At 34.6% G+C, this 1,153,433-nt stretch overlaps 1 protein-coding gene, 1 long non-coding RNA gene and 2 other non-coding genes across 5 annotated transcripts; 2 read left to right on the top strand and 2 right to left on the bottom strand.

The window, feature by feature from the left end:
• Positions 1 to 120,173: 120,173 nt before the first annotated feature.
• Positions 120,174 to 120,246, top strand: TRNAS-GGA (transfer RNA serine (anticodon GGA)). The gene has a single exon. It is a non-coding gene; the product is annotated as a tRNA-Ser (tRNA).
• Positions 120,247 to 121,083: 837 nt separating this feature from the next.
• On the bottom strand, positions 121,084 to 833,173 carry LOC138700194 (neurotrimin-like). Of its 2 annotated transcripts, XM_069826627.1 has the most exons (12): positions 832,880 to 833,173; positions 233,699 to 233,896; positions 228,137 to 228,358; positions 221,190 to 221,308; positions 215,601 to 215,754; positions 209,559 to 209,834; positions 196,050 to 196,174; positions 192,286 to 192,463; positions 171,321 to 171,365; positions 150,890 to 150,931; positions 150,699 to 150,795; positions 121,084 to 133,820 (listed from the first exon to the last, which is right to left on the bottom strand). In XM_069826627.1, exons 1-11 carry the CDS (start codon positions 832,947 to 832,949, stop codon positions 150,710 to 150,712), a joined length of 1,515 nt encoding a protein of 504 aa, XP_069682728.1. In that variant the 5' UTR covers positions 832,950 to 833,173; the 3' UTR covers positions 121,084 to 133,820; positions 150,699 to 150,709. The 2 variants fall into 2 exon arrangements, with proteins under 2 accessions (XP_069682728.1, XP_069682729.1); XM_069826628.1 differs by lacking the exon at positions 171,321 to 171,365.
• On the bottom strand, positions 575,298 to 575,370 carry TRNAH-GUG (transfer RNA histidin (anticodon GUG)). The gene has a single exon. It is a non-coding gene; the product is annotated as a tRNA-His (tRNA).
• On the top strand, positions 753,849 to 840,452 carry LOC138700195 (uncharacterized). Its single transcript, XR_011332297.1, has 3 exons — positions 753,849 to 753,986; positions 819,183 to 819,423; positions 838,886 to 840,452. It is a non-coding gene; the product is annotated as an uncharacterized lncRNA (long non-coding RNA).
• The last annotated feature ends 312,981 nt before the right edge of the window (positions 840,453 to 1,153,433 follow it).

Genomic DNA, 1,153,433 nt, shown 5'->3' on the forward strand with positions numbered 1-1,153,433 from the left:
CTATTTCCCTTGTTGTCCTTGTATTTTTGTTCTATTTCATGTATTTCCCATGTTCTCCTTGTATTCCCTATGTCCTCCTTCTATTTCCCTTGTTGTCCCAGTATTTCTATATTTCTTCATGCATTTCCGTCCTTCTACTTCTATTCCCCATGTCCTCCTATTTCACTTGTTGTCCTTGTATTTCTCTTCTTCTTTACGTATTTCCCTTCTTCTCCTTCTATTCCCAATGTCCTCCTCCTATTTCCCTTGCTGTCCTTGTGTTTTTTTTCTAATTCATATATTTACCTTGATATCCTCTTATTCCCTATGTCCTCCTTCTATTTCCCTTGTCCTTGTATTTCTCTTCTTCTTCATGTATTTCTCTTCTTCTCCTTCTATTCCCCATTTTCTCCTTCTATTTCCCTTGTTGTCCTTGTATTTCTCTTCTTCTTCATGTATTTCTCTTCTTCTCCTTCTATTCCCCATGTTCTCCTTCTATTTCCCTTGTCGTATTTCTCTTCTTCTTCATGTATTTCTCTTCTTCTCCTTCTATTCCCCATGTTCTCCTTCTATTTCCCTTGTAGTCATTGTATTTTTATTCTTCGACATGTATTTCCCTTCTTCTACTTCTATTGCTCATGTCCTCCTTCTATTTCTTTGTTGTCCTTGTATTTCTCTTCATCATGTATTTCCATTCTTCTCCTTGTATTCCCCATTTCCTGAGTCTATTTCCCTTTTTGTCATTGTGTTTCACTTCTTCTTCATGTATTTCCCTTCTTCTCCTTGTATTCCCCATGTCCTCCTTCTATTTCCCTTGTTGTCCTTGTATTTCTCTCCTTCATGTATTTCCTTTTTTCTACTTCTATTCCCCATGTTCTCCTTCTATTTCCCTTATTATCCTCGTATTTCTCTCCTTCTTCATGCATTTCCCCTCATCTCCTTCTATTCCTTATGTCCTCCTTCTATTTCCCTTGTTGTCCTTGTATTTCTCTTCTTCTTCATGTATTTCCTTTGTTCTCATTGTATTCCCCATGTCCTCCTTGTATTCCCCATGTCCTCCTATTTTCTTTGTTGTCCTTGTATTTCTCTTCTTCTTCAGGTATTTCCCTTCTTCTCCTCCTATTCCCCATGTCCTCTTTCTATTTCCCTTGTTCTCCTTGTATTTCCCTTCTTCTCTTCTTAAACCCCATCTACTTCTATTTCCCTTGTTGTCATTGTATTTCTCTTGTTCTTCATGTATTTCCCTTCTTCTCCTTTTATTCCCCATGTCCTCCTTCTATTTGGTTTTTTGTCCTTGTATTTCTCTCCATCTTCGTGTATTTCCTTTCTTCTTCTTCTATTCCCCATGTCCTCCTTCTATTCGCCTTGTTGTCCTTTTATTTCTCTTCTTCTTCATGTATTTCCCTTCTTTTCCTTCTATTCCACATCTTCCTTCTATTTCCCTTGTTGTCCTTGCATTTCTCCTCTTCTTGTATATCCCTTGTTTTCATTGTATTCCCCATGTCATATTTCTATTCCCCATGTCCTCCTTCTATTTTCCTTGTTGTTCTTGACCTTGTATTTCTCTAGATTATAATAGTATAAGCATAGAATAGTATAGTAATAGTATAAGTATAGTATACTATAGTCATACTATAAGTATAGAATAGTGATGGTATAAGTATAGTACAGTCATACTATAAGTATAATATAAGTATAAATTAAAAATACTATAAGTATAGTATAAGTATAGTATAATATAAGTATCGTATAGTATAGTAATATTACAAGTATTGTATGGTAATAGTATAGGTATAGTATAGTAATAGTATAAGTATATTATAGTAATAGTAATTGTATTTGTATAGTACAGTATGGTACAGTAATAGTATAAGTTTATTATAGTAATATTATAAGTATAATATAGTAATACTCTGAGTATAGTATAGTAATACTATAAGTATTGTATAGTAATAATATAAGTATAGTATAGTAATATTATAACTATAGTATAGTATAGAAATGGTATAAGTATACTATAGTAATACTATAAGTATAGTATAGTTATGCTATTAGTACAATATAGTAATAGTATTAGCATAGCAATAGTATAGTATAGTAATAGAATAAGTATAACATAGTATGGTAATAGAATAAATACAGTATAGTAATAGTATAAGTATTGTATGGTAATAGTATAAGTATAGTATAGTAATAGTATAAGTACAGTAAGATTATAGTATGGTAATAATATAAGTACAGTATAAGTATAGTATATAGTAATAGCTTACGTATAGTATAAATATTGTATAGTACAGTAATATTATAAGTATAGTAGAGTAAGAGTATAAGTATCGCATACTATAGTCATACAATAAGTACAGTATAGCAATAGTATAAGTATATTATGGTATAGTATTAGTATAAGTATAGAATAGTATAGTAATAGTATAAGTATAGTATAGTAATAGTATAATTATAGTATAGTAATAGCATAAGTATATTTTAGTATAGTATTAGGATTGTATAGTAATAGTATAAGTATAGTAAAGTATAGTAATAGTATAAGTATATTGTAAGTGTAGTAATAATATAAGTATGGTATAGTAATAGTATAATTATAGTATAGTATAAGCACAGAATTGTAATTGTATAAGTATACTATTAGTATAAGTATAGTATATTATAGTAATAATATAAGTATAGCACATTAATAATAATATAAGTATAGTACATTAAGAGTATAAGTGTAGTATAGTAATATTAGTGGTATAAGTATAGTGTTGTAATAGTATAAGTATAGTATAGTAATAGCAAAAGTATAGTATACTAATAGTATAAGTATACCATAAGTATACGATAGTATAGTAATTGTATAAGTATAGAATAGTATAGTAATAGTATAAGTATAGTAAAGTATAGTAACACCAATAGTATAAGTATAGAATAAATATGGTAAAATATAGTAATATTATAAGTATAGTATATTGTAGTAATATTATAAGTATAGTGTATTAATAGTATAATTATACTATAGTATGGTAATAGTATAAGTATATTATAGTAATAGTATATGTATCGTAGAGTAATAGTATAAGTATAGTATAGTATAGTAATATTATAACTATAGTAATAGTATAGAATAGTAATTGTATAGGTATAGCACAGTAATAGTATAAGTATAGTATAAAATAATGTAGTAATATTATAAGTATAGTATAGTAAAGTATCGCAATAGTATAAGTATAGTATAGTAATACTATAAGTATAGTGTATTAATGGTATAAGTATAGTATAGTAATAGTATAAGAATAATATGGTAATAGTATAAGTAGAGTTTAGTAATAGTATTAGTACAGTACAGTAGTAGTATAAGTATAGTATAAGTAAACTAATTGTACAAGTATATAAATAGTATAACTATAGGATAGTAATAGTATAAGTATAGTATAGTTATAATATAAGTATAGCATAGTTATAGTATAAGGATAGTATAGTAATAGCATAAGTATAGTATAGTAATAGTATAAGCATAGTAACAGTGTAAGAATAGTATAATAATAGTATTAGTACAGTATAGTAATAGTATAAAGATAGTAATAGTATAAGTATAGCATAGTAATAGTTTAAGTATAGTATAGTATAAGTATCGTATAGTAATAGTATAAGTATACTATACCTTAGTAATGGTGTAAGTATAGTATAGTAATAGTATAATCATAATATAGTATAGTAATAGTATAAGTATTGCACAGTATAGTATAGTAATAGTATAATTATAGTGTAGTATAATTATAGTATAATAATTGTGTATGATATAAAATAGTAATTGTATAAATATACTATAGTAATAGTATAAGTATAGTATAGAATAGTAATAGTATAAGTATAGAATAGTAATGTTATAGGTCTGGTATAGTACAGTAATAGTATAAGTCTAGTGTTGTAATAGTTCAAGTATAATATAGTATTGTAATAGTACATGTATAGTATAGTAACAGTAAAAGTATAGCATAGTATAGTAATTGAATAAGTATAGTATAGCATAATTATCGTATAGTAAGAGTATAAGTATACTATAACATAGTAATGGTATAAGTATAGTATAGTAATAGTATAAATATAGTATCAATTTAGTGTAGTAACAGTATAATCATAATATAATATAGTAACAATATAAGTATTGTATAGTAAAACTGTAAGTATTGCAAGGTATAGTATAGTAATAGTATAATTATAGTATATTACAAGTATGGTATAGTAATAGTATATGATATCTAATAGTAATTGTATAAGTATAGAATAGTAATAGTATCAGTATAGTACAGTATAGTAATAGTATAAGTATTGTATAGTAATAGTATTGGTGTAGTATAGTATAGTAATAGTACAAGTATAGCCTTGTAATTGCAAAAGTATAATATAGTATAGTATTAGTACATGTATAGCATAGTAAAAGTAAATGAATAGCATAGTAATAGCATAAGTATAGTATAGTAATAGCATATGTATAGTACAGTAATAGTATATTAATGGTATAAGTATACTGATAGTATAAGTATAGTCATAGTATGGTTTAGTAGACTAATGTTATAAGTTTAGTATAGTATAGTAATAGTATATGTAAAATTCGTAATAGCTTAAGTATAGTATAGTAATAGTATAAGTATAGTATAGTAATGTTAAAAGTATATTATAGTAATAGTTTAAGGATAGTAGACTATTAGTATAAGTATACTATTGTAATAGTATAAGAATAGTATATTAAAATTGTAAGTATAGTATAGTATTAGTATAATTATAGTATAAGTATAGCTATAGTATATGTATACTCATAGTATGGTATAGTAATATTATAAGTATTATATAGTATAGTAATGGAATAAGTAAAGTATCGTCATAGCATAAGTATAGTGTAGTAATAGTATAAGTATAGTGTAGTAATAATATAAGTATAGTATAATAAAGGTATAAGAATAGGATAGTAATGGTATAAGCATAGTATAGTAATAGTATATGTATATTATGATAATAGTATAAGTATAGTACATTAATAAAATATGTGTAGTATAATAATAATATAAATATAGTATAGTAATGGTATATATATTATAGTAACAGTGTAAGTATAGCATAGCATAGTAATATTATAAGTATAGTATAGTGTAAGTATAGAATAATGTAGTAATAGTATAAGTTTAGTATAGTAATAGTATAAGTATAGTATACTAATGTAAAAGTATAAGTATAGTTTAGTAATGTTATAAATATAGTATAGTACTAGTATAAGTATAGTATAGTAATACTATAAGTATAGTATCAGTATAATATAGTAATATTATAAGCATAGTAAAAGTATAGTATAGTGAAATAATAGTATAAGTACAGTATAAATATACTAATAGTATAACTATAGCAATAGTTTAAGAGTAGTGTAGTAATAGTAAAAGTATAGTATACTAATAATATCAGTATAGAATTGTTACAGAATAAGTATAGTATAGTAATAGCATAAGTATAGTATAGTAATAACAAAAGTATAGTAATAGTATAAGTGTAGTACAGTAATAGTATTAGTACAGTTTAGTAATGGTATAAATATAGTATAAGTATAGTAATGGTATAAATATAGTAATAGAATAAGTATAGTATAGTATAAGTATCGTACAGAAAGAATATAATTATACTATAGCATAGTAATTGTATAAGTATAATATAGTAATAGTATAAATATAGTTTAAATATAGTATAGTAATAGTATAATTATAGTATAGTATAAGTACAGTGTCGTAATAGTGTATGATATATGATAGTACTTGTATAAGTATACTATAATAATGGTATAAATATAGTACAGTATAATAATAATATAAGTATAATATAGTAACAGTGTAGGTGTAGTATAATATAGTAATAGTGTAAGTATAGTGTTGTAATGGAATAAGTATAATATAGTATAGTAATAGTATATGTATATTATAGTAATAGTACATGTATAGCATAGTAATAGTATAATTATAGTATAAATATATTGACAGTATAAGTATAGTCTTAGTATGGTTTAGTAATATTATAAGATTAGTATTCTATAGTAATAGTATAAGTATAGTATCGTAATACCATAAGTATATTATAGTAACGGTATAAGTATAGTACAGTAATAGTATAAGTATAGTATAATAATGATACAAGTATATTATAGTAATAGTTTAAGGATAGTATAGTAATAGAATAATTATACTGCAGTAATAGTATAAGTATAGATTATTAATACAATAAGTATAGTATAGTAATAGTATAAGTATAGTATAGCATGGTAATGATATATGTATAATATAATGATAATATAAGTATAGTATAGCAAGTAATAATATAATTACAGCATAGTATAAGTATAGTATAATATAGTAATAGTGTAAATTTAGTATAGTAATGTAATTATATTATACTATGGTAATAGTATAAGAGTAGTAGAGTAATAGTATATGGATAGTATAGTAATAGTATAAGTTTAGTATATTAATACTATAAGTATATTATAGTAATATTATAAGTATGGTAAAAGTATAGCATATTATAATAATATTATTAGTATAGTATAGTAACAGTATATGTATTGTATAGTATTGTAAAAGTTATAGTATAAGTATAAATATACTCATAGTATAAGTATCGTAACAGTAAAAGAATTGTATAGAATAGTAATAGTATAAGTATAGTATAGAAATAGTATAGGTATAGTATGACTATATTATAGTAATAGTATTAGTATAATAAAGTATTATAATAGTGTAAGTATTTGATAGTAATAGTATAACTATAGTTTAGTAATAGTATAATTATAGTATAGCATAGTGATAGTAAGAGTATAGTATAGTAATAATATAAGTATAGGATAAATATAGTATAGTAATAGTACAATTGTAATATAGTATAGTAATATTATAAGTATAGTAATAGTATAAGTATTTTACAGTATATTTTAGTAATAGTATAAGTATGGTATAGTAATTGTATATATATATATATGCTATAATATAATAATTGTACCAGTATACTCTAGTAATAGTATAAGTATAGTATAGTATATTAATAGTATAAGTATAATATAGTATATTAATAATAAAATTAAAGTATATTAATAGAATAAGTATAGTATGGTAATAGTATAAGTATAGTATAGTATAGTAATGGTAGAAGTATACTATAATAAAAGTAATAGTATATGTATAGTAAAGTAATTGCATAAGTATATTATAATAATAGTAAAAGTATAGTGTAGTAATAGTATAAGTATAATATATTAAATTACTTATGTATTGTATACTAATTGTATAAGAACATTATAGTAACAGTCACAGTATGAGTATAATACAGTACTAGTATAAGTATAGTAGAGTATGTTAATAGTATAAATGTAGTATAGTAAATGTATAAGTAACGTATACTAATAGTATAACCATAGCATTGTAATATTATAGTATAGTAATAATATAAGTATAGTAATAGTATAAAATATTAATAGTAAATGTGTAGCATAGTAATAGTCTAAGTATAGTATAGTACATTAGTAGTATAAGTATAGTAATTGTATAAGTATAGTAGAGTAATAATATTAGTATAGCATAGTAATAGTATAAGTATAATATAGTAATAGTATATGTATAGTATAGTAATAGTATAGCATAGTAATAGTATAAGTATAATATAGTAATAGTATAAGTATAGTATAGCATAGTAATAGTATAAGTATAGTACAGTAATATTATATGTGGGGTATATTATAGTAATAGTATAAGTATAGTATAGTAATTGTATAAGTATAGAATTGTAATAGTAGTAGTATAAGTATAGTATAGTAAGAGCATAGTTATTGTATATCATATTAACAGTATGAGTATAGTATATAAATAGCGTAAGTATAATATAGTACCAGTATAAGTATAGTATAGTAATGATATAATATTGTACAGTTATATTACAACCATAGTATAATAATAGTATAAGTATACTATAATAATAGTAATGCTATAAGTATAATATAATAATTTTATAGTGTAGTAATAATATAAGTATAGTATAGTAAGAGCATAAGTATAGTATAGTAAATCTATAATTATAATATAGTAATAGTATACTATATTATAGTAATAGTATAAGTATAGTACAGTAATAGTATAGGTGTAGTATAGCACAGAAATATTATAAGTATATAGTAAAGCAATAGTGAAGAGTTTTATATAATTAGTATAATTATACTATTGTAATTCTAATGGTATAAGTATAGTACAGTATAGTACAGTAATAGTATAAGTTTAGTATATTAATGGCATTAGTATAGTAATATTATCAGTATAGTACAGTTATAGTATAATTATAGTAAAGTATAGTAATGGATTACGTACAGTACAGTAATAGTATAAGTATAGTGTAGTAATATTATAAGTATAGCAATAGTATATTATATTACAGTAATGGAATAAGTATAGTATGGTAATAGTATAAGTATAGTATAGTAATAATATAAGTATACTATAGTATTAGTATCAGTATAGTATAGTAATAGTATAGTAAGAGTATAAGTTTAGTAAGAGTATAGTATAGTAATAGTATAAGTATTGTATAGTATAGTAATAGTATAAGTATATTATAAGTATAGTATAGTGTAGTAATATTACAAGTATAGCAGAGCAATAGTGTAAGTAAAGTACAGTATAGTAATAGTATGGTATAGTAATAGTATATGTATAAAATAGTATAGAAATAGTATAAGTTTAGTATAGTAATAGTATAAGTATAATATAGCAATAGTATAATTATGGTATAGTATAAGTATATTATAGTTACAGTATAAGTATAGCATAGCACAGTAATAGTATAACCATAGTATAGTAATAGTATAAGTATAGTATAGTAACAATATATGTGTAGAAAAATAATAGTATAAGTATTGTACAGTATAATATAGTAATTGTATATGAATACTATAAGTTTATTATATTAATATAAGTATTGTGCAGTTGAGTATAGTAACACTATAAGTTTTATATATTAGTAGTATAAGTATAGTATAGTAATAGTATAAGTATAGTATGGTAATAATTTTAGTACAGTACACTAACGGAAATAGGATAGTAATAGTATAAGTATAGTAATAGTATAAGTATGGTATAGTATTGTAATAGTATAGGTATACTGTAGTAATAGTATAACTATTGTATAGTATAGTAATAGAATAAGTATAGTATAGTAATTCCATAAGTATAGTAAAGTACAGAAATAGTAATAGTATCTATATAGTAATAGTATAATTATAGTATAGTAATAGTAAAATATAATATAGTATATTAATAGTATATGTATAGTATAATATAAGTATAGTATAGTAATAGCATAGTATAGCAATATTATAAGTATAGTATAGCAATAGTATATGTATAGTATATTATAAGTATAGTATAGTAACAGTATTGTATAGTAATAGTATAAGTATAATAATAGTATAAGTATAGTATAGTATCATAATAGTATAAGTATAGACTAGTAATAGTAATAGTATAAATATAGTCTAAGAAAAGTTTATTAAGGTAATAGTATAAGTATAACTATACTAATAGTGTAAGTATAGTAATAGAATAAGTATAATATAATAATAGTATAAGTAAAGTATAGTTATAATATAAGTATAGTATAGTATAGTAATAGTATAAGTGTAGTATAGTATAGTAATAGTATAAGTGTAGTAAAGTAATAGAATAAATATAGTATAGCATAGTAATAGTATAAGTATAATATAGCAACAGTATAATATAGTAAAATAATAATATAAATATACTAAAGTTATAGTAATAGTATAAGTATAGTGCAGTACAATGTAGTAATAGTATAAGTATAGTATAGTAATATTATATGTATACTATAAGTATATTATGGAGTAGTAATATTTTACGTACAGTATAGTAAGAGTATAACTGTAGTATTGTAATAGTATAAGTATAGTATACCATAGTAATTGTACTAGTACAAGTATAGTAGAGTTATAGTATAAATATAGTTAAATATATTTACACAAATTATATAATAATAGTATAAGTATATTATAGTGTAGTAATATTATAAGTATAGTATAAGTATAGTAAAGTGTAGTAATAGTATAACTATAGTATAGTAATAATATAAGTATAGTATAGTATGGTAATAGAGTAAGTGTAGAATAGTAATAGAATAAGTATCGTATAGTAATAGTATAAATATAGTATAGTCATAGAATAGTATAGAAATAATATAAGCATAGTAATAGTATAGAATAGTAATAGAGTATATATATAGTATCGTAATAGTATAAGTATAGTATAATTATAGTATAAGTGTAGTATAGTGTAGTGTAGTAATATTATAAGTATAGTATAGAATAGTATTGTAATAGTATAAGTATAGTATAGCATAGAAATTTTTTAAGTATAGTATAGTAATAGTATAAGTAGAGTATAGTAATCATATTAGTATAGCATAATAATAGTATAAGTATAATATAGTAATAGTATAAGTATAGTATAATAATAGTATAGCATTGTAATAGTAAAAGTATATTATAGTAATAGTATAAGTATAGTAGAGAATACTAATAGTATAAGTACACTACACTAATAGTATAGGTGGAGTATATTAAATTAATAGTATAAATATAGTATAGTATAAATATAGAATAATAATGGTATAAGTATACCATAAGTATATAGTAGTAGTATAAATATAGTATAGTAATAGTATAATTATTGTATATTTAAATAATATTGTTAGTATAGTATAGTAATAGCGTAAATATAGTATAGTAATAGTATAAGAATAGTATACTATAATAATATTATAAGTATATTATGCTAATTGTATAGTATAGTATAGTGTAGTAAATGTATAAGCATAGTATAGTAATAGTATACGTATACTATAATAATAGTAATAGTATAAGTGTAGTATAGGAATAGTATTGTAAGAGTATAAGTTTATTAAGAGTATACTATACTAATAGCATAAGTATTGTATTGTAATAGTATGGTATTGTATAGTAATATTATAAGTATTTTATAAGTATAGTATAGTATAGTAATGCTATAAGTATAGTAGAATGATAGTATATGTATAGTATAGTACAGTAATAGTGTAAGTATAGTATAGTCTATTAATATTATAATTATAGTAATAATAATTGTATAAGTATTGTATAGTAATAGTATAAGTATAGTATCAGTATTGTATAAGTATTGTATAGTAATAGTATAAGACTAATTTGGTAATAGTAATAGTATATGTATAGTATAAATATAGTATAGTATTGCAATTGTATGAATATAAGTAAAAGTATACTAATAGTATAAGTATAGTAATTGTATAAGTATATTATAGTATAGTGATAGTATAACTATAGATTTGTATAGTGATAGTATAAGAATAGTATAGTAATAGTATAAGTATTGTATAGTATAATAATAGTAAATATAGTAATAGGATATGTAATGTATAGTAATAGTATAACTATACTATTAGTATAAGTATAGTATAGTAGTAGTATAAGTATAGTATAGTAATTGCATATGTATTGTAATAGTATATATATATTAATAGTTAAAGTATAATATAAAATGGTAATATTATAAGTATTGTAATGTATAGTAATAGCATAAGTATAGTATAGTAACAGTATAATTATAGTATGGTATAGTAGTAGTATAAATATAGTATGATATAGTAATATTATAAGTATAGTATAAGTATAGTAATTGTATAAGTTTAGTAATGGTAAAATTAAAGTTTAGTTGTAGTATCAGCATAATATAGTATAGTTATAATATACGCACAGTATATTAAGAGTATAATTGTAGTATATAACAGTATGAGTATAGTATAGCATAGTAATAGTGTTAGTACAGTATAGAATAATATAAGTATACTACGGAAATACTCACAGTATATGTATATTATAATAATAGTATAAATATAGTATAATTATATTATAATTATAGTAGAGTAATAGCATCAGTATAGCATAGTAATAGTATAAGCAAAGTAAGGTATAGTAATACTAATAGTATAAGCATAGTGTATGTATAGTAGTAGTATAAGTGTAGTATAGTATAGTAATAGTATAAGTATAGTATAGTGTAGTAATAGTATAAGTGTAGTATAGTATGATAATAGTATAAGTAGAGTATAGTAATAGTACAATTACAGTATAGTAATATTATAAGTATAATATAAGTATTGTGATAATATAAGTATAGTAATAGTATAGTATAGTAATAGTATAAGTATAGTATCGTAATACCATAAGTATAGTAATACTATAAGAATAGTATAGCAATACTATAATATAGTGTAAGTATTGCATAGAATTATTATAAGTATAGTACAAGTATAGTACAAGTATAGTATAGTTTAGTATAGTATTGTAACAGTAATAGTATAGTATAGTAATGGTACAAGTATAGTATAGTAATTGTATAACATAGTACAGAATAGTAATAGTATAAATACACTATAGTAACAGTATAGGTGGAGTATATTATAGTAAAAATATAGAAGTATTGTATAGTAATAGTATAAATTTAGTATAATAATAGTATATTTATAGTACAGTAACAGCATAAGTATATCATAGTATTATTAGAAGTATAGTATAGAAATACAATGAGTACATATAGTAATAGTATAAGAATAGTATAAGTATAGTGATAGTATAATCATAGTAATAGTATAAGTATAGTACAGTATAGAATAGTAATAGTAAAAGTAAAGTATAGTAATATTATAAGTATAGTATGGTAATAGTATAAGTATAGTATAATATAGTAATGGTATATGTAAAGTATAGTAATAGTGTAAGAATAGTATAGTATAGTGATAGTAATAGTATAAGTATAGCATAGTAATAATATTAGTATATTATAAGTATAGTCTAGTGCAGTAATACTATAAGTACAGTTTAAGTTTAGTATAGAAAAAGTATTGTATAATACAGTTTTAGTATAAATATAGTAAAGTAATACAATATGTATAATATAAGTATAGTATAATATAAGTTTGGTATAGTATAGTAATATTATAAATATAGTATAGTAATACTATAAGTATAGTATAGTTTAGTATAGTATGGTAATAGTATAAGTATAGTATAGTAATAGTATAGGATTGTAATAGTGTAACTATAGCATAGTAATGATAAAAGTATTGTATAGTAATAGTATAAGCATAGTATAGTAATAGTATAGGTGGAGTATATTATAGAAATAATATAAGTATAGTATAGTCACAGTATAAGTATAATATAGTATAGGTGGAGTATATTGTAGAAATAGTATAAGTATAGTATAGTCAGAGTATAAGTATAATATAGCATAAAATAGTATAAGTACAGTACAGTAACAGTATAAATATACCATACTAATAATATTAGTATAGTATAGTAATAGAATAATTATAGTATAGTAATAGTATATGTATAGTATAAATCTAGTAATAGTATAAGAATAGTAATATATAGTATAGTAATTGTATAATTATAGTATAGTGCAGTAATAGTATAAATATAGGATAGTAATATTGTAAGTATATTATAGTAATAGTATGAGCATGGTATAGTAATAGTATAAGAATACTAGAATAATAGTAATTGTAAGAGTAGAGTATAGGATAGTAATAATAAAGTATATTATAGTAATAGTATAAATATACTATAGTTATTGTATACTGTTGTAATAGTATAAGTATAGTATAGTAATAGTGTAAGTATACCATAGTAATAGTAATGCTATAAGTATAGCACATTATAGTACAGTAATAGTATAACACTGGTACAGTAAGAGTATAAGTATTGTATAGTAATATTGTAAGTATAGTATAGTATACTATAGTAATGGTATAATTATAGTATGGTAATGGTATAATAATAATATAGTGATAGAACAATTATAGTATAGTAACAGTATAAGTATAGTAAATGTATAAATATAGTATAGTATTGCATGTATTATAAGTATAGTATAGCAATAGTATAAGTATAATTATAATAATAGTATAAATATAATTGTGTAAATATAGTATAGTATAATAATAGTCTAACAATTGCATAGTATACTAATAGTATATGTATAGGCTAGTAATTTTATAACTACACTATAGTAATAATATGAGTATAGTATAGTAATAGTGTAAATATAGCATATTATGGTAATAGTATAAGTATAGTATAGTAATAGTAATAGTATAGTAAGAGTATAATTATAGTAAGAGTATAGTTTGTAATAATATAAGTATTGTATAGTAATAGTATAAGTATAGTCTACTCATAGTATAAGTGTAGTATAGTATAGTCGTATTATAAGTATAGTAGTGTAATAGTATACGTATAGTATAGTATTGCAATAGTATAAGTATAGAATAGAATAGTAATAGTGTAAGTATACTATAGTAATGGGTTAGGTATAGTATAGTTTGGTAATTGTAAATACAGTAAGATTATAAATATAGTATAGTAATATTATACGGATAGTAATAGTATAATTAACGTATAGTAATAGTATAAGTAAAGTATAGTAATAGTATAAGTATATTAATGTTATGAGTATAGTAATAGTATTACTACAGGAATAGTACAGGTATAGTATAGAATCATAACACTATAAGTATAGTATAGTATAAGTACAGTATAGTAATAATATACGTTAAGTATAGTAAAAGTATGGGTATATTAGAGTATATTATTATTATAAGTATAGTATAGTATAATAATAATATAAGTATAGTATAGTAATAGTATAAGTATAGTTTATAATAGCAATCGTATAAGAATACTATTATAAATGTAATAGTATATGTATAGTATAGTATTTGCATAAGTATATAATATAGTTACAGTATAAGTATAGTGTGGTAATATTGTAAGTATAGTATAGAAAATTGCATAAGTATGGTATATTAATTGTATAATTATATAATAGCAATAGTCATAATATGAGTATAGTATAGTAATAGTATAAGTATAGTAAAGGATAGTAATACTAATATTATAAGTTTAGTAATGGTATACGTATAGTATATTAATAATATAAGTGTAGTATAGTATAAGTATAGTATAGTGTAGTAATAATTTAAGTATAGTATAGTATAGTAATAGTATAAGTATACTATACTGGTATGATAATAGTATAAGTATAGTATAGTAATAGTACAAGTATAGTGTAGTAGTAATATAAGTATAATATAGCATAGTAATATTATAAGTGTTGTGTACTATAGTAATAGTATTAATATAGTACAGCAATAATATAAGTATAGTACAATATATTAATAGTACAAGTATGGTATAATAATAGTATAAGTATAGTATAGTAATATAACTATAGTATTTTAATAGTATAAGTATAGTAGAGTGCAGTAATGGTATAAGTACAGTATAGTATTAGTAGTAGTATAAGCAGAGAATAGCAATATTATTAGTATAGTATAAGTATAATATAGTGTAATAATAGTATAATTAGAGTATAATATGGTAATAATATAAATATAGTATAGTAATAGTATAAGTATAGTATAGTAACAATATAAGTATAGTATATTAATACTATAAATATAATGTAAGTATAATATACTATAGTAATATTAGAAGTATAGTATAATAATAGCATAAGTATAGTTTAGTTTAGTATAGTATGTTAATAGCATAAGTATATTATAGTAATAGTTTAAGTATAGTATAGTAATAGTATTATTATAATATAGTATGGTATAGTAATAGTATAAGTAGAGTATAGTAATAATATAAGTATAGCATAGTAATACTATAAGTATAGTATAGTAATAGAAAAAGTATAGTATAAGTACAATGATAGTATAATTATAATAATATAGTATAATAATATTATAATTATAGTATAGTATAGTAAGAGAATAAGTATAGGATAGTAATAGCGTAAGTATAGTACAGTAATAGTATTCATATTATAGTAATAGTATATATATACTATAGTATTAGTAATAGTATAAATATAGTACACTATAGAAAAGTAATAGTATAAGTATAGTAATTGTATAGTGTTGTAATGGTATAGGTATAGTATAGTAATTGTATCCGTATAGTAAAGTAATAGTATACGTATATTATATAATTGCATAAGTATAGATTAGTAATAGAATAAGTATACTATAGTAATAATAATGGTATAAATATAGTACAGTATAATACTGTAATAGTATAAAATTAGTAAAATAAAAGTATAATTATAGTATAGTAATATTGTAAGTATAGTATAGTAATAGTATAAATATAGTATAGTATAGTAATAGTATAAGTATAGTATAGAATTGTAATATTTATAATATAAGTATAAGTATACAAATAGCATAAATATAGTACTAATATTAGTGTAGTATAGTATAGTAATAGACTAACTGTTGTATAGAAGAGTAATAGTATAAGTATAGAATATTAATATTATAAGTAAACTACAGTAATAATATATGTATAGAATTGTAATGATATATGTGTAGTATAGTAATAATTTAAGTATAGAATATTATAGTAATAGTATAAGTACAGTATAGTGCAGTAATAGTATAAGTAGAGTATAGTAATAGTATAAGTATAGCATAGTAATAGTAATGCTATAAGTATAATATATTAATAATATAATTATAGAATAGTAATAGTATTAGTATAGTATAAGTATAGTGATAGTATGAGTATAGTATAGTAATAGAATAAGTATATTATAGTATTGTAATAGTATAAGTATAGTATAGTAATTGTATACAGTTGTACTAGTATAAGTATAGTATAGTAATAGTATAATCATACTATAATAATTGTATAATTATAAGTGTAATATAGTAATAATATACGTATATTATAGTAATAGAGTAAGTATAGTATAGCATAGTAATAGTATAATAATAGTATAGTAATAGTATAAGTATACAATATTAAGAGTCATGCTATAAGTGTAGCACATTATAGTACAGTAATAGTATAAGATTAGTACAGTAAGTGTATGTTTTGTATGGTAATATTGTAAGTATAGTAGAGTACAGAAATGGTGTAATTATAGTATAGTAATGTTATAATTATAGTATAGTTATAGAATAAGTATAGTATTTTAACAGTATATGTATAGTAATAGTATAAGTATAGTATAATAATAGTTTAAGTATAGTATAGTATTGCATATATTATAAGTATAGTATAGCAATAGTATAAGTATAATTATAATAATAGTATAAATATAATAATTGTACAGGTATTGTACAGTATAATATTAGTCTAAGTATTGTATAGTATAGTAATAGTATAAGAAGAAAATAGTAATGTTATAAGTACACTATAGTAATAATATAAGTATAATATAGTAATAGTGTAAATATAGCATATTATGGTAATGGTATAAGTACAGTATAATAATAGTAATAGTATAGTAAGAGTATAATTATAGTAAGAGTATAGTTTAGTAATAATATAAGTATTGTGTAGTAATAGTATAAGTATAGCCTAGTAATAGTATAAGTGCAGTATAGTATAGTGGCATTATAAGTATAGTAGAGTAATAGTATAAGTCTTATACAGTAATGCAATAGTATAAGTATTGTATACTGTAGCAATAGTATAAGTATAGCAATAGAAATAGTATAAGTATAGTATAATAATAGAATAAGTATTGTATAGTTATAGTATAAGTATCGTAAAAGTATAGTATAGTAATAGTATAAGTATAGTATAGTAATAGTAATAGTATATGGTATAAGTATAGTATAGTATTGTAATAGTATAAGTATAAGTATACTAATAGTATAAGTGAGTAGCATAATATCAAAGACGGACATCTGTCGTGTCCATAGTTTTGATTTGGATCCAATTTTTTAATTCACAGTGTTCTTTGTAATATTTAACACAATTTATTTTATAAATGGAGTTTTAGAGTTTGCATGTGGTTTCACTATAACTGGAAGGAGCATGAAAAATGGTAAAAAAACCACAGCTATCTAAATTTCGATTGAGGTCAGATGTCCGTCTTTGATATTAAGCTACTGAAGTATAGTAATAGTGTAAGCATATTTTAGTATAGTAATAGTATAAATATAGAATAGAATAGAAATAGTATAAGTATAGTATAGTATAGAATAGTAATAGTATAAGTATAGTATAGTAATGGGTTAAGTATATTATAGTTTAGTAATAGTAAATATAGATTATAAATATAGTACAGTAATAGTATACGGATAGTAATTACATAAGTAACGTATAGTAATAGTATAAATATAGTATAGTAATGGTATAAGTATACTAATGTTATGAGTATAGTAATATTATATCTATAGGAATAGTATTAGCATAGTTTAGAATCATAACACTATAAGTATAGTATAGTATAAGTATAGTATAGTAATAGAATACATTAAGGATAGTAATAGTATGAGTATAGAAGAGTATATTAATATTATAAGTATAGTGTAGTATAGTAATAATATAAGTATAGTATAGTAATAGTATAGGTATAGTATAGTAATAATATAAGTATTGTTTAGTATAGTAATCGTATAAGATTATTGTAATAAATGTAATAGTAAATGTATAGTATAGTATTTGCATAAGTATAGTATAGTTATAGTATAAGTATAGTGTAGTAATAATATAAGTATAGTATAGAAAATTACATAAGTATGGTATATTAATTGTATAAGAATATTATAGCAATAGTCTTAGTATGAGTATAGTATAGTAATAGTATAAGTATAGTAAAGGATAGTAATACTAATAGTATAAGTAGAGTAATAGTATGAGTATTCTATAGTAATAATATAAGTATAGTATAGTATATTAATAGTATAAGTATACTATATTGGTATGGTAATAGTATAAGTATAATATAGTATAGTAATATTATAAGTACAGTGAAGTATAGTAATAGTAGAAGTATAGTATAGTATAGTAATATTATATATAGAGTATAGTAATAGTAAAGATATAGCATAGTAATAGTGTAAGTATAGTATAGCAATAGTGTAAGTATAGTGATTGTATAAGTATAGAAATAGTATAAGTATATTAAAGTATAGAATAATAGTAGTATAAGTAGAGTATATTAATATAATTATAGTATTGTAATAGTATAAGTATAGTAGAGTGCAGTAATGGTACAAGTACAGTATAGTAATAGTAATAGTATAAGTAGAGAATAGTAATAGTATTAGTATAGTATAAGTATAATATAGTGTACTAATAGTGTAAGTATAGTATAGTGTAGTATAGTAATAATATAGTAATAGTATAAGTATAGTATAGTAATAATTATAGTACAATTTTACTATAAGTATAATGTAAGTATAGTATAGTATATTAATATCAAAAGTATAGTATAGTAATAATATAAATATAGTATAGATTAGTATAATATGCTAATTGTATAGTATAGGATATTAATAACATAATTATAGTATATTAATTGTATAAGTATAGCATAGTAATAATATTAGTATTGCATAGTAATAGTATAAGTATAATATAGTATAGTATAGTAATAGTATAGCGTAGTAATAGTATAAATATAGTATAGTAGTAGTATAAGGATAGTATAGTATAGTAATAGTATAAGTATAGTACAGTAATATTATAGGTGGAGTATATTACAGTAATAGTATAGGAATAATATATTAATAGTATAAGTATTACATTTTAATAGTAGTATAAGTATTGTATAGTAAAAACATAGGTATCGTATATTATAGTAATAGTATTGGTATAGTACAGAAATAGCGTAAGTATATTATAGTAACAGTATAAATATAGTATAGTAATGGTGTAGTATTGTACAGTTATAGTATTGGCATAGTATTGTAATAGTATAAGTATAGTATAGTAATAGTAATCTTATAAGTATAGTATAATAATTTTATAGTGTAGTAATAATATAAGTATAGTATAGTAATAGAATAAGTGTAGTATAAAAAATGTATAATTGTAGTATAGTAATAGTATACGTATATTATAGTAATGTTCTAAGTATAGTATAGTAATAGTATAAGTGTAGAATTGCACAGAAATATTATAAGTATAGTATAGTGATAGTTAAGTATATTATGTTATTATTATAATTATACTATTGTAATTCTAATGGTATAAGTATAGTACAGTATAATACAGTAATAGTATAAGTTTAGTATATTAATGATAATAGTATAGTAATATTATAAGTATAGTAAAGTAATAGTATAAGTATAGTAAAAAATAATAATGGTTTACTTATAGTATAGTAATAGTATATGTATAGTAACAGTATATTATATTACAGTAATAGTATAAGTATAGTATGTTAATTGTATAAGTATAGTATAGTAATAATGTAAGTATAGTATAGTATTAGTATAAGTATAATATTGTAATAGTATAGTAAAAGTATAAGTTTAGTAAGAGTATAGTATAGTAATAGTATAAGTATTGTATTGTAATAGTATAGTATAGTATAGTAATAGTATAAGTATAATTTAAGTATAGTGTAGTGTAGTAATATTATAAGTATAGTAGAGTAATAGTGTAAGTATAGTATAGTATAGTAATAGCATGGTATAGTAATAGTATATGTATAAAGTAGTATAGCAATAGTATAAATTTAGTATAGTAATAGGATAAGTATAGTATAGCAATAGTATAAGTATGGTATAGTATAAGTATAGTATACTTACACTATAAGTATAGCACAGCACAGTAATAGTATAACCATAGTATAGTAATAGTATAAGTATAGTATAGTAACAATATATGTATAGCAAAATAATAGTATAAGTATTGTACAGTATAATATGGTAATTGTATGTGAATAGCATAAGTTTATTATAATAATACAAATATTGTACAGTTGAGTATAGTAATACTATAAGTGTAATATTTTAATAGTATGAGTATAGTATAGTAATAGTATAAGTATAGTATAGTAATAATTTGAGTATAGTACAGTAACAGTAATAGGATAGCAATAGTATAAGTATAGTAGTAGTATAAGTATGGTATAGTATAGTAATAGTATAGGTATACTGTAGTAATAGTATAAGTATTGTATAGGTATAGTAATAGTATAAGTACAGTATAGTAATTCCATAAGTATAGTAAAGTACAGAAATAGTAATAGTATCTATAAAGTAATAGTATAACTATAGTATAGTAATAGTAAACGTACAGTATAGTATAGTAATAGTATATGTATAGTTTAGTATAAGTATGGTATAGTAATAGCATGGTATAGCAATATTATAAGTATAGTATAGTAGTATATGTAGAGTATATTATAAGTATAGAATAGTAACAGAATTGTATAGTAATAGTATAAGTATTGTAATATTATAGAATAGTATTATTATAAATATATTAAAGTAATATTATAAGTATAGTATAGTAACAGTATAAAAATTGTATATTAATAGCATAAGTAGAGTATAGTAATAAGATGAGTATAATATAGAAATAGTATAGTAATATAAGTATAGTAATAGTATAGGTATAGTATAGTATCATAATAGTATAAGTATAGAATAGTAATAGTAATATTATAAGTATAGTATAAGTAAAATATAATATGGTATTAGTATAAGTATAACTATACTAATAGTGTAAGTATAGTAATAAAATAAATATAATATAGCAATATTATACGTAAAGTATAGTTATAATATAACTATATAGTATAGTAATAGTATAAGTGTAGTATAGTATAGTAATAGTATATGTATAGTATAGTATGGTAATGATATATGTACAGTATAATGATAATGCAAGTATAGTATAGCAAGTAATAATATAAGTACAGTATGGAATAAGTATAGTATAATGTAGTAATAGTGTAAGTTTAGTATAGTAGTAGTATAATTATATTATACTATGGTAATAGTGTAAGTGTAGTATAGTAATAGTATAAGTATAGTATAGTAATAGTATAGCATAGTAATAGTAAAAGTATAGTATAGTATAATAGTATAAATATAGTAGAGTATAGTACTACTATAAGTACACTACAGTAGCAGTATATGTGGAGTATATTATATTAAAATATAAGTATAGTATAGTAATATTAGTAGTATAAATATAATATAGTAATAGTATAATTAATGTATATTATAGTAATAGTATTAGTATAATATAGAAATAGCGTAAATATACTATAATAATAGTATAAGAATAGTATACTATAATATTATAAGTATATTATACTAATTGTATAGTATAGTATAGTATAGAAAAGGTATAAGCATAGTATAGTAATAGTATAAGTATACTATAACCATAGTAATAGTATAAGTATAGTATAGTAATAGTATAGTAAGAGTATAAGTGTATTAAGAGTATAGTATACTAATAGTATAAGTATTGTATAGTAATAGTATAGTATATTAATATTGTAAGTATATTACAAGTATAGTATAGTATAGTAATAATCTAAGTATAGTAGAGTAATAGTATATGTATAGTATCGTATAGTAATAGCGTAATGTAGTATAGTCTATTAATATTATAAGTATAGTAATAATAATCGTATAAGTATCGTATAGTAATAGTATAAGTATTGTAGAAGTATTTTATGAGTAGTGTATAGTTATAGTATAAAACTAGTATGTTAATAGTAATAGTATATGTATAGTATAAATGCAGTATAGTATTGTAGTTGTATGAATGTAAGCAAAAGTACATTAATAGTATAAGCATATTTTAGTATATAGTGATACTATAACTATAGAATTTTATAGTGATAGTATAAGAATATTATAGTAATAGTATAAGTATTGTATAATACAGTAATAGTAAATATAGCAATAGCATATATAATGTATAGTAATATTATAACTATAGAATTAGTATAAGTGTAGTATAGTAGTAGTGTAAGTACAGTATAGTAATAGCATATGTATTGTAATAGTATATGAATAATATTAGTATAAGTATAATATAGAATGGAACTAGTCTAAGTATTGTGAAGTATAATAATAGCATAAGTATAGTATAGTAACAGTATAATTAAAGTATGGTATAGTATTAGTATAAATATAGCATAATATAGTAATATTATAAGTATAGTATAAGTATAGTAATTGTATAAGTTTAGTAATAGTAAAATTAAAGTATAATAGTAGTATAAGCATAGTATAGCATTGTAATAATATACGCATAGTATATTAAGAAATAAGTGTAGTATATAATAGTATGCGTATAATATAGCATAGTAATAGTACAAGTACAGTATAGTAATAATATAAGTATACTACAGAAATATTCATAGTATATGTATAGTATAGTAATAGTATAAAAATAGTATAATTATATTAGAATTATATTATAGTAATAGTACAAGTGTAGTATAGTAAATTGTATAAGTATGTTATAGTTATAGTATAAGTATGGTATAGTAATTGTAATAGTATAAATACAGTATAGTAATAGTATAAGTATAGTAAAGTATAGTAATACTAATAGTATTAGTATAGTATAGTGTAGTAATAGTATAAGTATAGTATTGTATAGCAATAGTATAATTATAGTATAGTAATGGTACAAGTAGAGTATAGTAATAGTATAAGTATAGTATAAGTATTGTGATAGTATAAGTATAGTAATATTATATAATATAGTAATAGTATAAGTATAGTATCGTAATACCAGAAGTATAGTAATAGTATAAGTATAGTATAGTAAAACTGTAAGTATAGTGTAAGTATTGCATAGAATTATTATAAGTATAGTATAGTTAAGTATAGTATATTAACAGTATTAGTATAGTATAGTAATAGTAGAAGTATAGTATAGTAATAGTATAATATAGTACAGAATAGTAATTAGTATAAATGCAGTATAGGTGGAGTATATTATAGAAATTATATTATATAAGTATTGTTTAGTAATAGTATAAGTATAGTGTAGTAATAGTATAATTATAGTATAAAAATAGCATAAATATATCACAGTAATATTATAAGTATACTATAGTAATACTATAAGTACATTATAGTAATAGTATATGAATAGTATAAGAATAGTGATAGTATAATAATAGTAATAGTATAATTATAGTACAGTGTAGAATACTAATAGTAAAGTAAAGTATAGTAATATTATAAGTATAGTATAGTAATAATATAAGTATAGTATAATATAGTAATGGTATACGTAAAGTACAGTAATAGTGTAAGTATAGTATAATATAGTGATAGTAATAGTATAAGTATAGCATAGTAATAGTATTAGTATATTATATGTATAGTATAGTATAGTAACAGTATAAGAACAGTGTACTATGGTAATAGTATATGTTTAGTATAGTAAAAGTATAAGTATAATAGAGTAATAGTATAGATGTAGTAAAGTTATACTATAAGTATAATATAAGTATAGCATAGTATAAGTATAGTATATTACAGTAATATTATAAGTATAGTAAAGTAATACTATGAGTATTGTATATTTTAGTATAGTATGGTAATAGTATAAGTGTAGTATAGTAATAGTATAGATTAGTAATAGTATAAGTATAGCATAGTAATGATATAAGTATAGTATAGTAATAGTATAAGCATAGTATAGTAATTGTATAGGTGGAGTATATTAAAGAAATAGCATAAGTATAGTATAGTCACAGTATAATTATAATATAGTATAGGTGGAGTATATTATACAAATAGTATAAGTATAATATATTCACAGTATAAGTATAATATAGCATTAAATAATATAAGTATAGTAACAATATAAATATAGCATAGTAATAATATAAGTATAGTATAGTAATAGTATAATTACAGTATAGTAATAGTATATGTATAGCATAAGTTTAGTAATAGTATAAGTATAATAATAGTATAGTGTAGTAATAGTATAAATATATGATAGGAATAGCGTAAGTATAGAATAGTAATAGTATAAGTATAATATAGCATAGTAATAGTCTAAGTATAGTAAAGTAATGGTATAATAATAATATAGTAATAGTATAAGCATGGTATAGTAATAGTATAAGTATACTATAATAATAGTAATAGTACTAGTACAGTTTAGAATAGTAATAGTATAAGTATAGTATAGTAATTGTATACTGTTCTAATAGTATAAGTATAGTATAATAATGGTATAAGTATACTATAGTATAGTAATTGTATAATTATAAGAGTAATATAGTAATAGAATACATATATTATAGTAATAGTGTAATTATAGTATAGCATAGTAATAGTATAAGTATAGTATAGTAATAGTATAAGTATACTATAGTAATAGTAATGCTATAAGTATAGCACATTATAGTACAGTAATAGTATAAGATTAGTACAGTAAGAGTATAAGTATTGTATAGTAACATTGTAAGTATAGTATAGTTTAGTAATGGTATAATTATAGTATAGTAATGGTATAATTATAGTATAGTGATAGAATAAGTATAGTAACAGTATAAGTATAGTAATAGTATAAATATAGTATAGTATTGCATATATTATAAGTATAGTATAGCAATAGTAAAAGTATAAATATAATTGTATAAGTATAGTAGAGTATAATAATAGTCTAACTATTGTATATTATAGTAATAGTATAAGTATAGAATAGTAATATTATATGTACACTATAGTAATAATATAAGTATAGTAACCTATAGTAATATTGTAAATATAGCATATAATGGTAATAGTATAAGTATAGTATAGTAATAGTAATAGTATAGTAACAGTATAATTGTAGTAAGAGTATAGTTTAGTAATAATATAAGTATTGTATAGTAATTGTATAAGTATAGTCTAGTAATAGTATAAGTGGAGTATAGTATAGTGGTATTATAAGTATAGTAGAGTAATAGTAAAGGTATAGTATAGTATTGCAATAGTATAAGTATAGTACAGTGTAGTAATAGTATAAGTATAGTAATAGTAATAGTATAGTAATAGTAATAGTATAGTAATAGTATAAGTATAGTTTAGTAATAGAATAAGTATTGTACAGTTATAGTATAAGTATAGTATAAGTATAGTATAGTAATAGTATAAGTATAGTATAGTAATAGTAATAGTATATGTATGGTAATAGTATAAGTATATGTATACTAATAGTATAAGTGAGTAGCTTAATATCAAAGACGGACATCTGTCGTCTCCATAGATTTGATCTAGAGGCAATTTTTTTAATTCACAGTGTTCTTTGTAATATTTAACACAATTTTTTTATAAATGTAGTGTTAGAGTTTGCATATGGTTTCACTATAACTATAACTGGAAGGAGCATGAAAAATTTTATAAAATACCACAGCTATCTAAATTTCGATTGAGGTCAGATGTCAGTCTTTGATATTAAGCTACTCAAAAATAGTAATAGTGTAAGCATATTATAGTATAGTAATAGTATAAGTATGGAATATAATAGTAATAGTATAAGTATAGTATAGTAATGGGTTAAGCACAGTATAGTTTAGTAATAGTAAATATAGTAAGATTATAAATATAGTATAGTAATAGTATACGGATAGTAATAGTATAAGTATGCTAATGTTATGAGTATAGTAATATTATAACTATAGGAATAGTATAAGTATAGTATAGAATCATAACAGTATAAGTATAGTATAGTATAACTATAGTATAGTAATATTATAAGTATAGTATAGTAATAGTAATAGTATAAGTATAGTTTAGTATAGTAATCGTATAAGAATACTATAATAAAGGTAATAGTATATGTATAGTATAGTAATTGCATAAGTATAGTATAGTTATAGTATAAGTATAGTGTAGTAATAGTATAAGTAAAATATAGTAAATTACATAAGTATGGTATATTAATTGTATAAGTATATTATAGCAATGGTCATAGTATGAGTATAGTATAGTAATAGTTTAAGTATAGTAAAGGATAGTAATGGTAATAGTATAAGTATAGTAATAGTATAAGTATAGTATAGTATAGTGATAATATAAGTATAGTATAGTATAAGTATAGTATAGTGTAGTAATAATATAAGTATATTATAGTATTTTAATAGTATAAGTATACTATACTCGTATGATAATAGTATAAGTATAGTATAGTAATGGTATAAGTATAGAATAGTAATAGTACAAGTATAGTGTAGTAGTAGAATAAGTATAATATAGCATAGTAATATTATAAGTATAGTGTAGTATAGTAATAGTATTAGTATAGTATAGCAATAATATATGTACAGTGCAGTATAGTAATAGTATAAGTATGGTATAATTATAGTATAAATATAGTATAGTAATTGTATAAGTATAGTATAGTATTGTAATTGTATAATTATTTTATAGTGATAGCACAAGTGTAGTGTAGTCATAGTATAAGTATAGTATAGTAGTAGTTTAGTATAGTAATATTAGAAGTATAGTGTAGTATAGTAATATTATATGTAGAGTATAGTAATAGTAAAGTTATAGCATAGTAATAGTGTAATTATAGTATAGCAATAGTATAAATATAGTGATAGTATAGGTATAGTAATAGTATAAGTATATTACAGTATAGAATAATTGTAGTATAAGTATAGTATTGTAATAGTATAAGTATAGTAGAGTGCAGTAATGGTATAAATACAGTATAGTAATAGTAATAGCATAAGTAGAGAATAGTAATATTATTAGTATAGTATAAGTATAATATAGTGTACTAATAGTATAAGTATAGTATAGTATAATATAGTAATAGTATAAGTATAGTATAGTAATAGTATAACTATAGTATAGTAATAGTATAAGTATAGTATATCAATATTATAAGTATAATGTAAGTATAATATAGTATAGTAATATTAGAAGCATAGTATAGTAATAGTATAAGTATAGTATAGATTAGTATAATATGCTAATTGTATAAGTATATTATAGTAATAGTATAGGATAGTAAAAGTATAAGTATAGTATAGTAATAGTATAAGTATAATATAGTAATAGTATAATTATAATATATTTTGGTATAGTAATAGTGTAAGTATGGTATAGTAATAGTATAAGTATAGCATAGTAATAGTATAAGTATAGTGAGCAATTCCACGAAAATGTCATACTGAGGTGAATTTCTTGAAATTGATGTAGGAGAATTCTTGTTGAAGAAATATGTTTCTTTATACTTTAAATCGCCTTATTTCATAAGATAATGTTTACAATACTCTTTCTTTTACCCTATAACTTGCTGCAGATCTTGTCATATTCCAAACGCTTAAAAAACACATATATATACTTATGTTTCGTGTCACAATTTGGTCACGTAAATTTGTTTTATTTCGGGCCGTCTTTTTTGTGTACTATATTTTGGTCTTTCCTTGAAGTAAATATGTAATTAGTTGAAGTATCCTATGATCCTAAATAACTTAAAATCATTATAATTATTTGTACTGTAAGTTGCGGTCAGTCCGTCACAAGAAACATACAAAAACTCTTCCACACAGCACAATAATTGACAGATTAAAATTTCCTTTGGTATTCTGCGTTATTACTACATGACCAATAAAAAAGTATTAGAACATTTTCTTCTAAAGTGATTTCGTCTTCCTCAGCGGCATGGTGAGTGACTGACATGTCGCGCTCTCAGCTGTTATGCTGTTCATTCTCACAGTGTGCTTCGTTACTTGGAAGACCTTGGTGAAATTATACGTGAACTGGTGATAAGTGTGCAGTAATTATACCTGAAAAAAGCAAAATCAGATTCAGGCAGCTCATTGGAGCAATAAGCAGGTCTCAGTATTTACTGCTGTTACCTGGTTTAAACAGGAAGGTGACAGGGAAGTTCAGAAGAAATCCTCTGCATTAGTGTCCGATTATGTAGCACATGACAAATAGGCTATGCAGTGGATGTTTGTCTACGAAAAGTGTTTTCGGAAATTTTGGCTATTCTTCCGAACATTGAGGTGGTAAAAATATTTTCAGATAAAGCAGCGAGTCATTTTAAACAGAAGTAAACATTGAGCAATGTGACATTGCTTGCTCGCATATTTGGATTTAACATAGAATGGAACTTCTTGCAGTCACATCATGGTAAAGGGGCCGTGGAAGTGATTGGAGGCCAAGTAAAAAGGATGGCATGGATGCCTGCGAAATCGGGGAAGAAGATACAAAGCGCTACAGAATTTTGTAACATTGTGAGCAATAAAAACATCCAAATTATTGTTAAGGAGGTAGCACAGATTGAGATAGACGAAGAAAAAAAGTATCTCGAAAAACAATTTGACAATCTTGCACCTATTCCGGCATCTCATGGAGTTCATTACGTAAAAGTGTTAGATCCCTATGTTGTAGAATATGTACAACTATCTTGTGAACAATCAGTGCGAAAGGTCCACAGGTTCCGTGTGTGAAATAAACTAAAGTTTGTTCAGATAACAAGTGACATATTGACAGTTTTCCTGCAGTACATACTTGTTAGACTAAATAAGTGAGTCAACGAGTGCCATGGAGTGCTTCTACGTGTTTAATTCCAATGATTCAAATTCAATCTAAAAGTAGAACTCAACGTTCTAATGTATTATTATGAACATAATACATAACAGCCATAGGCATGGGAAATATAAACTGTGATTTGCGTCACCTTATCGTAATCGATAAGGAGGTCAGTGCCAGATGATTAGGAACGAGCTTGAATAACGTAACATACTGTCTTACGCTGGGGAGTTGATGCCATATAGACTGATAAGCGCTGTCAAGTTTGCTGTGACACTCTTATAGTCCTAAAATTAAACACCGATGCATATGGCTTGTATATGCAGTATTTAATCACAGAGAAAGAACTATATATATGTTATTAAGTAATACTTGTATGTGCATTAATTTGTGTCATTTAAGATGCATGGTTAAGCAAACTGATTTTTGTATTCTGGAAAACATATTATTCATTTAAATTTATCGTTATGTTAATTTACTACTTATCAAGTTTCATATTATTTTGTACTATTTACGGTTCTGTAAGTGCAACTTCATTTTAAAATACAGAGATGTCAGTCAGTTACAGAATAAGGTCAGTCTGTTACACATCACTTTTTCGGCCATAACTCCATTACTAATCGTGGTTTCGAGGTCGTTTTCAACTTAAACTGAAGATTACAATTTCCTTTCCGAACCATATTTTGCAAAATTGTATCAGCAATGACAATTCAGAGTAATCTGTGGAGAACCATGTTCACCCGAAGAGACAATTGACATTTATGTCAGTCTGTTACACACACTTTGGACGTAAAAAAAATAGCATATTTTTCCTATTAAATACGTTTATTTTTATATGTATCTTAAGTGTACACTTACCTCTATAAAATCCTGCGGTGACACAGTCTAATTACAACCCATTATACAATTTAGGCAGACATTTTGCTGTCAAAGTGTACTGTAAATGTCAGTCAGTTACACGTGGAATTGCTCTAGTATAGTAATAGTATAAGTATACTATAAGTATAGTGATAGTATAAGTATAATAATAGTATAGTATAGTAATAGTATAATTATACTACAGTATAGTAAGACTATAGGTATAGAATAGGAATAGCGTAAGTAATAGTATAAGTATAGTATAGCACTGTAATACTATAAGTATAGTATAGTAATAGTATTCATCGTATAGTAATAGTATAAGGATACTATAGTAATAGTAATAGTATAAATATAGTACAGTGTAGAAAAGTAATAGTATAAGTATAGTAATTGTATAGCGTAGTAATAGTATAAGTATAGTATAGTAATTGTATATGTAAAGTAAAGTAATGGTATACGTATATTATATAATTGTATAAGTATAAAATAGTAATAGAATAAGCATACTATAGTAATAATAATGGCATAAATATAGTACAGTATAATACTCTAATAGTATAAAATTAGAATAGTAAAAGTATAACTATAGTATAGTAATATTATAAGTATAGTATAGTAATAGTATAAAGATAGTATAGTATAGTCATGGTATAATTATAATATAGTGATAGAATAAGTATAGTATACTAATAGTATCAGTATAGCAATAGCATAGTATAGTATAGTAATAGTATAAGTATAGTATAGTAATAGTATTAGTATAGTATAGTAATAGTATAAGTATAGTATAGAATTGTAATAGTATAAGTATAGTATAGTAATAGTATAAGTATATAATAGTATAGTAATAGTATAGGTATAGTATAGTAACAGTACAAATATAGTATAGTATTGTAATAGTTATAGTATAAGTATAAATATACTAATAGTATAAGTATTGTAATAGTATAAGTATACTATAGTATTGTAATAGTATAAGTATAGTATAGTATAGTATAGTAATAGTATAAATATAGTATATAATAGTAATAGTATAAATATAGTATAGTAATAGTATAAGTATATTATAATATAGTAATAGTACAAGTACAATAAAGGAATAGTATAAATATAGTATAATATTGTAATTGTCATAGTATAAGTATAAATATACTAATAGTATAAATATTGTAATAGTATAAGTATACTATAGTAAAGTAATAGTACAACTATAGTATATATAGTAATAGTATAAGTATAGAATAGGAAAAGTAATAGTATAAGTATAGTATAGTATGGTAATTTTATAAGTATAAGTATACTAATAGTATATGTATAATATATTAATAGTACAAGTTTAGTATTGTTATAATATAAGTATAGTATAGTATAGTAATACCTTAAGTGTAGTATAGTACAGTAATAGTGTAAGTGTAGTATAGTAATAGTATAAGTATTGCATAGTAATAGTATATGTATAGCATAGTAATAGTATATGTATATACAGTAATAGTATAAGTATACTATAGTAATAGTAATAATATAAGTTTGTTGCAGTACAGTATAGTAGTAGTATATGTATAGTATAGTAATATTATCAGTATACTATAAGTATAGTATAGTGTAGTAATAGTTTAAGTATAGTATAGTAAGAGTATAAGAATAGAATAGTAGTAGTATAAGTATAGTATAGTATAGTAATAGTATAATTAATGTATAGTTATAGTATAAGTATAGTTAAGTATAGTTATACTATTTGTATAAGTATGGTATAAGTATAGTAAAAGTATAAGTATAGAATAGTGTAGTAATATTATAAGTATAGTATAAATATAGTAAAGTGTAGTAATATTATCAGTATAGAATAGTAATAGTACAAGTATAGTACAGTATGGTAATAGTATAAATGTAATATTGTAATAGTATGAGTATCGTATAGTAATAGTATAACCATCGTATAGTAATAGCATAGTATAGAAATATTATAAGAATAGTAATATTATAGAATATTAATAGTATATGTGTAGTATAGTAATAGTATAAGTATAGTATAGATCATTAATAGTATAAGTATAGTAATTGTATAAGTATAGTATAGTAATAATATTAGTATAGCATAGTAATAGTATATGTATAATATAGTAAAAGTATAAGTATAATAGAGTAATAGTATAGATGTAGTAAAGTTATGCTATAAGTATAATATAAGTATAGCATAGTATAAGTATAGTATATTACAGTAATATTATAAGTATAGTAAAGTAATACTATGAGTATTGTATATTTTAGTATAGTATGGTAATAGTATAAGTGTAGTATAGTAATAGTATAGATTAGTAATAGTATAAGTATAGCATAGTAATGATATAAGTATAGTATAGTAATAGTATAAGCATAGTATAGTAATTGTATAGGTGGAGTATATTAAAGAAATAGCATAAGTATAGTATAGTCACAGTATAATTATAATATAGTATAGGTGGAGTATATTATACAAATAGTATAAGTATAATATATTCACAGTATAAGTATAATATAGCATTAAATAATATAAGTATAGTAACAATATAAATATAGCATAGTAATAATATAAGTATAGTATAGTAATAGTATAATTACAGTATAGTAATAGTATATGTATAGCATAAGTTTAGTAATAGTATAAGTATAATAATAGTATAGTGTAGTAATAGTATAAATATATGATAGGAATAGCGTAAGTATAGAATAGTAATAGTATAAGTATAATATAGCATAGTAATAGTCTAAGTATAGTAAAGTAATGGTATAATAATAATATAGTAATAGTATAAGCATGGTATAGTAATAGTATAAGTATACTATAATAATAGTAATAGTACTAGTACAGTTTAGAATAGTAATAGTATAAGTATAGTATAGTAATTGTATACTGTTCTAATAGTATAAGTATAGTATAATAATGGTATAAGTATACTATAGTATAGTAATTGTATAATTATAAGAGTAATATAGTAATAGAATACATATATTATAGTAATAGTGTAATTATAGTATAGCATAGTAATAGTATAAGTATAGTATAGTAATAGTATAAGTATACTATAGTAATAGTAATGCTATAAGTATAGCACATTATAGTACAGTAATAGTATAAGATTAGTACAGTAAGAGTATAAGTATTGTATAGTAACATTGTAAGTATAGTATAGTTTAGTAATGGTATAATTATAGTATAGTAATGGTATAATTATAGTATAGTGATAGAATAAGTATAGTAACAGTATAAGTATAGTAATAGTATAAATATAGTATAGTATTGCATATATTATAAGTATAGTATAGCAATAGTAAAAGTATAAATATAATTGTATAAGTATAGTAGAGTATAATAATAGTCTAACTATTGTATATTATAGTAATAGTATAAGTATAGAATAGTAATATTATATGTACACTATAGTAATAATATAAGTATAGTAACCTATAGTAATATTGTAAATATAGCATATAATGGTAATAGTATAAGTATAGTATAGTAATAGTAATAGTATAGTAACAGTATAATTGTAGTAAGAGTATAGTTTAGTAATAATATAAGTATTGTATAGTAATTGTATAAGTATAGTCTAGTAATAGTATAAGTGGAGTATAGTATAGTGGTATTATAAGTATAGTAGAGTAATAGTAAAGGTATAGTATAGTATTGCAATAGTATAAGTATAGTACAGTGTAGTAATAGTATAAGTATAGTAATAGTAATAGTATAGTAATAGTAATAGTATAGTAATAGTATAAGTATAGTTTAGTAATAGAATAAGTATTGTACAGTTATAGTATAAGTATAGTATAAGTATAGTATAGTAATAGTATAAGTATAGTATAGTAATAGTAATAGTATATGTATGGTAATAGTATAAGTATATGTATACTAATAGTATAAGTGAGTAGCTTAATATCAAAGACGGACATCTGTCGTCTCCATAGATTTGATCTAGAGGCAATTTTTTTAATTCACAGTGTTCTTTGTAATATTTAACACAATTTTTTTATAAATGTAGTGTTAGAGTTTGCATATGGTTTCACTATAACTATAACTGGAAGGAGCATGAAAAATTTTATAAAATACCACAGCTATCTAAATTTCGATTGAGGTCAGATGTCAGTCTTTGATATTAAGCTACTCAAAAATAGTAATAGTGTAAGCATATTATAGTATAGTAATAGTATAAGTATGGAATATAATAGTAATAGTATAAGTATAGTATAGTAATGGGTTAAGCACAGTATAGTTTAGTAATAGTAAATATAGTAAGATTATAAATATAGTATAGTAATAGTATACGGATAGTAATAGTATAAGTATGCTAATGTTATGAGTATAGTAATATTATAACTATAGGAATAGTATAAGTATAGTATAGAATCATAACAGTATAAGTATAGTATAGTATAACTATAGTATAGTAATATTATAAGTATAGTATAGTAATAGTAATAGTATAAGTATAGTTTAGTATAGTAATCGTATAAGAATACAATAATAAAGGTAATAGTATATGTATAGTATAGTAATTGCATAAGTATAGTATAGTTATAGTATAAGTATAGTGTAGTAATAGTATAAGTAAAATATAGTAAATTACATAAGTATGGTATATTAATTGTATAAGTATATTATAGCAATGGTCATAGTATGAGTATAGTATAGTAATAGTTTAAGTATAGTAAAGGATAGTAATGGTAATAGTATAAGTATAGTAATAGTATAAGTATAGTATAGTATAGTGATAATATAAGTATAGTATAGTATAAGTATAGTATAGTGTAGTAATAATATAAGTATATTATAGTATTTTAATAGTATAAGTATACTATACTCGTATGATAATAGTATAAGTATAGTATAGTAATGGTATAAGTATAGAATAGTAATAGTACAAGTATAGTGTAGTAGTAGAATAAGTATAATATAGCATAGTAATATTATAAGTATAGTGTAGTATAGTAATAGTATTAGTATAGTATAGCAATAATATATGTACAGTGCAGTATAGTAATAGTATAAGTATGGTATAATTATAGTATAAATATAGTATAGTAATTGTATAAGTATAGTATAGTATTGTAATTGTATAATTATTTTATAGTGATAGCACAAGTGTAGTGTAGTCATAGTATAAGTATAGTATAGTAGTAGTTTAGTATAGTAATATTAGAAGTATAGTGTAGTATAGTAATATTATATGTAGAGTATAGTAATAGTAAAGTTATAGCATAGTAATAGTGTAATTATAGTATAGCAATAGTATAAATATAGTGATAGTATAGGTATAGTAATAGTATAAGTATATTACAGTATAGAATAATTGTAGTATAAGTATAGTATTGTAATAGTATAAGTATAGTAGAGTGCAGTAATGGTATAAATACAGTATAGTAATAGTAATAGCATAAGTAGAGAATAGTAATATTATTAGTATAGTATAAGTATAATATAGTGTACTAATAGTATAAGTATAGTATAGTATAATATAGTAATAGTATAAGTATAGTATAGTAATAGTATAACTATAGTATAGTAATAGTATAAGTATAGTATATCAATATTATAAGTATAATGTAAGTATAATATAGTATAGTAATATTAGAAGCATAGTATAGTAATAGTATAAGTATAGTATAGATTAGTATAATATGCTAATTGTATAAGTATATTATAGTAATAGTATAGGATAGTAAAAGTATAAGTATAGTATAGTAATAGTATAAGTATAATATAGTAATAGTATAATTATAATATATTTTGGTATAGTAATAGTGTAAGTATGGTATAGTAATAGTATAAGTATAGCATAGTAATAGTATAAGTATAGTGAGCAATTCCACGAAAATGTCATACTGAGGTGAATTTCTTGAAATTGATGTAGGAGAATTCTTGTTGAAGAAATATGTTTCTTTATACTTTAAATCGCCTTATTTCATAAGATAATGTTTAAAATACTCTTTCTTTTACCCTATAACTTGCTGCAGATCTTGTCATATTCCAAACGCTTAAAAAACACATATATATACTTATGTTTCGTGTCACAATTTGGTCACGTAAATTTGTTTTATTTCGGGCCGTCTTTTTTGTGTACTATATTTTGGTCTTTCCTTGAAGTAAATATGTAATTAGTTGAAGTATCCTATGATCCTAAATAACTTAAAATCATTATAATTATTTGTACTGTAAGTTGCGGTCAGTCCGTCACAAGAAACATACAAAAACTCTTCCACACAGCACAATAATTGACAGATTAAAATTTCCTTTGGTATTCTGCGTTATTACTACATGACCAATAAAAAAGTATTAGAACATTTTCTTCTAAAGTGATTTCGTCTTCCTCAGCGGCATGGTGAGTGACTGACATGTCGCGCTCTCAGCTGTTATGCTGTTCATTCTCACAGTGTGCTTCGTTACTTGGAAGACCTTGGTGAAATTATACGTGAACTGGTGATAAGTGTGCAGTAATTATACCTGAAAAAAGCAAAATCAGATTCAGGCAGCTCATTGGAGCAATAAGCAGGTCTCAGTATTTACTGCTGTTACCTGGTTTAAACAGGAAGGTGACAGGGAAGTTCAGAAGAAATCCTCTGCATTAGTGTCCGATTATGTAGCACATGACAAATAGGCTATGCAGTGGATGTTTGTCTACGAAAAGTGTTTTCGGAAATTTTGGCTATTCTTCCGAACATTGAGGTGGTAAAAATATTTTCAGATAAAGCAGCGAGTCATTTTAAACAGAAGTAAACATTGAGCAATGTGACATTGCTTGCTCGCATATTTGGATTTAACATAGAATGGAACTTCTTGCAGTCACATCATGGTAAAGGGGCCGTGGAAGTGATTGGAGGCCAAGTAAAAAGGATGGCATGGATGCCTGCGAAATCGGGGAAGAAGATACAAAGCGCTACAGAATTTTGTAACATTGTGAGCAATAAAAACATCCAAATTATTGTTAAGGAGGTAGCACAGATTGAGATAGACGAAGAAAAAAAGTATCTCGAAAAACAATTTGACAATCTTGCACCTATTCCGGCATCTCATGGAGTTCATTACGTAAAAGTGTTAGATCCCTATGTTGTAGAATATGTACAACTATCTTGTGAACAATCAGTGCGAAAGGTCCACAGGTTCCGTGTGTGAAATAAACTAAAGTTTGTTCAGATAACAAGTGACATATTGACAGTTTTCCTGCAGTACATACTTGTTAGACTAAATAAGTGAGTCAACGAGTGCCATGGAGTGCTTCTACGTGTTTAATTCCAATGATTCAAATTCAATCTAAAAGTAGAACTCAACGTTCTAATGTATTATTATGAACATAATACATAACAGCCATAGGCATGGGAAATATAAACTGTGATTTGCGTCACCTTATCGTAATCGATAAGGAGGTCAGTGCCAGATGATTAGGAACGAGCTTGAATAACGTAACATACTGTCTTACGCTGGGGAGTTGATGCCATATAGACTGATAAGCGCTGTCAAGTTTGCTGTGACACTCTTATAGTCCTAAAATTAAACACCGATGCATATGGCTTGTATATGCAGTATTTAATCACAGAGAAAGAACTATATATATGTTATTAAGTAATACTTGTATGTGCATTAATTTGTGTCATTTAAGATGCATGGTTAAGCAAACTGATTTTTGTATTCTGGAAAACATATTATTCATTTAAATTTATCGTTATGTTAATTTACTACTTATCAAGTTTCATATTATTTTGTACTATTTACGGTTCTGTAAGTGCAACTTCATTTTAAAATACAGAGATGTCAGTCAGTTACAGAATAAGGTCAGTCTGTTACACATCACTTTTTCGGCCATAACTCCATTACTAATCGTGGTTTCGAGGTCGTTTTCAACTTAAACTGAAGATTACAATTTCCTTTCCGAACCATATTTTGCAAAATTGTATCAGCAATGACAATTCAGAGTAATCTGTGGAGAACCATGTTCACCCGAAGAGACAATTGACATTTATGTCAGTCTGTTACACACACTTTGGACGTAAAAAAAATAGCATATTTTTCCTATTAAATACGTTTATTTTTATATGTATCTTAAGTGTACACTTACCTCTATAAAATCCTGCGGTGACACAGTCTAATTACAACCCATTATACAATTTAGGCAGACATTTTGCTGTCAAAGTGTACTGTAAATGTCAGTCAGTTACACGTGGAATTGCTCTAGTATAGTAATAGTATAAGTATACTATAAGTATAGTGATAGTATAAGTATAATAATAGTATAGTATAGTAATAGTATAATTATACTACAGTATAGTAAGACTATAGGTATAGAATAGGAATAGCGTAAGTAATAGTATAAGTATAGTATAGCACTGTAATACTATAAGTATAGTATAGTAATAGTATTCATCGTATAGTAATAGTATAAGGATACTATAGTAATAGTAATAGTATAAATATAGTACAGTGTAGAAAAGTAATAGTATAAGTATAGTAATTGTATAGCGTAGTAATAGTATAAGTATAGTATAGTAATTGTATATGTAAAGTAAAGTAATGGTATACGTATATTATATAATTGTATAAGTATAAAATAGTAATAGAATAAGCATACTATAGTAATAATAATGGCATAAATATAGTACAGTATAATACTCTAATAGTATAAAATTAGAATAGTAAAAGTATAACTATAGTATAGTAATATTATAAGTATAGTATAGTAATAGTATAAAGATAGTATAGTATAGTCATGGTATAATTATAATATAGTGATAGAATAAGTATAGTATACTAATAGTATCAGTATAGCAATAGCATAGTATAGTATAGTAATAGTATAAGTATAGTATAGTAATAGTATTAGTATAGTATAGTAATAGTATAAGTATAGTATAGAATTGTAATAGTATAAGTATAGTATAGTAATAGTATAAGTATATAATAGTATAGTAATAGTATAGGTATAGTATAGTAACAGTACAAATATAGTATAGTATTGTAATAGTTATAGTATAAGTATAAATATACTAATAGTATAAGTATTGTAATAGTATAAGTATACTATAGTATTGTAATAGTATAAGTATAGTATAGTATAGTATAGTAATAGTATAAATATAGTATATAATAGTAATAGTATAAATATAGTATAGTAATAGTATAAGTATATTATAATATAGTAATAGTACAAGTACAATAAAGGAATAGTATAAATATAGTATAATATTGTAATTGTCATAGTATAAGTATAAATATACTAATAGTATAAATATTGTAATAGTATAAGTATACTATAGTAAAGTAATAGTACAACTATAGTATATATAGTAATAGTATAAGTATAGAATAGGAAAAGTAATAGTATAAGTATAGTATAGTATGGTAATTTTATAAGTATAAGTATACTAATAGTATATGTATAATATATTAATAGTACAAGTTTAGTATTGTTATAATATAAGTATAGTATAGTATAGTAATACCTTAAGTGTAGTATAGTACAGTAATAGTGTAAGTGTAGTATAGTAATAGTATAAGTATTGCATAGTAATAGTATATGTATAGCATAGTAATAGTATATGTATATACAGTAATAGTATAAGTATACTATAGTAATAGTAATAATATAAGTTTGTTGCAGTACAGTATAGTAGTAGTATATGTATAGTATAGTAATATTATCAGTATACTATAAGTATAGTATAGTGTAGTAATAGTTTAAGTATAGTATAGTAAGAGTATAAGAATAGAATAGTAGTAGTATAAGTATAGTATAGTATAGTAATAGTATAATTAATGTATAGTTATAGTATAAGTATAGTTAAGTATAGTTATACTATTTGTATAAGTATGGTATAAGTATAGTAAAAGTATAAGTATAGAATAGTGTAGTAATATTATAAGTATAGTATAAATATAGTAAAGTGTAGTAATATTATCAGTATAGAATAGTAATAGTACAAGTATAGTACAGTATGGTAATAGTATAAATGTAATATTGTAATAGTATGAGTATCGTATAGTAATAGTATAACCATCGTATAGTAATAGCATAGTATAGAAATATTATAAGAATAGTAATATTATAGAATATTAATAGTATATGTGTAGTATAGTAATAGTATAAGTATAGTATAGATCATTAATAGTATAAGTATAGTAATTGTATAAGTATAGTATAGTAATAATATTAGTATAGCATAGTAATAGTATATGTATAATATAGTAATAGTATAAGTATAGTATAGTAATAGTATAAGTATAGTATAGTATAGTAACTGTATAAGTAAAGTACAGTAATATTATAGGTGGAGTATATTATGGTAATAGTATAAGTATAGTATAGTAATAGTATAAGTTTGTATATTATAGTAATAGTATTAGTATAGAATAGTAATAGCGTAAGTATAGTATAGTAATATTATAAGTATATTATAGTAATGGTATAGTATACTACAGTTATAGTATAAGCATAGTATAGTAATAGTATAAGTACACTATAGCAATAGTAATAGTAAAAGTATAGTATAGTAATTTTATAGTGTAGTAATAGTATAAGTATAGTATAGTAATAGTATAAGTATAGTATAGAAATAGTATAAGTGTAGTATAGTAATAGTATACTTATATTATAGTAATAATATAAGCATAACATTGTATTAGTATAAGTATAGCATAGCACAGTAATATTATAAGTATAGTATAATATTATAAGTATAGTAAAGTAATAGTATATGTTTAGTATAGAATAGTAATGGTATACGTATAGTATAGTAATAGTATAAGAGTAGTATAGTAATTGTATAAATATAGTATTAGTATAGTATATTATAGTAATAGCATAAGTATAGTATAGTATGGTAATAGTATAAATATAGTATAGTAATAGTTTAAGTATAGTACAGTAATAGTATAATTATAGAATAGTAATAGTATAGTAAGAGTATAAGTTTAGTAAGAGTGTAGTATATTAATAGTATAAGTATAGTATAGTAATAATATAGTATAGTAATTGTATAAGTATAGTATAAGTATAGTAATATTATAAGTATAGTAAAATAATAGTGTAGGTATAGTATAGTATAGTAATAGTATGGTATAGTAATAGTGTAAGTATAAAATAGTATAATAGTATAAGTTTAGTATGGTAATAGTATAAGTATAGTATAGTAATAGTATAAGTATAGTATAGTATAATTATAGTATATTTACACTATAAGTATATCATAGCACAGTAATAGTATAACCATAGTATAGTAATTGTATAAGTATAGTATACTAACAATATAAGTCTAGCATAGTTATAGTATAAGTATTGTACTGTATAGTATATTAATTGTATAAGTATATTATAAGTTTAGTATAATAATAATATAAATATTGTACAGTTGTGTACAGTAATAGTATAAGTTTAATATAGTAATATTGTAAGTATTGTACAGTAATAGTATAAGTATAGTATTATAATAATTTCACTACAGTATAGTAATAATTATAGGATAGTAATAATATAAGTATAGCAATAGTATAAATATGATTGTATAATATAGTAATAATATAATTATACTGTAGTAATAGTATAAGTGTTGTATAGTATAGTAATAGTATAAGTATAGTATAGTAATTGCATAAGTATATTAAAGTATAGAAATAGTAATAGTATAAATATACTAATAGTATAAGTATAGTATAGTAATAGTATAAGTATAGTGTAGTAGTAGTATAAGTCTAATATAGCATAGTAATATTATAAGTATAATGTAGTTTAGTAATAGCATAAGTATAGTATAGCAATAATATAAGTATAGTACAGTTTAGTAATAGAATAGGTATAGTATAGTAATAGTATAAGTATAGTATAGTAATTGTATAAGTATGGTATAGTATAATAATTGTATAATTATTATATAGTAATAGTACAAGTGTAGTATAGTCATAGTATAAATATAGTATAGTAATATTATAAGTATAGTATAGTAATAGTAGAAGTATAGTATACTTTAGTAATAGTATATGTAGAGTATATTAATAGTAAAGTTATAGCATAGTAATTGTGTAAGTATAGTATAGCAACAGTATAAGTATGGTAAGTATAGTGATAGTATAAGTTCATTACAGTATATAAAAATAGTAGTATAAGTATAGTATAGTAATATGAGTATAGTATTGTAATAGTATAAGTATAGTAGAGTGCAGTAATGGTATAAGTACAGTATAGTAATAGTAATAGTATAAGTAGAGAATAGTAATAGTATTAGTATAGTTATGTATAATATAGTGTACTAATAGTATAAGTATAGCATAATATAGTAATAATATAAATATAGTATAGTAATACTATAAGTATAGTATAGTAATAGTATAAGTATAGTACATTAATACTATAAGTATATTGTAAGTATAATATAGTATAGTAATATTAGAGGTATAGTATAGTAATAGTATAAGTATAGTTTAGTTTAGTATAGTATGCTAATTGTATAAGTATAGTATAGTAATAGTATAGGATAGGAATAGTATAAGTATAGTATAGTAATAGTTTAAGTATACTATAGTAATAATATGATTATAACATAGTATGGTATAGTAATAGTATAAGTATAGTATAGTAATATTATAAGTGTAGCATAGTAATAGTATAAGTATAGTATAGTAATAGTATAAGTATAGTATATGTATAGTGATAGTATAATTATAATAATAGTGTGGTATATTTATATTATAATTATAGCATAGTATAGTAAGAGTATAAGTATAGGATAGTAATAGTGTAAGTATAGTATAGCAATAGTATAAGTATAGTATAGCATAGTAATACTATAAGAATAGTATAGTAATAGTATTCATACTATAGTAATAGTATTCATACTATTGTAATAATATATGTAGACTATAGTAAGAGTAATAGTATAAATATACTACAGTATAGAAAAGTAATAGTATAAGTACCGTAATTGTATAGTGTAGTAATGGTATAATTATAGTATAGTAATTGTATAAGTATAGTAAAGTAATAGTATACGCATATTAAATAATTGTATAAGTATAGAATAGTAATAGAATAAGTATACTATAGTAATAATAATGGTATAAATATAGTACAGTATAATACTGTAATAGTATAAAATTAGTATAGTAAAAGTATAATTATAGTATAGTAATATTATAAGTATAGTATAGTAATAGTACAAATATAGTATAGTATAGTAATGGTATAATAATAATATAGTCATAGAATAAGTTTTGTGTAGTAATAGTATGAGGATAGTAATAGTATAGTATTGTATAGTAATAGTATAAGTATAGTGTAGTATTTTAATAGCTATAGTATAAGTATAAGTATACAAATAGTATAAATATAATACTCGTATATGTATAGTATAGTATAGTCATAGACTAATTATTGTATAGTAGAGTAATAATATAGTATAGAATAGTAATATTATAAGTAAAGAACAGTAATCATATAAGAATAATATAGTAATGGTATATATATGGTACAGTAACAATTTAAGTATAGTATAGTAATATTATAAGTATAGTACAGTAATAGTATAAGTAGAGTATAGTAATAGTATAAGCATAGCATAGTAATAGTAATGGTATAAGTATACTATAGTAATAGTAATGCTATAAGTATAGCACATTATAATACAGTAATACTATAAGATTAGTACAGTAAGAGTATAAGTATTGTATAGTAATATTGTAAGTATAGCATAGTATAATTATAGTATAGTGATGGAATAAGTATAGTATAGTAACAGTATAAGTATAATATAGTAATAGTATATTTATAGTATAGTATTGCATATATTATAAGTATAGTATAGCAATTGTATAAGTATAATTATAATAATAGTATAAATATAATAATTGTATAAGTAGTGTATAGTATAATAATAGTCTAACTATTGTATAGTATAGTAATAGTATAAGAATAGAATAGTAATGTTATAAGTACACTATAGTAATAATATAAGAATAGTATAGTAATAGTGTAAATATAGCATATTATGGTAATAGTATAAGTATAGTATAGTAATAGTAATAGTATAGTAAGAGTATAATTATAGTAAGAGTATAGTTTAGTAATAATATATGTATTGTATAGTAGTAGTATAAGTATAGCCAAGTAATATTATAAGTGTAGTATAGTATAGTGGTATTATAAGTATAGTAGAGTAATAGTATAAGCACACTATAGTATTGCAATAGTATAAGTATAGTATAGTAATAGAATAAGTATTGTATAATTATAGTATAAGTATAGTATAAGTGTAGTATAGTAATAGTATAAGTATAGTATAGTAATAGTAATGGTATATGTATTGTATAAGTATAGTATAGTATTGTAATAGCATAGGTATAAGTATACTAATAGTATAAGTGAGTAGCTTAATATCAAAACGGACATCTGTCGTCTCCATAGATTTGATCTAGAGGCAATTTTTTAATTCACAGTGTTCATTGTAATATTTAACACAATTTATTTTATAAATGTAGTTTTAGAGTTTGCATATGGTTTCACTATAACAGGAAGGAGCATAAAAAAATGTATAAAAAAACCACAGCTATCTAAATTTCGATTGAGGTCAGATCTCCGTCTTTGACATTAAGCTACTTAAGTATAGTAATAGTGTAAGCATATTATAGTATAGTAATAGTATGAGTATGGTATAGCAATAGTAGAAGTATACTAATGTTATGAGTATATTAATAGCATGACTATTGGAATAGTATAAGTATAATTTAGAATCATAACACTATAAGTATAGTATAGTATAAGTATAGTATAGTAATAGTATACGTTAAGTATTGTAATAGTATGGGTACAGTAGAGGATATAAATATTATAAGTATAGTATAGTATAGTAATAATATAAGTATAGTATAGTAATAGTATACGTATAGTATAGTAATTGCATAAGTATAGTTTAGTATAGTAATCGTATAAGAATACTATAATAAAAGTAATAGTATATTAATTGCATAAGTATAGTATAGTTATGGTATAAGTATAGTGTTATAATAATAAAAGTAAAGTATAGTAAATTACATAAGTATGGTATATTAATTGCATAAGTATATTACAGCAATAGTCATAGTATGAGTATAGTATAGTAATAGTATAAGTATAGTAAAGGATAGGAATACTAATAGTATAAGTATAGTAATAGTATATGTATAATATATATTATATAGCATAAGTATGGTATAGTGTAGTTATAATTTAAGTATAGTATAGTATATTAATAGTATAAGTATACTATATTGGTATGGTAATAGTATAAGTATAGTATGGTAATAATTTAATTATAGTATAGTAATAGTACTAGTATAGTGTAATAGTAGTATAAGTATAGTATAGTATAGTAATAATATAAGTATAGTGTAGTATAGTAATAGTATTAGTATAGTATAGCAATAATATAAGTATAGTACAGTATAGTAATAGTATAAGTACAGTATAATAATAGTATAAGTGTAGTATAGTAAATGTATAATTATAGTATAGTATAGTAATTGTATAATTATTGTATAGTAATAGTAAATGTAGTATAGTCATAGTATAAGTATAGTATAGTAATAGTAGAAGTGTAGTATAGTATAGTAATAATATATGTAGAGTATAGTAAGAGTAAATGTATAGCATAGTAATAGTGTAAATATAATCTAGCAATAGTATAAGTATAGTGATAGTATAAGTATAGTAATAGTATAAGTATATTACAGTATAGAATAATAGTAGTATAAGTATAGTATAGTAATATAAGTATAGGATTGTAATAGTATAAGTATAGTAGAGTGCAGTAATGATATAAGTACAGTATAGTAATAGTAATAGTATAAGTAGAGAATAGTAATGGTATTAGTATAGTATAAGTATAATATAGTGTACTAATAGTATAAGTATAGTATAGTAGAAAACAGTAATATTATAAGTATAGTATAGTTACACTATAAGTATAGCATAGCACAGTAATACCTTAACCATAGTATAGTAATAGTATAAGTATATTATAGTAACAGTATAGGTATAGCATAGTAATAGTATAAGTATTGTACAGTATAGTATATTAATTGTATAAGTACACTATAAGTTTAGTACAATAATAGTATAAATATTGTACAATTGAGTATAGTAATAGCATAAGTTTAATATAATATTATTATAAGTATAGTACAGTAATAGTATAAGTATAGTATAGTAATAGTAATAGGACAGTAATAGTATAAGCATAGCAATAGTATAAGTATGGTATAATATAGTAATAGTATAAGTATACTGTAGTAATAGTATAAGTATTGTATAGTATTGTAGTAGTATAGGTATAGTAATTGCATAACTATATTAAAGTATAGCATTTGTAATATTATAAGTATAGTAATAGTATAAGTATTGTATAGTAATAGTATAATTATAGTGTAGTAGTAATATAAGAGTAATATAGTATAGTAATATGATAGGTATAGTGTAGTATAGTAATACTATAAATATTGTATAGCAATAATATAAGTATAGTACAGTATAGTAATAGTATAAGTATAGTATAGTAATTGTATAAGTATAGTATAGTAATGGTATAATTGTTGTATAGTAATAGTATAGGTGTAGTCTAGTCATAGTATAAGCATAGTATAATAATAGTATAAGTATAGTATAGTAATAGTAGAAGTATAGAATAGTATAGTAACAGTATATGTAGAGTATTGTAATAGTAAAAGTATAGCATAGTTATGGTGTAAGTATAGTATGGCAATAGTATAAGTATAGTATAAGTATAGTGTTAGTATATGTATAGTAATAGTATAAGTATATTACAGTATAGAATAATAGTAGTATAAGTATAGTATAGTAATATAAGTATAGTTTTGTAATAGTATAAGTATAGTAGAGTGCAGTAATTGTATAAGTACAGAATAGTAATAGTAATATTATAAGTAGAGAATAGTAATACTATTAGTATAGTATAAGTATAATATAGTGTACTAATAGTATAAGTATAGTATAGTATAGTAAAAGTATAAGTAAAGTATAGTAATAGTATAAGTATAGTATAGTAATATTATAAGTATAGTACATTAATACTATAACTATAATGTAAGTATAGTATAGTAATATTAGAAGTATAGTATAGTAATAGTATAAGAATAGTTTAGTTTAGTATAGCATGCTAATTGTATAAGTATTGTATAGTAATAATATAGGATAGTAATAGTATAAGTATAGTATAGTAATAGTTTAAGTATAGTATAGTATAGTAATAGTATAATTATAATAGAGTATGGTATAGTAATAGTATAAGTATAGTATAGTAATAGTATAAGTGTAGCATAGTAATAGCATTGTGATAGTATAGTATAAGTATAGTGGTAGCATAAGTATAATAATAGTATAAGTATAGTATAGTAATAGTATAAGTAATATAGTAATATTATAATTATAGTGTAGTATAGTAAGAGTATAAGTATAGGATAGTAATAGCGTAAGTATAGTATAGTAATAGTATTCATAATATAGTAATAGTATATGTATACTATAGTAATAGTAATATTATAAATATAGTACAGTATAGAAAAGCAATAGTATAAGTATAGTAATTGTATAGTGTAGTAATTAATATAAGTATAGTATAGTAATTGTATAAGTATAGTAAAATAATAGTATACGTATATTATATAATTGTATAAGTATAGAATAGTAATAGATTAAGTATACTATAGTAATAGTAATGGTATAAATATAGTACAGTATAATACTGTAATAGCATAAAATTAATATAGTAAAATTATAATTATAGTATAGTAATATAATAAGTATAGTATATTAATAATATAAATATAGTATAGTATAGTAATGGTATAATAATAATATAGAGATAGAATAAGTATAGTACAGTAATAGTATAAGTATAGTATAATAATATTATAAGTATAGTATAGAATTGTAATAGTTATAGTATAAGTATAAGTATACAAATAGTATAAATATAGTACTAGTATATGTATAGTATAGTATAGTAATAGACTAACTATTGTATATTAGAGTAATAGTATAAGTATAGAATAGTAATATTATAAGTAAACTATAATAATAAGATAAGTATAGTATAGTAATAGTATATGTATGGTATAGTAATAATTTAAGTGTAGTATAGTACAGTAATAGTATAAGTATAGTATAGTACAGTAATAGTATAAGTAGATTATAGTAATAGTGTAAGTATAGGATAGTAATAGTAATGGTATAAGTATTATATATTAATAGTATAATTATAGTATAGTAATAGTATAAGTACAGTGATAGTATAAGTATATTATTGTATAGTAATAGTATAAGTATAGTATAGTAATATTATAAATAGAGTATAGTATTGTAATAGTTATAGTATAAGTATAAATATATTAATAGTATAAGTATTGTAATAGTATATGTATACTATAGTATAGTAATTGTATAAGTATAGTATAGTATAGTAATATTATAAGTATAGTATAGTAATAGTATAAATATAGTATAGCATAGTAATAGTATAAATATAGTATAGTAATAGTATAAGTATATTATAGTATAGAAATAGCAGGACGAATAGAAGGAATAGTGTAGGCACTGAGCGAGTTTACACGGGTCCGCCGCAACGCGGCGCTTCTATCGCGAATCTCCTTACTTGGAGGAAGTTCACAGTTCTTGTTACGCTAAACGTAGTCCTTTTTAAAAGCAAATTTCTACCATTTAACCCGTCTATTCGTAACTTTAGGAATACCTTCATAATCCCTTATTCATAATTAATAGCCTTCTCTCAGTTAACACTATAATGAACGTTCGTAACAGAAAATACAATGGAACCTGAAACGCTATGAAAGCGATAAGTTCAGTATTTAACAAGTTGCGAATTCAGGGACAGAAAACTCTACAAAATGTTAAATAAAACCAGAGTTGAAAGATATTTTACGTGCTTATAAATTAATTAAATTACTCACCATATGAATGATTAGTTGCCTGCTACCTTCGAGAGTTTGCGAGATGACTTGGCGGATTTACGAGCTTGCAATTCTTTTCGGATTTCCTTTGTCCTGAGGAAGAATCGGCACTTTAAGTAGTGGTAAACCAATTTAGGAATAATATCCATGACGTGTTCTCTGCAACAACCTGCTCCCGAAGACTGGATCGTAAGAGCGTCAATAGTGTCACCCCACATTGCACTCGCTGAGCTAATCTTTTCTTTAATTTTCATTTCTGTTTGAAGAAGTACGTCGTACACAGCTTGGGAGGGATGGGTTAAAAAACTGACGTTCCTACCGGATCCGTAGTCCTTGATTTGGGTGAGAGCTGCACAATGTTTAGACACATTACTTTTCTGTCGAAGGGACTGGACACAGAGAGTACACGCAATAAACTTAGAGAAATGATTTACGACATAACCTACCACATGATACTCTAAACATCTGTCAATCAACACGGCAGGAATGGTATTTACTAACTCGGGCACAGCACTTTCCCAGCCTTGACCATGCATTTTTTCACAAAGAACAATTTTTCTTTTATACAAGTTTCTACAGACTTCTTAACTGCCTTGTTACGTAATTCCGCATTTCGCGCTAATGTTCGCATTTGGTTCACAAAAGATGTGAGTAGTTGATCACTTTTCGGTTCACAGTTTCCTGCAATATTAAGGATCTGCTTTGCAGGGACATAAATACATTGTAATAAATGCATATGGAGGAAATCTATCTTCGAAGGATGGTCATCTGAACTGAGTGAACGTGAAATTCCGAAGTGACGTTCCAAGAGGTCTTGGGTGAGTTTCCCTGTTAGGACATATTTGTATCCTTTGCTCCAGATCCATTCACTCATTTCTAAGGTACTCTGCAAGGTTACTACTAAATACTCCATTGTTATACCAGAAGCAAATGTGTTGGTTGTAGTTCTGAGACACTGAAGAAAATCAGTAAGGAATTTGTGGTTAGAAGAGTCTTTATAAAGAGCCTTAGCAGGAGTGTGTGAATTTAATGCGTCGGCAATGCAGTTTAAATGCCTCGTAAATTCTTCAGTGTCCTCACTGCCCTCGAAACTCGATGACCCTACTTCACGATAAAATTTGAGACCTTTGGCGACACTGTCACTGAAGAGTTGGAACGCAAGTCTGGCATTCATTCTCTGAAAGGACGAAGGATCTAGATGAGCTGTTGTCAACTTGGGACAAACCCTAAGACCGGCACATCCAGATAAATCTTCCTCAAAAAGTCTCCTATAAAAACTGAAATTGATGTTTTTCTCTTTGTAAGAGAGTTCGACTTTATCATGGAAATAATTTCTTATGCATTTCAATATGTGCACAAAATCTGAGAATGCCCATATCTTCCTTTTTTCGTCGGACGGATTAGGAATATAGTATTGTGCTGGAAATTTTTTTTCCATTGATTTCTACAGATATCCAGGCCTTTTTATTTGTTTGACTGCCATCACAAGTGAAACCGACTACTCTCGCCCCAACTGCTTGTAATTGTAGTATAACTTGAATAAGAATTTTAACGAGAATATCATCTGGAGTAGCGTTTCTGCTAGCGTAAAGAGCAATTGGTTGAATCCAATCTTGCATAAATGGCACAAACATAAATACTAGTGCATGATTGGCTAATTGCTTCTTTTGGACATCGGCCGTGAGATCTCCGAAATCAACAAATCCGTCCACTTTAAGGGAAGAGTTATTAAAGTGAATTTCTTCTCTGAGTTTGACCTCATGGAATATTACCACTCCGTAACGTTTATTTTCATCTATTTCATCTTTATAGAAATCTGAAATAGCACTCAAGGAATGTGGATTTACACCATATGGACACTTAAGTCCTCGGCAAAGTTTTCTTAAATGCTTTTGTGAGGGAAGAGGCAGCAAATCATGTCGCAAACAATGTCTGTACCCTTTTGGTGATTTTATTCTAAACAGCAAACTCTCCAAAATAAAGTCAGCACTATATCTCATTCCACTGGGATTTTTGAGTCCACATTTCTTTATCATTGTACCTATAATCATTTTTTGCTTCTTACTAAGGAATTTACTACCTCTATCCTCAATTGTTTTCACATTTTAACTGATTTCTATTAAACAAATTCTGGCTTTCGCCGAGGACAGACTGATTTTAGCCCTTGTGTACCTTCGATTCAAATTTTTAAGTTGCTTCTTCAACCTTCGATTCAAATTTTTAAGTTGCTTCTTCAAATGTAATATTTTATCAGCATGACAACTATTTCGAATTTGAATCTTATTATCTTTATTACTGCTAGACTGACCTTGAATGTCAATTTGATCCGCTGTTATTGTTGGATCTCCATCATAAATGTCTGCATTCTTCTTTCTTCTTTTCTCTGCGGATTCACCATTCTTCTGTCTCTTGGGTGATTTTCGATGTTTTACCTGACTTAAAAAATATTTCGGTAAATTAGGGAAAATGTGAGGCACAGCTCCTGGTTTTAATATCCAACGCACTCGCGGTATTTCTGCCTTTTGACCTTTAATAATGAAATAGTCTGATTTTATAATCATATCTTTGGAAAAGTGCACATCACAAATACGGTTATTTGCCGAAAGCTGCCTATCTTTACGCGGAATCGCTCTGGCCCATTTCCCAAACACATCTTTTTCTTTGGGAGGCGAAAAAAATATCTTTTGTCACTATTTCTACCGCATCCCGATCTACAACCAGGAGCAAAACAGTACGGCATTTTTGCAATTACTTTGTAAACAACCACACAATATTCTTTTGTCACTGGTTAATTCAAAGCACAACAAATTGAAGACTTCTACACAAACCCAAACAACAAAGCATACTAACAACCCCTAGCAACTTTCACTATTAAACGCGCGAGAAATTGTATTGTCGGGGTGTCTGAACTCTGACAAAGGATGGAGTATAGCGATCGAAGCGCCACTAGTTCTCAGGTCCGCCACTGATAATGAGAGAAAATAGGAGTGCGTACACTATTCCTTCTATTTGTCCTGGTAATAGTATAAGTATAGTATAGTAATAGTATAAATATAGTATAATATTGTAATTGTTATAGTACAAGTATAAATATAATAATAGTATAAAATGCAATAGTATAAGTATACTATAGTATATTAATAGCACAACTATAGTATAGTATAGTATAGTAAAAGTGATAGTATAAGTATAGTATAGGTATAGTATAGTATCGTAATTTTATAAGAATAATTATACTAATAGTATATGTATAATATATTAATAGTATAAGTTTAGTATTGTTATAATATAGGTATAGTATAGTATAGTAATAGCATAAGTACAGTATATTATAGTAATAGTGTAAGTGTAGTATAGTAATAGTATAAGTAAAGTATTGCATAGTAATAGTATAAGTATAGTATAGTAATAGTATAAGTATAGTATAGTAATAGTAAAAGTATACTATAGTAATAGTAATATATAAGTATAGTGCAGTACAGTATAGTAATAGTATATGTATAGTATAGTAATATTATCAATATACTATAAGTATGGTATAGTGTAGTATTAGATTAAGTACAGTATAGTAAGAGTATAAGAATAGAATAGTAATAGTATACGTATAGTATAGTATAGTAATAGTACAAGTATTGTATAGTTATAGTATAAGTACAGTTAAGTATAGTTATACTATTTGTATAGGTATGGTATAAGTATAGTAATAGTATAAGTATAGTATAGTAATAGTATAAGTATAGTACAGTATGGTAATAGTATAAATGTAGTATAGTAATAGTATAAGTATCGTATAGTAATAGTATAAATATAGTATAGTAATAGTACAGTACAGTAATATTATAAGTACAGTAATATTATAGAATATTAATACTATATGTGTAGTATAGTAATAGTATAAGTATAGTATAGTACATTAATAGTATAAGTATAGTAATTGTAATATTATAGTATAGTAATAATATTAGTATAGCACAGTAATAGTATAAGTATAATATAGTAATGGTATAAGTATAGTATAGTAATAGTATAGCATAGAAAAGTATAAGTATACAATAGTAATAGTATAAGTACAGTACAGTATAGTAATAGTATAAGTATAGTACAGTAATACTATAGGTGGAGTGTATTATAGTAATAGTATAAGTATAGTATAGTAATAGTATAAGTATAGCATTGTAATAAGTAAGTATAGTATAGTAATATTATAAGTATACTATAGTAATGGTATAGTATAGTACAGTTATAGTATAAGCATAGTATAGTAATAGTATAAGTATACTATTGTAATAGTAATAGTATCGGTATAGTATAGTAATAGTATAAGTATAGTATAGTATTAGAATACGTATATTATAGTAATAGTATAAGTATAGTATAGCATAGTAATATTATAAGAATAGTATAATTATTAGTATAAGTACACTATAGTAATTCTAATGGTATAAGTAAAGTACAGTATAGTACAGTAAGAGTATAAGTTTACTATATTAATGCTATTAGTATAGTAATAATATAAGTATAGTAAAGTAATAGTATAAGTATAGTATAGTATAGTAATGGTATACGTGTAGTATAGTAATTGTATAAGTATAGTATAGTAATAATATAAGTATAGTAATAGTATAGCATATTATAGTAATAGCATAAGTATAGTATAGTATGGTAATAGTATAAATATAGTATAGTAATAGTTTAAGTATAGTACAGTAATAGTATAAATATAGTATAGTATTAGTATAGTAAGAGTATACGTTTCGTAAGAGTGTAGTATATTAATAGTATAAGTACTGTATAGTAATAGTATAGTATAGTAATTGTATTAGTATAGTATAAAAATAGTAATATTATAACTATAGCAAATAAGAGTGTAAGTATAGTATAGTATAATAATAGTATGGTATAGTAATAGTATAAGTATAAAATAGTATAGTAATAGAATAAGTTTACTATAGTAATAGTATAAGTATAGTATAGTAATAGTATAAGTATAGTATAGTATAAGTATTGTATAGTTACACTATAAGTATAGCATAGCACAGTAATAGTATAACCATAGTATAGTAATAGTATAAGTATAGTATAGTAACAGTATAAGTATAGCATAGTAATAGTATAAGTATTGTACAGTATAGTATATTAATTGTATAAGTATAATATAAGTTTAGTATAATAATTATATAAGTATTGTACAGTTGAGTATAGTAAGAGTATAAGTTTAATATAGTAATAGTATAATTATAGTATAGTAATAGTATAAGTATAGTATAGCATACTAATAATTTCAGTATAGTATAGTAATAGTAATAGGATAAAAATAGTATAAGTATAGCAATAGTATAAGTATGGAATAATATAGTAATATTATAACTATACTGTACTAATAATATAAGTATTGTATAGTATAGTAATAGTATAAGTATAGTATAGTAATTGTATAAGTATATTAAAGTATAGAAATAGTAATAGTATATATATAGTAATAGTAAAGTATACTATAGTAATAGTAAATGTATAGTATAGTATAGTAACAGTATATGTATAGTATAGTATATATATAGTATTGTAATAGTGTAGTATAGCAATAGCATAAATTAAGTATAGTAATAGTATAAGCATAGAATAATATAAGTACAGTATAGTAATAGAAATATATAGTAATATTATAAGTATAGTAATGGTATAGCATAGAATTAGTATAAGTATATTACAGTAATAGTATAAGTATAGTACAGTAATAGTATATGACTTGTATAGCAATAGCATAAGTAGAGTATAGTAAGAGTATGAGTATAATATAGTAAACGTATAGTAGTAGTATAAGTATGGTAATAGTATAACTATAGTATAAGTATAGAATAGTATAATAATCATATAAGTATAGTATAGTATATGTATAGTATAAGTATAGGATAGTATGTTAACAGTATATGAATAACTATAGTAACAGTGTAAGTATAGTAACAGTATAAGTATAATATAGTAATAGTGTAAGTAAAGTATACTTATAATATAAGTAACCTATAGTATAGTAAAAGTATAAGTGTAGTATAGTATAGTAATAGTATAAGTGTAGTAAAGTAATAGTATAAACATAGTATAGCATAGTAACAATATAAGTATAGTATAGCAATAGTATAGTATAGTAAACTAATAGTAAAAGTATACTGACGTAATAGTAATAGTATAAGTATAGTGCTGTACAGTATAGGAATAATATAAGTATAGTATAGTAATATTATAAGTATACTATAAGTATAGTATAGTGTAGTAATAGCTTACGTATAGTATAGTAAGTATATAACTATAGTATAGTGATAGTATAAGTATAGTATAGTTTAGTAATAGTAAAAGTATAGCAGAGTTATACTATAAGTATAGTTATACAAATTATATAAGAATAGTATAGGTATAGTAATAGTATAAGTATATTATAGTGTAGTAATAATATAAGTATGGTATAAGTATAGTAAAGTGTAGTAATAGTATAAGTATAGTATACTATGGCATAGTATAAGTGTAGTAGAGTAATATTATAAGTATCATATATTAATAGTATAAGTATAGTATAGTAATAGTATAGTATAGTAATAATATATGTATAGTAAAGGTATAGAATAGTAATAGTATATGTATAGTATAGTAATGGTATTAGTATTGTATAGTAATAGTATATTTATTGTATAGCAATAGTATAAGTATAGTACAATAATAGTATAAGAATAATATAGCAATAGTACAATTATAGTATAGTTATAGTACTAGTACAGTACAGTAATAGTATAAGTGTAGTATAAGTAAGCTAATAGAATATGCATATTAATAGTATAAGTATAGTATCTTAATAGCATACGTATACTATAGTAATTGTATAAGTATAGCATAGTTATAGTATCAGTATGGTATAGTAATAGCATAAGTATACTATAGTCATAGTATAAGTATTGTAATAGCAAAAGTATACTATTGTAATAGTATTATTACATTATAGTTATAGTATAAGTATAATTTAAGTATAGTAATAGTATAAATATAGTAATAGTATATGTATAGTATAGTAATAATATAAGTATAGTATAGTATAAGTATCGTACAGTAACAGTAAAAGTATAGTATATATATAGTATATTAATAGTATTATTATAAAATAGTACAGTAATAGTATAAGTATTGAACAGTATATTATAGTAATAGAATATTTATACTATAGTAAAAGTGTAGTATATTAATAGTGTAAACGTGGTGTATTATAGTAATTGTATATATATATACTATAGTAAAGTATAAGTATAGTATAGTATAGTAATATTATAAGTTTAGTATACGTGTAGTATAGTATAGTAATTGTACAAGTATGGTGTAGTAATAGAATAAGTATAGCATAGTATAGTAATAGTATAAGAATAGTATAGTAATAGTAAAACTATAGCATAGTAATAGTATAAATATAGAATTGCAATATTATAAGTATAGTAATAGTATAATTATAGTATAAGTATAGTGATAGTATAAGTATACTCATAGTGTGGTATAGTAATATTATAAGTATAGTATAGTATACTACTAATATAAGTATAGTATCGTCATAGCATAATTATAGTCTAGTAATAGTATAATTATAGTATAGTAATAGTATAAGTATAATATAGTAATAGTATAAGTATAATACATTAATAAAATAAGTATAGTATTGTAATAGAATAAATATAGTACAGTAATGTTACATATATTATACTAATCAGTATAAGTATAGTATAGCATAGTAATAGTATAAGTATAGTATAGTAATACTATAAGTATAGTATCAGTACAGTATAGTAATATTATAATTACGGTAAAAGTATAGTATGGTATAAGAATATTATAAGTATAGTATAGTACATTAATAGCTATAGTATAAGTATAAATATCCTAATAGTGTAACTATAGTAATAGTATAAGTATGGTAATAGTATAAGTAGACTATAGTGATAGTATAAGTATAGTATAGTAATAATATCAGTATAGAATATTTATAGAAAAAGTATAGTATAGTAATAGCATAAGTTGAGTATAGTAATTATATAAGTACAGTAATTGTATAAGTGTAGTATAGTTATTGTTTTAGTACAGTATAGTAATGTTATAATTACACCATAAATATAGTAATAGTAAGAGTATAGTATCGTACTGGTATAAGTATAATATAGTAATAGTATAAGTATAGTACATTAATAAAGTAAGTATAGTATAGTAATAGCATAAGTATTGTATAGTAATGGTATATATATATTATAGTAATAGTATAAATATAGTATAGCATAGTAATAGTATAATTATAGTATTGTGTAAATATAGAATAATGTAGTAATAGTATAAGTATAGTATACTATTGTAATAGGATAAATATAGTATGGTAATAGTATAAGTATAGTATATTAATATTAAACTTTAGTATAAGCAGTGTATAGTAATATTATTAGTATGGTAAAAATATAGTGTAGTGTAATAATACTATAAGTATAGTATAGTAATAGTATAAGTATAGTATAGTATTGTAATAGTAATAGCATGAATATAAATATACTTATAGTATAACAAAAGTAATAGTATATGTATAGTAACAGTATAAGTATAGAATAGTAATAATATCAGCATAGAATAGTTATGGCATAAGTATAGTATAGTAATAGCAAAAGTATATTATAGTAATATTATAATTATAGTAATAGGTTAAGTGTAGTATAGTAATAGACTTAGTACGGTATAGTAATTATATAAGTATAGTATAATTATAGTATTAGTATAAATATAGTAATAGTGTAAGTATATATAGTAATAGTATAAGTATAGTATAATATAAGTATCGTATAGTAAGAGTATAAGTATACTATAACATAGTAATCGTATAAATATAGTATAGTAATGGAATCAGTAGAGTATGAATATAGTATATTAATAGTATAATCATAATATATTATAGTAATAGTATAAGTATTGTATAGTAATAGCATAAGTATTGCACAATATAGTATAGTAATAGTATAATTATAGTATAGTATAAGTTTAGTATAGTAATAGTGTATGATATATAATAGTAATTGTATAAGTATATTATAGAAATAGTATAAGAATTGTATAGTATAAGTATCGTACAGTAAGAATATAAGTATACTATATCATAGTAATGGTATAATATATAGTATAGTAATAGTATAAGTATAGTATAAATATAGTATTGTAATATTATAATCATAATATAGTATAGAAATAGTGTAAGTATTGTATAGTAATAGTATAAGTAGTGTATAGTAATAGTATAAGTATTGTACAGTATACTATAGTAATAGTATAATTACAGTATAATAAAAGTATAGTATAGTAATAGTATAGGTGTAGTATAGTATAGTAATAGTATTAATATAGTGTTGTAATAGAACAAGTATAATATAGTATAATAATAGTAAATGTATAGTATAGTCATATTAAAAGTATAGCATAGTAATAGTATAAGTATGGTATAGCAATAGGATAAGCATAATATAGTTATAGTATAATTATAGTACAAATATAGTGGCAGTATAGTTATAGTCATAGTATGGTTTAGTAATATTATAATTTAGTATTGTATAGTAATAGTATAAGTAATGTATCGTAATAGCATAAGTATAGTATAGTAATAGCATAAATATAGTATAGTAATAGTATAGGTATACTATAGTAATGGTACAAGTATATTATAGTAATAGTTTAAGGATAGTATAGTAATAGTATAAATATATGATAGTAATAGTATAAGTATATTATATTAATATTATATGTATTGTATAGTAATGGCAATAAGTATAGTATAGTATGGTAATGATATATGCATAGTATAATAATAGTATAAGTATAGTATAGCAAGTAATAGTATAAGTATAGAATAGAATAAGTATAGTATAGTAATATTATAAGTATGGTAAAAGTATAGTATATTATAATAATATTATTAGTATAGTATAGTAATAGTATAAGTATAGTATAGTATTGTAACAGTTATAGTATAATTATAAATATACTCATAGTATAAGTATAGTAATGGCATAAGTATAGAATAGTAATAATATAAGTATATTGTAGTAATGATATAAGTATGGAATAGTAATAGTATAAGTATAGTATAGTAATGGTATAAGTATAGTACAGTATAGTGGTAGTATATGTATGGTTTGTAATAGTATAGTAATAGTATAAGTATTGTAATAGTATAAGTAAAGTACAGTAGTAATATAAGTACAGTATAGTCGTAGTATAAATATCGTAACAGTATAAGAATTGTATAGACTAGTAATAGTATAAGTATAGTATAGTAATAGTATAAGTATGGTATAACTAGAGTATAGTAATAGTATAAGTATAATATAGTATAATAACAGTATAAGTATATGCTAGTAATAGTCTAAGTGTAGTATAGTAACTGTATAACTATAGTATAGTATAGTAGTAATATAAGTATAGTATAGTAATAGTATAAGTGTAGTATAGTATAGTAATCGTATAAGTTTACTATAAAAAGTAATAGTATATGTATAGTATAGTAATAGCTTAAGTATAGTATAATTATAGTATAAGTATAGTGTAGTAATAGTATAAGTATAGTATATTAAATTACATAAGTATGGCATAGTAATTGTATAGTTATATTTTAGTAATAATCATAGTATGATTATAGTATAGTAATAGTACAGGTATAGTAGACTATGGTAATAATCTAAATGTAGTATAGTAATAGTATAAGTATCGCGTAGTAATAGTATCAGTATAGAATAATAATAGTATGGAATAGTAATAGTATATATATAGTATCGTAATAGTATAAGTATAGTATAATAATAGTATAAGTATAGTATAGTATAGTGTAGTAATATTATGTGTATTATATAGAATAGTATAGTATAGTAATAGTATAAATATAGTATAGTAATCATATTAGTAGAGCATAGTAATAGTATAAGTATAATATAGTAATAGTATAAGTACAGTATAGTAATAGTATAGAATAGTAATAGTAAAAGTATAGTATAGTAATAGTATATGTATAGCAGAGTATAGTAATAGTATAAGTACACTATTGTAATAGCATTGGTGGAGTATGTTATATTAATTGTATAAATATAGTATAGTAATATTATAAGAATAACATACTAATAGTAGTAGTATAAATATAGTAGAGTAATCGTATAATTATTATATTTTATAGTAATAGTATTAGTATAGTATAGTAATAGCTTAAATATAGTATAGTAATAGTATAAGGAAATTATACTATAATAGTATTATAGGTATATTATAGTAATGGTATAGTATAGTTTAGTATAGTATAGTAATAGTATAAGCATAGTACAGTAATAGTATAAGTATACTATAATAATAGTAGTAGTATAAGTATAGTATTAGTAATTGTATACAGTAGTAATAGTGTAAGTATAGTATAGTAATAGTATAAGTATAGTATAGTAATAGTGTAGTAAGAGTATCAGTTTATTAAGAGTATAGTATACTAACAGTATAAGTATTGTATAGTGATAATGTAGTATAGTATATTGCAAGTATATTATAAATATAGTATAGTATAGTAATACTATAAATTTAGTAACATAATAGTTAATGCATAGTATAGTATAGTAATAGTACAAGTATAGTATAGTCTATTAATATTATGATTATAGTAATAATAATAGTATAAGCGTAGTATAGTAATAGTATAAGTATAGAATATGAATACTATAATTATAGTATCAGTAGAGTATAGTAATATTATAAGTATGATAAAAATATATTATATTATAAGAATAGCATAAGTATAGTATGGTATTGTAATAGTTATAGTATAAGTATAAATATACTAATAGTTTAACTATACTAATAGTATAAGTATAGTAAAAGAATAAGTAGACTACAGTGATAGTATAAGTATAGTATAGTAATAGTATAAGAATAATATAGTAATAGTATAAGTATAGTACATTAATAAAATATGTATAGTATGGTAAAAGCTTAAGTATTGTATAATAATAGTATATATATATATATATATATATATATATATATATATATATATATAATAGTAATAATATAAATATAGCATAGGATATTAATAGTATAATTATAGAATAGTGTAAGTATAGATTAATGTAGTAATAGTATAAGTATAGTATACTAATGTAATAGTATTTATAGTATAGTAATAGTATCAATATAGTAAGGTAATAGTATAAGTATAGTATAGTAATATTATAAGTATAGTATAAGCATTGGATAGTAATATTATTAGTATGGTAAAAGTATAATATAGTATAATAATAATATAAGTATTGTATAGTAATAGTATAAGTATAGTTTAGTATTGTAATAGTTATAGTATAAGTATAAATATACTAAAACTATAACAATAATAATAGTATAAGTATAGTAATAGTATAAGTAGAGTATAGTAATAGTATAAGAATAGTATAGTAATAATATCAGCACAGAATAGTTATAGCATAAGTATAGTATAGTAATAACAAAAGTATAGTATAGTAATCATTTAAGTATAGTAATAGTTTAAGTGTAGTATAGTAATAGTCTTAGTACAGTATAGTAATGGTATAAGTATAGCATTAGTATAAATATAGTAATAGTATAAGTATATTATAGTAATGGTATAAGTATAGTATTGTATAAGTATCGTATTGTAAGAGTATAAGTATACTATAACATAGTAATCGTATAAATATAGTATAGTAATAGTATAAGTATAGTATAAATATAGTATAGTAATAGTATTATCTCAATATAGAATGGTAATAGTCTAAGTATTGCATAGTAATAGTAGAAATATTGCACAATATAATATAGTAAAAGTATAATATATTATAGTATAGTAATAGTATAAGTATTGTACAGTATAGTATAGTAATAGTATAATTATAGTATAGAATATGTATAGTACAGTAATAGTATAGGTGTAGTATAGTATAGTAATAGTATAAATATAGTGTTGTAATAGAATAAATATAATATAGTATAGTAATAGTATATGTATAGTATAGTAATAGTAAAATTATAGCATAGTAATAGTATAAGTATAGTATAGTAATAGTATAAGTATGATATCGTAATAGTATAATTATAGTACAAGCATAGTGACATTATGAGTATAGTTATAGTATGGTTTAGTAATATTATAAGCTTAGTATTCTATAGTAATATAACTATAGTATCGTAATAGCATAAGTATAGTATAGTAATAGTATAAGCATAGTATAGTAATAGTATAGGTATAATATAGTAATGGTACAAGTATATTATAGTAATAGTTTAAGGATAGTCTCGTAATAGTATAAGTATATTATAGTAATAATATAAGTATATTATATTAATATTATATGTATGGTATAGTAATAGTATAAGTATAGTATAGTATGGTAACGATATATGTATATTATAATAACAGTATATGTATAGTATAGCAAGTAATAGCATATGTATAGTATAGTATGAGTATAGAATAATGTAGTAATATTATAAGTTAAGTATAGTATTAGTATATTTATAGTATACTATGGTAATAGTATAAGTGTAGTAGAGTAGTACTATAAGTAAAGTATACTAATAGTGTAAGTATAGTGTATTAATACTATAAGTACAGTGTAAGTATAGTATAGTAATATTATAAATATGGTAAAAGTATAGTATATTATAATAATATTTTTAGTATAGTATAGTAAATCTATAAGTATAGTATCAGTACAGTATAGTAATATTATAATTACGGTAAAAGTATAGTATAGTATAAGAATAGTATAAGTATAGCACAGTATTTTAATAGCTATAGTATAAGTATAAATATACTAATAGTGTAACTATAGTAATAGTATAAGGATGGTAATAGTATAAGTATAGTATAGTAATAATATCAGTATAGAATATTTATAGAAAAAGTATAGTATACTAATAGCATAAGTTGAGTATAGCAATTATATAAGTATAGTAATAGTATAAGTGTAGTATAGTAATAGTTTTAGTACAGTATAGTAATGTTATAATTTTACCATAAATATAGTAATAGTAAGAGTATAGTATCGTACTGGTATAAGTATAATATAGTAATAGTATAAGTATAGTACATTAATAAAGTAAGTATAGTATAGTAATAGCATAAGTATTGTATAGTAATGGTATATATATATATATATATTATAGTAATAGTATAAATATAGTATAGCATAGTAATAGTATAAATATAGTATAGTATAAATATAGAATAATGTAGTAATAGTATAAGTATAGTATACTATTGTAATAGGATAAATATAGTATGGTAATAGTATAAGTATAGTATATTAATATTATAACTTTAGTATAAGCATTGTATAGTAATATTATTAGTATGGTAAAAATATAGTGTAGTGTAATAATACTATAAGTATAGTATAGTAATAGTATAAGTATAGTATAGTATTGTAATAGTAATAGCATGAGTATAAATAAACTTATTGTATAACAAATGTAATAGTATATGTATAGTAATAGTATAAGTATAGAATAGTAATAATATCAGCATAGAATAGTTATGGCATAAGTATAGTATAGTAATAGCAAAAGTATAGTATAGTAATATTATAAGTATAGTAATAGGTTAAGAGCAGTATAGTAATAGACTAAGTACGGTATAGTAATTATATAAGTATAGTATAATTATAGTATTAGTATAAATATAGTAATAGTGTAAGTATAGTATAGTAATAGTATAAGAATAGTATAATATAAGTATCGTATAATAAGAGTATAAGTATACTATAACATAGTAATCGTATAAATATAGTATAGTAATGAAATCAGTATAGTATAAATATAGTATATTAATAGTATAATCATAATATATTATAGTAATAGTATAAGTATTGTATAGTAATAGCATAAGTATTGCACAATATAGTATAGTAATAGTATAAATATAGTATAGTATAAGTTTAGTATAGTAATAGTGTATGATATATAATAGTAATTGTATAAGTATATTATAGAAATAGTATAAGAATTGTATAGTATAAGTATCGTAAAGTAAGAACATAAGTATACTATATCATAGTAATGGTATAAGTATAGTATAGTAATAGTATAAGTATAGTATAAATATAGTATTGTAATATTATAATCATAATATAATATAGTAATAGTATAAGTATTGTACAGTAATAGTATAAGAATTGTACAGTATACTATAGTAATAGTCTAATTACAGTATAATAAAAGTATAGTATAGTAATAGTATAGGTGTAGTATAGTATAGTAATAGTATTAATATAGTGTTGTAATAGAACAAGTATAATATAGTATAATAATAGTAAATGTATAGTATAGTAATATTAAAAGTATATCATAGTAATAGTATAAGTATGGTATAGCAATAGGATAAGCATAATATAGTTATAGTATAATTATAGTATCAATATACAGTGACAGTATAGTTATAGTCATAGTATGGTTTAGTAATATTATAAGTTTAGTATTGTATAGTAATAGTATAAGTAATGTATCGTAATAGCATAAGTATAGTATAGTAATAGTATAAATATAGTATAGTAATAGTATAGGTATACTATAGTAATGGTACAGGTATATTATAGTAATAGTTTAAGGATAGTATAGTAATAGTATAAATATATGATAGTAATGGTATAAGTATATTATATTTTATTTTATATATATTGTATAGTAATGGCATAAGTATAGTATAGTATAGTAATGATATATGCATAGTATAATAATAGTATAAGTATAGTATAGCAAGTAATAGTATAAGTATAGAATAGAATATGTATAGTATAGTAATATTATAAGTATGGTAAAAGTATAGTATATTATAATAATATTATTAGTATAGTATAGTAATAGTATAAGTATAGTATAGTATTGTAACAGTTATAGTATAAGTATAAATATACTCATAGTATAAGTATAGTAATGGCATAAGTATAGAATAGTAATAATATAAGTATATTGTAGTAATGATATAAGTATGGCATAGTAATAGTATAAGTATAGTATAGTAATGGTATAAGTATAGTACAGTATAGTGGTAGTATAAGTATGGTTTGTAATAGTATACTAATAGTATAAGTATTGTAATAGTATAAGTAAAGTACAGTAGTAATATAAGTACAGTATAGTCGTAGTATAAATATCGTAACAGTATAAGAATTGTATAGACTAGTAATAGTATAAGTATAGTATAGTAATAGTATAAGTATGGTATAACTAGAGTATAGTAATAGTATAAGTAAAATATAGTATAATAACAGTATAAGTATATGATAGTAATAGTCTAAGTATAGTATAGTAACTGTATAACTATAGTATAGTATAGTAGTAATATAAGTATAGTATAGTAATAGTATAAGTGTAGTATAGTATAGTAATCGTATAAGTTTACTATAAAAAGTAATAGTATATGTATAGTATAGTAATTGCTTAAGTATAGTATAATTATAGTATAAGTATAGTGTAGTAATAGTATAAGTATAGTATATTAAATTACATAAGTATGGCATAGTAATTGTATAGTTATATTTTAGTAATAATCATAGTATGATTTTAATATAGTAATAGTACAGGTATAGTAGACTATGGTAATAATCTAAATGTAGTATAGTAATAGTATAAGTATCGCATAGTAATAGTATCAGTACAGAATAATAATAGTATAGAATAGTAATAGTATATATATAGTATCGTAATAGTATAAGTATAGTATAATAATAGTATAAGTATAGTATAGTATAGTGTAGTAATATTATGTGTATTATATAGAATAGTATAGTATAGTAATAATATAAGTATAGTATAGTAATCATATTAGTAGAGCATAGTAATAGTATAAGTATAATATAGTTATTGTATAAGTATAGTATAGTAATAGTATAGAATAGTAATAGTAAAAGTATAGTATAGTAGTAGTATATGTATAGCAGAGTATAGTAATAGTATAAGTACACTATTGTAATAGCATTGGTGGAGTATGTTATATTAATTGTATAAATATAGTATAGTAATCTTATAAGAATAGCATAGTAATAGTAGTAGTATAAATATAGTAGAGTAATCGTATAATTATTATATTTTATAGTAATAGTATTAGTATAGTATAGTAATAGCGTAAATATAGTATAGTAATAGTATAAGGAAATTATACTATAATAGTATTATAAGTATATTATAGTAATTGTATAGTATAGTATAGTAATAGTGTAGTAAGAGTATCAGTTTATTAAGAGTATAGTATACTAACAGTATAATTATTGTATAGTGATCACGTAGTATAGTAATATTGCAAGTATATTGTAAATATAGTATAGTATATTAATACCATAAATTTAGTAAAATAATAGTTAATGGATAGTATATTATAGTAATAGTATAAGTATAGTATAGTCTATTAATATTATGAGTATAGTAATAATAATAGTATTAGCATAGTATAGTAATAGTATAAGTATAGAATATTAATACTATAAGTATAGTATCAGTACAGTATAGTAATATTATAAGTATGATAAATATATATTATATTATAAGAATAGCATAAGTATAGAATGGTATTGTTATAGTTATAGTATAAGTATAAATATACTAATAGTTTAAATATACTAATAGTATAAGTATAGTAAAAGAATAAGTAGACTACAGTGATAGTATAATTATAGTATAGTAATAGTATAAGAATAATATAGTAATAGTATAAGTATAGTACATTAATAAAATATGTATAGTATGGTAAAAGCTTAAGTATTGTATAATAATAGTGTATATATATATATATATATATATATATATATATATATAATAGTAATAATATAAATATAGCATAGGATATTAATAGTATAATTATAGAATAGTGTAAGTATAGTTTAATGTAGTAATAGTATAAGTATAGTATACTAATGTAATAGTATATATAGTATAGTAATAGTATAAATATAGTAAGGTAATAGTATAAGTATAGTATAGTAATATTATAAGTATAGTATAAGCATTGGATAGTAATATTATTAGTATGGTAAAAGTATAATATAGTATAATAATATAAGTATTGTATAGTAATAGTATAAGTATAGTATAGTATTGTAATAGTTATAGTATAAGTATAAATATACTAAAACTATAACAATAATAGTATAAGTATAGTAATAGTATAAGTAGAGTGTACTAATAGTATAAGAATAGTATAGTAATAATATCAGCACAGAATAGTTATAGCATAAGTATAGTATAGTAATAACAAAAGTATAGTATAGTAATCATTTAAGTATAGTAATAGTTTAAGTGTAGTATAGTAATAGTCTTAGTAGAGTATATTAATGGTATAAGTATAGCATTAGTATAAACATAGTAATAGTATAAGTATTTTATAGTAATGGTATAAGTATAGTATTGTATAAGTATCGTATTGTAAGAGTATAAGTATACTATAACATAGTAATCATATAAATATAGTATAGTAATAGTATAAGTATAGTATAAATATAGTATAGTAATAGTATAATCTCAATATAGAATGGTAATAGTCTAAGTATTGTATAGTAATAGTAGAAATATTGCACAATATAGCATAGTAATAGTATAATTATAATATAGTATATGTATAGTACAGTAATAGTATAGGTGTAGTATAGTATAGTAATAGTATAAATATAGTGTCGTAGTAGAATAAATATAATATAGTATAGTAATAGTATATGTATAGTATAGTAATAGCAAAATTATAGCATAGTAATAGTATAAGTATAGTATAGTAATAGTATAAGTATAATATAGTAATAGTATAATTATAGTACAAGCATAGTGACAGTATGAGTATAGTAATAGTATGGTTTAGTAATATTATAAGCTTAGTATTCTATAGTAATATTATAACTATAGTATCGTAATAGCATAAGTATAGTATAGTAATAGTATAAGCATAGTATAGTAATAGTATAGGTATAATATAGTAATGGTACAAGTATATTATAGTAATAGTTTAAGGATAGTATAATAATAGTATAAGTATATTATAGTAATAATATAAGTATATTATATTAATATTATATGTATGATATAGTAATAGTATAAGTATAGTATAGTATGGTAACGATATATGTATAGTATAATAACAGTATATGTATAGTATAGCAAGTAATAGTATATGTATAGTATAGTATGAGTATAATATAATGTAGTAATATTATAAGTTAAGTATAGTATTAGTATATTTATAGTATAATATGGTAATAGTATAAGTGTAGTAGAGTAATACTATAAGTAAAGTATACTAATAGTGTAAGTATAGTGTATTAATACTATAAGTATAGTGTAAGTATAGTATAGTAATGTTATAAATATGGTAAAAGTATAGTATATTATAATAATATTTTAGTATAGTATAGTAATAGTATAAGTATAGTATAGCATTGTAATAGTTACAGTATAAGTATAAATATACTCATAGTATAAGTATGGTAATGGTATAAGTATAGAATAGTAATAATATAAGTATATTGTAGTAATAATATAAGTATGGCATAGTAATAGTATAAGTATAGTATGGTAATGTTAAAAGTATAGTACAGTATAGTAGTACTATAAGTATAGTTACTAATAATATTGTAAAATATAAGAATAGTAATAGTATTAGTAAAGTATAGAAATATTATTAGTACAGTATAGTAGTAGTATAAGTATCGTAACAGTATAAGTATCGTATAGAATAGTGATAGTATAAGTATAGTATAAAAATAGTATAAGTATAATATAACTAGAGTATAGTAATAGTATAAGTATAATATAGTATAATAATAGTATAAATATGATAGTAATTGTATAAGTATAGTATAGTAATAGTATAAGTATGGTATAGTAATTATATATGTATGCTATAGTATAATAATTGTATCGGTATACTATATTAATTATATAAGTATAATATAGTAAATTAATAGTATAAGTATAGTAGAGTATAGTAATAATAAAAGTATAGTATAGCAATAGTATAAGTATAGTATAGTAATAGTATAATTATAGTATAGTACAGTAATCGTATAAGTATACTATAATAAAAAGTAATAGTATATGTATAGTATCGTAATTGCATAAGTATAATATAATTATAGTATAAGTATAGTGTAGTAATAGCATAAGTATAGTATATTAAATTACATAAGTATGGTATAGTAATTGTATAAGTGTATTATAGTAATAGTCATAGTATGAGAATAGTATAGTAATAGAACGGTATAGTAATAATATAAGTATAATAATAGTATAGAATATTAATAGTATATGTAAAGTATAGTAATAGTATGAGTATAGTAGTGTACATTATTAGTATAAGTATAGTAATTGCATAAGTATAGTATAGTTATAATATTAGTATAGGATAGTAATAGTATAAATTATAATATAGTAATAGCATAAGTATAGTATTGTAATAGTATAGTATTGTAATAGTATAAGTATAGTATACTAATATTATAAGTATAATTTAGTATAGTAATAGTATATGTATAGTATAGTAAAAGTAAAAGTATAGAATAGTAATAGTATAAGTATAGTATAGTAATTATATAAGAATAATATAGTAATAGTATAATTATAGCATAAGTATAGTGACAGTATAAGTATAGTCATTGTATGGTTTAGTAATATTATAAGTTTAGTATTGTATAATAATTGTTTAAGTATAGTATCCTAATAGTATAAGTATAGTATAGTAATAGTATAAGTATAATATAGTAATAGTGTAAGTATAGTATAGTAATGGTACAAGTATATTATAGTAATAGTTTAAGGATAGAATAGTAATAGTATAAGTATACTATAGTAATAGTATAATTATAGTATTTTAATATTATATGTATAATATAGTAATAAAATAAGTATAGTATAGTATGGTAATGATATATGTATAATAAAATAATAGTATAAGTATAGTATAGCAAATAATAGTATTAGTATAGTATAGTATAAGTATAGTATAATGTAGTAATAGTATAAGTTAAAAATAGTATTACTATAATTATAGCATACTATGGTAATATTTTAGTGTAGTAGAGTAATACTATATGTATAGTATATTAATACTATAAGTATAGTATAGTAATATTATAAGTATGGTAAAAGTTTAGTATATTATAATAATATTAATAGTATAGTATAGTAATAGTATAAGTACAGTATAGTATTGTAATAGTTATAGCATAAATATAAATATACTGATAGTATAAGTATAGTAATGGTATAAGTATAGAATAGTAATAATATAAGTATATTGTACTAATAATATAAGTATGGCATAATAATAGTATAAGTATTATATAGTAATTGTATAATTATAGTACAGTATAGTAGTAGTATAAGTATAGTTAGTAATAGTATAGTTATGGCATAAGTATTGTAATAGCATAAGTAAAGTATAGTAATAATATTAGTACAGTATAGAAGTAGTATATGTATCGTAACAGTATAAGTATTGTATAGAATAGTAATAGTATAAGTATAGTATAGCTTAGTGATAGTAAAAGTATAGTATAATAATTGTATAAGCATAGGATAAATATAGTATAGTTATAGTACAATTGTAATATAGTATTGCAATAGTATAAGTATAGTAATAATATAAGTATTTTACAGTATAGTATAGTAATAGTATACGTATGGTATAGTAATCATATATGTGTGCTATAGTATAATAATTGTATCTGTATACTATAGCAATAGTATAAATATAGTATAATATATTAATAGTATAAGTATAGTATAGTAATATTATAAATATAGTATAGTATAGAAATCGTATAAGTATACTATAATAAAAGTAATACTATATGTATAGTATAGTAATTGCATGAGTATAGTATAATTAGAGTAGAAGTATAGTGTAGTAATAGTATAAGTATAGTATATTAAATTACATAGGTATGGTATAGTAATTGTATAAGTATATTATAGTAATAGTCATAGTATGAGTATCGTATAGTAATAGTATAATTATAGTAGAGTGTGGTAATAGTATAAATGTTGTATAGTAGTAGTACAAGTATCGTATATTAATAGTATAACCATAGTATAGTAATAGCATAGTATAGTAATAATATAAGTATAGTAATAGTATAGAATATTAATAGTATATGTGTAGTATAGTAATAGTATAAGTTTAGTATGGTACATTACTAGTATAAGTATAGTAATTGTATAAGTATAGTATTTATTTATTTATTTATTTATTTATTTATTTATTTATTTATTTATTTATTTATTTATTTATTTATTTATTTATTTATTTATTTATTTATTTATTTATTTATTTATTTAGAATATTAACGTGCAAAAAACAACAGCACAAGGCCAATTACAGTTTGCACGATACAAAACAAAACAAAACAACAAATGATGATGAGAATGAATGATAGAAAATGGCAATGAGATGAAATACAAACAATATAATGGTCTACATAATCAATGATCAAATAATAATTATAAAATTATAAAATTAGTCCAATGAGATAATTGAAATAATGGAATAGACTACATTTATCAATTGACCAAATACAAGAAATAAAATGGACAAATAATTATTAAAATAAGATCAGTGAGTTAAAAACTCAAAGATATACTACACATTAAATGGATCCAAGTTGAATCCATGCAAATTAGCATATTTAATGCATCTGCAGACCGGAGAGAGAGATTTAGGATTCTTATTATAAAACAATTTATGAAATCTTAAACCATTAGCAGGAATACGAAGACTGATATTGCTTATGAAAGATTCACAATCAATATCACCCTTAATGACTTTGCAAAAAAATAAATAATCAAGATCCTGACGTCTGGTGAACAAACAACCGCAATTGAAATAATTGCATTTAATCTCATAGTTATAATCGGGATTTGGTAAAAATCTATAAGAACACAAGGAAATAAATTTTCTTTGAATATTCTCCAATTTAGTCGAGTCAGTGGAAGTAATGGAGTTCCATACAACAGATGCATATTCAAGCTTGGATCTAACCAACGTATAGTATAAAATTAATAAACACATAGGAGTGGAAAAAGAATAAGTTATAGACCTAATTAGACCAAGCATTCTTAACGAATGGGTATAAATATATTGCACATGATCATGGAAATAGTAATAATATTAGTATAGCATAGTAATAGCATTAGTATAATATAGTAATAGCATAAGTATAGTATAGTAATAGTATAGCAAAGTAATAATATAAGTATAGTATAGTAAGAGTATAAGTATAGTATTGTATAGTAATAGTATAAGTATAGTAATGTATACTAATAGATTAAGTATAGTATTGTATAGTAATAGTATAAGTACAGTACAGTAATATTATAGGTGGAGTATATTATAGTAATAGTATAAGTATAGTATAGTAATAGTATAAGTATAGCATAGTAATAGAATTAGCATAAATATAGTATAGTAATAGTATAATTATTGGATATTATAGTAATAGTATTAGTATAGTATAGTAATAGCGTAAATATAATATAGTAATAGTATAAGAAAAGTATACTATAATTATATTATAAGTATATTATATTAATGGTATAGTATAGTATAGTAATGGTATAAGCATAGTATAGTTATAGTATAAGTATACTATAATAATAGTAATAGTATAAGTATAGTATACTAATTTTTGTAGTCTAGTAATAGCATAAGTATAGTATAGTAATAGTATGAGTATAGTATAGTAATGGTATAGTAAGAGTATAAGTTTATTAAGAGTATAGTATACTATTAGTATAAGTATTGTATAGTAATAGTATAGTATAGTAATACTATAAATATAGTAGAGTAATAGTAAATGTATAGTATAGTACAATAATAGTACAATTATAGTATAGTTAATTAATATTAAAAGTACAGTAATAATAATAGTATAAGTATAGTACAGTAATAGTATAAGTATAGAATAAGTATAGTATAAGTATTGTATAGTAATAGTATAAGACCAGTATGGTAATTGCAATAGTATACGTATAGTATATGTAGAGTATAGTACTGTAATTGTATGAATATAAGTAAAAGTATACTCATAGTATAAGTATAGTAATAGTACAAGTATTTTACAGTATAGAATAATAGTAGTATATGTATAGTATAGTAATATAAGTATAGTATTTTAATAGAATAAGTATAGTAGAGTGCAGTAATGGTATAAATACAGTATAGTAATAGTAATATTATAAATAGAGAATAGTAATAGTATTAGTATAGTATAAGCATAATATAGTGTACTAATAGTATAACTATAATATACTATAACATAGTAATAGTAAAGATATTGTACAGTATAGTATATTAATTGCATAAGTATACCATAAGTTTAGTATAATAATAATATAATTATTGTACAGTTGAGTATAGTAATAGTATAAGTTTAATATAATAATAGTATAAGTATAGTATAGTAATAGTATAAGTATAGCATAGTATAGTAATAATTTCATTATAGTATAGTAATAGTAATAGGATAGTAATAGTATAAGTATAGCAATAGTATAAGTATGGTATAATATAGTAATAGTACAAATAAACTGTCGTAATAGTATAAGTATTGGATAGTATAGTATTAGTATAAGTGTAGTATAGTAATTGCATAAGTATATTAAAGTATAGATGTTGTAATACTATAAATACAGTAATAGAATAAGTATAGTATAGTAATAGTAAATGTATAGTATAGTATAGTATAGTAATAGTATATGTATAGTATAGTATATTTATAGTATTGTAATAGTATATTATAGCAATATTATAAATATAGTATACTAATAGTATAAGCGTGGAATAGTATAAGTATAGTATTGTAATAGTAATGTATAGTAAAAGTATAATTCTGGTAATTTTATAGCACAGCAATAGCATAAGTATATTACAGTAATAGTATAAGTATAGTACAGTAATAGTTTAAGTATTGTATAGTAATAGCATAAGTAGAGTATAGTAATAGTATGAGTATAATATAGTAATAGTATAGTAATAGTATAAGTATAGTATAAGTATAGTATAGAATAATAATAGAATAAGTATAGTATAGTAATAGTATATGTACAGTATAAGTATAGTATAGTATGTTAATAGTATATGTATAACTATACTAACCGTGTAAGTATATTAACAGTATAAGTATAATATAGTAATAGTATTAGTAAAGTATATTTATAATATCAGTATAGTATAGTATACTAACAGTATAAGTGTAGTATAGTATAGTAATAGTATAAGTGTAGTAAAGTAATAGTATAAGTATAGTATAGCATAGTAATAGTATAAGTGTAATATAGCAATATTATACTATAGTAAAGTAATAGTATAAGTATACTAAAGTAATAGTATTAGTAAAAGTATAGTGCTTTACAGTATAGTAATAATATAAGTATAGTATAGTAATATTATAAGTATACTATAAGTATAGTATAGTGTAGTAATAGTTTACGTATAGTATAGTAAGTGTATAACTATAGTGTAATAACAGTATAAGTATAGTATAGTTTAGTAATATTACTAGTATAAGTACAGTAGAGTTATACTATAAGTATAGTTATACTAATTATATAAGTATAGTATAAGTATAGTAATAGTATAACTATATTAAGTGTAGAAATATTATAAGTATAATATAATTATACTAAAGGGTAGTAATAGTATAACTATAGTATATTAGTTGTATAAGTATAGTATAGTATGGTATAGTATAAGTGTAGTACACTAATAGTATAAGTATGGTATAGTAATAATGTAGTGTAGTAATAATATAAGTATAGTAATAGTATAGAATATTAATAATATATGTATAGTATAGTAATAGTATTAGTGTAGTATATTAATAGTATGAGTATAGTATAGTATAGTGCAGTAACATTATAAGTATAGTATAGTATAGTAATAGTACATGTATAGTATAGCATAGTAAATGCATAAGTATAGTAACCGTATAAGTATAGTATAGTCACAGTATAAGTATAGCATAGTCGTGATATTAGTATGGAATAGTAATAGTATAAGAATAATATTGTAATATTATAAGTACAGTATAGTAATAGTATAGCTAAGTAATAGTAAAAGTATAATATAGTATAGTAATAGTATAAGTACAGTATATGAATAGTATAGGTGGAGTATATAATTTTAATAGTATAAGTATGGTATAGTAATAGTATATGTATAGGATAGTAATAGTAGTAGATAAGTATAGTATAATAATAGTATAATTATTGTATATTATAGTAATAGTATTAGTATAGTGTAGTAATATTATAAGTATAGTATACTATAGTATAAGTATAAGTATATTACGGAAATGGTAGAGTAGAGTATAGTATCATAAAAGTATAAGCATAGTATAGTAATAGTATAAGTATACTATAATAATAGTAATAGTATAAGCATAGTATAGTAATTGTATAGTGTAATAATAGTATATGTATAGCATAGTAATAGTAGAAGTATAGTACAGTAATAGTATAAGTATAGTATAGTAATAGTATAGCAAGAGTATAAGTTTAGTAAGAGTATAGTATACTAATAGTATAAGTATTGTATAGTAATAGTATAGTAGATTATAGTAATATTATAAGTATAGTACAAGTCTAGTATACTATAGTAATACTATACGTATATTAGAGTAATAGTATATGTATAGTATAGTATGGTAATAGTATAACTATAGTATAGTATATTAATAGTATAAGTATAGTTACAGTAATATTATAAGTATAGTATAGTAATAATGTAAGTATAGTATAGTCATATTATAAGTATAGTATAGTAATAGTATAAGTATACAATAATATAGTAATGTTACATGTATAGTATAATAATAGTATAATTATAGTATAGCAAGTAATATTATAAGTATAGTATAGTATAAGTACAGTATAAGTTTAGTATAGTAATAGTATAAGTATAGTATAGTAATAGTATAAGTATAGTATAGAATTGTAATTGTATATGTATAGTACAGTAATAGTATAAGTATAGTATAATATAGTGTAGTAATATTATAAGTATAGTATAATATAGTAAAGAGTAGTAACAGTATAAGTATAGTATAGTAATAGTATAAGTATTGTATAGCAATAGTATAAGTATAGTACAGTAATAGTATAAAATTAATATGGCAATAACATATGCACAGTTTAGTAATATCATAAGTATAGTATAGTAATAGTATAAGTATAGCATAGTTATAAAATAAGTATAGTATAGTAATAGCATAATTATAATATAGTAATAGTATAAGCATTGTAATAGTATAAGTATAGTATATTAATACTATTATTACAGTATAGTAATAGTACTAGTATAGTATACTATGTTAATAGTATAATTATAGTAATAGTATATGTATAGTATAGTAATAATATAAGTATATTATAGTATAAATATCGTATAGTAACAGTATAAGAATAGTATATCAATAGTATAATTATAATATAGTACATTAATAGTATAATTATTGTACAGTATAGTATAGTAATAGAATAATTACAGTATAGTAAAAGTGTAGTATATTAATAGTGTAAGCATGGTGTATTATAGTAATTGTATAATTACATTATAGTAATAGTATAAGTATAGTATAGTATAGTATATTATAGTAATAGTATAAATTATGTATAGGTATAGTATAGTAGAGTAATAGTACTAGTATGGTATAGTAATAGAATAAGTATAGCATAGTATAGTAATAACATAAGAAGAGTATAGTAATAGTAAAACTATAGCATAGTAATAGTATAAGTATAGTATAGTAATATTATAAGTATAGTATAGTAATAGTATAATTATAGTATAAGTATAGTGATAGAATATTTATACTCACAATGTGCTATAGTAATATTGTAAGTGTAGTATATTATACTAATAATATAAGTATATTATCGTCATAGCATAAGTATAGTGTAGTAATAGTATAAGTATATTATAGTAATAGTATAAGCATAGTAAATTAATAAAAAAGTATAGTATAGTAATTGTATAAAATGGTATAGTAATGGTATATATATATATATATATATATATATATATATATATATATTTTATAGTATTTAGTATAAGTATGGTATAGCATAGTAATGGTATAAGTATAGTATAGTAATACTATAAGTATAGTATCAGTATATTATAGTAATATTATAAGTATTGTAAAAGTATAGTATAGTATAGGAATAGTATAAGTATAGAATAGTATTGCAATAGTTATAGTATAAGTTAAATATACTAAAATTGTGACTATAGTAATAAAATAAGTATAGTAATACTGTAAGTAGACGATAGTGATAGTATAAGTATAGCAAAATAATAATATCAGTATAGAATAGTTATAGTATAAGTATAGTATAGTAATAGCATAAGTAGAGTATAGCAATAATATAAGTATAGTAATAGTATAAATGTAGTATAGTAATAGTATTAGTACAGTATAGGAATGTTATAAGTACACTATAAGTATAGTAATAGTTCATGTATAGTATCGTACTGGTATAAATATAGTATAGTAATAGTATAAGCATAGTATAGTAATAGTATAAGTATAATATAGTAATAGTATAAGTATAGTACATTAATAAAATAAGTATAGTGTAGTCATAGCATAAGTATAGTATAGTAATATTATAGTATTGTAATAGTATAAGTATAGTATACTAATTTATAAGTATAGAATATTATAGTAATAATATACGTATAGTACAGAAATATTATAGGTGGAGTATATTATAGTAATAGTATAAGTATAGTATAGTAATAGTATAAGTCTAGCATTATAATAGTAGTAATATAAGTATAGCAGAGTAATAATATTAGTATAGTATAATAATAGCGCAAGTATAGTATAGTAACAATATAAGTATAGTATAGTAATGGTATAGTTTTGTCCAATTATAGTATAAGCATAATATAGTAATAGAATAAGTATACTATAGTAATAGCAATATTATAAGAATTGTATAATAATTTTATAGTGTAGTAATTGATATACTACTAGTATAGTAATAGTATAAGTATGGTATAGTAAAAGTATATGTATAATATAGTAATAGTATACGTATATTATAGTAATAATATAAGTATAGTATAGTAATAGTGTAAGTGTAGTTTAGCACAGGAATATTATAAGTATAGTATATAAATAGTATAAGTGTAGTATATTCTTAGTATAAGTATACTATTGTAATTCTAATGGCATAAGTATAGTACAGTATAGTACAGTAATGGTATTTGTTTAGTATAGTAATGTTATAAGTATAGCAATATTATAAGTATAGTACAGTAATAGCATATGTTTAAAACGTATAGCAATGGTATACGTATAGTATAGTAATAGTATAAGTATAGTATAGTAATAGTATATGTATAGTAATAGTATAAGTATAGTACAAGTATAGAAGAGTGTAGTAATATTATAATTATAATAGAGTAATAGTGTAAGTATAGTATAGTAATAGTATGGTATAGGAATAGTATAAGTATAAAATAGTATAGCGATAGTATAAGTTTAGTATTGTAATAGTATAAGTATAGTATAGTAATAGTATAAGTATGGTATAGTATAAGTATAGTATAGTTACAGTATAAGTGTAGCATAGCACAGTAATATTATAACATGAGTATAGTAATAGTATGCCCATAGTATAGTAACAGTATATGTATAGCAAAATAATAGTATAAGTATTGTACAGTATAGTATAGTAATTGTATAAGTATAGTATAAGTTTATTATAATAATATAAGTATTGTACAGTTGAGTATGGTATCAGTATAAGTATAATATAGTAATAGTATAAGTATGGTATAGTAATTGTATAAGTATAGTGTAGTAATAATTTGGGTATAGTACAGTAACAGTAATACGAAAGTAATAGCGTAAGTATAGTAATAGTATAAGTATGGTGTAGTATAGTAATAGTATACTATACTTATATTGTAGCCATAGTATAAGTATTGTATAGTATAGTAACAGTATAAGTATATTATAGTAATTCCACAAGTATAGTATAGTTATAGTAAAAGTATAGTATAGTATAGCATAGTAATAGTATATGTATTGTATAGTATAAGTGTAGTATAGTAATAGCATAGTTAGGCAATATTATAAGTGTAGTATATTAATAGTATATGTATAATATATTATAAGTATAGTATAGTAATAGTATTGTATAGTAATGGTATAAGTATAGTAAAAGTATAGTGCAGTATCATAATAGTATAAGTATAACATAGTAATAGTATGTGTATAGTATAAGTAAAGTATAGTATGGTAATAGTATTTGTATAACTATACCAATAGTGTAAGTATAGTAATAGAATAAGTATAATATAGTAATAGTATAAGTGAAGTATAGTTATAATATAAGAATAGAATAGTACAGTAATAGTATAAGTTTAGTATAGTATAGTACTAGTATAAGTGTGGTAAAGTAATAGTATAAGTATAGTACAGCATAGTAATAGTAGAAGTATAATATAGCAATAATAAAGTATAGTAAAGTAATACTATAAATATACTAAAATAATAGTAATAGTATAAGAATAATGCAGTACAGTATAGTAATAGTAAAACTATATTATATTAATATTATAAGTATACTATAAGTATATTATAGTGTAGTAATAGTTTACGTATAGTATAGTAAGAGTATAACTATAGTATAGTAATAGTATCGGTATATTATAGTTTAGTAATAGTACTAGTATAAGTATAGTAGACATATAGTATAAATATAGTTAAGTATAATTATACAAATTATATAAGAATAGTATAAGTATAGTAGTAGTATAAGTATATTATAGTGTAGTAATATAAGTATAGTTTAAGTATAGTAAAGTGTAGTAATACTATACCTATAGAATATTAATAATATAAGTATAGTATAGTATGGTAATCGTAAAAGTGTAGTATAATAATATTATAAGTATCGTATAGTAATAGTGTAAGTATAGCATATTAATGGTATAGAATAGTAATATATATATTATCGTAATAGTATAAGTATAGTATAGTAATAGTACAAGTATAGTATACTATAAGTAGTAATATTATCAGTATAGCATATTATAGTAATAGTATATGTATAGGAGTGTATAGTAATAGTATAAGTACAATATAGTAATAGCATAGGTGGAGTATATTATATTAATAGTATAAGTATAGTATAGTAATAGTATAACTATAGCATTATAATAGTAGTATAAATATAGTATAATTATAGTATAATTATTGTATATTATAGTAAGAGTATTAGTATAGTGTAGTAATAGCGTAAATATATTATAGTAATAGTATATGAAAAGTATACTATAATAATTTTATAAGTATATTACAGTAATTTTGTTGTATAGTATAGTAATAGTATAAGCTTAGTATAATAATAGCATAAGTATACTATAATAATAGTAATAGTATAAGTATAGTATAGTAATTGTATAGAGTAGTAATAGTATTGGTATAGTATAGTAATAGTATAAGTATTGTATAGTAATAATATAGTATAGTAATATTGTAAGTATATTTCAAGTATAGTATAGTAGAGTAATACTATAAATATAGTATAGTAATAGTAAATGTATAGTATAGTATAGTAATAGTGTAAGTATCGTATAGTCTATTAATATTATGAGTATAGTAATAATGATAATATAAGCATAGTATTGTAATAGTATAAGTATAGTATAGTAATAATATAAGTATAGTATCAGTACTGTATAGTAATGTTATAATTATGATAAAAGTATAGAATAGTATAAGAATAGTATAAGTATAGTATAGTATTTTAATAATTATAGTATAAGTATAAATATACTAAAAGTGTAACTATAGTAATATTATAAGTATAGTAATAGTATAAGTAGACCATAGTGATAGTATTAATATAGTATAGTAACAATATCAGTATAGAATAGTTATAGTATAAGTATAGTGTAGTAATAGCATAAGTAGAGTATAGTAATAATATAAGAATAGTAATAGTGTAAGTGTATTTTGGTAATAGTATTAGTACAGTATAGTAATGTTATAAGTATACTATAAGTATAGTAATAGTATAAGTATAGTATAGTACTGGTATAAGTATAATATAGTAATAGTATAAGCATAGTATAGTAATAGTATATGTATACTATAGTAATAGTATAAGTATAGTACATTAATAAAATAAGTATAGTTTGGTAATTGCATAAGAATAGTATAGTAATGGTATATATATATATATATATATATATATATATATATATATATATATATTATAGTAATAGCATAAATTTAGTCTAGGATAGTAATAGTATAAGTATAGCAATAGTATAAGTATGGTATAATATATACCATTATATATTATAAGTATACTGCAGTAATAGTATTAGTATTGTTTAGTATTGTAATAGTATAGGATAGTATAGGATAGTAATTGCATCAGTATATTAAAGTATAGAAATAGTAATAGTATAAATATAGTAATAGTATAAGTATTTTAAAGTAATAGTAAATGTATAGAATAGTATATCAATAGTATATGTATAATATATATATAGTATTGTAATAGTATATTATAGCAATATTATAAATATAGTATAGAATAGTATAAGCATTGAATAGTATAAGTATAGTATAGTAATAGTAATGTATACCAGTAGTATAAATATAGTAATGGTATAGCATAGTAATAGTATAAGTATATTACATTAATAGTATAAGTATAGTACAGTAATAGTATAAGTATTGTATAGTAATAGCATAAGTAGAGTATAGTAATATTATGAGTATAATATAGTAATGGCATAATAATAGTATAAGCATAGTAATATTATAATTATAGCATAAGTATAGTGTAGTATAATAATGGTATAAGTATAGTATAGTAATAGTAATAGTATAAGTATAGTAGAAGTATAGTAATGTATGTTAATAGTATAAGTATAACTATACTAATTGTGTAAGTATAGTAACAGTATAAGGGTAATATAGTAATAGTATAAGTAAAGTATATTTATAATATAAGTATAGTATAGTAATACTATAAGTGTAGAATATTATAGTAATAGTATAAGTGTAGTAAAGTAATAGTATAAGTATAGTATAGCATAGTAATAGTATAAGTATAGTATAGCAATTATATAGTATAGTAAAGTAATAGTATAAGTATACCAAAGTAATAGTAATAGTATAAGTAAAGTGCTGTACAGTATAGTAATAATATAAGTATAGTATAGCAAAATTATAAGTATACTATAAGTATATTATAGTGTGGTAACAGTTTACGTATAGTATAGTAAGTGTATAACTATAGTATAGTAATAGTATAACTATAGTATAGTTTAGTAATAGTACTAGTATAAGTATAGTAGGGTTATAGTATAAGTATAGTTATACTAATTATATAAGTATAGTATAAGTATAGTAATAGTATAAGTATATTAGAGTGAAGTAATATTATAAGTATAGTATAAGTATTGTAAGGTGTAGTAATAGTATAAGTATAAGTATAGTATAGTAATAGTATAAGTATAGTATAGTAAGGTATAGTATATGTGTAGTATGGTAATAGTATAAGTATCGTATAGTAGTAATAATAGTATAGTATATTAATCATATAATTATAGTAATACTATAGAATTGTAGTAGTATATGCATAGTATAGTATAGTATAAGTAAGGTATAATAAAGTGTAGGAATATTGTAAGTATAATATAGTATAGTATAGTAATAGTGTATGTATAGTATAGCATAGTAATTCTATAAGTATAGTAATCGTATATGTATAGTATAGTAATAGTATAAGTATACTATAGTCAAGATATTATTATAGCATAGTAATAGTATAATTATAATATTGTAATAGTATAAGTGTAGCATAGTAATAGTATAGCATAGTAATAGTAAAATTATAGTATAGTATAGTAATAGTATAAGTACACTATAGTAATAGTATAGGTGGAGTATATTATATTAATGTTATAAGAATAGTATAGTAATAGTATAAGTATAGCATAGTAATAGTAGTAGTATAAGTATAGTATAGTAATTGTATAATTATTGTATATTATATTAATAGTATTAGTATAGTAATGAAATAACTTAAGTACAGTACAGTAATATTATAAGTATAGTATACCATAGTAATATTATAAGATTATTATAGTAATGTTAGAGTATAGTATAGTATAATAATAGTACAAGCATAGTATAGTAATAGTATAGGTATACTATAATAATAGTTATAGTATAAGTTTAGTATAGTAATTGTATAATGTAGTAATAGTATAAGTATAGCATAGTTATAGTATAAGTATGGTATAGTAATTGTATAAGTATAGTATAGTAATAGTATAGTAAGAGTATAAGTTTAGTAAGAGTATAGTATACTAATGGTATAAATATTGTATAGTAATAGTATAGTATAGTATAATAATATTATAAGTATAGTATAAGTATAGTATAGTATAGTAATACTATAAGTATTGTAAAGTATAGTAATATTATAAGTATAGTAGAGTAATAGTATATGTATATTATAGTATAGTAATAGTATAAGTACATTATAGTATATTAATTGTATAAGTATAGTAATAGTAATAGTATAAGTATAGTATAGTATAGTAATAGAATCAGTATAGTATAATCATATTATAATTATACTATAAATGTATTATATAATAATAGTATAAGACTAGTATTGTAATAGTAATAGTAAGATCAATAGTATATGTATAGTATAAGTATAGTACAGTAATAGTATAAGTATACTATAGCAATACTCATAGTATAAGTATATTATAGTAATAGTATAAATATAATATATATATATAATAAGTATAGTATAGTAAATTTTATAAGTATGGTATAGTAGTAGTATAAGTATGGTATAGTAGTAGAATAAGTATGGTATAGTAATAGTGATAGTATAAGTTTAGTATAGTAATAGTATAAGTATAGTAAAGTATAGTAATACTAATAGTATAAGTGTAGTATAGTATAGTAATATTATAAGTATAGTATAGTGTAGTAATAGTATAAGTATAGGATAGTATAGTAATAGTATAAGTATACTATATTAGTATGGTAATAGTATAAGTGTAGTATAGTAATAGTATAAGTACAGAATAGTAATATTATAATAATGGTATAAGTATTGTAATAGTATAGTAATAGTATAAGTATAATATAGTAATAGTATAAGTATAGTATAATTATAGTATAGTAATATTATATATATTATATAATTATACTATTACTATACTATTAGTAATAGTATAATTATAGTATAGTATAGTAATAGTGTAAGTATAGTATAGTAATAGTATAAGTATATTATAGTAATAGTATAAGTATAATATAGTATAGTAATCGTATAAGTATAGTATAGTAATAGTATAAGTGCAGTATAGTCATAGTATAAGTATAGTTTATCATAGTAATAACATAAGTATAGTATAGTGATAGTGTAAGTATAGTATAGTATTGTAATAGTTATAGTATATGTATAAATATACTAATAGTAGAAGTATAGTATAGTATAGTAATAGTATAACTGTAGTACTGTAATAATATAAGTATAGCATAGCAATGGTATAGGTATACTATAGTAATTTTATAATTATAGTATAGTAATAGTATAAGTATAGTATAGTAAAGTAATAGTATAAGTATAGTATTAGTAATAGTATAAGTATAATATAGTATATTAATAGTATAAATTTAGTACAGTAATCGTATAAGTATAGTATAGTAATAGTGTAAGTGTAGTATAGTATAAGTATAGCATAGTAATAGTAAAAGTATAGTGTAGCATAGTAATAGTATAAGTATAGTATAGTAATAGTAGAATTATAGCCTAGTAATAGTATAAGTATTGTACAGTATAGTATAGTAATAGTGTAAGTATAGTATTAGTATAGTCATAGTATAAGTATATACAGTAATAGTATAAGTATAGTATAGGAATAGTATAAGTATAGTATAGTTATTGTATGAGTATAATATATTAATAGTTATAGTATAGAAATAGCATAAGTATAGTAATAGTATAAGTATATTATAAGTATGATATATTATAGTAATAGTTAATGTATAGTATAGTATAGTAATAGTATAGTATAGTAATAGTATAAGTATAGTAAAGTACAGAAATAATAATAATTTTGGTATGGTATAGTAATGGTATAAGTATAGTATAGTAATAGTATAAGTATAATATGAGTTTAGTATAGTAATAGTATAGTAATAGTATAAGTATAGTATAATATAGTAATTGCATAAGTATAGTATAGTAACAGTAATAGTATAAGTATATATATTATGGTAATAGTATAAGTATACTAATAGTGTAAGTATGGTTACAGTATAAGTATAATATATTAATAGTATAAGTATAGTATAGTAATAGTATAAGTATAGAATAGTAATAATATATGTATAGTATAGTATAGTAATATTATAAGTGTAGTATAGTATAGTAATAGTATAAGTATAGTATATAAATAGTATCAGTATAGTATAACATAGTAATAATATAACTATAGCACAGTAATATTATAAGTATACTATAGTATTAGTAATAATATAAGTATAGTGCAGTGTAGTTTAGTAATAGTATAAGTATAGTATAGTAATAATATAAGTATATTATAGTAATAATATAAGTATATTATAGTAATAATATAAGTAAAGTATAGTATAGTGATATATAAGTATAGTATAGTAATAGTATATGTATAGTATAGTAAATGTAATAGTATAAGTATAGTATAGTAATAGTGTAAGTATAGTATAGTAATATTATAAGTATAGTATAAGTATAGTATAGTGTAGTAATAATTTAAGTATATTATAGTATGTGTATAGGTATAGTATCGTAATAGTATAAGTATCGTATAATAATATATATATATAGTATAGTAATAGTATAGTATTGTAATAGTATAAATATAGTAATAGTATGCAATAGTAATAGTATATGTATGGTAGAGTAATAGTATAAGTATAGTATAATAATAATATAAATATAGTATAGTATAGTGTAGTAATATTATAAGTATGGTATATTAATAGTATATGTATAGTATTGTAATAGTATAAGTATAGTATAGTAATAGTATAAGTATAGTATGTTAATAGTATAAGTACAATATGGTAATAATATAAGTATAGTATAGTAATAGTAATAGTATAGGATATTATAAATATAGTATAGTAATAGTATAAGTATAGTATAGTCATAGTATAAGTATAGTATAGTAATTGTATTAGTATAGTAATAGTATAAGAATGGTATAGTATTGTAATATTTAGAGTATAAGTGCAAATATACTAATAGTATAAATATAGTAATAGTATAAGTATAATATACTAATAATATAAGTATAGTATAGTAATAATATAAGTATAGCATGATAATAGAATAATATGGCAATAGTATAAGTATAGTAAAGTATAGTAGTAGTATAAGTATAGTAATAGTATTAGTATAATATAGAATAGTAATAGTATAAGTATAGTATGGTAATAGTATAAGTATAGTGTAGTTATATAATAAGTATAGTATAATTATAGTATAGTAATAGTATAAGTATAATATAGTATAGTAATAATATAAGTATAGTATGGTAGTAGTAATAGTACGAGTATTATTATTGTAATAGTATAAGCACAGTAATAGTAATAGTATAAGTATAGTATAGTAATAGTATAATAATATTATAGTATAATAATAGTAATAGTATAAGTATGGTATAGTAATAGTAATAGTATAAGTATAATGTAGTATAGTAATATTATAACTATAGTATAGTAATAGTAGTACTATAAGTATAGCATAGTATAGTATAGTAATAGTAATAGTATAAGTATAGAATAGTATAGTAATAGTATATGTATAGTATAATATTTTATTGTAATAGTATAAGTATAAGTATAGTATAGTAATAGTAATAGTATTATTATAGTATAGTAATAGTAATATTATAAGTATAGTATAATGATAGTAATGGTATAAATATAGTATATTATAGTAATGGTAATAGTATAAGTATAGTACAGTAATTGTAATAGTATAAGTGTAGTATAGTCATAGTAATAGTATAAGTATAGTATAGTATGGTATGGTAATAGTATATGTATAGAATAGTAATAGTATTAGTATTAGTATAGTACATTAATAGTATAAGTACAGTATAGTAATGGTATAAGTATAGTACAGTATAGTAGTAGTAGGAGTATAGTTAGTAATAGTATAAGTATAGGATATTATAGTAATAGTATAAGTATAGTATAGTAATAGCATAAGTATATGATTATGTCTCGTGACCAGAATATTGTACGAAATAGAAATGTAAAAATTGGAGATTTATCCTTCGAAGGGGTGGAAAAATTCACATATCTTGGAGGAACAGTAACAAATATAAATGACACTAGGGAGGAAATTAAACACAGATTAAATATGTAAATGCTTGTTATTATTCGGTTGAGAAGCTTTTATCATCTTGTCTGCTGTAAAAAAATCTGAAACTTAGAATTTATAAAACATTTATATTACCGGTTGTTCTGTATGGTTGTGAAACTTGGACTCTCACTCTGAGAGAGGAACATAGGTTAAGGGTGTTTGAGAATAAGGCGCTTAGGAAAATATTTGGGGCTAAGAGGAATGAAGTTACAGGAGAATGGAGAAAGTTACACAACGCAGAACTGCACGCATTGTACGGTATTCTTCACCCGACATAATTAGGAACATTAAATCCAGACATTTGCAATGGACAGGGCATGTAGCACGTATGTGCGATTCCAGGAATGCATATAGAGTGTTAGTCGGGAGACCGGAGGGAAAAAGACCTTTGGGGAGGCCGAGACGTAGATGGGAGGATAATATTAAAATGGATTTGAGGGATGTGGGATATGATGATAGGGACTGGATTAATCTTGCACAGGATAGGGAATGATGGCGGGCTTATGTGAGGGCGGCAATGAACCTTTGGGTTCCTTAAAAGCCATTTGTAAGTAAGTAAGTAAGTAATAGTATAAGTATAGTATAGTATAGTAATATTATAAGTATAGTGTAGTATAGTAATAGTATAAGTATAGTATAGGTATATTATAAGTATAGTATATTATAGTTATAGTATAGTGTAGTGTAATGTAGTGTAGTCTAGTCTAGTCTAGTCTAGCCTAGTCTAGTCTAGACTAGTCTAGTTTAGTGTAGTGTAGTGTAGTAATATTTACAAATCATGGCTTCGTCAATCTTATTTCTAAGTCTTAATCTAGTTTCTGATTATACTACAGGTATATTTATGAATTTGTAGCTTTGTTATTGCAGGACATCTGCTGACATGATTTAAGAAGAACTGTATCTAAGATAGTATACAAATAATAATAATAATAATAATAATAATAATAATAATAATAATAATAATAATAACAATAACAACAACAATATTAATAATAATAATAATAGTAATAATAATAATAATAATAATAATAATGTTAACAGCATAACGACCCATATGCCTTCACAATTACACATTAGTAGGCACTTTCATGCAAGGTCTAAATTCATAAATTCCTCTACAGTATATCGCATATGATGCAGCAGCAACCTGTTGACCATACTTTTAAACTTCTTTTGTTTACTACTTATTATGGAGCTTGGAATTTTATTATACATATTTATGCCTCTATGTAAAATACTTTTAAGACTTGTGGTAATTCTATGAGTGGACAGATGGATTTGACTTGATGTTCTTGTTTGATGCATGTGGTAGTCTGAATTCAGTTTGAATTTTGCTTTGTTTTTATGAATGAAAGACACTGTTTCTAGAATGTATATACAAGGCACTGGCAGATTTTGAGTTCCCTAAAAATTTCTTTACTTGCGACCTTATAGGTGCTTGTTTCATAATTTCTATAATTTTCTTTTGCAGCTTAAAAATTTCCGTAATTTTGCTTGTTGCGCCCCATTATGTTATGCCATACTGAATCTGGGAATGTATATAGCCAAAATACATAGATCTGAGAACTTCATTAGAGGTTGTTTTGTTTAAAATTCTGAAATCATATATATAGCGGTTCAATTTTTCAGTAGTTTTCTCAACATGATAGTTCCAGGTTAAAGCAGAGTCAATCCTGATACCTAGAAATTTTGTATTTTTAACTTCTATTATGTCTTTATCATTTATTTTGATAGGAGTAGAATTTTGATTGCTGCTATTGTTAAAGAGTATGTAAACAGTCTCACTAATATTCAGTTATAACTTATTTTGCTGAAGCCAGTTTTGGAGGTAGCCATTGCTCTGATTGACTGTACTTAGCAACTAATTTTTAATCGTTAGAATTAAATAGCATATTTGTATCATCAGTAAACAAAACCGTCTTAGTAAAAGGTATATGATCTGGGAGATCATTGATATATAATAAAAATGTAGGCCTACAGGTCCAAGAACTGAGCCCTGCGGAACACCGTGCTTCATAGAGGTGGAAGTCAAACATATTGTGTTTATTTCTACAAATTGTTTTCGACTGTCAAGATATGATTTAAACCAATTACCCGCTAGGCCTCTCATACCATATGACTCTAATTTAGCTATTAATAGATCATGGTTTACCATGTCAAATGCTTTACTGAGATCTGTAAAGAGACCAAGACTATTTTCTTTCTTATCTTTTGCTTCGAGAAGATTTTCAATGAAGGAAAAGAGAGCATCGTTTATTGTATGATTCTTCCGAAAGCCAAATTGAAAGTTTGAAAAAACATCTTGCGATTCAAGAAAGGGAACTAGCCTGTTATAGATTATTTTTTCTAAGATTTTTGAGACTACTCAGAGCAATGATATTGATCTGTAATTTTCCATCTTTTGTTTGTTCCCTTTTTTAAAGACAGGATGGACTTTTGCTATTTTTAAACATTATGGAAAGATTCCTGTCGATAAGGAATTGTTACATATATCAGCTAGGGGCACAGAAATGAGGGGTGCACAACTTTTTATTACATAGTCTGGTATTCCATTGGCACCACATGAAAATTTATTTTTTAGGCACTGAATAGTTCTGGTGATTTCTTCATTATTAACAGGGGATAGAAAAATTGTTTTAGCTATATCTATTGGCACAGATTTGTAATTTAATGGTGGGATCATGTTTTGGTGTAGGTTTTCTAACATATTGGTAAAATATTCATTGAAAATTTCTGCCACATCCTTTGGATCTGTTATTGTGTTGTTTTGTACTCTTATTTTGATATTCTATTTCTTTTTTCCGGTTTTTACCCGTTTCTTTGTTTATGACTTCCCAGATGGCTTTACTTCTATTTTCCACTTTTAAAATAAATTTACTATTATAATGTTTTTCTTGGTTCTAGGATAACTTTCCTGAGGATAGCGGTGTATTTTTTAAAGTATATTTTAAATTCATGGTTATCTGTAGTTTTATTAATGGTGCTTAAAAGTCTTTTTCTCTTACAAGAGTTTAGGATTCCTGTCATTATCCATGTTTTATGGGTACCTTGTCTGTTAGTTTTGTTGTTTTGATAAACTTTTAATTTTGGAAATCCCTGGTTGAAATAGTGTTATTATGTTCAAGAATTCTGTTGTTTTAAGGTTAATATCTGTCCCAACTCTCCTTTTGCAAGAGGTGTTTAAGGTATTCAGTATTTTCTTTATTATATTGCCTTTTCATTGTAATTGATTTCCCTAAAGTGTCTGAGAATTTTTCTAGGGCAAAATGTAGAAGAACTCCGTTATGATCTGATAAACCTAAGTTGACATTTTCTTTTGTGAAGGGGAAGAATATTTTATCTACAATTATTTGGTCCAGACACATTTGGGATGTGGTTGTGATGCGAGTGGGTGAGCCGATGATATCTATTAAGTTATGTGATTGAAATAATAATTTTAATTTTGATACAGTGTTATCTTTTATTAAGAAGTTTATATTGAAATCTCCACATATAACTAGAGGTTTGTTTTTGCTTTTTAGTTTACTTATCAGAACTTCAAGTTTATATAAGAAAGTTTCTACACAACCATCAGGTGACCTGTATATACATGCTATCAATATTTTTTAATTTTCTATATGAATTTCAGAAACCACATGTTCAAAAAATTTTTCTTCATTTAAGTAGGCTGTGTGTAGCTTTTCTTTGCAGAAGATATTTTCTTTTACAAAGATAGCTGATCCACCATTTTTATTGTTTGTCCTATAGAATATACTACAGAGTTTGAAGTTTTGTATTGTATAATAACTAATTTCTTGCTCTTTTAACCAATGTTCAGTTACACATAAGATGTTTACATGTTTCAAACTACCATTTAGGATTATTTCTAGTTCATGTATTTTGTTTCTGATACACTGCATATTTTGGTGTAATAGGCCTAGTGATATGTTACTGGAAAATGGGATGTTACCACAAGTCTTACCAGTAAGAATTTCCTTATCTACTGTTGCTGCTGCATCTTCCATGTGAGGAGCTTTTAGGGTTGCAAAATTTCTTGTTCCTCGTTCCTGGATACATTTTTCTGTCTTCTTTTCTGAGGGCCACTTTGACATAAAAAATCTTGTAGGTGAGTTGGAGCTTTAAGTGTCCGTGTCAATCTTGTAGATGGTCCACAATCTTCATCTTCCTCTTCAACAGATCTGGTAGCATTCTCCTTCCCAAGTGGTACATCATTTGACGGAAGCGTATCTTGGTCTTTCCAGTTGAGTACAATGGGGATATTCTTCTTTTCTTGCAATAATCGCTTAACCACCCCTGCTATTTTTTCTGATATTTTATCTTTCCTGTGTTGGTTCATGTGCTGTCCATGACGTGTGAAAAATTCCTTGCCTAGATTTACGTCCATTATTGCAACATTGTTGAACATTTTCATAGTTTTCTTTAGTTTCCTGTTGAATGTTTTTACTTCTGTATTAACACAAGAATTTTCGATCGAATCATGTCTGTGTGGCGCACTCACTAATACAACATTAGTATTATTGTGTTTTTCCATGAAATCGAGAAGTTGAGTCAAACATTCACTTGAGTTATTTTTCGCTACATCATTTGCTCCATCCCACATTACAATAGTGTCTTTCTTGGTTAAATTCTTTGTAGCCTTGGAATGATTCATTTATTAAGGTTGTGTCCTTGTGCGCATTCAATGACTCGCACAACAGTGTACATTTTTGATTAGCTGCAATATTTTCAGACAGAACGTTGGAGAAAAATGTTCTTAAATGGGCTTTAGACATTTTACCACTCGCACTAGCTTCTAGGCTAGGCTAGGCTAGGCTTACGGGTAAGGTGTCCCATCCCCTTAACTTGTGCAGTGCTCTCCCTACCCCTCAACTTGTACAGTGCACTAACAGACAAACCGCACATTACACAAACGAATGCTTTTGGGAGCTTTACAGAGATGTAAAGATGGGCCTATATACAAATTTTGGATACGAAATTGCTGTTCGAGCCGAAACCCTTCCCTTGTAAGTAATTTATTTTCATTTATATCAATGGTTTCATTTATCGGAATATTAGTAACTTAGGCCTATATAGATTTTCAGTGTCAAGTGATAACATTTTAGTGTTCTTAGTCACTTTTAGATTCTTGAGTTTAGGAACTAATTAATTATTATTTGTTGTTGTTTATAGGTCTTGTAATTTCAATGTGAATTTTAGGTATAGTTGTAAAAATTTACATATTTTGTAACTTGGAGAGCTAATACTACTTACTATTAGTCTCACCGTTATTGGATTTTTATTATGAGTTTTCGGCAGTGTTTTCAAGGAAGGAATTTTGGTTTATATATTTAAAAATAGAATTAGATGGGATAATTTCAGGAACGGATTTTAAAGTGTTTATTTATTTTTGGTGTACTTGGTAATAATAATAATAATAATAATAATAATAATAATAATAATAATAATAATAATAATAATAATAATAATAATAACAATAGTAATAATAATTGAACATGAAAACCTAACTTAGAAAAATAATATTGTAGGTGTAAATATATCTTCACAACCTAATTAAGTACATGTAAACTTAACTACTGACATGTGTAATAATAATAATAATAATAATAATAATAATAATAATAATAATAATAATAATAATAATAATAATAATAATATTATTATTATTATTATTATTATTATTATTATTATTATTATTATTATTAGTTTTATTAATTGTAATAATCGTATTGTAAGAGTAATGTGTTACCATTTCCACTGAGTGTTTAATCATTTGCAGTGTAAATAAATACTTACATACAATTCAGTGTGATATTTATGATAATGATGCTAAGTAACCTGTTTCAAAACGGAGTATCCAATCCTCATGGCGATTAACCAGTGTGTTGACCAGGGTAACAACAGCTTAAGTCAGGATAACGAACTCCTGTGGCATATATGAGATCTGGGAGCGACTTTGACTTTAAAGTCCGAAGCTCCAGGATCTAATCAAATATGGACAGAACATGGTAATACCACCAAAGTAAGTTTTCACTGGAGTCCCCAGGGAACAAAAGTACAAGAAGAGAAAGATCTAGAGTGCCAATACACTCAGAAATGAAGTCGAATAGTAAGGAAGAAGATGGAATGAGATGGAGGCATAGGCAAGAAACAGGAATCACTGCCAATCTTTCATCAAGGCACGCTGCTTCCAGAGGAGTGACAGCACTGATGCTACTAGTTTCTCTGGGACCTGGAAGCAACTTTGACTTCTTCTGAAGTCCGAAGCTTCAGAATCTATTACTTTTTTTTTTACAAATTAATTCATCCATTTTGCAATTATTTTTTCTACTGTTTTATTTCTTTTGTTTCAGAAGTTTTAAATAGTCATTTGGGCTGTATTAACCGGCCACAAAGAATCAGCGGCAGCTGATGACACCCGTTCCATGACAGCTCACTTCATACGTAAGCTGCTTTGGACTTAATGCAGCTTCTCGCTATACTCTCTCTTGTTAGGAATAGGCGTGTTGATTTTCATTGAGACTTTTCTTTTCTTATAATAATCCGAAGGTAATAAATGCCACTCTTAATAATTGAATTGAATTAGTGATATTTAACATTCTAACAAGGGAAATTAAAATATTATCACAGGTTATAAAAGTACAGCATCCATAAGCCGATGCAAATATATAATTATGTAGTCTAATTTATTAAATGCATAATATATATGCATCTACGTGATATTATATTATACAGGAAATCAACATTATAAGCTCGCCCATCTGAAGATATGAGGATTATGTTTATTATATGTACTTGGTTCCCCTGCGTAATGTGTTTTATGTTGTGACTGTGAAAGTGGTTAGGAATAAAGAAAAATGGTAATGCTTCGTTTTCTGTAGTTCGTAATTGCTAGACATCGGATCTGGCCGTAAATATTTAAGTTTTTAGGTGCCTATATTGGTTGGAATTTATGTAAAATAGGTTCTTATTGTTTTAAAATAGGTAAAATAACATTTATGAAAATATATCGTAAGGGATATAAGTAAAAAAATTTTACCTATTTAAAAATAGAGAAATGGTAGTATTGGTAATGCTTGAGAAATATAGGCTTTAAGACAATTACAGGAATTGCAATAAATTTAAGAATGCAAAAATGAATCAGATTATAGTTTTAGAATATTATTTCACTGATGTATGAAACTTGTAATGTGCATTTAAGTTAGTACCAAGTGGTGTAGAGGTGCCATGTTACCGAAAACTGTCCTTATATTCTGATCTACATTTCTATGGCCGCATATTAAATGCAAATGTGTAGACCTATATAAAACGGGCCAAGTATTTTTGTGAAATGAAAAATCAGAACCATATTCGTACATGAAAAAGAAAAAAAGTTATTTTTAATATAAAATTACATTTACCTCTTTATTACAGTCTTATTACCATATTACCCGAATTTGCGGGTTCGATCCTGGCCCAAATCGATGGCATTTAAGTGTGTTTAAATACGACAGGCTCATGTCAGTAGATTTGCTGGCATGTAAAAGAACTTCTGCGGGACAAAATTCTGGCACACCGGCGACACTGATATAACCTCGGCAGTTGCGTGCGTCGTTAAATAAAACTTAATTTATAAAGATCATAATTGATTTTTAGAGTGTAATAATTGAAGTAAATCCGATTTCAAATATCAGTGTTGTTCTATTCCAAATCTGAACGTCACTAAGCCTTTCATATATGAACAATTCTTGGATCAATACGAGTTCGAACTTTAATTCTATAGATGGAAGCTAAAGAATAATTTGTATGGGTATTCAATTACTTAATTGTCTCCAAATTACGTGTCATACTTAAAAGCACGAAATATTAAGAAAATAATATACTAATTATTCCAGGGAAGAGGAAAGTACCCCAGTAAAATCTCAACACACAAGACTAGACCAGTACAGTTAATATTTGATCTCATTGACATTTGAACCGAGTCTCTAGAGTGCAAATTCAAATAAAAATAATTTCCAAACTAAATCTGGATGCTGTTCGTATATATCAATACTATCCTTGTGTTTACTATATTAGGCTTATTATAAATTCGTGATAATATTGAACGTGGCTGAGATAAAGTGTGTAGGATAAATTGCTAGGTGAAGTACAAATACTCGGAAAAATTGATCCACAATACCCTAATGACCTCATATATCATTTCTGTAACATTAAAATAACGAATTTCTTTTCAAAATAAGCATTAATTATGAGACACTGTGTGGGCATTCAATTACAACTAATATATTTGTTTATAAATAACACACAATAATTATGTGGCACACAAAGAGAGGTATAGCTTGACGCTGGGGGACCGGGTGCTGTATAGCCCAAGTGGTATTTTCATATTTTGTCATTTTGAAGATGATTCGAGAGAGTAATGAAAATCAGGTGAGTAAATTCAGTAAAAATATTTAACTGATAACTACATAATTCTCCATGTTGAATCTTTCGTACACTACTTTTACCACTTGAATATAAACAATTGATTAAATGACGATCTTACTTGTGTTAATTATGTAAGCATGTGCGGCTTACAGCTGTTTCGGTGCTACTTGACACCATCCTCAGAGCCTTCTCTATTTTGCTGCTCGAATTTTTTTAAATTTCGCTCTCACCGACATGCACGCAATCGTTAGAAGACTCTGAGGATGGTGTCAAGTAGCACCGAAACAGTTGTAAGCCACACATGCTTGGATAATTAACACTAGTAAGATCGTCATTTAATCAATTATTTATACATAATTCTTTTTCGGTACTATATACATGTTCACCTCTGACTGTATTATCAATGGTAGCAGCAGTAGTAGTCTACTAATACAATAAAGCAATAATATTACTGATTGTAGTTGTGAAGCAGTGGGGCGCACTGTAGCATCGCAATTAAGGACTAACGCTGCAAGCCGTAAGGTCACATATTCGATTCTCGACGGGGTCAGACTTTTTCCATTGATCTAATCCTTCCGGCCGCACTATGGCCCTAGGGTCTACTCACGTCTAAAACAAATGAGTGCCAGGGCTATTTCTCAAATCTCTCATTGCAATGTTTTTAACTCTCTTCCTTTCTGATTTCTTGGTTGATCCATGGGTTACCATCTTGGAGGAAAGTGGATTGACAGCAGGGGTGGCTTTCAAACGAGCTGGCTCATTGTCTAGTTTTATGTTGTGAAATACATTTATTATACATTCTCTATTTTGTTGCTCGAATTTTTTTTAATTTCGCTCTCATCGACATGCACGCAATCGTTAGTGAAGTCACTTCCTCCCCTGGTGCTGCCAGAGCAAAGTCAGAGACAAGCCACTTCCTCCCCTTCAGTTTCCAGCCTCGTCTCGGATATTTTGCGCGTTAGTTTCACCCCTCCCCCTGCTGCCATTTGCTTTGAATTCGAATCACCCGGCACTGCAAAATTTACAGCAGTTTGTCAGTAGCATGCAGTTTTAAATACATTTTCTTTAATGTTGTGAATATAACAAGTGCAACAATATTTAATTCTATGCAATATTTACAGTCTATTCAGTTCAGTACCTTAACAATTCAGGAGAAATCTGAAATTAAGTGCATTGGAAGATCTACACCTGTGCTAGGTATAAAACAGCGTTCGACAAGCCGACAAAAAGAATACCGGTATATGAGGAAGTTTAATTGTGATGTGTATAAGAAGTTTGTGTGGTTGACAGACTGTGATATTAAAAATGCGCTATTCTGTTTTCCATGTCTTTTATGTGATACTGATTCTAGCTGGACTCAGAAAGGCATAACTGATCTTAAAAAACTAACTGAAAATATTTAAAAAACATGCAAATTCGGCGAAACATATAAATAACACCTTCAACTTGGCTGTGTTGGGAAGATTGAATATTCAGGGGAGTTTAAGTTCAGCTCATAAACAAGCTGTTGAACATCATAACAATGGCGTGAGAAAAAACAGAGAAGTGTTGTGTAGAATTATTGACTGTATCAAGTTTTGTGGAACCAACGAGTTAGCATTTCGAGGGCATAATGAAAAGATCGGGTTTGCAATCAAGGAATATTCCTCGATTTGATGAAATATACAAGTGAAATAGATTCGATGTTCAAGTCTCATTTGGAGAGCTCTTCGCCATTTAAAGGCCTAGCAAAAAGTATTTAAAATGAGCTATTGGATTGTATATTGGACGTATTCAGAGAGGAACTCTTAGCAGAGATTGAGCAAACCGAATTTATCTCTGTTCTTGCTGATGAGATCACAGATATATCTGAAAAATATCAGCTTGTACTTGTAGTTCGGTATTGTAACAAAGAAGGAAAAGCTGTGGAGAGGTTCTGGGTTTTCTTTAACCCAACTTTCACAGCTAGAAACAATTTTAAAACAAAAGAAAGATAAGCTTATTGGAGAGAGCTACAATGGAGCAGCTGTGATGAATGGTGTATTAAACTGTATAAGAGCTATATGTAGGTTCTGGCTCTTCTGTTCCTGCTATTATTAATCCTTCTGAGAATCCTTTCAGGGTAAGGAGACAACAAAGTGTTTAAAAATCATTTTACACGCTGATATTTAATTTTTAACAATTATTTCCCTATAAGAATTAAAAAAAAAATTGTTTAAATAAAATACTGTGAAGGGAGTTTAGGTGAAATAATCAAAATAGGCCTATTTTGTATGTAGTGTACGATCTTCCAATTAAAAGTACGATAATCTGGAACCAATTGTGCGATCTAGTCAAGCCTCAGGGTTAGCAATGCTGAATCAAATAAACGTTGACTGTTGTATCACCTTTTTACAGTTAGCAACACCTTTGATTCTGTAGGTCCAAAGCAAAGAAGTTGTAGTTATATATGTAGGTCATACTAATATTATCAAAACACTCAACTCCTTTGACATTGTCTAGAACTTACGTAGGTAATTTAATTTCCTCATTACTCGTTGATAGTACTATTCAAATTGAAAGAGACCTCAATAAAACCAAGTACATCACTACATAGAGAAGTACTACAGGTGGTCCGTTACCACATCTTTGTTTAAAGTAGTCATTGATGTTGTAAAAGATCTTACCGATCATGAGATTTCAGAAATGTGCAGTTTTCCAATAGTTGACGAATTAACAATGCCATATCATCAGCAAATGTTTACCTTATGGATTGGAATTCCTGACTGGATTAATGCCTGGTAAGGTTTGCACTAAACTCACTCAAAGACCGCTGATTTTCAGATCCTGAAGTGAAGCTATGTATCAAGGTAGTTTGCTTAGGTTTCGACTTGTGAAGTTCAAAGTTCTTCACATGTTTCGTGTACTGGATGTGTGGTTTATTCTGTTTCTTTGATGCTTCTCATTAATTGCAATATTTACTTTGCAGATGGATATCGAAGAATGATGTCATCAGTTTCGATAAATTACATCTTGAATTGTTCTGAAAGTGCATACAATTTATTCTTCTTAACCTTCCTCATGTTTTTATTGTGAAAAGTACGTTCTGATTCGAATTGGTGAAACACTAACATGGCCAACAAGAGAGTAAACAGCCAATAGATAGAAAGTGTTAAATTAATCTAGTACTAACTGAACATGGTTTAAACTAGACTGCAGGCTGCGTGATGAGTACCGTAATGTAGGGTAATTTCGATATAGTATTATAATACCGATCATTTTGCTTTTTCATTAAATTATTGTAGCTCTTGTTGTATTATATCGTGAGGTATGTCGGAGAATACGTTATTTATGAAGCTAATAATGTGGCTGATATGAACCAGCTGCGTGAAGGTTTGCAGCTGTATTAATTAAGTTTCATTTTCCATTGTTGATTCCAAGTCGTTTTCTGCTTGCTATAATATCCTTGTGTAACTTCAGTTCCACTGCTTCACTGGAAGGGTTTGTGACGTAGGTGAGAGTTAAAATGTGTTGTATAATTAGTTACTGTACTTATATTGTTCGTAAGTTGGATAATTATTAGGCCATACCTACTTGAAATTAAAACACTTAATATGGGAAATGGAAAAGTTCCAGGGTAACACCGATCATGGGTGGACCTATACAAAAAAATCGGGACCATCACGGATATGTGGTAGATACAATCCAGTTCACTTGGATAATGCTGTTTGGGCAGTAAGGAATGGAAAATTGTCCATTCGGAAATTTCCCTTGAAGGAAGTGGATGTAAGAGATGTTGTTCAGGACTACTTGAGCTGAAAATGAAAAGAGGAGAAAAGATTTACGAATAATCGTCCTGGAAATTAGTGGTTTCGTGGATTCCTAACTTGGAATAAGGAGCTCTCAAGCAGAATTAGTGAAAACAGAAGCGATCCAGAGCATTCATAACGAGAGACACAATGAATCAATTCTTTCCTAATTTAGAAGAGGCCTTGAATGGAGTTCAGCCTTCAAATTTCATAAACTACGAACACACTAATTTTTGTGATGACCTAGGACAGAGTAAGATCATAGTTAAGCGAGGTTCGAAACATGCAGTGAAAATTTTGGACAGGTCTAAAACAAGTATTAGTGTTATGGTGGCGGCAGCTGCAGGTAGCCCTGTACCTCACCGTGTACAGAAGCACATGTCCCTATGATACCTGGACAGAAGGTGGAATTAATGGTGCAGGATATGGTCGCAATAAAAGCAGCTGGTGTGACTTAGGAACTTCTGAGAAATGGTTTTGTAAGATGCTTCTCCCCTATGCAAAGAAATTACAAGAGCCTAAAGTAACAATCGGCGTTAATTTATCTAGTTGTCTGTCCATAAATATAATAAAGCTATGTGTAGAAAACAATATTATAAGATTCGGTATGTGTTCTTGCCACTTAATACAATTCACTTATGTCAGCCACTTGATGTGGCATTCTCTCATCCACTGAAGGCAGCATGGAGACATGTGATGGAGCAGTGGAAGAAAACAAATATGGGAGTAATGCCAAAATCGGATTTCCATGATTTCTATAATTTGTATTCTTGAAAAATGATGAACTATAACATGGTACATTGTTCTTTGTAAGTCCTAAGTTAAAATAATTTTTAAACTTAAAATACTGATCGGTATAACACCTTCATACTCTAATAGTGATCATAACGGAAATTTAATAGGTGATCGGTGTTACCTCATTCTACCAGTTAACACTAATCACTGATTTTTCTTTAAATCTTTTTTAAAACATAAATTATTGATCGGTAAAACCCCTTAAACAGTTTGACAGCGATCATGAGGGAAATTAAATGGGTGATCGGTATTACCCCATCGTATGAGGTAACACCGACCACTGATTTTTTAAAAATAAAATGATAATTAAAATTAGTCAAATTATTAACAATGTAGCTACAGGTACTTAAAGATTGGGTGATAATTAATTGCTTTATTATGCACATATTAAAGAAAATGCTAATGAACTACGTACGAAAATGTATTAAAAGTGATCGGTATTAGACCATTTTATGGTAGGCCTGAGTGGCCTGCCAACTGAGGCTGGAGTCAGCTGGCATGATTCACGAACACTCGTTTCTACAACACTCATGGCTTTGCAATATTCACCAACTGTCCTCAGCTGATTCTCGTCTCCTTATATTGTCTCGGTTGTCTGAGGGAGCCATGTAGGTATTCTTCCCAAAAGTAAAGGAGAGCTACCAAATTGTTCTCCCCCAAACTCAGCATCTTGACACAGCTGCATTATTAGGGCAGACTGTCTGTCGCAATAATGCATGCTTCCAGATGCATGCACATTGGAATTTGGCTGGCCGAAACTGTGGATAGGCAGTCTTCTGCTGTATCAAGTTAGATTCCCAAAGATGTATAAATTACACATATAGAACTCCCTCCTCCATGTGAGAGTATAGGGTTCAACTCCAATTGTTGCCGCACCCTGCCCCTACTCACCAGATCTTGCACCCTCAGACTTCTTTCTTTTCCCAAAGCTCAAAACTCACTTGCCTGAGAAATTTCGTCAAATGAAAAGGTTATTGCAGGAGGAAAAGTCTTTTTTTGCAGACCTCGAGGAATCTGTGTACAATGAGGGTATGTATAGCAGCATTGCAGCACCGGTAGACCAATTGTGTGAATCTCAGGGGAGGATTATGTCGAGAAATAAAGATTGTTTCAGAATAATCCTAGTTTAATTTCTATGTCAGGCTATGAATTTTCCAAAAAATTCTCGTAAAAGTTCTTATGTAATATGGAGTTCTAGCTTTTTGTTCCACAAAATAATGTACAACAGTTGTACAGTATTAGTAAAAAGTTATGAAGTGACCTCACAGAAATGTTTTTTTTTTTATTTATTTATTCTGGTGTAGTTAAGGCCATCAGGCCTTCTCTTCCACAACACCAGGAATACAAATACAATAATAGAAACAAACAGAAAATAAAATACACTATATATAAAGTAAAGCTACACAAGAAATAAAGAGAGAAAAAAAACTATAAACAAAGAAAAGCTACACAAAAATATACACAGGTTGCAGTCACACAAACTTTAAATGAGTGATTAAGTATCATAATTAATTCTATCCTAACTAATTAACTAACATAAACAAGAAACTTGCAATTTTAATCTAGACTAAAAAAGAAAAAGAAAAAAAAACACAAATCAATACTTCTAGCAATACCTAAAAAAACATTAAATAAGACAAAATTTTCCAATTTAATTTTGAATTGTGATAAAGTTCGGCAGTCCCTTACATCATTAGGTAACGAATTCCAGAGGCGAGGTATTTCTACAGTATAGGAAGATGAGTATAAGGACGTTCTATGATGAGGGATAGAAAGAAGTGCTTGATGTCGGTTTCAAAGAGTTGTAAGAAATTGAAAGCGCGATAACAGATAATTCAGAGTATAAGTATGCATGATTCTAAAGAGAAGAGACAGTGAATGTATTGTTCTTCGTTCCTTCAGACATGCCCATGAAAGTAACTGAGGGAAGGTGTTATATGATCAAATTTACGAGTATTGCAGATGAATCGTATGCACACATTATGAACACGTTGTAGTCTCTCAGCTAAGAGTGAACTTACATTAGTTAGCAAGGAATAGCAATAATCAAAATGGGGCATTACAAGCGTCTGAATAAGATTCTTTTTTAGGCTAAGTGGTAGAAATTCTTTCATATGAAACAAGGAGTGAAGTTAGTTGTATGGCGGAGAACAGATGTTTATCATGCCTTGAATTAGGAATATCTGTCTGAATTGTTTTACTGTAAATACTTTATCATATATTTGTCAATATTCAAATGTAATCTCCCACAATGAGATGACAGTCGCAATTTTGCACACATCACAGTACATTTTTCAGTCGTGAAAGTATTGATCTTTCCATATGCAAGCGATAATTTGTTTGTATTGTTTTGCAAAAAAGAAAAATTCGACAAAAATGATATCAAAAGCGACAAAATTATTTATTTTAAAAGAGATGAGGCAAGGAAAGACATTCTTTTCAGTGCATTTAGCGAAAGTCTAACTAGCACATGTTCATTTCTCATGTTCATCTGACTAGCTCTGGGAAAACGCCTGTATATTAGCAGATCTTGCTACTGGGCATTCTCAATAGGGATATTCTGAACTAATACCAACAGATAGCGCACGTGTACTTTGAGGGATGCGCTTTGTGTGTGCATTTGTTTTCCAGTATATAAACATTTTTATTGTGTTCCTATATGTAAGAACCAGGGAAGCTTTTTGCCTTGAATCAAGTCCCGAAAGATTCTGAATATATACTTTCAAACTTAAAAATATAACTGATTAAACTGCGCCTCGAAAGTGCTAGCTATTAAACAAAAAGAACTACTTCAATTAGTTGCTGGCTACAGTTTCATTTTGGAAGAGGGCAAAGAAAAATTGTAATAAAACCATATGCAACCTCGCCAGCAAGCTTTGTTACATTATATTCAGTATTTGTAGAAGTCTCCGAAGTTTATGACTGCATTTTACAATGGGACAATACCAGGGGCGTATACTGGTTAAAGGATTTGGACTACCGCTGACCCTATTATTACACAAAATATATCTAACAATTACTTTAATTTTAATTACTATGGTAAAACTAATAATACAAAATTATTACATTATGTTATATTATAAACTTTTTCTTTTGTAATTTCCTTGGGCTACCGCCGGTAGCCCCGGTAGCCCGCAAAATACACCCCTGGACAATACTAGGCCTACAGCAAACTCTCGATAAACTGGGATGTTTATTATCCAGGACGATCCGTAGTAAAAAACAAATATAGGCCTATAAATAATATAGTCTATATATAAAATAAGAAAATAGGGGAATCTTGACTACAAAAATCGATTTCGTGAATAATGCCTTTAATGCACTGTAGACTAATTATTAAAACCATCTTTTAACTTCAAATTTTCAAAATCATCCTACATAATATTCAAAACTGTATGTCCTGAACCTACAAAACACACGAATGGTTGTGATATTACTGCAGTTATATTTAACAATTACATTTGATCTTTCTGCAACTACTAGAGAAAAAAATACGAGGGATTCAAGCCCAATAGTCCCTTCCCTGTAAAAAAAAAAACACATTGATGGCTGCATACCCTGCTTTTAGTGCACGGTACTCACAATATTAATGATTAAAGAGGCAATATTCACCTTCGACAAAGTTCCTATTTTTTCTATACTTTTTTATTTGTGCACCTCATTTTCAAAATTCTCGTTCAGGTTCATGAATATTCAATTCACTCGTATCTATATTCTGCATACTGCAGATTTCCCCATCCATCTCTTAAGGGGAATTGCTCAGTATTATAGAAGTATACGCTATTATTTATTGTAAATTAAGTTCAGTTATGAGGTAAGAAAATACTGAATTATAGTCCCGTCGCTCTAATTTCCGGCAGCCAATCACGTTGCAGATTGGCTACATTTAAACGTGTGCGTCTTGTGATTCGTTGATGAAGACATTAAGCATTTCCTAAGGCTGAATAAATACTTAATATAATCGCCCGCCATTTTGGCTCTTTCGTTGGCGTTCGCAGAAAGCACACAAGGACGTTATTTGCCGCTCAATTATTTGCTGAATTACAGTGTGTTTGATTTATTATTATAGAAGCTACGACATGATAATGTTTAATGGTGTGGCAAATAGATTCTTCATGTGGTAATTCGGCAACGAAAGAACAAAAATGGCGAACGATACTACCTACCTACAGTAGACTTTATAGAGCCTCAACTTCCTAAGACGTAAGCAAAGAGGAGAAGTCACGCCGGGAATAACAGCGTCGCGACTATAATTATTAAATTATACTACGTTATTATACAAAATAATTATAAATATAATTGTGACACACACAGAAAACCAACAAGCTGAAGAATGTAATCAATTGAGGCAATTTCCGGAAGTTGGGCCAATAGTCCTACAAGCCCTTTTTCGGGAAATTGTTTAAACGTAACCGCTATATTAGGTAGATCATTCCACCAAAATTTTATTTCAATATCTCAATGCTAGAGGTCGGGAGAGCATTTTCTTTGCGAGCGTAAAGTTGTTCAGACTCATTGCTAATACAGCAAGTGTGCAGTAGGTTCAGGCTGCGGTTGTTAGTGCAATAGCCGTTCTATTCCTACCATATTAATGGGCAAAAAAAGACTATCTTACAACAATTCTAATAACAAGAGAAAAAACAAAAGAAGAGAAAACGGCAGATCGGTCAGACCTACATTTCAGGCAACAGAATTGACATAAAAGAAAAAACTTTTTCAGCAGTATCATCGTGTTGTCAAGAACAGTGCTATCTCAAAGTACCTATCAGTACCAAGAAGAGCTTTTTGGAACATTCTGTAGTGATCAAGATAAGGAATACAGGATTCATTTGCCAATGTATGTCGAAGAAGTCAGATACACACATTCGGAAGACAACATTAAATCCAAAGAAGCTCAGGGAAAATATTTGGGAATATTTTCTCCATACAGATGGCACTAAATTGAAAGTTTGTCATGGTTTGATATTAAAGCTATATCAGGTATCAGTTAAAAGACTCAGAGTTATTCAAGATAAAACACTGGCCAATGATTCATTTGTGGAGGGAAGAGACTAATATTTGGCAAATGTTAGAAGAACGCCTGAGCACAATTCCCAGCCAAGAAAGCCATTACTGCTCACACAAATCTTCTTTGAGGTATTTCGAAGATCCGAATCTAAGTGTCAGAATATTGAACGATCTTTTTTCGAAGAAATTCTTAGAGGATACAAGTAAAAAGCTCCAAATGAGTTATGTAACTTCAAATATTTCAATCAACACTGTAACTACAGCTTCAAACAGCCTAAAAATGATGTTTGTGATTTTTGCACTGCTTGTGAAATGAAACTTAATGCTGTCAAAAATGATCTTTGCAAAGAAGAATACATGACTCACAAAAGAAGTGCACAGGCATATCTAAAAAATAAAGCAGAACTTCATTCGTAAAGCTAAAAGTGTACTCATCTTGTTATTGAGTTCGATTATTCCTATACCCAAACTAAACGTGACTAGCCAATTTTATAAATGCTTATTGTGGTTAAATGCTGTCAACGTCCATATAAACAACGACGATTCTTCGTTTATGTACTGTTTCTTGGGAATGAAAGCCAAGAAAGATCCCAATTCAGTTGTATCATTCATTCATGATGCATTGGAAAATAAGTTGGAGTTTCCAAACGTGAAGCATGTTGTTCTGCTCTCCGATGCCTGTGGGGGTCAGAATAAGAACTCAGTGGTTATGTCATTTTCTTCATGAATAGCTAAAGTTATTAACGTGGAGGTTATCCACCTTTTACCAGTTTGGTCAATGTGATCAAAACTTTGGCCTTATTAAGTCAAAAGTGAAGAAAGAAGCAACTATATATACTGATAAACCCTACTTTTCAGCAATGATGATGGCCAGAAGTCGTCCGTCTCCCTTTATTGTTCTTATGGACAGAAGCCTAATAAAAAAACTGGAAAGAAGGTTATGAACCATAAGTTTTCAACCGATGGTCAAAGGAACTGTATTTCAAATACAGAAGTATGTTCTGCCGATGGTTCTCTACTAGCCTCAATAACGTACACAGTTAATTAGGCCTACACATCCTTCCGGATTTGGAAACAGAAATACAGTACTAAAGGTCTGAAAACCATTAAAATTTCCATGATGGATTTCAGTCCAGTAAAGCCAGAAAAAGAAGAGGATATCAGAGATTTGTTTCAATCATGGACGCTGAAAGCTGTTCCTGGCTGAACAGCATGTTTGAAGAATGCCACCAGCAACCAAAAATTGCCTAAAACACCTCTCCACTCTGGACAGGTGGTTTGAACATTATTTCAGCAAGCAGAAAAATAATGTTATGTGATGTAGGACAGTGCTATATTCATATTATACATAGAAGTATTCTGTAAAATGCATATAGTACAGGTATTGTAAAGTTTTACTATGCTTTGACAGTTAAATCAATTTATCAACGTCCAAGAACGTACTATTCTTTACAGTTTCAAATTTAGACTGATTTCTGGAAAAAGGGCACATAATGCCTTATAACAAATAATATTTTAAAATTAAATATATTTATAAAAATGTTTTGTATTGTGAAAGTGGGTTCATAATGATATTCTACATATATTTAATTTATTCTTGTATGCAAGAATAAAGTGTTCATTGAAATAAATTAAAACAAAATCTTTAAACTAGGATTACTCGAATCACCATATTGTCTTATGTGCCCTTCTTCCGGAAATGGCCTCAATTGTAGCATTTGAGTATAGCCCTACAACATATTATGCCTCAAGGAACTCTTCTGCCATCTAATGGTAAGATATTCCTATTGACACAAGTGCATGGTAGTGTTTCACAGGGAAGTAGTAATATGAATGGTCTTTTCCAGCCAGCATCACTGAAGCTTATACACCATACTCTTGATGACATGAAGAGTGATCAAAGAGAAAGATGAAATGGAGAATGCCAGGGAAAAGTCTCTTACCTCCCGATCTTATCCATAAGTATCACTCCAGTCAATGATTGGGGTTGAAACTATAGCAGTGACAAGGGAACCTTCCGAAAATGCAACTCGCAGTGAAGAATGTAACTTATTCCAGTTTGAAGATATACTAAAGTCATATTCAGTTCCAAAAAACTAGGTGCCCATGCCAAGGGGTTGAAGAAATATGATACAAACATTCCAAGGAGTATATCACAGAAAACTACTTTTTGTTAATATTCCCATATGAGTACTAAAGAAAAATTAAAAATAATAAGATACTTACAATAAATACCGATGTTTTTCAACATGCCACAGGCATTTCTGTGATGAGACAGTGCTGTAAATAAAACGCAGAGGTGCAGTGAGCACATCTGAATACTCCCAATCTGTCATACATCGAACAATGATCGCCTGCGAATACTTCAAAACAATGCTCCAGCGGTGTCTGACAATTTCCTAATCTTTCATGCAGATAACCGCAGCTGAAGAAAACAAACCTTATTAATAGCTTGAAGATCTCTGCCATAAACTGGTAATGTGTCAAGGCCTAAGTTTGAGAAAATTCTCTTGGGACCAGATATTGAATTCATCAGTGTCCGATATGACAAAGTCTGTCACATACTTTACAAAGTTCATGCAAGCCCTGAAGAACTAGACATCAAGAAGCTGGATCTTGCCTGTGCAACCAGATGGTATAGCTTAACCTTGAAGTTCATATTCGGCAGTACACTCTGTTGCAGTAAGTTGTTGCCTTCGTTTGCTGACCAAGAATCAACGAGGAGCACATCAGTTGGTTTCCTCTCTGCCATACTTGGCCAGAAAACTTCAGCATAAAACGTGGCCAGATCACTCTTCCACATATTTGCAGTTTTACTTGCAAATGCCTTAATGTTAGGAAGAGTTTCCAAGAACGAATATGTAAGCTGGGGAAACGATCCTTTGGTTTATGCTACTAGAACATACATTGGTGACAGTAGAGCTCCATCAGCGAATATTACAGACATATTCATATAAGAGTGAGAAGTTGCACAGATTGATCCAACAATACCAGTGGCTTATACTGGTTTAAGGGTCTGGGCTACCACTGACCCTATTATTACACAAAATATATTTTAAATCCCTATAATAAAATTCCTTACTTATTTATAAGTGAATTCCAGACGTCTTGATTGGGACGAAAATACGTTGATGACTTCGTCTTTGAAATTGCAGTTGGGCCACTTGCGAAGTTTCTGTAGAAATGACTTTTCAATGGACATCAGTGCCAAGCCGGATAAACGTTCTTGTGTATGAGTTGATCTACAGTAGGATTTTATTCTCTTCAACGCAGAAAATGTTCTTTCTACCGATGCTGACATAGCTGGTATTGTCACAATTAACGTTGCCAATTTAAGGACGTCAGGAATAACTTGGTTCAGCTGGTTTTCATATATGGGATATAATATTTCATGGATAGGTTTGTTCGAAAAATCAAAGACTTCTGCTGAATATATTACACTTAATTCATTTTTCAAACGTACTTGATCAAAGTGACTGTTATAGGACTGAAATAATTTGTTTAGTGCCTCATTCGAGAAGTTTTCTCTATAAGCAGAACATTTTTGAGAATCTAGGAGATGTGTGAACTGAAGCTTTCCATAATCAGAAAATCTGTCAGTAATTTCCATGTGCATACGATCTAGTATGCTGTAGTACAGCTGCCTGTATTTCAGTTCATCATCTCCTTGTCTTCGCTTTAATGGTGGCTCCATTGTATTGGCTGAAGAATTTTCATTTTCCATATGGACGGAAACCCACTACGTCTGAACTCGGATATAGTATTTTTTAACTTTGATACCTCTTGCAAGCAGTATGCTATGTCTAGACTTTTTGTCTGAAGAATATTGTAGAGCACATCTGTATGTGCGAACACTCTAGCATAAACTTCAAGAAGAAATATATTCTGAAAATGTGTGAAAAAATACAAATATCCTTGAGCCTGCACAATTACATCATCATCCCAGTTTTCTTCAGAGTCATTACAAATTATATTTTCAAAGAAAGCAGTCAGTTGTTCTCTGTATTCCTTTACTGTATTTACAAGTCGAGATGTAAAATTCCATCTAGTTCGTGCTACTTTTGGGAGTTTCTTGTTCATAAATTCTTTGAGTTTTTCTGATCTTTTAGGAGATGATGAGAAAAATGCAGCTAAACCCGACAGTGATTTGAAAAAAAATGCGGTATTCTGGAATGGATGAAGTAGTTTGTTGCAAAACTAAATCGAGAACATGGCTGTAACAATGAACAAATAGTGCTTGAGGATACTTTTCTTGAACTTTTGTTTTTAAGCCATTAATATTTCCCGCCATAACTGAAGCACCATCGTATGCCTGTGCAATTAACTTATTGCCGACATTGTATTCTGCTGTAACACCTTCCACATGTTGAAACAAAGCAGCCCGAACTTACGTTTGTGAATCCTATAAACCATTCTTGAACATTGGCAGTACTGTCGACGTATCTTAAAACAGTGGACAATTGACTCTGATTAGAGCAGTCACTTGTTTCATCAACAACAATGGCCATAAAAGGTGCTTCTTCTATTTCAGATTTTATGTTCTTTATCATAACCCCACTTATAGCAAATGTTAAGTGATTCTGAATTGCAGGAGAAGTACCACGAAATACTGTTGAACCCACAAGATGATTGGCCAGTATATGATCAAATTCACTTAAGGAACTTAAATATTCAATATAATTTCCTCTATTGTCTGATTCCACACTCTCGTTATGACCCCGAAAAGCGAATTCTTGTTTTCCTAGAAAGCAGACTGTGTTAATAAGACGTAGGAAAATCTCCCGATTTCTTTTCACAAAAGCATTGTGTTGGTTGATGTGTAGAGCTTTTTGCTTATCTAGCTATAAATCAATTCTTGTCTTCCCCAAATTTGCAAAGTTCATGCTACTACAAATACGAGTTTTTGATTTGTCGTGTTTTAGGACTGCCGTTCGAAGGGAGTTCATATTAGAAAACCTCTCTTTTGACCACACATTAGTTTCGCGGCTAAATAACAAACATGCCCAGCAAAATAGTTTAGACAGTTTAGAACTACCACACAACCAATTCCATTTACCATATGATGTTGAAGTCCATGGACAAATTTAACTCAGGAGTTGGTCTTTCCATTTTCACAATTTCAACTTTCTCGTTGTATTTACAATGGTTAAAAGGCACTTTTAATAAACCTTCATTTTCAACACAAACCTCTCCAGAAACTTGCTCTGCCATATTTTTCACAATATCACTTAATTGGGAAATTAAAAACTTAATAGGCTAATTCACAATTAATATAACTCTTAGACACTCGAACAAATCACAGATTTAAAATACTGCACTGCAAGAACACAATCACATTCATGAGCTGGCATACTAAGCGTATTGTTGCTTCGCGCCTGCGAAGAAACCGATTACAAGAGTGGCAACTCGCCCGGCCTACACTGCACGAAGGAAACAGGTGGGAGCGGGGGACAGGCAGTTGTGCGAAGGACAGCGTGTGGGGAACGGTCATAGGCTACCATTCGTAGGAGCGGTTTCTCCAGCGATGCCGCCTTGACAACTTGTTTCTTTTCGAGAGCAGAGAGCGCATATAAATCTAACAGTTACTTTAATTTTAATTACTATGATAAAACTAATAATACAAAATTATTACATTATGTTATATCATAAACTTTTTCTTTTGTAATTTCCTTGGGCTACCGCCAGTAGCCCCGGTGGTCCGCAAAATACGCCCCTGAACAATACCGTACATATGTTTTGCTCCTTTTGATCTCAATGCATCTCCTACTGAAATCTGCTTTTAGCAGCATTGACCAACTGAGAAGGATTGACAATATGACTGTCAAGCATTTGTCTGATTTCTTCTCGAAAGCAGTTTGCCAATGAGTTCAGTTCGTCCTCTTTCTTCCAGTGCTATCTCCCAACTGTATGCGTGATCGTTTGTACAGCAATATTATATCGTTTCTTGAATTTATAGACCAAGATTGAGAAGCTTCGAACTTGAGCCTGTTTTCTGGATCCATGGCTGATATGTAATTAAGTTGATTTGTAATTATTTAGGCCTAATTGATATTGTGTGTAATTCATTAAGTTAATGTGTAGTTAATGTAGTTGATGCGAACTTAAATAAGTTGATATTTAATTAGTCAATTCAATCCGTAATTCGTTAATTGGATGTGTAATTATTAATTCGGTATATAATTAAGTTGATTTGTAATTATTTAATTCGATCCATAATTAAGTTCATGTATAGTTAATCAAGTTGATGTATAATTAATTAATTCGAAGTGTAAGTTGGTATGTAATTAATTAATTCGATGTGTAGTTAATTAAGTTGATGTGTAATTAATTTGATGTGCAATTAAACTGATTTGTAATTCATTAAGACGTTGTGTAATTAAGCCGATTTGTCATTAATTAAGGTGTGTAATTAAGTTCATTTGTAATTAATTTAGATGTGTAATTAAGTTCATTTGTAATTCATTAAGATGTGTAATTAAGCTCATTTGTAATTAAGTTGATGTTTAATTAATTAAGCTAATGTATAATTAAGTTGAATTGTAATTAATTGAGTTGATCTGTAATTAAGATGATGTGCAATTAATTTGGCTGTTGTGTAATTAATTCAATATGTAATTAAGTTGCTGCATAATTCATTAAGTTTGATCTGTAATTAAGTTGATGTGTAGTTTTTTATACTAATTTCGGCACCACAGCCTGAGGCTTATTGTGCCTAGACCCACAACTCTACTGAACATGCGCACACACACACTGCAGGATTCCCCCATTTATTGGGTCAGGGTACCCGGAGGCCACTGTGAGACACCACACACACTGGGGCAATGGACAGACAACCAGTCCCTGTGAAGAGGTCCGAATTCCCCTGACTTCACGACCAGGAATCGAACCCGGGCCACCTTGATCAGGAGTCCAGCACGCTACCTCAAGACCAAGGAGGCGGACTGTTGTGTAGTTATGTTAATATGTATAACTATCAAATTCACATGTAAATAATTAAGTTTACATGTACTTAGGTTAACAAGTTATATTTACTTTAACTATTACGTTTTCATATAATTATCCTTTTATTTAGGAAGCTCCCTTCACTTATAATGATTCTTTTAAGTTAGGTTTTCACTATTACTATTATTATTATTATTATTATTATTATTATTATTATTATTATTATATTGTATTACGAGAACAATTTGTTTTTTTCTAATTTTGGCACCGCAGCCTGAGGCTTATTGTGCCTAGACCCACAACTCTATTAAACATACACACACACACACACACACACTGCAGGACTCTCCCGTTTACTGGGTCAGGATACCCAGAGGCCACTGCGAGATACCACACACATTGAGACAATGGACAGACAACCAGTCCCCATGGAGAGATCCGGCAGGAACCTGACTTCACGACAGGGAATCGAACCCGGTCCACCTTGATCAGGAGTCCAGCATGCTACCTCGAGACCAAAGAGGCGGACGAATAATGCGTTACCACTGCCACTGGGTGTTTACTCATTTGCAGTGTGGATAAACAGAAAATAGGTACATGTAAATCAGTGTGTTAACTCTGGTAACAATGCTAAGTAATCTGTTTCAAAATGAGGTAACAAATCTTCGTGGCGATTAAACCAGCGTGTTGACCAGAATATCGACACTGAGTATCCAGCTCTAAGTCAGGGTAACTAATCCTCGTAACGAATTTCGTCAGTGCCATATATGCGATCTGGAAGCGACTTTAACTTCTTTTAGAGGTCAAAGCTCCAGGATCTAATCAAATACAGAAAAAAGATGGAAATATCAAAGCAAATTTTAACTGAAACCCTCAAGAAACAAGTACAGGAAGAAGAAGACCTAGAATCACCTGGTGCAATACACTAAGAAATGAAGCCGAACAAGGAAGGAGCTGGAATGGGATCAAGACATAGGCAAGAAATACAACTCGCTGGCCATCTTTCATCAAGGTCCTCTGCTTCCCAGAGGAGTGAGGATTAATGCTACTAGTTACGCTGGTCATCATTGGGACCTGGAAGCGCAACTTTAACTTCTTCTGAAGTCCGAAGCTTCAGAGTATATTGCTTTCTTTACAGGGACTTCATCCTTTTTGAAATTAGTCTTTTTCTACTATTTTCTTTAATTTGGTTTCAGAATTTTTAAGTAGTCATTTGGGCTGTACTAACCGGCCACAAAGAATCAGCAGCAGCTGATGACACCCGTTCCATCACATCTCACTTCATACGTAAGCTGCTATGGACTTTATGTAGCTTCTTGCTATACTCTCTCGTTGTTAGGAATAGGCATATTGATTTTCACTATGGCTATATATTTTCGATTGTAACAATAATAATCCGAAATTAATATATGTCACTCTTAATTAAATTAAAGTACTGACGTTTAACACTTTTAACAAGGGAAATTAAAATATTATCACATGTTATAATAATACAGTGTCCATAAACCGATGCAAATATTTAATTACGTAGTCTAATCAGGATTATGTTAAATACGGTACATATGTTATGCATCTAATTGATATTACACCATTGATGAAATCAACATTATAATCTTCGCCCATCTAAAGATGTAAGCGATGCATGTACCGGTACTATACTTGGTTTTCTTGTGTAATGTTTTTGTTGTGACTGTCAGTAACTAAAGTCGCAGTGCTTTGTTTGCTGTATAAAAAAATGAAGTTCGTAATGACCAGTGCAATATTGTGTTCGAAATGTGGGCGGAATAAGTATAGCTACAAGACTTCTATTATGGCCAGTTTTATTTCTGGACTGTACGATAAGAGATTGAACGTAGCTGCGTGTAAAGCACATTCACTTCGTACATCAAGTCAAGAATTTGGAATCCAGTGTTATCAAATAAACGAGATGCCGCCACAGTGAAGTACGGTACTTATGTCGGAACTTCCAGTACATTGGATTGGATTTGAAGAACCAATATCTCTTTCTGTGGGTCTATGTAAAGGATTTCTAGATTCAGGGGCACTGAAGGAAGTTGTAACTAATGCAGTGAATAGTGTTGACGCAACCAATTTTACAAAACATCAGGCAGCAGCTAGAATACCAGTTGCTATTTGAAGAATTGCCGACGATGTCCGTGTTGAGATTCATTAATAAATTTATTACGTTACGATAACTAGCCTATAATATAACTTATTCTTCTATTTTTTGTGCTTGATTTTAAATAATTACACCTAAAAGTAAATTTGCATTGGCTTGTGTACAAGCGTGCTTCGAACAGAAACTATTTTAAGGTCATAATTGATTTTTAGAGTGTAATTAAAGCAAATTCGATTTCATAAATATCAGTACTGTTCTATCTATGTCTAAAATTACAAAGTTTCTTATATATAACCAATTGGTGCGTCGATATTTGTCTACATTACCGTGGCAATACAAGTTTGCACTTTCAAGTTAATTTCAGCCCATAATGTCCCCTCTGGGCACGGGCCTCTTCCTAGGAAGGTGGCTGATTAAGGCGATACTGGTTAGCGATGCTGGGAAGGATCCTCTTTTAAGTCGTAACACTTTTTTTACGTGCTGCTCTCTGGTCCTCTGTGATGCACTCTTGTGTGTTTTGTCTCATTGAGGGATGGTCTGCGATGCTGTGCTGATACGCTGCTTCCACACTCTCCTCTCTTTGGCGGCCGTTGTCCATCGGTTCCCAAAGGTCTTCCTAAGATCAACCCAACGTGTCTTTGACGCCCCACACTCCTTTGCCCGCACCTTGAGTCCCAGACTTTCGCCTTGTGAGTTCATCTGCTAGCCACTGGCGTGGTGCTTGCCTACCAGTCTGAAGTTGCGTTGGGACGCGGGTTCGATCCCTGCTTGGGCTGATTATCTGGTTGGGCTTTTTCCGAGGTTTTCCCCAACCGTAAGGTGAATGCCAGGTAATCTATGGCGAATCCTCGGGCTCATCTCGCCAAATACCATCTTGCTATCACCAATCTCATAGACGCTAAATAACCTCGTAGTTGATACAGCGTTGTTAAATAACCAACTAAAAAAAAAAGGTTTCTGCTGGTAGTTACTGCATCATTTATTTTTGTTTTTATTCTTACAGTCTCATTTCGCATTCTGTCCCTCCATGTGACGCCTAGTATCTTTCTCTCCATTCTGCTTTGGCATACTTGTAACATGTTTACTTTTGTAACAACATAAACTTCAGTGCCCAAAATTTTGCCCATGCTGCTGCTATGCGTCTCACTATCTCTTTGCTTGTGCTTCTCGAGAAGGATATGGTCTGGCCCAGGTAGACAATTCCCTACACATATTCTATTGGGTTGTTGGGTGCTAGTTCTACGATTTCTTCCACATGATTTGTCATGATCTTAGTCTTCTTTAAAGTCATTTTTAGGCCTGCTTTTTCACTACATTTGCTTATTTTCCGTAAATACTCTTGTAGTTCTTTTTTGGCGTTGGTGAGAACACGATATGACTTGAGAATCGTAGTACATTTTATAGTTTTGTCCCACCTATGTTGATACCGTAGTCTCCTGTAATATTTCTAAATAACCCTTCTAGAAGAGTTTTGGTGAGAGTTCATCTCCCTGCCTCACTCCTCTTTGTATCTGGAATTCCCTACCCTGCCTATCCAATTGTATGTTTGCAGTGGTGTTTCTGCACATTTTCACTAGTATTATAATGTATTTCTCCTCTGCTCCTTGGGTTTGTAGTGTTGTTAGCAATGGTACATGCTCCACTATGTCTAATGCCTTCTGGAAGTCGATGAATGACAGGTAGATCTTTTGGTTGTACTCCTCCGATTTTTCCATAATTTGTGTTAGTACCTGCAAATGGTCGATTGTAGAGTAGTCTTACGAATATTTAATTCTATGGATAGAAGCTGAAGGAAAATTAGTACTGGTATTTGTATTGGATTATTTCTTTCTTTCAAATTGTATGTTTCACTTAAAGGTGATCAAATATTACGAAAATAATATATAAATTATTTTAGGGAAGATTAAAGTAGCCTACACCGAAAGTACACCGTATTTCAACACTACCGTACAGTTAAAAGGCCTATTTGGTCTTGCTGACATTTGACCGAGCCTCTAGTATGAAAATTCAAATAGGCCTAAATGTAATTTATTTAACTAAATCTGAATATTACCTGTATATTACCAACACTATTCCTGTAGTATTTGTGCTACTGTAAGTGCGCTTTGTAACTCTCATTAATATTGAACGTAGGTGAAGCAGGCTGAGTACCGGTAATTTAATTGGTAGGGGAAGTCCAAATAGCACTCGGGAAAAATTTATACAGAATACTCTGATCACCTCAAATATTATTTTTGTAACATTAAAATAATAACAGAATTATTTTCAAAATAAGCATTAATTATGGTGCACTATGTGAGCTTATAACATTTAATTACAACTAATATAATTAATTATAAATAACACATATTCATGCGGCCCACAGAGAGAGTTATAGCTTGAAGCTGGGGGACCGGATGCTGTATAACCCAAGTGACTTGTTAACATTTTATCATTTTTACTAAGTTCGGAGAGAATAATGAAGAACAGATAAGTGCATTGAAATATTTAATAGATAATTACATAATTGTTTTGGTACAATTTCCATGTTCACCTATGACTGCACACTGCTCTGTTGATATGAAGAAAGCTAATGTTTACCTACTTAGATTTAACATGCGGAGCAAGTCCCCTACAATCGGTAAGCATCATGTTTAGGTAAAGCATGAAAATCAAGGAGTTTTATGGACATTAAAAATTTGATCATACGTTAATGGGTATTTAAGAGTTGTTAATTCATTATGAAAGAGAATCTGATACAACATTAATACAAATTAATTTTATTTCCTAAAATATATCTAAAAATAAATGGATATATGTATGACTGAATGAATAAACATTATCTTAACTCTCCAGTAATCCTTAATATTTGCGCCATATTCAAGACGTTAAATATTTACTCTCTCAGGAATATTTAGATGTGAAAGTGTTCGTGACATGATGTCTTACCGGTATGCGGGAGCTTAGATTCTCATCACAAAAGACAACATTGTACTATTTTGTTGCTTTCTTTAGATTCAAACACATTCTACTAAATAGACAGAGCATGGTATATCTCATCCTACATCTTGGACTATTTTATCTGTGGTGGTAGTTACAATGGTGGTAGCAGTAGTAGTATTAGTACTTGTAGCAGTATTGATGATACAGCAATATTATTAGTATTGTACTTGCAGTTGTGATGCAGTGGGAATGCGGTAACATCATGGTTGAGTAATGCTGCAAGCCAGACAGGGTCGTGAATTTCCTCCAATAATCTGATCATTCTACTCCTTCCGGCAGAACTAGGGATTTGTGGCTTCTAAAAGAAATGAGTTCCTGGGGATAAAAGCATCTGAAACTTAGGGCTGACATCCCTATTCCCATTTACTGCTGACTTAAATTGACGACAGTCTCTGATATGTCTTCCATTGGGGTGAAAGCAGAATCTAGACTCAACAGAAAACAAGATATGAGCCCATTCTTTACAACTCCAATTGGCATGTACTTGTGCTCATGTTAGACAGACGCGCTATCCAATTGTTTCTCCGAAAGGCTGGTACTCTGAGAGGGCGTCGAGCGAAGAGTGCTGCTCCATGCTTCTGATCACTTACAACTCCATGAGTATCCTGGCAGTGACAGTCTGCTGTGCAGAACCAGAAATCGATCCTGCATGCTGTTGTTTTCCTTTCTCGGCCTTGATGACATTCCTTAACTTCACCTGTGACTTGATAATGTAGTCATAATCAGTTAATAACACTCCATGATGTGTTTAACCCTGCCTGCTGGATCGCATCTTATGGATGCGTAACTGCCTGCTCATTATTCTTTCTTAGCATTGATCTTCGCGTGAAGCATTATTGTCCAGTTTCGATGCTAGAGCGCAGCAAGTAACTGCTGTTGGGTTGGCTGTGCTAAGTGTGCAGAGTGATTTATAATTTTTTTAAAATTTGAAGTCTTAGAAATAATTACAGTGTATGTAAGTAATTGTTTATTAATTATATGGGTTTTTCTTTAAAATTTACTGGAAGTAAGAAATACTCGAGTTAAAATACATTTAATTTAATATTGTTTTCTAAACAAGATTTTTGTATAGCAGATATAAAACTTGGTTTCCTAAACATAATAATATTAATTATAATATATTTACAATGGTGTAAATTTTCCCTATGACGATCTTAATTAAGCTAATTTCTTTTCATTTAAAGTGTAATGTGTCATCCATGGTATTACAGCAACATGAGGTGGAAAGGATCAAACCACTGTATCTCGTAAGGTACCGGTATGGGGTAAATGATCTGTTTGCAATATTTTACTCAAATTTCTTTTCTGGGGGGAGGGAGGAATTTTTTTTAATGGGCGCAAAATTTATCACACTTCGAATGAGCCTTTTTATATACGGGAAAGTTACTTTCTGGAAATACTGAACTTAATAGAACAGTAGGCCTAATGTCTGTATAACATTTCCGTGAACTGAAGAAACTGCTATTTTACAAGCAGGAAGTTACCACCATACTGTCGTTAATTCCAGCCAACCGTGATTTCCAATAATCTCCTAGCTCGGTTGCAGGAAGCATATAGTTCTTCGTAAGTATGTTTAAACTTACGCAAATTTGGCTTTCAGGTAGTAGCTCCCTGTAAAGCAGGTTTGAATAATTTCAAGGAAAAATTGTTCTGGGGCTGGGTATCGATCCTGGGACCCTTCGCTTAGCGCGCAAACGCTCTACCGACTGAGCTATCCCAGGAATTATTTTACAAGCAGGAAGTTACCACCAAACTGTCGTTAATTCCAGCCAACCTTGATTTCCAATAATCTCCTAGCTCGGTTGCAGGAAGCATATAGTTCTTCGTTGAAATTATTCAAATATGTTTAAACTTGTTGAAATATTTAATATCAGAAGTTGAAAGAGTTAGGAAACCTAGGGCTTTAGGGCTTATGAAGAAATTGTATCTCCTGAAAAATATTATGAAATAATTTCATTAGTCAACATGTCACTGTGAAGAGATTGGGTAGGGATTGACAAATAATAGATTATAAAGAAGAATCCAAGAAACTCTTGAAATGTAAATTACCATTTTCTATTTCGGAAGCTAAAGTACTGACACTTAGAAAGGAGAAACGAAGATGCAAAGTGTTGTGTTTCTACCGTTCCTCTTATTTTGGGAGCGATGTGCAGTGTGACATATTGAAACCTAAGAACAAAAATTTTAGTAATCTTCATCTTACTATGTTTGGGTGACGTATATACGTCCGTTGATGTGACATACTAATGAATTAAATACTATTATAGTCACAATCATGCCATGGTATGAAAGAAAAATTTCACAACCTCGAGCGGGAATCGAACCTGCGACTTCCTGGTTTCCAGTCAGACGCTATGGACAGTACTCTATAACAGGGTCGCCAGTATGAAAGGATAATTCCGAGCCTTTGGCGTGAGACGCACTCGATAGCTCAGTGGTAGAGCGCCTGACTGGAGACCAGGAAGTCGCAGGTTCGATTCCCGCTCGAGGTTGTGAAATTTTTCTTTCATACCATGACATGATTGTGACTATAATAGTATTTAATTAAAAAAATTTTAGGTTAACGAGTTCATCAACAGTATGTCCACTGGTAAATCATGTTATTCTGGGGGGGGGGGGGGGGACACGTTGAGAAACTTCTAAAATACTTTGAGATTCCAGAGGATGCCAAAGTACTTTTATGCATCTATAATGGCAGCAAGTAAAAAATAATGTCCACTGAAGTGAAGTGCATAATTGAAGGCTTATTCACAAGCAGTATAAGTCCAAAATTTGAACATTTTTATTAATTTCTTACTCTCCAATGATGCAATTTACAATGATTACTTTAATTGAACTCCTCAAAAAAAAAAAAAAAAAAAAAAAAAAAAAAAAAAAAAAAAAAAAAAAAAACACGTGCCTGTCCTATACTTTTTTAGAGTCTATTTTATGTCTTATAAAGCCTAAATGAGGTACTGAACTCATTTTTAGGACCTAAAACTTCAGGGTCTAAATAAGAATTATGGTGCAATGCATATTTATCATATTGATGGTGTTCAGGTAAAAGAATTTTTTTTCAGAAACAGTTGTAATTAAATTTTAACATATTATTATTACTTTATATAAAGGAACGTAAATATGATTGTCAAAAAACATATCTTCACGTTTTATAATTAAATTTATACTAATTAGAGCAAAAAAAAAACACATTTATAAAAATGAGGGTTAAGCCCTTTTACCTAAACACCATCGATATATCATCTTAAAAACTGACAGTTCTTTATCAGAATCACTGTATAAATAAAATGAAATTAATTCAAATATACTTTATAGAAAAATTAACACACATATACAGATACCACTCATATTTAAATTTTATTGTTCATAATTTGACAAGGCAAAATATTTACACATTTAGAGCATTTTACAGAATTATTTTTTTCTTTTCCTTCCCTATGTATATGTATCTCTACTTTCCAGCAATTTACAGAGCAGATAACATTTTTCATATTTCATGTTTTAGGCAATATGGTGACGAGATTTTAAAGGCTGTACTAATAACTGCGTAGCATATTTTTCTCATATTCATACAAAACACAGGATCATGGACAATCTCAGTTAGAAAACTGAAGCACATATGGAGTCATAACAATTTTAATAGATTTAGCTTGAACTTTGAACTTGAACAAAGTTTCATCGCAGGGACTGTAAAAGATGTATTGTATTAGACTATTCCCTTATATCGGAGTGAATATCTATATGTTATACACCAGAGACTTGCACATACTGATTTCCAAGAATTGGTAAGTAACAAAAACAAATTCTCAAGTTATATTTCACATAGTTATGAAAAATAAAGCTTTAGAATATGCCAGTTTTTAAAGAATAACCTAATCGCATAAATAATTAAAAAAGAACGTAATACATTTTTCTCTTCTACATAATTAAGTAAATTAAATTTAAACAATGAAAGTTGCAATAACAATCATTTTTATATGTACCGGTAACAATTATTGTACACAGTGTGAATGGCACAAAGTAGCAACCTAACTGGCAGCACAAACCTGCCACTGATATTACATTACGATTAGTTTCTAATCTAGAGTACTTGACAAGTTAAGTCAAATTGTTCCTGCTTAATTGATCCCAATTTCAATGTTTATATCTCGTACTCATACATCACTGTACGTAGTCCCCTCTCTGGACCAGCGAGATTAATTAAATGAAGGAGAAATTAGATAAATATTGCATGTAAGACATTTGGAAAAAGTTTAAATGATGTGTTTTCTTGCACTCTTCTATTGAAAACTAGGCACATGTGAGTTTGTCCACCAAACAAAATGTTTTGTATTTCGTGCATAAATTAATCAGACCAGAGATATCAAAAGTATTCAGATCTCACTTCTCCCTCGTAACACCTCTGCGTGAGCTATTATTTTATTTAGTAAGAATAACAAAATTAAACAAAGTTTGTAGCATTCACTGGTTTCATGTTCATGAAATCGACGTTTGAATTCATAATCCACAAGTTTCATAGAAATTAAGAAGTTAACATAAATTCAATATTTCTGAATGCTTTTCAATCAATCTACATTTTTCCATTCTTGTTGAACTCCACTGCATTGCAAGATAGCAGTTGGTTTCAATGTCATTCGGCTGAACATTATGCCTATATATCAACTAGTCACAACTTTCCATTCGCATTAGAACCAGATTGTAGCCTATTTATTAATAAACTTTATTGTCTCTAAATATGAATCAAGAAATGGACTGCAATGCAAAAACATACTGTTCAATGCATCATATTTAGTTAAATATACGGAGCTTTGTTTCCATACAATGTATATCATGTTTAGTAATATTTTCGTTTTATGTAAATTTAAAATTACGCTGCAATTGTGTTGTCGTTTAAGTAATTAATAAATTGAGCTATCATTTTACAAAGTTTTCATTAATGCTTACAATACATTAATACTTTTCAAAAAGAAAAGTCTTCTTCTTCTTCCTATCACGTATTAAGCCTGGTGGCCTGTTACGGTCTCACTCCATCGTTTCAGCGGACGGCCCAAGAGGAAAGTAAAATACATAAAAATTCCATAAAAAATCTGACACAAATTAAACTGTATTATTATTATTATTATTAATACCAGTATTTTTAATACTAACAACACTTTATACAAAGCCATTTGTCTTTCAGCTTCCTAATAAAGATCACTAGGAATGTTGCTAGTGTCCCTGAAATATTTCAAAGCACTGCATTTATTGATGTGATCCCAATCCATAATGGATCCTGCCTCTCAACACAGGACACATTCAGGAATTGGAAAAAAGGGCAGTCTACGCAGGTGAGCTGTAAGACAGTCATGCCCAGAAGCTACCCATACAGCTGCAACACTACTGTACCTTTTTTTAGATGTTCTGATATCAGGAGTTTCTTGTTCAGAAGCGTGGACCATATCTTATTTGAAGTTTGCTGTCTAAATTCCTCGTAAATTTCTTATTTGAATGTTTCGTTGCTGGTAAGTTAATACAATGAAATGGGATTTTAGATGTTAATGTTTGTGTCACTGAAGTTCTCTTTTCAGCCAGAAAGTCCAGTTTTTGATTCTCATTTATTTCACAGTGTGAGGGTACTCACTGAAATCTAATTATCTTCTCCACTGAGTCAAGAAACTTTAAGAACGTTTTCATTTCAGCAACTCTCATTGATAGGTAACAGCTGATGCCAATGCTGAAGTGGAATCACACTAAGAAAACAATTTACGCGACTTGTTACCGGTAGTTGTTTCAAGGTTGTGTTAATGGCTTCTAGTTCATCATCGAAATTAGTTTGAACTGGTCCTATGATGAGATAGAAACTGAACAAATTGCAGTCTATTCCAGCACCAGTGTTGCCATTTCTGTCTAACTTAGAGCCATCTGTATGAACATGCAATCAATCTTCTTTAGGATACAGAATAAGATACGGTACCGATAATTTCTATTGCCAGTGTTTACATATTATGTATATATTTGTTTCATCCTTTACAACCTTCTCTAGGAGAACAAACTTATACAATATCCAGATAATTAAAAGAAGAAGTTGGATATAAGACCTTTTCTGGTTCAGAGGTAGGAACATAGTTGTTGTTTCTTATTTCCTTTATGGATTGTATAAAGTCTTTCTGTGTTTTCAGTTGTTTGTTGAAACTTAATCTGACCAATAGCCTAAGAGTTTAAAGGTAATCTTATTAATTTTTTTTTATACTGGATCAAATCAAGTCTGTTAATGCCAAATGACCTACAGAATAGCTCATGTATCTTCCCAATGATCAAACTTCCGGAAGTAAATTAACTATACAAGTTTTGGTTAATCTTGAGAATGCATTTATTACATATCGAGTTATTAATAGAATTATTTATCCAAAACTGAAACTGCTAAAATTTTTATCAAACAGTTCGTGTTAAAATTTTTCAAACCAGTCTTTATACTCACTTCCAAATTCATTTTATTCACTCTTACAACAAATGAAACAAAAATATTTAGATATAATAATGAAATACACTTAGTGTTGTAAACTTTATTTGAGGAAAATACGGGAGACTAAGGAATTGGCAGAATTTCACATAGAAAATTGGCAAATTATTCAGTTCAGTTATTAAAAAAAACGTTATCCTACACTTTGAAAGTTAAGCTTAAATTAAGAGCATTTCGAGACAGATTTTGCTTCACGTACTTAATGGTTTTTAATATATATATATATATATATATATATATATATATATATATATATATATATATATTTACAAACTGAAACAATTATCTGTAATTGTAGTTGATTGCGATTTGCAGTTCTCCATTGATTAGATGTGTCACGCTCCTGTTTCAAACATCTGTCCACTTACTGTTCATGAGAGAAAACATCATCTCTCTCTCTCTGTCAGCATGACTACCTGGTAAGCTTAGAACAAATCTTACCAGTTTTTCCAAATTTCGAATATTAACATTTTTTATTTTAACCTGTTCAGCATTGAAACTCATTTTTGCCAAGCATTTACCTTGTATATAGACTGCACATTTTAATTCATCTCTGGAACAACAAAATTCATCATGTAAATCATCTTCATTCATGCAAAATTAAATGTTTGAAGTAAAGCTTTTACATTATGAAAAAATAAGAGAGGAAAATGCTCAAAGAGAAGAAAAATACGTGAGCCAGGAGACTATTAAAAATTACTGCCAAATACGGAAGAGTTGGCAACCTTAAATACACAATATAGCTATAAAAAATTGGTGAATTATGATTATTGGTATATCTTTATTTTTCCTCGCTACAGGCTCGTCTGCATTAAGTTCAGGATGAATTGCAGCCCATAGCTTATTGTACTTAAGATTATGTCCTAAGTAAGCCACACTGAATTTTGAAATACAATCGGCCATACAATGGGTATAATCTTTACTTAAATTCAGTTAACAATGATATAATACGAACGCTTCTTTTTTAACTTAAAATTTTATATTCACTTATATAAAATCAGGAGATTTGGGATGATTCTAAATGCTGAATACTATTTGCTAATTTTAGAATTTGTAGCCAATTTTTCTTAAAGTATTTACCGGAAACAATGTGGATTATGATTTCAAATTAATGAATCAATATCCATGAACAACACTCTCTCTCACATTTTCCACCTTCACCACATAAATAATAAAATTTAGCATTGCAACACTGGAAAACAGAGGTTACTTAACTCATTGTACACAGGAATCTGTTATGTAAGCAACAGATAAAGCATATCAAAATAAAATCTATGTACGTAATGAAACACTTGGCTGTTATACACTTAAATTTAAATAGCATTCATCCCCTATACAAAGTGATTATTATTATTATTATATAATATAGAACATAGGTACTAGTACTGATATTGCTAGTTTTACAATAAATCTAAGTAGACAGAATATTTTAATTGCGTCCCCAACAACTATAAATAGTTCCTGAATAGCTCAGCTACTGCATAGGTAGGCCTACATAAACTCTCTCGAGTAAAATCAATACTTTGGTTTTGTTGGGTAAAATAAAATACTTTGGTTTAGGCTGCTCTTCGAAATAATCGTACATAGTTATAGTAAATTCTTAGCATTTCTGAGTTTTATTATACAACAATTGATGTATGGTCTAGCACATATAAATAATAATGCCTTAAATAATGCATGAGTTAATAAACGAAAAAAGCCAAAATAGAAAAACCTATAGATAAAATGCTCATTATAAATAATCAAGCTCAGATATTCTTATGTGGAGAGAGCTGACAATACCAAATGAACTAACCATTAACAAACTCGTTAGTTACACAAAAGGCACAATAGTGTGACAGAAAATACTTCTTTTCAAGCAATACCATATTTTAGAATATCAAAACGATAAAAATACGTGTATAAAAGTGAGAAAGATCTTAACAAACACAAAATAACACAAGACAACAGCACATAATCGATTAATGCTGTCTTTATCTGCAGAAAATTCTTATAGTCGAAATAAGATCATGTAAACCTGTCTGAATCACTGCATAGAGCTAAGAACCTATTTTAAGTTTCTCTTTTTTATTACTAACCTTTCCTATCACTAAAATTGTAATCACTATTCTAACATTTATATTTTAGTTTTAGGCACATTTTTGAAGAAAAAAATCAATAGTAGTATGTTAAACCATGCAGAACTGTTTTACAATTTGCTATGAATTAAAAGCATCTATATTTTACAGAAAATAATTAATCATTGTAAAAATCAGCTCCACCTCGAATAGCAAATCGTCCGAAAAAAGTAGCTTCAGCAGTCAGGAGAAAGTACGATAGTAGATTTTAATGTCTATTTTAGAAAAAAATTTAATACAGTATCTTCATTAAATTTAAATATTTCCAGAATATGACAACTGTTATTATTAGTTATCAATTTATGTAAAGGTAAATTAAAACTCTGATCACTAATGTCCGATTTTGGAAACAAATTTGAATACATTTCAGAACACGGATTCCTTCCTTTTCCTCTTACTTCAAAATTCCAACCTTGTGCCTTTTCGAAGCATGATGATGCGTATTCGACAAACACAGACAAATCTGCTCTTTTTAGTATTGCAAGAAATAATTATCAGTGAAGAATCCATATACTGAAATTTTCCCACAAATTTTAACAGAACTATAAGACACGTGTCCTAAACCATGCAGTAATTCTCTAAACCACCCAATAATTGGCTTAAAACTGGAATGTTAAACCTACAAGGCTAACATCATTGTTACCTAACAATTAATAATTATACACAGTTCGCCATTCTTTTATCTGCACACATAAAATTATAGCTTCTTCAGTATATGGTAAATGTATTAACATAATGCAGGGCCCGGCAACTGGGACAAATAAGAGAAGTGAGTGGTATAGATGCTGATGAGTGGCAGCTGAGACTGCGGTATTGGCTCTGTCACGTGAACAAAGGTGGATTCAGTATGAGATTGAACATGGCGAGAGCCATTGTTTCAAATATTAAAAAAACTTGTTGAAACGAAAAAAGTGAATGTTTCATAAATTTTAATTACTTTGAAAATTGATTTAAAATAAATGATGACAGAATAAATATATTTCTTCCACTAGAAATTGGGAATTCCTTTAGTGTTTTTACTATATTGCAAATATTTAGATACGAACAAGTATACACATTGTTGTAAATATTTAGGATGTAGCAGATATTTAAGTGTATATTTGTCTCACATTCTTAGAATAAGTCTGATTTGTTGAAATTAAAAAAAAAATCTACAAGTTTTGTGCACATTCAGTTGTTTCACAAATTTATATCAGCATTAGTTACTATTTTGAGAATTATCACTTTAAAATTGATGGGATAGTAATGATCAATATCCTGCCCAACTAGAAAATTAGTGCTGATTAACTTATCAGCTTCTTTATTGTGTTAATATTTAGGAATTTACCTGACGACTAGTTTCGAAGTCTTGTTCTTCATTGTCCAAAGCCTAGTGGAGATTCCGCGCTATCTTCTGGTTCCGTTGTGGTGGGGCATGTTCATGATAGTGTCGAAAAGGGTATATTTTTTTTAAATTGAGTTGAGTGTTCAGAAGGCGATGCAGGTTCCCCCCCCCCCCCCCCCGTAACTGTGATTGGAGTTTGTGATGTGTTCTGCATAGGTTGAATCACTGTGTATAGTTTGGTTATGGCTGTGATATGGAGGGTATGAACTAAGATTTCTGATGAGGGGGGATAGAATCCTAGAAAGAGAATACCATACATAAAATTATTATTATTATTATTATTATTATTATTATTATGATTATGATTATTATTATTATTATTATTATTATTATTATTATTATTATTATTATTATTATTATTATTATTATTATTGCGGTTGTTGACATTACTGTGATGAAAAAATGTAAACATTGGAAATAAGAATAATAAAGGATATATCTGATGGGGGGGATAGAAGTTATCCCTGGCAGGGATGTTAACATGAATTTGAGAGGGGGTAACTTTCCAAAAGGGGGGAAATTCCCCCCAATCACCCCCGTTAATTCGCACCTGGTGATATGTTCCTTGTAACGTGTTTGAAATGATCTTCCAGTCTGTCCAATGAAGAAGTCGTTGGAACTGTTGCATGATAGTTTGTAAATTCCTGTTAAATTGTATTTGTGTGTCCTGTCTGTGTGTTAAGATGTTTTTGTAGTGTGTTCTGTATGCAATGTTCCATTTTAGTTTCTTGAATAATGATGCAATCTTGTATGTGTTCTTGTTTTCGTATGTTAGTGTGATGTATTTGTTTTTTTCTTGTGTTTGTGTGGCTTTTCTTATTTGCGTTGAGTCTTTCTTATGATTATATTATGTTGGGTTTGTATCTGCAGAACTCATCACAAACTCCAATCACAGCTACAGCAACACAGACGACATGAAAATACTACACATCCAGCCAAAAAAACAGAAACTTGACACACTAGAACAATATGAAATTTATAAACATACAAAAGCACACCTACATCACATCCTGAACACTCAACTAAATTTCAAAACACACACCCTTTTCGACACAATCATGAACACACCCCACACAACAGGAAACCAGAAGATAGCGCGGGATCTATACTAGGCTTTGGACAATGAAGAACAACACTTCAAAACTAGTCGCCAGGTAAATTCCTAAATATTAACACAGTAAAGAAGTTGAAAGTTAATCAGTGTTGTATAAGTGTTAAAACTGTATTATAGAAAAATTAAGAAAAAAAATGTAAACAAATTAGATATTTTTACAAATACTTTTAGTTAATATTGTAAATAAATAGGTGTTGTTGCAAATTCTTAGGAGATGCAAAACAGATGAAAGCTTTGTTTCCTAAAGAAAAACGAAGATAAATGTTACCAGGAGAAAGTCTGATGGTAGTTATATAAAAAGTAAGTCATGTATGCATACGTGTAGTTGAACATTATTATAATATTCATACTAGAACTACATATTATGTATTCTTATTAAACGTTACATATACCAATTGTGTATATGTTATATTTATTTCAATCCCATTTAAAGCCTATTAATTGTTGAGAAGCTGAAAATTGATATGGGGATAGATATCGTAATTTGTTTCACTCTGGATATGACTATGAGAGCTGGCAGTAGTACTTTGTGAGCAAGAGCTGCTCTCCATTGCTCCAAGGCGTATTCAGTCACCCAGCTCTGACATAATGTGTTTGGCATTGGAGAAAAATATGGAATTTGTGTTGAACTAACGAAAAATGGGAATTTAATTTACAAATATGTGTAAATATCAATAATTGACTTTGTTTCCTCGCTTGAAATTTTGTTTTTCTGATTCTGAATATATAAATTCATGTTCTAGGATAGAAACATCAATCTCAGTTCTCTCGCAGTTCTCTGTTTTATAGAACAGCACTGCTTTTAAAAATTACATGCACATTCCTACTCATTCATTTCAAGCACCTCAAATGTGTTATTAATCCAACTCTTACTATGTGAAGCAGAATAAAAATAATATCCTCGACTTTCATCCGAAAGTATCTTTAAGTATACTTTCCTTATGCTAGGAGTGAATACGCAGTATTTCTAATAAATGTCAATTATTTCCTGGGAGCAAGAATCGTAGTGTGAGGTGCACATTTTCTAATATACATTTTATAGTCCTGTTAATTGAAAATGCAATTCTTAACAGGAATGAAATATTAAAATATTGCCTACATTAAATACTCAATCGTTTAATGCTTGCCAATGCCTCCCTTTATTCATTGCTACCAGTGCTGTCATGATAATTTCTGTCTAGACCATATGCCCCACCCTGTATTTTTCTCCCTTGAAATATACTATTTTACTTTTCTCTCTCTATCCCTTGGGCCGTCATTTAATGACTCTGTTAATATTAAAGAAGTAAGAAACTGTTTTGCTTTACATTTTAATTATAAAACAATATTTAAATAATACAGTAGGCCTATCCCATGAAGCTCTCACAGTAGCTACACACTTGTCTTGATGAATCTTGGAATCTATCTCCAGCACTTCACTGTTCTTTTAATTATTCTTTTGTATAATTATGGTTCTGGATTTCAGCGCTGTAGAGATGGCCCATTTATGTTCACGAACATCAAAGAAGAAATATAAGGAACAGCAAAAGATGAACTAAGATCAGTACAACATGTACATGTACAAAATATAGACCTCCGTGTACAAAACTTAGGCACCCATGGCTCCATATGGGCAAAATGTTCTCTTTCCCACATGATTAATTAAAAAAATTGTATGTTCCCATATGGCTGGCCTCTGCGACAGAGTGATTGGTATAATTTATCACTGGACATATGTATATTTCACTAACACTTATTATGAAACTGTCCAATTCATTTCTAGAGTATTGGTACCTACATTATTTATCACATTACTTGCTTCTATATTAAATCTGGTCATTTATAAAGAAAATGTTGAATATGCTTGTTACTTGGAAGTTCAACTAGTACGGTATGTACCATAACTGTTAAAACAAATTTTGCATAATAATTGCAGATTCTCTATGAATATTCAATAAATCTAAGATTCAATACCAACATTTGGGGATGTGTCTAAAGTTAATATTATAGCTAGGCCAACTGTTATTTTAAGAGAAGTACCGGTAACAGATTGACCTTACGACAATATTAACAAAATCCTAATGTTGTATCGAACAATATTTTTGGTTAGTTGATTTGACGAAAATGTCACTGGCTCTCTTGTACTCATTTCGACTTATCTGATAGGTACTTGTATTCAATTTGTGCATTTTATACATATAGTCTACATCGGCAGGTTTCGTTATACATAGAAGGCTGTATATATGGTAGATTCCCTGTTCGTAACCAAACCTCTATCTTTCTTTTCTACACACCTACAAACTCTGGTTATTTTACCTATAGGAAGATCAATCCCATAAACATCAACCTTAGTTAACCTATGTACATAATTCCTTGTTTACTTTAAGACACTTTTATTACTCTCAACTGTTTGAATCATTTCACCATATTTTATAAAACTGATTCACAATAAGACTAGACAACTAACAGAAAGTAATAAAAACTTAAAATAGATGAAATTAGTAATTTGTTACAAGATTATTATTAAATGATTTGTAGCATAAATATTGACTATATGTCTCACAGTAATATTACAAGTTACACTTGACAGGTATTGAAATGAAACCTCACATTAAGTAAAATATATTTAGAAAGAGAACTATGTAAGTAAAAGATATCTCAAGAGATATACCTCTAAAAACTTTCGTATCACAATAAAATAATCATAAGTTAGCTTTTTTGAACAAACTTTCTAATAAATAATTTACATAATTGTCAACTTGCGATCCAAGCCTTAAGAGGCAAGATTCTCAGAACATGTAAAGAATCTTAATATATTGTTATACAAAACCTCAGAGCTAAACGATAATACCGGTAATAATGATGATGATGATGATGATGATGATGATGATAATAATAATAATAATAATAATAATAATAATAATAATAATAATAGTAATAATAACCTCATGACAACTAAAAGCCAGTGACAGCAATACAAGAAATATCAAAATAGGCCCCTCAAAACACTATATTTTACATTATAGGTACAGTCACGCTGTATCATCAAATTTTAAAGAAGAGATTTCAAGTACTGGTAACTTACCTTTATTCTTCAGTCCAGCTGAAGAAGTCTTAATGAACACCACGCATTTTATATACCCTACAAATTTTGTTAGATAAAACTAAGACAGAATGTGTTGCTGAATAGCTGTGGTGAAAGCTGGAATCAGTGTATTAGAGTGGCGCGCAGAGAAACAACATATTTCCTTATAAGAATCAGAAAACATAAATATCAGCAACAGCAAATACATTTACATCGGACATCTACCTTGTTAACATGCCACACCTCTGCCTGTAAGTTTGTATGTAGATATATACGTTAACATTTATATTGCCTATATGTTAACATATATTGTATGTAATCAACTAATAACAATGGTGATAAAATATTAACACAACGTAATTTTTATTATTAGAAACAATATTCATACCGGTACCAAAAATATTAACATTTTGTACAAGGAGGTTGTATCTACAGAAATCATACTAGTATCTTTGTCTCTAAATGAGGATGTGGACTTATTGTAGACATAGTTCCATAATACCTTCCCTAAATGAGTAAGATATCATTATACTATATCTTCATCGATCCCACTTCATTCTAAACTATAAAAACAATGTTCTAAAATAAACATTTAATGTATGAAAGTGCTTTCGTAAAAGATATAGTATACTTGAAAATCAAAATCACATAAAAAATTTCAATTTAATCGACACTGTAGTTGGCAATACTGCCAACTTTATGCCAGTAGTCATCATATATCACAGCTAAATCAAAATCTGACAATTATTCATTCATAGAGTGGAGTATCACCCAACACAAATTCGTAGGTAATCTGCTATATATTGGGCTGGATGTTTACTTAAAATAATATTTAACAAAGAAAATATATAAAAAGTCGAAGTAAAGATAATATGAACCTGTAAATGTACCTGGAGAATTTTTGTCAGCTGATTAAGACATAACCCAACATGAAAGGAAAGCCTAATACCCAAGATTTTACATAAGAAAATTAGAGGACGGATAAATAGCATTAAAATAATGAAGATTATAGACTTACAACACAAAGCTCTACTAACTGCTGTTAGTAATGTAGCCTAATGCTGTTTCAGAGAAACATAATTATTGAACCTCCATAGGTTACTACTGTGACCATAAAAACTGTCGTTTAAAATACAAACTTACAGTATTTCATAATATTAGAGAAAGTATTAAATTATTTTTATAAAGTAACACACAACAAAAGGACTCCTTAACTAAATATGCATATATAAAAATATTTAAAATTGTATAAACAATAACAATGAAATGATTGTTTTCTGAAGCAGAGTTACTTGCATTCAAAATCAAAATTACTCCTTTGCCCTTACAGATTCATTACTTCTATACATTAATATTGATATCAAACAATCGTCACAACCTCCTAGATTTTATCACCAGAATTAAGAGTTGGTCATGCTCCACATTAATGATGACACTATTCTAAACATTTCTACTGAACACATAGACGCGGGTCCATTTAAAATATGTAACTTTGGTAACACCACCTAGAACTTAAAGCAAACATAGAAATAATGTCATCACAAATAATGCAGAGGAAAGTTATGATCAATTAAATATCAGTAACAGGTATCTTTCTCTTTTAATTAAGACTGCTCAGTTTAGATGCCGTTGCATTTTCCCACTTTTCGAAATGTCTTTATAACATTACATTAATTCACAAGTGTTGTAAGTTCTGGTCTCTCGTCCACACACACATGTACATTCAGGAATATAAGCTTCCATAGCATATTTTATCTCCCAGGTACAGCATTTAACTGGGTGACGATTTCTATTCCACTGCTGTCCTTTCTGATTTAAAACTTTCACCAAGCACCAGCCTCTCTCAGTCGTACATTTCAGTCTGAGGGAACAGCAACAATTTCCTTGCAATCTGCAAGTGCAAAAAGAAAAATTAAATTATTACTGGTAAAAAGTCTCATACACATATCTTTGACTAACAACAGGAAATAACATACAATATTACTTTTAAAATTAACTAAGTTATTCTAAGAATTTTCTTGAAATATTTATTTCATGTACACTTTTTGAGCAAAAGCTCATAATTGGGGCAGTACACATTAAATACATGGCGGGTATATAAATTATAATGATTATTTTTATGTTTATGTTTATCAACTATATGAATCACATCCTCAAAATTTGGAGGCAAGGCCATCATGCCGGAATACAAATCAACCGGAACACTTGTCTCGACACTCTGCTGTTTGCTGACGATCAAGTTATCATTGCAACATCAGAAGATGAACTGCAACGAGCCGTCTACAACTTATAAATATTTTCTTCAAAATTTAATATGGAAATATCAACTGAAAAAACCAAAAAAATGGCCTTTTTTAGGAAAAGATCCAGTTCCATCCAGAATCATTATAAATGGCACATTAATAGAACGTGTGAATTCATTCAACTATTTAGGTTATAATCTATCATACATCACTGATGATGATATAGACAACAAAATCTCAAATTTCTAAAAATTGCTGGAACCATTAACAGTGTATTCAAACCTTCCCAAGTACAAAGACATACAAGGCTGAAAATCTACAAAACTCTAGCACGACCAGTTTTGGCTTATGGCGGTGAAGCATGGACATTAAGAAAATACGACGAAAGACGGCTAACAACTGTCGAAATAAGATTCATGCGAAAAACTGCTGGCTACTCTCTTCTCGACCATCATAAATATATTATGAAGGAATTAAAAATTGACTCTATTGTCCATTATCTGCAGCAATACAGGCATCAGTGGCAGACACATGTCAAGAGGATGGATTGCTCTAGATGGTCCAGGCAGATTTTGTCGTATTTCCCAAGAGGTCGAAGAAATTTAGAAAGACCTAGGAAATGCTGGCAAGAGGCCATAACAGATCCACTGGGGTCTAACAATTGAATGATGATGATGATGATGATGATGATGAATGATGATGATGGTGATGATGATGATGATGATGATGATGATGATGATTTTTAAAATCAATTTATCATCCAATAGAAATCTCAAACTTCTTGGCATCACACTTGACGGAAAATTATTATCAATCAATCTTCTTAATGTATCCAGCTGTTTGCTGACAACATAAAGTCCACTATAGTCCACTGTAGTCTATTCAGTTTTTGTTTTTCGTGAGAAATGAGGGGTATTTTGATCTGTGTTCATTACAGATGCCTGTTGCTAGTAGCCAGAGTTGAAGTGTAGTCAATATATACTGCAGAGCTGTGTCTTCTGCAACTGGTACTGATGATTTTAATTTACTTCTTTTGTGGTTTGTGGATGGACAGTATAGAAGAATGTGTTCCAGATCTTCATCATGATTATTACACCACAGACAAGTAGGAGTAACAGAAAGGTGAAATCAGTGTACGTACAATTGTGTGAAAATGTGATCTGTTCTGGCTCTTGTTAAAAATGTTTGAACATGTCTGGGCAAGTTTTTGTACATTTCCAGGTCATTTGGTTTCTTTTGTACATAATGTAAAATTTTTCCTTTGTCAGAAGAGAGCCAATTGTTGATCCATAGGTTTATAAAATGAGACTGTACTGAAACAAAAGCACTGGATAGAGATATCACTTGAAGAGGTCTTGGTTGCAAATATTATGTTGCCTGTTGTGCAATACTATCGATTTTCTAGTTTCCAGGTATACCACAATGACTAGATATCCATTGAAATGTTATTTCCTTTTGGAGTTTTTGTAGTTTACTTAGTTCTTTCTGAATTGGAATTGTATGTGCGTATAGGTTTGGTACATATTTAATTATATTAAATATAGCCCCCTTGGAGTCGGTAAGTATGCAAATAAATTTTTCAGAAATTTGAGTAACACACTGAAGAGCATCGATAGCTAGCAATTCAGTGTCAAGACTGGAAGAGGATGAATATAGTAGGAAGTAACTTTCTTGATATTTTGGAATATAATACCCTGCTCCTGATGTCCCATTATTAGGATTTAGAGATCCATCTGTATAAATTTGAAGGTGATCCTTATATGTGCTGCAGAGCAGTTCCATGGCATCTAACTTAAGAATGTATGGAGAATCATTTTTGGAATTTGTATGCTATGTTCTGGAATCACCTATTTCCATGGAAAATAATTATGAAAGGATCATATTTAACACCGTGCAATAACGTATGAAAAGGCTTAACCTGCTGAAAATTATAGCAAGCAGACAGTGGGGATCAGACACCTTAGTCATGAGGCAATTCTATCTTGCATATATCTGAGAAAAATTAACATACAGATGTGAAATATGGGGACATACAGCACATTCAAATATAGTGAAATTGATGTCAATATAAAACTCAGCACTAAGACTTTGCTTAGGATGTCCCAGAATAATGCCTATTAACTCTATGGAAAATTAATTGAATGTTGAACGTCTTACCTACCACACACAAAAAAGAATGCTCACAAAATTAAAAAAACTACAGTTAACATCACCACAACATCCACTACATGCAATGAATCCAGATCCCAAAGCTCCAAAACAGTCCTTCAGATATACAATCAATCAAGCACCCATCATAATGAACAGAAACAGCATAGCAAAGATCCCAGTGGCCCATGACATACTGGTACCTGCTTGGGAATGAACGAAACAAGAGTCTTTCCATCTCTGCCAAGCAGCAATACAAAACAAACCAACAGTGAAATATTGAAGGCAGAAGTACTTGAGATGATCAACGAAATATATGATGACCACTTTCATATATATACTGATGAATCACTATCTGAAGAAGACAAGTCTGGAGCTGGATACTACATCTCATCAACATAAGAAAAGTTCTTCATCCCATGCTCTTCTGTTTCAAGCCTTGACACAGAGTTACTTGCTATTGGTGCAGCTCTCCAATACTGCAAAGCTTCTTATTATATACAGATCTGCATATTTACTGATTCAAAAACAGGCCTTCAAACAACAGTCAAATATAAACCTACTGCTTATGCTTTCAGAGTTATGCCTATTGTGCAATTAATAAATCTACTTTCTAAAAATGGTACTGTAAATATATCACCTTTCAATGGATACCAGGCCACTGTAGAGTGCAAGGTAACGAGACAGCAGATAAAATAGCAAAAACTGCATCAAACCTTTTACCAAAACCACAACCTACAGATTCCCTTGACAGAATATAATAAATAATATTCTTAATATGATAAATAAGCAAATAAACAATGGACAGAAGATTGGTTAAACAGACAAACAGGAAGAGCGCTATGAAAATTTTTTGAAACAACCCAACAACATTAAAATCTACAATGATATTCCCAGACAGGACAAACATTTGTTGCATGGGCTAGAATTGGACACCTTGTTACGGAAGCTTACTTGCATCGCTTTCAATTACCAGTCACCACTATGTAAAAAATGTTTAACAGAAGAAGAAGAAGAAGAAGAAGAAGAAGAAACAATGGAACACATCCCACTTTACAGTAATAATAGAAACCATAAACTGCAGGAAAGAATGAAAAACACTCACTATATGAAATTCTCACCAATCCACAGCTCTGGAAAATTGCTTATTTAATTTACAGTGAACATTGTGTAATCATCTTATAGCCGGACAGTGTGTTAATTAAGTATGGAATATTGCTAATAACTCTCTATATATTAATTTCATGAAAAAATAGCAAAAACAGAAGTTGTTGGAGATATCCAGCAGTGATATTCGGCTAGTTTATACCGGTTCTGACTGGTTGTTAAATTATTTCTAGGTAATATTTGCAAACATAAAATTTACTTAGTATTACGTTAAAAAGTGTTAAAATTGTTAAAAAAGGTATATACCTTCGACAGACGGCCCGTTTCGATGCTATGTCACGTCATCCTCAGTGTCTCTTGAACCACTGGTGATCTTGACTCTGCAATGTGCATTTGTCAATGGTAGGAGTGGGAGTGCGTTGTTCCTATGGTGGGGGCTGGCTGTTTGTGTGTTAAGTATATATTGTGGGTATGCTATTGTATTCTTATATATTTTGCACTGTTCTAGGATGTTTAACTGTGAACTTTTTGGTGTGATGTGTAAAATTTCCATATCTGTTTCGACGTCATAATACATCATAAGACACAAACAGCCAGCCCCCACCATAGGAACAACACACCCCCACCCCTACCATTGACAAATGCACATCGCAGAGTCAAGATCACCAGTGGTTCAAGAGACACTGAGGATGACGTGACATAGCGTCGAAACGGGCCGTCTGTCGAAGGTATATACCTTTTTTAACAATTTTAACACTTTTTAACGTAAGACTAAGTAAATTTTATGTTAACGAGAACTTTAATCAATCAAATAATATTTGCAATTACGATGGACATATACTGTATATGTTTAACATAGATACACATGAATGAGGGAACTGGTTGTTAAACTTTTTGAATATCACCACTGGAGAACTAAAACTTATGGCTGTGGTCTCACAAAAGTATTGATTCATGTACAGAGTGTGACAAAAAAATAACACTTTTTTTTAATGGCACCCTATATTTAATTCTACATATTTCAAATATCCATTCAATTTTACATACGAATCGAAGTTTGATTCAGCATAACTGATGAATAGGCTACTCTCTTGTAAATGTTATGGTTCTTTCAAATCCTTTGATAATGTAACACAAAATAAATGTGTGCATTCATATGAAGCAGGCCATAAAACAAACAAAACAATAACATAACTGTTTCAGAGAATATTTAAAATTATAACAAATGTTCAAAATGAGAACCATTCACGGCCAAACAATGTCCCAGTCTATCACGAAAGCAGTCCATTGACTTTCTCACAGTTTCAGGAGTAATCACTTCCATCTCATTACTAATCCTTAATTTCAGGTCTTCAATATTGTTCGGTCTATCATGATACACTCTGGACTTTAAATAACCCCACAGGAAGAAATCCAATGGTTTGAAGTGAGGTGATCTATCTGGCTATTCAATGTGTCCTCTTCTTCCAATCCATCTACGAGGGAACATTTGGTTGAGGAAATCCATTACTCTTCTACCATAATGTGGAGGTGCACCATCTTGTTGAAACCAGATGTTCTCTTGACACACACCAGGAAACAACTGTCTATAAGCTGGGATAACATCATCATGCAGAAGCTGTTGATACTTATTAGAGTTCAAATTTCCGTCTATGAAAAATGGACCAATTTTGCTACTTCCCACTAAACCTGCCCAGATATTGACTTTTTATGGATACTGTGTATGTGCTTCTGCCATCCAATGGGGGTTGTGAGGAGACCAATACCGACAGTTATGGCGATGGAGAGTGCCATGTAGAGAGAAAGTTTCATCTGAAAATATGATACACTTCTCAAAATGTGGGGGTTCTGATCTATCATCCCAATCATTGTTTCACAGAATTCATTCCTTCTATCAAAATCATCCTCATTTAACTCTCGCACAAGATGAATTTTATATGGATGCCATTTCTATGATTTCAACAATTTCCATACTGATATATGGCTGACTTATGAGAATCTTCTTCAGTGCATAACATCATATCAAGGGCATTTTCATCACCTGTAAACTAACTGTTTTTCGTCTTCCAGCTTTATGTTATTGTTTTGTTTGTTTCATGGCCTATTCCATATGAACACACACATTTATTTTGTGTTACATTATCAAAGCATTTGAAAGAACCATACCATTTACAAGAGAGTATTCATCATTTACGCTGAGTCAAACTTATATTTGTATGTAAAATTGAATGGAGATTTCAAATATGTAAAATTTAATATAGGATGCCATTTTAAAAAAGTGTTATTTTTTGCCACACACTGTACATAAATCAATACTTTTGTGAGATCACAGCAATAAGTTTTAGTTAGCTATCTCCAACAACTTTTGTTTTAGGTATTTTTTTCATAAAATTAATATGTAAAGAGTTATTAGCAATATTCCATACTTAATTAATACACTGTATTAAGAAGTACATGATTTATGTGTTTAGTCTGTATAGTTTTTCGTGTTCAGCCTATATAGTTTGTTTATGTGTTTAGTTTGTAAGTATAGTGTAAGCTCTCTTGGACTGGCTCCCCAAGTGTAGTAAACTTTCAGTTCACCCTACATTCCTGTAGGAGGTCATTGCCCTTGTGGGATTTCAGGCTTTTCATATTTCGAAGTAAGAAGTAAAATCAATCTACGCTAAACTGGGTTTTAAGTCTACAAATATCTCATACAGTGGATGTATGGTAACTACTAGACCATTCGAGAAAATGGGATTTATATATTATTATTATTATTATTATTATTATTATTATTATTATTATTATTATTATTATTATTATTATTATTATTATTTACCTTACTTATTTACTTATGTACTTGTCTGTCTGTTTATCCACTTATTTACTTATTTATTATTTATCTATACTGTAGTTCATTTTGAAGGTAAATCTGCCAATGCAACTGTCCCCTTTTGAAGATCATAACACAAAAGTAGATCATTCTTAAAAAAAATAAATACAACAGAACTTATCTGAGCTTATAGGAAAAGTATTCTTGTGATCAGTTACTACCGGTAATGTCCTTCAGATAACTAAAATCTGATTTACAAGAAAATAACATAATATAGTTTCTCATTATAATTTTACAGTACCTGGTAACTAAGTTCTATCGTGTTACAAATGACATTCTCATTTTCTTGACCTATTGGCTATTGAAATATGTACATAGTACATAAAAGAAATCATTAATTTGCATCTATAATCTTTATAATCTCAAAAAATGTGTAATGTAATCTGATTTCACCTGTACATTCTATGACTTATGTAGGTATCTATAATTAATTTTGCATAAATAAACATAAAACAGCTATTCCTTTGTAATGATTCATATATATTATTTTTTCCTTTTTTCTCACATCGGTGTATCAAAGTGATATAGGTCTACTGTAAAGTAAATAGTACAAAATGTAGCCTATTAATGGTGTATAATGAGATAAGTTCTGAACTAGTTGCTTTTGTAGACATTCATCCAGTGGTCGAAATGTTATGTTTTATTTAACGACGCTCGCAACTGCAGAGGTTATATCAGCGTCGCCGGATGTGCCGGAATTTAGTCCCGGAGGAGTTCTTTTACATGCCAGTAAATCTACTGACATGAGCCTGTCGCATTTAAGCACACTTAAATGCCACCGGCCTGGCCCGGGATCGAACCCGCAACCTTGGGCATAGAAGGCCAGCGCTATACCAACTCGCCAACCAGATCGACCCAGTGTTCGAATTGGGCTGGTATGACATACCGGAAGTAAAATAAGATGTCAAAAAGCATATCGGCAGTAAAAATTTAAAATAGGCTGCTCTTTAGTGAAGCTGATCACAAAATCAATTATGCTAACCAATAGTGTACACTCTTTTATTACTGTCATTGCTCTCTATCTCTCTCTCACTGCACACTGCATTTCCTCAGTGTGAAGCAGAGTGCTTTCCATCTTTCACGTCAAGAGTGATGAAACAATAGCATCTGTAATTGAATAAATTTTTAATAAGTGCTGATAATATCAATTTCGCTTCTAGTTACAGAGAATTAAAATTACAGCATTAAACTGTTTCTTCTTCTAACAGTTTGGCTTTGATTTATATTGTCGTTTACAAATAGGTATCAGTTTCATTTAAAATTTTAATCACTACAATGGACAAACACATAATTTATCCGTTTATTCAAGTTCAGTTTCAGTTTTGATCTGGATTCTCATGAGTTCATGACATAGTCTATCACATTGAGTGAAGTTAAGTAGGTCTATTTATTTTTCGTCATATTGGGGCTGTTTGTGTCACGGGCTTGGATTTGGCAAGTGTGGCATGAGTCCAGGGGAAGAACGTGCCAAGTCCATTCTTTTTTTAAATTTAGTTTTCACTACAGTTCTATAGCTTAGAACATGTAGTTTTGGACCCTCACATAATAAAAAGGAAAAAACCTGTTTTATCTTAGGAAAAATTGGGATGAAAGAAATCATGAATAGGGTAAGAACATGTTGAGTCCTCATGAAACAGAGAAAGAACGTGTCTAGTCCAGAATATTAGCTTATTAATAACTTTTAATAATAATCATCATTGACAAACTTCTGTTCCAAATGTTAATCATTTATTTATAGCTGCTGTGTGCATTGTTGAGTTTCCATGGCTTATAAAATATTCAGTTTCTCTTTATTATAAGCTTGTGTTTTGTGATCAATACATAATATCACTGTCATCATGGAGAGTGACGTCAGTGATGATGATATGCAGTAATCGGTATCAATGCATAATACAATGAAAACACCAAAGCTTGGGCGTATAACTGAGGTTAGTAAAAAGTTAAGATTGGAGAGCCATGAAACTAGAAATCCTTGCACCTGCAAAAAAAGTGCTTTGATGTTATTGATTTAGAGAAACCTAGGCAAATAATCAGCAGAATGAAAGATTCATGATGAGATTAATATTTTTTTATTTGGTCTCATTTCTGTGGTGCCTGTACATCATCGAAGACTGAGGGTCGATGAACAAGAGCCCAAGCTAAAATCTGCAACATACTGTTACAGAGTTCGTTATTTATTTGATGAGATACTAAAAGAAACTGATGTTTGTCGAGATGCTTTTTTGTCTTTGCATGGGATAGAGAGGAGTAAACTATTTTTTAGAGTCATTAAGATGTACAACCAGTGCACCTCGAGACCAATGGGGAAAGTACACTAATCGACCTCATTAGATGTCGCAAAAATAAAACAAATTATTCATTATCACATTCTTTCTCTGAAGGGTAGAGAAAGTCACTACAATTTTCATCACTAAACTTTATGAGATCTTCAGGGTAAAATATCCTGATGTTGGTGTATCTTATGAAACATATCGTAAAACATTCAATACAAACTTTAATATCTTATTTGGATAGCCCCGAACAGACACCTGCTCTGAGTGCGACAAGTATGCAGTAATAACGAAGGAGTTGGAAGGTCAACTTTCAAAAGAGACAACTGATGCAAAGCTAAAGGAAATCTCCAACAAGAAATTAAGAAGATCGAGTTTCAAAAGAAAATTACATCTTGTTCAAGCAAAAGCGTGGTACAAGAAAAAATTCATCACAAAAAAAATGTAGCAGGGAAGAACTTAAAGTACTAAAGAAGCTATTATTTTTGATTACCAGTACTCAAAAAACTATCAGTGTTCTAACATAACTTAAAATGACGCTTAGGGGAGAGTCAGGTAGTATGGGACATCGGGTAATATCGGACAGTGAGTTTCTTTCATCAACAACACGATGATAGTACCTGATTGACATGGTTACGTTTCTGTGATGTTGCATAGAGAAACGTAACCATGTCATTCAGGTACTACCATATGGTGGTAGATGAAGAAAAGCACTGTCCGATACTACCCGATGTCCGATACTACCCTACTCTCCCCTATACAAACGACAGCTATCTATTTTCATGTTCAACGTCCACGTACTCTCAATAGGTGACAGTGTTTCTTATGCTTATCCTGAAACTGTAGGCAAGAAAGGTTGTGATGAGGTCTCTTCTTTCCTACACCATTTTGTCCACAACTTTTTGGATCCCAATGTTACTAATCTGGAGTTATTCTGTGATTCTTGCTCAGGGCAGAACAAGAATTCAACTGTTCTAAGACTTTTCCACCACACTGTTCATCAAGAAAAGAGATTGAAATCGGTTGATTACTTTTTTCCTGTCAGAGGACATTCTTATAATGAATGTGATAAAAACTGTGGCTTGATTAATTTAAAAGCTGAAGATCAACTTCAGGATGACTGGATGGATCATGTCAGCAATTGTAGCAGGAAACCATCTCCAATGAAGGTGGTCTCAGTAGACAAATCGATTATCTTCAGTTGGACGTCTTTCCTAGATAAGATCTACAGGAAAAAAAAAATGTCATTTGGAGTGTGCTCAATTAGAGCCTTTGGAATAGATGAAGACCATCCCGCCTTGGTACGTTATAAGTTTTCCTACACAGGAGCATGGAGTGTTGAACCATTTCTGCCACCAAAGTCCAAGAGGTCTAGGGAATTGCAATTAGATAAACCTCAGCAGTCGTACAATGGTAAGCGTATGCTTATTATTATTTAATTATTCATCCTTTTTGTTTGGTCTTTTAATTCCCGACAATATTATGGACTCTTCCCTTTTTAGGTTTGCTGCCGATTTCTAAAGATAAGTACTGCGATCTGCAAGTGCTTAAAGACTTATGCACCAACCCAGCAGCACGACAATATTTTGAAAATCTCCCCCACACTTAGACAAGGATGGAACTTGAGATATTATGTTATTATTGATTACTTAATCCCCCTGTCTTAATAATGTCATCTGTATGTTTGTACTACTTTGAATAAACTAAATCTTACTATAGTCTGACTAGATATTAACTTAATTTTTTATTACTAGTAAAAAAGTGCTATGTTATGAACCTGACATTTTTTCTCCGAAAATGTTGTACTCTTCCTTCATTTTCGCTTTTTATAATAAATATACATCATATTATCAGCATATTATTCATATAATAGATTTTAAACAAGACAAGGTTTCACTGAAGCTTTTGGAATGATAATATTTACAAATTCGATTTGGCGTGGCAAGTTTACAAAGTTTAAAAATGCTCTCCTGTAAAATTAACAAAATCTAACTTGGCACGTTCTTCCCCTTGACCCTTCATATTTATTTTTCATGTGAGTGTGATAAGTGAAAAATAATCCCTCTATATCCACAGACCTCAAACTGGGCTGACAACCATCAAGCAAAAAACATTGATGCACACTTACTCTGTGTGACTTAAATTGTGGTTTTCTATTAACGAACAGTGACGTGTATTATGCAAATCAAGCTTTCAGGTATAACTCCCTGTAAAGTTGATCTGAATAATTTTGAGGGAAACATTGGCGTGGCGATCGTTTTTAGACTGTGGTTTTGATAGTAAGAGCCAATAGATTTATTATTGACGGTAAAAGGTAGGCCTTCCACAGAAGAACTGGTGACCAAAACCGGACTTGTCTCGATACCTTAAAAAATTAAAAGAAGAAAAAATCTCCACCCAGTCCTTTCTCATAACAATGCACCCTTACCAAATACCATCTGGCTATGACCAATTCCATCAAAGCTAAATAACCCAGTAGTTGATACAGCATCATTAAATAACCAAGTAAAAAAAGAATTGGACGTGATACCCGAAAATCAGAAGAAAATCTTATCTGATTTTGTGCTTGTTTGCATGTATGTGCCATTACTCCACACCTGGATGTCCAAAATTATTGTCAAGTTACTTTGACCGTAATCTTTTTTTTTTTTTTACTTGTTTATTTAACAACGCTATATCAACTACGACGTTATTTAGCGTCGATGGGATTGGTGATAGCGAGATGAGGCCGACAAATTACCTGACATTTGCCTTATGGTTGGGGAAAACCTCGGAAAAAACCCAACCAGGTAATCAGCCCAAGCGGGAATTGAACCCGCGCCCGAACGCAACTCCAGATCGCCAGGCAAGTGTTTTAGCAGACAGAGCTACGCCGGTGGCTCGTAATCTCTTCCAGTGAATGAACGCCAGACCAGCATTTCAGTTGTTTAGTGCGAGTTTTTCAAAATCGATACATTTTTTAGAGCCATAAACCGTGATGGGTTCGAGGAAAGTGAAAATACAAAAGAATTCACAAGGTAAATGAACGGCCTTGCAGATACAATGAACTCAAAGACTCCCTCCTCTGCCCTGTACAAAGGGTTCTAGCATTACACGATTTTAGAAAATATATTACAAGTAATTGACAACACAAAGAACACGTATGCCTAAGAAAGAAAACTTGAATTATTTAGAATGACGATTCAGAGCACTCACGAAATATATTCATTCTTGTGGGATAGCAGATTTAAATACATTCTGGCAGAAAAAATTTAACCAGGATCCTCTAGAGCACATTTCGGAATTATAAAATGATTATCTTGTGATGATCACCATAGACTTTCAATCTCTGTGCTGGTTAAAAAAATGTGCTGTATGCAAGTGCTAATTGTGAACCCCTAATTGAACCCAAGCACCTAACTTCTACTTCATTAAAAGTACATGTTTAATTATTAATTATTTTATTTTTAATAATAGCACTTCTGTCGTAATTAACGAAAAAGTTATTTCAGTAACAAAAATACAGTATAATGCTGCTTTTTATGTAGGCTACAGGTTAATCTGATTTACAATTTTATTACATTTGTTTATTACGTTTCCACAACATAAGAGATTTCTGATCAAGCATATGAGAAAGTAAATTGGTCTCATGGAAAAGTAGTTAATTTAATATTCTCCAATAAGTAGCATACAACTTAATACAGTGTTACTCAATTGTTTTAATTTTACAAAACACAAAATAACCTAGATATTTCAAAAGATCAAAACTTGCATTATCATAGATATAATATCGAAGTTTAATTTGTATGTCTGAATTGCAGTAATATTTCTTGTTCACCCTGAATTACGTATAAACCAGATACAACTGCAACTAATTGGTAAATAGTAGATAAAAACTATTGGTGAAAATAAAGTGTCTCCTTTATTATATTACATTCTTTCTTGTGTATAAAAAACATAATTTCATAGCAATGCGTACTTTATAATGCCATAAAAATGTTCATTTTTGCGAAGCTGTACTTCTGGCTGAAGCTGCCACAATGTTCCAATTTTCGGTTAATTATTATATTTACTATTCAGGGGTGTATTATATAGCTCACAATTTGTTAATGTAGTAATATTACATTTTTTAAATAAGTAAAATATCGCGACCAAGTACTCTACAATGCATTCTTATCTAATGGGTTATTCTTTAAAACCTTTTGCATTCGCTCGAATAGTGATCCTAAAACTGGGTCAGACAACAGAGCTAGCACCACTCGGTGACGAACCACTGAACTAGAGAAAGTTGCGTCACTTTCTCTTCTACCCGCTCTGCTTTAAGTGTGCACATTGAGTCACTTCCCACAGACTGTCATGTAAATTAACAATCCCGTAACTTTTGTCCCTATGGAACTCAGGAGAAAAAATTTCACCTGCTGACTTATCTTTGCCTCCTCTTTCCAAATATATACAGCATTACCACCTTTTCAATTCACCATGAAAGAAGGTTCCCTTGTAAAGAAAATATATGAACATTTTCGCCTATAAGGCATCATCAGACATTCAAATGTTATAACGATATCTAAAATGTAGGTCCAATATACAGTAGTATTCACTGTGATAAACGTAACAATAAATTAAAATAATTAAAATCATGAGTTATATATAGCAAGAGTCTAATACTGTTGTAAGAGGTATGTTCAATTTGACTGATTTGTATATGGTTTTGCTGACTTGCCGAAAATATAGTATGTAAAAATATAAAACATAAATATAAAATACATAGAACTCATGTTACATATTTTGTGTTTATTGAATAGCACTATTAATAACGTATAAAATTGATAAAAATGTAAAATGTTTGTACATATGTATGTATGATACAGTTTTGACGTGAACTTCATGCAAATATTGCAGTCAGAGGCTGCAGCGGCAGTTCATAAGATCAGTAAATATATAGGCCCTTATATTTTATTAATAATAGATTCTTAGAATTTCATAATTCATTCATTCATTTAGTATTCTGCCTAAGGGCAGGTCTTTCACTGCAAACTCAGCTTTCTCCAGTCTTTCCTATTTTCTTCCTTCCTCTTTGTTTCCTCATATGATCTATATATCTTAATATCGTCTAACATCTGACATCTTCTAACTAAATTTTGTTCTTTAATACAATAAGTATCACTGTCTTTATTAAAGTCCATTAGGTACATATTTGGTATTTAAATTACCAGTAGGTACCGTACTTTATAATTCTGTACCTCAATGCATAACCTAGCAAAAATGATTCAAACATGAGAGTTCATTGAAAAGGAGCAGGAAGTAATCATCAATGACTGATATGCAATGCTATGAGGGGAATTGTGCACATGTAGGGATTTTGAAATGTTTGCTTCAGAGAACCCATTGTGTTCAAGCTCAGTAGCTTGTAGGAATTCCTATTGCATAACAATGCACCAAGCCGTTGGGTTCCCAATGTTAGTTTATGGCAAGCAAAAAGTATAAGCGCTGTTGCGTCCACTGTTTTCACCAGACTTACTGTGTGACTTCTCTTTGTTCTTAAAACTCAAAGGCTCATATTTTGATGATGTGAACTGTGGATACTATTCAAAGGTCTCTAACGAGAAGACTAAACAAAATTCCACATACAACTTTTGCCATTCCTTTCAATTGCTTCATGAACACTGTGTGCAGTACAGTGCATAGGTTCTGCAAGAAGCTACAATGCAGTGGCAGCTGATTGAGTCAACTGAGGTCGGGCCTCAGTCACTAGGCTTAACTGGAATCAAATTTTGCGTTTTTATACAGGGTGATTCACGAGGAAAGGTAAAAAAATTTAGGGTATGATATCTTAGGCCATTTTGAGTGAAAAAGTTCATATGAACATAGGTCCGTTTTCGAACGATTGTGGAGCTAGCTGCATTTTTTTTTTTTTTGGTAAAACGTTTCGCCCCAATGTGAATCAGACGTTACCATATGCTGCTGACGTGAGATGTGAGACAAGGTCACGAATCGCAATGAATGACGTAACATTGGAATCTGCACTGTGAGCGATGTGGACAAGATAAGTTCATCCACCTCACAAACCAGGTGATGGGGGCATTACAAATGTTCAATCACCTGCCTTGTCTGATGTATTGAAACAGAACTCGCACATAACACAAATACACTATCACTTATCAGCTCACAGCAGTTCAGTCGGCTACCTACAGTACAGTAGTTATACAGGTACAGTTATCGGAAGTGTTAAGTTATGTTTTTCAAGATGCCTTATAAATTTTCGACTGCAGAATACGCCAATATGAAAGACTTGATATACCAAAGGAATGTGGAAACGAGAGAGGTGCTAATCGACCGTATTTTGGATGCTGCATGCTGCATAAAGAACAGCCATGTGTAACTCTCCCGAGCAATGAGCGCGATTCAAACCCGAGGGCAACATTGCATTGAAGCAGAAGGAGATGCCTTTGAAAATGTGCGAAAACATCGACCCCGACATTTAGAATATTAGGTGTGTATGCATACGTGAATATAAACTTTAAATTTGTCCGTTATCTGTCTCTAAATGCAAGTTAGTACAATGGAATCCCAGAAGTTTTTGTGAAATCGAAGAGCCATATCTCCGTAACCGTTTGAAAATGGATCCATATTCATATGAACTTTCTGACTCGGAATGATTTCAGAATTCACATCCTAAATTTTTTTACCTTTCCTCGTGACTGACTCTGTATAATATATTAGTTATTTGAATGAAGCATACTGTAGAAGTATCTGAAAATTTGTGATGTATATAGACCTGTCTTGCAGTAAAATCTGTTCTTGAGACAAGGATCGCTTGTACTGACGCTGGCTTCCGCATTTCGTATGTTTCCACGGGTTTTGAGGTTGTGCTTGAAACACTGTAGCTGAGGCACAATTCCTCTGGCCTCGTCATCTTTCACTCCTCCCATCCATGGATTGGTCTCAAGGGTGAGATAGGATGAGAATAACAGTGGTAACTTGTCTTCCTAAATGGGCCATAAATAACATAAACATTCCCGCTGTTTAACAGGCAGAGGCCCACACTTCAGCAAGGGTGTTATACTATTGTCCTTCGTAGTACAGTAGTGAGTCTGGTCCAGTGTTGTGTGTTTCAGAAAAATATAAACAGAAACAGATGCGAGAAATAATGATGATATAATTAATTCATTGTTAGAGTGTCCTTTTTAGAGAAGAAATAATACTGAAAGGAAGGAATTTTTAAATAAAGAGACACCGAGATACCTTCACCATCAATGACAATTTTTCTGACATAATCTTAAAACGCGAGTTTCCATTGCATCCTGGTATGGGCAACATTAATGATTATGTAGTAATGTGATGCAAAATAAACTTTTCTGTTGGCTTTGTTTGTTGCTGTCAAAGGAAAAAAGAAAAAAGAGACGAAAGAAAGAAAACAGTGTGTCTACTGAGGGCTTCAGTGATCTGAAAAATATTTCCAGGGGAATTTCAACACATACTTCTTCAACTGAGCATAATACACATTGCTTGATCACATTGAAACAGTTACTGAAACAAACTCACAGCAACTTATTTGGTGAGTGACATTATTATTTTTCATTAATAATAATAATAATAATAATAATAATAATAATAATAATAATAATAATAATAATAATAATAATAATAATAATACAGTAATAATGATATCAATAATATAGGCTAATAGCAATAATAATTAATATCATGAATAAACATTTCCTATCGGAGGTATTTAAATTAGTTATATCTGGCCTTACTGAGGATTTTGGTCACTGGCTGCTACTGCTACAATGACTAAAGAAAGGTCTGATTGTTCATACATGAAATACTGTACATTTTTTCTAGTGTCTGTCCCTCTTACAGTTGCCAAATTGGGTAGTTACATTTGATATTATGTTTAACGAAGGTTTAAAGTAAGTCACGTAAACATTTTAAGATATTTACACGTTTGTCTTCAGTATTAGTTTCCTTGAAATAATATTTGAATAATTTATTGAAGTTAATACTAATGTATTTCATTAATTAAATTTTGTGTACAGTTCGTCCTTTAATTTTAAATTTAAAAACATGGTGAGAGTTCACAATTGCTTTCTGCGTATGATGATAAATTTAAATATATAATGGGTACTTTCAAGAATACATACCTCAAAACTCACTACAAGAAAAAAGCACTGAGACTGATGATTGTCAGAATAGATGTTATCCTAGGCCTGCTGCCGCCATTTTGAGTATTATGTTCCTCTGCAATAAAAAACATTCGAATTATATTCCAGTAAAAGACATTACCGTTACCTCCTACGATATGTGATCTTTTTACAAGCCATTTCACACATACCTGCCATTTTACTAGTTTCAGCTGTTGCCTCGTGATCTGGTTCTAAAGAAAATAATATGAAACAAAATTAATAGCAACACACACACACATACCATATTCAGTATATACAAAAATTAATAATAAGGCTCAACAAAGAAAAGTGTGACAACTTCTACAAATTATGTGTATATACAGTAGCACATTTATCTGTAAATGTTCAGCATTCAAGGACATTTCATATTTTACAACAATTATGGAACTATTTACGAGATCAAGGTCAGTGCAGAGGAAGTATGACACTAGTCAAATTTTATTTAAAAAAAAAGTGACAGTGAATATATAAAATCTCTTATACTTGGTATGTAATTCTTAGCTTTGGTAAGAATGAATTTAAGGATTAAATAAATACTACACAGGCAGGATGTGTACATCCTATCCAATAATTAGATAGTGGAGCAAGATGGACCATGTGGTATAATGCAATGACACAATGAAAAAAGAGGAAATGGGAGGAGATAAAAAGGTTCGCAGTTGCGCATCCTTGCAAGAGAATCTAGAACTGTGGGAAATAATCTACGTGAGCTCCAAGCGTGTTGACCACTTCTCTCACTCCATTTTTCACCATTCCATTCAAGGAACATAAAAAAACTAGACTTAACCTAATAGCTACCACATGAGGTGGAGCAGTGTCACAAGCATAATGCGCAGCATGACTGAATAGCAGCAGGGCAAGGTTAATGAAGTTGTTAAAAGTCTAGGCAGAACAAGTGGTGGGAGAGGGGCTCTATCTTCGCTAGACAAGAGGTCTGAGGCTTGGACTAGGCAAGTGATGATCAAGTAAGCTCACCTATGTACTCAAAGAGAGACGTGAAAACCAAAGTTCCAATTTATGAAGGCTTTAATTTGGAAAATGCCGAAATTTACAACAGAGCATAATAATAGCCGCCCAGTACAAGGTTGTAACCATAAAATATGAATTTTTAGAGCAAGGTTGACAATCAGACATGTGTGCTGATTTTAATATGAGTACAAGCATTACATGTATCACATCATTAACAACCATTATTCACGAAAAAGTCAACTTATGAGAAATAAGGGTTACAGTCTTGTTCTAGGCGGCATAGGCCTGTGGCCTATTTGTTTTAGGGCTCATTCAATTTGTCTTAGTACCTTAGGAAAACCACAGGTAGGATGAGTTGTCTCAATTGTCATAAAGTGACTCTAATAAGACGTGACCCAATTAACACTGATCAATAAAAAAATTATGAAATGGGAGGAGGAACCATGGAAAGGTAAGCAATTGTGTGTGAATTTGGGGCTGAAACGATGTGTCTATGTGAGCTCCAAGACGTTGGTCACTTACTTCACTCTGTTCTTCACCTTTACATAGAAGAAAATTAAGATTTTGAAGGGGGGAAAACCGAAAATGGACGTAACCTAATAGCTACCAAATGAGGAAGAGAGTCGTGTGGAAAACCTCGAGTCACATTCCATAGAGAATGGAGTGATATGGACCACATAGAAAAACCACAAGACATGAAGTTAATTTTAAAACTTCTATTTTCATGGTACCACGAGTAACATCAAGGTAAACCTTTCGTGTCAAAAAGTTACAATTTTTCTCTTCTCATAGGTCCAATATAATGTTTCATGTCAAAATCAGAGTCACGAAGATGACACACACACACACACATTCTTATTATAAGTTTCATGCAGTCTTCAAGAATTATTCCATTACAGTACCTTATCATGTTGCAAAAAATTGAATCATCCATTCTATTGTATTAATGAATTTCTTGACTCCACTGTAAATGTATTCTAAATTTATAAGCTGCATTGCTCTGTATTATTACGATTATTATTAATATTGATTATTGTTATTATTATTACCAGTATTGTATTTCATTTGTATTGTTGTACCAGTATTCATCTGTTTTTATATTCTATGTCAAATATTATTTTATATCTTTTGTAATTTAGTAATTTTATGTCTATTGCAACAAACTGTTGCTCATGACATTAATAAACGATTTATTGATTGATTTAATAGTGATTGTAGTTTATTTTCTTGAAATGGCTCATTCAGTGTCATTTAAAATAAATCTGGACACACTTTCCACCACACCATCCCCAATTGGGATAGGTAGATAGGTAGGTAGGTAGGTAGGTACTTGGTTATTTAACGACGCTATATCAACTACGAAGTTATTTAGCGTCGATGGGATTGGTGATAGGGAGATGGTATTTGGCGAGATGAGGCCTAGGATTCGCCATAGATTACCTGACATTTGCCTTACGGTTGGGGAAAACCTTGGAAAAAACCCAATCAGGTAATCAGCCCAAGCGGGAATCGAACCCGCGCCCGAACGCAACTCCGGATCGGCAGGCAAGCACCTTAGCCGACAGGGCTACGCTGGTGGCTCAATTGGGATATATCCCCCCCTACCACTCCCGGATGTAAATATCAGTGAAGTAACAGAAATAGCAAAATACCGGCCACCAAGTCACTCAAATGAGTGCACATCATTAACAAAACACTGCCAGTTCTGTAAGGCAATACTTTAGGCCTATATTGTAAAAACAGGTTTGATTTCACGTGGACGAGAAACGAACAATTATTATTTATCTGCTTCCATTTCACATAATAGACATCTGTAAAATAAAAACACGTACTTAATGTTTAGTTTGAAATATAAGTAGGCCTACCATGCAATAGCTTATTATCACAGCTCCAGTAAGAAATAAACGTCACATGTATGAATTAGTCATATACCGGTAATAGAACTCAGGTCTAGTTCACAGAACATCTTGTATGATGACAGTTGACTTAATACATATATGTGTCAACATATATGTCGAACAAAGAGTAAGGCCACAGAGGGAAAATACCAAAGGAGAAAGATTCAATCCAGTGGTGTGGATTGAGCCTCGGCGTAGCTCAGGAGTTAGAGCACTCAGTGCGTAGAACCAAGAATCCAGGTTCGATCCCCGGTGTCGGAGCAAATTGTTCTCCATTAATGACCAATTGTAACCATAACAGATAATTCTGTAGGACCTAAAAATTATCTTTACGTAGATTGTTCGCCAACATGCATATACTATGGAATCCTGGCCACCAAGTCACTCAAATGAGTGCGCTCATTGTATGATTTATTTTATTTTATTGGGTTATTTTACGACGCTGTATCAACATCTAGGTTATTTAACGTCTGAATGAAATGAAGGTGATAATGCAGGTGAAATGAGTCCGGGGTCCAGCACAGAAAGTTACCCAGCATTTGCTCGTATTGGGTTGAGGGAAAACCCCGGAAAAAAACCTCAACCAGATACCTTACCCCGACCGGGAATCGAACCCGGGCCAGACGCGCTGACCGTTACTCCACAGGTGTGGACTCTTTGTATGATAACAGTTGACTTAATATATGTGTCAACATATATGTCGACCATAGAGTAAGGCCACAGAGGGGAAAATACCAAAGGAGAAAGATGCGATCTGGTGCTGTGGATTGAGCTTCGGCATAGCTCAGGGATTAGAGCACTCGGTGGGTAGAACCGAGGACCCAGGTTCGATCCCCGGCACTCAAGCGAATTTTTCTCCATTAATAACCAACAGCAAAATATTAGTTTAATATTATGAACGGATCCTCAGGCAAGACATATGGAAATTTATTTAATGTTTTTATTATTACAATTTTTTCGTATTATTTGTCATAATTCTCTTATTTTCTGATAACGGTATAGTATTAATTATCAAAATTAACACAATTATTATTTACCTTAATAAAAACTCATTACATATGGTACCGTAAACTGGGGTTACTTTGAACACAGAGGAAACTTTGAACATTTTTGCAGAAAATATATTTAGGTTTCTACATGCTGCACTTGTTATAAATGGAGGTAAATTTGGTATGAGAATGATTTATGATAATTTACCCCCATTTATAACACAAGTACAGCATGTAGAAAGCTAAATATGATTTTCTGAAAAAATGTTCAAAGTTTCCTCCATGTTCAAATTAACCCCAGTTTACGGTATAGAGTTTATATTTATCAAAAATACTAACGCAGTTGTGCCCTTTTGCTCATTCACGTTGAAAATTATATTTTTTAACATTTATTTAACCTTTCCTACAAATTCAGACACACACCAGCACAATACAAGAAATAAAGATATTTTTATTGAAAGTTTCGACACAACTCTATATAAAAACAGTTTTATTCATGCTGGTTTCTTATGTATAATAGCCTACCAAATTATCTTAAAGAAATATCTACACATCAAAAATTTAAGAAAGTTCTTTACAAAATTTTAATCAAAAACTGCTTTTACAGTATGAACGAATTTACTGAAAATTGTCATAAATGAATAGAAAAAGAATGTTTTACTTCAAAAAATTTTACTTTCTCTTTTCCAGATCCTGACTTCGAGAAGGATGTCTTCTCATGAAGGACACGTTGGTTGAAATTGAATCCAGACTGCTAAATGAAATGTCCTGACTTCAAGACATACTGCAAATGGGACTTATAGCTGAAATCAACTGATCTGTAGTTTTCTACAATTAAGTCCCAGTTTTATATATTTGTATTTTTGTTGCTTTTAATTATAGTTATTACTTTTATGTATATTATGTAATTAATTATTAGTTTGTAAATATGACATATCCCATATCATATAATATGATCAGTGAATCCAATAAATGATTATGATTATTTTAAGGGTTAAAAAAACTGTCACATACCTTAAACTTGCGTTCCGTCAATTTTTTCCAGCAATAATTGCGTAAATGAAAGTATAAATCTATACTGTCATACACTACGTGAAATGTCTGGAAGTTTTGAGACAGAATGAATGGCTTCAGAACTGGCAACAGGACAACCAGGCTGCTAATACCAGCCGAGATTATATTCTTACTTGGTTGCCACAGTGCAAGTTTCACCGTGATAGCGGTAACACGTCTAACTTGCCAACAAATTGTGTAAGGAGCATTGTGTGATAAAGATTTTCGCGCAACTCAATGAAACACAACAGCACAGAGGAAAAATTACAGAGGGTCTATTGAGAGCATTGAGATAGTGTAAAGCATTTTTGGATGGTCGTGAGAGGGTGGAAGATGAACTTCGTTCTGGAAGATGATGCATGTCGAAAATCTAACCAAAGTGAGTAATCTCGTGAGATGTGATCAACGTTTGACAGTCAGCATGATCACATTGAAGTGAACTACATTCGAATCATCAAACTGATTGCTGACTCTTGGATGACTGAATATTTCGACCAAAGTGGGCATTCCAGTTGCAGTTGTCCCACAGCCTCCCTACTCTGTATATCTAAGTCCATGTGACTTCTTCCTTTTACCGAAAGTCAAATTCCACCTCAAATGCCATTATTTTGGAACTCTGAATAAAATCCAAAAGGTTGTGACTGCCCAGTTGAATAGAGTTCAAGTAGAAGACTTCCAGCACTGCTACTGGGAATGGAAACAATGTCACCAGAGGTGTGTGGCTTCCCAAGGAAACTATTCTGAAGGGGAAGCGAAGTTTCTAATAACAAAATATACAGTACAGTCTCATTACATTCTTTCAGAAGATTCTTTACAATGAAGGCTATAATCTTACCGGTTTCCTTAATTTCTATCAAGTCTTTTGGCCGTCCGTAACTTAATATGGTGCCACAGGCGTGGCTCAGTCTGTTAAGCGCTTGCCTGCCGGTCTGAAGTTGCGTTCAGGCGCGGGTTCGATCCCCGCTTGGGCTGATTATCTGGTTGGGTTTTTTCCCCGAGGTTTTCCCCAACTGTAATGTGAATGCAAGGTAATCTATGGCGAATCCTCAGCCTCATCTCGCCAAATATCATCTCGCTACCACCAATCCCATTGACGCTAAATAACCTAGTAGTTGATACAGCATCGTTAAACAACCAACTAAAATTAAAAAAAAAAAAACTTAATACAGTAAATCCCTTATATCTTCGTCTTTCCATCTACTGAATGGAGTCGGCCTGGGTAGCACAGTCGGTAGAGTGCTGGCTTTCTATGCCTGAGGTTGCGGGTTCAATCTAAGGCTGTGCGTTTTCCCTTTCAAACCTGCCTGCCCCCATGTTATTCAGAAGCTTGCCTGACAGCACACGCTCCTTCTAATACCAAGCATAGTATGACCCAAGCGAGCCCATGGGCTGTTACAAAACCTGTGTGTAGTTTAACTGTACGCTATGGATTTTCAACACGAGCAAGACAAGTTGAGATGCGGAGACTATGTTTTGGTTAATGAAAATAGGAATGGATCTGGAGCCTGAAAAAAATTATTTTTTGTAAGAGAAAAAGAAACACTAAGATCAGTGGGTGCTGCGAAATGCAATACGTGTGAGAAGATTTTAAAAGTGAAAACAGTTACTTCAAGCATGCTGCGTCATATATGTAAAGTGGAAAGAAATGTTCAAGATGAGTCAAATATTTTGAAAACTGATAAGGATTCTTTAGTGGAAAGGTGTGTGGAAATGTGCACGGAAAACTTGAGATATTTTCTACTGTGGAAGTGGAAGGATTCTTAAAGTTAGGACAGGCCCTATTGGATATAGGAAAGAAGTATGGGTCTGTAAATATTAATACTATTATTCCTTCTCGCACTACCATGTTCCGTAAAATGAAAGAATGCACTGACAAGATAAGGGACAAGGTAATGCCAAGTATTGTTAATGCCATTCAAGCTAATAATTGTGCCAGTACTACTGACATATGGACTGACAACTATAAAGGTGTGCATTACATGTCAGTTACAATGCATTACATCAATACAAAATGGGAGTTAAAGAAACAGTGTTCAGCTTTTCCTGATTGCCCTAAAACTGGTGAGAGTATTCGAGGGGAGTTGGAAACATGCTTAGTACGTTTAGGAGTTTCTCTCGAAGATTTGGAAAGCATAACATTTGTGTTGGATCAAGGCAGCAATGTCGTGAAGACGCTTGAAAAGTACAAACATCTCCCTTGCGCTGCACATATGCTAAACACTGTTCTCAGGCATGTATTAAAAGAAGCTTTTCTGGAGGAAAAGTTTCCTGAAGTGTTACAAGTAATACAAGCTTGTAAGTCTGTGATAACTTATTTCAAAAGAAGGGGTCTCTGTGTTCGACTCAAGTCGTCTTTGAAATAGTTTTGTGCCTCCTCAAGCTGGAACAGTTATTTAAGTATGCTCGACTCCGTCCATTTTCAAAAGGATGATATAACAAACATATTAAAGGAAAACGCATCTTCAAATATGTCTGGTTAAAAATCATGAAATCACTGGACGTCTATCTAATTGCCTTCCTCAGGCCATTTAAAGAGACAACGGATGACTTGCACAGTGATAAACAGCCAGCATTGCAGCTTGTCCTCCTCTGGTGTTATGCATTGAAAGAGCACTGCATCTTAAAGGATGAGGATGACAATAATACGAAAGTCCTGAAACAGACAGCTAATAACTTCTTGTCACTGAATTTTAAAGTTAATATCCTGCATAAAGTTGCAACCTCTTAACACCTAATTATCGTTCTCTTCATAAATTGGAAACAGAGGAGAGGACAAATGTGCATGATTTCCTATGTCAAATGTGTTCTCAGCTGTCAACTCATACAAGAAACATCGGAGAGCCAGAAATATCAACTGTCCCACAGAAAAAAAAGTTAGATTTTTGGGTTGGATAACTGAGGAGATTAGATCTAAAATAGATGAGTTGTCTCAGTATTTGTGTTGCAGCACCAAAAATGTGGACGATGACAGGATTCTCCCATGGTGGAAATCCAAACAAGACCAATTTTTAAGCTCGCGACTTTGATTAAGAGAATTTTATGTAGGCCTATTCCTGCCACCAGTGCCTCAAGCAAGAGAATTTTTAGTTGTTCAAGACATGTACTTTGTAATAAACAGTCCAGCCTAGATCCATAAAGGGTTAATGATCTCATTGTATTACATGATAATTTGTAAAGATTTATTTTTGGATGAAATGTTCCATTAACTTTGTTTCTCTTTGTAAACTTTACATGAACGAATTTTGTTTCCTTTTGTGGAAAATATGTTATACGTTACAATCTATTAACTGAAGTATGAAACTGGAATAGAAACATTTTCCTCTTTTTGCGGAAACTATTTATTCTACTGTAGATGAACGTGCACACACAATTAACACAAAAGTAGCTACAAAATAAACATTAGGGCCTATGTTATCATTTGTAAGAGTCAAAAGTTTAATATGAGATAATTTGTGAAGGTGTGGATTTTACATTAAACATAGCATTTATTTTGTGTGTTTAATATAAGCCTACTTTAAATGAGAGTCTTTTTTTTTTTTTTTTGTAATTATAATCGTAGACTATTTCATGTTTCTTCAAACACATGTTGTATATTGTAGAGCTCAAGTATGAAAATAAAAGCTACGGTATTTATTTTTTTCTCTCTTTGAAAACAGCATTTATTTATTTCAATAATTGTAGTTTTACGAGATATAAACTTTGAAATTAACAATAAAATGAAAAGTTAATAGTTATCTTAGACACAACTTTTATATTTATTGAATCCAATACTGACTGTGAAAGCTAACTACACGTACAACAAAACAGAAGAGGCATGATAAAAGCCTGCCATCCTGAGAGCAAGCTCACGTCGAACCTGACTCACACACAACACATAAACTTGCTTCTATTGTTGGGTTAAATATGCTCTCGTCTGTTCAGCAGTCCAAGCAGTTCAGGCAGGCTGAATGTTGCTGTATGTACAGCTCTTGCTCTAGTTCAATCCCGGCACAGATCGATGGCATTTAAGTGTGCTTAAATGTGACAGGCTCATATCAGTAGATTTACTGGCATGAAAATGAACTCCTGCTGGACAAAATTCCAGCACACAAGACGATGACGCTGATATAACCTCGGCAGTTGCGAACGTCGTTAAATAAAACATAATTTATTATTATTATCATCTACTGAATAAAGTTCCTAATAAAATTAATACCGTATCTTTCACTGAAAATATGACATAATTTATGTACACTTAGAACTACCAACAATAACCTTTATAATGTATTAAATGTATATTATTTGCCGGGAACATAAATAAACGTTTGTAACAGTTAAAAAAAAAGCATGTCAGTTTTATAATGCCAACTTTTACTAGTTTCAGCTTTTGACGCCAGATGAGTTGCCTTGAACAAGTAGCAAATTTCTCACTTGTATGATGTTTATTCTCCCGTCCACAATTATCCGGCCTTCAATGACGTATCTGTGACATTAGGCAAGCACACTGAATACATATCTCTTCTGTCCCTACTAAGTCCATTGACGCGAGAGTTGAAGGGAAGAGATGAGTTACGTGTTCCGGCTTTTGACGTCTGTCACAAATTATAGCATAGTAAGACCTTCCTTTGTTATGGCAGCGAAGCTTGGACCTTACGAAAAAGCGATGAAAATAGAATCACTGCCAGTGAAATGAAGTTTATGCGCCGAACAGCAGGACACAATAAATGGGACCATAAAAGAAATGAAGACATCCTACAAGAACTGGGAATGAAACCTGTACCGCAGTATATTCATCAATATCAAGACAACTGGCTTCACCATGTCAAGTGTATGCCTAGAGTAAGGATTCCTCGGGCGATCTAGAACTACAGACCAACAGGAAAAAGATCACTGGGTCGCCCTGTGAAGAGATGGCGGGAAAACTTTTGTAGACTGGAACAGATCTTCTAGGACTATCACTTGTTAGGATGATGATGATGATGATGATGATGATGATGATGATGGTGATAATGATGATATTAAATCAATAATGAGTGATAGTATATAGCACAGAAGTAGTACTACAAATTATTATTATGAATTATTATCAAAGTATTATTATTATGAGTTATTATTCACCTGGCGCTTTCATCCCATTTACAATTTCTCACATATTTTTAGAAACAACATTATTGTCATGATATTGTTTCAAAGTGAGATTGTACAAAATGTATCTTTCCTGTACCAAAGCGACTAATTTATCCACATCGAGGTCCATTATGAATAATATGCACTACACAACAGTACTATTAAATACAACGTGCAATCGTGGACACCACTAACGCATGCGCAGTACGCTGTAGCTATCAGTTTGCTCGCGACCAACTTCAAGCAGTCATTCAATGTTGTCTGCTCACGACCGTCGCGCCGTGTCTGATTCTGTATGTACTCCAAGCCCCTACAGGTGCCCTACAGCCAACGAGTTAGAAAAAGTTCAACTCGTTGCCTACAGCCGAGGCTGCGCAGAAATTTACAGTAGGGACAAATTGAAGCTTGCGTTCGTTGCCATGTTTTGGGGGAAGCGCCGGCTAGCAGAAGGCTGTGCTATGCAATGTTGAATGTTTAATTCATATGTTTGGTGTATCTTATAAATCAATCTGAATGGATAAATGAAAAAAAAAATCCTATTAACATTTACAGCAACCACATTATGGACAAGTTACCGTTAGTTTAACATGAAATGAAAGAAGACTGGAACAATTTGATACCATAACCAAAGACATATTATTTGTATAGTGCTACTAAGTGCATAAACTGAGCTACAGTGAAAAACTTAAAGTGAAAGCCAAACGTCCAACAAGGGCAAATCTCAATTTAGAGACCAAAATTAAAACATGCACCATGCACTTTAGTTAATTTTTTTAAGAAAATATTTCTTAGTTATATGGATGCAACCATATTATAACTAGTTTTTCTGTTAGCCTTGCCTTTTGTTCGCAAATGTAAACCATGTTCTAATTCCTCTGAATATGATGATCCAAACAATATTTACAAAGCAAATACACGGAATAAAACATGACATAATCAGATGTCATGCTTAAAAGTCCTCACAGTTTTTAGTGAAAAAGGAAAAGACTGGAATATCTTTAAGCAGTCAGTACGAGTATAAGCTTGTTTACTGAAAAACAACGCAACTGTTAGAGAAAACGGAAAAATTATCTAATCAATGCCGTACTTTTGGGGTCTCAGGGCCTTTAATTTAGATGTCATAACATGAGTTCTTGTTCTACAAATCAAGGAAATTACGTCGAACTTCTAAAATTGTTAGCTTTTAATGACTTGAAGTTACGTCATTATTTGAAATTCTGTACTGTGGTCCGTGGTTCTGATTTTGAGAATGACTTGATTCACTATAAATCAGAGCTTTTGACCATTGAAATTAAAAAAATAAATGTCACTTTCTCATTTTGTTGCATTGATTCTTAACGAAACTTCTGTTATTACAATGAAATGTCAAATTGTATCAATATACTCCGTTATGTCTCTAAGAAATGAAATGTTCAATGGTTTTTGCGATTTTCGGATGTGACTTCCTATTGTTCTGCCAGTTCTATCAACATGTTGTGAGATAATAAATAAACGATTTTGCTTGCGGGTCAAAATTAGTTGCCCAAACTTACGATGGTGCCTCAGCGATGGCCATAGTCTCCTACAGATTTTGATGACAAAGGAAGTTGCAATTCATGTTTCCTGTATTAATATGCTGGATTATGTTAGACCTCTCACCATGAGATATGCTAAATTCACAGCTACATAATTGGCATTGAGCATCGAAGTTTGTTTTTCCTCTTCCTATTTAGTTCCATTCTTTGCCATACTCTTTGCTAAATGTAGGCTACACTTGCTTATGGGGATAGTCATACAAACAATTTGCAACTCAAAATAAATTATAAGTGAGCTCAGCATTTTTAAAGATTCTTTATCACATTTATATACCAGCACCACCTTCTAAAGCACAATAGCTTCTGACTACTACTAACAGGCTGTCCTGATATAGCTTTCTCACATATTGGCAATTATGAAAATTTATTGCTAGATGGCAGGATCACTGCCAGTCAGCATAACTAACTTCTGCATTACAGAAAAAGGTTTGTAAGTTAGTAAAATACATTTATGTAATACGGAACAAACAGGCATCCCGACAAACTTTTTCAGGACACTGGAACAAAAAGGAAAAATAGGGGACAATAACATATATATGGAACTCCTAGCAACCTTACCCAACTGCAAAGTGAAAGTAAAATAATTCCATGGCGAATTCTCGGACTCATCTCGCCACATACCATCTTGCTATCACCAATTTCATCAATACTAATCTAACCTTTGATATGCCATCATAAAATGACAGATTAAAAACACGTTATACAAATCCCATGTTGTGTGACAGGAGAAGTGCGAAGTAAAATCAACTGTGCTGTAAGACATGCACTATGTTGGAAGGTATCTACAAAGAGTTTATTATGATTATTATTAATGATATGGTTTGATTAGATGTAATAAAGGTTCATTTATTATCGTTAAGCAATAACGGCCTTTTCATAAAAGACTAAAGGAGTTATAGCCAAGGATGTGGAATTAGGGCTATCTTTTGACTGGTTACAAAAGTGGTGCTTGGGACAGAGGGTCGCAAAACATTTGAACAGAAAAAAAGATTATAAGGAAAATAGATTCTGTTAACGCAAATTTATCATAATGAGAACTACGATTTATAAAAAAAATTTGCAGTTATGACGTGTGGATTATTTGCTGTGCAACTAAATTTCGTTTCTGAAAACAATGTAAAGTTATTTGAACTTTTTTATTTTCATGAATATTACAATATTTCCCCCCCTTTTTTTGTACACTATTTTTAAGATATATGGCATTAAACAATTGGTCGATATATATCGACTGGCTGGTAGGTGAGGTGTTTAACTGTCTTTAGCCATGGGTACAAGGTGCCTACATCAGTAACAACCCTCTAACAAATTACTGGTATCCTAAATGTTAGGTTAGAATTTATAGGAGTTTATTTCCATTCTTCATAGCTCAAATGTAATAGTCAGGACTTGTAGGAATGTTCATAGACCATTTTAAAAATTCAATAGGACACTAAAGAATTTTATAAGGTTAGATTACATATAGTATGGTAGGGGTTTATTTTATTGGAAGAAGTAGTGCCATATACTTGGACTTCTCCAGATGGATTTACACACAACCCGATAGATCACATCTTGATAGATAAACAAAGACATACTAGTATAGTAGACATTCGAAACTTTAGAGGGGCAGACTGTAATTCTGACCATTATTTGGTAAATGGAGAACTAAGAGAAAGACTAACAGTAGCCAAGCGATTTGAGCAACAAGTTAATATTACAAGATTCAATATTCCAAAATTAAAGGACGAGGAAACTAAGCAACATTATCAGGTCGAAATTTCAAATAGGTTTGCCGCTTCAGCAAGTTCCCACGAAGTTGAGGAATGACACTCAGAAGGAAATTAAATGCAGAATAAATATGGGAAATGCCCATTATCATTTGGTTGAGAAGCTTTTGTCATCCAGTCAGCTCTCAAAAAAGCTGTAAGTTAGAATTTATAAAATATACGAGTATTACTGGTTGTTCTGTATAGTTGTGAAACTTGGACTCTCACTTTGAGAGGAACAGAGGTTAAGGGTGTTTGAGAATAAGGTACTATTTAAGAAAATATCCTGAAAATCTTATCATATCGCTGAGATTGGTTTTATCATAGTACCCTCTATTTCACATTTTGCTTTATTCTTGTCATTATTATCTCTAGATTTAGATCTATGAACGAAATGCATGTAAAATCTAGTAACATTTTTCCTGCATGAAGTATTAAATCCATATAAAACTACTGGACATATTTTTAAAATAATAGTAATAGTACTGACAGTATAATAGTCAAATAATACCAAAAATATATGAAAATGATTGAGTTCGAAGAACTTACATGACTGCACGGGCTGGGTCTCTCAGACCCACACAACACATCAATACAACTAGCACCACACAGAACACAAACTAAACGATCTACTTTGCTACAAGTGTGCCTGGCTATTGAACATGTTTAAACAGGAAGATACTGAGAGTCACAAGTGATCACCTTATGCTATTGTGAGGAATTTATCAAAACATCTGCATATGGGTCTCAGACAGTGTCGGTTGAAGCCACTTTGTCTGAACAGTGCCAGAACATTCAAGACAGAAACAAAAAGTACCGGTAACGATAATACATCGTTTTATATCGTGAATATTTTATATTAATAATAATAATAATAATAATAATAATAATAATAATAACAGAACTAGTAATAAATATGAATATAATAAATTCACGGAACTTTGAAGTTTTCTAAACTGTTCTATACTTGAATTCTATTTTCCTGTAATTTTCAGTAAAGAATTAAATGACTTTTTGGATACAATTGGGGATCTCGCTACCACAATTGAACTAAATCCATCATATCTTTCTTAGATCAATGCCAGATGCATTCAAAAAGAACAAGAGGAAAACAGAAGAAAGAATTTTTAATATCACATCAACAAATCTATTTGTTTTTTGCATAAACATTTTAGCCACTTTTATTTACATATTTATGTTAAAATCTAGATTTAATCTTTCCACGTGTATTTACTTTCTGTTTATCTTTATATGATGAAGAAAGTGTATTTTATAATGGAGTATTTATTTTATTCATAATTTATTGCTTCTCATCAACACAGCACAATTACATGCAGAATTATATGACGCTAGATACTGCACTGTTTTCCCTATGCTTCTGCTCTTTTCAATAACGTATCTACTGGGAAGAAAGTCAGCCCTGGCATGGAACAAATATTCGTTATTCAGTGCTGCCACCTCGAATCGAGTTGTCAACTGAATGGCATGGATAAGACCTTTCCCCTTGCCCTTTGCACAACAGTGAAGCTCCATCGAATGGATTACAACACACTTCTGCGCATGCCCATAAAGAGGTAGTTGGCAATGGCTCGAATGACGAGGATATGTACAGTGTACAGCCATTCAGCAACACATGAGCAGGCAAACAGCATTGTTACTCTGAATGGCATGGTAGTTCAAATCGATGCCCTGCTGGATTCACTCCATGATAAATCCATATTTTTTATAATATTTGTAATCTTATAGCGCTCTAAATGTAAGTTAAAAATAAGATTTAATTATATTTTATTAAGGCAGTGCCATGGTATGAGGGCACTACCCCTAAAACCGCCGCTGGTCTCAGAGACCCAACCCGTGCACTGGTGGGTTAAGATATGTTAAGACGTGAATAACTTACAAATCGGAATATGTATTATATGTCTTTCTCGTGTTAAATTCTATCATCTCTGGTTAACATATTTCGGTCTGTTATTGACCTTCTTCAGAACTGGCTGGTTAATAACAAACCAAAACATGTTAACCAGGTACAATAGAATTTAACACGAGAAAGACATATAATACATATTCCGAAGTGATATAGTGTTGAAAGTTGTGTAATCAAGATGTGTAATTTACAAATATCTTCTAATTCTAATCCAATTTCATCCCATATTTTCTCCTTTTTTCTCACGTTCTTATAATAGTCATGGGATAAATAATATAAAACTGAACGTTTCTTTACAATTTAAATTCTCAGTAAACTCCATTCGAATACTCAAACTCTGCAATAGCAGCAGCAGTAGCAAAAAAAAAAAAGTGCATGAGACGAATCTAAATTTTAGTGCCACAGTTTCGCAAATGCTCGTCCATACTACCACACTGGTGTGGGCACACCCATATACCACCCTGTACAGTGAATTGGTGAGGAAACGAAAGATTTGTCATTGCTGTGAATATTTCACGTTGGTGTGTGGAGACCTTAATGCTTAGTTGTCTTTAACAATGGTGTAATGGTTTGTATTATCTCCTTTAGTTCAGTCCTTTCTTAATATAATGAGTTTGCATTATTGTTTGAATTGTTATTAAAAAAAATATCTGGCTCTGAGGGATGAAACTTAATAAAACTTGTTTCATAAAGAGAGGACTTTGAAATTTCAACTAAATGACAGCAGAGATGAACTACACATATTCAATAAAATTACCGGTATATAGAATGGTTGTCTGTCAATTTTTGTTTTTATACCGAGATCAATAATATTCATATTCATATTATCATCATACGGCTTTTTCCCTCACATTTCTGCATTCGATCCACCACTACCCTTGATTACATTCAATCACATATCCTAATATATTTCTCCTATCATCTATATCTCCCCATATCTTCCAATTACCTAAAGTTAAACCCCATTTCTGTCTATTTCTTCCTCCATCCTTTCTGATGTACAGTATTTTCAATTCTTCACCTTTTTTATCTACCCTCAATTCCATTCCCGAATACTATGCGATACTGTCTACCTTTCTCTTATGTACAAACGTTCTCGGCTATATCTACTCATCCATCTCTACTACTATCATTGTCATCTTTCATTACTGTTATTCCTCATTTTCTGTTTATCTTAAAAACCTTTTTATCTCTGACTAGTATTCACTAATTTTTCTTTCTCATCTACAATATAGTATTATATTATTTGTCTCATTTATTGTTCCAATGTTCTAATGTTTGTAATACATCCTTGCTATTTCTTGTTCAATTCACTTATCACTTTATTGGATAACTTTTACAGTTCACTCTCACTACTTGCACTCACTTTCTACCTCCTCATTTCCCATATTCTTCCTCTCTCGATTACATGCAACCCTAAATATTAATTTACTTACTATTTCTAACTTATTAGCCTCACTACCTTTATTGCTTTTCTTCTTACTGATTTATTCTATTCATCTTCTCATTAACACTTCACTACTTATTCCTCTATATTATTCACAGTTCCACTTCAGTTACACTAATTGATCTAATTCTCACATTTTTGACCGCATCTAATACCACAGACTAAGTCAGATTTCTTCTCTAGTTCACTTATTACCAGACATCAGATTCTAGGCAAATGCCTATTTTGTTTCTTTAGGAGAAAAGTAAAAATAATTATTAATATTTGTGTTTCATGGAAATTGAAAGGTATTCAAAGAGTTTTATAGTGCCCTAAAATGCCCTAAAACGGTTATTAGAGCCTAATTTGTTAATATTCGCCTAAAAATGCCTAACTCACTGTAAAGTTTCGCATTTTACTCTTACTTTTTATAATTTATACATGCATTCACTGCGAAATTTAAGGCATTTAAAAAGTGGAAAGTTTGCTTCACACCGGCCATGAAACCATTGATAAAGGAAACAAAATGTTTTGAAAATCACGACACTCGCAATAGATTTCACCGAATTTAACATGTTTGGAGGCATAAATGCCGACAAAGAACCAACCTTAGTTTTGAAGCAGGCAACAATCACAACATGTGCTGCTACCGATTCAGAGATATACTATACTATACTATAAAAATAACTGTTTTCGGTCTGAAACCGATTAGCTGTACTGCCCTTCAGAGTGTCATAAAATCACAATTTTTGGAGAAAGAGTGTTTTTGAAATATTTATGAAAAGTCGTAAAACTGCGAATTAGTAGGGTAAACCGTTACAAAATATTTAAAAGAATGGCCCTCCTAGTGTTAACACTACCAGGAAATGCAACAATAAGTGGAACTTTGTATTTTTGTCCAATTGAATCTCAATAACAACGGTTCATTTGAATGCTCGTTAACAGTTGCCCTTTCCCTCACCTTATTTGTGTTGAGAAGTTTTGAGCGGTAGGACGTTTTCCTGTGAAGTTTAACGCGATAATGCCGAAAAATATAAGTGCAAAATCTACATTGATCCGGCAATGGCTAACAGAATATTCAAAATTCACTTATGATGGAAAAATAATATTCTGCAAGATTTGTAGCAAACAGGTATGTAACAATAGTTGAAATATATAAATTCTATTAATTTTAATGAGTAGGCCTATAATATTATACAGTGACTGAGCTATCCTGAGGTATAATTCTTTTTAAGACCACTACACTTTAACCTTTTAAATTCCGATAGTTAAAGTATTTGCAGGTCATTAAACTTTTGATTGTTCGAACCCACTAACTTTGTGATAGAAATACGGCAATACAACAATTAGGATTTTATTTTAATTCAGTTTACTTTACATTTTTAGATTTCGCAAGAAAAGAAGTGCCACCTAAAGCAGCATGTGCAAGGAGCGGCTCATAAGGCTAAAGCTCAGCAGAAAAATCAACTGCAACAAACTTTATTAACACAGCCTACTTCATCCAATCTCAGCAGCAATGTCTATGCTGATTTAACCAGAGCGTTTGTTGCTGCTAACATTCCCTGGAATGCAATTGAAAATCCGGTTTTAAGACAGTTTTTACAAAAATACTGCAAACAAAATATCCCATCTGAGTCGACCCTAAGAAAAAATTACTTAGACAGAATACCTATACAATGAAACTTTAGCTTCCATTCGGGAGGATATAGGTGATTCTTACATATGGGTCTCTGTGGATGAAACCTCAGATCCTATGAATAGGTATATAGCAAATATGGTAGTAGGAAAACTTAGTCCTCATGGACCTTCGATTCCACACCTCGTATGTGTTAAGGAACTTTCGAAAGTGAATAGCCAAGCCATTGCTTATTTTGTAAATAAAGGCCTACAGTCTTTATACTCTGGTAATATAGACGATTCTAAAGTTCTGTTGTTTTGTACTGATGCTGCCTCATACATGGTTGCTGCAGCTCCACTTCTTAAAACATTTTATCCTAATCTCATGCATGTAACCTGTCTAGCACATGGCCTTCACAGGGTTTCTGAAACAATCCGGAATGAATTTCCTCTTGTCAATTCGTTTATTTCTAACACAAAAAAATGTTTTTGTAAAGCCCCATCCAGGATTTCAATATTCAGAGAGAACTTTCCAGATATCCCACTCCCACCTCAGCCGGTTGTTACACGATGGGGAACCTGGATTCAGTCAGTGGTGTATTATTCTAAGTATTTTAAAGAAGTGGTCACAGTTATTGATAAATTACCTGAAACTGATAGTGCAGCGTGTGTGAAAGCAGTGAAAGATTGTCTGAATGACTCACGAGTGAAAAACGATATTGCCTACATAACATCAAACTTTTCTTTCATACCTGCAAGCATTGAACAATTAGAACGTGAAAAACAATCTCTTTGTAGCCAAATAGCAATAGTAAAGGAAGCTCAAGTAAACATACATTCTGCTTTGGGCGAAACTGGGAAAAAAGTTAAAAATAAGTGGGACAACGTATTAAATAAGAATGTAGGATTTTCATTGTTGGAAAAAGTATCAAGAGTGATATCGGGGGAAAGTGTAAATGTTCCAGTAAGTATTGATGTTTCTATTGTACCTAATTTAAAATTTGCGCCTCTCACATCAGTTTCGGTTGAAAGAAGTTTTTCTGCTTTCAAAATGATTCTCAGTGACAAAAGGCAAAGGTTAACTGTGGAGAATTTAGAAAAAATTCTGGTGGTGTACTGTGCAGATAATTATAATAAAGTCTGAGCATGGAACTGAATTTCAATAACTTAAAATGAGTAATCTTGATATCAATAATCATTATTTCATTAGTTTCAATATATTAAATTTGTGCAGCTCTGTTTATAAATATAATATAGTATTCTTTTTTAATGTTTAACCATACTTTTTTGTGAGTATTTTAGTGTATAACTAAAAATTTCAGTGAAAGAAATAAGTATGATACCTTGATGTGCCTAAAATGCCTATTTTCATTAAAATAGAGCCTAATTTTACAAATTTTGAGCTTATTTTAGGCGCCTAAAACTGCAATTTTTAGTGCCTAAAAATCCGATGTCTGCTTATTACTCTTCACACGTTTGTTTACACTTACTTGTTTCTTTAACTATCACAAAACTAGCTGAACTTTTATACAAGTTTCCTCTAGTTTTACGCACATCTCTAATACTGGTACGCTACCAATATCTCCCACAGTTGCTGGACTTGGATCATCGAGATCAATAATAGGACTTCGTAGTTACCAGTTTTAAGATGTTAGAATTCATACACATATAGCCTACTTCACACACATGCATTTTTTAAATAAACACAGTATCACAATGCACTAACCTTGTGCTGTTTATGACCACATGCTTGTCACGTGTTAGTAATTATGGATTATAAGAGTAGAAAGAAGATTACATAACGAACTTGAAATGAAGCTTTATACAAACACAGGTGACAATCATGGAGATATATGACAAACATATTCCCAAAATAAATTAGCCTCTAACCAAATAGTGACTATTAGAAGATAATCACTTCAATTCTTATTCCTTCTGCATCCCACTAATAAGAACATAGCCTCTTTAATTAGTTACATTTATGGTATCTCATAGAATTTCACTTCAGTAAATCTTTCATAAGACAACAAGTGGCCATGTCTGTAATGCAAATAATGTAGTAATATGAATAAGTAATGAAAAATTAAAACCTACTGTATAGTACAAAAAGAAATCACCATTCATGATTATACCGGTAATAAAGATTTTTATATAATGAAAAATTTGTACACGCATGTATTCTCAAAGTTAGCAAATAATGTAAAAACATTTCCATCACTAAATCCACAAGAAATCATTACTTGCATTACAATAAATGATCTACTGTTTAGCCTACGTACCTTGCATTATACTAGGGTCAGCAGTTTCTTCATGATTTTCTTCATCTATAGCAAATAACAAAATAAATTAATAAGTAAACAAAATAAAAACAGCACACACACCAAGATGCAGAGCCAGCTGTAAGTATGAATTAATGTAAGGCTTTTAACCCTAGAATACCAACGATATTCTACACCCGTGCATACTAATCATGAGTAAAATTTACTCATATATTTTTCAATCACCACTAAAATCTTAAGAGAGTATTTTATGATTACCTTCATGTTTCTTTTATGTGGATAAGAAATTTGAGCATGATATATTGTGTCAATTAAGATTCAAACATCAATTTATGCAGTATTCCATATATTGCTGAAGCACATTATCTCTGTATATTTGAATATGAAATTCAGAAAGAAGAATATTACAACGGACATTCAAAGTAATCAGGGCTCTCGAGTAAAGTGAAATCGTGCGAAGTGAATAAAATTTACTCATGGATAGTGTTCTAGGGTTAATAATACAATTTCAGCTAACAAAATATATACAGCATGCTTCCAGCATGTACAGAGAGGTCTTATGCAGATCAGTCTCAGGTAGTAATGTTCCATCGGCTTAATGACGGAAGTGTGGAGTACCTGTCCCTAAGATGCTAAGCAGTAAAGGGTGAAGGGGTAGAGTGGGTCCAGTCTGCATAGGGAAGTGTACACGGACCTGTCTGTATGCCAGCATACAACTAGTTGTCGCCAACAACAGACTTTGTTATATAGAGATTGGAATAGGACCGGTCTGCATAGGAACTCTATACTTTCGAATTAAAGTACAAAATAATAGTAATAAGCTTTATGTCTATTACCTTTTTCCATAACTTAACGTAATAGAAATGAATAGTTGTGTATGTAAATGGTTGCTGTATATGATCTATAGTATCTGAGTTAATACAATTATTTATTAACAGGGGGTGGATTTCTATAACATGTCATATTTTTTCCTTTACATTATTTCGGGTTTTAGAGTAATTTAAACTTGATTCAAAGCACTGTGATGAAAATGAAAAAGTTCTTATTTTTAAGTTTTGTAACATAAGTACTTAATACATACAAAATTGGGTAAAAACATTATATTATGGGAATTTTCTTATACATATTTCGGCATTATTTAAGTTTTATAGCGTATTAAGTAATAATTCACTTCATAATGTTATATTTTGCGCATTTTTCATATGGAAATCATTTATTCAAACCGGTTGTGGTGAATTACTACAAAATTTTTTTCAGGATATCTTTAAAATACCTATACTTCCGCAAAAATTATACAGAAGTGATGCATTGTCTGTGGAATGTGGGTTTTCAAGCAGCAAGTAGGCTTCTATTGTTTGGCTCTGTCAGTGAAGACGTACTATAGAAATGGGAGTGGTGGAGAATTTTCTTACAATTTGCCAAGCAAAGTAGATTCTTGCTAATCCCACCATTCCTTACACAGAAGGATGCCAGATTAGCGAGAGTGCCGGATTACTGAGACTGTACAAAAATATTTAATTCCTCATTAAATAAACAAAGAAATTGGAGATTTATCCTTCGAAGAGGTTGAAAAATTCAAATATCTTGGAGCAACAGTAACAAATATAAATGACACCCGGGAGGAAATTAAACGCAGAATAAATATGAGAAATGCCTGTTATTATTCAGTTGAGAAGCTTTTGTCATCTAGTCTGCTGTCAAAAAATATGAAAGTTAGAATTTATAAAACAGTTATAATACCGGTTGTTCTGTATAGTTGTGAAACTTGGACTCTCACTTTGAGAGAGGAACAGAGATTGAGGATGTTTGAGAATAAGGTTCTTAGGAAAATATTTGAAGCTAAGAGGGATGAAATTATAGGAGAATGGAGAAAGTTACAAAACACAGAACTGCACGCATCGTTTTCTTCACCTGATATAATTAGGAACATTAAATCCAGACGTTTGAGATGGGCAGGGCATGTGCCATGTATGGGCGAATCCAGAAATGCATATAGAGTCCTTTGGGGAGGCCGAGACGTAGATGGGAGGATAATATTAAAATGGATTTGAGGGAGGTAGGATATGATGATAGAGACTGGATTAATCTTGCACACGATAGGGACCGATGGCAGACTTATGTGAGGGCAGCAATGAATTTGCAGGTTCCTTAAAAGCCATTTGTAAGTAAGTTGGAACTGAACTTAACTTCTAAAATCGAAACTAGAATATTCCACACCTGGCTGGTGTGGTACCTCACAACTATACATATATATATATATATATATATTTTTTTTTTAAAGACGGGACATGATAGTTAAGCAGCCGAGCTTGGAACTACAGCCTATGTTGCCAATGTGGACAACTATGCTGTTAACTGATGGGATTATTGTTAGATGGCTGACATTTAAACATTCAGTGACAATTTACGCGAAGGTAAAAAAACAACACAAAAATCGACAAAGAATGAACGACAAAACATATTAATGCTAACATTGTGTGCACAATAAATGTCGCCAAGAGAACTATTGAGCACTCGCCATGTGGAAACTGTAACTTTGGCAACTCAACTGTTGTTACCATGGCTATAGACCTACCACGCTACGTGACATTCTGTTGTTTTTCTGATCGCAGCACTAATATCATGTCCCATCTTTAAAAAAAAAACAGGTATAGTGATGTCACAAAAGTGGGTAACCCCACCTATTCTATGCCACTGTATTTAATAAAATTAATATCAATTGCATTAACAATATTAATACAAGCTCAGACTAATACTACAGGCCTACTCTCATAATTTTATTTGCTTAGAAGTTAAAGGCTTTCCACCAAATTCCTAAGTTGTTTGAAGAAGTATATTATATAAGTAATATCGTATAACACAGTGATCCCAAACTCAAATCCTCTGAAGACCCATTCGTAAATTTGTAGGGTCTTGGAATAATTAAAAGCTTAAGGAGAAGTGACAATTTTTCACAAAGTACGAACATTTACTCAACCATTTATTTGCCTAAGTAGCTACTTAATAAAAGTATGTAATTTATAGGTAAAAACATACATTATTAACAAACTATTTAAACTTTACATTATACAAATTGCAGATATGGTAACTGAAACATTGACATTTTAATTATCGAGTGCAGTATGCTTATACAACATGTTACTTTTTGTGACCAGAAATTTGGGCACGCTTTTGTGACACCAGATTATCAAATATTAGGAAAAATATCTTTCGAACACACTACTTTAAAACTGAAAACAAATGAGTATCACTTGTTCCTTTCAAGAGATTTCACTTGACTCATTCTTGAGAACTGTTCACATGAACCCATGCAGCTTGGTTGTGAATGCTTTTATACTTGTCCTTCGAAACAAACTGCTAGAATTCTGTAAGACTGCAGCTGTGAAATTTTTCCTTTAATAAGGAATCATATTGAAAGTCTATTAATTCTAGTTAAAGTTCTTCAGGTGTATTATCAACGTGCAGAAAAATGGCGACATGAATATATTAAACATATTTTACTTATTCCTGAAGCATTGAAATCGTCGGTGAAAGACTTCCTTCAACATAACAATTCTTGTAGAAAAAATCAGGAAAGTTGATTTCCTCCTCTTCAGCAATTGCAAATTTCAAAGTGGGGAAGTGAGAAAGATTTCTCACTTTCAGACGAACTTTCCAAAGCTTTAATTTCGGGATGAATGCTGTAACATTATCAATCACGTCAATGACCAGCTTATTTCGGTCTTCTAATTTGACATTCACATAATTTAGGTAAGCAGTTGTATCTGTGCTGAATGCCAGGTCATATAACAATTTGGGACGATCAAAAAGTGAGATGTGTTGATTTTTACTCTCAAAATTTTTATTCATGTCTTAAATCCCAAAATCTTTTCAATGATCGTTCACAGTTAAGCCACTTCATTCGAGAATGATACAAAATGTCACTATATGCTCACAGCCAATATCTTTGAAAAAAATGGCAGTGTCTGTGATTTAGGTTTCTAGAAAGAATATAGTTAATAATTTTTACTACAGGCTTCAAAATGTTGTCAACCTTTAAAATGTGGCCACAAAGTGATGTATTATGCCATGGAAATGTATAACTGATCCCTCATTGATAATCTTTCCTCACTGACCGTTTTTAACCCTGGCCATGACAGATGCAGCATCTGTAACCATGCATGGTAACTTCGACTAAGACAATTTTTCCTCGTGAAACACTTTTAATTTAAATAAAAATGCAGTCATGATTATTACTCTCACAACAAAAATACTGTATCGCCCAATTCTTGTTGAAAACTCTATGTTCATTTTCAATTGATGATTTTTCTTACTGCATTGTGGCTTTTGCTTCGCCTGTCACATTTTTTTCCTTGTTTTTCCTTTACCCTTCTCTGTTTAAGCCTTATTCCTTTTCTTTTATTTTATTAATTTCATTTAATTTACTTATGTTCTTTTATCTTTTCCTCATTAGAGGGAAGTTGCTTTTATCCCTATGCTGCTGGGGGTTTGAGGCTTACACTAGCATTTTTCTCTCACTATGCAGTGGTTTGACTCTCGGTTTTTCCAGGTGTCGAGGTTAACTGCTAGTGGTTCACTGATTGGATCTTTCATATATCTAACGGTTTTTATGTTTTCCAGTGGTGGACTCTATCCCAAACGGAGGAATCGGCTACAAGCCAGGGTTGGAGTAACGTCGACGGGCCTGAGAGACCCTGTCGGGTATTTGGATTCGACTCTACACTCGCAGCACTGTTGTACATGCATCACATCGACACTTTGGCTCATTAATGGTATCTACGCAGCACATATTATGATAAGCAGAATTAGCCAGTATTCTCGTTTTCTTTTGTGTCTGGCCCAGACTGTTTGTATGTGTACTTTCACTATGGGCTGAGTTACTTTGTTGGATCTTCTATGTGATGTAATAGATGAAGATGATGCACATTTATTGGTGAGAAGTACATTCTTGCTGTGAACTTGTGCGCGAGTGCATTAACTAAGCTTTATGGTGTTTTTGTTTTTTGTATCTGATGGTGCATTAAGATTTCGTCTGCAGTTGAGAATAGACAACTCCTATTATTCGGAAAACTCTACCACTACTTCAAATTCATCACACAATACTTCAGAATACCAAATTCAATAAGAATATTATACAAAACTTCTCTCTTAACTGAGTCATATGTCTTTTTTTAAATCTATGAATAACTGATGTACTGTACCCTCATACTCCTATTTTTTCTCCAATATCTGTCAAATACAAAAAATCTATTCAATAGTCGATCTATTACGCTTAAAACCATATTGATGATCTCCAATAATTTCATCTACATATGGAGTTAATCTATTCAAAAAATAATGGACAAAATTTTGTATGACATCAATAAAAGCAATATTCCTGAAAGTTACTACAATTATGCATCATTTCCATACAATCCTTTATTAAAACGCGTACTGGTACTTCGATTTTTGTTTGACTTATCATATTACTTGTTTAAATTTTTTAAATTAGGAGTTGGTTTACCACTGTCAACTATTCCTTTCTTCTCAGCAAAACTTTGGCTGGAAAAGGAACGACTCAGTAAGTCTTCTATAATATAACCACATCTTCCTTCCCTCATGACACAGACTGCGTTCTTGGCCAAATTTCCTGGGCTTACAAGGCCACCATGCTATGCAGCATGTAATCTAGCACATATTACCGATCTGCATGAATACGCATGCAAGTCCTATTTCATCCATGCAGCTTCACGTTAGCCTTAGCAAGGTGGCTAACAACGACATTACAACTTGGGGTTTACAAGAAGGAATAACTTGGAACATTATTCGCAATATTTATTGTGTCTCACATGTTAAGATAGTCTAGTATTTTGTATTTTAATTTACTGTATTAAACCGTTAGCTGGGCTAACAGTACTAACATGGACTCTCCACCGCTGCTTTTGTTCAACAGTCCATTGAAGAAACTCAACAACCAAAGTTTTAGGCAGTTTCTGGAGAAATATACGAATCATCCAGTTCCCAATGAATGGACACTGAGAAAGGACTACCTGGTTTGGTGTTATGAAGAGATGTTAGGTAATCTAATTGACATGAATATCGTACTCGAAGACAAAAGTCTACCTTCCCATTAATTGAGCCTAAATGTCATACAAGTGCAGCTCTTAAACAAGGTGCTAGTTTCGACCCAAGACTTTATAATAAAATTACAAACGATTTTCCGAATTTGAAATATTTTAAAATTGAAGCTTTTAAAAAACGAATTTATAAAATTAACAAATGTATTTTTTACCTTTTATTTCTGTCGACTATATTCATTTTTTATTGAATATCACTGGCTACTGTCTGATTGTCAATTTATATTCAATGTGTTTTTTCTCTCTTTTCCTCTTTCTTATTTTTTTATTTTTATTTTTTATTTATTTACTTATTTTTTTGCTCTTGTGTGTTATTTATTGGTTTGAATTAAGTTACTGTATTTAGGAAACTGTCCTTGTAAAGTTTATGTTATATTATTGGCTAAGACCACACCGTACATGGTAGTGACTAGAAACATGTTTGTTTTATAAATTTAATTTGTGCTAGCTAGCTAGTTAAATTAAATTAAAATAAGATGTGGTGTGGGAGACGATAAAATATGGATTTCAATTGATGAAGCTATGAATGTTGATTGCAAATACATAGCAAATATAATTTTTAACACACTGAAAAAAGACAGACCTGGAGAAATGTTCCTGTTAACATGCGAAGTTCTAGAGAAGGCAAATTATTCAGCTATTGCTATTCTATTTGAAAATTCTATGAACATATTATGGTCAAGTGAAGTAAAAGAGATAATACTCTTCTGTTTGTGAGTGATGTGGTTCCATATATGGTGAAGTTAACAAAGGACTTAAAATGCTATATCTGAAGAGCGACAATTCGGAGCAATACTATAGTAACGACTATTACTGGCAATGCTAGTTATGATAGTATTGCTCCAATCTGTCGAGATAATACACGTAACATGCCTTGCACATGTTTTCCACATAGTGACTGAAGAGATTCGCAGCAGCTACTCGGATATGGATAAATTGATATCAAATGGAAAGAAAATTTTTACAAAGGCACCACTCCACCTTCAAGTTTACAGATGAAGTTCCTTCACTGCCCCTTCCTCCCCCCTGTCCTAACGCATTGGTATACCTGGCTCAATGCTGCAGTATATTACTGCAATAATTACGACACTGTGGGCAAGATTATTAACTCTTTTGATTCTGGAGACAAATCATCAATAAAAATAACACAAGATTTTTTACAAGTACCACCATGAAAAATGACCTGGCTTACCAGTACTTGAAGTTCAACTTTGCTTTCTTATCCAGCATGATAATTCAGCTAGAAGTTTCTGGTATAGAAGTAAGCGATGCACTGAACATTGTAAAATACTATGATCAAGAGCTAACACGTACAAAAGTCGCAGCAAAAGTTGGTGCAAAATTTGTGAGTATACTGGAAGGGAATCCTGGATTTTTGCAACTATATGGTAAGTAGGACCCGGACTTTATGTAATTATATATCCTGTTCCTATATATGAACTATAAGAAAAGTTAAAATGTTGGCGAATGACACCAAAAGGATCATTATTCTGAAGATTTAAGTTACATATATATATATATATATATATATATATATATATATATATATATATATTGGTGCATAATAAATATTTTGGCATATATTACATATTTTGAAGAATATTGCATATTTTGAAAGAATATACATTTTTTTCACCATTTTCCCTCGACTTAACTCCCATGCTATACCTTTTAAAATTACTTATAAAGCTTGTCCCTTCGTCTCTAACACATAAAAATAATTTAAGTTAATAATTGAAAATAATAACGTATTCTGTCAAAAAAATGGACATCTCTTTGCCATGATAACATTTTGTGACCCCTTGAGAAGTAACAGCAAAGTAGGAACAAATACCAATACAAAGGATGGATCATTGTACTGTTAGGAAAGAGTGAAAATTACCCTGTGGGTATGACCATTTGGCACAAAACACCCCCAATCAGTTCCTCTGAAAGGAAACAGTAGTTCTTTCAGTTTTCTTGAGAAGCCTATTCTGACATCAGGTGATACAGCTAGCTCTCACTAGATATCACTACTAAAGTCCGGGTCCTTCTACAGTCGCATCCAAGTTAAAAGACTGGATTTCAATTGAAGATGCCTTTACTAGTGATGGCAAAATCGTGCTGTGCGAAGTGTGTGACAAACCCATTCAAAAACTGAACTTCATGTTACAAATAAAAAACGTGCTCTATCGAAGAAACAAGTTTTTCTTACATAAGTGGTACTGGAACCTTCTTCGTCTTTTACCAGTGAATTTAATAAGATTTAAATAATTTATTAAATGGCGATCTTACTCGTATATATTATTATAATGTACCAAAGTACATATGATATTTCCATGCAGATATTCTGCGTTATCATATGATGAAAGAGTAATGGAACGGAATATATATGATATGCGTAAATCACTTCGTGATTTAAGACGGCGCTTATTCCATCGGATCCCGGCCAACTAGTCACTCATTACGAGTGCACCTCAGCACATGTGTGGACTTCGGTCCTAGGTTCATAGATATCTATGACGTAGTGCAGAGGGCGGCCACTAGAGGGAACCCAAGAGTTGGAACTTAAAACTGAGACGATTCTTCCGACGCCGGGGTGGAATCCGGTGTGGCTTAGTGGATAAAGCGTCAGCACGTAGAGCTGAAAACCCGGGTTCAAATCCCGGCGCCGGAGAGAATTTTTCTCCATTCCATTACTCTTTTATCGATCTTACTCGTGTTAATTATGTAAGCATGTGCGGCTTACAGCTGTTTCAGTGCTATTCGACACCATCCTCCAATAGCACCAAAACAGCTGTAAGCCGCACATGCTTACATAGTTAACACGAGTAATCAATTATTTATATTCAAGTGTCGAAAGTAGTGTACGAAAGATTCAACATGGATAATAAGATTTGCGCATGACAATGGTTGTTGCAAACATACTATAGTATAATCTTGGAGTGCCAAAGTTTCAAATACTGCAACTACACAAATACTGCAACTTCAATATTCCAGATGAATCAACACTCCGGAAAAATTATTTGAACTCCTGTTACACTGACACAATGGAAACGATTGGAGCTTAACTTGGCGATTTCTATGTGTGGGTTGCCATTGACAAGACAATCAAGAAACCGTAGAAATTATGAAAAAATATTTAATTATTAATGCGCCTCCAAACGATAATTAAATGAGGTTGAATCAATCACATGTGCACCTGTATTTTTTTTATCAGTGTGCAAAAATACATCTAATAAAACTTAAATTTTAAGTTGCATATCTTTTATTTATTACATATTTGTCTACATAGTTTGCCATTTTTAGAGCTCTTCAGACACTTCTAGAAAATTCGTGGCATTGCTAACAGACGACTGTTGGGCCACCAATTCCTTACACGTCCATGGCAGTATACAGCCTATTGTGCAACAGTGTCTTTTTTTTTTTTTTAATTTCACTGGTCATTCCTGCCAGAAGTTCTTAGAATGATTTATTAAACATGCGAAAATACGGGAAAAAAAGAAAACCTTTTACATTCCTGATATAAATCATCAAATAAAGGAGTAAAATAGTCCTCGATTCTGTCTTTCCAAAACCAATGGATGGACTCAGACCCTTCTTTTATTTGTACATCTATTCTTTCTCTGTATGAGCAAAGTAGACAAAAGTATATCTCCCTCTATGCCCATGTTCACTGGAAGACGAACAATTCTCTATAAAAATTTAGTGTATTAAGCAGTGTTTCAAATGCGTGTTCACAATGTCAAGAACGAGCCACTAGTGGTGCTGCTAAGTGGTCTCGTCTGAAGGAGCCCTTAGCTACATATTTTGCCATTTCTAGCTACATATTTCTACAACTTGATTGCACAACTTTTAACGCTGTAATATCACTTGAATACAATATATAACTTTCATGTGTTAAATAGAACTAAGTTATAGATACCTAGTTGATTAGTTTCGGCTTGAGGGCCACCTTCAGAACTGCTGTGGTCCTGGTCCTTGCGTCTTCTGGTGTCTTCACCCCCTGGTGAGGGTGCGTTTGTGTTGTGTAGTGTGGAGTCAAGTAGTGTGTGTGTTCTGAAATTCAGTTGTATGTTGAGGATTTGTTGTGGGTGTGTTTTTGTGTATCTGTATATTTCGTATTGCTCTAGTGTGCTTAGTTTCAAATTTTTCGGTTGGATACGTAGAACTTCCATGTCTGTTTCTATGTTGTTATAGGTGTGGTTGGCGTTTGTAATGTGTTCTGCATATGTGGAATTGTTGTGTGACTGGTTATGTTGTGATGTGTTCTTTGTAATGTATTTGAAACGATCTGCCTGTCTGTCTGATGTAGAATTTGTTGCAGCTATTGCATGTGAGTTTATATACACCTGTTAGGTTGTATTTGTTTGTTTGTGTTGTTTGTGTGTTGAGATACTTTTGTAGAGTGTTTTGTGTTCTATGTGTGATGTTGTAGTTTAATTTCTTGAATGAAGAAGCGATCTTGTTTGTGTTGTGTTTCTATGTTTCTTGTAATTATGTTTTGTCTTTTTTTATTATGTTGGGGTTGTATCCATTTTTTTGTGCTATGTATTTGATGGTATTTATTTCTTCTTTGTAATCTTGTTGGCTCATTGGTATGTTCACCGCAAGAGGAGACTCCTCTTGGTTCACTGGGAGTGAAGACACCGGAAGATGCAAAACCAGGACCACAGAAGTTCTGAAGATAGCTTCCAAGCCGAAACTAGTCAACTAGGTGTCTATAACTTAGTTCTATTTAACACGTGAAAGTTATGTATATATTGTATTCAAGTGATACATATTTCTTATTTTCATATTACATAAAATCCAGGCTCTAGCAATAAGTGATATTTTATGTGGGAACGAACCATCTGCAGATTTTGAACATTAATTTTAATCCTGTGACATAAGTTAAAGTACGCTTCTCATTACATCATTTGATGTGGAAAGAAATTTCTCTTGTTACAAGACAATATTCAGCAACAACAGGAGAGGGTTTTCATTCAAAACCTTAAAATGCATGTTGTCATCAAATGCAACAATCCAGCTGATAATGCAGATATGAATACTTTCTCAATACATTAATATTCTTAAGCCAAATAGTTCTTGCATGTTTGCGAGTTTCGAATAATGAGTTTTTGAGGAAGTAAAATAATTTTATACCGATTATTTCCCCCGTCTACAGGGTCCCGCTGTTTTGCAGAATGCAGTTAAAGGAGTTGTGAATGATGTACTGTGTTACGATTTTCAAGACAGACGTTAGAATTAATTAATTAATTAAATTATAAGACCGACAGGGTTTAACACTATATTTTATTAATATATAATACTGAGAGTTAAAAAAAAATGACAAACATGTGTTATTAATAAAATCATATTTTGACTGAATTTTATAGTCATATTTTTATGTTTTTAGGCCATGAATGCATGCATATATCCTTTAGGTCATAAATGCATGCATGTATCCTACTTCTTAGGTCACAGAAATCTGTCCCTTATTTATTAAATTCTTTTTCTTTTTCTTTCTCATAATATTATGATCAAAAAGGATAATGGAAGGTCAATCATTACTACTTTCTTATATCTAATAATGGAGTCTTGCAAGAACTCTCATTGCAAATACATGCAAGTAGTCGTACGAGTCATAAATGCACGAACATCCAAACATTTTGAAACTACATACTGATTACATTATCAGGAAAGCCAAAGACAGGGGAATCACTCAGTCCTGGAGAAAAGCTCTTGTTACTGTAACCAGCAAGTAGAGTTTGCTCTTCCTCAAAACAGTATCAGTAAATAGCTGAAACGTTGAATTTTCCTTCATTTCTGCCATGGTACAGAGAGATCAGATGAGGTCTGAACAGGAGCAAAGGGGTTTTCACTGTGGGCTACTGACGCTCTCGTGGTGGGAATGGAGAAGTATAGAGTCGTGGTGATAAAAGCAAACATGTTTCCGTAACGATGATATAAGCATGCACGTTTTCATCCTGGCTCGTGTAGAGTACAATGGTGGTTTGAAACACGATTTTCGGGTGTAAAAATTCCATCACGTACAACAGTCCATAATCTTTATAATAAATTTCAGGCAACGGGAAGTGTTCAGCCTTAAAAACAGAAGAGACAACGTATGGTTCTCACAGAAGAAATATTAGACGACATTGGTCATCGACTGGAACATGCTCCTACAAAATCACTTCGGCGCCTTTTACAATAAGTACGAAAAATACATTAAAATATACACTTTCATTTTTGTTCCATATTTCTTATTTCACTTCACCTTTTTTTCCACAGTTAACAACTAACAACATTTCTAAATTGGTTTCTGTGAGGTTCCTGTGCTAAGTATAAGAATCGCAACTTCCCTAGTTATGTGGTTTAAAAGAAGCATAAAGCTCTTATGAATCAACTGTTGATACTATCTGTTTTGTACTGTGAAAACCAGCTATTTGCATACAATGCAGTTGTCATAATATTGCAGGAAAATTGTAACCTGCCAAGTGCTGTCTCTTAAAATTGCGCCTTCGGAATCACCTATGTGATCTTATGTACGTAAACAATGTTGGTTTCAGCTGTTCCTTTTATGCCTTTCGGAGCACATAGAGCAGGCCTGCACAACGTTTGCGCTCTCCAAGTCGGCTTACAGCTTGAGAGCGGAATGCAGATATTAGCTGCACTCTGTATAAGGATGGACTGGAAGAAGGGGTGATCTCGTACAAAATGTACACAAAAGTACTAGTACGAGTGTTCACGAAATAAATTCCCATTCAGTGTTTACAAAACTGTCTTGGACTATTATTAATTAATAAAGAAATATTTATTTTACAGAAATAATAGAAACTCTATAGCTAATTACTTAAATATAATTATCATTTTGTTATATTTTTATTTATCAGTACATCAAAACGGAGTTTTATGCTGTTGGCAGCTGAAAGGAATAGTACTGATCGTAATGAAGCATCAGTTACAGATATTCGATGTCTGCTTTCATTAAAATTGATAATAGAAAACAGTTGCTCACAAATATAAATGTTGAGCCAAACATAGCAACCATTTTCACAGCCAGCATGTGTAGTCGTGGATATTATTACTGAGGTTTAATCTTGTAAAACTCAACCAGACTAGTAGTATTTTTCAAACAGTCTTTAGCCCTTAGGCCACACTGAAGATCAATAAGTTCAAGCTGTAAATCGTACGACACTGTTTCAACTGGTGTTGAAGGAATTTATTATAACTTTAAACTTCTTTCCAATTAAGACAAGATCTTGGAACCTAGAATTAAATTCATTTTGAATTTCAATTAATATTAACCAGGTAGCCCGGGTTCGAATCCCGGTCGGGGCAAGTTACTTGGTTTAGGTTTTTTCCCATGTATGGTGGGTCCCTATCACCACGGCATGGCACGTCCTCAGGTTGCGGATAGAGGAGACGGCCTCCAGATATGGAGGGTAGCTGCGAATATATTGAATAAGCAGTCGTGGACAGCCGATAAGGGTGGTCCTCCAGCTTGGGGTTGGGCGAAGGGCTAACAACCCATCACCGTAAAAAACAGCTTGTTACGAATTCCTACAGTAAGCCTCGGAATAGGACTGATTCTCTGGCACGACCACAGCAAAGGAATAAGGTTTTGAGATTTGGCACTTGGAACGTAACTAGTCTTTATAGAACAGGAGGGGTAACATTAGTAGCCAAAGAACTAGCTAGATATAGAATAGACTTTGTGGGAGTACAAGAGGTTAGGTTAGATGGGAATGGCATATCACAAATAGGAGATTACTTGTTGTATTATGGGGAAGGAAACAATAATCACCAATTAGGAACAGGATTCTTTGTTCATAAAAGAATAAAATCAGCAGTAAAAAAGGTCGAATTTATCAGTGACAGGTTATCATATTTAGTACTTAAGGGTAGATGGTGCGACATCATAGTTATAAATGCTCACGCCCCTACAGAAGAGAAAGACGACTATATAAAGGATAGCTTCTATGAGGAATTGGAACATACTTTTGATCAGTTCCCTAGATATCACATGAAAATTTTATTGGGGGATTTCAACGCTAAAGTAGGACGGGAGGATATTTTTAGACCAACTATTGGAAAAGAGAGCCTACACGCAATTAGTAGTGACAATGGAGTTAGATTAGTCAACTTTGCCACATCGAAAAATTTAATTGTCAAAAGTACAACATTCCCCCATAAGGATATACATAAATATTCTTGGACTTCTCCAGATGGATTCACACACAACCAAATAGATCACATCTTGATAGATAAACGGAGACATACTAGTATAGTAGATATTCGAACTTTCAGGGGTGCAGACTGTAATTCTGACCATTATTTGGTGACTGGAGAATTAAGAGAAAGATTATCAGTAGCCAAGCGAGTAGAGCAACAAGTTAATATTACTAAATTCAATATTTTGAAATTAAAGGACGAGGAAGCTAAGCAAAATTATCAGGTCGAAATTTCGAATAGGTTTGCCACTTTAGAAAGTTCCGACGAAGTTGAGAAAGAATTAGATGTTAATAGCGTGTGGGATAATATCAGAGATAGTATCAAAATTGCAGCTGAGCAGAGCATAGGTTATTATGAAACTAAGAAAAAGAAACCGTGGTTTGATGAAGATTGTTGCATGGTAGTAGAAAGAAGGAAACAGGCAAAATTGAAATTCTTACAGGATCCAGTTGAGGAGAAGAGAGATAATTATTTCAATGAAAGACGGGAAGCAAGTCGTACACTTAGGAATAAAAAGAGAGGTTACTTGAAGGAAAAACTGAATGAGGTAGAAGCAAATAGTAAGAATAAAAACATTCGAGATTTATATAAGGGTATAAAGGAATTTAAGAACGGATATCAGCCAAAGGTAAACGTGATCAAGGATGAGAATGGTGACTTGCTTGCAGACTCTCCATCAATCCTAAACAGATGGAAAAACTATTTTGCGCAACTACTAAATGTACATAGGCCAAATAGAAATGATCGGGACGAAATTGAAATACAAACTGCTGAGCCATTTATACCCGAACCCACACTTTCAGAAGTCGAAATTGCGATAGAAAATCTGAAAAAGTACAAGTCTCCAGGTATCGATCAAATTCCAGCAGAATTAATACAAGAGGGTGGAAGTGCATTATATAGCGAAATTTATAAACTTGTACTTGCTATTTGGGAAAAGGAAATTGTACCAAAACAATGGAAGGAGTCCATAATTGTACCTATTTTTAAAAAGGGGGACAAAACCAACTGTGGTAACTTTCGAGGAATATCACTTTTGTTGACGTCGTACAAAATTTTGTCCAATATTCTTTTGAGGAGATTAACTCCGTACGTAGATGAAATTATTGGGGATCATCAGTGCGGTTTTCGGCGTAATAGATCGACTATTGATCAGATTTTTTGTATTCGGCAGATAATGGAGAAAAAATGGGAGTATAAGGGTACAGTACATCAGTTATTCATAGATTTCAAAAAGGCATATGACTCGGTTAAGAGGGAAGTATTATATTATATTCTTATTGAATTTGGTATTCCCAAGAAACTAGTTCGATTAATTAAAATGTGTCTCAGTGAAACATACAGCAGAGTCCGTATAGGTCAGTTTCTATCTGATCCTTTTCCAATTCACTACGGGCTAAAGCAGGGAGATGCACTATCACCTTTACTTTTTAACTTCGCTTTAGAATATGCCATTAGGAAAGTTCAGGATAACAGGCAGGGTTTGGAATTGAACGGGCTACATCAGCTTCTTGTCTATGCAGATGACGTGAATATGTTAGGAGAAAATACACAAACGGTTAGGGAAAACACGGAAATTTTACTTGAAGCAAGTAAAGCGATTGGTTTGGAAGTAAATGCCGAAAAGACAAAGTATATGATTATGTCTCGTGACGGGAATATTGTACGAAATGGAAATATAAATATTGGAGATTTATCCTTCGAAGAGGTGGAAAACTTCAAATATCTTGGAGCAACAGTAACAAATATAAATGACACTCGGGAGGAAATTAAACGCAGAATAAATATGGGAAATGCGTATTATTATTCGGTTGAGAAGCTCTTATCATCCAGTCTGCTGTCCAAAAATCTGAAAGTTAGAATTTATAAAACAGTTATATTACCGGTTCTTATATATGGCTGTGAAACTTGGACTCTCACTCTGAGAGAGGAACATAGGTTAAGGGTGTTTGAGAATAAGGTGCTTAGGAAAATATTTGGGGCTAAGCGGGATGAAGTTACAGGAGAATGGAGAAAGTTACACAACACAGAACTGCACGCATTGTATTCTTCACCTGACATAATTAGGAACTTGAAATCCAGACGTTTGAGATGGGCAGGGCATGTAGCACATATGGGCGAATCCAGAAATGCATATAGAGTGTTAGTTGGGAGACCGGAGGGAAAAAGACCTTTAGGGAGGCCGAGACGTAGATGGGAGGATAATATTAAAATGGATTTGAGGGAGGTGGGGTATGATTATAGTGATTGGCTTAATCTTGCTCAGGATAGGGACCGATGGCGGGTTTATGTGAGGGCGGCAATGAACCTTCGGGTTCCTTAAAAGCCATTTGTAAGTTTTGTAAGTAAATTTGCACATAATCGTTTAACATGGATTCATCACGAGCAGTGTCTATCGTTCGAAAGTGAGCCATATGACCTTCCCGAAACTGACTTACAAAAAGTGCAAGTTTATAACTGAAGTCTCGTAATTTATCCAACATATCAACAATGAGCTGGCCTTTTCCGTGAAGAGAGATATTTAAATTGTTGAAGATTAATAAATTCTAATGTACCCTACCTCATGTAATAATGCAACTTTCAACTCCTGAACCTTTTTACTGCGATCTTTACCAACAAAACCATTGTATCTCTCTGTGACGCATTATATTATGTTTTCCTCTTTCTTTCAAACTTTTGTGGCAGATATTAATATTAACTCCAGCTGCTGTGAAAAAATAAGCATTTTCCCATGCAATATTGAAAGAATTTTTCTGATGATCACTTTTCTGTCTTCTAGATTCCTCCATTATGTAGCCGTAGATAGGCAAAGTGAAATAGCTACTGATAATACATACTACACCAGATAGCTGCGTGGACTATCCTCTCCTATAGCAGGCCTACGTCATTCAGACATACCTTTCCGGCGAGCTGTTAGACGGCTCTCCTGCTCTGAAGGAGCAGCCATGCTCTATGAGCGCCATTTGTGCAGGCCTGACATAAAGGTTTGTGTGTGACAAAGGAGAATGAAGGTCGAACACTACTGCCACTCTGCCAATAATGAAAATGTAATACTTTTTGTCCTAAGTTTTAATATAAACATAGTAACATAACCACTACTGTGTATGAGTTTTTAGGCTTTCATGGTGACTGTGATCAAAATTAGGCTTTAGGGTATTCCACTGTGTCCTGCAACTTGACATTTCCAAAGTTTCGGAACTACATGCAGGTTCCATCATCAGGGCGAAAGGTAAGATCAGAGAGGTCGTCTATTCTGTTGAGCCTGTTATGCCAGGCTAATACGGAAGACTGAAATGAGCTGAGAAAAAGTGTCAATGTGTTCACGGAGTTCGTTGACATCAACAGGGTTGGAATGAATAAAACTTTCAAATATCCCAAAAAAAAGCCATTATTTTAAGCCCGGCCTCCTATGGTGCACCTCTGCAACAATTCTGTTGGTAAATTGCTATACACCACTGGCTTCATACGCGTGAAAGACAAGAACAGGAAAGTAGTCACCATTAGTAAAAAAATAATTCTAATAGCCCTTAATATTATAACTAGAGACAGGATTTTCATGCACTATCAAATCGTAAAATATGCATGCATCCATGCACTATCAAATGGCCAAATATGCACAATGAAGGAAAAAAACATTGAAAATATGCACTATCAAAATTGAAACTTACATTTTATTTTCGAATGGCACAATGTACTACTAACAGTCTTTCCAAATTCCAAAGATATTCTTTTCCCTTGATCCACTGTGTCACAAGATCTCTTCTCCAACATTTAATCAGGGGCATTACAACACAAATACAGTAGCTAATTCACAAAACACCTGTACATGCAGCCTACTACAGATCTTTTACCTATCTACCTTTCCAAATTAAAGGAATGTTAGGGGAATCATGTTAGTGCTATTGTCGCCAAACTACGAAGTATGGGAGGGAGCAGAAGAGGCATCCTTCTAATAATAATTTTAGCTTCAGGGTAAGACTTGTATAGAACAGGAGTGTGGAATTCCAGTGTGACAATACGATGAGAGAATTAGCTGGTAAGGTTCAAAGTTCTCAGGTAAAAACCCTGCAAACCGTTAGCATTTCATTTATATTTTTCAGTATATATACTCAAATATTGTAAGCTCAGAAATACCAAACTCTATGAGGCAACATTTATAAAATGCAGTATCATGCGATTTAACATAAAATATGCAATGGAACTATAAAAATGGACGTACCGTAATATGCAATATGAATCTCAAAATATGCATTATTAAACTTAAAATCTAAAAAAAATATGCATTATGCACGAATTTACCACTAAAAAGACCAAAACATGCAAATATGCACGGAAAAAGTAGCCTATACATATTTCAAATCACTAAGCCACGAAACGGATATTTACAAAGTTTGAGAACTGTACTAAGCTTATATAAAAATATGCATTTGCATGCAAATCCTGTCTCTAATTATAACTTTATACAACACTATAAAGCTGTGATGGACAACAGTAATAACTAGAATAATTCTTCAGAGTAACTGCTCACACCTTGCCACAAGCTCATAAGTAACTGATAGTGAGTGGATGTTTTTAATTTCAGTACCGTAGTGTGAAGGATTTGTTTTTATATAGTAGTTACTGTTGCTACACCCATCCCTTTCTCCCACAAGTCCACTTCCAAGGATCGAAGTCGTTACAGTAACAGTCGTCTGGCTTGGAGATAGCTATTCTGTGACGACTGTAGTTTCTTTATATTTGTCATTAAGGAATGAGATCTTAATGCAACTCTAAAAGAATATATATATCTGTAGGTATAGACGTTATTTTAATTCTTAATTAAGTATACTTTTAAAAGTATCAGTTCTGTACTAAAGACTTATCTATTTTGCTTCATCAACTCTCTGGAATGTATGTGAACGAAGCTAAGTACAGTAGATCTCCAATTATCCGAACTAATTGGGAATCGAGTAGATCTGGATTTGCAGAAATCCGAACAATTGGATATAGCTCAGGAGTAATTAAGAAAAAACGATGTCAGGCAAAGTAAAAACCCAATTTTTATTGATAAAAACTAAGCAAACATAGGTATAGTAGGATCGTTCTATGCTCCCCAGTTAAAGACAGAGGCTACCTCATGCTGAGCAGTTGCCATTTGAAGTAAGACAGTCCCCCAACCTTTTCTGTCCACTCGATGGGGTAATCTCTGTTTCCACTTTCTGAGGCAAACATAAATGTTGCCAATTCTCCCCTGAATGCTAACACTAACTGCAGTCTTTCTAAACATGTTCAAACAAGTCACAAGTGTTTTTGTTCGCTGTTTGAAAGTCTTCTGTAACATTAGTATTAGGCCTATTATAATTGTTTTGTGGAGTGTATTGTAAATTGCTTAGTTTTTTACAACTCCAAGATAGCAATGATAAATGAACAGCAATGTTAAAGACATAATTAACTTTATGAGGCACAATAATATTACCGCGCCCAACTCCATATCCATCAAGGCAGTCATGTTGCAGGAAATCAAATCAGTCAATATTAGTAAGAAATATGCAGTGGAGGAGCTCACAGCCTCATATGGACACAAAGTGTTTCGACTTCCTCCATACCACTGTATTCTAAATCCTTTGGAAATGATCTGGCATCAACTAAAGTCTCATGTTAGGAAAAACAATATTACCCTGACTTAAGTCTAGTGTGTTAACTTCTGCGTGATGGAGCTGCAACAATCGGTCCTCATAATTGGTCCTCCTGTGTTCAACATGCAATTAAAATGGAAGAGAATTACATGAAGCACGACAGGGACAGTAACCAAGAGAGATTTGTGATTCATTTAGGAGAGAGTGATGACGAATAGAGGTAAGAGAAGCAAAATGCTGTCATATTTTATTACATACCACTTTAGGTTTCACTGCGGATTTAGACACGAAACACAAATTGACATTATATTATTATTATTGTTATTATTATTATTATTATTATTATTATTATTATGATTATTATTATTATTGATATAAGTATGAAAATATATTAGTTTCAAGAAGTTGACCGTACAATGGTTCTATAACGAATCTTTATACACACAGTAACTCAAAATTAATCATTCATTAATTCGTGATTGATTGAATGACAGTACAATTTGTTGTATAGAAATAAATATAGTATTGTTTCATACCCTGGTGGCGAAGTCAACGTAAAATATGACAACTGCGCGCCTAGAAATTTCCGCATGCGTCCCTTAATGACCGGGGTGGACCATGTGGCTAAGTTCTTCTAGCAACAAAAGAGACCGACTGGGGATCCTTTGAAAAATCCTACTATATATATGTACAGTACTTACTGTACTATTAAAACTGAATGCTAAAGTAAATAAAAATTAAGAAACAGCACTGTATACAAATTAATTTTTGTACAGTATATAATTCCAAATAGTAGCCTACCTGTACTCTATTTTACCTTGAATATCTTGAATATCTCGAATAGCGTACGTTGCTTTGAAGAAGTCAACATTTACTGTACAGTATTAATTTTTGTATTTTCCCACAAATCGATCCAGATAATTGGGGATCGGGATGATTGGGGTCCAGATAATTGGCATTCTACTGTATATGTTTACTGGAACATATACTCTTACTGGACCTTCTACAATGGAGTGATATATATTTTTATAAACTTACCAATAGTAAAAGGGTGTGGTTTAGCTTGACTTGTCCAACCATAAGCATTTCTTGCTCGAAGTGTTACTAAGAAGTCCCCAGCAGGAAGGTCTGAAAGATGGTATTTCAGTTTGTAAACATTGCCTTCCACAGCATCCTCCACAGGTGGTGAAATTCCATGCCACTTTGCATCTGGATTCTGGAAATAAATTCATGAATTAAGATTAAGTATTCTGAAATTATATGTCTACAAAAAAGGTTTTTTGTTTTCCCCAGTGCCTCAAGCTCCTTATGGTCAGTGAAGGTTTTTTTAGTTGGTTATTTAACGACACTGTATCAACTACTAGGTTATTTAGCGTCGATGAGATTAGTGTTAGCGAGATGGTATTTGGCGAGATAAGGCTGAGGATTCGCCATAGATTACCTGGCATTCACCTTAAAGTTGGGGAAAACCTCGGAAAAAACCCAACCAGGTAATCAGTCCAAGCAGGGATCGAACCAGCACCCGAGCGTAACTTCAGACAGGCAGGCAAGTGCCTTAACCAACTGAGCCACACCGGTGGCTTGAAATCTGTGCATCTGGCAGTGTTGAATTCCATTTCTGAAGTAGGGATACTTTCAAGGAGCAATTCATTACCCCCAGTGTTACGATGACAGGATAATGGCCCGCAGAATTGAATACCGATGTAAGGAGAGAGGTTCATCCAGGAAGTAAGTTCCAATCGCGTCCAGAGATGCCATGACTAGTTGGACGGAAATGCACATGCATAACAATAGAGGGGGATATGTGGGAATAATGCAGTGCAGTTTCAGTCTTGTGACGGCAGTAGTTATTGCACAGCGCTAGGAGAAAATGGCTACACTGATATTGTCTCCTGCCAACTGCGAGATTCGTGCAGTTATCCGATTTCTGTATGCCCAGAAGCAATCTCCAGCAGAGATCCACCGCCAATTGTGCGACATGTTTGGATCTGACATTATGAGTGACAGTATGGTCAGACAATGGTGTAGGCAATTCACTGAAGGCTGAACCAATGTGCATGACGAAGACCATAGTGGCCGACCATCCCTGTTGACGCCAGAACTGATGGAAAGTGTGCGACAAGTAGTTTTGCAGAACTGGCACTTCACAATTTCGGAACTCTCTTGTCAATTCCCCCAGATGTCTCGCTCACTGCTGCACGAAATCGTCTCCTGGTGGCTTGGTTTTCGAAAAGTATATGAAAGATGGGTCCCAAAGAAGCTGACAGATGAACACAAAATGAAACCTCTGGCTGCAGCATTGACATTCCTCCAGCAGTATGAAGAGAAAGGTGACGAGTTTCTAGGCAATGTTGTCACTGGGGATGAAACATGGGTGTCACATGCCACACCAGATACAAAACAACAATCCATGCATTGGTGGCATAGTGGTTCACCTGTGAGCACCAAATTCAAGCAGACAATCTCTGTCAAAAAAATCATGTGCACTGTCTTCTGGGATCCACGTGGTGTCCTCATGTGCGAGTTTTTACCACGAGGGGAGACTGTTAATGCTGAGTGGTATTGTCAGACATTGCGAAATCTGAGGAGGGTGATCTAGAACATGAGACGTGGAATGCTGACAAGAGGCATTATGCTTTTGCACGACAATGCACGACCTCATACAGCCAATGCAACACGGAATCTGTTGCTTCAGTTTGGATATGAGATCTTCGATCATCCACCCTACAGCCCTGACGTCATGAAGCGCTTTATGGCAGGAAAACGTTTCCACAACGATGTTGAGGTGCAGACAACAGTGACTTCATGGCTCCAGACATTGGCAGCAGACTCCTATGACATGAGCATACAAATGTTGGTGCACTGGTACAATAACTGCCTCAATAACAGTGGTGACTATGTTGAGAAGTAGCCAGTGAATCTCTGTAAATAGTGCAATAAATATTTCTCACTCAGTGATGTTTTTGTTTTCTTTATTGGCCATTGAAACTTACTTCCTGGATGAATCTCATAATAGTACAAAGAATTAATAATCAGCAGCTTTTATTAAGTTATTATATAACATTTGATAGAGGAGACGGCCTCCAGATATGGAGAGTAGCTGCAAATATATTGAATAAGCAGTCGTGGACAGCCGATAAGGGGTGGTTCTCCATTTTGGGGGTTGGGCGAAGGGCTAACAACCCATCACCATAAAAAAAACAACTTGTTACGAATCCCTTCAATAAAGGGATGAAGTTATAGGAGAATGGAGAAAGTTACACAACACAGAATTGCACGCATTGTATTCTTCACATGACATAATTAGGAACATTAAATCCAGACATTTGAGATGGGCAGGGCATGTAGGACATATGGACGAATCAAGAAATGGATATAGAGTGTTAGTTGGGAGACCGGAGGGAAATAGACCTTTGGGGAGGCTGAGACATAGATGGGAGGATGATATTAAAATGGATTTGAGAGAGGTGGGATATGATGATAGAGACTGGATTAATCTTGCACAGGATAGGGACCTGATGGCGGGCTTATGTGAGGCAGCAATGAACCTGCAGGTTCCTTAAAAGCCATTTGTAAGCAAGTAAGTATAATATAACATTTCGATAAATGTCCCTCTACAAGTTGCAGTGTGTTGTTCTCGATTTATTTGCAAGTTGTCAATTATTACACTTAAAATGTAATGTAAGCTTTCCTTTTTATCATTATATATGAGTCTAGTAGAATAATTACATATAATTCCATTTTTTAGGAAAATTTTAGACAGACGACTTCTAACAACCTTCATTATATACAATAAAAATTTGCTTAATGTGCTGTATCACTGACGTGACACACTTCGTTTCTGTTTTTTTTTTTTTTTTTAATCATAAGTAGCACCAAAGAATGGCAAAGGAAGCAGAGTTAACAGTGCTTGGTTTCATCAAGTTTCAAGTGAACACGAATAAAGTTTAAATTTGTATGGTTTCTTATTGTCTACAAGTAACGTCAAGAGGGGCAGTCATGGCAACACATACTTGCAGTCTTCTGGTCTATTCTACAACCATCCAGTCTATGCAAGAATTTTACAAAGAAAGAGGGTTGGTGGGGTGGGGGAGAAGGAATGTTTAACACACTTCTAACTACAACAATTCAGCAGACGCAAGAATTTTACAAAGGAAGAAGGTTGGCAGGGTGGATTTTTTTTTTTTTTTTTTAATTTTAGTAGGTTATTTTACGATGCTTTATCAACATCTAAGGTTATTTAGCGTCTGAATGAGATGAAAGTGATAATGCTGGTGAAATGATTCCGGGGCCCAACACTGAAAGTTACCCAGCATTTGCTCATATTGGGTTGAGGGAAAACCCCGGAAAAAACCTCAACCAGATAACTTGTCCCGACCGGGAATCGAACCCGGGCCACTTGGTTTCGCGGCCAGACGCGCTAACCGTTACTCCACAGGTGTGGACTGGCGGGGTGGAGGAGAAGGAGTGAACAACAAGCGTTACAAAAATATTAAATCCATTTTGTGGTACCAACATTAAAAAGATACAGTTCTAATTTGAAAATAATATTATAACATTACTAAATAAACTCTTAACCAAGTAGTGGTTGGTTTGCACGGACTGAATACATGCCATTGGTCAGAAGAGGAAACAGCTTCTACTATACTGTACTCACGGTACATTACATGCCTGTAATTTGTAGTTATGTACCAGTATGTGTTTGATTATTGTATCCTTTTGGTAAAAATATTTCCCGATAACTACAGCCTACGAGATCAGAAAGACTTAACAGAATTAAACAAGACATAAATAATACTTACCGCTGGTTTATAAAGTAATTTGTATTCGGAGATAGGAGCATAGCTGATAATATCCCATTCTACATGAAGGCTTTTTCCACTGTCTCCTAAATTTGCTCTAATGAATTTTGGTGTTGAAGGTCTACCTGTAAATAATAAAGCATAATTATAAACGGTAACTATCTCGGTAATTATAATATAACTTTCTAAAGGCAATATTTCAAGCGAAGGGCAAGTAAACTAGTATTAATCCTACTTTTCATGTATGTATAATTCAATATTGATACTGTTTCAATTCAATAATTTCCATGTACACATTTATCTGCAAACTCTTAAGAAATGCCTGTAATGCATTGAAATAACCTAATTAGATAATATTGCCAGAGTTGCCATCCACCTCAATTTTGTTGGAACTAGGCTACACCAATTTTAAGGGCATTGTGCCATATCTTGGCAATGATTCATCAGAAATGTAAAATATTCTAATTTAGTATAAATCAAGACCCAAATAAAAATAACCTTTGATAACATATCCTTTAGCCATTGAATGACAGAAATCATGCATTGGATTCAGATATCTCAGGAACAGTTAGGAAAGAAGTCTGTGATAGTTCTATATTTTCCAATTGCTAAGTGACATGAATAGATACGTCTGTTCCAGTACTAGAGTACCATCCCAAAAAGTAGACTGATATATTTTCAGACCAATTTTGTCACGCATATATATTCTAAACTACACAACATATTTCAATGGAGTAAATGGCGACCAACAGACGAAGGATCAATGTATCCAACATGACCTTGAGTTGGAGCAAGTGACGTCATCTAGTAATACACGGGAGGAGAATAGTTTAGGCACGAATTGAAAAGTGGCATAGCAGCCGAGGCAGTGTAACTCGAGAATGTGAAACGATAGAACGTTCGCAGTGGTGTCAAACGATTCGTAACGAAGCTGGCTACAATCTCAATTGAAGAACAATCAGTATTCGACAAGTTAAATTTGAAAAATTTGCAATTGAAGTTGAGTGAAGAGAAAAAATTTCCAATGTCAAGGCAAATACAGCGCAAATGGAAGTGGGCGTATAAGCAATGACAGATTTGAACCTGGGCCCGCTCGTTTCACGGTCAGGCATGTTAACCGTTACTCCAAAGTGGCAGACTGCACTTTGTTCTCAACTCTGGAAAAACCTAGGCGATTGACAGATCATGATACATAATGAGCTCATGTCTCTATACAGACTGAAGGCAGATCAACTTTTAACTTTGTCTTTTGTTAGCTGGTGTTTCAGAGAAGTAGGAAAGGAAGAGTGTCTGGGGTATTTCCTACAAATGGAGGAGGTACGCTTTGTTATACTGGACAGTGGCTTTAACTTTTATTCCAAAATTAAGGCTTCGGAGAATGACAAACACCATGTCGAAGGTAGTCAGCCAGGTAATTTACCGTAATATTAACACAGTAAAGCAGTTATTACTTGTTCATTGTTCAATATTCACCTACTTCGTAACGTGTCTTACAGAATTAAAAAATTGCGTACGATGTAGCATACGACAGCAATTTCAACTCCATTTCTGGTATTGTGTGGTTACTTACTACTTACTTACTGGCTTTTAAGGAACCCGGAGGTTCATTGCCACCCTCACATAAGCCCGCCATTGATCCCTGTCTTGAGCAAGATTAATCCAGTCTCTATCATCATATCCCACCTCCCTCAAATCCATTTTAATATTATCTTCCCATCTATGTCTCAGCCTCCCCAAAGGTCTTTTTCCCTCCGGCCTCCCAACTAACACTCCATATGCATTTCTGGATTCGCCCATACGTGCTACATGCCCTGCCCATCTCAAACGTCTGGATTTAATGTTCCTAATTATGTCAGGTAAAGAATACAATGCGTGCAGCTCTGCGTTGTGTAACTTTCTCCATTCTACTGTAACCTCATCCCTCTTAGCCCCAAATATTTTCCTATGAACCTTATTCTCAAACACCCTTAATCTCTGTTGCTCTCTCAAAGTGAGAGTCCAAGTTTCACAATCATAAAGAACAACCGGTAATATAACTGTTTTATAAATTCTAACTTTCAGATTTATTGACAGCAGACTAGATGACAAAAGCTTCTCAACCGAATAATAACAGCCATTTCCCATATTTATTCTGCGTTTAATTTCCTCCCGAGTGTCATTTATATTTGTTATTGTTGCTCTAAGATATTTGAATTTTTCCACCTCTTCGAAGGATAAATCTCCAATTTTTATAATTCCATTTCGTATAATATTCTCGTCACGAGACATAATCATATACTTTGTCTTTTCGGGATTTACTTCCAATCCTATCACTTTACTTGCTTCAAGTAGAATTTCCGCATTTTCCCTAATCGTTTGTCGATTTTCTCCTAACATATTCACGTCATCTGCATAGGCAAGAAGCTGATGTAACCCGTTCAATTCCAAACCCTCTGTGTTATCCTGAACTTTCCTGATGGCATATTCTAGAGCGAAGTAAAAAAGTAAAGGTGATAGTGCATTTCCCTGCTTTAGCCCGCAGCGAATTGGAAAAGCATCAGATAGAAACTGGCCTATACGGACTCTGCTGTAAGTTTCACTAAGACACATTTTAATTAATCGAACTAGTTTCTTGGGAATACCAAATTCAATAAGAATATTATATAAAACTTCTCTCTTAACCGAGTCATACGCCTTTTTGAAATATATGAATAACTGATGTACTGTACCCTTATACTCCCATTTTTTTTTCAATATCTGTCGAATACAAAAAATTTGATCAATAGTCGATCTATTACGCCTAAAAACACACTGATGATCCCCAATAATTTCATCTACGTATGGAGTTAATCTTCTCAAAAGGATATTCGACAAAATTTTGTATGACGTCAACACGATTATTCCCCCAGCCATTATAGCTGACTTTCACAACCGGATTTCGCTGTCTATCGAGCTCTCCAAGTGCATCACGATGCTGAGTGGGCATTTTAAGTAACAATAATACATAAAAATCCAGACTCTACTCACAATGCAACACAGTCAACAGCAAATTAATTTTTTTTCAACTCGTCCTTGTTGACATTTCTGTCATCAGTATAGGAAAGTTATATATTATACAGGGGGGTAAACGATATAAACTGCCAAAATTATATAGGCACTACATAACTCTTTCTCATGATACAAGGTGAGCCAATGAAACAGGCGATTTTCAGATCGGTGTCTTTTCTGCTGTTGTTGGGTATTTCAATTGTTACAAGCAACGATCTATTCCCATTTGATACCGTTTATAATGAATTGTTGGACGGATGAAAAACGTGCTTTTGCTACTAAGGCATATTACAAAAATAATGATAGTTTCATTGCTGCTATTTCGATAACATTACAATATCCATTGCAGTGATTCGATACCATCAGTCCAGCCCATGCAATAAAAATCTGGATTCAGAACTTCGAAGTAACTGGTTCTGCGTTAAAGAAAAAGTCTCCAGGTAAGCAAAGATCTGTATGTACCCCGGAAAATATCAACGCCGTAAGAGTTGCTATGATCTGTAGTCCTAAATATTCTGCTCGTTGTCATGCAATTTCACTTGGCTTGTCAAACATCAGTATATGAAGAATTCTACATAAAGACTTACACATACATCCATACAAAATTCAAATGGTGCAGACATTAAAAGATGATGATAAAGTAAACCGCATGACTTTTAGCCAACAATTCTTGTATCTAAATGTTAACGAAGACATTGTCCACAATATGCTGATGAGTGATGGAGCTCATTTTCATCTCTCTGGATACGTCAATAAATAAAACTTTCGATACTGGTCACCAACTAACCCTTATGAAATGCATGGGGAATCATTACACAGTGTCAAAGTCACAGTTTAGTGTGCAATAGCGTCATTAGGAATCATCGGATCTTATTTCTTTGAGGACAATAATGAAACATCTGTTATTGTAATATCACAGTGATATGTCTGAATGATTCAAGAATTTTTGTCTCCACAAATTGCCAATGATCCTCTCATCAATAGAGACACGTGGTTTCAACAGGATGATGCGACCAGAGACACAGCTAAACTTAGACTTGAAGAATGTGTGCAATGAAATGGGTCCCACCTGCGGGATGTAATGTTTAGAAAATAAGAATTTCATGAGGTACAGGTAAATGTTATTGTGTATACTTTAAATGTAAAGTGAAATTTTCGTTTCAAAGTTATCAGTGTAATAATTATTAAAGTTTTAAAATCGTCAGTTTCATTGGCTCACTTTGTATTATCAAAAAAGTCCTACATGTAATAAATTTTGTGCACGTAAAGAAAGAAACAAAAAGGCATTGCCACAGCGAGCTACATAGTGTGGTTGTTAAGTAGGTAACATTGCAGTCATCTCTGTGGCTGATTGCAGAATAGCAGCCGTGTCTAGCGCTGCTTCATGTTCATAGTTATTCTGTATTCTCTACATCGTATAGTATATTAATAGATCCACTATTGATTAGATTTTTTGTATTCGACAGATATTGGACAAAAAATGGGAGTATAAGGGTACAATACATCAGTTATTCATAGATTTCAAAAAGGCATATGACTTGGTCAAGAGAGAAGTTTTATATGATATTGTAATTGAATTTGGTATTCCCAAGAAACTAGTTTGAAACATACACCAGAGTCTGTATAGGTCAGTTTCTGTCGGATGCTTTTCCAATTCACTGCGGGCTAAAGCAAGGAGATACACTATAATCTTTACTTTTTAACTTCACTCTAGAATAGGCCATTAGGAAAGTCTAGGATAACAGACAGGGTTTGGAATTGAACGGCTTACATCTCCTTCTTGTCTATGCAGATGACGTGAATATGTTAGGAGAAAAACCAGAAACTATAAGGGAAAACATGGGAAATTTACTTCAAGCAAGTAAAGAGATAGGTTTGGAAGTAAATCCCAAAAAGACAAAGTAGGCTATATAATTATGTCTCGTGGCTAGAATATTGTACGAAATGGATATATAAAAATTGGAAATTTATCCTTTGAAGAGATGGAAAAATTCAAATATCTCGGAGCAACAGTAACAAATATAAATGACACTCAGGAGGAAATTAAACACAGAATAAATGAATGGGTTATTTATGAAAGGGCCTAAGTCGCTAATTTTGTGAAAATGAGTTTGTAATGTAATAACTGCTTTTTGGGTGTAGACACATCGATTTAGATATGAAGAGGACCAAGTTTCACACTCTAATGCTTAGTAGAATTTATTATACAATTTTTATTTCAGCGTTAATTTCAAAATTTCAGCTTGTAAGCAGTTTTTCTTAATAAATTGCTAACAATTTAGTATTCAAGACTTAGGCCCTTTAATAAATAACCCATTCAAATATGGGAAATACCTTACTATTCGGTTGAGAAGCTTTAGTCATCCAGTCTGCTCTCAAAAAAGCTCAAAGTTAGAATTTATAAAACAGTTATATTACCGGTTGTTCTGTATGATTGTGAAACTTAGACTCTCACTTTGAGAGAGGAACAGAGGTTAAGGGTGTTTGAGAATAGGGTGCTTAGGAAAATATTTGGGGCTAAGAGGGATGGAGAATGGAGAAAGTTACACAATGCAGAACTGCACACATTGTATTCTTCATCTGACATAATTAGGAACATTAAATACAGACGTTTGAGATGGGCAGAGCATGTAGCACGTATGGGCGAATCCAGAAATGTATATAGAGTGTTAGTTGGGAGGCTGGAGGGAAAAAGATCTTTCGGGAGGCCGAGACGTAGATGGGAGGATAATATTAAAATGAATTTTTTGGAGGTGGGATATGATTGTAGAGATTGGATAGGTTAGGGACCGATGGCAGGCTTATGAGGGGTTATGAGAGTTTCTTAAAAGCCATAGGTAAGTAAGTTAGTACTAGTATATTAAAGATTACCAGTACATAACATAACATTCACTAGTTCAATTTATCAACTGATATGAAGATTTATAGAATCGTATGATATACATGTTTGTGCAATTTATTTTTTTGCTGGGCAGAATAGATTTGAGCGATACAATAATATTTATGCAGATACATCTCCTCAGGTGTAATCCCTGAAAAAGTCAATTTGTAAAATGTGTCAAACTGAATCAGAAACTCTGATTCTATTAAAGCAATCAGAAACAAGACCGACTTAGCATGGGGATTACCGAGAGCCTTCCTCAGTTACCATGCTGGCACTTGGATCTGAACTTTGTGGGTTCAATCCTGGCTGAGGGTGATGAATGTCAAACAGCAATAAAATCTTTAGAATGGCTTACTTCGAAAGGAAAGAAATAAATTATGTGTTTCATGTCATAATTACGACACGTAAAAGAACTCTATCCATGACAGAGGGCTCCATCCACAATTTGTCAACCATTTCGACTTGACCACAATGAATACCGATACTGATTAACCTCTGCAGTTTAAATCGCCACTAAATGAACAACCTCCTACACTGCCAACACCATCGCCACTACCACTACAACTACTACCACAACATAAAAAATTTTCTTGTTATTTATCAGACATGGATGGATTTAATTTTTATTTTATTAGGTTATTTTGCGATGCTTTATCAACATCTTGGCGTTCGATAAATTATTGTGGCTCAGGTTAAATGAGAGGAGAAAGTTACATTCCCTTTCTCTCTTATACCGAATTTTGCACACCTCTACTCCCTCTTACTTATCTGTCCAATTCCCAGTCTTTCTCGGTATCACAACTTAAATACTCGGTCACAATATGATAACACGCTAGAAATACCACTGCACACATCATCTCTTTATTTTTCATCTTTCACTGTTGCTACTTCTCGTCACTGGAATTCTCTGCCGCCTGAAGTCAAGGGCTGCCGAACTTTAATTTCCTTTAAATGTAAATTAGAAAAAATATCTTATGAGTTGCCAGACCTAACGCATTGCAAATATTTAATGGAATGTGTTCCACAGTATTTATTTATCTTTTTTTTTTCTTATTTTTATTATCTAAATCGTGTTTATTTATCACTTAACGCCAATATGTATCCCACTATGTTGTTTTTTTTTATTATTAATCCATTTTTTGTGTACATTTTATTCAATTGTCGGTTTCTGGTTTAATTACGTAAATCCTACTTAATTGTAATCTAATACTAATATGTATACTAATGTGTTTATTTTTATTTTTACTGTGTACATTTTTTATTGAATTATCATCTTCTGTTTTTATGTGATTCGTATTTGATTCTAACAACATTAATATGTATTTCACTGTGTTCATTTTTATTTCATGAGGTAAATTTTATGTAACTACCTCTTTTGATCTCATTATGTACCTAAATTGTATCAATATGTAATTACTTAATTCCGATCCAGTTTTATGTTCAACTGTGTAAGCAAGTTTTAATCCTGGTTGAGTGTAAGAGAAGACCTTACGGCCTTAACTCTGCCAGGTTAAATAAAGCCATTATTATTATTATTATTATTATTATTATTATTATTATTATTATTATTATTATTATCTTGGGTTATTTAGCGTCTGAATGAGATGAAGGTGATAATGCCGGTGAAATGAGTCCGGGGTCCAACACCGAAAGTTACCCAGCATTTGCTCATATTGGGTTGAGGAAAAACCCCGAAAAAAACCTCAACCAGGTAACTTGCCCTGACCGGGAATCGAACCCGGGCCACCTGGTTTCGCGGCCAGACGCGCTAACCTTACTCCACAGGTGTGGACGACATGGATGGATTTTGAGATATTCAAGGAATGGTTTCGCAGCATATTCGTGCCTAGAGTGAAGGAATATTGAAAGAAGAAATGTTTAGCGCCAAACAGTAAAGTGTTTCTTTCGCTGGAAAACTGTCATACCCATTCTACTGCCGAAGATTGAAATCTGGACTATATAGAGACATTATTACAATGTGAGAAGAGAAAACGGTGGGTTACTGGTGGCCCACTCCCTACGCGGTCTGCAATGCACGAGCTGTTAGAGGTATGGCATAGTAGATCATTAGTCGCCATATGGCATTCACTGTAGTCACAAGTCGTGTTACGAAAGTCTTCATTCTTAAAGTGTATAAAGTTAATGTATAAAGTTTAGTGATTGTTGTCTATTTAGGTAATGCCTACCAACAAATTCTCATTGTGTGACTGTGTCAATGAGGGAATTACGACGTACTTTTGGTACAAGACTAATAAGTAATCATCTGTGGGCTCCACAAAGCCAAGATCTAACACCGTGTAATTTTTATTTATGAGCAACAGTAAAAGGTAGGATTTATAGGAAAAGTCCTCATTCTATATATGAATTAAAAGACTAAATACGAGAAGAAATCGAGGCTATCAATGATGAAACTTCAGAGTGTTCATTCGTTTATCAGAAGATGTCAGTTGTGTGTGGCAGCAAATAGGGGCCATTTTCATCAACGACTGTGAGCATGGTAAGTCCAAATTATTGAACATTTATTGTTAGTACTGTTATGTAAAAGTGCCGGAAAAATGATTATGCGCTTGCCGGAAATCACGCTAGTAGTGGACCACGAGTTACCCACCATTGTCTTGCCTCACGTCATAATAATGTCTCTGTATTTGTGTCATGTTTCTACCTCTCAATTTAACAAGCATGATCCAACCAATGGACCAAGGAGTCATACAAAACTTAAGGATAAACTACTTTTCATGTGCCACTGTGTGAACTATACAATACAATACTATGAAGGAAGCAACCATGAATTTCAGGAAAAGTTCTCACTGAAAGATGCCATATTTCTTGTCTCTCTTGTGTGAAAAGAAGTAAAATGCTTACTTTACGTCACTCTTGGTGTAAATTCATAATGTTTGAGGATGAAGAGACATGTGACGAAGATTTTCGTGGATTCACATTACGACCTGTGTCCGATATAATGGTTTTAGTCTATAATTCAGACAAAGTTAGATTACCGGTACTGAAGAAGAAGTATACACTTGGGTGGATGTAGACAATTACATTCCTGTCACTGTCTCTCTCTCCCTCTAGATGATGACGAAATAATTGAACATGTACTGCGGAAAAAGAAAGATGAGCAGGCAGAAAAGGATAATGAAGACGTCAGAATGCAAGTCACTTAGAAGGAAGCAGATGAAGGTTTGCAGACTTTCATAAGATTCGCCGAGCAGTGTTCATCTACGTTATGTCAGCTCACGATGTTGTGAAACTTCACTGCATACACAGTGAATTTTTTTAAGCTCTGGCAACAATTTGACAGACATTATATTTCGTTTACATCTAATAATAGTAAAATTAAAACAAAATATATCTCGTTTAGACATTTTACACATCCTAACGTCCACCAACAAACATTTCAACCAAGTTACTATTCATCTGTAATTATCACTGCTGGACATCTAATTTTATTACATATTGATAACTGATAGTATTTTATCACCATATCACAGATGTAATTTTAACAAATATGGGCAACTAATTCACTCAACATATGTTGTTCAACTGTTTTTAATTGCATTTTAACTGTTTTATAATTAAGACATATTTTGTAATTCTGGTTCTCCATATTGGACAATAATGCTCAATTACTTAAAAAAAATCATATATGCACTCTGACATGTTCACAAAAAAACTCAGTTGAGTTCTAGTTTCTGTGGTAATGATACAATCATGCATGTTGTAAGTTGTCAACCAGATATTGTATAATGTGTTTTTATCATGTTCAGATGAGGCCATAATGTAAAAGCGCTCGTAGTGAAATAAAATAAATATATTTTTATACTCAAAGATATAATTCATTGTTTTAAGTGGCAAGTACTGATTGAACAGAAACCTAATATTATTGATTCTGGCAACAAGCTTGTAAGGAAATGAACATTTGAAAGATGTTTGAATCTGCCACATTGCCACGATCTGAGCTATCGACGTTGCCCTAGCTGGACAGTCAGTGTTGCTACATTAGGAAGTTCGCAAGAACTTTCATGTTCAGTGAATATTTGAACCTAAAATTAGTGTACCGTTTGTGTTGCGTGATGAGTTGTAATCGTTGCTTACGAGATTATACAAGCTGGCACATAGCACGATCGAGAGTAGGTCTCTGAGAGTCATGACAATTTCTGCCGCTAGGTTCGCCTCGCTGTGCTAAGAAATTATGAATAGTTCCATTACTAAGCATTGTGTATCGTGAAAATAGTTTCATTAATTGTGCATTATTGATCGACTACGAAAATTATAAATATGCCAAGCATATTACAGTCTTATTTGAGATTTATTGATGACTTGTTAAATATCAGTACCGGTATGCAGATTTTCAGCGTTATTTAATGGAATTTGCAATTTTGTTTCCCGAAAGTCTGAATTTGTTGAATTAAAATTTTGCTTCCAAACTACATTGTTCATATGGTTCATTTACTTTGGCAAGTTAATTGTTTTCAGTTCCGTGTTTTTCCTTCAGATTTCGTTCCCTCTAATTTGTTATAATTGCTGAAAGTGAACTACCGGTTTCTGCTATTTTCAGACATTATCATCATCATCATCATCATCATCATCATCATCATCATCATCATCATCATCATCATCATCATCATCATCATCAAAATCAAATTAATATAGTTCTTAGCTTGTCTTGCCTTAAGGCAATCAGTAGCGTTATTCGAGGAAAAGAGTATGATTTACCATCATCATTTATAGTGGCGAAATATTCCACGACAATGGTTAATTATTACTGCTGAATATTGACACATATACGATTTGCATTATTTAGGATACAACATACGCAGCATTGCGATTTTAATGTTGAGCATGTTTAGTGTAACGTACTCCCCTCATCCTCCAAGCCAAGTCAAATATTATTACGACAGTACGAGTAATAAATAAACAAATAATAATTACTACAATTATTCGTTGTGATAAAGTACAATTATCACTGCATGGTGTACCGAAAATTTTACTTTATGTTTTCATTAAATTGATATGTCATGAGTGACGACAGAAAACAGCTCAGGAGAGCGAGATTCAGACATTACTAAAAATGAAATGGGGATCGGGGAGAGCAGATGCGCATGTGCCTATGATCGGCAAATTCTAAAAAATATTGTCCCTGAGATTCCTGAGATATTTGTTTATGTTTTGGGAAATGGTCAAATTTGAAAACCATTTCTAATCACATATATTGCAGTCTAACTTCCTAATTAATTTCATTCTAACTCCTAATTTAAAAACTGTTTACACACACTAAAATATCATACCATTTGCTATTACTACCCACTACTGGATTAATCTTGCACAGGATAGGGACCGATGGTGGTGGGCTTATGTGAGGGCGGCAATGAACCTATGGGTTCCTTAAAAGCCATTTATAAGTAACAGGTTAATCAGCAGGCCTATTAGATATTTATTTCACCGCTGCAAGTTGTGCAAGAAAAATCGCACATTTGTACTAATCATGTATTGTGACTGCTGTTTGCTTTAATAAAAATCATAACACTTCAACATCAATATATTTTTAAAAAAGAAAGGGATAAGTTAGGCCTACTTACAAATGATTAAATTATGAAGTCAGGGAAATGGAAGATAATATAGTACGTTAATTCATTGGAATAATAATAATAATAATAATAATAATAATAATAATAATAATAATAATAATAATAAATGAATACGTGAAAAGGGTAGACTACAGTGTTCATGTAAAATATATTAAGTTTCTTTCATTATTTCCGAAAAGGTACGGTGTATGAATTGAACAACAGAAAGGTAGTACCTTAGTTTATAATATGTAATATCTTTTAATATCACGAATGACAGCCTGTTATTGTAATATAATTGAGACGTAGAAGTTTGGAAATTACGTCTATTGTCCATAAAATATTGTACGAAGCATTTAATAAGCAATGGTGAATCCTTTAAATGTCCCAAATGTCAATGTCATTTAAGTGTTCTGCTATGAATATTTAGTCTAGAACAGCACTCCGAGCGGCGGAATTGGCATTATGAGGGAACCACTTCAGACCCGTATTTCAAGTGCTATGCGCCAGCTTGTATAATCTCGTAAGCAACGGTTGTAATAAACAAAATCCACACAGTTTTCATGTTATTTAGTTATGATGAAGTGAATGGGAAATAAGATTCACGTGGCTGCATCAACAGTTGGCATCATAAAATATGAACAGGTAATTTTTTTAATTTATTCAATTATCCGGAAAAATCTCGTGTCCTGAACTAGCTGGTCCCTTTGGTCCTGGTTAAGAGGAATTCTACTGTAACTATATAAATAATACTTAAAAACCATTTTTATTAATAGTGTATAGGCTACTAAAGAAAAGTCAAGTCAACCCCATTACAGCACAGAGGATGGAGGGAGGTTAAGGCTCATATCTTTACAGCCTATGGGCATTAATGGCAGTAGGGATGTCAGTCCTATATTCCTGCCACCTCTACTCCCAAAGAAATACACCTGGTACTCATTTCTGTTAGAGCTGAGGGCTATAGTGCAGCTGGAAGGATTAGATCAATGGAGAAAATCCATGACCCCATTGGGAATCTAAATCTGGCTTTGTAGCATTACGCCTTAATCATGATACCACCCTGTGCTCCACTGTATATACTACTTATCTATCACACTGGGTGAGCAAGTTATCTCCCAGACAGGAAAAAAGCAACATTTCTAATCCCTATGAGCAAGTACTATATCATCGTTGTTCCTGCAATAACTTCTATGTGACATATTTATCGATTTTCAGATTTTTGCTCTATTAAATAACTTAAATAGTGATATAATAAAATCTCCTGTTTGTGATTGAATTTTTTTCTTTCGAAAATTTAAGAATTCATAGTCTCCTATGTACTACTGCCATAGAATGAATAAATGTGTTTTTCTTCCTACTGAACAATTTTATATTTTGTACATGTCGTTGTTCCTGCAATAACTCCTATGTGACATATTTATCGATTTTCATATTTTTGCTCTATTAAATACCGTACCGTAACTTAAATAGTGATACAGCAAACAATAAAAATTCTCCTATATGTAATTATATTTCTTTCTTTCGAAAATGTAAGAATGCATAATCTCCTATGTACCACTTCCATAGGATGAATAGATGTGTTTTTTCTATCCTACTGAAAAATTTCATATTTTGCACATAGCAGTTATTGCAGGAACAAGGACAATATACCATGTATGAAAGTCTTGGCCAAGGTTACAACTCAGATTAGCCAAGATGAGAAGACAGAGTTTCAGAATCTGCTTTCTAAATTTGAGTGAGTGAATGACATTCAGCGCTGCAATGCTAACTGTTAGTATTTAACAACATTTTGCATAGGCCTAAATAGTTAGTGGTATAACCCTAACATACCTATCTCAGGTAAAATAGGGTTCTTTGTAAAATTGGAGTATAATAAATAAATAAATAGTTAGTGGTATATTGAATACTAATACTATGTTATCTCTCTGCAGCAGCATCCCTGCCAATAACTGAAACTCTGATATGGATATAACTAAAAATATTTAATTTATTTGTGGATTAAACTGCATAGGTAAAAAATTATACTCTTACCAGTGAGTTCAATAACCTTAGAGTTGGTTGTACCCTTGCTGTTTGTCGCACTACAAACATATTTCCCAAAATCTGTAGTTTTTGTTTGATCGATATGGTAGAAAAACTTATTTTCCATTTGGTAGATACGTGTATGGTTCATTTCGGGAATTGGCTGATCATCTTTAAACCATTTAACCCTCGCCTTAGGTTCGGCATGCACAACGCACTTCAGTACTGCTTCATAATCTTCGCCAGATGTCACTATTTCCTCTTCAACATCAATTTCAGGAACATCTGAAATGCAAATGATTCACAATTTTATACTCCAGTCAGACTATTAATAATTCTTCGATTGGCTAAATTACACGATATCTTTAATCCCAGTAACATGGCATTCAAAGCAAAGGAATATCGCATACGAACATTTCTGAAAAAGCTCGTAAAAGATTCTCCCTTGTAAAAAGACTAGCAGGAAAGAAATGGGGATGCTCTAGGAATACTCTGAATACTACATACAAAAAGTTTATACAGCCAGTGCTGACATACTGCGGAGAAATTTTAATTACTTCACCTTTCATAAACGAAATAGAATATGTTCAAAACCAAGCTCTCAGACTCATTACTGGTGGAATCAAAACAACTCCAATAGATTCTGTGAGATTCCTCACTAATATTAATAGCATCAAAATGACAATAGAAGAAAAAGCACTGATTCAATATGAAAAACTTATCAGATTACCAGGAAACAATTAGCATTCATACAGTCCTCTCTGTAGATTGAAAACTCAAAAAAGTTTCATATCCATGGTTCAAGAATTAAAACAGAAAATCAATATCCCGAATTTAAAAGAAAACTTACAAATTAAACCAAACCCTTTAGCTCTATTAAATATAGAATATAATCTAAATTTAACAGAAGAAATACTGAAATCAGAAGTAAACAGGGGCGGCTCGCCCATAAGAGCTGCGGAGCTGCAGCACTCCCTGCTTTGACAGGAAAATAAAAATAATATTTATTTTAATTTGTAGAAGAATTGTTACAGCTTTTACTGGTAAATTGCTTTATATTTCATCTGGCCGGGAATATGTACTATTATCTTATACATTATCTTTTTGCACGTGGACTGTACTGGAATTGACACTGCATTCAAAGTATTAGTATTTATTTATTTAACCTGGTAGAGATAAGGCCCACACCGCTATTGTAATGCTACGTAAATGGATTCTCTATTCCCTTGAAACTTAATGACAAAATTTTTATTTTCTCTTCACATACTTATTGTTGTAGAATCTTATCGAGTTAATATAACGAAATTAATATTCTCATTTGTTTTATTATTACGTATATATCCAGCCTCCAGCAGAACCTAATATTTGCCTTAACTCAAAATGATTGCACGAGTATAATCCTTTTGATATAGCACGTAAAATACGAAAGAGACTTCTTTTCCAGTTTTAGAAAATTGTTGACCATCAGTATATTATCTGAGTGTTGCTTTGGTGTGACGTCTTAGTACCGTAACTTAACCAGTGCAAATGTGCAAGCATGAGTGTGTGTGAATTACAGAATATTACGGTAATTTTATTTTTCTCAACTTTCCCTTGCGGAGAAAATTGATGTAATGAAGTGAAATTGAAGGGTCGTTCGTTACCCAACTTAAATCTTACTCAAGCTTCTTCCAGCCGAAATAGTGCATATATGTAAGGAAGTATAATAATGACATTTACGGTGAGCATTTGTGGTTGCCTCCTCTTCGGTGATGATACTGCATAGATTAGGAGTGGTGTGACAGATTTAGGACATTTGCCCCTAAAAATTAAAAAGCACGAATCTTCGCAATCTCACCTGAAAAATGTTGTTTCATTGGCTATGTTAGGCAAAACAAATATTGCTGCGCAATTAAGTGAAACGAACAGAACAAACATTCTCAAACATAATCAAGAGGTGAGAAAAAATCGTGAAATTATTTAAAAAAATATTTATTGTATCAAATTTTGTGGCCAATATGAACTTCCCCTTAGGGGACATGATGAAAAAACGATTCGAAGGACTCTGGTGTATTTCGTGGGTAATCTAAACGAGTCTCTCAAAAATCATTTGGAACATGCCACTGTTTAAAGGTAATTCTAAGACAATTCAGAATGAACTGGTAGATTGCAAGTTGAGTGTCTGCCGATCTGAAATTCAGACTGAAATCGATGGTATTAGTTTTTTTTTTTTTTTTTTTTTTTTTTAGCGATTAAAAATTGATGCCACAGACATTAGTAATGGTATCAAGAAGTGAAATTTGTATGTACCAAAATCTACTGCAGCTCTCCCAATCCACAAGTTCACGAGCCGCCACTGGAAGTAAACACTGAAATACTGAAACAATTGTCTTTAGAGACAATTAATATTAGATATCCTCCACAAAACTGGCTTCATTTGTACACCGACGGATCCTTGATCTCCAGAGAACAAGGTGCCGGTGCAGGTGTTACGTGCTGTCTCTTCTCACTTTATAGATCTCTTGGATATGGAACAACAAGTTTTGATGGTGAAATCATTGCAGTAAGTGAAAGTCTAAGGAATCTTCTATGCCACATCAATAAATTTAAGAATGCAGTTATATTGTCAGACTCCAAAGCAGCTATTCTATCAATAGTCTCTAAACACACACCTTCATCTGAAACAGCAGAAATAACTAAAATGCTCTCTCAATTAATATCACTCAATAAAAGAATTGTATTCCATTGGATACCATCCCATTGTGGAATCCTGGGAAACGAGAATGCGGATGCTTTAGCAAAGAAGGGCAGCATTGCTACTTACAGACCTGTTACTAAATCTACATATTACTCTGTGATAAGATTTATTAAATCTACATACTTAGACTTCAACAAACAAAATTTGATAACACAATCATAAGGGAAAAAATGGAACTCTCTGCATCAGAATCCACAGCTAATTCCCGATTTACCACGAAAATCGTCTGTAGCTGCATTTAGGCCCGGTTGCAGAAATGCAAATCAAATCAGTCCCTGATCGCCAATCAGTTGATGTCTGATTTATTTGATTGTTCATTGCGTTGCACAAACGTGAATCTCCAATCAACTTGTCTCAATTTACTAATTGCTGATTTGAGAAAGAAATCCATTTGACAACAGCGCTATTTAGCAACCATAGCCAATTTGATGCTCTTTAAAAGTCGCAAAACGAATGCATCAAGTGGGCGGTGACTAGGAAAACAAGTGATTGCTCAAGTGAATGTTTTGCTGTTTTGTTGCTTTTTGTAGAAAAGAAACAGGCGGATTCTATTTGTATATAGACTACAATATAGTGAAACAAAAATAAACGTGAGGGGGCTTCTGTTGTGGGATTTGCTAGGGGAGTCGACAAGAAATTGGAATATGCATAGCCTCCATAACCCAAAATAATTCCATTTCCCATCTCTCTGTTTACAAATGGAGCTCGTAACCTACTCTTTAAAAATATTGTGTTGTCATGTGTAGAACCCTGCCAACGGGCTACAACATTCCAGAATTTCAATGATGGTGTAGACTACATATTGCCTGTATATTCACAGAAAAGAAACCTTTTTTATTTCGATAAAGTTCGGCATCATTTCAACCAGGTGATTGGATGGGGATGTGAGCAGCCTATACAACCAATATTAGGCTACTCTTGGAAATCCTGACATGGCTGAAAATTCTCTCTGGATTTCAAATCGTTCCTTGTTTGAAGTTTGAGGATTTATGAGACCCTGCCATAACAAAGCAGTTTCATACGTAACATTCCTAACTACTCGGCAAATAGTTGATTTGTGAACCCTAACAAGACAACCCAAGACCGCCTGAAAAATTCCAACAACATAAAATCTCAGCATTATTAGGACTTGGTTCATAGGAGAAAGTGGAAGGTTTCGATTTGTCTGTCTGCATATATTTGTTTCAATTTTTGAAAGTAACAAAACACAGGAATCCTTACTTAACCTAAATCTTTGCTCAAATTCTCTGTCATTGTACATAAAAACAATTCATGTCTATCACGGAAACGCCTTCTTCTTAATAATATTTTTTTCATTTAAAATTTCTTCATCAGAAGAATCCATTATGTCGAAAACAATATTGTTACGCTATAACTATTTACTATATAATTACAGTAACTGCATTATAAACAGAACAACATAAATAGCCTGCTTGATCGATGATCAGTGACTTAACCAGCAAAAATCTGTTGATCAAATCTGATGGAAGACTGATCTCCGATCAAACACTGATTGTTCTTTCTGCAACAGAAATAGAACTGATGGCCAATCAAACCCTCCTTGATTGCCAATCATATTTTGATCGGTGTTTCTGCAACCGGGCCTTAGATTGGCAATAGGCCATGATTGTTTGGCCAAACACCTGCATAGAATTGGAATATATCAGTCCCCTAACTGCCCATTGTGCAACTCAAACCAAGAAATGGATTCGGAACACCTCAAAATCTGTGCTTCAGTGGCTGGTCATGATAATATCTTTGAAAAATATTGGAGTGCAAGAGGTCAAATGACTTTATTGTCAAATGCCTGGCATTAGAAAACAACAACAACAACAACATATCACATACGAGTCTAAACAAGAGAAAATTGAATTAATGTTTAATATTAACATTAATATTTATTAATATTAATATTTAATATGGTTCTACGTACCAAGTGCTCTCACCATTGAGCTATGCCGAAGTCCAATCCACAGCACCGGATCGAACTCCCCTCCTCCAGTGTTTTTCCCTTTGTGACCTGACTCCAAGGTGGGCATGTATCCTGTGGATTGGACTTCGGCGTAGCTCAATGGTGAGAGTGCTTGGTACGTAGAACCAAGGACCCGGGTTCGATCCCTGTCACCGGAGCGAATTTTTCTCCTCTAATATTAATTGTTACCATAACAGATATATTATGTAGGACCAAAAAATAATCTTTACGTAGATTGTTCTAGCAGCAGTGCATACTTTTGTACAGATTACTGTGGAATCCTGGCCACCAAGTCACTCAACTGAGTGCACTCCTTGTATAATGGTAGTTGACTTAATATAAAATGTCAACATACATGCCTAACTTGGAGTCAGGCCACAAAGGGAAAAACAATGGAGGAGGGGAGTTCGATCCGGTGCTGTGGATTGACTTAGGCATAGCTCAATCGTGAGAGTGCTTGGTACGTAGAACTAAGGACCCGAGTTCGATCCCCAGCACCAGAGCGAATTTTTCTCTTCTAATATTAATTGTCACCATAACAGATATATTCTGTAGGACCAAAAAATAACATTTACGTAGAAAATTGAACTGCTATGTATTAACAGCATTTATAGGTATTTTTGATGAAAGATACACAAAAATTAACGATTTCATTCCACATCCAGCTCTGCAACACCTACTGATCACACTTCAACTCTGGCTACTGGCAGGAGGCATCTATAATGAACATAGATCAAAGTAGCCATTTGTTAGAAGGAACCCTAGACGAAGGCTATAGTGAATTATAGTGGACTTTATCTTACTGCTAGGTAAACTAAAAAAATTTATTAATTTCACAGGAACTATGGACCCATGACGGACATGATCTCCCAATGCAATATCCTAATAATAATCAAACAAAAAATATCACAAAGGATGAAATATTGTCGATAATTAAAAATTAAAAATCCGAAAGAGATAATCCTTTTGTGATGGCTATTTCACAATAAAAATTTTTATAGAGAAACAGAGAGATTTTAACACGAAAACCCTCACTGTCTTCGTTGACCTCAAAAAAACATTTGATAAAGTTGCCTGATCTAAATCATTATAAATTCTAACACAAGATAATAACCTACAGCATATCATTTGAATGGGGGATTGCAGAAACAGCACTTGTCACTATGTGTGGCATATTGAAATGATATATGACCTCCTCATCATATACTGACCGTATTTCCTCTACTCCACCACCTTCTCTCTAGGATAATAGAAGATTAGTTTGTTCAAGGTCACTGTCAAACATCTCTATATTCAGTTACCAAATAGTCCACCAATTTAAATATAAGATTCTGATACTTACAGTGTACTCGAATATTAACTGTGGATGAGACTTCAGGCCCTTGGTCATTCCTAGCAATACATTCATAAGTTCCAGAATCGAATCGTTCAATGGAGTCAAACACGATGGCATCATTCGTAGAGAGGATAGTTGTATCAGGAACCCTGTGCCTTCCCTAATAGAAAAGAAAGAGAAAATACACTACTTATACTCTCTTCAAAAACACAATGAATAAATGTTTGTAAAATAATATTGTACGGTACATTATATGAATTCAACTGTGGCTCATCGTATTAAAATTCTGGAAAGGGATGTAGAATCAGATTAAGGAGAATTTACTATCTTCATATGAACACTTTACACTAGACAGACCTACCGGCATGTTAAATTATCTGCTTGTATATAAGGGTGATACAAGAGTGTATTTCAGTCCTGGCGGCACCAAGGTACTATTTTCGAGGCCGAGCAGCACCAGTGCGCTTTTATGATTTTCATATTATCGTAAAATTTTGCATTTATAAAAAGTAATACACAGCCTGTTCACAATAATGGAAATTCTCCCTGTACCTACTCATACTCCTGAAAGGTCATTTTCACACTGAGAAAATGTAGGCTTACCAGCACAGGGGAGGAGCACCTTAATGGACTGGCTCTCATGAACATAAGCCTACATAGGTGAAAAACTTCTGTGAATGAAAATGATGTGCTCAAGGAACTAGCTAGGGAGCGCAGAAGGTTGAAATGAACTGGGTCGGCTTAAAAGAAAAATGACAATTGGTCATTTCGTCGTACTTCAATTACTGTACTTTTTTTATTTCAGCTTTTTTTTTTCGGCGCTCTTTCTTTGATACATTAATTCCTAAGCTACCTGTCTTAAATGAAATTTACGGTATGTAATTTTAACACTGGAAAAATTAAATTTGGCAGCATTATGTGATGCTATTTCATAATTTAACAAAAGTTTTGAAATGATTAACAGCTTTCCGCATATTTGGAGATAGTATTAGCAAAAAAACAATAACTTCAGGAATATTATAACTATTATTTATTAACACACGAATTTATGGTGTAAATTTTATAGAAATGACTGGGAGCATAATCAAATGTACCGTCAGCACGTCAGCAGTGGCAGGTCGTGGCTTCTAAAATTGGAAGGGCAGTTGTTGATTTTTCCATTTGATCACATGGCAACACTCTAATGAAAATTAAATCTGTGCTCATCTATTCTCGATATCCCATGTTCCTAAAGTAATGTATAAGGAAGGAATATCTTGTTCGAAGTGTTTTGTTCATATTGATTCAAGATGAATAGTTCCTTGCGTGTTTGTCTATTCCACTTTTTTCACTGTCCTTCCCATTTCTATTTTTCGATTTTAGTACCTCATCTGTAGCTTATGTGTTTATTTTAATGCATCTGTGACCAGAAGCTAGGTGGATATGTCTTACAAAATTTATGCTGCAGTCCACTGTGGTAATATTCTGCTCCATTTATAGTTCGAAATTGCTGTACATATTGATATTGCAGTAAAGTTTTCCAGAATATAATGAAGAAATTCAAAACAATCACTAACCGGAGGGCACTCTGCAAAAACATCTGATATCTCTGATGCTGGTAAATAGGAAAGACCACAAAGATTTATCCACTTTCGAATATCATTTTTTTAGAGCTCTTTTTTAATATTATATCCTAAGTCAACTCTGTCTTAAAATTACATACCGTAAATTTCATTTAACACTGGGAAAATTAAATTTGGCAGCATTATGTAATGCTATTTCATAATCTAACAAAAGTTTTAAAATTATTAACTGCTTTCCACATATTTGAAGACATATTTTTTTCAGGTACCACAGCAATATTGTAAGCATTAACGCACAAATTTATGGTGTAAATTTGATAGAAATGACTGGGAGCATAATCAAATATACTGTCAGTAGTGGCGGCTCGTGGCTTCTAAAATTGGAAGGGCAGTTGTTGATATTTCTAAATTTAATAATTAAAACATGTTATCACTCTATGCATACTAATAGCGGGAAAGTACATAATAAAAATACAGTAAATTTTAAAATAACTAAGATTACATAATTAATTTGAGATGAAGATAAATTCAGACAATAAGAACACCCCATTGTTGTCGAACGAGAAATAAAGGAGATAAACGTGCGAATTCGAAATGAGGCACTAGAGCAAGTGGACAGCTTCAAATAGGCTACTTGGAGTGTACTATGAGCAGTAACATGAGGTGCTGCCAGGAAGTCAAAAAAAGAATAGCAATGGCCAAGGAAGCTTTTAATAGAAAAAGGAGCATCTTCTGCGGACCTCTGGAAAAAAAAACTAAGGAACAGATTAGTGAAGTGCTTAGTATGGAATATGACATTGTGTGGAGCAGAAACATGCACTGGAAGGAATGGTGAATGGAAGAAGAGTTCGGAGCACAAGAAAATATCAGATGATTGACGACATTACAAAAAAAATGGATACTGTTCCCATTTTTGTGAATGCTTACTTGTTGTGAACTTCATTCTGCTCATCTACTCTTAGTTTTACAAGAGATTTTCAAACATGTCTCCTCCTACTTGAACACACTTGGTCACACAGTTTTGAAGCAAGCGTGTCACATTTCTTAACATATCAGGACTGTTCCTGACAATAGCTGCGGCATTCATAATGTGCACAATTAATTCTTCACTTGTGTTTACCTTAACCTGGTACACAAAATCCCTTCATCCACCCCCATAGGCAATCAAGGGAGTGTGGGAAATACTGGTTTAGATAATCTCTCACGGCGAGGGTGAAATGAGCAGGCAGTCCATCAAGTTGGAAGTGCATACAAAGTCTGTTGCAAGAGGAACATCATCTAGTAACTGTGACAATTCGTTTTGTAGAAAGTGTAGGTACATGTAACCATTTAAGTTTCCGATAAAATTAATGGTCCTATCAGCTGATCATACAGAACACCACGCCATACATTTACACTGGTCATGATAATATCTTCGAAAAATATTGGAGTGCAAGAGGTCAAATGACTTTATTGTCAAACGCCTGGCATTAGAAAACAACAACAACAAAAACATTTACACTAAATCGATGTTGAAAATACGTTTTCTCCATGGCTTTAGGGTTAATATCTGTCCATTCATGAATGTTATTAATGCCATCCTGTGCGAATTGTGACTCATAAGTGAACATAATAGAGCGGTAAAAGTTTCTACCATTTCTGTTTAACCAGGTACAGAACTGTCTTGTTGAACTTCAAGAACTGCCTTGTACAGTGTTGAGAATGTTTTCTTCTTCTGCTACATCATGTTGTTTACATCTAACATACTGGATACGAATACTGGGGCGTGAACCAGTTTACCTTAGAGTGTAAATGTTCCACCAATATTCTTAGGATTCGGAATTCTACGATTAGGATAACAGTGATGTTATTCGGCACAACAGTTGTTGCAAAAAAAAAAAAAAAACGCACACACACATACACACACAAAATAAATACTATATGGGCGTATTCCTCAGTTGTAAGTTTATACGACATCTTGAGATAACTAACTCCACAATGTACTCGTATGACCTTCAACTGAACATGTGGCAAATGACTCTCCATGCATTGCAAAGTAAGCGCATGCACTAACATTTGAGAGCTTTGTTCATATCAACATGTTTAAAAAAAATCAATGATTATTCCTGAATTATGTGAGATAAGAAAACGTTTTATTAGGAAAATACAGTGAAACCTGTCTAAAGTGGCTATCTGAAGTTGCCTTGTAAAATGGCAGTTTTATTAGGTGGCCGCTTGATTAAGGTTGCGGATTTTTATGAATCAGCGTGAAAATACTGAATTTCATTGACTTTTTACTACTGTGCGCGTAAAACAATCGTGCATATTAATGTCAACCTCTTTCATTCTTGCAACTAGCCTTTTCAAAACTCACTTGCGGTACCACAGTTTAAATGACTGGATAATACCTTGATCAAGGGGCTGGAGGTGTGATGTCGTATTTGGGAGAAGAAACACCAATTTTACGGATCGCATTGCGATTTTGTCGTTATCGCATAGCTAATTCTCAAACAATGATGATGTCATCCAAGCTTTATTGTTGGCAGTCAACTTCACTCCCAATAAGTCCATGTCAACATTATTCACACATCTCGGTTTCAACGATTTCCCTATCATTAAGAGTGCTTTTTCTCCTGCAGCATTACAACAAAAGAGCAAGGTTATTCTGTCTTTTGCCAACTTCCCCCCTTTACACTCCTTTTTTTTTTCTTAAAACTTAAAGTTCTGTTAGGGAGGGTCCTGAAAAAAACCTGTTTTGTCAACATTGTAAATGTCTCTGAGTTCATATTCCGCAAGAATTGAAGGCAGTCTATTTTTTCCATTCTTCAATAACATTGGTTGAAATGTCACCTCCTTCACCAGACACAGAACGAAATGCAATGTTATGCCGTTTTCTAAAGAACTCTAACCACCCATTACTAGCAACAAAATTGCTTATATTGAGTTATTTGGCAATTTCAAGAGCTTTCTCTTGAATCATAGACCCACTTACTGGCAATTTCTTCACCCTCGCACACTTGAACCATTCGCAAACGAAATCATTAACATTAATAAACACAGATTCTCTCTTCCTTTTTGGCCATCACGCATATTTTTCTCCCATTCTTTTAATATTTGACCTTTATTCTTAATTATACCGTTTATTTGTGTCCTTCCACATTTGAATATTTCTGCAATTTTTCTCGCAGATGTTCCCTTCTCACTTTCTTCAACCATTTTTCGTCTCACCTCTAAACTTAACGCCACTCTAGGTTTATTGTTAGACATGATTTTTCTCTCACACTAACTTCACAGTTCCTCTGAATCAACTGAATGAAAAGAAGAAAAATTTGTAAAAGCTGGTCCAAATAGAGAAAGATAGAAAGAGGAGAAAAAAATATAAAAATTCTAATGGTTAACTACTGACCTAAAACATACTGTGACATTTTCGATAGAAAAAGTCCGTGTTTCAATACTTTAAAAACAAGTAAGAATTTATACCTGTGCAGGGTCGGAGTGGAAAATAACAAAAGAGTCATAAAACAGTAACCAACTAACCCCAAGATATGGAGAGTGTACTGTTGTACACTTAGCTATTGTCCTCGTGATATTCCTTCCTGTCCTCTAACCATCGAAAAAGTAGGTCAGACAGTACCCATGAAAAGATTTTTTGTTGGACAGTGACTGTTATAGTCAGGTTCCAATCCAAATAGATGCTGGCCACTGGCCGGCGCATGAGGTGGTCGCTAAATAAAGAGAGAATTTGTATTGATCTTATGGAAAATCCAATTGGTTCCAGAGAAAATTGGCCTTTTGGCCAGGTAGCCATTTAAATGAAGTGACAGCAAAGACAGGTTTCACTGTATGTTCCAAATCACTTCAGGAAAATGCTCCATTAGTGGAGGTAAAACTTCGTGAATAACCCTGTTAAGGACAACATAGGCTAGTTCAGGTATACAAATTAAAATTTGTTATGAAAATGTAACAGTTCAGAGTTTCTGTATGAAATAAATAACACATGAATGGTACAGAAATATAAAATTATTTTAGTTGATTTTGATTGCAATGTACTCACCAATTTCTTCCATGTGATTTCAGGACGGGGATATCCAGTTACATTGCATTTCAAGGTGAGTTGTGATCCTTTGTCAAATATACCTCCAGCTGGCTCAATACTCTTAATTTTTGCTGGTGCTAGAACATAAGATTGTTACGTAATCACATTAATAATTTTATAAAGGTATTCCTTCACTAACATACACATGTTTCTAATAAAAACTGCAGAGAGTAAGAATGACAGAGAGACGGTAGTATCTTTTTATATGGGTCTACTTTTCGCTTGAAAATATTGGTATTTGAAAGACAGAAAAGGCCTATTCGAGCCCTACTTGCTCAGCGTTGTTTACTGCTTTGTTTGTCACAAGGATTGACAGTCTCTCCAGATCCTTCGTGACATAATCTCACGAAGCTGTAAATATGATGGTACAGTGTTTTTACTGCAGTGAATTTCGGTGAAATTTGGAGAGCCTAATTAGTCAAATCCACTTTCCTCATCTCCACACTGGGCCCCCTGAAACCTCTTCAAATAAGAAAAAGGGAGAACAGTGTGAGGAAAGCAACGGAAAGCTATCGCATTTAACTTTCCCAAGAAAAACTGCAAACATGGCATGATAAGTCTTTCCATTGTAAAAGGTTCCGGATGTAAATTATTCCTCAGTCGGATATCCTGGAGGAGGATACTGCAGAAGGACACACTATGACGCAACTCAGTGAAAGAAGAAAAGAAGATTGAGGATTGGAACATGGAATGTGAGAACTCTCCTGCAAAACATGAAAGAAGAAATGAGAAGAAACAGAGTGGACGTAGTAGGAATATCACAAGTAAGGTGGAAAAACAGTGGTGAGTTGCTGAGTGATGAATTTCGGTGTTTTATTCAAATGGTGAATGCAAAGAAAGTCATAGCGTTGGTGTGTAACCACGTGTAAAAGAAAATGTGATTTCAATGCATTATGTAGATGACCGAATAATAATAGTGAGACTACTAGAGAAGAAAATTGACTTAGTACTAGAGCTAATTTACATGCCTCATAGCTAACAAGGAAGCTATGACAAGATAGAAGAGATAGTTGAGAATGAGAAAGGGCCATGCATAATCCTAGTGGACGATTGGAACGCAGTGGCAGGACAAGAATAAAATGGAAGAGCAGTTGGAAAATATGGATTGGGAAAAAGAAATCATGGAGAATTTCTATAAAAGGAATGCAATGACTACTGGAAATACACTATTCTAACAACATAAAAGAAGAAGATACACGTGGACATGCCAAAGAGTTGAAAAGCAATATTAGATAGTTATACTACAAGGGTGATTAAAAAAGTAAGGTAAAAAGAGCTCTCACAAGTGACATATTCCCCTTCTATTTCTAATTTTCCGCCATAACCACAGCAACAGACCATAGCTTATTAGATGGCGCATATGTTGCGTCAAACCCTGGCAATACCAGTTGCAAGATGACTGCGCCCAAGGAAACATGGCCGATGTAGAAGTGCATACCATGGAAACACGCATTGTTCCCACCTCAGAAGAAATTCCGAACAGCTCCATTCCCGAAGAAAGTTATGACAAGGTCTTTTCGGACCACAATGATGTGATTTCTTCACCAAGGGAGCAACAGTGAATGCCGCCAGTTAGTCACACACTGGGGCATTTGCGGTAGGTAATTCGCAGAAAACGAGCTAACAGCACACGTGAAATGTTAGGACGCTTCTGGTGGGATATACTGGAACATCCTCCATACAGCCCTGACCTGGAACCCAGTGATTTCCATCTTTTCGGACCATTGAAGAAGCACCTGGGTGGTAAGCAATTCAACACTGGTACGGCCATTCAGCAAGCCGTCATGATGTGGCTTCAGAGACTGATGCAGATTTCTTCTATACTGACATCAATGCCTTGGTCCACCATTGGATCAAATGTTTGACAAGTATATTGAAAAGTAATGCGTACCAGTGTCCTATTACTGTATATCAGTATATCTTTCTGTGAAATAAAGTTTGTCCATTAGAGTTCTTGTTACCTTACTTTTTGAAGCACCTCGTATTTATATTAGTATACGAAATATTTGGAAATTGTTTAAAAAATGCAGACTCTATCACGAGCGAATATTAACTAAGGTCATGTCCTACTGATAGGCAAAATATATATTCGTCTGAAGAAGACAAGGTGAAGAGACGTGATGAAGAAACTGAACATGGAAAAACTAAATAACAAAGAGGAAATGAGAAAAATGTTAAGCAAATTTTCAAGAGAAAGTCGCTAAATCAGAATTTGTACCTGAAAATAGTAATGAATAGTGGACTCGTATAAAAGCTGTATACAGATAACAGCAGAAGAAACAATAAGATACAGATAAGGTATGAGTATTAAGAAACTTTGCTTACATGAAGAATGTTGGAGAAGACACTGAGGAAAGGAGAAAATGTAAAACATCAACACAGAAGAAGGTAGAAGAAACTTCAGGAAAATAAACAATGAACTAAGAAGATAAACTGACAAGGCGAAGGCAGACTGATGAAATAGAAGCATAAAGAAATAGAGAATTTAGAGAGAAAAGGTTGACATGATTTAATATGTCGCGAAATAATAGGCTTATGTTTGGACTTAACAAATAACTAGAAAGCCATTGATAGAAGACGAAATTGGCAATGAAATAACAAACAAGAAGAAGTACGTAGAAAAGCTATATCACACAGGTAATCGTCCAGATAGCTTAGCTATAGAAGATGAAGCAACCGTATCAGAAGACAAAAATTGATTTTCGATTCTAAGAGAAAAAGTTGAGCTAATGCTTTAGGAAATGAAGAATGGGAAAGTAACAGGAGTTGATGGAATCCCCACTGAATTAGTGAAATTCTTGGACGAAAACAAGAAGAAAATTCTATTATTATGCAACGAAATATATAAGAAAGATTTCACAGGGAGAGTGTTGCTGCTAATACCAAAAAAATAATAATAATGCCAAGAAATATAAATAGTTCAAGACTATCAGCTTGATATCACATTCGAGAAGATTGTCTTGTGAATATTGAATCGATGTTTGCATTCTAAAATGAGAGGAGAGTTGGAAGAAAAGCAATTCGGCTTCAGAAAGGGAAAAGGTACAAGAGATGCAATTGGATAGTTGAGAACAATCGATGAGAGATACCTTGAGAAAAGTGAATAAATTACTAACAGCTTCATAGTTGAGTTTCTCTATTAATAAGTCGTTTACAAAGCTGAATAGTAGCAAAGTACGTGATTGTGCCATCTTTATTATACCATCACGCGAAAATGACAATTTTAATATGTACAATACTACCATTAAGAAACTACTAATTGCAGGAGTGCGGAAGAATACATATTTTGCTTACAATGAGTAACTAAGAGCTCAAAAATGTATTAAAGTAATATAAATAAAAGTATTTTTAAGTTGGTCATTTAACGATTAATTAATTACTAGATTATTTAGCGTTGATGGAAATGGTAATAGCGAGAAGGTATTTGGCGACATGAAGCTGTGGATTTACTTCATTACTTAATATTCGCTTTACAGTTAGAGAAAATTTCAAAAAAAGAAATACACAGGCCTAATCAACCCAAGCAGGAATCAAATCAAAGCCCGAGCACAATTCAGGATAAGCAGGCTAACTTGCCTGCAGCCTGAGCTATGCCAGATTAAATTGATATAAAAAATTATAAATTATACAATTATACAGGGTGTTTCCGGGCTAGTGTTACAAACTTTCAGGGATGATGGGGAAGGGCACATGTATCAATTTGAGATAAGGAACCCTGGTCCAGAAATGACTGAGTCGAAAGTTATAAGCAAAAATAGCCTGGGATGGGGAGGGCCCATGTAAAGCAATCGGTGTAATGGTACGCATAGAAGCTGACGAGGTTTCAGTTGACTGCAGTTGAAATGATTTTGCTCCTTTTTTAAGAAAAGAAAAAAAAAACATTACAAAGATTTTTTTTATTGTTTTAATCAAGTGCAACGTCCTTAATATTGCATAAAATTAAAGAATATCAACGTATTTTATATATAACATATAATTTATAACGTATTATATCACATCATGACCATAATACTAGCTGGCCACTATAATTGATGCACAGCTCCTAAAGATTAATATTCTTTCTCCCTCCATACTTTATAGCTTTTACTTTAAAGTTTTTTTACTGCAGAAGAACCAATAGGACTCCAAGTTCTTCACCTGCTCAAAACCACAGAGCCATCTATATTTAGAGTACCAAAGACATTGACATTTTCTAGTCATAGTCTTTTTGGGACAAATTTAACTGAAGATTGTCTATTTATTTTAGACTTAAGTTCAGCTTCTGTTTAATGTTAAAGACAACAAAGAATTGCTTTTAAGAAAACCATCAGAATCAAAAGTCATATTTTTCATGCCGATCATCACCTGGTCTCTTTCCATATTCGATAGAGATTGTTGAAAACTGCAGCACAAGAAATAACCTCGCTGGAAGGGAACAATGTCGTATCAATGCACTGTATAAACCGGGATAGACAAGTCTAGCCACCTGCGAGCTGGGTACGTGAAGTTTTGTATGTGAGGGAAGAAGGTGGTCTTGCGCACAGGACAGGAGAGACAAATCGTGTTCTGTCTACCCCAATGCAGTATCCACCATTGCTGCAGGAAACTTATTTCTGAGGCGTCTAAAGTAGGTTACACGGAATTTTATTTACTTTATCAGAAGTTAAAATAAACTGTTTAGAAATTCAAAAATAACATAAAAAATTATAACAGACACCTGTAGTATGAATCATTCCGTGACTTTTGGGTAGAAATGGTAGACGATAGACCAGTGGTGTAGTGTCAGGGAAGACAGAGTAGACATCTCTGTCTCCCCTGACACTACGCCACTGATTGAAGGTATGTTCTTATAAATTTTCAACACAACCATTACAATTTTATAGGCAAAAGTTTGGAGTCTTTAGCTAGCAAATCATCCCGTACTTCACTTCTTTCACATTTGCTATTCCCATTCTACTTCTACCCGTTTGCAATAGCAGTTGTGATTCCTATCCCACTTCTAATGCAGTATTTCACCCTGGAAGCATTGGTACATTACTAACTACAATTCTCTACATTTCCTTTCCAGGCACTTTCTTTTGTTTTTCTTAGCTTTTAATATACATCGCTGGGATTAGTGAATGGGAGTCGGATAAGTGGTTCATTAATCACCTTAGGATTCCATTTCAGGTCTTTATTCTTAAATTTTAAATTCTAACATGTCACTTTTTCATTCGCTCACAGTCATGTTTTTGTTATAATTGGGCCAGTCTGTATATCATATTGGGTCTTATGACACTCATGAGACAATGTCTTTATTCATTAGTATTGTCATCAATATTTCACTTTGTGCTATAATTATAGCCTCCAATATTTGTTGTGTTATGATTTTATATCAGTTTAATCAATTCTTTAATTAAATTCTCACTCATTTATATTTTGTGTGTTGTTTACATTATGCTATACCACAAGTATGTTTCAAATTATTAATGATAAGAGAGAAATATCTCGCCTTTGTTACTAAAAGTAACAAACATTAGCTCTTGCCAGGTATAGACACGCCAGATATAATATTGTAACAAGTTTCATACAGCATATGAAATATTACATTCTACAGACTTCACGTGTGAGGATCACATAAGAACAGTTCCTAAACAGCAAATATTGCCGTTTTGTCAATGTTGCCAACTGTTACCAGTTATCACATGATCCTACGTACTAAATTACTTACCGTACTTTGTTGGAAGGTTATTCTAAATAATTCAATAATTTGCAACTTATTTTCGTTGGCAAACTATACGAGAAAGGGATCAACATGTCAAGTATTTTGTCTGGCAATACGAAATTCATTGGTTTGATTAAAAAATTGACTCACGAGACCTAACCTAAAAATATACCTATTTTGTTTGACCACATGAAATGATTAATTCCGAAAACTTACCTGGCTATAGTCTTGAATTACCTATAACCACAATGCAATACATAAAATAACTATTATGTATTAATATTAATATTGATATTAATTAATTATTAGTATGTTCAAATTTCACTAGCTTCCAGTAATGGCTCAGAAATCTAGGCTAATGCAATTTTAATTTCATGGAACTCCAGTACCGACAAATATTGTCGATATTTGTCTCAGCTACCAATACACCAGTTACAAAATCACTACCATTTATAACTTATTTGTCAGTATCGAAATTCGAAACGAAGTTGGCAAAAGAAAATTCAACCTGCAAACTAGAAAATCACCACAATCCACTAGCATACGTAGTAATGGGGGAAAAATGGTTAGGTTTCACCCTTAGGGTATGAAGTAAGCTGACCCGGACTATAGATTTGGGCACAATTTCCCTCTGACTGTGGATCTTGTACCGGTCTTCCAGAAATAGGTGCATATTTTGAATTGATGAAGATGATTATTATTATTATTATTATTATTATTATTATTATTATTATTATTATTATTATTATTATTATTATATGATGCCTCCTACTAGTGTAGGGGTGGCTCAAGTTTTCTGACATGGTGAGCCAGACCATAAGAGGTGCTAAGTGCACAAATGCGCCAACCCATAAAATTTGCATATTGAGTTAGTTGCTTTAAAGAGCTCCTCATCTTATTCTCTTCGAAGTGTAAATCAGCCTAAATATCATTCCCAGTTTTTCCATAAGATTTGAGCACCATTTTTTTATTGTGCACTGCACTTCACGTACTGTTACAAAGAGATAAAGTGAAAATATAATTTTGTGAGTTGGGTCATTTGTGCACTGAGCGCCTCATAAGAGAATGATGTCTACTTTTGCTCACACACGCTTAACTTTAAACTCCATGCGTGTTGGCCGTTGTCAGACCTTTGGTTTCAGAATTACTAAGTGTTACTCTTATAATATGAAATAAGAATAAAATAATAATCGAAAGTACAAGATGCAGCTTTTAAACTTACCAAAAACGTTGAGAGTATGCATCACCTCCACACTCTTCGGTAGAACACTATAGCTACATATATAGTGTCCAGAATCACTAGCATTCACATTTGTGATAACAAGGGAGTTATTATGGCTGTTGTATGTAATGCGAGTATCAATGGGTGCTTGCTGAATCTTGTCAAGAAAAAGAATTCTGCTGTCTGTCTTCCATATGAGTGAGAAGACTTCCAACATTCGAGCTGTAACATAAAACAAAATATATAATAGAATTAAATAAATAAACAAATATATAAATAAATAAACAACTAAATAAATAAACGAATGAATGACTAAATGAATGAATAAATAAGTAAATAAATAAACATAGGAATAAGTAAATAAATACAACTATAAATAAATAAACAAATAAATAAATAAATAAAAAATGCAGCAAAACCTCTGCTGACCGAAATAAAGTGGGCTGACATTTCGGAGAAGCAAAATTTTAATTAATAAGTGTATACCCTTTTTAGAGTTAAAAGGTTAGATACACATTCATAAGTTGTGTACATGAAAGCATCACGTGCAATAAAAATAATTAATATATAATCCATATAGTGTATACAGTAGATAGGGGAAAGTAGCCTAAATCGTACCGGCGCCAAAATCTTACCACTATTAATATTGAGGAAAGTATTGCATGCAGGAACCATCTGGGAAACTTTTCATGAAATACAAATAGAAACTGACACTCATTAAGTTTCCCACCTTTCACCCAAGGCAATAGTTGTATTAAATCGTGCTTAATAAAGTTCTGATTTCTCATATAAGATTTTGTTACTGGTACTCTTTCATAAGCTTTTATTGAAAGATTAAATTAGTTTAATGAATGTATTTTATTACACCTAACATATAAGATTGTTTGCATGATTTAAACTGTAAAAATAGTCACAGCTCTGTTTAAGTTATAATCTGAATTGTTTGGAGTGTTAGTTTTCTAAATCACACCTTTAAAAGGTTGCTCATATCATACCAGTACAATTTTGGCAACGTGAACAATTAACATTAGATACATAATATTTTTAAATTTCAGAATAGATAATGCAGACTTGCCAAGTGCGTGAGACACTCGTATTCGAGGCTGATCTCACGCTCACACGCACGCAAGCTAAAATCTCACCCATTTGTGGATGACAAAATTTTAAAACATGACAGTATCCCTGAGATGTATTGGAAAGTGCTGAAGTCCAAGATGAAGAGCAAGTAAGTCGGTATATTTACCGAATGGATGTAATTTGGACGTACTTATCTCAGATGAAACTAGCAAATGGAGAAGTAAGGCACAAGAAGATATCTAAGGCTGCAAAATTGGTTTTGATAATTCCACAATCTAATGCTGGTGAAGAACGTGTTTTTTTCTATGATAAAGAAAAATAAAACAGCTTTCAGACCTTCATTGAACGTGGTTTGTACATTATTATCTGTCTTGACCATTAAAATGGCCATTCCTGAGCCATTCCACACATTCGAACCACCAAAAGAAGTGGTGGCTAATGCTAAGAAAGTAACGCAATAGTAAAATGAAACACATGCAATAAAGAGTGAGATTTGTATTGTTTATAATAATAAGTGCAACATTTGGAATATATAACTTATTTTGTGTTCTGTTGCTTTTCACAAAACTGATGAATTATTGCTTTCCACAAAACTGATGAATATTACATAAAAATAATTTGCATTATAAAAAAAATTGTTTGCTAATGATTAATTATGAAGTAAATGATATATATAAAAGAAATTTGTTGTCTCACTCATTTTCCTTGAATCTCAATCTTACTCACCAGTGATCTCACTCAGTTACCATGGGGACTCTTGACAGTTCTGGATAATTGCCAAACGAGAATACGAAAAATGGGAACCAAGTGCTTTACTTAAGGCATTGGATGAATTTCGATCCGGAGCAGTGGGATTGAATGAATGTTGCCGTAAGTACGAAATTCCAAAACAGACTTTCAAGCGACATTTGATGGGGAAAGTGAAGAGAGGTCTGGATCATCCTCTCACTCTTCCTGACCAGTGATCTCACTTAATTACCATGGGCACTCTTGGCAGCTCTGAATAATTGCTAAACGAGAAAATGGAAAATTGGAACCAAGTGCTTTACGTAAGACATTGGATGAATTTCGATCCAGAGCAATGGGATTGAATGAATGTTGCCGTAAGAACGAAAATCCAAAAGGGTCTTTCAAGCGACATTTGGTGGGCAAGATGAAGAGAGATCTGGGTTATCCTGCAAATGATCCATCTATGGGAGGAATACAGCTTTTCCACGGCAAATAGAAGAGAAATAAACATATTCTGAAGTTTGAAGAATATATTTTTGGACTTAATATAACATGTCAGGTAGCTTGCCTTTGATGTAGTTCTTATTTTAAAAATTATATGTGTCTATTACAAATAGGTACGGTTTAAGCAACCTCTAGGTACGATTTAGGAAACCGGGCACATAAATCATACCGCTCACAGAGTTTTAAATAATGCCTTTTAAAAACAATTGAATTATTTAATCTGAAATATATATATATTTTTTGTGTCCCATGGTATTGTGCGAATGTCTAACAATATATGCAGTTAAAATTCCTTTTCATTTCAAAATAAATAGGTAAAGACTGAAAAGTGTTTTTTTAATTTTATTTTAGTAGGTTATTTTACGACACTTTATCAACATCTTAGGTTATTTAGCGTCTGAATGAAATGAAGGTGATAATGCCGGTGAAATGAGTCTGGTGTCCAGCACCGAAAGTTACCCAGCATCTGAAGAGTGGTACAATATAGGCAACCTCTCCCTACAGTATAATCAAACTTAAATATAAATTTTTCTCTGTTTCTTTAAAGAACCCCTCTGATAAAAATCAGTTTAATTAAAATAGCCCACAAACAAAAGTTCTTTGAAAAAATTGGGGTTCGGTATTAATTACCCAAGTCCCTACACAGTAGTTGCGTAGATCTTAAAGAACCATCAACTAGAATATTGCGCGTGATGCCATGTCTGTGCCATCTCAAGCTAGCAGACACATAAGTTTATAGCTACTATTTTACAAATGTCACAAAAAAAATGTGTGTAAGAAAACATAAGCAGCTCTTATAAACGGTAGGCTTATGCCACAGAGAATTTTAACAATCATTTTCGAAATGAGTCGATTTCCGTAAGGATTAGCATAGGCCCTATTTTGTTCGGGATATATATATATATATATATATATATATATATATATATATATATATATATATATAATGATTCTCTTATTCCATCATGTTATTAGCTATTCATTTGTTAATTTCTTGCTTCTATCATTCCAGCAAAAAGATTAGTAAATTATGTTTATATGAATTCCCAAAATCATATATTTAATGACATCAGTTCTGTTGATCTTCTATAAGATTAGAACACAAATCCACCACTTTCAATCCAGAGATCACAATAAGTGAAGACTGATGATATTATGTCGTTTACAGCTTTGCACTGAAGATCGCAACAGTGGATTTGAACACCTTATCTTGTTTTATGAGCTGATGGTAATTGAATGCTCATTAGTCATTTTGATCCCACCAATATTATCCCAAAAATAGCTGCCACGCAGGTCTAGTGGCTAGAGTGCTGGGCTTATAATCCTGTGGACTCGAGTTCGATCTCCGGGGTACACCCAATTTATAACTTGTGTTGGGCAAGCCAGTGGTCCAGGTAACAGGCGAGAGCTCCAGTTCCCCTGTGGCATCTCAACTTATCTCCATCATCTCATCTCATCGTGGGTATAGCATAGCCTCCTACGGCATACTCTGGGCAACGATTCTGTCGGTAAATTGGTCTACACAACTGGTTTCATATGGTGACGAAAAGTCAAATACCCGCCATTAGTAAGAACAAATATCCCAAAAAGTTTGCAAGGGAAATTCTCTAACATGTCATTTTCTATATTTTCATAAACAGGATGTGTTACTTTCCATATAACTGCTTATTATTCAGATCAGACTTGGATAGTGTTTCACAACTACTAAAAAATTAATTTATCCAGAAATGAAATTAATGATAATGTCTTTTAAAATAGAAGTTCCATTTTTATAAATCAGAGCTGACGCTATCACTGCATCATAAAATGTTGTTTTCCCTTTCAGTTTTAATATTCTTAATAATGTTGCAAAGTATATTCTTTAAACCACTACAGTAGAGCATCGATTATTCGAAACAGCTGGGGATGGGAGGTGTTCGAATAACTGATTTTTTCGGATAACCGATCACTTACAGATACAAATTGAACTGATGTCATAGGAGCAGTGTGAAACAAAGAAACACTGTTATTAAACACAAAACTGTAGGCTACATAACATATATTTTATATCACATGTCTTACTGACTAGCCTAGTTTGACAAGTTCAAAACGGCCATTAAAGTACGCCTACAGTTTAGTTTTTTGCTTCAGAGCTGAGACTCGTTTTTTTGCAGCCAAATCTCACAAACAGCGCTAACGAAACTTCTACATGGCGCACGCACAAATTTGAATATGCTGACTGTAATGCTTTCGGTTAACCAATGTTTCGGTTGATCGGTATTTGGATAATCGATACTCAACTGTATTATACTTAAAAGTAATGACACACTCAAAATAATCGATAATTAGGAAATTGTTTAATGAATACAGTACCTTACTTACTTATGGCTTTTAAAGAACCTGGAGGTTCATTGTCACCCTCACACAACCTCGCCATCGGTCTCTATCCTGAGCAAGATTAATCCAGTCTCTACCATCATATCCAACCTCCCTCAAATCCATTTTAATATTATCCTCTCATCTACGTCTCGGCCTTCCCAAAGGCTTTTTTCCCTCCTGTCTCCCAACTAACACTCTATATATATATATATGCATTTCTGGATTCGTCCATACGTGCTACATGCCCTGCCCATCTCAAACGTCTGGATTTAATGTTCCTAATTATGTCAGATGAAGACTACAATGGGTGCTGTTCTGCGTTGTGTAACTTCCTCCACTCTCCTGTACGTTCATCCTTCTTAGCCCCAAATATTTTCCTAAGCACCTCATTCTCAAACACCCTTAACCTATGTTCCTCTCTCAAACAGAGAGTCCAAGTTTCATAACCATACAGAACAACCGGCAATATAACTGTTTTATAAATTCTAACTTTAAGCTATTTTGAGAGCAGACAGGATGACAAAAGCTTCTCAACTGAATAATAACAGGCATTTTCCATATTTATTCTAAGTTTAATTTCCTCCCAAGTGTCATTTATATTTGTTACTGTTGCTCCAAGATATTGAATTTTTTCACCTCTTCAAAGGATAAATTTCCAATTTTTATATTTCCATTTCGTACAATATTCTGGTCACGAGACATAATCATATACCGGTAGGCTACTTTGTCGTTTCGGGATTTACTTCCAAACCTATGTCTTTACTTGCTACAAGTAAAAAATGAGTACAGCATCGGTACTTAAAATACCTACATTATGTATATTTTATGTTACATTTTCAAGTGAAAATCATCACCATGACCATAACTATTACTTAGCCTATAGGTATAACTTACTCAGATTCACGGTATCACATGGAAGTACCACAGTTTCTCCAGGGTGTACTTCAAGATTTAAAGGATGACTTGTAATTGTCGGAGGTGGACCACTGTACTCGTCATCATCTTTATCTTCACCTTCGTAATCCGTATCGTCATCATTCTGATAATAGTCATCATCATACTCTTCTTCATTACTGCTTGGTCTGCATAAGCCTGAAACATACAATCGGTTTCAATCAGTGGCGTGCGGTGCTATTTCTCGATGGGGGAGAAAGTCAGAAATAATAATAATAATAATAATAATAATAATAATAATAATAATAATAATAATAATAATAATAATAATAATAATAATAATAATATGTATTATGATTTAGCAACATTACCAATTCCTTTTTTTTTACTTCATTTACAACTTAATCAGAAAAAGAATGTGTTAATATAAAACAAATTAATGATATTATATTATTGTTATTATTATTAGGCCTAAATATATAATACCGTAAACTAAAAATAAATAAACCTCAATTAAACCTACAATTTACCCATACATCTTGATTACACAACTTGATAATTTACCGCTTGATGAGCACCCAGTTAACCATTTCACAGAATTATAACTACTTTGAAAATATCTTGTATAAGATTTTGTTTTAATTTTAATTATGTAGGGAGAGCAGGTTTGCCATTCAAATAACTGCGCCTTTCGCAGCAAAATTGATCGAACTAAACGCTCTCGACTTCAGCTGATCGATAACACAACACTCGCTGTCTTGGTTAGCATCACGGCTAAGTAGGCCGTGAGTTCGCATCAGAGCGTTCCAAAGACGTTATATAGTATACTAGACTCACACAGAGCGCTTGTGTGCTGTCCAAAATTGAAACCAGTCTGTGCATGTTTACGCCGCCATGCTACTGGTAGAAATAGAGCGGTAAACACAATTGTTCGTTTTGTCTCTGGTGTTTTTAGTGAACAGTTTGAAAGTAATGGCAATAGAATTTTGAAAGATGATAAATGTTATCGCCGCGGACTCATGCTTAACATGTCGGCATCATACAATAACGTGCGGTGTGCTTTTAAAACAATTTTGCCGACCGATTGTTGCTCTGTAGGTTTCACTCTAAGCGTCACGTCTACTTCCTCTATAAGAATAAGCACTAGTTTGTTATATTGTTGAATGGCTATTATTAGTATAATTATTATTATATCATATACGAGTACGCTGGCTTTATTAACTCTTAATAATAACTCTTTAATAATAATTTTTAATCACATACCTTAATGTTCGTCCTCAGCACAAGACATTGCAACCTCGGTTTTAGTCCACGTCGATTAGACAAGTAAGTGTCATTTAATAATGGAAGCAGCTTATTGGTTGCAATATTGAAATTGAGGCGAGTGATTGGAGCGGCGACACAAGAAATTGAAAACAATAATGCAATTAAATTTCAAAGACCTGCCGAATGTTATGCACGAGGCCGCTCAAAGACCTGCCGAATGTTAACCACGAGAGCGCGGCGATAATACCAAATACTGTAGATACTAATACCGGAAAGCTGGCTCTCATATGTGCGACATCGACTAACAGCGCTCCAAGCGGAAAGGTTTGAATAAGTTGACGAGAGGGTCGGCCGTGCGAGAGGAGATCGAAACATTTCTTGTGTTGCCTGCAGCGGGCTAGAAGTAAGAATAGTTGCCTGTCTAAGAAGCTGTGGTGCTAGCAAATATGATTACAATATAAAATATTTCGAAATATAATATTGTAAACCTTATAAAGCACAAAATTTATCTTGTTACAGATAACCTGGAGAATGCTAGAACTCCTAAAAGATAAAAAATTTCGTCTGAGAAAAAAATACAATTCTTACTAACAAACTAAGGAATGCGCAGAAAAATTATGTCAAAACAAAGGAAACTCATTCAAACCCTAAGAGCTGACGTACAAAAATTGAAAAAATCTCATTCATCTTTAGAATGTGTTCAATTGCTGGTAGAAGATTCATTTCTTAAATCTCAGTTGAAGCTAAGAAAAAGAAAACCTATGGGAAGGCGATATACCGAGTATGGCAAAAATTTCGCACTGGCATTGCATTATGCTTCACCGAATGCATATCGATACTTGAAGACTTTCTGTCTGCCGACTATTCGCACCTTACGTAATTGGCTGCAGACAAGGTGTAAAAACCAAGTTAATGGTCCTTATTTTTGAACAAATAGATCAAACTGATTCAGTAGAGGAGACTGTTGTACCTTTAGCATAGTGTACCTTTGAACATTTTTTGTTTTTTTAATTTTTGCTGCTACCTAGAGGACTCAAAATGAAGTAGATTGTAGAGAAAGCCCTTAGTAGCTCTGGTCGTAGTTTCAGTTTGATTTATTGCAAAGTGTGAGTTCCGTGGACAAAAGATTTTTTTTTTTAGTACCGGTACCAAAAGTAAACATTTCGTTCATTGATGTATGTTTTCTAACACAAAACCAGATTGCATTTGTTAATATCTTTCAAGTACGGTGTGTTCCCTATCATCTGGTGAGTAATAACATATTTTAATTTCCATAATTTATTTGACTCTCTAGTTTTCTGAGCCATATTTGTTTAAACGTGCATCCTCTTGTACCTTTGAATACAAAACATCTTGTACCATAGAACATGTTCCAAATTACACGATACTATCGGTTTTTGTTTTTCTTTTATTTTAAGGTCATGTCACGAAGTAAGTCTGGAATTAAAGAGGTCCCCCAATTGATTCGGATGTCTTGAAGAAAGCTGTTGAAGCAGTTATTGCTTCTCCATGAAATAAAATCTCAATCGGAGAAGCCTGCTCTGGTTTATGATTGAAAATGCATTTTAAATATGATTGTCAGTTTTTACAGCTATATTTCCACATATATTCCATGTGTTCCAACTCACAAGAGGGCATGTTCCAAGGTACATGAACCTGTTGTACCTTTGAACACATTACATATCCCTTCATTTTATTTTTTCCATCCTTAATAGATGTGTAAAACAGGAAAATACATACAGGAAGTTGTAAAGGAATCTTCAATAATTATTTCAACAATTTGTTCCTTTAAAAAATTTAATTTCCCAAAATTAAAAAAAAAATAAAATGTGAAAACTGTTTAAAGGTACAACAGTCTCCCCTATGTAAAGATTGTAAACATGTTTTCGTTAATTAGTTCCTTAACGTAATGATCAATTGTTTTGTAAATATTAATGTGACAGAATAAGTTGTAGAATAGTGATTGGAAAAAAGAACAGAAAGGCTAAAAAAGTAATGCATCAGTAACCTGGAGAATAGAGAGCTAATGGGACAATTAAGAAGTATGTACTGTAGCTTTAATGTTGTTTTTCACCAATGTGATATCTCTTTTAAAAAATCTTATAATATTATTATTAGCATCATAATGTTAGTTCAATAATTATGACAATTAAATTAACGAGAATGTAAATCTGACCGTTCTGTAATGATTTCTTTAGCTTTCATGTAATACTGTATAGGCCTACCACAATTCCTCCCAACCCCTCCTAGGTATGTACGCAATCAAATACAGTAGAGAGCTTCGTACGGTATTTGAAGCAATACATATTGGAAGCATTGTTCAAACCAAGCCGCTAGACAGCGCTAGTGTTCTCGTGTCGCCGCCCGACACCATGTTAATCGCGTTGCTTTCCGGTATTAGCTCTCTACAGTATTTGATAATACCATCCCTGTTTAATTTTCCAAGCCAGTTGCAAAAGGTACGATATAATATTATCTCTGTTGTTATCAATATCAATCAATATATCAATATAATTAAAAATCAATCAGTAGTTTACGACAATAAAGAATACTTATCAGACTGTAGAGAAATCCCACTGAGTGAATTATTTAGACTAACACATCAGATGTTAAAACATTAGTGGAAAGATACATTTTTGTTTTTCTTATGTAAATGAATTTATCTGCAAGATTATAAACTTTCATTCAAGATCCATAAATGGATAAATAAATATACAGATAATAAATAAATAAATAAATAGCTATAATAGCTAAGCCCTCTTTGTGAACTTATGATTCAGAGTTCACCTATAAATAACTCTTTTACATTTTGCCGGACATATATTTTATTAACAAAAGCAAGGAATGGCATTTTATTGATATTACGTATGTGCATAAAAATTATGTACCATCACTCCGCAAGCAATGATAATATATCTATTTTATTTATTTAAAATAAAAATACAATACCGGTATGTAAAAAATCCACACATGAAAAGTATGTGGTTTTTTTTTTTATCTTGCATAAAGTGATTGTTTAGTTTTTAGGTCTTCACATTACCTATTGTTTGCAATTTATTAGGTACCGGTACCGATACTTTTTATAATTGATAGCATTCCCTTTATTAATTGAAGAATGAATTCAATGTAATTTGGCTAACTTCGCACATTATATTTTGCCAGATTACCTAATGTCCTGTGGTCTAGAAGTATCGGTAATATAATTTTCGATTCTCTAAAACTTAACAACAGGTCTATACTGATTATCACATATTTATTTCACTTAAGAATTTGATTATAATAAGAACTTGTGTAATCAAGGTGCATATATTTATGTCTTGTGATCTAAGAGTAATTATGTTAATATAATATTAGAGTCTCTGAAACCTAACAATTTGCTGATTATCGTAAAATTATACAATCTATAATATGTATTGTGTAGGCCTATTTATGGATGTATGAGTATGTTTTCTATAAATTGCTGCGTACGTATTTTCTTTTCTTTAATGTTCTAATGCATATCAATGAAATTGTGAATATGTTTATTTCGTCCTAATTTTACGTTAAATGTCGAAAATGGCCATAATCTATCAATTTTAGATCGTCACAGCGTTAAATTGCATGATTTACGTACTACTATTATGCGTCTGCTCTCCAACAATATGGCGGCAAGCGCAGCGTTCAATTTTCCCCGGTTTCCTCGTTTCGCGCAGCTTGGAGCGTTCGCCCTCGCCCTTGGTCTCGTTGAAGTTGGAGCCTTATCGTACATGAAGTGTATCTCTGCCAGCTCTTGATTTGAATACATGTCGCACAGTCTAACGCCTACACAACACTGAATGTAACCTTCGCCTCGGAATGAACTGTCAGAGTGCCCTCTTAATGTCTCCTTTGATGGCAACGACCTGTGGAAAGAAAAACGTTCCGGTGAATTTCAATGTTGTGGAGGCCATAACTCGGAAATAAAGCATTTCCGGACACATGTTGTAATGAACTATTTTGATTGTCTACATGTGGGAAATACATACCTGAAATTATGCCCCGTATTTTTGAAACACCCTGCACTGAAACTTAGATTTCTCTACACAACGTCGGTAAAGTCAGTGACAAGCAAGGGGGAATAGTTTCACCAAGATATGAAGGCAGTGAAGAAGAATATTAAGGATTTTGAAATGACCCCATGATGGCAGACTTTTGCTAAATGTTATGCCGAAAATCTCCAGTCATTAACACTAGCTAGAAAAGAAAAAAATATTTGTACCTTTTTTAACTTCAGAGTGTGCAAAATACAGTGAGTAAGAGTAATTACACCGGTAATCATAATTTTTCTGAGGAAAATCTTCTTTTATTACCAGTAAAAATTCTTACTGCCAAAATTTACCTAAATTTTACATTTTACATGCACTGTGCCAATAAAGCTATACGTGCTATTGAAAAAGTAAGAACATTTTTGAAATGAGTATGTATAAATGGTGTAGAAAACTTTGTTTTCATCTGTGATGATTAAAAAAAGTTTAATTTTGTAGACCAGTGTTATTGAATCCTTTCATACAGTTAAATTTTTTATCCCACTGCAATGACACTCTGCAGTCTAAGATCGTCCTAAAGTAGGATTTTTTTATACATCTGTACTGATCAGAAGTTAGCATATTTAAATCCTTTTCTCTCCGTCCCCAACCTTCCACCCACTCCGCTCCACATCTTTAACATAAACAAATTTGAATAACTTCCACGGAGGGTTTTTACGCGCTTGTGGGCGGAGAGCTGAACAATATTAGTAGAGTCCAGTAAACTCTGTATTTACAGATAAAAATCTACCTTCACCACATTCTTTTTCAGCTCATTGTATCACTATGACCACCAACTGAATGTCAGTTTCCTTATCAAAGAAAATTGTTATAGTGGAAAAGCAGCAACTATGATTTGCATGGAAAATTGCTGGAAAATAAAAATAATTTTTAAAATGCTGTAATATTAATAATGTTCCTCAGGATAGGGACCGGCTGGTGACGGACTTATGTGAGGCGGCAAAGAACGTCCGGGTTCCTTAAAAGTCATTTGTAAGTAAGCAAGTAAGTATAATATTAATAAAAACTTGATAAAATAATCTTTAATGATCCCAGAAATAAAAAAAAAATTACTGTACCTATCGGACAAAAATGGAGGAAAAAAAAAAAAGAATTTTAAAATACAATACAGAAGTCCCACATTTTGTTCTCTTATACAGAATGTGGAACATTTAAAGAACCTTAACATTGAAGCGTGTGATGAAGTCACCCCAGAAATGCTACAAAATGTTCTCTTCATATTCTCAATTTTCTTTTCATATACCAAACTTTTTATTTAACCCCAAAAGAAAAAATTAAGGGCCGACCATTCTACAGGTCCACGCCGGCCAATCCAATGTCCACGGAACTGTTCGTCCAGTCTGCTGCAACATTTCTGTGGCTTAACCCTCCAGAATGACGAATGATATCAATTCTTCTCTCTTTTGATAATCCCATCACGAAACTCAAGAATTCTTTTTATAGGAAAGTTTCAAATAATCACAACAATGCATTGAAACTGTCACAGGTTAACTCAGTAGTGTCAGAGTTGTAAGCTCCAAAACCGGTTGTGGAGCTAGAGAGTGCAGTTGGAGCGTGAACTTGCTTATGTCTGTGGAAGCACCGGAGCAAACAACGAGTTATAGTGGAGCGCTGCGCTCCATTTAGGCTCTGTCTGATAACTCTGGGTTAACCAAACAGTAAAGCAGGAAAAGTTAATTACCAGAATTGCAAAAAAATAACTTTTCCAAAGCCTCCTTAGTACTATACCATGTTACAAAATATCTGTAGATGCAGTAGGCCTAACTAATATTTGTGTCATTATGACAGTTATCTTTAAATAACTTGAAAACGATTAGAGATATCTCAAAACGGATTGCAGCATTGATATTTCCAGAAAATTTCACATGATTCTGAGTACCTACATGATTCCCTTTCCGTTTAAAATTTCAAAGTTGCATCCAAAATGGCGGCTTTCGAGATATCTGAGGGCTAGAATCGAATATGTCATGGGTAGAGCATTTGGTCTTACAAATACTGGTAATACCTATAGTAATCGAAAATCAAGCATATGGAAGATATTTATATGGTTCCCGACTTTTGAATCACCCTGTAGTATTATAACATAATATGAATTGCTATATTAAAGGGCAACATTTTAAAGTTAAAACAAAAATAATGACATTTCACCAACATCCGCCTCCTAATAATCAGTCAACATCACCCGACCCAGCCTCATCATTTGATACACCTTTAGCTGCCTCTGTCACCTGGTTGCGTATATTACTAATTAAGGTCAATCGTTATAATCGAGTCACGCCCCAAGCCATTACGTAACAAGGCCAGCTCAAGATTTATTGCATATCGGCAATATAAACGAACTCCTATTCAAAAATAGAAAAAAATTAAGGAAGTTTCCGTTAAAGACTCTTCCGTTAGGAGTAACAGATTCCACCAGTCAACACGAAGAAGGGCTAGGATACGCCAGCGCCGTGTACCGTTGTGAACAGTATAACAGAAAAGACGTAGGCCTATTTAACAGTCAATCACCCAATTCTTCTTAGACTTAAGAAGTATTCTTTGAGTCTGTATCTTTGTACCACATCGTGTCAACAGATTTGGTTATTTAAGTGTGTTTTATATATGCATAATAACAATTGTTTGTATGCATCAGAAGACAGCAAATATGTTCATAATATTGGCGAACAAACATGATAGGCCTCCTACTGCAAAGCAAACATCGGCAAATATCAAACTTCGCCATACTCGACAAAATGAGCCGAACATAGTGTCTGTCATGCACGACGATAATGTTTAGTGTGAAAATAAATAATTTATTTTATTAACAGGTTGGATAGTATGTTATAATTATGTATAATACTATGAAAACATTTATTTAACATGTTGGATATTATTTATTTCATTTATTAACAAAGTGGATAGTATAAGTTTTAATTATGTATACAGTAGAACCCCGAGTATCCGTCACCCTATTAACCGATTGGTGGATTACACCGTTCTGCATGGATTTTGTTGTTTTGAAATAAATGAGCGTTTCTGAATCACAATTTCACACTGATTGCAAAACAAATCCTTTTCGCGTACCACGTCAGAATTTTTTACAATTCAAAATGTTATGTTTTCAATATATTTCGTAATATAGTAATATTACAGTGTGCTTGTCGTTTGTTAAAAAGGCACGACAGCTTATAATTTAAACTTTATTACTTAAAATGTGACATAATATATTTGATTATGTTTATATTTGATATTTATTAAAATCTACTAACTATATCCGCCCATGAGGGCTGTACAAAATTGTATCGTTCCCCTTAAAATGAACTGAGGTTAAGACATCCGTTGTTTATTCTTGGAGATTTTTATCTGTCTGCACTCAACGTTATCTATAAACAGGTCATAAGTGTCTCAGGTCATAAAAAATTATGAAGGAAATATTTACTCTTAGAGATTGCTATTAAAACTAACAATGAATTAGAGAAATGACAGAGGGTTCCAGTATATATATTTATGGAAGTGCAATCCAGCTTATGAGGCTATGGATTTCCTTACTGAGATAATAAACCTATCCCCTTTTAAAAGTTGTTTCAAAATTAGAGGTTCAGTTTTGTGTTGATGGTTTTCGTGTAAAAGTGAAGTATGTGAGTTCTCATTTTTCTACGAGAGTACAACTTAATAGTGTTGTTTCATAGAAATGTCGAAATGTGGTTGTGTAAATGATCCAAATTTGTTTTGCTATATATGTGGGTCATAAACGTCGGTAAAACAGAGACAGAATACAACAGTTTTTGTAAAGAATACTTATTTTCAATATTTTTGGCATTAAGTTAGGAGGCCAGGACAAATCCTGGTGCCCCCATAAAGTATGTCGTAGTTGTGTTGAAGAGTTGAGGAGTTGGAAAAGTGGAAAAAGGAAATCATTGTTCTTTGGTATCCCCATGATTTGGAGGGAACTTACAAATCATGGAGACGATTGTTATTTTTGTGTAGTTAAGGTAGCTGGATATACTGCTAAAAACAAGAAAGATATTCTATATCCTAACATTCCCTCTGCCATTCGGCCCATACCTCATGGTCCTGATATTCCCGTTCCGGTACACCCTGAATCAGATACATTGCCATCTGCATCCAGTAGCACTGAAACTGAATCTCCAGTGGATCATACTTATGAACCAGACAGTACTGGCGATGATAGATGTTTTAATCAAAATGAGCTTAATGATTTAGCGAGGGATTTAAATTTGCCTAAAGAATCAGCAGAACTGTTAGGTTCTAGGTTAAAAGAAAAGAAAGTATTGGCGAGGATACATATTTTTCATGGTACAGGCATCGTGAGAAGGAACCTGTCCCTTTTTTGTAGAAGAAGAAAATTTAGTGTATTGCCAAGACATCCTTGCAGTCTTAAAATTTTATTACATAAACTATAATTCCAAAGAGTGGAGGTTCTTCATAGATTCTTCTCAGAAAAGTCTTAAAGGTGTTTTGCTTCATAATGGAAACATTGCGGACTATTGCTGGATGTTAAAAAGGGACTGCTCTGAACAACATGCGAGGAGGTCAAAGAGGAGAAAATTTGAAGTGCAATATTGAGGTAAGATTATGAAAGTGCTTATAATTGTTAATTAATATTAATTAATGATTAATTAGTGGCAAACAACAAATTGTGGCCTAGCTTTTCTCACAAAATTCTTGTTGAAAATGATTTTTATGACGTTTCACAAAGCTATAATTTCATATCTGGTTATTCATGAATTGTCTGAAAACCTGACGTGATGAGGGAAAAATGGAGATTATTTTCGAATTCAGCACAAAAAATCCGTTTAGAATCGCCTATCAGACTGAAAACAACAGAAAATAAGCTTTGAAATGCAGAACGGTGTTATCCGTCTGTCTTTCTCTCGCTTTTTTTCTGCAGAAAAACAAGGTGGTTCAGACCACCCGTAACAGTAATTTATTTCGGAAACTAGTGCATTGAAACTTCCGAGACAAAAATATTTATAACGTGTGAACTTTCACTTGAGCTTGATTTCATCAATCAGTCCTAACAGGAAGTAGGGAAAGTGTCGTATTACTTTAAAATTTCAAATGGAAGTCGGGGCCAAATAAGGTACAATTTGATAGAGCTCTTATTTTATTTTATTTTAAATCCACCACCAACAGAAGCAAGCTTCCAATTACAGGTGGCTCTTCAAAACAAACAACTTCCATACGAAACATGTTATCAATTCCTGCTCTTTCAATGAGAAAACGTACGAAAAGACAATGCCATCAATACTGAGAAATGTTACAGTACGAAAATGTAAACAAGACAATTAATGTTGACAGATGTTACTGAAAGACTGGTCAATGTCATTAATTTTTACACATGTTCAAACTGTCTGCCGTTCTGAGCAGCACACACTCGTACTTTTCTTCTAACATTGTCAGCGTCTCCTAACACTTCGGCAAGGTCAAGTGACTGGAAGGTCTCTCGGATTCGCTGTTTCAGGTCATCTCTTGTTGTGGGACGATCTTGACAGACGAATCTGCTTTACAGGGAGCTTTACCTGAAAGACTAGATTTGCTTGATAGAAATCCAAAGATTCAAGTCAAGAGATCGTGCTGGCCATGCCACAGGACCGAATCTGTTTATAGTACGTAGGATGTATTTGTAATCACGCTTAACTTTTACGTACTTACTTTATTAGTTACAAAAGTAATTGCAAAACTAGAAAAATGTACATTATGTAGGTACAGAGAAAACAAAACATTTCCTTCTTATTGTGCATTGTTGGGCAAGACTACATGATATATATTATTTTAATGTACCGAAGTACATATGATGACGCAGAATATCTGCATAGAAATATCATATGCACTTCGGTACATTAAAATAATATATATGATATGCGTAAATCACTTCGTGATTTAAGACGGCGCTTATTCTGTCGGATCCCGGCCAACTAGTCACTCATAACGAGTGCCAGCACATGTGTGGACTTCAGTCCTACGTTCATAGACATCTATGACGTAGTGCAGAGGGCGGCCACTGGAGGGAACCCAAGAGTTGGAACTTAATCTGAGACGATTCTGTCCGGCGCTGGAGTGGGTATCCGGTGTGGCTTAGTGGATAAAGCATCAGCACGTAGAGCTGAAAACCCGGGTTCAAATCCCGGCGCCGGAGAGAATTTTTCTCCGTTCCATTACTCTTACGTCGTAAGACCACATGAGCTTATTACCTGGCTAAGTGCAGTGTACATGTAGACCTGGCCGTAGATACTGTATTGCGCTGACTAAAGGAAACACTGCTGAGCAAGCAAAGGGGAAGGGGTAGTTTACTTGTATTCACCCCTCGACGGTGCTGCTGGCCACCAGGTAATTGTGCGTGTGTACTGTGTCATCATTAAATGTACTTATCTAGTTTACATTTTCTTCTCGTAACATTTCTCAGTATTAATGACATCTTTTTGTACGTTTTCTCACTGAAAGAGTAGGAATTGATAAAAAAAGTTTCCTATGAAAGTTGTTTCTTTTGAAGAGCTCTATCAAATGGTACCGTATTTGACTCCGATACCTATTTGAAATTTTAAAGTGATACGCCACTGATCCTACTTCCTGTTAAGGCTGATCGATGAAATGAAACTCAAGTGAAAGTTCACATGTGCTTTAGTTACAAATATTTTTGTCTCGAAAATTTTAATGCACTAGTTTCCAAAATAAATGATTTACGGCTGGTCTGAATCATCCACTGTCTTTTCGTAAGTTTTCTCATTGAAAGAGTACGAATTAATAAAAACGTTTCCTATGAAAGTTGTTTGTTTTGAAGAGCTTTATCAAATGGTACCATATTTGACCACGACTCCCATTTGAAATTTTAAATTAGTAGGCCTACGCCATTTACTCCACATCCTATTAAGGCTGACTGATGAAATCAAGCTAAAGTGAAAGTTCACGTGTGCTTTAGTGATAAATATTTTTCTCTCAAAAATTTTAATGCACTAGTTTCCGAAATAAATGACTGTTATGGGTGGTCTGAATCATCCTGTATATAAAGTACTGTACATTGTATTAGCACGTTATTTTTTTCTAGAGAGTGTTATTACTAGCCTTTTCCCTTACACAGTATGGTCTACTGTATAAAATGTCTTCTACGGTATCGAAGGGGAAAAAAGTGTAGATAATATTGAGTGGTTTGAGGAAAGAGAAACTGTGGTTAATATCGCAACAGAATACGAGTTTGGAGTGTATAAAGTATGTAAATCTAAACACGAGACCTTCACTTTCCACAGGCAGCCATTACAAGGAGTTTTCTTGCTCTTCAAAATCCGTCGTTGACAATGAGACTTAAATTAGTGAATTTGTGATCCATTACCTAGCTTGTTAAATACAAGGTCATACAGAAATTTACCAAAGTGTACTATTCACTAAATTTACGAAAATATTTCACGGTACGGATTATTCGATTTTTTCGATTAACCGTTCAGCCCACCCCCTTCATTACCACGGATAACAGAGATTCTACTGTAGTATGAAAATTAAATCTATTTTTTTAATTAATAGGTAGGTTACTCTAAGTTTATTATGTGTGAAAGTAAAGATATCTCCTTCACATGCCGTGAAGACACTTAGGGAGCATGAACATAGAGCCCCATGCTTTCTTGACCTCGGCACTAAAATGAGGTGGTGTAATTTATTATGTTTAATATGAAAATTAAATAATCTTATTTATCCAATGCAGCAGATCGTGCCATGATGACAAAGTGGAAGTGGGGGGGGGGGACGAGAATGGCGCACTCAAGATGGACGCACGCGACCACCATGTGGGACCCATACATCGGAAGAAGGAACCAGGGAAGACCACGACTCAGATGGGCGGATATGTTTGTCAAGACGACAGGCAAACAGTGGTCAAGGGACCGATCTCAGTGGAAAGAAGTAGGGCTAATACGAACTAGAAATAGTTAAAAGTGTTACAGTGTATAGTGTTAATAGGTTACAATGACGACTAGTGCTATATAGTATACATTAGTTTTAAAGGTATACAGACCGACAAAGTGAAATCTCGCCTGGAATGGGTCACCAGGCGAGTAATAACGAGCCACCCCTTTTATAGGAGGCCTTTGCCCTTCATGGGACATAATGGCTAAATTCATTCATTCATTCATTCATTCATTCATTCATTCATTCATTCATTCATTCATTCATTCATTCATTCTCAGATTGAATATTGCTAGATACAACGAATTATGTGCAGTATGAAATGAAATCTTATATTTTATTTATTAACAGGTTGGAGAAGTTATAATGATGTGTAGCATGAAAATAAAATCGTTTATTTTTTTGAACTTATACAATTTATTTTATATTATGTGTTCATGTTATAATACATCATCATCCGTAGTCACAGATCTATTGTTACCGAGCAACTTTGATTTATTTAAATATTATAGCTACTTTCTGTCGGTAATTGGTATAGTAAAAACTGGTATAGGCTAAATAAAATAAAACGTGATTTACCTAAGTGTACGTATATTTCTGTGGACGTTTAATGGCAATTTTCTAATTAAAATTACCTATCCTTACATCTAAATAAAACTTCACAAGATTTGTTCTAAAATCCATACGCAGCTAACAGCATGAATGCATGGGAGGGGAAGGTAGGAGAGGCCAGCGAGCTTGAAGGGACAAATTCGAGCGAGCTGGATAGATCAGCTTCTTCTAAGCAGACTTCGGTTCTTGTCACGCTCGACAAACTTGAACCGAACATAGCGCTTGAAATGTACGACACTAATATACACTATAATCACTCACGCACATTTCCGAAAACAATAAGTGAAACATAAAGACGCCACAAGTAAATAACCTCCAAGAACCACATAAAGACTGAAAATACGAAACAAGAATCTAGCGAGATCTGAACACTTGTTCATAGGAGGTGCTCAATCTGACTTCCATTCATGGCAATGCATTCCTTTGCCCTTTGGCGTAAGGAATCACGCACTCTTTGAAACTGACCTGGTTCCTTCATGTGTCGCCATAACCAAAAGTCTGGGGGATTTAGGTTTGGGGTAAGAGCAGGCAAAGGTGTGGGGCTTCCCCGACCAATGCAATCAATGGTCCTGAAATGTCAACGTCAGGTGTTCACGCACATTGCGGAGAAAATGTGCTGATGCGCCATCGTGCATGAACCACATCTGTAGTCTGCTGACATGGCACATTCTCCAGCAAGGCAGGAAATACGTTAATAAGAAAGTCCTGAAAGTCTCTGTGGCAGCACGTATGGCCCTATTAATCTATCACCAAGAACGCTGATTGAGAATTGGTGCTGATGCCTTATTTCTTCAACTGCATGAGAATTTCCATCAGCTCACATATGCTGATTACGAAAATTCACATCATCTCTGCTGAACCTCGCTCTTATCCGCAACCAGACTTTTGTTTTCAGTATTCCTTGCGACGTTTCATTATTCCATGCCAAGGGTGTCAATTACGGTATGATTATCTGGTAGTCTGCTGTACTGTAGGGCAGAGAAATGCATTGCCATGAATGGACGTCACATTGAGCACCTCCTATGAACAAGTGTTCAGATCTTAGAAAGTATGTGTTGTAGGACCCATGTTTATTAGACATTATTTTCTTATTTTTATGCATAATATATCACCTCCTAAAATATTGGATACTTTTTTTAACACCCTGTAAGTTTAAGAAAATATAAACTCTTTTATCTATTAGTTGAAAGTAATGTACAATGGAAGGAAGGCCCACTCAAATTTGAAGGATAAACCTTTCTCCATCGGCTAAAATTCTCAATGTGTAGTCAGTACAACTTGTGTTTATGAGAAAGTGAAGTAGAGAGGGGGGGGGGAATGTGAGTGTGAGAGTGTGAGTGTGAGTGTGAGTGTGAGTGTGTGTGTTTGTGTGTGTGTGTGTGATAGAAACAAATAATTACTTTTAGGTGGGAAAATTATCATGACAGATTTATCAATAACACTACGGTGTCAATAAATATTGTTTCGCTTATGTACAGTCTTGGTTAAATTGTCCCATGTCTTAACTCTCTTCAAAATTTATCTTTATTTTGAAAGTAGGCCTGCATATTTCTTTCTCTGTTTTATTTCTGACCTAAGGTATCCTTCAATTATAAACTGTAAACAAAAGCGTTCTAGCAAACCTAACACAGTGATTTAGCTTGGCAAGAAGAACACACAATTTTTTACACGACAGATCTCTCAAATCAGTATTGTTTAAAAATGTTATGTTCTAAATTACATTTCCTCTTTGAGTTACATTTTATAGAATGAAAGTCATGTTTAAAACTCCTTTTTTACTCAATGTTGAGATGCTGTGAAGAATTTTCTCTTCACAAGGGAAAAACATGTCTAAGCTGTTGTACATCCCGCAACGTTCAATGACAATTCTGCAAAACAAGGAAAAAATGAGAACTTTTGTTTACTTGTATTCTTTTCAAAATACCTTTGTTTGAAAGTACACATTTTTTATCTTCCTTTTAATTTCGACCAAAAAATCCTTCAATAACAAGATGTATACAAAAGCGTTCAAGGAAACTCTTCATAGCGATTTAGTTTGGTAAGAAAACATATCATTATTTTACAGGACAGAAGTCTGAAATCAGTATTATTTAGAAACTGCGTTATGTTATAAACACATTTGATCTTTGAGTTGCATTTTAGGGTACAAGGGTCAAGTTTAAAACTCGTTTTACTCAATGTTGAGAGGCTTTAAAGTCAATTTATTCCTACATCTCTTGGTTGTGTTCAAACGTAGTATAAAATATACACAAACACTGTACAGCACAGACTTTAAAACCTTCTTATGGTGTGCAGTAAAATGAATATTATAACGTAGTTATGCGAAGTAAAAACTAAGGGAGCCGGAAAATGGGATACGACCTACGAACACCCACGAGGTCGCCCAATTTCATTCGTCGCCTCGGCCCTCATAAGGCCGCAGGAGCCGACGGTATCCAAGGAATTATATTGCAGCATCTCCCAAGGTCAGCTATGAAGCGCATAGCAGAAATAATTAATAACATCTTGGCTTCCGGTCACTATCCCATTCCCTGGAAAGAGGCTCACGTAGTTCTCTTTCCAAAGCCCGGAAAGGATAAGACGAATCCAAGCAACTATAGGCCTATTAGTCTCCTCAGTTGTCTCAGCAAACTGGCGGAGCGGGTCATACATAGACGCCTCACTGAAGTAGTGTTGCCCCAAATCAGGAACGAGCAGTTCGGTTTCCACCCTGGTCGTTCCACTACACTCCAGGCACTCCGCATGACGGAGGATATTACCTGGGCTATGAGCACGAAGCGTGTAATAGCTGCAGCTTACCTGGACATCGAGCGAGCATTCGACAAGGTTTGGCATGGGAGTCCCAGATGGAATGATACGCCTCATTTCTAACTACCTCCAAGGCCGTACATTCAAAACCCGTGTAGGTACTAGTTTCTCCACCCCCCGTGAAATTCACGCAGGAGTCCCACAGGGTTCCATTATCGGGCCCATACTTTTTAATATATTTATTAATGACCTCCCGTTTCGCTATATCCACGGCAGAAGTAGTCTTCTGTATATCTATGCAGACGACACTGCCCTCTTGGCGATGGGCAAAACCTATAGATTAGCGTCCCGTAGATTGCAGTCGATCTTAGATCACCTCCAGCCGTGGTTCCACGACTGGAGAATCAAGGTCAATGTAGAGAAATGTCAGGCCATACTCTTTTCACTAAGAGCGAGGCTCGAAGACATACCACCACCACCCACATTTTTCGGACAAGAAATGCCGTGGATGAACCAAATTAAATATTTAGGGATCATTATGGACTCTCATCTCACCTTCCGAGATCACATCCAATCCCTTCTTCGTAAGTCCAACGGGCTGATAGTTAAGACACTATCCCATTCTGGCGGCCTTAACTCCTGACAACCTGGGGGTAGGACTTACCATGTATAAGGCCCTCATTCGCTCTGTCATTACCTATGCCGCACTCCAAGTTATCCAAAACCAGGTGATTCGACTCATTACCCATCTCCCCCGAGTCGCCTCGAGAAGAAAGTTCCATGATGAACTAAAGTTGCCAACCATAGACGAGTTCATTGCTCTACTGGCTAGGAACCTGTATGCGGAAGCTCGTGCTAACCCCAACCCGCTCATATCTGGCCTCGGCCAGTATGATCCTAGGTTACGGCGTAGACACCAGACAGGTCCATTAGCTATAGTCTACTCTTGAGACAGGAGGACAGGGAGGCTGGCGTTACTCCCAGGTTTTGGAAGCCACGACTCAACTCCATGAGACTCCTTGGATAGTGCAACCGCTTTAAAATGACCTTGTCTTAACTGGGCTAAATAAAATTCCTCCCTAACAATATCTACATTTGTTGATCGATGGAACTATCATAGAGCCAATGGGCTAGTATATATCCATCGATTCATAGAGTCATTCTACCTAAGAGCCAACTGGCTAGTCTCTGAAATTGAGACAACTCATCCAGCCTAAGGTTTTTCCGTGGTTTTCGTAAGGCGCTAAGACAAATGTCGGGATGAGCCCTAAAAGAAATGGGCCACGGACCTGCACTCATATCCCCATGAATCTCCCTAATTACTCTAAATTAATTAATAATTACATCTCTCCCCTCTCTTCGTAATTGAGCCACCATAAAGCTAAATGGCTGGTCTCTAAATTGAGACGATTCAACAAGGCTCATGACAACAATAACCTCCTACATAATAGCCAAATTGGCTAGTCTCTTATATGAGACAACTCATCCTGCCTAAGGTATTCCGTGGTTTTCCTAAGGCGTAAGATAAATGTCGGGATGAGTCCTATAAGAAATGGGCCACGGACCTATATGCCCTTCCCCATATATATTCCCCTTTTCTTGTAAACGACGTATGCCCTAGTTCAGAACCTATAAATGTCTATTAAATGTACGAGGTCACTCAATTAGTCGCAATTTGAAAGGACAGGGACCTCCCAAATTGCAGATTTAGATTTCACGGCGCTTCTTCAGACGGTCTTCACATGCCTTGTCATCGAACAGATGACAGCGTCTTGCCATCCTACCGGCAAACACCAGCCATCTCCTCCTCCCCCGTCCCGTGATCACTTGATCAATTCTCCGTCCCCCTCGCGTATGTGGTACCTAAGAGGTTACGTCCAATTTCGGCTTCCCCTTCAAAATTTTCTAGAGCTCCTTCAGTGGAGCAGCGTAACCCGGAGTGAGATTAGTGGCCAACAGGCTTGGAGCTCACGTATTTAGTTTTGTACAGCCCTCAACCCCTTGCAAGGACTCGATTTGCGTACCTTTTAAATTTGTCCTCCCAATTCTCTTTCGATTTTTTTCGATTTTTCGTAAAAACTAACACATTCAACAATCCCAAAAACACTGTTTGAAAATATTGTTCTTTCTAATATTTGGGAAAGTTTTAAATATTTCTGAACAGAGCGACATTGGTTACTGAACGTTAATCAGCGAATGGTTCTATTTTTATTTTGTCCTTCGAGTGTACAAGTCAATGTGACTCGAAACCACACCCTTCTGCCGTTCAATGGAAGATTCGTGCAGGGTGTGAAATGTATGTACTGAATGCGATGCCTGTCTTCTCTCCCACCGCTCTGTCTTTCGTTCTTCATCGAGTATCGTCTCGGTCTGGCTGTGGTTGAAACTGGGTCAATCTCCAATGTAAGGCTGGGGCATAAGGGTGCTATAGGAGCTGCGGATCTGACTTGAAAAAAACTCACATTAAAAGCCCCGCCCAGACAGAAAAATACCTATTTATTTTATTAATCATGGAGAAAGTTGACACTGAGAGAAAAAAAAATCGCACCCTTGTACGATGTAATTGTAATTGTATTCTCAATATTGTAGTTATAATCCCCTGGTAAAGGGAAGAGAAGACCTGATGGCCTTGGCTCCACCAGGATAAAAAAAAATAAATGCTAAATGTCTGGATTCAGTAACAATAAAAAAGTGAGTAAACTCAGAAATCATAAGTTTAACCAAAGTCACCGTTTTCGGCGAGTGAAATATGCAATGGGAACGTTAAAAGCGAGTATCTTATCTTTGCCGCAGTTTGTGGGCGAAAAATCTGACATCTGTGATTGGCAGATTGCTGACGTGACTTGTGTCTAAAAGATGGTACCATCCTCAGATAAACTGGCAACAGATGCCATTAACTGGGCACTGTACACATGGACACATCTCAGAAACACAAAGTGCGAGTGCTTGCCTTTACCGCAATCTGTGGGCGATAAGAATGACGACTATGACGTCACGACGTGACGTGTATTTGGATGGTACCATTCTCAGCTGCACTGGCAACAAGTGCTCGCTGACTGGACTTGTACTCAAGGGCACGCGCCGAAAACGTTGGTGCTGACTGTAGTAAGTGGATTGAATTCAGCATAGTTTCCAACCTTCCGCTCAAGTTCCATGTGATTAAAACCCTTGTTGAGTGAAAGATAGGCCATCTCCGACTTTGCATTGTACAGGGACATCATTTTATTTTTACTAACATTTCTAATATTAACCTGACTATACCTTTGGCTTAACGGTTGTGAACCGGAAACACCCCTTCCACTGGAATTCAATGATACTGGCGTAAGATACAAACAAATCACTTTACTAGGTATAGGAGGGATGAAAAGTAGTTCATCCATTTACGTAAAGTAGTAAATATCGCAATTTTGAGTTTGATAATTTTCATTAGGTTTTTATTTAATCAAAATACAGTAAAATATTAACAATAAGTGTTTTTACTCTCGAACTGAGCTGTCCATTCGGACGTATTCATTATGCAGCGCATATTATACTATCTATAGCACATTAGCGTACAATATAGAGAATGAAGTTAAATTGAAAAATAATCATAATATGGATATTTAAACACTTATTTGAAAATGATGGCCGTTCATTTCTATACAGGTTTCTGTTTTTTTTTTTCATATTATCGCACTATATAGAGTACTATTGTACCTAATTCCAATTACCAGTTTCGTCTTTCGTACTACTAACTCATGTTGAAGTAATTCTGTACCTACTCTATAAAAGAGTACCTTACGTACAGTATATTCAATCTTCACTTCTGTCCGATCCGAAAAGATAAAATTATTCAGACATGCTATTTATTATCCGTTCAAGTGGTTTTGGTCGTAGAAAGGAGGGAAATCACGTGACAGTTAATTACTTAACGAGGCCTTTTTATTTAAGTTATTTTAAACAGTTGTATAATATTACGTAGACGTCCAATTCCTAACAGAAATTAATGTTTTCAGAAAAGAGCTAAGACAGCCCAGCCACAAAGGGACGGGCAGAAGTGGGTGGGGGAAACCGGGATGCGACGTAGGCAACGGACGACATTACCTGTGCGAGAATACGATTCAATATTGAAAGCGAACATATTTCTGGAACGTACTATGCTCACTCAGTACTGTTTGTGTTTACTAAGACCGTAAGGCGACTTTGACTATACGCTTGGTTCTGTGTGGAGATCGGTTGCAAGTTCACTAGTAGAGGGGATGGGAGTGAAGTACATTCAAAAACTCAGGTACAATAAAAATTGAAGTAAAAATAAAATGATGTCCCTGTACAAACAAACTGGATAATTATTTTGGGGTATTTAAAACCCTAGACATGCCGCATGTCACAACTTCGAAGCCAAGTATGTATCGTGGAATGAACGAACGAGCGACTGAATGAATGAATGAATGAATGAATGAATGAATGAATGAATGAATGAATGAATGAATGAATGAATGAAAAGGGAGAAACGGAAGGAGAAGCATTAAAAGATACGCGAAAAAGCATCCCTGAGTTTGGGACTGAGAAAAACTGAATATGTGAGCTCCAAACCCGTTGGCCACTTGTCTCACTCCGAATTTCGCTGTTCCACTGAAGCAACCCTAGAGAAGTTTGACGGGGAAAGCCGAAAATGGACGTAACATAATAGCTATTACATAATGGGAGGTGGGGAGGAAAGCATGACAGAACAGCAGGACAAGGAACGCCGTAAATAAAAAGCCTGCACATTGAAAGATATTGAGTTCTTTCACAGTGCGAGTGGAATCGAGAAAACTCGCCCAAGTATTGAAGACAATATGCGAAATCCAGAGCTCCTATTTCGAAACCTTTGACTTGGGAAAATACGGCAACTTTCGCGGAGAGGGGGATTTAGATCTGTGGCACATTTCTTTTAGGGCTCATCCCGACATTTGACTAGCGCCTTAGGAAAACCACGAGAAAACCATTGGCAGGATGAATGTACTCTAGTCATAATAATTTACAACTCTTCGTCCCTGTTTTGTCCACACACTCTCCTATTTCCAGAAACGATATGGCAGTTAAGTACTTCAATTGCTACATGCACGCGCGTCGTTCACTACATTAAAAACTCCAGTAATACTTAATCTTGTACCCTCCTGGGACAAAGTATGGTCCCAACACATAATATAAAGTGCGTTATACCGTGTCCCAAAGTTGATAAATTTGTTCCACAAAAACGTTTGGAAAGTAAAACTCCATACAATTTACATAATAGACGGATGTAGCCTACACATTAAGGAAAGTCTATTCTTGTGAACATAAACTTCAGTGACCTTCTGTGCACTCAGTTTCAACACCTAAACATGGTCCCCTGCTTGAAGGTTTCACAGTTGTAACCTGTTCACCACATTTCAAACAAAAAACAAAAAGGGTCATGAGTCATTCCCACATTACATAGGATATTCTATTTTTCACTTCATCACTCCGACAAACGCATCACATTCCGTTTCTTCTTCGGTTCTACCATTAGCACTTTTCATATTGTCGCTGATTGATTATAGTTCACACTTTCAATGTAACAATAATTGCTATCTACAGAGAGATCCAAAGTCGAGCACATTAAAATTATAGTGTCCATATATTGAGTAATGCAGTTGGAAAGTGCTATCGGCTACCGCTAGATAGCATCATGGGTATTAACGGCAACAAACCTAGACGTCATTGGGATGTGTATTTTCCTGCCTGGTAATATGCACCTCGGACTACCCTCAAGCCACTACAAACAACGCAAAATAGAGCTCTCCGGATCATCTGTGCCTGTGACTGGTTTACAAGCAATATACAAATTCATGAAGATCTACACGTTGACTATCTGCACACTCATCTTCTACAAGCTACAAGACACTTCTACCAGAAACTTCATTCCAGTGACAATCCTTTAATCTCATTATTAGGCAGTTATGATCCTCGGCAATTCACCAAATTCCGGACACCTAAATCCATCATTGATCATTAGGCTTTAGTTTATTGACTGGTTTTTCTTTATCATAAATTTAATGTTATCACCACTGAATTTTGATTTAGTGGCTTTATCCCACTTAGTTTTCCTCTTTGTTGTTAAGTATTTATGCGTAGGCAAAAAACTAGTGGTATTGATACTACTTCGTTATTAATTATGCATTAAAAAATGTATACACTGACGCCTGCAATAGTCGTTTGTTTATTGCTCGGCAAACATGTCGTTTTCCCAAGAGCAACGAGTATTCATTGTTGAACATTATTTTTGCAGTCGTTCTTATGCACGTGTTGTACACGAATTTCGTACGAATTATCCGGATGTGGCAGTGCCTACCATTTCTACCATAATGAGATTAATCGCCCGTTTTCAGCAGGACAGTGCCACATGTTACACATCTAATAAAACCATGCAGTTTTTGCGCGAGTTTTTTTTTGGTGAGCGTATCATTTTTCAAGGATTATGGTCCCCACGTTTTCCCGATTTGACGTCCCCAGATTTCTTCCTGTGGGGTTAACTTAAAGGAAGGGTATACAAAAACAGGCCGCACACTCTGGAGGAGCTAAAGAGAAACATAACGGAGATTAACAACATCAATGTACGCGTGCTCAAGTAAAGAGAATTCGTACATACATTACTGAACAGGGCTGCCATTTTCAGCATACGTTGTGAAAAATGATGTAACTCATATGAAAACTGATGTAAGTAAATGTAATAAATTTATCTTTATAAATATATGTGAACGTATTATTAAGATGTGCGGGACTTTTGGATCGCTCTGTATTTCAAATTCCATTTCACACTGTAGGCCGATTTATGACAAATTGCGTTTCTTCCTGTTAATAATCTGGCTGAATGTCTTTTACTAAATTTTCGGAACTAACTTCACAACATTGAAAATTGATGCTTGCTTCTGATTCAGTATTGTTTCCGGTACAAATTTATTTGTTTTTCTTTGATAAGAACTGTCTTCTTTAATGAATGACGAATATAATTGTTCCTGCCCAAATGCACAGAAGGAATCGCATTCTGTTTTTAAAAGTCTGCGTTATTTAGTTTGAAATAAACTGTATTTTAATACTGCAGGATTGTTCATAGTTGTCTTAAGTGAAATGAGCAGAGCACACATGTGCATATTTGCTGGAATAGAAGTCTTTGCGATTAATCTTATTCAGCCATTCATTACTCCGTTCTCTATTCGGATATTTATGAAAACCTCTATTATTGCTCTTCTGACAATGTTCAGAACGATAAGTACAACCAATAGCATTACAAATCGTCATAGTTATTGCAACAGTGGATAATGGATACAAAAACAGCCTACTAAAGGAAACAAGCGAGCAGTACTGCAATGTGCAATGATGCAATCTAATTGAACGTGCGGGGGCTCAGCTGACGTCATTGTCGCTATGAAACGAAACTTCAGGAGAGAATTGCTAGAGAACGAACCAATTTACAACATTCAAATTTTCTTTGCAGTTTTTTAGAGAATCTATTCTAGCTATTACTCCCCCTTCAGGAGAGGGCACGGACTGGGACTGTCTTCGCACGCAGACCGCTCGGATGGGCCCAGTGTACTACCCGGGATGGAATGGTATGCACTATGCATGCCCTAAGGCCCCCGTGTATTATCTCTTCAATAAAAAAAAATAAAAATAAAAAAAACATTAAATTTAAGCTGACATGACCTTTAAAGCAAATATTCCTACAGAAAACGAGATCTAATTGTACACATTTGCACATTCCTCATACTATTATTTTAAATTTTACTCTTTTACACTTTTATTTTCAAATTCCTCTGTGTCAATAGGCATAACTTTCATGGCGATCATAATACATTATCACCACTACCAATTTTACCTTGATCACCATAACACAATCACCATCCTCTTCGTAAATGTCATTTCATACAGCAACGAAAAACCACTGCACCGCACATCTTCCTAGGATACCTTCCACAAGAGTCCTGTATAGGAAATTTACTTTTATGTCCTGTGGGAGTTCTTGGGTTTCTCATTAATGCAATAACACGGACAGAGCTTTAGATAAAATTGTAATCACTAGGGGAAAATTGTTACAGAATTTCTTTTTTACCATATCTCTCAGTCCAGGGTATAGTGGCATCCTATGTAGTTTTATTAATTTTGTTATAATTACTTTGATTATTCAGTTAACAAAATTTATTTAAATGCTGAAAGCGTCACAGAGAAATTGTAAAATCGTTGAATTAATATGCTAACGGCAGACTTTGTAACGTCAAGCGGTGTTGTCACATTTTCTTTGTAAAGATTATCCCTAGCTACAACTATTTTTATACATGATTACGTTGATTTCTACTGCCACAATCTCCAATGAATAAATTTTAAGCAATAATATGACTTTTAACTAATTTGAAATTAAAGTCACTAACCTTTTTTGTTGTCATCAGTCAACTCGAGATATGACAATGTTGTTATATAGTCCACGTGAAGTTGATATCGGGACGTGAATTCAAAATGCTAACGCATCTTTGGTAAAAATTTGCTACTGCACCGCCTGAGTGATTATACAGTAGTAGGAGTTTAGTAGTATAATACGTAATAGTAGTCAGTAGCGACAATATTAGTGGTAAGCCCTAGTAGCAGTAGAAGCAGCATTGGTATAGCAGTATATTATAATAGCAGACTCGTCTACTCTACAGTCCAGGGCTCCAGTTGTTTCTGACGCGCCGGTACTGCTATTCTGCAGTATTGTCATTGCATTGGGCGTCCTCCCGCCGCGCTGTGGGCTTCCGCACTTTTCAAGGTTTTCAAGCCCCCGCCTGACAGATCTCATGAGCACGTCATGGCTTGTCTGTCTCAACACGCTTGCGTTTGCGAATCATTTTATTTATGGCTGCGTCTCCCAAGCTTCTCAGTTTGTAAGGCTGGGCGCACACTAATCTAGCAAAACTGGGGAGCGGATGGTATTTTTTGGTGAAAAATGAGTAAATTAAAAAAAAAAAAAATTTCTTTAAAATACTCTGTGATATGTGTGGAATGCATAGCATATTTTGTGAGTATTTGTGCCCATCACATGTTGAGACGCCATTTTTAAACTTCCTGCGTTACGGATTTTTAAATCACTCGCTCCTTTTATTGTTGTTTCCGGGAAAATTGAATTTTCAAAAAAAAAAAAAAAAAATCTTTAAAATACTCTTTGATATGTGTGGAATGCATTTCATAACATTTCGTGCGTATTTGTGCCCTTAACGAATGTTGAGACGCCATTTTTAAACTTCCTGCACTATGGATTTTTAAATCACTCGCCCCCATTTATCGGTTTAGAGTAACTTCATTTTTTTGCTACATTGCCAAACAAAAATGGATATAATTTCTGAACTATTAAAGATACATGCATGAAATTTAGAACACATATTCTTTAAATTATTAGGAAACTTTTCTCTGTAACAGAATTTTGTTAATTGATTTCATTTTAAAACTACGTCCGTTTGTTTGCAAGAAAGAAATTCTGAAAAGTGTTATTAAATTTTAATTGTTTATTTTACAAACGTAGGGAGAAATATCAAAATTCTGTTACAGACAGTTTGTAGAGCATGCTTTTGCAAGTACATTAGTACATTGCAAAAAAACTGGATCAATCTACCTTTAAAAATGGTTTAGATATATCGGTTTTAGTAAAATCCTGCATTTGGTATAATTTTTTTCTGGGCCTTCAAATAATTATTTTGAAAATATTTATTTTTGGTTAAGTTGCTACAGCTGTGAGCTCTCTACACACAAAAAAATAATATTTTACACCAAATAGGGAAAAAGTTAAAAAAAATACCATCCTCTCCCCTTAAGCAGAAACGTTTTTGCTGTAACCGAAAACAATTTTGTTTTCCCAAAAAGCATTTTGCTTTAAAACGTTTTTGCTAGAAACAAAAACGTTTGTCTTTTCCGAGAACATTAGAGTCATGGCAGACTAGAAGCAGAAACATAAAATAATCTATCTTGCAATGACGATGGAGGATGATGCGGATGTAGTGTTAAGGTAAGCGTTCACTACATCGTATCGTACTCATCGGACGAATCGCACGGATCGGAAAAAGACAATCTTCGCTGTAATTGTTACGTAACCGCGTTCACAACATTCTATCGCACGCATCGGCTCTCGGCAAATCCGTCCACGTTTCTCGGATGAGCAACTTTTCCGATGCGTGCGATCATGGCCTTCTTTAATAAATCAATTTTAATTGCTCAACTGTTCCTATTACGTTGTGCCATGTTCAGTGTCGTGCCAAAATGGCAGACGGAAAACTTATTTCGCTTGTACAAAATTGCGAAGAATTATATAATTTGAGGCATTCCTATTACAGTAATCAAGTCGTTTCTTACATATATATTATGTAACCAATATCTCTTTCGTTTCTTCCTCTTCAATTAAGAAGCATGAAGCAATTGCAAATTCTTATTCGGTAATACTCATAATTAAGAGATCTAACCTCAAACTCCTCTGCTTTCAGCAATGTCAATACCTATCGAAAGACGTCGTGTTTTAAACAGATGATGGGGAATCCGATGACACGATTAGGTAGGACCGTTAAGGTACGGTCACACGTCGCTACTTTTGCTGCGCAACTTTTGTACTGCAGCTGCAAAAGTTGCGTGTCGTGTTCACACGTAAGCCAAAAGTAGCGCGCTGCACGCTACTTTTCGTGCTGCGCAACCCATGTGCTGCAAAAGTTGCAACTGGAGGTTACGAGTCTGTTCACACACAAGGCGCTACTTTTGCAGCCGCAGTCTTGCTGCAGGTTTCCATTTCCGTGTTGACTTCCCAATATACATTTTGTGGTTATGTTTCCATTATTATGAAACTCATGCGATAGCTTATTTATCTATTAGGCCTATTTTCTTTTCTGTCCTAACTAGTATTCAGAAATTGGCATTATTTTTACTATAAAGCTAATAAAAACGCCTATATACTTAAATGATAACCAACAGCATATTCACGCAATCAATGTTGGCAACTCTCCTGTTTGAAATTACGCTAAGCAAATTAAAAAAAAATAATTATATCGTCAGCAAATATACTCAGACTGTGTTGTACATTTAGTAACTGTTACAAATCATTATTTTCATCACATCTAACATTAAAATATATCTAAACAATAAAAGTAACATTGACACATTTGGGTGGCAACACTGGTCGCAACCGCAGCAAAAGTTTCAACAAAACCGATATCAAAAATGCTGCGGCTGCAACCTTGAGAACCCTGTTCACATGTCGCTACTTTTAAGCTGCGCGCAGTATGAAAAAGTAATGGGCAGCAGGTTCGGCAGCCGCTACTTTTCAGGTTGCACCGTTGTTCACACGTCGCAGTACGAGAGTTGCGCAGATTTTTGTACTGCAGCGCTGCAAAAGTAGCGACGTGTGACCGTACCTTTATAGTGCACGCACTGCACTTAAAATATCCGTTGCGTACGATTCGTACGAGGAGTGCGATACGATGTTGTGAACGCTTACCTTTATAGCACGAACCCGGGTTGAAATTCACTATGCTTGTTGGGTTCGGGCCGGGCTCGGGTCTTAAAGAAACGAAGATATATATAAGGGTGTTTCAAAAATACGGGGCATAATTTCAGGTATGTATTTCCCACATGTAGACAATCAAAATAGTTCATTACAACATGTGTCCGGAAATGCTTTATTTCCGAGTTATGGCCTTCACAACATTGAAATTCACCGGAACGTTTTTCTTTCCGCAGGTCGTTGCCGTCAAAGGAGACATTAAGAGGGCACTCTGACAGTTCATTCCGAGGCGAAGGTTACATTCAGTGTTGTGTAGGCGTTAGACTGTGCGACATGTATTCAAATCAAGAGCTGGCAGAGATACACTTCATTTACGATAAGGCGGACGGCAATGCTGCGCTGGCTCGTCGTTTGTACCAGGAGAGGTACACACAGCGACAATGTCCAGATCGGAAGACATTTGTACGTCTCCATTACCGTCTGTGCGAGTATGGAAAATTGAACTCTCCTGGTTTGGGAAGGGGACGACCAAGATCTACAACTCCAGAAGTACAGGAGGAGATTCTGGAGGCTGTGAACATGACTCCTTCTATCAGCACACGAAGGGTAGCGTTGCAAGTCAATGTTCCTCATACGACTGTCTGGAGACTGTTTGCAACGTGTACAGGCCCTGTCACCAGCAGATTACCCTGCACGAGTTAGGTTCTGTCAGTGGTTCTTGCAGCAGTGTGGTGTAAATCCGAACTTTCCTGCCTTAGTATTATTTACAGATGAAGCACAGTTCACACGAGATGGCATAACAAATTTCCACAATCAGCATGTATGGGCGTATGAAAACCCACGTGCAACTGTTCCATCTCATCACCAGGTGCGGTTCTCCCTCAACATGTGGGCCGGTATCATTGGTGATCGATTAGTTGGACCCCATGTACTTGTAAACAGACTTACGGGGCAGGCGTACACAAACTTCCTGGAAAACACCATACCTCATGTTTTAGAAGACACTCCACTGATCAATCGTCAACACATTCACTTCTTGCATGATGGCGCTCCTGCACACTTCAGTCGTACGGCTCGCCGGTACTTGGATCGAAGGTTTCCTGATCGATGGATAGGTGGAGGTGGCCCAATTGCTTGGCCTCCACGCTCACCTGATCTCAACCCTCTCGATTTCTACTTGTGGGGCCATTTAAAATCATTGGTTTATTCGTCTCCGGTGCCTGATTTGGAATCCCTTCGGAATCGAATTGTGGCATGTTCTGAGGACATACGCAATATTCCTGGAGTTTGGGATCGTGTTCGCAGGTCAATGAGACATCGATGTGAGGTCTGTATTCAAGCAGGAGGTGGACATTTTGAACATCTTCTGTAATGACAACGACCTGCGGAAAGAAAAACGTTCCGGTGAATTTCAATGTTGTGAAGGCCATAACTCGGAAATGAAGCATTTCCGGACACATGCTGTAATGAACTATTTTGATTGTCTACATGTGGGAAATACATACCTGAAATTATGCCCCGTATTTTTGAAACACCCTGTATATATATTGCGAATTATATACTGGTTTAAAAAACACGAAAATTTTAATGTATGCACGGTTAGATTCCCACTCGGCACCCATCCAGAACAGTCAACTACCGGTACGGTAGGTTATTATTTAGTTCAACTTCGTATTTGTAATGGCATTTGTATCATCTCTACTGTCATAGACACAGAGCATTGATTATTTGTTTTACCTGGCTGACTGTAGTTTAATCTTCCACATGCTCCTACTGGAGTGACATCTCGCATCTTATCAGCTTGCGTGACCCCTTTGGCCTCTGGTCTCTGCTCTATCTGCTCTGCATATTCCATGCGCATGGGCATAACGAAATATTTTGCCTTCCAAAAAATGGTCAGTGTTCGTTAGAGTTGGACAACACGATTCTTTTTCAGAAGTCGATTCCAACGATTAAATGATACATTAAGAATCGATTCTAACGATTCGTTCACGATTCTTCCCAGTCTGCGATTCCAAATATTCTTTTCAATCGTCAACGAACGACTCACAGGACACTTCCCTTTGCAAGCCACGGGTAGAACACAAACGTTCTACGTCTCTCCCATAGATGATGGCATATGAGGCGAGACCGAGCCCCTACCACGCTGTAGCGGAGAAGTGAGAAATATGTTCCCAGATTGAAGCAGCAGAAAGCAGCCATTTGTAGGTAGAAAACGCGCGGGATTTCGAAACCGCTATTTGAATACGTGTTGTATTGCGTATCCGAAAGCTAAATGTTTTTGTTTAAAGGAACAATACTTCCTTTGCGATACCTTTAATACCGTGTCTCTACTGTCAGCAGAGTTGCTAAGTTTTCTGCGAGGGAAGTCGGGATATCAGAAGCTAACCAAGACATTAGACTTGTCAACAATTTTGCCTATCATAAGATTTATAGCAGTTTTCTGCACAGTGTTCACGTGCTTTTTAATGCCTAATAGGCCTATTCGCCTCCGTGAGAAACACTAAAATACGAAGGACACACAGTACAGTGAACACGACAATAATTTTTTCTTTTACTAACCAAGAATAGCCTATGTTTTAGCAATTTGCTAATAAATTAATTTTGGAACCGGTACCGCAACATTTTCACTATCTGACGATGAATCCATGTTTAAACATAGTTCACTAAACTATAAAACGCAGCAATTGTATGTCTCTGTTATTAGTGTAAAGTACGATATCAAAACGCTATCTTTCTTGCCACTCAACGCACTTAAAATACACAATGTTTACTAATTGCGAGAACAGCGACTAGGGACCGGAACGGAATAATCAACAATGCGTTAGAACTAGAAGAAGTATTATTTTGCGAGTTTAGGGAGAATCCCGCCTAAAGTGGAATACCCGACAACCCTGGCTGCCAGACATAGGTACTGTGTTCAGACTTGCATCATTTTCATAGGAACTCTGAATGTGAACATTCATAACCACGGTTAATAAAAGAATTAATGTCACCTTTTTAATTCAATCTGTAGGTTAAACTGCTATAAGAAGTCAAAAAAGTAGTAGCAGCAGTAGCAGGAATAGTAGTAGTAATAATAGCAGTAGCAGCAGCAATAGCATAAGAAAATGTTTCATTAATCCGTAACTAAGACAGGAATTACTTTCAATCAGTTATATTAAAAAATATATATATTTTTATAATTTATGCAGTTTCTGTATGTTTAAGATCGGTGAATAATTTTATTATTCATGTAGTATGCTGTTTGAAGAAAATGAATAATATAGAGTGAGTGAAGGACAATAACAGTGTATAATAACGTAGTTTGAAAGGTAATTACTATCTTCGAAATGAGTTTTACACACTGAATGATTCAATGTAGGGTAGAATTTCTCTCTGCGGATTGCACTTTCGGTTAAGGGAATCTTTAATCAGAGGAAACTTGAAGCATAACGAGTCACATGGCAAGTACAATAGTTTGTCTTCTGTAACATAATATGGAGAAACAATCGTCGTAGAAATTAAAGATTAACTAACCAGTGAAATATAACATTCCTTCCTTCTTTATCTTTACATCCGTGTGCATTGCTGCAATAAAAGCAGCATACTAAAGAACCATACTTATTCAGGTCTACCAACCAAATGGCCGCTCGTCGACTGTTCAATTTGGGAACATAACACTAGCGCCAGTGAGCGGTCTAGCGGTTATTTAGTAAGTCTATGGGCGAGACATTGGATTGTCTCTTTCTCATTGGCTGAAACCAACGAGTTAGATACTATAGAGAGGCCAAAGACCTCAGAAAGTTGAAGACAATTGAACATTGGTCCGCCATGTTTCGGTTAGTCAAAACAATGGGGCGTGGCTCGGATGTTGTAGGAAATGACTGTGATGAAGTTAGTATTATTGTGAATTGAGTTACATATTAAGACTATGTTAATAAGTAAAAAGTAAAATACACACAAAACTTTACGTTTTATAACAGCTGTAGGCCTATGTTTTATTAGTTTCACTAAATATAGCCCAGATATTAAATGACAAGCTATACTCGATGCAACCAAAGCAAAGCACCTAAAGACGGATGAATTTAATCGGCAGAAGAAAAATAAATAATTTTTTGACTTCGTCACAAATTTAATTACCTTACAGCTAATCTAACTTAATATGAAATTATGTAATTCAGTGCTCACCAGGTGATTTCAAGAGAGACGACGTATGTAACTAAGAGGAGTAAAATATAGGAAAGGTAGTGGCGAAAAAAAAAATATCCAGTAATTAAGTTATTGAGAAAAATTAATTTGAAATTGGAATTAACACAGAGAACGTTTGAAAACTGCAATTATTAAAACTACAAATAACCTCTTAGCATGCAACATAATAATTAAAGAATGACACTAATAGAAAGTTACTCATGATCATAACTCACCACATTTATTGAAACGATAAGATACTTACGATTAACATTGTTATCAGAAACAACAGGAGCCACAGCTAGGTACACTTCTTTTCGCGTGATGGAGACATCATGTAGTCTAATATAATTTGAAACAAATACTGTCGCGTGATGGAGACATCGTGTAGTCTAATATAATTTGAAACAAACATTGATCTCACACGTGTCTCGCAACTAGGCAGAGGCTTTTGCAGAATAAAACTGTTCTTACGCTATTTTGAACAATAGTGACAAATTGTGTGTGATGCAAATGCTAACTTTCCTCTTTGTCAACAAAAAGAGCCCTACGCATTAATAAAAAGAAAATTAGAGTAGGCCCTATAAACACAATAAATACTAAATTCTTGATGGTACAAACTTATTAATACAGATATTTCGCTTATGCTCAGTCCGTCTTATCTTATAATTCTTTGCGGCAATGGTACTTGTATTGAGAGGGTTTAATTATCCAGCAACGAATATTATGATTTACGGTACATTTCATTTAAATCCGAGGGAATGAGACATTTTTGGAAAATTTAAAGTCTTAATTATTATTTTTTCATTTATAAATCAGGTTTTTACAAAACCTATAGCGAAATGTTTAAATTAAATATTGATGTATCTGAAAAATATAATACATGTACCAACTCGTTGCAGTGTACCTTTGATAAGCACTCCTTGCGGAGGCTGGCGGTACTATAGACCGCCATGTTTTTTAGGGAACGATCCATAGTACTGTTGGCCTCCGCAGGGAGCGCTTATCAGAGGTCTTCAGCCTCTCTATAGTATCTAACTCGTTGGCTGAAACCATTCATCATGACCTCCATTAGTCTACAAAATTATTCAAGTTAGTGTTTATTAATTATAATTTATCAACTGAGCCTTACTATCAAGTACATTTTTTGCATTACATCTCTATTTAACCATGCAAATTTCAGGTTCATAATTTTCCACACTTAACAAATACAGTATTTTGATTTCACTCTCGCTCGGGAGCATTCGGCACTGTTCGGAAATGTCCGCTGATAGGTTACATAAAACAAGAAAATAGAATCGTGGGTTATATACGATACCATGCTGATTCGTTGCTATTCTTTTGAATGACGATTCGTTACGATTCTTTTGAACGACGATTCGTTGATACCACGAATCGATTCTTACGACTCTTAATTATTAGTCGTTCGAATGAACGATTCGTTCACGAATCGACCCAACTCTAGTGTTTGTGTGACGAGCATTCCCAACTCTGCTCAAACTTGCTGTATCGTGCCGTACAGCGTTTTTGCTTTTCGCTTAATCGTGCTTAAACTTACTTAATCGGTGCTATACATCATTCTTGCACTTTGCTCAATCATGTTTAAACTTGCTTAAATATGCTGTACTGCGTTTTTGTTTTGTGATAGATAAGTGTGCGGCATTCCTACATTAATAATTGAAAAAAAAAAAAAAAAAACATGTTTGAGCATATTTAAGCAAAAACGTTTTCGCTTAAAGCAGTTTTGCTAAATAAGTGTGCGCTCAGCCTAAGTGGGGCCTATCCCCTTTCTCGGAGCAGTTACAGATATCGTAATATTTACCATCGCCACAACAACGTTTATCTGTGGTAGACATAATATTTTAAGTCATGCGGTGCGCTGGTGCGTTGCTATGTAACTCAGTAGCTGTACAACATAAGCCTAATGTGTAAATTAGAAAGTTTTATTTCATTCCATAAGGCATATTTAACATATTTTTACAGAACTGCTGAAAGCATGCAACAAATTTCGCTCACTTCCCAACTTCAATCGCTTGCTACGCCAGAAGTTCAATAGTTGAATTTATAGATATTGCGATCAGCAGCGCCATCTTTTGGAAAAATAGAGTGGGCTCAAACACTTGAGGTGTAAATTAAAATAAATAATTTTCATAAATGATGATAATAATAACACGACAGCTCGGACCCCAGGGGCCCATATAAAGCCCGGTTCAGACGGTGCGTGTTTCTGTGATGGATTCCAAGGCGGCTGCCCGGATGGGTAGCCTGCGTGCTCACTCGCCGGAAGTAATGCGCTCTGGTGGCTCCATGGATGGCTAGCTTGCTGGATTTCGAGGGTAGGTTCCTTGCTATATTTCGTGATGGTTTGCAGGCTGGAAACCAAAGATGATCATATAATATCACCACTGAAACCATGTAGCCATGTCAGTTGTTTTCCAACTAAACCTGTTTTTTTTTCTATATTCTTTAGTTTCTAAGAAACAATAATTAAATATCGGACTTTAGCTGCTTTGCACTTATGGCTTAATTATTTTATTACGACATTTACTACTGTTAATGTAGGACTTTAGTTGTTTTCCACTCACGGTTTAGTTTCTTTTTGACCATGAGTGTTGGCAACAGATGAAACAGCAGATGATTTTGCAATTTGAACTGTGAAAAGAGCCAGCTCCGTGTGAACAACTACCAACACCGTAGGCAACACGGGAGCCAGCAAGTGAGCACGCTGGGCAGCCATCAGCGCAGCCACCTTGGAATCCATCACAGAAACTAGCACCGTCTGAACCAGGCTTAAGTTAGCGCTACTGATTGCAAGTGAAATATGTAAATAAACACGTGTTTTTTTTTCAAATCTGTATTCAGATTTTAGCTAGCTTGCTTGGTTTAAACGTTTCTGTACAATATGTTAATAAAGCTTTGTTATATTGAAGAAAACTGTTACGTAATACACTGTGACGTCATCTACAGATATGATTTTTAAAAACAATATAATATAGTGCTCATGATCAGTTAGCGCGAAGCAAGTGTGCCAAGTACATTTTGTGATTTGCAATCAAGAATATTTCGAGTGTACTACGAAAGGTATTTAGATCGTCAGCGAATTAACAGTCAGAACTCATTTTTGCAAAGAATATCATCTATGAATATTATAAATAGAAGTCCTGAGGTTGAGTCCTGTAGCAGTCCACAGTATAAATTAAATGAATCGCAAAGTTTATTTAACAGTATATTGTCAATGAGACAGTTTTTAAAGCAGTTTACGTAACTTGCAAAGAGATCTACGTTTTCAACTTAAGAAGCAGGATGTTAATGGAACTACTGTATAATATCAAAAGCTTTGATGAAAGTTTGTCCAAGCGTTTCAATTCCGAGTAAAATTTTATTTCAAGTGTCAAAATCGGCTGCTATAGATCTGGCTGTAGTACGAGTAAATCCATGCCGTGACGGCTTTAGTTTGATTTTTTTATTTTAGTAGGTTATTTTACGACGCTTTATCAACATCTTAGGTTATTTAGCGTCTGAATAAGATGAAGGTGATAATTCCGGTGAAATGAGTCTGGGGTCCAGCACCGATAGTTACCCAGAATTTGCTCGCAATGGGCTGAGGGAAAACCCCGGAAAAAACCTCAACCAAGTAACTTGGGTCCCCACCGGGAATCGAAACCGGGTCACCTGGTTTCGCGGCCAGACGCGCTAACCGTTACTCCACAGGCGTGGACCTTTAGTTTGACTTTGACATAAAAGGAAAACATGTGCTTGTGAATAACTGTTTCAAAAAATTCTGAAAAGTAAATTGGAATATAATTTGGTTTATACAGTAATTTCTACATTAAGTTCTTGGCAAGCTTTAAATGAGGGAATAATTGCAGTTTTCCCCATTATATGAAAAACTTAAATATTTAAGACTGGTACAAAATACGTGAGTTAACAAAGGCACAAATATTTTGGAGCATTCTTTAATTATAAAATTTGGTATACCATCAATTCCAACTGCATTTGTAGGGTTTACTTTTTAATAAATAATTACTTTCCGAACATCACCGTACGTTGCTGTTCGTACAAGTGACAGTCGGTAATCGTATTAGAGTTTGCAGAAGCGGCGCTACATAAAGGCGAAATAGGCTGCCGTCTAAGGCCTCGCGCCTGAAAATGACGAGCGACTACGAGTATTTAAAATTTGATTTTTTTTTTTTTTTCATTTTGATACCTATGTTTTATGTTTCCTTTCATTTATGTGTTATTTATTTATTCTATTTCCACATTATTTATTTTCAACCTTAATGGAATATAATAATAATTGACACCATAGACTAGCTTTCGAAGTGCAGTCAACAATGCAATCATTCATTCATTCATTCATTCATTCATTCATTCATTCATTCATTCATTCATTCATTCATTCATTCATTCATTCATTCCTACCTTCCTTCTCATTCGATCGCCTTTCTTGGAATTTGTATTTTCGTTTCTCCCACGCCACGCACACGCTCGATTAACAATGACGAAATATTTTAATAATGATAAAACTGAAATAATTACCACAAATTGTTAAATTAAATATGATATGTTGAAAACACGTTATACAACGCCAGTAAATGTATATTTTCTTGAAATTCCATTACTTAATAATGAATGTAAAATTACCTCACATTGTCACTCACTATAAATTTTAATGCGCTATATTAATTTATGTTACACGCAGTGTCACATTTAACATCTGACTGACAAGTAAGATTCATTCTTGCACATGGTAAAGTTTCGGTTTTTTATTCAGTTATACTTTCCCAAGAGAGAGAGAATTTTTTTTTAAGTTTACCGTGTTATGTTTTCGTTGTAATGTCAGAGAGAGAACGCGAAAAATGTAGAAAATTCGAATCAGGTCATTTAAAAAGACAAAATGGGCGGCGACAGAGCAATTGAAGAAGCAGTTATACAGTTCAGTGTAGGCTAATTCAAGATTTCAGTTCACTGAAAAGTAGTAGAAAAATGAAATGAGTTTTGATTTCGTGCGCAAATATTTTAGTTCATTTCAAAATATTAATCTAATAGGTTATTGTGATTTAGTGTCAGTGTGTAAGAAGATTTTTTGTAAGATTAAAAATGAAAGCATGGTCAGAATTCAGCTTTATAATATGATGAGTAGTTTAATATACTTCTATTATTATTATTATTATTATTATTATTATTATTATTATTATTATTATTATATTGCTATGAGGCCTTGAATACAGGTTTGCCTAGGGCAGTGGTCAACAATTGATTTGCACTGTGCATCTCCCTAGTTCGCTCGCTTGCCCTGAACAGCAGAGTGTGTGATAACCAGACATCGGATTCTAGGGCAAATGCCTATTTTGTTTCTTTAGGAGAAAAGTAAAAATAATTATTAATATATGTGTTTCATGGAAATTGAAAGGTATTCAAAGAGTTTTATAGTGCCCTAAAATGCCCTAAAACGGTTATTAGAGCCTAATTTGTTAATATTCGCCTAAAAATGCCTAACTCACTGTAAAGTTTCGCATTTTACTCTTACTTTTTATAATTTATACATGCATTCACTGCGAAATTTAACGCATTTAAAAAGTGGAAAGTTTGCTTCACACCGGCCATGAAACCATTGATAAAGGAAACAAAATGTTTTGAATCTCACGACACTCGCAATAGATTTCACCGAATTTAACATGTTTGGAGGCATAAATGCCGACAAAGAACCAACCTTAGTTTTGAAGCAGGCAACAATCACAACATGTGCTGCTACCGATTCAGAGATATACTATACTATAAAAATGACTGTTTTCGGTCTGAAACCGATTAGCTGTACTGCCCTTCAGAGTGTCATAAAATCACAATTTTTGGAGAAACAGTGTTTTTGAAATATTTATGAAAAGTCGTAAAACTGCGAATTAGTAGGGTAAACCGTTACAAAATATTTAAAAGAATGGCCCTCCTAGTGTTAACACTACCAGGAAATGCAACAATAAGTGGAACTTTGTATTTTTGTCCAATTGAATCTCAATAACAACGGTTCATTTGAATGCTCGTTAACAGTTGCCCTTTCCCTCACCTTATTAAATTTGTGTTGAGAAGTTTTGAGCGGTAGGACGTTTTCCTGTGAAGTTTAACGCGATAATGCCGAAAAATATAAGTGCAAAATCTACATTGATCCGGCAATGGCTAACAGAATATTTAGAATTCACTTATGATGGAAAAATAATATTCTGCAAGATTTGTAGCAAACAGGTATGTAACAATTGTTGAAATATATAAATTCTATTAATTTTAATGAGTAGGCCTATAATATTTATACATTGACTGAGCTATCCTGAGGTATAATTCCTTTTAAGACCACTACACTTTAACCTTTTAAATTCCGATAGTTAAAGTATTTGCAGGTCATTAAAATTTGATTGTTCGAACCCACTAACTTTGTGATAGAAATACGGCAATACAACAATTAGGATGTTATTTTAATTCAGTTTACTTTACATTTTTAGATTTCGCAAGAAAAGAAGTGCCACCTAAAGCAGCATGTGCAAGGAGCGGCTCATAAGGCTAAAGCTCAGCAGAAAAATCAACTGCAACAAACTTTACTAACACAGCCTACTTCATCCAATCTCAGCAGCAATTTCTATGCTGATTTAACCAGAGCGTTTGTTGCTGCTAACATTCCCTGGAATGCAATTGAAAATCCGGTTTTAAGACAGTTTTTACAAAAATACTGCAAACAAAATATCCCATCTGAGTCGACCCTAAGAAAAAATTACTTAGACAGAATATACAATGAAACTTTAGCTTCCATTCGGGAGGATATAGGTGATTCTTACATATGGGTCTCTGTGGATGAAACCTCAGATCCTATGAATAGGTATATAGCAAATATGGTAGTAGGAAAACTTAGTCCTGATGGACCTTCGATTCCACACCTCGTATGTGTTAAGGAACTTTCGAAAGTGAATAGCCAAGCCATTGCTTATTTTGTAAATAAAGGCCTACAGTCTTTATACTCAGGTAATATAGACGATTCTAAAGTTCTGTTGTTTTGTACTGATGCTGCCTCATACATGGTTGCTGCAGCTCCACTTCTTAAAACATTTTATCCTAACCTCACGCATGTAACCTGTCTAGCACATGGCCTTCACAGGGTTTCTGAAACAATCCGGAATGAATTTCCTCTTGTCAATTCGTTTATTTCTAACACAAAAAAATGTTTTTGTAAAGCCCCATCCAGGATTTCAATATTCAGAGAGAATTTTCCAGATATCCCACTCCCACCTCAGCCGGTTGTTACACGATGGGGAACCTGGATTCAGTCAGTGGTGTATTATTCTAAGTATTTTAAAGAAGTGGTCACAGTTATTGATAAATTACCTGAAACTAATAGTGCAGCGTGTGTGAAAGCAGTGAAAGATTGTCTGAATGACTCACGAGTGAAAAACGATATTGCCTACATAACATCAAACTTTTCTTTCATACCTGCAAGCATTGAACAATTAGAACGTGAAAAACAATCTCTTTGTAGCCAAATAGCAATAGTAAAGGAAGCTCAAGTGAACATACATTCTGCTTTGGGCGAAACTGGGAAAAAAGTTAAAAATAAGTGGGACAACGTATTAAATAAGAATGTAGGATTTTCATTCTTGGAAAAAGTATCAAGAGTGATAATGGGGGAAAGTGTAAATGTTCCAGTAGGTATTGATGTTTCTATTGTACCTAATTTAAAATTTGCGCCTCTCACATCAGTTTCGGTTGAAAGAAGTTTTTCTGCTTTCAAAATGATTCTCAGGGACAAAAGGCAAAGGTTAACTGTGGAGAATTTAGAAAAAATTCTGGTGGTGTACTGTGCAGATAAATATAATAAAGTCTGAGCATGGAACTGAATTTCAGTAACTTAAAATGAGTAATCTTGATATCAATAATCATTATTTCATTAGTTTCAATATATTAAATTTGTGCAGCTCTGTTTATAAATATAATATAGTATTCCTTTTTAATGTTTAAACATACTTTTTTGTGCGTATTTTAGTGTATAACTGAAAATTTCAGTGAAAGAAATAAGTATGACACCTTGATGTGCCTAAAATGCCTATTTTCATTAAAATAGAGCCTAATTTTACAAATTTTGAGCTTATTTTAGGCGCCTAAAACTGCAATTTTTAGTGCCTAAAATCCGATGTCTAGTGATAACAGAGCAGAGGTGCAGTGGCTGTCTCTCTGTACTTTAATGAGCAAGACATTGGACATGATTTGAATAAATGAACATTAACTTTATTATTGCATTAGAATATTTAACATATGCAAACAGAATAAAGTAATAAAATATAGCGGCAGCACAATTGTTACATATTACTGGCACAATTTCAATTAAATACTTAATATTCAAATTCATAAAAACCCTGTATAAATTTATAAATTAAACACTTATTGCCACTACATACATAAATATACTTACTTACTTACTTACTTACTTACTTACTTACTTACTTACTTACTGGCTTTTAAGGAACCAGGAGGTTAATTGCCGCCCTCACATAAGCCCGCCATTGGTCCCTATCCTGAGCAAGATTAATCCAATCTCTACCATCATATTCCACCTCCCTCAAATCCATTTTAATATTATTTCCCATCTACGTCTCGGCCTCCCCAAAGGTCTTTTTCCCTCCGGCCTCCCAACTAACACTCTATATACATTTCTGGATTCGCCCATACGTGCTACATGTCCTGCCCATCTCAAACGTCTGGATTTTATGTTTCTAATTATGTCAGGTGAAGTATACAATGCGTGCAGCTCTGCGTTGTGTAACTTTCTCCATTCTCCTGTAACTTCATCCCTCTTAGCCCCAAATATTTTCTTAAGCACCTTATTCTCAAACATCCTTAATCTCTGTTCCTCTCTCAAAGTGAGAGTCCAAGTTTCACAACCATACAGAACAACCAGTAATATAACTGTTTTATAAATTCTAACTTTCAGATTTTTTGACAGCATACTAGAAGACAAAAGCTTCTCAAAATTGTAGTATTTTAGGTTTGAAAGGAGATAAATAATTGAAATGTGAAACTATAAATTTTTTATGAAAGAAACAGAGTAAACATAAATATTGCTACTATTTGTGAAACACGAATAGAAGTTTTTTTACCGAGCGGGTTAGCGGCGTGGTAGAGGACTGGCCTTGTATTCGGGAGGTCCGGAGTTCGATCCCAGGGGCCGGCAATTCTAACTGAGGTTTTTCATGGTTTCCTCAGTTATTTCCAGGCAAATGCCTATACCTCTTGAAAGTCCGGCCATCCTTCCCTTAATCCTTTCATATGTGTGAGTGAATGATGTGTAATGGCTCAAATGTTTGTGTTGTATCGGAGGTGGCCCTGGCATTGAGCTGATTCCTCATCCGGGGAGGCCCTCCATGTCCTTGTGTGGTCAAAAAGTACGTATGTGATCCATAGATTAATTCCTCTCCCGACATGTCGCGGCTCTGTAAGGCCCGGGTGGTGTGGGTCGTGTAATAAGAACCTAAAAGGGAGAGGTTAAACTAAGGGAAAAAAGAAGAAGAATAGATTTTTCGGGATTTTTTTATCCTCTTTTCATCCATCAACTTCTCAATGTTTGGAAACAGTGATTCAGTAGTGCACAGCCTCAGTTCACATTTTAAATTGTGATCTGACAGTTGATTTCTATATCGAGGTTTGTTAATTTTCATCACAGAAAAAAAAAACAGTTCGCAAATGTATGTTGACCCAAATAAGCATAAGATCCGAGTAGCATGTCTATGAAATCGTGGAAATCGGACATGTGGAAGATTGTTATAATATAAAAGTCACACAAACTTCTCTTGGTTGCAAATTTCTCCTTCAATTCCCAATCACACTGTAGAGCCAAGAGTTCCAACTGCAATTCGATTGAAGCAGGTCAACCTCCATGGAATAGGGAGTCGCGAATATTTCAAAAATACATTCAAGACTTTCTAAATCCTGAAATCTTGAGTGCAATTCTTGATTTAGTTCTCCTAGTATTTGCGCATATTCTTGTAAGTCTGCGGTCGTGACAGAAGTATGAACTGTCCTTAGTTTTGAGAAGTGCCCGAGGTTCTTATCCTTTAACTGACGTTCCCAAAGTGATAATGTAAGTTAAAAGGCCTTGATTCTGTCATACATTTGGGTGACTATTTGACCTTTACCTTGAAGAGAGAGGTCCAAAACATCCAAATGCTCTGTTAAATCTGTTAGAAATGCTAAGTCACAAGTCCATTTAACATTGTTCTGAGTTCCGGAAAAGGTTTATTCAGTTGTTCCATGAATAAAGTTATCTATTGTCGTAGTTATAAAAACCGATCCAGCAACGTGCCACGGCACCTGACATATTTGCAGTTTATGAAACCGTCGAGCCGCCACTGTCACTCAGAAGACCTCGACGCGTACAGCTCTGCTGCTCGCTTCTGCAATGCTCTTGCCCCGGAACCTTGCCCGCGCACCACCGATACACCGCAGTTGACGACCACTGGCCTAGGGCCTCACAAATCCTAGCGCCGCCACTGAGAGTTTGTGTACAAAACTAAAATTATGAGAAAAGGCCAGAGCTTGATCACCGAGTGAAGTTACAATGAGTCATCACTCATCACAGAACGTGCAAGTATCTTCCGTGTCGATAGACGAGAAGGATCAATGCTCTCACTTCACTGTCTTTTTTTGCTGTCTTCTCCAATATGTATGACTGCGTAATATGTAGGGAAGAACGCGATCTGTTTTCCAGTCCTGTTTACTTTTTTGTATGATCACTTATTATTTCTAGTGCTGAATGATTTGTTTCCTCCTTTTTTTAAAGACCCGTAGCCTCTATTACTATAATACACTGATGCTACAATATAATATTAAATATAATTCAAGCCTCGTCTGTCTCTCAGCGCTAGCGCGCGTTGGTTCGATGCCCAACCTGGTCGTGATGGAATATTTTACTGTGGTAGACAAAGCAGACAGTGTATAGAATCTTTCTCGGGGTATTCCCGAATGACTCTCAATCCACCAATACATTCCATTTCCCACCAATTCATCTATCATCTTCAATTACTTAAAAATAGACTGGGATGAAGTCGGAGTACTAGCACAGTCTAGTATATACAGTCACGAAGCTTGAGTTGTGAGGATGCTACGAACAATAGACTGTGCTGGTACTATTTCGCATTGTCTGTAATGAGGAGATATTAGCGATCCTAGTGGTCAGCAACTATCTATGGATGCATATTTACTACGTATTGCGTTTCGTGACTGTATATACTAGACTGTGGTACTAGATTTCGGGTCTCCGTATTGATATTAGAGATGGCCGATATTTCACAAACCGATATTTTGTCAGAGGTATTTTTTTGTCACAGATAAACCTGTGACTGATGACGCGAAATATCTGTGACAAAATATCGCTATCGAAATCTGCTCCGTATTCAGTACTCTGTGACCGTTGCAACGTCTGTGACTGATATTTTCTCCTCTACGTCGTGGGTTTGCGCATGCGCATGATACAATAACAGCAATCGGGCGGTGGTATGTGATTATTTTTTCGTGATATTTTGTTCAATATTATTTTTTTCAAAGTGATGATGTGTTGCAAAGTTATTAGCGGCATTATAATAATATAATCATGAATCTGACATTTTGTTTTCATATTTTAGTCTGTATATATGTTTTATAAATATTTTATGTATTCCCCCGAGATCTTCACATTTTCATATTACTATGAATTTATATTAATGTATAAGTATTTTCCACTCAATTAAAACTGAACGAGGCAAAACTGGCTAATATGATGGACAACTTATTTGGCTAAACTAACCTTGAGGTAGTTTCCTTCGTATTCCCCTTATACACCTTGCATATACGAATCTGCGACAGGTCAGGTTTGGTTGATTTAAGCTTTTATTATGCCTAGACATATACGATCAACGACTAAACTAGCGTTGAGGTAGTTCCCTTCGTGCTCCGCATATACACCTTGCATATACGAATCTGTGACAGGTTAGGTTTGGTTAGTTTAGGCTTTGTTATGCCTTGGATATACGATCAACTGCATCTCCACAAAAAATCAAATTCAACGATTTTCACATTCGAATTCGCCGAAACTACTTCAGCGCTAGTTTCACCATCTTATTATAAATTATATAATGATTACACGATTTAAATAGTAATAATACCATTGGTAACCAATACTTTTTCTTGTGTAAAATCCTGTCTGAACAACAGTTTTGTTTTGTAATTATTTTCCATTGTTTTTAGGAATACTGATGTTTCGTTAATTTTTATTCTGACTCAATATTATAATGTTAATGCACGACTTAAAATAATTATTTATCCATTATATTATATGCAATAAAAAGGATCAATTTTTAAAACGATTAGGATAATCACATAACCTCAATTTCTCCATACCCAACTACATTAAAAAATCATCAACTGATTCCATATCTAAAATCAACTACGATATAACCTCCTGGTATATGAGGTTAACTTTTTACATGTTTCTGTTGAGTTAGCTTAGTATTTGCTTACAGCAGTAAAATTTTAACATTTTTTTTATCCATTACTGTATCTTGTACAATAATAAAAATTGGTACCTATGTGTAAAACACTGTCCTTCTGCTATATGAAAAAAATATTTTTACAATTTAAAAAAATTATATATATATTTTTTTTTTAATTCAAACCGGTGGCAGTTCATTGTGCGTGATGAAGCGTTTACCTCATAACTCATAAACTTGTTAACTTTTTCATGTTCTGTCTTATTCTTTTACTGAAACTCATGTTTACAATATCATGCTCTTTCAATTACATTCCTTAATAAATACTATTTTTTGTGTTAGAATAATATACTAATTTGACCATCTTTTAAAATGGATTTATTATTTATCAGACAATCTATCAAAGGTAGAGAAGTGATTTTGCATCATATTGTAGATATGACATGCATTGATACACACAAAAATTTCATCACAGAATGTGGATAGTTTTTGAGTTATGAGGGAAACGCTTCATCACTGCACAGTGAACTGCCACAATTTTGAATTAAAAAAATATATAATATATACTTTTCTTTAATCGTAAAAATATTTTTATCATATAGCAGTAGGACAGTGTTTTACACATACTAATTTTCAGGCCCGGTTTCTTCAACCTTTGTTATAATGCACCTAACATAGCGTTAATTAACTGTAAGTTAAAAGTATGAATTGCTGTTAAAAATATTGCGTTTCTTCGACTTTACATTTCACATTTTAACATTCTGTTTGTTAATTCTCTGTTAGGACCAGAGATTCTAGAGTTTAACCATAGCCTATAACCAAGTATAGGCTGACTTCTGTTTTCTGAACTCTGACAATGGCGATTCTCGCTTGTTTCCGTTGTTTGATTCAGAGAGAATAGAAGTCTTTCTATTCTCTCAGGTTTGATTTCTGCTTCTTTCCTCGTCTGTATCACAATAACGTGGAGCGGAGTATTGGTATTGCTATTATGAAATGGAAAACACTGGAACAAAAAGAAATCTTGGGACTAATTTCTCTTCTTTGAAAGAAACCTTCTGCTGGAAATTATTTCCCAGTATAAACCAATTAATGAGAATAAACAAAAAAACGGATCTATGTTGAAAGCGAAAAGTGAGGCTTGGCAGAAAATAGCCTATACCTTTGTATGAACTTCTGGTCTGTCAAATCACAGAAATCATCCGCTCTGTTTATGTATTCATGGATATCATTTTCTAAATAATCCAGATATATAAGTTCAGCATCTAACGCACCAGCCATATTGGATACTTCTATGCTAACAGAGAGGTAAATGATTTAACTGCATGAAATTGGGCAGTTAGATTAACATAGGTTTTAACAGCCTGTTAGTACTAACAGTAGTTGAAGAAATGCTTCAACTGTTAAGTTTACAGTTAAAATGGAATAACACACTGTTATAATTTAACAAAGGTTGAAGAAACCGGGCCTCATTGTTGTACAAGATACAGTAATGGGGGAAAAAGAGGTTTAATATTTCCAAAATTTTTCTGCTGTAAGCTGTACCTAACCCCTTAATAGTAAAAGTTTGCATGTTTTGGAGGACGAGGGTCGTACATCGATGCATCACATTTTATGTCTGCACTAGTAACTTCTTGTGAAATTGAAATAAGTTTCCCGAAGTACAAACATACATATCTGAAAAAAGAACACATTCGTTGGAAAACTTTTGATGTGTTTAAGTAAATTTTATGCTTGTATTGGATAAATTATATCATAAATTTAATAAGATACACTGCGTACTTCTTGTAATCGCTTCACTGTTCTTAGTGGTCAATTACGTAATTTACTAGTCTACGTAATATTTGCTTGTGATATTTAACTTAGATTTATAATATTAATCTAATTTACTGCTTCACAGATAACTTTTATTAATGATGGTGTCTTTCCGTGCTTGTAAGAATGATCCAGACTGTGTGTTGTTATATGTGCGCGTCTTCCTGAGCTCCTGAGTGGTGAAGTACAGAATCAAGGTTACCAAGAACTTCCGCTCAGCCTACAAGTCATATTTCGGCGTACCTCTGGGTTATCAAGACAAAAAGGGCACCGCATGTTGTGTGAGAGTTGCAGATCCACTCTCGAGACCTGGTACAGAAGGGAGAGCATAAGAATGAAGTTTGGTATACCTCGAATCTGGCATAAACCAACAGATCACCTGCAAAACTGCTATTTCTGTATTGTTGGCTTATTCCAACACAGAAGAGGTACGAAAACCAATGTATTCGAATATCCGGAACTACCTAGTCAACACTCAGGACTATTGCACACAACGAGTGGCTTCCGGTTCCTCTTCATCCAGGACGGCAGCAGTCTGATTTTTCCAGTAGTGAATTGTATCCTCAAGTCAGCGAGGAAGAGGATTTTTCAGAGAATGCAGACGTTACACCTCACTTTTCCACACGAAAGGAGTAAAACGAGTTAATCGGAGACTTAGGATTAACAAATCCAGTGCAGAACTCTTAACATCAAGACTAAAGGAGTGGAACCTTTTGGACAAGAGTTGCAAGGTATCCGGACAGAGGAAGCATCACCAAACGTTTTCACAATACTTCACTCTCGCTGACAAACCGTGCTATTGCCATAATGGGGGATCTGTTCAAAGAAATAGGGTTTTCATATGATCCAAAGGACTGGCTGCTCTTCATTAACAGTTCGTGCAAGAGTCCTCCACAATAGCAACAAGTGTCCCTCAATTCTAATTGTATTCATTAAACCACCTTTTAAAGAAGATTACTCAATGTTCAGCAGCTTCTGCAGATGTTATGTTATGTTTTACTGAACGACGATCGCAACTGCAGAGGTTATATCAGCGTCGCCGGATGAGCCGGAATTTTGTCCCGCAGGAGTTCTTTTACATGCCAGTAAATCTACTGACATGAGCCTGTCGCATATAAGCACACTTAAGTGACATTGACTTGGCCCGGGATAGAACCCGCAATCTTGGGCATAGAAGGCCAGCGCTATACCAACTCGCCAACCAGGTCGACTGCTTCTGCAGATGGTAAACTATGCAGAACACAATGGGATGTAATTGGTGACTTCAAAATGATTGCGTTTTTGATGGGACAACAAGGTGGATACACAAAGTACCCCTGTTTTCTCTGCCTGTGGGATAGCAGGGATACAGCCAGGCATTTTGAGACTAGTGAGTGGCCATCGAAGACGGAGTTTGTGGTTGGTGAGAAAAACATAAAATGGGAACCTCTTGTGAAGCAAAACAAGATTCTGTGCCTCCACTCCACATCAAGCTTGATTTTATCAAGCAATTTGTAAAAGCATTAGATATAAAATCAGATGTCTTCAAGTATCTTCAAACTGTCTTCTCCAAACTCTCAGAGGCGAAGGACAAGAGTGGGATTTTTGTGGGTGCTCAGGTGAAGAAATTAATTCACGACGATGAATTCATCACAAAACTTCTACCTGTACGAAGAGAAGGCTAGAAGAGCTTCTGTGATATAGTGAATGGTTTCCTGGGTAATCAAAGGGTGGACAATTATAGGGAGGTGATGCAGGATCTTCTGAAGAATTACAATGCAATGGGTTGCAGAATGTCACTCAAGTTGCATGTCCTTAACTCGCATCTAGATGTTTTCAACTCACACATGGGTGCATACTCAAAGGAACAGAGCGAAAGATTACATCAAGACCTGCAATTGTTAGACAAGAGATAACAAGGACAGTAGCCTATAATGAACGGATGCTTGGGGACTACATCTGGGGATTCATCAGAGATTCTGATGTAAGCTACAAGAGGAAAAGTTGAAAAAAGTACATTTTTAGACACTCTGTGGATGTGTTTCCATGACGTGTAAATGTTTTAACCTACAAAAGGAAGAGTAGAAAAAATACATATTTAGACACTCTGTGTATGTGTTTTTATGATGTGTAAGTGTTTCAATGGACTTTCATAACTTCTGCACATTTACTCAGCCCATGTATATATTTTTTGTCTTAATATAGAAAAAAACTGTTATTGTAAACCTACTTACATTGTACAAATGGAAGGTATTTTCTTGAAATTAACAAAATCGATGCCATATCTCTAAAAACAATTTCTCATTTGTGAAATTGATGTTTTCTTGTGTTTTGCAGCATACTGAATTAGAAACAGCAAAACATTGACTTAAACAAAATCTTGTAACACTGTAAATCATGGTAGGCTAAATGGATTTGAAGACGATTGCTGAATATCACAGTGGTAATTATTTTTTTCTTTTTTTGTTTCAACAGAGGTTATACAGTTTTTTATTAGTGTGGAACTTTCACTGTTCTGTATATATATTTATTAGTCAATAGTCCTAAGACAGGTTTTGAGCCTCATACATAAGATGCCACCAATAAGGCATCAATCATGAGACAACTAAACCAGAAGATATTGGGTAGGGTTTTGTACAGTATATAACAATTATAATTTCTTATACTGACCTATTGGTTTTAAAAATTATAAACAATCAAGTATACTTTTCTTATAAAAACCAATATCATTTCCTAAAACAGTGTTTTGCAGTTGACTACACTAATTTCTCTCGTGATCTGACTGTACAAGTTTATACATACCCAGTATTGGTGGGGGAGTCCTTGCCCCAACGTTCGTTGTAAAAAAAAACAGTGGAGAGCGCAGGTATTTGTTAACCAAACTTGTTTTTCAATGTGACTAAGGTGACCATAATTTCTTTGAATTAAAGTGGGACTTCAATCACTTTCTTTAGGGAAAAAGTGGGACGCCATGGCTTTTTTTTTTAAATAAAATCCAGAATTTATTTGATTTGATTTTAATTATAAGACGGATACACATGTCAAAATGAAAAGTAAATAACACCAATAGAAGAAACAAATGTTAAAAATTCCAAATTATAAATGTTAAATGTAGTATTATAGCAATAAGAAGAAATTTAAATGCACTTTCAAATTTATTAATATTATTAGTTCAAGTCAGAAATTAGCCTTGTAAAGAAGTTTAGTTACTTTCTTTACTTCAATCATACTTAGCCGAAGTTGCTGTTGCATTCAGCAACTCAGGTTTTGCAAGCAAATATGAATAAAAATGTTTGCAGTTATATTCAGCTGAATAGTTATTTGCCGTAGCTCTAAAACAAGGAAATTTCTTTCCAAACTCTTCTGTAAATTTACATTGCCTCTTAGTAAAACATAGTTCTAATGTTCACTATAAACAGGCATTAAATTGATTAAAACCCTAGCTGAACTTGACAACTGAACAAAAAACGGTAAGAACTATCACAATATTACTCATATCAAAATATTACCACCTTTTCCCTATGTACTGAATGGTAATTCTATAGGAGAAACCTGTTAAGCAACACGTAGAAACCTTTCCAGTTTTATATCACATGCATTTCGAAAGAGCATGAATTCGAACAGTTTCCCCATCATCAATGGCTTTAATATTATCGCGATCACCATTACTATCATTACCAACACAATTATTCCTATACTAATATCACAACACCACAGAACGAGGTTCACATACATTGTTCCCAATTAGTGACAACTGGGTGTATATTTTTGTACGCATACTGATGCACTTCAGATGCAGAATGTGTTTCTTTAAGATGATGGTGATGATAATGATGACGATGATGGAGTAGTGGCGATAAACTGGTGAATAAAAGGGGAAAGAAGGAAAATCCATAGCGTTCCTGTCCGAATACCGTCTTCATAGGCAACGAATTTCTGAATTTGAACCAGGGACCTCAATGTCAGAAGTTACCATTCTAGCCATTCAGGTTACAACTATTCCTATATTGAAGAGTACTGAAGAGAGACGCGCTTTGAACTTTCTGCAGATATTATTTGACCTGATTGGATGATGAATATTGAGAAATATGAATGTAATACATTTCGTTGTGCGTAAACATGCGTTAGGAAACCGCAGAAATTTAATCCACTGCGAGTTGGTCGTAGGCGTGAGCTGACGCAGTTGCAAAGGACGAGTGTTAATGATTTCTCACTCTGCAGAAGAGCCAATGTTGTGAACGTAACTGTACAAGAAACGAGTCATTAATTTCTCGGTTAAAGTCCATCCCCTTGAATGAAAGGAAAACGTCCGGTATTTATAATAATGGCTAGAGACAGAAAAGGAAGCAGTAATTCCACAAAACACGAAAAAGCCATCATTCCGATGTAATTACTTCAACACTATTAAATAATGAAGGTTTAACGAATAAACGTTAATCACTTAGAATAGGAGAGACAGAAAAACTACGAGTACGACAAGCCAATGATTATCCCATAAATTTCAATGTTCAATAGATAAAAGGTACAGTTTCCAGACACAACTTTTGAATTAAATTTGTTCAAATTTAATAAAGACTTATTTTAAAAAGTAACAAACAAACAAAACAACATTATTTACTGGTACTGTTCCTGGTTGCAATATATGACCAAATACAGTACTTTTCAAGATTCTCGACTGAAGTTTTTTCTATTGTCTCTAAAAATACATTTGAAGACGAAATGATTCTTTTGACAGCTCATGACATCATAGGTGCAAATTTCATCGCTGCCACTGCAGCAGGTACCCAAGGTAACTGCCAATATTGAAGCTTTCCCTCTGGAGAATGGAGCACACATTTTTCATTATTTCGTCTGCAGTACTTTCTTCAGTTTTAAAGTCACGACTTCACCCACGGCACTTATTTATGTAGAAGCGAGTCAATTACACCAATATTGCATCTTTCAGTTTAAATAGCGACGAAGATTCCAAGTACAGTACTCAATATATTTTGGAAGGTCACTGAAATGTGTCTTGAGGAAAGGAAACCAAGGGAGCCATAAATGTTGTCACTACGAAGTACAGATTCTGCCTTAGGAATTGAGGCAGCCTCCTCAGTGTCGATGGGGAGGGGGTCTCTCTCTCTCTCTCCCTCCCTCTCCCCCCCTCTCTCTCTCGAAATGTAATGGCATTTCTCTCAAAATAAAATAAAAAAAAACAATATATAACTCAGTAAATACAGGAAAACGCTTATCAAAAATGATTTAGGTTTTTTTATTAGGTACTAAGGTCCAATTTAGGTTTTTTTAGGTTCAACAAAATTCACATATACAACTCCTACGATCATGATTCGGGAAAGTATTGAAGAAATTAGGAGTTGAGAAGCAAGGAAAAAAATAGCTAAAAATCTACAAATCCGGTTCCTAGTAATCACATACTTGTATTTCATATGTAATGTGTTCCAGTGTGTTCTTCAGTAGGTTTAACTGCTTCTGAAGTAGCCTTTACATGTGAATATCCGATTTGTTTACAGATAAAACTACATACATACATACAAAATATATCAGCATTCTTCATTACATTGGAGTAGCCTATATTAGCCCTACATGCTTTACATAAGATATTACAATATGGTTACATATAATTTATAGTACGGTACTGTATTATATTTTACATGATATTTACAACTTTGATGAACAACTTTCAATTATTACACAGGCCTAATCAATTGTTGCCTAAATAACCTTTTTTTATTCATCTTGATTACACAACTTTTAACACTATATGACTTCGGAATATATAATCTATTGCTTTCACGTGTTAAATGCTTGGTTACGGTACCTTGTTGACTAGTTTCAGCCTGTTGTGGGCTATCCTCAGAACTGGTTGGTCTTGGTCTTCGCGCCTTCTGTTTGCGTTTCCTTTTTTGTTATTTTCCAAATTTAGTTTAAATTCATTGTTAAGGAATTATCTTCTCATTTTGATTATCCTATTATTACAATTTGCTGAAATCTATAGATTTTATACATTTTATGAAAAATTTTAGGTACTTTTTGTGAACTAATCGAAATTGTTAAGTCAACAGAAATACTGTTAGCAAATAGCCTATGTTATTAAAGGAGATGAACAGGAATTTGATGGAGTTACTGTGGGACCTACGCCAACAAGTGGCTTATGGTACAGATAGAGTGATATACTGTATTTGGAGTGAGAGGTGAGTTGAAACAGAATGGCCCGTCGCCCGACTCTTACTACATTAAAATACGCAGTCCAATGGTTCTCATATTGTGAATCCCGACCCACGTGGGTGGAGTGTCAAGAATACGTAATATAAGTTAATGGTTGTTTTATGGAACAAATATTTCCACATAGTCTGACCTACTTGTATGAAACTACCATTAGTGCTTCCTTCTGACATTCAAATTAAATGTAAATTCAAGCATGACCTACTTCAGCGTGAATGATGTCTCACAGAATTTTCAATAACTTAAATCGGTTTAGATGAGATATTCTGATATTACGTAGTGCATAGTTGAGTTAAAATGGATATGAAAAATAATAGCTTTTGAAGTGTTTAAAATGAAAGTGATGTTTGTGCATATTATGATATACTCGTACATACGAAAAATTAAATTGCATATAAATATGATTATAAAGTTTATCATTAAAAGTTTCATAACTAACTCTTTGAAATATATATGCAGTAATGAAATATCTCATTCAAAGCAATCGATGCTCATTTGTCCTCGAAATACATAATTATACAAAGATATCAAAATATATTTAGAAAAAAAAAACAGTAATCTACCAGTCTTAGCCCCTTAAAGGGAGTCTGTACACCGAATTTTGACAAAAAAATTAAATTATCGTGTAAAATGATATGACTTTATTTCTTCTAATTGTCAGCTTTCAGCCCTGTCTTCAGCAAAAATATTGTAGTAGGCTACTTTTTAATGCAAAAAATGTTATCAATGAAAAAAAAATTGCCAACCGTAGAATTTTAAATTTATTTAGCCTATTCTACAGACAAAAGTATGTTAAATATGTCCTATTTTTCCTACATTTTGTATCTTGCATCACTTCTGATAAAAGTGCTCCCAAAATTGAGGAATTTAACATTGCATGATATGGAAAGTTTGACACTTTTTCTGCACTTTCTTATTTTTGTGACATTGGTGCACTTTTCTCAGAAAGTACTGTACCCAGAGGCTGAAATTAATATACAATATCAATGTGATGGCATTTTACACAATAGGTTAAAAAAATCTTCAGCAAAAATAAAAAAAAAATAATTTGTAGTAATTCTTAATGCAAAAAATGTTATCAATGAAAAAAATATATATTTTTTTTTTTTGCTAACAGCTCAGTGGAATTTTAAATGTATTTTACTGGTTGTATACATAAAGGTATGTTACATATGCCTAATTTTTTCTACGTTTGTATCTTTTATAACTTCTAAGAACAGTGTGCCCAAAATTGAGGAATTTAACATTGTAAGATATGGAAATACAGATTCCCCTTAATTGCTTCCAAACATATCAGGATACCACGTTCAGAAAATCTCTATTTGCTCAGCTATTATTATTATTATTATTATTATTATTATTATTATTATTATTATTATTATATCTTCTTATTCTCTACCAGTAAAATTGTTCGATTGTGTACCGAAGACTCACGTCAGGTTATGCCCAGCTTCCTCACGATGAACTTCAGAGGGCGTTGTTTTCTTCTACAACACCTTCCAAAGAATATTGATAGTTTTAAATATTAAATTGTTTCGTATTTTCAGCAGTTTTTGTTATTATTTTAGTTTTTAAAGGTTGCATGTTAAAGGTGACAATGAACAAAGAAATCCAACCATAATTAATACAAGTATAGTATAATCTATGTTTAAGGTACACATTCAATTCACCTCATTATTAATGTTAATAGTACTTAATTGTGCTCCTAATTTTAGTCTTCAACTTCAAGCTGTAAAATTGTGTGGATATATTACTGGTGCTATTAGGCGCTTTATTATTATTATTATTATTATTATTATTATTATTATTATTATTATTATTATTATTATTATTATTATTATTATATTTAAAATGTACATACATGAAGCATTGCAAATTTGGAGAAGAAAAAGTACACAGATGGGTATAGGTACAAGTTTCAGATAAATTTATTTACACTCTTCATTTCGCTAATGATCAAATAGAACTTATCATAGCTCAGGAACAAGGAAGATATAGAGGAAATTAACAGAAGAACTATCACTAGCGTAGCTCAGTCGGCGGAGGCGCTTGCCTGCCGATCCGGAGTTGCGCCTGGGCGTGGGTTCAATTCCCGCTTGAGCTGATTACGTTGGGGTTTTTCCGCGGTTTTCCCCAACTGTACGGCGAATACCAGGTAATCCCTGGCGAATCCTGGGCCTCATCTCGCTAAATACCAACTCGCTATCATCAATCCGATCGGCGCTAAATAACCGAGTAGATACAACATCGTTAAATAACCAAGTAAAAAAAGTTAAGAATAGCCTATAACAGGTGGGAAGTAACGGTAATTTCTACTAAATCAAAATATTTATTAATTGGCGACACAACAATAAGAATTTAGAAACTGAACGACAAATAATATAAGAGGTTGCGACGAAATAGAGTATTTAAGAGTGAACATAAATAAAAATCGAAATTATGAAGAGATTGGAAATAGGAATAATAAAGGTAAATTTACTCAATCAAATTTGAATGAAGTCTTGTGGGATAATACTCAACTGAAGCTAGCGTCAGATAGGAAATAATACTGTCCTCACTACATCCATCGGTTAGGTAGGAGTAGGGCTGTTCAGCACGGGAAGCAATAAATCTGTGTCTTCTATAAAGATCTGCCTTCTCTTCCATAACCATCCGAAATTCCATTTTAAAATCTAAGAAATTTTAAAAAATGTTGTAATTCCATTCTAAAATCTAAGAGATTTTGCAAAATGTTGTATCAGGTTTAGTTTTTGTGTCACAGAGAGGAGCCAAAGATTATATCCTAATTTAATAACTAGGAATGCGTAAGAAAAATCTTATTTTTATTTATTTCAATACTAATAACGGTTAGAATATAATATCGTGTGTAATTTATTAAAAATCTGTTAAGCAAGCCGTTTTCATTGTGGACAATGAATTGTTAAAACTACGTAATGGTAAATGATAAGTTTTCCACAACTAACGCTATTGGTTATCCATAGTGTGTACGATTCTCGTGAGCAGAGCGACTGCAGAAAGGTCTTCCGGTGCTGAAAACAATAAAGGCATACGCGCGCATATATAGTCCCGTCGCTCTTATTTCCGGCAGCCAATCACGTTGCAGGTCGGCTACATTTAAACGTGTGCGTCTTGTGATTCGCTGATGATGACGTCATGCATTTCCTTAAGCTCGATAAATACTTAATATAATCGCCCGCCATTTTGACTCTTTCGTTGGCGTTCGCAGAAAGCACCGAGAACGTTATTTGCCGCTCAATTATTTGCTGAATTACAGTGCGTTTAATTTATTATCATAGGAGCTACGACATGATAATGTTTAACGGTGTGGCAAATAGATTCCTAGCTCGGCATCGAAAGAACAAAAATGGCGAACGATACTACCTACTTAGACCTAATAGAGCCTTCACTTCCTAAGATGTAAGCAAAGAGGAGGAGCCACGCCGGGAATAACAGCGTCGCGACTTTAGTTAATAGTACAAGAGAAAAGACGCTTGAACACCTAGCAATCATTTCAATAGAATCTAGTTTGCTGGAGAACATGATAAATACTCAAGCTTTCTTTGATACTTTTGCACTGTCTTTTGCACCTCAAGAAAGAGCGATGGAGTTCAACTTCTGATAAAACTGGTGCTGCAGTACAGATGAGTCAATTTCTTGTAGCTTAAACGAAGAGATGCTATTAACAGAGGCGGCGCTACATAAAGGCGAAATAGGCTGCCACCTAGGGCTTCGCACCTGAAAGGGCCTCCCGTCTGCAAATGCCGCGTGACTACGAATATTTAAAATTTGATTTTTCATTTAGATACTTATGTTTCCTTTTATTTACGTATTATTTCTTCTCCTACTTCCACATTCTTATTTATTTTCATCCTCAATTGAAAATAATGATAATTTATAATTCATATTGATTTTCAGGTATGGTGATTAACACACGTGAGTCAACAACATATCACAGTCTTCATCATCATATCTCAAAAATCGAGCATATGGAGGTTTTACGAGATTACCAGTCAAGTAAACATCGTCATCCAATCTTTTCACAATAATATCAACATTTGATCATATTGAAAGTTGGACTTTACATTCAGTAATATGATAAATTGGCTTCGCGTGTACAAATTAATACCCATAATTTATGGTATTTGTTAAACAATTGTGTTCACATCATTACAATATTAAGGATTTAACTTGTTTTATCGACAATTTTAGAATGCAATGGATGTTATACATAGCACAGTAATTTTAACATGATTGACATATCCAGTCATCAAGGCATTTGTGCACACATTTTTCACAACACATTTAACATATTACATTTGATATTTTAAAACATTTGATATTGTTGTGTACCACCTTATGAAGCTCCAAGAGGGTGAAAACGTTCGTATTTGTAGTAAATTCATAACAAATATTATATAAATATATTTAAAACAGTTATACCACGTAACTTGTTTTTTGTATATTTTTTATTGTTAAGTCATTAAGATTGATAATTATAGAAACTTGACATAAGTATACATACATAATAATAATTGACACCAGAGTCTAGCTTTCAAAGTGCAATCAACAATGCATTCATTCATTCATTCGATAGGTTTTCTTGGAACTCGTATTTCTATTCCTCCCGCTCCGCGCGTACATTCGATCAACAATCAGGAAATGTTATAATTAATGACACTGAAATAATTAACACAAATAATTGTTACATTAAATCCGAAATGTTCAAAACACGTTATACAACGCCAATAAATGTATTATTTTCTGGAGTTACAAAGTTTATAAATATTCCATTACCTAATAATGAATATAAATTACTTCACATTGTCACCCAATATAAATTATAATGAGCCATATTTATGTTACAAGCAGTATCAGGTATCACAGTTAAGGGAAGAGGATGGCATTTTTTAGTGAAAAATGAGTAAATTTTCAAAAAAATAAATTCTTTAAAATACTCTGTGATATGTGTGGAATGCATAGCATAACATTTTGTGGGTATTTGTGCCCTTATCGGATGTTGAGTCGCCATTTTTAAACTTCCTGCGTTACGGATTTTTAAATCACTCGCCCACTTTTATTGTTGTTTCCGGTAAATTAAATTTTCAAACAAAACAAAATAAATTCTTTAAAATACCATTTGACATGTGTGGGATGCATTGTATAACATTTTGTGAGCATTTGTGCCCTTATCGGATGTTGAGACGTCATCTTTAAATTTCCTGCGCTATGGATTTTTAAATCACACGCACGCTTTTATCGGTTTCCAGTAACTTCATTTTTTTGCTAAATTGCCAGACAAAAATGGATATAATTTCTGAACTTTTAAAGATACATGCATGAAATTTAGAACACACATTCTTTAGACTATTAAGAAACTTTTCTCTGTAACAGAATTTTGTTAATTGATTTCATTTTAAAAATACGTCCGTTTGTTTGCAAGAAAGGAAATCAGAAAATTGTTATTAAATTTCAGTTGTTTATTTTACAAACGTAGGGACTAATATCAAAATTCTGTTACAGACAGTTTGTAGAACATGCTTTTGCAAATACATTGCAAAAATCTGTTTGAACCTATCTTTAAAAACGGTTTAGATATATCGGTTTTAGTACAATCCTGCATTGGGTATTTTTTTTTTCAAATTTGGGCCCCAAATATATATATATATATATATATATATATAAATTTTTATTTGGTTGAGTTGCCACAGCTATGCGCTCTCTACATACAAAAAATTAATATTTTACATCAAATAGGAATAAAGTTTTAAAAAATACCATCCTCTCCCCTTAACATCTGACCGACAAATAAGGTTCGTTCTTGTTGCGGTGAAGTTCCAGTGTTATTTATTCAGTTATACTTTCCCAACAGAGTTATCATTCTTTTCTAAGTTTACCGTACTGTGTTATGGTTATTAATGGCTATTAGAGGAGAAAAATTCACTCCGGACCCGGAGATCGAATCCGGGTCCTCGGTTCTACTTACCAATCGCTCTAACCACTGAGCTACTCCGAAGCTCAATCCATAGCACCGGATCGAATCCCTCTCCTCTAGTGTTTTTCTCTTTGTGGCCTTACTCCATGTTCGACATATTATGTTTACATAATATATTAAGTCAACTGCCATTATACAAGGAGCGCACTCAATTGAGTGGCTTGGTGGCCGAGATTCCACAGTATTAGAGTAAGGGAGGGTATTGTCGGATACCATTTTGATGTTTCAAAATAAAGCAAATTAAAAAAAGTTAGAACTGGAATTACTCAGTATTATAATAACCTATTGGGGTTCCTGCAGATTGTACATAAGTATTAGGTAATTTACATAATATGTATTTGCTGTATAACTTTCAAAGACAAAACAGAAATAATATCATCACTGACAGAATGGGAAGCTAATGTCGGATACATTAGACATTATTATGTAAGAGGTATGATAATGCATTTAAAATAATATATTGCATATCAGAAACTATTAGAATAGTGTTCTGTTTAGCCAACTGATATGCAAGCCTTTTAACATCATTTCTGGTTCATCCAAAATATTTTCTCTCCATCATTAACACATAGCTTCTCTTCAAGTGAAGCTGGGAGTATTGGTTTTCGTCCAAGTTTCGATTTAACGGCTTTGGTGGGCTCAGAGTTGGACCGTACATAATCAAATAATGTTGATCGAGGTACATTGAATCTTTTGGAAGCAGCAAGATAGCCCATTCTTTTCTCCCGTACTGCGACAATGGCATTTACCATATCTTCAGACTTCCATTTTCTTTAGACTGAATCTTTTTTTTCTTTTACTTTAGGCATCTAAAAAATCAGAAGAAGAAACAATTCGTTACTTCATAATATTCGATTAATTAGAAAATTAATTACTTACATTAATTAAAAATACCCATGAGTAAAAATGTAGTGGTTTGTTATAGAAAACATATAAATGTGTTTAAGGCAGCTTTTATGTAGCGAGCAGCATTGAAAGACAGCCAACAATGCCCTCGGCTAGTATCCGACATTGGCCGACTCTACACAAACAGTAAAACAAGCCAGCTGCATGAAACATGTTGTCGATAGCATTTCTGCAATTAGAGAATTAAGAAGCCCTATCTATGGTACATCAAACAGTGCATACCATGTTGTGTAAATATAAGAATAACTTGTAACGAATAAATCACATTACTTACCCTCAAAAAGGTTTTTTTTTTTTTTTTTTTTTTTTTTTTTTTTTTTTTTTTTTTTTTTTTTTTTTTGCAGCACCGTTGAAAACACGCTATTCACACACAGTGAAGCACTCAACAGTAATGGCTATACATGCAGATGTTCGTCTACTTGTAGAGAACGTAATGCATTATTTTCACATCAGATTGCACCATTCGATGGAAAATAAATATGTTATCCGAGATTATCCGACATTACCAGACCTATCCCTTACTCTATGCACTGTTGGGCGTAGAATATAAGTAAAGATTAATTTTTGGTTCTACAGAATATATCTGTTATAGTAACAATGGTTACAATCTTTACTTACTGTGTTATGTTTTCGTGATTATGTCCGGCAGAGAACGCGACAGAGGTAGAAAATTCGAATCAGGTCATTTAAAAAGGAAAAATGGGCGGCGACAGAGAAATTGAAGCAGTTATGATGTTCAATGTTAAAATATGTTAAGATTGATTAAATAGTGGCGTAACTGAGCATTCTACGAGAAGTGATGATTTGACCCTTCAAGAACCCCCCCCCCCCACTTCTACAAATAAATGTGAGTACAATCAATGGAATGAAAGTAGCTAATATAAACCATATAAACAGTGACACTGGTAGTGCATCTTCTAATGAAAACGTTAATGCAACAGGTTCAATTAGTGAAATAAACACTTTTGATAGCGCTGACCCTGGCAATTGGCCAAATCTAATTGAGGAGAAGAAGAGGCTGCAAATTGTCGAAAAATAACTCGCTCGAGAAGAAAATGCTGTGTTTCCATTGGACGTAAGTAAGAGACACTTTTCACCTATCCACTATTTCAGGATTTTAAGCAATAAAGGAAAACAGGATCGACGTTGGCTTGTAGCCTATATTCTAAAAATTGAGATAGGGTATATTGTTTTCCTTGCGACTTTTTTCGACCTCAATGACACCATAATCTTCTGGAAAAACTTTAGTAAGGTAAAGTACCCAAATAAGAGACAGGGCCCTAATAAGAGATACCTTGTTAACTTCTCCGGTATAATTTGTCATCTCTCGACAACTATGGTAAATCAATGTTTGTGCTTCTAAGACATCGTGTTCTTTGTGTAACCTCAGTTGAAAGCAAGCAACGAAGCTGAGAGCAAGAAAAGTAATTTTTCACATTTTGAACTTTTTACTGTTTTTTGTTGAGGAAGAGAACAGCAGGTATGTAAGCTACAACAAATTTATTATTAATTTTATAAAATTGCTAGCAAAATGTTGCATATCAGTGAGCACTTGTTGCCAGTGTAGCTGAGAACAGTAACACCCAACACGTCACGTAAGCAATTTACCAGTCACAATTGTCAGTCTTGTTGCCCACTGACTGCTTCAAAGGCAAGACACTGGCACTTTGCGTTTCTGGGATGTGTCCTTGAGCACACTGACCAGTCCACTGACTGGTCAGTGTACTCAAAGATCTGTGGCATCCGTTGCCACTTCGGTTGAGAGTGGTACCACCTCCTAAACAGATGTGACGTAAGCAATCTGCGAATCACAATTGTTAGCTTTAATGCCCACAGACTATGGCAAATATAAGTTACTCGCTCTCAACGTTCACATTACTTATTTCACGCACCAGAAACGGTGACTTGGGTTATACCACAGTTAGGCCTACAAAAGCAGCAGCAACAGCAGCAGCAACAACCACCACCTCAAGAGCACTGGGTAGTCGCATGTAAAGTCATCCAGGCAGGAAAAGGAGCTATCATAATATCATTTCTGATCAGAAAAATAATGAGAGAGTGTTTAGACAAAGAAAATCAAAGAAAAGACGAAGCGCGCAAGAAGTTGTTCGAAAAACAAAAATCACAGAAAAACTCAGTCCAAGAAGCACTGCTTGAATTCGTTCAGTGATGAAGAATCCGATGTGGAAATGGAATTAATTAACTCTAGTCACTCGGAATATGGAAAAATTATGAGGATGGAGAGTGCTTGTTTTGCACTTAATTTTTTTCAGAGGACACCAGGGCTCAGGGGGGAGAAATAGATTCAATGTTCTGGGCACACGAAGACTGCAGCACTGATGATGAACCTTTCGTTTGTCCAACTTGCTCAATACAGTGTAATAAGAATTGTGTCAATTAAAGGGGTCGGCAAAATAAGTGCAATGAACTTAAAATTAAAATATGGAGATCGAAATTTAATATTCTATCATTTTTCTTTCTCTAGCAAAATATTAACGTTACCAATAGTAGCCTAAATAAGATTAGTACATTCATGTCCGATTTAATCGACTTTGTTTTCTTTTCGTAAACCATCTTAATTTCACTTGGAAAAATGCCAAATAAACAACAGAATTTCTGTTGAGAAGAGTTGGGTCACTGTTGCACTCACCTCTTCAATTTTAAAATTTCCTGAATTTATTAAAGTATCCACATAACTTCACAATGTTATATATTGCTTCAATTTTTAGTCAAATGATGATAATTTTTGTCCATGTTCAAAAATAAACTTAAATAACACAAGTATCTCTTATTTGGAACCCCTTTTCAAAACATCAGTATTCCCAGTCTTACTTTTTTTATAATTTAAAGTAATAATAAAAACTGACTAAAATTTGTATTGTCAATTCTAAAAATAGACGAAATGCTGTATGTATTCCACTCATTCATATTAAAAATGTCTATTCCCATCCTCATTTATAAGCAGTTAAAAAAAAGTGTCTCTTATTTGGGTACTTTACCTTATTCGTCTAAAATCCCATGAAAATAGTCCAGACTATTCAGAAGTAATGCAAGATTTCAGTTCAGTGAAATGTAGAAAAATGAGTTTTGATTTCGTGTGCAAACATTTTAGTTCATTTCAAAAATATTAACCTAATAGATTAGCCCTACTGTGATTTATTGTCAGTGTGTACGAAGAGATTTTGTAAGACTGAAAATGAAGGTATGGTCAGAATTCAGATCCATAATATGGTAAGTAGTTTAATATACTACCACAACTGAGGCGGTCAGAAGCAAAGGGATGTAAGTGCACTTACGTTATTTTCCATAAAATGTGTTTAAAAGTTACTAAGCATTCGTAAATTACGTTACGTTTTTGCTTATCATTTTAACTGTGTATTGTTAATATTGTATATACCACTGCCACCGGGTGCTTGCCCACTTGCAGTGTAAATAAATACATACATACATACACACATACAAGTTTCAATTTTAAATGTTAATATGCGATGTGGTTGCAAGATATAGGCCTATCCCTTTACCACTGAAATTTTAAATGCTTTAGTTTACTCTGGAAGCTGGCTACGGACTGGAAGGTCCGGGGTTCGATCCCAGGTGGTGACAGGATTTTTTCTCGTTGCCAAACTTTCAGAACGGCCCCGAGGTTCACTCAGCCTGCTATAAAATTGAGTACCGGATCTTTCCCGGGGGTAAAAGGCGGTCAGAGCGTGGTGCCGACCACACCATCTCATTCTAGTGCCGAGGTCATGGAAAGCATGGGTTCTACCTCCATACCCCTCCCCCCCAAGTGCCTTCATGGCATGTTACGGGGTACTTTTACCTTTACCTTTTTAGTTTACTCTGGATGCATTTAAATAATACAGGTTTGCCTAGGGCCTCGCAAATTCGAGCGCCACTACTGGTTATTAATATCAAAGTAGTAGTAGTAGTAGTAGTAGTAGTAGTAGTAGTAGTAGTAGTAGTAGTAGTAGTAGTTAAGTAGTAGTAACAACATATATCAAGCATAATAATAATAATAATAATACTAACAACAACAATAATAAGTTAATACACTAGGAAATTGCTTCACATATCTTATATCTTTTGGGTCACCGCTCGCCACTGAGGACAGCTATGGCAAAGGAAACTTTTAGCAGAAAAAGAAATATCTTTTGCAGACCTCTGGAAAACGAACTAAGAAAGAGACTAGTGAAGTGGTTTGTGTGAAGTGTGACATTGCATGGGGCAGAAAAGTGGACTTTACGACGAAGTAGACAGAAGCGACTGGAAGCATTTAAGGAGGAAGAAGAAAGGAGAGTGTGAAATGAACAGACAGAATAAGGAAGGAAGCTGTGTTGGAAAGACTGGATGAAGAAAGAATGATGTTGAAACTGATCAGGAAGAGAAAAAGGAATTGGTTGGGTCGCTGGCTGAGAGAAATATGCCTACCAAAAATATGCAATGGAAGGAATGGTGAACGGGAGAATAGTACGAGGCAGAAGAAGATAGATGACATTAAGATATGTGGATCTTATGCGAAGAGTAAGAGGAAAGCAGAAAATAGAAAAGACTGGAGAATGCTGGGTTTGCACTGAAAGACTGTCATTGGGCAGAATGAATGAATAAACGCATACATACATACATACATACATACATACATACATACATACATACATACATACATACATACAGTAAAACCCCTATTAACCGTGGTAATGAAAGGGGTAGGCTGAACGGTTAATCGACAAAATCGGATAATCCGAATCAAAACATTTTCGTAAATTTAGTGAATAATGCTTATACTTCCGTACTTTTCTCTGTGGTCTTGTATTCAACAGGCTAGATAGTGGATCAGAAGTTCATTAATTTAGGCCTAAGTTTGGTTGTTAACAATGGGTTTTTAAGAGCCAAGGAAACTCCTTCTAATAGCTGTCTGTGGAAAGATATGGATAGTGGAGATCTCGTGTTGTAGATTTACATACTTTATACACTTTATCCTTGATTTTTATTAAATTGCACACAGTTATGACTCCAATCTCGTATTCTAAGATGAGCCACAGTTTCTCCTTCCCCAAACCACTCAGTTATTTGCACTTCTTATCCTTAGAATAACACGATTTATTTTGATACTCCAAGAAGACATTTTATATAGAAGTTATACAGTACAACTCGAACATTATATCATACTGTGTAAAGGTAAAGTCTTGTAATAGCCTTCTCTAGAAAAAAATAACATGCTAATAATATACAATACTTCATAATTATATTTCTGTAGCAAAAAAAAAAAAAGAACCGCGAGAGAAAGATAGTCGGATAATCCGCCAATCGGTTAATAGGGAGACGGATATTCGGGGTTCTACTGTACATACATAGTAGTAGTAGACCCTACACACATACTTCACATGCAACATGCTAGACTTGCCAACTGGTTCTGCAATTGTACACTGATTGTCTCGTATTTGGATTCCTTCTCGGTCCCAGTTTCATACCTAAAATAAAGAAAAAATGTAATCTGAAATAACGAGGATCATGTTTATCAATGTGTCTGTAAGAGATCATACATTTCTCTTAAGTCTGTGATTCCCAATCTGAGGAAATACGCCCCTCTGGGGAAGTGAGGTGTTTATAGGGGGATGGAGAAGGCACAGAGAACTCAGAAAAAAAGTATGGCATGATAAACAGAAACATTTATACAGTGTAATATGCAACAAGCTCGGAATAGAGACTATGAGTTTGGGAGCTACAAACCTCGTACACTTGCATACCGGCCGTCAGCTGCCTAGCTCGCTCAGTGATGTCTTATTACTCCGCTAGATGGCTGACTCTGGACTTCAATTTGAAGCCGAGCATGGAAGAACACTTGCACGGCAAAAATGCACGCTGCGTTATATACGTTTATTCATTCATTCATTTATTATATTCCATAGATCTTACATGAGCAATGAAGCTTTAAGAAGTGGAACAAGTCAATATCTATAATATTCTCTCAGCTAGCAATGCTTAATAACTGCGGATTCCCGGCCAACAAGTCACTCATCTGAGTGCGCTCCTAGTATAATGGCAGTTGACATTGGATGCACGTCAACTTATATATGCATAACTTGGAGTCAGGCCACAAAGGGAAACATCGAAGGAGGAAAGTTCGATCCGTTGCTGTGGATTGAATTCGGCGTAGCTCAGTGGTCAGAACGCTTGGTACGTAAAACCAAGGACTCGGGTTCGATTCCCGGCGCTGGAGCCAATTTTTCTCCTAAAATATTAAGCACAGTACATCAGTTATTCATCGATTTCAAAAAGGCATATGACTCGGTTAAGAGAGAAGTTTTATACAATAGGTAGGCATATTATTAAATTTGGCATTCCCAAGAAACTACTTCGATTAATTAAAACATGTTTCATTCAAACTTACAGCAAAACCCGTATAGGCGAGTTTCTGTCAGATACTTTTCCAATTCACTGCAGGCTAAAGCAAGGAGATGCACTATCACCTTCACTTTTTAACTTTGCTCCAGAATATGCCATTGGATAGTCCAGAATAACAAAGAGGGTTTGGAAATAAACGGGTTACATCGGCTGCTTGTTTATGCGGATGACGTGAATATGTTAGCAGAAAATCCACAAACTATTAGGGAAAATACGAAAATTTTATTTGAAGCAAGTAAAGAGATAGATTTGGAAGTAAATCCCAAAAAAGACTATGTATAAGATTATGTCTCGTCACCATAACATAGTACGAATTAGAAATATAAAAATTGGAAATATATCCTTTGAAAAAGGTGGAAAAATTCAAATATCTTGGAGCAACACTAACAAATATAAATGATACTCGGGAGGAAATTGACCGCAAAATAAATGTGGGAAATGCCTGTTATTATTCGGTTGAGAAGCTTTTGTCATCCAGTCTGCTATCAAAGAAACTGCAAGTTAGAATTTATGGAAAAGTTATACCGATTGTTCTATATGGTTGTGTAATTTGTACTCTCACTTTGAGAGAGGGAGAGAGATTAAGGGTGTTTGAGAATAAGGTGAATAGGATAATAATTGGGCTAAGAGGCATGAAGTTACAGGAGAATGGAGAAAGTTACACAACGCAGAACTGCACGCATTGTATTCTTCACCTGACATAATTAGGAACATTAAATCCAGACGTTTGAGATGGGCAGAGCATGTAGTATTAATGGGCGAATCCATAAAGGCATATAGAATGGTAGTTTGGGAGACCGCAGGAAAAAAGATCTTTGGGAAGGTCGAGACGTAGATGGGAAGATAATATTAAATGGATTTGAGGGATGTGGAATGATGGTAGAGACAGGATTAATCTTGCTCAGGATAGAGACCGATGGCGGGCTTATGTGAGGGCGGCAATGACCTCTGGGTCGTCTAAAAGCTATTTGAAAGTAAGTAGGCTAAATAATAATAATAATAATAATAATAATAATAATAATAATAATAATAATAATAATAATAATAATAACATTTAAAATATCGATAATGTAAATTGTACACAATTTTAATAATGACCCCTTTGACAAATTCTACTACTTCACAGTAAACTGAATAAAAGAATTTCCATGTGTCGGATATCCCACTGACCACTACCGCCAGCCTTGTTTTTCGATCGGCCTGCCGGTCGACCTTGAGAATTCTGTCTTTAGATCATGCCTGCACAAACAGCGCTCAACAGAAGACGGAACATGACATTTGAAGAGTCCACTGCAAGAATGATGGATGTCACTTTTTTGTCAAAAATGAACCAAGACTGTCAATGCATAGCTTAAGATATATAGAATGTACATAGAGAGTTTTATGGCATTAACACTGTAGTCACTGTCCAATAGTGATCGGAAAATCACAGTTAAGCTTTGAGCACTAAGCATTTCAAACTTTCAATTGCTTCTCCTGAAAAAGTATTCCAAATGACATCCATCATTCTTGCAGTGGACTCTTCATTTAACATTTAACGATTTACAGCTCGAACATATTGATCTTCAATGTGACCTAAGGGCTAAAGATCGTTTGAATAATACTACTAGCCTGGTTGAGTTTTAAAAGACGAAACATTAGCAATAATATCCACGACTACACAAGCTGGCTGTGGAAATGATTGCTATGTTTGGCTCAACATTTATATTTGTGAGCAACTGTTTTCTATAATCAACTTTAATAAAGACAGACATCGAACATCTGTAACTGATGTTTCATTACATTACGATCAGTAGGATACTGTTCCTTTCAGCTGCCAACGGCGTAAAACCTCGTTTTTATGTACTGATAAATAAAAACATGACAAAATGATACTGTACATTTAAGTAGCTAATGAATTTCTATTATTTCTGTAAAATAAATATTTCTTTATTAATTAATAATAGCCCAAGATAGTTTTGCAAACACTGAACGGGAATTCATTTAATAAAGACTCGTAATAGTACTTCCTTTTGTGTATATTTTGTACGAAATCACCCCTTCTTCCAGTCCACCCTTATACAGAGCGCAGCTAATATCTGCATTCCTCTCATGAGCTGTGAGCCGGCTCGGAGAGCGCAAACCTTGTGCAGGCCTGCTTTAGATTGTCGCTTGCTCCGGAGCTCCGAATCCCTCCGTATGTTCTCTCTGCCACCTACGGTAGTACCGGAGATCTCGTAATATTCGACCTCCATCAGTAGTATTCGTCCGCTGACAGTCTTAAGAGACGCTAGCCCGAGACTGAACTGTGCTGATGACCAAAGTACTACGTTATTCACTTACTTACAAATGGCTTTTAAGCAACCCGAAGGTTCATTGCCGCCCTCACATAAGCCCGCCATCGGTCCCTATCCAGTGCAAGATTAATCCAGTCTCTATCATCATACCCACCTCTCTCAAATCCATTTTAATATTATCCTCCCATCTACGTCTCGGCCTCCTTAAATGTCTTTTTCCCTCCGGTCCCCCAACTAACACTCTATATGCATTTCTGGATTCGCCCATACGTGCTACATGCCCTGCCCATCTCAAACGTCTGGATTTTAAGTTCCTAATTATGTTAGGTGAAGAATACAATGCGTGCAGTTCTGCGTTGTGTAACTTTCTCCATTCTCCTGTAACTTCATCCCGCTTAGCCCCAAATATTTTCCTAAGCACCTTATTCTCAAACACCCTTAACCTATGTTCCTCTCTCAGAGTGAGAGTCCAAGTTTCACAACCATACAGAACCGGTAATATAACTGTTTTATAAATTCTAACTTTCAGATTTTTGGAAAGCAGACTGGATGATAAGAGCTTCTCAACCGAATAATAACACGCATTTCCCATATTTATTCTGCGTTTAATTTCCTCCCGAGTGTCATTTATATTTGTTACTGTTGCTCCAAGATATTTGAATTTTTCTACTTCTTCGAAGGATAAATCTACAATTTTTATATTTCCATTTCCTACAATATTCTGGTCAAGAGACATAATCATATACTTTGTCTTTTCAGGATTTACTTCGAAACCGATCGCTTTACTTGCTTCAAGTAAAATTTCCGTGTTTTCCCTAATCGTTTGTGTATTTTCTCCTAACATATTCACGTCATCCGCATAGACAAGAAGCTGATGTAACCCGTTCAATTCCAAACCCTCTCTGTTATCCTGAACTTTCCTAATGGCATATTCTAGAGCAAAGTTAAAAAGTAAAAGTGATAGTGCATCTCCCTGCTTTAGCCCGTAGTGAATTGGAAAAGCATCAGATAAAACTGACCTATACGGACTCTGCTGTATATTTCACTGAGACACATTTTAATTAATCGAACTAGTTTCCTGGGAATACCAAATTCAATAAGAATATCATATAATACTTCCCTCTTAACCGAGTCATATGCCTTTCTGAAATCTATGAATAACTGATGTACTGTATCCTTATACTCCCATTTTTTCTCCATTATCTGTCGAATACAAAAAATCTGATCAATAGTCGATCTATTACGCCTAAAACCGCACTGATGATCCCCAATAATTTCATCTACGTACGGAGTTAATCTTCTCAAAAGAATATTGGACAAAATTTTGTACGACGTCAACAAAAGTAATATTCCTCGAAAGTTACCACAGTTGGTTTTGTCCCCCTTTTTAAAAGTAGGTACAATTATGGACTCCTTCCATTGTTCTGGTCCAATTTCCTTTTCCGAAATAGCAAGTACAAGTTTATAAATTTCGCTATATAATGCCCTTCCACCCTCTTGTATTAATTCTGCTGGAATTTGTTCGATACCTGGAGACTTGTACTTTTTCAGATTTCTATCGCAATTTCGACTTCTGAAAGCGTGGGTTCGGGTATAAATGGCTCAGCAGTTTGTATTTCAATTTCGTCCCGATCATTTCTATTTGGCCTATGTACATTTAGTAGTTGCGCAAAATAGTTTTTCCATCTGTTTAGGATTGATGGAGAGTCTGCAAGCAAGTCACCATTCTCAACCTTGATCACGTTTACCCTTGGCTGATATCCATTCTTAAATTCCTTTATACCCTTATATAAATCTCGAATGTTTTTATTCTTACTATTTGTTTCTACCTCATTCAGTTTTTCCTTCAAGTAACCTCTCTTTTTATTCCTAAGTGTACGACTTGCTTCCCGTCTTTCATTGAAATAATTATCTCTCTTCTCCTCAACTGGATCCTGTAAGAATTTCAATTTTGCCTGTTTCCTTCTTTCTACTACCATGCAACAATCTTCATCAAACCACGGTTTCTTTTTCTTAGTTTCATAATAACCTATGCTCTGCTCAGCTGCAATTTTGATACTATCTCTAATATTATCCCACACGCTATTAACATCTAATTCTTTCTCAACTTCGTCGGAACTTTCTAAAGTGGCAAACCTATTCGAAATTTCGACCTGATAATTTTGCTTAGTTTCCTCGTCCTTCAATTTCAAAATATTGAATTTAGTAATATTAACTTGTTGCTCTACTCGCTTGGCTACTGATAATCTTTCTCTTAATTCTCCAATCACCAAATAATTGTCAGAATTACAGTCTGCACCCCTGAAAGTTCGAATATCTACTATACTAGTATGTCTCCGTTTATCTATCAAGATGTGATCTATTTGGTTGTGTGTCAATCCATCTGGAGAAGTCCAAGTATATTTATGTATATCCTTATGGGAGAATGTTGTACTTTTGACAATTAAATTTTTCGATGTGGCAAAGTTGACTAATCTAACTCCATTGTCACTACTAATTGCGTGTAGGCTCTCTTTTCCAATAGTTGGTCTAAAAATATCCTCCCGTCCTACTTTAGCGTTGAAATCCCCCAATAAAATTTTCATGTGATATCTAGGGAACTGATCAAAAGTATGTTCCAATTCCTCATAGAAGCTATCCTTTATATGGTCGTCTTTCTCTTCTGTAGGAGCGTGAGCATTTATAACTAAGATGTCGCACCATCTACCCTTAAGTACTAAATATGATAACCTGTCACTGATAAATTCGACCTTTTTTACTGCTGACTTTATTCTTTTATGAACAAAGAATCCTGTTCCTAATTGGTGATTATTGTTTCCTTCCCCATAATACAACAAGTAATCTCCTATTTGTGATATGCCATTCCCATCTAACCTAACCTCTTGTACTCCCACGAAGTCTATTCTATATCTAGCTAGTTCATTTGCTACTAATGTTACCCCTCCTGTTTTATAAAGACTAGTTACATTCCAAGTGCCAAATTTCAAAACCTTATTCCTTTGCTGTGATCGTGCCAGAGAATCAGTCCTATTCCGAGGCTTATTGTAGGGATTCGTAACAAGCTGTTTTTTTACGGTGATGGGTTGTTAGCCCTTCGCCCAACCTCCAAGCTGGAGGACCACCCCTTATCGGCTGTCCACGACTGCTTATTCAATATATTCGCAGCTACCCTCCATATCTGGAGGCCGTCTCCTCTATCCGCAACCTGAGGACGCGCCATGCCGTGGTGATAGGGACCCACCATACATGGACGTTATTCACTAGCTAGTTTTATAAACTGATCAAATAAAATGTTTCTTTTTTCGATAGCTTTATTATTAAAATTCTGAGGATTAGTAGTTTTATCTTTGTGTATTTCTAAAGATGCTAAAAGTTTTAAAATTGTACAAGTTTACAATTCATTTTGAAGGTTCAAATAAGTAAATTCTAATATTATTACTCAAAAATGTTGTGATTCAGTCATGTGGCTTATAAATTTATTGTGATCTATAATATAGTTCACATTATATACATTTGTTGTGAACGTTTTCGCCTTGTTGTTGTGTTTGTTATCCACATATTTTTTTTCTGTACAACTTTGTGAAACAAACATGGGAACCATATGTCTATATACGTATGTGAAATAGATAGTCGAATCACATACATCGTAAATACATAAGTGCAATACTTGAAACCATAGTCTTATAACATTTATGTACAGTACATTGATTACAATTGTCAGGACTCAGTATATTTTCATTACGTAATTTTTAAAAATCAATGCCGATATACTCAATGTTAGAAATTAAAGATATGATAATGCAATATACAACAAACTCAGTGAAATTATTCACATCAACATAAAACGCAAGACGTAAAATTGAAATCATTTACAAAATAACATTGCTTTTATTCTAAGCACACCATATTTTTTACTTTTTTGTGTATTTTAATCCATGTAATTTTAACAGTCACATTTTGTAATTATGTATATCAAGATGTATATTCACTCATGTAACCTTTTGTATACACTATGTGTATATGTCACTAAGTATATTGCAATTCGTTCATATGATATCTAAATTATTTTTATTTGTCTGAAGTTGCCGGACCTAAGGCGAAAACGTTTACAACAAATGTATTGTACGTAGTGTGAACTATATTATAGATTACATTAAATTGATAAGTCACATGACTGAATCACAACATTTTTTAGTAATAATATTTAAAATTGTACAGCTGTCAAAAAAAAAAAAGTGGCCGCACTCGTGAACAGCGAATATTTTCAAAGTCCACTTCGGGTCGCGGCGATGTTACACGATGCATGTGCTTGTACAAGCAGTTCCGGAACTATGAAAGTGTTCCACATCTGCTCCTCGCAGACCAGCGGTAGAGTGCTTGTTTAATGATTCAAAGGTTCTGGGTTCGCGCCTTCTTCAAGTTTTCATTTTATTTTTTAATCGTTCTTTAGCGATGTAAATTATATTCAAATTATCATTTATATCCAGTTATCGTTCTTGATGGATATCACGTTATTTATATTTTGTTATCGTTCTTTAGAGATATGAATAAAATTCAAGTCATCATTTGTATCCTGTTATCGTTTTATAACGATATGAATAATAATTATTACTATTGTAGCTACAGTATCTCCAATGGGGGTTAGCCCTATTTTACATATGTATGTTAGGGCTATAGTTTTATACACAAAAAAGATAAGCATAAAGAGAAATGGAAAAGAAAATTAAATTAGCTTACGCGATGTAAACAAAACATAAACAATCCGTAAATTAAGCATTGCGATTGCAAAAGAAATATCAGTTATCAATTTGAAACATACAAAAACATTAACAACACACATACGTAACACTTCTATAACACAAATATGCAGCTTTCCGTACCATACATCATAAATTAATACACAATAGTCACACAAACACAATCAAACTATAATTACGACATTGCGACGACATCAAGCATCCCATAACTGACTCACATACATAACAAATCAAGCATCCGTTGCAACACATACACTTCAACATAGTAACCACACTTTTAAAAGTTACAAATTTGGCTCGAAGAAGAATAAATAGGACACTGTTACTAATTACTATTCTTCTACAATTTCTTAAATACATCTGTAATAAATCTGTGAAAATCCGATATGAATAATATTCACGTTTTTTATATTGTTATCGTTCTTTAGCGATATAAATAATATTCAAGTTATCATTTATATTGTTTTCCTTCATTAGCAATATAAAATAATATTCAAGTTATTTATATTGTTATTGTTCTTCCGCAATATAAATAATCTGTATTTTATGTAGGTAATTATTATAACACAAATAAATATCTTTCTTTGTAAAATAGGCTATTTTATTTAGATAATTAAATACGTATTATATAATATCTTATATTAATTAAACAAACCGATATTTATCATTTATATTGTGTTATCGTTCTTTAGTGATACTGTATAAATAATATTCAAGTTATTTATATTGTAATCGTTCTTTAGCGATATAAATAACATAAATTTAATATTAGGTTTGGAAATATCCAGTTGCATAATACTGCTATTAGTTTTTCTTTTTGTATTATTACATTATACTATCTTGAACCACAATAAAATGAAAAGGAGTAACGAGGAATTGAACCTGAGACGTTGACATCTAAATTCCGACGTTCGTCCGCTGAGCTACGAGGGCAAAAGTGTGGAAACATTTTCGGAAAAATTGGCCCAATCACACTCTAAGATTTTCTGATGATTCGTAGAAGCTAGTCCAGGATGCGGGGGGCAAAGGCTAATTGAGATTTCCCGATCTCTGATAGGGTCAAACATCCTAATAGAATTAATATTTAGCCCTTGCCGTGACTTTCGGTGAAGTCCGGAGGGCCCAATTAGTCAAATCCACTCTCCTCATCTCCACGCTTGGGCCCCCTGGAATTTAATAAGATGCGAAAGAGATAGTGGTGTGCGGAAAGCAACGGGATGTTACCGCATTTAGGCCTATCCTTCCCAAGAAAAACTGCAAAGATGAACAAAGGAAGCTTTAAATAGAAGAAGAAGGATCTTCTGCGGACCTCTGGAAAAAGAACTAAGGAAGAGACTAGTGAAGTGCTTTGTGTGGAGTGTGGCATTGTATGGGGAAGGAACATGGACATTACGACGAAATGAACAGAAATGAATTGAAGCATTTGAAATGTGCATGTGGAGAAGAACGGTGCGTGTGAAGTGGACAGATAGAATAAGAAATAAAATTGTGTTTGAAAAAGTGAGTGAAGAAAGAATGATGCTGAAACTGATTAGAAAGATAAAAAGTAACTGGTTGGGTCTCTGGTTGAAAAGAATAATAGACGACATTAGGATATGTGGATCATATACGGAGACTAAGAGGAAGGCAGAAAATAGGAAAGATTGGAGATTGCTGGGTTTGCAATGAAAGACCTGCCCATGGACAGAACACTTATGTATGTATGTTCAGAATGCCTGGAATATCGTGTCTAAAAACAGTCGCTATTTGCAAAGACTAGTCAATTCCATGCCCACTCGACTGCAAGATGATCGAGATAAGAGGAAGATAGACTAAATATTGAATTGTGGCTTTTTGTTTTGTTTTTTGAACGCTTATGCCACGAAAGATATTTTTATTGAGAATAAAATCTTTTTTCTTTCCATTTGCAGCCACAATATCGTAATGATAAAGTCATGGCATAATATATTAATGAACCTGATGTTAATTACTAAAATAATCGTAAAAGAGAAAGGAGCCATTATGTATAGTTTGTCTCTCTAAAAAACAGAACAAAAAAGAACATAAAAAGCACGTGGTTGTAGTCGAACGCAGGACCTCATGAATAAGAGGCCTGAACGCTACCATTATGCTATCGATAACACACAGAATACTTCAATTATAACTGTAGATATCAGGCAACGTGGTCTAACAACATGTAACATCGCCTGTCTCCGAATTGTAGCGAAGATACCCGAAGGGAACTTTGTTTCAGGAGAGCGGCCACTTTTTCTTTTGACAGCTGTACCTTTTTTATTTATATGCAAAATCTCCATGTCAGAATTTATGTCAGTAAAACAATGTTGGCAATTATAAATATGATCCCTAAAAGCAGGATTATCATGGTGAGTATTTCAGTGTTCCTTGCATCTAATATTAAAATTTCTACCTGTCTGTCCTATATATTGTCATATTGAATTCTTTAAACTGTTGACAGGGAATGAATACGGAACAAGGGACTGAAAAATAGAAGCAGTTGATGGAATACGAAATGTCCGCGCGCGCATTTCTTCCTCGATATTGGAATGTGAAGTTCAAACTCCTCGTTCTGTTGCCACATGGCGGAGTTCCAACCATGGACGTGCCCTGCATTCGAGACGTGGCCATAACGTTATGAAACTAAAGATGGCGTGGGAATAAGCAAGCACTACCGTGAGGGACGTTGTTATACCACAGACTAGTACGTATATACACTCACGAAGCTTGAGTTGTGAGGGTGCTAGGAACAATAGACTGTGACGGTTCTATTTCGCATTGTCTGTAATGAGGCGATATTAACGATCCTAGTGGTTAGCAACTATCTATGGATGCATATTTACTTTGTATTGAGCTTCGTGACTGTATATACTAGACTGTGGTTATACCCGTGGACGTTTTCACGAACCGGAACGCTCTGCTGTTGTCGTGGACAGAGTGCTGATTCTGAGGACAGCGATGGAATTACTAATAATGACCAGTAAAATCACGCCAAATATTCCCATGATATATATATATATATATATATATATATATATATATATATATATATATTCGCAATTAATCAATTAATATAACAATTTCGGACACATCTCTTCGAAAATTTTCATTCCTTTTATCACATGTACACAGACGTATACCACGAACGATAGTCACTTCATTCAGCCGAGAAGAAAATACGTATGCATACAGTGAAAAATATGCGTAAACTTGCCTAATTTCAAATAAGTTCAATAAATTGGAATATCTAGACCTTGTTACCGAATGAAATATGTTTCAAATGGGTGGGATTTATTTACAAGAAAGTTATACATTATATCGCATGTTCACGAAAAATGTTGAGATTGAACGAACTTGAAAACAAAAGGAAAATGAAAAAACAGCATTCCTGCCAAATTAGGAATAGTAGTGTGCTATTTTCACAACATATTTTCCTAATTTCGCAGTATAGCAAAACCCGAGTAATTTTACTGAATTTGAATATAACTTTAACCTTCAACCTGCTGCAACCCATGCGCGAAAAATTTGGTTCACAACGAAGTCCTTGACAAATTTCATGAAGCCAATCTTCACACTGTAAACACTGTATCCATTGTTCACTTTCAAATCATCTTTAAAACTTTTATTGCAGGACTGATAATTTTTTTAATATAATTAGTAAAATTTTATCATCTAAAATAGATGTATATCTACTGTTGTAAACATTTTACTCCTTTTCTTTCCATTGTTGCGCCATACTTACTCCGGTACCCATTACACGTAGAAAAAAACAACTATGGTCTAAAATAGAATAGTATGTAACCTATCTATTGGCTTGAGACTTTATTACGTAATTAAATAAAAATAATAATAATAATAATAATAATAATAATAATAATAATAATAATAATAATAATAATAATAGTAATAATAATGATAATAATAATAATAATAATAATAATAATAACAATATGGGATGACATAGTAAATTCTGGAATGATCTTGAAGTCATACTCAGATGCCAGCTACTATAAATCACATTTCGAAAGCTTGCGATTTTCACTTTAATATCTAGAATAATTTTATTGCAAAAAGCAACAGTTTCTTTACAAAAAACAGTGTTTTAACTTCCCTTGCAATGAAAGCTATATTTAAATCGGCTCATATACACCTATCATATCATATTCAAACAGCTGTTATTGCCAACATAATGAAAGCTAACTCCGTCCAATCAACGATCATATACGCAGAAAGTGCTGTAATCTTCTGTCAAGTATTCATTTCTTCATGTCGCAAGCTTGCTTCAACCAATTTGCTGCTAAATATGGACTACTGCGAAATTAGGCAAGTTCACCCTACACATTTGAATCGACTTTTTGTAGAACAACACGTCAGCAAGAACTCGTTTTGAGATAAACAGGAAAAAATTCTTAAAAAGTTATTTCAAATGAAGTAGAAATTAAATATGTTGTATGTACATACTTATGAAATGTGTAGGAAATGTGCATTCTATAATAAAACAGTTCTAACGAGCTGTCTTGGAAAATTATAGCTTTCTTGTGCTATTGACATATGCAGTTTTGAAAAAAAAAAATATTACTACAGCACAACAATTTTAAATGATTATTGTATTGTGTTTAGTCCACTTTACACAACAATTTCAGCATCTACATCATCTTCAATAACAGGATAGTAAACAATATCATAAAAATGATTGTACTCCTCTGGGATATAAAGTGAAATGTGCAGCTTCTCCAAACATTGAATGTTCCCCGATATTACCAAGCATTAGTTTTAGCACTGACATATGTACTTATTACACAAACACGTAGATCGATACTCATGGAACAAGCTAGTGCCAATAACTCAATTTCGACCAAAACCTGATATGTGTTGTATATTACTATGATGTACCGAAGTACGAGTACATATGGAGTTTCAGCGCAGTAATTCTGCGTTTCCATATGGTGAAGAATCGGTGGAACGGAGGAAAATTTTCTCCGTCACCGGGACCCGAACCCGGGTTTCCAGTTTTACGTGTTGGCGCATTATCCACTAAGTCACACCGGATTCAAGCTCCGATGCCGGATTGAATCACTCTCATTTTAAGTTAGCAATACGCAGTACTGACTGACATCTGAAAATCAAATATGAATTGTAAAATATAGACGTATAGCCGATACAGCATTGTTATCAAGACATGGCAACATTGCGTTATTTCAAAACTAGTCTACCAATTACCCGTGGCTAAAATTGGAACTAACAGTCGGTGTTTGTTTTGTGGTTAAAAAGAGATGTATTCATAGTTGGCCATGTGTTGTAATTATGTTGATGTTTTGTTGATTCATGATGTTGAGTGTTTTTTTCTCTCGCTGTTATTTATACTCGCTTTAATATCTTTAGTCATATCGCGAGTTAATCTTTTGAGTGAAATCCGAAGGCCTGTGTACTATTGTTGACACTGGTTCTATTGTTGTGAACTAGATGGCGACTGTATATGTGTTACTGATTTGTTATGAATATGATTTCGGTGACGAATGAGGCCGGTGATATTCAGGGACGTTGTGGCCAGAATTTCCTAGCATTTGCCTTACGGTCGAGGGAAAATCCTGAAAACCTCAACCAGGAAATTCAACCCGACCGGGAATCGAACCCGGGCCCTCGGCGTAAGAGACCAGCGTACTGACCCCTACACGACAGAGGTAGTCTATGTTGAGTGTTGTAACTAAGATTAATGTTATTTTTACTTTACTGAATTGCATAACGTAACAGTTGGCACTAATACAGAATGTGGGAACCATACACAAACAGTGAAATGACCGATATGACCTTGATTTACGGCGAAGTAAGAAACAATTCTACTGCTCGCATCTACGCTGAACGTTTTCCTGTCCGACGACACACAACTCCAAAAACATTTGTAGCAGTGGCACGTCGCCTTAGGGAAACCGGTCGCTTTGCACCTATGATGAACAATGCCGGTAGACCGCGAAGTCGCAGTACTGCTGCAGCTGAAGAAAACATTCTGCGTTCCGTAAACCGTTCACCAGGTACAAGTACACGGCGATTAGCTGCAAGTCTCAGAAGTCAGTGTGGAGAATTGTACATGAGGCATTACTCTACCCATATCATCTACAACCTGTGCAAAAATTGCAAGGAGAGGTTGATTTTGAACGTCGGTCGGAGGATATTCTGCGAATGGCTACTTCATCAAAATGCAGCTGATCGACATTAATTCTTAAGCAAGATACTGGTACTGCATGAAGCAACATTCACCAGAAATGGTATCTTCAATCGCCAGAACCAGCATGTCTGGGCATACCAGAATCCAAATGCTATTGAGAAAGTACATTCGCAACATCAGTTCTCCAGTAATATCTGGATGGGTGTAATTGAGGACATCCTACTGGGACCAAGACATAGCCAACTATGAATACATCTCTTTTCAACCACAAAACACCCATTTTAGTTCCGATTTTAGCCACGGGTAATTGGTAGACTAGCTTTGAAATAACGCAATGTTCCCATGTCTTGATAACAATGTAGTATCGGCTATACGTTTACGCAACAAAATGTGTTTGTTTTGGTGAATAAAATACCCTGTAATACTTTATACGAGTAGTACACAATTACAACTCAGTCTGTATAAAAAGCTATATATACAGTTCGATTCAACGTTATTGGCTCCTGTCCTTGGTTGTTTGGGTAGTGAACGAGCTGTGTGATGCGTCATAGGAAAGAAATTTAATCACAAATTTGCACAGGAGGGTAAGAGGGAAAATAAAGAATGAAAATAATAACTATGCTCATAGCTGAGGGACACTCATGTCAAGAAAATATGTCATGACATTGTCTACATTGTTTAGTCAACAGACGTAATGGTTAGTAAAGGTACGTGTGAAAGAATGTTTTGTTTTTAAGACGGGGTGTACCGCGTCATGATAAGAAGGAAGTATTACTGTAGGTGTTATGACTTTGCGGCCTGACCTGTGTGACCCAGCCCGCCAGTGACTGGCTCTTAGGGTGACCAAATTCACATCGATAAAAAAGAGGACACAAAGCTTCAAAAAGAAAGACATTGTTCGAAGAAAGAGGACAGAAAATATGTAGTAGCCTACTTTGGTTTAGGTTTAGGCCTATATTATACTTTAAATTACGCCAATATACAGTACAGATTTAGGCTTATATCATACTTAAAAGTATGTTAATATCTATTTTATTATACAATAATTATGACAAAAATAATAATGATTTTACAGTTAGCTACATATGAAGTCAAGGAAACTATAATTATTAAAGAGGACAGAAAAAAAAATATATATATATGTATATTTATATTTAGGCTTAGGTCTATATTTTATTTAAAATTGTCAATATCTATTTTATTACAGCATACTTATGAAAAAACTTAATAATTAAAAAGATTTTACAGTTATAAAAAAAAGCGACGCTGTTATTCCCGGCGTGACTCCTCCTCTTTGCTTACGTCTTAGGAAGTGAAGGCTCTATAAAGTCTAGGTAGGTAGTATCGTTCGCCATTTTTGTTCTTTCGTTGCCGAGCTACCAGACGAGGAATCTATTTGCCACACCGTTAAACATTACCATGTCGTAGCTCCTATGATAATAAATCAAACGCACTGTAATTCAGCAAATAATTGAGCGGCAAATAACTCCTCGTATGCTTTCTGCGAACGTTAACGAAAGAGACAAAATGGCGGGCGATTATATTAAGTATTTATCCAGCCTTAGGAAATGCATAACGCCTTCATCAGCGAATCACAAGAAGCACACGTTTAAATGTAACCGACCTGCAACGTGATTGGCTGCCGGAAATTAGAGCGACGGGACTACAGCTACATATGGAAGCCAAGGTAACTATAATTATTATTAAAAGGAGAAGCAAAGAGAGTTAAGAACGTTGGCAAAGAGTATATTCCGTCGATGCTGCTGCCACCTACTGGAAAATTACTTGAAAAAGGCGTCAAATCAGATATTTTCAAAATATTAGACATACAAGTAACGAAAAGGAGGATCTTTCTTGATTTTTAAAAATCTGCCCGGATCCCGGACAAAGGCCTAAAAAAGAAGACGTCTGGCCACCCTGCTCTTAGTCTATCTACTTAATTTTTGCAGGGGCCAAAATCACTGAATCAAGCTTTTTTGTACATGTATTAGTTTAATATAAAATATAAGTCAAGAAAGGAGATTACATTATGACACAATGGAAATAAAATTCAAACCCAGTGCATATTTTGAAGTATATAGGGCCTATTCTTTATAGAGAATGCAGTGAAATAGTGATCTTCACGATAATCTACATAACATTGTAAAAAGAAGGCTGTTAATTCTAGAAAATCCATGATCTTTTCGCAATATAGCAACCTATAGTTCGTCGACGTCATTAGTGCAGCCAGAAGTATGCGGTATTCTTCACATTATCTCCTTCGCCAATAGAAAGAGATCGCAAAGTCGCAGTATAGCCAGATGATGATAGTGACATAGAATGGGGTTAAAACATGGAAGAATAAAGAAAGTAAAAGGCAAATGAGATAAGCTCGAAATGCCACCACCGCAGAAATGTCATGTTGGCGGGGGCGACCTTTTGTCTGAGCGCCTCGCACGTGTTAATCAGACCACAACGCGCGCGACCCGGCCGGCCGGCCAGCACCGCGTCGACGGGGACCACACATGACGCACACCACACAGCGAAGTAAAATTAAATTCAAGCACTAAAAACAAACAAATGCCAACTTTGATGTAAACTGCTACTTCTTTATTAATATACTACTATTATTCGTAGTACACTATAACGAATAAAGGAGAGGCGCCAATGAACACAGACTTGACGAGACTGTAACGGACTGGACAGGACCTGACTTGAGTCGTCTACGCCTAAGTTTAGTGTCAAAATCCCACTTACAATTTACAAAACACCCTATACAATACCTAACAACTCACATATGTATCAATACGCACATCTAAGAGCGACCCCTCCACCATCATGATATGTAGTCGCTCTCCAGCTTTCAGTCAAGGAAAAACACACAAATACCAACATACAGTTCGTAAGTATTATTCAGTGCGATCGAGAAGTCTCTCCGCAGTGCTTGTGTAGCTGAGAATCCACTAGGCAGAGAATTCAAGTGGCAGCACTAGCCGCTAAGCATATGATGGACTGGATATGTGAGGCTGTCAAACCGGAATGAATGGGGGAGTGCCAACTTCCTACAGGATTACTAGAACTAATGGAGCTGCGGAGGGACTTTTCGATCGCACTGTATAACATTAAACAGTTTCACAGATACAAATGAACATATTTTTACGTAAAGGCATTCATGTCTATAGATAACATTGATTTCTGCTTTTAATTCACACATATACAGGGACATCATTTTATTTTTACTAACATTTTTGATATTAACCTGCCTATACCTTCGAATTAACGGATCACGTACCGGAAACACCGTTTGCTACCCTCTTCCACGACTGGAGTTCGATGATACTGACGTAAAATACAAATAAATCACTTTACTAGGTACAGGAGGGAAGAAAAGTAGTTCATCCATTTACGTAAACTAGGAAACATCGCGATTACTAGGTACAGGAGGGAAGAAAAGTAGTTCATCCATTTACGTAAACTAGGAAACATCGCGATTTTGAGTTTGATAATTTTCATTAGGTTTTTGTTTAATCAAAATACAGTACAGTATTAACAATAAGTGTTTTTACTCACGAACTGAGCTATCCATGCGAATGTATTCATTATGCAGTTATGTTATACTGTCTACAGCACAATATAGAGAATTAAGTTAAATTGAAAAATAATCATAATATGCACATTTAAACACATTTTTGAAAATGGTGGCCGTTCATTTCGATACAGGCTTCAGTTCTTTTGTGCATATTATCGCACTATAGGCTATTGTACATAATTCCAATTACCAGTTTCGTCCGTCATGTTGAAATAATTCTATACCTACTCTATAAAAGAGTACCTTACGTACTGTAAATTCAATCTTTACTTCTGCCCGACCCGCACAGATAAAATTATTTAGACATGCTGTCTACTGTCCGTCCAGGGTCGTAGAAAGGGGGAAAATCACGTCACCGTTAATTGCTCAACAACGCCCTTTTATTTATTTTAAACAGTTGTATAATATTACGTTGACGTCCAATTCCTAACAGAAATTATTGTTTTCAGAAAAGATCTAAGACAGCCCAGCCACTAGCCCTTACAGAGGGGCGAGCAGAAGCAAGTGGGGGAAACCGGGATGCGACGTAGGCAAACGGACGACAGTACCTGTGCGAAAATATGATTCAATATTGAAAGCTCTTTCGTCACTGGAAAACGCGAACATACTTCTGAAACATACTATACTCACTAACTCACTGCGGCCTTGGTTCTGTGTGCAGGACAGTTGGAATGTCATTAGTAGAAGGGGTGGGAATGAAGTACATTAAAAAACTCAGGTACAATAAAAATTGAAGTAAAAATAAAATGATGTCCCTGTAGAAACACAATTATAAGCATGTACATGTATATCCTTTATTTATTACATTAACTGCATTCAAAAAGTTCAGATTCATAATAGATATTTGATAGCCGTCTCAACCAGGATTTAATAATCAACCTCCTAATCAATTCTAAATGAATAATTATATTTAATTCAATTTCTTCTATTAATAGAAACCCTAGTTATATAGGCTATCATTGAAAAATTTATTGGAAATACAACAGAGAATTTAGGCTACAACACAAATTACATTTTATAAAGAATATAAATGATTAATTATGTAAATCGATGACTTCAGTGCAGTGGAGGATATCATCTCCACGGTGCTGTCAGGAATTTTTAATTTCCGGAAGACTTCTAAGGATTGCCGTGGGATTGTGCCTCTAGTCCCAATCATAATTCCTATAACGTCCCATGTCTTGATGTTATATTTGGTCCCCAAATCACTAAATCACTGCAGCATGGCAAATAAATTGCCCGTTTTTCTTTGCAGACTTCTCCAGGTTGTTCCACGCTGTTCTCAAAACGGACTGTGGCATCTAGAATGAGTCCACAATTTTTTTTTTTTTTTGCCTATAACAATGATATCTGCTCTTCGAGTTGATCCGTCAGCGGAAAGGCACCCAATTTCCTGTACACCTCATACTTATCAGCCCGGCGAAGTTCATTAACAATCATTGAACGAATTTTATTATGGCGGTCAATTCTCAGTAATTCTCCCTTCCGGCAAAAACCCAGTACATGGGCTAAGATTTCTTGCTCATCGCATCTTCTGCATTGGATGGTACCAAGGCTTCTGCCTGCAAGGGTTCTGACTGGGATAACGCTGCAGCTCATTTTGATCGCTTCAGTCCACTGGCTGTAGGAGACATCCTTCTTGTTGGAAATCCATGCATTCCCTTTCTTCCAGTGGGAATAAAATGTAACACCTTTCCCTTTTCCAGGTAGTTCACTCCATTTCTTAAAGGAGTCCTCACGAAGTGTTCTTCTCAAACATTTTTGACAAAAATCATTAACTTCGTCCGGCTGAAGGGTAAGCGACTAATAATCAGATCAATTTCGTCTTGAAGGTTTCGGGTAGCGGCAATATACGAATTGTTTTCATCCATAAGCAGCCGACATACATTTATGTGTTGAACAAATGCTTCCCACTGAACTCTGAAAACTCCTAGACCTCTTAACTTCCGCGGTGCATATATTATGGCAAAAGGGATGTCTGTTAGTAATCCTATGATTTTTAAACAGAGCTACGGATAATTTTATCGACGTCAGCTAGAAACTTTGCAGTTAGATCTTTTAATAGTGCACATTGCAGGGGATATATGAGCTACGGCCAGATTAATGATGTTTAACTCGGTCAGGAATCAGCAAGGCGGATGATACAAGTTCGTTTAAGTTTGTAGTGAGTTGAGCAATAACTTCAGAAGCGTTGAATTTTATTTCATCATTGAAGTTAATCCGTAGATATTTAATAGTTTCGTGAGGGGCAATGCAATGGAATTCATTGCCATCAGAGGATGGGAACTAAGCTGACCCCTGTGACTTTTACTAGTATTTATCTCTAGACCTATTTTTGCTAGAGAGCTCATGACTAGCATTATAAGGTGTTTACCTGCATGTTCATCTTTACATACAAGAGCCAAATCGTCGGCAAAAGTGAGGATAGATAAGTTTTCCATTTGAGGAATTACATTATAACCATATTCCTTTGCAATCTCACTCTCACTTAATTCATTAAATAGGAAATTTAAGGCCAGATTAAAAAGGATAGGAGAGAGGGGAGCACCTTGGACTACTCCTTTTTTATTGTAATTTGTTGACTTATTGTGGTTCTATTTATATATATGCTGGTTGAATTTTCCTGAAGAAGGGCGGTGAGAAGAGCCTTGAGCTTGGGAGGAATGTGAAATTTTTTAAGGCTTTATTCAATATGAGCATGAGAGAGGTTGTCGAATGCTTTACAAATATCAAGCATAAAGATACAGCAGTCTTTCTTGTTCAATTTAGAGTCCTTCAAACAACCATTCATAATTGATAAATTGATAAACGCTCCAGGGCTGGACATGAACCCGCGGTAATTAGTGTTGAGTTCAAGATATGATCGAAGTTTTTTTTGCCAATTACTCTTTCGATTATTCTGCGAAGTAACGAAAAAATAGTTATAGGCCGCCAGTTATGAATATTATCAAGATTACCATTCTTGTAAATGAGAATGGTTTTACCACATCTTAAACAGGGTGGAACAATGCCCCATCGAAGGATATAGGAAGCAATATATGAGATGGTTTTGTAAGCTCTAAGATCAAAATCAAGTCAGTAAACTAGTCTGAAAAAACTCAAATGATTAAATATTCCTTATGAGTATTACATTTACTATGCCTGAATTAGGTATTTCTGCATTTTAATTTTGAAAGACGATACCATCCGATAGGTTCTAAAATCGGCAAGAAGAAGATTCCAGATTCGAGAGATGTAGATTGTGAATGATTAAGAACAACAGCATGTTCTGTGCTTAGATATAATAATAATAGTTTCTTGTTGAGATCGGATGCCAAAGTTCTGAAGAGATGAGAAATTCTCAAACCTACACGACAGGTAAGATGGGCAAGAAGTGTGCTTAATACAGCAGCAAGAATGAATACAGTTTTCTCCGTTTCACAAGTAGGGGCCACGACAGCTGTTCGAAGTAGGCCTATAGTGAAATGTGATCACATTTCCGAATGTTACATATAAATCTAATGCACATATTATGGACACGCTATAGCTTTATGGCTGATTTTCAAGTTATATCAGTTAACAGAATATTGCAATAATCAAATAACGGCATTGTAAGTCTGGATAATGATTTTTTTTTTCAGAGAAAAGGTGAGGAGATATTTTATGTGGGTTAGGAAGTGGAGAACTGAAAACGTTTTTTTGTAATATTTGTAATCTGAATGAGAGACTTAAAATATATTTCAGGTTTGCGTCGGTCAGACCCGATCGCAGTCTTGGTTTCGCATTTTTAAACAAGGAGAAAAACCTTTCACATACTGTACATATTGTACGAGTAAGTCAGAGCTGGGCAGCAAGAGCGGATTCTACTCTCTCACGGGGAGCCATATGATTTCTCTTCATCCCTTTCCTTCCCCGCCGAACACCGCGCAGCGTTGATTTAGTGACGGATGAATATTGAGCGTCGCCGTTTAGAGTCTAGATCCGCTCTCGACGCCCAGCCCTGCTGTAAGTGGACCCGAACATGGGCAGCACTTTGGCTGCTTCTCCATGGAGTAGGAATAGAGGAAGTTTAGTTTGGAGAAAGTACGATAAAATGCAGGAAAATATGCGTAAAATATGCCCGGTTGCCGAGTACTGAACTGTAACTACAGGAGTTCTAATAAACTGCAAATGTTCTGGAGCGCCTTTTGCGCTTAGACAAAATGGCTTCACAAAGACATCGAGCAAGGGCGCAGTTCGGCGATGTCCTAAAAGACAAGTTTTAGATAAGAAAAATAACCATACAGACGTAAATTATGTTTTTGTAGATAATTAGAGTTTAATAATATTTAGGAGGAGTTGTTGAACACACTTTAAAGCCATACAGACGTATTTTTAACAGGCTCCCGGCTCTCGTACTTTTCTTCTCTTTCAGCATTTTTCTCCCTTGATTTTGCTGTGAATAATGATATGATGAATTTTGTTGTTCAAGACAGGCATTAAAATGTGCAGCCTTTTTAGAAGGTTATGCTTACCAGAAGTGGGTTTTAGTGCTCACTCGTTTAAAATCAAACAGTGTTAATGTTATAAATTTGGAAAAACTGGCTAGTATTATCCTAAGCTTACCAAGTAGTAATGCTCATAGAAAGATGATGTTTTAACTCATGAACAATAATTGGACAGATGTTCGAAACAGGATCACGACACATCTAATTAATCAAATCAGAGCTGCTAACTGTAGTCTAATTCAACTATTACGCGATACAAAATATTCTTAATTTGAACCTAGCTGCCGAAGTGTATAATAAAGTTCTTTTTAGTAACTGAACCGAATAATTTGTCAGTTTTATATGTGAAATTTTGTCGATGCCTTAGTCTCCTGTATTTTCTTCAAAACAAGTTGACAACCCTATAGATAATACAACTGTCAATAATAGAAGTTAAAATAAGGAAATTTAAATCATAATAGTGTTACTCGACCAAGTCGAGTGGAGCCGCGGGCATAATGTGAACTATCACGATGCAGTATTACGACGCAGAAGCAGTAGCGTCACGGGTTGCAGGACTCCACTGGCCTTGGTCGAGTAATAATAATAAATCATAATGGATGTGAAATTTACCTAAAAGTGTTTACTAAACTCTTTTCACGAATGGCAATGTATTGTTGTCACGTACCCTCGAAACTGTGCATTGCCTCGTAAAGATTCTGGCCAACCAAAGGGAATTGTCTTTAAAGTGTGTTCAACAATTCCTCCTAAATATTATTAAACCAGAAATAAAGTGCAGAATTTAAAAAAATGCATCAAGAATAAGTGATAGAATAGAATCGAGAAAAAAACTAGAAGCATCTGAAATGTGGATATGGAAAAGAATGGAACATGTGAATTGGACAGACTGAATAAGAAATGAAGCTGTGCTATAAAGAGCCGATGAGGAAAGAATAATGCTGAAACTGATCAGGAAGGTAAAAAGAAACTGGCTAGTCACTGGCTACGAAGAAACTGTCTACTGAAGGATGCACTTGAAGGAATGGTGAACAGGAGGAAGGTTCGGGGCAGAAGATCATATCAATTTACAGGCAACAGATGTATGGATTGTATGCAGATACTAAGAGCAAGGCGGAAAATACTGGACTGGAGAATGCTGGGTTTATAGTGAAAGACCTGCCCTTGGGCAGAAAACTATTAATTAATTAATCATTCTAATAATATAATATTAACGGTCAATGTTTTCGAAACAGCAATACAGTATTTCACTTGGTCAACATCAGACAGAAAAGAAAGCAGAATGAATGGCATTTTGCAACATCGCGTGGTAGGTAGGCGTTGCTAAGTTTTCAGGTATCAATCAAAAACGACACGTAGACAGAACGTCTGCAGCCAAATGTTGCAGTCCAATACAATTTCCTCTCTAATTTTCATAGCTGATTTCTTACTTACTTATGCATTTAAGGAACCAGCAGGGCCATTGCCGCCTTCACATAAGCCCGCCATCTGTCCTATCCTCTGCAAGATTAATCCAGTCTCTATCATCATATCCCACCTTTCTAAAATTCATTTTAATATTATCCTCCCATCTACGTCTCGGCTTCCCCAAAGGTCCCTTCGGTTTCCCAACTAACACTCTACATGTATTTCTGGATTCGCCCGTACGTGCTACATGCCCTACCTATCTCAAACGTCTGGATTTAATGTTCCTAATTATGTCAGGTGAAGAATACAATCCCTGCAGTTCTGCGTTGTGTAACTTTCTCCATTCTCCTGTAACTTCATCCCACTTAGCCCCAAATATTTTCCTAAGAACCTTATTCAAACACCCTTAATCTCCGTTCCTCTCTCAAAGTGAGAGTTCCAAGTTTCACAACTATACAGAACCGGTAATATAACTTAACTGTTTTATAAATTTCAACTTTCAGATTTTTTGACAACAGACTAGATGACAAAACCTTCTCAATTGAATAATAACAGCCATTTCCCATATTTATTCTGTGTTTAATTTCCTCCCGAGTGTCATTTATATTTGTTACTGTTGCTCCAAGATATTTGAATTTTTCCACCTCTTCGAAGGATAAATCTCCAATGATTATACTTCCATTTCGTACAATATTCTGGTCACAAGACATAATCATATACTTTGTCTTTTCGAGATTTACTTCCAAATCTATCGCTTTACTTGCTGCAAATAAAATTTCCGTGTTTTCCCTAATCGTTCATGGATTTTCTCCTAACATATTCACGTCATCCGCAATTCCAAATCCTGTCTCTTATCCTGAAATTCCAAACCCTGTCTGTTATCCTGAACTTTCCTAATGGCATATTCTAGAGAGAAGTTAAAAAGTAAAGGTGATAGTGCATCTCTCTGCTTTAGCTCGTAGTGAATTGGAAAAGCATCAGATAGAAACTATACGGACTCTGCTGTAAGTTTCACTGAGACACATTTTAATTAATGAAACTAGTTTCTTGGGAATACCAAATTCAATAAGAATAGAATAGTATATAAAAACTTCTCTCTTAGTGTAACGTAAAACATAGGGCACTTTATATATTAAAAACACATCAATCTTCATTCAGAACTGAACTTGGGCCCGCTGGATTCGTAATCGCTGTTGTTGAACATGATTCTTCACATTCTTAGAAGTCAGCGCTAGTCATCCACAAGTACAAGTAGGGTACGATTGATCTCCTGGTTGGAGAACAGTAGTGTTCTTTTCTGTTCATGTGGTTAGAATAGGCCAGGACTACGACCGAAGACCGTACAATATATATCTAAGCGCGAGAAGAGTGCGAGAGCGCACACAACACAAATTTATGCCAGGCTGCAGAGAATCGTAATGGGATATGCTGGATTTGCTCCTTCATACACTATCGCTTGCGTCACAACGAAGGATCAGTTACGATGTGCGCACACTTTACAAAGCCCTCATTAAATTTCGGTTATATGTGATGAAGTAGAGTCTGCAGTCAAAGAGAATGGCAGTGTAATTGGATTTCACGTGATTACAATGGAGATTTGCTCGTAATGAAGAGAACTGAGCCCAGATTGTTTAATTAAGGCTGTGGCCCTTCGACTGAATGGGATGTCCCATTCCAGTAAAAGGGTTGTGTTTCCGCGGGCACAGACTACGGCACAATGGCGGATGCCGGTCATGAATGGGCCATTCGTACGTAGCACTTACACCAACAGACACGGATACATTTTTACAGGAATCCCCGTAAATTGAAGAAATGACAACGGGCGCTCGATGAGCCTTGCTTCTCATTTGAAAACGTAAAGGTAAAAACCTAGATCATATAGCCTAATACAAGAAATATAAAATATGTAACAGATAGCTCATCCCTATATTAAAATCGGCAGCACTTTGAAGAGAACAACCGCCAGAATCGCCACCCATCTGCCGTAAACGAACATGAGATGGCAGTACAGTCGCTAATGCAATTCAAATGGGAATTATGACGTGACTCCTTATGTAACAACTAGATGGCAGCATAGTAAACCTGACAAAAGTTGTTACCGTCAAAGCCTATAAGGCCGAGCTATCTGGGTATATTTGAACTAGGGTAAAACCTTCACCTTAGCGCGTCCAGCAAAAGCTTTAGGAGAAACAGGATTCAGAGTTGAAAAAGGAACGCTGATGCAAAGTGTCCCTGCGCTGAAAATCTAGGTTAAAATTCAGTGATAAGTTATTTTTATTTAGTTATTCAACGTCATTGTATCAACTACTGGGTTATTTAGCGTCAATGGAATTGATAATAGCGTGATGGTATTTGGCGAGATGAGACCGAGTATTCCGCAGAGATTACCTGGCATTCGCCTTACGGTTGGGAAAATCTCAGGAAAAACCGAATCAGGTAATCAGTCCAAGTGGGAATAGAAATCACGCTCGAGCGCAACTCCGGATCAGCAGGCAAACACGCTACCGCCTGAGCTACGCCGATGGTTTGACAAGTTATCTGGCTGACAATAAAAATAGTGTTCTGAAAGTTGCCTCGGGGTACTCCATTTCCCCGTCTGATATCACTGCCATGAAGCACATATCAACATTTAATAAATAAGAGAAAGTCTATGTGTATATGTATGTAGGCTTATGCATATTATCTATACAAATCTAGACGCTTTGACAGAAATTTGCCGAAGTTAGCACATTTAGCCTTCACAGTCAGGAGAAAAACATATGCTACATTAAACCTGGACAAATGGACGTTAAAATATCTACAGAAATAAAAATAACGGTAAATACGACCAAACATGCATGTTTAATATCACAGCCATCTTAAATTAACAAGCCATGTTGTTATTAGACTTGGCAAAGGAGCGAGATGAAGTTTAAAGTGAAGTGCGGGAGAATTATATAAGATCGTAATGAGACTTTAATTTAAATTAACAATAAGTTATATTAAGGTAGGATATTGTTTTTAACAGCTACCGTAGTTTCCCCTAACTATGGTCCACATTTGTCACATTTTTCTTTGTATATTCAGTACCATTCATCCAGATTAAGTGAAATTTTGGCTTCGGACTCTTGTAAGTTTATATTAAGTAAATATTGACATATGTGTTTGAAATTATTTAATTACAAGTGTTGAAAAAATAATAAGCATTGGTACATAGTTGTATTCTGAGTTGCCCAACTATGGTCCACTCATATATTCATGCTTGAAAGCATGAATGGTCTATAGCTGGAGCTGTAATTATTCGTAAATCAATACATTGAGTTTCTAATTTAAGGGTAGAAACATAATCTAGCACAGAAATATTAAAAATAAATGAAAAGTACGTGGATTCTTTTTATTAGTACACATTACATAAACACTCAATAAACAAGTGAAATCTGAAAGTTATTTTTCTGCAATAATGAACAACTACACTCACCGGCAAAAAAAAAAAAAAAAAAAACCGGGCCACCTAAAGTTTCTCAATTTTTTATGAGGCGAGAATCAGAAAATCCTTGATGAAATGAAGAAAACATTGCTTCCCAGAAAAAAAAACACACACAAATTATATCAATTTTCTTCCAAATGTTCAACTGATTTTGTGGCCACCCAGATGTTGGTAATAGCGGGTATTGCCTCCCCGTGACTGTATGACTGTTACCATTCGCCGATTCAACCCTTCGATCAGATTCTGGATGTCAGTCTGGTCGATTCTATTCCATTCTTTACTTAGAACATTTCGGAGCTGCTGTAAGTTGCTGTGAGGAGTTAGACGACTTCTAACTCGCTTCCTATCATGCCCCACACATGTTCAATAGGGTTTATATCAGGACTTCTTGCTGGCCATGTCATCCTATTCAATCCAACATCGTGAAGGAACTCATTCACGATTCTTGTAGCATGAGGGCAAGCACTGTCATGCTTTAACAGGAACATTCCACCAATAAGTGGGGCATAAGGTACCACATGTTAAATTAGACCTTCTTCGATGTATCTTGGAAAAGTCAAAGCACCTCCATTAATGGAAACAAGTTCTGTGAGAGCTTCATACGAAATGCCACCCCACACCATTACTGATCCACCTAGGAAACTGACACGAGAACTGAAGGTACATGGAGAAAAGCGTTCTCCTTCTCTTCTTCACACTCTTTCACGTAAACCTATAAACTAAATCTCGATTCATCTGTGAAGAGCACTCGTCGCCACTCCCCCAGGTTCTAATTAGCATGATTGTGAACAATACGTAATCATTCAACATGATGTTGCTGGAACAATTCTGGGCCTTTAGCTTGTCTTCTGGAATCAGCCCACATTCATCCAGACGTCCTCTTACAGTTCTCTCACTCACATTAACTTGTCTTATTTTCTGGAAGGCTCTTCTGGTCTCAATAGCTGTGGAATGGCGATGTCTTAATGTGTTTAGGACAATAAAATGGTCGTCACGAACCGAAGTTACTCGTTTTCTCCCTGAACCGGGTCTCCTGGAATAATCTCCTGTCTCTCTAATGCGATGGTACGCTCGTTGTACGGTCGATCGAAGAATCCCAAGAACTGCAGCCACATAACGCTGACTATTCCCACCTTCTATCAATGCAACCACTTTTGCTGAATCGTAGAACTTAGTGACATTAATATACAATGAAGTACTCCAATACGGCCTCAAAAGAGCTTACCAGTCTGTAGACATCTTCAGCTTAGCTCGAAATGAGTCCGAGAAGTTTACAGACAATATTACAAGAAGAACGAATCTTCTTTTCAGATCATTGTTGGCTATTACGTTTTCAGTATTACATTGTTACGTATCACAAAATAAATGAATAACTAAATAAACCTCAGCACACCTACAATTATTTAAAAAAAATATTACAATTTTCAAAAATTTTAAAGAAAATGTAGTTGGCCCGGTTTTTTCGCAGGTGAGTGTATATTAAAGAAGAAAAGCACGGTATCAAAATAAATACATTCTTAGCAAAATATTACGCAAATAAATTCACTCATAATGTTTATTTATCGTACTGAGAACTACATTCATTAGGCTTATTTCGATCCTTTGAATCTCCACTTCTCTTGTAAATCTGAAATTGAAAATAGATCTCTGTTTTTCGAGACGCATTTGGGGTCTTCAATTTGTTTTATTAGGTTTTCCTTTCTATAGAATAAAATGTCTTCCATTTCTCACCACCTCAGTAATTGCCGCTTCTTATTATACATGAAGCAACAGCTCCATTGTTCTTCACTTCCAAAACTTTCCATGGCCACAATTCCTCCTCATAAGTAACTACCATATAACTATGTGCCTTTAGCATTAATTTAACAGATTTCGTCTTCTTTCTCACATCAGAATCACTGTCTGTAAATATGGAGAGAACACCAAAAACATCATAATCTGTATCCAATTCAATTTCATCGCTCTCATAGTCACTTACAGGGACGGTTGTTTTCCTTCTACCCTGAAGTTTTCGTTTTACCGGACCATCATTCGTGCTAGTACCATTGATGCTGGAACAACTTGTTTCTTTGTTTACTTGACTATAATGTTAAATGGTGTTTTAGAATATACTGAGATACCGTATTTGCAGAAGTAAATAATCACATTGATCACATTTTATTGAAACAAATATTTCAAAATGAAATAATAATAATAATAATAATAATAATAATAATAATAATAATAATAATAATAATAATAATAATGATTTATTTAACCTGGCAGAGTTAAGGCCATACGGCCTTCTCTAACACTCAACCAGGAGTAAAAACTGCGGTACAAAAACACTATAAATTTACAAAGTGCACTACAATTTTACACACAAAACTGAACAAGATAACAATAATAAAATGTAAACAACAAGTAAGAAGAAATCAGACATAATATATAACATAGAGAAAGAAAGAAAAAAGCATAATAAAATGTGAACAGCAGGTCAAAAATAAATGAGGCATACAAAGTATAAAAAAATAAGACAATTATTGATGATGATAATAATAATAATAATAATAATAAATAAGAATAGTAAGAATAATAATGATAATAACAATAATAATAATAACAATAATAATAACAGGCCTAATAGTAATAATACTAATAGTAGTAATAAAATAGTGCATTACAAAGCATACAATGAATACAATATTTTTAAGTACACACAGGAAGGAAAATTATGATTATATATAGTTCAACTTATCACATTAGAGATATACCGTTATCGGAAAATATGAAAACAAAAATATAAAATAAGTTAAATATCACTAGAACATAAAAAAATGTGAATACGTGGAAACATGCAATACAACACTTGTCATAATAGTAAGTTAGTTTGACAACTCGTCATAAGATAATTTTTCTAACTTGGATTTGAAAGATTTCAATGTTCGGCAGCCCTTGACTTCAGGCGGCAGAGAGTAGCAACAGTGAAAGATGATGTGTGAAGTGGAATTTCTAGCGTGTTATCGCGTTGTGATCGAGTATTAATATTATGATAGCGAGAAAGAGTATGAAAACGAGCGAATAAATAATAGGGGGATGAAGTGTGCATAATTCGATATAGGAGAGAAAGTGAGTGCAGATTTCTCCTCTCATGTAACCTAAGCCATGATAACTTCTCGAAAGAAGGTGAGATATGATCATAGTATCGAACATTACAAATGAAGCGGACGCACGCGTTATGAACACGCTGTAGTTTCTGAGCGGAATCAATCCTGAGATCACTGAACAAAATGTCGCAATAATCGAAGTGAGGTAGAATGAGTGTCTGTACCAGCGTCTGTTTTAATTTAGAAGGATAATGATACAATCTTTTTAGTGAATACAACTATGGTCCACGAAAAAGTGTGGTACATAGTTGAGGATTGACTTGTAGCCTTGAGGTTAAACATTTTTCACGCAGAGTCCTTAACCTCTGCCAATGTAATTATTACGTGAAAGTAAACACTATATAGCCAGGTTTAATTGTACAAAGAATCATATATCTACAACGTACCAGTTCTACAGAGGAGAGCTTAATAAAACAGACAATCACAAACTGAATGATTTCGTGTCTTCACATATTCAATATAAAATTGCACCTTGACCTTGTTAAGCATCCATATCATTGCCACGTGTAATGGTATAGAAACATCTATGGGGAACATAATTCCATCACATTGGCGCCTTAAATGGCAAACACCGAACTGTAGGGGGACTAAGTAGTTCATAATGCGTTTTGGACCATAGTTGGGTGCCTGGACCATAGTTATGGGAAATTACGGTACTTGTTTTTTTACTGTATTACGGAAAAAATATAACAGTAAGAATTGCTGTAATAGTTTTCTTATATTATTTATTTAACTTACCTAACCTAAAAATGTTGACATTTGATTTTAGACGTACATATTTGTACTGGTATAGTTAAAGTATAATTATTTAGATTTTTAGATGTTTAGACGATGCTTTCTTCTACTACGAAAGTACATTAAAATCAGGCAGGCATATAACAACGTTTTCATTCCCAAAGGTGAAAATAGGAGAGAAGCATGGATTAGTGTCGTACGTAACCTCGGAAAGATTGGCCTTTTACCTCTTCATGAACTGTGAGCATCAATCACTTTAACGAAGAAGATGTGACGTCTACAGATAACCTGGTGGCTACTTATCAAATTTCATCTTAGGCATCCTAAACTTTCGAACGATATAGTGTTTCGTAAATTCCAAAAATGAAAGAAAGACGTAGACCTAACCCAAATTATACAAGAAAAGCCACAGAAAAAGTAAGCAAGGTAAAAGAACGGGTATTCAAAATGAGTGTAATAAGTGATTTTAATAATTTTGTGAAAGAGCTCTCTGCAAATTTAAGTCTGTCAAAATGGTTCTTTAAATTGAATTATATTGTGGGCGACTGTACAAATTAAATTGTTATGTCACGAAAAGTAAATTGATAGTGGCATAAGTGTAGTAAGTAGCATTCTGATTTCTAACAACGTAACTTTAAAAGTCGATTTAACAAACAGTGAGATTCCTTTAAATGATCTGAAGGATGTACAGGGACATCATTTTATTTTTATTTCAATTTTAATTGTACCTGAGTTTTTTAATGTACTTCACTCCCACCCCGTCTACTAGTAAACTTCCAAACACACTTCACAAAGAACCAAGGCCGCGTATGCAGCCAGAGTAAACAGTAATGAGTTAGTGAGTATAGTACGTTCCAGAAATATGTTCGCGTTTTCCATGGCGAAAGAGCTTTCAATATTGAATCATATTTTCGCACAGGTACTGTCGTCCTTTTGCCTACATCGCATCCCAGTTTCTCTCACCCGCTTCTGCTCGCCCCTCTGTAAAGGCTAGTGGTTTGGCTGTCTTAGCTCTTTTCTGAAAACATTAATTTCTGTTAGGAATTGGACGTCTACGTAATATTATACACCTGTTTAAAATAGCTTAAATAAAAGGGCCTCGTTAAGTAATTTACTGTCACGTGAATTCTCCCTTTCTACGACCCTGCGGCAGAACCACTTGGACGGACAGTAGATAGCATATCTGAGTAATTTTATATTTTCGGATCGGGCAGAAGTGAAGATTGAATTTACAGTATGTAAGGTGCTCTTTTATAAAATAGGTACAGAATTATTTCAACATGAGTTACTAGTACAAAGAACGAAACTGGTAATTGGAATTAGGAACAATAGTCTATAGTGCGATAATATGCACAAAAGAACTGAAGCCTCTATGGAAATGAACGGCCACCATTTAAAAAAAAAATGTGTTTAAATATCCATATTATTCAAATCATGCTTTCAGGTATAACTTCTTGTAAAGTTGATTTGAATAATTTCGAGGGAAAAATTGTTCCGGGACCAGGCATCGAATCTGGGACCTATGGTTAAACGTACCAACGCTCTACCAACTGAGCTACCCGGGAACTCTACCAGGCACCGATCCAATTTTTCCCTCTATATCCACAGACCTCAAAGTGGACTGACAACCGTCAAGCAACCAACATTGAGTGCACACTAACTCTGTGTGACTTAAATTGTGGTTTTTCTGTTAACGAACAGTGACGTGTATTATGCAAATCAATCTTTCAGGTATAACTCCCTGTAAAGTTGATTTGAATAATTTCGAGGGAAAAATTGTTCCGGGGCCGGGCATCGAACCCGGGACCTTTGGTTAAACGTACCAACGCTCTACCAACTGAGCTACCCGGGAACTCTACCAGACACCGATCCAATTTTTCCCTTTATATCCACAGACCTCAAAGTGGGCTGACGGTTGTCTGTGTTGCAGAACACATCACAAATGCTAACCACAACTACAGATACATCAAGAGACATGGAAATTCTACGCATCCAACCAAAAAGCCAGAAACTAAACACACTAGAACAATACGAAATATACAGACACACAAAAACACATCCAAATAAAATTCTCAACACACAACTCAATTTCAGAACACACACACACACTCTCTTTGATTCCACATTATACTACACAAACACACCCGCACAGGAAACAAAACAAAAGGCGCCAAGACCAGCAACAACCAGTTCTGAAGAAGGCCAATAGCAGGCCGAAACATGTTTACCAGGTACAGTAAAATTTAACACGAGAAAGACATACAATACATATTCCGAAGTGATATAGTGTTAAAAGTTATGTAATCGAGATGTATATATAAAATTGTTTTTATATTGAGACTGTCCACTGGCCCACACTAATCCCATTTACTAATTCATACACAATTCCAAAAATGTGTACATTCTAATTTATGTTTTAATGAAGTGGGTCCTGCAGATTTACTGTTCAACTGGTAGTTTGATCTAATAAATTTCGTAGTCTAACCTTTGCATTTACTTCAGTGAACAACAGGGATAGGACCTACTTTTATCCTGTAATATTCTGTCATACGAAGGATAAATATAACCTTTTTTTCCTTCTTTGATAGAGTTCTCGTCATGATTTATGAAACTGCAATGTAAATTGAAACTATAAAATAAGTAACAGAGAACACAACCTACCGTCACATGTATTAAACTTTAACCGACACCCGACCTTGACATCATCCTGAATTCACCCCACAAGATGTGGTGAGTGCAGCGTGAGTGACGAAAACCAGACGCGCGCACGCGCTTGAGCCTGCCTCATAACTCCAATTACAAATGAATTAATAGTACATTATGCAACGAGTCTATAATTGGTAGTAATTCAGACGCGAGTATGTTTATGAAACGAGCGCAAGTTTCATACGACTTTTTATGCTCGACCATATTTCTAACTTGAAATTATTCATATTATTCTTATCTGACTGGAGAGCGGAAGTGACCTTGTTCAATATCTCGTAAATTGTGAGATGTGCGCAGACGCGAAAGAATTGATTTTTTTCCGAGGAGCAAATGTCATTGACCTTCATATATAATCTAGAGAGTAAAATAAACATTAATCTTGATATAACCTGGAAATTGATTTAGACATTGAAAAACGTGATGACAAATCGAATTTATTTTAATATTATTTACAATTAATGCTAATTATTATAGTAACAGAACATAATCTTCTGCGACAGTATTGGATTTCCAGCCTCCGTGACGTTTCGCTAGTTGTCTTTCGATTGCATATCCGAGAATAATCGATACTTGCGCTTTCATATTGCTTTCTGATTGGTGGAAAACCTGAACTTTAATGAATAGGTGTACTTTAATGAGGTCCATTAAAGGGCTGCTACCAGGTGTATAATTACTACATTTCGGCATTGTCGAGCATAAAAGTATTTAAGGGGTTAGGTACAGGTTACAGCAGTAAATTTTTTATATATTTCCAAAAAATTTGCTTCTGTAAGCTGTACCTAATCCCTTAAGTAAAAAAAATACTTTGAAATAACACGAAAAAGGATTTTCTATTTTAAGCGAAGAAGTTAAACTAGCGTTTAAGGAAATGAAGAATGGGAAAGCAACAGAAGTGGATAGAATCCCCATTGAATTAGTGAAATGTTTGGATGAAGACAAAAAGCAAATTCTATCATTATGCAACGAAATATATGAGAAAGACGAATGATCTGAAGATTTTACGGAGACAGTGTTGATTCCAATACCGAAAAAAATTAATGCCAAGAAGTGTAAGGAGTTCAGGACTATCAGTCTAATATCGCACTCGGCGAAGATTCTCTTGTGAATACTGAATCGACGTTTATATTCCAAGATGAAAGTACAGTTGGAAGAATAGCAGTTTGGTTTCAGGAAGGGATTCGGTACGAGAGATACAATAGGACTGCTACGGACAATCGGCTAAAGATACGTAGAAAATAATAAAGAAGTGTATGTAGTATTTGTGGATTTAGAAAAGGCTTCTGACAGAGTGGGGATCCTAAAGAAAATTGGCGTCAATAGGAAAGAGAGAAGACTGTTAACTAATCTTTATATGAAGCAACGAATGAAAGTCAGGATAGGAGAAGAAATATCAGAAGGAAGTAAAATTGGGAGAGGAGTACGTCAAGGAGTCTTTTATCACCTACCCTGTTCAACATCTACTTGGAGCGTTTAGTAAAGAACTGTTTTCAGAACATGGGAGCAGTGATAGTAGGAGGAAGAAGGATAAAGTGCATAAGATTTGCTGATATGGCGTTGTTGGCAGAAGAGAAAATGATACTAAAGGATATACTACTGCAGCTAAATGACAGCTGTGAGCAGTATGGGATGAAAATAAATGCAAATAAGACGAAGAGCATGGCCATAGGAAGAAAAATACAGAAGCTAAACTTGCGAATTGTAAATGAGGCAGTAGAGCAAGTGGACAACTTCAAATATTGGGGTGTACTATAAGCAGTAACATGAGCTGCTTCCAGGAAGTCAAAAGAAGGATGGCAATGGCAAAGGAAGCTTTTAATAGAAAAAGAAGCTTCTGCGGACCTCTGGAAAAAAAAAACTAAGGAATAGACTAATGTAGTGCTTTGCATGGAGTGTAGCATTGTATGGGGCAGAAAAATGAACATTACGACGAAGAGAAGCGAATAGAAGCATTTGAAATGTGGATATGGAGAAGAATGGAACGTGTGAAGTGGACAGGCAGAATAAGACATGAAGTTGTGTTGGAAAGAGCACGTGAAGAAAAAATGATGCTGAAACTGATCAGAAAGAAGAAAAGGAATTTGTTGGGTCACTGGCTGAGAAGAAACTGCCTAATGAAGGATGCACTGGAAGGAATGGTGAAAGGAAAAAGTTTGGAGTAGAAGAAGATATCAGATGATTGACGATATTAAGATATATGGATCATATATCGTACTTATAATCATGCCAATGTAGGTATAAATTTGATCAAAAACTGGCTTGATGCAAATTTGCTATCTCTAAATATAACTAAAACTACTTTGGTGTTATTTGCTTTAACAGTCTCTGGATTGAACAAATTGAAATCACTTTCTCATTTACAATTAATAATCCACAACTCATTTTGTAAACTCCTTACGACCTGTAAATGTCATTGCCTGAAAGAATCTGTAGATGTGAAATACCTGGGAATTATTGTTGATCAGCACTTGAAATGGGATGGACAAATCACCTTTTTATGTAACAGGATCCGTAAAACAATTTACAAATTTGTAAACCTTCGCCATTACTTGCCTACTCATGTATTACGTTTGGTTTATTTGGCTACAGTTGAATGTTATCCAATATGGTATAACTGGATGGGGAGGCATTACAAAAACTGCTCTTCTTCCTCTAATTATGTTGCAAAAACGTATAATCAAAATTTGTTTGAAAAGGCGACTGGATTATCCAACAAATTTGATCCATTCCGAATTGAATGCTTTTAGAATTGACCAAATTTATAAATACTCTTTAATGAAATTCTATCATAAAAACATAATGAAATTTGTAGCTCAGCCACATGGTCATAATACAAGACGAAATGAAATTCTTAATTTAATTGAACCTAAATGTTTCACATCTGCTGCTTTACTACACAGTACAAATTATGGTCCTCGACTATATAATTCGATAATAAAATTTCATCCAGAATTGACTACTTTAAGCAATGAAATTTTCAGATCCAGAATTAAAAAAAATTATATGACAGACGTCCCTGTATTATATTATGTACCATGCATTGTAAAACGAGTTTATTTCTATCCTAAGTATATTTTTTATATCTTATCTTGGTTACTATATCAACATGACCTGTACTAATTATATTACTAATAATAAGTTAATATGAATCCACCAATCTCATCATCGTCTCTTTTTTCACTCATTTATTACTAGTATTATTATTACTAACCTTATTATTATCATCATCTTTATGTGACCTTTTTTCTTAAGTATTTTGTGTACAAAGTATGTAGGCCTATATTTATGTAACGGAACTGTCCTCGACCACGAGCTTTGCTCTTTCGGGGTACTTTAATGTAACGTTTTTATGTATATGTTATTATTAAATAAATCTAAATAAATATAAAATATGAAGAAACAAAGAGGAAGGCAGAAAATAGGAGAGACTGGAGAAAGCTGGGTTTGCAGTGAAAGACCTACCCTTGGGCAGAACTCTAAATGAATGAGTGAATGAATGAATGAATGAGTGAGTGAGTGAGTGAATGAATGAATGAATGGATTAACTAAAATAAAATACATCTGATTTAAATTTTAAAAAAATCACTGATTTTGATTTTAATGTTAAAAATCAGGCTTTTTTTTTTCCACCCTGGTTCAACAATAGAAAAAGCTAAATAATCACTTCCACTCAAAATGATCTCAAATTCATTAATCTTGTTAGTTAAGGATTACACGTTCAAACAAAAACATTTTAAAGCACTCTCACTCGTAGCATCTACTGTATGTAATTTTCAACCTAGAGTTCCTTACTATGGAGGAGGGGAGAAAAAACGCCTGATACAGGCATTAGCAGGCCACAAATCCGCGTTCAGAGCTCCATATAGCCTATATGTTCTTCGTAAATATCTATTTTGAAAGAGGAATACAATGCTGGATAATAAATAAATAAGTAAATAAATGAATGAATAGATAAATAAATAAACAAATAAGTAAATGAGTCAGTGAGTGAAAATAAATAAATAAATAATAATTGAGGGGCTGGGTGCAAGAAGGGCATTTTAAAGGATATGCCCTTTTTGAGTAAAACGCTTTATTGTGTTCTCTGATCTGTTATGTACATGATCACCAAAGAGTTTGTAATATACAGGGTGTCCACCATGAACCTGACACATTTGAAATTGCTGTATAATTCATACTGCTTGGGGTAAAAAGAAAAGAATGCATGCAATATCAAGAGTAACTCACCAAGTTTTATTTAAAAAATCAGTACACCTCAACATGAGATCCTCTCGTTGCACGAAGAACATCTAGCCTGAATTCAATTTCCTGCCAGGTCTTCTGAAGCATCTCGGGCGTAACGGAATTGACGGCATCTCTTATGCGGCCGCGTAGCTGTTGAACATCACGAATTTTGTAGCCTGTATACACTTTGTTCTTGACATATCCCCACAAGAAAAAGTCTAGAGGGGTAATATCCGGTGATCGAGGTGGCCATCTTGTCGGTCCATCACGCCCACGACCGGGAAATTGTGTGTCGAGAAATTCTCGAACGATCAGGCTCCAATGTGGTGGGGCGCCATCCTGTTGGAAGATGACGTTCGGCTGCAAATGCATTAACTGAGGCACAACAAATTGATCCAACATGTTGAGGTAGGTATTGCGCGTAACTGTCCATGTCTTATTGGTGTTCCGTGATGGTGGGTCCTTCTGGAACACGCGCCGAAAGTTGCGTTGCACTTGAATCACCGAATTTGTTTCAGCATACCACCAGATCGCTTGTGCTCGCTCTTGCGCTGTCGCCATTTTGACTTAAGCTACCGCAGCGCCACGTACAACCTCTCGCGCGGGTTTTTAAAAATAGCCAACGAAATTTCCACAGTTTCTCTACATATTGCAATGCATGTTACCAACTTATTTCTATTCATTGATTTTTGGCAGCCAAATGAAATGTGTCAGGTTCATGGTGGAAACACTGTATAACTAGAGACACCAACGGCGCTAGTTTCGCGTACAAAATTGAACCGCTGTTCGGCCGCCATTAAAGGGAGTTGATGCTTCGCCAGGAGTGCACGCAGTTCATGCTTATTGAGGAGTACGAATAAATATAAGTACACTTGAAGGGAAATAATAAGAAAATGGTGAAATACTGCGGCGCAATTAATTGTTCGAACATACCTACTGTTGTAGGATGCCCAGGAAAGCATGCACATCTTAATATTTGGAAGAATGTTCCAAATGCAGTTTCTCCTTTGAATATGTTTACAGAATATCGGAATATTTCTTGGATAAAGTTTTTCCAGAAACACATCAATCAGGTTTATAAGGTTGATTTCAACAATATATGTAAGGGTTAGGTGCCATCACATTACAGTGGATTATAACAGCAGAGTGCATAAGAAAATCCTCAGACTATATCTATCTAAAACTGTTTTGTTTCACAATAAATGAATTAATCATGTAATTTTCATTTTGTACAGTATGTACTTCTAGTTTTTGGTTGTATTAAATGAAAATAAATTAGTGACAATATAGCTGATGGCCTAGCTAGGCCTAATATTACCACTATTACTAGGTCTACTATGACAACTACTACTAGACCTGCTATTACCACTACTAGACCTGCTATTACCACTACTATTAGGTTTATTATTACCACTACTACTAACTAGGTCTCACTACTACTACTATTACGACAAAAACTAGGCCTACTATTACCACTAATACTAGGCCTACTATTACCACTACTACTAGGTTTATTATTATCACTACTACTAACTAGGTCTCACTACTACTAGGCCTACTAATACCACCAAAACTGAACCTACTATTACCACTACTATTAGGCCTATTATAACCACTACTACTAGACCTACTATTATCACAAAAACTAGGCCTACTATTACCACTATTACCTTGCCTATTATTACCACTACTAAGTCTATTATTACCACTACTACTAGGTCTATTATTACCACTACTACTACTAGGCCTACTATTACTACAAAACTAGGCCTACTAATACCACCAAAACTAGACCTATTACCACTACTGTTAGGCCTATTATTACCACTACTACTAGACCTATTATTACCACTACTACTAGGTCTATTACCACTACTACTAGGCCTACTATTGCCACTACTAGTAGGCCTAATATTGCCACAAAAACTAGACCTATTACTACCACTACCACTACACCTACTATTACCACTACTAGGCCTACTATTACCACTACAACTTTGCCTACTATTACCACTACTACTACGCCTATTATCACTACTACTAGGCCTATTATTACTACTACTAGGCCTACTATTACCACTATTACTAGGCCTACTATTACCACTATTACTAGGCCTACTATTACCACTATTACTAGGCCCACTATTACCACTACTAATAGGCATACTAATACTACCAAAACTAGGCCTCCTATTACCATTACTACTAGGCCTATTACCACTACTACTAGGTCTATTATTGCCGCTACTACTAGGCCTACTATTACCACTACTACTAGGCCTACGAATACCACTACTCCTAGGCCTACTATTACCGCTACTAATTATATTAAAAAGTCTGTACTGACCTCTAACTTGGTGGTCATCAACTACACAATAGATTGTTTTTGATAAAATTTATTCTCATTATATTTTAAATCAGTTTCCAGAATTTTTATGATCTCATATTTCACACTAAATATTTTCTAAGCTCCATATACCTTCCTCTTCCTTTGCATGAAAGGAGTGAAATATAGATCATTTAAATATTACAGTAAATATTCATTATTATGTCCTTAAAACAATACTAGTAATCCTGAAAATTAATGTTGACATTGCCATTATTCAATATTTCACATATTTATCCCGAGTGTATATGGGTGATTTAATTTATTTTTTACAATATCGCCAAAGATGAATCATTATAATACTTTAATAAATATAGCACTCCTCTGCCATTTATGTTTATTTCATCACGACTCATCCTTTGTAAAAGATGTTTGAAACAGTATCTATCATCAGGCTACATCAATGTATTGTGGTACTGTTTTCGAATTTCGCGCCGCAAACACTCCCTTTAATGGCGGATGCTAGCCGATTCAATTTGTGACTTTTTCTTGCCTGCCAATCACGGAGTATGTGTCTCTAGTAAGTATTACAAACTCTTTGATGATCACCAAGTTTCAGTTCAATACTGTGATCACAGAGGTCAGGAGTAGCCAAAATGTAAAGGCGTGCATAGGTAACATTAGTCTACGGTTTGAATTTTCAACATCAATTTTCTCAAAACTTACATTTGAGAGAAGTGCCTTCCTTGCACCCAGCCCCTCAATTAAGGGCATCAGTTTGAGGAAAACAGTAAAAGAATTATATTAAGAGGTTTAAAAAATAATAATACATGGGTCATTCGAAAATAAGTGGCAATACTTTAATTAAGCATAAAACTTACTTATTCATAATTTACATACTTGTACGAGTAGTTCTTGGAAGTACTCTCTCCAGTATCACGTACTCGTCGCCACACCTCTGGAAGGCGACGAATACTATCCACAGCGTTACTTTGGTCTAAGCTTCTAATTGGCTGCTCTATAGCTCTTATAATGGTCTATTCCTAAAGCGTACCCCTATCAGTCGTTCTTTCATCATAGGGAAAAGGTTTTAGTCGCTGGGTCTCATATTCAGAGAATAAGGAGGATGCTCTAGAATTTCCCAGTTCCAGCTGTTAAATAAAGAACTACCTGAGCAGCCATGTGACAACGAGCACTATCGTAAAGCATAGTGGGATGGGTATTCAAGAGATTTCGGAATTTCCGACACACTCCTGTTCGTAACTGGTGTTCTAAAAAGTGACTGTAATATTCAGTATCCATGCGCATTCTAACTGTAATAGAATGGGTGATTTATAAACCTTCATAATAATAAATATAACTTTCAATAGGTATTGCTCTTGTGTACATTTATTTGCCCTTAGGGCGTTGCAGATAACAGTCTTATTATTACAGTCACTGAATACATAGTATAAACGAGATTACTACCTTATAACCAGACATCGGATTCTAGGGCAAATGCCTATTTTGTTTCTTTAGAAGAAAAGTAAAAATAGTTATTAATATTTGTGTTTCATGGAAATTGAAAGGTATTCAAAGAGTTTTATAGTGCCCTAAAATGCCCTAAAACGGTTATTAGAGCCTAATTTGTTAATATTCGCCTAAAAATGCCTAACTCACTGTAAAGTTTCGGATTTTACTTTTACTTTTTATAATTTATACATGCATTCACTGCGAAATTTAAGGCATTTAAAAAGTGGAAAGTTTGCTTCACACCGGCCATGAAACCATTGATAAAGGAAACAAAATGTTTTGAATCTCACGACACTCGCAATAGATTTCACCGAATTTAACATGTTTGGAGGCATAAATGCCGACAAAGAACCAACCTTAGTTTTGAAGCAGGCAACAATCACAACATGTGCTGCTACCGATTCAGAGATATACTATACTATAAAAATGACTGTTTTCGGTCTGAAACCGATTAGCTGCACTGCCCTTCAGAGTGTCATAAAGTTACAATTTTTGGAGAAAGAGTGTTTTTGAAATATTTATGAAAAGTCGTAAAACTGCGAATTAGTAGGGTAAACCGTTACAAAATATTTAAAAGAATGGCCCTCCTAGTGTTAACACTACCAGGAAATGCAACAATAAGTGGAACTTTGTATTTTTGTCCAATTGAATCTCAATAACAACGGTTCATTTGAATGCTCGTTAACAGTTGCTCTTTCCCTCACCTTATTTGTGTTGAGAAGTTTGAGCGGTAGGACGTTTTCCTGTGAAGTTTAACGCGATAATGCCGAAAAATATAACTGCAAAATCTACATTGATCCGGCAATGGCTAACAGAATATTCAGAATTCACTTACGATGGAAAAATAATATTCTGCAAGATTTGTAGCAAACAAGTATGTAACAATAGTTGAAATATATAAATTCTATTAATTTTAATGAGTAGGCCTATAATATTTATACATTGACTGAGCTATCCTGAGGTATAATTCTTTTTAAGACCACTACACTTTAACCTTTTAAATTCCGATAGTTAAAGTATTTGCAGGTCATTAAAATTTTGATTGTTCGAACCCACTAACTTTGTGATAGAAATACGGCAATACAACAATTAGGATTTTATTTTAATTCAGCTTACTTTACATTTTTAGATTTCGCAAGAAAAGAAGTGCCACCTAAAGCAGCATGTGCAAGGAGTGGCTCATAAGGCTAAAGCTCAGCAGAAAAATCAACTGCAACAAACTTTACTAACACAGCCTACTTCATCCAATCTCAGCAGCAATTTCTATGCTGATTTAACCAGAGCGTTTGTTGCTGCTAACATTCCCTGGAATGCAATTGAAAATCCCGTTTTAAGACAGTTTTTACAAAAATACTGCAAACAAAATATCCCATCTGAGTCGACCCTAAGAAAAAATTACTTAGACAGAATAACTTATACAATGAAACTTTAGCTTCCATTCGGGAGGATATAGGTGATTCTCACATATGGGTCTCTGTGGATGAAACCTCAGATCCTATGAATAGGTATATAGCAAATATGGTAGTAGGAAAAACTTAGTCCTGATGGACCTTGGATTCCACACCTCGTATGTGTTAAGGAACTTTCGAAAGTGAATAGCCAAGCCATTGCTTATTTTGTAAATAAAGGCCTACAGTCTTTATACTCAGGTAATATAGACGATTCTAAAGTTCTGTTGTTTTGTACTGATGCTGCCTCATACATGGTTGCTGCAGCTCCACTTCTTAAAACATTTTATCCTAACCTCACGCATGTAACCTGTCTAGCACATGGCCTTCACAGGGTTTCTGAAACAATCCGGAATGAATTTCCTCTTGTCAATTCGTTTATTTCTAACACAAAAAAATGTTTTTGTAAAGCCCCATCCAGGATTTCAATATTCAGAGAGAACTTTCCAGATATACCACTCCCACCTCAGCCGGTTGTTACACGATGGGGAACCTGGATTCAGTCAGTGGTGTATTATTCTAAGTATTTTAAAGAAGTGGTCACAGTTATTGATAAATTACCTGAAACTGATAGTGCAGCGTGTGTGAAAGCAGTGAAAGATTGTCTGAATGACTCACGAGTGAAAAACGATATTGCCTACATAACATCAAACTTTTCTCTCATACCTGCAAGCATTGAACAATTAGAACGTGAAAAACAATCTCTTTGTAGCCAAATAGCAATAGTAAAGGAAGCTCAAGTGAACATACATTCTGCTTTGGGCGATACTTGGAAAAAAGTTAAAAATAAGTGGGACAACGTATTAAATAAGAATGTAGGATTTTCATTGTTGGAAAAAGTATCAAGAGTGATATCGGGGGAAAGTGTAAATGTTCCAGTAAGTATTGATGTTTCTATTGTACCTAATTTAAAATTTGCGCCTCTCACATCAGTTTCGGTTGAAAGAAGTTTTTCTGCTTTCAAAATGATTCTCAGTGACAAAAGGCAAAGGTTAACTGTGGAGAATTTAGAAAAAATTCTGGTGGTGTACTGTGCAGATAATTATAATAAAGTCTGAGCATGGAACTGAATTTCAATAACTTAAAATGAGTAATCTTGATATCAATAATCATTATTTCATTAGTTTCAATATATTAAATTTGTGCAGCTCTGTTTATAAATACAATATAGTATTCTTTTTTAATGTTTAAACATACTTTTTTGTGCGTATTTTAGTGTATAACTAAAAATTTCAGTGAAAGAAATAAGTATGATACCTTGATGTGCCTAAAATGCCTATTTTCATTAAAATAGAGCCTAATTTTACAAATGTTGAGCTTATTTTAGGCGCCTAAAACTGCAATTTTTAGTGCCTAAAAATCCGATGTCTACTTATAACCTACAGGTAACATATATGGGGTACCACTCCACCTCATACTATCAGCTTACATTAGTCACCGTTAGGGGAGCTGAATACTAGCAGTGTTGCCACTAATTTTCGATAACCTCTGTATTTTGTTCTGTATCTTAATTATGTACGTGGTATTTGGATAATAATTTTATTGGAATGTAGCGTATTAATTACTTTTGTCATGAATTTTCTTAATTTTCATGTGATGCAAATTAGCGACTGATGGCCCTTTCAAAACAAATGAATTCAAATTACGAGTACAATCATATGTAAATACTCATTTGTAAACTTCGGCATTTTCAGATGATTTGCTCCCTCCACAGAAAAAGTACTATTGTCGCCAACCTCCTCATGCGAATGTAATCATAATCCTTTATATCAGTGATGTTAAAGAAAGAGCGCATGAACGACGTTTGATTCCTTCTTGTGCTTACGTGCTGGAGTGGAATTCCGTAAACACAAACGAGCAAGACACAGGGGCGGTCGATGTGAAAATGATCTGGTGGCCAGATGTAATAATTCGTTACACATCTGTTTATGTACATTTCTATTAAATTCAATTATCTGATAGCTGAATAATTTATAAACTTTACAATAGTCAGCCAAGGTTAGTTTTGTAGACTATTATAGCCTAATACTGCTTTAGTAACTTAAAAATAACTGTTTGACTCCACTTTTCAACACGCAAACACACCCCCACAACAGGCAGCGAAGTTCGAGATGACGCCGAGATCTAGTAGGCTCTGAGGATGGTGTGAAGAAGCACCGAAAGAGCTGTAAGCCACAGTTGCTTATGTAATTTAACACGAGTAAGTTTGCCAATGAATCAATCATTTAAAAATAACATTACAGATAGAATGATTTCTGAATATTCTTGGTTATTACAATAATTACTATCCTCTGTAATAACGAAAATAGGGAAAATGAACATTGGAAATTGAAGTTTAACCAGGATAGTCAACCAAGGTTAGTTTTGTAGACTATTATAGCCAAATACTGCTTCACTAATAACTTAACATATATACTGATTTCTGAATATTCTTGGTTATTAGAATTACTATCTTTTGTAATGGCGAAAACAGGGAAAATTAACATTTCAAAATGAAGTTTCATCAGAATCGTTCCTACGATTTCTGTCCGATACCAGCCTTGTAATGTTTGGTAATATGTTATTTGAAGTAGCAAGTCGAAGGTAGCACGCATACTGTTATCAGATAATTTGGTCTTGGCTTTGTTAGGTTCATCAATGAAAGAAATTGTTCACATACATATGTGCTACCGAAAATTGTCATAATTTGAGCTGCAAACTTACACACCATAGGATGCAGTTCAGGGCTCAAACGTTTGTAAACGATAAGGAGGTCCTGATCATTATAATATATGCATGTTTTAATAAAACTGTATTCCCAATATCATTTATTTCTAGCTGCAATTCTAGTGGTACAGTTTCTATGTTTGCAGCAAGAAGTCGATAGAAAAGTCCTAGTTTAGTTCGCAGGGTGCATGATTAATGCCAACTGTACATTGTACAACCCTCACTGAAGCATGTATTCGTAGCTGCGCGCTCTACGTGTTCTAGTGGCGCAAGGGTTCTTTGTAGCGCATATACGCTCTGATTGACATCTCTGCTTTATTTAATTTCGGCTGTATTTATCCAATTTGTGGTAAAATCGACCACAGGATCGCAACATTCCGAAGGGAAGAGTTGTTCCACTTTAATTCCTCTATCTACATGAAAGTCAGACCCATATTCATAATCATTATCAAATAGATCTAATATACTAATACACAAAAATATTATTTTCAATAAAATTGCACATTTACAACCCCAAGTCTATAAGACATTTTTATCACAGTCACCGCAATTCGTAGTTAAAACCTGAGCACATATATCACCTTCATCCTGTATGAATTTATTTTGTGCCAATACACAAATCTTTCTTTTCGATTCCCGATGGGAATTAGAACCAGCAGCATTTTCTTTGGGGATAAAGGCGGCGAGCACGTAGGACTAACATCCCTACTGCCATTAAATTCCAATTGTAAAGGTGGGAGCCTTAACCTCTCACTACTCTCTGAGCCGATATGGCCTGTCTTGGGGCTGACTTCACTTTTACTTTACACAAATCTTTAGCTGACGGAATTTAAGTGGATAACATTGAAGCATACGCCAAAGAAATTGAGGAAGTCGGTCGCTACACGTGTCAAATTCACGAATAAGCGTTAACGCCTATTCAAAAGTGGGCGTGTATGTAGCACATTCCTCCGCCCATGCGCTGTAGCAATTGTTTCACGTCACATTTGACCAAACAAGTTGAATACTGACGTGCAATCGGTGCCGTAACAACGAGTATAACTATAGAATCAGAAGTAACCACAGACTGCATGGCCATCGCCACTCACGAGGATACACATGGCAAGATCATTGGCATAAACAGGGGACGCTTCAAACGATGTGGGCATATCCAGAGACACATGCACACATTTCTAATTGTCTGTCTGTCTGTCTACCCCCGCCTAAAATATGTGAAACAATGTCTAAAGTGGGCAATTCTTGAACCTTAGCGGTCACACAACGAAACACTTTCACGTCATTAAATTATGGAACAGTGATTCGCAGCATTTGCTCTACATACGGAACTACCTTTATTCTTCGTTTATTGTTGTCTATTGTATTGCTCAGGATGTTATAAATAGTTTATATTGATTTTATCTGTGTTTCATCTTTCATTTCCATCTAACAACTATACGAAGTCAGCAATGGAGCACAAGAGAAAAATGACAAAATGTCATCTTGATTTTTTTCAAAACGATGGAGGTCAAGAAACAGTTGTGGACCTGAAAGTAAGCAACAAGAAAGAAAGTTGCAGTGAAATCAACAGTTCCGATAAGCTTATGTAGGGTGATTGAGGACCTCTACGACAAACTCTGGGGATCGATAGATCTCGCAATGAGGATTTTTTTCGTGAAACAACCCACGTTATCCATTGTTTGCTGACAAGTTCCAGATGTTCAAAGTGTCTATCCTGAACCTAATTATAGTCATTATACCTTCATAGCAGTGAATCGGATTCTGTCGAATATTGTTAATCTGTGTCGAATTTGATCGAAAACAGCGAATATTCGCACAGTCAGTTTCTGTTTGGTGTCAATTCGATTGCTGTGCACTTCACATGTTCCCAAAGAAAAAAAGATTAGAGTGAAGTCGGGTGACCACACTGGCCACGCAACAGGTCCTGCTCTTCCTAACCATTGCTTCCCTAGATGTTATTCAGATGTGCTCAATCAGGCTGAAGTGCTTTGGGACGCCGTGTTGGAATCACATATCACCGCACATCATGAAGGTTATATTCTCCATGAGCAGCGGAAGGGTGTTCTGAAGGTCGCTCCATTCGAACGGGGCAGCAAAATGACAGGACATTTGTAACCTGTCAGCAAGGGAACTTGAAGAAATAAATAAATAATTAATTTTATAATTAATTGTAAATGTCACTAAACCTCGTCTTTTTTCGATATCACGTAACTCGTAGAAGCTGCGTCAGAGAACACGGGTTGTTTTACGAAAAATGATCCTCATTGCGAGATCTATCGATCCCCAGAGTTTGTCGCATAGGTCCTGAATCACCCTATACAATGTAAACACAATTTTGCTCTTACGATAACTCAAGAAAATGATGTATTTGCAAGGATAGCCATGATATTATCTCTACAACGGATGATACAACACTCGAACTATTATTGTTTACACGTATTCCTGCAATTTCTAAACAAATTGCCCAACCAGACCAATTACATATTACATTCTCGTATTTATAAAGGCCATGGTTTCTCACGTATTTTTTACACTCTATATCAGTGGTTCTCAACCCTTTCTATCCTATGTAGTGAGATCCCGCGGCATTGTAACGTACGAGTTGGTAACAATGCAAGCTCACAATTTGCCTTCACCAGGCAGTTGTTTGTAGGCTTGCAGTCGTAACGCCATTTTGTTTGAGTTCTGGTATATTTTGAGGTTTATTTTTAGTTTCACGAGTGTTATTTGTGTTAATGTGTTAATCTAACTTCAGTATGCATAAGTTTTTTATTAAAATCAGAAAAGTTGAAAAGGAGTCAGTGACATTAATTTCACAGTAATAAAAGTGAGAACGAACTAATTCCAAGAGTGTCGTTAAAGCAGTACAGAGGGGCGTAGAACCTACTGGAACAGTCCGTAAGTATCAAGATAGTTGTTTAAACTTTGGATTTATATTTAGTGGACCTGAAAACCGTCCTGCTCCAGAATGTATCGTGTGGAGAAAAACTAAGCAAAGAATCCACAGTTCCTAGTAAATTCAAAAGATATTTGAATACCAAACACAGTAACTTATCTGGGAAAAATAAGAACTATTTTAGCCGATTGCTGTCATCGAAAGGAAAGCAAGCAAAAGTTATGGTACGGAGAGAAACTATTTTTGAAAAAGCACAAGTGGCCAGTTCTAAAGTTGCCGAAATAGTAGCGATAGAAATGCAGCCCCACACTGGCGCAGGGGACGTAATTTTACCTGCCTATAAGGAAATACTGAAATCGATGTTAGGTGACAGCGCAGAGAAGAAAATATCCTTCGTTCCATTGTCAAACGATACTATTTCCCGGCGGATTTATGAAATATCAATTACTGAGTTACATTACATTTGTTGACGAGAATGTACTGAATTACCCTTAACATCAACCGAAGCAGATGTGTATAATTCGATATTCAGCATCTTGGAACAAAATGGACTGGGCTTAAGGTATGTATTAACGTTTGAAATGGCGTTTTTATGACTAAAATTTTCTTTGTAATAATGTTAGCTGCAAAATCCTAGTACAGAGCATTGTACGCATAAACAGGAGTAACTCAGTGAAAGAAATTTCAAAATTGAGTAATTTTTAGAAAATATATGGCATTTTGAAGAAATAGAATAATTTTTAATTAATTATTTTTTTAAAGGAATCAAAAAGTGAAATTGAAGTTTCTGATATATGTTATGTTAGTCTACTTTAATATGTTGTCTGATAAATATCTTAAAAAGGTTGGTTAAAAAATGTAGATTTTCCTCCAAAACGTTAATACATACCTTAAGACACTAACGAACATAAAAAAACAAGACGCGCGAGCGGAACTCGAACAATAAACGAATTGAAATTTTGTGTAAGAAACGACAAGCTCAAGTTTATCATTAATAACTCATTCCTTTGGCTGTAAGGCGTAAGTCAGTAAATCCCCTGTAAAATAAGTATAAGTGCTTGAATATTATTCTAGTCTTCTCTTTTTTTTAAATAAGTATTCAATGAAATTATTTTAATTACTTTTACCAACATTATCACAAAGTTTCAGAAGTTCCGCGGCACACCTAGCTAATCTCGCGGCACAGTAGTGTGCCGCGGCACACCCGTTGAGAACCACTGCTCTTATATCTACATCCATTTCCAATATTACAGGAATGGCACTCATAAACCTAGCTCAACATGCATTAAGGGCAATATATTATGTTTAACTGCTATCAAATATAATATAAAGTGTATAGTTTTAAACGTATTTATTTGGTGACCATTTGCATATAAGTTTTATTACCCTGTCCTAAACCGACTTTAACTCATCGCGAGTTATTCAGCAGTTCAGCAAATCGTTCTCTGTGGGATCCGTTTACATGTAAGATACATTGGCTTACACAGCGTATGAAGCGCATAGAAGAGATCATTATTAGCATCCGGTCACTATACCTTCCTCCGGAAAGAGGAACACGCAGTCCTCTTTCCAAAATACGGAAAGAATAAGACGCATCCAAGCAACTACAGGTCCTTTAGTCCCCTCTCCCGTCAGGAAACTGGCTCAGCGGGGCATACGTAGATGCCTCTTGATGTAGTTTTGCGCCAAAAAGGGAGTGAACAGTTCGAATTCCACTACACTCCAGGTTCTCTGCATGACGAAGGATATTACTTGAGGTCTGAGCACAAAGAGTATCGTAGCTACAGCTTACCTGGACATCGTGCGAGCATTCGGAAAGGTCTGGCATGAGATATTCCAAGTAGTAAATGTTCTTCCGCGACCCCCTTGCCCCGCTCGCACTCACATGTCGGAGAGTGAGGAAAAGGATGATCGAGAAGGCGCTGCTGAGACAGCCTTCAATAAGTTACGTCCATTTTCGGCTCCCCCCCCCCCCGAAATTTTCTAGCGCTCCTTCAATAGAGCAGCGAAATCCGAAGTGAGATAAGTGGCCAACAAGCTTGGAGCTCACATATTTACACAGCTCCAACTCCCTTGCAAAGGCTTGTTTTCATGTAGGCTACCTTTAAAGTTTCTCCTGCCCTCTCATTCATTCATTCATTCATTCATTCATTCATTCATTCATTCATTCATTCATTCCTGGTTATTGTACGTTCGCTCGGAGAAAAACCAGGGGAACGGGTGCAATAAGTGTGTAAGCTACCGAAGCATTGGTTGTTACACAATTCGACACTCCACTAAGAAAGCAGCATTGCAATATCTACTAGAGTACATCACTTAAACGTCCCACTTACGATCTATGTTTATTTTCACTAATAACTTGTCATTCTTATTAGGCTATTATTATTATTATTATTATTATTATTATTATTATTATTATTCTTGCAAAGTTCCGTCGATTGTGAATTGTTTGGGTATAATTAGAAAACTGTATGACTTTTATCACACTCCGAAAAGACATTCTGTACAGTGTACAGGATCTGCCATTCTGTACTGCATGGATGGGCATCGTGCCTCACTTGAGAAATAAGGCCTCACTGACCTTCATAGAGCTTATCGCTCTGAGTGACATCACCTTCACAGTCCCCGTCCCTCCCTCACGCAGCTCCTAGGCGTGGGCAGGATCTATATCAGTTTCATAAGCAATATCAGTGGTGGCATAATGGCATTATCAAAGCAGTGTATACGCGTTAGAAAACGATTATTTCATGAGAAATGTGAGGAAAAGTTTTTTTGCTGTTTAGAAGGGGAGAACATACGATGTATGTTATGCTCGAAAATCCTATTAGGCATTAATAAATTTAATATACAACGACATTACTCCTTATGTCATAAAGAACATGCTGAATTAGAAGGTAAGACAAATTAAATATTATTTTTCGTACTATTCCGAAGAAAATTTATGATCTTAACATTTGCATAGTAAGACTAAATACGACATTATACCTTAAACACGCTGCATTAAAAGGTAGCCTACGAGGAATTAAATTATGTTAGTACGTATTATTTCCAAAAGAAATTTATAAAAAAAAAATATTAAATGTGCGTAGAAAACTAAATATGATTTTATTAAATTATTTTAGGTCGAGAACGTGCAAATCTATTAAGTAATCTTGATAAACGCCAGAATATTCAAGAAAATAAACGTAGACAACGTAATGGAATATTATTGGCTAGTTACGCAATTTCTCGCCTGTAATTTAAATCAATTCAATGATGGAGAAGTAGTGAAGAGGTTTATGATTAAAGCTGCCGAATTAATTTGCCAAATTGAATAAAAGTTTTCGAGTCTCTCACGTTAACCAAGCGCTTTCCTAATAATTCGCCACTGACCGCCTGAGCGATTACGATAAGGTGACGCAGGTCACAGCAGTTTAAGTTTCTCATCCTACTCTGCCGTCTCCTCTCCTAGTAAACAAACTATTTCAAATCGAGTGCCTCACGTAACCGAAAATTGTGCCCATGTATGCTGTACTGGATCAATGTTAAAAAAAAAAAAAAAAAAAAAAAAAAAAAAGAGGAATCCATTCTAGCCATGAAAAATTTAAACGATTTTACGCCACTATGTGGGTTGAAAGATATTTTCTGGTAGTTCTTCTTGAGCTGTATGCTGGTATTGCTTTTTTGGACGAGATTTATCAATGGCCCGGTAAATATTCTGCTAGAGTTGCACACCTGTTGAATTGTAGGGGAGACCGAGGTTGGTTGACAACAGGTTTTGTTTGGCACACGCAGTATAGTTCTGTAGTAAATCAGGATATGGCAGCACTGTGTTACTTAGGAGACTCGTTTACAGTAGGTCAACCTGCACATTCAATTTCTTATGAATGTCGTCATCAGAAGTCGTCAGGAACTCTGTTTATTTTCATAATTGGCAAGTAAATATTTAGGTTCTTGTTTCTTAACGTGACAACGATGAAAATGTTATATTGACATTATTTGTTTGCGTGGCACAGTAATTTTATTACTAAACACATGAGATTTGTTATACCGATGTAGAAATTTTATGTGTAACTGTTACGAGCAGTAATAGCGTCATGGTGTAACAACAAACATTTGGGATTGGTTGGCTCACATTCATTATGGTGATGTGCCAACCAACCCCAGTTTAAACAATTACTTGTAACCCATCTCACAGTCCACACCTGTGGAGTAACAGTTTGCGCGTCTGGCCGCGAAACCAGGTGGCCCGGATTCGATTCCCGGTTGGGGCAAGTTACGTGGTTGAGGTTTTTTCCGCGGTTTTTCCTCAACTAAATATGAGCAAATGCTGGGTAACTATCGGTGCTGGATCCCGGATTTATTTCATCGGCATTATTACCTTCATCTCATTCAGACGCTAAATAACCTAAGATTTGATAAAACGTCGTAAAATAACCTACTAAAAGAACTCATCTCACATACATAATTGAAGAATAATTTCCGTTCCATGTTGAAGGTAATAATGCGCACCTATGTAAAGAAATCTGAAAGGGGGAAAACAACGCTTGAGGAAATGTTTAGGGCTGTGAGAGCAGTACAGTTGGGAAGAAGTCCCATAAGACAGACCGCAAAGGACTTCAATATCCCTCTCATAGCTTTAGCGAGATACTGCTTAAGAATGCCGAATGGTGACATTGAAAGACAAAATATGATCACAACTTGGAGTGTTAGATACGTTAGAAACAGTCAGGTAATAAAATATCTTAATTGTAGGCAGTTTTTAATTTTTAAAGGAAAACATAATATGCAAAAAAAAAAAAAAAAGGTATTGAGCGATGACCAAGAAAAATAACTACAGGAGCATCTAAAGAAAGTCATCTGATATTTATTATGATTTTGGTCAAAAGAAGTGACGAAATTTGCTTATCAATATAGATAGCGTTGCGATGTCTCTGAAAATTCCTCCAACGTGGATATATCCTGGTTGTCCTGAAAGGCTTAAAGCTTGGAGGAGGAGGAGGAGGAGAAGAAGAAGAAGTGTTTTACTGGGTTTAATATTTTTTAATATTGACGTCAATAATATATATTTTGATGTATCTAAAAATCTTGATGTACAGTTTTGATGCAGTGTTTTCACAAGAGATCTTTAAAATCATCAATGTCTTAAGATGCCACACTAGAATGGCGAAAACGTCAACAATTTAAAATACAACGTAAAGTTATAATTGCATAATTTGCATTAAAGATAAGTCATATGATTGAGTAGCATTTTCTTTGAATTTATTAACAAGAACTATTCTGCGAATTTTTACACGAAAGACTTTTGCGATCCACTATATATATACACGACACACGATAGGCTACGAACTGCTAAAATATCAATTTCTTGTCTTAAAAACGGTATCTTAAAAGAACGGAAGGAACCACGTTAAGGAAAGAAACTGGGTTCGACGTAGGTCGGTTTTACAAGTTTTTATGCTATTCATTGACTATAAAATATAAGTTTCTGAAAAAATGTTACATATTGTAAAGTTATATTCCAGTGTCATATTCGTAACTGGCCACCCTATCCCATTATCTCCTGGCTTAGTTGCCTCGTGAGTGATAACTCATTGGTGTCATTTATACAAGGTTCCAGCCAGCTTTCGAGCTGCTGACTAAAGATACATTCGTAATCAACATATGCAAATTATAAAAAATAGTTATTATTATCCATGTTATAAAAATCTTGCTGGCTAGAGTAATTGCATTATACAGAGACATACATACATGAAAATCTAAATTTTACGTTTTATCATAGGAGATCTTAAACATTAACTGTCCACTACTGTATGTACGATCATAATATATACCTGGGGCCTGTTTCGTAAAAGTTTACTAGTATGTACCAATAAATTTTGGTTATTACTAGACTGTTTTCTGAATGTTTCATGTAACTACTAGAGTTAAATAAATAATTACTATAGTAAATTTCTTCCTACTATGATACTTACTAAACTGTGTTTCATGTAACTAACAGGATAAAAGTAATTACTATAGTAACTACTAAGAGAAACTTCCATTTACTTGAGTTTTTACTAAACTAAACAAGAGGGTATTTCATATATTTTACTACGGTAATTTTATTTCAGTTCAATGTTAAGGTTATTTACTCAACTTCATAGCTGGGTAAAATTAATTACTAGTGCACAATATTTAAATAAAAGAAACAAAATTATCAAAAAAATATTTTCAGAATCAACTGACAACGATGAAGTTACTGTGGAGTAGGTATAAAAAATAAAGAAGATTTAGGTCAAGGATAGAGTTTGATGTATTTGAAAATACTAATGGATTCAATGAACGTTTCAGGTTAAGTTTTCAGCAATTTCAAATGCTATCTATTAGAAAACACTGTTCCATATCTTCATCGTGAACAATAGCTATGTATTCCTATTATACAGCGCGTTCGTAGCTCGGCCAGACCGTTCCGCGGCGGCCTTGAACTGGGTGAAGATTGGCGCGCCTGCCGCCAGAGTAGCGCTGTAGTTACCGCTGACGCGCCAGTCAGTCGAGTTGGATCTGTCGTGAGGGAAAGACGTCTGTGCGCGTGTTGAGTAAAACTGTGTTGTCTCGTGGTAATAAAGTGTCTATTAATAATGGTTGAGTACACTTTAGAACACGTATTTTTCTCTATGATTCGTAAGTGAAATACTCTTCTGCAAGAAGGTATCGAAGAGAATTTGAACATCGGTTTGCAGATGTTCGAATTCCTAGCAGGTCAACTATTCATGACCTTGTCAATAAAGTCAGACGTACAGGATCTTTTTTGAACAAGAAATGTATTCAACAACGCCTGTACTGACAGAAGAGAAGCTTGATGAAGTAGGGACCCGGTTAGAGCACTCACCCCGCAATTCACTGCGATGTTTAGCACAAGAGGTTAACATTTCCAAGACGTCAGCTTTTGTGGCAACGAAACTTCTGAAACTTAAGCCGTACAGGGTAACTGTAGTTCATGCTTTACAACCACAAGATCTGTAAGTAGGGTTAATTATTGAAGTTCGTTCATAATGGCGACGTGGACACATTTTTAACGTTCTTCACTGATGAAGCGTGGTTTCAACTTCACGGTCACGTTTCTACTCAGAACAATAGATACTGGGCTACCGAAAATCCACATATTATTTATGAAGTTCCTCACCACGCTACAAAGGTTGGGAGGGATGTGGTGTGCAGTGAGTGCAAGTAGAATTATCGGTCCCACATTTTTCGACAAAATAGTTGACTCACACTTTTATGTAACTTCAATTTTAAATTTTTTCCGCAAGTAACAAGAAATGAACGATTGAGTGGCTGGTTTCAGCAGGATTCAGCTACAGCGCACACCGCTGCGAATTCTATGCATGGATTGCGAAGTGTGTTTGGTGACAATATAATTAGTCGAGGATTGTGGCCACCTCGATCCCCTGACCTATCTCCATGCGATTTTTTATTTATGGGGAACGTTAAAGAATAAAATATACGTATCAAATCCGCATACGTTACAAGAATTGAAGGACAACATTATGAGAGAAATACAGGCAATCAGTCAATATGAACTTTTGCGAGTGAACTAGAATTGTTTTAGGAGATATAGGGAATGTGTTCGAGTTGAAGGTCATCACTTTCAACATCTGTTGCGATGCAGGTAAGCCTAATGTTAGTAGATTTTTTTTTATTTTAGTAGGTTATTTTACGACGCTTTATCAACATATTTGATTATTTAGCGTCTGAATGAGATGAAGGTGATAATGCCGGTGAAATGAGTACGGGGTCCAGCACCGAAAGTTACCCAGCATTTGCTCATATTGGGTTGAGGGAAAATCCCGGAAAAAGCCTCAACCAGGTAACTTGCCCCAACCGGGAATCGAACCCGGGCCACCTGGTTTCGCGACCAGACGCTCTAACCGTTACTCCACAGGTATGGAAAATGTTAGTAGAGTAGTTAGTGTCCCGTACCCATGACTTGCCGGTCGTTTACGTGTAACTCTGGCGGCATGCGCGCCAATCTTCATTCAGCCCTAGGCCGCCGCGGAAAGGTCCGGCCGAGCTACGGACGCACTGTATTTACATGTCGCGAGGGCTGCATCATATAGGAATAGGATGGGTGTCGGGAAAAAGGAGAAAATAATAGACGAAATGTATGACGTAATGTGAAAATGCGTTTAATTGATATCGAGAGGCAAGAGATTGAGCTCCAATGTTCGGAAAAATCCTCACTACATTTACAGTCAGATCTCATGCTTAACTGGGGGAGGTGTGACTACATAAATTCTTGTAACAAAGACAGGCGAGTAGGTTTAGCGTGGCTAAGATTGGGAGCATGGAAGGGTAATAAAATTGTCAACGAAGGAGAGCGTCTTTATCTACTGTGCGGGGAAAAGGACTCCTGCAGACACATTTTATTCCAGTGTGTCGAAACGGAACATATCTACCACCCTCAATGCTAAGTCAGAATAGGAGTTCGCTTGCATGTCTTGACCTCATGGGGAATAGAGTGCGAACAAAATACTGGATTGTTCCTCTTGAAGGCGAGACAGATTAGAACTTCAGCTACTGAAGTTCGTGATGCGAACTGACGAAGGGATAATGATAATTATTGAATTATACACTTTATGCATGTTTGTATGTTAGGTCAGGATATATATGTGTTTTGTTTGTACCATTTTCATATTAATCTGTGTGTTCTTTTGGAGAGTGGTTGGATCTAATCATAGTAGGACTTGTTTTACACAGCACTTATGGACACAAGACCCGTGCATTGGATTTAAGAGAAAATTCTGATATTTACATGTCATCCTACTAGATAATCTATTCATAAGTATTGTCATGTAGGCTATTGTCTACTAGAGTAAAAATTTTATACTCAGGTGGTAAAAATTTTATGAAACGTGAAAATTAACTTAGGTAGAAATTTAAATTTTACCATAGTAAGCTATTAGAGTTTTTTTTACTGTCCTTTTATGAAACAGGCTCCAGTTTGTAACGATAAAAAATTACACCAATAATTTATGGGCTTATTTGCATAAGAATTCCATCGACGGCATAATTGAGACCGTACAAACACTTTTCATAAATTTATTTTAATTCAAACAATGCTCGACTGTCGTCTACCTGTTAAACGTGTATGTTTTGGGTTTTAATACTGTTTCACTGTTACAGCGGTTGCTTTGTGATCTTATTGCCAGTTTATATGTTCTTCCCATTGGCGTTCATCTAATCCTCATTCAGACATAGGCTGACCAAATTTTTTTATGGTCCAACAGGGGACATCGGCAATTTCAAGAAAAATCACAAACGCTTACCTAGTCACTCTCCGTTGAAACGTTGCAGAAAATACATGTAACAGTAAATACAATGATAGAACTTCGCACATTAAAATTTGTAGAATATCTTAACTTTTTAAATTAAATACATAAACACACGTAACTCCTATACATAATTATAGCCACTAAGAATTCAATTTCATTACTGATGCATGCAAGAAAGTCTTTCATATAATATTGTACACACTGAACTCTAACACACACATTTTACAAGTACTTGTCTGAAGAATGTATCTTTTTAAGGATCTGTTCATTCCCATACAGCTTCACACTAAGGTTTTCACATGAGAAATGACAGTTTGTTTCCACTTGTAACAAAGCTGTAACTGTTTCAACTTTCATTCTTGACTTTTGATTAGTCAAGATTGAGTTCATTGTGGAGAAAAGTCTTTCAACTGTTGAATTACTGACTGGAAGACATGATTAATGACACTATTTTGAGAGGATATTAAATGAAACTGATTTTTTTTTTTTTAAATGTCGAAAAACAGACAAAGATGCTATATTCTTTATTAATAATAATAATAGTAATAATAATAATAATAATAATAATAATAATAATTCTTTATTTATACTGGCAGAGTTAAGGCCATAGGGCAGTAGTGTCAGAGTTGTAAGCTCCAAAACCGGTTGTGGAGCTAGATCGGAGCGTGAACTTGCTTATATCTGTGGAAACACCGGAGCACGCAACCAGTCTAGTGGAGCGCTCCGCCCCGTTTAGTCTCTGTCCGACAAAGCTGCCATAGGGCCTTCTCTTACACTCTACCAGGTCACAAAGTATACAAGCAGTTAAAATTTAACAAAAAGTTAAAGAACATAAATAAAGAGTCTTCTCAAAGAGTGCAGAATATCTCGTACCGTGTTCGCTCGTTCTTCTGTCTGATACTGACTACTGAGAACCGTTCAAAAATGTGCATGAATCGCAGCAGTTCAAGACTCTGGAATTCGTTACCTGCTAGCATCAGGGACTGTCGAAATAAAATTGAATTCGAACGCAAACTTACTAGGCACTTGGCCAGTAATTGAGACTCGTTCAGACATGGTTTCTTGTAAATAGTTCTCTTAATCTATCACAAAATATTTCAATATCCGGTAATTTCATTACTATAGATTTTTGTTATTGTAGGTTTAATTTGTAATTCAGTAAATACAAAAATATTCTTTGTTCTTAACTTCTATGATAAAATGTCTAGCTTTCATTAATCAGGTAATCTTGTCGTACTTTAATTTTTATTGTAATTGTAATTGTAAATTTAATGTTAATTGCAATTTTATTGTTCATATTATAGTTGTAATCCCCTCGTAGAGGGGCAGAGAAGGCCTGACGGCCTTATCTCTACCAGGTTAAATAAATAAATACTAAAATGTTATTGAAACAAAATCAAAGCTTCTGTGGACAAAAACGGGGACATTTGCTCCCCGGGGACAGCAACTCAAAACCGGGGACTGTCCCCGGAAATCGGGGACGTCTTGTCAGCCTATTCAGACAAGTGTTTTGGAAACTATTCTCCAAATTCTATAGCTTCGTATGGATTTTATTCAAGCACCGTGTAATCATATTGCGATATCCGCTTGTGATCTCACTCTTTAGTTGTTCACTGCCTCAGATAATTTAATGAGACGCAAGAACTGTTCACACTGTACAGCAGAGCGGCGAATGAACGAGCCCAGACGCCATCAGCATTCTGAAAACGTAACCTAAATATCCGCTATTATCAGGCGTTACCGGTGCGTGACGGCTCGGCGCGGCGGCGTAATTTCGTTCAATGCACATGACCGGAACCCAGACCCTGTCACTCAGTTGTCACTCTCAACACGTAGCAATTATCTAGCGGCAATCCGATGTGAGGAATGCTTCATAAAGCGTTTTCCATAGCCTTGCAAAGCCATTTCTCAAAGCGAAAATTCCACCATACCCCACAATCACCCTCACACTGCGAGGTCCCGTGCCAGGGATCCAGAACAAATAAAAAATGGCTTTAAAAATTTTATATATTGTGTTTAAAAAAGACTATTAAAAAAAAAGGTTTAAGTATGTAGTCGCAACAGCAACCGCAAGTATTTTTTCAAAACACAACGGTCCTGTTCAAATGACACACTCGGCCAGGCTTCATGAAGTTTCTCGTATTTTATTTCCACCGTAGAATCGTATAATACAATACAAAGGTACATATATAAGCAAGAGAAGGGCAAAAATGTACATATTAAAGTAAAAAGGCGTAAACGGTAAAAAGGCAAAAAAGAAAGAGATTAAACTTCATCAGAACATTTTTAGCGTGGTATCTGGACGGTGAACATTAGTCATAAAATGTGGACATTGCAGGAAAAATCTGTATAGTTGGTAACTAGTGTTGTCGATCGATAAAATATTTAATCGATTAACTATCTGAATTTAATCGATTAATCGATAGATTAATCGAGTTGAAAAAATGTTTTAATATACTGTAATACACAATTATTATTAAATTTAACTTATGTTCGGTGATAAGTGTAAGTATTAAATGTTGTATATCTGTATATATTGTATCGTTATATTACAAAACAACTATTTTAATTAGGCCTACTTACTAACATATTTATTATGAGGCTTATAATTTATTGTGTCAATTTCCCCGGATATTTCAGAGACAAACATAAGTAACAAAAGATATGAAGATTCATCTAGATAATACTGCTTCATCTATGATTTTAAACATGTGAGTGCATTCACATGCTCCGAATTAAGTGCCGCTCTACGTTTAGCAACAATGTTTCCTGCATCACAAAACACGAAAAAAAACTTTTTCTGTCAAGCACTTCTCCACGATCGTTCAATTTAAATCCAAAGTTTCACCGAGTTTACCTCTCAAATTCTCATATGACACAATGGCCAGACCACAAAAAACTGATTTTTTTTTCTTTATCGAACTAAACACACAACCTTCATATACTAACTACAGAAACTGCAAGCACCTGCAAAAGTATAGCGGTCGAAACAGAAGACTGACCCCTATTGTAATCCGAATTACCAAACTTTAGAAAAAGAACATATTTACGCTCTCACTTGCACACAGTGTAGACATAGCTATTTTATAAGGAATGAGGGGGACGAATCCCAGAAAAGTATGTATTTCATATGCTAGGAAGATGAGCTGACAACAAGGTGGAAGTTTTTTTTTTTTTTTTTTTTTTGGAAAACCATCAAACTTAATAAGGGTTTCGCATTATGTTTCAACTTTCAATAGCCACCGGCGTGGCTCAGTCGGTTAAGGCGCTTGCCTGCCTGTCTGAAGTTGCGTTCGGGCGCTGGTTTGATCCCCGCTTGGGCTGATTACCAGGTCGGGTTTTTTCCGAGATTTTCCCCAACCGTAATGTGAATTCAAGGTAATCTATGGTGAATCCTCGGCCTCATCTTGCCAAATATCATCCATCTCTTTCTGAATTGTTTATGCAAAGATTTTCCTTACGCTACCTGGTTTACCGTTAGAAAATAACAGTACTATTGTGCTTTTAAGTAAGCAATTTCTGAGAGAGAAATATTGTCGGAATTTTTAGTATGAATTTGTATTAACAAAATAATAATTAATATAAAGTACAACCAATTAATTTTAATCGACTCGATTATTCGATTAAATATTCTTGATCGATTAATCTTACAACAGAAACTGATCGATTAATCGATTAAATCCTACAACACAGTAAAACTACACCCAACGACAGAATAATTACCAGAACCACAACTACTAACTTAGATAATCTTAACTAATGGTAACCGATTCGTTCTTTACTGTAATGCGTAGTAGAGCGCTGCACGGGCTTGGGTCAAGCCCGCGGGCCGGGCTCGGGTTGAAATTCACTTATGTTTGTCGGGTTCGAGCCTTAAAGAAACAGAAATCCGTTCTTTTTTCGCGAATTATATGTTCATTAAATAAATAATACAAAGATTTTAATGCATGCATGATTAGATGTCCACCCGACACCGATATCTACAGAACAGTAGACTATCGGTATCCTTAGCAGAGTAGCCAACTCGTCAACTCAAATGTCACCTAGCAATAGTAGAAAAATCACCAGAAAATCACCAAAATATAATATGTTTTATTAATATTACTCATATGGGAGTATTTGTGGTAAAATACAAATAGACGGTATGTACAGTTATTCAGAAATTATAATCCTATCTTAAACGTAGAACATTTCCTCTTCTCCCTCCTCTTCAGAGACATCCTCCTCTCGAGAGAAGTTGACGTTGCGAACGTGTAGGCCTATGACTGAAGGATACTAGTTTCTTAAACTTCATCTTCTGGTAAACTGTAGTTATGGCAGCATTTGTTGCCTCTTTTCAAGCTGAATTTAATGCGCATAATGTTTTAGTTTTCATTCTTTTTCGCAATTTAGATTTGGTCAAATTCACTACATTGAACACGCGTTCTACATCGGCATTTGAGTATGAGAGAGTTAGAAATCACAAAGCAAGTGTAGCAAGCTCAAAAAGGGATTTCACTAATACAGTACAGGTAGTAACATAATTCCACACTACTTCTCCTGTAAAGTATCTACCGTAAAAATTTCAAAAGGCCGTTGCGTATTGAAAAATTACAATTAATTAACAAAGAGAACTGCTAACGAAACAGAACAAAGATGCACTGACTTCTGTATAGAGGTGGGGAAAAAATAACGTAACGGTTATTTTGGAACAGTTCCCAAACGTAACAGCACCTTGGAATACTACGTTCCAAAATAACGCTAGTACGAAATACTTGCTGTTACTAAATACTCGTTTCACTTTGGAACTACATTATGACAACGCCTGTTCCACAGAACGGAACATGTTTGGCACTATTGAAAGCAGTGGTGCCAACTTTTAGAAAACACTGGGTGGGCTCAAACATTTGAGGTATAAGTTAAATAAATGTCGTAAGTATAATGATGACACGATAAATTATTGGGTGGGCTAGAATCTCACGAGCCCATACACATTATCTTGAAACTAATGTTACAGTGTATAGGATTCTATCACACAATTATTAGCATGATGCCTGTATTAGTTTATGGTAACTACATTGTAAATTTTATCAAGAGAGGTGAAAATATATAGGTTATGTTTTATTTACAAATATTTTATAATTTTAGTTTCATTACCAATTCTTGAAATTAAACTAAATTCTGTTGAAACATGACTATTGTCAAAGTTTTTTTATTTACAACGGTAAATTTTCATACTTCATTACAATGATATTATTAACTCTTCATGACGGTATTAATATGAATTTTAGCACGGCCGAAATGATTACAGCTTTTATTTACTAATGTTTGGACAAATTGAACACTTTTGTAAACTTGAGCTGAACACAAGAGAAAGAATTGGTTAGGTTTTATTTACCATTGGGATCCACTTTGATTTCGTGACCAATAAAATTTACAAATAATTTAAAATTGCATTACATTTGCTGCTTCGAAAAAACCTGATCTACGAATTCAGTTTGGCATTAGAAAACATTTCTTTTCCACGAATTCACATCTCGGCTCACTATGACATCATACTGCATCACATGGGATACAGGGAAGTAGGCCTATGTGATAATTTAGCGTCCTAAATACCACTGTTATATTACTAGTCGTACGTGCATATTCCAAAATACCACTGTTACATTACATACTAGTAGTACGTACCTGTTCCAAAATACTACTATTCCATCAGATACTAGTCAACCGTGCGGTTCCAAGATACCACTGTGCACCTTGTAGTTACACACAAGTTACATTTGGTACTGTTATTTCGGAACTGTTATTTGGAACCTAGTATTTTCAAGGAACTGGAACACTTGGAACCGTTACGAGAAAATAACTTTTCCCATCTCTAGAATCTAGTGTGTCATAGACACAGAACACAGATTATTTGTTTCACCTGGGAGACTGGTCGATTACTCTTTCTCATGCTCCTACTGGAGTGATATCTCTCTGGCCACCTCTGCTTTATCTGCTAGTAGGCTATTCGGGTTTCGAGTCGGGTGATAATTATAAGCCAATCTGAGTTCGGGTCTGGTTCAGATCGAGCCGAGCCGGATCTAAGAGTTTCGGCCCGTGCAGGTTCTAATGTGTACGCTAGCGAATATAAATAAGAAAGTGTGATCACTAAGAAGGAGCGGATTCCTGTGTAATTAAATATTTTTCTTGCGTGTGATAAAACACAATTAACAAAGTTAAAAATTCCGAATGTCAAGTTTCAAGTTTAAAACCCGAATTTTATTTCACATAAAACACATATTTTCACAAAAAATTTATGTAAATACATATTTTCAGGAAATCTATTATAAACACATTAAATCTTGAGTTTTTTTAATTAAATAGTTTTTTCACAAGAACTCTTAAATATTTTAGAACTAAATCAATTATATCACTCAGAAATACGTTATATTTTTAAGAATTCTTGGTTGCTTCATGTTTCTATGAGCTGTGTATCCGTGATCTATTTTTGTAATAGTATCGCCTCAAGTTCTGAGAACTGCTAGGTAGCATATCAGTGTTATTATATGAGAATAAATTAACATGAACAAGAAGGAGAGATTTTGCAACACATACAGTAATTAGGAATGTTTATTGTTGCTGAACATGATTTCATTCCGCGCTTTGTTTGTGAAACACAACGGATAAGAGCTCGGGTTTAAACATTATTTAATTTAAACAAATCTCTTGCCTCTCGTTCATGCCTCTGAAGTGAGGAAATACATCTCGTTGTGCGATTCTCCGTTATCGGACCATAAGCATAAGCTGCGTAGTGAAGACGTGGTGAGTTTCTATAGGAAGCTTTTCTCCGACATTGTCAGACAGTAGCTAGAAACATTTTTTTACGTTAAGACGTATGTATATTAGTCTCTTAAGATGCCTAAAACAATTAAATTCATCTACATATTGCTGTAGACGCGATCTTAAATATGCACGTCTGACGTCCTGTAATGTGGAAAGATCGTTTTCACAGTATAAGTCGTTGTTCAGAGATACTGTAATCGGCATGCATTTGTGATGGAAACTTTGTAAATGACCTTTGTTGTTCACTGCAATTTCGGACAACTACTAGCAACTGATACTCAAGTGTGGTTGGTGAGTACCTAGTAACATTTTTTTTTCAAGCTAAGTAAGGTATTTTTATCATATTTAAAAAAAAAAATTTTTTTTTATTTTTAACAAATATTTTCGTACTTTTTAGCATATAAAAATAAATATATTTAAGATTTTTACCACATAAAAATCCGCTCCCTAGTGATCACTTAGCTCAATACCAATGTATATGTTACAAGGAAACATGGCACCAGTTCCGCCGACTACCACTGCAGCGCGATGACCATCAAGCAACCTACTCTTCAATTGATATTGCATATTATGTATTGCTGCTTGTTTTCAGTGATGTCATCCTGAGTAAAAATGTGCCGATGACTGAAGTAGAATATGCAATAAACAGTTAAGTAAATATTGCTTCAGATCAGGCCTTCTGTTGGCCACTTTCAATAATCGAAAGGGAAAATTCTATCCTGGACCAGGAGTTAAGCACCAGCACAGGCAGATCCGAGTTCAAGTCCCGGTTCAGTTATTCCAATTATTGAATATTTATACTGATCATCGGATTTTACTTATATCTGCAGTTTTTATCGGCTATTTTACAACGCTTTTTCAACTGCTATGGTTATATAGCGTTTGAATAGGATGGAGGTGATAATGTCAGCGAAATGAGCCTAGGGTCCAGCGCCAAAAGTTGTCTAGCATTTGCTCTCAATAGGTTGAGGGAAAACCCCGGAGTAAACCTCAGCCAAGTAACTTGTCCCAACCAGGATTTGAACCTGGGCCCGCTCGTTTCATGGTCAGGTATGCTAACCATCACTCCACAGCGGTAGATTGCCGTTTTTCGAGTTGAACAAGTTTTCGAAGTGATTTATTTTCTTTCCTGCTTTTATTTTTCTACTTATACTGAGAGTCTTATACTGGGGTCCAGCATCAATGGCAGCGGTGAAATTCGTTCCCATAACATTCTATGTTGTTGAGAGAATATTTTCAGCTTATAAAGCGTTGTTGAGAGACAATAAAAAAAAAAAAGATTTGAACCAGAAAATTTGTACATGTGCTTGTCATAGGTCTGTATTGTAATCAACACAATCACTTAAAAAAGTGTTCTATATTTCAGTTCACTGATCAGTAAAAAAAATTAATTGACCTCATTTTCATTATTAGTTATTTTATTATTCGTGTAGGCCTAATAAAGTAACGTGTGTTATAATATTTAAAAGCTAAGAAATGGCTATTTTCTGTTACAGAAAGGCTGAACTGGTCCTAAAAATCCGAAACCTAGTGATAAGCAATACTGAGTCACAGCCATGTCATTATAAAATTGTTGTACGGCCTACACCCTCAGCCTGTATAAATTCGAAAGTTACTGGTGTTACCCTGAATTTCAAATTAGTGAATAGCATGTACACATTTTGTAGGTACGCGACACCTGCTTTCAATAATTGTACGATAACAATTAACAAAATTATTTTCTCTTTGTTCATCTGCTTCACTTATCAATACTGTTCTACAATTGAACTTGAAATTACAGAAGTTTCATTATCACATTTATCTTTCAATATGTGAGAAAAAGCACAATCAATGTCTGTTATTTTTTTGAAAAAGCTCTTTTTAGAAAAAAGGTTACTGTTTCAGTTTCCGCAGAATAAATAGCTTCTTTCAGAAACATTTCCTGGTTTCGTCTTTAGATGTAAGAAGAAAAACTTCGATTTTCCCATTGTTGGAAAACGGTTGTTTTTAGGAATGCTTTCATTATGAATGAAAGAGAAAAATAAAGCAATGTGTTTACAACGTTATAATAGGCCTGCTTTACATTCACATTCACTTTTTTTACATTACTGTCATAACCTATCTGAAAACATTCATACAAACAAGTATAAAAAAGATGATATAGTATAGCTAAAGTATAACACTATTATAAACTAAATTAACAATACTACAGAGGGTTGTTTCCGATCTCTGCAAACGACTTTGAATGACGTCATGTGCGTCAGGAATCACACGACAGCTGAACTGTGGCGCGATGTGACAGACCAGTAGTGAATGATTTCATAATCAGAGTGCACGGTGTATCACAGTAGCAATGCCCAAGAAAATGAAGCCTTTTTGGGTGAGGTATATTTCGACTCTTTACGATGCCAAGTACAGTTAAGTGAAAATAATAAAAGCCTGCAAAAAACGTGGTTTCATTATTTCAAGAAAGACATCTTCTGTGTACTTAATAAGACTGGCAGAGCTGAGATGAGATTAATTCCAGAGGGGAAAAAGCAAGCAAATCCATCCCCCGCCACAAGCCGCACCTCCCGAGATGATACAAATTAATTCCATTCGAGCCTTACCAGTCTTATTAAGTACACAGAAGATGCCCTTCTTGGAAATAACGAAACCGCGTTTTTTGCAGGCTTCTATTATTTTCACTTAAATGTACTTGGCATCGGAAAGGGTCGTAATGTACCGCTTCCAAAAAGGCACGATTTTCTTGGGCATTGCTGCTGTGAGACACCGTAAACTCGGGCTGTGAAATCACTCTTTACTGGTATGTTACCTTCGCTACCCTTCAGCTGTCGTGTGACTCCTGACGCAAATGACGCCATTCAAAAAAATAATCGTTTCCAGAGATCGGAAATAACCCTCCGTATAGGTACATTTTCTTCATAAAATAAACTGACGCAACATTTTTATACAGAAAATAAATAATAAGAAATCTTACTTTGATTTTAATAGAATAAGGCACCTGACTGACATTAGTTTCCAGTAAATACTTCCCAGATGATTCTTCTTCTAAGAATTTCTTTCACGTTAAATACACGTTGACTAATTTAAATATTTGTCTTTTTTAAGACGAAAGGCCTGAAGTAAGATGAGTCCCATTTTATTTTCCGAAATCCAACGTATATAGTACTTAATCATAAATTAGTATCAAAGAACATACGCCTATCTCAGTGTTCCGCAACGTCTGCTTATATAAAACGAATACAAATTACTAGTTGCGAATTCAAACAATAGCCCTTCCCGGAAAAACTTTTCCGTTCTTCCCGCTAGGGGCACTTGCAATCGAAATACCAGCATTATAACACTCTGTATAGCGTCTGGCTAAGGCTGAGGGCTGGAAATCGGCATTAGCAATAGTAGGATATCAGTCCTATCTGATTGCCGCCTTTTCCCAAGGAAACCTCCCAGGTAACTCTTTTCTGTTAGAGGCAGAGTTCACCTCAGGACCATAGTACAGCCGGAAGCCATGACCCCATCGAAAATCGAAACCGCGCTTTCGGCTATGTAGCGTAAGCCTTAACCACTACACTAGTCACAATTCTTACGAGTCAAAATCATATTCGGGAGGGAAACTGCTCATTTTCTTACGATTTAATTTGTTTTTATACGTGTTAGGTACATACATACATATACATACATACGAGGCGCATCCAGAAAGTAAGTTTCCGGATTTTTTCCCCTTGAAAGTAAAAATAATTAGCCGTGTCAATTGCGCATGCGTAACAGATCTATGACGTATCAATCTTATGCCAGCCCGACAGGTCCCGCCTGGTGCCAGTAGCGTGGCAGCAGTGGTCCGAAATGGAAGCTCTTATTCCTTCTCCCGCCGCCTGCGAGGTTCGGTCGGTGATAAAGTTCTTTAATGCACAAAGCATTGCGCCAATTGAAATTCATCGGCAGCTCTGTCAGGTCTATGGGCCGAACATCATGAGTAAGCAGATGGTGCGTCGCTGGTGTAGGCAGTTTTCCGAAGGTCGTCAAAGTGTCCATGATGAAGAGCGCAGTGGGCGACCGTCCCTCATCAATGATGATCGTGTTGAGCTGGTGCGGCAGTGCATCATGGAGAACAGTCGCTTCACGATTACGGTGCTGAGCAGCCATTTTCCGCAGATATCGCGATCCTTGTTGTATGAGATTGTCACTAAGCACCTGCTGTTCAAAAAAGTGTGTGCCAGATGGGTGCCGAAAAACCTGACACCCGAACACAAAATGCAACGTTTAGGAGTAGAACTGACATTTCTGCAACGGTATCACGATGACGGCGACGAGTTCCTCGACAGGATCGTCACGGGCGATGAGACTTGGATTTCGCACTTCACCCCGGAAACCAAGCAGTAGTCAATGCATTGGCGGCATAGTGGATCTCCGGTCAGGACGAAATTCAAACAGACGCTGTCGGTACGGAAAGTGATGTGCACGGTGTTCTGGGACAGGAAGGGCATTCTGCTCACTGACTTCCTCCCAAGAGGTGAAACAGTGAACGCTGACCGTTACTGTGAAACACTGCGAAAATTGCGACGTGCCATTCAAAACAAGAGGCGTGGAATGCTTACTGCAGGTGATGTGCTCCTTCATGACAATGCTCGTCCACATACGGCTCGGCGCACAGCAGCTGTTTTGACGGAATTTGGCTGGGAGCTGTTTGATCATCCACCCTACAGTCCTGATCTTGCTCCCAGCGATTTTCACGTTTTCTTGCACCTCAAGAAATTCCTGTCCTCCGGTGAGCGTTTTGGCAACGACGAAGAGCTGAAGACGTCTGTCACACGCTGGTTCCATTCACAGGCGGCAGAGTTCTACGACAGAGGGAAACAAAAGTTGATCCCACGATACGACAAGTGTCTCAATTCTGATGGTGGCTATGTTGAAAAATAGCTGAAACATTGCTGTACCTGTTGCCAATATATGTTTTCCTGAAAGTGTGTTCTTTTTTTTTTCCTTTAATAGGGAAACTTACTTTCTGGAAGCGCCTCGTACATACATACAATCATTACATACATACATACATACATACATACATACATACATACATACATAAATACATACATACATACATACATACATACATACATACATACGGCAATATTTCGAACTTGCCTTATTTATTTAGTGTTCTGCGTTCTCGTCTCAGTTATACTTCGCTTAAAAATGATTTACCTGAAACAAAAGAAAAGGAAAATTATTAACATAGAACAATATTTTTCTATTGCTAACAACTAATAGTAGTGCTCATTTTCTCGCAACCTGTTTCTTCGCAAGCTCTGTGAGACTGTGGCAGTCTCTACTCTTTATTCGGCAAAATACAAGACCTCATCTGTAGGATTGTTGCAAAAGTTTTTAAAACTTATAAAATGCTGTCAAAACTTATGGAATATAACGCAACTGAATTAAGAATACTGAGTACCCGGTGTTAAAAGAGGTAGACATTTTGGACGAATCTGGGTATCATGTTCCGGGCCGAAAAATGCTACTTTAGTATAAATTCTACCATTCTACATTCCTTCCCTCAGATTTCTACTTTTTTACTGCACTGCACTTTTCTGTTTTATACACTTCCATTCCTTTCAACATATTATTTATTGCACTGCACTTCTCTTGTGTTTTATACACTTCCATTCCTTTCAACATATTATTTATTGCACTGCACTTCTCTTCTGTTTTATACACTTCCATTCCTTTCAACATATTATTTATTGCACTGCACTTCTCTTGTGTTTTATACACTTCCATTCCTTTCAACATATTATTTATTGCACTGCACTTCTCTTCTGTTTTATACACTTCCATTCCTTTCAACATATTATTTATTGCACTGCACTTCTCTTGTGTTTTATACACTTCCATTCCTTTCAACATATTATTTATTGCACTGCACTTCTCTTCTGTTTTATACACTTCCATTCCTTTCAACATATTATTTATTGCACTGCACTTCTCTTGTGTTTTATACACTTCCATTCCTTTCAACATATTATTTAATGCACTGCACTTCTCTTGTGTTTTATACACTTCCATTCCTTTCAACATATTATTTATTGCACTGCACTTCTCTTGTGTTTTATACACTTCCATTCCTTTCAACATATTATTTATTGCACTGCACTTCTCTTGTGTTTTATACACTTCCATTCCTTTCAACATATTATTTATTGCACTGCACTTCTCTTGTGTTTTATACACTTCCAGTCCTTTCAACATATTATTTATTGCACTACACTTCTCTTGTGTTTTATACACTTCCATTCCTTTCAACATATTATTTAATGCACTGCACTTCTCTTGTGTTTTATACACTTCCATTCCTTTCAACATATTATTTATTGCACTACACTTCTCTTGTGTTTTATACACTTCCGTTCCTTTCAACATATTATTTATTGCACTGCACTTCTCTTGTGTTTTATACACATCCATTCCTTTCAACATATTATTTATTGCACTACACTTCTCTTGTGTTTTATACACTTCCGTTCCTTTCAACATATTATTTATTGCACTACACTTCTCTTGTGTTTTATACACTTCCGTTCCTTTCAACATAACGTTTTATTTCTTTTCTTTTCCCTCGTCTTCCTTTGCTTTCTTCTTTCTTCAGTATTATACTCTTTTTATTTTTTGACATTTATTCATCCCTTTCTTCTCAACATTCTCTGTTTGTACCTTTCTTCTTAGTTCATTGACCATATATTATACCATATATTATTTCCTGTTTTATTTTATTTTTCTTTCTTCTTTCTCATTTTTTTAGATAAAATCGAGTCTTAATTCTTTACAGAAAACTCACATTAAACCAAAATACGAATAGACCATTGTATGAAAATGTTTTCTCCTGGCAAAAAAATAGTTTTCTCTTTGTTTTTAATTCCAGTAAATAAAACTTACTCAGTAGTTCATCGTAAGTATTCTGAGGATCTCTACTGTGCACTATGAACAATGGATATAATAACTTATACAGTGCTCTTATTTTAAGAGGAAACTAGATTCGCTGTTCAACTGTATATCGGTACTTCATTTTCCAATCAATTACTTAATACACAAGCAACAGTCCACACACGTTCCGGTACAATTCACAGAAGCAACTAACTCCTAGGATGTTTTGTAGAACTGGCTTCCTACTCTGCGGTCGGGAAAGCAGGAAGTCGGCCGGCGGCGGAATGGTGCAAAGTTTCCTTGTAAAATGAGAGCACTGTACAAAAACGAACATAAAACATAACACCCGTAACATCTCAGGTACCTGGAAGTTTTCATTTAAAAAAAAAAAAAAAAAAAAACTTCAGCATATATGCGTATTGAGTGCATCATCGGACTAAGAGTCCACAACCATAGCCTCCCCATACACTTTGCTCCTGTCTAGTGATGTAGGTATAGGCATATTCAAAATTACGGATATTTGACATCAGATTATGTGGATATGGAGAAGGATGGAGCGTGTGAAATGGACAGACAGAATGCGAAACGAAGCTATGTTGGAAAGAGTGAGTGAAAAAAGAATTTTGCTGAAACTGATCAGGAAGAGGAAAAGGAATTGACTGGGTCACTGGTTAAGAAGAAACTGCCTTCTGAAAGAGGCGCTGAAAGGGATAGTGAGAAGAGTTCGGGGCAGAAGATATCAGATGTTAGACGACATTAAGATACGTATATGGATCATATGCGGAGACTAAGTGAAAGACAAAAAAAGAAAATAGGAAAGACTGGAGAATGCTGGGTTTGCAGTGAAAGACCTACGCTTGGGCAGAACACTATGAATGAATGAATATCAGATAATGAAGTTTGAGACAATAGTAAGTAGGCTACAAAAGCGCAACAGCAAAAGGCTAAAGTACACAAGCTACTGGAGACCAAACTAGTGTTATGATTATGACAGAATTTTAATTGCGTAAAACGATTTTTAAAATTGGTGAATGTTGTAGAATAAAAACTAAGTTTTATATCTTAAACAAAACTAGGTGACTTATGTAATTACCTAAATCAACTCATCGATTGCAAAAGTGTCAACGAAAACAAGTGTTAGTTCAGAATTAAAAGATCCTTCAAATGTATTACATGTCTATACGTACAGTAGGTTCTGCATATAACACGATTTTATTGTCACCATTATTATACTCATAATAATATTATTCATTGATTACAAAGCTTCAAATTTTTGCATGCATACGTATAACATTTTGCACAAAATTCTTGTTACACAAACTATATTCTCCAAAGCAGACATTTTCATAAAATCCGCCATCAATGACTCCAAATTCCCATAATTACATTAATTGAATAATGTGAGCTATTGGTGTAGAAATTCATTACTGGTATTGATTTATTCTCCCTAGTCACATCAGCTATTATTGGGTTTTCCAAGCCACACAAACAGCACGATACAAGACTTTGTTTCTTAGATCCTCAAATGAGTTTTGAAGTACTATACAAATACACTTTCAAAGCCGACTTTATTTCTTGGTCGCCAATTTTTCAATAGAAAATACACAGAATATGTGGTTTTAATAGCAAATGTTTGTCTATAGTCTACACGTAACAAAAATCATCAAGGCTAGAGACGAACGGCATTGAGGGGTGCAGAGATGTGTTCCCTCCACTGAATTTCCCCTTCCTGATTATTACTATTACTATTATTATTATTATTATTATTATTATTATTATTATTACTATCACTATTATTATTATTATTATTATTATTATTATCATTATTACTATTGAGTGGAAGTAATTAAAGAAATTATAAGTTAAATGCATGGTTGACAAGGTTCTATTTCAGTCATATTTCTTGAAGATTGAGGAATAAAAAATGTGACATTATAGGTTTATTAATACACAATTATATGAATCAGGGATGGCCAAATAGTCGACTGCGATCGATGAAAAGTCTTAGCCTACTTATCCAAAACGTTGGTAAACACATTTTTAAAATTTTGTTTTCCAGGGTACTGGCACATGATAGCTATATTAACTTATTGTCTTTACATGGATGCAGAGACATATTTTCGCAAGTGAAGCGAAATGGATATTCAATAAACTCAGAATTTATCTTAATAACGGGAAAGTAATAATCAAAATTTTCACTGAGTTTTCCTAAGTGTTTTATTATGACGCTGTTTACATTTCCTCCTATATTTTTATTATGTCTGTGTAGTCAACGAGCATATTTATAGCATTTTCCTCAATTTTTTCTTTCCAGATGTTAAGCTTTCTTTTGAATGTTTCTATTCTGCCCATAGCATTAAATACTTTTTTTTCAGGACCTTGAAGTGAAAGATTGGTCTCATTAATCAAGCAGTTTCATCAGCCATTAATAATGTCAACGAAGACTTTTCATTAGGTAATACAATTTCATCTTCGGTTGTGAGCTCAAGGAACCTTGACAACACTTTCCCACGACTCATCAAGAGCATAATGATAGTAAACCACTTACATTAACTTCTGATTTCATCACAGGAAAGCTGATAGACATTGGAGTGTCTTCAACTTTTATCTCTGATTTGCAGAAGGAATAAAAACGCTTACAGGAGGCTTTACAACGTACATATTTCTGCACAAAAAAAAAGACCACAATACTTCAGCACAGAAAGCTGCTAACAACCTGGAGTTATTTAGAGAATACTTTAACTGCATCTCTTAATATAGCATGCAAGTCTGGTGAGGTGAGTTATAATAATATCGGGAGAATAAGTCTTAATTCGAGTGCTCACATCAGTATACTGACCTATCACTGCTGCCGTTCCGTCTGTACACAATCCAACACAGTGTACCTACCAATCCAAACTTTCTGAAGTGAACTAAAAGTTCAAAACGTTGAAAATGCTCTCGGCAGCTGAATATCAGTTTTAACTTCCAGTCTCCAAACAACACATTTTTTCCCACAATAGTTTCTGTTTCCTGGTTAACAAGCCTTATATAGACCAGGTCTCCCGCCGTAGCGTCGTGGTCTAAGGCAGCTTGCCTAGGACTCGCGTTACGGAATGCGCGCTGGTTCGAATCCTCATGGGGAAAGAAATGTTCTAATGAAATTTGGGACAGTGTATGGGACCAGTGCCCACCCAGCATTGTGATGCACTTGGGAAGCAACGACAGGTGGCGAAATTCGGTTACGAAAGCCAGCTATAACGGCTGGAGGGATCATCGTGCTAACTACATGATACCTCTATTATGATTGGATGATCGTCCACGTCTTCTTTGGCATGTGGACGTGAGGTCAGCAGCCGGCTAGTCGCTCATGGTCCTTCATAGACTGTCGTGCCTCGGATTACTTACATAGACCAGTGTTGCTAGCCCCAAATAGAAAGTTTCCTCAACGAAACAGGCAAAATTTCCCCAAATTTCAACATGTCTCCAAATTTTAAATTGGTGCAGGAAATGCAGGTAAAAGAATAAAAAAAAAAGGAGATTTGATAAGACGAAAAACTGCTGTTTTGTTCATTATAATACCTATAAAACTTTCACATTACCCCAATATTGCTTTATAAAATACCTAAGCTTCAAATTGTGACTAACAAGACGTGCAAAATAATGTATCATTTTGAAATTAATCTGAATGAAACGGACATTCATTTTTATTTAGCATTTTTATGGTTAAGCGTTTTTGGAATTATACTGGGATGTAGAACCATACTACTGAAGCTAAATGACAGCTGTGAGCAGTATGGGATGAAGATAAATGCAAACAAGACGAAGACCATGGTTGTCGCAAGAAAAATAGAGAAGGTAAACTTTCGAATTCTAAATGAGGCAGTAGAGTAAGTAAACAGCTTCAAATACTTGGGATGTACTATAAGCAGTAAAATGAGCTCTAGCCAGGAAGTCAAAAGGAGGATAGCAATGGGAAAGGAAGCTTTTAATAGAAAAAGGAGCAGCTTCTGCGGACCTCTGGAAAAAGAACTAACGAAGAGACTAGTTAAGTGCTTTGTGTGGAGTATGGCATTGTATGGAGCAGAAACATGGACATTAGCACGAAGTGACGAGAAACAAATAGAAGCACTTGAAATGTGAATACGGAGAAAAATGGAGCGTGTGAAATGGACAGACAGAATAAGAAATGGAGTTGTGTTGGAAAGAGTGGGTGAAGAAAGAATGATGCTGAAACTGATCAGAAAGAGAAAAAGGAATTGGTTGGGTCACTGGCTGAGAAGAAACTGCCTAATGAAGGATGCACTGAAAGGAATGATGAATGGGAGAAGAGTTTAGGGCAGAAGAAGATATCTGGTGATAGATGACATAAAGATTTTCGGTCTTACTAACAAAAACTTTATATACAGACGTTTAACTGTCTTATACTTATACAATGAGTAGCTCGTTTATAAGTCGTGTGTAAATTCCTTACTAATAATCACTACATATGTCGTGTATAACAGTATAACTGTTACACAGCTACGTCATAGTTTCGTCATTACTTCATTACGAAAGGTAATAGAATATCTGAGGTTCTCTATTGCATCCGGTAGAGCGCTCTAGTGTGGCGTGTTAAATATCGATAGTACAACTGGCTCTAATCGATTACCACACTACATTTTGGTCAAAGAGTACAAGCCACAGCAATATTATTCTATTAATTCTATGATCTTTGGTTTGTTCTTCTGTGGTTACAAGGCATCCATCATCATAAAATGACAGTCGATACGAACAGCTGTTAGAGGGGCGGCCATTTTTTCGCTATATACAACGCTTAAACTAGGGGTTTCGTGTATATAACTACTGCAAAAGCAATTCCCATTGTATAGTTACAGCCTGTTTATACGTCCATAGCTTATTCATGGTTTATTAGTAAGACTGTATGTAGATAATATGCGGAGACTAAGAGGAAGGCAGAAAATAGGAAAGATTGGACAATGCTGGGTTTGCAGTGAAAGACCTGCCCCATGGACAGAAACATGTTTGTATGTATGTATGTATGTATGTATGTATGTATGTATGTATGTATGTATGTATGTATGTATGTATGTAGAAGCACAAAACAAATTAAAGACAGCAACTGCATTCCAAACTTTCATGTTATTTTATTCGTCAAAGTAAGTATGGAAATACAGATTTTATCATAATGTGTTGATTTATTTCAAACACATTATGTGAATCAAGTTGCTTTCTTCTAGATCAAAACAAAGAGTGATTAGCCGTTAGTAACAGCAAGTTAGAAAAGGGTAACAGAGTTTTGAAAGTAATGAGCTGAAGATTATAATTAAAAACAAGAAAGATTAATTGGTATTGGTGAAATGGCAATAATTTGAAATTTAAATTGTCTTTCGCGCTCGTATTCTGATTTGTCGATAACTGGCATTCTGATTGGCCGGTAAAGACGAATCTTATGGATCGGATAGACGACCGTTGGTGAGTCGGAAGAAAAAAAGCTGATCTCATAAATAACATCATATTTAATTGGAAACAGACTTGAGAGTATGTGTATTTGTAACACGTGCCTATGAATGAAAGGAAATATAAAGTGCTCAAATTTTTATTGCACATTTTTTTCTTGGGTTCAATTGAAAGCCAAGAATTCCTCAAAAGTCTGGTAACTTATTTTCTTAAAATCCTCAAAATTTCCCTTCTCCTTACAGAAGTTCCCTAATTTGAGGAAATTTCCTTAAATGTGGAAACATGAGATTGACCCCCCCCCCCAAAATAGCTCGGCCACTAATGTCCGTGGACTCGTCTATAGTGAGGATCAGTTAAGAGTAGTTCCTAAAAGGCTAATTTGGCCGTCTCTTCAGTGTTGCCAACTAATACTAGATATCACAAAAAAGAGGGTAAAATGCCATGTACTATAATAATAATAATAATAATAATAATAATAATAATAATAATAATAATAATAATAATGCGTTTCCAATTCACTGTGAGCTAAAGCAAGGAGATGCACTATCACCTTTACTTTTTAACTTTGCTCTAAACGTCTAGAGTATGCCATTAGGAAAGTCCAGGATAACAGAGAGGGCTTGGAATTGAACGGGTTACATCAGCTGCTTGTCTATGCGGATGACGTGAATATGTTAGGAGAAAATCCACAAACGATTAGGGAAAACACGGGAATTTTACTGGAAGCAAGTGAAGAGATAGGTTTGGAAGTAAATCCCGAAAAGACAAAGTATATGATTATGACTCGTGACGGGAATATTGTACGAAATGGAAATATAAAAATTAGTAATTTATCTTTTGAAGAGGTGGAGAAGTTCAAATATCTTGGAGCAACAGTAACAAATATAAATGATGCTCGGGAGGAAATTAAACACAGAATAAATATGGGGAATACCTGTTATTATTCGCTGGAGAAGCTTTTATCATCCAGTCTGCTGTCAAAAAATCTGAAAGTTAGAATTTATAAAACAGTTATATTACCGGTTGTTCTTTATGGTTGTGAAACTTGGACTCTCACCTTGAGAGAGGAACATAGGTTAAGGGTGTTTGAGAATAAGGTACTTAGGAAAATATTTGGGGCTAAGAGGGATGAAGTTACAGGGGAATGGAGAAAATTACACAACACAGAACTGCACGCATTATATTCTTCACCTGCCACTTTGAAATGTATGCTTAAGAACATTTACTCCATTATTGTAATAAAAGTCTAAACACGAAAGAAATTAATTAAAATGTGAAATGGTATTTCTATCGATTACTCAAGGGCATGTATCACACGAAATATGTTATATGTATTTACACTTAGCCTACCTGACTCTAATCTTAAAATTGTAAACACAACACGAAGCAACACATACAATAACTATGATGTATTAATATTAATACTGCTGTTAATTAATTATTAGTATGTTCAAATTTGACTAGCTTCCAGTAATCGGCTCAAAAATCTAGAACAATTTGAATTTTCAGAATTTAAACTACCGACAACTTGTGTCACTGCTGCCAGCATAACAGTTACAAAATCACTACCAGTTGTAGTATTTCTCAGTACCGAAATTGGAAACGAAGTTGGCAAAAGAAAATTCAACCTGCAAACTATAAAATCACCATAATCCACTAGCTTATGTAGTAATGGAGGAAAAATGGTTAGGTTTCACCCTAATAGTATTAAGTAAGCTGATCCGGACTATATCTGTGTAGCAAACCATGGAGATAACTTTACCGAGGGCGTGCATGACTTCCCACAATGAAAATCCTGATAAAATTCAAACGGGTAATAGAACAGCGGGAGAAGTCCAATAACTTTCGATTTGTATGTTTAATTGGGAGGAAAAATAAAGTGTTCGTAGTCGAGTGTCACACCATTTACGAGCCCCAGTACCAACGCGGATCACGGAAGAAAGAGACAGAGATGCTTATAGACAGACAGATGGCCTGCGATAACAAGCCGGGCTGAGGAGGTGTTCAGATTTAAGGCTCTCAGATGTAAGAATGAAGTGGATCGCTGAGTAGGACGCGTTGGGATATTTCGAGCATGGACAGAGGAAGAGTGCGCAGTACTAAAAATACCGAAAAATAACAAGCAGCCTCTCAGATACAGCTGTGCACAAAAAGGGTACTTCTGGGGTTGTGAGAGACCAGTGCGCACGTATAATGCCGTTGTTGAATCCATAGAAGACGTTATCTAACTATGTATGATCCTTACAACATTAGTTGTGAGACTCAAGGACTATCGTGATGGTTAGCAATGCCATTTGGCTATAATATTGTTTCGGGTAAAAAGAAAACTGCAGTTCTTTAATTTGTAGGCCTAATGATGACCAATAACAGTCCACAAGTTGATAACTACTGTTATATAGTGAACACTGATGGACAAGTCCAGTCTGTTGGAGCTAGGATTTTTAACACTGCATACTCTTAAAATAAGTTTTCGAGGTACCCACAAATTGGTTATCCAGCAATTATCGCAAAGCTTTCTGTATTTCAGAATATACATTACCAGCATGTAAACTAGTGTACTGTACCAGGCGAGGTACTGGCTTACGCAACGTCATGTTGTATTTTATCTCTGTGTTTTATTTAATTTGCTATCTATTAAAATAATGAAACCTGGACTGCGGTTTAATGGTTAATCGTACAGAGTCATATCCTTTCCGAAGCGCTTCCAGACGGACTTTCGTACATAGCAATTTGCCCTTCCGGTAGGATAGATTCTTAAAAAATATTTTCCATATGCTGTCCCAGTAGGACGTATTTCTGTAACGTCCTACCGGCATGGGTCCTGCCGGTACTAATCTGCCAGAAGGACGTATTATTTATTTATTTATTTATTTATTTTTTGGTTTTGTTTGTTTGTTTGTTTATTCATTTATTCTGTTTATTATTTTCAATACAGTTTACATTAGTTTTATTGATTTTGTAAATGGAAAAAGAAAAGTAGTAAATTAATAATTCTATTTATTACTTAACACAATTTACATTAATTTTAATTATAACATTAGGATGATAACTGAATAAATAACATTTTATTAAAAAATCAGGAAAGTAAATAATGTACATACATGTGTGAATCCATAACATTTTCTTACTTTATTTTTAAACATATTTTTAATATTTGATTGAGAAATAGAGTACTAGGCCAGATATTACTCGAGATAATTTAAAGAAATTTGGAAGTAGCTACATAATTTTAAAATGCCATTTATATGATTTTACTAAGTCCAATGAATACTAACTTTCATGAATTATGCAGGAATTCCGTTCTGAAAGTGAAATGCAAAACAGTTACGTTTAGTTTGAGGACTAGACATAACTGTTCTTGGGCCACAAGCAACACAAAAGTTTTTTTTTTTTTTACACCTCTGCCACATTTACAATCTGTCTACAATAGACAATAAGTAAATATTATAAAAGAATATGACATGAGTGGAGATGTTATCCAATGACAACACTCCAAAAGAAAAATAACAATGTTTTAAATAGCTGTAGTAAAAATGAATGGAAGGTCAAGAGCATTGGTCCTTTTAATTCTTCTTATTGTTTGATTATTATCCAGCAAATTTAATGCATGATGATTCGGATGTTGATTTAATCGGTGCAGGTATTTTCTACTGAACTTAGAGATTTCTTCTTTCACAGTTGAAATGTTGAGGTCATGATGAATGACATCATTACGAACATACCACGGTGCAATGACAATGAATCGTAAAGTTTTAGACTGATACCTCTGCAGTATTTCAATGTTTGAGTTGCTAGCAGTTCCCCACAGTTGGATGCCGTATGTCCAGATTGGTTTTAGTATGACTTTATAAACAAGAAACATAAAAGTAACTAGGTTTTTGTTGTATCTTCCTGATTCTGGAGCAAACAAACTTTTTGTATGGATTTTTACTGTTTTTTGTCAGACTTTTAAGAATTACTGGAGTTAGAAGAAGTGTCATTGTTGGCTATGTTAGTTATGTCTCAGGCACGAATCCACGTTATTTTATTCTGTTATGAATATTCGATTTTACTTTAACAAGTTTACCACGTACCTTCAATACAGTTCACTTTCAGACCATGTATCACCAAAAACATACTTTCTCCAAGTGTTATTTTCATCTCCATCAATGAGAATCGGCTAGCGCGTCTGGCCGTGAAACCAGGTGGCCCGGGTTCGATTCCCGGTCGGGGCAAGTTACCTGGTTGAGGTTTTTTCCGGGGTTTTCCCTCAACCCAATATGAGGAAATGCTGGGTAACTTTCGGTGCTGGACCCCGGACTCATTTCACCGGCATTATCACCCTCAACTCATTCAGACGCTAAATAACTTAAGATGTTGATAAAGCGTCGTAAAATAACTTACTAAAAAAATCAATGAGAATTGCTTTAGCGCAAACTAGGGCACCGTTACTGAAAGAATCCGCCATATCTCAGCAAAAATATGTCATACCTATTTTTTTTTGCGTTAATAGAGAAAGAAACGCTCTTGTAAATGGTCTAGGTGAACATTCTCTCAACAGGACAGAAAATCCTACATAATCACTTGAACTTGGTAGGATGATAAGGACATCCTGTCCTGCCGGTAGGACGCTGTACGATTAATTATTAAGATCGCAAAATTATTTATTTTAATAACAATCCAACAAGAAAATCCCTTCAACACTATTCACATACTCTAAAACCATAAATAATATTCATTATGAACAATTATCTTACTATCATTTCAATTGAAGGACATCCATATTTAGGGTTACCATTCGTCCGGAAAAAGGAGGATATGTCCTCTTTTTTAATCATTTTATCCTGTCCGGCAGGTATTAAAAAAAACTGAAATGTCCGGCATTTCGCATTTCAACTAGAATTAATATGAAACGTAACCTGAACAGCAACATCATAGCAGTAGGCTGTCCCGCTCACATATTGCACAACTGCATCCATCATGGTGCAGACAGTTTTCCGATCGATGAGGAGAGTATTATACTAAACATTTTCAATTATTTCAGTACCTACATAGTTTGTGAATTTGAAATAATCAATTCAACAATACTAGCAATAATCATCCCCAACAATGATGATGTATTTATCTTCTCTGACAGCGAATAGGTGTGTACAGATAGGAAATAAAATTTGGAGCTCCCTTATTGTATAAGCTTAGCTTATAACACATTGCGCATGTGCAGTAAACAAGTGCCCCTGTATATATGCTACTTGTGGGCAGTCGTGCGAAATTGTTGCCTACATACAGGTGGACTTCCATCAAGACTCGCTCCAAATTTTAATTACATATCTGTACAGACCACAAAATCATACAGCTTTTAATGGTATAGGTAATTTTTTGCATTTTATTTCCTTTGGCGACATTTCTAGCAACTTTCGTACGTTTCTTAGCAACTTTCTAACGACTTTAAGGAGTCGGAACAAAGACATACAATTCACTTGTTGGCAACGCTGCTTCGAGTTGTCTGGAATCTGTAACTGTCATACATACATACATACATACATACATACATACATACATACATATATCAGTAGCCATCGCTATGAGTCACGTCATATCGAAGATGATTTCTCGGAGCTGTGATTTTAGAACTACGGTCAGAGTCGCAATGGTACCGATAAACCTATCACATGTCTTCAGATCACACCGTATCACTACGGTGAAGCAGATTATTTTTCGGAGTGAAATTTGTAATGATTACATCAGTGTTCATCCTCTGGTCATATGTCCATAACACAGATCTGTCAATTATGCGAGTACGGGTGGCAGGCAAACGATTTACTCTTGACACAATCGCAAACAAGTTTCCTGTACCAGAATATATACAGTAGATGCGCAACCGCAGTTGGAAGAGGAGAGGGTGGGTTTACGGCTTTCCACCAGCTGCGTCGTTCTGTTGTGATCGTGTACTCTGTTAGGAACATGGACTATGTCTGCTGAGTTTCAATGGTGGCTTGACTGCACTATGACAGCGTTTCTCAAACTATGGTTTGCGGACCACCTGTGGTCCTTCAAAGAAGACAGAAAAAAAATCAAACGAATTGCGTATCACACTATAGTTGAAAATCTCAGAGTTTGTAAATGACACATGGCAATCGCCTTTCACTTTTTCTCCCAGTACTGACATTTTATGAAATTTATTTACCCTACCCATCTATCGACTTCCCACTCTACTTTCAGCAAAAAAAGAGGGATTTAAAGCACTATGAACGTGGTGTTTCTCGCTATCTTTTCCCTGCACATTTGGCGCCGTGCCTTTAACCCAGCCAGGGACTACCTGAATTCATGACAGAGGACCAAAGTACCGAACCTTTTCATGTATTTATGATTTCTTAATAGTTTGCACATTGAAATAGTCACTTACTGTACGTCGTACAATAATAGAACATGCAAAATTGCATTTTTACCTGTTGAAAATCGGGCATGTTTCTGCATTAATTTTTTATTTCTCTTTTTGCAGATGACGATATATAAGAAATTTTCTTCTATTAACATGAACTTAATTAGTTAATACTAATACAAAATTAATTGAATTAAATTAATTTTAATTAATTATTTCTACATTAAAATGTAAGTATATTGATATTAAAATATGCTACATATGTGATAAATTTCATTTCGAAGGAAACAAGAGTAAGGTGGTCCGCGGAACTGTTCTGACTTAAAAGGTGGTCCCCACTTCAGAAAAGTTTGAGAAACGCTGCACTATGATATTCTTTAAGGAAATTAATTTAGTGCAATTATCTCAATATGAACGCTGAACACTGTAGATTTCGTACCGTTTGTACTTCACATTTCTCTTCGTGATATTTCGAGCAATTCTTATTATTAACAAGTTTATCTATATTTGGCACAAATGATGACATACAAAGTCTTAAAATATATACCAAGTGATTGTCGCGTATCCTATTTCGATATTGACTTTTAATGTAACTCATTTTAGAAACGTTTGTTCGGAAATGTATGTTGATCCGACGAGTGTCATTACATTTGTTGCTAATACACGCAACCGTGGAAATCTATCACAGGACAGTGATTTAAATACAGTAGTTCCCAGCCTTCTTTGTTAGTATATTGAATTGTAGTAGAATTCTGTAATTGAAGTAGTTTCATTTGGAGATTATGTGGAACCTCAATGCATATTTAGAACAAATGCAACATTTTACTTGTCGTTCTCTTTGCCAGAAAAATATTGCAATTCCCATGATTCGTGAAATAAATATATGGACGTCTTTGAATAAGCCATTGAAAATTACAATAAGTCACATGGCCGTCGCCACTGCGGATAACCTAATGTGAATGTGATACTCAGGGACGGACAGCTGGCAAGTCCTTTCCCCTCAAGTCAAGGAGGTGGGGGTGCTCAAATGCCACTAACACGTACGAGTTACGGTTGAACTTGGCTCGTATAAATATTTATATTTTTACTTCATAAATGATAGTCCTAAGTAATTATCTTTACATTTCTAAGGTGTTCAGATTAACTGGTTATTTAGATAAGTTTCAGTAACAGTATTTCACATTATTATTATTATTATTATTATTATTATTATTATTATTATTATTATTATTATTATTATTATTATTATTATTATATAGATCCTTCGTTTAAAATGAAGAACTCCAGCTTGATTAAGAAGACTGGGAACAAGAAGGGAATGTAGGATTTATAGTTTGAAATAAATCGTTAGTAACAATCAGAAAGATCTAATGCACTAGCTTGAATTCAAGAAGAACGATTTCATTCCGCATCTGAAGCCAATTCTCTACAAATTATAGCTACCTGTGTTACCTTCTTTGAACAAATGAGGCGTTCAGAGCTAAAGTGGATCAAGTCACAACTTTTCATAATTTGAGTTTAATTCATTTTCTGATTATCTGAAGTTGGATCTTTTCCGAGCAGTAATGGGTCAAGTTTAATTCCAAGCATTCGCCGGTAGGTGACACCAGTTACTTTTAGCTCAGATTATTTGTTCACGATATGTTCAGAGCAATAGTGGATCAAGTCACCAGAGCGTTGCATCAATTAACATCGCAAATGTTTATATTTTATAAATCTAGAATTTGAGAATGGAGCAATACAATTATTGCTAGTGAAATTAGAATCCACTACAGCAAGTTAACTTGAAGTTCTATTATCTCAAAACTACGTCTCATGGACTTAAGCCACTTTAGCTCTGAACGCCTCTATGATGACACATCGTTCCAGAAAAACCTTGTTAGTAAAAATATGCAAGAAATAAACATCACCTGCTGTCGTTTGATGAAGAAATGTGAGCTGTTTTTGAAAACATACCATGACCCTATACTTCGTTCCGTAATGTCTGACAGGAGAAGTAAACATTGCCGGCAGAGGAGGAGAGATGTATAATCGCTATTCAACCAATGGCAGAAGTCTCATTCCAAGGTTGACTGAAAGTTGGCGGTCTGAAGTGTTCTACCTCCGCCCAACTTCAAGACAAGCATGGAATGAGACCTCTGCCATTGGTTGAATAGCAATTATACTTCTCCCTTCCTCTCCCGGCAATGTTTACTTCTCCTGTCAGACATAGCAGTTACAACAAGCAAAGAAACTGCAGCGGGGCTTGACATTGATTCTGTATTTCCAAAAGTATACAGAGAAAAGTGTCCCTTGACACAGGATTATCTTGCATCTCGCAGAGATCCACGCACTTATGTACCAGATAGGCCTACGACAACATGCAGAAATTTTCGCATTCAAAGACTTTAAGAGATTTTTGTGGAAGTAGATTCAGTTGAAAGTGATACAGAACGCCAGGAGTTATATCTTGACCTGATTCATTTACAGGGAGTAAGAGTAATACAGATGATTAAGCTAAGGTACGGATCTCTTTGAAAATACAGTGTTATAGTAAGTGATAATAATGGAGCTGTTACTGACAATAATGATGGTGATGGCGATAATTATAACCATAATTCAGATTCATTAATATAATGATCTACATTTCAACAAAATGAGTACGGTAATTTATTACATTTTCTCAATGTGGTAGAATTCACGTAATATTGCAGTAAGTCTACACCGATGAGCTCTATACTAAACTGGAGGCACCACCGCAATGCTCTTTTCTGTCTGAAAGCGTGACTGTTGGTGAGGGTATTGCTCTCTCTTTCTAACCAATGTGTTTCAATGAGCCTTTCGTGAGGTTCATGTTGCATATGCGCAGTAAGCAATAAAAATACCGTTATTGCGTACGATAGAATTCACTGCAAGAGAGACAAGGACAATACTACGTTAGAAAGAGATAGCAATACGCTCAGGCGCTCAGCATTCGCGTCACGCTTTTAAAGCATTGAGTTGTGCCTCCAATTTAGTTAGGGCTCACTGGTTTACACACAGAGACAGCTCTATCATTTTCAATACAGGATGATTCAGAGCCAACGAGACAGAAATACAAACATAGAGCAATGATGGAATGCAATCATTAGGAAAAATAGAAGTGTTTTAAGAAAACCGCCCTTTTGTTCCATAAGCACAGTAACTCACGCGATAGGCTAGGGATGGAATCCCTAGCGTTTGACAAGAAGCCATCAGTCAAGAATAACGATGCTCTTCAGCGTTTGTCTTTAGTTTTTTTTTTTTAGCATAAAATATAGCAGTGTGTGTTGGAGTCCGCCACAGCACACCAGGAACTGCTCAGCATATGGTGATGCCACACGGTGCGCGATAGTGATGCATGTCTTCACCAACGTAAGTCTTCTGCCCGGATATCAGCCATATGACGCACATTTCGACTAGGGCGTCGTCGAAAGGAAACTCAGAAATCTATGGACAGTTGAATAGTCTCTCAAAACTGTCCATGTGATGTCTCATTAAAATTGGTGACATTAAATAAATATTGATTTATTTTTAGCAATAGCTAATTAAAATAACAATTTCACTAAGTACCGTAAATGCTTTCCAAATAATCCATCATCTTGCTATTACGTATTTACTTCTTTTGCAAAGATACTATTTTATTTTTCTGCTCCAGTAACTACTACTTTTTTGCCAAATTCCATTAAGGGGTTAGATACAGCTTACAGCAGTAAAATTTTGGAAATATTCAACATTTTTTTTTTTTCCCTCCATTACTGTATCTTGTACAATAATGAAAATTAGTAGGGTCTATGTGCAAAACACTCTCCTTCTGCTATATGAAAAAATATTTTTACGATTTAAAAAAAAATAAATTACATTTTTTTTTTCTTTCCAAAATTCAGTTCACTGTGCAGTCATGAAGCGTTTCCCACATAACTTAAAAACTATTCAACATTCTGTGATGAAGTTTTTTGTGTGTATTTATGCATGTCATACCTACAATATAATGCAAGATCACTTCTCTACCTTTGATAGATTGTCTGATAAAAAATAAATTCATTAAAAAATGGTCAGATATCAGTATTTTCTCCTAACACAAATTAAAAAATATATTATTTATTACGGAATGTAGTTGAAAGAGCGTGATATTGTAAACATGAGTGTCAGCAATAAAATAAAAGAGAGAGAACAAGAAAAAGTTAACAAATTTATGAGTTATGAGGGAAACGCTTCATCACTGCACAGTGAACTGCCACCGTTATAAATTTTGATGAAAGAAATACAAATAATTTTTTGAAATCGTAAAAATAATTTTTTTCACATAGCAGGAGGATAGTGTTTTACACATACCAATTTCCATTATTGTACAAGATACAGTAATGGAGGAAAAAATTTTGAATATTTAAAAAAAAAATGTTACAGCTGTAAGCTGTACCTAACCCATTAACGGTAGGGAATTTGTCCTGAAATCGTCTTTGAACTTCACGATCAATTCAGTTAAATTCTAATCGAACATAAACACTCTTCGTCCAATAAAATTTAAAAAAGACACACAGTGATTCAAATTCATATTATACTGTACAAGACAATAATTTCAAGAAATATCATGTCATATAGCACAAACAGACTATCGCGTGCTCTATCTGAAAGTTTTTACAGCGTTCATTTATTTCGTAAGAAATCGACTCTGACTGTTTCCGCCATGGGCTGAACCCACTCTAGGGCTAAGTTTGCGATCGTCTTTAACGTCGCGGACCACTCCCTTCCAAGTTACAGTCGTCCCGTGCACTTGCCAGGCTCCGTTGAACACATGGTCTATGTAGATCCAGGAGATACGTCACATATATTTACATCCGAGAAAAGAAGGGTTTAGGTGAGCAAGGTCATGGGAGTATATTTCAGTTCTATGCTGATTGATACAACACAACAACCACTTCACACTCTGGAAAATGTTCACTACACATTCACGGCAGTGAAAAAAAGTAAAAGAAACACAAGTCGACGTAAATGAACCTCATTGTACACATAAAACACAATCATTGCTGATTTTGTTTTCTGAAAGAAAGGCATTTATTTATACTTAACTTTCTTGCGTGTACAAAATGACTAGGGAAGTTCGGCCTGCTCTTACTGCTAATGAATTAATGTGGATCTCATTAACAAAATTTATGTTTTTCGACAATTTTAAAACTAAGGAAAATAGTAAGAAACTAAAAGAATACAAATTATCACAAAAATGTATGACAAAATCGTATTTACTATAGGCCTACACAACACGATGGTTATTTCTTTGTTGAAGAAGCGTAACATTCTTGTGTACCGGTACTTAAATTGGGAAGATGAAGTTTTTCTTTAAGATCAGGGTTGTAGTCCCAAACTTTACAGTGCCGGAGCTCTTTATGCTTTTTAACCTTTGGGGAAGGGGGAAGGTTTGGATGCAAAAAAAAAATAAGACAAAGAAAAAATTCTATAAAGTAAGACTGTAAGGAGAATGTAAGGCAACACCTACTCCATTTAGCTTCTGAAGCTCAAGTAAACCGAAATGGTCACTGTAAGGGTGATCATTCTGTGCAATGTAATAAAGCTGATATAAATTTCGCTTTTGTTGCTTCACGGTGGGCTGCACTCGTTTATTCGCCAACATTTTCAATTGATTGCTTTTCAAATCTATCAATAATTTTTGTGCTATATAATGAGCATTGGATTTCTTGTGTTCAATGATTTTTTTCTTAGTGACTTCAGCTGATCTGATCTGATCTGTTCGATCCGTAGTAATTTACTGAATATGAGCGCAATTCATTAGATACAGAATACACTCTTTTTTTAATGCATCTAATGTAGTTACTTCAGGACACACTTTATAGCCTAGCTTACATTGCTTACAATCAATCCACAGCTATGCTTAAAATCAATCCACGGCTAGGCTTTTTTTTCTTGACCACATATTTTCTTCATTCCATACATTCGGCCACTCACTTTGCAGACCGTTTTTTTTTTTTTTTTTTTTTTTTTTTTTTTTTTTTTTTTTTTGAATATTATGACGTTGAATATTCTTCGCAGCCATACTGGAACTGTGTCTTTTATAACAGTATCTCTGGTTGAATTACTAGGTTCATCAAACAGAAGCGATGGACTTGAGATTAACAGGAGAGGAAGCTTTTGTAACTCTACTGGTAACAGCAATGGCACGAGAAAAGAAGTTAATGCTTTTTTATGTTTATTTTGTTCTATATTTACTGAAGGGCAACAGATAAAAACAAAAGTTTCAAGCAGTCTTTTAGTCACATTATAGGCAGTAAATTAACTTTTTAAAATTCACTTCATAAAATAACTGGGAAACGAACACAACACATTTCGGTAAGTAACACCAGAGACAATCTCCTGTATCGTACAAAGACACGAAAACTAACGATATACGACACGAAACGAAAGTGAATTAGGAATGTGATTATTTCGCGCAGTCGTTATAAAGTTTAGTTTGGTGGTTGTCCTGTCACTGATTCTACCCCCATTTCTCACCATACACCCCATCTACGCTCCTAGTGGTCTCGCGACCCTCTACTTTCGAACTTGTTCTGATTTTCCAAAGGAAGCACAGAAAATATAATCACTAAATATTCTGACAATAACTAAGATATCGTTAGCTGGGAAAGTATTGTGATGTCAAAACAGATTTTAAAATTCCAAATCAGTGCCGGAGCTCCGCTCCACCTTCGAACACAGTGCCTGAGCGTCGCTCCGCTCCGCTTCACCTCCACTACATCCCTGTTTAAGATTATAAAAAAATAATCACACTGTGCAGGGCCACCCTTACATGAGAAGGCTTTGGACCTACCGACGAGAAATGTCACGAAATTTTCCGGGCTGGACAAGCAAGACACCAAAGTAACTGGTGCAAAGTGCTGCATTTTCCAATCGTCCGGAACCCCAATAACATGGCTTATGAAAGTGGAGCGCGCGCCTGTAATGTTTGCAACCATAAGCTGTCAAACACATTGTACTTGAGGGTTCTAGTGTCATTTCGTGATACGGCGCACGCATGGCAGGTGTGTACATCAGTGACTGGAACTTAAGTAATATGATTCAAGACACAGGTCTGTTCCTACACTAACGATACTGTATGTGGAATCTAGGTTGAGGGTTAGCGGAATACATCGTAACATATCGCAATGCTGAGGCATAGTGGTCCCCTCCCGTAAATTCCATTCCATTCCAATGTTTCTTATACATCACAATATATGTTTTATACAGGATGTTAAACAAGTATCCAATATTTTAGGACAGTGATGTCAAAGCAAGCGCATTTTTCTGACCTTGACGTCGTGCGCGGGCATCAAGCGCTAATGTATATGAATAAGCAGCCTGTTGGATTAAGAAAACAGTAGTGTAGAAACTTCAGACGGAACGTGAAATTTTATGTCGTTATTTTTATATGGCTTCTTTCTGTTTGATATTATCTATATTGTCTGTAAAACAAAAGTACTAACATCAATTTCTTAATATTGCAATTGTGTTTTAAACTTAATAACATAATAAAGAGTTAAGAAGGAATATTGACATAAATTCCATGGTAGTATAACTAAGTACTAAGTGAATGAAACACATCATTCATAAAAAAAAAGTGATATCCGAAAAAAAGAGATTGAGTATGACATGATAGGTTGGAATTGATGTGGATGGTATCTTTAACCTTATAAAATTAATCAATAAACTAATCCAAACAATATTATAGTACAAAGCAAAGCTACCTAGGTATATGTTTTAACTGTAACTAATATTACATAACAAAACTCTTATCGCATTATGCTTTTAAGGTGATATTGGTGCGCAATTTCCTACCATCAGCATATTAAATTGTTTTCTCAAAATCTGCTGAAGCTATAGAGCTGACGGTTTTACAACACGTGGGCACATATCTTTTGTTTATGATGTAACCGTAGTTGCTTTGTTAATTCATTTCCTTACAAACATTTTCCATGCCAATATTTTCAAAATTTTTAATACACTATCTTCAGTAACACGTATTTACGATATATTAATTTACGAAAACATTATTTCAATACCTGTAAAGCTACTAAATAAACATATCTGAAAATTTCACTTTTCTATAAAAAGTAAACTTGTGAAAAATGGGCATTAAAATTAAAACTGAGATTCTCATAATGCATTTATACTTCTCAGACAAATTTAAAAATTAACATGGATATAATTTTAATAAGCTCTCTTCCCTTTATCATTTAAATCAGTGCTGGCCAACCCTGTATACAACTCAACCAAGCGGCATATACTATCTCGTTTGTCTCTTTCCTTTCCGCTGTAAAGCGCTCAGGCTCTCCTGAGCTCTAAAACGCACGCTTGCTCCTATGGACATCAGTTGACATGACTGTTTTAGGAGGTGTTAGTAAGTTATGCAACAAAGCAAGAAAATAATGTCTAATAAACATGGGTCCTACAACACATACTTTCTGAGATCTGAACACTTGTTCATAGGAGGTGCTCAATGTGACGTCCATTCATGACAATGCCCTTCGGCGTAAGGAATCACGCACTCTTTGAAATTTGTTTTAACACGTTAATAAGAAAGTCCTGATAACGATCCCCAGTTAATCTCTGTGGTAGCACATATGGCCCTATTAATCTATCACCAAGAACGCCTGCCCTAAGTGATTGAGAATCGGTACTTATGTCTTGTTTCTTCAACTGCATGGGGATTTTCATCAGCCTACACATGCTGATTACGAAAATTCACACACCATCTCTGCTGAACCCTGCTCATATCCGCAACCAGACTTTTATTTTCAGTATTCCTTGCGACGTATCATTATTCCATGCCACGGATGTCAAGTACAGTATGATTATCTGGTAGTCTGCTGTATTGTAGGGCACAGAAAGAAACGAATAACTATATCAAAAATGCATTTTAAATTTCTAGATTAACACACTGTTGGCCACATTCAATTGTTGAATTAGATATATTCTGCATTATTTTATTAGTTCTTTGCTAACGTTTCACAAACGTGGTTCTATAAATTTTTACTTCTTGACACAGTTATAGTATACACATGCCTAAATTTGCAGCATCACATGCATATCTACTTCGAAAATAGAAAGGCGACGATTCCAATTTCACAACAGATGGCGAAAAAATCTTCTGCCAATCTTGTCAAAAGAAAGGACGTACGCAATGCATAAATCCTATTTTACTTAGTTTAAATAAATTTAGAGTTGAGTATATATATATATATATATATATATATATTGCGATTATCTTCTAAAATATTAGCTAAATTGAAAATTAACATGAGACAAAAGTTATTTTTTTAATTTTCTACAACATTTATCTGAAACAATTTGTGATTGATCCGATGATTAAAAGTATCTGAAGCTATACATCGTTTGGTAAGTGCAGCTATATCGTTGAAATAGTCTATAGACATTGTTGCGTCAGTATCTTCCTCGATGAAAAGTCCAGGATCTGTGGGTACAGCTTGCTCCTAAGAACTAAAACGGATTCTTCAGCGAAACCCAGGATTTGACAAAATGAAACGGATTCTTCAGCGAAACCCAGGATTTGACAAAATGAAGGAAGTGTGTGCAGTTCTTGAAAGGTAATAAATAAGGGAAAAAGGTCTTGGTGTCCAGCATACGTGGCAGCAATGAAATTTGCTCCCATGACAACCTGTGCCGTTGAAAGGTCATTTTCTTTATATAAAACACTGTTGACAGAAAATAGAAAAAGATTTTCATCAGACAATTTAGAAATGTGACTTGTCATATATTGTGACCAAGAATCTTAAATTCATACAGCAAGCTGTAAATTAGTTAAAAGAAAGTGTGATACTCATGTCGTCATGTCATATTAATCAGATCAGGTAAGAAAAATGGTCGTTGTCCCGTTACCTATATTATTTTTTGTGTAAAATACATAAACTAATAAAGGATAGTGTGTTTATGGTCAAAACCTAAAAAAAAAAAGATATTTCTTTTATAGAAAAAGGCCAAAATGGTCCTTTAAAAATCCTAAAAAGCCTAAGCCTGTTCATAATATACTATTTTTAGACAAAATATTGTTAGATATGGCATCTTCAAGTGAGGGATACATGTGAAATGTAGGGTCGTATGAGAAAAAAGTCTAAGTTTACAGTATAATATTGTACGTATAATTATGCTGTAATAAACAAATATAATTTATATTGTATAAATCAAAATATCATCTAAATGTATTACTTAATACGTAATATATTCCCCTCTTACGAGTATACACTCAATAAAAGGTATTTTCTTTAAACTGAATGTCGATGAAAGGTGTTCCTTATTTCTCATCTTTAAATGTGATACCGTATTCATAACTTACTGCTCACATTTTACTGCAAAGTTTACATTCTGCCATTGGACAATTCAAAAACTTTACGACGGTTAACTGATCCAAATTACATTAATAAAATTAGTTTAATAGTCCATCTACACTTATCAAATTCAAAACGATAAATTATATTATGATAGATTAAAAATATATGTTGAGACAAGCACTTTCACCTTACGGCATCTTCAGGTCTCTCATTAACATAACCCTGAACACATTACAACATATCTGGTACATAAAGCAGAAAGACATTTATGATCAACATTATAACAATTGAGGCGGTAGCCGGAAAAAGGGCTCATAAGCGAAAGTCACGTTTCGAGAAAACAGTGATTTAAATATTTATCTGTATGTCATTGCGATTTGGATGCACTTTTATCTAGATAACAATTTTCATACTGTTACAATAATATTTGTCTACAAGTTTTTGTTAAATAATACATTCCGACTTTAATAGTGTTAATAAAAGAATATATTTTATTGAAGCATTTTACAGGCCCTTTTTCCAGAGAACAAGTTTATTTTATCAAAATACTTTCAATTTGGTTGTATTTTAGCAAAAATTTAAGATCAGCATTGAACAGCGCACATTACAGAGGTTTACAATTTCATAATCATTTCAGTAAAATTATATTCCTTACATATATCTCATAGTTGCGTCATAAATTGTACCGAATACGTAAGAATCAAGAATATCTATTGGGTACAGAATACAGATTACAGGTTATTTAATATTAATCTTGAATGGATTCACAAAGTGCAGCTTACACTTTAGAGCACATCCTGGATGGACTCACATTCACTTTGAGAATCATCTTCATTGATGTTTTATCCCAATCCAACTTTGCTATCTTCGATGATGTTGTCAAGCCAACTGTTTTAAATATTTGATATATATTTTGTACTTCACATTCAGTTTTTTACCTGTCGTTTCTTTGTAATAATCACAGAATAACCCAAACAGAATCTTGATATTTAGGTTTGGGTTAGTGGACAATAGTGGATCTTGCTGTGTGGAATAGATTGTAGGTGTGACTGCAGTAAATCCCATTATATTGTTGTTCATTTTATATGGTCTGCTTTCATGAAAACTCGATTTTTCCTCAAATGTTTCACCTTTTAATAGTTTCGTTTGTATTACTCTGTCTTTTGGCAGAAATTTTGAAGATTCCCAAAATCATTTGACGACACACCTCTTGCTGAACACCACTTCGACGCAGAGAATATGTCCATGTATTTTCACGACTTACTTTTGGATTTTAAATTACATTTACGACTAGTAGATTTTTTTGATAACAAGCCTGCAATGTAGCATCCTGCAGTAACTTCGTTTGCCCCCTGTAAAATATTTCGAAGAGATCATCAGCAGTGAACTTGGAGAAACATTCCTCCTGGCAACAGAGGTAATAATAGGTGTAAGAACTTACCTTCAACAATAGCACCTTTCGAAGTTAGATGCGTAATATCATGTTGTTTATTCATTTTTCTGTCTTCTCGTTTTGAGTTCATTTTCACGTCCTCTCTCCTCTGGTTTCGTTTATGTTCATTTATTTTCATTTTGAAACAATTCAGATCGCACACAGATCACAACACAATTATAATGCTTGCAGTGCCTGTCTCAAGCTGGTTGTGTTAATGTTTGCTGCATTCCACAACTACGCAAGTATGCATGGGTTCATTCAATTAGCTACCCTGCCCTCTGTTTAAAAGATATTGAAACGAAACTTCGTAAGCAAGTAGATTTTAACACGGAGAATCGAATTAAACATTCTTCCGAAAAAGGGCCTATAGACCCATGGGCCCCTTTTCCGGCAACCGCCTCAATTACTGGAAAATGCATAACACATTAAAACGTTTGGAAAATGTATTAAAACGTAAAATGCACTACAACACTGTGCACTATGAAATGCATGTCATATTAAAGACTTATAGAATTTGTGTTAAAATGCGCAAAATATTTACATTAAAAACATGATACACAATATCCAATTCTGAGTAGACTGTGGGTGTATATTATGAAAGGGTATAAACTATATACACTGACAAATCACTGACAAGATTTTTCCAACCGTAAAGCGAATTACAGGTAATCTATGGCGAATCCTCGGCCTCATGTCTCCAAATATCAATTCGCTATCACCAATCCCATCGAAACTAAATAACCTAATAGGTGATACAACGTCGCTAAATAATCAAGTAAAAAAAATATCGTGAAGGTCAGAAAAAAAGTATGAGAAAGTGATCATGTACACACAAGGGTGAACGGATCTCGAAATCGATTTCTTTATACAGTAGAGTCACAAAAGTAAAGTTTACAACAACCTTTGGACGCGTTGTTTCAGGCCATCACCCGACAAAAACCAGCTAATCCCAAATATAGTCCGGATCATCTTACTTAATACCGTAAAGGTGAAACCTAACCATTTCCCCCCCATTACTACATAAGCTAGTGGATTATGGTGATTTTCTAGTTTGCAGGTTGAATTTTCTTTTGCCAACTTCGTTTCGAATTTGGGTACTGAAAAATACTACAAATGGTAGTGATTTTATAACTTATGTTGGCAGCAGTGACACAAGTTGTCGGTAGTTTAAATTCTGAAAACTCAAATTGTTCTAGATTTCTGAGCTGATTACTGGAAGCTAGTCAAATTTGAACATGTAGTAGTATATCCTTTCACTCCTTATGTGAAGCATAGGGCCTCAGTGAGAACCTTCCAACGGACACGATTTGCTGCCGTAGCCTTCACTTCTCTCCAGACTCCCACACTTTCCCACCTCTTCATTAACCGTTCTTCTCCATGTCCCTCTTGGTCACCCCACCTTCCTAGCTCCTTGGGGATTCCATTCCAATGCTAGTCTTTCTATAGCCTCATTAGGTTTTCTCAGAGCATGTCCTATCCACCTCCATTTCCGTCTTTTAATTTGAATCTCTATTGGTTCTTCTTCTGTTAGTCTCCAAAAATTTTCGTTATTTATTATCAATGGCCAGTAGATAATTAAAATTTTCCTCAGACACCTGTTCATAAAGGACTGCAAATTTATTATAATTGTATTGTTTGATAGCCAGGTTTCAGATCCATATAACAGGACAGCTTTAACATTACTCCTGAAGATTTTCAATTTTGTATGGTTAGAAATGTTTTTATTTCTCCAAACCGGATACAAGTGAGTGAATATCGAATTTGCTTTCTTAATCCTGGATCTGACATCGTCAATGGCCCCTCCAGTTGTGGAGACTATACTTCCCAGATAGTTATATGTTTCAACTTGTTCTATAATTGAAATTTGAACATACTAATAATTAATTAATATCAGTATTAATATGAATACATAATAGTTATTATGTGTGTTGCTTTGTGTTATGGTTACAATTCACGATTAGAGTCAGGTAGCCTAAGTGTAAATAAATAGGTATAACATATTTCGTGTGATACATGCCCTTGGGTAATCGATAGAAATACCTTTTCACATTTTAATTAATTTCTATCGTGTTTAGACTTCTATTACAATAATGGGGTAAGTATTCTTAAGTATACATTTCAAAGTGGCATTCATTTTCGGAATTCGTACTAATCATTTCACGTGATCAAACAAAATATAATGTTAGGTTAGGTCTCGTAAATCGTAAAATCTTTAAACAAAGCAATGAATTTCATGTTTCATATATTTTAATGTTAGATCACACACTAATCTACTAACTACTAACAATGTGCGAGAGGTCCAGGAGGAAAATGTACTCTTTCACAAATTATTGAACCATTTAGAAAACATCTCTCCAACATAAAGATGAGATGTGGTAAATAAGCAAGACATCGTTACTCTTAATAATACATTATTATTATTATTATTATTATTATTATTATTATTATTATTATTATTATTATTATTATTATTATTATTATTAGGGCAAACTAGGGTCTGTTGGACAGTCGGGCATGTTGGATACTTCATTAACGTGTTATCTCACCACTTGTGGGCACCACATTCTGCTAGAAGTCAATGACGGAAGTAGCCACGAATGGGGCTACTTCCGTCATTGACTTCTAGCAGAATGTGGTGCCCACAAGTGGCGAGGTAACACGTTAAAGTACAGTGTGTCCAACATGCCCGACTGTCCAACAGACCCTAGTTTACCCTATGACACGATTTTATCCTCTTTTGGTGATTTCTGGTATTAGTTGGCAACACTGAAGAGACAGCCAAATGAGCCTTTTGGTAATTGCTCTTACATGATCCTCACTATACTCATATCTCATCTAGAGATGTGAACGTGGTAAGGAACAGTGCTTTGATGCTTGAACCCCTTCAAGAAATTTAACATGCCCATTCGTCAAAGATAGCTTCCTAGGCGAACAACTTGTTAAAATGTTACACTTTTGTTCATCGAGAAGCGGAGTCTGGAAAGATTAAATAACACTCCATGACTTCCATCCTATCAGCAGAATGCAAAAAGCGTAGAATGATTCCACTTGAAACTCTATACAAAGCTTTATGCCGCAGTATGAGAGTATTAACAAAGTCTCCTGCTGCTGTAAATGTGAAGTTATCTGCATCCATAACAGAACGCAGAACCACAGCTAAAATGTCTTCCTAAATCTGGAAGGAGATTGAAGGTGTACAGTGCAAGGAAAAAGCCAAGTATTCAATGTGTTCTTATCAACAAACACATGGTCTCAACAACCGTTGTATCATAAACATACGTAAATGCAACAGTTAGCTTATACGACAGCTATAAAATAGTTCAATTTCCAGTAATCTTGAGAGACATTTTCCGTAAAAGACGGCTGCGCAACAGGTATCCTACAATGTCTTCAGTTCTTCCGCCATTACCATTATTCTTCATTCGTCATAACTAGAGATAAGAAAAATATTAAAATTCGTATTTTAAACCATTCTGCTAAGGGATATGAGACTAAGGATTTTTCACGGTTAATGATTTGTAGAATGCGATTAACGCCAAAAATGTTTAATATTTCATAATGTTCTGGTAATATATTCACATTAAAAATATCTTCAGATTTGTTCACATTTTATAATTTTTTCCTTCCGTTAATATTTCTGAAAGAAGCTCTCCAGAAATTAAGGAGACAATAAAGATGCTTTTTAGAAAGCCCTTGAAAAATTCAAGCCACCCAGAAACCTACATTCCGGGATTCCCAAGGGCAAGTGAAGTCTCCAAATTTCTAATTAGAGTCACTGAACTCGTAGCGTCAATGAAGTGGAGAAGCCAAAATAAGAAGTTACTATTCCACCTTTGACCACCTTTTTGAATCCAGTTAAAGTCTTTTTAGTGTTTATGTAAAGATTAATTTTTGGCCCTTCAGAATTATGTGATGGTTACCATTTGTTATTCATTTCATTCATTTAGTGTTCTGCTCAAGGGCAGGTCTTTCACTGCAAACCCATCTTTTTTCAAGCTTTCCTATTTTCTGCCTTCCTCTTTGTTTCCTCATATTATCCACATATCTTAATGATGTCTATCATCTGATATCTTCTTCTACCCCGAAATTTTCTCCCGTTCACCATTCTTTCTAGTGCATCCTTCAGTAGGCACTTTCTTCTCAGGCAGTGACCCAACCAATTCCTTTCCCTCTTCCTGATCAGTTTCAGCATCATTCTTTCTTCACCCACTCTTTCCAACACAGCTTCATTTCTTCTTCTGTCTGTCCACTTCACACGTTCCATTCTTCTCCATATCCACATTTCAAATGCTTCTAGTCGCTTCTCTTTACTTTGTCATAATGTCCATGTTTTTGTCCCATACAATGCCACACTCCATACAAAGCACGTCACTAGTCTCTTCCTTAGTTCTTTTTCCAGAGGTCCGCAGAAGATGTTCCTTTTTCTATTAAAAGCATTTGTCATTAATGGAGAAAAATTCGCTCCGGCGCCGAGGATCGAACCCGGGACCACCAGTTCAAGGCACTGGGTGCTCTAACCACCAAGCTACGCCGAAGTTCAACCCACCACACTGGATCGAATTCTTCTTCTATGGTTCTTTTCCCGTAGTGGCCTTACTCCATGATCGACTTACATGACTTAAGCATATAGGCCTATGACTGAAGTGGTGCCATGTTCGGTCAGTTGGCTAAACAACAATATGATTGTTGACTTTATATATATATATATATATATATATATATATATATATACTGCCTAACAAATAAAAAAACGCAACACTTGAATAAATTTGAAATAATATCAAACCACAATACAAATTATAACATTACTGTGTGCTTCTATGGACCTGTTTGTATTAGCGAAGTGTTAATTCATGTTTTGGGAAGAAAAGTTTACCCATTGGGTGGTTTGTGACACCATTTTTGCCACTTCCTGTCCCTTAGTCTATATTTATTGCTGTGACATTAAAATTTACAATCCTAAATACAAGCAGCTAAAACAAATTTACAAGATTATTATTTTGTTTTTTTGCTTATAATGGAATTCTGTGATATTGAACGCAGTTTTAAACAACGTTAAAGAGAGTTAAGATGCCGTTAAATCCCATGAAAGCTGCTAGAGCAGTGGCGTTGATAGAGGACGGCAAAATCTTACGTTATGTGACTCAGGTGTTGCATACAACTCCGCCGATGGTTTCACGTACAGTGCAGAGGTACAGGGAACTTCGTTCATAGTCTCGAAGACCGGGATATGGTAAGAAAAGATTAAGTTCTTGGAATAGATGACCAGTTCTTGCACTTTGAAGGCGCACCACTGTGGTCTAAGCCAGAAATCGATTAGAAAAAGTGCGAGGTGTGAATGTCAGTGAGTGGACTGTGAGAAGGAGGTTACATGATGCTGGCCTGATCTCCAGAAGACCTGCTCCTGGCTCAGAACTTACAAGACAACATCGTCAAACTCGCTTACAGTTTGCAAAGGAAGATGAGGAATGGGCTGAGGAACAGTGGAGAACAGTTTTGTTCTCAGATGAGTCCTAATTCTGCCTCAGATCCTCAGATGAAAGAGAAAGAGTGTGGAGGAGGACTGGAGAAAGGTATTCTCCATGTAAATTTTCAAGGACAGCATTTCATAGCTGTTCAGCGATGGTATGGGCAGGCATCCGTTTTACTCTACGAATGGACCTTGTCTTTGTGGAGGGTGAGTTTCTTACTGCCCATCGCTACATGAAGGAAATGCTTGGGCAACATGTTCGTCCTTTTGCATCATTTATTGGAGACAATGTCGTGCTCTTGCAAGACAATACACGTCCTCGTGTGGCGCGATATGTCCTCCAGTACCTCAATGAAGTAGGAATCCAATTCATGCAATGGCCATCCCTGAGTCCGGATCTTAACCCAATTGATCATCTGTGGGACATTTTAGTAAGGAATGTCCGTCACCATGCTTCAGATACTCTTCAAGAGCTACGGGGCCATGTATGCAACACCTGAGTCACATAACGTAAGCTGTGGTCATCCTCTACCAACGCGACTACTCTAGTGGCTTAACGACATCTTAACTCTCGTAAATAATGTTTAAAACTGAGTTCATTATCACAGAATTCCATTATAAGCATAAAAGGAAAACAATAGTGTTGTAAATTTGTTTTCGCTGCTTGTGTTTAGGGTTGTAAATTTTAATGGCAAAGCAATAAATATAGAGTAAGAGACTGGAAGTGGCAAAGAGGGTGTCACAAACCATAATATTATAATTTGTATTATAGTTTGATATTTCAAATTTATTCAAGTGTCGCGTTTTTTTTTTTTTTGCTCGGCAGTGTGTGTGTGTATGTATGTATGTATATATGTACATGGTTTGAGAGATGATAACATTGGTGATTCTGAACAAAAAAGTTTATATGAACATATGTCCTATTCTTAACGGTTTCAGAGAAAACTAATAGAAACAATGAGGAACGGGAAAACTGCAGGTAATAGTAGGCCTAAATTAAAACATTGTTATATTTATGTTCTGTTTAATTGTGTACTTTTCTTTACAGAACATGTTGATAGAGGCCACCGTCAACTTCAATGCACTTTGCAGCTCTTGTAGACAGCTGCTGTGTTGCTGATCTGAGCTGATTCGGACATTCCTTTACTAGAGCACAAGCATGCTCAGTAAAATGCGAGCGAGAATTTCCTCCTTTGTTTCCACTTTGCGCTTGGAGACTTCGCTCTTAAGCCAACCCCACACATAGTAATTCAATGCAGTAAGGTCGAGTGACCTCGCTGGCCAGGAAATGACTCCACTGCGACCAATCCAACGCCCAGGATACGTTTGATTGATCCTACTATAACCTAATATCACTTTGGTTGCATCCGCATGTGAGTGCTGATGAAGGACATGAGACTGACGCCCGTGATTTTCGAACAGCTGTGTGCCAGATACTGTTAACAGGGCATATGTTCATATGAACTTTTTTGTTCAGAATCACCAATATTATCACCCCTCACACCATGTATCTTCCTTCCTGACTCACCCTGTATTATAAGTGGAGTAAGGAAACTAAGGGAAAAGAACTAAAGGAGAAGGATACGATCTGATGCGGTGGGTTGAACTTCGGTGTAGCTCAGTGGTTAGAACACCCAGTGCGTAGAAATGGGGGTCCCGGTGTCGATCCTCGGCGCCGTAGCGAATTTTTTTTTCCATTAATAACAAACGGTCACTTTTTAGTGTTGTCATACCTATCTATATACGCGCAAATTAATGTTTTAAACGGATTTCAAAAAGATATCAGATATCTTATCAAAAGATGAAAACAGTAACTATGTATAATGAAAACACAAAGTCGACAACAAACAAAGGCCGCTCTTCACTTCCGCCAACACTAGAAGTGAGAAACTAACGGTTGACCATATTACATGCTGACTGGCGAGAAATCATTGTGGTCCAATTTTTAAAATGAACTCAGTACCAAACCTTCGCATGTCTCTGGAAGTATGCGTACCACAGTCTGGAAACCCCAGTTTCAGTGCTTTCTTTCAACAAGCTGTCACTGTTGTTCTGGGATAGATTGCAGAGTTGCCTGCACGAATTCCGTCTTTCAGTTATACAGCCGTGCTACGAGCTGTCCCTTCCTCATTCCTGAAGCAATCAGATCCAATTCAGTCACTTCTCCGTTCACTCAACCCTGCATACTCAACATTTCATTTGTCCTTTCGAAGTCATCATGATAGTACTATCCATTCATATGAGGTGGGACCACACTCAGACTTGGGAAGTTACGCGTAAAAAATTAATTTCTACATAACACAATAAATATAACAAATTTAATAGATTCAAAACTTTCTGTAATATATTAAATAAACAAAGTGTCGAAATATTAAAATATACAGCACTTTCTAAAGTTGCGTATCTTCATAAAGTCCTAGTAGTGAGTTGAGAGATAGTGAACCTTTTAAAAAAAACAATGAAAAATGTTAATATATTCCCTAATAATTTGCATCTTTATATGAAATGGGCTGTAGAAAAAAAATTGCTACAAAGTATCTAAAGTTTTCCTATAATCTATACTAATAACAAATCTGTAGCCGAAATTTTTCTGGTAATTTTCGATTTCCCAAAAATAATTGGTCCTAACATATATAATTAACCACCCTGAAACCAAAAATCGCTTTTTTGAAATTTTTGTTTGTATGTCTGTCTGGATGTTTGTTACCTTTTCACGCGATAATGGCTGAACCGATTTATATGAAAATTGGAATATAAATTAAGTTCGTTGTAACTTAGATTTTAGGCTATATGGCATTCAAAATACTTTATTTGAAAGGGGGGTTATAAGGGGGCCTGAATTAAATCAAAATATCTCGCTTATTATTGATTTTTGTAAAAAAATGTTACATAACAAAGGTTTCTCTAAAAATGATTTTCGATAAGTTTTACTCTCTGCAAAATTTTGTTAGGACTGATATTTAATTATATAAATGAGTTTCAAAATTACAATAACAACGCCATCTATGGTGGTGCAATGAAATAAGAACAAATGACTTCCTCTATAAGGGGCCTTGGACAACAACAATCGAAAGATATTAAACATAGCCTAAAGAGAATGTTCCTGTGTTTGTATGAAGTAATATCGGATGCTAAATTTACTGATTTGTATAATTAATTATTATTTCACCATTGGAAAGTGTAGTTTCTCTAGATGGACATAATGCTATAATGTTATTACAGTAACGTCTGAGTGAATTGAGAACAGGTAAGATTAAAATAGCTTCTTATGCACAGAAAACTTAATAGGCTATTTTGTACATTCATTAAACTATGGTTGCAAGTAGTAACAAATAAGAAACATGTTAAAGGAATTGTCATTGCACCAAATGAGTGGTCTCTGGACCAAAATGATCGCATTTTAATTATTTAAGTACAATTTAAATTAAGTAACATATTAAACGATTTATTCTTTTATCAAACACGGATGTTCCCTGGATCAAACGTCCTATTTTAATTATGTCATTACTTTATATTTATTTCTAACAGGTGCAGCGGAGCGCACGGGTACGGCTAGTTTAACAATAATTTCACCCGTTATATAGAAAGAGGAAACATCTAATGTTTTAGCCTAAGCGAAAACATCTGGAAATTTCAATCAAATATTTAGAATTTAGCCTATGACATCCCTTGAGGACTATGGCCTCCTGCACGTAGGCAGGGTAGCTCTCATTCACTCTTTAGGTGAGCTAGCCTAGAGAGTGTTCGACCTTGTCTTTTTTTTAGTAGGTTATTTTACGATGTTTTATCAACATCTTAGGTTATTTAGCGTCTGAATGAGATGAAGGTGATAATGCCGGTGAAATGAGTCAGGGATCCAGCACAGAAAATTACCCAGCATTTGTTCATATTGGGAAAATCCCGGAAAAAACTCAACCAGGTAACTTGCCCCGACCAGGAATCGAACCCGGGCCACCTGGTTTCACGGCCAGACGCGCTAGCCGTTACTCCACAGGTGTGGATCCTCGTTCTCTTGTTCGTCGTCTCTCTTGTTGGGTATGAAGCACTTTCACTGGTTTACGGTCACTATTCACTGATTCTGTCGCGCACTTTGCATCTTTTCACTATTCACATATTCATTCGCACTGCTGCTGGCATTTTAGAACACATTTCACTTTTTATCGATTGACGTTTTCTTCGACAGTTTTCTCCACGTTGATCTGCTTCTTGCACGCTTCGTACAATGTTTCCCCGCCCTCTGTCTTCCTGCACTCCGTTTCCCGATTCTGGGGTCCCACATGATCACTCTGTGTGTTCACTAGGTGTCACGCAATCAAATATTACATTGTGTAATTATTTTAGTTCTTGGTATTAAGTAAAATTAAAATTTTGAAATGTTTTATTTGACTACAGCAGTAGTATGGATTGCAGACTTAAGAACATCTTAATATTCACATATACAACAACAATTAACTGAAATTTAAGGGTAAACTTGTCATCTCCCTTTGTGGCACCAACTTTCTTTCCTTCAATCCTTACATTATTTATTTTATTTCGGAAACTAAATACGTATATCTTCGTCTTTCAATTTACAGAATTCAAATGCACTAACAACATTCTTTCTGCTAATCAAACTAAATTCACGACACACGTCACCTTCTACTCTCAAATCCCAAATTGCTATTTTTATTATTTTCATTATCATTAACCAGCAGCTTATCAAACGAAAGTCATAAAGCTATCATGTCTGTGTCAAAACTGACTATAAAACAGCGTCATTGTCACATTTATCTACCATAGCATTCATACGTTAAGAAACAAGTGCTGACGAATATATTCCGAGTACTTTATTGCTCTAATTTAAATTGTCGTAACATTATTAACTCCGGTCCATACCTGTGGAATAACGGTTAGCGCGTCTGGCCGCGAAACCAGGTGGTTCGGGTTCGAATCCCGGTCGGGACAAGTTACCTGGTTGAGGTTTTCCTCCTGGGTTTTCCCTCAACCCAATATAAGCGAATGCTGGGTAACTATCGGTGCTGGACTTCGGATTCATTTTAGCGACATTATCACCATTTCATTCAGACGCTAAATAACCTCAGATGTTAATACAGGATCGTAAAATAACTTACTAAAAAAATATTAGCTCCACATGGAGCTATTACATGCCTATCGTTTTGAAATGATTACTTATTGTTGGCTGAGGGAAATACAGTTACGAGCTTGCAAAGTATGAGGGACAGCGGCTGTATCTTATCTTGAAGCACGTATGGAATGTGCCATCACACCCTTAGGCCTATGTATCATCCATCCGTAAAGCATTTTCATTCAGCAACAAAATAACGGATGCATTGTTACCCTATGCTTGCCGAATGTTCCAGAAATCTTTTTTCTTCCAAAGAAACATTTGTCAAATATGGTTTCAGAAACTGGAAACAATAAAAAAATCGATAAAGGCAAAAAAAAAAAAAAAGTAAAACCTACTCATTGCGCATGGAAAAATATGCAATGTCTTAATCTAGTAAGGAGAGAGAAAGTGCCATGTCTATCATTTTGAATGCACAAGAGAGAAGAAGAGAGGAATATAGAGTAGTTATTGAGGATGGCTTTTGAAATTATTATGCTTCTTAGAAGGCAAGGAGTCGATCTGGTTGGCGAGTTGGCATAGCGCTGGCCTTCTATGCCCAAGGTTGCGGGTTCGATCCCGGGCCAAGTCGATGGCATTTAAGTGTGCTTAAATGCGACAGGCTCATGTCAGTAGATTTACTGGCATGTAAAAGAACTCCTGCGGGACAAAATTCCGGCACATCCGGCGACGCTGATATAACCTCTGCAGTTGCGAGAGTCGTTAAATAAAACATAACATAGAAGGCAAGGTTCAACATTAAGAGAATATGAGAAACAAAAGAGTCAAAGAATAAATAAAGGTACGTTATTTTATTGGAATTTTGTGAACTCTTTGCTCTGCAAGAAGTGTTGCCAAACTATGTGGAATTTTTATTGCTGTGTGGCATGATTGGCTGTGTGGATTTTGTGTGAAAGTCTCATAAATAAATAAATTTTTGTTTCAGTAAATAAAAAATAAATGTGCATATGAAAATATCAGAGTAGATGTGGGTGGAATATCTAAAACCGTGCTTAATCTGTAGGAGTAGCTTAAGGTTTTGTCGTTCTGTCTGAAGGTTTCCGACCCTTTCTTTATAGATATTCTCCCTGGCTTTTGAAAGTTCTGAGTGACAACGAAATAGTGGACACCGCTAATGAACTCGGACAGGTGCCTGACAATGAACTTAAGGGGAATGGTGTCTGATTGGAAAACAAATTTTTACCCCTATGGGTCATGTTGAGAGTGGGTGAGAAAGTAACAATTAAAATCTTGGTTTTTCTGAACGACGCATGCGAGGTGCAAATGCGAGAGCACTTCGCAGCTATAGAAGCCACTCACTATCTCTCATGCTGTTAGGATTTCTGCGTGGCAGGTCTCGCACTTCGCATGCGTCAGTTCAGAAAAACCGAGGTTTAAACTCAGTCACTTCTCTGGTTTTCGCCTGTCTCTCTAATTTGCTCCATGTATGACCTGCAACAAATGTATTTTCTATTACCTAAGATTAAATTGCTTAATATACACCGTATTTAAACAAATAATGCTGAATATGAATAGATAATATAATATGCATAATACATACACAAGTTTAAATACTATATAGACAACGTTTATACAGGGTCTGGCATTTGGTTCTGACGAGTTTCAACATGTTGTTGTAAAGGGACTATAAGGTTTAAAAATTAAAAAATGACACTGTATATAGCTTGAATAATGCAATTTATTGGACTGTATTCATTTTTTGAAAATTACACACTTAAAGTGATCCCCTTGGTATCTTATGACCTGTTGTAATCTTACACAAAAATTGTTGATGACACTTTGCAATAAACCTGGGGTTTCGCTGATTTCTTGTTCTTCAGCCTGTATCCTGTCTTCAGATCCTGGATAGAGTGTGGTCTGGTATGAAACACTCTTGCTTTGAGGGTGACCGTATGGTGTGCTGTTTCTGCTGCGGTCATAATTGGTCCCTATTTTTTCGAAGATGAAAAAGACAAAGCTGTTACGGTGAATGGTGAACGGTATCGGCAGATGTTACAGAAATTTAAAGGCGCACTAAACAGGGATGACATGTGGTTTCAACAAGATGGAGCTACGGCCCATACTGCCAGACACACACTGCGATTGTTGAGAAATTTCTTCGCAGGCCGCATAATTTTTCGATTTGGAGATTCAGTTGGCCGGCTCGATCACCAGATCTAACAACTCCTGGGGACACACTCTATGAAGGTGATAATTTATCTCCTTCATCTCACTCAGACACTAGATAACAGAGCAGTTGATAAAGGGTCGTAAAATAGAAAGACCCGCGAGGCGCACTCTGCAAAATTTTTATCTGAAATATGGAGACTCGAAGCGCACTACGTGGTAAAGAAATGGAAACCTAAAAATGTACCGTGGAATGTTTCACTGAGTTAATGTCTCGTGTGGTCTCATAAAGTTCATGTACACTGAGGAATATTATTAAATGTCGTGTATGTTGCCATTTTTCAGTTAGCAGTATAAATCCATTTATATTCGATTTTAATAACAAGAACAGTCATAACCAGATGTAACCAAAAAGATCACGAAATAAACAATAAACCATGCTATTGATGTTGAAATATATTTCTTATCCTTATGCTGTATTCATCCTACAAAATATAGTCCATTCTTTCTTTCAAACGTTTACTGGAGTAGCCTATAATTATTATATTGTGTAAATTTTCATAACGTGTATAATTCAAGATTCACTCGACCACTGGAATATGATGTATAAAATTTCATAACGTGTATAATTCAAAGTTCAAACGACCACTATATATTATACTGTGCAAAATTTCATAACGTGTATAATTCAAGGTTCAAACTACCACTGGAATATACTGTATAAAATTTCATAACGTGTATAATTCAAGGTTCACACGACCACTAGAATATGCTGTATAAAATTTCATAACGTGTATAATTCAAGGTCCAAACGACCACTGGAATATGCTGTATAAAATTTCTTAACGTGTATAATTCAAGGTTCAAACTACCACTGGAATATACTGTATAAAATTTCATAACGTGTATAATTCAAGGTTCACACGACCACTGGAATATGCTGTATAAAATTTCATAAGGTGTATAATTCAAGGTTCAAACGACCACTATATATTATACTGTGTAAAGTTTCATAACGTGTATAATTCACGGTTCAAACAACCACTGGAATATACTGTATACAATTTCATAACGTGTATAATTCAAGGTTCAAACGACCACTATATATTATATTGTGTAAAATTTCATAACTTTTATAATTCAAGGTTCAAACGACCACTGGAATATACTGTATAAAATTTCATAACGTGTATAATTCAAGATTCAAACGACCACTATACATTATGTGTAAAATTTCATAACGTGTATAATTCAAGGTTCAAACGACCACTGGAATATACTGTATAAAATTTCATAACGTGTATAATTCAAGATTCAAACGACCACTATATATTATTAAAAAAAAGGTAAAGGTATCCCCGTAACATGCCATGAAGGCACTTGGGGGGTATAGAGGTAGAGCCCCATTCTTTCCATGACCTCGGCAGTAGAATGAGGTGGTGTACTGTGTAAAATTTCATAACGTGTATAATTCAAGATTCACAAGACCACTGGAATATACTGTATAAAATTTCATAACGTGTATAATTCAAGGTTCACACGACCACTGGAATATGCTGTATAAAATTTCATAACGTGTATAATTCAAGGTTGAAACGACCACTATATATTATACTGTGTAAAATTTCATAACTTGTATAATTAAAGATTCACACGACCACTGGAATATACTGTATAAAATTTCATAACGTGTATAATTCAAGGTTCACACGACCACTGGAATATGCAGTATAAAATTTAATAACGTGTATAATTCAAGGTTCAAACGACCACTATATATTATACTGTGTAAAATTTTATAACGTGTATAATTCAAGGTTCAAACGACCACTCGAATATAATTATTACACTGTGTAAAATTTCATAACGTGTATAATTCAAGGTACCAACGACCAATGGAATATAATACTACATAAAATTTCAAGTGTATAATGCAAATTGTAAGAATTGGTTCGTGTTCCTTTCGTTGTGTCTATCCTACGTTTAATATGACAGTGAAAAGCATTTTACTTTTATATTTTATAAACAGAACTTTCTTTTTGACATTATCTTGCAATGTCACATTTGTTGCACAACCACAAGTCACTAACACAACATAAGACATCACGTAACATTGTGATGGTGCCCCTAAGACGAAGAGTAGAAGATAAACCTCGTAAGGGACACAAGTTTGCTGTGAACGTTCTTTCTCCGTGGAGACGTCAGCAGATTTCTGTGTTATGGCTAACTTAATGTTTCTTTGAACTCAATGAAAAATGGATCCCTTATTAAACATCATTCTGAAAGTTTTAGAACATACTCGGCGAAGGTCAGATATCAACTCTGGGCGACTACTATAGCGTAGAAAATTATTTTTCAGAGATTGATGGCGAATGCGAAAGTTGAACATACGTCACTGTTACTCTTATCAGGATGGGCGTCATGGTTCGGCAACAGACGCGGTCCACGTGTTGGAAACTCGTGATTGAAAGTGACAGCTGTGGGCCCGGACCACACGCATCAAACAATGCAACGTGACTTGCTTCAATAATTACAATTCTTCTTCTTATTCTTCTTCTTTTCCTTCTTACTACATTTAGGCGATATCACATTATTTTTTCAGTCTCTCTCCATCTACCTCGACTACGAATTACCTGGTCCTCCAGGTCGAAGGTTTTGCAATAGGCTGGTAACCTTTCATGTAAATATTTAATTACCCGTAAGTCCCGGAGGACCTATTATTATTATTATTATTATTATTATTATTATTATTATTATTATTATTATTATTAGTTGTTGTTGTATTAATGGAGTACAGGCTTCATGATTTGCAAGATTTCATGTAAATCTTCCGTGGTTCAGAAGGTGGACGTTTTTGGAAACCATTACAGAATTAAATAAATTTCAAATTTAATCTCGTTATCCAGTTACAAATGAAGACGAAAGTCAATTAATGATCGGCCATCAGAGAAAGATTTCAGAGTATGACTTGACTTCCTTATCATATAAATTACCCTTCTAATATTCAAATTGGGGAACATAATATTCCTGAAACTTACACACTATGTTACTTATTATCAATTACAATCATATTACTTTAAATTTGAAATGCTTATTTCCCACAGAGTATAGGGTTACCATGAGAAGAAATTCTATAAGAGGGCATGGAATCTAAAATAAGAAGACATTGCTGAAAAAAGGAGGACTTTTTAAAAACTGGTATGAACAAAATTAAAGATAAAAACAATGGTCACCTTAGACAGTTTTCTTACTAGTTGCTGGATCAGTATTACATCTGTACCCTACTTATCTGTGGAGCCCACCTTGTGCACAAGAGTTTGAAGAGACAAACATATCTTGTAACAAATAACTATGGAACTGTTCACAGGACATGTCCTTGAAATTATATTTCACTATAATGATACCTCTGACTGTCTCCGTTAGCATGAGATTTCGTTCATTTTCTCCACTGAACAGATATTAGGGAAAATACTCTCTCAGCACTCCCATTGCGACTTGAGATAAATAAATAGAATTGACATATTTTTAAGAGTTCTGAGAAAGTTTCAGTGCTCGCTGAACTATTGGAATTGAAAAATTTGCACCATTGTTTATCTATGTAAACTTAAATCTTTGTCCAAATTAACTTGATTGGCATATCTTTGTAAAATGCAAAATAAAATTGATAAAATAGCTTAGAATCATGAATAGTGACATTTAGGGTGTAAGAATTCAATGCATGTCAATAGGTCATCATATTTCATGTTTTTTTTTATGTGCTCCAGCTTCAACCATTGAAAGCAGTTAAATTCTTTCGTAGGTTTTCACCATTGTTTAGATATTCTATGCATAATATCGCATATTATTCAATATTCATATTAATTCTAGTTGAAATGCGAAATGCCGGACATTTCAATTTTTTTAAATGCCTGCCGGACAGGATAAAATGATTAAAAAAAGAGAACATGTCCTCCTTTTGCCGGACGGATGGTAACCCTACACAGACTATGACCAATCTTTTAGTCGGTTTTTCATTTGAAATAATATTCATTAGATAATAAAGTGTATCTAAATATTGCAAAAACGTAAAAAGTTTCGCCTATTTAGATATTTACCGTGAAATTTTGCATCAAATATGTTAATTTTAATATACCGGTGTCCGGGTTTTATAAAAGCAATACACTGCACTTAAATGAATAGAAAACGTAATTTACATTTTGTGATTAAATGCACGGTTAAATTAGAAAATTGAGTTAAAAGTTTTAGCAGTCTGGCAACATCGCCGCTAACACAGTCTTTCATCTCCTTATACATATGTAAGAGGTCTGTCTCGCTAAGCGAATTTCCCTCTCTGACTACAACGTTGCAATCTGGTTGCATCGTTCAGAGCTTCAAATTACGGTTTTTAAATTAAATTTACACGAAAACCATCCACGCTACTGAAATACGTCAGAGGAATAAATTATTCTTTATTAGATTTTCTATCGATATGGACAAAAATCACGATCCTACTCGCAATAGTTACCACATAAGAGGGTGTTAAATATTAGGGGGAAAACAAAATTCTCAGGAAAGTATAAACTTCACATCAATATGGCATTACACTTTTTTATTACATACAACACGAGTTATTCGATCTGAATGTCAGCAGGGTTATTTCACTTCCACTCTGTATAAGCTAAAATTATATGTGCACATTTTGGATGTTCGCATGTAATCTAGCACTTTTTACGGAATGTTGTTCTCTGCAGTATTTCGCATTGTACTTTTGCATTGCATTATACTCAGTCGAACATAATTATGTCTGATTGCCTTTCAACTAATCAGTAATTACTAAAGATACGAAATTACCCACAGATACTACAAGGTGTGTGTGTGTGTGTGTGTGTGTGTGTGTGTGTGTGTGTGTGTAATGCCTACCCACTTCACTTTGCGTGATTCGGGTTCCGCATATTGCGGATAGATGGCAGGACTGTGATCCATTTTCAAATTGTATATCGCTTCGGCGGGCCACGTTCTCCATGATGTGTATCTGTGAAGAGTTATGTCGTGTACTAGGGTGAGTGTATGTTAAGTGTTCGTGTAAGTGTAGTGTAGGAAATGGGTAAGGATGATGATGATGATGGTGGGGAAAACCGGTTCCGGCACGTAGCCTACTCCTGTCAAATAGCACCAAGGGAGCCGCCAGTCTTAACGTCCCCATCCGACGGACAAATCACTATCAACAGTGACATATGCCTTCCCTTCATATGCACTGCGGAGAAATTTGGGATTTAACTCAGGCATATTGGTGCACAATTTAGTAATTAGAAGTTGTGCAACGCCATCTCTCTTAGTCCCAACGTAGAAATTTTACAAGAAAATTTCTGACCCCGCCGGGAATCGAAACCGGGCCGGCTAGTCTAGAGGTAGATACGCACCACAGAACTACTCGGCAGACGAAACTACAAGGTTAAGTATGCATAGAGTGTTCGTTGTATGCTCGAGAAACAAATCCCCGTTCAATTGCTGCGATACAAAACACATTTCAGTTTTAACCAGGCCATACCTCAAGCTCATGACGTAACGACAGTCTAAGCACAACTAATCTACTATCCTCATGTTCCTACAAATTTGTTTTAATTGTTGTGTACTCTTAAGAGTTATTCGTTCTTGTCTGATGTGTAAATAATATAGACATACGTCTTTCTCAGCAAAATGGAACCTAAAACTTTTTTGAGGGGTGGGGGTAAGTATCTTCAAATTTAAATGTTTCAGATACTGGCAGGCATCGTTTCTGTCTATAAAATAATGTCATTATTTATATTTACTTTATTGAGAAATTTTGTCCCTCGTTTATACCTTTGATTTCAAACTATCTTTTCTTCCGAAACGTAGTTCGTCATAGTGGGAAATTTTTTAACCAGTGACGAAAAGGATATTGTTATACTGTCGCCAGAATCTAGTGAACAAAACACTGGAAGCGAAGAAGAACAATTATCGCAAGACAATCTCGATATAAATAATATTTCAAACGAAATTTCCGGTGAAGCAATGTTGCACAATATTGTAATTATGCCAGTAATTGTGGCAGCGATGAACCCGCAAGAATGAACTCTCCATCGAAGAAAGTACGACAAGCGTTACGGAAGAGAAATGAATAATTAGTGGCTTCAGAAGACTCTCTTTAAGTAAGAGTGCATATTTAGGCAAATTCGAATTTGAGATTTTTTCCATTGCATCTTATTTATAATATATTTGAAAATACGGTCGAATAAACTTATATACCAATCGAGGTGAAAAATTATCACACTGACTTGGAAATAACGCTATAAAAAATTGAATTCATTGGACTGGTATCAAAGATAAAGATAAAGATAAGCCTATTTATGTCCCTGTAGGACAATGGCCTCCTGTTAAGGGTTTACATACCTAACGCGGCGAGCTGTTCAGGCTGTTCCCTAGAATTTTCCGCTCTTCCCTTTCTCTTGCTGTCCTGAACTACTGTCGATCTCCGTGTTCTTTGACGATGTCTGCCTCGAAGCCGCCTGCCTGCTCTGGGGTCCCACATTGTAGACTTGTAGGTCCATCGGTCGTCCTCCATTCTTGCCAGCTCCACTTACTTTTAAAAGCTAATTGTGTGATATCTGTAGTTGATGCTCTTTGAAGCAGTTTTTCGTTGGTGATTCTGTCTCTTAAGGATAAGCCTAGAACTTTGCGTATCATCTTCCGTTGGCATATTTGTATCGCTTTCGTCTGTTTAGATGTTAGTGATCATGTCTGACTTCCACAGAGCAATACTGGGTAAATGCAGCTTTCTAGGGTGTCTAGTTTTAGTGTTCTGCTGAGGGTTTTATCTAGAGCACGAATTTAAGTGACTAAAATGCACGCCATGTCAGTGCGTTGTATTTCTCTCTCCATGCTGTCTTCGAAGGATTCTTGTTGCTCTAGGTATACATACTCATTTACATATGAAGAGTCCACTGCAAGAATGATGGATGTCACTTTCTTGTCGAAAATGAACCAAGACTGTCAATGCATAGCTTAAGACATGTAGAATGTACATAGAGTTATATGGCATTAACACTGATAGTCATTGTCCAGTAATGATCGGAAAATCACAGTTAAGCTTTGAGCACTAAGCATTTCAAACTTTCAATTGCTTCTCCTGAAAAATGTATTCCAAATGACATCCATCATTCTTGCAGTGGACTCGTCATATGGTACAATCGTTCCATCTACTGTGATTGGGGTTTGAAGTCCATTAGTCATCAGTTTTGTTTTGATCATGTTCATGGATAGACCCGCTGTTTTGTTTTGTGTGCCGAGTTCTTGGAGCATGGACTGCGATTCTTTTTCTTGGTGATCTTCCAAACAGAACCACATCCATTCGCGAATCTCAGGTTTGTCAGTCGTCTTCCATTTATGCTCACGCCATGTTTCTGGTTCCATCCGATTCTTCTGAAAACATCCTCCATACAAGAGAAATCTGAAAACTCAGACAGGCTTAGTTCAAGAGAGTCGTGAATTGGCCAACAAACCTGGAATGCCAAATAAATCAACAATACAAAACCTAGTCTGGTCACTAGACTATCAAGTCATTAGTGTCCACCTGGATCTCACAGACACAGTAAACAAAAAATTCAGACCCAAGCACGTCGAAAGCAATAGCACTAGAAACAATCTACACCAGCTATCTTTCAGAAACTTGGCTACAGGTATTCACGCGTTCAAAGATACCCGACCCTACTAAACGATAGTGATCGATAGTTTTTTCGTGTAAGTGTGGCGTCTTTAGTTATTACTTCTATGAACAGATGGCGAAGATAACACTCAGTCAGTGTCCCCAATAATACATAAATATACCCACATTATAAAATTAAACACTTCATCCCCCTCTAATGGTTGTAAAAACATTACATTCAGCGGGAAACCGCTAATACTGTCAATTATGAGAATAATTTATATTTAATCTACATCAATATATTTCCATATACTTTCTTACTCGTCTCAATAATAGGGTCGTCTGTTCATAACTAGCAGAACTATTTCAAAGTCTGTAAATTTGTTACATCTTTGGTTCTGACATCTCGTGGTTAGAGAGTTCGCTTACACTTTCAGAAAATTGTAGGTCAGATATCTTTGAAAGCCAGTACACACCGTTACCTTACTTGTCAACGGAGCTGGTGGAGGGATCACTTCTGATTTATTCTCCCAACATAATTCGATGGAAAAATAGAAGCAATCTTATCGCCCAGAACAACTTGAGATCTGCAGAGAACATTTTAAAAGAAGCAGTTATATTTTCAGATTCAAGATTAGCAATACAAGCAATATCAAACACAATAATTACTACAAACATCCCGAATTTTATTATCAAACGCTTCCCGAATTAAAGATTGTGCAGAGACATCATTAAAACACTGAACGAAAGAATCACACTCCAATGGACACCAGCACACGCGGGCTGTCAGAAAATGAAAAGGCAGATTCACTGGCGGAAAAAAGGAACTAGTCTAAAAAAATCAACAAACGCAACATCATAGTCTACCACTTTTCAAAAATATTTCACAGAAATTCAAATAAGAATATGAGAATGGCATGAAAGATCAATCAACAATCAAAATGTGGTTGAATCTCCATAACCACATGCTTGTTCCAGCTCATCCCATAAAATCATTCATCGCATCCTTTCAAATTCTTTAGCCTTGGTTTTTCTGAACCGACTCACGCGAGGTGTGAGGCGAGTCTCAGATCTCGCATGCGTCGTGCGTCGCGTCGGTTCAGTAAAGCCAAGGCTTTACTGGCCACGACTGCCTCGCAGCTCATCTCCATAGACTGAATCTCCTCACTGCACGATGTGTCAAGATGACAACTCCTACATGAATGCAGACCATATTCAAATCTATCCAGCATTATGTGTATCAGATATATATATATATATATATATATATATATATATATATATATAGCCAAGTGCCAGCGCACTAGAAACCAATCATAGTACAAAACACATATCAACATGTTTGTCATAAATATTTTTTTTTTTTTACAAAACATATTGGACCGACAAGTCAATACTAACAAATAAATGTTGATAAAAAGAGCATTCATTTGACTGTCTATTTATTATGAATCATTCAATAAGTGAATAGCATGTAAAAACAAGTAGTGCTACAAATACTTTCGCCTTATCTGGCATCACCAGGTATAGGCCGGGCTACCGTTTTTGGCATGTGAAATAAGTAATGGGAACCTTAACTGCGAGTGTCTTACTTTGTAGCAGTCTATAGGCGATAGCTGACAATTGTGATTGGCAGATTGTTGATGTGACATATTTAGGAAGAGGTACCGTTCTCAGCTGTAGTGACTGGACATTGTACTCAAGGACACACAGCAAGAACGCTATCGTAGGGAAAGTTAAGTGCGAGTATCTAACTTTTGCCGTAGTCTGGGCAACAAGACTGGCAACTGTGGTTGGCAGATTGCTGACGTGACGTGTATAGGAGATGGTAACATTCTCAGCTACACTATCAACAGATACTCGCAGACTGTGCATTGTACTCGAGGACACGCGCCAGAAACGCTGGGTCAGAAATTGCATAAAAATTAAATATGCATGAATATAAAAATAGCAAGTGCACTAAATAGGCATCTTAAAGTATCATTAAACATATTATAAGAGCATAAACAACAATGAGTTAATAAATGTGTACAAGAATGATGAAACATATAAAATTGTGTACTTATAACGTAATATATCAGGTGAGACAAGTTAAAATTAATTAGGAATAAAAAATCATTAAATATTAGAATATGAGTAATTGTTCATATGAAGCATAATGAATGCATATGACTTAGTACAAATAAATTAAATTTCAGTTCGTGAGGTAGGATGTCTTACAAAACATTTTCTCATTTATGAACTAACAGAGAATTTTATAGATTTATTAATTTGTCCTACAGAATTTTTCTCCTCAAATATTAATTAACAGAGAATTGTCCCCGTGCTTGTAGAATAATAAAAGAAACCAGAACCAACAAATTCCCCTAAAATCCGCAAAACATAAATTAAGAAGGAATAACGCGCATCTCATGAATAAATATGATTTGTTCTCTCATGTTCAAACTATTGCTGTCATTTCATATTTTCTCAGTACCTCCATCAGGAACATTAAATCCAGACGTTTGAGATGGGCAGGGCATGTAGCATGTATGGGCGAATCCAGGAATGCATATAGTGTGTTAGCTGGGAGACCGGAGGGAAAAAGACCTTAGGGGAGGCCGAGACGTAGATGGAAAGATAATATTAAAATAGATTTGAGGGAGGTGGGATATGATGATAGAGACTGGATTAATCTTGCTCAGGATAGGGACCAATGGCGGGTTTATGTGAGGGCGGCAATGAACCTCCGGGTTCCTTAAAAGCCAGTCAGTAAGTAAGTAAGTAAGTACCTCCATCAGGAATGCAATATAAGACATTTTCAATACAGAAGAATGATTGCCATAACTTTGATAAAATCTGGGGTAATGTGCGAAAGACTGGGGAAATCTACAGCGCCTACGATTCAGAATGTGAGGTATTATGAAGTCGACCATACTTTGGAAGTAATCGCACAAGGTAGATGCGTTGCATGTTAGAAAAATACAAGACTGGTGTCCATAAAACGTAAAAAGAGAATCCAGAAGAGATTCTGCGATTAATATTTCCATAAAAAATTAAATAACATAATTATCCAGCCTGCACAGATGCACATAAAACCATACGTTTCATTTCTGTGCAACTTTTCATATTCATATCAATAGTACAGTTTCTTTTAATAATTAAGGTATTATATTATATTATATTGTATGGTATCATATCATATCATATATCATATCACATCCTGGGATTCTGCAAACATGGAACTCTCGTCCGGAATACTAGACACCATGCAATACGAGAACTGATTGCTTGAACTCTTCCTTCTTTCTATGAGGTTCACCAAGAAGTCCACTACCTTGCTAAAGATGGAAGTTCTCGGCGAGTTGACATCATTGCCATTGATAGAGGAAATGACAGAGCACTTATCATCGATCTCACCGTGCGCTTTGAAACTGCAGTTGAACAACCTGTAGCAGTACACGAAGAAAAGAAGACCATCTATGACCCACGATTCAATACTTTAGAGATTATCATATAGGACAGATTAGTATTTGGACTACTGTTAGGAGCAAGGGGAACAATTCCAAAATTCTCAGCTGAATGTTTTAAGTCTTTTGGAATTCCTTAAAAAATTTTGAAAATTATTGCTATAGACGTATTGAAATATTCTGTTCAGATTTACGTAATCACCTGTACACCTAAATTTCTTTATATTCTATCTGATTACTAATAATTATTGAATAAACGTACTTTCCCCAAGGTAGCTCCCATTTGAAAATAATAATCATAAATAATGATAACACAAATGTTTATTTTTATTTTTATTTGTTTAGTATGTTGTGTATTTTGGCAACCCTTACTGAAGAACAGCTATCATTTTGAGAATTATATAATATCATATACCATATCATATTATATTGCACTTGTGTCTTGTTATTGTTGCATAAACGTTAAACACTTATAACAGGAATAGAATTTTAAATTATTTTAAAGATAATTTTATTACATATCACCGTTACCATCTTGGGGACATCTAATATCAAAACAAATCGATGAGAAAAAATTGTAGCCTATATACCTGTAGTGCTCGGGAAAAGTGACACAAGTAAAAAATGTTAATTTTTACAGGAGAAGGAAAAACTGTCTTCACACTGGTTTATGTCGATTTTTATTTTCTTCTGTATGAATTATTGTAATGGGAGAAATACTTATGTCTCTTTTCCCAAGCGAGCAGATGTTCCGTAAGTCGTCTATAAATTAATAAAAAAAATTTGTGGAAACTGACTTATGCTACTTTTCCCAAGCATTGCAGATATTAGACTACTTTAAGCAAACAGAACGTAGGCCTACAACTTAAAGAAAGCCATGACTACTGGTATTTTAACTTAAGTCAGCCTTTTAAATGTAAATACAGTAATGTTGTTACTCGCACGAGAAAACTATGGACAAAGTTGGTATGTGAGCAGGCCAATGAGGATAAAGCAGTCGATTTCGCTACTGGCTAAAATTCTCTTCAAGGAGAGCCCGAATTCCATTCTGAAACGTTCGTTTCTCTGCACGTATTTGTGTGGTATTTCCCTCAGTTAAACGATGCAAGATTTATTTGGTAAACCACCTACAGATTATTCATTCTCTCTCACTCTACAGAGTTGTGAGTTTCTCTTAGTTACATACTTTGTACAACACATTGGCTTTCCTAGACATAAGCAATATCAGCATTACTATTATTAGAGTCTTGTAAGATAAAATCAAGTAAAAACAGTGCCACTTCTACACTACAATAAAAATGTGTTTCATGCTATTACATTACTTTTTTTGTCCTCAACTACTTGAGCTATTGAAGATAAATTTTCTCCTCCAATGGCGCAAGTAGTGTTGAACAGCAATCTCGCATGTGAAAACATTCAATTTTCAGTATAACGAGAAAACATTTTAGTATCTTAATAACGAACAAGTGTCTGGCATACGAGGAGTTTTAAATTTCATTTTGTGAAGTTTGTATCCCATGGCCTTGACTTACAAAGTATTAACAAAAGTTTCGGGAAGACTTCTTTGATAAGGATCATGTGCAATCCTATTCTGTTCATTTTTTTTTTTTTTACTGAAGAGATTGCTGTTCACCATCATCATCGTAGCATATCTTATGGGACGACCATCCGTAATGTGCTTCTGTGTGAAAATGTAGATTTGTAATATTATCCTCTAAATAAGCTTTACGATTACATAGCAATCTCTAGAACTTGCCACGTGGTATAAAACAAGACTGCTAGATGGCAATAAAGTTTCTATTGGTTATCCATAGGCCATGGATCATAGCTGCGAGAAACAGCTCTGTTTTTAAAGGTGGAAGCGAGAAGAAAAAGTAGTGTCTGCGCACATCTCTACTAACCTTTCCAAAGCCACAGCCCCGGAGGCTCAGTGCTAGCGCATTATACTTAAAGCCAAAGGGCCTGGATTCAAATCCCGCTTCATCCTGAATTATAACCAGTGTTATGCAAGTCCGTGGTCCAGGCAACACAACGTACTTTGATTCCCCTCTAATATCCCAACAAGTCTCCATCGTCGTCGTCAACGTCCTCGTCCTCGTCGTCGTCGTCATCATCATCATCAATTGTATGAGTTTATTGAGTCACAATCATTATTTTCTCCATTACAATATGGATTTTTGCCTCATAGATCTAATATTGATGCATTAGAGAATGTGTATACTTCTATTATTGAAGTTTGGGAGGAAAATAAGAATATATCTGTAAGTATGATAGATTTATCTAAGGCTTTTGATTGTTTGAGCCATGAGATAATTATTGGTAAGCTACAAAAATATGGTGTTGGTGGTACTGTACTTAAGCTTATAAACTCTTACCTTTCTGGTAGATTACAGGCTGTTTATTGTAAAGAAAAGTGGTCTGATTTCAAAACGATGACAACTGGTGTCCCACAGGTTTCAGTTATGGGCCCATTATTATTTGTAATTGGTGTAAATGATTTAACAGCTTTTATGGCACCTACTTCGGAATGTGTTATGTTTGCAGATGATACTACTTTCATAATAACTGGTGAGAATATAAATGAAATGCAATTGAAAGTTGATGAAACAATACAAGCTTCTGAAAATTGGTTTGATAACAATGATCTGTATGTTAACAAAGATAAGACGCAAAATGTGTTATTTAAAATGTGTAATATTGAAGTTAATTATGCTGAGCTTCTTGGTCTTACTTTTGATAGTAAGTTAAATTGGAATAAACATATTGATGAATTATCCAATAAATTATCTCAGACATTGTATCTGCTTCGAAGAATCAAGCCTGTAATTGCACAAGACATACTAGTTAAAATATATTATGCCTTATTCCATTGTCACTTGAATTATGGTATTAGACTCTGGGGAAATTGTTCACGTATTAATGACATTTTTCTGTTACAAAAGAAGGCTGTCAGAATTTTAACTGGCAGTAATTATGTAGCACATTGCAAACCGTTGTTTATAAGATTTCAAATTATGCCACTTCCATCTTTGTATATTATGCATGTTTGTTGTATGTTAATGGAAATGAAACTCAGCTACCTTTACGTAAAAACTATCAGGAGCACGCTACCAGATATTGTAATGATATTCAGTTACCATTGATTAGACTTGAAAAAACAAATTCTTCATTTATGAAACAAAGTATAAAGTTTTATAACATGTTGGATAATGATGTTAAACGTTTGGATATGAGACATTTTAAGATTGTATTAAAAACATTTTACTAATCATCCATATTATAGAATAAGTGATTTTCATGGTATGCTTAAGAATGTGTTGCTATGACTTATGTTGATTGTTTCTCGACTTAGTTTGATTGTCTGTAGACACAAGCCAAACTTAATAAAGCATATCTATCTATCTATCTATCTATCTATCTGTCTATCTGTCTATCTGTCTATCTGTCTATCTGTCTGTCTGTCTGTCTGTCTGTCTGTCTGTCTGTCTGTCTGTCTGTCTGTCTGTCTGTCTGTCTGTCTGTCTGTCTGTCTGTCTGTCTGTCTGTCTGTCTGTCTGTCTGTCTGTCTGTCTGTCTGTCTGTCTGTCTGTCTGTCTGTCTGTCTGTCTGTCTGTCTGTCTGTCTGTCTGTCTGTCTGTCTGTCTGTCTGTCTGTCTGTCTGTCTGTCTGTCTGTCTGTCTGTCTGTCTGTCTGTCTGTCTGTCTGTCTGTCTGTCTGTCTGTCTGTCTGTCTGTCTGTCTGTCTGTCTGTCTGTCTGTCTGTCTGTCTGTCTGTCTGTCTGTCTGTCTGTCTGTCTGTCTGTCTGTCTGTCTGTCTGTCTGTCTGTCTGTCTGTCTGTCTGTCTGTCTGTCTGTCTGTCTGTCTGTCTGTCTGTCTGTCTGTCTGTCTGTCTGTCTGTCTGTCTGTCTGTCTGTCTGTCTGTCTGTCTGTCTGTCTGTCTGTCTGTCTGTCTGTCTGTCTGTCTGTCTGTCTGTCTGTCTGTCTGTCTGTCTGTCTGTCTGTCTGTCTGTCTGTCTGTCTGTCTGTCTGTCTGTCTGTCTGTCTGTCTGTCTGTCTGTCTGTCTGTCTGTCTGTCTGTCTGTCTGTCTGTCTGTCTGTCTGTCTGTCTGTCTGTCTGTCTGTCTGTCTGTCTGTCTGTCTGTCTGTCTGTCTGTCTGTCTGTCTGTCTGTCTGTCTGTCTGTCTGTCTGTCTGTCTGTCTGTCTGTCTGTCTGTCTGTCTGTCTGTCTGTCTGTCTGTCTGTCTGTCTGTCTGTCTGTCTGTCTGTCTGTCTGTCTGTCTGTCTGTCTGTCTGTCTGTCTGTCTGTCTGTCTGTCTGTCTGTCTGTCTGTCTGTCTGTCTGTCTGTCTGTCTGTCTGTCTGTCTGTCTGTCTGTCTGTCTGTCTGTCTGTCTGTCTGTCTGTCTGTCTGTCTGTCTGTCTGTCTGTCTGTCTGTCTGTCTGTCTGTCTGTCTGTCTGTCTGTCTGTCTGTCTGTCTGTCTGTCTGTCTGTCTGTCTGTCTGTCTGTCTGTCTGTCTGTCTGTCTGTCTGTCTGTCTGTCTGTCTGTCTGTCTGTCTGTCTGTCTGTCTGTCTGTCTGTCTGTCTGTCTGTCTGTCTGTCTGTCTGTCTGTCTGTCTGTCTGTCTGTCTGTCTGTCTGTCTGTCTGTCTGTCTGTCTGTCTGTCTGTCTGTCTGTCTGTCTGTCTGTCTGTCTGTCTGTCTGTCTGTCTGTCTGTCTGTCTGTCTGTCTGTCTGTCTGTCTGTCTGTCTGTCTGTCTGTCTGTCTGTCTGTCTGTCTGTCTGTCTGTCTGTCTGTCTGTCTGTCTGTCTGTCTGTCTGTCTGTCTGTCTGTCTGTCTGTCTGTCTGTCTGTCTGTCTGTCTGTCTGTCTGTCTGTCTGTCTGTCTGTCTGTCTGTCTGTCTGTCTGTCTGTCTGTCTGTCTGTCTGTCTGTCTGTCTGTCTGTCTGTCTGTCTGTCTGTCTGTCTGTCTGTCTGTCTGTCTGTCTGTCTGTCTGTCTGTCTGTCTGTCTGTCTGTCTGTCTGTCTGTCTGTCTGTCTGTCTGTCTGTCTGTCTGTCTGTCTGTCTGTCTGTCTGTCTGTCTGTCTGTCTGTCTGTCTGTCTGTCTGTCTGTCTGTCTGTCTGTCTGTCTGTCTGTCTGTCTGTCTGTCTGTCTGTCTGTCTGTCTGTCTGTCTGTCTGTCTGTCTGTCTGTCTGTCTGTCTGTCTGTCTGTCTGTCTGTCTGTCTGTCTGTCTGTCTGTCTGTCTGTCTGTCTGTCTGTCTGTCTGTCTGTCTGTCTGTCTGTCTGTCTGTCTGTCTGTCTGTCTGTCTGTCTGTCTGTCTGTCTGTCTGTCTGTCTGTCTGTCTGTCTGTCTGTCTGTCTGTCTGTCTGTCTGTCTGTCTGTCTGTCTGTCTGTCTGTCTGTCTGTCTGTCTGTCTGTCTGTCTGTCTGTCTGTCTGTCTGTCTGTCTGTCTGTCTGTCTGTCTGTCTGTCTGTCTGTCTGTCTGTCTGTCTGTCTGTCTGTCTGTCTGTCTGTCTGTCTGTCTGTCTGTCTGTCTGTCTGTCTGTCTGTCTGTCTGTCTGTCTGTCTGTCTGTCTGTCTGTCTGTCTGTCTGTCTGTCTGTCTGTCTGTCTGTCTGTCTGTCTGTCTGTCTGTCTGTCTGTCTGTCTGTCTGTCTGTCTGTCTGTCTGTCTGTCTGTCTGTCTGTCTGTCTGTCTGTCTGTCTGTCTGTCTGTCTGTCTGTCTGTCTGTCTGTCTGTCTGTCTGTCTGTCTGTCTGTCTGTCTGTCTGTCTGTCTGTCTGTCTGTCTGTCTGTCTGTCTGTCTGTCTGTCTGTCTGTCTGTCTGTCTGTCTGTCTGTCTGTCTGTCTGTCTGTCTGTCTGTCTGTCTGTCTGTCTGTCTGTCTGTCTGTCTGTCTGTCTGTCTGTCTGTCTGTCTGTCTGTCTGTCTGTCTGTCTGTCTGTCTGTCTGTCTGTCTGTCTGTCTGTCTGTCTGTCTGTCTGTCTGTCTGTCTGTCTGTCTGTCTGTCTGTCTGTCTGTCTGTCTGTCTGTCTGTCTGTCTGTCTGTCTGTCTGTCTGTCTGTCTGTCTGTCTGTCTGTCTGTCTGTCTGTCTGTCTGTCTGTCTGTCTGTCTGTCTGTCTGTCTGTCTGTCTGTCTGTCTGTCTGTCTGTCTGTCTGTCTGTCTGTCTGTCTGTCTGTCTGTCTGTCTGTCTGTCTGTCTGTCTGTCTGTCTGTCTGTCTGTCTGTCTGTCTGTCTGTCTGTCTGTCTGTCTGTCTGTCTGTCTGTCTGTCTGTCTGTCTGTCTGTCTGTCTGTCTGTCTGTCTGTCTGTCTGTCTGTCTGTCTGTCTGTCTGTCTGTCTGTCTGTCTGTCTGTCTGTCTGTCTGTCTGTCTGTCTGTCTGTCTGTCTGTCTGTCTGTCTGTCTGTCTGTCTGTCTGTCTGTCTGTCTGTCTGTCTGTCTGTCTGTCTGTCTGTCTGTCTGTCTGTCTGTCTGTCTGTCTGTCTGTCTGTCTGTCTGTCTGTCTGTCTGTCTGTCTGTCTGTCTGTCTGTCTGTCTGTCTGTCTGTCTGTCTGTCTGTCTGTCTGTCTGTCTGTCTGTCTGTCTGTCTGTCTGTCTGTCTGTCTGTCTGTCTGTCTGTCTGTCTGTCTGTCTGTCTGTCTGTCTGTCTGTCTGTCTGTCTGTCTGTCTGTCTGTCTGTCTGTCTGTCTGTCTGTCTGTCTGTCTGTCTGTCTGTCTGTCTGTCTGTCTGTCTGTCTGTCTGTCTGTCTGTCTGTCTGTCTGTCTGTCTGTCTGTCTGTCTGTCTGTCTGTCTGTCTGTCTGTCTGTCTGTCTGTCTGTCTGTCTGTCTGTCTGTCTGTCTGTCTGTCTGTCTGTCTGTCTGTCTGTCTGTCTGTCTGTCTGTCTGTCTGTCTGTCTGTCTGTCTGTCTGTCTGTCTGTCTGTCTGTCTGTCTGTCTGTCTGTCTGTCTGTCTGTCTGTCTGTCTGTCTGTCTGTCTGTCTGTCTGTCTGTCTGTCTGTCTGTCTGTCTGTCTGTCTGTCTGTCTGTCTGTCTGTCTGTCTGTCTGTCTGTCTGTCTGTCTGTCTGTCTGTCTGTCTGTCTGTCTGTCTGTCTGTCTGTCTGTCTGTCTGTCTGTCTGTCTGTCTGTCTGTCTGTCTGTCTGTCTGTCTGTCTGTCTGTCTGTCTGTCTGTCTGTCTGTCTGTCTGTCTGTCTGTCTGTCTGTCTGTCTGTCTGTCTGTCTGTCTGTCTGTCTGTCTGTCTGTCTGTCTGTCTGTCTGTCTGTCTGTCTGTCTGTCTGTCTGTCTGTCTGTCTGTCTGTCTGTCTGTCTGTCTGTCTGTCTGTCTGTCTGTCTGTCTGTCTGTCTGTCTGTCTGTCTGTCTGTCTGTCTGTCTGTCTGTCTGTCTGTCTGTCTGTCTGTCTGTCTGTCTGTCTGTCTGTCTGTCTGTCTGTCTGTCTGTCTGTCTGTCTGTCTGTCTGTCTGTCTGTCTGTCTGTCTGTCTGTCTGTCTGTCTGTCTGTCTGTCTGTCTGTCTGTCTGTCTGTCTGTCTGTCTGTCTGTCTGTCTGTCTGTCTGTCTGTCTGTCTGTCTGTCTGTCTGTCTGTCTGTCTGTCTGTCTGTCTGTCTGTCTGTCTGTCTGTCTGTCTGTCTGTCTGTCTGTCTGTCTGTCTGTCTGTCTGTCTGTCTGTCTGTCTGTCTGTCTGTCTGTCTGTCTGTCTGTCTGTCTGTCTGTCTGTCTGTCTGTCTGTCTGTCTGTCTGTCTGTCTGTCTGTCTGTCTGTCTGTCTGTCTGTCTGTCTGTCTGTCTGTCTGTCTGTCTGTCTGTCTGTCTGTCTGTCTGTCTGTCTGTCTGTCTGTCTGTCTGTCTGTCTGTCTGTCTGTCTGTCTGTCTGTCTGTCTGTCTGTCTGTCTGTCTGTCTGTCTGTCTGTCTGTCTGTCTGTCTGTCTGTCTGTCTGTCTGTCTGTCTGTCTGTCTGTCTGTCTGTCTGTCTGTCTGTCTGTCTGTCTGTCTGTCTGTCTGTCTGTCTGTCTGTCTGTCTGTCTGTCTGTCTGTCTGTCTGTCTGTCTGTCTGTCTGTCTGTCTGTCTGTCTGTCTGTCTGTCTGTCTGTCTGTCTGTCTGTCTGTCTGTCTGTCTGTCTGTCTGTCTGTCTGTCTGTCTGTCTGTCTGTCTGTCTGTCTGTCTGTCTGTCTGTCTGTCTGTCTGTCTGTCTGTCTGTCTGTCTGTCTGTCTGTCTGTCTGTCTGTCTGTCTGTCTGTCTGTCTGTCTGTCTGTCTGTCTGTCTGTCTGTCTGTCTGTCTGTCTGTCTGTCTGTCTGTCTGTCTGTCTGTCTGTCTGTCTGTCTGTCTGTCTGTCTGTCTGTCTGTCTGTCTGTCTGTCTGTCTGTCTGTCTGTCTGTCTGTCTGTCTGTCTGTCTGTCTGTCTGTCTGTCTGTCTGTCTGTCTGTCTGTCTGTCTGTCTGTCTGTCTGTCTGTCTGTCTGTCTGTCTGTCTGTCTGTCTGTCTGTCTGTCTGTCTGTCTGTCTGTCTGTCTGTCTGTCTGTCTGTCTGTCTGTCTGTCTGTCTGTCTGTCTGTCTGTCTGTCTGTCTGTCTGTCTGTCTGTCTGTCTGTCTGTCTGTCTGTCTGTCTGTCTGTCTGTCTGTCTGTCTGTCTGTCTGTCTGTCTGTCTGTCTGTCTGTCTGTCTGTCTGTCTGTCTGTCTGTCTGTCTGTCTGTCTGTCTGTCTGTCTGTCTGTCTGTCTGTCTGTCTGTCTGTCTGTCTGTCTGTCTGTCTGTCTGTCTGTCTGTCTGTCTGTCTGTCTGTCTGTCTGTCTGTCTGTCTGTCTGTCTGTCTGTCTGTCTGTCTGTCTGTCTGTCTGTCTGTCTGTCTGTCTGTCTGTCTGTCTGTCTGTCTGTCTGTCTGTCTGTCTGTCTGTCTGTCTGTCTGTCTGTCTGTCTGTCTGTCTGTCTGTCTGTCTGTCTGTCTGTCTGTCTGTCTGTCTGTCTGTCTGTCTGTCTGTCTGTCTGTCTGTCTGTCTGTCTGTCTGTCTGTCTGTCTGTCTGTCTGTCTGTCTGTCTGTCTGTCTGTCTGTCTGTCTGTCTGTCTGTCTGTCTGTCTGTCTGTCTGTCTGTCTGTCTGTCTGTCTGTCTGTCTGTCTGTCTGTCTGTCTGTCTGTCTGTCTGTCTGTCTGTCTGTCTGTCTGTCTGTCTGTCTGTCTGTCTGTCTGTCTGTCTGTCTGTCTGTCTGTCTGTCTGTCTGTCTGTCTGTCTGTCTGTCTGTCTGTCTGTCTGTCTGTCTGTCTGTCTGTCTGTCTGTCTGTCTGTCTGTCTGTCTGTCTGTCTGTCTGTCTGTCTGTCTGTCTGTCTGTCTGTCTGTCTGTCTGTCTGTCTGTCTGTCTGTCTGTCTGTCTGTCTGTCTGTCTGTCTGTCTGTCTGTCTGTCTGTCTGTCTGTCTGTCTGTCTGTCTGTCTGTCTGTCTGTCTGTCTGTCTGTCTGTCTGTCTGTCTGTCTGTCTGTCTGTCTGTCTGTCTGTCTGTCTGTCTGTCTGTCTGTCTGTCTGTCTGTCTGTCTGTCTGTCTGTCTGTCTGTCTGTCTGTCTGTCTGTCTGTCTGTCTGTCTGTCTGTCTGTCTGTCTGTCTGTCTGTCTGTCTGTCTGTCTGTCTGTCTGTCTGTCTGTCTGTCTGTCTGTCTGTCTGTCTGTCTGTCTGTCTGTCTGTCTGTCTGTCTGTCTGTCTGTCTGTCTGTCTGTCTGTCTGTCTGTCTGTCTGTCTGTCTGTCTGTCTGTCTGTCTGTCTGTCTGTCTGTCTGTCTGTCTGTCTGTCTGTCTGTCTGTCTGTCTGTCTGTCTGTCTGTCTGTCTGTCTGTCTGTCTGTCTGTCTGTCTGTCTGTCTGTCTGTCTGTCTGTCTGTCTGTCTGTCTGTCTGTCTGTCTGTCTGTCTGTCTGTCTGTCTGTCTGTCTGTCTGTCTGTCTGTCTGTCTGTCTGTCTGTCTGTCTGTCTGTCTGTCTGTCTGTCTGTCTGTCTGTCTGTCTGTCTGTCTGTCTGTCTGTCTGTCTGTCTGTCTGTCTGTCTGTCTGTCTGTCTGTCTGTCTGTCTGTCTGTCTGTCTGTCTGTCTGTCTGTCTGTCTGTCTGTCTGTCTGTCTGTCTGTCTGTCTGTCTGTCTGTCTGTCTGTCTGTCTGTCTGTCTGTCTGTCTGTCTGTCTGTCTGTCTGTCTGTCTGTCTGTCTGTCTGTCTGTCTGTCTGTCTGTCTGTCTGTCTGTCTGTCTGTCTGTCTGTCTGTCTGTCTGTCTGTCTGTCTGTCTGTCTGTCTGTCTGTCTGTCTGTCTGTCTGTCTGTCTGTCTGTCTGTCTGTCTGTCTGTCTGTCTGTCTGTCTGTCTGTCTGTCTGTCTGTCTGTCTGTCTGTCTGTCTGTCTGTCTGTCTGTCTGTCTGTCTGTCTGTCTGTCTGTCTGTCTGTCTGTCTGTCTGTCTGTCTGTCTGTCTGTCTGTCTGTCTGTCTGTCTGTCTGTCTGTCTGTCTGTCTGTCTGTCTGTCTGTCTGTCTGTCTGTCTGTCTGTCTGTCTGTCTGTCTGTCTGTCTGTCTGTCTGTCTGTCTGTCTGTCTGTCTGTCTGTCTGTCTGTCTGTCTGTCTGTCTGTCTGTCTGTCTGTCTGTCTGTCTGTCTGTCTGTCTGTCTGTCTGTCTGTCTGTCTGTCTGTCTGTCTGTCTGTCTGTCTGTCTGTCTGTCTGTCTGTCTGTCTGTCTGTCTGTCTGTCTGTCTGTCTGTCTGTCTGTCTGTCTGTCTGTCTGTCTGTCTGTCTGTCTGTCTGTCTGTCTGTCTGTCTGTCTGTCTGTCTGTCTGTCTGTCTGTCTGTCTGTCTGTCTGTCTGTCTGTCTGTCTGTCTGTCTGTCTGTCTGTCTGTCTGTCTGTCTGTCTGTCTGTCTGTCTGTCTGTCTGTCTGTCTGTCTGTCTGTCTGTCTGTCTGTCTGTCTGTCTGTCTGTCTGTCTGTCTGTCTGTCTGTCTGTCTGTCTGTCTGTCTGTCTGTCTGTCTGTCTGTCTGTCTGTCTGTCTGTCTGTCTGTCTGTCTGTCTGTCTGTCTGTCTGTCTGTCTGTCTGTCTGTCTGTCTGTCTGTCTGTCTGTCTGTCTGTCTGTCTGTCTGTCTGTCTGTCTGTCTATCTATCTATCTATCTATCTATCTATCTATCTATCTATCTATCTATCTATCTATCTATCTATCTATCTATCTATCTATCTATCTATCTATCTATCTATCTATCTATCTATCTATCTATCTATCTATCTATCTATCTATCTATCTATCTATCTATCTATCTATCTATCTATCTATCTATCTATCTATCTATCTATCTATCTATCTATCTATCTATCTATCTATCTATCTATCTATCTATCTATCTATCTATCTATCTATCTATCTATCTATCTATCTATCTATCTATCTATCTATCTATCTATCTATCTATCTATCTATCTATCTATCTATCTATCTATCTATCTATCTATCTATCTATCTATCTATCTATCTATCTATCTATCTATCTATCTATCTATCTATCTATCTATCTATCTATCTATCTATCTATCTATCTATCTATCTATCTATCTATCTATCTATCTATCTATCTATCTATCTATCTATCTATCTATCTATCTATCTATCTATCTATCTATCTATCTATCTATCTATCTATCTATCTATCTATCTATCTATCTATCTATCTATCTATCTATCTATCTATCTATCTATCTATCTATCTATCTATCTATCTATCTATCTATCTATCTATCTATCTATCTATCTATCTATCTATCTATCTATCTATCTATCTATCTATCTATCTATCTATCTATCTATCTATCTATCTATCTATCTATCTATCTATCTATCTATCTATCTATCTATCTATCTATCTATCTATCTATCTATCTATCTATCTATCTATCTATCTATCTATCTATCTATCTATCTATCTATCTATCTATCTATCTATCTATCTATCTATCTATCTATCTATCTATCTATCTATCTATCTATCTATCTATCTATCTATCTATCTATCTATCTATCTATCTATCTATCTATCTATCTATCTATCTATCTATCTATCTATCTATCTATCTATCTATCTATCTATCTATCTATCTATCTATCTATCTATCTATCTATCTATCTATCTATCTATCTATCTATCTATCTATCTATCTATCTATCTATCTATCTATCTATCTATCTATCTATCTATCTATCTATCTATCTATCTATCTATCTATCTATCTATCTATCTATCTATCTATCTATCTATCTATCTATCTATCTATCTATCTATCTATCTATCTATCTATCTATCTATCTATCTATCTATCTATCTATCTATCTATCTATCTATCTATCTATCTATCTATCTATCTATCTATCTATCTATCTATCTATCTATCTATCTATCTATCTATCTATCTATCTATCTATCTATCTATCTATCTATCTATCTATCTATCTATCTATCTATCTATCTATCTATCTATCTATCTATCTATCTATCTATCTATCTATCTATCTATCTATCTATCTATCTATCTATCTATCTATCTATCTATCTATCTATCTATCTATCTATCTATCTATCTATCTATCTATCTATCTATCTATCTATCTATCTATCTATCTATCTATCTATCTATCTATCTATCTATCTATCTATCTATCTATCTATCTATCTATCTATCTATCTATCTATCTATCTATCTATCTATCTATCTATCTATCTATCTATCTATCTATCTATCTATCTATCTATCTATCTATCTATCTATCTATCTATCTATCTATCTATCTATCTATCTATCTATCTATCTATCTATCTATCTATCTATCTATCTATCTATCTATCTATCTATCTATCTATCTATCTATCTATCTATCTATCTATCTATCTATCTATCTATCTATCTATCTATCTATCTATCTATCTATCTATCTATCTATCTATCTATCTATCTATCTATCTATCTATCTATCTATCTATCTATCTATCTATCTATCTATCTATCTATCTATCTATCTATCTATCTATCTATCTATCTATCTATCTATCTATCTATCTATCTATCTATCTATCTATCTATCTATCTATCTATCTATCTATCTATCTATCTATCTATCTATCTATCTATCTATCTATCTATCTATCTATCTATCTATCTATCTATCTATCTATCTATCTATCTATCTATCTATCTATCTATCTATCTATCTATCTATCTATCTATCTATCTATCTATCTATCTATCTATCTATCTATCTATCTATCTATCTATCTATCTATCTATCTATCTATCTATCTATCTATCTATCTATCTATCTATCTATCTATCTATCTATCTATCTATCTATCTATCTATCTATCTATCTATCTATCTATCTATCTATCTATCTATCTATCTATCTATCTATCTATCTATCTATCTATCTATCTATCTATCTATCTATCTATCTATCTATCTATCTATCTATCTATCTATCTATCTATCTATCTATCTATCTATCTATCTATCTATCTATCTATCTATCTATCTATCTATCTATCTATCTATCTACCTACCTACCTACCTACCTACTTACCTACCTATCTATCTATATCATCATCATCATCATCATCATCATCATCATCATCATCATCATGGGGCGGATGTTGATGAAAAGTCATCTTATTTTTCACATTAGGACGATGCCTATTAACCTATTCCCTTACTATATATTTTACCAGTTTTGTGAAAAAAAAAGTGTCATTTTTTTTTTATTTTCGTAAAGAGGTCATTTAATATTGCAGAATCACTGTACATCACTAATTTTCTTACATACTTAAAAAATCACTGTGAAATAAAATAGACAATGGGACTCAAACGGGTTAACTCGGGTTAATAAATTTTGACACATGTTAGCAACCCGAGTTAACTCGGGATAATAAGGGAAGTGGTTAATATAGAAATCCTTTCTATGTTAATATCAAAGTAAAAAAGTAATTTCTTATATTTCATGTTTTGCATTTTTTGACGTTTTTGAACTAATGGGTCGTTTTTATATTTTTTCGGCATTTTTGGTCATTTTTAATACTTTGAAGAACTTTTAGATCATTTGGAATGCATTTTACTTTCTTCTTTACCGACAGGTCTGTTAAATCATTTTCTAACCAAATAGATCAGTAGTAATTACCAGGGAAAGGATTTATATGTAAATACATATTTACTTATAAAGCTAATGTAATTTATATTTTGCATTATCTTTATGTTTCACAATGTGTAGGGTTGAAAAATCCTACTTTTATTTTCCATATTTTTCCATATTTTAGAGTTTAGTACATATTTTCGTTAATTTCCATATATTTTCCATATTTCATATAAAACAGTCCATATTATATTAGGTTTAACAATAAAACAAAACAAAATTCCATTAACTTTTAAAAATACATTTCAACAATAGAGATTTAAACACATGTTCAGTAATCCCTTTAACATCAGAGTTATTTGAAAATTAGCAGTCCTATCAACAATGGGAAAGTAAGTTACAAAACTGTATTAATTTAATTTAAAATTTTTAACAGACTTCAGTTGTGCAGCTCAACAGTTAAATGCCAGTCAGAGTACACATAGGTTCAGTTTTGTAAATCATACTATAAAGACGGTAAATATGCCAAAAGTACGTCATTCAGTCAATTTAAAATCAAAACTAACAAGTTACATTTCAGAATTTATAGAAGATGGTTTATCAACTGACAATAAAATATTATTTTGTAATTTGTGTCAGTGTGCAGTATCATCTACACAAAAGTTCCTGGTGCAACAACACATTACAACTAGTAAACATCAGGCCAACAAACAACTAAATTCCAAGCAGAGACAATTGTTTTTAACACAACCAACAACATCGAATGTAAGATCTGAGTTTAACATCGACCTGTGCCGTTCTCTCATCTCTGCTGATATTCCTCTCTACAAACTAAAGAATAAGGTCTTCAGGGAATTCCTTGAAAAATATACTCAACATACAATCCCGGATGAGTCAACACTTAGGAAGACGTATGCTCCATCCATCTACGATGAGACAATACAGAAGATAAGAGATGAAATTAAAGATAGTTCAATTTGGGTTTCCATTGATGAGACTCCCGACAAAGAAGGTAGACTTGTTGGTAATGTAGTTATCGGTTTGTTAAGTGAACAATATTCTGAACGAATTCTTTTACATTGTGATGTTCTAGAAAAGTGCAATAACAAAACTATAGTTAAACTGTTCAACGAAGCTATGGGTATCCTGTGGCCAAAGGGTATTATGTACGATAATGTGTTATTCTTTATTAGCGATGCTGCCCCTTATATGGTCAAAGCTGGACAAGCATTATCTGTTGTATATCCTAAATTGACTCATTTTACTTGTGTGGCGCATGCATTTCATCGTGTGGCAGAAGTGGTCAGAGACAATTTCCCTAAAGTAGATTTGTTGATTTCATCAGTGAAAAAAGTATTTCTCAAAGCTCCCAGTAGAGTTAACGTGTTGAAAGAAATGTACCCTGAAATTCCATTGCCACCAAAGCCAATTTTAACTAGATGGGGTACATGGCTAGAAGCAGTTGAATATTATGCCGAACATATAGACTCTATTAACAATGTTCTCCTTGCATTGGACTCTGAAGATGCAGTCTCAATTGATACTGCGAAAACAGTTACCTGTGACATAAGTGTGAAGAATGACTTAGCTCACATTCAGCATACATTTTCATGCATCATAAAAACGCTCAAAAGTCTCCAAAATAGGCACCTTTCACTATCTGAAAGTTTTGAAATTATAAATAGTACTGTGGAACAACTGAATCGTGGTAGAGGTAAAGTTGCAGATGCAGTAAGAGCTAAGGTGGACACTGTACTTTCAAAAAACCCTGGATATGAAGAACTACAAAAGGTTGTTGCTGTGATGAGTGGTGAATCAACAGTGAAGATTAACTTGGACTTATCCCCAGCAGACATTGTGAAATTGAATTATGTACCAGTTACTTCTTGTGACGTCGAACGCTCTTTTAGTCAGTATAAATCTATCCTCAGAGACAATAGAAGAAGATTCACTTTTCAGCACTTGAAAGAAATGTTTGTAAGCTATTGTTATGGTAACAGACAATAAAAATTGTGTTTTGTTGAAACTACATTGGAAGATAAGGTACGTCCATTATATTTTTTGTTTAGTTTGATTAAAATGTACCAATATTTAACGTACATAGTCATTTTTTTATAATTTTAAGTCCATATTTAATTCCATATTTTGGTAAAAATCCATATTTAATTCCATATTTTGGTAAAAATAACTACATACATATTTACATATTTCATATATTTTTAGTCCATATAAATCCGTTCCCTGGTAATTACCTACTGACTAAGTGAATAACAGTGAAGTATGAGTTTTATAGTTCGGAAGAGACTCTAAAGTCCATTCCTCATTCCACTGAAGGCTTCATTTCACACAACGGAAGTAATATAAAATGCTTGGCAGCAGCTTAGTTTAAGTGAGGACTTTGACTGCTACTGTTCTTTTGTCGGTACGAGGGTGTCTTTAGAATTTATGTTTGGAAGGGGGGAAACTTTCACCATGCCCTGGACAGGACGTTGTGTCCTCAACATGGTTCGGAAGGGATGTCTACTGTAGAAGATAGTATTTTTAACACAAATATTGTAAGAATGCATGCTGCGCCCACAATTTGTTTTGTCACTCACTCATCTGGAAGATTTGGTAACAGACGTGAAACGCGGAAGGAGGAGGAGGAGGAGGAGTTGGAGAATGAAGGCACTGGCATGGACCACTTCTGATTGAAACACATTGTAAACCCTCATTAAAACCTATAGTTTGCCTTAAAACCTTCGTTTTGTTGCATGTTCCTTTATCTCAGCCAAATTCCAGGAAGTTGCCTCCTCTCTCCGAGATTTGCAGAGCAGTCATTGAAATAGATGACTAATTTTTAAGAAGTGATGTGAGTACAGTGAATAATATTTAAGTGTCACTATCTTTTAATTTCATGTCATTTTTCCATGAGTTTAAGGGCATTTTAATGATCATTTAAGTACATTTTTAGGTCATCAACATCCGCCCCCTAATCATCACCATCATCACCACTCATTACGAGTGCAACGTAGACCCGACCACCGCAAGTAGTTCACTTTGGATAGTCTTTGCCGAACTAAATGGTCTAAGCTTCTCGGCACAAGCGACAAATATGAGCATTCTAGCATAGTCTGGGCGTATAACGGCAAAAGTGAAGCACCCTGCCATTTGGCAAAAATAAACCCTAAATCTATGCATAAGTATAGCGAGGCAATCTGAGGCAGGCTTGCTAGATTAGGCGTAAAGTCGCAGATTACGATACTCTGGAATAATATTTACGACTTATTTTTACTGTACCGATAGGCAATTTACGAATTTGTATGTCGTTCATCCCTAGAGTAGGCCTATTATATTGCTTTTTTATCGATTACTTTTAATATTTGGTTCTGTTCCCAAAATGGAAACGTTGGCATATATTGCAATTATTGTTAAAATAATTGAAACTCGTATTGCGGTTACAAGTGTTTAATGTTTTATGCAACAATAACAGCACAAAAATGCAATAAAAGCAATAATATCGGTGATGTTTAGGCAAAAAGGCTTAACTCTCTTTTTTTTAATATTACTTTTTTGTGATTAGTTGAAATTTAATTACAAAATATGAAGATATGTTTTTTGACAGTTATGTTTTCATTCCTTCATATAAAGTAACTAATAATAATGAGTTAAAATTTAATTACAGCTGTTTCTGAAAAAAAAATTGTGTGATAAGCCCTTTTACCTGAACATCATCGATATAATGACTTTAATTTTATTAAAAGAAACTGTAGTATATTATATTGCATATTATATATCACTACCACCGGGTGTATACCCAATTGTAGTGTTAATAAATACATACAACTAGTAATGCTATCGATATGAAAAGTTACACAGACATGAAACATAGTTTTATGTATATCTGTCCATGCATGATAATTGAGTGGCTCAAAAGGAAAGGGAAGGCCTCGATACAAGGAACATTTTAACAAGAATTGAGATAAGTGTATATCTTCAAATTAGACATTCTAAATATGTACATGACAAAGGGATGTTACTGAATTCCCATAACATTCTGCCATTTGCAAAATTGCTTTATCTCTTCAGAAGGAAAGGGGTACAACTGATCTCTCAGCTGATTTGTATGATGTTTATTTGCAGCTACTTAACTGATTCAAGTGATTATTTACTGTAGTTTTGCTTTATGTGAAATTACAAGGAAAAGTTATTGAAGATTCTGATAATGAATTCGATGAATATAAGTAGTAACTAGGTTTACTGTCCACCGCTGTGAAATAACAGTTAGCACGTCTGACCGTGAAACGAGCGGGTCCGGGTTCAAATCCTGAATGGGAAAAATTACCAGGTTGAGGTTTTTTCGGTGTTTTCTCTCAACCAAATGAAACAGAATTGCTGGGTAACTTTCGACGCTGGATCTCGGACTCATTTCGCCATCATTAATTCACATATCATCATCTATACCATAGTCCGGGTTAAGTTCACGATGCGGCGTGCTGTACTTGTACAAGAGCGCGGCCGTTCGGCTACCCAATCATTCACAGGATAGGAGTGATAAGCACAATAAGCCTCACAAGCCTTCAGGTCCCATCTCCGTACAAAAAAATTGGTTTATTTATATTAACACTTTTAGGTTTGTGTTAAAACTTGATGCCACAACTGCATAATATAGTAGTCTACGATACGTTTGTTCATTTTTGTAAATCAATGTTTACATACAAAATAATTATTTTTGTTATTTTCTTGGTTGGTTAGTTAGTTAATTAAATCATTTGTTCATTACTTCATTCAATCCTTCTTTCCTTTATTCGTTCTTTCGTCCATTTATTTATTTATTTATTTATTTATTTGTTTGTTTGTTTGTTTATTTATTTATATATATATTTATTTATTTATTTATTTACTTATTTACTTACTTATTTATTTATTTGTTTGTTTATTTATTTATTTATATATTTATTTATTTATATATTTATTTATTTATTTAATTATTTACTTACTTACTTACTTATTTATTTATTTATTTATTTATTTATTCTGTAAAACTTTTACATCAATGTTTGCAACTGCCTAAAACATCTAGTGATAAAGAGTGCGAGTGACCTTTTCAGAAGCTAAAGGTACAAATAATTGCAAGGACATGTATAGAAACACTTCTTACGTACCATTAACAAAAGCTCAAAACATCAATCTTATCACCTATGTGGTTGAATAATATTTAAAATATACTCGGAATTTACAAAATGCAACAATCTTTGAAGTCACTTTTCTCGAAATTGCTGAAATTGCACTCTCTTTTTTATCAACTTAATTATGTCATTTATTTTTATGAAAATATCGCAGAATTTCTTCTGGAATCTCTTTCTACTTTTAATGGATATCAACCTTACATTTTTTTTAATACAACGCATCTACCTTGTGCGATTACTCCGAAGGTATGGCTGACTCCATCATACCTCACATCCTAAATCGCAGGCGCTGTAGATTCCCCCAGTCTTTCGCACATTACACTACATTTTATCAAAGTTACGACAATCATTCTTCTGTATTTCACGTGTCTTTATATTCCATTCCGGATGCGGAAACTGAGCAAAATAGGAAATTCAGCAATGAAAGCAATAGTTCGAACTCATGTCAGTTCCAAGCAGACGCATGTTCTCTGTAGACTATGGTTGTATGAAGTGTCTGTTTTTCTTGACTCATGCATAACCGCAAAGTGCTTTTCGTATGCAAATTCAGGATATATACAATTAATTAGATCGTAACTAACCTAACAGCTGTACCCACCCTAGAGTCTCTCTGTTCCTGACCTGAGACAACTCCTTAGTGATTAACATAATCCAGAAATGTATGATATCGATGAGAGTACAAGAAATATTGTCTCATTGTCAGATACAACATGCGGCACCAAACAATTTAATGGCGACAATTTAATTCAGTGTAGTACATGCAAGTCTGAAATGATACCCAGTAGTCGACCGGATATTCTGCTTTCAACATATTCTTCCGAGATTATAATAATATATTCACAGCAGTGGCGAAGCTAAGGTGTAAATACTGGGTAGGCTGAAAAAATTGCTTACCTTGTATCAGCAGTTTATTGGCCTTTCTATCAACATTTTTTGTGGCACTGGGCCCACAAGGAGATGATGACCACTCATTTTCATTGTCTCAGAGCACCCTGTTAGCCAAGAATATTTCTTATACCATGATAATAGAAAATTTAAATTCAATCTGTCTCCATCTGCTATTTTAATATGTAAATATGTTGTCGATCTCTTATCTTTGTAAGCACATTTTGTTTCATACGTCCAACTTGAAAACTATTTCTCTTTTAATTTCACAAATAATTACCTTAATGTTATCTCAATATGAACCGTTTTATCCAAAATTAATTGTAACATACACACGCATGCACTTTTGATTAAATTAAACTAAACAACGCAGCGCTTTCAGAGAACAGCAATATAGCGCGACATAATATTGTGACGGACGGCTAGCCTCGTTTCGTACGGAAAATCGATACCCCCTCCCCAGCTCCCCTTCAAGCTTGCGAGTCAAGGTCATAGCTATGCCTTTAGAGGCTTTTGCCACAAGCCTCGCGGCTAGCACCGGTCTCTCCATACCGAAATGACAGTCAACATTGAACTTAATATATGGAAGGATCAGAGTGCAACCAAGTGTTACGATACATCGTTATTACGAACTTATAGACCTACTGTTACTAGGAATAACTCAATTTTTTTGAGTAGGCTAAGTCCCAAAAGTCTCTTAAGAGCTTCGCCACTGATTCGCAGGAATAATAATTGCGCTTTAATTCACAATTAGACTGTCTGCTTGAACATATGATATACATTGTAATACTGCAAAGATGGGAGTGCACGACGGATGAACTACAGTACGAGATCACACTCAGCGAGTGTTAACTACTTACAGTATTAGTTTTTGTAATGGGTTGGTGTGAAATATTTGACATCTACTGCAAGAAGAGAACTGTTAGGCGATGAACACTATAAACTAGGTTCAAATGCTGGCGAGAAAAAAACCTGAGATTGTTGTGAATTTGAAAATTGTATTCTTGAAATACTTTGCCATCATTGTAATTCATAAAAAAATAAATAAAAAAAAATTGCTGTGGCTACATTATGATACGGTAAGATAAATCAGCCCCGGCCCCATCGGTCCCCAAATCTGTTGCGCAGACGATTCTGCACAGCCTCGCTGAGGTGTTGCGGCGCCCATTGCGAAAAGCCAAGGGAACAGCTTCCAACATTTGTTGAAGGAACGCTATATAGATAACGCAGTTTGTTGAGTCGGAGAAGCAGCAGGAATGGCCCAACCAAAAAGTCGTGGACAATAACCGTCCCAATAATGAACCGTTGTTGATATGATAACTAAAGGCCAGCGTTTGGTCACCCAGTGAAGAATACAGGTTAGCTGTTCTATGGAATATAAAATGATAGCTCGCGCACACGACACGTTCGGTATAGTCAGCGCAGAAGATAATAGTATAAGAATATGGATGGTAACTTGGTTAGGTGTCGACTATTTCTGATTGAAACTGTTTTTTTAACGACCTGTATAGAAATTGAAACATACAACCACTTCATGAACACACAACCCATCCCATTTCACCTGACTCAATTACAATAATTAGTCAAGATTTTGAGCTTTTTGGTAGATGGGGATCATGCCAACCCCGGAAAAACAAAGTATATGATTATGTTTCCTGACCAGAATATTGTACGAAATGGAAATATAAAAATTGGTGATTTATCTTCGAAGAGGTGAAAAAATTCAAATATCTTGAGTAACAGTGATATTCGGGAGGAATAAATGTGGGAAATGCCTGTTATTATTCCGTTGAGAAGTTTTTGTCATCTAGTCTGTCAAAAAATCTGAAAGTTAGAATTTATAAAACAGTTATATTACCGGTTGTTCTGTATGGTTGTGAAACTTGGACTCTCACATTGAGAGAGGAGCAAAGATTAAGGGTGTTTGAGAATAAGGTTCGCAGAACTGCAAGCATTGTATTTTTCACCTGACATAATTAGGAACATTAAATCCAGATGTTTGAGATGGGCAGGACATGTAGCACGGGCGAATCCAGAAATGCATATAGAGTGTTAGTTGGGAGGCAGGTGGGAAGAAGACCTTTAGGGAGGCCGAGACGGAGATGGGAGGATAATATTAAAATGGATTTGAGGGAGATGGGATATGATGATACAGACTGGATTAATCTTGCACAGGATAGGGACCGATGGCGGGCATATGTGAGGGCGGCAATGAACCTACGGGTTCCTTAAAAGCCATTTGTAAGTTAATGTTATGTTTTAATTAACGACGCTCGCAACTGCAGAGGTTATATCAGCGTCGCCGGATATGCCGGAATTTTGTCCCGCAGGAGTTCTTTTACATGCCAGTAAATCTACTGACATGAGCCTGTTACATTTAAGCACACTTAAATGCCATCGACCTGGCCCGGGATCGAACCCGCAACCTTTGGCATAGAAGGCCAGCGCTATACCAACTTGCCAACCAGGGCGACGCCATTTGTAAGTATAATGTAAGTTATTGTAAGCTTAATCGATTTAAAGAAGGCTGTTGAATATCACAGTCGTAAACTTGTAAAATCTAACAAAGATTGTGACCAACAGACGAAAATTTACGAGTTGTATTAAGAGTGGCAATTTGTGACGTATTTTCCTAGGTTGTTGCAGCACAGTAAAAATAAAAGTGAAATAAAATATAATCTGTTCATCTATAAATCAATATTGTGTAGTCTTACGTCATGTGATTGGGTTGAGAGTCCGCCACTGGAATCCGAACGGAGTGGTGCTCTATACGCCTCGATTGATATTACATCTTATGTATTGCGGCTTGCGTCCAGTGATATCATCGAGAGTACAAATTTGCCGACAGCTGTGTTATTGTGTCGAGACAAGTGGTATTACTGTAATATAATGAAGGAGGAAAGGTGACATGTAATTAAATTGTGTCAATATTAAGCTAGAAGCTATGGTCAAAATATACAATGGCCTTCACGTGAAGGAACGAACACATACATTGTCAAACCAACCACGTTTAAAAGGACGAACCTATGGCATCGAAGTATTCGCGAAGAAATCTGTTTAAAATATCGATTGTTACAGAAATCCGCTTTAGTTTTACACGCCCTAGTGAAGGCTCATTCTTATTGTTAGTTCAGGTGACATACGTCTGTACAACAGGAAGTTATATCGACTCCTTAAATCGCCCTTCTACAGCTGAACAGGCGTGGCTTTGTTATATTATCACACAACTTTGTTTCCAGTCTCATAATTCAATCTTATCGGCCTACCCTGTCTTCAGTATGAGCACTCAAGTTTGTTATTACATGTAGTCCTGTGTCATAAGTAAATACATTTACTTACTTGCGGCTTTTAAGGAACTCGGAGGTTCATTGCCGTCCTCACATAAGCCCGCCATTGCTCCCTATCCTGAGCAAGATTAATCCAGTCCTCACCATCACACCCCACCTCCCTCAAGTCCATTTTAATATTATCCTCCCATCTACGTCTCGATCTCCCCAAAGGTTTTTTTCCCTCCGGTCTCCCAATTAACACTCTATATGCATTTTTGGATTCGCCCATACGTGTTAAATGCCCTGCTCATCTCAAAAGTCTGGATTTAATGTTCCTAATTATGTTAGCTGAAGAATACAACGCGTGCAGTTCTGCGTTGTGTAACTTTCTCCATTCTCCTGTAACTTCATCCCTCTTACAAGCAAACATTCTGATGGGGGCAGATAAAAAAGTTTTTTTTTTTCTTTCACCATGTTAATGTCAAAAGAAGTGTTCATACAAATTTTGGCCACTCGACTGCAATTACGAGGGCCGTAAAAAATAAGTTCGCTAAGGGCCGTTAACAGAAAGGAAATACAGTTTCACTGGAAAAAATTATTGGAACACACACAGCAATTGTTGAACTTATTTTTCAACATATTCCCACCGGAATTGAGACATTTGTCATATCATGGGATCGACAGAGAGGTGCAGACGGCTGTCAAACACTGGTTGCGATCTCAGACGGCTGATTTCTACGACACAAGGATACAAAAATTGATCGCATGGTATGGCAAATGTCAGAATTCCAGTGCGGGATGTTGACAAATAGCGCAAAAATTGCTGTATCTGTTTCAATAAATCTTTCCACGCAATTGTGCTTTTTTTTGTACACGGCCTCAGGGAAAAACACTTTCTGGACGGCCACGTAATAGTCTAGTGGCCAAAATGTGTATAAGCACTTCTTTTGACATTATTAACATACTTACTTACTGGCTTTTAAGGAACCCGGAGGTTCATTGCCGCCCTCACATAAGCCTGCCATTGGTCCCTATCCTGAGCAAGATTAATCCATTCTCTATCATCATCATATCCCACCTCCCTCAAATCCACTTTAATATTATCTTCCCATCTACATCTCGGCCTCCCTAAAGGTCTTTTTCCCTCCGGCTCAACTAACACTCTATATGCATTTCTGGATTCGCCCATACGTGCTACATGCCCTGCCCATATCAAACGTCTGGATTTAATGTTCCTAATTATACATTATTAACACGGTGGAAGAAAAAAATCTTTTTTATCTACCCCCATCAGAATGTTTGCTTGTTAGCCCCAAATATTTTCTAAGCAACTTATTCCCAAACACCCTAACCTCTGTTCCTCTCACAAAGTGAGCGTACAAGTTTCACGACCATATAGAACAACTGGTAATATACATGTTTTATAAATTATAATTTTCACCTTTTTTGAGAGCAGACTGGATGACAAAAGTTTCTCAACCGAATAATAAGAGGCATTTCTCATATTTATTCTGCGTTCCATTTCCTCCCGAGTGTCGTTTGTATTTGTTACTGTTGCTCCAAGATATTTGAATTTGCCCACTTCTTCATAGGATAAATTTCCAATTTTTATATTTCCATTTCGTATTATGTTCTGGTCACGAGACATAACATACAGTTAAGTTATTGTGAGATTTCGTAACAAGCTGTTTTTTACTGTGATGGGTTGTTAGCCCTTCGCCCAAGCCCCAGGCTGAAGTAAATACTCACCAGAACAAAATACATGTAATATTTTTCACGCGTCTCTGGGGCCTGCGTAGGCTCTCGCAGGAAGAAGGGAGTACTAAACAGGAGATTAAGTCGCAGAATGCAAAAAATCTGCAAAGAGTGTCAGACAATAAAATGCAATAAAATTAAAAAAAACAATATAACAGTTGTTGAACACGTGTGTTGGTTGAGCTTCTATAATTATCATAACTTACATGTTTCGGGGATTGCATCCCCATCATCAGCGATGTTGAAGACTATAATGCAAACATTTAAAATTGCTAACTACAATGATTACATAATATCATTTGTTTGAATATTTAAAAATGTTAAAAAATGAGAAGTTTTAAATTTACGCTACAATGATTACATAATATCTTTAAAATATTCTCATTTTTTAACATTTTTAAATATTCAAACAAATGATATTCTGTAATTATTGCAGCTTAAATTTAAAACATTCTAATTTTGTAACTTCTTAAATCAAACAAATGATATTATGTAATTATTGTAGTTAGTAATTTTAAATATTTCCATTACAGTCTTCAACATCACTGATGATGGAGATACAATCCTCGAAACATATATGATAAATTAAAGAAGCTCAACAAACACATGTGTTCATACATCTGTTATATTGTTTTTGAAATTGTATTACATTTCATGAATTTAACACAAGAAAGTCTTATCATACATATTCCGAAGTGATACAGTGTTAAAAGTTGTGTAATCAGGATGTATTATGAATTTTAATGAACACGGTTGAAAATTGACCAAATTGTGTATTTTATTGTCAGTGTCAGACAAGTTCAACAAGTTGGCGGGGGATAGTCCGCTTGCCTGTGTATCGAGCCTATCTTCCAACCTGTGCGTGATGGGAACAGCAAATTATCCCGCTATGAAACGAAATGTCGACTGAAAAAGCTCACGTGTGTTATACTATTATGGTAATGAACCCCGTAGAACTGAACTCATTATTTCACATGGTAAGTTGTTCTTCCCTCAATTGTAGCATTATCAGATGTAAAAACGAGAAAGAACTCGCTTTTGTATTTTGCGGATACAAGCTAATACTGTACTTTCACTATAGCCTGCACAAGAATACAGCGCAGAAACACGTAGGCGTCATTGTAATAACTGACCTTGGAAAATTATTTATGGCACCCTTGTCCTATATTACACACGGCTGACTCAGAATTCCTATTCATCTATCTCCTCGCGGCTTGAGAACCACAACCTTTCGAGGTAAATCATACAAATTATATCATATATTGCAATTATATAAATAACGTATAAGTCCTAGGACCTATAGTTGTTTCAAACGGTACAAAGAACACATCACAGCCAAAACAAAATTACAAAACACTTCCACATATGCAGAACACATCACAAATGCTAACCACACATACAGAGACATCAACACAGACATGGAAATTCTACACAACCAGTCAAAAAGCCAGAAACTAAACACACTAGAACAACACGAAATATACAAAAACGCATCCAAATGAAATTCTCAACACACAACTCAAGTTCAGAACACACACACTCTTTGACTCAACATTACACTACAAAAATACACCCCCACAGGAAACAAAACAAAAGGCGCCAAGACAGCAACAGCCAGTTCTGATGATGGTCAATAGCAGGCCGAAACATGCTTACAAGGTAACAAAATTTAACACGTGAAAGTTACATAATACGTTTTCCAAAGTAATATAGTGTTAAAAGTTGTGTAATCAAGATGTATATTATTATTATTATTATTATTATTATTATTATTATTATTATTATTATTATTATTATTATTATTATTATTGTAGTAGTAGTGGTAGTGGTATAGTAGTAATAGTGTATTAGTTTTAAACCATTTATGCAAATGGACATCCAGGAATATTGGACACAGAGTACTGGACGAGACAATAAAATGGACAACTTAATAAAGAGAACAAATATAAATGTAGGACATAATAAATGTGACCAAACTTTCAGAGAACAAAATAGCACAATGGACATTTAAACTGTGGATGAAATAATAGCGGACATAAAAACCATAGGACGAACGAAAAAATATGGTGGACAGAATATCAAAGGGACGTACGAAACAGTGGACGAAATATTCGTTGACATAAAGTCTGGGACCGTACTGTACTGTAAACAAAATATGATTTTCTAAATTTAGTACAAATTTTGACATGTTTATATTGTTGCAAAAGAATATTGTGGCACCAACTGTCGAGTGAAGATCAAGCTGTGGTTTCCGTTTGCAGTTTACAGTTGGGTATTGCATTGTTAAAGTAACTGTGTAATTTTGCATTCGCATTGACAATGAAAGATTCCGAAAAGTTCACGTGTTAAAACAGTAACTATAAAATTAAGTTTTAAGAACCTATTAATGAAAACTCTCTCTCTCTCTCTCTCTCTCTCTCTCTCTCTCTCTCTCTCTCTCTCTCTCTCTCCACATTAAAAATTTCCTCTCCTCTGGAGAATTTCCGTTCATCTAACTTCACTGCTGGCAGGTTTACATTCTTTAACGCTGTAAACCAATAGCGGAGCGATGTGACGTAACCAGACCTCTGCATTATCTCTAAAGCGACCCTTACAGACAACCACTCAAGTTAGAACAAAATATGGGCAAAGCCTCTCCAATACAAAGCAGATGTTTACAATTGACGTCAAAGCAGGTGACTTATTATAAAGAGCGACTCTTTCCTGGCATTTAAATTATTTTTGGCTATAAACAAATTCTGACTACATTTCAGACCTAGAAACTTAACAAATTTATTATATGTAATATTATTCAATCCCATTCTTTTGCTTTTATATTTCATGACAGCCTAGTGTTAACGTTAGCTGCCACAACTGTAAAATCACTAACAGCTGCTTCCCAAAGGAAGGAAGTTCCACTTTATACGTTACAAATATTTATTTTTACATAGCACAAACTAACCCCTGCGGTGGCTGAGTCACTGATCAGACCTCCAGCCTAGTTCGAGTCCTGGTCAGGTCTGGGATTTTTCATTGTGGCGGACAAAGTAGCAGTTGGGGTTTTCCTCGGGGTTCTCCCGTTTTTCCCCATATTAGGATCTACATCATTCCGTCACCATTTCTCCATTTCGTCATCCTTCCATAGTATTCGCCGATCGCCGGCTGGCGACGCATGGTGGGGACTGGACTAGGAACGAGAAGGTCATAGGAGGAGAGAACAGTTTCTTGAGGAGGCAAAGCAAAACCATAGAATCGCCATATAACGGGGTTATTAGGAACATCATTTACCTCCTCCCCCGTTATAGCTTGACCGTGGTACAGTATATCGGAATATGATCATTTAATAAAGGTATTTCCGGGAGGGCATGTTTCTTACAGTGTTACATCCATATCCGCGATGTTTCGGATCGAGTTGTATAGAGCCTGAACTGTAGGTCTACCACAAATTATAATAGGGCATAAATTAAAACAATCTCCCTCTTTTTCTCTCTCGTACAGAAACACATGCATACATCAATAAATCTACGTAACAGTGCTAACAGAAACTTTTTTATATGAAGCTTACCTTCCTGAAGATATCATATGAAATGTAAATTCTAAGGGCCGTATTCATAGACATTTTTAGCGCGGGCTTCCGGTGGATGATCAGAGTTTTTCGTATTCATAAACCAGTGTTAGCGATAGGATATGATTTGAATTCTGTACTAGTAACCAGTGGATAGCCGGGGCTAGCTTAGTACGCTCGTAGCGCGTGCTGCGAAATGTCTGTGAATAGCACCCTAATTATTTTATTTAATCTCGTGTTTAAGTTTACACATTATACCGGAATCACTTTTTTTCTGCATTGTTGTGCAGTATGTTATTCATATTTCTCCAAGTGGCGGCCTGGACACCTGCAGACTTCTAACACATGAGTACAGGCTGTTACAAAAGAAAAATTGCAGTGCTTCCCTTCCTCAAATGAGGTATAGGAATTATTATACATTTAGAAATTTAAAATAAATATTATAGTCCAGACACATGATCTGAAGACATTAATTCATCAATTTAAGCACAGAAGCTTAATCATAAACAAAAGCAAAAAATATATTTTGACTTCAATATAATAATAGAAAAAAAAAGAGGTCAGACAAGTTGAGGGGGGGGGGCAGTGCCCATAACTCCGCCTATGGAAACCTGGGTACGCAGCGAATCTTAGTGCAGACAGCCGGGGTGGGTTTGGAAAGAGATCGTAACAGGTCGCAGTGCTGGGCCATAGTGCCCTCTTCCCGTAAATTCTATTTCAATCCAACGGAGACTTGGACATTTGAGGGTCGAGCACTAAACAACGTGAGAAGGTTTGTTCACTTGTGGGTAATAATGGCGGGGGGGGGGGGACATACAGACGTTACGAAACACGGGGTATTGCTAAAAGCGATGGAAACACTCAAGGTACGCAAAAAAAAAAAGCCTGAAATCTTTCTAAATTTGTTAAGAGTTGTCAGGTCTACAATAATTATCTACGAATGGAGCATAAATTTGGGGCTGGGAACGAACAGAAAACTTACCGAGGTACACAGCTACTTTTTAAAATGGACAGCGGGGATGGGGAGAGAAACGACTAACAGCCGAGTCCTAAGAGAATTCGGACACCATAGAAACTCAATAGAATGTAAGATAAGGGTTTAAAACAGTGGTAGTCAATGGGCAAAGGTAAACGATACAACGTAACATGCACCGTCGTGCTGCAGGCAGAGAGGGAGAGAGCATACCCGCCAGCAACTACGGTTGCACCGTTGTGCAGTCTCTTATCCGCGGGTAAAAGACGCTAGCCCGAGGGTGCTCTGTGCTGATGACTGCTACTTTAAAGTATAGCTGAGGCTTGTGCATGGACATCATTCCCCTATTTGGGGTGGCTTTTACAGGGAACAACTCGAAGGAGATACAAAGTAACCCGCACACGTAGATTATGCAGGGGGTTGAAGGAAATAGGATGGGAATTTTTTAATCGAGAGAGGTAATAGTAGGATGACCAGACGTCCTCTTTTATCCGGACATGTCCTCCTTTTTAGGCCTTTGTCCGGGATTCTGGCGGATTTTTAAAAAATCTAGAAATATCCTCCTTTTCATAACTTGTATGCCTGATATTTTGAAATTATCTGATTTGACGCCTCTTTCAAGTAATTTGCCTGTAGGTGGCAGCAGCATTGACAAAATATACTCTTTGCCATCCATCATAATTCTCTTTGCATACAAAGTAATATTAAATGTCGACCTGGTTGGCGAATTGGTATAGCGCTAGCCTTCTATGCCCAAGGTTGTGGGTTCGATCGCGGGCCAGGTCGATGGCATTTAAGTGTGCTTAAATGCGACAGGCTCATGTCAGTAGATTTACTGGCATGTAAAAGAACTCCTGCGGGACAAAATTCCGGCACATCCGGCGACGCTGATATAACCTCTGCAGTTGCGAGCGTCGTTAAATAACATTTAACATTTAATATTAAATGTACATTTTGTGCGGTCTTTTTAAGTATTTTGTTAATAATTATAGTTCCCTTGGAATTTCACATGTAGTTAACCGTAAAATCATTTTTTATTATTAAGTTTTATCATAAGTATGCTGTAATAAAATAGATAAGTTATTGACATAATTTTAAGTATAATATAGGCCTAAGCCTAAATATAAATAGGGTAATATTTTCTGTCCGCTTTAATAATTATAGTACCCTTGACTTTCAAATGCAGCTAACTGTAAAAGCATTATTATTTTTATCGCAAATATGTTTGTAATATTAACATACTTTTAAGTATGATATAAGCCTAAATTTGTACTGTAAATATTTTGTAAGAAAATAGATATTGACGTAATTTATAGTATAATATAGGCCTAAGCCTAAATCTAAGTACATATTTTCTGTCCTTTTTTTTCCGAAAAATGTCCTCCTTTTTGAAGCTTTGTGTCCTCTTTTCTATCGATGTGAACCTGGTCCCCCTAGGTCAGGCATGTCAACTGATGCCCACAGGTGCAAGCGCGCGCTTTAGAGCCCAAGAGAGCCTAAGCGTTTTACAGCGGAAAGGAAAGAGACAGACGAAAGAGGTAGTGTATGCCGCTTGGTCGAGCTATATTCAGGGATGGCCAGCACTGATTCAATAGATAAAGGAAAGAGAACTTATTATAACTGTATCCATGTTAATTTTTAGATTTGCCTGAGAAGTATAAGAATGTAAGTTTTAATTTTAATGCTCATTTTTCAAAAGTTTTATTTTTTTATTCAAAAGAAATATTTTCTCAACTTTTCGTATAGAAAAGTGAAATTTTCAGGTATAGGCCTATTTATTTAGTAGCCTTACAGAATGTTTTCGTAAATCTAATATAAGTTACCGTAAATACGTATTACTGAAGATAGTGTATTGAAATTTTTGAAAATATTCGCATGGAAATTGTCTGTAAGGAAATGAATTAACAACGCAACTACTGTTACATCATAAGCAAAAGATACGTGCCCATGTGTTGTAAAAATGTCAGCTCTATAGCTTCAGCAGATTTCGAGAAAATAATTTAATATTCTGATGATAGGAAGTTGCTCACAAATATCACCTTAAAAGCATAATGCGATAAGAGTTTTGTTATGTAATATTAGTTACACTTAAAACAGATACAGTACCTAGGTAACTTTGCTTTGTACTGTAATATTGTTTTGATTAGTTTATTGATTACTTTTGTAAGGCTAAACATACCATAATATAAATTCCAACTTATCATGTCATACTCAATCTCTTTCTTTGGAATATCACTTTCCTTATGAATGATGTGTTTCATCCACTTAATATAGTATAATATTATACTACTATGGATTTAAGTGAATATTCCTTCTTAACTCTCTATTATGTTATTAAGATTTAAAACACAAGTGCAATATTAAGAAATCAGTGTTAGTACTTTTGTTTTACAGACAATATAGATAATATTAAACAGAAAGAAGCCATATAAAAATAACTACATAAAATTTCACGTTCCGTTTGAAGTTTGTACACCACTGTTTTCTTAATCCAACAGGTTGCTTATTCATATACACAACCCTTCCTCTTTCCATGCTTAGCGCTTGCTGCCCGCGCACGACGTCAAGGTCAGAAAAATGCTCTTGCTTTGACTGCCCTAGGTAATCGGAATAAGCGACATGTATGGCGGAAATTCAAGAAGCGCTTGAAGGATAAAGATATAGACAGGAAAATAACACTAGGAGAATGAGGGATAACATTGCTCTGAAAATCCAATCGAAGGTGAAAAGAAATTGGGTAACAGAGTTATATCTCTATTGAGGAAGCAGAGAGGGCTGGCTATGTTTAGCCTGGTTTCATCTAGGAGGGGACACAAAATCGTCAACGATGAGGGGAGGAGAATATGTCTACTTTGCTATAGAGGTGAGGCATCGCATCATCTTTGTCGGAGTGCGAAGCCATAGAAACTGAGGAAACGACACCTGCCAGAGTCCTTCATTTCATCTAGCAGGGGACACCTAGCAACATATGACATATTTAATAATGCCAAATTCTTTCAGTGTGAGGAAATATATGGAGTAACTTGTGGAGTACGGTTAGCGCGTCTGGCCGCGAAACCAGGTGACCCGGATTCGATTCCCGGTCGGGGTAAGTTACCTGGTTGAAGTTTTTCCGGGGTTTTCCCCTCAACCAAATATGAGCAAATGCTGGGTAAATTTCGGTGCTGGATCCCGGACTCATTTCACCGGCATTGTCACCTTCATCTCATTCAGACGCTAAATAACCTAAGATGTTCATAAAGCGTCGCAAAATAACCTATTAAAATAAATATATGGTAGAAGTTCGACAGCTCAGAGTGGAACTGGCCGAGGGAGAGGGGGCAGACGACGTTCCGCTGTTTCTTACATAGTAACAGCAGCAGGAAGTCAAAATCATTATCGAACGTACTAAAATAGTAGTGGGAATCATTATTGTTGGCGGCCGCGTGGCTCAGCTATTAGAGCAACAGGCTACGGACTGGAAAGACTCGGGAGGTGGCAACTTTTTCTCGTTACCGTATCTTTCAGAATGGCTCTGGGATCCACTTAGTCTCCTATCAAATTGAGTACCGGGACTTTCCTGAGGTTAAAAAGAGGTCGGAACGTGGTGAACTGTCGACTATACCGTCTAGTTCCGAGATTACGAAAGCACGGAGCCCTATATCCACAGAAATCAGAGGCAACGAACGCGCTATCTAGTAAAGATAGCTGCCAGCTATAAAACTACCATAGCCTACAACTCGATCCCTATTTATCGGGCTAAGAAACTTCTGATAACATACTATGTAGACATTTGGAACGCAACTTACACCAACTCCGAGGCAGCATATCACACCAAACAGTTCATCCCCTCTATCCATCACAAACTCTCACATCCCTTTGGCCAAATTACATTCTTACACAATTCCTGATCAACCATGGACGTTTCCGTACATATCTTCACAGGATCAACAAGGCACCATCGCCACTATGTAACTGCCTAGAAAAACCACCTCAGACAGCAAGACATCTACTGACAGAATGTTCACTGTACTCAAGAGACCGGCCTCCTGTTCTAACAACCCAATCACTACCCCAGGTGCTGAGTTTCCACATCAACACAGTAACAGTCGTAGACTTCAGCAACATCTTCCGGTCACTTCAAGAATAGGCTCTGAACAATAAAATTTGTAGTCAAACAAATATAAATACCCTGTGATATGCATTTGGCAAAACACAGGTTGTAAAAAAAAAAAAATCATGCTCCTTCATGGTGTGCAAAGGCGATGCCTTTACCTTTGACTACATCGTCAATGATATTGAATTTCTGTTTTAAGAGCATGGGGATATACCGAAAATGTTTGATAAACTAGGAGATGTTGCAAAACTATGTAATACCGACATCTCACTATTTCTTGTCACTCATTACTGAAATTTTTAGCCGAGTATAAAGAAATATACACCGAGCACGATAATGTAGTGTTTAACACGTCAGCCTTGTATTCAGGAGGTCCGGGGTTCGAACTCAAAAGCCAGCTATCCTCACTTGGGATTTTCGTGGTTTCCTCAAGATGGAATTGTACCAATTACAAGGGCCACGGCCCACTTTCTTTACAATACTACAACATATCTTTTTGTTTTCATCTTCTCATCTCCTGGGACAGGCCAGCCATCTGTTAGAGAAGTACAGCAACTGATTAAATGTGCTTCCCTCTATCAAGAGGAAAGAGCACTATAGCATCCGCTGAAGAATAGGAGAAGAAAAGAAAGATACAGAAAAAACTTTGCACCATTTTGCTGACAGTGGTATGAGTAATTAATGATCTGATCGTCAAAAGTAAACAACATGCTCACTTCATAAATAGGCCTACTGTTAAGGTAGTGCTGAAGCTAATGAATGTTTTAATGAAAATAAACTAACACTCGATTTTCATAATTTTCTTAACGGATACTTGACTTCGTCATTCATCCATATGAAGCCAACTGTGTCGGCCAAACTACCAACAGAGTCGTTGCCCAGGTTGCGTCAGAGCATACGTAGGCCTACGTTTGGCAACACTGAGCGGAGATAAGTGCGGAGGCGAAATACAACACGAGGTTTGACATTATAGTGCTTTGGGTTTCGTTGCCACGTGTACATTTTCGACATTAATTTATACATAAGTAAGTGGATATGATCAAGATTCAGAGTATTGATGTAGGCTACGTAATTTATTACGGAATCCGGAATGTTATTTTATTTGAGTTTCAGAACACTGCGTACTACATACAAAAACTGTGCTACTTAAAAAAAATTTTAAAAATAAAAGAATACGTGTTTTTTATTGATAATACAAGGTAAATAAATAAGTAAAAGGTAAAGGTATCCCCGTAACATGCCATGAAGGCACTTGGGGGGCATGGAGGTAGAGCCCCATGCTTTCCATGACCTCGGCACTAGAATGAGGTGGTGTGGTCGGCACCACGCTCTGACCGCCTTTTACCCCCGGGAAAGACCCGGTACTCAATTTTATAGGAGGCTGAGTGAACCTCGGGGCCGTTCTGAAAGTTTGGCAACGAGAAAAAATCCTGTCACCACCTGGGATCAAACCCCGGACCTTCCAGTCCGTAGCCAGCTGCTCTACCAACTGAGCTACCCGGCCGCCAAGTAAATAAGTACTGGTACATAAAGAAATCTTACTTGTACCAAAAATTAATCATTCAGTAATGCAATAACGACGTACTTTCGCAATACCCTATTCCAATCAATTAACCAATGTGTAACCGATTTCAGTACAGTTTCCTGAATCTATTTTCCCGAATGTCCTTTTTCTCGAATGATTTTTTTCTCGAAAACAAATTTCTCGAATCCCATTTCCCGAATTCCCGAAAATTTGTTATTAATGGAAATGTGTGTTTGGTTCAAAACTGTGCTTTCCTTATTTATTTTAAATTAAACTCACAATTAATTTGGTATACAAGACAAGATAATTTACCTAGAAAATCACTATGTTGTGGGCAATTGCTCTTACGTAGTCCATGAAGCGATCTTCTTCGCAATAAGCTTCATATTGAATGATTTCCAATAAACGACTCATGAGATTATTCCAACAGTGAAGTAGAGAGAGGTAGAGTCCTCGTATTTGTGACTCGCAGAAATCCTGAGATCCGCGTGAAAAGTGATAATATTGTAACTCGATGGTATTTTTAAGGTATGTCCTTCAATATTTACTCACTTATTTACTGTTATGAATAGACTTCGGATTTTAGGTAGAAACCTATTTTAGTCCTCAAAAGATAATTTCACAAAAACCTGGAAGTAGGCCTACATGTTTCATATGATACTATGCCTAAAATTGATATTTTAATAGCACCTAAAAATGCCTATTTGGACAACAAAGCCTAGTTTGACCGATTAAGTATGTTTTATCTCTAATAGATGATTGCCATTCTTATTTCAAAAATTTATATTTTAAATTCGAAAATGTATTTTTCAGTGTGGGTTTATCGTGTCACAGAGCATTTCAGGTTACAATATCCAAATGTAAATAAATTGAATTCTACTGTAAAAAAAAACGTTTTCGTCAAGGTGCCAACAAGGGTTCAGATTTTCCTTGAGAAATTGCCCAATGTCTCTCTGCCACCAGAATCTGTACCTACCTGCTGGGGAATATGGTTGAAAGCTGCAGAATACTACAACGATCACATTAGTGAAGTGAAAGATGTTTCAAGTCTAGAAGACGAGTCTGCAAGCATCGTTTCTGAAAAGGAAGTGATGAAAGATTCTGGTATTCAGAGGGACCTAGCATTTTTAAAGTCACACTTCACTTTCCTAGTGCACGTTATTGCATCACTGGAAAGAGCTGGAAAACTACTGTAGGTATGAACAAATGGAAATATTTCATGATATGCAACGAAGGCTCAAAAGTGTTCCTGGGTCTGCTGGAAATAAAGTACGGGATAAAATGGAGCAAGTTCTGCAGAGAAATGTAGGACTGAAGGACCTGCGTACTGCTTCAGATATCCTAATAGGAAGAACACGGATTTACAAAGCAACATTCCTGTCCATCTAGTGAAACAACTGAAATATGCTCCTGTTACTTCAGTGGACTGAAGCATACAAATTTGTGTTAAGTGACAGGCTATTGTTTTTAATTGATAATTTAGAAAAAAGTATTGGTAATTTATTGTGAAAGTAATTATGGACATTAATGGACAAGGCTTGGTAAAAATTAATTCCATTTGACTTGTTTGTATACTGAATTTGTCTAAAACATATTTTTCACATTTAATTGTTTAGTTTATGTATAACTAGTTAGATATTTGTTGTTCTTGTAGTTCTAGTAGTAGTGGTGGTAACGGTATATAACATTTAAAATTATTAAATTATAAAAGTGAATTCCTGATGATTTGAAACATGTTTTTAAAGAAAACATTTTTTGTTAGAGCCTGTTTTCAATTCTTTAGAGACTATTTTCTACACTTTTAAGCCTATTTTAGGCATCTAAAATTACATTTTAACGACTTAAAAATCCGTACTCTAGTTATGAATATAGTGAAGAGAACAGATAATATCCTGATGATGTTGAAAAAAATATTACCCTTATCTTTCGTCTATACCTTGTTCTCTAAAGGGCAGGCACAGAACGTTGCCGTTCTCCGATGAGTGTTGTCAGCTTCTCAAAATTTTGGAATCCAAGAGAAAAAATGTAGAATAGGTGTGATTTTCAGAAAGGTATGTATACATAATTAATGCGAGTTTAAGAGTTTTTCCAGGAGTGTCATTTCCTGCTGGTTTTTTATTTTTCTTTTTTGGCAAAATCAGATAGACAAATTCAGACTTAGGTTTACAAGAAGCATATAATTCTGAAGAGCGACACACATGCTGTTGGCACTTGCGTTTGAAGCTGAAGTGAAACAATGTTTCGATGTCGCCCATTAGTGTTCTTTGGTAACGGGCGGGAATATCTTCCAAGTCCTCTAGACTTGATGGATTAGGGGGCAAAAATGGGCTCTCAAGCGTTCTCGTAATAATTCAACATTAAAATTGGACATATTCATGGACAGAAGAACGCGAATTCGATTATACGCAATGTTAAAAACATACAGAGAAATAAAAAAAAATAGGTTACAGCCCGCAAATTACTCTTCACGGAACTATACCACTCACATAAATTGAGGGACAAAAGACAGAGGACGGGCATTAGAAAGTTTTAGTTTTTCAATCGTACTATCAGGGACTGGAATGCTCTACCTGCACACTTACTAAAGGCTTTACCAATAACTAAAAATGTATTTAAAATAGGCTTAAGGACTTTACTAATAGCCGGTAGTATATTATGAACACTATTTTGTTGTTTTACAAGTATAATGAGTAAGCAGAGAACATAGTGAATCTTCAGTGATTTATATTGCGTGTGCAGTGTGTTGTAGTGAAATTGCAGTGAGCTTGAAGCAAATTCTAAGAGTTATAGTGGCAGAAAAAAGAGATTAATTTACAGTGAGAGAGTGTCAGTTATAGTGAACGTGCTAAAATAGCTTGCAATAGGGTCTAGGCTAGCGGTTTTGAGGTTAATGTAGTAAGTACGATTTTAGGGAATAATAAGGGTGTAATTGATCTTTTGTTATTTGAAGTGTTGTATCAGGGAAGAAGTGTGTTGTGTCAGTGAAGTGTGTTGTCAGTGAAGTGCTTTTATGTCAATGAATTTTAATAGTTTATAGTGGCAGTCCAAAGTATTTGAACAGTGAAATAAATGTTTTTGAAATATTAGTGAAATCAGGATTGTGTCAGTGAAATCTGTCGTAGTTCCAGTGTAATGAGTAAGTTGAGAGCGAAATAAGTGTAGTGCTGAAAGGTACTTGTGCAAGTATGAACATATATATATATATATATATATATATATGTATTTAATAATAGGGTGAATTTTTAGGGAAATAGTCAACGAGGGTTAGGGTTCTATATTAAATACGTAAGGTTAAATGTATTATGTTATTTACAAGACGGCAGTATTTAGTTAGTTATGAGCAGGGAAAGGATTTATATGTAAATACATATTTACTTATAAAGCTAATATAATTTATATTTTGCATTATCTTTATGTTTCACAATGTGTAGGGTTGAAAAATCCTACTTTTATTTTCCATATTTTTCCATATTTTAGAGTTCAGTACATATTTTCGTTAATTTCCATATATTTTCCATATTTCATATAAAACAGTCCATATTATATTAGGTTTAACAATAAAACAAAACAAAATTCCATTAACTTTTAAAAATACATTTCAACAATAGAGATTTAAACACATGTTCAGTAATCCCTTTAACATCAGAGTTATTTGAAAATTAGCAGTCCTATCAACAATGGGAAAGTAAGTTACAAAACTGTATTAATTTAATTTAAAATTTTTAACAGACTTCAGTTGTGCAGCTCAACAGTTAAATGCCAGTCAGAGTACACATAGGTTCAGTTTTGTAAATCATACTATAAAGACGGTAAATATGCCAAAAGTACGTCATTCAGTCAATTTAAAATCAAAACTAACAAGTTACATTTCAGAATTTATAGAAGATGGTTTATCAACTGACAATAAAATATTATTTTGTAATTTGTGTCAGTGTGCAGTATCATCTACACAAAAGTTCCTGGTGCAACAACACATTACAACTAGTAAACATCAGGCCAACAAACAACTAAATTCCAAGCAGAGACAATTGTTTTTAACACAACCAACAACATCGAATGTAAGATCTGAGTTTAACATCGACCTGTGCCGTTCTCTCATCTCTGCTGATATTCCTCTCTACAAACTAAAGAATAAGGTCTTCAGGGAATTCCTTGAAAAATATACTCAACATACAATCCCGGATGAGTCAACACTTAGGAAGACGTATGCTCCATCCATCTACGATGAGACAATACAGAAGATAAGAGATGAAATTAAAGATAGTTCAATTTGGGTTTCCATTGATGAGACTCCCGACAAAGAAGGTAGACTTGTTGGTAATGTAGTTATCGGTTTGTTAAGTGAACAATATTCTGAACGAATTCTTTTACATTGTGATGTTCTAGAAAAGTGCAATAACAAAACTATAGTTAAACTGTTCAACGAAGCTATGGGTATCCTGTGGCCAAAGGGTATTATGTACGATAATGTGTTATTCTTTATTAGCGATGCTGCCCCTTATATGGTCAAAGCTGGACAAGCATTATCTGTTGTATATCCTAAATTGACTCATTTTACTTGTGTGGCGCATGCATTTCATCGTGTGGCAGAAGTGGTCAGAGACAATTTCCCTAAAGTAGATTTGTTGATTTCATCAGTGAAAAAAGTATTTCTCAAAGCTCCCAGTAGAGTTAACGTGTTGAAAGAAATGTACCCTGAAATTCCATTGCCACCAAAGCCAATTTTAACTAGATGGGGTACATGGCTAGAAGCAGTTGAATATTATGCCGAACATATAGACTCTATTAACAATGTTCTCCTTGCATTGGACTCTGAAGATGCAGTCTCAATTGATACTGCGAAAACAGTTACCTGTGACATAAGTGTGAAGAATGACTTAGCTCACATCCAGCATACATTTTCATGCATCATAAAAACGCTCAAAAGTCTCCAAAATAGGCACCTTTCACTATCTGAAAGTTTTGAAATTATAAATAGTACTGTGGAACAACTGAATCGTGGTAGAGGTAAAGTTGCAGATGCAGTAAGAGCTAAGGTGGACACTGTACTTTCAAAAAACCCTGGATATGAAGAACTACAAAAGGTTGTTGCTGTGATGAGTGGTGAATCAACAGTGAAGATTAACTTGGACTTATCCCCAGCAGACATTGTGAAATTGAATTATGTACCAGTTACTTCTTGTGACGTCGAACGCTCTTTTAGTCAGTATAAATCTATCCTCAGAGACAATAGAAGAAGATTCACTTTTCAGCACTTGAAAGAAATGTTTGTAACCTATTGTTATGGTAACAGACAATAAAAATTGTGTTTTGTTGAAACTACATTGGAAGATAAGGTACGTCCATTATATTTTTTGTTTAGTTTGATTAAAATGTACCAATATTTAACGTACATAGTCATTTTTTTATAATTTTAAGTCCATATTTAATTCCATATTTTGGTAAAAATCCATATTTAATTCCATATTTTGGTAAAAATAACTACATATATATTTACATATTTCATATATTTTTAGTCCATATAAATCCGTTCCCTGGTTATGAGAAAAGGGGAATGAAGTTGAATGTAGGAATAGGACAAGAAATTAATATTAAGTGAAAGTGAAAGGAACATGGACAGGCTTCAAGGGTCACATCACGGCTTTGTTAAAATTGTAAATAGTGTAAGTAAGGAAATGCTGGCCCGAATACAGAAATGTGAAGGGCCAGCAGGACCGAGTATATTGAGAAATATACCATATACCATATACCATACCATATATATATATATATATATATGTCCACACCTGTGGAGTAACGGTCAGCGCGTCTGGCCGCAAAACCAGGTGGCCCGGGTTCGAATCCCGGTCGGGGCAAGTTACCTGGTTGAGGTTTTTTCCGGGGTTTTCCCTCAACCCAATACGAGTAAATGCTGGGTAACTTTCGGTGCTGGACCCCGGACTCATTTCACCGGCATTATCACCTTCATTTCATTCAGACGCTAAATAACCTAAATGTTGATACAGCGTCGTAAAATAACCCAATATAATAATAATTTTATATATATATATATATATATATATATATATATACACTCGTGTTTAATTTCGAACTTAGGGTTAAGATACAAATTAGATTTATTTTAAATGTTAATTTAAGTGATCGTGCTTCATTTAATTTAGGATGCTCCTTGTTAATATTATTATATTATACTATTATTATTATTATTATTATTATTATTATTATTATTATTATTAGTGTATTAATTGTAATTTATTATTAATTGTCATTATTGAGTGCAATTACTTACCACTGCCACAGGGTATTTACCCATTTGCAGTGTGAATAGATACATACAAATTATGGCGGTGTTCTCTCCGCATGCATTTCTTCAAATTTTCCCTTTCGGGAAGCTGGGGTAGAACGCCAGATGAAACGTCACATAATTCATAGCGAATTATGCAAGGAGAAGGTAATTATGGATGATCTTCGGGTGCTCGTTTTAAACCGCTCAATACATTTTTTACCTCTGCCTCTTCATGATTTGATCAATGCGTGTGTGGCGACTCTCCTAGTCTCTTCAGTACAGTTATCTCTTGTCCATCTTGAATTGTTATGGTCCGGACCTTGTAATCTTTCTGACGTAGTCTTCTACCATCCCAACAATCATTACCCGTGTTTTAGATTTCAAAAAATGTAACCCTCCGAAAGTAATTTTTACCGACAATTTTGGGGCCGCTTTCCATTATGAACCTTCACTTTAAGGGGTTAGGCACAGCTTACAGCAGTAAAATTTTGGAAATATTCAAATTTTTTCCTCCATTACTGTATCTTGTACAATAATGAAAATTAGTATGTGTAAAACACTATCCTTCTGCTACATGAAAAAAATATTTTACTACCCGTACTTAGTTTTCCTACAATATTAGATTAAATAGAACTAAAGTAAAACAATCTATAGGCGCAAAGTTTCTTGTTGTTGGAACTGGAATTGAAAAACATAATTATTAATTACATACTTGTGGAATATATTCTCCTAAATTGAGCTCTGCCAATGATGCATTAAGATTCTATTATCTATTGGCTATATAAAACCTTTAAAAGCTTACTTTGCATACTTTCGTTCTACAATAATGTATGGATTAATATTCTGGGTTAACTCATCTGAATATAAAAAAGTTACATGATTTCAGTCAGCAACTTATCGGAGTGTAAGTACAGAACGAATTCTGTCACATCACATTAAATTATATATTTCACACATCACACTCATTTGAAGCTAAATACACCGTGTCCCGCTTAGAGGAATCGAGAAATAAACGATCACCATTTAAAATCAGACGAAGATATTGTTTTGATTTACATCTCACAAGATACATAAACTGTCCAAGTTTATGCACACAATGGTTTAAAGACAGTTGCATGTTCATGCGCATGCGCCATTCAGTACAGCATTCCGTCATTGGACCATTCTCCTTCATCGAGGCGACAATCAAAAGGAATGTGTATCTGGACATGTGCAGGATCGGTTTTTCAACAAGGAGAACTCTTGCCTGGCCACCTAGGTCACCCGATTTGACACCCATTGACCTCTTTCTGGGACTTTATGGCAAATGTTGTGTACCAACGTGGTACAGTTGACGCTTTGGAAAAACTGAGACACGCATTATAAATGTAGCTGCGCTAATCACTCCACAAATGTTACGGAAAACTTGGCAGAAGATTGAGTACCTTTTAGACGTTTTCAAGGTAGCTCGAGGTGCACACATCGAGTTGTACTGACCATTATCCGAAACTCGGAAAGTTTTTACATCAAGTTGTATAAAAAGTTATGTTATAAAACCATTATTTATACTTTAAATTGGCACTTATTTCTTGATCCCTCTAAGCGGGACACAGTGTAAAATATTATTGCATAAAATGAAACCCTAAGAATGACAAATGAGCATAAAAGGAAAAAAATCCGAACTTAGCAATCTTGACCTTATTTTGTGAGCACAATCTTTCCTAACGATCAAAAAATTTTTAGCACAAAGTAGCACATTTAGGGGAACTAGGCCTAAAATGACATACCTTAAGGAAATCTTGAAAAAAAATATGTATTCTTACCAAATACTGATACTACAACATTAATACATATATTAAGATCAACAGAAAGTGAAAAATACTGACAGTCTTTAACTGAAAGGTATGTTTGAAAATAGACAAACTACGTCATTTTACCCAAGTTACTAGGGTAAAATGACACACTTAAGTTAATTTTTACATAGTTCAAAAAAAAAATTGTGTTCTTAGATACACTTGCACATTCATTGTGTGCCGATGAGAAACATTTCTTGCACTGTAGCCATGTTTCTTCTGGTTTATATTGGCTGTAAAATTCATTGCAGTAGAGACAAGGTGCATCGTTGTCAACATCACCATCGAAGTCACTCCCTCTTCATCTTGGTCCCCATTGCTTAGATCAAACTGAAGCTGTGTTTTTCCTCTGTTTGCTGAACACTTTTCTTCTACAGCTCTTCTTTCAGCTTCCTTTAATTTTAATTGGTTAATAAAAGAGCAGCTCGATTTGGGACCCTTCATGTGTTCTCTTTCTTCTTGCCACAGATCTAGTGAATCGGGGAGATCTCTTGCTGTGTCACATGATGTGAAGGCCTCGTTTGTGACGTTTCCGCTGCTGGAGCAGTTGTTGGTGATGGCTCTATCATATGTTCTTTTGCATTCCTTGTTGTTGAACTGCTCTTCTGTGTTGCACCCTTTGGCCCGTCTGTAGGGACTGCATTCGTTAGAGGTCTGTCTCTGGGCGCTGCAGGACTAAATAAGTGATCAGGAAATATGTCCGAATTGAGTGGACAAATTCTTGTTGAAGAAAATCCACCCAATGGATTGGTGATGGTTGCAGCTTTTGCATAGACTTCAGAAAATAAGTCCGCAATTTGAAACTGTGTTATCACCCATTCAGGATGGTTCCTCAGCCACTTTGTAACGGCCTGATCATATGTTTTCAAAGGCCCGAAGAAAGAGACATCAAGTGGCTGGAGTCGGTGGGTGCAGTGACGAGGGACGGCTAACATGACGTGTAATCACTGTTGCCAACTTCTGTACACTATAGAGCTGTAAATCCAAACTCATCTTACAATGTTTTCCACAAAAGCGCGTTTTGGTGAAGTAGGTGCAAGTAAACTTCAGACTCGCAAAACCTAGCTCATTCAGAAGAGGATAAATCAAAGTAACAAAATTCAGTGCATATACATATTGAAAATATATTTATTTTAGAAGCTTTAAGGTTTTATATATTTTAAAGAAATCCCCATCTCACCTATTTTCAAATCAGTTAGCTTTACGAAAAATTCAGTCGAGCAGTGAGAGAGATGCCACTATATATTACATAATTTCACAGAAGTAATCGATAATCAGCCATTGTAAACAAATTTGACACCAATTTTGCAAATCGCTATCGCCCATAATATATGGCTTCTCATTTCCAGGCAGAAATATGCACTTGGGTAAAATGACATAGTATGTCATTTTAGCCAAGTAGGTGGTATGTCATTTTACCCGGAATGAAGAAGAATAAGAAGTAGTGTTAGTACGACCTAACCTCTTTATGAATTTGGATATTGTAATGCTTTTTATAAAGGGAAATATTCATGTTTTCAGTCATGAACATTATTTCACCAATATCTGAAGCTTGAAAAGACAAAAAATACATAACAAACCTCAACAATATTATATCGTCTTGCACTTTTTTCCTTTAGTTGCACCTGCTTCACCAAAAAGCGCCTTTGCTTGATAAAGCTTGGATGTAACCACTGTTTCCAGCTTCTGTGCACTATAGAGCTGGAAATTCAAACTCAGCTTACGGGTTTTCACAAAACACATAGTATGTCATTTTACCCAAGTATGTCATTTTAGGCCTAACTCCCCTGTGATTTTTATAGAATAGATAAATCAGATCTGCATCTACCTTCTGTTAGGCTAAGCTGTTACAAAATATAGCAGTCCACAATGAAAATCATATTATTACAGTCTTCACTACGCTAGCTAATTACACAGAACAAAAAGAATTTTGCTCCGACTTAAACAATGTATCCCTTATGGTTTGGTGTGCGCTGAATCCGAAAATGCATCTCTTTTCTTCGTATCAGTCACGTAAGGTTTTTAAGATATACTATGATTTCACTTTTCGATAAGCGCTCCCCAGGAAACATCTGGCTCGGATTGGGGGTTGTAAACCTAAACAAAAGGTAATGCATTTTATGAGTGTATGGCCAATTTCCGGTTTCTTATGGTTGTTGGCACGTTCTTTTGTACTTATAATAACTAAACAGATATTGGTCTCTTCTATTCAGTAAATTTCAAAACAGTTCAAGTTCAAAGTGAGGTCTACGCAATGAACAAACAAGGGTGTGGTTTTCAATATTTAAAAGAAAGGTTTACCAGTTTGAGTGAAGGAAAATTAAAAGAAGCCATTTTCATCGGTCTACAAAAGCACAAAATTATGGCTGATTTTTTGTTTGAAGAAAAACTTTCCGTTACAGAAAAAACGACATGGCGCGCTTTCAAAGAAGTTTGCTCAAATTTCCTAGGAAATTCAAGGGCAGACAACTACGTCGAACTTGTGGAAACTATATTAAGTGCATATGAGAAAATGGGGTGCAAGATGTCTCTCAAAATACACTTTTTACATTCTCATTTTGATATCTTTCCTCCTAACCTTGGAGCGGTAAGCGACGAGCATGGGGAAAGATTTCATCATGAAATATCTGAAATGGAAAGGCGATAGGAAGATCATCCAGCATTCTTGCAGAATATTGTTGGTTCCTTGGAAAACACAGTCTCGGGTGTAGTTATAAACGGAAGTCATCCAAAAAATCATTTTAAATGGTAAGTTCAAATTCTGAGATTTTTCTCATTATACGCATGAAATATTTTCACTGTCGTTATGTTTTTTGTCTTCTGAACTATGTAATATCATTTTTATATCTAGTATACATTTTTTCAAGTATTATGAGGCATTTTGAATCCCTAGAGTTGTAGTTTCATCAGTAGAAGTGAAAAATTAAAAGGAAAAGTATTATTTTCATTTAAAAATGCAATTCAATTTCCCCGGAAAATGCTACGTGTTGGGGGCAATTTGGGTTTTAAATTCAGATTTAGGGCACACATATTAGTGATATGCACCTATTTTTATTTCGGAGCAGGACAAAAAGTAAAAATTTGTTGTTCAGTGTTATCTAACAGCAATACTCTGAAAGGCTGTCAGAAAATGTTCAGGACAAATTAACAAGCTTTCCCATATTCATACCATCTACTCAACTGATGAACGTCTTATGCTTCTACATTAAATTAATCTGCCTACTCTGTATGAATAATAAGGCATTATCCATTTCTGTATAATCTTCTACTTGTTCCACATCCCAAAGCTACAATACTGATGAAATATCTATGTAATACAATACATGAAATGGTATGATGTAATTTAACTGTTTCCCACACCTCTTTGCGCTCTGCTCTCGAGGTCTGTGCTGTATTCCTGGAAATTCGCCTCATTTTAGAGATGCGTAACCCCGGAATTGGCACAGCGACAAAGGAGGTGCCAGACAGATTTGAAGCATTATCTCACGTCCCATTGAAGATGCTGTGCGAATTTATACACCAGGAACTGTTTCAGCTGGTGTTCAGCCTTTCCTTCTTCCAGCTTCCATCTGTTATATTTAATTTACAACTCGTCTTGGCTTCTAAAATGTATCACGAAGACCTTCTTTCCAAGTTTACTCTAAGCTCAAGAATTATGCAAGAAACTATTTCTTGTATTCTTATGTTCAATGAATTTATATTACGTAATATTTAGATTGCTCAGTATGACTTCCTTCTTTCAACATTGCCGGATCGTTTTAAATAGGCCTACTGATTTCATATAATATCCTGAGGTCATATAATAGAACCTGGAAACTTTCAAGTGCATCATGCAATGGAACGGAGCTCATTTCCCTTATACGTACCATTTACTGCTATCTTTACTGAATTGCAATATATTTTAGTTACATAATCACTCTATTATTTTTTTTATGAAACTCCGATGGATAATAAACTATTTGCTCATTTATGAATGCAGAGTTTAAGTGAAGATGTGTTCTGGAGGTTGCAGAAGAGGGAGGGAAGAGCGTTAAACACGCAATTCGTGAGAACTGAATGTTATGAAAGCACATCGCTTATATTAACAAATAGTGAACCACGAATACTTATGGATGTGTGATCATATGGCCCTTTACATTCATCCCTACGACAGAAATGGTGCACACGATGATCCCCGAATATGGTGTTTCTTCTCGCCCCTCCACACAAAAATGATTAATAAAAAAATAAAAAAGAAATGCATAAAGTCTAAAAGGATATCTCACTGACTCCTAGCACTTCCAGATACGTTGTTGAGGATCTTTCTGAATTAGGCCAGTCTTGTATTTGGAAAACTCCCATTTTAAGTGGAAGGATACGTAAAAGAAGAATTAATTTCCCCAAGTGATAGGCTATAGTCTAAGAACAGAACAGATTAATGATTAACAGAGTTGAATTTTCTCACGTCCGAGAAATGGGCAATAAACTTGCATGGAGCCCTTCCATTTAGGAATTGGTTTAATTTGCGTTCCGTAAAGTTCCGTAGATGTTCAATAATAGACCGTCCAATTTACTTTCTTTCCGCACAAAACCAAGTTACTGATTTTTATCGTCCTTAATTATCAGTCGTTCTTCATCGAACTTCACCGTACAACAGCGGTGGCGAAAATGCGACTCACGAGCACATTGTGGCTCGCAATGATAGCTGTGCTTTCTACCTTCCACAACCCTCACCCTCTCACTCACTGGAGTCAAATTCCGTTCCATTTGTATTTGTCTCTGATCTGCGAGTGGCGTATCGTCGCAATGTCTCTCTCGAAACCATGTACCTCTACAAAAACGAAAGTTTCAAGTAGGATGGGAGGACGCATTTTTTTGCTGCCAATATGGTGAGAATATTAAATGTATGATTTGTTCACAAGTATTATGAGGAAACGGTTGTGTAACATAAAACAGCATTATACTACATGTCACTCATGAAACATTAAAAGGTTGTGTTGTTGTTGTTCTTGTTATTATTATCATTATTATTATTATTACTATTATTACTATTATTATCTCCGTACATCGATCCTTTTTCAGCGGATATACGAATAATGCGGTTAGATTTTAAATTTAAACTCACAGATTTACAATGCAATGTTAAATGAAAGCTTGTAAGGAGTTCACAAATGTTGAACTTTTCAAATCTTTGCCAAAAATAAATAACCGAAGCTTCGTTATTTCGCTTTCCCTTTTGAAGCCATGTTCACTACAACTTACGTTTGCGAAAAATTATTTTCAACAATTAAAATAGTAAAACCCAAATTTAGATCACGACTGACAGACAAATACCTTCGTGATCAACTACGACTGGCAGTAAGTGACATCATTCCTGATTTTGAAACTCTGTCCCATAGACATTCTGAAGACAGTTAATTTTAGGTTGTGATAATGTATCCCATGTTTTCTTGTTTATTTCTTTCTTCGTTACATGTACTAAACATTAGTTCGTAGCCTTGTACTGCATAAAATTGTATTTAAGTGCTTGACGTAAGGAAAATGAAAATCCGTTAATAGGTCAGACAGTTGCTTTACTTCCCCTTCGGGTCCGCCTCCCTCCATAGGTGCTATGCACGTTGCAGGTTACACGGTGGCTCGGCGCACGATGACGTTTTCGCCACGGCTGCCGTACAATATAGACTAATATTAATCGGTGATTATTCCTACATTTAGGTCACCAGTAAACAAGTCGACTGTAAGTACCGTCAAGAATTGGATAAGTTTCTCATTCCAGCAGTAAAGCAACTGTAAGAATATTATGGAATGAATAAATAGATTTATCTGTGAAATTTTTTATCTTATTGGCTATAAGCATATCAGGAATATTTCTAATGTTGTTATTAATATAGATCAAATAGGCCAAAGTAAAAGAAATTCAAAGCAAGTAGACTACTGTATTTATGCCATGCAAAGTATATAATTCCTGTACTCTTGAGGCATATCATTAATTCAGATGGTATTTTGTTTAGGCCTAATATATTCCTAAAACACTACACACCCCAACATCAAAATTCAATGTCCTTTCTGTTTTGATGTCTTCCAAATGTGTCTGTGTTCTCTATATTTAAGTCACAGAGTAAGACAGCAACCAAACGATATCATAGAGAATCACAGATTAAGCCGTGACCGCTGGTGTTAGTGACGTACGTATCTAACAATCCAGTAGATGCAGGGGTGGCTTTCGAAGGGGGCTGCGGAGCTGCAGCACCCCCAGACATTTGTGTCTCTTGTCTCGTTTTATGTTGTGAAATACATTTATTATGCAGTCTCTATTTAGCGGCTCGAATTTTTTTTTTAAATTTCGCCCTCATTGACAAGCACGCAGTCGTTAGTGAAGTCACTTCTTCCCCTGGTGCTGCCAGAGCGAAACGATAGACAAGGACGGATTGGTGAAGCCACTTCCTCCCCTGGAGCTGCCAGTCTCGTCTCGGATGCGTTGCGCGTTAGTTTTACCCCTCCCCCTGCTGCCCCTCGCCGTGAATCCAGAGTTTCCAGGCGCTGCAAAATTTGCAGCAGTTAGTCAGCAGCGCGCAGTTTTAAATACCTTTTCTTTAATGTTGTGAGTATAACAAGTGCGACAATGTTTACAGTCTATTCAGTTCAGTACCTTAACAATTCAGAGAAATGTGAAATTAAGTGTCCTTCAGTTGAATTTCATAATGGAAAGAGCCGCTAAACAAAACAGCCTACAAAGCTCGCATATTTTTTGCTAATTTATCCAGTATCCCTGCTTTCTTCTCTCGATCTCCACACAGCCTGTATTAGATTAATGTGTTTCAAAGACAATTCCATCAGTTGGGGCAACAAGATGGAGTTTTAAAATAAGAACAGTAAATGTTGTTCATGAGAAGAAGGAGCCATTGCTAGAATGCTTTCAAACCATAATGGAATCTGAAACATCTAACAACATCACAATAAATGAGGCAAGCGCCCTGGTGTGTACTCTTGAAGATCCTGAATTCAATTTCTGGCTCAATTTTTTTCATTTATTAATGTATCATGTAGATATATTATACAACCAACTACAACATAGCCAGTTAGATATTTCTAAGGTTCAAATCTGCATATAAAAAAAATTAAGTTATGGTTTATTTCACGACACTCGCAACTGCAGGGGTTATATCAGCGTCGCCCATGGTGGAAACATAGTAAAGGTGTGGAATTGCGCATGCTGTTGCGATAGCGGCCGAGGAGTGTGACGTCATCTTTACTGCAGACAGCGATCGCAGCTCATTGCGTTGAGTACATTTTCTTTAATAAACCTAACTAGACATTAATTACAATACATAATTTGAACTGATTGTTGCCAATGTTATTCATATCCTTTTCATTGTGCGTTTAAGTTCATGTACTCTTTAAAGAGTTATGAATAAAATTTAAAAAACATATAAAAAATTAACAGTAATAGCTTAAAAGTCGCTCCCTCAAATCTGCCGTCCTAGACAGCTGCTTAGTCTGCCGAGGCCTAAATACGCCCCTGATTGCATGTAGGCTACTGTACCTATTAACTTTCTTTCACTTCAGCGCAATAGGAGCATCCAGCACTAATGTAACAATGGAAAATCGCGGAGCCACTGAGTCTACTGTCACAGAGGAATGCCAAATACTAAGAATTAGAAGAGAAGAATTACTCTCTAGAAACGAGGATTAAGGAATTGACAGCTGCCAACAGGAAACATGAAGAAGAAAAAAGAAAATTACATGAGGATGTAATTTCATTGAAAAACATTAGACGAACAGAAGTTAAATCTAAAGTGGCTGAAATTTTGAAACCATTTTTCACTATTGGGCAAATTGATGCTCTTTTGAATAAAAAGTATAGGGTGAAATGGTCTGTAGAAGATTACGGTACTGCAATAACACTTCGAAACCTAAGTCTAAAAACATACCGATACTTAAGAACAAAATTAAATTACCCGTTATCTGATTTGTCAACTCTGAGAAAATGGGCAGTAAAACAATTATCGCTTGAGGAAGGGGTACTTCATGATGTCTTAAAATTAATGAAGGCGAGAGCTACAAATATGTCGGAGTTAGATCGTGTAACAGTATTAGCATTTGATGAAATGTATTTAACCCTAGAACACAAAGCCTCGTAATTTTTACGAAGGGCGTTTGGCAACATTGCTCTCCTTCTTTGGTTTTTGAAGTCATATTCCTCCCCTTCTTAGTAGCTTCCTGTTCAAGGACGAGGGTGGTCAGTGTGTCAGTTTTCTCTGTATTGAGTGCTTTCTTTGCGAGTTATGTGGGGTAGGTCGTAAATTTTACGAGGCTTTGTGACTGCGTTCGTGTCTTCTGACAAGGCAAGAATATGTTATTTTACATTTCATTGTTATATTATCCATGGGTATTTGCGGCGTTATTAGGTATTTATGTTCGGTTATTCATTGTTACAGATGAGCATTATAAACGGAGATGATCCTAATTTTGGAGTAAAAGTTATGAAAATGTTTGATGAATGTGGAGATGGCAATGATTCCAGTAATGACACTAGTTGAAGAGGTAGATCACGTGGAGGCAGATGATATAATACCTACTGATACAGTCCACACCTGCGGAGTAACGGTCAGCGCGTCTGGCCGCGAAACCAGGTGGCCCGGGTTCAAATCCCGGTCGGGGCAAGTTACCTGGTTGAGGTTTTTTCCGGGGTTTTCCCTCAACCCAATACGAGCAAATGCTGGGTAACTTTCGGTGTTGGACCCCGGACTCATTTCACCGCCATTATCACCTTCATATCATTCAGACGCTAAATAACCTAGATGTTGATACAGCGTCGTAAAATAACCCAATAAAATAAAGGAAAACCTACTGATACAGATGAAGTTGAAGATGAAATTATTACACAGAGAGGGGGAATTATTATTGATGCCGGTAGAAGCAGTAGTTTGGAGGCTAATTCTCGGACGCAAGTTGGGCCTACTCGTAAGGCCAGAAGGCTTGTATATACACCAGAAGACAGTTCGGTCTCTGGAAGTGAAAGTGAAGTGAATGAACATATTCCTAACTCGTTATCCAATCCAAACTTAGTTAGGCCACCAAAGAAAATATTAACTGGAAAAAATAACCATCGTTGGTGTACAGAACCTGCGGGGACATCTCGTCGCACAGCATGCAGAAATATAATTCATTTCATTCAGGCTCCTTTAGGGCATGCTAAGGAGGCAAATAGTCCTATGCAAACCTTATCTTTGTTTATGACTAATGAAATGCTTCAAATGATAGCCAGTCACACAAATGAGGAAATACTGTAGAAAGAAAAAGGGTAAAATATAAATAACCAACTAACACCCAGGAGAGAACTTGTATGCTGGAAATGAAACCATTGTTAGGACTTCTGATCCTAACTGCGGCATCAAAATAGTGATGGCTTGTGACACGAAAACAAAGTATATGGTTGATGCTTCTCCATATCTCGACAAGTGCACAAAGACAGGGTGAATGCCGTTTGGGGAATTCTACGTGAAGGAACTCACAAAGACTCTAAGAGGTTCTAACAGAAATATCACGATAGATAATTGGTTTACTTCTGTTAAACTTGCTGATGATCTCTTGAAAGATAAATTAACTCTCGTTGGTACTCTTCGCACAAATAAGCCAAATATTCCCCCTGAACTACTTATAACCAAAAATAGGAATATAGGCTCATCTATGTTTTGCTTTGACAAAGAAAACACTTTCGTTTATTTCAAGGCCAAATCCAACAAGATGGTTATTCTGTTGTCCACTGCCCATGATCAACCCACTCTAAATGAAAATACAAATAAACCACACATAATAGATGACTACAATGCCACAAAATACGGTGTGGATACTCTCGACCAAATGTGCAGCAACAATTGTTGCAGCCGAAAAACTAGACGGTGGCCCCTATGTGTTTTCTATGGAAAATATAGAGTGTCTCAACTCATGGGTGATCTACAGTCACAACAATCAGCGCAAGAAATGTGCACGAAAATCCTCCCTAATTCAACTAAGCGAAGAGCTTACTAAACCACGGATGATGAAAAGATTGCAAATAGCCAGCTTGCAAACCAACTTTCGGGATTTGATAGAAGCCGTCCTAAGAGACAATGTGCTGAAACAACGTCAAGAGTCAACTACAAACAACAAAAGAATCATATGTCCCATCTGTCCATCAAAGAAAAGAAGAATGACTACATCCTACTGCAATCAGTGTGAACGTGCGTATTGCAAAGAACATCGCGCTAATGTGTGTACAAATTGTTGCAAATATGACAAGGAAAAATGTAATAAAAATTAATTGTACTTTAGGGAAAGTGTATTATGATTTTGTGATTATGTACTTAGTGTTAAGTGATAATTTAGCCTTGATTCTTAATTAAACTGAAAGGTCGTAAATTTTACGAGGCTTTGTGTTCATGCAGACTTGAAATAGGCTTTGTGTTCTAGGGTTAAATGAGGAGGTTTCTTTTGACAGTAGGGAAGAACAAATAATTGGACCTCATAAAGCAGTGCAGGTTGTTTTTGCACGTGGTTTGTTTGCAAGGTGGAAGCAGCCCGTATACTATAAATATGATCAGACAATGACAAAAGAAATCTTAACAGACATAATTTGCCAGTTAGAAGGCAGTGGTTTTCAAGTTGTGGCCACAGTTAGCGATTTAGGTGGAAGTAACAGAAAATTGTGGCGTGATTTGAAAATGTCTACCAAACTAAATTGCAGTTTTCCTAATCCAAATGATTCAACTCGAGAAATATTTGTTTTTTCAGACGCTCCACATTTATTGAAATTACACAGGAATCACTTTCTAGATCATGGTTTCAATTTGAACGGATTGAACATTTCATCAGAACCAATTCATGAACTTTTACGTGACTCCATTACACTTAAGTGTCCGTGGTACCCAAAGACAAAAAGTTAGTTTGGCAGCACAATTATTTTCCAACAGAGTTGCAAAGGCTTTGAAATGGTGTGGTGAAAACGAGCTGTTGAGATCAAATGAATGGAAAGAAACTTCAAAGGCAATAAAATTAACTAATGATTGGTTTGATTTATTTAATACCGTTTCTAAATTCGGTACCCACCGTGGGCTGCATAGTTACGGAATAAACCTTCAAGATCAGAATATTATACTCTCAGAAATGAATGACGTCATGACCACAGTTAAAGTTGGAGAAGCAAACAGGAAATTACCTTATCAGGAGGGGATTATAATAAATAATAAATCATTAACATTGTTGTATGAGGCAATGAGGTACAAGTACAAAATTGAATACATCATCACAAGAAAACTTAACCAAGACCTGGTAGAAAACTTCTTTTCGGAAATTAGAAGCATGGGTAGAACAAACGATCATCCCTCTGCTTTACATTTTAAACATAGACTGAAGTGGTACATACTAGGTCGAAATCCATTATCTCAGTTTTGTGAGAACAAAAACACCTCCGATTTGCTTTCGGAAGAAGAGGCATTAATAGTGGGTCCTAGTACAAGCCAATCAGAAGTCAATGATAATCTGCAGAAAGAACTATGTGCAACGGCAGAATTTCTTAAAGGCATTCTGAAACCGGTTAAATTTACCAACGATCGAGATCCTGAAGAAAATATAGGCCTCCCAGAAAAAATATATGAAATCTCTGCAAGACAGCGGATATCCCAGGAAGGATTAAAATATATTGCAGGATATGCTGCATCAAAACATATGGAGCAATACCCGAATCTTAGAATTCCCACAAAATTGTCAACTTCTGCTAATCAAAAAGACTGGATTACTACAGTGTCCCGTGGAAACTTAATTCTCCCTTCTAAGGATCTACAATTGGTTGCCATGCTTATTGAAGTATATTCTCAGATGTGCACGGAGATTCTGTTTCTCATGAGAAATTTATAATAAAAAAGACTGTAAATTTGGTTAATTCTGCCATGAAAAACGAAGCAGAAATCAGTTCTCCTCTTCCGCCAGAAGTAATTGCGACATTGGTTAGAACAAGAACATTTATTAGAATTAAAGAAATTAATAAAATAATAAAAATGTCTGGAATTTCAAAGAGAAATATTATAAAGAAAATGAAAAAGATTGCATAAGAATAAGTATTTACTTAACAGAGTGGGATTTATAATGGTGAAATTATATTATGTCGTGTGTGGAATAATAAGGTAAATAATGTAGTAGACTATATTATGTCTCCAATAGCCTGAATATATAAAAATATTTGTTTACTATAATGACAAATTCCAAGAAATTCATATACATATGTTAATGAAGGTTTCAAAAGTATTTGAATTCATATACAAAATAATGTACGTTATAAATAACTGTACAGATCTAAGTATGTATATATTTATTACACATTGTATTGTAATTATTATAAAACCACGTGTAGGCCTATATTACGGAAGTCAATATTATTAATGACACACTGCCATATCACGTTTCTTGAAACTTGAGTTTAATATGTAATAGATCATAATTTTATTACGTTATCATTTCAAGGTAGTTCCTATTGTACTTGAATTCATGTGTAATATAATTTGTGTGATATATGGGCCTAATTTTGTGCATATTTGTAGCATAATGTATTATAATTATTATAAAAGTACGTGTATATTACAGAAGGCAATTATTAACGTTGCACTACCATATTACATTATTTCTTGAATCTTGAATTTAATTTATTGTTCACTATTTTATAATGTTATTACTTCAAGATAGACCCTATTATAGCCTATACTGTCAATATTTACTGAATACACAAACCATGAGTTTTATTTATTCATTTAAATCTATGGACGCAGATCTAACCATCAACAATCTGTTATGTTGACTGTGTCATTCGAGTGCGGCCTGCAGTAAAGGTGACGTCATGCGCAGACTGAACGAAAACACGCACAGCTTGTCCCACACCTCTACTATGTTTCCACCATGGCGTCGCCGGTATGCCGGAATTTTGTCCCGCAGGATTCTTTTAAATGCCAGACAATACGGAACAGTGCACAGTTGAGCAGCGAGATCTGTGAAAATGAAAACCCTACAAAGTGTCGTAAGGTCGAAGGGATTCAGACAAGGGTTGCGGCACCCAAGGAAGTGTGTGACCTCATTATCACACAAGCTAACACCCGATTCCAGTTCATAGATCATCTGATATTATCTTCTCATCAGTGTCAAGAAAAATTTGAATGCTACAAAAGCTCATTTCCTGAAAATGACCTAAATGTATGTGTGAAGCTTCTTCCAATGTCCGATAAAGACAAACTAAAAACGGAACTCACTGTGTTGTATCAGAGACAAGAATTCAGAAATATCAGTGATCCAGTAAAGCTCTTGCAGTTTCTTCTATCTGAGAACTTGCAGGCCTCATTTTCAGAAGTTGTGGAACTACTACGCATAGCTATCGCCGTACCAATGACAACTTCCGAACCAGAACGTTGCTTTTCGTGCTTGAAGAGAGTAAAATCCTATCTTAGAAATATGATAAGAGAAGAAAGATTGACCGCATTAGCTATGTTTTCCATTTTAAAGACTATGTTAAACGACATATCGGATTTTAATAAGAATTTGATTCAAAAGTTTGCAACCTACAAGACAAGGCGCATAGAACTAACCTTTAAATAAGATAAGTTGCATGGTTTATTTTTGTATGCAGCCCCCCTGAATTCAGTACCCACGAGCCGCCACTGAGTAGATGTATTAGACACACTCCACCTATTACACTTAAGATTCATTCCTTTTCCCAAACGCAAATTTACGAATTGGCTCCATATGGCGAATCCTCGGCTTCATCTCGCCTCATACCATTTCGCTATCACACATTCCATCATGCTAAATATCCCAGCAGTTGATAAAGCGTCGTTAAATAACCAAGTAAAAAAATAAAGTGATTAAATACTGGATTCGCGCGTGCCTCATTCCAATTCGGCCAAGAGAGACGAATTTTAACTCCTTCGCGTGGCATTTTAAGTTCTAATAGAGGATTCGAGGCAAAATCTGACGGCCAGTTCTCTCCTACGTTGAATTTGACGGATGAATTCATTCTGCACTGCTGCTACTGCTACTACTAAATTTCTCATTATTTCAATTTCTATATTCCACTCTCATACTATTTTTTATGCTCGACCATGCCGAAATGTAGTAATTATACACCTGGTAGCAGTCCTTCAATGGACCTCATTAAAGTACACCTATTCATTAAAGTTCAGGTTTTCCACCAATCAGAAAGCAATATGAAAGCGCAAGTATCGATTATTCTCGGAAATGCAATCGAAAGAAAACTAGCGAAACGTCACGGAGGCTGGAAATCCAATACTGTCGCAGAAGGTTATATTCTGTTACTATAATAATTAGCGTTAATTGTAAATAATATTAAAATAAATTCAATTTATCTTCTCGTTTTTCAATGTCTAAATCAATTTCCAGGTTATATCACGATTAATGTTCATTTTACTCTCTAGATTATATCAAGGTCAATGACATTTGTTCATCGGAAAAAATCAATACTTTCGCCTCTGCACACATCTCACAATTTACGAGGTAGGCTATTGCACAAGGTCACTTCCGCTCCCCAACCAGATAAGAATAATATGAATACCGGTACTTATGAATAATTTCAAGTTAGAAATACGGTCGAGCATAAAAAGTCGTATGAAACTTGCCTATAACGGTAATTAAGACGCTCGTATGAAAATTATGAAACTCGCTTGAGCTCGTTTCATAAACATCTTCGCGTCTTAATTACTACCATTATAGGCTCGTTGCATAATGTACTATTGTCATCTATTGAAAATAATATCTCACTCTCTGCTTACATCTAGCAGTAGCAGTAGTTGTAGCAGTAGCAGCAGCAGCACTAGCTGTAGCAGTAGTAGTAGTTTTATTTTGCCTGGCAGAGTTAAGGCCATAAGACCTTCTCTTCCACTCAACCAGGTTTCAATAATATACATGAAATACAAAATTATGTGATAGATTACAAAACAACACAAGATACCTTAGAGATTACATAACATAGAGTATAAAATCACGAATAGTGAAGATCAGTTACATAATATAAGGAGAATATAGAATAAAGTAGAAAATTGCATAATATAAGGAGAATATAAACAATTTATAAGACAAACTGCTCTAGATAAATTCGACGATTAATTCACTTGAGATATAATATATAGTTAATATACTAATAGGAAAATACACGTGGGTTACAAGACATAGCAAAAACGTACTATACAGCATACAGATAGAAACGATTAAGTAATATATCAAGATAATAAAAAAGGGGGAAAAAAGGAGAGAGGAGAAAAAAATAACAACTTGGTCATTTAAGACTATTTAGAAACTTCCGAAGAGTCTTCTTCTGCACTATAAAAACATTTCTAAGTAGAGTATACTTAAAAGATTTTAGACTCCGAACTCATTAAAACTCATTAAATAAATTCTGAAACAAAAATTGGATCTAAACAAAAAAAAAATAAAGACTAAATAAAATTTAAAAAAAAAGTAAAACCCGAATTTCTCCATACATTTCAACCAACTCACAACGTAATTTCAACACAACTACTAACATCAACTCTTTCAACTCTTAAGAAAACATTTAAAACTATGGACCTAAAAAAAAACTGAAGTATTAACCTCAATGTATAATAAAATTATCTTTTCTCTTTAATAGTAACAGTATAACTACAGATCTCATTTTTTTCTTAATTATTAAATAAGATCTGTAGTTATACTGTTACTATTATTTATACACTAAAGGTTTAATACTACTACTAATAATATTTATATCCCATCAATTATTTATTTTATATAAGTATATATATATATATATAAGGTCCTATTTTAAATAATTAATTATTGATAAATAGATTTAACAAAAATATATTTTTTATATAAATAATATATATACTAATAATTTAGATTTATATTAATATAAATCATATATATATATATATATATATATATATATATATATATATATATATATACCTCTATTTTTCAACAATAACGCTGTATATTCATAGATAATCTGTATTATATATAAATTAATTATTATAATATAAATAAACCTATTTTTAGTAAAATAGGTTATTTTATTTAAATAATTAATTTATATATATATATATAACCTTATATTAACAAAAAAATGAATTACCAACATTTAATAGAATATCCATTATAATCCATAAATATAGAACCAATAAAGAAAACATTATCTTAAAATAACAAAAAATAAAGTGCCTCTGCTCCTGATTTCCTGTGGCAAGGAATTCCAGGAACGGGCTGTGTGTATTGTGAAAGAGGCAGAGAGATATTTGATGATATGATATTGATAGAACAAGGTTATGCCACAGTCTAGTATATAGTCACGAAGGTCAATACGTAGTAAATATGCATCCATAGATAGTTGCTAACCACTAGGATCGCTACTATCGTCTCATCACAGACAATGCGAAATAGTACCTGCACAGTCTATTTCTTCTCGTACCCTCATAAACTCAAGCTTCGTGACTGTGGTTATGCTGAGAACGTGTATCACGGTTGTGATGGGATATTAAAGTGTGAAGCGAGGAACTAGGTAGTTTACAGTACACTGATAAAATTGATAGGCTAATTTTATTGTAGGCCTATAAGTTCTTTTTTGATTGTGTCCTCTTCCGTTATTATTATTATTATTATTATTATTATTATTCTCATCATCATTATTATTATCGCCGTTACATTAATTATTTTTCAAACATACATATTGTCTTTACAAATATTTCTTAAATTTTTATTTCTGTGTTCATTTTTCTCCTTATTTTCTATTTATGATCTACAAAGAAGAAAAGAATTTAAAAATATGTTCACAAATATATCGAAGAGGGCGGAAAATACAGCCTGAAGTAAGAAAATGTATGTTTCATCTCCGGAAACCGACGTAAGGACCACGTAACCATGGCAGATGCGTCAAGTATTCGCGTAATTAAATCTAGATTTAAACGTTTGTAACACTAGACAGAACACAGTTTTCACATTTTTATTGACTTACAGTTCTTTATAAATAGGCTATAAAAGAATCCAGTTGGATTGCTTACGCGTTATGAAATCACTTCAAGGATGTATATATAAAGACTCTTCCTGACTGGACAGCTGCCAAGTCGTCAAAGGCAACAAACGTATTTCAATGTAAGTTGTGAATCATGAGCTTTGTGTAAATGGACGCCATGAAATGAATATGAACATGAAATGTTTCCGATTCTAATTCATGATTCCATAGCGAAAGCTCGTCTGTCCGTCAAACTTGCTGACAAGCATAAAAGAGAAGTTTACATAAATAAACATGACATTTAACAGTTACAAATAGGAAATCGCTAAAAATAAATAACCTCGAATACCTACACATAAACTTCAGGAGAAAATCTGTTTCATTTCCTGCTGTGAATACGACATCCGGATTTGAATTTCGGAATCATGCTAGTTGGACAAAACTCACCTCTATCTGCTCACGCAAGCAGGAGCAAAAAGGCAGTTGTCCCTCACCCCCGAATTTAATATTTATTTATTTATTTATCTATCTATTTATTTGCTTATTTCTTATTATTTATAACGTTCCCAATGTTTCTTTATTCACAATCCTAAGTACCTCAAACATTTGACATGCTGCTGCTGCTGCTACTGCTACTACTACTACTACTACTACTAATAATAATAATAATAATAATAATAATAATAATAATAATAATACGCCTAATAAACATGTCGCAAACTTTACCAGACAGGAAAACATTTTTCCTACAATCTCAGTTCCGGAAAGTATAGTACGACGCTTACACATTGAATTAAATTTATCTTTCTCTTCTGTTTCTTTTTTACTTCAAAATCCGTTCACTGTTGTCACGTAATGTGAAGATGCGATTGATATCGAGAGGCAAGAGATTGAGCTCCAATGTTCGGAAAAGTCTTCACTACATTTACAATCAGATCTCATGCTTAACTGGGGGAGGTGTGACTACATGAATTCTTGTAACAAAGACAGCAGAGTAAGTTTAGCGTGGCTAAGATTGGGGCATGGAAGGGTAATAAAACTGTCAACGAAGAAGGAGAGGGCCTTTGTCCACTGTGCGGAGAAAGGACTCCTATAGACATATTTGATTGCAGTGTGTCGAATTGGAACATATCCGGAGAAAATATCTACCACCCTCGATGCTAAGTCAGAGTAGGAGTTCGCTTGCATGTCTTAACCTCATGGGGAATAGAGAATTGGAACAAAAGACTGAATTGTTCCTCTTGAAGGCGAAATAGCTTAGAACTTCAGCTGTTGAAGTTTGTGATGCGAACTGACGAAGGGATAATGGTAGAGATGGGTAAAAAATAACACAACAGTTATTTTGGAACTGTTCCGGTCTCGGAACTGTTGCAAAAATGAACAGTAGGTCGGAACCTCCTGTTCCGAAATAACACTTTTCCGACTCCGAGCTGCTCACTTGCCCAGCTGTTGCGGGCTCGCAGTACCGCGTTGTATAAGGTATGTTCCGACTCCGAGATAACAGTCGGAACGTCGGAGCTCGTTCCGATGAACCAATGACAGCTGCGGTTACACTGTTCTCGTTGTTCTTTATGTTGTACTTGGAACTTCGTTGGATGAAGTTGGTACTTGAAACTCTCACGTGGTTGGAGGGGGACGCATGGAAATTGAAATCCTTGCGGTGGCGCGAACTTTAATATCAACAATTGGAAGACTGGCCAATCATCTGTAATGTTATAGTAAGTATTTAATAATCTGTAATAGTCATTGCTATTCAATTCCGCGGGAATTGTTAATTCCCGCGTTATAGTTTATTTCACCATTTTGGTGTGCGTCAATTGTAATACTAGTTGTTAGATGTTGTGTTAATTTAGTAATGAGTTCTGTCCGCATGCACAGCAATTTTCCAAAATCGATTCGAATGTGCATTGCAGTGCCATCTATGGAGAAGAATGTAGTCTATACTATGTCATGCCGATGAGTGCTCCAGTGTGAGCTGCATGGTGAAGAGGGAGGGTACTGTACCGTTCGTTTGAACGACTCGTCATAAGGAACAAGAGTCAAAGAGAAGGCACGTATCACTGAACGACTCCGACTCATCACCACTGGTGACTGTTATTTGGAACATAGTATTTTTTCGGAACCGGAACCATTGGAACTGTTCCGGGAAAAGAACAACTTCGCCCATCACTAGATAATGGTATCTAATGTTGAAACTCCAATCTCGGAACTTTCGGAATGAGGTAGCGGAGTGGAGCGGGGAATCAAAAACAACAGATAACGTACTGAGGCTTTGTATCATCATTGCATGTGTCCAATATTATAAGACGTTCTGAAAATAATTTCACCCATCGTAGATTGGAGCTCGAGATACTAGTATCTGGTGCAAATAAATGAATTTCGGAGCAAGAGACAATTAGTATTTTATATAGACAAGACCTCGGTGAATAGCAGTATGACATTTCGAAAATGTTGGCAAAATGAGAGTGTAAGTGTCCACACGAACTGAGAAGAATTCTGTAGACACATTGAAAATATAGGAAAACAATAGGGTAGTGTGAAGAACATGGGCTCCAATAACATAAACAAATCTGGACAAGTCTAAAAGTAAATATAAGCTACATAGCATTACAAAGGTATATTTTTACGTACCTTTCGTTATGTGCAGAAGAATTATCATAGAATTATTTGTGGGTTTGAGTTTCCTTCTTTCTTTTCTTGTGCTGCAATGTGTCTGTATATAATATCACTTGTCACCTCGTATGTTTATATTACATAATTTACATATACTATTCCCGTAATTCACTTCAAAACGCTCACCAAATTCCGCTGCAAAAATATGCGCCTGAGAATCTTCAATCTTCGGCATTATTACTCAGCAGGTACACTGTTTATGCATGCTAGAGTACTGACTGGTGAACGGATAGTCAACTTGAAACCACCGTAACGCATCCTATCGGTCCCCAACGTTACAAGCCTAATTATTATAAATTTAAGGGGGCTTACGACAGTGGTAGTGATAGTGATAACATTAGTAATACTGGTGACGGTGATGGCAGTAGTGGTAGTGGGAACAGTGACTCTGCACCTGAATGTGATGCTGACATGACTTGCTCAACAGCTTCCGCTGTGAGGTAGGAACACAACACAATTTTTAAACATATGGTAGCAGGCTAGCATTATTAATAGGAGTCACTATCGCGAACTGTAACGTCGCGTCGCATTCCTTTTAGGTTCCAAGATTAGAGTCTTCAACAGTACTCTATTATACACTTTTATGTTTGTTTTAGGTTAGGATATATTATATAATGTGTTTTGTTTGTGCATTTTCATTTTAATCTGTGTGTTCTTTTAGAGAGTGGTTGGATCTAATCATGGGTGGGGAGGGGGTGAAACCTACAAAGTAGGACTTCTTTTAGGTACAAAGCACGTACGGTCAGAAGACCCGTGCATTGGATTTAAGAGGAAATTATGATAATATAATACATCTGTATGTATAATATTGCTCAATAAATCCATCTATCCACTAACATTATTATTATCTGTGGTAAATAATCAAAAGTAGGCGCGAATAGTTCGGTCCAAGAGAGCAAGTTTTGTTATTATGACTCCGACTTTTCTGCTGCAAGTGGAGTACTGATTTTTTATCATAGCACTACCTCTGTGCAACGTCACAGTTTGCAATGAGGGAAAAGAGACACAGCAAAAGGTTGTACTAATCTGTGAGAAAAAAGTATATCCAAAGTCTCACCTTACACTCAAGCAAGCAGTGACCAGAGCACTGGAATGAAGGCATGCAGACACCTCTTGTTTTGCTTTTCAGTACTCTGACGTTCACGATCAAAATAAGGCACTTAAAACTCCTAGTTGTCGAACACGGCAAACGTGATAGTGCCATTTCAGAGCTGAAATGTGATGCCTACTTTCATTTCAATCTAGTGGATTATACTTGTGGAATCGATTTTGACGTCTGCCTTTGAGCTTATTGTGAGAGATAGTAGATTTTAGCAACTTAAAATAGCAAAAATCAGCACTTTACAAATCAGATTTAGCATTTTACAGCAAAGATCTCTAACGAGAAATTCCAAATTGTAGAATCTGATACACTTCCGCAAATGCGGCTTTGTCTTTTGACTTTGATTTGCGAATGTTTTAAACTTACTTACAAATGGCTTTTAAAGAACTCGGAGGTTCATTACCACCTTACATTAGTTGTGTGCACGGGCCGAAATTCTTAGGTCGGGCCCGATCCGAAACCCAATATTTGCTTAATTGTTATCACTCGAGCCCGACCAGAATGTCGAGTTTAGCTTGGAAAGACATGGAGAAGTGCAGAGTAGTCAAAACAATGAGTGCAGAAAGAAAATGAACTACGTACATTTGTTTTCCTACTGTCAGCAGACTAGAAGATAAAACAGAGCCCAGGGACCACAAGGGTTAGGAACAGAGATTATCACTCCAGTAGGAGCATGAGAAAAAGTAATCTCCCAGTCTCCCAGGTGAAACAAATAATCAGTGTTCTGTGTCTATGACAGAGTAGTAGACGAGGCAAAAGCCGTTACGAAATACGAAGTCGAACTAAACAATGACTTATATACAATACCGGTAGTCTACTGTTCTGGATGGGTGTCGGGTGGACATCTAATCGTGCAAACATTAAAATCTTTGTATTATTTTTTTAATCAGTACATAATTCGCGAAAAAAATTATTTGTGTTTCTTTAAGGCCCGTGGGCCGGGTTCGGGCCGGGCCGACGCCCGCGGGCTTGGCACGAGCCCGTGCAGACTACTACTTCACATAGGCCCGCCATCAGTGCCTATCCTGAGCAATATTAAGGGAGGAGAAGGGTGAATATTTCGTAATTTTTGGTGAAAAATTACACTTTGGCAGAGTTTTGCTAAGTTCCCAAGTTCGACTGAACAGACTTGAAAGTTCAGTCCAATAAGGGTATTGAGTGTGGCAAGTGAAATGAATACAAATTTTTATGGGTTATCCATCGACGAATACAATACTGTACTTGTATTTCCTGCCCGCCCCGAGACTTGTGTATGAGCTTCATGAAGTAATGAACATTTGCAATAATTTCTTGGTTCTGGTTATGCAATGCTTTTTCCTCTTAATTTAGAAAATGCAGGAGGCGAACGAAAGTCATTTACGGCACTCTCATGAATCGGACTGTACTGTGGTGTGTTTATTAATTAATAATGACGATACGAGAGGTGAGTGTGAACATAAGAACAACGACAGACAGCCTCATCGAAATTCATTCTTGAAGTTCTCACTAAACAAAACATTGGCTCGCCTACTGGAAATGTCATTGAGGTCATCTGCCAAAATCGGTGCCTCCGACTTATACCACAGGGAGTTTCGACCAGAGGTCTGTATCGGACGTTTTCGCTCTAGCGCCAAGTAGTTCATAGCATAATCCGATAGGTAGCGCACATGCATGATGGGTAAAATTGTAGTGAGCGATAAATGCTCGAACGGTATAAGCCGAGCGTTAGACATTCGTTCTTGTTACAGTGATGAACTTGTAGTAACATCTTCAAAACTTTACAGTGTTTAACTAACCTCTCCATAGTACAACTACAAAACTTGCTTTAAAATGTAATATAAATGTTGTAGGTAAATGTTTATTTTTTTCCCCCCACACAGGAGTGATTTTGATTTTGCCACATCTGATAGATGTTATTGGATGTAAATGTAATATTATAAACGGAGAACACAATCACGATAATGCAAGAACCGTATCAAGTTTTCTAGTAATAATAATAATAATAATAATAATAATAATAATAATAATAATAATAATAATAATAATAATAATTAGTATATCAATCTTTGCGTCTGTAACAGTTGTGCAGTATGATTATTCGTTTTATTATATTTTCTGTGACGTTATCTCTGTACTAATATTGTTATTAATCTACTGCTATATCAATAATATTTTGTAAAACGTTTCTACATTGTCGCAGTATATAGGCGGAACACTATGTATGCACCTATCATATTACATATGTGGTAAATCAAATATTGAATAATTATTAATTAGCTATAATAACTGTACATCGAAGTTTTTCATACTTTTTTATTTATAACTGCATGTTCCTGTTTCAGTACGTTCCATTGACTGTTCCATTAAATGTTTGTCATAAACGCAGAAAATAAATTTTACCGTGTGAGCAAAACAATATGTGTATCTTATCTGTCGCCTTCCATACAAGATAAGACATGTCGGTGAGATGACCTTGTACTGTGCTTCTATTTATTACGAGCGTGTCACGACCGATCTTATCTCATTCGAGAGTGCGACACTCGACCGAGTTCAAGCGAGCGATTTAACTCCGTTTCGACAGTTCCGTCTCACAAACGGCACAATTCTCAATTAGAAAAAGAAGAGTTCATTAATTTAAAATCAGTGATTATATATGGATGTCCTAATCAATAAAATGTTCTGTTTTCCTTTGACAAAAGTATCACTACACGACACAGAACCAATTCTCATTCAAATGGCTAACTCATTTCTTAGTGCCCGTAAGCAGTCGAAGTATAGCATGTCGAACTTAAGAGCTTCCATTGTATTAGAGAGAGGTGGAACAATTAGCCTATTAATATCTTGAGTTGTCATTCCTGTCTCGCTCTTACGTCATCCTAGCAAGCTGAATAAACAAACTTCTCACCAGTGTGATGTTTGGCAAAATGTTATGAATTTATCTTGGAGAAGGACAGTGCCACTCAAACCCGGGAGAATTTCGAAGTTTTCGGAAGATTCCTAGAGAGATATGGAATACAGTTTTAAACGTCAATAAGAATTAGAAACATTAGAACATCCAACACATATGCAAATGCGACATTTCACTCACAGACGCTTCTAAAATTCTCTCAATCTGTTCCTCGGCAAATCTAAATCCTCCATTTTAAAAATAAATTCCAACCTTCCTTCTTGCTTGGCAATTTAAGTATCGGCGAAAGCTTCCCCTTTGGAAATAGACTGTGACACTTATTCAAATCTTCTTTCTAACTCTAACTGAAGGACTCAACGAAGAAAAAGCGACATTCTGTATAATTCTGCAGTTCTGACCATTACTGTTTTCTCTGTACATACCGGTAAGATAGGGTCTTGGATCCCTCTATGCAGTGACTTCATTTCTAACTTAAGAGGTTTCGAGAAAAGTCTTTATTATGAGGTAAGGTCATTCTCACGCCTAATACCGATATAGCGGATCTAGGCTCCGAATGTATGACAGTCCTCTCTTAAGACTGTAGTTACTTTGGGCTATTGTTTAGTCTGGATAATACGGGAAAGTCAATTACTAAATACGTACAACTTGTACCTCAAAGAAAGATCACAGATTTCAGACTATTTTCTATTTCACAGTACTGTGTAAATATTTTAATACTATTAAATGGTAAACATATTATTGTTATTAAGGTATTAATTCTGTACATATTTCATATTTGCATTTATATGTTCTTTATTATTTGCTATAAAGCAAATGTATATATATATATATATATATATATATATATATATATATATATATATATATAGGTAAAGGTATCCCCGTAACATGCCATGAAGGCACTTGGGGGGCATGGAGGTAGAGCCCCATGCTTTCCATGACCTCGGCACTAGAATGAGGTGATGTGGTCGGCACCACGCTCTGACCGCCTTTTACTCCCGGGAAAGACCCGGTACTCAATTTTATAGAAGGCTGAGTGAACCTTGGGGCCGTTCTGAAAGTTTGGCAACGAGAAAAAATCCTGTTACCACCTGGGATCGAACCCCGGACCTTTCAGTCCGTAGCCAGCTGCTCTATCAACTGAGCTACCCGGCCGCCATATATATATATATATATATATATATATATATATATATATATGCGTGTGTGTTTTTAACATAATCACCTCGATTCGTATATAAAAAAAAATACAAAACTTACCAAAATCACCACAAAACAAGTTGAAAAACAGTATAAAACTTAATATATAAAAGTGAATGTGGGTATGTATGTATGTATGTATGTGTGTGTGTATGTTCTCAATACAAATCTACACGCTTTGGCCGATATGTGCCAAAGTTTGTACATTTAACGATCATAACCAGAAGTAGAACATAGGACGTTAAAATGGACGTAAATTAATTAAAAAAGTAAAAAATAAAAATAAATACGATCAAACATTCATGTATAATATTCAAATCCAATCTTCTATAGTCAATTATTCTTTATTATTGTCTGTTGTATTCAACATCGACTTTCACGAGGCCATGGAAATTATAACACGAAATTAAATAACATTGTTGATACATATCATGAAGGCTAAAACTAGACAATTCATGCAATAAGTATCTTTACGCAGTTGTTGATAGTGAGGAGACTGTGTTTTATCCAACTGAATTCTTGAATTCTTTGAAACCACAAGGATTGCTATTATATAATTTAGCCAAAATTATGCAATGGAACAAGAATTGGTGTGAAAAAAACTCATTCAAAACGTAAGAAATGACAATATTAACTGGCAAAACGAACGAGAAGATGTTTTAATCACACGCATTCTATGATACCTACTAACATGCCTTTCGATTTTAAATAACAGCAATTTCAGTGCGACTAGCATTTGTAATGGCCATATTAAAATTAAGCTCAAGGACAGTCGCTCAAAGTTGCAGATATTAACTTAAAAACTCCGTGTTTTCACATCCTCAACTATATTTTATACAAAAAAGTAGGGAAAAAAGATTTTACACACATAAAAAGCAATTCGATGATACTTTTGTCATATTGTTAATGTAGTATGTGAATGTACGTAAGGCGACTGAAAATAATACTGTATTAATTCTAAAATATACGTCTTTCAAAATATTGTTGTTCATGTCCGAAAATATGTTACTGCGAAATTCTAATTGTATAATCACGTTGCCAATGTAGTAGGCTATGTTATGCGTTGTGGAAATAACAATATCTTAATTTCTAAAAAACCGGTATACATCTCTCAGAATATTAGTCTTTATGTTGAAAAATGACTTATTGCGAGTTTATATTGTATCTTTATTCTGTATATAAAATAAGAATTAATATAATATGTTCTGAATTTGTGAGATATAGTTTCTCAAGTCATATGAAAAAAATAGGCGTACAGCGGTCAACGGGTAAAAAATCTTCCAATATAAATTAAATTATATATCTACGTATATATTGATTCTTTGGTACGACCGATAGAGAGAGAAATTTTGGCTCTCGATGACACCCCAACGGGTTCAGACTGGGAAGAAGGGAATTCCCTGTTTATCGTCAGCTGTCTCTGAAATTCAAGCGAAAGTACATACAGACATGAAATCACGTGAAATGCACAGCTTCAGAATCAATGTACAGATCTTATAATTATTTTGTCTCTGCGTTTGTGCAATGTCACATTTGCGGGGGAGGAAAGGAGATGGCAGAAAGGTTGTAATGCTAAGATAGCCACTTGAAATTTAAGTCACTGGCCGGCAGAAATAAAATGTAAGACCTGTAGAACATTGATACAATGCAAAGTGGGCCTATAGGAATCGAAGGGTGTATTTTTGTTTTGCTAAATTTCAAGACAATGCCAATTCATTTAAAGTTTGTGTGACTGTAGCCTATATACATATGTTCGTTTGGTTTTACTTCAATTATATTTTGATTTGTTATTATTTTATTTGTGTTTCTAGTGATGTGGAAGAGAAGGACTGTTGGCCTTAATTACGCCAGAATAAATAAATAAACACATATATATGTATGCTTTATATATAAGTTAAAACACATTTGAAAGTAAGGCACGTGATTAAATGTTTTCTTTCGTTGCCTGATCTGCAGTTTTTTTTTAATTGAGTTAATCCTTTCAGGCATTTGGCTAAGAAGTTCATTAATTCACGTAAAGCATATTAAAGACAATTCACTTTGGATGTCTATAGTTGAGTTTCTGAGATTTACGAAAAGTCTAACAACCAGTTCAATTTAAAAAAGAAGCAAAAAGGACAACCTGGGCAACGCCGGGTGCCTTCAGCTACAGTAGTTACTTATAAAAGAAATGTTAACGCGTTGGAAACTAGGAACTCATCATATTGATGTAATTACTAACGTTATATAAACTAACTTAACTTAACGTAACCTGAACATGAACTAACCTAATTACACAAAAGATTTCATCCACTCTTCTCGGAAAACACAGAGACGTTTACGTAATTTACCACGAGAGCTATCAGATCTTATCACACTTGTGGAGCTACAGTATTTTACAAGTCTTTGTTGTTGTCCTCGTTGATATCTATATCGTAGAAGTAGTCGTATAAATTTGTCTTCCCCCCCCCCCCGCTGAAACCAATGAATGACGCATCAAGTGGAACAAAGAGGACATAATACTGATTAGCGCCGAACTAAAGTCAAGTGCATAAGATGGGCACAGAGGATCATTGCACCCGTCACTCTGTTGACACGTCAACGAGAATTAAATTTCTGCCTTGAACATGCGTACTACAGTCATTTCTCAATTTCGTCACATATTGGAAGCATGTTTTTATGAGACTGTGCGGAAATACGAGGGGGATCCAGGAAATAACGACAGTTCGCGCATACCCGCCGCGCAGCTGACTCCCCTTCCTTGTTTGAAGGTAAACTGGCTTCCTTAACATGTGTTCTCATAATGTTGTGAGTACTGGTTGCAACAAGTCGCCATTGTGCATTTTGTGTTACTTCAAAATGAACGTGATTGATAATCCCGCCGACTGTGAGGTGAGGAGTGTGATTCGATTTTTGAATGCCCGACATTTGAAACCTGCAGAAATTTACCGGCAATTGAAAGAAGTGTATGGTGATACTGTAATGAATGAAAGAAATGTGAGAAAATGGTGCGAAATGTTCAACAATGGGCGAACAAACGTCCACGATGAAACTTGACCCGGACGCCCATCACTCATCACAGAAGACCTGAAGACTAAAGTGAACGACACAATCTTGCAAGACAGGCGCACATCACTCGAAGAATTGCATATTGCCTTTCCTGACATTTCTCGTTCTTTGCTTGGTGAAATTGTGTCGCAACATCTTGGCTACCACAAAATCTGTGCCCGCCCGCACACTGCTGCTTCAACTCGAGAATTGCTGGATCAATTCGGTTGGGAAATCTTTGATCATCCGCCCTATAGTCCAGACCTTGCTCCTAGCGATTTTCACCTTTTCACTAAGCTGAAAGACTTTCTGGGTGGTACGCGTTTTGGAAGTGATGAAGAGTTGAAGAAGACAGTGAACACCTGGCTTAATGAACTGGCGGCAGAGGAGTATAACACGGGAATTCTAAAGCTAGTGAACAGATACGACAAATGTTTAAATGTAGGTGGTGATTATGTAGAGAAGTAAAGGAAGCTTCAGTTATGTAACAGACTTTGTTTTTTCAAATAAATATATATTTTTAATTATTACAACAAAACGGTCGTTATTTCCTGGATCCCCCTCGTATCTTCCAATCCAAACTAAATCCAACAATATGATAGGAACGAAAATCAGCTGTAAATTTAATGTCTAATACGCCATGAATTCAGGACTTTTGATGCGTGTGCTAATTATTTCGAGACCCGGGACGCAATGGTCGAAATCGCGACTGTCCCGGAAAATACGGGACGCATGGCAAGCCTAATTATAAAGTGTGAATACTAACAGTGAAGTACCCGCCATAAGTTACTAATAATGAGGACAAAACGGCAGTAATACATCGATAGACTGAACAACATTATTACTGCGTTACTCTGATGGACAAAAGATCACATCAAAAAAATTCCCGCGTAACATTGTGTGTTGATTGACGGGCATAGTTGCTCCAGTTCATGCTCGTGAAAAGAAAGGGTACATGCAAAACAATATAAAAATGCACACATCGTTACGGCAAATTGCTCGGATTATTAAATTAATCTAATAATTTTCAGAATATTAATGACGTCTCAAATTATGGGAGAAAATAAAGTTAATTTCGATTGGTATGAAATGAAATGAGCACATAAAAAAAAAAAAAGAAAAAAGTTGAAAACAGAAAAATTCACACTATTTTGGACAAGATTATAAATACAGTAGACCTAAGATTTCTCCTTCATAGGCTTCTACAAGATCCTTCAGACCAGTGATGTCAACGGGAGAGCAAGCGTGCCACATCGCCCGTATGCGCCGTTCAGAGCACGTACAGCACACAGATGCAAGTCGCTGGTGAACTCAAGGGTTGTACATAGACACTGAGGAAGAAGTCGTTCAGTAAGTTTTAGGCTGACGGGACTCTTGACTTCTTATGAGTGAAAGAGGAGATAATGTTCTTTGTCTGATATCTGGAAAGCATTTAGCTACAGAGAGGAGCAATGTGAAACGCATTAATTGATGTACATAATGATGTATTGAAATTTTGTTATTTTATTGACATTAAATAGTAATAAATACATGTTTAATGTACTGTAGAGATTCTTCCTCACTGCATTGCATTTAAATTTACATAATAAAGTACAAAAATAGTATGATACTAATAGCGTAGACTCGTTACGAATTCTGTTTAAAAATTGTCAAGATATGTCATCCATAATTTTCAGTTTGACAATGTTCCTTACAATTGTGATGTCCTTTGGTTAAGCCAGGGAAAGTTCTGTGAACAGGTCCACGTTGGAAGTCGCTTTGCGGGGTAATTATCCAGGGTACGAATATTTGCGGCGCAAATTATTTATATATTTGGCAGTAAGCACGTATGTGAGCACTTATGAACCTCACACAACCAAGACTAAGATCAAGATTATCAGATGATACGTCATGTATCAGGAAACATAATTTCGCCGGACATAAGAAGGTTGGTGTCGGCAAAAACAAGAAAAAACATTTCTATATTACGAGAAGTGCTGTTCATATAATAAGTACATTATTAAGTATGTAACAGTTACATATAAATTAATTAGATAGTCCACATTATCTAAAACCGCTAAGATAAAGAAAACATACTGGGCCATATTCATAGACTAAACCAATGTTAGCGATATGATATGATATGAATCCTGTACAAGTAATCACTCGATAGCCGGGGCTAGTTTAGCACGCTCGTAGGGCGGGCTAGCGAAATGTCTATGCATAGCACCCACTACGTTGTTGGTAACTCTATAGCATCTATTAGATGCTTTATGGTTGTGCTAACAGATGGAGTTACTTGTCAACAATGTGACGCTGAAACGTGTTCAGATTACTGAACAGTCCTGATGTATTTTTATATTTGTGATTAATTACGGCACACTCACAATCATACACATTTCCAGACTCTAGACACCCAGGGAATTCCTCTTCTTCAAGAAAAATTCACCGAGAGCCAAGCCCGGGAATCGAACCCGGGACCTCCTGATCTGAAAGCCAGCATGCTGACCAACAGACCACGGAGGCAGTCTGCAGGCCTATTATTTCATTTTTTCATATGCACAATGTCCTGTAATTAATTTGACTTTTGTATTGGTAAGTTTAAACAGGAAAACAGTGTTTTTATACTAGTTGAATTATTAGACAATTATATAAAAATTAATTACATTCTAGCTATTATCTGAAACTATATAAGTTTTAAAGGAGAAGCTATGTATATTAGGCCTATTTATTGTAGCCTACTATTTTATAATTCATTGCATTTATTAGAAAGGTACACTCTACAAAACATGTTCTGATTTCTTGTTGTCTTGTAAGAATGTAACACGTTGTCTATTATTTAAAAACAGTTTAATTCATCTTGCAGTGATAGGCAATAGAGTTTTTTTTGCTCACCCCTTTTAGGAGGAGAAGGAGGGGGAAACGATATGTGAACTTCTTTGAAAGCATAATTGCTCATTTTGAAGTAAAAAAAGTTATCTATTATTAAATGGGAAAATTTTTTAGATCTAACTAGCCTCCTAACACAGTCATGGCTGAAATCTGATGGAATCCTAGATACACAATTTTCCTAAGATAATAGTTAAAGTTCATACAAATGACTTTATAGACCGACGGTAAATCGTGCAGACTAGAAAAATTTATCGAACTGTTCTACATCGTTGCCTTCGAATATCTCCTGTACACAAGTGAGTAGATTACATCTGCCGTCCAAAGTTCTCTGCGTCATCCACTATCCAGCCGGTCTCCCCTCGACATTTCTCCCCTCTTCCGTTATATCTACAGGATAAATTACTACATGGCCCGCATTACTTAAATTCGTCCCGTATTCTGGTGTTTCGCCACCCAAGTACAAGGCTCATGCAATATATCACAGGGTTGTCATGGACTTGCACATATCTGTACAGGGGACCAATTCTAATATTGTGGGCTGTTTAAAAAATTTGTGGTCTTGTCGCGATACTAGTATGATTTAGGAGCTAAAGCATAAATGTTACTTAAAATACAGTAATATCACTATTTTACATTGCGATTCTACATTCATGTTTTCGATTTTTATATAGAATGGATGTTCAATGACAGTTCTTTTAAGGAATGAATCGTTAACATAACACGAAAATTAGGCCTATTGTGTATAGAAACAGTAATGATCCTGACATTCATAACTACTATAAGAACTACTCCAAACTTTTATCTCTTATAAAAGAAAAAAAATTCAGATAACGAACTTAAAACTATTTGGGATATTATTAAAAATTAAAATGGTCGATATCCAAAGAAAGAAAATAGGTGTATATTTTATTAAAATCAATGATCATTAAGCAGGGAATCCTAATTATATTCCAAATTCCTTTAACGACTTCTATATAAGTATTTACCTCTGATTGAAGTTCTGGCTGATAAGTACATCTTAAGTACAGTGGACTCTCCTAAGTTCGACTGAACAGAATTGAAATTTCAGTCCAACATGGGTAGTGGGTGTGGCAGGTGAAATAAATACAAATTCTTATTGGTTATCCATCAACGAATACAGTACTGTACTTTTATTTCCTGCCCGCCCCGAGATTTGTGTATGCGCTTCTAGTAGCACAGTGGGCTTCGACAGTTCCATCTCACAAACGGCACAATTCTCAAATAGAGATAGAAGAGTTCATTAATTTAAAATCAGTGATTAAATATGGATGACCTAATGAATAAAATATTCTGTTTTCTTTAACAAAAGTATCACTACAAAACACCGAACTAATTCCCATTCAAATGGCAAACCCGTGTCTAATTCTCCTACGTAAGCAGTCGAACTTTAGAATGTCGAACTTGTTTTCTGTCGAACTTAAGAGATTCCACTGTACTTACTGTCCGCCATTTCCTTTCTTCTTAGTCACAGATTTTATCAAAGGTATGATGATGACCATAACTTTTATCACAGAACTATGTCACAGCTAGATATGATCAAAGATGCTATATTACACATAAAATATTTTATCATATTATATATATTTTTTATTTTTTTTATTTATATATTCGGACAGCTGACTAAACAACAACAGACAGAAGTCGTGCACTTTCTTTCATTGTTTCACTTTTCATAAGAATAAAAAAAATTTGGTAAAAGGTGCAAATGTTTCTCACATTAAGGAAAAGTACAAAAATGTAAAACCAAAACACAGTCAGGAGTGTCCATTTCATGTTTGCTTTCGAGATTAAGACATGTTACCATTTTAATAGCAAAAAACTTTCAGTGCAACGACTATATTCCTAGCTCTAGTCATGTCATAAAAACGAAAATGCGCACAAGGTAAGGTAAAGGAGGGTAAGTGTGCGCACCCAGTGTATTATTGTCTGTGGAATCTATTGTATTATAGATGAAATATTAAAAAAGTTTAACGAATGACAGTATTGTACGGATTGTAAATTCAGCAGATGGACTTCATGAGACGATAGTAAACAAATTAAATTTGATTTTTTTTAAACAGGCAAATGCACACGCGCAGGCGGGTAAGAGTAAGCATAAAGAATTTGCAGTTTGATCAAGTTATGAAACAAACATTTGAATTCACGCCAAACAATTTGTTTTATATGAGAAGCCTTTGAGGCAGACATAGGCTTTTCAGGCTCTTAATACACTTATAACTGAGTTTTTTTTACACTATTCTAGAGCACAATGCCCACAACAGAAATATGAGATTTAGTAATAAATTTAACTACAATAAAATTGTAGAAACGAGAAATAATAGACAGTGATTACATGAAAGGGCTCAAGAACAATAGTCGCATACAAATCGTTCGTAACTTGAACATAACTCGCGCACTCATTTTAATATCAACCTGCCCCTTCTGACTGACTTATAACTCTATAGAAAGTTAAAGTTTTCTTTTGAAAAAATTACATGTGATTTCAAACAAAACGTTTACACACCTTTCTAAATAGAGCTTCTTCTGCGGCTGGACCAACGTATGTCTCAATATAGTCAATACTCAGTGGAGTAATGCAATCCAATTCTGCAGTAGGCATACCAACTATAAAAAAATTCACGAGAGCACTTTTACCCGACCGCGTATACTTACCCTCCGTTACCTTACCCTATTTATTTAGAGCTGCTATCGATTGATCCATATATTTTTTAGTAATGGGCAGTGTTTCCAGTTTTAACTTTATTAGCACTATGTTCTGGTTTAGTCAACTATTCGAAGACAGGTTGGAACATCATAAGTGACACCAATAAAGCATCATTAGGCCACTAAGCCAAGAGATAATGGGTAAGGTGGCCAGTTTCTTTCCCTCTACATTGCATACATCGCTGACTATAGTAACATACTAATCAGAATCAGACTTAAGATGTATACAAACAATTGTTCTTCCTCTGACATACCATCAAGTGAGATGTATTGCCTGATAATAGATGTACACATCAGCCAGAACTTAAACCAGAAGTAATAAGCACTATGTCTTTCAAATTTCAGCGTAGCAGCAGAAATTAACAATTCCCGCCCAGCAACAACAGTTTAGCGGTTAACGACATTATCTAGAAAGAAAATAATGTTTAATTATTCCGTAATTATTAGTACAATAATTTAAAAATTGTGTTAAAATATGTGTAAACATTTTATTACATGTGAATAGCATGTACACATCCCTACAAACGTATTTGTATGACTGGAAGCATTTTTATTGTATTCAAACATTTCTTCCTTACTATGATATAAAAAGAACCGGTTTGTGCATTCGCATTACGTCTATTCTTTTACAAAATAGCTGATATATGATACGAAACTGTGCAATCGTTGAAACAAAGACTACTTATATACCGGAAAAATTATTATTTGAAGCAGAGTTGCCAGATGTGGTTGCCATTCTGGTGCCTTTTATGTTCCTTGTGGCGACGAAAATTTCCACTTGGCGACCTGGATAATTTTCTGGCGTCTTTAATGTTAAAATTATAAAAATAATTTAATTAAAACTATTTTTTTCACAAGACTGACTGTGATACCTTGCACGTAATATTCTTCAGAACGTAACTATTCGCCAGTTATTGTATTCCCCTTAATTTTCAAAAGATGGCAGACTAACGTTCAAGGTTGCATAGAAAGCTTCCCCAGGCACTGACACAGGGATCTGTGATTTACAACGATGCCTTTAATAATATAATTAAGTGGAGTTAATGCTTATAAATGTATTACATTAATGGATTAAATGAGTGGATTTTATTGCCAATTAAACTTTTAGTTTAAAAAATACATGTAATCCATTTCTATGCTTTATTTCTGAACTTTGATAATTAATAGAAACGATGTTGAGCAGTAAGCCATTAATTAATAATAGCGGGAAATCAGCGATTTACCGGGCCTATTAGCCATTTCTTTCACATGGTTGCTTTCTTTAACTGTGATAGCAACGTTTATGTAGAAGATGCCGAAATATGAGAGGTGCAGAAAGTACAACGAGGAGTGGGAGAAGCGGCCCTGGGGTAAAGATAATTGTAATTTAATTAAAATTTTATAATAATAATAATAATAATAATAATAATAATAATAATAATGATTTATTTAACCTGGCAGAGTTAAGGCCATACGGCCTTCTCTAACACTCAACCAGGAGTAAAGACTGCGTTACAAAAACACTACAAATTTACAAATTACACTACAATTTTACACACAAAATTGAATAAGATAATAATAATAATAATAATAATAATAATAAAAAATAAACAACAAATAAGAAGAAATCGGACATAATATATAACATACAGAAAGAAAGAAAAAAGCATAATAATATGTGAACAGCAGGTCAAAATAAATGAGGCATACAAAAAAAATACAATTATTCATAATAATAATAATAATAATAATAATAATAATAATAATAATAATAATAATAATAATAATAATAAAATAAGAATAGTAATAATTATGATGATGATGATGATGATAATAATAATAATAATAATAATAATAATAGTAATATTAGTAATAAAATAGTGCAGTACAAAGTATACAGTGAATACAATATTTCTAAGTACACACAATAAGGAAAATTAAGATTATATATAGCTCAACTTATCACATTAGAGATATAACATTATCGGAAAATATGAAAACAAAAATATAAAATAAGTTGAATATCATTAGAACGTAAAAAAAAAATGTGAAAACGTGGAAACATGCAATACAACACTTGTCATAATAGTAAGTTAGTTTGGCAACTCGTCATAAGATAATTTTCTAACTTGGATTTGAAAGAATTCAATGTTCGGCAGCCCTTGACTTCAGGCGGCAGAGAGTTCCAGTGACGAGAGGTAGCAACAGTGAAGGATGAGGAATACAGAGACGATGCGTGAAGTGGAATTTCTAGCGTGTTATCGCGTTGTGATCGAGTATTAATATTATGATAGCGAGAGAGAGTATGAAATCGAGCGAATAAATAACAGGGGGATGAAGAGTGCATAATTCGATATAAGAGAGAAAGTGAGTGCAGATTTCTCCTCTCATGTAACCTAAGCCATGATAACTTCTTGAAAGAAGGTGAGATATGATCATAGTATCGAACATTACAAATGAAGCGGACGCACGCGTTATGAACACGCTGTAGTTTCTGAGCGGAATCAATCCTGAGATCACTGAACAAAACGTCGCAATAATCGAAGTGAGGTAGAATGAGTGTCTGTACCAGCGTCTGTTTTAATTTAGATGGATAATGATACAATCTTTTTAGTGAATGGAGAATAGAGAATGCCTTCTTACATGTATATTTAATATGCGTATCCCAATTGAGATTAGATTCGAAATGTACTCCGAGATTTTTGACGGTAGAGCTAAACGGGATGATTGTTTTATTCAGTTTCACAGGCGGAATATTCAGGTCGTTGACTTCAGGAATTAATCTACGGTTCGCGAACAGAATAGCCTGTGATTTACATGCGTTTAGGTTAAGCCCAAATTGTTGAGACCAGGAAGAGATGGAATCAAGATCTTCATTCAGACTATTAACGCTATCGTTTAGTGCGTCGGGACGGGCTGAAATATACAATTGAACGTCGTCTGCATATATTTGATATCTGCAGTGCTTAAATGAGTTGGAAATTCCATTTATATAAATAGAGAAGAGCAAGGGGCCTAATACTGATCCCTGAGGAACTCCTGTATCTACAGTACGCCAGGATGAGAAACGATTATTAGATATGACACGCTGCTGGCGGCCAGTAAGGTAGGAGTACATCCAGGTGATAGCACTATCAGAAAGGTGTAGCGTTTGTAGTTTAGTTAATAGTAGATCGAAGTCAACAGAATCAAAGGCTTTGCTATAGTCCAATAAAACTAGTACAGTAGCCTGTCGTTTATCCATGGCTGCGCGTATGTCCTCAGTAACATTCAACAAAGCAGTAGAAGTGCTATGGCCATTTCTGAATCCTGGTTGTAAAGGGTCTAAAAGATTAAATTCTATTAGGTAGTCTGACAACTGCTTATGAATGATGCGTTCCAGAGCTTTTTAGATAAAACGGGAAGAATGGAGATTGGCCTATAGTCTTTTGCAGAAGTAGGTGAATTTACTTTAGGAAGTGGGCGTACCAAGGCTGTTTTCCAGAGTTGCGGATAAACAGACGTGATAATTGAAGAATTGAAAATATGAGTTATTACGGGAAGCACGACATCGACTAACTTATTGATAAAGACTATGCTTATGTTATCAGTGCCTTGTGCTTTAGATTTAATGCTTTTAAGAGCCCTTCTTACTTCAGAATCAGTAATGTGCGAGAAGAAAAATTTTTCGCGAGAAGGTGGGGGATTAGCTAGGAGAGTATTAATTGTATTTCGTTTTGACTGTTTTTCAGGTCGTATAGTGGGAGGTGAGGTAAAGTATTCATTGAGTTTATCAAGCGGTATGTTTATAACTTCAGCTTCTGATGCTTTCTTCCCTACTCCCATATCACGTAAGTTATTCCAAAGACACCGAGGGGGAATTGGACGGGTCGACGAGACTCAGGGCGTGACGGCGTTTAGCATTCCTAATGCTTTGTGTGGTTTTGTTTCTAAGTTTTTTGTAGTTGTTAAAGTTTTCGGCAGATTTGTTGTGTCTGTACTTCCGGAAAGCAGCGTCACGTGACGTCATAAGATTACGAATACTGTCATTCAGCCATGGGGCAGGTCGGTGAGTGACACGTCTCTTCTTTAAAGGTGCATGTTTGTCGAATAATGGTATTACCATGTCATTAAAGGTGGCAACTTTTTCGTCAACTGTAATTAAATTAAAAATAGTATGCCATGGCATTTGTAGGGCGTCAGAAATTAGTTGGTCGTTGTCAATGCCTTTTAGATCTCTGTAAGTAATTACCTTAGCTGCATTTTTTGGGCACTGAAGAGAGTACTCGGCAAAAATAAGATCATGACCAGATATTCCCGGAACTGGTAACTGTCCTGAGGTTAGAATTCTATCAGAATTATTCGTAATGATTAGGTCAATTAAAGTATCAGAAGTAGGTGTGTGGTGGGTAGGATTGAGTGGAAGAATTGTTAGATTGAAAGTTTCGAACAAATTACGCAGTTGATTAGTCCCATTTGATCTGACAGCCAGAAGATTAATATTGAAATCCCCCATAAGTAAGATATGTTCATATTGCGGTAAAAGATCGGCTAACGGGCTTTCTAAATCGGATAAATGTCCAGCTTTGGGAGGCTTATAAATAACTGCTAGTCTGCAAGTCTCAAAATTCGGTGCCTGTATTTAGTCATAATTCAAAATCACTACCATTTTAAAAAATGCACTATAAGACTATAGACACACCTAATGCAGAAAAAAATTTATATTTTCAGGCTGGCTTCAAGAAGCTACAGATTTTAAGAAAAATTCGAATGAAGCAATTTGTAAAGTATGCAATACCTGTAAACAAACAGCAAAATGCAAGTATCATAGCTGAATAATGCTACTTAATGATCCTGAATCTTTGTATTAAATATTAACTATAAAATTATTACAAATTTATTAATGAATATGAATGATTATGTTCATAATTACACTGTAGATTTTTTAAGTTTATTACTCCTTTCACTATCAACTTAAGAGATAATTGGCTGCTTTCTGGCGCCTTGTAGTTATATAGTTGGCGACATTGGTCTGGAATCATCTGGTAACCCTAATTTGACGGCATATTATACCACTGACCAATAGAAATTGAATGCGTAGACGTGATTAGGATGGTATTTTGTCATCTACGTCCGAAACAGAATTTATACAAGACACCATCCTGATGTGTCAACTCTTTTCTTGTTCTTATATTCGTAATAATGTGATCACTTAATTGCCTATGTTCAAGTGGGTAAAAATTAGGAAAGATTGGAGAGGGCTGTGTTTGCAGTAAAATACATGCCCTTGGAAAAATAGTAAAAATGAATGAATATTCAAATGACTGCTAGGGTTTTGTTACTATCTTCACTAGATTCACTATTCTGAACGCCATTATCACTGTCGATGCCATAATAATATGACACAAAACGTCTTCCTTAAAGTCACCAAACATTGTTACACTTCTCGGCTTATACTATTTTCAGAGATGTGAATAAGGCAGATTTATATCTCGAACAAGTCCTTGGGTTTCTTGCTAATTCTCGAAATTATACGCACACACACAACCGTATGCCTTAGCAATTCAGCAGTTGAATCCCGGACGCACGGGTTTCTCGAGCTGAGACAATGGCACACTGTTAATAGTACATTATGCAACGAGCCTATAATGGCAGTAATTAAGAAGCGAGTATGTTTGTTTATGAAACGAGCGCAAGCGAATTTTATAATTTTCATACGAGCGTCTTAATTACCATTATAGGCAAGTTTCATACGACTTTTTATGCTCGACCATATTTCTAACTTGAAATTATTCATAAGTTTTCATGTTATGGTTACGTAAGTGACGAACGGAACTGACCTGAATTGTGAGATGTGCTCAGACGCGAAAGTACTGATTTTTTCCGAGGCACGAATATCATTGACTTTGATATAACCTAGAGAACATTAGTCTTGATATAACTTGGAAATTGATTTAGAATTGAAAAACGAGATGACAAATTGAATTTATTTGAATATTATTTACAATTAACGCTAATTATTATAGTAACAGAACATAACCTTCTGCGACAGTATTGGATTTCCAGCCTCCGTGACTTTTCGCTAATTGTCTTTCGATTGCATATCCGAGAATAATCAATACTGGCGGGTTTATAACGGTACAAAGCTGATTTGTCATTGGCTGAACAACTGAATTATAATGAATAGGTGTACTTTAATGAGGTGCATTAAAGGGTTACTACCAGGTGTATAATTACTACATTTCGGCATGGTCGAGCATAAAATACGAGGATAAATAAACACGTTATAAAAAAATGTCTCTATTTTGTTCATGAATGATCATAATTTTTATGACAACACCATCTCCACCGCTTTTACTCAGTTCATGAAATACTGTTAGCATTTGAAACAAAACACGTATAAACGTACAAAATATTTGATAGGCAAAAATGACAACCATAGCTGGTTATGGTATACTGTAGCTGTCTACATAAGCAGGAAAGCAGGAGACAACACTTCATTTCTGTGAAAAAAGGAACAACTATAAAAGTTGTAAAAACGGTTCGAACGTGACTCTGTCGTGTTACACAATTTCCTCGGAAACTACACATCATAAAAACATGGGAAGTGAATAGATAGGTTCAAGGAAAATGGCTATGCGCTGATCCGAAGAGCTGATAATAGTGGATTTTATCGGCGAATATCAAAACAAAACAGCCCATAAGTTAGCAGAGCTGGCTAACTGGACAGCAACGAGCGCTGAAATGCATTCGGATAAAAAAGTTTTCAAGCTTCCATATGCCATAGAATAGTGTAACTTGTAGGCCCTACAGACAGCATGACCAATAAGCGGACAAAGATAGACTGTAGAGTCGTCTGTTGATACGTGCTCTCGCTCACGGAAATGGCCGCAATAAGAGCTAATTTAAACACGTCAATTGCATATGCAAACCGTTTGAGGAAATTGTTTATGTGTATAAACGATGTAACAGTCAAATGTTCACTTCATGCTTGTTGAGAGAGAAGTTTGGTGAATTGCCGACTATTTTCTAGGATTATAAAGAAACCGAGTAATGAGTACTTGACAATAAAGCACGTGCAGTACAAACTTTTTATTCTTCCCCACCAGTCATGATTTCTTGCTTATTTTGAACAGAATCGCGGAATTAGAAATGCGATCTAGTAGAATAAATTAAAAACCAGTTGCAGAGCATTGTTTTAAAACGTGTTTTCTCCATATTTAAAAGTTAAACTACAGCAATTTCTCTACATTCCATGAAAGAAAAATTCAAATCTGAAATGACAACGTAAAAGAAAGCGTTGTCTCCCCTCTTTATATTATTTTAATATTTTAAAAAGGAAGTGTTGGTCGGAGCAAACTGGATTTTTTCACTTCACGAACAAAATTACTGAGATGAAGGAAACTCATATTGAAATGACGCTCCTCATTTGGCAACACTGATAATGGGCAATACCTTTTTAAAGAGAATTAGTTTTTGCTTAAAATTTCAAATTTTTATTTATAACGTAATAGTTAATACTTTAAAAGGTTTTCTGCTGTAATCATGAAGAGATTTGAAAAGACCGAATTTATACGTTTATAGCTCATATAATTATGTCCTGTATATGAATATTACGGAATTCGAAATCTAATTCATGAGTTATGTACATTAATATGAGTTATGACTAGAGGGCGCATTCATATGCACTAAAAAACTGCAAAATATGCATGCACATATGCACTTAAAAATCACTATATACGCATTAAAAATAACAAAATATGCATTCTTATCGAAAAAAAAAGCAATTTACTATTATTGACGGTTTTTCTGTTATATAGGCCTATAAGAACATGGAGACACCATCAGTTGCTAAAGTTGCGTGTCATTCAATCCAGTGCTTAAGCAGTACACTTCTAGCACATTTTTTGTTATCCACCCTGATAAAGTTAACCCAAAATTAGTAATTTTCTTGCAGCTATGCTGTAATAAAATACAATGCACTCTACACACAGTCGAAGTCTCTGAGACCAGGCAGTATAAAAAAATGAAATATTCTATGGCGAAATTCTAGTTCAGCGAGTGCAAAGAAGCCCATGAACACTTCCTGTAACTTATGTTTCAATCATATTTCAGCGTTGTAGTACAAAATTTTATGGACATGAGGAGTAGACAATAAAGTGGCTTCTTGTTTTGAATAACCGTTCTTTTAATCTCAACTTTCATCTATCATAACATCCCACTATTGTAAATTTGCAGAGTCATCATTGCACTTAATTTAGTGCTATGAGATTTCAAAATAATTTTGTATACAGTTTAGTAGTAATAGATGAATTTATTGAGCAATATTACACGTACAGATGTATTATATTATCAGAATTTTCTCTTAAATCCAATGACCGTACGTGCTGTGTAAAACAAGTCCTACTTTGTACGTTTCACCCCCCTCACCTAATTGAGTACTTCGTTGATTGCCAAGAATTTGTCCAAAATGATTCAACGATAACAGTGCACAGCCTGTATGTTGCCAGATTGCAATAAATAAAATATTACTGTAATGAGTTTCTTCTGTATTCCGTTTTTCCGATTTTCCGTATTCTTAATCTTGATTTAAGCATCACACTGTTAAAGATAAAATAACAAAATATGCTTTCATTTGCGCTAAAACTGAAATAGGCATATAAAGATACATACAATATGCACTATAAAATATTGACTTTGGTTACAAATAACTTGAAGTGCATTTATAATAATGGTAGTATATGATTTGGAACTAAGCAATAAAACTTGCAAATATACTAAACTCCACCTCCCCACTTATGACTAGGGCCAGGAAGTTCATGCCCTAAAAACCTAATAAATATGCGTTTAAAAATCTTAAAATATACCAATAAATATGCACTAATGAAATTCTAAATTTTTGATATCACTAATAAGTAAATAAATAAATAATAATTACTTACAAATGGCTTTTAGAGAACCTGGAGGTTCATTGACACCCTCACATAAGGCCGCCATCGGTCCCTATCCTGAGCAAGATTAATCCAGTTCCTACCATTATATCCCACATTCCTCAAATCCATTTTAATATTATCCTCCCATCTACGTCTCGGCCTCCTAATTAACAATCTATAAGGAGTTTGGTTTCAGGAAGGGAAAAGGTACGAGAGATGCAATTGGACTGCTACGAATAATCGGCGAAAGATACCCAGAGAAGAATAAAGAACTATATATATATATATATAGTATTTGTGGTTCCTACAAAAGGCGTTTGACGGGGTGACTTGGAATAAACTGATGGGGATCCTAAAGAAAATGGGCGTGGTTTGTGAAAATAGAGATGGCTGTTCAGTAACCTTTGTATGAAACAACGAGTGAAAGTCAGGATAGGAGAAGAAATGTCAGAAGGAAGTAAAATAGGGAGACGAGTACGACAAGGATGCCCTTCATCACCTACCTTGTTCAACATCTACTTGGAGGATTTAGTGAAGAACTGTTTTCAGAACATGGGAGGAGTAATAATAAGAGGAAGAATAATAAAGTGTATAAGATTTTCTGAAGATTTGGCGTTATTAGCAGAAGAGGAGATGATACTAAGGGATATGCTACTGGAGCTAAATGACAGCTGTGAGCTGTATGGAATGAAGATAAATACAAACAAGATGAAAACTATGGTCATAGGAAGAAAAGTAAAGACGGTAAACTTGCGAATTCTAAATGAGGCAGTAGAGCAAGTGGACAGCTTCAAATACCGGAGTGTACTATAAGCAGTAACATGAGCTGCTGCCAAGAAGTCAAAAGTAGAATAGTAATGGCAAAAGGAAGCTTTTAATAGAAAAAAGAGCATCTACTGCGGACTTCTGGAGAAAGAACTAAGGAAGAGACTAGTGAAGTGAATTGTATGAAGTGTAGCATTGTATGGAGTCAGAAACATGAACATTACGACAAAATGAAGAGAAGCGATTAGAAGCATTTGAAATGTGGATATGGAGAAGGATAGAGCGTGTGAAATAGACAGACAGAATAAGAAACGAAGCTGCGTTGGAAAGAGTGGATGAAGAAAGAATGATGCGAAACTGATCAGAAAGAGAAAAAGGAATTAGTTGGGTCACTGGCTGAGAAGAAACTGTCTTCTGAAGGATGCACTGGAAGGGGAGAAGAGTTCAGGGCAAAGAAGATATCAGATGACAGACGAGATTAAGGTATATCGATCGTATGAGACAAAGAGGAAGACAGAAAACAGGAAAGACTGGAGAAAGCTGGATTTGCAGTGAAAGACCTGCCTTGGGCAGAACAATAATGAACAACGATTAGGTTTCAGTGATTTTCGATTTCATGACAGATCGTGAACATGGTAGTCCTTAATGCTAAAGCAAATGTCTTTATGTCAGCAGTGTTGGTAATGGCATGTTAAATGATTGTGATGGAAAACAACCTTTCTTGGATGCAAATGCTATAGTCTAACGTTTTATTCAAGGTGTTACAACTTTATTTCTATCGCTTTTACAAAGAGCAATGAAAAATTTCATGCTAATTCGTTCATAGGCGGAGTTATGGGGAGGCATGGAGTGCACTTCCCCCCTCCCCCAAAGTTGTCTACAGAGGTCTGCATCGGACGTTTTCGCTCGAGCGCCAAGTCGTTCATAGCATAATCCGATAGGTAGCGCACATGCATGATGGGTAAAATTGTCACGAGCGATAAATCCTCGAACGGTATAAGCCGAGTGTTAGACATTCGTTCTTGTTACAGTGATGAACTGTGTAGTAACATCATAGATGTTTATCATTTCAAAACTTTGCAGTGTTTAACTAACCTCTCCATAGTACAACTACAAAACTTGCTTTAAAATGTAATATAAATGTTGTAGGTAAATGTTGTTTCCCCCTCCCCCCACACAGGAGTGATTTTGTTTTTGCCACATCTGATAGATGTTATTGGATGTAAATGTAATTATTATAAACGGAGAGCACAATCACGATAATGCAAGAACTGTGTCAAGTTTTCTAGTAGTAGTAGTAATAATAATAATAATAATAATAATAATAATAATAATAATAATAATAATAATCTCTAATAATTAGTGCATCAATTTTTGCGTCTGTTAACAGTTGTGCAGCATGAGTATTCGTTTTATTATATTTTCTGTGACGTTATCTCTGTACTAATATTGTTATTAATCTACTGCTAACTTATATCAATAAAATTTAGTAAAACGTTTCTACATTGTCGCAGTATATAGGCGGAACACTATGTATGGACCTATCAGATTATATATGTGGTAAATCAAATATTGACTAATTATTAATTAGCAATAATAACTGTACATCGAAGTTTTTCATACTTTTTTATTTATAACTGCATGTTCCTGTTTTGGTACGTTCCATTGACTGTTCCATTAAACGTTTGTCATAAACGCAGAAAATAAATTTTTACCGTGTGAGCAAAACATATGTGTATCTTATCTGTCGCCTTCCATACAAGATAAGACATGTCGGTGAGATGACCTTGTACTGTGCTTCTATTTATTACGAGCGTCTCACGACCGATCGTATCTCACTCGAGGTTGCGACACTCGACCGAATTCAAGCGAGCGATTTAACTCCAATGCAGCACTCTGTTGTCTGAACTCTTTTTTTTTTTCTATTAACATTAGAGAATATTGCATTCAAAAGATTTTTCTATTTTTCTTGCTTCTGTTTATGATTAAGTTTCTGTGTTAAAACTGACGAATTAATGTCTCCTGATCACATGTGTCTGGACTATAATATTTATTTTAAATTTCTAAACCTATAAGAATTTCTATACTTCATTTGAGGAATGAAAGCACTGTAATGTTTCTTTTGTAACAGCCTGTACCAGAGTCGACCGTGCCTGCTCTCGTGTTAGACGTCTGCAGCAGAGCAGTGGTCTGCAGGTGTTCAGGCCGCCACTTGGAGAAAAATGAAGACACACTGCAGAACAATGCAGAAAAAAAGAAAAGTGATCCCGGTACAATATGTAAACATAAAGATGAGAGATTAAGTAGAATTTTAGAATTTACATTTTATATATCTTCAGGAAGGGAAGCTTCAGATAAAAAGTTTCTGTTAGCACTATTACGTAGTGTTATTGATGTATTCATGCGTTTGTGTATGAGAGAGAAAAACAGGGAGATCGTTTTAAGTTATGCTCTATTATAATTTGTAGTCGACCTACAGTTCAAACCCTATACAACTCGATCCGAAACATCGCTGACAGCCTATGGATATAACACTGTAAGAAATATGCTCCCCGAAAATACCTTTATTAAATGATAATTTTCCGATATACTGTACCACGGTCAAGCTATAACGGGAGGAGGTAAATAATGTCCCTCATAACCTAGTTATATCGAAATTCTATGGTTTTGGTTTGTCCCCCCCCCCCTCCAAGGAAACTGTTCTCTCTCCGCCTATGAATTCGTTCCCTCTCGTCTACATCACGGATAAAATGTCACGTGCTGTATGAACTGCGGGAAGAAATTACTCAACTAGAAAATACTGTATGCATTTGGTAGTCAGGCAGGAAGCCGTCTGGCAGCGCTTGCGTATTTTCACCCAACCCCCACGCTTGTCGCTACCATACCCAAACGTACACATCAGTGCAAAATGTTATAAGTTGTTATCTATTACCTACTAGTATACAGGAATCGGTTAATATGCTTGTCTTTTGCTTTTATGAAAGTATGGAAGGTACTGAATCTAGTCTACATCGTAGTATTAAAAAGCTTTAGGTTTCGGCAGTCTCGCTGAGCATAGTTACTTGTATTCAGACTATTTGTCATGCATCCAGAGTCATTAAAATATCTGAGAAAGATCTGTACGTGTTGCAAAGTAATATCGAGAAGGAGAAGTCAGCGCTCTCACTCCAACATGTCCCATCCTCAGACCAGACATAAAATGAGGCGAATGTGATGTGTTGGTGGTATGATGGAGAAAAACAGGAGTACCCGGGAAAAAACCCTATGCAACATCTATCTGCTTTGTCCACTATAAATTTCATCACAACTTGTATCTTACTGCTTGTTCAGATTTCTAAAACCGCCCACAGACGTAATGACATGATATAGGATACGTCATACTAGAAGTTGAAAATAAATTTGTTAAAGCCTTGTTTTTTTATGCACCGATGCATGCAATGATGCTGCGAGTTCGCGTGGTGTATCATCTGTTAAGCGCAGGTTGTGTCTGGGTTTCCCCTTCAAAATTATCTCGCAGTTATAGAAACCACTCACTATCTCTCATGTAGTCCAGACACAGTACAGAGAACATACAGTAAAGACACCTAAGCCATTTCGTGGGAAAAAATTCTGAGTGCGCATGTCACGAAACCGGGTGTATTATCTGGAACCTCCACCAGATGGATCTCCATCTACGACAGGGCTGGCATAATTTAATATTAACTGAAAACATTCATTACTCAAGGAATGGCAATATAACCATAATAATAATTACTTCCGTATGCAATCATCATGAAAATATTCACTAATTGACGCCAACGTTCAAGTCACTGTTTGAGGCTTATGTTGGTAAAATTGATCCAAGTACAACATAATACATCATGGCGTCCGTTGCGGTGAAGTGCGAACATGAATGTCAACAATGGATATAAGTATTTTGACTTCCTAGCGACATAATATTAATGATAGATAATATAGATACAAGATTATTCGTATTACTGAAATAAAATAAACAAATGAATATTTTACTAATATTTTGATAGTGGTTTGATACTAGCGACATAGTTGGATTCATTGAGAACTAGACCTTACTGAGCTTGAATTTAGTACCAACATCAAAGGTGCCGACAAGAGTTGTCCCTACTGATTCTTCTTATACTGTGGTCCAGATTTGTGCGAGGCGGGCCTCGCACATCGCATGCGTCGGTTCAGAAAAATCAAGGCTTTAGAGATTGAATTCGCTCCCAGTGCCCAGCCCTGCTCTAAATCCAGAGCTATTTGCTGAAGTTTCGCAGAAATCCTGTTGGACAAATCGGTCCCAGGCGATGCAGCGAGGTCTCTCTGCGAAGCCACGTAGACCGCGCACCTCGCAACTATAGAAACCACCAAGGAAAATCTATTTTCCTTGGAAACCACTATCTCTCGTGCGGGCCTCGCATCTCACACCTCGTATGCATCGGTTCAGAAAAACCAAGGCTTTAGACAAGTCGTTCGGTGTTTTCTCCATAAACGTAAATAATTGTAGTTCGACAGGTAGTACGATCGCTAGAGATTGTAGATTTGCCGACCTATTTGAAAACAAATTAAGAATCTAGATATATGGCGGGGGGGCCTTTAGATAAATTCTACTTGTTTTTTCTTTACAAATAAAAACATGTAAATGTCTCATATAATGTAATTTCGCAGAACAACATACTCTTTGAATTTTGTATTCGACTTTACATTTTATAACGGAGCAGAAAACTATATTAATGCACTTAACATGCTTTTAAACATAAAATTATTAATTTTGACAGCATTTCTCATTTATCGTTATTGCGAAAATCAAACCACCGGGTCGACCTGGTTGGCGAGTTGGTATAGCGCTGGCCTTCTATGCCCAAGGTTGCGGGTTCGATCCCGGCCCAGGTCGATGGCATATAAGTGTGCTTAAATGCGACAGGCTCATGTCAGTAGATTTACTGCCATGTAAAAGAACTGCTGCGGGACAAAATTCCGGCACATCCGGCGACGCTGATATAACCTCTGCAGTTGAGAGCGTCGTTAAATAAAACAACATCTCTCTCTACCACCGGCGTGACTCAGTCGGTTAAGGCGCTTGCCTGCCGGTCTGAAGTTGCGTTCGGGCGCGGGTTCGATCCCCGCTTGGACTGATTACCTGGTTGGATTTTTTCCGAGATTTTCCCTAACCGTAAGGTGAATACCAGGTAATCTATAGCGAATCCTCGGCCTCATCTCGCCAAATACCATCTCGCTATCACCAATCTCATCGACGCTAAATAACCTCGTAGTTGATACAGCGTCGTTAAAAAACCAACTAAACAAATCTACCATTTCTACTGATCGCTAAACTGGGAATGTTTTCATGTCGGTTATGTTCGTGGAATAGACGGGACGGAAAAACTAATATTAGTGTGCTACCATGCCATCAAAGATACTGAAAGCTATGATTCTTGCGGTAGTGCTTAGTTAAATGATACTGAAGGGAAGAAAAAGAAAAGAACAAAGTGTTGGAAGGACAGGTTGTTAAAAATAAATATGTACTCTCAAATTATGAATTTACTGTGAGAGTTACATGAAAATGAACGTGTTGATTAGAAAAATTATTCAAGAATGGATAGAGGAACATTCAACACTTTATTGAACTTGGTAAGAAACAAAATTACGAAGAAAAATATGTTAATGAGGGATTTAATAACTGCTGAGGGAAGGTTGTCTGTCACCCTAAGACAGGTATGCTCATTCTCTGACTCCCGATTACGTTCTGTAATCGCGACCTTCCAATGTAGAGCGTGCTGTTCCTCGTTCGAAGCTCGACGGATGACTGCGGAAGGCAGTTCAAGTACTTTGTAACGTACGAACAGTGCGGGACAATGACAAACGATCATTCCGTACAGTGTGAGAGGAAGACTATTTTTGTTGTGCGTTCGGTGAAAACATAAAGTGTTTACTATGTTGTAAAGTACTGTCAGGAATACTACTGAGCAACATAAAACGACATTATAGGGTCTGCTACCCAGAACATGCTGTTTCCTGTAATATGTATTCATATACCAACGTTATTATTATCATTATTATTATTATTTTTATTATTGTTATTATTATTATTATTATTATTTTTATTTTTATTATTAGGCCTATTATTATTATTATTATTATTATTATTGTTATTATTATTATTATTATTATTATTAGTGTAGTGATTTTATTCCAGCAGAAATACATGTTTTGATAAAATAATTTTTCAGGGGTGCAACGTGCACTACAGCTTCAAGAATTGAAAGCACTTAATGAAAGGTCAAACATTGAATAGAGTCGAACAATTCAGAGTCTGTGTTTAGAAGCAAGTTATGTAGTATGCTGGGAATTGGCTAAGGCACTAAAACCCTTCATGGATGGTGAACTTATAAAGAAATGTATGGTGCCTGAACAAAATATAGTTAATTATATCTCTGTAGCCTACTGGAACAGCTCAAATGTGAATTCACAGAACATAGATTTAGTGATTTTGAACATATGGAGAGTGATATTAATCTTTTTGTTAATCCTTTCATAGTAAATTTAGTACAGCCCATGAGAGTGCCGTTCCAGGACGAGTTAATTGATCTACAAAGTAACGTAGAATTCTGAACTAAATTCAGAAATATGACTTGACAAGAATAGAATTATTAAAAAAAATGAACAAAATGAAATATCCCAAGATGAGCTTATTCGCTGTCACTATGTTAGCTATCTTTGCCTGATATATGTGTGCGAACAATAAAATTATTTTCGAGAATGAAGGTTACTAAATCGAAACATAGATCCCGATTAACAGATGAGCATCTTTTGAAGCTGCGCATTGTAGTAAATTCGTTGGATATAGATTTCCGATTACTTGCAGAAAAGAATGCACATGTTGAATAGACCGCAATGAGTGGTGGAATATGAAAATAACATTATCTATGATATAATAATAGCATAAACATATTAATTACTGTGTAATAAATAATGTAATAACTGAATATTACAGTGTATACTCTTTTCATTTTCAAATTCAGTTTATTATCCGTATTTGTAAGAGTGTAAGAACTATGCCACTGGCGGTGCTGCAATGTACAGTACGATGCAAAGCAGTTGCGGAGCCTAGTCCCTACACTCTGTGTTATGCAGTGCAGTATCATCCATGTAATCGGCGCTTTTACAATTTTGAGCATACCTGCCCTAAGATATTTGGCAAAAGGAAACTCATAAGCCTATGAAGATAATCTGACTTTACATCCCACTAGCAACTAGATATTTTGTCTATTTCTATAAATTCTTGCAAAAATCTTTCTTTTGAGTCCATGACGAATATATTAATTATACAAAAAACAATCACAGAGATGTGCAATAAACTACAAATATTATTATCGGTCGTAAAAACCTCTACACGTTGCAACCTTCGTTCGATACGTCGGTAGTACGACAGATTTTATGGAAGCTCCGTACTGCCATCCAATTCGTCCGCGACGTACTGCAGGTTGCAATTATCGTTAAAACCGTTGAAAGTACAATTGTACGACCGATCGTTGCGTCTGTGGGCCATTTAATAACGAGACCAATGCGGTGCTCGAATGTACACTTAGGCATATTTTTCTGGCGCCCTATATACGCAATTCTCTCACTACACAGTATTCCCTAACATTCCCTCCCATAGACCTACATAACTAAGGTCTTACCACTGTTCTTAGTTATTCTCATTCTAAACCTCGTTCACGGAATCCAGGGTTGCCAGATAAAAGAATCGCAACCGTCGTACCAACTTATGAAAATTGTCGTACTTCAGCATAAAATTGTCGTTCATTTCTTAGCTTCCTAATACATATAGGCCTATATAATTCTAGTCCACCTCTGTGTAGTAATGGTTAATATGTCTGACTGTGAAACGAGCGGGCCGGGATTCAAATCCTGGTTCAGGTTGTTTTCGGGGTTTTCCCTCAACCAATTAAAAGCAGATGTTGGGTAACTTTCGACGCTGGAGTCATTTCACTGGCATTATCACCTTTATGCCATTGACGCCAGATAACCATCGCAGTTGATAAAGAATCATAAAATAAGCTATATACTGTATTATATATGTCTACCAGTCAATTTCAGTTTCAATTTTTAAGAATTTACTACTAATTATTGTTCACATCCACAATGACATTCAGGATCGAAACAAATCACCACCCATTTCTTCATCATCAACACTGCTATCGCCGTAAAGCGTGCACGATGACGCTTGCTTAGAAACAACTTTGTTATAATTAAAGTCAGCAGAAATTTGATCTGTGGCCGGCGCGGCGGCAGTTATTTTAATATCTGAAAATTATATCAAATTAATTCATCTACAGTCGACTCAAATCCGACACCTCTATAATATCGGCGCGTTTAGGCTTATTAATGCTACTGCGATACTATTTCATTGATAAAAGACTTCCTTTGTCGAACAAACGGGGAAGTTAATAAAATTAAACATGTATTACTTTGATATAACCGCGCCGCATATATGAAACCTAGAGCTCAAGATGACAAATTATGACTTGCATGGCAAGCATAGTTATCAGATCGAGTTTCAAACCATTTTCTTCCCTTACAAGCATGTTCCTTTCGGATTAGTCAAGGATATACCGAATGAAGAAAACTTGTCTAAGAGGAACTAATTAACCATCAATTTTATTTCAATAATTATAGGTAAACCAACATTATAACTTCCAAATTAATTGTTTCCCTTCAGTGAAATAGTCGTACAAAATTGCGTACGACATAGAGTTCGGTCGTACCTCGTACAACTAGTCAAAATAGTCGTATGGCAACCCTGACGGAATCTGTGAAGTATGATCCGCATACCTTCACTCCTGACAGGCGCAGATTGACAGCGCTTGCTCCCTTACTGTCTTCAGTTCTTTGAGTTCTTCTCCAAGCAAGTCTCAACCAAAGCAGGCGAATTAAGATCGCTTTGAGGGTCACGGATCTACACATAGACACACCAGACTTCTCTTACAGTTACTTAAAAATAGTAGTGTACAGTTATTAGTTTTTCTTTTTCAGTATGAAACATGTTTTATTTTCGCATGAGCTTAGCATAATAAAAAATAAGTGAAACATGGCACTTTTCTAAACATACAGGTCTCGTATATACCTCTACCTCTGTTCATTTTTGCAATTGCACAGAATCGAAGATCATTGCAATCCACAGACCTAAGCTGTATTTCACATGGGTCGTTTCCTATGTTTTCAGACAGTAAAGGATACTGTAAATAATTTCTTGTATTATACTTACACAAAAACCACGAGTGACTGAGGAGGAATGAAGCAACGCTTACCTGCAATGAAGAAACAGAAATCATTAGTCACGAACATTTTCCTAACTTAGTATGCGATATCATATACTGGTAAACAAGAGAGACAGTAACTCTATATCCAAATGAATATTTCCTTTTAAATTTCGTTTTAGGCATAACTGTCTACATCTGTGAATTTTCCATAGATAATTTTCTTTTTCAACATTCATCACAAGAATCCAATGGCGAGATGAGAAGGAAGACAGCGAAGGAGTTTACTATTCTTTCCTATAACAGATATAAGGATCACTGTCAACTTCAGGAGAAGTGGAATTGTATACAATAAAAAAAACTTCTCTCTACAATGTTCGTAAGCCAAATATTCCTTCTGGACTCCCCGAATTTGAATACACTCGGCTAACGGAGCTAGTTTTAATTCTTCATTGTTCGGTACACTCTTTTAACACTTGTATAGGCCTAATCACTGATTAAAAATAACTTCTTTACTGCATTAATATTATAAAAATACCTGGCTGACTAGTTTCGAGGTGGTGTCCCTTATTGTCCGAAGCCTAGTAAGGTCTAGCGTCATATTCTGGTTTCCTGTTGTGGTAGGATGTGTTCATGATTGTTGCGTCGAAAAGGGTGTGTTTTTTGAAACTACAGCAACATAGACACTGACACGAAAGTATTACACATCCAGTCAAAAAACCAGAACCTTGAAACTCTAAAACAGTCATGTCAACTGATGCCCATAGGCGCAAGCCGCACTTTAGAGCTCAGGAGAGCTTGAGCGCTTTACAGCGGAAAGGAAAGAGACAGACAAGTGAGGTAGTATATGCCGCTTGGTCGAGCTATCTACAGGGATGACCAGCACTGATTCAACAGATAAAGTGAAGAGATCTTATTAAAACTGCATCCATGTTAATTTTTAGATTTGTCTGAGAAGTATAAGTGCATTATAAGAATGTCAGTTTTAATTTTAATCTCTTTTTTCACAAAGTTTGCTTTTTTAATCAAAAGGAATATTTTCTCAACTTTTTTTATTGAAAAGTGAAATTTTCAGATATAGGTCCATTTACTTAGAAGCCTTCCAGGTACTGAAACAATGTTTTCGTAAATCTAATACAAACTATCGTAAACACGTATTACTGAAAATAGTGTATTACAAATTTTGAAAATATTCGCATGGAAAATGTTTGTAAGGTATTGGATTAACAAAGCAACTACTCTTACATCATAAGCAACAGATATGTGTCCATGTGTTATAAAACGTCAGCTCTATAGCTTCAGCAGAATTCGAGAAAATAATTTAATATTCTGATGATAGGAAGTTGCGCACCATTATCACCTTAAAAGCTTAATGCGATAAGAGTTTTGTTATGTAATATTAGTTGCAGTTAAAGCATATACCTAGGTAACTTTGCTTTATACTATAATATTATTTTGATTAATTTATTGATTACGTTTATAAGGCTAAATATACCACCAACATCAATTCCAGCTTATTATGTCATTTTTAGTCTCTTTCTTTGGAACATCACTTTCTTTAAAAATGATGTGTTTCATCCAGTTAGTACAGTATAGTTGTACTACTATGGAATTTATGTGAACATTCTTTCTTAAGTTTTTATTATGTTATTAACGTTTAAAACACAACTCCAATATTAAGAAATTGGTGTTAGTACTTTCGTTTTACAGACAATATAATTATATAATATCGAACAGAAAGAAGCTACATAAAAATAACGACATAAAATTTCACGTTCCGTTTGAAGTTTGTACACCACTATTTTCTTAATCCAACAGGCTACTTATTCATATACATTATCCTTCCTCCTTCCATACCTAGCGCTTGATGCCCGCGCACGACGTCTAGCTTGCTTTGACATCACTGCTCTAGAACAATATGAAATTTACAAACTTACAAAAACACACCCACAGCACACTCAACTGAACACTCAACTGAATTTCAAAACATACACCCTTTTCGAAACAATCATGAACACACCCCATCACAACAGGAAACCAGAAGATAGCGCTAGACTTCACTAGGCTTCGGACAATGAGGGACACCACCTCGAATCTAGTCAGACAGGTATTTTTATAATATTAACACAGTAAAGAAATTATTGTTTATCAGTGAAGTTTTAATTACGTAGGCTATAGGCAGTTGACTGCAGTTGCAATGATAAAGAAAATAAGGATGAATCGACAGAAATTCTTACTTCAGTCTTACACAATATAAAAGAGAAGTAATTACAACTATTATGTCACAAGCATCTACAATTCTGTCACCTTTTTGGAAACATATTTCATTCATATAAAAACAATATAACAAGAAAGAAAGATAACTAAAGTAATCTTATTTGAAGATAGTGTCATTGTCTCAAGTAAATGATACGATCATTTTATAAACACTTAGGGCTATAATAACATGTTAAATGTAATAGATGCATGGTTTAGAGCAAAGAAACTATCTCTTAATGTTGATAAAAACCAGTGTAACCAAATTTATTACAGGTAAGTGCTCTGTTTTCCTAATATATTAGATTAAATGTAACTGATCTCAAGAATATATGAGTATAAAGTGTCTCGGTTTGGAACTGGATAATCAATTGAACTGAAAAACACAGGCAGAATGTATTAGGCCTGCCCCTAAAATTGAGACCTGTCTGTTACGCTTTAAGATCGATTTTTTACTGGCGATATAAACTCCCTTAAATGGCATACTTTTCATTCTTTAATTCTATATTGAAATATGTATTTATATTCTGGGGAAACTCATCTGAAGTTTACACACATTTTTTGTTTTAGAAAAGAAACCTATGAGAATAATGACAGGTGTATGTGTGTAAGAGTACCTACACTATGTAAAACGATTTTCCAGAATTTAGAAATATTGACTTTATCCTGTAAGTGTATTATTTTTCTAGTGATGTTTATTAAAAACCAAGACACATTTAGTACTAAAAAAAACATTCATAATTTTAGTACAAGACAGAAATCAGACCTCCATCTACGTGTCTTCTATTAGTGTCAGCTGTTATAAAAATGCAGTTCTCTATTCATGTATTACTCTTTCCAAAACACTACATAATTATCTTAAAGCTTTGAAGGACCAAGAGAAAAGGTTCAGAACAGAATCAATCAAATTTCTGCATATTCATACCTTCTATTTAACTTATGCATTTTTTATGCTTCTAAATTGAATTAATTTTCGTGTAATTTTTTACTTGTTCCGCATCTCAAAGCGAAAAAGCGGCCGTAAATCAATGAAATGCAATGAAATAAAAATGCTTTTTCACTATACAATATAATCTCAGTAACTGCATTTGCCTATCATTACAATAGATCATCATCGGCATCATCATTATTATCACCATCATGATCTCCATTACCAACACCAACACCTACTTCTCCTCTTCCTAACGCAACATACCTATTCACAGCATTTTATAAAAGATCTTATTAAAATCTACGCTAGCAGGTGTCGATGAGTTATAATCTTTAATAACAACAACAACAATAATAATAATAATAATAATAATAATAATAATAATAATAATAATAATAATAATAATATTGTATTGTAATTCTGGGTCCCTATCACCACGGCATGGCGCGTCCTCAAGTGGCGGATCGAGGAGACGGCCACCAGATATGGAGAGTAGCTGTGAATATATTGAATAAGCAGTCGCGGACAACCGATGAGGGGTGCTCCTCCAGCTTGGGGGTTGGGCGAAGGGCTAACAGCCCATCACCGTAAAAAAAAAAAGCTTGTTACGAAACCTTCTAATAAGCCTCGGAATGGGACTGATTCTCTGGCACGATCACAGCAAAGGAATAAGGTTTTCAGATTTGGCACTTGAAATGTTACAAGTCTATATAGAACAGGAGGGGTAACATTAGTAGCAAAAGAACTAGCTAGATATAGAATAGACTTTGTGGGAGTACAGGAGGTTAGGTTAGATGGGAACGGCATAACTCAAATGTAAGATTACGTGTTGTATTATGGGGAAGGAAACGATTCTTTATTCATAAAAGAATAAAATCAGCAGTAAAACAGGTCGAATTTATCAGTGATAGGTTATCGTACTTAGTACTTAAGGAAAGTTGGTGCGATATCATAGTTATAAATGCTCACGCCCCTACAGAAGAGAAGGACGACCATGTAAAGAATAACTTCTATGAGGAATCGGAACACACTTTTGATCAGTTACCTAGATATCAATGAAAATTTTATTGGGAGATTTCAATGCTAAAGTAGGACGGGAGGATATTTTTAAACCGATTATTGGAAAACAGAGCCTACACGTAACTAGTAATGATAATGGAGTTAGGTTAGTCAACTTTACCACATCAAAAAATTTAATTGTCAAAAGTACAACATTCCCCCATAAGGATATACATACATATACTTGGACTTCTCCAGATGGATTGACACATAACCAAATAGATCACATCTTAATAGATAAAAGACATACTAGCATAGTAGACATTCGAACCTTCAGGGGGGCAGACTGTAATTCTGACCATTATTTGGTACTTGGAGAACTAAGAGAAAGACTACCAGTAGCCAAGCGAGTAAAGCAACAAGTTAAAATTAGAAGATTTAATACTCCGAAATTAAAGGACGAGGAAACTAAGCAACATTATCAGGTCGAAATTTCAAATAGGTTGCCGTATTAGCAAGTTCCGACGAAGTTGAGGAAGAGTTAGATGTTAATAGCGTGTGTGAAAATATCAGAGATAATATCAAAATTGCAGCTGAACAGAGCAAAGGTCATTATGAAACTAAGAAAAAGAAACCGTGGTTTGATGAAGATTATTGCGTGGTAGTAGAAAGAAGGAAACAGGCGAAATTGAAATTCTTACAGGATCCAGTTGAGGCGAATAGAGATAATTATTTCAATAAAAGACGGAAGCAAATCGCACACTTAGGAATAAAAAGAGAGATTACTTGAAGGAAAAACTGAACGAGGTAGAAACAAATAGTAAAAATAAAAACAATAGAGATTTATATAAGGGCATAAAGGAATTCAAGAATGGATATCAGGCATGGGTAAACGTGATCAAGGATGAGAATGGTGACTTGCTTAAGCTTCTACTTGCTATTTGGGAAAAGGAAATTGAACCAGAACAATGGAAGAAGTCCATAACCGTACCTATCTTTAAGAAGGGGGATAAGACTAACTGTAGTAACTTTCGAGGAATATCACTTTTGTTGACGTCGTACAAAATTTTGTCCAATATTCTTTTGAGAAGATTAACTCCATATGTAGATGAAATTATTGGGGATCATCAGTGTGGCTTTAGGCGTAATTGATCAACTATTGATCACATATTTTGTATTCGACAGATAATGGAGAAAAAATGGGAGTATAAGGGTACAGTGCTTCAGTTATTCATAGATTTCAAAAAGGCATATGACTGAGTTAAGAGAGATGTTTTATATGATATTCTTATTGAATTTGGTATTCCCTAGAAATTAGTTCGATTAATTAAAATGTGTCTCAGTGAAACTTACAGCAGAGTCCGTATAGGTCAGTTTCTGTCAGATGAGTTTCCAATTCACTGTGGGCAATAGCAAGGAGATGCACTATCACCTTTACATTTTAATTTCCCTCTAGAGTAAATCATTAGGAAAGACCAGGAAACAGAGAGGGTTTGGAATTGAACGATTACATCAGCTGCTTGTCTATGCGGATGACGTGAATATGTTAGGAGAAAATCCACTAACGATTAGGCAAAAACACGAGAATTTTACTTGAAGCAAGTAAAGAGATAGGTTTGGAAGTAAATCCCGAAAAGACAAAGTATATGATTATGTCTCGTGACGAGAATATTGTACGAAATGGAAATATAAAAATTGGAAATTTAACTATGGAAGAGGTGGAAAAATTCAAATACCTGGGGAGCAACAGTAACAAATATAAATGAAATTAAACACAGAATAAATATGGGAAATGCGTGTTATTATTCGGTTGAGAAGCTTTTATCATCCAGTCTGCTGTCAAAAAATCTGAAAGTTAGAATTTATAAAACAGTTATATTACCGGTTGTTCTTCATGGTTGTGAAACTTGGACTCTCACTTTGAGAGAGGAACAGAGATTAAGGATGTTTGAGAATAAGGTTCTTAGGAAAATATTTGGGGCTATGAGGTATGAAGTTACAGAAGAATGGAGGAAGTTACACAACGCAGAACTGCATGCATTGTATTCTTCACCTGACATAATTAGGAACATTAAATCGAGACGTTTGAGATGGGCAGGGCATGTAGCACGTATGGGCGAATCCAGAAATGGAGTGTTAGTTGGGAGGCCGGAGGAGATAAGACCTTTGGGGAGGCCGAGACGTACATGGGAGGATAATATTAAAATGGATTTGAGAGAGGTGAGATACGAAGATAGAGACTGGATTAATCTTGCTCAGGATAGGGACTTATGGCGGGCTTTGTGTGGGCGGCAATGAACCTCCGGGTTCCTTAAAAGCCATAAGTAAGAATATCTAAATGTAGAGAATAAGTTGAAACATACAACACTTGTCATTACGTTATAACAATCTTGGTCATTTAGAAATTGCCTTAAGCAATAGTGTCGCTATTTACCTGGCTGTGTATATAGAGCAGTGGTCGTCAGCACGCGCTGATATGTGCAAAGGGTAAAAGGAGCCGTCCAGTGTGCACCGTCGTGCAGCAGGAAGAGGTAGAGAGCATACCAGCTAGCAGCTACGAGTGCACCATGGCGCACTGTTTTCTCTGCGGGTAAGAGCCGCTAGCCCCAAGGTGCTGTGCTGACGACCCTTGATATAGAGGTAAATTTAAATGGAACTGAAGTACGTAGCGATGACGAAAAATTGAAGATGGGTTTAATTCCTAGAGGGCGCTGTGTTTGTTGTGGAGAAATAAGATTTTGCCAGGAGGTAGATGTGTTATTAATAATTCAATAGGCCTCTATGCTGAAAACGGAAAAACGATGCAGAGTACGTTAACACATAAGTTGTTATTCCAGGAAACGCCTCAATTGCACTTTGAAATAACAAGCCGCAAATAAAAATGTAATTTAAGCTGAAAAGTTTTCCGTGCAGTTCGGTATAATCTGAGAATTATATAAATTGTTTGCTATCTTGAATCATACTACTTTACAATAGGCTACTAAATTTTAGGCCACGAAAATCCCAGCCCTACTGATTATAATATAGTGAAATATATTGTAGTCAGTGATATATGCAATGCAGAGGGAGTGGAACTGGCCACACTACCCTATTATTTCCTGGCTCAGTTCCCTTATGAGTGATGCTTTATTGGTGTTACTTACGACGTTCCAACCAGTCCTCGAACTGTTGACTAAACATACAATAATAATATATTAATTTAGAGAATGATAAACAAAGCAGTATTCATTAGTAATACATGTTATCCATAAACAACTGAGCGCAAAACAGTAATCTGTTGAACGAAGCGGATATTTTTTATTTCAAACTGGTTGAACTGGACTGTTTGCTCTATTCGAAATTAATTTAACGATATACGTAGACTAATTATTTTTGTGTCCGAGAAGGTAAGCGTTCTCCAGCCCATATTTGTCTCCATCGGATGCTAGAAAGTAGAATAAATAAAATGAAACCAGTTCATTCAGTGAACTTCATTCCATTTAGAGGCCACAAGCAGGATTCTGCCACTTCAAACTTGTACAGTTTGAGACAAAAAATAACACACATTCCTCATAATAATAGTGAAGAAACGCGGCGGAATTGCAATTGCAACAATATTAACTACGCAGGCATGAATATTCATTCATTCATTTAGTATTCTGCCCAAGGGCAGGCCTTTCACTGCAAACCCAGCTTTCTTCAATCTTTCCTATTTTCTACCTTCCACTTTGTTTCCTCATATCATTTTTATAATATATGTAAATGAATTATGCCAGAATATTACATCAAATGTGAGGCTATTTGCAGACGACTGCATTATCTATAGAAAGATTAGAAATAATTCAGATGTGGATGCTATTCAAACAGACTTGAATAAAATTTATAACTGGGCGTTAATACATAGGATGAAAATAAAATAAATGATTCTATAAGTAAATCTAGAACATTTTGTAAAACCCGAGAGGAAACTAGTCTTAATTACGAATTCAGTGGTGTTGCAATTCCGCAAGAACAATGTTGTAAATACCTAGGAGTGTATTTAAACTCCAAACTTTCTTGGGGAGAGCATGTTGACAATGTTACGGGTAAAGCATGGAGGGCACTTCACTTTCTTATGAGAATCTTGAGAAAGGCTAGCCCCAAATCGAGGGAAATAGCATATCTAACGTTAGTGCGACCGTTAATGGAATACGGAACTACATGTTGGGATCCCTATAGAATAAATCAGGTAAATTCGTTAGAAAGAATCCAGTATAGGGCAGCGAAATTTGTTAAAGGTAAAAGAGAAGATGGAAACGATGCGATAAAAGAACTTAAATTGGAAACTTTGGAAAACAGACGTAGGAAAACTAGAATAACTTCATTGTATAGAGCACATCTAGGTCAGAAAGCATGGGAAGACATAACGGCTCGGTTAGAAAAACCAACGTACTATGGTAGGAATGATCATGATTTTAAAATCAAATGTAGGAAACAGAAAACGGATGTAGGTAAATTTTCATTTTTAAATAGAACTATAAATGATTGGAATGACCTACCTGCAGCGGTCTTTGAGGGCTGTCCTTCCTTAAGGAGATTAAAGAATAACTTAAAAGTTGTGTATAAAGTGCAAATTAAAATTAAGGCGACATTTAACATTTAATTTTTTTAAGGTGACATGTATTTATTTAGCCTGACGAGTTACTCCCTTGGTTTGAATTGTAAATTATTTCAAAAATAGCGTGTAAGAGGGCCTTAGACTAGAAATGTTTAGCTTAAATGTAGTTCTGTTTATAAGTATGCTTAAGGGTGTAATTATTTGTCTTATTTGAACTGTTGTATCAGTGAAGCGAGGTGAGTCAGTGAAGTTATGGTTTTACAGTGCAGTGAATAGTTCCGATCAGTGATAATTTATAGCGTCAATGAAGTGTGTTCTATAGTGTCAGTGAAATGTGTACTAAAGTGTCAGTGAAATGCGTCATAGTGCCACTACAGTGAGTGAGATGAGAGTAAAGTGAAAGACTATTGAAACTTATGTAGGGCCTACATATATAGGTTGTATTGTAAAATTAGGCTATTTTGTGTTTTATTATTAATTGTAAATGTTGTGTTAAATTGTATTGTGTATTCTTATTGTATTGTGTATTGTATAATTGTATTTTATATTGTAATTTTATTGTGTATTGTTTATATTGTGTATACCACTGCCACCGGGTGCTTGCCCACTTGCAGTGTAAATAAATACATACATCATCCACATATCTTAATGTCGTCTATCATCTGATATCTTCTTCTACTCCAAACTCTTTTCCCTTTCACCATTCCTTCCAGTGCATCCTTCATTAGGCAGTTTCTTATCAGCCAGTGACCCAACCAATTCCTTTTCCTCTTCTTGAACAGTTTCAGGATCATTCTTTCTTTACCCACTCTTCCTACACAGCTTCATTTCTTATTCTGTCTGCCCACTTCACACGCTCCATCCTTCTCCATATCCATATTTCAAATGCTTCTATTCGATTCTATTCACTTCGTCGTAATGTCCATGTTTCTGCCCCATACAATGCCACACTCCATACAATGCACTTCACTACTCTCTTCCTTAGTTCTTTTTTCCAGAGGTCCGCAGAAGATACTGTATTGAAAGCTTCCTTGGCCATTGCTATCCTCCTTCTGACTTCCTGACAGAAGCTCATGTTACTGCTTATTAGAGATGAACAAAACTAACTGCCGCTCTCGCTCGCTGTGTTCGTTGCATTTGACTTTCCAGTCTCGTCTGTCATTCTCGTGCGCTTTGAGTCTCCCTCATCATTCTCAAAATAGCATTTGGTCGGCGTGGAAAGATTTCGTAACTTTGAATAACATAAATCACTGAAATAAATAACATTATAAATGTTTAAATGAGACAAAAAAGACAAAACAGAACAGTATCTTAGTTGTCAAAATGTTCTGGTTCTATTATAATGATATTACTTATGGTTATAATATAATTTATTGGTCTGACCCAATATTTTGGGTTTGCCCTGCGACACAGAATAGCTCACAATAAAATTTAAAATGAAAAATTATATAAACAGGTTTCAAACAAAAGTGATTAAGACACAAAAAAAAAAATAGAACCTAGTGTAATTTAAATTGAATGTACACCATAAAGATGCTGACGAAATATCGCTACAGAAAATTTTATTATGGTGGTGACGATAGCATCTTGAAGATCTCTCTTCAGCTTGTATTTTTCCCTCCACTTTACAAAAGTTTTCGGAATGGTGCCTCTCGCTCCGAAGAAGAGACCGGTAACTGTGATTTTTTTCAATGTTGTATTTCGCCGATAGGTACTGAATCGTGGGCTCGTCGATTGTCTTTTTCTCTTCGTTCACTTCAGATGGTTGACCGTAGGATCAATTATTTATTTCGGCTGTCTGTTTATTCCTATTTATATTCCTATAGAAAAAAAATCAATTCTCAAATAAATTTGCATTTCTAAGAAACATAAAACATAACGTTAATATTTTTACTTGAGATTGCACACTTGATCTGAAACATGTGAAAAGAAAATTCCTAGCCTTTTAATAAGGGCCTAGTAATTAAATAAAGACTGGGAAACGGATTATTATACACTGGAAGGCAGAGATGATTTCGCACAGCAGAAATGATACCGTCCAAATATTCGAAGATACAGCTGCACAATGCACTTCTGGAAAAATGGATAACACCTTGAAGTTAAAAAAAATGACAATATTGATCCAGTAACGTTCCATAACAGCACAAATTGTTTACTTCTTCTAAATAAAGGTTCTCTTTGTGATAATTTTACTTACAGCACTAGTGCGATAAGTAATCATTACAGCACTGGTTTTTCCTTTTGTTTGTATAGCAGCCAGGCAACGTGTGGTATTTTCAATTTACGAGGCATTCTTCCTTTCATAAATGGAAAAATGTTATTACCGTAACATATTTTACTAAGGGGAATTCTGTTGCAGCATGCTATATACTGGAATGTAATGCAGTTAATGGAACATTCCATCCATCGTTCCCCGCCGAGTGAGATCTGACAGCGACGAACGCCAACACGTTAACTTCTATATAAAATAATGAAGATTTTCACAAATTTGTTCTCTTCCAAGTTATTGACTGTGGGCAAGGGGAAGAGGGACAAGATGGACAACCGTCCCGATGTCTTGCCTGCCGTAAGTCACTGGGAAAGGTCATGAAGGGTTATAATGTAAAAATAAATAAACTATATTAGTGTTAAAAATGGCATTATAGTTCGTGAACAAAATCAATTTTTACACGTGTGTCGCGCACTATATTTCAGACGGTCGTTCGTCCGTGCTGGTACAGAAACAATTCACTCTACTTCTCTCCGCTGTATTCCTTCTCATTGTAATAGTGAAACTTATGAGCACGGGACGGTATAGCTCAATGATACAGCATTCGACCGCAGATCGAGAGGGCCTCGGTTCAAATCCGTGTGTCACTTAATTCTAATCGTTGACATTTAATTCTTGTTTCATATACAGTCAACTCCGGATATAGTGAACCTCTGCGGACTTGCACATTTCGTTCACTATATCAGAGGTTCACTAAATCCGAAGTGTCTCTCCGCTAACCTTAAATGACAGAAATGAATGAAACTGTGAACAAGAAAATAAAATACTATACAGTAATTAAAATATTTCATTTTTGTGAAATGGATTATACTGTATACTGTTACTCACAGTTGATTTACTTAAACTATGCTGTCGACCCACGTCCGCTTGCGAAAGACCACGTTCACTGTCACTTATAATATTCGCCTTATCTTACAAGAAAACACTTTACGCTTCGACAATTTTATACAGTACATTCACTGTTCGAACACTAGAAACAGACTGATCAGGTAGAAAGAACAAACGCTGTTATGGTGTGACTACGTACTCAGCCTTGGAATTTCCTGGGTCACTTAATGGAAACTGGGAGGGGGTTGATGGAGTTTGAAAGCCATCGGAATCTTACCTTCATTTATGCTCTGCACATAATGTCCGTCCACTTTTAATAAAAGAAGTAAATTTCATTTCCTGTTGTTTCGATGCTATCCGTCACAATGGAAATATTTCTGAACAAAAGGCAACTCTTTGACGATTGAGGATTAGAAATAACAGTAGAGTAGTGTGCCTGAGAACAGAATGGTAACCCTTCCACGGTTTAGTGAGGTAAGATCGCCAAGCGTTTCCTGGATTTATAGTACAGCTCACTGTCTAAGAATCACTAATCCTACCTTTGTCCTTTGACTAAAAGAGTAAGAAACTTAGAATGTTGTTCTGAACACATTCATTCAATTTTATACAAGAAGATCTGACTTCAAATAAAATTTTTCAGGGTTGACTGTAGTTACCTATAAAATTGTTGAAATAAATAATTCAATTTGTATACATTTCTTAACCAAAAAGTCATCGGCTGCGATTGCTTCCGTATGACATCTAGTGGGAAACAAAATGAACAACCGGCGCAAACATTGACAGTCAGAGTTAAAAATACAGGTGCTAAGAGCGTGTTAACAATATTGCATTATCCGTTGGAGAGATACTATCATGGCTATTCTTGTAAACACATCATTCCCTTAAATTATCATAAGAGCAAAATTGTATTTACGTCATTATACTGTATAAGCTTCACGGAGCCGTTGATTCCACTGCAATTTTGTTTCTTTATGCTTAGTTTCAGGTCCACAACTGAGTCGTTTTGAAAAGAAGTCGAGTAAATCAAAATGACATTTCGACATTTTTCCCTAGTGTTCTATTGCTGACTTTGTACTGTTCTTCAATGGAAATGAAAGATGAAACACAGATAAGATCACTATAAACTATTTAGGCTATAACACCCTGAACAATACAACAGACAACAATTAACGAAGGATAACGGTAATTACGTAGTGTGGAGCAAAGACTGCGAACTGTTGTTCCGAAATTTAATGACGTGAAAGTGTTTCGTTGTGTAGCAGCTAAGGTTCAAGAACTGCCATAATTGTAGCTTATTACTTGTAGACCTACCCACTTCAGGCATTTTATCACATAGGCTTATTCGACATAATAGTATGTTATACACAAATAACCCCCATCACCATCAAAACAGCATACCCACATCACAGACGACACGAAACACCAAAACTAGAAGAAAGACAAACTGATGCAGCAGTACTTCACCAGATTCTGACAAATACACATAAATCGGTGCCGAAACGGTACCGTCCGTTGTATAAGGTTTATTAGGCCTACCTTTTTTTTTAATCAATCTCAATATCTTTAAAATCTTTAAGTAATTGTAAAGTTTAATATTTGTTTAAAGTTTAATAATTGTTAGTCAACATCAAGAAGAATGAGCAACAACTTTACGTACCGTACCACACACATAGGCCTATATATTCTAAATTTATATTTTTCACAAATTTCAGTAATATATTTAAAAATAATCACAGAGTAGCCTATACATTGCTTTCAGAATTAATCTTATAATAACTTACCATTTGAATTGCAATATTATTATTAGAGACGAGAATTCCATGCAAAGGCCTGTTTTTATAGGAACATAGAACATAACTCAAACTTGGTACTTATCCATTTCTTTACTTTCTGATTCCAAATATATGTACTTTTTCCGTGCATATTTGCATGTTTTGACCTTTGTGGGGATAAAAACATGCATAAAATATATATTCAGTTTAAATTCATATTTTAATGGTTTTGAGTGGACATCTGAGTTTCTCGATTTTTATGTTCCTTATTTTAGCTTCAGGATCAGGATTGAAGGAAAAGAAAAAAAAAAACTAAATAACAGAAAAACGAAATAAAATGTTAAGTTTTCACAATAAGATGGTAGAGGACCTTTTCTTGGACGGAAGTTCACTTTTACAACATTTTACCGACTACTCTCTGTAGACTGCGTGCCGTAAATGGATTTATTACGTTGAATACTTTAATAGTTAAGAAGAATACAGAGGTTTCAAGGAAACTGCCGACAAATAATTTAGATCAAATGCACCCTATTTCAAGAAGGTTGTAAATTCTCTCCCTTTTCCAGTACTAGTAGCAATTTAGATCCTTCTAAAACTGAAATCATTCGCTAAACTGTCTTTGCAATGTGTGAACCTCATAAGTGGTTAATGTGTTTGCTTATTCTGTTTGCATGTGTTAATGTGGTTCTAATTTGCCTCCCATTAAAGGTTCAAAAAAATGTACTCTTTGCACAGTGGATTAAAAGAAAGGATTTTATTAGATCAGATGGGGTTGTCGTATTCTGCGATTGTTCCAGTAAAGAGGTAAGCACTGCTATTCTGTTTCCGAATATTTTCTATGGCAGTTGTTCTTTGTAAAAAAATCACAAAACTCCTTTAAATTAATTAATTAAATTACGATGTCCGTTTTAAACTCGTATCTACGTAACTGTAAGATCTATTATAATTTCAGACAAAATGTACTAACAAATTTCAAGTCGACCAGAATGTCGCATTTGTTTCACATATTGCAAGAATGCAAAAAAGGAAAGAATCTGCAAAGCATTTCATAGATCCTTCAGTTCTGCCCCTGGGGAACTGGGTGTAGCGGCGGGAAACAAACTGGACAGGGTCATAAATGTAAAAACAAGACTACGAATTCTTTTGTTCAATGAAGAAGGTTATTTGTGGCAAAAACTTGAATGAAGAATTTAACCTGACACTGTCACAAATATGTTCATTCAAGTTTGCACACATAACTTCTTGCGATGTACATAGAGCAGCCGTGGCGAGAATGTGACTCGCGAGCACATTGTGGCTCGCAATGATAGCTGTGTATTTCTCTTCCTTCCTACTCCCCCAACCCCAACCCTCTCACTCACTGGAGTCAAACTCCGTTCCATTTGTATTTGCCTCTGACCTGCGAGTGGCGTCGTCGCAATGTCTCTCTTGAAACCATGCATCTCTACAAAAACGAAAGTTTCAAGTATGATGGATGGGTGGACACATTTTTTTTTCTGCCAATATGATGAGAATATTAAAAGTATTTGTTCACAAGTATTATGAGGAAAACGGTTGTATAACATAAAATGACATTATACTACACATCAATCATGAAACATTTAGGGCCGTATTCATAGACATTTTTAGCGCGGGCGTCCGGTGGATGATCAGCGTTTTTCGTATTCATAAACCAGTGTTAGCAATAGGATATGATTTGAATTCTGTACTAGTAACCAGTGGATAGCCGGGGCTAGCTTAGTACGCTCGTAGCGCGTGCTGCGAAATGTCTATGAATAGCACCCTAAAAGTTTAAGTGTTAATAATAATAATAATAATAATAATAATAATAATAATATTGTTATTATTATCTCTGTACGTCGATTCTTTTTCAGCAGATGTACGCATAATGCGGTTAGATCTTTTAGTAAAAACCAAATTTAGATCACGACTGACAGACAGATACCTTCGTGATCAACGACTGGCAGTAAGTGACATAATTCCTGATTTTGGAACTCTGTCGCAAAGATATTATGAAGACAGTTAATAGGTTGTGATAATGTGTCCTATGTTTTCTTGTTCATTTCTTTCTTCGTTGTACGTACTAAACATTAGTTTGTAACCTTATACTGTATAAAATTATATTCGAGTGCTTGACGTAAGGAAAATGAAAATCCGTTAATAAGTCAGACAGTTGCTTCACTTCCCCTTCGAGTGTCCGCCTCCTTCCATAGATTGCAGCTTGCACGTTGCAGGTTACACAGTGGCTCGGCGCACGATCACATTTTCGCCACGGCTGACATAAATCATTCTCTGCCTACAAAAACATATTGACTGACAAGCGCAGTAAACTCACAGAAACCAATTTAGAAATGTTGTTAGGTTGTTAACTGTACAAAAAAGTGAAGTGAAATAAGACATTTGGAACAAAAATGAAAGTGCATATTTTAATGTATTTTTTTCGCTTGATCGTGCATGTTTCATAGTTTGATAGTGCAAGAATGCATGCATATTTTGGGATTTTATAGTGCATGAAATTCTCGTCTCTAATTATTATTACTGCTAAGTTTAACAAGTCATTCAAATCTATTGCTTATTCAAATTCTTGACCAATTCTAACTAAAAGGAAGAATAATTCGCACGTGTGTTTAGATTACGAAAATCAAAAGCTGTAGATAGCACAGAAATACAACCGGGAACAAAAATCGGAAACGCTACCAGCAGTCACCGGGGAGAAATGTCTCACTTATTACCCCTTATTAGTGGACTGCAAAGAATGTGTGAGAACTAGGGGCAAGTTCGAAGCATGTCAAGTCGAACATCCAACATAAAGTGGAAACACGAAAATCTTCCATTCATGTAGCAAATTCGTCTTAATCAAGGAACGTATAATGCATAAAGCACGGTATTAACTTCGCTTTGGTGCAATTTTCTCAAAATCCTGGTCTCCCGCCACAGCACAACACTCTGAACTGTATGATAAAACTGATCCCTATCTGATGTCGTAAAGATTTACAGCCACACACAGGAGCAGTTTCCGTCGCCGGGAAGAATCCCCATAAAAAGAAAGTAATAAAGCACACACTATACTCTTTCTTATTCATCTACTCGCAGCTTCCGGTTGGTTTTTGCTCCCAACCCCTTCTCGCTTCCTCCCATTCTTCTCTGCTATATGGACACACCTGCTCGGTACTGATTCAGACTGCCAAATCTGTTTCCTGCAAATTAATAATTCTATATACATCAGATGTGCTAATGAGTACATACATAGTTTGGCAATGATACGGACTGCATTGTAAAATGTGTCCTCAGTAGAACTCAGTGCACAATAAAGTCCTCAACTCATGACAAAAACAAGGTGGTAAATACAAATGCTCCTTCAGGAAGCTGCAAAACATCAGGGTATTCGTACCTACTTACTTAGGACTTTTACAGAACCCTGAGGTTCACTGCCGCCCTCACATAAGCCTGCCATCCGTTCCTATCCTGAGCAAGATTAATTCAGTTCCTACCTCAAATCCATTTTAATATTACCCTCCCATCTACGTCTCGGCCTCCCCAAAGGTCTTTTCCCCTCCGGTCTCCCAACGATGATTGATTATCTAAGATAAACTCATAAAATTACACAAAATTATAACAGCAATGCTTCTCCCTTTATAGAAAGCCAGCAATGTTGAATAAGCAAGTCCCTTTCCTGAGATAGATACCAACCATTATTTAGGTATTTGTTTTTAACACTGATTAGGGTATTCGTAACACTCGGAAATCACTTATCTACAGGGCGAATTAAGATTTCTGATGAGGGAAGGATAGAAACCTAGATAGAGAATACCATACATAAAATTATTATCCTCATTCGATACTGCTCCACGCTTGGTCGCACTGAGTTGCTTGTCTCGCATCCTGATCATAATAATAATTACATCCATGAGCAGACTTAAGATAAGATGTATAATTCCTAAGTTACTGATTGTTGTCAGCTTGCCGGTGATGATAATACATCAATATTATTGTTTTCTTTGCTTACTTTATACTTTATAAACTACATATACTCATCTTAAAACAATTATATTTTGTGAGGGGGAAGATAGAAGTTATCCCTGGCAGGGATGTTACTATGAATGTATGAGGCGGTGATAACTTTCCAACGGGGGGGGACCACCCCCATCCCCCCCCCGTTCATTCGTACCCTGCTTATCTAAAGCTACCAAAATAGAGATTGGTGGTTGTAATCGTACCATATTGTCATTATACGAATTACAGAGAAAGTAATGTGATGTTAAAAGGTATCGAATTCGAGATGTTTACAGAAATCAAGTTCTCAGCATTTTGACACCGAAAAAGTTATTTTCGGCATTAACTATTTGCCTCTGTACAGACTTTCCTTCTGACTCAATGAATCTTGACTATACTCAAGGCCTGTGAGCAATTATCTGGAAACATTAACGTTTAATACGATTTAACTGAAAAACAAAGTGAGGCAGGAACACTCACACGAACCATGTTTGTGCGACAAGCCTAAATTCCGCCATTACCGATCCGTAATATGCCGTGTATTTTCAATCATAACTTATAATTTCAATTAATAAGGCCATGTACACACAATTATTTTTTATTTCACAATTATTACTCACTTGTGCTATACGAGTTATTCGAAGTGGTGCTTGTCTGCATTCACAAATTTCCGGAATATTTTGATTACATTTTTATTCATGAGCATATCTTTCTCCCATATTGCGTCGCAGGACAACATTTACTGGAGCACATCCTAGATTAATAGACGAAATTCCCTTACATTATGAAAAAAATTGGTTCATGGAATGTTAGGGCTTTTTAAGATTCAAGAATTTCAGATAGGTAGCGAGCACAAAATATATTTTCACAGTTCTTTTTAATTGTCAGATACTGAGACCGTATGCAAATTTTCAACAGGATTCTGCAACAACACATACTCCCGTGATTTTTGGAATAATATTAACAAGGGGCGTTTTTCATAAGATCGTTTCCAGAACGCTATGGCCCACACGTTCCCCATACTTTCTCGCTATGAATCCTACAAGCTTAAACGGCCTGATTCAAAACCACTCTCTAGATTTGTCTGACCAAAAACATAACAAATCATTCGCAGCACGCCTGTTACTCACGCAGGGTTGTCACGCTTGTTTGAATAGAGCAGAACAGTTAGCTCAAACATATCATCAGTCATTACGTCATCATATTACTGCACATCGGACAATATTATACAAGAGAGTTGTGGCAACGTCGCACAGTGATCCTTTTACACTATCTGGCCGCGCAAAATTCGATTCAGTATTAAAATGATGTAGAAACATTAAACTAACAATTTGTACATATGTCAAGCATTTTCCGTATCCATATCGACATGATTCGAATTCAATTTAGGCTTAATATTAACTCAGTCACAGACATATAGGTATTCTATGGGGAACAACACTAGGATTTCAGGTCTTCAGCGCTGCATGTATGAAATATGTAAGTAAAATAAATGGGAGAAATCAGTTACATTATAATTTTTATTTCAATTGCACTCTTAACTTCACACATGACATAATATTTCAATAAAAACACTACCTACATGATTTCCTTTATGTTAATGAAGTAAGATATTTCACTACAATCGGTAAGTACATTTTATTTCCATACAGAAAGTAGTGGGTGCCTCAAATTTTAACAACAAAACACAAAATACAGAGTGAATAAAAAATCTTGAACCATATAAATATCATCCATATGTTTGATTTTCGATTACTATAGGTGTTACCAATGTTTGTAACTCTAAATGCTCTACCAGTGACACATTCGATTCTAGCCCTCAGCTATCTCAAAAGCCGCCATTTTGAATGCAACTTTGAAATTTTAAATGGAGAGGAGGTCATGTAGGTATTCAAAATCATGTGAAATTTTCCGAGAAAAACAATGGTGCAATCCGTTTTGAGATACCTCTAATCAGTTTCAATTTATTTAAAGATAACTGTCATAATGACACAAACATTAGTTACTGCATCTACAGATATTTTGTAACTTGGTATAGTTACTAAGGAGGCTTTGGAAAAGGTATTTTTATCCAATTCTGGTAACTAACTTTTCCTGATTTACTATTTGGTTAACCTGTGAGAGTTTCAATGCATTGTTGTGATTATCTGAAGCTTTCCTGTAACAAATTTCTTTATTTTACATTAACGAAGGGGGAAAGAATTGATATCATTCTTCACTCTGGTAGGTTAAGCCACAGAAATGTTGCATCAGACTGGACGAATAGTTCCCTGGACATTGGATTGGTCGACGTGGACCAGTAGGTCTCCAGATTTAACACCCCTTGATTTTTTCTTTTGGGGTTACATAAAGAGCTTGATATATGAAGAGAAAATTGATAATGTGGATAGAACATTTTGTAGCATTTCCGGGGTGACTTCAGCACAGGCTTCAATGATATGGTTCTTTAATGTTCCACATTCTCAATTTTCTCTTCATCCTACCAAGTGAGGAATAGTATCTCTATCTCATTCTCTTCCTAACACAGCGTTCTAGCAAGTTTATCGCACAAGATGAGTCCGTTCAAATGATAAAAAAAATCTATTAATGCCATAATGATGCCTGCAAAAAAAAAAAAAAAAAAAACATATTTATATACATTATAACTAGACTTCTGACATTTAGATTATTAACCAACTTTTAGACACCTCAACTAGGTTCCATAATGATCGAAAGTAGGCATTAAAATACAGTTTTAGGGACCTAAAACGATACTACAATTACAAATAATAATAATAATAATAATAATAATAATGATGATAATAATAATAATAATAATAATAATAATAATAATAATAATAATAATTCACTCATAGTGTTATGCCCAAGAGCTAGTATTTCACTGCAACTCAGCATTCTCCAGTCTTTCCTATTTTCTGCCTTCCTCTTTGTCTCCGCATATGATCCATATAATCTTAATGTCGTCTATCATCCGATATCTTCTTCTCTAACTTTTCTCCCGTTCACACTCCTTCCAGTGCATCCTCCAGAAGGCAGTTTCTTCTCAATCAGTGACCCAGCCAATTCCTTTTCCTCTCTCTGATCATTTTCAACATCATTCTTTCTTCATCCACTTTTTCCAACACAGCTACCTTTCTTACTTTGTCCATTTCACACGCTCCATCCTTTTCCATATCCAAATTTCAAATGCTTCTATTCGCTTCTCTTCACTTCGTCATAATGTCCATGTTTCTGCTTCATACAATACTACACTCGACACAAAGCACTTCAGTAGGCTCTTCCTTAGTTCTTTCTCCAGAGGTCAGAAGAAGATACTCATTTTTCTATTAAAAACTTCCTTTGCTATTGTTATTCTCCTTTTGACTTCTTGGCAGCAGCTCATGTTACTGTTTATAGTACACCCCAAGGATTTGAATAATAATAATAATAATAATAATAATAATAATAATAATAATAATAATAATAAACTGTAATTTTATTGGGTTAAGAAGTGCTTATAATACAAATTTAAGTTTATGTGCAGCACACGTTTACCGTTACTAAATGTTAAGAAGCGTTTATAATACAAATTTAGGATTATGTACAGCACACTTTCCGTTAACTTCACACTATAACCAAAAAAGAACCTAAGTTATATACCTAATGCCTTTGTTGTTCTGCTGACAGTTACATTTTGTGTACTTCTTACAATAAGCGCAGTCGTTTAACACTATGAAATCTTAGCTTCAACTGTATCACCCTTACTTGTCTGTTAAATTTTTCTGCGATGATGTCCGGCAAGAGAGCGGAAGGCTATTCCATCAATTTAGTTGTTACCCCGTTATTCGTAAATTAAATATATGGTCATTATAGAGATGTATCACTTTTTGCACACGAAATCGATTTAGTTCTCAGTGAAATTATGTTCTATGAATTAAAGGAAACTAATTCCCAGTTCTCAAGAAAAATACTTATAAATAGTTGATGGAACAGCCTCCATATGTTCAATGCTATTTTCTTAACGTGGAACTCTCTATAGCTTCATCGACAGCATACATCACAAGTCGCTTCAGTTGGATTTCGAAAAGCATTAAAAATCTGAATATTACTCGACTAGCCTCTATGAATTTATGTCGATAGTGAAAGATGCAACCAATACACTGAATGTTGTGCCGGGAGCAATCGGCGAGTGTGTTTCAGTAAAATTTAATGATGTATTGAAAAAGAAAAAAGATAAAAAAGAGGCATACCTTAAATATCTTAATGAGCGAACAGACAACAATCTTATTAATTACAAACGATTATCTGCAGTTGTCAAAAAAGAAGTCCGGAAATTAAATAGAGAAACATGGGAGACATTCATTAGCAATAATATAGAATATGATATACATGGCCAACAGACCAAAGCATACAAAATTTTAAATGAATTAAATAAAACGGTAAAAGATAATTTGAATATAAATCCCATTCCAATGGAAAGCTGGCTAGATTATTACGAACAACTATGGACGAACACGGAAGCCTCAGAAATTAACGAAAATTTAAACTATATAGCAGTTGATCAGATTGACATGGAAGAACTAATATCAGTGCTTCAAAAAAGCAAATCCAGGAAAACACCAGGACCAGACGGAATCAGTACTGAACTCTTTAAACATGCCCCGCCATCATTCCTGAATAAGTTCCTAGATTTCATAAATGTCTGTTGGAGCCATGGAAGCTTACCTGACGAGTGGAATGAGTCACTAGTGGTTCCCATTTACAAAAACGGGAATAGAAAAGATAAGATTAACTATAGAGGCATTAGTCTATTAAATTCAGCCGCTAAAATATATGCAAAAATCATAAATAGCAGACTAAAGCCAATCACTGAAACGATACTTCTTGAAGAACAAAACGGCTTCAGAGAAAATAGATCTTGCATTGATGGAGTTTTTACATTGGCCCAACTTATTGAGAAACATCGAGAGTTCAATATTCCAACACACATAACATTTATTGATTTCCAAAAAGCATTTGATACTGTAAATAGATCAACACTTTTGAACATTTTAAAGAAAGAAGGGATACCTCAAAATTTAATTTATGCCATTCAAAGCATGTACAGAAACACAAAGATTAAAATTAAAATTAATAACAAGATTAGTTTAACGACTAGGATAAAAAATCAAGGCGCTTAAAACAAGGTTGTCCGCTGTCTCCTTGTTTATTTAATATATATATATATATATATATATATATATATATATATATATATATATATATGGGAAATTGATTTGGCCACACATTTTATGATCGATAATAAACCCCTTAACACTCTGCTCTACGCAAATGATGTAATTATATTAGCTAACACCGAAGACAACTTACAAATGGCAATTCATAGGTTATATCAAAAAGCAAAAGAGTACAATTTAGAAATTTCTATACACAGAACAAAAACCATGGCCTTTATTGGTAAAAATTCTATAAGAACTAAAATAGTTATCAATAACTCTGGAGTAGAGCAAGTAAATGCTTTTACTTACCTTGGCTGTAATCTCTCCTATATTCATTCTCGAGATATAGATAATAAATTAGCCAAATTTCAACAGCTGCTAAGAACAATTAGAAATACACTGTTTAAGAAGGTCCGGCAAGGCACAATTTTGAAATTCTACAAAACAATGGCCATTCCAACTTTGCTATATGGATCAGAAACTTGGACTCTAACAACTAGTCAACTGAAAAGAATAGAAGCAGCTGAGATGAGATTACTAAGACCGCTAGCAGGCTACACTCTCTATGACCATAAATATAATGAAGACATCCGACAAGAACTAAATATCGCAGCCATTACAGAGACAATCCACAAGTATCGGAGCAACTGGCATGAGCATGTTCTACGGATGCCAAATGATAGACTACCCAGGAGATTATTAAATTACAGACCCCTTGGATACCGAGATCGTGGACGCCCGAAGAAGCGATGGAGAGACCAGCTTTTCACCTGAGACGGAACAGGCCAAATGGCCTAAACCCTGATAGCTATTGAAAAAGAACCCAGAATACACTTTTTACACTGTATGCAAAATATTTAAAAGAAGAGTGTGTGCAGCTCCTTGAAAACACTGTTCCGAGTATCAGTCCTCATAAAAACATGCGTCAGTTACTTCATGTGAAGTTGAGAGGTCCTTTCCAAATTATAAGAACATTCTGAAGGACAGAATGTAATCGATGACCGCAGAAAATATGGAAAAATATTTAATTATTACTTGCACTTTCAAACAATAATTAAATGAGGTTGAATCACATGTGCAACTGTAATTTTTTGTCAGTTCTGTTTTCTTATCAGTGAGTAAAAATACATCTAATAAAGCTTACATTTTAAATTATATATTTTTATTTATTATATATTTATCTACATTTTTTTCCATTTTGACTACATACTTTTGTACATATTTCTCATTTTCATATTACATAAAATCCGGGTTCTAGTAATAATATACCGGCAAACTGTGTCCGCCCTGAAGGATCATACATTGGTCACAACATACATATACTATTTTACATTACTTCCCACATAAATCGTTCTTAAATTGTTCTTGAGGTTGTAACAAGCAATACTGTACACCAAACACTATGTGAATACATCTGATTGAATCTGTCATTGGGGACAGAGATCTAGAAACCATTGTATAAGTAGTTGTATTTTCCGGTCTCTGAAATTCATTCGAACTCTTTTTTTTTTTTTTTTATCCTTTCTTTGACGTATCGCGTAACTAAAGACGTTTTATGATCTACCTTAGGACTGTTTATCAGTCACAAACTATTTTAACGCGCATAAGGATATTTATAGCAATGCCATAAAGGAATCCCATTCCTGTGGTGATTTTGCAACAGGCAACAAAATTGTTCGTCACTGTAACAATCCGGAACGGAGGTAGGCTACTGCTAACACAAGTAAACACATCTATTATAAACGTTCTAAGTTCTCTTGCTTTTGTAGAATGTTAATTGAAAGTTTACAATAGATAAGACATGATTTTCCATTGTTAAGACATAAATTTCTACACCATCTCAACAATGATTAAAAAGGAAGTTTTAAACTTGACCATTATGCCCTAAAATACAACTCAAATAACAAATATATTTACAACAACATTTTTAAACAATATTGATTTGAGAGCTCTGGCTTGTAAAAAATGGTATTCTTTTTACCAAATTAAATTGCTGTGAAGGGTTTACTAAAATGATTTTGTAAAGATTTTATTACGAAGAATACTTCAAGTCGAAATTAAAAGGAAGAAAAAATAACACACTTCTGAAGAAAGATATTTGGAAAAGCGTACAAGTAAATTCATCTATTATGAAAGTTTTAAGTCTCTTGTTTTCGTACAATGGTCATTGAAAGTTTACAGTAGGCGAAACATGCATTTTCTTGGCAACTCAAAGAGAAAATGTACTTATAACATTTTAAACAATACTGGGTTGAGAGGTTTGTCCTGTAAAAAAAAAAAAAAAAAAAAAAAAAAAAAACTCTTTGTTATTTCAGCAAACTAAATTGCTGTGAAGGATTAACTAGAAAGCTTTTGTATACTTTCTATTATTTAAGAATATTTAGGTCGAAATTAAGAGGAAGAAAAATGTTCTTTTAAAGATAGATATTTTGAAAGGAGTTAAAACATGGAGCAACTTCACTTACAAGACTATACAAAAGCGAAGCAATATTCACTGATATCATAGGCCTACTGTTAGTAACGGCAATAAATGTCACGATAATTTTTCCCCTCTGAAGACAATATTTATTTTCTATCACACACAAATTTTATCTCACTCTCTCATAAACACAAGTTGCCCCTATTGTTTTGATTATATATTGAGAGTTATAGCAAATGTTAAAACGGTTTTTTCTTCAAATTTTAGTGTGCCTTCCTCCTATTGTACATTTCATCCAATAGAAAACAGAGTTTATATTTTCTTAAACTTATATTTTTTATGATTCTGGATATCTTGTTTCATATTATCAGTCTTGTGTGGTTCTTGGAGGTTAGTAACTTGTGGCTAGAGTGTATTTCGCATATTGGTTTTGTAAATGTGTGCATAAGTGAATAGGATTTATTGTAGTGCACCGATCTATAATAGTACTGCAAGAAGTGTCTTTTGATGAATTTTCCACCGACATACAATAATTTGAAAGAAGACTGACTGAAAGCCTAGATCATATATACCCAGATTGCTCGGCGTTATAGGCTTTGACGGTAACAACTTTTGTCAGGTTTACTATGCTGCCATCTAGTTGTTACCTAAGGAGTCACGTCATAACTCCCATTTGAATTTCATTAGGGACTATACTGTCATCTCGTGTTCGTTTACGGCGGACGGGTGGCGATCCTGGCGGTTGTTCTCTTTAAAGTGCAACCGATTTTAACATATGAATGAGCAATCTATATGTGATCTGGGCTGAAAACCATTTCTCGAAAAGGTAAGTGGTTTATTATTGTTGACAAAATTATTAAAATAATGATGCTGAGACGAAACGTATGTAATGGATAATGTACAGTACATTCAATTTCAGAGTGTCAGTTTGAAATATAAAACATGCAATTTACTTTGTACTAAAATTTTTCGCTGATATATTACTTACCTACTTACTTACTTACTTACTGGTTTTTAAGGAATAGGCTGATTAAAATAAAGCTAAACATTTATCCACTTAGCAAATACATTCGTTTCATGTTACTGGAAACCGATAATGGAAGATTTATAGTGCATATAAACTTATATTTCGGAGGATAGTGCATGATTTTACGAAAGTAGCATATTGATACATAGGCCTATATAGAAAATTTTCTGCAGGTCTGTAAGTTCTTTTGTGTTGCTGTTGATTTACTGTATTGGGCAGTATTTTCAATGTCCTTTCGATCACTTACATCAACTCAATGCCTGTTCCCAGGGAGGCACTCAATCTCGCAAATTACAAAGAAATTAAGAAATTTTATCAGAACTCAAAGTAAATCCAGTTTTGGACAGAATTTAAACCTGTCGTAATATTGGACTCGACACATCCATCGAATGCAGAGAAAGGCCATTCCATCTCAAATCGAAAAAAAAAATAATAAAAGAAAGACCTCGAATTTCTTTTAATATAACATTTTACACATTTGTGAAGAATCAGGGCATAAAAAATTCTACAAAGTATGATTCCTCCATTACTAATAGTTATCTTTATAATAAGATTAGAGGCTTGTGCAGCAAATGCTGCAGATTAAGTTCATTAGAAGCTTAAATAAAGATTTTTCACATTTATTTTCCACGCAGAATACCAGATAATTTGATTGTTATTGGCTTCCATAATAATGAAACGTATTCCACGAAAGATGTAACATTGAAAGCAACGTAATCTAGAGCCCGGAATTTTAGGTGCCAGAAGTTAATATTGTTCGTCGATATAGTTTATAAAATAGAAGCCATGCCCCCACTTCTTTGACACGCCATTATTGTCATTCAGTATTTTCCTTTCGGTACCTTTAAAGGCCTCTAATCCTCTTAACTACCTCTTACAAATTAGTGCACGGTTCACAAGATTCATTACCCAGTCCTTGTGACTACGTTGTCTATTATTAGACCTAAATACTGGATTCCTGTAAACTAAGCTTAAAACCCTCCTCAGGGGCACAACATGAATTCATCTACACTCAGTGTCATTCTTAACTTTTAGCACCTAAAATTCCGGGCTCTAGAATTAACTCAATGAAATATAACCTTACCAACAATATCTCTTTTTTAAAAACTTCCTCTGAATGGAGTTTATGCCAAATGCTTTTTCTTGAACATATCCATCTTCATTCCTTTGAGTTTCAATGTGAAACCACAAGTAATGTCAAGACGATCAGCGGTTTTTTCATGTGGTATTAAAGTAGTAGCTGTTTCAGATCATAGCGGATTGTTGGCATAAATATGACATTTTGGAATGTATTAGATACCAGTGAATGCCGGACATCATTTTGGCCACGTTAAAACATTAGCATAATATTATGTTCAATCAGTGACCTATTTATTGGCTCGAGGTTGCGGGTTCGATCCCGGCCCAGGTCGAAGGCATTTAAGTGTGCTTAAATGCGACAGGCTCATGTCAGTAGATTTACTGGCATGTAAAAGAACTCTTGCGGGACAAAATTCCGGTATACCGCCTACGCTGATATAACCTCTGCAGTTGCGAGCGTCGTTAAATAAGCCATAATGTTTTAATTGATCATAAGCTCGTACTGCACTACTATCTAGGATGATTACAGAGTCACACATAAATATCTACACCACACCGTCATTGATATCTGTGAAACATTCACACCACTTGATTTATAACTATAAAAGTATTTATATTTTTCTAACAATGATGTCTTACGTAAGTTTTGTAGCTTTCAATAACGTAACTACATATATAGTCGTTACTCAGAAAATTATAGAAATGAAGATTCAAATGTAAGATATCATCTTCGTTTACTTACATAACCCCAAAAGATTTCACTTTCATATCATCAATAATAGTATTAATGAGTACCATTAGTGACAAATTTCCACCAAGGAATTACCTAAAATATTTAATTTTAATGTGATAATGTCAACACACCATCTTGAGTTTTGTAGTTTTTAAAAACCTATACATAGCTGTACTAATAAAATCGCACAACAGAGAATCAGATCTGTAAATTCATGACAAGTTTTGAAGTTTTTTCCACAAAATTACACACATGAAGATTGGCCTATTGGCATTATGATGTCAGAGAATCTGTTGACAATCCTGAGTCATGGCCTCCATGATAATGTTTATTTTATTCATTTGTCTTATTTTGAAAAGATATTTTTGTTCTCAAAACTGACGACAGATCGATTTTTAAAAAAATAGAACAATTTTGTAGGAAAATGGACATTTCACTGAAAACTACTGCACAACTTTGGATGGCAAGCTTCAAAATCAGGGGTCATTCATTAAAATCCATTCAGTCGTTTTCCCGTAATTTCCATTACCAGTTCACACACATGCGCACACACGCACACATACACAGGATTTTCCATTTATCTTGTGCCCCTATACAACTTTTTTGTTTGGAGAAGTATTGGAACTTTTGTTTTTGAGAGTTATGTTAGAACGAGGGGCTAACATGAGTGTAGAGATTTGGTGCATGTAACTACATTATGGTACAAGATACACGTGACGTCATCAATTTTTCAAATAGCACTACATACTTTAATCATGTTACATTGATTACACACATTAAGACGAGCTCAAAAATGTATCTCAATGTCACTTTCCCAATCAATAACAGCAACAAAACGAAATAAAAGCGTACTTCCAATGTGATAATGTTATGCTTTGAGAGCCACAGAAGATGTTCCAAATGGTGACCATTCACATTAAAGCACATTTGAAGGCGTTCCCCGAAAGACCGTATGACTGCTCGGCATATTGCTCTGAATGGACACACAAGCCTGTCGAATGCGTTGCTGTATGTCGTCTGGTGTTGTCAGAATGTTCTGGTACACACTGTCCTTTACAGTTCCTCATAGGAAGAAGTCAAGTGGCGACAGGTCCGAAGAACGTGCAGGCCACTGCACGTGGATTGTGGCGTCGACAGTTGTTGTGGTTTGTTTACGTGTTAAGACAGCAAACACACAATACACGACGTGTACGGACGTCGGTCGTCTTTCGTTTTGTGTAAGTTAATTCACAAGATGAATGGGGCACCACAACAAACGGCACATTCTGATGGCATTCATTTTGCATTTTGTTGTTATTGATTGGGAAGGTGACATTGTGATACATTTTTGAACTCGTCTTAATGTGCATAATCAATGTAACATGATTAAAGTATGTAGTGCTATTTGAAAAATTTATGACGTCACGTGTATCTTGTACCATAATGTAGTTACATGCACCAAATCTCGACACTCATGTTAGCCCCTCGTTCTAACATAAATCTCAAAAATAAAAATTCCAATACCTATCCAAACAAAAAAAGTTATTACACGTGCACAAAATAAATGGGACACTCTGTACATATATATACATATACAGGGTGTTTAAAAAATACGGGGCATAATTTCAGGTATGTATTTCCCACATGTAGACAATCAAAATAGTTCATTACAACATGTGTCCGGAAATGCTTCATTTCCGAGTTATGGCCTTCACAACATTGAAATTCACCGGAACGTTTTTCTTTCCGCAGGTCGTTGCCGTCAAAGGAGACATTAAGAGAGCACTCTGACAGTTCATTCCGAGGCGAAGGTTACAGTCAGTGTTGTGTAGGCGTTAGACTGTGCGCGACATGTATTCAAATCAAGAGCTGGCAGAGATACACTTCATGTACGGTAAGGAGGACGGCAATGCTGCGCTGGCTCGTCGTTTGTACCAGGAGAGGTACCCACAGCGACAATGTCCAGATCGGAAGACATTTGTACGTCTCCATTACCGTCTGTGCGAGTGTGGAAAATTTAACTCTCCTGGTTTGGGAAGGGGACGACCAAGATCTACAACTCCAGAAGTACAGGAGGAGATTCTGGAGGCTGTGAACATGACTCCTTCTATCAGCACACGAAGGGTAGCGTTGCAAGTCAATGTTCCTCATACGACTGTCTGGAGACTGTTGAAAGAGTATCAATTGTATCCTTATCATTTGCAACGTGTACAGGCCCTGTCACCAGCAGATTACCCTGCACGAGTTAGGTTCTGTCAGTGGTTCTTGCAGCAGTGTGGTGTAAATCCGAACTTTCCTGCCTTAGTATTATTTACAGATGAAGCACAGTTCACACGAGATGGCATAACAAATTTCCACAATCAGCATATATGGGCGTATGAAAACCCACGTGCAACTGTTCCATCTCATCACCAGGTGCGGTTCTCCCTCAGCATGTGGGCCGGTATCATTGGTGATCGATTAGTTGGACCCCATGTACTTGTAAACAGACTTACGGGGCAGGCGTACACAAACTTCCTGGAAAACACCATACCTCATGTTTTAAAGACACTCTACTGATAAATCGTCAACACATTCACTTCTTGCATGATGGCGCTCCTGCAAACTTCAGTCGTACGGCTCGCCGGTACTTGGATCGAAGGTTTCCTGATCGATGGATAGGTAGAGGTGGCCCAATTGCTTGGCCTCCACGCTCATCTGATCTGAACCCTCTCGATTTCTACTTGTGGGGATTTAAAATCATTGGTTTATTCGTCTCCGGTGCCTGATTTGGAATCCCTTCGGAATCGAATTGTGGTATGTTCTGAGGACATACGCAATACTCCTGGAGTTTGGGATCGTGTTCGCAGGTCAACGAGACATCGATGTGAGGTCTGTATTCAAGCAGGAGGTGGACATTTTGAACAGCTTCTGTAATGACAACGACCTGCGGAAAGAAAAACGCTCCGGTGAATTTCAATGTTGTGAAGGCCATAACTCGGAAATGAAGCATTTCCGGACACATGTTGTAATGAACTATTTTGATTGTCTACATGTGGGAAATACATACCTGAAATTATGCCCCGTATTTTTTAAACACCATATATATATATATATATATATATATATATATATATATATATATATATATATAGGTATGCTATTTTAAGCAAACGTCTGGAACTATGCACTGCTGAAAAGTAAATAAAAATTGCACATTAATGTGTTATAAAGTGTTTATAATGTTATATGACCAATATTTAATTAGAGGGTGTTATTTCATTAAACCCTATTTCAATGAGCTGCAGTTACTTTGGAAATATATGTTGGCATGAAGTAACGTTGTTCTCTGATGCACATATTCCTGTTCCCCATTATTACACAGCAGCCCTATCCCATCCTTCTAATTTTGATATTGTCCTCGTCTAACGCCAGATGTTTGTTGTACTGCTTGCTTGTTCGGTCTCCTCTACGTCATCCATAAATTACCATCGTCTGTCTCTCCGAGTCGTGTAAGACGGTTACGCATGCTACAGTGAGTAGTTTAGTCTGTAATTTACTTGTTTAATATAGCAACCATCTTTGGTTTTAACATTCAGAGAAAGAGCGTTTTAACTGCATGTAACTTCATAACATTTCAGTCCCGCGTTTGGTTACTTTGAATACAAGGTATTCCTCGATCATGTTGCAGAGCAGGCAAGACCTGTCCTGTGGCCTTATCTGCCGTTGCTACAGGGACATCATTTTATTTTTCTAACATTTTTAAATATTAACCTGGCTATACCTTTGGATTAATGACTGAGACCCGGAAACACAGTTTGCTACCTCCTTCCACGACTGGAGTTCGATGGTATTGGCGTAAAATACAAACAAATCACTTTACTAGGTATAGGAGGGAAGAAAAGTAGTTCATCCATTTACGTAAAGTAGGAAATATCGCGATTTTGAGTTTGATAATTTTCATTAGGTTTTGTTTAATCAGAATACAGTACAGTGTTAACAATAAGTGTTTTTACTCACGAACTGAGTTATCCATGCGAACGTATTCATTATGCAGTGTATATCATACTGTCTACAGCACATTAGCGTACGATATAGAGAATGAAGTTAAATTGAAAAATAATCATAATATGGATATTTAAGGGCATTTTTCAAAATGGTGGCCGTTCATTTCGATACACGCTTCAAATCTTTTGTGCCTATTATCGCACTATAGACTATTGCATCTAATTCCAATTACCAGTTTCGTCCTTCATACTTAGTAACTCATGTTAAAATAATTCTGTACCTACTTTATAAAAGAGTACTTTACGTACTGTAAATTCAGTCTTCATTTCTGCCCGACCCGCACAGATAAAATTACTCAGACATGCTATCTACTGTCCGTCCTAGTGGTTATGTCGCAGGATCGTAGAAAGCGGGAATCACGTGATAGTTAATTACTTATCGAGGCCCTTTTATTTAAGTTATTTTAAACAGTTGCATAATATTACGTAAACGTCCAATTAATTCCTAACAGAAATTAATGTTTTCAGAAAAGAGCTAAGAAAGGCCAGCCACTAGTCTTTACAGTGGAGCGAGCAGAAGCGAGTGTAGGAAATCGGGATGCGACGTAGGCAAACGGACGACAGTACCTGTGCGAAAATATGATTCAATATTGGAAGTTTTCGTTACTGGAAAACGCGAACATACTTCTGAAACGTACTATACTCTCTAACTTAGTACTGCGGCCTTAGTTCTGTGTGGAGGACAGTTCGAACTTCGTTAGTAGAAGGGGTGGGAGTGAAATACATTAAAAAACTCAGGTACAATAAAAGTTGAAGTAAAAATAAAATGATGTCCCTGTATATCACCAATGGGTATGGAGGAGGAAGATAGGTTTCAGTCTGAATTGTACTTTCATGTTGAAATTTTCGTACAATATTAAGCTTCATGAAACAACCTCTCTTTCTGATAGCTTGCTTATACTTTCCCATCTCGCACAGCTCACATACCAGGTCTACTCATCTGTGCTACATACCTTCGTTTGGTACGGAGATCAAGTTGCAAGTCTACAGTTTACGCAGTGGATCAGCAGTCTTTCTGCACGCTTCGATAGTGTGTGTGTTTACATCTGTTTATTCCTGTACCTCTGCGTATAAGTCGGTGAAAAGAAACAGTACCCATGTACAAAATACCACTTGCATTGAATAACAATAACAAAGTATTTATTTAAAGGCAGCTTATATGCAATAACAGATAAATTTTATTAAGAATAAAAAAATTCAGAAGCCAGTTCCTTTATTTTCAGGAGCCACATTTTGACCATACATGCAATGAGAAAACCATTATATATAGCAGCGGTGACCAAAACTCGAACGGCAGTGATTACAAGCGAGAGACAGTCTAAGAAGTAAGGGGACGAGGGAGAGGTACACGGCATGAAAACTACAGCCAGAGGTGGTCCGTGCACTGACATTGCGCTCTTCATCAACCCGTTAATAAAAATCGCAAGCTTTGCTGTATCAGTAATGTCACTACTCTCATCAAATGCCAATAAAAATATATATAAATTTTCATGCATTTTTTTTTATATTTCTCACGAACACAATCAGAAATTTTCAGAATTCTCTTCTGCATATTTAGTCGAGAAATGCGCAGTTTTTCAAAATTAATTAACAACTTTCATTGGACAAATTATTACAGCGACCTTGATCATTACGCTTTTATAAAACTTTTCTTCTTTGGAAGGCTTACGAAAACGAGCTATTTCGTTCGCCACTAGATAGCTGGCTTCCTTACATTTATTTATGTCATCTTTCTCTTCATGACGATGATTTAAGGCTGATTTCAGTTCTTGGAGTTTAATAGCTCGTTTTATTACTAAGCTAGCACGTAATATTCAATCAATTTCTCTATATTATTATTATTATTATTATTATTATTATTATTATTATTATTAAATCAATAACTAGTAAATATATGAAAATAGTCATCAAAAGATTAGAAAAAAATACAATGGAGATATAGCGTAGTAATTATTTTATCATTCAAAGGAAGATGTAGGCCTATATACTGAGGCACGTATATAACAATTATGGTAACACTTGCTGAAGAAAATAAATAAATTAATTAATTATTAATAATAATAATAATAATAATAATAATAATAATAATAATAATAACTGTTATGCCTGTGTATTCAGCGTAACACCCTGTAACGTCGCTTCTATATACTACTACTAATTGAACCGTTGAGCAAAGCAACATATTACACTTTCTCCGACAGAACAGCGAATAAATTCCTCTTCCCATTCTGTACGAAACCTTCTGTTCCTGCTCGTAGAGACAGAGGGTTTGTAGAGCTGCATTAGAGCTAAGATGAAGATACATTTAATTAAATATATTAAACAATATTAAATACCTATGTAATGCAAACACACGCTCTCAGAGACGTTCTGAAGCTATGTAGGACAATATCTTGATATGCGCAACAAATGTAACGATATTAATTTTAAAAGCAGATTCGCATTTCTTCCTGCAACTGCTTTTAGATACAACATTACGTATTAATCGTAGTGACATAAAATAAATTGAAATCTTAAAAATAAATCGAAATCTTAAAAAATTTTAACTTCGTAAACAATTCAGGCGCCAAATAAAATATCATAGTAGTCATAGCTAGCTACCTAGCGCCCGGAATTAGTCTATTCCTGATTTTCACAATAAGTAACACGTATGTGGATACTTTTGATCTAAATATCAAATTCTGCAATTAACAAACTTAAAACAAATGACGAGTGCGTACTCTACGAGTTCTCCAGGCCTACATAGAACAATCAATGGCTGTAAACATTTAAGTCTTTCAAATGAAATTTTTTTATTTTTTTTCTGACAATATATATATATATATATATATATATATATATATATATATATATATATATATATATATATATTCTAACGACGTGCTCGCTACCAAATTCTTACATTGGAGCACTCATTTCCAACCGCCTAGCTTTGTTTTGTTTTCGTATGTTCACTGAACAGCAATCCTGAACTAAGCAGCGTTGGATGCCGTCAAGCTATACTCCATACACACCTACACTGTCGTGGGTTGCTTCAAGGTTTTAGGTAACAAACGCAGGGCTCTACTTATTAATAAAAGAAAAAGAGTCAAGGACATGCGTCAACTAATCACAGGAGAAGTTTACGAGAAACAAATAGGCTACAGAAACTTGCGCAATTTCCGGTAGTTACAAACACCTATTTTGTAATTCATAGATATCATGACAATACCATGAGAGTCAAATTTTTTTTTTTTTTTTTTTTTTTTTTTTTTTTTTTTTTTTTTTTTTTTTTTTTTTTTTTTTACAATTTAATTCTTACATAAATTTCACAACAAACATTACATAATTTGAAGAGAAAGGGAGCAACAGTGCCTTATTCAAAATACTCATTACGAAATTTAAGTTTACCATCGCTTTCAGTTGAAAAGTCTGGGGAAGATAAAGAATCGTACTACTTGACTAACCTACTTGTAAATTCTGTATTCAGTAATATCTCTATTCTCATTATTTTCAATTGAGGATGAAAGTAGATCTCAATCAAGTAACGCTAGGTCTGTGTGTGCTATACTTCATCAGCAACGAAATAAGTTCAATATTAATAAATTTTTGTTTATTGACCTACATTATTTTTATGGGAAATCTTTCTTCAAACTATACATGCAAAAATGTCTCTAAAATGTCACCTGAAAAAACACGATTGAGAACATTAAGTTATGTACTTTGAATATACGTACCTGTAATACGCAGGAACCTCTAGTCTAACTAGCACATTTAGTCCTTTAGTAAAATAAGGCGCAACATGCGTATGTTGGTTAACATATTCATATTGTAGTTCGTAACCCATGATTCACTCCAAGTATCCTGAATGGAATCATTTGTAGTAGAAATCACAGGATATAGTGTTTCAACATGAGTACAATAGTGACCTCAAATATGTTTTACCCAATTTTTTAATAAGAGGATAAAATTGCATGTTGGAGGACACGTTACTATACAGGGTGATACACGAGGATTTACCGCCCTTTACGAAGCTTATTTCTGAAGACATTTTGAGCAAAAAAGTCATATAAACATAGTTCCTATTCTCAATATTTTCAGAGTTACACTAATTTAAAGTTGTTTGTGAAATACGTGTTTTCTTTAGTTTGAAGGAAAAAAGAATAATACAAATAGAGAATGAACCATTCAGAAGTATCATTTCTTTAATTGGCAAGTATTATGAATGAGTATAGGATAAGTGGGACCGTCTATTTGCTTATCTTATAATATATAGTATTATTAACTATATTACATTTTATTGATTAATGTTTTCGGCATGATATGCCATCATCAGACGGTCCCACTTATCCTATACTCATTGTACTTCTCCTTATCGGTCAACACCACCTTTCAAAATGAAAATAAGTATTATGAAGCTAAAAATGTGTGTGAGCTTCTTAGTTGCTTCGTACAGACATCTTTTTCTATTTTTAACTAGAAAATTACGTTATTCTTACGCACTTATCACAACAATTATTATAAATCACACCACTTCCACCGACTTAATTATTTGCAGTTCAATTTTGCATCCTAATTTAGTCTTGGAGAATTTACAACACATTTCAAAAAATGTCGCCGTCCGCTTGAGTACACTTGACCGCACGCTTGTGAACGGCTCTCGTCGCTCTACGTAACTGCATACGGCTATCTTTGATTTCCGTAGCGCTCGCGCTGGCTGCTGACTGCACGCTGACCAAGATCACGCATTCACAGCAATGCGTTCCAATAACGAAACGTAACTGTAAATATTGAGAATAGGACCCATGTTTATATGACATTTTTTGCTCAGAATGTCTTCGGAAATAAGCTCCGTAAAGGATGGTAAATCCTCGTGAATCACCCTGTATATATAATTTACATAACTTGATCTCCTCTATCATTTGAAGGTCTGCTGAAACGACATTTTAGAAACACTCTATATAAATGATTTTAATGACTGTCGGAAAGTTTTCTTGCAACGCCTTACTGAGAAACGGCCGACTGACATGCGACAGAAGATCGACAATGCAGGTCATAGCTTCAGTTTGGAAGAAGATTTACTATGTCAAGTATGTAGCCTTATGTATAGATACCCTGCGGAGTCTCAGAAGACAGACTTTCTGCCTATCATGTAGGCGTTCCGGGTTCAAGTCCGTCAGGTTCAGGATTTTTCATTAATGAAAAATCCATACTGACATGGTGAACAAGGTCACAGTTGGGATTTTTCTCGGGGCTCTCCCGTTTTCTTCTATTAGGCATCTACGTCATTCCGTCAACATATCCCCATTTCGTCACCATTCCATAGCATTCCCCTAACGCCGACTGGCGACGCACGGAGGAGCTGCCTAGGGACGAGTGGAGTGGCTTGCTCTAAAACCTGAGTACGAAGCGAACCTTAGTGAAGTCAGCCGGTATGGGTTTGGGAATGTGCCTAGCTTGAGCGTTGGCGCAATTAGGGTTACCATCCGTCCGGAAAAAGGAGGACGTCCTCTTTTTAATCATTTTATCTTATCCGACAGGTATTTAAAAACAAAACTTGAAGTGTCCGGCATTTCACATTTCAACTAGAATTAATATGAATATTGAATAATGTGCGATATTATGCATAGAATATCTAAACAAATGGTGAAAACCTACGAAAGAATTTAACTGCTTTCAATGGTTGAAGCTGGAGCACATAAAAAAACATGAAATATGATTACCTATTGACATGCATTGAATTCTTACACCCTAAATGTCACTATTCATGATTCTAAGCTATTTTATCAATTTCATTCTGTAATGTACAAAGGTATGCTAATCAAGTTAATGTTGACAAAGATTTAAGTTTAGATAAACAATGATGCAAATTCTTCAATTCCAATAGTTCTGCGAGCACTGAAACTTTCTCAGAACTCTTAAAAATATGTCAATTCTATTTATTTATCCCAAGTCACAATGGAAGTGCTGAGAGAGTATTTTCCCTAATATCCGCTCAATGGAAAAAAGAACGAAGTCGCATGCTAACGGAGACAGTCAGAGGTATCATCGTAGTGAAATATAATTTCAAAGACATGTCCTGTGAACAGTTCCATAGTTATAAGATATAAGTTGGTTCCTTCAGGCTCTTGTGCACAAAGTGGGCTCCACCAGTAATAGGGTATAGATGTAATATTGATCCAGCAACTAGTGAGAAAACTGACTCAGGTGAGCCATTGTTTTTATCTTTAATTTTGTTCATACCAGTTTTTAAAAAGTCCTTCTTTTTTCAGCAACGTCCTCTTATTTTAGATTCCATGTCCTCCTATAGAATTTCTTCTCATGGTAACTCTAGGTGCAATAGATCGTAAAATGTAGCAGTGCTGGGCCATAATGCTCCCTCCTGAAAATTCCATTCCATGTAAGTATACATAGGAATGCAGTGTTATCAGAACTAAAGAATGTTGGCTTCCGACAGACAGCCGGAGACTCAATTTCAAATCTTCACGAGTTGAAGCAAAATTTGTGGAGAACAAAGACGACAATCGAGCAAAATTTATGAAGAACAAAGACGACAATCGAGAAGGATTACTAGAAATACTTTCGCTACGCTTTCCTTAAATTGTACTTTAGTTCAATAACTCAGAACTATTCTTACCCTTGAAAAAACAAGTAATGAGATGTTAATAGAATCCCCACTGTAAGCGTCCCACAAATACCTGGAGTATACACGTACTGAGTAACGAGAGGTGATGGGCGGACCACGATATCGACGAAATTGCGAATGGAATTTTAATAAGAACATCTTTCAGAGAACTTACGCGTCATATGAAACGAGCCTGTAACCGTTTCCTCATTTATGCACTTTTCATTTAGATCAGTGACGCCCAACTTCTGGCTTCGCAAAAATACTGTAAGCCAATGTCGCAACAAAGTACGAACATATCCTTACAGTAACATTACGAGTCATAGAACATTTATTTCTGCCCACCAAAATCCAGAAATTCTACGAATGACCCTAGATCATATATATCTAGATTGCTCGGCCTTATAGGCTTTGACGGTAACAACTTTTGTCATGTTTACTACGCTGCCATCTAGTTGTTACATAAGGAGTCACGCCATAACTCCCATTTGAACTGCATTAGCGAATGTACTGCCATCTCGTGTTCGTTTACGGCGGACGGGTGACGATCCTGGCGGTTGTTCTCTTCAAAGTGCTACAGATTTTAGCATAGGGATGAACTATCTGTTTATATATATGATCTAGGGTATAACATAGGAGAGTAAAAAATACTTTCCGAAGATTAAAAATGTATATTTGTAGACCCTAATTAAGATTGTGCTTTCCAAACACTTCACACTCAACCTTCAAGTTCACTAGCACCAACAGAAGCAAATAGATTATCGGTAAATACTGGACTGCTGATTGAAAACTAACTAAGTTTGTCCCCAAATTATGTCAATAAAGTGACAATATCTTCTTGAGCGGGAAGATAAGTACACTGGTTACTATGTGGTGTATCGGGACGAAACATGTATGATACGATACTGTACGGAAAGGTTGAGATGATGGAGCTTGTATTTGTTCGCTAAAGGCAGCTATATCGAGAAGAAAACGAATAATGGTGCCCCATGTTGGTGGTAGTGAAGATGGTCCCAAACTATTTGTATGTGTCTGCAAAATATATCGCCCATGCCTAGGCTATAAAATGAATTTTCTAGAACTGATTCAAAATTCGTTCTCTTAAAAATCTATCAAATTGCAAGCAAAACATGCGCAATATTTGCACATAATGTAAGCTATAGCTCCAGACAATCAATCTTAGTTCATACAAGATCAACTAAAGTACTAGATATCCTATCATTCAAGGAACGGTTCCAATAAAATTACTTTTTCTAGTAAAATACAATCTGTCAATGTAAAGAAAGAAGTCAAGTCTGGCCCTTATTATTTTGTTTTAAACCACTTAGAATTAGTTTGAGGTAATTTAAAATCATGTGCAAGGAAAAACAAACCTCATCTGTGGCTGCGATGTGTGAGGTCTCACGGGAATATTGTGAACTCATAGACAAGGGAAACACTAGAATATTATGCTGATTTAACGGGAAACGATGAAAGATTTGTAATTATTCATATAGCTGATGACAGTGATGATGAATGAAAATAAATGTAAGACACTGATAATTATTTTGAAGATTGCATTACTGTCCACCAACCAGGAGAAAACCCATTGCAACAATGTGCCGAAAGATAAGGAGCAGAAGAATAATGACTTCATAAATATGCGCCCTTACCTCGCGGGTATACTAGTTTTATCTACGTTTATTATAAAGCAATGAAATGCAGAGTGGAAGGTAAGGTAGTACATTAATTGACAGGAGCCATAGAACTCATTATTTAGAGTAAGTTTTTCCGAATAAAAATTTATAGGACTTACGGATAGTGAGATAATTACAAGTGTTTCGAAAGCGCTGACGGCAATTGCAAGATGTCTTAACGTCGCATAAGTGGTACCCCACACCCCATGCGGTCAGCGACTTGTAGGGGGTGGATTAAATTCAACTATATATCTTTCACCGTGTATCTTGCAGCAGGTGAGGGGAGGACGGCAGCAAATTGTACTGAGCTTCGGTGCAATATTTCGCGAGCTAATCTGGGGATAAATCTTCGCACACAAATGACCTACGTAAACTCCGGATAGGGACGTAACTGTTATTTGTTTAGTTTGTGTAATTTAATGTCAGAAAATGTAAATTAATAACCCGAATGAACAAAATAGCTCGTGTCCGGGCGCAGTTCAACAATGAATGCAGAATTGTCAACTCACAATGCAATACACTAACAATTCAATACTAAGTATAGCGTAACAATTTTAATGTAAGCAAGAAATACGTACAGCAATAACAAGAAATAACGTGAAAATCAGGAAATTATGTCCAAATTAGTGAAAACACTTAGGATTGAAGTTTCAGTTACAATTAATGAAAAAATAAAACTGATGTAACTTTGTGAACAAGATGTAATTAACATTACACTCACACCTTACAGGTACTGTTCAAAATGTCCACCATCAGCGTGCGTGCAGCTTTCACATCTTCTATTCCAATTATGACGAACTCTGGCCAGTAGTCCTTCACTGTTCCGAATTTCTTCCGCGGCCTGGATCATGTCTAACGAGTAAGTACTCATGACTTGTGAACTCTAGCATTTCGTAGTTTTGAAATAAACTAAACTGTATCGCTGTACGTCCAACTGCACACTAATGGAATGTAAACATCACAACAGCTGATCAGTTGCGAGTACAGTGAAACCTCTCATTTACGGACATCGAAGGGACGTAACAATCTGTCCGCACCTGGGAGGTGTCCTTTATTGGGAGGGAGTCCCTCATCTAACAGTGAATTTATAATAGGCATTATGTATCCCTTCACGCTTTAAATTAAATGTACTACTGTAGTTTAATTCTAAATATAGTATAATACAGTAAATTCTTTGCAACTTTGAACTACATACAGTACATAAGACTGAAAAAGAAAAATACATTACTGTGCCATGCAATTTTATTCTAAGTCTACAGTTATGCAGTACTGTAATTTACAGTTTCCAACTTAACCTTTACGTTCAGGTGCCATGTCTCTCGAAACCGAACAACTGATTGAAGTGAAGAGAATAATCCTACTAACCCTATCATGTGTCGAATACAATTTCACGATCGTGGAAACCTTGGACCCATCAGACAGGTTAAATTTTATGACTAACTTTTCCATTTTGTAACACATTAGGTCTTGAAATCCAAGTTCTGTCGAGTCATTAGGTAAAGCAACCTTTAGGACTTTGAAACAGCTGTCCATGTCCGTGTCTGAGTGTGTCCGTAAACGAGAGTTAGATTTATCATTATTTCTAAATTATTTCAGTTGGGACATAAAAATCTGTCCATATATGAGAGTGTCCGTTCTTCGGGGTGTCCGTAAGGAGAGGTTTCACTGTACTAGGCAAACTATGTGCCGTCCGGACAGCGATGCCAGATTGTGTACGTGACCCGACAATCAACGTTTCCAATGTTTCTTCAATCGATTAATTCGAAATCGTGGATTTTCTAATTAAAATACTGCTGCAACGTGAACATAATAATCGTTCTCCTCGTTGTTATAGAAGAAATTAAACCGTATTTTAAACAGTATTCGTAAAATTCGCGATCGAAATGTCGGCATAGAAGTATTATTTCTTCAAGAACCTCGCAAAAACGAGCAAAATGGTAGTATACTTCTTTGTTTGTTATATTTCAAGGAATCACATCCTACAATTAATGTCAGATAAGCTCTCTTTTGCCTAGGAGTGAAGTTGAGTAACATCAACAAGTTAACCTTGCGCCTCAGGCCGCTGAGAATTTCTGCTGTTTGGCGTACAATAGCTTTTTTTTAGTTGGTTATTTAACGACGCTATATCAACTACTAGGTTATTTAGCGTCGATGAGATTGGTGATAGCGAGATGGTATTTGGCGAGATGAGGCCAGTTTCGCCATAGATTACCTGGCATTCACCTTACGGCTGTGGAAAACCTCGGAAAAAAACCCAACCAGGTAATCAGCCCAAGCGGTGATCGTACCCGCGCCCGAGCGCAACTTCAGGCCGGTAGCCAAGCGCTTTAACCGACTGATCCACGCCGGTGGCTCGTACAATAGTATCAGTGATTGACAACGGAAATGTCCGTTTTTAATATACGGTGTGCAGCGGAATGTTATTCGAGATTATGTTTTTAGGTACATTCCTATTGATTTCTTAATTTCAAACATTCATGGAAACTTCTGGGAAGCAGCCTATTCTTGATGTTAAACAACTTGCCTTACTTTTCTTTATTATCTCTGATTGATGTTCCGGCTGATACTCTATTATAGGCAGTATATATTCGTATAACTCAGTTGACGGTATGTGTCAGTGGAAGAACAATAATTTACTAGTACAGTTATACACATCTCAGGTCTGATCAGTGAACTACGTAATTAGTCAGAGAGTATATGTAATGGGAGGGAGAGGAACTGGCCACAATAACCCGTTATCCCCTGGCTTAGTTCCCTCATTAGTGATCGGTGTCACTTATGAGTTTTAACCAGTCTTCCGACTGGTAATTAAACAAAACCAAAACTTTTATTTACGTAGTGTAAATTTACACTATACCATATTATGTAAATAGACTTACATTGACTACATGCGTATTGATAATTATACTGTACATGTTCCATACTACAAAAGAAGTGACAATCTAGCATGTTAATCAGTGTGAGAACTGCTGTATTTACGTAGCATTGTTGTATATCAAAAGAACTACTTAACCGCAGCTACTATGCGATACAAGACTGGTTAAGTGCATTACATAACAGAATTGAAGAAACAACTAGAAAAGAAAGTGTCTTTATCTCTTCAGTCTCGTCTTTTCTATTTCCTAGATAATTTTACATATTTAACACATCATTATATGTATTGCATACTATTTTTTGCAAGATCATATTTTTTTAGAATTGCAAATGCTATATAATTTCTACGATAATTTTTTTGCATTGATAATATGGAGTAAATTCGTGATTCTCCGCTATTTTAGTCAAAGTAACTATTATACATTCAAGGAATTATTATTTTGCTAAAACGATTAGTAAAATTTGCTGTTATAATACATTCGCCATATTATAGCAGCTAAGATGATTGACAGAGATGATTCAGTCACATCCGTGGACATAAATATTCAAGCGTTACGGAAAATTGGTTATAGGGTAAGGCTGGTAATATTGTGATATGAGTAATATTGTGATAGTTCTTTTTGAGAATAATTTTACAATTTTACTGAGCGAGAGGAAGGTCGGTATTTTTTCCGTCAACGTATTAAGGGAATGCTCGTGGACAAGTTTCTGCACAAAACCGGTCTTTCCCTCGCTCAGTAAAATTGTAATAAATTTTCAAAAATAATTATTACAATATTACTCGTATCACAATATTAACAACCTTTACCCTAATACACTGGTATTATCTCCTATAACCAGATTAGAAAGGTAATTCACTTGTTAAGGCTTTTACGTAATTTACGTGGCATAGAAAACCAGTTTATTTTTTACGAAAACTGATTTTCTCGGGGGCGGTAAACTGCACACACGTTTCAGATTTATGACCTAAAAGAAGATAATTTACACACATGTAATTTGCACACACCGATTCTGGATATGTAATCTGCACACGCAAATAACCCAGGTAATAAAAACAGGATGTAAATTGCACACAGAGCTATAATGGCATATGAAGAGTTTGCGGGAAAAACGATGAATGTCACAGCTTTCTTAAGGTTGATGTCATTATCTAATTCAATGGATTACTGCCAAATTTAATGTTGTTCTTATGAAAAATGGTAAAAAGGAGAATTATCACCACGAATACAGTAATCCTTTCCTTTATTTTCTATAGAAACAGCACTACATCTTGCAGTTACAAATTCAATTAGATCATTATGTAATCCTTAATAGAAATGTGACATTCATCGTTTTTCCCGCAAGCTCTTCATATGTTTACTTTGAACATACTCAGTATTAGAATAGTAACGTATTAACCAATATTTTTTTATTGGTAGGTGATATTTTGCTCTCTTAATGAATTCCACTCGGGATATATGCCCCTCATTAAAATCTTTTTATATTTCTCTCCATAGTTTCTTTCTTCCTTAAGGAGCCCTTATTTTTAATTTTTGCAGCAGTGGATATCCCCTGAATATTCAGGTATTTGTCTATTTGAAAATCAATTAACTTATTTGTAAAAGTAGGCTATAAATATCTGGATAAGCAGAGTGAAATGTCTTGTTGAATCTAATATGAAAATACGCACAGGCATTAATTAGTTAAATGCTGCAAGCTTTCTGTTTTAGCTGCCCAGATTGAAGGAGGAAAGGTAGCGTCATCTTCTACATAGCTTTCTACTAAATAGTCACAAAAGTTATCTAGTCTTTCACCTTGTGGCTTAATGATCACTAAATCAGATACAAAATAGTTGCCAACCTGATGTGAGTTTAAAAATGGTAGACTGAATACAAGTTTTAACCATCTGCCTATTTCAGAATCACGTTTATATTTCTTTATGGAAGCATATTTTTTAATCTGACAAAGCCAAAATTGACTTAGGTGGAATCTACATCCAATGACATTGGCCTCACTTCATACAAGATTTATTGCAGCATGGATAGCACTTATAAACAACTGTGTTCAAGGGTCAGTGCTTTATGTTGAACTGCTGCATAACTATCCGTCCAAGTCAGTCTAACTCATACAGTACCTCTCTAATCCCATTACAGGCTACATAAGTCAATTGTGCTTGACACCCGTAACATTAGTTGACATTGCGTTCGATTTATATGTTATTTATTTAAAAAAATAGTCCGAGTTATGCTGTAATTTACATACGACCCCTACCACCTAGGTTTTGTTGCGTGTGCAGATTACATACCAAAAATGTATAGCAAAAGTATGGAAAAAAATATACCCGGAAAGTGTGTGTAGTTTACCTCCGCCCGATTTTCTGTCGTATATTAATAATATGAAACTACATTAAATTGTATCACATTAATTCTATTGTGTATTTCAGCAGGAAATCATTATCAAAGATTGTTAATACAGCTACCAGCCATGTATTAACACTATTAACAGATTTAAAAAGCCTGTTCTTTTACCTACGGTAATTTTAAAAGCTGAGATACTGGGTTATGTATACTTCTTATAGTAGTACCAGTACATAATGAGAGTATATTTGAATTAGATTGAAAAAAATTGGTAAGAGTTTAAATTTATTATATAGGGATGGGGATTAAGTCATTTGTATTGAATCGCTTGAAGGGTATGAACTGCTTCACGAAAGTATGACATCATGCGTGAACCAAGAATGGGAGCGCTATTTTTATTCTGTTGCGACACTATAGGCACCGTGCAAGCTCCTCTGGTGGCGACTGTCGTTACTAACTGCGGGACAGCAGCGATAGAGTTGTGCTTGAAGCGTATGAATATAAGAGTACTTAACATCTCAGGTTAAATGATTAGAAATATGGATGATCCTAAAAAGCGGAAAGGTAATGCAAATTGCTGCGTTCTTGAGTGTAGTAATGCTTATAGGAACACGCCAACCGATATTGTTTTTATTCATTCCCAAAACAGAAAACTGAAGCGCAACGACGCTAATTGTGGATCCGTGCAGTACGCAGACGAAAGTAAATATGGCTACACTGCTTGTAATCATAGTATTATTACATACGAGGCCTGATATAAAAAATAGAATGTATGTAGTATTACGTTTATAAATAATCATTAAGTTAACGACAGGAATTTATCATTTAAATTTCAAAAAGTACATAATTACAGAATTGTTTAATATTATGTATAATATTAGCAACAATAAATAATAATATACTTATTTTTAAATATATTCACATCGATATTTAATTCTTGATTTCAAGTGCTGATGGTTCACCTGTGAAACCAACACCCGCAGCAAGAATTTGCGGTATTCATTTTATTGGGAACGAGATCAGAACACCCCCAAAACTAGCATACCGGTCCCAGTTTTTTTTATAAAAGATTACAAGAAAAAGACTGCCTAATCTCAACTAGCTCCGGAAAGGTATGAAAGAGACGCATAAAGAAGAAGAAAAGATAAAAATTTAAGTTTTATGGAAGGCGAATGCTCAACAAGTGTTATTTCGAAAAATGAAGTAGCCATACAGGCAGAAGTAAATGAAACCATTCTTAGTGATTTTGTTTTTCCTTTCACAATTGAATTGTGTGAATTGTCTACTCAAGTGTCTATTCCATTATATGCCGAACTCAAGTCACTTAAGAAATGTTATGACAAGCGTTCAGAAACAGATGATATGTTTAATGAAATGCAAGGTTACCGAAATTATTCTGCAATAAAATATGAGATAGAACTACCAGACTTAATGGGAGTGACATTTGTGGTTTCGAATATATTGTTAAAATTGCTGCCAATTGAAACACAATCATAGCCGTAGAATAATAATAAGAAATATTTCCAATTCTATCATTTAACCCAAAAATAGCTACCATAGATAGTCGAAACGCTCCAAGATGTAGACCATACATATTATTTTTGCCATTTTTATTAGTGAATTTCACATCGAAAGCTTTCGAAAAATTCTGTCCAAGAGTAAGATTAGCAAAGAAAATCGTCTACTTATATTTTCCAATTAAAATGAAAACTGGATTGTCGTATTCTGCTATGAGGGTGATGTCCGGAGTTAATCGTACAATTATAATTATAATGTATTTTTATCGACACTTTAATGTTGTTGACATCCACAATGGTTACTGTAATTTTGGATTTTGGCCTAGCAGAGAAAGTATTCAGGAAACAATGCCTGCAATATTGAAAAATGTAGAGTGACAATTAATTGTTCAGAAGTGGAACAGCCACCCAATGTGGATCAGATGGTGGCCTTCAAATATAAATGCTACCGAGGCAGATCGAGTGACACATTCATAAGAACTGATTGCGGATTATTGACGTTATTAGAAAGTGGTGATGAAGTCTGAGTTTTCCCGGAATAATAACAAACCTCTCCGATAACAGGATCATTGTTGTTACTCCACAGTATCTGCACGATGGTAAATTAACAACTGAAGAAGTCGGAACTACTTACAGCGTTGCCAGTGTTCGAATTCATGTTGAAAGGTGCATTCAGCGAATTAAAATATACAGTATAACATTTTACACGAACCATCAATTGAACTGCTTCCGCATGTTGATCTTGTTGTTTATTCAACTGTCCAAAGAGAAAACTCTGAACCTTATAAGTGATACCAACAAGGCACCACTTATGAGGCGACTAGGCCAGAATATCATGGGGTAGAGTGGCCAGAGCTAAAAATTACACTAGTCAGACTTCATATGCATACTAACAATATTGTTATTCCTCTGACACATATCGTCAAGTGAGATGTACAGCCTGATAACAGATGTACATATCAGCCAGAACCTCAATCAGACGTAGTACTGTATGTTGATGATATTGTTCATATGTGTTGTGTTTTAGAGAATTTGCAGTCGCCCGTTATTCAGGAAGTGTAATTAAGACTACTTTTAGAATTAAATCACATTAAAATACGTAATTTATAGAGACATTATACACACAAATATTACGCACGTCATGGCATAAAATACAAGTATATCAATGTTTTCGTAATATGACTGTTCACCCTCATTCAATGGTCTAAAATCTGATTTAAATCCCAAACAATTTCACTGATATTTCAGGAACTTTGTAGTTACATTTTTACACTCCTCTAGCAGTACTGAACTTTCCACTGAGTCTATAAAATAATTAAAGACTGGAGATTGCTGGGTTTGCAGTGAAAGATCTGCCCTTGGCAGAACACTATGAATCAATGAACCTATTCTTACTAATATTACAACTTTTTACCGGCAGAAAGCCGCATGTAATTTCTATATCACACATGACTAGTGAATGACTGCGAGCCTGTAGTTAATTAGGAATTGAGACACTGCGCGGCGCCACCAGTACGATTTTGAGACCCATGCACGGTGCTTATAGCCTACGCCACGACTACGAGTTGAAACAATAAACGAGACTATACAGAACAAGTGCATTTGTTAACTGTTTGGTTTCTTGGGCGAGACCGGGAGGCCAGTAGGCGACAGGCGGCAAACTTTGATATCGCCACAATGAGCGTCGACAAGGCTTTTTATTATTGCCGCATTCTGACGAGGTGATCAGTGACGATGAGCGACAGACCGACAGGCGACAGTTCATATCAAAGGAAAGCGCAGCAAAGCTAACTGCGTGGCGGTTTCTTGGAATTATTGTTGTGGTTGCGGCAAGCGGCTTCATTTGTAATACAGCACCGATAGCAGGCACAATATCGGTACCGCCCACAAAGTCACCTCACTGTGGCGCATCAGATTTAAGAAACTTTTTGTTGTTTTATGTCATACATAACAACAATAATCATTACAAAAGCCAGTTTCTTATGTTCTCATAGTTTTTTACCGAACCTTACGTTTTACACGTACAAGCTCGATTCACCGTTAATTGGCCCAGTCCTTGGTTGTTTGTGTAGTGAGCGAGCTGTACTGCGTCATAAGCAGGCTTCGGCCTAGGGACACAGAGTAACCAGTATGAGGTTTAGAATACACGGAGTATAAATGACGTCATGACCCGTGTGTAGGGGTGACTGCAACAGCACAGGTGGTCCGTAATGTGCATGACCGTTGTGTGTATTGCTGCTTGGCTGCGGTACGTGTAACAGGCTTCGGCGTAGGGACAGCTGATTGAAGGCTACAACTCACGTTACTGTACAGTATATACTGTTCTCCAATCAGGAGATCAACCGTGAAAGGAATGTGCTTACTACTGCGTCATCTATTGGAGCGAAGTAGATAGATAATATTACCGTTATAACGTCAGTTTAAAAAACATGCGCTCTCCTGTATATGTTATTTCCTGTATGGAGGGATTAAAAGACCAGGAGATTAACAGTGATCTAATTTTGTAACTAGGGTAGTATAAAAATGTGTGTATCAGTGTTGTTTGTGCTGTAAGAGCTAGCCAATAAAGATACGAGTACCCATGTGTGTGACCTTATGACACCTAATGACATCAACATTCTTTCACAGCATTACCCCGCTGCGTTTCATTCCGCAAAGACTTTCTCGTGGTTGGAGAACAGTACTGCATCTGTACAGGGTGAAATAGGCTATATTTTGTGCCGTACTGTGACGAGCTGTTTACATATTGAGGCACGAAGTAACGGCGCGCTTCATCTCCCACTTCACTCGACCAACACAACACTATCGGCCGTGCGTTTTGAACTTCATGCGTTTCTGCGCCCAGGACCGAATCCTGGTCATAAGAAAGAAATTTAATCACAAATGTACATAGGAGGGGAAGAGGAAAAAGGAAAACTGAAAATAATATCGAAGTTGACGGACACACTTGTCATGACAGTGTTTAGTCAACAGACGTAGTGGTTAGTAATGGGACGTGTGGAAGAATATTGTGTTTTACGGCGGAGTGTACCTTGACATGATAATAAGGAAGTGTTAGGTGTTATGATTGCGGGCCCTGACCTATGTGACCCAGCCCACCAGTAGTGATGAGTAACTCGCTCTTAGTCAGTCTACTACATTTTGCAGGAGCCAAAATCCCTGAATCAAGCTGTATAGGTCTCGCAAGCAGGGAATAACGACGGAAGGAATGCGAATTAAACAATGCAATAAGGAAGAGCGGGCGACAGAAAAGGTCACGAGATAGCTTGAATGATATTCAAGAGTACAGTCGGAAGAGAAATGACATCGATAGAATCAGTCTTGCGTTGTGATACTTACATTACAACTTTAGTTTGTTCCATTGCATGTGAATACGTGTCTTGTATCGCACGGTATTATTATTTCATTCGTAAACATATGTTGGGCGTTTAATTAGCTTCGAATTTTTCTCTTGCTACGTTCTTTATTTCCACAACGATGTCCTGATTAGTTCATCTTCTTGGAAGAGGCAGTACTTCCATCGGCCTGGACCTCTCGCCCCCCCCCCCCCCCTCGGCGTGCCTACATACACACGTCAAAACAGACAGCAACGCCACCATTGCTTTTCGGTAATCGTTTCTTGCGCGAGCTATACGCGTTTCTATGCGTAATTTAAGTGTCACGCAGAAACATTTTTTACCTTACAACTGAGTTGTAACAATAATATGTTCTTCTGACAACCACTCAGCGTGTTGCAAGTCCAACTTATAAGGCTTCTCAACAATAGCGGTAAGTATGCTACCACACGATCGTACAAAAAATGTTTAGTTCTATTAAGTATATACATTATTAGGGGAAGTGTTTTAGTGAAGTATTTAATTTTGATTTACATGGGTTATTTTACAACGCTGTATTAACATCTCAGGTTATTTAGCGTCTGAATGAAATGAAGCTGATAATGCCGATGAAATGAGTCCAGGGTTCAGCACCGACAGTTATACCCAGCATTTGCTCATATTGGGTTGAGGGAAAATCCCGGAAAATACCTCAACCAGGTAACTTGCCAACTGGGATTCGAACCCGGACCACCTGATTTCTCGGTCAGACGCGCTAACCATTACTCCACAGGTGTGTACTCCAGGACTATTTAGTTCTTACATAGTACGTGATGTGTTTTAATCAAATGTGAAGAAGACCTTGCGATGAGAACAGTTCAAGTTTCAGCAGAAATTGTTGATGTGCATTAGCCTGTTATCGCCACAAACGACTCTCAGCCAACCACCAGCCTCCGCCAAACTCCAAAGAGAAGCATAACAAAATTTTAAATAAAGACTGCCAGAAACAGATGTGAAATGTGTATGAGTAAGTTGTAAAAACAATTTAGACCAAGAACCAATCTGCGAGACAGCGAAAATGTTGAAATCAGACATGAAAGCGGTGCAGAATGTTAGAGAGGTTCTCGTACGTCAAAGAAGCCTGGCAACAAAGAAGTTGAAAATCATGAAGTGAATTATTTTAGCTGCGATGTTAATTAGGCGCGAAGTTTACGGGTTTTTCAGTAAAGGACAATTAATTACCATCAATAGTTGCAAACTATTAAGACCGCAGAGGAGAGTTGCTACTTGAAGGGATAAACGTATCACTTATTCTGCAGCCAGTAGCCTATATTTTATTGATCTTGATAGGTCGGTACTTTTATAGTGACTATTACACTTTTACTACGTCACACTACTTTTGACAAATAAAACGATACGAAAGGACGTCTTTCAACCAATCATGGCTGCTTATCGCACAATTTTATCGCGTCCCTAGCATTTGTTTAATTTTATCGCGTCCCTAGCATTTATTTATTTTTATCACTACCCTAACATTTGTTTCTTTGTTTGCCAACATTTCAAACTGCACTGGTCTGGACGTCAAAAAACAGAAAATTACAAACCACTCCAGTCGATGCACAGCACTTTCAAATATGACTCGCATTGGTATTCAAGAACAAGAATTAATAAAGATCACTGGTCATATATAAAGAGCACCAATCGGAAATCCTGAATAAGTTGAGGGATACACCATGTACATCAACGAGTTCACTTCTTTTACGTATACGTCCAACATCAACTGAACCACCAACCACTAAAACATTCAAATTTGAAAATTGTACTTTCAATAATTGTTTCTTTTAAAATTAGTCACGTTTATTTTTTATTTCATCATCGTTAATTAAAACATCTCTTGTTTATTTCATCATCCCTAATTAAAACTTTTCTAACACTTGTTTATATTATTTAGCTTATGTTTGTTATAACTTCTGCTATATGATATTATGAATAGTCACGTATCAGAGATTGGTTAATACTAAGATTTATTGAAAATCATCTGTCAAGTGACGTTGATTACTGGGAACGGGATGATTGAAGTGGAATGCAAATGTTTTAATAAAAATGAAACTGAATCAACAAAGCCTTCTTGACTAGTAACCGTCCACAGAGTTCAATGAAGATTCCATTGTTGGCACAACTGATAACAAGAAAACATAATCATAAAACACTACTGCCATCTAGCGTAATGTTGAGATGGTACAATAATACATTTGAAGACAATTGTATTTTCGTAAGCCAATTAATATTTTATTGTACTGGAGTACTTTGTTACTTCTAACCTTTATATACTTTCTTCTAATAGTGTAATAGTCAATTAAATCCCACTCGCGTTTTCATTTTCTCTAGATAAATCAAAACCTCTAGTGAGATTACTGTTGAAAAAAGAACGGTAAACACGGGTGTGATTAGTGGAAGCACTAGACTAAAAATTAAAAGAAAGTGGTGAGTTCGTACTCATGGCAATGCTAACCGTTTCTATGACGTACCAAAACTTTTTTCCCTGAAATTTTAGTTGAACTTAATGTTGTCACCATTACAACTTAGTGCACCAAGAAATTAAATCATCAACCCCACACAGCCCGCGGGCGCCGTGTTGGACAAAACTTATATACAATAAATGTTGTCATTCTGCTTAATATCCAGGGTATTCTCATCTCGAATCTTTAACTTCTCCCTGAGAGAAAGTAATTTAGAAACATGTCTAAAAAAATTGTACCAACTTGCTTAAAGAGCAAATACCGACATGCTTATGTGTCATAGACGTTCTGGCTGACGATTTTTTTTTTTCCCCCATTCTTCTAAGAATCTTGAAATGATAGGTTAACTCGCAAAACTTCGGAAAGGGAGGTTACTAAACCTCACCGGTGCGCTGGAGGCGGCGTCGAAGTTTCCGTCCATTAATCTGAACCGTTGTCGCTACTAGTAGGGTCTGTAATAGGGTGACAAATCATTTGATGCATCACTTATATCAGTTAAAATTTCTCCTTACTTACTTACAAATGGCTTTTAAGGAACCTCAAGGTTAATTACCGCCCTCACATAAGACCGCCATCGGTCCCTATCCTGTGCAGAATTAATCAAGTCGCTATCATCATATCCTACCTTCCTCAAATCCATATTAATATTATCCTCCCATCTACGTCTCGGCCTCCCCAAAGGACTTTTTCCCTCCGGCCTCCCAACTAACACTACACATGCATTTCTAGATTCGCCCATACGTGTGCTACATGCCCTGCTCATCTCAAACGTCTGGATTTAATGTTCCTAATTATGTCAGGTGAAGAATATAATGCATGCAGTTCGGCATTGTGTAACTTTCTCCATTCTCCTGTAACTTCATCCCTTTTAGTCCCAAATATTTTCCTAAGAACCTTATTCTCAAACACCCTTAATTTCTGTTCCTCTCTCAAAGTGAGAGTCCAAGTTTCACAACCATACAGAATAACCTGTAATAAAACTGTTTTATAAATTCTAACTTTCAGATTTTTTCACAGCAGACTAGACGACGAAAGCTTCTCAACCGAATAATGACAGGCATTTCCCATATTTATTCTGTGTTTAACTTCCTCCCGAGTGTAATTCATATTTGTTATTGTTGCTTCAAGATACTTGAATTTTTTCACCTCTTCGAAAGATAAATCTCCAATTTTATAATTCCAATTTTTATATTCTGGTCACGAGACATAATCATATACTTCGTCTTCTCGGGGTTTACTTCCAAACCTATCGCTTTACTTGCTTCAAGTAAAATTTCCGTGTTTTCCCTATTCGTTTGTGGATTTTCTCGTAACATATTCACGTCATCCGCATAGACAAGTAGCTGATGTAACCCGTTCAATTCTAAACCCTCTGTGTTATCCTGAACTTTCCTAATGGCATATTCTAGAGCGAAGTTAAAAAGTAAAAGTGATAGTGCATCTCCTTGCTTTAGCCTACAGTGAATTGGAAAAGTATCAGATAGAAACTGGCCTATACGGACTCTGCTGTAAGTTTCACTAAGACACATTTTAATTAATCGAACTAGTTTCTTGGGAATAACAAATTCAATAAGAATGTTATATAAAACTTCTCTCTTAACCGAGTCATATGCCTTTCTGAAATCTAGGAATAACTGATGTACTGTACCCTTATACTCCCATTTTTTCTCCAATATCTGTCGAATACAAAAAATCTTATGAATAGTCAAGCTATTACGCCTTAAAACCACACCGATGATCCAATAATTTCATCTACATATGGAGTTAATCTTCTCAAAAGAATATTGGACAAAATTTTGTAAGACTTCAACAAAAGTGATATTCCTCGAAAGTTATTATAATTAGTTTTGTCCCCCTTCTTAAAAATAGGTATAGTTTTGAGAAGATTAACTCCTTCCATTGTTCTGGTACAATTTCCTTTTCCCAAATAGCAAGTACAAGCTTATAAATTTCGCTAGATAATGCGCTTCCACCCTCTTGTATTAATACTGCTGGAATTTGATCGGTACCTGGAGACTTGTACTTTTTCAGATTTCTATCGCAATTTCGACTTCAGAAAGTGTGGGTTCGGGTATAAATGGCTCAGTAGTTTGTATTTGAATTTCGTCCCGATTATTTCTATTTGGCCTATGTATATTTAGTAGTTGTCCAAAACAATTTTTCCATCTGTTCAGGATTGAATGAGAGGCTGCAAGCAAGTCACCATTCTCATCCATGATCACGTTTACCCTTGCCTGATATCCATTCTTAAATTCCTTTATGCCCTTATATAAATCTCTAATGTTTTTATTTTTACTATTTGTTTCTACATCATTCAGTTTTTCCTTCAAGTAATCTCTCTTTTTATTCCTAAGTGTACGATTTGCTTCCTGTCTTTCATTAAAATAATTATCTCTATTTGCCTCAACTGGATCCTGCAAGAATTTCAATTTTGCATGTTTCCTTCTTTCTACTACCGTGCAACAATCTTCATCAAACCACGATTTCTTTTTCTTAGTTTCATAATAACCTATGCTCTACTCAGCTGCAATTTTGATACTATCTCTGATATTTTCCCACACGCTATTAACATCTAACTCTTCCTCAACTTCGTCGGAGCTTTCTAAAGTGGCAAACCTATTTGAAATTTCGACCTGATAATGTTGCATAGTTTCCTCGTCCTTTAATTTCAGGATATTGAATCTACTGTTGCTCTACTCATTTGGCTACCGATAGTCTTTCTCTTAATTCTCAAATTACCAAATGGTCAGAATTACAGTCTGCCCCCCCTGAAAGTTCTAATGTCTGCTATACTAGTATCTCTTCGTTTATCTATCAAGATGTGATCTATTTAGTTGTGTGTCAATCCATCTCGAGAAGTCCAAGTATATTTATGTATATCCTTATGGGAAAATGTACTTTTGACAATTAATGTGCAAAGTTGACTAATCTAACTCCATTGTCATTACTTGTTACGTGTAGGCTCTCTTTTCCAATAATCGATTTAAAAATATCCTCCCGTCCTATTTTCCCCAATAAAATTTTCATGTGATATCTAGATAATTGATCAAAAGTGTGTTCCAATTCCTCATACAAGCTATTCTTTATATGTTCGTCTTTCTCTTCTTTGGGGGCGCGAGCATTTATAACTATGATATCGCATCATTTACACTTAAGTACTAAATACGGTAACCTGTCACTGATATATTCGAATTTTTTACTGCTGATTTTATTCTTCTATGAACAAAGAACTCATTCACAGTTTAGGAATATCATAGTTTATTAATTTATGGAGAAAGTCGTCGTAATTCAAGTGAGGCAAGAAGATGTACCGTCAGTGTTTTCCGCAATGAAGGTTACCTAATCGGCGAACTTTTGTAGCGTTTCTCTACGATTATTAGAAACTAGAGTCTCTTATCTCTTTTCGAAAATCACACAAACAGAAATTTCTTTAAAAATGGTACTGTTTTATGGAAACGGGACATTTGAGATAGGTCTGTAGTTCTTAATACATGATTGTATTGTATTGTATTGTATTGTATTGTTCTTTTTAAGAATTGGTATAATGACTGCTTTTTTCTATTGAGTTTAAATGATGCCTGTCGTCCAGATCTTGTTGAACTAAAGGAGGAATGTTTTTCGAGCTTTAACTCCGAGCGGCTTTATGAATTCATTGTAGATTTCATCTTCCCCAGGGCCTTTTTTTCTTTTCAAGATATTAATCGCTGATGATAATTCTTGATAAGAAAAATTTGCTTCAATATTGGTTAGAGTGGGAGATGTTTTGTGTTTCAGTTGGTTTTTCAGAGTTGCAGATTCAGATTTGTTAGACATTTTTCCAGCATATGCGCTTTTCTTTTGTTCTTGGAAGTAAACTTTCGCAAAACCGCTAGCAATATCATGATCTGACTGCCTCCGTGGTCTGTTGGTCAGCATGATGGCTTCCAGATCAGGAGGGCAGTAACCTGAACACACGTTTCAGCGTCACATTGTTGACAAGTAACTCCATCTGTTAGCACAACCATAAAGCATCTAATAGATGCTATAGAGTTACCAACATGATATATATATATATATATATCATGATCTAAGGTTAGAATGCGATCACCATCTTTTATTAGTGTTTTTTTTTTATTAAGGTTCTCTTGTTTTGTATCTTGTCAAGGAATCTGTGAATTCTTGAAGTGTTATTTTGAAGTAAAATATAAGTTATAAGAAATGAAAAGTATATATAAAAATTTGTTTAATATTCTGTACTTCATTAATTCATTAAAATAGCTATGTTGAATGCAGAAGCAAGATTGATTGTCACGAATTTATAATATTGTATCGTACGTAACATTTGCCGAAACTTAATTAGCTCGGTCTGAAAATAACTGCCATACGATAATTATTACCTCAGATTAATAAATGCAATACGTATAATATTGCTTGCTTTTATGACACGTATTGTTTGTTTTATATATATAAGTTACGGAAAAGTCATATACCAAAAACTTTCAAAGTATATTTCAAAAGAAATATTACTGTTTGTAAGCTATCTTCAGAATTGATATCGTTACCACTTACCTTTCCAATAGCATGCAATGCATGTATTTTACTTTATATCTTTTATTTAGTATTTATTTATTTAACGTGGTAGAGGTAAAGCCAGTAGACCTTCTCTTTCTTTCTAAAGGGAGATTACAACTACAGCATCAATAATACAAGTAAAATTAAACTTACAATTAAGATTAAATTTACAATTACAAAAAAATCAAAGCACTAAAGTATTAGGTCTACCTGATTAATAAAGACTAGACAGTTATTGTAGAAGTTAAGAACAAAGAAAGAAATGGGTACTGAACTACAGATTAAACGTATAATATACGAATGAAATTACTGGAGACTGAAGTATTGAATAAAAGAACCATTTGCAAGAAGACATGTCTGAACGAGTCTCAATTACTGACCAAGTGCCTAGTAAGTTTTCGTCTGAACTGAATTTTATTTCGACAGTTTCTGACGCTAGCAGGTAACAGACTCCAGAGTATTTGCAACGCTAATATGAAAGAGGATGAGTACAAAGAGGTGCGATGTGATGGTATTATTAGTATTGATTCGTGGCGACAACCAGTGTTCAAATTATGATAGGAAGAAATATAAGTGAAGCGAGAAGACACGTACGAAGGAATGGAGAAGTTCAATATTTCGAAAAGAAAGAGAAATGAATGTATATTTCTTCTTTTTATCCAATTTAAGCCAACCTATTGTTTCCAGGGATGGGGTAATGATACACTTGTTACTCAAGGTACAAATGAATACATGGACGATACCGTTGAGTCTACAAGATACCACATAGAATACTGATGTACAGGGAGAAATAAACGTTCCCAGCAAATTGCTGAACTGAAGAGCCCTACGCAATACTAGCCTATTACTGTCTCGATAAGATGTTGTACCTAAACATGGTCTATTCACAATGTTTTTGTTTAAAATTCTTTGCAGAGGTGTCACACTGAAAATCTCCTACTGCATTTGCAGCAATCTTAAGAATCCCCGCATGTTTTTCTCGGAACATTTTTTTTTTTTTTTGCCCCAGTTCTTCGTCTCTACTCGGGGTCACTGAACTCATGCTTGAATCGTAAGAGTTATTGCGACTGTCGCTTGAATTTTTTGGTTGCTATATATATCAAAATGTGTATATCAACAAGAGCAATTTTGAACTCTGGCCAAAGTATGTTACATCATCAAAGTTCAGCCGCAACTATTACAAATTTATCAGAACAAAAACAATTTGCAATGTTTTATAATGGAGAATGGATAAGGACAATACTGTCTAAATAAAATGCAACAAATTTTACTTCTAAAAGTCTTGCACTATTAATGTAGATTTATTTTCTCTTGGATATTCTGACTGCGTGATATGAGCGTGCGGTGTGTGATATTATAAGCGCGTGAGATGTGTGTGATATGAGCGCGGTATGTGTGTATGTGATATGAGTGCGCAGGATGTGTGTGATATGAGCGCGCGGTGTGTGATATGAGCACGTGGGGTGTGTGTGTGTGTGTGTGTGTGATATGAGCGCGCGGTGTGTGATATGAGCACGTGGGGTGTGTGTGTGTGTGATATGAGCGCGCGGTGTGTGATATGAGCACGTGGGGTGTGTGTGTGTGTGTGATATGAGCGCGCGAGGTGTGTGTGATATGAGCGCGCGAGGTGTGTGTGTGGGGGAGGGGCGTGTGTCGTATCTTTAACCTAAAAGCTAGACATAATCTCCACCTATCCACTCAGACACAGTCATAAACTCATAATTGTATGTATTGAAATCAGTAGCGGACGGTGGGTTTGAAAGTTGAAGAGGTCAAGACGTGACATGAGTAGAGATGGACGTTCGAACACCGAACCTGTGAAGTTAACTACGTCGCCTATTATGCACAGCGTTTATGTGCACTAAAAGTTGGGTTTTAGCGCCGTGTTAGACCACTTGAGTTGTGTGTATATAAAGGGAAAAATTGGGACAGTGTCGGGTGTAGTTCCTGGGTAGCTCAGTCTGTAGAGCATTCGTGCGCTAAGCGATGGGTCCCGAGATCGATACCCGGCCCCGGAACAATTTTTCCCTTGAAATTATTCAAGTCTGCCTCACAGGGAGCTATACCTGAAAGCCAGATTTGAATAATATATACATACATCACTGTAGGTACGTTAACAGAAAACCACAATCAAATCACACAGGGTTTATGTGCAATCAAAGTTGGGTTTCTGGCGCCGTGTCAGCCCACTTGAGTTGTGTGGATATAAAGGGAAAAAATGGGACGGTGTCGGGTGTAGTTTCTGGGTAGCTCAGTATGTAGAGCATTCGTGCGTTAAGCGATGGGTCCCGGGATCGATACCCGGCCCCGGAACAATTTTTCCCTTGAAATTATTCAAGTCTGTTTCACAGGGAGCTTTAGCCAAATTTAAATGATATGTATATCTATTATCAGGCAGTACATCTCACTTGACGATATGTGTCAGAGGAAGAACAATTGTTTGTATGCATCTGAAGTTTTGACTAGTGTAATATGTAGCTAGTCGGCGATGCATGCAATGGAGGGGGAAAGGAACTGACCACCCTACCCCAGTATCTCCTGGCCTAGTTGTCTCATAAGTAGTGTCTTCTTGGTATCGCTTGTGAAGTTCAGACCTGTCTTCGGACAGTTGACTGAACAACTTTTGTTAGAATTTGCAACATTGGCATAGGGTTAAGTCAGATTCCTAGTCTGAGTTTAAAGTGAAATGTGGGAGAATGATCGAAGATTGTAGAGGAACTTTAATTTAAAGTAACTCTAGTTTTTTTAAGGGTGGATATTCTTTTTAAGAACTACTTTTATTTTACTGTACTACGAGAAAAATATAATGGTAAGAATCACAATATATTTTTTTTTTATTTAACTTATCCAGCCTAAAAATTTTGACATTTCATTTCAGACGTATATATTTGTATCGTTCAAGTTTAATTATTTAGATTTTAGATGCCTAGACGATGCTGTGTTCCCGAATACAAGTCTATGATAATACATTAAAATCAGGCATGAGTATAACGTTTTCATTCCCCAAAGATGAAAATAGAAGACAAGCAAGCATGCATTCGTGCAGTACCTCGGAAAGATGATACAGTGCTTCGTAAATTCCAAAATGAAAGACATAGGCCTACCCAAACTTCTAGAAGAGAGATCATAGCAGGAAAAAAGAAGAACAGACATTGAAAATAGGTGTAATAAGTGATTTCAACAGTTTTGTAGAAGAGTTCCCTGCAAATTTAAGTTTGTGAAATGATGATTGTGTGTGTCTATACAAATTAAACTGTGATGTCAATAGAAAGTAAGTTGATAGTGGTGCAAGTGTAGTAAGTATTGATTTTTATAACATTCTAACTTCAAAAGTAGGTTTAAAAACGGTGACATTTCTTTAAATGATGTGAAGAATGTGCTTCTTATTCAATTGGCAGAGTTTAGTTTGAAATCTAACACTGTGTTGGTAGAAGAAGTGTGTGCATGTGGGCAACAATTTAATGTAATAATTCATAAATTGTTCTGTGTTTGCCAACATAATTTTGAGCAATTACACTAAGTGTGTGAATGACATAGCAGAACAATCGAAAACATTAAGCCTACATTAGGTTATCACCTAGTTACTTTTTAAATTTATAAATCAATTCTTTCTTTCTTTCTTTACCTTAGTTTAACCTCTCCCTTTTAGGTTCATTTATACGACCCACGCCACACGAGCCTTACAGGGCCGCGAGGAATTAATCTATTGGATCACATACATACTTTTTTGACCACACAAGGACATGGAGGGCCTCCCCGCATGAGGGATCAGCTCAATGCCAAGGCCACCTCCGAGACAACACAAACATTTAAGACATTACACATCTTTCACTCACACATGTGAAAATATTAAGGGAAGGATCGCCGTCCATGGCCGGACTTTCAAGAGCTACAAACCCGGCATTTGCCTGGAAATAACTGAGGAAACCATGAAAAACCTCAGTTAGGATAGCCGGCCCCTGAGATCGAAACCCGGACCTCCCGAATGCAAGGCCAGCCCTCTACCACGTCGCTAGCTGCTCGGTTATAAATCAATTCAATCACTTAAATTTAATTAATATTAGAGGAGAAAAATTCGCTCCGGCGCCGGGGATCGAACCCGGGTCCCTGGTTCCACATACCAAGCGCTCATACCATTGAGCTACGCCGAAGTCCAATCCACAGCACCGGATCGAACCGTTCTCCTCCAGCGTTTTTCCCTTTGTGGCCTGACTCCCAGTTGGGCAAGTATGTTGACATTTTTATATTAAGTCAACTGCCATTATACAAGGAGCGTACTCAGTTGAGTGACTTGGTGGTCGAAAATCCACAGTAATATGCATAGTAGCTGTACAGTATATGCACTGTTGCTCGAAGACTCTGCATAAAGATTCCCTCCCCCCCCCCCTACAGAATACATCTGTTATGGTAACAATATATATGGATTGGACTTCGGCGTAGCTCAATGGTGAGAGCGCTTGGTACGTAGAACCAAGGACCCGGGTTCGATCCCCGGCGCCAGAGTGAATTTTGCTCCTATAATATTAATTGTTACCATAACACATATATTCTATAGGGAAAAAAATGAAATAAAAAATAATCTTTACGTAGATACTTAAATTTAAGTTCAAAGTGGTGTAAATTTCAAATTATCATATAACACAATTTTCTTTTAAAATCCATAATCATTATTATTTATATAGTAATATAGTCTACGACAATTTGATAGCCTAAAGGTTGACGTCAGGTAAAGGCCTACTGATTTTAGCAAATTCACACTCCAAACAAATACGAACTGAGAAGAGCCCATGTGTTTTGTCTCGCAGTGTTTTGCGGAGGAGATCACGTTACTGCTGAATAAAAAGTCTATATATAACTCAGAAGCACAGGCAGCTGCTCGACTAATAATTTCTGTCTCTCACAGCTTACTGTTTGCAGATGTCTCCACAGGAAGCTTCCAGGTCGTGGAACTGGACCAGGAGAGAGGGACCGATCAGGCACGATAAAAACGTTTCATGGGGGTAGTTTCATGAATGATGCATACCATAATACGACGATCAGTCCCAATGAGCAGTAGTAAAATGAAACATACGAGTTAGAACGATACATCAATTCACTCTTCTGCAGGAATCAGTTGTTAAGACGAACCTCAAGGGACCGAAAACTCGTCTGTTCGTATTAACGAAGTTTGATTTACCCGAATTCTGATCGATTTTTGTTAGAATTAATCCACCATCACTCTTTCACTTCAAAACACTTTCTTATGGTTTGTAGTTAGTTATTAATAATGAATTTTGAATTACGTACTTATGAACCTTTCTGAATACTGTATCAATACTTACATACATAGGGTTACCATCCGTCCGGAAAAAGGAGGACATGTACTCTTTTTTAATAATTTTATCCCGTCCGGCAGGCATTCAAAAAAATTTGAAATGTCCTGCATTTCGCACTTCAACTTGAATTAATATGTATATTCAATAATGTGCGATATTATGCAAAGAATATCTAAACAAATGGTGAAAACCTATGAAAGAATATAACTGCTTTGAATAACTGAAGTTGGAGCACATAACAAAACATAAAATATGATGACCTATTGACATGCATTAAATTCTTATACTTTAAAAATGTCACTATTAATGATTCTAAGCTATTTTATTAATTTTATTCTTCAAATGTACAGAGATATGCTAATCAAGTTGATTTGGACAGAGATCTAAGTTTAGATAAACAATGGTGCAAATTCTTCAATTTCAATAGTTCTGCGAGCACTGAAACTTTCTCAGAACTGTTAAAATATGTCAATTCTATTTATTAACCCAAGTCGCAATGGAAGTGCTGAGAGAGTATTTTCCCTAATATCTGCTCATTGGAGAAAAGAACGAAATCGCATGCTAACGGAGACAGTCGGAGGTATCATCATGGTGAAATATAATTTCAAGGACATGTCCTGTGAACAGTTCCATAGTTATTTGTTACAAGACATAAGTTGGTCCCTTCAGGCTCTTGTGCACAAAGTGGGCTCCACCGATACGTAGGGTACAGATGTAATACTGATCCAGCAACTAGTGAGAAAACTGACTAAGGTGAGCCATTGGTTATCTTTAATTTTGTTCATACCAATTTAAAAAAAAAAAAGTCCTCCTTTTTCAGCAATGTCCTCTTATTTTAGATTCCATGTCCTACTATAGAATTTCTTCTCATGGTAATCCCTATACACACGGTTTAGAGAAGTCTCTATATCTGACCTCTTTCCATCTTTTCCTTGGTTGGTCCAAGTTCCTCTTCCAGATATAGGGGTTATTCAGTTTATAAAAATTATAACTTTCATTACCACAATGAACTTAATTTAAATCACTTCTAACTCACTTGTATTGCCCTCATATTGTTAAAATATTCAAGAACGTCAGATTCCACTTGCTCAGATTTTGCTGCACGAATTAGCTTAATTTTTCCTGATGAAGGACCAAACATTGCAGCAGCGATGCGAACAATTACAGACCTGTCAGTCTCACATCAGTTATCTGCAAAATAATAGAACATCTAATAACACAATATATTCGCAACATTTTAGAAAACAACGAATGGCTGAACAAAAATCAACACGGCTTCAGACCAGGATACTCTTGCGAAAGTAAAATCACATCCTAATACAAGATTTATCCGATGAAGTTGATGGGGGGGGGGGGAGAATAGATGGAGTTGTGATCGATTTCGCTAAAGCTTTCGACTTAGTACCTCACGAAAAAACTTTCAGAGAAACTAAACAGGCTTCCAATAGATAATCGAGTACCGGCAGTAAGATTGATATATAAATTCTTAGAAAACAGGACCCAAAAGGTCAGACTAGGAAAATAAATATCGGAACTAGGCAATGTAACATCAGGCGTTCCGAAAGGGGCGGTTCTGGCACCTCTATTGTTTCTTATATATATATATATATATATATATATACTACTTTTCAGGTATGATTATTCGCGGACGACTGTATAATATATAGACAAATTAGTGATGAATCCGATATCGTCGCCTTACAAAACGATCTTAACATTATTGAAACCTGGACGACAGAAAATAAAATGAAAATCAATGTGAGTAAAAGTAAGTCATTATCCTTCTTTGAAAGCGTCAACAAATTAGTCTCAAATATCGGCATATATACCTAGGTACCTATATATTTAAGTAACAAACTGGGTTGGGAGGAACAGGTCACCAATACTACAAGGAAAACCTGGAAAGCACTACATTTCTCTATGCGTATTCTCAAGAAATCTAACCGAAGGTCAGAAGAATTAGCGTACAAAACCCTTGTTCGACCAATTATGGAATATGGAGCAGTAGGTTGGGATCTGTACAGACAAAACCAAATCGATTCAATAGAAAAGGTCCAACGCAGGGCAGCAAAGTATGTAAAAATGGGAAAGGGACATGGCGAAGAGACAGTAAAAGACTTACGGTGGAAATTTCTCAAATAAAGGCGACGAAAAATCAGACTGACTGCATTGTTTAAGGCACAACTGGGACACAAAACATGGACCGACATCAATACTAGTTTAGTGACACCATTATACTTAGGCAGGGCTGATCATATTAGGAAGTTTAAATGCAGAAAACAAAGAACGGACGTGGCAAAATTTTCCTTTGTTAATCGCACAATAGTAGATTGGAACAGCTTACCTGCGGCAATCTTTTAGGATGGTCCTCTCAAAATCAAAGCTTTTATGGAAAGACTAAAAGGTTAGACTAAAAATTTAATGTAGGTGCAGTGTATTTATCTAAGTTGTGTCATGTAATTAATTGATATGTAATTAAGTTGATAAGCAATTAATTAAGTTGACTTGTATAATTACTTAAGTCGATAATAGTTGGGTTTAATAGAAGTAGATCTACTTATAAGTTAGGTTTACTTTTGTTGATAGTAGGCATTATTATAGCATAGTTCTTATTTATAGTCCTGGGTTTATTGCATTTATTTATAGTTAGATTTAAATTTATGATTATTTCATTTTTTATTACTGTAATTATTGTAATTTTATTACTTGTAATTATTATATATTATACTTCACTGCCACCGGGTGTATAACCAATAGTAGTGTACATGCATACATACATTACATACACGTAACCCACTGGCTACCATAACTCAAAAACTGAACTGAAAACACGCCACTAGCACCTACGAACTCGTGAAGATAACTAAGTCATTTAGACAGCTAAGGCAAAATCTGGCAACATGGAAATAACTCCACGTATACTAAATAGCTGGCACCAAAGAATAACAGAATCGGATTGGCGACAACGGCATGTTAATTGGCGCGGTACGACAAAGGAACACTAAGCGCTATTTTCAAAAACAAAATCAATATATATCTTTGCTCTTATGATTAAGCTAAAAGAAAAAAAACATGAAAGTACGATTAAAGATATAATATATTATATTTTGGCTTCACTGCAAATTCTTTCATGGAAGAATTAGGTAAAGACAAAAGTCAAATAAAGGTGATATGAATGTTCATCCTCATGCATTAACATATTTGACAAAATAGTATGACTTCACTGGTATTAATTTTCATAAAGCAATACTTTCTTTTTTGAGACTTAATGGACAATAAATTTACCTTTGAGATAGGCCTATTATATGCAGAATATTAACTGCAATGCAACTTGTTTGAACTGAAGTTAATACCGCTAAGTGTGAACTAGCCCTACAGTTACTAAATAATTTGAAAATAAAAAGCATTGCAAAACTTTACTCAAAAGTTCTTCCTGTCTGAATAAGTAGCTACATCAATCACAGTGTATAAGTGACAGTAGGAATGGACCAGATGTTGGATCTTTCCCTTCAGACAGAATTTAAGGGCCTCGTGACGAAATGTTCTATGTAGATCTAATTGGTTTCTTACTAATTTAGTGTTTATTTTATATGAGATATTTCTATATTACACATATTAGCTTTTGGACATGCAATTAAGAAAAATAATTTAATCTTTCATTTCCTTCTCTAGATTTAGTGTCTTATTTTTAATTACTGTTATCTGCTTAATGAGCAGTTAGTTTTCTCCAAAAGTAAGGCTAATATCAGGTAATATCATTGCGAATTCTCCCATCTCGATAGAACCAATTTCACCGGCGAGAGAATGATCTTTCTTGTAGTTAGTTGATACAGCGCTGTTAAATAACCAATTAAAATTACCTCTGTGTAAACATGTCATTTCATGGATATGTGTTCGAGCATTTTAGGAGTCCAAATAAATAAGTAAACACAAGATTACCATGTAATCAATAGTCGTACATTTAATTGGACGTCAAGCAGCCTTATTAAACTTCGTTCTTAAATTCCTCTTGGTATTTGTGTGAAATATTACATTTTCTTTTTCTACTTCCACATATCTATGTCATCAATATTCATAATTTTGGATTCACTTGTTGTTAGTCAACTGTCCGAAGACAGGTCTGAACCTCACAAGTGATACCAACAAGGCACCACTTATTAGGCAACTAGGCCAGGAGATAATGGGATAGGATGTCCCCTCCATTGAATGCATCGCCAACTAACTACATATTACACTAGTCAAACTTCAGATGCATACAAACAATTTATTGTTCTTTCTCTGACACATATAAAGTGGGGTGTACTACCTGATAATAGATGTACGTATCAGCCAGAACCTCAATAAGAGGATTGGGATTCAGTGTGGTTCTTAATACCTGACACTGCAGCAACTGACAAGCATATTATCAACACTGAATGTTCGGGTTACAGGCCAAGGATGACGACGCACCTTACATGCTGAATAATCATGATAACAGTCCACTCTGACTGTAGACTGCATGAACTGCTGTAATTTCACACATCCAGGAAGATGAAATACTGCACAATTTACAGTCTAGCGTGCACCTTCCGAGAATCGTTAACTGAGTCTTAGCTACCACGCAACAGCTATAAACCAAGTCTTCAACGGAACAAAACGACATAACTCAAGGGATTTACTCTAACAAGAACATAACTGCAATTAAATCTGCAAGTCTCGGTACAGAGTGTAGGCCTACACTTAATTTCAGTCGTACTTTATTGAGAAGTCACTATTAATAGTAGGCCTACTGTAGTATAATACAGTGTTTGTATGAAGAAAAGGAGCGATACATTTATTGATGGCGGAAACTAATTTTCTTACATAACATATTTATAAACATCTTAACCATGCATATATTACGTTTAAATTTAAGCACTGCTGATATTAAAGGAGAAAAATACGCTCCGGCACCGGGGATCGAACCCGGATTCTTGGTTCTACGTACCAAGCGCTCTAACCATTGAGCTACGCCGAAGTTCAAACCACAGCACCGGATCGAACCCCTCTCCTCCTGTGTTTTTCACTTTGTGACCTGACTTCACTTCGACATGTATGTTGACATTTATATTAAGTCAACTACCATTATACAAGCAGAGCACTCAATTGACTTGGTGGCCGGGATTTTTTTTTTTTTTTTCCATAATACTTCGGTGCATGGTCAGTGGGGATGAGTCGTTTTTATTTTTTACAATGTTTAGTTTTTGATAAGTTATTAAAAAGAAAAACTTCTGTTTTCATTTGGTATTACGGACTTGTGTCTTGTTGGAATGCAAGTCATAATATAGTAATATCGTCAATTTGTCTTAACTCTTAATTTCTAACTTTTTGTCAGTATTAACGGATTATGTCGACACGTGCTCTTAGTATCAACACTATAATTATGATGTACTGTAGAAATGTTACGTTGAGCACTTAAGATTTTTATGTCCCTGTACTTAAACTAACATGTGCCAAGTCTGTATCAATGAGGAAGCTAGTACGACGTATATTTCCATTGTAGTTACATCCTAGAATATGAAGGAATAGAATTAACGATTTACTGAAAGTGCTGTAAGATGTCTTGTCGTAGAAAAAAAATGGTTCTCCTAGTACAAAAACAATCTCTCATTGACATGGGTAAGTAAATGTTTTAATACGAGTATTTTCTGTAGGTATTTACAGTATATTCTTAATATAAAATAGACATTATTGGCTCGCTCTATTGATTAGAATCGAATTAAAATCATGATTTTAGTGACATATTTATTTACTACAGACAATCGATTCTGTATGGATTATTTTGTCTACTTGTTAGAAGAATACATATTGTACCTACAGGATACTGAATGCAATGAATCTACGGAATTTAAATTTGTTACAGACGAATGCTTTGATGATAATTGTGTATTGTTGTCGCTCCAGTCGAACTAGGAAAAATCATTACATAATATATTATTGAAGGAAAACATCTGATAAAATATCACAAAACAACCCAAGACCTTTTCTGTTGGATCTTATGGATTACAATAATGACAGCGATCAAGATCAAACATATAACCCAGGATAAGAAACCGAATGCAGTCCGTAGGAATTAATATACAAGACAAAAAGTCTCCCATAAGGGTAAAGATCTGCAACATTTTGAAAACTGTTCCCCAAACTGTAGTGGACACATCTCCGAAAGATAAAGTAAAGCTTTCCAAAGGAAATGCTGAAACCAGTTCTGCAGTGCTTGGGAAGTGACATAAGTCAGTTTCCACAAACCTTTTTTGATAATTTATTGACAACTTACACTGGTTTATGTCGATTTGATTTTTTTCTGTATGAATTATTGTAATGGGAGGAATACCTATGTATTTTTTTCCAAGCGAACAGGTGTTCCGTAAGTTGTCAATAGATTATCAAAAAAGGTTTGTGGAAACTGACTTGTGTCACTTTTCCCGAGCACTACAGAGTTCTTCACAAAGTCCTTGAGCAAAAGAAGTGCGCATAGAATTAACACTTCTTTCAAATATAGACCGATTATTTAGTCGTGACAGCTCAGCGACACGAAAGAGGGGAAGCAATAGGAGGAGTGGGGAGAGTTCCGGAGTAGAGATAAGGGCGAGCGGTCGGTAAAGGAATGCAGTACAGCTTAATTGTACTGGAAACAGACCGCTCTACTGCACACGTGACATCCGATCGCTCCGAAGGCAAGCGAGTGAATAACCCAAACACACCTTGGCGTAACTAAAAGGGACGCGCCTGACCCAGGAGCACATCTCCGGTGACTGTCAGGACTAAATAATCGTACTGTACTGGGTAATAAAACTTAAATGTTAATTGAAAGGTAGTTAGCCTACATGCTAGAATAATGAAACCATTTAATGAATTCTGGTTCTGAAAAATACATTTAAAAATATTTTTCAGAATATTGGGGCTTGGTACTCATAGTGAAAGGCTTGCATTTATCGCAAAACATGCCACTAGTAAATAGAGTAAATAAAAATAAAAACAAACAGTAAGTGAGTGGGTGGATGGAATTCGTTAGCTGTCATTTCCCCCTGGTATGTACTGGGGTAGTGCATTTTCTGATAGCCTAACCTATTATTTTGCATTCCTGCGTTTTCTTGGAACTTAAAAATAATAGTCCTTCTCTTTTTATCTCTCAATAATAACAAATCATAGCAGTCTGCATCAAGCGGAGACAGTGCACAGTGTGATTTCGGTACATTAATTTCAAATCTAAGCGAGAAACGACAAAGATAACATCATTATTGCGTAACCGCTCAGTTGTGGCAACAATGGCCTGGTCGCGCTGCTTTGTGCTCGGCAAGACATTGGGCTAGAGTTCATCGCGAAACTGTTTCGGATGACGATAATGATAGATAATAATAATGCGAATTTTATTGAAATTTTACAACTTATTAACCCTCACAACTTCGCTGCTCTAGAATTTCATGCTACTTATCTGGAATCTTTTTGACTCTAAGAATATTTGTTGTTAATAATTATTAGAGATGGTAGAGTTTCGCAGTTGCGATAAACGGGAAAAGTTTCCAAATGCTATGTAATCACGTAATTGTGCCTTAGAGAGGGAATTTCATACCTTACGGTGGTTTTTTGATCCGCGATAAAATGCGAAACTGAGTACAAAATGCGAAATATAGAAGTTTTTGCGAATAAGTGCTAAATTATAATTTCATGATTTTTTTTTTTTTTTTTAATTTTGCATGCACTTTGGCCAGCCTTTAAATTTTTCTTGCACTTGGACGTCCTTTGCTTTCTATTCCAATCCGCCTCCCCCCCTCCCAGTTTTAAGCATCTAAAATCACCACTGTCAGCTAGTATCTCAAAAAGTATAATCGATAGCCAAAATGTGAAAAGTGACTTCAATAACCGAAAGATTCATGCACCTAACAATCACGCGCATGCGGGGGCAGCTGGGGGAGCGTTCGTCATTTTTGTTATTGAGCACAGTGTCATAACATAAGTCAGTGAATCTCCAGATTGCAACTTGTAACTCGAGAATGTGAAACGATAGAACGTTTACAATGGTGTCAAACCTTTCGTAACGAACCAAGCTACAATCTCAATTGAGCAACAATGACCAGTCAATAAGTTAAATTGTAAAAAATTCGCGAGTGAAGTTGAGTGAAAAGAGAAATTAAAATTCACAATATCGAGGCATATGCAGCATAAATAGGAGCGGGAGTATAAGTAATAGATACCTTTACTTTCAACAGCCCATCCCGAGAGACGTATACAGTACACCCCGAAATTTTTTATGCCGGCTAGTTTCTTGAGAGCCGGACCAGGGATGCTCGATCCACTGTGTGTCCTATATGAGATGATTGTTACAATCCGACAAGTGACCTCGGGGAATTTCTAAATCAGATGTTGTCAGGCAGTTCATCGTACCTCAGCCCTGGAAGGTCCAGATCCCATCCCCATAAGCCCATAAATCTTATATCAGCATCGGACACCCGTACTATCCCCAAGACTTCGGCTCCGTCTATATTTATCTTTATTTGTCTGTTAGTGGAACGAGAGAGGGAAACGGAAGTACAAATTCCATCTCGACCAGGCTGGGGATCAAATCCGAACCGCCTGGATGGATGTCCAAAGTCTAACAAATTTTGACTACAATACATTTGGTTCACAGTCACTTCCTCTATCAAAACCATTCGGAATTTGTGTGAACTGAGTGTGAAGTATGCCTACAGCTCTTTCCTCATTGGGTGGGAAAGACGAAATGCTGCAAAGTGTGTGTACTTGTACAGTAACTTATATGATAAATTAATAAGAAGTAACTAGCTGCGGTAAAGATTAAAAAAAAACAACTGGACTTAGAAAAAATGCTCTACACCTACTTCAATTTGGATTTTACTCTCGTCTCAAAACGTATAGCCTACTGTATAGGTATAACTTACTACACAACATTAAATAACTATAATTATCAATTAATTACGAATACAGTAAAACCTCGTTAATCCGGACTAATTGGGGGCCAAGTTGACCGGCTTAACGAAAGTCCGGATTACCTAAAATAACAGTAGAAAGTGCATTAAAACTCCGTTTATAACAAAACACGTTTATTATGGTGTATTTAAAGGGCATAGGCCTAAATACAGTGTACAGTACAGTAAAATGTGTAATCTAGAATAATATTTATTTGTATAGTTCACTTACTTTAATGCAAACTTGATGAATTTTCTTTATTTTTAATACTATAGGAAGTGAAATTGGGAGAGGAGTACGTCAAGGATGTCCTTTATCACCTGCACTGTTCAACATCTACTTGGAGGATTTAGTAAAGAACTTTTCAGAACATGGGAAGAGTGATAATAGAAGGAATAAGAATAAAGTGCATAAGATTTGCTGATGATATGACGGTATTAGCAGAAGAGAAGATGATACTAAGAGACATGCTACTGAAGCTAAATGAGAGTTGGGTACAGTATGGAATGAAGATAAACGCAAATAAGACGAAGACCATGGTTATAAGAACAAAAATACAGAAGCTGAACTTGTGAATTTCTAAATGAGGCTGCAGAACAAGTGAACAGCTTCGAATATTTGGGGTTTACAATTAAGCAGTAACATGATGCCAGGATGTCAAAAAGAGGATAGCAATGACCAAGGAAAAGAAAAAGGAGCATCTTATGCGGACCTCCGGAGAAAGAACTAAGGAAGAGACTAGTGATGTGCTTTGTATGGAGTGTGGCCTTGTATGGGACAGAAACATGGACATTACGACGAAGTCAAGAGAAACGAATAGAAGCATTTGAAATGTGGATATGGAGAAGAATGGAGCGTGTGAAGTGGACAGACAGAATAGGAAATGAAGTTGTGTTGTAAAAAATAGTTTAAGAAAGAATGATGCTGAAACTGATCAGGAAGAGGAAAAGGAATTGGTTAGGTCACTGCCTACAAAAGGAGGCAGTGGAAGGAATGGTAAACGGGAGAAGATTTCGGGGCAGAAGAAGATATCAGATGATAGACGACATTAAGGTAATGTGGATCATATGCGGAGACAAAGAGGAAGAGAGAAAACAGGAAAGATTGGAGAATGCTGGGTTTGCAGTGAAAGACCTGTCTTTGAGCAAAACACTGAATGAATGAATGAATGAATGAATGAATGAATGAATGAATGAATGAATGAATGAATGAATGTAATATTGTAATTACTGTAATTCAATAGCTGTAATGTATAAAAATGTAAGTCTTTTAAACAAGGTTCTTTAATTTTTCCAAAGTCATCTTTTTTTTTGTCTCTCCGGATTAAGTGAAGTCCGGCTTATCGGGGTCCGGATTAACGAGGTTTTACTGCATTAAAAATGATCAGTACAGTTCACATGTCCCGTTCTACTTTGTCTTGTGTTGTATTGTGTTGCGATAAGAATAAGAAAATCCTGTTATTTGTGGCTGTGTAATGCGCTTCATAATATTCAAAGAATGAGGGCTGACTGGGTCAAAATAATCGCTTTCATCTTTAAGGCGACGGAAAACACTACGCATACACATATGATTAACACTGTTATTGTACACCCAGTTCGTCTGGTCTAGGGTCCGTGCACTTGGCATACAGAAGGTCTTGGTGTTCTTGGCAATGACAAATCTAAAACAAGAAGGATAAAAAGTTCTTACCAGAAAAAAACGATCAAAACAAAAGCAAATGAAAGACTTTAAAGATAGGAAGTCACTATGTGGAACTTTGAATCACAAAAAACCAAGATTAGACTCAACAAGCACATTCAGCCTTATTTCCATCACTGTCGCTATGACGCTACTTAATTGTGCAACTTCCCTTGAATTTACTGAATACATAGAAATAGATCATGTCGATTCTAAAGATCCTGAGCAATGATGTAATTACACACATTTATAACGTAAATTTAAGTTATGCAAACATTTTCTTTAGGTATTAACTTATATTGTATGTATGTATGTATGTATGTATGTATGTATGTATGTATGTATGTATGTATGTATGTATGTATGTATGTATGCATGTATGTATGTATGTATGTATTTTTTAATCCTTCCTCACAAGCATGTTCCATTAAAAAAATGCAATACTACATCCTAATAGATTACACATTACAATATTGCTAACTCTTTCGAATACGATGTATACATATTTTTGCTAGCCTATTGTACTTTCCTTAAATTTACTATTTACAACGTGTCAACATCTGTGCTACTGTTAATCTTTTAAATACAATGTACAACACTATTTTACAGCCTATTCTGTTTTTCTATTTACAAATTTAAAAAAAATCTAATACTATTGTTAATCCTTTTAAATACTATGTTTAGAGGTATACTATTTAACAAATTAATCTATTTTCCTTAAATTTACTATTTACAACGTGTCAACATCTACTATGGTCTATGCTACTGTTGAATCTTTTAAATATAATGTACGACACTATTTTACAGCCTATTATGTTTTTCTATTTACAAATTTAAAAAAATCAATACTACTGTTAATCCCTTTAAATACTATGTTTAGAGATATACTATTTAATCAATCAACCGTGTATGTATGTATGTATGTATGTATGTATGTATGTATGTATGTATGTATGTATGTATACAGAGTTGCCCACACAAAATGCTACAAGTTAGTTTCTCTTAAAAACGAAATATTATTCTTCATGGATCACATCACATTGTGGTTTGATTGCAAATAAATCCGTAAACTTTTTGGCCAAGAAAGGCACAGAAATCCTACAAAAAAACCAAACGAAATTTATCCTAGCATTCTGTGAAACTGCTAATCAAGAGAAATTTTCAATGAATGTACATACAAAACTGAAAAAACAATGCTGAGGGAAACAAATGGCAAATCCTTATATCTAATCCAGGAACTGTTCCTTAATTACCATGAAAATCTGCAGTTGCAATGTACCGATTAATTACTGTCCACGAATGTCTGGCACAATATCTACATAGGACTGGAATACTTAACTCTCCCTTTTGTGTGTTGTGCAATTCAATAATGGCATACACTGACAAGTAGAATAGAAGAAATTGTGTTTGATATTGAAAGTCAATTAGAAATTAAATAATAATGTCGTGGTTTTGTTTGAATTAGATGAAAGCATTGATGCTAGCAACACTTCACAATTAATTATATTTATTAGGCCAGTTGATTCTGATTTCAACATGACGAATTATTGTGGTATCTTGTGATACTCCCCGAATTACCAAATGTAGTTGAAGAAAATAGTTTTCTTATTCTTTTTGTTTAATTTTTATTAAATTGGGGTAATGTCCTCCTAGTTAAAAAAAACTTAAAACCCATTCATTTTGTATTCAGTTTTCTTCATGAGCTATGGACAGAAATTGTGATCAATTAAAATATGAGTTTCGCCACTGATGCAACTACAAATAACGTGAAAGTGATGTAACTAGTTTTGTTTGTAAAAGAGAGAGAAGAAAAAGAAGTTACTACTCTTCACGGCTTAATAGTTCGCAAAACTGTATGAGAGAGATTTTGGAGAAGGTAAATTGCCTTCCCAGGTCAAAAAAACTGCCTCCTGTTTACATGAGCTACGGCACGTAAATTGTCTCCTCTTTACCTAAGAAAGCGAATGTGGTTCCCCTTTGTAAATACGCCACTGTAACCAACATTTTCTTTCCAAATTGCAGACTTAGGACTATCAGTAATACAGACTTACGTGCATAATGCGCACAAATTACTGGCATGATTAAAATGTGGTTCAATATGATTAAAATATAGGTCAGCTTCAGGTAGAAAACTTCGTCAAAAAATTTAAAATAGAACACAAATACACGAAATTTACAATCAAAACATCAGAGTTTCGTTCAAATTTCAAAACAGGACAGAGATATTTTGACACTTGCTCTTATATGATGTGTCCCATAAACACCGTTTAGCATCGTCATGGTCAACCGCTGTGTGTTTATGTTAATTACTGACTTCTTCAAACAGGCAGGAATTTCAGACAAACAGCAATTAAAAATTGAAATCGAATAAACTTTTTCTGCCGAAGTACAGGTATTTCATTTCGTGAAAACAGCTCTTTACTCAAACAGATTCATTCCTTTTGCCCAGATTTTGTACCGCTCTGTATTTGTTTAAGAACTTCAGTGAAGTGATAAATATCTGGATGGCTGGCGTTGAGAAGACTTAAGTTTTCTATGGAATGACGTCATTTCGGCGGATGAACAACTAGTGCCGTACGAGATGCTCTCAGTGGCGGATTGGAAGATTCGACGTCCTAAGCAAATGGGAGGCAATTTACGTACGTCTCTAGTAAACAGGAGACAATTTATGTACTTATAAAAAAGGCAAACAGCCTCCTTGGTGGCAAATTACATTATCCCAGAGATTTATGCCAGAAAGGAATAAAATAAAGGAAAGATCTTTTAAGCTACGTGTGTGTTATTATTGATGCAAATTACCAAACGGATTATATGGACACAATTATTATTATATCAAGTGCCATTTCATGATACTATTGTCATAGCTTTTACGAACTTTCGGTTCTCGCTGGCCGCCTGAAATCCATCATTGACGCAGACAGAGTGCTTGTTTGTACGACGGAGGATAAGAGCGGGGGTTTCTTTCTTTCTTTTCACTTTCACTCTATGACCAGGCCTGCTCTATCCTGTCTTTAGGTGAACAAAAATGTCGACGTGCAGAGAAGAGTATCCTACCCACTGGGATCATTACATAAACGTAAATCGCCTTGACTGATCCAGCTGTTGTTTAACTGTTTGTACTAAGCCTGCCTGATGAATTGACGCTTGATGGAGATTTCACTCCACTACGCAAGACGACGGTGAATCAGTGTCGACAGATTGATAGATGGAAAGAAGCATCTGTATGTGTGTGTTTGTGTGTATGGTGTATGGATCAATACTTCAGGAGACAAGGCTTTTATTGTAGGAGATCACGCAATAGCCGTCCCTGCGTAAAATGTTCCCTCCCATCGACGCAGCAAAATCTTTATGAAAAAAATGTTATAGTGCGATTGGTATAGTATAAGTCGATCCAGCGTTTCCAGATATAACATTCTAGCATCATTATAATCGAGTTAGAATATAGTATTTCGGTGTAAATAGAATGGACAAAATATAGCATAATTTAATTAGCTCTACCATCACACAGAAAAAAATCTAATGAAATTCTGCAGAATTCGGGATTTCCTGTCCGATGATTGGCATGTTTTGAAATATACAAAATATACTATACACTTCACGTGGCTTGCTAGAGTAGCTAGATTATTGTGCCTCGCACTTCATACTTTGGATTTTTGCAATAATTTGACAATACTTCCGAACACCCAGATAAAGGTGATAGTCATGATATTTTATTAAAGGAATACCGCTGGCTGCCAGAAGTGCAAGTCCGTCACTGGTTACTAAAGAAATCATGCAGGATACAGATCATAAATATTCAGCATTTATGAATTGTTCTAAATTCCTGGTAATTCCTGTATCTAATAAAATCCCGATACATATACTGGAAACTATAAATGTATTAAAACAGCTCAGTGAATTAGACACATTTGACATTGTTAAGATTAGGATGGGATGGATGAAATAACATGAGCTAAATGTAGACTTAACTATAGTTTTCAGTTTGCTGCCGTACAGAGTTCTCTAGTGATAAAGTTTGAAATGGGTCAGAAAACTTTTCATGTGATGTGGTGTGTGTGTGTGTGTGTGTGTGTGTGTGTGTGTGTGTGTGTGTGTGTGTGTGTGTGTGCCTTGTATCCTGTATTTGGGGCGGTGTGACCGTAGCCCGTGCAGAGCTGTACTGTCCAGATTGAAAGCATGAGTACAGAATTTTTAGACTTTTCTGTATGTTTTTCATGTAGTTCTGTCTCAGTTACTTACTTACTCATAAATGCCTTTTAAGGAACCCGCAAGTTCATTGCCGCCCTCATATAATCCCGCCATCGGTCCCTATCCTGTGCAAGATTAATTCACTCTTTCCCATCATATCCCACCTCCCTCAAATCCAATTTTATATTATCCTCCCATCTACATCTCGGCCTCCCCAAAGGTCTTTATCCATCCAGTCTCCCAAGTAACACTCTATATGCATTTATGGATTCGCCCATACGTGTTACATGCCCTACCCATCTCAAACGTTTGGATTTAATGTTCCTAATTATGTCAGGTGAAGAATACAATATGTACGTGTAGTTCTGCGTTGTGTAACTTTCTCCATTCTCCTGTAACTTCTTCCCTCTTAGCCCCAAATATTTTCCTAAGAACCTTATTCTCAAATACCCTTAATCTCTGTTCCTCTCTCAATGTGAGACTCCAAGTTTCACAACATACAGAACAACCGGTAATATCACTGTTTTATAAATTCTAACTTTCAGATTTTTTGACAGCAGACTAGATGACAAAAGCTTCTCAACCGAATAACAAGCATTTTACATATTTATTCTGCGTTTAATTTCCTCCCGAGTGTCATTTACATTTGTTACTGTTGCTCCAAGATATTTAAATTTTTCCACCTCTTCGAAAGATAAATCTCAAATTTTTATATTTCTATTTCGTACAATATTCTGGTCAGGAGATATAATCATATACTTTGTCTTTTCGGGATATACTTCCAAACCTATCGCTTTACTTGTTCCAAGTAAAATTTCGTGTTTTCCCTAATCGTTTGTGGATTTTCTCTTAACATATTCACATCCATCCGCATAGACAAACTCTCTCCGTTATCCTAACTTTCCTAATGTCATATTCTAGAGCGAAGTTAAAAAGTAAAGATGATAATGCTTCACCTTGCTTTAGCCCGCAGTGAATTGAAAAATCATCAGATAGAAATTGACCTATACGGACTGAGGCACATTTTAATAATGGAACTAGTTTCTTGGGAATACCAAATTCAATAAGTATATTACAGAAAACTTGTCTCTTAACTGAGTCATATGCCTTTTTGAAATCTACGAATAACTGATGTACTGTACCCTTATACTCCCATGTTTTCTACAATATCTGTCGAATACAAAAATCTGATCAACAGTCGATCTATTACGCCTAAAACCGCACTGATGATCCCCAATAATTTCACCTACATATGGAGTTAATCTTCTCAAAAGAATATTGGACAAAATTTTGTATGACGTCAACAAAAGTGATACTTACTTACTTACTGGCTTTCAAGGAACCCGGAGGTTCATTGCCGCCCTCACATAAGCCCGCCATTGGTCCCTACCCTGAGCAAAATTAATCCATTCTTTATCATCATATCCCACCTCCCTCAAATCCATTTTAATATTATCTTCCCACCTACGTCTCGGCCTCCCTAAAGGTCTTTTTCCCTCCGGCCTCCCAACTAACACTCTATATGCATTTTTGGATTCTCCCATACGTGCTACATGCCCTGCCCATCTCAAACGTCTGGATTTAATGTTCCTGATTATGTCAGGTGAAGAATACAATCCGTGCAGTTCTGTGTTGTGTAACTTTCTCCATTCTCCTCTAACTTCATCCCTCTTAGCCCCAAATATTTTCCTAAGAATCTTATTCTCAAACACCCTTAACCTATTCCTCTTTCAAAGTGAGAGTCCAAGTTTCACAACCACACAGAACAACCGGTAATATAACTGTTTTATAAGTTCTAACTTTCAGATTTTTCGACAGCAGACTGGATGATAAAAGTTTCTCAACCGAATAATAACAGGCATTTCCCATATTTATTCTGTGTTTAATTTCTTCCCGAGTATCATTTATATTTGTTACTGCTGCTCCCAGATATTTGAACTTCTCCACCTCTTCAAAAGATAAATTTCCAATTTTTATATTTCCATTTCGTACAATATTCTGGTCATGATACATAATCATATACTTTGTCTTTTCGGGATTTACTTCCAAACCTATCTTTTTACTTGCTTCCAGTAAAATTCCAGTGTTTTCCCTAATCGTTTGTGGATTTTCTCCTAAGATATTCACGTCATCCGCATAGACAAGCAGCTGATGTAACCCGTTCAATTCCAAATCCTCTCTGTTATCCTGGACTTTCCTAATGGCATACTCTAGAGCAAAGTAAAAAAGTAAAAGTGATAGTGCATCTCCTTGCTTTAGCCCACAGTGAATTGGAAACGCATCTGACAGAAACTGATCTATACGAACTCTGCTGTACGTTTCACTGAGACACATTTTAATTAATCGAATTAGTTTCTTGGGAATACCAAATTCAATAAGAATATCATATAAAACTTCTCTCTTAACCGAGCTATATGCCTTTTTGAAATCTATGAATAACTGATGCACTGTACCCTTATACTCCCATTTTTTCTCCATTATCTGTCGAATACAAAATATCTGGTCAATAGTTGATCTATTACGCCTAAAACCACATTGATGATCCCCAATAATTTCATCTACATATGGAGTTAATCTTCTCAAAAGAATATTGGACAAAATTTTGTACGACGTCAACAAAAGTCCTCGAAAGTTACTACAGTTAGTCTTGTCAGTTACTAAAAGCTGAGTAAAAGACTGGAACAGATATGAAAGTAAAGAAGTCATTTCCGTCTATCGCGATTTGGCACTGCAGTAACTGCAGATTGAAGCCGCGTCTGTGTCTGAAGCTCTAGCGCACTGGTCTTTCATCCAAAATGGAGTTTTGTAGTGGACACTAAACGTGAACTCCCGTCTCCCTCTTTCATTTCACAAATACTCTCCACTTTCCTCTCATTTCATATACCGTCTGCCATAGTTGAAATAGGCTGGGGTGAAGACTTGGGAGTAGAACGTATTTCGATGACATGGAGAAGTCTTGGGGCGTCGGACCCTGAATCCTGTGGCTTATCACATTTACTCGTTATATAGAGTTTGGAATTTATTGCGTTGGTATTATTTTCAATGTACGAGCGTCACTCCAAAAATAATGCATATTTATTTAAAAATTACATTTTTATCCTACAGCTTTGCTATTTCCACAGAATGTATATACATCGTTTAGGAATAAAATGTCACTTTTCCACATAATCCCCGTCCCTTTCAACTGCCTTACGCCGCCTTGGAACGACGGTCTATACACCTGCACGGTAAACGTATGGACCAACACGTCTGAGCCACTCTTTAGCAGCGAGCACGAGGGAGTCGTCATCTTCAAACCTCGTTCCGCGAAGGGATTTATTCAGTTTACCAAATTGATGGTAATCGCATGGTGCCAGACCAGGGCTGTAAGGCGAATGTTTCAGTGTTGACCATCCAAGTTTTCTGATCTGGTCTGTGGTCTTTTCACCTCCTGTCATAATTCTTGCGAGAAAGTCATCTCCACCATTCTCATACTGGTCCAAAAGTTCTCTGCAGATTATTCTTCGGGTTTCTTTGTGGGCTTGTGTCAACATCCTCAGAACCCACTTGGCACAAACCTTTTTTAACCCCAATTGTTTCAATATTCTGCATACACTTGCTTTTCCTTTTCCAACTTGGAGTGACAATTCTTTCACTGTTACGCGTTTGTCAGCCACAACCACATTGTTAACGCGCTGCACATTGTCAGGACTTCATGCAGTGCAGGACGCCGCTGCGAGGAGTATTCCGAATATTGGCGTGCCCTCTTTCACCAGATAATCTGCTTGCCCACCGACTAATCGTACTGCGATCGACAGCTGCATCTCCATACACCTTTTTCCAACCTTTTGTGAATGTTTCCAACTGTCTCGTCATCACAGCACAGGAACTCGATAACAGCACGTTGCTTCTAACGAATGTCAAGTACACCAGCCATCTTGAAGGAGTGCTATCATGGCGCCACTCACGGAAACGACTTAAATTGAATTTGAATACAAGCGGGAAGGATGTAATTATGATGTTCATAAATTTTATTGCAAATGTGTAGAATAAAAAAGTAAATTAAAAAATGCTGTCCATTACTTTTGGGGTGACCCTCGTATATTTGGACGGCCCAGTTCAAAAGGGGAAACGCCTAAAATTTTTAAGTTTTGAGAAACCTGAATTTTAAAGCTTCAGGTAACTGTGAAAAATTCAATTAACACACTCTAATTTGAAACTTATATTAGGCCTACATATAAAATATCATTATTAACAGAATTTGGAATAATTTCAACGATTCTTTTATTTTTCACAGCAACATAAAGTTTTAAAATGCAAGTTCCTCAAAACTTTAAATTTTGAGTTGTTTTCTTTTTGAACTAGGTCGTCGATTTATTTGTTATTGCTTTCTAATATGTGATAACATTATCTAATTATTATTTTTATCTGTATAATATATATGGAAGTCCTAACTTTTACTCTATTTTACTTTACCCGAGCACGAACATTTGGTCATTCGTGCAACTTAGTTTGTATCATAACGTAATACAGTAAATTCAAACAGTTTTAATTATGTATTCTTCAGAAAAGCATTCATTTTTTGTACAAATTGTCGAAATATGAATTAAAATTTCACCTAAAGACTATATAGTACTTCAGGATCGGACCTGGCTGTCAGGACTGAAGCAGAATAACCCATTTGTCAACACCGGATTTACGAGTGCAACCCACGCCACCTGTCGGATTTGGATAATCACCGCATATATATGATGCACAATGGGCCAACGCAACCTTTAAGGGTCCATCTCGGGTTCGGTCTTCGAAAATCCAAGCCGACAACCAGAAAACAGAGCTAACTTTTGATTGTCTTATAGAAATGCACCAGCATAATCACTTTTATGTAAGTACAGTAATGCATGCATTCTACAATCAATTACCTAAAAATCAAAGAGAACTTGCTGAATGTGCATGAAGCTTAGAGAAACGAATATTGCGTATTGGTAAAATTGTCGCAATGAGCTGGGATTCTTCCACTGAAAGAATTCTCCAGTGCAACAGGAAAATTATGAGAGTTGGATTCTCATTTTTAAAAAGCACAAAATGACATATATATCCTACAGAAATGACTGAATATTTTGAATCAGAAAAATATTTCGCTTCTATACAGTATGTACAATATTTGGGAGTGATGACTGATGCTTTGATATAATTTTGTAACGTTTGACATGGCCTGAAATAGAGAGAAATGACGCGTCAAAGGTAGATAAATAATCAATCAAGAATATTACAGTACTTGAATTAATGCAGCACATTCCAAGCCAATACATGCAGATAGGTAGAAAAGCGCTCAATTAAGTAAATTCAAATCAGTTCCTCTTTCAAAATATGACAAAAAACAAACCATTCATGTTGCACAGTTTGTAGAAGCATTGGTACAAATTTGGAATCTAGATTACTAGCCACTCAATCGTTGTACAGAGAACTGAATATTAATGATAACGTTCAAAATGACTGCAATAATTTACTTTAATTACCTGAGTGTATCCGACAAAGAGTGAAGAGTTAGATTTATTGTATGGAGGAAAAAGTATGTTACCTGTGTGACCTGTTAGAATACACGATAACGTGAACATTTTCACGGCTTTCAGAGAATACAAAGAATGCAGAAAAATTAAAGGCAATCTATTGAATTATAACGTCTATATGTTGCAGACACTAGTAAAATATCAGCAACATAGTGTGAGAGGCCATTCAGCTTAATGAATGTAGGAGTAACCTCAGTGAGAAGTGTCATTTTAGTGGAACATCTTGTGGACTAAAGGCTGGTTCACAATAAACCGGGAACGAGAACCAGAATGAAAACGAGAAGCAGAGGACGTGAATATGAAAATTTTTGGTTCACAATAAACCGAGAACGTAGACGACTATGCATATCGATATGTATGTCAATAACGATATGTAAAGTCGATATTACGCATTCTGATGTTATTTGTGTATAATTGACCAATGGCGTTCTCTCATGAGTACAAGGCAGCCAATATAAACACAGGTTAACCAACTTCGAAATTTCAACTGAAACATTTCATTAGGTACGGTACTATAAATATGCCCATGCATCTTTATTATCACAATCTATTTTAAGTCTACCATAACGTAAAATAATTAGAGAAGAAACAGTAGTTATTGAATTGAAGCATGAATATGTAGTGTGTAATAGAACCAATACAGTAATAAAATATGATTCGCTTCCGATTGGTGTTCAAAAATGCAGCTATTGAAAGCCACGTATTCTCCTTCATTTTCTCATCTCTATACGAGGCACGCCGCTTATCGTAAATGTGAGGATTTCAATATTAAAATCTCATCAAATAAAAATTGCTCCATGATTCACAGCACAGAACAAAATAATGCATAGGTTATGTCACGGTCTTCTTGCTACAAAATATACGACGACAAAATAGCTTTTAGATGGCAACGGAATGAATCTAGTGGGCTGTGATCGGAAACGTGAATGCCAAAGTTGAAACTTGGCCAACTCTCCGTTCCCGATCTCGGGCTCCGGCAAGCTTTTCATTAATTGTGAATGCTCACATTTAAATGTATACATTTTAACAATTTTACCGTTTTCGTTTTCGTTCCGATTCTCGTTTCCGCTTTATTGTGAACCAACCTTAAATGTTTAACAATTTTACTGGACCTCCACTCTTCTGTGAAATCCTGGTAGGTATCTAGAAAAGTGATAAGCGATCAGCAGAAGAACCTTGCATTGGTAAAAGTAAAATGAATACACAATCTCACATTATTGAATTCAAGTGGAAAATGTTAAAACTTACATAAGTACGGACAGTTCTTCTTCTCCAAGTAAAGCACTGACCGTAAGACTACAGTCCAAAAGTACTTCCGTCCACACCTTTTCAGGCGGAAGAGAAAGGCTTGCAAATAAGACAAAAATGGAATCTCGCTAGGAATAGAAACATTTCACAAAGAAATCTGAAACAAATATCTGAAAAAATTCCTTGTCTATGCCGACGATGGTGGTGGTAATGGTAGTGGTGGTGATGATTATGACTATGAGGTAGAGGAGGAGAAGTACTGAGAGTTGAATTTTGACGTGTGTGAGAGACGGACGATACATTTCGCATAGGGCCTTCTCATTATAGGGTAAACATTGGTCATTTCATGATAATTTCATGAAAACTGATTTAAAATGCAAATGTGTAAATACATCCTTATGCCGATTCTTTCATCTAAAAGACGATAATTTACTGCACAAATCTGGAGACATAAAAGATTGGACACGTTCTTGAACAAGTGCCAAAAACCACTTTTACAACTTAAGCTAAAAGGTTGGTTATTTCGTGATAACCTTGGTAATTTCGTGATATTACATTGATAATTTCGTGAGAGGTAGAAGAATTGTGGAAAAATTCATTAAAGTCAAATGAAATTCTCATTTATTGTTACAAGACTTCAAACATAGTAATTCCGTCTAATATTCATAGTAAGAAAACATAGAAATACATATCAACACATAATAAGAATGAAATCAAAGTAAAAATTGAAATTGAAACGGGACCTTCTTTGTCCTGAAAGGGTGAACACTTTTATTACGGACTTTACTATAGCCTATATTACTAAGGTAGCTCCAAAAGTAATGCATAACATTTGTTTAAAAATTATATTTTTATCCTACAGCTTTGCTATTTTCACAGAATGTAGATACATCCTTTAGGAACAAAATGTCACTTTTTTACATAATCCCCGTCTCTTTCAACTGCCTTACGTAACCTAGGAACGAGGGCCTGTAGACCAGCACGGTAAAAGTCTGGACCAACACATCTGAGCCACTCTTTAGCAGCGTGCACAAGGGAGTAATCTTCCAACCTCGTTCCGCGAAGGGATCCTTCAGTTTACCAAAGAGATGGTAATCGCATGGTGCCAGTTCAGAACTGTAAGGCGGATGTTTCATTGTTGTCTATCCGAATTTACTGATCTGGTCTGTGGTCTTGTGACTGACATGGCTGTGCGTTGTCGTGCAATAGCAGAACATCCTGCTTCTCCCGATGTCGTCGAACACCACTCAGTCGAGCTTGCAGTTTCTTGAGAGTTGCCACATACGCGTCAGAATTAATGGTGGTTCCGTGTGGCATGATGTCCACAAGCAAGAGTTCTTCTGAATCGAAAAACACAGTAGCCATAACTTTTCCTGCTGAAGGTGCACTTTTGAATTTCTATTTCTTTGGTGAATTTGCATGATGCCACTCAATTGTCTGCTTCTGTCTCCGGTCCAAAATGGTGGAGCCATGTTTCATCTTCTGTCACAATTCTTGCAAGTAAGTCATCTAGCACTTATCATTGGCACTTAGCATGATAACAAATCAAATAGAAGCTACACTGAACCCATTGCGTCCCCCTTTTCTTTTTTGTTATCACATCTTATCTTAAGATTTCTAAAATTCGTATTGTAATACAATTTTTAAAATAGTATAAAATGTAACGCTTAATGCTCAACAAAATTTCGCCTCAAACAGCTAAGATTTCTATCAGTAAAGGTAAGCCTATATGGCGACTACAGCTGTATCTAAAATTCCAAAACCATTTCCTAAAATTTCATTAAGATATAATAAATCATTGTACCAAATATCATATGTTTACCTTTAGTAATAAGCCTGTAAAGTAATTACAAACATCCACAAAATTTTACGCCTGAGAAGTCGACGCTAACTTGCTCTCTCCAAACATAAAAGCTCACTGAAGCAGCACACAAAGCGTAGCTGTATGTTTCTGGAAACCGGACAACATATGCAATCCCTTGGCGGAAATTTGAATCTCGTAACACCATTGGTTAGTTCACGAAAGAGCAAAGAAAAAGTATCACGAAATAACCACTGCCACGAAATTACCAATGTTTACCCTACATAAGAAAAGGATACCTTTATACAACACTAGCACCCATATCTGCCTAGTGTTGCGTTTTCGCAACAGCTATTTTTCTGCAAAAATCCAAAGGAATGAATTACAAAATTAACTTTTATTTTATTGCTGTGTATACTAGAAGAATCAAAGGAGCCTGCAGCACAATAATTAACTTCCATTTCAATTTCTTGTGGCGGTGGAAAAATTATGAAAATATTCAACAAAAAAAAAAGTCTTGGGCATAAATGAAAGCACGGAGTTGCCTGGGTTTTCTTATTTGTGCTCCAAGACTTTTGAAGATCTCTGCAACTCAACTATACAGAGTGATTCAGAACTTCTGTTACAGAAGAATATGGTAGATAGAGGGTACTAACACAAGCATTTCCATTAATCAATGTGTGTCCTATCCGCACCGGTATGGCGCTACACTTGTTTTAGTGCTGTGACTGTTTGCCACATAGTGATTGTTTGTTGTTACGCGCATTGATTAGTCATTGTTTGTTGTTTTTAGCTACATTTATTGAAAGCTGTCATTAGAGAGTCAACATTAAAAAATGGAGCGTTAGGGCCTGAGAGAACTAGCCGACGTGCGCAGTGATAACCCAGTTCGCAAGTTGTGTGGTGTTTACTGATGAAGCACCTTTCACATGGGATGCTATTTTTAAAACACACAACCAGCACATTTCGAAGCAGATAAATCCATATTCCATTGTAATCAGATCTCATCAGGTGCGATTTAGTGTCAATGTGTGGTGTGGCATCATTAATGACACACTACTCAGTCCACATGTCATGCCAAATCGCTTAAGGGGAGAAAACTACAGAGACTTTTTGGAAAACGCCCTGCCCATTTTATTGGAAAGGGTACCGCTTGCAGTATAAGCCATAACGGAGCTCCTGCGAACTTCAATCTTGTGACAAGGCAACAGCTGACGGCAGCATTTGGTGACGGATTGGTTATCAAGGTCCGGTCCGATGGCCAGCAACATCACCAATCTTAATCCACTTGACTTCCTGTGGGGAAGATCTTTGTGTATGCCATAAATGTAGACCATGATTTTCTTCCACAGATTGTCTACGCCTGTAACTCCATACGTACTACACCTGGCATATTTCAACAGGTGCGGTAGTCAATCCTTCAACAATGTCAATATTGTTCACAAGGAAGGGGGAGTCAGTTCGAAGCCCTTCTGTAATCCACAAGTTTTCAAGCGCCATTGTCTGTTGTTTTTCATTGAAAGCGTAGTCATCAAAGAGTCAAGCCACTGGCTCTTGAATGAATGATTGCCTACTAGCCACAATAATTAAACAAGTGTACTGCCACAATGGTGCGAGATAGGACACCCATTGTTTAATTTTAAATGTTTTAGTACCATCTATTATATTCTTCTGCAACATATGTTCTAAATCACCCTGTAGAAAACCAAAACGAATTCTCTTTACTAACAAGCACACATTCTCATGGGAACAGATAAAGAGTTATTTTTTCTCCCACCATGTTAATATGTCAAAACGAGTGCTTACACATATTTTGGCCACTCGAGCGCAATTACGAGGGCCGTAAAAATAAGTTCGCCTGGAACCATTTACAGATAGCAAGCAATTTCATTGGAAAAAAATATTGGAACAGATATAGTAATTGTTGAGCTATTGTTCAACATATTCCCCACTGGAATTGAGACATTCGTCATACCATGCGATCGACAGAAGTGCAAACAGCTATCACACACTGGTTCCAATCAAAGGCAGCAGACTTCTATGACACAGGGATACAAAAGTTGATCCCAAAGTATGAAAAATGTCTCAATTCCGGTGGGGAATATGTTGAAAAATAGCTAAAAAAAATTGCTGTGTCTGTTACAATAAATCTTTTCATGAAATTGTGTTTTCTTTCTGTAAACGACTCCAAGGAAATTAATTTTTACGGCCCTTATAATTGCGCTTGAGTGAACGAAATTTATATAACCACTTGTTTTGGCGTTATTAACATGGTGGAAGAAAAGAAATAACTTTTTAGCTGCCTCCCATGACAATGTCTGCTTGTAAGCTTTCCTCATCCTTAGAGATGAATCTTTACATAGCGTCACTTACATGAATGAATTATCTTCTTAGCCAAAATGATAGGGTTAACAAAATGAAAAACATCTGAAGATCAGGCATAAAACAACACACAAATTTCATTTCATCACATGCCTTACGCTCAACTACTTTTGTTTTTAATTAGCATTGTCTCTAATTTTAGCTAAACAAAAAATAGACACTTCGGTCCCTATACTCCAGCTTAGTGTTGGCTCAATGTTCTACATTGATCTGGACTTGTGCTGACATACGTTTCATGTATCCCTAATTTCCTGTTCATCTGTGCTTTACTTGACCTTTAAAGATAATTATAATTTGAGATAAACTAGGAAATTCTCTTCTTCCCAGTCTGAAATCCCTTTCAAGTGTAAGGGTGAACTAATATTTATCTCTTTACAGGTCGTGCCAAAGAATCAGTACATATAATTTAATTATTTGTACAGGATTTTTCACACTCTGACCACTGTCCGCTTATATCACACCCGTTTTTTTTAATATTACCTGAAAAATGACATCTCAATGTATTATTTTTTATTTCATATACAGAATACAGTCGCAATGTAATTTTTTGACCAAAAGTATAATATTTTGAGAGATATATATTTAAGAAACTAGCCATACCCGTGCGCTTCGCTGCACTTGTTAGAAATAAATATAAAGTAATTACATAACTAAAAAAGGATATTTGGGCCACGGATCATCCGTGTGTGATAGGTTAAATCGTTTAATATGTAACTTAATTGAAATTGGTAGTTTTGGTCCAGAGAGCATTCATTTTGTACATGAATAATTCCTTTAACATGTTTTTTTTAATTGTTATTATATGCAAATAATTAAAATAGGATCATTTGGTTCAGGGAACATCCGTCTTTGGTGCACGGATACTTCGTTTAACATTTTTCTAAATCAGTCTTGAATGCATCGTTTAATAAATCACTCCAAATCTATGTCAATACAAAGTGGATTGTGTACGAAGATAATTTTTATGTTGGTCTCACTGTGCATCTTTTTTTCTATTTGTTAAGTTTATTTATACACGCATTAACACCTGTGTCATGTCGCGTGTTTAGAATATGTGGGTATACAACTACGCCGTTTTACTCTTGTTGAGTTCCTGTTTCTATTACCTATGTGTTGTAGATAGCGTGTGTTCACGTAACTGAATATAGATTTTGATTCTTGTTTATCATATTGGTAATTGAGGCGGTGATGGATCATGGCATGTAAATTTCTAATCTGGCATTTGTCTTTATGACTAAGGGAAACCATGAAAAATCGCAGTCATATTGGTCGGCCACAGAGTTTGACCCCGTGACCTCCCGAATGAGAGTCTCAAACTCTACCATCTAAGCCAACTCGCTCGGTTATGCATGATTTTTATGTAAATAAAAACTGAAAATAAATGGGGTACATAAATATTATTTTAAGGAACACAGGATACGAATATTGGTAAATTATGATCTCAGGAATCCCAATTCGTGACATTTTGTAAAATGCCTAAGCTCCAGTGACTCAGCGATAAAATACTAATGTTTACTTCATATGTGCTATATTTTTGGTCCAGTAAAAATACTAACCTTTACGACAAAACTCTTAAAAACACTATTATTATGTTCTATGGACAAAAAGAATCTGAAGTGTACAAAATTAGTGTATTTTGTGTGGACCAAATAAAGTTCAAGCAATCAATTGCGACAGAATATCAAGTTTCCTGTGCGTAAGGACCTAATCTTACCTCAGTCCTCAATTCACTCAGAGGTTTACCTTAACTGCATATAGCATTACGTCCATCTTTCAAATAGTGAAGATTATCCAAATCGATTAAGTAGTTTCAGAGAATACTTCATACAAACATTCTGTGTATATTAATATTGATAAACGTTTATACATTTATATATTCCCATCATAGAATACAATTACATACGTATAAAAATAGTGTTTGTTGTGTGCAAGGCCACCGTAAATAGACGGAGCCATTTGTTTTTATTTCATTATAGCAAATTAATCTGAGGCGGCGCTGATAAAACGTATGGTTCTTTTAAAACTCGTGTACGTCGTTAAATATAGTCCTATCAAAATTTTCCATAGAATAAAACTTATGGGAAACCGTTTTTAAAGAAATTTTTGTTATGTAATATTTTCCATGAAAATCAATAATAAGCGAGATATTTCGATTTATATTTGTTTATTTAATCTTGCGGAGTTAAAGCCATCAGGCCTTCTCTACCACACCACCAGACTACAAATGGATATATACAAGAAACAAATACAGAGAGAAAAGGGAAACAAGAAATAGTAGTACAATTGCAGATACAAATACAAAAAGCACAATGGAAATGAATGAGAGAAATAATCTGTATATAAGATCATAATGGGTACAAAAGGTACTAATACAGTACATTGTTTACCTAATATATTAGTGATTAAGAAAAATGATTAAATATCTAGAAATAAGTATCTGACTGAGCAAATATAAAGCGGAACAAAACAGTAACAATTTCGAAACATCTGCAATGAGTCAGTATACTCAGTTTACTGCATGGCACTCTACGCAGTAAAAAAATGCTTAATGAGTTTGTTTTTGAACATTGTTAAATTCCGACAGTCTCTGATGTCACTGGATAGGGTATTCTACAAGCACGATAGCGAGATTGTGTATGATGATGATTACGATGATGTCTTATGTTGGTATGGCTAGTATGCGGCTATTTTGCGTGCGTGTGAAGAGATTGCGACACGACAGGTAACTGAAACGGGAGGCAAGGTAGGTAGGTGTGAAGGACTTGGAAAAGGAGAACAAGGGAATGAAAATTTCTACGTTCGTTAAGCCGTAGCCAGTTTAGAGTTTGGAAGGATGGGGTAATGTGGTCAGCGCGACGGACATCGCAGACGAAGCGAACACAAGAATTATGAATACGTTGTAATTTTTGCGACTGGTTGACATTGAGGTCAGTCAGTAGAAAATCACAATAATCAAAGTGGGGCGTTACTAGTGTTTCCTAGTATTTTTTTTAGTGATAGCGGGATAAATTTTCGAATGTTGTTTAAGGAATGTAGTATGGAAAGCACTTTTTTGATAATATGAGTTACCGTACTTGGTTATTCCAGTTTAAATGCATACCGTAGTAAACTCCTAGGTTTTTAACACGGGAAGCAAAAGAGGTTATTGTGTCGTTTAAATTGACTGGAAGCGCACGAGTGATGTTGCATAATAGACGTTGATGTCCCACTAGGATTGCTTGTGATTTTCTTGCATTGAGAGTCAAACCAAACTTTCTGGCCCATGCAGATATAGATTCAAGGTCCTCGTTAAGATTGCTTATTGCGTCAATGAGTGAGTCAGGGGTTGTATGGATATAGATTTGTAAATCGTCTGCGTAAAGGTGATGCTTATAGTGCTGTAGAGTCGAAGGGATGTCATTTACGTAAATAGTGAATAGTAGTGGTGATAGGACAGATCTCTTTAATTTAATTCAGGTCTCCTTAAATAATAGTAATATACGTTACAAGAGCGGTATGTTGACGTTTTCATGGTCGAGGAAAATATTGAAAAAGCGAAACGTAGTTGAGCTTTTTTAATTTCCGAGAACATGAAAACAAACATACCGCTCGTGTATCGTACATTATTTTGTGCGAAGATCGTTTATTACATACCTGAAAGACGAATTTATAATTAGTTGCAATGAAATCTCCATGTTGGTTTCTGTTTAATGACGACAACTTCGGAAAACCAAAATATCTTTCTTCAACATTGTTGCTATAAAATATTTTCTGTGTTTACTGTACTCCAGCAGGCCGTGATATACGTCTGTCTTCCCCCCCCCCCCTCCAGTTTATAAATGCGAACTTAAAACAAACGGTAAGGTTATGTAATGATTTATTTTTCATTTTAATATTTTAACAATATTATTTATATAACATATTGCAGTAATAACATCGGCATCTGGAATCTTGTTGATTTTTTCACGGCTTCGTTAATGTTACTTGTATCAGGAATGCAATAAGTTTCGTGGAGTAGTAGACTTTACTTAATTTTTGCAAATATTTAAAAACAATAATTAACATTGCAATTTAGGTAAAATTGCAGTGGTAAGTTTCCAATTTATAATTATTACTATGTTAAATGTCTCTAAAAATAATATGTTAAAAGCCTAAAGCAGTAAAATGAATGTCGCGCTTAAGCGGTAAGAAGAGGGAAATTGTTATGTGTGTTACGTTGGGAATACTGAATGTGGTATTTCACACTTACCGCGTATTGGTTCTGTGCGGAAAACAAGCAAATACGCACGATCTCGCACAAAATATTTTGAGTGCCATGTAGCCTAAAAACTAAGAACTAACGTAATTTATATTCCAATTTTCATAGAAATCGGTTCAGCCATTATCACGTGAAAAGGTAACATACATGCATACATACATACATACATACATACATACATACATACATACATACATACATACATACATACATACATACATACATACATAAAGTCCACACCTGTGTAGTAACAGTTAGCACGTCTGGCGGCGAAACCAGGTGGCCCGGGTTCGATTCCCGGTGGGGGCAAGTTACCTGGTTGAGGTTTTTTCCCGGGTTTTCCCTCAACCCAATATGAGCAAATGCTGGGTAACTTTCGGTGCTTGACCCCGGACTCATTTCATCGGCATTATCACCTTCATCTCATTCAGACGCTAAATAACCTAAGATGTTGATAAAGCGTCGTAAAATAACCTCCTAAATTTAAAAAAATACATACATACACACAAAAATAAAAAAATGCGATTTTTGGTCTCAGAATGGTTAATTATACATTAGGGTGGCCCATAGTTATATATGATTTTCTGAAGTTATTTGTTTTTCATCTCCCAAGCCCAAAATTTGTTCCAACTCACGACATATTACTCCGTGTAAAATTTCATCCCAATTACATAATTTTAAAATGACCCCCAAAGACTATAAAGTTTCAGACTTTTTAATTTTCTATGCAATTTTTTGTAACTATCTTTCGTTATTATTATTATTATTATTATTATTATTATTATTATTATCATCATCATCATCATCATCACCTTTATCATTAGGAAGTTGTTTTGATGCAGCAATGGGTCCAAGATCCGGCTTTGATATGAACTTGTTCAAAAGATTTAGAGAAACTTGGTCGACGATGCATATTGAGAAATGCCGTACTGGAATAGAAGATATCCCTGAAGATGTCCGTGACAGTATGATGGAAATTCTTGAAGTACAGTTAAGTCAGAGACAAGTTAGAGATGATTACCGTGAATTATTAGAATTGGCCACGATCTTCCTCGGTGGTACTCCCCCGAAAAGGTTTTCATTTCGCGTTCCTGGGGCTATGAGCCATGCTCGGTGGATGTCAAAGGCTACTTATGTATTAAACATTTTTTTTTTAATTTCAAGATCAGTTTAAACTTACAAGAAGAGAGAAAGACTCAGTCAGTATAATATGCATTTTTCTCATTAGACTCTATTTACGAGCTTGGTTCCTAGCATCGCTGTCTGTGACACCTTCTTATTTGGGTTATAATTTTTTAATGAAATTAATGCAGTATGAGGAAGTAGATCCAAAAATTAGTAGCGCTGCAGTACAACCGTTTAGAAATCACTGATGGTCCTTATCTCCAGAAAGTTCATCATTTGCATTTTTTGATGGTGAAGTTCCAGTATACATTAAGAAAGAAATGGCAAATATAATCATGACTTCAGAAGACAGTGATACAGAAAATCAAGTAAAAGGATACATACTAAGTAGTGGAGACCTGAATTTCGTAAAAGAAAAGCACTTCTATGATTTTATTTCCTCTGAATCGAAGAAGCTTTCCTCAAGATTTTCAATAAATACAAGTTTCCTAAAAGACTGCCTATCAACATGGAAAGATAATGTCAACTTCTAACATGGGATGGGAAAATTGAAAAGTATTGTAGTTGTCAACGACGTGGCTGAGAGAGGAATGAAGCTTATTCAAGAATACCAGACCATTCTGTCGAAGGATGAAACAGAAAAGCAATACATTATGCAGTTTGTTAATGGACATCGAAAGAAATAGTCACATGCTACCAAAAACTGGTCTAATGAAGGATTAAAATCTGCATTATATTACGTTTTTATTCTTATTGTTTTAATTTGTTTCATTAAGTGATTTTAATGTAGGCTAATTTTGTGTTTTTCTTTGGCTTCAATTTTTATTCCATAATTAGACTAATATCATCTTCAACGATACTACCGGTATGTATAGAATCCCCCTTCAGCACGAGATTTATGTCATTCAAGGGGACCTAGATTGTATTTAATGTATAATGATTGATTTATTAATTGAAGAATGAAAAATAATAGCGAATTAAATAAGCTAATTAAAAATCAAAATATAATAAATTATATCAAATCACTCAGAACAGGACGGTTGGAGCACAGAATGATGGATGATAAGTTAAAAAGTTATATAAATGGAAACCTATAGCAAGTAGAGCAGTCGGCAGATCTAAATTTAGATGGGAAGATGTGATGGATGACCTGAAGAAACTGAAAGTAACTAATTTCATGGCAGCCAAAGATATAAGTGCCTGGAAGAGTATTACTGAGGACAAAACTTTCAATTTTGAAGTTATGGTGCCTTAGGATGATGATGATGATGGATTACATTTACTAAATATTTTGTCATCTAGTAAATAGAGAAATTAAAATAAAATAAAATTATGCAAAACCTTTAAATAAGAAATTTCAAATATTCAAAGAAATTTGCAATTTCAAGGTCTTTGGAGGTCACATTAAAATAGTTCGACTGAGTTGAAATTTTGCAAGGAGCTCTATTTTATACATTAAGACAAGGTTAGGTGTTGGGAGCAAAGAATTTCGAATAAAAATAGTTGAAAAATAAGGGCCACCCTATTATACATGTTAACACCAATTATTTTTGGAAAAGCAAAAGTTACCAGAAAAATTTTGGTTACAGATTTATTATTAGCATACATTAAGAGATTGTTCTTTCGAGTTACTTAACATACTACAATGACAACACAATTATACAGATATAACACATTTTCGGACATGAACAACAATATTTTGAGAGACGTGTACAGTAGAGCGTCTCGTTTAGGCACAGTAAAAACGTGAACAAAATGCAGGTAACGTGTGACGGGAGGACGAGTCGTACGATAAACACGAGGGATGCACAAGGTTTTAGTTACAACATTTATGACGGAACATTAATTTAAATTATATTTTCCAGAAATACACAAAACAAAAGAACACAAATTGCATAAGGTTGTCATAAACACATTTTAACAAACAAGCAATAAAATTGTAACGTTGAAATAATTCAATGTAACAAATCAAATTTTGCTACCTATATGGTGTTGCTTTCAAGCAGCATTTTTACGGTCATGAATTTCATTCTCTGTATGATTAACATAATATCACCGTCTTCCGTGGCCGAATTAAAAAAACCTACAGTATATTGGTCCGAAGTGACAACACTATTTCATAAACATAATTATCTCTTTTCAAAGTTCAATTTATTCAGGTACAATTCAGACCAATATACTGTAGTTTTGTTAATTCGGCCACAGAAGACTATGATATTATGTTAGTCATACAGAAAATGAAATACATGACCGTAAAAAATGCTGCCTGAAAGCAACATCACGTAAGTAGCAAAATTTGATTTGTTATATTGAATTATTTCAACGTTACAATTGCTTGTTTGTTAAAATGTATATATGATAACGTTATGCAATTTGTGTGTTTTGGAAAATATAATTTCAATTAATGCTCCGCCATAAATTTTGTAACTAAAACCTTGCGGATACCTCGTGTTTACCGTACAGCTCGTCCTCCCCCTTCCCCCCACACGGTACCAGCACTTTGTTTACGTTTTCACTGTGCCTAAACGAGATGCTCTACTGTATATTTGAATAGATACATTGCTATTTTCAATGAGATACGTACATCAACATACATTAGCAACATGGCAAAAGTATCACTGAGTTGCTTTTCGATATGCGTACAATTCTTTGTTTTCCCCTAAATGTGCCCACTCGAGAGCCACATGGTTGACAATGTAGAACACGGAGATTTGAAGTTAATGCATACAACTTTGAGCGACTGCCCTTGAGTTTTATTTTAATTATGTTCGTTACGACTGCTAGTCGCACTGGAAATTGCAGCTGTTTAAAATCGAAAGACATGTTAGTGAGTATCACAGAAATAAGTGGATAAAAACATCTTCTAATGTTTTGCCAGTTAATATTGTCGCTTTATTACGTTTTGCATGAGTTTTTATACACCAAGGCTTATTCCGTTGCATAATTTTGGTGGGTCGACATTTCGCAGTAGTATTTATTGGTGGCGAATACCAGCTATAACGGCTGGGGGGGATCATCGTGCTAACCACACGATACCTCCATTCTGGTTGGATGATCGTCCACCTCTGCTTCGGCATGTGGGCGTGAGGCAGCAGCCGGCTGGTCGGTCTAGGCCCTTCACGGGATGTAGGGCCACGGAATATTATTATTATTATTATTATTATTATTATTATTATTATTATTATTATTATTATTATTATTATTATTATTATTTATTGGTGACTGAAATATTAAGTACCGGTATTAAGTTATGTGCTACCTAGGGTGACCGACTTTTGATCAAAAAAATACCGGAGACTTGTTAACGATACATTTTAGCACAATTTTCCTGGGGTGGGAAGCGAGAATTCATTGATGGAATGGTTTATAGTAAATAATATAAAATTATCTATTAATTATAATACAAACATGAGTTAGTCACAATACTGATTATAGTTAGGCCTATATTAAAAAAACTTATGTTTTTTTTAGTTTTAACTTATTTGTAGGCTATTTGTCAACAGGATGCCGCAAAATAGTTTATTTTATTTCTTTTATCTTGCTATTGATGCTGAAAAAACTGTTTAGAATCATACGTGCATACAGTTATACCAAACATTACAAAGAACACAGGAACAGACTTTCTGTACTGATTGCTACCTACTTAACCATCGATATTAATGCCAGTTTATATCTATATTTATTTAGGGGCTATTATTATTAGGTTATTATTAAATCAATTGAAGATCACGATTAATAAAGAAAAGTAGGGGAGGATTAGGATATCAGTACAGGAACCGGAAGAATAAAAAAAAGTTCAAATACGCGAGTTCCCGGAAAATACGGAAGAGTTGGTCACCCTAGCTGCCATCCCTTATGATTTTCAAGAATTCAAGAATTCAGTTGGATAAAACACACCTTGCTCCTCATCTACAACTGTATCGAGAAACTCATAATACGGTCCAACTACTTATTGCATAAATTTTCTATTTCACCTTTCAGAATAATATATCAACAATGTCATTTAATTTGGGTTATTTTTTTCACGGCTTTATGAAAGTCCACGTTGAATGCAACAAAAATAAACAACAATAATTGACTGTAGAAGAGATTATTTTAATATTATACAAGCACGTTTGATTGTATTCATTTTTATTTTTTAAATAATGTGATATATATTTTTATATACTTTAACGTGCATCTGTCCAGTTTTAATGTAGCCTATGTTTTTCTCCCGCAATGTATCTATTCTCCCGCTTAAGGCCCGCTCCCACTTATCAGAATCGAACCGAATCGAATCGAAACGGAAAGTCTGCTGCCGCTCACATCTAGTGGAATCGAACCAAACAGTACTTTTGTCTTTTGTGTTTTGTCATAGAAAAAGATAATTAAACTACACAAGATTTATTCATTTTTCTTCGTTCATATTAAATTGTGACGTTTGTATAAGCTTACGTACTATTTCAGCAATAACTATCAACAGTAAATGAATTAAGCCACCAACAATGGATATGGTTCATTTGTTTTTTTCACGAAGGCTTCACGAGAATTTACGAGCATACCCGAAACAAGGAATTCAGTTCCGGCAGTGGAATAAAATATTCTAGCTCCTGAATTCTGTTCTATTCTATTTGTTTCGTTTCGATTCGACGCGCCGATTTCTGCTATCTTCCATTTAAGGGGTGAGGTACAGCTGACAGGAGTAAAATTTTGGAAATATTCAACATTTTTTTTCATCCATTACTGTATCTTGTACAATAATGAAAATTAGTATGTATAAAACACTGTCCTTCTGCTATATGAAACAAATATTTTTACAATAAAAAAAATTATTTACATTTTTTTTTTCAAAATTCAGTTCACTGTGCAGTGATGAAGCGTTTCCCACATAACTCAAAAACTATCAAACATCCTGTGACGAAATTTTTTGTCTGTATTTATGCATGTCATATCTACCATATGATGCAAGATCACTTCTCTTCCTTTGATAGATTGTCTGATAAAAATAAATTCATTTTTAAAAATGGTAAAATATCAGTATTTTCTTCTAACACAAAAAAATATATATTTATTAAGGGATGTACTTGAAAGAGCATGATATTGTAAACATGAGTTTCAGTAATAAAATAAAAGAGAGAGAACATGAAAAAGTTAACAAGTTTATGAGTTATGAGGGAAACTCTTCATCACTGCACAGTGAACTGCCAACATTTTCAATTTTGAAAAAAAAAATAGAATTATATATATATATATATATATATATATATAATTCTTTTGTCGTAAAAATATATATTTTTTTTTTCTTATACCAGAAGATCAGTATTTTACACATACCAATTTTCATTGCTGTACAAGATACAATAGGCCTAATGGAGGAAAAAAATGTTGAATGTTTTCAAAAATTTTACTGCTGCAAGCTGTACCTAACCCCTTAAATACACTTTGAAGAGAAATTCTGTTCGATTCGGTTCCGCTAAGTGGGAGCGGGCCTTTAATATGCAAACTTTGAAAAAAAAAAAAATATATATATATATCGGCCAAAGCGTGTAGATCTGTATAGACAGCATACATACATACATACATACATACATACATACATACATACATACATACATACATACATACATACATTCCACACCTGTGGAGTAACGGTTAGCGCGTCTGGCCGCGAAACCAGGTGGCCCGGATTCGATTCCCGGTCGGGAAAGTTACCTGGTTGAGGTTTTTACCGGGGTTTCCCCTCAACCGAATATGAGCAAATGCTGGGTAACTTTCGGTGGAGGACCTCGGACTCATTTCACCGGCATTATCACCTTATCTCATTCAGACGCTAAATAACCTAAGATGTTGACAAAGCGTCGTAAAATAACCTACATACATACATACATACATACATACATACATACATACATACATACATTCATTCACGTTTATATATACAGTATAAGAAATAAAATTATCCTAGGAATTATATTCGCGTTTAAAATTACTCTAACTATAATTTGTCTAATTTAAATCCGCGAACCTTGGCAGACCGATAAATATGTGTATGCATAAAATTACGTTGTTATGCTGTATTACCATTGTGAGTAGGCTATACACAGACTTCAGTCTGACATTGTGCACCTTTGGTCGTCAAGTGGAGACTGTCATAACGCAGCATGTATTTACATCTGGTGTGCAAATGTTGTGCATAAAAGCACAGCTGCCACTGTGAACCTATGGCAGCTGTGTTGTCATAAATATGATTAATAAGGGATGAAATAGATGCTAGTGATCCTTATTATTTGAAACCATAGCTAATTATAGGATAATACCACGGCGTTGTGCGGCTTCTGAAATCATTTCACTGTTCACAAAATATTCCCTGTGACTCAAGTGACCTCAATTCGATTCCCTGCATGAACTGTTATTCCTTTCTTGCCTTGTGCCTGTTCAATGTTGTCTTCAGCGACAGTCTTGTGCTCAAGGAATTTTGCTATTTGTGGCTAATGCTGGTCCATAAACCTCACATGCATGAGAACAAAATGGACCAAAGGATCAGTCCTTGTAAGCAGAAGAAGAAATAAACAGTAACTGCTAGAGATTAATGTCAAATTAATTTTCCACTATTGTCAGTATACAGTATTTCATTTGTAAGTGTCAAATCATACTGACACCTTGATAAGGAGTGAAAAACATACAGTCCACAGCCTATATCATAATTTAAAACACATGGGTGAATTTTTATTACTGTACTGCCACTATAGGAAATTAAAAACAAACACTGAAAATACCTTAGTTTTGTAGCGTGGAGTAGTAGAAACTCGATGTGATCACTGGGAGAGCTGTGGTCCCACTCAACCCGCCCTAAATAGGTTCCTTACTTATATAGGAAAATCGTCGTACTTGAAGGAAGAAGGCGGCCATATTCCGTCGTTGTGACGTTATTTGAAGTGAAGTGGGAGAATGATTGCAGTGTCGCCAACTGTGGTAACCATTCATATTATCTTACACACCTAACAAAACCTAATCTAATCTAATCTAATCTAATCTAATCTAATCTAATCTAATCTAATCTAATCTAACCTAACCTAACCTAACGTGCTACACACCTATTGTAACATTTCTAACGTTTAGCATACCTGTTGTAACATTCCTCACAGTTTCATATCGTTTGCCGATATTGGCATCCCTGCTACGCCTATAGGCTGTAACTCAAGAGTCATCTAGTGGAAGTGAAGTGAAACTGCGACTGTTAATTACGTTTCTGTGTTATCTGCAAGAATTATTGTGTCATTGTAGTGATAACTGCATTTATATTGTACAATAAAAATTGAAATGTGTCGTGGCTGAGATAAAAGTGTTCTAAATTGATTTCCAGCGCCACAATCCCAGTGATAAACGTGTGAATATTCGTTAGGAGTCCGTTGGAAGTGGCAGTAGAGTAATAAAAATTGACCAACACATGTTTGCCGATACAGATATAAATATTGTACTGCTAGCAAACAATGCAATACAAATTATAGCAGAGAGCGAAGATATTGGCGGGCCGTACATAGCACGTTTTTGCACGTACCGCCCCTCTCGTCTAACCTGTCCAGTGTGATGAGCTGATGACAGACTGGCAGTGGTGTCGGTGCGTTCGAGTGTTAGTTGCTTACAAGCCAATCGTTCTGGATAGAGAGAGCAGTCATCGTAGCTGTTGTCTGTTCATTGTGTACATATTCAAACAGTATTTTTCAATACTAACAGTGGAATTGCTTCTGTGCCTAGTTGAGCGACATGTCTAGAAAGGAAGCGGATACGCGGAGCCAAGCGAAAGGAATTATTTATAGTGGTTACGAATATTAAAAAAAAAAAAAATTAAAATATGTGAGGACATTAACAGTGTTATATCTGCAACTCAGAAAGCTAGTGCAGCATTTGGAGTTTCTAAGCATACAGTTCAAAGAATTTGTGCAGAAGCTAAATCAGTAGAACAAATAATAAACATGGAAGTGCCAGAGCCATCTTTCTCTTCTCCCAAGAAGAATGTACCACATAAGAAGATAGTCACTGAAATTGATGATTTCGAGAAGGAAGTGATTTTTGATAGTTCAAGAGTTCTACGAGAAACGATTTTATTCCACCAGAAGTAAGGCAACAGAAATTATGAAACAAAAAATCAATTTTGCCGGTTCAAAGTGGTCGATGGGCATAATTCTGAAAGATCTTAGTTATCGTTACAAGTGCAACGATGGTAGACGCTTTTTAATGCAGAGAAATGACATAGTTGCATTGAGAATATCATTTTTGATAAAAATGCATTTCATTAGACAGGAGGTACCACTTCGACCAGTCATTTATATAGATCAGAGTCATTCCAGGCAGTACATTTGGCAAAATTCGACCTCAACAAGTGGACTTAAGGTACCAGTTGGGAAGGGTTCGCGGCTAATTGTGTGTCATGCAGGTTCAGCACAGCATGAGTTTATTGAAGAGGCAATGCTTGTATTTCAGGCAAAGAATTCCGGGGACTATCACAACCAGATGAATGCCACAGTGTTTACAGAATGGTTTCTACATCTGCTGAAAAGTTTAGAAGAAGGTTGTGTCATTGTGATGGACAATGCGAGTTACCATTCTGCGTTAGTGGAGAAAATTCCTTCTTTGCACTCCAGGAAGGCAGACATTGTATCATCGCTTAAGACTAAAAACATTGCTCACGATCCTTCTCATATAGTTCTTGAATTGTTGCATATAGTGAATCAACATTAAGTCCATGTATAGGATGTATGAAATTGATCAGATCGTATTAAATATGGGACATGAAGTAGCAGGGCTTCCTCCTTATCACTGTCAGTACAACGCGATCGAGTTCGTGGGCACAAGTGAAAGGAGAGGATTAATTTAGAAACTGACAGTTCTGACGATGACTTTAGTGCAGGTAGTGAAAGTAAGGATGATATGTGAAGTGAATAATTTCACGATTTACTAAATGAAATGGTTTCATGAAGTTATTAATAATTATTAATAACTACTATACCAATAAATAATTAAATTGCATTATTATAAAGTTTTATATTTCTTATGCCATTCATTTCAAAATACGAATGCTATTCGGTATCAGTATTGTAGTTACAAAATCAAATCGCGTATTATAGACTGGTAATTTATATGATAACTAGACTTCGTGGAATTGCCACGAGAATCGTAAGGTTTACTATGCACGCGGTATAGACTGTATTAGAAGGGGACGTGCAACGAATGGAGTATGACTCTGATGTAAACACTGAGCAGTATACTGCGGTTACAATAAAACCTGTATCCTGCATTCAAGAAATATATTGAATTGAAGTAGGAAATGTCTAAACATGTAAGTACACAATTATTTTATAGTGAGATATATTAGCTCTTAAAATTTAATGTAAGATACTCACATCATTCTTGAATATGTGCATTGCAGTGAAGAGTTACGTACATTCTGAGCGACTGCAAAGTGAACCTCCTCCGATAGTCACTCAAACAGTTTTTATATTGGGAAGTACGTTCAACATCATAAGATGTAGTAGGTGCATATTTGAAGAACGGAAGTCACTACATTTTAGCACACCAACTTCAGAGTCTTGTCGTGACCTGATAGCACATCATTTATAATACGAAGTTGTGAATAGGAGAATGTTTAGCAATAACGTTTCCCAACTTACATTTCACTTTTTCTGAAATTAGTGAATTGTTATTTTGGATAACGGTTTGTGATACATTATACACTATATTAAGGGCTTCTGAGAGTTGTAGTTTAGACGATTCTAACAGGGTGATGCTTTTGGACACGATTTTAAAATTGGAATCAATGAACAGAATATCTTCCAATAGCTGTTCAGAAGGCAATGATTTTACAGCTGCAACAGCGGAACTGTCTGTGCTATCCAATGCATCAATTACCTCCATTATTTTGCCGTAATATTCTGCATAATAATTAACAGGATCCAACCACGTTTTCCAAAGGGTCAAGAATGGTTGCGGGGGTAAGGTTATTCCAAGGGCAATTTTTTGGAACAGCAACACTCTCATTGTAGTATGTTTGATTGAATTCTTGTCTGCACTGAACAAATGTTAAGCTTTGACTATTGCAACCACAGTAATGCAAACACAAGTGCTTACATAGGTATACATTAGCTGTAGCTGCTATATTTGGACTGGTCACAACTCTTAACATGAACTGCTTATACTACGAGACCGGGACGTCGCTTACCTCTTCTATACTACCGTACATCGGCAACCAGATTGCATGCTGCGTGTGGCAATTCGACGAAGTCTAATGATAACAAATGAAGTGTTCACATGTGCTGTTGTATAATGAAATAATTATAATGCTACGCACAGAAATTACACTACATACTGACAGACAGACAGTGTTTATATATACAGGGTGTTTCCGAGGTGGTGTTACAAATTTTCAGGAATGATGGCGAAGGGCACATGTATCAATTTGAGATAAGGAACCCTGGTCCGGAAATGACTGAGTCGAAAGTTATAAGCAAAAATAGTTGTGTGGAAATGGAATTGTAATTTGGCACCACGTGCCCTCCTTCCCTTAACTTTTGGAACAGTCGTGGAAAGATGGTATGGGCCGGATGTCTCCTACGTGGATACTTGCTCCGATACAATCTGTGAGCTTGTCTACTGTTCCCATTGGCTCATCCGTATTCTAAAATCAGGTCTGCTTATTCCGCTCTCGTGTACTCCTCCATTTCACTAGGACTGATCGACTGGACACTGCAACTTGTACACATACACTGCTGTCTACAGACGTGCATATCAGGACCGACCATGTCCGTTACACATTGCGCTATCTGCATTGCTTTAGTGTGGTTTCCTGTCCCCATCCCTCAGACGGCGCATTGAATGGAATACTGTAAGTAGACAACGTAAACAACGTCAGATGAATACAGTATGTGTAAGATGTATGGATAAATACACATAAATAAGGTGTACAGAGGAATAAAATTATTTCATTCCACAGAACTATTTTTGCTTGCAACTTTCGACTCGGTCATTTTTGGACCAGGGTTCCTTATTTCAAATTGATACATGTGATCTTCGCCATCATCCCTGAAAGTTTGTAACACCACGGAAACATCCTGTAGATATTATTTCGATGTTACAGACTTTCGGTTACGTAGCGAGGAGTGAAAGATGTTTCGGAAGCAACCCTTCGAAGAACGTTTTCAGCTTAAGTAGGGGTGGAACGTGGAGTGGGTTAGTATGAAGGGGAATACCTCCCTTCGCCAATATTCCTGATCCCTACCTATAGTACCGGCATCCTCACAGTCATGAAACTATAACATTTCAAGAGCACCGCTTGGATATTTTGGGAAGTTAGTTTTATCCTTCTGCATAGAATGGAGTCTATAACAAACCCGTAACCGGCAGAACAGCAATATGCGAGTTAATTTTTACTACAAGATTGAATGTTTAGTGTCTCTGAAACTGCACAGAAACTTTAGAGTTCCAAATCTTCATTGCACTTTGCTGACCATGATTAACCGTCCCTGTTGGCTCAGTATAACAGAAGACTTGAAATGGCTTTGCTATTAGGTACACTCAGTAAGCACAGAGTTGAGAGACATATGAGACCATGTTGGTAAAAAAAATACCACTCGTTGAATGTCTTTTCCGAGTTCTTAATTCCATAGATGTTGCAAAAATAAAACACTAGTGACTGTAAAACTGAACGAAGTAATAAGCATGCGCAAAATGAAGGTATTCCATTTTATAGCCTACATATGAAAATGTTATATACTTGCTGGATCATAAAAGAAGATATCATGCATGAACTTCAGTTACAATCTGTTATACATTCTATAAATAATTACCAGCTTCAATGCAAAAATAATGCACAAGGTATACCTACATCTACATAAAATTATAAATTATAAGAGAACTTAAGAACATGTTGAGGCTCCTAGTAGAATATAGCGTTACAAGGAGACCACAAACTTCCAATTACCCAAGCTTCCCATAATAATCAGGTGAACAATGTGAATTTCGTGTGCTCTATATCTCTGTGAACTTTTTATGAATATTCAGGAGTTTCTCCTATCCTCAGATGATCCATAATCTGAAGCTGTGCCACAAACAAAGGTGTTGCTGAGGAATCCAAATTTGGAAATAATTGTATACAGTGTGCGTGTTCAAACTTACGGCAGAGGGTCACGTGGCTGAAGGAGGAGAGTTTATCCAATGAGACACAGTGGAATGGGGGTGATGAAAGAAGTTCACAGCATACTTGGATATGCATAAGCAAACAAAGGCAAAAGCGTATCTAAAAGTCGAACATTGAGAAACTGTGAAGTGCAACTGATTTAGAGTTCAGAATTCGAAGCAAGTTTTCACCACTGGCTTCCGTTGATGTCATTTTCTTTATATGAAGATATTTTACATTTTAAGAGGCAGAATTTAACCTTTAGTATGCTGAAATATTGAATGTGATCAAGTGTAACTCTGTCATGTAGTAAAGTAAAAAATAAAATAAACATGTTTACTTTTTTATTCCTCTACAGCTCTTTTTAAATTCCTTTTCGGCAATAGTTTTCTCCTTTTTTGTCCCTTTCATATGAAAATTTTTCCCTTTAAAATTATGACTCCAATCATGTCTCATATTCTATTTATACATACATACATACATACATACATACATACATACATACATACATACATACATACATACATACATACATACATACATACATACATACATACATACATACATACATACTGTACTCGCCAAACTTAGACGACCCCAGCTCAGAGGAAAAAAGTCAAAGAAGTCACGTCAACATGCTCTCGATGTTTATGATATGCAGTTGGCCGCGTCCGATAACTGAATTGCTTCATAACAGCGTTGCCAAACATAGACGGCCCTCAGCCCAAGTAGAGAGGTCAGCTTCTCTTGTCGCAACAGATTTATTAACTTCTCTGTTAAAAAAAAAACCTCGCACTTGCCTCAGCTCAGCGGCTGGGCTAATTCAGAGTCATAATGTGACAACGCTGCATAACTAACAGGCATGCACCGTATGATTTATTGTTTTGGGTAAGGCACGAGTCAGCAGAGTGGTGTAAGTGAGGTCGTCTAAGCTTGGCGAGAACCATACATACATACATACATACATACATACATACATACATACATACATACATACAATACATTACTATGACAATATTTCGAACTAAACTTTTCTTATCAGATTAGTGTTCGTGTTCTCTTCATAATTCAAATACGTATAGCAGAAACTATGTTGAAGATCTAACGGTTTTATAAGACAGATGATAGGATCTATGAAATTTTAAGTGAGTAACACTGCTCTTAGTTTTCCATCTTTTTCGGTTGTGACACTGTGGTGAGATGTGTTTTAGCAAATTGCAGTAATCTGAAGACAGTGTCATTCCTATTATAATTTTGATCCACTCGATGAAATGTGTGGTACATATTCTGTTGCAGGTATGGTAAAGAAAATCGCTATTGTTAATATTGTATTCTCCGATCAACAGATCCGATATCATCTGCGAAAATTAAGTAAACCAAAAGAACAAGAGCAGTGATTTATTTAAAAGAGCTGCCATTTCCTCTTACGAAACCACAACTCGTAGGAAGGACTAAAATTCCTAACTCTCTCCAAAAATACAAATAAATGCGAGTTGAGGTAGTCGAAGTAACCGCTAGCAAGGGAAAAAGACTTCAAACGCAATCAACCGCAGTAAGATGAGACTCTTGCCGTTGATTTTATCTGCAAGACAGTGTGAAAATAACTTGTAATGACTGCCGAACAGCTCACGGAGAATACAGATTTGTTTGATTTCGAAGTGGTAAGAAACTGATGATAACTCATAACTTTGTAACTGGATGTAGTAGGGTAAAGTGCATGAATTGTAAAACTTAAGGATAATTTATATATATATATATATATATATATATATATATATAATTAGTGGTTGAGGGTCATAACATTCTGGAAACAGTGACTTCGATCGTGTAAACACAGATATTCCTACAAATATACTAAATGTATCACGCACCAGCTCCAGGATTAACAAAAGTTAAACTTTGAAGTTGCCGACTGTAACCTCTTAGGCCTAATGATGCATCATAAGACTATCTACAGGGTGGGTACTGGGTATACAACGGAGAAAGCAGTATAACCTAAATGTTTAGAACTTACCAAACGTAATTAGTGTTCCGAATGTCCCCAACCTCTGGCGTTCGCTAACTTAAATATCGTTATTTACCTGAAAGAAAAATGAACACGTAATTATTATACACTTACTACAAGTGCTATTATACAGTTAACATTAAACATAGGAAGAGAACAGGCAAAACACAATACAGCTCATATAAAGTAATATGAACAGTTTTCAAGAAATTTCACATTTATATTTTAATAGCATTTCATGAAGCCTAATACTGCCCGGATTCAAAGATAATATTCGTCCAAAGATAAAGCAGTTCTTTATTTATACATACGATATTCAGAATATTGGCATAGCCTTTGATATACTCGTAAAGACTCGTTTCATTTTTTCTAAACGAAGAGACAAAAACACAAATCTCTTGGTTATTTTTTATAAGCTATTTTGACTGACTCTGACAATATTAAAACTCAGTCTCGCATCGCACAGAAATTATAAGCTTAATAATACAACATAACCAACATAATTTTCACATCAAATAATGTGCAATTATACTGGATCTAGTGTTTTAAAAATATGTTATGGAGATCTAATGTGTACGATAGAGATATGAAGATTTCGACATTATTATGTATTATAAGCGCCCACTTACTGTAGGGATATAATTGGTATGATTATAATTGGCATGATTGTAATTAATTTTTAGAGCGACATTATTAACTTAATATTGTAAATCTAAAATGTATTCCACCCTAATAACTTGTGCAGACTTGATCTAGAGATTATAGCTTGAGTCATGTGTGTACTGAGGTAAATGACTAAAAGATTATCTGTCCAAAGTCCAACGGCAGGTCATCGCACCGGCCACGGCGTGGGTACGCCATCGAGTGGACGCGAATCACGCGGACTTCAAAGGTCACCGTAGCGTCACTGGCGCGAGCCTATAAAACAGCGCGGCGTTCGTTGGAGGAATCTCAATCGTTATTATTGTAGCAGCTCTGCAGTCAGCAGAAGTGTTGGGGAGGGCGACGAGTGGCCCAAGTGGCAACGATTAATAATCCGTCATCATCCTCATTTCATCACTTGTACTACGCCTTGTATTTCAAGATTTATTAATAAACTTAAGTATTGGCAGCCCTTGGTTATTTAAAGGACTTAGGTCTGTTACTAACCCAAATACAACGCACTCCAATAGTAGTTATTCCAACAAACTTCATCACAATTATATTGTTAAATCCTCAGTGGAGTGGACAATATTTTGTAGATAAGATTTTTTTTTTCAGAAATCAGCACCATCATTATTTTTATCATCACCATCAAAAAATAATAACAATATTCAGAACTGGGTTCTGCAATCCACTCCATCTTTAATGCTGTGTAGATTTCGAATCAACACTAGATACTGGAAAGTAACGAGCTCCATGGAAATGTAATCGACATGACGCTACCAACCGACACAGCCGGAATCTAAGAGATAGAGATAAATGTCTACTTTATTTATTTATTTATTCATTCATTCATTCATTCATTCATGTACTTCTTTACTTATTACTTGTCTATCCATCCATCCATCCATCCATTCACATCATTCATTCTTTTATATTGGCAAAGTTAACACCATAAGCCCTTCTCTTACACTCCACCAGGTCACAAAATACACACTCAGTGAAATTAAATGAAAAGTGAAAAGAACCTAAATTCTGTCATATTACAAAATTAAAATTAAATTCAGACGATACAAAATGAAAATAATACAATACAAGAAAGTAAAATACAAATCTTTATACAGAGTGAATCACGAGGATTTACCGTCCTTTACGGAGGTTATTTCTAAAGACATTTTGAGCAAACATAGTTTCTATAAACATAGTTTCTATTCCCAATATTTTCAGAGTTAGCCTACACTAATTTAAAGTTGTTCGTAAAATACGTTTTTTCTTTAGTTTGAAGGTAAAAGAATAATACAAATAGAGAATGAACCATTCAGAAGCATCAGTTCTTTAATTGGCAAGTATTATGAAGCTAAAAATGTGCTGTGAACTCCTTAATTGCTTCGTACAGACATCTTTTTCTATTTTTAACTAGAAAATTACGTTATTCTTACGCTCTTATCACAATAATTATTACAAATCACACCACTTCCACCGACTTAATTATCTGCAGTTCAATTTTGCACCCTAATTTACAGTCTTGGAGAGTTTACAACTCATTTTAAAAACATCGCCGTCCGCTCGAGTACATTTCGGCCGCACGCTTGTGAACGGCGCTCGTCGCTCTACGTAACTGCATACGGCTATCTTTGATTTCCGTAGCGCTCGCGCTGGCTGCTGACTGCACGCTGACCAAGATCACGCGTTCACAGCAATGCGTTCCAATAACGAAACGTAACTCTGTAAATACTGAGAATAGGACACATGTTTATATGACTTTGTTTGCTTAGAATGTCTTCGGAAATAAGCTCCGTAAAGGACGGTAAATCCTCGTAAATCACCCTGTATACAACGTAAGTACCTCAACAGTACCAATAGTTAAAAGGGAAAATCATAAGTAAGAACACAACAAATGGAATATAATAGAACAAAATAATAAAAAAAAAAAGAAATTTAAATAAAGAGAACAATAAAAGAAACTCTGATAATAAATTAATCTGGTGGTCAAGGGAGTATAGTCATGGTGAAAAAACACACACACACACACACACACACACACACACACACACACACACACACATATATATATATATATATATATATATATATACACACACACACACACACACACACACACACGACAAATATATTTGGGTATTCCAATTATCGACACAGTGTTGAACAGTCCAAACACGTGTACAGACCGCTAAGAATAAATGACAAATAACAGGCCTAATTATTGTATTCCACATTGGGCGTTTATTTACGATTCGTATGTCCATATACAATCCGCTCGTGTTGTCAGGAGATTTATTTCAAGAGAAATTTCCGCGTCTCAATTTCGATGTCGTGGTACGATTAATAAATTAGTTAATAGATTTCGAGAAACGGGAAGTATTCAAGATAAGAAGCGATGAAGGCGACGTACAGTTCTCACGGAAGAAACTCTTGACGACATTGGGTAATGCCTGGAAAATTCCTCTAAGAAATCTCTTAGCTGTCTTTCACAGTAAACGAGAATTTCTTTCGGTTCTGTACAAAGGACTACGAAGTTACTCGTAAATGAATTGTGGTGCAAGAACTAAAACCGGCTGATCCGTCATTTCGGATTATATTTTGTGAATGGATTTTGAATAAAGTGCATTGGATCATTAAGAGATAAAGTGTACAAGACGAATCGAATTTTCTTAGACTGTTACTCTAGCATAACAAGTAACCGCTGAACCACGGGCTCATGTATTACCCAGTCGGCGGGAAGCGAAAGCTTATCGGCCGGCACAATCCTTGCCGCAGTTCTGGTCAGACGATAATTGGATCACCCAGTATATAATTTATGAAACTGTGGCAGAGAAAAGGGCTTATAATTGAAGGAAAACCGAATTGAAGAAGTGTGGCTCACAATAAACCGGGAATGGAAACGACAACGAGAACGAGAACTGAAATATTAAAATAAATGTATTTAAATGTGAGCATTCACAATTAATTTTCACGTTCCCGTTCCCGGGCTCCGGAAAGCTTCTCGTTAATTGTGAAGGCTCACATTTAAATACATTTATTTTTAACAATATTTGCGTTCTCGTTCTCGTTTCTCTTCCCGGTTTACTATGAACCAGCCTTTAGAGTTCTGAAGAATATTAAACGGTAAGGTGAGAGAATGAATGATTCTTCTTTCTTTGAGATCGAAACGGACCCAGGACAAATATTAAGTGAAGGTGAGGTACGGTTTTTTTTTTAGAAACGTACCCGGTAATTTTTTTTATTATTATTACAAAGATGTTTTATTGCAAACAAAAATTACATACAATAATAAAGATTTTACAATACTATTGTATATGAATATTTTCAAAATTCGAAATTGATTACCCATCTGATAGTCAAACAGCTTACATATTACAATTTATTGTACAAATACAATATAACTGGGTCACACCTGAAAAAGCTAGATGTTCCATGTTCCATTACAGTTTGTAACACTACATGTTCTGGTTTACATCTATATTGCCTGGGATGCAATACTTAAGTTGAATTCCAGTTGTGTTAAGTTGATGATTGATAAGCTATACCTGACTGTTGACTAATTACAATATAAGCTTGTATTATGCCTTTGTTTGGAATGCCTGAGTTTAGTAATGTTGTATTTTGTACAATTTGGGTGTACGGTTAGATCTACGGATCTATTATAGCTGTTTAGCGCTACCATTTGAACCACAGTCGGCCTTGGTAGCATAGTCGGTATAGTACTGGCTTTCAGTGCTCGAGGTTGCAGGTTCGATCCCGGCCCAGGTCGATGGCATTTAAGTGTGTTTAAATGCGACAGGCTCATATCAGTAAATTTACTGGCATGTAAAAGAATTCTTGCGGGACAAAATTCCGGCAAACCGGCGACGCTGATATAACCTCGGCAGTTGCGAGCGTCGTTAAATATACCATAATTTAATTTAAATTTGAACCATACCGGCAATAACAACAAAATTATCTTTCCCACATGTCCGTGTCATTTCTCTGGATATTCTCAGTTACCATTAACACTAGTTTGCTCCTCTAATATCTTCATTTACGTTCTTCTTTGCTCTCTAAACTAAATCTTGAGGCTAATCTTAAAAGCATCAGTCAAGATACTTTCGATACTGGATCTGAGTTACCTTAATATTGAGCAAAAAATTAGATTAAATCCTTTCGCAACGCAGTGTTGAAAATTACGTTTCTGAGAGGGAAGAACTTGTTAAGATAAAACTTATTAGGCCGGTGACAGAAAAATAGGTCAGAATGTTGGGTAGTTGGGTTGAATTTCTGCATGATCAAGAAATCCGGTAACGAGGTAGGCTAAATCGTTCAACGTCAAGGTCTATTGCGTGCTATAAATGTACGACATCGACTACTTTGACATAATTTCCTTTCATGAATATAACATTATAGGAACAAACATGGTAACCAATGGACCACACAGAGCAATACAATATCTCAGTTGAGAGGGCCACTAAGTAAGTCATAACTTTCTGCATACCTACACGAATCTTTTCGAAACTACTGTTATTCAATAATTATAAATAATGAACCCAAAAATAGCTTCATAATCATAATAGCATCAATAACATCTGTGCGTTAGTGCTTGCCATTTTGAGTAACTTGTTCACTGCAATTAGTCACGCCAACGACTAGCATACATGTAATTACAAGTCGTTTAACACAACACACACTCAAGCGTGTAAATACGTCTTTCATCACCACATCGCATGTGCATAATGAATGTAACTATAAAGACTTCTTAATTCAGTCCCTAACATGCATGCAGACTTCGGAACTACTTGCAGTTCATTTGCACAAGAACTAGTTTTGATACAAATAAATGTTCTGAATATGTGAATAACAATATTCTTCGTCTTTGATAGTTAATTGAATATCGCGAAACTTGGGTGTTCCAATTCTGTTGAGAATAAAGAGAGATGAAATTCTTAAACATTTATTCTTTTGGGAAAAATTTATGCTGGAAGTAGTAATTATTGTCTGGGAAATTACGCAGTCAATTTATTGGTACACAAGGCTGTACAAAATCACGCAGTCTAGGTTAAATGCTAGTCAGATTAGTAGAAGACATGTCCACATCTCTATGTTTCTCAACTGACAAAAACAATGCTTACACAATAAGAAACGAAAGTACAACCTGACAGCTCAGCGACGCGAAAGAGGGGAAGTAATAGGAGTTGTGGGGAGAGTTCCGGAATAGAGATAAGGGCAAGAGGTCGGTAAAGGAATTCAGTAGACTACAGCTTAACTGTACTGGAAACACAACGCTATACCGCATGCGTGACATCCGATCGCTCTGATTGCAGGCGACAGACTAACCTGAACATCCATTGGCGTAACTTAATAGACTCGCCTGACCCAATCGCACATTATCGGCGACTGTCAGGACTAAATAATCGTACTGTACGCTGCTGTTAAGGGTGGCGACAGTAATTTGAGGAAGAGCAGAGGATTTCTGTTCACAAACACAGAAAAGGTAGTTGTAATTTGAGGAAAATAAACAGATGTGTAATGTTCATCAGTTTCCCATACTGTGAAAGTAATTTGTTTGTGTAGTGTGTAGTGTTCAGCCAGTCTGCGACAGTGTTTGTACAATTTAGACATGGACGTCAAGCTGACGACTTCAAAAAAGGGAAAGAATTAATAAAATCGTCAATGGATTCACGTACAGAAAAAAGAAACTGTTAAAGAGTCGGGAGTGGTTTTGGGCTTGTACAGTGAATAACTGTAAGGGAAAATGTACACATTCGAAAACATGACATTGCAGAACGGAAAGCTCTAGAGAACAAACCAGAACGACATTCGAAGTAGTATGTGCTGCATTAAGGCTCATCTCCACTATTAAACATTTAACACCAACATGTTAAATTGTTTACAAGTTAATGCTAATTTCATTTAACACTTTGTCCACACTGTTAAACATGTTAAACTTTACTTTCTTTGCGTAGTCCACCGTAAACAGTCTATGAGATTTTAATGTAGATAGTGCCTTATTTTCAAACCTTGGACAATGGACTCAGATGATGATTTCACTTTTGTAATTGACTCTCTATTGCTTGTTACAAGGAATAAAATGAGAATATGGGTGCGACAATATCTTAGTTAAAGACACTATGCAGAAGACATTCTAAACGAGCTTAAAGTTGAAGATCGATTTGGATTCAAAAGCTGCTGAGAATGCCAGAATACGATTTTAATATAGTGCAGCAAAAATACTTCCTGTTACAACAAAGAAAGACACAATTTAAGAGCAGCCCTTTCATCTCAATTAAAAAATTACAGCGCGATTGATTGACTATCATAGGACCTACGACATGATAGATGTTAAAGGAGCCGGTAGTATCGTATAAATTATTCTTTCCGAAGTTTTACGAACGTTAACATACATCACCAAATGCGACCATTACTGACGTCAACATAGCATTAACGTTCAGCGTACGACGAAAGTGCGAAAACTCTCTATTGTATTCTCGAGAACAATTAAATAATAATTCCAGTTCTCTAAAACAGTCTGCCTTCTTTGTTTTGTCTCTGTATCCTTTTGTAGACACATCCCACAAGGCCTTTCCATCAGTGCATTAATTTTCTTCTAACGTATTTTTTCGTCCACTCCATTACTTCGAACAACTTACAGCCAACACCAAGGACCAACGATAGTATAAAAATGATCAAGATACGCGCCACAAAATCGGAAGTTTGTTGTTGCTATGGAAACTACGAACTTTGCCGAACTATACCGACGCTGCACAAGCAAATGAATTGACTTCACATGTTTTTCCGTTGCTGCTGAAAAACACGCCAACATGTTAAAAGTAAGAGACTTATCGTGCATACGAAGGAATCTTTACAACGCAAGAAGAAAAAACATAACCTGCTCTGCCGCATAATGTTGACGAAGCTCTCAAAATATTGAAAGGCTTGGACATTCGGACATCGAGAATAAAATCTTTCTCGACTATTCTTGATGTACGCTTTCGGCTAGTTGTGTTCTCTTGTGAGAAAAACTCGAAGTTTTTGTCGGAGTGTGACAGGGTTTACATGGAAGGTACATTTCAATATTGTACTAAATTTTGGCTAGAGATGTTCACTTTGCATGGATTTAAAAATGGATATTATATTCCTTTTGTGTTTTCCTTGTTAATAGATAAAACAGAATCGACATATACTAACCTCTGTGATCTGCTGCAAGAGAAGTGTTCTGGTTTAAATTACAGTTTTGAACCCAAAACAATAGTGTGCGATTTCGAGGTAGCAATCCATAAAGCCGTCCACAAATCATGGCCTAATGCAAGACTTACTGATTGATGCTTCCATCTCCATCAGGTCTGGTACAGGAAAATTCAAAAGCTGGTCTACGTGCAGTCTATCAAGACAGTAAATCTCCAGTAGGTAAGTGGTTGCGTTATTTATTTGGGTTGGCATTTCTAAAACCTGAAGACGTTGGTGATTGCTTTGCTTTCGACTTATTTGATGTCAGCCATCTAATTCAAAATTAACATAACTGTCCGAGTACCTTCTTGAAAATTATACAGAGAGCTATTAAAATTTCCCTTCAGAAAAGTGGGCTCAAGCTATAGCTTCCTTGAAAAACAGCATGAACGCATGTGTATCATTTCACTCAGCTTGCAATGTTCAGTTTTATAAGTCTCACCCCAACTTATTCCGCTTTATTGACATTTTAATACAGTTTCAGACTGAAACATTAGTAAAAATGCAAAACTTCGACGAGGTCAAAAAAAAAAAAACACGTATGCAAACGTCAGCAAACACTGGCACTAAGGCTGGAACAATATGAATATGGAACACTAAATACATTTCAGTTAGTCAAATTAGCCAGTAATGCATATGTATCATTCCTAGAGAAGTGAACAATATTTTCAAAGCGGCAGCCTGCGGCAAAGTTAAAATTGTACTGCAAAAAAACAGAAACAACATTTTTAACCATATCAATATGCCAGTCCTAAGTCTGGGAAAAGTGGAAAGGAATGTATTGTTTCGTGTAAAATGTTGCATGATCTGCCTTTAAATATTTCGTGCCTTTTCTTCACATTGCAATGACACTTTGAAGAATTTTCCCTCAAATTACATATCGGATTAGCGGATCCTAATAAATATTCCTCAAATTACATGTGCCCGTTGAGAATGGTAGCCTTACCTGTTACGTACCGTAGTGTGTTGTATATCGTTGGGAAAATAGTGTAGGCCGAAAACACCGTCAGTGTGATTGTTATTACTTTCAAATAAAGGGAGCTGGAAGAATTTTATAAGGATTAGTTTTATCTAAAGTAATAGCTGTTTTTAAATTGTTATATTAAGTATGTACCATTCATGGTACTACAGTTATTTCTCATTGCCAGTTGCACTGTTCTTTCATTATTGCGTCTCGTACCGGATCATCATTTTGTTTTTACTAACATTTCTAATATTAACCTGGCTTTACCTTTGGATTAACGGTTGAGAATCGCAAACACTATGTTACTCCACTCACGACCGGAGTTTGATGATACTAGAGTAAAATACAAACAAATCACTTTACTAGGTATAGGAGGGAAGAAAAGGAGTGCATCCATTTACGTAAACTAGAAACTATTATGATTTTAAATTTGATAATTTTCGTTAGGTTTTTATTTACTCAAAATAGAGTACAGTATTAATAAATGATTTTACTCACTAACTGAACTATCCAGGCGAACGTATTCATTATCCAGTGCCTACAGCATATTAACATACAATATGGAGAGTGCATTTAAATTTAAAATTAATTAAAATTTAGATATTTAAACAAATTGTTGGAAATGATGGCCGTTCATTTCGATACAGGCTTCAGTTCTTTTGTGTACATATTATCGAAAACGTTTTTAAGTATATTTTCTCAAATTGAATGTATTGTTTCTGGAATGTAATTATTTAATTCTCGTATTCTTGTAAGAAGTTTAAAAACAGAACTATTTTGAAATAATGCAAAGCATCAGTCGACATGGGGGGACCATAATCCTGTGCCTCTTGAAATAATTCTGTACCTACTCTATAACAGAGTACCTTACGTAGGCTATTGTAAATTCAATCTTCGCTTCTGCTCGATTCTCACACAGATAAATTTACTCAGACTGCTATCTACTGTCCGTTCGAGTAGTTATGTCGCAGGGTCGTAGAAAGGTGGGTCATCACGTGAGTTACTTAACGAGGCCCTCTTATTTAAATTATTTTAAACAGTTGTATAATATTACGTAGACGTCCAATTCCTGACAGCAAATGTTTTCAGAAAAGAACTGACAGCCCAGCCACTAGCCTTTACAGAGGGACCAACAGAAACGTGTGGGGGAACCGGAAAGCGACGTAACCAAACGGACATAGTACCTGTGCGAAAATATGATTCAATAATGAATGCACTTTATTCACTGGAAAATACGACCATATTTCTGGAACGTATTATACTCACTCAGTACTATATACTGTGACCGTAAGACGACTTGCATATGCGGCCTTGGTTCTGTGTGGTATACGGGTGGAAGTTCACTAGTAGCAGGGGTGGAAGGGAAGAACATTCTGAAACTCAGGTACAATAAAAATTGAAGTAAAAATAAAATGATGTCCCTGTACAAAGAGGGGCAATTTGAGCGAAATAGTGAAGTAGCTGAGTAATAGTGAAGAGTTGAAGCACAAGATTCGGTGTGAAGTTAGCAACATTGGTTAAAAGTTACAGATTCGTGCCACGACGAGATTTCTTACCTGAAAGATGCAATTTTTTAAATATTACTTCAATTGTTTAAATGAAACAAATCCTAAAATGTAACTGAACCTCTGACTTGCTTAAATACAGGTTTGATTCACTTAAAAGATTCTATTTCATTTTGGAAGTAGTTGGCTTAAAATCCCATTCTGTATAATGGAATCAAATATCACAGTATGATTAAAAAAAAAAGTCTTACAAGTCCAATTATATATTCAAATTTTTCCTCTAAACTAGCAAGTCTTTTTTTTACCAACTCCCAAGCGCAAAGATAATTCAAAACGCTAACACCGCATACAATGACGATGCTTTGTAACATACTGTAAATCAGTACAGTGGAGTCTGGCATGAGTTTCCGCTGTGCAAGCACAAAGCGAGAGAGAACATCAAACAAGTGGTTCCAAGTTTATTGCTTCTTTTATTATTTTTGTAGGAAAAGTTCTTGTGACATGGAAAACATTAGCAAACTTGTTGCTAGCGGAAGGAAGCAACAGTTGGTTTCATTCATAAAGCGGCAAGCACGGGTGGCTATGCAGATAAGCACTTCCACTTTATGTTGGTCCATAATAAATTCATTGCCGCATTCAGGAGAATGACTAATGCAAAGGGATGTGCAAAGTGGCCTAAGAAAAATAAACGGTGCCAAGTACGTGACACACTTTTCCATTATACAACAGCGTCATGCAGGGGCGTACGCAAGTGGGAGGGGCTTACAGGGTTTAAAACTCAAGGGGTGTGGGGTTACAGGATTTGAACCCCCTTGAATTAAAAAAAAAATCATATCTAGATTTCAGTATTTCTTTTATCCACAATCGTTTTCTCTTCTTTAATTTTACACTGTCAGAGTAACAAAATCTAAATCGATATAAGGCAGTCTTCCTACCCCTCCTTCAATGCAATCCTTGTGCTTGCTGCTGCGGCACGTTCGTACTATAACAGTGCTGTCTTTATTGTAGAGAGACCTACCGCCTAGTACAGACCTTGTAAACGTACACAATATGAAATTTAACCTGTTTTTTTTTGTTATAAATTGGATGGCTGTGAAAAAAATTACGTTTCAAGATATTATAAGGATATGCATAAAATGTTCTATTACAACATAGTACGATATAAATTAATAAATATGCCGTAACATAATAACAGGTAGTAATAATGATAATAATAATAATAATAATAATAATAATAATAATAATAATAATAATAATAATACACAAAATTTAAAAGACAGATAATGTAAATTGTAAATTATTATAATAATGACTCCCCTTACAAAATTCTGCGTACGCCATTGGAGTCATGGAACTGGTACATGCTTCTATAACGCCATGTGACTGGTACTCGCTTTCTCATTCATTTTATACATTAACTACTGGAATTACTATTATAATTAAGTTTGTGCCAGATGAATTTGGCGCAACCGTTGTCTAATAAACACAAGGTTATCTTACTTACATACAGTACAAATGGATTTTAAGGAACCCGGCGGTTCATTGCCGCCCTCACATAACCCCGCCATCGGTCCCTATCCAGTATTTACCATCCACACCTCCCTCAAATACATTATATTATCCCTCCCATCTACGTCTCGTCCTCCCCAAAGGTCTTTCCCTTCGGCCTCCCAACTAACACTACATGTATTTCTGGATTCGCCCATACGTGCTACATGCCCTACCCATCTCAAACGTCTGGATTTAATGTTCCTAATTATGTCAGGTGAAGAATAATATGCGTGCAGTTCTGCGCTGTGTAACTTTCTCCATTCTCCTGTAACTTCATCCCTCTTAGCACCAAATATTTTCCTAAGCACCTTATTCTCAAACATCCTTAGCCTCTATTTCTCTCTCAAAGTGAGAGTTCAAGTTTCACAACCACACAGAACAACCGGTAATATAACTGTTTTATAAATGCTAACTTTCAGATTTTTTGAGAGCAGAGTGGATGAAAGAAGCTTCTCAACTCAATAAGTCATTTCCCACATTTATTCTATGTTTAATTTCCTCACGAGTGTCATTTATATTTGTTACTGTTGTTCCAAGATAGTTGAGCTTTCCAACTTTTTCAAAGGATAAATTGTCAATTTCTGTATTACCATTTCGTACTATGTTCTGCTCAGGAGACATAATCATAATTATACTTTGTCTTCTTGGAATTTACTTCCAAACCTATCTCTTTACTTGCTTCAAGTAAAATTCCCGTGTTTTTCCTAATAGTTTGCCGATTTTCTCCTAACAAATTCACGTCTTCCGCATAGACAAGCAGCTGATGTAACCCGTTCAATTCCAAACCCTCTCTGTTATCCTAGACTTTCCTAATGGCATATTCTAGCTCAAGGCTCTGTATATGAATAACATATTATGTTTGAGACGAAAAACAGTAACCGATCAGTGGTATTCCAACTCATTACAGATCTACACTACGTTGATTATTCAAGCGCATCTACCTACTTTATTCACAAAAATAATACTCCAGTGTTAAATGTTTATGTTAATATTTGGTAGTTCAAATGAAACCAGGCTATCTCCAATTCAACGGGAAGAAAGAAATTAAGTTAGACCGACAATAGTAGGCCTAAACACTCTTCTCCCACTATAACTCTATGTGATGGATATCGGTTTCGTAGAATTTCTATAGTCTGGACGTGAACAAAATGTAGTTCCCTACAGGCTTTCCTTCAAATCTCCAAAAATATAGAAGTCGCATGAAGACAAGTCTGGTCTGTAGGGAGTGTGGTAGTGTTTCCCAGCCAATCCTTTGTAACTCGTCCCTTGTTGATCAGGCAGTATTAGTTCTAGCATTGTCACAGAGTAAAATCATTATTCTTCTCAAAAGATCTGGGAGTTTATTCTTCATGTTTTGTCTAATAATCCTAAGAGTATCTGTAATGCGCTGGGCATTAATCATTTATACATGCTTCAGAAATTCTACTAGCAATAGATGTCGGTAATCGAAAAAAAAAATAACATGACTTTCCCTGGATTTTCTTGCAACTTGAGCTTATTAGGGTGAAGAGATCCTGTGTATTTCCATTCCAAGTTAGACCGACAATAGCGTGCTCAAAATGATGGCCCCAGGATTTGTCACCTGTATCTCTGTGTACGACAAAAAAATAAATAATACATTATTTAGTATTGGTATGTTTGTTTTTAAATTTCACAGCACATCTTCTAAATAGGCCTAAATAAATTAATAAATCTATTTTCATTAAGTACAACATGATCTTTACAATTAATTTCCCATTGTAATATATTTTAACAAAAAATACGTCTGTGGAGATTAATTTATAAATATTAATACAGAGGGTCATTATCATTCAGTGAGTCAATTCAAACCTGGCTTTCTACTATTTATTTTTTCTTTATTCCACAAGTGGATCTTCCGGCCCACACTTACGGTTCACTACTAGGTTCCAGAATACAAAAGAAAAGTTAACTAAAACAAAAGTGGCCTAAAATTTGATTTTCGGATAACCTGACAAAAACAAGAGACAAAAAGTAATTGAAAGGAAATATCATGTGGTGTTAGACAAGTGTTTTTGTAAAATGGACAATGAATCTCAGTACCATTTAACAAATCTTGTTAGTGTTCTCATTAGAATATTTATAGAGAAAGGAGGATGGTTTAATTTAACTTAAATGAAGTTCCCCTAGCATACGTGTGTCAAACTCGCGGCATGTAGGCCGCATGTGGCCCTTTGCGTGTTATTTGTAACCATTCCCGCATCCATGGAAAATATAACCACAATTTAATTCTCTATTTAGTCGCGCAAACTTCAGTCGATCTATCGAAGTAGCTGTGACAATTGTCGATACGTCTGTCACCTATCCGAAACAACACTTAGGCCTACTACATAAGGTAGAAAAATTTAAGACTGACATTTGTTTTCCGATATGTTAACTATATTTAGTTTATCGATCGAGAAAATGCTGGCCAGTTCTAGTCCGTTCTTTTGCCTTATGTAAGCCATTGTTTCCCATACTAAGAGACAATTATATTGCAGCTTTCATATCAGGTGATAACTTATAAACCTAGTTAACTAATAATTTAATAAACTCATTACATTTTGAGTAATATTTTTTTTCATGTTTATGTAAACCATATTCATATTGTTCCAGCTTTAGTGCCAGTGTTTGCTGACGTTTGCGGACAGCGGTACGTTTTTTTTTTTTTTTTTTTTTTTGACCTCGTCGATGTTTTGCATTTTCACTTATGTTTCAGTCTGAAACTGTATTAAAATGTCAATAAAACGGAATAAGTTGGGAGTGAGACTTATAAAATTGAACATTAAAAACTGAGTAAAATGATACACATGCGTTCGTAGTGTTTTCTAAGGAAGCTGCAGTGAAAAGACCTGCCCTTGGGCAGAATACTGAATGAATTATTATTATTATTATTATTATTATTATTATTATTATTATTATTATTATTATTATTATCATTATTATCTGGAACGAAATGCAAAAGGCGGACGCAGCAGTTACAAAATCATTAATATCTTTAATTCAGATGTGAATAAGGTAGTACCGGTACGTGCAGCCTATATTAGGAATATAATTTCAATTTTCTGGCCTACATTTCACAGCGCTTATAGTATAAGGATGTGATATGTTACTGTTCTGGAATGTAAAATTGGTAACTTGAAAGGGTGTTGTTTTACAAGTTTTACAGTTTGGAAAAAAATTATGGTAAGTGTATTCAGTTATTACTGCAGCTAGGCTATTATACAATTTTACTAAGGCATATTATATAATATAGAATTTCTTAATTTTAAGTTGAAATTCTTACTCTATGTATAAGTGAAAAAGAAGGCAGTAATTGAAGTGAAATAATCGGTTAAATAACTTGAAATAAGATGCTACAAAAACACATAAAAAATTCAGTAATATATTAAAATAAAAAATTGCATAATAAAATCCATTTTGGAGACCATAGGCATATTTACGAAAAATTAATGTTATAAAACCCATAACAACAAATTAATAAGTTCCTCTACCATTCCATCAAGATATTATTAATGGAACAAGAAATAAACTTAAATATTATAAATTAAACTAATCTCCATGGTGATCAGTCACACAAACGAACCGAGCACCTACCAACTAGAAGTCAACTGCTTAACTACCAGACCGAATAGGAGTGCTGTATCAGTGCTGTGTTTCGCCACAGGTGTTATCAATCGGATTTTCTTTAACCAGAGTTCGCCACCTATTGTGGCTCCCCAAAGCGATTTTGATTAATTAATGCCGGATACTCTCTTTCAAAATTTCATGAACTCGTCTTAGCTGTTGAGAATAAAGATACGCATCGATGCAGGTCCGTTTGGAATAAACTCTCAGTGAATCACACCTTCAAAATTTCACCAGATAATCAGGCTAACATTACTTTGGAGTGGAACAGATTTTGCTTAATAATGGTTTTGGCATGCTGAAAGGGATCGAGTCACTATTTTGATCCGTCAGGGTTCCGTTAATATACTCGTTTCTCATCACATCTGACAATTCTCCTACTAAATCAATCATTCGGGGAATCAGCAATAACCTGACGGGCTGACGGCAGATATTCACACTGCGTTAAACCTACTCGGGTGTCAATTCATTAGATAGCCTACAGATAAAGAAATTCTGCATTTAGTTATAAATTTGGTCTCATTAAATAAATTATATAAGATGAATTAATATGAAAATTCGATACTTTCACGTCCATAAAAGTATGTAAAACGATTAAAAGCATTTGAAATGTGGATATGGAGAATAATCGAGCGTGTGAAATGAACAGACAGAATAAGAAAAGGAGCTGTGCTAGAAAGAGTGGATGAAAAAAGAATGATGCTGAAACTTATCAGGAAGAGAAAAAGAAATTGGCTGGATCATTAGTTGAGAAGAAACTACATATTGAAGGATGCACTGGAAGGAATGGCGTACGTAAGAAAAGTTCGGGGCAGAAGAAGATATCAGATGATAAACATACAACATTAAGATAGGCTACATGGCTCATATTCGGAGACTATGAGGGCGGAAAACAGGAAAGACTGGAGAATGTTAGGTTTGCAGTGAAAGATCTGCCCTCGGGCAGAACACTATGAATTAATGATATACTGAATTTTCATGGATATACGGTAGTACAAAATTATGAGTACTTTGTTTGCTGGGAATGTGGCAATTTCTGCATTTTTCGACTGAAAGAAACGCATGGGCTAGAGATGGTATCAATAATACGGACAGCTTTCGCGTACTACGGATTTGCCATGGAAATAATTATAAAAGTCATATGCTACGGATGTCCCGCGCCGTGGCGTCGTGGTCTAAGGTATCCTGCCTAAGACTGGCGTTACGGAATGCGTGCTGGTTCGAGTCCTTATGGGGGAAGAAATTTTCTCATGAAATTTCGGCCAGTGTATGGGACCGGTATCCATCCAGCATCGTGATGCACTTGGGGCGCTACGATAGGTAGCGAAATCCGGTTGCGAAAGCCAGCTATAACGGCTGGGGAGATCATCGTGCTAACCATACACTACCTCCATTCTGGTTGGATGATCGTCCACCTCTGCTTCGGCATGTGAACGTGAGGCCAGCAGCCGGCTGGTCGGTCTGGGCCCATCATGGGCTGTAGCGCCACGGATTATTATATGCTACGGATGGAGTATGGGAACACAAAAGAATACCCGCTCCCCCCACGCAGGCGGTCCAGGTTCGAGTCCCGGTCAGGCCTGGGAATTTTCATTGAAAAAACCATAGTGACACTTGTGGCGAACAAGGTCGCAGTTGGGTTTTTATCGGGGTTCTCTCGTTTCCCTACAGTAGGCATACCGTCAATGTTTCTCCATTTTATCATTTCATAATATTCCCCGAACGGCCGGCTGACGACGCACGGAGGAGGCTGGCCTAGGGACGAGTGGGGTGACTTGCTCAAAACTTGGGTACGCAGCGAACCTTAAGGCTCATTCACAATGAAAATTAAACATAATGTAAGCGTTAACTTAAGAATATAAACGTTACGGTAAAATCAAGACGTCATACCATCATTCACGATGGGAACATGAACATTAACAGCAAACATACTTGGTAACCACGGAAACATAACGACGCCATTTCCTCATATTCTGTCATATATTTCAGCGCTCCACGATTGTGTTCTGTTTGCAAATCACGTAAGCATAAGCATGAAAGTTTGGAGTTTGCAAACTTTCATGTTAACATCTTACGGTAAAGTTTATGTCAATGTTTATGTGAATCACTGTGAATGATCCCATTTGGTAGCCTGGGCGCAAACTTCTGTGTTTATGTTACGGTTATGTTTAATTTTCATTGTGAATGGGCCTTTAGTGTAATTAGCCAGTGTGGGTTTGGGAATGCGCCTAGCTATAGGCTTAGCGCAATAGATCATAAAATGTAGCAGTGCTGGCTTATTGTGCCCCCTTTCCGAAAATGCCATTCCATTTCATTTCACCCTCCTAAAAGTATGCAGAAATGCTTCTGTAGCAGCATAGACTAGGTATCCGCCTAAGACAACATAGGATATAAATTGCAACACACAGACTACCATTCCTTACGCGGGATGTGAATAATTTCTAAGGGCGGTTTCATTAGGAAAGAGTACGGTCATAGGCATTGTAACAAAGATTTATGACACCTTTACGTAATTTCACAACCTGAGCTACAAAGTACCCGGGAACGCATTACCAAAAAAGGCGTGTTCTATTGCACCACTCACCACACTTCGCTTTATACCTTCTCTGGCTTACTTAGTAATTTACACAGTAATAATAAATTATTATTAAGACATAAATGCTACAGTTACGCAATCGTACTAATTTGTAACAAAATATCCTTTAACTTGTTCCATTATTACTTCCAAACATGGCTTTGTATGTAAACATTACGTAAAGCATTTGTGATAGGTCGCGCAGCAAGTCCTCCGGCGAGGAACTTTCAGAACACTCCAATCTACGCATATTGTGTTTGTCATCATGACGCTCAGTCTATTCGTTTTGAACATGATCCCCGCGCTTCGTGACTATGGAGTTCAATCATTCATGCACGATGTCGTTCGGATTTTAAATTAAATCGTCGGTTTCAATTTTACGGGTTCCCCAAGTTATACATGACCACACTCTTGCCAATAACTTCATTCACAAAGAACATTCCCGAAGTCTATTCGCATGTGTACAGCCTTTATATTAACTACTGGATGTATGTTTATCATATTAAATTCAAAGTTCCCTAATCAATACAGGGAGATTTACTGCCTTTTATAAAATGCTCAAAACAGATTTTCTCGCCTTCGGTTCTAACCATTTTTTTGTGATTTATTTTATTACATAAACAGAGACAAATAAAACAGAAATAAACATGTTGAATCTTTCGTACACTACTTTTAACACTTGAATATAAATAATTGATTAAATTGCGATCTTATTCGTGTTAATTGTGTAAGCATGTGCGGCTTACAGCTGTTTCGGTGCTTCTTCACACCATCCTCAGAGCCTACTAGATCTCGGCGTCACCTCGAACTTCGCTGCCTGTTGTGTGGGTGCGTTCGATTGTTAAAAAGTGTTGAAATGTGGTGTCAAATAGTGTGTGTTCTGAAATTGATCTGTGTGTTGAGAATTTGATCAGAGTGTGTTTTAGTGTGTCTGTATATTTCATATTGTTCTAGTGTGTTGAGTTTTTGGTTTTTGGGTTGTATGTGTAGGATTTCCATGTCTGTATTTATGTTATTGTATGTGTGGTTAGCATTAGTTATGTGTTCGGCATATATAGATGTACTGTGTCCTCTGGTTATTGCTTTAATGTGTTCTTTGTATCGAGTTTGAAATGATCTGCCTGTCTGTCCAATGTAGAAAAATAAACAGTTTATTCCTGTAAGTGCGGTCGCGTCACGCTTGATCCGAAGAACGCGGAAAGATCCCAACCGCTGATTGCTTCATGCTTCAAGGCTGCGCGGGCCTGTAGATACCGGTCGTTGCCACAGCTTAAAGATGGGAAAAGTTGTTATTTTCTCGTAACAGTTCCAACTGTTCCAGTTCCGTGAAAATACTAGGTTCCAAATAACAGTTCTGAAATAATAGTACCATATGTAACTACACAGGTGCACAGTGATATCTTGGAATATGCACGGTTGACTAGTATCTGACGAAATAGTAGTATTTTGGAACAGGTACGTACTAATAGTATGTAATATAATAGTAGTATCTTGAAATATGCACGTACTACTAGTATGTAATGTAACAGTGGTATTCTGGAACAGAGCTCACTGGAAGAGGCACGCACGACTAGTATGTAATGAAACAATGGTATTTAGAATGCTAAATGATCACATACTTCCCTGTATGCCATGTGATGCAGTATGCTGTCATAATGAGCCGAGATGTGAATTCGTGGAAAAGAAATCTTCTCTAGTGCTAATTTGAATTCGTAGATGAGGTTTGTTCGAAGCAGGAAATGTAATGTAATTTTAAATTATTTGTAAATTGGTCAAGAAATCGAAGTGGATTCCAATGATAAATAAAACCTAACCTATTCTTCCTCTTCTGCTTAGGTGAAGGTCACAGTAGTGTTCAATTTCTAAAAAAAAAAAAAATAGTAAACAAAAGCTATAATCATTTCGGCCGTGCTAAAATTAATATTAATACCGTCATAAAGAGTAATAATCTCACTGTAATGAAATATGAAAATTTACCGTTGTATTATTTTTAATAAAAACTTCAACAATAGTCATGTTTCAACAGCATTTAGTTTAATTTCAAGTATTGGTAATTAAACTAAAAATGTGAAATATTTGGAAATAAAACATAACCTATATATTTTTATCTCCCTTAATAAAATTCACAATGTAGTTAGCCTACTATACTCTAATACAGGCATTATGTTAATAAATAATTGTTTGATAGAATCCTATACTCAGTAACATCAGTTCCAAGATAATGCGTACATTTTTAAAGACGATCTTCGTACCTTTACTATTTATCTTTTACTTTAGTTTCCAACATTTATTTCAGTGCGACGAAAGGATTCCCAATTCTGCTCTCAAACAGTGGCGCCAACTTATATGGGCTCGTCGGGTTCGAGCCCACCCAATAATTTGTCGTGTTATCATTATACTTATGAGATTTATATAACTTATACCTCAAATGTTTGAGTCCACCCAGTGTTTTCCAAAAGTTGGTGGTATTGCTTCCAATAATGCCAAACATGTTCCGTTCTGTGAACCAGGCGTTGTCATAATGTAGTTCCAAAAGTGAAACGAGTATTTTATAACAGCAAGTATTTCGTACTAGCTCAAAAAAACCTGTTATTTTGGAACGTAGTATTCCAAGGTGCTGTTACTTTTAGGAACAGTTCCAAGCAAGGAACTGTTACAAAATAACCGTTACGTTATTTTTTCCCCACCTTTACCACAGCTTAATACAGTCTGAGATGTTAGTGATAGAAGACGTGTGTGCTTGTGTACTTCTTTTAAATGCGTTTGAAGTGTGTGTGCTGTGCATTAAATTAGTTGTTTAGATTAATTGAAATGCCGGCTCAAAAGTTTACTCTACAACAACAAATATTTATGTAGGAAACTTACGTCAAAACAGATTCTTGTCGACAAGTGTGTAGGCAGTTTGTAGAGAAAATCCCCAATATTCGACCTCCAAATAAAGGTACAGTTCGAAACCTTGTCATTGGATTAAGAGAAACGGGATCGTACTTCTAGGCCAAAACGAAATGTTCTAACAGAAGCAAAATTTGGTGATACTGATGCATCACTTGAACGTTCTCCTAATAAATCTTTACACCGTGTTGCACAAAAAGTAGCGTATCAAAAACTTCAGACTATACGGCTACTAAACTTTTTAAATTGAAACTTTACAGTTACTGTAGTCCAAGAATTACGGCCGCATGACAACGAAAGTCGAGTGAATTTCTGTAATTGGGTTTTACAAAACATTGTTGATCCACATTTAATAATTTATGAGACATGGTTTCATTTACGTGGTTATGTACATATGTTCGCAGAACAATGGATTCTGGTGCACAGAAAATCCGCGAATAATTGACGAAGTACCCCTGCATGATGAAAAGATTGGTGTGTGATGTGCCGTAACAACAAATCGAGTAATAGGACCGATATTGTTTGAAGATATTGTAAATTCAGAGAGGTATCGTACGCAAATACTCACAGTTTTTTTTTTTTTTTTTGAGCAATTATATGATCTGATGAAAAATAACATGCATATTTTTCAACAAGATTCTCCCACAGCCCATAATGAAGGTGCTTCTTTGAAGGCTATAAGGGAGGTTTTTGATGACAGATTTCTACAGGGTTATGGCCCGCATGTTCTCCAGATCTTACCGCTTGCGATTATTTGTGGGGAACCCTAAAAAATAGACATACTTAATTCTAAAGGGATATGGCCCGCACGTCCCCCAGATCTTACCGTGTGCGATTATTATTTGTAGAGAACCATAATAATAGTTTATAGAAATAACGAAATAAGAACTTTTGCGTGTGAATTCAAATTTCATCAAAAGATGTCGGAAATGTTTGAATGCTAATGGACACCACTTTCAGCAACTACTGTAAGTTAGTGAAATAAAATGATTGTGTGCATTATATTAATTAATGAATTTATACAAGTACAAAACGCCGGAGATTACAGACCTAAAATGCCGCGTGTTACCTCGCACTCTACAGGCTTGCTCCCGCCCGCGTTCTTCGGATCAAGCGTGACGCGACCGCATTGTATTTACTTTACACCAATAAAAATGCGATAGAAAAATAGAAAGCAGTTAAATGTCGGTTAATTAACAACTTTATTTAATTCTTGGTTTCTCGATCTTGATACTGGAGAAGAAGTCTGACATTAACTGTTACTGTGGTTTAGATCCCTAGGAGCTTGATCTGGTAAAATATGTGATTGATAAAAATACAATTACTTTAAATTATGATAGTTATTCTTAATTGTTAAGGTGCATAATACATGTGTCATTATCAAACTAGCAGTAATTTTGTTAATAAAAATAGCAAACATACGTACATACGAGTACATATACTTTTGAAAATAATAGGGGAAAAGTTTTAAAATATCAAGATGTGAGAATTGAAGAAATAAAGATAATCAGGAAGAAATGAATAACTGAAGATGGCAGAAAAGAAAAAAAGAAGAAAAGGGAAAATAAACAAAATAGTTAAAAAAACGAATAAAAAAAGAAAATTTTGAAAGAAAGTTTCCCCTAACTGTTTTGAGGAGAGTAATCATTTTGAGAGAAAGAAGATATGTATATATAATGTACACATGCTGTGAAATAATGATAATAAACTCAAAATGTGTTTCTCGACAAAAAAATAATCGAATATACCTATTGAAAATTTGGACGTTCACGGTAATAACACTTCATCCGTGACAAGGTTATTTTTGTCAAAGGCTTCTATTTTGTTAGATACAGGTTTCTGTATTGAGTACAGATGTTGTATTTACTTTGAGTTATCAATTATTACAGAAAAAGTAAGTTTTGAACCTGACACAAAATTGAGTAAGTTGGAAGAAATTAATGGCGGTACAGAATATAACTACAGTTTCAGTTAGCACGTATCATCGTATCACAATTTCTACACACGCACGCAAACAGCCGCATACTGGCCTTACCAACACATAAAACAACGTATTCATCATCATACACCATCTCGCTATTGCGTTTGTGGAATATCCCACCCAGTGACATCAGAGGCTGTCGGAATTTAACAGTATTCAAAAACAAACTTAGTGTCATAAGCATTTTCTTACTGACTGTGAGTAGAGTACAATGCAGTAAACTGAAAATGTTAACTTTAATTTAAATGTTTCATTCTCGTAGTAGTTTGTGTTTTGTTTCTCATCAAATCTGCACAATCAGTTATGTAGAGGTTAATTTTTTGATCCTACAGAATTATCTGTGATGATTACCATTTGTTATTAACGGAGAAAAATTCGCTCCGACGCCGAGAATCGAACCCGAGTCTCCCAGTTCTAAGCATTGGGCGCTCTAACCACTGAACTACGTCAAAGTTCAAATCACCGCACCGGATCGAATCCAAATAACCAAAGGAGAATATAATTACATGTGATAAACTAATATACTAGTACATTTTTATTTGTACCTATTAAAGCCATACAACGAAAGTAAAGCTAAAGTGAGAACAGAGTTGTAAGAGGTAATATTCAAGACAAAAAAGGATTAAGACAAGGGGACCCTATCTCACCTCAGCTCTTCACTATGTCCTACAGATGACATTCAGATAGGGTGACCAGATTTACATCGATTAAAAAGAGGACAAAAAGCTTAAAAAAATAGGACATTGTTCGAAAAAAGAGGACAGAAAATATGTACTTATACTTTAAATTACGTCAATATCAATTTTATAATAAATACTTACAGTACAGATTTAGGGTTATATCATACTTAAACCTATGTTAATATCTATTTTATTACGAAATAATTATGATAAAACTTAATAATAATAATAATAATAATAATAATAATAATAATAATAATAATAATAATAATAATAATAATAATAATAATAATAATTTTACAGTTAGTTACATTTATGAAAGTCAAGGGAACTATAATATTAAAGAGGACAGAAAATATATATTTAGATTTAGGCTTAGGCCTATATTATACTTAAAATTATGTCAATATCTATTTCATTACAGCATACTTATGATAAAACTTAATAATATAAAATTATTTTACAGTTACATACGTAAGCAACGACCATAAGTAGGAGCAAAGAGAGTTATGAACGTTCGGAAAGAGAATATTCCGTCGATGCTGCTGCCACCTACAGGCAAATTACTTGAAAAAGGCGCCAAATCAGATAATTTCAAATTTATCAGGAATAAAAGTTACGGAAAGGATGGCATTTCTTGATTTTTTTAAAATCCGCCCGGACCCCGGACAAAGGCCTAAAAAGGAGGATATGTCCGGACAAAAGAGGACGTCTGGTCAGCCTATATTCAGAAAACTGATTTGGAATAAGAAGAATCTTGGGATCAACAGGAGAAGACTGACAAACCTTCGGGTCGGGTCGCCGGACGAGACGATAGAAGTCACCCTCGGCTCTCTTTTTGCGCATGCGCCATCGGTGTAGTATTTCCGTTTCTGGTGTGATGCTGGGCCCCGTTGTAAGCATAAAAATTGTTTTATTCACCGCATGCTAGATTCACCTTCGTCACAATCATATATTATTTACATTTCGGTGATACAAGTTACGTAATTATAATAATAGTGCATTGGTAGATTTCGCAATTATTACTCCAGCTCCTGTTATCCAAGTCAAACCTTATTTTCGTATAATTGTATTCCAGAATATTTCCTCATAAGTCTTGATAGGCTATATGTATTAAGAGTTAATTTCTGGTGGTAGTATTGATATTAAACTTGGCCAACACAATATTCCATCTACAACTTCAGAGGGGCGGCAAGAACTAGCGCTGAGGTAGTTCTGGATATTTCAACTGTAAACCAACTTATGAATGTCGTGATATGCAAATAAATATCACCAAACGTAGGTGCCAACTTCAGAGGGGCTGCAAGACACTTTGTGTGCAAATTTATAAAACCAGGGGCATTACATCCAGTAAAATTAAGAGTGATCTCAACCTTGTTAACAATTCGAAGAGATATTCCTATGTTAATAAAGCGGCGAAACTAGCGCTGAGGTAGTTCTGGTGATTTCGGAAGTGAAAATTGTTGAATTTATAACGGATTCTTTTTATGTAGATACAGTTGATCGTATATGCATCATAGACAAATATATGCATGGCATAACAAAAGCCTAAACTAACCAAATCTAACCTGTCACAGATTCGTATATGCAACATGTATATAAGCGGGGAACTACTTCAGCACTAGTTTAGCTAAAAATTGAATTAATTTGTTTGAAAGATGAAGTAGGATGTAGGCCAAAGATTATTATTTGAACTCTATAGAGAGTAGTGGTTTGGTTCGACTGGAACATCTCGGAAAAAAGAAAATATATATTTTTTTATTATTACCGGCATAGACCTATATTCATTATTATTTATTATTCCACAGTTGAGTAACAAAATGGACAAGAAACCATCAAGAAACTGTATTACAATAATATGTAAGATGTTTACAGGACAAAAATTATTAAAACATGTAACAATGCTATACAATATTGAAGTATAACTTAATACACAATTTATGGCATTCATAGTTGACAAATTACCTAAGCAAGTGGTTGCCCACCTGGGTGTGTGGAACCAATGTATGTTTTCAAACGTTATTTTAACTAAATTAACTTCATCGCATTCTGTGACATATCAGCTGCCTGAAATATTTTTTATCTCACACTTCTAAGATTTTAACAGGAATGAGTTTGTCCAAGGACTTCCCTTGGCTTGAAACTCTTGCTTACATATCCGATATTATTATTATTTTTCTTTATTTTAATCTCCAGGTTCCAACTGTGTTCAGCATTCAGGATAAGACTAAAGCAACAATAAAGAAATTAAACTTGTCTTGCTGAGTTATCAATCGAGAATTCGATTAATGTTCCACTCCGTGACTTTCGTCCAATATGTTTGGAAGCATAAAAGTATCTTCATTGATTGACATTAAAATTACGGAAATATTATCTAATAAAGACAATTGTATGAAAAATTCATTCCCGATGACAAACAATTAATAGTTTGACCAAAGAAAAGGGTCTCTTAAAATTATTAGAATTATCTACTGATATCGTGGTTAAAAATTGTTTCCTAAAACATCTCTGTTGCAATCTTGGTTCCATGACTCACCAGTATACCTCAATGTTTTCTGGATTGCAGTACTACACTTAATGCCATTTGCATCAATATATTTGAGTGAGAGTACATTTTCTGCTCTGGTCTTCTTGAAGAACAAATACGAGTATAGAAGTAAACATAATCTTAAGGTAGATTTGCAACTTAAGCTACGGTTTGTTTATGGTGATCATCACCGGACGCACATCGCCGGCGATTATAAATGCTGGCGATGATCGTCAGGAAGTGGTATCTTTATCAGTGTAAATCGCTGTCAATTCTCATTTGTTTTGCTACTTTAACTCGATTAAATATTTCTACATGGCCTTCTCTAAAAATCGATTATTGAACATGTCGCTCATTTGCGACAAGAGAGGCACAACTCAAAATTTTTCATTTTTGAGATTTTACAAAAATGAACTCCAAAAGTAGTATATTTTCATCGTGAATAACGACAAATACATGATTACATTATTTTTCCCCCAGATGGCAGATGTGTCTTTATTAAATTGTTTTAATCTAACAAAATCATTACAACAACAAAGACTTAATTTTAGTTGTTACGAAGCATTCAAACTGAAAGGTTTAAATCTCTTCATGAAGAGTGACAGAATTTGCGTTGCGTCTTTTCATTGAATAATTTTTTTTTTCAGAGGCAAAGAATTATTCTGCGTTGTGTCATTATTTTAGAAAAGTAACAAATACTTACTTAACTTCCCTTATCATCAGTAAGCTTACATTTAATATTGTGACGGTATTTATGATTAAAACTATTTTATTTTAATAATTATTTAATGTTATGTCTGTCTATTTGAAAAGTATAATAACGTTTTACCTTTATTTTGAATATGGTTAGTATTTTTTTTACACGGAAATGAGTCAATTACGTTCCCATGTAATTCTAAAGCTGTCAAAACAAACATTTTTAGACAATGATGTCTGGCAGCCGGTTACTCAAACACAACTCGAATGTTTGTTCAATAATATACCGAAAATTTTATCAAGATGAATAGTATTAATGCCTTGATTAAAAATTTAAAAGAAATAACAGTGTCCCTGTAAATGAAATAAGTTTAAAATATGTAACATGAATAATGATCTGCCCTGTTATTTACATAAAGTAAGCATGCTAGTGTAAATGATGCTGATACAGATTCTAAATAGAATGTTTTTAATTTAACATTTTTGACTTGAAAACAACTGATGTCACCTATTTCATTTGGCATGTGGGAGAAGCAGAAAGAGATGTCAATGAAATAGGTATTTGTGTACTTAACTTCTTGGAAGAAAAACAGAAAATGTCGGCTGAAGTCATAAACATAATTTTCTATACTGAGCATTGCTGAGGACTTCTGTTCTGAGGTTCATGATCCATCTGTACGTGTTCACTGTATCCAAATTCCCAAATCTGAAATCCATTATCCATAAATTCTTGATAACTGGACACACTCAGGATGAAGATGATAGTGCCCTTTCAATTATCGAGAGCGAAGTAAAACGCGTGTCCAAAAGTGGTCCGATTTACACTCCACATCATTTTGTCTCTATTGTTAAAGCTGCAAAGAAAATAGGACGGACCTACAAAACCAAGGAAATATCCCATAAGGACTTTTTCAATATCAAGAATCTAGGAACAAATTACAAGAACGCAAATTACTTCAGGAGCACAAGGAAAATGAACGAAGTAAAGGTTTTGACAGTGCATCAAAGTCATCCATTGTCATTTTTCTACAAAACATTCTATTTCGACGAAGAATTTCAAGAAGTATAACTAAAAAAAGTTCTTCAAGAACTGAAACCAAAACTGAGACTCCAGAATTGCCACAAGTTTATAATGAAAAAAAATAGGTATAAGTGAGAGAAAAGAAGCAGATTTACTAGATCTCATTAAACTGAATCACATTCCAAGCTTCTATAAAGAATTCTTTGAATCTCTGAAAGTGTAGAGAAGTGTTGTGAACTGTATTGAAAATGTTGTGCTGTAGTTTATGTTTACTGGGCAATTTATTTCTAAAATGATTTTGTGTAAAGAATTTCAGATCTTTTATAATGCTTTCTCAATCTAGGTTGTTGCTATTATATTATTTTTTCTAACATAATTCATAGTCATGTATTTAAAAATAGTCATTAAGTTATACGGTTAATTATAAAGTATAATTTTCATAAAAAGTTATTACATTCGTTTGTCAATAAAACAACATCTTTGTTAAAATTTAAATTTATTAATTAATGTCACAGAGCATCCTTATAATATTATTGTGTAATGACATGCCAATAAATTATTCCCTTGCATTACTTTATCGAAAAATTTCTTTTCTACAAACATAATAATTGTGCAGTTATTGTACAACTGCAATAATTGTACAATTATTGTACGTCAGGTAAATATTCTTACTGTCATAACTAAAAACAGACATATATTTATTTAAAAAAGAACGACACAACTTAAAATAATTGTTGAAATTATTGAAATTAATTAATAATTATGGTACTATACGCTACAACACTAGAAATATAATATATATGCAAAATTGCATTCCGTTTGGAAAATGCGTGTGCCTACAATTTGATTTTTAAGAATATGAAAATTTTGAAATGCTTCTCCTGTAAAATTAACACTTTTTTAAGTTGTGTCACTCTTATCGCAAATGAGCGATGTATGGAGTGATATGCGTCCTGAATTTGCTTCAGAAGCAACCTCCAGCGATCTGCACCGCGTCCAACAATCATCACTGTAAAGAAACAGTGCTCATTCATTTTAACTGCCAGCAACTCCAAGCAATGATCGCCGTAAACAAACTGCAGCTTTAGAGTACCTACAATTCAGCCAGACTTCGCAAAGCGACTTCAACCATTCCACTAATAATTTTATAAGTATAAAAAAAACTTGTTTAACACTAGAAGAACCAACCGATCATTTGACTCATTTCGATATTTAATTAATTTGTACCTCCTCTGTGTATTTGCTCATCAAGCTAGTCCTGCAGGACATTTATTGAATTTACTCTTTTTAGATCCTCTGAAAATGTCAAGTCCCTATCATTATTTATGGGGATAAAAGTACAGTTACCTAGAAGGACGAACATAGGTCATTTTTACTGGTCTGCACTGTCTTATTTTCATGCAGCAGCAAACTACAAATATTGCTGTTTTATGATCGTCTTACGCCTCCTAATAATGAACTCAATAGGCCTACATTGTCCCCATGTGACAAGCTTACTGAATGTATGTGGCAAGTCTTTCATATTACCGAAAATATTCCCTTTATGTAGACTGGTTGATACTCAAAACATAAGAACGACAATAGGGAGTTTATAACCGCTTTCCTATGACATTACAATATAGTCAATATATTCTGGATAACAGCGGCAATTCTTTTGGCAACTGTGTGAAGTATTTCATTAGTCTATCTCAAGATTTCTATTTGCCATGTACTGTAGTTATTTTGCAAACATGGCACGAAAGGGTTTGAGCGATGAACTTCTGTTATGAAAGATTATGAGGGATGAAGAATTCTGCATTATTTAGAAACACTGTCAGAAATAGATTAGGAAAGAGAATATCCAGTTAGTGTTTGTGACGAAGATGAAAATGAGACTGGTGATTTTAGTTATATATTCCAGCAGTGTCCAGGAAACCAGAGAGAAAGACCTGTCAGATTGGAGGGTGTCACAGCAGAAATAAGACATCACATGTCTGCGCAAAGTATAACAAATTCTGAAAGAATCATGTATGTGTGTGCAAAGTGTAGAATCATGTACATGTGTGTGTGCAAGATGTGATTATAATAATCAATAGACTATAGATAAATTCAGAAAACACAAAATATATATGTCAAAAATATTTCATGTAAAATTGAGTGAACATGATGTTAAGAACAGAATTACATTTGAGAAATGGCAGAATTAATATGCTAGTACTTATACACAGTTAATAAAACAAATTTTCTTCATCTACACATAACAATTTCTTCTTAGAAGAAGAGTGTATTGTGGTCTCAAATTTTGTTCTGAAATTATTAACTCGCAACTCTTTAATTATACCCACTAAGTCTGTAATAAGACGATATTTCAAATGAAAGCTGCTAATGAGACAGAAATTTAGGATAAAACGTGCATGTCAAAATGACCTGTGCTGGTCGTACTAGGTAGTTTGAAAGTCCCAGTCTTTGTAATGTTAATTTTAACAGCAAAAGAAACATCCCACTGGAAACCGTATGGTTTTATTTTTGACAGTAAAGATATGATAAAACATAAAATAACCTTGTATTTGTATATTATATTCAAAACTTAAAACTGATATTTAATATAGCTACCAACTTATTAAGGGTAGTTAATTCACTACATTATGCAAATGTTTAATGAGTACAAAATGATTACCAGATTATTACAGAAAACACTGGAGGTCCACCAAAATGAAATGTAAGCTTCAAAGGGTTCATCACACACCATATTTGGAAACCACTGATTTAGGTTATGGCAAAATATAAGGATAATAAATAACGACTATAAGATGCAATGTTACAAATGTAAGATATTTACAGGGCAAAAATAGAGCACAATACATTAACAGAAAATAATATATAAATTATGAGGAATATTTACAGAAATTATCTTTGAGAAAATAAGAGACGATACATGGAGACATTATTCATTTAAGATAAATGATGATAAAAACAATAATACGTTAGCATTAAATAAGTGCAAAATAAGTGTTTGTTGCTTGAATAGTGGTGCAAAATTACATGTTGAGGATGTAATGTAATTAATGGAACACACTGAATATCTGGATTGCGGTAAATAAAACATTTTTATGCTTACAACGGGGCTCAGCATCACACCGGAAGCGGAATTTCTTCACTGATAGCGCATGCATAATAAAGGGAGCCGAGGGTGACTTTTATCGTCTCGTGGTCGCCGGTTGCCAATTCAGCAACATAACTATAAGGAATGATAACGGACTTAAACATCAGGAATAAAGAAGTATGGCAATGAAACCGACGAAAAGTAAAATGACTACCAACTCAACAGAAGATCCAACTGTAGTAAATGGAACGAAGTGCAGTATTACTCTGAAGTGAGTACCTCTATCTAGTACAAACAATAAGCATGACAACAAAGAAACAAAGAAGAGTAGGACTTATCTGGGGCAAATTCGGGCAAGTAATGGGGCCCAAAATCGATGTTCTTGGATAAATTTATTAGCCCCAGGCTAAGATTTGAAATCTTTCTAACCTGTGTCATCCCGGTACTTCTTTATGATAGCCAGACTTGAACTTTGACACAGGATAAACCTAAGAAGATACAAGTGTGCCAGCGCAAAAGACTGTTGACATCAACACAAGTACAAAGTGCCGAACGAAGAATTAAGAATAAAAGGACGACGAAGTAGTAGAAGAAGAAGCGGTATGGAGGACGCAGCCACCAGAACACATCTACTTAAATGCGATGGGAAGGTACTGTATGGACCTAAGCAACATCAGTTTGGGACCCAAGGACAGGAAAAAGAAGCAGAGGACGTCCGAGACAAAAGTGGCCATAAACTTCAAAAGAGAGGTTCAAACAATAGTTGGTTTACAATGGATTAAAACTGCAAAAGTCATTAATTTTTTTCTAAATGCACCACCTGTAAGAGGTAGTTTCCCTTATACAAATGTAATCAGAGTTTGTACATAAAACATATATACTACCTGTAACTACTGTACAAAGTTTCATGAAAATATGTTAAATAGAAGAAAAGTTCTTAATTTTTTCTAAGTTTGTCGAGACAAACGTAATCAGAATTTGTTTACAAAACAAATATATACTACCTGTAGCCACTGTACAAAGTTTCTTGAATATCTGTTAGGAGAAAAAATTATTAATTCTATCTAAATTCACCCCCTATAAGGGGTAGTTTTGCTTATATAAACGTAATCAGAATTTGTATATTAAACACATCTATTATATCCTGTAATTTTTGTATAAAGTTTCATGAAAATCTGTTACATAGGAGAAAAGTTATTGATTTTCTCTAAATCCACTCCCCTATAATGGAGAGTTATTAATTCTACCTAAACGCATCCCCTGTAAGGGGTAGTTTCGCTTATACAAACGTAATCAGAGTTTGTATACAAAACAAATATATTACTTGTTACTACTGTACAAAGTTTCAGGAAAATCTGTTAAATAGGAGAAAAGTTATTATTTTGTCCAGCTAGATTAACATTTTGGACCACTGTGTGTCTCCGACCTTGGCGTTTGCAGTCGTCCGTGTGAAAGCACAAAACACTGTCGCCGGTCGCGGGGATCGACTGCTTGACAGCGGCAGCATTCGATCTGCCGTCGGGTTGAGCGCTGGTGTGAAAAGCAAACGACGTTTTCCATTGAAATACATTACCGATTGCATCCCTGCGACAAGCAGTCCATAACGACCTTTTTACAGTCGACCTTGGCGGCTAAAAGTATCTCCTGTGTAAGGGCCCTAGATACTAGTGCTGCGATTCACATGTTTACTCATGTGACCCTATAAACTCAAGTACGACGTAAGAATTTTGGCAGCGATCCAGGTCTACTAACCATCTTGCTGCAACTCCAGCTAAACAGTTGAAAATTAGGTCACCAAGGTACCACATCTGCTTATTTCAACTAGAGTAAATACACTAAAGTCCACGTCCGTTCAGATTTTAACTCCCAATTTTCAACTTTCAGATGTAGACGAAGAGATGTATGAAAGTACAAAATGGGAATTTATAATTCAGTAAAGAAAAGTCATAGTAGGTTTGAGTGAAAAAATGATTGCTCAGAGTTCTCTCTCTGTATGAATATGGATGTCATAAAATAAACACAAAGATCAAGTTCCTGTATGAAATGTAATCAGAACCTAAAGGGAAAAAAATCATTAACTCATGTCATATTATATTATTTGCACACTAACAAGGAACCCCTTGAGTGCAAGGTCGCAAGTGTAATCTCTAGTAATGCTCATTTGAAAGTGTTGTGTTAACAATTATGACAGGAAAAATATTAGCTGCTAATGACCACCACGTGCATCAGGAGGGCGACAGAAAATGAGTGTCCGAGAGGTGCAGAGATCAACCCTCTATGGCAGGCATGTCAATTGATGCCCACAGGGGCAAGCGCGCGCTTTAGAGCCCAGGAGAGCCTGAGCGCTTTACAGCAGAAAGGAAAGAGACATACGAAAGAGGTGGTATATGCCGCTTGGTCGAGCTATATTCAGGGATGGCCAGCACTGATTCAATAAAGGGAAACTGTATCCATGTTAATTTTTAGATTTGCCTGACTACCACTACCACTACAAGAATGTAAGTTTTAATTTTAATGCTCATTTTTCACAAGTTTGATTTTTTTATTCAAAAGAAATATTTTCTCAATTTTTCGTATAGAAAAGTGAAATTTTCAGGTATAGGCCTATTTATTTAGTAGCCTTACAGAATGTTTTCGTAAATCTAATATACCGTAGTCTATATACGTATTACTGAAGATAGTGTATTGAAAATTTTGAAAATATTCGCATGGAAACTGTTTGTAAGGAAATGAATTAACAACGCAACTACTGTTACATCATAAGCAAAAGATACGTGCCCATGTGTTGTAAAAATGTCCGCTCTATAGCTTCAGCAGATTTCGAGAAACTAATTTAATATTCTGATGATAGGAAGTTACTCACAAATATCACCTTAAAAGCATAATGCGATAAGAGTTTTGTTATGTAATATTAGTTACACTTAAAACAGATACAGTATCTAGGTAACTTTGCTTTGTACTGCAATATTGTTTTGATTAGTTTAGTGATTACATTTGTAAGGCTAAAGATACCATCAATATAAATTCCAACTTATCATGTCATACTCAATCTCTTTCTTTGGACTATCACTTTCTTTATGAATGATGTGTTTCATCCACTTAATACAGTATAATATTATACTACTATGGAATTTAAGTGAATATTCCTTCTTAACTCTCTATTATGTTATTAAGATTTAAAACACAACTGCAATATTAAGAAATCAGTGTTAGTACTTTTGGTTTTACAGACTATATAGATAATATTAAACAGAAAGAAGCCATATAAAAATAACGACATAAAATTTCACGTTCCGTTTGAAATTTGTGCACCACTGTTTTCTTAATTCAAAAGGTTGCTTATTCATATACACAACCCTTCCTCTTTCCATACTTAGCGCTTACTGCCCGCGCACGACGTCAAGGTCAGAAAAATGCGCTTGCTTTGACATCACTGCTCTATGGGATGTATGCATTACACTTCACAAAAAGGACATCGTCGACATTCAAGAAATGCTCAAAACAAACCATTAACTTGCACCATGAACACCGAATGAAAAATAACGCGTGGATTATGATCAGGAATATGATGATCAGAACCTGGAAGTTTGGCACGATTATTTTTAATTGGCTGCCTTTATCGATAGTTTCTTAATGAAGGAACACTTGTCGCATTGTTGCCAGTGGAACAAATTTTTCTTACCATTTCAGTTAATTCTCCTGACTTATTTTAAAGTTTAATGCCTTCTTTTCCATTTTAAAAATTAATTTTGTGTTTTTAAAATACACTGACCTTCAAAGAAAAGTGAAACACGTTAGTAAATTAAGAGCATTTTACTTTAGACTATTTTAAAGCATATAAACAGGAACTTGAAAGTTACTTAACATAAAGGAAGAGTTATAGGGCCTATTCAAGAAATCGAAATTCAAAACATGATATTTTTAAAATCCACGGTTAATTTATTTTGTTCCCACATGTTTTCCAATCACTTTTAAGACAATAAACAATATATTTCAAGGTGTTTCACTGTTTTTAACTTCAATGTAGTTACACAAATAATGTAGTATTATACAAGTCTATTATGATTTCGTATTTATTTCTGATGACAGATGAGATACTAAATTTAATAAGAACTGATTATTAAATTTAGAACACAAAGATTTTTAAGTGAAGTCAGTGTTGTCTACTTATAACAAGCATATATTATGAAGAGACTGACAAACAAAAGAAATACATTATTGTGACAATCAGTTTCAATTATAAATGTAAAGCAATTTACTCTGGCCTGCACTTTGAATAGACAAAATAGTAAGATATACATTGAGTTGTGTAGCGAGCATGCCAAAATTTACCAGAAGTTAAGTTACACGGTTAAGTGAATGAATTTACTGAAGAAACATTTTTACAGAAGGCGCTGTTCCCGTCGGATATGTGAAAAACCCGCCGATCTTGAGAAAAATTCCATATCAGTTTCTGACAACAGCTAATCATAAATCTGCAACTGTTCAGATTATCAGACAGGAGCAGAAATCTCCCACTTCTACAATTGTTGCTACATCCACCAGCAATCTCAGTCTTTCTCTATGTAAAAGTATCACAAATGCAGGAATAACCTTTCCGGAAATAAATTGAAAAACAAGGCAATCAGGATATTCTCAGAAAAACAAACTATAGCAGTGATAGGGTTTGCTAAGAAGTAGTACTATCATAGCACTACGAAAACATAACTGAACATGTTATGAAGAATATCTTCATAAGATTCACGACTAAGCTGATGAAAGAAAAAAAAAACTTGGATTTTGTGGATGAAACAAATTTATTGATGCTACAGGCCGCTACACAGGCAACGTCATTATTGGAACTATGGAACCAGTAAGAAATTACTTCTCAGCAATTCTTCTGGCGTCGGCTAACTCGAGAAAGCGATTGATTTATAAGTACCTCAGTTATCTACAAATTCCTTTTCACCAATAATGTAGCTCCTAGGCTATATGAAGGAGAATTCTAAAGCACTGCAATTTACTCTTCTCGAATATGCTTTAACTTCCATGCCTTGCCAAGGAATGCACAGAATCGTTAAAGAGGCAAAGCAAGCCGATTTCAACAAAAAGTTATTTTCTGAAATTCCCTCTCGAACCTAATCTTCCAAGAAGTAGCACCTGGGCTTACTGTACCTTTACAGTAAGTTTTGACGAGGTAGGAGACCTGCCGTATATTACTCTAACAATTTTGAAAAGATCCGTGAGGTAACTGAAGCTTTACCAGAAAATGAGGCTGCTTCAATTCTTGAAGTTGAAATATGCAATTATATGAAGTTAATAATGACCTAAAATCAATTATTTCATGTACGAAAAAATTTGGACTAAAATTGAACTCTGAGAAATCACAGGCAATTATAATGGGACATCAACGACTGATAAGTAAATTTAAACACAGGTGACATCTGCTGTTCAAATGAATGAAACTATTATCTCTTACAGTGAAGGGTAAAAAAAATCTAGGAATTTATATGGACAAAAACGTAAGTTGGAATACTCAAATCACATAGACATGTAAAATAATTTTTATGAAAATTCACACACTAAAAAGGATCCGAAATTTCCTTCCGTTGGTTCTCAAGAAGAATTTAGTACAGTCGCTCTTGATGCCTCATTTTGATTACTGTGATACTCTCTACACTGATCTTAACATGAGACTGACAGACAGACTACAGCGTGTTCATAATGCATGTGTTCGATTTATTTGCAACGTCCGTAGATCTGACCGTATCTCACCTTCACTGAATATGCTGTCCTGGATCAGTCTCAAAGAGCGAAGAACTATTCACTCTCTCACGTTACTCTTCAATATTCTTCAGAACTCTAACCCTAGCTACTTAGCTTCTCGTTTTCAACATTTGTCCTCACATCACGAAATATATATTCGCTCACAATACCATATCACACTCTCCATTCCTAAACACAGAACATCCTCCTACTCTTCATCGTCTCTGCAGCTCATCTCTGGAACTCTCTACCATAGCAGGTCAGAGACTGTCGAACATTATCTAGTTTCAAAAATAAACTCAAATTGCACTTTTTTCAATTCAGATTCCCTTCAATTATAAGCCCTTGTCTCTGCGACAGTTTCGCAAAAAAATATGTATGTATATTTCTTTTCTTCCTTTTCCTTTTTTTATCAGCAGATGAATTTATTATCATAGCCTTTTTATTGTGGATTTTATTAAAATTTCATATTTTTTTATTACATTCCATTTGTGGTATTCTCCCTTACGTTTTCCCTGTTATCTACTTGTACAGATTTGTTACTCTATCACTGTAAGGGATACTAGTTTCATTCATTTTAACAGGCGATAAGTCACTGTGTTTTATTTACTTAACAGTCGTTGATGTCCCATTATAATTGTACTGAGTTGCTTTCATTATATTTCAATCTTTACAGCTCTATTTTAATTTTTTTTATATTATGGTATTATTTTCATACTGTTCAGTGTCGATTTTGTTATGCTATTATTTTTTTTTTCAATATGTTGGTATTCTACTTTTTAAATTTTATGTTAAATTTCAATGCTTGTATACTTGCCTGTGATTTCTCCGAGTTCAATTTGTCCAAATTTTTTCGTCCATGAAATAATTGATTTTAAGTCATTGTTAATTTCATTTGTGTTTCAACTTCACGAATTGAAGCAGCCTCATTTCATGATAAAGCTTCAGTCACCTCATGGATCTTTTCAAAATTGTTAACATGGGTTTAATAAGGAACACGTATTTAAAGATAAAACACATGTTAGGTCAATTATACAGTGTTCATAGATTTGATAAGATACATTAAAGATTATACATTACAGTTATATGAACACTAATAATATTAATGTATCTTAAGGTACACGTATATTTAGATATTTTTCAGTCGCTCTCGTAGCACAAGGAGCGGGAGTGCCGCGGTGGAAAAGTATAAAAAGGTTGCCTTGAAGTTCAATGTGTAAAGGGGTCAGGATCATTTTCGATTGTTGGAGTAACATACGGCAGGTTCTCTACCTCGTCAAAACTTACTGCAGAGGTAGAGTAAGACCAGGTGCTACTTCTTGGAAGTGATCTTTCTTCTCAAGAGAAAATCTGTTTCTGGTAACAAAGCATAATGCGCTAGTATAAAAGCAAAAATATTAGTGTTGTTGATCGATCAAAATATTTAATCGATAAACTATTCGAATGTAATCTATTAATTGATAGATTAATCGAGTTTTGATCAATTTGAAAAAAAATGTTTTAATATATTTTAATACACAAACTTGCGTTCTGTGATAAGCATAAGTATTAAATGTTGTATATCTGTATATACTGTATCGTTATATTACAAAAAAACTACCGTATTTTAATTATTTCCTAACATAGGCCTACTTATTGTGTCAATTTCTCCGGGAATTTTTGAGACAAACATAAATAACAAAAAGTATGAAGCCTGACCTAGCTAATACTGCTACATCCATGATGTTAAACATGTGAGTGCATTCACATGCTCCGAATTAAGTGCCGCTCTACGTTTAGTAACAATGTTTCCTGGATCACTAAACACGAAAAAACTTTTTTCTGTCAAGCACTTTTCCACTTTTCCACGATTGTTCAATTTAAATCCAAACGTTTCACCGAGTTTACCTCTCAAATTATGATACGACATAATGGAGTTTAGGGCCTACACTTTTCACAGACCACAGAAAACTGTTTTTTTCTTTATCAAACTAAACACACAACCTTCATATACAAACTCAGAACAGAAACTGCGACTGCAAAAGTACAGCGGAAGAAACAGAAGACTGTTCCCTATTGTAATCGAATTACCAGATTTTAGAAAGAGAAGAAGATAGTAATGCTCTCACTTGGACACAGTTATTTTATAAGGAATGAGGGGAGACGGATCCCAGAAAAGTATGTATTTTATATGCTAGGAAGATGAGCTGACAACAAGGTGGAAGTTTTCTTGGAAAACCATAAAACTTAATGAGTTTCGCATTGTGTTTCAACTTTCAACAGAGGTAGACTAGGTCACTGTCCTCATATCTCCATCTCTTTCTGAAGTGTTTGTGCAAAGATTTTTTCTACACTACCTAGTTTACAATTAGAAAATAACAGTACTATTGTGCTTTTAAGTAAGCAATTTCCGAGAGAGAAATATTGTCGGAATTTTTTGTATGAGTGTGTATTAACAAAATAATAAGTAATATCAACTACAACCGATTAATTTGCATCTACTATTATTCGACTAAATATTTTGATCGATTAATCTCACAACACTAAAAAATATCACCGAGTCCTAAACAACACAGGGGTAATAATGAAAAAAAAATAATAATAATTTGCAATAAATATAAAAGTGTAAGTTGTAAATGTGTAAAATGGTTGATTTTCCCTTTTTGTTCCTTTTTATTGTGTATTTTTCATGCATAAATGCCGTTCAGAGCAGCAGCAGCAGGAGTAGTAGTAGTAGTAGTAGTAGTAGTAGTAGTAGTAGTAGTAGTAGTAGTAGTAGTAGTAGTAGTAGTAATATCATGCAGGGTAAACGAGATCACGGACATAAAGACGGTGTTAGATGATGACGGTGCAGTGACCAAAAGGAATCTTGTCGATTAACATGGGTCTAATAAGGTACATGTACATTTAGATATTTTTCAATGGCTCACGTAGCAGAAGAAACGGGAGTATCGCGGTAGAAAAGTATAAAAGGCTTGCCTTGGAATCAGGGTCACTGTCGAAAGATAGGATGAAAGGTACAGTTGCGAACTGATGAGATGGCTTGCGACATATTATGAGGAGCAGAGACTGTTCCTGCTATCTTATCTGCGAAGCACGAATTGATGTGACTCCTGCCATACACGTGTATGTATCACCCCAGTGATGCCAGATGGAGGGAAATTTCCCACATCTCGCGGAAAAACTGTGCCTTGAGGGGAAAAGGGAAAATTTGTGTCAAGGAGGGAATTTTCAACACTTTTGACAACTTTTCCAATTTCGTTCCGCAATATTTCATTAATTTGTCGTTATTCCTTAGCATTTTTCAACCACATTCTATAATTATGAATATTGAATACTGTTCAACTGTGTCAAATATTACTGGAAAAAGTTGGTCCCAGGAGAAAGAAACAGTAGTGAGATATTCAGGAAGAAGTAATAACCCGTTAATTGAAAACCCATGACCTGTCCTTACTGATGACGCAATATTGGTTCGTTTATCAGGTTTTTCATCGACTTCTCTTAGACACTGACTTGAGTAGGATATTCAGGGAATTAATGAGCTTGCAGTTGCAGAACATTACGTTTTTTTTTTTTCACATTGTGATTGCATGGCCCAGTCATTAGAGGCAAGGAGTCCAGTGGCGTTCATTATTTTTATCTAACGGTAGTGAAATTGTAAACAACCAAACACCGTGCGATTATGTTTAACACCGAAGTAAATAGGAGAGCTCGAGGGAAATTTTATTCTTAAAAGGGAAATTTCAACCTATCACGAGGGAAATTATCGAAACTATCTGACAACAATGTATCACCCATCCACAATGAATTTTTATTCTGTAACCTGCTCTTATTGCGAATGTGATGAAGTTGATACATCAGTATGTGACTGAATAAGAAAGAAGTATTGCACATTTTATTAACGCATCTTTCTAATACCTTCACCTCAACAATTTTAACTTGGTACTATACCTTTTTAATGCGAAATAAAACCAGGGTCAAGTAGGGCTAATATGATACAGTAAAAAAAGGTCGGGCTAATCTGATATAGATTTTAAAATGTCTCAAAAACTAAGTTTAAAATGTTTTAAACTGTGATTATAGAAGTACATTTTATGCTCTTTAAGGAGCAATATTGAGCAAAGTTTAAAAAAAATCGTTAGCCTATAAATGCATTTAAATCCAGTTTTGTATTTTGGAAAACTATGATGTGATGCCCGGTTACTTTTGTTATTGTTCTTGAATGAATAAACTAGAATAATTGTTTTAGTTTCCTTTTACTCAGAATATTATTTATTTATGCGAATGACAGGTACAGCTGTCAAAAGAAAAAGTGGCCGCTCTCCTGAAATTAAGTTCCCTTCGGGTATCTTCGCTATAATTCGGAGACAGGCGATGTTACATGTTGTTGGACCACGTTGCCTGATATCTACAGTTATAACTGAAGTATTCTCTCTGTGATTCGATAGCGTAATAGTAGCATTCAGGCCTCTTATTCATGAGGTCCTGCGTTCGACTACAACCTCGTGCTTTTTATGTTCTTTTTTGTTATGTTTTTGAGAGAGACAAACTATACATAATGGCTCCTTTCTCTTTTACGATTATTTTAGTAATTAACATCAGGTTCATTAATATATTATGCCATGACTTTATCATTATGATATTGTGGCTGCAAATGCAAAGAAAATAGATTTTATTCTCAATAAAAATATCTTTCGTGGCATAAACATAACAAATTTACTGGCGTCGGCCTTAAAACATTCAAACAATTAAGCGTTCAAAAAACAAAACAAAAAGCCACAATTCAATATTTAGTCTATCTTCTTCTTATCTCGATCATCTTGCAGTCGAGTGGGCATGGAATCGACTAGTCTTTGCAAATAGCGACTGTTCTTAGACACGATATTCCAGGCATTCTGAACATACCCACATACATAAGTGTTCTGTCCATGGGCAGGTCTTTCATTGCAAACCCAGCAATCTCCAATCTTTCCAATTTTCTGCCTTCCTCTTAGTCTCCGCATATGATCCACATATCCTAATGTCGTCTATTATTCTTTTCAACCAGAGACCCAACAAATTCTTTTTTCTCTTTCTAATCAATTTCAGCATCATTCTTTCTTCACTCACTTTTTCAAACACAATTTTATTTCTTATTCTGTCTGTCCACTTCACACGCACCGTTCTTCTCTAAATCCACATTTCAAATGCTTCAATTCGTTTCTCTTCATTTCGTCGTAATGTCCATGTTCCTTCCCCATACAATGCCACACTCCACACAAAGCACTTCACTAGTCTCTTCCTTAGTTCTTTTTCCAGAGGTCCGCAGAAGATCCTTCTTCTTCTATTAAAAGCTTCCTTTGTTCATGTTTACAGTTTTTCTTGGGAAGGATAGGCCTAAATGCGGTAACATCCCGTTGCTTTCCGCACACTACTATCTCTTTCGCATCTTATTAAATTCCAGGGGACCCAAGCGTGGAGATGAGGAGAGTGGATTTGACTAATTGGGCCCTCCGGACTTCATCGAAAGTCACGGCAAGGGTTAAATATTAATTCTATCAGGATGTTTGACCCGATCAGAGACAGGGAAATCTCAATTAGCCTTTGCCCCCCGCATCCTGGACTAGCTTCTACGAATCATCAGAAAATCTTAGAGTGTGATTGGGCCAATTTTTCCGAAAATGTTTCCACACTTTTGCCCTCGTAGCTCAGCGGACGAACGTCGAAATTTAGATGTCAACGTCTCAGGTTCAATTCCTCGTTACTCCTTTTCATTTTATTGTGGTTCAAGATAGTATAATGTAATAATACGAAAAGAAAAACTAATACCAGAATTATGCAACTGGATATTTCCAAACCTAATATTAAATTTATGTTATTTATATCGCTAAAGAACGATTACAATATAAATAACTTGAATATTATTTATACAGTATCACTAAAGAACAATAACACAATATAAATGATAAATATCGGTTTGTTTAATTAATATAAGATATTATATAATACGTATTTAATTATCTAAATAAAATAACCTGTTTTACAAAGAAAGATGGTTATTTGTGTTATAATAATTACTTACATAAAATACAGATTATTTATATTGCGAAAGAACAATAACAATATAAATAACTTGAATATTATTTTATAATGCTAATGAAGGAAAACAGAATATAAATGATAACTTGAATATTATTTATATCGCTAAAGAACGATAAGAGAATATAAAAAACGTGAATATTATTCATATCGGAATTTCACAGATTTATTACAGATGTATTTAAGAAATTGTAGAAGAATAGTAATTAGTAACAGTGTCCTATTTATTCTTCTTGGAGCCAAATTTGTAACTTTTAAAAGTGTGGTTACTATGTTGAAGTGTATGTGTTGTAACGGATGCTTGATTTGTTATGTATGTGAGTCAGTTATGTGATGCTTGATGTCGTCGCAATGTCGTAATTATAGTTTGATTGTGTTTGTGTGACTATTGTGTATTAATTTATGATGTATGGTACGGAAAGCTGCGTATTTGTGTTGTAGAAGTGTTACGTATGTGTGTTGTTAATGTTTTTGTATGTTTCAAATTGATACCTGATATTTATTTTGCACTCGCAATGCCTAATTTACGGTTTGTTCATGTTTTGTTTACATTGCGTAAGCTAATTTAATTTTCTTTTCTATTTCTCTTTATGCCTATCTTTTTTGTGTATGAAACTATAGCCCTAACATGCATATGTAAAATAGGGCTAACCACCATTGGAGATACAATAATAATAATTTTTATTCATATCGTTATAAAACGATAACAGAATACAAATGATGACTTGAATTTTATTCATATCTCTAAAGAACGATAACAAAATATAAATAACGTGATATCCATAAAGAACGATAACTGGATATAAATGATAATTTGAATAGTATTTACATCGCTAAAGAACGATTAAAAAATAAAATGAAAACTTGAAAAAGGCCCGAACCCACAACCTTTGAATCATTAAACAAGCACTCTACCTCTGGCCTACGAGGCGCAGACATGGAACACTTTCATAGTTCGGGAACTGCTTGTACAAGCACATGCATCGTGTAACATCGCCGCGACCCGAAGTGGACTTTGAAAATATTCGCTGTTCACGAGTGCGGCCACTTTTTTTTTTTTTTTTTTGACAGCTGTACATAGATAACTTATCTTTTACCTATACACAACCTCAAGATTAAAACAATTAACTTAATACAACTTAAAATTAAATCTAATGAAGGAACTAAACAAAATCCTTAAAGAACTAAAAACTAAGAACTAAACAGAGGCATGAGGCTTCTCGCTTCCCAGTATCTGGCACTTCACTCAGAATATTGCCAGCTTCATTTTTCTCTAAAGAATAACTCTGAATGTTGATGAGTCTAGCAGTAATTAGTGTATTAATGAAAAGGGCTATTATGATATTCTTTTTAAGGCTATTATGAGACACTTTTAGAGCTATTATGATACTATGTTTACTAAGAAAGAAGTTGACCAAGTTGATCGATTTTCTAACTTAAAATAATGTATTAACTTTTGAAGGATATTTCATAATCCTCAACTCTTGAGGAATGTTTGAATTGACATGTTAGCATCTACAGTGCTGTATAAGTTTAAAAATTGCACATATAAACTTATTTTTACATTTTTACCTAACTTTTTAGCTTAATAGTCATCCTTCTTGCTCCTTAAATTTAACACAACTTAGGAAAATGCATTCATAATTATTTAAAAACATATTCTAAGAGTATTTTAGCAATACACACCGTATAATAACTTTCTCAATCTATTTTCTTACACACAACAAAACTATTGGTGGAACACACATCAATTTTCTAGTATTAGCAGTAAGGTGTTAAAGTTTCAGTAAATTGTTTAAATTTTATGGGAAAAGGGAATCATAACAGAACTTGCTCAATCTTAGTCAATTTCTTTTTAATTAGGTTATTTTACGACGCTGTATCAACATCTAGGTTATTTAGCGTCTGAATGATATGAAGGTGATAATGCCGGTGAAATGAGTCCGAGGTCCAGCACCGAAAGTTACCCAGCATATCTTAGTCAAATTAATATGTTTTCAATCAAACTGTTACAAATGATACATTAAGCATCTGTGTGTATCACAATAGCCTTACTTCATTGCTCTGTATAAAATGTCAAATTTATAGCACTGTACCAGAATAGCCCTACACAGAAGACTATTATGATACATTGATTTTGTTTTAATTTTATCCATTATTACAAATAAAAAATAAATTTAACTCCAAATCCTTCATATATCCTATGTCTGAAGTGGCACATTACTTAATATTTTCAAATTTGTATATAAATATGCTTTGATAGAAAAATTACAGCAAAAAGTTCATTTTTTGTATCATAGTAGCCCTACTTGAACCCATGTCTTTCATTGCCCACGCATCTCAACCTACCAGCTCACTTCTAATAGCATTCCTGACACCGGTCACGTGTAAAATTATCAAAGATGCAGAGGAACATGGAAATTATGACGCTTTCTATTAATGTTGCAAGATGTCGTGTAAACGGCCGATTAAGCAAGACAATTGACATGTGCAGTGGGTGAGCATAAGATGGGTTTTAAATGCGTCCTGTTCAGGGATAAAATTTACTTACTTATTGTTAACTAAATTGTATATGTGTTTAACTGTTTTTAATTTGTCGTGGAAATCTTACGGAGTAAACGCATTTTCGTCCACAACGCATCCAAGGTCATGCTTCATCCACCGTGGAACGGCTTCTAGGGTGCGGGAAAAGAAAGAGGAACGTGAATTTTCTATTCCCTTGCTGGCTTGGTGACGCCACGAATTAAACAGAAAAAAAGAACAAAGACGGTTTGTTAATCAGCGGCGAAGTTAAGAAATAACAGCTCTGTCGCCATCTCCTTGCTGAGAATGGGGGGGAAAATGGATAATAATAGAGGAGAAGGTGGTAATAAGGGATGGGGTTGTAAGGCACAAGACTGTTTTTCTAAAATTAGTGACGCTATCTGTTACGTACAGTGGCATATTTTCCTCCTCGGGCAGTCTTTGTCTGCAATGGGATACAGTAAGCCCATCGAGTGAGAGTTGTGCACGAGAGGGGATCATGTTCATTACGCCGCGTCAGTGATAAAAAGTTTTTGCAGAGAGTGCTTTTGTCGGCTGTTACGCAGTAACAAATTAAGGCAGAGAAATTATCTTTATGCGTAAAAGAGTAGGAGGTATAGATTTGTAATGCCCAGCATCATGGCAATCAAATGCCATTGTAAATTAAATTTATTCAAGGTTTTATGCTATGGTATGAGTGGTGGTATTATGGGACAGGCTTGTCACATATTCTCGATGTTCAGGATAAAACTAGGGTCTTGGAACCTTCTAATTTGTGTGTAAGTACTGATAAATGTGCATGAAAGGTGCTGAGGACAAAACTAGGGCTTTCATCTATGGAAAACGGGATAACTTCATATTTTGGACATAACTATCAAGACATTGACTTCCATATGAATTCTGTGTCTAATGTGTTACTAGTGTTCATGTCTTAAGCATTGTATATGATTCCAGGCTTAATTTTTAGAATTTACGCAGACAGTTTGTCTGTCCCGTATTGCAACCTTATTTTCTGGGAAGTCCAATTATGCGGCATAAGAACTTTATAAAACATAACACCTGATTCCTTGATGTAATCATGTTATGACTTTGCACACAAGGAGAAACGATATTCCCGTAGGCGGAGTTATGGGGGGAATGGGAGGGCACTGCCCCCCAACTTGTCTGAGCTCCTTTTTTTTTTTTTCTAGTAACGTTATAAAATATTGAATTTAAAAGATTTTTCTTGTTTCCGTTTATGATAAGTTTCTGTGTTCAAATTGACGAATTAATGTCTTCAGATCTTGTGTCCGAAATATAATATTTATTTTAAATTTCCGAATGTATAAGAATTTCTATACCCCATTTGAGGATTGGAAGCACTGTAATGTTTCTTTTGTAACAGCCTGTACTCATGTGTTAGAAGTCTGCAGGTAAAGCCGTCACTTGCAGAAATATGAACAACATACTGCAGATTAATGCTGAGAAAAGAAAAATTATCCTGGTACAATGTGTAAATTTAAAGACGAGAGATTAAGTAAAATAATTAGAATTTACATTTCATATGGTATCTTCAGGAAGGTAAGCTTCAAATAAGTTTCTGTTAGCGTTGTTATGTAGTGTTATTGATGTATACATGTTTTTGTGTATGACAAAAAAGTAGGGAGATTGTTTTAAGTTATGCCCTATTATAATTTGTAGTAGACCTGCACTTCAAGAACTATACAACTTGGTCCGAAACATCGCGGATATGGATATAACACTGTAAGAAATATGCCGCCCGAAAATACCTTTATTAAATGATCATATTCAGATATACTGTACCACGGTCAAGCTATAACGGGGGGAGAAGGAAAATAATGTCCCCCATAACATTATTATATCGAGATTCTATGGTTTTGCTTTGCCCCCTCAAGGACACTGTTCTCTCTCCGTCTATGGATATTCCTATAAGGGATCACCTCAAATCCCATTTTTAACTTCGTCGTTTTCAAATTAGAGACTGTGGAAAAAGACTGCCCCATTTCCATATTACCACCTTCTCCTATAATAATAATAATAATAATAATAATAATAATAATAATAATAATAATAATAATAATAATAATAATCTTCTTCTTCTTCTTCTTTCCCTTAGTTTAACCTTTCCCTTTTAGGTTTCTTTACACGACCCACGCCACCCGGGTCTTACAGGGCCGCGACCTGTCGGGAGAGGAATTAATCTATGGATCACATACATACTTTTTTGACCACACAAGGACATAGACGGCCTCCCTGGAGGAGGGATCAGCTCAATGCCAGGGCCACCTCCGATACAACACAAAAATTTAAGACATTACACAGCATTCACTCACACATATGAAAGGATTAAGGAAGGATCGCTGTCCATGGCCGGACTTTCAAGAGGTACAATCCCGGCATTTGCCTGGAAATAACTGAGAAAACCATGAAAAATCTCAGTTAGGATTGCTGGCCTCTGGGATCGAACCCCGGACCTCCCGAATGCAAGGCCAGCCCTCTACCACCCCGCTAGCCCTCTCGGTAATAATAATAATAATAATAATAATAATAATAATAATAATGCCATACGTAATAATATGTAACAGCCAATAATTAGCATTGTTTCAATGGTTACGCGGCATACAAAAGTCGGAGAACATTGCTACAGACGCAGTACTGTGGTACTGGAGTTCCCAGACGGCTCCATTGTCTGTGGAGCGAGAGTATACATCTGATACGGAGGGTGTGTCATCATGATGGCACTCGAACCCTAAGGACGGAGATCTAATTTATGAGGCCTAGCCTACATCGTTAGAAAAACTTAGGGAGTTGACAAAGATAGTGACGTCATCACATTGTTTCACTAGTTGTTGCCATGCTTACTTCCTTTAATTACCTCGGAAGTGCTTGCAAGTCTTGTGTAACGCATCCTCCCTACCATGTAATTAATATACGTCATCTGGTAAAAGGATTACAGTGATAGTCAAATTAAAATTTAGCACAACTCAACTTAATATCAAAATATGGGTTATAATATAATTATAGAGTTGGTGCATTGCCAACAGTAACACCTTTTTAGTTACACGTACATACTGTCCTCATTTTCTTGGCATATACACTGAATAGATGAAGTGAAAAGTCTTGCAAACTCAGGTTATTAATTATATTATAAACTTCAACAGTGTTCTTCGCTTTTGTTCAAGCAGAAGCGTCTCTAATGATTTGAGTTCGATTCGATTCTTCACAACAGTGGCGTAACTTTTTATAGCTGGGTCCCCCAGCAAAAATGACAATCTGGGCCCCTTTCCTTACTGCCATTTTTTTCATATATCCATAATTTTATTTTTTACATCTAATTTGAATAAAATAATTTAGCATAGCAAAATACTCCAATTTTTAACAAAATTAAGTGAACAGAACTGAAAAAAACATTTAAATTATATAATTGCTATTTTACTAAGGCTATATTTACACAACACTAGGTCTACCTAAGATAAATTTAATGTGAAGCTTAGTTCAACAAGCGCTTTTCTCTTCTGGTTTTTGAGAAGCAAATGACTCAATCAGATCATGTAAATCAAGTCTTTGGGCTTTTCACATTCAATACTTAATAGGCCTACACTGAGAGCACTAAGTCTTTCTTGAGTCATGGTACTAGAACACTGGGATTCATTCCACCACAGTAGTTTGTGTTTGACTGCTTGGTCAAAATACTAAGTCTATTTTAGTCAATTTCGAAAACTATTTTTCAAGTTTTTTTCATTTTGCGTTTCTGCGCCACTTAAATGTTAATAATTACTTTTAAAAGATTTCATTATCACAAAACACGAGAAAAATGATGAATTAAATCTAGTAACAAGCAGACGTGTTGCTATACAAAACTTCTTTATTTCAATGTGCGTTTACTGTTTATATATTGCGACTACGGCTGGCAACCTGATGACGTGAAAATACACCACGGGAAACAATGTCTCCATCCATAAAAATCCCTGTCACATTTTCAACGTCGGTGTCACTGCAGCATGGTTGTGGGCGAGTCTACTGAGGCAATCGACGGGGGTGTATGATACGAAGTATTCCAGTTGGATCATTGTATACGCATCCTCGAGTCCAGCGATGGCGGTCATTACCACAGATTTCCATATGTCAGAGAGTAAAAAGAGTGGCTATGCGTTATGGAAAATACATAATGTGGGCCTTAACCACTTAACTCGGGTTGCTAACTTCTGTCAAAATTTATTAACCCGAGTTAACTCGTTTGAGTCCCATTTTCGTTGCTAAGGATTATTATCCCGAATATATACGTTTCCATGCAGAGGGACAAGAACATTACCCTCAGGTTGAAGGGTAAAAAAGATGTGGTGCTTCTTAACACAATACACAGCGCTGAGATGGTCATCATCAAGGATGATTTGAAGCCGAAAATAGTGGTCGACTATAACAACTCAATGGGAGGAGTCGACAAGGAAGACCAGCACTTGGCAGCTTATCCTGTCCCGCGAAATAGTGGAAAGCGATATTATAAAAATATCTTCTTTCATCTTCTCGAGTTGGCCCTGTGGAATTCCTACGTTTTATATACGATATCTGAAGGCAGGAAGACACCCTTGGACTATCGAATGGTGGTAATTCGTAAGATTTTCGAAAAATACACCCCGAACGTCCTATCACTCAAGGTAGGATGGCCAGGAAAATCGCCCAACCCACTTCGGCTTACAGGTAGACATTCTCCAGAAGTTATTCCACGAACTCTGAAGAAGAACAAGCAATCAGACAGTGTTTCATGTGTAGTATTGCGAGAGACTCAAAATACAATCAAATTCGACACAAGAGCAGATACTACTGTCCGGAATGCAATGTGCCACTGTGCGTAATAACCTTCTTTCGAGTCTATAACACGACAAGCAACATTTAACGCCTTGATAACAGCACTGGTATTGTACCTCATAAATTAATCCATAAAAAAAACATAAGTTGGTAATTAGTTAAGGAGAAAATCAAAGTGGGACAATTACCAGAGCTGGAATCAAGGTGCACGAGATAACTCGGGATAATAATTCAGGTATGAATGTATGTCTATTTCATAGTGATTTTTAGGTATGTAAGAAAATTAGTGATGTACAGTGATTCTGTAATATTAAATGGCCTCTATACAAAAATAAAAAAAATATGATACTTTTTTTTCACAAAACTGGTAAAATATATAGGAAGGGAAGAGGTTAAACTGTAATTCGAACTCATTTCCAAATATGCGTCACTAAACCACTGAACTTTTTCGGCCCCCCCTGGCCTCGGGGGACCCCCCCCCCGCAACGCACGGTCTGCGGGAGTGTAAGTTACGTCACTGCTTCACAAGATTGTGCAGATTTATATTTTCTATACAAAGGGACTCAATATATTTGTTCCTTATGTCGTATTTGTACAGTGTTATATTGTTATAAACAATAGCTCTGCAACATGCTGATCACACAATCAAAGAATTCCGCTACTTGAGAATATACAGTGCTCCTACAAAAGACCTTTCAGGCTTCAAGCACATGTAATTTACGCTCTATGAATCTGAGGTACATGAAAATATCACCAATGGAAAGAGGAACTCAAAAAGTTTAGTTGTGGCAACATTGTTTTCCTAGCTGGTAACACTGCTTCATAATAGCGCATATGAAGGGTTCAGAGCCATAGTGGGCCAAGCGCCATTTATTAAAAACGGAGAAAGCAAGGGATAAAATTAAGTGAATACCTACCATAGTTTAATGAAGATTGATATATCATTTAGTTTTAATGTGTATACTTCATATTACTTCCTATATGTTTCTATTGAATTATGGCAATAACTTCATTTTAACCCTTGTTTTCTACGGTTTTAGTAAATGGCATTCATTGTTGAGGCGAAATGGTGCTATAGAGGACAGAAAAGCTTGATTTTCATGTAAACCAGTCGGTTATTAATGTGCAACGGCATTACCGAACAAAGTTTGCTGCAGATCCACCCAGTGGGCCTACAATCCGTAAATGTATGGTACACTGATTTTAAGGCAAGATTCTTCGCAAGCGGTTGCGATTTCATCCGTACCGACTACAGTTGTTGCAAGTCCTAAAACCAAAGGACAAAGTGCTACGAAGAAATTTCTGCATAAGTATACAGACTTTAATTGAAAACGATGATGAATTTATTCGTTCTGTGATGTTTTCTGACGAAGCCACTTTCATCTTTCTGGTAAGGTGAACAGACATAACCTCAGAATCTGGGGTTCGGAAAATCCGCGTATCTACGTGGAACTTCACTATAGGCTTTATGTGTGCCACGTTACCAAGGGAGGACACATTGAACATCTACAGTATAAAGGTAAGAGACTAAACTTTTTGAGTTTCCCTTACCATTGGTACTATTTTCATGCACCTCAGAGTCATAGAACGTTAATTACGTATGTTCGAAACCGGAAAGGTCTGTTGTAGGAGCACTGCATAATGTTCGTGGTAGGTGATACTCAATATCGAATACTTAACAAAATCTTTCACTCTTCTCAGTTTTATTAATACAGTACCCACTTATTACTTGTGAAACAGACTAGTACGTCAGCTGGCATCGTTATCTATAGAACAGTGATTTTTAATAGACATGTTCTCATCTTTATATACCAGAGACGTCTACAATAAGTACCATGGTCATACGTTACCTAAAGTTGAAAACGAGGTAATGGTGTGCTTGGGAAGAGGATTTTGTCTCAATTATTTATCTTTATCCGTAGTCAATTTCGTCTTCATTTCAAGCAGTAAACCTATTCAGTCGGTCGCGTGAAAGCCACGACTCACTCCATTGTCTAAATGAAGTCCAGAGGTCAGAAAATGTTCTGACCCCACGTAACTGGAGTCCCATAGTAATTCTGTCTAATATTTAAGATTCAAAGTTACCGCAAAGACAAAAAGCTAAACAATAACATTTCATTCTACGAAACCGTACGCTTTACTTCCTCATCTGATGACAACAGCAACCGCATTTGGATCTTTTTTTTCCTAAAGAAAAAATATGAAGGAAAGAAAAAAGACTGCTCTTAGCCGCATTTACTTACTTACTTACAAATAGCATTTAAGGAACCCGTAGGTACATTGCCCCCTCACATAAGCCCGCCATGGTCCTTATCCTGTGCAACATTAATCCAGTATCTATCATCATATCCCAACTCCCTCAAATCCATTTTAATATTATCCTCCCATCTACGTCTCGGCCTCCCCAAAGGTCTCCTTCCCTCCGGTCTCCTAAGTAACACTCTATATGCATTTCTGGATTCGCCCATACGTACTACATGTCCTGCCCATCTCAAACATCTGGATTTAATGTTCCTAATTATGTCAGGTGAAGAATACAACGCGTGCAGTTCTGCGTTGTGTAATGTTCTCCATTCTCCTGTAACTTCTTAGCCTCAAATATTTTTCCTAAGAACCTTATTCTCAAATACCCTTAATCTCTGTTCCGCTCTTAAAGTTAGAGTCCAAGTTTCACAACATACAGAAGAACCGGTTGACATTAATTTCTGGAAATCATACTTAAATTGTCGTAAATGTAATAAAACATAAGACTGAAAAGATCCCCCCCCCCCGAGTTTTGCATTACAGTTTTAGAATGCCGAAAACATAGCGTACAATTTTGCTTTCCCTATATTTAACTGTTCCATTAATTTATTTATCACATCTATTCTGTACCTTACTTTTCTTGCATGTTGTTGGCATGGTTTCGGTTGCTGCTGCAATGAACAACATTCATTTTAAAAGTTTCAAATGAAAATGACCGCCGAGTGTCGGATAGTATAACCTTATATGCAGAAAAACTGAGTTCAACATCGACTGAAACCAAGGGCGCATATATAAAATATTTCACATCATCCATTTCTACATCAAGTTGACAACAATCGCACTTGTCATCTGACAAAACTCCTGCAATTTTGCATAATGAATTGAAACCACCGTTTTTATGTAGGCCTATTACTGTGTTCATTTTCGCACACACCTTTTTTGCTTATATCATCTTACAGATCATTCACTTTTGAGATGAGATTATTTACTATCGAAATTTGCTCCACCAAATTAACACCAGTCTTTTTGAGACGTTCAATTGTAGAGGGGATAAATAAAAAATTAGATTAAATATATTCACACTGTTTTTTAATATTTGGGTCACCAAAAAAAGTTTGGGCAATACTTATGGAAGCTGCATCGTTTCCGTTAACCATCTCTACGACTCCTTTTTCCTTTGTTAGATGACAAACTAAAAAAAAAAATATATATATATATATATATGTATTTTTTTTTCAGACTTATGTTTCACCATATTTGTGACAATTTAAGTATGATTTTTCAACCTCACCAGCATTTTAGATCTTTCCGATATTAACCCTTATAACTTATACAATGATTGTGTTGTCTTGATTTTATAATACGCAATAATCGTATATAAAATACGGAAAGTGCTTGCTTAGGCGTGTGTCAAATTCGCTTCCGCGACCTGTACTTGAAACACGTCCGGCGTCGTATGTCCACCTTCAATCGACCTCAAACTAATACAAATAAACCGATGTCACGGCCCTAATAATTATGATACACTGTGGTTCTTATTCATAGTGGTTTGCAAAATTTCGGTTGAAAAATGCCGGATAAATGCTACGTTCCTGGTTGTAAAGTAACTGGTTTAACATAATTATGAAAGCCTATAAAATCTAAATTTCCAAAATATAAGTTAAATAAAAAGAAGCAAAAACGACTAGCTAAATAATGTTTGAGGTGATGTTACACAACTCGCTCTGTGGTGACTTAATAACAATGTGGACGCAGTCCAGAAACGTTCCAATCGCTGTAACACAAAACACGCATTGGAGGCTATGAATGTGCGTAAGATCGTTTTGTTTGGATGCTTCCTTCTCGCCGCCGCGCCGGTCCCTCGGCGCGTCACTCCCTCAACACCAGAAATAGCAATGGCGAGTAAAGTTCTTTCGTCATGAACTACTGTGCATTTCTCACGAATTGGGCACATGTATACATTCAAATCTGTGCAGTGGATCTGCTTTCATGCAAGGAATTTTCCCCAACTATTCTATTATTATTTTAGAGCAACGTAACTTGTCGTGTACCGAACATCCATCCATGTTACTTTCAGCTCCTCTGAGATCTTACAATGTGAATTTCTTCTACAAAACTTGCCGTAGAACGATGTGCGGAGTTACAAATAGGAATAATATTGCATCTTTTGTTTTCCACTTTCGTGGTATACAACAAAGATATCCGATTTCACTAATAGCACATTCTTCCCGATCCCGTCCACCTCAATTGCAACGCTATTTTTTGTTTTTATTTTTAATAATAATAATAATAATAATAATAATAATAATAATAATAATAATTTACTTATACTGGTAGAGTTAAGGCCACAGGGCACAAAGTATACAAGCAGTGAAAAAGTATACTTACTTACTAACTTACTGGCTTTTTAGGAACCCGGAGGTTCATTGCCGCCCTCACATAAGCCCGCCATTGGTCCCTATCCTGAGCAAGAATAATCCATTCTCTATCATCATATCCCACCTCCCTCAAATCCATTTTAATATTATTTTCCCATCTACGTCTCGGCCTCCCTAAAGGTCTTTTTCCCTCCGGCCTCCCAACTAACACTCTATATGCATTTCTGGATTCGCCCATACGTGCTACATGCCCTGCCCATCTCAAACGTCTGGATTTAATTTTCCTAATTATGTCAGGTGAAGAATACAATGAGTGCAGTTCTGTGTTGTGTAACTTTCTCCATTCTCCTGTAACTTCATCCCTCTTAGCCCCAAATTTTTCCTAAGCATCTTATTCTCAAACACCCTTAACCTATGTTCCTCTCTCAAAGTGAGAGTCCAAGTTTCACAACCATAAAGAACAACCAATAATATAACTGTTTTATAAATTCTAACTTTCAGATTTTTTTTACAGCAGATTTGATGATAAAAGCTTCCCAACCGAATAATAACAGGCATTTCCCATATTTATTCTGTGTTTAATTTCCTCCCGAGTATCATTTATATTATTTTGTTACTGTTGCTCCCAAGTATTTGAATTTTTCCACCTCTTCAAAGGATAAAATTTCCAATTTTTATATTTTCATTTCGTACAATATTCTCGTCACGAGACATAATCATATACTTTGTCTTTTCGGGATTTACTTCCAAACCTATTTCTTTACTTGCTTCAAGTAAAATTCCTGTATTTTACCTAATCGTTTGTGGATTTTCTCCTAACATATTCACGTCATTCGCATAGACTAGCAGCTGATGTAACCCGTTCAATTCCAAACCCTCTCTGTTATCCTGGACTTTCCTAATGGCATACTCTAGAGCAAAATTAAAAAGTAAAGGTGATAGTGCATCTCCTTGCTTTAGCCCACAGTGAATTGGAAACGCATCTGACAGAAACTGACCTATACGGACTGCTGTACGTTTCACTGAGTCATATTTTAATTAACCGAACTAGTTTCTTGGGAATACCAAATTCAATAAGAATATTATATAAAATTTCTCTCCTAACCGAGTCATATGTTCATCCAGGACTAATCTATTTTAAATACATATGTCGCCATCTAATACCACCTCTTTCAATTACAACAGTTTTAGTGCTCTGAAAACTTCCGTCGTGTAAAAATTGGTAGGACAAGGTAGAATATTAAAACTAAATATTGTAAAATAATTATCCGCATTAATAAAATTTCTAACAAAACAACGTTGAAGCCTAGATTACTCATACAACAAACGGGATAATACGAAGCGCATATGATAATTCCAACAGGTTGACGGAGGGGAATCGGAAGACCGCATGACGTCATTCACTAACTTCAAAAATACACGTATCACGAATCAGCTGATGTAATGTAACGTGCCTATCAATGGCGGCTTCTGACCTGGTTGCAGGTTTCCATTCAGTATACAGCGAAGTGTTGCAATTGCTCTGTAACGCAACAGACGAACGAATTCTCACTCGTTCTCATCCGCACGCATATAGGGCAGATTTTCGACAAGCGGAGTCATTAAGCTAATTGAGAACGCTAGCTCCAGCCAGTGTTGCCAGGTGTAGAATAAGATCACTATTGTGGAGAGATCTGAAGACTGGTAGGGACTGAGGGATTTATTTTTCGTAAACTTTGTCTAACTATAGAGATTTTCTTTTGCTTTATATTTGCATTCATGACAATCGATGGTCTTACATTTTAATTCATTTCAAAATTATACTTAGACAACTGAATTACAGTATACCATATATTTCAGGTCCATGTTTTCTTATGTATAGGCGCTATATAGTTGAACTTGGATATAGCGACCACGGATAGTGTGGCAGGATTGAAATTTGAATATTCGAACGTAAAAAATTATATATTACAGTTATATGAACACTAATAAATATAATATATCCATCCTCAGTGACTTTACCACGACGGGTGGTTCAGGTGATCGAACCGCGTTGTTGTTTGGCTTAAAGGAGAAGCATCTCCGAAACATGTCTGACTTTTACTAATTTTTTAATAATTATATTATATTTATTAGTGTTCATATAACTGTAATATATAATTTTTTACGTTTCTTATCAAATCTATGAACACTGTATAATTGGCTCAACATGTGTGGTTTATCTTTGAATATTGAATATTCACATTTGAAAATGTCTTAATATTGGAATATGTAAAGCATATTTCGGCCCTGATGTTTCAATTTTCGTTCATATAGAAATATTTGTAGGGTTCTCTTTTATCTCCATGTATTACCGTCTCTAATTTCAGATTGTATAAATTAATTATTATGAATACTTGTTTTACACATGAACATTGTAACGGGACAGTCTATGAATATACACATGTATAAATTAAATAAATAAATGGTGGAAATTACAATAGTACAATAAATAACAGTAAAAGCAAAATTATTCATACTAACTACTTCTTGTTTTGTTTCGGCATGTTGACTGCCTTCTTCACTGAAGGCAGATCTGAACTCTGTGTCTGGAGTTCATTGCCATTGATCTATACCCCATACGCAACTACACTGTTGCGGCTTGCTTGGTGACTCTAGGTCAGGCATGCCAGAAATTAGACTCTAGGGGTCCTATTCATAGATATTCTTAGCGCGGGCTTTCGGTGGATGATCAGCGAACTAACGTTTTTCGTATTCATAAACCAGTGTTAGCGATATGATATATGAATCCTGTTTAGCACCCTCGTAGCGCGGGCTAGCGAAATGTCTATGAATAGCACCCTATGTGCAGTTTTGTGAGCGGATCGCCGGTCTGTGCAGACTGCATCATTCGATAGCTGGAGGGGTGTACAATAATCTAGTCTGCGCTTCTAGGGTTGGATTAAATAGGCATTTGGACATTATAAACACACTTAGCAGAAGGAAAAAAAAACACGGTTATTATCAGTGTCTATACTTGACAATATTGTAATACAAGAAACTTTAGACTTACTCAGTTATGCTTCACAAAGTAGTGGTTTGTAAAGCATAATTTATTAATATGACTTTTATATAGTATTTGAAGAAAAAAATATTGCAGTAATTTCGAAACAACAAAAAACGAACAAGTATTTCATTTTACGTAGTAGGTACTAATTATTTTAAAATAATACACTCTACTCTTTCATTGTTCGTCAAGCATTATTATTTATTGGGACCACTGGTACAAAAATGTTGAAGAAAATATTATACTCCCAATTAATTACATGCAGTAGGACATTGTGAAGTTTTATACTGAAATAATTTCCTTATTGTATGTCAATATAATTTAACATTAATATTAATAAATGATATAAATTAAGCTTAGAATTTAAATTCACATATAGTTTATTTGGAAAACGTAGAGAGCAAGTATCGACAAGTTGGGAGCGTTACTGAAAGAAATTAAAAATGTAGTTAACAAGCTGTGGAGCGCCGATATTCTATTTATGTCAGGTTTAAAGATTTATTAATGTAAGTATATTAGCATAATATAGTGACGTGAGATGGAAAATTTGCCATTATATATTTTTCCAGAACATATTTCCGCCTTGCAAATAGTTGCTTTCTTCGCTCCTTACAACCTCGAGAGCCTCACATGTATTCCTCACTATATTCTCATCACTTACCAGCTTATGAAGTGAAAGTCATAAGTCATCTAACCATTGATTGTTAGTACAGACTCTAAAACAACGCCATTGTCAAGTTCGTTTTGCCGTGATTAAGAAATAAATATAATATAATAATAATAATAAATAATAAATAAAATATAATATTTCGAGAACTTTACTGATCTGATCTAAACTGTCACAACACTATTACCTCGACATGGGTGATGAAAGCCTTTCATTTTAAAATAATTACTGTTGGCTGAGAAAAACATAACAATTGTTATATGAATCGTAATTTCTCTTCTTCTTCATTTATCATAACTCATTCACAGACACAGCCAAATCAGCACCCGTACTGAATCTGCGTTACTGCAAGAAAAGCTGATATGTTGTTGCAGGTTTGTATAGCCCTGTCGCGTTCCCCTCCAAGGCGATTTACTCCCTCCAGGTAGGGGAATAGAAAGTGCACATCGCACAGAGACTACTGCACAATGTGCGCGACTGCACAATGTGCAGGGTTTTGGCATACCTACTCTGGGTAATCAAACACAGGACTCTAATGATGAGTCGTATCATCTTTAGTTTAGAGTTTTGATGTGCATTTATCTTCAATACAAATATGTATTTTCAGTCAATGACTTTCCTTTCTATATGTGTAAGGTACAAGTCCTTATATTACATAATTTAATACTGTATTAACGTTTTCGTCGGTCATGCCGACATCATCAGATACGACTTTCTATGCTGCAATATCATCTCTAAATAAGTACATGTGCCTCTATGATCAAAAATGCAATATACATTGATAAACATAAAACATATTAAAATCAACATAGTTTGGGGACATCAATATTTATATTATTTTGTAAATGTACCCTTATTGTCAATTAGTTAAAAACACAAACGTGTGATTACAATATACATATAAAATTGCAGGTCTTCACTATATAAAAAAATAAAAAATAAAACTGAAAAATGCATGTAAAATAGTAGTGAAGAGATGCTTACAATCTTTAATCTATACTTATCTAATTTGCATGTGTCCATATTCTTATTATCCAGTTATTACACGCCTTTTCTGTGTCCAAAAGATGTATATACACCATAATGTATTTGTTGAGATTGTACCTTGAAACCTTAATTCATCAAAGTTGTGATAGATGACATTTACAACAGATGATATGTTTCTGTATTAGGTTGTATTTTGATGTTAATTGACGACATGAACTTTCACGTGCATTATGACCGACGATAATCTTCAATCTAGGATAGAAGTGATAAAGTTAAGTAATTAAACTAAATAGGCTAGAATCGAAATTTATTGTCGAAATACGTGTTTGTTAAAGATAATAGATCATAACATTGTGACTGAAATCATATTAAGAAAAACAATTTTTTTGAATGGATATATTATTAGATCAATTTATATATATATATATATATATATATATATATATATATATATATATATATATATATATATATATACTGGGTGTTCAGTTCAAAATGTATCTTGGCTCGCTGTATGCCGTCATGTGGCTAGCTGATGAGCCTAGAGAATTCAATCTTCCTACACTTCCGCAGCTCAGGTGTATAATCTAAGAGGCAGAGAAGTTGGCTAGCAAGTACGGCGTTCATTCTGAAGAGTACGTGCCGATACGTACGGTAACGCCGGTAGTGGCAGGAATGTGAACTGTTTGGAAATACGTACTGTCGGGATATGGGGAGAGGGTTAAGACGATTACTTACGTATTTGTTGACATTAACTTCGACGGTCAACATGGACACGGAGCATTTGATTTGTGTTGTGGAATGTTACCGTACACAACCGATGATAACAAATACCCTGCGTACGACTTGCCGGCGCAAAACACAGTTCGAAAGAGGTTATGGTAGCACACAGACCGCCATCTGTTGCTACGACGTTCAAGTTATACCGTACACGTTCTCAAGTTCAGATTGAAGAACGCCTTAAATAATAGGCAACTTCTCTAACATGTAAGCTGAAACTCGCTTCAAATCGGTGACCCAACAACAGTGACGTCATGACACACTTTGAAATGAACACCCAGTATATATATTGTTAGGTTGACGGCTTAACTTTAAATGAAGAGACATTAAAGGTTTTGTAGAATAAATTCAATTTCGTATGACGTGTTACGTGTACAGAAACTTACATGGTTAATTTGAGGAAGATTCCCAAATTCTATAGTTGTTGTGGAGTGTTATTGTGAGGTATATATCAGCATTCTAATTTTGGCTGAAATGAATTGCAAAATATTCATTTATCTTGCTTACTTCGATTTTTAAAACAAAAAGATGAGTTGGGCTGCAGCCGGAAAGAAAACTACAGTATCTGTATACGTCCTCTTCAAAACAAGAAACTTCTTTCGTTAGACGTTTTTGGAACTTGAAATTCCTTTAGGAATAACTGAAGCACGGTTCCGCGTCCAACTTATATTGTAAAGAAATTTGAAACAGAATTGGATCTCATTGAAAAAACAGATGAGTGGAATAATATTCAAATTACTTTTTAGATAACGAGAAAGAGGAATTTTTCAAAATCATTGAATTTCTGGCGGGGGGGGGAGTGAATAGGAAAAGTTTAATGCAGAATCAATATTCAATTACACTGGTGCAGTAGCTTTAATTTGCTTATCTTGACATTCCCCAACCCCAACTTCGAAATAATTATTATTTTATAGTTAGTGACAGTCAAATAAAGGTAAAATCCTTTAACTATAGCAAATTTAGTCCTACGCATTAAATTGGATCGAGGAATTCAAAGAAAAACTTCTAGTAACTCAAATTGTTGAATCCCAGAATGAGATTATGGTTTTCCAGCTCCTTTCCTTGCAAACAAAATGATTCCGGGAAAGTTTTAAAGCAATTGAGAATATGAGAGTTCTGTGACACTTCCTAAGAACGAATTCCGAACTGTTCTGAAAAATATGTTATCTGCTTGGAATGAAACCTCAACCTGATTCTGTTTCCCCGTCCCTCTCCACAGACTCCAAAGGAGCAGGCCAACCCAGTTCAGAGTCCGTGTTGGAGACAGACGCTGTGCTGCAGACACCCTCCCGTAGAGCGCAAATAACACTGGCGTCAAGAGGCCACTCTCCCTCTTCATCTGATAGACTATTCATACCCCGATGCTATCATACGCATTACGTATTACGTATCCGGAAATAGAAAAAAAAAAAAAAAAAAAAGAGGATGTTTACCCTGCTGTAAAAACCTGAAGACCTCCAACGAAAAACCGTAGACGTGGTTACTTTTCTTCAAAGATTTTAAAATTGTGTAAAAGATAATGGGACGTCCCAACATCACAGAGAACAAGCTGCGAGGACTTAACTTACACTAGACTTTCGCTGTGATCTGCATTTTCCGCCCAATTCATAATTAGAAGAAATAAGACTAAAATACCTACCTCTAATGCTTAATTTTGATACATTTTCATATACTTCTAGTGACTGGCGCCATACGTAAATCAAAAGTACTACCACCACATTAAATTTGCAACAGTGCAAGTATAATATATTATTCGATTTAAACGTGAAGCCAACACGTCAATAATATCATAGGGTGGCAAGTCCTCGGACCATTTCGCTATCACCAATTCCGTCGACACTAGATAATCTACTGTCCGTTACTCAGAAGAAGACGAGCGGAAAGAATGTGACCTTGACTATTGCTGTTGATTATTATAAACATCGCTCAGATAAGCATCCCAGTAGCCAGGAAACATGAGTAACAATGCGTATGGAAATTAAAGCTAAGTTGAACAGAAGGAGACCTAATGTTTCCGCTTACTGCAGTACAAATATTACACGTGTTGTCGTACGTTATCTGTTGACATCCCTTCCTCCTCAGTCCGCTATCTTCTTCTCCTGAGTCACCGACAGTAGTACAGGCCTGTTCAAGGGAGCTGTCCCGAACTGGCTCTCGGGACACGGGTGCAGAAAAACCTTGGTTTTTCTGAACCGACGCATTCGACGTGAGAGGTGCGAGGCCCGCCTCGCACAAATCCGGACTACAAGAGAAATAGTGAGTGGTTTCTATACCAAGTGAGTGGTTTCTATACCTGCGAGATGCGAGGTCTGCGCACAGACCTCGCAGTCATAGAAACCATTATCTCTCGTGTAGTCCGGATTTGTGCGAGGCGGGCCTCGAACCTCGCACGTCGTATGCGTCGGTTCAGAAAAACCAAGGCTTTAAGGAACTTGTGCGTCTCCTCTCCAATCTGCATTATTCGAATCCATATTATTAGAGCGATCGAAGTTTAGAAAATACCATTGAATATGTAGGTGTTTTTTTAGTTGGCGTACCCCTCTTTCTACTATAATTTAAATAAGTTATTTGCATATTTTCTAACGTATATAAAATAACAGAAGTAAATCTGTCCGATCTATTCGGTTATTGGAAATATAAAATAAAGTAGCATATAGGCCTAAGTATATTTATAAGCAATATAGAGCATTTATGTTTGAAGCAATGCTTATAGTGTATTTAGAATTACTTCTGTTGTTTTATAGACTATAGGCCTACGTTAGAACATACGCAAATAGCTTATTTTAGTTATATTACGATGAGAAGGGGGATGTCCGCTAAGAAGACGCCTATATACCCAATGGTATTTTCTAAACTCCGAATTATAATGCAGATTGTAACGTACATCCGTCACATCACGCCTCTCAGACTCAGGAGGCAACAATATTATGACGCTCCGTGCACTGCCCCGTCTCTCGCTGTATGCCCTGGGAGCTGAATGCCCCCAGTGAGCGAGATGATCTAGTAGTTGATACAAAGTTTTATCAAATACGATGTTTTATCAAATTCAAAGTAAGAATATTTAGAAGAGTTGAATGCAATAAGGATCCTCGGGAGGTTTGGTCCTTTTTGCGTTCTATGGCTTTTTAGAATCGTTATACTTTGGTTGGCATGCCTGCAAAGTTTGGTTATGATATTTTAACAACAGAGGTCAGGAGTGGCTTGAGAGAGAACGATAGTCTACTGTCACTTCCGATATCTTTTACAACTTGTGTTGTGTTTATATGGAAAAACTCAAGCTTTTGGCTAAGAAAATAGTATAGTAAATAGCAAAAGGGCGATAATTATTTTATTTAAGAAGGTTTTTGATAAACATTGTTTAGATCAGCCCTGAATAATGAGCACAGAACATGTTATTGCATACTCTTCGAGTGATGACGAATTTACTCTTAAGATAGTCAGGAGCCTGGGTCTAGAAACAGAATCAGCGAATCAAAAGGAAACGACAAAGGGGCACATCATAGTTGAACACAAGTGACAATTTGGTAAAAGTAAATCTTTTCAAATTGTTAGTAAATGTTGCCCTAAGAAATGTTTTGAAAGAGTTCATAACCAGGTCGATCTTTTTAATTTGTTCTATGATTGTGGTAAAAAAAAGTTGAACAAGAGCTGATTGTATGACATCACAGCCTACAAAACGGGCTAAAGTCTATGCAGACAAAAAACAGAGCTCTTTTCTGAGTTTATTCTGTTGACATCACAGCCTACAAAACGGGCTACAGTCTATGCAGATAAAAACAGAGCTCTTTTCTGAGTTTATTCTGTTATATCTAGTGGACAATCAGTTGTAATATGCCAAAAGTTTGTGTTAAATCTCTATAAAATATCAAGAAAGAGGATTCGTGTAATTAAAAAAGAAAGGATTTAGAGGACGATTCGTTCAAGGACATGAGAAGTCACCACAACAACCGTCCAAATAAGGTTGGAAGCAGTGTGAGATTTAGCAAAGGAATACCTGGAATCACTATCAGACAAAATACAGGATGGAAGGTAAGGTAGTACATTAATTGACAAGAGCCATAGAACGCATTATTTAGAGTAAGTTTTTTCAAATAAAAAAATTATAAGACTTACGGATAGTGAGATAATTACAAGTGCTTCAAAAGCGCTGACGGCAATTGCAAGATGTCTCAACGCCGCATAAGTAGCACCTCACACCCCAAACGGTCAGCGACTTGAAGGGGGTGGGTTAAATTCAACTACCTTTCATCGTGTATCTTGCAGCAGGTGAAGGGAGGACGGCAGCAAATTGCACTTAGCTTCGGTGCAATACTTCGCGAGCTAATCTGGGGATAAATCTTCGCACAAAAATGACCTACGTCAGGCATGTCAGAAATCAGACACTGAAAGTGCAGTGTATGTGCGCGGAACGCCGGTCTGTGCAGATTGCGTCATTCACGTGTTGCTCTTACCAGTTCTTAGCGGGAGGGATGTACAAGAAGCTATTCTGCGCTTCTAGTGTTCAATTAAATTTACATTTGGACATTATGAACATACTTAGCGAAGGAAAAACATAATTATTGTCAGTGTCTATATTTGACAATAATTGTAACACAAGAAACAATAGACTTACTCAGTTACAATTCACAAAGCAGTCGTTTGTAAAGAATCATTTATTTATATGATTTGTATACAGTATTTGAAGAAAATATAAATATTGCAGTAATTTCGAAACAACAAAAAATGAACACAGTATTTCATTTTACGTAGTAGGTACTGATTATTTCAAAGTAATACTCTTTCATTGTTCCTCAAGCATTATTGGGACCACTGGTGCACAAATGTTAAAGAAAATATTTTACTCCCAATTACATGCAATACGACATTGTGAGGCTGTTACATTGGAATCATTTTCTTGCTGTATATTAATATAAATTCACATTATTATTAATAAATTGGATAAATTAAGCTTGAATTAAAATTTATATATAGTTTATTTGGAAAACGTTGAGAGCAAGTATCAGCAAGTTGGGAGCGTTACTGAATTGAGTTAAAAGAGTACTTCACAAGCTGTGAAGCGAGGACATTTTCTTTATGTCAGGTTTAAAGATTTATTAAGATAATATAGTAACGTGAGATGGAAAATTCGCCATTGTGTATTATTTTTCCAGAAAATTTTTCCGCCTTACAAATAGTTGCTTTCTTCCTTCCCTTACAACCTCAAGACCCTCACATGTATTCCTCACTCAATATTCTCATCACTTACCAGCTTATCAAATAAAAGTTGTAAGTCGTCTAACCATTGATGGCTGTGTTAGTACAGACTCCAAAACAACATCACTGTCATGTTTGTCTTGCCGTGAGAGTACTAATTATGAAATAAGAGCTGGCGAATATCATATTTTGAGAACTTTACTAATCTGATTTAAATTCTCACATCACTATTGGGTCCACATGATATGATGAAAGCCTTTCATTTTTAAATAATTACTGTTGGCTGAGGAAAACATCATAACAGTTATGTTATATGATTCGTGATTTCTCTTCGTTATATCTGTGGACCTGTAGACTCCTCACTTTATATTTTTCATAACGCATTCACAATCATAGCTCAATGAGCACACCCGTACTGATCTGTGTTACTGAAACCAAAGCTGTTCTGCTACTGCAGGTAATGTACAGCCCTGTCGTGTTCCCCTCCAAGCCGATTCACTCCCTCCAGGTAGGGGAATAGGAACTGCACATTGCACAGAGACAAGTGCACTATGTGCGCAACTGCACAATGTGCAGGGTTTTGACATGCCTGGCCTACGTAAACTCCGGATAGGGACGTAACTATTATTCTAGTTTGTGTAATTTAATGTCAGAAAATGTAAATTAATAACCCGAATGAACAAAATAGCTCGTGTCCGGGCGCAGTTCAACAATGAATGCAGAATTATCAACTTACAATGCAATACATTAACAATTCAGTACTAAGTATGGCGTAATAATTTTAATGTAAGCAAGAAATACGTACAGCAATAACAAGAAATAACGTGAAAATCAGGGAATTGTATACAGGCTACCCAGCAATGAGATATCTGAAAATAATTTCCCAAGTATTGGAAGGTCTTACTTTACGTTCCTCGGATGACACAGTAAGATAAAATTAGTTTATTCAAAATCCGAAATAAGAAAATTCAGACATAATACACCTTGCTTTACCCACACAGGCTGTTCTAGTCAATACCACAGTGATTTTAACCCACTATTAAAAGTAGGATAGTAATGGCAAAGGAAGCTTTTAATAGGAAAGGAGTATCTTCTGCGCATCTGAGGAAAAAAAAAACTGAGGAAGACTAGTGAAGTGCTTTGTGTGGAGTGTGGCATTGTATGGATCAGAAACGTGGACATTACGACGAAGTGAAGAGAAGCGGCTAGAAGCATTTGAAATGTGGATATGGAGAAGGAAGGAGTGTGCGAAATGAACAGAAAGAATAAGAAATGAAGCTGTGTTGGAAAGAGTGCGTGAAGAAAGAATGATGCTGAAACTGATCAGGAAGAGGAAAAGAAATTGGTTGGGTAACTGGCTGAGAAGAAACTGCCTACTGAAGTATGCACTGGAAGGAACGGGAAAAGAATTCGGACAGAGGAAGATATCAGATGATAGACGACATTGAGATACATACCTATGGATCATATGCGGAGACTAAGAGGAAGGCAGAAAATAGGTTGGGTTTGCAGCGAAAGACCTGCAATTTGGTGTAACATGATTCGAAAAAAATTCTCACATTAAAAATTTATTACAACTGCACTAACATTTGCGAGTAGAAATTATTCACATTCACTTTTAATAATAATTATCATCATCCTTCACGAATTAGGCCTCTATAGACCTGTTTCGGCCCCATCTAGCAGTCTTCTAAAAGGTCTTCCTGGTCGACGATGTCCTCTAGGTTTATACTGCATCATAATTTTTGGGATTCTTGAATTTTCCATTCTTCTTACATGATCTAGCGAATTGAATTTATATCTGCTGATTTTTTCTTCTACTGACTCTACTTCTAATTGTTCTAAAATTTACTTTTAATATTTTATATTAAATAGGGAGAAAATAATGTGCAGCCTGAAATTTTTTGAATGATAGTAATTATGTAATACGCTTTGTCAAATCTGGCAAACTTTTCATAAGGGAAGCTAAATTTATTATTATTATTGCAAATGCACATATTAATAAAACCTACTCTCCCTCCGAGTGGTTATATCGCAGGGTCATCGAAACGGGAGAAATCACTTGACAGTTACTTAATGGAACCCTTTTCTTTAAATAATTTTAAACAGTTGTATAATATTACGTAGATGTCTAATTCCGAAAAGGAAATGTTTTTAGCAAATACAGTAGTTCAGACTCGCGAGCCACAAGCCATTACAGAGGGGGCCAGCAGAAACGAGTAAGGGAAACCGGGATGCGACATTCACTCGGACGCACAGTAAATACACCGTGTTTGCTCCGTTGTCTGGCCAACTTGTTTTGTACTGTTGAAGCTCTCGAACCACACTGTCAATATTCTGTATTTATAATTATAAGCGAATTTAATAAGAGACTGTGTGGGTCTCGGAATAGTCTGGGAGGACGAACGAAGAGAAAAATTGTTTGATTTTTTCTAACTGAATATGGTTGCTCTCAACTGTAGCCAGCAGTTCTGTTAACTACCAGATCTGTCATCAATTTACGTAACAAGAATGATGTCCGCCTGTTAGATTAACTCACAGTTTGCTCTACGTAGATACACTCTGAATAAAAACATTTAGGCCTATGTCTAATTAGACTTTATTACTTTTTCCACGATGTACTATGTTTACAGTGGATCCACTAACCCCATATGTAAAACGCACAACTTTATAACCTCGCACCACTTCCTTTTAAGACACTGTTATTTTTGTGGTCTGGAGAAGAGTTCTAGAGTATTTTCACGCAAGGATGAGCGGCCACACACGATTTACTAAACTTGTTACTTGGAAATAGCATTCAACATGAGTAAAATAATTATTCAGATGGTATGTATTAAGGACGAGGCAACTCTACGAGGATAATTCACTGTTTTGTAGGTCAAAAAATATTTACGACCAACTTGGAGAGTACAAGTGCTATTATCAAGCGATCCTTTTATGAGAATATTTAAATAGGTCACAACATTGTTTCGAAATTATCACGCAACATCCCGCAATAGGGCAATACAATTCAAACATAAAATGGAAATGTGTACAAGGAACATCATGTGATATTTAAGGAGGTCAGAACAGTGGAGATGAAATGATGAGGAGGGATAGGTAACAGGGAAGTATGCGGACGGAGAAATAAAAGGCTCAAAGGGAGGTCTGGCATTTGATCCCACAGGTAGGGTTACCATGAGAAGAAATTCTATAGGAGGACATGGAATCTAAAATAAAACAACACTGCTGAAAAAAGGAGGACTTTTTAAAAATTGGTATGAACAAAATTAAAGATAAAGACAATGGCTCACCTTAATCACTTTTCTCACTAGTTGATGGGTTAGTATTACATCTGCACCCTACTTATCGGTGGAGCCCACATTGTGCACAAGAGCCTGAACAGACAAACTTTTATCTTGTACCAAATAACTATGGAACTGTTCACGGGACATGTCTATGAAATTATATTTCGCCATGATGATACTTCTGACTGTCGAGTTCTAAGAAAGTTTCAGTGCTCGCAGAACTACTGGAATTGAATAATTTGCACCATTGTTTATCTAAACTTAAATCTTTGTCCAAATTAACTTGATTGACATATCTTTGTACAATTAAGAATAAAACTGATAAAATAGCTTAGAATCATGAACAGTGACATTTTTAAAGTGTAAGACTTCAATGCACGTCAATTACATTTTATCTTTTTTTATGTGCTCCAGCTTCAACTATTGAAAGCAGTTAAATTCTTTCATAGGTTTTCACCATTTGTTTAGATATTCTATGCATAATATCACACATTATTCAATATTCATATTAAATCTAGTTGAAATGCGAAATGCCGGACATTTCAATTTTTTTTAAATGCTTGCCGGACAGGATAAAATGATTTAAAAAAGGACATGTCCTCGTTTTGCCGGACGGATGGTAACCATATCCAAAGGTGGCTCTTCTGAATTGGATAAGACAACGACCCGACTCCTTAAGAAAACCATCCTCCATCACTTCTTATTTATATCATCCGACCATCTTCCTCGATAACCTGCTCCATCCTGTTTAAAATCGCCCAGGGAAAAGTGCACTATGTAAGCATTGTAACTACTACGTAAAAATCCGGAAAATTATTATCATTACTATTACTATTATTATTATTATTATTATTATTATTATTATTATTATTATTATTATTATTATTATTATTATTTATTTTCCGATGACAGGGACTGAGATTTACATCTTTGACCTAAACAAAATTTTAATACAAAAAAATACAATAAAGAAATTAAGACATAGAATGCAAAAGGAGAAGAAAATATTCTTCACTGTCTCATTAAGTTCCTCAACTCTCAGTATCGGTCACACTCTTTCACTATTTTTAAGGTTGGACAACGAAGTAGGTGGTCTCTGTTCATATCTTCCGCAGATCACACAAGGTACATTTTGGGTCTGGTAGTAAGCCAAACGATGGAGGTGTTGAGCTAGGCAGTCATGCCCAGTGCATAAGAGGAACTTTGCGACTGCTTCATTTCTTGGTCTATTTGGTATTTCTAAGATGTCTCTTTGCCAGTGTTTCTCTTGTGTTCTGCTCTTAATATCTTGCGCGTAAGCTTCTTGGATATTATTATTATTATTATTATTATTATTATTATTATTATTATTATTATTATTATTATTATTATTATTATTATTATATGACCTGGCAGAGTTAAGACCTTGAGGCCTTCTCTTCCACTCATAAAGGTCCACAATTAATATAAATGCAATAATTGTATAATTAATTATTCTGTTACATAATTATTATGTTACAATAATATAACATAAGACTGTTATTGAAATTGATCTCGGGTAGATACGAGTTAATCTGAATAAATAAATATAAACACATATTACATGTACTTAGAAAATAGGTGCCGATTGGAAAGAGAAGATATTGTTCAGTATCTTCATATGAAACGAGTCAAAGTCAGAATAGGAGAAGAAATGTCTGAAGAAAGTGAAATATGAAGAGGAGTATGACAAGAATGCCCTTTATCATCTACCCTGTTCAACATTTCCTTGGAGGATTTAGTGAAGAACTGTTTTCAGAACACGGGAGGGGTGATAGTAGGAGGAAGAAGAATAAAGTGCATGAGATTTGCTGATGATATGGCTTTGTTAGCAGAAGAGAAGATGATACTAAGGGATATGCTACTGGAGCTATATGACAGTTGTGAGCAGCATGGGATGAAGATAAATGAAGAGTCCACTGCAAGAATGATGGATGCCACTTTCTTGTCAAAAATGAACCAAGCCGTCAATGCATAGCTTAAGAAATATAAAATTTACATACAGAGTTATATGGCATTAACACTGATAGTCATTGTCCAGTAATGATCAGAAAATCACAGTTAAGCTTTGAGCGCTAAGCATTTCAAACTTTCAATTGCTTCTCCTGCAAAATGTATTCCAAATGACATCCATCATTCTTGCAGTGGACTCTTCAAATATAAACAAGACGAAGACCACGGTCATAGGAAGAAATGTAAAGAAGGTAAACCTGTGAATTCTAAATGAGGCTGTAGAGCAAGTGGACAGCTTCAAACACTTGGAGTGTACCTACTGTAGATAAATAGTAAGCGATCCGAATCATTCGCCACAAATTTTTCGTCACTAGGACGATTCGTAACATATTACAATTTCGTTACAGGACGGATCGTAACATATTACAATTTCGTTACCGGACGATTCATAACACATTACGAATTACGGATGAGATTTGGAAAACTAAAAAAAGAAATTGTTACTTGACTTAATAAAACATTGATGCCGGCTTTTATTTCGGTTGATTACGAATCTGCACTTTTGAGTGTCATTGGAACATCATTCCCAGAGTCAACGATTGCTGGATGTGTCTCATTTTGCCCAAGCATTCTGGAGACGTATAGGCCTACAGCTGAAGGAATCAATGAAGATTACATGAGGGAAGAAAACAGTGAACTTCGAGTTCATTTTCATTTCCTTATTGCCGGCCGCTCTTTTCTGGGACCTATGATAATAATAGCTCTGTATTATAATATCTAGGGCCGTGACATCGGTATATTTGTATTAGTCTGAGGTGAAAATACGACGCCGGACAGAATGTAGTCGGCGTTTCAAGTACAGGCAGCGGAAGCGAATTTGACATACGCCTAAGCAAGCACGTTCCGTGTTTTGTTTACGATTATTGCGTATTATAGAATCAAGACAGTACAATCATTGTACATAAGGGTTAATATCGGAAAGATCTAAAATGCTGGTGAGGTTGAAAAATCATACTTAAATTGTCACAAATGTGGTGAAACATAAGTCTGAAAAGATGTTATATATATAGTGTTGCATTACAGTTTTAGAATCCCGAAAAGGTATATGGCGTACAATTTTGCTTTCCCTATATTTAACTGTTACATTAATTTATTTATCACATCTATTCTGTACCTTACTTTTCTTGCATGTTGTTCTCCTAGTTTCGGTTCTTGCTGCAATAAACATCAATATTCATTTTCAAAATTTCAAATGAAATGACCGCCGAGTGTCGGATAGTATAACCTTGTATGCGGAAAAACTGCGTTCAACATCGGCTGAAACCAAGGACGCATATATAAAATATTTCATATCATCCATTTCTACATCAAGTTGATAACAATCGCACTTGTCATCTGACAAAACTCTTGCAATTCTGCATAATGTTTCAAACCACAGTTTTTTGCATTACTGTGTTCATTTTCGCACACACCTTTTTGCTTATATCATCACACGCCATATACGTTTTCGGCATTCCAAAACTGTAATGCAAAACTCTGAATAGGCCTATTAAAAACATCTTTTCAGACTTAGGTTTTACCACATTTGTGATAATTTAAGTATGATTTCCAACAATAATATTCTCAACCTCAACATTTTAGATCTTTCCGATGTTAATCTTTATATATAATGGTTGTTTTGTTGCAATAATCGTATAGAAAACACGGAACGTGCTCGCTTACTCGTGTGTCAAATTCGCTTCCGCTGCCTGTACTTGAAACACGTCGACTACATTCTGTTCGGCGTCGTATGTTCACCTTCGAACTAATACTAATATACCGATGTCACGGCCCTAATTATATCTCTGCACCTGTGCAACGTCGCAGTTCGCGGTAGGGGAAAACATAACAGAAGTTTGCAATGCTTTTAATACTCTGACGCCCACGACCAAGGTAACCATTTGAAATATATGAGATATGGTAGTAATAGAATTCTACGCAATGCGCATTCACTATAACTCACTCACTTTCACTGTAAATCTCACTACTCGGCAACTGAATTGGATATCTCACACTGTACAGATGTTGCATTATATCTCTGTCTTTGAATGATCGTTAAATTTCAAGTGGTGTATATCTTAGTCATAGGCGTCATGGTATTAAAACCATACCACAGTCTAGTATAGTCATGAAGCTCAATACGTAGTAAATATGCATCCATATATAGTTGCTAACCACTAGGATCGCTAATATCGCCTCATTACAGACAATGCGAAGTAGTACCTGCACAGTCTATTGTCCTAGCACCCTCACAACTCAAGCTTCGTGACTGTATATACTAGACTGTGAGCATACGTTTTGCTATCTCTCTCTTCCCCCTCAACGCAAACTGTTGACGTTGCACAGAGGCAGAGATATAATAACATACATATAGCCAACAACACACTGCACACACACTAGTGTCGTGCGTTACAGGCGCTATGTTCGGTTCAAGTTTGTCGAGTACGGCGAAGTTCGATGTTCGCTCTGCAGAACGAGGCTTGTAGTGTTTGTTCCAGCTTGTTATAAAAATATTCGCTGTCCTTCACTCATGTTTTAAGCCCTTAAGAATTTTAACATATCTTTCGATTAGTTTTTCATATGAAATAGGACGAACTTTTTATTGTCTTGGTTGCCTCTACCATATTCGAACATTGCAAGACTCTAACACACACGACGTAAATACCAGATCACTTATCTGTGGCAAGCTAAATATACCTCTTCATAGAACATCTTGTTATTCCTCATCTTTTACAATATCCACCTCGCGTCAATGGAATTCCTTGTCACAAAGTATTAGGGGCTGCAAGACAACAAACACCTTTAAGAACAGCTTAAAAGATAACCTTATTAGCATTTCACTCCAATCATACTGATTTAAAATATTACTGACTACACTGTTGCTCTTTTTCTTTAGACATCATCCTGATTGTGCTGCATTTTCAAAATTGTCTCATAATAATCTCTTTCTATTATCTAATATTATTTGAAATATATTAACATTCTATGTATTTTAGCTTAATTCTGCTACACAGTTTATTTCAGTGTTTAATTAATAGTTCATAGTATTTTGTTGTTTAATTCGTAAATAACTCTTGTATACATGTAACTCTCATCTAAATCAAACTGTTGAATTCTTTGTAAGTTCATGCATATGTATATACACTTTTTGCTGGTTGAGTGGAAGAGAAGGCCTTACGGCCTTAACTCTGCCAGCTAAAATAAATCATTATTATTATTATTATTATTATTATTATTATTATTATTATTATTATTATTATTATTATAACTCACTGCATTTTCACTATTACGCTCTGTGCACTGACTATGACTATAAATCCAACAAATATCGAACATATCATGTTACAGTCTATTGGTCTATTTTTAAAAACATGTATGGTTCTTGGTAATGACTTTTATTAAATCTCCAAGTACAGCATTTCATTCCTGATATTACGTATGACAGAAGAAAACTCTGTTTTCTTTCCCTCAATTTATAACTGTCAGTGGTAGTTCCTTGAAGAGTAATAAGGTGGCTGCAATCTATTTTTATTTCTCTCCAGGCAAGCTCACCTTGGTATAATATAACTTTTGTTCTTTTGTCTGTGTGTCCCATTTTATCTTAATGTTGAATTATTGCGACAGAGCTTAAGAACTCGTTTTTAATCTTATCCAGGCATGCAGTGTTGTCGGAACGCAACGGACGTAGTCGGAAAACTTCAGTAGGGGGCGGATTCAAATTCACAGAAAAACGGCAAAATATGCATGCATGTGTGCACTTAAAAACTAAGATAGGCCTATATTCACTAAAAATAACAAAATACGTACAGTTAGGATTTAAAAACAAATTATACCGTATTGAGAACTTTACTATTATTGACTGTTTTCTGTTATACACAAGACTATTGAGGCAAATCAGTTATTTGGAGAGATTAACTGCCCTATACCGCCAATGTTAAATTTGGTTATCTAATGACCCATTTATCTCAGCAACTAATGACGATATAGTACTGAAACTTTTAAAAGACAGAGGTACAGGGTTTCTAAGCAAACTGACGTAGATTTATCAAGAAATAATTAATTACAAATGGATTTTAAGGAACCCGGAGGTTCATTGCCGCCGTCACATAAGCCTGCCACCGCTCCCTTTACTGAGCAAGATTAATCCACTCTCTACCATCATATTCCACCTCCCTCAAATTCATTTTAATATTATCCTCCCATCTATGTCTCGGCCTCCCCAAAGGTCATTTTCCCTCCGGCTTCCCACCTAACACTTTATATGCATTTCTGGATTCGCCCATATGTGCTACATGCCCTGCCCATCTCAAACGTCTGTATTTTATGTTCCTAATTACATCAGGTGAAGAATACAAAACTTGCAGTTCTGCGCTTTAACTTCATCCCTCTTAGCCCCAAATATTTTCCTAAGAACCTTATTCTCAAAAACCTTTAATCTCTGTTCCTCTCTCAAAGTGAGAGTCGAAGTTTCACAACCATACAGAACAACCGGTAATATAACTGTTTTATAAATTCTAACTTTCAGATTATTTGACAGCAGACTAGATGACAAAACCTTCTCAACCGAATAATAACAGGCAATTCCCATATTTATTCTGCGTTTAATTTCATCCCGAGTGTCATTTATATTTGTTACTGTTGCTCCAAGATATTTGAATTTTTCCACCTCATCGAAGGATAAATCTACAATTTGTATGTTTCCATTTTGTAGAATATTCTGGTCACGAGACATAATCATATACTTTGTCTTTTCGGGATTTACTTCTAAACCTATCGGTTTACTTGCTTCAAGTAAAATTTCTGTGTTTTCCTTAATCGTTTGTGGATTTTCTCCTAACATATTCATGTCATCCGTATAGACAAGAAGCTGATATAACCTGTTCAATTCCAAACTCTCTCTGTTATCCTGAACTTTCCTAATGGCGTATTCTAGAGTGAAATTAAAAATTAAAGGTGATAGTGCATCTCCTTGCTTTAGCCCGCAGTGAATTGGAAAAGCATCAGATAGAAAGTGACCTATACGGACTCTGCTGTAAGTTTCACTGAGACACATTTTATTAATCGAACTAGTTTCTTGGGAATACCAAATTCAATAAGAATATTATATAAAATTTCTCTCTTAACCGTGTCATATGCCTTTTTAAATCTATGCATAAGAAATATCAAGAAATCAAGTTGTGTGTATGTATGTGTGTGTGTCTATATTATATATATATATATATATATATATATATATATATATATATATATATATATATACGTCACATGGCCTGCATCTGAATGGTAGAGGCAAGGAGCACCTTTCGGTTCTTATTGCTAATAGCATCAGAGGCAGCCATGTTAAAAAGCAGAGTTGTAATATTCCTGTGTTAGTTAATGCTAGGGCTTCTTCTTTTTTAGGTTAAACCTCCCACCAGTAAGGTGTTTGAAACAAGTTCAACTAAATTGTAAATGCTCTGATGTTTCTAGTAATGAACACAGTAACTTCACTATTTTTCATCAAAATATTAGGGGATTAAAACAAAAAACTGATGAATTGATCACTTCTTTAGCAACTCAAAAGCATAAACCTCAGATATTATGTATAACTGAACATCATATGAAGCAACAGGAAATACTACAACTGTCTTTACATGGATATGTATTAGGTTCTCATTTCTGTAGACATGTCTTCCAAAAAGGGGGTGCCTGTATTTTTATCAGAGAGGATCTATTATTTAGTAAAATTGATATATCTGATTTTTGTCTTGAACAAGATATTGAAATCTGTGGAATACAAATTGGTTATGAGATATAAAATTTAATTATCTTATGTGTTTATAGGGCGCCAATGGGAGATTATAAGAAATTTACAACTAACTTAGATTCATTATTGAAAAGACTTTATAAACCACATACCGAATTTGTAATCTGTGGTGACATAAACATAGATTATCTATCAGAAAGCTCACGTAAAAGAAAATTAAACTCACTTCTTGAAACTTATAATCTTAGTCACACAGTAAGTTTTCCAACCAGAACACAAGCTGGAAGCAGTACTGCCATTGATAATATATTTATAGATAAAAGTAGATTGAATTCCTATTCAACAGTACCATTAGTCAATGGCCTGTCTGATCACGATGCACAAATTATAAGTGTTTTCAATATGAGTGAAAAATTCCAAAGTGTTAATCTAAAAATAAAAAAAAAGGATTATAAATGCTGAATCTCTTCATCATTTAAATACATGTCTACAAAATGAACCTTGGGAAAATGTATATAGTACCGATACCATTGATATTAATACTAAATTTAATGCATTTTTCACTACATTTACGAATTATTTCAATGAATGTTTTCCAGTCAAGGTGGTGAAAAAATGTAAAAGTAAAAACATGTGGATAACTCAGGGAATTAAAATATCATGTGCTAGAAAAAGGAATCTATATTTAGCCTAATGAGTAGGAATAGTGATGATCCTCATGTTCTTAATTACTACAAGAATTACTGTAAAACTTTAACAAAAGTTATAAAAGATGCAAAGAAAATGTATCTGAATGAAAAAATACAAAATTCAGATAATAAGATTAAAACTATTTGGGATATTATTAAAAATGAAACTAATCGATATTCAAAGAGTGAAAATATTACTTGCATTAAAATCAATGATAGTAAAATAGATAACCCAAAATCAATTGCAAATCATTTTAACGACTTCTATATAAATATTATTCAGAACTTAAACATTCAAGATTGTGCAGAAGATGCTGCACTTGGTTACCTAACTGATGCATTTAACACTGAGTTTTGAGGTCTCAAATTTATTCCCACTACCGCAGCAGAAATCATGCATGTGATAAAACAACTAAAAACAAAATATTCCTCTGGATATGATGAAATTCCAAGTAAAGTTCTGAAAGCTTGTTCTGAAATATTATCCCCTCCGTTAAGCTATCTATGCAATTTGTCAATGCAATGTGGTATTTTTCCAGAAAGACTCAAATATTCAATAGTAAAACCAATATACAAAAAGGGAGATAAATGTACTATTGCTAATTACAGACCCATATCATTATTAACAACATTTTCAAAAGTGTTTGAGAAAGTTATGTATAATAGATTATATCATTACCTGGAGTCCAACAATATATTAGTTTTAGAACAGTTTGGATTTAGAAAACAAAAATCGACAGAGAATGCTGCTTTTAGTTTGGTGGATGAAATACTAAATTCATTAAATTCGAAACTGCATGTAGGTGGGATTTTTTGTGACTTGGCTATAGCATTTGATTGTGTAGACCATAGTATATTAGTAAAAAAAATTGAAGTTTTATGGTATTAAAGATGAGATGTTGGGTTGGTTTACATCGTACTTATCAAATAGAAAACAAAAAGTAGAAATAAATGTACCAAATAGTCATAAAGTTACTTATTCAGAATTTAGAAATATTAAACATGGTGTTCCGCAGGGGTCAATTTTAGGTCCATTGTTGTTTCTAGTTTATATTAATGATTTAGCCTTGACCATAAACAATTCATCCCATGTAATTTTATTTGCAGATGATACAAGTGTAATTATTTCAAGCAAACAATACGATCATTTTATAAACACTTCTAATACAGTGCTGAATCTAATGAATGAATGGTTCCATGCAAATAAACTAGCACTTAATGTTGATAAAACCAGTGCAGTCAAATTTAGTACACACAATAGTGCTCAGGTTTCCTACAGTATTCGATTAAATGGAACTCATCTCAAAGAATCTATAAGCACAAAGTTTCTTGGTTTAGAATTGGATAATCACTTGAACTGGAAAACGCATATAGAATGTATTACTCGTAAATTGAGCTCTGCCTGTTATGCATTAAGATCCTTATCTACTATTGGTGATATAAACTTACTTAAAATGTCATACTTTGCATATTTTCACTCTGTAATGAAATATGGATTAATATTCTGGGGTAACTCGTCTGAAGCTAAACACGTTTTTGTTTTACAAAAGAAAGCTATAAGAATAATGGCCGATGTGCATAAAAGGACCTCATGTAAAAATATTTTCCGAAACTTAGAAATCTTGACTTTACCTTGTGAATACATTCTTTCCCTAATGATGCTGTATATTAAGGACCAAGATAAATTCAGTACTAATCAAGACATTCATCATTTTAATACAAGACATAAATCAGATCTTCATCTACCCTCTGTTAGTCTAAGCTGTTTTAAAAAAGGAGTTCGCTATTCATGTATAACAGTCTTCAATGCACTGCCTAATTATCTTAAAGATTTGAAGAACAACGAGAAAAGGTTCAGAAAAGAATTAACCAAATTTCTACATACTCATACCTTCTACACAATTGATGAATTGTTTATGCTTGTGAATTGAATTATTCTACTTAAATGACATGTACAATTTTATATAGCTCAACTAAAATATGTTTTTATATTGACTTAATCTGTTTACTATGTATTGTATTTTTTGTTTAGCATAACTGATGAATTGTACGTACTGTAAATTGAATAGTATACTGTATAGGTCAACTGATGAATTGTTTAAGCTTATAAATTGAATTAATCTACTTCATATGAATTGTATAGCTTAACGAAAATAAGTTTGTAAATTGAACTGATTTGATTGTATATGTTTGTATAGTTTGGCTGATGAATTGTATATGTTCTTAAAATGATTACTAGTCTGTGTAGCTCTACTGATGAATTGTATATAGACCTACTGTAAATTGAATGGTAATATGTATAGCTCAACTGATGAATTGTTTATGATTATAAATTGAATTAATCTACTTGATATTAATTGCACAAATTTGTATAGCTTAATGAAAGTATGCTACTTTGTATTGTATATATTTGTATAGTTTTGGCCGATGAATTGTATATGCTTTAAATTGAATAGTAATCTATATAGCTCTACTGATAAATTGTTTGTGTTTGTAATTTGAAGTAGTTTGCATGATATGCATTATCAATTTCTGTATATCACAACTGGTTGAATTGTTTATGCCTTAAATTTAATTAAATTGTTTTGTATTATAATACAGCTCAACTTATGAATGATCGTTTGCGTTTGTAAATTTAATAATATGATTGGCTATGTATTGTATACTTTTAGTAGAGCCATCGATGTAGCTCAGTCGACAGACTCGCTGGGCTGCTGATCCGGAGCTGCGTTCGGGCTTGGGTTGGATCCCCCTTTGGACTTTGGTTTCTTCGGAGGTTTTCCCCAGCCGTGGGACTGAAGCCGGATGGTCTATGGCGAGTCCTTGGCATCAACCCCTTTGATTTGATTACCCCCTTTGATTTGATTACCTGGTTGGGTTTTTCCGAGGTTTCCCCCACCGAAAAGGCAAATGCCGGGTAATATTTTGGCGAATCCTCGGACCTCATCTCATCTCACTACATCTCGCCAAAATGTAAAAAAAAAAAAAATGTAAAAAAATTGTACAAAATTGTAGAAATTGTAGAAAATTACTAAATTGTAAAACTATAAAAAATTGTAAAAATTGTAATTGTAATATTGTAAAATGTTGACATGTTCCACATCTTAAAGCTTCATTGCTCATGTAAGATCTATGGAATAAAATAAATGAATGAATGAATGAGTATATGTCCGCCTTTGATATTAAGCTACTCATATATATTTGTAGTGTTTATTTCATTTTGTTACTTTTATGTAAAATACTTTTTTTTTTTTTTTTTTTTTTTTTTTTTTTGCACAAACTAATAGACATACACAAAATCAGCGTCAAATTCATTGTGTTGTTATCGATATGTTTAAAATTTTCATCCTTCTATCATTTATAGTTCGCGAGAAAAACAAAAAGTCAACATTATCTTAAAAATTCAGATCTTTTTTGATAACTTTTATTTCTTGATAAATCAGCATCAGTTTTGTTAGGAACACTGTAGTCTATCTTTAGCCTGCAAAAATTTCATTATGATATCGTAATTCCTGAGATAATGAATTATTAAATACGCAAATTTAACATTGGCGCATTGGCGGTTTAGGGTGGTAATCTCCCTTTAAAGTTACATATTCTTTAACTCACTGCATAAGAAGTACAATTTTTAACATTTTTCATTAGGTATCGTTTAAAAAATTAATTCAAAATTAATAATTTTTTTTGCTTAAACTGTTCTAAAATACAATGCACTCTACACATTGTCGAAGTTTCTCTTATTTGTCACCATAATAAAATGAAGTAGTCTGATTTCCCATGTCAGCAAGCAGAAAACAGAAAATTATACCATCGTGCCTATGTTATTGTTGAAAGGCGGCGAAATTCATGTTTAGCGAGCGCAAAGAAGTCTGTCGACACTTTCTGTAACTTCCGTGCCGATCATATTGCAGCCTTCTCGTAACAAACGACAAAATCGTATGCACGTGCAAATCTGACCATAAGGCGGCTTCTTGTTTTGAGCTTCTCTTTATATTTTCTTTTAATCTCAACTTTCATTCACCAGAACTTTCCAACTTTATACATTTGCACAGTCAGCAATGTATTTGATTATGTACTGCTTTGTTGATTGCCAAGTAAATTGTCAACATAGCTACTGTCTGCGCGCCAGCTCTTAAACTGTGGCAGGAATGCAGCGTGGAAGCGATAAGCGGGTGATGACGTAAGACTGTACTATACTAGACTAAATATATATAACGCGGCAGGAATGCGGCGCGGCGTGAAACCGATAAGCGAGAGAGTTAATGTTTGTACTACGGAGGGAACATTCATGCACATTCCTTAGCTGGCCTGGCTGAGTCATACGCTCCCTTTCCCCACTTCCTCATACCTCACGGTTTAAGAGCTGGCGCGCACACAGTATCTGCATGTTGTCAGATTGCAATACATACAATATAACCACAGTTTCGTATATATAGTCAAGAAGCTTGAGTTTATGAGGGTATTAGGAACAATAGACTGTGCAGGTACTATTTCGCATTGTCCGTAATGAAGCGATAGCAGCGATCCTAGTGGTTAGCAACTATCTACGGATGCATATTTACTACGTTTTGAGCTTCGTGACTGTGTGTGTGTGTGTGTGTGTGTGTGTGTGTGTGTGTGTGTGTGTGTGTGTGTGTGTGTGTATACAGAATGTGATTACTGATTAACTACTGCAGTGTGTTCCAGTGTCTACGTTTTATGTGCATCCCAGTTTTGGGCAGGGCATAGTTGCGCCACACAGTCAGATAAAATGCAGCATATAAAAAAGGGTCCGTTTTGTGGGCATAGTTGCGCCCCGTTCCCATCAAGTAGAGAAAAAGGCATGGCATAGTTGCGCCCCGTTCCCTTCAGGTAGAGAAAAGGTCATGGCATAGTTGCGCCCCGATGAAATAGGTAGAAAAAAAGACACTACGGAAACTCGAGCCTCGTAATCAACCAACCTTATTGATTTCTTATTCGATTTATATTCATTATCGATACCGTTAAAATGAACACCATGAAGTTGGCAGTATTTTATTAACTGTTTTTCTACTGTTTATGCAGTGATTATCGATAGCCTACCGTTAAAATGAACACCATGAAGTTGGCAGTATTTTATTAACTGAGTAGCCAATTTGCAAAACCAGCTATTTGCAAGTTAGACGAATTTTGGCAAATAAGGAAAATTGTGTATAAACTTAACCACAGATGCTAGAGGCATGAATTCTAGTTTAAATAATGGGGAAAAAATATTTAGTTTGTCTTCCTACTGCTCAGAAATATATGATTAATAGGTAATTAGTTATATTGTATATTAATTTGCAATTAGCAGGTTTTGCAGCCGAACAGAGCAGTTAGCAGGATTTGCAACTCTATAGGTAGCCATATTAACGATACATTAGTTTGCAAAACCTGGTATTTGATCAATGTTAACAGTTTATCTGACAAGACTAACTTGGAAACAAACTGACGGTAGAAGAGAACATTTTCATTTTCGTTACATAACCTAAATATTATTAAACACACAAATATTGTACTATAAAAAAGTAAAAAAAAGAGAACAGAATACTAATGTTATAGTTTGAAGGTTTCCTTATGTACTACTGTTTGTGAAAAGTGCAACACCCAGAAAAAATGGCCCGAATGATCCCAAACTCTGGAGATGTGTAAAACAGAGTACCAAATGTATTGTGTTCGTACGAGTCCCGCTTCAACTTGTCCTACAGTGATGGTCACATACGTGTTAAGCGCTACCGTGGTGAACGCAGTCTGAGAGACTGCATTGTTGAGCGGCATTGCGGACAAGTTCCTAGTGTGATACAATATGCGATCTCGCTTCCTACATATTCAGGACAATCTGAACTTCAACCGCTACATTAGAGAGGTCTTAGAGTCCGAGGTACTGCCCCTTTCTCAGGCAACTCCACATGCCATATTTGAGCAGGATAATGTCCGGTCACGTGGCGAGGATTGAGCAAGTTTTCTTCGAAGAACGACGGGTATCACTGCTTTCCTGGCCTGCACGTTCGCCAGACATTTCGCCCATCGAATATTTCTGGGACATGGTTGGTCGGCAACTTGTTCGTCATGGTCCTCCAGCACACACTCTTGACGCTTTGTGGACTCGCATACAAACTGCGTGGAGGGAGATTCCCCTGGAACATATCCAGGAACTCTTTGATTCCGTACCACGACGCTTAGAAGCTCTGATTGCAGAGCATGGAGGCTTCACTCCATACTGAAATCTCACGGTCACAGATCAGGTACAGTTCTGTAATTCTAATCCTTGTGTATTGTCATGTATCTAAACTGTGATATCAATTTCATTTCAGTCACATGTATCCTTCTTGGTGTTGCAATTTCTACAAACATCAATGTAATATAACACTTTACAAAATGTTCGGTTCTTCCTCATCCATGAATTCGAAGTCCACTACATCCGTATGTTCATGCTCATCTTCATTCAGGTCTGCAACAGCCAGGTCTTGCTGCTGGTTGAACATTTCGGTGTAGAAGGTCAGGTTTGCATTCCGAAACCATTCCTACCCGAAGTGCAATTCCAGAAGTCTTTCAATGTCCCTGATGTTTGCTTCTTTAAGGATGACACCCATTGGAATGTAGTCCTTTTGGAAATGTTTACCTTTATTGTTTAAACTTCTGGATTCGCCTTTTCACTTGTACCATTCTCTTCATCATCTGTATCTTCTCCCTCAACACTAACAGAGTTATTGAAACAGGATACACCATATCCATCCACACTCATTTCGGCAAAAGTCGAAAAAACTGCAAGATAATCACAGTAACCACTTCAAGACTTCAACACACTTAACATAAAAGGTTAGAAGTCCCCGATAAAGCGCGGGCAGAAACTCTCAGCTGATGTCTTAAATGCAGCAGTATAGTCAATTTAACTATACGAGCAAAAAGTAGCTTTATTATCAGCGTCTAATAATATCTTATTCGTTATTTTAGTATGCTCAATGTAATCCTTATGGAGATCGAAATAGCAGCTTTTGCATCCGTAACTCAAAATGGCCATGTTGTCTCAGTAACATTTAGCAGGTTTTGCAAAAGTAAACATGGCATTGTGCAGTTAGCAGGTATTGCATCCTTACGCTCTCCACACTTAGCAGGTTTTGCAACCGTATGCAATTTTATTTATTAGATTTAAAGGGTTTAGAGTTGGATTTGTATCCGAATATATGGCTTATTACGTAGCTAATGACGAACTGAAACCATGGTTACCATTATCTCATTTTTCATTTTTTTGGCAGTTAGCTGGTTTTGCATCTGGGCTACTCAACTGTTTTTCTACTGTTCATGCAGTGATTATCAATAGCCTACCGTTAAAATGAACACCATGAAGTTGGCAGTACTTTATTAACTTACTTACTTACTTACAAATGGCTTTTAAGGAACCCGAAGGTTCATTGCCGCCCTCACATAAGCCCGCCATCGGTCCCTATCCTGTGCAAGATTAATCCAGTCTCTATCATCATATCCCACCTCCCTCAAATCCATTTTAATATTATCCTCCCATCTACGTCTCGGCCTCCCCAAAGGTCTTTTTCCTTCCGGTCTCCCAACTAATACTCTATATGCATTTTTGGATTCGCCCATACGTGCTACATGCCCTGCCCATCGCAAACGTCTGGACTTAATGTTCCTAATTATGTCAGGTGAAGAATACAATGCGTGCAGTTCTGCTGATTTTATTCTTTTATGAACAAAGAATCCTGTTCCTAATTGGTGATTATTGTTTCCTTCCCCATAATAATACAAACTTTATTAACTGACATATGGGGCCTTAGCAGTCTTGACATTTTATTAGTGATTTTCACACCGTCTGTGGCGTATAATGAGGTTAATTTAAAATGAATGTTAAGTTTAGTGAAAAGGATGAAGAGTTAATAATTGATAATGGTTCTAAGTTTCAATTTTCGAAACCCTGTACCGTATGGTTAATATCGATGTAGAAACAAAAAATGCAGTTCATTTATTGTGTGTGATCAATAAAAAGTGTTATTTTAAATTGCAAAATTGATCATACGCTAGGCCTACCTGATTTCAATGCAGCTATCACTGTAATATTTTTAAGTAATTTATTTATTTTATGACAATCACTTTCATGTGTACTATGCTCATCGGGGCGCAACTATGCCATGTCCATCCTGCTACCTGATTTCTTCGGGGCGCAACTATGCCTGTCCCATCTGCTACCTGATTTCTTAGGGCGCAATTATGCCATGCCTAGGCCTCCCAATTGACCGCGGGGCGCAACTATGCCATACCGCCATTTTTTCGATATTTCGTAGGCCTGATCTTGATCTTGGATTAAGCACCACATTGCTAAAAAAAAATAACAAAATATACTTTTATATGCGTTGAAAACTGAAATATGCATTAACAGTTTAAATATTTATATATGTGCACTATAAAAACTTGACCTTTGGTTACAAGTAACTAGAGGTGCATTTACAGCATATAATGGTAGCATATGATTTGTAACAGAGGACTAAAACATGCAAATATGCTAAAATCCGCCCTCTAGCCATCAGAAAAGACGAAACGCAGTCTGAAACCTATTTCATCTCATTCTTAGTTCTGATTCTATGTTTGAATCTCGCGCATTCTATGTAATTTCATTGTTTGCAGCGTTTCAATAAACTTATTAATATGCGTTAATGAGGTTGATTTTTATTTATATCGCTGTTTTTATTTCTGAATGCAACTGAAGTGCCGAGTGTATTTGCAACAATTACGACTATTTTATTCAGTCTGACAAGCAACTTATGTAGCTTTCTAAAATATACGTTTGGGCCATTTCTGAATATATTGAGACAGATTCTACTACGTTGCTTATATTGGCAGAATAGTTCATATGAGCATTCCTGCTATTGTAAGAATGAAAGAATACCCTCGAATATGCTGAAAATGGCATACGAAAGGGTTTCGTGATGTTCGCCTTAAAAGAGATTATCTTCATTGGTGAAAACTGTATAAATGAGTTTCTTCAGAATCTATCTGACAATTTAAAATCGAAATTACTTACAATAGTAGCCTTCAATTCTATTTACGAAAGTGATGCTGCCAATGTGTCTGAGCTTAATATCTTAAGGTAACAAAGGCATGTGTTGGAACCTTCAGGTTAGTTAGTAGACGTTGATCAACCATGCTTGAGGGCTAGAACAAATGTGAGCAACTACGTATATAAAAAACTTCGCATTCTGTTCCACAGTTCATGAAGATTTTAGGGACTTCAGGCCTTACTGGTAGAAATGGGACTAATTTTACTAATGGCAGGTACTTGACTCCAAGCCATTCACTCATATGAAGTCAGCTGTGTAGACCAATTTACCGACAGAGTCGTTGCCCAGGGTGCGTCATAGGAGGCTGGTCTACGCTACACCCGTAATGAAATGAGATGATTATGGAGATTTGATGGATGTCGCAGGGGAACCGGGGCTCCCGGAGAAAACCCCTGTGTTACATGGACCACGGGCTTTCCCACACACGTTATAAATCGGGAGTATGCCAGGGATTGAACGCGGGCACCCAGGAAATGTGTTAAAATATAATTTAAAACAAGAAAATTGGCCATAGCAACACTGCCAAGTGTTGACTGTGAGAAGAAGTTTAGTTCTCTGAACATAATCACTGCAACATCTAGAGATCATCTGTTGGTTGAAATATGCGTTTATAGTTCGATGTTTATAAAGTTTTGAAGCCCGCCAATTCACTTGTGGAACCCAACACCTTAAGTAAAACAGCAGAAGGGCAGCTCCAGGGTCCCGGAATCCCAAGTTTTTCCTGAATCAGCATCGTCAAATGACACTAACAGGTGGTCGACATACAGTACCTGTAGTCCCATGCCTCTTCCTCGCAACCCGTTTTCGGCGTAAGTGGCTATTGTATTTGAGTCATATGTGGTACAACATTGTTAAATAAGAGAATTAAATATATTTCTGTCGACATACACTAGACTCACTATCTCACCGCCTAATTTATTTATTTTACCTTAACCGATATATCCATTAGGGCCTACATTGATTACATCCATGGTCGTTAGTGAATCATTCTCAGTCTTAATGACAGTGGTGTGACTGAGGGATCACAGTATAGAGAACATACAGTAAGGACACCTAAGCCATTTCGTGGGAACAAATTCTGAGTGCGCATGTCACGAAACCGGGTGTATTATCTGGAACCTCCACCAGATGGATCTCCATCTACGACAGGCTGGCATAATTTAATATTAAATGAAAACATTCATTACTCATCTTTTAACAATTTTAAAGACATGAGGTAAAGGAATGGCAATATAACCATAATAATAATAATAATAATAATAATAATAATAATTACTTCCGTATGCAATCATCATGAAAATATTCAGTAATTGACGCTAACGTTCAAGTCACTGTTTGAGGCTTATGTTGGTAAAATTGATCCATCATCATCATCATCATCATTGGCGCTACAGCCCTTGGTGGGCCTGGGCCTCCCTTAGTAATTGTCGCCATCCGTCTCTATCTTGTGTAGCAGCCTTCCAATTCTTGCACCCCAACTTTCTGGCATCCTCTTCCACTCCATCAATCCACCGCAAGTACGGTCGACCTCGTCTTCTCTGACCTCCTGGATTTGTTATTACAATTTTTTTGCAAGGTTCACTTGGATCCATGCGTATTACATGTCCTGCCCACCTCAATCTGCTAGTTTTAACTGTATTGATTATATTTGGCTCTCCTAGAAGTCTATATAATTCATAGTTGCATCTCCTCCTCCAGAGACCTTCCTCAAATGTTGGGCCATAGATCCTTCGCAGAATCTTTCTTTCGAAAATCTCCAATCTTTTTTCATCGTTTTTGGAGACTGACCACGTTTCTGCCGCATATGTCAAAACTGGTCTCACTAATGTTTTGTAAAGAATAACTTTTACTTTCCTGGATAGAGCATGCGAACTAAAGTGATATTTCAAGCCGAAATATGCTGTTTGCTTTCATTAATCGATTAGAGATTTCTTTGGACATGTTATTATCGCTAGTGACCACTGATCCTAAATATGTAAAGTTGTCAACTTTCTCAAAATTATAATCTGATATCTGCAGGCTGTCTATTTTGTCACCTATCTTTCCATTATCTGCCAACACATATTTTGTTTTCCTCTCGTTGATGATGAGGCCTATTTCTTTTCCAGCCTGTTCCAAGGAAAGGAACACTTCCTTTACATATTTCACAGATCTGCCAATAATGACAATGTCATCCACAAATGCCAATATTTGTGTGGATTTATAAAAAATGTTGCTCCGTGTTTGCACTTCAGATTTCCTGACGACACTTTCCAATGCAATATTGAATTGGAGGCATGCTAATGCATCTCCTTGACGAACTCCATTGTGTATTTGGAACGGCTTCGATGTTAGGTTCTGTATTTTAACTTGGTTGTATGTGTTACTCATTAGCAATTTAACCATTCTAATTAATTTAGTTGGGATATTCAATTCTTCCATCGCTAAGTAGAGCCTTTCCCTATTAATACTATCACAGGCACACTTAAAATCGATAAAAAGCAGATGAATTGGGATACAAAATTCCTTCATTTTTTCTCAAATTTGTCGTAAAATAAAAATCTGGTTAATTGTAGATTTTCCGGTGCGAAACCCTGTTTGATAGTCCCCCAATAAGTTCTCTACGTAAGGACGAAGCCTGTAGTATAAGATATTAGACAACGTTTTGTACACTGTATTTAACAAAGTAATGCCTCTAAAATTTGCACATACTAATTGATCTCCACTTTTATGTAATGGGCATATAATTCCTATGAGAAAGTATTTTGGGATTATTTCAGTATTCCATACTAAGTTGAAAATGTGCTCCAGATAGGCTATTGATTTAGTCCTCTTCCACCATTCTTTAACAATTCAGCTGCTAGATTATCTGATCTACATGCTTTATTATCGTTGTTTGTTTAATGCTGTCTCAATTTCTTCCATTGTTATTGGTTCTATTTCATCATTTACTACATTCAAAGCAGATTGCTTTGTTACTGTGGTTGTGCTTGCTTGGCCGACACTGCCCCTGTTTAATAAACAGTCAAAATGTCTTACCCAGCGCTCAAGAATATGATTGTTGTTACTAATGAGAGATCCATCCTCATGCCTGCATAAGGTTAATCTTGGTTTGAACTGTTTCCTAGCCATGTTAATGCCTTTGTAGAAATTTCTGGTATCTTTCTGGTCTCGTAAAAGTTCTAATTTCTCTAATTCAGCTTTCACCATTCTTTCTTTTTCCTCTTATGAATTGTCTTTTCTACTCTCCTCTTATTCCTATATTCTTCAAGTAAACTTCTTGTTCCATGTCCCTCTTGTAATTTTCTATATGCTATATTTTTGTTTTCAGTGGCGTTTTGACACTCCTCGTCAAACCATGTCTTAGGGCGCTGCCCCAAATTCCTGTTCTGCAGCTGCATGTATTACTGCTTTTCCTTTTTCCCCATTGCTCTTCAATATTATCTTGTATTGATATGATCTGTTTTAATCCCTGTTCCAATTTAGATTTGTACTTTTGTACCACTTCTGGCTCATTCATTTTCATTATATTATATTTTTTAGCTCTACTACCATTTATTTGCTTTGCATTAGATATTCGTGCTCTTAGGCATGCAGTGACCAGAAAGTGGTCGGAGTCTACGTTCGCACCACGGTACGTCCTAACATCCAAAAGATTAGATCTATGTCTTTTATCTAGTAAAAGATGATCAATCTGGTTGAATGTTGAATTGTCTGGTGATCTCCATGTTGCTTTGTGAATATTCTTGTGTGGAAAGAGTGTTGTTCCTACAACCATGTCCCGAGATGCCGCAAATTGTATTAATCTAGACCCGTTGTCATTTGTTAGTTCATGAAGACTATGACCACCAATAGTTGGACGGTACACTTCTTCCTGGCCTACTTGAGCATTGAAGTCCCCTATCACTATTTTAATATCGTGTTTAGGGCAGTTGTCATAGATCCTTTCTAAGGAATCATAAAACTGTTCTTTTTCTATATCATCCGATACTTCTGTTGGTGCATGTACATTAATAATGCTGTAATTAAAAAAGATTCCTTTCAATCTTAAGACACAAAGTCTGGAATTGACAGGTTTAAAATCTATGATAGCAGACTTAAGTTTATTATGAATTAGAAATCCGGTGACCAGGACATGTTGTTTAGGTTCACAGCTATAACATATTGTATAATCCTTCCTTTCCAGTATTCCACTACCCGTCCATCGTATTTCCTGTATGGCCACTACCCCTGGTTGGTATAAATTAAGTTGTTCAACAAGAGCTTTTAAAGCGCCTGCTCTATAAAGTGAGCGCACATTCCATGTGCTAATCTTTATGTCATGTTTACTCTTCGTCCTTGTTCGTGAGCCATGTTCGTTTGCCATTTTCCGTTGCCATAAGATCCGTCCGGCTTCTTTCACTTTGGGTTTCATGACGGTGAGACTTTTACTGGGTGGGGTTGTCGACCCCACGCCAAACCCCCCAACCTGGAGGGCCGGTTCAGTGTATTTATATCCCCCACTGACAGGGTGGCCCAGTTATACCCCCAGGCACCGGGTGTTCATTCGTTCGCCTTTTACGAACCATATGAAACTCATGGTGGGACTATTCTTGTCCGGTCACCACACGGACAAAATTGATCCAAGTACAACATAATACATCATGGCGTCCGTTGCGGTGAAGTGCGAACATAAACGTCAACAATGGATATAAGTATTTTGTCGTCCTAGCGACATAATATTAATGATAGATAATATACATACAAGATTATTCGTATTACTGAAATAAAATAAACAAATGAATATTTTGATAGTGGTTTGATGCTAGCGACATAGTTGGATTCATTGAGAACTAGACCTTACTGAGCTTGAATTTAGTACCAACAACATCAAAGGAGCCGACAAGAATTGTCCCTACTGAGTCTTCTTATACTGTGGAGGGATGTGAATACACAAAAGCCTTCCATAGCAAATATATTACTAGGGCCCGGAAGTTGAGGAAAAATACTTTTTCTTTCGAGTGTCCGAAGAGAGGCCCAACATAATATATGTTCGTTTTGGGTCATTGCAGGCCAGAAAATGGTGGGTTTTATTTGTCCTTTTTTTTTGCCTTTTTCGGCGTTTTTCCAGCTTATTGGTCCATTTTAGCCTCGTTTAGGTCTTAATGGCTCTTTTTTTGCAACTTCAGTTTCTTTCGACTACAGTTTTACTGTCATTTTTACAATTCACCACGAGATCTCACTTGCTTCAAGTATGCACCAATGACATCCACTGATGTGGAGAGAAATTTCTCGATGTTTCGCAACGTGCTGTCAGAAAACCGACGATCCTTTATACCTAAGAACCTGTAGACGACAGTTGTAATATACTGCGATGCTGAGGTAAAGTTTCCGAAGTCCCATTTCTGTGACCTAGTGTGGTTAAGCCAGATATTCTAGTTATACTAATTTCGATTTCTTTCTTCAGGATGGTCACTGTAGGTGGCAAAAATCATTCATTCTAAATTCTCGAAGTAGTTTTCTTTTTAACAAATACGGAATCCCTTTTAAAAAATTATATTAATCTAAAAAATATATAATGTCTGAAAGAAGAAGTATTTCATTCATATACTTTTTTCTTCGCATTGTATGTTGCATGCCACCAGAATTTTGTAGTTTTGAAACATTATATTCATTAAATATGTGCTTGAAACTGAAATTAATTAATTTGGATCACCTTCTTTACGTACCTTTTTCCAGTCTTTAGGTCCTTTTAAGGAATCTTTAGGTCTTTTTAAAGATCTTTTAGGACATTTATAGGTCTTCAACTTCCGAGCTCTATATATTACTTTATAGCATCAAATACTGTACCATTTGGTGAAAGAACATCGTATGATTTGGCTTGCTGAGCGAAAAAACAACACGGAATTAAATGGCAGGCGTTTCCGTGTTGCCTGATTCATGGTTGGTTGGACAGTTCGTGACGACGAGCCGTCAGTGTGGCAGGCTACTCGGCGTAATTAAACTCTGCACGGATTGCACTATTTATTCTCTAGCAGATGACTCAGACTGCTGTCCACGCGCTGTGCCGAGACCTTCACGTAGCCTGCCAAAAAAAACTGCAGCGTAACAGAAGTAACGTTAGAATAGTACACGGAAACTATGAACGAGAATGCACTTCCTCAGCTTCTGCGGTCAGGTACGGAGAAGTGAGAACAATGCAAGTGTGGGGAGAAGCGGAGAGCGAGCGGGGACTTGGTTCCCTCGCTCTCTCTCTCTTTCTCTCTCATGCTATCGTTGCCATGCAGCGTCGCTGTTTACCTGCTACCAGGATTGGGAAGTTGCGCGCAAAATTAAATTTCTACTTTTATGCGTAACCTCTGTCATAAATAAAGGCCGGATGTCTAAGCACAATCAAACAGTAAAATAAGCAGCAAATAAGCACGAAAAATGGTGAAAATAAGCACCAAAATAAGCAAAACAGTAAAGCAAGCACGAAAAGTGGTGAAAATAAGCACCAAAATAAGCAAAAACGAATACACGGAAATATGATGATAAATTATTTGTTCGTTGAACTCTTATTTTATTGAAGGCTGTTGCAGTATACAAGGAAGGTCATCCTGAGATTTTCCTGTGTGAAGCTCCTGCGTCTGTCAGGGAAGAATGATTTGTACAGAGAAAATGTTCTTTCGGCGTCGCATTACGTCACAGGTGCATGTGAAAAACACCACAGTTCTTCGGTGAATTTCTCTTCAGTATCTGTTTCTTCACCAGAAAGCTTTTTAGAAATTTGATACAGTGGTTTGTAACCGGAATTTTTCTGTAATACCTGACTGAGTTTGTCGAACGCAATTTTTGCAACCCCATGTGTTTCTGAAGATAATGTTACCGAAATTTCGTCTATCAGAGAAAGTGAATGTTCCAAGGAATTATTTCGAGCTTCCCAACTGCTTTAAATTTCGGGTATGTTGGAGAAACGGTTACTGAATCTTTTCTTGGATGCTGTTTTTAGAAAACATTCGTGGGCTGTGGCAATGCTGACTGCATCTTCTGCATTTAGGGAATTCAAAACATTTTTCACTTCACTGAAATGTTCCGCATAGTATGACATAGCCTGTAACCACGCACCCCATAGAGTTAGACTGGCTGAGGAGGTAAAGATAAATTTGAAAGGAGGTCACGAAATTTTTGAATTCTAATCGGTGACTTTATAAACATTTTCTTCACGCTGAAAACAAGAAGATCCACGTCTTTATACTGCCTAGTCGCAGAAGCTTAGCGGGGAATCCCAAGGTTTTCTCCTAATTAGAAATACGCAATATTTCACAACATCCTGGTCATACTCTTGCATTGCTTTCTTATGCATTCGACTGAAGTTAATTTTTTATTAGGGAATAAAAAGAAGGGAATCAGTGGTAAATGACGGCTAGGAGTGAAATATGCACTTTTAAAATGACAGGTTTGGATAAAATATGCTGTTTTAATTAAAAAACAGTAAAATAAGTAAGCAAAACCGTTTTCCTGCGAAATAAGCATTTATAAGCACTAACAAACATAGTTAAAACTGCTTTACCTAGGTGTGTCTTACGAACTATAACCTTTTTGCTTACCTTTGAAAGTGTGGAAAAGAATATGCATTTTGTTTAGAAATCCGGGCTTTAGTCATAAATGTAAAAAATGTAATAAGTTAAATTCAAAACTTGTTGCACATTGTTACTTCAGTTCCCAGAATACCAGCGAGCCTACTTTCTTTAATTCATTCGATTTCTTGATATAATTCCTTTGAAACGACAAGCCGACACTATATAGTATTTTCGCCTGTTTTATAAATTCCCCTCCGCACCAACACAGATCAAAGAGTTTACTGCTCATCAAAGGTTGCCGACGGTTTTGTTTTCTGACAAATCAGATTTTTTGATAAAGTGAAGTTTGAGTCTAGGCGACACAATTTGTGATAATGTGTAACTTAATATCTTTTTTCTACGTAATGCCGATTTTATCCGCTGACCGAAGTAGTCCTGCTCAGAGAGGTCAGTATTAAAAGAGAAAACACAAAATTGGTTGTTCCTTTCAGAACTTTTCTGGGGATATTTCCCCAGAGGCGGCACTTCGGCTTTAACTATACTACACACATCTACATTATATGTCATCAGATTGTGATTTAATAGTCTATTTTAAAAGAATAGAAAGATATAATCAACTTCAGTTCATAGCACAGTTCCGTAGCGTTCAGGAAGAGTTTATAATCAGTAGAGACGAGAATTTCATGCACTATAAAATCCCAAAATATGCATGCATTCATGCACTATCAAACTATAAAACATGCACGAACAAGCGGAAAATACATTAAAATATGCACTTTCATTTTTGTTCCAAATTTCTTATTTCACTTCACTTCCCCTCCCCCCACAGTTAACAACTAACAAAATTTATAAATTTGTTTCTGTGAGGTTCTGCACTTGTCAGTCAATATGCTTTTGTAGGCAGAGAATGACCTCTCTATATCGCAAGAAGTTATGGGTGCAAACTTGAACTAACCTTTTCCTGTTATTTAGTTTTTTCTTTCTCTTTATTCTTCACTCCTAATTCCTGAAGCTAAAATAAGGGACATAAAAATCGAGAAACTGACGTGTCCACTCAAAGCCATTAAAACAACCATTTAAACTGAATGTAATGTATATATGCATAATTAAGCTAAAAATTGCTCAAATATGCATTATGCATGTTTTTATCCCCAAAAAGGCCAAAACATGCAAATATGCACGGAAAAAGTAGACTACATATAGGCTATTTGGAACCGAGAAGTAATGAAATGGATAAGTACTAACTTTGAGCTATGTCCTATGTTCCTATAAAAACAAGCATTTGCAAGGAATTCTCGTCTCTAATAAAATAAGCGATTTAAAATTTAGTAAGATCATGTATTAAAAACAAAAGTTGAAGACGACATCGTATGCAGGAAGATCTTTGCATAGCAAGTACATATAACAAATTTTGTTTTATTCACACAAAACTTGAAAATGAATACTGCGCAAAATGTATATTTTGTGCCTCTATAATTAAAGCACAGCATCTTCAAGCATATAGAAAAGTGAGCAACTTATTCACTTACTTCCATGAAAATAGTTTATTACGCCGCGCTGAAAATTGTGTAAAAATTAGTTTCCCTAAGCGACGTAAATTAGATGTAATTCACGTAAAAATATGCAATTTGTAATTTACGTGGCCAACCCTGCTCATAATACTTACTCAGTACTCGAAAATTTTCGTCCGTTTCACAATCACAGTCAGTAAAATGTCTTGGTGTTCATTTTATTTCTGCGCTCCCATTTCGCTTTTTATTAATTCGTTAACGTTATCAACCACAGTCAGACAGGATGTCTTGCTGTTCATTTTATTTCTACGCTCCCATTTCGCTTTTTATTAATTCGTTAACGTTATCAACCACAGTCAGACAGGATGTCTTGCTGTTCATTTTATTTCTGCGCTCCCATTTCGTTTTTTATTAATTCGTTAACATTATCAACCACAGTCAGACAGGATGTCTTGCTGTTCATTTTATTTCTGCGCTCCCATTTCGCTTTTTATTAATTCGTTAACATTATCAACCACAGTCAGACAGGATGTCTTGCTGTTCATTTTATTTCTGCGCTCCCATTTCGTTTTTTATTAATTCGTTAACGTTATCAACCACAGTCAGACAGGCTGTCTTGCTGTTCATTTTATTTCTGCGCTCCCATTTCGTTTTTTATTAATTCGTTAACATTATCAACCACAGTCAGACAGGATGTCTTGCTGTTCATTTTATTTCTGCGCTCCCATTTCGCTTTTTATTAATTCGTTAACGTTATCAACCACAGTCAGACAGGATGTCTTGCTGTTCATTTTATTTCTACGCTCCCATTTCGCTTTTTATTAATTCGTTAACGTTATCAACCACAGTCAGACAGGATGTCTTGCTGTTCATTTTATTTCTACGCTCCCATTTCGTTTTTTATTAATTCGTTAATGTTATCTACCAGTCAGACAGGATGTCTTGGTGTTCATTTTATTTCTGCGCTCCCATTCCTTTTTTTTATTAATTCGTTAACGTTATCAGCCATAGTCAGTAGGATGTCTTTGTATTCATTTTATTTCTGCGCTCCCATTTCGTTTTTTATTAATTCGTTAATGTTATCAACCACAGTCAGACAGGATGTCTTGCTGTTCATTTTATTTCTGCGCTCCCATTTCGTTTTTTATTAATTCGTTAACGTTATCAACCGCAGTCAGACAGGATGTCTTGCTGTTCATTTTATTTCTGCGCTCCCATTTCGTTTTTTATTAATTCGTTAACGTTATCAACCACAGTCAGACAGGATGTCTTACTGTTCATTTTATTTCTGCGCTCCCATTTCGTTTTTTATTAATTCGTTAACGTTATCAACCAGTCAGACAGGATGTCTTGGTGTTCATTTTATTTCTGCGCTCCCATTTCGTTTTTTATTAATTCGTTAACGTTATCAACCACAGTCAGACAGGATGTCTTGCTGTTCATTTTATTTCTGCGCTCCCATTTCGTTTTTTATTAATTCGTTAACGTTATCAACCACAGTCAGACAGGATGTCTTGCTCTTCATTTTATTTCTGCGCTCCCATTTCGTTTTTTATTAATTCGTTAACGTTATCAACCAGTCAGACAGGATGTCTTGGTGTTCATTTTATTTCTGCGCTCCCATTTCGTTTTTTATTAATTCGTTAACGTTATCAACCAGTCAGACAGATGTCTTAGTGTTCATTTTATTTCTGCACTCCTATTTCGTTTTTTATTAATTCGTTAACGTTATCAGTTATTTTTGTAGTTGTTTCTTACTTGTGAACTCTATGGAATTTTCTTAGTAAGTTAATAGATTTAGAAGATACGGCGGATTCATGTTCTGCTTTCATAATGACTACCGATTGCAGAAAGGCAATATCATAACACAAGGTGAAGAAGTAATAAGGATCATCACAAAACACTATGAACAGGAAGCTGGGGATAGCAAAGCTAAGTGCTTTGTCAAACGAAGTAGTCTGTACGTTGAAAATTACACAGATATAACTGTTCGAAGAGTTTTAATATTCGAAAGGAGGGAATAAAATGTGGGCTTGATTTGGCTTGCCCTGGTCTGACATGAGGGCCAGACCACGAACGGATCCATGCACTTGGCCTATTATGCGCCATGCGATGATTGTTTCAAGTCTGTCGTGGTATTCGTGAATGCGATGCTGATAGGCGGGTTATCCTGCCTTAGCCATGACAGAGTCAGTGCCATCCCCATATGTGTACTTAATAAGCCTCAGGGACCTTAGTCCCAAATTTTTTAAATATTATATATTAAATTACAACATCTCATACAGAACAAATAATACTCTATACAAAAACATCTCAACACACAAACAAATACAACCACACAGGCATATACAAACTCAAATGTAACACTTGCAACAACTTCTACTTAGGACAGACAGGCAGATCATTTCAAACACGTTACAAAGAACACATCACAGCCATAACAAAACTACAAAACACTTCCACATATGCAGAACACATCACAAATGCTAACCATACCTACAGAGACATCAACAGACATGAAAATTCTACATGATCAACCAAAAGCCAGAAGCTAAACACACTAGAACAATATGAAATATATAGACACACAAAAATCATCCAAATGAAACTCTCAACACACAACTCGATTTCAGAACACACACTCTTTGACTCCACATTACACTACACAAACACACCCCCACAGTAAACACAAACAAAAGGCGCCAAGACCAGCAGCAACCAGTTCTGAAGATGGCCGATAACAGGCAGAAACATATTAACGAGATAATGTAAAAATTTAACACGAGAAAGACATAATACGTTTTTCTGAAATTATATAAGCAACGGGGATCCATACTAGGCCTACTCACAAAACATTAGACTAATCTAGCGTAATTTTAATCACAGCAGATACTAACTAACTAACTATTACTACTACTACTACTACTACTACTACTACTACTACTACTACTACTACTACTACTACTACTACTACTACTAATAATAATAATAATAATAATGATAATAAATAATAATAATAATAATAATCCGTGACGTTACAATCTTTTAAGGGCCCAGAGTGACTAGTAGGCTGCTGGCCTCACGTCCACATGCCGAAGAGGTGGACGATCATGCAAACAGAATGGAGGTATCGTGCGGTTAGCACGATGATCACCCCAGCCGTTATAGCTCGCTTCCGTAACCGAATTTCGCTATTTATCGTAGCTCCCCAAGTGCATCACGATACAGGGTGAGCACCGGTACCATACACTGGCCGAAATTTCATCAGAAAATGTCTTCCCCCATGACTCAAACCAGCGCATATTCTGTAGCATGAGTCTTATAAAAATAGGCAGGATGCCTTAGACCAAGACGTTAAAACGCGGGAAAACTACAGCAGATGATGGATGAAATTAGAATATGGCCAAGAATGTTAATTTAGTCGAATGGAAGAGTGCGGCTGCGTATTGCTGGCTTCAGCTCTTCCTGCAACAATGCGCTGTACGGAAACTTAAACTATTACCTGTTTCGCTCTTTTTGCTGATAGTGCCCCAGAATTTGTCTATTCGTATCTTAGAAGAGATAGACTTCGTTTTAGTGAACTTTTATCACAGTTTCCAACTTATTCATTAATTTTTACTGACGGATCCCGAGTAAATGATTGTGTTGGTTGTTCCTTTGATGCAAATGGACAGATATCTAAATATAAATTGAGTCAGTATACTAGTGTTTTTACCGCAGAACTATATGATTTTTATAGAGGTTTACTGTTTTTAATTAGACAACCCCGGGGCAGATTCCTTATCTGCTCCGACTCTTTAAGCGCCATTCAGTCCCTGCAGCATTTGAATTCTGATGATCCGCTTGTGTTGAGAACACAGGAACTTTTCCACACTCTCCTAACCTCTGATTGTGAGATTGTAGTGTGGACTCCGGGTCATGTTGGCATCCCTGGTAACGAGGCAGCGGATGCTGCAGTAAGGGACGGTGCTATGAATGGATCTGAGGTGTACTGGCGTGAGAGGTGACAAGATATTCAAAATTACCTGGAATATAAAATATGATGGCAATGGGAAGGAGAATGGTCTGCACAAGAGGGAAACAAATTACGAAGTATAAAGAATACTGATCGAGTTTGAGATTCGTCCACAAGAGCGTCACGACATGAAGTTTTACTTACCTGGTTGAGGATTAGCCATTGTCGTCTGACACATGGCCATCTCCTACGTGGCGAGCCTCAACCGGAGTGTTACCAGTTACGGTCGAACATATTTTATTGCACTGTAGAAAATATGACTGTGACCGTCGACAATATGCAATTCGGCGACTCTACGTGACGCTCTTGCAAATGATTTTAATTGTACAAATGCAGTTTTGAGATTTTTATCAAATACAGGACTTCACAGGGTGATTTAATTTTTATTGACCCTTTTACTTATCCTCTGGAGCCTTTACATCCGGAGGTGACATTTGTTGTTTTACATTTGTTTCTTTTAAATGCTTGACATTGTAACGGTATGTTTGGATGGTTTATATTGTAATCCGGCAGAATGTAAATTTGGGTATCTTTCCTGAATATGTACAGGGTGCGTCAGAAAGAACGGATGGATTTCACATGGCAAGAAAATTGTAAAGATTCATCAAATCAAAAATTTATTGTTATCAACATATTCACCAATACATGTAGTTTATTTATGTAAAACAACATTATCCATATGATGTCCTTGGCTTTCAATACAGGCATCGAGGCGTTTTCTGATGTTCGCCATCACTTTCACAGTCATAGCTGGTGCAATTGCCACGATTTCTTCACGAATCGCTGTCTTCAGTTCGTCCAGTGTATGTGATCGATGTTTACAAACTTACGCCTTCAAATGGTCCCAAAGAAAGAAGTCGCAGGGCGCGAGATCTTACCGTAGCCTCGGACAATCTCAGTGCAATAGAATTTCGTCCAGGTGATTTCTTCTTTAATGTTGAACCTGTGATACGAAATGAAGCCACCCACCGCAAAATTGTATTCCGAGTTGGAATCCTAGCGTGACATCCGATGTCGAAATGAGTCCTGAGTGGCGATCACAGACTCTTCATTTTTCAAAAATGTCTCTACGATGAAAGCACGTTGTGCACCAGACCAACACCATATTCTCAACTGAAACTGCATTCTATGGCTGACCCAACAGTCGTGGTCCCCCTCACTATATCTCTCTCCTCGTTGCGTATCGATAGTTTGAAATCCATTCGTTCTTTCTGACGCACCCTTTACGTTTACAAAGCGACTTCCGGTGTAGCAGTTTTTGACTATTTCTGTGCGCATGCGTCGATCGCCTGTATGGTGGAGGCGGAGGGGGGGTCGTCGTGTGGAGTACGGTCGGATAGAGTTGAGCTTAAACGATATTTTCAAGTATCTGTGACAACTGTGACTGTGACAATTAAATATCTGTGACTTTTATCTGTGATTTTGTCACACCGATATTTTATATCGCTAAGTAAGCACAATATGCATGAATTATACCGATATTTTGTCACACCGATAAAAATTAACAGGAAATATTGAAGAGCAGTGCAATGTGAATACGATTTCTCTATACACGCCACACTTCAGTGGTTTATATGGGAAAATCCAACAAATAAATTATGTACATGTACCATTAACAAATAAATACTAATCTAACTGAACAGTAACATGTAAAAAGTTAACCTTATATACCAAGAGATTATATCGTAGTTGATTGTAGATATGGAATCAGTTGATAATTTTTAATGTAGTTGGGTACGGAGAAATTGAGGTTATGTGATTATCCTAATCGTTTTAAAAATTGATCCTTTTTATTGCATATAATATAATCGATAAATTATTTTAAGTCGTGCATTAACATTATAATATTGAGTCAGAATAAAAATTAACGAAACATAAATATTCGGAAAAACAATAGAAAATAATTACAGAACAAGACAGTTGTTCAGACAGGATTTTACACAAGATAAAGTATTGGTAACCAATGGTATTATCATTATTATTATTATTATTATTATTATTATTATTATTATTATTATTTAAATCGTGTAATCACTATATCATTTATAATAAGATGGTGAAACTAGCGCTGAAGTAGTTTCGGCAATTTCGGATGTGAAAATCATTGCATTTATAAGGAATTTTTTTGTGGAGAGACAGTTCCTTAGGTTAAACTAGCGCTGAGGTAGTTTTGGTGATGTCGGAAGTGAAAATCGTTGAATTTGATTGTTTGTGGAGATGCAGTTGATCGTATATCCAAGGCATAACAAAACCTAAACTAACCAAACCTAACCTGTCACAGATTCGTATATGCAAGGTGTATAAGGGGAATACGAAGAAAACTACCTCAAGGTTAGTTTAGCTAAATAAGTTTTATCTCGTTCGGTTTTAATTCTATAGGTGCTGTTGTCGGCTTGTGAGAAATGCTTCGAAAGTTCGGAAGAGCATAATGTTCAGTGACACGGAGTGAACTAACATGATTTACGTTTGATACCCCTTATTTTCAAATGTAATTAATTATCCCATTTATGTGTAAGTGTAGGTATATTTTAAAAGTGTGCAAGGGCAATGAGAACGATTTGTTGGAGCAGTGTCTGCTAGATGTCAGATCTTTTTGGAACTTATAAAATTGACAATTTTTGCTAACTACCCCATATTATTATATTTAAAAGTTGAAAATTACTTGCAAGTTGATGATTTTAACAATATCTAGATAAATATCACTAAATATCAAGTTTAGAACATTGATTAGGCCTATTAATTGGGTGAAATAACACCCCACACGAGTACCAATGTTTGAAAGCACTGTGCGATTTCCTAAGAGTTAATAACCGTAAACAACATACCGGTACTGAACTTATTACAAATAATTTTATTTTAAGTTTAATTATTTTAATTAATACTACCCTGCACTGTTCGTGTTAGAGCTATACATTAAAACTGGATCATACATAAATGAGAGAAGTACATGTAAAGTTATTAAAATAATGTAGGCTCCTGTAACTATTCTGTTTGTAATTAATAGTATAACTAAAAAAAATATTGTTACTGCGTAAAAATTGAGTGGAAAATACTTATACATTAATATATATTCACAGTAATATGAAAATGTTAAGATCTCGGGGAATATATAAAATATTAACATATATTCAGACTTAATATGAAAACAAAATGTCAGATTCATGATTATATTATTATAATGCCGCTAATAACTTTGCAACACATCATCACTTTGAAAAAAATAATATTGAACAAAATATCACGAAAAAATAATCAAATACCACCGCCCGATTGCTGTTATTGTATCATGCGCATGCGCAAACCCACGACGTAGAGGAGAAAATATCAGTCGCAGACGTTGCAACAGTCACAGAGTACTGAATACGGAGCAGATTTCGATAGCGATATTTTGTCACAGATATTTCGCGTCATCAGTCACAGGTTTATCTGTGACAAAAAAATACCTGTGACAAAATATCGGTTTGTGAAATATCGGCCATCTCTACGGTCGGAACGCGGGGCAGTTGGATATCTGCCCTGATATGGGTGGTTAAGACGAGAGGATCAATTGGTCTGGAGAGATCAATCCTGGGTTCGGGTTGACTTTCGTATGTAATAAGTATATATTATTTTAATGTACCGAAGTACATATGATATTTCCATGCAGATATTCTGCGTCATCATACGATGAAAGAGTAATGGAACGGAGAAAAATTCTCTCCGGCGACGGGATTTGCGTGATTTAAGACGGCGCTTATTCCGTCGGATCCCGGCCAACTAGTCACTCATAACGAGTGCACCTCAGCACATGTGTGGACTTCAGTCCTACGTTCATAGACCTCTATGACGTAGTGCAGAGGGCGGCCACTAGAGGGAACCCAAGAGTTGGAACTTAAACTGAGACGATTCTGTCCGACGCCGGAGTGGGTATCCGGTGTGGCTTAGTGGATAAAGCATCAGCATGTAGAGCTGAAAACCCGGGTTCAAATCCCGGCGCCTGAGAGAATTTTTCTCCGTTCCATTACTCTTTCATCGTATGTAATAAGGTTACAACGGAAGTCTGGAGGTTGTTACTATGGCATGGGTTATGTTGGGTTGAGAGAGTTTTAATGGAGATGTAAAAAGGATGAGATAAAGCAAGTCTTAATGACCTGATTTTTAACTGATTAGTAAGCTTAATTGTTCAAATCCAAGATATTCTTGTTGCTTTGGTTTGAAAGTTTGTTGTTAATTCTGTTTAACAGAAAGGAAATAATAAAAGGAGACATAATAAATTTTGAGATTTTTCTGAACTTATTAAAGATTTCAATCAAAACACTGATATAGTGAGTTCCAGCTTCAACATTTCGGACCTTTTACATCCGAATATTTTATAAAATTTTATTATTTTGAAATGTGCTACTATAATTTGACTCTGGTAGCTTTTATTCTATTTGTTCCTCTTAATACTAGCTAGGGTGAGAACTGCTGTCTTTTATGATTTTTATTCATCCCGAGGTAAACATTTGTTCGTTTTAACATTCAGCTTATTGTATTATTTATGTTTTAGTTTTGTTAAAAATTTTAGATAAGGGCGCAATAAGGCAATTGTAGTTGACGTGCCCTTTTTTAAATATCTCTCTCTGTCTGTCTGTCTCTCAGAAGAGAATGAACATGACCTTTTGACCTTTCCGGTAGAGCGTTGAGAGCTTAACTTTTTCTTGGTGGGAGAAGATACGTGCAGCTCCGAAAACTGCCTCTTACTTTGGGGTTCATAAAAGTGCACCAAAGTTTCGTCCTCTATGAACATGCGTGCCAGGAAGACTACTCCTTCGGCGTTACACCGTGACAAAAGACTGTCCAAATCTGCACACGAATCATCTTGTATCTTGTACTCGTAATTTAGCAACCTAGGCACCCACAGTGCACACATCGATATTGAGAACTATGCGATGATGACATGGACAGGTATGATACTGACATCCAATTTCATGGCCAAACTTGCAAAGTAATGTGCCTGTTCTGACGAATAATTGCGTCACAGCGCCACACCTTCTCGTCGGGGACGGCGTGGCGTCCTCGGAAGACCAGAGCGTGGCTTATCACGCGGATCGATGTTCATCCACTTCTATAGTTCAGGTCAGCTTACTTCATATCCTAAGGGTGAAACCTAACCATTCCCCCCCCCCCATTACTACACATGCTAGTGGATTGTGGTGATTTTCTAGTTTGCAGGTTGAATTTTCTTTTGCCAACTTCGTTTCGAATATCGATACTGACAAATGCTACAAACGGTAGTGATTTTGTACCTGGTATTTTGGCAGCAGAGACAAATATCGACAATATTTGTCGGTACTGGAATTGTACTAGATTTCTGAGCTGTTTACTGGAAGCTAGTGAAATTTGAACATACTAATAACACTAGGGAACAAATGGAAACTTTTTTTCTGCGGTATAAATATAAATATGCCACTTTTACTAATTTCGGTGTGCTGAATTCAAAAATGCATTTTGTTTTGCCGTATCACGTCAGGTTTTTCGGCAATGTAGCAAAACTTATTTTGCCACAAAATAAAATTATAAGTTACAGCGTATTTATTGAAATCATTTAATTATTTTGTGTATCTGATTCGTTAACACGTCCATCTATTTTTTTCTTAGTTGTGTAACAATAAAAAAACACAGTTAAGAATTCATAGAAACAGTAGGCTCATATATACAAGAAAAACATCTTACTACAGAAACTGATAATACATATCATACAAATTTCTTCAAATTACAAACATAAACAATTCATCAATAGAGCTATACAGATTACTGTTCAATTTAAAGCATATACAATTCATCAGCCATTGTTCTCGATACTACTATCTGTTCGGGAATTCTTTCTATGTTGTTTTTCACAATGACATTTTTCCGTGATAATGTTGCTCGATTCCATGAATATGCCGAAATACATTTTCCCATTCTTCCTAGCACATTATTTTCGAATCTCCAGCAGCATAGCTACTAGATGTCACTTAAGCTGTTATTCCTACTTTCTATTCAGGTCTTCACATTCTTCCAAATTAATTCCAGACTACTTCCTACCCCGGTGTTAACATTCGTTCAGAATAATTCATTGGGTTCGGATTTGAGCGGTATGGTGGAAGACGAAAAGCTGTATGGCCGTGTTCTGATAGTATTTGGTCCATTATTATGTTCTTCTTGCTTGCTTATTTGCTTTCATTAAGTCTAGAGAGCGGAATTTTAGGCCCTAAAAAGTGGCATTTTAGGCGCCTAAAATAAGCTCTTAAAATCCTTTATTTAGGTTCCATAAAATAAAAAATAGGCTTTTTTTTTTTTTGTTAAAAGAATGTCACTAATATAAGAGTGTTTTTATTCACCAATCACATTTCCATAGTCTGCTTCAGAGTAGATGATCAGCACCTATTGTGGCTATTTTGTCGCTCACTGCTGTACTTACAAATGGTGAGGGAAAAGGAAGGAGTTGTTATCTGTCTTGGAATGTAAGAGAATGCTTATTCGGGTACAACCCAGCGAGTTTGTGTTAAATTGCTGACAGACAGAAGATATAATAATAATAATAATAATAATAATAATAATAATAATAATAATAAGTCCCGCAGTTCTTTTATATGCCAGTAAATTTACTGACATGAGGCTGTCGCATTTAAGCGCACTTACATGCCATTGACCTCGGCCGGGATCGAACGCGCAACCTCGAGAACAGAAGGTCAGTGCTATACCGACTACGCTATCCAGGCCGACTGAAAGTTCGAATTTTAGGACTGAAGGATTGAAAGATTGTAAGAATAAGAAGGGGTGGCCCGGAGGTACTTCTCTATTCTGTTGTTCACTGCTAGGAAGGAGTTGTTGTTATCCGTGTTGGACTGTAAACGGTACAGGATGTTTAAAAAACAACAAACAGTTACGAAAAATTATGCAAAAATTAAAAGAACATCTTAAAAATATGCATTAACGTCGAAATAGGTATTTTTAGTCACTATAAAACCTCTTTATTTATACCTATATTTCCATGAAAAATGTAAATATTAAATCTCAAGCCTGTATGTATCAAGGAAAAAAAATAGGTTTTTGCCTAAATTCCGCTCTCTAATTATGTAATATAATTTTTTCTTCTGGCTTTGCCGTCGAAAGGCTTGATAATAACTATGTATATAATATATCAGTCAGGCTTTCATATATTTTATGAGACAATTAGATGTAGGCGATTTATGTACAGGGACATCATTTTATTTTTACTTCAATTTTTATTGTACCTGAGTTTTTGAATGCACTTCACTCCCACCCCTTCTACTAAGGAAGTTCCAACTCCACACAGAACCAAGACCGCAGATAGTAAGCAGTACTGAGTTACTGAGTATAGTACGTTCCAGAAATATGTTCGCGTTTTCCAGTGACGAAAGAGCTTTCAATATTGAATCATATTTTCGCACAGGTACTGTCCGTTTGCCTACGTCGCATCCCGATTTTCCCTACCTACTTCTGCTCGCCCCTCTGTAAAAGCTGGGCTGTCTTAGCTCTTTTCTGAAAACATTAATTTCTCTTAGGAATTGGATGTTTACGTAATATTATACAGCTGTTTAATTTAACTTAAATAAAAGGGCCTCGTTAAGTTTCCTCCCTTTCTACAATCCTGCGGCATAACCACTTGGACGGACAGTATATAGCATGTCTGAGTAATTTTATATTTTAGGGTCGGGCAGAAGTGAAGATTGAATTCACAGTACGTAGAGTAGGTACAGAATTATTTCAACATGAGTTACTAGTACGAAGGACGAAACTGGCAATTGGAATTAGATGCAATAGTCTATAGTGCGATAATATGCACAAAAGAACTGAAGCCTGTATCGAAATGAACGGCCACCATTTTCAAAATTGTGTTTAAATATTCATATTATGATTATTTTTCAATTTAACTTCTCTCTCTATATTGTACGCTAATGTGCTGTAGACAGTATACACTGCATAATGAATACGTTCGCATGGATAACTCACTTCGTGAGTAAAAACACTTATTCTTAATACAGTACTGTACTTTGATTAAAGAAAAACCTAATGAAAATTATCAAACTCAAAATCGCGATATTTCCTAGTTTACGTAAATGGATGAACTACTTTTTTCCATCCTATACCTACTAGAGTGATTTGTGTTCTACGCCAGTATCATCGAACTCCAGTCTTGGAGGGGGGAGCAAGCGGTGTTTCCGGTTCTCTAAAGGTATAGACAGGTTAATATTAAAAATGTTAGTAAAAATAAAATGATGTCCCTGTATTTGAATGTCGTTCAAAGAGAGCATTATCGACAGTTGAAACAGAGCATTGTCGTCGACAATTTGTCGACAATCAGGACGGCGTTGGGCGGTAAATTTGGCGTTAACCTTGTTACAAGCCATTTTAAAATACTGTGTATACCTTTAAATTGATTTCATCACGAACATTTTTCCAGTATTTTGTTTCGATCTGAGATAAAACCGTTTCCTTGCAGGGGGGGGGGGGGCAAAGAAAACTACAGAATCCCCATATAACGGGGTTATGGGGGACATCATTTATCTCCTCCTCCCCCCATTATAGCTTGACTGTAGTACAGTACAGTATATCGGAATATGATCATTTAATAAAGATATTTTCGGGGGGCATTTTTTTACAGTATTACATTGTTACAGCCATATCCGCGATGTTTCGGATCGAATTGTATAGGGTTTGACCTGTAGATATACTACAAATTATAATAGGCTACGGCATAATTTAAAATAGTCCCTCTTTTTTTCTCTCTCGTACAGAAACACGTAACTACGTAACATACTAACAGAAACTTTTTTTTTTTTAATGAAGCTTTCCTGAAGATATCATAAGACATTTAAACTCTCTAATTATTTTATTTAATCTCGTCTTTAAGTTTACACATTATATTATCGCCGCGGCCTCATACTTAACATGTTGGCATTATACAATAACGTGCGGTGTGCTTTTAAAACATAATTTTGCCCACCGATTGTTGCTCTGTAGGTTTCATTCTAAGCATCACGTTGTCACGTCTACTTCCTCGATAAGAATAAGCACTGGTTTGTTATATTGTTAAATACTACTGTTTCATATACGAGTACGTTGACATTCTTAACTCTTTAATAATAATTTTTAATCACATACCTTCCTCAGCACAAGACATTGCAACCTCGGTTTTAGTCCACGTGGATTAGACAAGTAGATGTCATTTTATAATTGAAGCAGCTTATTGGTTGCAACATTGAAATTGAGGCGAGTGATTGAAGCGCCGACACAAGAAATTGAAACAATAATACAATTAAATTTCAAAGTCCTGCCACTCAAAGATCTGCCGAATGTTAAGCATGAGACCGCGGCGATAATACCGGGACCACTTTTCTTTTTTCTGCACTGTTGTGCAGAAGTTATTCATATTTCTCCAAGTGGCAGCCTGAACACCTGCAGACTTCTAACGCATGAGTACAGGCTGTTATAAAAGAAACATTGCAGTGCTTCCAATCTTCAAATGAGGTATAGAAATTCTTATACATTCAAAAATTTTAATTAAATATGATAGTCCAGACACATGATCTGAAGACATTGATTCGTCAATTTAAGCACAGAAACATAATCATAAACAAAAGCAAATAAGACATTCTGAATTCAATACTTTGTAATGTTAAAAAAAAAAAAAAAAAAAAAAAAAATTGAGACAAGTTTGGAGGGGCAGTGCCACCCCCCCCCCCCCCCCCCGCATAACTCCGCCTATGATAATAATGATATATTCTCCTTCAGTCGTTCCTGGGTTTTATACCTCCAAAGATAGGTGAGATACTAACATAGAGTTAGTATGGATACTAGTAAGTTTCACGTTTAAAACTTGTTAAATCGTACAGTACACGTATTTTTTTTAATATAATGAAGTGTCTTTTAGCCAGTGTTGACAGATGGAGATAAATTTCCCTCGGCGTACGGAAGAATTATTGAAACACTGTAGTGAGGGATAAAACAAAAATTTCCTTAAAATATTTTTAAATGTAGGGAAATTTGATCACTTATGTTTAAACTTCTAATTGCCAGGATATTTCTGTACAGGTACCATATAAGATAACATCAGCGGTTAGAAACCATACGCCATCCAACAGGCTACTTTAATCAACATATTATCTAAATAATGCGAAGTTTTTCAAACTACACGCGACATAGACAACGAAAGTGTACCAATGAACGTCCATAGCTAGACATCGGATTTATATGCAAATGCATATTTAGTTTGTTCTTACTTGTGATATGGAATTAACTTTTGCAATATGTTTCATGCTCTTATGTTTTTGCATGTGAAGTTTTATAGTGCATATAATTGCATATTTCCGATGTTGCTGCATATTTCGCCATTTTTCCATGCATCGAGCATATAATGCATGTATTTTTTAATTTTAATATTTAAACACATCAGTGACAAGATAATAAAGTCCTTACTAAGGACGCACCCGTAAGGAGTCTCTCCGAGTGCTACTGACTAAATCACGTGATTTTACTGGGGATGTTACCTATTTACAGTTAAAAGCAGGAGTGTTTGCGAGCCCCATCCAGAGTTAATGCTTACAAAGAAAAATTTACAGACCTCCCATTACTCCCAGAGCCAATACCCGCTGGGGTACGTGGGTTGAAGCTGCTCTCTATTCAGATAATTTTAATGCGGTTAAAGAATTCGTTGGTGCGCTAAATGCAACTGAAAGTTTGTCAATTCAACGTTGACAGAATATTTTAATAGTGAATATTTGCAAAAGGACTTGGCTATAATCACATTTCAAAGTTATAGCTGAAGTCACAAAAAAAATCGAAATATGTGATTTGTCTTTATGTGAATCTTCATCAATCCTCAATGAGGTTTAGAGTAAACTTCAGAGTGCTCTTTTAAAGTATTCAGAAAATTAAGTGGTAAATTGTGCGCTCTTTTAGGGAGAAATTCTGAAATTAAAGTTTTATGTTTTGTAGATAAATATCTTCAAGGCGAAAACATTGTGTCTCCAGAAGAAATTTTGCTCAATAACATCTGTATACATGGAAAGGTCCTTGTCACATACAAACTTGTGTTAAGTGATAAACGTCATAAACTTAACCCTGAATATTTGGAGAAAATCATTGTATGCTGCAAATAAAATTACGACGATCATAATGATGTCTAAGGAAGAATGTACACTGTATGTACCAAAATGCATAAGCCTAAAATTACAATTTTTAGTGCATATTTTTGAAATGATAGAGCATACTATTTTAATGATTTTGACAGCATAAATGCATGCATATTTTAGATATTTTAGTGCTTATAAATCCGATGTCTACCCATAGCAAAATTCTGACCACTTCAGCTGAAGATTTTCAAAAACCCACAGCTTTTCGCATCAAACAGATATATGACGTCATATACTTCCTACGGCGCGACGTCACATTCTTAGTCATAACATGGCCAACATTGAACAATTTACATATGCAAATTTAACAGCAGTTTATTATAGTAATTCCTTTGTTTTTTTAGAACTTTGAACATGTATTTATATTAGGCGATTGTCATGATGGCCATGACTAGAACGAGATAATCATATGACCACAGTCTAGTATATACGTAGGGAATATGCATCCATAGATAGTTGCTAACCACTAGGATCGCTGCTATCGCCTCATCACATTCAATGTGAAACAGTACCGACACAGTCTATTGTTCCTAGTACCCTCATCAACTCAAGATTCGTGACAGTATATAGCCTACTAGCCTGTGATGTGACTCCGATTCGCGTCGTAGCCTGTCTTTCCCATCAGCTACGCTTGAACTCAACGTACAAAACATCTAATAACGGCTGCACACTACGTATACATAATAAAAACGAACCATTATATAATATATTCATGATATTTTACAAATTTTAACAGATTGCATAGAAGATTACAATTCAGTATATAACAAATTTACAACATAATCGCATTATTCAACTATAGAACTTAATCCATGTTTGCATGTCAAATGAATAAAACTGTAACAAGAACACAATACCTAGTATAATAATAATAACAGTAATAATAATAATAATAATAATAATAAGAAGAAGAAGAAGAAGAAGAAGAAGAAGAAGAAGAAGAGCTAACGTGATACAAAAGCTCAAACAGTAATTCAATTTTATTATAATAAGAAAAACATGATACAAAAGCTCAAACTCTTTCTCCTGTTCACCATTTCTTCCAGTGCGTCCTTCAGTAGGCAGTTTCTCTTTCTGATCGGTTTCAGCATCATTCTTTCTTCACCCACTCTTTCCAACACAGCTTTGTTTCTTATTCTGTCTGTCCATTTCACACGCTCCATTCCTCTCCATATCCACATTTCAAATGCTTTTATTCGTTTCTCTTCACTTCGTCGTAATGTCCATGTTTCTGTCCCATACAATGCCACATTCCACACAAAGCACTTCATTAGTGTCTTCCTTAACTCTTTTTCCAGAGGTTCGCCGAAGATGCTCCTTTTTATATTAAAAGCTTCCTCGCCTATTGCTCCTATACATATATTTTGTATTAGCCAACGGCGTAGCTCAGTCTGCTAAGGCACTTGCCTGCCTATCCGGAGTTGCGCTCGGGTGAGAGTTCGATTCCCGCTTGGGCTGATTACCTGGTTGGGTTTTTTCCGAGATTTTCTCCAACTGTAAGGCAAATGTCAGGTAATTATCGCGAATCCTCGGTCTCATCTCGCCACATACCATCTCACTATTACTAATTTCATCGACACTAAATAACCTCGTAGTTGATACAGCGTCATTAAATAACCAAGTAAAAAATTGTATTAGTCTATTTGATCAATATTTAACATGTTCCATTTTATTGTCATTATATACATACATTTCAATTGACATGCACAAATATTCAGATATTGTATGAAAATACCTAAAGATGCCATTGAGGCGAAAACATTCGCAATAGAAATAACATTAAAACACATTATTATATGTTCCAAATATTTTTTAATTAGTTAGCTAGGCATTTAAATGAAAACCATAAATCAAATTAATTACAATGATATAACCTTAGACTTATTGGATAACAACCACCACAATGAAATTACAAAATAATTTCCTACTAAGTTTATAAAACACAAGTTATCTTCGATGATCTATAATATATCAAAATTTATTTTGGGTATTGGTGGTAAAAAAAACTCGGGTACTTCATTAGTTACATTACCAAATATGCTACTAGACAAGCTATAGCCAGACATAGAATGATGTGTTCAATCTTCATCAACACCCAGAGCTATATTTACCCTAAACTTCAATATGTGCATGAATAACCAGTAAACACGAACGCTTCATCGAGACATAAGATTAAATGTCCAAAATTTATAGAGGTCTTAGCAGCTTATTCTTCTAATTCTAATACACAGAAGGCCCCTAGGTTTCCCTGTCACTGTACGGATTACTCACAAGCAAACATTCTGATGGGGGCAGACAAAAATGTTAAATTTTTTTCTTCCACCATGTTAATAATGTCAAGTGCTTATACAAATTTTGGCCACTCGATCGCAATTACGAGGCCGTTCAGAAGGTGATTTTCCCTGATGCCGTTTATAGAAAAAAAAAACACAATTGCATGGAAATATTTATTGAAACAGACACAGCAATTGTTGCGCTATTCGTCCAACATATCCCCACTGGAATTGAGACATTTGTCATACCAAGGGATCAATTTTTGTGTCATAGAATTCAGCCGCCTCAGATCGGAACTAGCGTTTGACTACGTCTGCACCTCTCTCTGTCGATCCTATATGAGAAATGTCTCAATTCCGATGGGAAATATGTTGAAAAATAGCTCAACAATTCCTTTGCCTGTTCCAATAATTTTTCCAATGAAATAGTGTTTTTTCCTGTTAACGGTTCCTGGCGAACTTATTTTTACGGCCCTCGTAATTGCGGTCGAGTGGCCAAAATTTGTATAAGCACTTCTTTTGACATTGTTAACATGGTGGAAGAAAAAAAATTAACTTTTTTATCTGCCCCCATCAGAACGTTTGCTTGTCAGTCATAACAAAATTCTATTAACAACGATCCGACTACATTTGCCAAGGAGGATATAATCCCACAAAGATTCAGCGAATATTTACAATCTATCCTTCAGTCTTAAAAAAAATGTTGTGAAAATCTACACTGGTGGTTCCAAGAAAATGCATTTTATAATGCTACACTACCGACTTCGGAAAGGGAGACACTGCACATTGACAATTGTATCTACGCTGCTGAGATTTTAGCGGTGAAACGAGCCTTATTATCATTAATGAATACAACAAATTCTAGAATATTCATTTTTATGAATTCACTCAGTGTGTTGTTTCGGTTGATATCTACAGTAGTGTAAATCAGATTATCGTGGGATATAGTGCATTGTACAAAACTGCCATGTGATATTCAACGCAGGTATAATTAGTAAAGAGCGCATTTGGGGTTTGTAAACCGCAAGGTTAATTGCAACATCGACTATCTATTCTACAGTGACATTCTATACTATAAATAGTATGACCATGAGAAGCACGTAAGCAGTGCAGTGTACTGTCCTCATACAGCCAGAACCACAACTAAGCTTGGCGATACAGTCGTTTGATTTCTAGTGGTCCGTGAATGCATTTTAAATTATTAAATCACCTACTGTTTACATTTCAATTAAGTTGCTACGTTCATTTACAATATGTTCAATTCAGTGTGTTACAGAATTATAATACACTTATTTACAACCAATATACAGTTAACGACATAAAGAAAATGTATTTCATGTTACTTTGCACTACTTTCCCTTCTTTTATGGTTGCACTTGTTGCAATGAAGAACCATATATAGGATATTTCAAAAGTAAGTTCAAACATTAAACCGCTATAAATATTATAATATTTGAGATAGGGAAAAACAAACACATCACAGTGTTGGGCAAACAACGGGGTTTGCAAAATATTGGAAAGATGTCCGCCGTTCTCTTGTTCAACGTACAGCATTCTGACTGCGACACCATACACAGCATTCTGTAGATGTCTTGGAATATTGGAAATTTCTTGCGAGATGACATCTTTCAGTTGCAGCAGGGTTGTTGGACGTGTCAGGAAAACGCATTCTTTAAGGTAACCCCACAACCAAAACTCGGCCAGATTGAAATCTGGAGATCGCGGAGGCCACATTGTTGGAAAGTGCCTACTGATGATACGATCTCCAAACATCTGCGTAATTAATTGTTTTGCAGGGATAAAGATGTGGGCTGCAGCGCCATCTTGCACGAAGATTATTTTTTCCATATCGTGATTCCTCATTCTAGGGATGACGAAGTTCTGTAACATGTTTTAGTAGCGCTCCCCGTTTACTGTAACAGTCTGTCTTATTCCATTATTGTTCACACCGTGGAGTAACGGTTAGCGCGTCTGGCCGGGAAACCAGGTGGCCCTGGTTCAGTTTCCGGTCGCGGCAAGTTACTTAATTGAGATTTTTTCCGGGGTTTTCCCTCAACTCAATATGAGAAAATGCTGGGTAACTTTCTGTTCTGGACCCCGGACTCATTTCACCGGCATTATCACCATCTCATTCAGACGCTAAATAACCGAAGATGTTGATAAAGCGTCATAAAATAATGTGCTAAAAATTAATGGTGGAGTTAACACGCGTAATTGAGGTTCGTTTTCCGACCAAAGTCATCAGTAGGCACTTTCCAACAATGTGGCCTCCGCGATCTCCAAATTTCAATCCGGCCGACTTTTGGTTGTGGGGTTACCTTAAAGAACGAGTTTTCCTGACACAACCAACAACTCTATTGAAACTGAAAGATGCCATCTCGCAAGAAATTTCCAATATTCCAAGACATTATCTGCAAAATGTTGTGCATGGTGTCGCAGACAGAATGCTGTACGTTGAACAAGAGAACGGCGGACATCTTCCCAATGTTTTGTAAACTCCATTGTTTGCCCAACACTGTGATGTTTTTTTTTTCTCTATATCAATATTATAATATTTATAGCGGTTTAATGTTTGAACTGACTTTTGAAATACCCTATATTTCATCAGGGATTGAGACGTGAACCTCTTACGATATTCAGACTATATTTATACTGAGAAAAAACTCCTCTCTACAAAGCATGATGTGGCAGGAGCGAATTTAAAATATGATACCTACCGACACATCATTATTTTAGTCTGTTTTGCAACGCAATATCCAATATAAATTCTTAAAATTACTCAAAAAAGACATAAAATTAAGGAAACTAACCTTATGGGAATAATAAAAGTATTCTCCTCTCGCTAAAATTGTCCGTAGAGAAGTATTGAAGTCCAAACTCTTCAACAAATAAATGCAGCTTCAAATACCGAAGCTTATTTGATTGTTATTTCGGCCCATCTTACCGATGTTTTGGTATAAAAGTAAATGAATGATACGAAATTAAGTAAAGAAGTACGTAAGAATGAGAACAATTACGGTGGGAAGTAAAGAAATGATGTATGTAGCGCAGGAGCTCGAATAAAGAAGTGAAGAACTAAGAGTGGGAATTAAGAAATGTGTCAGCAAGTGTAGAAGTACGGGAGTAAGCAAAGAACTACCGAAGAATGGTAAATAAATGCTACGAAATCACGTCCACTACCAGTGAGTTGTGAGCGTAAAGTCAGAGAGAAAACTCCACCCACATTCGTGACGTCAATAAAGCATTTTCTGTAGTAAACTTATATTCTCTCAATAGACATCCTATTTGCGCTCTTCAATAATGAGTAGACATCGGATTCTAGGGCAAATGCCTATTTTGTTTCTTTAGGAGAAAAGTAAAAATAATTATTAATATTTGTGTTTCATGGAAATTGAATGGTATTCAAAGAGTTTTATAGTGCCCTAAAATGCCCTAAAACGGTTATTAGAGCCTAATTTGTTAATATTCGCCTAAAAATGCCTAACTCACTGTAAAGTTTCGCATTTTACTCTTACTTTTTATAATTTATACATGCATTCACTGCGAAATTTAAGGCATTTAAAAAGTGGACACTTTGCTTCACACCGGCCATGAAACCATTGATAAAGGAAACAAAATGTTTTGAATCTCACGACACTCGCAATAGATTTCACCGAATTTAACATGTTTGGAGGCATAAATGCCGACAAAGAACCAACCTTAGTTTTGAAGCAGGCAACAATCACAACATGTGCTGCTACCGATTCAGAGATATACTATACTATAAAAATGACTGTTTTCGGTCTGAAACCGATTAGCTGTACTGCCCTTCAGAGTGTCATAAAATCACAATTTTTGGAGAAAGAGTGTTTTTGAAATATTTATGAAAAGTCGTAAAACTGCGAATTAGTAAGGTAAACCGTTACAAAATATTTAAAAGAATGGCCCTCCTAGTGTTAACACTACCAGGAAATGCAACAATAAGTGGAACTTTGTATTTTTGTCCAACTGAATCTCAATAACATCGGTTCATTTGAATGCTCGTTAACAGTTGCTCTTTCCCTCACATTATTTGTGTTGAGAAGTTTTGAGCGGTAGGACGTTTTCCTGTGAAGTTTAACGCGATAATGCCGAAAAATATAAGTGCAAAATCTACATGATCCGGCAATGGCTAACAGAATATTCAGAATTCACTTATGATGGAAAAATAATATTCTGCAAGATTTGTAGCAAACAGGTATGTAACAATAGTTGAAATATATCAATTCTATTAATTTTAATGAGTAGGCCTATAATATTTATACATTGACTGAGCTATCCTGAGGTATAATTCTTTTTAAGACCACTACACTTTAACCTTTTAAATTCCGATAGTTAAAGTATTTGCAGGTCATTAAAATTTTGATTGTTCGAACCCACTAACTTTGTGATAGAAATACGGCAATACAACAATTAGGATTTTATTTTAATTCAGTTTACTTTACATTTTTAGATTTCGCAAGAAAAGAAGTGCCACCTAAAGCAGCATGTGCAAGGAGCGGCTCATAAGGCTAAAGCTCAGCAGAAAAATCAACTGCAACAAACTTTACTAACACAGCCTACTTCATCCAATCTCAGCAGCAATTTCTATGCTGATTTAACCAGAGCGTTTGTTGCTGCTAACATTCCCTGGAATGCAATTGAAAATCCGGTTTTAAGACAGTTTTTACAAAAATACTGCAAACAAAATATCCCATCTGAGTCGACCCTAAGAAAAAATTACTTAGACAGAATAACTTATACAATGAAACTTTAGCTTCCATTCGGGAGGATATATAAGTGATTCTTACATATGGGTCTCTGTGGATGAAACCTCAGATCCTATGAATAGGTATATAGCAAATATGATAGTAGGAAAACTTAGTCCTGATGGACCTTCGATTCCACACCTCGTATGTGTTAAGGAACTTTCGAAAGTGAATAGCCAAGCCATTGCCTACAGTCTTTATACTCAGGTAATATACACGATTCTAAAGTTCTGTTGTTTTGTACTGATGCTGCCTCATACATGGTTGCTGCAGCTCCACTTCTTAAAACATTTTATCCTAACCTCACGCATGTAACCTGTCTAGCACATGGTCTTCACAGGGTTTCTGAAACAATCCGGAATGAATTTCCTCTTGTCAATTCGTTTATTTCTAACACAAAAAAATGTTTTTGTAAAGCCCCATCCAGGATTTCAATATTCAGAGAGAACTTTCCAGACATCCCACTCCCACCTCAGCCGGTTGTTACACGATGGGGAACCTGGATTCAGTCAGTGGTGTATTATTCTAAGTATTTTAAAGAAGTGGTCACAGTTATTGATAAATTACCTGAAACTGATAGTGCAGCGTGTGTGAAAGCAGTGAAAGATTGTCTGAATGACTCACGAGTGAAAAACGATATTGCCTACATAACATCAAACTTTTCTTTCATACCTGCAAGCATTGAACAATTAGAACGTGAAAAACAATCTCTTTGTAGCCATATAGCAATAGTAAAGGAAGCTCAAGTGAACATACATTCTGCTTTGGGCGAAACTGGGAAAAAAGTTAAAAATAAGTGGGACAACGTATTAAATAAGAATGTAGGATTTTCATTGTTGGAAAAAGTATCAAGAGTGATATCGGGGGAAAGTGTAAATGTTCCAGTAAGTATTGATGTTTCTATTGTACCTAATTTAAAATTTGCGCCTCTCACATCAGTTTCGGTTGAAAGAAGTTTTTCTGCTTTCGAAATGATTCTCAGTGACAAAAGGCAAAGGTTAACTGTGGAGAATTTAGAAAAAATGGAACTGAATTTCAATAACTTAAAATGAGTAATCTTGATATCAATAATCATTATTTCATTAGTTTCAATATATTAAATTTGTGCAGCTCTGTTTATAAATATAATATGGTATTCTTTTTTAATGTTTAAACATACTTTTTGTGCGTATTTTAGTGTATAACTAAAAATTTCAGTGAAAGAAATAAGTATGATACCTTGATGTGCCTAAAATGCCTATTTTCATTAAAATAGAGCCTAATTTTACAAATTTTGAGCTTATTTTAGGCGACTAAAACTGCAATTTTTAGTGCCTAAAAATCCGATGTCTAATAATGAGTTATAACTGGTGTGGATACCAGTACACTGTGAAATACATGGTAATGACGTGGTTGATGGTTTAGAAAAGGAAGCGGCTGAGCAAGTTCACCTGAGCCCCTTTTTGAGTCTAGAAGGTTCTATACAGAAAAAATATACGTCATATTATTATACAAGCTGAAATTAATAATAATAATAATAATAATAATAATAATAATAATAATAATAATAATAATAATAATAATAATAATAATAAACCCTGGTTTATGAAATACCCAGTATCGAGAGCAGCTCTATCTCTTTTTATGAGAATTAAGTTAAAAGTGGCACTTACTCCTACTTATTGCCATAAAACTGGAATAAGTGTGCCTTTGTGTAAGTGTGAATCCTTTGGTGATTTTAATCATGTATTACAGCATTAGATTGCAGACTTCATTGGCAGCATACAACTAGTTCGTTACGTGATACAATTGTAACACTGTACAACATGAAATTTGTCCTTTTTATAAAAATATGTGTATTCAATGTATTTTGTGATCGCAAAAACGAATCTGCAGTTAAATTTTGTCCAGCAAGTAAAAAGCTATTTAATGTTAGTGAAATGATACACTACTTTCACGTTATTAAAGTTAGTGAAATGTTGCACTACTTTCACCTTATGGGAAGCAACGTGTCACTGAAAGTACACTTTATTGACAGTCACCTGGACTTCTTTCCAGAAAAGCTTGGTGCTGTAAGCGATAGACACGGGGAGAGGTTTCGTCAAAAAATATCTACCTTCGAAAAGAGCTTCAGTGGAAAGTGGAATTCAAGTATGCTGGCTGAATATTTCTGGTCATTCATTAGAGAGGTTGCAGAAGCTGTCTACAAACGTAAAAGATAAAAAAATACATTTTAATTTGTGAATTTTGGCCAAACAAAGGTTGCTTTATGTGCTAGTACAGTATAACAAATTTGTGTAAATAAGTGAAGTGCGTGTACTATAAAAATGGTATGTGTTAGAAAATTTAGGTTTTCAGAAATGAAAAGTCAAATAAACATTTGTCCTATTCTCAATATTTTCAGAATTAAACTAATTTGAAGGTGTTTGTAAAATACCATTATTGTTGAGTTTTAAGGGTAAAAGAATATTACAGACAAAGAATGAACTATTCAGGAGTACCATTTCTTTAATTAGCCAGTATTCTGAAGCTAAAAATGTATCGTGAATTCCATAGTTGCTTCGTATAGATTTTTTTTTTCGATTTTTAAGTACAAAATTACATTTTCTTACGCATTTATCACAACAACTGTTACAAATCACGCCACTATTGTAAATTCTTTAAGACTGTACATTAGGATGAAGAATTAAACTGTAAAGAATTAAGTTCCTAAAGTCGTATGATTTGTAACAATTGTTTTGTTAAATGCGTAAGAATGATGTCATTTTTAGTTAAAAATTGAAAAATAAAATCTGTGCAAAGCAATGAACACATTTTTAGCTTCAGAACACTAGCCAATTAAAGAAATGGCACTCCTGAATAGTTCTTTCTCTATATTGTAATATTTTTTACCCTTAAAACTAAAGAAAAAAGGTATTTTACTAACAACTTCAAATTAATGTAACTCTGAAAATATTGACATTAGGACAAATGTTTATATGACATTTTTTGCTCAGAATGTCTTCGGACATAAGCTCCGTAAGTGACTGTAAATCCTCGTGAATCATCCTGTATGTAAACTATTGATTAGATACCTACGGAAATGTAAAATGAAGTTGTAAGACACCATGCGTATTTCCTATTATTACTTTAATAAGTAGTTTATCTTCTGATGTGAAGCACACAGACGTTAACATCTACTCTACATGACAAAGATAGGACGTCTCTAAATAAAATATGGACAACAGCAATCTCCTATATGTAAATACTGTGAACAGTATGTCGCATGGCACATTTATCAGCATCATCTATTTCCGTTATTCTTCTTGTAACATGACGTTGTTTGCCTGGCGTCAGGTGTGTCGAATTGTATTGTTTCAGCGTGTATCTTTCGGTTATTATCGCTCGCTCTTAAAATCGAACGTATCGAAGACTCCTATTGCTTCCGAAACTCGTTCTGGTTAATTCCACAGTCACTCATGTTACATTCAGACACATTTATGAACTTATTAGATATAATAAATCAAAAAGTAGAGAACGTTTTCTTGACTCATTTATTGCATTTAGGAACATTCTTCACAAAATTAATTATATTCCCTATTACTGGTTACTGGCATAAAAATGTTCCTAAATGCAATAAATAACCAATAAAACTTTTTTTTTGTGTTACTAGGCCTATATCTAGTAAGTTCATAAATGTGTCTGAATGTAACGTGAGTGACTGTGGAAATAGCCTTCTTATACTCAAGAGAGTGCAGACTGTCTGAGTAGACTCCACCTTCTACCGGACGACACCTTATTTAATCTTAAAGAGCGAGATCTCCAATTCAAGAAATGGTGTGAACTACCCCACAAAGGAAAGGACGTTGAACTCCTCGCGGAGCATCCCCCTGCTAATAGCTGATAAGTCATCATAAAGGTCTAACATGCAACGAATGGCGTGACTCTTTGAAGATGGCTGGTAACGTAGCAGCAGTTCGTGTCATACCTGGAAGGACCATGGACAACAAACGCTGTCGTCATTGCGGCAGCGAGATAGAAACTCTCCCACACGTCTTCGGTTCTTGCCCGCATGGCGAGGCTTTGCGCAATACCAGACACCACACCAGGACCATCGTAGAGGTTTTATAATTGACCCTACAGTTCGTTACGAGACTTACAAAGCCAACAGCAAGATGTTCATAAGGAAAAACAATTCATCATGAACCAACAATCCCGTATTATCAAGAGAAATATCAATTACAACAAATAGAAGTAATAGACTTGATGGTCGGAGCAAGAGGATCCATCCCGAAGCAGTTTGTTGATTTTTGCAAGGCTTTTCATTTGTCATCATCTACAATTACCAATGTTTTGTTTACTTGCGTTGAATGGTTCAATTGCACTGTTAAGAAATCGCCTCAGATAAGACATTGCACTGTAATTTATTTCTCTCTCTTTCTTGCATTGGTTTTTATATTCATAGCAAATTATCCATGTAGTTTTGTAAATGGTATATGTTGTCTTCTAGGCAATCCCTATTTAGAGAAAGTGTTTTATGATGATGATTAATAATAAGAATAATAATAAACATTATTATTATTATTATTATTATTATTATTATTATTATTATTGTCATGAATCTTGGGAACACGATTCATTTTTTTTTTGCCTTTCGCTTAATAAGTCATAAGCATTAGTAATAATTTCTCGGCCCTGACTGTGCAATATTTTCGTATTTAATTTAGAAAATGCAGCATGCATATTGCACACACTGTACAAGTTCAACGGTATATTTCATATGATAATGATATAAGCATATTTCTTATAAAATTATATAGGTGTAAGATGTGAAAATATAAACAACAAAGGAGAGTGTTATCGAAACTCATTCTACAGAAGAACAGTGGCTCTTCGTACACGCCAAACTCGGTTGAGTCAATTGTACAGCATTGCCTTGGCTTAGCTTGACCGATCAAGGAATGGTTAATACACTCAGGCATGCTTTGGTCCATTGTGCGCCCTATAATAGGCGATGACTCTCAGAGTCCGATGAGTAGCATTCGTGAACTTGACGATGACAGGTGGACCATCCTGTTTAATCCCTGACAGAGACTGATAAGATCCAAGGGTCCAGAGCCTAAAGCCTTTCCTATATCAACAACGGAAACCCGCACCACCCCCCAAAACTACCATCCTATTTTTACTATTGCAGATGATACAGTAGATGAAATGAAAAGATGGAGAGTGTTGGTGAATTATAGAGGAAAAGATGAGTACCCCGAAAGAAGCTCTCTGCAACGTCTGTTTTGTTCACCACAAATTCCATCACGACCTAGTCGAGGATCGAACCCGGGCTGCCAGGATAGAATACCAGTGGGCTATCACTTAGGCTCAAAAGCGACCAGCTGTGAAGTATATGTTTGTAAACCTTCCGATTACTCACACTATGGGGCACTGTCAACACCTTCTATTTCAACAAAAATTTATCACAACGTTGGATAGGACGTTGTGGACAAGATGACGCCTTAATGTGGTGGACACCCAGGTCACCGGATTTAACACGTTGCAATTTTTTTCTTGTAGGGATTTGTGAAGGATTTTTTTGTACCTGCACTCCCCGCTAACCCTCTCGACCTTATCACCGCGGTTGTGGCACTGATCGATCGTGATATGCTGTGTGAGATGAAATAGATTATCGGCTAGATGTCTGCTGCAACAGCAAAGGTGAAACATTGAGCTTTTGTGAGGTATATAAAAAAACTTGGAGACTTTACCTACATTTCTGCGCAATAAAATATAGTATCCGTTGCTTAGTTTATTTGTGGTGAATTTGTAAAATTTTTCACGGATTTATGAAAGACCCGGTATATTTCACCACAATGTGACACAGGTAAATTACTGTCAGTGCAAAGAAAGTCAACTCATTAGAGCGATGAAAGAATTAAGTTCTGGAGCAAAAAGTAGTAGTAGTAGTAGTAGTACTAGTAGTAGTAGTAGTAGTAGTAGTAGTAGTAGTAGTAGTAGTAGTAGTAGTAGTAGTAGTAGTAGTAGTAGTAGTAACGTCATTAGGTAACCAATATCGTTGTTTCTTCGTCATGCTCACTGATGGAACTCTCGGACACAGTGAGGGAAATGGGGGAAAAAACCAGAGGCGGTATGCTACCCCAAGATTTTTCCCTTGAATACCTAGATTTAAGAAAGGCATAGGCCTACCTCTCTCTATCAACATACACATAAAATACATTGTTTCGTGCAGTTAGTTACGCGAATCTTTGAATCTTACGCAACACATTAAATTTCTTAACAAAATAATTTCAAGTTACTTCAGTTATTTACTAGAAGATTTTGTATGTCCACTGACACTTATCATTTAAAATAATGTTAAAGCTTCAAAGTGTCTTACTTAATTATTAATAGAAAGTGCAACAACAACAAAACACAGTCACTAAATTGGCAACAATGGCTACCACAAGCTACATATCACAGCCTTATATACTTGAAATACTACCTCAGTCTAGGATATGCAGTCACGAAGCTCAATATGTAATACATATACATCCATAGATAGTTGCTAACCACTAGTATCGCTACTAACGCCTCATTACAGACAATACGAAATAGTACCTGCACAGTCTATTGTTCCTAGCAACCTCATCAACTCAAGCTTCGTGACTGTATATATTAGACTGTGATACTACTATTGTAAGCATTCCAGGGATTGACTCATCAAATAAACGTGTCTAAATACAAGTTGAATACAGTTCCAGAAGGCTGTGGTTTAGATTTACGAAGCAAACAGATAGTACTCTTTGCTGTGAAGAAATGTATAAACAAATTATAAGGATCACATTTTTTCAATGACGGTATGTCATTTTTCACTAACGGTATGTTTTCTGGCCATAGAAACCAGTGGCGGTATTCCATACCGGCGCTACCGTCTCACTTCCCTCACTGCTCGGACATGTGGCACCACTATAACGGAAGATGGTCGGATGATGATGTACTGCACCTATGAGAAGTGATGGAGATGGTGAAAGGATAATAATACAACAATAATGAGAATAATATAAATAATAATACTAATAATAACAAAAGAATGGCGCAGGAAGTGCAATTGTAAAATCACAACAAAATAAAGAAGCTACGAATACTGTGAAGCCTTACTGATCCAACACGAACCTCACCTGCAATCTCGTACAAAGATTTTTGGAATGATTAAATTTACTGTAGCATAATATAAGGACTAGAATGTCGAATGCTTAAAACAGGATGTGAATAATCAAATGGTTGCGAAGTGACAATTCCAGTGACAGACAATAAACAACCGTAATGAAAATGACCGCTAGTGCAAATCTGAAAGCCCACGTAAGAATGGATGGATGATGGATTCATTCACTAAATTGGGCATGTTTTTTTTAAGGATAGATTGGCTGGTTGACGTAAAGACGGGCAGACTGGATAGATGATGGATTGATGGATAGAAGGGTAGGAAGTTAGTGGATGGATTGGTTACCCCATAGTGGATGCATGAGGCAAGTAAAGAACGAGAAAAGACAAAATTCTCATCATTCGAAATGCTTACCTACAGTATATAGAGTGCCGGATTTAGGCCTAGGCAACCTAGGCAACTGCCTAGGGCGGCAATCTCTCTCTCTCTCCTCTATTTTTCTTTCCTTTTTTTTTTATTATTATACAGTGACATTTGTTTTTAAAACACTTGTTCGTAAATCTTTGTTTTTGAACACCTTGTGGAAGTCGGATATTCTTTTGTTATCGCATTGTCGCGGTCGCGGCGAGAGGAAAGTGTGCAGCTGCATAATTTATTATAATTGAAGAGTCCACTGCAAGAATGATGGATGTCACTTTCTTGTCGAAAATGAACCAAGACTGTCAATTCATAGCTTAAGACATATAGAATGTACATAGAGAGTTATATGGCATTAACACTGATAGTCATTGTCCAGTAATGACTGGAAAATCACAGTTAACCTTTGAGCGCTAAGCATTTCAAACTTTCAATTGCTTCTCCTGCAAAATGTATTCCGAATGACGTCCATCATTCTTGTAATGGACTCTTCAATTGTAATACCGGTATCAACGTTATTATACTATGAAACTGCTTAAATTTAACTGCTTGTATAAACAACAATGCATTGTTGAAAATCAAATTGGATGTGTTTATTATTTATCTCTCTGAATAGTAACCAGAGCTCTCAGCTACTTTTCCAATATATCGTCATCAATATATACTATTTAATCACTTTTCAGCATGTGCATTATAATATAATTCAATATGAAAGGTTTATTCCGTGGAGTGTTTTTCCCCATATTAGGCATTTACATCATTTCGTCATCATTCCATAACATTCCCCGATCACCGGCTGGCGACGCAGAAGGGAGTTGGCCTAGGGACGAGGGGGCTGGCCTGCTTGACACCTGGGTACGCAGCGAACCTTAGTGTAGTCAGCCGGTGTGGCTTTAGGGATGCGCCTAGCTTGAGGGTTAGCGCAATAGACTAACAGGTGGCAGTGCTGGGTCATAGTGCCCCCCTTCAGTAAATTTATTTCAATTCAAGATATACTCATAATAATTATATTACCAACAAAATCAATGCTTAAAAATACACCACAGCCTGCCTTTCACATATCAATTTTGTTTTAACAATGAATAAGTTTAATATGTTTCTTTGCATCGAGTCTGATGTGCTTCATCAGATCAACTTTGATGGCATCATCAAAGCCTCTCTGAGAAGAAAATGCGAAGGAAATATTTATAATTCACAAGTAAGATGCATGTATTTTGAGTCCAGTAATTTGTTTTCTGAATTGTGACATTTCATTTGAAACTACACTCAGGGACAAAAAAAACCGGACACTTCTATATTTGCTTGTATTTTGTTGCCAATTATTTCAAAATGAAACAAAACCCATTTAAACAAAATAATGTTCCATTTAGCACCTTATACGACAACATTTGAATAAAATAAAAATCTCTGATGAGAAAATTTACAAAAAATTACAAAGGGCGTATAACTATGGCATCGTTTGGTCTAACTGTTTTTTCATTTTATGGTGCCTTAAACATTAAAAACTCTTTTTAGTAACGGGTATTACCCCCTCTGGCTTGAATAACTGCATCCATACGTCTTGGCATGCTCTCAATTTGGTTAGCAATGTCTTCTTGAGAAATAAGTTCCCATTCTTCGCCAAGTGCTCGCCTCAACTCTTGTAACGATTCTGGTCTCGGTGTCTATTCTTAACACGCCGTCCAATCATGTCCCACACGTGTTCAATTCGGTTCATGTCTGGACTCCTTGCTGGCCATGGAAGAACATGGATTCCCACTTCTTGGAGATAATCTCCAACCGCATGGGCAATATGCGGCCGTGCATTATCATGCATTAAAACAAAATTATCGCCTACAAATTGGCCAAATGGCACAACATGATCAGCCAAACATTCATTTATATACCTATCAGCTGTTAGTCTTCCATTTTCAACAAAAACCAACTCTGTACGAGCATCCGTACACACTCCTGCCCAAACCATCACTCCACCACCTCCATACGGCACATTTTCGGAAATGCAACACTGTGAAAATCGTTCTCCCCTCCTTCTCCAAACTCTTTCACGTCCATCAGGTGAGCACAGATTGAAACGGGACTCATCGGTGAACAGAACACAGCTCCACTGTCCATTTCTCCAAACCCTGTGATTATTTGCAAAACGCAGTCGTTCAAATCGATGCATCCTGAGAAGTCTGGGACCAGTTGCAGGTCTACTTGATATCAGTCCACTTGCTTTCAACCTCTTCTAACTGTTTTGGCCGAAATTGGGCGTCCATGCATGTTAACAAATTGTTGGGCTACACTAGTAGCTGGCAGGTTGCGCTCCCTAAGAACTCTCAACACCATATACCTGTCTTCATTTGGATTTGTAGCTCTTGGACGACCCTAACCTGGTCTTCTGGGATATTCTAGGGTCTCTCTATACCGTTTTATGGCATCATGGGTTGTGCTTCTAGCCATATTCATAACATTTGCAATGTAACGTACACTGCGTCCATCATCGTAAAGAGCTACAGCTCGAGCCACATCTTCAGGTCGCATCTTGTTTTAAGACAAATGTTACAACCCCACTTAAACTCACAAAATGTAAAAATAAAGAAATAACGAATGATAACGATAATGAAGCACAAAATGTTTGAGACAAAATTGTTATAGCTGAGACTCCGAAAGCAAAATTGGAATATTTGGTTGTAATGCCTTGTTTATAAAACAAAAAACAATCAACAATGTATACACGTGTCCATAACAACAGATGGCTATCATAATATTGTATGAGAATATAATATTTTGCAAAATACCAGCAAATATTAAAGTGTCCGGTTTTTTTTGTCCCTGAGTGTAATTTAAATTAAACATGGCCTGTATAATAGCTGCTTATGAATTGTTTGTGGGAGTTGGGGTGGCAAATTTTAGTACTTCCAAGGCAGGGGCGTATTTAGGCCTAGGCAGACTAGGTAGCTGCCTAGGGCGGCAGATTTGAGGGGGCGATTTTTAAGCTATTACTGTTAATTTTTTTATGTTCTTTAAATGTTATTCATAACTCTTTAAAAAAGTACATTAACTTAAACGCACAATGAAAAGGATATGAATAACATTGGCAACAATCAATTCAAATTTAATCAACGGTCTGCCAACGGAAAAAAAGGACAGTTTTTCAATAATAGTGTCACAATGCGATCATAGCACTTTTTCAATGTTATGCCCTCTCACCGTGAGTCTCACGTGATAAAATTAAAGAACTTACTGATATTATATTATACGATCGCAATCATAAGCTTTGTGATGAGAGACGCCGCTAACTCTGTCATAAGAGTAGCCAGTATGAACACTCAATAATGCCCATTCAGACTTACATTCAAAGAAAATACCGCCAGCCATTGTATCAGCCGAACGCTTGGCAGTTCAGTTTAATTTGAAACAGTAAAGAATGCAGTTGTTTTTAGATGATTCATATTTTAATATTCATTATAATGAGTGACAGTCGGAAAAAACTAAGTGGTTCTCAATACCGGAAACACCTCTGATTGAGGTTCTGGCTGATATGTAAATCTATTATCAGACAGTACATCTCACTTGACGATATGTGTCAGAGGAAGAACTGCATCTGAAATCTGATTAGTGAAATATGTAGCTAATCACCGATGTATGCAATGGAAGGGGAAAGAAACTGGTCTCCCTACCCATTTTCTCCTGGCCTAGTTGCCTTATGAGTGATACCTTGGTGTCACTTGTGGGGTCCAGACTTGTCTTAGGACAGTTGACCAAACAACAATACCGGAAACTCGCGAAAAAGACAAGGCAATGAAAAGAGAGGAAATTGTGGGGAAAGTGCAAAAATAGATGTGCTATTTAAAAAACAAACACAACAAACTTGTTCCAGTTCGAGTCCAGATACATGAGAGTGTAATAATTTGGCGAACAGTACCGAAAATAGTGGAATGTGTATTTTATCTGAGTCAGGCGTTTCCGATATTAGAAACAGTAATAATGACACGGAATCAATTATTTTAGTTGACCCAAATGACGCTTATAGGGCGAAATAAGGGATGGAAATATTTTTCTGTCTAGAGGCGCCAAGTAGCTAGATTCTCCCCTGTTCCTAGGGGTGGCACTATACCTAAATCCGGCCTGAGTATATAAGCTAGTTAGTTTCAAGAGTTGTCTAGAAAACGGAGAATTCTTCACTCACATGAAATGAGGAAGTAAAGTGTGACGCTGATCGCATTTAAGACCTGTATTTCCAGCTCGTGTGCAAAGCGTTGCATCGAATTCTACTTCTTCCTTACCTGTAACAAAAGAAAAACCAACATGTAAAGCTAGCACTTATGAGAATTACGTCATGTTATTCAGTACTCGACATTCAATGAACAGGTGTAAGCATTCCAATACTATCCGAACACGATCGAGTGGGTGTGGAAGCCTGCAGCGTCACAGGAATGTCTGAGGCCGGACGACCCAGACTTCATCAACCAAATCCCGCAATCATGTCACGTGCGACCTTCTCTTAACCAAGTGGTCACCAAATTGCGCTCCTCTCTCCATTTAGCACAGGGGTGCACAGCGATATGGTCAGCATCTCGCCCACAGTCTAGTATATACAGTCACGAAGCTCAATACATAGTAAACATGCATCCATAGATAGTTGCTAACCACTAGGATCGCTAATATCGCCTTATTACAGACAATGCGAAATAGTACCGGCACAGTCTATTGTTCCTAACACCCTCACAACTCAAGCTTCGTGATTGTATAAACTAGACTGATTTCGCCTTTGATCAATGGATATCACACGTCAAGAATTCTTGTTTCAACTTGAATCTTCCAATCGTAATACCGGCAGTATTTTTATTTAACGACACCTTCAACTGTCGAGGTTATTCACCGGAAAACTCAACATCGATCGGCGAGAAATAGCCGACAAATTCTACCTTGAGAACTCTATGAAGGACATAATCTTCTACAGCAGCCACGTTTTCGTTTATGTGCGGATATTTACAGTATATAATATCTGCTTCCAATAATGATTCCATCCGAATTGCACCTCACGTTACAGATTGCAATTCAATTTCCTGGAAGGCAAAATTATAGGTAGACAAAAGGTATAAAAAGGGTTAGTTTCTTTGGGTATCATATTTTTCAGCTGTCATCAGTTCATCACTTCATCCATTCTTCGTAATTCACAACCGCACCTATCTTTAACACAAAGAGCACTCTATAACTGCATAAGAAGGGTTCAGAGCCATAGTGAGCCAAGCGCCATTTAGTAAAAACGAAGAAAGTAAGGGTTGAAATTAAATGAATATCATAGTTTAATGAAGACTGACATATCATTTAGTTTTAAAGTGCATACTTTATATTACTTGCTATATGTTTCATTAAATTACGGTAATAATTTAATTTTAACCCTTGTTTTCTCCATTTTTAATAAATGGCGCTTGGCCCATTATGGCTCTGAATCCTTCATATTATGTTATATCGAAAAGAAGCCAAAGACTCATGGTGCAATATTAGTAACAGTAGCAGTAGTAGCAGCAGTACTACCAGTAGCAACAGTATTAGTGGTAGCAATAGAAGTAGTAGCAACAATAATAACTGAATTTCCAAATATTATTTTGCTTTCTTGAAGACATTTTCCACTTCCAATTTCAGTTTTAATATCATACTAAATATTTAATATGACTAACGTATTTTCAAAATTTATCTCACTATTTTAGGACTTGTGAATCTTCTTTTGCTTATATCTTGTGTTGTCTTAGGGTGGTCTATACGACTACGACATGAACCATGATAAGGAGTACGACAATGACCAGGCCATGAAAGGATCATGACAAATACAACAAGGATCGCGATAAGCAGCAAGACAAGGACAACAAGGACCATTATAAAGACAACACCGATCACGATAAAGAGCATGGATTGAGAAATAGACAGATGACGCACATTTGGAATTGAACGGAGGTGTTAACGCTCATAATTGCAGGATATGGGCAGAAGATAATCCGAACACAATTATACAGCAATGATTACATGATGTCAAGGTTACTGTCTGGTGTGGTTTTACGTCACATTTCATAATAGGACCGTATTTCTATGAAGAAATTGAAAATGGACAAACAAAAACAGCGACAGTAACCGGGCAGCGATATTTTCAAATGTTGCAAGATTTTGTAATACCAGTGTTACAGAATCATAAAATCGAAAACATTGTTTTCATGCAAGACGGCGCTTTACCTCACATACACAGTAATGTAAAAACACTATTGCGCAACACATTTGGTGATCATGTAATTAGTAGGCATTTTCCAAATAGTTGGCCTTCTAGGTCACCAGACATAAATCCAGCTGACTACTGATTATGAGATTACCTAAAATAAAAGGTATTTCTTAACAGACCTACTACACGTGGGGAACTGAAACGTCAATATCATTGAAAACATTCCTAAGAATGTCGTTTATAGCATATAAGAAATACTATTTCCTATTGAACAACACGGTGGTGGTCATTTTTTATTTTTTTTCGTGTCTTAATAAAATCCCATTTATTTACGAGAAACTGGTGTTTTTATTTTTGTGGAATCTAATATTATTGCTTCGGAATATGTATGGTAAGACTTTCCTGTGTTAAATTTCAACGTACCTCGCTTACATGTTTCGACCTATTTATGGGTCATCTTCAGAACTGGTCGTTGTTGGTCTTGGCGCCACTTAGATCGAAACATGTAAACGAGGTACGTTGAAATTCAACACAGGAAAGTCTTACCATACATATTCCGAAGTGATACAGTGTTAAAAGTTGTGTAATCAAGATGTATAAAATTATTATATTACATTCTTTTCTTATGGAGAACCAATCTTCTTCTCGCCCCCCTTTTAAGTAATTGTAAAACATTATTTCTGGTTCGCCGAGGAGCTTTGAATAAGGCTGTTAAAATTTGCAGACATTTTCTTGAAAACAAAAGAGAGCCCGCAGTACTGGCCGCGCGGCTTCAAGACGGTTTCGGTGAAACATCTTGTTTGACTCTCTTCGATAACGTCACGCTTGTACATTATTTGGCACTCGTGAAACGTCGGGAGGTCTGCCTCCACTTTAGTCACAGATCGAACCCTGCTCAGATAAATGTTTTCCTACGTTGAACCAGCACACAGAGCAAGTCACAGGGAAAGTAGGGGAGCAGGACAACTTGCTCATCTTAACATTACATGAAGCGGAAAGGAACTAGGCTACTGGGGTCAGCAAGGTAAGCTTATACTCTACGTTTCGCGAAATCGCACTCATATTTCTCTGCTGTGAAGCGCATTGCATACAGACCTACGTATTAATACTGCACAGGGAAGGGAAGTATAGTATGTGCCATGTTAAAAAAAAAAAAAACCTCGCTTAGGCTGCTATTACACTATCAAAGTTTTTTGACAAAGATCTTTTATGAAATATATGCCAGTGTAATGCGTTTTCTTGTATAAAGTTTCTTTGATAAAGATCTTTTATAAAATGTAAGTGCATCTTGTTATCTTTGATAAAAGATTTCTATACCTTGTAATAAATATCGCGGAACGCAAATATAACTATTACTACCACAAAAGTTCTGATATCAGAGTGTGAAAGAAATTTAATGTTGTAAATAAATAATTTGTATAACTTTTCATGTCCTCGCATTGCAGCTCTTTCAGTAAGTTCTGATGGATACCTCTCTTATCACGTTTTGCAATCCACGGTTTAACCCACAGGAGTTTCTTTTTTTGTTTCTTTTTCAGTAAAATGCTTATGTAATAAATTGAACTAATTGTAGCTAAACAAGCATTATACACTGTTATTCATTCATGGTGTTATAAACTTAACGCCTAAATATTAGTTTTAACAAATCATAAACTTAACAGGTAAATATCAGTATCAACAAATCCTCTGAACACGTGTTAACTGTTGTGGAACAAGTGTTAGGTGAGCTTTTGTTCCTAATTTTAGGTTATCTTTGATAAAATATTTTATAAAAGATTTTATGTAGTGTAATATATCCCAAATCCTATTTTTTATCAAAGATCTTTGATAAAAAAAAATTATCATATTCTTCGTCAAAGAACTTTGATAGTGTAATAGCAGCCTTACAATAAACAACTCCAACTTTATTATATACAAGATCACCAGTGTTTGACACCGAGGGTAGAGCAGAAATATGGAAAGCAACCTTCCTTTCACGGAGTTCTCACTTCTTTTTTTATCTTACCTTATCCTTTGCAAAGCGCAGACATGACTAACGTTACGATCATTCATAACATGTGTTACTTCAGCATAGAGGGTGTAAACGATATAAACTGCCAAAAAAAAATAATACTAATTGTAGAGTAAAAGTCTAATGTTGTTTTTCTGGAACTGTCCTGGTTTTCCTAGAAAAGAAATGTATGTGTCTTGTGAATTTAACTTTTTTGGAAAAAACAATAGACAGTCATTATTTAGGCTACTTTGCTCGTTATGTACGCTGAAGGAGTCGATCGTTACTCTGTTGAGTATTGGTATATGATTGTTTTGGTGTTGGGTACAAGGTCGTTAGCAATATTAACATTTACGTTGTCGAAATGTAAACAAATAATTAAACTTACTATCAACTGAAAAACATGGTATTTTACAAATTAAAAATAGAACTGTAAGATATAATTGATATGATATGATATATATTTCTCAATATACTCGGTCCTGCTGACCCTTCACATTTCTGTATTCGGGCCAGCATTTCTTTACTTACACTATTTACAATTTTAACACAGCCGTGATGAGTATCGTAGGGGGTCTCTCTTGAATAAATATCCAGAACTTTCTGTACCAAACGCAATACCAGTGTGCCCAACTATTGAAACAAGGAATCCGTTACGGAACAGCTAAAATGCCATTACACATTCCTCTCGGGTATGGATACTGAATAAATCTCGAGGAATTAGAAATATGTTATGTAGTTACGAGATCACAGAAATGGAAATTGCTCTCGCCCGCTGTTATAATTTACATTGTTGGAGTAATGAAGCTTGGACTTAACATATTAATTTAACTTCTTTTAAATTTGCTGACACATTTTAAAACGTTTATAAAGGATGTTATTTTATGAAAACAAACTTCTTCATGCGATGAGTGTCAGCCATTCCCCTTCCAAATTGATCATGCCATCTTTTATGTTCTTGCAATAACTCGTATGTGCAAAATACAATATTTTTCAGTAGGAAGAAAAAACACATTTATTCATCCTATTGCAGCCGTACATAGGTGACTGTGAATTCTTTTCGAAAAAAGAAATATAATTACATATAGGAGATTTTATTATTTGCTGTATCACTATTTAAGTTATTTAATAGAGCAAAAATCTGAAAATCGATAAATATGTCACATAGGAGTTATTGCAGGAACAACGACGATATGCTCTATCAACTACATCGAACGTTAACTTATAGATATTGTTTTAAAGTTTCATTTCTTTATCATCCCTCGTAATTCCCTCTATAGAGCTCAAGAAGCTCATCTCTGCCCCTTATACACTATAGAGCAGGAGTGCCAAACTGGCGGCCAGCGGGCCGCATGTGGCTCTTTGTGTGTTATTTTGCGGCCCGTTCCTTCCTAGAAAAATATAACCATAATGTAATTTTGTATTTTATCGCGCAAACTCCAGTCGATCTATCGAAATAACCGTGACGATTGTCGATATGCCTGCCATCTATCCGAAACAATACTACTCAAGATAGAAATATTTAAGATTGACTATGCAGGCAGGCGAGACATGTTTTCCGGCATGTTAACTGCATTTAGTTTCTAGATTTAGAAAATTCTAGCGAGTTCAAGTCTGTTCTATTGCCTTATATAAGTAATATTGATTCCCATACTAAGAGACAGTTGTTCTATTCCGGCTTTCATACCGAACGGTACCGTAACTTATAAAGCTACTTAACTAACAATTTAATAAACTCGTTACATTTTGAGTTACATTTAGTTGGATTTACATAATTCTGGAGTGATGTCGCTTTCCATGCCATCCTGAAGAAGGAAGACTTGCTGAAAGGAGAAAATTCCAAGACAGATGGGAGTTCAGTTATTTTTTCACGGGGATGGGTGGGGGGTGTATGTATTATTGTCAAATAGTAAAATGCTAAACGACACGTGACATAAAGGCTCGTCTCCACTATTAAACATTTTACAACATATTAAATGTTAAATTGTTTACTATTAACATTCCAACATGTTGACTGAAAATGTTAATGCTAATTTCATTTAACACTTTGTCCACACTGTTAAACATGTTAAACTTGACTTTCTTTGCGTAGTCCACTATGAACAGTCTATGAGATTTTAATGTAGATATTGTCTTATTTTCAAACCTTGGAAAATGGACTCAGATGATGATTTGACTTCTGTAATTGTCTCTATTGCTTGTTACAAGGCCTTGAAAAGGAAGAAAATGAGAATGTGGGTGCGGCAATATCTCAGTAAAATACACTATGCAGAAGACATTCTAAGCGAGAGTACGAGCTTAAAGTTGAAGATCGATTTGGATTCAAAAACGTGCTGAGAATGTCAGAACACGATTTTAATATAGTGCAGCAAAAATACTTCCTGTTACATCAAAGAAAGACACAATTTAAGAGCAGCCATTGCATCTCAATTTAAAAAATTACAGCGCGATTGATTGACAATCATAGGACCTACGACATGATGGATGTTAAAAAAGTGGGTAGTACCGTATAATTATTCTTTCCGAAGTTTTACGAACGTTAACACACATCACCAAATACGACCATTACTGACGTCAACATAAGATTAACATTTAGCTTACGACGAGAGTGCGAAAACTCTTCTATTGTATTCTCGAGAACAGTTAAATAATAATTTCAGTTCTCTAGAACAGTCGGCCTCTTTTGTTTTGTATCTGTATTCTTTTGTAGACACATCCCACAAACAAGGCCTTTCCATCAATGCATTAATTTTATTCTAACGTATTTTCTTTCGTCCACTCCATTACTTCGAACAACGTACAGCCAACACCAAGGACCAATGATAGTATAAAAATTATCAAGATACGCGCCACAAAATCGGAAGTTAGTTGTTTCTATGGAAACTATACGAACTTTGCCGAACTGTACCGACGCTGCACGAGCAAATGAATTGACTTGACATGTTTTCCATTGCTGCTGGAAAACACGCCAACATGTTAAAAGTGTTAACTTCAACATACTCAGTCAACATATTAAGTCAATTGAGACTTGAAATGTCCATATAAATGTTAAATTCAACATGTTACATTTAAACATGTTGTTGTTGAATGTTTAATAGTGGAGACGAGCCTTAAGGAAACTCTTTCCTGAATTGAAAGTTAAGAGAACGAAAATTGAAAGAAATCAAAAACAAACTGCAAACACAGCAAAGTGTACTTATAAAAAGCGAAAGGGTTCCAAGAAATTTGGTTGTCAAGAAACACAGCGGCTCAAAAAATAACTGAAGTACAGTAGTTGTCGACTTTCGTGAACAACTACAAGAAGTATCTTCATCGTTTCAATGCATTTCAACAGCACTTGACGGAAGTACAGATGCCTCAAACTAGCAAGCTGTCTCGTTCGCGCAGGCGCATAGAGCACTTCCTCCCCTACCACTGTCCGCCTACTACTGTGCACTGTGGACTAGAACGGTACAGCTCAGTTCTAATGAAGTTGAGAAGGCTGCATAGGGAGGGTACATCTTGAATGCATTGTCAAGCGGTCAACTTTTCAGATAATATGACTATAACTGGGTATCGGAGCCTAGGTGGGCCCCCTCCGTTAGCTCTACTACTTCCCCTCTCCAGGCAGCTTCCTAGTTTGAGGCATCTGTAATGACATAGTTGATGTGCACAAACTTCGACAGTAGTTTGAAAGTAAGTGAAAAGTTTTTGAAATTGTTCCCATCCATGGAACTACTACTGCGGAAGACATTTGCAATATTGTGTGGAAATATTTTTTATAGAAATACAAACTTCCTCTCCAATGATGATCGGCAGAGACAAGAATTTGCAGCAACATAGGAAAAAAAGCTGAAAGAAGAGTATTCAGAAAAACAAAACAAAAAAACTGCAAACTTTCCACTATCTTACTGCCTGCCTTATTCATCTACAGTGTCTCTGTTCCAAAGTGCTGAAAATGAACCAATTACTCAAGACAGTGTGTAAAACTGTGAATTTCATTCGATTCAAAGGGTCATACCACCGACAATTTGCTCAACTCCTTCAGGATGTGGACAGTGAATATGGAGGACTATCGTACCAAACGGATGTTCGCTGGTTGTCGCGTCACAGCGTACTAAAGAGATTTTATTTACTTCTGCAAAAAATAATACTGTTCCTGCAAATGAAAGGTGAGGATATGTTTCTTTTTAAGGATCTGTAATGGGTACAAAATCTAGCCTTCCCAGTAGATATAACAACGCACTTAAATGATCTAAACATCAAAGTACAAGGGAGAGACCAACTGATAACTCACATGTTCGAAACACTGGTTAGTAAAAAAAAATTAATCTTATGGAAAAATTATTTAAAAGAAGGTAATCTGGCTTACTTTCCTACATGTGAACTGTTCAAAATTCAAAAGTAAAAATTTATACATCTTGATTACACCACTTTTAACGCTATATCACTTCGGAATATGTATTATATACCTTTCAAGTGTTAAATATTACAGTACCTGGTTAACTAATTTCAGCCTGTTATGGGTCATCCCTTCAGGACTGCCATTTAAAATTTCAAAGTGGGGGTGGCTGGGGGTGGGAAGTGAAATCTAAAATGCAATTAAGCCTTGTTTAAGACTTCCCCCTTGATATCTAAATTTACGGTTTTTTTTTTTTTTTTATTGAATTCAATTTAATTAACTAGTTATTTAGAGAGGGAAGTTTTGAAATGAAAGCCCTGTAAGTAGATACGAGTTTATTTAGAGAGTTTTTCCCCTAGAAGTTTGTTTTATGTTTCAGATGTATGACGTATCTATTATACTTAATCACGGATTTGTTTTGTTATATATTTTGCATATACTACAATATATATTATTTAAAATTATATACGTTAATTATTTATGTTTCGGTCCGCACGCCATAAAAAACATTGTACAGCCCTTATGTTTACCAATGCTCGCAGTACTCCGTAGAAAGACAGTGTTCGTACCTCGTCTTGCACACGGACCACTGCTGTGTCTATTTGTGGAGTTTCACTGCACATTAGTAATTGTTGTTTAGTCAACTGTTCAAAGACAGGTCTGAACCTCAAAAGTGATACCAAGAAGGCACCACTTATGAAGCAACTAGGCCAGGAGATAATGGAGTAGAGTGGCCAGTTCTTTTCCCCCCTCTATTGCATACATCGCAGACTAGTTATATATTACAGTAGCATTAGTAATTATTATAACCACAATCATCAAAATGGGTCTAACAGAAACAGAAGTGACTGACTAGCATTTTTCAGAGTCATCTAAATTTGTCAGCGCTTAGGTATATTATGTTTCTTACCGAAAGATACGATTCACGATTTCCATTTCTCCACTAAAGTTGCACTGTACGGACATATACCACGGGCTGCAGCTACAAGATCTTTTCAAAGTTTGTTTTCTGGCATATTTCCTCCGGTGAAAGAGACTATTACTAACGGATGAAGTTTACACAGGGACATCACTTTATTTTTACCAACATTTTTAACATTAACCTGGCTATACTCGGAAATACTGTTACCCCCTTCCATTACAGGAGTTTGGTGTTACTAGTGCAATATGTAAACAAATCATTTTACTAGCTATAGGAGGAGAGAAAAGTAGTGTATCCATTTATGTTACAGGGAAATACGATATTAGGATTTTCAGTTTGATCATTACTTTTACGGTATTTTATCAAAATACAGTAGAGTAGTAACATTTTTTTTTCAGAAACTCAACTATTCAGGCGGTTCTATTCATTATGGCTACTTTATTCAGCATATTACCGTACTTTCGGTAACTCTAATCTTCACTTCTGCTCAGTTCACACAGATAAAGTTATTCAGATGTGCTACACACCGTACCTGTGCGAAATAAGCAGGGGCGGGCATTTACGGAGATCGCGAAAATCACGATATAGTAGATATACAATAGATTTTTACTAATATTTACCAATTAAATGATTCTGATTAATAATATGCGGATAAAACAATCACGACAAATCGCGAAATAGAGTTCTAATAGCGAAATATGAACACGTTAGCGAATTATTACTATTGCGTCGTTTTATAGCGAATTTCATATTCTGAGTTCTTTTTTCGGACATTTTTTTCATTTGAATTTGTTGCATATTCAAGTAGGCTACATTACATGGTATTCCAGGTGTTCTGATTACATTAGTTAACTCAAAAGACGAAGAATTCAACATTTCACTAATAATCGAAAGTATTAATTTGAGGACTGCAATTTTTTTTTTTTTTTTCCGTTTTTAATGAATGTGTGTTAAATACAGTCTCAATTCAACAAATGTCTATTGGCCATACCGCATCTTTACCACAATCCAATGAACCTTTTATGTTAATTGTTTGGAAAGTAATATTCATACTAAGTTAATACTCCAATTTCAAAATAATTGTATTTTCCAAAATTTCCATTAATATCCAACAAATCAATCTCCAACAATCTCCGCCGACACTAATATTAAAAAAACACAAATTATAAAATTAATCTCCATAAATACCTGCCCCTGGAAATAAGCTCCAATAATATAGGATCTTCCTTCTACAGAAAACGCAACCATATTTCTGAAACATACTATACTCTGTATTGTTTAGTTCATTGCTGGCAGACTTCGAATGCAACAGCGGCCGTAAGTTTGTGTGGCTGACGGGAGTAAGGACATTAGTGAAAGGGGTGGGAGTTAAGTACATTCAGAAACGCAAGTACAATAAAAATGCAAGTAAAAATAAAGTGATGTCACGGTATATTACGATATTCTTTAGTATCCCCACACCTCTTTTTGATCGTATGACGTGACTATCCATGTAAGTAAATGTTTGAAAACATGTTGACTACATGCGCTGAACTCGATAGTCTATGAGTAAAATACCAACAGAGATACAAAAATAACAACTGCGACTGATTTCTAAGTAACAAGTCAAGTGGCACCAGATGCAATTTGGATACATTACCTTATTCACATTGTTTGTATACATCTGAAGTCTGGTTAGTGTAATATGTAGCTAATCGGCGATGTATGCAATAGAGGTGGGAAAGGAACTGGCACCCTACCCAATTATCTCCTGGCTTAGTTGCCTCATAAGTGGTGCCATGTTGATATCACTTGAGATTCAGACCTGTCTTCGGACAGTTGACTGAACAGCAACAACCTTATTCACAGAGAGACATCAGCTGCTAAGTAAGAAGATCCTATGTGATTTCAAAAGTTCTCGACTCTAGTAACTATATACGTAGTTAAGATTGTTAATTTTTGTAGATGCTAATGCACAATGTAAGGTTAGTTTCTTTACTTTGCATTTAGAGGAGTCACCGGAAGAACGAAACAGTAGGATATTAAATTCACGATCCTCTACACTCTGAAAGCGTTTCTTCAGATCTACAGCAGTTTCAAAGGAGAAGGGCGGGACTCGTAATAAAAAGTGATTATAAAGGCAGAGTCATCCAATCTGCATACTGAACGGTATTGGCCGGAAATAGATTAATATAAATTTCTATCCGGTTTCTCTTACTTCATACAATAGTAATACTTATTATTGTAAATAAAATTTTAATTATTACATATTGACTTCCAAAATTATACCGCTAAACACACGCTTAATTACATCATTATACAACGTTCAACCCATGAAATTTTATTATTCTTCTGCATTTTATAGCCTTCTTTGACATTTATTCCGGCAGATTTCAGAGGTATATGCTTTTTAAGCTAGAAGTAACTATTGCGTATAACGCTAAGCTGGCCAACAGCTACCTTTGCCACCGGTCGACGATTAGAATTCTGGCTAGGGCAGAAATGTATAAGAAACAGCGCCCGAACGACCTTCGATTCTTTCGCGTGCTACCTGCTGCAGTACATTTAATTGTTTATAACACTATGTCCTTTTGGCAACCTTTTAATAAGGGAAGTTTGTAGCAAAAAGCTACTTTATATAGCAGTGACAAAAACAAGGTTGAATTAACATAATACAATCGAGATGCAGTAACTCTTTATACTTTTGTTTACACATTTTTAATAAATGCAATACAATTCACAGCAGAAGATGTTACATAGGGTACGTACTTCTATGTAAACGCACTCGCTATAAAAGGGTAGTTTTTCTTGTGCAAACGTAATCAGAGTTTGTACACAAAAAAATAAGTGCCACCTTAAGGCCTGTACAAGGTTTCATAACAATCCGTTACAATGCAGAGAAGTTAATTACTGATAAATGCGCAAGAACGCGCTAACTTTAAAACAAGGATTCAACAGTAAATGATGCTGTATTAAATAGTGAAAGAATTGTTGTAACCGGACGTGACCGACTATGCTAAAACTCTCATTATATTTGGAGAACTTAAAAAAATACATTTTTTTTCAATTGTAATATTTAAATTGTACTGTAAGAAGAAAAATACTTTACAAACCTGAAATTGAAGTTACATTAGTAAGAATGTATTTATCAGAACAAATTCCATGTCTCGCACACAGTAAATCACTAACAATTGGCTCTTTTTCACCTACATAGGCCTAGTAAACCTCTCTGCCAACGACTGTACAGGAGCGAGAAATGTTAGAAAGAACTCAATGTTATACCCTTCTAAAACTATCTTGCCCCTGATAAAACAGTAAAAGCTATTCCTTACAATGTTCTCCAAATGTTAAAGAACATGAACTCATATTCACTTATACCTAACTAAACAAGTCGAAATTTGATTTTTGTTCAATAGATTTGAAAAATTGCACACTGTGCATTGGTCCCTATCCCCAGCAAAATTAATCCAGTCCCTACCATCATATCTCACCTCCCTCATATCTAGTTTAGTATCATCCTCCCATTACGTTTCGGCCTCCCCAAAGGTATTTTTCCCTCCGGCTTCCCAACTAACACTCTAGTTTTTCAGTTGGTTATTTAACGACGCTGAATCAAGTACTAGGTTATTTAGCGTCGATGACATTGGTGATAGTGAGATGGTATTTCGCGAGATGAGACCGAGGTTTCGCCATAGATTACCTGGCATTCACCTTAAGGTTGGGAAAAACCTCGGACAAAACCCAACCAGGTAATCAGCCCAAGCGGGGATCGAACCCGTGCCCGAGCGCAACTTCAGACCGACAGGCAAGCGCCTTAACCGACTGGGCTACGCCGCGCGCCGGTGGCTACTAATACTCTATATGCATTTCTGGGTTCGCCCATACGTGCTAAATGCCCTGCACATCTCAAACGTCTGGATTTAATGTTCCTAATTATGTATTTATTTACACTGCAAGTGGGCATGCACCCGGTGGCAGTGGTATACACAATATAAACAATACACAATACAATTATACAATACACAATACAATTACACATAATAATTACAATTAATAATAATAATACATAAAATAACCTAATTAGTAAGTGAACCTAATTTTACATTACAACCTACATATGTATAGGCCCTACATAAGTTTCACATTGGTACTGATAATAATCTTTCACTATACTGTCATCTCACTCATTGTACTGGCATTATGACACATTTCACTGACACTTTAGAACACATTTCACTGGCACTGTATAACACATTTCATTTGCCTATAAATTATCACTGATCGGAACTATTCACTGCACTGTAAAAACAATACCTTCAATGACTCACCACACTTCACTGATACAACAGTTAAAATAAGACAAATAATTATACCCTTATTCATACTTATAAACAGAACTACATTTAAACTAAACATTTCTAGTCTAAGATCCTCTTACAAGTTATTCAAACCAAAGGAGTAACTCGTCAGGCTAAATAAATACATGCCACCTTAAAAAATAAATGTCACCTTAATTTTAATTTACACTTTATACACAACTTTTAAAGTTATTCTTGAATCTCCTTAAGGAAGGACAGCTCTCAAAGATCGCTGCAGATAGGGCATTCCAATAATTTATAGTTCTATTTAAAAATGAGAATTTACCTACATCCGTTTTCTGTTTCCTACATTTGACTTTAAAATCATGATCGTTCCTACCATATGTCAGGTGAAGAATACAATGCGTGCAGTTCAGCGTTGTGTAACTTTCTCCATTCTCCTATAACTTCATCCCTCTTACAGTGGCCCCAAATATTTTCCTAAGCATCTTATTCTCAAACACTCTTAGCTTCTGTTCATCAAGTGACAGTCCAAGTTTCACAACCATACAGAACAACCGGTAATATAACTGTTTTATAAATTCGATGACAAAAGCTCTCAACCGAATAATAACAGGTATTTTCCATATTTATCCTACATTTAATTTCCTCCAGAGTGTCATCTTATATTTGTTACTGTCGCTCCATTTCGAAGGATAAATTTCCAATTTTTATATTTTTCCATTTCTTATTACGTTCTGGTCACGAGACATAATCGTATAGTTTGTCGGGATTTACTTTCAAAAAAGCTCTTTATTTGTTTCAAGTAAAATTCCCGTGATTTACTTCCAAAAACTTATCTCTTTACTTGCTTCAAGTAAAATTCCCGTGTTTTCCCTAATAGTTTGTGGATTTTCTCCTAAAGTATTCACGTAATCCGCATAAACAAGCAGCTGATGTAACCCGTTCAATTTCAAACCTTGGACAGGAAACAATGAAAGAAAAAAATTAAATGAACAATATTTCATGATTTAAAAGTTTGTTTGGTAGAGGAAAACTGCAGTATCAGTAGGAGCAGTAGTAGTAGTGACGGCTGGATATTTCTTTCAGCTTCTAAACCAAATGGCTAACGATTGGAAGGTCGCAGGTTCAATCCCGTGTAGGAGTGAGAAATTATCTCGTTGCGAAAACTTCCAGAACAATTCAGGGATCCCACCAGCATTCTGTAAAACAGAGTACCGGTTCTTTCCAGGCATTAAAAGGTGGTTGTAGTGTAGTGCCGATCACATCACCTAGTGCAGAGGTCCTGAAAGCATGAAGCCCTACCTCCATACACCATTATTATTATTTTGTTTAATCTATTTTTAATCTTCATTGAGTTCACTTGAAAAAGAATAAGTTCTGACTACCTATTATTCGCTGACTATCTTAAAATTTTTCGAAAAATCAAAAGTAATGTTGACTGTCAATTTCTTCAGGATGACATTAATGGACATTAATTCAATTACCAACTGGTCAGTTGATAACGGGATGATGATTAATGAATCCAAAACTTACGTAATATCATTTTTAAGGAAAACCTCTACACTTAAATATAACTATCATCTAAAAAAAAGTATTAACAGAAAAGATTGTATTAGAGACCTCGGTGTATTAATTGACAATAAATTATATTTTCACAACCACATTTATTATATTTATAACCATGCAATAAGAATGTTAGGAATAATTCGGTCAATTACTTATTCTTTTTCAACACCTGATTCTTTTTTAATATTATACTATACATCAGTGAGATCTAAACTCGAATATGCATCTGTAGTTTGGAACTCTATTACTAGTACTGATTCGGCAAAACTGGAAAATATTCAAATGAAATTTATTTCATTATGTTCGTACAGATTTTTGCCTAATAACTCCGGGTATAACTATGATAAAAAATGCGAGCACTTTAAATGTCGAAGCTTGTATGCTAGACGTCATGATCTCGATTACTTATTCTTATGTAAGGTCCTTAAAGGTGACATTAATTGTCAATCTTTCTTAAACAGTGTCAGTCTTCGTATTCCTATGAATGACATGAGACATCACGAACTCTTCTATATTAGAAATTCTAAATCTTCCTCGCCGGTCTCCAGATGTATTAAAAATGCTAACTTACATGTAGGCGATTTCGATCCATTCAATGTATAGAAGTATTAGAATATGGCAATGTCTTTGCTAGTATTATTTACACAAATTGGTAATACTATTGTAAGAATCAACTCCTTTCCATAAAATATTATAATATTAATTCTTGTAAATTAATCATTGTAATATATGTTCTTCATTTTGTTGTTATCTCAATTATTTAATTTGTACCACAGTTGTTCATTTTATTGTATTAATTGTATCACTGTGCTGGACTTTTATTGGCCAATGGCTGTTGTCCAGCACATAAATATCAATAAATAAATAAATCAATTATTTTAACTCATTGCTTCTGGACATTTTCAGAAACTTTTTACTGAAAATTTGATATCCTCAAGTACCGCAACTATCGTCACGTAGTTAATACAGAAAATATATCATCGCGTCCTCACAGGCGACACGCACACTTCTAGATCCTAGGAAATAACAGAATCCTGGATTTGCTGCATGATATCAACCCTTTGATCATCTCGCATGTAGTCAGTAGATATTGCAGTACATAAAAATACTGTTGTAGAAAGTACGCAAATTCATACTATGAACACTGCAAGTTGTATAGGATAGGACAAGGACATACTCCACTTTTATATTCAGTGCGGTGCATGCACTTTATGCAGGATGTCGGTTATCAAGTGTTATGGGTGATCTTTCATTTAGTGCAATTTAGACTCTTTTACGAGGAAGTAAGGGCCACACATTGTCCACCCGTGGCCGATAAAAGCCAATTCTATACGACAAAACATGCGAATCAGTGTACGATCAAACTGCGATCTCTTCCCGACGCACATTGGGGTAATAATCGAGGATTTTACCGCTTCCCTCGCCTTCAACTTTCCTTCCCACCAACATTCCCTAATTAATTTCATTCTTCTGTCCATTTCCGTACCATTTTAGGTTATTAAAAAATTTGGTTTTAAGTAGTGGTGGTAGTAGTAATAGCTTTATTTTGCCTGGCAGAGTTCAGGCGGAGTTCAGGCCATAAGACCTTCTCTTCCACTCATCAAGGTTTTAATCATATTCATGAAATACACAAACAGAACAAACAATACAGAAGTAGACACCTACATGAAATAAAGTTGACAATTACATATAATTAAGATCAGTTACATAAGATAAAACAAGGGGTAGGTACATGAGCTCTGGTAATGTCAGATGGAGATGATTAACACGAAAGGTCGATTCACATTATACGGAACGTTAACGTCACGGTCCGGCACTGTCACCGTCACGTTCAATGGCAACATACTCACATTTAACAGCAAGTGACCGTCAGTTTGCCGGGTCCATCAAACGTAGAGATGTGAGCTCTCAAACAATGCCGATATTTATCAACAGTAATCTCACTAGAGGTTTTGATTTATCTAGAGAAAATCAAAACTCGAGTGGGATTTAATTGCCTATTACACGATCATTAGAAAGTATATAAAGATTAGAAGAAATAAAGTACTCTAATACAAAAAAATATTAATTGACTTACTAAAATTCTATTTCACTAATGTTATCTTCACCAAAATTTTTGAACGGAGCCGCCATTTTCAGTTAACTATCTATGCGGTAAACAAATAACGATCGCAAAGCATGTTTTATGGTACCGTAAATAATTTGCAGTTTGAATGTTGGCAAACAAAGAAACAAATGGTAGGGAGGTGATAAAAACAGAAGAAAGTATACAAAGATTAGAAAAATAAATTACTCTAATACAATAAAATAGGTATTAATTGACTTGCTAAAATTCTATTTCACTAATGTTAGCTTCACCGGAACGTTTTAACGGAGCCGCCATTTTCAGATGACTATCTATGCGGGAACAAATGATGATCGCAAAGTATGTTTTGTAATATAGTAAAGAATTTGCATTTTGATATGTTGGTAAACAAAGAAACAAATGCTACGGAAGTGATAAACAGTCATGATTGGTTGAAACACGTCCTTTCGTATCGTTTTATTGGTCAAAAGTAGTATGACGTAGTAAGAGTGTAATAGACAAAAAGTGGCGATGATTGGTATCTGCCTGGATGAAGAAAAGGCTGAAAAAAAAAAAAAAAAACCGAAAGAGAACATAGATGAGGATGATGGCAGATTTTGTCTCAATGGGTATAAACTGTTTCACTGTGGCAACTATAGAATAGAATGATTTATTTTCGCTGGCAGAGTTATGTCAGTTTTTAAATTAGTGAACAAGTGATTATGCAATAGTATGAAGCGTTGCTAGTCTAAGCAAAGCTGTTATAAAAAGGAGTTCAATATTCATGTATTACAGTCTTCAATGCACTGCCTAATTATCTTAAAGCTTTGAAGGACCATGAGAAAAGGTTTAGAAAAGAATTAACAAAATGTCTACATACTCATATCTTCTACACAACTGATGAATTGTTTATGCTTGTAAATTGAACTATTCTACTTGATATGAAATGTACAATTTTGTATAGTTCATCTAAAATATGTTTGTATATTGACTTAACTGTTTGCTATGTAGGGTAAAGGTTGGTAATATTGTAATACAATTTTACTGAGCGAGAGGAAGATCGGTTTTTTGCGTCAACGTATTAAGGGAATGTTCGTGGATAAGTTTCTGCACAAAACCGGTCCTTCCTTAGCTCAGTAAAATTGTAATAAATTCTCAAACAGAACTATAACAAAATTACTCGTATCACAATATTACCAAACTTTACCCTATTGTATATTTTTGTTTAGCTTAACTGATGAATTGTGTAATCTGTAAACTGAATAGTAGTCTGTATAGCTCAACTGATGAACTGTATATGCTGTACAGTAAATTGAATAGTAGTCTGTTTAGCTCAACTGATGAATTGTTTATGCTTGTAAATTGAATTAATCTACTTGATATTAATTGTACAATTTTGTGTAGTTTAACGAAAACATTCTTCTAAATTGAATTAATCTGTTTGCTATGTATTGCATATGCTTGTATAGATTGGTTGATGAAATGTATATGATTTAAATTGAATAGTAGTCTGTATAGCTTATTTGATGAATTGTATATGCTGTAAATTGAATAGTAGCCTGTATAGCTCAACTGATGAATTGTTTATGATTATAAATTGAATTAATCTACTTGATATGAATTGTACAATTTTGTATAGCTTAACGAAAGTATGCTTGTAAATAGAATTAAGCTGTTTACTATGTATTGTATATGTTTGTATAGTTTCACGATGAACTGTACATGCTTTAAATTGAATAGTAATCTGTATAGCTTAACTGATGAATTGTTTATGCTTGTAATTTGAAATAATTTGCATGATATGTATTATCAGTTTTTGTTTATTTCAACTGATTGAATTGTTTATGCTTTTAAATTGAATTAACCTACTTGCTATGTATTATATTTTATAGCTATCTGATGAATAATCGTTTAGGTTTGTAAATTGAATCATCTGATTGCTATGTACAGTACTGTATATTTTTAGTTGAGCCACCAATGTACCTCAGTCGGCACTCGCTGGCCTGCTGATCCGGAATTGCGCTCGGGCTAGAGTAGGATCCCTCGTTTGGTCTGATTGGTTGGTTTCTCCCGAGGTTTTCCCCAGCCGTGGGGCGGATGCCTAGTGGTCTATGGCGAGTCCTCTGCCTCACCTCATCTCCGTTTGGTCTGATTACCTGGTTGGGTTTCTTCCGAAGTTTTCCCCAATCATAAGGCAAATGCCAGGTTATCTGTTGGCGAATCCTCGGCCTCATCTCAATACATCTCGCCAAAAAATTGTAATTTTAATCTTGTAAAATTTTGACTTGTTCCACAACTTAAAACTTCATTGCTAATGTAAGATCTATGGAATTCAGAAAATGAAATGAAAAAAATTGCAATTAGCCGCTTATTATTAGCTCATTTGATATATATACAATATTTGATATTAAAATTATGAAATTTACGGTTATGAGCGAAGAGAACCGGTTGTTAAAAATTATAACGCCATCCTATACAATCTTCACATTTGCATTTTTACTCTGTGTTGACTGCCTCTCTACTCTTACAATTTGCCTATTTTCTAATGCCTTTCTAACCTGATCCCTTAAGGGGTTAGGTGCAGCTTACAGCAGTAAAATTTTGGAAATACTCATAATTTTTTTCTTCATTGCTGTATCTTGTACAATAATGAAAATTAGTATGTGTAAAACACTGTCCTTCTGCTGTTTAAAAAAATATTTTTACAATGAAAAAAAAAAACATATTTACTTCCCCCCCCCCCCAAATTCAGTTCACTGTGCAGTGATGAAGCGTTTCCCACATAACTAAAAAACTATTCAACATTCTGTGATGGAATGTTTTCTGTGCATTTATGCGTGTCATACCTAGAATATGATGCAAGGTCACTTCTCTACCTTTGATAGATTGTCTGATAAAAAATAAATTTATTTAAAAATTGTCAAATATCAGTATTTTCTTCCAACACAAAATAAAAAAAAATATTTATTAAGGAATGTAGTTCAAAGAGCATGATATTGTAAACATGAGTTTCAGCAATAAAATAAAAGAGAGAGAACATGAAAAAGTTAACAAGTTTATGAGTTATGAGGGAAACGCTTCATCACTGCACAGTGAGCTGCCACCATTTTGAATTAATATATATATATATATATATATATATATATATATATATATATATATATATATAATTTGTTTTAAATCGTAAAAACATTTTTTTTTCATATAGCAGCAGTACAGTATTTTACACATACATACGAGATACAAAAAATGTTGAATATTTCCAAAAACTTTACTGCTGTAAGCTGTACCTAACCCCTTAATGAAATCGGCGTCGCTTTGCATTCAGGACCTACGAAATAATGAAATATATAATTGAAAAAGAAAATAGTCTTTGATGATTATTGAAATACTGTAAATTAATATCAAATTTTAAGCCACCGACGTAACTCAGTCGGTTAGGGCGCTTGCCTGGCGATCCGGAGTTCGCTCGGGCGCAAGTTCAATTCCCGCTTGGGCTGATTATCTGGTTGGGTTTTTTCCGAGGTTTTCACCAACAGTAAAGCAAATTTCAGGTAATCTATGGCGAGTCCCCGGCCTCATCTCGTCAAATATAATCTCGCTATCACCAATCCCATCGACGCTAAATAACCTTATAGTTGATATAGCGTCGTTAAATAACCAAGCAGAGAATATCAAATGTCAACCTTTTCCTTCAAAATATTACGTGTCATGACTAGACATCGGAAGTTAAGGCACTAAAAATGGTATTTTAGGCGCCTAAAAGGGCTCTACAAACAACCAAAATAGGGCAATAAAAGGCATTGAAATTATATTGAATCACCCATAATTTATTCATGAAGTAAATATCCATAAGACATAAGTAACTTAACAAAGTACACTGAAAAAGTAATTTCTCTGTTCTATAGATTTGTTTCACTTGTACTTAATTCATCCACAACTTCACATCCATAATTTGAGTTTCAATAAACAATAAGCAACTTTTCAAGATTAACGCACCAACTTCTGTCACGTTTATTGGACAAAATCAGTGTGACGATGATTAATGTAACAATAATGAGAAGTCGGTAGATCCGCGAAGTTCTACCAGCAAGCACCGTCTGTGTCCACCACAAACTATAGTTGGGACTCTCCGGGATTCGAAACTGAGTTATCAGCGTGGAAATCCCAACGTTTCATGTATTCGACTAATAACTGATGTTTGTTGTTTAGTTAACTGTACGAAGACAGGTCTGAACCTCACAAGTGACACCAATAAGGCATCACTCATTTTTTTATATAATTTTGACCGGCCAGAGACCGTTTACCAAAGTTATCTTTGTTTTCTGTTTTCTTTTTCATTTGTTTCCTTGTTTTACTTACACTAATACAAACACAACACCCATGCCCGAGGCGGGACTCGAACCCACAACCCTTCGGACCAAGCGACAGAGACAATCATGAGGCAAGTAAGCCAGGAATTAATGGGGTAGGTCAGTGCTGGAGTCAAGTAGCAGTGCTGAGTAAGGACAAGGTCGATTCCGGAGTAAGCGAAACAACAACACTGCATTGCAAAAGGGTGTCCCATATATATGTCTACTATAAGAACTGCAATTTCCTTAGTTCCGAATGCAGAAATAAATCTACAGGGACATTATTTTATTTTTACTTCAATTTTTATTATACCTGAGTTTTTTTTAATGTACTTCACTCCCACCCCTTCTACTAGTGAACTTCCACCCATCTTCCGCACAGAACCAAGGCCGTATATGCAAAGTCGTCTTACGGTCACAGTAAACAGTACTGAGTGAGTGAGTATAGTACGTTCCAGAAATATGGTCGCGTTTTCCAGTGAAAAAGAACATTCATTATTTATTCATATTTTCATATAGGTACTGTGCGTCCTTTTGATTACGTCGCATTCAGATGTTCCTCACTCCCGTCCTAGCCCTGTTTTGAAAATATTTTCTGTTAGGAATTGGACGTCTACGTAATATTATACAACTGTTTGAAATAACTTAAATAAAAGGGCCTCGTTAAGTAATTAACTGTCACGTCATTTCCCCCTTTCTACGACCCTGCGACAAAACCATTTGGACGGACAGTAGATAGCATGTCTGAGCAAATTTATCTGTGCGGGTCGGCCAGAAGTGAAGACTGAATTTACAGTACGTAAGATACTCTGTTATAAAGTAGGCACAGAATAATTATTACAACATGAGTTACTGGTACGAAGAACGAAATCGGAAATTGGTATTAGGTACGATAGGCTATAGTGCGATAATATGCACAAAAGAACTGAAGCCTCTATCGAAATGAACAGCCACCATTTTCAACAATTTGTTTGAATAACCAGATTTTGATTATTTTTTAATTTTAATGTACTTTCTATAATGTATGCTAATGTGCTGTAGACAGTATAATATGCACTGCATAATGAATATGTCCCCATGGACAGCTCAGTTCGTGAGTAAAGTCACGTATTGTTTAATACTATATTGTATTTTTATTAAATAAAATCCTAACGAAAATTATCAGAATCAAAAACGTAATATTTTTAAGTTTAGGTACGTGAATGGATGCACTAATTTTCCTCCCTCCTATGCCAAGTAAAGTGATTTGTTTGTGTTTTACACCAGTTTCTTCAAACTCCGTTTATGGAAGGTGGTAATAAAGTGTTTCCGGTTCTCAGCCGTTAATCAAAAGGTATAGTCAGATTAATATTAGAAATGTTAGTTAAAATAATATGAAGTCCCTGTAGTATTAAGTGAGTAGTCAAATAAATGAATAAAAAGGCAAAGAGGTACATATAAAAGCAAGAAAATGGCAAAAAAGAATACATACTGAAATAAAAAAGGCGGAGGGCCTAAACGGCAAAAAAGAGCAAGATCAACTTCTTCAGAATGTTTCATTTCTCATGATTCGTGCACATTTACTAAAAGCTTTTAAATATGAATATGAAAATAAAATACGCGTTTTCCTAAACATCCTATGTCTATAGCCTACATGACACACGCACACACAGTAAGTTGTGTGACTCACTGGAATGTGCAGCTGCGCTGTTACCTCTAGAACAAACCGTCCACGTACAGGTCTCGTCACGTTGAAACATTCTCCTCGAGAATCCCAGACGGTCCGTGACGTTGTCGTATATGTGAACGTCACCATATACAAAATGCGTTTTGCAATATTTTGACGTAACGTTACCGGTCCGTGACGTGATGTTGACGTTCCATACAATGTGAAATGATCTTCAATGTTTTCGCGCCAAACGCTGACGTCAGTGCATTGGCGCCAGTCGGAGACGCTGTCAGCGATACAGTACGATTATTTAGTCCTGACAGTCGCCGGCAATGTGCGCCGGGTTGTTTGGATTAGTCAGTCGCTTGCCTTCAGAGCGATCGGATGCCATGCGTGCGGTGCGGTGTATCTTCTAATACAGTTAAGCTGTAGGCCTACTGCATTTCTTCACTGACCGCTCGCCCTTATCTCCACACCGGAGCGTCCACACCTGTGGAGTAACGGTCAACGCGTCTGGCCGCGAAACCAGGTGGCCCGGGTTCGAATCCCGGTCGGGGCAAGTTACCTGGTTGAGGTTTTTTCCGGGGTTTTCCCTCAACCCAATATGAGCAAATGCTGGGTAACTTTCGGTGCTGGACCCCGGACTCATTTCACCGGCATTATCACCTTCATTTCATTCAGACGCTAAATAACCTAGATGTTGATACAGCGTCGTAAAATAACCCAATACACCGAAGCTTTCCCCACTACTCCTATTACTTCCCCTCTTTCGCATCGGCGAGCTGTCAGGACTAAATAATCGGTCTGCACATGCTGGAATACGGAGATGTGTTCAAAATGACTTGTGGCGAGATTTGCTAGCACCCAAAGGATGCTAATACCATTCTGATGACGCATAAGTGGAGTCCCGCTGGTATTCTAGAAGAATCTGTTACTTGTTGACCATTTTTCGGATGTGCCTGAGTCATCTTTCCGAAAAGGAAAGCCATCCTATTCATATCACTCTTACCCCTTGAGTATTGTACGCATAAAAAAATCAACAATATTTGGTTTACTCGCTTCAACTAACTCCTGCGTACATGTATAATTTTCGATCTCTTATTTTTTGCAAGTACAATTAAGTGCAACCAAAGTGGTATTAGGCCGATCAATAAGAATGTGGTAACACCCCTGGCTCGTGCTCGAGAGTGGGTATGAATTGAGATTCAGCTCACATAGTGCCTAGAGTTATCGCTGATTTTTCTATCATCAGCTTCAAAAAAATATGGTTGTATACAATTTGTTCTTCATATCTCCCACAAGGAGAAATCACATTGGAGTCGTGTATGGTGATCGTGCTGGACCCTGAGTTGTACCACGTCTGTCTATCCATTCATTGCGAAATTCCTATTAGTTAAGTACAATTCGTAGGAGGTGGAGAAGTGCAGTCATGTTTCCGGATGCGGATGAATCTCACACTTCCAAAAATTGTCTAATTCCATAATTATTTGCACCTACTTATCTACTATTTATTCTAAAATTACAACTCACTCATAAAAATTTGAGCGTATAGTATCAGCGCTCCAAATTCCTAACCAAGAAGAGTTATCTAGGCATGTCTAATTCATCTTTAATTATGGTGTGTAGGTTCTCATAGATTTCAAAAAGGCACATGACTCGGTTAAGAGAGAAGTATTATATGATACTCTTATTGAATTTGGTATTCCCAAAAAAACTAGTTCGATTAATCAAAATGTGTCTCAGTGAAACGTACAGCAGAGTCCGTATAGGCCAGTTTCTATCTGATGCTTTTCCAATTCAATGCGGGCCAAAGCTAGGAGATGCAATATCACCTTTACTTTTTAACTTTGCTCTAGAATATGCCATTAGGAAAGTTCAGGATAACAGACAGAGTTTGGTATTGAACGGGTTATATCAGCTTCCTGTCTATGCGGATGACGTGAATATGTTAGGAGAAAATCCACAAACGATTAGGAAAAACACGGAAATTTTACTTGCAGCAAGTAAAGCGATTGGTTTAGAAGTAAATCCCAAAAAGACAAAGTATATGACTATGTCTCGTGACCAGAATATTCTACTAAATGGAACTATAAAAATTGGAGATTTATCCTTCGAAGAGTAGAAAAATTCACATATCTTGGAGCAATAGTAACAAATATAAATTACACTCGCGAGGAATTAAACGCAGAATTATAGGAAATGCCTGTTACTATTCCGTTGACAAGCTTTTGTCATCTAGTCTACTGTCAAAAAATTTGAAACTTAGAATTTATAAAACAGATATATTACCGGCTGCTCAGTATGGTTGTGAAACTTGGAGTCTCACTTTGAGAGAGGAACAGAGATTAAGGACGTTTGAGAATGAAAATATTTGGGGCTAAGAGGGATGAAGTTACAGAAGAATGGAGAACGTTACACAACACAGAACTGCACACATTGTATTCTTTACCTGATATAATTAGAAACATTACATCCAGACGTTTGAGATGGGCAGGGCATGTGGCACGTATGGGCGAATCCAGAAATGCATATAGAGTGTTAGTTGGGAGGCCGGAGGGAAATAGACCTTTGGGGAAGCCGAGACGTAGATAGGAATATAATATTAAAATGGATTTGAGGGAAGTGGGATATGTTGGTAGGGAATGGGTTAATATGGACCGATGACGGGCTTATGTGAGGGCGGCAATGAAATCTTCGGGTTCCTTAAAAACCATTTGTAAGTAAGTAAGGTTCTCGGAAGGCCGGTAAACACAGTATGTGATTTATCCGGCCATTTAACTTAAAAAGCGGACTCATCATACATATAATAGAAGTTAGAATCGGTTTCATAGCAAATCGTATACTATTCGCAGAATTGTAGGCGACGGTGTCGCTTTAAACATCAGTCATAAATGTTTAACTGTCTCGCAGCAAATGTACGAGAATGAACCAAGGATACTACAAAATGTTGGTCAGTTGATAAAACCGCAACTGTACATGTATTTTCAAAGCTTTTACTTGAGTTATAAATTAGTTACCTACATGATGGTCCACCACTTGGATAATCTCTAGACAACTATTCTCTTACTGCAAAGCAGCCATTATCAAATTTATTCAATACGATAACGCATTCAGTTGATAGTTTTCTATTCATAATGACGCTCAACAGCATACAGCTAAATATCACGTCAAGGTCCCCCATGTACCGCCAACCAACCGGATATGGAAGACAGTGTTCACTATTTTTAATGCTACGGTTAACTGACATGCCCTATTCCGTATTATTCGTGCACGGACAGATACGGCTGCGGCCACAGTTATTGAAATGACCTACGTTACGAACTGTTGCCTATAAACACTTCTGTATCAGGGACCCGTTGTCAAGCAACCCATTCATCCACCAGCGGCCCGGTAAATTATTTTTCTATAAGACGAGGGCACGGTCCCAAGAAATTTACTCGTAAATACCTTTCCAATTTTTTTTAAAGTTCGTACATTTAACTGACGTTAAGTATTGATAATTAAGTATGGTTACCACGCGACAGCCAGCGAAATTTCGAATGGAAAAGATGATTTTCATAGCTGGAGCCCATTTCAGCGCACAATTATTTTAACAATCTTATACAGAGCGATCCAAAAGTCGCGCACATTAAAATTATAGTGAGTAATTTAGTTGGAAAGTTCTATCGGCTACTGCTAGATAGCTTCATGGGTATTAACAGCAACAAACCTAGACGTCATTGGGATGTGTATGTATACATTGACGGTTGCAGTAGTCCTTTGTTTAGTTGCTCGGCAAACATGTCGTTTTCCCAAGAGCAACAAGTTTTCATTGTTGAACATTAATTTTCCAGTCGTCCTTATGCACACGTTGTAGACGAATTTCGTAGGAATTACCCTAACAATTCGACCATAACGAGATTAATCGCCCGTTTTAGGGAATGTGGATCAGCGCTTCTTGACAATGATGAACGTGATTGTTGGTTCCAGCAGGACAGTGCCACATGTCAGACATCTAATGAAACCATGCAGTTTTTGCGCAAGTTTTTTGGCGAGCGTATCATTTCTCAAGTATTATGGCTCCCACGTTCCCCCGATTTCTTCTTGTGGGGTTATCTTAAAAGAAGGCTATACAAAAACAGACCGCACACTCTGGAGGAACTAAAGAGGAGCATAACAACTCAGATTAACAACATCAATGTACGCGTGCTCATAAAAGTGGCCGCAAACACGGTAAAAACAGTTCGTACATGCATTACTGAACGGGGCTGCCATTTTCAGCATATGTTGTGAAAAATGATGTAACTCATGTGAAAACTGATGCAAGTAAACGTGATAAATTCATCTTTATAAATATATGTGAACGTATTATTAAGATGTGCGCGACTTTTGGATCGATCTGTATTTAAGGCACTGTTTTTCTTTATATAATTAAACACTGTAACAGATTGACATAAGACCATTAAGTTCAGGGCCATTTTTTTTAGTCTCGCTCTTCAATGAAACTATTTATAACTTAGAAAATTTCATTGCTGCTAGTGTAAGTAGGTAATTCAGAAACGATTAAAATGTCTTCTTTTATGTCACTTTGATCACAGTAAATATATAGTGCGTTTGTAAGTAAAATTTTGTTCTTCTGAATGTCGTCTGTACATTTGTCTAATTGTAATGAAAAAAATTCTGTTAATTTTTTCATTGAGTTCCGTTTCTGTATTTTTGCCATATCAGATACCCGCCTTTCAACTGTATCATTCAAAATGGAATGTCTTTCATTACAAGCAGCAGTATAAGAAGGCTTAATGTGTTCTTCGTCAATGGAATAAGGGGTTTTTATATCACTGGTCTAGAAAAATATACCACTACACCAAGTGTTCCTAGACGTGAGATACTCAGGTCCCTTTTTTACGTAATTTAGGAATTCTCACGCATTCCCCTACTCGTCGACAAAATATCAAAAATGTAAATTAAATACAGTCATGAGAGCTTAATTTATTCAATGGCTGTGATGATACTCTCCATACATCTGCAGATCACTAAAATTATATGTATTTTGCGTATTGCAAACTAGTAAATAATTATGGACGCTGTCAGTATTTTCCTCGAAAACGAGTTAATTTCCCTGGATCAATAATACAACAACAAAGCTGTCATAATTAAGTATTTATTATTATTTGCCTCTTTGGCGAGGATTGTCTTAATAAATTATACTATTCCTCAACCATTCTCCGAATGATTGCAATTTAATATTCGTAATGGATTTGCGGATAATTAAATTAATTAATAAATACGCGTAACAGTTACAACAGATGCTGCGCGTCATTTCGTTGTTGCTGAAGACAGAGTTCGACCCATTTGCACTTGTTTAGAAACACTTTAACTAACATTGCTTGATTAAATGACTTTAGGTAACGCGCTGTCTCGGAACAATAAATATCTTAATGGATGGAACTGGTGAAGAAGATCGGCCTTATGATTTGTGTTCTTGATTTGACAATCCATACTCAGATTTTCTCTGGATGCAATGTTGTTTCTCGAATTTAACAGAGACTGTCTGATGTCTAAATATCGTCGTAGATATTATGAAATCTCCTACTTGAGAGTACAGAAAATAATTTTTCAGGAGGAAGAAAATTAATTAAATATCAATAGGTCTACACTGACCCTCGATTATGTCATTTATCTTCATATTCACCAACGTTTTCTACCGAATTACTTCATATTGTGGCACCAGTCTGGGGTGTTCTGGTTGCCTCGGGAGTATGCGCGCGCATCTAGCGAGAGGGAGGCGCGGGGAAACGGAAACTCGAGTTTCGGTAGGAGCTGTAGTGCGGTACGGAGCGAGGGGAGGAGAACTACGGTGACGGAGCGGAGAGAGCAGAGGCAACATCTAGAAGCGGATTCCTCTCAAAGGTTCAGAAAGGCACGCGAATCGAAGATTCCAGAAGTTGTGTAATAAATAAAAGCGCTAGTCAGTCTTCGGGAGTTAGTCAGTCAGTCAGTCTTTGAGTCTTCAAGCCTCGTCTTGGACAGTAGCGAGCGAAGCAAAGGGGACCTGAGTTCGATGCCCAGAGGACCGCATCTGGGAGACCGGAGTTCGACGTGCAGTGAAACCGCATCTGAAAGACTTGGGTTCGATGTGCAGTGGAACCGGATGTCAAAGACTTGGGTTCGACGTGCATTTAACTTGAGTTCGTAATTTCGGCAGTGTCCACCAGGCGAGTGCGACGCAGTCCGGAAGACCGGAGTTCGACGTGCAGTGAACTCGAACAGTGAGCTAAGTGAGCTAGAATAATTGGCCAAGGCAAGCGAACTGTGGAGTGAGAACTGACAGTTTTGTTCTGCACATAGTGCATTGTGAACATTAATTGAAATTAGAAGTACATTGTTGTTCTCGTGTTTTACCATTGTCGTCGTGTGGAGTGCAATAACACCTATTGTGTTGCTGTGTTGAGTGGAATACCCATTGTTGTAGAGTGATTTATTAAGAATAAAAGTCACATTGTTTTCGGGTGTGTGGTGGTTAAAGGAGGAAAAAAAAAGTCACAATATTCTTATGTACCTACGCCTATTGATTTTTAATTAATATTTTCTTCCTCCTGAAAAATTATTTTTACTAATCACATAGGAGATTTCATAAAATCAACGACGATATGCGAATTTTGAGAAATTATATAGCCAGAGGTGTGAAATAATGCCTCACGAGTGGGAAAAGTTCGGTGTAAAACTCACAGCCTGGTGTACTATCCGAAGACATATTTCGTGTCTTGAACAAATTTTCTCATGATTCACGGGCTGTAGCACCACGGATTATTATTATTTATTATTATTATTATTATTATTATTATTATTATTATTATTATTATTATTATATAGAGCTACGCAGCACTATGTCCGAAATTTCGTCAACTTTTTCGTCGGATAAATTCATAGGCCTGGGTTTTTATATTAATTCGTTTTAAAGTTGTTTTTAGTGATTAATTAAATATTTTTATTTTACTTATTTCTGGGTTAACAATGTTCATAGCTGGGTTAGGGGCTAATTTCTCGGAACATTATCGTGTGATATTGCTATGATGTACCGAAGCACGTATGATATTTCTGTGCAGGAATTCTGCATTACTATATGGCGAAGAAGGATTCAGTCCGGCATCGGAACTTGAATCGGATGTGGCTTAGTGGATAAAGCGTCAGCACGTAGAGCTGAAAACTCGGGTTCGAGTCCCGGTGCCGGAGAGAATTTTTCTCCGGTCTACCCATTCTTCACCATATGTTAATGCAGAATTCCTGCAAGGAAATATCATATGTACTTCGGTATATCATAGTAATATGATAAGCGTAAGTAATCACTTTGTGGTTAAGTCGACGCCTTGTTCCGTCGGACCCCGGCCACTTAGTCACTCGTAATGAGTGCACCTCTGTACATAATTGTTGTACATTGTGCCACTGTCACATTTCTGTGACACAGTGCATGAGGGTAGGCCACCAAAGGGAAACAGAGAGGTAGAACTTAAACTGAGAAGGATTCAGTCCGGCATCGGAACTTGAATCCGGTGTGGCTTAGTGGATAAAGCGTCAGCATGTAGAGCTGAAAACTCGAGTTCGAGTCCCGGTTCTACCCATTCTTCACCATTATCGTGTGAATTATTTGCTCTATATCTTTATCAAAGTCGGCACAATGTCATGATCTGCACACGTCAAATTAGGAAAACGTTCCTGAAATTTAAATTTTATGATTTCCGTAAATGTATCTCCTTCGTGGAAAAAGGGTTGGTTGTTCGATAGACAGCACTGTCACCACCAAGTAACACTTCTCACAAAGCTAAATTCCACACTAAACTGGGACCTTTTCATACTCTCCCTTTTCATCTCTCTATTCGAAGGCCGTGCAAATGACACCAAAGGAATGTCGCACTAACTTGTTAATGATGTTTAGTTAACTGTCCGAAGACAGATCTGAACCTTATAAGTAGAGTCCGGATTTTTATGTAATATTGACCCTAAAATATTTACATAAGTATGTAACTAAAAACCTAAAAATATGTACCAAATGTGTAATATCAAAATTGAACAGGGAATTAATCTTTTTTTATAACTGTATTTTAAATAAAGATAATTAAGAAGATTCATTTCATTGAAATTACACATTATTTATGTATGTCACGATATAATTCTTTGTGTCAGATATTCCGTATTGTCAAGTTCCGTCGGCGATCGGACAGCATGTTCTTATAAACCGAAAACGATATCTCAACATCACATGAGGTTATTAGTGCATATTTAAACAAATGGATGTGGCTGACAGCCTCCTGAAGGTTCAGGATCTGACTCAGGCGGTGGAGTGACATGAGGCCGTTATGTCAAGCATCTACTCGTAGGTTTTTAGGACAAAGTGCAAGACGACAGGATTTGCAGGGAACTACCACTGTATACCTAAGCGGCTGTCCTATTCTGAATGTTGAAATGTAGCTACATCCAATATAATTTAAAATTGTGTAAATATCGTCATAATTTCGTTTTACTTTATACAGAAGTATTGATAAATTTCTTTAACATGCGTTTAATTAAACAAAATTTTTCATGGATGTTAATTTTATGTAAAAATATGTAATTATCTTAAAAATATATATTATTATGCGAAATATGTAAAAATATGTAGTATTCAAATTAAATATCATAAGTAGCCTAATAAGTAGCCTAATCCACCAAAATCTTGAGTTTTCGGACAGCTACTTACTAAATAATTTGAATTGACGCTACTTACTAAGAAAAAAATATGTAAGCTTAATTACATAAAATCCGGACTCTACTCATAAGTGACATTAATAAGTCATCACTCATGAGGAAACTAAGCCAGGTAACTTGCTATAATAACTTGTACAGAGTGTCTCACTTACCTTGTCCACTTTAAATAACTTTTATGTTTGAACGAATGGAAAATACTTTTTGGTAAGTTATTTTACAATAAGGGGCTAACATAAAACGTAAGTATGAAGATTTGGTTCATGTAACTACATTTTTGTACAAGATACAAAAGACGTCATCACTTTTTCAAACAGCACCACACAATTTAACCATATCCAATGAACTACGTTATTTAACACGAGTTCAAAAATATATCACAATGCTACCAAACGAAACAATATCATTGTTTTTAATTGTTTCATGTAGTTGCAGAGTATGCTGTGTACAAGACTTCGTGCTCATTTACAATTCTTTGAAGGGCGATCATACACAAGTCAAAAACCCTTATTTTACAGGAGAGCAAAAAAACTGTTTAACATCGTATATGATTTTGAAGATACTGTTATGTGCATCAGAGAATGCGGCTTTCTACAGCAGGTTTTGACTTGTTCTCTTTTTATCAGACATAGATATCGAGCTGATGATGACAAAACTGTACATATCTCAATTTCGCCAAAAATTGACTTGTACTCTTATGATCGCTCATCAAAGAATTATCACTTTGGAAATCCAGTTTTGTTTTTCCTAGTATTAGCATTATAGTCCGTAACTGCTAACGTTGAACGTAAAACCATGCCTTTACATGGAAAATGGGTTCTTTTAGGCGCGTATTTCAGTTGCAGACTGTGATAAACTGACAAGACTCAAGTTTCCCAAAATGTACATAATGTCTTGCATGCTCGAGATCCTTTAAAAATCGAGGATTATTTATTATTTTTGTCAGTACTTTATATGAATCAGAATGTGCCTTTAACCATTACTTTGTTCTTACATCATCTTCAGAAAGCTTCTCATACTCACAACTCATTGTTTCGTCGCCATACCTCCATTTATGGACATTTTTTACATGGTACAAAACTGAAGCATACTTCTGTATTAAAACATCACTGTTTTCATGACACGTCTCCGCTGACTACCATAAATGATTACTAATACTCTGTTTCCATTCAAATGCTGGTAGAAATTGAATTGTAACTCTAAGTTGTTTAGCAAGACTTTTGGATAAATGCCGCAAATCGAATTCATGGTCTATATTCGGATACTCTTTTCTCGTAAGCCTTCAAATGTCCACATGTCTATCAGTAAGAAATAATTTTATGGGAAAATCTTCATTTTTTACTATCTACATTATGTAGCTGCATTTGGCAAGCTTGTTTTTAAAGTTCTCCATTCACCATACCTTTTTGAAGAACTTTAAAGTGTATTATAGTTGCTGTTCTCAAATCCATTATCGTATACTTTACATACTTACAAGCAAACATTCTGATAGGGTCAGACAATTTTTTTTTCTTTCATCATGTTAATAATGTCAAAAGAAGTGCTTACACAAATTTTGGTCACTCTACCGCAATTATGAGGGCCGTAAAAAATACGTTCGTCAGGGACCGTTAACACAAATAAAACATAATTTCATTGGAAAAATTTATTAGAATAGGCACAGCAATTGTTGAGCTATTTCAACATATTCCCCACCGCAATTGAGACATTTGTCATATCATGGAATCGACAGAGAGGTGCAGACGGCTGTTAAACGCTGGTTCCGATCCCAGACGGCTGACTTCTACGACACAAGGATATAAAAATTGTTTCCATGATATGACAAATGTCTCAATTCCAGTGGGGGATATGTTGATAAATAGCGCAACAATTTCTGTATCTGTTCCAATAAATCTTTCCATGCAATTGTGCTTTTTTTCTGTAAACGGCCCCTGGGAAAATCGCTTTCTGGACGGCCTCGTAATTGTGGTCGAGTGGCCAAAATTTGTGTAAGCATTTCTTTCGACATTATTAACATGATGGAAGAAAAAAAATAACTTTTTTATCTGCTCCCATCAGAATGTTTGCTTGTTAGCGCTGAAACGTGGTAAGTCAAACTGTCCATCAGCACAAACCCAAATATTCTCTCTGGAATGAAGAGAGTTTAGAAATGTTTGTCGTTGTTGTAGCCATAATTCATTAATAACGGGATAGAAGAACTCTTTAATATTCCTATCGAAAACAGTCCTAGAAAACATAGAAAATTTCAGAATATTACAAAACTCGCGAAATACACTAAACTGCAGTTCAGATAACATCAATACCGTTGTAATTAACACATTGCCTCTTGGACTTCGATCTTGCATTTCCTGTGAATACCACTGTACATTATGACCCTCCACACAAACAGTCGTAACACACAACATTGCCCCTTTAGTGTAACGACCCACTTTTATAACAGGCGATGCACAACGCGAACAAAATTTAAATATATATTATTTTAATGTACCGAAGTACATATGATATTTCCATGCAGATATTCTGCGTCATCATACGATGAAAGAGTAATGGAACAGAGAAAAACACTCTCTGGCGCCGGGATTTGAACCCGGGTTTTCAGTTCTACGTGCTGATATCCACTAAGCAACACCGGATACCCACCCCGGCGTCGGACAGAATCGTCTCAGTTTAAGTTCCAACTCTTGGGTTCCCTCTAGTGGCCGCCCTCTGCACATATGTGGACTTCAGTCCTACGTTCATAGACATCTATGACGTAGTGCAGAGGGCGGCCACTAGAGGGAACCCAAGAGTTGGAACTTAAACTGAGACGATTCTGTCCGACGCCGGGGTGGGTATCCGGTGTGGCTTAGTGGATAAAGCATCAGCACGTAGAGCTGAAAACCCGGGTTCAAATCCTGGCGCCGGAGAGAGTTTTTCTCTGTTCCATTACTCTTTCATCATAAAATTTAAATAGTTTATCTAAATAACTCCATAAAATTATAGATCGACCACTGACATAAAAACCTGCTCCACAAACCAGTGTTAGTTCGTGCGCAGGTTGTCATAGTGGGGGATCTGTTGTGTTGTAGATGAGTTCCCTGATCGACGTCTCGCAGCGAGTACGTTTTAAACTATTCGAAACAACAGTCCTGTTCGCGTCCATTCTTTCACTTTTCAATCAATCGCGTCCATTCTTTCACTTTTCAATCAATTAATATTCCATTTCGACTTATTGTATATAGGCTAGTTAAAACAGATTGTAATTTATAATAATAGAAGAGAAATCAAGTGTGCGCGGCAGGCCTTTGAAAAGTGAAAGCTCAGCTACAGACACAGCTTTTGAATCGGATTCACAATAAACTGACTAGTGTAACCCGGCCTAGCGAGCTGCTCGCATAGTGATGACGTCTCCCCCTCCATGGCCACGTGAGTTTTGGAAAAGTTGAAGGTTTTTTTTTTTTTTGTAGTGTCCAGCTATATAAACCACGTTACTTCAATCCAAGTTTCGTTAGTTATGTCTTCGCTATCATTGTCTTCAAAGTCATTATCATTTTCGGAATTTTTACTCGGTTCATAACTTCCATCATTACTATTGTCAAAAGTTCCGTCGATACATAATTTTCTAAGTATTTCAATTCCCATTCCGCACTGAACTTCTTTATCCACATTAAATGTTTCTTCCGGATCTTGGGATGAAATTACCTCATTAGCTATCAAATAATGTGTTTGTTACAAGTATTTGAAGAAGTGTGGAAACAATCTTCTTCCTCTCTTTCGTCTCATATCGTAAATTTCGTGGTTTCTTTACGCCAACTTTCAATATATTCATATCTCTTACAGTTGGTATTACTCCAGATTTAAGGGTAGGTTCTTTTCTTTTATCGGGAATTAATTTAAACTTCACAACCACAGATTCATCGTAATAAGACAGAGCAAATAACTGCATTAGATGTTGGGATGAAGTGTTTTCTCTCGCAAAACTACAGCCAGGCTGAGTGCCGCTTTGGAGAGCTATTTCTTTTAGGAAATGCGTAGAAGAATGTTCTCTCCTTTCTATCCTTGCCTTTATATCCAGAAATGTTGGAACATCCATAAACCGCACATTGAAGCATTTTAACGACTGCACAGAATGAGAAATAAACTCACTGTGACACGTGCCTTACTGCTACAACAGCTATGCGACCGCTTGGCAAAGTGACGTCATACTATTTCTAAGATCGCTCTCCTCTGAAAACGGTGGCGAGCTGGAAGTAAAAACTATTGCATTGTTGCTTTGACGGACGAATACATACATTAAAAATCTGTATATATAATTTGAACTGGTAATGGAAATTACGGGAAAACGGCATGACGGATTTTAATAAATGACCCCTCATTTTGAAGCTTGGAACTCAAAGTTTTTCGGAAAAATAGTAGTTTTCATTGAAATGTCAAGTTTTAAACATAATTTTCCTATTTTCCAAAATCCATCTGTCGTCAGTTTTGAGAACTAGCTAATAGCATTCACGGCCGACTTGATAGTCCCTTCGCTTTTTTGTAAAGGAGAAGCGAAGCGAGCATCAAGTCGGCCGTGTTGCATTTCAGAATAAAACAAAACACATACTACAGTAAACAATATTACACGAAGGCCATGATCTGCAAGAATGCTGACATATTTAGAGCTCAAATTAAATTGATTAAAAACTTAACTTACTAAAAATAATTTACAGGTTCGATTCTGTGGTGTGTAATTTTCTGGGTACAACTGTGTATTGGATATTAAAAACTAGAAAACGTGAGGTGGTTTGATGACATTATTACCATTAGAAATGAAATATTATTGTAGTTAATGCCTTGATGTGATTATTTTTCATTAATTATACATATTAATGCTATAGTGATGATATAAAAGTGAAACGTTTTGGGGTTATATAAGTAGATGCAGAGAATAACTTAAATTAGATTTTGATTTCTATATTTTACTGAGTGGCGGCTATATAGTATATATAGTATATGTTACTGAAAGCTATGAAACTTACGTAAGATAATAATATTGTTATTAAAAATCAAATATTTTTTATAGCTATTACGCAAGTGAGGTTGGGTCTTTTTCATATATTTAATGGCGGTGTGGTGTATATACAGTATTTATATGCGTGGTTCTCTTCAGTATTGGCTCGAGAGAGAGAGAGAGAGAGAGAGAGAGAGAGAGAGAGAGAGAGAGTATCTTTCATTGTTATGGAAGCAAATAACTTTCCGAATATCTGGTATTCTTCATTGAAAATAAATCTGAAAAATATTTATTTGAACGTCTAATGAACTTAGTTTGCAGCATTTACTGCACAAGCCACTAGTATGTAGTATATATGTTTTGTGTTGTGTTTCCCTGAGTGCGACTTTATTTATGAATATTTCGTCTAAATCTGAAAATATGTGGGTAGGTGGTGTAATCATAGTGATAGTATTGGTGATGGGGTTCCGATATTGGTGGCGATTGAGTTGATGGAAGTGATAACTTGTGGCGATGAGAGCGGTGTTAATTTTTAACAACTTTCAGCAACTTAAGAAGTAGCGAACAAAATAACAAGAACATATAAAATAAGGTTTTGCTAAGTGAAGACTGGACATAAAAAGATTGTAAGTGCCAAAGAGACTCTACAAAACAAGGCTTTCGTGTGCTATCAGTAACGTAATATCAATACATTTTTCACATTTATGGGAGAAGCTACGTTCTAAATAAAATTACAATGGAACTTCTCTTTCCTTACTGGATTTAGCCAGGGACATAGACTCTATTTTGGAAAAAATAATTTTCAAAGATATTGGCACTTAGAGCCTTTTTTTATGTCGTCTTCAATTGTAAGATGAATGTCAGATACTCCTTTGGTGAATTCTTGGACTTTGACTCTGGATAACCACATAGTCGATACAGCGTCGCTAAACCATCGATTAGAACAGGGGTTCCCAACCGGTGTGTCACGCAGCTCCATGTAATGTGTCGCGAAATTTTGGAATTCAAAAATATGCGACTCAGAAAGTCTCTTTACAATGCATTTTTATTTGCAATGAAGTCTTTGTTATGATACATTTTGAGACAGACTTTACCAATGAAACGTGAACACCTGTAACAATGCTCAGTTCAGTTTTTTCAACCGTAAGGCCACGTATAGAGAAACTCTGTGCAACTCAACAAGCGCAGACTTCACATTAATTTAAATAGGCGAGTTTTCAAAAACGATAATAAATTTTCTTTTATCGAACATCCACAACATAGGTTGGTATTTTTAACATATACCTTTCTTTTTTTCTAATGCCACTCAAGTTAGTGCTTGTTCTCTAACAATTTTCGATTGCGTCTTAACATCGACCTATCTACAACACTGGATGTTCGAAACTACATAGACGTTATTATCAATGCTTTTTTTTCTGGCGGAACGCGCTGGAACGGCTTTCCGGCACCTTTTTGTTGCAATTTTCATCATGGAACCGAAATTTGTGTGAATAACTATGTTTTTGATAAAAATTTTCTTTGAATTCCGCCTTGAAAGTCTTAGTTGGACGAAAAGGAGGACAAAAACGACAAAATTCCCGCGCAGTGAACAGTAATCATCAGGGAACGGATTTATATGGACTAAAAATATATGAAATATGTAAATATATATGTAGTTATTTTTACCAAAATATGGAATTAAATATGGATTTTTACCAAAATATGGAATTAAATATGGACTTAAAATTATAAAAAAATGACTATGTACGTTAAATATTGGTACATTTTAATCAAACTAAACAAAAAATATAATGGACGTACCTTATCTTCCAATGTAGTTTCAACAAAACACAATTTTTATTGTCTGTTACCATAACAATAGGTTACAAACATTTCTTTCAAGTGCTGAAAAGTGAATCTTCTTCTATTGTCTCTGAGGATAGATTTATACTGACTAAAAGAGCGTTCGACGTCACAAGAAGTAACTGGTACATAATTCAATTTCACAATGTCTGCTGGGGATAAGTCCAAGTTAATCTTCACTGTTGATTCACCACTCATCACAGCAACAACCTTTTGTAGTTCTTCATATCCAGGGTTTTTTGAAAGTACAGTGTCCACCTTAGCTCTTACTGCATCTGCAACTTTACCTCTACCACGATTCAGTTGTTCCACAGTACTATTTATAATTTCAAAACTTTCAGATAGTGAAAGGTGCCTATTTTGGAGACTTTTGAGCGTTTTTATGATGCATGAAAATGTATGCTGAATGTGAGCTAAGTCATTCTTCACACTTATGTCACAGGTAACTGTTTTCGCAGTATCAATTGAGACTGCATCTTCAGAGTCCAATGCAAGGAGAACATTGTTAATAGAGTCTATATGTTCGGCATAATATTCAACTGCTTCTAGCCATGTACCCCATCTAGTTAAAATTGGCTTTGGTGGCAATGGAATTTCAGGGTACATTTCTTTCAACACGTTAACTCTACTGGGAGCTTTGAGAAATACTTTTTTCACTGATGAAATCAACAAATCTACTTTAGGGAAATTGTCTCTGACCACTTCTGCCACACGATGAAATGCATGCGCCACACAAGTAAAATGAGTCAATTTAGGATATACAACAGATAATGCTTGTCCAGCTTTGACCATATAAGGGGCAGCATCGCTAATAAAGAATAACACATTATCGTACATAATACCCTTTGGCCACAGGATACCCATAGCTTCGTTGAACAGTTTAACTATAGTTTTGTTATTGCACTTTTCTAGAACATCACAATGTAAAAGAATTCGTTCAGAATATTGTTCACTTAACAAACCGATAACTACATTACCAACAAGTCTACCTTCTTTGTCGGGAGTCTCATCAATGGAAACCCAAATTGAACTATCTTTAATTTCATCTCTTATCTTCTGTATTGTCTCATCGTAGATGGATGGAGCATACGTCTTCCTAAGTGTTGACTCATCCGGGATTGTATGTTGAGTATATTTTTCAAGGAATTCCCTGAAGACCTTATTCTTTAGTTTGTAGAGAGGAATATCAGCAGAGATGAGAGAACGGCACAAGTCGATGTTAAACTCAGATCTTACATTCGATGTTGTTGGTTGTGTTAAAAACAATTGTCTCTGCTTGGAATTTAGTTGTTTGTTGGCCTGATGTTTACTAGTTGTAATGTGTTGTTGCACCAGGAACTTTTGTGTAGATGATACTGCACACTGACAAAAATTACAAAATAATATTTTATTGTCAGTTGATAAACCATCTTCTTTAAATTCTGAAATGTAACTTGTTAGTTTTGATTTTAAATTGACTGAATGACGTACTTTTGGCATATTTACAGTCTTTATAGTATGATTTACAAAACTGAACCTATGTGTACTCTGACTGGCATTTAACTGTTGAGCTGCACAACTGAAGTCTGTTAAAAATTTTAAATTAAATTAATACAGTTTTGTAACTTACTTTCCCATTGTTGATAGGACTGCTAATTTTCAAATAACTCTGATGTTAAAGGGATTACTGAACATGTGTTTAAATCTCTATTGTTGAAATGTATTTTTAAAAGTTAATGGAATTTTGTTTTGTTTTATTGTTAAACCTAATATAATATGGACTGTTTTATATGAAATATGGAAAATATATGGAAATTAACGAAAATATGTACTAAACTCTAAAATATGGAAAAATATGGAAAATAAAAGTAGGATTTTTCAACCCTACACATTGTGAAACATAAAGATAATGCAAAATATAAATTATATTAGCTTTATAAGTAAATATGTATTTACATATAAATCCTTTCCCTGATTATTATTATTATTATTATTATTATTATTATTATTATTATTATTATTATTATTATTATTATTAAAATCAAATAACTGTGTCGCGATGTCGTGGGCGTTCAGTAAAGTGTGTCGTCAGTTAAAAAAGGTTGGGAACCACTGGATTAAAATATAGTCACCTTAAGATTTGTCACTTAACGAACCGCGAACCCTCTATCATTCCACCAAGAATTTCCATCTGTAAGAACTATAAGACAGAAATTCTTGGTGGAATGATAGAGGGAAATTGGAGTCCCTATGCAACGTCTCTTTTGGTCACTAGGAACTCCATTACGACCTGGACGAGGATCGAATCCTGGCAGTCTGGATGGATGACCAGCGCGTTAGTCCTTTAGCCACATACGCGGTTTTGCTTTTGGTTTACTTTGTTAATATATTTTCGTATTTATATGACCCGAATTTGAATTTACAAAGGCGTAACAAACAAAACACTGTTGATGATGAAGTCAACGCTTTCATTAAAATCTTGGCAATTGGATTATCCGCCTTAAATAAATAACTTTCACATCTGTTTTACGCATGATTAATAACAAAAGTGTGGACATAGAAGACATTATGACCGCTTCTTGGAGAGCATGAAGACCGATGTACGTTAGCTGAAATTTCAGTTGTCGGGTTATTTCCTGGATGACGACGATTCTCGAAGAGATGGGCATTCAAGCCATTTCATGAAAAAGTTGTTGCAGCAGCAAAGTTAAGGGGAAGAATCTACAGGAATGACCAAATGTATGTCAAAATTAACAATTTTTTTATTTTTAGCTTAAACTACTTTATAGTATTGACTTCATTTGAACGAAATTTCAAGGTCGTAAGGAAGGAAATAATTCCTTTTCGCCATTTTTAAATAGCCTTTACTCTGCGCTCCAGAGTTTATTTTAAATTTTTCAACATTTAATATGTAATATCTCAGACAATAATAGAGATAATTGAATAAAATTTTCAGGGCATATTCTCACATTATACATCAATAATTTTGTAAAAGGAAATTGTCAAATTTCAAACTAAAGAATAAGTTAAAGGTAAATGTGCAATTTTCTTTTCTGTTAATAAAAATGCAAAATAGAAATGAAAATATAAAAATTAAAATGTCTAAAAATCATGAAACAAAATTGATTAGCAGTCTTTTAGCCTTCATTTAAGACAAGATTTGTGATTCTGTGATCTCTTGAGAGCATATATACGATTTTCTTTATAATACTGCATTTTTTGCACTTTTTATATCCGAGAGTGTACCATAAAGAACAAAAGTGTAAATGTTGTACTTAAAAGGCTTCATGCATTGCAATGTAAAACTATGTTAGGGAAATAGAGGCTCTACTTAAAATAATAGAGAAAAGAGATTTCCTGCAGGTCTTTCCCCTTAATAGCTGAGACCCACAACCAATTTACCGAACTATCAGTTCATAGAACATTACAACTACAATTGAGGACCGTTTTGACAAAACTCAACAAATGCCACTCTAAAAATTTTACAGGAAACGTTTTTTTTTTTAGTTTATTCTCAGACGTTTTATGCTATAATTCTGAAAAAAATTGGACATTGTTCCTCTTTCAGAGATGCATTAATTAATATAAAGTGCAACTATTATTATTATCTTATTTGGAAAAAAATATGACAAAAGTTAAGAATTTTATAAAACTCAACATATCCACTTTTTTTAAATGCACATACCTTAAAATGTTTAATTATTTTTCATTCGCAGCTGTAAAATCCTCATCAAAATCATAAATACGTATTTTAAAATAGTGCTGAAGTACTACTGAATTAAAAACTGCTAATTGAACACACTGAAACCTAATTTCAAGCTTTTTTTTTTCTTTCAAAATTTGTTATTGATATACAAGAACTCTTTATTTGCACGAATTAACTATTTCTATTTGTGCAATACATTACACAGATCACTGAATATCAAAATCGTGCACAATAATCTCAGTGCAATGGTTCATCATAATCCATTCTATTGTCAGAATCTTTGGCACATTCCTTTAAAACTTTACCATAAAATACCTTGCTTCCCCTCTCCGAAATACCATTATGGAAGTAACTCATTAACTTCCTCATATCATTAGCTTTGTTTTTACTGACATGGTTCACCAGTGAAAGATCAGATGCTTTAAACATTACAGAAGCACTTGTCTTTCTTGGTTTAAACACTTGAACTTCTATCGATGCAGAAAAATATGTGTTTTGTACATAACACTTTACATGATTCTTACAAGTTCTTAGTACGTAAGTAGTCTCATCTCAGATATTTTAAATGGTAATTTGACTTTTACAATATTTTTTGTCATCGATTTTAAATCATAAGTATGCCAATCTTTGCCCAAAACTTTTACGTCCCCAAACATTGTCATAATTTCATAATAATCTGATGGCAATATGATGTGTTCATGTGTTCTCAGCTCTTTCTCTATCAATTGAAACACATGGTCCGGAGGCATATAGGTATGGTCACGGATATGAAAGAAATGTTTAATTTTTTTTAAAAACTTCAGAGCTTTCCAGATAACCAACAAGCATAGCAATCATTATGCAATTTTTATTCTGAGACCCACAAGAATCTGAAAACAATATCTAAGAGTTAAATTTCAGGATTTTTCTGTGAGTAAACATTTTTTTTCTAAATTAACTATGTAATCCTTCAATGTCGTAATAACATACCTGTCACTTTTCTAAACGTAGCAGCACATAGGCCTACTAGGTAATCGTCTCCATTTTCACCTCTTACGAAATATTAAATAGACACAAATCTTTCTAACATTTGGAAGTCCTTCTATGCCGTTTAGGTAGATCAACTTTCATATGTCTTAGCAAAAAATTATCCTGTTCAACTTTTGTGCTATCTCTGTATAAATTGTCTCGAAAATTAATTAGATCAGTTAAGCAGAAAGAACCTGCATCACGTTTTCTTTTTTTCCCTGTTCTCAATGATTACAGTCTAGTTTGGATGTAAGCCGTTATTTTTAGGCGCAATTGTATATTTCTTACCCTTAGTTTAACGTACTCTGCTTCTACTCTTCCTGCTCCTTTCAGTAGCTTGAACGGATTTAGAATACTCAGGGTTCTTATCCAATTTTGATCAGTATTCACAAAATACGTGCACTTAAAATAGCGGCCAGATTTATACTGAATTAACGCAGGAAACAACAAAATACTATATAATATTTGAGCTCCGAAATGTGTCACTGTTGTCAAAATGCAAATGTATTACATTGTTGTAAAATATTGTAGCTTGTGAAACAGGATAGAAGTGTGAAATGTTGAGTTAGAGGATATGTTGAGTTTTTTTTTTAATTTAATAACTGGAGATGTTGAGTTTTGTGGAAACTCTCTACATTGAGGCACTCTTTTCAACGGAAAATATTGAGTTTTGTGATATTATGAGCAGTGCATCATTTTCCTCTCATTACAACTGACCAGAATCCGTCAAAATCCGCAATTCAAAAAATATGGCGTTTGTTGAGTTTTGTTAAAACGGTCCTCAATTTGCATTTGAAGATTTAGGCAAGTTTTGACTTGTCCGTGGAAATGAATACAGAAATTTAGTCACAGAAACCTAAGCCTTGAAAATATTAATCTCTTTCGCCATATCATACCTATGTGAAAAAGGATTTTTCGTCTACGGGAGTATTAAAAAATAAGTATACGGATCATCTGTTATTGCTTGGAAACAATTTGCTTTTGTTTGTTTCTAATATTGGTTCACGTATGCTTAAACTTTTAATGAATAACAAATGCATCTATCACATTTAAAAAAACGAACTTTTATACTGAACTTCTTAATGCATGTATTTTAACACTTGTGTGTCTAGTAAAGGCGCTTTTAATACATACGTATTAGTTTTTTCCTCAGAAAATGTTTAATTTCTTTTATAAACGTTAAGCCATTTTTATTTCGCGACTCCCTTGATGTGAAACCACGACCTTCAGTTTGAAAAACGCTGCTGTAGGCACGCTGTTCAATACAAATTTTCAAATTCTTCGGATTATATGTCTAATGAAAACAAGCCAACAGCATGCGCTTGGTGATTAGCAGACAACGCATTTAAATGTAAATCCATATTTACTTTACTTTTACATAATAGGACCGAGTTGTATTTCTGATTCCATTTGCGAAGTTTCCTGGTGCATAGGCCTATATTTGCATATTCAGACTACTGTTGTATACAAGGTGATTCACGAGGATTTACCGTCCCTTTTATTTCCGAAGACATTCTGAGCAAAAAGTGTCATAAACATTTGTCCTAAACTCAATATTTTCAGAATTACACTAAATGTTAAATTGTTTGTAAAATACCATTATTCTGGAGTTTTAAGGGTAAAAAAATATTACAGATAAAGAATGAACTATTCAGGAGCATAATTTCTTTAATTAGCTAGTATTCTGAAGCTACAAATGTGTTGTGAACTCCATAATTGCTTCGTACAGATTTTATTTTTCGATTTTTAACTACAAAATTACATTTTCTTGTGCATTTATCACAACAATTGTTACAAACCACGCCACTCTTGTAAATTCTTTAAGACTGTACATTAGGACGCATAATTAAACTGTAAAGAATCAAGTTCCTAAAGTCGTATGATTTATAACAATTTTTGTGATAAGTAAGTATGTCACTTTTAGTTAAAAATTGAAAAAATAAAATTTGTACAAAGGAATTAACAACACATTTTTAGCCTCAGAATACTAACCAATTAAAGAAATGATACTTCTGATTAATTCATTCCCTATTTGTAATATTTTTTACGCGTAGAACTAAAGAAAAACGGTATTTTACTAACAACTTCAAATTAATGTAACTTTGAAAATATTGCTATTAGGACAAATGTTTATATGATATTTCTTGCTCAGAATGTCTTCAGAAATAAGCTCCGTAAGTAACGGTAAATCCTCGTGAATCACCCTGCATTTCGTTTTGCATTTATACTTATTACACTTTTGAAATGAAAATAAATAAAGGTAACGTAATGTTAAAATTTTAGGCGAGAGAAAAATTCGTTCGAGATTCCCTTTAAAAGCAAACGGTCTTTATTGATAGCCTCTAATTCTGGTAAATGCTGTAATATCACGTGATTTATAGTTGTTAGCGCTGATTCACAATCCCAGGCAGTGACGCTGCTTCCTTTCGGTGCCAGTGAGAATACAAATTACGTCAGCACTCCGTTCAGAACTGAGTGCTTCAGGAGAACTGTCGGCTTTGTTTCTAATTAGTACACACTACACGTCATAGAGGTAAGAAGCGAGGTGAGGCTGAGAGAAACACCCTCGACCACTAGGTATTTGAAACCTTTCTTTCCGTGCATTAACATCTACTTAAGCAGTTTGGACTTGGTGAACTTTACAAAACTTTAAATGAACAATTTTGTTAATACTTCTTGGCAGTTTTCAGAAGCCTATAGTAAGCCTACTGTACGCATAGTACTGCCAGTATTTTATGGAAACTTCTTGTCGTATGAGCTGTTATAACATTGGTTGTTCAAGAATATTAGTTTTATATACTATATAAAAATAGATTTATAAATTAAACATATAAGTATAAGCCAAAGTACAAACTGCTGAGCCATTTATACCCGAACCCACACTATCTGAAGTCGAAATTGCGATAGAAAATCGGAAAAAGTACAAGTCTTCAGGTATTGATCAAATTCCAGCAGAATTAATACAAAAGGGTGGAAGCGCATTATCTAGCGAAATTTATAAACTTGTAATTGCTATTTGGGAAACGAAAATTGTATCAGAACAATGGAAGGAGTCCATAATCGCACCTATTTTTAAGAAGGGGGACTAGACTAACTGTAGTAACTTTCGAGGAATATCACGTTTATTGATGTTCTACAAAATTTTGTCCAATATTCTTTTGACAAGATTAACTCCATCTGTAGGTGAAATTATTGGGCATCATCAGTGTGTATATTATATTAGAGGGAACCCAAGACGTGGAACTTAAACTGAGAGGATTCAATCCGACATCGGCATGGGAATCTGGTGTGGCTTAGTGGATAAAGCGTCGGATGGTAGAGCTGAAAACCCGGGTTCGAATCACGGTGAGGAGAGAATTTTTCTTTGTTCCACTCATCTTTTATCATCATCAGTGTGGTTTTATGCGTAATAAATCGACTATTGATCAGATCTTTTGTATTCGACAGATATAGCAGAAAAAATGGCAGTAATAAGGCTACAATACACCAGCTATTCATAGATTTCAAAAAGGCATACGACTCGGTTAATAGAAAAGTTTTATATAATATTCTTATTGAATTTGGTATTCCCAAGAAACTAGTTCGATTAATTAAAATATGTCTCAGTGAAACTTACAGCAGAGTCCGTATAGGCCAATATCTATTTGATGCATTTCCAATTCACTGCGGACTAAAGCAAGGAGATGCACTATCACCTTTACTTTTAATTTCGTTCTAGAATAAGTCATTAGGAAAGTTCAGAATAACAGAGAGGGTTTGGAATTGAACGGGTTATATCAGTTTCTTGTCTATGCGGGTGACGTGAATATGTTAAGAGAAAATCCACAAACGATTAGGGAAAGCACAGAAATTCTACTAGAAGCAAGTAAAGTGATAAGTTTGGAAGTAAATCGCAAAAAAGACTAAGTATATGATGTCTCGTGACCAGAATATTGTACGAAATGGAAATATAAAAATTGGAGATTTATCCTTCGAAGAGGTGGAAAATTTCAAATTATCTTGGAACAACAGTAACAAATATAATTGACACTCGAGAAAAAATTAAAGGCAGAATAAATATGGGAAATGCCTGTTATTATTCGGTTGAGGAGCTTTTGTCATCTAGTCTGCTGTCAAAAAATCTGAAAATTAGAATTTATAAAACAGTTATATTACCTATTGTTCTGTATGGTTGTGAAACTTGGACTCTCACTTTGAGAGAGGAACAGAGATTAAGGGTGTTTTGACAATAAGGTGCTTGGGAAAATATTTGGGGCTCAGAGGGATGAAGTTACAGGAGAATTGAGAAAGTTACACAACGCAGAACTGCACGCATTGTATTCTTCACCTGACATAACTAAATCTCCGGGTTCCTTAAAAGCCATAAGTAAGTATAGGCGGCCCCATTTCGCAGCTTAGGGGCTGTAACTGTGACATGCATAGTATAGATCTTCCAGAAAAAAAGCCTCTAGAGCTTGTTAGTAGTTTCAAAATTTGTCCAATCACATCTACAGGTTCTAACAGGACCTTGTTTTGCATACAAACTTATGGACAGATAAACATCATAACCTAAATCCTGAATATTGGATGAAATCACTGTTACATATTGCAAAACAAATTACAGCCACCAGTACAAAAATAACGATGATTTAAAGTGGGTTTGATAACCATATTATGTGCATATGCTTATATTTTTGAGCGTATTTAAAAAATGCATGCATATTTAGACTTCTTAGTGCATACAAATCCTCTGTCTAATAATTAGAAGGTCGCCAAGATTGTCAGAACATCTATATCGGATGAGGAAACTGGGCCAGTCGGGAGAAAGGTAGCGACGTCTATTTCAGACAGCAGTGGGCTACTGCCAGGAAGTTGCAGCCATCATCTACAGAAATACACCACATTGACAACACTGCTTTATACTAGGAAGGGCGGGGCAGGGGTGCCAAAATCAAACTCAGGATTGAGGAAATTGAATTTACTATCTTGAATATAACGGCAGCTCACGCACTTGCAGCAAGTTAGACTGCAATCCCTCATTAGAGAGATCTAGACTCTAAGACACTGCATTGAAAGGAACTGTCTGTGGTTATATTGCAGCAGAGTATATTCATTAGGTTAGGAGATAGGATTCTCATGATTAGGGGGCGAATGTTGATGAAAAGTAATCTTCTTATTTTTCACTTTAGGACGATGTCTATTAATATAGGTCTGTTAAATCATTTTCTAACAAAATAGGTCAGTAGTAATTACCTACTGAATAAGTAAATACCAGTGAAGTTTGAGTTTTATAGTTTGGAACAGACTCTAAAGCGCATCCCTAATTCCATTGAAGGCTTCACTTCACACAACGCAAGTAATATAAAATGCTTGACTGCAGCTTAGTTTAAGTGAGGACTTTGACCGCTACTGTTCTTTTGTCGGTGCGAGGATGTCTTTAGAATTTATGTTTGGAAGGGGGGAAACTTTCATTATGTCCTTTACAGGAATTTGTGTCCTCAATATGGTTCGGAAGGGATGTCTACTGTAGTAGACAGTATTTTTAACACAAAAATTGCAAGAATGCAAGCTACGCCCACAATTTGTTTTGTCAGTCACACTCCCTCATCTGGAAGATCTGGTAACAAAAGCGAAGCGCGGAAGGAGGGGAATGAAGGCACTGACATGGACCACCCCTGATTGAAACACATTGTAAACCCTCATTAAAATCTATAATTTTCCCCTGTAACTTTCATTTTGTTGCATGTTCTTTTCCTTTATCTCAGACAAATTCCAGGAAGTTACCTCCTTTCTCCGAGATTTGCAGAGCAGTCATTGAAACAAGGTGACTAATTTTTAAGAAGTTGTGGTGCGAGTACGGTGAATAATATTTAACTATCATTTTCTTTTAATTTTATGTCATTTTTCATTAGTTTAAGGGCATTTTAATGATCATTTTAGTAGATTTTTAGGTCATCAACATCCGCCCGCTACTCATGATATTGCAATTTTTCTTGGTAAGCCAGAACACTCACCATTTTCAGTATTTACATGGTTTTGTGAAAAATTAATCTTCTAAACTGCTTTTTTAAGTGTTTTGTACATTTTCCCTATTTTCGTTTATAAGAACATATTTTTGCAGTTTAGATCATTTCATAGCCTATTTATGGAGCTTTAATACGTTTATACTGGGCAATTTATTTTGATATCAATTTCTGTTATTCACTCTTTAAATTATCTTAATGTACTAGACAGTGACTGCCCATTCTTTTAAAAAATACTGTAGAACACCATTTATCGGAAATAAGGGCGGAGGGACAGCCGTTTCGGATAACACTTTTTTCGGATAATCCATGGTTACTGTCTTCAGTAGTGAAAGGAATATGTTACTGTATTAATACGTGTAACAGCAAAAACATGCACTTTATTATAATACAAATTCTCTACTATTTTCTCAATAAAATTTCTTCCTTTTTAATTGCAAGGTAATTCTCGTAAAATCTATCATTATTAAATAGAAGATAAGATAATATCCTCTATTCTTTACCAGTAGACCAGACTTAACAATACATTCAAAATAGGCCTTTCCGAATATACAGGATGAGCCGTAGGTAATGTAATTAATTTAAAGGGGGTATTCTTTGAGATACTTCAAACAAAAAAAAAGTTTAATACAATTTTGCTCGTTTTTTCTTCCTTCTCGAGAAAAAAAAAATTCTTTTATAGAAAACATTTCATATTGTATTTTAGGAAAGCATTTATTTAATTTCCAACATGCTCCGTCAATTTAAGAGACCAGTGTTTATGATAATGAAGAATTTTAGTTTTTTCCCTTAAAATGTACAGAAATTTAATCCTAACAAATTTTACATTTTAAAAATCCTTTCCAGAACGATGTTACATTTGTTCGGATAAAATTTCTGTACTTTAAAAGGGGAAAAAAATTCTTTCAATCATATATTATCATAATACAATGCTCTATTAAACTGGCTGAGCATGTTGGAAATTAAATCAATGGCTTTCCCAAAACTTCATATAAAACAATTTTTTTCTCGAAAAGGAATCAAAAACGAGCAAATCGTATTCAATTTCGTTTATTATGATAATAAATGATTGAAAGAATTTTTTCCCCTTAAAATGTACAGAAATTTTATCCGAACAAATGTAACATCGTTCTGGAAAGGAATTTTAAAATGTAACATTTGTAAGTATTAAATTTCTTTACATTTTAAGGGACAAAATTAAAATTATTTCAGTCATTATCATAATATACTGCTCTCTTAAATTGACTGATCATATTGGGAATTAAATAATGGTTTCCTAAAACACACTATGACTTGAATGATGACATTACTTACGGTTCACTCTCTATTTTCTATTTTTGTACTGTAGAAGGTAGCACTCTACTCCGTAGAGGCAGAAGTGCAAATTGACCTGCTAGGAAGTTGTTAGTTTCATTCAGTGATTTCAGTTAGCGTTATGCCTGAAGTGAAACCAAATAGTATAACACAGTGGCGGATCCAGGATTCCCTAAGGGGGGGGGGGAAGGGAGCTAACTCTTTTTTTCTTATAATTTCCGCCACTCGCCAGTCCTGGCTGCTGCTATAGTGAGGATCACGGAAGTGAGTCATTCAACGTCAAATCGCACAAAATTATACAAATTTTGACCGTCATATTTCTGATTGCGTTTATATTTTTTTACCAACTCTATGGGTCTAATAAACCAACAAGTGTATTTTTATTTCCTGCTAAGTCAACATGTTTTTAAAACATTGCATGTTAAAATTCGTTAAAAATGTCGCACAATGCAACATTTAAAGTGTCATATTTCTGAGGATATTGATGTTAATTTTTTTTTTTAAATGCACTGTACTGTACTATTGTTACAAACATTTTTTAGGATTCAATTTTTAAAAGATAGATATCAATGTGAAATAGCCGTACTAAAAATATAAAAAAATGCATATTAAGTGCACTGAAGTATTCTTAATAATTCCAGAAAAAATCACAATGGGATCTCAATAGTTTAATGGAAATTCAATTACTTACGAAACAATGTGTAGCAGTCAGTGCAGCAGCAGTGGACGGGAAGCGTTGAATCGCGCTGGGAGGTTTATCGGCGCTGGATGATCGAGTGAACGTTGCAACATTACACCCAGTACGAATCAAGTCACTCGAGGAAACACTGCTAATTTACTTATTATAATCAGGGAAAGGATTTATATGTAAATACATATTTACTTATAAAGCTAATATAATTTATATTTTGCATTATCTTTATGTTTCACAATGTGTAGGGTTGAAAAATCCTACTTTTATTTTCCATATTTTTCCATATTTTAGAGTTTAGTACATATTTTCGTTAATTTCCATATATTTTCCATATTTCATATAAAACAGTCCATATTATATTAGGTTTAACAATAAAACAAAACAAAATTCCATTAACTTTTAAAAATACATTTCAACAATAGAGATTTAAACACATGTTCAGTAATCCCTTTAACATCAGAGTTATTTGAAAATTAGCAGTCCTATCAACAATGGGAAAGTAAGTTACAAAACTGTATTAATTTAATTTAAAATTTTTAACAGACTTCAGTTGTGCAGCTCAACAGTTAAATGCCAGTCAGAGTACACATAGGTTCAGTTTTGTAAATCATACTATAAAGACTGTAAATATGCCAAAAGTACGTCATTCGGTCAATTTAAAATCAAAACTAACAAGTTACATTTCAGAATTTAAAGAAGATGGTTTATCAACTGACAATAAAATATTATTTTGTAATTTGTGTCAGTGTGCAGTATCATCTACACAAAAGTTCCTGGTGCAACAACACATTACAACTAGTAAACATCAGGCCAACAAACAACTAAATTCCAAGCAGAGACAATTGTTTTTAACACAACCAACAACATCGAATGTAAGATCTGAGTTTAACATCGACCTGTGCCGTTCTCTCATCTCTGCTGATATTCCTCTCTACAAACTAAAGAATAAGGTCTTCAGGGAATTCCTTGAAAAATATACTCAACATACAATCCCGGATGAGTCAACACTTAGGAAGACGTATGCTCCATCCATCTACGATGAGACAATACAGAAGATAAGAGATGAAATTAAAGATAGTTCAATTTGGGTTTCCATTGATGAGACTCCCGACAAAGAAGGTAGACTTGTTGGTAATGTAGTTATCGGTTTGTTAAGTGAACAATATTCTGAACGAATTCTTTTACATTGTGATGTTCTAGAAAAGTGCAATAACAAAACTATAGTTAAACTGTTCAACGAAGCTATGGGTATCCTGTGGCCAAAGGGTATTATGTACGATAATGTGTTATTCTTTATTAGCGATGCTGCCCCTTATATGGTCAAAGCTGGACAAGCATTATCTGTTGTATATCCTAAATTGACTCATTTTACTTGTGTGGCGCATGCATTTCATCGTGTGGCAGAAGTGGTCAGAGACAATTTCCCTAAAGTAGATTTGTTGATTTCATCAGTGAAAAAAGTATTTCTCAAAGCTCCCAGTAGAGTTAACGTGTTGAAAGAAATGTACCCTGAAATTCCATTGCCACCAAAGCCAATTTTAACTAGATGGGGTACATGGCTAGAAGCAGTTGAATATTATGCCGAACATATAGACTCTATTAACAATGTTCTCCTTGCATTGGACTCTGAAGATGCAGTCTCAATTGATACTGCGAAAACAGTTACCTGTGACATAAGTGTGAAGAATGACTTAGCTCACATTCAGCATACATTTTCATGCATCATAAAAACGCTCAAAAGTCTCCAAAATAGGCACCTTTCACTATCTGAAAGTTTTGAAATTATAAATAGTACTGTGGAACAACTGAATCGTGGTAGAGGTAAAGTTGCAGATGCAGTAAGAGCTAAGGTGGACACTGTACTTTCAAAAAACCCTGGATATGAAGAACTACAAAAGGTTGTTGCTGTGATGAGTGGTGAATCAACAGTGAAGATTAACTTGGACTTATCCCCAGCAGACATTGTGAAATTGAATTATGTACCAGTTACTTCTTGTGACGTCGAACGCTATTTTAGTCAGTATAAATCTATCCTCAGAGACAATAGAAGAAGATTCACTTTTCAGCACTTGAAAGAAATGTTTGTAACCTATTGTTATGGTAACAGACAATAAAAATTGTGTTTTGTTGAAACTACATTGGAAGATAAGGTACGTCCATTATATTTTTTGTTTAGTTTGATTAAAATGTACCAATATTTAACGTACATAGTCATTTTTTTATAATTTTAAGTCCATATTTAATTCCATATTTTGGTAAAAATCCATATTTAATTCCATATTTTGGTAAAAATAACTACATATATATTTACATATTTCATATATTTTTAGTCCATATAAATCCGTTCCCTGATTATAATATTTTCAAATATTTGTACATTATGCTTTTTAAACATTTGTTTTCATTCACACTACACTTTAAATTTTCATTCACCTACCTTCTTTCTCGAAAGAAAATTGTTTTACTAAATCTTCAGTTTTTGACAACGGAATGAAAGAATGTAATTTTAATGTACCAATTATTGGTTTTAGATTGTGGTATCTGGCCTGCAAATTTTCAGTGTGGTTTTTGTGCTTATTCAATGGACAAAATATAAATGACACGTTACACATGTTTTTTGTAACCAATCAAACAGTTCTTTTTTATGTTGTTATAGGATCTTGTATAGGCTGCTTCTCATGCTAAGTCTTTTAACAGTTCCTCCAATGCCATCACATGGACATTTACCATGCGGCGTTGCAAAGAAGTGTCATTCAGCACTAATTCCATAATCGTCTTCATGTAAGCAATTATTTTTGAAATTCTTTGTTTTTGTATTGTGAACTTGATCCATCGGAAAAGTAGATGATTTTTTCATATCGTTAAATTCTTGCTATGAGTCATTCCACGTCAAATTGCACAGCAATAAAACACGACCTTCTCGTAAATGGTCGATTTTTTTTTCTTGAATTCCAGACAAAATAATGAGACCCGTATTGTTTTATTATCACAATTATTAATTATTTTTGTAATTGTGACTATTTGAAATTACGCAAATTATGCGCGCACTGTTACATAACCTCACTTGGAACTCTGTGTCTACATATAATTGAGATTTGCAGTTTGGCGCATTTGCAAGACTAAATACAACACTTTTTATTACTTTAGGCCTATCACAAATAAATTTAAAATTTGGCCGAATTTTTTAATCATTTCTTTTTCAAAGCAAAATTACTATATTAAATAGCCAAGTTAAAAATCTGAAAGAAAATATAGACTTGTTCCCTTATGTATTATCTGTAAACTATTGCATTTAGAAATGTGGGATCTTCACACATACATTTGTAACGATTTATTTTCCGGAGGCATGCACGCGCTCGCGATTCCCAGCTAATCAACTGCTTGCGGCCGTAGGCTTGAAGGCTGCCCGCGGAAAGTTTTACGAAATCCCCCGTTGCATATAATAACTGATGTCGCCACACTACACAACAAATGCATTCATTCATCAAATGATTAATACCTTAAGGAACAGTAAATATTTTATCTGAAGTTATTTTATTATTGTCAGCTCAGCTAAGGGGAGGAGCCCTTCACAAAGCTGTATGTTTATACTATAATACAGCCAAGTGTTTAACGATAGCAAGGATGGGCAACGCAGTAAACCTCATAGCAGTAAACAGATAGGAGGAGACTTTTATAGAAGAGAAAAATAATCAGTCAGGGCTTGAATTTCATGGAGTGACTTGACGTCTATACAACATGAGTGATGGTAAAGATCGCGTAATTTATAACAAGTGTTTAAATCCATTTGACTTTCCTAATCACGCTTTTAAAAAGAAAAGTACACTAAGACGCGTAAGTCGCGATTTATTGATAAAGCTCAATTTAAAGGAGTCTTTGAAATGTTCAAATATGTGATTCTTTCCGTAAAAAATCTATCAACTTGCGGATAGGTCAGGTGAAATTATATGTGAAGCCGGTAGTTCTAATGATATTAATAAACATGAATCAAATGAAAGTGCGGAGAGAGAAAGTGATTATCCCAGTTCTTCTTCTAGCAGTTCTATGGATACAGCGCTAGAAATCTGTGATATTAAGAAATTAAACAAGAGTTTGATGCCAATAGAATCCCCTATCAAGAAAAGTAAACTACAACAAAAACAATACCCCAGTGAAAAGTTTCAAAAAAGTAAAAGGCTCCCTAGCAAGTAAAGGTTTTCATGTAGAAGATGCATCGTCATCGCTTTAAAAGTCAGCCATATTTTATTTTTGACGGAATGCAAAGAAAATGTACAACCTGAAAATTACATAGTTATTGCAGACTTTTCTGAAAATTATTCATTTGTAATACAAGATTCAGGTGTGCATAGGAACAAATGCCAAGCCACAATACATTGTTTCGTACTATATTTCAAAGAAGATACAGAAATTCGTCACAAAAGTATTGTTGTCATCTCAGAAAACATGAAACATGACACTGATTCCTTTCACTTTTTTTCAATCCAAATATACGGTATATACGGTAATTAGTTGAGAATCCAAAACTGCATATTTTTTGTGTGGATGAAGAAGGTGTCTTATTTATATTGAATGACAGGAAGCGTTAACCGTAACTATGATGCTAGATTGGGTAAAAGGTGATTAACAAACCAGCCTTTAAAGACAACAGTGTCCATCTTTTCACGGTATCGTACTTTGATTTTAAAGTTAGCTGGACGTCGCGACATCGGGAAGAAACCAGTTAACCAGGCATGTAAAACTATGAAGCGCTGATCTTTTTTAATTGGGAAGTCATTGTAGTCTTTTTTCGGTTTCCCATACTTTGCTTTTAGTATGGTGTACATTCACTCAGGTTTAATCTAAGTAAGCCAACACAAAAGGGACGACCCGTAGCTCTTAACTGTTTCAATGTTCTTTAACCTTTTAACATTTTTGAAATGATATCTGGCCTTTCCATTAAGAACTTCCTTTCACTTGTGTTTCTAATAAATCGAAAATTCTGTGAACTAGACACAATATTTGTCCGATATAGGGAATAGATGGTTCGTCTTATAGCGGCGACGCAAAAAGAATCTACTGAAGTTTTTTTAGGTATCCTTTTCGTGCGTTTCTTTCCTGGAGCCTGTAAAATATTATCACTTGCTTGAGCCTTCTTTATTGTTCATTGAATCTTACGAGCAGATGCACCAACAGCTGCAGTAGTTCTTTCGATTACAACATTTACCGACATTGTTTATTTTCTACATTTCAGTAACTCACAGTCAACACTGACGAATTTAGTAGTCTCACTTTAATAATAATAATAATAATAATAATAATAATAATAATAATAATAATAATAATAATAATTTCTTATTAACGTTATAATTTCTTTACCTTGTTAATATTATAATAATAATTTCCCTACTGTCCCACTTTATGGCTTTTACCTGTTTACGACACCAATTAACGAACACGAGTGCAACAGCCCGAACATTTAGATAAATAGTACAATTCTCCAACACAAACATGTTGCTGATAGTTTACACAACGCAAATTGTTTACCTTAAAACAGTATGTACCCAAGTTGCAACGGCACTTTCTCTCAGAATACACACCAATGATATTTTCCTTGTCACTATGACTATAACAGAGTTGGAGAGTAGGGTGTAAAAAGCCAGACATTTCTAAGAATTCAGACAAAGAAGGATAGTTGGCCGTGTTTCTCCCACTCTCTTGTTAACAAGCCAAACAAGGGTAAAAGAAACTTAGCTCTCCACTGCTGTAGTGACATTGTGTGTTTTAAACATGCCCCTATTGAACCAACTGATGTCGAACACATCTTTCGATTATACCGTATAATGGTCTTACTAATAAACCGTGTAAAATTTTTAAACGAGACTTATGCGGAACTGGGACAGAAAACGTTACTAATAGTAATAAACCATGCATAAGCGATGGATGTATAAGCAGCATGTAACTATAGATGGGAATTGTTTCGCAGTAATTATTAGACATCGGATTTTTAGGCACTAAAAATTGCAGTTTTAGGCGCCTAAAATAAGCTCAAAATTTGTAAAATTAGGCTCTATTTTAATGAAAATAGGCATTTAGGCACATCAAGGTATCATACTTGATTCTTTCACTGAAATTTTTAGTTATACACTATAATACGCACAAAAAAGTGTGTTTAAACACTAAAAAAGAATACTATATTATATTTATAAACAGAGCTGCACAAATTTAATATATTGAAACTAATGAAATAATGATTATTGATATCAAGATTACTCATTTTAAGTTATTGAAATTCAGTTCCATGCTCAGACTTTATTATAATTATCTGCACAGTACACCACCAGAATTTTTTCTAAATTCTCCACAGTTAACCTTTGCCTTTTGTCACTGAGAATCATTTTGAAAGCAGAAAAACTTCTTTCAACCGAAACTGATGTGAGAGGCGCAAATTTTAAATTAGGTACAATAGAAACATCAATACTTACTGGAACATATACACTTTCCCCCGATATCACTCTTGATACTTTTTCCAACAATGAAAATCCTACATTCTTATTTAATACGTTGTCCCACTTATTTTTAACTTTTTTCCCAGTTTCGCCCAAAGCAGAATGTATGTTCACTTGAGCTTCCTTTACTATTGCTATTTGGCTACAAAGAGATTGTTTTTCACGTTCTAATTGTTCAATGCTTGCAGGTATGAAAGAAAAGTTTGATGTTATGTAGGCAATATCGTTTTTCACTCGTGAGTCATTCAGACAATCTTTCACTGCTTTCACACACGCTGCACTATCAGTTTCAGGTAATTTATCAATAACTGTGACCACTTCTTTAAAATACTTACAATAATACACCACTGACTGAATCCAGGTTCCCCATCGTGTAACAACCTGCTGAGGTGGGAGTGGGATATCTGGAAAGTTCTCTCTGAATATTGAAATCCTGGATGGGGCTTTACAAAAACATTTTTTTTTGTGTTAGAAATAAACGAATTGACAAGAGGAAATTCATTCCGGATTGTTTCAGAAACCCTGTGAAGGCCATGTGCTAGACAGGTTACATGCGTGAGGTTAGGATAAAATGTTTTAAGAAGTGGAGCTGCAGCAACCATGTATGAGGCAGCATCAGTACAAAACAACAGAACTTTAGAATCGTGTATATTACCTGAGTATAAAGACTGTAGGCAATGGCTTGGCTATTCACTTTCGAAAGTTCCTTAACACATACGAGGTGTGGAATCGAAGGTCCATCAGGACTAAGTTTTCCTACTATCATATTTGCTATATACCTATTCATAGGATCTGAGGTTTCATCCACAGAGACCCATATGTAAGAATCACCTATATCCTCCCGAATGGAAGCTAAAGTTTCATTGTATAAGTTATTCTGTCTAAGTAATTTTTTCTTAGGGTCGACTCAGATGGGATATTTTGTTTGCAGTATTTTTGTAAAAACTGTCTTAAAACCGGATTTTCAATTGCATTCCAGGGAATGTTAGCAGCAACAAACGCTCTGGTTAAATCAGCATAGAAATTGCTGCTGAGATTGGATGAAGTAGGCTGTGTTAGTAAAGTTTGTTGCAGTTGATTTTTCTGCTGAGCTTTAGCCTTATGAGCCGATCCTTGCACATGCTGCTTTAGGTGGCACTTCTTTTCTTGCGAAATCTAAAAATGTAAAGTAAACTGAATTAAAATAAAATCCTAATTGTTGTATTGCCGTATTTCTATCACAAAGTTAGTGGGTTCGAACAATCAACATTTTAATGACCTGCAAATACTTTAACTATCGGAATTTAAAAGGTTAAAGTGTAGTGGTCTTAAAAAGAATTATACCTCAGGATAGCTCAGTCAATGTATAAATATTATAGGCCTACTCATTAAAATTAATAGAATTTATATATTTCAACTATTGTTACATACCTGTTTGCTACAAATCTTGCAGAATATTATTTTTCCATCATAAGTGAATTCTGAATATTCTGTTAGCCATTGCCGGATCAATGTAGATTTTGCACTTATATTTTTCGGCATTATCGCGTTAAACTTCACAGGAAAACGTCCTACCGCTCAAAACTTCTCAACACAAATAAGGTGAAGGAAAGAGCAACTGTTAACGAGCATTCAAATGAACCGTTGTTATTGAGATTCAATTGGACAAAAATACAAAGTTCCACTTATTGTTGCATTTTCTGGTAGTGTTAACACTAGGAGGGCCATTCTTTTAAATATTTTGTAACGATTTAACCTACTAATTCGCAGTTTTACGACTTTTCATAAATATTTCAAAAACACTCTTTCTCCAAAAATTGTGATTTTATGACACTCTGAAGGGCAGTACAGCTAATCGGTTTCAGACCGAAAACAGTCATTTTTATAGTATAGTATATCTCTGAATCGGTAGCAGCACATGTTGTGATTGTTGCCTGCTTCAAAACTAAGGTTGGTTCTTTGTCGGCATTTATGCCTCCAAATATGTTAAATTCGGTGAAATCTATTGCGAGTGTCGTGAGATTCAAAACATTTTGTTTCCTTTATCAATGGTTTCATGGCCGGTGTGAAGCAAACTTTCCACTTTTTAAATGCCTTAAATTTCGCAGTGAATGCATGTATAAATTATAAAAAGTAAGAGTAAAATGCGAAACTTTACAGTGAGTCAGGCATTTTTAGGCGAATATTAACAAATTAGGCTCTAATAACCGTTTTAGGGCATTTTAGGGCACTATAAAACTCTTTGAATACCTTTCAATTTCCATGAAACACAAATATTAATAATTATTTTTACTTTTCTCCTAAAGAAACAAAATAGGCATTTGCCCTAGAATCCGATGTCTGGTAATTATACTCACGAAACCCCTCGTATATAGAGAAAAAATGGCCGCCTTTTAACATCTTTTCGTATCGATTATCATTTTATGATGATGGTTGGCTTGTAACCACAGAAGATCAAAACAAAGAATAATTAGAATAATATTGCTGTAGCTGTACTCTTTGATCAAAATATAGCGTGGTAATCGATCAGGCCCAGTTGCACTATCAATACTTAGCGCACCACACTAGTGCACATTAACGGACGCAATAGAGAATCTCAGTTATTCTGTTACCTTTCGTAATAAAATAATGACGAAACTATGGCATAGCTTTGTAACAATTGTGTTGTTATACACGACATTAAGTAGTGACTATTAGTCAGGAATTTACACACGACTTATAAACGAGCTATTCGCTGTGTAAGTATAAGACAGTTAAACGTATATAGGCCTATAAGAGTTTTTATGAGTAAGACCATAAGTGTACTAGCTAAGAGTTATTTTTAAAACTTACAGAAAATATCTGCTGCATAATACGTTAAATAACCAAATATATTACATAATGTCAAGTGCGACAATTGCCACTGGCGATATGAATAGCCTACTTTAGTAAATTGAAGTTGAGTTCGAAAGCCATGAACAGAATAGGCCTACATAAAAAGAGAGACCAGTCTTCTCCTAAACCCCTACTTTGGCCTACATCATAATTCCACAAGTTAAGTGAAAAATTAAACAATTATATATATATATATATATATATATATATATATATATATATATATATATATATATATACTAGACATGCTTCCATAGAGCTTCTCCGTAGTCTACGTATTTTGAACAGAATTTTTCCTTAAGGTGGATTCTGATTTAATATTTATATGCCAATAAATTTATAGCCTATATGTATGAATTAATCAGCCTACAGTATATTATATTTGTATTCTATAATTTCGGAATATATATTTTTCATAAATTGTCCTACTTGATTTCACGTACTATATTATTCTTCTCCATGTTAATATTATATTATGTAATTTCATTTTAACTGTAATTTTACTTTTAGTTCTTATTTTATTTATATAGTCCATTCCTCTTTATATCTAAACTGCGACCGAACACGAGCGCTGCTTGTTCGGTCCTCAAATTTTATTAACATTATTGTATCCTCTTTTTTATATTGATGTATTATTTTATTTCTATTTCTGTTGTAATTATATTCTGTAGTCTGATGTTTTATTCTGTATTATATGTTATGTATTATTATATTATATATAAATACAATACTTTTCCAAGAAGTTTTTAAATGAGGATTCTCTAGAACGCTGAACGGGATATTTTCCGCGACGATTGCCCGGCATGGTTCAGCATGATATTAATTTTTGCTTGAAGAATTACATGTATGTCTGGGTTAGCAGAAACTATTATAATTTTCCTTTTTGTTCACGTTTTCCTGCTGTGTAGCTCCTTGCATATGTTGAATGAAGTGTTTTTTTTTTTTTAATGGATATAGGTATACATACAGAAATCAAAAATATAAATAGCATATTGTAAATAATCCGACCTAATTTTAAAGATATTATACACTGATCGGGAAAAAAATCCAATCACTTGAAAAAAATCCTAAAAGTAAAGTTTAAAAGTAAATTATGAAGTAATCTCTGAACATAACTGTTATCATACTAATTTTAAAAATTACACTTTTATCAACTTTTGACACGATAATTCACGTATTTCACACCAATTAATAATCCGTGGCGCTAAAGCCCGTGACGGGCCTAGACCGACCAGCCGGCTGCTGGCCTCACGCCCACATGCCGAAGCAGAGGTGGACGATCATCCAACCAGAATGGAGATATCGTGTGGTTAGAACGATGATCCCCCCAGCCGTTATAGCTGGTATTCGCAACCGGATTTCGCTACCTATCGTAGCTCCCCAAGTGCATCACGATGCTGGGTGGGCACCGGTCCCATACACTGGCCGAAATTTCATGAGAAAATTTCTTCCCCCATGAGGATTCGAACCAGCGTGTATTCCGTAACGCGAGTCCTAGGCGGGATGCCTTGGCTTAGACCATGACGCCACGGCGCGGGACTTTCACACCAATTAATCTTCGATTTATCGCCCAACAACGAAGGAGTGTGTTTTTGTGCTGAACATGTGGGGTAGGTCATCATAAACAATTGAAGAGGTTTTATTGCTTCCTTTCCTTTTGAAAATGAATAACAAGCGTCGAAAATGGTTTGTTTGCCATTTCGTCAGTAAGTTTAGTTCAGACAATGCCTCTGTCACCCCAAGATGTTGCCAGAACTGTCGCTCTCATTGATGACGGACGCAGCCTCCGTTACGCCGCTGCTACCATAGGCGCACCATACACCATGGTGCAAGAGGCTGTGAAACGGTTCCGGAAAACACAGAGTTACTCCAGAAGACCTGGATCTGGCAGAAAAGGGAAGACTTCAGCCCGAGATGACCGATTTCTCGTCAGCCAGGTTCTAAGAAACCGCCATACCACAGCAGTTGAAGCTCGGAATCGACAACATGTGCGGGGGTGTTAAGCGAGAGGACTATTCGACGACGCCTTGGAGAACAAAATCTTCAATCACGACGACCTGCTACGGGACCAGATCTGACTAGACAGCACCGAGCCGACCGTCTTCAGTTCGCTCATCAGCATATCAATGGACTGTGCAGCAGTGGAGCAGTATGCTGTTTTCTGATGAGTCCAGGTTCTCCCTGAAATCCCCAAATGATAGGGAAAGAGTCTGCAGACGATCTGGAGACCGGTACGCAGAGTGCACATTGTCTGCAAGGACGCCATTCAGTGGAGGCTCCGTGATGGTGTGAGGCGGCATGTCCATGGATGCCCGAACGGAATTGGTGATTGTCGAGAATGGTAGTCCCAACGCTCACCGCTACATCAACGAGATTCTCGTCGATCACGTCGTGCCCTTTGCTCCATTCATTGGAGACAATGCTCGTCCACATGCAGCGCGGTGCGTATCACAGTATCTTCATTTTATTATCTGTTCATTTGTAATTCTTGATAGCGTATTGTGTACCTGCCGCCGCGAGAATTAATGTTGATCCAGCCGAGCGTAACTAGAATCCTATGACTACACTAGTAGAAAATGTGGATATGAAGGCAGTCGCTCCGAGGAGCTACAGTTCTGCAGGTCTGAAATAAACCTTCGTGACAGCCAATGGGTACGATGAAATCGGTGGTTAGATTGGCCACTGTGAAGTAACTTGATTTAGGGTACTTTATTGAAAGGATATAAGGGAGATTTTTATACTGTTAGGATACACCGGAGACGTTTTTCGTTAATTTATGCTCACTTTCTGTTATTTTTGCAAGATTTTGGTGGGAAATTAGCTTAATGTTTAGATTTTTTCTTTATTCAAGTAAAGAACAGTTTCTAGTGCTCAGCTGAATTCTAAAAAGGTAAATAATATTATAATATATTATACTAATGTAATTTAGACTTTATCAGTCGGTCTGAATGATCAGAACAGTTCCACCAGAACTGCTACAGCCAGAGTCAGCATTTTTGGCGCATATCCTTGAGTACAGTGCCCAGTCTGTGAGCATCTTATTTGTCAATAAGTTTATTACGCACAATATACTTAACTTTATTTCAATCGGTAATTATGTATGGAATTATAGGATGAGGTAGCTCATTTAAATCCAATTTTAATCCACTTTATTACAGAAGAAAATAATTAAAATATGTCTTCATAAACCTATTGATTTTCCATCTCAAAAATTGTTTCCAGACTTTAATGTTCTTAACATAAGACAAATTTATTATATTGTATTTATAACATTCATACATAAAAATCGAAATAATTTTGAATTGTATTCTCATAGTTATGAAACAAAATGTATGAATTCTTTAAGATTGTTTGAACCAAAATGCAACACTGTTACAATATTTAATCATAGTAATAATTTAGGCCCGAAAACAACAAATTTATATTTAAATATCCTAATATTGTCAATTCTAACAGTTATAGTATTAAATTTAAAAAGTTATGTATGAATTTTATACAAATTGAAAAATTGTAAATTTAAATTTATATATTCTAATTGCATAGTAGACATGAGACAAATTGTATTATATACTTAATAATTTCAATTCAGGAATCCGCCCCTGAGCACGAGTTCTACTCTTTCAGGGGCGAGCTAAAGTTTTTCTGTATATATTACATTTTATGTTACAATTATTAGCAAAATAAATAAATCTGTTGCCAGTGCAGATGATAATGGTACCACCTCGTAAACACACGTCACTTTAGCAATCTCCCAATCATAGTTGTCAGTCTTATTACCCACTGACTGCGGCAAAGGTAAGATACTCGCTCTTAACGCTTCCATTACTTATTTCACACGCCAAAAACGGTGGCTTTGGTTATACAACTGCGACGCCGCTCACCTACTGCGGTGATGGGAGGAAGTCTGCATTGTGATAACTAGATTGGACACGTCTTGTCCACTCTTCCAAATGTCAAGTTTAAAATGGAGAAGTAATTCATAACATAACTCCACTTTCGGTAACAGTTCTGCATTCCTGTGCACAGACAGGGGACGAGTTTCTTCATTCTACTAACTAGAAATGTTTAGCATATCGTGCCGTCGGAATGCGCCATAAACTCGTTCATCTTATCCCACGAACTGATATGGATTTTCATGCCTAACCCGGATACATAATAATTTTCTATGCATTAAAAGTTTATCGCAGTTCGACATCACGAACATTAAAGCACTGACCAAGCTGAACTTTCTATGTTTTATTGAACAGTGCACTTTAAGTCATATTAGGCTCATTTGTCTTTTTTTTACTAGGTTATTTTACGACGCTTTATCAACAGCTTAGGTTATTTAGCGTCTGAATGAGGTGAAGGTGATAATGCTGGTGAAATGATTCCGGGGTCCAGCACCGAAAATTACCCAGCACTAGAGTTGGGCAACACGATTCTTTTTCAGAAGTCGATTCCAACGATTCAGTCACACATTACGAAACGATTCTAACGATTCGTTTACGATTCTTCCAGTCTGCGATTCTAACTATTCTTTTGAATCGTCAACGAGTTCACGATTCTTCCTAGTCTGCGATTCCAACGATTCGTCAACGAACGACTTACAGGACACTTTCATTTGCAAACCACGGGTAGAATAAAAACGTTCTACATCTCTCGCATAGATGGCATAAGAGGCGAGACATTGGATTGTCTCTTTCTCATTGGCTGTAACCATTCATCATGACCTCCATTAATCTACAAAATTATTCAAGTTAGTGTTTCTTAATTATAATTTATCAACTGAACCTTATTATCAAGTATATTTTTTGCATTACATCTCTATTTAACCATGTAAATTTCAAGTTCGTGTTCATTATTTCTCACACTTAACAAATGCACTATTTTGATTTCACTCTCGCTCGGGAGTATTCGGCACGGTTCGGAAATGCCCGCTGACAGGTTACATCAAACAAGTAAATAGAATCGTGGGTTACGATACCATGCCGATTCGTTACTATTCGTTAAAACGACGATTCCTTACGATTCTTTTGAACGGCGATTCGTTGATACCACGAATCGATTCTTACGATTCTTTATTATTAGTCGTTCGAATGAACGATTCGTTCACGAATCGACCCAACTCTACCCAGCACTCATTTGTCTTTGTTGTTCATTTTAACATTTCTATAAAACCATAAAATTGTCTTAAATTAAAACGTTAAAATTATTATAAAATGTTAAGAGAGGTAATAAGCCTTAATGACAGACGGGCCCCGTTTCAACACCGGTGTGGTATCATCATTGTCTTTCGAACTACTGCAGCTCCAGTTCGTCTTGATTTCCGGCGATGCTGTTTCAGTGCGGGGGGGGGGGGGTTGTTTGTATATCGTGTATTATGTGATCAAATAATGTATTGTGTGTATTTTCGTTTTTTGAATGAAGCAGTAAATTTGTGTTTATTGGTATTGCCATATGTTAATGTTATGTATTTATTCTCTTGTGTTGATTGTGTTGATTTGTTATGTTTTTGTTTTGTCTTTTTTTATTAGTGTGTCTTATGTTAGGGTTACATCCGTTGTCTTGTGTTATATATTTTATTGTATTTAGTTATTCAATGTAGTTATCATTATTCATTGGTAGGCTATATTAATTAATCTGTGTCACTGTACGGGAAGCTTTATATTGTAGGGGATGGTTTAATGAATAAAACTGTGTATGTGTGTTGTGGTTGTAGTGGATTTCCTGTATTTCCGATATTCGTGTTTGTTGTTTGTTTTGGTTATTGTAATGTCTAAGAAATGTATCGTTTGGTTATGTTCTATTTATATTTATATTGTATACTTTAATCTGGGATGTATTTTGTTTAGTTGTTGATGTAAGTTTTCTGTTTGTCTTTTATTGTCATTGTATAAGATTATGTCCTTCATAAATAATAGTGTTGTAAAAAAAACAAACACATATTAAATACTGACAATAACAAACGCGCAGAGAAAATGATTTACTGGCATCAATGACAACATACCCACAACATAATATAAACACACAATTACAATTCAATACATTATTCTGATCACATAATACACGAATATATATATATATATATATATATATATATATATATATATATATATATATCAAACAACCTCCCACCACCATAACACACGCTGACCACTGACAACAGCAATCGCCGGAAATCAAGACGATCTGGAGCCGTAGTAGTTCGAAAGACATAAATGACGACCCACATCAGCAGGCTTCGAGACTTGGGACCTGATACAATAAGTTTACTGTGCATGTACTACAGGTTGTTGACTCGCTGCAGGTAGTGAAAGGTAGAGATGTGTTCAGGTAACAACGTTGCTGTTTAGAGTAGAGTACGGTAGTATGGGGAAACACACATGTACATTCTGAAAGTAAATATACATTACACAATGACAATGTCAAAAGAATGTAAAAAGCATTTATTCTCCTGTCTTTTATAAGCATTTGTGTTTAATTATACACAGTGTTAATGGTGGAAATAAACATGCAGCAATTTTCATTTCTTCATTTATCCTATTGGTCGTTTTTAGGAAGTGCAGTTACAGTACCGAATTGCAATGTACTACAAGATACATTCTCAGTGTCTCAAACGTAAATCTTTTTCGGTTATCTGTCAAACAAAGTTTGTACTGTGAAAAGCTGCGCTTTACATCGCATGAGGTGATAGGAGCAAAACGAAAAATACCTAACATCATTGCAGTCTCTAAGAGACAGTCCTTTCTTCTCGGGTGACTCTATGTTCACTAATTTTCTGTTTATATTACACAATGTTCCATAATATCCGTTATTTTTACATAAAATTGATTTCCACTTCTGTTTCACACGTTCAGTAACCGGTGTACTTGGTATCTCATTAATTCTCTGTGTCATTTCCTGAACTAATTTGAGGGCTTCCGGCTCTGACTTTTCTAACCGTGTAATACTTTCAGACACAGTTTGAAAATGGGTTTGCATGAAAACCAAATTTTTCGTCAGAACCTTCAAATCCAGAGCTTTAATTATTCTGATTGCAGAACAGTCGTCACTCAATGTATTGATTATCTGCACAATTATACGGGAATATTTAGCATAATAAATAGCTGCATTAAGCCATGTACCCCACTTGGGCTCTGGAGGTAGAGAAAGAGTGTGTGCTAGTTTCTTGAATTTCGCAACCCTCATTCTACAGTACCCTCATCCACTGTACGTTTCACCACTATACTCAGTACGGCGTTATGCGGATTCCCCTTTGAACTGTTCTATTGGGTCCGAAGTCTCGAAGCCTGCACATCAGTGTTGAAACGAGGCCTGTCTGTCAAGGTATATTACTTTTTAAACATTATATAACACTTTTAATGTTTTAATTTAAGAAAGTTTCGTAGTCATATTAGGCTTTAACGAAATTTTAACGACTTCAGCTGTTCTGATTTTTTTCAGGTCTTGGTTATAGCTGCTTGGAGAGAAACGCAAGTCAACAGCGATGGTCTTGCGTCATTCAAATCATTAAACGGAATCCCGTTTCTTCCAGCAGCAGAAGTAATGGACTGGTATTCAACCTGCCATATCAAAAGCTTGTTAGTCTTCTGCCAATGGACTGTACGAACAACGCGATGTTGCCAATTCACTGCCTACTACATCACTGAGAAGTGCTTCAATGGAGCGATGTGTAAATATTACGGTAAAATAATTCTATTTGAAACAGTGGTAGTTATCAAATAAATAACATTAAATTACTTAAAAGCCCAAGTATTATTACAGCAATTGCCATAAAAGCAATTCGAGGGCTTAATGTGAAACTAATGTAACTACAATCTATGTGTTATTCACAACAAAATTCTTAACGGGCAATAAACTTATTTCACATGAACTAAACCTTCATGTTTTGTAGTTACGAGTTGTATTAGATACAAAACTGTTCGGAAATGAGTTACGATTTTTTGTAACCAAGTAGAAAAACGAATTGTTGCCGATTAGTGTAAAAACCTAGTAATGTCAATTTTTGTGGTTACGTTAGTTTCACACTATTATCTGTGCATTTCGAATGGGCGGCTCAACGTCAAGCAATGGACTGCATTTGCCACGTATGCTTACATATCCTGGACCATTCTCCTCAACTAAAGTCAGCTGGGTCAGTGCTTCAGTTAACAGCTTTCAGTTCAGTGACTCATGCGTGGTTTGAACTTTTGTACGCGACCTTGACCCGCCAGTTCGAAATGCAGAGATAATAAGCCCTCGAATTAGATTATACATACTACAGTAATTCAAATTTAATATTTTTCGTTCGCTTTTGTTTTAAAATTCATTATCACTTGTTCTTAAGAACCATCTCTTGTGCTTTGTACACTGATATCTGACCCTACTAATCGATAGTGATCGATACTTTGTTGGTGTAAGTGTTGGTTCTTTAGTTCGTTGCTTACGAGATTATACAAGCTGGCGCATAGAGCTTGAAAAACGAGTCTGAAGTGGTTCCCTCGTAATGCCAATTCCGCCGCTCGGAGCGCTGTTCTGCCCTATATATTCATAGCAGAACACTTAAAAGACATTGACATTTGGGACATTTAAAGGACTCATCATTGCTTATTAAATGCATCGTACAATATTTTATGGACAATAGACGTAATTTGCAAACTTCTACTCCTCAATTATATTACAATAAAAGGCTGTCATTCTTGATATTAAAACATATTACATATAAACTGAGGGACTGTCTGCTCTGTACTTCAGTTCATACACCAAACATTTCCGGAAATAAATTAACTCGACATCTTACATATACGCACTATAGCCTACCCTTTTCACCTAATATTATTAATATTGTTATTAAATAAGATATTGCAACTAATTAAGGTACTGCATTATCTTTAATTTCCTTGAATTCAAAATTACGCATTTGCAAGAAGGCCTAACTTTTCCCTCTCTTTTTAAAAAAAATACGGACGTCACAATAACTGAGAAGTATAATTATTGCGCGATTTTTTCTTGCAGTGGTGTAAACATTTCTATAGGCCTACTGATTAATCTATTGAGCATAGTAATAGTAAACGCTGTAGTATTTTAGTGCGTGTACGCCTACTTAGCTCTTGTAAAACGAAATTTTCACTTTCACTTTCAACGGAACACTCACTTATATTCAGCTCTTGTATCTTGCAGTAAATTATCCATTTATGATCATCTTTCCAATATAACCTCCCATTGAAACGACCACTTAAAATCATGAGCTAGAATTTATTATTTTAAAAACATTTCCACGTACATACTGTGATAATTGTTATGAACCACAATACAAAAGACAACACTGTGAAATTGGATTAATTTACCAAGATCAACATCAATACCGGTAGTATAAAATCACATATAGGCCTAGGCTATATTATTTCATTACTTTATGGTATTAATTAGAAGGATTAATTTTGAAGAATTACAAATATGCTGAAATAATTTATGACACCTCTTATAGAAATGTAAAAATATGTATGTACATTTTGAAACAATGGGTATAGCACCACTTGAAAATATTGAGCATTTTAACAGTAACTTGTAAATTGTTCCATCACGTTGTCTATAGTGTTCATTTATTGTAGCACTTTTAGAACGAACGTGGTTCACATACATAAGAAGAAATGACGATGGAATGAGTCGAACACATACAGTTTTCTTTAATTTTTAGCAAATGATGAAGTTGAATATATACTGTTACTTCATATCCTAACATAAGTAGAGTTGCCACCATAGATGTAACACTTGAAATGAATATAAAATAAATTAATGTATTGGTAATGATACAAGAATAAAAAGAAATTAGGCTAGACATAACCTCACAAAATTACAAACACATGCTAAAAAAAAAAAAAAAAAAACTTTACGTATCTGTATATAATAAAACTAGATATTCCAGATATAATTTGTTTCACATGATAACCACCTCAGCCTATTTCGGCAGCAGCCATTATTAGTTACAGTTTGAGGTGCATTACCTAATCTCATACTAACCTTGTTAAGTTCTCTAACCTAATTCACTGATAATTACGTAACAATACACAGGTCTAAAATACAGACAAATACACATTAATTACCTAATAAGTACAGCATGAAGATAATTCATTACTTTTGTCGGTATTTTCTAAAAGAGAAAGGGAAAACAGTAACAACATTATCTTCAATGTTTACATCACGTCATTCACATTTTCATTAGGCCTATATCAGTAATGCTTGGTAAGTGAAACAATGCATGAAATTATTTTACATTTCGGGTCACATCATTCGAAAGTCGGAAAATGCAATTCGCCACTTTTAACATAGCATTGCTTGTTATATGAGAGAACTTTGACATTTACCTTAACCTATAAAGATACGACCTGTTGGTACCGAGTTCTTCACATAGCAAAACACAGACAATTTTCGAATATAACTTAGCTGAACAAACTTCAAATAACATTGTAATATGCTTGGCATATTTATAATATTCGTACTCAATCAGTAATGCACAATTAATCGAACTATTTTCACGATGCACAATGCTTTGTAATGGTAATATTCATCATTTCATAGGGCAGAGAGGCGAACCTAGCGGCAGAAATTGTCATGACTCACAGAGACCTACTTTCGATCGTGCTATGCGCCAGCTTGTGTAATCCCGTAAGCAACGCTTTAGTTATATAAAAAAGTATCGCAAGCAGGCAATACCGACGGAAGGAATGCGAATGAAACAATGCGATAAGGAAGAGAGGGCGACAGGAAAGGTCACGAGGTAGCTTGAATGATATTCAAGAGTACAGTCGGAAGAGAAATGGCATCGATAGAATCAGCCTTGCGTTGTGATAGTTACATTACGACTTTACTTTGTTCCATTGCATGTGAATACGTGTCTTGTATCGCACGGTATTATTATTATTTCATTCGTAAACACATGTTGCGCGTTTAATTAGCTTCGAATTCTTCTCTTGCTACGTTCTTTATTTCCACAACGATATCCTCATTTGTTCATCTTCTTGGAAGAGACAGTATTTCCATCGGCCAGCATCTCTCGCTCCCTCGGCGTGCCTACATACATACGTCAAAATAGACAGCAACGCCACCACTGCTTTTCGGTAATCGTTCCTTGCGCGAGCTATACTTCTATGAATAGACGGCGAAGATAATAGTCAGTGTTGCCAATCGTACATAAATATATCCGCGTTATAGAATTCAATGTTTCATACCCCTTTGCTGATTGTAAAACAACACTGGGTTTAGATGCAAACCGCAGATATTATTAATATGAGAATAATTTATGCTTAATCTATAATCATTTTCCCTGACACGTTTTTAACCGCCCCAATAATGATGCTACCTCCTGAGAACTAGAGGAATTGTTTCAAAGTTCAACTTTTTATGCCTTTTGTTTTCACTTATCCCATGGATAGAAAGTTTGCACGATCATAAAATAGTAAGTCAGATATCTTTGAACGTCAGTATACCTGTCTCAAGAAGGTGACCAAAGGGCCTCTGGAGTATACGCGTAAAAAGTGACAAGGGGTTTGAGGAAATTCCTGTGATTGCATACAACGTCTATGCAGAAATTTGGTAATGTAACTAGGATCAGTAAATACTATTCAATCCACAGTAGTAGTAGTAGTAATAACAACAACAATAATAATAATAATAATAATAATAATAATAATACTGTACACAAGCACATGAGAATATTCGGTAAATGTTGTTATTTAATATCCTTGTTACTTATCCATCAGGCTGCCAAGGAGGCTCAGTGCTGGAGCGCTGGACTTATATGCCAGGGCCCGGATTCAAATCCCGCTCTACCCCGTATTTAAAACTTGTATTGGTACAGACACGTGCCGTCGTGGTCTAAGGCATCCTGCCTACGACTCGCGTTGCTGAATGCGCGCTTGTTCGAATTCCCATGGGGGAAGTAATTTTCTCATGAAATTTCGGCCAGTGTATGGGATCGGTGCCCACCCAGCATCGTGATGCACTTGGGGAGCTACGATAGGTAGCGAAAATCCGGTTTCGCAAACCAGCTATAACGGCTGGGGTGGATCATTGTGCTAACCACACGACACCTCCATTCTGGTTGGATGACCGTCCACCTCTGCTTCGACATGTGGACGTGAGGCCAGCAGCAGGCTGGCCGGTCTTGGCACTTCATAGGCTGTAGCGCCATGGATTTACTTTACTTTACTTTACTTTATTGGTAGAGACAACACAGATTTTCTCCGCGTACCTCGGTTTTCTTACGACATCTCAACAATTCATCATCATTCATTACAAGTGTACTGTGGATCCACAGCCGTGGTGCACTCTGGATAGTTTTTGATGACCTAAATGTTCTACGCTTCTCGGCACTAGCGACATCTATTAAGCCAATCACATAGATGGGGCGAATAACGACAAATTAAGAGCCCTGCCAATGGACAATATATATATATATATATATATATATATATATATATATATATATATATATATCAGTCTGTGAGTAATGCCAAAACCTTTCATTAACTTCCAATAGTTACGCACGCATCTGTTTCGTGTCCATGTCAAAACACAACTCAACGTAACTTTTCAAAATACATATACTGTAAACCCCTTCCCATCGATCATAATACAATCTTCCAAGTATCCACGTTATGTAGGCTTGTTTATGCAGACTCTCCTCCACCGCTGTGGAGTAACGGTTAGTCTTCCTACCGTGAAACGAGGGGGCCCGGTTTGGGGCAAGTTACCTGGTTGGGATTTTTTCCGAGGTTTTCCCTCAACCACTTGAAGCAGAATTGCTGGGTAACTTTCGGCGTTAGACTTCGGACTTATTTCGCCTTCATTAGCATCACTTCATTAATCATCTTCAATAGTTAAAGATTAACCAGGAAGACATGGCGGACGTGGTTCCAGGATTCACCTACAGATAGCATTTGTCTGCGGGAGCTCCACATATCCAAAGCCGAAAGAGCTTCAATAAGCGGACTGCGGTTATATTGGAGGACTGTACCTCCCTCGGATAGATGACGCCTTGGAGATTAGTGGAATCGACGGCAGCATGTCTTTCTGGTTAAGGATGCAGCAGCTTCATCCACGTGAATTGCCATCGATCTGAGGAGGCCGCAGAGGAACATCGCAGGGAGGCGGAGGGGCGTTCCTGTTCACCGGACTCCGTCAGACGTGGATGCTGTGGCTGAATCGATAAGATGGCACCACACAGTGAATCACATACTTGATGAGGACTTCAAAATCATCCCATGCCTTACTGTACGTTTGTTTCTAAGGCGGTGTAAGTGAAATGGATATGGACCGGGTTTTCTCCCTTCCTTTTCACATCCCCTTTATGCCCAGGACTGGTCTAGTCCGACTGTAGCGCAGGCAAAGGAAGCGAAGTAGAACGCTGACTTAAAAATGTATACCTATTTATGGCTGTATCGACTTATTTTTTTCACACTCTTATCATCGAGAAAGGTGATAGGCTATAGTGTGGCATGATGAGGATTGAGCAATAGTGGCATGATAAACTATACTTACTTATGGCTTTTAAGGAACCCGCAGGTTCATTGTCGCCCTCACATAAGCCCGCCATCGGTACCTATCCTGTGCAAGATTACTCCAGTTTTATTGTGTGGATTCGTAACAAGCTGTTTTTTACGGTGATTGGTTGTTAGCCCTTCGCCCAACCCCAAGCTGGAAGACCACCCCTTACCGGCTGTCCACGACTGCTTATTCAATATTCACAGCTACCCTCCATATCTGGAGGCAGTCTCCTCTATCCGCAACCTGAGGAAGCGTCATGCAGTGGTGTTAGGGACCCACAATACATGGTAAACTCTGTAGTGCTCGGGAAAAGTGACACAAGTCAGTTTCCACATACCTTTTTTGATAATTTATTGACAACTTACGGAACATCTGTTCACTTGGAAAAAAAAAATACATAGGTATTCCTCCCATTACAATAATTCATACAGAAAAAAATCAAATCGGCATAAACCAGTATAAATTGTCAATAAATTATCAAAAAAGGTTTGTGAAAACTGACTTATGTCACTTTTTCCCAAGCACTGCAGAACTATAGTTGGAGAAAATCGCCTGATAGCCGCTATGTAGATCGTAATTTCGCAGTCCTCAATGGCTAGTTGACGGAGCTAATATTGGACATGTCACATTAGGGAGAAATTCGACGATATAATACCGAATTACGTACACAAAAACACAATTCCAAAAATAAGCAAGACATTAAAAACAATGCCAAATAACTTCATAGTAAATATGTGGGTTCCCTATTAACTGGCAGGAGCAGTGTACCCATCACTTACCAATGGCCTCGAAACCCCAAGCTGAGATACCGCCGTGAACTGGTTTACGTATTGAGTAGGAAGAAAAACCTTAGTACGTATTATATTGGTGACATATTTTAAACCTCCCGCTTTCTGTCCTGGCAAACTTACAGGAAGATGTGAACTTATTTTACATTTTTTCAACATTTTTAACTTTGAGAAACAAATTATTAATAAAGACCTTCCGAAAATAAGTTATGTTTGCAGAAATTATATTCTTACGATGAGAAGGGAGTTGAAAAAAGCAATAAGAAAATTGATTCTGGCATTATGGCTTGAAGAAGTGTAATCTATGATAATGATAAACATTGTAAGTATGCACGTAAAATGGACAATATTTCACAAAAATAAGTAATTAATAATAATTTCAATATAATAATAGGATGAACAACTATGAATCTTGACCACTGTGATACCACAGTATCCATTGGCAGGAAAGCATTAGTACTACAAGCAGACAAGCTGTAAAGCACTGATGACAGAAACTGAATTGTTCACACTTTTGAAACTAGTTAAGTCAGGAAAAAACTTACACTTTCAAGCCAGGTAATCTACAAAGGCTGGAGAACTTCGCATCCCAAATCATTAGTTTACAATCCATTAGACCTATCAAATCTTATAACTCAAGCCATTAGCTTTATAGTTGCGATGAGTAGGCCTAATGTTAATTCTTTATTTAGCGTCTTTACCCAACTTCAAATTATTTCCATTTTGTACAAGACGTTGTGTCAGCTGTCTGTGTATGGAAATGGAAGGAGAAATCTAAGTACTCGCAAAAATGTATAGTATGCCATAATCTCTTTGTTCACTGCAAATAGCACAGAACCTGCGGTAATCGAACCATTCATTATCCCCTTCGATATCCGTAAGCTGAGGTGTCAACGTCACATATTAACATATTTTCATGTTAAGTAAACAACTGATTCAGAATAATCGATTCATATCTTTTTTTTTTTCTTAATGAAGGCATAAGACGGCATTTCGTACCCAAGATCTTGTGAGTTCAGGTGAAACAGAATAATCGATTCATATCTTTTTTTTTTTTCTTAATGAAGGCATAAAAAGTAATTTCGTACCCAAGATCTTGTGAGTTCAGGTGAAATTTGTGATAAACAAGACGGAAGTCTGGACATATTTAGGGATGTCATAATTCACTATTTTTTTTCAACCGTGGTGGTGGTGGTGGTGGTGGTAGTAGTGAGGGGGAACAGGAGGAGGAGAAATTAAAGGTTAAGCTAAGCCGCAAGAAAAGGAGAAAAAGTTATAGGGATGAAAAGGTATACTTCAAATCGAAAATCTACTCATATGAATACGTATTAAAATAGAATTGTTGTTGTTGTTGTTTAGTCAACTGTCCAAGACAGGTTTGAACCTCATAAGAGATACAGATAAGGAATCACTCACGAGGAAAACTAGGCCAGGAGATAATGGCCAGTTCCTTTCTCCCTCCAATGCATACGCCTCCGATTATTACCTACATACTACAATAATCAGATTTCAGATGTATACAAACAAAATTGTTCTTCCTCTGAAATATATCGTCAAGTGAGAAGTACTGCCTGATAATAGATGTACTATTATAAGCCAGAATCTCAAACAGAGGAAAAAAATTCACAACAAATATGTCGATAACATTTCGCAAGTGATATTTTCTTATTTTAGAACAGTATACTCTTCTTTTATAACAGTATACTTTAATTTTTACAGGCAAATAACTGAAGTGATGGATTCTCACTTTAACTATTGTTTAGGTTACTTAATACGATAATACGTGCATTGAATTATAATGGCATTTGATTATATATGTATATTGAGCATTCCACGTTGAGAAAAAAAATATATTGAACATATAGGGCTATTCCATCAAATGACCATTTACCACAGAAACGCATACATATCACTTATCTTCTACAATGTATACTAGCCAAGGCCCATAAAACAAACGCTTTTTTCTTAACGTTGGATCTTCTATAGTTAAATTTAATATTTATACACACACACTTTAACATCTCTGGTCATAACGCATGTTAGGATCTGTGGGTATACCAGAAGGCCGTTGTTACTATTGAGTTCCTGTTTTATGTTGTAGATGGCATGTGTTCATGTAACTGAATTTTATATTTTGATTAATGTTTATGACACTGGTGATTGAGGCGGTGATGAATCATGGTATGTAAATTTCCAACCCGACATTTACCTTAGTGACTGAGGGAAATCATGAAAAACTCCAGCCAGATCGGCCGGCCAAGGTATTTGATCTCCCGAATACGAGTAATATTGTGCCCATTTAATTACAAATAAATTAATATACAATTCTTTTTTTACAAATTCTTAAATTGGAAGCCAAGGTTGTGATAGTCTAAGAAAGTAGAGCTATAAAGAGTTTCGGTGATGGTAAATGCTTTAAAATATCACATTTTTAAATGTTCATTCATTCATTTAGTGTTCTGGGCAGGTATTTCACTGCAAACCCAGCTTTCTCAAATCTTTCCTATTTTCAGCCTTCCTCTTTGTCTCCTCATATGATCCATATATCTTAATGTCGTCTATCATCTGATATATTCTTCTGCCCCGAACTCTTTTCCCGTTTACCATTCCTTCCAGTGCTTCCTTCAGTAGGCAGTTTCTTTTCCGCCAGTGACCCAACCAATTCCTTTTCTTCTTCCTGATCAGTTTCAGCATCATTTTTTCTTCACCCACTCTTTCCAGCACAGCTTCATTTCTTATTGTCTGTCCACTTCACACGTTCCATTCTTCAAATCCACATTTCAAATGCTTCTCTTCACTTCGTCATAATGTCCACGATTCTGCCCCATACAATGCCACACTCCATACAAAGCACTTCACTAGTCTCTTCCTTTGTTATTTTTCAGAGGTCCGCAGAAGATGCTCCTTTTTCTATTAACAGCTTCCTTTGCCATAAGCTCACAGCACAATGTATCTCTTTCAAACGCTATCTCTATTTTATGTGTATGCTTTTTTGACAAGTAAATTACTACACTTAGGTAGTTCTTCGTAGTATATTTAGCACACCTACTTATCCATATTATTTTTTATAGTCGTTCGAATTTAAATTTCCGTAAGACACACAGGCCTCTTGCTACTTCAGCAAATAAAAATATCAAATTGTGAATATAGTCTAATCATTATATATATTTTAATTATGGAACATTTCTCAAATTCAGGAAGACATTGCATAACTTATGCCGGAGGTGATCTTGACGCTTCTTTGGAATCCAAAGAAGTTTGTTCGAATCTCGCCTAACGAAGTTGAAATATTTCGAAAACAGCTATAGTGATACACCGTAATGTGTACTTATGCCGTATTAACACATTTTTTGTCCACGATAAAACACTAATTTTACCACTTTTAAACTGTATTTTTGGATCAGGGAAAATACTTGTATTTTACAAAAACACTCGTCTTTTACTAATTCGATTATATGACTACCTTAGCCCTCGAAAAATCGTGACAAAGAAATAAGTAATCATCGACACTCAGAACAAAATTATATATACACAGAGTGAAAAGTAATTTAAACCGACAAACTCCAGGAGGTTGTATGGTACACCAAAACAAACACTTTTGTCTAATGTCATATTGTGCTGTGAGGCACTACTTCGCGAGGACACCACAGCTTAATGTAACACAAACCACTGCCATGCTTTATTGCTTTAGTCTCTTATAAAATTTCTATAGACAAAAATCACTGCAAAAGATGTTAAAAAATACCTCCATTGACCTGTATACAAAGGTTAAATCAGCGGGATATGGACTGTCTAACGCGGTAAAAGACTTCAGGATTATCGTTTTTTCCCTGCTGCAGCAAATATTCGGGCGACCAGGTCATCTTCTGATTCAACTGGGGTTACGTAAACAAGATTACACATCTGTTCCCACACAAAAAAAAACCAGAGGGTTCAAATCAGGAGATTGGGGAGGCCAAGGTAAAGGGCCGCCTCTGCCAATCCACTTCCCTGGAAATTATTCAAGTAGTCACGCACACAATGTTAATTTGTAAGGTAGTCATGAACTGAAGAACGCATACGTCCTCTGCCGGTTTAATAAAGCCTCTGAAGAAAATATAGGCCCTATTAGAGAAAACCGTTTGTTGGGGTGTCCCATACAAGCTTACGAAGTTTGTCGGTTTAATTATTTTTCATCCTGTACATGCCTACGAATCGGAAAATATATGCATTTAATGACAAATAAGTCACATTAAGAAGCTTTCTGGTGAAACTTTGGAGAAAGGGAGAAAAAAGGTCTGTGGTTCCAAGGCAAAGGGTGATGTCAATTTTTGGCGAAAATGAGATTCTAGATTCTGACTCTAGACCTTAAGATAAGTCGCTATCTATCTACCAAATTCAAATAGCATATATGCAAAGTATACCAAAAGCCTAAACAAACCAAATCTAACCTCACACTTACGTTTTCATGGAGTATTCAGATCGATCTGAATACACTTACCATATTGAAATCTTCATGAAAACTTGGATTCAATTCGATCTGAGTTTGAAGGTCGATACACCTAAAAAGTGGGATCGGATCGTATTGTTCGAATTGAGTTCCATGAAAACGGGTATTATATTCAATACCATCTCAATATGCTAAGAGCGTGATCGATCGTCATTTGTTTGGTGTGTCAGCTGTTTTTACCAATAGCGAGAGCAATATGTATGTTGAAAAAGAGTCTTGTAAAACATAATATTTCGTATGTATCAAATATGAATAAGGTCTCGCCCACCTCATTGCATATTACATGACTAGTGTGAACTAGTCTGTTTGTTTTATTACCATTAAGTACGAGAAAAATTCGTACCGGCACCGGGAATCGAACCCAGGACCTCAGCTGTGCGCGCTGAGTGCTCTTAACCAACTTAGCCATGCCGGGACACAATCCACTAGAGGAGTTCGGCCGGCGTCGTGGATCGTGTCCCGACATGGCTCAGATGGTTAAGAGCACTCAGCGCGCACAGCTGAGAGGTCCTGGGTTCGATTCCCGGTGCCGGTACGAATTTTTCTCGTACTTAATGGTAATAAAATAATATTTCGTGTTTCCCTGAAAGTCAACAATATTACCATTATTCATTAACAGCCAGAATATTAAGTTTTCATGCGCCTCATTTGGAAAACGCAGCATTATTTACAGCCTAACGCCTACAGAGTGACCACCACGCTAATATGTCGATGACATGTTAACCAACATAACTACTTTCGAAAATCAGCTTCCGTACTCAGATCGTTTTCAATACGAATCGAAAACTGCATGAAAATAGGGATCGTATTCAGATCGATCTGAATACTCCATGAAAACGTAGTAACTGTGACCTTCAATCTTACAAAAATCCGCTATCTACTAAAAACGTATATGCACAGCATATTACCAAAAGCCTGAAAAAATCAAACCTAACCTATGTCACTAATCCTCAACCTTACAAATACTCACTTATTCATTTTTCCTCATAACAGCACTGCTATAAGCATCACTAGTCATTAGTCACAACTATTTTTGCGACGTGAAATGTATCTTGAGTGCAATTGTGGAAATGTAGTGTATGAAACATGATAACACCACAGTCTACTATATACAGTCACGAAGCTTGAGTTTTGAGGGTGCTAGAAACAATAGACTGTGACGGTACTATTTTGCATTGCCTGTAATGAGGCGATATTAGCGATCCTAGTGGTGAGCAACTGTCTAATGTTTGCATATTTACTATGTATTGAGCTTCGCGACTGTATATACTAGACTGTGATAACACTATACTTAATTTGTGCCGCTTGTATATTTGTAAAGTTATGGCATCTCTCAGGTTCATTTCATCATGAATTAACGCAATGCGTATCAGACGTCAGTGCAGTATGCGGTGCGTAACACGATCTAAGTTTCAATAGCTTTTTATTCTTATTTATATTTGTTTATTATTATATATATATTTTTTTGTATATCAGTTGGCAGAGCAACTAGATACGGATTTGAAGATCCTGAATTCAATGGGTTCAACAGGATCAAATTGGATACCGGGTCTTTCCTGGAATAAAATGGGAGTGGTGCCGAAAACATAACTTCATTCTAGTGCCGTGATCAAGAAAGCATGGAGTCTATCTCCATGCCTCCCATACCGTCAAGATTTAAGATGTATTTTTGATGGTGAAAATAATATTTGTAAGTACTGTGTAAATTCAATAGATTCGTCAGAACTGCCTATGAAATGGAATGCAGATTTAAAATGATACACGCCCACGCAGTTTCTAAGTTTCACTCCATGTCAACATATCTTCATATACATTTCCTTTATTTCAGGCACCGAACCAGTTCATGAAATTGGAGCTGAGTAGTTTTACATATGTAGCAAATGTGGCTAAACTAACGATGAGGCAGTTCTTTTCGTACTCCGCTTACACACCTTGCATATATGAATCTGTGACAGATTAGGTTTGGTTAGTTTAGGCCTTTGTTATGCCTTGCATATACGATTAACTGCATCTCCACCCCCCCCCCACCAAAAAAACAACTCTCTTATAAATTCAAAGATTTTCACTTCCGAAATCACCGGAACTACCCTAGCGCTAGTTTCACAGCAAATGTTACTAATACGCAACTGTATACCACTGAAAAATGTATAATTTTATAACCTAATTATTCTCCTTAACTACGGCGGCAAATCCATAAGTTTTGCTAACTTAACGTTCCTTTCCTATGTGCAATTCTAAATTTCTTTGCGTGTTGCATTACATAGCCGCCGTTAAGTAAATTAATACAAAACCTTCACTCTTATTTAATATGATCAATTTCAGCTTCATTACAAACTCACCTTTTTCTGCTAACAGACACCATACAAACAACAGTGTTAGGGAGAGCGACAGGATCGAAAATCGCGCCATCTCACTTCCGGAAAGTAACTTTCAGGACACACAGAAACACAAGTATAGGATTTTGAAACTTTGACACTCGCAGACAAAGAATTGAACGTTTTCAATCCCAGGTCTTTCACTTCTACAAACACTCACAAGAAGGACACTGCGAAAGACAGCTGGTACGACACACGACCCAATCACCTCGACAGCGGAAGCCAAACTGGCGGGAGGGGTCACCATTAGCCGGCGTGAACTCTCGTAAGATTCGCCGGCCGGCGGGTCTGTACTGTGCGCATCCTGCTGGCGCAATATCTGTTACGTCACAGCTACTTTAATTCTCCCGACTGCAGTAGAAAAGTGGCATATGAAGCATATTATGTAGTCTTTGGTACAGTTAGCTGGTAGTTAACGGTTTCAAAGTTTCATGGTTAGGATTTGCATAATCACTTGAAGTGGAAAACACACATACTGTCGAATACTGTTGAATAATACTATATTGGCCGGTTTACACGGGGCAAGTGACCAAGAAACTTGTTTATTGTATTGTGAACTAGCAAGTAGCATCCACACTACAAGCAAATACAGTTTCAAGTTGCCCCTCCCCCCTGGGTTTAAGACAAAAAATATTAATAATTAATTGAGTATTAGTACTACTAAAAGTTGTGAGAACTGTACTTTTAATATTAATATATTCCACTTGCATAAACTCTTAAGAAATGAAAAAGGAGCTAGTTAATGGCTTTGATATTTTTGGAAATTAAGAGAAAAGCGAATGAGGAAAATAAGCAAGTTAAAATAACAGCAAACTAAATTTAAATCTCTGTTTATGAGTGTAAAATTTAGTTTACAATTCTTTTAACTTGTTTAAATAAATTTTAACATGTGTGTATGTGTGTAAAGTCAACCCCTTTAATACGACCAGTCTTTTCAAATGGCCAGAAATTTAATTTTGAATTGTAGCACCTTGGTTTGACAAACGTGAGAGTGCTACAGTATGTCAAAGAAGTGTTATCCGTTATGTTTGTGTATGAGCCGTGATTCGATTGTGTAGCGAGTATTTTAGGAATTGAAGGTATTTATATCTCTTGCACTTGGAAGCGAGTAAGAAATGTTGCAATTTTTTTCCAGTGTACACATATTACTTATATTTATTCACTTTCGGAGCTAGGTACGTGTTTTCCTTACATACAGTTTGATGGTAGCGTGCTTCTTTGTGTTCATTTGGCTTTGGTCGAAATTTCTATCCGTAGTACCGTTTGTCCTGCAAACCATTAACTATATCGATATGCAAATTCTTGTAATATGGCCTTGCAGTAGCCATTTTACAAGACTGAATGACCTATTACAAGACTAAGAAAGTTCTGTAAGGGCAAGTGATTTTGGTAAAGAAACGTATTAATTGTCATCTGCACATTCAAAAATAATGTCTTGATACCACAATGGAGTACGAAAAAGAAACAAAAGGCAGGAAAAATTTGGTTTTATGCTTTCAAGAATTGTCACCCAAACCTCTCTTGGTGAGAAAACCTGAGTCTTTTTCCTTGGTAATGTCTACAATTGGTGGATTAAACAATTTCCTGAAAGAATCATAACAATGTTGCAGTTCGGGATGCTGCTTTCCCAGACTTGAGGAAAGCCATATCCCATCAAAAATGCTGTCAATGAATTCTGTGCATGTGGGCTTGTTCCTTATAATTCTGGGGCAGTCATAGAATCTACGTACTCTCCATCTGAATACTTCTCCCAGGCGGAAAAAAAATTCTAAAGGGACGGAGATCCTTCTATTACGAAAGGGACACAACGTACTAGAACACTGCATTGCATTTGATACAACTAAACGTAAAAGGGGCAAAGGTAATACGTATGAACCACTCCAAATCGTTCCAGCCGAGCGACTCCGTCCAAAAGATGAAGATATTCTTCCAGTCACTAAAGAGGAGAAGGCTGATCTGATGGCCATGTGTGACTATTTGGACACTCAGTATAGATAAATCCACCAGAGTTTAAAAGTCTGAGGACACTGGTCTTTGTAATGTGACTGTTAGGATAGCAAATTTGAATTGTTTTAGCCTAATGTAATTTAGCCAAAACGAAAGTATTTGTAGCCTAATGTTATTTTATACAGGGACATCATTTTATTTTTACTTCAATTTTTATTGTACCTGAGTTTTTGAATGCACTTCACTCCCACCTCTTCTACTAATGAAGTTCCAACTGCCCTCCACACAGAACCAAGCAGCATATAGTAAACAGTACTGAGTTAGTAAGTATAGTATGTTTCAGAAATATGTTCGCGTTTTCCAGTGACGAAAGAGCTTTCAATATTGAATCATATTTTCGCACAGGTACTGTCGTCCGTTTGCTTACGGCGCATCCCGATTTCTCCCACCTGCTTCTGCTCGCCTCTCTGTAAAGGCTAGTGGCTGGGCTGTCTTAGCTTTTTCTGAAAACATTAATTTCTGTTAGGTATTGGACGTCTACGTAAAATTATACAACTGTTTAAAATAACTTAAATAAAAGGGCCTCGTTAAGTAATTAACTGTCATGTGATTTCCCCCCTTTCTACGAGCCTGCGACAAAACCACTTGGACGGAAGTAGATAGCATGTCTGAGTAATTTTATCTTTTCAGATCGGGCAGAAGTGAAGACTGAATTTACAGTACGTAAGGTACTCTTTTGTAGAGTAGGTACAGAATTATTTCAACATGAGTTACTAGTACGAAGGACGAAACTGGTAATTGGAATTAGTTTCAATAGTCTACAGTGCGATAATAACTTATGCACAAAAGAACTGAAGCCTATATCGAAATGAACGGCCACCATTTTCAAAACTGTGTTTAAATATCAATATTATGATTATTTTTCAATTTAACTTCATTCTCTATATTGTACGCTAATGTGCTGTAGACAGTATAATATATACTGCATAATGAATACGTTCGCGTGAATAACTCACTTCATGAATAAAAACACTCATTGTTAATACTGTACTGTATTTTGATTAAACAAAAACCTAATGAAAATTATCAAACTCAAAATTGCGATATTTTCTAGTTTATGTAAATGGAATGAACTACTTTTGTTCCCTCCTATACCTAGTAAAGTGATTTGTTTCTATTTTACGCCAGTATCATCGAACTCCAGTCGTGGAAGGGGATAGAAAACGGTGTTTCCTGTTCTCAACTGTTAATCCAAAGGTATAGCCAGGTTAATATTAAAAATGTTAGTAAAAATAAAATGATGTCCCTGTATTACTTAATACAGAATATTAATATCATGTAAGTAAACAGTGTCACAGTACTAATATTCTACTACACTTGAAACACTGAGTTTGGATATGCGACATTCTTATAATTTTGATTTGTAATGTAGGTACACAGTGATTGATAATGTGAGCTGTTGACTTGCTATATTACTAAAAACAGTAGTAATTAAACAATCTAAAATTATTTGTGCTGCATATTTGTGAATATATACAGACTTATATTATTTATACTGTCTCCTGTAAAGTAGCTCAAACGTATTATGCATCATTATTCTGGGGAAGTATTCAATTACTGGATGCGTTTGATTTCACGTATTGCAGCTCTGCCCTAGACAGGACAGGCTTCCACACCTCTGGAGTAACGGTTAGCGCGTCTGGCCGTGAAACCAGGTGGCCCGGGTTTGATTCCCGGTCCGGGTAAGTCACCTGGTTGAGGCTTTTTCCGGGGGTTTTCTCTCAACCCAATATGAGCAAATGCTGGGCACCTTTCGGTGTTGGACCCCGGACTCATTTCACTGGCATTATCACCTTCATCTCATTCAGACGTTAAATAACCTAAGATGTTGATAAAGCGTCGTAAAATAACCTACTTAAAAAAAACAGGACAGGCGTAAAGCAGTAGAGGTCGTGATAAAGATGTGTGGAGTAGCATGTAATTTAGTAGCTTAAGTGATGATTTCTTGTTGAGAAACGGATATAATTTAGTAAGTCTTGAGTAGGTCAATTTAATTTTGTTGTTAGCATGATGCTTCCACGTTAGATGGCGATCTAATTGCACTCCAAGATATTTTACAGCTTCATCCTTTGGTTTCGACGGTCGTTACTAGTCTGAAAAATAATAATTGCTGTTCTTCTTGGAGAATTAGAACTCCGAGTCTTATTATTTATAATTTCACACCAATATTTATTTTCATTATCTTTCTTCATTATTATTTTATTTAATGTTGTCCGCTAATAATTTTCCTTTATTAATAATTTTGCAGAATAATCCGAAATCTCAGAATTGGATACCTATTTGTTGGATTGTGGTTCATTTTTTGACAAAAAATAAATCTGCATTTTCATTTCATTCCAGTTCACAATGAGAAGATAGCCATTGTAAATCAACTGTCCGTTTTTTTTTTTTTTAGAAACAAATTTGGTTTAGAATTTTTATCACTCTTGTACTCTGATGTTAATGAAATAATAGTCTGAATAAAATTGGAGAAAGTTTCTAATTCTCTATCGTAGTGTATGTGTATATATTTATTCACACTGCAAATGGATAAATACCCGGTGGCAGTGGTAACTAATTACACTCAATAATGACAATTAATAATAAATACAATTCATAAAAAATACAATTAATAATAATACTAATAATAACAAATACTACTACTACTACTACTACTACTACTACTACTACTACTACTACTACTAATAATAATAATAATAATAATAATAATAATAATAATAATGAGCATCCCAAATTAAATGAAGCACGATTATTTAAAATAACATTTAAAATAAAGTGTATCTTAAACCTAAGTTCGAACTAAAACCCACGAGTATGATATGTTCATACATGCACAAGTACCTTTCAGTACTACGTTCATTTCGCTGTCAACTCACTCACTGCACTGGAACTGCGACGCATTTCACTGATACAATCCTGATTTCACTAACACTTCAGAAACATTTCGCTGTTCAAATACTTTGCGCTACCACTATAAACTATAAAACTTTACTGACACAAACACACTTCACTTACACAACACACTTTACACTTCACTGACACAACACACTTCTTCAATGATACAACACTTCAAATAACAAAACATCAACTACACCCTTTAAATAGTGTGTATAATATACTAACCGTCTATTAGTAAAGTCTTTAAGCCTATTTTTGAATACATTTTTGGTTATTGGTAGAGCCTTTAGTAAGTCTGCAGGTAAAGCATTCCAGTCCCTGATAGTACGATTGAGAGTGTAGTAATGTGTAGTGTTCTCCTAGTGCAAAGTAAAGGCAAGCAAAATCACAATAAATGTCTGCTCCAGCAATATTATTTTGTTGCAGAGATCCATCTGCGTAAATGTGTGTAACTATTCTGATCTTGGATAAAATGTAGCTCATCCTTAGTTTCTAATGCTAGTAATTTCATTATTTCTGTATTTGTGTTCGTTTTCTTTATATTTTCCAAACTTTGCAGATTATATTGTATGTTATAATACTGTATACCAGTGGACATCGCGATGTTAACCATTTTTATGGAATTTATGGAGTACTATAATTGAAGGATTCAGAGCTATAGTGGGCCAAGCGCCTTACATTAAAATCAGAGAAAACAAGTGTTAAAATTAAGTGAATACCATAATTCTATTAAACATGTAGCAAGTAATATAAAGTATGCACATTAATACTAAATGATATGCCAATCTTCAATAAACTATGGTATTCAATTAACTGTAACCCTTGTTTTCTCCGTTTTCAATAAATGGCGCTTGGCCCACTATGGCTCTGAACCCTTCAATTCTTTTATAAAAATTTTACAGTATTTCTGGAATAAATCCAGACACGTTACTTATTAAATTTCTGTTGTGTTAATTATAGCTTCATGTGGCTGACCTATTATTTTCTCAAAAAATTAAAGAGCCATTTTTAAATTTAATATAAAATAGAATCATTTCTCTAATTCCGTTTACTTGGTTATTTCAGGACGGTTATCAACTACTGGGGTTATTTGGCGTCGATGGAACTAGTGATATCAAGATGGTATTTAGCCTGATGAGGCCGAGAATTCGGCATAGATTACCTGACATTTGCCTTACGTCTAGGAAAGAAACGAACCAGATAAACAGCCCAAGCGAGAATCAAACGTCCAAGAGAAACTCCGGATCAATAGGCAAACGCTATACCGCTGTGGATAATTTTTCTAATAATTTGCATGGCTGTTATTGATGTTGCTTTTATAGCTGTAGTGATTTGTTATCTACTATGTGTGTGTTTGCTTTTTGTTAATTGAAATTAAAATTTCGTCAACAGTAACATTGTGTGTTCAATTGTTCGCGCCCACATCATATTAACAGAAAGTGCATGCAAATTAGGTTTCGAATAAGTAAGATGTAAAATTCAAACCATTTATGTATGTGGAAACTGGAAATTTTATTGTAAAGTGGGCAAAACTTGAACCCCCTTTCTCTTTATGATCAAGTTTACGACACTTTACTGTATGAAAAATAATTACTTAATTTCAGAGGAAATAGTGCGGAGGGAAGTACCTATATCAAGTGATATAGGTCTACCCTAGAAGATCTTCCGTAAAAAATCTTCTCCTCCCAAGCAAAAACTGAAATGACGTCCCTGCAATGAACCGAAAAAAAATGTAAGATAATAACAAAAAAAAAATGTATCAAGATTACTGCTTACGCAGCGTGCAGAAATTCTTGAAGAGGAAACTGAGAGGGAAAAGAATTTATGGGTTGCAAGAAGAAGTACACATGGTTGCTCAGCATTGCATGCAGACGTTCCGGCTGAATACAGGGCTTGTTTAAGAATGTCTCCTGAATATTTTAATACTTCAAACGATTTAATAGCCAATGAGATTAGATACACTAATGAAAGACGCCATAATCTCGAGAATTAAACTGAAAATTGCATTGTCGTATTTAGCAACTGGAAACGGTAAGTTGCAGAAGCCGCCAACAATTTTTCTGGGTTTCAAAATCTTAGTAAAACCATCATACTTAGGCAGGGCTGATCATATTAGGAAGTTTAAATGTAGAAAACAAAGAACGGACGTGGCAAAATTTTCCTTTGTTAACCGCACAATAGTAGACTGGAACAGCTTACCTGCGGCAATCTTTCAGGGTGGTCCTCTCAAAATCAATACGTTTAAGGAAGGGTTGAGAAGATTAGACTGAAAATGTAATTGTAGGTGCAGTGTAATTAATTAAGTTGATATATAATTAATTAAGATGATATGTAATTTAGTTGATATGTAAATAAATTAAGGTAATATGTAATTAATTAAGATGATATGTTGGTATGTAATTAATTAAGGTGATATATAGTTGCTTAAATTGGTAATAGTTGGGTGAAATAGAAGTACTTATAAGTTAGGTTTACTTTTGCTTCTTGTAAGCGTTATTATAGCATAGTTTTTAATATAGTCCTAGGTTTATTGCATCTAATTATTTATAGTTAGAAGTAAATATACATTTATTCTATTTTTTATTGCTGTAATTATTGTATTATTGTAATGGTATTATTGGATATTATATATCACTGCCACCGGGTGTATACCCAATTGTAGTGTTAATAAATTTATACATACATACATACATACATACATACATACATACATACATACATACATACATACATACATACATACATACATACATACATACATACATACATACGTACGTAACAAAGCGTTCATGGAAAATTTCGCTACTATACATAAGATAGGCAAATAGGCCTACTGTGTTCTTGCGCACTTGTAAATCATCTCGCGCCTGCGGCCGCGATCCACACTGCGTGTAGCCTATGTCGCGGACTACACTCTAACTTTGTATTTCCTTTTCACTGATAAGTCCAGGTTCTAAATGCTTCCGTCAAGACTATTTATAAGTTTGAATGGTCAGCATTAGTGTCACTTTCTACTACGGGTGAGTCACAAGACTGATTATTATGCAGTGCAACAAGAAATGTAGTCAGCAGAGAAAATAGTCCGTATGGGAAATGTATGAGAGCATCACAACGCCTTCAATGGAATAAACAGTTAAACTTCCAATTAAGTTCGTGTGTTTATAATTTCTAATCAAAATGGCTCGTGCGTGCCTTCATTGTAGATGTACGTAGAAGGGTAACGTTAATGCTAACCCTGCACCCAAGCACCGTAATGTGCAACTCGCACATGAGATTTGTCTCGTTACCCATTTTCCTACCTCCACACTCTCTAGCTTACATTAACGTGGTTTGTAATTTACAGAAAATGATATTGTGGAATATTTCCCCAAGAGAATAATATAACGAATTTATGTTTTGAGATGATGTCTACACAGGAGTCAAATTGGCATAATTACGATTTTTCCCGTAATCAATTAGCGCCTTTCAGTTGGTAATTAGCAGGGGTTTTCGTTAGGAAAGTTATCGGTTAGTATATCCGGAGTTTGAGCTTCAAACTATGACCCTAAAATGCTTACGTCAGGACGCTACAAAAGGTAAAACCTAGTTCGGTACCGTCGCGCGGGGTGACTTTGTGCCATGAGGGTGACTTTGTGCCATTCGCGAAAAACATATGGAAGTATTCTTTAAGACCGCGACAAGGTTTTAAAGTCTACTTCCTTACGTTTTTTTTATGAAATGCGCGAATGGCACAAAGTCACCCCGCGCGACGGTACATAATAATAATGAAGGATGACAATTGTAAGTGGGATTGCTAATAGAGTAGAGCATCGATTATCCGAAACAATTGGGGACGGTGGGTGTTCGGATAATTGATTTTTCGGATAACTGATCATTTACGAAAACAATTGTACGAGTGTCATAGGAGCAGTATGAAACAAAGAAACACTGATATTAAACACAAAACTGTACATACAGTATACTGGGTGTTCAGTTCAAAGTGTGTCATGGCTCGCTGTATGCCGTCATGTGGCTAGTCGATGAGCCTAGAGAATTCAATCTTCCTACACTACAGCTTAGGTGTATTACTTATGTACAAGAGAAGTTGCATAGTAAGTACGGCGTTCATTCAGAAAAGTACTTACCGATACGTACGGTAACGCCGGTAGTGGCAGGAATGTGAACTGTTTCGAAACATGTACTGAGGTGAGTTTTTTCTTACTGTCGGGATATGTGGAGAGGGTTAAGACGATTACTTACGTATTTGTTGACATTAACTTCGACGGTCAACATGGACACGGAGCATCTGATTTGTATTGTGGAATGTTCCCGTACGCAACCGATGTAGCCTACGACGTGCCCGCGCAAAACACAGTTCGAAAGAGGTTATGGTAGCACACAGACCGTACAGACCGCCATCTGTTGCTACGACGTTCAAGTTATACCGTACACATTCTCAAGTTCAGATTGAACGCCTTGATTAATAGGCAACTTCTCTGACACAAAAGCTGAAACTCGCTTCAAATCGCTGACTCATCAACAGTGACGTCATGACACACTTTGAAATGAACACCCAGTATAATTTGTAATACACGTCTTACAAATAACAAATAAAACTGACTAGCCTAGTTTGATAAGTTCAAAAAGGCCATTAAAGTAGGCGTAGAGTTTAGGAAAAGAAGTCCAAACTCTCTCTCTCTCTCTCTCTCTCTCTCTCTCTCTTCTTCAGAGCTGAGAGTCTTTTTTTTTCCGCTAAATCTCGCAAACAGCGCTAGCGAAACTTCTACATGGCGCGCGCGCAAATTCAAATTTGCCGACTGGAACGCTTTCGGTTAACCGATGTTTCGGTTGATCGGTATTCAGATAATCGATGCTCTATTGTAAATTGAAATCGTCTGTTCAGCTAACTTTCAACCACATAAACGCACTAACACTGCGAAAGTAGCGCTCTACAAAATATTAGTGCTACATATAACAGGAAATATAATCAGATCGATGATAATACTCAACTAGTACATATAATATATGAAGAGTCCACTGCAAAAAGGGGTAATGTCGTAAATTTGTCAAAAATGAGATGAAGGTTCAGTACTATAGCTACATCAAAGGGAGTAGAATATAATACACTTTGTTGAACTGCAAGAAAGATGATAGTTCCAGATCTACATCGTGTTGACGAATTGGTATACCACACAAAGAGTGGGAATGTCAACGTTTAAATTGCATTTACTGCAAAATGCAATACATTCGACAATTCCTCTTTTTGCTGTACACTCTTCATATATTATAGAATATAATAGTAAACATTATTAGATATTAACTGTAGTCTATATATTGCACCGGGTAGAAGTCGGGATGGTACCCGCTGTAGGCGCTGTCTCAGCGAGATTGAAACTCTTCCCCATATCCTTGGCTTCTGCCCCTATAGTGAGACCCTTCGCAACATCCGTCACCATGCTGTCCGTTCTATGCTGGCCGAGGCACTGAAGGAAATAGGGTTTACGGTCCATCAAGAGGTGCAGGGACTAGCTACACAAGGAAGTGTTCGGCGAATTGATATCATTGCCATTGAGAACAACTCGGCATACATTCTTGATCCCACCATCAGATTTGAGACACATGCAGATCAACCGCATGAGGTGGACAGTGAAAAGAAACGGATCTATGAACAAACAATCCCGTTCTATAAACATAAATATAGCCTGTCCCACATTGATGTGATAGGTTTGATGGTGGGAGCACGAGATACCATACCCTCCTTCTTTGCCAACAAATGTAAAAACCTGGGCCTAACACACAGCATTGTGAAGGAAATAGCCATTAGTGCCCTCAAAGGATCGGTTCAGATATTGAGAAATCATTTGTATGGGAGTGATAATCGAAATTTCAAGTTATCTTAACCGATGGCTGTTGATTGGTTTAGATATCAATGCCAATTAATCCGTACTATTATTTTTCTCGCGGTATATGGCATTCAAATCATTCTAACCTATCTGATGATATTTCTCCCCCCCCCCCTTTCTTAACTGTAAATGAGCACAAACGCTACTTAGGTGTAAATTTTTCTGACATTTTGCATATTCGATTCCCTAACCGTTTCAAATCATTTTACCTTTTAGGTGTGTTTCCAAATTATGTGTAATACGCTTTGTCAAATCTGGCAACCTTTTCATAAGGGAAGCTAAATTTATTATTATTATTATTATTATTATTATTATTATTATTATTATTATTATTATTATTATTATTATTATACAATATATATAATTGATTCATTTAACAAAATTAGCTCCGTTACGGTAAACAAAAACATATATTCTGAAAGTATGAAATTCATATCTTTTACTATAACTGCCAGCAAAAATTTGTTTAAGCTAAGAAAATGTTCTTCTTACGTCACAAGAACGTTACAGGGGACACAATTATAATAACAAAAAAAAAAATGTACAAATTAACAATACAGATCAAAATGAAACACAATATAACATAGATTGATAAATTAAAATAATAACACAACAGTCTGGATGAAAATGCAACTTACTCGGTATTAGAATCAGTTCACAATGTAGTCGCAACTTGGTGTTTTACATAAACAACATTGACGATGGAGCGCCTGTGTAGTACTATGATTCATAGTCTATGCGTACCTGCTTGCAATTCTACCCTGCTTATGCATCCATGTGACGTAATAGATGTACCAGAAGAAACTACTCGATTTGCTGTGCGTTTGGGAACACAAATGCGCTGCCTGGAATGACATAATTATAATAGGCTTTGCAGCAAGATTATGCGCATCCAATCTTTTCCTTTCTTAACTTTCTCATTAGGCCTAACCAAAATAGGAAGAGAACATTGTTTTCATGCAGATGACTTTTCATGACACCACACTTTTTACAGTTCATATATATATATATATATATATATATATATATATATATATAGACTATATAATTACGGTTAAAACTGAAGTATAACACATCATTCCCAATATTATAAAGAATATGAACTGTAAAAAGTGTGGTGTCATGAAAAGTCATCTGCATGAAAACAATGTTTCTCTTCCTGCCCTTGGACAGTGTTCTGCCCAAGGGCAGATCTTTCACTGCAAATCCAGAATTCTCCAATCTTTCCCATTTCCTGCCTTGCTCTTACATACGATCCATTGTATCTTAATTTTCTCTATCATCTGACATCTTCTTCTGCTCCGAACTTTTCATCCGTTAACCATTCCATCCACTGCATCTTTCAGTAAGCAATTTCTTCTTAGTGAGTGGTCCAGCCAATTTCTTTTTCTCTTTCTCATCAGTGCAGCATTATTCTTTCTTAATCTACTCTACTCTTTCCAGCACTGGCCCATTTTCTTATTCTGTCTATTCATTTCACACACTCAATTTGACGGAGTTTAATAGACCAACCGACAATTTGAAAAAAAAAAAAGAGATATTTGCACAAAATCTGTTGATGCCAGGCTAATTTAACTCGGAAAAAGTCAAGAATACGATATCTGAATTTTGCTGCTATTTATAAGCAAAAATACGTTTATTGCATAAAATTGGTTTATTTATTTTACTTTGAAATATTAATTCAACTGCTGGTCTTTTATTAAAAATCGGTCAGCCTTTTTTGGTATTATTTGTGCTATTTTTTTTTGCAATAGTATGAATGTTATAATACTTCTTGCATAAAATGTTTCTTAAAAAACAGATTTATTCCAATGGTCAGTATCTATGAAACAGGTTTTTGGCACTTGGTCTCTTATTGCGTAACTCCGTCCAATTATAATTATTCTCCATTTCCATATTTCAAATGCTTCTAGGCGTTTCTCTTCACTTCATCGTAATGTTCATGTTTCTGCCTCATAGAATGCCACACTCCACACAACGCATTTCAATAATCTCTACTTCAGTTTTTTTTTTTTCAGAGGGCCGCAGAATTTGTCCCTTTTTCTTGTAAAAGCATTCTTTGCCAATGCTATCCCCTTTTGACTTCTTGGCAGCAGCTCATTTACTACTTATAGTATACCTCAAGTATTTGAAGCTGTCTACTTGTTCTATTGTGTCATTTCGAATTCGCATTTATCTTCATGCCTTATTGTTCACAGCTGTCATTTAGCTCCAGCAACATGTTCTTTAGTATAGCCTCCTCTTCTGCTAACAACGCCAATTATCAGCAAATCTTAGGCATCTTTATTCTTCTTCCTCCTACTATCACCCCTCTCATGTTCTGAACACAGTTATTCACTATATTCTCCAAATAGATGTTGAACAAGGTGCGAGGAGTGTTTGAAAAGTTCGTGTCCCAACACATAGATTGTATTGAAAACTTGTCAACAATGCCACCATTGTAAGCGGATATTTTACATAGTGCAAGCATGGCAAATTATCATTTTCTGTGTACTATATTTTGTGTAGATTCATTTTGAAGTTAGTGCGCCGAACAGATTGGCAAAAATGGAAAATATCGAGCTTCGTGCTGTCATTAAATATTTCGTAAAAAACGGGAATGAGTACAACAGAAGTTAAAGTAGACATAAATGCTGTACTGGGAGAATGTGCTCCAGCATTTTCGACTGTGAGAAAATGGACGGTGCTATTTAAACATGGCCCACAGGGTGTGGTAGACACCCTCGCAGTGGACGTCCAATAACAGAAACAAGCAAAGAAATCATAGGAAAAATCCATGATATGGTGTTGAATGACCGTCGACTGAAAGTGCGTGAAATTACCGAGGTTATGCGTATCTAAACTGAACGGGTGTGCCACATCTTAGTCAATGTCTTGGCCACGTCCAAGGTCTTCAAAAGATGGGTTCCGCGTTTGTTAACATCGGAACAAAAGCACGTCCGATGTCAAATTTCGAGGGATTTTCTGGCTCGATTCGAGAAAAATACGTCGATTTTTTTAGGCGGTGTGTGATCATTGATGAAACCTGGATCCACTACTACATACCAGATACAAAACATCAGTCGAAAGAATGGAAACACAGTAATTCTCTGCCTCCAAAGAAAGCAAAAACCGTTCAATCGATTGGGAAAGCCATGGCGTCAGTGTTCTGGGTTTCTAAGGGGATAATCATGAATGATTATCTAGCAAAGGGAAGAACAATAACCGGAGAATATTATTCAAATCTCCTGCAGCAACTGAAAGGGTAAATTCGCGGGAAGAGGCCGGATATGGCCAAGAAGAAAGTGTAGTTTCATCGCGACAATGCACCTGCCCACACGTAAGCATTCGCGGTTGCTAAACTGGACGAACTGCGGTTCGAATAAAATTATTGTCTACCCTCTTCCCCTACTGACCAGCTCTCGCACTCCCAGACTTTTTCTTTTCTCAAAGTTCAAAACTCACTTGCTGGGAAGAAATGTTCGTCAAATTAAGATGTTATCACAGCAGCACAAGTCTTTTTGCAGACCTCGAGGAATCTGTGTACGAGGAGAGTACAGTAGCATTGCAGCTTCGATGGATAAAGTATGTGAATCTCAGGGAGAATTACTTCAGAATAATCCTACTTTAATATCTATGTCAGGCTATGAACTTTTCAAACAACCCTTGTAGATGACAAAGGACATCCTTATTGTACTCCTCTCCCTATTCCACTTCCTTCTTCTATCCTGATTTTGACTCGTTTCATATAAAACTACAGAATAGTCTCCTTTCTTTCCAATTCACACCTATTTATTTATTTATTTATTTCTGAACATGTGTTCAAATTACAGTAGGGTATATGATTATAACTATAAATAATATGCAACTAGAGGTTAACATATTCTGAAACTATTGCTATATATACAGATACATAATATATTGTTTTTGTAACATAAGATACACATTTAAATATTTAAGCATAATAAAGTACGAATCAGCTCTAATAATTCTTAACAGTACTTAAATAATTGACATCAAGTAATGCTTTACATAACTTTTTCTTGTACATATTGTATGATAACGAAAAATCTAAATCCTGTTTATTTGATAGACGATTGTATGTTCGAAGCAATAATAAGAGTAGAGACATTTTATGAGATTGTGTTTTTGAGGTCTGCAAATAAAAGAGAGATCGCTTTCTCAAATTTGATTTACTAATATTGAAACTAATTAGCTGTAGAAGATAAGGGTTGTCTATTAAACTATTTATGGTTTGAAAAATACATTTGTTGTGCTGTTATCCTACGATTACTGAGAGATGGTACATTAAATTCAACAAGCATGGATTCATAACATTGGAATATGTTGTAACATGAATTTTTTTTCATATATAGCAGTTTTAGGATTCTATTCTGTACTCTCTCTAGAATGACCGAGTGCGAGTAATAGTGAGTGTTCCAAACTATAGATGCGTACTCTAATTTACTTCGTATTAAACTATTATATATTTTTAAGACAGTTTCAACATTCCTGAAATCTTTTGAATTTCTGTAGATGAAACCTACCAGTTTGAAGCCTCTATTTGCAATATTTATATGTGTTAAAAAGGATAAGTCATGAGAGATTATCACTCCTAAATCATTTACTGAAGCGACTCTTGCTAATTTTGTGTTATTTATGCTGTACGTGTAATCCAGAGAGTTAGTATTATGAGTGAAGGTAATGTGTGAGCATTTTTTAATATTAAAGTTGAGTTTGTTAACAATGCTCCATCTAAATATACTATTAATATCTGTTGTAGCTAAAATGAGTCAGATTCATTTATAATTTCTTTAAATAATTTAACATCATCGGAGTATAATAAGCAATTGGAATGTTGCATATGTTTTTCAACATCCTCATAAGTTTATTCCCATCCATTCTGTCAAAAGACTTTTCCAGGTCCACAAAGACTACATACACTTCTTTATTAAGTAACACTGAAGTAACTTGCGACTATGGAAAGTACTATAGAAATAGAAATAAACCAAGGCATTTAAAAATAATTTGTCTCATAAGAAACACAGTATATTATAATAAAGTAGTCTGATTTTTTATCATGTATATACGTAATCTGTGGGCAGAACCTTTAAATACCGTTATCGCTTCTCATTTCTTCCTTGTAAGTAAAATGTCACTCCTACTTTCAAAATGGTTGCGGTTATTCTTATCAACGAAGGGATTGACTTGGTTGTAAATAGTTCAGGATGTACATCCTTTTACGCCTGTAACTTCGTTAGTTCACGCCTTAAATAAAAATGGACGCCTTTATAAAATGGCAGATTCACAAATAATTAAAGCAGGTATGGGGGAATTATTAAGAAGATAAAGACTTGATATTTGAGTCAGGTTAATTAATTAGTTAATTAAATCACTTATGTTTTATATTTTAAGCAGTCCTTAGTTTTGTGTTAGATTGCTGGGGTTAAAATATATTTATTTTTATAGAAATTTCTTTCATTTCGGGTGATTTTTAGCTTCTTTTTCGAGATTAGAAAACTAAACAAAATATCAGTTTTCAAGGTCATTCGAAGATCGTGCGCCAGAATCGAGCAAGAGGTAGTGACAGGAATATTTCTAGAACGACAGGAGAAAAACGAATAAGTAAAAAAGGAATCAAAGTTTTGAGTAGAAAAAAAACAATATTTACTTAAATTGATAACAGAAGAGTGTAAACAACAAATGTTGTAAGTGTACAAAGCAACATTTTTCAGGAGGGACTTTTCTCTCCATCAAAATCATAATTATACTTCTGGTGACGACTGTGTTTGCATACAAGAACTATAGAGCATTCGGTGTTTAGAAAATACCATTAAGTAATTTGCATAAGAATGTTATAGCCTACTATCACAAGCCAATGAGTTATTTTAACAGTATATTTTTATACCTACTAGGCCGCGGCTAACGAGAAAGACAGGCTTTGGCACGAATCGGAGTCACGTGTTTATCATGGTCTAGTCATGGCCATCTTGACAATCGCCTAATATAAATACATGTTCAAAGTTCTAAAAAACAAAGTTATTGCAATATTAAACTCAAGTTAAACGTGCATTTATAATTATATAAACTTGTTCAATGTTGGCCATGTTATGACTAAGAATGTGACGTCGCGCTGTAGCCTGTCTTTGTCGTTAGCCACGTACTAGACTATGTGACGTGACTCCGTTCTGCTGAAACCACATGTTTTCGATATTAAGAACGTGCCGTCTCTGTGCAAAGAATGTTTCAAGCATAGCAACATACTGCTCGACAATCAATGGAAGCCGTTTGCCAATTGTTTGGAAAGAGCGTCATGTAGGGTTACCATCTGTTCGGCAAAAGGAGGACAAGTCCTCTTTTTTAATCATTTTATCCTGTCCGGCAGGCATTAAAAAAATTGAAATGTTCGGCATTTCGCATTTCAACTAGAATTAATATGAATATTGAATAATGTGCGATATTATGCACAGAATATCTAAACAAATGGTGAAAACTTATGAAAGAATTTAACTGTTTTCAATAGTTGAAGCTGGAACACATAAAAAAACATAAAATATGATGACCTATGACATGCATTGAATTCTTACACTTTAAAAATGTCACTATTCATGATTCTAAGCTATTTTATCAATTTTATTCTGCAATGTACAAAGATATGCCAATCAAGTTAATTTGGACAAAGATTTAAGTTTAGATAAACAATGGTGCAAATTCTTCAATTCCAATAGTCCTGCGAGCACTGAAACTTTCTCAGAACTTTTAAAAATATGTCAATTCTATTTGTCTATCCCAAGTCACAATGGAAGTGCTGAGAGAGTATTTTCCCTAATATCTGCTCAATGGATAAAAGAACGAAATCGTATGCTAACGGAGACAGTCAGAGGTATCATGGCGAAATATAATTTCAAGGACATGTCCTGTGAACAGTTCCATAGTTATTTGTTACACGATAGAAGTTTGTCTCTTCAGGCTCTTGTGCACAAAGTGGGCTCCACCGATAACTAGGGTACAGATGTAATACTGACCCAGCAACTAGTGAGAAAACTGACTAAGATGAGCCATTGTTTTTATTTTTAATTTTGTTCATACCAATTTTTAAAAAGTCCTCCTTTTTTCAGCAATGTCCTCTTATTTTAGATTGCATGTCCTCCTATAGAATTTCTTCTCATGGTAACCCTAGCGTCATGTAACGGTGACATCCCATGGCCTGCGAGATCCCCTGATCTCAGTATTTGCGATTTCTTCCTGTGGGGACATCTTAAAAGCAATGTATACTGCACACGCCCTGCAACCATCGCTGAAATAAAACAGAGGATTGAAGACGAAATCACTGGCATTCCTCGAGACATGATATACCGAGCATTCCAGAGTTTCCACACCAGGCTATCAGAATGTGTATGTCAAAATGGAGCACATCTTTCCGATGTCATCTTCAAGAAGTAACATGACAAGTGACATTGTGTAATAATGGCAACATAAATGGCATATTATGTACAAGCACGTCCTTCAATAAATAATGTTTGTACTGTGTTTATGCGTGCCATTTATGTTAATTCAAAATTTACCTTTTCCTTATGCCACCCTGTATTTCGTAAACGAGGAAAAAGTGAAACGAACGACTATCATTACGTGTCTTAACGAACGAAAATGAGCTTAAATATGCATTTTCATTACATTCAAGTACCATGACCTGGGACGGTTCCCTTGTTAGCTAACATAATTAAATAATAGCCTATTAGTGAAATAGTCTATTACAGTTTTCTGTGTGTGCGTATGTTGAAGAGGAGACAATTAAGGTAAGATTTTCTTGGTTTTAGGCTCGTTTGTTACGTAATAGATTCTGTTTTAGCCCACTCCATAATCGAGAGACTAATGAAAATGGTGCTTAACCTAAACGATATGAGAGGTCAGGGATACGGCGACGGTACTGCTAACATGCGTGCAGAGTTCCGTGGAGCACAGGCCAATATCAAAGAGAGTGTCCCTTCAGCTACTTGTAAGCATTGTGCTGCACATTCCTTAAATTTGTGCTTACGTCATACTAGCAAAGTTGCACTAATTAAAAATGTATGGTATAATTGGTGTAATTACAGTAGTATGTACAACGTTCTTTCATAAGTTAGCTAAGCTAACTCGTGTTTTGAAAGCAGCAATTACTAAATTCTGTGCCGAGTCTAAGAAAACAAACAACCCTGGGTTCAGCACCAGAATACAGTATTGAAGTTTAAAGAAATCTTTAACCTATTATTCCCGCGCTAGCCAATATTGAACTGGTATCAAATGGCTCCTCAGTTAAGGCAATCCCTAATTAACTCAATACACCGTTTTTTAATCGTCCTTACTACTTTTGTCTTGGCTAGTATCAACCAATTCAGCAGTTTTCCCACTAAGTCTGACGTTTTTCAGTATGTATGTATTTATTCACACTGCAAATGGGTAAATACCCAGTGGCAGTGGTAACTAAGTAATTACATTCAACAATTTCAATTAATAATAAATCACAATTCATAATATTAACAATAAAATAATAATAGCAATATATAATAATATTAACAAAGAGCATCCTAAATTAAATGAAGCACAATCACTTAATATAACGTAATTAATTAAAGGAAATCTAATTTATATCTTAACCCTAAATTCGAACCTAAAACCACGAGTATATATGATATATGCTCATACTTGCATAAGTACCTTTCAGCACTACACTCATTTCACTATCAATTCACTCACTGCACGGGAACTATGAAACTTTTCACTGACACTATCCTGATTTCACTAACTCTTCAGAAACATTTCACTGTTCAAATACTTTGCACTACCACTATAAATTATAAAACTTCACTGACACAAACACATTTCACTGATACAACACACTTCACAGACACAACACACTTCTTCACTGATACAACACTTCAAATAACAAAACATCAATTACACCCTTATTATTCCGTAGAATTGTACTTACTATATTTACCTCAAATCGCTAGCTTAGACTCCATTACAAGCAATTTAGAACGTTCATCATAACTCGCACCCTTTCACTATAAATCTATCTCATTTCTCTGCCACTATACCCTCAGAATTTACTTTTTAGCTCACTGCGCTTTCACTACAACACACTGCAACCCAATATAAATCACTGGAGATTCACTATGTTTCTCTGCTTACTCACTATACTTGTAAAACCACAAAATAGTGTGCATAATATATTACCGTCCATTAGTAAAGTCCTTAAACCTATTTTTAAATACATTTTTGGCTATTGGTAAAGCCTTTAGTAAGTCTGCAGATAAAGCAGTGTTAGTTTATTGGGCGAAATTCATGAAATTTGTATTGCTGATATAAGGATTTAGCAGGAATTTTTTTAGCACTCGCAGCGGCAAAATAATCTCATTTTACATTGACAGTAAGTTCTATCTCAAGTCTTGTAGGAGATATCTGACATTGTGGAGATTTTATTTATCAGAAAGAATAAAGCAAATAAACACTTCAAGAACATAAATGAAGGCACCAACAGAGAAAGTAAATATTGCAGAGAAAGTATCTCGTATTTGAAAAATGTTAAAAACTCTCTCCTATTGTAGTAGGTGCAGTGAAGTCTTTCTTTCCGGTGAAACCATAAGTAAAGGCAGAAGAAAAAGACGGTTCGGCGAACTTCTCTCTCGTCTGAGTGGTCAGATCTTTAGTCTGTCACGCAGGCAAAATCAAATACTGTTAACAATAAACAAAATATATCAACTGGGCCGGAATTCATGAGAGATATTTCTTGAGGCGAGCTATGAAGTTGCTTGGGAAAATGCTAAAGCAAACAACCATATACGGGAAGAGAATTTATTAAAAACTGCCTCATTAAAGAAGCACAACGTGTATCTTCTCAACAAGAGACGAATTTAAAAAAAGTCTTCATCATGATGATAAATGATATGTTACAATTTCTGTGAGCTCCTTAAAAAATATACTTTTTTCTTTATATAAATTTGAGTTTTTAATTCACATTGTTTGCAATAAATAAAGTAGTTCTGTTTTCATTAAGAATAGCAATGAGTTTGTACTGTTGCATATACGAGCCACCACTGAGCAGTTGTAAGGAAGGTTGAAACAATCTAGCGTAAGAGGGGAATGAGCAAGGTGGGTTTGCTGTGATCAATGTAGAACGGCTGAAGGTATTTTTAAATGCCTACCTGGCTGACTAGGCGTGTTTTGATCATTTGGCGTCCTATACCGATACATGCGATGATTGTCCTAATCCGACAGGCGGTCTGAGTGGCAATCGTGAACGCGAACCTGACAGGTGGGCAATCCTCTCTCAGCACTGATAGAGCCAGGTCATGTTTTGCGGAACAGTAGCCTGATAAGCCCTAGGGGTCGGAGCCAGAGGAAAAACAATAATTGTTTGTATACACCTGAAGTCTGGTTAGTGTAATATGTCCAAAGACAAGTCTGAACCTCACAGGTGATACCAACAGGGCACCACTCATGATGCAACTAAGCCAGGAGATGATGTGGTAGGGTGGTATATATAATATATATAATTGTGTATATGTATATATAAACAAATGGAAATTTGCCTGTTCCACAAAAATATGGTGAATTAAGGGCTTAGGTACAGCTTACAGCGGTAAAAAAAAATTGGAAATATTCAATTTTTTTCCTCCATTACTGTATCTTGTACAGTAATGAAAATTGGTATGTTTAAAACACTGTCCTTCTGCTATATGAAAAAAATATATTTACGATTTAAAAAAAATTATTTACTTTTTTTTTTTTTTTTTTTCAAAATTTTCAGTTCACTGTGATGAAGCGTTTCCCACATAACTCAAAAAACTATCCAACATTCTAAGATGAAATTTTTTGTGTGTATTTATGCATGCCATATCTACAATATGATGCAAGATCACTTCTCTACCTTTGATAGATTGTTTTATAAAAAATAAATTGATTTTAAAAAATGGTCAAATATCAGTATTTTCTTTTAGCACAAAATAAAAAGAATATTATTTATTAAGGAATGTAGTTGAAGGAGCATGATATTGTAAATGTGAGTTTCAGCAATAAAATAAAAGAGAAAAAACATGAAAAAGTTAACAAGTTTATGAGTTATGAGGGAAACTCTTCATCACTGCACAGTGAACTGCTACCATTTTTAATTTTGAAAAAAAAAAATATATATATTTATTTTTTTAAATTGTAAAAATATTTTTTTCATATAGCAGGACAGTGTTTTACACATACCAATTTTTATTATTGTACAAGATACAGTATTGGAGGAAAAAAAATTGAACATTTCCAAGAATTTTACTGCTGTAAGCTGTACCTAACCCCTTAAGACAGCTGGTCATCTACAGAAATAGCCAACTTCACCAATTTTATTCTACACGTATTTCGCCAAAAGAATATTATCACCAAGCAGTTTACGTTCCGTACCTCGATGCATTTTATAATGAACTAAAGGAACGCTTTCAATCTCACAAACAATTATGTGATAGCAATTCCAAAATGCTACATAAAGGAGTAGTTCAGAGTGAATATCCGTCAGAGAAAGAAGTGGTTTCGTGAAAAGTATATGATAGCATTCTAGCGTGTTACAAGATGAATTTTCCGAATATTTATAGTATATTCTCTAAAAGTATTACCTGCTCTGCTCGTTTCCATAGCTACCGACAAAAAAGAGGTTTTTTTTTTTCCTTATGCGGTTAAAGTCGTATTTTGGGAATAGATCACCTGAATCACGATTATGCTGTCAGCAGGGCATCCATATAATTGATAAATAAATCATTGATAAATTGCTTATGTACCAAGGAAACTTGATTTTGATTTGCAGAAAAAAATATTCACTTAGAAAATAAAAAAAAATCAATATGAAACAAATAAGTAATTGCCCAACAATAAGCAGTCTACTTGCTGTAATTTATTTAGCTAGTAAGCAAAATGAGTACAAATTCAAAAATATAAAACAATAAATGTTTCTAGTCCGTACCGTGTACGGTGTGGTCATAGCCAAGAACACAACATAAAATTTACAAAGACAGTTTACTAAATACATTAATTAACTTAATTCAGAGCGACAATTGACACACAAAAGAAAAAAGAAAGAGAAAAACACATTTAATATAAATTGACAATGAGACAGAAACCAATGACATTAAATAAAAACAAAAATATAGTCGACATTTGTTGATACTGTATTGTATGTCATGAATAATTTTATAAATTTCTTTTTTAAAATGTTCAATTTTAAAATATTTCAAATTTGGAAAATTATTTGTAATTTTATTATAAAGTCTTGGATTTAGAGTTTTAGTTAAGGGGTTTGGTACAGCTTACAGCAGTAAAACTTTTTAAATATTCAACATTTGTTTCCTCCATTACTGTATCTTGTACAATAATGAAAATTATTATGTGGAAAACACTGTCCTTCTGCTATATGAAAATAATATTTTTCGATTAAGAAAAATATATATATATATATATATTTTTTTTTTCACTGTGCAGTGATGAAGCGTTTCCCACATAACTCAAAAAATTTCCAACATTCTGTGATGAAATTTCTTGTGTATATTTATGCATGTCATATCTACAATATGATGCAAGATCACTTCTCTGCCTTTGATAGATTGTCTGATAAAAAATAAATTCATTAACAAAAATGGTCAAATATTAGTATTTTATTCTAACACAAAATAAAAAATATATTGTTTATTAAGGAATGTAGTTGAAAGAGCATGATAATGTAAACATGAGTTTCAGCAATAAAATAAGAGAGAGAGATAATGAAGAAGTTAACAAGTTTATGAGTTATGAGGGAAAAGCTTCATCACTGCACAGTGAACCACCACCATTATGAATTTTGAAAAAAAATATATATATATATATTATATAATTTTTTAAATCGTAAAAATATATTTTTTTTTTCATATAGCGGAAGGACAGTTTTTTACATATACCAATTTTTATTACTGTATAAGACACAGTAACGGAGGAAAAAAATGTTGAATATTTCCAAAACTTTTACTGCTATAAGCTGTACCTAACCCCTTAAATTAACTAGGTCTATTTTTCAATAGTTTTCAATTGTTTTTATCGGTTTCCCCAAAATTAGATCCCATATATCACCTCGATTTATAATTTCGAAAACATTTCGAATAACACATAAATATGTTGGTCTTCATTCGTGACAGCTGACATCTTACCACTACAGGTTTACCAAGACGTTTAAGGACACCCCATCAAAAGAGATGTTTCAGTCCTGTCCTTATACTTAAGTGAAAACCCCTGATGTTTATACAGGGACCAAATGCCTGTGAAAAATGAAATCTTTTGCTGCAAACGTCTTTCAAACTGTGGATTATATAAAACATTTTCTGCTACGAAAACTTACTGAAAAATTACATTTTTTGTACGAAAAAATGAATTATTCCAGAATGGGTGTATTTAGATCAATTAATTTCGGGATAGAGTTAGATATTATCTCAAGTCATTCTTCCACAGCCCAATAATCTGCCACTTGACGTCCACACTCTTGAATTTCGATCCATTTTCACTTTCTTTCAAGGAAGAAATCTAACCTTTCCACACTTATAGTAAACTCCACAATTGTTTAATAAAATGGAGGGAATAAGCTTATTGACCAGTATTAACAACTCCCAATGTTATGATGTAAGTGACAGTGGCGGTCGCGGGTCAATTTGCTGTGAATTTCAAACTCATGAGAATTGTATAAAACTGCAATTTTTCCTGAACAAAATAAAGAAAAAAAAATCTGGATTTTAATGCGTGAAAGAGGTGTCACAATTTGTTTAAACTAAAAGTAATATTTACACAACAAGCCTTCGAGATATTTCTAACTCTTCCCAAAATTCATTGAGCTAAATATATCCATTCTGGATTAATTGTTTTTTCTAATAAAAATGTAATTTTTAAATAAATTTTTATAACAGAAAAATTGTTACTTAAAGGAATTTGTTGGGTCATTAGCTGTGAAGAAACCGCCTACTGAAGTATGCACTGGAAGGAATGGTGAACGGGAGAAGAGTTAGGGGCAGAAGAAGATATCAGATGATAGATGACATTAAGATATATGGATCATCTGCGGAGACTAATGAGGAAGGCAGAAAATAGGAAAGATTGGAGAATGCCGGGTTTGCAGTGAAAGACCTGTCCTTGGGCAGAACATGTATGTATGTATGTATGTATGTATGTATGTATGTATGTTGTATGTATGTATGTATGTATGTATGTATGTATGTATGTATGTATGCCTAATCCACAGTTTGAAAGATAGAGAGATTGAGTTTCTAGTAAAAAACTTCATTTTTATAGGCATTTGTCCCTTTATAAATATAGAGTAAGTGGATTTTACGTAAGTATAAAGCCAGTAGTGCAACATCTGTTTTGAAGGGGTGTCCTTAAACCTCTGGTAGAACTTGTACGTGCTCTGTAAGCAAGAATTGGCAACTCGACCTCTATCTGTTAAAAGCCAGTTCTGAATGCCCGCATTCTAGTTTCATCCGTACTTGGACTGTGCCTCACTGTCACCCAGCTGTCTGTTAGACAATATTGTAAAAGGTCTGGGCGAAACCGGATCCCTCCGAGGTGGCACGTGTATGAAGGCAACCCACAGTGAGCACCTGCATTTCTTACTTTCACTTGTGATGTCACCCGTCACAAATACCATTGTAAACACGTAATTAGTGTTGTCCTTTCCTCTTCTACCGATTCTGCTTAACCAGTAACATACAGTGACTCAATATTCGGTCACGTCTGTTATTTGAGCTCTAACAATTTTATTTAAACATTTTGAGGAGAAATAATTTTTTTTTTTTTTGCATAAAACAAACAGGTTTAAACTTCAAATGAGTACCGGTAGAGAAAATAAAAATAGCTTCTTAATATATTTGGATATTAACAAAAATAAAATAGGCTACTCTTTATTTTATGAAAACATAACAAATTAAACCATCACTTTAGTATTCGGCCATATAGAGTTTAAGTCTGGCAATTGTGAAGACACTTCTGCCATTCTGGGAAAATTGTACAGCAACCATTCGCGCACAAGATGTTTTATGTTTGGGGTCGTCTTGGCCAAATTTGAAATTATATAATATCCCCAATTTTTCTGCACTCTTGCGTAGACTTGTCTTCAGTAAGTTTAAATGTTGTTCTTTATTCATAGTATTTTCTAATTCTTGAACTCCAGTTGCCGACATAGCGTCCCAAACCATAACACCTCCTCCACCGTGTTTTAAAGTTGGCAGTAAGTTTTCTTTTTTTTAACTCTTCATTCGGCTTACGCCATACTAGCACAATACCATCTGAGTTAAAAATATTAAATTTTTTTATGGCTTCTTCCATGCCACTCTTCCATTATTTATGCTCACTGATAAATTTTCATATTGTTTCTGGATTCACGTTCTTACCAGATTCCTTTGCAAGCTCTGCTACAAGTTTCGGAGCACTTACGGTCTGGGATTTTTCTTAATTTTTCGTATTATTAAATGAACATTGTCATCCAATTTTCTTCGTTGCCCTTTTTGCGGAATTGATTCAATTCTGTCCTCTCTTTCAAACCTTCTTATAATGTCACCTACTGTACTTCTCTTCATGTTCAATAATTCGGCAATTTCCCTGTGTGTGCGCCCCCTGCCATGATGAAATCTGTGGTGTTCGGGTAAAGGGGGATAAGTCATTTTTTGTGCAGATGGAATCTTGTTCCCCAGATGAACAAACAACTTAAATTATATATTTGAGTGTGCAAAAATCAAAAGAATACTACACTGTATACCAGACGTCTTTGGAGCAGATATAAACAATGGAACGAAATGCAAGAGAGAGCGGTTTACACGATACTAAATGTCTGTCATCATCATCATCATCATCATCATCATCATCATCATCATCATCTTCCTAACAAGTATTAGGCCAAGTGGCCTGTTACGGTCTCAAACTAGAATTTTCAGTCCATCTCTTCTTTGGACGGCCTAGAGATCTTTTGCCATATGGATGGTAATGAAGCAGTGCTTTTGGAATTCTGCATCGATTCATTCGTTCGAGATGACCCTTCCACTGAAGTCGATATTTGCTGATGAACTGCATAATGGGTTCTATTTGAAGTTCTTGCATTAGGTCCTCATTTTTTTTTTATGATCCCAGCGAGTATATCCAGCTGTTGCTCTCATAAACCTCATCTCACTTGCTGTTATTCTACTGACATCTTTATTCTTCACAGTCCACGCTTCGCTACCATAGCTTAATACTGGCTGTGCTAAGGTTTTATACAAGCCTATTCTTGTGTGTCTTTGTACTAGTGAGGGTTTCATGATTTTATTAATGATCCCCATTGTTTTATTATATTTACATATTTTTTCAGCAATATCTACTTCATCATAAGGTGATAGTGTATAGCCAAGATAAGTGAAGGTATTTACTCTTTCTATTATTTTATTATTCAAACAGATTTTGCTTGGTACAGGGAATTTCCCACAAAATGACATGATTTTCGATTTTTCAATATTAATTTCCATGTTATATTTTTCACTGACCTTATTTAAATTGTGTACTGAATATTGTAAATCATCGTCAGTTGATGCCATGAGAACTAAATCGTCAGCGAAAAGTAAAGCATCAAGCTGCAAATTTCGATTAATTGGAATAAATCCATGTCGTGTCTGTCGCCAATCTTGAATGATTCTATTTATATATATAATAAACAGAAGTGGTGAAAGGCCACAGCCTTGTCGTACTCCACTATAAATGGGTCGCCACTGTGAAAGTTTATTGTTGCTTCGAATTGCTATGATGGTTGTTTTATATATATTGTAAATATTTTGTATAATCTGTTGAGGTACTTGATCATCTGCCAAAATCTGAAGTAATTTATTCCGATTGACTTTATCAAAAGCCTTTTTAAAGTCAATGAATGCCATATGCGTTTCTAAATTAAATTCTCTATGTTTCTCAACCAGTAATTTCAATGCGAAATATCCATCACAACAGGATCTTCCTCGACGAAAACCATTTTGTTCCTCACTGATAATATTGTCGTAATGCTTATTGAGTTTGTTTTTCAAAATATTTGCATAAATTTTATATCCTCGGATAAATGTCTGTGTATGAATTAAATGACCGACTTCGTTCATACAACGAAAAGTGAAAATTAAAGTAATGTGTCTTTGAACATACCTTCTTGCATCAGTCACTAGTTGTACTGCTGTCGTCTGCTCATACACCGCACAGAAGCTAGACGCAATAGAACTGTAGTAGTGGACGCGTCTCTGAATACCTTCTCGTAACCAGGATATACACGCTCTAGTGTCTACAACGCTCTCAGCTAAGTAATGACTCGCCAACCAATAGGAGCGCAGCGATAATATGAGATGCATCGAGACCCTTGTTATGGTCTTCTTCAAAGACATCTGATATAGAGTGTAGCAGTTGATGTGTTTTATTTGCGTACAAAATTATTTGCAATAAGGGTCCGAAGTTTAATTTTCATTTATCTCCAAACTTATTTTTATTACTTATCTCCCTTTACCCAATTAAATATGACAAGTTGTCATTGTTGAAAAGTAGACTTCTTTCCTTTGCGCCCCATTCGCTTAGAAACAACTTCTAGCAGTCCACAGTGCGCCTGAACAGAACTGCAGTCAAAGAATAACCGAATCTTACTTCTCTATCCTCCTAAGTAGATACGTATTGTACAATTGGGTTCAAAAAGAATGGGCCGACTCTTGGTAGTTTAAAAGTTTTTAAGTCATGTTCACACGAGTAAACTCATTGCCTTCGAAGGCAATGCTGTGATGTTTGTTCCGGTTGATTCTGTGGTAGTGATCTACTGTATCTACAATGCAGTAAAGGCAACGAGGTGCTGTAGTGTAGGGGTAAGGTCTCTGATTTCGGGATTAATGATTCTCAGTTCGCTTCCTGGCAGGGTTGATTTTTGTATTGTATTAACTTATATTTTTAATGACAAAAGTGTTAGTGGAATTTGTTAATAAACTTGGTTATGCAAGTCTTGCAAACATACTGTATTACTTACTGCCCATCATTCGTGGGCTATTATTAGGCACGACCTGACCTGTATACAAAATTAATAGTTTATTTGCTTTCTGGAAAAGCACATCAAATACAAGTAAACAAAATTTAGTCAGTTTCACGTGTTCACCATAGCACCTTCAGAGTAATAATAGGTAATAATAATAGACTAATAATAATAATAATAATAATAATAATAATAATAATAATAATACGTTTCCAGACCCTTATACTTCGCAGACATTAATAATTTTATTGTTGTATGCGATATTATTTTTATAGCATAACCATGCTACATGGAGGAAATTACTTAAATATCTCAGTAAAGACCTCTGTGGTGTAGGGGTCAGCATGCTGGTCTCTTACGCAGAGGGCCCGGGTTCGATTCTTGGTCTGGTTGAATTTCCTGGTTTAAGTTTTTCAGGGTTTTCCCTCAACCGTAAGGCAAATGCCAGGAAATTCGGGCCACAACATCCCTGAATATCACCGGCCTCATTCATCACCGAAATCATATTCATAACAAATCAGTAATACATGTACACTCGCCATCTAGTTCAAAACAATAGAACCAGTCTCAACAATAATACACAGGCCTTTGGATTTCAACCAAAGATTAATTCGCGATATGACCAAAGATGTTAAAGTGAGTATAAATAACAGCGAGAAAAAAATAAATTGAGAGAACAAGTAGAATGAATAGAACTACTTGGAATACCATATAAACTGTTTCATTAGTCATTACAAACCACTCGAAAGGAGAAAAATAGGACGCCCAAGAAAGCGCTGATCAGACAAATATTAAACCACTTTGAAACCGGAACAATCTTGACTTAATCCTTGTCGTAAAATATGATGATATTGATGATGATATTATTTCTACTTGTTTTTTGACAATGTTCCAAACCAAGCCACAATATAATCGCTCCCCTGAGTGAAGACTGTCTCATTGTAATAGTATTTTCTTCCCTTGTCATAACACATTAAGACGTGAGCGATCCTACATTATGAGAACTGTTAAACTTTCGTAGGTGTCACGAGTGTTTTTGGACTAAAATACAATTTATTTCTGGAATTAATATTGAAAACACATATCAAAGTGAAATAATTTTACTATGTAGCGAAATAAAAAGACGAACTATTCTTCTCTAAAATTTTACGGTTTAAATCGATATGTAGGCCCTAATTAATTTTTGCAATATCAAGACTGTCCAGTCCACACCTGTGGAGTAACTGTCAGCGCGTCTGGCCGCGAAACCAGGTGGCCCGGGTTCGAATCCCGGTCGGGGCAAGTTACCTGGTTGAGGTTTTTTCCGGGGTTTTCCCTCAACCCAATACGAGCAAATGCTGGGTAACTTTCGGTGTCGGACCCCGGACTCATTTCAACGGCATTATCACCTTCATTTCATTCAGACGCTAAATAACTTAGATGTTGATAAAGCGTCGTAAAATAACCCAATAAAATTAGAAAAAAAATGACTGTCCAAAAAAGGGCTTCAAGAACCTAAACGGCTGCAAATATCGGACATGTGACTGATGAAGAATATGAAATATCAATGTACTGTTATATATTATTATAACATATAGCTCTACTTTTTATTATTTCTAATATTATTTGATTATATTATTTATTAAAATTGGCTTTCAAACGTTGTCAATGCTCGCTATGAAGCAGTGGCGTATACTGGTTAAAGGGTTTGGGCTACCACTGACCCTATTATTACACAAAATATATTTTAAAATCCCTACAGTAAAATTCCTTACCTATTTATATGTGAATTCCAGACGTCTTGATTGGGACGAAAATATGTTGATGACTTCATCATTGAAATTACAGTTGGGCCACTTGCAAAGTTTCTGTAGAAATGACTTTTCAATGGATATTAGTGCCAAGTCGGATAAACGTTCTTGTGTATGAGTTGATCTACAGTAGGATTTTATTCTCTTCAACGCAGAAAATGTTCTTTCTACCGATGCTGAAGTAGCTGGTATTGTCACAATTAATGTTGCCAATTTAAGGACTTCAGGAATAACTTGGTTCAGCTGGTTTTCATATATGGCAGATAATATTTCATGGATAGGTTTGTTCGAAAAATCAAAGATTTCTGCTGAATATATTATACTTAATTCATTTTTCAAACGTACTTGATCAAAGTGACTGTTATAGGACTGAAATAATTTGTTTAGTGCCTCTTTCGGGAAGTTTTCTCTATAAGCAGAAAATGTTTGAGAATCTAGAAGATGTGTGAACCGAAGCTTTCCATAATCAGAAAATCTGTCAGTAATTTCCATGTGCATACGATCTAGTATGCTGTAGTACAGCTGCCTGTATTTCAATTCATCATCTCCTTTTCTTCACTTTAATGGTGGTTCCATTGTATTGGCTGAAGAATTTTCATTTTCCATATTACTCCATACGGACGGAAACCCACTACGTCTGAACTCGGATATAGTATTTTTTAACTTTGATACCTCTTGCAAGTAGTATGCTATGTCTAGACTTTTTGTCTGAAGAATATTGTAGAGCACATCTGTATGTGCGAACACTTTAGCATAGACTTCAAGAAGAAATATATTCTGAAACTGTGTGAAAAAATTCAAATATCCTTGAGCCTGCACAATTACAGCATCATCCCAGTATTCTTCAGAGTCATTACAAATGATAATTTTCAAGAAAGCAGTCCGTTTTTCTCTGTATTCCTTTACTGTATTTACAAGCCGAGATGTAAAATTCAATCTAGTTGGTGCTACTTTTGGGAGTTTCTTGTTCATAAATTCCTTGAGTTTTCTGATCTTTTAGGAGATGATGAGAAAAATGCAGCTAAATCCGACAGTGTTTTGAAAAAATGCAGCATTCTGGAATGGATGAAGTAGTTTGTTGCAAAACTAAATTGAGAACATGGCTGTAACAATGGAAAAAATAGTGCTTGAGGATACTTTTCTTCAACTTTTGTTTTTAAGCCATTAATATTTCCCGCCATAACTGAAGCACCATCGTATGTCTGTGCAATTAAGTTATTGCCGACATTGTATTCTGCTGAAACACCTTCCACATGCTGAAACGAAGCAGCAGCAGTTTTGCCCGAACTGACATTTGTGAATCCTATAAACCGTTCTTGAACATTGGCAGTACTGTCGACGTATCTTAAAACAGTGGACAATTGACTCTGATTAGAGCAGTAACTTGTTTCATCAACAACAATGGCCACAAAAGGTTTTATGTTCTTTATCATAACCCCACTTATAGCAAATATTAAGTCATTCTGAATTGCGGGAGAAGTACCACGAAATACTGTTGAACTCTCAAGATGATTGGCCAGTAAATGGTCAAATCCACTTAAGGAACTTAAATATTCAATATAATTTCCTCTATTGTCTGATTCCACACTCTCGTTATGACTCCGAAAAGCCAATTCTTGTTTTCCTAGAAAGCAGACTGCGCTAGTAAGACGCAGTAAAATCTCCCGATTTTTTTTTCACAAGAGCATTGTGTTGGTTGATGTGTAGAGCTTTTTGCTTATCTAGCTGTAAATCAATTCTTGTCTTCCCAAAGTTTGCAAAGTTCATGCTACTACAAATATGAGCTTTTGATTTGTCGTGTTTTAGGACTGCCGTTCGAAGGGAGTTCATATTAGAAAACCCCTCTTTTGACCACACATTAGTTTCGCGGCTAAATAACAAACATGGCCAGCAAAATAGTTTAGACAGTTTAGAAGTACCACACAACCAATTCCACTTACCATATGATGTTGAAGTGAAATGGCGTGTGTACTCACGCTGTTTTTATTTTACGTCCATGGACAAATTTAACTCAGGAGTTGGTCTTTCCATTTTCACAATTTCAACTTTCTCGTTGTTATGTACGACGGTTAAAAGGCACTATTAATAAACCTTCTATTACACAGTCATTTTCAACACTAACCTCTCCAGAAACTTGTTCTGCCATATTTTTCACAGTATCACTTAACTGGGAAAACTTAATAGGCTAATTCACAATTAATATAACTCTTAGACACTCGAACAAATCACAGATTTAAAATACTGCACTGCAAGAACACAATCACATTCATGAGCTAGCGTACTAAGCGTATTGTTGCTTCGCGCCTGCGAAGAAACCGATCACGAGAACGGCAACTCGCCCGGCCTACACTGCACGATGGAAACAGAAGGGAGAGGGGGGGACGGGCAGTTGTGCGACAGGACAGCGTGAGCGGAACGGTCACAGGCTACCTCACGTAGCAAGCGGTTTCTCCAGCGATGCCGCCCTGACAACTTGTTTCTTTTCGAGAGCAGAGAGCGCATATAAATCTAACAATTACTTTAATTTTAATTACTATGGTAAAACTAATAATACAAAATTATTACATTATGTTATATTATAAACTTTTTCTTTTGTAATTTCCTTGGGCTACCGCCGGTAGCCCCGGTAGTCCGCAAAATACGCCCCTGCTATGAAGAATATAGGTAAAGAAAACATAAAGAAAGCTAAACTCCAATATGAACTGAAGAATGGTAAACAGTATCACTTCAGTATTGCCATTATTAAAATAAATAGAACTAAATTAATGTTTACAATGGTAACATAATGTTTAGTTAAACATATTTTTAAAAGCTTAAATGAGATATAAATGCAGACAGTTTTATTAACAGACAGTAGTGTTGCCCGGAAGAATGGTTGTGTTATTTACTAAACATTCAATCGACTTCCAGGCGATGTCGCCACTTGGTAGGCTACTTGTATAAATGGTGTAAATAAAAACTTATTACGGTAAATTTGTAATGTAAAAAACTAAAATTAACGGAGATTCAAACCTACTACAACCGACACTATCTGGTTTAGACCCATGCTTCAGCCACCTACGCTACAATTGCTCATACTTCAATCCGGCTTATTACTTAGCTTTCTCGTTCATCTTCGTTTCGATAAATGTATCCTGTTTCGATAGATTTAGTATTTATCAATTGTATTGCTATTTCACTCTTCAGAGGCCCTGATGCAGCTAGAATCAACCCCTCGTTTTATTTTATAACATATTTTAGAACAAAATACAGCACATTTACATGGTTTAATTGTGCCATCTTGTGAACTGGAGCTTCAAGGACCAAACATTAATTCGTCGCCGGCCCATTCTTTTCGAACTTCATTACTCTTTGACTTTATTGTACATACCTGCATACAAGGTCAACGTAACAGAAGCGAAGTCTACGAACACTAAAGTGGATGCGTATTCTATCATTTTTGTGTTCAAAGTGGCAAATTATTTAGCCTGTACCGACTTGCAGTTCGTGATTATTATTTCAATCATATACTATAATACATTTGATATTTAAGATATTTAAACAGTCCTTTCGTTATTTTCATATGAAAGTTGTTGAAAAGACTGAAAAAAAAAAAATTAAGAGTTGGCCGAATATTAAGTTGAGTCACTGTACGTATTTACCTATGTCAGTATTATCATTTGCCACACACGCACGCACACACGCACAGGCTACATACATACCTTTTCCCCATGAGGGGGGATTTTTACTATATCGGGGGTAGGTGGAACCGACAGTGAAAGAAATAATATTTCACATGTTACTTAACATAATGTAAACAATTTATGTAAAAGGGAAAGTAAAATAATGGCTTAAATTAAAGAAATGGAGCTTCCATTCGTTTATATTTGTTTTAAATAGGCCTTCTACTACATGTTAAAATAGGCATTAACTTAAAAATATTAATATTAGTAGTCTATGTAAAATATAGTAATGATGAATGTGAACTTTCTTTCTGTGTAAAATTGTCCCATAAAGCCGGCGTTAAGGTCCTTTTTACATAAACCTCCTAAATTTATTAGGCCTACAAGTAGTAATTGCCGATTAAATTAGAGGGCACCGATATGAATACCCTACCTGTTTTTCCGAGATGTCAATTTTTAAATGCATTTCACACAGTTTACAAAATACACTACCACGAGTACGATCGAAATACAACCGATCATGTCTAGCTCCCATCATCTTTTATATTTAATTTCGTGTTCAACCGTTTTCTTTATTGACTTACCACTAACAGCATTATATTATGTAAGTAACAAAAATGGGATTACCGATTCACAGATTTCACTTTCATTCAAAGCCAATTGAGAATTTCCTTCATTAAGTGTAACGGATGTACTTTCCATTGACTCCTCAATACGTCTTTTCTTTTTAAGAAAAATAAGTAATATCCCTTGTACACTGGAATATTTCTGTAGTGCTCGGGAACAGTGGCACAAGTCAAAAATGTTAATTTTACAGGAGAAGGAAAAAACTGTCTTCACACTGGTTTATATCGATTTGATTTTCTTCTGTATTATTCTAATGGGAGAAATACTTGAGGGGTCTAGTATCAAAACCTGTCACAGCCGATTTTTTTAAAAAGCGAGTTCCGGTATGTATTTCTGACACCTACCACATGCACTGGCTGACTTTTTCAAGTTCGAACTACATCCCATATATAACGCATAGTAAAGATTACAGTTACTTTCAAAACCTGCCACATGCAAGGAAAATACTCGATGCCTCACTTTCAAAACCTGCCACATCCATTCACCGATCACTGGAAGCTATTCAATTGCGTGACCTCAGCTTAATCGGCTTTCAACGTAATACGCGAGTCAGTTTGTTACAGTATCTTTGTGCAAGATGTCACTTGCAGTAATTACACCGGAAACCACGAAAAAAAGCCGTTCAGCATTCACAATGGACCACTGCAAAGGTGAAGGAGCAAAGGTAAGAAAATATTTCTTTTCACTGGTGTATGATAAGTAATAAATACCAAATCATGTGCCATGTTTAGTACTGTCATTAATGTTCCATGTTGGTGTTACAGCATGTCATTTGCGAATTGCAGGTACACATTAAAACCGCCGATTTTCCCACAATGATTCCATAAATCGAAATCAAAGACTGTGACATGTTCTGAAGTTTCTGAGACTGATATACTCGGATTCAATTCTGCATTCCATTTTCATAAGAGAAAAAGAGGCCAAAATGCATTCATTTTGAATCATACGATAATGACTGTATTAGACGCAAGACCACAAGTAAAAAAAAGATGGTATCTTTACACTATTTTATCAGATAAGACAAAATCTGCGTTCCTGTTTGCCGAAAGAAGTTTCTGTCATCTCTGTCTGTTCGTAGATCACGGGTGGAATCAATTTTATTGTTACGCATTATCACCGTTACAGGATAGGTAAATATTATTAATAACAGTTTTTTAAAGAGATGGAGAGCAATTATAACCGAGCATCTTCAAAAAGACAGTATCTACCGGCATATTTGCATAAGAAGAAGCAGAAGTGGATATATTTGAATCAGATACCGCTGTAAAAGAGTTATATTTTAGCAAGATCTTCAATACCAATTTCAATACCTGTTTTAGAAAAACCAAGCCCCGACATCTGGTCAACCTGTGTAAGACTGAAGAATCAAGCAAAAATTGAAAAAGATGAAGAAAAGAAGCAATGTTTTATCCTGCAGCTCAAAGGATCATAAGAAACGGGCAAAATCTTTATATCAGTTGCTAAACAGGGTCACAGATGATGAGGTGAGTTTGGTGTTTGACTAAAGAAAACATGGTTTTACCCAAAGTAGAGAATCAATCCGCATACTAGACCTATAGCTGACAACTTTACCTACACAATTTCGCTGTTGTGACGATTCTTCCTAACAAACAGCTTGACATAAACAATGTTATCTGCAATGTTTGAACTGAAAATGAGAGGTCTAGAGAATCCAGTGAAGTAGCTCCAGCTATTTACTGCAGCTTGCAGAAAGTGGATTCAACCAACATACAGAAAATACGACTCTTTTCAGACGGCTGTACTGACCAAATAAAAACATGATTATAGTTTCAGTGGTAACAACGTGGTTGGCAACTAAGTCACCAAAGAACATCACTGAGGTGGAACTTCACTTTCCCGTTACTGATCATTCATTTTTACCAGTGGGTAGAGTGTGTGGTTTTGTAGAAACAGCAGTAGGCATTGGACAAGAGATTTTGAACCTACAATATTACATGAACAACATTATCTGTAAATGTGGCAAAGTGTGCCGTCTTGGAAGAAATTTGAATGTTTTTAATTGGAAGGAAGCTGCTGTAAATGTAAAATCCTCTCAAAATCTTCATTTTCAATTATTCACTGTCAAAATATTTAAAATACAAAGATAGACAACCGAATTGTTGTATGCGGAGAACCGACGTACATGTCTGCCACTGTTATTAGGAAAACCATAGTTCGTCGTGGAAAAAGTCTTTTACAACTTCAACTTACGGTGGTAAATATTATGCGATAAAAAGATCACAGACAATCTATTGGAGAAACATTTTGGAAATGAATGGCAACAAGATGACCGCTTGAAATTTTATGGGGATGCATTAAATTCTGGAGTAACTGAGGAAGAACTAGAGGAATATTACTACGGGACTGGGCAATTCATTAACCCTCATGATGATGGCATTGTGTGAAGCCTGTGTTTTTAATTCCAAAAATCCTGAAAATTACCATTATTTTATGTGCAAGTCCAAAATTATGGAGTAACTGAGAAGAAAACTACTACGGACCTGGACCTAGCATTGACGCCCATGCTCATGATAAAAAAATTGTGTAAAAACCTATGTTTTTCATTCAATATAACTAGAAAAACCTTATTCTTGTTAACAGAAAGATGATTAGTTATTTAACACGTGATCTTATGGGCGATATATCAAAATCAGCCTTATCCAATATAAACTGTCAAAAATATAATTATTGAGTGGCGCACGATTTTCTGGATCTTATTACTTTAGTAGATTCCCATGAACCCCAATCATCTACTAAAGAAGAGCACTTATGTATCTTTTCCCAAGCGAGCAGATGTTCCGTAAGTTGTCAATAAATTAATAAAATAAATTTTGTGGAAACTGACTTATGCCACTTTTCCCAACCATTGCAGATTTGTATTTACTCTATAATATGCTATAACTATTTCACTAAACAAGATTATTATACTTGCTAAACAAAACTGACATTGAAAACTATTTCAATATTAATAAAACAGCGTACCTGATTTCTTAGTTGACTGAAAATTCAGACGGTCGATCGGCCGCAATATTGCCAATTTTGGGAAAAAGTAACTAAATTTAGGGTATTTGAGAAACACAATAGCGACTGAAATTTATGTTCGGGATTAGTGACTTTTTTGGCGTCAGGTCGGATAGTTTAGGGAAAAACCTGGGGACTTTTCAAATGATAGACTTACGTCCAATTATTCGCAAATTAATGTCATACACTCAACATCTCGTTAACATATTAAGATGGGCACGCCACGGTAGAACTAAAACGAATTCCTATGCGTACAATGGCCGCCGTCTAGTCACTAGCATCACGTGACATAACCTAACTTGGTGAATCCCGTCCTCTTGCCTGCAAGATAATAAGTTAGAAGTCAGTATTTATCGTGCAATAGAGTCGGCGTCTTCTTGTCAGTTCAGTTTCGATTTCAATCGAGGCGTTTTTTTCTCTTGTACGGAGAAGGTACTCGAACGCTTGCACTGCAGCCTAAGCTTATTGTGCTTACCACCCCTATTCTGTGAATGATTGGGTAGCCTGAGCCCGAGTTCCAACGCCGAAAGTTACCCAGCTATTCTGCTTCAACTGGTTAAGGGCAAAATCCCGGAAAACCTCAACCAAATACTTGTCCCAACCAGGATTTGAACCCGGGCCGCTCGTTTCACAGTCAGACGTACTCAAATCAGTTACCATAATAATAATAATAATAATAATAATAATAATAATAATAATAATAATAATAATAATAATAGTACTTGGAAGATTGGACTCTTCAGTTTAGTAAGCCCTCTCTATTCTAATAATTTTTAACAAAGCTTCCGTTGTCACAGATGAGAATAGCGCAAGGCCCACGCTAATTAATATACTCGTACCGGTACCATAAGTCCGGCACAAGACAAGGGATACACATTCACAATCACTCGTTGTGAACGGTAAATAGAAGTCTCAAGTCCCACGTTAGGTAGGTATCAACCTGAAGATTATTTTTGTATGTTCTGTACTTTAGAAAAATTAAAGGGGGAAAGGAACTGGCCACCCTACCCCATTATCTCCTAGCCTAGTTGCCTCATAAGTGGTGTCTTCTTGGTAACACTTGTGAGATTCAGATCTGTCTTCGGACAGTTGACTAAACAACAAACAACAGAAGAATTAACAGACTTTTTTATTTTAGAAAATTCGTCAATTGATGTATGTAGGCCTACGTTTGTTTAGTCAACAGACCGAGAATTAGTTGGAACCTCATAAGTGACATCAATAAGGCATCACTAATGAGGTAACTAAGCCAAGAGACATAATTAGTATGTTTAGTTTATTATTATTATTATTATTATTATTATTATTATTATTATTATTATTACTATTATTAGTACATATTACTATTATTATAAAGTTTATTATGCAAACATTATCCACTGTCAATAATAAACTACTGACATGTTGAAAGCGGAAGACGATATCCCTGTGACATAAAATTATTATCATCCTCACTCGATACAGCTCAACGCTTGGTCGCACTGAGTTGCTTGTCTTGCATCTTGATCATAATAATAATTATATCCGTGAACAGGCTTAAGATAAGGTGTAATTCCTATGTTATTCATTGTTGTCAGCTTGCCGGTGATGATAATATATCAATATTATTTTCTTTGCTTACTTTATACTGTACTTTATAAAGTATACTCGTACGAGGCGCATCCAGAAAGTAAGTTTCCCGATTTTTCCCTTTGAAAGTAAACGTAATTAGCCGTGTCAATTGCGCATGCGTAACAGATCTATGACGTATCAATCATATGCCAGCCGGACAGGTCACGCCTGGTGCCAGTAGCGTGGCAGCAGTGGTCCGAAATGGAAGCTCTTATTCCTTCTCCCGCCGCCTGCGAGGTTCGGTCGGTGATAAAGTTCTTTAATGCACAAAGCATTGCGCCAATTGGAATTCATCGGCAGCTCTGTCAAGTCTATGGGCCGAACATCATGAGTAAGCAGATGGTGCGTCGCTGGTGTAGGCAGTTTTCCGAAGGTCGTCAAAGTGTCCATAATGAAGAGCGCAGTGGGCGACCGTCCCTTATCAATGATGATCGTGTTGAGCTGGTGCGGCAGTGCATCACGGAGAACCGTCGCTTTACGATTACGGAGCTGAGCAGCCATTTTCCACAGATATCGCGATCCTTGTTGCATGAAATTGTCACTAAGCTCCTGCTGTTCAAAAAAGTGTGTGCCAGGTGGGTGCCGAAAAACCTGACACCCGAACACAAAAAGCAACGTTTAGGAGCAGCACTGACATTTCTGCAACGGTATCACGATGACGGCGACGAGTTCCTCGACAGTATCGTCACGGACGATGAGACTTGGATTTCGCACTTCACCTCGGAAACCAAGCAGCAGTCAATGCATTGGCGGCATAGTAGATCTCCGGTCAGGACGAAATTCAAACAGACGCTGTCGGTACGGAAAGTGATGTGCGCGGTATTCTGGGACAGGAAGGGCATTCTGCTCATTGACTTCCTTCCAAGAGGTGAAACAGTGAACGCTGACCGTTACTGTGAAACACTGCGAAAATTGCGACGTGCCATTCAAAACAAGAGGCGTGGAATGCTTACTGCAGGTATTGTGCTCCTCCATGGCAATGCTCGTCCACATACGGCTCGGCGCACAGCAGCTGTTTTGACGGAATTTGGCTGGGAGCTGTTTGATCATCCACCCTACAGTCCTGATCTTGCTCCCAGCGATTTTCACGTTTTCTTGCACCTCAAGAAATTCCTGTCCTCCGGTGAGCGTTTTGGCAACGATGAAGAGCTGAAGACGTCTGTCACACGCTGGTTCCATTCACAGGCGGCAGAGTTCTACGACAGAGGGATACAAAAGTTGATCCCACGATACAAGTGTCTCAATTCTGATGGTGGCTATGTTGAAAAATAGCTGAAACATTGCTGTACCTGTTGCCAATAAATGCTTTCCTGAAAGTGTGTGTTCTTTTTTTTTTTTAATAGGGAAACTTACTTTCTGGATGCGCCTCGTATTAAAACAACTATCTTTTGTGATGGGGGATAGAAGTAATCCCTGGCAGATAGGTATGTTAATATGAATTTATGAGAGGGGGATAACTTTCCAAGAGGGGGGAATGTACCCCATCTCCTCCGTTAATTCGCATCCTGCCTGTGTCATAGAGAAAGTCTTCATGAAGAATGGAAGCGGGTTTTTGAAAATTCGGAGGAGTCATTTCACAATGGAGACAAATCTGAAGGACGATGTTGGAGAATCACACTTGGAATTCGGCCTGTGTGGAGTGACAACATAATCGATTCCACTTTTTATTAAGTGAATGTATCATGCAGCTCTAAGTATAGACGGGTGTGCCGGTCGGCTCCTGTGTTAAACATAACAGCAAGTTTCTTTATGCGGTCGAATTCCTTTCATCGCTGGACTTCTAGAGTAATTAATTGACGCACGCAGCAGTCGGATGGAATCTGGCGATGCAGCATCTGCTTACAGAGCTCAATAGTGTCCTTATGCACCCCACATTTGGAACAAGGAACCACATCTGGTTTCTATCGTAGGGACATCAAGTTCAAGTCTTCTTCTCCGGTAGACTAACTGTTATGAATGCCTATTATTTCCTCTGTTGGTACAAAGCAATTCCATTTGCTGTTATCTAAGTGACCAATACAGCCACGATAACTAAATTTATTCACCGCTGTAGACATCTCTTGTTGTTATAAAATAATCGTGGTTTTGGATTAATAACAGTGAAATAGAGACATATTTTCCTTTAATAAATAATGGATGTGTCCCGCGTCGTGGCGTCGTGGTCTAAGGCATCTCGCGTTACAGAATGCGGGCTGGTTCGAGTCCTCATGGGGGAAGAAATTTTCTCATGAAATTTCGGACAGTATATGGAACCGGTGCCCACCCAGCATCGTGATGCACTTGGGGAACTACGATAGGTAGCGAAATCTGGTTGCGAATGCCAGCTATAACGGCTGGGGGGATCATCGTGCTAACCACACAATACTTCCATTCTGGTTGGATGATCGTCCACCTCTGCTTTGGCATGTGGGTGTGAGGCCAGCAGCCGGCTGGTCGGTCTAGGCACTTCACGGGCTGTAGCGCCACGGATTATTATTAAATAATGGGTGTGTACCTTGCTTTGTGTTTTTCTAACCGCTATGCTGGCCATTAATTAATTAATTCATTCATTCATTCATTCATTTATTCATTCATTCATTCAGTGTTATGCCTAAGGGCAGGTCTTTCACTGCAAACCCAGCTTTCTCGAATTTTTCCAATTTAATGCCTTCCTTTTTGTCTCCGCATAAGATCCATATATCTTAATGTCGTCTATCATCTGATATCTTCTTCTGCCCCGAACTCTTCTCCCGTTCACCATTCCTTCCAGTGCATGCTTTAGTAGGCAGTTGCTTTTCAGCCAATGACCCAACCAATTCCTTTTTCTCTTCCTGACCAGTTTCAACATCATTCTTTCTTCACCCACTCTTTCTAACACAGCTTCATTTCTTATTCTGTCTGTCCACTTAACACGCTCCATTCTTCTCCATATCCACATTTCAAATGCTTCTATTCGCTTCTCTTCACTTTGTCGTAATGTCCATGTTTCTGCCCCATACAATGCCATACTCCATACAATGCACTTCACGAGTCTCTTCATTAGCTCTTTTTCCAGAGGTCTGCAGCAAATGCTCCTTTTTCTATTAAAAGCTTCCTTGGCTATTGCTGTCCTCATTTTGATTTCCTGGCAGCAACTCATGTTACTGCTTATAGTAGCCTACACCGCAAGTATGTGAAGCTGTCCACTTGCTCTACTGCAGACCCGTGCAAGCTTTGCCCGTACAATCGTTCTCTTGCTCCTGACGAAGCGAGAGCAGTGAAGGTCGGGCTCGCAATGATCAAGCTGGATGCAGCATCAGTGGCGTATAGGCTGCAGTAATCAGACACGTTGTGAACTGTGTTATGCAAGCGTTCTATTCTCAAACATGAATAATATAATGTATTATTTTTAAAATATTTTAGTCTTAGCAATCTGCATAGAAATACGATAACTCAGCCGGGAGAGCTGAATCATTGGTAATCAAATTTTGATCCTCAATCTAAAAATGAAATGAAATTAAATATATATCAGCAAGAAAGGTCAGGAGCCACCGGCGTAACACGGTCGGCTAAGGCGCTTGTCTACCGATCCGGAGTTGCGCTCGGGCGCGGGTTCGATTCCCGCTTGGGTTGATTATCTGGTTTGGTTTTTTGCCGAAGTTTTCCCCAACCGTAAGGCAAATATCAGGTAATCTATGGCGAATCCTCGGTCTCATCTCGACAAATATCATCTCACTATCACCAATCTTATCGCCGCTAAATAACATCGAAAATAGGTTTCCATATTTCGATTTCTTGCCTTGTAGGTAGCGGTACAATGGAAGTTTGGCGGTATCCAATGGTTTTGAGTAAAATTATCGTTTTCTTGTAACACATAATGAATTCAAGTTTTAGCCACTTACTGCTAATAGATACTAAAACACGTCCTACCAAAATTATAATATATCTGCAATATTATGGGCATAGGGCTTATAGGCCTACCAATCCTCACCGTTTTCAATTTTACTCGAATTTGCATTTTTCGAACACTCTGAACCAGTTAAAACGATTCAATCTTAAAAGACATTATACGCTGTATCATAGTCAGGACTATGCTGAAATCAGAGGTTAACAACATGCCGTACAATTAGATCAACTCAAGGCAGCAAGGCGGAACGTAAGAATAATCTGTTTGAACTTAATGTACATTTCTGTTAGGTGTAATTTTATTAAAGTATTATCCATATTGTTGTGATCTTCTACTTATGCCCGGTTTCTGGTACACCTCAGTTAACTGTCAGTTACTTAACTGCACTTATAAATTTGACTGCACTGATAACTTTCATGAGTTTCCGAAAAGTTAAATGTAGATTTATTAGATCTTGTAACTAATAGTTGAGGTAACTTCAAGTTCATTATGTCTTGTTGTCCATAGATGTCTCCACTAGTATTTTGTTAGTGATTTTTATAGTATTTTTATTTGCAGAAGTTTTCAGTAGTAATATGACAGTGAGCTCTGTACTAGTAGGAGCAAGGCTTTTTATTTAAGGAACCGTGTGATAAACGATAATGTACATGTTAGTCGTAATATGATTAAAATATTCTTGTTATTTGGCGTGATCATCGAGGTAATAATACTAGTGGAGAGAGGGCTAGATGTAATTTCTGCTACAAAACTGCAACCACAGTCAGCTGTGGTGGTTATGGCAGCCATATTGGTAATGTACAAATATGTTACATTCGTCCATATGAATGCTTTCATGCGTTCAAATGGACATTTCGGAAACCGAAATATCATTGGCATTGGTAGAACATCCAAGAATAAAATATTACTTGACTGACGACATAGAATCTGAAATTTATGAAGAAAATTAAGCCTAAGATATTCGAAATTGTTTTTACAAACACACATTATTATCCTAATATGTCATAGAAAGTAGAATATTTACCGTAAGTTACGTAAATAAAACGCCATTTTTTTAATTATACCGATAATATAGTAAATTAATTTCGGTTGATATTATTATTATTATTATTATTATTATTATTATTATTATTATTATTATTATTATTATTATTATTATTTAATATCAGTTATTATAGTTTACGAAACAGTAATGCAGTAGCGCCGCATGTCGGTATTTGTTCGAATCAGTACTAACAGCCAGGTAACTACAGGCTGAGGCACAGTTACCAGTTGAAGCACAGATAACTGTAAAGATGACGATAACTGTTGTTTCGGAAACTCGTTTCAAACATATCAGCGCGTTAAATCTTAGATAATTCTGTATGTACAGCTGTCAAAAGAAAAAGTGGCCGCTCTCCTGAAACAAAGTGCCCTTCGGGTATCTGCGCTACAATTCGGAGACAGGCGATGTTACATGTTGTTGGACCACGTTGCCTGATATCTACAGTTATAATTGAAGTATTCTGTGTGTTATCGATAGCATAATGATAGCGTTCAGGCCTCTTATTCATGAGGTCCTGCGTTCGACTACAACCACGTGCTTTTTATGTTCTTTTTTGTTCTGTTTTTGAGAGAGACAAACTATACATAATGGCTCCTTTCTCTGTTACGATTATTTTAGTAATTAACATCAGGTTCATTAATATATTATGCCATGACTTTATCATTTTGATATTGTGGCTTCAAATGGAAAGAAAAACGATTTTATTCTCAATAAAATAATACTAGTGGCATAAACAAAACAAATTTACTGGCGTCGACCTTAAAACATTCAAACAATTAAGCGTTCAAAAAACAAAACAAAAAGCCACAATTCAATATTTAGTCTATCTTCCTCTTATCTCGATCATCTTGCAGTCGAGTGGGCATGGAATTGACTAGTCTTTGCAAATAGCGACTGTTTTTAGACACGATATTCCAGGCATTCTGAACATACATACATAAGTGTTCTGTCCATGGGCAGGTCTTTCATTGCAAACCCAGCAATCTCCAATCTTTCCTATTTTCTGCCTTCCTCTTAGTCTCCGCATATGATCCACATATCCTAATGTCGTCTATTATTCTTTTCAACCAGAGACCCAACCAGTTACTTTTTATCTTTCTAATCAGCTTCAGCATCATTCTTTCTTCACTCACTTTTTCAAACACAATTTTATTTCTTATTCTATCTGTCCACTTCACACGCACCGTTCTTCTCCACATGCACATTTCAAATGCTTCAATTCGTTTCTGTTCATTTCGTCGTAATGTCCATGTTCCTTCCCCATACAATGCCACACTCCACACAAAGCACTTCACTAGTCTCTTCCTTAGTTCTTTTTCCAGAGGTCCGCAGAAGATCCTTCTTCTTCTATTTAAAGCTTCCTTTGTTCATGTTTGCAGTTTTTCTTGGGAAGGATAGGCCTAAATGCGGTAACATCCCGTTGCTTTCCGCACACCACGATCTCTTTCGCATCTTATTAAATTCCAGGGGGCCCAAGCGTGGAGATGAGGAGAGTGGATTTGACTAATTGTGCCCTCCGGACTTCACCGAAAGTCACGGCAAGGGTTAAATATTAATTCTATCAGGATGTTTGACCCTATCAGAGATCGGGAAATCTCAATTAGCCTTTGCCCCCGGCATCCTGGACTAGCTTCTACGAATCATCAGAAAATCTTAGAGTGTGATTGGGCCAATTTTTCCGAAAATGTTTCCACACTTTTGCCCTCGTAGCTGAGCGGACGAACGTCGGAATTTAGATGTCAGCGTCTCAGGTTCAATTCCTCGTTACTCCTTTTCATTTTATTGTAGTTCAAGATAGTATAATGTAATAATACAAAAAGAAAAACTAATAGCAGTATTATGCAACTGGATTTTTCCAAACCTAATATTAAATTTATGTTATTTATATCGCTAAAGAATGATTACAATATAAATAACTTGAATATTATTTATACAGTATCACTAAAGAACGATAACACAATATAAATGATAAATATCGGTTTGTTTAATTAATATAAGATATTATATAATACGTATTTAATTACCTAAATAAAATAACCTATTTTACAAAGAAAGATGTTTATTTGTGTTATAATAATTACATACATAAAATACAGATTATTTATATTGCGAAAGAACAATAACAATATAAATAACTTGAATATTATTTTATAATGCTAATGAAGGAAAACAGAATATAAATGATAACTTGAATATTATTTATATCGCTAAAGAACGATAACAATATAAAAAACGTGAATATTATTCATATCGGAATTTCACAGATTTATTACAGATGTATTTAAGAAATTGTAGAAGAATAGTAATTAGTAACAGTGTCCTATTTATTCTTCTTGGAGCCAAATTTGTAACTTTTAAAAGTGTGGTTACTATGTTGAAGTGTATGTGTTGCAACGGATGCTTGATTTGTTATGTATGTGAGTCAGTTATGGGATGCTTGATGTCGTCGCAATGTCGTAATTATAGTTTGATTGTGTTTATGTGACTATTGTGTATTAATTTATGATGTATGGTACGGAAATCTGCATATTTGTGTTATAGAAGTGTTACGTATGTGTGTTGTTAATGTTTTTGTATGTTTCAAATTGATAACTGATATTTGTTTTGCAATCGCAATGCCTAATTTACGGATTATTTATGTTTTGTTTACATCGCGTAAGCTAATTTAATTTTCTTTTCCTTTTCTCTTTATGCTTATCTTTTTTTGTGTATAAAACTATAGCCCTAACATACATATGTAAAATAGGGCTAACCCCCATTGGAGATACTGTAGCTACAATAGTAATAATTATTATTCATATCGTTATAAAACGATAACAGGATACAAATGATGACTTGAATTTTATTCATATCTCTAAAGAACGATAACAAAATATAAATAACGTGATATCCATCAAGAACGATAACTGGATATAAATGATAATTTGGATATCATTTACATCGCTAAAGAACGATTAAAAAATAAAATGAAAACTTGAAGAAGGTGCGAACCCAGAACCTTTGAATCATTAAACAAGCACTCTACCGCTGGTCTGCGAGGAGCAGATATGGAAGACTTTCATAGTTCCGGAACTGCTTGTACAAGCACAATTATCGTGTAATATCGCCGCGACCCGAAGTGGACTTTCAAAATATTCGCTGTTCAGGAGTGCGGCCACTTTTTTTTGACATCTGTACAGGTACCTGTCTTTCCAGAAACTGGGTATTAATGTGATAATTTTATTTATTTACTTATTTATTTAGTTATTCATTATTCATTCATTCACTTTTTCATTTATTCATTCATTCTCTCATGTACTTATTTACGTATTTATTTATTTATTTATTTATTTATTTATTTATTTATTTATTTATTTATTTATTTATTTATTTATTTATTTATTTATTTATTTATTTATTTATTTATTTTGGCAGAGTTAAAGCCATCAGATTTTCTCTTACACACTGTCAGACGTAACGCGTTCCAAGTCCACCACTATGTATGAACCCGCAAGCAAGAGGTATGACGTCATAATCGTCTGCCAATGGGATGCGCTCGCTGCCGCTAAGGTTGCCCTTTGCCAATAAACAGGATTCTGCACGGGACTGCTCTACTGCCTCATTTAGAATTCTCAAGTTTACCTTCTTTATTTTTGTTCCTATGACCATGATCTTCATGGCCTTATTTGCGTTTATCTTCATCCCATACTGCTCACAGCTGTCATTTAGTTCCAGTAGCATATCCTTTAGTATCATCTACTACAACATGGCGCGGCGGGATCGAGGATCCATCAGCGGGCAACGGCACCGAAGGACCATCAGCGGACGGCGGGGGCGCGGGACTACCAGCGGGCGGTGCGGTCGAAGACCTAACCGCGGGCGGCGTAGACCAGCAGTGACGGCGAGGTGCCACGGGGATTCAGAATATTCAAGTAAGGACAGGCCTACTAAGACTACTGCAGGTTAATTGCCGAAGTATTAGAAATAAACTTATTCCGTTTTGGAACTTGGTCGATGTTTATAATCCAGATGTAATAATTGGGACGGAATCATGGCTTAGGGAAGACATAAATGACTCGGAAATTTTTAGGTCGGATTATTAGAGTCTTCAGAAAGGATAGAAGTGAAAAGGGAGTGGGAGTTTTCGTTTGTACTAAGATAGTAATAAGTAGCAATCTTCTGTGGATACATGAGGAAGTTGAAATATTGAATGTTCAGATAAGAAATGGGCGGGAAACCTTAGATGTAATAGCATGTTACAGACCACCCAGTGAATTAAACAATTTAACTTTGCACAACTAAATAAATATCTTAATACAGTATCATAAGACCGAAACGTAGTAATTGCTGGGGATCTAAACCTCCCGAAAATTAACTGGAACGGGATTTCAGGTACAAATTCAGATGCACAGACCCTTGTTAATGAATTGATCTGGAGTAAAGATTTCACGCAGGTAGTAAATGGTCCGACGCGTGACAATGCCCTCTTAGATGTTTACCTACTAAGACCTGTCTCTCTCTTTGTCAACTCTGAAAGTCTTCATAAAATAAGTGATCACAATAGCGTCTTATTAGAAATCTTCTGGGAAAACACAGTAAATCCGAGGTCAAGTCCACTGTCTGTATGGAATTTCAACAAAACCGATGTCCATGAATTACAAACATTTCTACGACAAAAGCATGATGACTTTCTAAGGACTGAAGGAAATATGGAAAATGTGTGGCATAAATTTAAGAGTATAATTTTCGAGGCATTAGTAAAATGTGTACCTTCTAAAATAATTAAGAAAAATCCGGACCCAGAATATTACACTAATTATATTCGCTACTTAAAGAAAAAGACAAGGCGCGCATTTAGTAAACGTAAACGAAGCCATGAGCATTGGGAAAAATATGTCGAATTAATTAAGAAACTTGAGTGTGAAAAAAGGTTAGCTCAGGAAAATTTTCTAAAAACTATTTTAAAAGAAGATGAAAGCAACAACTGGAGACAGTTTTATAATTATGTACGCAGGAGAAAAGGAAAAAATGAAGGAGTAGTGCTTTTACGAAATCAGAACGGAGAAAGTATAACTGATGACAAAGAAAAGGCCGACTTATTAAATTCCTATTTCATTTCGGTTTTCAATAATAATAATAATAATAATAATAATAATAATAATAATAATAATAATAATAATAATAATAATCCCGCTGATAGGAGTGGTTGTGTCACAGACCGTGAATGTGAACTAAATTCGACTTTCAAAATAACTTCCAAAGGGGTTAGAGAGAGAAAAACGAAATTAAAAACTCGGAAGTCTCGAGGACCAGATAGTATTGCTACAGAGATTCTTAAATTAGGTTCCGAGGCCATAATTCCATACTTAATGCGTATATTTCATGTTTCCATAAACAATGCAGCTATTCCGCGTGACTGGAAGTCGGCTATAGTGGTACCCATACATAAAGGTGGAAATAAATTAGATGTCGGAAACTACAGACCGATTAGCCTTACATCTGTCGTATGTAAAGTCATGGAGCATTTGATATCGGATTATATTCGTCATGCTCTAAATGCGAAAGACTGGTTTTACAACCGCCAGCATGGTTTTAGGGAAGGCTTCTCATGTGATAGTCAAATTACGTCGCTGGTTCAGGATCTAGCTGAAGAGGTAGATAGAGGCGGAAGAATCGATGCAATTGTGATTGATTTTTCGAAAGCATTTGATTTGGTGCCACATGACATATTAATAGATAAGTTAAGTAGGCTAGGAATAGATAAAAGAGTGGTGCTATGGATCCAAGAATTCTTAAAAGGTAGAACCCAGAGAGTTAGAGTAGGTCATGAAATATCGGAAATTGGAAATATAAGTTCAGGGGTGCCACAGGGCACCGTTCTGGGTCCATTACTCTTTATAATATACGTAAATGACCTATGCCAGAATATTACATCAACTGTGAGGCTATTTGCAGACGACTGCATTATCTATAGAAAGATTAGAAATAATTCAGATGTAGATGCTATTCAAACAGACTTGAATAAAATTTATACTGGGCGTTAAAGCATAGGATGAAAATAAATGGTTCTAAAAGTAAATCTATAACATTTTGTAAAATCCAAGAGGAAACTAGTCTTAATTACGAATTCAGTGGTGTTGTAATTCCGCAAGAACAATGTTGTAAATACCTAGGAGTGTATTTAAACTCCATACTTTCTTGGGGAGAGCATGTTGATAATGTTACGGGTAAAGCATGGAGGGCACTTCACTTTATTATGAGAATCTTGAGAAAGGCTAGCCCCAAATCGAGGGAAATAGCATATCTAACGTTAGTGCGACCGTTAATGGAATACGGAACTACATGTTGGGATCCCTATAGAATATATCAGATAAATTCCTTAGGAAGAATCCAGTATAGGGCAGCTAAATTTGTTAAAGGTAAAAGAGAAGATGGGAACGATACGATAAAAGAACTTAAATGGGAAACTTTGGAAAACAGACGTAGGAAAACTAGAATAACATCATTGTATAGAGCACATCTAGGTCAGAAAGCATGGGTAGACATAACGGCTCGGTTAGAAAAGCCAACGTACTATGGTAGGAACGATCATGATTTTAAAATCAAATGTAGGAAACAGAAAACGGATGTAGGTAAATTCTCATTTTTAAATAGAACTATAAATGGTTGGAATGACCTACCTGCAGCGGTCTTTGAGGGCTGTCCTTCCTTAAGGAGATTCAAGAATAACTTAAAAAGTTGTGTATAAAGTGCAAATTAAAATTAAGGTGACATTCAACATTTAATTTTTTAAGGTGACATGTATTTATCTAGCCTGACGAGTTTACTTCCTTGGTTTGAATTGTAAATTATTTAAAAATAGCGTGTAAGAGGGCCTTAGACTAGAAATGTTTAGTTTAAATGTAATTCTGTTTATAAGTATGCATAAGGATGTAATTATTTGACTTATTTGAACTGTTGTATCAGTGAAGCGAGGTGAGTCAGTGAAGTTATGGTTTTACAGTGCAGTGAACAGTTCCGATCAGTGATAATTTATAGCGTCAATGAAGTGTGTTCTATAGTGTCAGTGAAATGTGTTACAGAGTGTCAGTGAAATGTGTGCTAAAGTGTCAGTGAAATGCGTCATAGTGCCACTACAGGGAATGAGATGAGAGTAAAGTGAAAGACTATTGAAACTTATGTAGGACCTATACATAATTATGTAGGTTGTATTGTAAAATTAGGTATTTTATTTATGTTTTATTATTATTGTGTTAAATTGTATTGTGTATTCTTATTGTATTGTGTATAAAATTGTATTGTGTATTGTAAATTTTATTGTGTATCATTTTATTGTGTATTGTTTATATTGTATATACCACTGCCACCGGGTGCTTGCCCACTTGCAGTGTAAATAAATACATACATACATACATCTCCTCTTCTGCTAACAATGCCATATCATCAGCAAATCTTATGCACTTTATTCTTTTTCCTCCTGCTATCACTCCTCCCATGTTCTGAAAACAGTTCTTCAAATAGGTGTTGAACAAGGTAGGTGATAAAGGGCATCCTTAACGTACTCCCCTCCCTATTACACTTTCTATTATCACAAAATTCCCCTACCCGTGGTTCATATTACATCTCTGTCTTAGTCATCATGTTCATTATAAGCAATAGAATAAACCTAATCATCAGCAGTAAATACAATAATTACGTTAACTGCAATTTTGAGAATTTTTATCCAACATTATGTGTTGACACGTAGAACGATTTTCTCATTATGTGGTTAGCACAGTGTATTTCTGGTGGTGTGGAAGAGAAGGCCTGATGGCCTTAACTACACCAGAATAAATAAATAAATAAACAAATACATAAATAAAATCAACCGCACCGCCACTCTACAGGAGAGGCATAGACCTAAATGTCAACACTACAGCTGATTATAGCGAACTCAGTGCATAACTGAAATGAGTTTATTTGCAGCGTTGCAGTACTCTCTCCATATTGAGATAACGGAACATCTATTCGGCAAAGTCTAGTAAATCATAGTTTTCATCTGCTGCAGTGAGAAAGTGTGTGAATGGATGTAATAAAGAGAAGGGCAGGTGTCACTAATGTGTTTGATACATATAATATTTACAATAAAGATTCAAGTAACAGATTATTTTACTGTTGGGAAAAATAATAAAAGAAAGAAGATGGGAATTAGCCTACACGAATTCATGAAATAAATTGAAATTCTTGCTCGCATGAATATTGATATTAGTAACGCAATTTGTAATTGAGTGACATTCTCCAATAAGGAACCAATCCATTGTGTTAAAACAGACGCGGGCAAACTGGTAATCATGATTACAGCTCATGCATTCTGTCAAGACACTCCCCCACTCTTCCTACAGAGCTATGTATGAGATCGGATGAGTCTACTTACGAATTATAGGGGAATGGGTTAGCCTTTGCCTTGGAATCAGTAGACACACGCCCGACCTTCCCTTCTACTCCTACTCCCTAAACAGAAACGTTGTTCCCCTACTGCACACCGCGAGTGTCTTGACAAAATGCATGAGCTGTACATCCGGCAGCAGGGAAGGTTCTGACGTCACGTTCATCCCACCAACTTCCACCCTCTCTGTAAGCGACCCTTAGTCGATGTGACGGATTGTTCTTGCGATGTTGAATACTCATAAACCCCGATTCGTTAGAAAGAATCCAGTATAGGGCAGCTAAATTGTTGAAGATAAAAGAGAAGACGGAAATGATACGATAAAAGAATTTAAATGGGAAACATTGGAGAACAGACGTAGAAAAACTGGAATAACATCATTGTATAGAGCACATCTAGGTCAAAAAGCATGGGTAGACATAACGGCTCGGCTAGAGAAGCCAACGTACTATGGTAAGAACGATCATGATTGATTTTAAATCATATGTAGGAAACAGAAAACGGATGTAGGTAAATTCTCATTTTTAAATAGAACTATAAATGATTGGAATGACCTACCTGCAGCGGTCTTTGAGGGCTGTCCTTCCTTAAGGAGATTCAAGAATAACTTAAAATAATAATAATAATAATAATAATAATAATAATAATAATAATAATAATAATAATGATTTATTTTAGCTGGCAGAGTTAAGGCCGTAAAGCCTTCTCTTCCACTCAACCAGCAAAAAGTGTATATACATATGCATGAACTTACAAAGAATTCAACAATTTGATTTAGATGAGAGTTACATGTATACAAGAGTTATTTACGAATTAAACAACAAAATACTATGAACTATTAATTAAACACTGAAATAAACTCTGTAGCAGAATTAAACTAAAATACATAGAATGTTAATATATTTCAAATGATATTAGATAATAGAAAGAGATTATTATGAGACAATTTTGAAAATACAGCACAATCAGGATGATGTCTAAAGAAAAAAAGTAGCAATGTAGTCAGTGATAGTTTAAATCAGTATGATTGGAGTGAAATGCTAATAAGGTTATCTTTTAAGCTGTTCTTAAAGGTGTTTGTTGTCTTGCAGCCCCTAATACTTTGTGACAAGGAATTCCATTGACGCGAGGTGGATATTGTAAAAGATGAGGAATAACAAGATGTTCTATGAAGAGGTATACTTAGCGTGCCACAGATAAGTGATCTGGTATTTACGTCGTGGTTTGAGTAGGCTATAGATAAGAGAAACGAGACGAAAGGTAATTTGGTGTTGAGGTGTGCAGAATTCGAAAGAGTAAAGACAAAGAGTGTAAAGTTCTACGTTCTTTAAGTCGGAGCCACGAGAGACTTGCGAAGGACGTTGTGTATAAAGTGTAAATTCAAATTAAGGTGACATTTATTTTTTAAGGTGACATGTATTTATTTAGCCTGACGAGTTACTCCCTTGGATTGAATTGTAAGTTTAGTTTAAATGTAGGTCTGTTCATAAGTATGCATAAGGGTGTAATTATTTGTCTTATTTGAACTGTTGTATTAGTGAAGCGTGGTGAGTCAGTGAAGTTATGGTTTTACAGTGTAGTGAATAGTTCCGATCAGTGATAATTTATAGTGTCAATGAAATGTGCTCTATAGTGTCAGTGAAATGTGTTGTATAGTATCAGTGAAATGTGTTCTAAAGTGTCAATGAAATGTGCCATAGTGCCAGTGCATGAGTGAGATGAGAGTAAAGTGAAAGATTATTATCCGTATCAATGTGAAACTTAAGCCTATACATATGTAGATTGTAATGTAAAATTAGGTTTCACTTATTAATTAGATTATTTTATGTATTATTATTAATTGTAATTACTGTGTATAATTGTATTGTCTTCTGATTGTATTGTGTATATAATTGTATTGTGTATTGTATTATTACGAGTATATTGTGTATTGTTTATATTATTTGTACCACTGCCACCGGGTGCTTGCCCACTTGCAGTGTAAATAAATACATCTATGGATGCATATTCCTTACGTATTGAGCTTCGTGACTATATATATACTAGACTGTGCTAAAACTATATTCATACTTCCCTATTGTCAATATAAAAAGTATGTATCTAAGCATTAATTTTAATTTTTAATGAATTAATTTTTGTCTAATCTTACTATAGGTCGTAGAAAAACAGTTGTACATAACTCTCATATAATGGCTATTAAGATACTCGTGTCTCAATAACTATCATTATATGATCGTTGCATAATAACTATTTTGTGTGTTTATACATTTCGTAATGTCCTAGCATATTTAATTTTTGGCTTTTTAGTTCAATGTGTAAATTTTCCATATTTCTATACAGGGTGGAAGCGATATAACACTCCACATTGAAAGGAGGGATAGATTACATGAAACTAAACAAAAAAAGTGTATTATACCTTGTGAGATTAAGTGTACGGTTAATTAAATAATTGCATTGAAAGTTTAAGCACGCTGGCAACATCACAGTGTCCAAGATTCCGCATGGAGGCATTGAACTCACCCGACGTGATGATGTAAACGAAAAGCTTCGTATTGCAATATCAAGCGACTGCGTCGGCCCGGGTTTTACTCGACCAAATTTAAAATCTTCTCTTCCCTGTCAACAATTTCGTCAATCGTTATCGACCCCGTTTGCGAAATGTTGGAATTACGCTGCCCATGTCACGGATCAGCTGGCAGACAGCTATGGTTACCGTATTGAAAATTCAATGAAAACGGGGATCTGAGTTTCAAGATCGATACACCTAAAAAATGGGATCGGATCAACTGGATCGTATTCAAATTTGAAAACATAACATTTTGTATTTTCCTAAAAGCCATCATTACCATTCTTCATTAACAGCCAGAGCAATAAGTTTTCATGCGCCTTATGAAGAAAACTCATTAATGTTTATAGTTAAGGCCTACAGAGTGACCAACATGCTAACATGTCGATGACAACATACCTACTTTCGAAACTTCGGCTTCCGCATTCAGATAGTTTTCAATACGTATTGAAAATTGCATGAAAACAGGGATCGGGAACATCGTGTTCAATACAGAAACTGTATTTAAATCGATTTGAATACTCAATGAAAACGTAGTAACTTTAACTAGCACTTCCATGAACACTAACTTTACTATTTACACCATTTTAACTAGCATTTTAACAAACACTGACTTTACTATTTACAATATCTTAATTGGAATTTTCACAAAAATTACTTTACTATGTACAATATTTTGACATGTATGTTTGCTATTTTCCACAAACACTTTCAAAATCACTGAATTTACTATCTACAATATTTAATATCCTGCCGGGAACCAACGTAGAACGGCACTGGGACAAGACGACCTTGACCGTGAATTTTATGAAAATACGACAAAGGAAAAAATATTCTTTATTACATTCTCCGTTGGTTCAGGATAACACAGAGAGTTTGCAATTGAACGGGTTACATCAGCTTCTTGTCTACGCGGATGACGTGAATATGTTAGGAGAAAATCCACAAACTATTAGGGAAAACACAGAAATTTACTTTAAACAAGTAAAGTGATAGGTTTGGAAGTAACCCCGAAAAGACGAAGTATATGATTATGTCTCGTGACCAGAATATTCTTCGCAATGGAAATATAAAAATTGGAGATTTATCTTTCGAAGAGGTGGAAAAATTCAAATATCTTGGAGCAACAGTAACAAATATAAATGACACTCGGGAGGAAATTAAACGCAGAATAAATAGGGGAAATGTCTGTTATTATTCGGTTGAGAAGCTTTTATCATCTAGTCTAATGTCAAAAAATCTGAACGTTAGAGTTTATAAAACAGTTATATTATCGGTTGTTCTGTATGGTTGTGAAACTTGGACTTTCAATTTGAGAGAGGAACAGAGATTAAGGGTGTTTGAGAATAAGGTGCTTAGGAAAATATTTGGGGCTAAAAGGGATGAGGTTACAGGAGAATGGCGAAAGTTACACAACGCAGATCTGCATGCATTGTATTATTCACCTGACATAATTAGGAACATTAAATCCAGATGTTTGAGATGGGCAGGGCATGTAGCACGTATGGGCGAATCCAGAAATGCAGATAGAGTGTTAGTTGGGAGGCCAGAAGGAAAAAGACCTTTGGAGAGGCCGAGACGTAGATCAGAGGATAATATTAAAATGAATTTGAGGGAGGTGGAATATGATGATAAAGACTGGATTAATCTTGCATAGGATAGGGACCGATGGTGGGCTTATGTGAGGGCGGCAATGAACCTGCGGGTTCCTTAAAATCCAGTAAGTAAGTAAGTAAGTAAGTACATTCTCTATCTTTATTGAGAGAAATCAAGATCCTATCCGTAGTACTTCCACAGAGACGACGTTAAATTTTACAAAAAAAAATTATTTTGAAAACTACCACTGCCACCGGGTGCTTGCCCACTTGCAGTGTAAATAAATACATACATACATACATAAACTTCTTCTGTCATAATAAAACCCTTTTATTAAATTTCATATAGTTTATTCTGATGCAAATAGAACATTGATAAAATAATATGTATTAATTGCCAAAAGGTCAATACCGATAATTATCTCAAGTTTCTAAAATCGCCACTTTCTGCAAAACATCAAATTTTCATTTAGATATTTACTTATTATTATTGGTATCCATTTCCACCGCCTCATTCTAGTGCCGAGGTCAAGAAATCCTGGAGCTCTACCTCCATGAATCACCCAAGTGCATCTATGTCATGTGAATGGGCTACCTTTACTTTTATTAGTATCTATTTCAACTTCTACTTCATCTCACAATTTCACAATAAGATATCGGCTTTGGTGGTCGGGTTGACCTGATTCAAAACATTGTAAATATTCATTATCCTATCGAAAAAATATTTTTAGAATTTATAGTCTTGAAACTGCATCAAATTAATGTCAATGCATTATTAAATTTTATATGTAAAATAAAAGTTACACATATTTCAGATCATAATACTCACAAACACAATACCAAAAGCAATACGTTTGTTCAAATCCAAGTGTTTAACGAGCACTGCTTTCAACCATTGTACTAATATCGGTCCTAGAATTTATAACAAATTAATAAAGAAATAGCTACATCCATTTACCTCCAACAGTTTGAAATTTTAAAATATATGTAAGCAATTTGTTATGAATAATTATTAATTTTTAGATACTATAGTATTTGATATTATTTCATTTTAATTTAAGCATGTAAATTTGTTATGTATCGAATATTCCCCTGAGCACGAGAACACTCTCTTTAAGAAGAGAGCTAGAATTTGGTAAATTTACAATTTCTTTGTATTGTATTTTCTTGGCAATAAACATTATTATTGTTATTATTATTATTATTATTATTATTATTATTATTATTATTATTATTATTATTATTATTATTTGAAATTAATCTTTCACAATCTAATATACGCGTCGAAATAAATAGCAGTAGGTGTTTAGCACGTGGAGAAGTTGTACGGATTCTCAGGGTGCATGCGCAATAAAGGCATTTAGGTCGCTGATAGCTGGAAAAAAATGAGGTGATTCATTCTACCAGCTACCAGCGGGCTAACCGGCTAGTAAATTGACCGAACAGGCTTCGTCTTGCACGTCTCCATTGCGTAACGTTTTAGGCATTCCTTCTAGCAAGATAATCAGTCAGGCTACCAGCTACCAACCAGGCTTGTGAGGAATGCTTCTGGCCCATGTGTTGTTCGAGGATCTCCCGTCGGTTCAGCAGCCCAAATATTTGAAAGAAATGTACGTTCGCTAATGTAATTGTTATAAATATAACCAGCTAACGTCAAGTTAGTAGTTCGTGTAAATAACGTGATCTATGAGTATTTTGTTATACATACTCAAGAAGCCTCCTTACTATATGGAGGCAGCAGATTAGAAGCAATAACACTAACTGACTTGTTACAGCATGGAAGATCCAAACGATCTATCGATAATAGCCCCAATCAACCTCCAGAATACAGGTAACAAATATCGCAACCGACCCAATTGACCTACAGCGGGAAGAGACATCGACATCAAATTATTATTCTCGTACTCGTAGTGTTTAGGGTGTGTTATACAGGGACATCATTTTATTTTTACTTCAATTTTTATTGTACCTGAGTTTTTTAATGTACTTTACACCCACCCCTTCTACTAATGAAGTTCCAACCGTCCTCCACACAGAACCAAGGTCGCACATGCAGTCAAAGTCGTCTTACGATCATAGTAAACAGTACTGAGTTAGTGAGTGTAGTACGTTCCAGAAATATGTTCGCGTTTTCCAGTGACGAAAGAGCTTTCAATACTGAATCATATTTTCGCACAGGTACTGTCGTCCATTTGTCTACGTCGCATCCCGATTTCACCCACCCGCTTCTGCTTGCCTCCTCTGTAAAGGCTAGTAGCTGGGCTGTCTTAGCTCTTTTATGAAAACATTAATTTCTGTTAGGAATTATTGAACGTCTGCGTAATATTATACAACTGTTTAAAATAACTTAAATAAAAGGGCCTTGTTGAGTAATTAACTGTCATGTGATTTCCCCTCTTTCTATGACCCTTTGACAAAACCACTTGGACGGACAGTAGATAGCATGTCTGAGTAATTTTATCTTTTCGAATCGTGCAGAAGTGAAGATTGAATTTACAGTACGTAAGGTACTCTTTTATAGAGTAGATAGGCCTACAGAATTATTTCAACTTGAGTTATTAGTACGAAGGACGAAACTGGTAATTGGAATTAGGTACAATAGTCTATAGTGTGATAATATGCACAAAAGAACTGAAGCCTGTATCGAAATGAACGGCCATCATTTTCAAAAATGTGTTTAAATAACCTTATTATGATTATTTTTCAATTTAACTTCATTCTCTATATTGTACGCTAATGTGCTGTAGACAGTACAATATATACTGCATAATGGATATGTCCTCATGGATAGCTCAGTTCGTGAGCAAAAAAAAAAAAACTTATTGTTAATACTGTACTGTGTTTTGATTAAACAAAAACCTAATGAAAATTATCAAATTCAAAATTGCGATATTTCTTAGTTTACGTAAATGGATGAACTACTTTTCTTCCCTCCTACACCTAGTAAAGTAATTTGTTTGTATTTTACGCCAGTAGGCCTATCATCGAACTCCAACGGCTAGGGGGCTCATCGTGCTAACCACACGATACCTCCATTCTGGTTGGATGATCGTCCCATCTTTGTTTCGGCATGTGGTCAGTCTTGGCCCTTCGCGGGCTGTAGCACCACGGATTATTATTTATTTATCATCGAACTCCAGTCGTGGAAGGGGGTAGAAAACGGTGTTTCCGGTTCTCAACCGTTAATCCAAAGGTATAGAAAGGTTAATATTAGAAATGTTAGTAAAAATAAAATGATGTCCCTATATTTGTACAATACTGCATTTCGTTGTCTGTAATCACTTTCTACATCAGGAGTTTCACTAGCATAGTAAATACTTGAGGTACGTATACAATAAATTTTTAATTTAAATTATGTCGACTAATAGTTGTATTGAGTGAAAATCTGTTTGTTTTTCTTAAGTTTTAGCTCCCCTACTGTAGGATTTACACGCCAATCCCTGAAGGAGAGGGAATGATTTTCTCTGTACCACACAGTAGACACCAACACATTATGTTGGCCACTCCTAGCCTGAGGTCAGCAGAGAATAGGGACTTTCACAGAGACACTCACAGGACGGCACATTAACGAAGGATATCGATCCATGCTCGAGGCGGGAATCGAACCGACGAACATTCGCACCGTGTAGTCACTCGGCCTTGCAAATCTGTTTATAAGAGAAATAAATTATGTTCGAGTGACAATGTAACGAAATAAATCTTCAAGTAAATACAGGAATACGAATACTTGACGAATATTGAAGTTTTTTGTTATTTAATCCACAATATGGCCAGTATTGGTGAAAGGTGGGGCAGCAATTAAACCAGTTACGACTAAGAATGTCACTGCAAATATGAGTATGTTTGTTTTTGTAGTGCAGTAAACTGACCTAATAATAATTAGCGTGTCATTAGAGAAACAATATGTTTTATAAAATGTCTTCTTTCGGTCAAGGATAGGGCAGATACGTTACGCTAGATATTTTTAACTGCATGTGATTTCTCTAGACACTCTCTTGCACATCATGCGTGTCCGCAATTTTTTCTTCCTGTCAAGGGAATGGTTATCACGCCCTTACCACCTAGCCAGTTCGCCACAAGTGTAAACAATAAAGCATGCCTTGTGCATATAAATTTTGTATCACACATGGCGTGCAGCAAACTCGGACAAGATTAACTGAAGTCTGTAACAGCCTGATTCTGGAAAACTAATCTAAAAGCCTCATTGCTAATCAAATTTAATTAATTAACTGAATAGTTTTACAGTTTTATAATCCAAATACAGGAAATGTAAGCAAAATTACTCTGCAATATTTAAATCTGGAAACAAAATGTAATGCACTTAAAGGACAAAACCTAAAACAAAGAAGGTCAATATAAAACATGTTCTTGTTGTTATTATTATAGAAATTTTAGTGCTGTGAATTTACTTAAGTTTACGTCTGAAAAGAGAATGAATTTTTTTAGTAGGTTATTTTACGGCGCTGTATCAGCATCTTAGGTTATTTAGCGTCTGAATGAGATGAAGGTGATAATGCCGGTAAAATGATTACGGGGTACAGCACCGATATTTACCCAGCATTTGCTCATATTGGGTTGAGGGAAAACCCCGGAAAAACCCTCAACTAGGTAACTAGCCCCGACCAGGATTCGAACCTGGGCCACTTGGTTTCGCGGCCAGACGCGCTAACCGTTACTAAACAGATGTGGGCGAATGAACTGTTCTATACAAACATGTAGTTATCTTAAAACTATCAATTTTTGCTCTACATCCCTCATATGACATGATATAATATAATATAATATAAGTTTATAATGTCAGATTACAAATTGGGTGAGAGTTTTATTTTTTTTTTTAAATAATCTGCCCTGAATGAAAGTGACCATGAAGATCAAGAATAAGAGCACTACAGAATAATTTTAAAGACAAAAATGATCAAATACAGGAATTGTTAAGTAAACAAATCCAGAGAAATGCAAACCCAATAGAATCATTATGTTGTCATAGGCCATTGTGATGTAAATAATATGGTGACAGGGAGTCTGACAAACTGCTACTGTCTATAGAGACATACATGGGCGTGATGATCTCATGTAGGAACGATGTGGAAAGGAAATGGGTAGGCTATTTCGTCACATACAGTATCTTTGTTCGAGTGCCGTTGATTGTGTGAAGTCAGATATGTATAGGGTAATTCCGGGGGAGATAGCCATGCGGGTGAGACGACCAACCGCTCTTATTTTTATTCTAATCATCTGTTTCCAATGAAAATCGGTTTGCCGCCAGATGTTAATTAAACGAAGTGATTGTTGCACCTGCGAAAACGTAAGGTTATTATTTCCGCGTTTTGTAGCCGTTCGTGAGTCTGTGAGCAAGCAATAATTTTTCACCTTCTGAAATAACAATAGAGAAATACTGCATTTTGTGAGGAAATTTGCTGGAAACATTATTAAAGAGGTAAGGCATCTTTAAACATTCTATCTTAACTGTATTTGTTCTCTTCACTGCTGCCAGTTTTTATTACGCGGTATGGCCATCTCTCCCGTATAAAAAGGAGAGATGGCCAGCATTTTCACGGGATAGATGGCCTACAATTGAGGAGTATTATTATGTTAAAAGTATCGTTATTTCTAGATTCCGATAAAATATAAAGCAAAGCCCGGCAGCAAACGTGTCTTTGGAATGAAGATGACTTATACCGTGCTTTTGAAGTCATTAAATATGGCAATTCTGTACGTCAAGCCTTCATTACATTTCATATTCCAATAAAAGCCCTGGAAAGTAGAGTTAAAACAGACAGTTCTACAAAGGGTGCAATGGGACCAAGTGACACATAGGCAATGACAATGGATGTAGGTTTGTTCGCCATATTACAGTAAATATGCAGGAACATGGATTTTCCCTTACAGGGACCGATGTCTATAGTCTCGCTTACATTTTTGCTGAAGAACTTGTCAATATTCTCTGACTGGCTGACAAGCAAGCATTCTGATGGGAGCAGATAAAAAAGTTATATTTTTTCACCATGTTAATAACGTCAAAAGAAGTGCTTATACAAATTTTGGCCACTTGACCGCAATTACGAGGGCCGTAAAAAAAAGTTCGCCAGGGGTCGTTAACAGAAAGAAAACACAATTTAATTCAAAAAATTTATTGGCACAGACACAGCAATTGTTGAGCTATTTTTTTTCAACACATTCCACACCGGAATGAGACATCTGTCATATCATGGGATCGGTAGAGAGGTGCAGGCGGCTGTCCAACGCTGGTTTCGATCCCAGGAAGCTGACTTCTACGACACAATGGTACAAAAATTGATCCCATGGTATGACAAATGTCTCAATTCCAGTGGGAGATACGTTGATAATTAGCGCAACAATTGCTGTATCTGTTTCAATAAATATTTCCATGTAATTGTGTTTTTTTCTGTAAACGGCCCCGGGGAAAATCACTTTCTGGATGGCCTGGTAATTACGGTCGAGTGGCCAAAATTTGTATAAGCACTTCTTTTGACATTATTAATATGGCGGAAGAAAAAAAAATAACTTTTTTATCTGCTCCCATCAGAATGTTTGCTTGTGAGACAACACTTCCTATCCCGGAAACCAACTGGAAAAGATACTGTTACTTTGACCTTTCAGGATTTTGTTTCATTACCATGTTCATAAGGTCCCGCGTCGTGGTCTAAGACATCCTGCTTAGGGCTCGCGTTACGGAATTCGCGCTGGTTCGAGTCCTCATGGGGGAAGAAATTATCTCATGAAATTTGAGTCAGTGTATGGGACCGGTGCCCACCCAGCATCGTGATGCACTTGGGTAACTACGATAGGTAGCGAAATCCGGTTAAGAAAGCCTGCTGTAACGGCTGGGGGGATCATCGGGCTAATCACACGATACCGCCATTTGGTTGGATGATCGTCCACCTCTGCTTCGACATGTGGACGTGAGACCAGCAGCCGGCTGGTCGATCATGGTCCTTCATGGGCTGTCGTGCCTCGGATTATTATTATAATGTGTTCATAAGCGTTTCAATTTATTTCTGTGTTGTTTTAAGGAAAATTCACTAAAAGAGGAAAAAAACAAAAAATAAAGTTGTTGAAAAATTTCAAACAATCATAATTATGCACTTAGACACTATATTTATGTGTCCAATGCATATAACCTAATTGTTTTACAAAAAATTGTTATGAATTTACTTAAAAATAATGGTGGTCATCTATCCCTATATCCTATGGCCGTCTCACCCATACATGTTGGGTGAGATGGCCAGTGGCCTATTATATTTCAAACGTATTTTTTTATTACATCAGTGAATTCTATGCGCCCTGAGGCACTGTAGTGGAGAAATATAACCTAGAAGGGACGTATTTGATTTGTTTCGTATTTCTTTTCCAATCGGTTACCCTGTTCTAAGTGATTAAAAAAACTATGGCCATCTAACCCGGAATTACCCTACATTAGCAACTTTCTTTGTCTCGAGATTTTGAAGAGGATTAAACCAACATACGAGTATTGTGCAAGTTTATAGGTACTTAGGGAAAGAGGGGGGTACATTTGAACAGTTTTTCTATTTACATTTTTATTCACATCCATTATGAATTTCTTGAACTTTAAATGGCACAGAATTATAAGACATTGCTTAATAAACACCTCACAATTTTATATTCGTAGAAATTAGGGCTGGGGACGGAGCGGTTCGGTTCGGAGCAGTTATTGTGACGTCATTACTCGGTTGAACAGAGTACAGTACCGAGTACAAATTTGTGGCGGCAGATTAAAAATTTAATAATAATAATTTATTTATTTATTTAATCTGGCAGAGCTAAGGCCAGTAGGCCTTCTCTTCCGCCCAGCCAGACTCTAATTCTAATTAAATACATTTGCTTACATAGTTTAGTTTAGATAGATTGAGTCGATTTTAGAACGTATTTTGAAATTGAAACCAAGCGTGTTTTAAAAGCGTTGTAGTAAAGCGCTTTCGCTTTGCCAATTGACGAGAAAAAAGTACTTCTTATCATTGCAAAATGGCGGTTGCAAATTTCATTTGCATGATTGCAACTATTTGCGGAGTTATTTTGTATGAAAGGCCTATTTAACTTTCAGTGTTGTTATATATGAGAGACGAAATAAAATTGATAAACTAATTTATAATACTAACAGCTAATAAATTAACATGTGAGGTAAACGTTAAACGTTGCAGTTAAGTAAAAAAAAGAAGATAGAAAGAAACGGGCTGCATGAAGCGCTGCCTAAAACACTTAAAAATAACACACAGAATTATTTACTATTACGGAAAGTGGATAAAATAATCAATAAAACGTGGAATCTTAAACTGAAGAACATAATGTTTATTTATTTTATGACATTACTAGCCTTCAATACAACCATGTTTTCTTTGGTGAAGAGTAATATTATTGATAAATTAAAGTAATTAGGTAACATATTTCGTAGAAATAAATACAAATAAAATGATGACTGATGAGGTAACATAAATCCAATAAACACAAATAGAAGAAAAATATAATACACTTCCTTTTTTAACATATTTAGATATTAATCAAACACTCTAATATGATGGTAATAATAATAATAATAATAATAATAATAATAATAATAATAATAATAATAATAATAATAATAATAATAACAATACTTATGGCTCTTAAGGAACCCGGAGGTTCATTGCCGCCCTCACATAAACCCGCCATCGGTCCCTATCCTGAGCAAGATTAATCCAGTCTCCTATAATCATATCCCACCTCCCTCAAATACATTTCAATATTATCTTCCCATTTATGTCTCGGCCTCCCCAAAGGTCTTATTTCCTCCGGGCTCTCAACTAACACTCTATATGAATTTCTGGATTCGCTCTTACGTGCTACATGCCCTGCCTATCTCAAACGACTAGATTTAAAGTTCCTAATTAGCCTATGTCAGGTGAAGAATAAAATGCATGCAGTTCTGCTTTATGTAACTTTCTCCATTCTCCTGTAACTTCATCCCTCTTAGCCCCAAATATTTTCCTAACCATCTTATTCTCAAATACCCTTAACCTCTGTTCCTCTCTCAAAGTGAGAGTCCAAGTCTCACAACCATATAGAAGAACCGGTAATATAATTGTTTTGTAAATTCTAAATTTCAGCTTTTCTGACAGCAGACTGGATGATAAAAGCTTCTCAACCGGACAATAAAACGCATTTCCCATATTTATTCTGCGTTTAATTTCCTACAGGGGTCATTTATACGGGGTGTTTAAAAAATACGGGGCATAATTTCAGGTATGTATTTCCCACATGTAGACAATCAAAATAGTTCATTACAACATGTGTCCGGAAATGCTTTATTTCCGAGTTATGACCTTCACAACATTGAAATTCACCGGAAGGTTTTTCTTTCCGCAAGTCGTTGCCGTCAAAGGAGACATTAAGAGGGCACTCTGACAGTTCATTCCGAGGCGAAGGTTACATTCAGTGTTGTGTAGGCGTTAGACTGTGCGACATGTATTCAAATCAAGAGCTGGCAGAGATACACTTCATGTACGGTAAGGCGGACGGCAATGATGCGCTGGCTCGTCGTTTGTACCAGGAGAGGTACCCACAGCGACAATGTCCAGATCGGAAGACATTTGTACGTCTCCATTACCGTCTGTGCGAGTATGGAAAATTTAACTCTCCTGGTTTGGGAAGGGGACGACCAAGATCTACAACTCCAGAAGTACAGGAGGAGATTCTGGAGGCTATGAACATGACTCCTTCTATCAGCACACGAAAGGTAGCGTTGCAAGTCAATGTTCCTCATACGACTGTCTGGAGACTGTTGAAAAAGTATCAATTGTATCCTTATCATTTGCAACGTGTACAGGCCCTGTCACCAGCAGATTACCCTGCACGAGTTAGGTTCTGTCAGTGGTTCTTGCAGCAGTGTGGTGTAAATCCGAACTTTCCTGCCTTAGTATTATTTACAGATGAAGCACAGTTCACACGAGATGGCATAACAAATTTCCACAATCAGCATGTATGGGCGTATGAAAACCCACGTGCAACTGTTCCATCTCATCACCAGGTGCGGTTCTCCCTCAACATGTGGGCCGGTATCATTGGTGATCGATTAGCTGGACCCCATGTACTTGTAAACAGACTTACGGGGCAGGCGTACACAAACTTCCTGGAAAACACCATACCTCATGTTTTAGAAGACACTCCACTGATCAATCGTCAACACATTCACTTTTTGCATGATGGCGCTCCTGCACACTTCAGTCGTACGGCTCGCCGGTACTTGGATCGAAGGTTTCCTGATCGATGGATAGGTAGAGGTGGCCCAATTGCTTGGCCTCCACGCTCACCTGATCTGAACCCTCTCATTTCTACTTGTGGGGGCCATTTAAAATCATTGGTTTATTCGTCTCCGGTGCCTGATTTGGAATCCCTTCGGAATCGAATTGTGGCATGTTCTGAGGACATACGCAATACTCCAGGAGTTTGGGATCGTGTTCGCAGGTCAATGAGACATCGATGTGAGGTCTGTATTCAAGCAGGAGGTGGACATTTTGAACATCTTCTGTAATGACAACGACCTGCGGAAAGAAAAACGTTCCGGTGAATTTCAATGTTGTGAAGGCCATAACTCGGAAATGAAGCATTTCCGGACACATGTCGTAATGAACTATTTTGATTGTCTACATGTGGGAAATACATACCTGAAATTATGCCCCGTATTTTTGAAACACCCTGTATTTGTTACTGTTGCTCCAAGATATTTGAATTTTTCCAGCTGTTCAAAGGATAAATTTCATACTTTTATATTTCCATTTCGTACAATATTCTGGTCACGAGACATAATCATATACTTTGTCTATTCGGGATTTACTTTCACACCTATCTCTTTACTTGCATCAAGTAAAATTCCCATGTTTTCCCTAATTTTTTGTGGATTTTCTCCTAATATAGTCACGTCATCCGCATAAACAAGGAGCTGATGTCACCCGTTCAGTTCCATACTTTCTTTGTTATCCTGGACTTTAATATTAGTAATAATAATAATAATAATAATAATAATAATAATAATAATAATAATAATAATAGTAATTATATTATTATTATTATTATTATTATTATTATTATTATTATTATTATTATATACAGTAATATGTTCAGACTGTCAGTGTTCAGTAGGCCCACTTGACAGGTCATATAATAGAATGAACTCCTCTTCGATACTAAAGGCCTTTAAGCCCTCCTTGGGGACAAGGAAATAATTTGTCCTGCAGCAGAAAATATCTAAATACAACAGTACCTACGTTGTTGTCTGAAAGAATTAAGTAAAACACGTGAACTCTGTTTGAACGTTTGAAATTACCGGTAACGGCTACGGTTAACCGAGTAACTTCGGTGCTCCGCTGCCAAGCACATAAACCGATAGAACCGAGTAACTCCAACAGTTCTACTCGCTCCGTCCCCAGCTCTAGTAGAAATTACATAATTTATATCTAAAACGTAAATTAAGGCAGAACTAATTCTTCTAACATGTTCAAAACTGCCCCATATACGGGGTACCTTTGAACAGGTATGAGACACTTTTAAAAAATGTTTAAATTATCATCCAAAGAACTAATTAACGCTGAAAAATATTATGTAACGAGCAGTACTATGGTTACATTATTTTTTCTTTAAAACTACTGAAGTCCACATCAGATTGTTTCATTGTCACAGTGCGAGCACTTCCTCCTGGATGCTCTGATTGTGTGAATTTCACGACAATATCACTTTTCTCAGTCTTACTGCAATCTTCAGTTTCCACTTTTGTCGAAACCTCCGCATAAACCTGACTTTGCACACCTGCCTCTTCCACTTGTCCAACATAGAGAACTTTGGTTTCCTTTGTTACATATTGCGTCAGCAAAAAAATGTACCGGTGTCATTTCTTTCTGCGGCTAATATATCTTGTAGAGTTCCACATAAACCTGACATTGTAGATGTAGCTCTTTACAGACTGATGTTCTCAGGTTTCCTCATTCTGAGTTGTGTAGCTTCTTGACGCCCTAAAGTCAGTCAATTCCAGCAATTCTATTATTATCCTATACTTCGGTATACTTGCAAGCTGAACGACGAGCATATGCTAATTGATGTATATTTGTAATTAATCTTAATACATTTAATAATGTAATTAACTAATTGAAACTCTTGCTCCTCGGTGAACACCTGCTGGCTAATGTATCGCGAACCATATTTTCCACCCACATCATCGCTTTCTTAAACTTCTTCATTTCGTAAAATAATGAACGTGTGAGGAGACATGTCATACTTTGAAACTTCTGGTACAAAAATATTTGAAGCGAATTAACTACAGAAGCGCAAAGCTAAATATAGGATAGTAGTACGGATACACATATCAAATCTTCGTTTTTTGTCTAACTATGGGAGTATTTTTTTTTCTCTGTCGTCGTACCAGACTAACAATGTGCGATGAATCATGCCAGCAATCAAGTGGTGTCATTCTAATTTATTACCAACCGGTTTTCTCCGCCAATGACAAAAAAATTCATAATTTTAATATCAACTACGAATAAATGTAAATTGTTATATAACACGCTATTATGTAATATGTAATGTATTTATTATTATTATTATTATTATTATTATTATTATTATTATTATTATTATCATTGCTATTACTGTTATTGTAACTATCTTTTTTTTTTCTTATTTGAACCTGTTGACTCTCTATAGGGCTTTAATTTCATTTGTATTATTTTTGTCAGTGTTTGTATTTTTTGTATTTATGTGTGGTGATAGGATGGAAGAAAAGGCCTTATGGCCTTAATCCTGTCAGATTAAATAAATAAATATATATTACAGAATTTATCACGACACAACTAGCTTTGAATATCAGACCACACCGACAAGTTGCTTGAAACATCCGAAGATGCATCTACACATGCACTTATACCCTCCACTATCAAGTTTATTGAACTTTGCACTTTCCGAAACATCAACCACTGTATCATCTATTTTACTTTTCTTAGACTTATCACTACCACTACTAATAAAGAACTTGATAGTGAGCTTTGATGCTTCACTCCACTGAAGCATACACTGAGTGCTCTCTGGAAATAGCTATTAGATAACAGATTTAAACATAAGCGGAGCTTAAATGATATAGAACGCTACCGGCCCAATGACTAATAATGCATTCAGAATGGCCAACACTCTTAATAAACATAATTGATTATATTCAGATGGAATAAAAAAGTTGTACGAGGAATATTAAAGGAGGAAAACGAAGAATCTTATTAATGTGCGAAATAGTGTAATTTGCAGTTTGAAGCCCATTAATTTTTTTAAATGATGTTTCTGAATACTACGTTTCATTGTTGTGTATACAATATTAGCATTCGAATAGGAAGGGCTAGACGACTACCGACGTAAACGCAGCTGAGTTTCAAGTGCCAGCATATCATATTCCGGTCCTGATTGCCTGCATAATAGAACGAGAAATAGCAATATAAAGTGACACCTAAAACTTTTTCCCTGCATTTTAACTAGCCTATGTCCTGATTGTACTTATGTAGTGTAAAATATGGCAACTAAAACTTAAACAAGAAACTAATGTTGGAGTTATTGAGCAATATTATACATACAGATGTATTATATTTTCATAGTTTTCTCTTAAATCTAATGCAAGGGTCTTCTGACCGTACGTGCTGTGTAAAACAAGTCCTACTTTGTAGGTTTCACCCCCTCAACTATGATTAGATCCAACCACTCTCCAAAAGAACACACAGATTAAAATTAAAATGGCACAAACAAAACACATTTTATAATTATATTCTAACCAAAAACAGGCATAAAAGTGTATAATTGAGTAGTTACCATTATGCCTTCGTCAGCATCACAAACTTCAATAGCTGAAGTTCTAATCTGTCTCGCCTTCAAGAGGAACAATCAAGTCTTTTGTTCGCATTCTCTATTCTATTCTATTTTGCCAGTACTTTTCGAATGCCCTGGTAATGTGATCACTTCGAACTGTATTTTCGTTTATTTTTGCACCATGTTTATGCGATATTAAAAGTTGGAGAAGTTGAATTAATTTTCTTCCTTTCTCAAAAAAAAAAAAAAAAAAAAAATCTTTTTAATTTAAAACATTTAACAACCGGGTCTACGAACTGCGACAAATTTAACAAACGGTTCGGGAGAACCGGTGCGCACCGGCTGAATGACACCACTGCCGGTGTAATTAATTCAAATAAGCTAATAACTAAAGACTGAATCTTAAAGGGAATCCCTTTTTTATTTCAACACGAAACATGAAATAATTAATTACGATGTTCAAAACCCGACCAAATTATGTGGTTTTGACTTTCCTTCCCCCCCTCCTTTAGTCCATATTCCCTTTTCACCCCTTTTTTAAAAACATCTCTTATTTTGGTCCTTTTTTGACAGAATATCGCAAACGTTTAAATAACTGTCCTATACTATTTTCCGATAGGCCTATAACTTCCTGAGTATGCGAAAATAAATATCGTTCTTCTTCTGATTCCAGACAATGAAAAACTAATAAAGTGTGCTGATTTAGAGTTCAGGATGAAAAGAGAATTTTCACCTCTGGTTTCAGCTGATGTTGAGCTGTCATTTTCTGTTTATAAAGACATTCTGCATTCAAAGAGGCAGAATCATATTGAAACATACTGAAATGTTGAATGTGATCAAATACAACACTTTCCTTATGTTGTGAAGCGATAAATATAAGCTTGTGTGCGCTATGTGTATCCATGAATGTGCTGAAGTGTGTTTTCAATTAAAATAGTACCTTTTGAGGGAGCAATGTAGTCCTTTTTTGACTAATCAAATACAACACTTTCCTTATATTGTGAAGAGATAAATGTAAGATTGTGTGTGCCATGTAGTCTATATCCATGACTGTTCTTAATGGCCGGTTTCTGGAAAGACAGTTACCTGTACATACAAAGTTATCTACGATTTAACGCGCTGATAACTTAAACGAGTTTCCGAAACAACAGTTATCGTCATCTTTACAGTTATCTGTGCTTCAACTGGTAACTGTGCCTCAGTCTGTAGTTACCTGGCTGTTAATACTGATTCGAACAAATACCGACATGCGACGCTACTGCATTACTGTTTCGTAAGTTATAATAACTGATATAAAGTAATAACATAAACAGGAATTAATTAATTTACTATATTATCGGTATAGTTAAAAAATTTGGCGTTTTATTTACGTAACTTACGGTAAATGTTCTACTTTCTATGACATATTAGGATAATAATGTGTGTTTGTAAAGACAATTTCGAATATCTTAAGCTTAATTTTCTTCATAAACTTCAGATTCTATGTCGTCAGTAAAGGAATACAGTTCTCCAACCAGGAGATCAACCGTGAAAGGAAAGTGCTTACTATTGCGCCATCTATTGGAGCGAAGTAGATAGATAATATTGTCGTTATAACGTCACTTCAAAACCATGCGCTCTCCTGCATCCTATATGGAGGGATTAAAAGACCAGGAGATTAACAGTGATCTAATTTTGTAACTAGGGTAATGTGTGTAACAATGTTATTGCTTGTGCTGTGACAGCGAGCCAATAGAGATACGAGTAACCACATGTGTGACCTTATGACATCTTATGACATCAACATTCATTCGCAGCATTACCTCTCTCCGTTTCATCCCGCAAAGACTTTCTCGTGGTTGGAGCACAGTATTTTATTCTTGGGTGTTCTACCAATGCTAATGGTATTTCGGTCTCCGAAAAGTCCATTTGAACACATGAAAGCGTTCATATGGACGAATGTAACATATTTTTGCATTACCAATATGGCTGCCATAACCACCACAGCTGACTGTGGTTGCAGTTTTGTAGCAGAAATTACATCTAGCCCTCTCTCCATTAGTATTATTACCTCGATGATCACGCCAAATAACAACAATTATTACTTTTTTTTTAATCATTACGATTGAGATGGAAGTGTACACGAACATTATCGTTTATCACACGGTTCCTTAATTAAAAAGCCTGCTCCTACTAGTACAGAGCTCACTGCCATATTACTACTGAAAACTTCGGCAAATAAAAATACTATAAATAATAATTTTAAAAAATCACTAACAAAATACTAGTGGAGATATCTATGGACAATAAGAGATACTGAATTTGAAGTGCTGTTAGTTACAAGATCTAATAAATCTACATTTAAATTTTCGGAAACTCATGAAAGTTATCAGTGCAGTTAAATTTATAAGTGCAGTTAAGTAACTGAGAGTTAACTGAGGTGTACCAGAAACCGGGTGTTTTGGGGAGTAATGTAGTCCTTTTTCAAGTCATTTTTTGGCTATAACTTTCCTTGTTTTGTCCTGTTTGGATGAAAATTCTTCCATTCCAAATCTGGTCTCTACTAATAACTAATTCTTACGAAGTAACAAACATGGCGAATTGTTTATACATGACATCTTATAAATATCCGGTCCATCAGCTAGCTGCTAGACAGATATTATTACAACCATAGTTTAATTTGAATTGTTTGGCATTAGAGTTGTCGGCAGTTTTCCAGGAGGGCCCCCGTTAAACAATGGACTCACTCTACTAGTTAGTATTCATGTCTTGGAGCTGTGTATCCTCTTCATGTACTGATAATAGAATAATAATGCTGAGTGTTTACTGAGAGGGCGGCTTCTCACATAGAACCACTCCGACTGCTGACGACTAATGCGATTCGGGTTGCTCAAGACTGTGAAATTATTACAGTTCGTTCATTCAAAATTTATACACATTATATTGTACATTCATGTCACCATTACAATCGCTAAGCTTCAGGATATAGGTTACTGTTGACCTGTTCCGGCCTTAGAATTCATTTCGATTTTTCTTCATTACGTAATGTGTCCCCTCTCTCCTTTCATTTGCAGTATATTTCATTATTCAATTTGATAATCTTGATCTGAACATTCGATTTACATAGACCAGGGATCGGGAACTCATATTGGAGGGGAAACACAGTGACAATCTCACTCCACTTTTTGTTGGTGTACACGACACTAAGTCAATGAACGGTCGCTCGACTTCAGTACAGTCACAGTCTGCATCAGTGGCGTAGCATTATCATCTGAAAAGTTAATGACATTAAATATGGCTGATTGGACAATATATTTATTATCTGTACTTTCATCTAAGTCACAAGGAGTACCACTTCATAGTTTGTATTTTATTTATTAATTGTGCCTCTACATCAGAACTAAGTACCTCTATTCTTCCCGCAACTGTGTGAGGTGACAGGCTGATGCACTTGAATTGTTCGACAAACATCATCTCCAGCTACAGTAGAGCGTCACGTTTAGGCACAGTGAAAACGTAAACAAAGTGCAGGTAACGTGTAGAGGGGGGACGATAAACACGAGGGATGCACAAGGTTTTAGTTACAACGTTTATCGCGGAGAATTAGGCTAATTTAAATTATATTTTCCAAAACACACACAAAAAAAAAGAACGCAAATTCCATAAATTTATCATATATACATTTTAACAACAAGCAATTGTAACGCTGAAATAATTCAATATAACAAATCAAATTGTGCTACTTATATGATGTTGCTTTCAAGCAGCATTTTTACGGTCATGAATTTCATTCTATGTATGACTAACATAATATCACCGTCCTCTGTGGCCGAATTAACAAAACTACAGTATATTAGTCTGAAGTGACAACACTATTTCCTTCTTAAAGTTCAATTTATTTAGGTAGTATATTAGTCTGAAGTGACAAGACTATTTCCTAAACATAATTATTCCTTCTCAAAGTTTAACTTATTTAGGAAGTATAAGTACCTGAATAAATTGAACTAAACACAATTATTTCTTCTCAAAGCTCAATTTATTTAGGTAGTATAAGTACCTGAATAAATTGAACTAAACATAATTATTCCTTCTCAAAGTTCAATTTAGTTAGGTAGTATAAGTACCTGAATAAATTGAACTAAACATAATTATTCCTTCTCAAAGTTCAATTTATTTAGGTAGTATAAGTACCTGAATAAATTGAACTAAACATAATTATTCCTTCTCAAAGTTCAATTTATTTAGGTAGTATAAGTACCTGAATAAATTGAACTAAACAAAATTATTCCTTCTCAAAGTTCAATTTATTTAGGTAGTATAAGTACCTGAATAAATTGAACTAAACATAATTATTCCTTCTCAAAGTTCAATTTATTTAGGTAGTATATTAGTCTGAAGTGACAAGACTATTTCCTAAACATAATTATTCCTTCTCAAAGTTCAATTTATTTAGGTAGTATAAGTACCTGAATAAATTGAACTAAACAAAATTATTCCTTCTCAAAGTTCAATTTATTTAGGTAGTATAAGTACCTTGAATAAATTGAACTAAACAAAATTATTCCTTCTCAAAGTTCAATTTATTTAGGTAGTATAAGTACGTGAATAAATTGAACTAAACATAATTATTCCTTCTCAAAGTTCAATTTATTTAGGTAGTATAAGTACCTGAATAAATTGAACTTTGAGAAGGGATAATTAAGTTTAGGAAATAGTGTTGTCACTTCAGACCAATATACTGCAGTTTTTTTTTAATTCGGCCACGACATTATTATGTTAGTCATACACAGAATGAAATTCATGACCGTAAAAAATGCTGCTTGAAAGGAACATCATATGAATAGCAAAATTTGATTTGTTATATTGATTATTTCAACGTTACAATTGCTTATTTGTTAAAATGTGTATATGATAACTTTATGCAATTTGTGTTCTTTTGTTTTGTGTTTTTGGAAAATATAATTTCAATTAATGCTCCGCCATAAATGTTGTAACTACAGTAAAACCTTGTGCATCACTCGTGTTTATCATACGGCTCGTCCTCCCCCACACATTAACTGCACTTTGTTTTGTTTTCACTGTGCCTAAACGAGACGCTCTACTGTACAACTAAACAGTCTCTAACATTCTCCCCATTGCGAATAGTTTCATTCTATCCGCAATAGACCTTTATTTTGAAATGCGGTAGCTGACACGAACCAATTTTTGTGCTATGGTTTGTTCACTATCTTATGCGATTTTTTCAGTGTTTTGTCTTTTTAGACTTTCTAACAACCACTTTCCCTCGTCTCCTATAATAGATAACAAATTCTTATGTTTATACAAAGTCGTATAGAATTACATTACTCTAATTATTAAATTTATTAGTAAACAATCATTTGACGCAGCTAAATATTTACTGATAAGTTAATTCCGTAATTTATTACATGTTTATTTTATTAGAGTTACAATAATTCTACAGAAATGACATTTCATAAATAATACCTACCTGAAATTATACTTATTCCATACTTCTTGGTACGCTTCGTCGTCTGGTGTTAAAATGTGCAGTAAAGCGAATTGGTACACAACATAGCAAACAAAACGCTTTTTCATTTTGTTTAACACAAAAATAATCTAATTCCCATTTCATTATTTTATCTTTGGCTGTGGCATATTCCTTAGGTAGTAGTACATCACTGATTGCTCCAAAACTACGTAATGTTACGTAAACAGTGCGCGTAGCGGGGTGAGTTTCAGAGAGTGGCAGAAGCAGTAACGGAGGTGAAATATTTTATGGACTCTTTGAGTACCAGCTAGCGGACGCTGACATAGGATATTGCCAGCCGTGGCGAAAATGTGATTCGCGAGCACATTGTGGCTCGCAATGATAGCTATGCAGCCACCGGCGTGGCTCAGTCGGTTAAGGCGCTTGCCTGCCGGTCTGAAGTTGCGTTCGGGCGCGGGTTCGATCCCCGCTTGGGCTGATTACCTGGTTGGGTTTTTTCCGAGGTTTTCCCCAACCGTAATGTGAATACAAGGTAATCTCTGGCGAATCCTCGGCCTCATCTCGCCAAATATCATCTCGCTATCACCAATCTCATCGACGCTAAATAACCTAGTAGTTGATACAGCGTCGTTAAATAACCAACTAAAATAAAAATAAAAAATAGCTATGAATTTGTCTTGCTTCCTACTTCCCCCAACACCCACTCTCTCACTCATTGGAGTCAAACTCCGTTCCATTTGTATTTGTCTCTGACCTGCGAGTGGCGTATCGTCGCAATGTTTCTTTCGAAACCATGTACCTCTACAAAAACGAAAGTTTCAAGTAGGCTGGGAGGACGCATTTTTTTTACTGCCAATATGACGAGAATATTAAATGTATGATTTATTCACAAGTATTACGACGAAAACGGTTGTATAACATAAAACGACATTATTATGTATGTATGTATTTATTTATTCACACTGCAATGGGTATATACCCGGTGGCAGTGGTAACTAATTACACTCAATAATGACAATAATAAACTTGTGAATTAAAAACACACTTAATAATAATACCAATAATTAATACTAACAATATTAATAATAATAATAATAATAATAATAATAATAATAATAATAATAATAATAATAATAATAGGGAATATCCTAAATTAAATGAAGCACTATCACTTAAAATAACATTTAAAATAAATCTTATTTGTATCTTAAATCTAAGTTCGAACTAAAACCCACGATTAGACTACATGCTACTAATGAAACATTAAAGGTTAAGTGTTATTATTATTATTATTATTATTATTATTATTATTATTATTATTATTATTATCTCTGTACGTCGATCCTTTTTCAGTAGATGTACGAATAATGCGGTTAGCTCACAGATTTACAATGTGATGTTAAATAAAAGCTAGATGTAAGGACTTGACAAATGTTGAACTTCTCAAATCTTTGTCAAAAAATAAATATCCGAAGCTTCGTTCTTTCGCTTGCTCTGTTGAAGCCATGTTCGCTACAACTTACGTTTGTGAAAAATTATTTTCAACAATGAAAATAGTACAAACCAAATTTAGATCACGACTGAAAAACAAATACCTTCGTGATCAACGATGGCAGTAAGTGACGTAATTCCTGATTTTGAAACTCTGTCGCAGAGACATTCCGAAGACAGAAAATGAAAATCCAACCGTTAATACGTCAGACAGTTGCTTTACTTTCCCTTCGGGTGTCCGCCTCCCTCCATAGGTGCTATGCACGTTGCAGGTTACACAGTGGCTCGGCGCACGATCACATTTTCGCCACGGCTGGGCTATTCAATTCAATTCAATTCAATTCGTTTTGCATATTGCAATTTTTTTAAAATGGATGTTACTTTCAGTTCTTAGAAAATTTCGTCCTTCTGTTTGAAGTCTGACAAGGCCTATATCCTGCATATCCACGTAACACAAAGTTCTTATTGACATGTCACTAATTTTCAATTTCCCGGATCGTTTCCCCGATACTTCAAATCATATTTATTCAGTCATTGTTAAAGCAGAAACAGTTTCCTAAATTTAGAGGTTATAAGAAATAGATATGCTGAGCTCCTTTGTTCAAGTGAGTTATTTTTATTAAAAACTGACATGATATTTAAGTCAATCTTCTGAAATTTTCACAGTGCTCGTCTGTAAAAATGAATTGCATTTTGTGTTCTGTATTTTTTTTATTATTTTACGGTGGGTAACTATTTAAAAAATCACATATATATATATATTTTTTTTTTTCATTTTAAGGGCATTTATAAACAAGGCTCTCATTTTTCGAATTGCATTAAAATCACTTTTCCATCTTCCTTTACAAAGTAAGAAAACTTTAATGAATGAAACAGTATTGTTTGTTAAATCAGTATTTTAAATTCTGATTGCTGCCAAACTATGAAAGATATAAATATGGTATTGCTTGACATTCATATTTACAACATACTACAATATTTTGAACTTTTGAGACATCATGGTTCAAAAACATACTTTTTTGCATGGAATGACCAAGCACCATTTCACAGAGATTTATTACTGCTCGTTATATTAAAGAAGGCGAAAAATAGTTTAATTTTTAATTTGGTAGTCAATTCTCACGTTACCGATCCCCCCCTCCCATCTCATATGTATTGAGGACAAAACGTAGTTCTTCTTCAAACTAGCCAACAATGCAATTCTTTGTCTCTTTACTTATGTCGTTATTCCTGGGAAGTTGTGATGTCTGTATTATTCATCCACTTACATTTAGAGGTCAAGGTGGTATTATGGGACAGTCTTTTTTCTCTGGCTGTAAATTTAAAAAAATTCACGCATTATGAAGATTAATGATAGCGTTATAATAATATTTAATTTTGTACCTGCAAAGTATAAAGTCCATCAATTAAAACTAAAGGGCTATTACTAAACATTCAATGATACAACAAAATTCAATGCACATAAATTGCGGTGGTAGTATCGGACAGGAACAAAAAGTGAAATAACATTTAATATTATTAGTGAATATTTTTTTATTTCAAAATACAAAATTGCTTATAAAGTACAAAATATGTTTTCCTTCTACCTATTGAGTGTTAAATGTTACATTAAAATGACTTGCAGCATTCCGGATGCTAGTTTTTTTCTGCTTGACTACTGTAATGGGCAATGGCCTTTGTCATGTTCTCAGCAAATCAACTTTTCCGTTTTCCCTTAGGACTGGGTCCAAGGCGACTTCACCAGATTACACAGATCCACTACCAGCCTGCGCACAAAAATTGGGGTTATAATATGGGACACTTCACCTATACAGGCGTGGACAAATTATTAGACTAAATTAATTATACGTGCAACGAAGCTGTATTTATCGGTAGAAATAATGAACAAAAATATATTTTACACAGATATAATGAACACAAAATTGAGTCTTGAGGTTACTAATATTTTGTGAACATTTCCTTATTCTTTATTAACACTTTGATTTTGTCAGGGATGCTGGAAACCAAAGTTTGATCTTTTCTTTGAATATCAGCATCATTTGGCCAGATATCAGACAGTGCTTAAATGAGTCCATGTTTTGTTGCAAGCCTCTTTTTGTTCACTTTCTTCTTCAGTATAGATCACAGATTTTCAATTTCGTTCATGTCCGGTCTTCTTGCAGGCCATGGGAGAATATCTTCTGCAGTATATAATTAAAACACCAGTAATACCAACATAGCCAGAAAAAAATACTTGACCATTGAAAAAATATAACAGAAGATGTAAACAATCATATTTACAAAAATAGAGACTCTGTGAATTATACTGATAGTTGACATGACGAATTATATTATGTTTCCAAGAAAATGTTTTTTTTTTTCGTTGTTGGTGCTTTATGGTTGTACTGACAGATGGAGTTACTTGTCAACAATGTGACGCTGAAACGTGTGTTCTGCCCAGCGACAGTCTTGATGTATTTTTATATTTGTGATGATGGTTACTATTAACCCGGCACACTCACAATCACATTCATACAAACTTTCAGATTCTAGACACCTAGGGAATTCTTCTTTTTCAAGAAAAATTCACCGAGAGCCGAGCCCGGGAATCGAACCCGGGACCTCCTGATCTGGAAGCCAGCATGCTGACCAACAGACCACGGAGGCAGTCCAGAAAATGTTTTAGTCTGATAATTTGTCCACGTCTGTAGTATACCGCGTGAATATTTTTGTCTGTTTTAATGTCATATCCACTGTTGCCTTGGAGATACGGTGTTGTCTCGATATTGCGGAAATCTCACCATATGTGTCGTATCTGAATAATAATAATAATAATAATAATAATAATAATAATAATAATAATAATAATAATAACATGACGAGGATAAACGCCGACACGAACCTTGATGCGATGCAACAAGAGACGACGATAAAAAACATAGAAAAAGAATTTATACGATTGCAAAGAAGCTGCTTACTGCGTATTGTCAGTCTATTTCTACACAATGCAGTAAGTTGCACACAGATAAGGACAGGAAGAGAAAATAAATAGCTTCGTCTCATAAAATGTCATGCTGGCCGATGTGGTCATAAGTGGCTAACAATGTAGACGTGACGTCATTTTATGACAATGAAGTGACGTAATTTTATGACAATGACGTCACCCTAAATAATTAGAATAGAATGACAGCATCGCGTTTTTTTTTTTAATTTCCAATTCATTAGGTTTGTTGCTGCAACAGTTTCCAACCGTCATGAGCATGCGCATATCGACATTACTGTTCGTGCAGCGATAACTTCAAACTCTGACTACTTGCTGATTGAAGTCAGGCGTTCTTACAGAAAATCAGACGGGTAGAAAATTTGCGGATCAAGAGCAAATCAATCTCAAATAATAGTGACGCATGCGCATTAAGATACTTGTGCTTTACTTTTATTCACTGGATTGCCTACAAACGTACTTTATGTTTCCATGTTTATCTATATTGGTTATTAAAATATATTGTGAAATTTAATTACATCTCCAATATACGAAATTAGTAAATTCTTTCGCAGTACATGAGTATTCGTGTAGGGATGGTTTGATCATGAGCAATAGTTGAGGTTGGAACAGTTTTCAAATAGTTGTCAAACCATCCCAAACTCACTGCAGAAACAAACCTATTGCAATTATTCTGGTTCAGAACAGTCAGTACGATTCTCACAATACTTGATCGAAGTGTTTTGCTGCAACGAGCTGTTCTTGCAATATTTTTCTTTCATAAGGAGAAAACTACAGCAGATGCTAGAACAGAGATGCAAAACTGTGCTACAATTGTGGCTGAAGTTACAAGCCGGAACACGTAACTCATCCCTTCCCTTCAACCCTCGCGTCATTGAACATGGTAGGGGGAAAATATATATGTATTCAGTGTGCTTACGAAACTTCACAGATACGTCATTGAAGGCCGAGGATTGTGGACGGGGAAACAAAGTCTTCCTCATGCTTCCACCCCTCTCTTCCCCAGTTCTGCATTTCTGTGCTAAAACGTTGAAATTCAGCATAGGTGATAGATGGCCCCTTCAATTCAGATATTATGCATGAATTTATGTACTTGAAATCGTCAAAAGTTCTTTCTTACTATTTCACAAATAATATTGAGAAAGTTTTGCAAAATGTTTAAATTCAAGGGATGATACTGTGTCTGGAATTAAACTTTACGAAAATAAAAAACAATATCAGAGACTGAATTTACCTTCAGTACTTCATTCATTCATTCATTGTTCTGCCCAAGGGTCTTTCATTGCAAATCCAGCTTTCTCCAAATCTTTCCTATTTTCTGCTTTCGCCTTTGCCTCTGCATATGATCCATATATCTTAGTGTCGTCTATCATCTGCTATCTTCTTCTGCCCCGAACTCTTTTCCCGTTCACCATTCCTTCCAGTGCATCCTTCAGTGGGTAATTTCTTCTCAGCTAGTGACCCAAATAATTCCTTTCCTTCTTCCTGATCAGTTTCAGCATCATTCTTTTTTCACCTACTCTTTCCCAACGCAGCTTTATTCCTTATTCTGTTGTCCATTTCACACGTTTCATTCTTCTCCATATCCATATTTCAAATGTTTCTAGTCGCTTCTCTTCACTTCGTCGTAATTTAATTTGTTTTAATTTTTTAATTGTTTTATTCAACGACGTTCGCAACTGCCGAGGTTATATCAGCGTTGCCGATGTGCCGGAATTTTGTCCCGAAGGAGTTCTTTTATATGTCAGTAAATCTACTGACATGAGTCTGTTGCATTTAAGCACTTATCCAATATCGAGGGAGTAACACACGTTACTAAAAATGTGATTTCAATGTTACAAGTACGAAACATCTGAGCCACAGCTGAAAAATGTTGTTACTGGTTTTACGCCCTTTGCGTCCTGACGAAAAGATGTTATTTCTAATATTGTGTTTATGATTAATTGCATGATTCTTTGTTTTAAATGTGTTTTTCTATCATTTAAAAACCATTACATTTCGTAACCTACCTTTGATTAACAATTTCTGACATAAAGAGTGCCCTTGAACACTAAGTGTTCGGGTTTTTTTGGCCCTGAGTGTAGTTTGAATTCAAAAAGCCCCTAAATTTGAAGCAAAAGGTTTGTTAAGAGTCACTGTAAGGTTGAAATTTCCTCTATTTGCCACCAATCACTATCAAAATCCTTTAATTTCTGAAAGTTGATATAGGGGATTTTGAATCTATAGGATTATAATAAACAATAAAATATACAAATAAGCCTAAATTAATTTCTCTAAATAGATTTACAAAACCTCTAATGGCAATTACATTAATATTCTCATTATAGAAATATATTTTAGATTTATATATATTTTTTTTTCTCCCTGTAACATAGTTCTAGTAAGCTTATATTAAATTAATTTTCATCATTTTACTAGCTATCTCAAATCTCAAATTAATTATAATTGATTGAATTAAATTGGATGCAAGAATAGCATTGTTAGGAGATGGGTCAGGTACTTTCTAAACTCTTCAAAATAATTAGTCTGGCTACGCCACTGATGAATATCAGGAAATGGTTATTATTTTGCAGTAACGTATCGCAATACTTACTATATATAAGAAAGTTAAGAATAAAGAAAACGGGTATTTTCAAGAAAACTTCCAAGTCCATTTACAATGTTATCATAATGCTTCCCCGCTATACTTCCTATAATGAGAAAGAAAAAGAAAAGTTTTCTTGTGTTAAATCTGCCATGTAGTTCAGTTATGGAAAATCAGAGTTGGTGAAAGCAGCCTGAGGTCCACTGTATCACAGTGGGGTTGCTAATTACAGTGTCACACGATGTTGATATGCTTCATAATGCTTCCACTTCCTGGGGATACGCAGGCACACACCCAAAAACGATTTCCCACGGTCACATGTAAACCATCCCTACCAGCCTGGAGATATATGCCTCGATTCGACTTGGAGCAATAATCATCTGAAGGCCTTCTGTGATTTCCACAAGGTGCACACAGTTCCGAATAATAATCTTTGTAAGTCACATAGTTCAATACTGTCGAACGAGGGTATAATATCGCATATGATGCCTGACTGCGACGGACGTGGGGATTTAGTTCTCTCTCAGAGTCCAGCTGTATCGTGTCTCGCAATGCATGAGCGTATGAAGTTAGTTCAGAATCGAATAAAATAGTGATGGGGCGGAATAAAATAATTCAGTTCTTAAAATAAGTATTTAGCGAAAGTAATTAACGCATAAAACTCATCAGTTGTAAGACAAGTCAGAAAGACTAACCTGAGATTTTTGGTGATGAAGATTATGATTATATTAATGATAGTGATGATAATGTTATTGTTATTATTATTATTGTTATTATTATTATTATTATCGTTATTATTATACTAGATTATATTATATTTGTGTCAGTCTAATATCTCCCATAATTTTAACTGCACCTCTGTGCAGTGACTATCCATGCTGGAACGAGATTCTTCATAATACGCGAAGATCCTATGCTTAAGAACCACTCTGGTCAGGAAAAATTTTTACTATAATTTCTGCTTCATTAGGATTTAGGTAGGAAAAAAGCACCGTCTATAAGATTATTTATATATGATGTGTGTTCGGAGAGTCAGTACTGTTTGCGATTATTTAATCTATGTAATATAATCATTATTAATACTTACAGTACTTACTTACTTACAAATGGCTTTTAAGGAACCCAAAGGTTCATTGCCGCCCTCACACAAGCCCGCCATCGGTCCCTATCCTGTGCAAGATTAATCCAGTCTCTATAATCACATTCCACCTCCCTCAAATCCATTTTAATATTATCCTCCCATCTACGTCTCGGTCTCCCTAAAGGTCTTTTTCCCCTCCGGTCTCCCAACTAACACTCTATATGCATTTCTGGATTCGCCCATACGTGCTACATGCCCTGCCCATCTAAAACGTCTGGATTTAATGTTCCTAATTATGTCAGGTGAAGAATACAATGCGTGCAGTTCTGCGTTGTGTAACTTTCTCCATTCTCCTATAACTTTATCCCGCTTAGCCCCAAATATTTTCCTAAGCACCTTATTCTCAAACACCCTTAACCTATGTTCCTCTCTCAGAGTGAGAGTCCAAGTTTCACAATCATACAGAACAACCGGTAGCCTAATATAACTGTTTTATAAATTCTAACTTTCAAATTTTTTGACAGCAGACTGGATGATAAAAGCTTCTCAACAGAATAATAACACACATTTCCCATATTTATGCTGCGTTTAATTTCCTCCCGAGTGTCATTTATATTTGTTACTGTTGCTCCAAGATACTTGAATTTTTCCACCTCTTCGAAGGATAAATCTCCAATTTTTATATTTCCATTTCGTACAATATTCTTGTCACGAGACATAATCATATACTTTGTCTTTTCGGGATTTACTTCCAAACCGATCGCTTTACTTGCTTCAAGTATTTTACTTGTGTTTGTGTATTTTCTCCTAACATATTCACGTCATCCGTATAGACAAGAAGCTGATGTAACCCGTTTAATTCCAAACCCTGCCTGTTATCCTGAACTTTCCTAATGGCATATTCTAAAGCGAAGTTAAAAAATAAAGGTGATAGTGCATCTCCCTGCTTTAGCCCGTAGTGAATTGGAAAAGCAACAGATAAAACTGACCTATACGGACTCTGCTGTATATTTCACTGAGACACATTTTAATTAATCTAACTAGTTTCTTGGGAATACCAAATTCAATAAGAATATCATATAATACTTCCCTCTTAACCAAGTCATATGCCTTTTTGAAATCTATGAATAACTGATGTACTGTATCCTTATACTCCCATTTTTTCTCCATTATCTGTCGAATACAAAAAATCTGATCAACAGTCGATCTATTACGCCTAAAACCACACTGATGATCCCCTATAATTTCATCTACGTACGGAGTTAATCTTCTCAAAAGAATATTGGACAAAATTTTGTACGACGTCAACAAAAGTGATATTCCTCGAAAGTTACCACAGTTGGTTTTGTCCCCCTTCTTAAAAATAGGTACAATTATGGACCCCTTCCATTGTTCTGGTACAATTTCCTTTTCCCAAATAGCAAGTACAAGTTTATAAATTTCGCTATATAATGCACTTCCACCCTCTTGTATTAATTCTGCTGGAATTTGATCCATACCTGGAGACTTGTACTTTTTCAGATTTTCTATTGCAATTTCGACTTCTGAAAGCGTGGGTTCGGGTATAAATGTCTCAGCAGTTTGTATTTCAATTTCTTCCCGATCATTTCTATTTGGCCTATGTACATTTAGTAGTTGCGCAAAATAGTTTTTCCATCTGTTTAGGATTGATGGAGAGTCTGCAAGCAAGTCACCATTCTCATCTTTGATCACGTTTACCCTTGGCTGATATCCGTTCTTAAATTACTTTATACCCTTATATAAATCTCGAATGTTTTTATTCTTACTATTTGTTTCTACCTCATTCAGTTTTTCCTTCAAGTAACCTCTCTTTTTATTCCTAAGTGTACGACTTGCTTAATCATTATTAATATTTAATTAAAATAATACTTTGTTGTACAGTATGCATTTCTCATGTCATATTATTTTGTTGCAATAATAAATTTATTTCTTTTATTAGCATACATATCAGCAACTACAGCGACACACGCTAGGAAGAATAACAAGAGTGACATAAGGAACATGGGTGCTAGGAAAGAGGTGTGTGGAGATAAGAAGCTGATAAACGAATTGGAACACTTTATAGGGGGGATTAAGGCTGGTAAAAAGGGCGCGTTGAGTAGAAGACAAGACTCGGCAAGTATAAATGTAGAAGAAAGTGCAGAAAATGTGAGTGCAGTAGCAGAACGAAGAGTGATGAAAAAAATTAGTAACAATGTAGAAGATAATATCAATAACAATAAAGATATAAATATGGTGGAAATGAACAGTGCTGAAAAGATTGATCCAGAGACATGGAAAGTGTTAAGGGATGAAATGAGGGAAAAAATGGATATACTAGTAAAAGAGGTAAGAAAGGGATGGGTGTGAGAGCATAGGGAATAAGACGAATGTTTTGAAAGCAAGTAAATGGAAATAGTATCATGATAGTAAAGAGTAAAGGGGAATGGGGTAATATAGTAAACAATAAAAGGGAATGGTATTAATGTAGGTAGTAAAGAACAACGGGGAATTGCGTTAATATACTGGGTGTTCAGTTCAAAGTATGTCATGGTTCGCTGTGTGCCGTCATGTGGCTAGCCGATGAGCCTAGAGAATCCAATCTTCCTACACTTGCGCAAAGGCGAATTACCTATGTGGCAGAGAAGTTGCCTAGCAAGTACGGCGTTCATTCAGAAGAGTACGTACCGATACGTACGGTAACGCTGGTAGTCGTAGGATTGTGAATTGTTTGGAAAGACGTAGTCTACTGAGGTGAGTTTTTTCTTACTGTCGGGATATGGGGAGAGATTCAAGACGATTAGTTACGTATTCATTCACATTAACTTCGACGGTCAACATGGACACGGAGCATTTGATTTGTATTGTGGAATGTTACCGTGCACAACCGATGATAACAAATACCCTGCGTACGACTTGCCCGCACAAAACACAGTTCGAAAGAGGTTATGGTAGCACACAGACCGTACAGACCGCCATCTGTTGCTACGACGTTCAAGTTATACCGCACACTAGAGGTGGGGAAAAAATAACGTAACAGTTATTTTGGAACCGTTCCTTGTTTGGAACTGTTCCAAAAAGTAACAGCACCTTGGAACACTATGTTCCAAAATAACAGTGTTGCTCTGACCTAGTACGAAATACTTGCGGTTACAAATACTCGTTTCACTTTGGAACTACATTCCACAGAACGGAACATGTTTGGTACTATTGAAAGCAGTGACGCCAACTTTTGAAAAAACAGTAGGTGGGCTCAAACATTTGACGAGCCTTAAGTTAAATAAATCTCACGATAAATTATTGGGTGGGCTCGGATTCCACGAGCCCATATAAGTTGGTGCCACTGTTTGAAAGCAGAATTAGGAATCCTTTCGTCGTATTGAAATAAATGTTGGAAACTAAAGTAAAAGATAAATAGTAAAGATACGAAGATAGCCTTCAAAAAATGTACACACTATCTTGGAACTGATGTTAATTAAGTATAGGATTCTATCAAATAACATAATGCCTGTATTATAGGAACTACATTGTGAATTTTATCAAGGGAGATGAAAATATATAGGTTATGTTTTATTTCCAAATATTTTACAGTTTTAGTTTCATTGCCAATTCTTGAAATTAAACTAAAATCTGTTGAAACATGACTGTATTATTGAAGTTCTTTTGTTTAAAAAAAAGTACAACGGTAAATTTTCATATTTCATTACAATGAGATTATTATTCTTCATGACGATACATTATTAATATGAATTTTAGCACGGCCAAAATTATTATAGCTTTTATTTACGCATTTTTGGAGAAATTGAACACTACTGTGACCTTCAGCTGAGCAGAAGAGGAAGAATAGGTTAGGTTTTATTTACCACTGGGATCCATTTCGATTTCGTGACCAATTTACAAATAATTTAAAATTACATTACATTTCCTGCTTCGAACAAACCTGATCTACGAATTCAATTTAGCATTAGAAAAGATTTCATTTCCAGGAATTCACATCTCGACTCATTATGACATCGTACTGCATCACAAGTATGTGACCATTTAGCGTCCGTACATGTTCTTAAATACCACTGTTACATTACGTACTAGTAGTCCGTGGCTCTTCCACTGTTACACTAAATACTCCTGTTACAAAAAATACTTGCTGTTACAAAAAATAACTTGCTGTTACAAAAAATACTCGATGTTATGGAACTACATTATGAGTCATGACTATAAAATAACGTAACGGCCTGTTCCAAACCAACACTGTTACATTGCATACTAGTAGTACTGTACCTGTTATACAAAATACTTGCTGTTACATGTTACAATATACTCGATGTTATGGAACACGGCCGACTTGATGATACCTTCGCTTTCAAAGGTGAAGCGAAGCTAGCATCAAGTCGGCCGTGTATGGAACTACATTATGACAACCGTTGCTGCAGTGTTGTCAATTTACCGACTTTGTCACTAGATCTGGCTACTTTTAACAATTTTCAGGGACAAAATAAATACCAACTTTTTATCCTGAACTGGCGTCTTGCATTAATACGCGTATAACGTAACTGGTTTCGTGGTGTCAATACTGTCAGTATGACTTCTGGACTTTCTCATGGCCCTCGACTTATACTATTGCCTTTTTTACCCAAATGTTTGCATAAACTACTTTGACTAAAGGGTTTTAACAAAAATAAATTGTGTCACACGTTCACAGAATGACAGAACTGAATTTCGGGACTTGACTCTGGAGGAGTTTCGTTCATTCCTGGTGTGTTTTATTTTGGTACAGTTTCCACATTACATATATATATATATATATATATATATATATATATATATATATATCGGCGTAGGCTATAAAATATATGGTGGTACTGTTATTTGGAACCTAGTATTTTCATGGAACTGGAACAGTTGGAACTGTTACGAGAAAATAACAACTTTTCCCATCTCTACCGCACACGTTCTCAAATTCAGATTGAAAGCCTTGAATATAGGCAACTTCTCTGACATAAAAGCTTCAAATCGCTGACTCACAACAGTGACGTCATGACACACTTTGAAATGAACATCCAGTAGCAAAGAATAAAGGGGAATAGTGTTAATATAGTAAAGAGTAAAGGAAAATAATGTTAATATATTAAAGAATTAAGGGGAATAGTGTGAATGTAGTAAAGAGTCACGGACAATAGTTAATGTAATGTGATTTGTTTCAGTACGTAAACGGAGGGGATAGCTGAAAACAAAAGTGGTGTTTGATCTGTTGAGTAGAAAAAATTCATGATTTTAACATTATGACCAGAGGAGAGATAAGGAGACGATGAGAAAAAGTAATGTGATGGCAAAAAATGTAATGATGAGTTATGGTGTTTCCTAAATACAGGAATGTGAAGGTACACCATGACATGATAGATGCTGTTTGACTAATAAATATCATATCATATATTAGCATACATATACGTTCCATGATCTAAGTCCTGATTGAAGATCTGAATTGGTCCGTTTCATTTAAAATCATAAGTTAGGTAATAATTTATTAAATTAATTTACTGTTAGAGAAATAGCCAGTAGGATAAAGTAGCTACAATGATTAGCAGCCCAGGTCACTGTTCAATACGGTGATGACTGTACCAGTGTACAATGCAAAGCGCTCAAACCAATTGGTCAGCTAATTGAGGAAATGAATCATTTGTTTGACGCTGCGAGTGGCATGAACGTTGATATCTACGAACCCTTATTTGATCCAAAGCCTCACCTGCATGCACGCTTAACGCAAAGTCATTTTGCGGCAGCATTCAGTACCCAGATTAAAGATGACTGCTGGAATATGTGTTTTATGATGTCTTCTACATTTTATGTTGGTTTTTTTTCTTTAATCTCGCAGTATTAAAGCAATCACAATGGAACACGTACAGTATACTGTACGTATTATGTTATGTTTGGGATATATCATAATGTTACAGTTTAAAGCTAAAGAAAGAAGTACAAACATAAGCAATGAATGCAAATAAAGAAACAATAAAAGAAAGAAAGAAAGAAAGAAAACGAAAGAGGAAAGAAAGTAAGAAAGAAGAAAGAAGAAAGAAAGAAAGAAGAAAAAAGAAAGAAAGAAAGAAAGAAAAAAGAAAGAAGAACGAGAGAAAGAAAGAAAGAAGAAAGACGAAAGAAAGAAAGAACGAACGAAAGAAAGAAGAAAGAAAGAAGAAAGAGAGAAAGAAGAAAGAAGAAAAAAGAAAGAAAGAAAGAAAGAAGAAAGAATGAAGAAAAAAGAAAGAAAGAAAAAAAGAAAGGAGAATGAAGAAAGAAAGAAAGAAAGAAAGAAAGAAGAAAGAAAAAAAGAAAGGAGAATGAAGAAAGAAAGAAAGAAGAAAGAAAGAAAGAAGAAAGAAAGAATGAAGAAAGAAAGAAAGAAAGGAGAATGAAGAAAGAAAGAAGAAAGAAAGAAAGAAAGAAAGAAAGAAGGAAGGAAAGAAAGAAAGAAAGAAAATACGAATACATAAGTAAGAACTAACTGTGAAGACATCCATCGCTGTGTAGTAACAATTAGTATGTCTGACTGTGAAACAACTGGGCCTGGGTTCAAATCCTAATTGGGGTTTTCTTCCGAGGTTTTCCTCCAACAATTGAAGCGGCATTGGTGGGTAACTTGTTCGTGCATTGTAACTACGTACTTTTGCAGTTCATGCGTGTTCTATTACAATTTTTATAATAGAGAGCTTTTACTTGGTTCATGGCATAGACGTGTAGCAGACTGTGCCGGTATAAGTGAATTATATTTTATTTATCTGGGGTGCTTTAATTTAATTTCAGCAAGTTTATATCTGATTTTTTTAAGGAATGTTTATTACTGCACAAACTCGGCATCGAAATTAACTGAAATGACAAATATTATTATTATTATTATTATTATTATTATTATTATTATTATTATTACTATTAAGTTGGTAGAATTAGAATAGGCCTATTACTCCGACCATGTATGAAACCTGATTAGTAATGAGAGGACACTTAACATTTCTGTAACAACATACAGGCCTAAGCACGCAAAATGTCCGGAATTTTTGCATGCAAAACAATTTGCGATGAACAGCAAGTTAAGAGAGAAAATTTTGTTTTTAATTAGCGAGTTCTCTTTTAATAGACTTTCATAAAAGTCTAGTAAGTGTTGGAGCAAGAAATGTGAAATATGGTAAAGATATGGAATCTGAAGCACATATGGTACGAAAGTGGTACTTCGTAGTTTAATAGAAAACTGCAGCCATGGGCCTTGTGAAAGCCCAGATGACGTTGTTGTTGTTAATAATGGGAAACCTGAAAGGATTTTAGAAATAAAGTTTCCAATTTCATGTGCACAGTGAATGATGCGGTAAATATTAATTCGCAATATTTATTTCTAACGAAAGGAAGAATATCAATTTGAAGACAAACCATATGTGGGCCTATTACGTCCAATCTCAGATATTAACATAACATAACATAACATAACATAACATAACATAACATAACAGTACAGTCTTAGAAAAAAAACGTTTTTGCCGTACAGATACTTAATAAGTCTCACAAAAGAGGCACTGCGCATGATCAGACATACAATGAAACAAAACTAATTTTCTTCGGAAAACGTATTGTGACGGCCAGGTGAGGTTCGATCTCACGACCGACGGAGGAAGGGCTAAGTCGGCCGTGACGGGCAGGTTGCGCGCGCATCTGCTACTTGGCGAGTGAGGAAGGAAGCAAACTGCTACGTGCGGAGTGAAGGGGGGGGGGACGGACCCTCCCGAATCGTCCAGAAGTCCGTCGAAGTGGAAATATCCAGATTATTCATTCTGACCGCGAACTTTCACGTAACTATGGTTGGGTTAGCCTATATAAAAGAGAAGACGCAAGTGAAAGTCAGTCAGTCAGTCAGTAAGCCAGTGTTGTTACAGGCAGATTTGGACAGTAAGCGAGTTAGTCTTGTGTAGCAGTGAAGCCAGCTTCGAGACCAGAGCGCGACTTGAGTTGTGTCCGTAACTGTGGAGCCTGAAGCCCGAAGTTCGAGTACAGTGGACCGCAGTTGGGGGACCTGAGTTCGAAGTTCAGCGGATCGTCTCTGAAGGTCTGGGGTTCGAGATTCTGTGAACGCGAGTGACTGAGCTAGAAGAACTAGCCAAGACAAACGAGCTGTGAACTGAGAACTGACAGTTCTGTGTTGTAAATAGTGCTTTGTGAATATTAGTTAAGATTAACAGTTCATTGTTGTTCGCAATAATCCAAGTAAATTGTCATTGTCGTCTGTGGAGTGCAATAACGAATACTGTGTTGCGGTGTGGAGAGCAAATCCCATTGTTGACGGGAGTGGAATTAAATTGTAGAAAGTGAAGAGTTATTGTTGAGATAATAAAATTAGATTGTTGTTCAGTATAAAAAGTTACAGTATTATGTGTCTTTCACATGTCAAATTTTATATTACCTTGTTAACATGTTTCGACCTGCTATTGGCCATCTTCAGAACTGGTTTTTGCTGGTCTTGGAGCCTTTTGTTTTGCTTCCTGTGGGGTGTGTTTGTGTAGTGTAATGTGGAGTCAAAGAGTGTGTGTTTTACGAATTGATATAGTGTTAAAAGTTGTGTAATTAAGATGTATAAAACTAATTTTATTACCTCAACTATACTCCGTTTCATACTGTCTGACAGGAGATATAAACATTGCCGGCAGAAGAAGAGAGAAATATAATTGCTATTGAATCAATGGCAGAGGTCCCGTTCTATGCTTGACATGAAGCTGGGCGGTCTGAAGCGTTCTATCCCGCCCAACTTCAAGACAAGTGTAGAATGAGATCTCTGCCATTGATTCAATAGCAAATACTTCTTTCCTCCTCTGCCAACAATGTTTACTTCTCCTGTCAGACACTATGAAACGAAGTATAGTCGTTCTCTTGTGAAACAGGTCGCTCGTCCTCCTGCCTCCTTTCTGGGACGTACAGTTAGATACTGTTTGGCAAAACGTTTTTGTAAGACTGTACAGTACATGAACAGTTCTTAACAAATTATGTGACTTCTGTGTTTATAGTCGGAAATAACAGATATGCACAACGTTAGAAGAGGACTAAAAGTATGTTAAATCTTGTATTAATGCTTACTATTTACTAAAACTTGATTCAGCTGATACCAAAAATTGAAAGTAGCTGTAACAGCCATGATTATCACAAATTCTATGTCATATTAGGCCTGTGCATGTTAATTAACTAAGTTTAATTTTAATATAACCCTATTTTTGTCTTCTTTGTTATACTTATATTTTATGTGTGTAATTTATACACGTAGTACAACAGAGATTTCCAACCTTTTTTGATTGACGACACACTTTACTGAACGCCTACAATATCGCGATACACTTATTTGTCTTATTCAGTGCATTTCTTCTGGAGAACTCTGAGAGAACTCTGTGTATAATCATTTATAGCAGACGGAGAGAGGATTACTGTTCACTGCACGGAAATTTTGTCGTTTTTATTCTCTTTTTCGTCCAACCAAGATTTTCAAGGTCTAAGCGGAATTCAAAGAAAAATTATATTAAAAACTTAGATATTCACATATATTTCGGTTCCATGATGAATGCAACAAAAAGCGCCGGAACGTCGATCCGGCGCGTTTCGCGAGAAAAAGATCACTGACAACTTCTATGTACTGTCGGACATCCAGTTTTGTAGAGAGGTCGATGTTAACACGAAAAAAAAAAGCAGTAACTTGATTGACATTTTAAAAAACAAAGGTAGGGGAGAGTTGGGTAGTATCGGACATCGGGTAAAATCGGACAGTGCGTTTCTTTCATCTACCAGAGATGGTAGTACCTGAATTACGTGGTTACGTAACTGTATGCGACATCACAGAAACATAACCATGTCATTCAGGTACTATCATCTGGTTGTACATGAAAGAATCTCACTGTCCGATATTACCCGATGTCCGATACTACCTAGCTCTCCCCTATGTGTCAAATATCCCAACCTACATATGCTGGATGTCCGATAAAAGATGTTTATTATAGTTTTTGACAACTCACATATAGGCCTACGTAGCCTTATGGTTGACAGACGAACATGTAAATTATCTTCAAGATGCAGTAGATTTGGTTAGATTTCACTATTTTTATGGTAGAAAATGCTGAATCATTTAAGTATGGCATTTAAAACGGTAGTTCTAAATGTATTTCTAGTTTATTCGGCACCATCGACTAATTTGACGAAACATTTCCTTATATAAGACACTCGGTATTTTGTTTATATTTCTCTCCACGCCACGTAAAAAATATTGCAAGTATTCATCACTATATTAACAAAACGCAGAAAATATTCGCTCACATTATTTGAATTACTACTGCTGTCATCTAACCCAGAACTTGATTCAGATTGCATTTTTCGAATTAAGAATTTGTTCATGATAAAATCTAAATAAAGCACTTTTTATAAAATAGTTACTCTATCACCCGCTCACACGTACTGTATATACTGAAACTTACCAATATGTTGGGACGATTTTAAACTCTGTTTATTACTAAGTGGGAAGAATAAACGAATTACTAAACATTGTTGTAGGTGTTCACTTTCATTCGAATTATTAAACTGAGCATTGTTGCAGATGTTCACGTTTCATTGGTAAAGTCTGTCTCAAAATACATAGAATGTACCATATCAAAGACTTCGTTATAAATAAAAAATTCTTTATGAAGAGAATTTCAGGATTACATAACATTTATTTTTAAACTACTATAGTACAGTACAATGCCTCTATAAATTACGTATTTATTGTAGGTCTAAATGCGACTTAATTGTAAACGTTGTCTTAATTACACTTCCTGAATTATGGGAGATTGAAAATTCCCTAAATCATAACATACAGGTCCCATGAACAATATTACTTGTCTGAGGAATGATTATGGTTGGCAGCGAAGACAACTGCTCGGAATGAATCATGTGACGCAATCTCTAATCTCAGGCGTAGCGGTGCAGTGCAGTCCAATTTTCACATCAGTGTAATGTATCATTGTGGCAGTAGTCATGGCTAGATTTAGGTATAGTGCCGCCTCTAGGCAGTGTAAAATTTGTCGCCCCCAACTCTCACAAACAGTTTTTGAGCAGCTATTATACAGGTCATGTCTAGTTTAAATTAGTTTTAAATGAAATGTTACAATTCAGAAAACAAATTACTGGAATGAAAATATATACATCTTACTTGTGAATTATAAAGATTTTCTTCGCACTTTCTTCACAGAGAAAGCATTGATGATGTCATCAAAGTCAATCTGACGAAGCACATCAGATTCGACTCAAAGAAATATATTTAACTTATTCATTGTTGAAACAAAATTGATTTGTGAAAGGCAGGCTGGTTTATTTTTAAGCATTGGTTTTTGTTGGTGGTGTAATTATTACTAGTATTTCTTACTTCGAAAGAAAATATAAAGTAAATTGAAAAATAAACTCCAACTCTTTGCAGAATAAACCATTCATATGCTGGAAAGTAATTAAATAGTATTGTTGACGATATATTATATTGGTAATGTAAGTGAGAGTTGTGATTACTGTTCATAGCGATAATATAATAAACACACATCGAATTTAATTTTAACAATGCATTCTTGTTTATACATGCAGTTGAATTTGAGAAGTTTCATAGTCTAATAACGTGATGCTGGCATTACAATATAACTATGGAGCTGCACACTTTCCTTTTACTCTTGCCACGACCACGACAATGCGATAACAAAACAATATCAGACTTCCACAAGGTGTTCAAGAACAAACTTCAGAAAAGATTTACTAGCAAGTGTTTTAAAAAATGTTCACTGTAAAATGAAAATGAAAAAAAGAAAAAAAAAAAAAAGGAGAAAGAGAGAGAGAAAATGCCGCCTCCCTGGAAATTGCCTCCCTAGGCAACTGCCTAGGTTGTCTAGACATGAATCCGGCACTGGCAGTAGTAAGATCAGCTATTCAGGTATAAAAAAACTTGTTTCAGGGATTTTGGGCCCTGCAAAAAGTAAATAGACAGACTAAGAATGAGTTACTCTTCACTACTGGCGGACTGGGTCACACAGGTCAGGCCGCGCAATCATAACACCATACGCTTCCTTCTTATCATGTTGCGGTACACTCCGTCTTAGGGCCCTTACACACGAGCGACTTTTTGCCGCCAAGGTCGACTGCAAAAAGCAGTTGACCTTAGCGGCTTGTCGCGGGGATGCAGTCGGTAATGTATTTAAATGGAAAACTCCGGTTTCTTTACACACGAGCGCTGACCCCGACGGCAGACCGACTGCAGCCGCTGTCTTGCAGTCGGTCCCCGCGACGGGCGGCAGCGTTTTCTGCTTACACACAGACGGCTTTTAGCCGCCAAGGTCGGCGACACGCAATGGTTCAAAACATTACATCTAGCTGGATATAATTAATATCTTTTCTCCTATTTAACAGATTATCATGTAACTTTGCACAGTAGTTACAAGTAGTACATTTTTTGTATACAAACTCTGATTACGTTTGCATAAACGAAACTACCCGCTATAAAGGGTGCGTTTTAGAGAAAATCAATAACTTTTCTCCTATTTAATAGATATTCATGAAACTTTATACAGTAGTTACACGTAGTATATTTGTCTTTTATACAAACTTTGATTACGTTTTTATAAGGGAAAGTACCCCTTATGTGTTGCATTTAGAGAAAATTATTAACTTTCTCATATGTAACAGATTTACATAAAACTTTGTGCAATAGTTTCGGGTAATATATTTGTTTTGTATACAAACTGATTACGTTGGTACAAGGGGAACTACACTTACGGGGGATGTATTTAGAGAACAATTAATAAGTTTTCTTCATCTATCAGATTTTCATGAAACGTTGTACAGTAGTTATGGGTTGTATATTTGTTTTGTATACAAACTCCGATTATGTTTGTATAAAGGAAACTACCCCTTATAGGTGCTGAATATATAGAAAAATTAACAACTACTCGTATTATTAACTTTTCTCCTATTAAACAGATTTTCATGAAATTTTGTACAGTAGTTACAGGTAGTATATTTGTTTTGTATAGCAACTCTTGTTACATTTGAGAGAAAGAGGTGCATTTAGAGGAAATGAATAATTTTTCTCCTATCTAACAGATTTTCATTAAAATTTGCACAGTAGTTATAGGCAGTATATTTGTTTTGTATACAAACTCTCATTATACTTGTGTAAAAGAAGCTTTCCCATTGTAGGGGTGAATTTAGATAAAATTAATACCTTTTCTCATACGAAACAGATTTTCATCAAAATTGTACGGTAGTTAAGGGTAACATATTTGTTTTGTGTACAAACTCCAATTATATTTGTGCAAAGGAAACTATCCCATTATAGGGGTGAATTTAGACAAATTTAATAAGTTTCCTTCTATTTATCAGATTATGATCGAGTTTGTACAGCAGTTAGAGGTAAAATATTTATTTTGTAACAAGAGGCAAAACTTTCTCAGGAGTTAGTGGAATAGGCTTTATAACAGCTGACATGTATGCTCTTTTTATTTTGTGACACGTTTCGGTGTAGTAATTGTAATTTCCTTCACAAAATTAGCAGCATCTTTCTTTCCCTGATCTGTCAAGCTTATCTGTGTCAGAAAGAGAAATTACTCCTTTGTTTAGACTGCAGTGTGTGTGGTAATTTAACGACGCTGTATCAACCACTAGATATTTTAGAGTCGATAGGATTGGTGATAGATGTTATTTGACGACATGAGACCGAGGATTCGCCATAGATTACCTGAAATTCGCCTCTGGATCGACAGGCGAGCACCTTAGCCGAATGACGCCGCTGGCCTGCAGTATGTTTCTAGCTTTCCTTCTCTCAGACCTCTCAGGAGATTAAGATAAAATTTTCCTAGGTCTGCATCGTCTGTCACTTTTTCCATTATTATATTACGAGTTAAAAATGACACACCTTTTGCAGTTCGACTGCCGCCGGAACCGACGACATACACCGCCCGTGTCGACTGCAGAGTCGCCCATGTCGACGGCTTCTGCCGTCGAAAAACCGCTCATGTCGGCGGCAGACCGACTGCTTTTTGCAGTCGACCTTGGCGGCAAAAAGTCGCTCGTCTGTAAGGGCCCTTAAGAACACAATGTTCTTCCACACGTCCCATCACTAACCATTATGTCTGTTGACTGAACAATATCATATATCATATCATTTTTTTAAGTTAATACTGATTGTGTATATGTATTCAATCTCTCTTTTTTACTTAATTATGTTTATTATTATTTTTAAGTTAATATTTATATACTGATATGTATTTTTCTGTATGTGATTTGATCCTGGTTGAGTGGAAGAGAAGGCCTGATGACCTTAACTCTGCCAGGGAAAATAAAACTATTATTATTATTATTATTATTATTATTATTATTATTATTATTATTATTATTATTATAATGACTTATATTTTCTTCACATGAGTGTCCGTCAGCTACAGGGACATAATTTTATTTTTACTTCAATTTTTATTGTACCTGAGTTTTTTAATGTACTTCACTCCCACCCCTTCTACTAAGGAAGTTCCAACTCCACACAGAACCAAGACCGCAGATAGTAAGCAGTACTGAGTTACTGAGTATAGTACGTTCCAGAAATATGTTCGCGTTTTCCAGTGACGAAAGAGCTTTCAATATTGAATCATATTTTCGCACAGGTACTGTCCGTTTGCCTACGTCGCATCCCGATTTCCCCCACCTGCTTCTCCTCGCCCCTCTGTAAAAGCTGGGCTGTCTTAGCTCTTTTCTGAAAACATCAATTTCTCTTAGGAATTGGACGTTTACGTAATATTATACAGCTGTTTAATATAACTTAAATAAAAGAGCCTCGTTAAGTAATTAACTGTCACGTGAGTTCCTCCCTTTCTACAATCCTGCGGCATAACCACTTGGACGGACAGTAGATAGCATGTCTGAGTAATTTTATCTGTGCGGGTCGGGCAGAAGTGAAGATTGAATTCACAGTACGTAGAGTAGGTACAGAATTATTTCAACATGAGTTACTAGTACGAAGGACGAAACTGGCAATTGGAATTAGATGCAATAGTCTATAGTGCGATAATATGCACAAAAGAACTGAAGCCTGTATCAAAATGAACGGCCACCATTTTCAAAATTGTTTTTAAATATTCATATTATGATTATTTTTCAATTTAACTTCTTTCTCTATATTGTACGCTAATGTGCTGTAGATAGTATAATATACACTGCATAATGAATACGTTCACATGGATAACTCACTTCGTGAGTAAAAACACTTATTCTTAATACAGTACTGTACTTTGATTAAAGAAAAACCTAATGAAAATTATCAAACTCAAAATCGCGATATTTCCTAGTTTACGTAAATGGATGAACTACTTTTCTTCCTTCCTATACCTAGTAGAGTGATTTGTGTTTTACGCCAGTATCATCGAACTCCAGTTTTGGAGGGGGGAGCAAGCGGTGTTTCCGGTTCTCTAAAGGTGTAGACAGGTTAATATTAAAAATGTTAGTAAAAATAAAATGATGTCCCTGTACAAGAAAGATAGGGCTATTCCATATGAAATCGATCAGTAAAAAACCTCGCATTTTTAATACTCTATTTTTTTTCCTATTTATACAAGGTGCGAGGACAGTGCATTTTCAAAAATATACTATCGAAAGTCAAACGGTTTTCGTACTATTGAGCGACAAATTTAGAGTATTTTATAAAAACATGCCTCTTTCAGCGCTCAGAACTCTGAAACCATTTACTGCAGAACATTGAACGGGAACTTATTTTGAAGCTGACATTTGGTAGGTTATGTTAAGAAGTAATCCTTATTTTTATTGTATACAGAGAGACAGATAATCTGATTTTACTTACTTTTAGGCTTTTTGCCAATTTGTAAAAATGTAAAAAAATATTGAGAAAACACTTTGCATTATTAAGAGGCATTCGGCATTGTTTGCTTAGTGGGTATTAAAAAATTATTTTCACACGCCTAGACATGAACGGCGCAGTACCGCACGCACTGGCCGAGAGCTGAACATAAGTAAGCGTTGGGCGGCATTTTACTCCTGTGTTTATGAAAACTTGTGATAAAGCTAGTCCAACTATGCGCTATTAGACGAAACATCACGTGTTTGTCTCCTGGCCTTGCTTGTCTCGGCTAGCTCCCGCCTCACAGTCAGCTGGTTACTTCACGCGCGTGCTATTTATTTTCTTTATTTGATATTTTCAATATCAACGGTGCACCAGTAAAAAATATGTGTTTATTTGTACTTTCAATGTGAGGGGCCCGAGATCAAAATGGGCTATGTCATCCAAAGTAAATTTTAAGAAAAATGCAAAAATGTCCTACATCTCATACAAGAAAGATACAATTAAAGGAATGGCTATAATTGATGAAGACGTCAGTAGTAAACATGGCTATCATGTTTATTCAAATCATAATGTCCAAATATTCGTTTTGTAAGAAAATTTAAATTTTGATATCCCATTTTGATGCAATCATTTTGAAACTCATTACTCTAATTTTACATTACTTGTTCTAATTATGCTTTTGAACATGATTTCGTTAAAATAAAGATTTCGAAATACTTTTATTTTATTTTTAATAGCACTATTCCCAAAACAGTCACAAGAAACTTAAAAAACTGGAAGTGTTTTACTATAATTAGAGTAATTGCATGGTTTTACGAAAATTATAAGAAAATCACTCTTCAATCATGTTCACAGGAATCATTAACAAGGAAAATATCCGAGCGTTTCGCATGGGACTCGCATTCGGGGGATCCGTGTTTTGATTCCCAGACCAACTAACCTGAATGTTGCTTAGGCAAATGCCGGGTTGGAATTTTCATTGCAATGTTCCATTTTCTCTTCCCTTCCCGTGTAGAAAAAGAATTTAGATTTTCATATCAAATCATTCATCTTTCTCATCTCATTCAATAGCCAACCGTTATTTGGTTCCCACCTTTACGCTATATTTTTTATTTTTATTTTAATAGGTTATTTTACGACGTTTTATCAACATCTTAGGCTATTTAGCGTCTGAATGAGATGAAGGTGATAATGCCGGTGAAATGAGTCCGGGGTCCAACACCGAAAGTTACCCAGCATTTGCTCACATTGGGCTGAGGAAAAACCCCGGAAAAACTTCAACCAGGTAATTTGCCCCGAGCGGAAATCGAACCCGGGCCACCTGGTTTCGCGGCTAGACGCGCTAACCGTTAATCCACAGGTGTAGACATTCCGCTATATATCTGTCAGGATTCATTCCTTAAGAGCACTTCCAAGGGCACTCCAACACCTTGGAAGGGCCGTTGGAATGGATCCTATGCTGCTTGGTCACCTTTTCGGTGTGAGGGTAGGAGGCCTCCATTGAGTGAGCAGATGAGGGATGACATGCGGCCGGTTGACTGGTACACCCTCATCCTCATTCATCCCATAAACTCAGGGTGCACAATAGGTCTTAGTATTACCGATGTGCAAAGGGTCGTCCTAACCTCCCGTAGCCACCGTGACCTAACCTAACCTAACCTAACCTAACCTAACCTAACCTAAGAAGGGAAAAGCATGTGCAAAGGCCATTAACGTCCTGTTCTCCATCTTGTTCGTTTGTTGGCACATTTCTGGCCATACGAATTTGCAGGTTTATCTGCGAATGGTCGTCTCCTTCCCAGAACAATCCAAAATGTTTCTACATCTATGATGTATCGATGTATTGATAACCTACAGAAAAATTTCCCTCGTTTGCAGAGTCCATATGATAAATATTGTTTGCTCTAAAAGCGTAAACATGCTTGTCCTTTAAATAAGATGGAGAAAAAAGATGTTCAAATTCTGAGATCTTAAATAGAATGGAGCTGGTCGGTTTCATCATGTCTTTTGTAAATTTCTTTCACTTACGGATTGGACATTCTTCATTTCCAACCTTGATTACAGTTGCATGTTTCCCAGTGATAATGATATTTTTTTGGCAGCACAATTACCTCTTATTTTTTATTTGATTTTCCATTTTTCCGAATATATTGTTGCAGGGTAAAAAACTGTGTTCAAGAAGAGGGAGTAGAACCCCGTCGTATATCAGGGATGATGGAGCTTCATTGTAGAACCATCAACAGATCATCGATATTATAGTAGTATTTTTGTGACTCTCATCCATTTGAGACCAAAAGAATTTTCTCAAATCCATTCATATCATTACATATCAGTCTATTCCTTCAGAATTTCCTTTAGAAGTCTCATTTTCTAGCATGTGTAAGAAAATGCACTATGTCTCTATATTTTGTCTTATTTCTGCTCAACTACTGTTTCATTGTACATGTAATATTGCTTGGCTTAATATGTTGCTTGGTTAGAAGACGTGGAAATGCCAAATTCTGCTGACAATCATAGATCAAAGTGAGAAGGTCTGGAGACATCTCATTCTTGATTTCATAAAAACTTTTCACTCTTAGCAGATGCATACGATGAGCAGTCATAGCCTGTAATCTACTGTCTGACGTAGTATTACCGTAATTAATAAATTAACGCCTATTACATTAGTTTAAATAAATATTTTTCATAGCAATACAGTGCTTGCCTTATAAATTAGAACAGAATTGTAGAGGTATAATTACTGTGTAACTAAGGTCTAAACCATGTTAGTTTTCTGAAAAATCTAGCGGAAAAACTTAAACCACACAAACTTTGGCAAACATAGACCATTCTGTTTCATGTGCTCTGGAAATATAACGTAAAGATATGAAATATAGCCCATTTTGATCTGTTCAAATAACGGCTGACATATCCCATTTTGATTAATTCATCAATAATAACATATCCCATTTTGATACATGTACTAATTTTCTCCATGCATTTTACATGTCTAAAATAAACCATTTTGAAACTGCACCTTTCACAGTGTAAAGTCTTCAACCCAAACTTGCCAATGACGTCAATAACTCATTTTCTGAAAAAAGTCACATAGCCCATTTTGATCTCGGGCGCCTCATGTGGAATCTAACCATATGTTTTAAAAATATTTTTTTCGTGGGCTAAGGCGTCTTAATGAAGAAAAATTTCAATTTCTCCATTTCCATAAAAGGTAAGAAAGAATGTTTACATGTCAATATAAACTTTAATTTCTGAGCATCAAAATAAACCATGATTTTGATCATTGGGTGAAAGGGTTTCGGAGCCACAACAGTTTGAAGTTGCTAATTTTATGAAAATACGATAAATTTAAATATTTTTAATTTAAACACTATGAAGTTGTGATGCCTCAAACTTTGCACAAAGCATTGTATCACAGTTGTCAACGGACAGAAAAAGTTTCATTGTATTTAAAAATTGCAAGGTCAATTTTCTCTTTATTTCGGTCGATTTGAGATGGAATAGCCCGATATTATATTCATTCATCTTCTTCCCTCTTCCCCTCCAATGCACGTTTGTGATTAAATTTCTTTCTTATGACGCAACACACAGCTCGCTCACTAGCCAAACAACCAAGGAGAAGGGCCATAAACGCTGAATCGAGCTGTACAGTGAATATTATGCACCTTCTCAGTACCGATCGTTGTCGCTGGCGAGAGTAACGGACAGGTAGGCCTAGCACTGCCATTCTCGAGAACGAGAAAAAAAATCTACCTGTTAACGTTACACCGACTACCATTATAATTTTGAACACTGCAATTCGTGACTCACACTAAAATATCAATTCCTCCTCTAAAACAATATCAATTGGAGGCAGACGCTATAATGCAGTTTCTCTTTATCAGCATTCATCGACATTCACCTTAATCATTCTACAGTATGCATTTTGAATATTGTACACACATGATTTATTACACTTTGAACGCAAGACTATATAAGAATAGATACGATTGATGCAGGACTATATAATGATAAGGGCTAATTACAATTAGCTATTGGAACACATTACATCAGGCATGCCATAAATGAGACACTGATTGTTGCAGGTATGTGCGCGGAATCGTCGGTCCATGCAGATTGCGTCATTCGCGCGTTGCTCTTACCAGTTCTTAGCCGGAGGGGTGTACAGTTGTCAAAAAAAAGTGGCGTAACTCATGAACAGCGAATATTTTCTTAGTCCACTTTGGGTCACAGCGATGTTACACGATGCATGTGCTTGTAGAAGCAGTCTCGTAACTATGGAATTATTCCATATCTGCGTCTCGTACACCAGAGGATGAGTGCTCGTTTAATGATTCGAAGATTGTGGGTTCGGGCCTTTTTCAAGTTTTCATTTTATTTTTTAATCGTTCTTTAGCGATATAAATAATATTCAAGTTATAATTTGTTGTATTCTGTTATCGTTCCTTAGCGATATAAATAATATACAAGTTATTTATATTGTATTATTGTTCTTTCGCGATACAAATAATCTGTATTTTATTTAAGTAATTATTATAATATAAGTAACCATTTTCTTTGTCAAATAGATTATTTTATTTAGTAATTAATTATATATTCTATAATAGCTTATATTAATTAAACAAACCGATATTTATCATTTACATTGTTATAGTTCTTTAGTGATACTGTATAAATAATATTCAAGTTATTTGTATTGTTACCGTTCTTTAGCGATATAAATAATATTCAAGTTATAATTTATATTCAGTTATCGTTCTTTAGCGATATAGATAACATGAATTTAATATTAGGTTCGGACCAATACAGTTGCATAATACTGGTGCTAGTTTTTTCTTTTTATATTATTTCATTATACTATCTTGAAGCACAATAAAATGAAAAGGAATGGCGAGGAATTGAACTTGAGACGTTGACATCTAAATTCCAACGTTCTTCCGACTGAGATACGAGGGCACGAGTATAGAAACATTTGCGGAAAAATTGGCCCAATCCCTCTCCAAGATTTTCTGATGATTTGTAGAAGCTCCTCCAGGATACGGGAGACAAAGGCTAATTAGCATTTCCCGGTCTCTTATTGGGTCAAAAATCCTAATAGAATTAATTTTTAACCCTTGCGGTGAATTTCGGTGTTTCCGGAGGGCCTAATTAGTCAAATCCACTCTTCTCATCTCCACGCTTGGGTCCTCTGGGATCTAATAAGATGCGAAAGAGCCAGTGGTGTGCGGAAAGCAATGGGAAGTTACCGCATTTATCCTTCCCAAGAAAAACTGCAAACATCAGCTAAGAAAGTTTTTAATATAAAAAGGAGCATTTTCTGCGGACCTCTGGAGAAAGAACTAAGGAAGAGACTAGTGAAATGCTTATGTGGAGTGTGGCATTGTATGTGGAAGAAACATGAACATTACGAAGAGAAACGAATAAAAGTATTTGAAATATGGATGTGGAGAAGAAAGGAGCGTGTGAAGTGAATAGACAGAATAAGAAATGAAGTTGTGTTGGAAAAAGTGGGTGAAGAAAGAATGATGCTGAAACTGATTGGAAAGAGAAAAAGGAATTGGTTGGGTCACTGGTTGAGAAGAATAATAGACGACATTAAGATAAGTGACTCATAAGCGGAGACTAAGAGGAAGGCAGAAAATAGGAAAGATTGGAGATTGCTTGGTTTGCAGTGAAAGACCTGCCCATGGGCAGAACACTTATGTATGAATGTCCAGGATACCTGGAATGTCGTGGCTGAGAATAGTCGATATTTGAAAAGACTAGTCGATTCCATGCCCACTCGACTGCAAGATGTGAATCGAGATGTGGGGAAGATAGACTAAATATTGAGTCGTGGCTTGTTGGTTTGTTTTTTGAACCCTTAATTGCTTGAATGTTCTAAGGCAGAGGCCAGTAAGTTTGTTTTGTTTATGCCACGAAAGATTTTTTTGTTGAGAATAAAATCTTTTCTATCCATTTGCAGCCACATTGTCATAATAAATAATGATAAAGTCATGGAATAATACATTCATAAACCTGATGTTAATTACTACAATAATCATAAAAGAGACAGGAGAAATTATGTATATTTTATCTCTCTCTTAAAAATAAAACAAAAAATAACATAAAAACACTAGGTTGTGTTCGAACGCAGGACCTCACGAATAAAAGGCCGGAACGCTACCACTACGCTAAAAAGGAACACACAGGATACTTTAATAAAATTTTAACTGTAGCTATCAGGCAACGTGGTCCAGCAACATGTAACATCACCCGTCTCCGAATTGTAGCGAAGATACCCGAAGGGAACTTTGCTTCTAGAGAGCGGCCACTTTTTCTTTTGACAACTGTACATGCCGTCCCTTTTGCTCCGCACATTCCCTGCAGCGCCTACATACAGATGTCAAACGACAGCGCGCTCACTGTCATCAATATATTATAGAATCAGATCCTGTAAAATGTTACAGATTTTAACATGAAATTCATCACCGGCGTAGATCAGTCGGCTAAGGCGGTTGCCTGCTGATCCGGAGCTGCGGCGCGGGTTCAATTTCCGTTTGGACTGACTACCTGTTTGGGTTTTTTTCGAGATTTTCTCCAACCGTAAGGCAAATGTCAGGTAATCTATGGCGAATCCTCGGCCCCATCTCGCCAAATATCATCTCGCTATCACCAATTCCATCGACGCTAAGTAACATCGTAGTTGATCAAGTAAAAGAAAAACATAAAAATTAACTCAAATTCTGATACTGACGACGACGTGAAGAAGTGGAAACCAATTTACCACCATGCAGAAAGAGTGGAGTAACAAAATAACTGCTTTGTCGGAGAGGCTCGTTTTCATTCCAGGAAAACCTTTGTCAGCCATGACCTCATCATTACTTTCTAATAGAGACAGCAATTCTCAGTCATATTTGTGACTGATGGATGTGTCACTCGATCTGCCACCATAGCATTTAGATTTCTAGGCCACCATTTATAGGTGTAACGCCTATTTAAGTGTCCTCGTAATTAGAGTAATCGACATTAGGTGGTACAATTACTCGTAATTATTTATAATTCTGCATTTTTTGTACTTTTTTATATTGTGTTGTATTCCTCATTATTAGGGACCGGATTTTTATGTAATTACATATTATATTCCTTTCAACCTAACCGTATATAAATAACAAATATTTGCGAATCTTGTAATTACCATTAATATATTACAATTTGATATTACATATTTTTACATATTTACCCCACATTACATATTATGACTTGATATGACATAAGTCTACATATTTAGGGGTTTTATTTCTATCTACTTCTCTAAAAGAAAAACAAAAAACTTCTCCTGTGGAAGTTTACAATTTGAAATACAAAGATTTAAAAAAAACATTTTACCTACCTAAGAAGGAATATATTTCGGGACGAAACATAACGTCTTTAGTTCCAGGAAGTAGTAGAGACACTCACCCCATACTGCCCACTGTAAATATGAGTGAACAAAAGGCAACCTTTCTCATACACCTTGTATTGTAAAAATCACTCAGAAAGCAGCGTTGCCTTCATGCAGTGGAGTCTCGAACTATATAATTGTTCTGCATACGTCTTAACAAGCCGTTCCCATGCAATTTTCAACCTTACGCACCCTCTTCCTAATCCTTCCTGGGAAAACCCGTGTCAAGTATGACATCCGCAATAAAGTAGCCGAATTTTGAAAAGAATCTGGAGTAAAGAAACAAACTGGAAAGATGTTGAAAGATTAAAATAAATAGGTTTTCAAGTTATTGCTTGACCTCTTTACTTTCAATTTAATAGACCTATACGGAAATGGGATTTTCCGAGGAATTGGAAAGTATGGATCTTGGCTGAAATAATCCTATCCCTTCTGAATGAGACAGGAATGTCACTTTTCAACTAACAGTTTGTAAATGCCTATAGTTTGAGGTTTTAGTAGGTACTTTGTTTCTTAGGGAGCAGCTAAAATGCATGTGTCCCACATCTCTTATTTTCTCCTAATCTTTTGTGTCATTCATTTCACTCAGTTCTCTAATTTTAGTACTTATAGTATAAAGTGCAAGTGAGTTTATCTACTGCTTTTAACTAACTAAAATGGCCCCTGTATCTTCAACCCTAATGACAAAAATAAAATCATGGATTGCGATGGATGAAGCTTTCATTACAGATGGAAAAATAGTAATGTATCAAGTGTGCGGTAAAAAATTGGATGCTCTATGAAATCACCACTGGAGAGTCTTACCTATCCTATACCTGCCGGATATTGATATTAAATATTTTCATGATTTTACATATTTTTGTACAGCTGTCAAAAGAAAAAGTGGCCGCTCTCCTGAAACAAAGTTCCCTTCGGGTATCTTCGCTACAATTCGGAGACAGGCGATGTTACATGTTGTTGGACCACGTTGCCTGATATCTACAGTTATAATTGAAGTATTCTGTGTGTTATTCGATAGCATAATGGTAGCGTTCAGGCCTCTGCCTCTTATTCATGAGGTCCTGTGTTCGACTACAACCTCGTGCTTTTTATGTCCTTTTTTGTTCTGTTTTTGAGAGAGACAAGCTATACATAATGGCTCCTTTCTCTTTTACGATTATTTTAATAATCAACATTAGGTTCATTAGTATATTATGCCATGACTTTATCATTATGATATTGTGGCTGCAAATGGAGAGAAAAAAAGATTTTATTCTCAATGAAAATATCTTTCGTGGCATAAACAAAACAAATTTACTGGCGTCGGCCTTAAAACATTCAAACAATTAAGCGTTCAAAAAACAAAACAAAAAGCCACAATTCAATATTTAGTCTATCTTCCTCTTATCTCGATCATCTTGCAGTCCAGTGGGCATGGAATTGACTAGTCTTTGCAAATAGCGACTGTTCTTAGACACGATATTCCAGGCATTCTGAACATATCTACATAAGTGTTCTGTCCATGGGCAGGTCTTTCATTGCAAACCCAGCAATCTCCAATCTTTCCTATTTTCTGCCTTCCTCTTAGTCTCCGCATATGATCCACATACCCTAATGTCGTCTATTATTCTTTTCAACCAGAGACCCAACCAATTATTCCTTTTTCTCTTTATAATCAGTTTCAGCATCATTCTTTCTTCACTCACTTTTTCAAACACAATTTTATTTCTTATTCTGTCTGTCCACTTCACACGCACCGTTCTTCTCCACATCCACATTTCAAATGCTTCAATTCGCTTCTCTTCATTTCGTCGTAATGTCCATGTTCCTTCCCCATACAATGCCACACTCCACACAAAGCACTTCACTAGTCTCTTTTTTAGTTATTTTTTTCAGAGGTCCGCAGAAGATTCTTCTTCTCCTATTAAAAGCTTCCTTTGTTCATGTTTGCAGTTTTCTTGGGAAGGATAGGCCTAAATGCGGTAACATCCCGTTGCTTTCCGCACACTACGATCTCTTTCGCATCTTATTAAATTCCAGGGGGCCCAAGCGTGGAGATGAGGAGAATGGATTTGACTAATTGGGCCCTCCGGACTTCACCAAATGTCACGGCAAGGGTTAAATATTAATTCTATCAGGATGTTTGACCCGATCAGAGACCGGGAAATCTCAATTAGCCTTTGCCCCCCGCATCCTGGACTAGCTTCTACGAATCATTAGAAGATCTTAGAGTGTGATTGGGCCAATTTTTCCGAAAATGTTTCCACACTTTTGCCCTCGTAGCTCAGCGGACGAACGTCGGAATTTAGATGTCAACGTCTCAGGTTCAATTCCTCGTTACTCCTTTTCATTTTATTGTGGTTCAAGATAGTGTAATGTAATAATACAAAAAGAAAAAGTAATACCAGTATTATGCAACTGGATTTTTCCAAACGTAATATTAAATTTATGTTATTTATATCGCTAAAGAACGATTACAATATAAATAACTTGAATATTATTTATACAGTATCACTAAAGAACGATAACAGAATATAAATGATAAATATCGGTTTGTTTAATTAATATAAGATATTATATAATACGTATTTAATTATCTAAATAAAATAACCTGTTTTACAAAGAAAGATGGTTATTTGTGTTATAATTATTACTTACATAAAATACAGATTATTTATATTGCGAAAGAACAATAACAATATAAATAACTTGAATATTATTTTATAATGCTAATGAAGGAAAACAGAATATAAATGATAACTTGAATATTATTTATATCGCTAAAGAACGATAACAATATAAAAAACGTGAATATTATTCATATCGGAATTTCACAGATTTATTACAGATGTATTTAAGAAATTGTACAAGAATAGTAATTAGTAACAGTGTCCTATTTATTCTTCTTGTAGCCAAATTTGCAACTTTTAAAAGTGTGGTTACTATATTGAAGTGTATGTGTTGCAACGGATGCTTGATTTGTTATGTATGTGAGTCAGTTATGGTATGCTTAATGTCGTCGCAATGTCGTAATTATAGTTTGATTGTGTTTGTGTGACTATTGTGTATTAATTTATGATGTATGGTACGGAAAGCTGCATATTTGTGTTATAGAAGTGTTACGTATGTGTGTTGTTAATGTTTTTGTATGTTTCAAATTGATAACTGATATTTGTTTTGCAATCGCAATGCCTAATTTACGGATTGTTTATGTTTTGTTTACATCGCGTAAGCTAATTTAATTTTCTTTTCCATTTCTCTTTATGCTTATGTTTTTTGTGTATAAAACTATAGCCCTAACATACATATGTAAAACAGGGCTAACCCCCATTGGAGATACAATAATAATAATTATTATTCATATCGTTATAAAACGATAACAGAATACAAATGATGACTTGAATTTTATTCATATCTCTAAAGAACGATAACAAAATATAAATAACGTGATATCCATAAAGAACGATAACTGGATATAAATGATACAGTAATTTGAATATCATTTACATCGCTAAAGAACGATTAAAAAATAAAATGAAAACTTGAAGAAGGCCCGAACCCACAATCTTTAAATCATTAAACAAGCACTCTACCGCCGGTCTACGAGGCGAAGATATGGAACAGTTTCATAGTTCCGGAACTGCTTGTACAAGCACATGCATCGTGTAACATCGCCGCGACCCGAAGTGGACTTTGAAAATATTCGCTGTTCACGAGTGCGGCCACTTTTTTTTTTGACAACTGTTCATACTCAGCTTATTTTTCTTACATAAATATGTACATATTTCACACCTTGATATTACATAAAAATCCGGTCCCTATTCATTACTTTCTCTGCTAGGCCAAAACAAACAAAAAATAGTCACTGTGGATGTCAGTTACATTAAAGTTGAGGCAAAATACGTGATACAGTTGTACGACGATCCCCGAACATCATCCTCACAATATGACAAGTCAGTGTTCATTTTCATAAAAATATAAATAGACGATTTTCTTTTCTAATCTTACTGTATGATTGTGTTTCAAATTTAACAATAGATTGAAAACCACAAATGTCACTCCTCTTAAGTTCTTGTAGTTTTGTCTTATCTCTTATTGAAGAATAACCTTGAAAGTCTTTTAAAGACGACGCCACAAGTCAAAATATTTCCTTCTTGATCTGCGAGCTTATTTCACAAGTTCAAAACGGCAACTCTAAATTTTTACTACTGTGTTATCATCATTTTAAGAGTAGTTGGTATGGCATAGTAATTTCTTTTTGATGTAGGCCTAAAAGACAATGAATGAGTTTGAAGCCCATTGTTGACATTTGATTTTATTCTGCTTTGTTTTAATTGCAATCTCGTCTTTATAATTATAGTGATTTCACATTAAAATAAATGAGTGTAATAAGCAATAAAATGTTATGTATTAAACCTTACGCTCAGATTAGCAGAGAAGGTACGAGTACGGTACTTGTTTTACTCGTAAATCTGTTTCTCAGTTTATTTTGCACTATGTTTACCTGGCTGAAAATCCTCTCGACTTTCGTGTTAGAATGAGGTAATATTAAAACGGAAAATGCTAGTTAGATCAACTCCGAAAAAGAATTTTGGCCTCTGGCATCACTGTATTGACTATAGTCCCGACGCTGTTATTTCCGGCGTGACTCCGCCTCTTTGCTTACGTCTTAGAAAGTGAAGGCTCTATAAAGTATAGGTAGGTAGTATCGTTCGCCATTTTTGTTCTTACGTTGCCGAGCTACCATACGAGGAATCTATTTGCCACACCGTTAAACATTATCATGTCGTAGCTCCTATGATAATAAATCAAACGCACTGTAATTCAGCAAATAATTGAGCGGCAAATAACGTCTTCGTGTGCTTTCTGCGAACGCCAACGAAAGAGCTAAAATGGCGGGCGATTATATTAAGTATTTATCGAGCCTTAAGAAATGAATCAGCGAATCACAAGACGCACACGTTTAAATGTAGCCGACCTTCAACGCGATTGGCTGCCGGAAATTATAGCGACGGGACTATAACTTCTTGCCAGAATTCGTGAGTGGATGTCTCATTCGTCCATCTAGGTAGCTGATATTTCGCCACTGGCTTTCAATTTTGTCGATATTATTTTCTTAAAAATCCAGATCTGCAGGGGGATGCGAGGGGGGCTTGCGTACCCCTTCTGGAATTCCCGCATCCGCTTCAGCACCTCTTCCAAAAATGTAATATTATTATTATAGTGCTTAATAGTATATACACATGACGCTGATTATGATGATTAAATGTAATTTTAAGTTAAGAGAGATTCCTTAAAAGTTTATTTATTTTATGCACAGTTAAAGTAGTGTTATTTAAATTGAGTTTGGTATAGGTATTCCTTGACACCTACACTCTTCTGAAGTTTTATTGTCGACCTTTCAAAATAAGTTAACTTATAACTGTTGTACATATTTTACTGTTTAAAATGTTTCGTTAAAACTTTGATAGGTTAATTCTTGCAGTTGTCATCTTAGACCACTTTAAAGAATAACGTATAACTTCTAACAATTAAACAATAGATAGGCTGCGTATTGTATGTTGCAAACGTGTAGCAAAGGTGCTGCAAAGCGACAATGCAAGAATAATGATTTAAAATTGTCTTGCATTTTGTAGAGTGCCGTTTTAATTTTTGTTGCAAATCTTCGGTAATGCTAATCACAGTGTTGCGCGCCGATGAATTTCCGTAGTTCAGCACATTGCTGCGATAATCGTAAACAGACCATTCTCAACAGTATTGAATCAATACATAGATTTTAGTCTCCTCTGTGCTTTTCAAGTAACTATCAGTGTTGTCAAGTCAGCGGTTTTGTAGCTAAATCTGGTGTTTTCAGGACTGTTGTCAGCTACAGCATTTTACCGTCAGCTACTAGCTATTTATTTGTTTTTTTTTATGATTATGGCACAGGGACATGATATTTTAATTTTTTTCTGTAAAGGTGTTATAATTGTTTTTATATAATAATAATAATAATAATAATAATAATAATAATAATAATAATAATAATAATAATAATGATTTATTTTAGGTGGCAGAGTTAAGGCCGTAAGGCCTACTCTTCCACTCAACCAGCAAAAAGTACATATGCATGAATTTACAAAGAATTCAACAATTTGATTTAGATGAGAGTTACATGTATACAAGAGTTATTTACGAATTAAACAACAAAATACTATGAACTATTAATTAAACACTGAAATAAACTGTGTAGCAGAATTAAGCTAAAATACATAGAATGTTAATAATGTACTGTACTTGCGGCCAACAATGTTAGTCAATCATAAACCAGAGTTTAGTAAGGTATTATCATACTTTTTCATTGTGAGAGAATAAAATATCAACGTTTTATGTTAACTCGATTTAGTGCAACCACATCCATTTCCTGCCACATCCATTGTTGTTGTACAAATAAGGTATGCAGCATTCGTTAAACCCTTAATCTAATGTATGCATTATTTTTGTGAATGAATTGATGTATCATATAGAATAGATAATAAAATGAATTATTATTTTCATTCATGATATACGGTATTATTTATCATTTCGCATTATAGTAACACATACTTAAAACATCATTGTTGGCAGAAACGTCTCCAGCTCAGTGTGACTGAAATCAGATTTCGAACCGACTGGTGTGACTGTGAATGTGATTATTTCCGAAGTGTACAGTATATACTTGAACTACTTCATTTAGTTTTGAAGAAGTATGCCACGTAAATATATGCCTAGAATAGTAGAATTTTTATTTTATATCTCATTTTGGTTCATTCCATATTTCAGGTTGCGATTTTCAGAGATTCATGTGGTGATCATCCCTTCAAACTGGCATTTTCTTTCCTTACCCTACCATTTTCAAATGCAGAGGTGAGAGACATAATAGCTAAATGAATCTTGTGAAAGATGAACACAGGAACAGGAGTGAAAATCCCATGATAAATGCAATTTTAACTATTCGAGCAGGACTGAGAAGACTTGAAAATATTGTTACACTTATGTATTGCCCCAATGTGTACTTAAGAAATTAGGTAACTTAATAATAATAATAATAATAATAATAATAATAATAATAATAATAATAATAATAATAATAATAATAATTTTAAAACAGTATTTTATCACAAAAATATTTTCATAATAAACACGACACGAGTATGATTTCTTCTGTTCAGGTACAATGGCTTCATACAAGTTGGGTAATGAAGGAGAATCATCTCTTGAGTTGCAGGGCTGTACATCATCCCTCCTCTACAAGGATAAAGATGATTTTGCATAGAACATAGACCCTACAAAGTGATACACACTTTCCATAATTCTCCAGTTCCTAAAACTATATAGTGTGTATTTAAAATTTGCAAGTGATGTGTTAAGAAAAATCTGGAGTTTTTTAACTACAGTTTAGCGATTTTTTTAAGTTTGTGCAGCGGTAAATGGAATTCTGAGTTGGCAACACTGGTAATTATAACACTTTCACAACGTCATACTACTTTTAATCAATAAAACGGTACGAAAGGACGTGTTTCAACCAATCATGGCTGTTTATCGCTACAATTTTATTACTTCCCTAGAATTTGTTTGTTTTTATCACTTCTCTAGCATTTACTTCTTTGTTTGCCAACATTTCAAGCTGCAAATTCTTTACAGTACTATAAAACATGCTTTGCGTTTGTCATTTGTTTGCCGCATAGAAGTCAACTGAAAATGGCAGCTCCGTCCAAACGACTTGGTGCAGCTAACATTAGTGAAATAGAATTTTAGTAAGTCAATTAATATTTTATTGTGTTATAGTACTTTATTTCTTCTAATCTTTATATACTTTTTTCTAATCGTGTAATTGTCAATTAAATCCTACTCGAGTTTTGATTTTCTCTAGATAAATCAAAGCCTCTAGTGAGATTACTGTTGATAATTTCATTCACTTCCTTATGCTCAACCATACAATAGATCCAATGGAATATGTTCATTGTGGTAAAGTGAAATACATTTTCGGTTAGATCGGCTCATTCTTTAGGACTTGCTTTCCGAAAATGAAAAATAACTTCTAATAAGCGTCTTTAAAATCTTGGGCCCAGGTATTTCATGGAACTTCTTTGAGAAAACTGCTAATAAGGAAATGAAAAACCGCTTGAAGTCTCTGAATCTGAAAGTGATCTAGAATTCGAGGATGAATTGGCGGAGAGTGATGTTGAGGAAGCGAGTGTTCATGAATTGGCATTCCCTTGTGGCATTGTGGCAATGTTTCAGTTAGAATTCGACAGCCTGTCATAAACGTGTTGCATTTCCTTGTGGCATTGTGGCAATGTTTCAATTAGAATTCGACAGCCTATTAAAAAAGTGTTCCCCGAAATAGAATATGGTAATGAAAAGAAATGTTTTTAGAGGCACACTGGCACAAATCTTATGTTTGACTAGAATATACTGTAGTGAAAGATGCTGCTTATTGTTTTGTTTGTCGATTCAGAAACATAAAATATTAAGGTACATTTTAGTTTCAGATATTACTTGTATAGCACCCCACGACGGTACCATCGAATAACATTGTAACTGACAAAATGAACTTTTTCAGTAGGATTAAAACAACTTTGGATTGTTGTGAAAAATCAGGATTTTTAATTAGGTCTCATTTGTTTACATTTTCGTTATTGAAATGGACGTCCTACTCTATTGTAATAATAGCATTTCTCTGATATCATTCCTTATATGCGTATTGTTACTTACAATACTGAAAGTTTAACACGAATTCCCTGTAAGAATATTGTATGTGACATACAATAGTGTTGCTTGCGGAAGAAGGCACAATAATGTCACCGTTTACAGTTAAAAACATTGTAACTACATTGCTATAAACATAAATGTACATAAACATTTACAAAAATATAATAATATGTTTCACAATACCACTGATTTTAAAGTTATTCATCACTGCCACAATTTTCAGCAATTTCGCTGGTTTTAAGTCCTTTGTAGAACCATGATAAATGCCAGGAATGTGGGGATGTTTTTCATCACACAGTAATAGCAGATCATTCAGTTTACCTTGGGAGATGGGAAGTGGAGCAGTGTAAGCACATATGAGATTGATATCCTTCCAAGATTTGCGTCTTCCTCTGATTTTGTGCTGTATATCAATACTATGTTCATGCTAATCAAAATGATTGTATTTTATGAATATCTTCTTTCCTAATTCTGGAACAATTCTAACTTGCTTAACTTTCAACCAGACTACTTTTTCTTTTTCTTCTGTCAAATTCCAGTTGTCCTTTTCGTCAGTGATTAAAGACTTCAAGTTTTTAAAATCACTTTGCGCCATTTCAGTTACGTCATATGGGTTTCCACTTGTTTTAGCCATTTTCACTAGCATTATCCATTGTTCAGGTGTAAATATTGTTCGTCCCTTTTTCCTTCGTTCAATTAAAGCATGTATTGAATCTGCTTCATTTTGTGTGTGTCCTTTTTCCAGAAATTTATGTGTAATTTTAACATTGAACTTCTCGCTTATAAATAACTCAAGAGCAAAAATATACCTATTTCTGTACTGTCCTGAACAGTTCTTATCTGAGAAAAATATGAATTCCTTTATATTTTCATTTTCTTTCTTCTTTCTTTCTATCCACTTCAGTAGGCAACTACCAATTTCATTGCAGCCCCTTTTTGCAACGGACTCATGCCACATGAAACAGTACCCTTTATTTTCTCCCAAATCATAGATTGTAAAATTGTAGGTAGAGTATTTTCTTAAGTAATAGAAGATGCTAACATCGGAATAAGGGGTTTGAAGAACTTTTTGCAAATCGAAAACTGCCGCACATACACTTTTGTCATTCTGAGCTTTCAATTTATCACGTTCTTTCATTTCACGTACATCTTTGTTTTTTATATGTCCAACATGAGAATCTTCTAAACTGAGCTTCACATCTGCACTTACAATACTGTAAGTATTACACTCTTCACATTGGTCTTTCTTTGGTAAAAAGAAGGCTATGTTGAATTCCTTAACAAACACTTCTCTGTATTGTCTCTCTGTGGCACATACTCCACCATTTTCGTTTATCCTTTCTTTGTATAGTCTATACATTTTTGCTATGGATAAATCACCATCCAAAAATTTTCGTGTAGAATCTTTTCTGATATAGTGGGAGTCTACAGCTGGAAAAGAACAAATATGTTGTCGTATGGAATCCTTCACACTCTCCGACACAGCATTTCCACGGTTTCTGTGTTTTCCTCGTTTATCTGGGGAAACTATTCCTGTTCCTTAATCAAGTTTCTGCATAGCTGTCATTACCCACATGTCATTTATGCCGAAGGAATGCAGGAACATCGTTTTGCAGACCTGCACACTATTTTCTTCATTGCCAACAGGTAAAGTGTAAATAAAAGTGAACTGTCTTCTAGAGATTTTAGGCGAAGCAGTTGTTGTTCTTTTCCTTTCAATTCTTCTTACGTTGTTTGTAATGTAATCCCATTTTCTAGTGTGTTCTGAAAGATTCCAAAATCTACTGAAAACTTTTCCTCTGTCTTCATGAGAGACCTTGTTTTTGCAACCATATCTACATGTTAAGGCGCAACCTGGTCCCATTTGTCTTGCTTGTAATATTTTCCTGTAGATGAACTGTATTCTGATCCTTCATGCCTTTTCCTTTTTTTAATATTGATCGTCCAATTACTTTCATTTTTTTTCCACTTTCTACCAGGACTAGTTTTCTTTCCTGCATGTTTCTTTTCATTTTGCTTAGAAATTTCAGCATTCGCAGAGTCTTCAAACGATGTCTGTTCTGCGCTTGTGTTAACTTCACTCAAATCCTGAACGGGCATATTATAAGTAGAATTGTCAAATACAATGTGTTGTACACGTAGTTTACTGTTATCATCAGAAGCATCTTGCTCTTGTACCATTTCCATTTGTTGGAGATCAACCTGGGATCCAAAATAAAATATTATATTCTATTATTATATATAATTTTTTTTTAAGAAATTAGTAACATCGAAAAAGCGAATCATGAATATGTCAGTAGAAGTAATATTAAAATAGATAGACATATATAGTTAAGGCTTGTCTATTAGTAGGATTCTTGGAATATAATTATAACATACTGCAATATTGTCTCTTGGGAAGCTTTGGTTAGTGATTTCTGGCAAAATAATTTCCTTAATTGGACTTTCATATGTGGTAGTACGACGATCTTCTACATCAACAACATCTGATTGTACGTGATTTGTGTATGGTATATTTTTTGTCTTTTTTAATTTTTTAGGTCCAACCTGTAATAGAAAGGATATGAGTTACAACATTATCTCTTCGTCCTAAGCTACATGGTTTATAAATATGAAATATAATATAAAATCATGTTGTTTTTTCTGAATTATAAGTCAACATAACATGTTAAATTTTATAGCTGAAGTATGTAGGTTATAGGGATGGTTAATTTAAATTACCATAGTGTCGCTATTTGTATCAGATGAGCTTTTGTCGGTTTCTTTTGAGAGAGTAAACGTTGGATCTCTCAAGGAATCATCTGAATCAAAATATTCGCTCTCACTTAGATCCAAGTCTTGCCAAATGTTTAGTAATTCTCTGGAAATTTCAGGCGCTGGAGAGGATGTTAAAGACTCACTTTTTTCATCTAAAAAAATTAAAATATATAACACATTTCTAAAAGTTTATTTAATTAAAATTTAAAACTATTACTGAACTAACTGAGCTTCAACGTAAATGTCAAGACTGAGGTGCAAGCTTGGAATTAGGAACAACTACTATAGAATACAGGTAGGTAGGTGTATATTAACTGTGCCGTAATATTACAAAAAAAACGGGGCCACACGAACCATATACTGAAATATCCCCCTGTATTATTGGTGCAAGGGAAATTTCTCAATTTTCATTTATGAATGGAGCTATTTATGAAATTTAATGGACACCTGATTTTTGTGAATGATTTTTTTCCACGAATTTCTGCTGATTCAAAGACATTTCATATCTATAACAATTTTAACTCTCTTGAATCAATTAGAAGAAATTCGTGAAAAGAATCACTCGCGAAAACGAGTGTTCCTAGTCATATCATAATATGAGTCAGAACTATTTGCGACGTTCAATTCCTTACCCATTACTATGCTGGCTTAAATTAAATCATATTTTACAATGCAACTTGAAAGCTAAGACATGATACAGTGTCTTGAGTATAGCCATGAATATGATTATGAAGATTTAAAGGTTTGTATGTTGGTAAGCCTGTAATAATGCTTGACGGGAAAATAGCGGCACCCCATTTCAGAACGCACAAGTACACAATCTCACTAACCTACACTGGCCACATGATAGTTATTATGGATATTCCATTCATAAGCTAAAGTTTTCAAGAACACATTATATAGTAACATTATATAGTAAGTAACAATAAAATATAACGAAATGAAACTCACCAGGAAAAGTTTCATCTGCATCTTTATACATCTCCTTCGCAAGAAGTAACATCCGCTTACTTCGCTCCATTGCAGTTTCTTCCCTTGTTATTTCTCGTTTAAACAAGGCTGACAACTTATAGTAAAATAACACAACTACATGTTGTTGTAGAATGCAGATACAATACTTTACAACTGTATATACTGCTTTAACTGGTCATTCATTTCCTACAATGAAGACTATGGTATGTGACTTACAACAGTTTTAACGGAACATTATTGCGAAAATACACACTTGAAAAATTCGTAAGTGACATAAAATATTATTCTACGTATAAAATATATAATTGTTGGTTACAATATTTTAATACTGCGCGATTACTGCCCAACAATCCAACCGATTTTAATCATAATTTTACCACACATATTCCCACGTGCATCAACGTCAGTTAGTGTAACCATTGGTTAAAATTGTCACCTAACCCCTGATTAAGCATTTTTACGGTGGATCAACCTCGGTTACGATTTAAGTAGGAGGTTAACCACAGTAATCTCTAACCGGCCATATTCGAGCGGTTAAAGGAGATAACCAGCGATTAGTAGAGCAAGTAAAGGAAAATGGCGGCCAGAGCCACAGGTAATTATTTCGAAGACGATTATTATTGTACAGTACTTGAATTACTTGGATGGAAGGTGGGCGTGAAGGTTCTTTAGTGGAAAGAGAGAATTCTTTCGAGGAATTAGGTGACAGAAAATTTCAGGAGGGATTTCTTTTATCAAAATCTACAAATGGATCACTTGAAATAACACAAGAACAGTAATATTTCTTCTATGGATCGGCGGCTTATATTACGATTCTATGTAATTGTTATTTTCTGTATTTTAAGAGGGGATACTCGAATATCTCTTTCTCTATGTCACTGGCTGAACAAAGAAAGGTTATGGATGGATCTTAAGATAATGCACAATTCCCTGGTGTAAATGGGGTCCAAGATCGTACACACATTCCTACTAATCTTCTGCATCCTTTTCCTTTACGGATATTCCATCTTTTTTATATAATATATTTAAATCTAGTAATTAAATCTATCGATACTTCATCGTCACATTGGGATATATTCATTTTTGCATTCAATTTTCCATTTTGTACGATTTTAACCTAATAGTACTGAAAAACAAAGAAATGGAACTCGCAAATATAACAGCGCCCAAAGGCAAACAAATGCAACGCGAAAATGTAGGACACGTTCATTTCGATGTAGAACGTAGTGAGCGCAGTCGTTTTTAGACGTTGACTATTTCTTTGCAGCGGTATGGATGCTTTCCTTTAGTCATTTTGTAGAAACAATGTACCATAATAGACTTTACTCTGGTCAACTGAGGTGTCAGCTAGACATGTTTTAGTAATCGGTGATTATGAATGGTGCACAGAAATTACATTTTAACCATGGTTACTATTTAACCGTCGTTCCGTAATCTATGATTACTGCGTTTTTAACCGATGTTGATGCACTTCGCCAATAGTCTGTTATAAGAAGTTCAGGTCTACGCTTAAAACTCAAATTCTTCAAAATGTCAGTTACAATGTTATTCGATGGTACCGTCGCCCATCCGCACAACAACTGAGAAGCCACCGGCGAAGCTCAGTCGGTTAAGGCGCCTACCTACCGGTCTGAAGTTGCGCTGGGCGCGGGTTCGATCCCCGCTTAGGCTGATTACCTGGTTGGGTTTTTTCCGAGGTTTTCCCCAATTGTAAAGGTGAATGGCGAATCCTCGGCCTTATCTCGCTATCACCAGTCTCATCGACGCTAAATAACTTCGTAGTTGATACAGCGACGTTAAATAACCAATTAAAAAAAACTGAGAAATCCTGGCGTCGCCACTGCAGAGCTGACACCAAGTCAGTGATGGTTGTTTAATTGACTTTAAAGTTCCTTTCACTCTTTGAAATGACATTTTGCGGAGTGATGAATGATCACTGCCTGCAAGTTGCAGCTCTGATGCAATGATTCCACAGAAACGTAGTAGTTCACCGATATCCCTGTTCCACACTATGAGAGTCACGTGCAGCGGATATAACTTAATACAGTAGTAGAAGTTTGACCTTTAGAGGTGACATCGTGACTCATATGTGGTAACTAAATTACTGAATCATTGAGGAGGAGAAAGGTTTAAGTAATATACTTCATAATTTAATGAAAATTCAACTACAGTCGCGCTCAAACCTCCTGACGTTTCGCGAGCGCCGGTAACATGCAAGCGCGACGTTGTCACGACTACGCTCTCCGCCTCTGTCTCTCAGCGGCAATAGTTTTAAAACTGTGGAGCGCGATCCTTTACCTGAGATTGGTTTGGTAGGGGGATGCAGAAGGCTTCTTAATAATAATAGATAGATAGATAGATAGATAGATAGCTTTATTGATATTGTTCACAAAAGTACAAAACTTAATAATTTAACAAAAGATCTATATACAAATGTAGTTCTACATAATAAATATACAATTTCCTAAACTAATTAATCTATCGCAAATGACAATAATTTATTGGTTCAAACTTGCACTTACGTCTTGTTTTAGTGCATGTTTAAACCAATCGTGATAATCCTTAAGACTTTAAACCTTAATTATTTGCTCCTTTTCAAAAATCTAATTGTAATATTTAGGTCTTATTTTACATAATAATTTATTATTCCAATTATATGATCAGATGTCGACATACTGTAAGTCATGAACCTGAAATAGCTGAATCGGTACATTCCATAGGTTAATCTTTCTTTCTTACAATATTTTCATGTCAGCAGAAACGTTTGCGTAACTTCTACGAAGACTACCGCATGCCTGCTAAAAACAAGCTTGACAAATTGCTTACATAATCAACCTCAATTTAGTTTCATCATTATGTCGCATGTACTCATTATCGATTCATTTCTGTTATGATTTCTATTATGATCTAATAAATTTATTATAATTGCATTCTTATTGAAATTAAAATATATTAGTTAACCAATTTATGAAGTCAAATTTTCTTCTGAACTTTTACTAATTAATATAACTATCGGAATACCTTAATAACTACCTTAGTTCTCTATTTTTAATTTTTTTTATTATTATTTTAAAAAACCTTGACGTAATTCTATCTTATTTTCAAAACCTGTCTTCTTACCTTATTTAATTAATAATAAGTTTTTCTGATTTTAGGAAAATTTAATCTTTGCTGATGCCTATCTCTTAGTAGGTAGTTTCGTTCAGTATCTATAGTTTTGATTGAATCTACTTTATTTCTGTTAGAGTTTCTATTTGTCATTTTACCTCTTATTAACTGTTCGTCACCTGCTTCTACTTCATCGGTCGGTATCGCACAGCTCCTCCAAATTGTAGCACTTCCTCTCGCGTACCCTGGACTACCAACGGCATGTGGCATTCTTATTAATTGGTCTTCACTTGCGCTGACTTTGCCGGTTGATCCACAATCGCTTCTCCTTGATGTATTTTCACTTGCGCGCCTCGGACTACCCTCACTGGTCGTTCTCTCAGTCTGTGCCCCAGCTCCCCAAACAGCATCTTCACTGGTTCCAGCTTCTTCTTCCATACAAGGTTTTCCTTCTTCACTCTTCTTTCTTCTAAAGGGATCTGTGAAAACAGTGCTGTCTAGTTTATTTAGGTATGCTCTAATATCATTCACTGCCGTAAGCTCATCAATTCTTCTATTTGTTATTTCTGATTCCTTCTTCCCGCTTGATGAGTTACTTTTCTTATCAGTCCTCTCTACGCTTCTAGACTTCCTGTTTCGTGATGCACTTCTGTTTACGTGTGGTGTCGATGATGCTCTATTTCCACAAGTCTCTATTTCGTTATTTCTGTTGTTGCAGCAACTTAATAAATCCTCAGTGAATTGATTATTTAAGGCCTCTACGTTACCTATGTTTCCTTAATAATAATAATAATAATAATAATAATAATAATAATAATAATAATAATAATAATAATAATAATAATAATAATAATAAATATCACTAGATTGCATCGAAGGACATTCAAAGTCACAAAAAAATACAAAAATTAGTTGAGCCTGACGTAAATAATTATACTAGCGGAGTTTATATCAGTTTTTGTAATAGTTTTACTTTTATTAAGGTTAATAAAGTTGTCAAATAACACAAAGGTGCAGTGTGATAAAATAAATTGAATGATAGGCTTAATTTGAAATAGTAATTTTCCGTACAAATTATTAGACACGGCCCTAAATAGCATTATATCCATCCTGTCAAAGCACACTCTTGCAAAAACAGCGGTTATTATATGCCTGCACATTTAATACATAGCGCCTTTACAAAATATCCCGGTTGTTGCGCTCAAGTCCCGCATAATACGCTATTTTTGTGGAATATGTTCGATGTAATTTTCAGCAGTGTACTGTAACAGCAATGAAACATTTTGGCCATTGAATGGATATTCTTGCTGGTCAGTTTGTTGTCTTTTAGTGTATTGAAGTGTCTGTAAGTTTAATTACAATGAGTATTATACGAAAAGCGCTTTCTGTGTCGGGAAAATTGGAAATCTTACGAAAGTACGATGAAAGCAGTACTCTTAATCAGAAACACCTCTGTGATTCATTAGGAATCTCACCATCGACATTAAGGACAATAATATAAAATTGCGACTCAATCACTGCAACTGCGACGTCTGGAGGATGTAAACGCAGGAAAGTGAAGTGTGGTTAAACATGAGGACTTGGAGAACACGCACACGGCAAACAATTATAAATGACTTTTTTCCGAAAGAATTAAGTACAGTACATTTTGTAAATGTCTTTGATGTACAGTACAGTAATTACATAATGGAGTAATACTGTATTACCTTTCATGAATCATGTATTTCAATAAAGGAAAATGCGGACAGTTACTGTATATAAGTCAAAATTAGTATACCCGCCTAATAAGCGGGCCCGGTTAATACGAGGTTTACACGCGGTCCCTTGAAAAGCGTCTAATCGGGGTTTTACTGTAGCAACCCATAAACTTGGAACCACTGGGTGATAGAAATGTGATTTTTGTTTTTGTGTGTTCAGAAAACATTAAACATTCGTCATATAAATGCAGGGTCTCTGCACCATATCAATTTTCCGAGCGCACTTGTTATTTGATTTTGAGACTTTTGTAAGTGGCGAATATGCGACGAGTCTGCGTGCCCATATGTTGCAACGTAGCATTGCCGCTATTGGCTATCGCCGATAAGCGGACACACCTGTAAACATCAGGAGGTTTGAGCGCGACTGTAGTTTAATAACTTCTGTGCTATTAATTTAAAAATTAGTGAAAACTGAAAATAGCTAGAAATGGTTAAATCATATTACAACTTTCTGTTCTACAAGGAACTTTTCAAAGTTATAATATTTGTTCGAATCAAATTTCTGCACAGTTAAAGAACAAAACTGAAATTATTTCAATCATTTATTATTGTAATACACTGCTCTCAATAAATTGATTGAGCGTATTGGGAATTCAATCAATGACTTTCCCAAAACACGCTAAGAAATGTTTCGTATAAAGCCATTTTTATTTAGAAAAGTAAGCAAAAACGAGCAAAACTATACTAAACTTAAAATTAATGTAATGAACGGCTTAGGATCAGGGACACTTTAGCAAACAATGTACGTACAACTTGATTATAGAGTTCCTTGAACATAGTAGACAGACATACTGGGAATGTAAACAACGATGTCAATGTGCTGCGTTATATTCCACTGTTAATAGTACAATCTAGTGGCGGTGGAAAATGAAGTAGGGTACATACCTCACAAGTTTTCATGTTCCTCGCCAAGTTGAAGGCGTTAGCCGCACAATGAAGAACAAGATGCATACTTGCAACTAGTTCGAAAAAAAAAACTGTTCACTATGAATTGAAAATGCACTGTGATGGCCTGAGTTCGTTTCGTAGGGAGACGGAAGAATATTGTACCTCTGATCACGAACCGGATTGTACTCTAACGCACAGGTAAACAAAACTCAACGCGCCACCTCACTCCATCTGCACTCCGTTGCACTATAACTTCACTTCATTCTTAAGTTGTCTCGGATCCTAAGTCTGGTAATGACATTAATGTATTATGTGTAATAATAATAATAATAACAATAATAATAATAGTAATAATAATAATAATAATAATAATAAACTCTCTATAACTCACCACCATACGGACAAGATCCAAGGACATGCGCCAAATTAGTCTCTCTGCAGAATCGCCGGCAGAGGTTGTCGTCCACTGCAGAGACGCTAGCAGTCATCTTCAAAGCTTCTTTCCATTCACTCATAGAAAGCAGAGACCTGCAAGAGAGCGATGCTTAACGATATCTGAGATCGGTTTTACCGAATGCACTTCGTGTGTAATCGCTCGAGCTCGGGTTTGGCCTGCGCTCGCTCGAGCTCGCCCGGGGGATCGCTCCCCTGTCGGAACGAGCGCTCGCTTCAACCACAGTACGCGAAGCAGTAAGCTACAGTACTACGTAGTTCAGCATTGGTAAAAATCGAATGCATTCATTTGATTATCAAAACCATTCGAAATAATAGAAATATTCACAATATCACTTGATTATTCATTGATTTTGCTTACCACCACAACAAGCCGTATGAAGTTACACAAAATATGTACTCGCATAACAGAATATGTTCCATTTTAAGATAATGATAAGAGCTTCGAGTTCAGAATCATATGACGCAAAAATAGAATGATAAGCTTCGAATGTTCTGTGTGGTTGTAGCGTACTGACTCTTCTAACAGCCCCAGTATCTGACCCTGATCTTTATTAAATTAAACACCTGACCTACATGGTGATAAGAAAAAAGAGCGCTGCTCTCAGGCTATAGGCCTACGTATAGAATGACTAATCAACATACTGCAATGTTATTGAACAATTCATTCATGCATTCGAATGATTTAATCCTACAATGGAATAATCATAGAAATCATTCGATTGTTTTCAACAATTATATATTTTAGTGGAAATTTAATTAATTACATATTTTTCTTTGTTTAGATTGAAACAGCCTGAAATGATTTTCTGTATAAATATATTTCATTCCTACTCAGTTTAACATTTAACTTCAAAAACAAACTAAGACACAAATTTAATCGTGATAATATTGTAAATGCAAATGAAATGTTTGGTTATATTACTATAAAATGTATATAAAACCGAGAAATTTTAATACGTGACAACTAAAAATGTCTATCGAAGTATGAAATGCAAATAATAAATTAGTAGCGATATATTTTGTTTCATCTCGAACGTAATATGAACTTTACTCATTAACTTGGGAATATTTTTATTTTAGTAGGTTATTTTACGACGCTTTATCAACAGCTTAGGTTATTTAGCGTCTGAATGAAATGAAGGTGATAATGCCGGTGAAATGAGTCTGGGGTCCAGCACCGAAAGTTACCCAGCATTTGCTCGTATTGGGTTGAGAGAAAACCCCGGAAAAAACGTTAACCAGGTAACTTGCCCCGACCGGGATTCGAACCCGGGCCACCTGGTTTCACGCTGACCGTTACTCCACAGGTGTGGACAATCCTATGTACTTTAAGGTATTCTTATCGCTTACTTCTCCGAATTTAGTCCCAGCAGAGCTAGTAGGTAACTGCTTTCCCTTTTCTTCCACTACTCTGACTCTGCTGATTTAACTTTATTTTCGGCATATACTTTTGACATCGTGTCTTGTAATCTTATACCATCAACAGAGACGGTGTCCGAGCCTCTGCTTGAGATCGACGTCGATACTATTGAATCATCTTCAACATTCGTTTTGATGAAACGTACTGATTAGACAAGCCTACATTCACCTACTGCTTACTGCTACCGGAAGAGCACTCATGAACACCGAGCGCTCGTCCTCAGACCCGATCGCTCGGTGTGTTGCCTTACTTCGTGATTTATCGGAACTATTCGTATATGATCGCTATTCATTCAGTCAGTGCCTTCCTGGACTGATAACGATATCCCGCGCTCGCTCTCTTGCAGGTCTCTGATAGAAAGGTCTTTATAATTTTTAGCCAAATATTGGCTGGAGTATATTCGCTGTAGAGCTCAACACTTTTCCCTTTCGTTTGGTATAGATGAGGAGGGGAGACCTGGAATGTGAGCTGTGCGAGAGGAGAAAGATAAGCTATCAGAAAGAGAGTTTGTTCACGGATAGTTACTCCGATAAATAACTCGCCTTGTTATTTTTTCTTTCAAGATTTTTCCGGCCTTCCATGTTATGTTTTGTCAGCAAAATGATTATATGTGAACTAATAAACGCATACATAGGAAAACCAAATTGTCACAATAATTTTCAGAATGGGGCTCTATCTATTTCAAAATATAATGCAGAGTAACTATACTTCAATAATGTACAAAATTAATGTTTTCTCATAATGATGAACACAAGCGATCATTAAGATTTTTATGAAGGTAAGAGTGTAAGTTATAGCTCCCTGTTGCATGAAGTGTAGAATTTATTGCCTGTGTTGCTCAACTGAGGAGGGAACGCCACATCCTACATGCACCGTGATGTCACCGGTCGTGCCTAAAATACCACTACACACAGACCTGACGTGTCGATCACGCTGTATTGGTCATCTCTGTATATGATGTGTCAATGATGAGGCGATAGCTTCGTATAGCTATGTAAAACACCCAGGGGCGGGACGTCCGTAATACTGTGTAAGGCCTGATTCACACGGGGATAGTTTACTGGAGTCAAGTGCTTGAAGCGCTAAACTTGACGCCATATTTGTGATCACACGTAAAAAAACGCGCGCTGAATGTTGTATGCGTGGAGGTACACTGTTTTAATTTTTTTTATCTTTTTGTGAACCACTTCTACGTTAATGAAATATTTGTCGTGTCGTATATTCCACGGAAGTTCATACATCCCATGCACTTCTAAAAATGTTACACTAAGGTCTATGTATTTATTTTTATTAACGTTACAATATGGTTTATTATTTATTTTTATTTATTTACAGTATTATGACTTATGGGAAAGTACATAGGCTAGATGCCCATCAGAGCATCTTTTTCACATAAATATACATGACAATATTTAACTTATAATTATTAATAATGATCGACATGAGCGACAGTTATGAAATAGGAATATGTAACTCATCAGCAATAGAAATAAAAGAAATGAAAACATTAAAGAGATGTAGCTTATTATGATTCAGTATTTACAAATAATCAGAAATTTAATACATCGATAATAAATTACAGAGCCAAAACAAGGGAAAGTTGTTGATATTTTTCTCGATCTAGAGATATTGAATACCAAATTTCTTCTACATATATTTGGATGGATATAAAATGGAATTAGTTTGAATATTTTAGCGCAATCCGTATTATTTTTGTTCATAATTTTCTGAGAAGTATCATAGAGTAAGTCATTCAAGAAAGGAATTTTAGAGGATGTGCCCTTATTGAGTAAATCGCTTTATTGTGTTCTCTGATTTGTTATGCATATGATCACGAAGTTGTAGTTCAATACTGTGATCATAGAGGTCAGGAGTACCCAAAACATATTTGCGTGCATAGATCACATTATTACGGTTTGAATTTTCAACATCAATTTTCTCAAAACTTGCATTTGAGATAAGTGCTTTTCTTGCACCAACCCCTCAATTATAACTATATATAGAAGGCATTGTGGTCCAACAACATGTAAGATCACCTGTCTCCGAATTGTAGCGGAGATACCCGAAGAGAACTTTGTATCTAGCCCTTCAGTACTCGCGTGGATTACAATAGTAATCCACTGATATTTAATCCTCTATTACGTCACTGCCTGCAGCACTGCGTAGTTGAGCGTCAATGCAATTTCTCGTCACAGTCTAAGTGAGGCATTACTGGTGTTTAGACGTATTTGTCGCAACCCTTTGGAAAGTTATACGAAGTTTTATAAAGTGATGCACAATTTTTCCGAGTGGATTACCATTGTAATCCACGCGAGTACTGACGTCAGTTTTTTGTTCAGGTAAGTGAAATAGTTTTTAATATGGTTATAAGTGATGCAATGCAGTAAGTTTATGAAAAAATGTGTGACATCGTTCCATCCTCTTCGCAGTTTGCTCCAATGGGTACGAAAACTACAAACAACATTTGCAAATGGCTGGATGAAGATATGGATGATGGCATTGGAAATGAAAGTGATGATGAAAGCAACAGGGGAGATCTTTAGAATGAAGTTCACGATTCTAATTCAGAACAAGACAATGATGATGATGATGATGATGATGATGATGATGATGATCATGGTGGTGGTGATGATGAAAGACTAATGTCTATAAATGATGGAAACTGCTATACGGATAGAAAAAAAAGACTACAATTTCGCAGGAAGAACCAGTAGCTCAACGAGGGAGAAGACGAGCACAAAATATAGTGATTCATTTATCGAGCCCTAAAAGGGCTGCAAGAATTGCGCGGACCCACACAGAGAGTTTTGACTGCTTTATTGATCAGATAATAATCAATGTAATTGTAAGGGTACTAATATTTGTATTGAAAAAGTGAAGCGTAATTACGGACGTGACAGAGATTGCAAATTAACAAATGACGTAGAAATTGAGGCACTCTTGGGTATTTTGTATTTTGCTGACGCCTTGAAATCGGGAAGACTGAACGTAAGAGAACTATGGGATAAAAATAGCACAGGAATAGAGTCAATTTACCTGACAATGACCTACAATAGATTCTAATTTTTGTTACGATGTCTACTCTTTGATAACATTTATGACAAAAGGAAAGGAAAGAAATTTATGAATTGGCTGCTATACGTGAAGTATTAGAGTTATTTGTTCAGAACTCACAAAAGTGCTGTAGTCCAAGCGAATATGTAACTATAGACGAGCAGTTGGTTGCATTCAGAGGACGATGTCCCATGAAGAGTATATACCTACTAAACCAACAAAATGTTGGATCAAAATTTTTGCTAAGGTGGATGTGAAAACATATTACACTCATAACTTGGAAATTTATGCTGGTATTCAACCAGACTGTCCATTTCACCGAAGTAACAGTGCACATGCAGTGGTGAAGAGGCTGGTTCATCCCATCAAAGGAACAGGAAGAAATGTGACACCGATAACTGTTTCATGAGCATACCTCTGTGTTTAGATCTTCTAGAAAATGACAAAATTACACTTGTAGGAACATAGAAAGAAAACAAAAGAGAAATCCCTCCTCATTTCACAACTACTAAGACAGGCAAGTTAACAGTACATTGTTTGGATTCAATGAACGCTGCACAATTATTTCGTATGTACCAAAGAAAAAAAAACACTGTTAGCAATATCAACCATGCATTATGATAAGGCAATGGATGAGGAAACGGGAGGCAGCTAGAAACATGAAATAATATCATTTTATAATAGAACTAAATGTGCTGTGAATGTCCTGGAACAGTTATGCTCAGCCTATGATGTAAGCAGAAATTCACGACGCTGGCCTCTATTTTCTTTGACTTACTAAACATGTAATTTGTTTGAACTGTATGGAAGAAATGCGTAGGCCTACTTAGATAATTGAATCAGATGTAGATTAGGCTATCATGTGCGTTAAATCTGAACTGCAAAAACATCTGTAAAATATTATATGTTAAGTGTGAATGATTGTTACATCCCTGAATTTTTTCATTGCTACACCCCTGAGTGAGGTATTTAGTTATCAAATATGACGTAACAAAGGTCAGCAGTAGTGAACTTGCGTTTCCTGTGGGAGAGTTTACATCAAGAGATCGGGTGACCTTCAAACAGCGAATGAGCAACAATTCTAGATAACCTACATAATTATGATGATAGTGAACTAACTCATAACCAGGGAAAGGATTTATATGTAAATACATATTTACTTATAAAGCTAATATAATTTATATTTTGCATTATCTTTATGTTTCACAATGTGTAGGGTTGAAAAATCCTACTTTTATTTTCCATATTTTTCCATATTTTAGAGTTTAGTACATATTTTCGTTAATTTCCATATATTTTCCATATTTCATATAAAACAGTCCATATTATATTAGGTTTAACAATAAAACAAAACAAAATTCCATTAACTTTTAAAAATACATTTCAACAATAGAGATTTAAACACATGTTCAGTAATCCCTTTAACATCAGAGTTATTTGAAAATTAGCAGTCCTATCAACAATGGGAAAGTAAGTTACAAAACTGTATTAATTTAATTTAAAATTTTTAACAGACTTCAGTTGTGCAGCTCAACAGTTAAATGCCAGTCAGAGTACACATAGGTTCAGTTTTGTAAATCATACTATAAAGACGGTAAATATGCCAAAAGTACGTCATTCAGTCAATTTAAAATCAAAACTAACAAGTTACATTTCAGAATTTAAAGAAGATGGTTTATCAACTGACAATAAAATATTATTTTGTAATTTGTGTCAGTGTGCAGTATCATCTACACAAAAGTTCCTGGTGCAACAACACATTACAACTAGTAAACATCAGGCCAACAAACAACTAAATTCCAAGCAGAGACAATTGTTTTTAACACAACCAACAACATCGAATGTAAGATCTGAGTTTAACATCGACCTGTGCCGTTCTCTCATCTCTGCTGATATTCCTCTCTACAAACTAAAGAATAAGGTCTTCAGGGAATTCCTTGAAAAATATACTCAACATACAATCCCGGATGAGTCAACACTTAGGAAGACGTATGCTCCATCCATCTACGATGAGACAATACAGAAGATAAGAGATGAAATTAAAGATAGTTCAATTTGGGTTTCCATTGATGAGACTCCCGACAAAGAAGGTAGACTTGTTGGTAATGTAGTTATCGGTTTGTTAAGTGAACAATATTCTGAACGAATTCTTTTACATTGTGATGTTCTAGAAAAGTGCAATAACAAAACTATAGTTAAACTGTTCAACGAAGCTATGGGTATCCTGTGGCCAAAGGGTATTATGTACGATAATGTGTTATTCTTTATTAGCGATGCTGCCCCTTATATGGTCAAAGCTGGACAAGCATTATCTGTTGTATATCCTAAATTGACTCATTTTACTTGTGTGGCGCATGCATTTCATCGTGTGGCAGAAGTGGTCAGAGACAATTTCCCTAAAGTAGATTTGTTGATTTCATCAGTGAAAAAAGTATTTCTCAAAGCTCCCAGTAGAGTTAACGTGTTGAAAGAAATGTACCCTGACATTCCATTGCCACCAAAGCCAATTTTAACTAGATGGGGTACATGGCTAGAAGCAGTTGAATATTATGCCGAACATATAGACTCTATTAACAATGTTCTCCTTGCATTGGACTCTGAAGATGCAGTCTCAATTGATACTGCGAAAACAGCTACCTGTGACATAAGTGTGAAGAATGACTTAGCTCACATTCAGCATACATTTTCATGCATCATAAAAACGCTCAAAAGTCTCCAAAATAGGCACCTTTCACTATCTGAAAGTTTTGAAATTATAAATAGTACTGTGGAACAACTGAATCGTGGTAGAGGTAAAGTTGCAGATGCAGTAAGAGCTAAGGTGGACACTGTACTTTCAAAAAACCCTGGATATGAAGAACTACAAAAGGTTGTTGCTGTGATGAGTGGTGAATCAACAGTGAAGATTAACTTGGACTTATCCCCAGCAGACATTGTGAAATTGAATTATGTACCAGTTACTTCTTGTGACGTCGAACGCTCTTTTAGTCAGTATAAATCTATCCTCAGAGACAATAGAAGAAGATTCACTTTTCAGCACTTGAAAGAAATGTTTGTAACCTATTGTTATGGTAACAGACAATAAAAATTGTGTTTTGTTGAAACTACATTGGAAGATAAGGTACGTCCATTATATTTTTTGTTTAGTTTGATTAAAATGTACCAATATTTAACGTACATAGTCATTTTTTTATAATTTTAAGTCCATATTTAATTCCATATTTTGGTAAAAATCCATATTTAATTCCATATTTTGGTAAAAATAACTACATATATATTTACATATTTCATATATTTTTAGTCCATATAAATCCGTTCCCTGCTCATAACTATGGTGCAACAATAAATTATGACTCATAGACACGTCCAGTGTGGAAACATTATGTAAACATGTCACTTGAATGCAATTTGTGTACTATAATATATTTCATTATGAATATTTATATTTAATACGTTCCGTTATGCGTAACATATCCATTCTCATTACTGTAATAACTGAAAACAATATATTTCTTAACATTTAAATCTAATTGCAATGTTTAAACCATGTCTGCAAACAAAAACAAATGTGGATTACCATTGTAATCCAGGTGAGTACTGGCGTTACGAAATTTAACGCGAGTAACGAAGGGCTAGAGAGCGGCCACTTTTTCTTTTGAAAGCTGTACATCTCACTTGACGATATGTGTCAGAGGAAGAACAATAAGTTTGTATGCATCTGAAATCTGACTAGTGTAACATGTAGCTACTCGGCGATGTATGTACCCATAATGGAGGGGGAAAGGAATTGGTCACTCTACCCCATTATCTCCTGCCTAGTTGCCTCATAAGTGGTACCTTCTTGGTATCAATTGTGAGGTTTAGACCTGTCTTCGGACAGTTGACTAAATAACAACAATTAGTAATGGCTAAAATGTGGGGTCTGAAAGTTAAATTAATCTAAAATTCGATAACTAAATTAATTATCTATTAATTTAGACAAACCATGCACACATTATCCATAACATATGCTTGCAAGTTGCTACAAGTTAGCATTCATACGCGGAAAGTGATGGAGTCAAGTTGATCACGTGATGGGAAAGTGTACACAAAAGTTAACGAGTCGGCAACTCAAATTCTACTTGACCGCCAAGTCACAACTTCACTGTCTCGATCTTATCACACGGGGAAAGTCTACTTACTTCAAGCATTTGACTCGTGTAAACCATCCCCGTGTGAATTGGCCTTAAACGACGCCTGCATTACAGACAAACTTTCAAAATTAAAAGCGTAATATTTTGTTAATTCAATTTCTTACTCATTCCTTTTATTACCAACAATACTTGCCCATTAATGTAGCTAGCTTACCACTTCCAAGAACAATGTTTCTAATCGGATATTTAATGATGCTGTATCAACTGCGAGGTTATTTAGGGCCGGTGGAAGGGGTGTTAGCATGATTATGTTAGCTAGATGAGTCCCAGGGTTGCTATGGCATTACCTTATGCTTTCCTTATAGTTGAAAATGGTCTATCGCCCGAGCTACGCACTTGGATCCCAATAACAATAGCGGATTGGTTTTTGCACGGACATTTGCTACTATACACAAGTCTCTGTGATATCTAGATATTTTCTCAAACATATTCTAGCACCTTACAACAGCGGTCAAGCCTTTAATTATTAGATAGGTAGGTAAAAGTTAGTAGGTAGGTAGGTATGTGGGGTGTTATAGGTATCCTACAAGCAAAACTCAGCTCGGACTCCTCGCGGCGCGCATGCGATACCTCTCTTACTCCCCTGCAGTAGGCTTGAGAGCATGCTGGAAACGGAAGCATACCTCATCTGCGCGAGACAGTCACGCCCGCTGGTTTCTGCGCACCAAGTTTTCCTTGTTGGATGCCTATAAGATCACACCAAATTCAAAAGAGTTATTAGGGACATAAGAATGCTTCAATAAACTTCCTCTTATGTATTCGTGAAAACTTTATAACTAATTCAACAGTTCATAGCATAAATACGTGTCAATTATACTCCATCACTAAGTTTATCGTGCTATCAAAAAGGACTGCGTTATATGACAGTAACGTTTACAATAGCCTCCCTATGGATATAAAAAGTGAAACTCAAAACTTTACTCTGTAGGCATAGATGGAGTTATGGGGGGGTATGGGGGAGCACTCCCCCCCAATCTTATCTGAACTCTTTTTCTTTTATTAACGTTATAACATATTGAATTCGAAAGATTTTTCTTGTTTCTGTGCTTAAATTGACGAATTAATGTCTTCAGATCATGTGTCTGGACTAGAATATTTATTTTAAATTTCTGAATGTATAGAATTTCTATAGTCTACCTCATTTGAGGAATGGAAGCACTGCAATGTTTCTTTTGTAACAGCCTGTACTCATGTGTTAGAAGTCTGCAGGTGTTCAGGCCGCCGCTTGGAGAAATATGAATAACATACTGCACAACAATGCAGAAAGAAGGAAAGTGATCCCGGTATAATGTGTAAACTTAAAGACGAGATTAAATAAAAAAAAATTGAAATAAACAGGTAAATTAAATGTAAAATTTTCTATATATTTTGTTACAATTTTACTTTCAATTTATTCTTGTGAATATGTTATGAAAATATCGACCGGTGACAACATGTATATGGAAGTAGGGTAACACTGTTAGAAACATGTCCTTCGAAAATGGATGTAGGGTAACATTGTAAGAAACGTGCCCTTCGAAAATATCTTTATTAAATGATTATATTCCGATATACTGTACCACAGACAAGCTATAATGGGGGAGGGAGATAAATGTCGTTCCCAAATCCCGTTAAATCAGAATTCTATGGTTTTGCTTTGCCCCCTAAGGAAACGATTCTCTCTCCGCCTATGTCTGTAGGTAAATTCATGGCATTCAACAACGCTTCATGAATATTTCTGTGCTGTATTAAGTATTGATACTAAAACTTTGTGTTGTACTAGTAGACTATATTGTAAAACTCTTCTACATATATTCAACTAAGCTGTGACTATAATTAAGACTTTATATACTATTAGCTGAAAGCACCCGGCGTTGCACGGGTTTTCCTTTCTGCTTCTATTTTTAATTAAACTGGTTATTACATTTTCGGAAATCTCGGAAACCTAACTATAGACAACCAAAACGAATTGTCTTTCCTAAGCTAAGATGAATCTTTACTTAACGTCACTTACATGAATTCATGAACTCCTTAGCGAAATACTTGCCAGCGTTAACTGAATTTAAAACAGTTGTAAATCAGGCACCGAAAAGAAAACATGTCATCATGTGCCCGACGTTCAAGGTTTTTTAATTATATATATATATATATATATATATATATATATATATATATATATTCATTTATTTATTCTGGTGTAGTTAAGGCCATTTGGCCTTCACTTCCTCACCGCCAGAAATACAAAAAAAAAATAATAATAGAAAAATCAAGCTATGAACAAAGTAAAACCCAACGAAAATATGATTCCTTTTCCTCTTTCTGATCAGTTTCAGCATCGAATCAATAAGTACATATATCATTTAATTTATATTGGAAGATTTTTTACTCCTTAACCACTGTACACCCCCTCATATCATACCCAGTTATTTTTAAATGTGACTTGGAAAACAATATCTCACAAACACAGACCATATTATATTATTAATTCTTATTTTATACACAGAATACAGATACAATATAAACTTGCAATAAGTCATTTTTTTAACATAAAGACTAATATTCTGAGAGACGTATAGGCTTAACGGTATTTTTAAAAAATTAAGAGATTCTTATTTCCACAACGCATAACATACTACATTTGCAACGTGATTATACAGATAGGAAATCGCAGTAACATATTTTCGGACGTGAACAACAATATTTTGAGAGGCGTATATTTTAGAATTAATGCAGTGTTATTTTCAGCCTGTTATTATTCGGTTGAGAAGATTTTGTCATCTAGTCTGCTGTCAAAAAATCTGAAAGTTAGAATTTATAAAACAGTTATATTGTCGGTTGTTCTGTATGGTTGTGAAACTGGGCTCTCACTTTGAGAGAGGAACATAGATTAAGGGTGTTTGAGAATAAGGTTCTTAGGAAAATATTTGGGGTTAAGAGGGATGAAGTTACAGGAGAATGGAGAAAGTTACACAACACAGAACTGTACGCATTGTATTCTTCACCTGACATAATTAGAAACATTAAATCCAGACGTTTGAGATGGGCAGGACATGTAGCACGTATGGACGAATCCAGAAATGCATGTAGAGTGTTGGTTGGGAGACCGGAGGGAAAAAGACCTTTGTGGAGGCCGAGACGTTTATGGGAGGATAAGTAATATTAAAATGGATTTGAGGGAGGTGGGATATAATGATAGAGAGTGGATTAATCTTGCACAGGATAAGGACCGATGGCGGGCTTATGTGAGGGCGGCAATGAACCTTCGGGTTCCTTATAATCCATTTGTAAGTAAGTTATTTTCAGTCGCCTTACGTACATTCACATACTACATTAGCAACATGACAGAAATATTATTGAATTGCTTTTTGTTATGTGTAAAATCTTTTTTTTTTTTTTTTTTTTTTTTTTTTCCCACTTCTTTGTATAAAATGTAGTCGAGGATGTGAAAAACACTTAGTTTTTAAGTCAATGTCTGCAACTTAGAGCTACTGTCCTTGAGCTTCATTTTAATATGGCCATTACAAATGCTAGTCGCACTGAAATTGCAGTTGCTTAAAATCGAATGGGTATCATAGCAATATGTGAGATAAAAACATCTTCTGCTTTCGTTTTTCCAGTTAATATTACCACTTCTCCTATGTTTCGTATGAGTTCTTTACACCAATTCTTGTTGGTGCATAATTTTGATAGGTCAATATTTCGCAATAGTACTTCTGGTTATTCAATATTAAGTAAATTATGTGGTAGCAATCCTTGTAATTTGAAAGAATTATAGAATTTAGTTGGATAAAACACAGTCTGCTCACTATCTACAACTGCATCGAGAAATTCATAATACGGTCCCGGACTGCGTAAAGATACTTATTGCACGAATTATCTAGTTTTAGTCTTCATGATGTGTATCAACAATGTAATTTAATTTCGTGTCATAATTTCCATGGCCTCGCGAAAGTCGATGTTGAATAGAGCAGACAATAATAAAAAACAATTGACTGTAGAAGATTGCATTTATAGTCCCGTCGCTCTTATTTCCGGCAGCCAATCAGGTTGCAGGTCGGCTACATTTAAACGTGTGCGTCTTGTCATTCGCTATTGATGATGTAATGAATTTCCTAAGGCTTGATAAATACTTAATATAATCACCCGCCATTTTGGCTCTTTCGTTGGCGTTCGCGGAAATCACACGAGGACGTTATTTGCCGCTCAATTATTTGCTCAATTACAGTGCGTTTGATTTATTATCATAGGAGCTACGACATGATAATGTTTAACGGTGAAGCAAATAGATTCCTCATCTGGCAGCTCGGCAACGAAAGAACAAAAATGGCGAACGATACTACCTACCTAGACTTTATAGAGCCTTCACTTGCTAAGACGTAAGCAAAGGAGAGGAGACACACCGGAAATAACAGCGACACGAGTATTACACATGAATGTTTGATAGTATTTATTTTTATTTTTTAATTAATTTAACGTCCATTTGCACAATTTTAATATGGCCTATGTTTTTCTACTGGTTATGAAGGTTAAATGTGCAAACTTTAGCACATATCGGTCAAAGCTTGTAGATTAAGATTCTTTCCCTCGTTTGACATGTACCATATTCTAGCTGTGAAACGATGTACGAATACCATGGAATGTACATAAATACAATACAAGAAAGTCCTGTCGTTACTTACTGAATTAAGGTGCAAATGTTATTAATAATTTCGTTAGAGCAAGGTCTTGGGTTCAATAACAAAATTCAATAGAAAAGAAAAATCACTTTTTAACACTTTTTAAAAATTAGAAACTTCTTATTAGTTGTTTTCGCTAAGATTTGTTTTAAACTATATCATTGTGTTATTTTCACAACCGCCACCAGCACCATCATCATCACCACCGTCAGGTTGTTCACTTTCAGTCACATGATCACTAACTTCACAATTCTCTGTTTCACCATGATCTCATTCCCCGCAAATAATTACGTCATCATTTGATAATATTTAGTTCCTAATCTTGTCATTATTTTCACCACTACTGTCATCGTCAGATTGTTCACTTTCAGTCACATGATCACTAAATTCACATTTTCTACTTCATTGTGATCTGATTTTTCAAAAGGAATTACGTCATCATTTGAGAATAGGCCTACTTCATTCAGAAGTGTTCTGATCTTTATTTGCTATTTATTAGACATTATAAAGTTCTGAATAAAATCACAAGTCTTGGAAAAAAAATTATCCGCTTGTGAAAATAACTCTTCAGCAAATATAACACTACAAGGTACTTGGACTCCAGTCAGTCAAATGTCGTACTGAGGGTGAACAAGTGGCAATAAAATTGACGTAACGGTTTCAGCACCAACAATGATCCTTTTCAAGAACGTAATAAGCTCACCAGCAGTAGAGTTGAGCTTAAACGGTATTTTCAAGTATCTGTGGCAACTGTGACTATGACAATTAAATATCTGTGACTTTTATCGGTGATTTTGTCACACCGATATTTTATATCGATAAGTAAGCACAATATGCATGAATTACACCGATATTTTGTCACACCGATAAAAATTAACAGGAAATATTGAAGAGCAGTGCAATGTGAATACTATTTCTCTATACACGCCACACATCAGTGGTTTATATGGGAAAATCCAACAAATAAATTATGTACATGTACCATTAACAAATAAATACTAATCTAACTCAACAGTAACATGTAAAAAGTTAACCTCATATACGAAGAGGTTATATCGTAGTTGATTGTAGATATGGAATCAGTTGATAATTTTTTATGTAGTTGGGTATGGAGAAATTGAGGTTATGTGATTATCCTAATCGTTTTAAAAATTGATCCTTTTTATTGTATATAATATAATGGATAAAGTATTTTAAGTCGTGCATTAACATTTTAATATTGAGACAGAATAAAAATTAACGAAACATAAGTATTCGGAAAAACAATGGAAAATAATTACAAAACAAAACAGTTGTTCAGACAGGATTTTACACAAGATAAAGTATTGGTAACCAATGGTATTATTATTTAAATAGTGTAATCACTATATCATTTATAATAAGATGGTGAAACTAGCGCTGAAGTAGTTCGGCGATTTCGGACGTGAAAATCGTTGCATTTATAAGGATTTTTTTTTTTTTTTTTGGAGAGACAGTTGTTCGGGTTAAACTAGCGCTGAGGTAGTTTCGGTGATTTCGGAAGTGAAAATCGTTGAATTTGATTTTTTTGTGGAGATGCAGTTGATCGTATATCCAAGGCATAACAAAGCCTAAACTAACCAAACCTAACCTGTCACAGATTCGTGTATGCAAGATGTATATGCGGAGTACGAAGGGAACTACCTCAACGCTAGTTTAGTCGTTGATCGTATATGTCTAGGCATAATAAAAGCTTAAATCAACCAAACCTGACCTGTCGCAGATTCGTATATGCAAGGTGTATGAGGGGAATACGAAGGAAACTACCTCAAGGTTAGTTTAGCCAAATAAGTTGCCCATCATATTAGCCAGTTTTGCCTCGTTCAGTTTTAATTGAGTGGAAAATACTTATACATTAATATAAATTCACAGTAATATGAAAATGTGAAGATCTCGGGGGAATACATAAAATATTTATAAAACATATATACAGACTAAAATATGAAAACAAAATGTCAGATTCATGATTATATTATTATAATGCCGCTAATAACTTTGCAACACATCATCACTTTGAAAAAAATAATATTAAACAAAATATTATGGAAAAAATAATCAAATACCACCGCCCGATTGCTGTTATTGTATCATGCGCATGCGCAAACCCACGACGTAGAGTAGAAAATATCAGTCACAGATGTTGCAACGGTGACAGAGTACTGAATAGGGAGCAGATTTTGATAGCGATATTTTGTCACAGATATTTCGCGTCATCAGTCACAGGTTTATCTGTGACAAAATAAAGGTATGCGAAATATCGGCCATCTCTAACCAGCAGTGCAGACAATATTATTTTCAGAATCACTGGTGATTTAGTAGCTGGGATGTTGTGGCCACTCCACATTAAAGGTTAACCGAGCGTGCGATTGTATTGTAACCTGAGAGTTCACGCGAAGTTAAACTGTGATGTAAGCATACGATGCCTAGAAAAGTTTAGTATGAACGTTTTACCATGTGAACCTGCTCTAGAACTTGGCTTTGACTTAGTTTGGCTTTACTAGGGCTGAATCCGGGACGGGTCCGTACACTCAGGCATGCTTTGGGCCAATGTGCGTCCTCGTATTGCGATGATTATCGAAGACCGACAGGTGGCCTGGATGGAATTCGTGAATCCGACGCTAACAGGTGGGCCATTCCCCCTTAGACCCTGATAAGTCCAGATCCCATCCGCACACGAGTATTCTGATAAGCTAGCCTCAGGGGCTGGAGCTCCAAGCCATTCCTATATCAGCATAGGAAACCCCTACCACTCCCAAGACTTCTCCCCAGCCTCTTTTTACTATTGCAGATGATAGATGAAATGAAGGTGACGTGGTGGAATTAAACATTGGGAAAGGAATATATCCCGAGAAATAATATCTGCAATGTCTAATGAAAATCTGAAAAAGTACAAGTCTCCAGGTATCGATCAAATTCCAGGAGAATTAATACAAGAGGGTGGAAGCGCACTATCTAACGAAATTTATAAGCTTGTACTTGCTACTTGGGAAAAGTAAATTGTACCAGAACAATGGAAGGAGTCCATAACTGTACCTATTTTTAAGAAGGGAGACAAGACTAACTGTAGTAACTTTCGAGGAATATCACTTTTGTTCACGTCCTACAAAATTTTATCCAATATTCTTCTGAGAAGATTAACTCCGTACGTAGATGAAATTATTGGGGATCATCAGTGCGGTTTTAGGCATAATAGATCGACTACTGAACAGATTTTTTGTATTCGACAAATATTTGAGAAAAAATGGGAGTATAAGGGCACAGTACATAAGTTATTCATACATTTCAAAAAGGCATATGGCTCGGTTAAGAGAGAAGTTTCATATAATATTCTTATTGTGTTTGGTATTCCCAAGAAACTAGTTCGATTAATTAAAATGTCTCTCAGTGAAACTTACAGCAGAGTCCGTATAGGCCAGTTTCTATCCGATGTTTTTCCAGTTCACTGCGGACTAAAGCAAGGAGGTGCACTTTCACCTTTACTTTTTAATTTTGCTCTAGAATATGCCATTAGGAAAGTTCAGGATAACAAACAGGGTTTGGAATTGAACGTGTTACATCAGCTGCTTGTCTATGTGGATGACGTGAATATGTTAGGAGAAAATCCACAAACGATTAGGGAAAAAACACGGAAATTTTACTTGAAGCAAGTAAAGTGATAGGTTTGGAAGTAAATCCCGAAAAGACAAAGTATATGATTATGTCTCGTAACCAGAATATTGTACGAAATGGAAACATAAAAATTGGAGATTTATCTTTCGAAGAATTTGAAAAAATCAAATATCTTGGAGAAACAGTAACAAATATAAATGACACTCAGTAGGAAATTAAACACAGAATAAATATGGAAAATGCCTGTTATTATTCGGTTGAGAAGATTTTGTCATCTAGTCTACTGCCAAAAAATCTGAAAGTTAGAATTTATAAAATAGTTATATTTTCGGTTGTTCTGTATGGTTGTGAAACTTGGATTCTCACTTTGAGAAAGGAACAGAGATTAAGGGTGCAAATCTAGTCTTTCAGGTAAAGCTCCCTGTAAAGCAGATTTGAATAATTTCAAGGAAAAATTGTTCCGGGGCCGGGTATCGATCCCGGGACCTCTGGTTGAACGTATCAGCGCTCTACCAACTCAGCTACCCGGGTAGCTCAGTTGGTAGAGCGCTGGTGCGTTCAACCAGAGGTCCCGGGATCGATACCCGGCCCCGGAACAATTTTTCCTTGAAATTATTCAGAGATTAAGGGTGTTTGAGAATACGGTTCTTAGGACAATATTTGGGGCTAAGAAGGATGAAGTTACAGGAGAATGGAGAAAGTTACACAACGCAGAACTGCACGCATTATATTCTTCACTTGGCATAATTAGGAACATTAAATCCAGACGTATGAAATGGGCAGGACATGTAGCACGTATGGGCGAATCCAGTGATGCATATGGAGTGTTAGTTGGGAGACCGGAGGGAAAAGGACCTTTGGGTGGCCGAGACGTAGATGGGAGGATAATATTAAAATGGATTTGAGGGAGGTGGGATATGATAATAGAGAGTGGATTAATCTTGCACAGGATAGGGACCGATGGCGCGCTTATGTGAGGTTGGAAATGAACCTTCGGGTTCCTTAAAAGCCATAAGTAAGTAAGAAAGAAAGAAAGTAAGTAAGTAAGTAAGTAAGTAATGTCTGTTTTGTTCACCGCAAATTCCATCACGACGGAGGCCGAGAATCAAGCCCGGGCCGTCTGGATGAAAGATCTGCTCCAGAACAGCCCGAGTCGTATGCACATATACTATCAATGAATGTGACTGTGCAAAAGAGGATGCTAGAACTTTTACCGATAAATGTAGGGCCTAATGTAATTTTGAAAGGCCAACCTAAACCTTTAAGGAAAGAAAATTAGTAAGCGATTAGTTTTTGTCCTTGTAAAGAAACATCAAATTATGTTACTATTCATGTCTTCTTTCCTCGTCAGAATGTGCATTTGGATAAAGTGCGAAGTTTTTGATCTATACAATCTGCACAACTTAAAGAAAAGCCACGAGTTGCGGTTAACAACAATTCGGAAACATTCTAATGAAGTTTTCATTGAGTGCACAATTCAAAATTAATGTAGAAATAAAAAGTTGTTAAAAGTAAGGGACACATTGTAAGTTGTTTCAATACGTGGTTGATGTCATTTGTTGTTTGCTAAACATGAGTTACCTCTCAGTCGGCATTCTGAAGCCACCGAATCTTCAACAGAGAGAACTATAGTTGACTCGCTCGAATTTGGCGCATAACCTTATGTGCAGAGCTCAGTGAATGATTCCTATTGTCTCGTATGAATTAGACGCAATAACAAACACAGGATGAACCAAAGTACAGTCTGTTTGAACTCGGTAGCAACAATTTTATGTCTCATATATTTTATATAAAAAAGAAAAACTCAGCATAGTAAATGCTGAGAAATTGTTACTAATGGTTATGATTTCATGAGCAAGAGACAAATCTAATAAAATAATTATGAATTATGTTCTCCAAGATTCACAACAAAAGTTCAGAAATTGCAGGAACGAGAGAGACATGTCTAAAAAAATCATGAATTGTGTTCTCAAGATTCACAAAAAAATTTCAGAAAATGTAGGAACGAGAGGGACAAATCTAAAAAAAAGATCATGAATTGTGTTCTCAAGATTCACAACAAAACTTCAGAAATTGCAGGAACGAGAGAGACATGTCTAAAAAAATCATGAATTGTGTTCTCAAGATTCACAACAAAATTTCAGAAAATGTAGGAACGAGAGGGACAAATCTAAAAAAAAAAGATCATGAATTGTGTTCTCAAGATTCACAACAAAATTTCAGAAATTGCAGGAACGAGAGAGAGAAATCTAATAAAGATCATGAATTGTGTTCTCAAGATTCACAACAAATTTTCAGAAATTGCAGGAACGAGAGAGACATATCCAAAAATAATCATGAATATGTTAGATTCACAACAAAATTTCATAAATTGCAGGAACGAGAGAGACAAATCTAAAAAAGATAATGAATTGTGTTCTCAAGATTCACAACAAAATTTCAGAAATTGCAGGAACGAGAGAGACATATCCAAAAATAATCATGAATATGTTAGATTTACAACAAAATTTCAGAAATTGCAGGAACGAGAGAGACAAATCTAATAAAGATCATGAATTGTGTTCTCAAGATTCACAACAAATTTTCAGAAATTGCAGGAACGAGAGAGACATATCTAAAAATAATCATGAATATATTCTTCAAGATTCACAACAAAATTTCAGAAATTACAGGAACGAGAGAGACAAATCTAAAAAAGATCATGAATTGTGTTCTCAAGATTCACAACAAAACTTCAGAAACTTCAGGAACGAAAGAGACATGTCTTAAACAATCATGAAGTGTGTAACGAGGAGCTTCGGAAGCAAAAGGGATCTTCGATATGTTCGATTTAAAAAATGACCGAAAGAAACACATTGATTAGGGACATCATTCGACACACTAGGTAAAACTACCATATTCCAAAAAGAATAACGGGAATAAATGTTTTTGATAAATGTGATACTATTTCACATACTGCAATATTTAAACATTTCACATTCAGGAAGGAATATTCTGAACAATAAAAAAGGAGACTAGAGCTAAAGTTGAAAGACACAATTAGGTTACAAAGTAGTATCAGTGATTTACAACAATAATTGTATAATTGTAAATTATTCTGGTATGAAAGGAAAGAAACTAAATCTCATATAGTGGTACTAATCGAAAAGCACGACATAGCCTACTGTACGTTTTCAGCGTGAAGCCTAACCCACCGATCTTCAAAGGTTTGAGGACGAGACATGTATAGTCTGAGCGTTCAATTAATACCCACACGGTGTCAAAGGCGACACTTCCCTTTGAAGAGAAAGGATATAAGACTTTGTTTATTGATTAGGCCTCTCAGATGCCGCTTCAATCGCAAGGAGCGGTAACATACGACTACCAATGGTGTGTTGGCATTTGTAATTGACGTCCTCATTTACTCCACGTTGAGTAAAAAACAACGTTGTCATATCTCGAGTTAATTGATAACGACGAAAAAGGTTAGTAATTATAATTTCAAATTTAATCGAAAGTCATCTTATAACGAAGGAAAAACTGAATGAAGTAGAAACAAATAGCAAGAATAAAAACATTCGAGAGGAATTTAAGAACGGATATCAGGTAAGGGTAAACGTGATCAAGGATAAGAATGATGAGTTTTGCTTACAGACTCTCATTCAATCCTGAACTGATGGAAAAACTATTTTGGGCAACTACTAAATGTACATAGGCCAAATAGAAATGATCGAGACGAAATTCAAATACTAACTGCTGAGCCATTTATACCCGAACCCACACTTTCTGAAGTCGAAATTGCGATAGAAAATCTGAAAAAGTACAAGTCCCCAGATATCGACCAAATTCCAGGAGAATTAATACAAGAGGGTGGAAGCGCACTATCTAACGAAATTTATAAGCTTGTACTTGCTACTTGGGAAAAGGAAATTGTACCAGAACAATGGAAGGAGTACATAATTGTACCTATTTTTAACAAGACTAACTGTAGTAACATTCGAGGAATATCACTTTTGTTGACGTCGTAAAAAATTTTGTCCAATATTCTTTTGAGAAGATTAATTCCGTATGTAGATGAAATTATAGGGGATCATCAGTGTGGTTTTAGGCGTAATAGATCGATCAGATTTTTTGTATTCGACATATATTGGAGAAAAAAGGAGTATAAGAGTACAGTACATCAATTATTCGTAAATTTAAAAAAGGCGTATGACTCGGTTAAGAGAGAAGATTTATATAACATTCTTATTGAATTTGGTATTCCCAAGAAACTAGTTCGATTAATTAAAATGCGTCTCAATGAAAATTACAGAAATTCCGTACAGGCCAGCTTCTGTCTGATGCTTTTCCAACTCACTGTGGGCTAAAGCAAGGAGATGCACTATCATCTTTACTTTTTAACTTAGCTCTAAAATATGCTATTAGGAAAGTTGAGGATAACGGACAGGGTTTGGAATTGAACGAGTTACATCAGCTTCTTATTTATGCGGATGACGTGAATATATTAGGAGAAAATCCACAAAATATTAGGAAAAACACGGAAAGTTTACTTGAAGCAAGTAAAGCGATAGGGAAGGAAACTCCGAAAAGACGAGGTATATGATTATGTCTCGTGACCAGAATATTGTACGAAATGGAAATATAAAAATTGGAGATTTATCTTTCGAAGAGGTGGAAAAATTCAAATTTCTTGGAGCAACAGTAACAAATATAAATGACACTAGGGAGGAAATTAAACGCAGAATAAATATGGGAAATGCGTGTTATTATTCTGTTGAGAGGCTTTTGTCATCTAGTCTACTGTCAAAAAATCTGAAAGTTAGAATTTATAAAACAGTTATATTACCGGTTGTTCTGTATGGTTGTGAAACTTGGGCTCTCACTTTGAGACAGGAATAGAGATTAAGGGTGTTTGAAAATAAGTTCCTTAGGAAAATATCTGGGGCTAGGGGAATGAAGTTACAGGAGAATAGAGAAAGTTACACAACGCAGTACTGGACGCATTGTATTCTTCACCTGACATAATTAGGAATATTAAATCTAGACGTTTGAAATGGGCAGGGCATGTAGCACATATGAGCGAATCCAGAAATGCATATAGAGTGTTAGTTGGGAGACCGGAGGGAAAAAGACCTTTGGGGATGCCGAGACGTAGATGGGAGGATAATATTAAAATGGATTTCAGGGAGTTGGGATATGATGATAGAGACTGGATTAATCTTGCACAGGATAGGGACCGATGGCGGGCTTATGTGAGGACGGCAATGGACCTGCGGGTTTCTTAAAAGCCATTTGTAAGTAAGTATTAAAAATGTACGTTAACTAACACATCACTTCTTTTATGTTGTCATTTCAGTTTGTTTGCAACGTTTTCTTGTGTTTGTTTATTAATTTATTCTTTATACAACTAATTAAAAAATTAATGGCATTATTTTAGATCTTAATGAATCCATTACCTTTATTAAATATCTCGTTCCTTAAACGTATTATCCGTGAGTGCATTCTTTTCTGAAAAATACAATATGACGAATGACGCTATTCAGCCGAACTGAAAAGACAAACACAATGAAAGGTTCTAATTCGCCAATCCGTCACTTGCTCACGTAACTTCCCCCTACATATCCAGTCGACTTGTGTATCTCCCGCTCTCTCCATTTACAGCCCCTGCTACCCCAAACGCTCTCACCCCTAGTCTACACCGAGAGTAGGACATTCTTCTGAAGTAGACAGCAGGCAAGACATGCGACTTCCTCTATACTGTATACTAACAGAGCTGAAAACATCAGCTTATTCCTTTAGTTACTCTGGTAATATACCTCCTACATGCTAGTTGGATTCATATTATATAACGATAAGCATTTAGCAATACTGAAGGCAAACTTAGGATATCCAGTGTTCTAGAAAATGTTTCCCTACATTCTCTACAAACGTACCACCTAATGGAATACCGTAACTCTTCTCGGGTTCTCAGCCAGGTGAGTTGGATAGTTTCTTCCAAATTTTCAGTGACTAGCTCTGCTATCTTCTTCAGGGATTGAAGTCCCGTGGGACCATGTACTATCTCCTATCAAATTAAATACCGGATCTTTCCCGGAGGTAAAAATGCGGTCGGAGCGAGGTGAATTAGCAACTTCATTCTAGTGCGAGTCACTTTCGGCTTAACTGTACCTATAACTATACGTTATATAAACCATTTTTTGGGTTTACATCTACTTTCTATTTCAGTTAGATTAGAAAATCTGGATTCATACCAACATGTAGAGGGAAAATGTTCCATCAAAGGGATGTCCCGAAACTGCATATATTATATACTTGTACATATACATCCTACATACAAGGTATTTTTTATTTATTTTTTTTTTCTATTAATTCAGCTGCATGCCCCGTTACCGTAATAACATTGCATGCATGGGTTACATCGCATAATATTGCCTTTTGTTTTATACTGTTATATACTACTTACATAGATTCCACATCATAGACAATCCAACTTGCACATGCAACAGAGGGCACATACAGTCAATCATCTCATTTACGAATGTACAGACACAGAAAATCTAAGATCCAGTCTCATAATAGTACATTATGCAACGAGCCTATAATGGTAGTAATTAAGACGCGAGTATGTTTGTTTATGAAACGAGCGCAAGCCAGTTTCATAATTTTCATACGAGCGTCTTAATTACCATTACAGGCAAGTTTCATACGACTTTTTATGCTCGACCATATTTCTAACTTGAAATTATTCAAAAGTAGGTCATGTTATGGTTATGTAAGTGAGTAGCGAACTGACCTGAATTGTGAGATGTGCGCAGACGCGAAAGTATTGATTTTTTCCGAGGAACAAATGTCATTGACCTTAATATAATGTAGAGAATAAGATGAACATTAGTCTTGATATAACCTGGAAATTGATTTAGAATTGAAAAACGACATGACAAATTGAATTTATTTGAATATTATTTACAATTAACGCTAATTATTATAATAACAGAACATAACCTTCTGCGACAGTATTCGATTTCCAGCCTCCGTGACTTTTCGCTAATTGTCTTTCGATTGCATATCCGAGAATAATCGATACTTGCGGTTTTATAATGGTACAAAGGTGATTTGTCATTGGCTGAACACCTGACCTTTAATGAATACGTGTACTTTAATGAGGTGCATTAAAGGGCTACTACCAGGTGTATAATTACTACATTTCGGCATGGTCTAGCATAAAAGAAATAACACTAAATGGAGGTACTTGGCCCGTCAATAATCAAGAATTAATATTCCTGCATCTACGAAGTTTTGTCAAATATATTAAATCCCTGAAAATCTAGAATAGATAGAACATACCAACATACATGTATCAATAAGAAATACACGATAAATTTGTAAATGATAGCTATATATTTAATTTATTGCATTAGTTTAAAAAATAACTATAAAAATGTAATTAATAGTAAGTTGTTTAATTAATAGTGTTTGTTTCTAAAGGAAATCTCAGTACGGATTTTAATATGGCAATTAACAATGTTATAAGATATGTATGCAATAAATAATTGTAAGAGTTGAATACACAATTATAATAATGTAAATTAGGCATGTCAAAACCCTGCACATTGTGCAGTTGCGCACATTGTGCACTTGTCTCTGTGCGATGTGCAGTTCCTATTCCCCTACCTGGAGGGAGTGAATCGGCTTGGAGGGGAACGCGACAGGGCTGTACATTACCTGCAGTAGCAGAACAGCTTTGGTTTCAGTAACACAGATCAGTACGGGTGTGCTCATTGAGCTGTGATTGTGAATGCGTTATGAAAAATATAAAGTGAGGAGTCCACAGATATAACGAAGAAGAGAAATCACGAATCATATAACGTAACTGTTATGATCAGGGAACGGATTTATATGGACTAAAAATATATGAAATATGTAAATATATATGTAGTTATTTTTACCAAAATATGGAATTAAATATGGATTTTTACCAAAATATGGAATTAAATATGGACTTAAAATTATAAAAAAATGACTATGTACGTTAAATATTGGTACATTTTAATCAAACTAAACAAAAAATATAATGGACGTACCTTATCTTCCAATGTAGTTTCAACAAAACACAATTTTTATTGTCTGTTACCATAACAATAGGTTACAAACATTTCTTTCAAGTGCTGAAAAGTGAATCTTCTTCTATTGTCTCTGAGGATAGATTTATACTGACTAAAAGAGCGTTCGACGTCACAAGAAGTAACTGGTACATAATTCAATTTCACAATGTCTGCTGGGGATAAGTCCAAGTTAATCTTCACTGTTGATTCACCACTCATCACAGCAACAACCTTTTGTAGTTCTTCATATCCAGGGTTTTTTGAAAGTACAGTGTCCACCTTAGCTCTTACTGCATCTGCAACTTTACCTCTACCACGATTCAGTTGTTCCACAGTACTATTTAAAATTTCAAAACTTTCAGATAGTGAAAGGTGCCTATTTTGGAGACTTTTGAGCGTTTTTATGATGCATGAAAATGTATGCTGAATGTGAGCTAAGTCATTCTTCACACTTATGTCACAGGTAACTGTTTTCGCAGTATCAATTGAGACTGCATCTTCAGAGTCCAATGCAAGGAGAACATTGTTAATAGAGTCTATATGTTCGGCATAATATTCAACTGCTTCTAGCCATGTACCCCATCTAGTTAAAATTGGCTTTGGTGGCAATGGAATTTCAGGGTACATTTCTTTCAACACGTTAACTCTACTGGGAGCTTTGAGAAATACTTTTTTCACTGATGAAATCAACAAATCTACTTTAGGGAAATTGTCTCTGACCACTTCTGCCACACGATGAAATGCATGCGCCACACAAGTAAAATGAGTCAATTTAGGATATACAACAGATAATGCTTGTCCAGCTTTGACCATATAAGGGGCAGCATCGCTAATAAAGAATAACACATTATCGTACATAATACCCTTTGGCCACAGGATACCCATAGCTTCGTTGAACAGTTTAACTATAGTTTTGTTATTGCACTTTTCTAGAACATCACAATGTAAAAGAATTCGTTCAGAATATTGTTCACTTAACAAACCGATAACTACATTACCAACAAGTCTACCTTCTTTGTCGGGAGTCTCATCAATGGAAACCCAAATTGAACTATCTTTAATTTCATCTCTTATCTTCTGTATTGTCTCATCGTAGATGGATGGAGCATACGTCTTCCTAAGTGTTGACTCATCCGGGATTGTATGTTGAGTATATTTTTCAAGGAATTCCCTGAAGACCTTATTCTTTAGTTTGTAGAGAGGAATATCAGCAGAGATGAGAGAACGGCACAGGTCGATGTTAAACTCAGATCTTACATTCGATGTTGTTGGTTGTGTTAAAAACAATTGTCTCTGCTTGGAATTTAGTTGTTTGTTGGCCTGATGTTTACTAGTTGTAATGTGTTGTTGCACCAGGAACTTTTGTGTAGATGATACTGCACACTGACACAAATTACAAAATAATATTTTATTGTCAGTTGATAAACCATCTTCTTTAAATTCTGAAATGTAACTTGTTAGTTTTGATTTTAAATTGACTGAATGACGTACTTTTGGCATATTTACCGTCTTTATAGTATGATTTACAAAACTGAACCTATGTGTACTCTGACTGGCATTTAACTGTTGAGCTGCACAACTGAAGTCTGTTAAAAATTTTAAATTAAATTAATACAGTTTTGTAACTTACTTTCCCATTGTTGATAGGACTGCTAATTTTCAAATAACTCTGATGTTAAAGGGATTACTGAACATGTGTTTAAATCTCTATTGTTGAAATGTATTTTTAAAAGTTAATGGAATTTTGTTTTGTTTTATTGTTAAACCTAATATAATATGGACTGTTTTATATGAAATATGGAAAATATATGGAAATTAACGAAAATATGTACTAAACTCTAAAATATGGAAAAATATGGAAAATAAAAGTAGGATTTTTCAACCCTACACATTGTGAAACATAAAGATAATGCAAAATATAAATTATATTAGCTTTATAAGTAAATATGTATTTACATATAAATCCTTTCCCTGGTTATGATGTTTTCCTCAGCCAACAGTAATTATTTTAAAATGGAAGGCTTTCATCATATCATGTGGACCCAATAGTGATGTGAGAATTTAAATCAGATTAGTAAAGTTCTCAAAATATGATATTCGCCAGCTCTTATTTCTTAATTAGTACTCTCACGACAAGACAAACATGACAGTGATGTTGTTTTGGAGTCTGTACTAACACAACCATCAATGGTTAGACGACTTACAACTTTTATTTGATAAGCTGATAAGTGATGAGAATATTGAGTGAAGAATATATGTGGGGGTCTTGAGGTTGTAAGGGAAGGGAGAAAGCAACTATTTGTAAGGCGGAAAAATTTTCTGGAAAAATAATACATAATGGCGAATTTTTCATCTCTCGTTACTATATTATCTTAATATACTTACGTTAATAAATCTTTAAACCTGTCATAAAGAAAATGTCCTCGCTTCACAGCTTGTGAAGTACTCTTTTAACTCAATTCAGTAATGCTCTCAACTTGCTGATACTTGCTCTCAACGTTTTCCAAATAAACTATATATAAATTTAAATTCAAGCTTAATTTATCCAATTTATTAATAATGTGAATTTATATTAATATACAGCAAGGAAATGATTCCAATGTCCTATTGCATGTAATTGGGAGTAAATATTTTCTTTAACGTTTGTGCACCAATGGTCCCAATAATGCTTGATGAACAATGAAAGAGTATTACTTTGAAATAATCAGTACCTACTACGTAAAATGAAATACTGTGTTTTTTTTTTTGTTTCGAAATTACTGCAATATTTATATTTTCTTGAAATACTGTATACAAATCATGTAAATAAATGATTCTTTACAAACGACTTTTTTGTGAATTGTTATTGCGTAAGTCTATAGTTTCTTGTGTTACAATTGTCAAATACAGGGACATCATTTTATTTTTACTAACATTTTTAATATTAATCTGGCTATACCCTTCTATTAACGATTGAAACAGGAAACACCGTTTGCTACCCCTTCCACGACTGGAGTTCGATGCTACTGGCGTAAAATACAAATCACTTTACTAGGTATAGGAGGGAAGAAAAGTAGTTCATCCAATTACGTAAACTAGGAAATATCACAATTTTGAGTTTGATAATTTTCATTATGTTTTTGTTTAATCAAAATACAGTACAGTATTAACAATTAGTGTTTTTACTCACGAACTGAGTTATCCATGCGGACGTATTCATTATGCAGTGTATATTGTACTGTCTACAGCACATTAGCGTACAATATAGAGAATGAAGTTAAATTGAAAAATAATCATAATATGGATATTTAAATACATTTTTGAAAATGGTGGCCTTTCATTTCGATACAGGCTTTAGTTCTTTTGTGCATATTATCGCACTATAGACTATTGTACAGTACCTATTCCAATTTTATCAGTTTCGTTCTTCGTACTACTAACTCATGTTTAAATAATTCTGTACCTACTCTATAAAAGAGTACCTTACGTACTGTAAATTCAATCTTCACTTCTGCGCGATCTGAAAAGATAAAATTACTCAGACATGCTATCTACTGTCCGTCCAAGTGGTTTTGTCAAAGGGCCGTAGAAAGAGGGGAAATCACATAACAGTTAATTACTTAACGAGGCCCTTTTACTTAAGTTTTTTAAACAGTTGTATAATATTACGCAGACGTCCAATAATTCCTAACAGAAATTAATGTTTTCAGAAAAGAGCTAAGACAGCCCAGCTACTATATTTTACATTGGGGGAACAGAAGCAGGTGGGGAAAACCGGGATGCGACGTAGGCAAACGGACGACAGTACCTGTGCGAAAATATGATTCAATATTGAAAGCTCTTTCGTCACTGGAGAACGCGAACATATTTCTGGAACGTACTATACTCCTAACTCAGTACTGCTTACGCGCCCTCGGCTCTGTGTCGTGAACAGTTGGAAGTTTACTAGTAGAAGGGGTGGGAGTGAAGTACATTCAAAAACTCAGGTACAATAAAAATTGAAGTAAAAATAAAATGATGTCCCTGTATAAACACTGACAATAATTGTGTTTTTTCCTTCTGCTAAGTATATTTATAATGTCCAAATGTCAATTTAATTGAACACTAGAAGCGCAGAATAGATTCTTGTACATCCCTCCGGCTAAGAACTGGTAAGAGCGTATTCTGAATCTCACCGGTGAGCAATCCGATGGCATCACGGTGTTCCGAATTCTACCGATGACGTCATTGATGCTCCACCGGTGTCGCACCGGTGCCATCAACTTGCAGAGGTGGTGGCAGTCTCCATCAGGCGCCATCAGTGAATCTGATTGGTTCTTGTATAGGGCGGGAATTAGCAGACGAATAACATCGTGCACTGTTGTGTTCTGCTTTAGTTCTGCTGTATTGTTTGTAATGAGCACAACGTAAAAACAATATGTTAATGGCTTATGAGCGAACATGTCAACGGACCCGTTATTACTACCGGTTCAAGAAATAAATTGTTTATGCTATCTTTTCTTTGAACGAGATGGGAGTACGAAAATTTCGCAAAATTTTGCTAGCGTAGCACAGACAACAACTTGTACAGTCGCCATGACAGCCATCGATCCTTCCAGCAGTTTTGTTCCTTATTTCGCTGCAACGTGACGTCATTGATGCCACCGGACCGGTGGGATTCGGAATACGCTGAAGAGCAACACGTGAATGACGCAATCTGCACAGACCGGCGTTCCGCGCACATACACTGCACTTTCAGTGTCTGATTTCTGACATGCCTGATGTAAATAATACTAAGTTGATAAATTAAGTTTGCAACGTAAATGAAGCTCAGGTACTGTGTATATCATAATATACTGTACATATATAATATGTAATATAATATATATAATATGTAATATAATATATATATATATATATAATAAATAATTATTTATTGTAACTAACAATGCTATACTATTCCATACAACTTTTGAAATGCTCGAAAACATAAATTCTCAATTATGTAATTAATAGTAAGTTCGTAATTTATAGTAAGCATGCATTATAGAAGAAATCAAGTACTCATTCTCTATTGTAATAACAATTGTAAAAGCGGAATTAATATTAAGTTGTTGACTTATAGTATGGCATCTAAATACTTAATAACTGACACACACACACACACACACATATATACGCACGCACACACACATACACATGGAGAAATAATATTTGTTAATTATTCCGGCTTAGGTAATGTTTTAGTTACAGGATACAAAATTAATGGACATTTGGTAAAGGATTACATATCAATCACCCTACAATAACAGAGAATCTCACAAAATAATAGCAGCAAATGTGAGACTTTTGTGAATTGTGAGACACTACACGCTTTTTGGGGTGAATCGTAATGACAGATCAGAAAGAAACTGAGGATTTTATGTGGAGGAGACGAGATAAAACAAACAAAATTAAACAGGTTATTACAAGATAAACCGATACCAAAACAACTTTTAACATGCAAGTGCACAGGATTCAACATGGCACAGAAACAAGGGTTATAACTTAATCCTGATTGTTTTTACCATAATGGTAATGGTAATGCTGGTTGATACTGTTGATGACAATAATTATGGTCGCAGTGAGAATGACGGTAGTCTTGGAGACGACGATGGTTAGAATGAAGAGAGAAATATATGTTTCTTTTCCATGATTATCAATTCTTCGTTCAGCTAACACATAATATTTTCATTGTCATCCTACTGAAGTTTAGTTAATAATATACCCTTAACTGATTGCATTAGAGTCTTGCGTTAATGGGACCTGAACCGCCTATCTTTCAGCTACACATTTTTAAATTAACGGTGAGAGCAGCATCGACTTCAGTTCGTTTTAAGACGGAATGTAGGTCAAATCGCGAGAGATTAATTGCGGCCGAGCTACGACATCGCGTGTGGGAGAGCTTGACGGAAGAACACGCTTTTCAGATCTCTGGGAAACGCAATATCCACCCACAGGAAGGGCGTTATTGGTGCTTTGGCTGAAGCTTCACGTTTTAAGAGAACTACCTTCTTCCCATGGAAGTTAAGCAACTCAGATATTGTATTATTAAATTGATTTTAATGGCATTGATCTGAAAAAGAAATGGTAATGAATTAATAATTATGCACAGTAACTCACCACAGAAGTCAGCCGAGCAGGGGGAAACAGCAGAAGGGTGTCAACATTTCGGCGAAACACTTTTCACACATACACACGCCAAATGTTTTTATATGCAATAGCCTATATGTAATTTTATACATAAAAATGTATGAATCTGTCAATTCTAAATTGTTGTTCCAACAATAATTAATATTATGATTTTTAAAACGCAGCACAATAACAAAGTAATAATTACAAGTTATTGGCAATGTTAATCTTAGTGATTAATATATTTTATCTTTTATTGTATCTGAGAATTGTTAAAGTTTTAGCAAGACTAGTGAGAATAATTTCGAGGGAAAAATTGTTCCAGGACCGGGTATCGAACCCGGGATCTTTGATTTAACGTACCAACGCTCTACCAACTGAGCTACCCGGGAACTCTACCAGACACCGATCCAATTTTTCCCTCTATATCCACAGACCTCAAAGTGGGCTGACAACCGTCAAGCAACCAACATTGAGTGTACACTAACTCCGTGCGACTTAAATTGTGGCTTTCTGTTAACGAACAGTGACGTGTATTATGCGAATCAAGCTTTCAGGTATAACTCCCTGTAAAGTTGATTTGAATAATTTCGAGGGAAAAATTGTTCCGGGGCGGGTATCGAACCCTGGACCATTGATTTAACTTACCAACGCTCTACCAACTGAGCTATCCGGGAAATCTACCAGACACCGATCCAATTTAAGTCACACGGAGTTAGTGTGCACTCAATGTTAGTTGCTTGACGGTTGTCAGCCCACTTTGAGGTCTGTGGATATAGAGGGAAAAATTGGATCGCTGTCTGGTAGAGTTCCCGGGTAGCTCAGTTGGCAGAGCGTTGGTATGTTAAATCAAAGGTCCCTGGTTCGATATCCGGTCCCGGAACAATTTTTCCCTCGAAATTATTCAAATCAACTTTACAGGGAGTTATACCTGAAAGCTTGAATTGCAAGACTAGTGAGATTTTTGTTGCTGTCTTCTGTCCGTTATCTTGTTAATTCTGGGATGAATTAATTGAAGTGATAGCCAAACGGAGACAGGCATAAAGTTGTACTATGTGGTTTCTCTGTTTCGTTGTAACCACGGTCATGGCAGAAAATGCAGTTTCACAAAGATATGTGGTGAAAAAATATGTTGAAAGGTTTATAATTTGAAAAATTCCCGATCATTAAAAAATAGTGGCTTGGTTACTGATATTTGCTATACAGATGTTATTTAGTTAGATTTTAATATATATAGGGTCTATTTCTAAAACGAAGTCTAGACCACAGCCATGGCTTTAAACCGCGTTTGGATCTATAAAACGACGTCTTTTTCATTTTTCTGAGCCAAGGCTCGAAACCATGGTGTAAAGCAGACAGAGACCACGGCTGGGGCAGGTTTAAAACCATGGCGTCACGTATACAAAATTGGGGTAGTAGATCAGCTGGATGATTATCAAAGGAAAATTTGTGTCTACGAGTATTAAATCCCCGCGTTAGAGTGATGAAAGACAGGAATAATCCTTTGTAACTAAGCTATATAACGACGATAATTTCAGGCTAATATTTCGATTTTCGAAGGAATCAACGCAAAATTTAGCAAGAACGCTAAATAATAATCTCCAACGAAATGCAAGAGGTGGCAGGTTGACAACTTCTTGCTGCTTTGAAGGAAGTAAGATATAATAATATTTTATATTAATTATACCTTTATGTCTATAAGACGATATATCTTAATTATTAGCCTTCACAGTAGTTTTGGGCATTTTATTTAATACTCGAAAATTATGTGGGCCTACAAGAATATGAAGCAAACGTGATTTTGTCTTCTTATTTTAAGTTTTATGCTACTGGGGCTTTTCACGTAGTACTAGCCTATTATATATGAAAATAGAATCAGTTTCAATTGAAATTTTAATCCAATTAATATTTAGGTTATTAATTCCGTAGAACCGGGTTTTCAGGTAGTTAATGTTGGTAGTAGTTATGAAAAAATGATAAACTACAACATATACGCTCGACTTGTGCTAATTATTTGGGCAATATCATTCCCTATTAAGTACTAAGCAATGCTAGTATTTTAAAAGCACATAATTATATCACAGTCTAGTATATACAGTCACGAAGCTTGAGATGATGAGAGTACTAGGAACAATAGACTGTGCAGGTACTATTTCACATTGTCTGTGATGAGGCGATAGTAGCGATCCTAGTGGTTAGCACTTATCTATGGATACATATTCCCTATATATATTGAGCTTTGTGACTGTATATACTAGACTGTGACTATATTCTGTAAATTAGTAAATATAACAACACCACAGTCTAGTATATACAGTCACGAAGTTCAATACATAGGGAATATGCATCCATAGATAGTTGCTAACCAATAGGATCGCTACTATCGCCTCATCACAGACAATGCGAAATAGTACCGGCACAGTCTCTTGTTCTTAGTACCCTCAACAACTCAAGCTTCGTGACTGACAATACCTTAGCTGACAACAAAAAAATGTGACTTAATGCAATTCAATAAAAACTAGTGGCTTGTGTAGCAAATGCTGCAAACTAAGTTCATTAGACGTTCAAATAAATATTTTTCAGATTTATTTTCAATGACATTCTGAAAGGTATTTGCTTCCATAATAATGAAACATACTCCCTCTGCCAAATACTTTTTCTTGAACCTATACACCTTCAGTTTTTTTTAGTTTGAACGCGAAAACGCAAGTAACAATGTCAGGATGATCAGACGGTTTTTCATGTGGGAGTAAAGCGGTAGCTCTTTCAGGTCATTGCGGATTGTAGATGAAAGTTTAAAAAAGTCAGGTTTGCTATACTTTCGAACAATAGATATAGCATGTTTCGTAAACTACCTTGAAATGTAGAGGGTAAAATCATTTTATCCTGCTAAGAGAGTTTGCTGAAATGATCGGGAGACTGCAAAATATTTTAGGCCTCTTGTTTTATCAGTAAGTAATACCTTTTGGTCTTTCCTTAGGAACTCTAATTTTTGCGCTCTCTCGAGCCAATACTGAAGAGAACGACGCATATAAATATCTACATCACACCGCCATTAAATATATGAAAAAGACCCAACCCCACTTGATTAATAACTATAAAATATTTGATTTTCAATAACTATATTATTATCTTACGTAAGTTTTATAGTTTTCAGTAACATATACTATATATACTATATAGCCGCCACTCAGTAAATTACAGAAATGAAGATCTAATTTAAGATATTCTCTATATCTACTTATATAACCCCAAAACGTTTCCTTTCAATATCATCAATATAGCATTAATCTGTATAATTAATGAAAAATAGTCACATCATGGCGTTAACTATAATAATATTTCATTTCTAATGGTAATAATGTCATCAAACCACCTCAAGTTTTGTAGATTTTGTTATCCAATACACAACTGCACTCAGAAAATTACACACCTCAGAATCAGATCTGTAAGTTATTTTTAGTAAGTCTTGAAGTTTTCAATAACCAATTTAATTTGACCTCTAAATATGTCAGCATTCTTACTGATCATGGCCTTCGTGTAATAGCCTATTGTTTACTGTAGTGTGTGTTTTGTTTTATTCTGAAATGCAATTAGTTAGTGACGACAGTTGGGCTTTAGAAAATAGGAAAATTATGTTGAAAAATTGACATTTCACTGAATACTACTATTTTTCTGAAAAACTTTGAGTTCCAAGCTTCAAAATGAGGGGTCATTTATTACAATCCGTTCAGCCGTTTTCCCGTAATTTCCATTACCAGTTCAAATTCGGGATTAATATATATATATATATATATATATATATATATATATATATATATATAAAAATCCCGAAGTTCATTTCTTACTAATATCGACTTTTTACGGGAATAAAAATCGATTCTAAGCTGCGTTACCATAAATAAAACCCACGAACCTCGGTTTCTTCTCAAGCCGCGTCTCGACTTCGTTTCAGAAATAGAATAAGGATTCAGACCTCGATCGCGGTTTAAAAGCCGAGGTTTGGAACCACAATTTCGTCCGCGTTTTAGAAATCGACCCATAGAGCTTTGAGACGAACTAGTTCTGCGATTTTCGACACAGTTACGAAAATTATTCTTCTAGAATATTCCCACTGTAAAATATTTATTCGTCAAAAATTCTTAGAAAAGTAAAATGACAAATTCCAGGAGAATATCCCGCGTCCAGTATAATTGATGCCAGGTCCCGGTACAGGGACGCGGCCCGGCGGATGAGAAACACTAATGTAAAAGATTAAATACATGCTTAACAGAAATCGATCAAATTACGAATGAAAATGCGTAGTTGAAAAATCAACTAACTGGATTCGCATGTGGATGATCTTGACCAGTAGGGAAAATGTTAGAAATACAATATGTCTTTATCATAAGTTGTGAATGAGAAAACTATCTATGACATTATAAAAGATGTTGGCTGAGCTCCTGATGTATAAATCTGCAGTGATGTGCTGGACCTGTGTCATCGTTTAGAAAATAGTCCACATCAGTCATCAGGAGGAATAACTGTGAAGTTTGTGAGACGAAGTGACAGAGACTTGTTTCTGCAAAGAAGAAAAGTTAAACTTTTATTGAACACTAATCCCCTAGGTATGTCACAAAATAAACACACAAACACAGATATATATATATATATATATATATATATATATATATATATATATACACACACACACTGTATATATATGAAGGGCTATTAGCGAAAAGGGGGAATGTCCATTTTTATTGCTTTTGAGATATTAAGGTTTTAAAGTTTAAATCTTTTGTACTTTTTTATAAAATGAGTTTTTATTTTTGAATTTATTTTCAGCTTATACCTTTATTAAATATACATATCTGGAACAGTATATTATAGCCTTGAAACACATTTCTTATTAGTTAAATTAAAAATAGAACCCAAACTCACATTTTGTTATGTTAAAAATGGGGAATGTCCTTATATATTGCATTATTGAAGAGTGAATGTTGTTTAATTTTTAGAAATCACATTAACTATATAAACTTAGTATGGAATGAAATTAATTTTTTATCAATTCTTCAATGCTTGGGAAAAGTGGCATAAGCCAATTTCCACAATTTTTTTATTAGTTTATTGACAACTTACGGAATATCTGATCTCTTGGGAAAAGGTACATAAGTATTTCTCCCATTAGAATAATTCATAGAGAAAAAAAATCAATTTGACATTAACCAGTGTAACTAGCCCAAAATGTTTATCGCACTCTAAGTACGAGTGACCACGTATTGGGAACGTTATTTTGATTGAGTGTAATCTGTGAGTGTGATGCACAATGTAATGCATTAGTCTAAAAACAGTCCAATTCTTGTTTTGGCCACAAGCTGAATCACAAAATACCTCAAGATATCGAACATTTTGATTCATATGGCACATGATGAAGTGGTGCAAAAATGAACATACTTCATTTGCACCTTTATTAGCAATGGTTTCGTCATAAGCAAAAAAATGACTCTTTAGTTGATAGAACATGAATGTTAAAACTGTAAAATCCAAGCTATCTGCGATAATATGCATCATTCGACGTAACATTAGGTAGATTCCAATTTTTTTTATAGTCCATAGCTATTGCCTCCAGTTCCGAACATTTTTCACTGTTTATTCGAGCTGCTCTTTTCCTTGTATAAAAAACAACGGCCTTCAATTTATGGATTCTGTTGGCTGTGGTAAGATCCTGTATTTTCTTCTCAACTAATTTATGTTCATTATCAGACACTGGAACATTAAGTAATTTTTTCTTCAGAGATTCAACTTCTGTTACAAACTCATCACATACACTACAGGTGTCAGTTCTGGGATAACCAAACTTCATGTTAAATTTTTCAATAAATATTGCAATAAACTTCTGATAAACATTCAGATTTGGATACCGCTCTCTGAAGTGAGTATGCATCTTAGTGACATTCAAATCCTCTGGAAGATATATGGGTTTGGAATCATGTAAGCTATAATGACTCTGTCTCCCTTTATATGACGAAATATGATCACACACAGCTTTCAACGTATCCTCACTTAGACGATTTTTTTCTGTTTTTGTGACTACCTCGGCGATCTTTGGGTGAGACTCCTTCTTGGTAATTCCATGCACCGACACAAAAGCTTTGCTGCTTACAGGGACTGCATCCTCCCTCTTAACCCGTACCTTGTAACCATAAGAATTTTCGTGAAATATAGCATCTTCCTCAGGTTTCCTAAGTCTTCTGCGTTTTATTGAGTTTACTGTAATAAGTCCACTAAGATACGAATTTTGTTCATTGTGAGTTAACTTATTGAAATTTTTAATAATCTGGTCTTTGTCAACTTTCGGTATAACTTGAAACCACTTATATCTTACACATTTACAATCCTCACCAGTCTCATTGCTCTGAGCTAGGAGTTTCTTTTTTTTACATCAGTTAATCTATCCAATCTAGGTCGTTTCTTGGCATGTGTAGATTTTTCCTGGCTTTCCTTACTACTGAAAGACATTTTTCACAAACTTCTACGTTGAAATTAAATAGCTCTGTAATACTGTGTAACTAACTCACATTTAAACATTAAGCCAAACTCCACAGTCATTTAAACGAAACAAAATAATGTGTACGTTGCTGAAGCATCTGGAAAGAATAATTAGCTTAATTATAATTACAAGATTGCAACATTTACAACATATCGTATATCAATGGACATTCCCCCTTATTCAGTATAAACCTTTGGACATACCCCCTTCTTTCAAAAAAGAAGAAAAACAACAAGACCTGATACATTTGTAACCGTGCACATTATTGCTTGGTAACGTTAGTGAAACAAAGTACATCGAATAAAGAAACGGATGGTGCTAATATCTCAATTTCTGACAAAAGTGGACATTCCCCCTTATTTCTAATAGCCCTTCATATATATATATATATATATATATATATATATATATATACACTGTATGTGGGTAATTCCATCGTTCCGGACATGACGCTGGGACTACATTTTTTGGGTTAAACCCAAATTACGTTTATTTCTGTCACATTTTTTGGAGGAAAAACGTGGCAGTATGTTCTTGAATCTGCTCTCTTACGATTGAGACAAAGCAATTTTTATGCTGAGGTAGCGACAAAAACTGGAGTCAAACTTACGTTTCCGACATGACGCTCTTCAGACATGTTTTTTTTTTTTTTTTTTTTGCCTTTCTGGAAAATCCTAAATCTCTGCGAAATTGTTAAGATTTTTGAAATGAAAAAATATGGTACGTTACTCATTCTACAAGGTTTATTTTAATGCTTTTCAGAACTTTATACCAAGAAATCTTCGCCAGAAAATAAATGAAACGTGCGTTCTGGACATGACGTCCGAAAATGCTCTTACAAAAGTTATAAAATTGTATATATTTCTTAATATGCTGTTATATTACATGAAGATTGCACTAACAATGTGAAAAATCTGACACAGGTGTTTACACTTACAAAAAAAGAAACACTTTTTTTTTAACAAATAAGGTACACTTCAAATGCATAATTGACGTATGAATTTCAGTTACTTTCAATAGCTGGACTATCATACAGTAATTAATTTGTATTACTTTATTATTTTCAAATTTCGGGACTACAAATTCACTGTAACTGTTACGGCTTATTTTATTTAAAATATAACGAGACTGGTTTTAAGTTAATTTTTGAAATATAAACCTACTTAACATAAATTCAAATACCAGATACTCATGTTTTTGCATTGAGAGATATTTTGAAACATACAATATCTCCTATTCCTATAGGCTCAATATGATGTAGTTTATGTGACGAAACTATTCGTCTCAATTTTCCCACAGCAAGCTAGGTGTCAGTTGCATTAATCTTTTACTTCCCCTTCAGTTATCCCTTTGGTTTCTGATGACATATGTCAGCACATGCTTCTTCAAAACAACGAAAGTTGTTTGTAAGCCTCTTCACTCCACTCCGTCTACAGCACCCTTGCTATGACCACTAAAAAACCCTAAGTCAAATATGTGCCTAGGGTTTATAGTTGTCAAATAGTGGTACATGAAATTGAACCACTGTTAATTGTGAGGCAGCTCCATCGAGAAGAAATGAAATGTTTTAATGTTACTCTATTATTTTGAATTCATTCATTCATTCATAATGTTCTGCTCAAGGGCAGGTCTTTCACTGCAAACCCAGCTTTCTCTAGTCTTTTCTACTTTCTGCTTTCCTCTTTGGCTCCACATAATGATCCATATATCTTAATATCGTCTGTCATCTGATATCTTCTTTTGCCCCCATCTCTTCTCTCGTTCACCATTCCTTCCAGTGCATCCTTCAGAAGGCAGTTTCTTCTCTACCAGTGACTCAGCCAATCCCTTTTCCTCTTCCTGATCAGTTTCAGCATCATTCTTTCTTCTTTCCAACACAGCTTCGTTTCCTACTCTGTCTGTCCATTTCACACGCTCCATCCATCTCCATAATAGCCACATTTCAAATGCTTCTATAGCTTCTCTTCACTTCGCCGTAATGTCCATGTTTCTGTGTTTTTGCCCCCATACAATGCTACACTCCACACAAAGCACTTCACTAGTCTAATTTTTAATTTATTGTGTAGTCAATAAACAAAGTTACTGCAAGCTTGTCATAAGATAAATAAAATCCGATATTATAGCGTAATATTTGCTTTCTAGCCATACTACGGTCGTGAAAATTGAATTTTGATCCTGACACCAATTTGCAATTTGTACTTCATCTTGGTATTGGGCTATGAAATTTTCCGCGAAATCTGCCACGTTTTAACCATCAGCACAATTACGAGCTTTCCTTAAATGTAACGACTTTCACTTCGTCACAAACCAGTGAATGATGGATGACCTTGGGCAGCAACGTTTTCAATATATCCACAACCTCGCTTAAGGTACCATTTCTTGCTACTTTTACTATTTTCCATCTTTAAATACCTAGCAATTCTTTCGAATTAACATATGTATTAACACAGGATATACTAAAAAAATTTTCAATTTTTCCGTGCTCAGAGACGGATAGTGAACTAAATTAAAGCAATGATTGGTTTAATTTATTTTAATGTGTCGTATATTGGTTCGTTTCTTTTCCATTTTTCTTTAATTTGATTTCTTTCTCTATTATTTGATACTCGGTTTAAATATTAGCCTACGCATTATTCATTATGTATGTGTAATTAACTCAAACAGGAGTATTTCTTCTCCCATTCCTCTTTAAATGCAAGTTTCTTAGGATTTCATATTGCTTTCGATAATGACACTCTGGAAAGAACCTAATCCACTACTTGAGCCTGTCTTATTTACTTAAACACTGCATACCTTGAATGAACAAGTGGTGAATAAGGGAAGGTGAGAAGCGATATTATTGCAGCACTAACACGATTTATATTATTTCATTTAAATAAATACGTAAGTACGACGTAATTACTCCATGTCGAAAATCAATTATGAATTTTCGTTCCGGGCATGACGCACTATCAATTCACAAAAAAGTGTCCTTAAATGAAAAAAATCGAAAAAATCGTTTATATAGCTTTTGATGACAAATTATATTTTCTAAGAGGAAATAAAATTTAAAGAAAGAACATCCTTTTTATAGAGAAAAAACGTAAATTTCGTTGCGGACATGACGCAGTAGAGTAACCTTAATAGGCTATATCAACGACTGAAATTCCAGTTCATAAGATTTTCGAATCAAACTGGCACTTTAATGACAAGAAAGCTTTAAAGTTCCTTGTGAACTTGGTCTCGTTATCAAATCATAATTCCTAAGTATTAGCCTCTATGATCAATTAAACTTAATGCATTTTTGTCAACTTTCGCAATACAAATTACTTCCACTACAATTCTTCAAATTTATTTCAATATCCGTTTTCTCATGCAAAAACGTTTTCATATCTGAAAAGTAGAGAGTTTGAGGATTTCATACATATATCACATGATGCGGTTTGGATAGTTTCGCAAATGGACATATGAAGATTCATATTTTCGTAGAATGACCCATATAAACAGAGTCTATCGAAAAATTAACTATTTTGTATAATTTTTTGAAATGATGTTCATCCTCACGAGAAAGAACCCTTCCCGGTGCCGTACAGTCGATTTGGAAACACACACCCCCTCTCCCCTCCGCCAGAGTTATTAAACGAAAGAATTGATAATCTTTTAAACTTTATTAAAATACGAGTACATAAATGTAAAAAGAGTTTCAATTGTTGACAAATTATGGTTACAATTTTCAAAATTTCTTCCGTTCTGCTGAATGCACAAATGTAAGCGACGTATCAACTCTTCATGTACTCTGGTGAGGATGTCAGGCGTAACCATTTGTATCGTGTGTTCAATTCTTTTCACTAATTCAGGAATGGTGCATGGTTTAGTCGCATAGACACGATCCTTGATGAATCCCCAGAAAAATAAGTCCAGGATAAGTGATCGCGGAGGCCAACGGATTGGGCATGTGCGACAGATCCACCTGCCTGGAAACATTTCGCCTATGGAATAAACGCTTAATTTGAGCGACATTGTTTCCAAGTTCAAACCAGGCAGCAATTTTTCTCTTCTGCAATAACGTTAAGCGGCTACGTGGCATTTTATCATTCCAGTCTATCACAACAATGTGTATAGACATGGCCGTGTGCCATTATTCTTGGCGTATAGAAGGTCATGCTCCAGGTCATTTTAATTCCTTGGCGTATAGAAGGCCATGCTCCAGGTCATTTTAAGTTGGCATCAAATGCACATTACACATGGGAAAGTAGCTTCCTCTGGGGGTGTGGGTGGGGGAGGGACTGATTGTTTCCAAATCGACTGTACGGCACCGGGAAGGGTTCTTTCTCCTGAGGATGAACATCATTTAAAAAATTATCCAAAATAGTTTATTTTTCGATAGACTCGTTACTTATGAAAGCCTCTGTATAGGTTATATGTCAATGTTAATGTCAATCTCAATGCGGGAATGGAAGTAGAAACATTTAAAAGTAGCTTAAGCGAAACGCATCCTTACAAGAGAGTTTGGGATTGAGAAAAGCTGAATATGTGAGCTCCATCCCTATTGGTCACTTGTCTCACTCCGAGTTTCGCTGTTCCACTGAAGAAACTTTAGAGAATTTTGAAGAAGCCGAAAATGGACGTAACCTAATAGCTTCTACATGAGTGGGAGAGAAACAAGACAAAACAGCGTCAGGACAGGAACGCCGAAATAGGCTATTTGCACATTGGGTAGGAATATACAGTGTAGATGTTAAGAGATTATTCCTTGGATGAAGTTTCAACAAAAATATTCTGTTACCACATACTGTATTTATTTAACTGAATTACTCAATAAATCTACAGAAGTTTCTAGTTTCTTTATTGAGTGAATCAAGAAACCGAAATTAGCAGATATATGAAGGTCAAGTCACATTTTAAAGTAGTATCACATATTAAAGTCTGAATAATATCAATTGCAGATGCATCGTCTTAGTCCAGTTCACTTACTACAGATGTAAATGCTTCAAAATAATCTGCGTAATACAATACGGCATTAAGCCAGGTGCAACAATGCGTGACTACAGCGCGTGAATATTAATATATAGCCTACATTACTGTAGGTATGTTAACAGAAAACCACAATTCAAGTCACACAGAGTTTGTGTGTACTCAAAGTTGGGTTTCTGGCGTCTTGTCAGCCCACTTGAGGTGTGTGGATATAAAGAGAAAAATTGAGACGGTGTCGGGTGTAGTTCCTGAGTAGTTCAGTCGAAGATCGTTGATGCGCTAATCCAAAGGCCCCGGGATCGATACCCGGCCCCGAAACAATTTTGTCCTTGAAATTATTCAAGAGGTTAAGGGTATTTGCTAAGAAGGTGCTTAAGAAAATATTTGGGGCTAAGAGGGATGAAGTTACAGGAGAACGGAGAAAGTTACACAACGCAGAACTGCACGAATTGTATTCTTCACCCGACATAATTAGGAATATTAAATTCAGACGTTTGAGATGGGCAGGGCATATAGCACGTATGGACGAATCCAGAAATGCATATAGAGTATTAGTTGGGAGGCCGGAGAGAAAAAGACCTTTGAGAACGCCGAGACGTAGATGGGAGGATAATATAGAAATGGATTTGAGGGAAGGGGGATGTGATTGTACAGATTGGATTAATCTTGCTCAGGATAAGGATCGATGGCGATGTTATATGAGGGCAGCAATGAACCTCCATGTAGTTTAAAAGCCGTAAGTAAGTAAATAAGTATCGGTGATAGTTGGTAGCTTGTTTAGCATCTTGATTGTCTGTTAGGTTATTAAGTCTATTCTCTATTCGTATTTTCTTGTATTCATATATAGGCTTAAGCTTTTTATAGACTTAACTGGGTGTTCTTTTTCCTATTTTGACTTAATTATTTTCGAAATATGTATGATAAGAACTTTCTTGTGTTAAATTTTAACGTACCTTGTTAACACGTTTCGACCTATTTTGGGTCATCTTCAGAACTGATCGTTGTTGGTCTTGGCGCTTCTTGTTTCCTGTGAGGGTGCGTTCGTAGTGTAGAGTCAAAGAGTGTATGTGTTTTGAAATTGAGTTGTGTGTTGAACGCACCCTCACAGGAAACAAGAGGCGCCAAGACCAACGACCAGTTCTGAAGATAACCCAAAATAGGTCGAAACACATTAACAAGGTACGTTAAAATTTAACACAAGAAAGTTCTTATCATACATATTCCGAAGTGATGCAGTGTTAAAAGTTGTGTAATAATCAAGATGTATTAATTATTTTGACTTTAATCTTGTATTTTACTGTACCTATTGCACTCGTAGATTCGTAATAGCAAATATTTTTTGTTTGTGATTTGATTGAATTATCTCATTATATTTTTGGGTATCTATAATAAAATAATAAAATAATAATAATAATAATAATAATAATAATAATAATAATAATAATAATAATAATAATAATAATATTAATGCTATTTTACTGTCATTATTATCATCTCCTTTAAGGATTTTCTTTACTGAAGATTCTAAGCTGAAGGTAAATTTTTCCTTTTATATGTATGCCATGAAAGCGCTTGGAGGGTATGGAGGTAGAGTTACATGCTTTCATGATCTCGGCAATACCGTGAGGTGGTGTTGAGCATTATAAACCTAAAAAAAAGTGGAACTTTCAACCACAGGAATTTTATGTGGAAAACTACTGTTTATTACAATATAACACGAACAGAAGACAATGAGGACACACCCAACCCAAATCGTAGGGGCAGTCATCTCTTTTACTTTTCCGTAAATTTACCTTAGTAGAATAATACTGAATGGATTTTTTAACCGGAATCACAACAAAGTTAAGAATACTAATGAAAAAATTAATCGCAGAACTGTATTGAGATGACAAAACTTGGAGCAAAGCTTTCAGTGATTTTAACATCAAACATATATTGAAATGAAAACAACATTACCAAGGATATAGGCTAATTTTAGAACTTTCAGGGAATTAAGTAACCACAATATATATAAAGTTATTCAGAAGTAAGTTCCCATTTTGAAATGGTAATAAGTTTGTCAAATTTTAGATTCTACGAAAATAAAAACACCAATTTGTTCATAAAGAAATGAAATTTTACTAAAACACGAAAAAATTAAATATAACCACCACCGTGTTGCTCAATAAGAATTAGTCTTTTTTCTATGCCAGAGATGCGATAATGTGATTCCAGAGAGTCACGTATACTTTCCTCTTTCTTCCCCTTTCCATAACGCTCGAAGTTCCTCCGTCTCAATGCAATTGAAAGACATCGCATTGCGTATCTATACACCGTCAGTGCCGGAGATAGTAAAATGAGTTCTTCAAACCGACGTCTCATGTTTCATAGTGATTGAGAGGACGACTATATTTTTTTCCCTTTGATAACAATAAAATCATATCGTCGTTGTTCCTGCAATAACTCCTATGTGATATATTTATCGATTTTCAGATTTCTGCTCTATTAAATAACTTAAATAGTGATACAGCAAATACTAAAACCTCCTATACGTAATTATATTTCTTTCTTTCGAAAATGTAAGAATTCACAATCTCCTATATACCACTGCCATAGAAGAAATAAATGTGTTTTTTCTTCCTACTGAAACAATTTATTTTGTGCACATACGAGTTATTTCAGGAACAACGACGATATGTTTGATCTGCTCTACGCAATTCAATTATGTTCTTCACTTTAATATTAAAAAACATTTTAACTAATCTCATCACACAAACTATGGAAAGCATGTACTTTCAGGAATGTATGATTATTGTTGTGCAGTGTTTGTAGCCATCGCTAGCAGCAATTTATGCATTAATATTGAGCTATTAACTTCTTTTTTACAACATACAGAACGGAAGAAGAAACTGGAGGAAATGGAAAGCCACTATAAACATAGACTAAATGAAATCCCGTCTGAAAAACAAATTGAGAAAATAGTGAGCGTTAGTTTCACTATCTCGAAGCACATTTCTAAACCATTAAGATCATTTTCAGATGGTACATTCACCAAAGAATGTCTCAGTTCTCACGGGAGCGCCCTGAAGCCTCAGCCGGAGCGAGAGGGTGCAGACTGGGCAGGTACAGAGCGTTCGCCTACGGGTGGGGCCAGGAAAGCGGCATGTACTGACTGATACGCTGCATTGTGCGCGCAGTTGTTGAGATACGCTCGACAATCAAGGACATCAAGGTCGACAAGTTATCAGTTGTGAGCCAGATGTTGCAGTATTTAACACATATAGTGCAGTTTATTGACACAGTTGCTTAAATATTCAGCGTGTGCGTAAAATTTGTTAACAATGCAAAACGCAAAATTCACGCTTGAGCAAAGAGTTTTTATGTATAATGCATATGTGAAAACAGAGTCATGTATAGAGGTGCGTAGGCAATTTGAAGTGAGATATTCGGGTGCTCCAATTCAGGGTAGAGAAACTGTTAGACGTCTTGTTAACAAATTAAGGACAACAGGGTCGATAAATGCTACAATTCCTAAGCGAAAACAAAGAGTATTGACGGAAGAAACAATTGATGAAATCAGTGCATCATTTATACGCTCTCCTAATAAATCTCTAAGACGTGTTTCACAGGAAGTTAGTGTTTCAAAAACATCAGTCTTTACTGCTGCTAAACTTTTAAAATTAAAACCCTACAGAGTACAGTATAGAAAGCGGAAGCTTAAGGATAGACGATTCCAGCAAGCGACACCGCAGACAGGCCGCTTTCCTGGCCCCACTCGTAGGGGAACGCTCTATATAAGTGTAGCGAGTAGAATTCGCTGCTATGGAACTCGGTAGGCAAGAAGATAAGGATGTAGGATCGTCTTTCAAACAAAATATATACAATATAAACCAATTTATAGCATTTGCATTGACGAAAGAAATTCTAAACAGAAACAGTGTTTTAGGAACAGACGTAAACTTAAAATGCTAGGCATTAGGCCTACATGTGTGTTTGTACCACCAGACGAGTAATATCTGGAACAATCGATCTACTCAAATGCAGCCGAATCACAGATGTCAAATGCTTATCGCTTAGCTGTGATCTGTGGCTGGTTTCACACATTTTTAGAACAGAAAACCTGCTCACATAAGTACGTCGTACCAAACATACTCATTATTTTTGCTACATGCCTGTGCAGACGTGGAAAACGATCAGATGAGATATAATAACAGAATGTAGTTATATCTTCAGTTATTTTGAACTTCACCTCAAGAAATCTGTCACATTTGAGATCTATTAATTCCATTTGAAGCGTGAAGGGAACTGTGGATATATCAACGGAGAATGGGAACATGGATATTTAAAAATCCAACTGGAGGGGTTCCATTTCACTGAATCGTTCCTCAAATGCCTTATCTAAGTTAGTCAAAGACTCCACAAATGCAGTATATTGTGAATTCGTAACATTAGACACAAATTTGCTTAGGTTTAGAAACTGAGGCAAATTGCGTTCTTGCATTTGTTGTGTCCACAAATTAAGTTTAATTCGAAACGTTTTAATTTTATTGAACAAATCAATAATCAGGAGATCTTTATCTTGCAAGGAACTATTTAGGTCATTTAAACGATTCGTCACATCTGTCAGAAAACCAAATCTGCAGGCCAAGAAGGGTCGATCAGTTGGGGAAAAAATCGAGCTAGCGCGCTGTTACGTCATCACAGCTTAATGGACCTCGCCCTGCCCTTGCCCACGTATATGCACTGAGTGCAGGTTGTCCTGTGTTAGCACGTCTACTCTACATAAAAGAGTGTTTCTCAGCCACCGCACAGTGTACTATAACGCAAATCTAGCTGGACAAAATTAATAAGTTCTCTGCATTCCAACGGATTGTTATGGAACTTTGTACAGACCTGATAGATAGCACATATTCTTTGTGTGCAAACTCTGACTACGATTATGTAAGAGGAACTACCCCTTTATACGGGGTAGTTTTAGCAAAAATAGTAACTTCGCTCCTAACAGATTTTTTATGAAAAACTGTACGGAAGTTACAGGTAGGATATATTTTTTTGTGTATAAACTATATTTACAGTTCAAAACGAGGAAGTACCCCTTTACAGGGGGTGCATTTACACAAGATTAAATTCTCTCATACATAATAGATTTTATGAAACTTTGTACAGGAGTTGTAGGTAGCATATATTTTTGTGTACAAATTCTGATTACATCTGTATGCTACCTGTAGGCCTAGTAATTGCACAAAGTTGCATAAAAATATATTATATAAGAGAGAAGCTGTTAATTTTGTCTAAATGCATCACTATAAAGAGGCAATTCCTCTTATAAAACATAATCAGACTTTGTAGACAAAAAAATATATTCCAGCTGAAACTTCTGTATCAAGTTTCATAAAAATCTGTTAGATAGGAGATAATTTATTAATTTTGTTCAACTGCAGCCCTAAAAGTAGTTCCACTTGTGGAATCGTAAATATAGTTTGTGCACAAAACATATATGCTACCTCTAACTTCCGTACAATGTATCGTAAAAATCTTTTAGATACGAGAGAAGTTGTTAATTCTGTCTAAATGCTCCCGCTATAAAGGGATAGTTTTTCTTATGCAAACATAATCAGAGTTTGTACACAAATCATATGTGTCACCTGTAAGTCAGGTACAAAGTTTCATAACAATGCGTTAGAATGCAGAGAAGTTATTAATTTTGTCCAGCTAGTGATTTGCGTTCTGATTCACTGTGCGTTTGTTAAGGTTAGATAAAAATGTGTCCAATGTATTTTTAAACTGATATTCCATATCATGTGAATAATATTGTAGGCCTAAAACACTCTCACAGTGATTAAAGCGTCCTTAGTCAATGATTCTTTCCTGCTGTTAAGCCAAACATGGAACAGTTACCGTACGCCCCAACACTGAAAAAAAATTAATTGCTGATAAATGCGCAAGAACGCGCAAACTTTAAATAAGGATTCAACACTCTAAATGATGCTGCATTAAATAGTAAAAGAATTGTTGTAACTGGACGTGACCGGCTATACTAAAACTCGCATTATATTTGGAGAACTTTAAAAACATAAGTTTTTCAATTGTAATATTTAAACCCTACTGTAAGAAGGAAAATATTTTATAAACTTGTAATTGAAATTGCATTAGTAAGAACGTACTTATATGAACAAATTCCATGTTTCAGAACACAATAAATCACTAACAATTCGCTTTTTCACCCACACAGTAAGCCTCTCTCTCTACGACTGAACCAGTGCTAGAAGTGTTAGGAAGAAGTCAAAGTTCATACCCTTTTAAATATAGTTCTCCGCTGATAAATCAGTAAAAGCTATTACTCACAACATTCTTCAAATATTAAAGAACACGAATTCATATTCAACTATGCATAACTAAACAAGTCGAAATTTGAGTTTTGTCCACCTAGATCGGGAAAATTGCACACTGTGCGCCGGAATCAATTATACGGGGTAGTGAGATATTCTCCTGAAATTTGTCATTTTGCTTTCCTAATCATTTTTATGAATAAATATTTTAGGGGATTAATTTTCGTGGTTGTGTCGAAAGGAGTAGATCCAAATCGTCTTCTAAACCCTAAATTCTAAAATCAAACTAAATAATATTTTTGTAGCAAATTTCAGTGACCAAACCACTTATTTTTTTAATGATTGGGAAATTTTTAGACTTATGAACTTTCAACATTCGAGAAAGGAAATACCGCTATTTATGACCGGTCAAAAAATTTTCTGCAAGTCGATTACTATAATGGGCGACAAATCTCAAAACTGAACGAAATAGCATGTGTTGCAGATGTCAGTGACCTATTTCGGAAGTATAAACAATTTTTTTTTTTCACTTAAATTTGAAGATTGAGGCAATCTGTATTCGGTTCTCCATACTGTATATGTGTACTGAATATTGCCTCTTCGCAAGTTCTTACTGCAGTGTGTATTTGTTTCAAAATCCAAGGAACTTCGCTTAATTTAGGTATTAAGTAATTTCGTACTGAAGGTGTTTGTGACGCAACAATTAGTGATACCTCCAACTCAAGTCCAGAGAGCGATCTCCAGGATAAACTAAACGAGGTGTAAACTACCAGCACACGGAAGAAAAGTCTGCGTTCACTCGTAAATACATGGACAACTAAGGTACCTGAAGGTAATACGGCCACTTTAATTTGAATTAATTTGTTATGACTGTGGTATTCTCTAAATAAAAAGTTCATGTATTTGCATGAACTTTGATTCTTTACACATATATAGAAAAATAATCCAAAACTTTTCTCGCTTTGTTTTTTTACATTTTGAAAAATCTTATATAGTGCAGGTAATATGACCATTCAAAGGTGTTGTGCGCGACAACTTAGGTCGGATGACTTGCTGAACGGATGACTCCCGCTCACATTTTCAGGATTTCTGACACCACCATTACACTTACAATGGAAAAGAAAAAAAATTATTGAAAGAGCTGGGACTCTCAGGATATTATAGGAAAACTACATGGTTACTGAACTTAGGTTCTAGACTGAATTAGTTGTGAATGGAACTATAATTGATTTATTAAATATATACAAATATACATAAAGAGTTACTTACATGGTATATCTCTTGTCTCTGCTGACGCCATTACGACTTGGTCCTCGAGCTCTGCCCGACCGTGTCACCATACGACTGTATCACTGTCTGCCGCCAATCTTCTCACCATCACTTTTTATGTTCTGTTACCGGCTTGCCGGCCGGGGTACCACCCACACTATCCAACAGGTGAGATGGGCTTTAAACCCCTTTTGATTATATGTGCTTAAAGATGTCGTCTTAATCAAACATCTGTTACAATTAATTCGATTCAGTGCAATACAGTGATAAGTCGCTTTAATGAGACTACGCGTAAGAAAAGAGTTCGAACAATGCGTGATTTAATTTAACCAATTAAAATGCATGCTTTATTCCACTGGACTAATGCGATTAGTCCAGCAGTGATTCGTGGCATAAGAATACTTTTATCGTAGCCAGTGATTTATCGCACGCGCGACATAACTCTATAACGCTGGCTAAGCATCTATCTACTTCACAAGCTGGAATTACATTCCGCGTCTGCTTAAGACCATGTATTCCGCTGACACTGTTCCTGGACTGTTTCAAATTTAACACCCCACAGGAAATCTTGCTACAGGGCGTTCTTAAGCTCTGGGGCATAACAAAAGTAATATGACCAAAAGAAAGAAAATTCATTATTTTGGAAGGAAAAACGTTTATTGGTGGTTAAAATGAAGTTTGGATTGAAAACAATGGATCTTGGCTTCAAAATAATATTCCCACAAATAATTTGGGGCTATATCTATAAAACATTGCAAGTTGAAAAAAGAATGAGGAAGTTAACAAACACAAAAAATGAAAAAAATAAAAATAAAATAAAATAAATAAAAAAACAATGAGTATATGTGTGACAAATAAATAAGTATTTTGTGAGTCCAACACATTCCTCATGCATGTACGTACACACCACAAATTGCACCACAGTCGCATATCCATGTGGCCACATTACCTACATTCAGCACCTCTCTAAAAATCGGCTCTTTTTCAGTTCGTTCTGAATGCATTTTAAATAAGCATTAGATGTCTGTAACGAGCATTGAACAGTTATAAAATGTTATGTAGAAACCATTTACTTCAAAGGAAATGCAAGAGAAACTTACCAACAGGAATATAACACCGTCTTAATCCATTGCCACAAATTAAGTAAAGAAGGCCTGTGGAAGCAGTTCTCCTGTTATCCACTAATGTCGCTGATTATATATACTTCCTAATATGTGGTTTGACATACTGGCACTAAATATTGGTTACCATATCAATTAGCTATAAAACAATAATGTGGGCATATTATTTGCATTGGCCATATTTGCATCGCATACCTTACTTAAAATTTGGTTTCATAATATAATGTCCTGACACTGACCAATTGCCACGACCTCAATGTGTTACTATTCTGGGAAATGAAGCTAAAAGTCATCGCGACTTTTTCGACATCTCAAAACAAAACATTTAGTCAACAAACCCATTGAATTCTTAATGCGTAAAAGAGATGCACTTAGAATAGAAAAGAAAATTATTTCAGTCAAATTATATTATAGAAGCTGATGATTTCAATTCATAGGGTTAACAGTCTCAGATATTATTGTAGTCCACTTGCAGATATTGTTATCTTTTGAAAGGTACTATTCCGAACATGAAGATTCCCGGAGGCAAGAAACGTGGATTGTGAACTCTTTTGTTGAACATAAAAAGACAAGTAATTGATTAACTAGCAGACTTACTCGTGTTAATTATGTAAGTCTGTGCGACTTACAGCTGTTTCGGTGTTTCATCACACCATCCTCAGAGCCTACTAGATCTCGGCGTCATCTCGAACTTCTCTGCCTGTTGTGTGGGTGCGTTTGATTGTTGAAAAGTGTTGAAAAGTGAAGTCAAATAGTGTGTGTGTACTGAAATTGATATGTGTGTTGAGAATTTGATCGGGGTGTGTTTTAGAGATGACGCCGAGATCTAGTAGGCTCTGAGGATGGTGTGATGAAGTACCGAAACAGCTGTAAGCCGCACAGACTTACATAATTAACACGAGTAAGTCCGCTAGTTAATCAATTACTTATATTCAAGTGTTAAAAGTAGTGTACGCAAGATTCAAAATGGATTAACAAAAAGACAGTCCTTTCCCATGAAGAACCCTTCAACTGTTTGAATTATCATCAAAGGACTGGAAAATACTTTTAAATCTATGAGTAATTTGAAATTCTGGATAAGAATGAAAATAAATATCCAGATTTACATGAAACAGCAATCAGATTTCTTCTTTATTTTTCCACCACATATCTTTGTAAAACTGCATTTTCTGCCATGACTGTGCTTAAAATGAAACAAAGGAACCGTCTGCAACTTTCTGGCTGCCTCCGTTTGGCTATCACTTACATTCATCCCAGACTTAACAAGCTAACGGACAGAAAACAGTAACAGAATTCTCACTAGCCTCGCTAAAACTTAAAAATTTTCAGATGTATGCCTAATAAAAATAATAGTACATTATGCAACGAGCTTATAATGGTAGTAATTAAGACGCGAGCATGTTTATGAAACGAGTGCAAGCGAGTTTCATAATTTTCATACGAGCGTCTTAATTACCATTATAGGCAAGTTTCATACGACTTTTTATGCTCGACCATATTTCTAACTTGAAATTATTCATAAGTATTCATATTATTCTTATCTGACTGGAGAGCGGAATTGACCTTGTGCAATATCTCGTAAATTGTGAGATGTGCGCAGACGCGAAAGTATTGACCTTGACCTGGATATAATCTAGAGAGTAAAATGAACATTACTCTTGATATAACCTTGAAATTGATTTAGACATTGAAAAACGAGATTACAAATTGAATTTATTTGAATATTATTTACAATTAACACTAATTATTATAGTAACAGAACATAACGTTCTGCGACAATATTGGATTTCCAGCCTCCGTGACGTTTCGCTAGTTGTCTTTCGATTGCATATCCAAGAATAATCGATACTTGCGCTTTCATATTGCTACAATGGTGTTTGTGATTGGTGGAAAACCTGAACTTTAATGAATAGGTGTACTTTAATAAAATAAAATAAGCACTACGATTCACTTTTTCAATAACTTGTAATTATTAATGAGTTAGTGTGGTGCATTTTTAAATTCATAATATTAATTAGTGTTGGAAATAGTGTTTATAATAAATTGAGAAATTCATTCATTTTATACATGTATGTGTGGGTAAGTGTTTCGTCGACATGTTGACACCCTTCTGCAGCTTCCCCCTACTCAGCTGATTTCTGTGCTGAGTTTCAGTGCATAATCATTCTTCCCATAACAATTTTTTTGTCAAACCGTAGAAGACAAGGGTTAAAATGAAGTTATTATCATAATTCAATGGAAACATATAGCAAGTAGGCCTAATATAAAGTATACACATTAAAACTAAATGATATGTCAATCTTCATTAAACTATGGTATTCACTTAACTTTAACCCTTGCTTTCTCTGTTTTTAATAAATAGTGTTTGGCCCACTATGGCTCTGAACCCTTCAATTAGCATAAATTAATTAACGGCATTGGCTTCAGGAAACTATAACATGTTACAAAACTTCATTAATCCACTGATTTAGTCCACACCTGTGGAGTAACGGTCAGCGCGTGTGGCCGCGAAACCAGGTGGCCCGGGTTCGAATCCCGGTCGGGGCAAGTTACCTGGTTGAGGTTTTTTCCGGGGTTTTCCCTCAACCCAATACGAGCAAATTCTGGGTAACTTTCGGTGCTGGACCCCGGACTCATTTCACCGGCATTATCACCTTTATATCATTCAGACGCTAAAAAACCTAGATGTTGATACAGAGTCGTAAAATAACCCAATAAAATATAAAAAAATCCACTGATTTAAAATTAATTAATATTTGTCAACAAGCCACACAGTTTTCATACTCTACGTACTTACTAATACCACAGTCTAGTATATACAGTCACGAAGCTTGAGTTGTTGAGAGTACTAGAAACAATAGACTGTCCAGGTACTATTTCGCATTGTCTGTAATGAGGCGATAGTAGCGATCCTAGTGGTTAGCAACCTTCTATGGATGCATATTTACTACATATTGAGCTTCGTGACTGTATATACTAGACTGTGCTAATACTCTTTAAATCTCAAGATTACGCCATAGTGAATTATGTTAGTTACGGCATCGAGAAGTTTGAGATGGGCAGGGCATGTAACTCGTATGGGCGAATCCAGAAATGCATGTATAGTGTTTGTTGGGGAAGCCGGAGGAAAAAAGACTTTTGGAGAGGCAGAGACATAGATTGGAGGATAATATTAAAATGGATTTGAGGGAGGTGGGATATGATGGTAGAGACTGAAAGATAGGGACGGGTGGGGGGCTTATGTTAGGGCGGCAATGAACCTCTGGGTTCCTTAAACGAGTAAATCTGTTGGGACTGTGCCCTCGTCTTACAGAAAAAAATTACCGGGCCTCGGTCTTTCAGAGGTTGAGAAGCACTGCTCTGGAGTCGTAACTCACAATATTAAAAAAATTACTTATTCATTAATAACACAGTTCTGCATTTCAAAACTTATTTTCTGTTGTTTTCAATCTGATCGGCGATTCTAAACGGATTTTTTGTGTTGAATTCGAAAATAATCTCCATTTTTCCCCATCACGTCACGTTTTCAGACAATTCATGAATAACTAGAAATGAAATTATTGCTTTGTGAAACGTCATAAAAATTATTTTCAATAAGAATTTTCTGAGAAAAACTAGGCCACAATTTGCTATTTGCCACTAATTAACCATAAATTAATATTAATTAATAATTATAAACACTTTCATAACCTTACCTCAATATTGCACTTCAAATTTTCTCCTCTTTGACTTCCTTGCATGTTGTGCTGAGCAGTCCCTTTTTATCATACAGCAATAGTTCGCAATGTTTCTATTATGAAGCAAAACACCTTTAAGACTTTTCTGAGAAGAATCTATGAAGAACCTCCACTCTTTGGAATTATAGTTTATGTTACAACATTTTAAGATGTCTTGGCAATACACTAAATTTTCTTCTTCAGCAAAAAAAGGGACAAGTTCCTTTTCACGATGCCTGTACCATGAAAAATATGTACCTTCAGCCAATACTTTCTTTTCTTTTAACCTAGAACCTAATAGTTCTGATTTTTTTGGGCAAATTTAAATCCCTCGCTAAATCATTAAGCTCACTTTTATTAAAACATCTATCATCACCAGTATTTTCTGGTTTATAAGTATGATCCACTGGAGATTCAGTTTCAGTGCTACTGGATGCAGATGGCAATGCATCTGATTCAGGGGGTAGCGGAACGGTAATATCAGGACCATTAGGTACGGCCCGAATGGCAGAGGGAATGTTAGGGTACAGAATCTCTTTCTTGTTTTCAGCAGTATATCCAGCTACCTTAATTGTGCAAAAATAACAATCGTCTCCATGATTTGTAGATTCCCTCCAAATCATAGGGATACCTTTTTCCATTTTTCTAACTCCTCAACTCTTCAGTCACTAGGATTTATCCTGGTCTCCTAACTTAATGCCAAAATGTTGAAAGTAAGAATTGTTTACAAAAGCTGTTATAGTCTGTCTCTGTTTTACCGACGTTTATGACCCACATATATAGCAAAACAAATTTGAATCATTTACACAACCACGTTTCGCCATTTCTATGGAACAACACTATTATGTTATACTCTCGAGAAAAATGAGAACTCACACACTTCACTTTTACACGACAACCAACAACACAAAACTAAACCTCTAATTTTAAAACAACTTTTAAAAGGGGATAGGTTTATTATCTCAGTAAGGAAATCTGTAGCCTCATAACCTCGATTCCACTTCCATAAATAAATATATATACAGGGACCCTATGCCATTTCTCTAATTCATTGTTAGTTTTAATAGCAATCTCTAAGAGTAAATATTTTCTTCATAATTTTTATGACCTGAGACATTAAACATTTTAACTTCCTGTTTATAGATAACGTTGGGTGCAGACAGATAAAAATCTCCAAAAATAAACAACGGATGTCTTAACCTCGGTTCTTTTTAAGGCGGAGGATACAATTTTGTACATCCCCAAGGGCGGATATAGTCAGTAGATTTTAATAAATATCAAATACAAACACAATAAAATATATTATGTTACATTTTAAGTAATGAATTTTAAATTATAAGCTGCCGTGTCTTTTTAACAAACGACAAGCACACTGTAATATTACTATATTATGAAAAATATCGAAAACATAAAATTTTGAATTGTAAAAAATTCAGACGTGGTATGCGAAAACGGATTTCATTTTTGCAATCAGTGTGAAATTGTGATTCAGAAACGCTCATTTATTTCAAAACAACAAAATCCATGCAGAACGGTGTAATTCCTAAGCTTACATGAAAACAAACGATTTTACCTGATAACAGTCGTTATTATTTCAAATTATAATAGATGGCATATCTATACTATTAATAAACCAGTAACCAAAATTTTTCTGGTAATTTTCGATTTTTTTAAAGAACAATTTGGTGCTAACTTGTATAATTAACCATCCCGACACCAAAAATCGAGTTTTGAAATTTTTGTTTGTATATCTGTCTGGATGCCTATTACCCTTTCACGCAATAATGGCTGAACCGATTTATAAGAAAATTTGAATATAAATTAAGTTCGTTCTAACTTAAATTTTAGGCTATATGGCATTCAAAGTACTTTATTTATAAGCGGGTTACAAGGGGGCCTGAATTAAATAAATCGAAATATCTTGCTTATTATTGATTATCATGGAAAATGTTACATAACAAAAGTTTCTTTAAAAATGGTTTCCGGTAAGTTTTATTCTACGCAAAATTTGGATAGGACTGATATTTAACGAGATACACGACTTTTAAAATTACAATACGTTTTATTATTGTCGCCTCAGTCTAATAGGCTATAATGAAATGAAAATAAATGACTCCCTGTATTTAAGACGGCTTTGCACACAACAAACTGAGAATATTATTTAACACTATTTTTATACCGATATAATAATTGTATTCTATGATGGGAATATTATAAATGTGTAAATGTTTATCAATATTAATATACATAGAATGTTTGTGTCTTTGTATAAAGTAATCTCAGAAAACCGATTTGGATAATATCTTCACTATCTGAAAGTGTAATTTCTCTAGATGGACATAATGCTACAATGCCATTACAGTAGCTTCTGAGTAAATCGAGGATTGAGGTAAGATTAAAATAGATGAAAATTGATACAGTATTCTGTCGAAATATTGTAGTCTATTGATTATTTAAACTTTATTTGGTCCACATAAACTATACTCTAATTTTATACACTTCAGTTTCTTTTTGTCTATAGAACATAACAGAATTTTTAAGAGTTTTGTCGTAAAGATGAGTGTTTTTACTGGACCAAATATACAGCACATAGGAGTAAAAATTAGTATTTTCATTGAGCTAACTGGAGCTGAGTTATTTTACAATGTGACACGAAATGGCGTTCTTGCGCTCATAATTTACCCATATTCGTTTCCTGTGTTTCTTAAAACAATATTTATGTACAACATTCATTTTCATTTTTTTATTTACGTAAACAATTATGCATAACCGAGCAAGTGGCTCAGACGATAGAGTTTGAGACTCGCATTCGGGAGGTCATGGGTTCAAACTCTGTGGCCGACCAATCTGACTGGGGTTTTTCATGGTTTCCCTTAGTCATAAGGCAAATGCCAGATTGGAAATTTACATGCCATGATTCATCACAGTCTCAATTACCAATACAATAAACATTAATCAAAATCTGTAATCAGTTACGTGAACACAAGCCATCTACAACACATAATAGAAACAGGAACTCAAGAAGAGTAAAAACGGCCTATTGGTATACCCACACATTCTAAACACGCGACATGAACACAGATGTTAAAGCGTGTATAAATAAACTTAACAAAGAGAAGAAAAGATGCACAGTGAGGCCACATAAAAAATTATCTTCGTACACAATTCACTCTATATTGATATTCATTTGGAGTGATTTATTAAAGGATGAATTCAAGGCTAATTTAGAAAAATGTTAAACGAATTATCCTTGCACCAAAAAAAGAATGTTCCCTGAACCAAATGATGTATTTTAATTAGCTATTAGCATACAATAACGATTAAGAAACATGTTAAAGGAATTATCCTTGCACCAATTGAGTGCTCTCTGGACCAAAATGATCGTATTTTAATTATTTAAGTACAATTTCAATTAAGTAACATATTAAACGATTTATCCTTCTATCAAACACGGATGTTCCCTGGATCAAATGTCTTATTTTAGTTATGTAATTACTTTATATTTATTTCTAACAACTGCAGCGAAGAGCACTGGTATGGCTAGTTTAAAATAATTTTGCCAAATGGTAATCAGTGAGATGTAAGTTTTTGCTTAATTGCCAAAAAAAAACATGCTTTTGGATATTGTGAGGTATGATTCTAGAAAACTTGTGTATACAATTTGCTGCATATAAAGTCTAGGGTCATTGTTTTCACCTTATGTTGACGTTGTGAGTCATCTCCGTACAAATACAGTAGTTTGAATTGGACAAATAATTGAGTTTCTGCTCAGGCGAAACGGACGAAGCAGTTTTAAAGTGGTACAGCCCAATACAAAACATCTGATGTCATCCTACATACGTACGGGAGGTAAAGTAGAGTGGTATAAGTTTAGGAAGGTTAGGTTAATTTAAAGGAATAAGTTAAGTAGGATAGGATTGGATATGCATTTTTTTAGTTGGTTATTTGACGACGCTGTATCAATTAGTCGGTTACATAGCGTCGATAAGATTGGTGATAGCGAGATGGTATTTAGCAAAATGAGGTCGAGGATTCGCCATAGATTACCTGACATTCTCCTTACGGTTGAGGAAAACCTAAGAAAACATTCAACCAGGTAATCAATCCAATCGGGAATCGAACTCACGCCCGAGCGCAACTTCGGGTCGGCAGGCAAGCGTCTCAGGCGATTGAACTACGCCGGTGGGTTTGGGCATGTTAAGGTAAGTAAGTAAATCAGGTTAAGATAGAAAGGTTGGTTAAAACTGAGAAAAATATAGCAAGATAGCATGATTTAATAAATGCTAAGGTACAGTAGGATAGCGGAGTAGGGTAAGTGTGGCGTTCAAAGTCGCGCTGAAATGTTTGTGGATCATAACAAAAAGTCGTGGTGTAGTGGTTATCAAGTTGAATCCGAATTCAAATCCAGCTGAGGGCGATGGATTTTAAAGGTGGTAAGTAGACCTGAGGAATATATGCCGTTATACTACCAGTGCGCTTCGTGCGCCTCTGACTTTGAGTACGTCTCAGAGTTGAGGTGAGTTAACGCAGTGTCTTTCGTTCGTTTGAACTCATGCTTATCACGGTAAGTTAGTCCTCAGCATTTGGGTGGTTGAAAGACACTCCTTTGACTTCGAAACAACAACTATCTACTAAAGAAAAATTGAAAGACATAATTTTCTTTGTTAAAGAAAAAGTGCGTTATTTTAAAGACATTTTATTTTCTTTCTATAGAAAATACACCTAATATAACAATGACAAGTATCAGCCTTTTTATTTCACTATGTTAAAATGATGGTGTATTACGTTTTTGTTTTACATAATTTTTCATTGTTGCAGTCAATAACAAACCACATTTTAAAATTTTTAAAGGAGAATGATTACCCGTTGCTAGAAAACACAGCCTTACATCTAGAAAAACTTCGTTCCACTTCTGCAGAAACAATAAGGACATATTTGAAATATTTTACATAAGCAATATCTATCTCAAAATCTGTATCATTATTAATAAATTTCCTCATTTGAAATTAAGTAAAAAATTTTACATAGAGCTAAATATCATAATGTTTATCCAGAATTTTTTTTCATCTTGTTTGCTACATTTTTTCCTATTTCGTGTTCCAACTACTCAGTTTCGTCACAATATCATTGACTACATGTTATTTTCTGTCTGTAGAAAATACACCTTATATAAATTGACAAATATCAGCCTTATTATTTCACTATATTAATATGATAGTGTATTAAGTTTTTGTTTTACATAAATTTTCATTTCATATATTGTTGCAGTGAATAACAAACCACATTTTCATATTTTCAAATGAGAATGATTGCCTGTTGCTAGAAAACGCAGCCTTATGTCTATAGAAACTTCGTTCCACTTCTGCAGAAACAATGGGGGCATATTTGAAATATTTTACACAAGCATTATTTATCTCAAAATCTGTATCATTATTACAAATTTCCTCATTTGAAAGTAAGTCATAAATTTCGTCCTCGGTATCTTGCTATTATTCTTCTTCACAGGACGTTGAATGTTGCCTGTTACGAACAGCTTTATTCGGTCGTAATGTAACCGATCAACTAAAGTTCACTGCTGAACGAAACACACTGAAATCCTCCACCCCCACGCAATTATGTACCGGTACTTAAAGTCAGAGGCGCATGAAGCGCAATGTAACGGCATACAATTCTTAGCCCTAGTAATAACATTAAAACATAGGAATTACAAGGAAAACAGATTCCAAAATAAAGTGATAAAAGGAAAATAAAGATTTTAAAGTACGGGATAAATTACGAAATAGACATATAAGCCCTGAACTGTATGTAATACTTCACTCTTGAAGCATTACAAGAGAATAAAAACAAATGGTTACAATATATAGCCTACCAAGATAGGTAGTATTTTCTAAGGTGGAATATTGAAACATTTAATTAAGTATAAATCGCTTGGACGACGACATACAGAAAGATCGGGAAAAATATGGCTGGTCTGAAGATGACAAAACTATAAACCAGCACCATGGAAATAAAACCATAAGAGTGCATATTTATATTCCTTGACGCGACGTATGAGGGCATGCGGATAGAGCTCACATATTTCCGAGGGCGCTTCGCCACCTTAGAAGGGCTGTCGGAATCAATCCTGTGCTGCTTGATCACCTTGGCGGTATGAACTTCAGGCGGGGAGTACACTGGTTGAGCGGATGAGGGATCTCATGCGGCCAGTGAGCTGGTACACCTCATTTTCAATTATATCATACTTCGAAGTGCATTACATATATGTAAACAGACATAACAACATTGATAAACAATGAAACAGTTCCGCTAGTTCTCAATAGGTGGCAGCATTATTGGAGAGGTTAAAATGTATTGGGGAAAATTATAATATAGAATAACCATAAATTATTGTCATAATTGACATTATCAGCGGTTTACAGCTCAATCCAGTGTTGTTTTACAATTAGCAAGGAGGGATGAAATATTGAATTCAATAATGCGGCTATATTTACTTACGATTGGCAACACTAACTATTATCTTCGCCGTGTACCGGTATTCATATAAGTAATAACTAAAGAAAGCCACAATTACACCAACAAATCCTCGGATCACTATCGATTAGTATCAGGTATGTTTGAACGCCAGTGCATCCCTCCTTCATTATTTTAATTTCTGATAGGATCTTTCCTCTTGCTCGTCGCTTACTTTTCGGAAAAAAAAGAATCCAGATGGGAAGGGTGGAAGTTTATTTTGAACTATATCCGTCATCGTAGCTGTTAATATTTGTCCAATAGTATTCATGTAATTGCTGTTGGTAATTTTCAGATTTATTATTACAAAGAAAATCATTAAGCACTCATCAATGTCCTGACAGGCCGCTAGTTCCTCAAAGATTAACTTTCTATAACAATTCTTTGTCTTGCAGAATTTTCCCTATTTCAGATATACAAAACGTTCTCTATTCTTGTCAATAGCATTAACAAAGTCTTTCATGTGGCCGTATTTTGTATACAGATGAGAAAGCAATATTCTGTTGGATTTTACCAATGAGGTCTACTTAATATTGCAATGTCCTAAAATATAAGTCCTTGTGGGAGGTCAGTTTATGACTGTATAGTTTGGCCCAGTAGCTCTACTATCCCACAAGCAAAGAAAACAACAATATTCTTTCCTAAATCCTCCCTGAAGTCTAAGTAATATATTAATACTTTTCAAATCTCCACAAATTTGCCAACAGTTCTTCTTGTGCTGAATGGAATTTCATAACAGAGAAAGATTTTCATAATTTGTACGGAATATCGATGGCATAGTATCCTTATTGTGCAATAATAGTGATTTCAGACTTCCTTCACAAGAGTAGACAAACAACCTGTATTCAACCAAGTTTAGGTCATCCACTAATGCATCTGTATCTATGCATGCACAAAAGGAATGTTATATACGGAAGAATTACAAGAATACTTAATGTCCATTTCTTAACAATGAAATCGTAATCTGGATTACATAGATTGTAATTTTGCAGCCTGGACCCAAATATCTCAGCTTACTGTTCAGTGGAATTGAGATATCTCACGAAGTTGTTAAGTATGGTTAACCCTTAAATTCACAAAGTATCCTATAGGATACAATAGGTTAATAGCCTATATATGCTATAATTTTAGTAGAACAATAGAAAAAAATTGGTAGGGAAATTATATTTAACCGAAATTTCACAATTTAATTTAATTTAATTTAGTAGTCTGACCCAATATTTTGGGTTTGCCCTGCGACACAGAATAGCTCACCAAAAAAAATTTTTAATGAAAAATTATATAAACAGGTTTCAGACAAAAGTGAATAAGACATAAGAAAAAAAATAGAACCAAGTGTAATTTAAATTGAATGTACACCATAAAGATGGTGACGAAATATCGCTACAGAAAATTTTATTATGGTGGTGACGATGGCATCTTGAAGATCTCTCGTCAGCTTGTATTTTTCCCTCCACTTTACAAAGGCTTTCGGGATGGTGCCTCTCGCTCCGAAGAAGAGACCGGTAACTGTGATTTTTTCTACGTTGTATTTCGCCGAAGGCACTGAATCGTGGGCTCGTAGATTTTCTTTTTCTCTTCGTTCACTTCAGATGGTTGAGTGGCTGAGATTTCAAACCTGATAGTAGGACCAATTATTTCGGCTGTCTGTTTATTCCTATTTATAGCTATGATATCGATCCTACGATTGCTTCCACCATCAGCAATATAATGAACTTCCTCGTGAACGTCTAGATTTTTGGATCGAAGTGCATCTGCGATCATATAACGTATGGTGTTGTGACGTTTTATTCTGAGTACTTCTCCCTGTGGGCAACTCCCAAGCACATGTGGTAAAGTTTCATACTCACTGCAGTGCCTACAGTGGGTTGTGCCTGTAGAGCGACCAGGGAGAGAACGTACTAGTGCCACCATCGCAGTCATTTTTAGCATTTCTCTCCATTCAGAACTTGATAATCCGTCATGTTTGATGATCCACGAGTTGGCTGCAGGTACTTCTTCAAACAATACAACTCCTTTTCCCTTCTGGGGGTATGCACACCAGGTTTTAAATTCACGGTACCGAAGATGTTGCCTTAATTGCTTCACGGATCCTGTAGCCTCATCTCTGCTCACTTGCAATTCCGACAAACAACGGGTTCTTATAGTTTCGTAGTCTCGTACAGCATAAACGTGCTGTTCATTTAGGTTTTCTAGCTTGGTACTGAAGTTGAGTTGCTGCAGATAGGTCTAGGCTTCCCATGTAGCGCGCATCACTGACGATAGTTGTTTTCTTTACAGTCCGACACGGTTTAATAAACTAGTGTGAGAAATGAAGTTTAAATTACTTACTTTTTTTTTTAATTCTACGTAGAATTTCTGTTTGGATAGTGCTGCCAGCGAATAGGGATTATAAAGAATGGACACTGAGCGAATTTTCCTATTCTGTTCCATCGCTACGTCGGAGTTTAATTCTACTCTGAAGCGCTAGGGTCAGTATAATCGAGCATCCGCTAGTCCCTCGATAATAATAGAATAAAAGAGTTGAGACCAACGAGTTTGAAGAGAGATTATCTATAGTCGCGACGCTGTTATTCCCGGCGTGACTCCTCCTCTTTGCTTACGTCTTAGGAAGTGAAGGCTCTATAAAGTCTAGGTAGGTAGTATCGTTCGCCATTTTTGTTCTTTCGTTGCCGAGCTACCAGACGAGGGATCTATTTGTCAAACCGTTAAACATTATCATGTCGTAGCTACTATGATAATAAATCAAACTCACTGTAATGTAGCAAATAATTGAGCGGCAAATAACGTCCTCATGTGCTTTCTGCGAACGCCAACGAAAGAGTCAAAATGACGGGCGATTATATTAAGTATTTATCGAGCTTTAGGAAATGTATGACGTCTTCATTAGCGAATTACAAGACGCACACGTTTAAATGTAGCCGATCTGCAACGTGATTGGCTGCCGGAAATTAGAGCGATGGGACTATAACTCGTTGTTTGAGACGAAGGAACCAATCATCGCCTATCTTGTTGCATAATCCAGTAAGCACTTAAACGGCTTTGCTTCTAGTAAATACAAGTTAACTGCTTTCCCTTATTCCTCTGTGATTAACTATAACAATAATTTTTAAGTTTCATATATAGCCTAATATATTATATTACACATTATAAAATTATGTCTCAGATTCGTTTAATATTTGTATACAATGCATAGGCGTGTGGTTTTACTTCTCACAGGAGATTTGTTTCTCCTTTTTCAGCGCTATTAAATCATTACATATTTGAATTGTTGATGGGGTCAACGTTTCACCTCTCATTATAAAGGAACTCCAAAGTCTAGATATTGCAGATAATAACGGATTTATTATTTCATCGGTCCAATTTAATTTGAGTACATAATGTATCTAGATGTAATAATTGTATGTTAATGAGTGTCATCGTTGGAGCCAATCAATCAGGAGTAGGATCATTGTCTCGACTCTTATATCTAATTATCGAGGGATTCTGGTATCTGCCAGCGTTTAAAATAAGAGCATTTTCGTATGCACTACGTATACGAGATTTCTTACAATTTGTGCAATGTACGAACGAAACCTCTCCTCTTACGTAAAATATACAAGTTTTAATATCCCATCCCTTTTGACATGTTTCTATATTCGACCTACACTAATAGAGAAAATTGAAGGATAAATTGTATTCATTTATCCTAATTCCTGTATGATGTTACACGCAATTTAGGGATTTGTATGTTACCACCCTGTTACGTTTTCTTCATTGAAATATTTAATGGAGTAAGATCAGAGCTATTTACTGAGCCTAATTTGCTTGTAATTAGATTAGCCTACTCACAAATTTGTTATTACTAGGTGCTATTATTCGTTTTATTTTTTTCACAATAGCATACTAGATATTTTTTTCAAAGAGCATAGACCAATTTTCTATCAAATGATTACGTCGATCTTGATAAAGAACCTCTTAAATTGTGTATGTGTAACATTTGCAACATCGTATTTATGCAAAATAAATTTCTCGTTATGAATGCCATGAAAACAAAAGTGAGAAATCTCCTGGAACTTGAAAATGATATATGTGTGTGAATACTTGTCAAGATCTGAGAGAATATTTTCCGAAAAAAAAAAAAAAAAAAAAAAACAGACACACTTATCATATCAATTATTTTTTATTTTATGACTATTGAAAGATTTTTTATGTTCAGCATTCTTTATGTTTATGTTTATAAATTCAAAATAAATGTATGTTAATAAGGCATCTTTGTTTTACTTTGTAATCATCTCTCGACCCCCACTTTGGGAACCATTGATGTAGAGAATTCTGTTTATCATGAATAATGTTTTTAAATAAACATGCAAGCATGTTGGTCAAAATACGAGAAATCTGCCAGGGCCCTGTTTCATAAAGCTGACAAGTCCTACAATCATGACAGTTCCATAAATGTTAGAATATTGTAGCAATTCTTACCTGCTTTGGCAAAATGCAATTTGTGAATTGTTAACTGCGTTTCATAAACATAACTGTGAGTGACAATGACAGATGAAGTATGTGTAAACATGTAAGATCGATAGCAAATTGTAAAATCTCATAATAAAACTTTAAATTGTCATGAAATTTCTACAGATTGTCACGATTTTTCCTGACAGGCGGAATTCTTTATGAAACAGAAAGTTGTATATTCGTTATTTCTCAGAATTACAGATTTACAATTGTTAAGTTTTATGAAATAGGCCCTCTGGTACAGGAATTTATGTGTCAAAATATGGCAACACCGACACCAGCGAACGAGTATTGATGTAATGGCGGACTGATTCAAATGTCTATTTTGTCTAGACTAGATAAAGTGACTGTTATTTCTGAATTACATAAAGTGATTGTTTGTTCTGTGTTTTAAAGTGAAGCATATTCTTTTCTGTGAATTAGTGTTTATAGTTTCTGAGTTTTTACATAAGTATTTTCCTTCTTTTTTAATTCTTTCTCTTATAGAACTTGAGTTTGTGCGATAGCTATGCAAGATCCTAGATCTACTAGCTTGGACACTTGTGAAATAAATGATAATCTCAACACATTATGTGACATAGCATTAATAAACTGCGATTCAGAAAATATGGAGATTAGTAATCAGCCTAATACTAATAATGATAATTTTGTTTTGAACCCATCTATTCTTTCCAATGACTCAACAATCAAACAAATGAAAATCAGAAAATCAACAGATGAATACACACCAGCTAAGAAAACATTAAAAACAAAGGCTGCTAAACAAATAGCAACATCAATGAAGAATGCTAAACCTATCCAAACTCATAACAAATTTCAAATACTAACTACTGCCACGCTCACAGACTGTTATAATACCATCAGTAACACTACACCCTGCGTCGGCACATCTACAATTCCATCAAATATTAATCCCGCAATATGTGCAGTTTCAAAAAACACAATTTCTCAACCCAAACCTAAGAAACCACCACCAATCATTTTATTGACCAAAGTGAATTATTTTGATTTCGCAAAACAACTAAAACAATTTCTACGCGAAGAAATCAATGCACAATACTGCCCACAGGGCTTAAAAATCTTTGCTGCTAATGATGACGATTATAATGACATAGGTAATTACTTGAAAGCTAACAGTTATGAATTCTACACCTTCCCTAATGGACAAGTTAAAGTTCATAAAGTAGTTATGAAAGGTCTACCTGTAGAAACATCAAGTGATACAATTCAAAATGAACTTGTTTTGAAAAAAATTTCGGTCCAAAGTGTCAAACAAATGAAGAAAAAGATAATAGATGACATTTCTGGAGAATTAGTGTCCCTACCTATACCAGTATGGATTATCACTACATATCAAACTCCAGGAACCCCTGACATCCATACTCTAACAGAGCTTTTTAATCTGAAACTAAACATAGAAGATTATAAAAGTTTACAAGGTCCAATCCAATGTTTCAGGTGCCAAGGTTTTGGACACAAAGCTGTCACCTGTTTCGTCCAACCAAAATGTGTGAAATGCGGTAATGCACATTTTACATATAACTGTGATGCAGTCTCTGAAGCAATACCCAAATGCGCAAATTGCAATGCTCAACATACAGCTAATTTCAAGAACTGTCCAAAATTCCTAAAATATACTCAGGGAATACAAAACAAAAGAGAACAGAGAATTAATAATTTTACTCTTAGAGACCAAGATTTCCCACGTCTTCCAAATAGGAATCCAACTCCCTACAGAAATCACAATCAGGATACGCTTAACAAACAAAGGGACAATTCATCAACAATAGAAGACTTACAAGACATCTGGAATTTTACAAATAATATTAGGAATTATATCCAGAAGTTTAAAAGTATAATGTCAAAAATCAAATCAGAAAATAATACTTTGACAAAAATCGGAATACTAATTGAAGGTCTTATAGATATCCTTGATCTTGGAAATGGCAGTGCATAAACCTCTGAAACTAGCCTATTGGAATGCCGATGGCGTAAGAAGAGATTATGATATTCTAACTGATTTCCTTGAAGAGTTTGACAGAGACATATTTTTAATTAATGAGACACATCTAACAGCCAACCAACGTTTCACAATCCGAAATTATACAATATATCGCACAGATGGACCTCGAGGACATCATGGTGGCACTGCTATAGCTGTTAAATCAACTTTATATCACCAACATATACCTACACCTAACTTTACTAATCTTGAAGCTACATTCATAGAAATTCCAATAAACAACTCAAACTTCCAATTAGGAGCTATCTATTACTCTCCAAATCTGAAACTTCTAGACAGTGATCTAGATTTGCTTCATAAAATGTAAAAAAACTACATTCATGCTGGTGACTTCAATTGTAAAAACCCAAAATGGAACTCAAGGATTATTACTCCGAGAGGAAAACAACTTGAAGCACATGCTTCCCTACATAAATATAACATAATAGCTCCTTCACAGCCAACTCACTTTCCATACAATAATCTGCACATGCCGGATGTATTAGACATTGCCCTTGTCAATACTACTATTACACCTCTATACATTGAAACAATTTCTGCTCTGTCTTCAAACCACGACCCAGTCATTCTAGTTCTAGATCACATTCCAGCTTCTTCTATATTAAAAAATGACAAAAGAAAAACAATCAATTGGAAATTCTTCAGGGAACTCGTAAACTCTTCCGTGCCAGGCAATATAATCATTAAATCAAGAGAGGACTTAGATAAAGCTGTACAAATCTACACCTCCACAATTAGCAGTGCTATCAAAATCGCAAAAACTGCATACAATAAGAACCGAGACACAGCAAAGAACCTAGAAATTCAAACTCTTTGCAAACAGAAACGCTTAGCTAGGAAAAAGTGGCAAAAAACTCGAAATGAAACTGACAAAAATATCTATAACAATTTAAAAAACAAATTACACAGAAGAGCTTTTGAACTGAAAATAGATAAATTTGAAGCCGATGTCAAGGATGCTGCATCTTCAAATACTATCTGGAAAATAACAAAAAGACTTACTTCATCTACCAACATCAATAAACAGCAGCCCATACATACTACAAATGGCATCAAATACAATCCACAAGATAAAGCTGAAGCAATTGCTGAATATCTAAAGGATCATTTTAGTGAACCAACTGCTGACCCAAACTATATGATCTCAAATCAAGACATGATTGACAATATTAATAGAGATTTAAAAGTTCATGATGCAAGTACTATTCCTCATATAACCCCTTCAGAAGTTAAAAAAATTATTAAGACTTTAAAATCTTCAAAATCTCCTGGACCAGTCAAAATTAGTAACTTAGCTCTAAAAAATCTACCAAAGAAAGCTATATGCCATATTACTAAGTTGTTCAACTCAGCATTGAAAACTCGATATTTTCCCTCATCTTGGAAACATTCACAAATCATTACAATTCCTAAACATAACAAGAACTCTAAGTATTGTCAAAATAGAAGACCAATATGTCTTTTGAATACACATGGAAAATTATTAGAACGGATCATCCTCAAACGAATGCTGCCTTATACAGACACCATTATTCCTCCTTTGCAAACAGCTTTTCAAAAAGGAAGATCAGTAACTCATAATGTAGTCTCTCTTGTAGAAGACATAACCAAAGGCTTTAACAACAAATTCTACACAGCAGCCATCTTTTTGGACGTTTCTAAGGCATTTGATAAAGTTTGGCATTTAGGTCTGCTGTATAAACTTAACAAATTTCTGCCTCGCTCATTAACTCACCTTCTAGCTAGCTACTTAGAAAAGAGATCTTTTCAAGTCCTCATAGATGGCCAACTATCTTCCACTTATATAGCAGAAGCTGGAGTTCCACAAGGCTCTGTACTTGGTCCTATATTGTACTGTCTCTACACTTCAGACATTCCTACTACTCTCAAAACTAAAACACTTCTGTATGCTGATGACACAGTTATATATAGTGTTAAATTCAGTCCTCAATATGCTGTCTCTGCAGTTCAAAACCATGTACTTCTATTAGAAGAATGGCTTAAAGAATGGCGTATTTCTTTAAATCCTGAAAAATGTCAGTCAATAATTTTCTCCAAGTGTTTAAAAAGACCTCGCGACAAAATAAAAATATGCAATCAAGAAATTCAATACAGTGACCATGTAAAATATCTTGGTATTACTCTTGATAACAAGTTGTTATGGCACAAGCACATAAAATCTGTAACAACTAAGAGCTCTCTTAGAATATCTCATCTTTACCCCCTGTTCAAATCTCCTGTTCTCAGTCTAAGAAGAAAAGTTATGCTCTACAAAATGCTGATTTTACCAATCCTAACTTACGTTGCCCCAGCTTGGTGTTATATTCCAAAAACAGTATTTCAACCTCTTCAAATTGTTCAAAATAAAGTGCTCCGAATAATACATAATTCAGACTGGTACACAACAAATGCACAAATACACTTTGATTTGGACATGACATTTCTGAAAGACTCATTACGTGAACAAGTTAAGAAGTTTTATAACAGTGCAAATTCAAGTGAAAATCCATTCATCAAGCGTCTTGGTCAATACAATGCAAATTTCTACAAGAAACACAGAACGCCAAAATCCTTTTTAAGTGAATAACATGCACTTTTCCACAACCTCTGACTTCCTTGAACCTACACTAATGTCTCTGTGCCCAATTGTTTTGACATCTGTACATGAACAATATTTGTGCATCATTATTTGAATTTACACTAAAATACGAAAAGGCAGAAAACATATTTGTTTTGGAACTTTATCAATAAATTGCTGAATGTGAAAAAAAAAAACCAGCGAACAGTGGAATATTTTAATTGATATTGCAATGGACATGTACGTACATTCAACCTCTGCAATTTTTTCCTGTATATTTTAACAAAGGAAAAAATGGCAGGAAGCAATGCATGTGCTTTAAAGCATTGTCCTTCAAGGTACGGTCTTATACAAGAGGACATCCATTTATTCAGATTTCCTAACGATGTTGTAAGGTAAGTATCTATAGGCCTATCTACTCGCACATTGAAAAGTCTCGTTTACAATTTCACAAAACTGATATGACAAAAATATTATTGTAAGTTGTTTTATTTTTAGATGTAAGGAATGGGCAACTGCCTATGGAAAACTGAATGTAAAATGAGCTGTGGAGAGTCCCTGTACAATTCCTACTATGGAGTCTGTAGCCTACATTTTGAAGACAAAATGTTCACAGGTATAAGGAAGAAGAGACTCCATAATTATGCTACACCCACCTTATTTCTTAATAAAAATCAGTCAGACTCAGAACCCCTGAATCTTTCCACTGGCAGTTATTCTACGCAGAACAAAGATTCCATTCTTAGTAAGTTATTTACATGCCAGTGCCAGTACTGTTTAAAAGTTTCTAATTATTATCATTATCATTATCGTCAATAAGTAAAAAATTATATTATTGTGACAGCTGCGTCGGGATTCGAACGCGTGTCCGACAGGGCGCGCGGGAGACGAAACGTTGGTCGCTTCGGTGTGGCGGACATAAGGGGAACGTCTGCATGCCGAGAGGGCAAGGGGAGGTGCACTGCTGCGCGAGACAAAGGGGGGGACGCAAAGCTGGTGCCTGGTGCTTCGCTGTGCAAGGTGAAGGTGGGGACGAACCCTCCCGAACAGAATCGTCCAGGAAGAAGCAGCGAGAACAGAAGTCTGTAGAAGTAGAAACTTCCTGTATCGTACTCTCTGGAAACTATGGTTTGGTTATAAAAGAAGAGACGCAAGTGAGCTGGAGTAGTTGTTGTTGTAGTCGTTGGACAGCAAGCCAGCCAGTCTTGTGTAGCAGTGAAGCCAGCTTCGAGACCGGAGTTCGACTTGAGTGTGTCCGCAGCTGTGTGAGCGTCCGAAGTCCTGACCGCAGTTGGGGGACCTGAGTTCGAAGTTCAGTGGATTGTCTCTGAAGGTATGGGGTTCGAGATACTGTGAACTCGAGTGACGGAGCTAGAAGAACTAGCCAAGGCAAACGAACTGTGAACTGAGAACTGACAGTTCTGTTTTGTAAATAGTGCTTTGTGAACATTAGTTAAGATTAACAGTTCATTGTTGTTCTCAATAATCCAAGTAAATTGTCATTGTCGTCTGTGGAGTGCAATAACGAATACTGTGTTACTGTGTGGAGTGTAAATCCCATTGTTGACGGAAGAGTTTAAACTAAATCATTGGAAGTGACTATTGTTGAAACAATAAATTTCTTTATTGTTTTGTAATAAAAGATACATTATTTACATGATTACAGTAAGAGAAAAGTCAAAGTCCAAAGGCTACATAGCCTAGAGTGATTTTTTATGAGTGTTTTAGTAAATATTTAAATTTATTGATGCTATTTTCAGTGCAAGATGATACAATAATTATGGAACCACAATTAACTCCCCACACACCAGAAAAAGATACAAAAATTGGTATCATTCAAACCGATAATATATTGTCATCAGATACACCTAGAAAACAAGGGCTTCGTGAGCAGCTGAGGAAACTCCGAAAAGAAAACCGTGCTTTGAAGGCAAAATTAGAAATTTAACAGGAAAAAAATATAGACTCCATTGGAAATATAACTAATGAGGATCTAGAAAAAATTATAGACAAACATTTTCCAGATCAACTGGCACACTTCATTAAACAACAGTATCATTTATTAAAACATAAAGATCAGGGTAAAAGATACGGAAATGAATTCAAATACTTTTGTCTAAAATTACGTTTCCTGAGTCCAAAATGTTACAGGTTCCTAGAGAATGTTTGTCTAATTCCCAGTAGGAGAACATTATCTAGACTAAAAGAAAATATTCAAAACAAATGTGGGTTTAATGATATTATTTTGGTACTCTAAAACTAAAAGTTGAAACATTAGATGATAATGACAAGAACTGTGTTCTTTGTTTCGACGAAATTAGTATTAAGGCACAAATATATATTTCAAAGGATGTGGTGGTAAGGTTTTGTGATTTAGGTAATGAAAAAACATGTGAGCCTGCCTTGAACGTATTAACCTTGCTTGTGAAAGGAATATACAATAATTGGAAACAACCATTGGCATATTTTTTTGTGCACAATTGTTGCTCAGCTGCAGATCTAGAAGATATTATTTTCACTGCTTTAAGGAATTGTGAGTGATATGGGAGCTAGCAACATAAAATTGTAAAAAAATTAAAAAATTTCTGAAAAAAAAAACCTCATTTTACAGTTGATAATGAGAAAATATTTTACATGTTCGATCCACCTCACTTAATCAAATCAATCATAAATATTCTATACACCAATAACTTTCAGTATGAAGGAAATGTTGCCTCATGGAAGCATATTGAAGATATGTACAACATTGACAGAACTCTCTCATGCAGATTAGCACCCAGATTAACTTCTTCTCATGTATAACAGATTGAAAATGAAAGTTTCTTTGGCAACTCAAATTATCAGTGCATCTGTAGCAAATGCAATAGGAGCATTAGTTTGTCTTGGACACACAGATGCAGAGGCTACTGTAACACAAAGATTCATTGAAGAATTTGACAAACTGTTTGATATATTCAATTCCAGTACAGTAACCTCACCTAAAATGTTCAAAAGACCATTCAAAGCTGAAGGTTATCAAATTGTGTTTCTGAACGCTATCAGAAAGTACTTGAGAAATGTTAATATTGTAAATAGAAACGGCAATGAAGTAACAAAAAAATGAAATCAGTTCAATGGTGGCTTGTTTGAATTGCTAGTTTACTTGAACTCTGGGATGTGCTACGCAATGAAAATTTCAAATTCCTGCTTACTAGAAGAATTAATCAAGATGCCCTGAAGAATTTCTTTGGAACAGTAAGGAGACAACGTGGATGTTGCATAAATCCAACATCAATTCAGTTTCAGCGAGCTTTTAAGAAGCTGTTCACACTGAGGTTTCTGAATTCAGGAAATTAGAATTGTAGAGATGATTTTGGCCAGATATTATTGCAGTTACAGGATTTCAATAACAAACCTCTGCTGCAAACTCTTCCAGAAAATGATTCTGTTTATCAAGAATCCTGTTCTCACATAACATTGTCATCCCAAGATTGTGATTATAGATACCATGATGTTGAAAAAAATTCTATAAGATATATTTGTGGTTACCTAATTAAGAAGTGTCTTAATTGACATAGTTGTGACATATGCAAAAACTTTGCAAACGAACATCAGAAACTTGATGAAACAAGTCTGCTTTCACATTTCAAGGCTTATGAGACACGCAGCAATACCACATACGGTAGCTTGTGTATGCCACAAAATAACTTATTTTTCCATGTATGCGAACTGGAACAGATTTTCAAAGAACATTTTAAAAAAGTAATTCTAAATGATAATGTTATTGGCAGTCTCATAACACATTACAAAATATCGATATTCATCCATCCTTGCTCAAACTTCCCATATAACTTCTTTATAAAGCTGTACAGTCGAATGAGACTTTTCTACACCATCAAGGACATCAACAGGAACTTCAACACAGTCTGCATAGAGGGACAAAGAACACAAGGAAAATAATCATATGGAGTCATCAATAAAGTTAATTCACCTGTAGTACAACGACAATTAATTTATATTGATGTCATTACATCAACTTATAATTTATAAAGTGTATGTCTACCATTTCAAGTACCGATATGTTTATATTATGTTAAAGTATGTAAAATATGTGGGATATATCAATTAAATTATAGGGTAACAGTGAATATACATTCAGATTTACTGACATGTTTTCCAAAGGGTATTTATAATAAATTCTGAATGTATTAAAACATTAATTCTGTATTTTGGAAATTCAACTCTCAACTGGAAATATAAAAAAATGTAGGCCTAGACAAATTATTGACATCAATTTTTTTTTTATAAATTTCTTCTGAATTAACCTAGCTATATGTTGTGTGTGATTTGTAGGTATATGTGCATTTATATGATATAGACCTACATATTATGTGTATATTCTGTGCATTATATTGTGTTTTTCTTAGAGTGCATTTAAGTAATATGTATATAACTGTATGTGTGTGTGTTCTGTGCACTATATTACATTTTTCTTAGAGTTCATGTAACTTATAGATTTATATTCTGTGCATTGTAGGCCATTGTATTTCTTTAGGATTCATTTATAGGTTATGATACGTATATTGTGTATTAGCCTATATTATATTTTTCTTAGGATGCATTTATATGATATTTAGCCTACATTATGTATGTACTCTGTATTTTTTTAGGTATGTATATGTACTTTAACTCTTACGTAGTAAAGTACCAGTACTGATAAGTATTAGATACAGGTACTTTATGTTAGTTATTATACAGTAGGATGAAGCTTTGACTTGTTCTACATTCAAGATGTCATCAGTAGACGTAATGCACACGATGCACCCGCAATATATCCAATATAATACACTACAGTCGGCCTGGTTGGCTCAGTTGGTATAGTGCTGGCCTTTTATGCCCGAGGTTGCGGGTTCGATCCCGGGCTAGATCGATGCCATTTAAGTGTGCTTAAATGCGACAGGCTCATTCATGTCTGTAGATTTACTGGCATGTAAAAGAACTCCTGCGGGACGAAATTTCGGCACACCGGCGATACTGATAATAATTATAATCTCGGCAGTTGCGAGCGTCGTTAAATAAAACATAACATTTAATATACTACAAAAATGTGTAATGTGTAGGCCTACATACCTGTCAGCGTACTGTAAGCCTATAGCCTACAGCTATGAAAATATGAAACATGTGACTGAATAACCGAAATATTTTAAGCCTAACATGTTGCCAGAAAATAAATGTCTCTGATCTAAAATACAACCAGTTTTATTGAACTTTCATTATACCAATTCTTAAAATGAATAAGGATCCCTCACGTTATTAAGAACTACAGACCTATCTCAAATGTCCCGTTTCCATAACACAGTACCATTTTTTAAGAAATTTCTGTTTGTGTGATTTTCGAAACGAGGTGTTTCTAACAATCGTAGAGAAACCGCTACAAAAGTTCGCCGATTAGGTAACCTTCATTGCGGAAAACATTGACGGTACATCTTCTTGCCTCACTTGAATTACGACGACTTTCTCCATAAATTAATAACCTATGATATTCCTAAACTGTGAATGAGTTCTTTGTTCATAGAAGAATAAAATCAGCAGTAAAAAAGGTCGAATTTATCAGTGACAGGTTATTGTATTTAGTACTTAAGGGTAAATGGTGCGATATCATAGTTATAAATGCTCACGCCCCTACAGAAGAGAAAGACGAACGTATAAAGAATAGCTTGTATGAGGAATTGGAACATACTTTTGATCAGTTATCGAGATATCACATGAAAATTTTATTGGGGGATTTCAATGCTGAAATAGGACGGGAGGATATTTTTAAACCGATTATTGGAAAAGAGAGCCTACACATAACTAGTAATGACAATGGAGTTAGGTTAGTCAACTTTGCGACATCAAAAAATTTAATTGTCAAAAGTACAACATTCCCCCATAAGGATATACATAAATATACTTGGACTTCTCCAGATGGATTGACACATAACCAGATAGATCATATCTTGATAGAAAAAAAGAAGACATGCTAGTATAGTAGATATTCGAACCTTCAGGGGGGGCAGACTGCAATTCTGACCATTATTTGGTAATTGGAGAACTAAGAGAAAGACTATCAGTAGCCAAGCGAGTAGAGCAACAAGTTAATTTTAGAAGATTCAATATTCCGAAATTAAAGGACGAGGAAACTAAGCAACATTATCAGGTCGAAATTTCAAATAGGTTTGCCGTATTAGCAAGTTCCGATGAAGTTGAATGTTAATAGCTTGTGGGAAAATATCCGAGATAATATCAAAATTGCAGCTGAACAGAGCATAGGTTATTATGAAGCTAAGAAAAAGAAACCGTGGTTTGATCAAGATTGTTGCATGGTAGTAGAAATAAGGAAACAGGCAAAATTGAAATTCTTACAGTATCCAGTTGAGGCGAATAGAGATAATTATTTCAATAAAAGACGGGAACCAAATCGTACACTTAGGAATAAAAAAGAGAGATTACTTGAAGGAAAAACTGAATGAGGTAGAAACAAATAGCAAAAATAAAAACATTAGAGATTTATATAAGGGCATAAAGGAATTTAAGAATGGATATCAGGCAAAGGTAAACGTGATCAAGGATGAGAATGGTGACTTGCTTGCAGACGCTTATTCAATCCTGAACAGATGGAAAAACTATTTTTGACAACTACTAAATATACATAGGCCAAATAGGAATGATCGGGACGAAATTGAAATACAAACTGCTGAGCCATTTATACCCGAACCCACACTTTCTGAAGTCGAAATTGCGATAGAAAATCTGAAAAATTATAAGTCTCCAGGTATCGATCAAATTCCAGCAGAATTAATACAAGAGGGTGGAAGCGCATTATCTAACGAAATTTATAAGCTTGTACTTGTTATTTGGGAAAAGGAAATTGTACCAGATCAATGGAAGGAGTCCATAATCGTACCTATCTTTAAGAAGGGGGACAAGACTAACTGTAGTAACTTTCGAGGAATATCACTTTTGTTGACGTACAAAATTTTGTCCAATATTCTTTTGAGAAGATTAACTCCATATGTAGATGAAATTATTGGGGATCATCAGTGTGGGTTTAGGCGTAATAGATCAACTATTGACCAGATATTTTTTATTCGACAGATAATGGAGAAAAAATGGAAGCATAAGGGTATAGTGCATCAGTTATTCATAGATTTCAAAAAGGCATATGACTCGGTTAAGAGAGAAGTTTTATATGATATTCTTATTGAATTTGGTATTCCCAGGAAACTAGTTCGATTAATTAAAATGTGTCTCAGTGAAACATACAGCAGAGTTCGTATAGGTCAGTTTCTGTCAGATGCGTTTCCAATTCACTGTGGGCTGAAGCAAGGAGATGCACTATCACCTTTACTTTTTAACTTTGCTCTAGACTATGCCATTAGGGGAGTCCAGGATAACAGAGAGGGTTTGGAATTGAACGGGTTACATCAGCTTCTTGTCTATGCGGATGACGTGAATATGTTAGGAGAAAATCCACAAACGATTAGGGAAAACACGGAAATTTTACTTGAAGCAAGTAAAGCGATAGGTTTGGAAGTAAATCTCGAAAAGACAAAGTATATGATTATTGTACGAAATGGAAATATAAAAATTGGAAATTTATCCTTTGAAGAGGTGGAAAAATTCAAATATCTTGGAGCAACAGTAACAAATATAAATTATACTCGGGAGGAAATTAAACACAGAATAAATATGGGAAATGCCTGTTATTATTTGGTTGAGTCTGTTGTCAAAAAATCTGAAAGTTAGAATTTATAAAACATTTATATTACCGGTTGTTCTTTATGGTTGTGAAACTTAGACTCTCACTTTGAGTGAGGAACATAGGTTAAGGGTGTTTGAGAATAAGGAGCTTAGGAAAATAATTGGGGCTAAGAGGGATGACGTTACAGGAGAATGGAGAAAGTTACACAACACAGAACTGCACGCATTTTATTCTTCACCTGACATAATATTAGGAACATCAAATCCAGACGTTTGAGATGGGCAGGGCATGTAGCACTTATGGGCGAATCCAGAAATGCATATAGAGTGTTAGTTGGGAGGCAGGAGGGAAAAAGACCTTTAGGGAGGCCGAGACGTAGATGGGAAAATAATATTAAAATGGATTTGAGGGAGGTGGGATATGATGATAGAGATTGGATTAATCTTGCTCAGGATAGGAACCAATGGTGGGCTTATGTGAGGGCGGCAAATGATCCTCCGGTTCCTTAAAAGCCAATAAGTAAGTAGTATAAGTAAATGCCTACAGTAAAGTCTGAGGCGCATGAAGCGCAATGTAACGGCATAGAGTTCTTAGCCCTAGTGATAAGATAGTATGATTTCCACCGGAAGAGAAATAAAGCTGTGAATATAGTGTCGTAGACTTAAGCACTTAAAACTATCCTGATAGAGGGCAAAGGCTAAATATTTAGTTATCTTTCGCCCACGTTGAATTTGGACGCCGAATGATCTCTATTGGAAGCGTAGTTAAGGGGAGAGAATGGTTTTTAAATGGTGGAAAACCAGTGATTTTTAAATAAGTTGATTCGTTTTAAAGCATACTTTGATAAGTAAAAAATACATCACATATAATTTAATGCGCACTTATCCTCTTGTGAGCTGCGTTACCGCTATTTATAAAGTTCTGGTTTCCGGAGATGGTAAATTGTCTTCCCAGTTCAAAAAACGAAGTAAATTTCTTCCTGTTTACATGAGCTGCGGTACGTAAATTGCCTCTTCTTTACCTCACACAGTAAATGAAGGGTTCAGAGCCAAAGTGGGCCAAGCGCCATTTATTAAAATGGAGAAAACAATGGTTAAATTTAAGTGAATACCATAGTTTAATGAAGATTGACATATTTAGTTTTAATGTGTATACTTTTTATTACTTGCTATATGTTTCCAATGAATTATGGTAATAACTTAATTGTAACCCTTGTTTTCTAAGTCTTCAGTAAATGGCGCTTGGCCCACTATGGTTCTGAACCCTTCAAATCTGCTTCCAGTTTGTAAACCCGCCACTGTAATCAACATTTCCCTTCCCATTGGCAGACTTAGGATTTGTCAGTAATATAGGCTTACTGAATAATTCGCACAAATTACTGATATGGTTAAAAATGTGGTTTGAATATAGGTCAGCTTCAGTTAGGGAAACTTCGTTATAAAATTTAAAATGTGTTTAAAACATTAAACACTCATTTCTTTAAACAGGCAGGAATTTAAAATAAACAACACTTACGGACTGAAGTCGATCAATCTGTTATTGCCGAAGTGCAAGTATTTTATATTAACTTATAAAAAAATCATACTTTTGCACAAAACAGATTTATTCCTTTTTCCAAGTTATAAAAACTTCAATGAAGTCATAAATATTTGAATGGCTGGCGTTAAGAAGACTGTTAAGTTTTGTATGAAATGAGTCGCAGGTTGTGTGTCTAATAATTGATGATTGTTGTGCCCCATCATAGGAGGGAAGCTGTCGACGCGACGTCTAATATGTAGGTGTCCAGAATGTAGTCGGTGAATTCTCTTATTCCTTCGTCGTTCGGTTGGAATGCCATATATCTTCGGGTTGCAGAAAAGGAAGCCAAAAACTGACTTAAGAAATTCACTCTTCTCTCCTTCTTCTCGATGCACACTGCTTAGTCTCAGAGCTTGAATTTTTCGATACCGATTCTACCCTGGATGAAATCGATATCCCTTTATGTCTATTTCAGACAACGCTGTTTTCCCAGCTTTCCGAATCGCAACTTCATATTCTACATGCAGTACTATATGAGCAAAGTAAATTGGTACATTCTTTACTCGTACAATGTCCTAAATTCTTCGATGTAGATATGTTTCACTAGACTTTTCGGGAAGTAAGAAGAAGAAGAAAAAGAGAGGGACGTTTATATCTTGATGCACACCATGTGCTGTGAATATCTGTTGGAACAGTTTAGATGAAATTTTAAAAGCACCATCTATATATGAAATTTGAGTTTCGCATAAAATATCAAAATTTGATCTCGTCGAAAATCTTAAAATGTTTTTGTATTGTCATTCACTAGAAGAAAATCTTCTCCCTTATTTGACGTTATGTTAAACCAGTGGTTCCCAACCTTTTTTGACTGACGACACACCTTACTAAACGCCCACGATATCGTGACACATTTAAACAAAAAACATCTGTTGAGAATACAGTCAAATAAAAATTTATGTAATCTTAACATGCTAATTACATGAACTATGTTATTCGTTATCTATGATGAAACGTTCGTTATTGTATCGTTTCAGCACTACATTTAGTGCAAATAAACACGTAGTTTCCGTTACATTTTAAGCCAATTTCATCAATAATACAGTAGAATGAAAAATTATAACATGTCCAGATACTCACGATTAGAAAACTGTGGCATCTCACCTAAGATCGTGCAAACGAACTTTCTAACCACAGGATCAGTCAGAACCAAAGGTAAGTGGTAAGTATAAAACACTGACAAATTTTGAAATAGTTCCGCTAGTTATCAATAGGTGGAACAATTATTGGGGCAGTTAAAAAGTGTCGTGGAAAATGATGATGTAAATCAAGCATAATTTATTATCATATAAACCCAGTGTTGTTTCACAATCAGCAGGGAAGGATGTAATTTTGAATTACATAATGCGGGTATATTATTTTGTGTACGATTGGCAACACTGACTAATATCTTTGTCATCTATTCATAGAAATAATAACCAACTAGTTAGAATCTCTTTCCAACTCGTTGGTAATAACTAAAGAAGCCACACTTACACCCAATGAGCTAGAAGTTTTCTAACTCGTTGCTTACACCAACAAATTATTGATAACTATGGGTCAGATATATTTGAATGTCAGTGTTCAGATCTCGTATTTTGTCTCTGCCTCTGTGCAACGTTAAATTTGCGGTGGAGACGCAAGGAGATAGGAGAAAATTTGTAATGCTTTACTTGGTATGAATTGTACAATTTTGTATTTTTTTTAAATTTTATTGGGTTTTTTACGACGCTGTATCAACATATGAGGTTATTTAACGTTTGAATGATATGAAGGTGATAATGCCAGTGAAATGAGTCCGGGGTTCAACACCGAAAGTTACCCAGCATTTGCTCATATGGGGTTGAGGGAAAACCCTGAAAAAACCTCAACCATGTAACTTGCTTCGATCGGGAATCGAACCCGGGCCACCTGGTTTCGCGGCTAGACGCTCTAATCATTACTCCATAGGTGTGGACTGAAATGTATAGCAGTAAATTCAATAGTAATCTGTATAGCTCAATTGATGAATTGCTTATGCCAGTAAATTAAAGTAGTTTGTATGATATGTACTGTATTATCAATTTTTGCGAATAATAATAATAATAATAATAATAATAATAATAATAATAATAATAATAATAATGATTTATTTTAGCTGGCAGAGTTAAGGCCGTAAGGCCTTCTCTTCCACTCAACCAGCAAAAAGTATACATACATATTATGTATCAACTTACAAAGAATTCAACAATTTGATTTAGATAAGAGCTACATGTATACAAGAGTTATTTACGAATTAAACAACAAAATACTATGAACTATTAATTAAACACTGAAATACAAACTATGTAGCAGAATTAAGCTAAAATACATAGAATGTTAATATATTTCAAATAATGTTAGATAATAGAAAGAGATTATTATGAGACAATTTTGAAAATACAGCACTATCAGGATGCATGTCTAAAGGAAGGAGTATCAATGTAGACAGTGATAGTTTAAGTCAGTATGATTGGAGTGAAATGCTAAGAAGGTTATCTTTTAAGCTGTTTTTAAAACTGTTTATTGTCTTGAAGCCCCTAATACTTTGTGACAGTTAATTCCATTGTCGCGAGGTGGATACTGTAAAAGATGATGAATAACGAGATGTTCTATGAAGAGGTATACTTAACGCGCCACAGATAAGTGATCTGGTATTTACGTCATGGTTAGAGTATAGATAAGAGAAACGAGACGAAAGGTAATTTGGTGTTGAAGTGTGCAGAATTCGAAAGAGCAATGACAAGGAGTGTAACGTTCTACGTGAAACAAGTATCTCAACTGATTGAATAGTTTATGCTTTTAAATTGAATTAACTTACTTGCTATGTATTATATTTTATAGTTCAACTGATGAATAATTGTTTAGGTTTGTAAATTGAATCATCTGATTGCTATGTACTATATATTTTTTTTTGTAGAGCCACCAACGTAGCACAGTCAGCAGACTCGCTAGCCTGCTGATCCGGAGCTAATCTCGATCTTGGATTGGATAACCGTTTGGTCGGATTACCTGGTTGGATTTTTTCAACGTTTTCCCCAATTATAAGACAAATGTCAGGTAATATATGGCGAATCATCGACCTCATCTCATTACATCTCGCCAAAAAAATTGTAATCTTGTAAAATTTTGACTTGTTTCACGTCTTAAAGCTTCAATGCTAATGTAAGATCTTTGGAATACAATACATGAAATGACAAAAAGCTCAAACGATGCCCATCATGACGTCATTTCAGCGGATGAACAAACAGTACCGTGCAAAATGCACTCGATGGCGGATTTAATGATTCCTAGGCAAATGGGAGGCAATTTATGTACATGTGTAATAAACAGGAGAAAATTTACGTACTTACAAAAAAGGTAAACAGATCATTTGGAGGTAATTTACAAGGATGGTTAAATATAGTGAAAAAGTAGTAAATTAAAAAAAAAAATGTGCATACAATTTTATGTGCATCTGTGGCCTTTTCAGCTGCTGTGAGACCATTTTTAAATCTCTGACGCACAAAGATTTTAAATGACACTTAACTCTGAATGCAATTTCGCGCAACGTAAGTATTTTATTTATGCTCATACAAAAAGATGCATAACTTCAGAAATATTAATGTTATATGCATGATATTCGGAACACACATTATTTAGCCTATTAGGAAATTTCCTTTGCAATAGAGATTTGTTATTTTGTTGCACTTGAAAAATATTCCTCCACATTTCTATAAAAGTACCTCTAAAATGTCGACCTGAGTGGCGCAGTCGGTATAGCGCTGGCCTTTTGTTCCCGAGGTTGCGGGTTCCATTCCTACCCAGGTCGATAGCATTTAAGTGTGATTAAATGCAAGAGGCTCATGTCAGTAGATTTACTGGGATATCAAAGAACTCCTGCGAAACAAAATTTCGGCACACCGGCGACGCTGATATAATCTCGGCAGTTGCGAGCGTCGTTAAATAAAACAATTTATTTTATACCTCTAAAATTCATTCTTAAAATGTAATTGCTTATCTTAAAATTATGCAAGTAAATATAATAATACTTCCTTACTTATGGGTTTTAAGGAACCCGGAGGTTCATTGCTGCCCACACATAAGCCCGCCATCGGTCCCTATCCTGAAGATTAATTCAGACTCTACCTCTTGTTTGTCAACAATTATTTTTTATATTCTGGATTCCAGTGCTGCAGAGGTGGACAATTTTTGTTTATGAACATCAAACAAAATACATTAGGAACAGGAAGAGATAATCTAAGATCTGTACAGATCTTCGCGTACAAAGTTAGGTACCCATATGCCGTATGGCTCCATATAAAGAGAAAATTTTCTTTTCCCCATACGATTAATTGAAAAAATTGTAGGTTCTCATACGATGTATGGCCCCGTATGGCCTTCATGACAGCACTGATAATAATAATAATAATAATAATAATAATAATAATAATAATAATAATTATTATTATTATTATTATTATTATTATTATTATAATTGTCCTCCAGGCATTTTTAGGAACTTGCTTTTAGACGTAAAGTTTCATAGACATTTTAAATTTATCTTTTAAAATGGCTGAATTATACCAATTTTAGTAAATTATTGTGTATCCTGGTAGTTTTTTTTTTTCAAAATGTTGACGCCAAAAATGTTTTTTAAACTAATCTCGAATTTAAATTGTTACAACAATGATGTTTCTACATACTGGTACAATAAAATAAAAGAATGTACATCAACTAGGAATAGAAAATTAAAAAATACCATCCTCGCCCCTTAAATAAACTACCACCACCATCACCACTGTTGTTGCTGCTACAGCCACTACTATCACTATTACTACATGCAAAGCTAACTAGTAACAGACCTGACAATTGGTTCGAAATGTAATATTCAAAGATGTGTAATAAATCTTTTCTTTCAGGAACACAAGTTAAAAATATAGATCAGATTGCAAATCATGTACTAATGTCGATGTACTGGACGTCTTGCAATGAAACGGCCGCAGATTGACCACTCCCTAACATACTTGCTATATTGGACACGGCCCAAAAGCTCTGTCATATATTGAAAGAAATGACACCATGCCGTTCTATTTTGAGCCTGCCGGCATCTTACTTCCGTTTTCACTGCTCATCAGAAACTCAGTCGCCAGATATCAGCACTCGTGTTATCATCATCATCATCATCATTAATAGGGATAGTAGCAGTAGTAGTAATTGTTGTAATGGAAGATCCTAGCTCTGTATTCAAAACCAAATGAAAAAATAAGCATACAAAATAATATGCACATGAAATAAAAAATACGCATTGTACACACAAGAATAAAATAAAATGAACTATATGTTTTGTGAAGAAAGTTTATTTTATCAACAGTAATCTCACTAGACGTTTTGATTTATCTAGAGAAAATCAAAACTCGAGTGGGATTTAATTGACTATTACACGATTAGAAGAAAGTATATAAAGATTAGAAGTAACGAAGTACTCCAATACAATAAAATATTAATTGACTTACGAAAATACAACTGTCTTCAAATGTATTATTGTACCATCTCAACATTACAAATATTACGCTAGATGCATGCTAGATGGCAATGCCTTCTCGTCGAGAAGTTTTCGATCTATTGTACACGATGACAATGTTACTAGTCAAGAAGGCTTTGTTGATTCAGTTTCATTTTTATTATTAAAACTGTTGCATTCCACTTCAATTATACGAATCCCAGTAATCAACGTCACTTGACAGATGATTTTCAATAAATCTTAATATTAAACAATCTCTGATACGTGATTATCCATATCATATAGCAGAAGCTGTAACATAACCTAACTAATATACTGTACACAAGTGTTAGAAAAGTTTTAATTAACGACGATGACATAAAAAATAAACATGAATAATTTTAAAAGGAATAATTATTGAATGTACAATTTTCAAATTTGAATGTGGTTGATGGTTCAATTGATGTTATATTGGACGTGTGCGTAATAGAAGTGGAACTCGTTGATTTAGGCCTACATGGTGTATTCAACTTATTCAGAATTTCCGAATGAATAATTTTAAAAGGAATAATTATTGAATGTACAATTTTCAAATTTGAATGTGGTTGGTGGTTCAATTGATGTTATATTGGACGTGTGCGTAATAGAAGTGGAACTCGTTGATTTAGGCCTACATGGTGTATTCAACTTATTCAGGATTTCCGAATAGTGCTCTTCATTTATTTGTAAATCGGATTTCAGAAGATGCATAGGTATGATCAGTGATTTTTATTAATTCTTGTTCTTGAATGCCAATGCGAGTCATATTTGAAACTGCTGTGCATCGACTGGAGTGGTTTGTAATTTTATATATATTTTTTTGACGTCCAGACCAGCGCAGTTTCAAATGTTGGCAAACAAAGAAACAAATGCTAGGGACGCGATAAAATTAAACAAATGCTAGGGACGCGATAAAATTAAACAAATGCTAGGGACGCGATAAAATTGTGCGATAAGCAGCCATGATTGGTTGAAATACGTCCTTTCGTACCGTTTTATTGGTCAAAAGTAGTATGACGTAGTAAGAGTGTAATAGTCAAGGAAAAACAATTGTTTTTTTCATTCTCTGAACTCTCTACATTTGAAATGAAGAATGCTTTTAGAAAGTGAAAATGTTCTTTCAACAACACATGAGGTCACAGGGCTCATGATGTTGACAAAATTTCTATTCGAAAATTTCATCTACTAGTTCGTAGAAGCTTTATAGTTTATGTGATCGATCATGCTCTCCCAAAGAGGACGGTTACAAAGTGAATAGCAACTTTCCAACGTACAAGAGTAGCAAGTTTATTCTACCAAGGAAAAACAATTGCTTTTTCACTCTATGAACTCTCTACATTTCAAATGAAGAATGCTTTTAGAAAGTGAAAATGTTCTTTCAACAACACATGACGTCACTCACAGGCTCATGATATTGACAAAATTTCTATTCGAAAATTTCATCTACTAGCTCGTAGAAGCTTTATAGTTTATGTGATTGATCATCCTCTCCCAAAGAGGACGGTTACAAAGTGAATAGCAACTTTCCAACGTAGAAGAGTAGCAAGTTTATTCTACCAAGGAAAAACAATTGCTTTTTTCACTCTATGAACTCTCTAAATTTGAAATAAAGAATGCTTTTAGAAAGTGAAAATGTTTTTTCAACAACACATTACGTCAGAGGCTCATGATATTTACAAAATTTCTATTCGAAAATTTCATCTACTAACTCGTAGAGGCTTTATAGTTTATGTGATCGATCATGCTCTCCCAAAGAGGACGGTTACAAAGTGAATAGCAACTTTCCAACGTAGAAGAGTAGCAAGTTTATTCTACCAAGGAAAAACAATTGCTTTTTCACTCTATGAACTTTCTACATTTGAAATAAAGAATGCTTTTAGAAAGTGAAAATGTTTTTTCAACAACACTTTACGTCAGAGGCTCATGATATTTACAAAATTTCTATTCGAAAATTTCATCTACTAACTCGTAGAGGCTTTATAGTTTATGTGATCGATCATGCTCTCCCAAAGAGGACGGTTACAAAGTGAATAGCAACTTTCCAACGTAGAAGAGTAGCAAGTTTATTCTACCAAGGAAAAACAATTGCTTTTTCACTCTATGAACTTTCTACATTTGAAATAAAGAATGCTTTTAGAAAGTGAAAATGTTTTTTCAACAACACTTTACGTCAAAGGCTCATGATATTTACAAAATTTCTATTCGAAAATTTCATCTACTAACTCGTAGAGGCTTTATAGTTTATGTGATCGATCATGCTCTCCCAAAGAGGACGGTTACAAAGTGAATAGCAACTTTCCAACGTAGAAGAGTAGCAACTGCCGGTATGCCTCGTTCAGGACGCTCTATGATGTTCGTACCGATGTTAACTCCTCGTGCCGTGATAGTCCCATGCTTAGAAGACGACAGACGATGGTCTCTGCAGGACAAAATTGAAAGCTCTATTGCATGGAAAATGCTTCCGTACAAGAGAAGACGTCGTCAACATAGTGAGACGCGAGATGCCAACATTGGACAATGGTAAAGCGCCTTCTTCATCGTTGGCAGCGAACGATTGCCTCGAAGATTACTTCGAAGGTTATTAATATGGTAATGTGTGTGCAGAATAAAGTTTTTAACATTATAAGGTATAGAAATAAATGAAACGATTAGTTCAAGTTCTGTGTTTTTACTAGTTCTTCCGTTCTAAATTCGAGGTCCCAAAGTCTTCAGAAATGCGTTACTGGTAGAGTAGGCCTACATTGGACTTTTAATATGTATATTTTTTAATTTCTATACAAACATACTTTTTCCTGAAAAAATTGCTTGAAATGACTCAAAAAGCGACCCACGTACATTATACAGAAGATTCTTTAATAACTTGTCGTCTATAGGCCTATATAGTAGTCACATAGTACTTCAATAAAAAGACGTTAATATGATTGGTTAGTAATTTAGTCTTATTTTATTTTTGTAAAAATATGCATATTTAATAATTTTACATATTTAAATAGTAGTCGATAACCACTTTTTCATGCACGCAACACATTCAAACAGAGTTTTTGTATTCATTCTAAACGATTCTTAATATAGCAATGCAAGTGATATGCATTTGATTAACAGCATCCATGCACATTTATTTTAGCGTAATATGATATAGTCACTTAATTTAATTATGATTAAATATGCATATTTGAAATTTTATTTTAATTGGTACAATTAAGTGTTTTACCGTTTTTTAAGGTTTTTTAATATTGACGTCAACAATCTATACTTTGATATTACGTAAAAATCTTCACTACAATTTTAATGCAATGTTTGTTTCACAAGATACCTCTAATTTTATTATCAATGCCTGAAGATGCCATACTGCATCGCGAAAACGTTAACAATTTTAAAATACAATGTAAATTTATAATTGCCAAATTTACATTGAAGTTAAGTCAGATGATTGAATATCATTCTTTTTAAATTTATTACTTGACTTATTGGAATTTTCAAAAATGAACTCAAAAGAAACTGAGTAGTTTTTTCCAGTATCCCAGACTGACTGTATATGGAGGTCAACATAACTCCCAGATTTTCCACATTAACCGGACATGGGAAAACCAGAGCTTGACTTTACTTTCAGAGTTTCAAAGTCATGGACAATAAAATTCATATTGCCCTGTGATACTGATGACGAGACACTGAACCACTCGTTATTTCAGTGCCCAATAAAAATGTTTAAATGAAAATAGAAACTTTCATAAACAACTTTTCACGTCCACAGCAGTGGAGCCTGACCGTGAAACGAGCAGATCCGGGTTCAAATCCTGGTTGGAACAAGTTACCTGGTTGAGATTTTTCTGAGTTTCTTCCTCAACCAATTAAGAGAAAATGCTAGATAACTTTGGGCGCTGGACCCTGACATTTCGCCAACATTATTACCTTCATCTCACTCAGACGCTAGATAACCATACCAGCTGATAAAGTGTGGTAAAATAACCAATTCAAAAAAGTACTTGACCAATAAAGTGAAGTAATGATAAAACATTGTAAACAATTCCTACGTTCCACAAATTGAATACACTAGAAAAACTGTAAATAATAATCACAATAACACAAATCGTTAAATAAATAGCGATCTCATACGTAGGCCTATTATAGTCATTATGTGCTGACATAATATTCAGTTATGTAGGTTGTACTGAATTGAGGGTTTGTGAGAATAAGGTTCTTAGGAAAATATTTGGGGCTAAAAGGGATGAAGTTTTATTTTATTTTATTTATTTATTTTATTTTAAATCCACCACCAACAGAAGCAGGCTTCCAATTACAGGTGGCTTACACACACACACACACACACACACACATATATATAGATATATATATATATATATATATATATATATATATATATATATACATAATAAGAGAGAGAAAAATAACAAAACAAACAACACAAACAAACGAAAGAAAATACATAATGGTAATAGATGCTAGAATATAATATTACAGTTAATATAGTGCCAAATGTCAATATAATGATGCAAAATTATTTAAAAACTTGAGTAAAAACATTATAATACACTTCTTCATAATTTAAATATCTAAGGAAATACAATGCTTTTTAATATTGTATGAAAATTTTCAATTGTTAAACTGAAATCCAATTGAGAATCACAGTTTAAAGACAGAGAATTGTAAGTATTACACATAACAAACAATGGAGAGTTCTTGAAGAAAACAGTTCTAGGAATAGGAATAATAAAACGTTGCCTATGACGTAATTCTGTTCTTTTTACAGGAGAATGGAGAAAGTTACACAACACAGAACTGCACGCATTGTATTCTTCACCTGACATAATTAGGAACATTAAATCCAGACGTTTGAGATGGGCAGGGCATGTAGCACGTATGGGGGAATCCAGAAATGCATATAGAGTGTTAGTTGGGAGGCCAGCGGGGAAAGGACCTTTGGGGAGGCCGAGACGTAGATGGGAGGATAATATTAAAATGGATTTGAGGGAGGTGGGATATGATGATAGAGACTGGATTAATCTTGCTCAGGATAGGGACCAATGGCGGGCTTATGTGAGGGCGGGAATGAACCTCCGGGTTCCTTAAAAGCCAGTAAGTAAGTAAGTAAGTAAGGTTATACTGAAGCGAATGAACAAAGTGTAAAAACAAAAGCTCAATTTTTAATACTACTCATTGTAATGGTAAATTCTGTTAAATACAACAATAAAAAACCATACACAACACACAACACACACACCCGTACATCATGGGTAGGGTTTGCTAACCCTTCCGTATTTCGCGGGATCTCCCGTATCCCGGCTCCAGTATTTTTCTTCTCTTTGAGCATTTCTCTCCCTTATTTTTGCATACTGTACAAATTTTTATTCTAAACATTTAATTTCAACGTAAATTATGATTTATATGATGAATTTTATTGTTCAAGAGATTCCTTAAAATGTCCAGTCCTTTTAGAAAGTAATGCTTGCCAGAAATGGATTTTTAGTGCTCACCTGTTTAAAATCAAACCATATTAATAGTATAAATTTTAAGAAAAAATAAAAACGGCGAGTTTTACTTTCAGAATACCAAATAGTAATGCTCATATAAAGAGGGTGTTCCAACCCATGAACAATAATTGGACAGATGTTCGCAACAGGAGCACGACACATCTAATCCAACCAGAGAGCAGTCGACTTCAGCTATTAAGCGAAACAAACTCTCTTTCAAAATACACTTAATTCAAGCCTAGCTGCCGCAGTGCAGAATTAAGATGTTTAGTAACCGAACTGAATAATTTGTCAATTTTCTATGTGAAATTTTGCCTATTCCTTAGCCTCCCGTATTTTCTTCGAAAATGTTGGCAACCCAAATCATGGGTAGGGATCCTAGATTCTGAAAACAAAAACCCGGACACTTTGAAATTATTATCGGAAAACCGACAGACCTGTTACCGTAATTTCCCATAACTATGGTCCAGGCACCCAACTATGGTCCAAAATGCTTCGTGTACTACTTAGTCCCCAAGAGTTTGGTGTTTGCCATTTAAGGCGCCACTGTGATAGAATTATGTTCCCCATAGATGCTTCTATCTACCATTACACGTGGCAATGATATGGATGCTTAACAAGGTCAGTGTGCATCGTTCTATTGAATGTGTGAAGACACGAAATCATTCAATTTGTGTTTGTCTGTTTTATTAAGCTCTCTCTGTAGAACTGGTAAATTATAGATATATGATTGTTTGTACAATTAAACCTGGCTATATAGTGTTTACTTTCACGTAATAATTAGACTGGCAGAGGTTAAGGACTCTGCGTGAAAAATGTTTAACCTCAAAGCTAGAAGTCAGTCCTTAACTATGTACTACAATTTTTCGTGGACCATAGTTGTATTTCATTTTGAAATATTTGTTTTAATGAAATGTGAACAATTTGATTATTTACTTCTGCAAATACGGTATCTCAGTATATTCTAAAACACCATTTAACATTATAGTCCAGTAAATAAAGAACCAGGCTGTTCCAGCATCAATGGTACTAGCACGAATAATGGTCCGGTAAAACGAAAACTTCAGGGTAGAAGGATCACAACCGTCCCTGTAAGTGACTATGAGAGCTATGAAATTGAATTGGATACAGATTATGATGTTTCCGGTGTACTCTCCATATTTACAGACAGTGAGTCAGATGTGGAAAAGAAGACGAAATCTGTTAAAATAATGCTAAAGGCACATAGTTATATGGTAGTTACTTATGAGAAGGAATTGTGGCCAGGGAAAGTTTTGGAAGTGAAGAACAATGGAGCTGTTGTTTAATGTATAGTAATAAGCGGCAATTACTGAGGGGAGGCAATATCCGCTATTAGTAACATCTGGGTGGCCACAAAATCAGTTGAACATTTGGAAGAAAATTGAAACAATTTGTAAGTTTTTGCACCTTTTAATTATATCCATTGTTTGGCGTTGAAAATAACAGCGCAAGTGATAATAAAAAAGAGTTTTTTTCTGGGAAGCAATGTTTTCTTCATTTCATAATGGGTTTTCTGATTCTCACCTCATAAAAAAAAATTGAGAAACTTTAGGTGGCCCGGTATTTTTGCCGGTAAGTGTAGTTGTTTATTATTGCAGGAAAATGACTTTCAGATTTTACTTGTTCATTGTGTGTTTATGCAATGTGTACTAATAAAAAGAATCCATGTACTTTTCATTTATTTTTAATATTTCTGTGCTAGATTATGTTTCTACCCTTAAATTAGAAACTCAATTTTTTGATTTAAGAATAATTACAGATCCAGCTATAGTCCATTCATGCTTTCAAGCATGAATATATGAGTGGACCATAGTTGGGCAACTCAGAATACAACTATGTACCAATGCTTATTATTTTTTCAACAGTTGTAATTAAATAATTTCAAACATATATATCAATATTTATTTAATATACACTTACAAGAGTCCGATGCCAAAATTTCACTTAATCTAAATGAATAGTATTGAATATACAAAGAAAAATGTGACAAATGTGGACCATAGTTAGGGGAAACTACGGTACGTACACAAAGAAATAATGAAGTCATTTGATACATTCATATAGCTATTAGCACACTAGCATTATTTAAACATTATAAATAAGGAGCGGATTCTTATGTAATTAAATATTCTTTTTGCGTGTGATAAAACACAATTAACAAAGTTAAAAATTCCGAACATGAAGTTTCAAATTTAAAACCTGAATTTTATTTCACATAAAAACACATATTTTCACAAAAAAAAAAAAAATATGTAAATAGGCCTACATATTTTCACGAAATCTATTATAAACACACAAAACTTGGAGTTTTTTTTACTTAAATAATTTTTTACAAGAAATTTTAAATATTTTAAAACTAAATCAATTATATCACTCAGAAGTACGTTATCTTTTTCAAGAATTCTTGGTTGCTTCGTGTTTCTAAGCGCTGTGTGGTGTATCCATGATCCATTTTCGTAATAATATCGCCACAAGTTCTGAGAACTGCTAGGCAGCATACCAATGTTATTATTAGAGAATAAATTAACATGGACACATAATTAGGAATGTTTATTGTTGCTGAAGATCAGTGGCGTATACTGGTTTAAGGGTCTGGGCTACCACTGACCCTATTATTGCGCAAAATATATTTTAAAATCCCTATAATAAAATTCCTTACCTATTTATATGTGAATTCCAGACGTCTTGATTGGGACGAAAATACTTTGATGACTTCGTCATTGAAATTACAGTTGGGCCGCTTGCGAAGTTTCTGTAGAAATGACTTTTCAATGGACATCAGTGCCAAGCAGGATAAACGTTCTTGTATATGAGTTGATCTACAGTAGGATTTTATTCTCTTCAACGCAGAAAATGTTCTTTCTACCGTTGCTGACGTAGCTGGTATTGTCACAATTAATGTTGCCAATTTAAGGACTTCAGGAATAACTTGGTTCAGCTGGTTTTCATATATGGCAGATAATATTTCATGGATAGGTTTGTTCGAAAAATCAAAGATTTCTGCTGAATATATTACACTTAATTCATTTTTCAAACGTACTTGATCAAAGTGACTGTTATAGGACTGAAATAATTTGTTTAGTGCCTCATTCGGGAAGTTTTCTCTATAAGCAGAAATTTTTTTAGAATTTAGAAGATGTGTGAACTGAAGCTTTCCATAATCAGAAAATCTGTCAGTAATTTCCATGTGCATACGATCTAGTATGCTGTAGTACAGCTGCCTGTATTTCAATTCATCATCTCCTTTTCTTCGCTTTAATGGTGGTTCCATTGTATTGGCTGAAGAATTTTCATTTTCCATATTACTCCATATGGACGGAAACCCACTACGTCTGAACTCGGATATAGTATTTTTTAACTTCGATACCTCTTGCAAGCAGTATGCTATGTCTAGACTTTTTGTCTGAAGAATATTGTAGAGCTTTTTACATCATGTGCTACACGTCGATCATCATCGAGGCTTGCAGCCCCGATACCCCGCTTTTTACATAATTTGCTACACGTCGGATCATCATCGGGGCTTGCAGCCCCGATACCCCGCTTTTTACATCATTTGCTACACGTGGGATCATCATCGGGGCTTGCAGCCCCGATACCCCGCTTTTTACATCATTTGCTACACGTTGGATCATCATCGGGGCTTAATTATATTATTACCCATTTCAGCGAGTACTAACGACCACTGCAAAATACGATAATTTGGTCCAGGGAGCATTCTCTTTTTGGCACAAGAATGATTTATGTAACATGTTTGTAAATGCTACGTACAACATAATTATATTATATTATTACCCATTTCAGCGAGTATTGACGACCACTGCAAAATACGACAATTTGGTCCAGGGAGCATTCTTTTTTGGCACAAGGATGATTTATGTAATATGTTTCTAAATTATTAGTCTTTTAAATACCGGTACATTCTTTAATAAATCACTGAAAAACAAATGTGAATATATAGGATGTGGAATGAGTACGAAATTATTATTATTATTTATTTTTTGGCGCATCATTTTTACGTAAATAACGACAAATAAAAACATAACATTATTTTAAGAAATACAGGAAACAAGCATGAATAATATTCACCATAGACAAAAAACGTATGGAATAGAAATTACATACAAATGTGCTTGTAATAAAACATATGGATGGAAAAAAAACAAAACGTATGAAATAGAAATTACATACAAATGTGCTTGTAATAAACAATAAGCAAACCATCTTCGATTAATCATTTCAAAACAACGTGAATATAGCGTGGATTGTGTAGGAAAATAATTTCTTATATGTTGCTCCCAATGTGCATGATTGTTAACTTATGAAAACAAATGAAAATTAACATGGCATATAAACACTATTTGAAGAAAGATAGGAGATATTAAGTAATATTCATCGTTCCTAACGATCTTTGGATGGGCAATAACAATTAAATATGTATAAAATAAAAATTACATAACAGGTGAGCGTATAAAAAACAGTAAGTAGAATCATATCTGATTAATAAGCTCAAATTACTCCAGTTTAGTGTAAGAGTGGTCTATATCTAACGATGTCTCCCAGCAAATTACTTAATTATTTAAAAACAAAAAAAATTGTGTTAGAAGATTGAATTTGTGAATTTTCTCTGAAACTTTCCAAATATCTGTAGGCAGTCTTTTACATTAGATTGCCGAAAATTGGTTTATAGCGCATTGGCAGTGATAAAAGTGTGAAATATTCGTTCAGTGGGCGTTGGATACTCTACATTGACCGAAACAATTAGCAAATCATGCATTAGTATTTATGCAAGATTGGATTCAACCAATTGCTATTTACGCTAGCAGAAACGCTACTCCAGGTGATATTCTCGCTAAAATTCTTATACAAGTTATACTGCAATTAGAAGCGGTTGGGACGAGAGTATTCGGCTTCACTTGTGATGGCAGTCAAACAAATAGAAAGGCCTGGAAGTCTTAGAAACCAATGGAAAAAATTTCCAGCATAATACTATATTCCTAATCCGTTCGACGACAAAAAGAAAGATACGGGCATTCTCAGATTTTGTGCACATACTGAATTGCATAAGAAATTATTTCCATGATAAAATCGAACTCTCTTGCAAGGAGAAAAATATCAATTTTAGTTTTTATAGGAGACTTTTTAAGGAAGACATATCTGGATGTGCGAATGTGTAGGGTTTGTCCCAAGTTTGACAACAGCTCATTTATATCTCTCGTCCTTTAAGAGAAAGGATGCCACCAGACTCGCGTTCCAACTCTATAGCAACAGGTCTCCAAAGGCCTCAAATTTTATCGAGAATTAGGGTCATCGGGTTCGAAGGCAGTGAGGGCACTGAAGAATTTACAAGGCATTTAAACTGTATTGCCGCCGCATTAAATTCACACATTTCTGCTAAGGCTCTTTATGAAGACTCTTCTGATCACTAATTCCTTACTGATTTTCTTCAGTGTCTCACAACTACAACCAACACATTTTCGTCTGCTACAACAATGTTTAGTAGTAACCTTGCAGAGTACCTTAGAAATGGGCGAATGGCTCCGGAGAAAAGGATACAAATACAGGGACATCATTTTATTTTTACTTCAATTTTTATTTTACCTGAGTTTTTGGATGTACTTCCCTCCCATCCCTTCTACTAATGAAGTTCCAACTGTCCTCCATACAGAACCAAGGCCACATGTATTGAACAGTACCGGTACTGAGTTAGTGAGTATAGTACGTTCCAGAAATATGTTCGCGTTTTCCATTGACGAAAGAGCTTTCAATATTGAATCATATTTTCGCACAGGTACTGTTGTCCGTTTGCCTACATCGCATCCCTATTTCCCCTGCCCGCTTCTGCTCGCGTCTCTGCAAAGACTAGCGGCTGGACTGTCAGCACTTTTCTGAAAACATTAATTTCTGTTAGGAATTGGACGTCTACGTAATATTATACAACTATTTAAAATAACTTAAATAAAAAGGCCTCGTTAAGTAATTAATTGTCACGTGATTTCCCCCTTTCTACGATCCTGCGACATAACCACTTGAACGGACAGTAGATAGCATGTCTGAGTAATTTTATCTTTTCAGATCGAGCAGAAGTGAAGATTGAATTTACAGTACGTAAGGTAGGCCTACTATTTTATAGAGTAGGTACAGAATTATTTCAAATTGAGTTACTAGTATGAAGGATGAAACTGGTAATTGGAATTAGATGCAATAGTCTATAGTGCGATAATATGCACAAAAGAACTGGAGTCTGTATCGAAATGAACGGCACCATTTTGAAAAATGTGTTTAAATATCCATATTATGAATATTTTTCAATTTAACTTCATTCTCTATATTGTAAGCTAATATGCTGTAGACGGTATAATATACACTGCATAATGAATACGTTCGCATGGATAACTCAGTTCGTGAGTAAAAACACTTATTGTTAACATTGTACTGTATTTTGATTAAACAAAAACCTAATGAAAATTATCAAAATCAAAATTGCGATATGTTCTAGTTTACGTAAATGGATGAAATATTTTATTCGCTCCTGTACCTAGTAAAGCGATTTGTTTGTATTTTACGCCAGTATAATCGAACTCCAATCATGGAAGGGGGTAGCAAACGGTGTTTCCGGTTCTCAATCGTTAATACAAAGGTATAGCCAGGTTAATATTAAAAATGTTAGTAAAAATAAAATGATGTCCCTGTATATCCTAACAAGGAAACTCGCCCAAGACCCCTTGGAACATCACTTCGTAATTTTGTCTTCACTCAGTTCAGATGACCATCATTCGACGACAGATTTCCTCCATATGCATTTACTACGAAGCAGATCCTTCTTAACATTGGTGGGAACTCTGAAACGAAAAGTGATGATGAACTACTCACATCGTTTGTGAACCAAATGCGAACATTAGCGCGAAATGTGGAATTACTCAACAAGATAGTTAGGAAGTCTGTAGAAACCTGTGTAAAAGAAAAACATGTTATTCATGAAAAAAATACATGGTCAATACTGGGAAAGTGCTGTGCCCGAGTTGGTGAATACCACTTCTGCTGCGTTGATTGACATGTTTAGTGTATTATGTGGACGATTATGTAGTAAATCATTCCTCTAAGTTTATTGCGTGTATCCTCCGTGCCCTTCGACAGGAATGTCACAGCTCTTACCCAAATCAAAGACTACCGATCAGGTAGGAACGTCAGTTTTTTAAACCATCCCTCCCAAGCTGTATATGACGTACTTATTCAAACAGAATTGAAAATTAAAGAAAAGATTAGCTCAGCAAGTGCAATGTGGGATGAGATCTATCTTGACGCTCTTTCGATCCAGTCTTCGGGAGCAGGTTGTTGCAGAGAACACATCATCGATATTATTCCGAAATTAGTCTACCACTATTTAAAGTGCCGATTCTTCTTCAGCACAAAGTAAATCCGAAGATTTTACAAGCTCGTAAATCCTTCAAGTCATCTCGCAAACTCTCAAAGGTAGCAAGCAACTAATCATGGCGAGTAATTTAATTCATTTATAGGCACGTAAAATATCATTCAACTCTTTATTTACTAGCATTTCGTAGGTTTTTCTGTCCCTGAATTCGTAACTTGTTACGAAAAGATTATTTAAATACTGAACGTATATTTTCTTTCACAACGTTTCAGATCCCATTGTATTTTCTGTTACGAACGTTCATAATAGTGCCTGATAGAATACTATTAATTATGAATAAGAGACTATAAAGGTATTTCTTAAGTTACGAATAGCAGGGTTAAATGAAACAAATTTGCTTTTAAAAAAGACTACATTCAGCGTAACAAGTACTGTGAATTCCTTCCGAGTCCGCGCTTAGCTTGCGCTTATAGAGCTCTATATAGAGTACCGCAAAGGTCGACGGTGGACCCAAACGCTCGCTCTGTTAACATTGCTGGAATAGGGAAATTGACACGCTCTCTCAGTTTCTATGCTGTAAATTCCATTCTAGGGCACCGATAATAATTGTAAATATACTGACATGTAGCTAAATGTCTTACGCATGACACTATGAACTTTTAAATGTAATATCTCAATTAGAAGCGTTGCAAATACATGTTATTCGTGTATCAGCTCTGGCAAGAAGGGAGAGCAAATATATAATGTAGGCGTACTGCAAATATTATTCCATGATATGTTTTGAACTAGGAAACTCAGACCATAACACTCTTGTTTTACAAGTAGAATTTTAATAAGGATATTATGTAGTTTGATGGCAGTTGCTTACATACAATATCGAACAGAATATATGAAATAAGGTGATTGGCCTATTCAGTTTCAGTGGAACTCTTTACTTTCATATTTGTTTGCAATATTCTCCAATAAAAGCTCAATATTTTAGTGATTTTAGTTCATTTGTTTTTAAAGCAAACACAAACTTATAGATAAATAAATTAGAACATTGAAATAAAATTATTTCAAGCAAATACTCGAATATAAAATTATTATAATCATGGCCATTTTCGGTCACTCTCAGTAAAATGCGTTGCCTGAAATATGTTTGTAAGGCTAGCATTAATTGTCGAGATTGATGGAAGAAGTGCGTAGCTAAAAATGCAGTTACGAGAAAATTAGTAAAAAAAAAATGCACCAATAAAAAATTTAGTTAAAATTCTCATACTTTCATAAATGAATCTTTACAATAGTTCGTAGATGAAATTACACTTTACTCAATTTTTTAATGGTTTAATAATAATAATAATAATAATAATAATAATAATAATAATAATGGCTTTATTTAACCTGGCAGAGTTAAGGCCGTAAGGCCTTCTCTTACACTCAAGTTGAACAACAACTGGATCGGAATTAAGTAATTACATACTGATACGATTTAGGTACACAATGAAATCAAAAGAGGTAGTTACATAAAAAAAATTACCTCATAAAATAAAAATAAGCATAGTGGAATACAATGTTGTTAGAAGCCGATAATCCAATAAAAAATATACACAGTAAAAATAAAAATAAACACATTGGAATACATATTAGTATTAGCTTACAAGTAAGTAAGATTCACATAATTAAAGCAGAAACCGACTATTGAATAAAATGTGCACAATAAAAAGTAGACTAATATTAATAAATAATATAAAACAACACATACATATTGGTGTTAAGTGATAAATAAACAGGATTTACATGATTACACAATAAAAATAAGAAACAAAAAATAAAAATAAATACAGTGGAATACATTGCATTAAATATTTGCAACGCGTTAGGTCTGGCAACTCATCATAAGATATTTTTCTAATTTACATTTAAAAGAACATGAAGTTCGGCAGCTCTTGGCTTCAGGTGGCAGAGAATTTCAATGACGAGAAGTAGCACTAGTGAAAGATGGTTTAGTGACCTAATTTTATTATTAGGCCTATGGTTTCTCATTTACTTGAGTTACATCCTTATTCCAGTTTCAGATGCTTGTTTTTAATAAAATAGTGTAATATCAAGGTTTATGACTTAGTTCGAACTATTGTTACATTCTACAGGCACCAGAGAATCATATTCTGCAGTAATTATCTGAAATAAGCACGTAACCTGACTTAGGGAGTTCTTCCATCCATATTGTCAATTTTAACATTGTAATCTTTGTAATGGGACCTAAATTACTTCAAAGTTCGAACTGCCTCTCTCATTCCAACACTTCTACTACCACACTTTGCACTACTTCTCGATTTATCATGCTCTTTTAATTAATAACAGAATAATATGTTGTTTCATTTCATTTAGGAATATCTGTAATATGTTCGGAGACTTATTTAGAGGATAGTTTTTAGTTATACTGGTCAATAATGTGTTGTAACTTTACATTGAAAATCTCCTCTTCGCTATGTAGCATACATGATCGTAAAAGGGGAAGAGTTTTGTTGAATACAGTATTCGGAAAGGCAGAGTCATAAAAGGGGAAGAAAAATATTGACCTTCTGTAAGCAGTAACTAAAGAGAGATGTTAAAAGGAAACTAATTTTTAGAGCTCAAGTAATGTTTTTTCCTTCTAGTGATCCTCAAACAGCCACGGTGGAAGAATGATGGACACCGAATTTTTAAAACGAAACATTGAAAGGGTCATCCAACCGACTTACTGTGTTACGAAAACAATAACTTTAAAAATGGGTAACTCCTTTTTTTATATATAGAATGAAAGTCTCTACTTTTCAGAAATGTTGAAGGGCAAGGTTTGTCCTTCATTCATTGAACTTGTGAGACCATCATGTCTCGTTTTTATGGTTTTATTTCTCTCCCAATTCTAAGTGCACGTGTAACAAAGATTTTAGGCCTATTTTAAAGGGTCTTACATGTGCCAATTTTCCTTTCAAAATAAAGATTTTTTTTGTCCTTCAGCTTTCTAAAATCCTTCTCCAGTACTACTTTGACTTTAAACGTCAGTTTTTTTGTCTGACAGCTTCAGTCTGATAGTCATTCTCGACTGTTCTACATTAGTTTGTGTTAAGTTAGTGCGAAGTGTTAAGTATACGTTTTTCGAACAGTGGAAGTGGATCCTTTTGTAGGGAAAAGCGCGTAGGGTTTAATGGCAAAAAAGGCATGATTAGTTATTAATATTCATCCATGTGTTTGTGTTAAAAATCTATGTAACGTGTGTATGAAAAACCGTGTGGCTACAGTTTCTAGCATAATAAACTTACGAAATATTAAGTTTATTAATTTTCGTACAGTGCCATTTCTATGGATCGGTGGCTAATAAAAACAATAAAGGTGACAAAGAAAAAAATTAGAATACCGTTATCGTCTGGATGTTGCACCAGACAGAGAATTCAACTTTGTTCAACTTTCCCCAACTTCAGAGAAATTTGTCAGACGAGGTGACAGCACCTTCCTCCATGATAGAAATTATAAAGTATTATTTTCATAGCTGTGCATGCAATTACTGAAATTATAGAAATATTAGTATACAGCAGTACAGAGCTCCAATGTAAGCTTGTCCATTTTATATTACCTTTTTCTTATATAATTCGTACTTAGAATGATAATTTATTTTCTAAATGGACACGCGGTTTATCCTTGCCACCCAAATTTTTCTTCTTTTCTTATCTCTTTGCTCTTGAGGTATCCGATAAAGATGTACACCTTTCTCTTGCCTTGTGTAACATCCATATGCACAACACTGTGGCATTTTACTGCCTTTAAACTAAAAAGAAAATTGGTATCTAACTGAATTCAATGGTTTTCTTATGCTACTATTAGCGGGCTTTGGGTCCAGAGAAGCGCGCGAGGTCACGTGAACCAATCAGAGCGCCGCATTGTCGGCAAGCGGTAGGGAAGACAGTTGCGGTACTCTGTCTATATAGAGCTCTAGGCGCTTAGCAGTAACAGCGCCGCGTTGCGGCGGATCCGTGTAAACTCACAGAGTGCGTACACTATTTCTTCTATTCGTCCTGCCCAAACTAACTGGTATTTCAGCCTAACAAACCCTTTCTCTGCTCAGCGCTTTTCTGAGATCTGTGAACAGTAATATACCCCGAGGCTTCAGAAGGCACTTTTGTCAAATGCTGCATACAGCGTAAATAATTGCATGCAGTCTAACCTGTTAGATGTTTTTAAAAATAACAGGACATGCAGTGCATGCTATCTGAATATTTGCCATTGATTGGATCCAGGAAATGTAAGACAAAAACAGACAATTTTCTCCATTTCATTGTCGGCTATGTTTTCTTTCTTAAAAATGTGAAAATATTTCTCTCATCTGTCCATAATTTTGCACTTTGTACTGTTCCATTCTGCAAGCTTCTGTTCTGTGGCATACATTTTAATATGAATATGTTCATCATACAATTCTTCTTCGTTGATAACGACGCTTCCCAATATCATTTTCACTTCTTTCACACATTCTGTTATTTTCCCCAACTGATAAGTGAACCCAGTGAAACCCACTACATTGTGGAAAAATAGTGTGAATGATTGATGGGTCCATTCCTTAATGTACTAATTTGCAGTGATATAGAATTCAGATACGCAGTTTCTGAATGTATCTTCTACAGTGACATCAAAAACTCTTTCCTTACATTTTTATTGTTGGCCTACCTTGTTTTTTTACTATATCATGCAGGCTGTCCTTAATAGTAAGTTTTAGTTGTCATGGTAATATTATAAGTACAATCAGGACATAGTTAAAAATGCAAGGAAAAGTTTTTGATGTCACTTTACTATCAAACCCTCACTACAAAGATGATAAAATTTCTATTTCACGTTACTGTTTCAGGAACATTTCACTCTGATGGGGCATATCAAGTTTTGTAAGTAGAAGGTAAATTTCTTTTTTTCACTTCAAAACCTGTTGCCTCTTCACACTCAATTCTTTGAATGCACTGAGAAAAGACTAGCATATGTGACTGCAAAAACAGGAAGAATAGAAAACATTCCTTATTACTGAAAAAGTCATGTAATATTTGTGGACACCTCTCTTGTGATAAAAAGTATGGCTTCAGTCCATCATAGATTTCAATAAAACGTTTCAGTGCAGGTTCAAGTTACAACCATCGTGTCCTGCTGTGTCCTAATATAGTTTTGTGATCAGTATCCACAAACTGACAAAAGGACTTGAGGCTTTCCACTCTCACAGTGGCTTTCCACTCTCACAGTAAACTGATGGAAATATTGATAAACCTTCCTCAGATTCATCTAAACATCCACTGGAAAGACATATACAGCTGTTTGAACAGCATAGCCAGTACCCACTATGCTTTTGTCTAGTTTTCTTGTAGTTCATTGGATGCATTGTTCTTCCCTTTTCTAGCTAACCCGCCGAAGTTTGTATTAGTATTGTCTGCTGAAAAACCTATTACCTTATCATCAACGTTATATTTCTCGATTGTCTCATAAATGTGACCAACAAGTTCAGAGGCTTCCCCAGGCAGACTAGCAAACTCCAGTATTTGAACATCAACATCATTTTCTGGAGAAAAGTATCGTACGAGAATCGACACAACTTTGACATCAATATGATTCGAAGACTCTACTGACAAACAGCAATACTTCGCACTTTTCAAACCATCAAGAACTTTGTCTGTTGCAAAAGGAGCCAAAACATTAACAATTATGGCCTTACATTTTGTTTGCGCACACGTGAATTTTTTATCCACATTTTTCATTATTGCCGATGTGCAGTCCATACACTGAAAGCTACAATTATGTTTCACAGTGTGAAATACCATTGTTGCTTCCTGTGTTGCAAGTTCTGCTTCTTGGTCACAAAATCCTTCTGTTTTTAAATAATAAGGTTAATTGTTGACTTGAACTTCTTGCTCCTACAGCAGCTTTATGTTTCTTTGAGTTAACGTGATCCGTGATATTAGCTTTCCCTCCATGGCCAATGTTAAGCACAGCGCGGCAGAAACCACACTCTAACACTCTACTTTCGACCCACTATTATCAACGTTACTTTCCTTCAAAATGGACATTGCTCTTTAAGAGAATCACTGAAAACACACTTTCGCTTTCAGAAACAAATTAAACTGATTCGTAACTTTGGTTAGTAACCATGTACGTGCACAGAATGAGATAAGCCGCGTCGTCTAAAGCGGAACTATCTGAAGTAAACGATGTACGCTTTCGTACCAATAAAACGATCAAGTAGTCAAAATATTTTCCTACTGATATTATTTTACCTGATTGCGTCGAACAGCAATTTTTCTCACCACGCCATGAAATGCAGGTGCAATTAGTGATGTTTCGCTTATTTCGTTAGTATCAAGTACCGGGTAAAACTTTTAGCGTCCCGGATAAAACTTTTCGGGACACAGGAATAACATACCTAAACATACATACCTAAAACAAACATACCTAAAAACCGGGACGTCTGGGATTCCTAATCATGGGTAATGTGGATAAGACGGAGATTCATGTTGTATCTCATCCTCAGTTGGATAAATATATGTGTGTCATAATGTTTTCTTTGGTCATTGAGATGGAAATCCAATATAATTCCGATAACGAAATGAATATCAGTCGAGAGGTGGCTAAAGTTTTTGTGGCACAACAAACATAACCTTCAACGGCAACGAAACCATTCTATTGGAAAAAGGATTAAAACATAACATACCCACAATAACACAGGACCAAAACAAAAAACACAGACAATCATCAATACGGAAACAGCAATACAAAACACAAAAACAGTACACCAAGAATACATCAGACAAGACATCATAAGACACATAAACAAAATACACGAACCCAACACAAACAAAAGAGAACAGATAACAATAAAAACACTAAAAGCATAACAACAACAACAACATAACCTCATTTTCACCAAAGCAGACAAAGGCAATTGCACAGTAATACTACACAAACAGAACCTACACAACAAAATAGAAACATACTTTAAACAAAACAACATCACAGAACTTGAAAAAGATCCCACCACACAATACCACAACACAATAAAAAGCACAATCAACAAAAGCAAACACGTAATACCGCACAACATGAAACAACTCAAACCAATCAAACCAGCAGCACCTAAACTCAATGCACTACCCAAAATACATAAAGAAAACATACCAATCAGACCCCTAATCAACTACAAACAGGCACTAGCACACAAAATAGCCACACACATGGACAAAATCATCAGAAACAACATAAAATTCAGAAAACAGACAACAATAAAAACACTATAGACCTAGTCAACAAAACAAAACAACAACACATTCCACACAGTGCAACACTAGCATCTTTCGATATCACTAACTTAATACACTAACATACCGATTCAAGACACATTACAGATACTAAAACAAATGCTCATAGACAACAACACACTATAAGAACACATCGAAGAAATCATCCAAATCACAGACATCATAACAAAGCAAAACTATTTCACACACAACAAATACAACACCCAAACAGAAGGATTGCCAATGGGATCACCCATATCTAGCATACTAGCAGAGATATTTCTACACAACATAGAACAAACATACATATTCAACAATGAACACAACAAATATGCAGACAATATAATATACTGGCACAGATACGTAGACGACATACTCATACTATACAAAGGAAACAAAAGACAAATACACAAACTACACCAATACATAAACAAAATACACCCAAAACTTCAATACACACTGGAACTTGAAAACAACAACTCCATAAATTTCCTAGACATCACCATAACAAAAATTGACAACAAACATATCTTCAAAATATACAGAAAACCAAGCACTAACACCACACATATACATAACACATCTAACCACCCCATACAACACAAACATGCTGCATTCAGGACAATGGTACACAGATTACTCATTATATCCATGAGCCAACAACACTACAATGAAGAAGTGAACACAATCAAATACATAGCACAAGAAAACGGTTACAATCCAAACATAATAGACAACATCTTAAGAAAAAAAAAAACTTAACAAACACAAGAACACAAGAAATACATCACACTAACATATGAAAACAAAAGCACACATAAGATCGCATCTTCATTCAGAAAGCAGAAATACAACATAGCATACAGAACAGAAAACACACTAAAAAGACATCTCAACACACAAAAAACACAAACAAATAAATACGACCACACAGGTGTATACAAACGCATATGTAATAGTTGCGACAAGTTCTACATTGGACAGACAGGCAGATCATTCCAAACACGCTACAAAGAACACATTAAAGCAATAACCAGAGGACACAATACATCTACATACGCCGATCACATAACCAATGCTAACCATACATACAATAACATAAATGCGGACATGGAAATCCTACACATACAAACCAAGAACCAAAAACTCAACACACTAGAACAATATGAAATATACAAACACACTAAAACACACCCTGATCAAATTCTCAACACACAGATCAATTTCAGTACACACACACACACACACACACACACACACACACACACACACACACACACATACACATACACACTATTTGACTCCACTTTTCAACACTTTTCAACAATCAAACGCACCCACACAACAGGCAGAGAGGTTCGAGATGACGCCGAGATCTAGTAAGCTCTGAGGATGGTGTGATGAAGCACCGAAACAGCTGTAAGCCGCACAGACTTACATAATTAACACGAGTATGTCCCCTAGTTAATCAATTACTTAACATTTTATTTCTGTTATTTAGTTTTTTTTTCTTTGCCTTCGTCAATCCTGATTCCTGAAGTTAAAATAAGGGACATAAAAATCGAGAAACTGTGGTGTCCACCAGTGGCGGCTGATTGACTGAGGCAAGTGAGGCCGGGCCTCAGTCACTTGGCTTAACTGAAATCAAATTTTGTGTTTTTATATAATGTATTAGTTATTCGAATGAAGCATACATCTCTGTAGAAGTATTTGAAAACTTTGTGATGTATATAGATCTGTTTAGCAGTAAAATTTGTTCCTGAGGCCAGAACCGCTCGTGCCGGGTCTGACTTCTGAATTTTCTGTATTTTCGAGGGCTTTGAGCTTGCGCTTAAAACGTAGCTGAGGCACAATTCGTCTGGCCTCGAGGCCTGGTCAGGTTTCACTTCTCCCATCCATGGGCCGGCCTCAAGGATAGTGTGGGGTGGGAATAGCAATGGTGACTTGTCTTCCTAAATAGGCCATAAATAACACGAATTCCAGCTCTTTGGCAAGCAGAGACCCACACTATTCCCTCCCCTTATGTCTTAGTTTATGACTTAAGCTAGGGTGTTGTACTATTGTACTTCGTAGTACAGTAGTGAATTTGGGCTAATGTTGTTATGTATTTCGAGAAAATATAAACAGAAACAAATGCGAGAAATAATGCTGGTGTAGTTAATTCATTGTTAGAGTGTCCTTTTCCGAGAAGAAATAATATTGAAAGAAAGGAAGTTTTAAATAAAGAGAGAATCTACCGAGATACCTACGATATTGCTGACAATTTTTCTGACAGATAATCTTAAAACGCGAGTTTCTATTGCATCCTGGTATGGGCAACATAAATGGTTAAGTGGTTATGTGGTGTAAAATAAACTTCTCTGTTGGCCTTGTTCGTTGCTGTCAAGGGAAAAAAATAAAAATAAAAATGAAAGAAAGCAAGGGGATTTTCAACATATAATGTGGGTTGCTTCACCACACTGAAACAATCACTGAAACTCACAGCATAATAGCTTATTTGGTGAGTGAAATTATTATTTTTCGTTAATAGTAGGCTAATAATAATAATAATAATAATAATAATAATAATAATAATAATAATAATAATAATAATAATACAGTAATAATGATATTAATAATATAATAACAATAATAATTAATATGATAAATAAACATTTTCTATCGGAGGCACTTAAACTAGTTTCATCTGGCCTCACCGAGGATTTCTATCACCGGCCGCTACTGGTGTCCACTCAAAACATTAAAAATGCATTAATACTGAATATGATGTATATTATATGCATGATTAAGCTAAAAAATTCCTTAAATATGCATTATGCGTGTTTTTTTTCCTCAATAAGGCCAAAACGTGCAAATATGCACGGAAAAAGTATACATATTTGGGACCGGAAAGTAATGAAATGGATAAATAGTAAGTTTGAGGTATGTCCTATGTTCCTATAAAAACGTGCATTTGCATGGAATTCTCGTGTCTAGTTATAATTTTCTCTTATAATGGAGTAAACACTTGTGTTCGCCTTTTTATGTACTGTGGAATAGTTGGTATCTCTAGATCGTCGTGCATTTGAACTTGGATCATGTAAAAGTAATATCCTATCAACCTCAGCGCCTTATTTTGAACCACTTGAAGATGATGAAGTGTGGTGCGAGATGCAAAAACCCAAGCTGGAGTAGCATGAGTCATTTTGCGTACGGAAATGCTTATAGATTCTGTGGGATGCTTTATATAAAACGTTCGGCACAAGTCGCGAGATGTCACTAGCGAAAACGTACATAATTGGAATAGTGGCGCCATCGGTGAGAAGAATGATGAACTGTTTACAGAAACAAGCAGAGAGAACAGAATATGAGCATAGTATCAAAATTAGACAACTCTATTTTTTGTGATTTCAGGATATTGATTGTTTCTCATAGAATTTTGTTTAGGTTAAAAAAAACGGACAGAACAGAGCGAAAATAGCACTTAATTGTGCGCTTTAGAATAAAAATGTAGACAACTCCACTGTGGCTTGGTCTCAAATTGGGACAATTCCTTCAGTAGCCAATGAAAAGCCCACATTCTTACCATATTTTCCATCACGCATCCCGAATCCAACATGACTGATTATATAATCGGTTTGTGGATGAATAAGTACTCTTTTACGTAAGTTTGCTTTGAAACCGAGTTAGAAGTGATTTAGATTCAAAAGTAAGGCAATTTCACTTTAAATATGACTTCGTTTGGTTTCAAAAACAGACAACTCCACTTTAAATATGGCTTCATTTAGTTTCAAAAATAGACAACTCCATAACTTAGGTTCAGAGATGGACAACTCCACTTTTTAAACTTAAATTTCGACCTGAATATTAATTTTATTCATATTTCGAGACTGAAAAAAATATTTCTATGGCCCATGAGAATGTTTAAAAAAAATGTACGTATAACGGTGGCATTGGTTTCCAAGGATTTAGTTTTTTTTCGTCTGTCCTGTAAAAAAAAAAAAAAAAAAAAAAAAAAAAAAAAAAAAAAAAAAGCAAGAGTGGAGTTATCCAACTTTGATACTAAGCTCCTCATATTATTATTATTACTATTTATGTTGTATTACCCCAACGTTGACTCAAAGCCCAAAAAGGAGAAATACTATTAGACGTTGAGGAGTAGGAATAAGGAAAACGCATTCATTCAACTTTGTCTTTGGTGTTTTCTAATATCCCTAAAAGCAAAAAGTCTGCCTAAGTTGTGAACAAAGAATACAGGACTTGAACTCTTTAAGAAATACCGATTCTTGGGTTTCAAAAGGGCTGGAGTATATACAACTTTTGTAAATGCTGCGACAAAAGTCTTACTTGGTATTTTGCTTCTTGTTTATAAATAAATTCTAACCTATTATTTTCTTGCTGCAGGAATTATTTTCTTTTTGCTTACCGAAATCTGGAGAGTTATGCAATATTCCCTTCTCTATAGACATCGCACATCCATATCTATTTCTCACATATGACTTTTGTTAAACCGCATAATGCTATGTCTATCCTCATAAAATTTTCCGGTGGACGTAAGTGATGTCCTAATAATCGGTCCTCATAAGTTACTTTTAATCAGATTAATCACACTTATAAAATGTTAATATCGAGGTTCAACATTAAACTTATTACGTACACTTTTAACACGACCCGATCCTTCCACGATAAATATAATAATGTTAACACAACATCCAACTTATCTATATAAAATTTCAGGAAGTACAAGTCCATAAAGTAACAAATTTTACTCCGATCTTGCTTGTTTAGATGCAAGAAATTTTAAAGACATAGAATTTTAGGGACTAAAACCACCAATAGGCCTACTAGAAGTTTGGAAAAGGTTATTTAATTTTGTCACGAGAGTCATTGCATACAATTAAAGATGTGAACTTAGCAACTTGGAATTCCATTAGAAAATGGACCGATATTAGAATAGCACATAATATAACAAAAACAGGTATATCTATCCGCTATAAATGTGAACAGCGTCAGTTCATTCCATGAAATAGGTATCAGACAATTAATGCTCTTCTAGTACACGCGATCTATTCTATATTGCTTCAAAATTTTGTATAAACTCAACTTGATTATGTCCATTCTGTTACTAGTCTTGCTCATCCTCTCTTGTATAGCGAAACAACTTTTTCAATTTTGAAACATCATGATTCAAGAGCTTTTGGAAACATTTATGTTAATGGAAACAGAACGAAATATTCTTAATAATGTCGATTTAAATCCCTAAATAGCAACGATTGTTGAAAAAGTATACTGATGCAAGATATACTCGTTGCAAAATGTGATATGCCATTTCCAGCTTTAAATACCTTCCTTCTTGAAACATGAACTCTGGGGTTTAGAGTCAGTATCTACTAAATCCAAGTTTTTTTTTTTATAAAAATTTGAAAGAAGTTTTCTAACAATTAAACATGGTCGCCATGTATAAGTGCAAGTTTTAATCTAAATTATGTTAATCCGCTATGTCTTATTAACATTATTACACAGCCCACATGTTTCCATTTCAGCGGCGTAACGTTAGGGCTTGCAGGGCCTGCAATGCAGGCGGGCCTGGGGTTTTAAGGGGCCCGCAAACACTAAAAGAAGAAGAAAGTAAAAAAAAAAAAACAACAACAACAATTGCAGCCTGCATGGAAGTGATCAGATCATTATTCACGACGGTTTCATAGAATCGGATATGTTGTTGAATCCAGCAAGCTGTAAACAATGCTTGCCCTGTGCCCTTGCCGACAGCCGTGTCGTATAACACGCACACTTAGTGTGCGGCATGACTCTCAGTCCTCACAAAAGAGCAGCGCAAAGTTATTTTGTCATAACGACAACAATGGAAATTGATACCAAAATACCATATTTTAGTTATGAAATTGTATTTTCTTGATGAGTAGTGTATCTGAGATGGTTTTGTGCACATTTTTTTCTGAACATTTAACTTTTGTTATACATTCATTCGACAAAAATGGATTGGGTTTTCGTTCAAATTTATAATGTCATTAATTATCCAATAAGATGTTTGTGTAGTAACCAACGAGTTAGATACTATAGAGAGGCTGAAGACCTCTGATAAGCGCTCCCTGCGGAGGCCAACAGTACTATGGATCGTTCCCTAGAAAACATGGCGGTCTTTAGTACCGCCAGCCTCCGCAAGGAGTGCTTATCAAAGGTACACTGCAACGAGTTGGTACATGTATTATATTTTTCAGATACATCAATATTTAATTTAAATATTTCGCTATAGGTTTTGTAAAAAGCTGATTTATAAATGAAAAAGTAATAATTAAGACTTTAAAATTTCCAAAAATGTCTCATTCCCTCGGATTTAAATGAAATGTACCGTAAATCATAATATTCGTTGCTGGATAATTAAACCATCTCAATACAGGTACCATTGCCGCAGAGAATTATAAGATAAGACGGACTGAGCATAAGCGAAATATCTGTATTAATAAGTTTGTACCATCAAGAGTTTAGTATTTATTGTGTTTATAGGGCCTACTCCAATTTTCTTTTTATTAATGCTTAGGGCTTTTTTTGTTAACAAAGAGGAAAGTTAGCACTTGCATCACACACAATTTGTCATTATTGTTCAAAATAATGCAAGAACAGTTTTATTCTGCAAAAGCCTCTGCCTAGTTGCGAGACACGTGTGAGATCAATGTTTGTTTCAAATTATATTAGACTACACGATGTCTCCATCACGCGACAATATTTGTTTCAAATTATATTAGACTACATGATGTCTCCATCACGCGAAAAGAAGTGTACCTAGCTATGGCTCCTGTTGTTTCTGATAACAATGTTAATCGTAAGTATCTTATCGTTTCAATAAATGTGGTGAGTTATGATCATGAGTAACTTTCTATTATTGTCATTCTTTAATTATTATGTTGCATGCTAAGAGGTTATTTGTAGTTTTAATAATTGCAATTTTCAAAAGTTCTCTGTGTTAATTCCAATTTCAAATGAATTTTTCTCAATAACTTAATTACTGGATATTTCTTTTAATTTTCGCCACTACCTTTCCTATATTTTACTCATATTAGTTACATACGTCGTCTCTCTTGAAATCACCTGGTGAGCACTGAATTACATAATTTCATATTAGGTTAGATTAGCTGTAAGGTAATTAAATTTGTGACGAAGTCAAAAAATTATTTATTTCTCTTCTGGCGATTAAATTCATCCGTCTTTAGGTGCTTTGCTTTGGTTGCATCGAGTATAGCTTGTCATTTAATATCTGGGCTATATTTAGTGAAACTAATGAAACATAGGCCTACAGCTGTTATAAAACGTAAAGTTTTGTGTGCATTTTACTTTTTACATATTAGCATAGTCTTAATATGTAACTCAATTCACAATAATACTAACTTCATCACAGTCATTTCCTACAACATCCGAGCCACGCCCCTTTGTTTTGACTAACCGAAACATGGCGGACAATTGTTCAACGTGCGAACAACAATGTTAGTTAATCATAAACCAGAATTTAGTATGGTATTATCACACTTTTTCATTGTGCGAGTATAAAATATCAACGTTTTATGTTAACTCGACTTGTTGCAACCACGTCCATTTCCTGCCTCAAACATTGTTGTTGTACATATAAGGTATGCCACATTCGTTAAACTCTTTATTTAATGTATGCATTGTTTCTGTAAATGAATTGATGTATTTAATCATAAAGAAGAGATAATGAACTGATTATTTTTATTTATGATATATTATTTAATTTATCATTCCGCATTGTAGTTCATGTAACACTGACATACTCAAAACTTAAGACCAGACTCATTATTGGCAGGCACGTCTCCTGCTCAGTGTGAAATCAGATGTCGAACCGACTGGTGTGATTGTGAATGTGATTATTTCCGAAGTTCCAATATAATATTCTTGATCTACTTTGTTCAATTTTGATGATATATGCCGCGAAAAATTCTGTACGAATATGAAGACGATTTTGCATAGAACACAGAGCCTACAAAGTAATACACACTTTCCATAATTTAATCTATATTTATATAAAATTCTTCAGATGCTAAAACTATATAGTTTGTACTTCAAATTTGGAAGTGATGTGTTAAGAAATATCTGGAGTTTTTTAACTACAGTTTAGCGGGTTTTTGAAGCTTATGCAGCTGTAAATGGAATTCTGAGTTGGCAACACTGCTCACTATGGCATGTTCTTGCGCTACTGACAGAAGCGTTACAAGTGGATTTAGTCAGAAGATAAATAAGACTGCCAAATTATAAATATCACTAAGGCATCACTTAAATCGTCTGCAGATATGAAGTATGGAAACTTAGCTTGACAATGAAAAATTCTTTCCATTTTACTGGAAGTACGTAATAGAAATTTTGTTCTGGGGGGGGGGGGGGGAGGCTTGAGCTCCCTCAGCCTACTACCCCGTGAATGCACCACTGCATCCACATAAACAATCACTTTCTTTATGTTTTTCATTATCTGATTTTTAAGTAACCTTGAAAATTAAATTTTCAAGAATATTTTCATTGTAGTGAGAAATCAAAACTATACTACAAACACTTTTTTTTCAATCTTTACTTATGTTTCATTATTTTAAAACGGTAACAATGATGGTGTTAATAATGATGATGATGATGATTATGATGCTGATAATAATAATAATAATAATAATAATAATAATAATAATAATAATAATAATAATAATAATAATTGTTGTTAATCAGCTGTCCAAACTCAGGTCTGAACCTCACAACTGATACCAACAACGCATCACTCATTGCACAAGTAAGCCAGGAGATCATGGGGTAGGATAGCCAGTTCCTTTCCCTCTCTATGGCATAAATCACTGACTAGTAACATATTACAGTAATCAGACTTCAGATGTATGCGAACTTATTGTTCTACCTGACACATACCGTCAAGTGTGATGTTATTGTCCGATAATAGATGTGCTTATCGGCCAAAATCTCAATCAGAGGTAGAGGTAATAATAATAATAATAATAATAATAATAATAATAATAATAATAATAATAATAATAATAATAATAATAATAATTTTGTTATAATAATAAAAAGAATGTCGTCAAAGGATTACAAAAACTAATTTATTGAAAATATGTCATTAAAATATGATGTATGAAAGAAAATACATCAGATCAACAATACAGATTTAACAATACATTAACATTTGAAAATGACGAATACCGATGATCTTGATCAGCAGTTGGGAGCTCCAAGTCAGACAGGCAGATATTTCGATGAACACCGCACGCTGCTAAGAATGCAGGTAGGCCTATTTGTTGTCTGCACATCTGAGTAAACCTTCAAAATTTGAAACATAATTAATTACGACTACTACTCTATATTTCATGTTATATTCCCGTTGTAAATTCTGAAATTAAGACTGGATATAAAAGGCTCAATTCACTGGGAAAGAAATATATGTCTCATTGTAATTATATTTAGAGCCTAGATTTGTCATAGATGTACAAAATACTGTATATTATATTGCATCACTAGCCTCACAAAAAAAGCTCCGTTTTATACGGTTTGTGTCTTTGGTACCTAGCCTACAACCTTTTTTAAGTTCAGTCTTCAAATATTAAGTTTCCTTTCGTAAAGAGTGAAGATAAAGAGGTCTGTCAGTGGAGTTATACTTCTGTCAATTATTCTGGCAGCACAAGGAAGTTCTATTTGTTCTTGGAAGTGTGAAACATAGAATGAATAAGCCCAACGTCACTATGTCGCTTCTCAATGAGAGGGTCCTGTCCAAAATGTGCTTAATTCAGTTTTTGATGAAGCTGAGTTATATACCAAATCAGGTATTCTGAGACATTACTAAATGTAGTAACTATGGGTGTAAATTTTACCATTTTCTCATATAAAAATTCTTATAAAAATAAGGCTCTGCTGCAAAACTACTTAATGTATGATACTCAGTATCAGAACATATCTAACGCAAAGAGAAAATAATAAGAATACATGTTTTAAGGTCGTTAGAGACGCATGCGTTTTCATTTAGTAATTTAACAGCGTTTGCAGACCAGCAAGTCTTTCTACAGCGTCATTAATTTATTAAAGAGAAAATCTGTTTCCCTAACAGAAGCGAACATTGTTTACACATACTTCTTTCAACATTGAATTTATTTTTGACTGCCTCCGTGGTCTGTTGGTCAGCATGCTGGCTTCCAGATCAGGAGGTCCCGGGTTCGATTTCCGGGCTCGGCTCTCGGTGAATTTTTCTTGAAGAAGAGGAATTCCTTGGGTGTCTAGAGTCTGGAAATATGAATGTGAGTGTGCCGGGTTAATATTAATTAACCAATCATCACAAATATAAAAATACATCAGGACTGTCGCTGGGCAGTAACCTGAACACATGTTTCAGCGTCACATTGTTGACAAGCAACTCCATCTGTTAGCACAACCATAAAGCATCTAATAGATGCTATAGAGTTACCAACAACGAAGAAAAAAAAAAATTATTTTCTTTAATTATTTACTAAGGTATTTATCTATTTATGTACAAAAAAAGAAGGAAAATTTTAAGAAACTCATTGTTGCATTTTTCGACATTACAACAACAATAGCTGCTACCCGTAACAATGAACTGTAGCGACTGTCATTTAGGTTAAATACATTAAGTTACATCACATTCCTGTTAGAGATTCATTTTTTCACAAAAGTTTAATAATACTAATTGTGCGTGTATGAAGGTCATTTCACTGAACTAATTGCAGCTAAACAAGCATACTACTGTTCTTCATTCATGGTGTTACAAACTTAAAGCGTGAATATTAGTATCAACAAATCATAAACTTGTTGTTTGTAATCAACTGTCCAAAGACAGGTTTGAACCTTATAAGTGACACCAATAAGGCATCACTCATGAGGCAACTAGGCCAAGAGATAATGGGGCAGGATGGATAGTTCCTTTCCCCCTATATCACCGATTAGCTACAACGCGTAAATATTAGTATCAACAAATCTTCGGAGCACGTGTTAACTGTTGGGGAACAAGTGTTAGGTGAGCTTTTGTTCCTAATCTTTGATGGAAGATTTAATGTATTGTAATATACCCAAAATCCTATCGTTTATCAAGATCTTTGATAAAATACTTTATCATATTGTTTGTCAAAGAGCTTTGATGGTGTAATAGCAGTCTCCAATGCCACCACAAGGACCTTTACCATGCGGTGTTGCAAAGAAGTGCCATTCAGCGCTAATTCCATAATCGTCTTCATGTAAATAGATATTTTTAAAATTTATTTTGTTTTTGTATTGTGAACTTGGTCCATCGGAAAAATAGATAATTTTTTTTTAATATAATTGAATTCTTGCTTTAAGAAATTGATTGCTTTAGATGAAATAAATGAAAGGAATCGGTGTCATGTTTCATGCTTTCTGAGATGACAAGAATACTTTTGTCACGAATTTCTGTACCTTGTTTGATTATATGAACTACAAAAGGATGTATTGTGGCTTGGCAGTTGTTCCAATGCACACATTGTACTGAATCTTGTATTACAAAAGAATAATTTTCAGGAAAGTCTGCAATAACTTTGTAATTTTCACGTTGTACATTTTCTTTGCATTCCGTAAAACTTTCGGCGCGCAGCCTGCTAGCAAACGTGTAGGCCTACGGCCGCAAACGGTTCATTAGCTGGGGATCGCGAGCGCTTGCATGCCTCCTGAAAATAAAATGTTGCAATTGTACATATGTATGCCGAGCGGATGGCAGTTCAGTACAGGTATTCGGTAGACACAGTGTATTTTTAAGTGTATCAACTTACAATATCATTCACAGTTCAGGAATATCATATGTTATTAATTTAAGGAGAAAGTCGTCGTAATTCAAGTGCAGCAAGAAAGAAGTACCGCCAACGTTTTTCGCAAAGAAGGTTACTTAACGTATACGAACTTTTATAGTAGTTTCTCAACGATTCTTAGAAACTGGGAGTCTCTTACCCCGTTTCGAAAACCTCACAACCAGAAATCTATTTAAAATTGATATTGCTTTACGGAAGCGGGAGATATTAAGATTTTGCATTAGAAAAAAAAGTTCGTGTTATTTTGTGCAGTGAAATATTATTGTTTATTTTTAGAGGTATAATAAAAATGGAGCAATATTGTTAAATGAAATGTAAATTTAGCTTGATGTTCTATTAATTAGATTGAAAGTTTGTATTTGCTTCTCGTTTTATGTAGACAACAGTTGTCTTAGTCCGCCTCTGCATTAGAACAGAGAATCATTCTGTTTTGTACCTGTATGTCTGTACCCGCTTGAGGTATGTACTTGTAAACCCTTCCTCCAAATCCAGTAACATTGCCAAACGTCTAATACTGTGAACTTTAATAATTGGTTAAATATTGCAATTAGAAAAATATTGTGGGGACATTTTTTCTTCCTTATGATATGAATAATTATTGGTTAAAATAATGGCTCTTACCCCTTAAAACCTGTAGTGTTTATAATATTCAGAATTTTCAGAGATGCTAGAAACTACAAGGCTATAGTGAAAATTGGCACAACATATTATTCTGAAATTCTTGCACCATTCGAACTACAGTATGTCACTCTCAAGTGAATCGGGCTTCAACGAATGTTACTTACTTATTTCTCTCAAAATGTTAAATTTTATTTACTTTCCCTCTCCCAATCTATATCTTGTGGGCTAACACCTGCTTTGAATTGTATAAAAAGAACGAAAATGTATAATAATAATAATAATAAAAATAATAATAATAATAATAATAATAATAATAATAATAATAATAATATACTGGTATAAATATAACGATTTAATTACTATATTATCAGTGGCCGAATTGGGTCGGTATCAGCCGGTATGGCATACCGGAAGTAAAATAAAATACCGAAAAGCATACCGGTAGTAAATATTTAAAATTGACTGCTATTTAGTGAAGCTGATCACACAATCAATTATGCTGACAAATAGTGCCGTCATACTCTGTACCCTCTCATAGACATGGGTACAGTAGTACAGTGCGTGATGTATTATATTTAGTTCGCGCCTGGGAGCAATGCCTTATTTAAGAAATCCCCAAACTAGTTGTATCACAGGAAAAGTCTGTGCATACCGGCAGTAATTTATTTCCAATTCGGCCACTAGAAATAATTTAATCGCAGAGTAAACCAGAATCTTCTGTAAACTACTCAACTGTGTACCAATATACAGGGTGGAAGTGAAATAACGCTGAAGATTGAAAGGGACGGTACGGTACACGTAAATGAATAGAAAACTTATATTACATTTTGTGATGAAATGCACGGTTAATTATAAAATTAAGTTTGAAGTTTCAGCATACCGGTAACATCGCCGCTAACACACTCTACTCGTGAACAGATGTAAGAGGTCAATGAACTTGGTGTGTGTCGGTAGGTGAGCTGCTCTCTGCCAAGTCGTTGTCACTTGCTCGCATCGTGAAATGGCTTGAATTTAGAGGTTTTCAAAATTAAATTTACACGAAAACCGTCATGTTATTGAAACACGCCAGGTGAATAAATTGTTCTTTATTAGATTCCCTATCGATATGGACAAAAATCATGATCCTACTTTCAATAGTTATCGAATAAGAGATTGCTAAACATTCGAGGGGAGAAAACGTTTTTTGAAAAAAACTTTTAACTTTCAACCAATATGATATTATAGTTTTTTTTGTTACATACAACATGAGTTATTCGCTCTGGAAAACTGCAAGGTTATTTCACTTCCACCCTGTATGAAATATATGTTGAATATTAATTCTCCTCTACCTTGAAACTTTCTTCGTTTGGAAGGCAACTTGATTGGACATCTCAGATAATCTCTTCATATATGAGGCCAAAGAAAATGAGAATATTTGTTCTCACTATAAAGGGTCGATATGTATAATCTTCCACAATTTCTTAATGTATTTCAGTCGAATTCATCAACCTATTTAAACTGATCTCTTCTTCCAGCATATTTTCAATACTGCACCAATGTCTTTAAGTTCTTATATATTCCCACATTATATATATATATATATATATATATATATATATATATATATATATATATATATATATATATATAGGGTATCATGTAACGGATCTTGATATCATTCTTCTATTTATATTGCCCTCCTCCATGTTCCGTTGGTAGTAGTGCGGTGCAACACGAGGTGTTCTGGTTGCTTCCCAGCACTATTTATACTGCACTCCTCCATGTCCCGTTGATAGTAGTGCGGTGCAACAAGAGGTGTTCTGGTTGCTTCCCAGCACTATTTATACTGCCCTCCTCCATGTTCCGTTGATAGTACGGTGCAACTCGAGGTGTTCTGGTTGCTTCCCAGCACTATTTATACTGCACTCCTCCATGTTCCGTTGATAGTAGTGCGGTGCAACACGAGGTGTTCTGGTTGCTTCCCAGCACTATTTATACTGCCCTCCTCCATGTTCCGTTGATAGTAGTGCGGTGCAACATGAGGTGTTCTGGTTGCTTGCCAGCACTATTTATACTGCCCTCCTCCATGTTCCGTTGATAGTGCGGTGCAACACGAGGTGTTCTGGCTGCTTCCCAGCACTATTTATACTGCCCTCCTCCATGTTCCGTTGATAGTAGTGCGGTGCAACAAGAGGTATTCTGGTTGCTTCTCAGCACTATTTATACTGCCCTCCTCCATGTTCCGTTGATAGTAGTGCGATGCAACACGAGGTGTTCTGGTTGCTTCCCAGCACTATTTATACTGCCCTCCTCCATGTTCCGTTGATAGTAGCGCGGTGCAACACGAGGTGTTCTGGTTGCTTCCCAGCACTATTTATACTGCCCTCCTCCATGTTCCGTTGATAGTAGTGCGGTGCAACACGAGGTGTTCTGGCTGCTTCCCAGCACTATTTATACTGCCCTCCTCCATGTTCCGTTGATAGTAGTGCGGTGCAACACGAGGTGTTCTGGCTGCTTCCCAGCACTATTTATACTGCCCTCCTCCATGTCCCGTTGATAGTAGTGCGGTGCAACACGAGGTGTTCTGGTTGCTTCCCAGCACTATTTATACTGCCCTCCTCCATGTTCCGTTGATAGTAGTGCGGTGCAACACGAGGTGTTCTGGCTGCTTCCCAGCACTATTTATACTGCCCTCCTCCATGTTCCGTTGATAGTAGTGCTGTGCAACACGAGGTGTTCTGGCTGCTTCCCAGCACTATTTATACTGCCTCCTCTACGTTCTGCTCATAGGAGTACAGTGCAACACGAGTTGTTCTGGTTGCTTTCTTCCTAAGTTTAGTGTAATGTGTGTTTAATGAATGTTTGGTTTCCTATAATTTTGTATGGTAGTAGTAACTGAAATTTTGTTTTGCAGAGTAGGTTATCATACTCTGCCTTGTCGGAACTAGAATTTTGAATACACTAACAATTTAGATGGATATAGATATATATAGATAAATTAAGGTTGTCCTCTTGTGCCTGTTGGTCGGGCAGGACTTGGCGCTGGTGTCTCGTGCCTGGTGGTCGGGCAGTTCATAGCGCTGGAATCTTGTGCCTGATGGTCCGGTAATTCTTGGCGCATGCCCCTGTAGAGAACATGGCGCTGCAATCCGTGCCTGTTGGTCTGGCAGGACTTGCCGCATGTAACTGCAAACATTAACCACTTAAAGAACTAACAGCACATAATATGCTTCTCAATGTTAAAGTATAATAGCAAATAATACAAGTCTCATTACCGGTATTATAAAATGTTTGACATGCAACATTCTGGAAGAAAGTCAATGCATCATTTAGGTACGAAATAGCCCCTTTCTCTGGTGTTAATCATAGCAGCACAAGGCTGTGCAATTATTAATTTCTGTGTTCTGTAAGTTCAAGTTTATACTTCGGTGAAATGAAGATTTAAAAAATAATTTTGATGTCATGACTCCGCACAATTCTGGAAGTGCCTTACATAATATGGTCACAATATCAAGTGTATGGCTACAGCACGCTTTGTGAGAACTCGCTTCTTCATGGGCTATAGGCTGTCGCTGGCTTGAGAAGAGAATCTATTGAAGACTAGTGGCTTGTGCAGCAAATGCTGCAAACTAAGTTCATTAGACGTTCAAATAAAAATTTTTCAGATTTATTTTCAATGAAAAATACCAGACATTTTGAAAATTATTTGCTTCCATTATAATGAAACATACTCCCTCTGAATGGTTTTTATGCCAAATACATTTTTCTTGAACCTATGTATCTTGAGTTTGAACGCGAAAACGCAAGTAACAATGTCAGGACGATTAGTGCGTTTTTCATGTGAGAGTAAAGTAATAGCTATTTCAGGTCATTGTGGATTGTAAAAGTCAGGTTTGATATGCTTTCGAACAATAGACATAGCAGTTTGGTATAGCTGCTGCATGTAGAACTTGAAATGTAGAGGGTAAAATCATTTTATCCTGCTAAGAGACCTTGATGAAATGATCGAGAGACTACAAAATTTTTAGGCCTCTTATTTTATCAGTAAATAATACCGTCTTTCCTTAGGAACTGTAATTTTTGCGCTCTCCCGAGTCAATACCGAAGAGAATGACGCATATACGTATCTACACCACACCGCCATTAAGTACATGAAAAAGATCCAACCCCACTTGATTAATAACTATAAAAATATTTGATTTTTAATAACAATATTATTATCTTACGTAAGTTTTGTAGTTTTATATATATAATAGAAATTATAGAAATGAAGATCTAATTTAACATATTCTCTATATCTACTTATATAACCACAAAAGGTTTCACTTTCATATCATCAGTATAGCATTAATATGTATAATTAATGAAAAATAGTCACATCATGGCATTAACTATAATGAAATTTCATTTCTAATGGTAATAATGTCATCAAACCACGTCATGTTTAGTAGATTTCAATATCCAATAAACAGCTGTAGGTACTCAGAAAATTATACACCGCAGAATCAGACCTGTAAATTATTTTAGTAAGTCTTGAAATTATTAATAACCAATTGAATCTGAACTCAAAATATGTCAGCAATCCTGCAGGTCATAGCCTTCATGTAATAGCTATTGTTTATTGTAGTGTGTGTTTTGTTTTATTCTGAAATCACGGCCGTGCTGAAATGCAATTAGTTCTCAAAACTGAAGAAAGATGGATTTTGGAAAATAGGAAAATAATGTAGGAAAATTGATTTTTCACTGAAAATTACTATTTTTATGAAAAGCTTTGGGTTCCAAGCTTCAAAATAAGGGTTCATTTATTAAAATCCGTTCAGCCGTTTTTCCGTAATTTTCATTACCAGTTAAAATTATATAGATGAGAAGAGACGTGAAAGACAAACAATAGTGACTGAGAAAAGCAATGAAGAGTGGAAGCCATGACTGAAAAAACCCAACTTTGATATTTAAAGACAGAGTTGAATCTAGTGATTAGTTAGACAAGTGTTTCAGCAATCCATGTACGCCTCCAAGTACAGAAATATCTTCATTAGGAGTGTAGAACAGAAACACGCGAGAGAAATATTATTGTAAGGCATACTGTACTGTTTCAACGGATGTACTCAAGAACAATGAGAGGGGTGGCGAGATGACTTACCAAATAAGATAAATAAATGTCTTAAGATAAATTTACGTTGCATTTAGAAACATAACAGTGAACATAGAAAAAAGATAGTAGTTATAAGCAGACATCGGATTCTAGGGCAAATGCCTATTTTGTTTCTTTAGGAGAAAAGTAAAAATAATTATTAATATTTGTGTTTCATGGAAATTGAAAGGTATTCAAAGAGTTTTATAGTGCCCTAAAATGCCCTAAAACGGTTATTAGAGCCTAATTTGTTAATATTCGCCTAAAAATGCCTAACTCACTGTAAATTTTCGCATTTTACTCTTACTTTTTATAATTTATACATGCATTCACTGCGAAATTTAAGGCATTTAAAAAGTGGAAAGTTTGCTTCACACCGGCCATGAAACCATTGATAAAGGAAACAAAATGTTTTGAATCTCACGACACTCGCAATAGATTTCACCGAATTTAACATGTTTGGAGGCATAAATGCCGACAAAGAACCAACCTTAGTTTTGAAGCAGGCAACAATCACAACATGTGCTGCTACCGATTCAGAGATATACTATATTATAAAAATGACTGTTTTCGGTCTGAAACCGATTAGCTGTACTGCCCTTCAGAGTGTCATAAAATCACAATTTTTGGAGAAAGAGTGTTTTTGAAATATTTATGAAAAGTCGTAAAACTGCGAATTAGTAGGGTAAACCGTTACAAAATATTTAAAAGAATGGCCCTCCTAGTGTTAACACTACCAGGAAATGCAACAATAAGTGGAACTTAGTATTTTTGTCCAATTGAATCTCAATAACAACGGTTCATTTGAATGCTCGTTAACAGTTGCTCTTTCCCTCACCTTATTTGTGTTGAGAAGTTTTGAGCGGTAGGACGTTTTCCTGTGAAGTTTAACGCGATAATGCCGAAAAATATAAGTGCAAAATCTACATTGATCCGGCAATGGCTAACAGAATATTCAGAATTCACTTATGATGGAAAAATAATATTCTGCAAGATTTGTAGCAAACAGGTATGTAACAATAGTTGAAATATATAAATTCTATTAATTTTAATGAGTAGGCCTATAATATTGTGTAGCACGTATGGGCGAATCCAGAAATGCATATAGAGTGTTAGTTGGGAGACCGGAGGGAAAAAGACCTTTAGGGAGGCCGAGACGTAGATGGGAGGATAATATTAAAATGGATTTGAGGGAGGTGGGGTATGATGATAGAGACTGGATTAATCTTGCACAGGATAGGGACCGCTGGCGGGCTTATGTGAGGGCGGCAATGAACCTTCGGGTTCCTTAAAAGCCATTTGTAAGTAAGTAAGTAAGGCCTATAATATTTATACATTGACTGAGCTATCCTGAGGTATAATTCTTTTTAAGACCACTACACTTTAACCTTTTAAATTCCAATAGTTAAAGTATTTGCAGGTCATTAAAATTTTGATTGTTCGAACCCACTAACTTTGTGGTAGAAATACGGCAATACAACAATTAGGATTTTATTTTAATTCAGTTTACTTTACATTTTTAGATTTCGCAAGAAAAGAAGTGCCACCTAAAGCAGCATGTGCAAGGAGCGGCTCATAAGGCTAAAGCTCAGCAGAAAAATCAACTGCAACAAACTTTACTAACACAGCCTACTTCATCCAATCTCAGCAGCAATTTCTATGCTGATTTAACCAGAGCGTTTGTTGCTGCTAACATTCCCTGGAATGCAATTGAAAATCCGGTTTTAAGACAGTTTTTACAAAAATACTGCAAACAAAATATCCCATCTGAGTCGATCCTAAGAAAAAATTACTTAGACAGAATATACAATGAAACTTTAGCTTCCATTCGGGAGGATATAGATGATTCTTACATATGGGTCTCTGTGGATGAAACCTCAGATCCTATGAATAGGTATATAGCAAATATGGTAGTAGGAAAACTTAGTCCTGATGGACCTTCGATTCCACACCTCGTATGTGTTAAGGAACTTTCGAAAGTGAATAGCCAAGCCATTGCTTATTTTGTAAATAAAGGCCTACAGTCTTTATACTCAGGTAATATAGACGATTCTAAAGTTCTGTTGTTTTGTACTGATGCTGCCTCATACATGGTTGCTGCAGCTCCACTTCTTAAAACATTTTATCCTAACCTCACGCATGTAACCTGTCTAGCACATGGCCTTCACAGGGTTTCTGAAACAATCCGGAATGAATTTCCTCTTGTCAATTCGTTTATTTCTAACACAAAAAAATGTTTTTGTAAAGCCCCATCCAGGATTTCAATATTCAGAGAGAACTTTCCAGATATCCCACTCCCACCTCAGCCGGTTGTTACACGATGGGGAACCTGGATTCAGTCAGTGGTGTATTATTCTAAGTATTTTAAAGAAGTGGTCACAGTTATTGATAAATTACCTGAAAGTGACAGTGCAGCGTGTGTGAAAACAGTGAAAGATTGTCTGAATGACTCACGAGTGAAAAACGATATTGCCTACATAACATCAAACTTTTCTTTCATACCTGCAAGCATTGAACAATTAGAACGTGAAAAACAATCTCTTTGTAGCCAAATAGCAATAGTAAAGGAAGCTCAAGTAAACATACATTCTGCTTTGGGCGAAACTGGGAAAAAAGTTAAAAATGAGTGGGACAACGTATTAAATAAGAATGTAGGATTTTCATTGTTGGAAAAAGTATCAAGAGTGATATCGGGGGAAAGTGTAAATGTTCCAGTAAGTATTGATGTTTCTATTGTACCTAATTTAAAATTTGCGCCTCTCACATCAGTTTCGGTTGAAAGAAGTTTTTCTGCTTTCAAAATGATTCTCAGTGACAAAAGGCAAAGGTTAACTGTGGAGAATTTAGAAAAAATTCTGGTGGTGTACTGTGCAGATAATTATAATAAAGTCTGAGCATGGAACTGAATTTCAATAACTTAAAATGAGTAATCTTGATATCAATAATCATTATTTCATTAGTTTCAATATATTAAATTTGTGCATCTCTGTTTATAAATATAATATAGTATTCTTTTTTAATGTTTAAACATACTTTTTTGTGCGTATTTTAGTGTATAACTAAAAATTTCAGTGAGAGAAATAAGTATGATACCTTGATGTGCCTAAAATGCCTATTTTCATTAAAATAGAGCCTAATTTTACAAATTTTGAGCTTATTTTAGGCGCCTAAAACTGCAATTTTTAGTGCATAAAAATCCGATGTCTAGTTATAAGGTAAAAAATAATAAAATTCGATAAATTCATCTGCTTTTAAGAAAGTAGCTTCTCAAATCTGAACTCTACATTCACAAGCTGTTATCATTTTCAATTTGTCTATTTTATTGTGATGGCAATCATAGCCTACAATAAAATTATTTTGTATAAACAATAATTTGTAAATGCTATAAAAAATTTAAGAACTCCTTTGGAAGCTCGAGGTATTTTTCTATTATTTTGACCCAAAACTGTCCTACGCTCTGCGAAAAAAAATTACAGTTTTAGCATTCCATCATTACGTACATATTTCTTTAATATATATTTCATTTTGTGGAATTACAACCAGTTGAATTCAACTGTCTAAAAACGGATTCAGTATCCAAGACTGACGTAATTGCTTTGCGTTTTTTCCATAAAATACTGAGTAAGTTATTATTTAAAATTGTTCGAGCTTAACTGCACATCTACAAAAACAAACGCTCAATCATTATTTTTGTCGTATTATAGCGCATGTAGCTGTATTTTCCATGAGTTTTAAATATATTGCAAAAAAAATTATATTTTTTTGTTAAGTAATGACTAGAAATTGAGTTTTCTTATAAACTTATAAATCCGGCGATTTTATCTCTGGCTATTATAATGATAACATCTTGGCTTGCAAGCTACTATTCAATGTATTTAATTGATCGAAAATTATATCAGCAACGTAAGTCAGTCTAAGAAGCCAAGGAGAAGTGCAAAATTGGTTTGCATATTTCCATTTCTCGTCTTGCAGGTATCGGTATATTAGAAGTTGGGTGGTGTGACCTAATTTTGAGTAAAATTATCGTTATTTTCGATTTTACAGGGATTTCTATATTTCGAACTGAGTGGAGTACCGGTACGATAGTAGGAAAGCTGCAAACAAATGTCTAACCGAAAGGCGTCGCACCTCCATAATGTTTAGGAACCACTGCTTTTGAATATAGGTAAGCAAATTGTTCTGGCATTTATGATTATTCGAACTCGAGCTGGAGGAAAATACATACATAGGCCTAACTTACAACTCTGATCTTCAGCGAGAACTCATTACGAGGTTATGGCCAATAAATAGCCTGCGTCATTATTACATTATTGTGCTAGCGTTTTAACGTAGCCAAAATGATGTCCAGCATTTAGGCCTACTGGTACCTAATACACTCCAAAATGTCACATTCCTGCCAACAATTCGCAATGACTTGAAGTAGCTACTACTTTACTCCCACCGTTGATTGCCTTGACATTAATATTGCGTTTCCGCATTGAAACTCAAAGAAATGAAGATGGAAATGTCCAAGAAAACCATTTGGCATAAAATCCATTCCGAGGGAAGTTTTTTAAAAGGAGATATTTTTGACAAGGTTAAACTTCATTATGTTATTAAGTTGCTTCGAATGGTACATATTTCGAAGAGTATGTTTCATTATTATGGAAGCAAATAAGTTTCAAAATATCTGTTATTCTGTCTAGAAAATAAATCTGAAAAGTCGACCTGGTTGGCGAGTTGGTATAGCGCTGGCCTTCTATGCCAAAGGTTGCGGGTTCGATCCCGGGCCAGGTCGATGGCATTTAAGTGTGCTTAAATGCGACAGGCTCATGTCAGTAGATTTACTGGCATGTAAAAGAACTCCTGTGGGACAAAATCCCGGCACATCCGGCGACGCTGATATAACCTCTGCAGTTGCGAGCGTCGTTAAATAAAACATAACATTTTTAAATCTGAAAAACCTTTGTTTAAACTTAATGAACTTAGTCCGCAGCATTTGCTGCACGAGCCACTAGTTAAAATACATTCTTACTACAAAGAGGGCAAATAGAGTAATAGTTGAAACAAAGTCTATAGAATCGTGTAAACAATTTTTAATAGTAAATTCTGACCTTAATAAATCAATACACATTCTACTCTTTAGTAAACTTTCTCTTATGTAATAAAGAAATTTTCCAACTACTTTGGCCATGCACAGTATAAATACCCGAATGCTATAAAAAAATAAGCAATTTGCATGACAATAAAAATTTTCAGTAGTCTTCCTGAGAACATTAAAAATCATAACCCAAACCCTGCATTTTTTAAGGTAAAGTTAAAAAATTACTTAATATCTCACAATTTCTATTCTTTACACGAATTCTTCACATTTCACAGTACTGTGTAATATTAATGTAATAATCTTCTATGTATATTTAATACATTATTAAATGGTAGCAGTACTGCATTGTATAAGTATATATTTCCTATTTGCATTTTCATACGTTAGACACAAGAATTGAACCTGTTCTTTATTTTAACTGTAAAGCAACTTTAAGAATATTAGCCCCAAATATGTCTCAAACACCCTTAACCTTTGTTCCTCTCTCAAAGTGAGACTTCAATTTTCACAACCATACAGAACAACCGGTAATGTAGGCCTAACTGTTTTATAAATTATAATTTTCAGATTTTTCGAAAGCAGACTAGATGATAGATGCTTCTCAACGAAATAATATCAGGCATTTCCCATATTTATTCAGCGTTTAATTTCCTCTCGAGTGTCATTTAAATTTGTTACTGTTCCGCCAAGGTTCTTGAATTTTTCTACCTTTACAAAGGATAAATTTTCAATTTTTATATTTCCATTTCGTACTATGTTGTGGTCCCGAGACATAATCATATACTTTGTTTTTTCGGGATTTACTTCCAAACCTATCTCCTTACTTACTTCAATTAAAATTCACGCGTTTTCCCCAACCGCTTGTGGATTTTCTATTAACATATTCACGTCATCCGCATAGACAAGCAACTGATGTAACCTGTTCAATTCCAAACCCTCTCTATTTTCCTGGACTTTCCTAATGACATATTCTAGAGCAAATTTAAAAAGTAAAGGTGCATCTCCTTGCTTTAGACCAGAACTGCATAACACTAACAAAGATATTTGATAAAAGAAGAGTGTTTAGAAACAAACAGCGGCACACCCACTGGGGAAGTACTCGGGGTCAAGCTTCCTAAATGATGATGATGATAATAGTAATAATAATAATAATAATAATAATAATAATAATAATAATAATAACAATAATAATAATAATAAAAGAAAACAAGAAAGAAAAAAAAAGAAGGCGAAAGGTTTTAATGCTTTGACGAGTCTGTATCTATTAGTATCTACAAGTATTATTGTGGGAAATGTGTGATGTTTGAAACAGTTTATTTTTAATAGGTTTCTATGTGGATAATTTTTTTTTAGATTTTGGAAAGCTCGAACTTTCGATAATGTTCGAAGTTATGTAAATTTTATTTGGACAATATTTAGTAGCCGTAAACTTTCCCAGCCAGCCAATCACATATAGAGTGACGCTGTCTGTACTTCTGAGTCCATCTACGCTTTGCGTACAGCTTTAAGTTCGTCTGAATATGAATAGCTTTCCCATGGTTATATTTTTGGGCGTGCCACTGGAAACAAGTAAAAAATGGTAAATATGAACTCACCAAAAATGTTACAGGCGAGGTTGTTTCTTGTCCTCCTTTCTGTAAAGGAAAGAAATCACAATGTGTATTACAATTCAAGTCATTATATAATTTGTTTAAAGCCAGTCAGATAACACTAATTAGGTGGGATGTCTTTGTTGAAGTGTTAGCTGTCATATCCAGGTATAATCATCTCCTCTTGCGCTTCTGTAAAGAAATAAAGTGACATTCTGTAACATAACTCATTTGTTTAAAGTCAGGTGACATTAATTACGTGAAATGTCTTTGTTTAGATATCTTGTCCAGGTATATTTTCGTACTGCTGTTCTGCAAAGAAATAAAATAACGATCTGTAATACAGTTCAAGTTATTAAATCCTTTGGTTAAAGCAATGTAGTCACTTTTATCGTTGATAAATTAAATCATCATTTGTAATATAGCGTGGCTTCTTCCTATTTCGCCCAACATTTTTCAGTGACACGAATTGTTGCCAAGTATAATCTCTCAACGCTTGCATTCCGTAACATTTACGATTAGCGGAACCGCAAGATATCCCGTCCTTCAACCCAGGAACTGTTTTTTCTCAAACATCATTACCAGTATTCAAATCATTTGTTATCTGGCGTAATTGCATGGTGAACGATTAGTGTTGCTACTGCCCAGAACTAAGGTTCGTTTGACATTAGAGACACTTAACAGTGGTACCTCTAAATTTATTCTCAGCTTTATTTGGCAGGGAAGTATTGAGAAATATGTCATTAGTCAGGATTTCTTCCACATAGATGCTTGTTTTCATGGATGGCAATTGTTCCCTCTTTATTGCATACATCGCCGACTAGCTACATGTTACACTAGTCAGACTTCATATGTATGCAAACAATTGTTCTTCCTCTGAAAAACAAATTCATTCATTCGTAGTGATCTGCCCAAAAGCAGATCTTTCACTGCAACCCTAGCTTTCTCCAACCTTTTCTATTTTCTGCCTTCCTCTTTTTCTGCTCATATGATACATTATCTTAATATCGTCAATCAACTGATATCTTCTTCTGCCCCGAACTCTTCTCCCGTTCACCATTCTTTCCAGTGCATCCTTCAGTAAGCAATTTTTTTCTCAGCCAGTGGCCCAACTAATTTCTTTTTCCTCTCCCTGTTCGGTTTCATCATCATTCTCTCTTCATCCACTCTTTCCAACAGAGCTTCATTTCTTATTCTGTCCGTCCAATTCATAAACTCTATTTTTCTCCATATCCACATTCCAAATGCTTCTATTCGCTTCTCTTCACTTCGTCTTAATGTACATGTTTGTGCCCCTTACAATGCTTCACATCAAAGCACTTCACTAGTCTCTGTCTTAGTTCTTTTTTCCAGAGGTCCGTAGAATATCCTCCTTTTTCAATTAAAAGCTTCCTTTGCCATTGCTATCTTCCTTTTGATTTCCTGACAAAAGCTCATGTTACTGCTTATAGTACATCCAAAGTATCTGAAGCTGTCCACTTGCTCTACAGCTTTATTTAGAATTCTCAAATTTACTTTCTTTATTTTTCTTCCTATGACCATGGTCTTCGTCTTGTTTACATTTATCTTCGTTCCATACTTCACACAGCTGTCATTTAACTCCAGTAGCATATCGTTTAGTATTATCTCCTCTCCTGCTAACAACGCTATATCATTAGCAAATCTTTTGCACTATTTATTCTTCTTCCTCCTACTATCACTCCTCCCGTGTTCTGAAAACAGTTCTTCACTAAATCCTGCAGGTAAATGTTGAACAGGATAGGCGATAAAGGGCGTCCTTGACATATTCCTCTCCCTATTTCACTTCCTTCTGATATTTTTTTTCCTATCCTGAATTAGACTCGTTGTTTCATATAAAGATTATTGAACAGCCTTCTCTCGTTCCAACCCACAATTATTTTCTTTAGGATCCCCATCAGTTTGTTCCAATCCACTATGTCAAAAGCCTTTTCTAGGTCCACAAATTCTACATAAACTTCTTTATTCTTCTCCAGGTATCTTGCGCCGATTGTTCGTAGCAGTTAAATTGCATGTCTGGTACCTTTCCTTTTCCTGAAGCCAAACTGCTCTTCGTCCATCTTAGAATATGAAGACATTATTACAAAAACAACCCTTGTCAAAATTGCTATTCTTCAGAAGAGCAATAACAAAAATAAAAGAATAACATATGTCAGCTATTTCCGTTCAACTGGTGTTTTATCCTTGTGTCTATTGCACTTGACATGGACCGTTTTTGGAGTCTATATACATTTAGTAGCAAATGTGTCCTTAACTCAATTTCATTAAAAATGACTAGGGCTGTTTTTGTAACAATGTCTTCTTATAAACGTCTATTCAGTATTCGCAAGAGAATAAATTTAATGATGAACTAAACTTGCCCACACTTCTCAAAATTGGCAGCTGTAAGGTAATATAAAAAACATCACACAACGCAAAATATATTTGTACATTGATTTCAGATCATATTCAAAGGTGAAACTAAAATTTAATTTCGCTACATATTTATTAAGGACTAGCTGATAGCAGCCGGCGTTGCCCGGGTTGTCCTTTTGCTACTTTTCTTAATTAAACTGTTTGTTAGACTTTTCGGAAATCTCAGAAACTCAATTATAGACGACCAAAATGAATTGTCTTTACTAAGATTTCCTCGTCCATAAAGATGAAATCTTTACATAATGTCATTTACATGAATTAATTAACTTCTTAGCCGAATGACTGAAAAGGATTAACTCAATTTAAAAACAACAGTAGGTGAGGCAGCGAAAGAAAATATTTCATCACGTGCCATATGTTCAAATGTTTTTTAATTTGTATGCATATATATATGTGTATATATACATGTGTGTGTTTATTTATTTATTTATTTATTTATTTATTTATTTATTTATTTTGGCGTAGTTAAGGCCGTCAGACCTTCTCTTCCACATCACCACAAATACAAATAAAATAATAGAAAAATCAAACTGTAAATAAAATAAAACCAAACGAAAATACATAAAACCTACAACCACACAAACTTCAAATGAGTTAGCTTTGCTTTGATTTCCATTCTCCATTCTCCTGGTGCTACAGTCCATGAAGGACCCTGGCCTCTCCTACAGCTCTCGCCCAATCTTTCTTGCCTTGAAGTTCAGCAAAACAAAAACGCACCTCTCGGTCCACTTTACGTTAACTCAATGTTCTATAGATCTTATATTTTATCTCTGCCGGTCAGAGACTGTTAAATTGCAAATTGCTTATCTTAATCGTGGGAGTCAGCGTGTTAAAAATCATTACAACCTTTCTGCCGTCTCCTTTCCTTCCCACCGCAAATGTGACGTTGCACAGAAGTAGAGATAAAGTAATTATAAGATCTGTACATTGATCTTTGCTGTGCTGGCATACATTTCACGTAACTTCATGTCTATGTATGCTTTCACTTAAATTTCAGAAACAGTTGACGATGAACAGGGAATTCCCTTGTTCCCAGTCTGAACCCGTTGGGGTGTCATTGTGTGCCAACATTTATCTCTGTATCGGTCGTACCAAAGAATCAATATAGCCTATACGTATATTTTAATTTATATTGGAAGTTTTTTTACCTCTTGATCGCGTACGCCCGCTTATTATATTGTATTGTATTTGATTGCCAACATTTACATCCATGTAATGTGGACCTCACAATTTTTGTATCAGGTGCCACAATTACGTTCATTACAGATATTATATAGATGCTCTTATAATTTGACTTTAGACCCCATTTAAATTGATTATTATTTCCATCTTTAAAAAAAAATAACCTGACAACTAGATTTAGAACATTAAAAAATTCTCACCTTTAAAAACTTAACAACTTGATTTAGATCATTCTAAATTGCCACATTTACGACTTTGTTATTTATTTTCAGTACACTTATATCGAACACATACTGTTTCTGATAATACTTGTTACTAAAACATACTACCCCATTGTCCAATAAGTTCATTAGTATGTGTGTTTGTTGTATGCATTTCCTTTTTCTGAATTCACTAATTTTCTACATATTTTACTTGCTATTCTAGCTAGCCTCCTCCGCCAGACTCCTCACCTATTTTCAATTATCTCTCTCGTTATACTTAACTTCCTATTACACTTCTCTAATTCATTCAGAATTGACACTTTTATCACTCTGTTCTTGATTTTCAGATCACTTAGACTATATCGAACACACGCTGTTTCTAATAATACTTATACTAAAACTTATTACACCATTGTCCAATATGCTCGTTATTATGTCTGTTTCATGTGTACCTTTCACTTTCCGATCTCACTAATTTTCTACATATTATACTACGCCGTCCTAGCTAGCCTCCTCCCCCATATTCCTTACCTATTTTATTAGACTATATCGAACACACACTGTTTCTAAAAATACTTGATACTAAAACATATTACACCCTTGTCCAATATGCTCGTTATTATGCCTGTTTCATATGTACCTTTCATTTTCCGATCTCGCTAATTTTCTACTTACAGTAGAACTTGGTTATAACGACATCCAAGGGACCTTAAAAATTATGTTGTTATAAACGAATGTCGTAGTAACCGAGATTCACATTATCAATCTAGAAAGGTGGAAAATGAAAAATAACAAACTTAATTAGACTTCTTTTAGATTTATGTATTTAATTTTAAGCCTACAATGAACATAATAAAATACATGTAGGCCTAAAATTATAAATACAGTATTCTGTATTAAAACAGTTTGTTCAGTACTCACCAAACTATTTTACTTAGAAGTGAAGTAATCAGTCATTTTACTGTGTTGTCTTCTACTTGGCCAATACCCACGTTCTAGGGCTAAATTAATTTCTATGTTCATAATTTCAGTTGCAATTTCACTGCTCCCTTCCCTAGCTTCATAGAACATGTTCATAATTCTAATTGCTTCTAAAGCGTCACTCGCTTCTTTTAGTGGCCATACTGCGTTAAAATGCGTGCACTTAGTGAAAACTTCCTGTCGAAACTGATCTAATACAGCATGAATTCGGGCAGGTTACAATGGGGTGGGGAATCCGCCTGCATTCCAGAGGTATATGACAGAAGGAGACTGTAAATAATTTGTCAGGATCAGATTTCAACAAAATATTTCTTAAGATACTTTGTTTCTTAGAAAATCTTCTTCCTACTGAGGTTGAAAATGACGTTATATGCGAGGTAGACGCATATGCGTTTGTTGTATTAAGCAAGGTCGGAAAGCATATGTCTTATGGGGAATTAGTTGGGACCACAGAATATTTGACGTTATAGACGAAGTGCCGCACAAAACGAGGTCCCTATAACCAAGTTCTACTGTATTATACTTCGCCATCCTAGCTAGCCTCCACCCCCAATACTCCTTACCTATTTTATTATCTCTAAACAACTGTTGATAATTCGCAGAATGTCGTCTTTTGTAGCCAGGTTACTTGATGACTCTACTCCTGTTCTGGATCCTGAATTAAACTCGTCATTCTTATTCTTCACTTCACTTCTCACCATTTCAGATCTTGCACTGACAGAAACACTTTCACTTCCCCTCTCAGCACTGACCTTCCTTCCCACTAATCTGGTTGAATCACTTCCCAAATCACTTGTATTTTTACTCGTGTCATTAACCTTCATTGCCTTCGCATATGTTTTCTTCTTCAGAATTCTTGATCTCAGCATTCCTTTGTTCTGTCTCGCTTCCTCCGGCGCAATCTGCAATCCAGCCAATTCTCTGTCGTCTGCACGTACCTGGTCAACGATCTTATTTTGATAATCACTTTCACCACAATTGCTCATTGAGCAGACTGTCCATCACCTGTCACGTATCAGTTCGAATTCCGATCTTCCTCGTAACATCTGTTTAGTTGGGCTGGTCGGTATTAATCCATGCCAATGATTTTCTTCACTTTTCCTACTTTCCAGTTTATGCGATAATTGCGGTTGCTTCATTTTCTTTTTCTCTTGACCATTCCCCTTCCTCACGATTATACTTCCATCAGTTTGCCCGTTCGTACCTTGTGACCTCGTGTCTTCAGATCTCCTCTGCTCTTTTGCATATTGATGTTCTCACTTCTTCGTACTTTATCCAAATATTGGATGATCTTCATTTGCCTTACAGAATTCTACGTCATAGAATTTCCCATTGATTTTTAATGTCTTCATATAATTTTGGAAAGTGACCATTCGCTCTTGCTGCCTTCATGAAAGGGAGTAGTAGCTTCCTTTTACATCTGATCTCGTAGCTCAGATCTTTCTCAACTCTCATTCCCGTTCCTCGCACTCTGTGTAAGTTCCTTAATATTTTTTCTTTGGTTACTATATTTGAGAATCTTATCACAATAGGTCTTTTACATCCTAATCCGATTCTATAAGTCTCCTCGATGTCTTCTGCTCTTACCTCCAGTTTGAAGATCTCGTAGCATACTCTGCGTACTGCCTCAATCTTCTCACTGTGTCCCTCTATGTTTAACTTAAGGTATATGCACACCTTTACATACAAAAAATTTTGTTTTATATAATTTTGCTCTGTAAAATTTTTATACAATTGAGAATGGTACCAGAAAGAGAATGAAGTGAACAGATCCCTTGAAATTATGTCTCAATTGTTTTTAAAAATTATTATGTTTATAATTTTGACATGCAACTTGAAACATGATAGCTCATGCAGTTTTTAAGACAGAGCCACAGTTTTTTCACTGTTTTATAGCTAAAACTATTCTTTAGTGCCTGACATAGAGCTATTTTTTATTTTTATTTACATTAATTAAATATTACCACATATGTAACTTACAATAATATTTTATGTTGCATAAATCATGTAAAAAATCCGTAGATAATTATTAGCTATATTAATGTTATTTTACTCATTGTCAGGCACTGGGGGACATTTCAAGCTTCAAAATGACACCAATATCTTCTTGGCATCACCATATTTGACTGAGATATCATGTTTGAAAGAATTAAATATTCTAAAATTACTATTTACAGGAAATGAGCCACAGACTTTCAGAGCCTAGAAGACTCCATCATCATATGTCACCCCTTAAGCAGCTTCATGTCGGTCCAGTTTCAGCTTCTTTCTGCCTCTCAAATACCTCCGCCTTGTTTTAACTTCAGGTGTTCAATGTTTTTTTTTTGTCCCTATTTCCATTGATGCAACAAATCCTGCGATGGTGTTTGTCCCAGGGTGTATGCCCATCCTCCTCAGAATTGTAATTTCTACTTTTGGACTCTTATTAAAATGACATACAACATCATTGACACACAAATTTACAGTTTTATGACTAACAGTAAAAGATTATAAATTATTTCATTATGTAAAAAAGTTTTTTCAATCAAATGATCATGCCCAGATATCTATGCATCTATTTCGGGACTAGAAAGAAGTTTATTTTACAAGCAATGCTGGACGAGGGGATTGACTGCTACGAAGATCACTCCAAAAGTAACGCACTCCAAAAGTAAGTGACCGTGGCTGATGACGCAGCATTTTGGAAAATGGGACTTATCTGAAAAACCATAAGGCATAAATCGAAAATTCTTCTATCAAATTAAAGAGGAGAAAATTCTCTATTAAAATAGTTATATTTTGAAAATTCTAATTTTTCATCATTTTTTGCGTTTTGTGGGTGTACATATACCTTAACCCTTTCAATCTCCTGTCTGTAGTCACCTGATTCATTATTATTAGTTCTTCCTTCATTATTTAGATCTCGTATATTCCGATCTACTACTTCTTTCTCCCCTGCTAATATTACCTGTTGAACACTCCTATGCATTTTCACTTTCTTGGATTGAATATTCTTCCGTAACATTTCCTGAGGTCAATGCATCTCTACTTGCAATGTTAGAGCCGCGCTCAACTTGCGTCCGTGCACTACCAGTGCCTCTTGACAACTGTACGCCCGCTTATATAATACCCAGTTTATTTTTTAAATCATGACTTGAGAAATTATATCTCACAAATTCAGAACATACTAGTTATATTATTATTTTATATACGGAATATAGATACAACATAAACTCGCAAGAAGTCATTTTTTAACATAAAGACTAATATTCTGACAGACGTATGCCAGTATTTTAGAAATTTAGGGTGGTATTCATAGACATTTCGCAGCACGTGCTACTGGTTACTTGTACAGAATTAAAATCATATCCTATCGCTAACACTGGTTTATGAATACGAAAAACGCTGATCATCCACCGAAAGCCCGCGCTAAAAATGTCTATGAATACGGCCCTAAGAGATTGTTCTTTCCACAACGCATAACATACTACATTGGCAGCGTGATTATACTGATAGAATTTCGCAGTAATAAATTTTCGGACATGAATAATTAATAAAGTGTTATTTTCAGTGAGCTTACTTACATTCACATATTGTACTATATTAGCAAAATTTTACAAAAGTATCATTGAAGTGCTTTTTGATATGTGTAAAATATTTTTTTTTTCACTCCTTTGTATAAAATATAGTTGAGAATGTGGAAAAACATGCAGTTTTTAAGTTAATGTCTGCAACTTTGAACGACTGTCCTTGAGCTTCATTTTAATAAATGGCCATAAATGCTAGTCGCATTGAAATTGCAGTTGCTTAAAATCGAAAGGCATTTTAGTGGGTATCGTAGAAATACTGTACATGAGATGAAAACATCTTCTCCTTTCGTTTTGACAGTTAATATTGTCACTTCTATTACGGCTTTCATGAGCTTTTTCTCACCAATTCTCGTTCCATTGCATAATTTTGGTGGGTCAGTATTTCGCAATAGTACTATTGGTGATTCAATATTAAGTATTCAATTATGTGATAGCAATCCTTGTGGTTTCAAAGAATACAGTTGGATACACGCAGCCTGCTCATATGTACAACTGCATCGAGAAATTCATAATACGGTCCTGGACTGCGTAAATATACTTACTGTATTAATTGCCTTCTAGATTTTAGCCTTCATGATGTATATTAACAATGTGGCCTAATTTAGTTTCGTGTTATAATGTCCATGACCTCGTGAAAGTCGATGTTGCATGCAACAGACAATAATAAAGAACAATTGACTGCAGAAAATTGCATTTTAATATTATACATGAATGTTTCACCGTATTTATTTTTTATTTTTATTTGTTTAATTAATTTCACGTTCATTTTCACAATTTTAATGTAGCCTATGTTTTTTCTCCTGGTTATGAAGGTTAAATTTGCTAACTTTGGCACAAATCAGTCAAAGCGTGTAGATTTGTATCGAGAACATACATACCCACATTCACTTTTATACATTAAGATTCTTACTTCACTACACCATGCAAAAATTTAACGAGTAGAACACGTTTGTGGGCCTAAATTATACTAAACATTTTAGAGAGTCCGTCAAAATGAAATATGAACCTTTAAGAGTCCTGACACCCAATAGGCTGGGAGCCGCTGGTCTAAGTAGCAAGAGTACAGAAGCTACTACAAGACAGAAGCAGGAGTGCATTATTATCTAAGTTTGATACATAAACACATACCTTTGCCTTCGGGACAAGCGGTTTTTCCCGGAAGCTTGATCTTGTGGGGTTTCTTCCGGTTTCGGTAAATCTTCCCGTTCAGGAACAGGTTTACTTGTTGAGGGGAGATCCGTTGCCTTCTCCTGCTGTTCAGGAACAGGCTTACTTGTTGAGGGGAGATCCGTTGCCTTCTCCTGCTGTTCAGGAACAGGCTTACTTGTTGAGGGGAGATCCGTTGCCTTCTCCTGCTCAAGAACACCAGATGATCGGTGCAGCCTTGCCGCAGAGTACTCTTCTCCCAGGACACTCTTATAGAAGTCGTGCAGGTAGTACTGAGCCTGCAGTTTAGTCTCTTTGGCAGCTCTATTCTCGGGTTCTCTTGGCGGGTATTCGTCATATTCGGTCACCTTTAGTTCCCGTTCAGAGGAGGATTCCGTTACAGGAAGAACGTATTCTTGATGTCGATGTCTCCGCCTATGCTTTAACATGACGTTCTCGGTGGCGAGAGTCATTTTGGGATCGGGCTCGGGTTCAGGCTGGACCTGGTTGGTGTACTGATTGTACAGCCAATAAGCCGTTGCTCCGGCTAACCCTCCGATGCCGATCATGCGAGCTGCATTCGCCACTGGCCGATTCAGCAGCGAACGGCTCCTTTCGCTCCAGTTAACAGAGCGAATGTTATTCGCAAAATTCCTTAATCTCCACATTTCATACACAGCTAACATTAAGCTTAGCCTGACTGTAACATAGCAACGGCATTGCTATTGTTGTCTTAACATCGTGTACATTCTCGCCATGCGGAACAGTTTCAGAAATCTTAGCTGCCGTTCGGGATTACGATCGACGTTCGTTTGCGTTACGTTACGTTGTGTTCATCTGTACGTTGAATTTCTACCGAACGTTCAGAGCTGTTTATTATGATCGACGTTCGTGACAACTATCATGCTCTGTCGGCCATAATGAGTACTGAAATGCATACGTCAGTCAGTCAGTCAGTCAGTCAGCTGTTTATGATAAACATTGAATTTTACGGTAACTTTGAGTCAAATAAAATAGGCCTACCGGTATTACAAAAATATTTTACGACAGAATAATATAGAATGACGATAATAATAATAATAATAATAATAATAATAATAATAATAATAATAATAATAATAAAATCATATACTAGGGAAGACTGTCGTACCTTGAAACACTTTTCACCTTTTTTTTTTAATTTTGAGAAATGAAATATTTTAAATGAAAAAAAGCTTGAAATAATTAATTGAAGTTTCCTTTACAACTTCCTGTATGTATTTTCGTGTTCTACAGATCTGTTAAGGAGGAAAAAATAAAATAAAGGGATATGTAATGTGTTCGAAGGTACAACAGGTTCATGTACCTTGGAATATACCCTTTTGTAATTTGGGACACATGGAATATAGGTGGGAATATAGCTGTAAAAACTGACAATCATATTTAAAATATATTTCCCGTCATAAACCAGAGTAGACTTCTCTGATTGAGATTTTATTCCTTGGTTTTGTGTTAGAAAACATGTATCAATAAACGAAATGTTTACTTCTGGTACAAAAAAAATTGTTTCGTCCACAGAACTCATACTTTGCAATAAATCAAACCGAAATTACGACCAGAGCTACTGAGCGACTTTCTATACAATCTACTTCAGTTTGAGTCCTCTAGGTAGAAAAAAAAATGTTCAAAGCTATACTATGCTGAAGGTACAACAGTCTTCCTACTAAATAGCTGGACTAGTGCGAATTATGAATATATTATTTGTGAGGTGAAAGCCCCTTTATTTCGGGTTAAAATAAAATAACGTATCTAAAATAATGTAAATAAATTATTAAAAAGATAAAAAAAAAAAAATAAAATTAACCGAGGCTCAAACCACGACCCATCTACACCACGACCAGTCTCTTGACCGTTACGCTACGGAGAGATTCAAGATGCAGTTGAATTATGTTATAAAGGCTTTCATGTTTGCTGCCTATAATGTTTAATTTTAAACAAAATGTGTTTTGTACCATATAGAGGAAATATATTCATGTGACGTGAAGTATTCAATCAAAGATTGTTTCTCGTATTACGTAATTTATAATTAATATGATTTTATTTAATATTTCAGTACCAATATGGCGCATCTACAACGAAAGAAGAGGTGAAAACATATGAAGAGCTTCTGATTCGTGATTGGTTGACGTTCAGCTTACGGTTATTTGCGTTTGTGAAAGCTTGACAATGTTGAAACCGTAGATTATACAAGCTGGCGCATAGCACGATCGAGAGTAGGTCTTTGAGAGTCATGACAATTTCTGCCGCTAGGTTCGCCTCGCTGCACTAAGAAATACAGTGTCTGTAGAAATGATGAATAGTTCCATTACTAAGCATTGTGTATCGTGAAAATAATTTGATTAATTGTGCATTATTGATCGAGTACGAAAATTATAAATATGCCAAGCATATTACAGTCTTATTTGAGATTTATTGATGACTTGTTAAATATCAATATGCAGATTTTCAGCGTCATTTAATGGAATTTACAATTTTGTTTCCCGAAAGTCTGAATTTCTTGAATTAAAATTTTGCTTCCAAACTACATTGTTCATATGATTCATTTACTTTGGGAAGTTGATTGTTTTCAGTTCCGTGTTTTTCCTTCAGATTTCGTTCCCTCTAATTTGTTATAATTGCTGAAAGTGAACTACCGGTTTCTGCTACTTTCAGACATTATTATTATATTATTATTATTATTATTATTATTATTATTATCATCATCATCATCATCATCATCAAAATCAAATTAATATAGTTTCTTAGCTCGTCTTGCCTTACGGCAATCAATAGCGTTATTCGAGGAAAAGAGTATGATTTACCATCATCATTTATAGTGGCGAAATATTCCACGACACTAGTTAATTATTACTGCTGAATATTGACAAATATACGATTTGCATTATTTAGGATACAACATACGCAGCAATGCGATTTTAATGTTGAGAATGCAGAGTTTAGTGTAACGTATTCTCCTCATCCTCCAAGCCAAATCAAATATTATTACGACATTACGAGTAATGAATAAATAATAATTACTACAATTATTCGTTGTGATAAAGTACAATTATCACTGCATGGTATACCGAAAATTTTACTTTATGTTTTCATTAAATTGACATGTCATGACGCAAAGCTCGGAACTTGGGGACTTGTGTCTTTGAACGTGGCTAAGCGACCGGACTTCAATGTCAACAAACTCCCGCTTCCAGCACGGAGGTACTGTCAGGATATATAAACATGCAAAATATATCAAATTTACAGATCTGCTCTGTTTATTTTATTACAGTATATGACTACATGGATTCGAAGATTTTCGAACCCATAACTTCTTCGTCTGTTAGTTAAACATGATTTGAAACGAAAGAAACTTATTTCCACGTCACATGAAGTGACGGGAGCAAACTTAAAATACTGAATGTTTTCACTGTCACTGTTTCCTGTTCGATTTTCAGCACTTGCTAGCTGATCTCGTATCTGAGAAAGATAAGTATTCTAAATTTTTCTCGAAAATAGTTTTCAATTTCTATGTCACTATTAGGGAAGGTTCCACTACGACTTGATCCATGGCTATGGACAAATTTTCCACCGATTTAAGAGACTGCAATGTCTTTCAATTAATGCCCGTTTCCAGTCTCTAGTTTATGTGTGGCACAACTTACAAAATATAAACTCTTCATTCGAAGAAAATAATGTATCTCCTCAGAATTCCTACATGAAATTCTGTACCTAAAATTTAAGAAATATATTTTCAAACTTCTATAATACCCATTCGAATACCACGTATTTTCTCATTCCTCTAACAGATCGTTTACCTGTAATTCTCTGAATGTCATTCGCTTCGACATGACACAGTTTATTCGTTCGTCTTCTTGCCATTCGATATGACCACGTTCTTAGTACATACGACTGTCCCTGAGCACTTGCAGGGTGAGCTTTGTATACGTTGTACCTGCAACCTTACTCATGCGCACGACACACAAGTCCCCAAGTTCCGAGCTTTGTGAGTGGCGACAGGAAACAACTCAGGGGAGCGAGATTCAGACATTACTAAAAATGAAATGGGGATCGGGGAGAGCAGATGCGCATGTGCCTATGATCGGCAAATTCTAAAAAATATTGTCCCTGAGATTCCTGAGATATTTGTTTATGTTGTGGGAAATGGTCAAATTCGAAAACCATTTCTAATCACATATATTGCAGTCTAACTTCCTAATTAATTTAATTCTAACTCCTAATTTAAAAAACTGTTTACACACACTAAAGGTCCCGCGCCGTGGTGTCGTGGTCTAAGGCATCCTGCCTAGGACTCGCGTTACGGAATGCGCGCTGGTTCGAGTCCTCATGGGGGAAGAAATTTTCTCATGAAATTTCGGCCAGTGTATGGGACCGGTGTCAACCCAGCATCGTGATGCACTTGGGGAGCTACGATAGGTAGCGAAATCCGGTTGTGAATGCCAGCCATAACGGCTGGGAGGATCATCGTTCTAACCACACGATACCACCATTCTGGTTGGATGATCGTCCACCTCTGCTTCGTCATGTGGGCGTGAGGCCAGCAGCCGGCTGGTCGGTCTAGGCCCTCCACGGGCTGTAGCGCCACGGATTATTATTATTATTATTATTATTATTATTATTATTATTATTATTATTACACACACTAAAATATAATAGCATTTGCTATTACTAACCACTACTGGATTAATTTTGCACAGGATAGGGACCGATGGTGGCGGGCTTATGTGAGGGCGGCAATGAACCTGCGGATTCCTTAAAAGTCATTTGTAAGTAACAGGTTAATCAGCAGGCCTATTAGATATTTATTTCACCGCTGCAAGTTGTGCAAGAAAAATCGCACATTTGTACTAATCATGTATTGTGACTGCTGTTTGCTTTAGTAAAAATCATAACACTTCAACGTCAATATATTTTTAAAAAAGAAAGGGATAAGTTAGGCCTACTTACAAATGATTAAATTATGGAGTCAGGGAAATGGAAGATAATACAGTACCTTAATTCATTGGAATAATAATAATAATAATAATAATAATAATAATAAATAATAATAATAATAATTAATAATAATAATAATAATAATAATAATAATAAATGAATATGTGAAAAGAGTAGACTACAGTGTTCATGTAAAATATATTAAGTTTCTTTCATTATTTCCGAAAAGGTACGGTGTATGAATTGAACAACAGAAAGGTAGTACCTTAGTTTATAATATGTAATATATTTTAATATCAAGACTGACAGCCTTTTATTGTAATATAATTGAGACGTAGAAGTTTGGAAATTACGTCTATTGTCCATAAAATATTGTACGAAGCATTTAATAAGCAATGGTGAGTCCTTTAAATTCCCCAAATGTCAATGTCATTTAAGTGTTCTGCTATGAATATTTAGTTTAGAACAGCGCTCCGAGCGGCGGAATTGGCATTACGAGGGAACCACTTCTGACTCGTATATACTTCAAGCGCTATGCGCCAGCTTGTATAATCTCGTAAGCAACGGTTGAAACAATGCCGTCATGCGTTCGTTCCGTTGCTTACGAGATTATACAATAATCTCGTAAGCAACGGTTCGTTCATTCTAACGTTGATCGTAATGAAATACACGGAGCTTGTATTTGTCCAACTTCTACGTACTTCACCGCAACGTAACGTAACGCAAACGAACGTCGATAGTAATCCCGGCGGGTTGGGTTCAGGAAGCCATAAATCTGACTGACACGCTCCCCCAATTAGTGAAACTGTGGTCAAAGACACCGCCAGGAGACCGCCGAGAATACTGTGTTGTGAATTTTCCATTTTTGAAATAATATCCCTGTCACTGCATCAGAGTATTCTACTGTCGATGACACACCTCATCTGCTCTGGAAGGAATGCGGAGTTGGGGGTAGTTTCGCACTATAATAGTAGTGGATGGAGTGTATGTCTGTATGTATGTATGTATTTATTAACACTACAATTGGGTATACACCCGATAGTAGTGATATATAATATACAATAATTATAATTACATGAAATAAAATAAAATAAACATAAATGAAATAAAATAAAATAAACGTAAATCTATAAATAGTAGATGCAATAAACCTAGGACTATAAATAAAAACTATTCTATAATAATGCCTACGATAAGCAAAAGTAAATCTAACTTATAAGTACTTCTATTTCACCCAACTATTACCAATTTAAGTAATTACAATCACCTTAATTAATTACATACCAAGTTAATTACATATAATTTTAATTAATTACATATCACCTTAATTTATTTACATATCAACTAAATTACATTATTGCTCAATCTCGTGCCACTAGTAGCCGCCTGTCCCTCTAAGAAGATCAGAATTCGCCGGTAGCACAGAGGATACCGGACACGCTGATTCCTTCAGTGTAGCGCGCGTGCGGCCCAGAACAGCTAAGGGCGATTAATTTGTTTTCGCTGTTTTTTTATTTTATTTTATTTGGTTATTTTACGACGCTGTATCAACATCTAGGTTATTTAGCATCTGAATGGTATGCCGGTGAAATGAATCCGGGGTCCAGCACCGAAAGTTACCCAGCATTTGCTCGTATTGGGTTGAGGGAAACCCCCGGAAAAAACCTCAACCAAGTAACTTGCCCCGACCGGGATTCGAACCCGTGCCACCTGGTTTCGCGGCCAGAGGACATTACGACGAAGCTGTCCGGTATTATCTGTAGTAATGTCACGAGAGATCTGAGATCTGCCGATAAATCCACGAGTGACATTTATTAGGACTATTTCGTGAATAAAATAAAAATTTTAATAATATATCCCTAAAATTCGATCACAAAGTGTTAATAATTGTATATTAACGAATACTTAACCTATTCAGACATTGTGAAGTTGAAATACTCGTAGATGAATATCGATTATTGCAATAAAGAAATTCGATGTTATTATTCAGTAATGCCAATTGCGAAAAGCGAAATACAGGTTTAAAAATGTTAATTATATGTACTGCACTTTTCTCTTATTATTATAACAAATACATTTTCATTATCTGCTGAAATCATAATTTAATTTAACAGTAACAGTGGGGACAGCTATATACCAATGGTTATGTATTCACAGCGAGACATGTTGCTACACAGTGAAGCCATCTCTGTATAGATAGGCCTAATTAAAACACGAATTTTATTACGCCATACGAAAGGCAGTTTGATCAAAGACATTATTACTATGCAAGGTCTTTGAGTTTGATATGCGATGATGTTACATAAATTTGAACGTCTATTAATTGTTTAATTTCAATACAAATGTTATAGGCTACAATTTTATAAGTTACGTTAGGCCTACCTTTGGAAGCAGGGCCAATGTCAGCTGTGCCTTGTTTCGACCGTTACTTACAATGAGTGCTACACGAAAGCATTTTTTATAGCTCGACAAACGCATTCTCGCTATAGTGTGTAACGGAACTAAAGCTGCATCTACACAGTTCAATATTCCAATCGCGTATGCGTGCAATCTGGGAAGAATATTGAAAGAATCAAGTTTAAAAGGTACGTTCAATTAAGATGCATAAAGATTTTGTGTCTACATAGTGCGCCGTTTTGAAAGTGGTCTTCACTGCGTAAATATATTAATTAATGTTAAATATCAATCTTGCATTCATTGCTTTAAAGTTGAAAGAAAAGTTTAACCGTGTAGTTGCATCTTAATGTATTCATGATCATCAATTTACGGGGAAACAGTTGGCGACAACGACTAAACAAAAGAACGACCATGCGATAAATTGATAGCGATAAATCTAGCTGCAGAAATTATCGCAAAGTCTGACTGTGATTGGTTGGAATTCAAAATTTCATTACACTTCATTGGTCGAAAATAGAATGACGTCATATAAACGAAATAGTCATAGTAAGATTTTCGATATCATGTTTTTGTTGCCCAAACCTAGACAGAATTTAACTCCATTGGATGGAGGGAGAGAAAGTTTGAAAATAGAAATACAGTGTAGCATGCATTATAAAAACACTGACTGACCAATTCTGTGCCGCATTACAATGGAGTAGGTAATTCTGAATCACTTTCATCATCATCATCATCATCATCATCATCATCATCATCATCATCATCATCATCATCATCACTGCTGCTATCATCATTATCACTATCACTATCGTCTTCGTTATCCAAAGAAATAATTAGATTATCCACTACTGCAGGCACTGTGCTATGTCGAAATCTATATTGGCTTTCTACTTTTAATGTATGTTGACAATAGCCCTCCCAGTCGTCTTTGGGGCGATCCCGGTTTCTTTCCAATTTTTTTTTTCATATAATTTGTTTTATCGTAAATTCAGACTATGCCGCGCGTTTAGTGGCCTGAGTAACTAAATGCGTAAGATTCTTAGTCTTGGCTTCATTATCACACTTTTCTATTACTTTTGCTATTATTTCACGTACTTGGGAATGAATTGCTTTCTTTTTCTTAGGTGGCGGCATGATTAGGTACACTTAAGTGTAAGTTAATAAATTTAGTTGATAAATACAGATATGCTTAGAGATACACTTAATCTCTATATATACACAAACACTACACACGAAATTACTCTATAAGGGTTACTACATACACTTAGGCTGGTATTCATAGTCGACATTTTATATTATGACCACTTTGCAAAGTGACACTTTTGACGAAAGTGGCTCTTTCATATTAGTGGTATTCATAGACGATTGAAGAAGTGCACTTTACAAAGTGTCACTTTACGCCAGCGAAGTGTAGAGTTACAATTTGGTTTTTAACAGAAGTCCCACAATGCCTTTCAAAACAAGTGAACAAACAATAACAAATTAATGTGTAACCTACAAATTACAATGCTTGTGATTTGAATTGAGAGCCTAATTGATCGCACGAAAAAGAAAATATATACTCGTATTTAAAGTTGTTTTATTTCAGTTTCTAGTTTTTGTTGCCGATAGTTTAGATTATTTCAGTCAGTTCAGATATATAATATTTAATTAAACAGGTAGTGATACTGTTGGTGAAATTAGGTTAGGTTTTGTACAGTACATAGCTGATCCATTAATTTACATAGTTAGATTAGGTTTTGTACATATCTTTTTCATTGATTTATGTCGCTAAATTAGGTTTTGTATGTATCCGTTCCACTGATTTATAAAGTTTGGTTAGATTTTGTACATAACTTCTATTAGTTTATATAGTTAGGTTAAGTTGGACTGAATAGGTTGTTTTGTGTGTATATATATATATATATATATATATATATATATATATATATATATCATTAAATTTATATCGTTAGGTTAGGTTTTATACGTATCTGCTTCATTGATATATCGTTTTATTTCCTTAATTTTCATTTTTGTCTTTTTCGTGAATAGTGAATAGAAGTAAAAAAAAAAGAATGAAATAAACACATTACTACTGCTATTATTATTATTATTATTATTATTATTATTATTATTATTATTATTATTATTTTCTCTCTCTCGTTTGCATTATTGCCTGCTCTTCAGGAATATTTTGAATGCCAAATTTTTCTACAATGCAAAACAAAATAGGCCTAAGTTAATAGTATGAGATCTCTTTTCATGGTGAGGTTATGACTGCACATGAACTAGAAACAGTATCTCAGCAGAAGCAACCATATCCGATGTATTGCTTACCCACGTGAAAATATACGAGTATATTATCAAAACAGTAATGATTATATCAACATCAAGATAAATCTTATCTCAAAATACAGATAGTCAACTAAAATCAAAACCATTTTAAACTCAATATAATTATGGAATCTGCTTAGAAGGCAGGCACGTGAGGTCTCTCAATGCTAATTTAAGATAGTTATGCCTACATTAGATTGAAGTTAGTTTAATATTATTTAAGTTAAAAAATTCGTTTCAGTAATAAAAAATAGGTTATATAAGCATATCTACCTACATATCACTTCATCGAATTGAGGTTATAAATATACGAATACCTGAACTATAATATTATAGATATTAATGTATGGTACATATCTGTAGCATAGAGTTTTAATATAGTCAATAACTGTATTATTGGAGGCACTGGCAAACCTCTATTATTCGTTTTTGTCAACAGGTCATCGAAAAGATAAGCAATCTCAATAAGAGTTTCCTTATCAAATTGGAACTGTTTTTTTTAAATTCTATATCATTATAAAATTCCACGGGATTGTCTTTAGGCCTATATCTAATTAGCGCTTTCGTACATTGTCCGCTAATTGTGCTCCTCTTCCGCACTTTCTAATAAATAATTCGACAACTTCCAAGACGTCCGCCAATTTTCTACAAAGTGTCACTTTCGGCTCAAAGTGTGGTCGGAAGTACACTTTCACCCAAAGTGTTCCTTTGCACCAAAGTGTCGACTGTGCAACGGAAAAGTGATACTTTGCGTCTTCCAAAGGACACTTTAATCGAAAGTGTCGACTATGAATACCAGCCTAAGTCTCTACATATACACAAACACTACGCACGACATCATTCTACAATACAAGAGTTACTATGTAGACTACACTTAGTCTCTCAATATATACGCAAACACTAAACACGAAAGTTGTATTGCTATGTCTTAGCGTTGAATATAGGCCTATATTTACATCAGTAATATTAACTAGAGAAAGCAAACGTTCATCTCCATCTTCTACGTATAAATGGAGAGAAATGTTTCTTTGAAGAAAATAGAAAGGGGATTAAGCAAAATGTATTCACACCAAAAGTACCGTTCGCCAGCCACTTGCTCCAAAGTTAGCCTAAAGGTTGACGCTCACTGGCATGAACCGACCGGAACGGAACGGACCGGAAGTATTCTGCGAGAGACGTATGCATGTATTTTAAACGGCAAATGCTCACTTGTCCGAACGGAAGCAACCGGCTGCCGGTCCTGACGGACAGGGTTCTCGCGACACGACCCTAGCGGAATTTCCGATGACGATCGTCAGCATTCGTATGTCTTCGCTGGTCTTCGGAGAAAAGTGTGTTGGCTGTTCTCAGTACTTTCCCACTCAACACTGCTGCTGCGTTGTCCAGACAGATTATTCTTAAAATGGGTGATGAAAAGTTAATTTTAACAGTGCTAATCGCGCTTCTGTGCTGATTGGCCTTCGAAATGTGATGTTTCCCTTCATTATTTCAGATGCTAATAACAAATGAAGTTTTAAACATTTTTCTTCGCTCATACGAAAGTACTAAAAAACCATTACTCGATCTTTACACAAATGTGGGCAAAGATGGTTAAATTAATCAAAACACTTTTTTATATTGTTATGACTAGAGCCCGGATTGTATGTAATTACATATTCCGTTCCTACATATGTAGCTATAAGGAAAGCTAAAAGTCCGCGAATCGTATTAAATTTAAATTTAAATATACAGAATAAAGAATATAATTACAAACAAACAAGACAAATAGAAATAAAATAATACAATCAATATAAAAAAGGAGATACAGTAGTATTAACAAAATTTGAGACCGAATGAGCAGCGCTCGTGTTCGGTCGCAGTTAAGATATAATATTAATAGGCCTATAAGAGAATATAAAATAAAATAGGAAATAAAATTAAAATTACAGTTACAGAAATTATATAATACAATATTAATATAAGAGAAATATAGAAAAAATAATAAAAATAAATAAGTAAAATAAAATAGGAACTATAATTTAAATTACAGCTGCATTGGAATTATATAATGCAATATTAACACTAGAGAAGAATAATATCGCACGTGAAAAGTAGGACAATATATATATATATATATATATATATATATATATATATATATATATATATATTTCAAAATTATAGAATACAAATATAATATAGGTTGATTAATTCATACACATAGGCTATAAATTTATTTAATCAAATTGAAGATATTAACACGTTTCTAATTTTCTTGTTATATGTTAGTGGGTTACATGTTAGAAGTTCTGGGTGTAATTTAGTTAAAGCATTGTACAACCGAGGGCCAAAATTAATGTTATGTTTTAGACCAGCAGATGTGAGACATTTAGGTTCTATTAATGTTGAATTAATATTTCGTCTTGTGTCATAATTATGTGTCTGTAATACAAACTTATTACGACTTTTTTTTTATAAAATTTTAACAGCGTATACTTATAAATTTGTTCAATATTAAATACATTAAATTCAGAATAAATTAATTTAGTTGGATAATTGAAACGTTTCTTCAAACAAATTTTAATTATTCGTTTTTGTAGTAAATTTAACGAACTAAGATTAATCTTTGTACTTCCACCCCAAACAATTATACCATATTGAATGGTAGACTGAATAATGGCCAAATAAACATTTCGTAGAACTCTATTGGGTAAGTAGCATCGACGATTAACGAAAGGGATCATTATTCCGAAGTTTTAAATGTTTTTACATATTTTGGTGCATAATAAATATTTTGGCATATATTATATATTTTTAAATATTTTGAAGGATATTGCATATTTTGAAAGAATATATACATTTTTTCACTAATTTTCTCTCTACGTAATGCTTAAGTTATTTTTTAAAATTGTTTATAAAGCTTATCCCTTCGTCTCTAGTGCATAAATATAATTTGATAATTGAAAATAATAACGTATTCTGTCAAAAAATGGACATCTCTTTGCAATGCTAATAGTTTGTAGGCTATATCCCTTGAGACGTAACGGTAAAATAGGTACAAATACCAATGCGAATGGTAGTAGTGAAGGAAAGAATGAAAATTACCCTGTGGGTATGACCGTTTCGCACAAACACCCCCAATCAGTTGCTCTAAAAGAAAACAATAGTTTTTTCTGTTTTTTTAAGAAACTTATTTTGACATCAGGTAATACAAGTAGCAAGCCTACTGCCATTCGCATCCAAGTTAAAAGACTGGATTTCAATTGACGATTCCTTTACTAAAATGGTAAAATCGTGCAGTCCAAAGTGTGTGACAAACGCATTGGGTGCTCCATGAAGTCACAATTAGAATAGCATTTAAAAATTGGACTTCATGTGAGAAATAAAAAACGTGCTCCGTCGAAAAGAAAAAGTTCTTCTTACACAAGTGGTGCTGAAACATTCGTCTTCTACAAGTGAATTTAATAAAAATTTGTGCATGGCAATGGATGCTGCAAACATATACAGTGGTATAAACTTGGAGTTCCAAAGTTCCAAGCATTCCTACGCAAATACTGCAACTTCAATATTTCGCATGAATCAACACTCCGGAAAAAATATTTGAACTCCTGCTACACTGACACAATGGAAACGATTAGAGATGGACTAGATGATTCCTACGTATGGGTTGCCGTTGACGAGACGATCAATAACCGCAGAAAATATGGAAAAATATTTAATTATTAATTGCGCCTCTAAACAATGAGATTCAATCACATGTGCACATGTAATTTTTTATTAATGTGCAAAAATACATCTAATAACGCTTAGATTTTAAATTACCAACGTTTTTTTTTATTTATTACATATTTATCTACATACTTCGTCATTTTTAGCTTCATATTTATGTAGTCTACATAGTTCTCATTTTCACATTACATAAAATCCGGGCTCTAGTTATGGACCCATATTTTCTTTTTTCTTTTCTTTTTTTCCTCCTCACCAGCTAAAGACTCAGTAAAATAAAATAATCTTCGGAACTACTATCCCACTCCATGTTTAAACCAGACTGCCTGTCGACTGTACCGGAATATTCCGAGCAGTGAGCGTCAGAGCTTCCGGGGAAGACGGACTGCTGTAGATTTCTGTTCCGGTCGGTTCGTGCCAGTGAGCGTCAACCTTAACACCCCTCTAAACAACACCCCTAACTTCTCCAAGGTTCAGGGCAGATGATCTGTGTCACCGACAGTAAGTGCCTTGCCATTGCATTACGGTTTCAGTTGTGTCTTAGTAACAGCGCAGCAGTATGATAGTGAATTTACAATGTTTAATTACTTTCGGCCGTGGATAAACTATAATAATAGTGAAGTGCCTCGACAGTAAGAATTGTAATAAATCGTCAATAGGAAAGGAGACGAAGTTACAAAAACAAGGTGTACAAAATGTTAAGAACTTTATTAGAAGAATAATTCAAAATGGTGGAGTTTTGAAAGAAGGAATATTAATCAATTGGTGGAAGAGGCGACAGGTCTTAGTTTAAGGAGTATAAAGAGAATATAAAATATTGAAGATCCGTCTACGTATCACACTCCGGAAAAAAAGATAAGAAAGGGAAGCCGTCCTTTTGAAAAATCGATTATTTTACACATGATCTAGTGCGACGAACAGTGTACGAGTGCTACCATACAAGAATGGAATGTCACCGACATCGACAGTAGAGTCCGTAAAGCATGCTATGCGCGAGAAAACTAGTGGCACTGACTACGAATTTCCTTAAGGGAAAAGCACTGTTCGTAGATTACTCCGAAGTATGGGGTTTTTACATAAGAAAGTGTAAAGAAAACCCACTAGATACACGTATCTCGAACAGATAAGAGTTGGGTTTACAAGGCTACAATGATGTGTATTTAGACGAAACCTGGTACGACAGTCATAATGAACTGAACAGACGACTCCGAAAACTGTATGGTACCGATATCAGGTGCAAAGGATGACAGAATTGTTATTGTGCATTGTGGGGGGCGTTTCGGTTTCATTGCTGTTACTCACAAGAAAATGGCAGATGCACCTGCAGATTATCGTGGCACAATGAACTTTCGTTTTCGAAGAGTAGTTCGAAAATAGTGTCCTGAAAATGCTACAGGACTCCTCTGTAATAGTATGTGACACTGCACCTTATCACAGATTTCAGTGTTAGTCAGGCCTAGCCTATAGCATAGGCCTATACAGAAGATGCACGATGGCACAACAACACATATTGTTTACTTTTCTTAATATAATGACAGGCATGTTAACCACTCGATGATCGGTGATGACCTGTTGTATTATTATTATTATTATTATTGTTATTATTATTATTATTCAATGACTTAATTTGTTTGTAAATAGAAAGCACCGGTACACTGAAAGAATCCAACCAGTTGCAAAAGAAAATACATTTAAAGAGTCCAGCCAAGAGCAAACGTGGCAACAGCTGAAAGTTTAGCAAGACAACTTCCCCTAACTGGCCTGTCAATCACTGTCATCTGTGTAGAAGTGGTGTGAGACTAGGGCTCTTTACTTGTGGAGCATGTTGCATTGCAAAATTTTACACATAAATACATTGGCCAGACTAAAAGAAATTATAGAACTCGATATTCGGAACATAAAGCAGATTTTTGTCATAGAAGAAATTTGCATCTCACTTAATAGAGAATAACCACAAACTTCAGAAAATGTGAGAAGCCTTACAAATTTTAAAATCTATAAACAATGGAAAAATCAATAACGTTACCGAAGAGTTTTATATTGCCAAATTTTTCAATAGCAATATTCCTTTACTTAATGAACCACCTAACTTAAATAACATGTTATGTTATTTAAGTTGGCCAATAGATTCTTTCTTTACTTTAACGTGCATCCCCCTCCCCTTACACCATAACGTTGTCTTTTCATATATCGATGTATTCAGTCAACGTCACCCATTCGTCTACACAGCGTCACACATCTCCATCTGATTATTCTCTGTAAGTTATCTTCAGATTACTTATTTAGATAACAATTCACCTTTTTATTTTCGCTTCACTAAATCTGCTTTATTGAATTTTTTCACATGTTCAAAACACTTTCATAACTTTGCATCATGATGACTGGGCCACAAACACTACTCTGTTGAACTCTGTAACTTTACGCGTCCACATCAAATATTGTAACTTTTGTAGATTTATACTTCTGCTGTAAACTGCAGCAACAGCAAAGGACGAAACACAGAATTGAATTTTTACAATTTCCCCAAAAATTCCGGAGAATTTATATGTGTGTCTATATATATATATATATATATATATATATATATATATATATATATATATATAAATGTTATGTTTTATTTAACGACGCTCGCAACTGCAGTGGTTATATCAGCGTCGCCGGATGTGCCGGAATTTTGTCCCGCAGGAGTTCTTTTACATGCCAGTAAATCTACTGACATGAGGCTGTCACATTTAAGCACACTTAAATGCCATCGACCTGGCCCGGGATCGAACCCGCAACCTTGGGCATAGAAGGCCAGCGCTATACCAACTTGCCAACCAGGTCGACTCTATATATATATATATATATATATATATATATATACATACAGGGTGATTCAGACCATCCCTAACAGTCATTTATTTCGGAAACTAGTGCATTAAAATTTTCAAGACAAAAATATTTATAACTAAACCAAATGATGTGAACTTTCATTTGAGCTTGATTTCATCAATCAGCTCTAACAGGAAGTAGGGTCAGTGGCGTATCACTTTAAAATTTCAAATGGGAGTCGGGGTCAAATAGGGTACTGTTTGATAGAGCTCTTCAAAACAAACAACTTTCATGAGAAACGATTTTATTAATTCCTACTCTTTCAATGAGAAAACATACGAAAAGACAATGCCATTAATATTGAGAAAAGTTACAAGACGAAAATATAAACAAGACAATTAGGGCCGTATTATAGACATTCTTAGCGCGGGCTTCCGGTGGATGATCAGCGAACTAACGTTTTTCGTATTCATAAACCAGTGTTAGCGATATGATATGAATCCTGTACAAGTAACCAGTCGATAGCCGGGGCTAGTTTAGCACACTCGTAGCGCGGACTAGCGAAATGTCTATGAATAGTACCCTTAATGTTGATTTGTTACTAAAAGGCTGGACAATTCCATTAGTTTTTTTTATAAATTTTCAAACTATATGCCCTTCTGAGCAGCACACACCTGTCTCTTTTTCTAACACTGTCAGTGACTCCTAATACTTCGGCGTGGTCGAGTGACTGGCAAGTCTCCCGGATTCGCTGTTTTAAGTCATCTCTTGTTGTGAGACGATCTTGATAGTCGATGTTTTTTAACCGTCCCCAAAAATAGAATATATATAGAATATATATATATATATATATATATATATATATACATACATACATACATACATACATACACACAAACACACACACACACACACATATATATATATATATATACATACACACAAACACACACACACACATACACACACATATATATATACACCGTGTTCCGCTTATAAGTATAATAAAAGAAATAGTTATAATTTCATAACAATGCATGCAAATGGGTTAAGATTGGTACCATTGTAAAGAGGAAATTGGGAAGTTTTAATCCATTGTTGTTACTTATTTTTAGAAGACTCACGCATGCGCAGATCATTAAATAAGAGAATTCGTATCGTATCTTTAGTCAGTCAGCATGTGGACGCCACAGCAGAAAGCCTTTTGTGTGCTGTCATTAGCAGAACATAGATCCATAATTCGTGTACAGCGCTTGTTTCGCCGTCAGTACAATCTTAGACCGAGGGAAGCTGTACCGACGTACGTCTCAATAATGAAATGGGATAGGCAGCTCAGAGAAACAGGAAGTTTGTTGTCTAATGCAGGTAAACATTCCAAGCGTAAAGTGTCTGACGAAAATGTCGAACGCATTCGCGAGGCATTTCAGAGAAGCCCGCGGAAATCCATTCGACAGGCAACTGTATGCTGTGCCACAACTCCCAGATGGAGCAATTTTCCAGCAAGATGGGGCTCCACCACACTTTGCCAACATGGTTCGCACATTCTTAGACGAACAATTCCCTGCAAGATGGATCGGAAGAGGATCACCGTACATCACATGGCCTGCCAGATCACCAGATCTAACACCACCTGATTTTTTCCTGTGGGGGTTTGTTAAGGACCAGGTCTACAGGACGCCAGTACGTGATTTGGCAGACTTACAAGAAAGAATTTATGCTGCTGTCAACAATGTTACACCACAGATGCTTCATAACACTTGGGTCGAGGTTGAATACCGGTTGGATATTTCCCGTGCCACCAATGGAAGCCATGTTGAGGTTTATGGAACATAAGGTAACAAAAATTCCCAGTTTTCATTCTTTGTAGCAGTTGGTTTCAACTATATACCTGTATTAATTCAGAAGTTATAGCTATTTCTTTTGTTATACTTATAAGCGGAACACTCTGTATATATATATATATATATATATATATATATATATATATATATATATATCTTTTCTCTGTGTGTGTGTGAGTGAGAGAGAGAGAGAGAGAGTTGACTTATGCTTAGCATGTGCTGTTCATGTAGTTGGTTTCCATTTTCGCATTGCGTTTATTTTTGTTTTAAACTTTTGTAATGATTCTGATATAAAAATGGGTTATAAATGATTGGTCATAGGACCTACTAAAACAGATACAATACTTTTTAGTGCAAATTACCGCGTACAGGCCATTCGTTATTTCGTGAAACCAAATGTGTTCTTGCGCCATAGATGATAGTAAAAAAACTTACGGTGGGGGCAAGCGAGCTAGTTAGCTAGCAAGTCGAAGCGTAGCGAGGGAGGGAAGCTTCTCAGTCCACTTTTCTTTCCCTCACGCGCAGGCAGGTTTCACTCGGTATAATATAAGCTACAAGCAGGATCATTTTGAGAACAACCAGATTCAAACTCTGTAGCCGGCCTATCTGACTTGGGTTTTTTCATAGTTTTCCTTAGTTACTAAGGCAAATAACTGATTGGAAATTTACGTATTATGATTTATTACAACCTGTATCATCAATATCGTAAACATTAAACCTAAATCTGAATCAGTTACATGAAAAGAAGTCATATAACACACGATAATGGAAACAGTATCTCGACAATAGTCAACGTACTCATTGGATTTAATTCATGCAACCTTTAACGTACATTTGAGTGAAATATTTTTAAAAGGCGAAATCAGTAATACATTTTAAAAGGCATGACTTTGTAAACAAGAATTTTATTCCAAAGTTGCGTAGGTGGATACGGTATACAGTAGCCCAGCGATTATCAGTACAGTAAAAGGTGACCGTGAAAAATTTTAAGAAGCTTTCAAAGTGTGAATTTTACACTCCATATAGGCCTATACTTATATTATATTATATTACCGGTACTTATATTAACAATAAAATAAAAGGGATCATAATAATTTCTTTTTATTGCATATCTTTAATTTCTATTACCGGTACTTAGAGAAACAATAAAAAACGAAATCTCGAATGGAGAACAACTGCAACAATGGGGAGTTTGCAGTGAAATATTGTAAGAGTACAGGAGTTTGAATGAGAAACGATTTATTTATTGTTCACTGCTGAGGCAAATTGTAATTATTTTCCCGTGTAAACCGCACATGTCTTTCAGTTAGGGATGGAAGGTTATTCGAAAATAACCGGTTATCTGTTAACTAGTTATTTTAAAATTAATTTAACCTGAAGGAAGTTAACCGATAAAAAATAACCGGTTATAGATTATTTTCCAGTTATTATTATTTTTAACATTTTAAAGTCATCAAATTAGTCAGACAAACAAAATTAGAGGTTATTTACAATAGAAATCAAAGAACATATTCCAATCAACTGTAAATTAACAAAACGATAGTTAAAAGACCGTCATTAGATGCTGAAAACTATCAATGACGTCCCTAAACAATAAACAAAAAAACAATAAGAAATTATGAAATTGCATTTAGTTAATTACTTCACTCCAATTAAGGGTAAAGGTAAGATAAATGAAAAATAACATAAATTGTAAACTTTTTAGCATAATAATCTTTATTGTGATACATTTCGACATGCAATTGTTCTCCTATAACCAATAAATACTGAAGTCAAGTTTTCTCGCCATATGGACAGAGAATATATGACAATGTCCACCCCTGAAGTCCACCTGTGTAAGTGATCGGCTGATTGTTATTGGGAAGCTAGAGATCTAATGGGCCTATGATGTATAAAAATGTCAATAACCTATGATAAAAAAAAATAGTTTCTCGCCATTTGAAAAGCTTCATTACCGCCAGATTGTTATAACTGCAGACATCGGATTCTAGGGCAAATGCCTATTTTGTTTCTTTAGGAGAAAAGTAAAAATAATTATTAATATTTGTGTTTCATGGAAATTGAAAGGTATTCAAAGGTTTTATAGTGCCCTAAAATGCCCTAAAACGGTTATTAGAGCCTAATTTGTTAATATTCACCTAAAAATGCCTAACTAAAGTTTCACATTTTACTCTTACTTTTTATAATTTATACATGCATTCACTGCGAAATTTAAGGCATTTAAAAAGTGGAAAGTTTGCTTCACACCGGCCATGAAACCAATGATAAAGGAAACAAAATGTTTTGAATCTCACGACACTCGCAATAGATTTCACCGAATTTAACATGTTTGGAGGCATAAATGCCGACAAAGAACCAACCTTAGTTTTGAAGCAGGCAACAATCACAACATGTGCTGCTACCGATTCAGAGATATACTATACTATCAAAATGACCGTTTTCGGTCTGAAACCGATTAGCTGTACTGCCCTTCAGAGTGTCATAAAATCACAATTTTTGGAGAAAGAGTGTTTTTGAAATATTTATGAAAAGTCGTAAAACTGCGAATTAGTAGGGTAAACCGTTACAAAATATTTAAAAGAATGGCCCTCCTAGTGTTAACACTACCAGAAAATGCAACAATAAGTGGAACTTTGTATTTTTGTCCAATTGAATCTCAATAACAACGGTTCATTTGAATGCTCGTTAACAGTTGCTCTTTCCCTCACCTTATTTGTGTTGAGAAGTTTTGAGCGGTAGGACGTTTTCCTGTGAAGTTTAACGCGATAATGCCGAAAAATATAAGTGCAAAATCTACATTGATCCGGCAATGGCTAACAGAATATTCAGAATTCACTTATGATGGAAAAATAATATTCTGCAAGATTTGTAGCAAACAGGTATGTAACAATAGTTGAAATATATAAATTCTATTAATTTTAATGAGTAGGCCTATAATATTTATACATTGACTGAGCTATCCTGAGGTATAAATCTTTTTTAGACCACTACACTTTAACCTTTTAAATTCCGATATTTAAAGTATTTGCAGGTCATTAAAATTTTGATTGTTCGAACCCACTAACTTTGTGATAGAAATACGGCAATACAACAATTAGGATTTTATTTTAATTCAGTTTACTTTACATTTTTAGATTTCGCAAGAAAAGAAGTGCCACCTAAAGCAGCATGTGCAAGGAGCGGCTCATAAGGCTAAAGCTCAGCAGAAAAATCAGCTGCAACAAACTTTACTAACACAGCCTACTTCATCCAATCTCAGCAGCAATTTCTATGCTGATTTAACCAGAGCGTTTGTTGCTGCTAACATTCCTTGGAATGCAATTGAAAATCCGGTTTTAAGACAGTTTTTACAAAAATACTGCAAACAAAATATCCCATCTGAGTCGACCCTAAGAAAAAATTACTTAGACAGAATACCTATACAATGAAACTTTAGCTTCCATTCGGGAGGATATAGGCGATTCTTACATATGGGTCTCTGTGGATGAAACCTCAGATCCTATGAATAGGTATATAGCAAATATGGTAGTAGGAAAACTTAGTCCTGATGGACCTTCGATTCCACACCTCGTATGTGTTAAGGAACTTTCGAAAGTGAATAGCCAAGCCATTGCTTATTTTGTAAATAAAGGCCTACAGTCTTTATACTCAGGTAATATAGACGATTCTAAAGTTCTGTTGTTTTGTACCGATGCTGCCTCATACATGGTTGCTGCAGCTCCACTTCTTAAAACATTTTATCCTAACCTCACGCATGTAACCTGTCTAGCACATGGCCTTCACAGGGTTTCTGAAACAATCCGGAATGAATTTCCTCTTGTCAATTCGTTTATTTCTAACACAAAAAAATGTTTTTGTAAAGCCCCATCCAGGATTTCAATATTCAGAGAGAACTTTCCAGATATCCCACTCCCACCTCAGCCGGTTGTTACACGATGGGGAACCTGGATTCAGTCAGTGGTGTATTATTCTAAGTATTTTAAAGAAGTGGTCACAGTTATTGATAAATTACCTGAAACTGATAGTGCAGCGTGTGTGAAAACAGTGAAAGATTGTCTGAATGACTCACGAGTGAAAAACGATATTGCCTACATAACATCAAACTTTTGTTTCATACCTGCAAGCATTGAAAAATTAGAACGTGAAAAACAATCTCTTTGTAGCCAAATAGCAATAGTAAAGGAAGCTCAAGTGAACATACATTCTGCTTTGGGCGAAACTGGGAAAAAAGTTAAAAATAAGTGGGACAACGTATTAAATAAGAATGTAGGATTTTCATTGTTGGAAAAAGTATCAAGAGTGATATCGGGGGAAAGTGTAAATGTTCCAGTAAGTATTGATGTTTCTATTGTACCTAATTTAAAATTTTCGCCTCTCACATCAGTTTCGGTTGAAAGAAGTTTTTCTGCTTTCAAAATGATTCTCAGTGACAAAAGGCAAAGGTTAACTGTGGAGAATTTAGAAAAAATTCTGGTGGTGTACTGTGCAGATAATTATAATAAAGTCTGAGCATGGAACTGAATTTCAATAACTTAAAATGAGTAATCTTAATATCAATAATCATTATTTCATTAGTTTCAATATATTAAATTTGTGCAGCTCTGTTTATAAATATAATATAGTATTCTTTTTTAATGTTTAAACATACTTTTTTGTGCGTATTTTAGTGTATAACTAAAAATTTCAGTGAGAGAAATAAGTATGATACCTTGATGTGCCTAAAATGCCTATTTTCATTAAAATAGAGCCTAATTTTACAAATTTTGAGCATATTTTAGGCGCCTAAAACTGCAATTTTTAGTGCCTAAAAATCCGATGTCTGGTTATAAGCCACTTTATACAATGGTCAGCGATTGAGATAGGTACTGTATATGTTGCTGACATTGATTCGATATCGCATTTCATTTTTCCATCTAAGGTCATGTGAAGAAATAAAGCAGTAAACCCATACCTTAACTAGGAATGGCCCATGAGGTATATTTGCATATAGGGCCGATTATATAGGAGTACAAAATAATAAAAAAAAAACTATGTTCGACTGGTATTAAATTTGAGATAAACTTAAATACTTTTGATTCGGCGTGTATTTTAAAAAATAGCCGGTAAGTAACCGGTTAATCGTATGAAAATAACCGGTATTAAGTTGTTCTACTTTTAAAAGTGTAGCAAGAACGTTGCTTTATAGTATCTTAAAATGAGAAATCGAGGCCGAAAACTTCATCCAATTTGGAGAGAATTAAAAATTTGTTTAATCATGTGGTTTATAAATGTTGCTACAATGAAGTTACATATTAAAAATGTAAAAGAATAAAAGATAAATAAAAAAAATTAGATAGCCTACTCAAATATATGACACTGAAGATCAAAATTTAGAGACAGGTCCATTAGTTGCACCCTCAATATCAAAACAAAAGAGATCAATTTTTCCCTTAAAATTATTCAAATCTACTTTACAGGAAGCTTTACCTGAAAGATTAGATTTGCATAATATATACGTTCCTGTGTACGTTAACAGAAAACCACAATTTCAAGTCACACAGAGTTTGTGTGCACTCGATGTGGGTCTCTAGCGTTTCGTCAGCCCACGCGAGTTGTGTGGATATAAAGGGAAAAGTTGAGACGGTGTCGGGTGGAGTTCCCGGGTAGCTCAGTTGGCAGACCGCTGGTACGTTCAACCAGAGGTCCTGGGTTCGATACCCGGCCCGGAACAATTTTTCCCTTGAAATTATTTAAATTATTGTTGCAACACAGCATGTTATTCATCCCAGGCACTTGATGAACATGAAGCATGCACAATCTGAGAATAATTTTAAATGATTTATATATAAGCAGAAATTTGATGTAAACAAATCCAATTTATATCGCCCTCCAATTAACCTTCTAAGGACTGGGTGGGGAGATTTGACACCCCAGTCGCAGTTTCTTGAATTAAAAACACATTAAAAGCTCGTTTTATGTAATGATATTTTTATTGTGTCAAAGTTGCTTTATGTTTTAATATGCCAACTGTTACAAGTATGACAGTTAATTACTTTTCTTAGAACACACGTAAATAGTAGTTGGGGTGTTGAAACACCCCACATAGTCTTTACTGTCACTTACTAATTTTCTTATTTTTTTGATTTTGAATTGTTTTATAGATTATTTATGTTGATAGTTGACTACCGGTCTTACAACATGTAAGTTAAATATGTCTTGAAGTATGTTTTTTTTTTCTGCAATATGTCGAAAAGTACTAAACGTAGAAGATTATAACTGATAAGCAGGGAAAGGATTTATATGTAAATACATATTTACTTATAAAGCTAATATAATTTATATTTTGCATTATCTTTATGTTTCACAATGTGTAGGGTTGAAAAATCCTACTTTTATTTTCCATATTTTAGAGTTTAGTACATATTTTCGTTAATTTCCATATATTTTCCATATTTCATATAAAACAGTCCATATTATATTAGGTTTAACAATAAAACAAAACAAAATTCCATTAACTTTTAAAAATACATTTCAACAATAGAGATTTAAACACATGTTCAGTAATCCCTTTAACATCAGAGTTATTTGAAAATTAGCAGTCCTATCAACAATGGGAAAGTAAGTTACAAAACTGTATTAATTTAATTTAAAATTTTTAACAGACTTCAGTTGTGCAGCTCAACAGTTAAATGCCAGTCAGAGTACACATAGGTTCAGTTTTGTAAATCATACTATAAAGACGGTAAATATGCCAAAAGTACGTCATTCAGTCAATTTAAAATCAAAACTAACAAGTTACATTTCAGAATTTAAAGAAGATGGTTTATCAACTGACAATAAAATATTATTTTGTAATTTGTGTCAGTGTGCAGTATCATCTACACAAAAGTTCCTGGTGCAACAACACATTACAACTAGTAAACATCAGGCCAACAAACAACTAAATTCCAAGCAGAGACAATTGTTTTTAACACAACCAACAACATCGAATGTAAGATCTGAGTTTAACATCGACCTGTGCCGTTCTCTCATCTCTGCTGATATTCCTCTCTACAAACTAAAGAATAAGGTCTTCAGGGAATTCCTTGAAAAATATACTCAACATACAATCCCGGATGAGTCAACACTTAGGAAGACGTATGCTCCATCCATCTACGATGAGACAATACAGAAGATAAGAGATGAAATTAAAGATAGTTCAATTTGGGTTTCCATTGATGAGACTCCCGACAAAGAAGGTAGACTTGTTGGTAATGTAGTTATCGGTTTGTTAAGTGAACAATATTCTGAACGAATTCTTTTACATTGTGATGTTCTAGAAAAGTGCAATAACAAAACTATAGTTGAACTGTTCAACGAAGCTATGGGTATCCTGTGGCCAAAGGGTATTATGTACGATAATGTGTTATTCTTTATTAGCGATGCTGCCCCTTATATGGTCAAAGCTGGACAAGCATTATCTGTTGTATATCCTAAATTGACTCATTTTACTTGTGTGGCGCATGCATTTCATCGTGTGGCAGAAGTGGTCAGAGACAATTTCCCTAAAGTAGATTTGTTGATTTCATCAGTGAAAAAAGTATTTCTCAAAGCTCCCAGTAGAGTTAACGTGTTGAAAGAAATGTACCCTGAAATTCCATTGCCACCAAAGCCAATTTTAACTAGATGGGGTACATGGCTAGAAGCAGTTGAATATTATGCCGAACATATAGACTCTATTAACAATGTTCTCCTTGCATTGGACTCTGAAGATGCAGTCTCAATTGATACTGCGAAAACAGTTACCTGTGACATAAGTGTGAAGAATGACTTAGCTCACATTCAGCATACATTTTCATGCATCATAAAAACGCTCAAAAGTCTCCAAAATAGGCACCTTTCACTATCTGAAAGTTTTGAAATTATAAATAGTACTGTGGAACAACTGAATCGTGGTAGAGGTAAAGTTGCAGATGCAGTAAGAGCTAAGGTGGACACTGTACTTTCAAAAAACCCTGGATATGAAGAACTACAAAAGGTTGTTGCTGTGATGAGTGGTGAATCAACAGTGAAGATTAACTTGGACTTATCCCCAGCAGACATTGTGAAATTGAATTATGTACCAGTTACTTCTTGTGACGTCGAACGCTCTTTTAGTCAGTATAAATCTATCCTCAGAGACAATAGAAGAAGATTCACTTTTCAGCACTTGAAAGAAATGTTTGTAACCTATTGTTATGGTAACAGACAATAAAAATTGTGTTTTGTTGAAACTACATTGGAAGATAAGGTACGTCCATTATATTTTTTGTTTAGTTTGATTAAAATGTACCAATATTTAACGTACATAGTCATTTTTTTATAATTTTAAGTCCATATTTAATTCCATATTTTGGTAAAAATCCATATTTAATTCCATATTTTGGTAAAAATAACTACATATATATTTACATATTTCATATATTTTTAGTCCATATAAATCCGTTCCCTGCTGATAAGTTAGACCTAGGGAGATTGGTAAATGTTAGTTCTTCTTCTTCTCCTCCTCCTCCTCCTCCTCCTCCTCTTCCTCCTTCGCATTCAGAAGTTCAGGAATTTGACGTTGTAATCACACGTGAACCTGTACCTGATGATGAATTGGATCCATCTATTGGAGATTCTGGAGAAGACTACTCTTCTTATGTTTTTAGTAGAAGTGGAGATAGTGGAAAAAATTTCCCTACCCACCAACACGAAGAAACCGCGTCAAATATTGCGAGTGTAAAAAGTGGCCCAAATGCAAATGTATAGAAAATATTGAAACTATTTTCAAGCTATTCCTTGACAATGAAATAGTGGACATAATAGTCTCATATTCAAATCAAAAAGGAGAATTACTGTCCGGAAAATGGAACCTTGAAAATCCGAATAATGAACAAAGACATTGGGTTTCTACATTCGTCAGGAAATACATGCATTCTTCGGAATTGTGCTTGTAGCTGGTGCACTGATTGCTAACCAGGAACCAGTAAGCATGCTCTAAACCACTGACACCCTCTTTCAAAGGTCTTTCTTCTCAGGATTTATGGTCAGGGATAGGTCTCTACGACTTGAGATTTTACGATTATAATACTTAGGACAGAAGGGAAATCCACAGACAAAATGTCTGCTTTCCGAGAAATTTTCACTATCTTTGTTCGGCACTGCCAAGAAAACTGTAATCCGTGTTTACACTTGACAATTGATGAACAGTTGGTTCTATCTAGGGAACTAGTCCCTTTAGGGTTTATATGAAGTCAAAGGCGGCAAAGTATGAAATCAAGATATAATTTTATTTATATGTCCACATTAGGACAAAGGCTAATTGGGGTTTCCCGGTCTCTGATCAAGTCAAAAACCCTGACAGAACTGATATTTAACCCTTGCGGTAAATTTCAGTAAGGCCTAATTAGTCAAATCCCCTCTCCTCGCCTCTACGCTGGGGTCCCTAGGATCTTTTTAAGATGCGAAAGAGAGAGTGGTGTGCGAAAAGCAACGGCAAGCTACCGCATTTATCTTTCCCAAGAAAAACTGCAAACTTGATGAGTCTTTCTTTCCACGGTAGAAGAGTCCGGACGTAAACTAAGGACAAAGGAAGATACTAGTAGTGCTTAGTATGGAGTGTGGTATTGTATGGGACAGAAACATGGACATTACGACGAACTGAAGGGAAGCAAATAGAAGCATTTGAAATGTGGATATGGCGAAGAATGGAATGTATGAATTGGACAGATAGAATAAGATATGAAGCTGTGTTGGAAAGATTGAGTGAAGAAAGAATGATGCTGAAATTGGTCAGGAAGAGGAAAAGGAATTGGTTGGGTCACTGGTTGAGAAGAAACTGCCTACTGATGGATGCACTGGAAGGAATGGTGAACGGGAGAAGAGTTAGGAGTAGAAGAAGATATCAGATGATAGATGGCATAAGATATATGGATCATATGCGGAGACAAAGAGGAAGGCAGAGAATAGGAAAGACTGGAGAAAGCTGGATTTGCGGTGAAAGACCTGCCCTTGGGCAGAACACTGAATTAAAATGGTTCTTGATGAGACTCAGTTACTGAGAGTGCATAGAAAGAATAAACTGTAATAAGTTTTTCCTCCTTATTTTATGTAATAAGAAATAAAATTGTTTTTAAACATTGTTGCAAGTTACCATTGTTGGTGATATCGGTTTTACAACAATGTACATTATTGAGGCTCATTTATGGTCCTGTTATTCTTTTGTGAATAAATATAGTTAAAAAAGGGAATACAAATACTTATCTCAAATAATCGGTTGGGGTGAAGAAACACCCCACATAGTTGTCTATGTAACAAAATGTATCCAGTCCTCAAAAGGTTAAACATTGTTATTTTAATAGAAATCCTTATTCTTCACACCTACTGGGAAGTGTATAAAAGAGTTAACCCCTTGCGGATCAGTCAACTTTACTCAGTTTCGAAAGAGCTCTCTTTGCGGGAATTTCATATTGTCAGTTGTGTGGTCGGCGTGATATTTTTCCAACTTTATTTGAACAGTTTTTAATTTAATTTTGTTCGTATATTTTTCTGTGTTTTAATAGAGTAAATTATTATTTCAGAGTATAGGCAGTATAGTTCTGTAGTTACTGAAAAATGAAACCGTTTAAAGTTAAGTACGAACATCTAAGTGGTGCACAGAAAAGAAAGAAGAAGCGAGAGTTAGAAAAAGAAACAAACAAATTAGTGAAAATGAGTAATTTTTTTCTCTTCCTGGTCCTAATAGTAGTGCTAACTCAACAGTTGCAAATGTTTACAGTGCCACAAGAGAGTGCGCGTCTGAAGTGAAAAGTGATATAGAAATAGATGTTAGTAGAGAGACAGCAATTGTGAAAGCATTAGAGAAAAAGAAGATTGTAACAAATTTGCCTTAAATGTAATTAGGCCTACCAATATCGCAGTTGCAGAGTATTCAAATGATCGTGCAGATTATGAGTTACAAATAGATAATGAAACTAAAAAGTTCTTCGTTAGACAAAATCCTTATCAGCCAGAACCAGCTGGTCCTTTCCCTAAAGATCCTAATAAGGATAATAGATCCTTTTCTACGACATATTACGATAAATTCGCATTGACAGGACAAAGAATTAGGAGAGAATGGTTGTGTTATTCAATTAAAAATTACTCTGTTTATTGTAAACCGTAGTGGCTCTTTGGACAGCAGTCGTCTTCAGCTTGGAGGGAAGGGGTCCGAAATTGGAGATCGTTAACCAAAAGTATAGTGCGACACGAAACTAGTTACGCACATTTGCACACATGCATCATTTTCAATTAGTGGCGTAAGAAAACACAGTTTACGCGGGTATGGATTCAGAACTAAAGAAAAGTGAAAACATATGGAAACAGGTCCTTGAGCGTATCGTGAATGTGACGTTAACTCTGGCATCCAATAATCTAGCAGATCTAGCTTTTCGGAGACATTGGGAACAAATTGGAAAATCAAACAGTGGAAACTTTTTAGCAATCATCGAACTTCTCGCAAAGTAGAAACCTCTATTATGCGATCTCATAAATAAACCAAAATATACACAAGTACCTAAGTCAGTGCAGTTGAAAAAGAAATTATTAATGACATTAAAGTTGCCCCATTATTTTCAATCATTACAGATATAACACAGGATATGACAAAAAAAAAAAAAAGAGAACAATTAGCCTAAGTCAGATATTTAGATACGTTACATTTTCACATGATGTAACTGGAAAGCTTTGTGACGTGAAGATAAATGAAAGCTTCTTAGGTTTTCGCGAAATAAAAGATCGAAGTGCATTAGGAATAGAGAAGGAAATACTCATGGCCGGTTTCACCAACCTTCGTTATCATTATAACGTCTCGTTAAATAATTTAATGACAAATTAGTCAGTTTTTGTGTTTCACCAAGTATCATTATTGCTAACGCATCTTTAAATTCATCGTTAATTTATTAGGACCTATTCGACGCGTTAAAACAGTAACGATGCGTTAAGAAGTCAACAACATGGCGGACGTAATTATTCAATGATGAAGTTCTTTATTTAGAACTTCAACATAACAACGAACTTATATGTTGTAATAACACTCGGAATAATCATTTTGAAGATTTAAGTGATAAAGAATTCCACGAAAGCTACACATTAAGGAAATAAGTAGTAAGAATGATTCTAGAAGAAACTGAATACCGGTATACTGTATAGGTTAGAATACGACAGATAGAAATCCCCCACTTAACGCCTCTTCAACAGATTCTTCTCGCTTTAAGATAACGTTGCGGGAAGTTTTGAAATAGTAATTGATGATATGAACGGGGTATCAAAAGCTGTATTGTCTAGATATGTGAATAAAGTATCAGACGTACTGTCAACATTACAATAGTCATTATTTCTATAGGCCTAATAAGCTTATAGCTAAATTTTCTGTTGTCATAGACATCATAGATTGTGTACATGTTCCAATCGTATATCCTGGCAGTAATATAGCCAAAAGATTCTGCAATAGAAGATCCTATTTTTCCTTTAATATTCAAACAATTTCATAGGCCTATGTAACGCTCCGCATAGAAAAATTGTGGCTAAACTAGCGCTGAGGTACCTAGTTTCCTTCGTACTCTGCTTATACATCTTGCACATACGAATCTGTGACAGGTTACGTTTGATTAGTTTAGGTTTTTGTTATGCCTTGCATATACGATCAACTGCATTACCACAAAAAAGTCCCTTATAAATTCAACGATTTTCACTTCTGAAACCAGCAGAACTACCTCAGCGCTAGTTTATTGAAATTGTAATATGTTAGAATACGACAGATAGGAATCACCCACTTAACGCCTCTCCAACAGATTCTTCTCAGTTTAAGATAATGTTACAGTCTACACGGATAGCACAACATTCCAAAGGAGGATGCCTTTTAAATGGAAAGAGTGCAAAGATATTTTCTTTTAGGAGACAATGGATACCCCTTAAAATCCAAATTAATGACACCTCTCCTGAATACTGCCACACAAGCATGGCGAAATTGTTACAGGGTACTAATAAATCTGCATGAAATACAGTGGAAAAGTAGTATGCAATTTATGGAAGAGGCGATTTCCCGTCCTAAATTTAGGCCTAATATAACTGCTTAGTATATAATTAATTTTGGCATCAATTTTGAAGCTGTCGACCTTATAGTCCGCTAAATTTTCTTAGATTTCCTTTAGAAGTTACAATTTAACTGCTCTACATTCCTACTATTTACATTTATTTGGAAGCACCTGTATTTTTTTTAATTGCGGTATGACAACATACTATATTTAGGAAGATGTTCTTAAAATTACTGCCACTTACCCGTTTGCCTATGATTGTTTCCTCATGCCAAACAAAGTCAGCCATGATCATATGTAACCAATGAAATTCGCGATTTCGAAGCCATGGTCGTATGAAAAACAAAACATGCAAGATACAAGTACAAACTCCCCTCGTTAGTAAACGCCTGTTAATTTTAAAGATACGAGGCTTGGTGAAACAGTCAACTTTTAAAGATCCCGTTAAAATTAAACGATCCATTTGTTGACAAGTCGTTTGTGCTGATTTAAAGAAGCTTGGTGAAACCGGCCATCAGTGCAATACACGAAAAGAGACTCTAATTAACTAAATGCCGTGGTCAGGAGTATGACGGTTGTACCAATATGTTAGCCGTATACAAAGGTGTCAGAACGAGAATTGAACAAAGACGAAGAACTGCAAAATATGTAGGCCTACATTGTGCAGCGCATAATTTAAATCTAGTACTTAACGATGCTGCATGCGGAATTCAAGAAGTTAGGTCCTTTTATGACACAGTGGAAATTTTGTATCTTTTCTTCTGTCATAATATTAAAAGATGGGAACATTTGGTATATTTTTATACCTAAAAAACTTTGCCCAACACGTTGGTCTTCGAGATATTAGTCTGTTAAAGCCCTGTGTTATGCTTATGTCGATGTACTTAAGGCTCTGTCAAAATTAATATTATCGATGTCTAAAAAGAGGAAGAAAGAGAAAAAGCTGTTGCTTTGAAAAATCAATTAGAGAAATTTCAATTCCTTTTTCAAAAAGTGTTGCAATCAAAGATTCTAGAATGTACTAATCTAACATCACAAATTATGTACTCGGAAAATGGAGAGCTTGATAAAGCGTGTTTTCTTATTCAGAATGCAGCCGATTATTTATCTTGTTACCGAAATAATTTTGAAGAACCAATGTCATCAGCTATATCTTAGGCAAAGAGCTGGGAAATTCCACCACAATTTGAAAATAAAATAATTCGAAAAAAAAAAAAAGAACATTTTGATTAAATGTGTCAGGACGAGCGGCTAGTAGATCCAAAGATATACATACTAGGTTCAAAAAGTTCCCGGAATTTGCTAGCATCATAGAAACAACGTACCTTAAACACTATTCTACAGCATTCCCTTCAAAATAGTTGCCTTCCGCAACAACACACTTTTGCCAACGCGTGTAGAGTTCCTGGAAGCAGGCCTGGAAGCCATTTTGTGAAACCCGTCTTAGTGCTCTCGTCGCGTTTGCGATAACCTCTTCAGCATTGAATCTCCGTCCTTTCAGATGACTTTTCAGACGGGGAAACAGAAAGTAATCAGGTGGTGAGAGATCAGGAGAGTATGGTGGGTGATCCAAAGCAGTTATGTTGTGCCTGGCAAGAAAATTCTTTACAATAATTGCGCGATGAGCAGGTGCATTGTCATGCATAAGGAACCAGTTGTTTTCTACCCACTTTTCTGGACGTTTCCTTCTCACTGCGTCCCAGAGGCGACGGAAGGTTTCTACGTACAATTCTTTCGTTACAGTACGACCTTCTGGAATGAACTCATGGTGCACGAGACCCTGAGAGTCGAAGAAAACTTCCAACATAACTTTGCTTTAAGTGTGCTTAAATGCGACAGGCTCATGTCAGTAGATTTACTGGCATGTGAAAGAACTCCTGCGGGACAAAATTCCGGCACATCCGGCGATGCTGATATAACCTCTGCAGTTGCGAGCGTCGTTAAATAAAACATAACATTTAAAATAACTTTGCCTTTGGAAGTGTCCCTAGGAAATTTTTGCTTCCGAGGAGATGTTTTCGATTTCCACTCAGATGACTGTCGTTTAGGGACTGGGTCGTACAAGTAGCACCAGTTTCATTTTGTTTAAGAAATCACCATCTTCATCAGCCATACTGATCATGTCCCCAGCAAAACACAGAACTTGATGTTTGTACTTTGCTCTGTGGACATAATTACAAAATGCGACGAACAAACAAAACACTATGATAAACAATTGCCTACAACTCAAAACCAATAATTGCCATTATCAGCAAACTTTAAGGAAATGACATCATGAATGTTACCAACAAAACAAATGTATAATATCCCTTGTTATATATTAATACGAAAAATGGTAGTAAAATTCCGGGAACTTTTTGAACCTAGTAGTATTTCAGAACCACTGTTTTTAATGGCTGTTTGGACATTATTGTAGCCCAATTAAAAATAGTTTTGAGGGTATGCATAATGGCGTATTTCGTTTCCGACTTTGATTGTTTACAAGGCGAGTCCAAAGCTGTGCAGTGGCGTAATCCAGTAGAAACGTGATATAATAGTTGTGTTGTTATACTCCTGACCCAAGCTAATAGGGTGCTGATAAAGGTTAATAGGACGAAACAAGCGTTTACATTTTAGTAATTAAAATGTATTTACATAAATAGAACGAAAATAATAATTGTGTTACTTCATTCGGTAAACAGATCGAATGAGTAAATGAACAAAGTAATAGAATGCAAATACTTTTCTTGCAACAGATGAACTGATAGCACGAATAATTAACAAATATATAAATAATGTTACAAAGAAACAACAATATAATAATAGTAATGATAATAATAATATTAATAATAATAATAATAATAATAATAATAATAATAATAATAATAATAATATTTTATTGCCAGAACAGAGATACATGTTGATTTTTTTAATATAAAACACTTTAGCACCCCCAAAAAGAGTAAGTTACATACTCGTGCTCAGAGAGCATTCCACATAGGCTAATGTTAAGACATTTTATTAAATAGCAGAGTAAAAAGTAAAGAAGAAGAAGAAAGAAAGAAAACACATATATCGCAATAATTGAACTTTAAATTTTCTCTATTAACAGCAATTTTTAATAAGGAGCATTAGCAAATTGTATGTTTAGAAATTTTGTTATTATCGTGTTATAAAACCTTAGCCCGAAGTTGTTACTCCCTTCCGAGAACACCTAAATTTCTCTGCTGTATGTTTTGAGAAAAGATAACTAACACGAAGTATGTTTCTTGCTAAACAAACTGAAGCTGGCTCGTCTTTGGTTTTTAATGAATGGTTTAGTTCTTCAAATTTCTTATTGCGAGATCGCCCTATCTATACTAATAATAAATGTGTAAGCGAAATTTTTCTGGTAATTTTCGCTTTTCCAAAAATAATTGATGTTAACATGTATAATTAATCATCCTGAAACAGAAAATCGCTTTTTTGAAATTTTTGTTTGTATGTCTGTCTGTCTGTCTGTCTGTCTGGATGTTTGTTACCTTTTCACGCGATAATGGCTGAGCGGATTTCGATGAAAATTGGAACATAAATTAAGTTCGTTGTAACTTAGATTTTAGGCTATATGGCATTCAAGATACTTTATTTAAAAGGGTGGTTATAAGGGGGCCTGAATTAAATAAACCGAAATATCTCGCTTATTATTGATTTTTGTGAAAAATGTTACATAACAGAAGTTTCTTTAAAAATGATTTCCGATAAGTTTTATTCTAGGCAAAAGTTTGATAGGACTGATATTTAAGGATATACAAGAGTTTTAAAATAACAATACAATACATTTCCATCGCCGCCTCAGATTATAGTGTCGTTGTTCCGTAACTTCTATGTGCAAAATATTAAATTTTTTAGTAATAAGAAAAACAAATTTATTCATTCTATGGCAGTAGTACATAGGAGATCGTGAATTCTTACATTTTCGAAAGAAAGAAATATAATTAAGTTATATATAGTAGATTGTATTATTTGCTGCATCACTACTTAAGTTATTTAATAGAGCAAAAATCTGAAAATCGATATGTGACATAGGAGTTATTGCAGGAACGACGACGATGGCTACAATGAAATCAAAACAATTGACTCCGTCTATTTAAGGCAGCCTTGACGTTTATCAATATTAATACACAGAGAATATTTTGTGTGTTTGTATGAAGTAATCTCAGAAGCTAATTAACCTTCACTATTTGAAATTAGTAGTTTCTCTAGATGGATGTAATGCTACAAATGAGGACTGAGGTAAGATGAAAAGAAATCTGTACGCACAGAAAACTTGATATTCTGTCGAAATATTGTATAACTTGATTATTGCAACTTTATTTGGTCCACATAAAATACTCTAATTTTATACACTCATTTTACCATAGAGATAACTGGAGCTGAGTTATTTTAAAAGGTGTCATGAAATGGGTTCCTGCGCTCATAATTTACCCATATTCGTTTCCTGTGTTTCTTAAAATAATATGTAGGATACCTCATTTTTTATTTGCATAAACAATTATATATAACCGAGCGAGTTGGCTCAGGTGGTAGCATTTGAGACACCATACGGGGGTTTCGGGTTCAAACCCCGTGGCCGATCAATCTGACTGAGGTTTTTCATGATTTCCCTTAGTCATAAGGGCAAATGCCGGATTGGAAAGATACATGCCATTATTCATCACCGTCTCAATTACCAATACGAAAAACATTAATCAAAATCTATAATCAGTTACATGAAACACAAGCCATCTACAACACACAATAGAAACAGGAACTCAACAAGAGTAAAAACGGCCTACTGATATACCCACACATTCTAAACACGCAACATGACCACAGATGTTAAGACGTGAATAAAATAAAGTTAGCAAAAAAGAGGTGCACAGTAAGGTTAACATAAAAATTATCTTCGTACACAATCAACTCTATTAATTTGGAGTGATTTATTAAAGGATGGATTCAAGACTAATTTAGAAAAATGTTAAAAGAATTATATTTGCACCAAATGAGTGGTCTCTGGACCAAAATGATAGCATTTTAATTATTTAAATACAATTTAAATTAAGTGGCATATTAAACGATTTATTCTTCTATCAAACACGAATGTTCCCTGGACCCAATGTTCTATTTTAATTATGTAATTACTTTATATTTATTGCTAATAAGTGCAGCGGAGCGCACGGGTACAGCTAGCATAAAAATAAGAACATAAATTAGCGTTTAATCTGTAAAACGACTACACAAAACCGTCACGATACTGTAATATTAGGATTTCTGTTATAACAATGTCACCATAATATAAATACAAATTCCAATATTTATCTGCCAAATTCTTCTCACTATAATTCTGTTCATGGAGGGATTTAAAATGCCGAAACACACTAAACAAGGAGCAGAATACCTCCTTGTTGCACAACAAACACAATACTTTGTTATTTCGAGGAACACAAACGTACTTATATCCCCATTCGTCTTTGTAAAATAAATGTATCTTTTTACTTTGCTGTGGGACATGATTTCACCACTGATTCTCGCAGACTTGTGGTCGCGATGTGGACGGAAACAGATACAGGAATGAGTAGACTGCTAGCTAGCAGTGGGAGGGGTTCAACTATGATTGAGGGGAAGGGAACACACTGTGCTACTTTTCCCCTCGCTGACGTTAACCATTTCTTCAAAATTATTTCCCCAAAATTTCTAAATTCTGCTTCCGACAAAGAGATTCACAGTGCAGCAGTGGTTCTTCAAAATGAATAGTCTATGAGGAAGATTTATCCAGTGAATTCCCAGACCAGGTAATAGGTTTCAGAAACGCTCTGAAAAAAGAAATAGCTTCATTAACCTCTGTAGCTAACTTAACAAATCTATTAGTAATAGAAAATTCAATCATAGCTGCTAGCGTTCCAGACTTATGCTCTGCATTTTACCTATTTCTAACTATTCCGGTTACTGTTTCTTCGGCCGAACGATCATTTTCAAAGCTTAAATTTATAAAGAATTATATGTGGATTTCTACGACCCAAGACAGACTTAGTGAACTCAGCCTCTTCAGTATCGAATGTAAAAGGGCTAGTTCCATTGCTGCCAGTGAAATCACCAATACCTTCGCATCACAGAAAGCACGCCGCACGGTCCAGTTTGACTAGAGTTCAATGTGCGTACAGTGAAGTTTTAGAAGTACAAAAAAACAGCAGATAGAAGTATATGCTTATTGATAGGCATACCCGCCTACTTAATTTCAATCACTATAGTATATATTATGTTTTAAATAAAATTTATTAATAATTGTTATTTGAACGATTAATCCCTTTGTTCTTATAACGTGGAAATATACTGCATTAAAGTTGAACTTCTATCTGCTGTAGTTATATTTATGTTATTGTTAGTTATTGATAGGTTATACATTTGGGTGCACCGATACATTTTATTTTAGGGGGCCCGAAATTTTATTTTTGCAGGCTGGCACGTATCACATTCGTTACGCCCCTGTTCCATTTCAAGTTATTTTAGATGTTACATGAATTTTTAGAAATGTGGTATAGATCCGCTTCAAAACGTATTACATGATCAGAAGTTACGCTAATATATGCAACACACAATTAATAAAAATAATAATATATTAGGGCTATATCGGCACTTCGCTGCACTTGCTACAAATAAATGAGTAGCTTAATATCAAAGGCGGACATCTGATTCTCAGATCGAAACTTAGATAAATGTGGATTCTTACACAATTTTTCATGTTCCTTTTAGTTATGGTACTTATTTATTTAAAAAATGGACACATGTATGTGTTTTATAGCATTTTATTCTGATGTCTATTTCAGAAGTGGACACTTACATGATAGGTTTGTTTCAAATGCGGACACCTGGTTCATAAGCCAATAACAGTATAGTATTCTGATCACGTGATCAAGATATCTGTCATGATCATGGGTGGGCAACTCGTGCTCTCAAAGGGTCAACACAATCTCAATGCAGGTAGAACGGACTCTGTACTTCTGTGTGCGGTTCTTTCAAGACACAAGTTCGATCGCGTCTGCAGTCAGTGGCGGCTCGTTTTAAGTGAAAAACAATATAATTCCCAGATCATTTCCCTTTAGTTACGAGTAAAAAGAGATTTTTTTTATTAAGAAAAGAGATAAATCTTGTATTCTATTACACTTTCTTACGCATGACATTTTATGTTACAAATAAACAGTGAAGGTTTTAATAAAGAAATACTGTCTGCATCTGCTTTAGAACAGCTAAAGGTAAAAATGAGGTATCAACAAGGTGGGACTGATATCAAATGTCATTAGCACGTTGTGCGTGCGAGTTACAGAATTGCACGGCATATAATCGACTAGCTAAGAACATTTATGGATAAATTTGAAATGTGGTAGTATCATGTAGAACATAGACAACTTCACTTTCTTTAACTATAAACTATCTTGAAGAGTGATAAGAAAATCTTATCAAATATAAGACCCTACTTCAAGACCTACAGCAGAATTCACTGCTAAGTTTGGAGAAACAGTGACAATTGACAAGGAATCGAAATTTTTCTGAAATCTTTTTGGCTTACGCCAATAGAAAATGCTGAAAATTTATGACTTGAATTAATAAATCTACAGAACAGCACGCCACTCAAATTCCAGCAAAATCGGGAATCGAACTGTTCGTAATGTTGCCCAAGTAGAATTTCCAAATATACTCTTTGCTTCCATATATACTCTTATGTGCTTGAGGCAGAGTTTAATACAAGAAAGAAGTGTAAAAGCTCTCAAAGTAAAGAAAGAGCTCAGAAGTAAGCTTATTTCATCTTCCGTGACATGTAAAAAAATATTTCCTTGAATTTGTTATTCTTTGCGAATTGTTTGTCTGAGAACAGAGGAATTACTCTTTAATGTATAAAGACTTGTAAATTCTAGCGTTCTACGTTTCAAATAAGTCATATAATAAGAAATATTAATAAAAAGTGTAATAATAAATAAGTGTTACAACTATATTTGTTGTATTTTGAAAAGGTTGTATTCAGTTTGTGTTTTCAGTACTAAACTAATTTACAAAGCTAGGAAATAATATAATTTTGTTATGTGCTCAGTTATAGTCTGTCTAAAATTACTATAATTATTGTACCATGCGTCATTCTGAAATTCAAATCATGGAATAGATATCACGATCACCTGCATGAGCCGCCAGATCGCACCGCGGCTTTTGCAGCGAAACTACAAACAACTTGTAACTGCTGCGGCTGGCTCCATCTGTCTTTCTCTCTTTCAAGGTTTTTTAGCACTTTGGGAGCACGAGTTGCCCATCCATGGTCATGATGTAGTGTTATTGTGGATTATTGAACGTTATATATATTTTTAAACTTAAAATGCCTCCATATAAACTTTGATAAAACTGTCCAGGTGACATTCAGAAGAGGAGGAAGAGCTGCTAAGGACGACACGCTGAAACTAGACGACGAACCCTTAGAGGTCATGATTAGATTCAAATATCTTGGCATTACACTGCAAACAACAGTGACATCGTTCTGCTATCATATACAAGAGAGATCAACAGCAGCTATTAAGGCAGTGATGTGAACGAGAGCGCAAGCGTGCCTCATCGCCCGTATGCGCTGTTCAGAGCACGTACGGCACGCAGATGCAAGTCACTGCTGAACTCAAGGCTTGTACATGAGACATTGAGGAAGAAGTCGTTCAGTAAGTTTTAGGCTGACTGGACTCCTGACTTCTTATGAGTGAAAGGGGTGGAAATGTTCTTTGTCTGGCATATGGAAAGCATTTAGTTACGAAGAGGAGCAATGTGAAACGCCTAAAATTATTAATTGATGTACATAATGATGTATTGAAATTTTGTTGTTTTATTGACATTAAATAATAATAATAAATAAATGCTTAGATGTACTGTAGAGATTCTTCCTCGCTGCATTGCATTTAAGTTTACAGAATAAAGTACAAAAAGTATGGAAGCTAATAGCGTAGACTCGTTATGAATTCTGTCTAAACATTGTTAACATATGTGGTCCATAGATTTTCAGTTTGAAAATGGCCCTTACCATTGTGATGTCCTTTGGTTAAGCCGAGGAAAAGTTCTCTCCAGGTTCTTTGAATTGCGTAAACAGAGTCAAGTTGGAAGTTCGCTTTGCCTTGTAATATATCCAGGATAGGAATATCTGCGGCGCAAATTATTTCTATATTTGGCAGTAAGCACGTATGTGAGCAATTTTCCTCACTTACGAACCTCACAAAACCAAGATGATAATAATCGTGCTATGCTACGTCATGCTGCAGGAAATATCATTTCGCCGGACATAAGAAGGTTGGTGTCGGCAAAAACAAGAAAAAAAAAAACACTTTTGTATTAAACGAGAAGTCAAGGATTTAAATTTGTTTCTAGAAATGGGCTGTTCATATAGTAAGTATATTATTAAGTGTGTAACAGTTACATAGCAATTAATTAGATAGGCCTCATTATCTAAAACCTCTAAAATAAAAAAATAAATATACTATGTTTTTTTATTTGTTGCAATCTATTATTTCATTTTTCCGTATGCACAATGTCCTGTAATTTCTATGTTTATTATTTGTTGCAATCTTATTATTTCATTTTTCCGTCTGCACAATGTCCTGTAATTTTTTTCATTTTTATATTGTTAAGTTTAAAACAGGAAAACAGTGTTTTATACTATTTGGATTATTAGATAATTATATAAAAATTAATTATATTTTAGCCCTTATCTGAAACTATATAAGTTAAGGAGAAGCCATGTTTATTATTTTTATTGTAGCCTACTATTTTATAATTAATTGCATTTATTACAGAGGTACACTCTACAAAACATGTTCTGATTTCTTGTTGTCTTGTATGAATGTAACACGTTATCTATTATTTAAAAACAGTTTAATTCATCTTGCAGTGACAGGCCAATAGAATTCACTTTGCTCACCCCTTCTTAGGGCTACCACACACAGAAAGCTAAGCTAAGCTACGCAAGCTAAGGAAAAAAATAGCTCTAATGCAGTTATATGGAATGGCACACACAGAGCGCTATGCTAAGCTAATGCTAGGTTTGCACAGCGACAGTTTAGAGCGAGAGAAGATCTAAAGTATCAGGAGAGCTATCTAACCGAGTGTTTACACGGTGACAGAATATAGCTTCTCTAAACCCATTAGCGAGCTCTCATGAGATTTATATAACTCTAAACTCTAATGTTACTCTCCGGACCGTTTACATAGTGCAGACAGTTTAGAGCAGGCCTGCACAAGATTTGCGCTCTCCGAGCCGGCTCACAGCTCATGAGCGGAATGCAGATATTAGCTGCGCTCTGTATAAGGGTGGACTGGAAGAAGGGGTGATCTCGTAGAAAATGTACACAAAAGGTGTTCATGAAATGAATTTTACAAAACTAATAAAGAAATATTTATTTTACAGAAATATAATAGAAATTCTATAGCTATTTAAAAGTACAAAATCATTGTGTTACATTTTTATTTATCAGTACATGAAAACGGGGTTTTATACTGTTGTCAGCTGAAAGGAACAGTAGGCCTACTGATCGTAATGAAACATCAGTTACAGATGTTCGATACCCGCCTTTATTAAAGTTGATTATAGAAAAGAGTTGCTCACAAATATAAATATTGAGCCAAACATAGCAATCATTTTCACAGCCAGGCTGTGTAGTCGTGGATATTATTTCTAAGGTTTAGTCTTGTAAAACTCAACCAGACTAGTAGTATTATTCAAACGGTCTTTAGCCCTTAGGTCACATTGAAGATCAATAAGTTCAAGCTGTAAATCGTTAAATGTTATGTTTTATTTAACGACGCTCGCAACTGGCGAGGTTATATCAGCGTCGCGAGTGTGCAGGAATTTTGAGCCTGTCGCATTTAAGGACACTAACATGTTATGTATGACACTGTTTCAACTGGTGTTGAAGGAATTTATTATGATGACTTTAAACTTCTTTCCGATTAAGACAAGATCTTGGAACCTAGAATTAAATTCATTTTGAATTTCAATTAATATTTGTACATAATCGTTTAACATGGCTTCATCACGAGCAGTTTCTATCGTTCGAAAGTGAGCCATATTACCTTCCCGAAACTGACTTACGAAAAGTGTAAATTTACGACTGAAATCCAGTAATTTATTCAACACGAGCGGGCCCGGGCTCAAGTCCTGGGACAAGTTACCTGGTTGAGGTTTTTCCGGAGTTTTCCCTCAATCCACTAAGAGCAAATGCTGGTAACTTTCGGCGATGAACCTTGGACTCATTTCGCCAGTATTATCACCTTCATGTTATTCAGACGATAGATAGCCACAGCAGTTGATAAAACGTCGTAAAATAACCCACTAAAAATTGCATTTTATCTTTTTTTTGTAATAATGATGAACAAGACTGCAGAACTACAAATCACAAAATTTGTCAATATATTTGGAATATTTAACACATTATAGCCTACCTACATATTATATTCCAATGAGTTCAGAATATATGCGACTCTTAATCAAAACAGAAAATTATTCTAAGACAAAGATAATAGTTCAACTCAGTAATAAAAATATTATATATTTTTTTGTTTCATAATCGGTTCTTTTTATTCAGAATCAGATTTCAGACATGTGTTTAAAAAATCCATCTACAAGATAGAATGACTGAGAGACACTTTATAATTAAATTATGCAAAATTGGGTTAACACAGTAAATGTTTAAACATTGGTTTATTGTAATTAGACTTCGAAGTCGAGGCACATAAACTCTGAAGTTGCGTGCGCACAGGATAAAGCAGAGTTTACAGAGCAGGTGGCAATGTAAATGCAAATCACAGAAACCTGCAGAAAAGTATATTCTATTATCCATGTGCTAAAAAGGATAAATGTTCATCTCCCCTCTTGCTTAAAAAAGTCCCTTGTGCAGACACTTGCATTTCCCAATTTCGACTATGCGGACATTTTACTGACTGACCTCTCCAGCGACAACAAAATGAAACTTCAACGTGCTCATAATTTGTGTGTACGTTTTGTAAGCAATGTTCGTAAATATGATCATATTACCCCATCCCTGGAAGCAATAGGTTGGCTTAAACTAGATAAGAAAAGAAATTTACATTCACTTCGCTTTCTCTTCGAAATCTTGAACTCTTCTATTCCTTCGTACCTGTCGTCTCGCTTCACTTACCTTTCTTCCCACCATAATCTGAACACACGCTCTCGTCATGAAACAATACTAACAATACCATCCCATCGCACCTCCTCATACTCATCTTCTTTCACAATAGCCCTGCCAAGACTCTGGAATTCGCTACCTGCTAGCATCAGGGACTGTCGAAATAAAATTGAATTCAAACGAAAACTTACTAGGCACTTGGTCAGTAATTGATTACTTGTAGATAGTTTCTTTAATCTATCACAAAATATTTCAATATTCAGTAATTTCATCACTATACAATTTTGTTATTCTAGATTTAATTTGTAATTCAGTAAATATAAAATATTCTTTGTTTCTCTATGATAAATTATCTAGCTTTAATTATTCAGGTAATCTTTTCGTACTTTGATTTTATTGTAATTGTAAATTTAATACTAACTGTAATATTATTTGTAATTGTAATTGTAAATTTAATACTAATTGTAATTTTATTGTTGATATTGTAGTTGGAATCTCCTGCTAGAGGGGCAGAGAAGGCCTGACGGCCTTATCTCTACCAGGTTAAATAAATAAATACTACTACTACTACTAATGTAGTTGTCTCCCATCATACACACAACGTATCAGTTGAAGATTTTGCAATGCAGCCCGAGCAAGTGAATAAATAAATAAACTTTCACCCGAAGGACAAACATAAACATTACGTTGGTAAGAATACAATGTATGATTTTCACTCAGGTGTAGGAACATAACCTTTTCTTAGGTCTATAAAGAGTTATATTTTTTTTAGTAGGTTATTTTACGACGCTTTATCAGCATCTTAGGTTATTTAGCGTCTTAATGAGATGAAGATGATAATACGGGTGAAATGAGTCCGGGGTCCAGCATCGACAGTTACCCAGCATTTGCTCATACTGGGTTGCGGGAAAACCCTGGAAAAAACCTCAACCAGGTAACTTGCCCAAATCGGGAATCGAACCCGGGCCACCTGGTTTCGGGCCAGACGCACTAATCGCTATTCCACAGGGACGGACCATAAAGAATTATACAGAGCAATACTGTTTAAAGATGTAATTTTTAACAATGGTTGTTATTATTATTGTATATTATTATTATTATTATTATTATTATTATTATTATTATTATTATTATTTATCGGAAGAGGTGTATTGTATATATAAACTTTTGGATTTTTCCAGCAATATTTTATACATTGAATAGACCTAAAATAGATTTGCGATACTCGAACTCAGGAAATAATGCCCTCACTGGCTTCAACTCTACTAATTACTTATAATTTTTCCACCCTAGAACTCAGGAAACTACGTCGTCGACAATACCATAGAGACGAACCGTAAACACTACATCATAACTATCGCCATTTGTTATTTCGGCTAATGTGTGTGTGTGTGTACGTGTGTGTGTGTGCGCGCGCGCTCAATGGCTACTCACTTCACTTTACATGATTCGGTTTAAAAAGTACGCCAAAGACACATGGTGTTCCCAAGCGAACACTCATTCAAGTAGGCTACTGACCGCGCTGAAATTTTCTTGACTTCGGTGATCGGACGAGAATAGTTATTTATGGTACTTGTGAGGTAAGTGCATCTTTATTGCGCGAGTGGAAAAATTTAAGCATGAGGCGTCAGCCGTCAGGAATCCGCCCCTGAGCACGAGTTCTACTCCATCAGGGGCGAGCTGAAGTTTTCTGTATACATTATATTTTATGTTACAATTATTAGCAAAATAAATAAATTAAATTAAAAATTAATTTAAATTAAATCATATTTAATGATAATAACGCTCACCTAGTACATTACAAACAAATAACATAACTGGTACAGTGGGGTCAGTACCGGTATCTGTTAACAAAAATATAGTTATAGTTTAACAAAACGAAATAGACACAACTATTACACTGCATTAGTAGAACCAGTATAAAAACAATATAGCTATTGAAAGAAGATGAACAATGTTATGTGAAAAATTATAATTTTTTTTTTACTTTAAACATTCGGTCTCTTTTGAGGAGCTTAAACGCAGTCAGTCATTTTCACCGCAAATTCTGCACACTTTTTTTAACATTGGAGATAAATTGGACTTTGGTTCTGGTAGCAAGGATATTTTTTTTCCTCTTTAATTTTTCTTTTAGGGGGGGGGGGGGCACAACGCACATCTCCTCCTCCTCCTCAAGAACTACTTCTTCAGCTGCATCCGTTGCCTCTCTTTCATCAGGAAGCCTGAAAATTGTCTTTATACAGGGTTCCTACATAAGAACTTTCAGATTTCAAACATAAGTAATTTACGTACTATGAATGTGAGGTGTATGAAGATAGTACCAATGGAAGGAAGAACTCCAAACGTTTAGTTCCGTAACTTAAAGATGTTCAATGCGTCCTCCCCCCCCCCCTTGGTAACACGGCACACAAGCCTATATAGTCAAGTTCCATGTAGGTACGCGGATTTTCCGATCCCCAGATTCTGAGGTTATGTCTGTTCACCTTTCCAGAAAGTTGAAAAGTGACGTCATCAGAAAACACCAGGAACGAATAAATTCATCATCGTTTTCAATTAAAGTCTGCATACTTATGCAAAAATTTCTTTATAGCACTTTCTCCTCTGGTTTTAAGGCTTGCAGCAACTGTAGTAGGTACGGATGAAATCGCAACCGCTTGCGAAGAATCGTGCCTTCAAATCTGTGTGCCATTTACGGATTTTAGGTCCACAGGGTGGATCTGCACCAAACTTTGTTTGGTAATGCCACTGCATATCAATAACCGACTGGTTCATATGAAAATTAAGCTTTTCTGTCCTCTATAGCAGCCATTTCCTCTCAACAATGAACAAATTTGTTTATATGCGCTATTATGGAGCAGTGTTACCAACTAGGAAAACAATGTTGCCACAATTAAACTTCTTGAGTTTCTCTTTCCATTGGTGTATTTTCATGCACCTCTGATTCATAGAACGTAAATTACATGTGTGCCGACTTGAGCTATAATTTGCATATTTTTCATCAAGACTATCCACTCCACCCTTCGTGCAATTAGGCTATAGTAGCCTATTCTATACGAATAAATAATGACTCACCCAACGATATTACTAACACAAGTGCTATGCGCGGCCAGGTTACACAACTGCTGACACACTGCTCAGAAGTTAGATGAGTGCATGTGTCATAAAAACGCACTGACCAGCCTATTCTTCTCTAAATGCTCTTCTCAACACTTTCTCTCACTCTAAACTGTCTGCACCATGTAAACGGTCCGGAGAGTAACATTAGAGTTTAGAGTTATATAAATCTCATGAGAGCTCGCTAATGGGTTTAGAGAAGCTATATTCTGACACCGTGTAAACACTCCGTTAGATAGCTCTCCTGATTCTTCAGAACATCGCTCTGAACTGCCGAGTTATGAGCCAGCTTTTATAATCTCGTCCGCAACAGTCGCGAGAGTTAATGAAAAAGTTCAACTTAGCTGAATAATTTAGGGTAGCTATAATGAGAGCTGACAGTATATGCGAGTTCTCTGTTCAGGGTGTTTACACGGCTAGAGCAGTTTTCAAGGCTGCTCTATTTAGACTCTCTACTTAGATATTAGAGTCAACGAGATACCTGCTCTCAAAACCGTTTACACGGTGATAATCAGCTATAATCTCTAGCTCTCTTCTCTAAACTGTCGCTGTGTAAACGTAGCATTAGGTAAGCTAAGCTAAGTTTCACAGATTGCCTAGGAAGCGATTTTCGTAGTTGTAGCTGGCTTCGCGCATGCGCATAATCAGTTGTTTTCCCGGCATCTAGCAGACGGTTGTGTGTGTGTAGGCCAATTTTAATAGTTACTTTATTATTCGTACTATATGCCATGGAAGGAAGACCAAGGGAGGAAATATTGATTGAGGAAATACAAAAATATCCCTATCTCTATGACACGAGTTCAAATTATTATAGGGACACAACCAGGAAGGACAACTGTTGGCAAGAAATAAGTGGAACTCTCGGGATTGATTGTACGTATCTTTTATTCTTTTACATAACTGTTGTACCCACTATAATTTAGATACTGCTTATAGTTAGGTAATATTCTTTTCACTCTATGAAATTAATTTATTAAATTGCATTAAAGTTTATATTACTACTGTAACTCATGAGGAGTTCATTTCAAACAGTCAATCTTGATTTCTTCCTCTATGAACATAAGCTATTTGCCATGGTTCACTTCCTTCATTCATGAAATAACGCATAAACTCTTGCCTAACATTGAAAGCCTCTTGGGTAGCATTACAACATGCGTCTTGTGTTAAAATTTCCTGTTCACATTGTCCTACTGGTGTCACGTATATATTCTGCCTCATATAATTGTGAAGAACACACGTTGCCTTTACAATTTTATCAACTACAGGGACATCCTTTTATTTTTACTAACATTTCTAATATTAACCTGGCTATACCTTTGGATTAAACGGAAACACCGTTTGCTATCCCCTTCCACGACTGGACTTCGATGATACTGGCGTAAAATGCAAACAAATCACTTTACTAGGTATAGGAGGGAAGAAAAGTAGTTCATCCATTTACGTAAAGTAGGAAATATCGCGATTTTGAGTCTGATAATTTTCATTAGGTTTTTCTTTAATCAAAATACAGTACAGTATTAACAATAAGTGTTTTTACTCACGAAATAAACTATCCATTCGGACGTATTCATTATGCAGTGTACATTATACTGTCTACAGCACATTAGCGTACAATATAGAGAATGAAGTTAAATTGAAAAATAATCATAATATGTATATTTAAACACAATTTTCAAAATGGTGGACATTCATTTCGATACAGGCTCCAGTTTTTTTTTTTTTTTTTTTTTTTTTTTTCATATTATCGCGCTATAGACTATTGTACCTAATTCCAATTACCAGTTTCGTCCTTCGTACTAGTAACTCATGTTGAAATAATTCTGTACCTACTCTATAAAAGAGTACCTTGCGTACTGTGAATTCAGTTTTCACTTCTGCCCGATCCGAAAAGATAAAATTACTCAGACATGCTATCTACTGTCCGGCCAAGAGTTTTATCGCAGGGTTGTAGAAAGAGGAGGGAAAACAAGTGACAATTAATTAACGAGACCCTTTTATTTAAGTTATTTTAAACACTTGTATAATATTACGTAGACGTCCAATTCCTAACAGAAATTAATGTTTTCAGAAAAGAGCTAAGACAGCCCAGTCACTAGTCTTTACAGAGGGCCAGCAGAAGCGGGTGGGGGAAACCGGGATGCGATGTAGGCAAATGGACGACAGTATCTGTGCAAAAATATGATTAAATATTGAAAGCTCTTTCGTCACTGGAAAACGCGAACATATTTCTGGAACATACTATACTCACTCAGTAATGTTTGTGTTTACTATGACCTTAAGGCGACTTTGACTGTATACGCTTGGTTTTGTGTGGAGAATGGTTGGAAGTTTACTAGTAGAGGGGGTGGGAGTGAAGTACATTCAAAAACTCAGGTACAATAAAAATTGAAATAAAAATAAAATGATGTCCCAAGTAGTTCCACCCTGCATCTAAAAGTTTTTTCATTGGGAAACCAGAATACCGAAAGTATTTTCAACAATACGTCTGGTTCGTGAGAGTCGGTAATTGAACACACTTTTTGGCTCATTGTTGTGAACTTGATTATGGGGAAAAGGTCGCATGAGATATCTCTTCAATGGGAAAACCTCATCCCCAACAAATACGAAAGGTAAACTCTGACCGTGTGATACTAAGGGTACGGCCACACGAGCTACATTTGTCGCAGGTTTTCTGCTACAAATGAAGCTGCCGTAATTGTCGCAAAATGGGTGGCCACACGGGCGCTACAATTACTGCTAGTTTCTGCGTTAAATGTCGCTACGTGTGGCCACATGACATGCCACACGTAGCGACATTTGTAGCAACTTTCTGCGACAAATGTAGCTGGAATTATAGACCGGATTGAGTTAAATGGAAGCGGCCACACGGAGCAGTAAGTGTAGCAAGATTGGCGCCGTCTGACATGTTAGGTCTATTCGTGACCAATAATTTCCCACCTTAAACGAATTAACATTGTTGTTAGTTACTGGGAATTTCTTATTATGAAATCCATATTTTTTAAACTTTAAATTTATATTAATATTTATTTCCGCTTTACTAATTCCCAGAGGAGACTCAGCGAGTCAAAGAATATACATGTCAAAAGACTTTTACCTACTAACTGACAATAAATAAAGAATAAATATCATGCAAAAGAAAACAAAAAAATTGTAATAAACGTACAAACAAGCGTGTAAAATGAATGGTTATGCTTTAATTTTTTAGGAATGAGATAGAAAGCGAAAATCAAATGTCATGTAAAGGACACACATATTAAGACTTTAAAAAGAGTGAAATAACAAATCAAAGTTATTCATTTTACAGTAGAGAATTACAATAATTTAACGCAATGTAAATTTACAAATGCGTATGGATACACGCGTAAGCTAATTTTAAATACTATTTTCTTAATCTTATTTCTGTTTTTTTGTTACTTCACCAGAAGTTACATATTAGACATGCTCTTCCCTTTCCAATATACGAATTTCTGAAGCATCTCCAAGTAAAAAGGAGTTTTAAACATGACCCAAAACACAACTCAAAGAGGCAATCTGTTTGTAACATATTTGAGAGATGTCTTGTAAAAGAATTGTGTCTTTTTTTTACCAAATGAAGTCGCTGTGAAGGGTTTACTGGTACGCTATTGTATAGATTTTATTATCGAAGGAAACCTTTGGTCGAAAATGAAAGAAAAAAAATGTGTACTCTCAAAGAACGGTATTTTGAAAAGAGTCTAAGTAAACACATCTATCATAAAAGTTCTCTTTTTTTGGTTTCGCAGAATTCTTATTGGACGTTGCGGCAATTTAAACTTGACCCTTATATCCCAAAATACAACTCAAAGTGGAAATGTTTTTATAACACAATAATATTTATAAACAATACTGATTTGTGATGTCTGTCCTGCAAAAGAATTGTACGTTTTTTTTTTACCAAACAAATTGCTGTGAGCGGCTTGCTAGAACGCTTTTGTATACATTTTATTATTGAAGAATTCTTTAGGTCGAAATTGAAAGAAGAAAAATATATGCACTTTTTAAAGAAAGATATTTTGAAGAGAGTTAAATAATAGGGAACTTAGCCTGGACTATACATAAGCGAAGCAATATTTATTGGCACCGTATTGTTAGTAACAAAATTTGTTATATATATTGGCATCGTATTGTTATAAATCTGTCATGATAATAATTTCCCATCTAAAAGTCAATCTCCCTCTCTACTTCACTCCCTCATAAACACAAGTTAATTCTGTTGTTATGATTACTTATACATACTGAGAATTTCAACCATTAAAAAAACGGGTTTTCCTTCAAATTTGAGAATGCCTTTCTCCCATTGTAGGCCTACATCTTATCCTATAGAAAACAGAGTTTACGTCCTCTTAAACATGATAGATCACGTTTTTCAGATTATTAAATTTCGGGGGAGGGGAAAACTGAAATGTGAATCTTAGGGCATGTTACAGTTTCATGTCTCATAAAGTTTTTTTACCAACAAAAGAAAATTTTAACGCTAAAAGATAAGCTGGGTGGTACAAATTGCGATATCTTATAGCTAATTCGAGAGACAAATTTCACTGCACTCATCAATATCACTTGTTTTAATTTTAAATACATTAAGCCTGAATAAAATGCCAAGGTGTTATGTGCCTGGCTGCAAATTCAATTACCAGAAAGGAACTTAGTGGCGATATTTACTTTCCTTCTGGTGAAGTAACGAAAAAAAACAGGAGTAAGACTAAGAAAATAGTATTTAAAATTAGCTTAAGCGTGTATCCATACGCATTTGTAAATTTACATTGCGTTAAATTATTGTAATCCTCTACTGTAAAATGAATAACTTTGATTTGTTATTTCACTCTTTTTAAAGTCTTAATCTGTGTGTCCTTTACATGACATTTGATTTTCGCTTTCTATCTCATTCTTAAAAAGTTAAAGCATAAACATTCATTTTACACGGTTGTTTGTACTTTTATTACAATTTTTTTGTTTTCTTTTGCATGATATTTATTCTTTATTTATTGTCAGTTAGTAGATAAAAGTCTTTTGACATGTATATTCTTTGACTCACTGAGTCTCCTCTGGGAATTAGTAAAGCGGAAATAAATATTAATATGAATTTAAAGTTAAAAAAATATGGATATCATAATAAGAAATTCCCAGTAACTAACAACAATGTTAATTCGTTTAGGCTGGAAAATTATTGGTCACGAATAGACCTCATGTCAGACGGCGCCAAACTTGCTACACTTACTGCTCCGTGTGGCCGCTTCCATTTAACTCAATGCGGTCTATAATTCCAGCTACATTTGTCGCAGAAAGTTGCTACAAATGTAGCTGCACGTGTAGCCACCCATGTCGCTACGTGTGGCCACCCAACAGCAGTAAATGTCGCAGAAAAAATGGACCCGGACCCATTCGAGTTGCGACACGACCTTGGGATGCGCCAAACTTGCTACATTTACTGCTCCGTGTGGCCGCTTCCATTTAACTCAATGCTGCCTATAATTCCAGCTACATTTGTCGCAGAAAACTTGCTAGGGTACGGCCACACGAGCTACATTTGTAGCAAGTTTTCTGCGACAAATGTAGCTGGAATTATAGGCAGCATTGAGTTAAATGGAAGCGGCCACACGGAGCAGTAAATGTAGCAAGTTTGGCGCATCCCAAGGTCGTGTCGCAACTCGAATGGGTCCGGGTCCATTTTTTCTGCGACATTTACTGCTGTTGGGTGGCCACACGTAGCGACATGGGTGGCTACACGTGCAGCTACATTTGTAGCAACTTTCTGCGACAAATGTAGCTGGAATTATAGACCGCATTGAGTTAAATGGAAGCGGCCACACGAAGCAGTAAGTGTAGCAAGTTTGGCGCCGTCTGACATGAGGTCTATTCGTGACCAATAATTTTCCAGACTAAACGATTAAAATTGTTGTTAGTTACTGGGAATTTCTTATTATGAAATCCATATTTTTTTAAACTTTAAATTTATATTAATATTTATTTCAGCTTTACTAATTCCCAGAGGAGACTCAGTGAGTCAAAGAATATACATGTCAAAAGACTTTTATCTACTAACTGACAATAAATAAAGAATAAATATCATGCAAAAGAAAACAAAAAAATTGTAATAAAAGTACAAACAACCGTGTAAAATGAATGGTTATGCTTTAACTTTTTAAGAATGAGATAGAAAGCGAAAATCAAATGTCATGTAAAGGACACACAGATTAAGACTTTAGAAAGAGTGAAATAACAAATCAAAGTTATTCATTTTACAGTAGAGAATTACAATAATTTAGCGCAATGTAAATTTACAAATGTGTATGGATACACGCTTAAGCTAATTTTAAATACTATTTTCTTAGTCTTACTCCTGTTTTTTTCGTTACTTCACCAGAAGGAAAGTAAATATCGCCACTAAGTTCCTTTCTGGTAATTGAATTTGCAGCCAGGCACACAACACCTTGGCATTTTATTCAGGCTTAATGTATTTAAAAATAAAACAAGTGACATTGATGAGTGCAGTGAAATTTGTCTCTCGAATTAGCTATAAGATATCGCAATTTGTACCACCCAGCTTATCTTTTAGCGTTAAAATTTTCTTTTGTTGGTAAAAAAACTTTATGAGACATGAAACTGTAACATGCCCTAAGATTCACATTTCAGTTTTCCCCTCCCCCGAAATTTAATAATCTGAAAAACGTGATCTATCATGTTTAAGAGGACGTAAACTCTGTTTTCTATAGGATAAGATGTAGGCCTACAATGGGAGAAAGGCATTCTCAAATTTGAAGGAAAACCCGTTTTTTTAATGGTTGAAATTCTCAGTATGTATAAGTAATCATAACAACAGAATTAACTTGTGTTTATGAGGGAGTGAAGTAGAGAGGGAGATTGACTTTTAGATGGGAAATTATTATCATGACAGATTTATAACAATACGATGCCAATATATATAACAAATTTTGTTACTAACAATACGGTGCCAATAAATATTGCTTCGCTTATGTATAGTCCAGGCTAAGTTCCCTATTATTTAACTCTCTTCAAAATATCTTTCTTTAAAAAGTGCATATATTTTTCTTCTTTCAATTTCGACCTAAAGAATTCTTCAATAATAAAATGTATACAAAAGCGTTCTAGCAAGCCGCTCACAGCAATTTGTTTGGTAAAAAAAAAAAACGTACAATTCTTTTGCAGGACAGACATCACAAATCAGTATTGTTTATAAATATTATTGTGTTATAAAGACATTTCCACTTTGAGTTGTATTTTGGGATATAAGGGTCAAGTTTAAATTGCCGCAACGTCCAATAAGAATTCTGCGAAACCAAAAAAAGAGAACTTTTATGACAGATGTGTTTACTTAGACTCTTTTCAAAATACCGTTCTTTGAGAGTACACATTTTTTTCTTTCATTTTCGACCAAAGGTTTCCTTCGATAATAAAATCTATACAATAGCGTACCAGTAAACCCTTCACAGCGACTTCATTTGGTAAAAAAAAGACACAATTCTTTTACAAGACATCTCTCAAATATGTTACAAACAGATTGCCTCTTTGAGTTGTGTTTTGGGTCATGTTTAAAACTCCTTTTTACTTGGAGATGCTTCAGAAATTCGTATATTGGAAAGGGAAGAGCATGTCTAATATGTAACTTCTGGTGAAGTAACAAAAAAACAGAAATAAGATTAAGAAAATAGTATTTAAAATTAGCTTACGCGTGTATCCATAGGCATTTGTAAATTTACATTGCGCTAAATTATTGTAATTCTCTACTGTAAAATGAATAACTTTGATTTGTTATTTCACTCTTTTTAAAGTCTTAATCTGTGTGGCCTTTACATGACATTTGATTTTCGCTTTCTATCTCATTCCTAAAAAATTAAAGCATAACCATTCATTTTACACGGTTGTTTTTACTTTGAATACAATTTTTTTTTGTTTTCTTTTGCATGATATTTATTCTTTATGTATTGTCAGTTAGTAGATAAAAGTCTTTTGACATGTATATTCTTTGACTCGCTGAGTCTCCTCTGGGAATTAGTAAAGCGGAAATAAATATTAATATAAACTTAAAGTTTAAAAATATGGATTTTATAATAAGAAATTCCCAGTAACTAACAACAATGTTAATTCGTTTAAGGTAGGAAATTATTGGTCACGAATAGACCTAACATGTCAGACGGCGCCAAACTTGCTACACTTACTGCTCCGTGTGGCCGCTTCCATTTAATTCAATGCGGTCTATAATTCCAGCTACATTTGTCGCAGAAAGTTGCTACAAATGTCGCTACGTGTGGCATGTCATGTGGCCACACGTAGCGACATTTAACGCAGAAACTAGCAGTAATTGTAGCGCCCGTGTGGCCACCCATTTTGCGACAATTACGGCAGCTTCATTTGT

The sequence above is a fragment of the Periplaneta americana genome, chromosome 5 (assembly GCF_040183065.1).
Source record: "Periplaneta americana isolate PAMFEO1 chromosome 5, P.americana_PAMFEO1_priV1, whole genome shotgun sequence".
Taxonomy (NCBI): domain Eukaryota; kingdom Metazoa; phylum Arthropoda; class Insecta; order Blattodea; family Blattidae; genus Periplaneta; species Periplaneta americana.

Excerpts from the sequence above, each read along its gene's own strand:
- LOC138700194 (XM_069826627.1), bottom strand. The coding sequence starts at position 832,949 with ATGGCGCGATTTTCGATCCTGTCGCTCTCCCTAACACTGTTGTTTGTA. Across the intron at positions 221,309-228,136 it reads GCATACTCTCAACGTTTTTG|CACCAGCAAAAATTAAGAGT; the intron begins GTAAGTTTAAAA and ends CTTATGTTCTAG. Across the intron at positions 209,835-215,600 it reads AGTTAATATTCGAGTACACT|ATGTTCCTGAAATTGATGTT; the intron begins GTAAGTATCAGA and ends TTTGCATTTCAG.